The sequence below is a fragment of the Diaporthe amygdali genome (genome assembly GCF_026229845.1).
Source record: "Diaporthe amygdali strain CAA958 chromosome Unknown NODE_3_length_2959817_cov_65_330692, whole genome shotgun sequence".
In the NCBI taxonomy this organism is placed as follows: domain Eukaryota; kingdom Fungi; phylum Ascomycota; class Sordariomycetes; order Diaporthales; family Diaporthaceae; genus Diaporthe; species Diaporthe amygdali.
Genome location: NW_026517023.1, coordinates 564,810 through 1,642,889, shown reverse-complemented (window position 1 = coordinate 1,642,889; position 1,078,080 = coordinate 564,810). Strand labels below are relative to the sequence as shown.

Sequence of the window (1,078,080 nt, the reverse complement as noted above, 5' to 3'; positions counted from 1 at the left end):
TTGTGTTGCTTCAGACAACAACATCTTCAGACTTGAGGAGGCCTGGGAATTATATATGAAATGTGCCCATCGTGACAACAGCGTCCGGCCGAGGGATCACGACCTTCAACTTTGATCCGAGGCACATGAACTAAATCCATCTCGTTCGTCATTTCTAATACTCGTATTGGCACCACAAGTCCGGCTCTGTGGTCTAGAGTTCAGCGGACATCCGCCAGACTTCGGCCGTCTGCTTGGTATCCCGCTCGTGAAAGCCCGGTATTTCCTAAAGCGGTACTTCTCAGCCGTATGGCTGATTTTGGATTAATCAATTTAAGGCTCATGCAAAAGAACGCCTTCGGCTTTTGGTAATTAGTGGGCTATGACGAGAAGTTCTCGAAAACAGATTCCCATCTTGGCAGTCCTTGGACTGCGTGGGTCAGCCTTATGACGTTTCATCTGAACTGCTACGACCGCGCCTCAGGGTCCTTCCCCTTCAGGCTCGGTAGCCAGCGAATACGCCTTGCCATAGAAGGCAATTAAAGGCAATTTTTACTTATTCCTGGGCCCGAACAAACTTTTATCATTGTGTTATCCGTCATACCAAGGAGTTAAAACGCAACCAACTCACCACACTGACTCGACGCAAGCCAGTTTGTTCAACGCCTCGCAAATTTCTCTTGCTTTTATCTGCTGAATTGATCTTTGTTGATCTCACATGATAATCATGGACCTCGATTCATCTTCATGCTCTGCCCTAGAATGACTTCATCACGATGCATATCAATAAAAGTCCACAATGATGTCAACCATTGAGTAAGTGACTCGACTTTGCCCAACACAGATGCAGTTTTCCAATGAGATAAGGTTCTCTCCTCTAGCAAATTGTATCAGAACGTTCCCAAGTCACGTTGTTTTCCCCAGAGATTTCATAGTTGATCGTCCATTTATTAGCAATGCTTCAAGTCACCAGCCACTCGCCTACACAAGATTCGCTTGCAAATCTTTGTTCTCGTTGTAGAATTACATGATTGATGCTTACCAGTGTGACCCTCCTTGAAGTGGACCCAAGTGGACCGTAACGATATCTGTACCAAGCCACCTTTTTGCGGAGTACATCAAAGTGCGTCAATTAACAAGTGTGCTACTTCGTGGAATCAAATTGGCGCATTACCGTTCGGATACACACATGACACTCATATACTGCGAACAAACAGTTCAAACCAATGTGTTATATATTGCCCAAATATGCCAGTCGCATCTTCACAGTAAGAGTATCTCAAGTGAGGCTGCTCTATCACTGTGAAGTGAAAAATAGTTTACATGAAAAGTCCCAAGAACCAACGCCGCTTTTCCCAATACAGAGCTCTTGATGCTTTCCGACGATGTAGCGAGTCGTCTTCTCAATATTATGTGCCTGGTGCCATAGACGGAGCCCGAGTGGCGACCGTCCAGATCATGGTTCCGGAGAGATTGACACCTTCTTGTGAGTTCGGTAGTGGTTGATTGAAATGCATGTCAGACAAGAACTAATAAATTAGTTCTGGGACTCGCCACCCTGAGGAGAGCCGGAAGGCCGGGCGCCCTCTCCACCGAAAGAACCGGTGGGCTTGGGGCCCTGGCCACCGAATCCGCCCGTGGGAGGAGGGCCGGAAGGCTTGGGGCCGCGGGTGTGGGTCTGGAAGCCGGAGGGGGCACCGTCCTGGAACTCCTGGCGCTTCTGGTAGCTGCTGGAGTCGAACTCGCCGAAGCTACCGGAGGGGGACGCGCCTGAGCCGCCGAAAGAGCCGGTCGGCTGTGCGCCAGAGCCGGAGCCAGAGCCGCCGAAGCCACCGGTGGGCTGAGATCCAGACTCACCACCGCCGAAGCCGGAGCCGGAGCCGCCGGAGGGCGAGGCACCAGAGCCTCCGAAACCAGAGCCGGAGCCACCGAAGCTACCGGTAGGCTGGGCGCCGGATTCACCGCCACCGAAGCCAGAGGGAGAAGATCCAGACTCGCCACCACCGAAGCCACCGAAGCCACCAGTAGGCTGAGCACCGGACTCACCGCCACCGAAGCCAGAGGGAGAAGATCCAGACTCGCCGCCGCCAAAGCCTCCGAAGCCTCCGGTAGGCTGGGCACCAGAGGCACCAGACTCAGAGCCGCCGAAGCCGCCGAAGCTGCCAGTGGGCTGAGCATCGTCACCGCTGCCGCTGCCGAAGCCGAAGGCACGACGCTGCACGCCAGCACCAGTTCTGTAATATGGCATGTCAGTAAAGGCTGCTGGTACGAAAAACAGACATGAAGCAGGACTTACGGCTGAGGGCCGGCGGGAGCAGACTCGTCACCGCCACCGAAACCGCCAGTTGGCTGAGCACCCTCACCACCGAAAGCTGTGATCATTGTTAGTTTTGGATTGCTTGTACTAAATAGTCGGCAAAGACTTACCGCCAGTGGGCCTCTCTCCGCCGAAGCCACCAGTAGGACGAGGACCACCGCCAGAGTGGTGTCCGAAGCCCTCAGCGCCGAATCCGCCAGTTGGGAAGCCGCTGGGGAAGCCGCTGGGGACACCAGAGTGGTGGTGGTGTCCACCGGGGCCGCCGAAGCCACCGGTGCCGGAGGGGAAAGGAATGGCATCAGTTCCGGTGGGGAAGGCGAAGTCGGTGCCGGTGGGAGCCTGGTCCTGGGCGGCGACCATGGACAGGAGGAGGGAGGCGACGAGGGGGGTGATCTTGACCATCTTGACTGATTTTTTGTAGTGATACACCTAGATGAATTTCGAGATTTGTCTTTGTATGCTGATATTCGAGGAGAACTCGTGTATTTGCTGGTTTAGACGTTGGAAGAAAGGCGTTGGAAGTTTCGACTTGCGAATGAATGTTTGGTCTGGACCGAGAAAGAAAGAACCTGAAGACTAGCTTCGAAAATGACTGGAAGGACTTGAAGTTTGGGCTGAAGAGCGGAATGAGGAATGAGAGTAAACAAACCATCGACGTCGAGAGTGATGCTCTTATATCTATCATGTGTGGTCGGGTGGATAAGCCGCATTCCCGTCCAGCCTCGTGCCGCTCCCGGAATTCTAGACTTTCGGGCGAATTGTTTCTGCCTCTAATTTCCTCGAAACAAACCGTGAGGGATCATATCATGTCGGGGGTGGGTCCTCGACTACCGCGATGGAGCCGGCGGGTATCCATACACCATAGGAGCTGCAGGAGGCAGGGAAAGTGACGTGAGTAGACCCTGCGGAGATCCAGCTTGCTGGCATCATCTTTGTCGAGGATGTCTCATCCCTGGCTCGTGTTAAGTCTGCTTGCGACTTCTGAGCCATGTATGTCGACAGCATAGGAAGGGTTGTTGCAGGTTCTGAAGTTGCCACTTGAGCAACTTGTAGATTCCTCGAGTATTTTCAGGAGGCTGGAACCGGGCAATGCGTCGCAATGCTAGCCGCTTCTCACTCAGTCACGGTTCTCGACCACACTGGGCAGCTTTGACTACCATCGATCGAATTAAGCTTCTCCTTCTAGGGCCAGCACTAAGGACCCATTGGATGTGCAGACTTGTAATGCAAGGGACCCGTCTGCACAGTATTGAGCATCATTCTCAACTTTTCCGAGTAGCCCAAGGCAGGGATGTCCGAGTCTAAAGGTTGAAACATGCCTTCCCACATTTGGGATTGAGGTGGTGACGAAGCCTCACGCCCATCTTCATTTGTTTTGAAACGCGATCGTTTGCTGGCGGGTCGCCCACCTGGCTTTGAGTGGTTCGTTGACGAGTCGTCAAAAAGCTGCGTCCGCCTCCCGGGGACCCGCAATTTATGCAATGAGGCTAGTGGTTGTCTGATTCGCGCTTGGATCGAGCTGTGGTCAGGTCCGGCCAGACAATGATGGAATAGTGGAGAGGCGTACGTATGCCCGCAGGGGGCTAATTGGTGGAAGCGCATAAGCGACGGACGTCCTAAGTAGGTGAAAAGGAGACGACTGGGGTTTTGCGTAAAGAATTGAATGGCAGAGATGAATTATTGCGAGCCTGAGATTGAGAGCCCTGAGAAATAGGAGTCAATAGCCTCCTTCATGATGTCTAGAAGTGGATGCGTCGCCGACGCAGTTGATTTTTGACTCCTTAGATGCGAGCTTCGAGCTTTCGGAGGCGGAGCCTTCGAGACGCCACCACCCGAGATGCCTTGGCCCGCCGCGGCGTGCGAGGACGAGGGCGGGAGAGAAGTGATCAACGGGTCACGCAGTTTGTTTCATGTTTCCAGCTCTGACCACCCCTGCCCAGCCGCCCTCGGAGTTCCTCTTGCCATTAGACAAATTCGCCGACCTACGCGAGTCGGAGCCGGGGATTTTCCTCGACCCAGAAGAACAACGTACCCGATGTGCCCACATACCGGAAACAAGGTCTTGTGCCAAGACGCCAAGTTCAATGACCATGAGGCTCTGTGGAGAGCGTGCGTAGACACATTCTACTGCTGTGAGTGATGGCTGTGCCTGCCTGCCAACCGTTAACATCAGTCGACATCAATGTCGCCGTTTTTTGCTGGCTCTCCGTTGGCGTAACTCAATTGAGGCAACAAACGGATTGTGGTGCGCGAATTCAAAGATTGTCACGCTTAGTGATAAACCTATCGATGGCCAACCAAGGCATCCTTTGCTGGCGCGAACTAGTATCCGCCAGTTGACAAGTCAAAGGATTCAAAAGGGATTACTTTCCGACGTTCGTGGCTTCAAATCATTGTTGTCAATAAAGTGACAGCTCAGATATTTTTCCGGCCATTATTCTGCGAAATTCGTGGATGCTTTCAAGGTTCATCCCATCTCCGAGCTATTCGCAACGGCACAGGCTTCAGCCCGGCTATCAGTTTAGTAAAGAAGTCAGGGGTCCATATTCTCACCATGGCCTGGAGAGACAGAGATCCACAAGCTCAGAGTTGCCGTCGCAAGCAAAAATAGCTGTTTGCTCGTCTATCTGGGGCTACAGATCCACCATCACATGGGTTTGCCTCGGCGCTTCAATTGAAGCTCCAGCGGGCATCGATCCACACAAACCAACCACTTCCGTCCCCGTTCGCTTGGGTAAAATTTGTCCGTCGGGCCAAGGATTACCGTTTAGCTACGATCGAATGGTGTGATGTGTCTCTGGAATATTGCAAGCCAGGCGCCAGAAAGTCTTGTTGCCACGTACAATCTGTTGATGGTGGTACTTACCGTCGTCTTTAACAATGAAATCGATCATATCGCGTTTGCCCTCATTGGAAGAACCCTTTTCGAAATCTGCAACCAGAAAGGAAGGCTTTTATTGAAAGCTTTGCCACGGAGCTATTGTGCCTGCTTCGACGGACGCTGATCGGTATGCATGGCCGTGGCCGCCTCCTTGATGTCGCCACTTGCTTACGCGTGGACTTCAACGCACTGCCATGCCTCGATATGGATACGAGCTGGGAAACAAGCACGGCCTCACGATGTTGACTATCTAGAGTTCGCAGCACGGTCCGTGTGCTTTTTCCCTGGTCTCTTCTGAGAGATATGTCGTTCACGACTCCGATCGTCCGCCCGAGCTGGACCGCTCGACGAAGCTGAATTTCCTCCTACCGCCTCTTTTCTGTGATCTCTCTCTTACTTTGAAATGAACTAACTATACACACGTGCAGACTTCTCCGTCGACCACCTCTCGCCTTTTTCCCGTATACCACGACGTCTCTGGAAGGTCAAAATGCCCGAATGGCTCCCCATCAAATTGAAGTGTCAATTCCCCGAGTCGTTCCATATCCCTTTGCTCCCATCGACATTGTCAAGATATTATCGCATAGCTCCCATTGAAAAAATATCAGGGTTTCCGCAAGAGCAAAAGCTGCTCTGCTCTGCTCCACAAGACTGGTCTACGTGCCGTGCTTTTAAGAAGCATGATCCCTCAACGCAGTGAAGTTGAGAGGAAGAATGCCCTTCTCCGTGGTAGACAATTAGAGATGAGTCGATTGACAGTAGTACCGCCGGACTCCTCACTTACCAGTCATTGTCAGGTCTTGTTATGTTCATAACTTGTTTCCAAGGATGAAGTCGGATGTCCCTGTTGAAGAAATCCCTAAGCCCCAATGCGTCCATCCGCAGCCTAAAAATAACCATATATGCCTTCTCTTTTCCAGAAGGAGAAAAGAAACAGAAAAAGGAAAGACGAGAAGTCACATCGCTGACAGTATCTGGAGCGTCTAAGGCTCTGGAACAGCTTTAAAGTTGTTCTAAGCGAGCGGCCCGACAGCCAAGTGGTTCACAGGCCTGACTTTCTTCATCAACAAGGCATCCGCTCTCTAACAGGCGGTGTTTCGTTGTCCTTCCAGAAACCTCTTAAGTTCCACATGAATCTGCCGATTCACCAGCAAGAGAGAGAGAGCCCTAGACTCTTGTATGCAGCAATTCTATACTGGCATTGGGAGGGGAGTTCTGCATTGTAAGCCAGATTATACCTTCAAGTATGATGACTCCCTTCCAAGGATAAATCTCTCTTTTTATGGATATATTCTTCTTTCCAGGGATGAGCGCTTTCTGGTATTAATTGTCGCACTATCATCACAGTTGCCTGCGTCCTGTTGAACTGGTTTCTTTCTCATATCTTTGGTCAGAACGGCAGGATCGTTCGGCGGCTTCGTCGCGTTGGCGAGGGCTATGTGTGTGATTCTCATATAGCCTCTCTGACCTCGCTAGGAGATTCTGACAATGGAATCTTTCTTGGTTTAGCTTGGAAACAATTTGACGTAACGTGCGAGAGTTGCCATAATGTCGTCGAAGGGCTTTGAGCTTGGTGCAGTTAAGGGATCTTCAACTAGACAGAAGCTAATCTGCTTTCCCTGAAAACTATGAAACCTCCATTTTCCTTTGAAAGCAAGGTCTGATATCAGTACTTCACCATGAACGAAGCAAAGGCTTTGAACTTCAGCCGGCATCAGGTTGGCTCCGAAGAGGGCACCGTCGCAATCCGCTGGCGAGTGCGGTGAAGCAATAGTAAAGGTCACTCCGAGTACCCTAATGAGATCATTCAGTTAGAATGCTCGCGATGGTTGTTAGTGAGGTGGACGATGATACGGCAGAGGTCAGGCAGTTGCACAATGCACGCAGCCAACTGGAGAGGCTGCTCAAATTTTCGACGCTGATCTAGTTGACGGAGCGACACAAGTGTTGCACACATGGATCGTACCTCTAATCTGTGTTGGACTTCCGAGGAATTTCGGACGTAAGTCGCGAGAAATGTATCAACTGTCACAATAAATACATAGTGTCAATTCAATCTTTCAAAAAAAAAAAGAAAAAAAAAAAGAAAAAAAGTCACGTTGTATTCGACATATAAATTACGACGTAGCAATCGACACTCTGAGATTCCCGGATAAGCAGGATATTGTCGTTGTCTTTGAGATTTCCATTCGAGCATTTTTATTATTCAAAGCTTGAATTGACGTCCTTTACGAGGCTTGATCTAATGCATGGAGTCCGATATTGGTCTTGTATAGTAGCATGTTAGTCGCCATGTGCGCTTGATTTGGACACTGTTGGGAGAAGCATTGTTTTCATCTTTATAAAAAAAAAAGGCAATAAGCCTAGTTACATGTAGAAACCCTCTGGTCATTATAGTGTGTCGATAGATGTCTAAAAGGACGCATTCAGAGCCGAAATATAGCGAGTGTTTAAATTCGGATCATAATATGATCTCAGATATGCCTTCCGATCTACTTGAAGGCGCAACGACTGATCGAGCCCAGTCTCGTCAGAAGAGAATAGACTAGAACACGAGTAGGCTCCAACAGGGGTAGGAGTGCTCTTGCAATATCTATCACATGCCGTGTGGATAAGAGACCAAATACAAAATAAGATTAGATTTCGACTTTGTAAGAACAGGGTGCCGTGGTGGGAAGGGGGCGGGGCGGAAGCAATTAGTCTGTGGTCCACAGACTCTTTGTGTTACCACCATCAATGTCCCTCCGCCCTGCTCTTTGCTGTTACAATCTCACCTGTTAAGCCCTATCGCGATTGACTCCAGCGTACAACCTAGTCAAATTCCAGCACGAACGCTTCTAACGTCTCTCTTAAGATCGACAGATCCATCTCTCGAGCGAAATGATCTACATAGGCAGTGCTCCTCCACATAAATACCTAGCAAGCTGCGATGAGGACTACTTCCGGCCTGGAACTCCAGATCGTAATAATCATGTTCAAGGGCTTGCCACTATTCATCACAAAGACCGTATTTCGGACTCCACCGGGGCCAGCCCGGGCTCTTGTATTGGACTGGGTATTTCAGATAATGAATTATGCGGCCACAGACTTGATTATGAGTCATAAGGGACAAGAACGAAAGTGCTTGCATTGATACGTTTTCTTGTAAGCTTACAAGGGCGTGTCGTCCAGGAGCCCTCCGAGCGCTCCGGCACGCGCCCTAGATATCGCGCCTTTCGTCCGTAGGGAAGTCATCGCCGACTAAGTACGCAAATATCCATAAATGACGTTGAGCTTGGGGCTTGTGAAATGTCACCAGGCCCTACACCGAGTGACCTTCCTGCACAACAAAGGAATAACATGTCTAAGGGATTCCACATGCAAAACATTACATGATGTTGCCATTCCGGCTGCCAATGCTTCCGACCCTACGGCGTCCCCGTCGTCGATCCAAGAATGCGGCTCGCTGCCGGTCATTAGCTTGGCTCCACGTGAACACTAACACTCACCTGCGTTCGGACCATCTCAGGCCGGCCGGGGTCAGGGCCGACGGATGGGACCCACGTTCTTCCAAATTCTACTACGTATTCTATAACGGACTGGCGTAAGCGGCAAGGGCGCAACGGGCGAGCGGCTCACGGACTTCGTTGACGATGTGATAAGCCACGCGACGGAGATCCGTGGGCGCTTTGACGAATCCCCTTCTAGCGGGATGCTTAATGCACGCGATCTCGTCCGAACCCCGCAAATGAACCTGCAGGTTCGACGTGAGCTTGGGCAATAGGGTTACAGTACCATCGGCCAAAGACAAGGTTTACGTTGTGTCGGGAACAGAATTGGTCGAAACCCCCGAATTGCTCTGCGTTGGCTTTGACTTTCGGCAAGGGCACTTTAGCTTCTCTAGTCCCGTGGGTCAGATTTGTAAAGTAACAGGGCGTGTCCGCGTGTCACCGCTCGATGTGATGATGAGGGGGGAGTAGTTGCATTAGTTCTGGAGAATCAAATGTTCTTATAAATGTCGCCTCCTGGGGCGTTGATGGGCCCGGGGTGAAATGGTACGGATAGGGATACGTTCATCTCATCCTCCTCCTCCTGCCAGTGAAGAAGTCATCATGTTCACGTCGTATGCAGTCTGCCTTCTCGCAGGCTTGTCTGCCGCAGTCGGCAGTGTCTTCCCACATATTCGCCAGGAGTACAACTCGTCACCGACTGTGACTCTGGACTATGCTACCTATCAAGGCGTCAGACTCCCAGCAGGAGTGGACCAATATCTCGGGTTGCGCTATGCGGCAGCACCACTGGGCGATTTGAGATTTCGTGGGCCCCAAGATCCTGTAACAGAGTCAGGCGTTCAGGACGCGTCGAGTGTAAGTACATCCTTCGCGCTATGCACATGCAGGTTCTAGCTGACATACGTGCCTCAAGTTCGGCCCTATCTGCGTGGGAACTGGCCAAGCCGCGTCAAGTACTCAGACAGAAGACTGCTTATACGTCAATGTCTTCGCGCCGTCAGGCGCGACGCCAGACTCAAAGCTCCCTGTTTGGCTGTATATCCAGGGTGGCGGTTACTCAGCTAATGCGCAAGCCAACTATAATGGTACCGACGTAGTTCAGCACTCTGATCTCCACAACGGCACAGAAATGGTTCTTCAGTCAGAATATAACCTCGTCTTTGTCAACTTTAACTACCGAGTCGGGGCACTAGGATTCTTGGCTAGTGAAGAAGTCCAGCAAGATGGTGACCTGAATGCGGGATTACTAGACCAGAGGAAAGTGTTGGAGTGGGTCCAAGAAAACATTGCCAAGGTAAATAGTCCAAGATGAATGTTGAGGCGTTCTGTACTTGCTGACATTGTATCAATAGTTCGGCGGCGATCCATCGCACGTCGTGATCCACGGCTCTTCCGCAGGCGGTGGCTCAATAGCACATCATCTGACTGCTTACGATGGCGAGGATAAAGGGCTCTTCGTCGGCGCCGTACCCCAGTCTCCCTTCTGGCCAATCCAGCGAAACCTCAGCGAGATGGAGTTCCAGTACGATCGCTTCGTTACAGAAACGGGCTGTTCCAACGCCACCAAGGCCTTGTCATGCCTTCGATCCTTGGATCTGGCCACCATTCAGAAGGCGAACATTCTTGAACCCTTCCCTGAAGCAAGCGACAGCCCACTGCCTCTATGGTACTGGCTTCCGGTGACCACTGGGCCCGGGACGCTGGTTCCTGATAACCTTTACAACTCTTTCGAGGCAGGAAAGTTTATCAAGGTGCCTATTCTGATCGGCGACGACACAGATGAGGGAACTGTATTCGCGCCCAACGCCTCCACTCAGGGTGACGTGTCACGGTTCTTCAAAAACAACTACCCGCTCCTTGATCAAGCCCAACTTGATCAGATAAACCAGGCGTATCCGCTTCAAGACCCCTTACCGAAACACGCGGCTTACTTCCCTTCGGCGGCAGCAGCATATGGCGATGCCACGTTCACCTGTCCGGGGAACACCATGGCCGAGACAATGTCGTCCTTTTACGAGCCCGGAAAAGTGTGGAACTACCGGTACAACGTCATCGACCCCGTAAATGTGGCTGCAGGACTAGGCGTGACTCACACCTTTGAGACTGCCGCGATATTCGGGCCGGGCTTCGCAGGCAGCGTCGCAGACAGCTATTATACGACAAACGCCGAGATTGTGCCTGTGGTCATGAACTACTACATCAGTTTCGTCAGGGCCCTGGATCCAAATATCTATAGGTACCCGGGAACGCCGGTGTGGGAGACATGGGGGGATTTTGGGGGCGGGCGGGGGTTCAGGTTGAAGTTTGAGACGAATGATACGGTCATGGAAGAGGTGCCACAGCAGCTGGCGGACCGTTGCGCGCTATGGAAGGGGTTAAGCGACGCGATGGAGGTATAACGCATATAACAAACCTGATTCAGACAATAATAGCAACCTAATACGATTGGGTACTACACATGGATGATTCAGCATCCTCGTGTGTTGCATTCTATTCCGTCCCTGATTTTCAAGATCCTTTGCGTTGCATTCTTTTTCGTCCCTGATTTTAAGGTTTCGTTCCGTAACTGCGAGGTCCATGGCAAACAGGAACTTTTCGGACGAATACGCCGCTGCCAGGTGCTGCAACGGAGATCCAATCATCTGAATTCATGCAGATCATACCCCCTGACTCAAGGGGGCTTCCGAGTGCAGCAGGGCGGCCGCAGGGCCACTGTAGCTGTCACCAGATTTGACCCTGAACAGTTGTTCCTGCATTTGTGGGGCCGCGGCCAAGCACACCGACGATTTTTTTGGACCCTGAATAAAACACAACTGCCAAGTTACGCAAGTTATGGTTACAGGCAGCCCGACTCTATTGAAGTTTGTTTCGGCTGACGATCCACAAGCGAGTGTTAATGCAGTTGTCCGTTGACCGTTCGCGTCGGGTAGGAGTGCATGTGGCTATACATGTGGTCATGTGCATGTGCTCATATGCTGCTTATCAAGGAGGTCACCCTCTCGGTTTGTGCTACCGAGTTGGTGTCCTGAAAGATTGAAATAGAACTGTTCGCTTCTTTCTTACTACTACTGCTATAACAACCAAAATTTTCATTATGCCCCATCAAATTGACCAGTTGCCCGTCGACATTCAGTCCCGCATCTTCCACAAACTTGAGCAGGCGTCGAAGTCCGCGCAGAGCGCTACGATCTATTCTGTCACAGAGGTAACAGCACCCGACGTGAACCGGCCAATACGCGTGACCAACAGCGTGAACAAGAAGGCGTTGCGTCAATCTCTTCAACAGAATGGGACGCATCTCATGGAGGACCTGAATTTCTGCGTCCGCCTCGGAAATCTAGACAACGATGACAGCAGCATCGGGCCAGGCAAGTCCGGTGTCTCGACAGCCGCCCGGGAAATTATCAGTGGCATCCACACACTCGACCAGAAGAATATCAATCTGGAGTACGACTTTGGATTGGGAACCAAGTTAGAGCCGGACGTGAAGGTGTTTGGGCAGTCGCGAGACGAAGAAGCTCTGCTACAGCTCGAGAATGAACAAACATGGAGACGCCTGCTGGTTGATACCTGGAACACGTTGACCGCAAACCATACCGCCACTCACCTTTCGATGAAATCATTCGTACCAGTCTGGTCATCCGCCTTCTACTCCACTGCATTCCGCCAATTCCTGGCCCGTCTCGATAGGCTCGATATCCATGTCTCGGGCATGAAGAATGGACACCGGAGTATTAACACCGTGCCCGCTTATAACGACTCTTTGCAATCACTGCTTAAGGTGTACTTCTTGCGCGCGAGCTCGCTAAAGCACCTCTCGCTCCACGCTTCCCAGTCAGCACCACTGGGCGCGAGAGGGAACTATCACATCCCCTTGTCCCTCAAAGCCACGCAGCTGCCCGCGCTGGAACACCTGTCTCTCAAGAACTGCTTCATCGGCTTTGAGCTCGCGCACTTCATCAACGGGCACAGGAGCACGCTTGAGACGCTGGAGTTGGACAACTGCTATGCCTACCGCGGCACTTACGACGGGCCGGACTCTGGGGGCATGCAGTGGGCACCGTTCTTCGCCCTTATCAACAAGCCTGGGATGAAGCTGCGCCGCCTGGTCATCAATGACGCCCACATCCCTCTCACGATCGACGACAAGCGGCTGGAGAAATACAATCCCGACACGGCGAACGAGCCCGAGGACGTGAAGAATGTACGTCGTGCGCAGAGACGGGAACCGAGGAAGAGGCTGTTCCTCTACGCGTATTTGAGAGACTACTCGGGCGAGCTATGGATGAACAAGGACTCAATCGTTGCCGCATTTGAGACTGGTGATGACCAGTCGGCGTACGATGAACTGATGGCGAGGGTGCAGGGTAATGCGGTGGGCGAGACATCAATCGTGGGCGCGGAGGACCACAGCATCGTGAAAAAACAAACCCCTGTTGACGAAGGCGTGGAAATATTTGAACTCTCTGCATAATGGGCATATTGGCGCATGGTAGGAAGAGGGTTTTTGGCATACTTTGATACACGATAAGTGAGTGATACCAGCTGTTCAATTTCTTTTCTTTTCTTTTTGGCTTCAGCAACCGACATTTCCATTAGACTTGCATTTTGGCAGAGCAGCATGAGGAGGAAGACATAGAAATAATTTCCATCAGCTCGACTGTTCGTTTCCGTCTCTTCGCCCAGTTCTCCCCCGAGTTTTGGGGCACCAAGCCATCAAGCGGAGCTTTGACCGATGTCACGGTACCCAGTAGAACCTGGCCATTTCCCCAAATCTGGCATTACATCCGGCCATGACGGGGTATCTCCACCCTGATTAGCGTGCTCACAGGTGCATCGTGACTCCTCACTCTCATGTTTGGCAGCCAACGTGATAACGGCGGACCCCAGCTGGCATATCTGGAGTCTGCAGCTATCACCTCCTAGCAATCAATTGGGACGTTGCAGCCGATTATCTACCATGCCATGCCGGGTCTATGTCAATTCGGAAATGATTTCGACTTGGAAGAATACATTACCGGCACCAGTGCCTCTAGCGCTGCCGGTCATCGACCAACCTGCCAGCCTGCCCCTTGGGCTTGCCCCAACTCGTTGAAGCGCCGTTGCACTTATCATCGATGCCAAGGGGGGCCCATCATCACCGCCCCATGCCTAGCCATGTGTTGCGGGGAAAGCGCGTATCGTGACCAATTTCTCGGTGGATGTCGTATGCCCACGCGAGGGAAAGGCGATGTCATATAAAAGCGAGGCGGGAACGCCAAGGCGTAAATTGAAAATGGGGGCTCAGGCCGACTGTCTCTTGCTCTCTCGCCATCGGGACCAAGAAGTGGACTGACCATCAGATGCTGTGGTTTCGCGCGATTCTTGGTGGAGCCCTCGCGGCCAGCGGCGTGTCTGCCTTCACTGGCAACACGACGGGCTATATTAACGATCTGTTCGATCAGTCCATGAGCTTCCTTGACCAGATCTACGACCCCAACGCCGGTTATCTGTGGTACTTCTACTATCCTCTCGCCGCGGGTAAACACGAGACTCGGTCGACGGTGTGGTATGCCGCCGGGTTGCTGCGCCGGAATGAGGGAGACGATGTGGATAACGCGGTCAAGATTATCACGAGCGTCATTGGTGATCAGCAGAAGAACATAAGTGCTCAATGGTACGAATACTGTGCCCTCTACCCCTGAGAGCCCAAATCTGCGCGACATTGCTGGGAGAATGCCAATATGCCAGCTTGCTAACGAAGATGGGATTCATAGGTTCGGAGACTACACCAAGTACCCCGAAGAACCAACAGTCGGCACAGCTTGGTATCCAGAGAACGTATGCCAATTCTTCGCCCAATTCGTCCCGCACTTCGCAAATGATCCTCACTGACGCGTATTTTACAGATTTACAACTCGTGGGACCCCAACTGGCGAGGCTTCATCGGCACCACTCTGATCGTCATCTACGAGGAATATGGGCACCTGCTCCCATCCCAGGTCCAGACGCTCATAGTCGAAAGCATGCGAAACAACACCATCGGCGACAGCTACCGCGTCGGCGGCGTGGACGGCGACAACCTGTACCCAGCGTACTCGAACCCGGCGCTGATGCGCGCGGTGGCGTCGGGCTGGACGGGCCGCAAGCTCAACGACAGCAACATGACGGCGGCGGGCGAGGCGTACGCGCAGGAGATCCTGGACCTCTTCGACCGCAACAACACGCTCTCCGAGTTCAACTCGGCCACGTACGCCGGCATCAGCCTGTACGCCCTGACGCTGTGGGCAAAGTACATCCCGGACGACGGCTCGTCCGTGATGCGGGCCAACGGCGCACGCATGGTCGCCGACATCTGGACGACCGTCGGCGAGCTGTACAACGCCAACCTGCGCAACGTGGCCGGCCCCTGGGACCGCACGTACGGGTGGGACATGAACATTTACATCGGCATCCTGAACGCGTACATCTGGTCGCTGGTTGGCGCGGACCGCGCGCCCGGCATCAACACGGTCAGCAAGGGCGGGCGGACCCCGGCGTGGGCGACGACGCACGCCGACGACTTCGAGATCGCGCCGCTGCTGGCGGCAATATTGCCGTTCCACCACACGCTGATCCCGGACTCGGTCGTCGAGAAGCTGGCGGCGTTCCCGGGCGAGCACACGTACACGACGGCAGCGCTCTCGCCGCCGTGGGACCTCGCCCCGCGCAACGTGACCAGCTGGATCGGCGAGAGCCTGACCATCGGCGCCGAGAGCTTCGACCAGACCGTCGTGGGCGGCGCGTCCATCAACCAGGAGCAGTGGGCCCCGGCTGTTGCGCAGTGGCTCCGGGCCGACGGCAGCATCGGGTGGTTCTCGTACTATGCGACCGAGTCGGCCATGCAGGTCGACGTGCAGCCTTACCGGCTCGAGCTGACGTACCCCAAGGGCTACGAGAGCAGTATCTTCACGTTCATCATTGGATCGAATCCATTGGGCCAGAAGAGGGACGTGTTGGAATGGGGTGATGTGATGGGACTGAATGTCAACGTCAGCGGGACGGTGGACCTGAGCCACGAGGTCGCCTTTTGCGGCCTTGCCGGTGGTTCGTGCGACATTATCCATGGCTTCGAGTTCTGGAATTTCACCTATGTGATGCCAGCTGGGAGCTCGGACACGCCAAACATTGTATTGGAGCTCGAGCTTGTGTAAAGTGGGCGAAATGGTAACAGGAAGACGATCAAGGATGTAAATCTATGTAGAACGCTCTGCAAAAATCAACCTGTACATACTCTGCGCAAGGGTAGCACTCCTACTCGTTCCTGAGGCTTCCCACCGTCTTCAGATGTCCCTTGGCCTGGCGACTTGCAATTTCCTGCGGGACATATTTTAATGGTCGATATTCAGGGTTCCACATCTGCTCGCGAATCCATTCCTTGACGTCCTCGTCGTCATCGGGGATGTCCTTCTCCGTGGCTAGGCCCTCCTTCACTGCGGCACGAATGACCTTGCTTGCAACGTTGACGCTCACGTCCCGTACGACGTCCACACCAGGTACCAAAGGAGCCGTGTCATCTTTCAGCGCAGGCGACATTTCCGCAACGGCCTCGATGGCTGCCACCAGCATCTTATCGGTGACGAGCTTCGACCTCGACAGCACCGCTCCGAGGCCGATACCGGGGAAAACAACGCTGTTGTTGCACTCGGCCACTTTGATCGTGACTTCCTTACCGTCCTTACCCCAGGGCCCCTTGACGGGTTCAAAGGGGGATCCAGTGGCAATCAACGCTCGGCCTTCGGTCCATTTGAGTAGATCTTCAGGCACTGCCTCATGGAGACGGGTCGGATTTGACAGGGGTAGGATGATGGGGCGGTCAACGTGAGACGCCATTTCTTTGACAATTTCTTCGGTGAAAGAGCCCGGTTTTGTCGAGGTTCCGATGAGCACGTTCGGCTTCACTGCCTTGATCACCGCCAGAAGATCGGTCGACTTGCCATCCCACTCCTCTTTGGATCTGGCGAAGAATTTCTGGGCATGGTTGAGCGGCGTCTCGGTTGTAAGCAGGCCGGGCTTGTCAATGAGCCTAGATATACGGCGTCAGAGGCAAATGTCTTTCATATCTTAACATGAAGGATTGGAGGGCAGACTTACCAGAGCTGCTTTGCAGCATCCTCCTTGCTAACCTTACTCTCTGTGACGATTGCGTCTCGAATTTGATCAGCGATTCCACACCCGGCTGAGCCAGAACCAAAGACAACCACCCGCATGTCGCTCAGCTTCTGCTTGGAAACATGCAGACCAGACATGATTGCCGCCAAGGTCACACAGCCCGTTCCTTGGACATCGTCGTTGAAACAGGGGATCTTTGGACTGTACATATCAAGCAGTCGTCGTGCTGAACCAAAAGTCAACATGAGACGGTATCGGGTGAGCAGAGGGAGGAGACAAACCATTATCAAGTCCAAAGTCTTCGAAGTGAATGTATGCGCGTGGATAGAGCTTGCGAGCCGACTGCACGAACGAGTCGACAAACTTGTCATACCGCTCACCTCGGACACGTTTGGATCGGAGGCCCAGATACAGATCATCGTTGAGAAGCTCCTCGTTGTCTGTACCGCAGTCCAGGACAACCGGCAGGGTTCGATTGGGGTGGACGCCAGCACACAACGTGGTCAGGACGAGCTTGGCCACGGAGATAAGGATGCCACCACAGCCCTGGTCGCCGATACCCAAGATTTCCTCGCCGTCTAAGGGAGATTTAGTCCATGATCATTAGTGCAAGGTAATCGGATAAGGCCAGCCATACCGGTAACGACAATGTAGTCGATATCTTCAGGTCGACCCCATTGGGCCAGGTCGTTGTGAACACGCTCCGGGTCGTTGATGTTCAGGAAACACCCCTCCGGACGCCGAAACAGGCGAGAGTAATTCTGAATAGCATCGCCTTCAGTTGGGGTGTAGATGATGCTGAACATTTCCTCCAGATGGTCGTACAGAAGCTGTCGCATGTCAGGCGCGCACCAACCACTAGGGGCTGTCTCTGACAGCGACGAGTCTTACCTTGTAGAACAGGACCTCATTCTGCTCCTTCAAGGAGGTCATGAATGTGTTCTTGGCCAAGTTATCAGGGCGGGTAGAATATTGCTCGTATGCACGGTTGGCTTGCTGCTCCAAGGTCTGGATGCTCTGGGGAAGGAGACCGGTCAGGTTGAAGTCCCTGCGTTCCTCCTTGGGGTGTGCCGAGCCCTTGTTGAAAAAGGGATGATTCAGTAAGGTGGTACCGGTGAGGGCACACTCAAGAGGGCCGGTTGTGCTGAGAGGCAGGTGTCCATATTTGGAGGTCTTCCCTTGGGGAGCCATCTCGTAGGATTTTGAAGAGCAGTGAAGCTTTCTTCCAATCTGACTGGACTGTATAGGTGCCGAGAAAAGTAATGCTTTAGGAAAAGGCTGTCCGCAATGGCAAGGTCGGAGAATCTGGAACAGAGATCTAGGGAGCAATCTAGCAAGCTGCATCGCCAAGAGATGAGGAAGTGCTTAAGAAGATGCAGGTAGATCCACTCAATGTGATGTCTCGTTGACATGCGCATGTGTCAAACAGAGGGGCACGACTTGTCTTGGGCCTTGGAAGCGGCCTGGAACGGGCCATGACGTAACCGCCAGCACAGCACAGCACATCACTGCAGTCATTCAGGCCGGACTGCTCGTTGCTCGAAGCAAAACCGGGAAGCTTCACTAGCTGATGTTAGACTAATTAGCGCAGCTGTTGGTCAACACCACAGTTCGCAGATCCGGGAACTGTTCCCGGACTTTACAATAGATGCAGCGAGATAGATCTCAAGGAGGAGACAGCAGTAGCAAACAGTCACCACGCCTCACCACGCGCAGACGGGACAAATTCAGATGTGACATTGCAGGATAGAACAAGGTTAAAGATATGCACATCTGGTAGAATCTGCTGCGGGTTTCGCGTGTCTTCCGTTGAACTCGCTCGCTGGGCTGGCGATTGAAGCCACCATAGATTGCGTCCTTGCATGCCCAATAAGTACAGGTGCTCAGGAAAGCAGAGCTGAGTGAAAGTCGCACCCTCAATACTGACTATTGACTTCTACACCTTCTTCAAGACCCTGGCCACTTCATCTTCTTCTCCTGCTCCTACTCCTTCTCGTTCTACTTCTCCTTCTCCTCGATTCCTTGAGCCGCTGTTCAACGATAGATAAGCTAGTCTAATACCTTGTTTTCAAACCGCAATTCCTTTACGTGAAATGAGTCACGGACTCGCCTGGTCCTTCTTATAACCCCAGGGCACAGTCTAGGATATTCGGTCTTTGTGTCGCAATGGGTACACCGCCAGATCATAGATATCCTTATAAGTTTCGCTGAGAGGCGCCCCGTCGATGATCTGAACATAAGCGAGTTCAGCACTTGAAGTGAACAGAACGTTGCAAATTGCTTGCGAGAGGACATTATAATGCTCCTGTGTCAAGTCTTCAACTGATAATTTGTGAGGTTGCTCGACGAGAGCCTTCACTCCCGGCTGCTCAGATGTCATACAAGTGAGGAGTTAAAAGATATAGCAGAGATATGGTTGATGAGTATCACTTATTAGAGAACCAGCAACTGAGCACAAAAGACGAAGCAGAAACGTAAGTGGAGAATGTAAGAGTGAGCATTACAGGAGGACACATGGCGATGTATATCAAGAGCGGATATTTGTACGTACGCTTCGCCCCCTGTCGTTATACCATGTGTGGGCTTACTGGGCATCCAAGGACCCATGCATGAGACCAAAGTATCAACAGATAGTAGCATACATATCTACATTTGGCCAGACCTATTTTGCATGTGCACGAGGAAGATCGACTGTCACCTCGCAGGAACAGGACACCTGAAATTTTGCCTTACCCGGCTCTGCGGCACGGTTGTCAGGCCCACAGAAGAGTGAGCCATCGCGAGTAGGCTCGCTACGCAGCTATCCACATGCTAGCTGTGACTTAGGTCTGATACATGTAGGAGCTCTAGGAGCCTCGCCCGGGTGGAAGAAGATGGCCACAGACGAGGACTATGATGGTCCAGGAAGACTTGTTCTTGCAGTGATTCCGGGCATGATTATCCGAGAGGACGATCACCCGGGTCCGATATGCCGGCTTCCTCTAAGGCCCCAACGCAAAACGCGTCGAGACCGAGAGGCCACCCAGAGGGCGACTCGTTGAGAAGATTGGTGCGAGTAGACGGCTCGAACAAGCTGCGGTGCTGATTATGATGAGAGAGATATGGTACCTGCCTTTGATCACTTCACAAGATGATTATCATGCACGTCACTGTGGTTTGTTTTGAGGTCGCTTGCCTTTACGAGAGATGTATGTGGTGTTGGTAGAGGCAGAGAGAAGCAGACGCGCCGAGCAGAAAATTGAGAGTTGAGATTTGCTGGGGAGCTTGGACCAGCCCCACCACGACTGTCTGCCACCTGGACCCAGGTGCGACAGCTGCAAGCCCAGCTGTCCGTCGGCTACTTCCATCTGCACTACCTGCCGCGCTGCAAATGCTCAAGCGCACTCGTGAGGACCTGGCCGGCAGACAACCTTGTCTTGGCCAACGCAACGAAGCTTCTCCGTCTGATCCAGCAGCCAGTCGTTCGCTATGACCTTGAAACTGAAAGACCCGTCCAGTGCCCTGAACACGAGACCCTTCCGCTTCAGAGACGGATACTTTGCCCTAGTCTCGTACGACAGACAATTCGCTCCTTGGGCCTTCTTCATCAACTCGTCGAGGTCTTTCGCAAAGGCTGACAGCCTCACTCGTTTAGAAAACCTCTGGACCTGCTGCAATGACTTAAGCTTACCGTCCCACTCGTTATCATGGTCGTCAGTTGTCTTCCATTCCGAGAACTTTTCGTCACACACGCCGTAGGCGTAGAAACGGTGGCCCTCGATCATGTGAGGATTGCCTGAAATACTTTCGCCACAGAGCACCCCAGCCAGGCCTATGCTGAGGAATCCATAAATGTACTCGCCCGTAATTCCTTGCTCTCTTACGGCGTTCCAACTGATGGAGGCGTCAGTCTCCTGGTAGTCATGGTCTCCGATGCTAATGCCATATTTAACACGGTGACGGACGCCGTTCTCCGCCACATCGTCCAAAATCACACCAGGTAGCTCCGACTGCAAGTACTTGTCGTCGGATCGAGAAATGTCGTAGAACACCATGGGCATTCCGTCTAGCATCTCCGTGATCTGAAATTCGGTATCGCCATGTGTCTTCCAAAGATCTTGGATATTCTGAACGCGCTCTGACTTGGTTGTGGGGAGGAAGCTTGGTGAGCGCCCGAGGCTGATTCCTCCGTCAGGTGGATCTGTGCAACAGTCTCAGTTCTGGACTCGAATTCATACAGGTCAGGTCTTGATTGACTCACAGAATGTGATCCATTTTCTGATTCCGAGGTCTTTCTGGAAGTCCATAGTCTTCAGAGTCTTCTCAAGGGACTCAGCAATGATCGTCCCGTCAAAATTTTGGCCCGAGTTGACACGGATGTAAATTGACCTTTCTCGAATCTCGTTCGCTGCAAGAATGAACTCTGGAAACACTTCGAGGTGAAACACCATTCCTTGCGATATGTGGCCTTCATATTCGACAGTCTGTACAACCCAGCCTTTCTGTCCTTGCAGCTCGACAAGGAAGTGCGAGAAGCGGTAGGGCTTGTAGCGCTCATCTTTCAAAGGCAGGACGCAGTCGATTGCGAAGTACAAGACTCGCTGGTTGGCGGAAAATTGGCCCTTGCCTACAACGACCGGCCAGCCATCAACCTTAACGACCTCGTGAGTGTCGCTGGAGTCGAGAGGCTTGATCAGTGGGATGCGTCGCACAGAGACGAGCTTGCGGCAGGGTGGTTCCGAAGTAACGCGATCCATGGTGATGCGCGTTGTCGTTGTCGCTCAAAGGGGGGTGGAGTAATGCTCTTTTTTGCAATGCCACGGGCAATGTTGTTGCTCAACTTGCTGTAGACGACGCAGAAGGCAGGTAGTTCCTGCTGGATTGATGCCTTCCCAATTCGTTTCTGGTATCTTGGTACCTAGGCCATGTGGTCGTGGGCCAGTCCGCAAAAGCTGCCACTGCTAATAAGAGTTAATTTTTCAGTTTACAGTCTGGTTTGCGATTGAAAGTGAAAATTCATACCTATCATTGGCCCACGGCCTGTGAGCGAGCATTACGCGGCCAGACCTCCCACTGGATTATGGTCGGATGTGGAATTTACGGTAGACCTGATTCGAAAAGGTCGTAAATCAAAATCTCAACTACCCATTTAGGTACATATAGCCACTTCAGTAGCTACCCATGGCTTTCGTATATTTTGTACGTCTTTGTAAACAGTTCAGCAGTACTTGGCCACTACCAACTCCATGAAATTAACATTCGCCGGCCACCTTTTTCGGAAGTCTTCCGCACTCAGAACGACCTCCCTGAAAGGTCCAACTTCCAATCGACTTTGTCGTTCAGCTTCGTTTGCATCATTTTCATCCTGATCGAGCGGTATCATCTGGTCCTGAAACATCCAACATATTTCCTCGATGTCCCTGCGAGAGTCCGGGTCACCTGGAATCAGCTCGGGACCCCAGATACCAGCCCGTGATCTCAGCTTGAAAGGTGGCTCCACCTTCTCGAACCACTCCTGGAGCTCCTCGGCCACCTGGCTAGAGTACTCTTCGTTGCTCACCCCAGGAGGCGGCGTGAGCGGCTCTTCGCCATCCCAGCTCCGACCGATCGGGGGCTCTTCCCGTATCCATGCTCGCCCCAGGATGACGGACATGAGTTCAAGCTTAGGGAGGACATTCGGGGTTCCCAGGCGTGACAGAAGCCTAGCGAACCGCGGCCACTGAGCGTTGCAGAGGCATCTCGACTCCAGCGCGAGGTGCTGAATCTCCATGAACGGACCGGCCTCGGCGGGGTCGTGGATGCTATTGTACAGCTGATCGACCGTCTTGGAGGAGAGGTAGGCTGCGTCAATGTCCGGGTTGAACTGCCGGCAGGGAACTCGCAACCGCTCCCCCCGCTTGGTTCTCGCCCACGTAAAGGACAGCTTCCGCTTCGTATGCTCCCTCGTTTCTTTGCACAGGTGGTAGATGGTCGGAATTGGTACGATGACCCTCCAGCAAGGGTCGTTCTGGTCGTATGCGTCACCGTACTGAAGGTCCTGTTCATGGAAGAAGTAGATCCCAGGCGAGGTAGTCGCCAGCGCAAAGTCCCATATCTGCTCACGAAGCTCCAGAGGTAATGGATCGAACGGCCGATGCTGGTTCTTGACGTCAGCCGGACCATTGTTAGGTGCTGCTAGCCTGGATTCGGAGCTCTGGCTGGTGGCGCATGCCTCTGCCGACAGAGTACTGACTTTTTCGCCACCAGCATCGAGCGTGAAGTCTCTCATCTTCCTGGTCATTTCTGCAGTATGAGCAGTATGGGTCATTGTGAATGTAGCCATAGTTGGCGCTGTTTCTGTGTCTGAGAGGTTTGTAGAAGCGTCGAAACTCATGATGTCAGGTATATGAAGCAGGAGCGCGGGGATATATGAGGAATCCGACGTAGTGTTGGCCATTGTCCTCAGTTGAATGCGAATGTCGTCGGCCAGTGGCTCTTGGCAAGTCGGGGCCGTCGAGGGCGATTGGTTGGAATAGAGTTCCATGTTGCAGTGGCACCCGCTCGGGGCTACCTGGTGTTTCAGTTAGTTTGGATGACTGCAACATCAAGCTACCTAGACTGAATCTGATGGGTCCACACGTTACACTGAGGCATATGTTCCTGCTCGACATGCCTATTACCACAGTACTGCAGCTGGAATCTTACTCTTGTCCATTGTTTTGACCTACGGCTTGTGCAATTCAGACGAACCTTTGCAAGAAAGTTGACAACGGTCGAATAACCAGCTGTTGCCTCAAAGCCTTTTACTCGGCAATTACAAGCTGCCGACAACTAGACCATGGCAGTCTCAATACCTCGCAAGGTTGGTGTAAGAACTTTGGCGTGGCTTGATGACTTGAGTTGAGTTCATGTTTGCGATGAGGAGCTTCTTCGATTACCGACACCAGCATCACGATTTGGAAGAAGGTATGCAAGAATCCCAATCGACATCAATTTTCCGCTGAAGGTAGGCAGGGATTGTCCTGCCTGAGCGTCGAACTTTGTAGCCTTGACAGTGCAAGAAGGACGAATGATAGCAGCTGCAGGGTCTAGATTGGGGTAGCTATACCATCTGCCGGCCCATCGCAAGGCTACCTTGTGTTGACCTTCTGTAGCGACTTAATAAGCTTGCATGCTGGAATGTTCCGGGCATGATGTCCATTTGTGCCATATTCATACGCGACCCGGCGTTGTATCCCATCGAGTCGACTCAAGGACTCAGTCCACGTGATGCAGACTGCGGCAAAACGTATCTCGAACATGCCCAGTCAAGCGGTCGAATTGAGAAGAGAGAAGCCCCTGAAATTTGCGCGCTGCATGAAGGAAATATATTGGATCTTGTGTGCGGTACCACTGAAAGGCCCTTCTGTGGCTTACAACATCATCTCATTTTGGTCGTCTGCCAGAGCCTAGAAGATGTCGTGCTAGCTGTAACTTAACCATTGTTGACTGTGTCTAATAAATAAGCAACTGTCTAGTTCCAGAGCATCTCTTTGCAGTGAGTACAGCCTACTGAAGTATCTAGTATGGATGAAGGCGTCTCGCACCCGTCTTTCAGCTTCATGTAAGACATTTCAAAGCTCCAGATTATCAATATAGAGTGAAATCTGAACATATGAGGTAAAAGTCCAGGGCCGAGGACTTTTCTATCCGACATCTTCGCGGTGTTTGTTTGGTCGTTCCCAGGTCCAGTGATGTTTATATCTGCCCATTGAGCTCAATTTATGTCTGAAGTGACAGTACCCAGTTCTGTTTACTGCTGTGGTTTGATCTTTACTTTGGCATACAGCGTCATTTGTCCCCGACCGTGAAGTCTATTGCGATTGTGTTGTTGCCCAGGTCGCCATGATTGGGTTGGCTAAGCCAGCCGCCCCTGATTACAGAGCGCCTTGGGCGCGAAGAAATCCTAATTCAATCTTTATTCACTTATGTCAATAGCCTTGTTACGGGTTTTGAAGAATCTCTTCTGACCAATTCACCAAGTGTCCAGTGCCCCACATTCATGGCTCCTCGGAACCGGGCTCAGCTCTGTCATGCCCACATACAGTGACCGCTTGCCATCTTGCCTGCAAAGAGGGACCGTCCTTGGCCGAGTCTCTTTATTTACTCCATGAGCATTCGTTTGTGTATTTCATCAGTGGATTTTCTACCCTCCTACGCCCATCATCAGGACTTGAATTAAATATGAGCACCATGTCTTCTGAGCATGTGAATGAGGCTGTGGCCGCCCAGCTCGACCTTGAAATGATGCAACTGAAGAAGGCCAAGATCCTCGAGGGCCGAACACCAATTGGATCAATGAAACACTCACGAAAGCAATTGGAGCAAGAGTTTGCTGAGGCGGTAGGTCTAAGGGCTTTGGATGCTCTGCAAATTCTTTTTATCAGCTGTAGCAGCCTACACCCTGGTTAGGTTGACCTGTCTGGCCTTGATGGATGGCATCAATCCTCGTCAATCCTATCCTCAGCACACCAATTCGTGGATTTGTCATATCTTGATGCTGACAGGTTTACATACAGAATTTGCACGAACGAGCTCAGGCATCGGTGGAAGGAGACCAGGGGCTGGTAGTAACATACATCGGTGACCCTTATCCGCCATGCGTTGTGCCGCTGTCGGGCCTCAAGACGATTTTCTTGCGCGATCTCAAGCTCGAGACGCATCACAGAGGCTATGTGCTGGTCGTCAAGACGTTCTGCGAGCCAAATCATACGGCATCGATCATGAACGCCATTGAAGACGAGAATGGAGATGTCGACCGCATCGCCTTTTACAACTTCTCGCGAAACAAGTCGGTCGAAAAGATTCTACCGAAAGACACCATCATAGCTGTGAAGGAGCCCTATTATAAATCTACAACGGATGGCGGAGTCTTAGTCCGAGTCGACCATCCTTCTGACTTGGTTCTTCTCAAGCCACATAGCAGCTTGATACCATCCAGTCTGGCACCTGTGTCAAAAGACACACTCACTCCTGCTGAGATGAAGGAACAGGGCAATACGGCATTCAAGCGGCATGACTGGCAGACAGCCGCGGACTGCTACTCCGCAGCTCTAGCCTTGAAGGAGAACAACGAGGATCTCCGTCGAACTCTTCATCGCAATCGCTCTCAAGCCCGCATACATCTAGGTCACTACGAGTTTGCTATTCAAGATGCTCTCGCAGCCATCGTACAAGGAGACGGTCTTTCCGAGGAGGCAAAGTGGCAGAATGTGAAGACCCTGTACCGTGCGGGCCGATCAGAGTATGAGTTAGGAGACTTTGACAAGGCCAAAGAGTATTTTGGCAAAGCCCTGCAATACTCTTCCAATGAAGAATGTGTCTTGGCTGAATTATATCGAGCCGAGAAGCGTTTGGAAGAACAACGCACCGGCAACTTCGACTTCACAGCCATGTCGAAGTCGGCAACGAAGAATCATACTATCTTGGACCAGGCCTCATTCCTCAGCAACGCCAAAGTCGCCTCGGCAGGGCACCGCGGGCGTGGACTTTTTGCTACAAAGCACCTAGCGCCGGGCGATGTCATCATGGTCGAGAAGGCTTTCTATGTTGTGTCCGATGACGAGAACGCGAAGAACACTTCCGCTCTCGTCAATGTCAATACCGGCCACGCTGACTTCGGGCAATACGCTGAGGGCCTGTACGTCACGATTGACAAGATACTCTATAACCCTAGGCAAGCGAGCCGGTACCTCGACTTGTATGATGGTGGCAAATTCCAGAACAAGGTTCTCAAGTTCTTGGACGGGATGGCCACTGTCGACACATTCCTTGTGCGGGCCATAGCTGGATTCAATGACTTTGGCTGCCCAAAAATTAAATCATCTCTGCATCAAGGTGCCGATGCACACTCTGAGAACGAAGCTACAGGCATCTGGATGCACGCATCTCATGCCAATCACTCCTGTATCCCAAACTCAGACCGCAGCTTCATAGGTGATATGATGATCATTCGCGCTAACAAGCATATCAAAGCTGGAGAGGAGATCTCTCTGGCCTATCGGGCGCCCGAGGGCTCCTACGCAGAGCGCAAGAAAGAACTCTCTTTCTACGGCTTCGAGTGCGACTGCCCGCTCTGCGAGGCCGAAAAGTCCTTGCCCAACCAAGTGCATATGGAACGTGCCGAGCTCACCAAGGAGATCAACACCTTCATCTCTGCCAACATGATTGCCCCGGTTCTATCATCAATTCCTGACGTCACATTCGAGAAGGCCAAGGATCTTATGGTAAAGTTGGAGGATACATACCCTGAGACGCTGTACAAGCGCCTTCCGTGCCTTGGTTGTGTCCCTCTGCGCGTCTGGATACATCAGGCTCCTGGTAAGCCGAAGAAGACGCTCAAGGAAGCATTGCGGACACTCCGGGACCTGGGATATCTCGTCAAGATCAACGGCACCAGTGTCACGATTGACCGCTCGTCTGCCGCTGTCTACGTTGAAGGCTTGAATGCTGCCATGACCGCAGCCTCCGCGTGCTTGGATTCCGGAAAACCCGAGGTTGCTTTGCAGTTCCAGGAGCTTGGCAAAGAGCTTTACGCGATCATGTACACTTGTCTGGACGGGTTTGAGGAGAAGTTTCGGCCCAGCAATATTTGAACACATTCCCTGTGGCCTGATCAATTTGTCTCCGGGAGGAGCAGACGCCTCGGTGCAACTGCACTAATGAGTGCTTAAGATTTGCGCGAGGGCTGGACGGTCTGTGTGACTCGTTGGATTCGTCGGTGCAAGAGTAGGGCAGCAAATGGAAGAGGAGCCTTGATGAAGGTGGGATAATGGCTCTACAATGCTCATGCGTTACACAGTCCACTGCACGGGAATCCTTTACGCTATGCTATCCGATTCGGTGCATCATTAAATGCGTCTGGGTTTTCTCTTGCCCTGAAAAATTGGGCTTAGCTAATTCAAGATTTCACAGTTCATTCTTTAATTCTTTGTGGTTATAGCCTGGTCTGTCATTCGTGAAATAATACAATTGTTTTGATCTGGAAATGCACCTACGATTGAGGCGTTGTGTGGGGGTTGGGGAACGACTGTTCCTCAAGTGCTGTCCCTCCGTCACAATATGTCAAGCTTGGAATGTCAGCAATACCCCTTTAGATATGGACTGCAATGGGTAGGATCATTCAAGCCGGCCATGCGAGTATGACCATCTCTCCCAACTCAATCGACGTGCAAATGGCAGGAGAAGATTGGGTCACAGCTGGCCGGCCATTGGATTCCGGCTTGGCCGCCTCCCTGAGGCCGCTCAGCTGGTCTCTTTTCGACCACCAATTTGGTCCTGGTCAAAGTATGGTCAATCACACCACTATGTCAGCCCATAATCCTCCAGGAATCCTTATATCACAGAGGATCCAATGCCAGTCATCCATGCGGATCAATCTAATATCCATGAGCCAGCATCTTTGACATGTGTACGTCTGCAGCATCACAGGCCTGGTCCTCCGATGTTGGGTTGCAGATTACGGGCGATCGATGTCCCGTGATACGGAAAGTGAGGGTCTGAAATGTTACAATCAATGTTGTTATGACACGAAAGTACGCAATTGATCTGGCATCTTCCACATGCTTGGATGAGGGCACATGTGGCCAGCATTCGAGGTGCATGTGAAAATACATTCGTAACTTAGCATTGAGACATCATCATCAATAATTTACAAACTTTAAAATTCTCGTCTCAATATGTGTTTCCAGTTCCAATTCCATTTGCCTCGAACATTCTCAAGTTCGCAATGCATAAATCAAACCGAAGGATCCGCAGTCTTCGTAATTGTCGCACACTCCTTAGGAGCAGGGGGCGCATGCCCGGCAATCGATTCCACTCCACATGGAGCTATGTAATCGATGACAGGTTGTGCTGGGCTCAATGGAGCAGAACCTTTGCTACCTACTCCCGAGGGACACTGCGCCGTGCCTGTGACCTGGTCGAAAGAGCAGACCTCGTCAACCCCATACTGACATTGGGAGTCACCGATGTTGCGCACTTCGTAGTTCTCAGCCACCCAATTGTTACCCTCACCCAGGCACTTGTTGACTTGATTGGGGTTGGTAGCAATGAAAGACAGCTTTCCCGTGTCTGAGGTAATGATGTCCAGGCACTGTGACATATCGACAACTTCGTAGTCCATATCGGCCCCGCCATCCTGGGCGGGGTTGAGGATCGCAGGTGATGCGGTTGCGGATGAGCCATATACCAGATACTGGAATGTGTCGAAAGAGATGTCGTGCGCCCCTCCCGACACGTCCGTGTGAAGCACAGTACGGGATCGAGAGCCGAAGGTGAGCTTGACGCACATCCCGGAGCAGGATGGCCAGTACGGCCAATAAGCCATGCGGTTGACGTTAACCTTGCATCCGTGAACACCGGTGGTCGAGCTGAATTGAGAATGGGGTGTAATTCTGAAAGACCCAGTTGCAGGGAAGGATAGGTCCTGCGCGGCGGCAAAAGCCGTCAAGATAGGAAGCAACCAAAACATTATGATGGCAAGGAGTGTATATAGTAAGTAAAAAAGGAATGGATGCTGTCTTTGTGAGACTAGCAGTTGGTGTCAAATAGAGTGTAAAGAAGGTTGAGAAAGATGAAAGCACAAGAATCTGCTATCCCAGGAATTCCATTCTGCAAATTGCATTTTCTATATCTTAAGTTGAGCACACACCGGGATTGGGGGCGAATAGCCTGGGCCACATCCATTGTTCTAGACGGCTCGGAACTGGCCTCTGTCAAGCTGACTGCTCCTTTTCTGGCCCAATCCGAAACCTGGGGGCCATGCTGGCAAAGAAAGTGGTTTTCTTTGGACGGCCCTTGACCCGGCCCGGACCTGCAGTAGTGTTCAGCCATTGGGTCCTGTTAGTTCAATTCCTCAGTATTCGGCTCACGACAAAGGCAATACCTGGCCACGACCGTGTTCTCGGCCGCAACTGACGATTCAAACGTGATCGAACTTAATTTGGTCTAAAGTAAACGGGAAACCGTGCATTTCAATGGCCTAGGCAGCTTGTAGGCACAAATTGACCATGGTCGATTTCATGAATAGAATGACAAGTGTCCGACTTAGGTCAAGACCTGCCCGGTTGATGACCAGACTGATATAACTAGGTAGACCTCCCAGTGCTCCCATCATCGCACTTATTATCACTGATGACACCCATATGCCAAAACCAGTTTAACCGGTATATGTGCAAGTAACAGTAGATGAAGTATCAGAGCAGGAGGTCAAAACCTTGTTGTTCTGCTCAATATCAATAATGGTCGCTCCCGTGACCCCAACAGTAGTGCCGCTCTTGACTGCCGAGGCAGAGGTGAAAGTTACCGTGCCAAAATCCGCGAATGGCACCAGCGAACAGTCGTTGGAAGAGGAGCATTCCTCGAAGTCTTCGACGATCCATTCGGCATTGTATTCGCAGAGGGAGCCATCCGAGACATTGCTGAAATCCTCTGTCACGGTGGTGCCTGTGGTCAAATTCTCGATGACTGCGGAGCCGCCAGTCTTGGAAGTGGCCGTCACTGTCATTTTGATAGAGTCACCGGCAGAGATAGAGATTCCAGAAAAGGTGTCTAAGAATTGGGTTAGAAAATATCTTTTTGGCGAGAAAGACACGTGCGATTCGTTATTCTGACTTACAGGCGTAATCGGGGTACCTAAGAATTGGGTTAGAGAATTTCTTTGTACGGAAAAAGGTCGTGTGATTCATTAGTCTGACTTACCACTCATACCAGGCATCGTAGGATACGCTGGTGCCATCAACATACCAGTCAATGCCGGTTTGCAGAATAGCCGTATCACATGTATCGCCATCAATACCGACCCACTGAAATAAGGCTTGTCAGTAAGATCCTTCGTTTTACGCAGGAGCACAATATAGCTTACAGCGGAGCCGGCAGACTCGGTACTACTGGCTGAGCTCCCGGTGAGCGTGGGGACAGTGACAGTTCCGGTCACCTCGGTGTAACCGGTGCCGATCAAAACGGCGCCCGCCCAGTTCGAAGAGTACTCGACATTGGTCTGGTTGGTGATACCCTCAAGGACACTGTCAGAGGGGATCTTGGGCTGAGAGGAACGGAGAGCTCCAGACGCGGAAGCCCGGCGAGCGAGCTGGCGAGCCTCCCGACTCTGGCGACGCTTTTCAGTCAGTCGCGCGCCGAGAGCGGCCTCGGCGCACAGAAGGGCTGTAATAACGGATGTGAACTTCATTATGCCTGCAAGACAATGGTCGAGTGAGGATTGTATAGCACTGAGACGACTGAGAGGAGAGGTGGATAGCTGGTCGGCGACATGACAAACCAAGAAGTGGTGGAATCATGTCTCATTTTATACACAAGACTCACTCACGAGGTCTATAGAGCCATATCATAACTCTACAAGCTAGTGAAGGAGCTCAGGGCCCGGCAAACAATACGCCACATCTGGCCAGACAAGTTCCGAGAGGTGATCATCCAATGAACGGCCGAATCCCGCTAGATCCAAGTGAACCTGCCCACAAGTCGCATCGGAAGGAGGCGAGAAGCAAGGATTGAATGGACTTTGACTCCACGAAGTTTCGATGGAGGTTCCATGCGGACACACGCAATTTGAACCACCTTCCAACTTCGTGAAAGACCTCCGCGCGAGCAGGTATTTCTTCTCTGCACCTTGGATATGTACGTGGGCTTATCAGTGGCCTGGTGTCATCGCGCGGGCATCAATCAGGTGAACGTTTGAATTGCTACGTGCGTTCGGACTTGAACTAGGGCAGGGGTCAAGACCAGGTACACAGAGATTGGGCGGGCCTGGAGATCATGCAGAGCCGAGGGCCGTGGCACCGTATACTATTCATTCGATGTCAATCGCAGAGAATAGAATGTAGCCCCACGAGGCATGAGTGAACACAGCCTGAGGTGTGGCAGCCGTGGCGTACTAGTAAGGCATCCTCAAGTTCGCCGAACGTAAAGACCACTTCGGCACGCTCTCGATTCTAGCATGCCTGCCTCAATTTATCACACTTGTCCGGTGCAGAAGAGGATTCCACGCACAAAAATTGTATGTGATTTGTGGAGATGTTAAGATAGAAGTCACGCGCTTAACACGCCGCAGGATATGCGAGTAAAATGCCATCCAAAAGCATCAGGGTTCCTTAACCGCATTTGCAGTTGTGTTCTTAGATATGCGTTAATTAGCGCTGCAACCCTGGGCGCCGGACGCGTGGCCTGCACATTTAGGTAGCATCTTCCGGCCTTCTACCCCGGCACTTGTGGACTGATCATATCTCTTGTTCAGCCCTGCTATCAAGATAGGCAGTACGGCACTTTGTCAATGGACAGCACCGGTGTGGTCTTCCTTGCGCCGTCCACGGGGCCCGAATGATTCCCACTGTAGCAAGGGGCGCGTCCGTCATTTGGACATGCAGTTGATATCACACCCTTGCCATTTGATCGCCAAGAGCCAAGTGCTGCCGCTTAGTTGACTTACATCACATCCCCCGGATTCTGTCACTCTGCGATGGAACACACCCACTGGGTCGGTCGGTCTCCCTAATCAAGAACTTGTGCGAACCGAGTCGCTGTCCGTATTGCTGTCTAACTCGTAAAGGAGGCATCTATGATTTAACAAAGGAGTGACATGAAGGTTGAAGCTGTCATATGGCTCGAATTGAACACACAGAATAAAACAAAGGTATGTCGCAGGAAAGTGGAAGGCAACGGCATCTAGTTCTCGTATCGCCCTGTTTATATTCGTGGAAGATAGGTGGTAAAATTGATCTGCATGGTGCCTCGCCATTTCTCGTGGATGTAGAAGTGGCCATGACCTTGGAAATGCAGCTTATAGCGGATATCGGGATGTGGGTGAGCCAGGTGGCACGACTGGACCAATGTCACTTGTAGGCCTTGAATGGGCCCGCTCAAGTAGCTACTTGGACGCGGAGACTGCCATGATAAGAGTTCACATTGTCTCGGGGAACGGAGAGACCTATTCATGATCACTGGTCTGATGTGCAGGGAGTGGTGACCAATGACAAGGAGCTGTGCAGGCTCGGGGAAGGAGGCTTGCCGCCAGCATCACGATCTCGAGAAGTTAAGCCGTCCAATACCGTTTCTAACTGGCAAACGGGAGGGATCTTCGGTGAGACTGCTTTAAGCAGTCCCTGTATGCAGTCTTAGTCAGAGACAAGGCCGTCATCCGACAAATCTCAAGACATTTGCAATTACCATATGACAGACCTGGACATATCCTCGCAACTGGCAATTCTCGTGAAAACATCCAATGCGGTACGTAGAGCACTAGGTCTGAATAGATCCCTGGATGTAGTGTTATGGAGAACCCGCCCATCGCTTGGCAAGACTCGTTGCCGCCTGGGCAAAGCTTGCCAAAAGCTTGAGTATTTGGCCAAGAACTTGAGAGGAGGGGGTGTGGTGTGTGTGTGACACCACCTTGATAAGGGTGAGGGGCACGGTTGAGGATTTGAGACGGGAGTGTGGCACGCCTTGTGGGTCTCACTTGATGGAGCACATTTCAATAGCTCAGGCTTTTCCGGTTGCCCAGTGGCTCTCTGGCCCGGAACAAAGTGAAGCCTTTACTTGCAGACCCAAAGTGCTGACTTCACTCCTTTAAGTACTCATGTATTGGAGCAATGTGTTCCCTAGCTAGGCTTGCGAGAAATGATTTTTTTTTTTTCACGTCCTGGCGTAGACTTATAATTTCTCAGTTCATATGTGCATATGAATCCTGGAGCTTTTCTCCCCCCTGATTAAATGCAACAGATATCTATATCACAGCGGCATTGGTAGCCTCTCCTTCTAGATTTGTCTAATAGGGGTGCCAATTAGGAATGGAAAATCTCGATATTTTACTCCCGTCCGAAATATGCGACCTGTCAAGTGACTGTTTGTCGCACTTTGAGAATCTTTTGAAGTTGAACAATGCTTTGATTGACCTGATCAAAGGTAGTACGAGCTCGGGCAATTTTATTCGAAGTTTTTAGAACCTAAGAATTCTAACCACTCAAGTCAGAATTAGTCTCAGGACGGTGCAAGTGAGAAGTAGCGTCCTGCTTGACTCAGTCTTTTCGATTTTGGCTCCATTCACGCATACAAACCAGGGCTCGTGTCCAGCTACAAAAGCTCTCTTGCACTGGAGTCTCAATGAGATCGCTGTGCGCGTGAGGACAGTTGAGTGGCAAGATGAGGATACTTCACGTTGCAATAGCTCTTGGAACCTCATACACCACTCCCATTATGCGACGTGTCAACACGCGTCAGCAGGATGCCCAACCCCCATAGGGCCTTTTGCCACTCCAAGGAGATATATGATGGCTTGTCCCCTCGGGTCTCTGCAGGGGACCAATTTCCTAAACTTTGGTACCTTGGCTTGCTCAAGTTGTCGTCCATCAGATTTTGTGGCTTAAATTTCAATTCGCACGAGTTTGCTCTAGTGGACGCACGTGTGGCTATCCGGGTTCAAACCAATCGGGCTTCGTGTGATCGTGCCGGCTGACGGAGTGGCTGACAGTTTGGCGCTCCTCCGGTCAGCCCCGGGCCGTCCGACAGCAAACGGCCGGTCAGCAATGCTGCATGGATTCAACATCGCCAATGTCAGGTTTTGGCTTCTTGGTGATTTTCTGCAAGGTACCGAAGAGCAGCATGGCCACAACCTGTGACGCCATAAAGTTGATGCTCCGCACTTTGCAGGGTAAGATCATCCACGGATACCACTTCGCGTCTTGCCAGTGACATTGTCTTTATCGAGACCAAAGTACCTTTTTTCTCTCTCTGATCTGTCCGTCCGGAGACGTGTTGATATCTCGGATAACAAACATCATGGATGCTCAGTTGTTGACAGTGCTGCAGTTGACGGCATGGAGCAGCATCCTCGGCAAGATCCTGGACTGGCTCTGTGCATTCCTCCCAGGCTTTGACAATGATGAAATGTATCCTCTCCATGCCTTTGACGACACAAGAGAAAACAGGAAGATACTTTCGTGGACTCTTCGATTCGACAGTGTCCTTGACGCCGACCAGCTGCATCTTTCTCTCGTCAAACTCATCGACCGGCCAGGATGGAGGAAAATGGGTGGGCGACTGACGAAGAACAAGGGCACCAAGCTGGAGATTCAAGTTCCAGAGACCTTCAACTACGATAGGCCGGCGGTCCGATATTCAAATGAAGAATTTGACCTCGACATGGAAGAGGAGCCTCGCGTCTGGAAACTTCCGAAAAGCGACAACACAGGCAGACCTTCACTGCACGAGGGCCCGCCAGCCTTCCGTTACCTCACCAAGCGACCCGATATGCCAACGAAGTTCGCAGATTATGTCGACAAAGATGAGCCTATGATGTCCATGCATGTCGCTTCATTCAATGACGGAACACTGGTCACTATTACCTGGCCGGCTGTTCTCACCGACATGATGGGCATGCATGGATTCATCCAAGCTTGGTGCGAAGTCCTCGGAGACCGTGAGGATAATGTTCCAGAGATGATGGGAGCACATAAGGACCCAATGAGATCTCTTGGGCGTCTGAAGCTCAGAGAAAAGTACGTCTTTTCAGGCGCTCACCTGCAAGGTCTTCAACTCCTGCAAAGCATGTACTACTCTCTTATGGATAAATGGACACATGGCGAGATGGAATCAAAAACACTTTGCCTACCTGCATCATCAATGGCAAAGCTCAAGCGGGAGGCTGGTATCTCCTCAAGCAGCGAAAAGCCTTTGATCAGCGAAGGCGACATTCTGGCTGCCTGGCTGGCAAGGCAAGCCTGCTCAATACTGCCGATTTCCTCCGACCGGCCGGTGACAGTTTCAATTCCATTCGAGGCTCGGTCAAAACTACCCATGATATTCCCCCAAGCGTCGAAGACAGAGCAAGAAAGCTGGGGTGAGATGTGCAGACCCAACCCCGTGTACTTGGGAAATGCAACCTTCATGGCGCACCTGCACATTCCCGGTTCTGCTCTGCTCAGCGCGCCTATAGGGGAGGTTGCCTACGCAACACGTGCCGCTATCCTACGACAGACGACCGAGTCACAGATCAAAGCTGCATCCCGCGAGATCCGCCACAGACAGGAGGAAGCAAGCGGTCCTTTGCGCATGATGAAGCTGCCACTCAAGTACACCACGCCAGATAGTATGATGGTGACGGTATCAAATTGGAGCAAGATGAACGTATTCGACACATTCGACTTCTCACCAGCGGTCATCAACAAAAGTTTGGGGGTTGCGACAAGAAGCATGACCAGCCTCAAGGCGGGAAAGCCGACATACAACCACATGGATGTCCTGAGGCCATCGATGGGGGATCGGAACAAGTTCCACATCTCTGGCAAGGACCACCATGGAAATATATGGATCACCGGCAGAATGGCAGCTGCCGGATGGGAGGCTCTTCAGGAGGAGCTCGCTTGGTTGTAGACGCCCCTGTATGGTGTTGAGATGGGTATGGGGACAGGATGGCGCAAACGCGGATTCCTGGCAGTAAGTGGCTGCACAGGCTGCATTGTTCTACGAAGACAGGGCAGGATTTCATTTGTGAGGCACAACCAGCTTTGGCGTCATGGAAGGCATACGTTTCATTTTCTTTACATATGTTCTTGAATCAAATTACCACATTAGGTACCAATTTCAGAGATATAATGCCGAGTCTGAGCAGATGCCGGATACCGAGGCTACACTTTACATGCATCCGTCTAATATTCATATGTACTCAGGCAGTGTTCATGCTCTGTATTCATTGAACAAATTATGTCTTCGGATCATCGATGACATGGCATTGCAAGTCAAGATTTTCGCGAAAGCCGTGATGCGTTTTAGTGAAACAAAACTCGCTGGTCACAGCAGAAAATCTATATTCGCTGTCTAGATCTGGAGTAGGCACATTTACAAAAGATTACGAGTTAATGCATCTGATCGGCCCGACTCATAGCTGATTATCTGATTACGTGTAAATGTCCTATGATGAAAGACGTTGTGTCTGGAAATTTGAAAGTGTTGACCGATGTAGATTCGCAACTAGGCACCCTCCCTTCACAGACTCCCGTTTCTTGGTTCACCACAGTTGGGAGATTAGCTGTGTCACTCGTGAGAACATCATTGCATCTGCCCTCAGAGGACAAGTGAGCCCTGCAAGCAGCCCAACGAGCCCTTAGCCACCATCTTCTATATAATTGTTGATTCGAGTCAAGCACCGCGGCGTTGTCTTTCCCACAAACGTCTTCTATGGGGAGGCAATGGAAAAACGATATATCGCATTAATCATGCTGGCCGCTTGTTTTGATCATTTATCCTACTGATTTCAGGATGTGGAATTGAATTACAAGGACTGTGAGCTGACACGCTCACCCAAAATGTTGCCACCCACACTGCTTACGCCCCAGTTCGGGGACCTCTTCGCGTATGCAGACGGGGGTAGTCAGCCCTGGTGTCAGCTTTAGTCGCCTCCACCACTTGAGGCAGCTCACATCGACTGATAAATCGTATGTCTGCTTCCAATTGTGCATGCGATTCGGACCCAGTCGAAATAAGTCCCAAGAGTAGACAAGAGAGCCAAGATGTCACAGATGTTTACCACCGACGATGTCGCGTCGCACAACACGCCCGACTCCATGTGGGTCATCATCGACCAGAGCGTGTACGATGTGACAAAGTTTCAGGAAGATCACCCAGGTCAGTCTCAATGGAGTTATTTCATGCCTCTATCTCACCTAAATAGTAACAATGACTTGCTACTAGGCGGGAAGAAAATCTTGCAGAAATTCGCAGGCAAGGATGCGTCCAAGCAGTTCCGCAAATTCCACAAGGAAGCCGATAGTATTTTGCTCGAATACAAGGACGACTTGCACCTTGGCGGCATCGAGGTCGGGGCAAGAGTCGAGTTGGCGCCGGTTGTGGAGCCTGTTCCGGAAGTGGCACAGCCTGTGGCGGCCATCGCCTGAAGAGAGTGCCAACACAGGAAATCAAAATAGGAGTCAAGAAAAGCATATGAGTATTCTCCCGACATACATTTCTCCATGATTTACCTGCTACAACGACACAAAATGAGTGGCGGGAGGAAGAAGGAGGAGACGTCGGCGCCGAACCGAGATCTATTGCCGTTTACATACTAGACTAATCTTCTGGAAAATGATTAAATTGGATCGCTCCATAAGGCAGATCACAGGGTCCATGTGCCACCGAAGTATGTGTAGAAGGGTGACAACCCACAAACGGATCGCAAAGCGGCTGAAGCTGGTGGAGAAGTCATTCCTCTCCCGGCGAGATCTAGGTCGTTTTAAGGAGACTGGGAGATGATGATCCAAGCTCTCGGTCTGCAAAACAATCTACTCATTAGGATCTGCAACAACGCTCGTACGATCTCGCTCTGTCCCCTGAAACCTTAAACATTGTGGAAATTGTTGAGGGTACGCCCTCATTACAACAGTGTAACCTTTTCAGAGTGGAGCAGCGGAAGCTTTCCGGATCCAATCGCGGGGTGCATATGCAGCTTGAAGCTTCCTCTGGGTGATAAGAGCTACGATAAGGGCCCCCTGTTGTTTGCGAGAGGATCGAGTGGTAGTGAAGTGGTGTGTTTCAACCTCGACGAGTCAACAATCCCCCGTCCATTGCTACCAGACAACAATAACAGCCATCACCAAACACCGCAACAAGCCCGTGTCAGCCCATCCATTCACTCTTTCATCTACCCGTTGTAAAATGGCTGACACAACAACCGTGGACGTCCCCAAGGTGGACACCACTCCGGCCGCCGAGGAAAAGAAGGCCGACGCGCCATCTGAGACAGCCACGGCTGAGGAGCGCGCGCAGAAGGACCAGGCCGCGCCTGTTGAGGCCACGGCTGAACCTGAGCCACCGGCTCAAGCCACCGCCACCGAGGAGAAAGCCGCTACCGCTGCAGATCCTCCCAAGGAGGAGGCTGCAGCTGGTACCGAGTCTGCCGCTCCCGCTGCCCCGGCTGCTGAGACTAAGGCGGAGGAAGCTAAGCCTGCCGAGGAGAAGAAAGACGCAACCAAGGCCGATGGGGAGGCCGAGTCCAAGCCAGCCGCGGATGAGAAGCCAGCCGCTGATGAGGCTCCAGCGGCCACAGAGAAGGGTGCAGCTGCCGTGGCCAAGGAGGCCACACCCAAGAAGACTGCCTTCGAGGAGTTTGACGCTAAGGTGGCGGACATCCTCAAGGAGATCGATCACGATGAGATCTGGGGCGTGAAGCTTGTAACACCCGCCTCGTCGCATGTCCCCACTCAGATTGTCATTCAGAAGTTTCTCAACGCCAACGATGGCGACTTGGCGAAGTCGATTGACCAATTCAAGGGTGCACTCAAATTCCGGAAGGAGAAGAAGCCCCTTGAGCTGATCAAGAAGGCTTTCAGCGCCGAGAAGTTCGCCGATCTTGGTGCCGTCACTGTCTACCCTGTCAAAGACAGCACTGTACCCGAGGTGTTCACTTGGAACCTGTACGGCAATGTGAAGGGCAAGATGGATGAGGTGTTCACACCACTGGATGAGTGGGTCACACTGAGTACTACATGACACTAGTGAGGCCAACCCTGACTGACATACACGTGCGCAGGTTCATGGACTACCGAATTGCCCTGCAGGAGCTCGGCATCCAGCAGCTCAAGCTATCTGAGGCTACTGAGCCCATCACCGCTGAGAAGGATCCTTACAAAATTATGCAGGTGCATGATTACAAGAGCATCTCCTTCCTTCGCCAGCCTCCCGCCGTGAAGGCTGCCAGCACTGAGGTCATCAAGAAATTTGCTCTGGCGTATCCTGAGCTGCTGAAGGCAAGCATGACTATCATCCCATGCCATTCCGTCCGAGCTTGAATCCGGATGAAACATGCTAACACGTACGACTGAATAGGAGAAGTTTTTCGTCAACGTCCCTGCAATTATGGGGTGGATGTACGCGCTGATCAAGGTGTTCATCGCCGAGAAGACAGCCAAGAAGTTCCACCCCATGGCCAACGGCGCTAACCTGGCTGCTGAGTTCAAGAACAGCGGGCTAGACGAGAAGCAGCTGCCCAAAGAGTACGGTGGCGAGGGAGGTTCTGGTGATGGGAAGATGAAGGACATCCCATGTTTGGTCAACGAGCTGAAGTTCGAGTAAGGCGGAGGCATGATAATCTGTTGGCCCCCAAATTCTCCGGATGCTTGATTAATTCCCGACGTTTCATGAATGAGTTTTAATACCGATCAAGGCAGCCGGCATGCACAATGCACTACAGTAAAGCTTCTTAAATACCAATAATTCGAAAACCATGTCTCCCGCAACATATCACTTTTTGGACTGTCGCGCTATGGTGAGGACATTACCTTCATATGCTAGGCAATGCGCCATCATGTTGAGAAGCTCATTTGTAAACCAAATTGACATTAGGTATTAATTAAACTCAGAATTTAGACTAGGAACCGGCCCCACAGCCATACGACGCGCCTTGACTCCAAGCACTGTTAAAGCACTACCAATGAAAGAGGCTTGCAATGCAATAAGACCAGCATATGATATCTCGACGACTAAAAGACCTTGGAGCAGTCCGTCAATTCATTTAGGTTGTTGACCCCCAAGAGGCTCATCCTGAAGTATGCGGGTGCATAAGCCTAGGACAGAACATTAGCAAATGTCATCTATAAGAATCAACAAGGAAGAAGAAACACTTACCGCCTCCCAAGCCCCCTGGTCCTTCGCAAACGTCTGCCACGTCCCAGATGTCACGGAGTTGTTCGCCAAGCTGATGTCGCTTTGGAACTTAAAGACTCCGTCTGGAGTGTCGGGGCTTGCGGTCTCGCCGTAGTAGTTGTTGTCCCATGTGCCGTCCGTCGTGTCCTGGCTCTTGCCCGCCTGCGTCGGGTCGACGAACTGCTGCTGGCTGACGGTATGCGCGCCAATCAGCGCAACCAGGTCCGCGGCCGTGAAAGTCTTGGCCTCGAACAGCGCGATGTTGGTCGGCGCGTCAGCGAAGGGGCTGGGGATCAGGCCCGCGGGCGGCAGCGCGTTGTTGTCGACGCGCCCGACGTACGCCTTGATGCGCGGGCCGCCGGGGCACGCTGCTGTTGCCGCGATGGCGTTCATCTGGATCAGGTCCGCCATGGTGATGTTGTACTGCTTGTACTGGTCGAACCAGGTCTGTGTCTGCGCCGCGATGTCCTGCAGGCCGCGGTTCTCGATGCGCGCCAGCTCGTCGGCGTTGAGCACCACGCTGCCGTCCGCGCCGCCGGTCGTCAGCGAGGACTGCCAGGCCGCCGCGTCGTGGAACCCGAGCCGGATGGCGCCCCGGGCCGTTGCGGTACATTCGCCGTTGTCCTCAAAGTCACCGCGTATATCGGACACGATGTGGCTCCACTTGCAGCAGACATCCGCTGCACACTCGGGCGAGTCAATCGCGCCGGGAGGTGTGTAGCTCTCGGCGTCTGCGAGGGCAGTCAAGACGCCTGTGAGGACAGAGGAGATCTCAGCTCCGACTGCCGAGAGGGTGGCTGATGCTTCATTTAGAAGATCGCCTAGGAGGGCTGTTGACCGAGTTGCCAGGACGGGAGTATTGCGGAGATCCGCGAAGAGATCTCTCCTGCCATGGTAAGGACTGGCATTGACCACTGAAGTGGCGAGGATGATGGGTAGGAGGGAGTGCATTCTGATTCAGTTGAATATGGTCTCACTCTGAAAGACACGGGGCTATTAAGGTGTAGGGTATGAGGTGATATCGCGAGAAAGTGAGAGGCTGTTCTGACCTGTGGCAGATGAGTGATGAACGAGAGCGAGCACAAAGAACGACGATGATGAGGAGGAATCTAGGTGAGCCCCCAAACGACTGAATATCGACGACGACGAGGAATATTATATCCTTTCCAAGAAAGTCTTCAGCACGGCCACCCTCTCATCCGATTATTAGGCAACATTGCTTCAAGGGCCCAGACGGGAGCCAGACCGCCACGAACCCCCTGGGAGCTTTGGGCATGTGAGCCGTGTCGGTCTGTCAACAGGGCCAATGAATCATCCCAAGAATTCAAACACCAGACTAAAGATCACAAAACTTTTTGAAGGCGCCGAGACTAATACCAGATGCAGTATCTGACCTGAAGGTCTGGCGTGGGACCATACTGGTGCCATGTGCGCCCCGGTGATGTGCTTGCTGTTCGCCCTTTGCAGTAAGATATCAATAGTTGCTGCTTGCTAATGTAGAGTTGACAGCTTGGCATAATGTTGTCGCGCCACGGCTGAAGCACCTCCACTCAGTTGTCGGCCGGCCCGGGGACAGGGTCTGAGCATCTGATGCAGCGCGCTTGAGATCGTCCCGTATCCTAGCCCAATGTTGGGGATGGCACAGTACGGGGGAGGACCAATGCGCCAGCAACAGCGTTTCTTCCTACACCTAAGCGAAGGCAGCACCGCAGCACTAGCTGATGCAGCTCCCGGTGACAAGGTCGCTCGACAGACCTAGCGGCTGCTTCGGACCTCCGCTGGCGTGACCGACCCTGCCAATGAGACGGGCGCACATCAGCCGCAGAGTGCCCACGCTACCGACTAGGTTGCCTCACCCTGCCTAGGTACCGGTGCCGGTGCGCAGCGCGGCAACAGCGCTGGGTATATCCTGAGGTTGTCGCGACATCACACAGATGAATGTTTCTCTGCGGGAGGCGCAGAGGCGTGATCCACAGGAGGTGCAACAAGCCATGTGCCCCCACACCTTGTTTCCGGGTTGCTGTCAATCCGGGGGACTGGTGCGGGTGCAGATCGTGGCTTAGCTCGTGACAGTGGCCCGAGTGTTTGGGACCGTGAGCATTTGGCACATAGTAATCCGAAGTGTTGAGTAGCTCACACCTTCTTCAGTGCTTACTCAGACCGTGCCTGGGCATTTATAGTAAGCCCATACTCGCGGCCCGGCCATGAAGACCCTAGAAGGGTCATGGGGCTGTCGATCATGCGGAGCTTAACTTTCAGGTGGTGATGCTGACGAGATTGTCCAGAGGCTCGGATACGATGTCGCGGCTCAACATTGTGGCCTCGACGACTGCTTTCTCACGCTGTAGCCTGGGAGATTCATGCGCTGGCGTGTGCTGCATTGCCAGGGCGTTGTTCTTTGGGCAGCATTGCGCTATCTATGCGTACTTATCGTGTTCTCCGGGAAATTAATGCTCTCGGATTCTGGCGTCTCATCACGAAAGAAGATGATGCTCTATAAATATTAAGTTGCGAGATGTGCTGCTGTGGTTTGCGAGTTTAATTAATGCGACCCGGTCCCTGCCAAGCGATCAGATCATCTGGTTGCGTAGTATCGCCGACCGGCAGTCAGGGAGCACAGCAGCTGTGGCTAGAGAATGCAACATGGGATGGAACACCAGAGTTCGTGTGGGTGTTCCTGAACAAGAACTATGCATCGATGTTGCCGATCTCGATGCACGCCAAGTGAACGTTGCAGCAATTTGCACCCAAACACATGAGTTGCGCTTAAACCAGCTTTTCTGTAGAGTAAAGAGATAACTACCACGACGTGTGCCCACCGTCGATGATCATATTGTTCCCCGTCATGAAACTACTCGCAGCACTAAGCAGAAATACTGCCGCGCCCTTGAACTCACTTGTGTCGGCGAGACGGCCCATCATGTTCTCGCGCTCCCATTTCTCCTTCAGGCCAGGCACTTCCTCAAAGTTTTTGCGGACCATGGGGGTCAGAATGTGTCCAGGGGATATACAATTGACGCGAATGCCTCCAGTTCCGTCTTTTCGGGTAGGGCTCCATTCCATAGCCAGGCATCTGGCGAGCTGAATCACCGCGGCCTTAGAGCTGTTGTATACCGGGGACAATAGGCCCTTGTTGGCCACAAGACCAGACATGCTTGCTATGAGACAGATGCTGCCTTTGCATTTGTACTTGAGCATTTGGCGTGCTGCAGCAGTTGCCGTCATGAAAACGCCGGTGTAATTGATGGCCAACATACGCGCGACGTCGTTCTCCTGGTAATCGATGGCAGGAATGAGTTGCTGGATTCCAGCCGCAGCAACGACTCCATCCAATCGCCGATGTTCCTCAGAAATTTCTGTGATCAATTCATTGAGATGTGTCGTATCTGTGACATCTTGCAGCCTGTAATGCAATGATCCTCCCCATTCAGTCACGACGCGAGATTGAGCTTCTCTCCATTCTGGGGCTGGCTCGGGGGCACGATCAAGACAGTAAACTGCGAAAGAGTCAGCCGTGGTATTTGAAAGCGTAGGCAATATCATTTTCATTCATACAAAGAAGGCGTACCTTTCCCGCCAGCTTCCGCCAGGCCCTCTGCCATCGAAAGCCCCAGGCCTTGAGCGCCACCTGTGACTATAAAAACTCGCCCGGAGAGATTATGGTGAGGAGATTGGTTCTGGCGGACGTTTTCGGCACGAAACACGCGCGTGGTAGTGAGGCTGTGGTCAAACTTTCCCTTGAACTCAGAGCTTTCCACCTTCAAGGGCTCTCGACGTGGGGACCTGGTATGGAACAGCCTAGAAAAAGGTTGCCCCTTCGTGAGGCCGTGGCTCTTGATGAGTAAATCAGGCACTGCCTTGTGCCATATTTTCGTGCTTCTTGCGATAGGCAAGCGGTTCAACTTGACCCACGACTGAGAAGCCACTGTTTGTACTGAAGCTGACATTGTGCATGTTGGATAATTGTGCAGACATAGGTAACAGAAGAATACTAGAGAATCCAAGTCTATGCATTCTGTTCCACGGCCATTGACAAAACACCCCCGGAGCACAGCACGTTTAGGTAGTCACAACCTGTTGCAGCCATTTTGTATTGGACCCGTGAGCTTGGCAACGATGAGTAAAGGTATGGGACGTCATGGGTGCGTCAAGGGAATCCCGCCCCTGTATGTACTCAGATATCAAGTCACGATATTTTTGTCACACAACAGAGTGAGACCACAGAGACGTAACTTCCGGCACATTGGTCCGCCTTAGGAAACGAAAATCACACGGCGACTAACGCTGGTTGGCCACACGCAGCGATGAGGAGCGGAGGATCAAGCCGATGCTCTCTCATTGTGTTCCGTCCCCGATACTGGTATGATTGAGCTATGTCTTCATTGTGTAACTTGGCTGTACATGCTCTGGCCAGTGTAAAGTGTAGTACAGTACTTTGAACCAGCCGGGCTAATTCTGTTCTAGCGATCGGCCTATCCAGGTTAGCTATCGTCACTGACAGTGACGACACCTTACGTGTGAGGCAGTGCAGCAGCATCATCAAGGAAGGTCATGCCAAAAGCGATCCATGATCGAACGTGGTCGGTCAGCTGACACCATTAGCAGAGGTCCTTAGAGATGATCTCGTTGGACACCCAAGAATTGGTGAACCAAATGCAGGAGTCGACAAATGGCTGGGTATTAATGCCCATCTGATGAGCTGCCTTGGTTCCAAGGACATTGTTTCATGCAGGGTAACAGACAAGCTCGCCGGAAAGAAAACACCGGGCGTGCCGGGGAGATGGTGTTCACAAGTATAACGTCTGTGGGGAAATGATGAGCATTGTTACACCAAGTGAGAACCCCAAAACCTGGGGCAAGAGCCACAGCTCTTGTTGGTGGGCCCCTACGCCCAAGCTATTCCGGCGGTTCGGAGCAGATGCCCCACGTCACCTGGAAGCTTCAAGGCGGTGAAGGCCTGGGTGGGTGAATTGGGCAGAATCACAGCTTCGCCTCTGCTGACTTCACTCACCTGGGCGTCTAAGGTGGACCATGGCAGGCTTGCACTCGACCTTCGGCAAACTTCCTTTTATCAAACTCAAACAACCAACACAACAGCTGACAAACCATACCAACCCTCTCGTGGATTACTGTTGCAGACCTCACCCGAAACCAATCCAGTTGTGACGACTCTCCGTACTTCGAATCGAAAGAGGCGAGCCTTACGATGGCCCCTACCCATCCTCACCCTCATTCCGACTGCGACTCGACTGGCCTCTAGAAGAGGCAGCGCGACGAACAATCGGAGCAGGAGACAATCACAAGTCGACCGGAAGGTTGGATATTCGGACATGAGTTGAATTTTTGGATCGGCAGCGCCATCATGTACAACAAGGACAAGATCATGCGGAAGCTCCTTGGTAAGGCCGCCGTCGAGTCGTCGCCCTCGTCGTCGATCCCAGACAACTCCTCGAACCTAGGCGTCACTTCTGCACCCTTCACACCTGCAGCTACCCTACGACCAAGTGTATCGCAAGATGCAGCATACAACGCCGGTGTGCCGATCGATTGCATCGATCGATCCCCCGACGGCCACAGCGCCATTCTTGCAGGCAGGCACATCCTCAAGACCGTCAAGCTCGATGGAAACACAGTCCAAGAGGGCATCGACATACGCGCTGCCATCCTCGCACAACCCTTCATGAAGAACTCGGTGAATTCGAGCTCCGACCAACTCTCTATCAAGGACGTCAAGTGGCTACGCGGGCGAGGCGACACCACCATCTTCACCGCGTGCGCCAGTGGCAAGATCTTCCAGTATGACTTGACGCGCTTGGGCGGCGGTTCTGATGGGGCACCGATGGAGGTCGTACAGATGAGAGAGGATTCGCGACAGATCAACACTCTCGACATCAACCCTCGATCATCGTACCTCCTCGCTGGGAGCCAGGACGGAATCGTCCGCTGCTTCGACATTATGAATCCTGTCCGAACCCACACCGGCCATCTCAGCTTCAGGGCAGTTCAGGCCTTCAAGTGTAATGCCGGTGGGGTCCAATGCATACAATGGTCCCCACATGCGGATGGGGCTTGGTCCTTTGCCTGTGGCACGGAACAGGGCGTCGTTCTGAAATGGGACATTCGAAAGGCGACAGCCCCGGTGCTGAGGATTAACGCGCACGACAAGGCTTGCGCGTCCCTCGCATGGCACCCAGACGGTGATCATATCGTTAGCGGTGGTTGGGACAATAAATGTCATGTTTGGGACGCATCCACGAAAGCCGACAAGAGGCAGAAACCCAAGTGGACGATCAGCACACCTGCACCTGTCGCCGATGTGGCGTGGCGGCCGGGGACATGGTCCGCTACCGCGCAGGGAAAGAGGGCCGCACAGCTCGCAGTCACCTACGAGGGGGGCAGTCATGCTCGACACGGCATCAATGCATGCCACGTCTGGGATCTCGCTCGACCAACGATGCCGTTCAAAGAAGTCTCGAAGTTTGACACCTCGCCCAGCGCGCTACTTTGGCATGACCAGGATCTACTGTGGACTGCGGGTCAAGATGGACTTTTCAATCAGTTCGACATTGCCTACGCATCAAAAGTTGTCGACCGCGCGACAATGTCCGTGTTGGCGTTCTCGTCCCGTGGTGATGTAGTCAGTTTTCTGGACGAGCGGCCTCAGTCACGACGGCCCCACAGGCCTGTCGTGCCCGCTGAAATACTGCCAAGCCGCGCCTCCTACACGTCAAGCCCCACGGTCCCAATGCTCAGCATCAGTCGAAGTGACTCAGAGGATGAAGTTGCTGGGAACTTCTTGGGAGCTCGCAGGACCAGACCAAAGAACAGGCGAGCGGCTACTGGCAGCCGGTCTGTTCAGTCGCTCAGCACCACACCTCCTGGAGGTCCAGATGCACCTGTGATGGCTCTTGAACAGTCAATCAAGTCTTCTGGACTTTTCAAATCTCAGCAAGCTATGACGATAGGTCGAGCCCCATCCGCAGCCAAGGTCAATGTGTACGAATATCTGTCAACTCACTACCTTGAGACGCTGCACGAGCTTCTGCCATACAGACGAGATGCCGACTCCCTAGATATTCGCATCCAAGCTATTCTGGAACATTATGCTATCGCTGCAGAAAGTGTTGGTCAGTTCCGGCTATCTCAAGTATGGAGGGTGCTGGCATTTGCCATGAAACTCCTGCTGGAGCGGAGAGCACAGCATCATCTCGATCGGCGCACTGGTGAACTGGAAAGGTCGAATAAGGCCACGGCAAAACTTCTGTCGAAATCACCTGCCGCTCTTAAGGCTCTTGATGATATCCCCAAGCTTGGTCAGGTCCAATTGGCGCAATCTGGTTTAACCGAGCCTGATACAGCCTTTGGAGGTGGCCTCAAACCTCCTGCGAGTGTCGAGCGCGCAAGCCATCTTCGGTCGTTGCTGTCCGAGGAATTTGAGAGCACATCTCAGACAACTACACCGCTCGCTCGGCCTGTAGACAGTGGCAACGACTCAGTTGAGCAACTTCCTGAGCTCACGGATCATCACTTTGAGTATGGCAAGAAGCTCACTCCCGTGCAGGAAGGCGGTAGCTTCACACTCCCTCCGCCGCTCAAACGTCCCGCACAAAGGCAGCGACTCGATTCGGAACCTCTTTCCACGTTCAGTCATGACAGCGACACCCAAGCAAGCACCGAAGGTTATGATTTCTACGACACGGACGCTATAAGTCAGGCCATCGACGTTCCTGGGGCGAAGAGTCAAGCTGGTCAAGAGCCTCCCTTGGGTACTCCCAGTAGCGCGAGGAGAGTCGTCGCGAGACACGACTCGGATGAGTCTTTCGGGCAGATGTTTTCGATCTCGAGCGGTAGCAGACAAACCACTGGGTTGACGGCGTCATCTTCTGGCTCCATGCAACGTCGACCTAACAGGATTACTGGTGCGGTGCCATCTAACCCACAGCTGGCTCGCAGTGCTAGCACTGGCGAATATGAAAGCAGAATCCGAGGTGCCAAGCTGGAATCCACCCATCCTCCAAAGCTACAACGCCATGGACATTCTACTCCAGCCAGGCCAGACGATGTCATTGCAACACAGTCGACAGAGGAAGATGACCCTATGATTACTCAAACGACCATGGACAGTATCGAGTCTGGGAAGGGACATTCGCATCCTAGGCCTGACAGCTTTCCCCACTACACCCCTCAAACAGTTTCGCTTGGTGTGAGTCCTTTAGATTCTTTCGAATTCAATCACGACCCAGAGCAGCCCCAAGAAACCGATTACCTTCCGTGGACAGATGATCCACGGTATCCACACCCTATTGCTTGGGAAGACGATGGCCCACTTCGTCCCAGCCCCCTCGACCCGTACAAGCTCATATCCCGGGCCGTCACCTTCGAGGCCACCAAGTCGGCGCTCCATGCATCGGCAATGGTTCTTCTTCTCAGACCACTGGTTTACGACGTGGATGATGCCATCGATGCTTTCCAGGCTGCAGCCATTATCAAACAGCAACACTCTCGCCTCATGGGGATGAAACTTTTCGTACAGGCAGCTCTTCTCAGGAATCTTTGCGTAAAAGGTTGGCCGGCTGGGCCACTCTTACAATGGGGCGAGGATTACCCCTCGGTCTTCAGACCTGCACAGTCGAACAATAAGGCCGCCTTCTTCTGTCAAACCTGCCGCAAGCCACGGGAGGTCGACCGGCGCAATACGGACACGCAGTCCGTCAACCAAATCTGGCGTTGTGAACGTTGTAGCGCGGTCATGGCCCCGTGTGCTATTTGTCGTCATCGCGAGGTACCAGAGGTAGCCTCCGAACCGACCGAGATCTCACCTGAACTGATACGCTCTGTTGCGGATGCCCAAGATGACGAAGTTCTCATATCAACTTGGTGGTACTGTAACGGCTGCGGGCACGGTGGACACGCGTCTTGCCTCGCAGGATGGCATTCTGAGGTTGTCGACGAGGAGTCCTCCTCATTCATTGATGACAGCCCCGAAGGCTTGTACTCAGATGGTTGCTGCCCCTTCGATGGGTGTGGACACGCCTGCCTTCCCGGAAAGTATAGCGCCGAGAACAACGTGGCTAGGACAGAGGAAGTATCACGTGCTGTCAGAGAAGTCAACCGGAATACTTCCCACACGAGCGGGACTGCATCACCACGGTTTGGGGCAGGACGTTACAGCACGGGTGCTTTAGACGAGCTTTCCCAGCGAGGAGGAAGCCGGCGCCGTGCCGGTGACAGTAGCCTTGAGGGCAGTGTCCACGGTGACCTCAATGAAATTCCGCAAAGCAAAGCCGTGGAATCCGTTCGGGAGAGTCTGGCAAGTGGGCATGCCAGCCCCATGGGTGGTCTTGGCAGAGCTGCGAGCGCTGTTCACATAGGCTTGAGCAGTGAGAGGCCAAACACGTCTACGATGAGCATACTTAGTTCCAGTCCTGGTAGAGGTGGCATTATCGGTGGCGACAGAGAGCGCAGGAAGAGCGTCAAATTTGCAGGCAGCGCTACGGTCGTCTCAGCGGATGATGGGACGCCAAGGAGACAATAGGATTGTCGACTGACGCCATCGAGATCAGTGCTTAAGCATGCATCGCTGCAGAAATACTGTGTCCGCAAGTCCCGCGAACCAGACAGGTCGGGCTGGACACGGTGGATTGCTGGCAGTGGACGGGCCGAAGTTGATCGACGGAGAAAGGATAAGGATCTGCTGAGAAGGGCAGATAAGAGGAAGCGCGAGAGTGAACATGCCTTCCGAAACACCAACTCGGGACCTTTCCGTCCTCATCATGAAAGGGATGGCTACTGGCAAGAGTTGGTGAGTTGGAAAGGGTGGGATGAGTGGGAACAAGGTTTACAGACCCCTGACTCAGATGAGGAATGAGTCCCATACCGGGGTTCATCCAGCAGTCAATTGGAAGGGTTCAAATAACATTAGACTCCTAGTCCCAACTGCGCTGAGGGCGCAAGACGATGATGATTCAAGGTCTGATACGATACCCATATATGAACAAATGAAAGCTATTCGCACTTATACAGCTCTTGATCGTGAGGAATGCCCTCGTACTCTTTCGTTCCCCCTTACTCATCCGAGAGACTTTAAGATGGTGCTGCGGGAGTACAAATGGTACATCAACTTCCGGTTGATTTTGCCGAAGACATCTATAGAATTGTCAGATCTGGGGTGCCTGGCTAATTCACTCGTCGCTCAAGGATGGTACTCACACATCGGTATACAGAGGGCAATGAGGACAAGCGAGACAATGCCAAAGACCTTGAACACCTCTCCACCCCCAGCCTCCGCAGCCCAGGTGTTGATGAATGTTGAGAACGCGTAGAACAGGAAGTTCTTCAGCATCATCTGCAGCACGAATACCTCCGTCGATTGTCTCGGGAAGGAGTCACTAGATGACCAGACGCTCTCATTAGTGTCCAGACAATCATCAACGAGAGGCTGAAGGAATTAAGACTGGCACAGCCAATAACTCACAGGATATACAACCCAGCCGAAGTGGATGGAACAGAAATCCCAAAGCAAGCGCACCCGTGACAAAACGCACCCAGGAGATACCCGTCCGGGCGCGGGTGATCGACGACCCACATGAATAAGAACCACCCCAAGCCACAGAACAGCGCGCCGAGTATGTTGACCGGGATGCGGAACTCGGCCTCGTACACGCCATTGTTCATCCGCGCGAGCGTCCTGGCCGACCAGTCGCAAATCGGCCCCACAGAGACGGCCAAAATTCCGCCGACAAAGGCACCAGCCCAGAAATATCCGTTCTGCGCAACATTGAGGTTGTACGGCGGGACGGACCAGATCTGGGAGAGGATGTAGGCTGACACGACGAAGAATGCGACCAGCACGGCGCTGACCATCAAGATCCAGAACACAGCTGGGTTGATCAGGTGAATGAAGATCTCTGAGAGGAGGTGCGGAATGGATTTGGTCGTGTAGGTCGTGTGCGCCCACGGTGCGATGGTCTGCACATATGATTTTCTTGGTACTTGCTGGGCTGGACTTGGTGAATTGACGGTTTCAGCCTGGTGATCCCAGCTCTTCTCGGCTTCTTTGGCGCTGGTTTGAGATTGCGCCGTATCGGTGGGCCGGGTAGCCGCCCGCAAGAACTGCGTTTCCGGGAGCAAGAAGACCGTTGCCAGGAGCCCGACGATGTCGAACGGCAGCTCTGCCACGAAGAGGTTCTGATATCCGTGGTTCTGGAACATGACTCCACTAATGATGGACACCATCGATGCCATGCAGGCCAGTGAACACACAATCAGCGCCGTGCGCCATCCACGTTCATGCAAGTAGAACATGTCCCCGACGGCAGCCAGGGAGAGGCTTTCCCAGGCTGTCACTCCGAGGCCCTGGACCATGCGGCCTGCGAGGAGGGTGTGGTAATTGTTTTGCTGGGAGCCGATGATGCAGACGATGGTCCCCAGCGTCCCAGCGGCGGACGCGAACAGAAACTGGGGGCGTTTGCCGTACTTCTGGGCAAGAACTGATACCAATGGACTATACAGAAAATGTAAGTTTGATTCAGTCAACACTCTTGGCCGGCATGTCACTCACCCTAGAGCGGCGACGAGTAGGAGCTGGTAGCCAGATAGTTCAGCGACCTGCGTCAATGTCACGCTCAGGATCGGCGCGAGCGCGAAGGTCGCTGGCGCAATAATAGGACCGGGCAGGATGGCGAAGACGATCGCGTTGACGAAGATGACATAAAACGCCGCCTCTTTTTGCCATCGTGGCCAGAGCTGTGTCGCATGTCAGCGTGCAGGTCACACAGACGGCGACAACAGGACAGGCTCTACCAAGGGATCGTTAAGGTCGTCTTTTGATGGCTGGGGGATGAGAATCGTTTCCACACCCTGCCACTCATTAGCTGGCTTTGTCACCACAACGACGAGATATAGTTGTTACGTGCCCTGTACGTGACGCGTTTCAAGTGAACGTCGTCAACTTCCGATTCTACACCCCTCTGGCTACCACCAATGAGCATTTCTGTACCAGGTATTTGCCCGCCATCCTTCAATTCAGTATTGATAATTCCGAAAGGCATATTCGGCTGAGGTGGACGGCGGGCGATTATCCTTCACGAACACCGGCGGAGGACGAGTTGTGCGAGACGACCGGAAACGAAGACCGCTCACAAGACGCATAGCACGTAGTCTATATATACTGCCGGAACAATTATAGAACCGCTGCCTGAGACCCAATGCTACATCGTGAGCGGCTACTGGCATATAGGTGCCGCTCCCCGCACCAGGAGGCGTTCGGAGACGTCAACCTCACTATGTGTGTCTTGGCCCATCTTACTCCACCTTCTAGACCCCTGCTCCCCATGGGGAATCGTTCGTCCAGCAACTCGGTAGCGAATGGATGCAATATAGCCGGATCATTGCTTTTGGAGGTGGGAAGGTACCCTTGTTTCGGCAGTGAATCGGTGCAGCGCTGAACGTCTGGATATGGGAAACTCGTGCCTTGGGCACTACGCGACTGTATCCCATCCAAGAGAGGATTGCTTCCTCTTGCTGTATTTAGAAATGTGTTGCCACCTCAAGAAGTGAAGTTTCTAGCATCCTGCTCTCAAAGAATGGTATCATACCTCTGAAATGTCCCTCTTCAAATAGGAATCACCGCTACATCCGAAACCATGATAGAACCACTTGACCTGCGCGGAAGTTGAAAGTCGAAAGATATTGGGATGGGGCAATGGTACAAGCTGGCCAACGAGGTCATATCTAGAAAACAGCGGAACTTTTCCTTTGTCTCAAAGCTGCTCAATTGTATTCCGACTCGTATGGTACTGTACGTCGCTGGGGCACGTGGCGAGGCGATGTTGTTCCATAGAGTGCACACCCCCTCAATATTCAAGAGTCTGTCGTGAGTCAGCAAGAGAGGAATGAGGTTAAAGAGGATTCCTCTTATTTCAGAGAGTATTCAAAGAACTCATCTGCCCAGACAATTCTACTGTTCTTGTTGCTTGACAGGAGGGTGTGGTTCAGGTCACAGAAAATAACAAGGCAGCAATGACGAGGGGTCAGATGGTTTCAGACTGTTCATAATTTCTGTGGAGTGTCCTAAGAATTTGGAGCCTCGTCTTTTAGTCTGCCTAACCGACTAGTCACTGACATAGAAATCGAGTTTCTACATGACAGGTGCCTGCGGCCATACATTCCAGTACACATCACTGCAACAGTGCAAATTCCCCTCGCGAAAAACCGAGACGTGCTTTTCAACAACCCATGCACAGGCAACAACGTCTTCACGAGCCACAATTAGCGACTACACTACTATCCCCATCATGGAGCCATATCCTGAGGACATCGATGACCTCACCGAAGCGTCAATGGACGGACGTTGGTTTGGACCGATTGATCCCGAACCTGGTGCCTTGTACTCCTTGCATCAGCATCACTCCCAACCACGACATCAAGTCAGAGATCGCAGCCTTGTAACTCAGCCTGGCGACTATGGCAATTCCTCGGAAGATCAGCCAATGGGTGATGCGAATGTGGTTGGGGCGACCATTGACTTCCCGCCCCATGCCATCCCATTCTCGTCGAATAACGAGGCTGTGAGACAGTCTAGCACAGAGGAAAACGTCGACATTCAGACATTTCAATTCTCATTCACTTCAGGACAGGTAGAACACTCGGTTGCATTATCAAGACCCGCACAGGCCAAAGACCTCGGAAACTTCTCATTACATGACCGGCATCTTGTTTCAGCTTATTTGCACACTGAGCAAGGCAAGAAAGACGAGTCTGTCAAAACATGGTACAGAGAAATTAGCCGACCTTACTGGCGCGAAGTCTTGAGTTTCTTTGGAAACCAAGTTCCTGCCTTCATGTTCGACCGTGTTCTCAACGAGTTTTGCATGAGTAACCCATGCATCAAAGACCCGTGGAGTGGTCACGGCCTGTACAGACAGTTGCTTGTCAGACAACAGGGAGAACCCGGGCAAGTTCAGCGACTGATCACTTGGATGTACGGCACGAGAATTACGCCGCTCCCGTCCTGGCGCGATACTCTGAGTACCAAGCCGGCCCATGACAGAAAGGTCCCTTGGATCAAGAGAGAGAAGATAATCGCCCTCTTCGTGATCCTCACGTGTTCTGATGAATCGGCAAAAGAACAGATGGAAGCAGGCAAGAAATCGGAACCTGCTGCCCATAACGTGAAGTTGAAACGTGACATGTTAGACAAGGCCAAGATCACTTACCTAATTTCCAACCAAGAGCATGTCGTTGCTGACGAATACTGGGCTGGCTTTGCGGAAGAGCTCGAGAACGACCGCGATCAGAACCACCTCTACGATCAAGTCGTGCGGGAGAAGCAGGCTGCAATTTCCGGAAACAGTGCGAAACCCCGTCTTCAGACCCAGACACAAGAGGCACAGGGACTGGGAGAGCAGAACCACAAACGGAAGACTAGATCACATCGAAGAGGAACTCATGGTGGTCAACGAAAGATTGGCGGGAGCAGTGAGGTCCGATCAGAGGAATCTGCTGGAGGGACCATCCGGCCGCCTGTCGAAGATCTGGAGCCTCTTAGATCGCTTCAGTACGACCCTCAACCTGCTGGTGACATCAACCAAGGCCCAAAAGACATGATCGTGTCCCTCAAGGACCAAGTCCGACAGCTTCAAGGCGAACTCCAGGGAGTTAAAGGTAAACTCCAGGGAGTTGAAGGTGAACTCCAAGGAGTTAAAAATGAACTTCAAGGAGTTAAGAGCGAACTCCAACGAGTTAAAGGCGGACTCCAAGAAGCAAACCGGTAAAACGAATATATGCATCAGCATTATCGTGTGGTCCGGGATCTCCCGCCTTTGACTTCACGTCAGCATCAATCATGAACGATCAGCCGGGATGCCCGAGGTGTAATATGGTTGATTTGAAGAGACGCGAGGGACTGGAAGACCAGCACTTCTGAGTGTCTGTCTGATGTTTTCAAGATCATGGGCGAAGTTAGTCACACGGATTCTTACCGCCTGTCCAGTGTGGGATAGAGCAACATCACACGGCAGATGGTCCTCAAGCATTGTGTGGCGGATGACGAGGCCTGCAAATTGTGGAAAAGACATGTTTCTACTTGCGGACGAGAAAAGTGATCAATTGCGGCTTCCTGACTAACAAGCTCTTCTATCAGTCGGTTTTCTTTTCTTTTCCTTCTTCTTCCCAGTATGCTGAGAGCACGAGGCGACCGCGGCCTCTTTTCGAAATTAATTAAGCGGCTTAGTTGTATCTGCATCACCCAGACACCAATGCGGACTCAGGTGAAGGATGACAGTGGCGTGACGAAGACGGGGACTGTTTGAGGGGTTTGATCAAGCTTTTAATATCTATTAAATCGACGGATAATCAATACGGTGACGCCATATTGGCCTCTAGTAGTAGCCCTCGAAGGTATCAATCCTCTCCTTTCCGACTTCCTTGACAGCCTCTGCGATAATGTCTTCTCCCCCAACTACATCAAAGGCGAGACCAATAGTGTCATCGTTCTTGATGGATTCAACAACAACTTTGGCGACATCCTGCCTTTTTACCATCCTTCCCAGGTGCACCCTGCCAGCACTGACAAATCCATCGCCAGGGTCGTTGCTCAACCCGCCGGGCCTGACCATTGTGTAGTTCAGCCCCCGCTTGTCATTTCCAGTCCTCAAGTCCTTGTCGGCCTCGAATTTAGCCTTCATGAAATCGCCAATTCCCTTCCAGACCCCGTCACTCTGCTTCTTGTCATCATCATTGTACCAGTCCGGCACAGGCTTGTTCTCCCGATCACGCAGGTCAAGCGCACTAATGCTCAAAAGCCTCTTGCCCGCATCTCCGGCCTGAGACGCGATCCCCAACGCATCCATGACCTTGACAGCCGCCTTGTGGTCGACAGCGTCGATGCGATCCGGGGGCGACCCATAGCCGGCTCCGGCGGCCCAGATGACCACGTCTGGTTTCACGCGGCTCAGGGTGCCGAGGAGCTCGGGAACAGTGGCTTTCTCGACGTCCTGGACGATGGGGAAGGAGCCGAGCTTCTGAAGCTCGCCGGACTGGTCTGGGTTGCGGATGAGACTGTGCACTGTGTATGCGGGCTCCTTCTCCGCAACAAGGATCTTGGTGATCTCGAGGGCCACCTTGCCGTGGCCGCCCACGATGAGTACGATGGGCATATTTAGTTTGTCAAATGCTTCAGTCCCTGTTGAAAGATTGTTGAGTTGTATGAATACTGTTTAATTCACGTGTGGGCGCTTGACGTGAAGTTGTTGGAGTGCCGGATGCGCGCGGCAGCAAACGTCTGTGTGTCTCATGTGGAGCTCAGTTGTGGTATTTAGTGATGTCACCGACTCCACAGGTAGTTGCATAACCGTGCAAAACGCTGAGAGACCATCTACGCCCGTCCGTGGTCTATTTGGATGCGGTTAATGGGAGTTCGTAGCAAATGGTTTCGTCTCTCTTTGCAACCAGTCATTTTGTGGCAAACAATACACTTGACCCAGCCTTCTTTATCTATTGGTAGATCGAGCGGATATAGTATTGAACAGAGCCCAAGACCGCCAAGTATATTGCGCTAGACAGTGTCTTTGCACGCTTCACGAATTTGTTTGCAAACATGAGGCTCGTCGCTCGATGCGGGAATACTTCGGATCCTAGTCGAGTGAAGTCGATAAGACCCACGAGTTTGATCGCACTTACTCCCGATAGCCAGGGCCAACGACACCCAAAAGCCAACGCCTATTTCGGAATTGCAACCCTTAATTAGTTTTGTCATTATTGTATCGACTCCAATGCACCCTCAAACAGTTTGTTTTGATCCCGCAACAGACCTGTCTTCATATAGAGCAAGTAACATGAATGAGTTGCGAGGCTCTACGTGTCTTGGCAAGAAATGTTTCCCTCATTGAAGGTGGTTTCATTTGAATGAGGCAACCACATACACCTTAGATCCTTCAGACCGCTGTTTCAACTTTTCGCTAATGACAGAGTGGGTTGCGCATGCATTGACCAGAGCATTGTGATTTGCTGACCGTCTGCAGGCTGCGGCTTATCACCTGGTTGCTTACTGCCTGCGCCACTGCAGCTTGCATGGGTCGTATACGAGTGTGTCGTAGGACTTCTTTTATTGACGTTCTATGCCATTTTCCACCGAGATGTCAGCACTCGACCTCATCACAGTTTCTCAAATCCTGAATTAATCGAAGCTCTTGCAAAGCATGTAACACCATGCCTTCGATAGAGTCGTCCAAGTCTTGGTTGTACAGGGAGTTGCCTTCAAACAAGAGGACCATTCGTCTCCTCCGATTGCTGCCTGGAAGGCCTGAAGACCACGAGATTCGCTGTCAGCTCTACGAAAGCTCCCTAATAGATGCCGTGGGAAACTATAAAGCCCTTTCCTACACATGGGGAAGCGGTGCACCAGAATGCGACGAAGTGGTGTGCTGTGATGGTCTGATCGTCCCAGTCACCCTAAACTTATACTCGGCTTTACACAAATTGAGGGATCTTACGGCCACCTTGACCCTGTGGGTCGATTCATTGTGTATCGATCAATACAATGAAAATGAGCGCACGCACCAAGTTGGAATGATGCGTGAAATTTACGCCAATAGCAAAGAGGTTATCATCTGGCTTGGTGCCGGTCGTTCCGATGTGACGGCGACTGATTCGGTGGAGGTCAGGTTCAGTGGCGATGAAAGAGATGTTCCAAAGATTGAATATCATCTTGGGAGGTTGTGGAGGGGACAGCTAGAGTTGCCTCCGGGTGGTCGCGATGTCTTTGGCGCCTTTTGCGTGATATCAATGCTGGCACAGGGACTTCTTGCCTCCAGGATCTGGTATCTTAAGAATCTGGACTACGCTCCGCCAATCATTCGCGGACTTCTTGCTCTGCTGGACGAGCCCTGGGTAAGTACGCCTTTCTCGACTTTCACATTGGGACTCGAGTTTGTGCCATATGTGCTGATGCTCCATGATACCTCGCAGTGGACTAGGATATGGGTCGTTCAAGAGACTGTCGTCTCTGCCCGTGCAATCGTACATTATAACAACATATCTATGCCGTGGGAAGCATTTTCGAGGGCCTCTTTGTGTTATCTGACGGGGAAGGTTACTGAGCAGCTGGGTTCTGCTCCCTCCGAAACCTATGGCCCGTCATTGACTCGATTTCACCGACTGGTCAACGAGATTGATACCACCAAAAGGGATTGGAACGCCTTCGAACCATCCGCACTACTTCCACTTTTGAGAAAGTTCCGTGCCAAAGATGCAAGCGACAAAAGAGACAAAGTTTACGCGTTGATTGGGTTGGTTAATTTCTGGGGGCAAGACGAGCCCCTGATACCTGATTATGGGCTCAGGCTTAGCAAAGTATATTGGCAAACTACCAAACGTCTCATTCGAAGTTCGAAAACCCTCGCAGTCCTTTCAGGTACCACTGCAGCTGGGAAGCAAATACAAGCCGGCTTTCCTACTTGGGTAACGGATTGGAGTTACCGCCCTTCTTCCGATGAGGCAGATCGGCTAAACAGTCAGCATTTATACAACGCTGCTGACCAGGCGATGGAGGGCATCAAAATTCATGGACAGACGCTGCTAGAGGCTAAAGGCTATTCTCTCGACCGTGTCTCATTGGTTTTAAGCTGGAATGCCATCTTCGGAGAAGATCTTCGGACACAGGCTGCATACTGGAAATTCCGCCTACCTTGGCCCGAAAATACTGCGTACCTACACGGCGGCACACTCAGAACGGCGTTCTGGAGAACAATATGCGGTAATGTGATATATGTGCCAGAAGCAAGGACCGAACGGGAAAGGTTCAGAAAAGCGGTTGCTTCAGATGTCAAAGCTTTTGAGTCTTGGTGCAAAGTCGACAAATCAACAAACCGCCGAACCTCAATCATTGGTGGCACGTGGCAGGGAACTGTCAGCTCTGAGGAACAAATTACTAACAAGAAGCGCAATGCATACAAGCTGGCGGTTGAGTGCGCTTCGCGTGGGCGCTGTTTCTTCGTCACGGAACAAGGCCGCCTGGGTATCGGTCCTCCGTCTCTAAAGGCAGATGATGAAGTTTACATCCTCCACGGCAGTAGGGTGCCGATGATTCTACGCAGGGCGAGAACGTCGAGGACCTGCCGAGATAAGGTTGTGGAGAAGCTGGTGCTGTCCACCGATGAGGAGCACGCAACGATAAAGGCGGGAGGTCGAAACAAAGCGGACGCTGCGACAAGCCGTGAAGCAACAAGGTTTTCAATATGCAATGAAAGTCATGAGGATTGCTACAAGGTCGTCGGGGACGCTTACGTCCATGGGCTTATGGAAGGAGGTATGGTCTGGGAGGACCGAGCCCGCACACGCCTGAAGAAGACTAAGTCTGTGTACATTGTGTGACAACTAGCAGTGGATATGTTGATTGAGATGCGATTGTGGTGGGAATTCGTTTTGGCTTTTCTGTCAATCGATGTTCAAGGTGAAGGGCACAATCGAAATCGTGCACTAGCACATGGCCTGTGTTCCGCTTTAGACGGTGCCCGAAGCTTTTCATCTGAGAAATGCCCCAGGTTGGCAGGTTGGCTTTCTTTAATTTTGAGAAAGTCTCTAATTGCCTGAATCTCGATCCTCAGGTCGGCCGATCTGATCCCAGGAGCTCTCAAATCTCTTCGCCCACCTCCCACTCGACAAGCGGCTTGCGGCCACATGAGCAAACAACTAGGAACCAAGCATCTTCTCTACCCAACCTCTAGGAACGAACGGACGACTTCCGAAATGCAGTACCCAGATTCCAACTTGCGTCGCGAGTGGCTCCAGAGCCTGGGTCTGACGAAGCCAGAAGGGGCGCCTCACCAGAGCACGTCTCCAATCAGCTATGTATTTCACAGCCTTGCCTTCCCTGCACAGCAATTGCATATCAAATTTAGCAGAAGACTGACTTTTTTATGCCTCAGAATACAGAACTGTTCAAACAAACCTACTCCACCGCCATCCATGCTCATCAAAATGGCCAGAAAACGTAGTAAACAGCGCAAGGGCAAGGGAGTGCAAGGTCCCGTACAGCCACGGCGCAGCAAGGTAAGTTCGTGGCTCGTTGGGCATTTTTACCGAGCCTTTCGCTGACAATCGCTTCGAATAGATGAAGGGCCTCGAGTTCCTCAAGCTCCCCGCCGAGATCCGCAACATGATCTATTGCTACGCCCTGGCCGGAAAGCGCTATTATTACATGCACCTTTTCTCCCAACCACCCCTTACTGTTACCAGCAAGCAGATTCGCTTGGAGGTTCTCCCGATACTTTATAGTAACAAGCGATTCACCCTGCACTTCGAGGGTGATGTGCAAGGATTCCGAAGACTCAAGAAAACGCTCTTGGCGCCCTCGCCTCCAATGAGAGTTTCAGCGATTTTAAACCTGGGCTACGTCACGAAGCTGGACATAAATTTCTATTCCAGAAGTTACTGGGGCAATTCTAAAATGCGTGCTGCTGTGGTTCACATTCATATGAGAAAAAGGAGTACAGACTGCTCTATCCCGCAACGCCAAGTGTTGTGTGGCCCTGGTTTCGATTGGACGCAGCAAGAGAATGTCAAAGCTGTTTGCACATATTCTGCACGGAATAGCCTGAGAGAATGGCGGATTGATCCTCATGCGGCCAGAGAAGCAATGCGCTGGATATTTGGTGAAGGAATGAGCTTGATGGTTGAGTGCTTGGCGTTCTTCGCAGAGAAATGCCCCCAGGTCTCAGCCTGGGTTTGGATGAGGCTCGAGATTGCTTGGTAAGGTCAGACTCATTATGTCTCGATGGACGCACACCTTGCTGCTCGGCCCTTGTGCAATCGAGGGCTACTTCCGGGCCTCTATGCGAAGGCACTTGCCGTTTTTGTTGAAAGCATGCCTGTGCACCATGCTGAAGCTGAAGGCGTTATACAAGGCCACAAGAGTCTAAGCACAAATGTGCGATTTAGGACAGGCTACCATTGCCTGGATAGGGATAGATGAGATCCGTGGCTACAAACATCACGCGACGTTGACAAGAGGCGATAATCGAGTAGATATAAAAGAGAACAATCAACTGTTTCCCACCGATGTTGGCTTCTCTTACCCTGTTACAAAGAACCTGGTTACCACCAGTCTATCGAACCAGGTCCGTGAATATAGAAAAGTGCAAGCCACGCTGGCCATTCCTTTCCTGACATATCTGGTATAGAATGGCTTTCTGCGCATAAGTTCTCTATCTCCTGGAAGACAACCTGCTTAAAGATGAGATTTGCTCTTCAAGACATGGTTTTTCACCGAAAGCTTCACAGCATGGCGTAGTGCAAGCACTACTATGCATTCTTTTCACTTAAGACGGTTGCAGACTGGCGTGAACAAGTTTCAAGTAAGCAAGTCCACCAGTCCACAAAGTCGAACGGACCTTTCTCGGATCTCAAGAGTAGTTTAAGTGCCGTTGTAAGAAGTTCAAAGGCTGGGACCGCTGCCAAAAGAACGTAGAAAAGGGCTATGTAAAAATACAAAAGGTTGGCGGTCACATATACCCAGCGAAATGAACATAGCACCTGGGTCTTTGTAGATACAGTTTTGCTCAGCTCTGTAGCTTCAAGTTTGCAGCTTAGCCGAAAGACTCGACCGCACGGCAATGCATCTCTACGTCAGCCATAGCATGGATGCTAGTGTGGGAGACGCACATGGCAACCCCGCCCGGCTATCTGATAACGAACACCATTGAGATATCTACTGCTTATGTCGTCTCATCTCTGAGACACGATTGTTTCCTACACTCAGCCTTTTCACTTGCGCTTCAGCAGCATTTCTTATTGCCGAGGCCCTCGCCTCGTAATACTGGGGCAAAGGTCCAAGTCGTCTTCACGATAGTTCAACGAGCCGGCACTCATGTCACTCTCATGAGATGGGGTCCCCGATATTAGTAGTCGCGGTTTCCTTTCTCTTCACTCTAACCATATACCGCTACCTCCTGCACCCTATCTTGATCTCGCCCTTGCGCAAGGTCCGCCCGGCCCACTGGAGCGCGCCGTTCTGCTCCTTGTGGATCCTGTTCACCCGACGTCGTCGCAACGAGAATACCACCATTTACGCTTTGCACCAACGACTCGGACCTCTAGTACGCCTTGGCCCACATGAGATCTCAGTGAACTGTGTCGACGGCGGCATCCGTACTATCTATAGCGGCGGGTACGAGAAAGGCGACTGGTACGCCGTGTACAAAAACTATGGAGTCAACAACATTTTCTCGTCGCTGGAACATGGCCCGCATAGCGTGAAGAAAAGGATATTGAGCAATATCTACGCCAAGTCAACCATCCAGTCGAGCACGGCTTTGCATGACATCACCGAGGTTTTGATGTGTCACCGGATGCTCCCGAGGTTGCATGAAACCCAGAGCACGGCTGTCGAGGCCTATGAGCTCTTCTCAGGTGTGGCCATGGACGTGATTACAGGCTATTGCTTTGGTCTAAGCCAGTCAAGCAACTTCCTTGTGGACTCGGAGCATTGCAAGCGATGGGTTGTAGACTACAAGGCCAGGCAGGCATACATATTCTGGCCGCAGGAGCTACCCGGCCTCACAGCCTTTGCCAAAGCGTGGGGACTCAGGCATTGGTTGGTCCCCAAGTGGGTGGATGTGGCTAATGACAACATCGCGTCTTGGGTCTTGAGCCTGTGTGACAAGGCAGAGAGAGCTCACGAGACACGGAACCTTGTGGACGCTAAAGACCAAGCGACGGTCTACAATCAGATGCGGAGCGTGATCAAAAAGTCCAAAGGGGATAAGGCTGACTCACCTCTCACCGCGGATGAGAGGCTGGACATAGCCTCCGAGCTCCTCGACCAGGTTCTCGCCGGCTTTGATACCACCGGGATCACCATGACGTATCTGGCATGGCAGATGTCCAAGCCGGAGAACAAGCATATCCAGCAGGCTCTACGGGAAGAGCTCCAAGCGAGCCAAGCTATGTACAAATCGGTCACTGACGACGGACAAACTCACAGCTGCCCTGAATTCAGGACGCTGGACAGCCTGCCTCTTCTTCACGCCGTGGTAATGGAGTCGTTGCGTCTACACGCCGCGATCCCGGGCTGCCAACCACGAATCACGCCCTAGGACGCAGAGCTAGGGCCTCAAGGGTCAAGCATCAAAGGTATCCCCGCCAACGTACGTGTCAATTCCTACGGGTACTCGTTACATCTCAACGAGGACGTATTTCCCAAGCCCAGTAAGTGGGAGCCGCGGCGATGGCTCAACGCGCAGGGCGAGATTGACGGGGGTGGTGAAAAGGCCCGGTGGTTCTGGGCTTTTGGAAGTGGAGGCCGTATGTGCATTGGAAGTCATTTGGCAATGATCGACATGAAGAGCATTGTAGCCGCGATCTGGGGCAACTTCGAGACTGCCATCGTTGACGATGCGGGGATGATACCTAAGGGTGGTTACACCTGCGAACCTCTGGGATCTCCTGAGGGTAACTATTTGTTGCTCAATTTCCAGCCAGTGGAGCAGAGTGAAGTATAATGGCTTGAATGGATGGATTTGAAGGTTCAAACTGAATGCGGAAGAGTGTGTCACAGCTCTAACTGAGGATATGAGGCAGTCCCCGAGAGGAGATGGCTGACGTGGCTAGGCAATTGACTTCACTGGTATCCAGCGGCTTGGTTAAGGTTTTGGATTTTGTCCTGATCTGCTTTATCAAATGGAATCGGATTTCTCGGGTGTTCTATATTCACCACTGAGATAGAACTGCACGTGGGTATAATGAAAGTTACGCAGGTTCCGCCCTGACGGAATTAGGTTGGCACAGAGAGAGACGACCTGCCCACCAAAGCCCGGATAACTGGGGATCGATTGCCCTCTGCACAGCAACTCTATGTTCCGAAAATCATGAGCAATGGCGTTGCAAGCTTATTTCGTAGCGTTATGATATGTTTATGGCCCGTCGGAAGGTTATTTCACTACGCGGTATGGCGTCAGATACACTGGACGCGTCCCTTGCAGTGGTCCCTCAACGTCATAGACTCAGCTCGCAGAGCCGCACCCTTCCGATGATGCATGCCCATGTTGCTTTGGTGTCTAGCATTAGTTTCGAAAATAGTACTACTCTGCATTAGTGGCCGTACGGTAGAAAAAAAGTACCGAGAATGCGGATGGCCCTGAATATCGATCGTCATCACTGATCGCCTAGACCTTCGCAGCCGTTTCGATTCGCCAAGCAAGATCTGATCACTCCTGTATCGACTGTTGATAGTGTATGCCACCACGCACCCAACGGCGCACAGGCAGGAGAGGCAACACCTCGGGGCACTAAGGGACTTCGGACAGTGGGGAGCTTGTTTTCCGACTTCTCTGGCCGTGCTGTATGGATATCCATGACGCTAGCCTGGACGTCGTCAATATGAACAATTACGGCAGTACAAAATCAGTCGCCCACCTTGGTTGTATGTTGTGTGCACAATTTTTTGGTCAATTGAAGAATTTCTTTTAGATTTGCCAATTACACGGAAGTATCCTCTCGATTAGATCTAGAGGAAAAAATGAAAGATATCATTCGGGATTCCTTCTTTGGTCAGTGCTGTCGCATCGCCACAGGTGGGCGACTATTTAGGTATCCGGATGAGACCGACTCATCATTATGGCGCCGATACATCAACGATGGAAAATCTTCCAACATGCGGCGCCACGGTCAGACTGAAAATCTTGAGCCTTCTCACGAAAAGACTCCCGAGCGAGACAACGACAACGGGGGCTCCCCAAGCTCTCCAAGAAGATCTTCTTCCACGACAGTTGAGGAAGGGAATCAGACCCAGAATGACCTTCAGAACGACCTCGATGATCGAAAGGTTGACCCGGAGAAGGGAAAGGACCTCTACATAGTCGACTGGTACGGCCCAGATGATCCAGAGGCAAGTCACTCGATGCACCCATGACAAGGGATCATGCCAGCTAATCGTCCATGGTCAGAATCCTCAAAACTGGTCCAACCCGAAGAAATTTCTCGTGACCTTCGAAATCTGTTTCCTGACCTTCAGCGTCTACATCGGCAGCGCCATATATTCCGCCGGCACTCAGGACGTAATGAGAGTCTTCGGCGTCTCCCAGGTCGCCGCAACCCTCGGCCTCACCCTGTTCGTCGCAGGCTACGCTGTCGGCCCAATGGTCTGGGCGCCGCTGTCAGAAATCCCACAAATAGGCCGCAACCCCGTGTACATCCTGACCCTGCTGGTCTTCGTGGTCCTGCAGGTCCCAACCGCGCTGGCCGTCAATTTTGGCATGCTGCTCGCCTTCCGCTTCATCACCGGCTTCATCGGCAGCCCTGCGCTCGCGACCGGCGGCGCCAGCATCGGCGATATGTACACGCCGTCGAAGCGGACGTACGGGCTCGCCGTCTGGGGCATCGGCGCCGTGTGCGGGCCGACGCTCGGCCCGCTTGTCGGCGGCTTCGCGGTTCAGGCCAGGTCGTGGAACTGGGCCATCTGGGAGCTCATGTGGCTGTCTGGATTCTGTCTGCTGGTGCTGGTGTTCCTCCTCCCCGAGACGTCGACCGCGAACATCCTCTATCGCCGCACGCAGCGCCTGCGCAAGCTCACGGGCAATGAGAAGCTCATTTCTGAGGCGGAGCTGGCTGCGCAGGACATGACGAGCAGGGACGTCCTGTCCATGACGCTTGTGCGGCCGTTCAGTCTGCTCTTCACTGAGCCGATTGTGTTTGCGCTGGACCTGTACATCGCGTTGATATACGGGTTGCTCTACATCTGGTTCGAGTCATTTCCAATTGTGTTCGAGGGGATATATCATTTCTCCCTCGGCACGCTGGGACTCGCGTACCTGGGCATCCTCATTGGCACCTTCCTCGTGTTGCCTCCTCTCGTGTGGTACCAACATAAATACATCGAACCCAAGTTCAACGAAAAGGGCGAGATCACTCCAGAGTGGCGCCTTACGCCGGCCTTTGTCGGCGCGTTTGCCATCCCGATCTGCCTTTTCTGGTTCGGCTGGACAAGCCGGGCAGACGTCCACTGGATTGTGCCCATCATCGGTACTGCCTGGTTCAGTGTGGGTACGTTCCTGCTCTTCAACGCCGTTCTCAACTACCTGTCAGATGCGTACCCCGCCTATGCCGCGAGCGTCCTGGCAGGAAACGATTTCTTTCGGGGGTGTTTGGGTGCTGGCTTCCCGTTGTTTGCGTCCGCCATGTACGAGAGATTGGGAGTCAATTGGGCGAATTCGACCTTGGGATTCATCAGCATAGCGTTCATACCCATTCCGTTTGTGTTGTTCAAGTATGGCCATTGGATAAGGATGAAGAGCAAGCATGCAAGGCATGACCTGTAAAGGGTTATTGCATCTCCATGGTCAGTTAGTAGGAGCTTCAAATGAGAATGTATCAATCAGGATCTGACCAAACAAACAAAGACAAATGCCTTGTTGGCCGTGACCAGACAGGTCAGCTATGTGAGATTCACGAATGCTAGAACGCAGGCATGAGACATTGGGTATCTTAAAAGAAACACTATACAACAATACACCTTGAGACCGGGCTGCATTTAGAAAGCAAGCCCCAAGGAGGACCCACCTCACTTCCCTACATGCTCCCTCATGCCCTTGGTCCGTAGCGTTAGCTTGCTGAAGTCCTCCTTAAACGGCATCCCGACGTCAGAGATCTCGGGCACATTCGAGCCGTCATCATCTCTCGCGTCTGGGCCACGTAACCCCTTCATCTTCTTCTTCAACTCGTCTCCTGCAAGACGGCCGCTGGTAGGCAAGTCGCTGTCAACACTCCCACGGCGACTGGACATGATGCTGTCGCCGTCGTCTGCCAAGCTAACGCCTCGGCTCCTCATGATACCAGCACGGAGACCTCTGACGCCGCCCTTCTTACGTTCCGGAAGCTCGTCGGTCCCCGCACTGCATACGTAGAGAAGGTACTTGAGATTCGGCAGCGTGTGCCGGATATCCATTACCTTGAGTCCCTGAGCAGCACAGAGTGTTTCGATGTCCTTGTTTAAGATGAACCAGCCGTAGTCGAAGCGGAACTGGGCCGCTGAGCCGCCCCGAGGCAAATACAGAGGGAAATCGCGGATAGAGTCCTGGATGATGGATATATCATCTGTGATGTAGCTACGGCTCCCACAGTATGTGATTGGGTACGGTAAAGGTACACCGAGATAGAACTGCAGGTGATGCGTCAAGAGCGCAACGTGGCCCAATGCCGCAGAAAGAGCATCCTCGTCGGCGCCGCTCAATACTACACCACCGTATCCCTCCGCGTTGGGGAGGGATATTCCCCGAATCTGGAACTGCAACGGTTTGCCGTCGGGCACAGGTTCGATCCTGAATATGGTGTTCAGGTCCTCGCAGATGCGGCGCCGCTGTCCACGAATGTCATCTTTGACCTTGCTGGACCGGTCCTTGTCCGCAGAAAGCTTGTCCAGTGCGCTGTCCATATCATGGCCCGTCTTCTCCATAAGCGACCTCCCCTGAGCCATCTTTTCGCGGCGATCGGCAATAGATGTCTGCATTTTCTCCACCTGCTCCGAGGAGTTCCTGACCGCCTTCTGCTCGGCGGATACGTACTTCTCTGCCAGATTCAATTTGTCTTTGGCCTCGTCAAGTTCGAGTCGCTCGTCGTGGGTCTCGGAAATCAATTCGTTGATCTGCTGCTTCAGCGTCTCCTGGGTGACCAGAGCATCTTGTATGGAGCGTTCGAGGGTCGACAAGCGCATGAGGGCATTATAGGAGGAAGTCGGTTGCGGATGACCTTGCCTTGGAGGAAAGGTCTTTTGCGGTAGCTCGAGTGTGTATACACCATCAGTGAGGTGGAAAACGAGGCAATTGGGAGGAAAATGCGTTCCGATCGTGCTTCCCAGAAAGTTCAATGTGCGCAAATCCACCGACTCTTCGAGGTGCAGCGACCATCTTCCATGCCGCTTCGCCCAGAACTTGATCGTAACCTCAGGTAATCGTAAAGTGGGCGAACAGACAGCCCGGGACAGCTCGAAGAACCGGAAATCGAAGTTCTACAAGCCCGAAAAGTCAGCAATCGATGCAAACTTCTGAGCCCTTGCAATCGGGCAGGTAACTTTTGGGCTGGCAGAGGCTATTCGGAAGTTGTTCGTACCACCGATCTTTCGACAGTTTCGCTGATGTAAATAGGCTCCTCCTCGTCTCCAGCATGGAGGGTGAAGAAGGAATCAGCAACGCGACTGTCAATCGTGATCTCGAGTCTCTTTTGCCTCGTGACTGGGCTCGCGCTGCCCAAGTTCGTGCTCCTCCTACGGGCAGTAGACGGCCGCAAGCTCTCGCTCGAGGCAGAATGGTGCAAGTGAGCATTCTCACGGAGAGAGACGGCTTTGTCCGCCGAGTGCTTAACTGCCGAGTCGTCGGTCGTCTTCCCTCGAGGGCGGTCGAAGCTCAGATTGCGCAGGTAGATACCTCGAAGGTGTCGAATCCTCCGGTTCTGGGGCAGCAGGAGAGGTCGTGTCGATTCTGACATTGCAAAGGAGAAGAGCTGCGACTGGCAGCTTCAATCAGCGAGGAGCATCTATGCAGCGACTTGAAATGGATCACAGCATCATGGCTGCTGTCACCTGTTTGTTGTTGCTGTCGGTGACCAAGACGGAGCTTCTTCTGTGCACTACGTAAGCGGTGGAGAGCTTCCAGGTTGGAGGGGGAGCTCCTAGCGTCAGCTAGCGCCTGGAGCTCTAGCGTTGTAGCTGTCACGTGTAGCTCAACGCGTACATGGGCCTGTGGCGGTTCTCATTCCAGTGGAGTTTAGGCTCCTTTCAGCTGGAAGTCAACACAGGACTGACTCACCCTCTTGCACCCTTATTCACTTGGCCCAACACTTCATACATGAATATTGTGTTCTATGATTCACATAACTTGCTATTTATTCATCCTCTCCAGGGAGGATGAGTTTGATCTTTGTCTCTGTGAGAGTGATTCCCATGCATTGTGATTCCAACCAAATCCTTAATCTGTAATAGTTCCGAAAATGGAGAGCTCAACGGCTCATGGCCTCTGGTTGTAATCATCCTAATGAGGGATCACTTTGCCATGTAAATTAAGGCAGATCTATCGGATCGTATGCCGAGGTGATCTCAAAGGATCAACATCGATACCGAGATCTCAATCATCCGTATGTCATGTCGATGATGCGTCCAGTAACAAGACTTGGTCGTCATATGCATCGAGTGCGTCAATAACACCACCAGATCGTCCTCCGAACTCGCTGACCCTCTTATGTTGGGTCTGACCTGCTCAAGGAGGTGATTGGGGTCCGCTGGAGATGACAGGCCGTACCGTCGCTGGCGTTTGGTGACCAATATGCGCAATCTGGCCGGCTGTCCAACGCATCGCTTGCGCCACGTCAAGTTTTCAAAATTCTGCTGCAGGGCTTCATTTGAGTCACCCAGGCTCCGTTGGCTGTGTCCTCTTTGCCATGCGTATCTTCTTCCGCACTCTCCCTTCTCGGCACTCGCGCGCGCCTTTTCTTTGTATTCTGTCAGTTCTAAAGGGTGTTAGTGCCCAATTTGACAGTGTGACAGCCGCAAAGTAACTTACTTGATGCGAGCAGCGATCCTGATCTCCTCAAGGTGCGGGTCTTCCTCCATGTTGTCGCTGCCATTTACTTCGAGTTTGACTTGGAATGGCGAGCTTGAGTGCTTGCTGTTGGCAGCAGCGGCTTCCCCAGCGTCTTTCATGAGAGTATCTTCATGTTGGAAACGATTATGTGGTTGCGTCTGGAATGTTGGCTGACCACCTCTTGTGTTGTGCGCGTCGATCGGCCATTTGGAGACATGCTCGTCCCCGCGCATCATGAATGCAATGCGCTCGTGTCGCTGCTGCTCGTGGCAAAACAGCTCAAGGGGGCTCTCGGGCTTTTTCATAGGCGGCTTCGTGCAGACCATTACACCCATCAAGTCTCCCGACAACGTGACGGGGAGGTGGCTGGATCATATGGTCAGCATTGTGTAACCCGAGTTCCGGGAGGTGAGCTGATGTGCACACGCTTACCGCCAATCTTGGCCCTGGCCATTCTCATCCAGCTCGATTTCGTCCTGGCCAGCGCCGTCTCCGGCGTCTTGCTGGCCTAAGCCGGCGCTCCGTTCACCCATCACTCGACAGCGTCCCGTAATCGTGCAGGATGATGTATGGAGGAAATTGGCTGGAGCTGGGTTTATTGTTATGCAAGTTCCGCCGGGCTGACAGTCTCACCGCGCCTGCAGGTGGGTCATTCTCCGCACTATCAGAGGCAGCGCTGAGGAGTCAAGGACCCGAGACTCTGGTGCACAGTAGCTGTGGCGGGCGGGGGTTGGTCGAAAGCGGTCCGTCCTCAAGACCAACAAACAATCAGCTTACGGGTCTTTTTGCGTGCGGACCCGACAGTCTGGGTCGGGCTGCATGCAACCGATGCGAGTAAGATCAATGGTAGGTGATCAGCCCGTAGCTCTTCCAGATTGGCTTAAGCGGTCGCGGCGCAGCCAGCTGAAAAAGAAGTGTGAGAACAACAGAAAAAATAGAGGATGAGAAAGTCTGAGACCCGACTGAAAGGTTCGCCCAGCCAACCCGCCAGACGCCCATGCCGCATTTCCGGTGCGGGCGTCAACCGGAAGTTGTGCCTGCACACACGCCATGTAACATGGCATCCTGTCCACTTTGGCCAATCGGTGCGCCTTAGCTTGCATCCACCTACTTTTTCACGGTCTGAATGGGTCGATGGCTGCGTTCATCTTCGTGAGAGGCCTGTGAGGCGCTACGTCTGCGCGTCGCCTCTTGCGGAGGTCGCTACGGATGACCAAACAGAGAAATGATCGATGAAGTCTAGATTCGGCTGCGCGCCAGACTGACCAGACTGGTCAGGCCTGCACACACCACCGGTGCTGTGACGCAGCATGGCCCTGGCACAATGATCATCATTCGTCTGCTTAATGGTAATGCGGAGGTGGAGAGGGTCAGAATCTTATCGAACAGTGGCAAATGCAATCGGACTGGCCCTGAGTATGGAGTGATGTCCCAAATTTGCCCCTTAATATCCTGTCTGGATGGCTATTTGACAACTAGTTGCATTCCGTCGTTCATCACAAATCTCTGACCCTCTCAATTTCAAACCTTTCTGCGACTGCACAGGGATATATTTTCAGCATACATCGTGTCGCAGCCGAGGCTCATTTTCCCCATCCAGATCCCGCAAGTAAACATCAACAACGCTGCGCGGTATCACGAGTGGAAACATGACACACCCAAAACAGAATGGTGAGACCTTCACAGCACATTTCCGGCGCCCAACCCAATTTTCACTACGTAGACGTAGCTGAGAGCTCTGCCTCAGTAAGCAGCCTCGAGACAGCCTCAATCTCCGCCACCGTGGCATTCCTCTGTTCAGCAGTGCCGTAGTACTCGGCCGTAGTAATGACCCTCACCCCAGGATTCGGCGCAATCACGTCCGTCCTGTTCCGGTACGCCCTCCCAAGACCTTCGCCAGGCAGCGTGTCCAGCTTCGGGAAGTACGGCGCCTCGTTGTCCGTCAGTTGGATAGCGGCACAGGTTTCGAACTGGACCTTCTCGAAGTCGGCAAAGAAGCTGTCGTAGCTCGCGTTCATGGCCTGCGTGAGCGACACGAGCGTCGTGCTGTCGTCCGGCTTGAGCTGCGCCCACGGGTCGCGGCACCGGTCCTGCTCGCACGACTTGGTCACCATCAGCAGCGCGTTGAGCCGGTTGATCACCTGCTGCGCGGAAGCCTCGACAGCTCCGCCGCTGGAGCTGTTGCGTGCCAGGTTGGTGAGCTCGTAGGGGTCCGCCGTGACATTGTAGAGTTCCGTCTCGCCGTTGCACCAGACTGCGTAGGCCCAGTTTTGCTCCTCCCCTATGGTGCGAATGGTCTTATACGTGTTGTTGTAAAAAGGCGCGCCGAGGGAGGCTGCACTTGGAGCTTCGATGCCGATGAGGCCCCAATACTCGATATTGATGCTTTCCTTGCCATTACCCTGGCCGGAACCTGTGGCGTTGTATGAGACGGGATCGTGCCATTGCTCGAGGAGGGAGCGGCCGTCGAAGAACTCCGGCCACTTTGTCTTGTCTAGACCGGCGATTTCGAGAAATGTAGGTGCAAGATCGAGGTGCAGTCCGGGAATGGTCGATGTGACACCTTCAGGAACGCCTGGACCGCGCACCACGAATGGAATGTTGACATCTTCGTTGTAGAAGAGCGACTTGCCTCCAGGCACGCGGTGCTGGCCCAGGTGATAGCCGTTGTCGGACGTGTAGATGACTGCAACATCGTTAGAGATGGACAAGCGACTGTGGGGGCCTTGTTTACAACACGAAACCTACTGTAAGTGTTATTAATGACTCCCTTCTCCTCTAACATAGTTATTACATCCTCGACGATTTCATCTACGCCCTGCAGGGCTTGGAGTCGTGACATGTACACAAAGTCTGCGAAGTTGATTGCCGACTCGTTCATGGGCGACAGCCACTTTACCCATCCGGACTTGCCATCTTGGTACTCATCCGTGGGATTGAAGTTGGGAGGGTGTGGAGCCGTGACGTCCGTGAACTGATCGAAATGTCTCTTCTGGGGAATAGGTCTAGCAAACGATGTCAGTATATGAACAATTTGCATCAAGGCGGAAGGAAATGCACACCTGTGTGATGGCCCTTTTTGCTGGTAGGCAATGTGAGGCGTGAATGGTGTGATTCCCAAAAAGAATGGCTCAGATTGGTTGGTAAGGTAGTCCAACCGGTCAAGCCTGCCGCATGTCAGAATTGAAGAGTGGTTACACATGCGCATCTATACTTACGCCTTGATCCGCGTGATGTCAGTTTGGTGGTAGCCGGGATAATATGTTGGTCGTTCGCCGTTCTTAGAGAACACAGGAACATTGTAACTATTCAATTTTCGTCAGCAAATTCATGGACATGAGACCGTTCCAGCTCTTTCAATGGAATCTGTAGACTCAAAAACAGATCGCATAGCTTATCGGAGGCTAGAAATTGAAAGAAGGCATACTCGTCGATGTAAGGTTCAAGCTGCGACGGAGTGTCAACAAGGGGTACTCTAGTGGACATATTTTAGTGCGTAAACTACTCACCACACAATCTGCGTGATCCCACCCTTTCAATGTGACATTGTAATTAGAAATTCCATAGCCATTCATGATTTTCCCGACATCTGTGATCATATTAGCCGATGCGGTGTACAGGACACTATCAGATCACTGCATGCTTACACTCCGTCCTGTAGCCTGCTTCTTTGAGCCAGTGCGGCAGATAGTTCGTATCTTGGCCTGATAGAACCCATTTGTTGTATGCGCCGCTAAATATTAATTAGTTGAATTCCTCAGATGAATTATATTAGCCAGCAGCTAAACTTACCCCGGCTTGACCACATTCGTGATATTGGTATTGTGCACCTGTTGTCCTCGGAGCAGGGAGGACCGACTTGGGCAGCAGAGAGCCTGTGTTGTATAGTGATTGCTGAACTCAGTACCCTTTGCCACAAGCTCCTTCTGCACAACAGACATGTAGTCCAAAGACCCTAGTCGCTTATCTTGGTCGTCCGTCATAATGAAGACGATGTTGGGTCCCGAGGCAGTCTGAGCGTGGCTCTTGCGAGTCAGGAGGCCGGCTAACAAGCCCACGGCCAGGATGACAGATGAAAACATTATGATTATAAAAATCCACGTCTTTTTCGAAAAAGATTTGCGAGGCGTGGAAGATTCTTTAGGAGGCCCAACCTCTTGTGACGAACTGTCTTGAGGGTCGGAAGACGACTGTGGCCTGTCTTCTTGTCGTGTAGGGCTTGCCGACCTGGCTGGATCTGATGCTGCGGCCGCTGGCTTGCTCTTCGTGAAGAAGCCAGGCAGTCCTGAGAACGTGCCGTAGCCGTTCTTAAATGCTTTGCCTGTCCCCATCTTGGCCTGCGGACTTAGCTTCGCCGTATAGTATTGATCTTCTTCGATATTGCCCTGCCGGCCGTTCGCTGCATTCGAGCGCTCGAGTGTTGCGCGGCTTGACGTGACTACAAAGCACGCAATTCTGCAGGTTCGTGACGATGGGAGTGTAGGTTCGCAAACCCCGAATTGGCTTCACAGTGATGAGGGAACTCAAGCCACATCATAGCACAAGTGGGTATTGATCTGTGGATCTGCAGATAGTCAGGGGACCGGGAGATCGACATAAAGGGGGGTTCAGGATCCACTGCGTGTTCTATACCACAGCAGTCACCCCCAAGCCACCAAGCATTGGTGGCTGCTAATTTTAACTAACAGCCCTACGGCTGACGAATGTTTTGGCACTGACTGAATCAGATGCGACAAGTTATTCGTTTGGCAAGTCTGACTTGCTGAAAGGTAAGTCGAGCCCAACTCGAACCTCATTTTCCTGGGCTCCTGAGCCACGCAGTGAAATATTGATTCAGTACTTGTATCACGTAGAGCGGTCAACCAAGCGGCCCCATTGCAATATCGATCGCAAGCACGCAAGTCCCTGACATGTTGACGTTCTGACCTTCTAACATCACCTCACAGAATTGGGGGTTGCATCTGTTAGCCAATGGCCATCGCAACCGTTGTCATCCTTGGCATAACATCAAGGTCAGGGCAACATTCTGCGTAGGGATCGACATGGTACCCGCTGCTGTTGGCGGGGAAGGGCAGGGTTTACAGCGAGTCAAAGAATTCACACTACCGATATCCATTGTTTCTCCGATGATAAGTCCGGGGTGGTGTGGGACGCGGTTGGTCAGGAGAGAGATTCGCTGGAGATTCCAACAAGGACACGGGTGTCGGCCAACCTATCGCCGGAGCACTACAGTGGTTGCGTGAGTCTGATAGAATTGACAGTTGTGCATGATTGGCTTGAAAAGTTCCAACTTCGCCCGCATTGGCTGCAGGTATGCCTGGATTTGATTTATCAAACATCACTGCTCCGGCGAATTCAAGCCTGAACCACATTCTTCATCAGTCCAGGGGTTGCATCCACGTTCAACTAAATTATCACCGACTGGCAATTTTCACGTTCATTAACATTAATGATGTGGTTTGAATACTAGATCGGTCTTAAAAAATCGACATTTCGAGTCTCAATATTGAAGTATGAACGCTAAATTCAGCGGATACTGAAAATATCTCGATTATCAATCCTTTGCAATACCTTTGCATCTGCGAATGGTGCTAGGCTTCAAGGCTTTGGGGTCGAATCACTGTGGCAGATGATGCCGGTGAACAAGAGTGTAGTGCGGTAAAAAGTGCTGACATTTGCTTTACATCAGGCAGATGTTATACTTCCAAGATCTCAATACCCCAGGGTCCATACCCGAACATTCTCTAACTTTCCACAAGATGCAATTTGTTCAGGATACACGCTTCTGTACTTGATCAATGACCGTGTCGATGAGATTCTCGGCAATCATGGCCCCGGGCCAACTGAACCATGTCTTGGAGGTGCACACACCGGTGGTAATGTCTACAGCTTCAGAAAACGTCCCATCAAACTGGGCCGACCCCTCGATCTGCTTCCATGCTTTGCGCTCTCTGGCCTCGTCCCCAACCATCTGTGCGAATCTCCATTCCTGGAAAAACCCAAGAGTCCACGGTCCCGGGCTATGATCGCTTCCCAGCCCATGGAAAGGCTCGCTGCCCTTCCCCTGATAGCCAGTGTTGAACCCTGATGAAGCGGGACCAGGGGTGAAGGCCCAGACTAGAGTATTCTCCCATAGACTTCTCAAGTCCGCGTCATCACATGTGTCGCCGTCATCGCCCTTCAAGAAGCCCCATTCTTGGGCGTACAAGGTTGGCATGTCATTCCCGTCGTGGTAGTGACGATACCTCATAGGGTCATTGAGCTTCTTGGATGGGTCGAATCCGTATGCAAGGATGTCTTGATCGGCCCGTCGTTGACCCACATCACCATGTGCGATGTCTCGACAGCTTTTGAAGTTTCTTAAAACTCCCTCTTTGATCATGGCGGCGAAGTTGTTCAAGGCCTCCCACGGATGATCATTGCCATTCACTGCCGCTATTGCAACTGGCCTAAATTGCGGGCATGAAAGAAGCCTCGCCAGCTTGCGCAGTGTGTGCCAAAGCAGAATGTTGCTGGAAAGATGGAATTTGTAGTCGCCCAATTCATCGTCCGCTGGAGTTTCATCGGAGGGGAAGAGGTTTGTCACATTATCCCGCCGGGAGAGCAAGTCCTGAAGAATATTTCTGAATGAACCGCTTTGTAGGATGAACTTGATAAAAGAGTCATTTCCATAGGTCTCGAAGTATTCGCAAAGCTCCAGGAACGGATAGCATTGAGTGTCCAATTGAAACACTTCTCCGTCTTTGGGCAGCCCGTTGACAAGGTATGACCGTCGCCAAAAATGACGCACTTTTCCATCACTCTCAATCTCTGTCACGGCCATTTGGAATAGCCAGAAGAGATGGTTGGTAAGGGTTTGGCGGATCTTCTCCTCATACTGACGCGCCCTCTCATGGTTGTTCGGCAGCAGCTTTTCGAGCTTCGACGAGCCGAGCTGCCTCAGCAATCTTAATTGCCAATAGTTGTCCCGAGGCCAGCCAAGATTCAAGGCAAAATGGTCTGCTATGCAACAGGTGCCATGGCCCTGGGAGCTTGAAATCGGCACGGAACAACAGCCCAAGATATAGTTGACGTTGGCCCAGAGGATCGTGCTTTCGATGGTTTCCGTGGGATCCCGATTGAACCCAGAGAGGTCTTGAATGTGGCGTTGCATAAGGACTTTGGGGTCAGAAACGCCATCCTGGTAAGTGAATAGAGTATCAGGGGCGATTTCGTCCGCTCGATCTCCCCCGGCGAACTCATCAGACGCAGAGATGTCTTCAGGGTGAAACAAAACAATAAGCTTCATGGTCTCCCCGGGCTTTATTCGAATCAGTTGGCTAGCTCTCTCACTCGGTCGGTGCGGTGGATTCTGCTGGACTCCTCGCTGGACAAAAAGTAATTCATCGACGTCGATGTACTGTCCGGTCGTCGTATTGTAGAATAGCACGGAGGCAATCACTCGGCCGCCGAGACTCCGGTTCTCGACAGAGAGCACTCCAGCACCATTTTGCCCTCTAATGCTATTGAGGACATTTGAAGCATCTGGAATATCGATGGCGCCGCGATCTGTAAGCTGTCCATATCCCGCCCGAGAAACAGCAAACGCAACGTCCAATGAAACTGAAATTGTTTGCTCTTCACTGCTCATGTTGGTTACCTTGCTTGCATGGATCACGGTCCCGTCATTGCGTACTTTCAAGGCCGTCTGAATGAATGAATCGCTGTCATGGATCCGGTACTCGAATTGAGCATGGCTCCCCATGCTGTCTCGGATATGTCTGGTGACTACCGGGCCTTTACGCCCCCAAAAATCGATTCCTAGTCCGCTTCGTAGTTGGCTAAGAAGCTTCTCTGGTATCTTGCGGAACTCTCGAACATATTTTGGGTTGGTGCGCTGTGAGTGGTCAAATTGCGGCCATGGGGCTGCCACCATAATTCCAAACTTGTTGGCAGCAGCCAACGGAGCGCTTATCTGATAAATCTGACCCAACGGGTTGGCTGACACAGTTACTCCATTTGCTCCGATGTCGATGGTCTTGTGTGGCCATAGGTCCTGGTCAAAGGTGCGATTCTTGAGTTGATCACTAGATTGAGACGACATTGTCGGGGTCTAATTCGGTTCAAGGTGCGTAATAAACGACGTAGAAGTGTGGTATATGATGTGGTGGTGTGAGAGACAATGTACCAGACTCCGTGGGACGAATGACGCAAAGGGAGATGCGGTAGACTCCTTGCTTTGAGGCGTGTGATGAAAGGTAGAGTAGTATGACGGATGATGTATCAGACACTGTGGTGTAAGGTAGGTATGTGCCAGACACTGCAGCAGTGTGGTAGATGATGTAGCAGACTCTGCAGTCAAAGGTGAGTGATAGACGATGTAGTAGATACTGTGGCTAAGGATGCGCGATAGACGATAAAGTAAATTCTGTGTTTCAAGGTGTGCGGTGGACAATGTAGTAGATTCTGTGGCTGATGGTGCATAACGGAAGATTTGGTAAGTTTTGAAGTCCGGTTTTCTGAAAGAAAAGCAAAGGACAAGAAACCCGTTGGCTCTCAGAAAGAGACCTTGTATATATATATATATATACGTATCATACCTCCTTAGTCACATGCAGATTGCTTGCTGCATTTGCTGCATCCTCTGCATCCACAAGTCACGCAGCTTCGTTCTCGTCACTTAGTTTATGGTGAGACGGTCCCTGCGATGGATGGCAACTAAGCACAGTTTGGTCTTCCATTTTAATTTCGAATGATTCAATCTCAAATGCCTAAAGTAGCTCTGACTATGACAAAAGCACAATGCATTCATCAACAGCTGTTGTTCACTGGTAGAGGTGATTGAGAGAGACCAAGGAAAGCTACGAGGTCGTATGTACCCTGGTCGACGAATATTACCTTTACTATGTTCGAGTAGTGCATTCGTCACAATGTCAATTTAAGACTCCCTGCAATTTTGAATTACGATCTGTGCTCATCAAAAGCTTCGTAAGTGTTTCCAAAGGCGAATGCAGCCGACCATCTCCATTCATTATGGCGACGCCTGTAGGATCCGCTGGAAATGTCCCTCAGCATAACAACGTGATTTTCGCAATTGCCAATTGAATCATGGAAGCAACGCGACGTTTGAGAACAGACTCATCTTATTACGATGTACATATGCACTCACAGAAAGCATGGGTTGGCGATAGGGTCCCAAATCTTGAAGATTAAAGTGCGGTAACTAGCAACTCAGTATTTTCAATATTATCTTGTTAACAACGGCCTCCGATTGCGGTACCCCAAAAATGACCATAATCGGCAACATGCTATTAGTGACGGCAATACAGACAAAGGGAACATCATCTCGCCCGACTGCTAGCTCTGGCAAGCGGGCTACTCGGAGAAGCGGTTCAAACAACTACCATGGCGTGTCTAAAATTGACTACCCAGGAAGACGTCTATAATATTTAGACTGGAACAGGATTCGCGTTCGTGGGCTCCTCTTCCTCGATCGTGGGTTGCAAGCCTGTCGGCGTCATCGGCCCTATCTGAGAAAGCGGCCGCCGGGAGCTATTTTCCCAGGTCATCGTGAATCGCGGCACGGTAGGGCTAGAGGCCGCACTCTTGTCTTCCTCACTTGAAGCAGACGATATTGACAGGGTCCGAAACCGCGCGAGAGCAGAGCCCATGGATGCAGAGTTCATTGAAAGGCGTACCGACGCGGGGCGGGAGCTGCCGTCCGCTCCCTTCTTTGAAAGCTGGTAGGCGGTGTTCATGACGAAGTTGTTGTAGTCCTCTTCGCTTTCGAACAGACTTGATGCCACGCTGGCTCTGCGCATCTCGTTGGCGCTGCCACCAGAGGCTCCAGAGATGGTGGACATCCTCCGAAGGACTTCGTAACCTCCCGGATTAGCCGCAGCCCAGTTGAATACGTCTTCGCACATGTCCTGAAGATCGAATTCTGCCTTCCAATCGAGCTCGGTCGAGGCTTTGTCGGGGGACGCGGTTACGGTACCCAGGTCGCCTGGTCGTGCCGCGTCGACAGTGAAAGGAACAGAGGTACCAGCCGCTGTGGAGAAAGCCTTGATGATCTCGAGCACAGAGTATCCCCTGCCAGTTCCAAGATTGTAAGCATGATAGTTGGCTCCTGGGACGTGTGACGGTGACGTTGGCGAAGTCGGGGACGTTGGGGAACTTGGTGATCGGTCAACGGGGTTTTCCATGGTATCAGCAACGGCCTTTCGAAGAGCCGCTAGATGGCCCTTTGCGAGATCAGAAACATGAATGTAATCTCGAACGCCGGTACCATCGGCCGTGTCGTAGTTTGAGCCAAATACATGTACCCTGCTTCGACGGCGGGAATAGGCTTGCATGATGACAGGGACGATATTGTTAGGAGTTCCTTTGGGATCTTCACCGATGAGACCACTTGGGTGAGCTCCTGTCGGATTGAAGTAACGCAATGAAGTCGCGTGGAAATTCGGGTGAGCCACACAGAAGTCGTTGATGATCTCTTCAGATATCCACTTCGATCGACCGTAAGGATTGGTCAGGAGACCGCCGCCACTACCTTTGCCAGCAACCTGGACAGTGTCTTCTGTGATACCGGCCTCGTTACCTGCACCGTAGACAACAGCACTGGACGAGAAGACGAAGGTGTTGATAGCGTTCCGTTCAATGGCTCTGAGGATGACAAGAAGACCGGCAATATTGGTGTCATAGTAGTCCAGTGGCTTGGAGATTGACTCCCCAACCGCTTTCAAAGCGGCAAAGTGAATGACGGAGACGATCTTGCCATGAGTTTCGGCGTGAACAGCCAGTGGGGTGACTTGTGACCGCTTGGCAGGGTCAATCTTGTATTCCAGCATTGGGTATGCCTTTTTAGCTACCATCGCTGCAACGTCGATGGGGAGCAGCTCTGGATCGAGCGTGGCTTTGGCATTCTGCCAGAATGTGAAGACGGCGTTAATGCTGTGTGCATCCCGGATATCCACCTTATGAAAGAGTATTGGAGGGACCGGTCGAGAAGTCTCCCCGCATCTTTCGAACTCTTTTGTAACAATGTGGTGGACTCTACAAAGTGACTCCAGGTGGCTGTTGCAGAGGTTATCAATGACAACCACCGCGAAGCCAGCAGTGAGTAGTTCAAGAACTGTGTGAGATCCGATATAGCCAGCGCCGCCCGTGACCAGGCAGATCGGGAAAGGAGCCGCTGTTGTCTTGCTTTTGTCCGCGTTGATGCGAAAGGTCTGGTGGTGTACCGACTTCGGCAAAGTAGGACTCATCGGACTCATCTTGTGAGGACTTAATGCGCGTATATCGTGGACTGCACAGCAAAACGAGAGATCGTAAAGCCGGGGCTATTTCAGGACAAGTAATTATTATGGCGGGATATGGCCTCCAAAGCGGGTCGCGCCGTCTTGATATACAGGAGTTGATGGCTGGAGGGCCATGATCTTATTGCATCAGCTTTCTTTGTTGGAGGGCAAAGGCCCGAGGGTAGTTGGTAAGGCCATCAAATAAGCGTGCTCGTATTTGGCGCATTCCATGATGCGTATCGATCGACGCTATTGTCTGAATTGAATGTGAATGTGACAGATGCGGGAAGCCGAAGAAACGTGCGTGGGCTTCCATTCTGGAGTTCATTGGGCGCTCAGATCAGGGCATGTCTCACCTCGCCCGAGCTGTTGGCCGCATTCATACTGACCCATTTCTTTGTGTGGCGGGCTCGAGGACTCTGGAAGCGATCACATGCTTCTCAGATAGCCGAAAAGTCAAGTGTTATAATACCGAAGGTCATCTCAAGCACTTTGCCTACTTCAGTCTGCTGATGCTCAGAGCTCGGTCAGGCAGCATTTCAAAATAGGACGAAGGAGCTCCTTGTGGCTGCATATTAAGTAGCGCCTAGCCGTAGTCTTCATTCCAGCAAGTCAATAACGAGCCTAGGACAGACCGCCCTGTAAGATAAGGGATAGACCCCGTTGCAGATCTCTAACCAATTCATGGGCGCCATCAGCATCTGTTAGATTGATGCCTTCCTGAAGTTGGCATAGATTTTCAAAGATACATTTAATTGGATTGGAAAAGATGATGCCATTTTACAATGACTATGACCTGGCAGATGATGAGATAACAGTTGCAAACTCTTCACGGAGTTCATGACTGTGGCATGATTGAATGCGAAGACGAGAACTCGCGAACGTGGGTGGTAATTGCTTCAACAATGTATAATCGACCAGCCCACAGGTGCATCACCAATCTCAAAACTAGCGGTAGAGTGTTGAATCAGTCACTGTAGGCTGTTGTACGTAGCATGCTATGACTCGTGTTGATAAAACATCCAAAGGTCAGGTTTTGTATGTAGTATGGCCTGAGATGGTTGATGCCTGCAAAAGGAACACAAAATTGCTAATTAGTTGTCTCTTGAACTTTCCGATTTCCATTTGTTGAGGTCTTTAGCATGATTCCGGCACTGACTTAGCACTTGAGTCAAACGTTTGCTAATTCCATGACAAACATCGGTAGATCTCCCCGCGCCGAAAGTCGTCTTGCCAAGCCCTGATTACGTATAATACCTCAGTGATAGACCAGTAATCTTGCCTGTAGATTCAGGACACTTCACACTCTCAAGATTCTGCATTTGTGATGTTGCCGACGGACATTACGATAGGTATAACAACAGAACAAAACTTCAACAAATCTACGAATGATGACGGCTCAGGAGGCACAACCGGAGGCCAAGACCTCAGGATTGACCATCGAGGTCATCAACCAGGCGGAGGATTTCACGGATGCGTTTGAAAGTGCGGCCAAATGCTTTGGCAACCAAATCAACGATGCAGTTTGGACAGCTATGAACCCCGGCTGGAACACAGCCGAAGGGAAAGTAGCTGGAGCATCTCGGCTAGCAGATCGCTGGAAGTCAACCACTGAGACCAAGGACGGCAACCCAAATACAGTGTTCCTCAAGGCGACCTTGCCGGAACCACAACATGCTGATAGGCGCATACTGGTCGGCTTCGCTATCTGGGCACAATTGTCCGTGGTGGAAGGGTACGGCGACAAGCCGTCTACAGATCTCAGCAAAAGCGTCGATCTCGAGGCTCTTTATCCCGGCAACACCTCTGAGCAGAGATTCCTCAGCCAGGCATTTGCGTCCCTCGTCAAGCAGCGTGTGGAAACAGTACAGTCGAAGGCAGGTGCGAGCCCTCCAGCTACGTTTGTGTTGGATTTATGCGTGGTTGATCCTGCATTCCAGCGCAGAGGCATCGCACTCAAGTTGGTGCAGTGGGGGACCGAAGAGGCTAAGAGACGGGGTGGGCTAGAGGCTACAACGGAGGCCTCGCTCATGGGACGACATGTCTATGCTAAGTTAGGATTCAAACCTGTGGCAGACGTTGAGTATAGAGTAGATGAGGATACCATCAAGGGCCGCACCCTTCCACCGAACCTTTTCATGCGAACTGGAAAAGCAGTATAGACGCTTCCTTCTGCCCTAGAGACTAGAGTCTTCTTCAGCAACAATAAATTCCAAGTCAAACAACAGCATTATATGATTTGACTCAGCCTTCTAGGGGCAATGTTGCAAGTGCACATCCCTCGTAATTGGGACTCAGGATACATTCCTTACAATGTTGTTAGCATGGATTCAGATCAAAAAAGCATCGAATTGGGTTGAATTTAGACACTTTTGGCGGCTAGTGTTTGTCAAGTGAGGTATACGCATCCTGGGACCAAGAGCAGATGTTGCAGGTATGACAGTCCTCATCCTGTCCTCCGCATGTGGCCAAGAACTGGTCCAATCATGTAATGCATGTAAGATTGGTGCTTTGCCTGGCCGTGGTCGGTGTTCCCCTCACGGACGGGCAGAAGTCATTCGCTATGGCGCGATCTCCATCCACAATGACGCAGCCATTTTATATACCACTCTTCTATGAACTTCAGATATGAACCACAACTATTGTGACTATTGAGAGACAAGAAACTCGAATGTTATCGGATTTGAAATCTTCAAGGCTGATTCCGTCAGACTGGTAAAACGTTCCCCGTCATGGCCGCTGCAGTTGCGAATCCGGTTGCATCCGCGTTTTCTACGCCGAAAGCCGTAGCTCCTCCGGGCCAGCCAGATATTTCCTACGCCCCGGACTATACCAAGTATCAAGCCAGAGCTGCACGGAGGGTGCAGAACGAGAAACTGCCCAGTACCGTGCCGGAGGGGTTCCCTGAGCAGCTAGATGGCGATCTAGTTTGGGAGGGCGGAACTCTGGCGAAGACATACGACTGGACTTATGCACTCAATGAGGACCAGTTAATCGAGATCGATCAGGCAGTCAGCCATTTCAAATGTCAGTCCTTGTTCCGTGGGGGCGAGCGTTGACCGAAGCTGCAAAGACAGATCGCTAATGTATCACCTCAGCGCTCGGTCTTCCCATTTCACACGTTGCACAGGACACTTTCCCTCTTCCTAAGCTGCACTCGGAGCTTCGCCGCCTTTCTCACGAGCTGCATTTTGGCCATGGTTTCTTCGTCATCCGGGGAATACGAGTGGATGAGCATACCCGGGAGGAGAATGTCATCATCTACGCTGGGTTGTCGGCGCACATTGCTTCCCAGCGTGGCCGACAGGACCAATTCAGTCCCTTTGACGGCAGCCCTGCGGACGTTGTTCTCACACACATCAAGGATCTCAGTTATTTGCCCGAGCTAAAAGGAAGCATTGGCTCGCCGGCTTACACAACCGATAAGCAAGTATTCCACACGGATTCAGGTGACATCGTGAGCTTGTTCGCCCTCGAGACTGCTCTTGATGGAGGATCGAGCAAGCTGGCTTCGACTTGGCGGGTCTATAACGAGCTTGCAGCCAAGCGGCCGGATCTGATTCACACGCTCAGCCAACCTTGGGATATGGAGGTGTAAGTATTACCATTCCGAATCAGCACTCACGATTCCACGCCACAGCATTCAGAACACTTACATGAAGCGGTTCAGGTTCGAGAAGAATGCCAAGAAGAAGTTCACAGAGCGACCATTGCTGTTCCATCAACCTGCCACCGGAAGCACTCCAGAGCGTGTTCTCCTCCAATATGGCAGGCGATATTTCGTTGGCTTCGGGAAGCTGCCACGCAATCCCGAGATACCACCAATCACTGAAGCCCAGGCAGAAGCTCTCGATGCATTGCACTTCCTAGGGGAGAAGTTCTGTGTCAACACTCACTTCGAGAAGGGAGACATCCAATATGTGAACAATGTCGCACTCTTCCATGCTAGAGACGGCTTTGTTGACAGCGATGAGAAGCGGTACGTTTTTTTCTTCTTTTTGGAGAGACATTCTTTTGTCCGTTGTGAAAAAGCCTTTTGCTGACATTTCACAGACGTCATCTTCTTCGCCTGTGGCTTAGGGATCCAGAGTATGCTTGGAAGACACCTGAGGTGATAGAGTGGAGATGGAAACAGCTTTATGAGGGTATAGATCCAGCAAAGGAGCTTTTGCCCTTAGAGCCTTTCGTGCGCAATGCCGGGAAGGGCCGCTGAGGAGGAAAGCGCACTTTCTTCATGGAGCTGATTCGACGAAGCCGTCATGGTTGCAATGATAGGAATCATGTGCGGTGCAATCAAGTTCCGTTTGTAAGACCAGACATATCCATAAATTTAACAAATTGACCCATCAACAGACCAAAGTACTGATCACTGCAATTTCCGTTCTCTCACTCTACGCCATATCTGTGGAGGATGGCAGCGAGGATGTATGTGTACGAGAAGGTGGAAAAGAAATTTGTTGACGTTTTCGGGAAGAGTAGCGACCCCGTGTAAGACATACGAGATAAGAGCGTTGCAGTTTGTACAAATTCCATGCGCAGATCCAGCCAAATGCTAGCCGGCAAAGCTAAGAATCAAGTTCATAAGCCTTGAGAAGTTCTCCAATCATTCCGTCGTTCCTTTCCACCTGAACGTACATTTTTAACACTCTACGAAGCGGGTGATAGTAGCGGGCGACGTCTCTCATAACTTGATGGTTGGTCCGAGGACTATCATTTGCAACATCACAGTTACCACACAGTTGTGGAAATTGCGCCTTGAAGTGTACCGCAATGTGCATGGTATTCTCATGAGCTTATTCATATTTGGGCTCTAGGGAAGACTCGGACCAGCATTCAATGCCCGGTAACTATGTCAGGGGTCCGATGTCTTGGCGCAGTGCCATCCAACAAGCGACAGCGGTTTGAAGATGGCGGATGAAGTTACTCGAGATGAGTTCGAATTCAGGAGCAGGTGGAACAAATGCGGGAGTCAACCGAGCCTGACAGCCAAGAGCTTTGGGCAAGAAGTCGCTTGAAAAAGACAAGCGCGGCACTCGACGTGTGCCTCTGGTCCCTTGAGGGGAAGAAATATGGGTATTATCTCCACCAATGGCTTGGGGTCCTGATGTCGTTTCCTGATCGCGCGAGCTGCGCTGCGCAAGATCCACCGTTGCACCCGGAAATAAATCTACCGACATTCGCAAAGGGGACTGTGTAGTCCTAATTTAGTGGAGCTCCGCGATAGCTGTCCGGACTTCGTAGCCGAAGCTGTCAATAGCAACCCTCCCTCACGTTGACTCGCACTTCTTGGTCGGTTCTATGGTTACCCATAGCCCCGACGCCGAGGCTTTCACACCAATAGCACGGAGATAAGTGCCTATTTGAGCCCCTGTCTTTTCCATGCTCCGGTCTTCTCGAACCCCCTTTCCTGGCAGCTGAGCCGTTAAGCTTCCAGTCTCGAGAGTTTATTGGACGGATACGAACTTGACAACATCATGCACGTGGTATTCGCAAGCTTTCGGGTTGCAACCCGAGGACTGTCACCGCCCTCTTTGATACTCACGGAGCATGATGCGAAATTGGTGATGGGTCCCTAGAAGTGCTCCGGACCGGGCGCGCCGTGCGTGAAAAACGTTATAAGTCGCCGCTGCTTTCGAATGTACCATGTCTTTGAGCGATGTGATCACGGCCTCATCCGCCCGCGCCATATCAATTACTATCTGGGCCTTGACAAGCATTGTCTAGAGTGACACCTAGACAAGAGCCAAGATGCTTCTGTTCGCCCTTGTCTGGTCGCTCTTTGCCTCGGTCGCTTTGGCGGCCTTCGGCTACACGGACCAAGGGACTTACTGGACTATCGATTCCGGATCCAACCTTGTCATCCAGGTCAGCAAGACCAATGGTGACATCACTTCTATGAAATATAATGTGAGTACCCATATACGCTGATTCTATATAAGTCGGCTCGGCCCGGGGGGAGCGACCCGCAAGCTGATCAACGTCGTACATGCAGGGTGTCGAGTATAATGGCTACAGTGGGAAAAACACTCAAGTCGAGTCCGGACTCGGGGCTAGCACAGTTACCATCGAGCAGTTTTCCAGCCCTGCCTACATCATCAAGGTCTCGGTCACATACGGGACCCTGAAGCACTACCTGTTCGTTAGATACAAGAACGACAACGTCTACATATTTACGAATAAGGCCGATGCGTCCGTCACCGTTCATCGATACATCGTGCGAATGAAAGGCGGCAGCTTCACTTACAATACCGACGAATCCAGCAGCAGTGACTCGGACTTTTACCCTGATGGCTCTTCATTCATCGAGGCATCGGATGTGTCAGGCCTCAGTGATGGGACTACTTGGTCTAAGCACTACAACGGCGGTCTGTATGGTCGTATCAAGGACTGTATGTGGTTCCTCATCTGCTTCGGGCGTCTCTTAATCCCAGCTAACAAAGTCTAGTCGATTATGTTGGAGTGAAGAAATCAGGCGTGGGAATGTTCATGATCCGGTCAAATCACGAGAAGGCCTCCGGCGGCCCTTTCTTCCGCTGCCTCCAGCGCCGTGCCGACACAAGCGGCGAAGATCTCTACGATATCTACTACTACAACATGGGACATACTGATCCTGAGCGTTTCGGCCTGCAAGGTCCTTCGGTCCTGTCGTTCACTGACGGATCGACGCCCAACACTGCGCTGTTTGCCAGAAATGCAGACTGGGGCTGGTTTGACACTCTTGGTATCGACGGCTGGGTCCCTGCTTCGGGTCGTGGCGCTGTGGCGGGTGTTGGCTTGTCTAACATGAAGAGTGGTTTCACATACACCGTAGGCCTGTCTAACGCTAACGCTCAGTATTGGGCGACTGCGGCATCGTCTGGTGGTGCGTGGCAGATCACAAAAGCACTGCCCGGGACATACACCCTGACAGTCTACAAGGAGGAGCTGGAGGTCTACACCGGAAGCGTGACGATCACTGCGGGAGGCAAAGCCGCACTGAACACCATCACTCTCGTGGACCCAAGCGATACGACAGCCATCTGGCGCATCGGAGACTGGGACGGAACCCCATCTGGATTTTTGAACTTCGATACGACCCCGTGGAAACCGACGTACATGCACCCGTCCGACAGCCGCATCGCATCATGGGACGTTGGTAACTTCATCGTCGGTACCACTCCAGTTTCGAGCTTCCCATCATACATCTGGCAAGATGTAAACAACGGTCATGTGATATACTTCAAGTTGAGTGCCGACCAACTCACTCAGGCACACACCGTGCGGATTGGAATTACAGAGGCCTACATCAACGGCCGCCCGCAGATCACCGTCAACAGCTGGACGAGCAGCATCCCCGGCGCAACAACCCAGGCATCGACGAGATCCCTCACGGTAGGAACATACCGAGGAAATAACGTGGTTTTGGAGTACAGCGTACCAGCAACTGCTTGGTTGGCCTCTACAAGCTCATGGCAGGTCTTAACGATCAATGTAGTGACAGGCAGCACGGGGACTAAATACCTAAGCGGTGCCGTCTCTATTGACTGTGTTGAGCTGGTGTAAAGAACGTATGTGTTTTGTAAGGGTGATCATCAGTGGACCTGGCCACTACTTTGGTTGATTGAGGTGGTGTGATGCGATGAGCCCATATCATCTTAGTGCCGACGAGCCTTCGTAGGGTCTATAGTATGGGGGGAGGCGGACGGGGTTTGTTGGCCAACTCATGTCCTTGGAAGGCCTTCGCTGTCAGGCTGCCAGCATCTGATGTCTCTTTAAATAACATTATCTTCAGCCCATAATCAGCAGTTGCACCTGGCCTAGCGGTATGATCACTTGATTATATTTGTGACGGTCTGGGTTCAAGTCCCAAGCACTGCTACGTCGCTCTGTTGATGTAGGACCGTCCGTGAGGACATTCTGTGCCTACACCTAGTAGCTTGTTCTACCGGAGCGGCACGCTCTACTAATATCTAGGTTTCATTCAAGTGGCTGGTGGTCGGGTTCTTTCTTCTTCCTTTTTCTTTTTGGCGGAAAGCGGGGGGAGGGGCATCGTCTCTCCAACAAGAAGTACGTTTGAGCGCCCTTCATGGCAGTCTTTGTAACATGGTCCAGCCGGTGTCAAGCTTACGGGACACAATCAATTGTGCCAGCCTTGATCTCTTGCAGTCAAGTCTGTGGAGTTGAGCGAAATTAGTTCAGCAATGATTAAAAGTCTTCCGTTTGTCACTGAAGCTATCATGCCTGCGCTAGAGGGTGAAGGCAATAATGTTGACAAGAGAACGTCACCCATAGTCCAAGCTACCGAGAAAGTAACAGTTTTGGCCATGTAAAATTCCTGGCTGAATTCGTTGACACAATGAGTAGCTTGAGCATTGTGGACACAAGGCTTTTCGATGACGTTTTGGTGGGGACGAGGATTTGAACCGTGAAACACTGACGAAGGTTGTTCGAGGACCTCCTTGACTTTGGATGGTCAGCCGGATGACTTCAACTGCGCTGCTAGCCTCAATTTCTCACAATTGAATGCTTCATGCTTCTTGTTGCACCCAGCTATCGCAGCGATGATTCGGGTTTCCTAGACGCAGGTGTTGGCCAAGAGCTTTAAATGAGCATGAACACATCGTGTGACGGTTCGAGGCCTTTTTTGAGTGGAGTTAAGCTTTGTAATTAGGACATGATCTGCTGTGACTGGTCGTAAGGTATAGGAGATACCGGTGGGAACATACTTTCTTTGGCTCAAAGGGAATGCCTATGTTCTTGCAGCAAGAAAATCCAATCACACACAGAAAGGATACAGTTGCCAGCATTGGACCAAGTAAATAACACCGTAATGGTCAGTTATCTATCGAAAGAACACTCCTGAAGAAACGATTTAACGGCGAACGGGCGCCAGGGAATTGTAAGCAGGCTAATTATGAAGTTAAGAATTCAAATCTGCCTTTGAAGCGGAGCGATAGCTGTTTCTGCATTCACCGATCACCAAGCTTGGGGCGTTGAAGATGAAATCCAACGGTTGACAATGATGGTTGAGGATGTATACAAGTCCACTATCTCAATGCTGAGGATGTGAGGCTATCTGGCTTGCGGGCATTGCGGGCACCGAGGGCCGGTTCGTTAGAGCGGTAGGAAGCAGTCGCAGGCAGATCAAGACTGCAGCCAAATTCAGGCTAACTGGGGCTCAGGGCGAGATTGCATTGAAGCCCTGAAGTCTGGAAGGTTGGAAACAACTCTGGAAGGCACTGCCTGAGGTGTCCTGCCCTTGTCAGGCTAGGCGCGCAAGTCCAGCTCCTGCCTCATCGAAGCCAGCGCAGCTTCTGTGCTTTACAGAGACACAAAGCTCCTGTCGCTCCCTTCCTCAGACCCACTTTGAGGTTGAGAGCCTCCAGTAACTGCGCTGCCCCAATCCTCAGCTCCCACCAGCACCTGCAACCTGCACCCTTGACAAAGGAAAAAGCCTGATCAGGCACAGTCCCGAAACGTCATCAGACATACGTTCTGAAAACACCTTGGGAGACGAGTCTCGACTGCTTTCAAAATGGTAAGCGTGGTCGTCGTTCATAGCAGCAGCGATTGTATCCTATTCTTCAGCATGTCCTCCTTCACTGTCGCATTGCCTTCGAACAATCTCGCCCGCACACCTACCCTTGTCACCGCCTTCCATCAACTCCGATCTTGAACTTCACAGTCATTCTTGCGCACAGCACTGCGTGTGGTTGGCCAAATGATATGCTTGGTCGCCAAATCGATGGGTCGTTCCGCTTCTAACTCCTCTTTCGCAGTCCCAACCACCGCACGAGCCCGACAACATGCCTGACGTAGGCATCAAGCGCTTGCAGTCTGACTGCGAAGCCGGAAGCCTTGACCCAAAGATCAAGATTGAGCCTGACGTCAAGCGGCAAAAGCTCGATGTTGAAATCACGGCTCAAGTGAAGCAGCCACTAAACATTGTCAACATTGACCCAAGAGGCGATCTCACAATCAATCTCAGGTCCGAGGATGTTGGATTCAAAGTCGATTCAAACACACTGAAGAGGACAGCGCCAATCCTCTACCAAAAGTGTCTGGCGGTCCGTCCTGTCGACTGTTCCGCTTGGACCTTAGAATTGAGGACTACCACTATAGAGGCGGCAGAAGTCTTCTTCAATGTCATCCACGGCAATGTGGACCGGGTTCCTGAGTGTATGGATGCAACCATGGTCTACGAAATCCTCGATTTCACAATACACTACGGGATGAGGGACCGGTTCTTAAGCTCGCTAAAGCGTTGGTTCCATGCAATTACCATTACCGGGAGCTCGAAGGAACGAGAGCGTCTGAATTGCTGCCGACTTTGGATTGCAAGAGGACTCGGGCTGAACGACCCGTTCAACAATCTTCAACAATGGGCTGTTTTCAATTTGAAAGCTGATGACAATGGTATGGTTGGCGTTGACGGAGAATCCAGAGGATTCTACAACTTATCGCGGTTTACGCTTTGTGACAGAGTCGTCTCGGGTAAGGTTCTTATGTTTTTCATTTACATAATGCTATGCTCGGTGAGAGAAATGCTGACACATTTTCTTCAAGATCGAATCAATCAGCTCCGGTCTGAAGCCATCACTCTCATCCTGAAGAATCTGAAGGAAGCTCAGATAGCGCTTGTCCCTTTTGGCGCATTTGGAAGAGACGGACGTATCCACTTCAAGTTTGGTGGTTACGGCTGTCAGAACTGTTTGGACCTATGGTTCTTGTGCCTAGGAAAGAGCTTGATAAGACCCAAATGGCTGAACTCATCGACTTGGCAAGGCTTCCCTAGCCTTTTCTCCGTCATTGAGGCCAAGCAGTACCACCGCACTTTGGAGGAGCTCTGCGCCTTCATCGAAGCAGTTCAGAAGAAAATTGACTGTTTCAAGGCGTGTGATCGCATGGGCATTGAAGCTTGCCTTCCTCCTAGGCTGCTCGGCCGGGATACTGTTCAAAATCTCGTCAGCAAGGGCGTAATATCTCTACCTAGTGATACCTAGAGGCCACCGTGCGGTGTTGAGACTTGGCAAGACAACGATGGCGAGGAAGAATTCGAAGATGCGGGTGTACGAAAAGGTTTTGTTCAATGCAAAAGATTGCTGAGACAATACTCGGCAAGGACAGAGTGGAACTCGATGGAAGGCCCTGGCGGACATTGTACGCAGAGAACATGAGCTGGCATATTCAGCTAATTGTAGAGGTTGATAACACACAGCTCAACTTCGTGATGTCCTCCTCCGTAACTAATTTGTCACATTCCGATTGTGTATGAAGATGCAACCAATACTCAGAGAAGACGTTGGCGTTTGAGTGGTGCAAAGCGCCTCACAGATACAACATTGCAAGCTCATATGTTTCTATGATGTGAGATCTGGAACCGGCAAGCCAGTGAGCTCGATTGATTATGGCTGTAGTTTTGGACTTGACATGAGAGTTGAGAACAGATTTCGTGGTAGGCTACAAGTTTGATCTACACGAGTTTCTTTCCAGTTGTGACAGAGATTGGAAACACAAACATCTTGCGGTGCTCTGCTGCAGCCTGAATCAGGAGGTATGTCAGCTGGGTTAGGGTTCGTGTAAGTGAGTGAGGCCCCACTTACTCAACCTGGTGCGCACTTTCAGTGCGACCTTCGAGGCCCTCAACTCTGTTAAGGTGAATTCAACTCTGTTAAGGTGAATTTCTTGTTCAACACGGCGCAGCTCGCTCAGAACCATCGTCACGTTGGAAATCCATTAGACGCTTCGACAAGATGGTAAGTAAACTTCCTGCCACCTTTTATCTGCTCTAGTCTCGCTGGTCGAGACAGATAGGTGTGGCCCGCCGCTTCGCGAGCAAACAAGCCGCAGGTCTTCACAACACAAGCTGATTCGCCATCCCAGGACACCTCCCCGCCAAAGAAGAAGGCCAAGTTAGAGGACGACAGGGTGACCACAGGCCTAGATACCAAGAACAATCCCATCCACATCGACCCCAACGGAAATCTCAAGCTCATCGTCGGCCCAGCAGCCGTGCCGATGCACGTCGACGCCAATGCGCTCCGACGCTCCTCAAAAGTCTTTGACCGCATGCTGTTCGGCGATTTCAGCGAGTCATATCAGACGGACGGTTGGGCTGTCGAGCTCCCCGAAGACGACCCGGAGGCACTCCGAGTCATTTTCCATGCTGCGCATGCCAACTTCAGAGATCTGCCACCGACGTTGAGCCTCTCGCAGCTTTACTACATAACGGTGATGGCGGACAAGTACGGCATGATTGGCACTCTTCAGCCTTGGATGGCGAATTGGACGTCAGCGGAGACGCATCCTGAGCTATGGACTTCTGAAGATGAGAACGAGACGAGCCGCGAGGACCTTCAGCGGCTCTGCGTACTTTACTATCAGGGACTGCCTCAGCAATTCTACGAGATCCTCTTGAGAGTGTTGATCAAGACAAAGTCCAATTCGAGCTGCAAGCTGTTGTACAGTGCAGGCTTCGCTGGCGATGGGAAGGGCTCCAGCTCAGATTCACACGAGTGGGCCGATTTCACTCTGTTGCCGTTCGGTCTTCTTAGTAAGCCAACAATTACCTCCGTGAGATCATTTGTATGCCTTCTGAAAAACCCGTCCCAGGAAATGTGGAACACATCAGACGCAAATCAATTCTCCACCTACTTAAAGGCCTGGATACTGTGTTCAAGTCGTGCACAGAGAAGGACAGCGGTCCTAGTCTCAATCGTCGCTGCCGTGCGACAGCGCTGGGACTTATGATCCAGCACCTTGTTCAGAAGAAGCTGTGGCCTATTCCTCTCGACAGTGAGGTTTGCCTCTCCGTCGCTCAACTGTCTCATATTGCCAATGATGTCAGATCGCAACTGCAAAGCAGCATCGTCCAGGATTGCAAGTGCATCTCCGGCATCAGAGGGCTCAGTCCTTGCGACCTTACACTGCCTTTGGTCTTCAATGGCCCGTGGCGGCAGATGGTGGAGAAAGCCATTCCCACTCGGTTTGATCTTCACTTCGCGGAATTGGCAGAGAATGGTATTGGACCCATGAAACATCAGAACGCTTAGAGGTTAGTTGAGTTCCATCTTAGACGGTTTGACCGAAGCCGTGGGATTTAGAATTAACAGAATGGTCGATAGCGACACGAGTGATTGTTCGCCTAATTGATTGTTATTTGCGGCCGCAAATGGGAACCGCAACACCGAAAAGAAGCCGGCGGAGACCGACACTTTGTGATCTCGTGTCAGAACTAAGGAGTAGCACTTCAAAGACCACTGAAAGGCCTTGGAGCCTTTCTCATAGGGTACAGGGACTCAAGGCTTGCCCCCAAAACGATAACACTTACTCTTGTGCGTGGGAGTAGCCAGGGAAGCGTTGGAAGCGGTGACATGGCAAAAAGCTTTCTACAATTGTATTATCTTCCGTCGTCAAGTCTCAACGAGGTTTTCAAACAAGGATGGGACAACGAGGCTCAAAGTGACAAAGTCCAGAACTCACACAGCTTTAATAGCTATTTAAATAGCGATACACGCAAAGCATAAAGACCTGAAGCTATCTGCGAGGAGCTGAGCTGGGATTCGATTGGTCTTACTGTTGTTGATGAAGCTTGCCCTTGAACTTATTATTGCTACGGCTACAAAACACTCTTCAACCCTCCTTTCGTCAGCATGCAATGCCCGCCTGCTTGAAATAAAGAACTGAACCTGGACCGGGATATCGCAGTATAGCCATAGGCTTTTAGGAAAGTGACATAAAATCTCTCTAACGGCTCTGGATGGTCATTCGCTGTCACCGAGTCTCGGCTTCAGCTGGCAATATGTCTTGGTGGGTTGCCGAGCCCCGCTCCGCGTGAACAGAATTAACAGTTCATGTCATCACCGTGATCCTTCTCGCCCTTCGCATCTGGATCTGTGTCTCGATCCGCATCCGCCTCCTCATCCTCTTCCACGCGAACACCGTCCTCCCTGATCCTCTTCGCCACCTCGGCCAGGTCTTCTATATGGCTCTGCATCTGGATGAGCTTCATCTCAATGGCATAGCCGTGGTTGGAGAAGTTGAGCTGCCTGGGGAGCAGGTCGTCGAGGGCGCAGGCGTCGGTCTCGATCATGGTCATCATGCTGACGAGGTTTTCTGGGCCCGCGTGGTCAAAGAATCTGGTGCTGAAGTGGCTGACGAGGTACTCGAGGGCCATGGTACAGCGGTCTGCGGCCTGGTAGATGAAATTCTCTAGCTGGGCGGCCGCACCCCCTCGCGTGGACTCCATCTGTTGCTCTCTGATCTAGATGGCGTTGTTAGAAGAGAATGAGGACCAAGCAACGCGTGCATAGGTAGCCTACTGTATTTAAAGTCCGTGTTACATGAACATGGAGATTTCCGAAGATGTTTTCGGTCCGCCAAGCTGTATAGGTTTCGATACGAACTCGGTGAGGAGGTGTGTACTCGCGCTTTATTGCGGGCCGACTGGTGGTGGGTTTGTCAACATCTTGTTGAGTGGGCTTCTTGACGATTGGTCCATCAGGTGCATGAGATGTTTGTTTTTCGACATCGTCGCCGTCTTCATCGGGAGTGCCAGTCATGCTTTCGCCGTGGCTGTCAGCCTGGGGAGAGTCAGGGGTTGGGGCGATGTTTGCCGTGGTGGATGACTGGGCAGCATGGGGGGATGGATGATCGATCTGAGCAGAGGACCCATCGGCTTCGGGGGGTGGGGACGAGCTTTGCATCGAGTTCTCTTGAGACTGCTCGCGACTTGCAGTTTCGGGCTTGCGGCGATGCAAAAAGCGAGTCGACTTCGCAACGTGGGATTGCGCCTGCCCCATGTTGCGGTTTGTTGACCTGCTCTTTCTCTCTTAATTTGCTCCACAACGAGGCCTTGTCAAGCTTCGCGGCAGTTGTAAATGACCAGGAAAAGGCAAAATTGAAGTTCGGCTTGCAGAGAACAGTGGAACCAATCGTGCTTCGATAAGGTTAGTGATATCTTCACAATGTGTTGTAGGACAGCCTGACACGGCGTGCATATTGTCCAGCACGACGACAATGGCGAGCTCCCACACATTTCCCCCTCGGTCTTGCGTCTGGAAAGGCCCCTAGATCGGGCCAATTCTAGCTGCTGGAAGCCGGAATGTCCGTCCGTACACATGCAATGGCTTCTGATTACATATGCCAGCGGTATTTTGGCTTTCATCTGCTGGAAACGTGTACCACGGCCTGGGAGGTTCACGAGAGGGCTACATAGCATGCGAAGAATGCTTCCAGATTCATCCAAGTACTCGAGCAGTCTTCCGGGTATTTCTAGAATAACTTAACACAGGGACAATGTAGAACAAATGCTTAATTGCAAGCCCTCCATGGCATTGGGGAAGTCGACATCGATGGCATGGGAAGGCAAGCGGTTCACAGCAAGGAGACATTGCATCAAATGCTAATAGAGAAGCTCATGGTGTGTATGATAATTTATGTTTCACTTTACGGGCTGCATTTCCATGTGCACCATCTGAGAAGAAGAGTTTAACTTGATATCAATCAAATGCTTTATGCCTCTTCAACTCAGGAGTTCAAGTAAATGCGTCCTTCATAGGGCTGAAGGAGCAAATTCTCTGTCTTCTCATAGGTACTAAGACATAGTTTCATCTTGTTCTTGTCCTCATTCTCCAGCCGGATCGCTTGCACAGAGCCTGTGAAGTTCAGTGCGACCAGTGCAGCCTTTCCAGCGTATCTCTTGCGGTAGATGAATGTGTCCTCGTTCTCAGGATCTAGAAGCTCAAAGGAGCCATAGATTAAAACATCGCGGTGCTCTTTTCGGAGCGCTAGCGCGTGTTTGTAGAAGCTTAAGACGCCTTTGTCGTCTTGCTTCTGCTTCTCAATATTTATCTCAGTGTACAAGTCATGAGCCCGCATCCAGGGCTTCGCCTCCGGTGTCGTGAAGCCCCCATGGGCTGATGAGTCCCATTGCATCGGCAACCGAGCGTGATCGCGGGCCATGACCTGCAAGCCTTTCATAATCCGTTCCTTTCTTGTCGGATCTACCCCTGATTGTGACAATTTAACAGCCTCCGCGTAGTGGCCGATCGATTCCACATCTTTGTACTCTTCGATCAGCCATTCCTTCGGGGCGTTGATCATTCCTATTTCTTGGCCTTGGTACAGAAAGAGTGTGCCGGTCTGGCCGATGAGACTGAGAGCCAGCATCTTCGCCGACATTTCGCGCCACTGAGGGCTGTCGTTGCCAAATCGCGATATTGACCGACCATTGTCGTGGTTCTCATTAAATACTGTAGTCCAACCATCGGTGTTGTCGACGAATGTCTGCCACTTCTCGACTATTTGTTTCATCTCCGACAACTTCCATGATTGGTAGTCGTATTTTCCATCGAAACCATTGCCCATACCAAGATGGGTGAAGTCAAATTGGAAGACCATGCTGAGCTCCTGGGCTGCGGTCGAGACGTATTCCAGGACACCTTCTGGATCAGGTGTGAGAGACAGCTCCCCAACTGTCACCAGAGGCCCATGATCAAATGTTTGGTATTGATCCAGAACAACACTCTTCATTTCCTTGCAAAACTCGTGGATCCTTGGGCCATTGCACCAGAATTGCGGTGCTGCTTGAACGTAACTGTTAGGATCTGTGACGGGTGCGTCCACAAAGGGCAACACCTTGCTGTATTTGTTGACGGTATCAACCCTGAATCCGTCAATACCTTTATCAAGCCAAAATTCCATTGCACTTTTGTATATGGCTTTGCGGCATTCCTCGTTATCCCAATTGAGGTCTGGCTGTTCCGGTGCATAAAGGTGTAGATAGTATTCCTCGGTCTGCTCATCCCAAGTCCATGTGCTGCCAGCAAAGTAACTTCGGTAATTCGTCGGGGGCAGTCTGTTGCCGTTGGTATCGTATCGAGCTGGACGCCAGAAATACCAGTCTCTCTTCGGGTTATCTTTTGATGATCTTGATTCCTTAAACCAAGCATGCTCTATAGACGTATGATTTACCACGAGGTCCAAAATGAGCTTCATGTTTCTGTCGTGGCAGCCTTTCACCAAAGTTTCGACATCTTTAATTGTGCCGTACGGTGCATAAACGGCCTCGTAATCGGATATATCATATCCCATGTCGACCTGCGGGCTCTCAAACATTGGTGACAGCCAAACGACATCCACGCCAAGGTCCTTCAGATAGTCGAGCTTGGAGACCAGACCGGGTATATCTCCCCAGCCGTCTCCGTTAGAGTCTTTGAAGCTAGCCGGATATACCTGGGATCTTATGTTAGCGACTTCTGGTGTGTGCAGTAGTGCTGAAAGGCACTGTCGTACCTGATAGATACAGGCGTCTTTCCACCACACTCGCTCATGCTGTATGACGCCGACATCGTGCGACATATTTTGAGCGATTTCGGCAAATGTACCCGGTACGTTTCGCAAACTGATTGTCAGCCAACGCTTGTAGAAGTCAATGCTAGACAATGAAAGAAGCAGTGTTCCAGCACACGGGTTCTGTGACAGGTTTTTTACAGTGCCCCGTGCCCAAGTGTGTTCCTAGACTTGACGCAAACAAACAATCTTTGGATGGCCGACCACGGGCCGTTGACATGCGGGCCACTAGGTGGGGAATTAGTCTAGTGAGTGAACAAACCCCCTCTTTGGCTGCAGGCGTTGAGCTGAGCTCGGCATTCTGGCTCCCAGTGCTGGCGGAGCATTCTGTACTTGGCACTGTACTTGTTCTTACACAAGTATCCTTTGGCGGGCTGCACACTAGACTAATGTGCAACCGGCCCAGGAAGTCATGGGGAATCTTCAGAATTGACAAGCATAATCTCGTCGGACCGATGAGAAAGCGATAGACCACAACAATCCTGGCCGTCGAGGAGAGCCTTGCATTCTTGGGATTTGCTCACACAGATGCAAGTAGTCGTATGCAAGCAGTCGCGGTGACCAGTGCCTCTATCTTAGCGCTGATATTTCATGCGGTGGTGGTTTGCCAAGCAGCGGAGGAAAGTCGTCTTCTGGTCATCGCCGTGGGAAACTTCCCCTTTAGGACTGCATACCTGACGACGGTCGCCGGTCAATTCACCGAACCGCTGTCTTGGATTCGCTTACTGTCACGTTGTACCGCATTTCGGGACCCAGGGTGGTGTAGAGTGCTTTGTCTCGTGCATTGCAGTTTTGGGCATATATGAGCTGCCAGTATTAGTTGGACAGCCAGAGATCAAGACGGCAAATCTCCTGTCAGCTCTTCAACATTTTCACTCATCACGCCTCAGCGTAGCATCTATCATGTCGAACAATAATCACGACTCCATTGATCATGCACTTGACAGCATCGCCAAGCCTGTCACGGACAAATATTCCGTGATGGGAGCGGAAAACATCATCAAGCCTAATACAAGGGCTCAGAATGCTGCGTCTGAAGAGAAGACTATGTCTCTCCGTCAGGCTCTCAAGCTGTACCCAAAGGCTATCGGATGGTCTGTTCTCCTCTCCTCAACCCTCATCATGGAAGGTTACGACTTGGCTCTTCTCGGCTCGCTCTATGCGTCTCCGCAATTCAACAAGAAATTTGGAGTTTGGAACGATTCTGCCAAAAAGTATGCCGTGCCTGCATCGTGGCAGTCCGCACTATCCAATGGCGCCCGGGCTGGCGAAGTTATTGGGCTGCTCATCAATGGCATCGCTTCTGATCGATTTGGCTATCGCAAGACAATGATCGCCTCCTTGTGCGCTATGATCGCGTTCATCTTCGTGCTCTTCTTTGCACCGAATATCCAGGTGCTCGTTCTCGGAGAGGTGCTCTGCGGTATACCTTGGGGCGTATTTCAGACCCTCAGTACAGCATACGCTTCCGAAGTCAGCCCGGTCATCCTGCGACCGTATCTAACTACATTCGTCAACATGTGCTGGGTGATGGGCCAATTTATTGCCGCAGGAGTCAACCGCGCTTCCGTGACTCGAGGCGATCAGTGGGCTTACAAAATCCCATTTGCGATACAGTGGGTTTGGCCGCCGTTGATTCTTGCTGGAGTCATCTTTGCGCCGGAAAGGTACGTCCATAGTCTAACACAACAAATTCTGTCTAACGCACCAAAGTCCCTGGTGGCATGTTCGTCAAGGTGATAATCAAGCAGCGAGGCGGGCCTTGCTGCGGATTACTTCGAAGAATGACCCGTCATTTGATCCGGACGAGACCATTGCCATGATCGAGCATACAAATGAGCTTGAAAAGTCTCTCAAGGCTGGAACTACATATTGGGATTGTTTCAAAGGGGTCGACCTTCGAAGAACCGAAATCGTCTGTGTTCTTTGGCTAGGACAGACGCTGACCGGTCAAAATTTGATGTGAGTTCCGGACACGAGCACCGTATTCCTTTACCGTGGTATGACTGATGCTGCTGTAGGGGCTATTTCTCATACTTCATGACACAAGCCGGAATGGACACAGTGCATTCCTTCGATCTGAGTCTTGCTCAAATGGCACTCGGCTTGATCGGGACCGTGGGATCGTGGTTTCTCATGTCTAAAGTCGGTCGAAGGACTATCCATCTTTGCGGCGTCTGCACACTTTTCTCTATACTACTCATCATTGGGTGCGTTTCTTTCGCGCAGACAAACGCGTCACTTTGGGCTACCGGTGCAATGCTAATCACATTCACCTTCTTCTACGACTTCACTGTCGGCCCCATCACATACTCGCTCATTTCTGAGCTCTCTTCTACTCGCCTGAAAGCCAAGACAATCGTTTTGGCCCGTTCACTCTACAACATCAGCAACATAGTCGTCAACGTGTTGACGAACTACCAACTAAGCACGACTGCGTGGAACTGGGGTGCTCGGACAGCGTTTTTCTGGGCAGGTACCTGCGGTTGCGTTCTTGTGTGGGTCTACTACCGCCTTCCTGAACCTCGAGGCAGGACCTATGGAGAGCTCGACTTGCTCTTCGAGCAGCGTGTGTCAGCTCGCAAGTTTAAGGGCACTAAGGTCGATCCTTATGGAGACGGGACAAAAAGTTCATCTGTAGATTGACGTAACTTTGAGGACAATGAGTGCATCAATGCAATGTATCACTGGAGGCACAAAATCTGTTCTAACCAGCTGAAAGATTACTTGGGCGGACCTTTCAATCGCAGTAGGACTGACTGATTCCATCCCTCGTAGAAATGATTTTCTAAATATCATGATTTGATATGAATTGTGTCCATCTTCTCTGAACACGTAAAGTGTGCATGGAGAACAGGCCTAGAGGATTGTCAAATGAAGTCTGGTATACACTCTTAACGTGTGCGCCCTTTCAGCGTAGCAGTACAGCCTGGCGGCACCTAACGTACAGAAGGTATTCGTGGTGCCTGGATGCGGGGGAAGATTCAGGTACGTGCTGAACACCCAAACCGGCCCGCTTCGGGGCTCAATTTATTAGGAGCCCACGGTATTGCCAAGATCATTTAGTAACTTGCCTATCACACAAGCACTCGAATTGGTGCGCCTATGCATAACGTCTTGGCTGCCCGTGCTGTATGTGGGTCTGACGGAAGATTTAAATGACACATGATCACGAGAACCTGTTTTGCCTCGTCTAAATACTACTCCAGACTTATGGAGGTCCTCCGGATGTATAAATACGTGGGAAGGATACGATAAAGCAGCATGTCAAAATTGTGGGATATAGCGCTGTGTCAGCCTCCTGAGGAATCCTGTGGACTTTAGAGAGACTCAATATGCATTTTCTTCAGACCGCTTTCCTAGGACTTGTTGGCGCGCTGTCGCTGAAAGCTACAGCAATACCTACTCCCTCGCTCGAGGAACGTCAGACACCGACCATCTCCAATCAAGTCATCTTCTCGCCCCCGACCAATGCTGGATGGGTTGATCCCCGTGTCTTATATGCCCGCGCAGTTCATTTGAAATCCGGCGCTCTGATCGCAACGTGGGAGAACTATTCTCCTGAGCCTCCAGCCGTCTATTTCCCCATCTACAGGTCGACAGACGGTGGTTCTTCCTGGACAGAGATCGGTCAGGTCCATGACACCGTCAATGGATGGGGCTTGCGCTACCAGCCTTACTTGTACGAATTGCCCAGCGCCATCGGGCGCTTCCCTGCCGGCACAATCCTCCTTGCTGGGAACAGCATTCCGACCGACCTTAGCAAGACCAAAATTGATGTTTATGCGAGCACCGATGGTGGTGTGAACTGGTCTTTTGTCAGCAGTGTGGCAAGTGGAGGGGAGGCGCGTCCTAACAATGGGTTGACGCCTGTCTGGGAGCCATTGCTATTGTGAGTCTTGTAGCATCCTCATTTTGAAAATATCTACAATTTTTGTTCTTAAGTCAAGTAAATACTCATTCTTCTGCCAGCGTTTACAACAATCAGTTGATCTGCTACTACGCTGATCAGCGCGATTCGAGAAATGGACAAAAGCTGTCGCATCAAACAACCACCGACCTGGTCTCTTGGAGTTCACCGGTAGACGATGTCCGGGATGCAAGCAATTACGCCGCCCGGCCAGGGATGCCCGCAATTGTGAAGCTTCCAAACAATGACTACATCTTTGCTTACGAGCTATGTGGTACGGATGGCTGTCGGGTCCATTATCGAATCACAAGCAACCCACTCAACGTCGCCACAGCGGCCGATGTCCAACTCAGGTCCACGGCCGGAACATTACCCGTGAGCTCTCCGTTCCTAGCTTGGTCTAGCGTTGGTGGTGTAAATGGGACCATCATTCTCAGTGGAGGCAGCCAGTCTCAAATCTTTACAAATCGTGCTTTGGGAGCTTCAAACGCGTGGGTCCAGTACAATACGCCGCAGCCGAATGCGTACTCTCGCTCGCTTGCAGTCTTCCAAGATGATCCCAGCAAGCTTGCGATCATTGGAGGAGGATGGCTGCCACCTAGCAGTACCAACCAGGTCAGTATCAGTGTCATTGACCTGAGGGCTACAATTGGTGCTTGAGTGTGTCAGAAGGTTCCGGAGACGGCGGGTATGTGCATGGTGGGATAGATGTACATAATGAAAGTGTCCTAGTATTGGCTGGTACAGCTTCTGTATCTTTTTCGAAGACCATGCCTTTCATCCTCAAACCCCTTAATGATTAATGAAATGATGGGAAGACAGTACCGAGCGTCGAAGAAATGCGCTATTCGTTGGCTTTCAGGTAGTTTTGCAGAGCATCAGTGGTGTCGTGACTGTCAACGCCATGGGTTCATAAACGTGACTTTTCCAAATACGCCCGAAGGAACGAATTGACTACTCACTTACATGATTTTCAAGTTCATGATATGCCCTGTAGCAAGGATAAGTCGAATCGTTGAGCCAGGTTGACAAGAAAGCTCAGGTTTGACATAAATCAATCTGGACAAAACGGGCTCATCAGTGTCTGATTTTCGCTAGTACAAGCTTTCCAAACTATGCTCGTCAGCAGTAACGGCATCAGGCAATTGGATGTCAGCAAGTGTCTGACATTCCTTAGATAAGTCAATTGTCTCGAGGGATGCAAGTCAGCATCCCACAAACGAAAGTGGCGCAGCTCTGTGTACAGGTCTGCGCGCTACTTTGAGGAGGCCTCTGCGTTAGCTTCAGCTAAGGCAGCCTACAAGGCACCTGGAAAGTGTCTGAGAGTTAACATCTTGCATGCTCTATTAAATCCTGCCATTGAGCAACTAACCTTCCACCCGTGCTGATTTCCTCAGTCACCTCCATCCTCGTCTCCACGAAACCAGAGATCAAGCTTTCAACATCTATTGCAAACGAGATGCAAATCCCATACAGCCAAGACGATCAACGGCCATACGGTCAGCCAAATGACCACCGCAGTCCTTCGCCGTACGCTCCGTCCTCTCCATATCAACCCCAACACGCTCCCTACGGTGCCCCACCTCAGCCGTCTTATGGATCTCCGAGCGGCCCTCCACCATCATACGGACAACAATATGGGCAGCCAAGTTACGCACCATATTCTGCCCCATCGCAGCCGAGCTATGGTGGACACGACAACACGCACTCGTACAACTCCAATCAGGGGTCTCAAGGCTATGGATACAATGCACCCGGTCAGCAACAGTACGCACCTTCGCCTGCAGGTCACTCCCCATACCAACAAGAGTCACCCTACCAACCCCCAGGACGACCATCTCAGGGTGGTTATGGTGCCGCCGCAGACTACATGAATCCTGATCATCCAGGTAATCGTCCAGACGGAGAAGATCGCGGAGTAATGGGGGCTCTGGCTGGTGGCGCTGCCGGTGCATGGGCGGGCCACAAGATGAACCACGGGTTTCTCGGCGCATTAGGTGGTGCTTTTGCCGGGCACAAACTACAAGATGCTATCTCCGACCATAACAAGCACAAGAAGGACGAGTACAAACAATCTCATTCGCCTCAGCCACCACAGTACGCACAACAACCCCCGCCGCCTCCTCCTCCAAAGCAACACTACGCGGGAAACTTTTCCGCCTCGTCTAGTCAGATGAACCTTGATGGGGATTACGATCTCATTGCCTCGTGCAGGCGGATGGACGGCAGCCAGAGGTTGACGTCCATCAGCCTGAATAACTGCTTGACGAATGATGACGGTCATTTCCGCTGGGCCAAGGGCGGCAACTTCGGTGCTTCGGCCAGGAACGTGCGCCTCATTGATGGAGGGCGGACTCTGGAAGGTGAGCTCAGGAACTGCCGAGGCGGTTGGGTATGGGATAGAATCGTCTTGGACGAAAAGATCGGCAATAGCAATGGTGACTTGGTAATGGTTTGAGAGACATAGCTTGCGTAGCTGGGTCGAAGAATCGCATCAACTCACTGGGTTAAGGACGAGCAGGGTCTGGCTGAGCAGGTGATTGGTCTTCACGGCAAAGTGGTCATCCCTCTATATAAAATCAACATAGTGAAGTATAGGAGGCTGTCTATCCTCTGAGAGGCTATACAGACTCTCAAGTAGTGTGTCCACAGCCAATAAACATATTGTGTTAAAGCCTTCTTTGTTGTTGACCCATGAGCGTAAACACTGTCCCTCTGTATTAACATATCCAATTAAACGAGTTCTTATCTACGCGAAGGAACTTCACACTCTTATAACTCCAAAGCTGTGTTATCGGAACCTCAGCGTCAGATAGGTGCATCCTTATCTCCTCCTGGCATCGTATCAAGCCGGCGTGCCAAGGATAATGCTACTTCGAGTAAGTGCATGCGACGTAATGATAGTGAAGCGGGAACATCGCTGATCGCCTCCGCATCTCGCCGTCTTTGCTCCCCAGGCAGACTAGAACAGCGTTCGTTGTGGTATGGCTTCTCCAATGTCGCAAAGTTGGGCGCCATCGGAGTTCTGTCTTGTAATTGGCGCCGCCGTGTGTCACTTGACTTGCCAATTAAATGCTGGGTGACCTCCGGAACTTACCACCTTATTGCGTAGGCGTACCGGTATTTCCAGTCAAAATAGAGAAGGGATGCCACTATGCTTTCATGCATGGGGAGCTCCTTCAGCACAACAAGCGGCATGTGGGGGAGATAGAACAAGGTCAACACCTCTGAGGCTTGATGCGAGACAGACCCCTAGCCCACAGCTTGATAGGCCAAGATAAGGCTTATCTTCCCCATATACCTCTCCATTCTTCAAATAAGAAACTTAACCTGGTGCTTATGGCATTTATGTATCGTGACCGGGCCTTCCCGTTGTTCCCGGCAAGTTCGTTACCATTCTCATCGGAGACAACAGAGCCTTGAAGCAGCGTCTCGACGATCTGTGGTGTTTGCTTTGTGTTGGGAGAAGAAATCAGAAGATGCATTCTTTCGAGAATCATAGTGCGGAGGAGAAGAAGCCGGCGGTCTTTCCGCCATCCAGTGGCGACGAGGAGACGCAACCCACGGCGACACTCGGTACAGTCACGGAGCTTCACGACCTCACGGTTTTGGGCTACAAACCTGAACTACGCCGCAATCGGTCCATGTTCACCTTGCTCTTCCAGTCACTGGCAATCGCAGCAGTCAGTTCCAGACATCAATGCCCTGTCCGGTCAAGAAATGCCGCTAATGAAAACGACAGATACCGTATGGCTTTGGCGGGCCCCTCATTTCTGCAATTTATGGCGGAGGTGGGTACCGTCTTCGACAGCATGCTAAGTCCATGCTAATTATTCCATAGGTCAGCTTCCAATGTTTCTGGGTTGGGTAGTCGTCCTGATTGTCGATGAGTGTGTGGCACTGTCCCTCGGCGAGTTCGCGTCCAAATATCCAACCTCTGCCGGGCCTTATTACTGGTCTTTCCAGCTTGCGAGCCCCAGTGTTCGAACAGTGCTGTCGTTCATTACCGGTATGTCTTCGGAATACTGACTTTTCCGTCCATCCTTGGCGCCGCACCACAAAGACTACTCAAATGTGTTCCCGTTCCCAATACACCGCACTATTTCCTGTGCTAACAAATGACCGGCTAGGTTGGACTTGGCTGATCGGGAACTGGACAATCACGCTGAGTGTCAACTTTGGGTTCGCCTCCTTGATCGCCGCAACTGTGGCACTGTATCACCCGGACTGGACACCAGAATCGTGGCAGCTACTGCTGATATTCTACGCCATATGTTTGCTTACCTTCGTCATCGTAGCTTACGGGAACAAGCTACTTCCAATGGTTGATACCATCTGCGCCGCATTCACCGCAATCAGTATTCTGATCACTCTGATCTGCCTGTCAGCAAAAGCTTCCGTGGGAAGACATTCAGCAAGGGATACATTGGTGAGATTAATCTCTGGACGCCTACTTTACGTGCTGGATAAAGCTGACACCTTCCGACAGGGGTATTACGATACTTCTCTGTCTGGCTGGGGCGGGTTTTCCTTCTTTATAGGCATGCTCCCTGCAGCATACACGTGAGTATATTCTACTGCAAACACTTCACCTTGGAAAGCGTCCTTACATATTTGCAGCTTCTCGGCTCTCGGCATGATCACATCCATGGCTGAGGAATGTGGAGATCCTACGACTAAGCTGCCCAAGGCCATCTCTCTGTGCGTTCCCGTTGGGGGAATAGCTGGTCTCTTCTTCATCATTCCTATTTGCGCGACTTTGCCACCTTTGGAAGACATCTTAGCCGCGCCGGTGGGACAAGCCCTCCCGTACATCTTTGGAGTAGTCATGGACTCACCCGGCGGCGGCCTCGGCCTGACGTTCCTCGTCCTGGTTATTACACTGTTCTGTTCTATCTCCATCACGGTGGCTGCTTCGCGGTGTACTTGGGCGTTTGCGCGTGACAAAGCTCTGCCCTTGTCTCGACTGTGGTCCAAAGTTGATGCTCGGCACGGAACGCCCATCTTGGCTCTGACACTGGTAAGCTGGACCACAATCAAGGACAGTCGAGCAGGATATCTATCCGCAATGTCTTACACAATAAACTTCCATTCCTTTGTCCATACAGAATATGCTAACTCTGCCAACCACCCGCAGACTACAGTTGTACAGATGCTCCTCGGCCTGATCAACCTCGGCTCATCTTCAGCTTTCCTGGCTTTCGTCTCGGTCGGCGTGATCTCATTGGCTGTTTCGTACGGAATACCTATTGCCATCTCACTGTTCCATCGCCGGAGAGACGTCAACGGCGCACGATGGACCATGGGGAACAGTGTGGGCTGGGTCGTCAACATCATCGCCCTTCTGTGGATCATTTTCGAGATGGTATTGTTCTCAATGCCAACGGTACTGCCAGTGACAGAGGTCTCAATGAACTACGCGATTGTGGTTTTCTTTGGTTTTATGGCCATTAGTGCCATATGGTATGCGATCCACGCCCGCAAAGGTGAGAATAACACCCAGCCATCTAACGTCTCTCAATCTTCCCCGTTCTCGCTGACGCCTTTCACAGTCTATAAGGGGCCGCCAGAGTCGGATGGGCTCATTGTTACGCCTTGAAGTACTCAAAATCCTATACAGAGCCATGTGCCATTGTCCGATCCCGCGTAGCACGCTCGTCGCTGTTTTGGTTCCCTCGCAAACAGCACTTTGTGTACGGCGACATGCACATAACAACCATGTAGCACAAATTTAATTCCGTTAGAAATCCTCAAGGTGCGGCTTGCTCGTCTTCTTCGTCGCCGTCTAGGTCATCCATATGTTCCCGCGCCCAAGGGCTTCTCTCCCGTAGTAGTCGCCCGTGACGACTCCACACGAAAGGAATCGGCACCAGTATGACTGCGAGACCAGCGAGCAGTGTACCCGCCCACTGGTAGCCCAATTTGGTGAAAAGTCCATGCGCGAAAAGAGGAAAGCCGGCGCCGAAAAGGTTGCGGATGAGACCAATGCCTGCTAGCGCTGAAGCCGAGTAGACCTTGTACGAGTCTTCGGTGTATGTGAACGTCCTGCTCTATATCAGTGACTGCCATAGGCAACAAGTCGAATGTTTTTATGCGAAACGCAAGAAGCAGATTGATGTAATGAGGAACTCATACATGAGAATCAGAGTGTAGAAGCTGAACCCCCACAGGGCTGATGCTAGAATAGGAAAGATCGGATGTATGGCAGGGTCGGTTGTCAGCGCAAAAAGAAGTAAAGATATCGGGAATACTGTTGTATTAGAGTTAGCAGGGAGACCTACACATAGTGTACCACTTATGGAAAATCGAGACTCACAGATAGCAGCAATCTTGGGCAATATGCCAACGCGCGCTTCTGGTATGTTCTTACCACCAGACTCTTCAACACTTTTCTGGTAGTATTTCTCCTGCCAGATATTCACAATAGGACCAAGGCTAATACCTACGACTAGTCCAAGGAAGCACACACCCACACCCATTGTGTCGAATCCATGGCCCTGCCCAAAGACAAGGGCGAATGCAGTATTGAAAAGAAAGCTCAAACCGTAGAGGTACCCGTTATACACAGCAGCGCACACAATGATGAGCTCGGTGCCAAGAAATCTGAACGGTCTGGAAAGTGTGACGGCAAAGAGATCTTTGGCGCTCCTCTGCTTCATGTTTTCAGGAAGGTCAATGTTGCCTTCGCCACTGTTCTGTTTGCGTTCATGCTCTACCCGTTTGGCAAGGAGGATGCTGTGGCGGGTCTCTCCACAGTATATCAGTGATGCGGTCATGATGGCCCAAAGGCTCCCACAAATGGCAAGCAGGGCCCAGAATACATCCCGCCAGCCTCTGTGTTGAGCCACAAACGACATCATGAAGAAGCCAGACGGGGAGCCACATGTGGCTGCCCAGAGATAAAGAGACATGGCCGGGCCCGTGTCGTGTGGGTGGTAGAGATCTGCGATGGTTCCACCAAAGTTTGCTTTCTATATATCAGCAAAGCTGAACGGTTCATGATTCTGCACAGGTTTGAACCCTCACCGATGGTTACGGAAGCGAAGTAGCCCGAGAGCAGCCTCACCGGCAAGAAGACTGCAAGATTTGGGGATACTGCCGATACAGCAAGAAGGCACAAGTAGACGAAGTAAGAGTAGATGTAGACCGGGCGTCTTCCATAGTACTATCATAATTCACATATCAGTGCCACACTTGAAAACACAGGGAAGGCGTTGCTCGAGGCTGATACGCACCTCAGAAAGAGGAGCCAATGTCATAGGGCCAAACGCCAGTCCCAGCACGTAGGCAGACAGCCCCAGAGTACCCAGGCCCGAAGGCAGTCCGAAATCTTCGGCAAACTTCTTGCTCGCAGGTGAGAAGCCCGATGCACCCCAGCTGACGGACAAGTCGATGAGCAAGATGGGTCCGATCATGAGCCATTTCTTCCACTGTGGCCAGTTCCTTGGGTCTTCTGGGTCTCCATGAGAGAAATGCACGACAGTCGTCTCGTGTCCTTGGCCTTGATCTTGGAGTCTATTCGCACGAGCGCCATAGTCTTGAGCTTGACTCGCTGGCGCGAGCAGGGGCTGACGGGCTGAAAGTGTCTGGTCTGTCATATCTCAGCTACGTTGGAAAGACGCCGAGGAACTATGAGCTGGAAGTGTCAGGCAAGGCAACTAGAAACTCTCAGAAGGACCAAAAGACTGCATAGACCCGAAAAGGTCTGGAATTTCCTTTGCAAGCCGCCCCTCACCCGCCCTTATCGCGCAAGTGGAGCTACCGCGGTCACGCCTTCATTGACGTTTGAGATAAGCGGAGGGTTCCAGAAGCTATCGATCGGCGCAGAGGTTTGTCGACGAGAACCTTGGAAGGTGCCGATACAGTTGGTTTGCGCAGGGCAATGGAGATTCAGCCAGCATTGATGCCGTGTGTTGAGTTTGAAATATTCGGCACAATAATCTGAGGCAAATGTTGACTCGCTGATGGTGTTTTCCGAAGGGTCAAGTGACCGTTGAGGTCAACTGCTAGGCTATGTCGTGCATCAGCACCATCATAGCGGCACATGACGTCGGAGGTGCACTGTAGCTGCTCTAAGGCATCAGCTAGGCCATTGGGGTGGACAAGGGGGTACAGCCCGAACCCTTGCTGCCCTCCCCCAAGCTTCCCAGTGAGAGCAGGTGGGCATGATTCGTGCGGAATGTATCCCCCTCCAGATTCGGGGGCGCGGATATCAATGGGAAATACTGCTGGCTTCATCAACGTGGTCTTCGTCAATGTCGTGTTTCTACTATTTGACATTTTAATTTCTTATTCCTTTTCGCTGCCTCCATCAGACACCAACAAAGAGGTTTTGATCTCCATACACCGCTCTGCTACCCTTCAATGTAGATACCTAGAGGATGACAAGACAGTCTTGCGTGACCTATACAATTCATTGCCGAAATAGTGGACGAGTATCCATTATTTCTTGTCATCACTATGAATCAATGAAGAAGCCTGTAAAATGAATTCTCAATGAAGGCATGATGTGTCTAGGAGGAAGGCAAACAATATTGTGTCTGATCATCATATGTGGAGAGAATACGTTCGGCTTTGAGGTCATGAATGTCGTGAAGACATGTCGCTTTCTCGGAGACCTGCACGCATTAAGAAGACCTTTTATTGTGCCTTTTCACGAGCGATCGACGTTATTGTTGCATATATGTCAATATCTGAATAACATTGTCAAGAGCTTTGACATTTTCCTATCCATGTATGTAGAGTAAATATTGATGTTATCATTTCCACGTTCCGTTTTTACTTTGAGCTTAATTCCCCGAAGCCTAAGAACCAATGTCGTGATTTATTCCAAGTATGAAATTATCATGAGAAGGGAGTAGAGAGAGAAATGGAGAAGGAATACTCAGACCAAATTACCCCGTGGCCAAGAAAAAGGAATAATCTGCTCCGGTCCCAGGTAATCTTTGTCATTATCACAGCCTTCAATAAATCAAGCCTGTTACTTTTTCTCTTTCGGGCTGTCTTCTTCTTTTATTCTTTTTCTCCCAAGACAAACACGCTGCAGCACCACATGCAAGCGCGAAGGACGTCACCCCCATAGCAAACTGCACAAGTCCAGTTCCGCTAATACCCATCTCTCAATCTTCTGTAGTCCTCTACCTGATCCGCGCGGGGGCTCCTCGCTACGATGTCAGTCAGACTTTCCTGACCTTCACACCGATGGAGCCTGAAGCGCTGGAACAGGCCACCCTTGGCGTTGCGGCGAATCTCGACCCCTACAACATTGTAAAGCCCATCGTATCTTATACCACAGCTTGGTGCATAATGCCGCTGGCGTTCGCCCTTCGTGGCACTCCTCAGTACACGTACTGGTCGTCCATTCCTCAAAGACTCCAGCATTGAATCATTGGCCGCCCTGCGAATGATCTCATGAGGATTCTCGTTCTTTTCCGCAGACTCGCCGCTGTAATACAAAACTTCGCCTTCATCCTTGTCTTCTTCATATTGTCCAGAGACGACAATGGAATACGCGCCTCCGTCGCGATCCCCTGAGATTCCAGCTTGCATCCCTGCGTGTGCTCCCTGAAAGCGGGCAATGATGTTCAAGGGGAACCAGTCCCCGGGGGAGAGGCCATTATGGCCGTGCACTTTGGCGTCTCGCTTCTCGTGGATGTAGCGATTGTCGAACCCGTATTCGACTTTCTTGCCCGTGTTAAACATCACGGCCCCATGCATGATTCCGTCCAAACCCCAGATCGGATGGTCCACCGGTGGTTCACGGCCGGTGAGGCTAGCTCTTGGGGCTGTTGCAGTGCCTGCTCCCCAGCGCTCAGACTCGAACTTTTGGCAGAGTAGCTCTGCAGAAGCTACCAAGTCTCTTGGGAATCCATAGTCTTCCCGGGCAATATTTCGCAGCGATTCATCAAGCTTCGAGTACCTTTTAATTTCTGGCGTCATGCGTATATCAAATCTGAGGTAGGGGAAGAATTGCTTCCTCGCGAAGGCCAAATCCTGCCGGCCTCTGCTGCTAATTGAGTTGCCGCGTGAAGTGCGATATTCTTCGATCAACCTTCTAACTACCCAATTTTGAGTCTTCACCCAGCGCACGAGTCGGCGCGGGTCAGAGGGAGGCACCAGAACATCCTCGGGCATTCTTGTGTCATCTGGGTGTCTGAGACGTGAGGACGCGACAGCAGAGTTTCTGGCCATAACTTCGTTACGCCCAAAGCCTTGGTGGGAAATATGCACAGAGATGTGGCTCCTTTCTTGTCGGGGCTCGAGTAACGATCTCCGAGTCAGAAGCTTCACGTCCCGAAATGTATAGACAGAACGTCTTATTATATACTAGGTGATGCCTAGTCTTGATCTTTTATTTGTATGTATGTATGCATTTGGGTATCTTATCAAGCCTCAGCAACTCCACAGGTGTGGTATGTGAGCATCTGCAATGGCTCATGTGTGATATGATCACGAACTTGGTGCCCATCCACACAACAAAGAGATGGCCGAGTTGCTAGAGCTAGGGTAGGCCTATATGTTTGTTTAGTTGTTGTAAGTGACACACATTGTTATGATTGTCCTGTAAGCCTGATGAGTAAGTATTGAAAAGTGAGAAAGTTGCTAAAAAAATATGATAAAGGGTGTGAAAGGTGACTAAAATGGGGTTTAAATTTGATGGGAAATCAAGATTTAAATAGAAAAGACAATCGTATTATATAATCAAGTAGAATGTTCTAAAAGTTATAGAAGTAATAGAATGCATATTATAGGTCATATTTTACTTTATCCGCTCATTGCCATTGGTGCAAACCAGCTTCAGAGTTACCCCGCTACCCTGGCTGCGAGCGGGGAAATCAAGGCGGTGTCCACTCACAGCCCCCTTGATGTGAGACAGAAGCCCACTCGATGCGTTCTGTACTGTGGTAGGTCGAGACAAGGGGTACTCTCCGACTTCGTTGCCAGTGGCTCTCTTCTGAGGTGGCAAAGGGCCCTCTTTTGCCACTAAATCGCATACTGTAGACACTCACAGAATGGGTTGTCGCAACTGTCCCGCGCTCGTACGCATCTGACTGGCCAGCTCATTCTTTAAGTCCTTCTCACTAAACAATTACTGGAAAGGCATTATGGGAAACAGTGAGGCCTATCCGGAAGTCTGGCAGATTTCGACATGTATTATAAACTTCTCAACTCTGGTTGAATTCCAGGGCGAGCAATCATTGCTGTACCTGCTGGCACAGTACAGTATCGAGCGGAAGAGGCAGGAAAATTTGCGGACTGTGGGATTACCTCCCTCTGGGATGATTCCCTTCGTCACAAAACTTGATCACTGAACCTACCACCAGAATTTTCATGCACAAAATCTCGTTAGTGTTGCAAATATCTTTGGTTTGGGCCCTTTGTAAGATCAGATGGCCGACTTGCATGTATACAGTGATCGAGGGACTGGTTTTCTTGGAACCTAAAATTGTGTTATGCTCTATTTTACGGTTGACCACATCCATTGAGCCCGGGAGATCGGAAGACAAGACGTACAACATTGTTCCTATCATTCTGTGCGCCACTGGCGTGATGACTCGTAGGTTCTTTGTAGCGTACGTTCCAACTTGCCAAATGTACTGACAGAGAGCCCAGCTATGCGTGAAATAAGAAACAACATTGGTCTCACATCCCAGAGAGCCAGTGAAAAAAGGCCCAGCCCGGGAAGACAACGTCATAGGCAGGTTCAGGAGTCATACAAAATGTCATATACGGCAGTAGCAGATGTATATCGACAGCTTGACGGTGAAGTCGTGCCGTTGAAGAGCGCGAAAGAGTCTGAATTGAAGCAGCATCCGTGGGTTCAATAGTGGAAGATTGCCCTATATCACTCATATGATGGATATTCTCGTTGTTTGGGCCGATGACCCTGGCGGTGGTAGTTTCGGCGATCGCAATACTCCTTCAATTTTCTGCTTGATGTCATGAGTTGCTGCAAACTTCCGGACATAATGAGTATCTCGTCCCTCATGACTATTGCTGCCTCATAAGCACTTGAGAAGAGCGGTGCTTGATGGTAGCCTCTTGGCCGCAAGATCTAGGCAAGTCCAGTACATCTCTTGGACTTGGTGCCGTGTAAATTCAAACATATCGGTTTCGAAACCTCTATTTTCACGTTGCCACTCAAAGGCAGTGATGATTTCTGGCAGTGCTTGGATCTGGGCCGCGGTTACAATCCGAGAGACACATATACAAGTCCATAAGTGTCATCCCCAACTATGTTTGACCTACTCACTCTTCATGATCTTCAAAAAGGAAAAGGGTCTCCAATGAATCGCTGCATAAAGACGGTATTGATGGGCTCCGGGAAAATCGTCATGCTTTGTCTGTCCCTTGCATTGTTCGCGTGGAACAAGGCATGGAAACCAGTGAAAGACTTTGCTGCTGCCATAAGAAAAAAATGTATTCCTTTGACGTTGGGCATTAGCAAACGTTTAGAGAAACATTTGTGTTGGCCCATATTAACAACAGAACATGAACTTCGAGCAGTGTTGAATCCATCTATCAATTCGATCTCAACATCATCTGAGACCAGATCCATTCCAGTCCTGAGCATCGATCAAAGATATTCTCATGAACGAAGTTACAATGGGCGCGAGAAACAGACTTTCACGAAGACGTTCAACATTTCGCAGCGAGACTCGGTATTCGCGAGACGCTGAGACTTATCGACCCAAAGCTCCAGAGCTGTTAAGAGTGACGGCAATCCTGCTTTTGATTGGCATCACCTGCCTTCCCTTTTCATTTACGCCCAAGAGCATCCTGTCGGCTTCGAATATGCTACTGCTGTTGGCTCTCCCTTTTTGTATCATACTTATCTATATGATAGCCGCAGTTCAGCTGCTCGCACTGGCATTCGGGGATGATGGCAGACATATAAAGACTAGTGGGCACAGCATATACATGGCATGAAAGTGAATTCAGGAACCTTGGACGAGCGATGAAATCGAGCCAACAATTGAAATAATCGAAGTAGTTTAGATTAATATGAAAAAGGAAAAAAATTGAAAAAGGAAAAAGGGACGGGGAAAAAAAGCCACTTCAATATACGAGAGCCTTGTGAAGAATGTGGAAAACACATTTGAGACCTTGTTATCCAGGGCCACACTGATGCGCAGATTTAGGACCCGAATGACAAGAATGCTCAATCACAGAGCGCCACGCGACGTGTTTGAAGAATCCATCAGAACTATGCATGTTGGTTGAGCATCCTGACATGAAGATTGCGAATCGTGTAATCCGAGGAATGGTATGGCATGCTGCAAGCACGGGCCCGCTCCGGAGCCTGCCTCCGACGCTTCTGCACGATGGATTGCCCACCTGCATAATTCAAATCACTGCGGTTGATATCACGCTAAAAATGAAACCGGGCCTATCCCAAAGCTCACCGACCGGCTTCCCGGTATGGTACTACTGCAGTCGCTGCACTCGTAGCTGAGGCTGTTCCGCGGTAGAACTGCTCAATCGAGGCAGGCTGCCGAGAGCGCCGACCGGTCCCTGATCTTTTTTTTCTGAGCAGCAGTCAAGCGTGTAGATCAGACGGGGTGACAGCGCCAGACCGCCCATCCGAACGCCCCATAAATAGATGAACACGTCTAGAAAGATGCCTCGGTATCGCTCAACGCCTCGGCGAGTGGAGGGCGGTGCAGGCGGGCGGAGGAGCTGCCAGATCGCCAAGCCCCGCCGCCACTCCGAATGGAACCCGCCAGGCCGCTATCATGACATGCGGATGTGACGCTTTTATTCTCCGAGACGTCGCCCGCAATATCACCGTTGCACTCATCACTAGGCGTTTTCATGCACCTCAACGATCGAACCGTCTAGCACACTCAATTCGACGCAGGTCGAAACGTACCCGTGGATTCGCTGGAGCTAATCAAGAGGCCCAAGAGCCCGGCCGTCCAGCCGTCCAGCCGGGGCCACGGGATGGGATTCCCTTTTCAGCATGGCGGCCGGCCTGAAGGCTCGTGGTGGGGACCGTGAACAATGGGCCCGCAGAGCGAACATCACCGAACCAGTCCCGGCCGACTTGCCCTTTCGGTCTGACGAGGCGTGCTATCAACCTCTCCAAGCCTCGGCTCTCAACTAAAAGAATGCTGCGGGAAGAGTTTGCATTACAAACAGTAGCGCTGTGTGGCGGGCACTACTGTGTGGTGCCACTGCGGCCTTTTGAGTCAGATTGTGGTTGCGCTGAGAGAAACAGATAACTATTGAGTTGGTCCCGTCATAAATTAGCCCAGCCGTGATCCGCCAAGTCTCAGATGACATCGTTGTGACCAACCAGTGAACCAACAAACCAGCCTCCTTCGTCAGTTTCAAAACACTAGTATATCAAACAAAAATGGCAAGAGAAAGCGTCTCTGTCGTCTTTGCGAAGCGACCGACGGGAGATATCGTGCCCGGAGAGACTTTTCGCGTCGAATCCGGTCCGGCGCCAACGGAGGCAGATCTCAAAGATGGCGAGGTACTCTTCGAGACGTATTATATATCGCTAGACCCTTCAATGCGTGTTTGGTTGAGAGGTCAGTACTCAACTATGTAGAAAAGAAAACCTTGCTGACTGGGCAGCAGAAACCGCTTCATACCTGCCCCCAGTGCAGATTGGTGAGGTCATGAGAGGTATCAGCGCCGGTCGCATATTGGCATCCAAGAACCCAGCTTTCAAGGCCGGTGACTGGGCAACGGGATTTTCTGGATGGAGGGAAGTCGCTGTACTCGGTCCTCAAACTGTCTTCCCTGCGCCATTGCTGCCAGGCATAGAGAAGCCGGACCTGCTCGGAGCTCTAGGCATGACTGGACTCACTGCCTTATTGGGGCTGAACAAGATTGGACTGCCGAAAGAAGGAGAGCTCGTCGTTGTGTCGGGAGCCGCGGGAGCAACAGGGTCTATTGTGGGGCAGATTTGCAAGCTGAAGGGCTGCCGTGTCGTTGGAATTGCGGGAACGGACGACAAGTGCGCCTGGTTGAAAGAGCTTGGGTTTGATGTGGCCTTGAACTACAAGGCCCCAGAGTTCCGAGAACAATTCCTCGAGGCAACAAAGGTAAGCGCCGGAGATGCCAAGTGTCTTTGGCCAATTATGCTGACTATTATGCAGGACAAAATTGACGTATACTGGGATAATGGTAAGTGACTAGCTAGACCGTTAGTGAAGATTTTACTGACGAAGGGGCAGTCGGAGGCGAGATCCTTGATCTGGCTCTGGGCCAGGCCAAGCTTCGCGGTCGGATTGTGAAGTGTGGAAGTAAGCAAAAGATGCCCCTGAAATGCTTCGGGCAAGCTTGCTGAAATGAGATTTTAGGTATCGGCGAGTACAACGGTGATAAGTCTTCTGGAGATCTCATGAAGGTGACAACCAACTTAAAGCGAAAATTGGCAATTTGCACGGCTGACCCAGACCACAGAACCTCGGGCGGATGTCGTCGATGCGACTGCGGTAAGTGTGCCCTCCGCGTGAACGTGGCCGATAGCAGCTGATGATCAAATAGAATGGAGGGCTTCATTGTGCTCGACTTCGCGGCAGACTTCCCTGAAGCAATGAAACAGATGGCTGTGTGGGTTTCGCAAGGGCAGATCAAGTCCAAGAATACCGTAGTCAAAGGCGGACTTCAGAAGGCAGACCAAGCCCTCGCCGACATGTTCAAAGGCATCAACACAGGTGAGACTATCTCCGTCTTCGGTTCCCAATTTTGCAGGGAAGACATACTGACCCTACTCCGAAACCCAGGGAAACTGGTCGTCGAGGTCAAGGACCCCGAGCAAAGTTCATAGGTGTGCTTCAATTGCCCATTTCCGGGAAAGGGACAACGTAACTCGGTGGCCATGTATGTGCTGCGTGAGGTAGATATGAATGGCGAGCAGCGGCATGCAGTCGTGCTGCCAGACACTGGATCAAGCGTGGATAGATTCGTGACGCTAAACAAGGTGGCTCGAAGGCGTTTCAAGCGGAGAGGTTGTGAAGGGCATGCCCAGATTTGAGGTCCACAGCTCGGCTATACGATTCATGTAGAATATTATGCAGAAGCTTTGCCTTGCAATGATCATGAATGAACACAACTGTCTAAATTTGTCAATTTTGGCAATCAAGAGTGATGAGGTGCTCTTCAACATCATATCTCTGTGATCATCTCTCGGATCTCTAGAGATGATGTTGCAGAGCATCGAGCTGCATGCGCAAGAACCTTGCTGGTGTTGTACCCCCGTACCTAGGCTTACCTAAGCGCAATCGCATGAACGTCAATCTTCCCAGGGTCGCGTCGCGTCAGATGCGTTCGCTCTATCCAGCAGCGAGCGCATGTTTAACAACAGCGAGCCAATTCGCTGCTAGCTGCCCCTCCCCAAGGCCGCGATCCTGTACAGGGATTCGCGTTCTCATAGTTGTTTTCCATGCACTCAACAATGTCGTCCTGAGCCTCCTCTCCCTCCCCTCCTAAGCGGCCGTCTTCGAAGCCCACCAAATTCCGGCATCTCTTGGTCGACCAATTCTCGGCGAAACCTCCGATCGAAGCCCTTTCGACCTCGAGATTTGCCAGCGCATGCATCGCACACCCCGACGATTTGTTCCGTCTTGACTAGGACTCTGCATACAACATGGACAAGATGCTCAGACTCGGACCGAGCACGCAGCTTCTGTCCAGGTGTGGTAGTGGATGGTTGACCGGTGTTGCGCCCCTCAGGAATGCGAACACCTTGTACCAGAATGTACGGCAGGTCTCTACAACACGGCCAAAGAAGGCCCAGGCAACCAAAGAGCAAGTGAAGGCGACGAAAGAGGCAGTCAAGGAAATAGTAGAGAAGAAACCGAAAGCGACAAGTTCTACTGCTGCAAAGCCAAGAAAGGCGTCTACAAAGACTGCTGCTACCAGTTCTTCAGAGAAAGACGTGCCAGTAGCAAAAGCGGCCAAGGCTGTCAAACCGACCGCAAAGACCCGGGCATCCAAGTCTGCCAGTACAGGGGCTACTGAGCAGGAGACCAAGGGCGCGGCACCCGCAAAGAAAGCCACAGCGCCGAAGCCCAGCGCAGCGACGACAACATCGCGAACACCAAAAGTCACTGTCGCATCTTCAGCAGCCAAAGCCCCGGGACTTGCGTCATCTGCGCACACGCCCACGCCGACGTCCACGCCTAGGCCGACTGCTAGTTCCACGAGTCCTGCGAATACGCCGAGTTCGCCAGCGGCCCCAAAAACAGCAAACAGTGTCCCGACGCCAGCGGACAAGGGCAGTCCTACGTCGGCACCCTTGCCCTATGCTGCCCATGTACCAAAACCCGCAGAGCCCTCGACCGAACCGAAACGGAAGATCGATCCCTCCAGCCCGGAGTACAAGCGAGCTGCACGGAAGTGGGTGTCGACTATGATAGCGCTTCCCATCTTGCTTGTCACATCATACTTCCTGTATGACAGACGTAAGTGACTCCCTACACGAAGAGTAGGCCAGTTCTGTGAGTGCCGGAGACAAGGCTAACTCTGCTTGAAGTGGTTTTGGGTCATCATCCAAGTTTAGAGGCGTTCCGCCCCAAGCCTCAGGCGGCTGCTATAGAGTCGCAAGACGCATAGGCTCATAATGTCTAAGACAGGAAAGACGAAATCCCATGAAATTCCCAACTCGCTTGTTTGTTTGAAACCCAGGCTATGGTGCGCCATTACGTCGCATCGGCGAGCACGGCTCTAGGTGATATGCCTGCCATGTCCGCCCGCCCGACTAGACTGGAGGGTTCTTGGAGCGGCCCATCGTATATTTACTTTCCAACGTACGCGGTGACCTTGGACCTCGGGAAGCCCTCCAGATTCAAGGCACAGCTCTGACGTGGCAATAAGAGCTGCCCAGCCCGGTCAAACCCACTGAAACCTGCCTCTAGCATGCCTCGGTGGCCAAGTGTGTTCCTCAGATGCACAGTCCTAAGCACGCAAGTGCCTGGACGATGACGACCCTTTGCCATCGCGATGACACGTACAGCCATTTGAAGTTGATATTCCCTGATAGCGCCAGTGTAGACTGCGTATACGTGTTCCGTGCATCCTGACCTCCCGGGTTGTGACGGCACTAGAATAGTACGACATTATTTCCAGGTAGCACCAGGTCACAATTTCTTGATGTCGAACCGCATCATGAAGTCTTCAATGATGTCAACGTGCGCTATGGATGAAGCATGCCTCTTCGTAAGCAGTTGATGCTGCGCTGTAACGACCTGTACCTCCAGATCGCCGTCATCAGTGCCCGCCGCACGAGATGACACGGCCACACCGAACGAAGTCAGCTTCTCCGACAGTCCCACCATCAAATGCTTCAACAAGGCAATCTGCATTGACACAGCCGCTGTCTTTGGCGGCACGAAAGAGCCCACGCGCATGTCCGGACCGTCGAATTCCGGCTCGCGCCGTTCGGGGCTGGCCACCGTCACGCGCAAGCAAGCGGTAACGAGCAGGAAGAAGCAGTCGAGGATGTCCAGTAAGCGGATGTGGCACGACACGAGCACGTTGGCTAGTGCAAGGTCGGTCTTGAGTGCCAGATGCCGACCCGATACATGCTGTTCAATCTTCTCAAGTGCTGGAGGCAACTCGAGCGCGTGCGTGCAGACTGGGATGTCGCAGGCTGGAGGCGGCGCTGTGTCCGGAGGCATGGCGAGACTGGTGGCATCAGTGTACAGATCGATGAGTCGCTGAGCCAGAGCGAAGAGCTTCTCCAGCACTGCCTTCGAGGCAATCTTGTCTGTCAGGTTCTTGACATGTGCTTCATGTGAGCCACTTTGCGGCAGGTGCAGTGTTGTCTTCATGGGTAATTTTGCCCATAGCCTTCCCAAGTCGTGGAGCAGCTCTGTCAGTTTGCTGGTGCAGAGACATACCGGATCGGTGGTCTCGTCATCGGAGGTTGAGCTGGACAAGGCCGAAGTCGTGCTGCCGCCGTTTGACGAATCCTCCTCCTGCACGCCTTGGAGCCCGCTGGACGATTGTGGGAGCAGCGTGTTGAAGTCAATTCCACCAGGAGTGGTCCAGTTCAGGAAGTCGTTATCCTGCAGGCTCTCGTCCAATGTCATAAAATCCGCCGTAATGGCTGTGTTGACATTGCTGCACGTGGAGATGGTGCCTGGCGGACTGTAGATGCATTGTGTACCAGCCTTCGCACATCGGGTACAAAGTGCATTCCCTGGCTGCTTTGGACATCTCAGCTTCTGAGAGTGGCAGCGATCACAGGCTAATCTTGTGCGAGTGAGGGCTGGCATCCTGCTGGCCACTGGGTGCAGGAGAAGGTCAACAATATTTGCGGGTCGGTTTTCTCGTCATCTGACGGGCAGGGCCCGTCAATAACGCCCTCGGTTGTTGTTACTCAGATCGGGAAAAGCAGGTGATCCTTCGTGGTGAAGGCACCAGTCTAATGTAGGGAAGCCGGGCCGTGATATAAGCACGTCGTCTTACAAATCCAGCGTCTTTGGGGTGAGTAAACATGGCTATTCAACGCCATGTTGTGCTTGTTATGTACGTCCTGTGACGTTTCCTTGATCAATTTCCTGCATACTGTGTATATGGAGGTCTATTGCCTGTGTTTTGACGAGGTCTTCTCTGCTGTGGGAGCTGGATATCTAGGTATAGGTATCTACAGAAATAGAGCTTGAAGAAGTGATGGTTGATGTTGTGGGTAGGGCGGAAGAGCACCTCCCCCCTCCCAGCCCCCCCTGTATGCGGCCCATCAGCCCACCCCACCTGCCGAGTTCAGCTTCACCTCAAGACTCGGGATCCCTGTCCAACATACCTATAGGCAGCTGGATGCGACTGTAAGCTGCAGCCAGCCGTGCGACTCCAAGACAACTCCATTAAACGGTCATCATCACAACAATAACAACAAAGACAGGGCAACCTCAAAGGCCTTGCACCCCTACCGCCCGTGGTTATCTAACCCAGAGACCCATCCGTTCATGATTTCCATCACAGACTACCATGCTGGACTCGTCTCTGCATCCTGACGACCTCTAGCCTGGCAAGCTGGCCATGTCAATTGTTCCCTATCAGTCTCGCGGTCGCGAGATCGTCTTGTACGTCAACTACCGTTGTTCTACCCGTCGCTCTAGCCCCCGTTACTTCCGTCTCTAGCTCCATTAGAAGCTTGTGTCCTAGAACTTGCTAACGAAAGCCCTCGCAGGCGCCACCACAATGCCGTCGTCGTTCGCGACCCCTCCTCGCGCCGCCTTGAGCTCGACCGCGCCCTGGTAGAGTGCCCGACATGCCATCACCCGTTGCGATCGTCCTCTCCCGATCGAGGCTACGACGCCTCATCCGACAGCGACTCGTATGTCAGCCCAGACTACTTTCGCATGCTCCGAGACCGCCACGACCTATTTCAGCCCGAGCAACCCCCGTCGAGTCCTATACGTAGGCTGGTGCACTCCTTTGATGACGCCGACCGGAGCCTCCCGGAATATGCTCAAGATGCCGAGTTTGTGTCGAGCGCTCCCGTCCCGCAAGAAGGGAGTCGCATCAAGAAGGAGGCTTTCCAGCCCAATTACTTCAAATCGTTCTTTGTCGAGGAAAGAGAACTCGGCAGGGGCGGGAAAGGTGTGGTGCTGCTTGTGAGGCATGAGATCGATGGCTGCCAATTGGGGTACTTCGCATGCAAGCGTGTACCTGTTGGTGATGACCATGGCTGGCTTGAGAAGGTCCTCATCGAGGTTGAGCTCCTTGCCAAGCTGTCGCATCCAAATCTGGTTTCGTACCGACACGTCTGGCTGGAAGACGTCAAACTGAACCGGTTCGGACCCAGCGTCGCATGCGCCTTCATTCTTCAGCAGTACTGTAACGGAGGTGACTTGCTTCATAAGGTCGTTGGCAAGTTCCCGGAGGAGACAACCAAGGAACAGCTCAAGGCTCAGATGCGACGTCGATCCAAGGGTCATACAGATAGGCCGACGGACTTGTGGGCCGCACGCTCCCAACTCCTGCCTGAAGAAATCTACTCGTTCTTCAGAGACATCACTGCCGGTCTTGCGTACCTGCACGCCGCCAGTTTCATCCATCGTGACCTTAAGCCCAGCAACTGCCTACTGCATGACGAGCGAGGGAGGATCACATGTCTGATCAGCGACTTTGGTGAGGTGCAGCCAGAAAATGTTGTTCGTAAGTCGACGGGGTCGACTGGCACCATCTCCTATTGCGCACCTGAGGTGTTGAAAAAGGACGGGACAGGTAGGTACGGGAACTTCACCACGAAGTCAGACATCTTCTCTTTGGGAATGATCCTGTACTTCATGTGCTTTGGACGACTGCCATACCAAGCAGCCAACACAATCCATGAGGAGCTAGAAGATGTCGATATGTTGCGAGCCGAGATCACCGACTGGAAAGGTTTCGAGGACGAACGAAGAGAGAGGCCGGAGCTGCCTAGCAAGCTCTACACGCTTCTCAAGCAGTTGCTCGCGCTCAACCCGAATGACCGCCCCAGCGCCAACGAGGTCCTAAACGCGCTGAAGAACGTCACGATTCTGGAGAGCATGTTGAGAGGGGCCGGCGCTTCGATCAATGTTCCGGGGCGGCGAATCCAGAATTTGGATTCGCCAATGCCACCGAGCACTCCTGTGCCAGGTTGGTTCAGGCCCACCGCTGTGCCTCCGCGCTTGGCTAACACCTCTTAGATCCGAGAAAGCGTGCCACTGTCCAGTCGTCATCGCAAGACGACCTTGAAGACACGCGGCAGGAAGATATCCCCCAGAATACACTTCACCAGAGCCTACAGAAACTCTCGAATCCACCGCAAACAAGACATCGCGCACCTACGATGTCACCATCACACAGCCAGGACAGCCATCATCGTCCCCAGTCACCTCGACACAGACACTCCAGTCCAGCACGCGATCAAGAAGCTATCACCACTCCTCTACTTATGCCTCCGCCCACGACTTTTTTGGGGGAGATCAGGATGAGATACGAGGAGCTTACACGCTCATTAGCTGAGCCTACGTCACCATTCTTCCGATTCGTGCTGTTTGTGGTTAAAATGGTGGTCCTGGCCCGCGCCTGTTGGCCTACGAGTTTCAAAATGGCCATGGGTGGCATCCTAATCATCGCAGCGGCTGTAGATTTGGCCTGGGTGTTGAGTCTGAAAAGATCTACCCTCTTTTTCGTACTCCACCTTGCCCTCGTCTTAACATTTCAGAGACGTGGCGACCTCTGCCTGGACGGTCATGAATCGTGGGATTGGAGCCCGGCTCTCGGTCAAGATGGTGGCGCCTGAATGACATAGCAATACTTGTCACGAATCGCGACCTAAAGAGCGAACTCAACTTGCAAACGGACAGCCAGTGAAGTACTTCTGAACGAGTCTATTTACAGGTGCTAAGCATTTGAGCCGGGCGCTGCGTCGCGGGACACGAAGAGGTGGAGGGGCACGTAACGGTACGGGCGTCTAGCTGATGCTCGCAGGAAGTGGAACCGGCGCTTTGAGTTCCTGTTTGAACCTTCAGAATGGCCCTTGCATGCATCCGTTCTGCGGAAAGATCATGAGGCTCGGCGGCGTTTGAGGTCTCGATTAAGTTCCTTTTTTCGGGTGGCGAATGTGCCCGAAGTCCTGGTGGGCGCCAAGGGCATGAAAGCTGGAAGCAGTCAGCGTCGCGCGTAGTTGCGAGAACTTCGCTCTCGTTGGCAGGAGAATTGAGGAGCGGAGTGATCTGAGGTGGGCTGAGTGGCGGGGACCAGACATTCTATCCTGTGTATCCTTCTTGGGCCACTGCTGAACTGTTGCCCGGGCGCGAGATCAAAGTCCGTCTTTGGCATGCACTGCCCCTCTTCACGTGTGTGTTTGCATCGCGTGTTTGCATCTTTAGATGAATTTGTCGACCGCCGGGCCTTTGGACACCGGACCAGCTCCACTGGATCCTGTCCGCGCTTCGGCGGGCTTTCAATTGGTCGTGAGTTGCAAGTTGGATGCAAGTACAAACTTCGTAATAAACCCTGGCAAGACGTCGTGTCTGGATTAACCGCCGGTGTGCCCCTCACTTCAGATCCTCTTTGGCCGTTGTGCGCCTTGTAATCTTAGGTGAGGGCCTGGGCCCTTTCGGTGACTCGGACCCATATATCTCTCACAATGTTCGAATGAAGAAGCCAATGGTATGGTATATGTCTCCAACCTCGGAGGCCAATCTGATGTTTCTTGCCTGTTCTCGGCTTCTGTTATAAGCTGTTATATATTCATTCGAGCTAAAGCAATAATCGGAATCTTTTAATACACAAATCGCGCGACTGGAGAAAAGTCACAAATACGGAGCAAATCAGGGACATCGAGGAACCAAGGAATACGTCTCATACGTTCCTGGCTACCATGTGCACCCGGAGAAAAGTAATCATACACCACCGATGCGGTCACAAAATCATCAAGATCCTCGTCTCGGAACCATGCGGCGACGATGACTGCAGGAAAGTCAAGGAAGAAGAGGTCGCCTCGAATCAATACCCCTGCGTCGTAAACGTCTGCCCTCATTACGGGCGTTTCTGAACCCAAAGGGAAACGGTGGTTGGTCTTTGATCGTGAGTGCGTTGCGATTGTGTTCTCGACTAGGCGCTAGGCTGACTTGTTCATCACTGGTTGGCAGTGCTCGAGAATGACGTACTCGCCGTTGGCCCTCATGTGTTCAAAAACATGCCTTACAAAAGGTTTACTGGAAGGGGGAGTAGGCGGACGGAAACATGAGAAAGATGTGGTAACTCTCGACTTCGGTTAGAATATCCACAGATGCAGAAGCGAATGTTTAGAAGGCTTCCAATCAGAAATGCATGTCTCATGTAATGGAGGACCTGTGAGTACTTTAGCTGGATGGAATACTGAATTTTGAGCACTTTTTCGGATAATCATTGTTCGTGCGTGATCGATTCTTGACTCTCAAGTCGTCATACTATGTCCATGCAGTGGCAACTCTGCAAAATAGCTATGCGTTGCCTGGGCCTTCCTCCAAACTCGCCTTTAATAGAGGCAAACAACAAGGCTTACCTCCCGTTGACCAATATTGCACCCTGGTTGAATCCGAAAGCTCAAGCAGCGTGGAAAAAAGCTTGTGAAGAGTTCTGCCATATGCTCTCTATTGACACATGTGAACAGCGTCCGGCAAACAGAGACTTAAAGTACCCTGCTTTTTGTGCATGAGTTTCGGTTCTGACTGAGTATTTCACATCCGTTTGAATCCCGCTTTGCGAATGACTCGAGAAAGAGAGCAGGAAAGAGGCGATCAACCAGGCCTAGAACAACTATGTGCAAGTGTATCGATCTCATGCTATCGATTGCCAATCAGCGGAGCCGGCCCCTAGGGAAATCGAGCCCATGTCATAAATGAATGTTATATCTACAGGCATTCCAAAATCAAGTACAGTTTCATTTTATGACTTCCTATAGAGTTCACTTTCGTCAGAACGGGTGGCGCATAGGACGTTTGTTGTTCTCAGAAACAGGCAGTGTACCGGCATCGGGCCGAGTGAACGATAAGGAGCCGAAACTCGGCATGGGTCAACCATGTTATTGCTCAAGTGAGCATTACGCATTTCTCAAGGCTCGACCACCGTAAGCCCTTATACGCGATGTTGATCTAAGCTTGGAAAAATACCTCGAAGCAAATCTCAGCTTACCTTCACGGTGCTTTTCTGATCCGGGTTAATCCATTACCGACTTCAAGATGGCCCCTATTGCACTTGAAGAACACGCCCATACTCCAGGCGGGGTAGACCTCAAGCCCAAAACCACCAACATTGCTGTTGACGACGCCCTGAGGAAAGCCCTGGAGGCAGCAGAGGCTCGCTTTGTCAAATCACATCCGGCATCAAAACAGCAACATGAAATCGCCGTTTCCCACCTGCCGGGTGGAAACACCAGGACGCTGCTGCACACCTCCCCCTTCCCACTTACAATGAAGTGTGGTAAGGGACCATTCGTCTGGGATGAGGATGGGCATAAGTAAGGAAGGCCTGATCACCATTTCGACTGTAAGCTCTAACAAGCAGACAGGTATCTTGACTTGGTCGGGGAGCTCAGCGCAGGCATATACGGCCACTCGCACCCTGTCATTCGCGAGGCCATGGTCTCGACCTTCGACAATATTGGCTTGAACCTGGGGTCTACCACCAGCCAGGAACACAAGTACGCGTCACTAATATGTGAGCGGTTCAACCTTGAGCGTGTTCGATTTGCGAACTCGGGCACCGAAGCCAACATGCATGCCTTCAATGCCGCCAGGGTCTTCACGGGCAAGAACAAAATTGCTGTTTTCAGTGGAGGGTATCACGGAGCAGTCTTCAGCTTCGGCAATGGCAAGGTGGCCACGAACGCTGTCAACAGAGATGACTGGGTCATTGGTAAGTACAACGACGTCGAATCTGTCAAGGCCGTTATCGAGGAAACTACAGACCTTGCCGCTGTCGTTGTGGAGGCAATGCAGGGTGCGGGTGGAGGCATCAGGGGGACCCAAGAATTTCTATCCCAGATTCAGGTACGTCAATGAGGAACAATTTTCCATACCTCCCTTTCGTCCTCGTACTAATGCCGGCCAACAGGAGTCAGCCAAGAAAGTCGGCGCGGTTTTCATCCTCGATGAAGTGATGACTTCCCGTCTTGCTCCCAACGGCCTCCAGGGAGTCCTCGGCCTGAAGCCTGACCTGGTGTCACTCGGAAAGTACCTCGGCGGAGGGTTCGCCTTTGGCGCGTTTGGTGGTCGAGCAGAAATAATGGCTGTCTACGACCCGCGGACGACTGGCGCAGTGGCGCATTCTGGAACATTCAACAACAACACCATGACAATGCACGTTGGTCACGCAGGACTGTCGAAAATTCTGACCCCCGAAGTGAATATCGCGTTCAACGCGAAAGGGGACAAGTACCGCCAAAGACTACAAGATGTTACTAAGGGTACCAAATGCTCCTTCATAGGCCGTGGGGCGTTGTGGTGTGTCCACTTCTCGGACACAGGGCTGCGGGACATCAGGTCCGTGGAGGACGTGAAGGAACGGCTGGACTTGCATGACTTGTTCTGGTTTGAGATGTTGGAGGACGGGTTCTGGATCCACCGGCGGGGGTCTATGGCTCTGATCCTGGGTACACCCGATGAGGAGCTGGACCGATTTGTAGGGTGTGTTGAACGGTTCCTGGAAAGACACAAGGAGATAATGACGTTGTAACTCCAGCCCATCATCTTGTCCTATCCTATTGTCGAGTTCTTACATGGACATCATCGGTGTTGTCACCTGAGCATCGCCATCATTTTGCATGTATGTAAGCCATAGAAATAGAATTTTGGGGCTGCGATGGCAAGATAGCCTTGCGTGAACATGCTGAACACTACAAGGACTGGGGGTTCCTCTGTATCCGCCAACGCCAGGGCGGCGGTAGATACGCTCTCTTCGCGAAACACACCCAGGTCGACTAGTTGCAGCAGATAGGTTGCTACTCAGATGGAAAGAGACTTGAGGCGAAGGGTAATGCTGGCAAGCTGGAGAAGTGGGTGTTCGACGTGAGAACCTTTTTCAAATACCCAGCATATCCACAAATGCCTTGCCCTGAGTGATACATGTTCTAACCAGCCATCAACCTGTTTGCAGTTCTGGTCCTAATTGGTCCCTTCACAGGAAAATGGTTCCGGCCTGGTCCTCTCATTCTTTTCTGCTTGTTTACCCATGTAAAGCTAGGTACCCGGTTGAGGACAGGGCAGTAAAGCACGCAATTGTCAGAACTTTGTGTTAAACAACTGCTTGTCAATTAACAGCAAGGGCAGTGGTCAAGTATGTGTGTTCGTTTATTCTCTCCAAAGCATCAATAAATTAATATTTGAATCCAGAACACGGTAGATCTCAGGCTATGGGGCCCCTCATCTTGATCACAGGCAACCCCCTGCGTCGCTGCAGCCCCTTGCTCCTCTTGATAGCCGCAGCTCTCTTGCCCTTGACATCCGTGGCGGCCTCGACATCCCTAGTCTCCAGATCTCCCGTCTTTCCATCTGGCAGCACTGCCAGGCCATCCGTGATGCTTCCCGGCCCAAAGTCAGGCTCACCACCAAGCGACCCAAACACGTCACCGATGTAGTTGGAGGCCTTGACGCCAGCCTTGAAGGTGCAGTTCCAGTCGCTCAAGATACCCTTGGCGATCTCGACTCCGGCGTAGTAGATGTTCTCCACAGCGATTTCAAACCCGTTCTGGTCGTTGATCAGAAGGTGATCATAGGCTGAGGTACCCGGCGGTGGGCGATCGAAGTCGGAGCCAGTTCTCATGAGGATGATCCGGGAGAAGTCGACAAGGCCTTCGATGGCCATCCGGAGCAGAACCTCGAGAGTGGCGTTGTCCTCCTGCGCAGTCATGCAGTAGTGTCCAGACCCGTTCGTCCAGAGAGTCGTGGTGTTGTCAAAGGCCTCCGCCAACAGCTTACCGGAATAGTAGACATCACTGGTGGCGCTGTCGCAGAGGACGACGCTCGGAGGCAGGGTGGCCGCAACTTGGACCTCGCCTGCGGCAACATAACGCTCGCGGTACTCAGCCGCGATGGCGTTGTCACTGAGGTTGGCCTTAGACGCAAGCTTGTACGCGATCTGGCGCAGATCCTCATTGACCTCGAGCACTTCCGTGCCGTACCAGGTCTCGGGCATGATGCCCGGTTGCAAGGTGCCGTAGCCCACGTAGCCGGTCGTGTAGTTCTCAGGCATCTCGCGGGCGTCAAACTCGTACTGCAGCGCGACCTGAACGGCATACCGGGAAAGAGCGACACCGCCGAGGGTGGACCATTCCGGGCTCACGCCTGCAATACCACCGATCATGAAGTAAGTCGAAGTGAGATCGAACTTATCGGACAGCACGACGGAGGTGATGGTCGCGGCTGCGTTGATTTCCGACTCGCCGGTTGTGACTTGACAGATCTGGAAGTCTTCTGTGCAATGGATGTGGGGAAACAGCATGGACAGGCCAGGGGTGCTGATATTGACAGCCAGGAGGTCACCGAGGCCGCTGTCCGGGAGCTTTTCATACCAGATATCCGCCTCAGGTGTGAACTACAACCGAATTAGCCATGCATTCGAACTGTGCGCAAAGCAAGGCTCGTGGGCAAACCTACCATGCTGATGATGAAGAATTTGGGCGCCATCTTTGCTTCACGGATCGCCAGGGGCGCCTTTGGGGCCTTGACCGTGGCTGCAGCTGCGTGGTTGACAGCGAGCAGCGCGGAGGCCGCGATTGAGAAGAAGCGCATCTTGAAGGCAGGTGAGCTTCTTGAGCCGAGGTGGAAAGATGCTCAATACGGATCAGAAGCAGCTACACGACTACCGACGGAAGGCAATGGCGAAGGAGAGAGTGGGAACAGGGCACCATCAACTTTTATATAAACTTATGCAGGAACGAAGAGTTCAAGCTGTGGGGCCGGTGAGTGAATAACTTTCCTATCAGTAAGACGTGATCCACCATATTACCTCAAGCAAGAGTGGGAATCAACCGCGATAAAGTGAAAAGCCTCGCATTGGTGAATTCCTCTTTGACATCCACTTAGCTTGCATGATTGGGGGCCCCACTATTGAAGAGCCGGCATGCCGGGCTGCAAACAACAGACCTCGAGGGAGACATTGAGGGCCCCGAGGACTCACTCCCAAGCCACATTTCGTCCCAGCCAGCAGTAAGTTGACTAGGCGTGCGCTGAACCGAATCACCTGAAGCCCAACAACCTGTTGGAATAATACCATCAGCTGCAGCACTTGGCAGTCAGCCGGGGCATCGAATTGGGAATAAAGGACAAAGGAAAGGGTGGCATCGCTAGTCGGTGACGTCGGGCCCGAAGATATCGGGATGAGATTCGAATGGGGAGATAAGAGAAACATGGTTCTCCCGTGACTGCTGAGCAATGGGAACTGCTATCTTGACTCATGTCATCAAAACGCTGAAATAGGCCTCGCGGCCTGAGGGTGTCTTTGCCGATCATCTGTGGCGTCCAAGTAGTCCAAATTGCTGCCCGTGGGGTGGCACTGGACTGTCGTTGAATTGGTGTTCCAGCTCAAGTCGAGACCTGATGGCTGCCAAGGACGGCACTGGCCGATGGCAGACGATGACTACCGGCACTATGAGAACTCGGCCTGCTTGTGGGAGCACCTCACTGACTGTGACGCACCAAAACGAGAGCGGTGTGGCCATCAAAAGGGGTGAAGATAACGGACGATACCGGCAGACTTTTCTGCTGCACTCCAGAATTGTTCGGGCCGAGATCAAGCTTTGTGGAGCCTCGCTGAAGCCTCCTGGGAGATTCCCGGAAGCAACTGAAGCTGCTTCTGGTCGACTATCCTTGAATGAAGGTGACGTACGACAACTCTTCGCGGGCGGTGGCTCTCAGTGGTGCGGAATGATACCACTGCTCTGATGTGCGAAACGGTCGAAATGATGAAGTAGACCTGCTGGCTGCTGTTTGGCCGGGCAAGAGATCCAATCCCGCAGTCCCGCAGTCCTGCAGGCACAGCACGGCAGCGGGGTTGCTGGACCGCACATCGCATGCAAGGTACGCGAAACTGTCTCCACACTGCAACCACATGGGCGCGCAAAAAGTGGTTCATCTCATTTTCGCGCTGTCCAGCTGCGAACCTCTTGCCGTGAGGTTTCTCCTCATCGATGTCGCACAGATGATCCAGTATTCGGGCTGCTTGATTGCTGACGTGCATTTGAGACCTCATCTCGGTCTAAAGATGACAGTCTCGCCTGGTATTGACAGCTCCAGCTTGTCTGTCGTGTCGTTTATCCGCTCTGCAGTGTCTGTATCCGCAAAAATGAATCACAGATGTTTGACCTCCAGGCATGGGGGAAACAAATCCTCGCAACTGGTGATTTGAAGTCCTATCATCGTCATGAAGTCGGCCACTGAAGGCACAAAGAGTCGTGACCTTGCAAAAATGTCAATCCTGAACCGTCACATGCAGTTCAAGGGATGAAAGGCCTTGGGAAACCCTTGCACAACGCGACCCTCCCCCACAGGAGGGCCGGGGGGTTCGTAAGCTGATTCAGAAATACAGCTCTTCAACAAACACACTTAAATTGCCAAGGATAATATCGAGAGACGATGGTTAACTAATTTACATCTCCCATCTCCTACCCATCGTCGACCGAGATGGGGATCTAAGAGGCCGGACCAGCATTAATGAACAGCCTGTACGATCTGAAAGGACCCTTCCTGTTGTCCGTATTGTTGTACTGCCTCGACGGACCCAATTCCAGTTGATTTGTGCAAAAGTACAGATAACCTTGCAAAATCGCGGCACTGTCCGCGTGCTGGATTAGCCCGTTTCTCACCAGCGTCTTGACGTAGTAGTTTTCTGCTGCAACGAGACCCGAGCCACCAGCAGGCACACCGTTTACCTCCTCCGTGATCCTGGATTGTTCCGTCTGCACGTAGTAGATCGCATTCTGCTCGCTGGCTAACAGGAAGACTCGGCCCTGGTCATCCGCCGTGAACCCAGCTTGTTCCGAGCCGAGCTGGCCTGGGTCCTGAACCGCGGCGAGTACCTCGGCATCCGTGGCGTTGAAATTCTGCAGGATCTCCTGGGAGATATAGTAGAACCTTCGGGAAGAAAGGACACCCCAGTAAACTTGGCCATTCTGGAGGGCTATGCCATCTGATGATGTGGTGCAAAATGACTTGGCCGTTCCGTTCCAGCAGTAGATTGGCTCCCCATTGTATGAACCGACGTATCCGGGGTCAGCCATCACAGAAGACTGCCCAGCACGTCTCTTCACAACGCTGCCCGTGGCAAGGTCGACGGCCAGGAGCCCACCTTTCACCGAAGCATCCGTAAGAAACGCAAAACCTCCTGTCCCAGCTGTATTGTTGATCCGCAAGTCGTTGAGGTTTGTTCCACTCGCCAAGATGTCATCCGGGAAAAGATATGTGCTGGTCAGCTTCTTCGTGGAGGAGTCGAAACTCATTATTTTCGCACCCCCTGTGACTGCAGGCGCAGTCTTTTTGTAGGGAATCCCGCTGTCGAGCACCCAGAGCTGTCCTAGAGCATCCAACACCACGTTCTGCACGTTGATGAAACACTCCGACGCATTTTGGCTCGGTTGACAATTCTGAATCTCAGCAGAGGGCCATGGCTCCTCTTCGTCAAAACTCGCAGCTATGGTCACCGTGTTTGTTGCGTTCTCAAAGTTGCGCGGGTAAGTGAGGTAGATGTTCTCATTCAAGTCAAGTGCCAGACCTGTCGGTGCTTTTTGGCTTTCGTGAACGGCTTCGAGAGCACCGCCGATGATTTCAAAGTCTTGCGCGCAGACGCCATTCGTCGAATTGGAGCTTGACAATGCTGGATCGGGACAGACTGCAGGGAATGTCGCTTTGGCAAGGGTTGTGAGAGCGAAGACGACGAGTAAGGCTGATAAAATCATCATGTTTGTTGAATCAGTGCCCTGGAATTCTTCCACCTGTTGCGTAACACTCTACTACTGAGTATCGGCGAGTTGGGTATCCCGACTTGATGTTCTCGAAGGACGAATTGCTGACGGTGTAGGTCTTGCATAGTCAGGTTCCAAATCGTATGCCAGTTCTGATTGCGTCGATGGCTCATCCAATAATGACAGTCACTCGTCATTGGGGAATGACGACTTTATCAACCCAAGATGGCCGCGCTCCATCAACCGTGTCACGGTTCATTGTGTTATGATGGCCCTGATCCTTAGTAATCTCCCCGCACGTGCATGATGTCAACCGTTAATCACAGCGTCGTAGCCGGCATGTTGCTAGGTAGTCTCCAAGGACATGCGCGAAATGATTTCTCGTGATTTCCTAGTAGATATATGCCGTCAATGAATCGGAAAGGGTGTCGCAGTGACATCTTGCCACACGTGGACAGGGAAAGAAAGCTTACCGGAAGCTTCCGGTAGCCAATAGTTGGACGATGAAACGAACACAACACCAGCCGATCTAGAGAACTCACCCCACAATTCGACTCCTGTGAACCTGGAAAGAATGAAGAGCTGGTAGCTTTGGGAACTGCATACCAGAGGTGCTGTGGCCTTTCAATGGCAAGAAGGGCGCTAATGTTGGAATTTTCCGGAAGTCATCAAATGCATTGAAATATGAATGCTGTCAAGCATGTTGAAAGTCACATTCGAGTGAACATAAATTCGAGCACAAGAAAGCACTAATCACTGCGTTTGAATTATTTGCAAATCGAGTGGCTGAATACAAGGATATCGTGACTTGGAATTTTGGCAATTTTAAAGCATTTTTGTCTGCACGAGTTACATGATCACAACGCTGTACTTTTTGGGCTTGGAGGCTTCCTCCAGGCATTAATCGAAGAAAAATCGTTCCAAAATTTATGCCTATCCAGTGTCTTGATGCCCAGTCTAAAGTGACAAAACGAGTCAGGAGACGTTAGAAATGAGTTGCGTTCCGCTACATGCAGGTGGGCGATGCTCCGTGGCCCCAGCCCCATTCGATGCCCATCGGTCCTGTCTTGGTCCGCTGTCCATTCCGTCCTCTTGAGAGAATTTGAGCAGCGCCAAGAAGCAGACGAGCCAGTACAGCGGACCGGGTCCAGACGTAGTTCAATCTAACCTGCGCTCCAGGTCGTATTCTATTTATCCGGGCCGTCCAGAGACCCTGAAAACCGAGTTCTCGTCTGCTCTGCGGCCAAGCGCTTTTAAGCGCTTCTATGCTAGCCTGGCGTGCTTTAATATACCAAACAACCGCGATGCTACCCTCAAGGTCTGGACCCTCGGAGTCGAACCCAGAAAATGGGTAAGAACCATCACTATTAAAAGATTTAGCCTCTTAAACTCGCAGTAGTGCTGCACTTTATGCTTGATAGACAGAGCCGCCAGAGCGATGTTATATTGCACAATGGCGTCCCCGCAGCACTGATTCGGAAAGTAGGAATCACAGGACCAATTTGCTCTATATTGGACCCTTCAGCTTACTACCCACGGACGGATTCCAATTTTTACTCTAGCTTTCGACGACCTAGATGCTCTTGGCACCATGAGAGCCACTGAGATCTCGGAACCGGAAGCAACCGTGACAGCAATTAATACCAAAAGCGTGGAGTGGGCGTCGCGTTATCGTACGAGAAGCTACTACTGGGAGCCAGCGATACAGGAGTGAGCTCTGGCGTGCTCGAGGTAGGGATCCAGGTACAAGACTTTGTAGATCTAGACCTGCCAAAGCTCAATTCCCCCACGGGGAAGTGAAGTATAAGTATGTGATGCCCATCCGGCTTTCCACGATGGGGAATGATCTTCCTGCAACGTCACTTCATTCATCTATAACTCTATCTCTCTATTGATCGCCGACACTCTACAAATCCGTCGACAAAGATGAAGTTCCTCCCACTGCTACTCGTCCCGGCCCTGGCCGTAGCCCAGGATATCACCATCAAACAGGTTCAATACTCCGGGAACGGATGTCCTCAGGGAACTGTTTCAACGTCGATATCCAGCGACAAGACTGTAAGTGTCAGCGGGCCGGATTATTTCCCATGTCTTCCTAGATGTCTCTTGTGGTATGATACTTCATCTGGACTACGGGGCTCCCCAAGCCACTTGCAAGGTCTTCCTGGCTGAAATATAGCTGATGAATTCAGATTGTCACCCTCGGCTTCGACGGCTTCCAAACATACATTGGACCAGGAACATCCATTAAAGACCACACGAAGAATTGTGTAAGTCAATGATCCTTTTTGCATTTTAACCTGTCACCGTGCCACGGCGTCTTATGAGGTTCAACTCTGCAATGTTTTTTTTTTTTTTACCGAAGCGAAGCTTGTCCGCCTTTCTTAATAAAGGAACGATACCGAAGAGAGAGCACAGACCGAGGCTCTCTGAGGAAGAGACCCACAGTGGATGTCTCCAAAAGGAAGGGCAAACACACGGCAGGGGCTAGACACCGCTTATTTGATCATCTCACTGACACTGCAGCAAGCAAATTCACTTGACGCTCAATTACCCAGCCGGGTACTCCTTCGCAGTGGTCGACAGCACCTATCACGGATACGCTCAATTGGAGACAGGTGTGACCGGCACCTTCTTCAGCCAATATTACTTCAGCTCGAACGCCTCCAATACCTGCACCACCCAATCTTCGATCAGCGGCGGCGGTCTCTGGGCCGACGGGCAGGTTTACACGAAGGAAGATGTTGTCCCCACTCCAAACTACGTGAAAAGCAGTCAGTATAAGCCATTCCCCATTATTATATCCTATACGTCTTCCATTAGAATCTTCCAAAATGCATCGTTTTCGGGCTCCGTAGCAGGTGACTAAAGCGTCAATAGAATGCGGCACTACCGAGATCCTGAACGTCAACAACCGTGTCGCGCTCACTTCGACAGATAGCAACGCTATTGGCCAATTAACTGATGACGACGCCACTGTGGACGTGAGCCAGCAGGTTCATATCAAGTGGTTCACTTGCTAAAAGGATCTTACTTGGCGGTTGTGCTTTGTGACTCGTGCTGCAGCCATGGGGTCTTAGGCATGCCTCTGGATTAGGGATATCTCTGTTTTGGTAGTCTATGGTCTATCTGGATTTCACTTCAGTTTTGTTCATATTTGTTGACCAAACTTGACGTTGGTAACTGTTAGTCAATTCAATTGTTGGAACTCATTATCATGTCATCTTGAAGTTTCATGCCCCATTCGTGCATTCTTGATCCAAAATAGCTGGCAACGCACCAACAGAGACAAGCCCTCAAGCTTCTCAATGTCTTTGGTTACTTCAAGGTGCAAGTGGAGAAAACTGAACGCATGTTCCTGGGCTTGATCATACTCCTGTTTGAGCGGTCAGTTTTGCCCCTTCATTGTCATATTATACGTACAATTGAGTGCCTGGCCAACCTTTGGGATCCTTGCAAATTGTAGAACCACTTGTAGACAGAGTGATCCCAGGGCTATCCAAGTTCTCGCCTCACTTTCCTCGCCTCCTTTCTTTAGCGAACAGAATGATCCTAGAGATTGCGGCACTTCCCGTGAAGTACCTGTAAATTTGAAGGCCAGCCTTTCAGACCTGATCCTACCGGTGCCATTCTGAACACTATGTACGGACTTACACCAGTCAGCTACGGACGCGAATCAATCCCGCAGGAGCGACTGAGATTTCCCATCGCAGTTTCAAATATAGATTTCTGGCTATCAAGATGTTTGCCTCAGTTGATATACCACGGTTTTTAGACTCAAAACCCGAGAGTATCTCAGAGAGCTTCAAGCTTTAGGAGAAGCATGCCGGTCAATTATGGAGTGTTGTTCAGGATCACGGCAAAGCTTTTCCATATCCGATGGTCAGCCACGTGCGAAAAGGAGACTATCATCACAAACATAGCAACAGCCATCAGTAGCACAGGTAAATCGCGAGTTATTGAAGTACGAGAGTGACGCAACACGTCCGTCGCGTGCATGTATGTGATTAAGGCAATCGCATACGCAGGATAGAACGCCAAGGCTCTTGGCGGTGCTACTGTCAGGGGCAAGATGGGCAGGATGGGCCTGCAATCAATGCGTGTCGATCACTCGGGAGAAGCCCCACTGATGCTCACGCATCAAAGCTTATGTAGACACGCCAGACTCACAGAGAAGCTGCGCATGGTAAACTGTATTTTGAAGGTTGTGGACGACGGCGAGGCATTCTTTCCCCATACCAATATCACTTGAGGTATAAGACCCAAGGAACACTCAATCGAAGGATACCGAACTAGCCGATTATACGATCCCCAATGTCACTGCGGGTCCGTTCTCGCCATCCGATCTCCACAAGAGGGTGGAGATATATCCGATTGGAAAAAATTGCTGTGTCGAGTTTCAGAGGAATCCTGGGCCGACAGGCTGATCAGCACGCTGGTTGCCAAAAGCACGCCAGTGCCCTTAGGGAATAGTCACGGCACTGGTGGAATATCTCAGACCATTCTTCCAGCCCTGCGAATCTCCGAGATCACTCCCGAACGCAGAGACGGATCCGGGGGGGCCTGGGGGGCTGACGCGGACGCGTAGAATACATTGCAGTGAGCCCACAAACCAATCCACTTGAACTTGCCAAACATGCAGGCATCTGATCAAGGGATGTGGTGGAATGTTCTTTGTTTCTACGGGGAGGCTGTCATCGTACCCAGTATTTCAATCTATATTCCATTGCTTGCTCCAGCAAGTTCATCTTGCAACGGGTCTCTCTTTCAATAATCTCGGCGAGCCACCGCTGACGGTGAGCCACTGCATGGAAGAACGCCCCTTTTAAGAGGTAGAGAACAGCTCTAACAACTACAACTGTAAAGTACAAGCTTTCGTGATAGTATTGATGCCAGCCGAGGTCTTGCCATGACTGAACGTGCGGCCTCGTGATACGAGGCGGAGCGCATTGTACACCAGACACTTCCCGGCTCCAAAGGTCCAGTCTCACGCCTTAAAAGGCCTCGGTAGAGGAGTACCCACTGTACACGTAACAATCCTGCCATCCAAATTCTCCCGACGCCAAGGTGGTTTCCGTCCGATCAGGGGTTGTAAGCGGTAGACCAAACACCAACACCACGGTTTTGTGGGGACATGCAGACCCATTCACGTAATGTTTCCTGCAAGGCCCTCCTTCTGTTTCAATCCAATCTGGATTGATGGAGTGATGGCGGAGACAAGATCCAAAGGCCCTTTCTTATTTATATGACTTGCTCGGCCGCACTCAGAAGATTGTCCATGATCATCATTCACCACGCCTCGCAGGTTTCCGAGTAACTTCTTTGTCGTTGTTGCAGCCATTCTTTTCCGGGTCTCCCAATACATTCTTTTCACACTCAATCACTCCCCAAAACCATCAAAATGCATTCCGCATCCATCGTCGCCGCGGGCTTCGCGGCTCTGGCGCAGGCCGCCACAGTGACTGTCTCCGGAACCCCCGAGGGTTTCGCTGCCTCTGTCACTGGTGGTGGTGATGCTGCTGCGGTCACACCAACGTCAACTGATGAGCTGTGAGTTACTCATGCTGTAATGAATGTACTAGATATATCGTACTGATCCCAAAACCAGTGTCTCCTACCTCACGGACTCGGAGGCCCGTGTCATCGTGCTCACCAAGACCTTCGACTTCACCGGAACCGAGGGCACAACGACCGAATCCGGATGTGCTCCCTGGGGAACAGGCTCCGCCTGCCAGCAGGCCATCAACAAGGACGACTGGTGCACCAACTACCAGGCCGATGCCCCAACAGTTTCTGTTACGTACGACAACGCCGGCCTGACTCCTATTGAGGTCGCCTCTGACAAGACCATCCTCGGCTCTGGCACCTCCGGTGTTATTAAGGGCAAGGGTCTGCGCATGGCCAATGGCGTGGAGAACGTTATCATCCAGAACATTCGTATCACCGAGCTGAACCCTCAGTACGTCTGGGGTGGTGATGCTATCACTCTGGCCGGAACCGACCTGATCTGGATCGACCACGTTACCACCGACAAGATCGGCCGCCAGCACATTGTTCTCGGCGAGGATGCTTCTGGCCGCGTCAGTATCACCAACAGCAACATTGACGGCGAGAGCGACTACTCTGCTACTTGCGACGGATACCACTACTGGAACCTGTACTTCACTGGCTCCGACGACCAGATCACTTTCAAGAACAACTACGTCCACCACTTCTCTGGCCGTGCCCCCAAGCTCGGAGGCAGCACCCTCCTGCACGCTGTCAACAACTACGTGAGTCCACCTGATGCCGCCTGAGATATGCACAAACTAACTAGTCCTCCCAGTGGTACGAGTCCAGCGGCCACGGCTTTGAGATTGGTTCGGGTGCCTACGTCCTCGCCGAAGGAAACGTCTTCGGTGACGTCTCTACTATCTACGAGGATGGTGATGCCACCACCGCCTACGTCGTCAACGACTCCTCCATGGAGTCCGCCTGCTCCAGCTCTCTTGGCCGCGACTGCGTGTCCAACAGCTACTCCAACTCTGGCAGCTTCGCCATGACCGACTCCTCCGTCCTGTCCAAGTTCAGCTCTGCTGACAGCATCGCCGATGCTGCCGCTGTCTCATCTGTCACTGGCCTGTCCAGCTCTGCCGGATACGGTACCCTGTAAAGGATATCTACCAAAGTGATCCTATACAAGAATGGTGCCATGTGTGGTACCCGTGGAAACCACATGGAAGCGTCTTGGAGGCGGGGATTTAGACTTCAAAAGTACATAGCATTTTACCTCTGACATATAAAAAAATTGAGGACATACCAATTTTGACTGATCAAACTCGAATTCACTCCAATGGGTGTTCGAATGACGGCTTCTTCTCAAGTCAACAAATGTGAATGTTTCTAATGGAAGCTACAAAGAGTTGACTCAGTCGAGTCTTTCTCGATTTCACGCCCGATTCGGTTGAAAGTTGTCTCAATGGCAAGGCAGACATCTTGCTCACCGTGATTGGAATTCTTCTATTGTGGACTTGGATGGGCTATCTTTACTGAGGCCAGGATTACAAGATCATTTTGACTTTGTGCCCTGTCCCTACCGAGTAACAAGCGGTGTCTCATTCAACCTTAATCATAGAATCAGCTGTCCTTAACTTGGAATGTTGTAACCATCAGCTAGTAAGTATTTCTCATAAAGCATATGACTATCACTCACCACCGCTCGAAGGCTAGTGACACTGACGTAGCCGTTCGTTGATCCGACATCCAGGAAGTTTTCCGACTTTCCTGTCTTTTCACGACAGGAAGTCTCTCAACATTGTGGATCACGAAGGCTCTTAGAGCTGCGATTCAGGTCTTCCCAAATTGGAGGATTTGCAGTGCTTGAACAGTGGCCTCGCCTCCAACACTGGCCCTCCTCTACATGTACAACCCACATTGACGCCAAATGCCATGTTACAGCTTGTCTAGTACAGTGCATCATACTCGTTCTCACTTGGACAGACTCGTATGCGATAATCTCCTCTTTATCTATTGAGTTTTCCTCTTTCTTCTCCCTTTCTACGCGCTCTTGAAAACTTGGCAAAACTTTCGAATCCCAGTAAATTATTCCTCGTGTTTATAAAGCGGATTCAATTGTGTATGCACACTTTCACGATCAACTAACAGTGATTTCAACATTGGCGATTGTATGCTAAATGAGGCAACAAACTTCCAGACTGACTCAGAAATGAGCAAAATTGAATTGATTTACGTACCCATGGAAAGTCTATTTTGAGTCGATCGTCCAAAGTTCGCTGGAGCTTATTGCTCCTGCCCCGTAGACGCTTGGACCAGTTATGCTTAAATCCACCTCACGGGTGCATCAGCACCGAGACTTGCTCGCAATTCTTGCGCGCGTGATTTTGGCCGCCTTTTTCGTCTCCAAAAGAATCGATCCAAGATCGCTGAATCGTGTTGACAGCTGCGTTCTCTGAGCCTCGGTGCCGTGGCCAACTCTTGAGCTCACCCGCGCTGCCTTGCATGGCCAGCGAACGACGTCTTCAGCCGCCACAGTCATTTTGACGCGTTCTATTCACCCCTGGACCCTGGTCGGCGCTTCCCATTGAGATTTGAGGCATACTCTCTCGGAGTTGAGAATCGCTGCTGCTGATATTGTTGGAAGTTTTTCATTTGAAAATATGATGGCCCGCAGCAAATAACGTCCGTTCAATCAACCTTTGACTCACGACCACATCAACGGGGTTCCAGTCACTCGAATCGATGAAATTACGCAAAAAGAGTGCGCCAACATGGGCTTGGCCACAGAGAAAGCCATTTGGAGGAGCCGAAAAGCAAGAAAGACGGAGTTATTGATTGGTTACGAACAACGGCTTCATTCTTTTCGACGGTCTGACTTGGTCAAAGACACGATCAAGCACATCAGCCTACATACCGGCCTTGCAAGAGAACACTATTTTGACAAGTTCAGTTACGCTGCGTGGGAGGAGGTGGACAAATATTTTGAAGAAGCCGAGAAAAAGCGCAAAGCGATTCAGCAACGACGCAGACGACGTGAACAGTCTCTCGCAGCGGCCGCTGAAGAAGTTCATAAGGCTCGGGAGGAAGCAGAGACGAGTACTGGTGCGCAGAAGATCGCTTGCCTTCGTCGCGTCGAGCGCGCCTACAAAAAGCTCAAACATATCAAATCCAAAATTGAAGCCAGCGCCGTCGTGGACCAAGAGTTCTTTACACAACGTCGAGAATCTGCTTCTACGGCACTGCCCAAAGACCAAACGAGTCTGAGGTTGTTTCGAATAGAAACGTCAGCATTCCCTTTCCCGACCGCGACAAAGCACGTTGCTTACAAAAATGGCAGAAATGCGGGTGAAACACACTCAGGGAACCTTGGTGAGAGTGCTGTGTCAGTTCCAGTTTTGGCACCTAACCCAGGCTCAACCGCGAGGCGCAGACCCGAGCCTTTGCCTCCTCTTGTGCAAGGTCTGTCTTTCCTGGCTGACCCTGTGGCAAAACTTCCAGAATGGGCGAATTGTCTGGATTCACCTCTGTCATCACCTCAGGTTGAGTACGGCGAGGAACAAATGAAATCGCGGGGAGAATATTCGAACACTAGCAGAAGCCAGCGCGTCAAGGCCGTGGCTGGTGATATCCCGGTCGCCTTGAGATCGATGACTCGGGCTTACAAGCGGGCCCTCGAGCTTTCTGAGACGAATTCTAGTCAAATGAACCAAACTTCTTCCGGTTTAAAAGGTATCGGACAAGAGACAGCTTCAAGATCAAGCATAAAGAGTGCAATTGATATCAGCTCGTCTCATAAGGACAGTAATCTCACGGGGGAGGTTGATAGTGCGAAAAGAGCCCAGGAAGTCACAGCCCAGTGCCTACGAGTTGACAAAGGCAGCGACAGAATCAGGTTCGAAATAACTCAGGACACCGCGCAGGAGAACTGGCATTTGGTCAGCAAGTTTGTTACTGGAAGGCAATTGTATCCGCCCAAGAGGAGCCACTTTGCAGCGCTACTCTCTTCAACCCGCACGCGAGACATTGCAACGAGACCGAGAGTGAAATTCGTTGCCGATCGGCCCAAGAACGTTCGTCTGCTCATAGTCCACATAACTGGCATAGAGCTGCCCGTGCCATGCAATTCGTGTGCCTCAGGCCACGGACCTTTTAAGAAATGTATCGCGATCAGCAAGCAAGCAGCAGGCGAGACCACATGCGGAATCGTGTGCTGCACGAATTGCGCAACAGACGATAAGATCCAGCGTAAATGCAATGTAGAAGAGCTGCTTCGCCAACCAATTCGACGAGGCCGAGAGGTCGCCGCGCCTGGTTCGACTGAGGTGAACGAGGACAAGAGGTCAGTCCCAGATGCAATAGCCATGGAACTAGATACAGTCTCAGTTGATGATGGTGAATTAAATAGACACGATGGGACCCTATTGCCCGTCGCTCTCGAGCTCAGCAGAACGGCACCAAGGAGGCGGACCAATGAGGCTTTCCAGGCAAAGATAAACGCGAGAAAAGTCCCCACTTCACAGGACGGTCCTATTCCTGTGAACTGGACGAGACGATCGAACACTGCTCGCCGAACTGAATCCCAACTCCCAGGTCGTCTGTTGCCCGAGACAAGTAAGCAGGCCGAGCCGAACATTAGCTCACATGAAGCTAAGCTTGACTACCGATTTGCATTCGGGGTTCACGTCATACCGTATGATGGTTCGCTCCTCTTCGACGCTGAGCCCTCAAATGTCCGTCTTTGTTCGCTGATGACAGGAAAAATTGCGGTGGATTTGCAGGGGCACTCACCTTTCATCATCGGTCCCGGTGGGATATTTCAGCTGATGACGGGGATGTGTGGGCAGATTATGAATGCATCGGAAGTGGATGCTGTTCTCCATGTATCTACTGTGAAGAGATAAAGGTGTAGCTGTTTACCCAAGTCAAGCCGGCTACTTATGACAGCCTGCGAGGTATCTGTTTGTCTGGAAGTCAAGCATGTAGAGATCAGCTCACCGCTCAGGCGGTTCTTTCTCCGGAATTCGATGCCTTGCAGGTGTGTTCCAGCTCGTTGGTGCATGATAAGAATTATGGACTGCGAGATATTTTCAGCGCCATGGCTATTTCGCCTTCAACCAACGCAGTTCTCATGTCCAAAATCAAACGATGTCACCACTTGAGGATGCAAATGAATAGTAACTGAATGAGACTTAATTTTTGCGTAGGTAGCACCGCCGTCCACGGTAACAAACATCTCTTTGTGCTGCACCTCCTTGTTACATATTGGTCTCGCCAGGGTGCGCAAATGCATTTGCCAATCAGATTGATATTTTCGTGGCAGCCACGCCAGGACTCGCTGTGACTCACCAAGACGGGACTACGCTCTGAGCGTGCATTGGGGAAGTCAGCCGCACTATAGGCAATACGAGAGTCCCTGACTACTTAAGCAGTTAGCCACAAGTCGAACTTCAAAAGTTGAACTTCCTCACCTCGCCATCTCATTTCCAAGCTGGCTCGCATCTAATTTATGACTGAAAAGATGACAAGCAATCTTGCGAACGCGTTCGCATCAGAGAGGCTCGTTTATACAGCCATAGACGACACTGATGAAATCAAGACCTGGTTCCACGAGCGGTTCGAGAGCGACCCTGTTGGCCGCAGCACTGCCGATTCGAGCCTTCTGCGGCCACAGACCAGGGCACGCAGCGACGAGATCCTCGCTGACATCCGCAAGTCTTTCCTAGGCGTATTGATATGCCTGCCTCCAACGACCACTGAGACTACAGACTCACAGCCGAAGGCGTCAGCCGAGGCCGCACCAAGCATGCCCAAGCCGACGCCCATCGGAGTTCTGCACCTGGACGATGAGAGCGACTCTATGTATCGTCATCACCACCGCCTTGCCGTCATGAGCGTCTCAGTCATTGCCGAGTATCGTGACAAGGGCTACGGAGCCGAGGCCATCAACTGGGCACTAGACTGGGCTTTCACACGAGCTAACTTGCACGCCGTCAGTCTTGGATGCCTCGATTTCAACGAGCGAGGGAAGCACTTATATGAGAAGTTGGGTTTCGTCCCCGAGGGAAGGTTCAGGAAATGCCACTGGCATGAGCGAAAGTGGTGGGATGTAGTCTTGTACTCCATGTTGGAGGAAGAGTGGCTTGAGCTCCGAGGCAAGGGTACATCTTAAAATGCTTTCTGAATCCTGCACAGGATTTTCCCAGGTAGCTCTTCGCAAGTCAATTTAGTGCAATAAGCCAGCGATCTTCCGTGCATGAAGCAGCCGTTCACGAAAGACTAACTCTCGAATGATTTGGAGGCGGCCGCTCCAAAGGTCACAACCGTTACCACTACTCGTACTTTGCTTAAGTCCGCCCACTAATACCGAGTGTCTCACGCTATAAACTCAAGCTCGACCTACCTGACTCCCAGGCTGTATTTTCTTTTGCCCACTAAATGAGACCTTTTGCATATGCGCATTTAGCCAATTGAGAGACTGTGTGAACGTAAAACCCCAAAATGGTATCATCAAACGTTGAACCCGACCTCCCAAAGTTCACTACACCCGCCCGGCCACTAACATGGCTGATCACGGGCTGCTCTTCGGGCTTCGGCCTCGCCATCGCGCGGCACGCCCAAGCCAACGGGCATCGAGTCATCGCAACATCCCGCAATCCAGCCAAGACCCCGGAGCTGATGCATGAGATAGAGACCAACGGCGGGAAATGGGTGCAGCTCGACCTCGACGACCCCAGCAACGGCAAGGTCATCGATGAGCTTGAGGCCGAGGGTACCCCGGTCGATGTAATCGTGAATAACGCAGGGGTCGCCCTCCTACAGGCCGTGGAGCACATCACCGAGGACGAGGTCCGCGCGCAGTTTGAGACGGTTTTCTTTGGACCGTACCGACTGACCAGGGCCGCCCTGCCTTATATGCGCAAGAGACGGTTCGGGATCATTGTGAATATTAGCACCGGGGCGAGTTTGGAAGGCCGGGAGAGCATGGGCATTTACTCTGCGTCAAAGGCTGCTTTTGATGGTACACAGTTCTCATGCCTACAAGTACACCAATGAGGAGACTGACGTCGAACAAAATAGGACTTACAAAGGTTCTGGCCAAAGAGGTTGCAGAGTTCAACATACGTACACTCACGGTGTATCTTGGCGGCTTCAACACCCAATTTTCTTCTTCGGCGGTGAGCAGCGGCAAAGAACCGCTGTCCGATGATTATGATGGGACAGTTGTTAGTAAAACACTTCAGTTTATGCATGGAGGCAAGTATGTTGCCGACGGGGACACGTTGAAAGGTGCCAAGGCCGTCTATGAGGTGGTCATGGGCGAGGGAGTTGGGGCTGGCAAAGAAGCCGAGCTGAATCTTCCTCTAGGTCGGGAGATGGAGGCTCGTGTCAAACTCGTACGAGATCGCATGGATCACTGCTGGGAGGTGTTCGGTGACGTTGCTAGCAATGTGTACATTAAAGCAGAGCACTGAGCGTCGGCATTTGTGGGGTGAGAAGACTGCAAAGCCAGATGCTAATTCATGTATGTCAACTTCTCTTGGTATTGTTCCGCTTACAGTCTTGCATTCTTGTAATGTAAGTGGAAATGTGGACTTATGTGTGCCCCCAAATCTGCCTTGCGCTCATACGCAACAGCGCCAGAATAATCCTGACCCCCACTATCCTCGCTCAGCAGCGTCAGCATGATGCCTCCAGCGTCATGTGCAACAACACCGACTAGGTCATCAGGCATCATCACTGCCCTCACTGGACTCCTCTGTAGACCCGTCGCCCCGCAAGTCTCCTAAGGACTCGTCGTCGCGCAGCATGCATCTCCAATTTTTCCTGGTTCTGAAAATCATGCCATAGACCACACGACTCAACAATGCATGTTCTGGCTTGGTTTTGCAGACGCCGGGCAGGAGAATACGTAGCATTTTTAAGACAATCCAATGGTCCCCCATATCGTAGTTCTTCGACTCTTCGTAAGGAGAGATGACACCCTCCTCGACTCTTCCAACCCAGTCATCCCAAAATGAAACTCTGAAGCCGGATCGGATCCTATCGAAAAGATTCTTCATGCCGTCGTACATGAGCAAATCACTCACAAGTGCCACGTGCTGTACGTTTGGGCAACACGTGATGAGATCCGCGAGATTGGCGCCATCCGCGGTAAAGGTGAGCAATAGAGACAGTGATGCGTCAACTCCGAACGCGAGGAGTCGGACATTCTCGAAAGCCTGCTCGATGAAAGCCATGTTGTCTTTCTTGTCGAAGCCCGCCACCACATTCTGGCTCTTGAGACACAAGTAGTTTTGATGGCTTTTCCATGGAATGTCGATGGGAGGACAAGAGCTACTAGTTTCGCCTTGTTTCGTCTGGTTCAGGTGCAGACAACTGTCAAAAAGGCGCACACTCTCGTGTCGGGACTCTTTGTTGACTCTACGTAGACTGCGAAGTTCGCGTGTTAAGTCCCGAACTTCGTCCATTGGGACGAGGAAGTACTCCATGAAGTCGAAGGTCTCGTCTCCGTCGTGGGTTCCAGGAGCTGGCTCAACCACCAAGGCGAATTGATAGACGAGTGTGTCTGGGACAGCATCGTATGCCAACTCCCATATCCGAAGACGAAGTTCGGGAGGAAAGTCAGGGAAGTGGTAGAAATCTTTGGCTGGCTCTGGTCCTTTTGGAATGAGAGGCTGCATGGCCGGGGCTGAAGCCATGGTTTGCTTCAGCAAGGGACTTCGAAGTGACTGCCTGTACCATTGCACGTCAGTATTTTGTTCTTATTATCGGTGGGACTTGAGAGATTGTGTCCACACATCTTCAGCGAAGTGACGACTGATAAAGCGACTTGGGCTGCGCGGCTGATTGTGTGGAAATGATTGCTAGACGGTTGGGCACTGAACAATGCTACCGAGAGCAGTTACAAGTACGTACCGCATGCGCGGCTCTTTGGCGATTTTTTGAGGTCTTTGGTAATTGGGTTGAGGAGGAGACGGAGGCGCTCACTTATGTCCCTGTAGGTTGTTTGTCTCCGAGCTGTCGCCCTGCCTGGCGATGCGTGGGCAGTAGACAACTAGCCAGGAAGACTGGGACAGGCCAGTCAGGTTTGTGAAGAGTGGGGTTAGTTTTCTTCAACACAGCGAAAAGGTTTTGCTGTCAAAGTGGACTTCGGTGCGCATAGTCGGCAATAGGGGCCAGTATGTGAATGTTTCGGTGCACGGCCTGCTTGAGGGGTGAAAGCGTGCGAGAGGGCTTGATGGGTTGCGTGCTCTGCTAGTCACTTTCTTCCAATTACACCTTAAAGCGTGGATCCTGTTGAGTTTTGCAATAGCACAGCTACGTCTCAAGCTACAGGCGAACGGTTGCCTATTTTACTTTGCTACATTTAGCCTCGTCGTCCAGTCTGAGGCATCGAACGAACCCTGCAGAGTCAATGTGGGCACTTCGTAGATGATGAATTAGCCTCGAAAATATGGCCTAATCTGCTGCCAATTCTGGCCACCAGTACTTTCGCCGTCTTCATATGCGGGTGCCTGGTTGCAGAGTTTCAGACGAAATGATTGTGACACTTGGATCGACAAACGGGCCTATGCTCATCATCAGAGACAATCTCGCCCAGATCATTTTCTTGATGCGCACTTTGCCTGGTATTCAGGCTCGACTCAACCACTGGAAAGCAGGAGAAGTTGCTTAGGTATCCCGAAAGAATTTCGTACTTCTCTCGTAATTTACCTAGAAGAATCTGGCAGCAAGTTGGGTCCAGGCACCACTTTGGCAATTGTCTCCATTCTTCGGAACCGGAACAAACCGACACAGTGTTCCGAAGACCTATATTATGCGATGCTTCGGCCATCATTGAAGCATATTATTCCCCTCAATGCCATCCTTTGTTTGGCAAATGGCCACTTTCAGCGACTGCTCACAGAATAGCAGAAGATACATCATGGCAAAGAAGGCATTGTGTACGGCAGTTCGGTCACGTTGGGGACGGTTTTTCTCCAAGCCTTCAAATACAGTACGATGAGCATTGAGAGAATATTCATTGATCTTCAACATTAACCACTTCTAAACGCTGACCTCATCGTTCCAACACAAACTAATCCAGCCGACAGTGGCACTGAGTGTCCCTCTACAACCCCCATAAGGCACCACAGAAGCCTCATGACAACTGCCAACGAAGCTGAGCCAACCTCAGAAAACATATTACCCAGCCAGCGGCGACCGGCAGGTGAAAGCATTGACCTGGGGCGTCTCGAAAGCGGCAATAAGTGCCTCAATAGACGAGTAAGTCCCCATACCACTAACCACAAGCGAACCCAGCGCATACAATGTCAACAGGATACACGCCCACCAGTACCGGCCAAAGTAGCCCCTGATCCACCTCTTGATACCAGAGTCGCGGCGCTGGATCTCGCCCGTGTAGGGATCGAACGGCACCTCGCCCCTCATGGCCTCCTTCTGGACGATGAAGCCGAGGCCGAGCAGCGCGGGGAAGGTGTAGGTGAACTGGACGAAGAACATCGCGGCGGTCAGGCCGGTGAGCCCGAAGAAGTCGGGGATGGCGGCGGACAGGAGGAAGGCGATGCTCCAGTAGATCGGCACCACGGTCGCCCAGCAGTACTTGCCCTTGCGCGTCGTCAAAGGGGGAAAGTTGAAGAACTCGATCAGGATATTGTTATATATGACCTTAATTCCAATGTTGCCGTACAGCACAGCAGCAATGAGGCCGCTGAGGACGCCTAACATGTTGCAGGCTGTCTGCCAGTTGTACGGAGACAGGCCATAGTACGAAATCTGGACGAAATCAGTCAGCTGTCAGCCTCTGCCCAGCAGGGCGCAGAAGGGCGAACACATACACTGTTGGAGTACTGGCCCTGATAGTAGTAGACAAATGATCCATAAATCATGTAGACGGCGTAGATGAAGAACTGCGAGGCCCACATGACCTTGAGGAAGTCACGCGGTCGCTGCAGCTCGGCCATGAACTCGATGAACAACTGGGCACCCGCGTACGCGTAGACGCCCTGCATGAGACCGACCAGCGAGCCAACAAAGCCATTGTCGGATGGTGGCACCGAGCCGTAAGTCCGCACCGGTGGGTACGAGCCGTCAGGGAGCTGCGCAATCGACTCGCCCCCGAGCGCCGCTCCAGCTCCGCCGGCCTGGGCAGCGTCGTAGTTGGGCTCACTATGCGCCATGACACCCATTGAGATAAACATCACCATCAAGTTGAGAAACACCGCCCAATTGGCCAGCCATGTAAACCTGTTCAGAGTTCTGATTTGTCCCATGCCGTAACCAACGAGCGCCCAGATGAGACAGCAGATGCTGTAACAAAGGCGGAACTTGGACACCTGCGAGATGGATTGGCCATTGCTGATGATGATGTTGCCTACGGAAAGTAGTAGTTGCAGTCCTTGGATAATGTTGACGAGCCAGCGGAACCACCGTCCATAGATTCGGTATGCGAGGTCACCATAGTTCTTGGCAGGGAATTCATAGCTGTCAATGTTCAGGAACACCTTCCAGAGGAGGTACCCAGATCTGCATCGATCAATTGTCAGTAGCGGGCCAACATTCTGAGAAGAACTTGCTACCAAGAGGCAATGGAACTCACATTCCGGCACAGGCACCAAAGATAGTGTACAGGCCAAAGCCTTGTCCCCACCCCATGGTTCCCAGAGCAAAGCCGACACCAAAGGGGCCCAAGATGTCCGTGGTGATAAGATAAAAGCATGCCGCTGCCGTCGCAGTACGCAAAGCACGACTCGCGTTCGTCCACTCCTCATCTGATATGGTCGCACGGATCTTCGGGTCACTCAAGTTCAGCTCATGAATGGCCTCGCTGCTGCCGGTTGCATTTCCCTTGAGCTCACGGATACCGCCGTTCTTTGAGGGCAACAGTACATCCATGAGACCCATCTTGGACTTCAAGTGGACGCTCGCGTCCTCTTCGGCCCGCGATAGGGCTGCATAGAACATGTACTCCTCAAAGGTCACGTTTGGGTCGTGCAGGAGGCGTTCCTGGGGCCGGTGTGCGACAGAACGTGTGCGGAGCTCGCCCACCTCTGCGCTTCGCTTCTCTGGGCTTGGCGAGACATTGTCGCCGTGGTCAACCTTTTCAACAACACCGTCACTCATTTTCGGTCAGTGCGATGAAATGCAATGAGCTTAGAGCTTGTTTGGAAGTCGAGTAAGGGTAGGAAATCAGATTTACGGTTCGCAGGGACAAGTGGCGACCGACATTCTGGGGAAGACGAGACGGACCAGGGGTGATAGGGATTCCCCGAATAGATGACGGTGATACTCTGGTACTGTCACACCCCCCAGCACACATGCAGGCTGTCGGGGTGGACAGCAGAGAAGCCGTCGCATATCTGGTCTATCCCTGAATAGGCATGTCGGATCATTACCACATATCCTCGCATCCCTCTGCTGACGACTCGCAATTCCAATTGTCCCTCGGCCATTCGGCTGGGGCCTCGCGATACGCTGTCAGCCTGTTTATTATCAAAGTTCGAACCACTATCGAGATCATGCGAGGCTTGGCTGGCTTATCTCTGGAGGATTCCGATAGAGGGTGAAGACAGCCGGTTTCGAAACGAGGCATTTGAATTGGGGCGGGGCCTGCAAGGAAAGCTTATCTTGGACAAGCTTTTATCGCGACCCAGCTTGAACAAGCCACGTCCAGCTTGGCACATACGAATGCCGACACGAGATCCACAAAGTCGAGAATTGAGGGATGATATTCAACGGTTGTAGATGTCCAGCTCGCCTTAATGCAACCTCTTCTAGCTGAGATGTTCCCCCGTTGTGTTCTGAGGTAGCATCTTTCCCGCTCGACCACAAAACGGCTTGCCAACCGTGTCGCCCTCGTTGATGTAAGCCGTGAGACTTCTGCCGCTTCTGGAAGCAAGACTCGAAGGGTGGTCATATGGGGCTCGCATGTGGATCTTCACCGGGTTTCTGTGGTTCAGCAGCTCTTTCTCCTTGCCGTACTTCCGAGATTCTGGGGATCAGGACTTCTCCTTCCTGATAAGGCGATGCCTGACGTAGATGGCGCCAACATCCAGATCTGTCTTGACGGAACAATTCCGCGAGACGCGAATGCGCCACTGTAATTCTGTATTCGGATTTCCAAATGATAGAATTCAGCCGGCACCTGCCTCTGGCGCCCTCGGCAGTAAGTTCCGTGCATGCCAAGTCTTTCGTTCTTCTGGCCTTGGTACCCAATCACGAGAGGATACCAGAATCGCATGACACTACCAGACAAAAGAGGCTCCTGAGCTGCCTCTTGACCATATTACATGCCAACTCTGGTACAATTCGAATGAGCCCTCTGGGCGATTTGGCTGAGTAGAGTGTGCAGATGGCGAATCTCTCCAATTTTTCAGAAACTTTAAAGTCCGAACTGATTATCTTGTATAGGGCCCAACAGGGCCATTTCCCAATCATTGCCATCATTCAGCCACATAGCCGGGTCCAGTTGATCAAACATTTCGTTCGTCCAGATGCTGTCGAATTGCCAGTTATCCCCTATGGACCCCGGGGGCATTACGCCTTGTCCAGCCATTTCCATTTGTTTCTGAAATGCAGCGAGAGTGTTCTCTTCATTGTAAACGGGCTGCCGTCCGTGTGTGGCCTGGCTCTCATCTGCCGCCATGCCAGAATCCGCCATCCGAATGTCGTTTCTCTCGCTTGTGTTCTTCGTCGCGGCATCCGCCGTGCGTTCTGTCGACACACCACCAACGGCGATAATCTCGGCCCATTTTTCCAACTTGGCTCGAGTTATCAAGACTTTCTTCGAGCACAGATACCATACGTCGTTCTGCCAAGCCCCGCCTGTTCCCTCCTCCGTGAGCTCTCGGTGCACCTGTTCGCAGCGCTGTGCTAGGCTTGCTAAGATGCCGATGATGTCAATATTTAGACCCGGCTGTATTTGTAATTTGGCTCTCAAGGAGGCAACGACGCTAGGGATGGTTGGATCGGCGACCTCGCGGAACTGAGTAGCTGATATCTGTGTTGGGTCTGTGATTGGTGGAGGCAACTTCGCCAGACCCGAGCCTCTACTCGCTGTTGACACCTTTTTGGATTGTGTTTCGACATCGCTGCTCTTTTCAAATGATTGCAGGGGTGCAAGGCCAGCCCCAAACGTTGAGTTTGGGGAGGGCCGCACAGCCGAAGGGTCCCAGACAATCTTCTGTGGGATGAGAATGTCTGGCGCGGTATTCCCTCGTCGAGCTTGACCTGGACCCAAAAGCTTCGCCCACCGAGCCAGCATTGTGATGCCGTAGACGACTTCAAGCATCACAAATATTGGCATCGCAGTATAAAAGTCAGTCGGCATTTCGAACCACTTCTCAAAGAACCCTTTCAGGGCCGATTGGGCACGGTATAGGCTGTCGAGAGATGACGGACCGTGGAGAGTCACAGAGTTTAGCGAGTCCGCAAGCTTCTTCAACTGACCTGCATCGATAGGCGGCGGTTCATTAAGGTGAAGTGTCACGAAGGCAAAGTACACTTGTAGCAATCCTGGTGCGAGCTTTCCGTTAGCTTCCACTGTAGCTTATTGAGAAGCTGGTAATGACCTACTGTTATCAGTTAAGCTGGCAGGTAATGATGCCTGCAGCCTGCCAATCTCTCCGTGAAAGGCAACCTGATAGGCTGCTGGAGGTGCTTTCAAAATGGCCGAGACATCATCCTCTTCGTCCTCCTGAGACGTCCAGTTGTGGATCCGCTCGGTCAGACGTTGTATCTTGACAAGATGGACGAGAAGAAGATCGGATTCGTGTTCGGATGCTTTTTCTAGATCCTCGAGGCACTGTTTTATATATCTTGAAAACCTCATGGGCAACGCTTTCATTAAGCCAGTCGCCACCCTGAACAGTATCGCCTTGTCAGCATCCCTGTATTGAATCCATTCATGGGCCATACGCACGAGGAGCTGAGGAACCAAACACCTAGTATTGCTCGTCTATCTTCGTTCGTTGTTCGATTAGGCGCTGGCGGATTCAAGACCATGACATTAGATCGCTCCTGGACCTCAGGCGACCTGTTCAAACCTAAATCCGCCAGTAGGGCTTGAGCCAGGTGAAGGAGATTGTTGAGCTGAGCGTGCATCAAGCAGTGATTCTGGTACCAGGCTAGCATGACCAGTATGCCAAGAAGCAGATCCATTGATCGATCTATTCCGCGTTAGTCACCTGTTACGAAACCCGAAGCGATATATTCTGGAAAATTCTAAAGACCTAAAGACGGATGGGCTACCGTAGCGGGGGCAGGCTAAGGCTCATACTCACTACTTTCGACCATCATCTCGTTCATCAGGCGCTGAGTAAGGGCGACCATCTGTCCACGCATCGAATTGACATCTGAGATTGACGCAGACATGCATATCGCAGAGAACAAGAAGGGCCGTTCTGCCTTGAGGCGTTCAGATGTTGTGTCTGGGGGAATAACAACAAACGGAAAGACGGGGGTAAGTCTGTTCCGATAAATCTCCAGGAGCTCGTCGTCTGGGCGTCTCTGAAGAGGGACATCACCGGCCTGCGCCCGACAAATGCACCGAGGTGGAGCATGGCGGTTCCACGTCTGAGGTATGTGTATGACATTGCCGGCGGTACTCGAAGAAATTGGAGAAGGCCCTTGTGATGAACCTGAAACCATGTGCGATCAGCATACGCAAAAAGTAAGAGACCCGCGGTAGCACGTTGACGCACCCTGCTCATCCTCAAGTTGTGACGAAGAACTTTGCCTTGCCCTTGTCTCGTCTGACGGATACTCCCCTGATGCCCGGAGAAGATCGACCAGTCCATTCAGCCGTTCTTCAAGCTGTGATGTTTTCCTGAGCTAAATGTCAGCTTAAGTTTTTGGTTCTCATGGCCTACGAGGACAGCGCAGACGAGGTCGCATGCAGGGCGCATGTCGGTGACTTACGAAGCCTTGGGCGTTCTCTTTTTACGCGGTAGGTGTACCTGTCCCGTACAGTCCTTCCCCAAGCGTTTGCATCTGTTCGGGCATGAGTAAGCGATGGTCTCAATCCGCACGAGAGACTTAGAGACAGGAAGATGGCAAGGAGGGTGTGTGGTGGAGTGTGCATCCAAAGGAGGGTGCAATCACCTGTCACAAGGCGTGCCTGGGTCATCACTGCTACGAAGACACTTGGCCTGCAGGAAACAGTTAATTAGCATCTGGCAAGCATATCTGGGCGGAAACCCCGAGCATGCCGCGACGAGAGTGGGTTCCCTTCTCACCTTGGCGGTTGCGCACACGGCACAAGCGCTGCCCCATCGGCCCTGCTGGCTTTTGGAGCCGCGAGCCGAGGGCAGAGCTGAAAGAGGCTCGATGCTCCGGCGGTTCATCGAGTCGGCGTTTATCACTTTGCGCACCTGGTGTGGGATTGCCAGACAGGATTGTGGACATTTACCGCGAGCACGTATGTGTCAGATCATGGTGGGCGTGGGAACAAGTCCGAAGGCTGGATATCCGGCCTTTCCGTGAAACTCCGTTTCCCCTTTCCCCGTTACTTTAAACTTCTTTGGGAAAGCGTACTTTAATTTGCAGGATGAGAATTGGCATTGATTCTGACTAAGCCGTACGCAGACTCCTCTCTGCCACCTGCATACCCGTTTGGGTAGATCCCTGGCACGACGAGGATCTCGTGCCAAACCAGCGACAACAAGAATGCTCATGACTTTCCTCTCAAAATAGGTCGTCCCCTCATGTCTGAGTCCCTGGTGCTAGGGCACAAGTGTGCACGTCCATCGGAAACAGAAGTGCAAAGCGAGTACGACGTTTGTATCCCACATGCCACCTTTGTCAATCCGATCTTACTCCCAATCCATCTCGAGGACCTCTTTGACCAATTTGTCCGCAATCAGACCATCTTCTCCAGCTTCATCGTCCTGGTTGCCTCCAGTGCTGCCGTACGCCCTATACTGGTCCTGTGCTGGATTCTTTTGCCAGATGGCTCGCTGCTCTGCCATGAATTGGTTGATGCGTTCCTGCGCCTCTTCTTCGAATCCCATGATCCTAGTCGACCTTGCGTGAGCTTTGAGGAACTCCTCCGTACTCTGTAGCTCTCCTGTGCTGCTTCGGAGTCCGTCATTGATCTCGCGGCGGTTGTCAGGAGCCAGAATCGTGTACAGGAAATCCTGCTGGAGCTGCGCCTTGGCCTCAGTTATCCACTGCGACACTGCCCGAGGTCCTCTGTCGATGATGGCCTGCGGTGCAAAGATAGTTCGCTGTCCCAAGCTCTCCTCTAGAATTGCTTTCGCGTTGTCTATGGAGTTCAATTTACCGTAGGAGGTTGGTTTGAGGTCTTTGGGACTGTGCACCTCGAAGTGACCGTGTGCCTTGCCGTTCTCCTGGTACCAATCGCGGTCGTGCCGCTCGTACATGTAGGCCAGTGTCATTTCTGTGACTGGTCGAACTGTCTCCTCTAAAACGTTCCACAGGCGGACGTCCAAGGCACGCTGGCCATTGCCTCCCTTGGCGATGTCCTTCCAGAGCTGGTTAATCTCCCAGAAGGTGGCTTCATCAACGTCCTGGAGCCACTTCTCAACGGCTTCGCGATCGGCTGCCCCTAGATTGAGCTCCTTCATCGTGTTTGCGATGCAGAACTCCCTGCCGACGCACATGATGCGAACAGCTTTGAGAGACGGGTCCACAGCTGCAGTGGATCGGATCATATGAAGGGCAACGTAAAGAGCCTCCAGCTTGGCATTCTCCTTGGTCTGAGGCATGTTGCTCTCAACACAGGTGACCGTGTTCCAAGGAGAGTTCTGGTGGAAGAAGACAGCCGCGCCCGCGCTGCCGTCCTCGCAGACGACGCCTTCAATTGAAATGACGAGCGTCTGAGGGTCCGTCTGCAGAGCCCCAGTAGAAGGCTCGATGCCGCAGAGGTTCATGACGCCCCTCTTGTGGTTATAGGCCAGCAAATTCTCATCAGAGACATCTCGATGCCTCAGGCTCATCTCGGGGTCGAAGAAGCGGACGATGGGCTGGCTGTCGATGCTCATCACCGATTCATCCCAAGGACCCTGTACCTCTGCGAGGGTCTTGGTCAAGCCGCTACTAGAGCCATCGGTCTGGCACATCAGTCGGGTGTACTTGCTATCCTCATATTTATTCGGTGATGCGTTATACGAAAGCTTCGTAGGAGTGTATTGAGACAGAGGTGTGGCGCAAAGAGAGGTTCTGAAATCGAAAGTGGACTCGGAATCATCGCTCTGTCGAGATACAGGAGAAGTCATGGTCGGGGTACGGGGAACGTCAAGGGTATCGCAGTCCATCACTCCATCCGGGGCGCCATCAAACTGAGAAATGGTGTTGACTTTGTCGTTACTGGCCACGAGGAAACTGTCGAGGGTGCCGATGTCATGGAAAGCAGCAAACTCGAGCAGGCGCTCTTTCAGTTCGGGGACGGTCCAATCATGGTAGTCGGCCATGGATTGGAGATTCTTCTGGCTCCAACGGTCAAACATATGCTCTCGCATTTCGTCGGTAATGCGGTAGCCGAACATGGTGACGAGTGTGATAGGGTTTTTGATGAGGTGCGTTGTCGATGAAGAGGTTGGTCAGTCGGAAGAGCGACGATGAGTGATGGCAAGACGGTCTCCGCAGTCCAGGGCGACAAAGACGATCTTGCAAACAGGTTGTAGAGCAGTCGCCTTTCTTCAGCGTAGAATGAATGAAGCAGGCACTATGGTCTCTTGAAGTGAGCCGGACAAATGGACAGAGTAAGGCCTCGTTGGTGTTGGGAAAACTTCAGATACAGCTTGGCAGTTCCGTGAATCAAGGCACTTGGCAAGCGTCGGACTGTGACATGTGGGGGTTTGAAGGTCAACTGATGAGATTTCGATTGAAGTATGACCAAGCTTCGAGATATGGGCCGTTTGGAGCCTGAAAACCATGAAGAGGTGGGAAGTGGCTTTTATTCTGAAGTCGAGTTTTGACTGCGCTGCCAGTTCATCTGATCTCTTATTGCAAATATTCACAATAGGCACAACCACGAGCCTGGCCAACCAGAGATCAGGAAAAAGTCTTGCGCAGCTGTTCAGGTTCATTCTTCCATTTAAGGCCAAAGGCCATTGTCATTGAGCTTGCAAAGTGTAGTATTGTCATGACTTTTCACTGCTGTGGCCTTGTGATGCCCCAGCTACATACACCTATAATCATTAGCTTGTCAGGTCTCTCTCGCAATATCCTTTTTCCAATATGTGAAAAGTCCATAAAACTAAAATTTAGTGTCACATCCTTTCAAATGGGCAAAAGTCGGGGGTCTTTCCCAAACGCCTTGGTAAGTTTTGGCAAAAGCCCGATTTTCTTATGCATGTACAATCCAATCCATACCTACCCCACAGCTCTAATGAAGATTTTTAAGTCCTACGAGCGACGACCTGGATCTCCTTGATACATTCAGTTGAAGTAATTGACCAGAGCAACTGCAAATAGGCTACCTTCAGAACCCAAGCCACGGATGGAATATTGCTGTGGTTGTTCCAATTCATGTTTTAGACTCGAAGGCCTGAAGTTTGGGGATTGTGGCAGCCATGTCCGGCATGTTATGCCAACTAGTCGCCACGTTCGATGCCCTACTTTGCATATCTCCTAGCAAGGCCTACAAGGCAAGATCCATTCTTATATCTAAGAATAGCCACCTAGGGCAAAGTTATAGACTCTTAGTCTTTAGATCGCAACGTCCTTTGAAGGCATTCTATCTCTACTCCAAGATCTACCTGCATCTCTAAAAGGTGACTCTGGGTTGTGTTGACATAATCCGTCATCCCTTGTCTCCGCCCTAGCTTCGAAGCGGCGAGAGGTGGCGGGTTAACATTCCAAGGCCCCCCTTGTTGGCCCTGGCTTGGACCCTCATTCTTGGGCTCCATTCCACAAGACTGCGGTTAACAAGCGATTTCAGACACTAATACTGAATACACAGTCTCGGTTGCGGAAACATCGCGGAACCTTGGCTGTTTTCAGAATCAGGGGCACCGTTCTGTCCATACGCCCCCCCTGTCTTGGACTGAGAAAGGTCGTACAACTTGGCTATTCGTGCGACTTTCTAATATGCTTGGAAATGTAACGCCTGTTGTAATCAATTGGATGTCGGTTGAACCCCTTGGCATTAACAATCAAAAGAGCAAGACATCAACCACAGCAGGTGAAACAACACCACGTTGTCTCGAATTCCAGCCTACGTCAGGCTCCCTCCTTGGCTGATCTGCTAAATACGATTGATCCCCAGTCTTATGCTGATGTGACGGGCTCGCGCTCATTTTACACTTGACGCCAGAAGACTGCGTAAGCTTACGATAGCAAAGTGGTGAGGCCCAACTTGCCCGCCTCTCTGCCTTGTCTTATTCTACCTCACCATGTTCGACAGACCAGGTCACACGACACATGATCGAGATGACTTTCCACCCTTCATACCGCATGAGGATGTCGAGGAGCTAAAAGACTTGGATGGCTCACAGGAGGAAATCTTATTTCAGGATGGAAAACCGGTCACCCATTCTCTGGGTGCAAACAAGGCAACGCGATGGGCCCTGGGCTGTCTTCTGGTCTTCGTCCCGAGCTTCCTACGAAGCCGATTTATCGTAGGCCTACTCCAGGTTTTTGTCCCCAGTTTCCTGCGATCAGGTCCCAGTGAGCCCAAGAAACTCCATCCGACAGCATGGCTAGGTGAGTACGATGTCCCACTGGCAGTGTTGAAGGTCCATGTACTGAGAGCGTCTTAGATGGCATGCGCGGTATATCAGCCCTCTGCGTTGTGATATATCATTCAAGTCTCCTCTGGTTCAACTGGGACCTTCACTCAGGATACGTGCCTGGCTCGATGCAAATTCTCAAGCTACCGATCATACGACTCTTTATATCCGGCCCCCCTCACGTCGCCATATTCTTCGTCGTCTCAGGCTATGCCATCTCATACAAGGCTTTGAAGCTCGCCCACCAAGGGCGCTTCGCTGAAGTTGGCTCGACGCTTGCCTCGTCTTTTTTTCGTCGCCATCCCAGATTGTTTATGCCGGCAGTATTCGTCACCTTCGCTTCAGCTCTGATGACGCAGATGGGCTGGTATGATCTCCAAGGACTACCTGGAGTAGCCATCCCAACAAGAGAGCCACCACACGCTGGAAGCTTTCGGGAGCAGATGGTTCATTTTGTCTGGACGGAGATCTTAAACACCGACCCGATTGGTCAAGAGCATCCAAGGAGCGGTGTGCCGCGGGCTGTCGAAAACCCCTACGATGCCAACCAGTGGACGCTGCCAATAGAGTTCAATACCTCGATGGTCGTCTTCATGTTTCTGGCCGCATTCAGCAGGGTGAAGAATCGAGTTAGGATGACATTTGCGTTCGTACTAACTGTCTACTTCGAGTACTTCTGGAGCTACTGGGCGTTATTTCTGTTCCTTGCTGGAATGCTCATCTGCGACGTACACTTCGAGATCGATAACATGCGGGCCCAGTCAGCGAAGACCATGATGTCGGAAGAAGTCGCTGTGTTGCCAATTTGGGCTCGGGTGCCGCAAGGCATCTTCTCAAGGATATTCAACAAGATTGCAAGCTCTCGCATTCTCGGGCGCATCACCAGCATCTCGCTTTTCATCCTCGGGCTCTATTGGCTCAGTGCACCCGAACTAAATTACATCACTCATATGGGTGCAGTGACCTTGGTGTTCGCCGTCGACCACGCGATTTATCTGCAGATCATTTTCACCAATCCTGTCTCACAGTACTTGGGAAAGATCTCTTACTCGTTATACTTGATCCATGGTCCTCTACTTTGGACGTTGGGATCGGTCTTAGGAAGGAGGTGTGTGGCTTTCACGGGAGGAGAGACAAACGAGACATATGTCCTGGGCATTGCAATGGCTGCATTTTTATGGTGGCCGGTAGCAATCTGGATTTCAGATCTCACATATAGGGGTGTTGATTCGAAATGTGTGCAGTTCTCAAGGTGGGCTTATGAAAAGCTCTTGAGAAAGGAGGTTTAATTTCGAATTTTGTGAACAGCTGCACTATAGATAATTAGATAGAGATCATTCAGTCATTCTTTTTAACGTTCGTAAGGAAGTCAATTGTCACAACGATGTGGGTAAATATGTTTCGCTCGTTATTTCTTCAACGAAATTGTCTAAAGCTGTGGTGATGGACCTAACCTCAGTTTCCTAATAAAATCCCCCAATATTATTTTGTTTACGATTTAGACGTCTTCGAAACTGACATTTCTCCAAAATCCGTTTCCCCTGGGCGACTTGAGATCGCATTACCAGAAGTATATCTTCTCTAGTGAGTTTGACATTTGACGTGGATACGCTGAAGATTTCAATACTGAAGCTCGGCCGGAAATTTCGCCGCCAAGGAACCATCTTTAAGAAATCGTATTTCATTCTGACGCCACGGTCTTCTCTGGGCCACGATGAATGATTCCAGCTTGCCGAACAACTAGGTATCCAGGGACACTTGCGACAGCCCACAGCGCAAAGTTCAGACCTAGAGGCACAGTCAACTGTGACAGAGTCAGCCATATGGACTTGATAACCTGTGAAGTGATTTCACCTACTGGTGCGGAGGTTGAGCTGATCCCACTTGCTATACACTGGCCCGCCGCCTCTACGGCTCGCGCGACCGACATGTATCGAACAACTTCTTTCGGGTCTCTCGCCATAAGACCTATCAGCCAGAACCCATAGTTGTATGCAAGACTGAAGTTGATGGACCAGAAAATGTACAGTGCCCAGCCTCTTCCGAATCCGTCGTCACTCCAGTCCAAGGACGGCTTGTCCTTAGTATATCCGACCTGCACGATGGTACCCCAAATCCAGCAGCCTCCTATCAACGACATCATAAAAATAAAGCCGTACCTGGCACGCCGATTGAAGCTGAGGCTTGTCCAGTCCAGGAATGCACCGAAAAGAAGTGTCGTGAACACTTGCGCGAGAGCGGAGACCAATGATGCCAGTGCTCTAGAACGCACAGAGAAGTACAACGAAAGATAAGAACTGTTGTAAGGAAGTTGGAACGCTACATATAGGAAGTAGGGAAATCTGCGGCGTATCAATGGTCAATTCTCGCAGTAGTCACTTGAAGTTCGAGATGTTCCAAACTTACATCAACAAAACATCTCTGCGACAGAGTGCTTTCCCGAGCGCCTTTAGCTCATCAAAGTCTGAGACACGCTCGCCAATCTGGACTCGTGTTCCATTTCGACGTCGCACTTTGCTTGGAGATGACAGAAAGGAGACTACCACCGGACCTAGGCATTCTGCGTTGATGTAAGACTAGTCTTCTCTTTCAAAAACGGACTTAACAGACTCACGCAAAACCACGAAAACAATATAGGTTCTCCAGTCCAACTTGCCAGTAGTCCTCCCGGCATAATTGAAAGCAAGGTTGATGGCTCCTCCAAGGATTGAGCCACTGTTTCGGTAGGCAAGCCAGTAGGACAAATAACGGCCTCTTTTCTCGGGCTCAGGATAACTCAACATAATAGACCCTTCCGCGGACCAGAATATGCCGGCACTGAGCCCACACGCTGCAGAGCCTAGGTATATGAACCAGACAGTGCCATAGCGATTATTCGCATACAATGCTGCCGAGTACAGAACATAGCCAGTGGTCCCGAAGATCAAAGCTGCCTTCAGGCCAAACCTGTTTGCGACGATGCTTCCGGTCAGGCAAGCGAATGTCATGGTTGCGAACAGAATCGCGTTACCGGCCCTAGGAATTGTATCGTCAGCTTTAATCACTGCTCAAATGAGGTAGAGGCAAGTCGTTACATGACCAGGTATGGCGTTTGCTGACCACCAGCACCGACTGATTGCATCGCATTCCAAAGTCCCGGCGCTGCAAAGGCGGCCAGGCCCACAATGGTTGCGTTGAAAAAGACTCCTCGCCGCCAGTTATACGCATTTCCGCTGGCCTCAAGTGCATCCGGTTCTGATGAGACCGTCTCTTGAACCAGATTGTCCTGGGGTTTCACCTCCGGCATATCGTTGACGTGCGACGGTTGCCGTCTTCGAATATGCGATGTCGAAAGAAGCAACAAGAAAATGAATTATTCTGGAGTTGAGACTACCATCGTAGTCACGAATCATTTGCCACGAGCAAATTAATTACTTCTCCGTAGGAAGAAGATGTTGCCGAAAGATACCACGGCGCAACCATGAACAGAGCGTGGGTGATTCTACGGTCTGATGGCGTAACCAGCTCTTGTCCAATGGAGAAGAGTTGCTAGCCAGCAACAGTGGAGAAAAGTCCATATTGCGGCATCAACACATCCCGCTCTAAGACCATTTCACAATTCAAAATCAAATCGAATGAGAAAATTCGGCCCTTCTGGTCCAGGCTGGAAATACAGGACTCCGATGCTCAAGTATCTGGACGCTTTGGCCAAGGCCTAACGAGTCCCAAGGAAATCAGCTGTGAATGACCACTCTCCAACAACAAACCAAACACGACGTCATTTGCGAAAAATGCCTTTAACCAAGATTTTCGAGCCCTTCTCTTTCGAGGGACAGAAAGATGTGAGGAACTTTAGCTCGCTGCCAAGTGCTGAGTTCCCCCTTGCTCTGCGGCCAGCGAATGGCTGGGATCCGTCTCTACAGGAGTCCATCGAGACTGTCAGTCAGCTTTCTAGTTCGGGCGAGCTTAAAAGAATCATTCAGAAACACGGAGGTGCGCTGCTTATTCGGGGACTACCGATCAGAACCCCAGAGGACTACAGTCAAATTGCACATGCTTTCGGATTCATTGCCCATGAAGAGGTTGGACGGCCACCAATCAGGACGGTGCTGGCAAAGAATGTCAAGACAGCCAACGAAGGGTGAGCCTCTAGATATCATGAAATGCGGTATGGTTTGATTAAATTTTTCAAAGACCACCAGATCTGCCTATCTGGCCTCATAACGAGTATGGGTGGTCAACAATCCACCCGGACTGGATTAGCTTCTCAGCTCTTGCGGTTCCCGAATCCGGTACGCTGCAATCTCGAGCCCGGATGATCTCAAACTGACTTGACCACGAAGGTGGCGAGACTCCAATCATATCAGGATTGGGCCTTGTGAGGGCGTTGCAAGCACAAGCTCCAAAATTCATCGACAAGCTGCAAAAGAAAGGCGTCAAATACGTTTATCGTTACGGCGTGAAGGCGATAGTGTCCACCACTGGGGCAAGCGTCATCGATGCCTATGGGCAAGAAGTGAAATCAGACGACGATGAAGTCACCGTGAGGAGGAAGGTCGAGGAGCAAATTAAAAGACATAGTCATAATTTCGAGTGGCATGACGACGGGTCATTGAGTGTGACCCATGTTGTCCCAAGTACGTAATCTCCCGAAGCAATGAGCCTTAACCCTCAGTGGCTGACACTGCGTCACAGTCATAAGAAAGCACGAAGACTTGGGTCTTACTACGTGGTTCGGGAACCTCACCAGTGCGTGGGGGCGCAGCAGACATCATGGAGCTACTCAACCTCCTTATCGAGGCGATGACGGCTCATATCACCCTCCTCCTCTGTACGGAGACGGAACCGTCATTGAGAGCAGTTACCTCGACTTGGCCCTTTCGATCGCGGAGTCGTCGCAGGTCTTGCTGAGATGGGAACAGGGTGACGTGGTCCTGCTCGATGTGAGTTACCTCCCAGTCACTGTCAGAAATTTTTTACTGAACCGTATATAGAACTACGCAGTGTTGCACTCCCGCGTACCGTGGAAAGGTAACCGCTCAGTTCTGGCAGCGCTCTGGGATGATGTTCAGGAAGAGAACAGAATCTCAGACTACACCGAAGAATCATGGCGTATCGCATCCGAAGTCCAGGAGAGAAATTAACTCTAAATCACTCGCAAAGACGTACATGTAAGCATCTTTTTATAGGAGGGCGAAGGATCGCGCATATCTTGAAACCACGAATCATGATGAAATCCACTAAGGTGTAGTCTGAGGGTAGTGAATTCATCGCACAGAAGGGACGCGACATGTAACCTCTGTCAAATGTCTGAATGCTTTGCTGAAGACGCTGGAAACTTCAAGGCCTCCCCAAGCCTAGGTAGGTATAATTGCCACTCCGATTCTACACACCCGTTGTAGCAAGTAAACAGGTCAGTTAAGGCTGTTTCGTATCCCCAGCCACTTATATTTAACCATGCACGGTGGACCAAAGCCACCAGGCCTATATTAAAAGCGATGAGTCGCAGGGCTTTTGCCATCCGGCAACGCCACAGATGATCAGTGTTAAGATCCATCGAGCAACATCAAAACATCTTGCTTATACAAAGTGCACGAATATTTGGCAACTCGTCAAGTTTCGAAAGTCTCATCGCCATGTGGCTAAAGACCGGCGTACATACTCTGGTTTGGATGCTTTTGGTCTCGGGCTGATCTTGGTAGGCGTGCGGCTGTGTGAGAACGACCCGTAACTACACCAGCAGTGCCAGAGCTATTGCCCGCCACACTCGGTCGCGATGAATCACCCGCAAATTCCATCTCACATCGCAGAGGTGCCGTCGAGGTGCTACTTAGAACGTCACGATTCATCATGACGTCCGCTACTTTGACGATCGCAAGCCATATGGTCTCATTGTTATAAGGCAACCCGGGATCCTCCGATACTATCACTTGTCTTTGTATTTGCATTGCTTAGAGCTCATAATTCTTGCACAAAGTCTGGGCATACCTAGTTAACGGGCTGTCAACCAGCCCCGCCGTTGTGCAGGCTTTGACGAGGCACTGCGGCCAACATGCATGGTCTGCTCACAGTCTTCGCAAGGTCTCAAGTCTGGATGTATGAGTGGCTACACAAGTCCACCTACGCAAGCCATGATTTGTGGCATCCTTACATTCCTTCCAAATCCTGAGGCCACTCACTGCTGGGCGCTCCATCAAAGCAACCTCGCGATGGGCCGTAACTGGCTGGGCACAGTCTATTGATTGCATTCACGTCGCATCCAATGCACCTAGCCACTGACCCTGCAGATTACCTGCAGTCAGGACCAAGCAGCTCTCCTGCTCGTTCTCGCCCCCGCCCCGTGTTGGCACGCCCCCGGTCTTTCACTTGTGAAACAAACTTTTGAGAGCTGAATCAGACCAGGTCATGTTGATTGGCCTGATGGATGATACGTTCTTTAGCTAAAGCTACCTAGTATTTTTCGCCCCCTTCGCGCGCCTTTCAGACTTGCCAATCAGTGTGACTCATTCGTCACAAAATACAGATGAATCCGCCCTATTGATTCCAGGCTAACGCAGTCTCGGTCATATGTCTCAGTCGCAACAGGCGCGCCTTGATCTATTACATTTGTTTGTTCGCCCGCCTGCATGATCGCATTCGTGCTTGCCGCAGCTGATCTGCCTTTTTTAACTCACATGAAGAGGTAGCTGACCTCCTCCCATTCTGTGCCGTCCGCTGTTGGGTAGAATGTCGATCCTCGGATGGCTTGCATGAGGCTTCCCTCTGCTTCTTCGTCCCTTTTAGATTCCCGCTGCACGCAGGATAAGCAGTACCAAGCCAGTCGGATAAGCACTTGTCCTTTCGTAGAAATTGCCCCATCGTAACAGGTAAATGCTCGTAGACGTATTTCCGCCGTGTCTAGTTCACCGAGATGATATGCAAAAGCAGCGGCTTCAAGCTCACCGGCCTGAGGGCCCTCGTCGTAATCGTTGCAACTTGGTGGGGTGGGCGGCATTTCTGTACCCGGAGAGGGCAAGTCAACATCGGGGCTGAGGCCGTCAGAGCTCTCGATCTTGGGGGCGGGGGTGCTCTCGTCTGACAAAGATGGAGACTCCGTCGCATTTTCGTTATCGCTTGAGTCAATGAACCGTCGTGTGTATGATTGTAGTCCCAAGTATTGTAAAGCGCCCTCGACAATTGCAGGGTGATGCGATGAGGCCTCAATGTCTGTAGAGGCCTGGTTAATAGTCTGGCCAATGTTCTGAGCAAACTTGCTTAATTCTGGGCGGTGCAGAAATGTCGCGACGAAATTTGCGAGGAACAACTCCCGCATATTATGGTGTCCACTTGTTGCTAAGACGGGCTCGAGCACCGCTAGAAGTGAGTTCTTTCGCCTAAAATTCTTTAAACATGGATCTGAATGTGCATTTGTCCGCAAGCTCTCGCATCTCAAGGCCAGCTTGTGATGTGCGCGCACGTAACAATCCCAAATCATTTCCACACGTGGATCTTCATAGTGACAACTGTCAAACGGTTCAAATTGCCCGGCGTCACTCGGGGTAAAAGGCAGAAACGAGTCGGACACATGGGTGTGAAATGTCTCGGATCCAAAGTTACTGAAAGTGTGAAGATCGGTGCTTTCAATACGGAGGCCGTTTGAATCCAGACTGTCCAGCAAGTCCAGGCTGTCTTTGGTAGCAGAGGGCTCCGGAGAGGGAGTGCGGCATTCTACTCTTGACGGCTGATTGCAAGCGGGTGGTGCTGGTTCCGCTCGGCCCAGCTTCGGCGATTTCTCTTCCGCGGCATTCTTGGGAACTCTGTTCTTGCTGCGGCGGATGGTCTTCTGAACACGGTCAAAGTCGAGCTTCTGGCCCGACCGCACAAAAGTTGACGTCTTGCCGATTGAGTCTCTTGACGCTTTCATCTGAATAAGCCTGGCTGCATCCCTGGTGGAGAGGTTCTTCCAGAGCCCCCATTGCTTGAAACGATTCTTGTACTGCTTTGGCCTTCAAACACGCAGAAACAATTGAGTCAGTGAGTTGTCGCGTTCACTGGGCTGATGACAGCAGCGAGGGTTTTGTGTAATGGGTCGCGCGATCAATGCAACTTACGAGGCACGGAAGCTGTAGAGCTTCTCGAGGATCTCGGACACTTCCGAGAGAGTCTTGTTTTCGTCAATGTATAATTGTCGAATTGTCAGCCGCACGGCCTCCCATTCTTCTGGTGCCGGCTTATAGTAAGTCTCTTTCCTTGAGACGGTTTGCATGTGGGCAGAAGGTGCTTCCACCGGCGACGAAGCCGTTGTGGAAGACATGACGATGCCGGATGATAAATAGTGTGGGGCGTGGCGATGATGTTGATGTCGTATGAGATGAGCAACAAGTTGAAAGTGGAAGGTGAAAGAATGGGAAGCGAGCCGAGAAATTTTGGCAAGGGTGGGAAATGGGCACTGCATGGCAATAGGAGCCCCTCCGCCGAGGAGGCGCCACAGAACCGGCGGCCAGTCTGGAGCCAACCGTGCTTGCTCGCTCGCTGCTTCTGGCCTCGACTCCTGGCTGGGTACTTAGTCCCCGGGCTCAAATTAAGCCTACCTAACAGCCCGTGTTACAATTCACTAAATGTCACACCTTCAGCTGCTTGTCTTGCATGTGCTGCTCAAGCCTCTCGGCAGAAGAGTCTACATAATTGCTGTGCTCTAGACCAAGCATACTTGCTTTCGGCAACAAGCAAAAGCTGCTGCGACTATGCCCATCGGCCCTATCGTACGACTGGGTTTATTGGACAAGGATAATAAGCACTATTGTTGTGGAACTCCGACTAGAACGGCTATTCCCAAATATGCCGCGAGGCCGCAGAAGAATGGAGTCAGATTCGGAGTGGAATGGGGGATGCCATGAAGGATCCTACTCTGACTGTCAAACGCAACAAGAGTGTGTGAGCGGGTGAGCGAGGGGGGCGGAGGGCGGGCAAAGTCGTCTTTGATTGAAAGTGCGACATTCTGATGGAGTAACCTTACCAAGGCACACTCTGGGTTTTAGATTTGGCCAGATAAGCAAGCCTCCGCAAAGCCTCTGCAGAGCGGAGACCAATCTGGGCGGCGGGTTGCTTCGACTAGACGGGACCGATTGCCTTGCTAAGCACAGAAGAGCCGGAAATTCCTGCTGGTGCTACAGTACGATACGTGGGCCGTATTCAACCTTGTTTGCGCAACACGTGTTTCATCTCGCATCAACGGGCGGCCATGGGGGAACAGGGAGGGCATTGCGGCCCCCTTTTAATATTCTCCAATGTGTCGTCGTCATGCGTATCGGGTGAAAGCTCTTCCCATTTGCCATGTTAAGTTTCACAACACATAACGTGATGCCGACTCATTAATCGTATTAGGTCTACTAGTGTTGCTGATCGACTCAAGTCAGGCCACTCTAGCTTGGGAGACAGGCTGTGAATAGTTAGAATTGTACTCAATCGTATCTCATCGGGCCACGTCCAAGTAAAATAGTACATAATTGAAGAGTACTCATCTACAGCTCTACTCCGAGAAAGTATATTCATCTCCTGATGTTTAGGAATCGCCAGAGTTGCCGCCATGTAGTCCAGACGGATGTGTCGCAGCCAAGTCGGCGTTTAGCCCGGGCTACCCACGGCACTCGGCTCGTGATGGGTGAATTGAACCGGGACATGCCAGTTGACGCAATCGAAATCTGACCAACCGAATGTGCCACGTTACCAGAGCTCCTCCAAGCCTGGTGGTTTATCGATCACTAGTCCAGATCTAGATCTCATGATTACACTAGGTTCGGGGAAGATACTGCGAATACTCATTAAGGCACACAAAGACCTTGGCGGGATGACCGACTGCGAATCCATCGTTGATGCAATGCGTACGACTCACCCGATAAGGTGCTCGCTGCCGCCGTATTCGTTTCCATGGATGTCAACCGGATCCGTTCGGGAGTGCGATGACTGAAGAGCTTCCCATGTGGCAATGATCAAGTGACTATGTAAACCTTGGGCTTTATTACACCCGTGATACTTTCTATGCATTATCGTACTCGCTTTGGAAGTATGTTCCGCTAGCGATCACCATATATTCAGGTAAATGGCAATGACGAGTGTGAAGCTAGGCATATCACCGCTGGCTGTTCTCGCCAGGGAGATTCTAGAGTGACACATGGATCATAGGTACTCGTATGCGATTGATACTCGTGTACACATTGATGGAAACAACTCGAGCCAGACAATGTCATCGCTAAATTTGTCTGGTCGTTTCAGTGCTGGCACAAACCGAATGCTCACATCCTGTTTCTACTAATGAGACGAGTAAGACGCAATAAAACGCAGTATGAGCACTGCCGGTGCCAGGAAGGATTGACACAAGTATAACGTAGATAAATTCTGCGTAGAAACTAACATCAATTAAAAGGTACTCAAAGCTCATGACTGTGTGCGTATGATAGGCAACCGGTCATATCATCATTTAATTGTCGTGAACTGTCGCTCCTACTCCGTGTCTAGCAATACTCAAGTAATCTGAACAGGCAGACATTGGCCAGCTAGGCAGCTGACCTTCGATTTCAAATCAGTTAAAGGTCTCGATTTGGACGAATTCACGAGCTTTTGATAGAAAATACTATGATGACGAATGCAAATATTCACAGCCCGATAACACGCGAACGACAAAAAGGTACAGCGGAAGGTCTCTTCAGTCTCTACACATTGTGATGAATTGCGAGCCGAATATCACCAGAATCGCATCATGCACAGCCAAGCTCCTCACCCAGATGACCACGACAAGCCATCGTTGATGAAGCTAGCGAGCCAGGAGGGTTTGCTACTGGATTCACAATCATCCAGGCAGCCGTGGATTGAAGGGCAAGAATGCCCTCTCCCCACCCACCCAACTCGGCCCACCGGGCTGTCGCCTAACCCTCCCCCTGGTCCGACTAGCCTTCCATGGTTCCGGAGATCCCGATGGCCTTTAGGGGACAAACACGCAGTCCAGCTGAGTATATTTTTCGTCGCAAGCTGGTAGGCAACCTTTGTTAACACGCGTCAAGGCTTGAAAGGGGGCAAAAAAGTTTATTACACAAGCATTATGAAAGGATCTTCAGGGCGGTGGGTGTCTTGCACGAGCGTGTCGAACTGTGGGAGGGCGAATGCTAATTAACCCCGTGCTAACCTTGTGCTTGACCGGCCGAGGCATCCTACTTCCCTGGCCCATGCTGCTTCCAATGGGCCACGCGGTGAGAGACGGGTCACCAAGTCAGGCACTGCTGGATCTTCCCAAGCATGGAGCAGGTTTTTCTACTATTTACAATCGCACTTCTCAACGAGGCGGGAACAGCTGGCTAGGGTTGGAATCAAGAGCGTCCGGGCGAGTCAGTTAAGCGAAAGCATAAGTGCAAGAAGTCTGTATGCAAAGTAATTATTCCCTACCATGCGGGACTAAGTATACTGCATATGCAAACGGGAAGTTTCTCCCTGCCCCGTTGTATGAGAACAACTCTGTTGCAGCCGATACTGACCAGCATATGGATCGCGTCCTCTCCCGAGTCTCTGGAAATTTGGGATTGCTTGGTATTGTGGCCAGAGCTCATCACACCTTGCGCTCACCACATACACCTGGGGATGCCACCTTACCGTTGCACGTTGCCGTTCCGAAACATATTCAAAGAGGTCAAGTTGACATGTTGACAATTACTTATGGGGCAAAGCGTCTCAAATAGACTTTTTCAAATTCTAGCACTAGCACTGCAAAATAAACAGCGCCAGCTCGGAGTATAGAAAACACATCTAGATGTGAACGAACGGTCACAGACAGCACCCGACTCAATTCAAAGTGGTTGTCTTAAGCCTTATGCGGCTCTATTCGGTAGCTCGTGTCTGAATCATGATCGAATTTCGCACCGCCGACTGCCAGGGTTATTGAAATGACTTGTCAATAAAGACTACCGAGCTATGGTGTGGATCTTTGCCTCCATGCCTGCGATTTTCCACTGTTCCCCAGACTTCCAATATGCCAATATGCTACAAATGCCAGACCTCAGGAAACGCCTCAGCAGAAAAGGGGGAGAAGCCGTGTTCTGACCACTTGCCACTACTGTCAATAAGCGTCGCTGACGGATCAGTCATCGTCGGTATACCGCGGCCCGCTCGCCGCCGGTGTCTCCGCGCTGCCATAGGCGACAGGCGTGGGCGCGCTGTAGTACCCTCCGCTCGCCCCCGGCGTCGGAGCCCCGGCCGCAGGAGTTGGCGCAGAGTCAGCGCCCCAGCCGCCCGACCAAGCTGCAGGGGTCGGGGCATTCAGCGCACCTGGTGTGGGTGCGTTGAACGCCCCTGGAGTAGGAGCATTGAGCGCCGCGCCTGGGGTGGGAGCACCCAGACCACCAGGGGTAGGCGCATCGTATGCGGAAGGCGTAGGTCCCCAAGGATCGCTTGCGCCCGGAGTCGGCGCAGAGATCCCGTATGCCGGGGTCTTGGATCCCGCGCCCCAGGCGGAGTCGCCGCCACCGCTGGCGTAAGCGGGTGTCTTGGAACCAAGAGAGAAGCCATCGTGGGCTGGTGTCTTGGCGCCTGACGACCATGCCGGTGTGCGTGAGCCGGATCCGTAGGCCGTGCGGCTGCCGTCGTAAGGGTTGACGGTGCGAGAGCCGTCGCCCCAAGCTGGTGTGCGTGAACCAGCAGATGGGCCTTGACTCCATGCTGGCGTGCGTGCGGTGGCTGCGGACAGTGTTAGCAAGTGAAAAGAGCAGTGGAGCCAATGGTGAACAAAACTTACCTCGAGATGAAGCGCCCCATGCAGGTGTACGCTCCGAGCCCGATGAAATTTGTGGTGTGCGACTGCCAAAGCCCAAGTCGACGCCTCCACCACGACCACCTGAAAAACCGCCTCGGCCACCAAAGCCACCGCCTCTGCCATTGATGTCGATGGTCCGACCGGTGATCTTGTCCTTGAAAACAAGATCAACCTTAGGAACGGTGACAATTTTGCCTTTGGTGTGCAGCTCGACCCGAGCATGGGTATCTGTGGTATCCTTGACAATGCCCAAAAGACCCTTCCAGCCTCCCTTCTTGATAGTGACGGTCTGTCCAATGGAGCGGTCACGGCCGAAGGATTGCTTTGGAGGCGCTGCCATGCTGCTGTTGCCACTGGGGTCGCGCTTTGCTGCAGGGTTCATCTGCGTCAAATCCGGTCCGCCTGCAACTCGACCACCTTTGGCCGCAACTGTCATCAGGCTGCTAGAGCGGGTGACAAAAACGCCAGCATTCTCGTTGGATTCATTGTTGTGCAGATACACAAAGGATCGGTGTATGTGAATAATCTTGCCCTGTCGCTGTTGGCCACCATACTCCTTGACGACGTCATCCAAGCGGATCTCTGAACCATTGCGGTCGGCAGCGATTGTGTGCTTTCGCTTGGGAATCTTGTTTGCGATCTGAGATGGCATAACCTGTCTCGTGCTGCCGTTCTGGTCTAGAACAACAAGAGACTCCCGGTCCACCTTGACGATACACCCGACAGTCGTCACATCCAGCTGTACGAGGTCCAGCAAGGCGTACTGCCCCAGAGAGCCTTGTCCACTAATGTCACTGGCTTCTCTCAAATCTTTGCTAAAGACTGTGATCTCGGTATTGTTCTGGTCGGTCAAGAAGGTGACGCGATCGTCAGAGATTTTCACAACCATACCAACCTCACCTTCGTAACGGCTGAGGCTGGTGACCTTGACATGATCACCCAGCTTGAATCTCTTGCGTAACGAGGATGTGGGGATGTCAATACTTTGACCTTCGAGCTCGCCCTCAGTAACCGCGATGGTAACAATGTCACCAACGACGTTGGTAGCCTTTCCGATGACACCTTTTTGTTCGCCCTTGAACACCTCGACAATGTCGCCAGGCAAGTAAGCCACATTTGCACTGCTGTCTTTCAAGCTAACCGCAAGTGCCTTCAGGTCGAGATTCTCGGCGCCATCTTTCTCGTCCGAGCTCGCAAACTTGGTAACTTCTTCCAAAGTTGGGTTGACGTTTGTCGTGACGAGGTGCTGGATCTTGATGTGCTTGTGGAGGAAACCCTTCGAGTACTCCTCGTTCTTGTAGGTAAAGGTGTTTGCCAATGGGTTGAGCGATAGACCCGCCGGGTTGCGCTTCCGGGCCTCTACCTCACTGAAAAGTCTCTGAGGCGGACGAGGTTTGGCGAAGAAGCCAGGCCGCTTCCTCTTTCCGTCCTTGTCGAACCCGTTGGCCTTCTCTGCAGCAAGCTTGTCCTCGCGGTTACTATAGTCCACTCGAGGAATGATCTTGACAGCGGCATCAAGGCCAGTGTCGGTGATATCCAAGACTTGAGCCAGGTCACCTTCGTACAACTTGGGTCTCTTGATGCGGACCCACGTCCCTGGCGTCAGCTTGGGAGGTGGTTGCACGCGGAGGAGATCTGGCATATCCTTGATCTCAATCAGGAACATTTTGGTGTGTGGGTACACGTTCATGACATCTGCCAGAGACTTTTGAACGTCGATAGAGCTGTAGCCTTCGACGTAGATGTAGCCCTTCATGACCGAGTTGGGACCACCTCGCTCGAAAGCCGAGGTAATGGCAAGCTCGTGGTCAGTCCCAATGCTCTCTTCGTACTTCTTCTGGATGGCCATCACCACCTCGTTCTCCTTGCCTTCCTTGCATTTGACTGCCCAGATCGAGGGGTCATGAACGCTAGGCAACAGCAATCTCTTTGGGACCACAGCCGAGTCAGTGAGGGCGCCCCGGCCCGAGTATGCGTTCTTCCTGCCATAGTCTCTCTTCAGTCGCTCCGCCACCTCTTCAGCACCGACGTTCTCTTCCATTTGCTTCCGACGGTCGAGCTCTCGGTGGTATCTCTCGTCGTCGACATCTCCAGCTTCGGCTAGTTCGTCGGGGTGCGATTGGTCAATGAAGTCTCCTATCTCAGCTTGATCCTCCTCGTCCTCGACGTCGTCTTCGTCTTCGTCGACCTCAGCTTCCATGTCGAAGAAAGCGGCGCGCGTGTCCCTTCCCTTTCTGCGCTTGCGACGGTGTTGCTTCAGGTTTGTCAGCGAGTCAACTCAATCAGTGCACACATTGACAACGTGGTGAAACAACTGATCGCATCCCCCGAGTTTGTCAGGGGTAGGAGATAGCAGCCCAGCTGTCAAGCTGCAGAGTAGCCATTTCACTTCACATACAGGCATATCATCCTCATCTTCGTCGTCGTCATCATCTTCATCCTCGTCGTCCTCGTCCTCGTCACGGGCCTTTCTAGCGCCCGTGTTATCTTCATCCTCTTCGCCTTCGTCGTCGTCCCTCACGGAGTGCGAGTCTCCATTCGCATCGCCATCGGCATCATTGTCGTCGCGACTCGGGCTGCTTCGACGGGCGCCGTTCCTTGACTCGATAGGTGATGAGGGCTGTTGCTCATCGTCAGACCCGTCAGCAGGCGCAGGGTTGAAGTCGCCGCCGTCCGAATCCGAGTCGTCGTATGTGCGCCGCGGTGAGGCCATTTTGTGAGGCTCGAGGACAGCCAAAATGGGATTGGTGATAGAAGCCTCGGAGGGTAGGCGCGATTTCGAGGGTGAAGAAGGAAAGAAAAAGTTGCGAAGGAGGGCCGGGTGTCGAAAGAAATAAAGGAAAGTCGATGAGGGTGCTGGAGACGGATGGCTGCGGTTGACAGGATGCAACAGCAAGCAGCTCTGGCCCACTGGCAGGCATTTGAATGTTCTTTGAGGTGGGCAGGGATTTGGCCACTGGGCGGCGGGTTGACGCTAGTGCTGCGCTGGGGTGGCACGGCCCACAGAGCAGCTAGTCAGCGGCATTGGGCACTCAGGTATAGATGAAGAAGACTCAGGAAATCGAACATCACATCAATAAGTCCCTGGAATACATACTCAATCGAAGATGATACGACAGTCTAGGCAAATTTTTGATTATTTAGGTACTTTCCCTGGACCACTGGCTCATTAATGTACTGTGCCAGCAATGTCAACCCACGCGGTTGCTCGCAAATTGAGATGGCTTCTACAAGCGCCACGGCAAACAGATGCTACCAACTAACTGATCTCTGGCGAAGTGAAGCTACAAGAATACTTCTTGCTGGAGTTTAGAGAAATCACAGAAAAAGGCATCAGAAACCATCTCTTCCAAATTATCACAGCAAGGAGGACAGGTTCTCGAATGGCATATGTTACCTCGCCCGCGGCTTAGGCAAGATTGGAAGCACTGTTCTCTTGTTGCCGGTGAACTAGTATTCAGTGGCTTATCTTCCAACTAGCAAACCAAGTCCTCTGTCCCTACAGCGTGACGCCCATTAGGTCATGCTCGTTCGACTTCATAAATACTTCAGAAACGCCGTGCTTCGCCATGCAAGTCAGGGCGCGCGCGAGGGACAGCCCATATCGGATGGCCCTTCGTGCTGGTGGTAATAGATGAACGTAGCTGGTCACCCAGATTCTATGTGGACGAGGAGCCGACGGCTTTTGTCTTGCTCCTCTTGTCTTGTCTTCCTCTTTCAAATTTGTTGGCAACGATGCAGAACATTTGACAGAAGGTATTCAACCCCCCCTGCCGCACTCACATGCGCTGTTCTCAAGTCATAAGGGCAGTCAAATCTTACATCCTCACACCCCAGATACCACGGCCTGCACTGACTCCGAGCCACTCCCCAGCCTCATCACTGGGCACACGAGGCACCCATCCAAGGTTGCCCACCTCATAGTCGCATTGCCAGCTAGCGGCTGGGCTGCGGATGCTATCAGACTGGGGCGCACCGTTGGACTGTTGCTGGCTCATCAAATCCCACAACAGAACCTGACAGTCGTCACCTCCCGACGCAAGTTGGCCTCGGCGTGTCGGCGACCAGTCTATACAGTTGACGGCGCCTCCATGGCCGCGCAGCTCAAGCAGGGCCTGGCCTGGTTGTCGTGTATCAAGAATGCGGATAACATTGGAGTCTTGCGCAAACGTCGCGAGTAGCTGCGTATCGTGCGGGGAAGTGGCAATTCGCAAGAGAGGAGGAGGGTTCGACATTGTCTGTTGGGCAAGTGTAGGGCTCATCTTGCCGCCGTTTGCATCTACTGTTGGAATGTCAGCAAACAGAAGCGAGACACAAGCTAGCGAGAATGAACTTTAGTCTGTCACGTACCTCTGTCCTCCTTGCCAGTAGGCTCGTAAATGATGGTGCTGTGCTCCAGGCTCCTCAGGTCGAACATGCGCACACTACCATCCTGGCCACAACTGACGAACACGTCAACACTGTTTGCGCAAAACCGCACGTCGTACACTTCTTTATCGTGCGCGATGAGTTGGGTCTTGGCCGTCAAAGATGGTATGTCCCAGATTGTACATGTCGTATCGATGCTAGAAGTGATGATTAGACTGGGAGAGACTGTGTTCCAGTCAAGAGAGGTCAGCGGCGCAGTGTGGTCTGGAGTCTTGGAGTTGGACAGCAGCGCGAGTGGTGTAAGTTTCGTGGCCGCGACATCCCGGCTGCGGCCCGTTATCGAGTTGCCAGGGTTCGAGGGAGTATCAGAGGGAAGAGACCATAGTCTCAGGTGATCTCCCGATGTGGCGAGAAGGTCCGTCGACTGTTTCGTTGAGGATGGGGGCTCCCACAGGAGGCGGGTGACCGGGTAGGAATGCGTGGCTTCGGCGACCCTCGTGAAGTCCATAGTCCATTTCGAGCCGCCATGGTTGTTATAGACATCAGAGGGTGTCGGAACGATTTGGGTATCAAGAATTTGAATCTGTTCGTGATAAGGTCAGTGTCGGGTCACCCGTGCGAGACAATTCAAGGCTGACAAAATTGTGACCATCCTCCAGGTAACTTCCGATAGCAACCTTGCCAGCACCGTTGCCCTGAGGCGCCCATTTACACCAGTCAAAGGCGTAGGTTGCCCAAGGCGCCATATAGTTGCTGGTCCCGGGGGTCGAGTTTTGCATCGTAAAGTCAACACCACTGGGCAGGCCGTCGGACAAGGTCGAATCGGCGCGCGGTCTGATGTCAGCCAGGCCAAGCGGGGTGTGTGACATGTTCCTCTGCGAACCCGGCGCATTGTAGCCTCGGTCGGTCGGGGACATGAATTGGGAGTTGGCAGCCGATCCTCCTGGCGTTGTCGGGGTGTAGGGCGAGTAGCCAGGATTTTGTCCGTCGTAGCCTGCGGCAGGGCTGGACCGGGAGTAGCTGTGAGCCAGGTTCAAAGAAGGCTTGGAGGGGGTCTGATAGTCTTGCTGCTGCTGCGGCATGGCGCCTTGCATCGTGGGCAGAGTAGGAGCCGTGTTGGAACCGATTGCTGGTGGCCTACCGATAGGACCGCCTGGCTGTAGCACGCTCGGAACGGCGGGTGTGCCCTGGTATGAGGGCGGATTGCTGGGAGTTTGGTCCAGCTTGATCTGAGGGCCGGCGCTTGGCGTCGAATATTCGCGGGGGGAGAGTTGGCCGTGCTGATATTGACTAGGACCGGGGCCTGACATGTGATGCTGCTCTTCATATCCACCTGTCCGCCTGGCAGAAGCAGCATATTGCTGCTGTTGCTGCTGCTGGCTCATTGTATCTTTGCTTGTCGTAGCCGGGGTAGAGGACGAAGTGGTGGTGGTGGAGGCTGGCGCGGGCGTCGAGTCCGGAGATGGATTGAGGTGAGGTATAGAAGAAGCAAAGTCGTCGTTGGACGTTGGTATAGAAGGGAGGCCGAACATCGATCGAGCGATTGGACTAGGACGCGAGCCGAAGCCTGAGCTTGAGCCTGAGCCTGAGTTGGATGTCGACGGTGGGCTCAGTGCCGGAGTGAGAGCATCAGCAGGGGCCAACGCGCGAGAATGCTGTGGGAGTGGTTTGCGGGCGGGGGGATATTGCGCTGGCTGGGTGTATGAGGCTGGAGGACGCGAAGATTGGGCCGCCAGCACGTTGGGAGAAGACGATGCGGCTGGGGTGTCGATCTCGCGAGGGCGAGGGCGAGCAGATGCAGGAACAGGAGCAGAAGGAGGAGGAGGATGGTGATAACGGCTCGTAGAGGTGGATGCTGCTGCAGACACAGCTCTCTGCTTTGATCCAAAACCAATGCCAGTGCCGGTGCCAGTGCCGGGAACACCAGCGGCAGAGGATTGGAAGGGTGGCGGCCGATGCAAAGAGGTGTCGGTGTCGGTGTCGGTGTCGGTGGTGGTTGGTGGAGGTAAGGCAGGATGGAAGCGAGCGGGAAGATGTTGTGGATAATGCCCAATGGCGCCAGGGCTGCTGGTGCTTCCGAATGAGGGAGAAGTTGGACTGCTGCTGCCGCTGACAGTGGAACGCAGGTGCATGTGGTCGGGGTGTGCAGGGGCACGGGCAGGAGACGGGGCAGCAATGGCCCCCAGCGCCTGTCCTGCCTGGCCCAGCATTGCTGAGATGGAACTGGCACTGTTGCCCCGCGAATGTTGATGTGCAGATCCAGGTGCTGCATGGCCTGATCCACCCCCGCGACTAGCAGGGCCGCGGTAGGTCTCCCTAGCAGGAATCGACATAGTGCAGGCTGCTTGCTGGGGCTGTAATTAGCCAGATGCCTAGGTAGACAGATAGACTGACTGGACGCAGGTCGATAGATGTCCTAGATAGATAGATATCTGTTGCACGTATGGGAAAGTGAAAAAGATGAGACACATAAAGGTCGACTTCGGCTTGACGGATATGCCTTGCCTGTGTGTGCCTGTGACTTTCTTTTGCTGGGCTTCAGAGACTCCAAGCTCTCGGATGGGTGTGGTCTGTTAGTGACTACATTCAATTCGGTACGCCGTCAGTGATGAACCATGTCTCTCTTAACTGTTGTCTTTACCTGCATCCTGCTTCCCCCTCCCCCACCATTGATTGACTGACTGACATCAACGTCACCTTGTCGGCCTTCTCGACCTCGTACGGCCGTAAGATGACCCACCTTTCTACATTCTGCGTAAAGACTGAACACCAATACTGACACAGAAAGAACCTTCTACGATCAGCTTCGAGAATCTCAATTCACTGTCCCACTTTCCTGCTGTCCTCACGTCCATCGTGGGACACCTTTGTCTGCCCTCGGCTACCCTCGTCCCCTTCGCTCCCTGTCCCGACAGTCAGCCCACAGAATGAGTCGGGACAGCCTCCCGTCACTCCTCTTGCTGCCCTTTCCTCCTGATCCTGCCACTCGGCCTGCACTGAGTGCTGCTTACCGTCCGGCCCTGGAGGCTACCTTTGCCAAGCTCAAGAATGCCCCAGCAGCGCAGAAGCTCATCGTGGCCGTGGCTTGCCCGATGCTAAGAGGACCGGGCCCGCGGTATAAAACTCTCTCATGGCCCCAGGCCCAGTCGCTCCTTGCCGGCCTCTACTCCATAATCTCTGTTGTCTGTGCTGAGTTGGATATCCCCTCGTACTTGAATGGTGGCCGCGGCTCTGTCGACGCTCGGGTGGTGCTCGTCGACCACAGCCGGACAACACGCTATGGACAGGATTTCCGGGCCGCCGTTGAGTCCAACAACACGGCTATTGTTGACCTGGCAACTTTCGCTTCTACTTATTACCCTTGGAATTTCATCTTCAACGCTGACAGCGAGCTCTCACACGAGATCCACGCCCTATATCTGAAGCTAGCCGAGAAACGGCAAACATTGCTGCAAGAACAACTTATCACTGTCAAGGCCGGTGTGACTCTCAATGTGCCGAGCTTGGGTGGGCCGCCGTCACCGACACCCGGTACAATGCCTCACGCAACAGTATGTCTCGGTGGCACGTTCGATCACCTGCACCCCGGCCACAAGTTGCTATTGACAGCAGGGGCATACCTCCTGGACATCCCGGAGAGCGGGTCGTCCACCACCTGCAAGTATATTATTGGTATCACGGGCGATGAGCTTCTCAAGAATAAGAAGGGTGCCGAGTTCCTCGAATCCTGGGCCGACCGCGCACGAAACGTCATCAACTTCCTCGCAACCGTACTGGAGCTGTCCCCAGAAGGCTGGGAGAAGGTTCCGGCACCGCACATTGCTGAGAAAGACGGTGAATTCACTGCAACGTTCCGAGACGAGGCTGTCACTATCCAATGCGTCACGATACAAGACCCTTTCGGTCCTACCATCACCCAAGAGGACATGGACGCGTTAGTTGTGTCAGCTGAGACAAGGTCCGGCGGGAAAGCAGTCAACGACAAGAGAGCCGAGCAAGGGTGGAAGCCGCTTGAGATCTTTGAGGTTGATGTGCTAGATGCCAAAGAGATCACCGATGTTCCGTCATCGACTGAGAACTTCGCAAACAAGATCAGCAGCACAGCGATCAGACAGGAGATAGCCCGGGGCCCGGCAAGTCGGTGATCGGAAAATGAGGAGTCATTTCATATTCAATAGATGAATCGTGAAGAAAAAAAATGTACAGCAGATTCATAGTAAGTACAAGTTGTGGTGGATCATTGTCCCTTTCGTCAATTCATAATCACCATTTCTCCAAAGAAGACTTCGTCCGTCTAGTAACTTCGGAAGCAAAGCAAATACATCAAACTGTTTGACCGCAGACTCCTTTCGCTCCTAATTTTCACATCGCTTCCTTCAACGCATCGCAAGAGGCTTCCAATCAGTCCTCATCCTCATCAGCGTCGTTTTTCTTGCCACCTCCAGTAGCAGCTCCAGCACCACCGGCAGCGCCTTGCGTTGCTCCTCCTGCAGGCTTGGCTGCCCCGGCGCCAGTCGCCGCTCCAGCAGCACCACTCGCTGCGCCGCCCGCAGGCTTCGTTCCAGTAGCACCTCCCGCGCCAGCCGCAGGAGTTGCCGTCGCAGAGCCACCGAGGGCCGCAATGCCGTCGTCAAGCGCCTTGCTGATCATGTCCGTGCTCTGCCCGGCGATAGGTCTCGCGAGCGCGGGCACCTTGCTCAGCAGGGCGTCGCTCAGGCCGCCTGAGTCGGCCTTCTGCTGCTGCAGGGCCTGCAGGGCGATGGGCGTGACGCCGAGCTGGTCCAACACGGGCTTCTTGGCCGTCAGGTCGCCGATGGTCGTCGTCACCTGGGTGGCGAGGTCGGTACCCGTCTGCTGTAGGCCCAGAGAGCCAATAAGGCCAAGGTTGTCGGCCGCCTGGATCTTGGTGGCGGCGCCCGAGAGGGCCTTGGAGGCTGCCTGGGACGAGGTCAGGATGGGTGCGGCGGTCTGCGGGTCGGTGGTGAGGCCTTGGATGGCGGTGTCGAGGTCCTTGAGGGACGACATCACGGGCGCGAGTGCATCCTTGATGGCATCGACTTGGCGGCGCTCAATGTCGACGGGCGCGGCCATCACTGATGTCGCGCCCGTGAGGGCGAGGATGGAGAGGAACTTCATCTCGGCGTTGGTGTTGATTTAAGTAGATATGTTATTATAGATCAGTAGTGATTTGGCGACCTGCGCAAATACATGTGTTGGTATCGTATTCGTAAAACAAAAAGAAGACTGTAGCGGAACTAGTTGATGGAATGTCACGATCGTCAAAGGCTTCATCACGGCGATCAGGGAAACTTATACAAACTCAAGCACACACGACGCAACCCACAAGCCGTCGCAAAGCAACAGCATGCTCGCAAGAGCCGCTTTTCTCCTCCTCCTTCCGAATCTGGAAAACGATACGCGCCTGCTGCCATCGCTGGCATGTCTTGGCCACGCATCTTCTGGGACAGGCGGGTCATGCAGGGGGCATCGCATCTGGAGCAACTGTGTACGCTGCAATGGCAGCATGCGGCCATGGCGGGTGTCATCTGGAGTGGGCGGAATGTTCATCGAGGCAATTTCATCTGATATTCCGGCGCCTTGCGACGCCCCAGATGGGAACTCTGGCTCTCTTTCGCTATGCCATTCCGGGTTGCGATGCGATGTGGAGGCGAGCCGCATCGCCGACCCGAAGGGGACTAGCTCGAGCTGTCAGATCCCATTTAGGGTTTTCTGGAAAGAGTTTTGTCGGGGTGAACTCTAAAGGGCTGGGCGTGGTTTCGTCACGAGCTTCCCCCTTCTCTGGCGTATAAGGCGTGAGGCTCAAGTGGCCCACCCGAGCGTTGGTGTGTGAGAAATGGGATGAAACGACCGCACTTGGTGCCGCTGTCGCTCAACCTGCTGGCGTGTGGCCTTTTCTCGCGCGAGATTACCTCCTGTCTTATTTATCTTTCATCGAATTTCTGCTACGCGGATCTTGGCAGTATGTTTTTCCCCTTGCTACAACTATGGCCCTTGGTACCCAGTTCCCAGCGCCACTCTTAAGCTTAAAGGTGAACTGCCGGGTCTGGTCTGTGAAACACCAATCATCGGAGGCAGGCCGTAGGAGTCTTTAGCAGCCGTTTCTTGTTTCGAAAAACATCTGACTCAGCCATGGCCTGTCAATATGATCCTCGGTAAGGCCAGCTCGTGATGCTGTGCTGAGCATCATCTACGACGTGGAGCCCTTTGCTCATCCAAAATATCCAACACCTCCGTGATGAGGCACCTCACTTGCGGTGTCTCATCTTCAACATTCGGGGCTACCTTTCCTCAGACCGCATTTCTCCTTCCAGGCAGAGAGAAGATGTGTCGAGTCATTGGCTACCACCTACGCGATTGCCACATCCTCAACGTTTTGTATCACTCATCACACGAGTGTCCAGTGCCCCTTGCCTCGGCCTTTTCCACCCACCAACATCTCACGCATGTGCAATTCGTACCTGGCTTGAGGGCGTGGAAGAAATCCTCATTTGAATACAACTAAGCTGAATTTCACACCCGGCACACTTGACCACGGGATGACGCGGGATTTATGTTGAGCAAGAGAGCTAGCCGGGAGATGGTTTGATCGTTGAGACACAGAATAAAAATCTGGACGCTCCTCGTTCAACGATTTTCTGGGGTTGGGTCAATTCAAAACCAAGAAGTTGACTACCGTTGTAGCGGTCCTTGCTACTCACATGCGCTAAGTGTTGTGGATAACGCCGAGGGTAGCTCCACGCTAGATTCTTGTCATTCTCGTGGCAAAAGCCCTTTTCTATAAATAGTCCACCGTAAACAAAGACAATAACTCCGGAAAATCTAAGATGTGGCCGTGTGCTTCTACAAAAGAAACAATATGCATAAGTATAGGGGACAGCATGGTGTCTATAGTGGAAAGGGACACATTCATCACCCTGAGAATGGTGTTGGGTTGTAACATAGCCAGGAACCACGACGGTTTCCGTACACGTTCGTTCTGGTGGGTCATTCTGCTACCAAAACACTCTCCAAAGGTCAGTGTCTATGATCTTCGTTCCCTGTCATGTAGCCTTCGATAGGCAATGACTGGCGTCCGTGTCATTACTTAAATACTGTGAATACTTGGCCAAGCACGTGAAACGCTTGATCAGCTCGTTGTGTTGGTCTGCTTGCCTCGCTGTGTTTTCGTCCCTCTCTTTCTTCCTTCTCGGCGCTCGCCGTTTCACGGTTTGGGTCGCTCACGAGAAGATCACCGGTTTTGACCCCCTTTCTTTTCAGTATACGTCGAGGCGTGAAAGGAGCACCTGAAGTTCACCGTCGAGTAGAGGGACACCACGCCTTACATATTACTCCCGTTGCTCATCGAGAAATTAGTTGTCAATTCGCTCCCAAGAAGTTCGAAATCCATAATAGCACTGAAGCTCAGAGGAGTTAGTGACTCGGTACTCCCGCAGAGGCATTACAGAGCACCACCATGCCCTCGCGCTAGCATGGTCTTAATCCCTCTCGCCGGCTAAAATCGAAAGCGGTGTAGGCTTTTCGATTGTCATCTGCGACACAAAAGACCCTCGGATCTGGCTGGATGATGTACTGCGGCTGATCCTCAGCACTAAGCGGTTTGTGCACTCAGGAGAACACGGACGGGAAACGGAAGGGAATGCATGTTTTGACCACACTAGCCTCTCCTGAATGTGTCTTACTCGAATTCCTACTCGCCGGGTTCCTGACTTAGCCTCCAGACCTTTGTACCCGATTGACTTGGCGGTCAACACTTGACATGCACGTCAGATGTATACGAGCGACCTGACGTCCAAAAAAACGCCATTTTGATTAAAAGACATCAGCACTTGAGTCCCTGGCTCCTATGTGAGCGAAGATTTTACATAATTCCGCCGAATCAATTTCCAAATTGCCTGCACAAGAAGTTAATAAATACCTAAGTAGGTATTTCAGAGAGAATATGATATCCACAGCAAGTCTCAAGTCTTCTTCCTCGTACTCAGTCAACCCGACCAAATTTCTCACGATGTGGCCCTTAGCGTCCCTACTCCCTCTTCTTGCGGCTTCTGTTCTCGCGGCACCTACGCCCCAAGCAGATGGCACCACCTGTCCCACCTCCTCTTTCGCTCTATTCTTCGGACCATCCCTCTCCGACGGGCGGGAAGCCTACGCATGGAACGACCTCACAAACTGGATCCGCGCCATCACAAGCCTTGACATTGACACACCCGAACGTGCGACATTCCAAGTCAACAACAACCGCCTGTTCCCCATCAGCAACAGCACCATCTTTGCCACTGTTGCCAATGAGGGTGGCGTAATCGAATTCCATGATTCCGAGACCACTGATCGTGCTGCTATCAATGCCGAAGTTGTCCCTGGCACCGATGGGAAGTGTCGCCTCTCATTGACAGCCGGCACAAACAAGTACATCAGCATGCAGAACTATAAAGGCTGGATGCATCTCACCTCTGACCCTCAGTACTCCTCCAGATGGTGGGGTGAGGGGCCGTTCGAGATGGTGCCCTTTCCTGCTGCCGCTCCTGCTGTTTCTACCCGCCAGGAAGAGTAGGCGGGAAGTATGAGGAGTTGACTTGCGATCCATGATTTACAACAAGTGAGCGAGCGAATAGAATGATAGCGAGATTAGAAGTACATTCAACAAGATTTAGGCTGGAAAACACTATCCTTGCTGCTGATAAATCATGACTGCATAATTTCTCGACGTGAATGGTATGAACTCAAGTGTATAAAGCAAGTATTTCGCATGATCGAAAATTATTGTATTACTTAGAGTCCCAAGGGACATATCCCTCTGACCATCAATAATCATGCAACTCCCTGCACATTTCCACACCAGTCGAGACCAAGCCTCAACGTACTTACCTCTCAAGTTCACAACAGGTGTATTAGATTTAGGACTTACCAGTGGCCTATAAGCTACAGCGTAAATGTGAGGGCAGAAATCACAGAAATCCACCCTAGAAAATTATCAGCACAGCTCAACTGATGCATGACTCACCTTCAATCTACTTCCTGCTGCTCTTCTTCGACTTCTTGCCACTTTTTCCCTCGACACATTCGAGGCAAACAAGGCCAAATCGCTCCGTAGCCTGCTCTTCGGGTTTGGGACCGCACTGGAAGTCGGGACATACTCTGCCGTAGACCTGTGCGATGGGGCAATGCTGGAGAGCCGCGTTAGCCGCGGGCTTGACGCAGCCGCATCCGCTGAAGTAGTTGGTCTCAAAGTAGCACATCTTGTTTAATTAAAATGAGCAGGTCTAAACAGAGTGTGGTGCTTGAATGAGGTTGGCAGCGCAGCTGTTGTGTTAGAAGAGCGTATAGAACGAATCGGGTCGACTTGAAGAGAAGAAGACGAAGAAAATATTGAGCGGAAGGAGAAAGAAAGAAGCAAGTCCCGGTCCTGTTGTGAATGATCAAACTCGCCTGCTGAGCCAGGAAAGAAACTGCAACAGTTGAGCGCGAGTAAGACTTAAATAATGCTATCAAATTGGGACTGGGACAGTGAGTATAGGGCGTCCTAGGCTGGGAAACAATACTACTCAAGTCACAAAAGAGTGTGCGGGACTAGTACTCTTTGAAGATTTCCAGAATAGATCGGGCCTCGGCTTGACTCCCGTGTGGTTGATCGACCGATATCAAGCACAAAGACACGGAGCGGAGCTGTGTCTATTTCGAATCCAGACAATCCCTTGTTTCCGGATTTAACTTCACCATGAATTATTGAAGTAAAAATATCCTGCCTGGTCATGATATCATTGACCCATTGCTTTCTCTCTCGTATCGGGCGAGGGGAGGGAGGGCGGCCGCCCCTGAAGCTGAGGCTTTATGCTGTAGTTTCATCCACATCTACATCCCCTCACTAGTTTTTCTGTTTGGTCTCTTTGACACATTTGGATTCAATGGAGTCAATTGAGCTCTTTGCAGCAGCTGCTTTGGATGATTAAAATGCGAGTGAGTCGTAGTCTTCGGCTGCCAGCTTCGCGCTTAGTGTACCGGGTCGGAAAATTGAATAGCCCCCGCGCGATTCTAGGCAATTTCAGACCTTTGGCTCTTTTGTTGGCTTTCGGTTCGGTATTTTCATCGCTTCCATCCGCCTTGTCTATTCGTAGCCCCTCTTGCAGGGTTCGCTCCCGACACGTTGTCTACTATGCCTCCATCCTGCTCTGACTACTTCGTCGCGTGGGTCTAGGCCTGAGGATCATGCTTTTGTGATGACGAGTCCGAAGCACTCGTATGGCCCAGGGAGGTCTTCAGAACCTTGACCGGTTTTTGATTACCGCTCCCGCCATCTTCTGCCCCCTCGGGATCGTTGCGTGGTCGCTTCAGTGGGTTGTTCGTTCTCAACGCAAGGTTGACCAAGATCTGAGGAGCCGCCGGAGTGCTCTGAATATTGGTGCTGTGTATTCCAATGATGAGATCATCAATCTTGTGCGAGTGGCTAGTGCTCTCGGAGTGAACCTCAGGCGCTGCCAGTGACTGCTGAGGCCCTGAAGTCCCGTTCGAGCTCGTGAACCGGTTGATACAGCCCCACCATGCAGGATTTCCGACGGAGACTTGGGAACCGAATCGTGCCTTGCGGATTCGAAATCCATTCTCGATTCTGGGTGCCACATTAACCGGTAGATACAACTTGTTCAACGCGGCATTCTCTGCCGCAGCTGACCCCTTTCTAGATGTCTTTTCGGGGCAATTCTTGTCTGAGCCGATGATCACATGGTGTCGCATGATGGCTTTCAATTTCTCGGGCCTGCCACCGTACTTAGAGATTCCTACGGAGAGGAATTTGTCCACAGCTTGAGCTGCGAGGCTGAGAAGTTTCAGCTGCGACTTCTTGTTTGGCTGGTCAGCCATCGTCGTATCACCGCCAGTGTCAGAACCCAGGAGCTCGTCGACCTTCTCGTTTTTGTCCTCTTGGCTACAAATGGTGCGCGCAGCCACTAGCTTCATTGCCCAGTCCCATACCACTAGATTTTCCGCAGTATCTGCAGGATTGTGAATTCCAATCTCCTTGGCAACATATCCCCAGAAGTCTGCCGCAGCCGTATCTGAAAGATCGTCGAGCCGAGCGGTCGCCTTATTGGAGAGCTCAGCGCAGAATCTGTCCATGTTCTCCGCATCGAGGTCTTGGACATGATCGTTGAAAGCTTTCTTCATACGGCGCGAACGCTTGGATTCGAGGGTGAACAGACCATCGGTGTCGTAAAACTGTTTCCAATCATACCTAAAGCCAGTAATCGGAAGATTCTTGTACATGGGCATCTGCAGCATTGTGTCGAGCTGGCTCTCCTCCTTCAGCAGTCGGCTTGCCTTCTCTGCCGTGGTCTCTTGTCCATAGTCAATCTGTCCGACATGGCGGAATGTTTCGTAGTCGATGGTCACACCGTCAGCCATGCTGTAACAATGAGAATTAGCTTGGCGATGCGAGGAAAAATCTTGCAGACTCGTGTGTCTCGGGGTCTTGTTGATTGGGGTCTGTAATATCGTACGCATGAGCAGAGGGCAGTGAGTATGTTGGTGTATCGATGCGCACTGATATTGAGGAAGGTCAATGAATCGAAAATCTTGCGTACAACGAAAGCGAAAACGCAAGAATTCACTGACGTATACTGCAGAATGATTCGAGGGACATCGATGGGAATGGAAAACAACGTAATTCACCAGGAGGACGCCGTACGCTGAAGCGATTACGTACCCAGATTCACTTGCAGCTGGAGTTCATGTTCGTTTGAAAATCTGACCCAGTATTCACTCGAGAGTTGCAAACAATAGCCTAATGCTGTTTGGTCATCACAAACGACCAGGAATACTGATCATCTTGAGTCTGTCCATGCATTCACATCGTGCGATTCATTTCCCCAAAGGTCAATCTAGTATGTCGGGCTTCAGCAGTAACACCGCTTTCTTTACTGCTCAGGCCCATATAACGATGACCGCACGACGTTGGCTCTCTTTAACCCGTACTCCTCTCCAGTGTCCTTGATTCTTGGAAGCGAGTTTGTGTATGGTTGATGCTTATGGAGACCACTCATCGTGGAACCACAACGTGTGAGCCTGAGTTAAAGAGTCTTGCAACCATCATGAAGTAAAACAGATAGTTCAGATATCTATCATAAACTGAAGTAAACCAAGCAGCATTCAGCATCGAAGAGGTGATTGCTATCTCGGACCCTCAAGCAGGCGCAGCTTGGGTCTCTCCGACCATCTGTTGTAATACCACCCACTGTACACCTTCGAACCACACTACAGCCAAAAGTAGACACCAGGAGTCTTAGGGAGACTCTTAGCAAGTCAGGGGAGCCGGCCCAGGGGGGACATAGTTGGTTGGGACAGGGTAGTAGATATTGACGACCAGACCGGGGTCGGTGGCCTTGTATGCGCCAGGGAAGGACACCTTGGTGGGACTTGCTGTCCCGGAGCCTCCAGAGACGGAGACTTGCGCGCAAGACAAGTAAAGCTGAGCTCCTCCGACCGAGCTGGCCGAATGGAGTGCAATGTGCTCGGCTCTGAGCAGGTACTCGCCATCCGCGACACACTTGGGGATCGGGATGTTGATAGTTGATTTTCCTGTAGGGGATGTCAGAGAACTATGAAAACGTATGCTGAAGACAAGACGGCAGAGTCCAGCTCACCTTGCGATGGCCACGTCAAGCCACTCGAGGCTACCGTGGGGTAATCCTGATAGATTTTGAACCTAAGCCCTTGTCAGCTCTACTTCCCACTCGTATCACTCCTGATACATCCAGACCTGGCGTAGGCCGCTGCCCTCCGTTATGCCGCCTGCCAAAAATGAGTATAGAAAGACATACCAATTTGCTCCAGATCCATCATATGTGGCAGCAGTCTGACCAGAGGGGACCTTGGCCAGCCACGCGGAGAATGGACCAGGGTGCGAAACGCTCGCCTTGACATTGTAAGCCACAGAGGAACCAGCTTGAACATTAACAGTTGTGGCGCCCTCGTTACCGGCGGCGAGCTGGTAGCACGTCATCGCGGAGGACGTTACGTCGGTCACCGGACCGTTCGATTGATAGTTCGTGGTTTTTCTGACATTGGCCCAATCGGCCTAGTATGTACTTTCGTCAGTATCAGTTGTAGTAGACAGATATGCTTGCCAGCTCAAAGGAGACCACGCATTTGGGCTGTGTTTAAGAATAGTGCAAGAAGTCCCAGATGATCCGTAAAAGTGACTATCCAACGTCCTTGAGAACCATACAAAGTGTTACACCTCTTTTTTTCTTCTTTTTCTTTTCTTTCGTTTCTTTTTTTTTTCTTTTCTTTCTTGGAAGAAAAATGTATCTCATGGGAGCTTTGAGGGGGAGCTTGGGGATCGTCAACTCACACCGCCATTGATAGAGGGCAGGGTATAATGCGCTTCGGCCACAGCAGCCGCAAGGGCGGCGACAGACAGCATGAACTTCATCTTGATCTAGACGATACTGATGTAAGGCAAAAATACTTCTTTATTCGGCTCGTAGTGTTCTTCGAATGGGCTGACCAGAGAGTAGCAGGTCGATTGTTGCGATAAACGTGGAAATACGGGTCAGCGAGCTGTCTAATATTCACTGATACTAGGATCTATTTATCATTGTTTCTCGAGCCCCTTTGGTGCTTCCAGTTCAATTTATTCAACGCCTGCAATCTGTGATATCGTTATTTCGAGAGCTCCTTAGCACTCGCGTGCCTTGTGGATAAATGCCTTTCTCTGGTGACCTCAGACCGGTTAAATACGAGAAACGGCACCAGGGCCAACAGCAGACCGCGTGTATATTAAAGCAAATGAATATGGAAGGCATGATGCCGCGGTTCACCCAGGTTGACAGCCCAATCCGGGCTCAGATTGCCGAATCAACCGCCTGAGCATGGGCCAAGGTGGCTCGGCAAGACTGCCGAGCACCGTGTGCCGAGAACGTGGTGCGAATGAAGGGGTGTTCCCCTGTCCCTTAGATCTTCAGCCTTGATCGCTGCCCATGGTTATGCAAGGGCCGATGCTAGCGAAAGAAGCATGTCGACTTGTTACATATATAATGTAGTTTCTTTCTGCTGCCTTCATGCACGTCTACGCTACATATCAGCAAGGCTATAAGCTGCTATTTTCTCCGGAACAACTGAATATGGTCGTCATTGAAAGTCCCATTCAGCTGAAATGCTCACGGTGCTTGCAGAGGTCTGGATATGTCTTGTCCAACAACAAAGCAACATTGGCTATCCTGCCCGAACCGCCCTCGTCGAGCTTTACTGAGCTTGTCCCGGGTTTGTGGAACGGAGGCTCCCTTCCGCGTGCCAAACTTGATGTCGCATTATAGATCAGATGCGACCTTTCTGTCTAATCGTTGATAACATTTCTAAGTTAACCAGGTTCCTCAAGACATTCCAGCCGAATTAATCACAGCTCTTCAAACGTGACAGTATTATGAGAGCAGGTCAAACGAATGTGAGCGAGCTTTCAGTTCATAAGTAGCGATGCTTCAGTGACAAAAAAAAACGTCGACCGCATATTTTCGTCTCTTGTCAGAGACGCACATTTGGTCGCAACAATATCGCGGGTGTGAGAATGTCCGTGAGCTGCTCGGTCTCGTAGTTCCAGGTTTCATCCACTGGCCTCGTTCTGCTGGAGTCGTAAAAGTAATGAATCCCTATGCAACGAGTACGCAAGATAATTCTCAGGGGTCTTTTCAGACTGGCCCAACAAGGAAAGCTATCAGCAGGATGCGCACCGCGCTTCTGCACCTGCTACGTCCCTAGCCATTCCCCGGTTCAGTAGGAGAAACAGATTTCCATACCTCTGCTATGATCATCGCTTTCTGTAGTGTTGAGTCTTGAATTATGGTTGACATCCAAGATCAACTCCTCGTACGAAATCCCAGCGGATTTCTTTGATAATCTACACACTCCTAGCCATAGTTGAGTGTATTCTCTACTATCTGGTCCATTCTAGGTAGCATGGCTCACTGGCAAGGATGAACTCACAAGCAGGTCAGATTCTCGTGGTCTCCTGCTCTTAGATCGCCATTCCATTCCAACTTAAATCGCCGTATTGATGCCTCGTTCACCTCCCTCCATTTTTTGTTCAACTAATTATCGGGAATGAGTAGTATATTTCATGTGCGAAACAGAATTCTATCGATGTCACAAAGGAGCAGTTTCGTTCAGAACTAATTTCTGATGATACCTTTTACCACATTGCAATCAAGTCCCGGGATATTGTAATACATATTCACCATATGAATTTATACTCTGAGACTTGCGTCTCATCAAGATGCGAGACTTCGACTGTGCTATAACGTCAGTATCTCGTCAATAGAGCTACTCGCAATTGAAAGAAAATATCCGCAGGAGCCGGGTCAAGGGGCAAGAGTCTCCCTCTGGTTGCGTTTATGGCCGCATCTTCCGTCTATGAGAGGACCTTCTCGTCGTAACTAGAAGTTTTCAATTTGGCCATTGAATTGATGATTAGTTGTGAATCACTGACAAGAATGTTGTCATTAGAACGGCGAGGAAGAACAAAAGCAACGCGGATGCAGGATGCTTGATGTGGGTATCTTCGGCCAGGGATGCACTGGAATGCAGTAAGCTTCAGGTGCTCCAGCGCTCTACAGCACTGCCCAAGACTGTGTCATTGGCCTTCGACCCACGACACCTGTCCTCTTAACTCATCGTCAAGTCTGAAAATGACCACCCCTAAGGATCAACAACATGTCCCACGACCGGCTCAGATCCTGTTCGTCTGCCACCCCTTGACTGGCCACATCACGCCGGCGCTGCGCGTGGCCTCGGAGCTGCATCGGCGCGGGTGGCCTGTCTCGTTCCTTGGCCCCACCACTCACCAGCACCGCATCTCCGCGTCTGGTGTCGACTTCATCCCACTGCAGGACGAGGCTGATATTGACGACCTGCTCTACTACTCCCCTGACAACCCAAACCCACCAGTGCCTTGGTACCATTGGAAGCTGTGGTATGAGCGCGCCCTCGTCGACGTTGAGAAGCACTGCCTCGAACCCATACCGGCGCAATGGCGATGTGTGAAGCAGGCACTGGCGAGCCTGCAGGAGCGCAGTCCTGATATCCCCACCGTCGTCATATCAGAAGCTTTCTTCCATGGTATCTTGCCCCTGTACTTTGGTGCGGCACTGCCAGACGGCGTCAAGCGTCCCAAGACACTGTGTCTCTCGGTCACGCCGCCAGCAATCCGTAGCGTCGACCTGCCTCCCTTCGGGTACCCCCTCCCATTCTCTCAGTCGTCCGAGGGCAGAGCTCGCAATGCACAGGCCTGGGACATCTTCGGAGAGGAGACCTCGTCCTTGAAGAAACTCTTTCACTCAAAGCTAGCTGAAGCAGGAGCAACACACTTCCCCTCCGGTCCGATCCTGGACGGCACCAATTACACAAGCCATGATGCGATCCTACAAATCGGCGTCCCTAGTTTTGAGTATCCACGAAGCGATTGGCCCCAGCAGTTCCAGTTCTTGGGCTTCCTTCCGCTGGGCGCTCCTCCACCCAACGGATATCCGAACCTGCCCAGCTGGTGGGACCAGTTGACCAGCACCAAGAAGAGGGTCGTCGTCGTGGCTCAGGGCACAGTCGAGACGGACCCTAACGATCTGATCATCCCAACCATCGAAGCTTTGCGTGAGCGAGATGACGTGCAGGTGGTGGCCATAATGGGCCGTAAAGGGGCGACCTTACCGGACGGTTTTGCACAGTCTCGTAATGCGCTCGTCACCGACTATCTTCATTACGACGCCGTGCTGCCTTATGCGCATGTCTGGGTGCACAACGGTGGCTATGGGGCAATTACCCACGGCATTGCGCACGGAGTTCCAATGGTGGTGGCTGGTGAGGGCCAGGACAAGCCAGAGAACGTGAAGAGGGTCCGTTTCTCAGGCATCGGTGTTGGCCTTGGGACTCCGAGGCCTGGTATCGAGAACCTGAAGATCAGTTTAGATGCTGTGCTGGGCGACGCGAGATTCAAGACTAGAGTAGATGTTCTTAGACAGGAGACGGAAGATTTAGACTGCTTTGGGCGCGTCGAAGATGCGCTTCTGAAGGTTGTTGCTAGATAGATTATCAAGTAAACGAGCTCAGATTCGGGTGTTCACTTTGCGGCCACAGTATCTATGTAGAACAAGTATGGTAAAGTAATCTCTCAAGGGTACCCAACTCTAAGACATTCTCTGATAGGATAATTCGCTGCCAGGGACGATTTCCTATCCGACTATCTCCGGTGGGATAACCTCCTATAGTATAAACTTCTATAAAAGAACCTCCTATTTAACAACCCCCTATTAAACAACCTCTCATTGAACAACCTCTTATTGAACAACCTCTTATTGAACAACCTCTTATTGAACAACCTACTATAAGATAACTTCCCCTGAGATAACCTTCCTTGGGATAACCTCCTGTGGGATAACCTGCTGTGGGATAACCTCTTTCAGTATAGCCTCCTATGAGATAATCCCCTGTTGAATAGCTTTCTATATGGGAAAATAAATAAGCCCCAAAGACTCCGTGATGACATGTTGCGACTTCAAGAGTATGGCGGTGTTATTTCGATAGTAATTGTGACGGTGCCATGGGTAGTGTTTCAGTGTACTACAGGGAGGGAAGGTTGCTAGTATGGCCGAAGAGCCGCGACTAATAGATCTTGAACCGTTTTGTTTAGATTATCGTAGTTCATAAGACGCAGCAGACGCAAGCCGAATATGACCAAGAAGGCGAAGCCTGCACATGCGTTACTTATCCGGCTCAACCATCGAAAGGAATAGAACAACGCAGATCAACATTATAGGCGCTTGTGCGACTTCAGAAGGCTGCTGTCGGCATTCCACCAGTCTGCCTGAGGCTAAGCCGGAAAGCGGCGGATGTCAGCCGGTGGCTGCATGAGGGGCATTCTCGTGCTACTCCTGACCAACCGCCACTTCAGCTGCACATGCACAAATTGTCTCACCGCCTTAAATTAAACGATCGCCATCGACATTCTATCCTATTCTTGGTCTCTTAATGCAGGCTGCGCGCCATACTACTGCACTCTTGAGACTATTGCTCGAGCAGCCTTATCTGCCTGGTCTTGAGCTCAGCCTGAGCTGAGGGCCGCTCAACCCTGGATATATCCCTCTCTCACCTGCTTCATCTCCACAACCTGCGTCCGCGCAGGCAGCATCAATATGGTCAGTGAACTGACGATACAACCATTCTGCGAAACCTGGCTAAGCCCAACCACTAGGGTCCCCGAAAGTCGCAGGTCGTGTACATCTGGACGTGCGTAAGTAGACGTCCTCAAAACCCCTCTCTATCCTGCTAAGCTTGCTTATAAACACGAATAGTGTTACTGTGGGCATGGGGGAATGAATTCAAATACCATTTATCAGTGTATCAGCTGCGGTGTTGTGCGGTGCGGTAACTGTAGAATGGAAGCTCAAAAGGTAATACAATAAGTGGTATCGATGGAGTCTATAAGGCAGGACAGTACCTTGGCCACACGCCTTGGGTATGAATGGAATCCAGACTTTGCCACGCCTCAAACGAAGTCTCGCGGAGGCCAGAACGTACCGTTTTGGGCACAAGGTAACCCAAATATTGGTCTCCCTCGAGACACGGACGATATTCTTTCGCGGTTCCTCGGCGAGGTATTCGATGATGCAGGCCCTTTTCTATACCAAGCTGTACCAATCAGAGAATTTTGTTTGCCAGCGGACATATCGATACTAGCGGCTGGCAATGATACACGCCTTCAACGGAAAATGGCGCTGCTCGATGAACGAAATGATGAGGGTCTAAGAAAAGACGCCAGAGGAACGTGTCGCAGGAGCCTACACGATGGAGCTCTTAGTGCCAGCGACCTTTATGAATCTTTACGCAAGAAGGTATGTGATAGTGATTCTGTGTGTTAATATACTATTTTTAATAGGAAGATCTTCGCGCTGACGATTGTCTAACGAGCTGATGATTGTCTAGAGATATAATGAGTCCTATCACTCCGCCACAGGTACAGCCATCTCCACCTCATCGAACAACCGCAGAAACACTCATGAAGCAGACGCGGATCGGCGCTTGATGTTAGTCAATTCTTTGTTCAGGCGCAGTGTTCTCCGCTGACATGCTTTGGCATAGATATGTTACAGACATTGATAGCTGGTGCATGCTCGCTATAATTTCTACTGTGCCTAGTCTCCAAGCTGCTTTCCTACGAGACTTCGTATATCGGCACATAGAGTTCAAAACACACGTTGGCATCCAAGTCCCCGTGAGTTCACTATAATTGATCAAAGGAACGCCATCGTATCCTAACGATAAGAACAGACGAGCGGATTCCAAAACTTCGCATTAGAATTTCACCTTCCTTTTTACGCGTGCAAGAAGGGCCCGGACCTTGTCAAAGATCAACGTCTCAAGACTAACCAGAAGCCCTTAAGGCGGACAGGTGATCTGCAATTCCTTAAGCTCGCCCCATTTCAAACCGATGCGTCCGGTCTGGACGATTGTATATACGAAGCACAGATATCCGTGCTCGTGACAGGAGTAGATCACTGGTCCTGGACAGCTTTCGCCTTTGTCGATACTTATTACAAGGGTCCTGAAAACCAAGAAAGCGTGGAACACTATCTCGAACAAGTGCAGTATGGGGCCAGACTTGATCCGCTGACAGAAGGCCAGTACTACGGCGAGCCTCCTGTGTGGAGGCCACGAGAGTACTTCCTCAGAGTCTTGGAGTCCAGGGTGAAGCAAGTCAAACGAGAATGGCACAACACAGTCTTCCGTATTCTGCAGAGGATTGAACCGCAAGTAGGTAGCAGCTCATGAGAGAACATTTCTCCACGATAGTATCCGATCTGTTTTGTCACTGGACTACTGACCGACTTCCCGCCCAAAGACTCATGACGACTTACTTTCAGAGCCAGAGCACCGCCAAGGCCATGTGCTGGACAGGGGCACACAGATCTTTTTCGACAAGACAATACGACTCTTGCAACAGATGTCATACCTGATATCGCTAACGGTCGATGCATGGATGCGGTTCATGAATGTCGAGCTGGCCTATTTCACCAATCTGGAGAACCTTCCAGGGAAACAACGAACGCCGATCATGCTGATATCTGAGATCAATAAAGAAGTTGAAGATTTGCTCGTGCTCCGGAAGAACCTTGATCATCAGCGAGACCTTCTGTACGGTCTCTCACAAAAGGTGCGCTAGGCTTTCACAAGACCTCATATAACGAACATTGAAGAGAACTGACGTGCTCTTGTCTGGAAACCAGCTAGAGAAGGGCCTCCAGCTCGACAACAATGCAATTGCAGCACTGCAACAGAAGAATGCCGTGCTAATAACTGCTCTCACTATTTCTGCCTCAGTGAGTCCGTTCCTCTGTCACATGCACTGTTGGAACACCATCGCCACATTCTCAGAAAAATGTTACATAAGAGGTTATCCAAGGGAAGGTTATCCCAAGGAAGGTTATCCCAGGGGAAATTATCCCAGGGGAGATTATCCCAGGGGAGATTATCCCACGGAATGTTATCCTAAGGAAGGATACCCTAAGACAGGATACTCTAAGGCAGGCTACTCCAAGGAAGGTTATCCTATAAGAGGTTATTCTATGAGAGATTATCCTATGGCTAGTTATCTGATAGCTCCCCACTTTTCTTTTGTTTATCCCAAAGATACTATGGCTGCGAAGTGGATACCTGAGCTCAAGCTCGTCACTGTATATGCCTATACTAATACCATTATAGTTCCTAGGACTCGTTTCTACAACGGCGGCCATTTTCAGTATACAAAACGTCGTGGCCCCCAGTAGTGTAGTTGGGGTAGTGGTAGCGCTCGGCGCAGGGCTGCTGCTCATCTTTGCTATCGTACTACGGTGGTCCTGGTACAGGAAATCTGTCAGTATTTTAGCAAGAACTGTGCCGTATTGGACATACATGGGAAAATGGATACGCACCAACGTGGGACAATCGAACATTGCAGCCGGAGCTCTTCCGGCAGCAACACAGATGGCACAAGTGCAAAACTCGACTGCGGTATCATAGATCCTCGTTAGAACAATCACTTATACTATTGAAACAATACTACTACACTCTCAAAACTCGCAACACTTTATTATGAAAACCTTATAATTTCGACCACTTCTTTGTTTAGAAACTTATCCAACAGGAACATATCCTACAAGGGTTTGTCCCAAAGGAGGTTATTTCACAGAAAGTTATCCCACAGGATATTGTCCCATAAGAGGTTATACTATAGGAGATTAACACTAGGAGATTCATGCCTTATATCTAATTCCCTCTTCTTTGTTCTATGAATTCTACAAAAATACTCTGGCCGCGAAGCGGACATCCGAGGTTAAGCTCGTCCAAGTCAATGGGAAGACATCAAGTCTTTTTGCCTTATGCATGTTAACACTTCCTTACCTATCGCTCTCCCAGGAGCTCATAGTATATTCTTCTCACAAAGATTTTGACCAGCGCGATTTTATTGGAGCCTCTTACTTCACTCAACGTGTTGGTGCCTAAAATGCGTGTCGATGCGTTAGGGGGGTGATTCGAGACCGAGATTACAACCTGCATCCACCCCTATGCATCCACCCCTACTAGCGATGTGCCCTCAGAAAAACATGTGGACGAATACCTTCAAAGCCTCCATCTGCTTTCCCGTCAAACTATTTCTTGCGAGTGGATTCCTCATAAATACAGCCAACCATGGCTTTGTTGGTGCCACATGAATACCTAAACTAAGGAGACTGTGACACTGTAAGTACTATTTCCTATACAATTCAATCACAACCTATTCTACTATTTTGCCTTGCATTGAATAGAGGAATTAGTATTCTCATTACCTCTTGAAGAGACCGTGGTAGCCGTTAAGTAGCTAGTCCTCTTCGGGCAGTATTATGGGGGCCCGCTTTTTGGGGGTCCGAAGGCTGCAGGCAGTATTCCTCCTTCCTGATGCCTAGATTGGAAAGCTGAAGAACAGAAACAGCATGTCCTATCTATCACTCTAGTTGAATTGCTGAACGCGACTAAACAGGACTCCATCGCATTGCGCCATTGATTATTTATTTTTGACAAGGCTGGCAGAAATCGCATTCCAACTGCTTGTGTCTCATTGCGCCAACCACACTCAAGGAGAAGTTGATCAGCTTCAGAGAACGTGGGCACTTCCGAGACAAGTCTCTGCCACCCATCCAACCAAAATCATGGCCAGTAATTGCCATCAATGTCGAAATATCGTATTCACGCCCGGTTCGGATCAGCTGGGCTCGGACAACGGCCTGGATGACTTCGGAGCACTGATACATCCCGATGTCGCGACGTTAAAGGCATGTGCAGAACAGCGTATATGCCGGCTATGTGTCGTCCTGTACGGGATGTTCGAGCATCGAAGACTTTTCGGGCCATCAGAGCGGCAGTCATCTAGTCTGCATGGGAAATATTTGAAAATCTGTCTCTCTCTACACTTCGGGGGATATGCAGAATCCGATGAGTGGGATTTCTTGGAGGATGGGAGACACATCGAAGATACTCCGAAGGATATCGTTTTCTCACATCCGCTGGGCACAGACGAGATTTGCATTCGGAATCCGCAGGTTATCGCCAGATCAGCATGGAATGACAAAGAGATCGGAAATTTGGACTCAGGCTCCAAAGCAGACAATCTCAAGATATCCCCAAATCCAGGTCCTACGGACATCTCGACAAGTAGTGAGGAGACCTTCAGGCTAGCAAGACTTTGGATCGATAAGTGCACTAAGACGCATGAAAATTGTGCAAAACGTTCATCGTCGACGAGACGGGTTCCGAGGCGGCTTCTCGATGTTACTTGCGTCGTGGACACATCCAGTGGAGCAGTACATGTGGTCAATTCCGCAGAGCGCATGTCCCAAAGCTCAGAGATACTACAGTATGTCACTCTCAGCCACCGATGGAACCCAAGTTACAACTGCTTTACCTTTGCATCGAACATACACATACATGAGAAGCAAGGCATTGAGATGGCTCGGCTGCCGAAGACGTTCGCGGAAGCTTGCGTCACTGTCAAGAGGTTGGGCTTAAGGTATCTCTGGATTGACTCCTTATGCGTCATCCAAGACTCCAATGCAGACAAGGCATTGGAGATACCCAACATGGCCGACTACTATCAAAACGCCGACCTGAACCTCTCAGCATCGGCGCAGTCGACTGCGGGACTTTGGTCGGAGCGTGACGGCGAGGCTACAAAGCCGTTCAAGATCAACGCTGCGCTTGACCTGCCGGAAGGGAGGAAACAAGTCACCCTTGAGCTGGCTCCAGTCCTCCGTGCGGACAAGTCCCATCTTGATTATCGAGGGTGGATTCTACAGGAGAGGATCTTTCCTCGGCGAACACTTTTCTTCGATCCTTACTGGATCTCTTTTGAGTGCAGCCAGATGAGCGCCTCGGAATCATGTCCTGAGGGGATGGACCTGACAGCTTCGTCCAACCCGGTCACGATTGAAACAGTGATGGGCACTCAGCTGGACAGAGACTGCTCGCTCACCATTATTGGGGGCATCATTCGTTCAGTAGATGCCATGGGTGAGGCCGATGGGCTGGGTAAGTGACCTCCTTAGGGGCTGAACCATCTGATAACAGGGCAATCTCTGACACAACACGCACGCACAGCCACGCGGAGACAAATGCTCATATTGTGGTACCGAATCCTCAACGAATATTCCCTCCGGCAGCTCTCCTTCGAATCAGACCGCCTGGACGCAATCTCAGGTCTAGCGGAGCGGCTCTCGCGCATCACAGGCGACGAGTACATCGGCGGGATGTGGAAGGGCAACCTGCTCGAGTGCCTGCAGTGGCGGCCCGACACGCAGGACCGGGGCAAAGAGGCCGTCCGCCAGACGCACCGGCGCGCCCCGACCTGGTCCTGGGCGAGCTGCGAGCTGCTGCCCCGGTCGTCCTTCTCCCGGCGCTCGGGGAGGCTGCTGGTCACCAACGACTACGCCACACGGTCGAAGAGCCTGGCCGCGATTAGGATCCTGAGCGTGATGTGGCAGTGCGAGGGTCCCAACCGGTTTGGAAGCCTGAGTGAGGCCAGCTTGACGGTCCTGGGACGACCTCTCCGGGGGCATGCGTATTCGGGAGGGAACGGCCTGGGCTTCGACGTGGGCCAGGTGACGATGGATGAGGACATTGAAGAGCTCCCGGCACTCAAGCCGAGTAGAGCAGAGGGGAGTCAAGGGTCCCAGAATCGACAATTTGTGCTGGTTCGTGGAAAGACGAAGTCGGGGGAGCGGGCGGAAATGGTTTCTCAGGTGATCCCCGACACTTCAGATCAGAAGGTGGAGGGTTACGTTCACCTCCTGCCAGTTGCTGAGAGCTGGGTTGTTGGCGGCGGTGATAGACTATTTTGCTTGATTTTGAAGGAGACCAGCCCGGGTGTATTCGAGCGCATCGGGTCAGCATTATCTCGGTCCTGCTATGTGATCAAGGTGCCAGAAAGAGAGATAATTCTGGTCTGACATTAAGGTCTGCGTGGTATCAACTTAAAGATAGTGTACAAATTCGAAGCCTCCAAAAGATCAAGACTATCTCTCCTCTCGACGTGTTCTTGTTGGAGCCCTACAGGCCCGCTTCTACTGCAGTGAGAGCCTCGTCATAGATAGCCAATGCCTTTTCCGCGTCCTCCTTGGATACGTTGCACGGTGGCACGATGTGTACTCTGTTCTCGACAAAGAACGAAATCAAACCTCTCTTTTGACTCTCAGCCTTTATCTTCGCGACTACGTCCGCAGATACCGGCTTCTTGGTTACTGGATCCGATACCAGATCCAGCGCCCAGAAAACGCCGAGACCTCGCACTTCTCCGATCAGCCGGTGCTTTTCAGCAAGCTTGCGCAGACCAGGACCCAGAACATCCTTCCCGATGGTAGCGGCATGCTCGGGTATCCGCTCTTGCTCCTGGGCCTCGATGGTAGCCACAATGGCCGCCATGGCAAGCGGGTGTCCTGAGTAGGTCAGGCCTCCCGGGTATGAGCGCTCATCGAAGGCGTGCGATATAGCTTGGGAGATGATCACACCGCCAGCGGGGACGTAACCACCATTGACGCCCTTTGCGAACGTAATGAGGTCGGGAGTGATGGCCTCTGGGTTCAGCTCCTTGTTCTGCCACGCGAACCAGTCGCCCGTCCGCCCAAAACCGGCCATAACCTCATCGCAGATCAGCACGATGCCGAACTCGTCGCACAGCTTCCGCACGCCTCCAAGCCATCCAGACGGAGGTACTATGACGCCTGCCGTCCCGGGAATCGTCTCCAGAATAATAGCTGCGATGGAGGCGGGACCCTCGCACTCGATGACCCTCCGAAGATGATGCAGTGCCCGCTCATTCTCTTGCTCTGGCGAGGTTGACCAGAACTCTGATCTGTAGGGGTATGGGCCGAAGAAGTGGGTGTGGCCCCGAGCAAACTGATTGGGGACTCGGCGGAAATCCCCAGTCGCGCAGATGGCCGCCCCCGTACTGCCGTGATAGCTGCGGTAAGTTGAGAGCACTGTATCCCTGCCGGTTGTCAACCTTGCCATGCGAATTGCGTTCTCATTGGCGTCAGCCCCAGCATTGGTGAAGAAGACCTTGTGGAAGAACTTGTCGTCGGGGTGGAGCCCATTGGCGTGCTTGAGTATCAGCTCGGCGGCCCTTCCACGAGCGAGATTGGCGTGGGCTGGAGCTATAGTGGCCAGTGTTTCCGCTTGCTGCTTAATGGCCGCGACGACCTTGGGGTGGCCATGGCCAATGTTGGTGTAGATAAGCTGGCAAGAGAAATCCAGATAGCGCTTGCCGGAGTAGTCCCACACCTCGCTGCCCGATGATCCTGCAATGGCCAGTGGGTTGAGTGCTGCTTGGGCACTCCACGAGTGAAAGACGTTGGCTCGATCAAGCTGGTATGTGAGCTCACCGAGGTCCTCGCTGGTCGGTGTGACGCTGCCCATCCTGTCGAGATGCCCGGTAGCTTATGTCTGGTTGTGTCCGTGAGCGCAGGCGATAGCGGTGATGATACCTGTGTTTGATGTTGAAGACTGCCACACAGAAGTCAAAGCAGACGTTTTGGAACTTCAGGGAATGAACCAAGCGGGCCAGATATGTCACAGCAGTCCCGACATCGCATATGTCTGGCGGAGTGTTGCACAGGGCGAGACCTGGACCACGCTGGGCCACGCTGGGCCTCCTCCCAAGATCGGCCGGGTTGCGACCCGGGAACATACCGGTACGGGCTAGGAAGGCGCAACCGGGAAGGAGAGATAATATTTTGGAATTTGGACCCATGCAGCCGACTGCCACACAAACCACAGCACTCTGACTGCACTAGTATTCTGCATGGTACTTAGAGGTGCTCCTAGCTTCCCCACCCCAGCCAGCTTCGACGTTACAATATCTCCGAGTGTAGATTGTCGACCGTCTCAATCCATCTTCACCTTTTCTTTCTTCATCGAAGCCCAACTCAGACAGCTGGAGATATCCCCAGACGTCACTCAGACTCAAGATGCTGAATCATCACCACAGAATGACCCCCTGCATTCTCCACTGACGTGATCCCGATTCCCTCTTGCGTGCTTGGAATCTCACTCAACTTGCAAGAGTACCCGAGAGTCGAACCACCCAGCCATTGACGTTCCAATTTCATGAGACAATGGACTGTGTTGCCGTGCTGTTCATGTATGTCACCTACCTATCCCTGACTCGTTGTCGCCAATCCGTGAACCATTTCGCTCTACGCACGTTTGCCGGCTTCCCTGCTCCATATCCTTTGATACGCGTCATGGTCCCGTTCCAGAAAAGCTGCCAAAAATTGGTGTTCGACAACAATCGACTCGACCTCTTCGCGAATGTGCCCTCAGCATCTGCTCAAACAAGTTGTCATAATTGATCAATTTCCTCGCCTCGTCCGGCGAAAGAACACGGGGGTTTCACTTGTATGCCAATTGATAGCTGTGGCTGTTGCTATGACTAGTGCCACTACTATTAAGCACTTTTCCCAATTTTTGTGTCACTGCAAGTGAGTTCATATATACTTCTGTGGTGTTTGTGATTAAGAAGCAATCAGTCTCGAAGATGGCTTGTTGATGACCGGAGAGTTTGGTCAGAGATTTCAAACCCGCGCTTCCTGACCAAGCTTGCAGGTGCGATGACTTGTTGTAGACCAACGAGGTAGATACCGCTTGATATGGGGTAAGAAGAAAATGTAGCTACTTTTTTCTAAGCAGGCAAGCACCACCCTCCCCCCCCTCCCACACGAATCATCCATACAAGATGGTCCTAGGGAGGCGGGGCGTTTGATGCCTTTAAAGCTCCTTTTGTCATTCACATTCGGCGTGTCTCGTATGTTGGTTAAACTCATGAGCACATTGAGACAATTGATATCCCCCTCCGCTAAGAATACGACTAGTGAGTTTTTCAGGACAGATATGAGAGCGACCCCTCCCAGCTTCCGTAAAGTCTTCAGAATACCATCAAAGCACTCATTTAGGCTGACTGATCAAGTAATGGCTTGAATGCCTATAACGAAATTGCATAGGCATGCTAAGCATGACGGTATACCTCGGTACTTGGTGCAACGTACTTATTTTAAGGTCCATGAGTTTGAAATCACAGTGTGCAGAAAAAGAGCCAAACTTAAGTGTTACAAGCTTCGTGGCAGTTACGAATATATCAGAACCGAGTGGGCGAAGTAATGAAATGGGAGCGTCTTCTGGGTCCATGCCGCGTCAGCGAGCTCGGAGCCGGTTCGGCCGGTGCACTCGATCAGGGGTTGCAATCCTGTGGGCAAGCTAGAGGCTGCACACCTATTACTTCGTGTCACTACGACACGTTTGAGAAACGCGCTTCTCAGGTACACCGTCCTTCAACCCGGCCATCACCCACTTTTCACCAGCGCGACCAAGGGAGAGCTGTGGCAGAGAATCCGGCGCAACCAACGCTCCTCTGTCCTGTCACTGCCTCAAGAGCCGTGTTTGCATGAGCTACGCGTCAGCCTTTCTTTCGACAGGCTTCGAGAGATGTCCGACAAGAGGAACGACGACTACGTCGTCCCGATGCCCGGCCAGAGCTATGAGCTCAAGGGCGCCGCGAGCGACACTTCGTCGCAACGCCCGACGAGCCAGCGCAGCGATGCACCCGCAAGACCGGCCTCCGGTTTCACCAACAGCCCGAGCGCTTCCATCCTGGGCTACTGCCTGGCTTCCATCTCCATGACCGTTGTCAACAAGTACATCGTGTCTGGGAGCGACTGGAATCTCATGTTTCTGTACTTGGCTATTCAGGTATGTCTTCCAGGCACAACCCAAGTGTCGTCCGGTGCTGACCTCTCTTAGTCTGCAGTGTGCATAATCGCGGTGCTGGCGTGTCAGCAGATGGGGCTGCTGACTCTGGAGCGCTTTGATGTTGAACAAGCAAAGAAATGTACGTTTTGAGGCAGCCAAGGGAGTAAAATGAGCATCTGAGGTGCTGACTGCTCACAGGGTTTCCCATTTCCGTCCTCCTGGTCGCCCAGATCTACACAGGCGGAAAGGCATTGCAATTCCTCTCAGTTCCGGTGTTTACGATTTTCAAGAACCTGACCATCATCGTTATTGCGTATGGGGAGGTCCTCCTCTCTGGAGGCCGCGTAATGCCTCTTGTTCTCTTCTCGTTCGGCCTGATGGTTTTCAGCTCCATGATCGCTGCCTGGGCAGACGTGAAAGCGGCCACGGACGCGGACATCCACCCTTCGGAGACTTCAGATGCGCTCAAGACGCTAAATGCAGGATACGCATGGATGTTCGCCAATGTCTTTTGCTCGGCTGCGTATGTTCTCGGGAGAGGACGGATGATCAGGAAATTAAAGACCAAAGACTGGGACAGTAAGTCTCGCCGCACAAGGCCATCCAGAGATGCATTCACTAACATTGCTTACAGCCACGTTCTACAACAACCTGCTGAGCATCCCTGTCCTAGTAATCGGGTCTCTGCTCGTCGAAGACTGGTCCTCGGCGAACCTGGCGAAGAACTTCCCCGAAGAGACGCGCCGCAGCCTCTTCATCGGCATGGTGTATTCGGGCCTCGGCGCCATCTTCATCTCGTACGCAAGCGCCTGGTGCCAGCGGGCGACATCGTCCACAACCTACTCAATGGTCGGCGCGCTCAACAAGCTCCCGATCGCAATCAGCGGGTTCATCTTCTTCGACGCGCCCGTCACGCTTGGGGGCGTCTCTGCTATCTTCTTGGGCTTTGTGAGCGGGATCGTCTACGCTTGGGCGAAGATACGTGAGAAGGAGATGGCTCGGATGACTTTACCAACGGCGAAATGAGTGTATATGGTAGAGTAGAGGTGGTACATGGCTTTCCTGACCTACATTCAGCACGAGATAGACTAGAAAGTAGACTTGTCTTCGGAGAGTTGATTAGATACCAATTTGGATGATACATTTTACATGATGACGGTAATATTGTGAAAAAGCCGTCCATAGTAAGAATGATATCCTGAATCAGGACGTCTGAATTCCTCTGAAAACATTCAAACGCTACCGCCAACCATCAACTTAGGAAAGTCGTGAGGAGTCAATGTGGCTGTTCATCTTTAACACAATCCTTCTGTTGCTGCATCGATTGTTCTGAGAGCAAGTTGAACGGTAGAAATCAATCTTGTCATGCTCCGTTTTCTATCGCCTTCATCTCGCAATACTACCAACCTCTTTCCCGATTCTCAAGTTGCAGTTATCTAAGTACTAGTTAAGCTTATAGACGTCTCTTCGCACTCCAGTCCCCAATCCTATACGGCATTCTCAAAACAGAGTACCAAGCTAATCTACTAGGAGCTTTACCATCTCATCCCAGACAGCAATAATGTTTTCTCGATCCTCCACCCACACCGTGTTACCATTCTCCTGCAGTCCCAATTCCCCACCAAGGAAACATTTCCCACTAAACTTCCGGTCAGGGAATGACAGATTCACAGTCTTCTCAGGCGTCTTCATCTTCAAACCCTGAAGCACAACTCTCAGCGCCTCAGCGGCCCTGCCGCCGCCGTGGCCGCCATAAGACACGATCATGCCAGGCTTTCGCGTCCACTCGTTGAAGAGGAAGTCGATGGCGTTCTTCAGCGCCGCGGGGATGCCCCAGTTGTACTGCGGCGTGACGAAGACGAATGCGTCTAGGGCGGCGATGCGGGCGGACCAGTCGCGCGTGTGCTGGTGGGCGTAGCCTGCCGGGTCAGTGATGGCCTGGGGGATGCCCGGCTCGTCGAACAGCGGCAGGTTGAAGGCGGCGATGTCGACGGTTTCCAGGGTTAATCCGTGGCTGCTTGGCTGAGATGCAAGGTGGGACTCGATCGCCTTGTGCACGAAGTCTGTGATCTGGGGCCCGACGCGGGGCGCGCGAGTGCTGCCGCAGATGATGCCCACCTTGAAGGCTTTATCGGTAGAAACCATGTTGATATTCTGGCTTGAGGACGAAAGTGCTTCTGAGGCAAGGGGAGAGGCCAGCCCAGGGGTCCAGCTGGTTCGCTTGGATGTTCCAGCAATTTGCGGTCAGGGGCTTCAGTGCGTCTTGTAGAGACCAGATCGAGGATATGAATAGACGAAAACTTTAAAGAATAGCAGTCGTGCAGGTAAATCGAGCAGAGATATGGCGAAGACTGTGCAAACAGGAACGACCTAGTTTCGAGACTGGTTAAAGATCCGGGAGGTATTAATACTTGAAGGTTCAAAGGATATCCAGCTAGTAGCTTGCTGAGAAAGCTGACCTGATCGCGCCGCGAGGTAAACCGCCTCGTATCTAGGAGCCAGGCTTAACACGGTTCGCACGATTTCCTTTCATCCATCACAGAGCAAGCCCAATCAGAGAATGACAGAGTAAAGTCTCACTGATGACCCGTGAAGACGGAGATGCTTGACGGGTCGCGGCGCAGAACGCCGGCGTTTACTGGGGACTCCGGCCCGGAACTCTGCAATATGACAGAAAGCCCGCTCCTGTACTCCGCCGTCCCGCAGGAGCTAGCACTACAGTACTATATTCCCGAAGGATCGATTTAGGAGCAAGACACATACCTATAGCACAATAACGAGAGGCATATGTGAGAAATTAAGACCACTCTCGGAGACGGAGAGGCTGCTGATCTTGGGATACAGGCAGCAGTGCTATATGACTGCTATAAGTCGACGCCCTTTTCATGTCACTGCCAGGCAGCATTCGGTGTGGAGACTGTTCCTGGATAGAGCTGTCACCCTTGCAGACGAGGGGCACAACGCTGAAACCCCTGTCGTAGAAAGTTCCGCGGCGGAGGAGTTGCCACTCACCCGCAACGCTTCATTGAAACACATTGTTACGACATCGAAGCAAGCCAAATAGACGCAACCAGGCTGTCAGACTGGCGGTGAGCTTGGGGGAATGGAGACTCCAGTCAAGTAGATTTTTATCTGCTTGCGAAGACGTTGCTTGAGCTATGGCATAACTCTTGAAGCATAGCGGTGCATCTGTAGACTACATGACGAAACTTGCGCCATTGAAGCTTGCTTGGACCTGTGGGACTAGGAAAAGAACTTTTGAGCGATGGAAAAGATAGCTTAGGCGTGAGCAATAGATGGGGCACAGCTCAGCGTTCGTCTTGCTCAGCGGGTCACAATGTATCCCCAAGAAGACATTGGCTTCTGAAGCACCAGCTCCCGCCTCGTTGGAGAATGGCGGGGTGGCGTTCCTGCCGGTAACATGTACTCTGCATCTGCAGCTATGTGATTTGTCATACTGGCTGCAGCTCAAATGTGCTCGAAACGGCGGCGAATGCCAATGCGGTAGACGTCACGACTTCATCTGTATAATTGATGCAATTCTCCAGTCCCTGACCGTACTCTTCTAAAGATTTCTGTCTCGACTGTATAGAGTCTGCACCTTACAACATCCCCACTATATAATCAAAAAACTTCAAACTGTCTCCCCCCACAGAACACAGTCAATTCCAGTCCCCTCCACCACCAGCTCCAGCACAGAACCTACCCCGCCAAGGTCCGAGCCTTCAACCGCAGACGCTCATCGCCCTCATCGTCGCCTTCCTCGCCGCAACGGCAACAATGACCTCCATGATGCCCGGCTTCATCGCCCGGCTGACCCGGCCCTTCACCACGGCCACCTCGCTCGGCATCTCGGCCGAGAACGGCGTCGGCGCCGCCGCCATCCCCGACGGCGCGCAGAAGGCCACCGTCGCAGCCGGCTGCTTCTGGGGCGTCGAGCACATCTACCGCAAGCACTTCGAGGGCAAGGGCCTGTACGACGCGCGCGTGGGCTACATCGGCGGCGACGCCAAGAACCCGAGCTACCGGGCGGTGTGCTCGGGGAGCACAGGACGTGAGTTTTCTTCTTCTTCTTCCCCGGTGCATGGAAGGCGAGTGCGAGAGGGAAGCGGGGAAAAAGGAGGAAGAAATAGTCCCCGGACCTGGCTGACACACGAGGGCAAAAACAGACGCCGAGGCGACACAGATAGTCTTCGACCCTGCGCGCATAACCTACCGGGAGCTGCTCGAGTTCTTCTACCGGATCCACGACCCGACGACGCGCAACCGGCAGGGCAACGACGCGGGCACGCAGTACCGCAGCGGCATCTTCTTCCACGACGCCGAGCAGGAGAAGGTCGCGCGCGAGGTCACGGCCGCTGCCAACGAGCAGTGGTACAGCAGCAAGATCACCACCGAGGTCATCGCCGCAGGCCAGTGGTGGGACGCCGAGGACTACCACCAGCTCTACCTCAACAAGAACCCCGCGGGCTACCAGTGCCCCAGCCATTACGTCCGGGACTTCCCTCCGTTGAAATAGAGGGAAATGGGGAGACGAGCTAACATGGAGTCTGGTGAACAAGAAAATAAGTTAAAATGTCTCTTGTTTGTGAACATCTGTACGCATGGCTACATATCCTCAACTATTTATAGGCGTTACAAATCTGGATTTTTATTGATTTTTTTATTTGTTTTTTTTTAGATGTGACGCGGTGCACACTGAATACTTATGCAAAGACCTGGCGCGATACAGCGCCAATAAGGTAAGAGAGGAGAGTAATTACGTCCCATAATGATATTGGTTCAATGGAGAAAACTGTCGAGAATCCACCCCAGCCTCACGACAATATGCGTTGCCGTGCTGTGCTTGTTCAATTATGCACCATTTACTTCCTCCGGTTCTGCTGCATCATCAGGATCTGAACCATCCGAATGAAAATGTTGAGGAAGTCCAGCTCTAGCGAGATACTCTCGTTGACAGGGTCTCGCTTGATTATGCCCCGCTCGGCAAGCCTTGCGTGGTGGAGCACCTTCTGAACATCGTAGAGAGTGAAGCCGCCAAACACTGCCAGTCCTCCGTACAGCCAGATGTTCTCGGTAAAAGCCAGAGTTCGGACAGCGGTCGCGGGGATGATGAGGGGCGCGAGGCCTGAGGCGAGGACGAGGCCGGCGCCAGCCAGGAGGGGACCGCCGATGTAGAGGTACTTCTCCTGCTTGGCGGTTGCGCCGACGAAGGAGATGGAGCCCATCATGGCCACGGTGTACAGGCCGGCGCGGGCGATGAGGGCGCCGGGCGCGAAGGCGAGGAGGGGAGCGACGAACGCGGCTTGAGTTGCGTTGAAGGCGGTCCAGAGAGCGTACTTGGGAATATAGCTGTTGAAACGGATTGTCAGCGCCTTTGCCGTTACCGACGAGCATGTGAGACTGATGGGGCGCAACTCACTTGTCAGGCTCAATGGCCCGAGTTCCAATCATGGTACCGAAGCTCAACGCCATGCCGCCAATCGCAACGACCCAGGGGTTCGTCACCATTATCCTGTAGACGAAGCCGCTCTGCACCATCTGCCGCGCCGTAAGTCCGATGATGCCGACGCCCAGCCCGGTGTGCAGGAAGGTGTTGTTGAGGTAGGACCGCTCGAATGGAGGCATGCCGCCGTCCTCGCGCGTCTCCCGGTTGAACACGGCGTTGATGGCGACGAGAGTGCCGCCAAAGATGGCACCGCCGACGAGTAGTTTCCGCATGGTCGAGGCATTGTCTGCTGCTGGGGGCGCCTGGGTCTGGTAGCCGCGCTTGCTGCCGGCGGCGATGAGGCGGGCCGTGAGGGAGGCCTTGGGTGTGGACCGCGCGAGCGAGGATGTCAGCAGGCCGCTCTTGCTTGTGAAGAAGGCATTTTGTTGCCTGCTGGAGCGATGGAAGGCGCGGGCGGCCATGGAGGAGCTGGGAGAGGAGGTCTTTGCCACCGTTTGTGACAGCTGGGGGAGGCGGGTCGCCAGGCGGGCTGGGCCCTGGCGTAATGTTATTGTGAACGACATTGACGCTATGGTTTATTAGAGAAACGAGGAGATGAGAGGAAAAGAAAGGGGTGACAGAGAGTCTGGTATCACAGAGAGGTTGAAAGATGAGGAGTAGACGAAGTTTGACGATGTTGGTAATGACGTTCGCCAAAATGGAAGCTTCGGCGGAGAGCCACCGTAAAGTCCGGGGTGGCCCAAGCTTCCGCGGCAATAAGTAAGCGGGATGCTAGAACCACATCGAAGTGAGGGCGGCGGGTACTGTGTAGGCTAGACCACTACAGCAGCGAAAAGACGAAGTTCGCCAGCTCCGCCGTCTACCTGACAAACATTCTTCAAGTGTTTGTTTGTTTACTGATGGTTTTTGCAAGACCAGCGCATTGCCAGCTTGCCATTGTTCTGATTGATTGTCAACATGGAAGCTAGACGCTGCTGAATGTCCTGTTTGTGGCGCTTGACCTGCGACGATCCTGGCGCGTGCCAAGAGCCTCATCTCGTCCCCAACGGAGCCCCTCCACGATGTCTCTCTTTCGTCCTATGGCCGGCTCAGGAACATCCCTCATCATCTCCGGAGTCCGGACACAGCTGTGAATGCATCGCATTCCTGGGGAGCCCGGTTGCAGGCGCAAAAGCTTAAATATTAGCAGCGTCATCGCCTCAACTTTGTCCTCAAGAAAATATCATGGGGCGGGTCTACTACCTCTTTTCGCGACCGGCCCCTCAGCTCGTACTACTCCGGTATCAGCAGTCGGCCATCTGCCGCGGCTGAAGTACCTCCGCCCGCAATGCCAAGCATCATGCACCGACCAACAGGCTGCTTTTTGCTGAAATGAGCTCCTCACGGCCAGAGCCATTCATAGATACTCCATATCGAAAGCTTGATTCGGTTGCATTATTGGATGACACCTGACGCGAGAGCGCGGGCTTGGACGTGACGCTGGTGGTTTTAAATGCAGCTGCAACTCCTCGGTTGCGCGCTAGATAACCGCTTCCTCTGGCACATGGGAAATTAGCAGAGTCTTTTTTAGACGTTGTGCTCCCTCATCATTGCTTATTATCCTCTTGTTCCTACCTCGCCTTGTCCTGGTCGAGTTGACAGGATTACAAGAACCGATTTCTACTCTTCCCGGCCCCCTTCATTGCTGTCTCCTATCGGTCCTTTCTCTTCACCACCACAGCCAACCTGCCTACTACATACCAGCCGCCTCTTGAACCCGAAATTCTTTTCCACAGGCTACTTGTGCTGAGCCTCGAGCTTTCTGACACCATGAGGATCTATCCATTGCAGGTCATCATTTGGGCAATGGTTGCCGCAGTTATAGCCGTACCGATTCGCAAGCAAGCCCCAATAGGCGACAGCGAGCTCACGAACGCTATCGAGGAGGGTAGCGATCCAGACCTGACCGAATTTATCTTTCGACTTCGGGCCGGCAAAGAAGGGTCTGAGCTTCAGACCGCAGAAACCCCTTCTGTTACACGCACAAGTGAAGCGAACAATTCCGGAGGGGTCCTGAGGAATGCGCAGGCTGGTGGATCTTGCTTCTGCTCTGGCGGCTCTGTGTGCTGCCGGCAGGGCAGTACCACCGATTGCGGCTTTGGGCTTTGTGGCATCTGAGAGCAAAAGCATTATCTAGTCCATCAGGACTTTTCTTCAAGATGCGATGTGCAATTGCCTACAAACCCTGTCTTGGCGATGGAGGGCCTCGCAACATATAGGACAAAGACTGAGCCTCACGTCCGCGTGGAATCGTCAACACCTTCGCTTGCAGAAATGTCAAGCATGGTCACTTTCGCAAGAATCAGAGACGGAACGGGCAGCTTGTCTATATCTATGCAGAGATCAGCCCAGGATCACGCCCAGTAATCTGTCAGGATTGTGGATAGGAGATTCTATCGGGGGGTTCCACGATTTTCTAAGCTTGATTGCGTCGGCCTCGACGTCTCAAGTTCACATATTCGACGACCAGGCCGCTATAGAATTACCTGCCGCCAGGAACCGGAACTTGTGTCGTTTGCGCAGGGCTGGGCGGCAGGCATGGGGAGCGAGACCGGGGGCGCGGCGCTGCGGACGTATGATGCACATCATAGCCGGACGTGCGAGGCCCAGCGCGAGGGCTTGGCTGCTACTTTGTTGCTGTGTTGCAACGGCGGCGTCGAGTCAAGGCGTGTTTGGGCAGACGAGACTAGCACGGAGAGTGCGGGGTGCCTTGCGCTCACGATGGCTGGGGGGATTGCATGGTCTATGGAAGCGAAAGGGAGGCTTCCGCTTCCATACTCCCCAGGTGCGTCTTCTTCAGCTCTGAAGAACACACTTCTGGGAGCTTGCAATATATGGGCTGAAGAGGTCAAGGACGGTGACGATGTCGGCCGTATGAAAGAAGGAATGCAGACCTGCGACAAGAAACAGCTTGGATGATGTCAGAGCATGTGATGTCCGCTCCGGGTAGAAGTTCAGACACGTACCTAGCACAGCAGGCAATTCGAGTCATGGATGTCTTGAGTAGCTCGGAACCACGCTTTAAGCTTGATGATCATGGACGCAGGTGTGCTCTGATGTGCAAAAAAAGGCAGCTTCACCGACGTTCCGTGAGCCGGGCTGGGCCCAATCGGCTCAGCTCACTTGCCGTATCCACTTGGCATTAAGCTCTGCAGTCCTCGTGCTTTGGGCAACAGCTTGCAGGAAGTCCCTGGGTGTCCCGTGGGGGCTGGCTTGAGGGTCCAGCGCATGTCAGTGTCCTTGCCACCATGAACCCATCTGTGTGTCGCTTTCCGGCCGGCGATGGCTGCCACGCAACAAAAATTAAACCTCTTGTGGTTGCCACCTTCTGAGCCCCAAGTCATTTCGCTCAACTTCCTTCACTAGTCTGGTAAAATCTGAAAACAACGGCGCGAATAGATCCTGGCTTGTTGGTGGGGGAGAAGGTCGCAAACCAGGGTCCAGGACAGGAATTTCCAGCGTTGACGAGAAAGGAATACCGAAAAGCCAGACCGACAGGGACAACTCAGACGGCCCCCAGGCACAGACCACACGCTAGAATCGTTCTAGAAAACGGCCCGCAAATGCAACCCCTGCCTGCCCTGAAATCTCGAGGGGCGATGGAGGGGACCCCTTGCATGAGAGGGGAGCACTGAGCTATCCTCAACGCTTACACAGAGCAATGCGCTCCGAGACATTGATTCAGCTCGCCAGGCAGCCAGCCGTCAGACAGTAGATGGTGTTGGAGAGACTGGACGAAGCAACAAGTCGTATCTCAGGAGGAGATCTATTTTCCCCTCTGATTTCCAAGCACTTTGGGATGAAAATGATCCATTCAGCCTGCCTGGACTGGACGGACCATATCAGTCGGTGGAGACGTTGCTAACAACACTCGGACTGGCCCGCAACCGTGGTCCCCGACTCCCGTAGGCATTGAGACCGTTTTACGAAGATCTAGAGACTGTACAGAGATAGCTCGCCTCAACTACTATATGTGAATAGAGCCATTTGAATATCAAGTCTTGCGAGCCCTCGCCAAGTAATCCCAGTCTTGCGGCATGTTCATTGTACGTCCAACAGTCTCAGACGACGGCCCCAGCCAGCAGAGGGATGGAGGGAGAGAGCCCAGGGCCTTGCAAGCTCGTGGCCACATGCACCGGGGGGAGGGGGGCCAGGGACCAGCTTGCTCACCGACATTTGAGACCCTTCGCTTTCCCTAAAACGCACATTAGGAAAAGAGGGGTCTGATGAAGCTCATCCCGACCTACCAGGACTGTTTTCCGGTGCACAAGGGCAGGCAGGCCCTCAGGGTGTTGTCATTTCCTCGCTGGCGTGAAGTCGTGTGAATTTGTGATGACCTCCCAACTGGGTGTGTCAATTGACTGCCGGTCTGGACACATGCAGTATCTACCGAGTCTACATACGGCAGCTCATATGCATGTCTGCTGATTATTCCCCGAGGCCCTTATCTGGGTACTACCGTAGCAGGAGATAGACTAGATAGCCTAGACTGTTATGTAGGACGGTACGAGGGCACAGCAGGGCACAGCCAGGTCCCCCAGCTGCACCCCCCAATCCCACCACCTCTGTCAGCCCAATGAAGCTCACTCAACCTGCCCAGGTAGGCTTAGCCACCCGGCATTTGCAGCGTGTGCTTCTTCTCGGCTTCCAGGTCTTTCTCGCCGGCCCTACATTCCTTCCAGGCCTTCTAGCACGCCTTCTAGAAGCCCACCGGCCTGGGTTCCATGGGTTCCTATGGTTCCTTTGGGCCCCCCTCCCCCCCTCCTTGGGCCCCAAAGGGTAGGCTCGCTAAGCTTTGCTTTTGCCTCCAGTGCAACCCGCCCTGCTCGGTCGTCATGCGCCCCGAGCTTCTGGAGGGGCCCGGCCCTGCTGTCCTGCAAGTCCCACGGGTCGAGCTCAGACTCCCTCGCAGCTCCTGCTCTGGGCCGTCCAACGACATGCCCTGCATCCCACCAGGAGACCCAGCTGGTTGTTGGAGACGTTGTGCTGGGCCAGACAAACGTCAGGGCGCATGTTGCGTGCGGCAAGGGAAGAGAGCGAGAGAGAGAGAGAGACAGACAGATAGACTTGCCCACAGACCGATCCCACACACACTCACACACCTCACCACGTACCCATACCCAACCGCGCGCACACACACACGCACACATATACAACCCAGGCCAGTTCATGGGATGGGAAGGTGGTGTGGGCATTTCGGACACACACACATACACACACACACTTTACTGTAGACCGTATAATCTGGATAGTCCAGGTTCAACCGGTGGGGTATCATCTAGCTAGGAGGGCTCTGTTTTTCCCTCGCCCACCTCACCTCGCCTCTGCTCTGCTCTGCTCCGTTCTGCTTTGCATTGCCCTACTCTGCTCTGCCCTGCTCTAATCTAATCTTCTCTGGTGTCTGCTTTCCTCCCCTCCCTTCTCCCCTACACCTCTCCTGCTTGCCAGGTCTCCAGCCTCGATCCGAGGACCGACTCTGAAACAGAAGCAGACTCTGGGCGACGCTTCTTATCCCTGGAGTGATCTCGACTGGTAGTTGAGCTGATCTGATCTGATCCGATCTGGTTTGATCCGAGCTACTTACTATCTTGCACCCGTTGCTTGCCATCGAACTTCAACCCAGGACCGTGGGCACCGTTACCACCATTACAACCCACCGGCAAACAACTTCCCTGGCCTTTCAAGTACCATACCATACCCATACCTTGCCACCTCGTTCGGAAATTTGAGTGGCAAGAGGAGGAGAAAAAAATTCCTATTATTCAGTCGCAACGCCTCCATCATCACCCCGTCTGGAATACCTCCATCGACATCTCATTCAAGGCAGCTCTTGATCGCCTCGCGCGCAGCTCTTGCACCCCTGCCCCCTCCCCTACCGCTCCTGTCAAATCGCGCCTCCTCTGCGACAGGCCGTGGAGCTGGAAAGTTTGGTCGCGCGCCCAGTAAAGAGAGGGGACAATAATTGAGAGCTCGGAAAGCTGCATCTCGAAGAAGCGCGATTTCAGCCATCACGCAACAGGCGACAGCCGACACGCAAAGGCGCACAGCTTTTGGTGGTGGTTGTTGTTGTTTCATGCAGCCCACCCACTCAGCCCAGCCTTTTGTGTCTGAGAGAAGGGCTTCCTATTCCTAGCTCTGAGACAAGCAGCTGGACCAGGGTCGCCAAAGGCTGAAAGAATTCCAGAAAAAAAACGTCTGCAGCACTACCACATTCCTGCATCGACATTCCTGCTGTAGACAATTGTCTGCTCGCTTCCCCTTTGCCCGTCGCTCAAGAAAAGGTGGAGAGGGGACCGACAGCCTGGCGTTCCCGGCCCCACGTCTCATCAGAACACAGACACAGACACAGACACAGAACACAGATACCGACGCCGACCCCGACACCGACCACAAGCACAAGGGCACAGGCACAGGAACAGGCACAGGCACGCTCCCGCGAAACACAGCAACGTCAAATCGGCCGTCTGAGCGTAAGAGAGACATCGACGCAACCCAACCCCAGCCTGACAACCCCAGAACCACCCCCAGGTGGCCCGGCTTTGCCCAACGCCAATCGGTTCGGTTCGACTCTACCACCTACATACCAAGCTGCTGGCAAGCTCCTCCCACTACCTATCCACTGCCCACCCCTCGTCTCGGCCATCCTACCTTATCGCCCACTAGCCTGTCGATCGCCGTCGCAGTTGCACCACACGCAACAGAAGCACTCGCTCACACCTTGTCCATTCTGGTCCTGTGACACCTCAAGCTCGAGACTGCCCCTCCTCCCATCGCCAGCTCCCCGTCTCGGCTACTTGCGCTTCTCTGCTCGCAACTCCATCCCGCTTCCAATTTCTGCTGTCCTCCTCTACCCCTGCGGCTCTCAACGAGACTGGCAGCTGGGCACGCGTCATTGCTCCCGTGAGCGAGTTCCCCACAAGCATCCCTTGCGCTCCATCTAGCTTAGGCCGGCCCAACGGCGCCTTCTGTACGTTTCAAACAACCCAGCTCGAACTTGGCCTCTTTCCCCACGAGGTTTAGGTAGCTCTCGGCCCGAGAGGCGCGAGGTCTGAGCATTGGACGCTGACCATACCTCCGACCTAGGGCCCAGCAAGCAGGCCGTGGAGCTCGAGGTCCTTGAAGGTCCAGCCAGCCAGAGCCAACCAGCGCGTCCTCTGCGCAATCCTTCCATCCGAGACCTCACAACCGTTCCACGACAGGCAGAGCCGAACTCGCGCATACGGCCGCAGTCTTTCTTCGGTCGCGGCTCTAGGTCTGTACGAGATCTACAGAGCCGCTCAACGCTGTTGAGCACGCGGCTCTCCGGTGTAGTCCCCAACACGCTCAGCTGTGGGCCTACGCATCTGCCACCCACTGTCCCTCGAGTCGAGCACACGAGACTGTGCAATCGTCGAATTTTCCCCTTGACGGCTTGCGCGCCTGGCGACGCTGCTGAGGCCCGAAAGAATCGCCCAGATCCAATCTTACTGGGCATGAGTTAGGCCCACGAATCACTATTTGATAATACTGTCGAGAAAACAACCAGCACACGTACTATTCCGCTTTTCACGATCATTCACGGGCGAGCAGGCGGGTGCAAAGCGCAGCAACTCCCCAGGCCTAATTTGACCATCGACATACTTCGCATGGAAGCGCTACCCGGCCGCATACTTGGTCAAAGCGGTGGAAGGTAGCTACACGTCCCTACGAGGCTGGTCTGAGCTCGGAGGAGACAATAGACCAAGCCTTCGTCATGAGGCGTAGTCGAGTCGCGACCCCTCCGCCATCGCCCTACAGGGCGCTGGCCCACCACCATGCGCAAAATGGCCAGCAAATGGCAGGCTCCGTGTCGTCCATGATCAGGTCGTTCAACGTCGAGACCAATCCCAGCCGCCCGATCCGCCCGTCACCTCTCGCAGCAAGCACAATTCGCGACATGCCACTCGACCTTGTAGATCGAATAAGGTCTTTCCCTTTGTTTCGATCGGCCCCAGACGAGTTCCTGGCCGCCGTCGGCAAGCACTTGCGGCCACAAGTGCACGCGGCGCACGACATCATTCTCAACGAAGGAGACGACGCCAGGGCAATGTACTGGTTAGTGCGGGGGGTCGTCGCGGTCACATCTCGAGATGGCGAGGCGGTCTATGCCGAGCTTAAAGCTGGCGCTTTCTTCGGTGAGATCGGCGTCCTAATGAAGATGCCTCGCACGGCCACGATCATTGCGCGTACGAAATGTATGCTCGTCGTTCTGAAGAAAGAGGACCTCCACGCCGAGCTTCCGATGTTTCCAGATATGGAGAAAGCGATTCTGCAGGAGGCGCAGGAAAGGCTGGCGATCTTGAAAAAGAAACAACGGGAGAGGGGCATGAAGCCCGCCCGTAAGACCGGCACAGTCACCCGTGACGTTGTGCCCGGTGAGGTGACAACAGGCGACGCGGGGGCTATCAAGGAGGGCGCCGTTGTCAACTCTAAGAAGCGGAAGTCACCGAGTCCTGGGGTGATTGAAGATCCCACCATCGGGGGAAGTGCTCTGGGGAGCGGATACGTCGATGTGCGGACCACATTGAAAGAACTGCCTCTGTTTTCTGAGCTTCCAGCCGATGTCCTCCACTTTCTCGGTCTCAGCGCACAACCCGTCTCTTACCCTCCCTTCACCGATATCGTGCGACAGGGCACAGCTGGCCACGAAATTTTCTTCATCGTACGGGGCGAGGCTGAGGTGGTCCGTGAAACACCCGGAGACAGCAACGCCAAGCGATTGACGAGGTCATCAATGTTGAGGCCTCGGCTCAAGGCCGGCCAATACTTTGGAGAAGTTGCCAGCTTGGGGCTGGCTTCTGGACGCACGGCGACAGTACGATCAATCACCTCCGTCGAATGCCTCATGATCGGCGGCGAGGCTTTGGCGGAGCTTTGGAAAAAATGCCCACCTGAGATACGTTCGCAGGTTGAGGAGACGGCGCGAAATCGTTATCCGAAGGCAGATTTGGATGTGGACATGAAAGACGCCGACGAGAAGGAGCAGCCAGACGAGGTCAACCCGTTAACACCCACCAAGGAAGTGCTTCCTTCGGTGACATTCAATATCCCAAAATACAGTCCATCTGCTACGAACGAGCCGCAGGACACCACGACAACATACACTGACCCGGACCCATACCTAAGTGTCGACATGGAGAACTTGAGAACTCGGAGACGCAGCTCAATCGCTCCACCTACACCAGCACCATCCGAGCCCGCTTCCTCGCCGACTCTCAATGGGATCAAGTCATCTCAGACTCTCGAAAGCAGCCCTCTCAAGCTGTACTCTATGTCCGCGCCTAATACACCACCAGAGAACGATCAATTGGCCCCGTCGTCCAAGCGGCAAAGAACCTTGACTCACAGGCCAGCATCTTTGCAAAATCTGCAGAAGATCGCACTCCCAGACGACATATTGATTATGGTCTTTAATCAGCTTGATATCGTGGAGCTTCTACGTCTCCGCCAAGTGTGTTCGCACTGGCGGCGGCTCTTGACGGTTTCTGACAAGCTTTGCAAAACTGTCGACCTTTCGCCCCTGAACCGCTATGTCACGGACTGGGCCCTGGCAAACGTTCTGGGTCCGTTCATAAGTACCCGGCCCGAGGTTGTCGACATATCGAATTGCTACCACGTCACGGACGAGGGCTTCCAGGCGTTCTGGAAACTATGTGGCAAGAACGTCAAGTCCTGGCGCATGCGATCAGTCTGGGACGTGAGTGCTGGCCAGATACTGGAAATGAGCGAGAACTCCAAAGACCTTGAGGAGGTCGACTGGAGCAATTGTCGCAAGGTTGGCGACAACCTCCTTGCCAGAGTGGTAGGCTGGGTTGTTCCAGAGCCCCCACCTGAGCGCAAGAACGTGGTTATCGCCAGTTCAGGCGCTCCGGGCAAGAGGGGTTCAAAGATGCAGGTCGTGCACTGGCAGCAACATCCCAACGCGCCACCGCCTGGCACCGTCATAGGATGTCCAAAGCTCAAAAACCTCACTCTTTCCTACTGCAAACACATCACCGATCGATCCATGGCCCATCTGGCTGCACACGCCTCTTCGCGCCTCGAGTCGCTCTCTCTCACCCGCTGCACTTCCATCTCCGACGCAGGCTTCCAGTCATGGGCACCCTTCCGTTTCCCCAATCTGACGCACCTATGTCTGGCCGACTGCACCTACCTCTCGGACAACGCGATCGTTGCACTCGTCAACTCGGCCAAGCAGCTCACGCATCTCGACCTGTCCTTCTGCTGCGCCCTTTCGGACACCGCCACGGAAGTCGTCGCGCTGGGGTTGCCGCTGCTGCGCGAGCTGCGACTCGCCTTCTGCGGCAGCGCCGTGTCCGACGCGTCGCTGGGCTGCATCGCATTGCACCTCAACGAGCTGCGCGGGCTGAGCGTGCGGGGCTGCGTGCGCGTCACGGGCGTCGGCATCGAGAATGTCCTAGAGGGCTGCGGCCGTACCGAGTGGATCGACGTATCGCAGTGCAAGAACCTGGGTGCGTGGCTCGCGGGCGGCGGCATCACGCGCTGGGGTTACGACGAGCGCGGGCCCGGCAGGTGGCTACCCATGAGCGTTGTGCGAGGCGTGCCTGGCCAGCGCACCGTGAACCCGGCTCTGCTCATGAACAACAACATGAATGTGCCGCGGCCGCAGACGCCTGTCAACGGCGGCAGCGCCAACGGCAATGGCCCCGGGCTTGCGCCGAGCCCCTTCGGTAGCCCCGGCGGGGGCATGAACATGGGTATGGGGTTCGGCGGCGCCGGCGTGGGCGGCCCCGGCCCGATGATGAAGCCGGTCGTGCCGCCCCGGGGCATGAGGAACCGCCGGCAGAGGAAGCCGATCCGGTTCATTGTGGAGAAGGGGGCCGGAGGGTTAAGATGACCTGCCGGGATGAGCCAGGTTGCTCTCCTCTTGTTTTGTTTTTTTACGCTTTACATGCACATGCAGAACAGCAAACTTCGAAGAACTGGCGAATCTGGATGTTGCGGATGCAAATTATTGTACAGTAAGTGTTGTTGCAAAGACAGTGTGGAGGCGGGTATTTTGTTGTTTTGGGATATCGAGGCATCATCATCATCATCATATCACTTGCATCACAAACGGCGCTGGGGGGTGAGGTGTTCAAGAACGAACAACAGTCACGCACAAAAAAACCATGGTACACGGCACGATCTGAGTCTTTTTCCCCGCCTCATATGATGACTGGCGCCCGGGCTTGACTGTGTCCCTGTTTTCTTCTGTCTTTTTTGTTTCCTTTGGAGTTGAGGCCAGCATTTTGTCACTGGTTACCCGGAGTGCAGCATGGATGGATGGTGAGACAGGCCAGGCTCTCTTTTGATCACCCGCTCACACGCTCACACATACCACATATCACACACACACACACACATACATACATACACACCAAATACCTTCTCTGGACAACTAGCATTTTTGGAATAGGGATTAGACGGGTATGATAATAGGAATTGATTATCTTAATCTCGCACCGGGTCCATCTCAGATGAACGCGGCCCAAGTCTCGGCCTCAATTCAAAGGGGGTGACGGGCCAGCACCTCAGGAACTTGCCCTGCAGACCAAGAGGAATCCCCAGCCATTCCTGTCCAGCAGTAGATGAGGTTCCATCTCGCCCACGCCTGTCTCCGCCGGCCGCGCACGCCGGCTCTCAGCCTACGAGGAGCAAAAACGCCGTGTCCAAGGTCCACCGAGTACCATAACAACAGGACCACACACACGAGAAGAACACGAAACAACACACCACAGCGCCTCGAACAAACAGCCAAGCTTTTGCTCGCCCGCGAGTATATTGCTTAGCTAGGCCTGGCCCTCCCCCATCCCCCACTACTACAATCACCAGCCAGCCCTCCAGCCCTCCGTGCACACAATCAAAACGAGGTCGGTGCCCACCTGCGCTCGCCCGCCCGGGCGCCCGCCAAGAGGAAGGCCGCAAAAATCCTGACCTTGCCTGGTGCCCACGCATCCGGTTTCCCAGGGGGGGCGCGATCGTCGGAGGCCGCTGAGTCGTGCAGGCAAAGCCTGGCAGGGCATGACAGGACGGCGCTCCGCCCCAGAAAGGGAAGAGAAGGGCTGGGGTGTCCACCTTGGAGGAGTCGAGACTAGCTTGGCTTGTACGGGATGGGCTTGTTTACGGGGCAGAGGCTGGAGGGAGGGGTTCTGTCCCGTCTTGTCTCGTTGTATTCCATCTGCTCCCGTCTTGAGGTCTGGAAATCCAAGGCTAGAAACAGGGAGAGGTTAGTTTTCAGTCTCATGTACACCTCATCCATACACACAATACAAAGACCTGAGATATCACATACGCGCGATCAGCATTGCTCTTGTCTCGAGTCTGCTCCAATTTTCTGCGGTGGCAAAAGAATCGAAATTGGTGGTATATTCCTTACTGCGCTGGGAGTCAGGCCCACAGTTATAAACAAGTTGCGGTACGAGATTATAGATGGCAGACCAGTGTAGGCCCAATGGTATATTTACATGCCAGAAAAGAAATAAGTCTATACAGCAAAGATTGGGAGAGTGCTCCCAACATCTTGCCTCCCAAAGGACCCTGCAGCTGGTAATTAAGCCGATGTTGTCTTCCCTCCTCATGCCATCATGGCATATGATGTAGAGGCATGTCGAGAATTTCCATGTTGCACATCGCAACATCTTGTACACATGATAAACCTAGCATCAGGTTCTCATTACCTTTCCCCCACTTGATCCACCGGATCCCTCCATATCCATCCCCGACTGCTTTCCATGGCAAGTGACCATTGGTCAAACATGCAGGATGGTCTCTGAGAATTCTCTTTGTATAGTACAATGCCGTTTCAAAACGCCGACGCTCAAACAAGCACATACACACGCACACGCGACACAGGAGGCGGCCCCCAACAGCTGTCTAGGTCTCGTAGACCGTGATGGTCGTCACCTCGACAGGCTGGTGAGTAACTTGCCTCCCATCAGGGAGTCAGAGGGTCTTGGAGGCCCAGCCAAGCTGCTCGTTCTCGCCATCGAAGACGACGAACGCAGCCTTCAGGGCGACATCGCCGAAAATGGCGAAGCCGATGCCGCTGTCGTCCTGGATACCACCGTAGCAGCTGCTGTTGGCGCTGTCAACGGGTGCGTAGTTGATGTAGCTGCCAGGAACGGTGACAGTGGCTTTGCCGACACCGAAGCTGAAGTCCGGAAGGTCGGTGTCACAGGGGAACACGTAGCCGCCGTTGACTCGGTCGTAGCTGGAAGTCTTGACAGCGGAGTAGTAGGCATTGACGACGTCGGTGGGCAGAAGCATCAGCGTGGTGCCGGTGTCGGCAATGGCAGTGATGGCGTCTGTCTTGTAGGTATCGGAGCCAACCTGGTAGCCGGTCGTGTTGAAGGTCCAGAAGCCGTCGGAGCTGTCGACGGGGATGTACTCAATGTCGCCCGTGTAAGCCGACTCATCGATGAAGCCAAAGTTGTAGGTACCAGCTGTGCAGGGGTTAGCAAATTGATAGGGTCATCCATGCTAGGTATTACTTACGCTGTCCAGCCTTCAGGTCAGCCGTGAAGACATACTTGTCGAGCGTGGCTCTAGCAGCCTCGAAAAAGGTCTTCTGCTTTGTGGGCGAAACAGTGTTCAGCTTGCCGAAAGCCAGGCCGAGCAGACCATCGATGTCGGTGTCGGCCGTGAACTCAGCAGAAACATCAGTTGCGGCCTCAACAGCCATGGGGTAGACCGACAGGCCACCGACAGTCACGTTGTCATAGTAGACCTCTCCGCTGGAAGAGCTGCCGTCACCGTAGCTAATGTCCCAAGTCGATCCCTGGAGCTTGGAGCTAGTGTTAGAGGCACCGGGGTTGTACACCTCCTGTCCGTTGACATCGCTAGCAGGAGTAGCGGAAGAGTACACCCAAAGGTCGGAGGAGCCCGTGTCGAAGTCGAGCATAAGCGTCTGAGCGGGCGAGCCAATCTGGACTGGAGTGAGGTATTCAACGTCGTACTCCTCGGGGGTAGCACTCGCAGATCCAGTGGCCCTCCTGTCCTTGATGGGAAGGCTAGGGAGGCGAACACCCTGGAGCTCGGACATGATCTTGTTGCGGATGCGGGAGACGGCGGTAGACAGTTCGTCGGGAATGGCGGCGCCGTACTTGAGGTAGGCCTTTTGGAGTTGGACGGGGCCGGTCTTGCTCCTGCCCTTGTACTTGACGTTGCGCACTTGCTTCAGAGAGGCAGTGCCAGAGACGGGGACCGGCACCCGGGGAGGGATGGTCGGGAAAGCGGAGGCCACATCGACCACGGCCATGGTAGCCGCAAGGAATGCGGCGAAGGAAGTTGTGGGTTGCATTTTGACTGGAATTATTACTGCTCAAGCAGTATCGACACGCGATATGAGTGAGATGGAAGAGGACAAGCCGATATCGAATCGAAAATATTAGGATACCAGAGAGAGAGAGCGACGTGCAGAAATGCGACAGAACTTCGAGGAACGACCGTAGCGACCCTCGAGCAAGAGAAGTAAGAAAGGCAAAGAGCGACGAGAGTGTACTTCCAAGTAAATAACGATATTGGGGGTCTCTGGAGGAGGAAAAGATCGGGGCAGAAACTGTCACGGGCGGTTCAACTCCTTTTTAATATGAAGATGATCAAAGTGGACTGGGCCAATCCGGCTAGGAGCCACCACATAGGAGGAAGCGAAGTCACCATAACGCAGTGGATCATCATCGAGTGCCCACATATGATGTTCAGGGTACCTAGGTACTGCCAGGGTACGGAAGGCTTGGGCCAGGACCACTTGGGCCACTCAAGCGCACGTGAGCGAGATTGAGTCTTCCCCGGGTAGGACGGGTACGACAAGGGCGACGACAGAGCCACGCACGATGACCAGGGTGCTACCATGTGTCGCCCGATGAAGCCTGGAGAGCCACTGGCAGCAGGCCCAGCAAAGCCTGGAGGGGGCGCGCAAGGCTCGAGCTCACAGTCTGTTCTCGTGTACTGTACCGTAGTATGCGCAGCTCAGGGGTGACAGATGGGTTGACGTGAGGGCTGTGTGGTTCGGATGACGTTCGGTTGAGCACGCAAGAGTCAAGCAAGCTACCCGTTTCGTCGTCCAATGAATTGGTTGGCTGTGTTTCCTCGGGGCCGCCAACTTGGCGCAATATAGACGGAAACATGTTGGCATGTCGTCGGCGGCGGTCGTTTGCTGGTTGTTGCAGGTTGCGGCTGCACGACGGCAGGGCATAGCGCGTGTTTGAAACAAGCCAACACCAGCGAACAGGGGCAGAATCTGCAGGACATGTGGGCGGCTGGGTAGGCGCAGCTCAATGCGGTGGAGGTTGCCCAAAGCAGTAACCATCAACAGGAGGAAGACGAATCAGAGGTTGGGACCGAGGAAGACAGGTGGGGACACGCAGGACGGCGTGCCGGGCGTTCAGGGGTTGAAGGACTGATGAAGGAGCAACAGAGGCGGTCGTTGGCAGGACAGGAGGCTCTGGCCCAGACAGCCCTGGCAGCCAGAGGAGAAGTCTGATATCGGCAAACCAGGGTTGGAGGGGCGCTATGCCCTTGGCAGACTTGGCGGGATGATCCTCTCACTTCAGAGAAATAAGCTTAGCCAGCGCTCGTCGCGGTGGACGATCACCGAGATGCGAGCATGCAGATGCGAACTGCGGGTGCAAATCGACTGGCTGACCCTGAAGCTTAGTGATGGCCAAGATGGGTGGGCGGCTGCGAGACGTCCAACAATAGACAGCCATCGCAACGGTCAGAGCAGCCGTTTACCAGCCACGCATTGTGCGACTGTGAATTTGGTGGGGCCCCGTTTTCTGATCTGTAGCCTAGAGGACTGTGTTGTGACAAGGCCACGGCGTCGATCTCTCTTTGGTTGGCTGCTGGCCTTGGTGCAGTCGTGAGAATCCATTTCGTCCCATACTCGGGCAGACTGGCACATTGGCCAACTGCAAACGTGCATTTGCGCCCTCAGCCGAACCCCTGAATCCTCCGGTTCCCGATATTGGATGTCACAACAGCTAGATTGCAGCTCTCAGCTGTGTCTGCCAAGGCCATGGGCCAAGAGAACAATTAGGTCAGGACACAGGTGGTCGAGGCGGTAATAGGGTAATAAGGTAACTCCAGACTACTGCAAATCAGCAGGACAAGGTCGATCGACTGCTGCGGACGGCTACACGGCTAGACGACGGGACAGTGTTGGGAGGCCAAGTCGAGCAAGCAATCGAAGCTTCGCTGACGAGGTTTCTAGCCCCTGGGCGTCTTTGCTTGGTCTGACTGCAGACGCACTGCAGACGAACTGCAGACGAAGACAGTGAGAGCAGACGAAGGGGGGGAGGACAAAGATGGACAGACGACTTGGATGCCCGTCGACTCGCCAGGGCAGGGCAATCTTCATTCAGTCATCCTTCATGCTTCAAGAACGCAGTCACCCGCAACGGAAGGAAGCAGGCGCCGCCCTGGATCAAGAAGGCACGACGTCAGTTAGAGTCGCACTGGAGTGGCCCGAGGTACCTAGGTACCGAGCTACCTCTGGGACTGTGTGTGTTTCTTGGTAAGCCCCAATTGATAGACCCGACTATCAACATCGGACTGCAGCAGTTCTCTCAGCTTCATCTTCATCGACAACCATCAATACCTAGGTAGCCATTAATCAACCAAAATTTTCCGCCAGAGCCTCTACCGTTCTCTGTCCGTCAAATCCACATCTGCTTTTCTTCATTACGCCGGCGCTTCATGGCTTATCCCTGCTGCATCCTGGCCCCCTTCGGCATCAACCGCCGACTGCAAGGTTCCAAGGTTCGTGGGAAACGAGCGCGACCGACTCGCGCCTCCCGAGAGGTCTCGACCGTGGCACAAGCGGAGTCCCATTTCATGCACAACGCCGGCCAAGGTCATTGCGCAATACTCCACGGCATTCAAATGAGGCTTGATGACAGCTCTTCTAAGGAAACATCCTGGCTATACTGTCCCCGGAGGCCGCCATGTCTATTGCCCGCGACTTTCCTCCATGTTCTTGAGCATGTTACACTTTGCTCACCAGCAATTGTCGCGCCCGCTCTCACTACTCTTGTGCGACGGCTTCGCTTAATGTCTACATCAAGGCTAAATAGCATTCTAAATACCCCAAAATCGAGGCTATCCTGAGCTCATGGGGGTGGGTAGCACGGCAACTACCCAGACAGTTGGCCTCAAGCGCGGCGCAACCAACACAGGGCAAGTTGCTCCAGAACACCTACGGTATGATACTGCAATTCGTTCAGGCCTTGCTATCTCTGGGTCTGCTCAGGCAATACAGTAATCTACCACGCCCTCTGTTTTGTTTCGTTTTGAGACACGTTTCGAGATTAAGCTGAACATCAGGTGCTCCTGCATGGCCAAGATCGAAGCCAAGGGGCGGATTCTGCACCGTGCTTTGTTAGTTGGCGATCTTTATCTCGGCATCTTGCTCTTGCCATGAAGCAGGCCGATTGGTAAACTGCTGTGATACTGTGGCTACGACAAGCAATTCCAACCAAATCTTGGGGTTTCCCGACTCATCTATCGCGGTTGCGACAGACTCTCCTCCCCTGTCATGGCTGTGTCTGGCTAACCTCGTATCTCGGCACACTTTCATGCACTGTGTCCTGATGAGGCAGTGCTCTGGCTTCCACAGCCTGTAATATATCACACGAGGAATATTATCCAGACCAAACGTGTGCAAGAAAGCCTGCTACTTGAAAACAGGTCCCGACTGTTCAGCTGAAACTCAAACGAACATTTAGACATTGTTTTACGTGTCATTCGGTCTTGAATCCTTTCCTTCCTCTGCTGTCTAATCAGAGGCTTGCACTTGTGCAGCCCGAAGACCTGATTCTTTGCCTTGGTGCCGAAGTGGTAGTCCTGGGGCATAAAGACTCTCGCGCGCTTCCTCATGAAATTTATAGTCTAGACTTGCGACTCAAGAGCCTTTGCCTACGAGCAATTCAAGTCGCTGTGCTGACCGATAGCTAGAATGAGAACGGCCATTGTATCTTGCTCCATCAAGCACTATTTCTTCCTCTTTCAAGATATTTCACGGTCGTTTATGGGTTCATTAGAGCAAAATATTTGTACAGATCAAGCATCTCTTTGGCAATCACTTGTTCAATGCCGCGCTTCATTCAGAACAACAATGCTTCCAACCAAAAATCATGAATCAAGACGTCTCCCGCCCTGTTTTGGCAGCACGGCGCTCAATTCACACTTGCAATCTCTTGTCAACTTCGTACTGCGCCTTGGCGGCTCATGGATCGCACAGTCTTGGTAGTGGCTGGGCGCTGGATGCCGTATGTTCAGTCTTGAGCGGATCCTTCTTAATCATGCCTGAGCAGAACTTGTCCTCAGGTAGGTACTCTGAGATCGTGAATTGTCTGACTGTAATCACATCAAAGTAGGAACAAGTGAACGCGACGCGCAATCATTGCACGAGCTTTCCAACTTTTTAAAAGATTAAAGCAAAACACAGATGGTTTCTTGACTGGTGCTGAAGGTGAGAGCAGTCCTTGCACATTAACGGCTCGGAGATTTTCACCTAGCTTTCTCTCAACCGCTAGAAAATCAAGGCAATTGAAAATGTTGATTGGTTCTTTGATGTCAAAGGGCCCTAACTGTGGTCGATTACTTCGAAAGTCTTTATTCAGCACACTCTGGCCGGCCGCCACTCAACCACAAGCACCCATGATGTGTCAGAATTTCTATATATTGCCCATTCCCCACGCAATCCGTTGTCGTATGCTGGGCTCAGTGCGTCATCTCGACAGTTGTATCACCCCTCAGCCTCGTCCGCAACGACAGACTACACCCTGTTTCCGCCCACTTCCGCTTCATCCATGGCTGGCCACGGCCCCACTTCACGGAGCCAAGCAAACCCCTGACTGAAATTGACAACCCTCCGACCAGGCGTCCCCTGGCACTATCGTACGAGAAGGCCTTGTCCTTGCACAGCAGTTGACGCCGCTCTTGCAGCCATGCCTCGAACTGTCAGCTCCTGGGCGGTGGGGACTGAACATGACCTAATAGGCGATAATCAACAGGGCGACAAACGAGGCAACAAAGAGAGAAGATTTCGGTGTTAGTCAATCTTTTCATATCCTTGTTCTGCATCTTGGAATGACTCGTCTGAAAATAACAACATTCCTCCTTGTCTGTCTGGTCTGAAAGGGCTTCTATTCTTTCTCGTAAGAGGGTCCACAAGACAGCATGCACCAGCTTAGGATGTCCAAGCTCTCACTGCTTGGCAGCAGGCAGCTTCTCCGTCTCGGCACTTTTATCCGTCTCGTCCACGAGTCCATCCCTCTCTGGTCCAGCCAACGTATGCCCCGTGACGCCCTCAATTTCGTCCACAGTCGACTTGGGGCCGGTGAACCACTTCCTAGCAGCCACAAAGTAATAGATGGAAGCTCCTCCCCAGACTCCCATATTCACCACGACTGTGTAATTCATGGTCTCTGGCGTGGGGTCCGGCCCGCCAACAGGGAACATTGCCAGTGTAATTCCAAACACTAGGAATATGATAGCAGCCCACGCTATTGGAATACTGAACTTGGTTCCAGTGTAGAACGCGCCTGGCGTGAACTTCTGTCTACCCCAGACTACGCGCGCGAAAATAGGGATGCCCCAGGCAAGGTTATTACCAGCCACAGCAAGAGAGAACAAGGCGGATGCGGCGGCTGGGGCAATCAAGCAAAGAAGGCCCAGTATGATCGCAGCGAAGACGGCACCCCACACTGCGCGTAGTGGAATGTAACCAAATGTTTTGGACTACGTGTTTCATCAGTACAAGTTACCAGTTGACGCTTTGGTCCTGAAAGGTCGACTTACAATGGGGCGGAAGAACGACGAGAAAGGCAGAGCTCCATCTCGGGAGAACGCCCACATCTGACGTGAAGCGGCGATGGTGATGGAGTACCCCATTAGGTATTGCACGATGAACAAAAAAGCAATGAAGCCCATGGCCCCTTGTTTTCCTAGAGCGTCATAGTAAATCTGGGCCATCTGCAGTGGAGTGGTCAGTATCGCGGAGGGGACTCATTGAAGCAGACAGTGGTGGTACTCACGGGCTGCCCAAAAGAGCTTCCCAGAACATTCTCAATATTCGGATCGATACACGCAGCGAGCACGATCACAATCACGAAACCAAGGCCCCAACACATGCCAATCGAGCTGAGGATACCAAGTGGCACAGCTTTGGCCGCGTTGCTTGCCTCCTCGCTCATATGGACACAGCTGTCGAAGGCTCCGATGGTCCAGATTGGGGACAGCCACGCAAGCATAAAAGCCCACCCCGTCGGCCATGTGGTCAGATTTTCTACGGTGGCGAAAATGAAGTGTCCATCGTTGCGCTTGTTCGCCATACCAACCGGCAGTGCGATGATAGTAGAGAGGATAAGGGCGATGTTCTGTCCACAAGTCTCAGCAGTCCGTCTCGTTTGGCTGTCGGGAAGGGTAGCATACTAGAAAGACCGCAAAGGTCTGGAGCTTGTTCATTATTTTCGTCAGGGTCGACGCGATAATGCCGTGTGTGAGCGTGCAGATCATGAACACAACATACACGATCCCGTTGCTTGGGGTCCACTCGCCGTCTGTGGAGATGACGATGACTGCGCAAAACATGAGGGCGAATCCATCTGCGATAGAGATGGAGATGTCAGTCTCTTTCCACAAGCACTAGGCAGGAATTAGATGTCTTACAATTGATGGAACATAATCCACCGATTAGGCCCAGACTGTTGCTGTACCCAACCAAGAAGCACAGATAGTTTCTCGTCTTGGGCGAACTGAAATAATGCGTCCACCAATATAGCCCTCCACTGGTAGGCATTGCACTGCCCAGGTCCGCCATTGCTAATCCAACGACGAAAATGCAGCCGCTGGCCAGGAACCAAGACCACACCATGCCCGCCGGCCCAGCTGGAAGGGAGAAGGCAAGCGTGCTGGCGATGGAGGGCAGGAGGCCCATTATGGAGAAGGCGATTCCGAAGACCTCGAGTGTCGAGAAGTTCCGTTTCAGCTCTTGTTTGTATCCCATCTTGGCCAGCAGTTCGGCATCAGCTTCGCTCGCAAGGACAACGCCATTATCTGCCGTAGTCACCAGCTCCGGATGGTGCTGTGGCGTCTCGGCCGGGGCGCCATCGGAGGAGGAGACTTTCTCCGCAGTTGACATTTTGAAGTTTGGACCCCCGTTCTTACTGTCTGAAAGCTTTGCTGCAGATGGTCAGATGGTCGTGATGATGAGGTCTGCTTGTTCTCGTCGCCAAATGACGTGAGAAAACAATTGCACAAGGTTTGAGATCATCGCAAAACGGCCGGCAGATCCAGCGGGATGGTACGTCTCAAGTATCATTTGCCCTAACACAAGTAGCTGACCGTCGCACAGGGACTAAGCTGACGTTGGAGGTCCCCGGCCTCAAGCTAACGATAAAGCCGTTGGCATTGGCGAATGATGCAGCTTCGACTGGTTCTCTCCCACCGATAAGAACTAGGTAAGCTGTAGATGAGTGCGTGCCCATATCGTGCTTTAGCTTTGGCCGGGGGCGGGGTGGGGATATAACTGCCACGTTGGGGAAGCTTGGTGAGATTTCGCAAGAGATCAGTGATAAAGCTACCGGAGACGCCAGGGGTTGTTTCTTATCTTATTGCGGGATATCCTTCTCTGCATCCCCCACTTGCCTGTGTATGTGCTTCTCAACGGGCCCGTTCTGATAACGACGCCGGATGTCAACCATACAACCACGTGGATGAAATCTAGTGCGAACCATCATCTATGAGCGGCGTGACTTGGAAGGTCTATATCCTGGTCTGCGTATAGACAGGAGCCCAATCTCGGCCCCCAGAGGCCAAAAGAACCTGCAATAGCTGCGGCCGCAAGAAGACCGGATTCCTGTTGGAATTACATGCTCTTTTGCTTTTGGAGCTCTCAGTTCCTCCTGACACCTTGCATGACTAAACAAGCACCCCGGGGCCCCACCAAGCGCTTTACGATTAATATCTGGCACATAAAGGCCATCAGATGTCACTTCAAGTTGTCTTCCTCGAGACCTAATCCGATACAGAATAAGCAGGCAGAGGTAATGTCTTGTCCTTTGACGAGTCTAGACAAATCTCAAGAATCCGGTATCAATCTCGTCCGAAACCACAGATTTCGTTGCGTTTTCCTTGATTTGGAATATGCCGAGGGCTTTCCGAGAAACCACAGGTCTCATGCCAACAGTGATGCGGAAGAACAGCTCTTTCGGACGATCCAAACGGTTCTCTCGCTCGATGGAGACAAAGTATCTGCCCAAGCGAGCTTCGAAAGGCCCTGGTGGGTTGAAAGGCACACCTACTCCAACGAATTTGGATTGTAGCCAGTGAGGCACAAGATTCATACTCGTACGCCGGTGCGATCCTCGGTCAAGACCATCGTGTTTTTCTAGGGGAGAGAGCAAGTCTTGCCTCACTGTCCGGACAGAAACATTACTCTCTATCTTTGCTAGCAACAGGAGCCATGCTCCGCGTTGTATGGCCATGACCACAAGAATTCTGTCTATTCCGTTGCTCATGATGATAAAAGCCCTCCTCTTTGTTAATCACCTGCTACGGAGCCTAAAGGGGTGCATTCTGGAACATTCTGGAACATTCCAAAACACAATAGACGGGGAACCGTAAAAGGAGAAGACTTGTACTTACAGATGCCGGCCATTTTCATACGTTCTCCGGTCGAACTCGACAAAGTCAGCCTGTATGCTCCTTGCTACTGTAGCTTTGTGCAGGTCGGGAAATATCTCCCGCCCCGACTCGGTTCTCATAGCCCATCGGTTTTTGAAGCTGAGCATGAGAACCTCGTTACATCTTAAAGGACAGTCATTCATCCAGTACTCCGCGATGTGGATGGTTGGATGCTTTTTGGCAAATGCCATGTATACTCGTCGGTCAATCTGTCCACCGCAGACACCTCGTAGGGATGGTGTGCCGAAAGGATCGCTCGAGTCCTGTTTCAACACAAGCGGCCAGGTATCGACTGACATTTTGATAAAGATGGATTCCTTGTGGAAGTCCTCGAGGCCTATCTTCCTGTGCTCCATCCACATACCCTTGAAACTGGTCCGAGTGAACTGACGCATACCGCCTCCCGGCTGGCGGTGAAGGTAGATTGTAGCCCACTCATCTAGCGTGGACGCACCTAGGTATCGCGCCGCGAGGAACGCGTAGTAGTACCCTGGGTACTCCGGACCGATCTCCGCTATAGGGATCTGGATGTTCAAGCCATAGTTCGTGACAGTAAATTCAGGTCTTGCCTGCGAAAGGTCAAATGCCTGTCGATAGACATCGAATGGAACGGGATGAAGCGTTGCGCCACAAAATTGGTCTGGCGACAAAGCTAAAATTCCAGAGGTGATGGAAGACCCTTGTCCCCACCAGGTGAAGATGGTGTGATCGGTAGATACACGCATGATCTGCTCTTGCAATCTCCTGAACGCATTTGAGCCCCCTTCACCGTAAATAGGCGGCAAGTGGACGCCAAAGAGACCCAGAAGGGAGTAGGCAAGGTCTTCTTCTCGGGTCGTACGTCGTCTGGCTGCCCAGGATATCTTCTCCGCTATGCTTGTATCGTGCGCATACAGTCCATCGACAAGTATACACTCTCTGATCCGTGTGATTCTTGATATCTGTTCCGCGAATTGGGTCTTCGTCCCAATGTCTTGCCAGTCCGCGGTGAGAAACATAACTTCCACCGGTGCTATCAATTCTTGGAGCGTCCATCCTCTTGTGAACCATTTGCTCTTTCGAAGATATCGCAGGTTGAATCGGTCATGGAGGTCGTCTAGATAGGCATAGCATATCTGCGACATCTCGTACCAGCGGAACATGGAGTTGATTGCTTCGGATAGCTCAGCACTGGAGCTTTTGTCGATGCAGCAAGTGTCGACCCAGACATATCCTATTCCGTCTTGCAGGGCCCGTTCACATGCTGCCACTATCTTAGCGAAGCCTTTTTTCAAAGTGATGCTGGACTTGGCCGTTATATCATCAACACCGTCGCAGTCCTGAAACGTGACCTCGCCATCTCCCCAGACATGTGAGAGAATGGCGTAGGGCGGAGGCTGCTCGCCGACTTGTTCAAGATGGATGCTCAATGGCTGATCCAAGTCCCCTTTAGTGCAATGAAGTAGATTCATATTGCTTGTCGCCGGGTTTCTCAAAGACAGTCGTGTTGCGCAGTCGTTTCCTTTCGAGCCGAAGACCCTGCGGAACTGCTCGCTTGTACTCAACTCAAAGTAGCCCTAGTTCCCCAAATGGGAACGGGGATATGAGAATTTTCATGAGTTTGGGATTGTCTGGACGCTTTGATTTTCAAGGGCGAAAAAAACTTGCCAGTGAGGTGTTTCTAAATAGCTGCTTCGAATGCACGTTGTGGACTCTCTGTAACTAGGTATGGTTTTTGGAGGGGGATTGAAGTTCTAGTCTCCGCTCCGATAACGAATGTTCCACAGTTTTTTCTTTTAGTCTCGTACTGTAGGATTTGTAATGGGGCACCCCAGCAGGTCAGCTGATGTAGCATCGCTATATATTGGATGCCAACATACAGTAGTAAGCCATATGAATTCTGCTCCATGTCTGGACTGATTCTTTTGTGTGATGCACTGGAAATGGTACCGATGTAGCAGGGGAAGTCGTTGCTGCTATACTTATATATGAAGTCTTTGCATCTCACGATAGCCTAGGGATCAATTTGATCAAGTCCCTCGTTTGTAACACCTTTTCTTTGGCACTTTGGCATAGAGGACGATACAACTAGTGAATTGAAAAATTGAGGATTTGGAATCTGTTAAGTACAGACCGAGATGCGCTATTCCGCTGCAACTTTTTGGACATGTCGAACCTGACGAGGGGCAGCTCGTTCAGCGAATAATACAATCGTTCCAGCTTACATTTTAGAATTCGCCTAGCGGTGTGATAGACATACCTTTGAAGATGCAGCGAGATTGTATTGAAATTACGATGATGCACACCTTTGTAACCACACTGAGCTCAAAAATCTGCAATGTGAATAAAATTTATAGGCAGAATCTTAAGCAATTTGCAAGCTTAGGGAGCATTGATGGACAGGACTTAACTACTCTGACACTTTTCCATGTCACGTCAAGCGGTCAATACCAATACCTTAGACAGCGAGATTTGCCTCGAAGAGACTCTCGTGTTGTCAAGAAGGTGGAATCCGGCGGCTTCAGACCTTTCAAGCCAAATTTGGTGTCATCGGATACTCAGGTCGTCGCCTTAATGCGCTAGCCCATCGTCGTGGCACACCCGCCCCATTGAGTACGCAACGCCCTCCAACACTATCGCAGCCAGGATATGTCAGACCATTCCATCTCGCATACTCTTCATCGTCAGACAGTTAGAACCCAGCTGAAGCCCACCCTCGGTCATTTGCCTCAACCTCTGGTCGTTTCTTGGGTACACTGAAAGCCAAAACAATACTCCGACAAAGTCCACTGAAGCATTAAAGCTGATCGGTCCCAATCGACATCTTGGGCGACAGGCTTTCAAAACTAAAGAAATTCGGAACATATGACTGAGTTGTAGCTTTTTGTTCTTCCCTTGGCTCATGTCGATTGCTGCGCAGCGTCTAGAAATTTCAGCCAGCCTCTGTCCCACTAATTGAGGCTGAGATGCGATGCTTCGGAGCTGAGTGCTGAAGAAATCACACCGTCTGTCACTACCCGTCTCATAGTACATACGTCGATATCCCAGTATCAATGAATTCTCTATAAAAGTCTCCTACCGTGAATCCTCGGCACCGCATTTCGGTATCATCGACTCAAACAGCATCGTTCTTTCAGGTTCAAAGCCTCCATCCAACGTTCAGATTCCCTTTCTGCTAGTTGCATCTACTATCAACCCGTATCCTCGACATGAAACCCATAAATTCCATCCTCCCCCTTGCAATCAGCTCTCTCAGCACCCTCGCCGCTCCCAACGACGCCAGCCGAGACGAGCTCACTGCCAAGTCCGAGGACCATAGGGGAGATCCTCCCTTGGAGGAGAAGGACAAGAGAGGCACTGCTCAGTGGAGAATTGGGCCCTGTAAACTTGGTGGCGGCGGCAGAAACTGCACCCAGGAATGCCTCGCCTCAGCAAGGGCCGACTGCACTGATACTAAGGGGAGTCTGGGTTGGCTGGGGTGTTCGACTCAGCGGAGCGAAGTCTTCCAGTGCTGGTGTTCTCGCACGGTCTGAGACGATATGAGCTGGAGCGAATGGGAAAGGGTTTTGGATGGTGTTATAATCCAAAGCAGACTGGTCCCACCGGGATATGAAGGTGGTTCGGGCCTCACAACGTGGTCGATGCATCATGATCAAGTGAAGAGGCAGTCGCATATATCATTTGACACATCTCAAGTCTCTTCAGTGGTTGAAGTCCAAAAACGGCAGATCTCAGACGGGCTTTGTAATCCGCAACCAGACAGGGCTCCATTTCAATTCTTCTTGAATTGGGCACTGGTTAGCGTTTGCCATTCCACTCCATAAGTGCCCAAGTAGTTGTCCTGCAAAGCTCCAATAACGGGACGAGAATTTTCGCTCTCCTTCCTGAACGCATCCCACCACTCGGGATTTGGTCCTGGAAGTGGCTCGTAGCCACCGGACATCAAATCCTTATTGGCCCACCGCATCAGCCTGCTAATCACGAAATCGTCCAACAGGAATAGACTATTAAGAATAGTCCCTGGCAACAACCGGTCCTTCCTGCGCCTTTGCTCTGCTTGCATTTCGGATTTCGGTGGGAGTCGAACTTTGCCTGAGAACACAGCAGCGAGGACCTGGGCCTGGAAGTCGTACAGCGAAAAGGTAGATGCGAAATGTGAAACGCCTATGAATGCGAGGGTTGGATCAGGGATATAGAATATGTCCTCGTGTAAATTGTGCACTGTTCTGCCGTCGGCCGTAGTAACTACCGTTCCGTCGGCGTCATGTGGAGCTGTATCCGGTTGCTCTAGCAGAGGGCCGAGGAATGGAAACACGGTTAGGTATCCCGTCGCGATTATAACGTCGTGGATATTTTCTATGACCCGGCCATCTTGGAGGCGCGCCATCCCTGGAATAGGGCTATCATCATCTAGGATCGGGGGGCCTGGCGTGGGTTGATTTGCATTGTCGCCCTGGAGAGTGAACTCCGCGACCATGGCCACTTTCTCAGCGTTCTCGTGCTTGGACTTGTCCCTTAGATCAGCTCTAGTGTCTTTGGCGCTCTGGTAAACTCGGGCGCCGTTCTTGACAAGCTCATTTGTGATTTCCATGGCCGAAATGAATGCCCCGAGAACCAGCACTGTTCTGCCGCGGTACGGTGTAGGAAAGCGGTATTGCTTTGAATGTGTCACCCGGCCTGGGAATCTGTGCTTCCATATGGATAGGCCTGGTATATCGGGTACACGCGGCGGTCCGTATCTGCCTGAAGCCACCACAATGGCGTCAAAGCTCCAAGACTCCTTGCTCAGTGTATAGCTTGGGGGTGAAACAACCAGCTTCGAGGTCTGAACCTGCCATTGATGGTCATCTGGGCTTTTAAGAACCGATTCCACCCGTGTGCGGAAGATGATCGTTTCTTGGACGTGATGATCTCGAGCAATTTTCTGAAGATAAGCGACCACCTCGGTGTGATCCAAAGGCGCCCGTTTTCCCTCTGGCCAGCCCTCAAGCGAGGTACGCATGATTTCCTCGCTGCCCCGACTCTTCATATCAGCGTATACTGGACCCGGTGGATCGAATAGCTTCACCGCGTCTTCGAGGCTTAGCCCATTTGCTTGCAATCCTTCTATTTCATCCCACTCTGGCTTCGGTGGTCGAATGCTGGGAAATGGCGGGTCCCGATCCGTTTCTGGGTTGAATTTCCAGGCCCCACCCGGACTGTTCGCTCTCTCGAAAACAGTGACATTGGTTCCTCTGCGGAGCAAGTGCGCAGCTGTCACAATCCCACTGAGGCCAGCGCCGACGACTCCCACTGTTTTGATATGAAGAGATGAGGAAGACATGATTATAATGTCTTTAGATTGGCGAAAAACTTTTGGAGTATCCTGTCACCAGCGTAGAAGGCGGGAGTCTAATGAAGAGATTATAAGTATAAGGAATTCTCCATGGAAACGTTGCTATGTACTTTGATTAGAAAGGAGAGGTTAAAAAAGGCCATTGGGGAGTAGATAGATAGGGAGTCTGCAAGCCATTGGAGGCTATGAGCGGGGGGCATGGTCACTCGCCAGCGATGTTGTATTACTGCATATGTACTCTGCACAGTGATCACAACGTATATGGATTAATTGGCTCAAATTACCGACAGTTGCGTAGTTGGGCAGCTTGTACGAGCGAATTAGTGGTGGTTGCAGGCAGTATTTACCAAGCACCTGATTACTACGCCAGCCCCTCAGTTGAACAGGTTCTGAGACTAAATATTGGGGCCCAACCCGGATGTCCTCGTATTGATGTGTCTGGGAGGAGGACCCCCAAAACCAATTCGCTAGCAAATTATCGCCTTGAACTCACCACGCTCTAGCCCAAATGCTTCTTTCATACACCAGAGTCTCTGTAAAGGCTTAAAGGAAAAGATACGCAACGGCACAGATTCAAGCAGCTACATTGTCGTCGATACCAATGTCTGAGCTGAGATACGATCCTGAGTGGTATGAGCTTGCGAGTCCAGTTTTGGAGAGTGCGCGGATGCGCGAATCTCTTCCGCTTCACGATATTGAAGGCCGCAGAAAGAAGATCGAGGCCAAGGTCAAAGCTAACCACTTCACGCTGCCCAAAGATATTGAGCAGACCATCCAATACACTTGCAGTCAGGACGGCCACGAGGTCCCCATCTACCATTACCGCAGGAAAAGCTTCGCAACCTCGCCCTCGCGCCCTGGCCCGACCATTATGCACATCCATGGCGGCGGTTACAACACCGTGAGCGTTACAGACATCATGCCCGACCTGGTGCCCTACGTCTCGGCTGGGGCCGAGATTTGGTCCGTCGAATATCGTCTGGCCCCAGAACACCCGTTCCCCACACCCCTCGAGGACTGCTGGGCAGCGCTCTCATGGCTACGATCCAGCGCGACCAAGTTGGGCATCGATCCGAAGCGCATCGCTTTGTTTGGCGAGAGCGCCGGAGGGGGCCTCGCCGCGGCCTTGGCGATCATGGCGCGGGACCGAGGCTTCTCGCCGCCTCTCGCCAGACAGATCCTGATTTACCCGATGATAGACGACCGGACGGAGACGGACCACACTGGAGGGCGCGACGTCTTCACTATGGTCGACAGAGTCACGAGTTGGGCGTCCTATCTCGGGGATCTGCACAGATCCGACACGGTGCCGCGGCATGCGGCTGCGGCTCGGATCAGGAAAGAGGAGGTCAAAGGCCTTCCTCCTATGTATATCGATGTGGGACAACTGGACAACTTTCTGTTTGAGGTGCTCGATTATGTGCAGAAGTTTGTCAAGGCTGGTGTCCCTGTCGAGTTCCATTTGTATGAGGGTGTGCCACATGCATTTCATATCTTTGCGCCAACGTCCAAAATTGCTTGTCGGGCCTTCGACAACAGGTTAAATGCGGTCTTGAATATTTAGGTTTTGAGAGCATACCGGGGTGGCCGTCAGCGCCTGTGTGGTTGGTAGCTCACTAAGCAAGTACTGTACCCCTTGGTTCGGTCGACGGAATACACAGACAACAGCACGGATCTGACAGAACTTTGATGAAAACCTGTGCTCACCATCTTTTGCTGTTGTGTTAGTTATTCCGTTCAGGGAGCAGTTGTAGATGTCGTTAATTAATTATGAAGAACTTGAAAAGATGAAGGAAACACATCGGTGATATTCTCCATCGCCCATAAAAAGGCAGGAAATGCGGCCGCGATTTAGGTAGTCTGGATCATAGCATTGACTTGAGCTGAGCATGTCCGCCTGCAGATAGCTCGATATCGCATATTGATCACGCGGCAAAATCGAGTGGTTAATAATTGATAAATTGTGCGCTCGAGATGCTGTCGATTCAGTTAAAGTGATGAGACAGGCAGTTTTTCAGATTTCTATCTTCTTCATTGCGAGGACTTTGAACAATTGTCATCACAAACTTGGAATAAAGATGTCTCATCTTATGGAGAATCTATTCCTATTCCGACCTTGCGTGGCGAGCAGGTGGATTAATGCCTCTTTTCTGGCAACGGCTCGATATCGTACGGCTAACAAGAGCCAGAGAGATTGAACTAGACATAAGCCTGCATAGACAATCCTACGAGATGCAGGATATGTCGCGAAATCAAGATCTGTAGTCAGCACTGGGGTGTTGCTGCCTTGGTTCTGCTAGGCTGATGCTGGGTAAAAAGGAAGGCGGTGGGATTTCGGACGCGCTGCGCATGGAGCAGAAGCCAGCGTCAAAGAATATATAAACCCGCGTCCCCGGACCTTCGCTTCAACTGACTTTCCTTCTCCCCATACTTACAGCCTGAGCTACAGTAGATCAAGAATTACTGTGACTAGTTTGGAAAGGCTGCATAGCACATCGTGGCGCTGACCAGTCTGGTTGTTCCTGCCGGTTCGACCTGGGCGAATTTTTGATTTCCATCAACAATGCCTTTTCATTGTGCTCATCTGCTTGCGGGTGACGTGACGAAGAAGCTTCTGCTATATTCTTGTTCTGGACAGCTAGTTGCTGTGTCCAAATATGTGACATATTCTCTAAAAGGCAGGCTTGCAACGCGATCTGAAGGTGAGGTCCTATACCTGCTTCTTGTTTACTAACAGGGCAATGATTCAGTGTTGCAATAGAACAAGCCCGTTCCGTGCTCAACGCCGGTAGCTCCGGTACCAAACGGGGCCGCTTGGCGGAGCTCTGCCCTGTGAAGCTTAGTGAGCAATTGCATCATACCCCTCATTCACATGGGTAGCTGTCGATCAATCGACGGAGTTCCTGCAGAAGCGCACCTAAGAAGCTGGTTTCTCGAGGCCTGTGCATGTAGTACAGTATAACGACTGAGTAATGGTGTTTGGTGATCATCGTAAAAGCTAAATTCCGCCTATATGTCAGCCCAGGAATGGCATCATCATCGCAGCATCGAGACTCATCGCGCGCGAGTGGGGAGCCATCTGCATTGGCACAAAAGCTGCCCCTCCCTCGCTTCGATGGCCCCACGATAGATGCTATTCAAGTCTACCTTCACCATAATCACCTCTGTCAATAACAGCACGACCAGGCGCACCCTTCGTGTTTTCTCTCCAGGCCAAGCATCACCACCACGTCCACCATGAGCAAGCACGTCCTCGTCCTTGGCGGCCATGGCAAGATCAGCCAGCTGATCACGCCAATCCTGCTTAAGAAGTCGTGGACCGTGACCAGCATTATCCGCACCGAGGAGCAGGTCCCCACCATCCAGAAGCTCGGCGAGAGCCTGCAGGGCAAGCTCAACGTCCTGGTGCGCAGCATCGAGGAGGTCAAGAGCGAGTCCCAGGCCAAGAGCATCCTCGACGAGGTCAAGCCCGACTACGTCTTCTGGAGTGCCGGAGCGGGAGGCAGGGGAGGAGCCGAGCGGGTATGCCCCCTGACATGAAGCACTTATTGTAGACAGAGGAATACTGACTGGACTCTTTCCACACGCAGACGTTCGCCGTTGACCGCGACGCCGCTATCCACTTCATCAAGGCCTCCGCAGACCACCCAAGCATCACCCGCTTCCTCAACATCTCGTACCTTGACTCGCGCCGGAACAAGCCCAGTTGGTGGAACGACGATGATTGGAAGGTAAGATAGCTTTCCCGATTTAAGAGCAGATCCCGCGCAAGCCATACCAATGACAAATGTGCTGACACCCGCGACAAGGCCGCCGAGGAGGTCAACTACAAGGTCCTGCCCAACTACTACAAGGCCAAGATCGCGGCCGACGAGGTGCTGTACGAGGAGTCGGCCAAGCGGGGCAAGGACTTCATCGGCATCAACCTGCGCCCGGGGACGCTGTCCCTGGACCCGGCCGGCAAGGTCGAGCTGGGCAAGACGAAGACGAGCAGGGGTAAGGTGAGCAGGGAGGCTGTGGCGCGGGTGTCGGCCGCGCTGCTCGAGGCTGAGGGCGTCAAGAACAGCTGGATCGACCTTCTGGATGGCGACGAGGAGATCGGTACAGCGGTTCAGCGCGTGGTCAGCGAGGGCGTGGACGCTGCTGAGGAGGACCCTGTTTATAAGGCTTGAGTCGCAATTAATGAGCAATGAATATCACGATCATCATCCCGTTTATGATCCGTGTTTTGTGACAGCTGCATCATTACTACCAGTATTGCCATTTTTCGGGCGTAAATTATGGACTCGAGTCTTTGTGAGTACTGCTCAGCTGTGTAAGCGGTCGATTCACGGGAATCCTCAAAGCTGAGAAAGTCCAACCCCGGGTTCGTAGTCTATCGGGGCCGAAATGAAGGCCTTGAGAACTTCTTACGGGCGTATATGCCTTGTTTGATCACATATAGGGCTGGAACGGAACGTTGGCAGGCTGTCTGGGGGTATCTCTCCTCTAATTGATAAAGCGCTATGCTATGCAGGGTATCTAAACCAGATTTCTTGTTTCTTCGTACCACAGTCAAGGAAACAAAACAACAGACATTAAGATTAGGGTAGGGGTAATTAAGCATTACGGCTCGATGAAGCCACCGTGGGTTCCACGTCGTGCACACCGTGACCGTGACCATGGGTAGATGTAGAAGCCTCCGGACGCTCATCGACAGGCGCCAGGTTCTCAGGCATGGGGATCTCGGGCGCCTTGCCGGCCCCCCGCGGCTGCGAAGCCTGCGTCATCTCTGGTGCACCAGCAGCCCCGGCGGCAGCCCCGCGCGACGGCAGCGGGGGGCCCGACTCGCCCGCCTCGGCACTGGACACCGACGTCCCGGCGTCTTTTGCGGGCAGAGCCTTATTCCTGCGGTGCCTCCAGATGAGGAAGCCAGCGAGGCCTAGGAGGAGCGCGCCCAAGCCGATGCCCAAGCTCATTCCGATGAGCGCGGGCACTGACAGGACCGCTGCTGGCAGTCCGCCCACGTCGCTGTCGGAGTCGGAATCGGTACCATCTGACGACGTCGTCTCGTAGCAGCTCGAATAGATACAGCGCATCGTCGACGAGGGGGCGGTGGCGCCGTACGTGGCGAAAGGGACGATGTTGCTCGTCTCAGTCGCGCCGAACTTGACTGGCGCGATGGCGACCTCGTCATTGACGAAGTCGAAGACACTGTACGTCCGGCGGAGAAGACTGCTGCCGAGGTTGTAGCTGGTCGAGGAGCTGTACGAGTATCTCGAGGTGCTACCGTTTTGCACGCCAAAGAGGCACTTCCCTGAGTCAAGTTCCAAGGAGGACGCGTAGGTCGAATAGTAGCCTGCCAGGTCGACGTCTGTCACAGGAATGATTAGGTCCTCCAAGGCGACGGTGATGTTGGGGCCATCGGAGCCCTCGCCAAGCCTGAAGGTGAAGTTTGTCGAGGCGTCATTGCCAGCATTGCACCCAATCAAAGCCATTTCCAGATCCGAGTCATAGTAAGCTCCTGCGACGCTCCAGATCTGAGAGGCCACGTCCGAAGGCAATGTGCTCAGGGCGTCAGGCGGGGAGAACACCGCGGTGAACATGTAGTCACTTGAGGATGAACTGGAAGACGAACTCGACGACGAGCTGTAAGAGGAGCTGCTGTAGGAGCTGTCACTGTCCTCATCGTATGTGATCGTGATTGGCCCACCGCTGTCCTTTGTCGTCGCGTTGATGCTTGAAATTGCCATCAGCATCTGATAGCCGGAGTAGTACGACGACACCCGGGACAGGCTCCCTTCGAACTTTGACGTGTCGATAGCGCCGAAGAGAATGTTGCCCGCGTTTGCTTTCGCATCATCGACCCAGATCGAATACGCGGTGCTGTTGATTAGCCCTTGCTCCAGCAGCCGATCCGTGAAGGTTGAGTATTTAGTGTCATTATAGCCGAGGCCGAGAACACCAATGTAGCGGTTGGTATCGTTGACCAGGCCAAGGCTGAAGTTGTCAAAGGTCACGTCGCCCAGGGAAATCACGTCGTTGAAATAACCCCCGTAGGCCCATGATCCGTCAGAGTAGTCGTTACTGAAGCTGTAGCTAGAGCTAGAGCTGTAGCTAGAGCTCGAGTCGTCATCAGAAGAAGAAGACTCGTCCTTGAATGTGGACGAAACATTGGGTGAGACTGCGAGAGTTGTCAGCACGTGGGAATCAAGACAATTGCACCCCATACGGCGGAGTATGACTCGGTGATTGACATTGCTCCGGATGGGGCCCAGGGGCGGGATAGATCCGAGATCGTAAACTGGTGGAGCTGCGGTCCGGACTGCTTGTTACTTACAGCTTCCCCATACGCAGTACTTAGACTCGGTGCTTTCAGTAGAATCCCCTGAGTCAGAGGTATCATAATCATCGTAGCTGCTGTAGTAATTGCTGGAGTATGTGCATTCGTAGGCTCTAGAATCGACAACCCATGTGTCTGACGAGGATGGCGAGAGAACAAGAGACACCGGCTGGCTAGGCGTCCCGACCGAGGCGTTCACAACGTATGTCAAAGCTCCCAAGAAAAAGTCCTGGTTCAAGGCTCGCGATTTAGTAGCGGCCCCGGCGGCGGTGTTGTGCGCTGGGCTGCCATGCTTTGCGAAAGGGAACTGGACGACTGCATACGCTGATTGTGTGCACGCGCCAAGCAGCGACAGGACAAGTGATGCCTTCATGCTGAATGAAGACTGGGAAAAAAAAAAAGGCAAACGAGTGACGGCGAAGAGAGTCGCGTGCTCAGTGATGGAGACGTAAGGAGAGAGACTGGGGATGTCCCGTCGCAGCCATTGTGTGTATATTTGAACGGACAAGGCGATAGGGACGGCCAGGCAGCAAAAGGATTTTCAGACCCAAAGAAAACTCACGTCGTCCCTCCCAGAGTCACACAGCAGGATCGCGACCCTGGGTGGCTTGGTGGTTTCCTGCAAGCCGCTTCTCCTTTGTCTATTCCTCTTGTGGCCGAGCCGCCAAGAAATCGTATTTTAAGCTTGACAGTGATTGGGTTACGCCGGGTCTAGCGAGATGAGTAAGGCCAGACAGGGCCTAGAGCACAGGATCTCCTGTGGCTCTAAGGCCCTGATTCCAGGTGCGACCCTGCTAATGGCTGCCAGATCTAACTCCCGCGGGAAGAAAATAGGCAGCCATGCGGGCCTGGGACAAGTTCGTGATGGCTTCTTCGTGTCACGATACCGCCACAGGAGGACCACCAGACGACACGATACGACGTAAGAAGTGACTACATATACGAAGGAGTCATCGCCGCTTCTCGTCTCCTGGGGTCACTTTCTCCTCAGGTCGAGGCACCCGGAAGTCCTCTCTGCACTGATTAGAGGGAGGCGACGCTTGTGAGAGATGCAGAGCAGGTAGTGGCTCCACTGTCATGGGCGGCGGGACGCCGCCTGACGGATCAACATCGTTGCATCGGGTATGAAAATGAGGACGTCTTCCTGCATCCATCGAAGGTGCGGTCAGAGGCAACACAAAGCAAGAGGTCTGCTGGTTCTTAACAAGACTGTGGGAAATAAAGGAGGCGGATTTAGCATCTTGGCGACGGCAACTGATTAGACTGTTGACTCAGCTTGTACTCCAGCCTTATGTTGTCAGCTCGTTTAAAGATGGCGGCTCAGCCGATTGCATGGTTAGGACCTGTCATTTGCCCTATTATGCCCTATCTCGAATTGGTGCTTACAACAACGTCCGGCGGCCCCTGGTATTCGCACACTTTGGGTACAGGACTGTAAAGTTTCCATTCCTGTGAACAATTGGAAAGATTTGACTTTCTTTGAAACTGGCAATAGTGAGGCGATAGACAGCAAGGTTGGCGGGACCATGGGGATGGGGTATGAGAACGGTCGTTCGTGCAGATCCCAGCCACGAGTTCACACAGTCCCACGTGTACGAAAGCTGCCGGCGCGGAAGCTTGTCAGAAGCTCCGGTAGAGTGCCCATCGTTGAACAGCGAGTTAGGTAGAGATTGTTGAGGTCCAGCTCGAGAGGTGGAGGCCGGCACTCGGCAGTCACTGAGGGCGACGATCGGTGCGACAATCTTGCTTGGAAGGAGAGAACCCTGAAGGATTGAGGAACTCTGGAAATGGAGATGGGAAACTTGGTTGGCCTTGACAACGCGCTTGCGCGTTGGTGCGGAGCACCAAAACGTGGGCGCCTCGGAGGTGAGGTCGATAGCCTACTAACTGCACTTGCCCGTCTCAGTGGGCAGTTTTGCTACTGTAGTCTCTTCAACAGCCTCAAAACCAACCCCCCGACTCTGGTGGGAGTGTGGAGCAGTTATTCCACTCCGAGAGTCTCCTCTTCCATCTTATTGTTCAGCATTTCTTGGACACCTTGTACGTCAACTGTTTGTCAGTCTGTCACCTCAATCAGGTGTTCCATTTTATGCGGTGAATGGCCACAGGGGTCTTGAACTACACAGCCGGGACAGACCCTCATGAATTGATGTAAATTGATTGGATGGGGGAGTCTCTCGCCTGCCTGGGCTGCCATGGAGGAGACGAAGCTGAAGGTGCTCCTTGAGCACTACGTCCAGAGCCAGTTGTGGTGGGATCATGGCCAAAACACCATCCATCAGCGAAGCTTTGGGTATCAAGATCATCGCCTGAGTGATCATGTTCAACGTGGTAGGTCCTCCACAAGTGCCAAGGGGGTTTGGTAGTAACCGAAGTCAGAGATACCAGGCTCGTGACCATCTCTTCCATGTCCTCCGCCGCACTCGTGCAGCAACAATGATGGCACGGCCCAAGTGATGGCCTCAATATGAGAGACCAATGCATCGTTGCGTACTGCGGTTGAGCGATTTTGCCCTTGTGACTTCAAAGACTTCCGGTTTCTGTTCGTGGGCGCTGCACAGTTCGTTCCCCACACCACCAAGGTCGGCCATATCTAATCTCTTGTGCAGCTTGACAGCTCAGCAGCTTCCAATTGTCCGTCCAGTTGTTGCCCTGCCTCGCGACGCTTAGGTACCAAATCTCACGATCCTGCGGTGGGACCAGCCTGTTTCAAGACGGGGAAACATGGCTTTTTGCCGCCAGGTCCGCGGTCCCCTCACGCTGGTAGATCAGGGACGCCTTCCCCGCGGTTCGTCGGTTTCTCTCAGGTGGGTTCGCATCTCAGGCAACGATTCGCCCTTGTTTGCTCCTGCACTTCATCCTTGGAAAACGCGAGACAGCGAGCCCAACTCGGGGCCTGGCATCAAACCAACTGCTGCCATTGGCAGGACCCCGTCCCCGCCATCTATCTATGGAGTCAGGACCCAATTTAGACATTAATACGCGAGACTCGCTGCATATCGCACGGCCAGAACAGCTCACCCGCCCCCACAAACAGCCACTTGGTTCTTCTTATCGTTCAGAATATCGCGCGACGTCCTTGGGCACCCAGCTCGACTGCGGTCTGAGACGCATTATTCTCGAAGCGCGCTAGAATATGGAGACACCGCCATGTCGGCGTCTGCCCGCGTGACCGAATGTCTAAATGAGGATTGTAGATGAGGAATACGGTGGATCTCGGTGTTGGACATCGTTTCCGGGGTCTCCAGACCGCCAACACTTTGGGATGACTCCTCATGAATATCTAGGCTAGTCCGGAGGCCACCTGATTATCGTGACTGCTCTCTGTAGACCGAACAACCTTATAATCCAAATTCACCTTCAGCTCGAGCCGCACCTCCATCCTCAGCAAACTCTATCGCCACCATCTCCATCACCCTCAAGCTATGTCTGTCTCGGTCGCATCCAGAAATCCTCTCCATAGGGATCCAACAAGAACTATGGCCCACCTATCAATCCTTCCTTCCACCACATATACACCACCAGCCAGAAAAAGTACCCGAAACACCATGGCTCCTTCAGCCAAAAAAAGGTCACAAGGCGTTGAAAATACCGCGATTTTTATGGTCCCAGTCTACGACGACAGACATCAGGGCGCAGACCTTCTCATAATACCTGCACCCAAAGCGAGCCCCGGCCCCAAAACAAGCCCTCAAGAACGCTCAGAAACACCGGCCAGAGCACCCACGCCTCCCCCCAAGCCTGTGATTCCTCGGCAATGCCAGGACTGGGATGACTTCATCTCATGGAGGAAATCTGAGGCGATATGCAAGGCATCCAAGTCGGAGAAGCCGCGCCTCGCAAATTCGGCCAAGGAGGACATCATGCGGGGGTTTGAGGAGTGGAAGGACTACTTGGCGCAGATGAGGATACCAGGCAGGAAAGCCAGGCCTGTCTCTATCATGAGCACCAGCACAACCGGCCGCAGCATGGCAAGGTCGAGCATGTGCTCCATCTCGAGCACCAGCTCAGGAAAAGCAAGGTCTCTGAGGAGGTCCTCGCGTTCAAGACACCTGAGGGCCTATTACTCGATGGGATCTCTGCTGAGGAACAAGTTCAGCTTAAGAGACAACGGTACGCTTCCCCTTCCCAGAACGATACACAATCTTCATCATACTGATAATTTACAATAGAACCTGTCATAAGTCCCATCGCAGACATCCTGCGCAACACAACAGGCCGTCACCAACCCGCGATGCGGAGGCCAATCAGCCAGCACTCACTGCCGGCCAACTGGACATACTTCAGCAGCCCACCTCCTCATCCTCCTCCCAACAAACCTCTCCCTGCTCTGCCTGCCGACGCGCAGCAGTTGGAGAAGAGGACGAGGAAGAGGGGTCGGTCCGTGCTCGAGATGAGGGAGAAGAAGAGGTTCCAGTTCATATTTTGGCAGTGATGGATATCTCTGGATTGAAGGCGAGCTAAGAGAGGCGAGACCGGGCTTGACGATAATTTTTAATAGATCACAACTCGGACGTCATTGTCTGCCCTCATGCTTAAGACCATGTCCAGTAACCCAAAGTACCGTCCCCTGACAAGTGATCGAGAGGAGACCTCATCCATGTTCCCGCCGTCCATTTGCATGCTAGTCCTCCACAGCCGAGGTTTATTTTTTGTTGCCAAACCATATTTCCCCCACACTCGTCCACGTACAACCTCTTGTATCCTCTTGTAGCATCGTCGATCGTGCTTCGAGAAAAGATCTGGTGGTCCACTCGTATGGTCTTTGTAATCTTACAAACCCCTGTCATCGAGCCTTTCTCATATCTTCGATCCCGCGACCACAGCAGGCTTTGGCTTCTGGACGCAGGGTTCCGTGCTGTCCTCGCTACCCAAGTCAAAATGAACGGCCTTGGTAACTTTGTTTGGATTTTCGACAGTCTTAAGCTCAACTGCATCATCCTTGGAGCTGATGACCGTATCCTCCGTATGCGACTCGGCTAGTTTCTGCCAGGCTTTGTGGCGCATTATAGGGAGGTCTGTTGGTAAGCAAGGTCAGCCTGTTATAATCCAATCTGAATGAGGTGAAGTTTCCTTTTTTTTTTTGGCATCATACCTTCTATGACGCTCCCACTTCCATTTCGGCGGCGGCGATGACTATCAAAGAGGCCCGAGATGCACCCTCTAGCTTTCTCAAAGACCTTACGACACTGTAAGGCAAGCGCCCCGCCAACAGCGATGGCCATTCCACGCATCTTCAACGCGAGCTGTCGGACTCTGCCAGAGAGTGGGTTTTGGCGTGTTCGCTTGCAGATGGGCTGCTCAGTCGTCGGCAAATTTCCCTCGCGAAGCGCAATGTTGCGGTAGTACTCGGCTGGACCATGTTCAGTAAGTAATCTGCCAAAAGTATGGTGGGGATCCAAAGAGACAAAGTTCTTGTCAACTCACTTTCCTTGACTTTCAGCCACAAGAGTACCAGAACCATGGGGCAAGCGGAGACCAAGATGAAGGTGAAGATGCACAAAATAACTACCGCGGCCTTGCTGCCCGCTGTCCACGAGCTCTCGCTGTCTTCCATCGTGGCCTGTAGCTGATGGCTTCTTTCAGGTTTGACCTTGAAGGGCGGTGGAAGGCGAGTAGTTGATGTTGAGGATGGTGGGACTTGTTGGTACGAAAGGGGCCCTCTACTCTTAAGCACTGTGATCTTGGTAACGAGTGAACGAACGAGCTTGAAGTGGAAGATGAGGTCTGGGCTTGTAGTGGTTAATTGGATGGCAGAATACTTGCCCATGCCTACTTTCGTGATTAAAAGCCGAGTGAATTGCTAGCTTTCTCCCTACTTGTGTTGGCACAAGCATAACGGCCCTGTTTGGGCCAGCGTGCGAAAGCTTGGATGAAGTCTTGCTGTCCGGACACTTGCGCAAATGCATTGCGTCTACTAATCAGCTCAGCACATTCATTTCAACGAGTCCCCGTGTCAAACGCTTTACTGAGCTTTGAAAAGTTGCCATGGGCAATGTGGAGCACGAGGATCGCAACCATTCTTTGTTTACTCTCCCTTACAATCACCGCTTTCAGCCCTCACCTACCCTCGTCATCTTTTCAAGATCTTGAAGACTCGACTATCCCACTTTGAGGGCCAGACCATCAAGACTTGCAGGGTTGCTAACAAAGCTACTCGTCTGGCCCGTCGCCAGCATCACTTGCAGGTTTGTTTGTCGCGACACTGCAGGTTTACCGACCTTCGTCAAAGTCGTCAAGCTTACCCTTTTCAACACAGTGATATGGCTCCCTACCAGATGAAGGCGGCTTCCAAGCCGAAATTCCAGCCTGTTGCTGGAAGAACGACGCTCTCTGGCAGGATCACGAAACAAGATCGATACGCGTCCCAGAAGAGCCACTCATTCCTCAGCGCCCTCACCTTCCGACCGAAGCAAGATTCCCCCGTCGTCCAGACCCAGATTGCAAACCAAGCCAACGAGTGTCCATCCCAGAATGCGGACTCACCCAACAACACCCTCCCCTCCCCTGTGAAGCAAGTTTCTCCCATCGTCGACCTCTCGGTTGCGATGCAAGCCATCAATCTACTCTCTGAGACAAAAAAGAAGTACCCTTTCAAGCTCCGTAAAGCTATTCCTAAGGCTGGTTTTCGATTCCCAGGCGAGACCAAAGGAAAGCGGTCGATTCTGGGCAGATGGGAGAATGAAAACAAGGTTGCCTGGGCTTTGTGCGCTGATATGAACCACATTGACGATATGGAAAACATCGACAAGAACGTTGTGCAGAAAGTCGTCAGCCCAGTCTTCTACAAGGCGGCCGAGATGATTGAGAATGGATACCTGTGGGGCCTAACCAGACGTGAGGACATCACACGGGGAGAAGGCCGTCGCATCTGGAAGCGCTTCTTGGCGAAGCTGTGGGTTGAAAGCCCTATGAAGTGGCCGCAGAGGCTCACCCAGAAACAGTTCTCACAGTTTGTTTCTTCTCTGGCAGAGGCCCATTGGGCATGGATTCTCCAGCCCAGGACAGATGGACGGGAGCATGGTCTGCTGGCTAAGCAAATCTCCTTGTTCTTGCAGGCGGCGGACGAGGCTGACTTCCCTTGGGCGAATGGAGGAGACGTCTTCCTTGCTGATGAGGAGGACAATGAGGAGCTGGATCATGAGGAGCAGGACTGTGATGAGCAGGACTATGACGAGCAGGATTATGAGGCACACGATCAGGAGGAGTAAGAGTATCACCTGGATGGACCCTCTGTATGTATTTTGAGGCAGCTTCACGTGTGTGACAAATCCACTGGTCCTCTGCGAGGAATTCGCACCTGAGTGTTCCGAAGCACCTGACCCCATTCTGCTGTCTAATGTATTCTGTGATACGCCCTGAGACTTTTTGTGTGAGCTGAGCTCCAATTTCTGGTTTCCTCGTAGTTCTCCGCTAAAACCATCTCTAGGTAATCTGTCTGTCCATTACATAGAGGTAGAAAGGAGCATAGGGTGTAAATTGATCATCGCCAGGTGCCAGATAGGCGTCGGGGTGGGATCGAACTGAGGGCAGAACTGAAGCAGGGTACATGTTTGGGCCTGACGTTGGCTCTGAAGTGAAGTGAACCTTCATCTGATTCCTGTTTACACGGAGAGACCAGCTACCTCCTGGCCCAAGTCACAGTCACCGAGCTTGTCCTTGCTACTTAGGACATGATTTTCACCTGATCTGTAACGACCCTTGTATCCGTGGCCGAGTGGTCTGACGCTTTCGATATCGATCCAAGTTCACTTGGAAACCTCGAGGCCACGGGTTCAAGTCCTGGTGCTCGAAGGACCTCAATTGGTAAAACTAAGCTCAGCTTGATGACTGCATTGATGTCGTCGTCGTCTTCGGACGCGGCCGCACGGCTAGCGTCGCGCCTCTTGGCTTCCTTCGAGCATCATTTTTTTCCTCTCCATTTCTTTGGGTGGTTTAAATTTTTGCATGAAGACCGTACTTCGTCCCGGGCACGATTATATCTTTGTGAGGGGGGTGGGGGGAGATTGTTCACTATGGGCCAGAAGCGCCAGGACCAGTTTGAGGAGGCATGGTCTTCTCTTGATGGCAAGAATTCTGATTAAGATGTCGCCAAAGCTTCTAAGATGGTCTGAGCATTTACTAATTACACCCAAACTTAGGAATGGGGATTTCGTGATGAGTTGTGGTTGCGGGAAAGTGCTAGCTCACATACTCGTGCTCCCCACGCGAGGCTCCCACTTACCTTCCAACAGTGTTCGTCGATTTCAAATATCACTGACGGTTCGTTTAGACTACAACGTTATGTGATTGGTATACCTGCATCGAGACTCATCGCCAAAGTGGTGTCAGGCTCATCGCTTCCCCCACTTCACATGTTACAAGATAGAACACACATGCCTTTAATGCTCTGTACACTCTCATTTCGTGAGCGATGAACCTGTCGAATTTTACATTGAGGACTTTGGATCGCGGATTCAACCTACAAATCACCTCAACGACTCATAAAAAACAGCACTTTCGACAGTTGTGGTCGCTGAGTATGTGCCTTTCCTCACCCTCGTTCCTCCCAACTCATATTGACTAGCCGCCCCAAGATAATTTGAAGTCTCGCCTTCGTAGGCTGCTACAACAAACCATAGCACCAAGGGTGACGAACAGGAGATGATTACAAGTAGAGCAGTGACTTTAATCCTAATCAACAGCAAAGCAGAGCAACAATTCATCCAACACGAAGTCGACGCCAGCTACATCCTGCCCACACCCCCTATAGCTCGCGGTCACCTGAGCCGCCCTTCCACAGACCAGCACGCCGGGCTACCCCTGCGACTCACCCGCCTGACACGCAACCCACGACCCGAGGACGCGGTAACCAAAGGGGTATGGGCGGGTTTTCCGGTCGAAGTTCTAGAAGACCCTTTGTCCCCATTGCTGTCAGTCCGTCCGATGTTAGAGAGGACACCCTCGCCCCCGGTCTCTCATGCGACACTGGAGCCGTTAGATCTGTTCATGCCCTCCCCCGAATCCGAAACCCGGTGTGCATTTTCCCCGGAAAATTGTACAAAGGCCAATCGCAATGCGAAAGGTTGTCTCCTGGCGCCCGCAGTATCACGCCTTACAGCCTCACAGCCCATAGAGAGACGGAAGGGCGGGACAGTGCTCGCTGGCAAAACCACACACACACACACACACACACACATGATGAAAAACAAGTAGAGTTGATGGATGGAAGACTTTTGATTTCCTTCGCAATGATGCGGACATGCATGCACGCGCTCTCTATACACACCTCAGAACACGCAGCGCCTAATGTATGCCCTCTGGCTGTGCGTGAACACTTGAGGTTCCCTGCTGCTTTGGCTGTTGATGTCTCGCCCCAACTGGTAGTGGGCTGAAAAGAAATGTGGTATCCCTGTGGCCCCATCCTGAAAATTTGAGACTTGATATCATGACCCTGTTTGTCCTGTGCCTTTGAAAGACTCGAAAAATAATATATGGGAGAAAAACATCCTGCCTCCCCGTGAACTCCACCAGATAAACTCCAACGCTGATACCCAATAGATTGTGTGATCAAATGATCCCTCGACCGCTGCGTCCGTAGGCGTATACATAAAAAGAGAAGTGATTGCAAGCACAATGATGCGTTATTAGTAGCTGAAATCAACGTGGCCCATCTGTGTGACTGCCTTGTTCTCGTCCGCATTGGCCGAATTGACACCAGACACCGAGCTACTCGACACTGAGTCTGACTGGTGCGTTGTCGTTGGTTCCAGCTCCTGCTCTTGCGCCGGCAATCCGCTGTCGCTGTAGCCAAGGTCGCGCATCTGCTGGAAGCTCCAGCTCGGCTCGAAGTGTGCGCTCTGCCATGCGAATGCCACCCTTTCGTACATCTCGTCAATTTGCTCAAGGCTGATCTTGCTCGTCTCGTAGACCATGGCCCAGACGAAGACGGCCGCGACAGCACAAAATGCCCCCCACACGAAGAACACCCGGGTGCCCATGTCGGCGTAACCGGCACCCTCCTCTACCATATATGGACTTCCGTACGAGATGCCAAAGTTTAAGAGCCAATTTGAGGCTGTGGATATCGACATGGACTTTGCTCGCACTTTTAAGGGATATATTTCGGATGTGATGACCCAGGCCACGGGCCCCCATGTAGCGGCAAAGAAGAATATGTCGATGCAAAGGAAGATGATGAGAATCTGGTTGGCAGTCGTGGGCATCGATTTTCCGACGGCTGCAGAGAAACTAGCAATGAGCAGCTGGCATATAGCCATAGCAACAGCGCCGTATATCAGGACCTTTCGACGACCCCAAGCTTCGATAACGAATAAGGCTGGAATCGTGGAGAAAGTGTTGACAATGTTGATGATCAGGGAGATGAGAAATGCGTTTTGAATACCGGCACCGACAAAGAAGGTGGTTCCATAGTACATGATGAAGTTGACGCCAGTCAACTGTTGCAGCATCTGGAGGCCGCATCCCGTTAACGTCCGTCGTCCAAGGTGTGGTGTGCCGAATATGATGTCCTTGTACGTAGCTGGTCCCAGGGCTAGTTCGTATTCGTGGTTCGCCTCGATCTCTGCCAGCTCCTCGAGTAGCGCGGGGTGGAGGCGGTCTAGTCGTCGTAGTCGACTGAGAGAAACGGCGGCGGCGTCTTTTAGTCCTCGCTTAATGAGATAGCGAGGCGTTTCGGGTAGGACCAGGAGACCCAGCGACAGCACAACGGCCCAGGTGAACTGAAGACCCAGAGGGATCTGGTACGCAGCAGCCCCTTCCATCTGGGCGGTGAGCATGTTGACGATGGAGGCTGTAAGCAGTCCAATGGTGATGGAGAGTTGATAAAAGCAAACTAGGGTTCCTCGTATCCATTTCGGGGCCATCTCGGCCTGGTATATGGGGACAAGTACGGAGATGGTTCCAACACCAACACCGGCGAAAAACCTATTGTATGTCAGCTAGTTGCCAGAAACACAAGCACATGGGCCTCGCAGTCCCGCTAATTCCCACATACCTTCCGGCCAGGAGCATAGGTATAGCCTTGGCGCAGACCTGGAATATGACGCCGAAGTTGAAAGCAGTGACAGCACCGATCAAAGACTTGCGCCGACCCCAGTGGTCACCTACGGGGGCGGCAATCAAGGCACCGACGAGGGTTCCAGCACTTAGAATGGCAACGATGATGGCAGTCTCATTCGGGGAGATGGAGGGTTGTCCATTGCGGACGTATCCGGTCGAGAATTGTTCCTTGAAAGCGCCCATGGCGAGGATGCCGTTGATGGTACTAGACGCGAACCATGTCAGTGGGCGGGGATTGATACTCCAGAGACGCGGGCTCCTCACCCTGTATCGTATCCAAACAGCAGACCTCCGGAGGCGACGAAGATGCCGATCATGATGGCGGGAGCGGAGGACCCGGCGACATTGTCTGGCTTGCGCCAGCCCATGGCAAAGGCCATGGTGGATGGATTGAGGCCTTCAAGCCAGGGTGGGAGGGATGAGGCCGTCGAAGATGGGAATGACGAGTCGCTGGAAGAGTCGACGTCGAATATCGTGGTCGACCATTTGCGGGGGTTCAGGACGGCGGGCGGCGGCGGTCGATGATGTCGTGTGTGTAGCAGTAGGGGAGGGAAGGGTAGGGTTTGAAGGAGGTCAAAAGGTCGAGGTCACGGTCGAAGGTCGCAGTGGGGACAGCAGACAGGCTGGACCCGAGTGTCTGCTTTGTTGGTGCTTCGACAGCTGACTTGGAGAGAGAAGTCTGGGTCGGGGGTGGGCGGAAAGAGACGGAGACGGAGACGTAAATGCAGGAGACGTAGGCACAGATGGAGCAGGAGATGGAAAATGGAGACTAAAGACTGCCAGACGGAGGAGCGAAAGCAACGAATAGCGACGAGGATTTGGGGAACAGGAGAGCGGAATGGCGGGCGAGGCAGAAGACGCAGAGGAGGCAGAGGCATGGATGAGCAAGGATGGCATGGCACGCATGGATGCGGCGTAGCGTGCTGCACTGTAGGGTATGGGTCTTGGGTCTTGGGGTGTGGGAGGGAGAGTGTGGTGGACGGGGGAATGGAGGGAGGGGCCATCATCAGCTGGTGGTCCGCCTGGGGGGAGCGTGCTGTGATTGGTTTCCAGGGCCTGGAGGTGGAGGCTACTTTGGGGGAACAGGGGGGACAGTGGAAAATGGAATATGGAATATGGCTTTGGGACCAAGGGGAAAAGGGCTAAGACCATAGACCACTGCAGGCCTAGCTCGGGTTTTGGGCTGGCCGGCTGGGGGGGTTGGTTGATTTGGAACTGGAACGAGTCGACAAGGCAGAGGCAGAGAGGCACAGGCACTGTCTGTCTATCTGTCAGGTGTGCCAATGCAGCCAATTACCAGTCACTTTTCTAGTCTGGCTGGGCTCCTCTCGTCCTGGCTGTTAACGGGCCGCTCACATGCTTCACCTGTCTCTCTACCACCCAGGACCAGGCCCAAGCCCAAGACCCAAGACCCAAGGCACAGTCCCAAGCAAGACGCAGGCCTCGTCCTACTCTCCCCACCGGCACCTGAAGTGGACGGTGAACGTTTATTAGCTCCAAGCCCTGTCTGGCCAACTATTGCCCGATTGGCGTCGAGAAAGAGGATCCGAGCGGAACGGGGATCAGACTCCAGGCCCAGCCAAGTCCCTCCTCTGTGCGAGACGTTGATCGGGTGTCGGTCAGTCCTCCTCCAGTTCCTCGAATTCTAATATTGAAGTCTGTTTCTGTTGGACAAGCACAGGCTGGCCACAAGACGGATGGGCTGCGATGGCATTGGACGGGCCCTGCTGCATCACCTGCCACGCATGCAGCCAGGGACCTTGACGATCGCTCGTCCATATTTAGTGGGTAAATTCACTGCAGCCAGAAGCGCGCTTGTTTCCTTCTGCAGCATCTGACGACTCTTGTTCTACCACAGTACTGTACAGTATGTATCACTGCCCAGGCTGGAGACTGGTCTGTCTTGGTCTGCTCGGTTGAGGCGCGTTCCGACACCTGCCGGGCGTAGTACTGTTCAAGACACACGACACACGACACACTAGGCGCTCGCGGACCATCTGTTCTCAAATTGGAGTCGAACCGGAAAGAAAGGCCTACGGAAGCCTGGTCTTCTCTGAGAGCCCTCTTTTCCTCGACTCCCAGTCCCAGTTCTGGCTCCAATCCCAGTCTTGATCGATGTCAATAAAGTTGGCGACAGTCTTGTTCTGTGGGGCCTCTCAGTTCTGACAGCCTGGGACCGGACCCCGACAGATTGCGGGGATCCATAAGTGCCTGCGCGTACGGTGCGCTATAATCCCCCTCGACCACTCTCACACTGGGTGGTTAGCTGCCTTTTTAAGTTTTTTTCTCTCTTCTCTCTTCTACCCCGGACGAAGGATGAAGCTCGACTAGGACTTGCATACGGCACACGCACAAAGACAGGGCTCGGTCAACGTTCCCGGTTGAGCGCTGGCCATGTCCTCGCAAGACACGGGCGGGTTTCTTTTTTTGCACGCAAGAGATCTGTCTGTGCTTCAGCCCCCGATTGACCGGCTGTTCACCTCTTGAGACTCTGTCCTCGCCTTGTGCTATTCATGATATGTTACTGCATAGCAGCCGCCTGCAAATACCTCAAGCACTCGTCTTCCTCCTGCCCTACTTGTGGCCCGTCCCCGTGAGCCTGCAGCTAAACGCCCCAGCGGCGCATCTGACATGATTCGATACTGATGGCGGAATGAGTAATGACTTCTCGAAGAGGAATGGGTCATGCATGTGCTCGGCTGCAGGCGCTCTGCACGCCTTTGGTTCGCAGTTTCGTGGCGTCCTTCCCATCACACTCTCACACACACAGACACGGGCATGCCGGGAATCCTTTCTAACTCTCTACCCCCGCTGGCTTTTCTTCCAACGGCCTAGCGCACCACGCCTGCATCGGCATCTCAATTTCCTTAGGGCACTTGGCCTACTACTTCCTGCCTTACCCCGTCCGAGCTTCCATGGCTGACGATGCCTTTTTGGGGGCCATGTCGGCAGAAGTGGGTATACGCCGATTGCGCTGGAATAGGAATTTTCCAAGATTGCACCTTGTCCAGAAGGGCCATGGACTCTGTCAAAGGAGCGGACTGAGCACAAGTGCTGCTTGTCTGCCTCAGAAGATGTCCACAGACGCGTGGTGAACTGTGGCGCCCCGACACGGGAATCGCAGGCGCGGCTCAGTTACTACATCACCACCCATAGGCCGACGCGGCCACCCGCTCCAAGGCCTGACGGCTTGTCGCAGCTGACCCGTCACCATATTCAACCAGCTCTCTGCCTTGGCCGACCTCACTGTGGGCCTGCAGCTGGCGCCGATGAACGAGTGGGCAAGGCTGGACTGCCCCTTGCTGGGACTCGGGTGACACTGTCGCCCTTGTCGAGACCAAAGCTGGCTGACATCGATCGGTCTTCAACGGCCCTCGAGTCAGTCCCCGGAATCGAAACGTGCTTGCTCCATGCCATGACGCAACATGGCTCTGAGTCCGGCGATCTCGAAGAGGCATGTACGCTCACGATCAAATAATGTTCTGTGAAGCAGTGGACAGGACATCGTCCTTGTGTCACCCCAGGGTCGTCTCAGATATATGTGTGGTGACCTGCCGCATCGATGACGGGCGAATAGGGACTACACAACCAACAGTGAGTACAGAGGAGAGAGGGTCATTTTCCTCAGTTGGTTGACAGGCTGGCAGGCTGCAAGTGCAGATCTGTCTCGTTACCCCTGCGAGAGTATCCACGTGTTGTAGATACGGCTGGCAAGCTGGATATCACTTGCCAAAACAAGCACAGGTCTACAGAACTGATATATCGACGAACCGCCCCACAGGCTTGCAGCCACGCCAGGCGCATGTGGAGCGCGGACAGCCCCATCGCACCAGAGTGCAGAAGGTATCACGGAATTTTCTCCGTGTCCGATTCAAAATGTTCTTGTACAGAGACTGGTTTGTTACCGGACTTCGACCATCGACAGTATCAGCGCATAGAAGACGATGTGCTGCGAGCTCTCCCTCACGCTACTGGCCGAATGTACTTTAAGCTGCAAAGCGTGCAGGGCATGGTGCAGGTCGAGTAAGACAATGCGACCCTTCAGTGAGCGGAAACCATCCTTAGGGGCCGCTTGAGCTGCGCAGGAGGGAGACCGTGGATTCTATACAAATTGACACGCCGTGCGACGTCCGCACACCTATAGCCATATCCACTCATCCACCCCCTTCAGCCCGGTAGCCTGCATGATGCGGGTCTCACTTATCGCGACGGCGAGCAAGTGCACTTCTCGCTTACTGTACATTCAAAATATCCCCAAAATGCTCCAAAAGCTGACATCCTTCCAATGGCCTAAATCGACTGTCATCTTTCCCACCGATGTCGTACAGGACTCGCGCCACAACGGACAACTTCCCCAAACCATCCAAGGCTGATAATTATTTGGGGGCGTACACAGGACAGGCAAAGCCACTTACTGTCACGTTGCCTCGTGCTGCGGGGGGCCTTATCGAGGAATGAGGAAGAACAGGGACAAGATAGAGAGAGAGACTGTGTAGCACGAATCCCCACTCCACCCTCCTCTTGGCCCTATGGAGATTAAATGAGCAGCTGAGACACGCAGGACGCATGTAATGTAAATGTGTGTCATGCCATGTACGCAGCCGCGAACATACAAAGCCACGCTCTCGCCCGATCTCGAGGACTTCCTCGGCTGAGTGGGAGGGGGAGAGGCGCCAAACACACCACGTGAGCGCGTATCTGTGATACCTCCAGGGCTGTCCATCCAGATGTGTTTTGCTGTGCTGGATACCACCTCACGCCATTGCTCACACATGCCGCCCACGTTGGGAGGAACATGCTCGAGGTCACATGTGACAGTTTGCTGTGCTATGCTGTACGTGGAGCGGGATGGTTGAGACGGGGTTGACAAGTGTTGCGGATATCTGCACCGACGCCTCGTCGAGGACCAGTGGGCAGCAAGCTACCTTACTCTTTCAGCCACAGTCAAATCACTGAAGCGAGACACATGTGTGACTGCTGTAGGACTCCGGCGCCAGCAGTGACCTTTCAACGGCGAGCCATGGGGCGTGAACACACCCCGGGGGGGGGGGGGGGAGGCGACGAGCTCGAGGCATAGGATATATGAATACAAAAGCTATACGATAACAGAAAAAAGATACCCGGATGCCTTATCTCTCATCCTTCAACAACAAGATCGAACCATATTTTTGGTAGTATAATTCCGTCGCACATTCATTCGTCATTCGGACACCGGCTACGCCCACGTCGTGGTACCCAAAAGTTCCATGCATGCCTCTTGCACACCGCCAATGCTGGTCTACTTACACATGCGTGTTGCACCGTTCTCTCACAGCCGAGGAAGCACTATAATTACCTCAGCTGATTCCTTGTATCACACAGTTCGCTTTGTAAAGCCGTGACTAATTGCTTGTCTTCCATTCAACCGGACGTTGTATTTATAGCTCCAGGCTCGGTTCCTGTCCCTTGACTCTGCCAATGACCTGTTGTGGTGCGTACTTGGGGATGACCTCGTCGTCGTGCAACATCTCGAACTCTTCCGTGGCATCACGTCCCATGAAGTTCATGATGGCCTGAGGACCACCGGGGTGCTCGTCCAGCCAGTTGGTCAGGTCCATGACGACACCCTTAACGACGACCCAAAGGTCGTCCTTCTTGTTATGCTTAGCGACCTCTTCCAGAGTGAACTCCTTTTCAGGAACCTTGAATTCCTTGGGGTTGTTGGGCTTGGAGGCGGCCTTACCAGAGTCCGCCTGAGGCGATGGCCCAGCGGCCGAGGTGCTGGGTTGCGAGGTCACAGCGCCAGAGGAGGAGGCACCGCTGGAGCCCCAGTCCAGAGTGACCTTGCCGGCAGCAGGGTCCAAGTGGAGGGAGATCTGGCCAAGACGCGCGGCAGGCCCACCTGCTGCGCCCTTCAGGGCCTGCTGGAAGAGGTAATTGCTCGCAGTGTCGCCAGCCACACGGCCGTAAACGACACATCCCAGAAGAGACGAGCCACCCAGACGGTTGGCACCGTGGACACCACCAGCCAGCTCACCACATGCGAAGAGACCGTCGAAGGGCTTCTGCTCGGTGTTGAGAACCTGAGCCTTGTCGTTTATCTCGATACCACCCATGGTGAAATGCAGCACGGGCTCCATCAACGCGACGTGGAAGTCATCGTTGATATCCACGGGGCCGTTGTGGAAGAACTTCTTACCCCACGGGTCCTTTTGTTTGCCGTCTGCGATGGCATTATATGTTGTGAATGTCTTCTGCAAGTGTTCTGGCGCGCAGCCAATCTCCTTGGCGAGCTCCTTGCCGGTCATCTTCTTCATCAGACCACGGCCAGAGTAGTGGCGAGTGTGGAAGTCCAGGGTGTTGGAAGCCTTGGAGTTGAGAATGAGGCGAATGGGGAACTTGCCCTTGTCCTTCTCTTTCCACATCATGCCGGAAACGTAGTCTCTGTGGCCCAACTCGTCACAGAAACGGTCTCCATCGCCGTTGATAAGAAGACCACCTTCTCCTCGAAGAGCCTCGGCAGCAAGGAACTTCCACTTGGAGCCAGGGTCCTTGGGGTCAACAAGACCAGTAGGATGCACCTGCACCTTGTCCATATCGATGCCGTTTCCGCCAATGGCCATGACCATCTTCTGGCCGTCACCAGTGGCGTGGGCACCGTTTGTGGTGGCCAAGCCGTATGTGTCTGGCCTGTGCTTCTTCAGCAGAGAAGAGTCGCTGAAATCAGCCGCATAACCACCGGTCGCAAGCACGACTGGACCGTCCAAGGACTGCTCCTCGCCGTTAACCTCGAACTTGACACCAGTAACAGTGTTTCCGTCCTTGTTGAGGGTCGTGACGCGAGCCTTCTTGATGATTTCTACTCTCTCAGGCTCGGTCTCGGCGAGCTCTTCGAGTCTTTGCATGAGAGCGTATGTGATGGCCATGCCAGGGAATTTGGCGTCATGACCTCGGTGGGTTCGTGGCTGGGAGTGACCACTGCGAGCAAATCGAGTCAGATAGAGTGCACCATGAAGAAAATAGCCAGGAGGAGGCGACGTACCCTAACCGCGATACAAGAGTCAAGTCAAGGTTGAAGACATCCTGCAGCCACTCAACGGCAGCGGCGGACTTGTAGGTCAGGACCTTGATCAGGTCTGGCCTTGCCTTGTCTCTGGCGGACTTGAGCGTGTCATCGTAAAATTGCTTGACGCTGTCTTGAATCTGGTGGTCGACCTGTGTCCTGGTCAAGGCACCGTTGATGCCGGAAGTGGCCTTGGTAGAGTTGCCTCCGAAGAAAGCTGGAGGGCAACTGTGTCAGACCAGATCATGCGATCGTTCGAATTGCGACCCACAGAAACAACGTACCTTGCTTGTCAAGAACGACAACATTTCCACCAGCGAGGTAGATGGTATGCGCGGCGCTCAGTCCGGACACTGCGAGAGTCTGTCAGCTGTGGTTGGAAGCGCGGTTGTGGTGACGATGACAATGCACGCAGTGGCATGTGATCGAGCCTGGGACTCGACTCCTGGCTCGGGAGAATGGGACCACTTACAGCCGCCGCCTACGACGATGACTCTGGGTGCCATGGTGGGTGATCCTCTGGACTAATCGATGGAAAGGGAAAAAAAGTGAAGACGACGAAAACGATGGCGAGGAGTTAGTGAGGCGGAAAGATGGAATTTAGTATGTTAAAGAGAGAGAGAAGGAGAATTGGAATGCGCCAGGTTGATATGCAGTCAACGGCTCGAGCGCCGGCTGTTGCTTGGGTCTTACCCCAGACTTGCCAGGTTCCAATTGGGGGGGAGGTAGCACTAAGCCGATTTGCTGACCTTCTGATTCGTGAGCCGAGGTCAAAAGTCTAGCAGGGATGCAACGTCCCAGAATCCCCAAACGGTGGAGAGAGCTGGCAAGAAGGGGCGACAATCAATGGCTTCTTTTGTCCCTAACGTGGGTATTTATCGTGGCCCCATCTCGGAAACCCTCACGCTCTGTGAGGTCATGAGAAGGCTACAAGTTGAAGTTCACGATGCATTTCCAGGAAGACAGCCTCGACCTCAGTGACGATGCCGACAGGTTAGGCAATCGGCGGCGAACATGACCCTGACCCGAGGGATCCCTCGCTGGCCCACTGCCTGGCCGTTGTTGGTCGGGGAAATTCTGCCGAGGCAGCACGCTCCCGCTGACCAAAACCTGCCCAAACCTCCAGACCCCGGGTCTCGTCCGAGTGTGGGGAACCCTCGTTCGATCTGCCTCCGCGAGCGGAGCCCTCGAGGGGTCGTCGTCAAGCCGAACGGGGTTGTCTGCAAAAGAGAGGGTCCTCGAGCCACGGCACAATGGACAAGCTCGCCCCGAGACGCTGGCTTCAGACCGACGGCCGACTCTGCACCTGTGTCAACACACAAGACACGGATAGACTACAACATAGTATAATAGTGAAACACAGCCCAGTGGCAACCTCGAGTCAATTGCGTCTACCATTTCTGGCGGCAGGGCGGTCGGCGGTCAGCATGGTCACGAGTTGGTAAATTGCAGAGGCGCTCGCTCGCTCGCTGTCACATGCGAAACTGGACGAATGAACCCCTACTTTTTGTCCTCTATGCCATTCCAGGTTCCCGGACGAAACACCCACGCAGCGCACGGGAAAGCATGGCAGTCATCTGACATGCCTAGGAGTGACCCCGTGGGAGAACCTAATGCAACCAGCCATACTCTACTACTCGGCATGTGAAAATGGCCTGGCCTTGCCCACGGCCTGGCCTCAGCCTTTCTACCTTTTGCAGTGTGCAGCGTTTGCTCCACGTGTCGTCACAGGGATGACCAAGTCAAAGAGCCAGACATTCCACAGGCGCGGAATTGGAGACTACAGAGTGGTTGAGTCGGCATGTGCATATCGTACGACAACAAAGTCTTGGATGTTGACAGTGATGTACCTCATCGCAGAGGTTCAGAAAGACGCGAAGCATGTGTCCTAAACAAAGAGGACTAATATAGAGTAGTGATCAGTCAGTCTATGAGACCAGTCACTCAAGGTCTTCGGCAGACACCGTCGAGGCCTTCCAAATGCTCTGGGAGACCTGCTCATTCGGACAGTTCGCTACGTAGAAAACCGTGGCACCAGTTTGGGATGCCCAAGGAGACAAGGAGACCGGGCTACCCCCTCCCCTTACAGCCGGAAGGTCCAGGGTTAGGGTGACTATCTTTCTTATCAGCTCTGAAGGACTAAACTACGTCATCAGCCCATCTGCGAATAACGGTGGGCAGCCTTACGCATCAGATCAAGCCAGCTAACTGTCAGTACATGTACTCGTGTATCGTACGACGAAAAGAGGCATCCAAAGAAAATAACATTTCACACATAACATGAGGGCTACCCAACTCACTGTTTTGCTGTCCTCCGCCCTCCTCGCCCATTCCCTGATGCCCGTCTCCGTCTCGCTCCACAACAGGGGCCGTGGCGGCAAAGCGATCCCGCCCCCCATCAGCGCCGACGAGGTTCAACGACCCATCATGGACGGCCCAGGCCCAGCACTCCCACCCGACGCATCCCACGGCGAGCCAAGCGGCCCTCGGGATCCTCCTGCCGGGGGACCAGGGACGGTGATCCTGTCAGACGTCATGGGCAAAGATCGCAGCATCAATATCTTCGCCGGACTAGTCCGGGATGTTGACTCCCTGTCGCGCCGGCTCGACGACTCATCGCAGAATTCGACGGTTCTGGCACCGCTGAACTCGGCAATGGACAAGCTGCCGCGCAAGCCTTGGGAAGACGCTGGGGATTATGACAAGCTGGGCGCGGACGCGTATGAGGGAGACGACGGGAGAGAGCGGGCACAAAAGAATATCAGGAGGTTTGTTGAGGCGCACGTCGTTCCGAAAAGTCCCTGGAACGAGGGTGACAAGGTCAAGACCCTAGGCGGCGATGGTGCTGAGATATGGTGGGAGGAGAAGGACGGCAATAAAGTAGTAGGTTCTCCTACATGTCGCGGCTTGCTTCAAATCCACTCCTCTAACAGTTCGCGACAGATACAGCCTGGGAACATCGAGGTATCTAGTGTAGCAAGCTCGGTCCAAAATGGTCAAGTTGTGAGTGACAACCCACCTCTTCCCCTAATGCACTCTGCAGGAGGAAGCTTGTTGACCCGTGCTCGCGATAGTGGATACTTAAGAATGGGCGGAATTATTCGTAATTGTCTGAAGGCCTGACATGGTCGGGAATCCAGGATTCAGTTCAAAATTTTAGCGATCATACCCCGAAGAGCAGAACAGAAATGCAATGTTATGAATATTATGAGCTGTACCTTATCTTATAAACGCGATGCATACGCTACAAACGCGGTTTCCCATGCGTGTTTGCAGAACGCGAGACATGAGGCTGGTCTACTACTTGAGGATATCGGACGGTACTGTATACTTTGAATATATATATATATATATATATATATCTATATATATACATGTATATATGTATCATGTGCATATATGTATATGTGCGCTTCTTCTGGGGCACGACCTCGCGAGATAATTTTACTTGGCCGTTCCAACAGACTAATAAGGCTTGCGCTCCTTGACCATCTAGGCAGTGACGCGTTTTTTTTACTTGGATGGAAAACTGCTGCAGCCCCTGATTTAGGCAAGGGAAAGTTCTCATCGGCAGGCAAAAAGACGGAACGTCACTGCCAGAAGCCACGAAGGGAAGTGGAGTCAGCTAAAGAGGTCTGGTCATGCTAACAGTCTTGGCGGGGTGTTCTCCGCAGTCACAGTTATTGTCTCTTCTCGTCACTAACATGCTTATCTACACGTGAACGGTCCCAAAGGAGTCGGTCGATAACAATCCCGGAGCCGTTGTCGCATTGCCCTGCTCTAAGGTTCTCTGGTCGCCAATCCCAGCTCGCTTCGGTCATTGTCGTGGTGTCGGGCGATCTGACCTCCATTCTCCCCTTCAGAGCTTGCAAATCGTGATCTACACAACTCCCCTCACGCAGAAGCCGCTGCCGTTCTGTCTTCAAGAAGCCTTCTAACAAATGTATCATGTCCATTTTCAGCTTCCATGCCCTCGAATGACAGTAAGTAAAGACCATCTTCCCGTCTGATCGTCTGCTGGAGCTCCAGCTCAAGCCCTTTCTCGAGATTCTCGACTGCGGCTTTGTCACGCAGGCGCACAACTGGATGCACAGAGCTCGTCACCCCCTCGTATTAGTGATTGTATATCACTTGTGTAAAGTGCACAATGCTGATTTCCTGCAGTTACTCTGAGGTATAGAACGTGAGCTGTGGCACCGAGTCCCATTCTCCCCTGAAAGCTTTCGCCGGCACCCAGCCCCACAATATGGAAGAGCAGCGTCATCGCGCTGCTCTTCTTGAGCAACAAGACGAGAGGATCATCCGCGAGCGCGAGAGGGAAAGAGAAAGAGAAAGAGAACAAAGGGATCGTGAAAACGAACGCGCCAGCCGAGATCCGTACCCGCCCAGTGCGCCTCACCACAGCAATGCTGGCTCCATCCCAATCCACCAGCCTGTCGCAAACCGATTTCCCGGCACAATACACAGCCCTGGTGGCCTTTTGGCAAACCATGGCGCAAACCCATCAAGTATACCTCTTGGCGCACCTTCTGGCCCAGGAGGTCCTCCTGGCGCTGCGCATGGAGATTCCAACAACAGGCAAATGCCCCATGGCGTTCAGAACGGTGCTGCTTCATCGCAACATCAGATGTTCGCCCCCTCAACACATGGCCCTGTGCCACCGAACGGACCCATGAGCACATCCAGTGGTGCAGCGGCAGTGTTCGGGCCTCCACTCCAGCCTGAAGGAGGCAGAGGTGCCGCCCAGCCGTTGCCGTTCGGTGCTGGCATGGCCCCCGGCCATGCAATGGCTCCAGCCCCGGGTAACATGAACCAAGGGCAGCAGCCCATACTCAATGTGAGATATTACCACAGCTCCGATAATGCAGACCAAGGTCATGAACAACTGCTTCCTCGGAACACCCGTGCTGATGTCCGCCTCAAACAGGACGCTCTCAGCTATCTTGACCAGGTCAAAGTCCAGTTCTCTGAGCAGCCTGATGTGTATAACAGATTTCTCGACATTATGAAGGACTTCAAGAGCCAGACGTGAGTGACAAATGCGGGCCCCCTCGCGACTTCGTTCAACATGTCGTGCGTTGCTGAGAGACCGTAGGATCGATACACCAGGCGTCATCAGCCGTGTTTCTGAATTGTTCGCCGGGCATCCTAATCTGATCCAAGGCTTCAACACGTTCCTCCCTCCAGGGTATCGGATCGAGTGTGGCTTGGAGAATAACCCAAACAGCATCCGAGTGACGACACCCTCGGGCTCAACAATCCATTCAATCGGCCCCGGTAGGGCGGTGCAGATAGAGTCTGGCCCAGCGCCTTCTTCTGCTCCGAGTCAGCGCTTCGCAGAGCAACGCCCGCCGAATTGGCAAGGTCCAGTTCAACACAGCATCGAAAGCCCCGAGGCCCAGTTCAGCACGCCCGCTCAGAGCGGTCACGGGGCGATGGGCCATGGGTCTGGGCAGAGCGCGCCTTTCGACGCGCATAGCCCGGTGCAGCAGCGAGGACAGCCACCAGCCCAGACGAGCTCGGCAACTTCTCACCCTCCTATTCCTCGGAATGCACTCACCCCAACACCAGCTGCTGTTCAAGCATTGAATGGGGCTGCAGCTCAGTCGCAGGCGAACCTGGAGAAGCGGGGTCCAGTCGAATTCAATCATGCAATCAGTTATGTTAACAAGATAAAGGTGAGCCTGTCTGTTGTAGCTCGTTTTGTGGTCCATTGTGTAGTCGATTTTTCCATTGTTTTTCAATTTTCTTGCTGCTGTGATTGGTTGCCTGGGGCATGGAATGCGCATATCGCTGCCTCTCCCTCTCTCCCGTATCTATTAACTTTTGACCCAACGCCTCTAACCCAAATTCTGTCGCAGAATCGCTTCCAAGATAAGCCCGAGATCTACAAACAGTTCTTAGAGATCCTGCAGACATATCAGCGAGAGCAGAAACCCATCCAGGACGTCTACGCCCAGGTCACGACACTGTTCAACGCTGCGCCAGATCTTCTGGAAGACTTCAAGCAATTCCTCCCAGAGTCCGCTGCGCAAACTCGAGGAGCTGCACAACGTGCTGAGGACTTCAATGCCATGACGAACATGGTATCGACGCCCCAGCCAGGGCACACAGCTCGAGACGGGCCCAAGGGTCCGCCAGTCGGTAACTTTGCACCCCCGGCCAGCGCAAGCAAGGAGAGCAAGAAGCGCACGCGACCAGATAAGCAGGCTGGCCCTGCGACATCGCAAGTCGTCGATCCACCAACGTCTAATATGCGAGGAGCGCCTGCATCAGGCAGCAACAAGAGACTCAAAACAACTCACCCGAAGCCTGGCGCTGCAGAAGGCGTTGAGCCAAACCTGACACCTTGCATGCCAGTGCCTCTCGCGCCTACGTCCCCTGCCTCCTCTGCCGACCTTGAGATAGCTTTCTTCGACAAGGCCAAGAAGTTCATCAACAACAAGACGGCATTCTCCGAGTTCCTCAAACTTTGCAACATGTTCACTCAAGAACTGCTCGACAAGGACGATCTCATAGCCAAGGCGTCACAATTCATCGGAGGCCACACTGAACTTTTTGGCTGGTTCAAGGAGTTCGTCTCGTTCAGTGGAGAAGACTACGTCATTGAACAACGTCCTGAACCTGCTACCGGCCGGGTCTCGTTGAGCAATTGCCGCAGTTACGGACCTAGCTACCGTCTCTTACCGAAGCGGGAGAGACTCAAGCCTTGCAGCGGCCGAGATGATCTTTGCAACTCAGTCTTGAACGATGAGTGGGCGTCTCACCCTACTTGGGCTTCCGAGGACTCTGGTTTTGTCGCCCACAGGAAGAACGCATTCGAGGAGGGCCTCCATAGGATAGAGGAAGAACGCCACGACTACGACTTCTACATTGAGGCTAACCAGAAGTGCATTCAACTCTTGGAACCCATTGCACAGCAGATGTTGACGCTGACACCCAACGATCGCGTGAATTTTAGGATGCCTACAGGCCTCGGGGGGCATAGCCAATCTATCTACAAACGAGTTTTGAAGAAGGTGTATGGCCCAGAGCACGGCCCACAGGCTGTGAACGACATGTTCTCCAACCCTTTCAGCGTCGTGCCGGTGGTTTTGGCCCGTCTGAAGCAAAAAGACGAGGAGTGGAGATTCTCTCAACGCGAGTGGGAAAGGGTCTGGCAGACGCAGACCGAGACCATCTATCTCAGGTCACTCGACCACATGGGGCTCTCCATCAGGAACAACGACAAACGTACCTACTCGGCCAAGCATCTCGTCGATGTCGTCAAGACGAAACACGAAGAGCAGAAGCGACTACGATCCGCGAGGCACAAGATCCCACACTATCAGTTCCAGTGGAATTTCGAGGACAAGGAGCTTATCCTTGATCTCCTCAGGCTCATGTTCCTGTACGCCATGAACAGCGGGCAGCATGGCGCTACCGAGAAGGAACGTATCTTGGACTTCTTCGAGACATTTATCCCGCAGTTCTTTGACCTTCCAGAGGACAAGGTTCAGGAGAGGCTTGCCAATATCGACAGGGACTCGGGCGATGAAGATGCCGAGGAGCTTCCCCCGACTGAGCTGACCAATGGGAGGTCAGGCCGTCGCAACGGTCGCAAGTCTGATCTTCTTCGCGGCGTTCTTGACCCCGGCCGCAACGGCAGCAAGCCACGCAACCACAAGGAGGGCAGCGCAGCATCGGGAAGCAAGGAAACGACACCCGATGTCGCCTCTGGGAACGAGGAAGAGATGCCTGATGCCCCCGAAGATGCCTCTGTGCCCGAAGTTGGTTCCAACGATAGGTGGCTTGCGACTGCTCCAGTGCCCACGGTCGCATCCGGTGACAACTCCCTGCTTGACGAGCAGGGTGATTTGAGGGCCGATGGCTCTTTCCCTCGCCCGTGGTTCAACTTCTTCTGCAATCAGACGATCTATGTTTTCTTCAGCATTCTCCAGACGGTATACCAGCGCCTGAAAGGTGTCAAGGACAACAAAGAAAGCGTTCTCAACGAGATACGGCGTGAAAGACTGGAGAAGCCAGCCAAGGTCCTTGGTCTTGTTCAGGACGATCTAAAGTTCTTCAGCAACCTTTCGGAAGATAAGTTCTGGAGCCGAACGGTCGAGCTGATTGAGGATTTCATTAATGGCGATATCGATGAGAACCGCTATCAAGACGTCTTGCGGCACTACTACCTCAGCAATGGCTGGCAGCTTTACACGATCCAAGACTTGCTCAAGACTCTTTGTCGTCTTGCCCTTGTTTGCAATAACACCGACAACAAAGATAAGACACCAGACTTGATCAAGCAATACATGGTCAGCCGTCAGCATGATGAGACAAGCTATCAAGTCGAAATCAGCCACCGCAAGTTTGCAGAAAAGTGTATCAAGGACGGAGAGATGTTCGTCATCAGCTGGGTAAGTACTTCTTGACCATCAACTGCTCCATGTGCAATCCCTAACATCGTCCCAGATTCCATCAAAGAGCGAGGCAACCGTTCGCTGGCTTCAAAAGGACGACACGACCTTCCATATGGACGAGATGGAGCTGCGCGATCGCTGGCAATACTATATCTCCTCTTGGATGCGCACCGAGCCAACCGAAGGGGTCCCTCGGTCTCGTATGCAAAAGGTTGTACTCACCCGCAATCTGCCCTCAGGGGATGCCGACTCCGACGGCGATTACCAACCCAAGGCTATCTCGTACAGCGAAGGTCTGGTCCTTAAGATCTGTCTCAACACGTCCAAGATCAGCTACGCCAAGGGCACATCGAACTACTTCATCTACAACATTGACGGTGGGTCTGGGGAGGAACGTGAACAGCGCGAGCAACAAAGGCAAATGGTCAGGGAAGTTCGCAACCAGAAGTTCACTGAGAAGATGGCCATGAATAGTCCTTGGATGAAGAACCTCAGCCAGGAGCAAGTTCAGCATGCCAAGGAGGCCTACGAGAAATGGAAGACCGAGGGTATCGCGCCCGCTCAAGATGACGACGAAGCTATTCTTGATGCATCGCGTCGCCGCGAGTAGCTCAGCGACGTCCCCTGGTATTGAGAATGGTCTGGTAGTCTTGTGGAAGAATTACTCTCGGGGCCGAATCTCCTTGTAGCAAGAGGTCGTGTCTTTAGACACAACCTCTTGCGTTTCCTGGCGTCAAACATCTCGACCGAGGCCCACAACTCCATGGGCTCGAGCCTTCCAGTGAGATTGGGTTTCGCGAAATCTACGGCATACTGGCATGACGACGAAATGAAATACATTGGCATATGCGGTTTGAAGAAGAAGAAGACAAGCAAAGGGAACAGCAAGGCCCCAGGAGCGGCCCAGCCCGAATGGCAGAAGGGAAAGGGGGGGCGAGGGGCGGGGGTTACTTGCGGTTCCGTTTGGTTGCTTGGTCAGTTGGCTGTTGTTTTGGCAGCCCACATCATGATTCCCTGCGCAGGTCGAGCAACCGCGGCTGGCAGACACGCACGTGGCCGCCAAAGCCTCGAGCTCTGCGGTCCTGCGAGCCAACCGGGGCGGGCTCACTGCTCGATGAACGCTTCGCTGCTCGTCTCCTGTGAGCTGAGGGTAGCAGTCATTATTTATTTCTTTTACTTGTTTCCTGTACTGATACCGAGCAATCAATATTCTCGCGTGCAATGAATCCTGCTCTTCCGTCTCTGTGATTTGGCCTGTTAATCTGCTTGCCCAAGGCCGGATGTGTCTCAAGATCTATCTTTCGTGAAACCATCGAGCATGGTTGTACCACCGCATCATTCAAAGCGAGAGAAAGATAAAGTGTTTGAGCTCTTCGAATAAAGCAATAATCACATGATCTATGTTGGTATCTTTGTTCTAATGGAAGTCTAAAAAGAAAACAACCCGCTCCTTCTCTTTCCGAAGGGATAAACCAGTAACGCCGCGAGTCCAAGTCCCACTGATATGCTAATCGCCACCTGTATAACGCTGAGAAGCACCGTGAATGCACCTGTATTGAGGTCAGACGCCCCCATCGTCGAGGCTGCCGCCGTCTTGTTCCCTGTGATCGCGTTGGCGCTCGTCACGCCTGAGACGAGAGACCCGCCGGAGGCCAGGCCACTAGGTACCTGTACGAAGATCGCAGGCAGCATGGCTGCTGCCGCCAATCCATAGCCCACGCGCCGAGCGGTTGTCTCGGGGTCCTCGTTCGCCTTCGCAATGCCCTTCTCCAGATCTCGGTTCACCTTGCGCATCTTCAGGTCCAGCCAGAAGTTTTCGGCTGGACGGCTCAGCCGAGAGTACAAGTTGGCCAGCACACCAATCGTCAGGGCTCCCAAGGTGTTGGAAATAGTAGATGAGTCCAAGTATTTGTTTGTGTAGCTGTTGACAACGTACCCAGCAAAGGAGATTGTGAGCATGACGGGAAGCTGCTTGTACTTTGCCTGGTTGATGACACATAGACAAAGTGTGAAGAGCGGTACGAATAACAAGTTCCAGTAGCTGTTGAGGGGGTTGGAACATGAGGTTGAGCTCGTAGCGTTCTTGTCCATGAGACCGTAGAGGACTGCCCCAATTGTAACGCCGTAGCCGAGGAATAGTGTGTAAATCATGGCATACACCATGCGCACAGAACCGGCGATCATGTTGTGGCTCTGAAGCTCAAGACTTCCGCAGAGGACCATGTATCCCGGGAGAATGAGTGCAATAGAGGACTGTGAGAGAGCTGAAAAGCAGAACAAGTTCTCTCCCTTGTACTGGATTGACCCAAACATCCTTCCTGTATCGAGTTATTAGACATTCGACAAATGGTGATCGTTCGCCCGGGGGGGGGGGGGGGCGGACGATGGGGTGTAAAATCAAGACATACCTAGGAAAGCCATGAGCAAAGCTGCCGAGGTTTCGAAAACATTGGCGTAGAGCTCGCTCGAGGGTGCCATAATAAGCTGCATCAGGCCCACCATACAGCCCATGACTAAGTCGGGTCAGTACCTGCGTATTCGAGAGATGGCAAGTGATCTCGGAGAGGACAACGTTGTTGCAAGAGGGGAGGGTTGCTTACCAAAAGCAATAGGCATATCAATCCATCTGCCCTCGAAAGCAAAGGGAGCAACACAAACAGCAGCTAAACCATACGTCACCACGCGAACCCACTTGTTGTACTTGTGCTTCCTGGTGACAACCGCATCCAGCCGGAACATCGCCTCATCGACGCCGATGAGATCGTGGACGACCAGCTTGTAGATCTCGTGGACGTCTCGTAGCTTGCCCAAGTCAACGCCCTGTGGTACGCGAACAATTTTGACCTCGGTTGTGTGGGTTTGTTTGTCGTCAAATGAAATAATCATACAGCCAGGGAGGTAGAGGAACTGTCCTTCAATTGCCAGAACCCTGCGGCCTCGATTAGTCTTAGGTCCACACCTTTGCCTTGATTCGATATAGTCCATGGCTCTCGTGATTCCATTGGGACAGCTCCCAACTCAAAAGCCGATTGGCAGGGAAGTCTTGTGCTTACCTAGCGGACATGGCCATGTAGGCCTCTAGTCTGTGTGTTGGAGCACCAAACTCCATTAAAGCACGACATAGCTTCACCATATATTTGTGTCGGCTGATGATTTCAGCGATGTGCTTCTTGATCAGAAGTTGGTCCACCTTCTGCTGGGGTGTCTTAGAAGGCTTGCGCTTGTGCTCCTTCTTCGGGCGCTGCTCACGCTCACGCTCGGCTCGCTCCCGCTTCAGCTTGTCTGTCACGATCTCGGACCAGTCCTTGTTGGAAGTCGCCGGGGCCGCAAGAGTGGATGACGAGCCGATCAGTTCGGCAAGCGTGGACGCCGAGTTGCGAGATCCCAAGCCAAATAGTCCGCTGCGTGGGCGCTCTGGTCTGGGCGTACCTGGGGCCGTGCTCGGAGGTGAAGGGCGGGGAGTCCTGTTGGGGGTCCGCGCCGGGGTGGTTGTGCCGCTGCCTTCGCCGCTGCCGTTCCGGTCCTCTGCATTGTACAACTTGAGTAGTGTTCCCAGGATACCTCCGTGGTAGTTGGTGGGAGCAGGTGGGACAAACTCGAGGTCGTACGCCACTGGTGTAGTGGTGCCTGACCGGATTCCCTCGATATCCGGGGTTTGTGCAATTGGAATTGGGGCGCCCCTGGCCGCACGGCGTTTTGTATGACTTCGTATAAGTCTATCTGCGTCTGCTTCGACCTTTTGGCGGAACTTGAGACCCGATTGGTCTATGTCGTCCTCTAACGTCGCGGCTCCTGTAGATGCAGCGTGGTCGCGTGTTTCCATCCCGTTCAACAGGCCGATGTCGTCGAAGTTGCCCATGAGTGGCGAGTCATCGGGTGAAGCCCTTGAATTCACGCCAGACACACTCTCGGCCAGTCTACCTGCCCTGTGCCTTGCTTCAATCTCGGATGGATGGGACAGTCCTTCGATTGGTTCGGAGGGGTTCTCGGGACGGTGTTGTTTCCGTAGCACCGGCTTGGGCAAGCGCAGGTTGGGAAGTGGCATGCTGGGCTTTTGCGGGCCGGCGTGATCCTCTACTTTCAGAATCCTTTCCAGTGCGTTCGTGACCTCTTCTTTGTCGAAGGAGTCTCTGCGGGCGGGGCTGGTTATGGCGGCATCTGGGAGACCGGGTGTGCTGGCGCGAGAGTCGGCCACGGGGATATGCGAGAAATAGTCGCCTTCCTTCGGAGGAGATCGATCTTCAGCACTGCCCGCCCAGCCGACCTTCTTCTTCTTTTCACGCGGAGTGGTGACGGTGATAATTGGACTGAGCTGATTTTGATATGCTCGACTGGGGCCAGGTTGTCCATCTCGTACAGGAGAGGCCGGCCTTGAAGGAGACGTGTTGGAAGACATGGCGAGCTTGTGTCGGAGGCGAAGTATGGGTAAACGAGATGACGATATCCCAAGGGGAAAGTCCCAGAGGGACGTGCCCGGGGGACAAGTCGAGAGCCAAATGTGTCAGAGATGGTTGTTTCAAAGCGGTTGTCCCAAGGTGCGTTATACCACCGTCAATTGTCCCACAGAGGATGTCCCAATCTCCAGGCCTAAGTGTTCCAGTGGCACACAGTGGTCGGTGATCCCAAAGCCAAGTATCACCGCGTGAATGAAACCCCCACTGGCGACTGGCCCTGGCTGAGATTGTCGAGGCTAAGAGATGATGAGACGAGTGAACACAGATTCTCAGGAGCCCCCAGCGTTGACGATCTCTTTGGGATGTCCCAGGTGAAGGGTGGAGAGGACTGCGAGTTTTATGGGTCGAATAGAAGACGGTTGTGGCTCAAAAGGGGGAACGAATACAAGAATAGAAAACGATCGGACGGGATGATGCGTCTGGATGTTGTGCGCTCTGATGGCGGTCGCTCGTAAACCGGGACGAGAAATGGGTCCTCCTGTTGTCTGTCTGTTTGGGGGGAGATAAGAGGGAGGGTGATATAGGGCAAAGGGCAGAGGGCGAGTGGATGGTGTGGACGTATTGATGTGTGTGTCAATCTGGAAAGATGGTGGATAAACTTGTTGGAAGGCAGGAATGAGCACGGGCAAGCGCGTATGTATGTATGTGTGTAAGGTATGTATGTACAATATGTGTGTGAATCCGCAAGCAAGTGATGAGAAAGGAAGTCACGGTGGGCCCAGGGTATGTCCTTCTGTGTGTGCCCGACGAGTGCGATCAGATCACAGAGGGGACTGAGAGACGAGACGAGTGGATGCTGTTGCTGCTGATAATGACGAGGCGGAGGAGGAGGAGGAGGCAAGATGAAATGACTGGCATTTTGTTCCTGGCTGCTGGCCTGTCAGTCAGTCAACAAGTCAGTCAGTCAGTCATTCAATCAGTCGGTCGTGTGTCAGTTGCCCAGTATCCAGTTGTGGGATAATCCAGACTCTTTTTGCCATTGTCTACAGCTTTCCATGGTGGATCCCGTTCGGGCGGGAAGCAGACAACCCCCCCATTGAAAACGTCACCTCCGCAAGTCAAGCAAGTCGCCGTGTGGGCCGCCCTCCCTCTGGGACTTCCAGCCTTCCAATCGACCTGCAGCGACTCGAGTTGTTGCTGTGTGGCCCAGACGGTGTGGTGGGAAGGACCCAGCTCCCAAGAAAATCCAAGAACCCAGGAACCAGAGAGACCCAGAGACCCAGCAGCTTGATCCATCATCCACCCCTCGGACCGTTTCTTGCTGCAGCGTGCAGCATGCAGCGTGCAGTGTTTTTTTTTTCTCTTCCCGCCTCGCCTCCCGGTCCAGACACCAGTCAGACTGGCACCGGCCACTGAGACACCCGCCCGTGGGTTGCGCGGTCGGTGTGGTTTGCTGTCGAGTCTGCTGTTAGTCTCGGAAAGTTGGGCCGAGTGGATCGCCGTAGCAGCGCGAAAAATGGGTCAGAGCCTCCATTATGAATGAAAATCTGGCGATAGCCAAGGGGCGAGGCGGGCAAGGCTAGAGGTATCAGGCATGGATCTACCCTGCTTGGTTTCAAGCCACGCATCTGACAGCGTGGGATGATTTTGCCTACCACGCCTACCTGCGGCCACTGGGTGCCTGTGTACCTGTGTCACACTGCTACAGTGCCCCCGTGCCCAGAAACACAACGAACGGTCCCTGTGCTAACATGAACTGCTGCAGACAGCAGTGCAAGAATAGCACCGAGCCTCCCGAGTCGATACGAGGCCGAGGATCTGTGCTCAGCCTGCCAGGCTTCGCCCACTACAAACCATAGATAGCACGACAGCAGGGTTGCAGGTTCCGGATGTCACGGTTACAATAGATGGAGCCAGCAATTCGAGAGTCCAAGTCCAAGTCCAACTAGAGCCCGAGAAAAGGAGTGGCCAGGGCTGGCAGACAAGGACTGTGTCACAGAGATCCAGAGAGATCGTGGGCGGCCGCCAAGGCCGAGATATCAACTCAGGGGCACACTCAACGCGCTTGATTGCGATCCGATATTCAACTGGTTGATCAGCGCGCCAGCTGTTTGCGTGCTCACGGGCTCATTACTCTCGCGCAGGAATGATTGGGTGCCACAATCACAACGGGATCGGGAATGGCACACATTACCGCCCACCCTGATCGTCAGGGCCCAGCTCACTTGCGCTTTCACATGCGAAACAAGACGCCATCTCGCGAGACGGCCTTGCCATCTCACCCCCCAGAACACAGCACAAACCAGAGCTTCGAAAAGAGTCAACACCTCGATCCCCGGCACCGCTCATCCCTGCTTTTTAGATGGGTCTCATGCCGTCTGGCCCGGACCCTTGCGTCGACTCATGCTCGCCTCTCTGGCTCGGCGCCACGGGAGCAGACCCAGGATCTAGCAGTCCGCGTTTTGAGCCTCAACAAACCTAGACTGCTACTGTGTGGCCAACTCATTACTATCTCTGACACGGACGGACTGGCGGGTAAATATCTGGTTATCATGCGCGGCCCCCCATGCAATCCGAGTGCTGCAGCTCATTGCAGGAGACGGGCGCTACTGTGACCTAGCGAGCTGCTGGCTGAGCTGTCGGTTCCACCGTGCCGGTCACCAACCACCTCGAGGCCATCTAACTTTTGCTATGTAGACACCCAGGAGACCACAGCAATACATCTGTCTGCCCACAGGCATTCTAGGCATTACGCAAAAACCACGCCGGGCCTTGGAATACGACCACAATTATGAGGTGCCCCCTAACTATATGCGACGTGGCTGAGGAGCCTCGTCAACAGCCAGTCGACCGCCACCCTGCACTGACGTCGTCATTCTGCATCGCGACCGCTGGTCGTCCCGCCAGCCTAGCCTGCCATCACCAGTCCGTTTCGTCTGACACATGGGCAGGCACGATTGGACGTGCAGATCTCATCGAGTGTTTTGCGTCGCATCGGCATAACAACCCTACATACGCCCGTCCGCCCGTCCACCCGCCAGCCCGCCCGTCGACATGCCCCCTTGCCGTCAACCTTACCCCTGCCCCTAGCCCTAGGCAACTCCCAATGCGGTAACCCGCGAAGCTCGCGCCTGACATCGCAGGATCCTTACAGTCCACTGACCCAACAACACCCCATTGCGCAGGAGTCAACAGACACACAAACGTCGCACTCCTTCAGGTTTCCGAAAATAAAATACGGTGAGGGTCCACCCGTCGCACGGAGAGCTGGGCACCTCAAAGGTCCAGAATGTCTGAACGGGGTCGCAGATCGGGCCCACAGGCACAGAGTCTGGGCCCAGCGGGCGCCGAGAGGGTGAAACGGGAACGCAAAACCATGGGAGAGGAAATTCAAATTCAAATTCAAATTACTCGGTCTAGGAGACGGTGTTCTTCGCGACGATGCCTCGAGCAAACTCGCCAAACGTGATATGCTGTTCACGGTCCACCTCCTCGCCCAGATTCGGCTGCGTGAAGACGGCCAGCGTGTTCCTCGCGATCCTGCTGCTGCCGCCGTCACTACCGCCCGGCGCGGCCCTGGCGCCCCTGACAAAGTGTGGTACGGCCTTGAATCTACCCCCCGTGATGCGCTCCAGGGCCTCGCCCGTCTGGAAGGCGATGCAGTCGCGCGGGATCTTGACCTGCACCGTCTTGCCCGTTCTAGACTTGATGTACAGCCCGGCCGCCGGGTCTGGCGACGCAGCCAGTTCGTCGAGCGGCTGCAGCGTCTCGGGCAGGGCGGGCTCGAACCGCGGCACGGCTGGGTCCGCCCTCGCCTCGTCTACGAACATGGCCGACGTCAGACCCGTCAGGCAGCCGTGGTCCAGGTGCGTCGCGCACCAGTCGTCCTCGTCGTCGCCATTCGCGCTTCCCCCAGCAGAGCCGTTTGCGGAGGCCCCACCGACAGAACCGGCTGGCTCGGGGAAGTAGTGCAGAAGCCTCGCCTTGGTCGTCATCGAGCCCGACACCATCCGCTGCAGGTAGGCCGCTGGATAGCCAGGGATGTCTTTCTCAGCGTACTTGTCGCATGCACCAGCCACCAGGACCGCCACGTCGATGATCAGCCGGCACAGCGACTCGACCGACGCCTTGATGCCCGGAAGCACGGCCTCCTCAGGCCATATGTTTGGGCTCAGGTACTCAGGGAAGCTGTCCTCGGTGTACTCGCCCGTGGGCGGCGCGCACGCCAGCTTAGGGTCGATGTAAAAGGCACAATTGGCGTAAAAGGAGCCCTTGAGGTCATCCACCTGGCCATTCTTGAGCGTCTCCTTGCCGAGCGACCAGCCGGTCAGGTACTTTGCCTTTTCATTCTCCAACTTGTCTGTGCCAGGTGTTAGCTTGCTGTGCTTGATGACTTGTCCTATGCATATCTATGCATATTGTTAGACGGCGGCTTGATTGGGAGCCCGTCCCAACAAACCGGTAGTGCCCGCGCTACTTGTTTCATCACCTAATGATCTATATCTGTCCCGCCTAACGCGCGCCCGCGTCCACGAGCCGACCACTGGGTTCACTCTATTGCTTTTTCAGACACTCATTTATCCACTCGCTTACTTACCTAGCTCAGATTTGGGAAGATTGCCTAGATAAGACGAGTATGACAGGGCGCGACGTCTCAGATCGACAAACTCGGGTGGCACGTCCTTGACGAGGAGGATCCCCAGCGACTCCGGGCCGAATGCCTCCTGGAGCGTCTCAAAGGACACGGAGCCTAGAATTCGCAAAAGTGGGTTCAATGAGTGCTGGTGGTGCTCTCGCTTGGCACTCATAACGCGATGATCATTACGTACCTTTCTTGAGATCCTCCAGTGAGACGGTGACAGCTTGCGTGATAGGAGCCATTGTTTGTGATTTGCTTGTTCCGGGTGGCGAAAAGTTGGACGGAGGAACCCCGAAGTGGGCAAAGGAGGTGAAAATGGGAAAAGGTTCGATCTCACAACCGACTCTGTGATGTGATGTGTATCGGGAGAGGAGGATCGCGGGCGCGCCAACAAACCACGCGAGGGGCAGGTTTTGCATAAAAATCCTCCTTATTAGTTAGATATTAGTCCACGTTGGCGACTGTCATGCGAACCACCACCACCTTCCAGCTTGGGGTTCGGACAAGCCCACCTGGCGCACCCAGGCGGCCGGAGCCGAGGCCGATTTCAAGCAGCGGAGCAGCGGAGGTGGCCCTGTGTGTCCAGCGGGGGCTCGGGAGTGAGAGATAGGCTTAGATAGCTGCATCCTGCCCATATCCTCACTCACTCACTCACTCACTGGACAGTCCTCGACGTTGCATTCAGCGCACGGATGGTCCTCTGCGCAGGGAGCTGACAGCTGCCTATTATGTAATCCATATGAGGTGCCATGCGGTACGATGCTGGGGCCCTGGAGCCCTGCACGAGCTCCCTGCCCCAAGCTTCTGGAGCTCTGCCCGTTCTCGAACCGCAGATGAACCATGGATCGTGAATCGCGACAGCAAAGCTTCAGCTCCAGCTCCAGCTCCAGCTCAAGCTCCAGCTCCATCCTCGAGTGGGATTAAGACTCATCTGGATCCTTCGAAATTCGAAACCCACCTGCAGTTCCCGCACCTCGCCTATCCTAGCCTGGCTGCCCAACGCCCCACGCACGTTACATCCACTCATCTCACAACCGCCGTCGACCGCGTTGTCGCGCTCCTGATCCTGCCCGCTCAAGTGTCAGAGTTCTGGACCAGGGGTTCTAAAGCAGAGGGAGAATGGTCAAGCCGCTCACCTTTAAGGGCGACAAGAAGCCGAAGAAGAGAAAGAGGGAGCACAGGGAGGACGGAGGGGCCGAGGTGGACGATTCAGGCAACCCGGTCGCCGCAGCCACCACCAGCAGCAGCAACAAGGTCGCCAGGACAGACGACGACAATGTCGAGAACGACGACAGCTGGGTCTCGGCCGATGTCGTGGCCGACGTCTCGGGCCCGGTCATGTTCGTCCTCCCCACCGAGCCGCTGACTGCCCTGGCGTGCGACGCCAATGGCAAGGTCTTTACGCTGCCGATCGAAAACGTCGTGGAGGGCAACGCCGCCACGGCCGAGCCGCATGATGTTCGCATGGTGTGGGTCGCCAACAAGATCGCCGGCACGGAGAATTACAGGTTCAAGGGGAGCCACGGGAAGTAAGCAACTGACATTTGACCCTCTTTCCACCCCAACTGGGATCATGGATCACCCGTCTCGCAGCCCAAGTAGCTAACCTCACACCCCATCTGCCACCAGGTTCCTCGGCTGCGACAAGTACGGCATCTTCAGCGCCACGTCCGAGGCCGTCTCGCCGCTCGAGTCCTTCGCGCTGGCGGCCACGGCCGACACGCCGGGGACGTTCCAGGTGCAGACGCTGCGCGAGACGTACCTGACGGTCAAGGCGTCGGCGTCGTCGCGCGCCAACGCGCCGCCCGAGGTGCGCGGCGACGCCGCCGACATGAGCTTCGACACGACGCTGCGCATCCGCATGCAGGCGCGCTTCAAGCCGCGCTTCAAGGCCACCAAGGAGGAGAGGGCCCGCGAGAAGATCTCCCGCAAGGAGCTCGAGGAGGCCGCCGGCCGGAGGCTCGACGAGGCTGAGGTCAAGATGCTCAAGCGCGCGAGGCGCGAGGGCGACTACCATGAGAAGTTGCTGGACCTGAAGACGAAGAACAAGCACGACAAGTACGGTTGATCTGAGTTCTTGCTGGCATATGAAGACTGTGCTCGTCGGGTGCTAGTTTTGTGACCTGGGAGTTAAGACTCACGGTATGTTGCTGCCATGGGCAGAAAAACCACGTCTTTGACGAGGAAATGCGCCGTCTCAGTACCTACACTCGCTGCAACTCGTCTGCAACGATCGGCATCGCGATGAATGAAACAGGACAGAAGTCAGACTGCGCAAGCTTAGGAGCTGTCCTGAGTGTGAACTTCACGCATGGACGGAGAAGTCGTGATGCAATTGGGATGTCCTGTGTGTCGGGGCTGCGAGGCTGCTGGAAGTCCTGGGGATTCTGGGGATTCTGGGCACCAATCGCCCATCAATGTCTGAGAAGTGTGCAAAAATATGGGGCAACACTGGATTGAGGCAGGAGAATGGCCCAGGTAAGGACTGGGCAAGAACGAGGGTACGGACATATTTTCGGACGCGGCCGTAGGTTATGCACGCTACCAATGACTATCTTCCATCCCTTATACGACTTCGAGACCATGCTCATGAAGGGTGTGCTGTCTTTAGGGTTCGCGCGTCTCGCTGCACCCACCCGACCAATTCTATGTTCCCTAGTCCAATGCCGAGCATACTGCCTCTCCTGAAGCGAAAGTCACATCTTCGTCACCACAGGTGAAGGATTCGGCGATATTGATCGGCCAAGATGTCAGTCTGATACACCGGAGGTCCTGAGTCCATCCGGGCAGGATCACTTCCCGCTCATCATTCCTCCCAAGCAGGTTCTTAAAGCAAAGCCATATTTTTTTGGGGCAGGGTATCACGAGCTAGATGTCTAAGCGAGCCTCTCTCTTCATCCATTCTGTGGAGTAATCAATTAGGCCTCCACGCTATGATCTGGCCGTCCTCGCCCGCCGTGAAGACAACCTGCTCCTGGTCGAAGAAGCAGAAGCTCCGCACCAGCTCCGACCCGTGAGCACCGGGGAGTCCGACGCTCGTGTCGGCGCTAAAGCCCCAGGCCGGCGACTTGGCCATGTGTACCAGCTGGAAGAGCTGTTGGCTGTTTTGAGTGTCAGCATGGTCTTCCGAAGAGATGTGAGGTGGAAGGCAGGAGACGGCGGTCTCAAAGAAAGAAAAAAAAAGATAACTCACTCCTGCGAGCCTGCACCTATGACAGCGCCCATGTCGCCCAGCTTGGGGTTGATGTTGGCGACGTACTGGCACCCGAGGGCGGCGCGGATGTCGCCGACGGCCCAGGTGGCATCGCCGCCCTCGCGGCTCTCGGACACGTCGTACAGGGCGAACTTCTCGTCGTGGCTGACGGCGTAGACCTCGGTGGCGTTCAGGAAGCCGGCGTGGTGCACGGAGCCGTGGTTGAAGGCCTGCACGACGACGTCGTCCTCGTCCGCGATCGCCGTGTCGCACACGTTGACGAGCCCGTCGGTCGAGCCCGAGAGAAGCATTTGCGGCGTCGTGGGGTGGAAGTTCAGCTGTATGAGGCACGTGAGATGGGGGGCGAGGGTGGTTTGGTATGGTAGAGGACACGCCTTACCTCTGTCACGTCGTCGCTGTGGACTTCGTTGTAGCGTATCCGGGGAGCCGAGCCGCTGCGGGCGTCCCAGATGAGGATCGAGGCCTGGTGGTTCGCGTATTCTGTGCCGGCTGCTATGGTGTTGCTGGATGAGCTGCATGCGAGGGAGACAATGGGCGCGTCACTCCCTGTCGGCGCAGCTACCTGCGCTTTTGACCCGTCCAGTCGCAGATCCCATAGCGCAACGGAGCCGTTCGAGCCGGCTGTGCAGACGATGGAATTTGATGCGTCAAATGCCCTCGCACAGCTGATGTTCTCGTGCGGTGTCTGTATTGTCTTGAGGGGCCCCTGGCTCAGTCGCTGTGGGTTGAACAGGGTGAGCTTCTGGTCTGATGAGATGGCTGCCAGTCCTCCGGCCACTGGGGTGATTTCCAGGACATAGGCAGGATCAGAGCCTGGGTTTTGAAAGGCATCTGACTTGGAGAGGTTATACATCTTGTCACTGTGACCTGTGACTGGGGTATGATAGATGATATGCTGGGCCTCTGTTCATGTAAGTCAAACAAGCCAAATGAGTGGCTAAAATATCCGCCAGAATTAGAGACTGCCTGGGTTGTGTCTTTTCTCCCGGGCCTAGAGATAGGATACAGTGGAGTTTTAAATCCTTGAACGGATCTAAGTCCCTTGGAGAAATGATTTCTGTTAATTGACCACCTCAAGAACTGGTATGTGGTGGTGTTGGCTGTGGTAAACTTGCCTAAGATTTTGATAGCTCTTCATATCAAGATTTCCAGGTACAGTCTAACCTCTAGGGGGTCCAGGTGCCGTTGCGTGCAGTGGCCAATCAGCTACCTTCCCGAGAGCCAGGTACCAACAGCCTTAGCGCAAGGCCACCCGCGGCAACTTGGACTAGATGCAGTGCATGCAGGAAGCTCCGGCCGGGATCAGGACAGCTTGTATGTCAAGAAGACAACACTTCAATTACCAATTCGTCAGCTGGCCGAAGGGTCTGGCAACACAACCCCCATCTTTTTGATTTCAACAGGACGAGAAGAGTGCAGACATGATATAGCTATTGCTATGCGTTGCTTCAGCACTTTTCATTCACGATGAAGCCTCTTGTATGGCCTCTCCGTAAGTCGCCTGACCCCCCATGATACATGCAGCTGCCCTTCTTGCTTCTCATGACCCTTCTGACACGCGCCACCGCCAGTGCTCTTGCAGGTCTTCTCGCCAGTATGGGCAGATGCGAATCGCGAACACACCACAGCGGCCGCAACAGACATAGTCAACGGCCATGAGACTGGTCAGTCTTACCGAGAGCCCGGCGCGGACCACGTCGATGCCGCCATTGCGAAACTGCACGAGATACATCCTCCATCCCACCACCACCAAAGGCGGAAGAAACCTGGAATATTGGGCACTATCGGGCAACTCGCATGGAAAGCTGTCCCGAGTCTGCGTATGAGCGCCCCGCCGTCAGAGGATGGCAGCAGCAGCAGCAACCACAAAGTGATGGATGCGCGGCTCGTCGATGCCGTCAAGCACCTCGAGGCAGCTACGCACAAGAACAACTCCGACGCACTTTATCTTCTGGGACACATGAACTTCTATGGCAACTATACCCACCCAAAGGACTTTAAGAAAGCCTTCGATTATTTCCAGCAGCTCTCGACCCTGAATGGAAACAGCTCGGCCATGTACATGGTCGGTCTCATGTATTCCACGGGGGTCGGGGGCTCCGTGCAGCGGGACCAGGCCAGGGCGTTGTTATACTACACCTTCGCGGCGCTCAAGGGACACACTAGAGCTGAGATGACCCTGGCATCCCGGCATCACACTGGCGTGGGCACCCCAAAGAGCTGCGAGACGGCTTGCAAGTACTACAAAAACGTCGCGGATAAGGTCATGGAATGGTACCGATCGGGGCCGCCCGGTGGCATGAGCTGGAGTAGAGAGGCCTCTCATATCGCTGACGACTTTGGTGGCTTATACGGCGAGGGAGCAAGTGTTTCCAGCTCTGGAATCAATGCCGTTCGACACCATCCTCACTCGGATGCCTATGCCTCTATCGAAGACATCATTGAGTATCTGGATTTGATGTCGAACAAGGGCGACTTCAAGTCGTCCTTCAACCTTGGCCGCATTTACTATGAGGGGCAGAGAGGCTTGGAGCGAAACCTCGGCATGGCCGCCAAGTACTTTTTCATGGTGGCCAAGAAGTATTGGAAGCCTAACGGGCGTATTGAGGAGAATTTCAAACCGGGCCTCGACAAGATCGCAGCTAAAGCCGCGGGCTACCTCGGCCGCATGTATATGCGTGGCGAGGGCGTGCAGCAGGACTTCGACAGGGCAAGGTTCTGGTTCGACCGTGGCATCTCCCACGCCGATGCGCAATCCCAGTTCTGTCTGGGATTGATGTTGTTGAGGGGATATGGAGTCTCCAAAAACATTGGAAAGGCTACTGACCTTTTCAAGGCATCAGCGGACCAGGACTATGCCCTGTCACAGGTCCAGCTCGGTGTCCTGTTCCTTGACCGTGGACAGCCAGACGACGTGCGAGTGGCGAATGACTACTTTGAGCTCGCCGCTAGATACGGCAACATTGAGGCCCAGTACTACCTCGCAGAAATGATCCACCATGGTATTGGCAGAGACAAGGCCTGCGCTCAGGCGATGGGTCTGTACAAGACGGTAGCAGAGAAGGCCGAGCCGTTGGTGTCGGCGTGGAATGAGGCAAACAACGCCTACGAAGATGGCGACTACGAGCTTGCATTCCTGGGTTACTTACATGCAGCTGAAGAGGGTTACGAATCCGCCCAAAACAACGTGGCCTATCTGCTCGACGCGAGGCAGTCGATGCTGTCCAACGTTCTTGGAATCGGGGAGAGCAGGTCTTCTCTGATGGATAACCCTGCACTTGCGCTCATTTACTACACACGATCATCGAGACAGGGCAACATGGACTCGCTGGTCAAAATGGGCGACTACTACCTGGACGGCATCGGGACTGACCTCGATATCGACAAGGCTGTTAAGTGCTATACGGGCGCCTCTGAGTATCACCAGTCGGCTCAAGCCCTGTTCAATCTTGGCTGGATGCATGAGAATGGGGTGGGGCTGGACCAAGACTTCCATCTGGCCAAGCGTTACTATGATCTTGCCCTCGCTACCAACGAGGAGGCATATCTCCCAGTAAAGCTCAGCCTACTCAAGCTGCGCGCAAGAAGCTATTGGAACACGGTGACACATGGGCGGATCAACTCAATCCAAGACGAGCCAGGTGAGTACAACACATGCGCTGATCCTTCTGAGAATTTGACTGACATGGAGGGCCACAGAAAACAAGAAAGACTGGTCCTTCAGCGAATGGGTCAACAATTTCATCCAGGACGACGGATATTTCTATGACGACGTCATGTACGATGATATATACGACGACACCATGCCGGGAGGCGACGCACCGCACTATCCTGGTGCGGAGGATGACGGGGTCGTAGATACGCTGATCATCATGTCGCTGGCCATGGCGCTTGCGTTCGTCGTCTACTACAGACAACACCGGGAGCGGGCTGAGCAGGCTCGGAGGCAGAGAGAGCAGCAGCAGGCGCAAGGGCAACAGCAGGGAGGAAACGCTGGTGCTGCTGCTGTTGCTAATAATAACGGCGCTGCCGCGCAGCCTCCAGCGAACCCTGCGTTTGAGGACTGGGTCGCTGGCGGAGTTCCTTTTTAGTAACGAGACGGAAAGCAATTGTAGATAGGATCACAGTATTTGATATTGATTCACAAAATGAAGCACTGGCGTTAGGGTGGGGGTGGTAAATTGTAGGGGAGCAGGGAGTGCGCCTAGAAATGCCACGCTAAAATTGGACCCTGAGCTGCGTTGCAGCTTCCCTGCACCTACCTAGGTACCTCACTGAGTTGACCTGACTGCCATTGCGACGTCAGCTCATCACGGCCAATGTCTATCGTCAATGGTCAATATGAAAACTCGCATTCCATGCTTAATTGAGCCATGGAATCCCACAAATCCCGTGACGTGACTTGAACACCATCTTTGACGGGTTCTAGCCGACCTCCACTGCGATTTCGAGGATGAACACGCCAGCAGCTAAGCGAAGGCGCGTCGACGCCGCCAACAAAACCCTCAGGAAGCCATTCCACTCGCCGCTGCTCAACCGGCGGCCAGGCACGGGAGATGAGAGCACGCCAGGATCCAGCAAGACACCAGAGCCAAACGCCAACAAACAGCCGTCCGAGGATGTCTACTCGCCTTGCTCGCCGTCGGTATCGAAACAGCCTCAGGCAGTGAGGCCAGCGCGGTCGCTGGGGAACCTGCACCACACCCGGCCGGCGTCGCCTTTGAAACTATCCATAGCTTCCGGGCCTCCTCAGTCTGCCAAGAGGAAAGCTACAGGCTCGGGTGAGGACGACGTCGGGCCGGACCACGACAACCCGTTTCTTGCTCTTGTCAGAGCCCACAAGACGGCTGGCCGCGATGCCGTTATGAAAGACCTGGATCGGCGGCTGGACACCGTCGAGCAGGCGAGGAAGATCGAGGCTGCGTCCGAGGAGAGCCGACCCGGGGAGCCTGTGGACCAGGAGCTGAGGGACCTCATTGCCAAGTGGAAGGGAGCAAGTCGGCTGGCCGCTGAGGAGTTGTTTGAGACTGTCAAGGAGCGCGTTGATAAGTTGGTCATCCCCTCAGAGATTGATTTCGCCGTCGCCATATTCTTTCAAGGCTCGAAACTGACCTGAGCTGCAGCGCTGGGGGCTCGAAGGCATGGAAAGAGATGCAGCAGAGGCAGTTGGAGTTCTACCAGGGATTTGATCAGGAGTCACCCTCCAAGTCGAAAGTTTCAGACGAGGACTTTGAATCGGAGTACTCGCAAGACGTTCAGTCTCACCTGAAAGAGGGCAGGAGAGCCCAGAAGGCTGAAAACGTACCTGACGAGGATGATGAGCCCGTGAGTGTCTCTCTTTTTCCTTGATCTGATCCCTTAGGCTTACTGTTTGGCAGGAATTCAACATGGCACACATGCTCCATAGCCTGAACATAGATCTTTCACTCCTGGGATACGATGAGAAAGAGGATAAATGGACCAATGAGACCTAGAGGTGTTACCACTACGCCTCCTGTGAACATGCCCGTGGTCAGTGTGTCGCCTTAGAATCGCCACCCAGGTCCTCCGGTGATAAGCCATTTGTCCCCTTCAGCCACCCAATATCCCTTTCCACCTGGAAGATACCATCTGCCCACTTTTTCTGGATGCGACTACAGGCAAACCCCATCCAAAAATATCAGTTTCGAAAGTAGAGGGGATTTGGGTGATCAGCACGTTCATGTGATCGACATGGTCGTTCCCCGCCTCATAGCAAACGAGTGCACCCACGTCACCTGGGCTTTAGTCCAACCCGGGCGGCAGAATTGGGTGCATTGATGGTGCGCGAAGAATCTATAGATCCCTTGCAGACCAAGGTCAGCACGGCCGTAGGATCCGGCCAGCGACAAGATGCCGGGGTCCGAGATGATGCTGTTAAGAGAGCCAGGGCGTCAAGATCAGCCATTGTCATAGGAAGCTACGCGGTTCGTCATGGGAATACTCACAATTCACTCTGGTGTGTACCCCCCTGGATGTCACAAAGCAGCATCTGGCCGCCGGGGTTGTGGTACGAGAAGTGGCTGAGGGCCTGCACCACGTCGCCCCACGGGTCTCCCGGGAGAGGTGCCCACCCGGTATTACTGTTGAGCTTGCGAAAGTCTGGGATGAACGGCTCAACTTGGTTCATCTCGCCCGAGGGTGCGTAAGCCCAGATCTGAGGAGTGTTGAGAACAATGCGCATGTTGATGACCCTGGCGGCGTTCCACGCGTCAATGATATGTTGATTCTGCCGTATAACCTCCATTTCGGTGCTGAAATAGGCGGCTTCGAAGACAGATCCGGTGTTGAAGAATACCTTTGACACGCATTGTTCTCCTTTGCGTGGGCCACGGGTGTAGTACCCGAGCCACACCGTCTTGAATGACCCTTGAGCGAACGGGACATTACTTTGCTGAATCATGGCATTTGTGGACATATTGACTCTTGAGTATGCTAGCTCGACGTTTCTACATGGGGATCGCGCCTCCTGCTCTCCTGGTACGTAGGGTCTAATTTGAAAGAATTGGCGTGGATAAATTGGGGGCGGTCTGGCACTCGAGGGCTTGCAAGACCATGACTGTGGAAGAAACGGCCTCGTGTGATGCTGGTAGACCTAATGTTTTACAACCGGCGGTGTCTTGCGGACTTCCTCACATCTTGATTGCTCTAAGTATTTTGTTTTCCAACGCATCGACGTTGCTAGCCTCTCCTCGCTGAGACGCATCCTGCATTGGATTTTGAAATTGGGCGCACAAACAGTGCTCTTTCACCGTTGCGATGTCTTGTCTCGGTATCATACTTTTTTACTCTATTGCAAGCGGATTCCTTGATGCAGAACAATCATATGTCACTTTTTATAGTGTGTATCGAGTGGCTATGGTGTTTCAGCTCATGACCTCCTTCGTCTTTGACCTCTTGAGGAGTATTTGTTCTAAGCTCGGATCCATTTCACTAGCTATCAAATAGAGCAAAGTGATTTGTTTAAATTCTCAATATAATGTCGATCATTTATGAAATGTCGAAAATTTGTCGTCCACCGTCATGTCACGGGCTTGAGTGGGGAAAAGAGCATTTCAATCAATTCATGAGTGTCAAGCAGGAAGATCTAGTGCGCTCGCGAAGCCTCGATAGCCGATGAAAGCTTCGGAGGGATCCCACTTTTCCCTGATCCGAAGCCATTTCTTCAATGCAGAATCAGTCATTACCTACAAATTTGTTAGTTCCTGTCAATGCCTTTTTCTTCATGAGCCATCGTGAGAAGTCGCTTATGGACCGTCATACCTTGGTCATCCTATTGTTAGCATTAAAATCTGCCGCATACACACCGCAAGACACCGCGCCAGCTTTCTCATAGGCGTTTCGAAGCCACTTGTCCATGAAGACATCACGCCCAGGGTCTTTCCAGCACAGCATGCTCGAGATGTAGCTTTTCTGAGGGAGGCTTAGAGCTTGGTCGCTCTCATCGGGATAGTAGTCGAGGGGACAAAGGGTTCCAGTAGAAAGACGTGACGGGAGGTCGTAGAGCGCCGGGGTAATGGCCTCGATAAGCTTGTGCTTTTGTTAGTCCTAGTCCATGATACGAAATGCTTATGGGGCCAATCTTCACCTCGTCATCAGAGACTTCGGGGTTCGCCAAGATGCTATCAACGTTCCAGCGCTCTCCATTTCCGCTCGGCTGGAAATTTTCTTGTAGCTCCCACAGCCCCTCACGATCTCTCTCCGTTAACGGGACGGTTGTGATAACATGCCTTTTAAACTCATCAGGTATGGTAGCCCAGGGGCTGGCGAGGACCTTAGCCTCTTCGAGAGAATCGGCAAACATGGTTTGGTTAATGACAAAGAACACTCGCTTGCTCTTGGACTCCTCGCCCCCTTCTGGATCGTCCTTGTCTGCGTAGAAAGTGCAGAAAAAAGGCTCAGCCCCGTACTTCGGGATCGACTTGACAGTCGTCAAAACCCACTTCAGCAACGGCTTGAAGATGTCTGTGGAGTCCACAATAGTGGTCACATCGACAAGCCTCTTGTTGGGAATTGTTTTGATCCAGATCCTCGTGATGACGGCGAAGAATCCCTGCCCGCTCCCAGGCATCGCCCAGAACAGGTCAGGGTTCTCCGTCTTGCTTGCGATGACGATCTCGCCCTCTGACGTTACTAACTCGATCTTCTCAACCCAGTTGGTTGAGGTATAGCCCCATCCTCGGATAAAAAGGCCCTGCCCACCGGCAAGCAAGAAGCCGCCAACTCCTACGGACCGTGAATGGCCTGAAGGGAAGAACCTCTGCAGCGGGCCGAGGAACCCAGCCAAATCTTCAACGGTATGACCAGGGCTGATGGTGGCAATCTTGGTGGCTGGGTCGAATTCCATGCTCTTGTTTAGGTTGCGGGTGTCGATAAGCATTCCATTCTCGACGAGGTCGGGGTGGAAGAAGTGATGTCCGCCAGAGCGCACGCCAATCTTCCGGCCGCACTGGCGTGCCCTTTGCACAGCTTCTACAACGTCTGCAGTTGTGTTTGGACTCACTATCTCTGCTGGCTTTGCATCTGGAATGCGGTCGTTGAAGCCCCTGCGGCGAAGCTCCTCATAGTTGGCAGACGCTGGCGTGGAGACATGGCTAGTCATGATGGATTGAGACCAAGGCAAAGTGAACGCGGATGATTTCGAGTTGACGGAACTTTTTTTTGGCAATTTCAGTGATTGATACACTGGACCGTTGAAATCGAATGCATATAGTTGTGCCCCAAATGCACACCGGTTAACCGGTATATAGGAAGTTGCCGACGCCCCGATGTGTACATCACTCTTCCTACACATCAAAGCTATATAGAGTTCAATCTGACATCATGAAACGCACTGATTGTTGATTTGTACTTGTGAGACGACTGCGCGTAGCCAAAGCGGCCGACTTGGTCAAACGAATACTCCGACGTCCGTTGAGGCAAAGCGGTCCCCGTCCACTACCAACGAGCACAATCTGCCTAACCACCCGAGGTGCATCAGACGGCGGAGGATCGCATATTATAGCTACATATTGAGCTTTAAAAGAGCTACACAGCATGAGAGAAAGGTTACTCTCACGGTGAATGCATAGACACATTGTTCACTTGAGTAGACAGCTGCCGCACGCATCAACCTTTAGTAGGAGATTGTTGTTTAGTCGAATTATATGGACAAGCAGCGATTTTGAATGACTGATTGGTTCAATCATGACATGATCAGTACGAAGTGAAAGTGACAAAAGTGACAGACCGGATCTGTTTTGTAAGCAGTCATCTGCAGGAGCGATTCTGACTTACGAGAATTTTCAACTCGAATCAGGCAAACCAACCCAAGGACTTTCAGATATAAATACACGAAGCACTTCTGGTCTCCGGTTCAACAACGAAGGAAATTCGCTTCTAACGCCTCCGTACATTTGAAGTCATGACAAGAAATGCCATCAGAGTGTGAGTTTCCATCACGTTACGCGCTCGAGAATCGAAAAGAGACGGTAGCTAGGAACCTCATCAAGCCAAACGCACCAGCCCTCGACATCCTTTGATGGCACAGGTGGCTTTCATTCTCGTGTTATACTTCCAGCCTGATGGCTCGGGCAGCCCGGCGTAGGAGCTACTCGACGTTGACCTCCTTTCCGGCCCCTGCCCCTACAAACATCAAACCAGCTCTCACGACACCTTTCCACGCCTCAAACTCAGCCTCGTCCCTCGGCGCATACACCATCACATAGCTGAGCGGAATAGCACCACCAACACCACTCAGCCGGTGCCGCTCCGCCCAGCCCTTGCGCGTCAGCTCCTCGGCATCGGCCAGGCTGACGGTGATGTGCGAGCTCGCCTCGGGGTGGACATGGACAAGCTCGCCCTTGACGCCCCTCAGGTAACGCGGGAGCTCGACGGCCGGGTCGAGCCACAGCGCAGGCGTGCCGACGCCCTCGAGCCCGGACGGCTTCAGCACCAGGACGCCGGGGTTCCTCGCGGCCAGGGCCTCGAGGAACGCCGTCATGCGCGCCCGCGTGTCCTCGGACCCCTGCTGCGTCACCTGCCGCTGCGGCGCCACGTACCCGGGGACGTCGGGGCGGTCGCCCTGGCGCCTCGGCAGTGGGGACGCGGCGAGGAACGGTGTCCTGCCGTGCGGCTCGTAGGGCTTCTGGTTGGCGGGCCTGCTGAAGGGCGCCGGCGTGCGCGTGTCCCACTTGGCGATGAGCTGCAGCAGGCCCTGGAGGGACCACCCGAAGACGTTGTACGGCATGCCGCCCGGGCCCAGCGCCAGGTACCCGCGGTAGCTCTTGAGGGCGTACGAGGCTGTGGGGAGGGACAGGGCGATGGCGAGGACTAGGGCGGCCAAGGTTCTGGGCCTGTTCTGGAGAGGGAGCTGTGCCGCGACAGCCGAGAAGCTTTTGGGAGCCATGATGGCTTCGAGCCTTCCGTGGGGTCTGGTTTGTTTGCAGTCAAATATACAACTAGGATAGGAAGAAGTCCATGAGTTTGTGATGCTGTGGTTATAGAAAAAGAGCTGTGCGAGGTTTCAGAGCCAAGATCTCAAGGCGGCGCGGGGAACGGCAGACGAATTGTAAAGATGATGTGACAGACAGGCTCGGGTCATCCGACAACGTGAACCCGAGCCAATCCTTTGCACCGCTTATTCTTGATTTTCCACGTAAGTTAGACTACAAGCAACTATAATCCGTGGCATATTCCACAACATTTCCTCGTTCTCGCAAATGTCTGGTCTGGCGGTTAATTCACGAGCTCAGTCCGGTGCATGTGAAACCTTGCGGTGTCGCGTATCGCGGAAATCGTCAGCCGATTTTGAGAACACACTTCTAAAATTAGCCGACATGGTATCTATTATAAGCTGCCGAACCACAAGCTCCCAGCCCGAAATTGGGTTGTTTTTTGCGCGCCGCTTCTATGTACATAGTGATGTGATGCAGTCCAACGCAGGGCTGACGGGTTTCCCGTATATATGTCCCCGTCCGAGCCCAGACCCAGTCTATTATTCCCCGTTCCCGCAACCTTAAGAGGCGAATACACGATGCTTGGCCACAGACGCCAAAAAAAGAAACAGAACCAGCTGAAATGCCAGATTGCAAACCATGTCCTAGTCGTAAGATGAGACCGTGTGTCACGGGGCCAGCGCCGTGGCTGCTGACCCGCGACAGTATAAATCAACCATAAACGCCATGCTATGTGCAATGGACACGAAGACGGGCAGCAACTCTCAAGGATACTGCCTCGTCTTGCTCGCCACATCGTTTTCCAGCACCCCAGCGCGCGCCTAATCACACCTTATCCGAGGATATCCTCCGCCTCAACTCCTCCCTCTGGAACTTCTCCACGTTCGCCTGCGTCAGCGAGTCTCCTTTTTCAATCAGCGGCGTGTGCCCGTGCGGCGTGACCGCACCTCCGGCGGCATCGAAGAGCTTGTCGTCTCTGCTCTGCTGCGCCAGCTCGTCCGTCTCGACCCGCCTGATCTGCAGCTGCGGCTTTCCGGGCGACGGCGGTTCTGTCGGCGACGGCGTGTGAATCATCGGAGGTGGTGATGCTTTTGGCCGCGGCGTGGGGAGGTCGGCGCGCATGCCGTCCGCATCCAGCTCCTCCTGCGTCGGCAAGGTTAAGCGTCCTTGTCCGTCAAGGCCTTGCACACTAAGGGAGGGAATTCCCGCATTCGTGCAGCGGTCGCTGCCTTCCGAGCAGACCGAGACATCCGAAGACAGCGCCGGCGTCGAACCGCTCCGCTTATTCAAGGACCAACGCACCAGCATCCGTTCGAGCATCTTTGCCTTCACCGGCTTGGCTAGATAGTCGTCCATCCCTGCTTTCCTGCACTTTTCTTGGTCACCTTGGATCGCTGAGGCCGTCATGGCTACAATAGGCACGTCGCGAACGAAGGCGTTATAAGGGGAGTGGTGGCGAAGAAGGTGAGTGGCTTTGTAGCCATCGATGACTGGCATCTGTACATCCTGATAGAAATGTGCTGTTAGTATCCCAAATCATGGGGTGTCTGAGTTCACGGAATAATAAGGCTAGAAAGACTCACCATAAGAATAATATCAGGCTTTAGGCCCTGGCCGTTCTGAGCAGTAGCCAGATACTCCAAGGCCTCTTTGCCGTTCCAGGCGGCTGAGACGTTGAAACCCAGCTTTTTGATCGTCTTGATGGCAATCTGCTGGTTGATCGGGTTATCCTCGACCACAAGCACGTGGATTTTGGAGCGCTCAGAAGCCGGGAGGTCCTCTTGAGAGGAGGACGGCCTGAGCGATCCCTTGCGCCTAGGCGATATCCCTAAATCCGCTGGGAAGTCAGTCGGAGGTGGCGTTCCCATTTGATCGAACTCTGAGCTGTTGCACGAGACGCTCATTTCTGACTGCAATCTGTCCGGCAGGGTGGAGACCTTGACTACATTCGATGGTTGCGTCTCTTGTGGCTTGTTGAAAGGCACCCAGAAGTATGCCGTCGTACCCTGGTTGATGACCGAGTCGAGCTGCATTCTTCCATGCATGAGTTCGAGGAGACTCTTGCAGATTGTCAAGCCCAGCCCGGTCCCACCGAACTTCCTTGCGGTGGATGCATCGCCTTGGCTGAATGGCTGGAACAGCCGCTTGCGAGTTCCTTCGTCAATGCCGATGCCAGTATCTTGAACCATGAACCGAATTTCTATGATGTCGTCCGTCTCCCTCTCTTTCGCAACAGACAGCTTGACAAATCCCTGGTGTGTAAACTTGATGCTGTTGGTCAGGAGATTCGTGATGATTTGTCTCACACGCCCTGGATCACCAAGGACGACAAGATCGTCGGCCACTTCCGGCGAGATGTCTGAAATGAACTCCAGGCTTCTTTTTTGAGCAGCGAAGCTCAACATTTTGGCCACGTCTCGCACTAGTGAGAGACAAGAGTTAGCATGAAGTGACTAGAATCGGGTTTTGTCATTAGCGAATCGACTCCGACTTACCTATTACTGACATGCTGAACTGTACTTCCTCGATATCCAGACGCCCAGACTCTACCTTGGAGAAGTCCAATATATCGTTGATGACAGTCAACAGTGCATTAGCAGACCGGTAAATGTTTTCAGCGTAATCTCGCTGCTCCGCATTGAGCTCGACATCCAGGAGCAGCTCGGCCATACCGATCACTCCAGTGATGGGAGTTCGAATCTCGTGGGACATCTGGTGACAGTCAGCAACTGCACATACCAACAACGGGTCACATGCCAAACTTACGTTTGCGAGGAATTGACTTTTCAGTCTGCTGGCTTCTTTTGCAGCAGCCTCACGCGCCAGCAACTGCTGCTTTTCCTGCGCTTGAGCCTGCAATATTGCCTCTTTGGCTTTAAGCTCTGTTACGTCCATGATGACTCCGATGGCACCTTCAATTTCGCTGTCTCCTGCCTCGCCCTTAGCCTTCTTACTAGTCATGGGCAGGATACGAGTCCGATAGAAACGCCCGTCGATCGCATGCTCAACCACTACATCTCCAGACCGTCGGGAGAAGATCGAGTCTATAGCTGACAGAAAATCGGGGCGCTCTCCTTCGGGGAGTTGTGGATTCAGGCTGTTGAACACTTCATCGACGTTGCCACCGATGTACCATTGTTTATCGTCCTGTCCCGACGTATCGGCATCCCAGATAAGAGCGCCTTCCAACATGGTTATTTTGCGATCGAGGTCGACGGTGAAGATAGTGATGTTGGCATGCGTAATGACACTGAGAAGTTGTTGTCTCATCCTTCTTGCGGCGAGCTTAGTTTCTATGCTCTCATGGACGTCGGTACAAGTTCCTGTTTCGAGATGTCAGTGTGTGCCACAACGGCCCAACCCAGCGAATCGGTACATGAGAGACATTGACTCATCCGCCAGTGGTCAGCACGTGGAAGTAGCGTTGTGACTTACCAAACCATTTCTCGATTTTTCCAGTCTCGAGATTCCTAAGAGGCAGCGCCCTGCCTAAGTGCCACCGCCATTCGCCTTCCTTACTTAGACAGCGGTACTCCGTGACATATGGATCTCCTGTCTTGAGTGAATGCGTCCATCGTTTTGTAGTTTCAGCCATGTCGTCTGGGTGGAAAGGATTCTTCCACCCCAGTCCGAGAGAGTCGTCCGGTGACAGTCCCGTGTAGTCATACCATCGACCGTTGAAAAAGTCGTGCATACCGTCTGGAGTCGTGGTCCACACCTAAAATGTTGTTAGCAGTTGATAACAAGATAGTCAAGTTTCTCAGACGAAGTAATGAATCCAAACACGACACAATGACAATCCGTGAGAGCGGGCAAACAGATTTCGATCTCGGTGCTGACAGTATATCCGCTTCAAGATACTTGCCTCGCAAAATCGAGGGACATCCTCCGAGGCCTAGAAGCCCTTTGGACTCTCTGAGCAAGAACTCTTTGCTTCTTATAAGACTTGGGAGGATCGAGCAGAAACTGTCTTGTCGTTTGCTCCGGGGGCTACACCGGTAACTGCTTACCAATTGCGGCATAGTGTCGCAGATGAGCTTAAATCTTTCCGCATCCCTCGCCTTGATCTGGTCGATCTCCTTGGCCATTTCCGTAACGTCACGGCAAGATATTACGCCCGCCAAAAATTCTCCGGTCTCGTCGTCGCAGATGGCCTCTGCCAAAACGTTGTACCTGATCTTTTTACCATCTCTGTCAATGACCCCGATTCGCATGTCTGAGAAGGGTGTCTGGGTCCTTAATAGGACCCCCATTGGAAACTCGCTTGGCTCGAGTGTTCTGCTAAAGTCGTCGGTATATAAAGTCCAATTGCTCAACACCTCGAGACCATCAATGGGCTTGTCGAGAGTAGCGTCCTTCTCCATGAGTCTCCTAGCAGCTGCGTTGGGGAAGGCTACCGTGCCATCCTTCCACATAGCTAGAATGGGCATTTCCGTGTTGTCAAGAAGCGCATCTTTCAGGATCATGGTCTTTTGAAGCATCGAAGGGGCACTTTGAAGCGACTTTTCTCGGTACGGTGGACCCATGGGTGGAAACGGGCTGGACGAGAGGGAGACACTGCCTGGGCTGATGCGGTAAGAGGGCGATGATGACGAACCGTGGCTAGATGCGACCGACGGTGGGTTCGATGCGGTGAAGATGGTCTTGCGCTCAGCAGACTCGAGAGCGGAGGCCCGAGCTACTGCCTTTTTCTTGGAGCTCACGGACGATGTTGATTCGGTATTGGTGAAGGTCAGGGTAAAGTATGTCTGTTGTTCTGAGATCTCCCAGACGCTGATAATCATCTTTGCAAACGCTTGATTCTCCGGAGCCCTGCTAGAGACTCGGGGTTCAGCGATGGCTCTGTTAGAGTCTCGCCGAGACACGACGACTTCTACAGCCGCTTGCGGGCTGTAACTCGGGATCTTGTTGTCTCCAGCTGCTCCAGCTGGCTCCGCGATGGGTGTCAAATCGCCCTCTGGGTGGCTCGCTTGGCCGGTTTGCCGTTGTGCGTTCGCTGACTGTCCCTGACCGGGTCCCATTTCCTCTGCGATTGAGTCAAGGAAGGTTTCCCAAGCAATGAATACAGGCCGTCCGTTTTGTAGCATATCTATTCCCACTTGCGAGAGTGATTGTCCAGTGAGGCTTCCCACACCATGCGCCAGGTCTTCGCCATCGTTGGAATCGGAAAACATGCCCAGCAACCTGCCCATGGCTTCGTTGGCCAAGACTACTGTCTTGAAGTTGTTGAGAACCAGGATTGGCACCGGAAGGAACTGAAGGGCAGAGAAAGCGAGTTGCCCGGGTGTTATGTATGGCATCTGAAGGCGAAACGGGCTGCTTGATTGAGATCTGTCGGTGTTTATTTCTCGAATGAAACGGCGCCCTGCCGGAGACTGCGCGGCCGAGCCATCGCGTTGCGAATGCATCGACTCTTGCGAGCCCGCAGCGGCGCTGTCCATCTGCATTTCTAGGCGGCGAGTTCTGAGGTCATCGGTCGGGGGCGTTTGCGGCGAGCCGGACATGCGCTTGCGGAGCAGAGGAGATTCGGCCAGCACATTGTTATTCATTGTTACCGGCGGAGGTGAGCCATGAGACTCATCATTTGTGATGGGTGGCCGGCCGGGTACCATGATGGGGTGCGGGCCGGCATGGGTGGTATTGAGTCCGTTCAGGTTGGTATATGCGCTGGATCGAAATGTCGATGAAGAAATATGGGATTTCTGGAGACACGGGTATCGTCACCGCATGAAATTAGGCGGTTGCTGATCGGCAAAACAAAAGGCTTTGCTGGAGAATAACATGCAATTCTAACTGCGGGGAGGAAGAAGACAAGAGGTCGAGTCTCTTGCTCTGTTGCCGTTAGGGGTCCGGTCTAGGCCCGGCCAAGAAATGTTCACGGACCTGGAGCTGACCTTGGAGGAGCCAGACTAAGGTGAGCTGCTGGTTAGAAGCCTATGCCGTAAAGCCGTGAAATGTCACCTAGGGGAGATGGCACAGCGGCGGTTCATGGGGTGAAACAGGGCAGGCTCAAGACTATCCACGGCCGGATCCCCGAGTCTTGTCGGGATAAAGGAATTGTGAGCTGAAAGCAGCGGGCAGGAGGATATCCAGCAGAGTGTGTGTGGAGTGGTAGTAGGCGGTGGTGAGGAGCCCGGGAGTGGTTGCCAGCAGCTTTGGTAAGCAGCTCTGCTGGCGTTGGCTAGCATTGACAATAACAACAAAGGTATGACGGATGGTGGCGGTGGGAGAAGCCGGTGCGATTGTTCCCAGGTGTAGTAGTGTAACTGTGAAATGACGGAGGGCAAGAAGGACTGGTTAGAGCAAGACAAGAAGAAATGTTCGAAACAATGAAGCAACGAGCCGCGCTAGACTTAGAGAAGTTGGCTAGCCAGCCAGCCGCTGGGAACTGACGAACTGGACTGCGAACGACTTGGCCTACAATACTCCGTGCCAGGGCAGGTCGGATATGGCTATGGCATGGTGTGGCAGGGGCATGGTATGGGACGGAACGGTATGGTAGGACCAGATGGACTATCCAAGATCCAAGAGCAGAGCATGAGGCCAGTCCAGTCCAGTTCCGAAGAGCCTAAAACAACCTTTCCTGTCTACACAGTAGCGGCGAGCGGTCATGGCCCAACGACAGTTGCGTCATCTCTCACTAAGGGTCGTCCCTCTCCATGGACAGCCGAACCGAAGGGCAGGGTGAACCAAGGCATAAGCGAAGCTGAAGGGTCCGGAAACTGGTCTGAAAAGGCCCTTAACTGAAATAAAGTTTTTGGATTCCCGAATGTGGACATGGGACCCGCCAGCCACCCCTGTTAGTTACGCCGAATTGATCGCTCTCAGCCGCGTCCGCGTCACTTTTTTACAGAGCACCACAGTACTTCTGTGGGTTATTATTATTAACGGACAGCCCTGAAATGCTAAGGTTTACCTTCTCCTTGTTGCCAGGGCACAGACGATGACCTCGGCCCAGGCGGCCCTTACTTTGTCTGCGCCTCTCAGGATGGAAGTGTATCAAATCTCGATGTCCAACCTCGGAACTGCATCTCATTGAACTATATCGCGGCGATAGAAGAGAAGTTGTGTGGAATCCTCGTACGACAATGACATGGCCCTGACACTTGATGCCAGACGGCACCTGACGAGCACCTCGCTACATTGATGGCGCGGAACTGGTAGAGCCACGAAGCTTGCCTAGGAACAGAGCACACAGCTGTGCGAACCCAGGGTCCTGAGGTACGTACATGCAGGCGATATGTGAGATGTCAGGATTGTCTCCCGTGCGCCGCAATAGGGGTCCTGCATGGGAGGAGGGGGGGGGCCAGTCGTTGAGGGGCGCGCAGGTGGCAGGTAGGCCCAGACCCCCAGGGCCTCTTCCGGGCTTGTGAGAACGAGGGACGATCGTCGGTTACACTGACCTGACAACCGCAAGCCATCCAACAGGACTGCAGCATGGCGCTCTGTTGGGTCGGGTCCTGACGGGGGCATCTCGTGACGACCACAACATTTATCTCCTGCACTGCGTTCATTCGCTCATCAGCCCACTCCACAACCATCCAGCACACGCATAACGAGAAACTCGTCACCTTCTCGTCAGCAAACTGTATCCCATCCCAGGCGCGCCCGCTTGTGCGACCACAAGATTCGCCGTTGTCACTGAAGGTGCCTCTGGCGCTGCAGCCGGTTGCAGCTTCTGTGCGACGGGCTAATGCTCAATTGCATCAAAACAATAAGTGCGCAGGCCGCAACAGGGCCCAAAACCTGCAGATCGGCGATCATTGCCAAGCCAGGCTGCAGTCTCACGTACCCTACAGTGGGCTGGCCGCCGGACAGGGACGGCCCAGCAAGAGGGTTTGCCATACCGCTATTAGGTTCTCGGCCCCTTGCCTGCTCCCTCTGCCCAGCCCTTCAGGCGCTTTTTTCTGCATCGGAGATCTGCAGAATGCCATCCCGCGGCAACATGCCGTACCCCTGGCTGTTCCCGGGTGGTGGCAGCTACGTCATGGCTGACATAAGGTGCGTTCGTGCTGGGATGCACCATGTCCTGACACCATGTGCTTCGACCGTCGCGGGTTGTGTGGGTTGCAGTGCGATCTGGATGATGCGGCAGTTCGTTGTGATCGTGGCCTCCCTGCCTGCGTGGCTCGCGTGGGTCTGGCGTAGCAGTCTGTCGCGGGGTTTTGATCCTGTGGGTCGCGATGACTGCACAAGTGCGCGATGACGACATTTGATGACGGGTTTTTAAACTGTAGTCCCGACTGACAGGCACAGGAATGTTCCAGCGCTACATAGTGGCGTTTTGTCCCACACCCTACATAGTACAGTAGACGTCCCCAGCTTTGACGTGCAGGCCGAGCTGCCGAGCTGCAGAGGGGCGAGCAGCTGTACAGAGTCATACTGTGGTATTCCGAGGCTCTGGTATTGGACGTTTGGATGTGTGGATGCGGGGCCAGGATAAGAGGCCATGATGGAGCTGTCAGATCGCACAATCCATGGTAAAGCTACGCAGCCAGCCATATGCATGTGAATTCCAGGCATGCCTTCATGATGATCATTGTACTCATAGTATAGCTCATGCAGAGCTCTCTTTCACATTCCCACACCTTGCGCAACTCCACCATTGTCGCTCGACAACGTTACCGCATCGTGAGCATTCCCAAAATTCCGGGCCTGTAGGTGCGGCAGGAGGCTTGCTACTCGCACTGCCGCTGTTGCTGTTCCTGAAGGAAACCATTCTTGAGTGGCTTAGATCAGCACTGCTCAAGTGTCGGCCCGGTCGATTGATCACTCTCGCTGTCGCGGGAGTTGTTCGAGGTCGCTTCGAGGACCTCTCATCTGCTGGCTTGCGGCTCCCGTTCCCTGGCTTCTCGGAGCCACATGCATCGCAGACTGAACGGGTGAGCGGGTTCAAGAGTGTGCAAGTACCACAAGCCCAACCCCCCGTCGAGGTGGGGGCGGATGGGGCGACTGTCGCATTTGGCCTGTCAGCGCCACAGGCTTCGCAGCTGAGGCATCTCGGAGGGTTATGCAGAGTACATGTTCCACATGTCCATCCCTTTGCCTGTAAAGGTGGTACAGACGTGGCGTTGACGGGCTCAGGGGATTTTGTGTCTCCAGTGACTGGTGGTCGCGACCACACCGGCACTGGCGGCGGCGTGGGTGTACTTGGTCCACCGTCAGAAGTCGGATAGAATGTACCGCCTCCATTTCCACCGGGAAATTGTGCGCTCGGCGGAACATAGTTGTTTCCGTGCTTTTTCTTCTCGTCTTCTTGCACGAGCTCCCACAGTGCCTGGGCAATGGCAGCCTCGTTGGCAGCATCCTCTTCAGCTTGTGTTCTGAAGCCGTTTTTGGTTGCGGTTTCTGACAAGGTCTGAATCTCCCTGTCTGTGAAGTTGGTACTCCCACACCCTCGGTCTGCTCTATTTCGGCGCTCAACTGCATTCGTGATGACTTTTCGTATGTCTTGGCCTCTTTGAATCGGTGCGCCGCCCAATCGTTGGCCAGATCCTCTCTCTCTCGCAGCTTGTTGGGATCGCTGCTCGGCAGCTGCACGAGCAAGCCGCCTCGCCTCTTGCATTGGTACCCTGCTGCTTCCTCCGAGCTTGTGTCCAGTACTGAGGAAGCCTTCACCGGTGTAGCCCTTCATGACCAAGCCCTCGTGTTCGTCGCGAAGCTGGTCCCACAGAGCGTGGAATTTTCCATCATGGGGCCCGTGTACGATATGACAGAGTTCGTGAAGCATTGTGTCGGTGACTTGTTCGATGGGTAGGAACTGGGTCTTGTCGCCCGGGTAGCGAAGCCGTAAGAGGATCTTCTGGCCCCTGTTCACGTTCAACCCTGTCATCGCAACGCATTAGTGGGAGGCAGACATAGTTCTTGAGGTACTTAATTATTACCGAGCAGGTTGTGCTGATCAGGGTAGAACTCGCTAAGCTCTGACACCTTCCAACCTCTTGCCCTCATGATGGGCTTCACCAAAGAGGCGATCTTCTTGAGCGTCCGGAGGGCGTCATCCTGCCGTGGGAGGTTCCTCAGGTGTGTATAGGAAAGCACCAGTGCATCAAACTCCCCACGCTGAGCCATGACGACTTTCGTGGGACTGGGATCGCGTTCAGGGCCGAAGCTGAGATGGTGCAACGCAAACCTCGGACGGACCGGTGGCTGCGGGACTCAGAATCGGGGTGCGCAAAGACATAGAAGCAATCATGAGAGGGCAGTCAGGCATCCAAAACAAAAGAAAAGTCCAGCCATATGGCTTCTAGAACCGTGTGGAAATGATTCATAAGTCATCCATGTCGCCGCCGAGTGGCGCTGTAAAGGTAGATGTCACTGACTTCACTTTGCTGCGGGAAGTCAGCGGGAAGGACGCGCAGAGTGGGTTGTTGCCTGCCCACTTCCATCCAGTGCTTGGTGGGGGGCCACGCCTCCTTCACTCGAGGCTCCCCCACCAGCTCCACCTGCACATCCCGCATGGATAGCCACTTCAGGGTCCAACCCGCATTTCTGCACCTCCGTCTTTCCCCCAACCTTAGCTGAGAATCATTCAGCGTGATACCAATGCTCCAAACATGTGAAGGCAAATGCACATGCGGAATCCGTTCACCACCCCGCGTTCGCCCACTCTAAGGCTGGCTTTCCCTAGAAGAGACATTCTTCCAAGAGCTTCCTTCAGAATGATACTGGCTTCGTCAACGTTGGATGGATTTGCGAGGCTTCTCATTGCAACCGTCTCACACATCCGGCATGGCACTCCAAGTGCAAGCCTGAAGGTAGAGGAGCCTCACGTATACTGAGACGGTTGAGCAGCCTACATTATGAGCTCGAGGTCTATTGCAGTCAAGAATGCTACATAGTCCGCAACCTCACCAGCGGGCATGTACACCAGAGTTCATTGCATACCTGCCCCAAACGAGTGCGTATCGCCCCGGTATTTCAAAGCCAAGGGACTTCTATCATCCGAGCTGATCGTCACACTGAAACGGTGTGTGTCTGCGGCCCCACATCCACGGGTGAGGGCTCGCATCGCGAGTTGGTCTGCCAAAAGTCGAGGGGAGAATCAGCTCGTGCAGCCACAAAAGAGGGACCAGAATAGAGCAATCGGTGAAGAATTAACGAAAGATTGGTTCTACAGATACTCCATCGTGCGAGTCGGATTGCGCTGGCCGAGGGCGTGTTGGGTTCCTAGGTAGGCGCACGCTTTGATCTACGCATGAACCAAGCGATTTTCGAGCGGTTCGTGCTCTCTTTCCCTTTTCGGCCACTTACATGGAGCATCAGCGGCTCTCGAAGACTTCTCGTCGATTCTGCTGCCTCTCAGTAAAAAGCATTTATTACGACGCTTGTCAACGCTCAAATATTCCCCACAGTCTGTTCCTGTCCGATGTTGAAGACTGACACTTCAGACCATCGAAATGCCATCCCAAGCCTCGGCGGGCCATAGTATAAGCTTCTTTCAAGCTTTGTTTCATCTCGACAGGCTTGTATGCCAGGCGCATAGCGGGTTAGCAGCCAAGGGGATCATTGACCAATGATGGGCAGCATCCACAATGCCTGAACTGACCCTTCGTCTCCTCCTTTCGTCTCATCATGGACAGATTCAATGCGACTCCCATCCGTCGAGGAAGCCCTCACCATTTAACCGCCCATGCAGCACCAACTCTTTTTTTTTCTTCTCGTTCTTGCGTTCATTAATGTCTGAATCAGCCACAAGCAGGTGGAAATATGGTTGAGTTCTTCTCCCGAGCGGGAGTCCCGAGCGGGAGGCACGGCAGTGACAAACAGGATGGGAGGGTATGGGTGGTTGTCACAGGTCTCCTTGAATGATCTTCCTCGACGCCGTCTCGCGATCCCAGCCGTGAAGCAGCCCTGCCCATGCTCCCATCACCTATGCCGCTCGGTTTCTGCCCACTAGTGGTGCGAAATCACGACAGGACCTTGGCTCCAAACCTAGCATCTGCACCTCGGGATCTACCTCCTCAAACACCTCTTTGATACCAATTGTCTTGGTATCTTGCGCGTACCCTCGCAGTGACAGGAGGGCGGAGCTTCCACCCACCATCTCGAGCTGGCAAGCGCTGGATCTCGAGTCAATGGCAGGTCAGGGAGCCAGATGCGCATGATCATGGGCGTTTATACCCCCTTCGCGGCGTTCGGCCGACTAGGACGATAGACTTTTGCCTACTCCCTATCTTCTGTTTTCTCTCTCTCTCCTCCACCTCATTTCGGCTAGCAGGTGCTATCTGTCGCTCTCTTGATAATATAGACCTCCGCCTGAGTAGTGCGGTCCTTTCCTTCTTTTCTTTTTCTTGGTAGATCTGGTATCTCCTCCACTCCCAGATACCCAGCATGAAGTACGTCAACTTGGCTGCCGTTGCGGCGGGTCTGGCGACCGCCGCGCCGGCCAAGGGCCCTTCCGCCTTCGAGGGCCTCGTTTCGAAAACAGCTGAAGAAGTCTCCGAGTTCGAGGTCCAAGTCCTTGGCGGTATGACCCTCCGAGCGCCGCAGGTGTACAACACAAACTTCATACAAACGAAGCGCGGGCCCAGGGCCTATGTCCAATCGCTCAGGAAGTACTCCGCCTTTGGGGCCACCATACCTCCAAACCTACTCCAGATCATTGACGAGATCTTGGGAGAGCTTGGCCTAGGTGATATACTGGGAGGCGGCACTGGTAGTGGCACAGGAACCGGCACTGGTGCTGGCAAAGGCAATGGAGGTAATAGTGGGAACGGATCCTCGGGTCGGCAGGGAGGTAACGGTACTCAAAGTGGCGGTGGCAAAGGGGGAGGTACCGGCTCAGGCAGCGGTAGAGGCAGTGGCGGCGGTAATGCCACGGCTCCGAGCAACGGCACTGCAAAGGGTCAAGGTGCGTTCATGTGGAGTACGATGATGCATAATGACTTTCTAACACGAAAGCAGGCGAGGTTGCAGCCGTTCCTCAGATGTTCGACAGCGAGTACCTGGCGGCCGTACAAATCGGAACTCCGCCTCAGGACGTGACACTCGACTTTGATACCGGCTCCTCAGACCTGTGGGTGTTCAGCAGTGACACTCCGGCATCACAAGTGTCCGGGCAGAAGATATATACCCCTGGTCAGAGCTCGACGTCCAAGCAACTTGATGGCGCGAGCTGGCAGATCACCTATGGAGATGGAAGCGGCGCATCTGGGATCGTGTACACCGATGTTGTAACTGTAGGGGGCGTCAGTGTTCCGAACCAGGCTGTCGAGGCTGCGACGACAGTAGCCGGCAGCTTCAGCCAGGATGCTGCCTCGTCAGGATTGCTTGGACTTGCTATGGACTCGAGTGAGTAACGCTACTCAGTGTTCCTTTACCCAAAACAAATCCCACTGACACAACCTCAGTCAATACTGTCCAGCCTCGTGCTCAGAAGACCTTCTTCTCGAACGCGATGGCCAACCTCGCTATGCCCCTCTTTACGGCGAACTTAAAGCAGGGAGAACGTAAGGACATCACAGCCGCAGATGCAATGGGAGAAACGTGTGTTTTACTGACACAGGCTCGCAGCGGGTAACTACAACTTCGGCTTTGTCGATCAAACCGAGTTCACAGGCAACATCAACTTCGTGCCTGTCAACGCCTCCCAGGGTTTCTGGGCCTTCAACTCCGAGGGCTTCACCGTGGGCAACGGGCAGGCGCAGGATTTCCCGCACCAGGCCATCGCGGACACGGGCACGACTCTGATGCTGGTGGCAGACGAGATGGTGGAAGCGTACTACGCCCAGGTGCCGTCGGCGCAGAACAACGCCCAGATCGGCGGCTTCGTGTTCGATTGCAACGAGACCCTGCCGTCGCTCACGGCCAACATTGGCGGCTTCCAGGTTGCTATCCCTGGCAGCATCATCCGCTTTGCGCCCGCGGACACGGACTCGTTCGACACGGCGACTGCGTGCTTTGGGGGCGTCCAGAGCAACACTGGCCTCCCGTTTGCGATTTACGGGGACATCTTCCTGAAGGCCGCCTTCACGGTGTTTGACGGCGGGAACATGCGGATCGGGTTCGCTGCCAAGTCGGGCCAATGATAGAAGCCGAGGCGAGCTGATATTCCTGGGCCATGATTATTCCGGCCTCTCTAGAGAAACGCACTACGTAATAGGTGGGTTCTGTGCATATTGTGACACAGTGGCATTAGACTTCCTCTGCTCTGGGAGCATTGTATGTGTGTGTGTGTCAATCGGTCGTGTTTGCAACAGGCCAGCTAGGCATCATGTTGATAGTATTTATTTAGTCTGAATTCCTATTTCGTTGTCATGCTTTGTTCTGTGTCCCTATGGTCATGGATTGAACTACGCAGTCGGACTTTCGAATAACTTTTGAATTGCAATTGGTCGCATGCATTTTGAAGAATAAACACCTGTTTTAGGAGTCATTATAATAGACTGACGGTGTTTTATGTGATCCAGAAGGGTGGATTTTGGTGGTATCGAAGAGAGTGGGTAGGAATGTGATGCTGGCATTGCCCGCCATTGTTGCCTGGCCAACCCGGGCCCACCAGCCACCTCGCACATTACCCCACAAGCTCCAAGCTCCATTGTCAACATCAAAGCACCACTGCCAGGGTTCAAGGTTGCCTGTCAACAAAGCGCGACTTCTTCCTGACAGGGCCATTTTCATTTTAGATCGCCACTTCTTCCCGCTGCGCATCGCACAGCATTGCATTGCATGTTCAGCGTGATGCGATTTCTTCCCCAGATCTTTAATTACTGCGCGTAACCAATACTAACCCAACCCAATCCAACTCCTCCCTACCGCACCAGGTCCATGATTCAACAAGCACAACCAGGCAATATGGATCCACCAGCATCTCCCCCCAAGCGGGTTACTCGATCAAGGGCTGCTCCAAAGAGCAGTGCTACCTCTGGTACAGCAGCCTCTGCGGCCAAGTCCAAGCCTGTCGCCGCCGCGTCAAAGACCACCAGAACGACCCGTACTGCTGCTGCTCCCACTGCCAAGTCTTCTCATACTGTCGCTGCCCCATCTACAAGGACATCGGTCAAGCGTAAGACGCGGGCCGACGACGATGAAGATGAGAGTGAGCCCGAGACGGCAGCCAAACGGCAACAGCCCGCTTCTAGGACTGCTACCAGAGCGACACGCGGTCCAGGCCGGCCCAAGAAGACTGTCGAACCCGAACCTACGCCGGCTCCTGCGCCGGCTCCTGCACGAGCTACGCGTGGCAGGCCGGCCAAGAAGGCTATCAAAGAGAACGTGAAAGAGGAGGAACCAACAAGAGCTACTCGCACACGGACCAAGAAGACACAAGCTGGTGAGGATGAGGCCGCGGATGACCTTGCACCAGTGGCACCTGTCAAGAAGCCCACCCGCGGTCGTCCTGCCGGTACCACTACGTCTACTAGTGCGCAAGTACCCAAGCCTGTCAAGAAGACAGTCACCTTCGCGGAGCCTGACAAAGAAAATCTTGCACCATCTGCAGCAGTCAAGCGCAAGCCCGTAGCTGCCAAGGCTGCCGAACCCACCGCTGCTGGCATGCGCGCAAAGCCAGTGCGAAAGCCCACGACTGGCCGAGCGACCAGGACAGCGGCAACAAAGAAGGGCACGAACGCGACCGAAGACAAGGCGCCGATGCCCCTCAGCCCTAAGAAGGTTACGCAGCTATCTGCAAACAGGGACATTGACACCGAGTCTGAGGATGAGCTAGCCATGGACAAAACACCGGCAAGGGCATTCCGCCGGAGTCCTGTGAAGCCTCCTGTGGCCATGAAGCCCACGGATGAGACGAAGGACGAGGCACTGTCCACAGACGAAGGCACAGAGGCATTGGCTCCCACAGAGCCTACGATCCTGCTTGGTAGCCCCGTGCGAAGACCACCACCATCACCGTTCAAGGATTCAATGAAGTCCCCTGCTAAGAGGGTAGAGGGTCTGCAGTTGGGACTCCCTGCGATCAAGGAGTCGGCGCAGTCAGCCAACTCCCCGTCCAAGGCATCCTTGTTCAAGTCACCAGCAAAGCGATGCCCGGTGCCGATCAACGCTACTGATCTCAATTCATCCAGCCGACAGGACACAATTGCTTCGTCTCCCTTCAAGCAATCTCTCTTCCAGTCCCCGGCGAAGCGACCGTTCTCACCCATGAAGTCTCTGAGATTGCCGGAGCCGGAGCCGGAGAGCATCGCGCGGTCTCCTGCTCCGACTCCCGTACTGCTTTGCACACCATTTCCAGCACCTGCAGTCGACCCAGTGCCCGCAGCCGAGGAACAAGAAGAGGTCAAAGCTGGCGCAGAGGCCGACGCAGAGGATGCTGAGCTTTCAATTGATGAAGATGCGACTGATGATGAAGATGCGCCTTCTTCTTCAGCTGCCGAATTCAACGGTCGAATGTCCACAGTTCTACCTCGTGCAGCGGATCCCACATTGACGCTTGAAACCTCTCTCACAAATGAGTCAATCAACGAAGACAACGAGGATGACCGGGAAACGGTTGTCCTCGAGCGGGAGCAGGAAGAAGAGCAGAAGGGCGTTATCGAGAGCCACAGTGAAATCATGGTCTTGGATGAGGCTGTACTCGAGGGTGAGAGTGTTGCCCACGACAGCATCAGCACTACACCACCAAACTCGCCTCCCAAACAGGCACTGAGCATGTTTGGACTTCAACAGAGGGACACCGTCTCTTTCGATATGAGCTTCACAGAGTCCGAAGACGAACTTACGCGCGTCATGACCCCGAAATCGGCGTCTCCCACTAAGCACATGAAGGGCAGTATCATGAGGCCCCGGACTTCTGGGTTTGGATTTACTCCTCTGGCACAACGCTTCGACTCGTGGCAAGCTGGCAGCCCTCTCAAGAATGAGCTCAAGGCCACGACGCCAAAGGGAGTCAAGTCGACACGACCAAGAGAGACTCGAGCCTCGCTTATGCAGGACGATTTCTTCGAGGACGAGATGTGTGTCCGCCCTGACACGGATGCCAACGACTCCATCAACGAAGACGATCCGCTGGCTGGTATCCCTATGATTAAGGATCCCATTGTCGAGGACATATCCGTCACAGAAGAGGATCTGGACCTTGCCGCAGAGGCGAATGAAATGTCTATGATGTCGCCGGAGCAAGTCGAGTCGATGCTCAACCTGGATGGCCACGATGACACCATGTCGGATGCCAGCCAAGAGTACGGCGATGAGAACGAGGTCCCCGCTGGATTTACCCAGGATGGCACACGGGTTCCTCCTGTCACTCCCCAGCGAACCCTTCGACGAGAAGTTCACACCGTATCCAAGATACCTCTCAAGCCTGCGGATGAGTCCACCCCACCACCACAGCCATCGTTGAAGAAACGAAGACACAGTATCTCTCGTCTTCCCGCGACGAGACCAACTCACGGTCTGACTAGGAGTGCCACCGTCATTTCCTATTCTCCCTCGCACAAGATCCACGTCGAGCCTGCCTTCGAGGAGGCCGCAGAGGAGGAGGAAACTCGGTCACGAGCTGGATCTGTGCCTCCAGTCACCCCGACTAAGTCCGAGGGCTGGTCAAACGCGGTCACTCCTGCTCGAACCCCTCGCCAAGACGTGGATCCTGCCTTGCTTCGTGGAGCAGTCGTGTTTGTCGACGTCCACACCGTGGAGGGCGCGGACGCCAGCGCTATTTTCGTTGAACTCCTCACTCAGATGGGCGCTCGGTGCGTCAAGTCTTGGAACTGGAACCCCAATGACGAGGATGCATCTTCCAAGATTGGGATCACGCATGTGGTATTCAAGGATGGCGGCAAGCGCACGATGGAGAAGGTTCGTGAGACGAATGGTGTTGTGCAGTGTGTTGGTGTGGGTTGGGTTTTAGAGTAAGCAGCTGCATGCCACTTCCAGTGTTCGCCCTTTTTGCTAACTTTTCCCTTCAGCTGCGAGCGTGAGAACGAGTGGCTCGAAGAAGCCCCTTACTACATCGATACGTCCCTCATTCCCCGTGGTGGTCACCGCCGCAGAAAGTCAATGGAGCCCAAGGCCGTAGCAAACCACAATGGCACACTGGTGCCCGACTCTGCGATACGCAAGGCGTCGTCAAGGGAGAGTCAGACTGCTCCTACTACACCCGCACCGGCGAATCGCCGCGATAGCGCTCTTTGGATGCATTCTCCTGATTTTGAGGATGACGAAGGTGATGACGGCGAGGAACACTTTGAGAACTTCTACGATGATCACGAGGACTGGTTTGACGCCGCACCGCTGACCCCGGTTCCTAAGACTCCTGCCCCTGAAGCCATCCGCCGGTTCGCCATGGAGGCCACACCAGGCGGCGCGGACACTTCAGTGAGCGAGGCTGATGACGAAGAGGACGAAGAGCTGTCGCAAGAGGAGCTCATCCAGAGGACGTGCCCGCCGAAGGCACAGCACATCTACGAGAACCTTGGCGCGGGAATCCTGGGTCGGAGCAAAGACGAGAACGTGGTCAGAAGGCTGATGGATGCGCGGCGGAAGAGCCTGGCATTCGCACCTAAAGTGTCGAGTCCGTTGGCCAAGAGCTGGAAGGATTGGAATTGAAGCGAGCGAGCGCGTTGTTGTTGAGGCATCTCGTCACGAGATGATGCTCCTGGTTTACCGAATTTGCTTCATGGTCATTGAACCTCTTGCCGGGCTTTACATATTTTGAGCATGAGAGGCCATCTGTTATTGCGGCGCTTGTGGCCGGCGTTTAGCGGGGGTGATTAGGCAAAGGAGTTCGTCTGGATTTTGGCGTTCACTTTTCTTGCGGCGTTGATAGACTCACCTGGCCGGTGATTAGACACTCAACATTGTCTTCATGAATCATGGTCGATCACTTCATGTTCCTCCCTTACTCGGCTGCTGCTGTGAGACCAAAAAGCTTATAAGAAGCTTAACGGCCAACCGTGAACGGGTTCATTCGCGCTGTAGCTGTCAGTCTGGGCTTGGCGCAAAGCGGTCCGCAACCCTATAATATGTGAGCTCCGCATTCACATGCTTCATTTTGCAGAGATAAGTGTGTGGGCTATGCCACTTTGCGTATTACAACAGCAGATATGACGGTGACGTTTGTTGGCGAGCTTGTTTGGAGTGTTAGCTTTCGGAACCGACTCAAGAGCAGCTCGGGCCTTGTGGGATTTGTGTTGGGAAGCTATCATAACTTTCTCGACTAGTCAAGATCTCCCTACCATCCCATGTCAGATCTAATTGGATTGTGTTTTTGAGATCTTCAAAACTAAACATTGAGGTTGACTCCGACGTTGGCAATGAACACTCTGTTGGAGAATTTGTAGGGCTTCCTTAGAAATGCCCGAATAACTTCTTTGCGCAACTACACTCGTTTCTTGGCCGCTTTCTTTGATCTGCTTGCGCTCTTTTCATTCATGTCTCTTGAAGTAATGAACTCAATTGCTGAATGACTAGGCCGCCTGACTAGTCAAGCTTTCTTGATTCAGAGACGGAAGAAGTCGAGATACTCATGTTCACGCGAAAGAGAGTTTTAAAAGAGAGGTCTGCATGTAAATCCACCTGCACAATATGGTTTCTCGACCCTGGACTTGCGTAGATGAGGTAATTGATATCACGTCCTTCTGACTCATTTTTTGACTGCTCATAGCGATCATCAGAGACGTTGTTGACAGTCAGGGGACGATAGGGAACGATGGTCGCACTTATAAATAATCCTGTAATCCAGTGATACCTGAATGAAGTGATTATAGCGTCCTCTATCTTCAAGAGCATCAGTGTCATCCAGAATGTTGTCCCACGCTATCGTTGCCCTAATTGTAGCAGCAGCTCCGGCGCTGGCCATTCCGCCGCCGATATTCGGTCTCCCAACCAGCGACTACGATGCGGAACTGAGTGTGGCCTATACACTCTCGGGCAACACGACGGTCTTACAGGCTGGGCAGCTCTTTGGGGGTAACAGTAAGTCTATCTGGGCAAATTCTGTTGCAGAAGTGGTCCCCGCTGACAAACTCCCCAGTAACACAAGACCAGCCAGCTCTGGCCCTGGACCCTCTGAGATATCCGTCTGTCGCCAGCTACGAGGGCCAGTACGTGATCGTCATGTGCGACCCGGACGCCACGACCCCAGACAACCCAGACCGCCGCTTCATCCTGCACTGGCTGGCGCCCAACATGACGACGGGCGCGCCCTACTCGGCGACCCGGCCGCAGACGGGCGTCGCGCTGACCAACATGACCGAGAACTTCACGCCCTACCGGTCGCCGGGCCCGGCGCTGAATTCGTCCGCGCACCGGTACATCCTGTACGCGTTCCGGCAGCCCGACACCTTCACGGTGCCGGCCGAGTTCGACACGTACGCCGGCGGCGTCAACCGCACCGGCTTCAACCTGACCAGCTTCATCGAGCTGGCTGGCCTCGGCAACCCTGCCGCCGCTGAGTACATGTACGTCAGCAGGGAGCCGGCTGTGCCTGGGGACTTTGTGGCGCTGCCTGGGGGTCAGTTCCCTGGGGGCAATGGGAATGCCATCTTTGCTGTGTAGATGGATAGGTATCTCTGGGATCGGATTGCGAAGAAACCTAGACAAGTAATATGTGGTCACGACGTCTGTTGTCTCTGTGACAGCTTCCGATGCATAGGCGATTCGCCTCTTGGCTCGACCTTCTATGCAGATTGCCTTCGTTCTGGCGACAGTCTAGTATATAGCAACATAAATTGGTGGCTATCGAATTCGAAGGGGCACTCATGCATTAACTCCGACAACGAAGCCTCAAACTCAGCCCAAATCGATTTCGTATCTAGCATTTGAAAAGACATCATTTTCTACAAGTTTTTTAATGCCGACCCGTGCTGCCCTGCTTACTGATGGGATTCTCCCAATTATTGCTCATCTCAACTCCAGCACTACCCAGCAATTCACGCCTACGAGCAAGGTGCAATCACTTGAAGACTTGTACATAAATGAGAAAGCAGTAACAAGCAAACGCTGACATCCGCAGGCCACCCATTCAAATTGGGGCTTACAAGTGTCGTCTAAGCTGTATACAAGTTCCAAGACAAACATCGATCTCTGCTCTTAGGCCCAATTCTATTTATCCGCCGTCTTCTTCACATTCAGCTTCTAAGCAGATATGTATCCAAACTGACCGAAATTTCCCGCAGATCTGGTACCGCTGCCTCAATGCGATGGACTCAAAGTGAGGCCGTTCAACTTCCACGGCCCGCAGTACATAGATTTCATCCGACACCTCAGCGAAGGCCGGCATTCACGTGTCTTCAAAATCGATATCCAGGACACTTTTACGCGCTGAAACTCGTGAGAGAGATTACACCAACCACAGCAGCCTGTGAGTAATGACAAAGCTAATACATCTGCATTCTCGGTTTACTTCTTGTGAAGACTGGCTTGGCCCGGATCCAGAAACCACGTTCGAAGTCCTCAATTACGAGGTTAAGCGTACGTTTTACAACCACACAGACCCATTCAGCAATGAGTACCGCGCCTTTGGTCGCCTGCAAGAAGCGGGTCATGAGCAGCTGGCCGTCAAGTGCTTCGGCTACTGGCTTCTGGATGAACAGCACGAACGTATCATAATGGCGCGGTTCCCACAAGTCAGACACGGCCTCAATGCGAACGCTGACCAACGGATCGTGAAGGAGAGGCGATCTCATTTCCATTCCTCAGGGGCCAGGCCCGCGCCTATCCGCGGCATCGTAAAAGCATTTGCAAGACTAAGGAGCCCATGCGGGCGAAATATATGGGACGGATCCTCCGAGACACAATTTGGCAGCAGCAGCTCCGTATCATCCACCTGGATGCGAGACATGAGCACTTGATCAACAGCTAGCTCTCGGACTTCAGCGCCGCCATCACCACACCGCATTTTGTCGCCAACCCGGAGCTGATCCCGCGCCTCTCAGTGATGGAGCTTGAGACGTCCCTGTACAGCACGAATGACTACTTGGGGCTCGAAGACCTGGCGGAACGCTGGAATTGGAAACACAGTGAGAATCCGAAAAGTCACATCCCACCTCAGTATTTCGCGGCAGGCGTAGATAGAGGCTCAAGTACAATTTGATAAGAACGCCAGGAAAGGAACGGGTCTACATATTGAAATGGATCCTCATTGATTATCAGAATAAAGGAAGATATCTTGCAACTAAATTGGTACATGAGCATCCTCCGGTCCTTGAGTAATTGGACACAACAACGCATTCATCACCTGTATCAATCAGTGACGGGGGATCGTATCACTTTCTGAGAAATGTCTCATGCTCAGCCGAAGCCAATCTCCTCCGAGAATTGAAAATGAATGATCTCGGCCGTACTGACAATTGTGAGAGTACTAGTTATTAGAAGCGGATTGCCTCGCTTTCCTGAGATCACATAGGTGCCTAGCAGCCTGAAAATTTGCAGAAGAAAATCTGTGCATAGCCTCCAGTTCGAAAGCTGAAAGATTGAAAGCTCAGGTAAGTTTAAAAACCGGCAGCATATTTTTCGTTCAGCTGGCTGCTTTTTTTACCTTCGTCTCAACTTGGAAAACATTTTGGCAATGTCCCTTTTCTGCATTCTCGGCAAATCAGACAATCAACACTAAAAACCTCGACCTCAACTTGAACCACTTGCAGCAGCACATATTGGCACCATAAGTGGCAAAGTCAAGCTTTCCAAAGATCCAGACCCATCTTGCCCACCCCTTTCTGCCAACTTCCACAAACTTTGTTGACAACTTCACTCCCCTGAATGAAAGCCACGCGAAGCTTTTGCTTTTCCCCAATCTACCACACCATCCGCCACCTACCCTCTTCTATTGCAATCAATGCCCTACTTGAAGTGTTTGCCTTCACAATAAATTCTACGACGTGCTTCTACCGCCACGTTGATTCGGTAGTTCTGTCCAAGATGACCTCACGAGGCTATCAAGGCGGTTTCCTTGCCATCCCTAGCTTCAAAGCCCAATCTTCATCGCAGACGGACATAAGCCTCACTCTTGAGAAGCTGCAGACCGACGAGCAGCGCCGCGTTCTTGACACAGTATCTCAGGTGCGAAAATGCGGCCTGGAAAGCGTACTTTCTCTCCCACAGATTGTTGTGTGCGGTGATCAGTCCGCGGGGAAGAGCTCCGTGCTGGAGGCCCTTACCGAGATTCCTTTCCCTCGCAATGACAACCTTTGCACTCGATTCGCGACTGAAATTTGTCTCCGACGCGACCCAGTTAACAGTCTCACCATTCGAGTCATTCCCGACAGCGACCGTCCCCAGAAGAAGCAGGAGCAGATCAAGAGGTACTCCGAGTCGACTACCGATTTGAAAGATTTGCCCAGAATCATGGGCAACGCCAAGAAGGTGATGGGTATCTCTGAAGGCGGCAATGCGTTCGCTAAGGATACTCTTAGCATCGAAATCTGTGGACCAGATCGGCCCCAACTTACCCTTGTTGACATTCCCGGTTTGATTCAGACATCCACAAAGGGTGTTTCCGATGCTGATGTGGCTATGGTTGCAGAGATCACAGACCACTACATAGAGCAGCCACGAACGATTTGCCTCGCTGTCATCTCGGCAACAAATGACGCTGCTAATCAGGCTATCCTCCAGAGAGTCCGGAAATTTGACCCTCACGGTGATCGCACCCTGGGAGTCATCACGAAGCCTGACCGACTCAGCGCGGGTTCTGGTTCAGAAACGAAGTTTCTCGAGCTCGCTCGAAACGAGGACGTCTTCTTCAAGCTTGGATGGCATGTTACCAAGAACAGGAAATTCGAGGAGAAGAATTTCTCTCTCGAGCAGCGTAACCAGTCTGAAAAGGACTTTTTCAAAGCATCAAGATTCAACACACTTCCAAAGGAGAATGTTGGTATCGATGCACTGCGTGTACGTCTCAGCTATCTTCTTTTCGAACACGTAAAGCACGAGTTGCCTCGTTTGCAAAAGGACCTTGAGTCTGCATTGCAGACGGCCCAAAATGAGCTCAAGACGCTTGGCACTTCCCGGTCGACTGCGGCGGAGTGCCGGACCTATTTGACGCAGCTCAACATGGAATGCTACGAGATCTGCCGTGCTGCCGTGGATGGAAACTACGAGCACCGCCACTTCACTCTCATTTCTGATGATATCGAGTCTTGCAGCTACTCGGTCACGGACACAGTCCCTGTGCGACGGCTACGCGCTTGCGTGCAAATGAACAATCGGGCTTTCGCGGAGGACTTGGAAGCAAAGGGACACAAATACGACCTTGACACCGTACGTTCCAACCATGCATCCAAGTCTTCGGGTCCACGGGCCCTCTCTGGGAAAGAGGCTTTGGGTTGGGTGGGACGGAAGCTCCAACGAGCACGAGGTACAGAGCTGATCGGTAATTTCAATCCGAAAGTGATCGGTGAGTTGTTCTGGGAGCAATCCAGTCCATGGGAAGGCATGGCCAAAGCCCATGTTGAGAGAATTAACACGGCTTGCGTTATGTTTCTCGCAAATCTGTTGGAGTCAATGACAACGCATGAGCTCAAGTCACGAATTTGGTAGGACTATTCTCACTGCAAAACAGCGGGGGTATGAACTGACCAATTTGCTTGTAGGGCTAAGATGGTTGCTGATGTCCTGAAGTCGCGTAAGGAAGCAGCCTTGCAAGAGCTTGAGAGACTCATCAAGGACAAGAAAGCTGTTCCCATCAATTACAACCACTACTACACGGACAACGTTCACAAGAAGCGCGGAGAGAGAATTGAGGCCCAGCTCAAGAAATACGTTCCCCAAAACACCTCACCCGCATCTTCCACGAGTCGGTGCAGCCTAGGAACCCATTACTACCAGTCTCAGTCCGAAACAAAGGACCAGCTGGAGCGGGCAATATCCAAGTGGAAAGACAGTGTTACCGCTGACATGGAGGAGTTCAGCTGCGAGGAGTCGCTAGATTGCCTGGATGCCATCTACAAGGTACCAAGCCATTAGCAAGCCCATTCGCACCTACCGCCATCTAGACTCTAACAATTTCAAACAAATAGGTCCAACTGAAGGTATTCGTCGCCAACGTCACGACCCAGGTCATTGAGCGTCACCTCCTCGCCGAACTTTACAATATTTTCTCACCCATGACCGTCCTCCAAATGTCCGATGCCAAGATACAGGGCATCGTTTCGGAGCCCGAGTCCACGAAGCGCCGGAGAGATCTCCTCTCTCATCAGATCAACAAGCTGGAGGAGGGGCAGGAGATCTTTCGGGGCGTCATGGACCCCTGAGGAAAGCGAAATAGCTAAATGCCGTACTTGGTAAGGTGGCTATTGATATTTGGCCTAACAAGTCGCGCAACATCGATGAAAGGAGGCCAGAAAAGGAGTCCTTGTTGGGCATTCACTCTTCTGATCTTTGGACGTCATGCCAGGAAGATTCTCTTGCGCGTGAGAGCCTTCAATTTTACTTCTTTCTCTTCTTTTCTTGTCTGGACCAGCATAAGAGGACGGTTGGCGCAATTGTCCTCAGTACGTCCTCAGTACTGGCCATGAGCAGGAGACAGGAGCGCACCAGAACTATTTTCCAGGACTGAACGGGGGGATGTCTGTTGTGGGAATGAGAGCACCGGCTGGAAGGCAAAAGAAGGATTTTTTTTAAAAGAAAAGAAAAGACAGGATTCAACAGCGAGGATGTTTCACCAATACTAATTTCGGATCGAGGGGGAGATCGAGATAGTTAATTACAAATGTATACGTGTGTATGACTTAAAGGGAGCCTGTCCAGCGGATGACAGATTTATTCACGATGCAGATGGGCATCCGAGAACGTTGCTCGATAGAGAAAGGAACAAGAGAATGAATACACTTGTCCCGTCTAAGCAAGCACAGCTTGTGTGCCATTAAAGCGCCGAATCAGTCATCGCATGAATGGCATGTCAATCTGCCCGTGGTGCATGTCATCGCTCAGGTCTTGCAACGTAGGCTGAGCGTGTTGGTATCTGGGCTGGAAGAGACTACTAGGCCATAGATCTGCTGGTGAGAGTGGAACTGAAAATGGAAGGAAAGTACTGTTCGAGCTCTTGGACGGTGACCGCTCCGGGACAAATTCAGATGAGACATCGTGCGGCGATCTCACTCACTTTTCTCAATGCCCACAATTGTATGAAGGAGGCACGAAAAGCGGGCACGGCAGTTAATTAGACGACCCCTCGGACTGCAGGAGCAAGACATACTCTCGTTGATAGGCTGGAAGGTTCGTATAGCTTAGATTCTCGGCGAACGGGGAGAGAAGATGCGGACTCTTCTGCCTGATGAGCACGAGATGTGACTTGGCCATCAAAAGCCAAGGAGTTCATCTCGAGAGCTGTGGAGGATGGGCAACAATACATGGAATATACGGAAGCTGAGGTGAGCGAAATCCAAATATATCATGGCACAGCAATATTTTGGGCCTGCACATAACCTTGGAGTTAGCATAGAGAGACTGGGCTTTGAATGATGTTCGTTTTTCCGACAAGCATACTCATTCTAGGTGTCTCGAGCGTTCTAGCCAAGCGGAGTCCAGCCTTATTGGTGTGCCCCTTGAAGCCCTTCGACGCCCTGCCAGTAGTGGTGTTCGTATCCGTAATGCAGACCTTCCCGCTGGTATAACTTTTTCCATCTTCCTGGCTTGCCTGTCCCGCGTGGTGTATCTGGCATGACCTAACGCCGTCCTGATGCGGAATCTGTGCACGCAAGTCACATGGCCCGATCATTTCACCGCAATGAACGCCCTCATCGCCTTGACTGCGTCGCCCTCGTGCTGCTTGAGCAGATCGGTAGCCTTTGGCTTCGTCAAATCTAGCTCGTCGACCTGCGCAAGAAGTCATGTCAGTTCCTGATGCTCATCCCGTTGCAGCTCCGGCCTCGCGTGAGGCTTGTGGTCAGACTTACCAGTAGGGTGACGTCGGCCGGGTCGACCTTGACCTTCTTAAGGTCCTTGTTCTCCGCCGTCTTGGACACGCTGAGCTTGTTCATGGCCTTGCTCAGGCCCTCCTGGTCCACGGAGGCGCCGGCGACATCGTCGTCCCTCGCATCGAGCTTGGACAGCGCTGCGGCTGCCTTGCGGTCCTCGGCGGACTTTGCCTTGTCCTGGACTTCCTCCTCGACTTCACCGGTGGCGCCTTCGACGAGGCCTGGCGGTTGCTTCTCCTCTGCCATGGCTGGGTGGTGAAGATGTGTTGTTGTTGGGTGTGTGAGAGTAAATGTCTTGACTGTACCTTGGTTTCGTTGCTTCAAGCATTGGACAGGATGTGGGGGTGGGGCACTTCAATGCCGGGGTTATACCCTGTTGGGTCTCGACGACCACCCTCCCCCAGTTCGCATGGCGATGCGGAGGCTGGCCATTCCATGCCGCATTTAGCCTTTTCATTCAAGACCAATTTTAGACATCAATACTCCGTGACACGCCACGAGGTTTCTAGACTGTGTCCAAAATAGGTGTCACTCCTTTGCTGTCCTCTCGAGACGAGACCTGGCAGTGTCCCAGTCTACTTCAGTCCTTCATTCTCACGAGCAACTTGACAGCCAGAAAGATTGTACGTCTCTCAATGCGCAGTGTTGCGTCACACATGCTGACTCAAATTATATAGGACTTCTCACTGAGTCACTCACTCTCTCACTTATATCCGTCCCGAGTGAGATCAACTACCTTTCATCACTCCAATTACCACCACGACATAACCATCATGGCGGCTTCCGACAGCAAAAGCACTGGCAGTGCTGCCTGGTCACCAGATTCGTGGCGCTCAAAGCCAATCAAGCAATGCCCCGAGTACTCGGACCAGAAGCCGCTGGCCAAGGCCACCGCCGAGCTGAACCGCATGCCGCCGCTGGTGACGCCCATTGAGATCCTCAAGCTCAAGGCGCACCTCGCGGACGTTGCCAGGGGGGAGGCCTTCCTGCTGCAGGGCGGCGACTGCGCCGAGCTGTTCGACTACTGCAACCAGTCGGCCATCGAGTCCAAGATCAAGCTGCTGCTGCAGATGAGCCTGGTGCTGATTTGGGGCGCCAACAAGCGCGTGGTGCGCATCGGCCGCATGGCCGGCCAGTACGCGAAGCCGCGGTCGAACCCCACCGAGATCGTCGACGGCAAGCAGGTGCCGTGCTTCCGGGGCGACATCCTGAACGGCTTCGACCTGGACGAGCGCGAGCTGGACCCGGGACGCCTCGTCAAGGCATACCACCACTCGGCCGCCACGCTCAACTACGTCCGCGCCGCCCTCGCCGCCGGCATCGCCGACCTGCACCGCCCGCTCGACTGGGAGCTGGGCCACGTGCGCGAGCCCGAGCTCAAGGCCAAGTACAGCCGCGCCGTCAACTTCCTGACCAACATGATGAGCTTCATGGAGACGGTCGGCGCGTCCGGGTCCAGCTCGAACCTCGACACCGTGGACCTGTTCACCAGTCACGAGGGTTTGGTTCTGGAGTACGAGCAGCCGCTGACGAGGTCCTTCTCGTCCGCGTCCATTCACGGCGGGCGCAAGGCCGCCGTCACAGCCAGCGCGGGCGCCAATGGCGAGCACGTCAACGGCAAGCAGCAGCAACAGAAAGAAGAAGAGCAGCAGCCAGAGAGCCAGTACTTCGACACGTCGGCACACTTCCTGTGGATCGGCGACCGCACGCGGCAGATCGACGGCGGGCACGTCGAGTTCTTCCGGGGGATAGCGAACCCGATCGGCGTGAAGGTAGGGCCGACGACGCCCGTGAGCGACCTGCTAGAGCTTCTGCGGACGCTGAACCCGGCGCGCGAGCCGGGAAAGATCACGCTGATCACGCGGTACGGGGCGTCCAAGGTGCGGTCGCTGCTGCCGGCGCACATCCGGGCGGTGGAGGACTCGGAGTACCGGCGGAGCGTGGTGTGGCAGTGCGACCCGATGCACGGCAACACGCGCAGCACGGCGGCGGGCATCAAGACGCGGCGCTTCGGCGACATCTTCAGCGAGCTGCAGGAGACGCTGCGCATCCACAAGGAGGAGGGCAGCTACCTCGGCGGCGTCCACCTCGAGCTCACGGGCGACGCCGTCACCGAGTGCATGGGCGGCAGCGTCGGCCTGGACGAGGACGACCTGTCCACCAACTACACCAGCTTCTGCGACCCGAGGCTGAACGAGAAGCAGGCCTTGGAGCTGGCCTTCTTGATTGCGGATCACTACCGGAATGAGAGACAGGTTGTCTGAGTGGTGTCTTTCTTCTGCTGCTGTTTGGTTTTGGGACTCTTTTATATGCACGATGGGCACTTGATGCAAAGTGGACACGCATGGCGCTTGGGTTGGCATTTGGCATTTGGCATTGCGGAAAATTACGCTTGGAATGGAAAAAAGTCGGAAAAGATCAGGGTAGCTTTCCTGTGAGAGAAAAAGTATCAAATCATCTATTTCATATCCCCTGGCTTCATACCAGTCATGCCAGCACCGATGTGTCTCTGCCATCGCTGACAGACTCTATTCACCTCCAAAATTCATGAAAGCCACTTCAATCACGTCTGGCACTCATCACGAGCATCACAGCCTCCAAAATCGATGATCTTCACCACCACCGGGGAATCCCTCGCACCTTCACAGTGACAGGATTGTCTGCGCGCCCTCGAAGGCATCGCCGGCCTCCAGCGTCTGCCATCCCTTCACACTGCCAGCCTCGATGCAAATCATGTTCTTGTAGCCATCCTTGGGCGCGAAGTCGCCTATTCCGGCAGCCTTCTCGGACCAGGGGTTCCAGACCACTAGGTCGGTCAGGTTGTCACGGACGACCGAGTACACAGGCTTACCGCCCTCGATGACCTTGACTGGCTCACGGGGGCCCTTGGCGGGCGTGTAGACGCGGTCTGTCTCGCCAGTGATGGTGATAGCAGACGATTGTGTCTTGACCTTGAGGGAGTCGACCTTGTCGACATACTCCGAGGCGTCGAGGCCCTCGACGGAGACCTGGGTGATATCCTGTAGCGAGTAGGTCAGCATTGGCCTTCCTCTTCATGTCTCCCTGATTATTCGCCATGGTAGCGACTCCGACGTACCTTGACCCTCAGATAAGTGTGCGCCAGCACCTGGAACTCCCACGGCTTGTCATCCTTGTTCGTAATGACCAGTGACGTGGCGAGGCTACTCCGCTCCAGGGTGACGCTGTAGATAATGTCGAACTCATAGGGCCAGAGCTTCTTGGTGTCAGCGCTGAGCGAGGAGCTGCTAAGTCCAAAGTCGAGCTTGACAGAGAGATCCTCGGCGGCGGAGTTGCTGGCCGACTCGCTGGTGGACTTGCCCAGGAACTCCCACCGCGACGTGCGGGCGAAGCCGTGCTGCGGGAGCTTGGACGTGGCGGCGTGGTCGGGTGCAGTTCCGAATACCTAGACAAGGCGGTGGTGGCCAGCACCCCCGGGTCAGCCCAGTCCCACCCACATACAGCAAGCTAGGGGGGAGTGTGTATATGTAAGCTTACAGGGAACACGATCGGAATGCCTCCCCTGACCGCCTTGCTCCCGTCCAGAGCCGCGCTCTCGCTCAGCCAGAGCTTCTCGTCGCCGCTTGCATCTTTCCAACTGAGGACGGTGGCGCCGTGCAGCAAGACCTCAACGGTCTCGCCGGTGGGGAGGGCAGCCTGGACGCGGCCGTCCTCGATGTTGACGGTGGGCTGAGCGTGGGACTGTTGTGGCGTGGCTGCCAGAGCCGAGGGCTTGTTGGGACGGTCGACCATTGTCACTTCTGTACTTGTTCTCGTCTAACGGCAGCGGCACTTGGAGCAGCCGTTGTTGTTGTTATTGCTGTTGTTCTTGTTGTGCTTGTGATATGGTGGTGTGGTGGTTGCTTTTGTTGTTGGTTGTTGTTAGTGTAAATAAGTGCTGGATGCTATGTCCAGCTGGTCAGAGAATGGGCTGGAGCTGTAGGCTGTAGGCTGTAGGCTGGAGGTTACGGGAAACTAACTGTTCTGGGGAGCTTGCTGTTGGCAGATGGGTTGATCTATCGTGTTTTGTCTTTGTGTCAAAGAAGCTTGATCCCCTGTCTCGACACCTGTGGAAAGATGTCATGGCGGGGTAAACCGTCACAGTAAGTCGCTCCCTGGACTGGACCCCTCCCGCCCTCCAGCCCTTTGCTGCAACTCGCAATTGCAACTGCAACTGCAGCTGCAGCTGCAGTCCAGACGACAGGCAGGGGTAGGTCGGTTAGCATATCGTGCACGACTACCCACCCCCCTGACGAAACGCATCAAACCAACCTTTCCCTGCCCTGCACAACACAGCCGCAGTAAAAAGCAATCAGCTATTGGCAGTGTCTTGCCCTGAGGTCGGTCGGTCAGACATTTCACCGCTACTATTATGCAGAATGTCATCTGTTATATTCCGTCTGGACAGACAGCAAGACACCAAGCCAGATAGATGCATATAGGCCATACGCTGGCTGGCTGGCTCGTCGGGGATATCATTATCAACTATTGTACCTTGTTGTACGCTCGCCGTTATTCAACCTGACCTGCTTGGTATCTTATACATGGGCCCAGTGCCGAACTCCTGATAATAAAACACATGCGCCATGCATCTATTTTCTCCCACGCCTCTCCGCTTGGTACAGCTCCTGCTTCATGTCCATGAACATGTCCTCGAGCTGGTTGGTCTCCTCTCTCGTCAGGTCAGCCGACCTTAAGATGCCCAGTCCGTTCTGGAGTAGCACTCGCAGGCTGTCAAACTTGCTGGCACCGTCTTGTCCTAGCTTGGCAGGCTGCCGCTGTACGGGAACCTCTTCCTCATGGGCCGCTTGCTCAACGTGCTTGGCTGGCTCCTCGAACTGTGCAACTAGTTCGGCTTCCAGCTGTGCAGATGCAATATCAAGTGGGGCCGTGGCCTCCTTTTCAACAGATGCCTCCGTCTCCTCCCTGGCAAGCTGCGACTGGACAAGCTCCTCATCATCAGTGTGCTCTGATGTTTCGCTTGTCTGCTTGCTAGACTCGATCTGCGGCCGATCTAGTGGCTCAGGGAATGCCATTGAAAGCTCCTGAGAAGCCGATTGCTCACTCGGCGAGCTGCTCCGGCTTTGCCTAGATGTAAGTGAGACATCATTTTCGTACAGCTCGGATGTGTGCACCTCAACGTCACGACCTGTAACAGTAAAACGTCAGTAATGGCAATTTGAAGCGTAACACCTTTGAGCACCGTGTTGACATACCTTGTTGGACAACAGCAGCGGGCTGGCTATCGGGAACCCCGCCTTCGCCTTCCTTGGAGACGAGGTCCTGATGCCTTCGTTTCTTCTCACCGCTGCTGTGCACCGAAAGTGACCGCTTGCGTTTTCTCAGCCAACTGCCATTGCCAGGCGAAACGTTCTCGAAACCGTCTTGCGAGCTCGATCTCGCTAGCTGAGCCATAGGTGTCCGAGGCCGGCCTACCGAGCCCTGTGAGCTCACCGAGTCTTGCGTATCTCGTGACGTCTGGAGCTGCGTCGAGACCGAAAGTCGTTGGGACTTCTTCGAACGACCGCGACGTAGCTGAGTGGGTGCTCCGCCCTCGACGATGATGCAATCCATGTCCTTCGCTACCTCCTCCGCAGCCTTCTCTGTAGCGTTTTCTTCGTCCTCTGTAGCATGCTCGGGTGATTCGGGCAGAATGTCATCGTAAGACGGAACGTCCTTCTTCTTGGGCGAGCTCCTGATTTCAATTTCGAAGCGCCCTGTCCCAATGTTCCTCAAACCGTTCTCGAAAGAATCACTGACGCTGAATGACTGGCTGTTTCCTTTGGTCCGAGGAGATTTGCGCAGTGTCATATGTGAAGAGCCTGGCCTAATCCTCTGGCTTGGTGTGGGCGGAAGAGGACTACTCGGGGCATCCACAAACTCGTCATTGTCAGATCTCGGGGTTACTTGGAATGTCTTGGACCTTAAGGCCCTTCCGGAAGGAGTGTTTGGTGATTTGAGAGTAGGCTGGCCGGCCGGCGCGACAGTTTGCAGCTCAGCCTCGGCTTCTTGATGGAAATAAGTCGTCTCTTCAATCACTTCAGGATCCACCGCGAACTGTGACGACGTCACGTCCTTTTGCTCAAACGTGCGCTCAGCGATGTTCTCCCCATCATCGAGTTGCAGCTCCTCATTGACATCGTCCAATTCCATTGGTTGCGATGTGGAATTTGTCGGGTGCGCTAGGTTTGGAGATCCGGACAACGGAGATGAGGAAAATTGCCATTCATCCAGGGAGTTAGTATTATTGGCTTGAGTCTTCAGCTCCGCCATCAGGCGGTAGCCTCTCGGCTCCGGAGGCGACGACGGGGGATCGGCAGCCAGTCCCTGGTCTTGCTCCGACAACATGATGGGCTGGCCGCGTCGCGGCGTCGGGGTTGACGTCAAATAATCTTCAAATACACCGTCGTGGTCTGGCGTTGAGGCCCGCCCTGGCGCAATGGCCCCCGTGGCCAGCTCTTGCTGGCTAGATCCAGACCTAGCCTTCCTCGTCGCGGCACTGGGACTGGATCGCATGTCTGGGAATAAAGCAGCAGTGTCCCTCTGTCGCTCGCGGGTTTCCTTCTGGCGCTCGGTGAGCAATTGGGACTCATACTCCATAGGGGCTGGCGAAGAATCAATCGCTGCGAATTGTACTTGTGAGTCCTCATGACGCAGCTTAGGCTTTGGAGTGCGTCCCTTCGATTTGATCCTAGCTAGAGGGCTGCTCTGGGCAACCTGGGTCGATTTCGATAGACTTGAAGTAGCTGATCGTCGAGTTGTGGAAGGACGAGATCGTGTGGTTGGCTGTGACTTTGCGGGAGTGACAATCGGAATGCTCGTATCTTCCTGAGATTCCGCGAAATTGGGGCGCACATCTGACCTATCTTGTGGAATTTCCAGCCCGGGACGGACGACATCCACGGAAGAACCAAGGGCAACAAGCACTGTCTCTAATGCCTTTGGATACTGCATCTCCTCGACGTGGCCATAAACATGATTCCACATCTCTGCTGTAATATTGACGACATCGCGGTGGGTGCTTTGGAACGCGGCGCACAACAGTGGCTCGATATTCTCGAGCTCCAGCTGTTCGGCAGACCTTTCTTTTATGATACTGCATATTCGCTCCCACAAGGACTGAGTCTGAGGAAAGTTAGCAATAGCACTCGGGGCCAGCTTCGGACAGCTTCTAAGGGCATACATACCGCTTCTACCACACTAGGAAAATCGGCTCTAGTGATGCGGCGATCCTTATCTTCCAGCCAGCACGCAAGACCACCTTGGATGGCAATCAGGGTCCGAGAGAAGAGATGGCGGTTTCCACGGTCAAAGAAGCTCTTCGTCTCATCCAGCAACTGCTCAATGGGTCCAGAGGCATGTGATTCAACGTCAGCATACAACTTCTTCGACAAGTCCACAAGAAGCTTGTACATATTGTCCATAGGATCGAACGATGAAAGACGGGTGCCTGCATTCGAGGTGCCCCACAAACGCCGTCGTGCGGCATCAGCGGCCTGCTTGTCGCGCGGCTGTGTAGATGCTGCAACAAGCTCGATAGTCGCTCCGATACAATTCGTCGAGATGGCATCGCCATGTTCGTCAGAGATCTTCTCCTTTACAGCTGCCGCCAATGGCTCAATGAGCGCAATGGCAACACCGGCATCGCCAGTCTCATCCCTGACACGACGAAGGGTAGCTTGGAACAGTTGAAGCCAGTGCTGCCAAGGCAAGCATGGCACTGACCTCAAGCCACGCTCAAGAACTTTAACAATATCGCGGAATTCGAGTCCGAGGCTGCCACCACTGCCGGAAGTAGTGCTCTGGTGACTGTGCTGGCTGTGCTCCAGAGACGCTGAGATTTTCGCAGCTGTCATCACCCATGGCCCGGACGGGCAAGGTGCATCGATAGGCAGAAGACGTAGAAGCTCCTGGCTGAGGTCGGCCTGTGCCCTCTCGCTTTTGCCGTCAAAGAAAGGAGAAAAGACGGCAGAGAAGAATTTGATAAACGTGTCATCGTCGGGAACGCTGGGCGGTAGTTGCGATAGAAGGCAGAAAAGATGATGCAGAGGTACTCGTTTCATCCCCTGTTTCTTTCCAGGGCGGTTCGATTGTGCGCCATGAACGACAAATTGGCCATCTCTGGTTTGTAGGAATTGCTTCTCCGTGAATGGGTTGGGAAGAAGGCCGAGAGCGTCTACGAGAATCAAGAGAAGCTCCCGTACGCTGTCCAGGAATTGAGAAGACGTGCAAGTCGTACCGTCGGTCCAGGAAACTGGCCCCACTGTCCAGACCTTGTGTAAGAAGGTGAAAACACTGGCAACAAACTTGGCCGTATCATCATGTAGTTTGACATCCTTCGTTGACGCGGAGGCGACGGAGTGAACAAGCGCCTTCCACAGTTTTTGAAATTGGCTATCAGCCTGGGATATTTCTGCAAACCCCTTTTCCAGAATTGGAGCGACGAGTGCAAAGACGCGTGCTGGGTTGGCCCTGACCCATTTCGACTCAATGGCTGGCAACTCATCGGCCTTGATTAGATTCTGATCCATAATTCGATCTCCCCTCCATACACGACGAGTTTGGCAGTCAACCAAACCAGTTAATATGGCAGCTGCTTGGGTGACGGCCGGTGTGTCGTCCAGGCCTTGGTCAATGAGCCCCTGCATCAGAGGAGCGACAGCCAAGTTCCACGTCTCGTCCAACATTCTCAGATTCATATCTGGCTTGAATGCATAGTAGTAGAAGTTGCAGACACTCCCCAAAACTGAATCGCGAAGACCCTTCCGCTTCAGCAGGCTGAGCAAGGGATCGCGGATGAGGTTGTAGACCAAGCGACCGTCCAAATGAAGGCGGTACGTGAACCGGTTCCAGGCGAGGATAGCCTCTCTCTTAACCTGAGGGTTGGAGTTGTTGAAGGACAGCTGGATGATTTTGGACCAGGAACTGAAGTAGTCCCACTGATGAGGCTTTGGGATGAACAAGGTGACGACACTCCATATCCGTGGCACTGACGTGGATTGCTGCGGGTTCTGGAGCATGACGCGGAGCCGCTCGGTGAACTCCTCGACATATTTCTTATCCTCGAGCGACAGATTGAGAAGCTCCAAGACGCGGCCAACAAACCTCCTGTCCTTATTCAGGGTGAAGGCGGCAGAAAGACCGAGCTTGATTGCGGCCAATCGTATGTCAGAAACACTGCTCAGCATGTCCGTGAATAGGTCTTGTAACCAGTCTGAGTGAACAGACATTTGCTGCGTGCATTGCTTTACCAGCTTCTCGTAAACGACGATACGACTTTGGACAATGCTCTTTCCAGTCAGGTGGTTTTCAATGTTGTGGAGGGCCGCCACAAGGCGACCGACACGGTCGATGGTCATGACCTCCGCTGGAAAGTTCTGTAGAAACAAAGCTTGCATGAGATGCTTGACGACCTCTTTGGAAGCTTGCTCGTCTTCAAAGGTACGAATTGAATGGTCCACCAGGAAGACACCAAAGTCGTAAGAGATACTGGAGGCTATGCCGTGGAAATGCAGGAACGTATGGAGAAGCTTGAGGGCGGATGTGACTAGCAGAGCGTCGACGGATCCGTTTGGCGTCCTGGATGTAAGGTCTCGCTGTATGAACTGCATAAAAACGGTCATCTTGTTCTGGAGCGCAATACGATCAGGCAGATTGCTCGAGGTCTTCAGGCCGCGGAACAACATGGTGTAGGCGTCGACCTTGCATTCCCTGTCAGCCCCAGCGAGCTGCTGCAGGGTCGATTCCAACATGTCGGCAATGTTGACCTGGTCGGATCTATCATCGCCCAAGTAGACCCCATTTGGAGGGCCAAGTCTGTTTGGCGTCGGACAAGGCTTCAAGATGCCCTTGACGGGTCTCGAGGTGCTCGAGGGCAGCGACAAAGGACTTGGGTTCTGTCTCGTCGCAGAGCTTCTGGCTTTGTAGTTTGGGGGTTCCTGGTATTGCGCCTGGGAGGAGAACCCGACCCGTTTCCTCCTTGTGGTCGAGAGCGTGGACGAGGATGTCGGGGAGGCGATGCCTGGAGGGGTTTGCAGGCTCCGAGGACAGACGCCAAGTTGCTCGGGCGCAATCAACAGCTTCGGCAGAGAGTCGAGATCATGGCTGTGGGTTTCTCGTGGAGGGGTGGGCGGTCGTGCTGGTAGTGATCCGAAGAGACTCGAGGGCAGTTGGTCGTCTTCCACCGAACCCATCGCTGCAGCTAGTCGCCGACCTAGTGCGCGTGTGGAGGGAACTGCACGCAGCACCTGTGCTCCTTCACCAAAACCAAGGGCTTATACACCAAAAAAAATAACGTCGCCGCCTAATTGAGGAACAGAACCATATCCAGTTATGGGAACGCCGCTGCCCGTCCTCAATTTGCGATCTACGGTTCGGCGTAGGGGTTCCCAAAACGCGTACAAGGCTGGATGCTGAGCCGAGCGCGTTTCCTGCAGCTCGCTGAGTCGTGACTGAGGAAGGCTGGTGTGAGTCGGGGTGGGGAAGGGGGTGGAGGTTCGCAGGTGGAAAGCTGTCGATTGAATTGAAGACACGAAAAACTGACACAGAAGGGGAAAAAATCAAAAGCATCAGAGTCAAGGTCAAGATCAAGGTCAAGGTCGAGCTTGTTCCATCCCCAGCCTCGGTGAGGTGTCGAGTACTTGGTCTGGACCGCCAAAGGAACGTAGCCTACAGCCTATGGACTGGGTGATCAGAGGAAAGCCTCAAAGCATGAAAGCAAGAAAGCTCGGGAAAAGTGGGGAGCTTCTGCCCATTAAACGCGACATGCAGGTCAGTCGCGTCGAGAGGTGCCAGTCCAACACGCCCCGAGGCTCAGACCCGTGTCCACGCGATTTTTGTGACGGGTTCTAATCTCAGGATCCAGATGGGCTGGGCGGGAAATCCGGTGGCTGGCTGTTGCGCGCTCAGACGGCAAGTAGGGGGTGGGAGGTCTTAGCTGAGATACAAAAAGCATAGGGCTCCCCTGCCCAGGTTGCAGCTGGAGGGGGCAGGCCCAACGCGCGGAGGCCTAGCGGCACAGCCAAAATCCAATGACGGCACTGCGCCATTGTGACCGGCCTACTGCATCACTTAAAGCTGAAGCAAGAAACATCCAACGTCCCCCTTCTTCTTCCCCTTGACCTGACTCCCGTGCCCTCGCTCGCGCGTGCAAGCCTCGTCCTTGCTGTTGGTCTATTCTCCGACATGCCATGATCTCGATCCTGTCCCGACGTTGCTTTTCTGTGTCTTCTGTTTAAAATCCCTGGTCAATTGGGACACTTTTTCTCTCTTTCTCCTTCTCTCTCCCCTCAAAAGCTAGACTGCGCCCTGCCTACCTTCGTGAGCATATCGTCAAGATTCCTCATCTCACTCCCTTCACGATACCCCCATCTCCTTTCGCATTTGTTCTTCTTGCCTCTCTTCGTCTGTCTAGATCTCACTCTCACCCTCGCCGTCGGCAACTTACGTTCAATCTTTCACTGTACTACTCGATTTCAACTCTGTCGCCTTCACCTCGTCCTCGCATACCACCTTCAATCCCTCACTCAATCCGACCTACCATGTCGTCAGTCAAGCGCAAGGCCACTGGTCAGGCTGCTGGCTCCGACCCAAAGAAGCCAAAGCAGAATGCCAGCATCACCTCCTTCTTTGGAGCCCCCAAGGCTGTGCCCTCTACTGGCGCTGGTGTCAAGTCGTCTCTCAATGGTGGCTCTGCCCCGTCTGCTGCAGTACCTGAGCCTGCCGCTGCCAAGTTTGACAAGGCCAAGTGGGTTGCTACCCTGACTGAGGAGCAGAAGCAGCTCCTGCAGCTGGAGATCGATACCTTGGACCCCAGTTGGTTGGCCCACTTAAAGGGTGAGATCGTGACCAAGGAGTTCCTGGATCTCAAGAGATTCCTTGACAGAGAGGCCAGTGCGGGCAAGAAAATCTTTCCCCCACGAGAGGATATCTACTCCTGGTACGGTTGAACCCAACTGCAGCCTCTGATTTTATCACCACTAACGTCCTCTCAAGGTCTCGTCACACTCCCTTCAGCAATGTCAAGGTTGTAGTCGTTGGTCAAGACCCCTACCACAATGTGGGTCAGGCCCATGGCCTGGCCTTCTCCGTCAGGGCGCCTACTCCAGCCCCGCCTTCTCTCAAGAACATGTACACTTGTCTCAAGAACGACTACCCTTCCTTTGCACCACCTCCAAACCGTGGTGGTCTCCTTACACCCTGGGCTGACCGTGGTGTTCTCCTACTGAACACTTGCCTGACGGTGCGCGCTCATGAGGCCAACAGCCACGCCAACCGTGGCTGGGAGCGCTTCACACAGAAAGTGATTGACCTTGTCGCGGCGCGGCGGACGAGTGGTGTGGTTTTCATGGCCTGGGGAACCCCAGCTGGCAAGCGTGTGATGAAGGTCGACAAGAAGCGGCACCTTGTTCTCACCTCGGTTCATCCGAGTCCGTTGAGTGCAGCAAGGGGCTTCTTCACCTGCGGCCATTTCAAGAAGGCGAACGAGTGGCTTTTGACGCGGTATGGTAATGATGGAGAGATCGACTGGAGCTTGGGCAAGCACGATACGCCGACGACAACGGCGGGAATGGCTGCTGTAGCAGCCAAGAAAGAGACCCTCGAGGATGATGTCGACGACGACTGGGAGGCCGAGGCCGCAGCTGCCATTGTTGATGCCGAGAGCAAGGCTAACGCGATGGGCCCACCCCCGACCCCGTCTCCCAGGAAGACCGAGGCTCAGGTCGAGACTCCGGATTCGACTGAGAAGACCAAGAAGATTGGCATTGGCAAGGAAAACGAGCAGATCGACATTCCAGCCTGACTAGCGGCGAGGCTGTTCTACAAACTCCGATAGACCCATACGATCCGCTTCCTCAACACCAAGATCAGGGTCTCGTAGGACAGGCTCTCCCTAGATGACATGCACCTCACAATTTGTTATTTTTGTACGGCGTTCAAGGACTTGGCCGTCAACGCCGTCAGCGGGACGGAATCGTTGCATTCGGGAAATGATGATTGGCATGGTAGTTTGGATGAGCTGTACATTGAACCCTTACATCCAGGGAGAATCATGCTGCAAGAATGAGATTGCATACGTGGGGTGAGAGCACCCCGACGACTTATGTACCTGTATGAATATATGGTATTGCCTGGACTGGCATCTTGTCACGCTTTTCTTGCTATTTCCCCTTCCCTTTGAATGATCTGGTCTAGAGGGGCCACGGGTAGTGAGTAGTCGCACGTTTTGAAGGTTGTATGAGTCTCACACAACCTCTTACGTTCTTCGACACACTTTGCAACTCTTTGCGGTCAGTCACTGTCCGGAACACACAGCCATGCGTTCATGGTTGTGATCCCTTAGTCTCAATAAAAAGAAGCACACGTTTGTGTCCGAAGTTTTCTGCCAGATCCTTTCCATTTGATAATTGTCCATCAGAAGACAACATCACATATTCTGCAGCACAGTCGTCCCGTCTTCCTCTTGAACAGTTGCGCAGTAATGTCAGACCAACTCGACGGTCAATGCCTGACGACAATGGGACAGCCATCCACGCCCCAGCCTCCGCCCCAGCCCCGGAAGCCAACCTCTCCGGCGCCAGTAGCCAGCCTGATCCAGCCCGGGTATACTGATCTAGGACCGCCGCCGCCGCGCCCACTGCGGGCGCCAGTATATCCCTTGTCGAGCAGACCGTTCCTGGACCAGGATATGTCAAATCCTCCGCGCCTCCGAACCAGGAGCCCGCAGCGACCACGCACATCTCGTCCAGATCGGCCGAGCCACGGCACAACGCAGCTGGGGATTCCCACTGCTCCTTCAGCCCCTGCCGTCTCAGCTCTAGGTCCCCGAGAACCCCCTCCCCTTGATGTCCCTTTGCCTCCAGGGCCATCTCTCTACCCACAGGTACCCACCCCTAATCCCACAGTCCGGCCCCTCAGCGTCCCAGCCGAGTGCCACCTCCCGCGCTCTCGAGTCCACCACGCCTCCCTCCAGCCCGGCCAGTCCGCGTACTGCCAGAGGTGCGCCAGGGTCCGGCAGTGCGTGATCGGGCTCGCGGGCGGACGCAGTTTGTGTACTGACTGCCTGCGGCAACACTTCATCGACCGCCTGGGCTAGACGCCGCTCTCCGAGCCTTCCCGGTGCTGCGTGGTGCTTCGGCGTTGCTTGTTGAATGTGCGTAGTTTTGCTGGTGAGTGGGTAGTCTGCGACAACAACAATTCAGCGTCACGCTCGCTGCTGTGTTGCCGATGATTCTGCAATGTGAAGCCGCCGTATGGAGCAGTGGCGAGAATTAGTAGACGTACACTAGTACAACTTAGAAAGAAAGACCGTAGCAGAATACAAAACAGTCAACTGGGACATTATCTCGCCATCACGCTGTGTCACTGCCCCTTCCGCGCAGGTACCCTTTACCCAGAGTGACGCTCAACGAACGGCTGTTTCATTTTGTGCTGCCATCTCAACTCTAATCAACGCGGCATTATTCTAATAATACAGAAAAAACATGCCCCGCAAAACGCCATCCGAAGCAACGTTCCGCTCTGTGTATCCCGGGTGACTAACTACCGCCCCGGGAGGGATGCGCTAGATAAAAAAATGACAAAATAGCCCATGCAATTGTAATGCGCTTTTTGTTTCGAGGAGAGAGTGTGCGCGTGTGTTGAGCATGCATCCGGACAGGCGCCTGAATGATGTATGATAAACCCGAGGTCCGATGTCCGGTCGTCAAACCGCTCCAACCCACTCTGCTCCATCAACAAATGAAATTCTCATACTCCGAACAAAGAAAACCGAAAGCCCGCCATCAAGGAGGTGGGATCATTCCACTAGTGATGTTGATGCCCATCCCCCTCGGCGTGGCCGTGACTGTGTGCCGAGTGGCTGCCGGTGCTAGCGCTCTCGACGGCCGTGTCGTCGCCGGACGTGGAGCAGCAGCCCTGGCCCACGCAGTCGTCGACGCACTCCAGTAGGCAGCTGCCCCCGGCGCACCTGCGCAGCTCCGCGGGCCCGCTGGCATCGCCGGCCAGCTGCCGGAGCTGCTGCTCGGCCTCCTCGGCGTGGTCGTGCGACTCGTCGAGGCAGAACTCGGGCTGGATGGTGGCGCTGTGGATGCCGAAGCCGTGCAGGCACTTCCTCACCCGCTTGGCGAGGGTCATGTACTCCTTGCCCCCCGCCTCAGAGATGGGGAAGGCGACCTGGATGTGCATCGAGGCCACGATCTTAGAGTCAGACAGCTGCCAGATGTGCACGTGGTGGCAGGTCACCACACCGGGGAGGCTGGCAATGTCATCGCGGACGTCCTGGACCTCGATGCCCTCTGGCGTGGCCTGCAGCAGGATCTTGGACGTGGCGAAGGTGAGCGGCAGTGCAGATTTGAGGATGATGAGGGTGATGAACAGAGACACGGCTGGGTCGGCGTAGTACTTGCCGGGCCAGTCAGTCAGCCAGATGATGAGGGCCGTCACAATGACGCCAACATTGCCAAGGGCATCGCCGAGGACGTGGAGAACCATAGCGTTCATGCCCATGTCACCATGGCTGTGGCCATGGCTCGACTGACCTGGCTTGCGAGGCTTGTTGTGGTTGTGCGCATGGTGCAAGCTTGAATCTCTCCTGTGCCGCTTAGGTGGGTGTTCAACTTGTTTAGCGTTGACCGAGGCACCCTTCTTTCCAACCAGTGGCGTAGACTCGGTGGCAGGCTCCTCGGCGACAGCATTTTCCTCATCGGTGCTCTCCGACTCGTCAGTGGAATCATGCGGGCGAGGCCTGGTCGCAGCAATGATGTCTTGTCGGAAGCTGGATGGGTAGATGCTCATGTCGTCAATGTTAGTGACCTGGTTACGGCCACTACTTGCCCGCCTCCGCGATCTGCCGGCGTGCGCTGTCCTACTGCTTGCTCTCTCCGGCGTCTGCTGGGTCTCGTCGAACGATATCCGCTTCGATCCCGTGGATGGGGAGCTCTTATGCTGGAACCTCGACACGGCGACCTCAGGGAGATACTCCAAGACCGGACCGTCATCCTCCTCTTCCTGGTTGGCCCTGCCCTGTTCCGCCTGGCTCAGCTCGTCTTCGCCGTGAGCATGCTCGTGGCTGTGGTCGTGTTCGTGCTCGTGATCGCCGTGCTCGTGTCCGTGCGAATGCCCGTGGCCTCCAAGCACCACAAACCCGACAAGGTTCGAGGCGAGGCCGAAGCAGCCGACAATGAGGATCAGCTTCGGATTGGAAATCTCGGGAGGCTCGAAGAATCGCGTAACGGCCTCAAGGACGATGGAAACGCAAAGCGCGATCAAGAAAACGGCGTTGAAGAAGGCGCCGAGGATCTCGGCTCGCAGCCATCCGTACGAGTACTTGTCGGTAGTGGCCTTCCGCGCAAGGGTGACAGCCCACAGGCCGACCAGCAATGATATGATGTCGTTGAGCATGTGGAAGGCATCGGCGGTGAGGGCAAGGGAGTGGACCACGAAGCCGATGATGAGCTCGACGAGGAAGAAGACGATGTCGATGGCCAGCATGATGCTGATGCGGGTAGATTTGGACCACGCCATTTTTCCTGTCGCCGAGGGCGCCCGACCCTCGCGACGATAGTACCGAGCTGGACACTCAGTGCCCGAGTTTGTTCGTTGGCCGTTGGCCTCGCTGGAAGATGGCGGCGTTGTTTATGTTCTGTGTTTGTGTTTGTGTTGTCGTCAGCCGTGGGGGTCCCTGGGGTCCGAACTCGCAATGTGCAGTTGTGGCGTCGTCGCACACACACAGGCACATGGGGTGCAAACAGGTATGCCCCGATCGGTGGTCGCTGGGTGTGATGCAGTGAGTGTACTGTGCCTGAGTAGGTAGGTATGTTTTGTATAGCGTTGTTGTTCCGAGCAGAGGCAGCAATGGAGCCAGCTGGCTAAGTCTTTGATTGGGGATTAAGTTTTGTGATCGCCTGAGTTTTCTGATTTTCCCCAAGGTTTGTTGGCGAACCTTGAACAGTCTGGAATTGAAATCCGTACGGGTCCAGGTCCAGGCAAGCAGGAGCAGGCCAGGGAGGATTGCAGTGCTAGCCCGCTAGGGAAACCTAATCGCGCTGCCAACAGCGACAGAGTTCGGTCAGATGCAGGGGTGACGACGCCAGAAATAGGTCCCAAGGCAGGTGCAGCCGAACAGAGATGAGATGGGCTTTGGCGGTTTGTTGTCTGTCGTCTGTGTATGGTATGATGTTGCTGCCCACGAGATTTATTGAAGCAAGCCGATGAGCTGCTGTGACACAAAAGTTGGCGAGTGACTACTGCAGAGTCAGTCACAGATTGTAAATTGTAGATCTAGATTGCTGATTGCAGGTTGCAAGCAGATTGCAGATTGCTGAGTACAGATTACGTAGGCATCGGAGCGTGGAGCATGGAGCATGGGAGCGTGGAGTGAAATGGAGTGGAGATGAGAGAGCTGACTCTGGGTCTCAGTGGGTTTTGCAGCAGTATCACCCGTACCATCCCTCTGTGGAATTCGTCCAGACAAGACAAACACCTGTGACATCAGAGCAGACCACATGCATCAACAATGCAATGCGCCATGCATGTGTAGACTAGGTAGTCAATGTGTGTCTGAAGAGCCGCCTTCCTGCCGCCGTCGGGCCATCTCGCTTTGTGGTCTAGTCCCCAAAACTGACACGCCTCTTCTGGTTTGTCAGCCCCGACATCGCCATCGCCACCACCACCGGTGTTCGTCATCTACGCCGAGCACCGATGTGTCACACACGTAAACCTGCTCTTGCTTCTGCTCGGGGGGCGCCAAATTCATCGATGATATTGAAGCATCCGTATTGTGACCTATGTCTAAAACCCGGGACCATCCATGCTGTATTTGGACTATTTTCCATAATTGTTCACCCCTCGAGGTCAAATAGCAGGCCTCGTGAAACAAGTGGCTCTGAAAGTCATTCAAGGGAACCACCTGATACTACTATGCTTCATTCACTTGCACAGACCAATTTGATGATTGATGAGATGATTAGTCCATTGATCAGAGCAAATGTTGGTCGCACAATCGGTATATAATATGTAGCAGGTCGACATGTCTTTGTCTACCTCAACTCGAGTGGTTTGGGTGAGGGGGGAGGGGGGCTGTGACCAATTCAGCACCCAGATTACGTACGACAAGTTTCTTCCAGGTACTGTAGCGCAGATGCCGATATTCTTCCATGCTAAATGCACATTCAATACCATCTCCCTTCCTTTCTTCCCTTGAAGGCCGGGGGGGGGGGGTTCCTTCTAATTTCCACCACTCTAAATACTTCATGGCTCCATTTAGAACATTCAGGTTGAGTGTCAGGAACGATTCGAGTACGTTTAAATTAGACTTATCTAGGCAAGTCCATCTATGGGGTGCGGCTATCACGTTCAGCTAGAAATACATCGCCTTCCAGCTTCTCTGGAGTTATCCACGTAGGGTACCAAAGGTAGTAGACAACCATGACCGTAAACATGAGAACAGAGTCAAAAATATACAACGTCCACTCGTGCCCCAGCAGGTATCCATCGTTACCTGTAGCAAACTCGACAACGCGGAAGCATGATCGGATCATAATTAGAGCGCTGACAATAAAAAGCATACGCATGCTCTTCTGCCAAGGGATGGACGAGTCGCAGGATTCGTTCGTCGGATTGGACTTAATCCGCCTCTGAAAGATGACTGCCGTGGCTGCGAAAAGGCCAAACATGATGATCTGAATCATCAGCCCAGCAATGACGATCCCCTCGCCGAGTTTCGGGTTCTTCCCCGTGACCATGATGCCCGCAGCGCCGCCCTGGACCACGAAAGACAAGACGTCTCCTGAGACAAACGTCCTGGTCAGGTTCCGTGGCTTAATCATCGAGTGATGGTCGGCACGGATTCCGCGAATTATACGGCTCAGGCACATGTATATAGATGCTGCGAAAAGGGCTGGGCCGAGCAGGATGAAGAAGTTCTGGACGGCATACGGCATGATCCGACCCGTCTTGTTGTGCGCTGAGGTTCGTGCACAATATCCGGCAAACTCAACTGCGCCGATTTGTCAGTTCCATGATCACAACCTTCTGTAGGTGCAAGATACTTACAGAAACCACCAATCGCGAATGGGAGGCAGAACCAGGTCTTGGTCTTGTACATGCGCCATGAGATCACGGCCGTCATGCCGAGAAAGAGCAGGAGGAAGATGACAGCGGCAGGAACCGAGGGTAAATAGTTCCAGAGGTAGTAGCCTCCCTTGGTAGGCTCCAATTGGGCCATGGTAGAAATTTATGTTGGCGCGAACGGCACGGGTTGATGATTTAACGAGAGGCTGGAAAACGAACGAGAAAAGAAAAGGCGCGACACGAATGTTAAAATCGGAATGTAGAAGCATGGAATGACCCGATGGATCACAAGAGGATTTCTATCACAAGATATACAAAGACAGGTCGCACTGCGAAAAAGCTTCGGTAGACGAGGCCACCATTTGATGATAACAATGCGACGACCGCTGGGGTAGAGCGTATTGACATGAATACGACGTATTTCAAGGTGGTGCAGCCGTGTAAGTGGCCGGGGTCCGCACGAAGTACACCCGCAGCCAAATACGGCTGCGACTCGATACGCCCCAAGCTAAACGACGAAATACGACACCATGCGTATCCGCCTGGAACAAGCGATACGTCAAACATGTACTCGCGTCGACTCTCTGACCGAGCCAAGCACATTCTGCATGTGTCAGTGAGTATTCGCAGATATTCTCGACAATCAACACAGTTGCTCACATCTTGCAGGATCTTTGTGACCGAAGACAACAGCTGGCCGCTGGGCCAGAATGTCATCACAGAGGCGGCTAGGAGCAACGTCGTATAGGATTGGCAGATACGAATAAAGCACGAGACACTCCCAGTTTACCATCAATTTATACGCACGCAACTAGGAAGCACATGACCTGAAGCCATTTCAAAGACAACTTTCTTCTCTCTAGACATTTTCTCCTTTCTAAGTGGTGATATTCACTTTGCTAATCAAATCAAAGGGATTATCTAGCATGCGTCAGTCAAGCATTGCTCAGCTCTCTTAGAATCTTTGCGGGCCACCGACGCCGCGAAAACCCAAATTTTTGAAAGAGTTAAATTTCTCAAGAGCAGCAGGATACGAAACTGCTCTGATAGTCCTATAGTATGTACAAAGAGGTATCTTTCGTGTGAGATTAGGCAGCAGCCTACCCAGAAGAACCCGAGAAAGAAGAGAAGAATTCCTGTCCTACAACGAACCCCTGCCCACCCTCCTGCCTGTTGCTCGTTCTGTCACCAAACCCTCAAGTCACCTCTGCATATGCCAAAGCTGTGGTATATAAAAAGATGGCCACAAACGCCATTTGGTAATGCCATGCTCTACTGACACCTCCAAGCATTCTCATCAGTGTAGTTGCCAGGACCAACATAGACATTGCTGCTAGGGTATTTGCAATGCTTCCGCTTGAATGCAGTTCCCGAGCCTGGCAGCCCGGTGTTAAAGCTGGTGCCGCGGATGTACTCTGGAGCTTCGCCGCGCTCGACCCACGCCACAATGCGGGCCAGTACGTTGTCGTCTGGGTCCTGCTCCATAGCATTTTGAATAGAGCCGAAGGAGTACATTCCCAAGCCATACGCGCCATTCCCGAGTGCACAGTGACTCATGCCGCTCACGCGGAAGTAGCGATAGAACGAATCGAGAGAAGACGGGGCAAGAGACATGGTCTCAGCTAGTCGATGATAATACAAGGTGCTGATCTCTGACGAAATGATGTAGTCTTCCATACCGTGGAAGGTGAGGAATTTTCCGCCCCGGCGATTGAAAGCCGACAAGTCGGCATCAAAGGTACTGATATTGTAAGGGTCTTGCGAAGCGGCGACGGCAAAATCCTCGCGCGTCAGAGTCTCTGGGTCAAACTCGGGGTCGTAGACGACGTATTTGAACCACTCTTCAGCAAGGACTGATACTTGGCCGGAAAAGTATGTACTATAGCTCACAGTCTCGGTCCCTGGTTGGAGGCGCGGGTACAGGAGCGTACCATCGATACCGTATAGAGGCTCGTATAGAGCCCGGACTCTGGCAGCTTGAACGCCATTCAGACAACCAGTGGTATTAGTAGCGTCTGTTGTGCAAATCAAACGCTCAAACTGAGGATGACAGACGTCTGTGTTCTCGATGATGCTGTGCGTGACATAGTCAGTAAATGATGTCGGTGTTTTTTGAAAGTGTTGCAAGCATACCCATCGACTGCTCCATCCAAGCCATCACACTGGTCCAAAACCTCTTCATGAATGATCTGCCAAAGGTCCTCGCCAATAAAATCCGAGGAGCTAGTGTTGAAGCCGGCTATAGTGCTAAGCCAGCCTCCGAAGTTAATGAGGTTGTTGAAGTTGATGGCTGGGGCGGCAGCAACAATGCCATCGAAAACCTCTGGGAAGGACTGTGCCATTTTGAACCCTTGTCTGCCTCCTCCAGAGCAGCCCATGAAGTAAGACTTGGAAACGCTGTCCCCATAAAAAGCGCCAGCTACCTCCTTGCCAACGACTCCTCCGGTGTAGATTGCGCGGTAAGCATAGTCTTCCAGCACCTCGGGCTGCTGGTACATTGGTGCCGCAGACGAGCCGTTGTGGCCATTGTTCCCACTGACTGTTGCGAAGCCTGAGGAGGAGCCATAGGACAAGTCGACATACTGGACGCAACCAGAGAGGCCACCATTGCCTCCGCTCAGAAACCTGCCGGTCCAATTAGAGGGGAGCCAGGCTTCCAGAGTCATGCTGCTGCTGTCGGACGTGTTGACCAGCATGGCCACACGGCAGACCTCAGAGCGGATGATCTGATTAGGAGAGGAGCCTTGGGATTCGATACATGATTGCGGCTGCAAGCGTCTGTCAGTAACTTCGGACAGAATTATTAGAACTCTCGGCTGCAAACCTACAAAGTCTGGAATAGACAGGTTGTAGCCCACGGGAAGATATTGACTGAAGTGAACTTTGACATTGGGGATATCTGCCTCAGAAGCAAATGCAGAGCACGACTCCTCGAAGGTACGATTTGAGGAATACGCATGGAGAGTGGGCAGGAAGGCAACGGCCGCCAGCAATGCAAGAGGCTGGGAATAATGAGGAAAGAAAATCATTGCGTCGAAGCAACCAGTGGCTTGACAGACTGATGCTGTTCTTACAGATTGGTTATCTTGAAACATTGCAGTCACTTGTTTATATGCATGTTAGCAAATCTTGTGGTACATGTCCAAACCGCATATGAGCTCGTATTCAAAGCACGGCGTAATGTGGGTGTGCAATGCGTATCCGGCAGCGCCAGGGGGTGGCCCGTGGGTGGCCCGTGGGCGTATTCGACGTCGTATGAAAGCCCGGCACCGTCCACTTTCCCGCAGCTCCAGGTTCTTGTCCTCATCCTCACAGACTCTTCGTTCCCAACCCGCGCGTATACGTCGTATACGCTCCTACCGCTCTTGCTGTTCGTCGTATAGCATCGCATCTGACAAGACTCGCCATGCCACGCCGCACAGCACCCATACGCAGGCCACACAAGAAGTCAAGATTCGGTTGTCAAGAGTGTAAACGTCGCCACGTCAAGGTAGGCAGGCAGCTTGACCTCATTTCCACACGTCCACACCTTAGTAACACAACTTGCTAACGCATCGTAATCTCCTTCTCCCAGTGTGATGAAGCCCGTCCCACATGCGGCCACTGCTTGGCTACCCTCAAGCCCTGCGTGTATCGGTCTCCGCCACCACGCACAACTCGGGCATCCTCTGTTCCAACGACGTTGCGCCCGAGCTCTCCTGCCGCTACCACCTTTCCCGGTGATGCAAGGTCTGCGACGTCTGCGCCTTCACCAGCCTCCGTGGGCCTGAAGCCATCTACTCCGTCAAATCTCGGGGCCTCCGTGGCTTCCCCAAGTGCAACGCCAACATCGTCGGCACAATATGGCGCCTTGGACCCGCCTCTTAACATGCGTCACATGCAACTATTCAGTCACTTCATCTTCAGCACAGCCCCAAGTCTCGACGATGGGCCTTCCCCTGACCGGGAACAGCTGCAAGTTATGATGCCAGCTGCGCTCTCTGTCCCGTATCTCGTGTATGAAATGCTTGCATTCTCTGCACTGCACCTCAGCCACACAGATGCATCTCAAGCGGACTACTACCGCGAGGAAGCCACCGCCCTGCAAACCCAAGCATTGTCCCTGTTCAACAACTCCCGGCCAGAGATTACAGCTGACACCTGTGCGCCCATGCTGATGTTCTCGGGCTTTCTCGGCATTTATACGCTCGCGGAAGCAGTCACGGCTTCGAGGGCTGACGGAAACGTATTTCTGGATAAATTCGTCACGTATCTGAATCTTCACCGGGGGGTTCGCGTCGTCACAGAACGAGCATGGAATCTCTTAGGGCAGTCCAACCTCTCCCCTGTTCTGAACCGTGCAGAGCGCACATTAAATGCTGTACCCTCACGGCAGTCCCAGGAGCAAGCCACAACAATTTCTGACCGCCTGCAAAACATGTTGGATAATGCAGACATGGGTACACAGTCCAATGCGGCCTGCCGTGACGCTGTATCACGACTGAAGCTCGTTTATCAATCCGAGCTATCGAGAGCAGAGATGTCTGGAGAGGCGCAGTCAACCAGCGTGATTTGGGCTTGGCCTATCCTCCTGTCAGGCGTGTTCACCAAGCTTCTGATGGAGCGGCGGCCCGAGGCACTCATCATCCTTTGTCACTATGCAGTACTCCTTCACTGGCGACGTCGCATATGGCTTGTTGGGGATGCAGGCCGATTGTTAATCGAGGAGATGACAAGGTTCTTAGGCACGTACTGGAAAGAATACCTGGAATGGCCGAACCAGATGCTGGAGGAATCATGATGATAATAACTGAGCCGCATTTGGGTATTGGAAGTAGCGAATATGCGGCGTATACGGCGTATACGGCTAGAGCATTTTTGGACTGTAGAGCTTATACGAGGGCTCGGCAGGATACGATCAGAATCGTTATGTACGTGCTCTGTTCAATTAATTTATCAAGGCGGGCCGATTCATGCACTCCGCGACGATCGACCTCAGCTAGGGCCCCTAATTTCCGGCTTGTGATTGCTCTTTGAGGCGGTGGTCATTTCGGTCTCTACCGTCGTTAGAGCTCTCACAGCAACTCATAGTAGACCCGAGAGTCATTGTGAGAGAACTGCCCTTGCACGACTCTACGGTACTGTCATGGGTCCTGCCATTAGTACGTATGTGCAGCAAGGATAGATGTCATTGGAAATAGGCTCCTAGGGGCCCTCTGAAGACGTCGGTACTACGAGGCCCAGGGGTAGATGCTAAAGCGCCTCAGTGACTCTGTAAATTTGAACAGACAGTGCGAGCGAAGATACGGCTGGTTTCCGCTTGTCTTTTGGTATATATGAAAGCTCACGCTTGACCAAAATCTCTTGAATTCTCGCTTCAGGAAAGGCATGTAATGCAATTCATATTCGCTCCGCTCTCTTTACCCTTCCACTCCAACAAGATGAATAATACAGCGGTTCCATTGTCAGCATGCGCGGCCAGTGCCATCCCTTACCCCACGGTGTTTGGCGCAGAGATTCTTGATTTATCTGTCAATCTTGTGCAAAACTTCACCCGAGAGGTATCCGATCAGCTTTTCTACAACCATCCCTCCGTCTCTCTGAAAGGTATCGACTACTGCAATGTCACTGTCACTTATACACACCCGGGCCAAGATGACACGATTAATGTCGAAACCTGGCTTCCGATGAATTCTTGGAACGGCCGTCTTCAAGCTGTCGGCGGCGGCGGGTACGTGGCTGGTCGGTTCGCTTTGTCGTACACCGCCATGGCTGGAGCTCTTGGAGAGGGCTATGTTGCAACAACTACCGACGGCGGTATTGGATTGAGCTACGTTCCTGATCCGTGGGCGCTGAACAGTCCCGGCAATGTAGACTTGTACGCCCTTCAGAACCTTGCCTCAGTATCACTGAACGATCAGGTATGTATGGAGCATCGATCACTCCTGGATCTTGCTGACTCGGCCTGCGTTCTAGTCCATCATCGCGAAGGACATCATCAACAACTTCTATGGGCAGCCTGCCAAATACTCATACTGGAGCGGCTGCTCTCAAGGCGGCCGTCAGGGGTTCATGCTTGCTCAACGCTATCCGGAGGCCTATGATGGCATCGCCGCCGCGGCTCCAGCGTTCAACTGGGGTCAGTTCATTCCAGCAGCCTCGTGGGCGCAGGTCATGATGGATATTACGGGGCAATTTCCCCCCAAATGCGAGGTAGATGCGCTCACGGACGCCGCTGTCGCAGCTTGTGATCCCTTGGACGGTGTTACCGATGGACTCATCAGCGACCTCGCAGTTTGTTCCTTTGATCCATTCTCGATGGTCGGAAAGGTAGTCAACTGCACTTCGACCGGCGAACAGGTCACAATCAGCAACGCCTCTGCAGGAATCGCCAACCTCACCTGGACGGGGCCTCGGAAAGGCAATGGGGACTTCCTTTGGTATGGTGTCGACTACCAAGCACGGCTGACGGGTGCGGACAACCCGGCGGGCACCACATCTGATCTTGGCTACGCAACGACGACTTGCGATTCGAATGGGACATGTGTTGGAGCACCCACTGGGCTCGGTGAGGCCTGGTTAAAGTTCTTCGTGCAAAAGAACCCCGAGTGGAACTACACTATGATTACCTCGGTTGATGAATATGCACGCCTATTTCAAGCTTCTGTTCAACAGTTCGATTCCATCATCGGAACGTCCGATGCTGACCTGTCCAATTTCCGTGACACGGGAGGCAAGCTCATCACTTATCATGGTCTAGTACGTCACCAAAACAATCGAGCGGTTGTCTCCCTTTACACGATCAACGAGCTCGCAATTCTCCCATGCTAACTCAAATACTACCATAGGCTGATGGTCTCATCCCGACCAAAGGGACCAGCGACTACTACGACCGTGCCATGAAGCAGACACCTGACGTCAAAGACTTCTTCCGCTACTTTGAAGTTCCAGGGCTGGCCCATTGCTCCGGTGGATCTGGAGGGCAGCCGACGGCGACATTCCAAGCGCTGGTCGACTGGGTCGAGAACGGCATAGTCCCAGCGACACTCCCTATCAAATTCAATGACACTGCTGGGACGGAGTACGATAGGGTTCTATGCCCTTACCCGGAAAAGGCACGACTTGTTTCCGACTCTGCGGACGTAACCAAATCCGAGTCTTACCGATGCTCAGTATAAGTGCTGTGATTCCAGCGCAGTTTGTCCTGACTATAAAAGAGTACTTGTTTGCTCAAGCTAAGTCTTTCTTTCCTTGTTGGTCAAAGCTGGATATCATATAGCCAACCTGGATTCTGTCTCCTCTTGGAAAGCCTTTTCTACCTTTGATTCTCTTTATGTATTTATTATCGATGGGATACCTACTAGTATAATTGACTATTATCATCAAAAGCATGGAGACCAAGCTATGGCGCGAATATCAGATCATGTTAAATTCTTGTCAAAGAACTCTATCTTGGATTCTTTCTACGTAATGTATTATCAAAGTGTCGTCTATGAGCTTCCTTTATAAATAATGCAGCTCAGGATTCGAGCTTAGGTACCCAGGGTCCACTCCATCTCTGGTACGTTTAGATCAGAGCACGTCTAGGAAAGGAAAAGAATATATATTGCATAACTTTTTTGGAAGACCCCGTATACAAGGTACTTGGGTGGAGCATCAGCAGGAATCAGTCCCACGGGGAACGAGCGTTTCAAGGCAAGAACTTAGTGCTTCATTTTAGACATACAATAGGGCACAGAAATTGGAAGCGATCACAATGAGCCTTCTTGTTGGCGATCCACGGGCTCTCCTCAGGCTTACAACGTTTTCTTCAAAGTTTACCAGATCCAAACAAGTCCAGCTCGTTCGATCTCCAACGGACAGCACGAAGGCTGGCATGAGATTCAAGGTATATCCAGTCGCCAGTTAATTCACCAATGTCGAACTCACGTCCTGCATCCTGCCGGCCTTAGAAGTTGCAAAGTGGATAATCTCTCTGCCGCTCAGTCTCCACTATGGTACACGAGACGGCAAACAAGTGGGGTATTTGAAAAACAGCATTGCTCCAGTGTCACGACCTGCCCGGTCGACAATATTTGTACGGATCAGCAGGGCATTGGCGTCTGATTCGCGCGGCTTTCTTAAGATCACCCACCCAGGCAAGCTTAGGTCTTTTATCTCGGGCTGGTCACCCACAACGATCTGAGGAGAAATCAAAAAAGCTTTTCCATAGACGGAGGCCAGAACTTGTAACTCGAGTAGGGGCCAACATGATAATACATGGCTCAGCATGCCATCCGGACAAACTGCCCAAATGCTGGCTGTCTTTGCGAGAAGCCAGCAAGGGACGAGCTGAACGTCGCCGCCGCCACAAATACCCCATCGACGGTTGAGATAAGGCTCCACGAGGAATGGTACGGTCGAGAGGAGCGATATGTTGCTCGGCGCGGTCTTCCGGCTGGCGAGCTCCTCAGGCAGAACATATACCTGCCTGTCCGCACTCGCATCCCGACCACGGTCTTTGTATCGGCTTCGAGCCAAACCTCGCAACCTATCGACTGCGCTGTCACAGCACGGGAAGACTACCGGCCAGGGCATAGCCGACACCTGGTAGACCGGATGTGATCTGAACAAAGCGGGGGTCCTGATAATTTGTGATGGGTAAAGCTCGTCATACGCACTCATGCATATGCGAAGCTTGCCTCTTTGGCCATCACGAAGTTTCTTGTCGGACCAGGCTTCCGGAAAATTCTTGGCGACATCTTGATGGTCGTGCTTTAAGTATGCTTGAATGTGATTCTATCAAGCTCGAAGAGGCAACGGTGGGTAATATCGTGCAGGGCTGCATGCATAAGACCGATTACACCATGACACATTAGTCTGGGGAAAAGAAGTACCGATGTCAAAAAAGAGCTTGATTATTGAAAGGGTTTACAGAAGGTAGCGCTGGGAGGACCGATCATCTCGAGACACGAAGCCGATGTCACTGGAGACGGGTTTGACTACCCAGAAGATAGCCTTGCTTCCGAATCCATTGACCGGGCGCCTCGAGCCGGAATCTACACTGCATTTTCCACAACAAGGTTTCTTGGGAACCGCATGTGTGTACATGTGGATCCGCCGACCAAGATACCTAGGTCCAGAGCTGGGATTCTGCCTCTGATGGATTTATGCATCAAATTTCGCAACGGGAGCGAAGTTCGGTGAAGCAACCCAAGTTCCTGGGATATCGTGACCAAGCACGGAAAGTCGAGGCGGACATGTCTACCGAGCGGGCATCATGGCAATACCTGGGAGCTCGCCGATCCGACTTCACGTGTACAAGCCGAAAATCATAGCAGAAGACGTCCTTTGGCCAGGATCTGACGCATTCAAATCTGGTACCAGCCCAGCCAAAGTTACAGACCCACAACCGTCGATGTCGATATCACATGTGTCTGGCATTGGCTTTCAACATGAAAACATATTTCAGCTGGTGTTTTTTGGGCCTTATGGAAGGTTGCACTGTCTATGGTGCTCCACCTTGATACGAGAGTCACTGCTTCGGGACGCACCGGCACCTGCAGCCTTTTGCCCAGTCACGCATGTGCTGGGAACACCCAACAGCCGACAATATTTCCGATTTGTCCACAGTCGCGCATGCCACGACAGAATCAATCCCACCGTTTCACTGCATAACACTCCAGGATTCCTTGCAGAGATGTTTCATACATACATCATACATCTGTCAGCATTTCAAGGGCTTCGTGGAACTGCAGCAAAGATACCCGACGGCTGTAGTGCCGCCCTCCCGCGACGCCATGGCGGGTAACTCACAAGTGCCACTTATAAGCATGTGAAATCGTGGCATTGCTATGAACAGGGGCACCGGGTCTCCCTCCGAGAACAACGACAGAAACAGCATGATGGGAATATGAGAAGCTTGCCATTGCCTGCCCACTCCGCATGGCGAATATTGGGGAGTCCAGCACGAGTGGCAACCCGTGATCCGACTCGTTTGGGGCGGATGCTGACATTCCTATCTGGCCCCGTTCTAGAACACCACGCCGTGGTTTGTGGCGCCGCGGCTCGTTTTAAGCCTCCTTCAACGTTTAGCTTCTGTTTCGTGAACAGCCCTACTGGCCATGTGGATCGGATACAGTGGTACGGCTAAATTGTGATTGATGGAAACAGAAGTACCCAACATGTGGTCAACCAAACTCTCGAAAATGCTTATACGGAGAGTGTGCACAGACAGGCTCCAGGGCCCTGGGGCCAAACTACTCTAATCCATCAGGGATTCTGTCTGAGGAAACTACTCTGATAAACCCGACAAGAGGTATGCAGATGGAATAAGCTTACATATCAGCTAGAATCAGATAAGCTTGCCTCAATACCTAGGCGATTCCTAAAAGGAAATAATTTGTCCAACGGAGGTGGATGCCAATTTGGTGAAGCAGCTGCAGGGACAAGACGCGCGAGCTTGCATCTCGCACACCCTCTCAGTACACACAGCAGGTTGTCAACACCTGCTTGATTACAAACCACAGCAACGCAGCAAAGTCAGATGCAGCACGCACATGCATTGCAGGGAGTGTTCCGTTCGAAAGCGGCTCCGGGCGGCCGGGCTTACGTTGTTGAATAGTCGTGATGAAGTCTCCGAGCAGCCAATACGCCGCGGCTCACTGGGTCCTGAGGGGTGGAGTCGCGGGCCGGATTTCCGCACAAGCAGACCCCCACTTGATAACTATCTGCGAGTGGGGCGATTTGGCTCCTGGGGGCATTTGGTCTTCTTACTCTGAAAGAAGCCCAGAGCATTACATATCAGCCGTGCCGTCACGAGCATGGAGTGCTATGAAACTCTTGATGGCGGCACGGCAGATCCCGGCGAGCCTCTACCCATGAACGCAATCTGCATATACCTCGGTTGACAGGTACGAGTATAATCCTTCGAACCAACGATAAAGCGGCGCCCTGCTCGGCTTGGAGGCGGACTTGACGTCGGAAGGAGGGCAGACGGTCCTCGGCCCTGATCAACCTAGCAAAAGCTGAAAGCGTCGCAACTGGAACAGCAGGCATTCGAGTATGTCATAAGCCTGGGCATCGAATTGCTTATGTACTCTAGAACTGTGGTATTCTGGTACCTTGCTGTGCTACTAGAATGTCGGCGGCAGCGGCAGGTGAGAGCCGCCGGGACTACAAACCGCCTCGTGGACAAGGATCCCCGTTCCCAGCCCTCTGTCTCGAGCCGTCAGTCCCGAAGAAACCGTGGAGTGCATTCAGGAACATCGGTTGGGTCTGCCACACCTTCCCACCTCCCACCTTCACCCTGCCTCCACGCCGCAGGCCAAGGATGCTTCCCCTGCCCCTGCACTGCAACCATTGGAGAAGAAGCAGGAAAAGCCCCGAGTGGCGTCTCCTCTGCATGCTCCTCAAGATGTACAAGCTTCGAGAAGAGTTCCCTATTGAGCTCTCATGTTCCGCCCCCGACGCACTACAAGGCCTCTTTCGTAGTCGATCCTCGGCAGCTTGAGACCGAGCGATTCAACGACCAACGCAGATACGGAGGAAAATGTCGCAGCTTTCAGCAGGCATGATCGAACGGGGCCATACCTGCGCTCGTGAATACACGTATCTTCATTCCATCCATCCTTCCATTAGACAAAAGATGGCCAGCTCTTGGGATAGATGGGCCCGTTCAAGGTCTCATCATCCGAACTGCGACCCCTTACAATACCACCGCTCACTCGGTCCGTCCCTACCGATCTAGCTATCCCCCCATTGCGAGCCGCAATAAATTGGATCTCTAAAGCACCAGCAGTCAAGTGACGGAATCAGATGCACTTCAACAGTGCTCACAGGGTCTATCCCTACTCTCCACGCCGGCCCTCTTCCGGTATGCCTCCTCCTAGCTCTCTTGGCTCAATCAATGGTGTCGATCCACACGAGCATCGGGCGGACGTGTCCTGCAGACCACACCACATCTCCAACGTGCTGTTACTTATTATTATCCGTCATATTTCATGTTGATGAATCCAAGGCGTGAGGCACCCCCAAACACAGTTCATCGGTGGTATGAAACGGACCTCAGTGCCAAGGACGGATCTTTATGGCACTTGGGCTCTCACTCGATGGTCTTTCCGAACAATTCATTTGGGGCGGCTAAATCTCGGCAGGGGTGGAGCAGCCATGCTCCGGACCTGCTGATCCATCGCGTACGGCTTATATAGATATCAAGCCATCCCCGTGACTCGCCCTCGGTGTGGGTGTGTTGGTGCCAGTCAGCCAACACACGTATCCAGCCTTGTTCAAGTGAAGAAAGCATTGGTCACTGGTCTTTGATCCATCTTATCTCTTGGTTGATAGTCAGATACCCACGCTCGTTCCATACCCTCGACCTGGAAGCTGGACTTTTTAGCATGTGTTGGGATCCTCGGTCTCACTACCAATCTTCAAAGTTAAGCCAAGACACATCAGAAGTACGGTGATCTAATAAACTGCTAGCCAAGATGGCCATCATATCAGAAGTTGCCAGGGACATGGCTCTGGACAGCGACGTGGACGCTGACTCCTCCCCTCTGGGCATGGGAAGCGCTGGCACAGTTTCCACCCCGGATACAGAGGTCACACCACCGGAGAGTCCTGTTCAAGAGCATCGAAGCCATCTGTCGAGTGAGAGATTGTGGGCCAAGAAGAAACTGTCACAACTCACTCAAGAGGAAAAGGTGAATCGAGGATTGATGCCTCACGATATTATCCGACGAAAGTTGCTGATGTTGGTTAGGTTTCACTTCTCACCGCTGCAGACTTCTGGAGGACGAAAGCCATCAATTCGAAAGGGATCCCAGCAGCAAAAACAAGCGATGGGCCGAACGGTGCCCGAGGAGGAATCTTTGTCGGCGGTACAAAGGTGAGTGACAGATCCCTAAGGCTCCACAATTGGCTGTAAACGTACTAAATGATATCCAGGCAGCTTTATTTCCCTGCGGAGTCTCACTCGCCGCAACATGGAATCAGGACCTACTGTACGAGGTCGGCCAACATCTTGCGAATGAGGTCAAGGCGAGGTCGGCTCATATATTGCTTGCGCCTACTGTCTGCATGCATCGTCATCCTCTCGGAGGCAGGAACTTCGAGTCCTTCTCCGAGGATCCGCTTCTCACAGGGAAACTCGCGGCACAGTACATCCAGGGATTGCAGCAGAAAGGGGTTGCTGCCACTATCAAACGTTCGTGGCACCAGGTTTGAGACTCGATGTGTAATATTGCTGACATTTCGGGCAGACTTTGTCGGAAACGAGCAGGAGACTCATCGATTAACGATAGATTCTATTGTACAGGAGCGGCCGCTGCGAGAGCTATATCTCAAGCCGTTCGAAATTGCTGTGCGGGAGGCAAACCCGTGGGCTATTATGTCGTCGTACAATCTCGTGAATGGTGTTCATGCAGACATGAACAAGCACACCCTGAAGGATATCTTGCGAGGCGAGTGGGGCTATGATGGGTAAGTCGTCTGTTTTGTCACAAAATAAGAAGCAGAAACTCTGACCATGCCCACAGGACAGTCATTTCAGACTGGGGCGGCATAAACTCGACCGTGGAGTCTATCGTGGCTGGGTGCGACATCGAATTTCCCTTTTCGACAAATTGGAGGTTTGAAAAAGTCCTAGACGCGCTTAAAAGCGGAGATCTCTTGCAGGCGGACATCGACCAAGCTGCTGAAAATGCGCTGACACTGGTCCACCGAGTCACGGGTGGCGAAGCATACACCGAGGAGCCAGAAAGGCAAGACAACCGGGCCGAAACGCGGGAGTTGATCAGGGAGGCTGGAACTCAAGGTCTGACGCTCCTCAAGAACGAGGGCGGCATCCTCCCGATCAACCCGAAGACTGCGAAGCTGGCTGTGATCGGCCCCAACGCCAACCGCGCAATCGCTGGGGGTGGAGGAAGTGCGAGTCTGAACCCCTATTACAACACACTCCCCTTGGAAAGCATCAAGAAAGCCGCCGAGCAGGAGGTCATCTACGCCCAGGGCTGCCACATCAACAAGTGGCTCCCTGTTGCATCACCCTACTGCAAAACGGAAGACGGGAAGCCGGGTGTAACAATTGACTGGTTCGTAGGCGACCAGTTCAAGGGTGCACCGGTCGTGCAGCAGAGAAGGACGAACACAGATCTCTTCCTATGGGACTCGGCACCGCTCGCACAGGTCGGCCCGGAATGGTCGGCGATCGCGAGGACGTCCTTGACACCAACAATCACAGGGAAACACACGATTAGTTTTATGAGCGTCGGGCCGGGCAAATTGTACCTCAACGACAAGCTCGCTTTGGACCTCTGGGACTGGACGGAAGAGGGCGAGGCCATGTTCGACGGATCGGTGGACTACCTTGTGGAGGTGGACATGGAAGCCGGCAAGGCGGTGGAGCTCAAGGTCGAGATGACGAACGAGCTGCGGCCGATTTCGAAGCAGAAACAGTTCAACATGACGCACAAGTACGGAGGCTGCCGCATCGGCTTCAAGCAGGAGGACAAGGTTGACTATCTCCAGGAGGCCATTGAGGCCGCAAAGCAGGCCGACGTTGCCGTCGTCATTGTGGGACTCGATGCGGAGTGGGAGTCTGAGGGATACGACAGGCAGACGATGGACCTGCCGTCGGATGGTAGCCAGGACCGCCTGGTCCAGGCTGTCGTCAAGGCGAACCCAAATACCGTTGTTGTGAACCAGTCCGGATCACCAGTGACGATGCCATGGGTTGACGAGGTGCCTGCGATCGTCCAGGCGTGGTATCAGGGGCAAGAGGCAGGCAATGCACTGGCAGACGTGCTGTTCGGTTTCAAGAACCCCAGTGGGAAGCTTCCGGTGAGTACTGACCCATCCATGAATGACATCTCAACACGAACTGCTTATTAACGGTCTTCCACAGTGCACTTTCCCCAAGGCCCTCACAGACACCCCGGCCTACCACAACTGGCCCGGCGAGAACCTCGGTGTCGTCTACGGAGAGGGGCTGTACATCGGCTACAGGCACTATGAGCGTGCCAACATCGCACCGCTGTTCCCCTTCGGCCACGGCCTGTCCTACACGACCTTCGAGTACGGGCGGCCGTCGCTCAGCGCGCGGGTCCTCTCCGAGGGCGAGCCGCTCGAGCTGCTCATGGCCGTGAGTAACATTGGCGACGTCGACGGCTTCGAGACGGTGCAGATTTACGTGCGGGACGAGAAGTCGAGGCTGCCTAGGCCCGAGAAGGAGCTCGTCTCGTTCGAGAAGGTGTTCCTCGAGAGGGACCAGACCAAGCACCTCAAGATCAGAATCGACAAGTACGCTGTCGGGTACTACGACACGTCGCTGAAGGCGTGGATCGCCGAGGAGGGGAAATTTGAGGTCCTAATTGGGGCCTCTTCGGCTGATATCAGGTTGGTGTCCTTCGCTCCCAATTCCAAAGCAATACCCTGGCAATGATACTTGCTGACACTGTTTCTCCCCCAGACGGAAAATATCGTTTGAGGTCAAGGAGTCCTTCACCTGGGTCTTCTGAGGGGTCAGGAATACGACCCGGCTCCTAATACCTGCAATGCCACGATTCGCTCGCAATACTATTCGATACAATCCTTAACTTCCTACTTGAAAGCTCGTAAATCCGCCTCACTTTCGCGGTGATACAAAGGGCGCAATGGCATTTTCAATGCATCTGCAGGAGGAATTGGTGGTCCGGCGAAAACACCGAGACCAAGGCATCATGGCCTCCTCAATTTTCGATGGCTGTTCGGTCTAGGCGGTTCTTTTCTTTGCTCTTATTCACTGTAAATATATACCCGTCTTGGGCCCGTTTTGGGACTGGTCAGGCCAAGGTCGTTAGGGACAATCAAGGAGGTCCTGACCGGTGATATGCCGTTGTTGTACGAAGATAGCTGAGCAAAGACCTCGAGAATTGATCTTCGAGACTGCAATACCATGAGTTTGGACGTACCAGAAAACAGTCAAAGTTCATCCAAGCCAGTCTTGATAAAGTTAAAGCGCGTTGGTTGGCTGTATAAATGGCTGCCCTCTCTGTTGTCGTAGATTATGTTGGAAGACAGCCCAAGAAAGGAAAAGTAATTTTCCAGACAGCATGGCCTCGACGGGCAGGTGGCCCCCATGTTCGTCGCGACCATGCTATGTCTGTCAGGAACGCTAAAAACATCAATGTGACCATCATTGACCTGCTGACCTGCAGGTTCTCCAGTCAGTATGGTCGGGTGGGAGAAGCCAAGGTCGCAGTGCCGTTCATTTCGGGGAATTTTGTGGACGAACGGTTCCTTGGGGGCGGGGATGACATGACATGGCTTAGACAAGGCTGGTTTGCTACATTTCTCGGGGGTTTGCCGTTTGACTTCAATAGTCAGTTGTATGTTCTATTACGAATGAAATTGTTTCCTGCTATGCCGTTTATATTGACCAGGAATGTGTACTGCGTAAGTGCAAGTGAGTAATTTCGAGCCGAACACGCTGCGGTTGATTGCCAAGTCCTGCAAATATGCCGTGCTTACCGTGCTGTGCAGCAAAGTGCAGTGTAGTGCAGTGCTGTAGTAACGCAGGGGCCTCGGCTCCAAGTCGAGATCATCTCATCTCTTTGTTTTAGCGAAGCTGAAGCTCCCGCCGCGCTACTGCACCGCACTGTAGCTCCCGCGAAAGTCAATGAGACATGGGTTTGCCAGTTGTCAGTACGCAGCTCTTGTGCATTCCTTGCCACAACGCGTCCTTCTGTTCCTGAAACCTTTCTTGACACTGCAGTCCTCTTCAAGTCCCCAGTCACCCCGCCGCGCAGCGCACGTAGCTCCCCAGAACTGCGGGTCAGGGGTCGTCATTGCACTTGGTCGTACCGTTCCGTCGCCTTTACATGGTGCGCTTCCTACAGTACAACTGGGCAGGCTGGACTCAAGGCATGGCTGTCAGACAAAGGCCACCACCACCGCCTCCATAGCCTACATTCCCGTGTCCGACCACCCGCTCGACACTCCATTTCGACATCTCCCTGACCTACCTCATACCGTCTGCCTCCTATGCTAGCCCTGTCATGGCTGGCTACACTGGCAGCAGCAATGGCGGCCCTCCCTCCTCGTCTGGCTACGCTCCCTACGCCCCATCCAACCTCCGCCAGAACTATCCTCACTTCGAAGAGGAGGATCCCGTAGGAGACTTCTTGCGCCACCTCAAGCACCAGATGCAGTCACTGCAACATCTCTGGAACACAAGGGGGAAGAGGGCTACGCTGGCCTTCCTGTACGAGGTGGCGCATCAGCTGCGCAGGAACCTGACTTTGCGTCGCCTTTCCAGTTTTCCGCACCTCCTGGTGGTAATATGGGCCTTGGTTCTACTCTGGGGGGAGCGCTGGATATTTCACACAAAGGTTGAGAGTTGTCATTGGAGTAATTGGGAGAAATGGGTAATTACTTCCCCTTCCTCTCGCCGCCGGCACCCTACCAAACAGCCACAGGAAGCTGACTATTGCCTACTATCCTTAGCCATCCGATGCCACGCCTCACCATCTGATCTTCGTCGCGGATCCTCAGCTGATCGATCCGCACTCTTACCCCGGGCGACCTTGGCCCATCAATTCATTGACTGTCATGGTCACCGACAACTACATGCGCCGGTCGTATCACCAGCTGCAAGAACAATTACACCCTGACACAGTGTTCTTCTTGGGCGACCTGTTTGACGGGGGAAGAGAGTGGCGGACCTTCCACGGCGATTCTCAGGATCCGAGCTGGAACCACCGACCGAAGGGCGAGGTAGGCTACGCGAAGAAGTGGAAGAAAAAGTATGGAGAGGATTTCTGGCTGAAGGAATACGCGAGGTTCAGCAATTTGTTTGTCAAGCCTTTCAATTTGGGCGGCACAGAAGCTGGGCAAGGCCAAAGAGGAAGAAGGCTGATTGCCAGCTTGCCCGGGAACCACGACCTTGGGTTCGGGTCTGAGGTCAAAGTACCTGTGAGAAATCGCTTTGAGGCATACTTCGGGGATGTCAACAGGGTGGACGTCATTGCAAATCACACGTTTGTGTCGATAGACGCGCTTTCTCTGAGCGCCCGCACTTCAGATGACAGGGCCAAAGGCGATCTGACCAACATCTACAAACCAACAGAGGACTTTTTGAACAAGGCGCAGCTATCGAAGCGGAAAGCGGTCGAGCGAGAACTGCGCCGTCTTCGCGGGGACGTCGAGGAAGTGCTACAGGAGCACAAGATCGAGGACGCGCTTACGGCGGACTTCAGCCATATCCCGACATTGAACCCAGGCGAGGGCAAGGCGGAACTGCCAACAATACTGCTTTCGCATGTGCCATTATACAGGCCGCCAGGGACGCAATGCGGGCCGATGCGAGAACATTGGCCCCCATCGAACCCGGCGGACCCCGGAGCCAGGGACGACAGGAATGCGATTTCCGTGTCCAGAGGCTATCAGTACCAGAATGTGCTCAACGAAGTGGACTCGATAGATGTGGTCAACAAGATCGGCAATATCATCCACGCGTTCTCCGGCGACGACCACGACTACTGCGAGCTCAGGCATGCCGAGAATCAGGCGAATGTGAAGGAGATTACTGTCAAGAGTGTGAGCATGGCCATGGGTGTCCCCACGCCAGGTTTTGTCATGGTCAGCATGTACAACCCCATCGATACGGAAGGAAAGCCACTCTCGGGCGACCAAGAGCATACCCTCCAAACACACCTGTGCCTGCTGCCCAGTCAGCTGTCTACCTACGCGCGCTACGGCGGCTTCGCGTTCGTCTGCGTTATAGCGCTCACGATCCGGGCGTTTCTCGTCCCCATCCTCGGCCTCCAGCCTTTCGCGCTCGACCCGAGTGGGCCGGGCAGTAAGTCACGATCCGCGCTTCCGACGTACAAGGCAAAGCTCGACGACTACGACTCGGAGCAGGCTTCATCAGGATATGGGTATGGATCCTCGGCGTCATCATACAACTCGGCGTCCCCACACCGATCCGCAACACGTGACAGGAGCGCATCCTTCACGCCCGGCGTCAGGGCAAACGGCCTCGCATCCCAGGCGCGAAACGCGTCCCCCAAACGCCCGGGCGGGAACACCAAGGGCCTCGCGAGACACAGCTCCAACAGGGAGAAGAACGGGAGCCGGTGGGGCTGGAGCAACGGGCCGAAGATCGAGATCGACATTGGCGAGGATGAAGAATACTACTACGATGCCGGGAAGTCACGCTGGAAAGCAGCCACAGTTAAGAAGGGCAGCAGGAACACCCTGGTGATAGCATGGAGGGAGCTGTGGACCACGGCGTGGAGAGTGTTGTGGATGGTTGGGGGGTTCTGGCTGTGGCTGTCTTATAAAGGGTGAAAGGACCGATTCGGTTAATGGGCCTGGGAGATGTGTACCGGTCTGATAATTCAGTGTATAAATCCTCTGTTTTCACTGCATGCATATGGGCGATAGGCGTTCGCGTTCGTGTAATATTACTTATATCATGATCACTCAGGGGTTATTGGGTCTGGCCCGTGTTTTATCGGCTCGAGGTGTGCTTCATAGCATAATAGGGGCCAGTTGTATGGGCGGTCAAGGCAGCAGGTGGCGAGCCTCAACCAGGCAATGGTCTGAACTGGAAGGGAAGAAAGAGACCCACAGTCTGTCTTATTTTAACTTAAATCAAATTTCAAGAAAGGAAGCGAAGACGCGCATATTCACAATAGATCAGGTTAAGATGGTAGGCGCAGTATACCTCTCTGTACTGAGAACATGTGGATAATTAGGCCCATTGTTAAGTGATGCCAGGCAACCCTAGACCGACACTACCACATCACCCGGGTCCTTTGGCTGCCGCTTATCTGCCGCCGATAAGCTGGCCACCTTCTGCCAAGCCTTTGAATGGGGCAAAGGCTTTCAAGGTTGTCCGCATGAGGCGATCCTGCATCTGCCAACTTCAACCCCAGTGACCAAACATAGGGATCAAGCGGGCCAGCACTCCCTCTGCCCGCATCGTGACCCGTCACCTTCTCTCGCCTTACCTCCCCTGTCGCTCTCGTCGAAGCTCTCACTACCTTCGATACCATTCACATCCTCCAGAGGCGCCATGTTGCCTGGCTCGGTGCGGCGCGTAGCCTCAGCGGCGCCACACTCGCCGCTTCTGTCATCCTTGAGCTCATCCGTCCCACGAGCCGCCGTCGCCAACGTCGCTCTCAGCTGTAGACCCCTCCAGCAGAGACGATACTCGTCATCCAAGCCATCGCGGGATAACGACTCAGGAGACCTGCCTGTCAACCAGTCCGTCCAGCCATCCACCGTATCTAAGACCGCCGAGGCAAAATCTTCCGGTGAGAAGAGGAAACGGAAAGCAAAGGAAAGCCCAGAGAAGCAAGACCTTCCCAGGGTGCCCAGCACACAAAGTATACCCAACGAGTGTACGCATAGCTAAATTATCCTTCATCGTGTTCTGTATGCCGTGCTGACGTATGCCACAGCGCTCGCCCTATCCTCGTTCTTCTCTCTCCACAGGCCGATCTCGGTGACACACAGCCTACCCCGAATCATAACCGACGATGCCTTCGCAGCGATTTTCACACAGCGAGCGGGAACGACGAAGCCCTCCGAGGTCATGTCCACCATTTCGCGCACCGTCCAAGGCCTAGAACAGCCCATGGCCAGCCTTTCCATCGAGAGCGAGGCCGACGCCGCCCACCAGGCTGAGGCTGGGGTGCACAAGATCGACCTGAGGCAGGCCGACGGCACGGACGCAACCGTCTCCGTTCAAATAAACTCTATGTCCGGCAGCTTCCTGCCCTTCCGCCCCCCACCCCTACCGCAACCGCAATCCGCCACCGGCACATCCGAGGCGGCAGAGAAGGCCCGGGCGGACGAGGCCCTCGCGGCGGAGGAGGACCAGCAGCCGCAGACGCGCGTGTACAGGGCCGTCTTCACGATCGAGGAATCGACGGACGCCAGCGGCGAGGTCAAGATCCTGGCGCACAGCCCGGAGCTCATCGAGGAGCCGCAGCCGGGCTCCTCGGCGGCTGGGGCGGCCGCCGAGCCGCGGTCGTTCCTCGACCGCATGGCCCTGCGGCAGCTTCGCTACGACGAGTCGCGCGACGCGCAGGAGCACGCGAGGAGCAACAGCATGCTGGCGATCAGCGTCAAGCGGCAACGGAAGCTCAAGATGAAGAAGAAGAAGTACAAGAAGCTGCAGAAGAGGCTCCGGCACGAGCGGAGGAAGCACGACAGGTAGAGTGTGTGTGGTGAATCCGGATTCCTCGGGCTGGGAGTGCGCATCTAATCTTGGTGTGCACCTACGGCGTCATAAGTTTTTTTTTTTCTGCACGGGGGTCGTTGGGGGGGACTGCATTAGAGGCCGTCGGAGGCGATTTCATGGCGGGGCTTAGAGAGGGCTTCTATATCCGTACTTCTCTCTTCGACTACATAGCTCATACTATTACATCGAGACCTTGGACTTGGCCTGCGAGTATGTGTGATGCTATAAGGGTACTACTTCTGTGCCTCTAGACCGGTGTATCCATAGACTGTACCATTATAGTTGACAAACATTCGGGTATAACTTATCCAGGCCATATTTTCCCGTGGGGTAACCTTATATGTGATTATCAACTTTGAGACAACATCTTCGAGAACGATCTCTCATAGCTTGCAGTATGATTTGTAAGTTGGGCCACTTCGTAGAACCATTAGGCTTGCTTTCTGCGTGTTCTCGAGTACCGGGCAGGAATTTCGGGATCCCTTTCAGCTTTTTGGCTCTTCATCTCCAGGGACCAGGGAACCAGTAGACTCACAGATGGCGAGAAGACAGAATTTGTCGCCAATGAGGTACTGGCGCGAGAAGTCCTGGTCGTACACCTGGTACTGTCCCTCGTGCCAGCAAATATTTTACAATTATGCTCTTTGCACTCCGACCGGCTCCAACCTCGATCAGCCTTCCGTATAATTGCGACCGGGAGGTATTTCTAGCTATGAATAGGTGCTAGTACATCATGGCCAGCTCTCGTGTGGTCATATGTCCCCGTATTTCTCGTCCCTGTCTTATTAATTCATGACCACCTGCATGGGTTGAGGCTTCCCTAAGAGCTAATTGTCACGATGAGTATAAAAGCATTGAGCGACAAGTAATGGCTCGTCAGGTGAACTAGACGGCGCTATTGAGCAGGAATAGATTGCAATCTTGCCTCGAGTGAGGAGTCTGCAGCCGTGTTCTGTAGCGTATATCTGCATCGTGACTCATAGCTGGTCCAAGTGACGAAGCGGGACTAAGTTAGAGAAGGGACCGTCTGTCAGTCTCATGTCTTGTATCCTTAGTCACAGGGTAAATATAGGATAACCTCCTATAGGATAACCTCTTATACAATAACCTCCTATAGGATAACCTCTTATACAATAACCTCCCATAGGATAACCTCCTATGGGATAATGTCTTGTGGGATCATCTCCTATAGGATAACCTTTCATAGGATAATCTTTTATAAACTAAGCTTTTGGAGTATAATCTCTATGGAACAATTTGTTGTGGGATGCTTTGCCGTAGGCTAAACCTGTGTAGAAGTGTACGCCGTAGGTTGTCATTCTTGAGAGTGTGGCCGTGGTATTCCATTAGTGTATGTGATGAACTCGGATTGAGGTCAAGTCAAACTTGAAGAGTCGGGCGTGACGCCGGCTGCCCCGGGCCACCCGATCCCTGCTCCTCCGGACGCGAGGACCCTGCCGGCCGCCCCACCACCCTAGCGAGACCCACTAAAAACTTCAAGTGCCTGCCAGAAAAAAGTTCAAGCTCTCAGTAGCTTCTGATTTTGTTTGCTTGTCGCATCCGTCCCTGATTTTCTTTGCCTGTCGCAATCTGGACTCGAGATCTCCTGCGCACACGACCTCGTTAAAATGTCGCGCAAGCAAGTGTAGGTTTCAAGACCCCAATAGAAATATCAAAACCTTACTGACCTTTGTGCAGAGACTCGAGAATCCCAGCGCTCATCCGCAACGGAGTGCAGGAAAAGAAAAGAAGTTTCTTTGTGGTTGTCGGCGACCACTCCAAGGATACCATCGTCCGCCTGCACTACATCCTTTCACAAGTCGACGTCAAACAGAACAAGTCGGTGCTATGGGCGTACAAGAACAAGTTGCTGAACTTCACCAGCCATCGAAAGAAGCGCGAGGCGAAGATCAAGAAAGAAATCAAGCGCGGCACACGAGAGGCCAACTCCGAAGACCCATTCGAACTTTTCGTTTCGCTTCATGACATCAGATATGTCTACTACAAGGAGACAGAAAAGGTTCTCGGTAACACATACGGAATGTGTATCCTCCAGGATTTCGAGGCCGTGACTCCAAACATACTTGCGCGAACGATCGAAACGGTCGAGGGCGGTGGTCTCGTGGTGCTACTTTTGAAGGGAATGAACAGTCTGAAGAGCCTCTACACACTCTCCATGGATGTCCACTCGCGATACCGAACCGAAGCCTACGACGATGTTGTCGCCAGATTCAACGAGCGTTTCATATTATCACTCGGCAGCTGCGACTCGTGCCTGGTAATCGATGACGAGTTCAACGTCTTGCCCATATCAGGAGGAAAAGATGTCAAGGCACTTCCACCCCCAGACTTGGATCAGCCCAAGAGCGCAACGCAGGAAGAGCTGGATGGGGTCAAGGAGAGCCTCCAGGACACCAAACCTGTTGGGTCACTCGTGACGCTTGCGAAAACGGTCGATCAAGCCAAAGCTCTATTGACATTCTGCGATGCCATTTCAGAAAAGACCTTGAGGAATACGGTCACACTGACCGCTGCGAGAGGAAGAGGCAAATCTGCGGCAATGGGTGTGGCTGTCGCAGCGGCCGTTGCGTATGGCTACAGCAACATCTTCGTCACCTCGCCTTCTCCCGAAAATCTCAAGACGTTTTTTGAGTTCATATTCAAGGGCTTCGACGCCTTGGGTTACATGGACCACGTTGATTACTCTATTATCCAGTCCCAGTCTCCGGAGCTGAACAAGGCCATTGTCAGGGTCAACATTCACCGTGATCACAGGCAAACCATTCAGTACATCAGGCCGCAGGATGCGCATGTTCTTGGTCAAGCAGAATTGGTCGTCATAGACGAGGCTGCTGCCATCCCATTACCATTGGTAAGGAAGCTGATGGGCCCATACCTGGTCTTTATGGCATCCACCATCAATGGTTACGAAGGAACAGGACGCTCTCTATCACTGAAGCTCATCAAGCAGCTAAGAGAGCAGTCAAGACCTGGGGCGGTCACAAACGGGGAGGGTGAGCTTGCGGACAGATCTACGGGCAAGGCCGCCAAGAATCAGGAGTCCTCTCATCTTGGTAGCAGGACATTGCGGGAAATCACTTTGTCGGAGCCGATTCGTTATGCACAAGGAGATTCTGTGGAAAGGTGGCTGAACAAGCTTCTCTGCCTGGACGCGACGCTTCCAAAAGCCAAGCTCAGCCAAGGCTGCCCTGACCCGGCGCAGTGTGAACTGCTGCACGTCAACCGCGATACCCTCTTCAGCTTCCATCCCGTGCCGGAGAAGTTTCTCCAGCAGATGGTTTCTCTCTACGTTTCAAGCCATTACAAGAACAGTCCCGACGACCTACAACTCATGAGTGATGCCCCTTCACATGAGCTGTACGTGTTGGTGCCGCCTGGAGCAACAGAAGGGAGTCGCCTGCCGCAACCGCTTTGCGTCATACAGGTGGCTCTTGAGGGTAAGATCAGCCGGCAAAGTGTGCTCAACTCTCTGAGCAGGGGAAGAAGACCTGATGGTGATTTGATCCCATGGCTGGTCAGTCAGCAATTTCAAGATGAAGAGTTTGCTTCTCTCTCTGGAGCCAGAATTGTCCGGATTGCAACGAACCCAGACTATGCCTCGATGGGTTACGGCTCAAGAGCGCTGCAGCTTTTGACTGATTACTACGAGGGAAGATTCACGAATCTCTCAGAGGATGCGGACATTGCGGGCGAGGGGACGATGACCAGGGTGACTGACGCAGAGCTGGCAAATGCGACCCTCCTGGATGATAATATCAAGATCAGAGACCAGACCAAGATGCCGCCGCTATTCTCCGTGCTCTCTCAGCGCAGGCCAGTAGAGCTCGATTATGTCGGCGTAAGCTACGGATTGACGCAGCCATTGCACAAGTTCTGGAAACGGGCGTCGTTCGCGCCGGTGTATCTGAGACAGACGGCCAACTCACTGACAGGTGAACACACGACCGTCATGATCAGGGCATTGGAGAGGGGCGGCGACAGGAGCTGGCAAGGTGCCTTCTCTCGTGATTTCCACCGCCGATTCATGGAGCTTCTCTCCTATCAGTTCAGAACCTTCCCCTCCGTCTTAGCTCTGAGCATTCACGAAAGTGCCAATGCTGGGGCAGCTTTGGACGACGTTGAGCCCCGCCCGTTATCAAAGGCAGAGCTCGACGAGCGTTTCACCCCCTACGATCTCAAGCGCCTAGAGTCGTACTCGAACAACTTGCTAGACTACCACGTCATCCTCGACCTCATCCCAAGGGTAGCAGAGCTCTACTTCTCGGGACGCATCAAGGGTGCAGTCGATCTCAAGGGTATTCAGCAATCGATGCTGCTCTCAATCGGTCTACAGCGCAAGGACATGGACGCTGTGGTGGAGGAGCTTCCATCCCTACAAATGTCACAGTTGCTCGCCATGTTCATCAAGATCATGCGCAAGGTCACGGCACACTTTAGCAGCATTGTTTCTGGGGCTTACGATGCCGAGATGCCCCGGAAGGACATTGGCGTCAGCCGCGAGAACGCTGCAGGAGTGCACGACGATGAGATAGTCGACAGCAAGTTCCAGCCTTTGGAGAAGTCTCTGGAGGAGGAACTTGAGGAGGAGGGAGATGAGGCGCTGAAGGAGGTGAGAAGGCAGCAAAGAGAGTTAATTGACTCTCTTCCTCTTGAGAAGTGAGTCCATCCACAAGATCTGGAAAGTGTCACAGCGGACGTTTATTAATTTTAACATCTCAGATACCAAATCGAGGGCAACGACGACGTGTGGAAAGAAGCCGAGGAGCAGGTGAAAAAGGGCAAGGGAAGCAATGTCGTCAGTGTCAAGAGCAGCAAGCAGAAGAGAAAAGCTGGCCAAACCGCGGAAGAGGTTTATAACGAGGCGTTTGGGGAGAAAAAGCACAAGAAGCACAAGAAACCCAAGAAGTAAGGGCGTGCGAGCCATGAGGGTTAAATTTCGAGGCTTTTCCGATGTCTGCATTGAGGGAATGGCGTTTTGAAGGGGATCGAACCTAAGATCATGTGCATTTTAAGAACACTTACAGTATTAGTCTACTTCTTGTGCGATGTGGTCTATCCACCGCGAAGTCAACCTTGCCTCGAACACGTATGCAGATCTTCAGCCCTGTGATGGGCCCTTGGAGAACATCCCCCGCGGGCCACCCTGGTCGCCAACCGGGGTAGCTCTGCCTGGATTTAAGCTTGTCCCTTTTCGCCCCTGAGCTCATTTCGCGTAGCCAAGCTTTCTCGCTTGGCCTGTCGGCGTGATAGCGCGACTTCTGGGTCAGCCACTAAGAGCGTTGCCGGTGCGCTGAAGGAGGAAGGACAAGGGCGGGCGATCACTGTTTAATTAACGAGCTCCACGTCCTTTTCTCCAGGGACGATTGTTCTCGACCTTCGCGACTCATTGCGGCCGCCCATCTCCCATCCGGATCTGCGAGGCTGCTCTGGGATTGTTGTTGATCCATTGCTCTGTCATTCATTTCTGTGGAGTCAATTGGATTGATCGGTTTTCCTTGGGTTAGAAGAAGAGCTCTTCTGTCCGTGGAATTGCTTCGTAACCGGCATTCCTCGCGAGAAAACAGAGCCCCAGGTCACAATGTTGACGCGCACCAAGCTGCTCGCAGCGGCATCACTGCTCCTCGGAGCCGCATCTGCCCTACCGCCACTCGTCACACCGGTTCTGGAAGCTCGAGCACCAGCAGCAACAGACCCATGGGTCAGCGTTGACACGTCAGGCACACCTGTGACCGTGACGCCAGTGGTCACTGTCGTAGACGGAGCCACAACCACAATATCTCCTGCTCCAAACGACCTGACTGCGACTGTGGTGACAAGGACGGATTACGCTGAGATCACGACGAGCACTGGCACTGCGCCCCCCGAGCCGACGGCCACCAACAAAGATGGATCTGGCTCGTTCATGGTATGCAACAATGCCGATGGGGTGAACGCGCCATTCTGTCAGCCGTCTCAGAACAGCTCGCTTTATCCTGGCACGACGTACTATGGTATATGAATCTCCGAACACCCTGAATAAAAACATGCAGGTATCTGACCTTGACGTAGTTACCTGGGACACCTCCGTCTTCAACTCCACCAACACCACTGTGATCCTAGAGGGGTCTTACATAAACGCCACGACCGGCGAAATTGCATCCCAGGCATTTTCCTCAGACAAGATCACAGCTGGGTGGTCATACTATGCGTGGGCAGTAGATAGCAAGTTGATGCAAGGCAAGAGCGGCGTCAACATCACGCTGTTCCTCAACGCCCTCGATGTCGACCAGAACACGACCGCGAAGTCATACAAAGGGCCCACAGTGCTCGTGACAAAGACTCCAACGTACCACCAGGCGCCGCCAAAGATGCCCACCGGCGCCGCGCTCTACATCGGCCTGCCCACGGTGCTAGGCTTCTGCGTGGTCATGATCTTCGGCGTGTGCCTCTGGAACCGGAAAGCGCGCAAGATCGCCATCGGCAACATCATGTCGCGCAGCAGGCACGGCTACGGCATCGCCAAGGGCCGCGCGAAGAGGCTGGGCCGCCGCGACAAGAAGGCCGCCATCCGCCTCATGGACCAGCTCCCCGAGGACCAGCACTACCGCGACGAGCCGCAGTACCACTCCGCCCGCGCCGACGACGATGGCTGGGGCCAGCAGCACGTCGTCTATCACCACCACCAGCAGAATAACAACGAGTTCCTCGGACACGCCAGGCGCGACAGCGATGCCCTTGGTAGCCTGGCGGGGACGCCGACCAGTGCGCATTTCCCCTCGACGCAGCCGCCGCAGGGAGGGAATGCGTTTAGGGAGGAGCTGGAGAGGCAGCAGAGAGAGAGGTCATAGGAATGCAAGGTGACCCAGGATTGCGTGCCATACCAGTGAGACCGTGCTGGGACGGCCGGAGGGCTCAGAGCACTCGAGCTGAAGCGCAAGTGATGAGCGGGAGCGTCTGATCTCCTGTCTTGGAGTAGTTCGTTGTTAATCGTCTTACTACGAGGCGTTGCTAAGCCATAAAACCAACTAATTATGCAAGTCTTGAGGCAGGAGTGTAGTCCAGAATGATGCGAATATCATTCTCGGTAAATCTGTTCCAATCCAAGTTAGTAATCTGTCGAATTCCAAGATCGTTCGCCTGAACGTAGTGCCGTCCGGCGGCTGTGTCTAGATGCGACTGGATGACGCTGTGATATCTGCGCTTCGTCGTTGGCGTCTCAGAATCGGTAACGGAGGTCAGTTCAGGATAATATTGGAACAAAAAAAATACAACTCAACCAGGGAGGGCTAGGTGGATGAAGCCTTCTTTCAGATTCATGTTGTCCAGGATATCCGGCATAATGTCCCCTGCGGCAGGAAAAGAATTAATTGTCAAGTCGACGAAATTTGTGGAGTTGTTCTTACTACCCCGGCTAAGTGGGATGAATACCTCAAGGACAAGTGCAATTCTACAACAGAGGAATGACATAGGAAAATAGAAACCTATCGGCCAAGGACATGATGCTCGACGCTGGACTGATAAGTGACTAAACAAGTCAGGCCCGAATGTTGGTATGAGATGGTGAATGCCAGCTGACTTATGGCGGCCAGATGACAAATAGCTTGCTTGCCCACACCTTAAGTATATGAGCAAACCTGGTGGATCGGACTGATGTTTTCGGGTCAATCTTCCATTATCTCTACCGAATTGCTTCATCAAGGCTTCTTGTTTTTAGTGATTTTCATTTCTCAGGTACAATGCAATCGATCACGGCAACTATTGAAACTCTTTACACGCTGATCGGACCAACTCCACATTTCAACATACGAGACACAAAGACCTGTCTGCCACGCCGTCTCTTTCATTGACTTTTTCGATAGCGCTTACAGCGAGATCTACAAGCTTCTACCTCACTAAGCAGACATAGAGTGGTGGATGGTAGACATAAAGCACTTGAGGACTGTCGGCGTGATTAAATACTAAGGTCGAAAATTTGCAAAGCAGTGATCCCAGGACGGCCCACCACGACTGTCACATGTGACGGCTCTCTTCCGCATTTTAAAGGACTCGGAGCCAGATTCCAGCCCCAAACCTGCAGCTGAAAGGACGCCGTGTAACTGCCCAGGTGCTCTACGGGTACTCAAGGTGGACGGACACCTACCCGCAGTAGATAGGGATCCCATTGGGATGTAAGGCAGCCACATGTGATGATGCCGGGCTTGTTCAGATGAAATTATTTTCCTGAAGGCATGTCCAAAAAGCAGCCAAAAATTTCCTCACCGACGTCCATATACAGTCACGTTCGCATGGACTCAAACACCGCATGGTCTTGTGGGCTCCCAGCCCAGGCGCCGCTCCTACCGTTTGAAAATTCTTGGAAAAGAAACTTTTCCAGCTTTCGTTACCTAGGTACGTGGCATGGCATCCATCTATACGCAATTTCCCGGCCGAAATCAGCGCTAATGCACAGATGCAGAGGGGTTTGGATCTGGTGGTAGGTACCTGCATAGGTACTATACAGTGTACTCCGTACAGCTACATGTGTCCCGATGTCAACCTTGCGCACTACCAAAGCCCAAGGCAGACAGGCAGACAACGAACATTGCGCAGACTTGGCAGTGGCGGGCATCCGAGCAGTATTTTCCCGAAGATTTCTAGCATTCTAGATCGAGACGTTGATGGGAACAGCATCCGTGTGCCCCGGGGCCGTTGGTGCTTCAGAGTGGCGTCCATTGTTGCTTCTTGAACACAGCCGTGCCTACGGGGCGCTTCCGTTGCCATTGTAGATTAGCTCGTGTTTGGAAATCTAGTGGACGAGGGCATTTCTGTGTTTTCCAAATCGTGAACCTCGAAGTCGTTTGTGGCATGCGTGCTGCTTTTCCATGAGATCGAACCTCATAGACTTGAATGGAATGATCGATGTCCCATCGGGGACCAGTCGACGACGTTGGAGCCCGAATAAATCACCTGCAGTGAGGCGCAAGCTTCCAGGTTCCTGTTAGTTTGAAGGTTGTGTTACATGGGGACAGTGGCTCACCCTTCAATGTTGTACCTGGCTGACAAAAGCCCCCACGGCACATGCATGTCTCGTGCCGGAAGGACGTCAGTATCAAAATGCTGAAAAGCAAGCCCCTTGAAAAGGAGATGTTGGGAGGGAAAATGAGATGTTGGGAATAAGAGGAGACGCTGGGAGGCCCAAGAACACATAAACGTCGTCTTCAGCCATGCCACTCCATACGTGTTGATAGACTGAACTTGCATCCATTCCTTCACCGTTCCCAACGAGTCCCACCACCTGAGTAACGGCTTCACTCCCGCTGTCTGTCCCAGGGTAACCATGGACCCCTCTTCCAAGCACTATCCCCTGCATCGCCGCCTACCGGCCGTCCTCAAGCTACGGCCTGATCCAAGGCTCATGTCATCCTCGCACCGCAGCTGGCTCTCCCCTGAAATGCTCATGGAGTTTGAGTCCGAGCTTCGTCGATCGATAGCCTCCTCAGCAACCGGCGTGGTGGTCAACTCCGCCATCGCCTCCGCCTGCCATCTTTTCGCCTTCTCGGCCGCGATCAACCTCTGGCAGACCGTCGTAGGCGCCATCAACCTCCACAAGGTCAGGAAGGAGATCAAGAAGCGCATCAAGGCCCTTCCCGAACTGAAAGCCATCTTCGCCGAGGGAAAGGCCTGGGGCCCGCGCCTTTGGGACATCACGATCGGCATCTTCACCAAGCTCGCCTTCACCACCCTCGCCGCTGGCCTCAGCGGCGACGAGAGCATCGCCGATGCCTTCGTCGAGGAATTCGACCACTCGCACACCAATACCGAGCTCGCACACGTCACCGAAGCCTTCCAAAACCTCAAAGCCGCGCATCCCCACATGGACCACTTCGACCAGTTCTTCCACAGCGCCAACGCCGGGTTCGCGGAGAACACCGCGGACGGCCTGAACTGGCTCATCTTGCCGCATACTTCGCCCTCGATGACTATGGAGGCGTCACATCATGACTTATCGCAGCTGCACCATATTTATGGCGTGCCGACAACGCGTATCGCCTTGGAGGCCGGGGCCATGGCGGCAGCGTACGAATTCATGCAACCGGTCGTCATGGCGAGCGAGCATGCGGTCGAGAAGGTCGCAAAAGCCTCCTTCAAGCATCGCTTTCGGAAGTTTTTTAAAGGCCATTAAGTCCTACTAGTAGCGACATTAGAAAAACTGCTATAGTATGCCCGCGGCAGCCGCACACCTCGTACGCTCGCCTCGTCCACTCAATATACCCAGGACGAGGTGAGGACAACTCAATTTAAAATCTGCCGGCGAGCTCGCCAGCCATACGATCTGTCAACATCATTGCTTTCCTTCGCAGAAGCCGGAGATTAATGAGGCCTCATTCTCGAACGATCGCGGATGATGATTTTGTCAACCTTTATCTTTGTCTTTTGTTTATTGTTTTCGCCTTCTCTTTTCTTTTTCTCTATCATAAGGACCTTGGAAAGCGAGGGGGCTTAGAAAATGAGATCGGAGACTCACAGGGCTAGAGACGGAGGGTACAGGGGTACATACACAGCAGCCCCTGAGTTAAGTCTGGTGGTTGAGGGCTAGGGTAGACCGTGCAGGCCCCCATGTGGTCCCTGCAGGAGCCCCCTTATCGATAAGGCCTGCCTACCCTACAACTGCAGCCCAAGGGCTCCGCCAGTGTTGGAAGTGACGCTCAGGACTATTCTCTTCTTCTGTATATATAAACAGTGCTCCCCCGGAGCCCTGTTTCCTCAGCTTCTTTCCTCTCCAATCAATCAAATCGCTGCTATGGCTCAACAGCAAGAGCTCTCTTTCCTTCCTTCTTTCTTAGGCCAGCCTACTCTTAAAATCCACACAATTTGGTGCAAACTTCGAGCCCACGTGCCGTAAAGCCCAAGTGACGTCTCAGTGTCACGAGAGGGACATAAAAGAGGCGATGCTCTCAAGTCTTGCTCATTATTGTAGAATTCTAAATAAGACCTTATCTTGCTAAGAAAAAAGAGTAGGAGGGAAGGATGCCTCCGATTGCAGTTAGGCCTTAAGAGCAGAGGGCCTTGGGGCTGCAGGTGGTCTGTGCGCTGTGGCCCACCTGCAGTCACTCAACCTGCCCGCAGCGCCGTCACACTCAGCTGCCATATTATACTAGGTGCTTTAAATAGCGCTATTCCCAGATATCATGGAATATAGGTCACAAGAAACATACCTTTACAAACAATCGCATCATATCTTGGTTCAATTAAGTATTTAATAGCTTCCGTGTCTGCTGCGTGTGGGAGAAACGGCATGGGGTAGACTGACTGATTGGGTAATAGCACCTAGTGGGTGCATGCCGCAACGCTCCCAAATTAGCGCCCGCCCTACCACATGGAAAGTTGGGAATCTGTAAGTGCGTTCGGAGGCATAGACCTCGTCGCTACTACCTGTCTTGCATGGTTCTGCGAGCTTCGGAGGCGACGGAGCTTCCGTAGGATTCGCAGACCAGGCGCAGCCCTGAATTTCACGTTAGAGCGATAGAACTCGAAGAGAAGGTCGAGGCCCCGCTGCAGCCTGCCGCTTTCACAGCAGCAAAAGTGCTCTCCCCAGACCGTTGGAGGCCCTCACGCCGGGTAGCGCTAGATGATAACGGATTGTTGTACAGTGGCCGCATAACAGCCTGGTCTGAATCTACCGTGGACCAACCGTTGGCCCTATCGCTGCCAGGGTCGTGAAGGAGTGCAGCTGGTGTGCTAATAAAATGCGACTGGACCCCCGCATGCGCCGAGCCGCCTCAAAGGACGTCCCCAAGCCTCTCGATGCCAGATGGGCTGATGTTCTCCTCGTTCTTCCCTCCATCGCTCAGGATGCGCCAGTAACAGACATAGCCTCCTCTCTCGCCTTTTTCACTGGGCCAGGATGCGACTACGGCAGAGCGGGTGAGTCATATGCCTTGCGCGAGGACAATTTGCAGTTTGAAGATCAATTTCAACTACTGACTAGAATTGGCGTGGCCCTGGAAGACCTGTAGCTCGCCATACGAGAGCTACAGCAGCCACTGAGTTTGGTAAAGACTATCTTGGCAAATTCGAGAAGCAACAGCGCCAAAAGAAAGCGAAGAATCGCACGGCCGCTCTTGGACGACCTGTGTCAGCCGCGAGGGAGGACCATCGTCCTTCCCCGGACACGGCAGCTAGAAAGCCAGAGAAGGAGGCATCGGCCACAGAGGACCAGCCGCAGGTTCCGTTGGACAGCGACTCATTTATTGACCCTCCAACGGCAATTCCTGACGCGGATCCGGATCTCGTCATAGGACTCTTCCCACGGCGTTCTTTGTCACCTCAAGCTTCATCCGCTGACGAAGACACTTTGAGCACTTACTACAGTCGCATTGGCTATCTACCTCCTCTTAGCGAATCAACTCTGGAAGTCGTTCGGCAGGTGTTAGCGGATCCTACCATGGGTGCTGGAGCAGGTCGACTCACGACTGAGTCAGAACAACAAGACGGTCTTGTCGGTCGGAATGTAAATTGGTACCCATGGCCTGACCCTTATCGCACAGTAATAGAGTCACTACCAACTTCAAACCATGAGGCTGCAATTCCGTCACTATCAACAGATGATGAGGAAGAAAAGAACAAGAAATGGGATGATGATTTGGCGAAATGCAGGCTAGATCCCCAGGAGTTTGTTTTCCAACGAACGGTAATGATGTCAATGGTGAACCGACACCGCTTCATCTACGACACAAAGGGGGTTCTTGATTTCGCAGTCGAGAGGGTGTGGACTTGCTCGCCAATGCCGACACGGGCACTCTTGGAAGAAGATGGCAAGACGCTCCCTATGTCACAGCCCGACATCTCTATTGCATTTCGCAGGACCGCTGTAATTAACGATCATTACGAAACCCTTCCGCCAACGGTGCGTCAATTAGTATGTTACGAAGGCTTGAAAGCAGCTCAGCAACTTCGTGCCTTCCATTTCTTCGCGATTGAGGCAAAGAACACATACAAGAGTCTCCGTGATCCAGTTTCCCAGTTCCAAGTTCTGAATACCGCCAGCCAGTCACTGCACAACATGTACGAGTTCTTCAACGAAGCTGGCCCAGAGCACCTAGCAAACTTCTTCGACAAGGTTAGAGTATTCACCGCTGTGTCAACGACCGATGGCATCATCATTCGAGTTCACCGGGCTTGTTTGACCAGGGAGTTCCGCGGAGCAAACCCATCCCATCCGGACTTGCCGCCCCCTAAGGATCACATAGTCCCCGACTATCCACTTCAATTTGAATATGATATCTATTTCGAAGCACATGCCAATGACTTCACCCGCAAGACAGTTTTATCTACGCTAGAAAAAATCATAATCAACTACGGGGCTGGGAAACTCCTCGGCCTTTTGCAAAATGCAGCGAAGGTTGTCGCCAAGAATTTCAAGGCTCACAAACTGAAACGGAAAAAACACTACTACTCTCACCACCAGAACTCAGAGAAGAAAGGTGGAAAGAGCACCCCTGCGCCGTCTCATATATCACAAGTGACGGCAGAAACCTCCAATCATGGTTCTTTGCAACAGGAATTATATTCAAAGAACATACAACTGATGCATACCTTGAACAAAACAAGCAGTTCTAGAATCAACGATGACCCTGAGCATGAACCGCCTGCGTCCACACCCCCGACTTCAGAACAGATATTAGTTCGAGACCCTAACGCGAGCCTGTCCGAGAACTTTGAGAGTGGGCTCAATGTCGACGACCCTGTACGCTCCAGTGCGGAGCAGCCGAGGCCGGCGACCGTGCCTAGCCAGAGAGATGCCTTGCCGCCTCGGCAACCAGCTGGCAAACGTCGTGAAGTCCATGGGAGCGAGGTCGCGGGACATCAACCCCGGGCTCGGTCCAGTCGCCCCACGCGTTCCAATAAGAAGGCGCGAATCGAATAGGTCCCTGAGATTACTGGCTGCCAAAGTCGAGTTGAGTAGATGTGGTTACGCGAAGACCGCAAGGAAGACAAGCGAAGATGTGGTTGTATATGGCCGTGAAATCAACACGGAGTACGCTGCTCGTCTTACTTTGACATTGCAGGTAACAGCAGCAGTGCCACAAAAAGTCTAGGATCCAACAAAATGTTGGAAACTAGGCTTTCAAGTGGACAGGGGCGTATTGTTCAACCCAATACGCGGGGAACACTCTAACGGGTACAGCAAGTCACACGGATCAGGCCAAGGATTCTAATTCAAGTAATAAAAGGGCTGCTGGGTTGTTAGGAGGGTTCACGCATCTGTGAGCAAGTATCAAAGAACAAAGGTAATCTCATACTGAGGAGGCTGTATATGTGTAAGTAAGGGCGCATTCATTCCTAGTAAATACCACTCTCAACATATAAATTAGCTCTTCAGTCGCCGGTCAAGTACCCAATCTACAACTGGAATAGCCTAACAAGGAGTGACCATGACACTTCGCATTAAGCAGCACCACAGATGCCTGTGCAGCCATTCCGCTAGCATAAACACCGGTTCACCTTCCTGAGACTCTACAAGTTCCGTGTGCTGAAAAGCATGGCCGGGGCCAAGAGCGGTTGTTCCTACGTCAGATCAATGCTCAATTAAACAAAATCACCAAGGACACTACAGCAAAAGAGATAGGAGAGCACATAGCTGTAATTATTGAACCAATGCCGGGGATTGAGCTTGACTCATACTCTAATAACATCGGCGGGTTGCAAATACGGTTTGGGAAACTATTGAAGGTGCATTGTTCGACTGAATACTTCTGGGAAGATGAGCGCGCTGTCATTGGTACGATGACTCGGGGCGACTCTGTGTCAGAGACTGGACTGTGAGTGAACAAGAGTCTACACCACGACTTGCCAACTCTCTGCTCAGAGAATGGGCAAGAAGTGCAGCCACGTTGCCGAGACAAAACGCCAATCCGGCCCCGGGAGAACGTTAGATTTGATCGGAGAAGGTTTCATACGCCGAACGCCACTGAACAGCAGCATGCTAGCCAAGAGGTTCCTTTTTGAAAGCTACCAGACCCAGTATCAGCCTACTAAATACCAGTAGTCACGTCGCAGACAATATATAACGTTCAAACCCCTCCGTATCCACGTCAAGACCCTGGGAAAACCGCGTGGAAAACCAGAGCCGAGGGACGAAGCAAACAAACAATACATCCAGGGAACAACGACAAAGAAGGCGACTCAGTTGATTTCCAACACGTTTGAATCGAGTCAGCCGATGAAACAGCTCAATTGATAGTGAGACAAGACAGAATAGTTGATAAATATAAATGCACTGCCCGGACATCCTAATTCGGGAGCTTTTCTAAATCGGCTAGACTTTTTCTCAGACTCCATACAATGTTAAGAAGGCTTTGTCAGCGCTATATCTGCTGCTCGGTTTCTGATCCGATTTGCATTAGTCCTTGTTAGAGAGAAGAGATACTGAATTGGGACAGAATATACGAGACAGAGGCTATATGAGATGGCTTTGGTTACTTATCTCGCAACGTTGTGAATAAACATTTTCTTCGCGAACTATATTCTAGTTAAAAACAACATGTACTCAACGGTCTTCGAGTATTGATCAGGTTGAGGGAACTTAAGACTGAGCGAAGTAGTAATCATTCATTCCTGCACAGCAGCGAATAATAAGAGGGAATAGAGAATATATTATGTGAGGAAACAGAACCGAGGAATCATTAGATCATATGCGTGGAAGGGCATCCATCATTGCCAGTGAAGATAGGTAAAAGATCACCCTGCCTGTAGTACCGTATGGACATCATGTTGTCCACTGTGGGCATTTAGGACGGACATGTATTGATCATTGAAAGCCTCTTAATATCCTTAATTGACATATTTTCGATTTCCCGTTTTCCTATCTTTTACTCCCTGCTCGCCGTTCTTCTGCTCTCCGTTTCCCATTTTCCCTTTCTTTACCCAGATAGAATTTTACCAGAAATACTTGAAAGAAAAAAAAACCCCTTGGAAATGAGAAACAATGACAGGAACCAGAAGCCGGGAACAAGGACGGCGTGATAGTCTTGTAGGACAGGGTGAAGGGGAAAAAAAAGAATTATCATTGATGAGACTGGGACTTGAACCCAGGAGGATTGCTCCACCAGGAATGAATGTTAAGATTAACCTTAACCTGGCGCCATAACCATCTCGGCCATCTCACCGAATTCTTTTTGAATTCTTTAATTTCTGGGGGTTTGTGAAGGTTGTGTGGGATCGACATCGGGTGCCGACTAGGCCGGGGGCCCGGGGATCCACCGGCATGAGTCGGGACCGGAGACCGCCGGACCACACTAAAAGACGTGTAAGCACTCAGCATTAGATCAAAACACTGCTAATAGCTTCTGGAGACGTCATGAATTGTTCAAAGTCACTGTGTGGGCCTGAATCCATGTTGTTGAATAAGAATATGGGCCGGGACTATTCTGGGTGAACACTACGGTCTGAGATTAGAACTAGCAAGGCAGAACAAGCCACGCCTTTCCAGCCAGTGAAAACCGAATTCTTGTGTAGAATCATTGGATTATCAGAATAATATAGTCAACCGAGTCTAGCTTTCATAACGTTGTTGTTCGCACATCCTAAGGTTGGTGGTGCCAGTACTTCACTAGCATGACCACAATGTAGCCCAGCCTTCCACATACTGCACATAGGGAGTCATTCATGAACACTGCTACAAGGACATAAATATGACCCTGATGTATACAATGTGAAAGAATAGCCCTCATTCATTGTTCTCGAAAGCAGGGCGAGGGCCGACAGATTGGGTCCCCGAACGTGATCGCAGGGTTCAGCCTGAGCTCAGCAGCTTTCTCAAGCATCTTTCCACGAAACTCACTTTCTTGCAATGACGGCTCTCTCACATTATTGAAGGCCAAAATGTAGGATATATTTTGAGGAACTATCAAATGAAATACAGCTAAGTGGGAAAAGGAAACGGAGGTGTGAAAGCTGTCATGGAGAAATTTCACCCTCAGACCACGTACCCCAGAGCACCATTCTACCAAGAACTTTCCCGTGGGAAACCTGTATATCACCAGGCCAGTCCTTGTTGAATCAAGATTTACTATAATATTAGGTACCAAGAAGGAGTGAGCATACATGGGATTGTGGTTGCTTTAACCTGGGCCACTGTGAGCACCTAGGTGAGGCGTGCCACATGCCGCCTTGATGAGCATAGACTACCCACGCGAGTACTCTTCCTTCACGAAGTCAGCTGCCCTCTCCGCCACGGCAATCACTATACTCGTGATAGTCCCCTGTGGCACCATCGGAAAGACGCTGGCGTCCACAATCCTCAGCCCTTCAACCCCATACACCCTCAACCTATGGTCAACCACGCCGCCGCTGTCACGTGGGAGCATAGCGTTATTCCCAGAATGGTGGTAAGCAATCAATATCTTGTCCGCCACAAACGCATCCACGTTATCCTCACCCAGGAAACCACCATCCAAATACCCCGACTGGAACACCGTCCCGTTGCCCTCCAGGAGCCCACTCAGCGGTGGGTTCTGCACCACGTCCCGCATGTGGAAGGCCAGCTGCCTCTCTAGCTGCCTGTCCATCGGGTGTGAGAGGTAGCGCGGGTCGAGGCGGGCCTGCAAAGCCGGGTCGCTGGACTGGATATGCACCGAGCCTCGGGAGAAGGGGTGTGAGACGAGGCCGATGATGCTGAAGTAGTTCCCGCCGTCGCCTGGGCCGGCAAAGACCTTGGAGCTGTCGTTGTAGTACCATGGCGAGATGCCCCCCGATATCCAGATCTCCTGGACCGCCGAGTTCTGGGAGGAGTTGAGGCCTTCGAGGAGGAGCTTGTGCTGGGCTTCGTACGGAGCTGTCGGGGCCGCATCTGTCGCGTTGTATGACCCACCGATCTGCTCGAGGGAGAGGAGCGCTGAGCTGCCGTTCACGGTAGAGAACGGCCCGCTCCTGGATGAGGTGTATTCTTCCAATGCTGCGTTGAATGCCTCTGTAGAGGAGAAGTCATCTGTGGTCGTGACTCCGGGAACAACGGCCCACCCGAGGGGAAGCATAAGGTGGTTCTGGAAATTCTCGCCCACGTTCGTGTTGTTGACGAGACAGTCGATGCCGAAGGTGCTTAGGAGATCACAGTCGCCGATCCCTGAGAGTTCCAGCAGCTTCGATGACTGCATCGATCCCGCCGAGAGAATTACCTCCTCACTCGCCTGCACTGTGTAAGTCGAGTTGTCCTTGAGATATTCCACGCCAAAAGCTCTGGGAATCGCCACCGTTCCTTCCTCCTCGCCGCCGTTGAATAGAATCTTCGTGACAAAAGCTCCAGTGAGGACTGTGAGATTAGGTCTCTGGGAAGCACGGAGGTGGTACTCGGTCGCAGGGTAGCTTCTCTCTTTTGTCTCTGGGTTGATGTTGAATAGATTCGTGTACCCTCCCAGCGCCTCGCCTCCCCTCGGGTCCCCAGCAGGGAACTGCCCCAAGGCTTCGAACATCTTGGCCCAAGCTTCCGTAAATGGACCGTACGACGTGGGAAAAGAGTTGATAATAGGCCCGTCCGTGCCATGTAGACCTGGATCTACATACTGCGTCTGCATGTCCTCCACGGCCTCAGCTGAAGGAGGAGGCACGTACGCCTCGGACTTCTTCAAGTAAGGCTGCACCTCGTCCCAGCTCCAGTTCGCGTTCCCAAGGACGCCCCAATTGTTGATATCCTCGCGAGATGCGTGCGTCCACCACATGAAGTTAACAGCACTGCCGCCGCCGAGACCTTTGCCGGCAATGTTTGCATGAGTCCGGTTGTTGAGGTATGGCTGAGGAGAGGATGTCAATTACCACGGTTTGCAGGGGATCGTGATGACACATAGAAAGACTTTACCTGCGGAACATTTCGGTAGTCCCAGTCGTATTCATGGTCACCGTACATAGAAGCAAATATGCCAGGGCACTGCGCTTTGGTGTCGTTGGTATGGTCGCTCCCAGCCTCAAGGACAAGCACCGAGAAGCCTGGTTCCTCTGAAAGCCGCGTCGCGAGCGTCAAGCCGGCCGCGCCACCGCCAATAACTCTGATATATCTCGTTAGTCTGATCATCTGTAAGGTAAGAGATGTTGCATGTGCTCAGCCCTACATGAAGTTGTACGAGTCCTGTGCAGCAGCGTGCCATAGGAGGCAGAGGCCGATCATAGGAACGAGCTTTCCTGTCAACATGGTCTTTGAATGAAAACAGAAAACCCGCTATTCCCGTAATCCTAGCGAAGGGTTCCTATTTCATTATAAGCAATGGATTCGACGATTTCCACAGGATCTGAACTGCCGTCCTCACCTTGCGCCTCAGCAACACCCAAAGTGGTGGATCAACCGAGAGATCATCGTCTTGGCTGCTTACAGTCTTGTGTGACCTGACCTGCTAGTCTGCATATGTCCAGGAGACAAGAGTGGGCTCTGCTGACGGACACGCAAGGAGAATACCACGTTCCCCATTTTGATACCGGTTCTGTGGCATGAGATTGACGACAAAAGCCGTGCAAGCTCCTCCAAAGAATTCAAGTCCAGGCCTGGGATCTCCGCAGCTTCGCGCACTTGTTAGCACGCGAATGCAACCACGCCATCTCTTGCGATTTTTGACTGGTAGATGCTGTAGCCCCCCTACATAAGCAGGCGGTTGACTAACAAAATGTACTGGCCTCCTCAGCCGCTGCCGCTGCAACTTAGTGATGATCTCCTCGCATCTATAGGCCCGCACTGGCGAGCTCGTGAGCGTTGAATCAATCACACATGGTACGAAATCACCAAAAGCACCAACAACAACTCCTTTTCCGTCTGCCCGTGGGCGGAAAATCGGTATCCGGAATAATTTGCGAAGGGCAGAACTCCTTATCAAACATCAGGCGGGACACTACAACCAGTAGTCATCCCGAACAACAGAGGCGACGCTGTTCGCAGATATCGAAATTGAAACGACATTAACCCAATATACATGGGCCAAGTCTGTACAGAATACGAACCCTCAATCGTCTTATGGGTTTTTGTGGTGTTATAGCAGGGGAATATCCTCAGATTCATGATCTGTACCAAACTTCGACCTTGCACACCTGCACATCGACCGTACGACATGTTACACAAATCTCCCACGCCGGGTCGAGAAGCATGGTTACCAGGCAGCATCAAGAGTAGAATGAAGTGGAGCCATGACCGTCATTTCGATAGATATGCCACATTGAGGGCCATGCATGGGTGGGATACGCGGGGCTGGAGACGGTGCTGGAGAAGAATCGGGAGGTCGGAGGGCGATGATGGTTCACTGAACCACTTCAAACCCCACGGCGTTGGAGATAAAGTGCCCATGATATCGGAAAGCTGATTCGTACTGCCGTACGCTTCATATTGTGAGTACCTAGGTAGGTAGGTAGCCAGAAGCAGCTGTGACTCTTGACTCCTCTAAAAGATAACTGAAGCCTAGCAGTGTTCCCATCGCACAGACCCCTGACATCAAAACTTTCGTTGAGAATGACTGGCATTGTTCGACGCCGAGCTTGTGCAGCAGCAAGGAGCATCAAGCCCAGGCTTGGGAGAGTAATAACCTGTTGGAGGCTGATCAAGTTCGGAAGTTGGAAAATCTGAAGAACAACGGCCAGATATCGATGTTTCCATGGTGGGTTCCGAACGGCTCTCGCGTATGGTACCAAGAACACAGAAGGTCACTGCAGCTTCAGAGACAGGATTGAGCCGGGCTTGTGTCCATCGAAGCTGACATGGGGACGACCAGAGGGGAGAACACACCTCAGGTACGTACAACAAAGGCCACAACTTTGCTGCATAGCAGAACATTCGACACATCTCCCAGCCCTAGGTATCAGAAACGGTTTCTACCTGGAGGTATCACAGACCACACAAGATAGCGTAGAGCGGGTGGATATCGTCGAGCGCTCCTAGTCCGGATGGCGCCCGCACCCACCTGGTACTCAGGTAGCTAGGAATTTAATTGTCATTCCCAGGGTGAGGGCATTAGTAGAGTCATGGTCGGTCCAAGGCCTGACTCTCTCCTGTGCCGCCGGCGCCGGGCATCAAAAGGTGAAGTAGACCGAATTCAGACCGGGGAAACGCTGGCATGTGCCGAAGGGCCCCTCCCCCCTTTGCATCAACACTTGGTAATCCAGAGCGGCCGAGCGCTGGTAAGGAGGAGCAAAGAGACCGGAGAGACGCTAACCTCGATCGAGGCCACGGTGATCCGCGAGCCGGAGTCAGCGACCGCAGAGTCTGAGAGGCTTGAGGCACATTGTGGTCAACCAGCTCTCGCAAGGTGAGGCCAGTGGACAATGTAAGGTTGTTCTGTGACTCGAACAGCGGGGAACACTTCTATTGGGATTGTTCCCGCCTGAAGCGTTGTTCAATCAGGATGAAACGGTAAGGGACGGACAATTCTTGCTTTCGGAGAGAAACAAAAGACGGACATTCTGTTCCATGGTTGGATTCAGGTGCTTCCAGTCCACATAGCCATTTGGCCACCTGCGAGAAGTTGCGCTGTAGCTGCATGCAAGCTCTGGCCGCATAGCCGTGAATTCCCCGGTCCGGGGACGTCGAGATGGGTTCGACAGCCACGCAGGTGACTCGTGAAGAGAGGCTGGTCCGGCAGGATGAGACAAACGCCTCTGGACGATGCAACACAAGACGCATGCAAAAACCTTGATAGGACGGAGAAAACACGGGAGGATCGCACGAGACCTGCTTCTGTCGACCAGGCTGCAGCTCGACTGCATGTGTCTGTCGAGTCTGGAACAGTCACAGCCGCTATTCTGGATTATTCGCCATACTCTGCGGAACACATAGGTAGGCAGGGCCGTGATATGCCATCTATAGGACGACCGTCGTCTCTGGGGCTTCGCTTGGCCCTCGAGGCCCAGGCAGGCAGCCGTCAAAGACCAGTCCCGTGTGGGCAATCCACGCAGCCTCTACACGCGTACGGACGAATGAGAAGGGACCAGTGCAGACTGGATATGTTGCTTGCTTGCTGACTTGCAGTGGTCTGTAGCTGGAAAGGGAGGGGAAGCCCGATGACAGCGCAGGCCGCAGGAGAGGCCAGGCCTGATGGACGGGCGAATTGGCACGAACTGGATAGGGAAGGAGTCTGTGTTATGCCCAAGTTGAGAGCAAGTTGGGCAGGAAGCTGAACAGATGTGGCGGCGAGGGAGGGTAGCGAGGATTGACGAGCATACCGGCGCCTCCAGACGTATAAGTCTGGCGTGCGCGTGTCGATGGCAAGGGGTTGCTTGGGCTTCAATTATTGCAGGCCGGGCCACTATACGCGTCAGTATGGGTAAGCACTTCTGAGGGCGTCGAGATTTCGACGGTTCGGGTTAGCAGCGAGCTGGCACGACACTTGCCCCTTGAGGCAGACCGAGCCTCCCCGCCCTAATCGACGTGCATGTGGCCTGTGGACTGCGGACTACTGTGTGCATATGTATGGGCTGTGGAGATGTCTCGAGTCAAGGGCGGGCCGGTGTCTCTGATTCTGGAGGGCCGGAAAGTCTGCCTAAGCGTGGAAGATTGTGAGACAGACCACTTCTAGAGCCATGTGGGATGAGCGTCGCTGACCGTGCCGTCCTGCTCGTCGGACTCGGACAACTTGAAGTGGTGATTACATTCCGTTGCGCCCCCCCGTCAAAACGCGAACAGGCCTCGACATGCCGCATCGAATGCCAAGGCCACACAAGACAGGGCAGAGGGGGGTGTAGTCAGTCATGGTGGGCTAAAAGACTACCTTGGGCAGGTACTGTGCCTGGGTAGACTGCTAGGTAGATTACATGTCCAAGCCCAAGACGAGGGGTTCTCCTCACTTAGCACATCGAAAGTCGACAACGAGTTCGAGATTGATGCCCGAGGTGAGGGTCGGCCAGGTGAGGGCGTGGGTAGACAGCCTGGCGGGCTGGCTGACGGGGCTGGCTCATGCCTAGGCGGGTTGGGAAGTTGGAGGTTGGGAGGGAATATTGAAAAGCCCAAACTACTGGGACTTCTCGGTCTTGTCCAGTCGCCTTGTCTCCCGTGTGTCTTGTGTCGTGCGCCAGAGACGGAAAAGGTGAAGTCAGAAGATGTCCAAGCTCCCTGTGTCTGCACCAGTCAGTCGGCGAGTGGGTGGAGAAAATAGTTCACTGCATACAGGCAGGCAACGCCGTGTCATGGTGAAGGACCGAGGTAGCTACGGTATCTTCACTACCTCGTAACTTCCCACCAAGGTATTGGGTATTGGGACACTGCATCGGCTTGTTGATCTCCCCAGCTCCCCTGCCTGGCGTCCTGCACCTTACTGTGTTAGCTGTGTGCAGTTCGGCCGCACCCTATGCGGAAGCAGCAGACCACCTGGGGCAGTTCAGCATTTGCACGCCCATGTAGGTCTCGAGCAGCGTCTAGAGGTCATGAGGTACCTGGGTACCTACCCAGCAAGTCCTCACCATCGGCTTTCTACGGGTGGCCCTCGCTGCATCCATTCCTTCCAGAGAAGAGCAGACTTGTGGAATCACGCGAGACTGGAAAAGAGCTACCTCTGAATTCATCTAACGCCATCGTGTACTCAATTACATTGAGTTTTACCTTGCCGTCATTATAGGGTAATAGGAAAGCGGCCAGTGCCTCCTTTTCTTGCCACTGGCTCGCTGGCTGGCTGACAGAACTGAATGACAGACAGACAGACAGACGGACGGACAGCAGACAGCAGACAAGATGGGATCGTAGACACCCTGGCCTGACGTGTGTGAACAAGAAGCAACCCTGTGGATGCTGATGAAGAAGGTTTGGAGTGTCAAAAGGTCTCAGGGTCCCCTGGGTGGGCCTCTCCCTGCCAAAGACCATGCTGTTCTGTGGCAGATGCCGACGCCTGGAACCACCACCCATCCGACGACGATACCACCATACGATGAGCCGAGGAGGCAATGAGGCAGCACAAGACAACGAGAAAACAATGCAGTGGATTGACTTTGCGACAACTGGGTACGTCTCGTCAAGTACCGAGTACCCAAGGGACCCAGGGTCTTCCTCCACCGGACGCCCCAGTTAAGTCCCGCTCCTCGCCCTTTTGGGCCACTTGCGTTGCTCGTTGTCTGTCGCGCTATGCGACAGGTTAATGCTTCATTCATGCCCATGCCCTCTCTGTCAGCCTCTGTCTCTGCCTGTCCCCATCTCTGCCTCTCCTTAGACTGACTAGGAACTAACCCCAGTATGCCAGATCCCGTCCTGTCCCATCCTGTGCTGCCATCGACACCCTCATCCCATATGTTACCATGCAACCGCTGCATGTCACGCCGTGCCCATGCCATGCTTTGACACATTTCTAGACCAGCTGCTACTACCATCACCACCACCACCCTGGCCTGCTCGGCCTGCTCACCCCCTCAACCCTATCGAGCTGCCCCCACGACCCACGACCATCCACTGGAGCTTGTGTGAGCACAGACCGGCGACGGACCAAGGCCGTGCGAGATCCCAAGAGCGATCGACACGGCATCCTCAGCTATAGCACAGCATCCCCCGGCTATAGATCTGAAGCTTGGGCCCTCTGCAGCGGGCCAGCGGCGCAGACCTAGACCTTACCAGACCTCACCTCTGCGGCCCAGGGGTTCGACCGATCGGCCATAGTGGCAGTCTACTATGCATGTACAACATCCTTCTTCACCTCACCTCCCACTGCCGCACTGCCGTGGGTCCGTCCGTGACGGCGCTGAACCTTGACGGCAGACACGGTTCGGCCGTCGTGCGCTATTCGGCTTGTGCGCTCGCTCGACTGGCAATGTGAGCCCGCCGTCTTGATCTTGCTGCCGCCGCGGGTCAGAATCTGTTGCCAAAGGAGCTGCAGTACAGTAGCAGCGAGCCTCTCTCTCAGCCGCCCCACCAGCTGCCAACATGTTCTCCATCTTTGAGGGTCGTTCTTATGGATACATGCATGGCCTCTGGCGCATTGGCGGGCGGGCGGGACTTTACTCGTTGGGTGTACCTAAGTCTACCTAGGCACCGCACTGCATGGGTGGACTCGTCCAGACTCGTCTCAACCACTGCGCTGCACACTACGCTGCATTGGACTGCACTGCGCAGCACTGGCAGAATTTCCTCCGTGGCCGGCACACGGTTCTGTCTCCGTTCGACTCAGCTTACCCCTGAACTCCTCCCAGAATACTGTGACACAGATTTTGACCAGCAAGGGATGCCACCTTTGCGACCTATGCGTGCTCAAGCTATCCTGTCCCCGACTTCACAGGCGGAGTGCCAGGGCACTCCGCCCCACCCACTCGACCTGACCTGACCTGACTTGACTTGTCCCGTCTTGACATGATTTACTATGCAGTAGATACGTTGTCTTGCCTTCCTAGACCTAGATACCTTGCCCTGCCCTGCCCTGCCCTGCCCTGCCCTGCCTGGCCTGGCCCTGCCCTGACCGTCCGTCACCATCACGAACACTGTGACCGTCTGTCTGGGCCTCAATGCAATGTATGCCTGGCGTCCATCATCCCAGCTTCCCCCGGACCCGTCTCCCGCCGTTGCGAGCCCCTCAGATCCCAGAGCCCCTCTCCGTCCTCGGCTTGTCGGGTCTCCGCTGGCAATCGACAGACTGAATCTGTCTGTCTATGTTCGAATTTTCTCTCTCCCTCTCATCTCCTCTCCTCACACGGACGCGCTCTAACCATTCCAGGAGCAAATGTACCCTCTTTTATCCCCGGGCAGCCTTGACGTCGCTCCTTCTTTTGCTGCCGTTTCAACGCTTGCTCTTCCCATCCCTTCTCCTTGTTGATATTTGTACTGTACATACATTTTGTACACCACACACCATACCACACCATACCAAAACAGCTCAGCACAGCTCAGTCCCTGCCAATACTGCTCTCCTTCCTTAGATTTGTATATACTATACAGCGCCCTGTCGCATTCTGCCCAAACCCTACCCTTGTTCAGATCTTCGAAGATCATCTCGTCTCATTCTTCTGAACTTAATCCAGCAACTTTAAAACACAATAGACACCACTGATCAGCACACGGGAGGTCACTTCCTCGAGTAGACTTGCCGAGCCCCACATCGAGTCGATTTCAACTCGGTTGGAGGCAGCATCGACGACAAACTACTCTCGCAGCCCAACTCCTTACTGCCAGGTTGAGCCACCCTTCCGTGGACGCCAGCCTAGCCCCCAGGAACAGCGCGCTCATAGAACAGCTTCGAGACCACAGAGTACCACCGGATCTTGCCCCATTGATCGAGTTCTCTTGGCTTGACGCCCTTATTTTGTGCCCACACCTCGGTCAAGAGTAGCCGTCCGTGCTCCTGAACTACCTAGATTGGTTACTGTCTAGGTATCGAAGCTTGATTATAGCTCGACTAGGAGGTACTTGATGCCCGGCCTCCCGAGCCCTATAGACGTGGACTCGTCACCTGACGACTGATTAGTTCGGCTACCCCCGAGAGAGGACCCCCAGGTCTTTGTGGTTCTGATCGTTTCTCTAATGATGCTTTGAACTCGAGGCAGAGGGGAAATAACGAATGGCATCGGCGTCAAACCCAAGCTATGGACTTGGCGCTCGTGACGGCACAAGTGCAACGGCGAGCAACATGGACATCGGCAGTGTCATTAGCAGTGGCAGCGGCGGCGGTGGAGGAGGCAGCGGTCGAGCCATGCATCAAGCCCCCAGCCTGGCCGAGGCTCCTGCAGGAAGCGGCTCTCGACCAGACGAGCCTCGCTCAAGCCAATACAACATGCAGGGAGCAAATACAGGCGTTAGGAGCCCAAGCCCCGGCGACGACGACGACGGCGTCGACTTTGACCTCGACAGAACACGACAACCTCTGCCAACTCGGCGAACCCAATCAGTGTCCCCGCCACCTCGCCTGGACACGTACTCGTCCGCTTCGGCAACTGGCGAGACCGTCAGACAATCGAGGGCCCCGTCTGCTGAGACGACAAGTAACGGCTACAGTCTCGCAGGATTCTCGCCTACCAACCACGCTTCTCAGGGCGTCTTTCCCGTGAACGGGTCAGATCCGTCACAGAGTAGGCGAGCCAATAGACGGCGCACCGGGCCCTTGTCTGCCGAACAGCGGGAGAAGGCCGCCATCATACGGAAGCTCGGTGCGTGTGCGGACTGTCGTAGGAGGCGGGTTGCTGTAAGTATGATTCCGTTCAATGGGCACCTTTCTCTGGGTGGAAGATTGCCACTTGCCCGGCGTACTGGGAGTCGGATGGCAGGCGAGACATCAGCTCTCGGGATGTACATGACAATATCACGAGGACAGGAGTCGGGCTTGTGCAGACCGCCCAGCGGATGATCCGGCCTATGTCTTTCGACTAAGCTTAGTCCTACACATGTCTGCGGGCTCAAGGAGCTATGCTATGGCTTACCGTCAATGGCGTCCACCTCTGTTCTGCAGAGTCGTCGCTAACACAGGGGCCGTTCGAATTATGTGCTATAACCCTACGTTGAAGATCATTCTTGCTCTCCCGAAGCAGCCAGCTGTGGATCTTGATTGCTGATTCGAGCATTCTTTAGTGCAACCCGAATCACCACAATATGTCATGGGACGAAGCCAGAAAGAGATATAGATCTCATAGCCAGGACCTCCAGGATCCGATTCCAATAAACTCTGACCGCGGGTTCCAGCCAGTCAATGGCAACTACACCTACGAGCCCCAAGGCATGGATCTCGATCAGTCACCTACGAGCCAACAAACGGTCCAGTCCTCTTCGACCGAGGCGCAAACTAGGACAATAAGGACCCCATTACCGTCGGGCCCTCGATTAGAGCGAACTGCCCAGGCCGCAATGTCATTGCCTGGTATTGACACGTTCAAGTCCAATTTGCAGACTCACGCCTCGAGTATAATAGCGAACCCAACCCGAGGCCGATACAACGCCGTGTATGCACTCCTGCTCGTTTGGGAAGACGAAGAGGATATTGAAGTCAAGCAGTCTGTGGAAGAATTGCGACAAGTGCTCGACAGGCACTACCAATATACGTTTGAGATGGACGTGATACCATCTGACGAGCCCGAGCGCTCATGGAGGTGGTTAACACGAAGGATCGACCATTTCATGGGAGCAAACGATCAACGAGATGTCTTGAAGATCTTCTACTACAACGGTCGTACACAACTGGATGGAAATCGGGCAATGGTCCTCGCAAGGTATGTCTCGTTCTTTCTGGGCACATCGACAAGTCGCCGCCTGCTCTCTCAAACCCTAGTCATTTGTGCGATGTTTTCCATACGTGTGCGTGTGATGTTCCCACTTGAAAATGGCACGGCACTCTCGAGATCCGGATCTGCATGGTCATCGAGAACCTGATGAAACATCCAAGAGAACGAGCTGCGAATGGAGAAGGACTCTGCACCAGCCGGGAGGATTGAACGGATCTCGACGAACATAGTCAGCGCTGGCGGATTGAAATTGTCTACAGACATTGACTTCCACATGAAGTTTGCTTGACACAATGTTGCCTGACAGCACTTGTAACGTCGACGATATTGCCTTGCGAATATTGTTCTGAAGCTGTTTAATTCGCCTTCTAGAATTGCTTGTACAATGCTAACAGCTAAATCTTCAGCTCCACAAAAAGCAAGCAGCCCTGCACCTTACGATGGGGCACCGTACAACCCTTGTTCGAGCAGGCGATTGCGGACACACTCGTCCTCATGGACGCGACATACTTCGGCTTACCGGCAGCTGCAAGGCGTCGCGGCACGCTGGAAATCATCGCGGCTGGTTCAGTTGAGGAGCAGGCCAGCCCGCTGGCACGTTGCGCCTTCACGCGAGCCCTCGGCGAGAAACTTCGAACACAGGCAATCCGCATGAGGCCATTCTCCGCCGCCGATCTCCACGCGCAGCTCCTCTCCGAGTACCCGAGACACATACAGGAGCAGAGCCCCGACCGCGAGGTCCTGAGCAAACTCCCCGCGCCACTGCACCTACAGCTGGCCGACAGCCACATCGTGCCATCGATCCTCCTCGCGCCCTTGCGGCGTAGCAGGCTGCCCAGCATCGAGAGCGTCTCGTCTTCCTCGCCGGGGCCACATCTGAATCTGATGGTCCGGCTGGATAAGGAGCCTGATGTTGAGTGTTGGGCCGACTGGCTGCGGTTGATGCCCGACGGGGTCAAAGACGTCAAGGTTGAGGGTTGTTTCCGGTCGGCCTTTCGGTAAGAGCGCAGTCGGCAGCCTTCTTGGATCGAGTGCTTTGGCTTGTGGCCAAAACTACCGTCCCCTTTATCGGACAACACGGCCGAAGCCCTAGAGATTTTGTGTCTTTTCTAGGACGAAGAGCCATCTGGGCCCGTTGAAGAGCGCGAATACCATGCTTTGCGCAAGAGAAGGGCCGAGTCAAGCTTCGGTATTGGTGGGGTCCGTTTTGCTCGCAGTATTACTAAGTATGGATTCACTAGTACGCGCGAATTGTTTTCTTGGATTTATTTATTCAGTATTTTGGGTTTGACGATGCTGTGGCTTTTGGTTTTGGAGGGTGGCCTTACAACAACAACAAGAAGACGGGTTTGAGCTACTAGGATGGGAAGCACCAGGGAAGCAAGGAGTCTCAGGATGCAAAGACCTAAACAAGGTCGCGCGGAGTATGGTACCTCGATGTATACCAATTGTCATGGAATAAGGCTTGGGGGAGGAAATACCTCGGAGTATGAGATTTTGTCTATGGGCGTAGGCGGCTGTCGGTCAGACATGCCTGCCCGCCCCGCTCGCTCGGAGACACTTGCGTGCTCGATGGGCTCGAGAATTATTTTCATTTTTGATTTTTGTTTGCGTCCCAGTGCTTGCTATGGATCTGTGCAGGCATTCTTTCTACGATGGGCTTGCCTTGCTAGTGTTTGGCAATAAGGACGACGTACATCAATTGCAACAAATTCGAAGAGAAAAGAAACAGAAAAAGACATAATATGGGTCCGACTAGGTGGTTCGTGGTTATATTCCTTTCGCTTTGCGCGTACGAGCCTGGTCTGTGGGCAACGCCAGACGCGCTTACGTGATATGGACATTATTATTGGGCGTACTCCCTGGGCCTCACGAACAGGGGCACAATACAACAGCAACGGGGAGAAAATGCATAAACATTATTAGAACACACAAATCCAACACCCTTGTTTATGTGATTAAATTGTCCCATCAAATCTTGACAACCTGCCCGTAACGCCTTGCAACCGTCCAGAATACAGAAAGCCAACCCGCCCAGCCTGATCGAGACTAGTCGAGGGGGATGATATCGTTTATTCATGCCGAGGCCGTCATGGCTGTAGGTATGTGCCCGTCCCTCCCAAGATTTCCCTGGCTCATGCTCCGATAACGCCGTAGTCTGCCTGCCTGTCCGCCTTGGTAGGATCCGTACTCGATTACTACCAATTGCCGGCGCTGAGTATCATTATCATCATGCTTGTTTGCGTTTCGCGCCCCGAGAAAGCAGGCGTTACTCTGTCGGTTTTCACTCTTGAATCGCTACGAGGTTCGGTGATCCATGGATCGAGTTCATGACGGGTAGTTTCGGCTCCGGTTTGATGCAGCTGAAAAGCAGTGTGGTGAGAAGTGCAGCTGCCCGACTAAGCCAGCAGCCAAGACGCGGCCACGAGGCCAACGGCGAAGGCCCAAGAGGTAGGTCCTGTCTGCACGCCGATGGACGAGGCCGTCGCATTGCCGCTGCGGAAGCCCGGCTCGTACGACGCTGGCTCGGTGGTGTCGAGCGTCCCGTTCCAGCAGTAGCGGCCGAAGCAGTTGTCGCAGGTGGACGGGATGGCGGTGTTGGTGCGGTCGAGGCTGCGCTTCAGGATGGCGCAGGCGACGCAGGCGGGCCACTCGGCGTCGAGGGTGCCGTTGCTCTGGGTGGCGGCGTTCAGCCCGTTGGTGATGATGTTGACCTTCTCCTCGTTCGAGTAGCTGGGCGTGAAGGTCGACACGTTGGAGTTGGCCGTGTACGGCGCGTTGGGCACGTAGACGACCAGTGGCGGCACGACCTGCCCGGCGCTCAGGGTGAAATTTTTGGGATCACAGCCGAAGAAGGTGGGGCGGTTGTTCAGGCCCAGGTTGATGAAGGTGTTGGCGTCCGGCACTGGGGGAAATAGTGTGCCGTTGGCGATGGGGCCCATGCTGCGCTCATATGTTGCGCGCAGGGCCGTCGCGTTTGGCCAGTTGAACGGAGTGTCCGCGCTGCTATCTACCGCGAAGATGACGTCCACGGCACGCACAGGCTGGAGAAGAGGGCTGATTGGAATGTTTTGAAGATCCTCGCCACCATCGACAAGACCGAGCTCAGTTTGGTCGGCGATGGGGTTGCTCGCATTGTTCCAGCCCAAGAAAGGGTTGGGGACCCATTGCGCAATATCATTATTGTCATCACTGCAATTATTGTTAGCAAGCTGGTCTGCGATGAATGCACAATCTGGAAAGTATTGGTTATAGCCCAGTGACCACTTACCCGAGTGGCTGTAGTAAGCTCGTGAGAGCGTCCCCTACAAACGAGGGCACATCGGCATACTGGGAAATGTTTGTGGTCAAGAACGTGTTGAACAGAGAAGAGCTGGTCCCCATCATGTAGCCGGCGTTATCAAACCCTTGTACACAGTTGCCACCATTTGGAATCACTCCACCTGAAAAGTTAGATGCCAGATACTGCGTTGGTGCGAACCCAAAGACTGTCGGGTCAAATGTTCCCATCTCCCAGGGGTTGATCTCGAAATTGGTCGCGTTCAAGCTGACAATGCGAATCCCAGGGTCTCTTCCATCGGTGACTATCATAGGCAAAGGGATGGAACCATTGATCAGGCTCGCGTCCTGGGCGAATGAGCTCCATGTGTACGCGGGGCCACCGTCTGTGTCGTTGATAAGCTGGTAGGACAGAGCCCTTCCCCAGTAGTCTGTGACCGAGGTCTGGAAGCCTGCATCAGCCTTGCTGGTGACGGCGTCACGAACATCGTTCCAGTAGGTGACGGTGCTAACGATCCTTATGCCGTCCTTTGGCCCCTCAAAGATGCTATTATCGAAGTCCCAGACAGCAGATCCGCCGTCCCTCAGGTTCACCACGGTTGAGAAGTTGTTGCTGTAGAGAGAACCCACCAGCCACCCAGCGCCAGAAAGCCCTGCGACGTAAGTCGTCGCCTGCAACAAGCCACCGATACCCCCGGCGTCCGTGGAACCTGGGGTCCTGTCGTCTGCGGCGGCAATGAAGCCAGCTCCATTCATCAAGGCTCGGTATCCTCCCCCGCTCATTGCGATGCCAATATTGGGCAGGGCGGAGACGTTGTTGCTGAGGTTCTTGATGTAAGCCGCGCCATCAAAGCCCGAGATTCCCGCTCGGGAGATCAGGTCAGCCATGGGCTGAACGGTGGCGGCACGCCTTTTCTTGAGCCAGTCGGTCTCATTTTGACTGAGAGTCGCAGCACTGCGGATAGTTGGACGTGCTGTTGGACAGTCGACAACGGCAGGGGCATATCCGCCACTAACAGCATTGGGAAGAGCACGGGCGACGTCAAGTATAGCCCTTTCGCGAATTGGAATATTATTGCCAGCCGTCAGGGTCATGAGAGACGCCGGGAGGAGGCACGCGACCAAGTACGACGAGGTCGGTGCCATGATGTAAGAGGAGTGGAGACGATGAGAGATCAAAAATGGATCTGGTATGAAGAAGAGGACGAGGCTGGGAAGAGGATAGGATATGAGAGGCAGAGTGCCTATGGCAGCATACTTATGACACCAAGCGAAAAGTTAAAAGAGAGAAAGTGACTGATTCAGATGAGATGGGACGGGTTGGCAGAGGATTGGGGGTGTCAGATGTCTGACCTGCATGTAAGAGTTCAAGAATAAGGAGGCGTGGTTTGGGCTGGGTGGTTGCTGTGGCCGGCGCGGGTGCCTCGGATCATAGACTGCGAGAAAACATGCGCCTCCTAGTGCCTCGTGGTCTAGCGTATAAGGCGTCGGCCGTGTGCGAGGTGTACGAGAGAAAGAGTGAAAAAATCAAAAGAGGAAAAAAGGCTGCTGAGTGTGACGCAATGTACTTTAGAACAAGCCCAGGCGAGCATGCGGTAAGACGGCTGGAAGAACCTACCAAACATCAGATGAGATGAGGGAGGAGGGCTCGGCACTGCGCCTCAACCGCGCAGTAATAATTCGGATGGACGAGAGACCTTGGTGATGGAGTACAAATGCTTGACTGTGACCTCGTGCTGCCTCGGCGTGAAAGGTGTGTGACGGCAGTTCAGATATCGCAGCATCTAGACACTGCCTAGGCGTATGGTGTTGCACACCGTTGCTGCTGCCAATGATGCCGAAGGCCCACAGCCAAAATGCTAAACCTCGACAAAGTTGAGCAACAGCATCATGCGTGCTGCAGCTGGCAGCGTGCGATGAGCTCACAGCCCTCTCAAGCGCAATGTAGAAAGCTTCTCGGCAGTTTCAGAAACTCTGTGTGGGCGCATCCTAGCCTTATTCGGGCCACTGCAGATCGCCTGGATCGGCCACTACGGGACGGGCGTCATGCCCGAGGGTCCCTGATCCCCTGGTCCTGGCCCAACTTGGCCCTCACGCCCAGCACGCCCCTGCATTACGGCCTGTACGGGTACCGCAGACTGCTGCACTGCGCATTCTGTACGCATTCTGCACGCATCCGTCCCTCCTCTTCTATCCACTGTGCCGCCTCCCGAGGTTGCAAGCCGCAGTGTCAGGCCAATCCCATCCACCCGGGCGCTGGGGCTAATGTGACCCAGACACACACACACATACATACATACATACACCTGCACAACACAAGCACACTTTCCATGCCATGCAGCCCGTGGCGTCTCTCCCGCCCTCGCCGTGCTGCCACTAGGCTCGTGGGAAACCCCGAGCTGTCACCACCAGGCTGTGACGGGCGAGAGACGGCTGAGAGGGTGCTTCTTGGTGTTGTGTGGCTGACGATTGTGCTACGCAAGCCACCACATCTCGACGAGGCGATCCCTCATTCGGCACTTGCTGACACCCTAACAAACACGTACACATACAGCAGTCTGTCACCACATGTGGCAGTGCGTCCCTCCAAAGAGAGACGGAAAGGAAGGGTGGTTCGATTGTCAGACTCCAGCCCCCACGCCTTGGGCTCAGCTCGCTTTGTTTGAGACCGAGGTCGCCATCGCCCTGGGCCGGCCTCAGCGCAAAACCCGGCCCGCCGAGACCAGTCTGCGGCGTCTCTCTTCCTCGGACTCTCACAGGCCCCGGCTGGCTGTGAACCAGGGCTACTCTGTTGCCCGCCAACGGGCCGACCATACGTGCCGCCCACAGCAACGGCCCTGCACAGTTCCTTTACGCAGCTGTGGCAGGTGCTATCGCTAACCGAACCTCCTTCGTACTCGCAACTTATGGCCTGTTCTAAGTCTGGCGCCGGTGCAAGTCAGGTCAAGGTCAGGGGTCTAATGCGCGTGCGCGATGATCACTTTTATCATTCGTCGGGCCGGCTCGAAGCTCTATCATGCGTACAGTTTCCCAGGTTTGAGTCGATCACCTCTTCTCCGCACTCCCGGCATCGAAACTATAGAAATCCTACTGTGCTGGCCGCTATCATCAACCTCGTAGCCAACAGGTGGCAGTTTCTCCAGCTCCTTCATAAGCGTCCCGTCTCTGTAGGCTCCCGTGTCACGGCCCAGGTCATTCTGTATTGCGCCGGCGGCATCGAGGATGTTCCTAACCAATCCAGACCCCCGGCGGTTCATCCGGAAGTTGTTGCTGTTGATGTGAACGTCGAGCCACATCCCGAGGCACCCCACAACCCAGCACAACTCGAGGATGATGCCAACAAGCGTGATCACACTGGAGAAACCCCAAACGTAACCCTCCTCGCTGATGCAGACGAGGTTGTCGTCCCGGCGGAAGTCAGACGTGAGCAGGGCGTCCCGGTAGCAGAGGCACATACCCCGGACCGGGAACCAATCGCAGTCGGCCTCGCGCGCGTAGACGTCGATGAACGGAGCGTCGAGCGCGATCGCCGAACCATTCCACCAGAGCGTCGAGTTGTAGGGTATTGGCTCCGACGAGTACCTCTCCCAGCCGCTCACGTTGACCGACGGGTCCAGCTGAAAGGTGGTGTTGAACCATGGCTCGTCTTCGCTAACTTCATTCTCTTGGCCCGCGCTGGCAAATTGGAAGCCTTTCAACTGCCGATATAGTCCCTGGACTTTTGATGACTGGTCGGTAGTGTGGTAATACTGCCCGGAGCTCTGGTCGGTAAAGATCATAGCGCCCTGAATAGAAGGCTTCTGGTAGCTGTATTCCCAGTCGTTGAAATCTGCCGTTTCATTCAGCACTGTTGTAGCGAGCGGATTACTATAGAAGCTCTGGATAGTCCATTTGGTTTTGTAATCTATGATACATCAGTTTCACGATTGGGCCGTCGGCCGTCGAAGGGAGGGAATTCTTACAGGCGATAATGTTGGTCCAATCGTCTGAGCCTTGCCTGATGTCACAGGTGGCCCAGTTGCTCACAATATCAGAGAATGAGTCGAAACAATTGCTGAACTGCGGCCCTTGCACCAGAGGCGGCACCGTCCCATTGAGCCTCTCCGTGTCCACAGACATGCACAGGTTGAGGCTGTCCGAGTCGGCCGTGACGTACGAATGATCACCCATTAGATACGCGGGCTTGCTCGGGTTCAGGTAGCCCGTGGCGGCGCCCCAGACGGACGTGAAGGCGAGGACGTACACGATGGCGAGGAGGAACCACACCGCGGAGAAGACGGCGCGGGCGGGCCGCTTCCTGCCGAGGAAGCGCAGCGTGGACCACAGCGCCGGCAGGGATGCCGTTGAGAACAGGATGTTGAGCTGGAAGTGGTACGGGACCGACGAGTACTCCATCATCCAGGTCAGCTGTGATGCCGCGACTTGGTAGAGCACCCACCCATGCAGGAACCGCCCGCCCTGCCCGAGGATCGTGTCCCACGCCAGGTCGAGCAGCTTCGCCCGTGTAAAGGACAGATCCTTGACGATCTGCAGATTGATGTAGAAGCTCCGTTCCACGGCGGGGACGCTGTATCCCCCGCAGTCCTGGGACATGGACGGCACGGAGAACAGGTCCAGATGCGGCAGCATCCAAAATCCCTTGAGGCTGAGGATGAACAGCCCAAGAACGACGAGGAGCTCAAGAAACAGCAATGAAGTTTGCCCGTTTGTCAAAGGCGTGAGCGTCTTGGGTGGTAGATGGCGTCGGCCGTCGCCATCGTGGCGATGATCATAGCTGCTCGAGTCGTCCGTCTCTGTCAGGGATTCGAGCGTGGGTTTGCTGGGGATTTTCTTGGTGGTGTCACGGTTCGGATCCAACAGATGATAAGAGGGAGGCAAGCCCGGGCTGTCTGCAACCTCTACTCGAACAGCGTCGGCGGCGGGCTCGTCCATGTATTGCTGTGTATGTATGGTCGAGTACCGCTCTTCTTCGCGTCCGAAGTCCTCATTTGAGACTGTTGCGTAATGTGAGACTCGCTGGCTTCCAGCCATCTCGATCTCTTGGACCATGGCTGTCTCTGGGAATTTTGTCCCGGGTGTTCATCACCGGCAGCAGTGTGACTGTCCTCAGCCGTTCTGTCGAGCACATCGATGGGGCACTGGAGCGACCTCTTGGTCTTAAGAGACAACTGGTGTCGAGGATAAAATGATGATCATTCCCTATCTGCACAGGCATAGATCTTCAACGATGCAGGTAATACACCCTCCCTTCTTGCTCATTGTGTCACAGGCAACTAAATCAAGCTTTTGCTCAGCTCCCAGGGCGGTGCAAACCGTAGTTCATGTTGAGAAGGATTTGACTTTCTAATCAACAGGTGCAGAATATCAGGGAATTTGGCGCTGTTTGTTGCGGCCGAAGGAATCGACCCCTAGCCGGATGCACCAGATCTGCTGTTCCTAAGTGGACAGCACGCATAATCAAGCTGAATGATCGGCAGAGTTATGTCTGCGCTCAGGCCGTCAGCAGCAGTTGATAGAGTGGTGTTCGAATCATTTTGTGGCGACTGAGGACTTGTCCCCGGAGGGAATCCTACAATTCGTCATTTCCAAGCAGCAGGCAGCAGGATCAAAGTAATCGTGGGTTGGCCTCCTCATGCAGGCAGGTAAGTAAGCTCCCATTCGGACCCGGCTTACATAAGTCAGCCACTCTCATTCTCTTCGCGTGGAAATGTTTGAGAGAAATATCAAGTAAACGGTAGTGTCAGGTCAAAGTGGACCAACGAGAATTGCAAGACGACGAGGGGAGACCCAGATTCACTGGTTCGGCAACAACGCTACACAAGCTTCCGAGACTAGAAGATTTGACCTCTGTTGGAGACTTGAGCCAGAATTGAGCAATGAAATGAATAGACCCACCGAGTACATCCAGTCTCAGACAAGTGGCTGGTGTCATACAAGGTGTACTCAAATACTCGGGACTGGAGTAAGGACAAGACGAACCGTCGGTCTGACCCCAGTATGGGATAACTAATGTCTCTGACTGCACTCACTCACTGGTCACGACAGATGACTGCCTCACTCCGACCAGATTGGGTTTTTGCTTTTGCAATAATCATAGCAAAGTCCTCCGATACGAACGAGCCATACGCATATCCTAACCCGTGGTAAAGTGAAGAAACAGCCATGGCTGGGGGCAAAAGTTGACCGGCTTGCTGAAAAAAATTACACATAAACTTTAAAAAAAATGTGGAGTACTTCATAGGGCAATGATCGTTCTGCCTTTATCTTGGTCGAGTAGTCATGCTTCCACGCTGGTTGATACGTGAGAGTGTCTTGCCGTGTGTCGACTTATTATCTCCGTTACAAGCAGGCACTAGGCCTGTAGAAGTGGAACAGGTCAGGCTGGAGGTCAACTGAATTTGGTAGGCCTCAGTGGAGGCATCTCAACATTGACCTCCTATTGCTGGTTGCCTGGCTCATGCTCTCTCAAGCCGCAGGTGCCTCTGAAAATAGACAGAATAGACCCTTGAAATGCGGAAAATGATGCCAGAGGACAGTGAATGCATGAGTTAGATAAGAAAGTGTTGGGTGTAAGTGAAGCCAAACTTCTAGATAAGTATACTTAGACCGGGATCTGGTCCGCTTATGTAATGCCGCTGCCGGTCCCGAGGTCCCACTCAATCTTTTTCGAACTCGACCAGTGTCTTCCCTCAACAGTCGGAAATTCTTCACATGCAGCATTCTGCACACAGCCATACCAACAACCACCGAGATGATTACAAGTCCAAATCCAATATAATATTCCAAATACAGTACGACCCGCCGTACTGTTGACATCCTTACGCCCCCCAGAAAATGGACGCCCACGCCCTCCTCAAATCCCAAGGCTGGCGGGGCTCTGGCCATTCGCTGCACAAGTCCGACGACTCGATCGGCCTGGCCAAGCCCATTCTTGCGTCGCGCAAAGACAACACGCTCGGAATCGGCCGCAAGAACCACGTTACAAGCGATCAGTGGTGGCTAAACGCGTTGGATGAACAATTGAAGAGCCTCGACACTTCCAGCAAGACCAGCATCGTCCAGACCAAGAAAAACACGAGGCTGGACAGCCTTCTCACGGCTGGTGCGGGGAAATACAAAGGCGCAAATGCTCTATACGCATGTTTCGTGAGTGGTGGGATGCTGGAGGGCTCATTGAAGTGGAAGACGGAGGGCGAATCAACGGATGCGACACCAGAGGCAGAAGCTGTTCCAGTGAGGACAGAAACCAAGGAGGAGCGCAGGGCAAGAAGAGCGGAAAAGAAGAGGAGGAAGGCAGAGAAGTCAGCGAGGAAATTGGCTAAGGAGTCAGCTGCAGCTGCCGCCGCGTCGAAATCTGTCGGGGGAAAGGATAAGTCAAAGAAGGACTCGATGAAGAAGTCGAAGAAGAGCGCATCGCCAGAAACGAAAGAGGAACGTCGGGCTAGGAAAGAGGCCAGGCGGAAACGAAGGCAAGACAAAGAGAAGCGCTCGAAGATTGAGAAGGGTTGAAAGCAAGGTCTTGAAGGAGTTGACCAAGTTTATTCCTACGACCAATCTGTTGGCAGCCTGCTCTACTGCGTGATGAGCCTGCACAGCCGTTCTACACCTGACGACTGGACGGCAACCCGCGACGCTGAGGACCCGACCAGAAGCGCAGCGAGCCAGTCACAGTGACCATGGCCAACGGAAAGATTAATGGTCACAACTGGCAACGTGTCGCCGCAGGCGGAAGAGGGTCCAAGCCGGGCTAGGATCCGGGTGAGACAGCACGGTGATCCAAATCCCACAGTCACACGGGGAATTTCATGCCAGGAGTTCAGGCAAGATGATAGGCCCTGTTCTCTTGTCATACTATTCATGTATATATCAAGAAGCGTCCTGTCATGGAGTTCGAGAAGCGCCTTTGGCACCTGACGTCGAGTGCAGGCTGCTCGATCTTTGAGAGCCTTCACAGCATTTCAGACCAAAGACAATGACAATTTGATATTGCAGATGGTAAACCAGGTACAATGTGCGCTGCACTGTCTGAGTACTTCTAAATGCGCCAAGGTGAGAATGTCTACCATAGTAAGCTGAATGCTGAAGTCGGAGTGTAAGTAGTACCATCCTTGTAGGCCATGCGGTATTGGGCGGTGTGCTTTGGTGTGGGGCCCGATTGGGGTCAGGCAGCTCAATCGCCGGCAGAAAGAAAAAAAGTTTGGAGTTGCATCTCACATGGTATACCTTTGGCTTGTCAGGACTCAAGCCGGTCTCTAATAACAGCACCATTGAAGATCGAGTTCCAAAATAATGTCAGCCGATATGGGTTCAGATCACGAAGAAAAGCGCCATAAGAAGTCGAAGCGCAAGCATCGGCACGAGGAGGCTGGCGACAAGATGGACGTGGACGAGGCGCCAGCAGCCACGGAGACACCCAAGAAGGAGAAAAAGAAGCACAAGGACAAGAAGAGGAAGGAGAGAACAGAAGTGGCAGAAGTTGACGACGTCGAAGCCGAACCAATTGCATCGCCTGAAAAGAAGCACAAAAAACACAAGAGTACAGACAAGAAAGAAAAGAAGAGCAAACACCATAAATCCATAACCCTGCCCGAGAAACCAGCAAAGCAAGCAGACCCAACAGAAACACACCAAGCCGTCGTACCGGACGAGAAGGAGTACCCCTTCTTCACACAAACATTCTCCCAGCGCATCCCGATCTGGCCGGCCGCCTTCGACGAGCCCCTCACCAAGACGGCCCGCGAGTACCTCGACCCGATGCTGAACCGCTACTCGCCCAAGTTCAAGGGCGTGCTGCTGGCCTACAAGAACGTGAACCTGTCGGATCGGCCGCGGCGCGCGGACCCGGCGGACCCGCCGACGGACGACACGCCGGTGGTGTTGGAGTCGGTTGAGTGCTACGCGCCGCCGTTCGCCTGGCTGACGGCCGACCTGCACCTGTTCATCCCGTCGCGGGGCGCCTGGATGGAGGGCGTCATAAACCTGCAGAGCGAGGGCCACATCGGCGTGGTGTGCTTCGAGAAGTTCAATGCCAGCATATCACGGCGGAGCTTGCCAAAGGGGTGGACATGGGTGGACCAGCCGGATGAGGAGGAGGAGGTCGAGCCAGTCGCCGAGGAAGACCCCTTCGTCGAGGGCCAGGAGGGTGGCGAGGGCAATGAGGGCAAGAAGGCCGAGGAGATGCCCCAGCTGCGGAGCTCGGGATACTGGCTGGACCACAAGGGCGACAAGGTCACGGGCAAGGTGTACTTCCGCATCAAGAACTTCTCCAGTGGATCTACGGGCGACTACACATACCTGAGCCTGCAGGGCACGATGCTCGATGACGAGGCCGAGAGGGAATCTGTTGCGGAGGAGAAGGCGATTGAGAAGGCAAGGCGTGCGAGGCAGAGTCCTGGGGCGCTTCTGTACCCCACCATGAGGTTGCCGGAATTCAGCATGACGAAACTCAAGGACGTCTCAATATGAAGGAGAGTTTGAATTTTCATGCTACCCAGATATTCGGATGACCGACGACACCTAGAAAGTGCGTTGGGTGTGGCCCATTCTGGCGGATCGAATATTCCCACAGGCCTCAGCCAGCCTGTGGAAAGAGCAAAGCAAGCCATCCAGTGCTTGATTCAAAGAGGCAGGGGTGACAGTCCCCATCAGACTTGGCCCGCTTCGAGACTTTGTCCGGAAGCCTCCCGTTGTCTGTGAACACGAGCGGAGACCACAGCGAAACTCATGGTCTTTGTAATGTGCCATGAGACGTGAGACGCGTCTTGTGGAGGTTGATGGGGCACCAGAATGGGTATTCGGGACACTCCAAATGCCCATCTGTTCATGTAGACTTATGAGGCTTGGGGTGGAATTAACATAATCATAACTTGCCTGGGCCAGGGCTCGGCACTAACAAATCAGAGGAGACAGACCTATCACGATTTGCCTACAGACTCAAGCCTGATCCTAAGACGAGACTGCCAGGGTTGGCAGGAGGCTGATCAACCACAAGATTTTGGCCTTATCCAAGCTTCATGAACCCTGGGTACTTGTCTGTGTCCGAATGCTACTTGCCTGTCTATGATGCTGGCCATGCGTTGTGACTTCTGCGAAATGCTGCTCACCGGGCAAGCTCAAATATTATGAAGTTTCCTCCGCTCAGCATCCCCAAGCTTTTCGAGATCATTTCCACACGCATCATGCATAGAAAATCGTCTTGTGGCAGGGCACGTACTTAGCGACGATTTCGCTGCTGCTCTTGGCACTGCATAGCGCACATCGGCAGGGCAAAGGCGACGGCATCAAGAGCTGATCTGCATGATCCCTGCAAACCGTCAAAAGAGCCTCGGCTCTCCACACCTCTTTACCCCGGAATGCCCCAGATCTCCCATCTGGCACTTGCTTCGTCAATCTTCGCCATCTCATTCCCGCCGTTTACAGATCTTTCTATTTCCTATACTATAGCATCGTTCCACAGAGCATCGTTCCCCGCAAGTCTTCATTACGAGTGTTCTTGACAAAAATATAAGCTGCCGCCGTGCAACGAATAGTCAAGATGAAGGGCATACAAGTATCACAATATGTCAAGGTGCGTGCACACAGCTGTGTCTTCAAACAGCAATCGGCTCCTAGGACAAGCGTACTCACTTGCAATCCAGAAACTTGACGACCTGAAAGTCACCACACTTGCAGACCCTGTGCCGGGCCCCAATGAGTATCTCATCAAGGTCGAGGCAGCTGCCACCAACTTCTTCGACATCCTGCAGGTCCAGGGTAAATATCAGCACCAGCCACCGTTTCCCTGGATTGCAGGCATGGAGTTCGCCGGCACAGTGCTTTCCACACCATCCGCGAGCTCCAACCCAAAGTATCCGGTCGGCTCGCGCGTGTTCGGTGCCTCCCAAGGCGCATACGCCACACTCGCCACCGCAGCCGAGGCGAACCTGCGCCCGCAGCCCAAGGGGTGGACGTCGACGGAGGCGGCCGGGCTGTTCGTCACGGCGCCGACGAGCTACGGGGCGATGGTGGTGCGCGCAGGCGTAAAGAAGGGCGATTGGGTCCTGGTGCACGCGGCCGCGGGCGGCGTTGGGCTCGCGGCGGTGCAGGTAGCCAAGGCGTTCGGTGCGACAGTAATTGCTACGGCCGGGACCAAGAGGAAGCTCGAGGTCGCGAAGCAGTTTGGGGCGGACCACGTCGTTGACTACAAGGACGAAAAGTGGCCTGAGGTGGTGAAGAAGCTCACGCCCAAGGGGCGTGGAGTAGATATTGTCTACGACCCGGTTGGCATGGTGGACAAGAGCACCAAGTGTATCGCCTGGAACGGGCGCATCCTGGTGATTGGATTTGCGGCCGGGGCGATCGAGAAAGTGGCTATGAACAAGGTTTTGTTAAAGAACATCTCCATCGTGGGGATCCACTGGGGCATGTATTCGAAAATGGAGTCCGAGACAGAAGTGAGGGTGTGGGAGGAAATTCTGCAGCTGGTCGAGGACGGCAAGTTCAGGGGCACCGAGTTTACAGACAAGGAGTTTGTGGGCCTGGAAAGCATACCAGAGGCTCTGATGGCTCTTGGAAGTAGAGAGACCTGGGGCAAGGTCGTGGTCAAGGTGCCTCAGGACGGCCAGGCGAAGCTGTAAGTACATAGTATGGCAGGCTATCGTATGGTTCTGGATAGGTATTTAGAGTAGATAGGTATGTAGTAAAGACAAAGACTATCATTCGACCGTGATGAGAACAGGACGGCGCTGAGAATCCGCCCGAGATACTGTTCCTACATGTGCCTAGGTAGACACAGTACCAGGGTACATATGGCCAGGACCCCTGGGCCCTGACACAGGTACGTACCTGGCAGGATGACCCGCCGCTGTGGGTGAGGTTGGCGCTGAGGAACAGACAGGGGTGAGGTGTCTCTCCGACCCCTCCATCTTTTTCTTTGTCGCGTTGTTCTTGCCGCGTCTACCTGACATCATTTGTTCGATCGTCACCCGCGCCTTGTTGCAACCTCGACACTTTCACCAGAAAGCCAGTCCAGCGCCGACAAGATGAGCTTCGCTATCGAGGTGCCTGGCGAGGCCAGCCCCCTCACCATGCAGGAGCTCTGCAAGGCCCTGGAGGCTGCCACCTCCATGGATAACAGCCAGAGGCAGGCCGCCGGCCAGCAGCTCAGCACCTGGGAGACCCAACAAGGCTACTTTCCCTCCCTACAGGTATGCAACTAGATACCCTGCTGGCTCGAGGCTCATTTATGCTTTTCAACACGCGTGTCCCCTCAAGCTGGACAGCTAACCAAGCTTCATCTCACAGAGCGTCTTCCTTGACAAATCGATCCCACGAGAGATTCGCTTCCTGGCCATAATACAGATCAAGAATGGAATCGACAAATACTGGCGCCATGTTGCCAAGAACGCCATGAACCCCGACGACAAGGCACTCATAAGGTCAAGATTGTTCCAAGGCACCTTGGGAGAGGAGGACAGGGCTTTTGCACTCCACAACGCCCTTGCGACCGCCAAGGTCCTCCGTATCGACTACCCAGACTCATGGCCAGAGGCACTTCCGAGCATCATCGACCTCCTGAGGACGTACAAGAATGGAGACCAGATACTCTTGGGTGGTGCTTTGGTCATTCTCCTCCGGGTTGTCAAGGAGCTCGGCACTGCTCGAATGCGAAAGTCCCAGACAGCCCTTCAGTCCGTCACACCTGAGCTGGTCTACCTCCTTGGCGAGATATATACGGAGAGAGCCACTTTGTGGACTGAATGGCTGGCGAATGGACGTGGGGACGAGGATGCCGCAGACCTGGCCATGCAAAACAGTCTGTTCGCGGCAAAAATCCTACGGCGGTTGCTGATCCTCGGGTACGAGAACCCTGTTAAGGATAAGGTTGTCGTCGAGTACTGGTCCGTCACCCAAAACCACTTTGGCCAATTTTTGGGCTACGTGAGCCACGATTCCGCTGTCCCTGCTCCCTACCAAGAGGTTGTGGGGAAGCATCTCCTCCAGTTCACAAAGCTGCATCTCGAAATGTCCGAAACCCATCCTGCCAGCTTCCCTCTTCTGCCAAACTCAATCCCGCTCGTGCTCGCGTACTGGGACCTCGTAGCCAAGTTTGCCGAGGTTTTCGACAAGTCCGGCGGCCTGAGACAGACAACGACCGCGGATGGAGCCGGCGCCAAATCCAAGGTTGAGGGCCCGTTGCTAGAGAAATTGGCCCTCAAGGGTTTGCTGTTGGTCAAAAGCTGCGTGGCTATCGTCTGGAAGCCTGTGCAGACTTTCAAGTACCTTAGCAGAGAGTTTTTGGAACAAAAAGACAGAGCTGTCCAGATCATCAAAGACGAGTTGCTAAAAGACGACCTCGTCATGCAAATCGTCAATGCCATTATCACGAAGCTTCTGATCTTCCGCCAAGCTGATCTTGAGGCATGGGAAGACGACCCGGAGGATTTTGAGTCTACGGAACAATATTTGGGTGATGTATGGCAGTTTGCTGTGAGGCCATGCGCCGAGCGAGTATTTCTGGAACTCTTGGTGCACTACAAGACCCTCTTGACACCCCCTCTACTGTCTTATTTCCAGCAAGCGACAAGCGCCGATTCGGACGTTATCACAAAAGAAGCCATTTACACTGCAATGGGCGCAGCCGCACCTAATATTTCGGAAGCTTTCGACTTCGACAACCTCCTCACGACAACGCTCGTGCAAGACGCACAATTCACTGGTCCACTGGCTAAGGTCCTCCGACGGAGGATCGCGATCCTGATCAGTACCTGGGTGCCGGTCAAGATCGCTGACGCGAGTCGGCCATTGATCTTCGAAATCTACCGACACCTTCTTAACAACAAAGATCAGAACAATGATGAGGTTGTCCGGCTCACCACTGCGAGACAATTAAAAGAAGTGGCCGACGACTTCGGATTCCAAGGCGACGTGTTTGCGAAATACGCGCCAGATTTCCTCCCTCAACTTATCGGCCTACTCGAAGTCACGTACCTGGAGGACACTAAGCAGGCTCTCTTCGAGACCCTTCGCGTGTGTATACAGAGGATGGAGGAACACGTGCTCCCCTTTGCGGACCCCATTATGGCGGCACTTCCGGATCTGTGGGAACAATCCAATGAGGCGTACATGGTCAAGGCTGCCATCATTGGGGTTCTGTCAGCGCTGGTGAACTCGATAGGAGCTGAGTCGCAACGCTTTCAGCAAGCAATGCTCCCCATTATTACTCAATGCATGAATGACAGCTCAAGTCAGGCTTTTCTCGAAGACATCGTGGACCTCTGGAGGTCGCTCATCACTCAAAGTGCCTCTCCATTGTCTGCAGATATGATCAGCCTTCAACCCATGATACTTCCTCTTCTGGATAATGAGCCTCAGCTGGCCGAGGCGGCGTATGAAATTCTGAACGCGTACATTGTCTTGGCTCCTGACGCCACATTATCAGACAATTTGCGAAGACGCACTTTGGAGGCACTGGTAGTCCCTCTCCAATCATCTGGTCGAAGCCGAGGCGCCGATGTCTTGACTAGCTACAGGAAGATCGAACTCATGTTCCTCGCGGCCTCAGAGCTCGGCGGCTCAAACGGCGCGTCTGTCATCACACAGGACCTCGTCGAGCTCGGCATCGTCCAACTTATGCTCCAGCGCATCCACACCGACTGGGAGCGGTCGCAACTGACTGGCCCCAACGCGTCGAACAAGGAGGCCCTGGAATGGTCGCACAAGCTCGCCTACTTCAGCATCCTCGCCCGCATCGCGCTCGCGGACCCCAGCCTGCTGATCAACGTCATCTCCACCGTCGGCGCCGACATCACACAGGTATGGCCGTGGCTGTCAGCGCAGTGGTTCGGCTCGTTCGACAGCATGGCCGACATCGAGCGGCAGAAGCTGTCGTGCATGGCCCTCACGCGGCTGTGCGAGCTGCCCCAGCCCGTCCAGGACCTCGCCTGCTCCAGCCTCCAGGACTTCTTCACCATGTGGCCGTCCGTCGTGCTCCAGTGCCACGACGGCAACGCCCTCGGCGAGGACGGCCTGGTCTGGGACGCGCCGCCCCAGTCGGACGAGAGCACGCCGCTCGAGAACGCCGAGGCCGCCCTCGTGGCGAGAGACCCGGTGCACACGGTGCGGACTTACGGGTTCGTAACGGAAAGGCTGCAGGGGTTGGTGCAGAGGGCCGGCGGGGAGGCCGCCTTCAGGGACAACTGGATGGTCAATGTGGACAAGGACGTGTTGGAGGGCTTTGAGAGGTTGGCTAGCGGTGCCGGTGCACAGTAGAGATAATGGGAGGAGGAACATCGCATCCATGAGGGTATGAATTCGAGAATAGACTTCAGAGAGAAGGGAAAGCAAAGATACCTCGGCGTGCGTGAATGAATAACGAATATATGAAAACATGAACACTTGCATTTACACCGGCTAATCTTGACCGTGGAGAACACACTACGATTTGACGCCTGTAAACCATGCATGCATTGAAGCCATCCTCGTACCTGTCTATAAAGCCATTTCTCTGCTTTCTTCTTTTTTCTGAGCCTCTTGACATATCAACCAACCCACTTCCTGGCATTCCTGAACATCCTCAGCCACGGGCCAAACTGGCCCCAACGGTCGATCTCCTCCCTCGGCGCCCAGCTCGCCACGTCCGCCATGATCGTCCGCTCCGGGTGCGGCATCATGGCCAGCACCCTGCCGTCTGCGCTCCTAACACCCGCGATTCCCTGTGGGCTGCCGTTGGGGTTAAAGGGGTACTTCTCCGTGACCTTGCCGTAGTTGTCCGTGTAGCGCAACGGGATCAGCCCGCTGTCGTTGCAACCCTGCAGCCCGGCGGGCGAGGCGAACTCGGCCCTGCCCTCACCGTGCGACACCACGATCGGCAACAGCGAGCCGCTCATTCCCGCGAAGAAGACGCTGTTGTCGCCTTCGTCCTTGACCTGCACCATGCTGTACCTCGCCTCGAACTGCTGGCTGGTGTTCTCCACGAAGGCGGGCCAGTGCTGCGCGCCGGGGATCAGCTCCTTCAGCCGTGACAGCATCTGGCAGCCGTTGCACACGCCCAGACTGAACGTGTCTGGCCGGCGGAAGAAGGCCTCGAACGTCTTGCGCGCGTTGTCGTGCATCAGGATCGACTTGGCCCAGCCCTGGCCGGCGCCTAGCACGTCACCGTACGAGAAGCCGCCGCACGCTGCCAGTCCGCGGAACCCGTCGAGCGAGAAGCCTGACAGAATGTCCGTCATGTGGATATCCACGGCGTCGAAGCCTGCGGCACGGAATGCGAACGCCATCTCGGCGTGACCGTTGACACCTTGCTCGCGCAGGATAGCGACGCGAGGGCGTTGCGTCACCAGGGACTTCAAATTTGTGAGGGCTGGAAGGCTGGCATCGGCAGGGTCGTATTTCAGTTTGTATGAGAGACCTGGGTCCTTGGCGTCGAGGAGCGAGGCAAACTCTGACTCGGCGCAAACTGGGTTGTCTCGAAGCTTTTGCATCTCGTACGAGGTTGTTGACCACCATTGTTGCATCTGGGCTCTGTCTAACTCAACGAGTGGTGTCATGCCATACTTGACTGACAAGGACTGCTTGGAAGTCGACCGGACGTAACCAATCTTCTTGATCAGGCCTGGCGGCGGCCCGCAAGTGGCGAAGCAGCGGAGGAATCTCTTCTCGTCTGACTTGCGTATCTGGAACACCGCACCAAGCTCCTCGTTGAACAGAGCTTCAAGGACATCAGAGGTCGAAGCAGACTTCGCAATCTCATCGATCGAGACGTCAGCTGCACACCGGCCGGCGAACATCATCTCAGCGATGGTGGTAAGCAAGCCACCATCTGAACGGTCGTGATATGCCAGCACGATGTCCTCTTCGTGAAGCTGCGACAGAGCATCGAAGTAGTCAACAATAAGCCTAGTATCGCGGACATCCGGTGCTTCATTGCCGAGTTGTCCCAGGGTCTGTGCCAGAGCCGAGCCTCCCATGGCCTTGCGACCTCCAGCGAGGTCGACAAACATGAGCACAGAGTCGCCAACCTCTTCGACGCGTCGGAGTTGTGGCGTCCAGGTGCTGCGAACATCTTCAACAGGTGTGAAAGCAGAGATGACGACCGAAACAGGTGCCGTCACGCTCTTGGATTCTCCACTCTTATCCTTCCAAGACGCCTTCATCGAGGTTGAGTCCTTGCCGACAGGAATGGAAACATTAAGGTCTGGACATAGCTCCATGCCGATGGCCTTGACGGCCTCAAACAGCGCGGCACCTTCGCCGGGGTGGTTCACAGCAGCCATCCAGTTGGCAGACAGCTTGACCCGTCGCAGATCCCCGCGAACATCCGTGGCGCCTTTGATGTGAGCAGCACCGAGGTTCATCAGGCTTTCCACGACCGCCATCCGTGCAGAAGCTGCGGCAGAGATGAGAGCCAGAGTTGGTTTTTCTCCCATTGCCATTGCCTCGCCATGGCGAAATTTGTCTTCAAACCCAAAGGAGCCGAGCGTCACGGCAACATCCGCCACGGGCGTCTGCCATGGACCGACGAGTTGGTCTTGTACTGTTAATCCACCAACAGTCTGCGGAGAGAGTCAGTATCGACGTGATTGGATGTCAGGGGGGGGGGGGTCTTTCGTACTCGGTCTGCTATGGTGATCAAGAACATCTTCGATCCAACAGAAGGAAGCGAGAACACCAATTCAGTAGCCTTAGAGATCACTTCCGTCTTGTCCGAAAGGCCGTACTTCTCTGAGATACTCGTCGCTGCATCAAAAGGAGCCAGAGGTGCCTTGAGACTCTCAACCACTCGCTCTTGACGGCGGCCTGGTGGGAATAAAGCGTCCATGGGTAGATCAATTGGTACGGGGTACTCCCTGGATTCCCGATCCTGAAGTACCAGCCGGGAAACACCATTCTTGTCCTTGGCAACTACGTTTCCAACATTCGAATAACCGCAACGCTCGCGCTCTGTTCATGAAGTTAGCCTTCGGGTCTGCAGCGGCCGAATTCGATATAGCATGAACATACCGCAAATGACCTGGAAGCGGTTCATGTTGTCCTTGTTGACGAGCAGCACATATCGTTCTTGTGCCTCATTACACCATATCTGCAATGGGCTCATGCTGTTGTCGGCACTCTCAACTTGTCGCAGCTCGAACTTGCCGCCGAAGCCTGCGTCTTTGACCAGCTCGGGCAGCGCGTTTGATAGACCACCAGCACCTACGTCATGGATCATGGCGATTGGGTTGTTGCCACCGAGAGCAACACAGGTGTTGATGACCATCTGGGCTCGGCGCTCCATCTCTGGATTGCCTCTCTGCACCGAGTCGAAGTCGAGATCCGCGTTGCCCCCACCCACAGCACTCGAGGCGGCACCTCCTCCAAGTCCAATCAGCATTGCAGGTCCTCCGAGAACGATGACATGGGCGCCGTCGAGCACGTCTGCCTCATTTTTCAGGGCGTGTTGTGGCCTGACGGAGCCAATGCCGCCAGCAATCATGATTGGCTTATGATATCCCCTCCACTCGGTGTTGGAGTTAGAATGCTCGCCCTCGGTGTTTGTGAGCAAGGTTCTGAAGGTGCCAGTCAGACAGGGCCGACCAAACTCATTGTTGAATCGTGCAGAGCCAATTGGCGCTTCCAGCATGATGTCGAGACTGCTGGCGTAATGACCAGGTCGACCAATGTCGACCTCCCATGGTTCTTTTCTGCCGGGAATGAGCAGATCTGAGACCCAAAAGCCACACAGACCGGCCTTGGGTGTTGAACCTCTGCCGACGGCGCCTTCGTCCTACATTGACCAGATCAGCATCGGGGCACTACTGATGGGCTACAAATTTGCAAGACAGAGGCCGCAGAAACACTTGTTTCTAGCACCTACCTCTTGTCTGGAAGCTGAGGATAACATATAGAGTAGCATAGTAGGAAAATCATACCCTGATCTCGCCTCCAGAACCTGTAGCAGCGCCAGGAAAAGGTGAGATGGCAGTGGGATGGTTGTGGGTTTCAACCTTGATCAATGGGTGGATCACTTCGTTGGAGAGCTTCCAGGTGCCCGTGGAATAGTCTGGTGCCCAGAAGTTGGAAAGTCCACCCTCAAGAACCGCAGCATTGTCGCTGTATGCAGAGACGGTATAGTCAGGGGTCTTCTTGTGGGTGTTCTTGATCATCTCGAAAAGACTCTTGCCCATAGGCTTCCCATCGATCGTCCAAGCTGCATTGAAGACCTTGTGGCGACAATGTCTGTGCAGAACCGACAGTCAGAAATAGTACTGAACAGGGGAAAGGGTCGATCGGGTGTAGAATGTGTGACACTTGTCATCCAAACGACAAGGAACGAAAACGCAGTTGTCTTGGAAGACATACTCGGAGTTGACCTGAGCGAACATGAAGAGCTCTACGTCGTGAGGTGGTCTGCCCAGTCGTGTGTAGGAATCGACTAGGTATTGCATCTCCTCGGCACTCAAAGCCAAACCCATCTTCTTGTTATAATCGTCCAGCACCGCCAATGGTCCACGACTATCCTCCGCGAAGATGTCAACGACCACGAGAGGAGACCGATCACGTTCAGCGAACATGGCGTCCAGGGAGGGCTGCTCAGTGGCGAGCGTCTCGGTCATTCGGTCATGGATGATGTCGCGGAAGGGCAGGTCGTCACCTCCATTGTTCGAGTCCTCATACTGGATGGTAATCACTCGACCCCTTTCGACCCGGTGAACCTGGTCCTTGAGGCCACAGACGTGGGCAATGCTCGTGGCTTTGGAACTCCATGGCGAGATGTTGCGAGGAGTGATGTAGAAGGTCACGCTGTTCTCGGAACGTGATGTAGTAGCGGGCCCCGAGGCGTTGCTGACCTGAAGCAACTGCTGGACCTTGTCGAGTCCAGATTGGCCCTTTTTCAGGTCGACGTAGTAAAGCCAGTTGCCCTGGATGGACTGAAGCCTGGCGTCGGTCTGCTTGTTGATTCGTCCCAGAAGCTTCTGGGCTTCGGAACTCGTGAAGCACGAGTTCCCGGTAAGGACTTGGTAAGGCATGGCGGAAGATGGGACAATGGCCAGTGTCCAGTGTCCGGAGGAGGAGGGCTGTCGCCGAGGGAGATCGAGAAGAAATTCTTCGCGGGGCTCCGTCACCGCAGGGCTGATAAGGACCTCGAATCGGCTATCAAATCGCGGGGTGCTGCAGACCCCTGTTTTTCTGTGCAGGGATGTCGCGTCACAGTCGCGAGATTCCTTCAGAAGCCCAGGAGCTGCATGTGAAGAGGTCGGTGGGCAGCGGAGACACAGGGGGCAAGAGGGTTAGACCCTTGAGAAGTGGGAGCTCCCTTGCCTCAACCCCACCATGAGCTCGTTCACCATCCATCCTATTACGCCATCCACCTCTGCGTATAAAGTCATGCTCCTCTCGAGACGGTGCATTGGTTCTGCGACTCGCAATCTTCCCAGAGAATTAGTCAAACCTCAATTGACCTCCATCTCAGCTTTCCATCCCATACTATTCTTAATCCCTCGGAATAAACATAATTCGAGTCGGTCTCATCCTGGAACACACCAACTTTGGAGTACGGCTAACACTCTGTAGCTATGGCGCTCCCTCCCAAGTTCAAGGGCCACCGTCTGCTCTTCTTCAGCGACGATCCGGCAGCTCCGGCACCCACGGAGGCATCGGCAGCAGAGCCCCTGCACACCATTGAGTTGTACCTGGATTATGTCTGCCCCTTCTCAGCAAGTATGTGACTGTGTGAATACGGTTGTGTCTCCAGGTGATGCCCCTATCTGACCGTATCACACCACACAGAGCTCTTCAAGACCTTTGTGACGTCGGTTGCTCCCAAGATCCGGGCCGATCCCAAGCTGGCAAGCAAGGTGCAGGTTATCTTCCGCCAACAGATCCAGCCTTGGCACCCATCATCAACGCTCGTGCATGAAGCCGCCCTTGCTGTGAACAGGCTCGCACCGTCCAAGTTCTGGACCTTCAGTGAGGCTCTCTTCAACGACCAGAAGTCGTACTTTGACGTCAGTCTCGTGAACGAGACTCGTAACGCTACGTACAAGCGCTTGGCTAAGCTCGGGGCCGACAGCGCCGGCGTGAGCGAGAACGAGCTGTACAAGCTGCTGGCTATTGCCGAGAAGGCCTCTGATGATGGCAGCCTGAACATTGGAAACGGGGTGACGAATGATCTCAAGTGGTCCATCAAGACTGCCCGTCTTGTTGGGGTGCATGTCAGCCCCACTGTGATTTTCGACGGCGTGGTCGCCAACGAAATCAGCTCAGGATGGAGTGCTGATCAGTGGTCCGAATGGCTGGGCAAGAATATCGATTAGATACCGTGAAGGCGTAGCAGACTCAGAGTCCTAAAATACTCCGATCAGATGTGGAATGAGTAAATGTTGCGATGATTCTATGAGTGTCTGGGGCCCTGCTTCTGAACTAAACCAAGGACCGCAGTCTTGATATCAGAGTTGTGATGTGTATTTCGAGATCTATGATTAGGAAATAATTTATTCGTACTGAATTCTCGCTGGAAAGCATTAGGTCTGCGCTTCTATATTTTAGAATTTTACTGTCAATTCAACTGTGTATGACAACTCCTTCTCATGGCAAACGTCAAGCTGCGGCTGTTTACAGTCAGGAGCTCGGGCCACCACAACTTTTCCAATCACACCTCAGAGACTCGCATCTCATCCCTTCCACAACAACTTCAGGCTCAACATGATAAGTTTAATATCGCTTCAGCGGGCCCAACTGAGGCCACAACTGGCCAGGCTTACCTTCCGAGCCTGGCTGGTCCCGGCATGTCGCGCCCAATCACGCATCATGACCCCGCTGGTGAGCCGTGAGCAGTTCGTCAGGAGAGCTTCATCCTCACTGCCGGCGCCAAAACCGAGAGGGCCCAAATTTGGTATGCCCACCTCGATGGTTCAATCGTCTCATCGCCCAGGCTTACCAGAAAGGTGCAGAAATCCCTCCGAGAATGATTGTCTATCACATTGGGACACCTAGGATCATGTTCCTCGGCGCTCTCAAGCTGACAACCATCTTCGTTTTCGGCTTCTTCGCCGTGGTCGTCATACCCGGATATGTATCTGCAGACTTGCCGCTCTGGCAGACCGCTGGACGTGAGTTTCCCGCCCAACAACATCACTTACTAGCCCAGACACAGCTGACTCACCCATCTACTCAGTGGCCGTCGCCAGCACCATTCCCTTCCTGGCAGTCTGGTATCTCACTTCCCCCATGGTGGTATGGATTCACATGCGCGTCCCTGACAAGTACCGCCGGTCGAAACATGTCATGGACTTGTTTCTCGAAGCCCCGCCCGCTGACGCTGAGGTGACCATCACCAACATGGGCGCCATCTTCAAGCCACGGGTCAGCCAGGTCAAGATCTCGGACCTGAAGCCTGAGCGGAAGCGATTCGGGCTGGTGAATTACACGCGTGACACTACCCAGGAGAACTCTCAGCGAAAGTGGTGGATGTTCAGGGCAATGGGCGGCTTCAGAATCGAGGATGAGACCACCACGGGGGTCAAGACGAAGTGGGCATGGGAGGCTGTGGCGAGGCAGATCCGGCAGAGGGCATTGAAGGAGAAGAAAGGCGGGACGGCATGATCTCCACGGGACAACACACATGTCCTACGAATTTTACCCTGCCTGGCTCCGTTGGCTTCAGTCTGAGGGAGCTTCTCAGATTCCATGATCGTCACAACGTGTACGCATGTTGACCAGATGAGACAGCACCAAGCCACTGTAAGGACTGGGTCTCTACAATTGAGTTCAGGGTGAGGGCTGAGATTGACGGTAGGAAACGCCGCTCCCACAATCGACCACAGACCCATATGGTACGGGATGAAGTAGACATTATATTGGTTCATGATAGCACACATCATGACGCAAAATTGGGATCATTTAAATCTGCATGAATCTCTTGGGATCGTCCCCTTCGACGACAAATCTCAGGGCCTCAAATCTCAAGACACAGCCTCGCACTTATTACGACAAGGACACCTGGTAAAATCCACGACAGTAACAAGCCCTGAAACATACGCAACGAAGCAGACCGGCAACGGAGGCACGTCAGGAAGGGTTCAAACACCAGTCAACCCACACCTGGGCCAGGACAAGCCCAAGGTATTTGATGCTGCTGGAGCGATCGGCCACCAGTTTACCGGTACGGTCTTCTCCCATTTTCGCAGCGGAGTAGTCCAGAACCGCTTTTATAATATCTCGTGTGACAGAGGACGGAGCGATTGGCAAGCAGTTCACAATGGAGGGAGGCATCGATGATACGGTACAGGATAAGCTTGGTGGTACAACTAGCAAGAGCAACTAGGTACCTTGGACGTTGAGGAATCTTTGAATTTTAACTTACGGATTTTCCACCTGAACATCGCCCTGTTGCACTGGTTGGCTACAGCCTGACGGATCATGAAGCAGAATGGCGGCTCGGCAGGCCGCCTTTGCTCGATTGAGCAGGACATCAAACCTTGTCGGGCAAGCGCCCATAATTGGGCAGAATGGGACGCCCATGCAGCGGGCCTCGAGTGTCCAGCACGATTCATCATAAAAGGTTCAACATGAGAGTGGACATCTCGCGATGGCCAGCATTGTTTGTGCATCTTGGACGCATCGCCCTCGTTTCAGGGGCAACAGCTGGCAGATCGCTGCCAGGAATTTCATGCCGCCAGAGGATCCTGAGAAACAATCTGGCCGTGAAAGTTATGAATTAATGTTGTGACAAAGCTTGGGGGCTCCGGTGACACAAGATATTTACAATTGCAGTCCCCGCTTACCTTAAGGTCAAGATGACGTGAGATTACCGACAAGACACACCGACGGTGCTCGTCGCTTCAGGACTTTATCGATCGAAATGCTCATTAACATCATTGTCGCCATCATGGAGGGCAGGCAGAGTCAGTTCTCTCTCGATTCTCAGAAATCTCCTGAAGAGGTTCAACCGATCTTTGACATTTTACACCACCATAGCGTGGGAGTGCAACAAGGAGAAACCAAAAGTGCGTCGGCGCTGGAGACAAAGATAGTACGTCTCGGGGATTTGCACCATGACCCGAGAATCCTGGAATCGTGGGCCAGGGACAAAATGGCTCACAGTCCGATTACCTTGAGAATATCAAATCATTATCCCAAGATGACGGAACCTCCCGAGGAATCCTTGACCTCACCGAGTGAGACCAATTCTGGAAACGCAGGGATATTCACACAGGATCCATCAAAGGCATACATTGCTGAACAGGACAGCAAACTGTGTTCGAACGCATTGATCGACGTCATTCATTCAGGTCCTACGCCAATACTCCTTCTTTCCCAGGACATCTTATGCAATGAGGACGCACTTGTTGGCCTCAATCGCTTCTGCTATTTCTGTCAGCAGCTATGTGAGGCATCGCGAGTTTTGAATACTCACGTTCACGAGGAAGATGGCGCGATTCCCACGCAGGAGCCATCAGGCCTTGGGGACCATCGCCATCGGCCGTTCGGGATGCCCCACCGTCAGATTCGAGAGTACTTCGACTTCTGGCCTTCAACTGCGGAGATGTTGTCGTCTGCGCGTAACGGCTGTCATCTGTGCTCCATGATGTGCCAAGAATTCCTCCAAACACTGCATAATTACCACGGTTCCGCTGAGTCTTTTGCAGATGGTCTCTCCACTGGCTTTTTCCAACTCGATCGTAAAAACTTGGACAGTTCCGCTGAGCTTGTGGAAGGTGTTCTCTCTTATGGGCCTTTGAAACTCGTCGTCTGCTGGACGTGGTGGCTTCCCAGTCCGAAACCCAATGCTTTCGGTTCTGCTTCGGAGGCTATGATGACCTGGGATCTCTATATTGAGTGGCCGTCGAAAGGCTCCCCGAATAACTATCACCAGGACCCGCCGTTCCTAGGCCCTCGACATTCTATGTACCTTCGGAACTTATGTGTTGATGCAATGCGGACCAAGGAGGTGATACTGTCAGAGTTGCAAGCGAGTGACGACTATCACTATCGGAAAGATTCCAGGACCAATATAGTGATCCCCCGAGACTCCCCAAAGCTCGGGACAGGGAAGGACCACTTGCTTAGCCATTATACCGGATCCGAAGCAGTGATGAATATGGCAAACAGATGGATTTCTGCGTGTCATAAAGAGCACAGCTGCCGCGAACATCCTAACTGCGCGACGCGTGATTCATCGTTCAGGCCAACCCGGCTCCTAGACGTCGGCGACCCAAGCAGTATTAAAAACCCCCGGCTCAACATTAAGGAAAATGATGCCGGCCCAGTTCAATATCTCGCTCTGAGTCACTGCTGGGGTACCAACGTGAAAAGCTTCTACATGTTGACGAAGGAAACGGAGGCAGAGCTGGCGCGGGGAGTTCACATCGAAACATTGTCTCAAACATTTCAAGACGCAGTTAAAGTGTGCAGGAAACTAAAGAAGCGCTATATCTGGATTGACTCGTTGTGTATTAGGCAAGACGATCCTGATGATTGGCTTCGGGAGGCGGCCCAGATGCACCTGGTCTACGCCAATTCCTATTGCACTATCGCCGCAGTCTGCGCAAGCAGTGGCGGAGAAGGCTTTTTACGCTCAAGGAATCCACGGTGTAAGTCACGCCTTACGCATCAAGTGTTTTGTTTCCCTCTTCTAAGTTGGTGACCTGCCGCTGACTTTCCAATGACACAGTACATCAGGCGTGCAACTTTCCTACAAAGATCTGGGCTTCCATCAGCGGATTAAGTCACCGCCCAGAAGAGCTGCGAGCATGTCCCCCCGAACCTCTTTTTTCACGAGCGTGGACATTGCAGGAGAGGCTTCTGAGCCCGCGCATCCTGAAATTCGGCGAGGAGGCAATCAGCTGGGAATGCCAAGAGTGCGAACTGACCGAAGACGGCCGCGAACCACCCTCTATGCGTAATGCTAAAATCGGAATATCTCACGCGGAGATGATGCAGTTGTGCACAGGCCGAGAACTTCATAGCAACCCAATGTCTCAATCGGCTTTTCTATTTCTATGGAGGAAGCTCTTGTCTGCTTACACGGAAATGGCTCTGACACAGCCAGCGGACAGGCCCTTCGCGTTCCAAGGCATTACTTCACACATAGCTCGCCTTAGCAGCAAAGTCGCCGGGGACGGCGGCGAGGGGACAACATTCTTTGACGGGCTGCCGATTGCGTGCCTGTTGCCTTCGCTGCTTTGGACAAATTACAAGGGGAAAAGACCAATATAGAACATCATCACCAATGGCGCAAAGACACGCGTGGTGGCGGAGTGCTATGTCAATACACTCTCATGGGCGTCCGTCGAGGGTAAGGTGTCATATCAGAGAGACTGGCCATTCTGCGCTACTGCTCGACCGGAAACTAAGAAATTCGCGCCTGGGTTCAACAGTGGCACATTCCAACTCAAAGAGAGATCCCAGATTATCGAGCTCTTCCCTCGTGAGAGGCGATATGAAGCAACGGAAGATCACATAAATAGTGATTCGCTGTCCTATTCCATCAAATGGGGCGAACGTTTCCGAGGACTGAACCATTCTTCTCTAAATATGAGCAATTTTATCTTCACGCGCTACTGCTACTGCGCCCATGTTGTATCCCTCAGTCACATACATTCCTTGCCGTCGAGCGTGACTCTTGAGGGCCCGACGTTCAGCTGTACCACAGAAAGAATCAACAGGAACGATCTACTAACTCGAGCATATTGGGATCATCCCTTGAAGAGAAACGGCCTGAACGACTTTTATATTAGTTTAATTCCTGACATAGGAAGCCTGAAGAACATGCAGCTCGGCCTCGCAATGCAGGTAACATTTCTTACCGTTATAGAGTGGGAGCCTGGGCCGGAGAGCGAACCGATGGATATGAGCGGTGTGAACCAGGACGGCTGGCAACCAAACAGCGCTGCTGGGATTGTGCTCATTAGGAGCCAAAATAGGGAGGACAGTATGCTTGTGGATCAGAGTGAGGAGGTCCATACCAGGATCGGATACTGGGAGCTGGAGCAGTGGAACCAATATCACCCGCCGTACGGGCTCATCCGCGAAGAGGCTGAGGTGCGGCGGATTGTTATCATCTGAATAAAGACGAGGATTTTATCCGATCATATTTGGGAAAAGGCGCTCTGAAGCTCGGATGAGAAGTTTTTTGTTGTCAGTGGCTTTGGGTTTCAATTCGAATGAGTGCAATGTTTCCCTGAATGAATATATAAAAAAGTTAAAGCTTATCCGATTCACGGGACACTGCCTGTTGTGCACTTCGTATCAGTCGGTCGCCTTCATTATCCGCGGACAGAACGTATGAAATACAACCTTAACTGTGTGGAACGTCACGAATGCGACAAACACTGCTGCGATGTGGCGTTGCGTGTCTACTTGAGTATCTACCCTCTCGAAACGCAGTGCCGGTGTGAGCCTGCTTGAATTGGAGAATGTATAATTATTAACTAGTATTAGTTAAATTACTAGTTTTAAATATTTGTACAGTTAAAGGTTTTATTATACATTTAAATGTATATCCGTTTGTGTGGTGATAAAAAGCAGCTAAAAGTTGTACTTCTTTACAATCTACTTATAAATATAAGTCGCTCAGACTAATCAGCCTACTACAAACACTAACCTTACTATTCCCACAATACTACAACTATTATCCCTTAAACAAGTTGCAAAAAGACTACATGCTGGCCTTCATATAGCTAATCACAAAGTAGCACAGCCCACAAAGTCAGCAACATGAGGCACTGCACAGCACCACCACATACGGATTAGTCACCGCGCAGAGGAATTGACACCTAGAGAAGGACCAACTCATGCTGGTCTCTATGGGGCCAAAAAGAATGCCCTGCGATATTGGCAAAAGAAAGGAATTGGTCCCGGAGAGGATCGAACTCGCGACCTTGGCATCACCGATGATTCCCATTCAGGGAATTATTAGTACCACGCTCTAACCAGCTGAGCTACGGGACCGCTTCTTGTTGGATTCCGGCTTCAAAACCGCACTCTTGTCGTTGCAATGGTGAAAATTTCGTGTGGGTGGGCCGTAAATTCGCCGAGTTATGCAGGCTTGGCCGGGCGACTAACACGGAGTTGCCGAGGAGGCCCGTGCGCCATAGGGCGGCCCAATCTACGGTATAGCCAGCTGCACCCTCCAAATCCGAGTCTGGAGTTGATATTTCTCTGAAAGGCAAAGAAAAGAAATGGTACATGTGAAGGATACGGGCTGGATTCTCATGTTGATTTCTCTTTCCTATGGGGCTCAAACATAGGTCTGTCTATTTACTTGAACAGGAACGACTCTGATAGGCTGCGATATGACGATCCAATGAGCTGAAGGTGTCTGGTACCTGGGAACCCAGATAGCCCGGCAGTGAACAACTCTGTGCATTGCAGTACTGGTGAAGAATTGTTAGCATGGCTTAAAAAGGGAATTTGATCAGATGAAGCTGCTTGTTTTGAGTATAGATTGATTTACTTACCAAAATGTGAAAACAGATGCGATGTGGAGAGGACGTATAAGAATGTCCGGGCGTAAGCTACGCAGTACACAGTACAGCCTACAAGTATCTCAAAACTTTCCTACGAAAAAGTGCATAGAGAGTGAGAAGTGCAGACGTGCAGAGACTCCGGTTCATGCAATATCCTACAAGGTACGGGTGGTTATCCTGTAAGAGGACTTCTCGCAGTCAGGAGGTCTCTGGGAGGTTATTGTATAGCAGGGTCCAACTAGAATGTGTCCCCCCCCCCCCAACCCGTTATTGATTGTCGTATTGAAATAATTATGCGGGGATATGAAACAGTATATTATACCACATTGAGTTATCCAACAGCAGGTTTTGTCAATGAAGGTTGACCATAGTTGTCCTACACAAAGTGTGGCGTGGTCATGCCCGTGTGGTCGGGATCCCTGCGAATGAATGGGTGGGACAGGGGTGGTGAAGCTAAGACGCGCCCAAAGTTTTGCGACCGCGACTTTTCTTAGGGACGACGTCAGCAACTCCAGAGGGGGAAGCATGAACGAGACTTGAGGGACCATGTCAAAGTCGTGGCAGTCGACGCTGAGACTGCCAAAGGCTTCAATCCCGTAAGTTTTACCCTTCTGCCGCCACCACCACCACCACCTTCATAGCAGCAAGTCTAACGGCACCTCCACAACTAGACCTCGGCCGACATCACAGCTTCAAGAGCACTACCTCCAAAGATGCACCGACGCCCTCTATGAGTGGCAGGCCGCAAACCGGCCAGCCGACAAGCAGTTTATCCTCCACGATGGGCCACCTTACGCAAATGGCTCGCTCCACGTCGGACACGCCCTGAACAAGATCCTCAAGGACACCATTCTCCGAGTCAAGGTCCAGCAGGGCCACAGGGTCAAATACGTTCCGGGCTGGGACTGTCATGGCCTACCCATCGAGCTCAAGGCCCTCGAGGCCCTGGGTGTCAAGAAAATGGCGCCAATCGACGTGCGGAGCGCAGCCAGGGAGCTCGCCGCGAACACCGTCCTTTCGCAGATGCGCGAGTTCCGGTCCTACGCCGTCATGGCCGACTGGGACGGACGCTGGACAACGATGGACCCTGCGTTCGAGATCCGGCAGCTCGAGCTGTTCCTCAGCATGGTCCGCCGGGGGCTGATCTATCGGAGGTACAAGCCGGTGTACTGGTCTCCATCTTCGGGCACCGCTCTTGCCGAGGCGGAGCTCGAGTACAAAGACAACCACACCTCCCATGCTGCCTACGTGACCTTCCCGGTCACATCGTCGGCTGATGGGGGCACTGCTCTTCGTCAACTCCTCGGTCAAGATTTTTCGGGCCAACTATTTGCCGTAATATGGACTACCACACCTTGGACTCTGCCTGCGAACAAAGCCATCGCCGTGCATGACGATCTCGACTACGTGATCCTAAGACACGGGAGCGATGCGCTCATAGTAGGAAAGGAGTGCCTCCAACAGGTCCTGGAGACGTGCTTCGGTCGCACCGAACTGGAAGAAAACGACTTGATCGTGTCATGCAAAGGCTCCGACTTGCGCCGCTTCTCGTATTACCACCCGTTGCATGGGGAAAAGGCAGCGTACCAACCCATAATCCACGCAGACTTTGTCTCGGCTGAGTCTGGTTCCGGCCTGGTCCATCTCGCCCCTGGCCATGGCCACGACGACTACGAGGTCTGCAGGTCTCTGGGTCTCGAGGTTTCTGCGCCGGTGGACAATGACGGGCACTTCACAGCCGAGGCTTATCCCCAGGATCCCCAGCGCTTACAGGGGCTTTTCGTGCAAGGCAAAGGAAATGCAGCTGTACTGGAGATCTTGGGATCCCACGTCTTGCACGTCCACAAATACCAGCACAAATATCCTTACGACTGGCGGACCAAGCGGCCAATTATCGTGAGAGCAACGGCGCAGTGGTTTGCCGACGTCGCGGGGATCAAAGACGAGGCACTCAAAGCCCTCGACGACGTCCAATTCATCCCCAGTGGCGGAAAGACCAGGCTGGAGAGCTTTGTGAAGGGACGAAGCGAATGGTGCATCTCCAGGCAGCGTGCATGGGGAGTTCCTATCCCTGCGCTATATGACAAGAACGGCGATGCTGTCATGACCGAGGAGACTGTGCAGCACATTATCTCGGTCATACGTGAGAGAGGCACCGATGCGTGGTGGTCTGATGAGCCTGACGATCCGGCTTGGATTCTGCCATCGCTTAGGGGCCAAGCAGAGTATCGACGAGGAACGGACACTATGGACGTCTGGTTTGACAGTGGCAGCAGTTGGACACACGAAGGTGATGTTCAGGCGGACGTCTACCTCGAAGGCTCTGATCAACATCGTGGCTGGTTTCAGTCCAGCCTGCTGACAAGAATCGCTGCCGCCGCCGCGGATGATTCCAACAGCAGCAGTCTTATCAAACAGACAGTCGGCCTAGCACCTTTCAAACGTCTCATCACACATGGGTTCACTCTGGACAAGGACGGAAGGAAAATGTCCAAGTCGCTAGGCAATATCATAAGCCCTAATCAGGTAATGGATGGGACTTTGCTGCCACCGGTCAAGAAGAGAAAGGAAAAGGGCACGCCGAAGGACTCATCAAGTAAAGCGCCTGCTGGACCACACTTTGATGCTCTCGGGCCAGATGCTCTCCGTCTTTGGGCGGCTAGCAGCGACTACACTCGCGATGTGGTGATTGGGGAACCTGTCTTGAAGTCAATACACATTTCTCTAATCAAGTACCGCACAATCACCAAGATGTTGCTCGGGTCGATGGCCGAGACTGCCCGGACCACATCACTGGGAATCGCCGACCACATTGCCATCATCCAGCTCCGAGACACCATGGAGGAAGTCGGCAAGGCCTACGACAACTTCGAGTTCTACAAGGGTTTCAGCCTGCTGAACAGGTGGGTCAACAACGACCTATCCGCCTTCTACCTCGAGGCCCTGAAGGACCGGCTGTACTGCGGCGACGGGGGAGGCGTGTTGGAACCCATATTCTGGGGTTTCATGCGCATGCTGACACCCATCACGCCGTTGCTAGTGGAAGAAGCCTGGGATCACGCGCCAGAGTGGCTCAAGAAAGAAAGCACACACCCGCTGCGGCAGCTCTACGCGTCCCCGATTATTGACGAAGCGCGGCTGTCGATGTTGGAGCCTCAGCTGCGCGAGGCCATGCCCGTGCTCTTCGCCGTCCACGCGGGCATCAAATCCGCCACCGAGCTGGCGCGCAGGGACAAGAAGGTGGGCTCGTCCCTCCAGTGCTCGGTCGTGCTGCAGATCCCGGACCCGGCCGTCGCGTCCGCCCTCCAGTACGGCGACGAGCTCGAGAGCGTCTTTGTGGTTTCGTCTGTGCGCATCAACGAGCCTGTTCCCGAGACAGCGGAATGGAAGTACTCAATCGATTTCCACGTCCCGGTAGGGGCTTCGAATGGCGGCCATGCAGGCGGTGCGGATGTCACGGATGCTTCCAGCAGCGGCCAGGTCGACGTCGAGGGTGAGAGCTCGCTTGGTGGCGTGAAGTGTACGGCGTGGGTGCTGCCTCCAAATGCGCACAAATGTCCTCGATGCTGGCGTTATATTGCCCCCCAGGAGGATCAGCTCTGTGGCAGATGTGAGGATGTCGTCGAGAAGGGCGATGTTTGATGAAAGTTGGGAATGATTGCCATCAGGCGATGGGAAAGCCTAGCCTGTAAAAGCTGTAAAATACTGGAAAGATACCCCGTCTCCTCCCACAGTCGAACTCATTAAATCTGTGATGTGATAGAATTCCAGTGTCGTGACGTGTAAAGTTGACGAACTTCCAACGCAGGACTAGTACATTGAGTGGGAATTTGATGTCTTGCGTTGGTCCAATCTTCAATCCTCCCCTGCGGCCTGCAGCCTTGAACTTTCCAAGAAATTGCATGGTAGTCTATAGGCGCAGTCAAGTCTTGTTGTTCGAATTTAAACAACGGGGTATGCTTATTATGCTTATCAAGGGCGGCTTGTCATCCAAAGTGTCTCGGCGCCCGACTTCGGTCAGCGGCGACTCGAGCGACTGCGGATCGCAGCGGCTCTAAAATTGCACCACCCAAACCGCGGCTTGCTTGGGTTGGCTTGACCTCTCGAATCTGATCTTTTGCTTACTGACATCGCATCCATCATGCACATGCAGGCCTTATAACACGACTTGCGATGCGCCATGCATTGTTCCTAAACAGACTCTTTGCCAAGCCCACCTACGTCCCACCCCGGCTTCTCATCAGAGGCTGCCGGCCTCACCAACCCAAAATGAGCACCACCGCCGCACCAACCAGGACCTACGAGGTGAGTCTAGACATGAGAGAGGCTTTTCTTTCTCTCTTCTTGATATCATCATGATTTCAATGGGCACAAATACACAGAGGAAATCCTCGCTGAGATGGCCACAAAAAGGACGCCATCGACCTCCTCAACACATTCCAGACGCCCTTCGCCGTCATCGAAGCACGGCGCAAAGCCGGCATCCGGCCCGATGAGTCCAGCGTCCGCGAGATGAGGGCCTACTGGGCGCGGCTGGGCCACTCACCCGAGGACCTGGACCGCCTCAACGTGGTGCACGTGGCGGGGACCAAGGGCAAGGGCAGCGTGTGCGCCTTCGTGGCGTCGATCCTGGGCCGGCACCAGCACCGCCAGGACGGCCAGGACGGCCAGAGGAGGAAGCTCAAGGTCGGCCTGCTGACGTCGCCGCACCTGATCGCGGTGCGCGAGCGCATCCGCATCGGCGACGCGCCCATGTCCGAGTCCGCCTTCGCGCGCTACTTCTTCGAGGTGAGCGACGCGCTGGTGAGCGCCGACGGCGCGGCGGCCGCCGTGCAGCCCGGCGACGCGGAGCCCGGGTCCCGCCCCATCTACGCGCGCTACCTGACGCTGATGGCGCTGCACGCGTTCCTGCGCGAGGGCGTCGACGTCGCCGTCGTCGAGACGGGCGTCGGCGGCGAGTACGACGCCACCAACATCGTCGCGCGGCCCGTCGCCGCCGGCGTCGCCACCCTCGGCATCGACCACGTCTTCGTCCTGGGCGACACCGTCGACAAGATCGCGTGGCACAAGGCCGGCATCATCAAGGCCGGCTGCCCTGCCTTCGCGGTCGAGCAGGCCGCGTTCCCGTCTACCGAGGATGTGCTCCGGGCCAGGGCTGCCGAGAAGGGCGTCGAGCTGCAGGTCGTGGGCGTCGACCCGCGGCTGGCGGCGACGGGGGTGCGGGTGCGGCCCGATGTGGCGTTCCAGAAGAGGAACGCGAGTCTGGCCATTGCGCTGGCGGAGGCGGCGCTGCTGAAGATTGACCCAGCGGGCTTCAAGAGGGACGCAGACAGGCTGCCGGTGGAGTTCAAGGACGGCATCGAGCAGGTTGTGTGGAGGGGGAGGTGCGAGGTGAAGGAGGAGGGCGATAGGTTGAGGTGGCACCTTGACGGAGCGCACACGACCGACAGCCTCAAGATGGCGGCGAGGTGGTTTGTGGGCGTCACCGACGGCCGACGGGGCCCCAGGGTGCTGATATTCAACCAGCAGGGCAGGACGGAGGCCATCGATTTCCTGGAGGGGTTGCATTCTGGCGCAAAGAGGGACGACGGGTTGCCCTTTGACCATGTGGTGTTCTGCACGAACGTCACGCATGCGACGACAGGCTACAAACGAGGTATGTCGACGGCTCTTGCTCGATGGTCTGGCGAATGGAAACGCTGACAACCGCCAGATTTCGTGAATCACCAGTACGATCCCGAGGCTATCCAGAAGCTCACGGTGCAGCGGGCCTTTGCAGAGCGGTGGTCATCCATCGACCCCAAGGCAAAGATTACGGTCATCCCCAGCATCGAGGAGGCCATCAACGTGGCTCGAGGCCTCACAGAGTCACTTAAGGAAGGCGAGACGGTGCAAGCTTTCATAACAGGCAGCCTCCATCTAGTCGGAGGCGCCCTGGGTATCTTGGAAGGGGCTGATGCTCTATGAACGGGAAGTCTGCGGACTTGGTTTGTTTTGCTTTGTCTTTCTCCTTCAAAGATCCTTGGGGAAGTAGAAAAGAAGGATTAGATGTGGTAGAAAGAGGACGTGCTCAACGCGACCGGTAAATATATCCAACCTAGGGTTCACCACCCGGCTCCAACAGCTTCAGCGCTGGTCCCACCAGGTTAAAGCTGCCCGTGACCAGTACTTGCACCTTGAAATTATCCTTGCTCTTCTTCGACCCAAGCATCACGTTCCTCGCCATGTCCAGCGCAGTCGATATGCTGTCTGCGGGTATTGCCGCAGTAAATGGGCAGAACTGCCGGATGACATCGCAGTTCTTCCTCTGAACGGTGAAGTCTGGTTTCTTCATAAAGCTATTGGGCTCGTTGGTTGGGCAGAAGGCGTGGTGGAAAATTTTCTGGTTGGGGATCTTGGTCTCCTCCAGAATGGTCTCGAGGAGCGTCTTCAGGAGACTGGCAGAATCACGATCTTGCTGGTTGAAAATGAGAATCCGGATAGAGTCCTCCTCTGAAATTTTGCCGGCATACCACCGACCGACCTGGATGAGGCTGTCTTCGGTGTGTGCGCCATCGAGGTACCACTGTATGCGATCATGTGTGATCGTTTCGCAGCGCCCTCGGAGTGTTGCAGTTTGGAGGCCGGTGATGAATTGTCCAGGCATGTCGCCTAGCTTGCTGGGGAGTGGTGAGCCTCCGCTTTCGAAGAAAGGGAGCTCAAATTTGTGGCCTAAGGACTGCAGATGCCGCCTCGAGACGACTGAGGCGAGAGCCATGTTGGCCTTTTGAAAGGCTCCCTCCAGCTGAGCATCTTGCACTCCTGCCCATGTCTCAAGAACTTTGCTGCCAATCGAATCCAGAGCGGTGCCCTTCTCATGTGCCCGATCATTCAACACCTTCAGAACGCTGTCTCCCTCGGACGCACCAGCCTGGTAGGAAAACGCTGGCACGCCCTGCTTGAAAATGCCAGCCTTGTTCCACGCAATCTTCTCCACTGTGTCGCCCAGCATGGCAACATGATCGATGCCCAACTGCGTTACGGCCGAAACAGTAACCGCCTCCGGAGGGAGCACGTTGGTAGAGTCATACTCGCCCCCAATACCACACTCAATAACCGCAGACTTGACCCCCTCCTTCAGAAATGCATGGAACGCAAGCAGTGTCAAGAAGCGAAAGTAAAATGGCTTCGTCGACGGTCCATCTGCGCCCAGCTCATCACCATCGGGCAGCTTGTCGCCAGCTTTCCTTGCCGCGTCGGAGAGCCGGTTCCACACCTCGAAGAAGTACGTCGTGAACTTGTCCTGGGAGATGGCCTCGCCGTCCAGGCAGATTCGTTCCCTCACTGTGACCAGATGTGGTGAGGTGTAAGTTCCCACGCGCCCTGCAACTTCGGGGTACTGGCGCAAGATGGACGATGTGAAGGCGCACGTGGAGCCTTTGCCTTTGGTGCCGGCGACGTGGATGCAGCGGAGGCGGGCCAGGTCTGAGGGAGAATATCCAGCTCGGGACAGCCATGCTGTCATCTCTGGGATGGCGGATGCATTGATGTCCGCTTGTGAGCCTGGGTCTGCGGTGAAGAGATTGATGATGTTCTTATTGGACTGAAGTAGGGACAGGAGGTGGAGGGCGTTGTCATAGTTCGGGACGAGCTTATCTGAGGCGGCCATGGTGGTGAGGTACTTGTTTCTTCGGGAGATGAGATTGCTGAAAGTGAGAATCGGGTTTGAGGGGCTTGCTGGTCTCAGTGACACAGGCAGGAGCAGAGGTGAGGTTTTCAAGATGTTAGCCCCAATGAGAGCTCGACACATCTGCCCTGAGCTTCCGTCGTTTTGCTGTTGTTGGTTTTGGTGGCGAGCCAGTCCTGACAGTCCAGTTCTGGCAGTCCAGGGCAACGGCGTCCTTGTCCGCAAGCAAGCCTATATAGCCTCAGTAATGCTTCCTTCAATGGCTCCTATTAGGCTGGGAGCAGGGGAGCTCCAGATTTGATGCTGACCAGAGGTCAAATCAGATCAACCAGGCCAGGTTGGAGTAGGTTGCTGTCAGCAAGCGTGTTGGTCCAGACAAGTCGACGGGTCGGACAGTGCCAATCTCTCAAGTGGTGAACTTTTGGAGAAAGCGGACGTGCTGTAGCATCCAGCTGCGAGCCCCACCCTCCCTCGGTTTCTAGCGCTGGCGTGACAGGGTATGGGCGGGCTGGATTCCCGAGAGCTGTACGGTACTTCTGTCTCCCCGCCAAGGCCAAGTGCACAACAGTTCGGGACTGTGATGGGACCACAATGGGAGACCGAACCCTGAGAGAGAGGCGTGACAGAGATCCCTCGCGAACGGATGTCGTGGCACATGCTGGGCCGTGAGCAACTAGGCCATCCTCCCATCACTGATCATATTTCGGTTGCGGGAGAGGCTTTGGCTGATCCAGACTGCCGGGAGGTGAGCTTGCCCTAAACGGTCCAGCTTACCGTGGGTCCCGCCAAATGTAGAGGTCCTTTTGTGGCAGCAATCTGTGGAACGCTATGGCATGCTATGCGATGCCATGCCATGCGACGCCATGCCATGCAATGCTGATCTCTTGCATTTCTGCACGTATGAAAAAACTGTAGTATCTGTGTGTTCGCGAAGTCCTGCCCAACATGCACAAGAGCTCGCTGTCTGCGCTTCGAGAGGCATAAGGAATTGCTGATTTACCGTAGAGTTGAAGCATCGCTGACTTATCCCATCAACAAAAGCACCTTGGAACTATCTGTCGGCTCACCCAACTAGCTCCCAATGACTTGAATAGCGGGAACATGCAGACCTCGATGCTAGCAAGAGACCAAAAATGATTGGGGGGACCAATGAGTCCACCAAAACGTAATATTGAACAGAGTGAGATTCGAACTCACGCCTCTTACGAGACTACGAGAAGATGTTAACCTGAACGTAGCGCCTTAGACCGCTCGGCCATCTGTCCTATATGGTTTGAGACGCCAAAAAGAGCTTTATGAATTAAAATAATTTTCGTTTCCGTGGCTAAAGAATCGGGGCCGCTACGGTCAAAAACGTCAAAATGTCTCATCATGACATATCCGCCCTCATGTTTCGATGCATCACAATTTGAATATGTAGTTAGATAGTCCTATTTAATCTCTATCTATTAATATATATTTCATTTGCTTTTTCGAGATATCAAAGGAGTTACAGCAGAAAGTAAATTTGACGATGTTCTTACATATCTTGTACCACGATGCAATATACACGTGTAAGTGATATATATCGTTTATGAGCCCTTCGCGAGCTCATCAAGGATCCAACAATGGATACTACGATACAATTGTAAATCATGCAGAGCCTGCCCTCTAAAACTTTGCCACTGATACTCTTATTATACTGGAAAAATCTGCCACCCCTAGATCCTGAAATGAATCTCTATTGCATTTGGGTCCCGTATCGCAGTGTCGATTGCCACTCAGACCCAAAATAAGACTACAGGTCCGTCAGATGCAAGCAAAGTTCCAGGTGAGATGAAATGAAGCATACACATCCCTGCATGTCGACCCTCTGAGACCGTGTACGACATAGTTACACCCTTCGTCGACTATTCTGGGTATCTTTACACTCTCTTAGACATTTCTTTCCTCGACATTTGGGCAACAGACACTATGCACCACCTGGACTTCAATATATAAGCTACTCTTCTCTCACATTCCTGGATTTGGTCATGGCGTAGAATACGTGCCCACTCACTGACTGGATGGTATTATCCACGAGGAACGTGACAGCAAGTATTTGCAGTGTGACTATCTCTTCTAGCTCTGCGTCATCCCTTGCCATCGAAGACTTCCTTACCTTGGCATATAGATGGCAATGCGAGTGAGCCTGGGATGGAAGCTCACCTCCTTCCATTTCTACCATCCATTGAATTTTCTCTCATTCATACTTTACCCAAAAATCCCTCATACTCGGTACAAGTCAAAGTGATTTAGTTGGCAGAGTGCTACGGGGTAATCTCGGAGTTTCTAATAAGAATTGGTTGTTGGGTGAAGAGAAAAACTAAAAAAACAAAAACTACAAGCCACAGGAGAAGCGTGGCATTTACATAGCGGACTACGAAAGCGGACACAGTATTATAGAGGTGATCCTAAATAGAGTGTAAACTGAGGCCAAAGGTAACATGCTCGAGACAAGCAAAAGTCGGGTTTGCAACACAAAATATTCGACATGAATATATACAGTAAGAGACATTACTGAGTAGTACATCTACTTAGAATAATTCCTTAGGGCCACGATTGTTAGTCTGAAATCAACTAAACCATGCCCAAAAGGACCGAGCCTCACAAAGAAAGGCCCGCCGAATGAACCTCAGCCACAGCAATCCTTTCTAAGCACTGTGGTCTTGCAGCAGGTGACTATCAGGTAGCAAGAATCGCTGTCATCGGAACACTGAAAATAGGAGCACTGCTCGGTATGTACCAGCCATCTTCTATCACTGGAGCGTTTTCTCTAAGTTGTCTGCCACGCGTATGCCTGCCCTGCCGAGCAACATGCACCAAGAGTATCATATACACCTATGAGAACAGCACCGTTGCAAACAGCCCCGCCCCCCGAAAAAAATAGTGAAAATTTCATTACAGAGGGTCCCTGTGGAGTGATTACTTCCCCGTATAACGTGTCATTCAACAGAAAATTCATGCAGGAGGTAACCCTATGGAAGGTTATCCCACGGGAGTTTATCATAGGGGAGGTCGCCCTATAGGAGGTTTTCCCATAGCTGGTTGTCTGATAGTCGGCTGTCTTCCAGCTGGTTATTCTCTACCTGGCTATCGTATCTGTCGTATGTGTGGTTGTCCTACAGCTGGCTATCCTAGCTGTCCTATGGTTGGTTAATCTGTAGCTGGTTAGACAACGATTGGTTATCCAATGGCTGGTTATTATCTTTGTCATATAACTTGTTAATTCGTATGGAATTCCCTATAGCTAGTTATCCAGTCAGAGCTTAACTTATTTTCGTTATGATTTTGATAATTTACCACTCACCTCGTAGGTACTTCGGCCGCGGAACGGCCCCCTGAAAAGCAGCTCGTCAACAATGTTCAATCTCGCCCGCTGTGTCGCTGGCATGATGAGCAGGGTACAACTTTCCAGAAGCTCATCATTGCACCTGCACAGGCTGGTTCCCAAGCCGAGGCAAGGTCTGATGGTGATTAACAAAGCGCGGATCCAGCGATTCTGTTGACCACGGCCCGCTTTGCCATACGTAACAGAAGAGCGTCAAGAGCAAATATGTTGAGATATCCAGATATCGCAGTAGCGAGTCGTGCAAATAGCGAAGGGTATGAAGCAGTGGAACAGACCAGAATAGACTGCCAAGCCGAGAAATGAACATGTCGCCTTTCCGAGGTTCCAACGCAATGCAGCAAAACTACGAGGGCAAGCGAATGCGCGAAAACGAGCTCGATCCTTTCAAAAGCAGACCTTAGAAGGGGCCGGAAAAGGCCACAGCTGTAGAAAGTCGCGGACATGAATCCCGTTCCAACAGAGGCTCTCCTGGTTGGAGCACAATTCACAAGCATTCAAGGCGGAACATCGTGCCACTGCAAATCTCAGTCAGATTTTCATATCGTCTGCAAGTTCCGATCAGTCGTCAGAAGGGAAAAATAATCACATTTGCTGTAAGCTGGGATGGAGAGCCTGTGTCCACAACCATCCGGCAAAAATAGAGTCTCCGGAGCGTGACTTGAACACGCGACCTGTGGATGGCTTATTGATACAATTACAGTCCATCGCTCTTCCAACTGAGCTATCCAGAGGCTATTCATGGTGTGGGGAGGTAAATACCGCATTATATCCGGTGGTAGCGCTTGTGGGACCGGTGGGGGTGGCGAGCCATCCGAGCCGAGTTTGCTCCACCGACGGACTTGGCAGAGCAAATGCATGCGATACAGCTTGGAATGACCCCAAATATCTGCTCAAGTACTAAACAGAATAGAAACCAAGCAAGAAAATACAATGCACGAATAGGTATTGACTTCTTATTTCTTAAGATATATCCTGCAGTATACCAAAGGTTGTCTCATACGAAGCTATTTGAAGTGGTACTCGGCCAAGTAACACACGCCAATACTTGGGATCCTCGCTGAGCTTACGGACTGTCGGATCAAGGGTTGTGGGACAAACAGCGGCGATTCACTGTTGAGCATGCTGCGAAGTCCCTCTGCCTAGCCAGAGCCCACGATCATGTTTTCAAGCAACGAATAACATGTGCCACACTGAGACTGCAACGGCCGCGCTGTTGATACAGCGACTTGGATGGCGCTTGGAAGGGTTGGAAGAAAAAACCTATCTAGTAACAGGTCCCGTTCATAACCAGAGCACCACAGATCAAGGGCGACTACCTCAGGATGGAACTACAAATATTATCAGACCTCCACCTCGAAAGCCCCAAGGCTTACGATTCCTATGAAATTAAGCCTGCAGCACCTCATCTAGCATTACTAGGAGATATTGGTTGCGTGTCCGATCGGGCATACCTCACCTTCCTCACGGGCCAGCTGACACAGTTCCGCATCGTCTTCCATCTCTTGGGTAACCATGAGCCCTATGGTTCAAGCTGGGACAGAGCCATTGGAAAAATTCGCGCGTTCCGAGAGGAAAACCGCCGAGAGCGAGCGCAGTCACCAGATTCTTGGTTGGGCGAGTATGTCCTCCTCGACCGGGACGAGTTCCAGCTGCCGGACCACGGCCTCGCGATTCTCGGCTGCACACTCTTCTCAGACGTACCGGCGCCGTCCATGAATGACATCAGCTTCGGACTAAACGACTTCTTCCGCATCGATGGCTGGACGGTAGAACAACATGTGCAGGCGCACAAGCGGGACGTTGCCTGGTTGAACGAGCGCGTCGCGGCCATCGCGCGGGAGCATCCCGGCCGCCGCGTCTTGATCCTCACGCACCACAGCCCCACGACCGACACCAGGACGGTCAACCCGAGGTTCTCGGCGAGCAAGATCTCGTCCGGATTTGCGACGGACCTGAGAGGCGAGCAGTGCTGGAGGAGTGGGAATGTGGTCTTCTGGGCGTTTGGACACACGCATTACAATTTCGACCGCTTTCATGACGAGGAGACTGGCAAGGTTGATCACACAAACCAACGGGGATATTATTTTGCTCAGGCAGCTGGTTTTGTGGAGGAGAGCGTAGTGCGCATTGAGTGACTAAAGAAGTGGTACGAGGTCCCGACAAAACCGATGCAGGTGCTTTAATGCGGCTCGCGTGGAGTCCAATAGACACTTGATAATTGAACGCAAGTCTCTGTTCTCAACCTAGCAGTGATCCTCTATGATGATGTATGAATCACCACTGAGCAACATATCAAGATGGCCGGTAAGCATATTTGGTGAGCCCTGTTGCCAGTCCCGTCTTGCAATTCAGAGCAGATGATATCAGAGAGACTGTGAGCATCGCACGTGCCTAAGGTACAAGAACACACCAGCGGAAAATCATCCTCGAGGGGGGCCATATAAACTACTACAGAGTACTCCACCGCATTAATCAGGTATTCAGTCCAAATTGTTGTCTAAAGACGAGAATATCATTCCATCTCTATCATTTCTCATTGTGAAAAGTTAAGGACAAGGGCAAGTTTGTGTCAATTGAATCTATCAACCCATGCATCAAGTTATAGGGACTTTCCTATTTCCTTCTCATGACAGTAGTCATAGTCAAGGTCTTGACACGGTTGACGACAAGAGGTTAGGAATTACAAAAGCCCTATACACTCTAGTATGCGCCATCAGGAAAGACGAACGGGTTCCAAGCCTCCTGATGATCCATAGCGAAATCCATATCCGCAAAGTCTAGTCCTTCAAATGCCAGCATCTCAGGATCAAATGCAAAATCGCTGTCCTGATTATTTGTCGTTCCAAAGAACCCCTCAACATCCATATCAGGATGTGGATGGCTTGAAAGCGCGTTACGCCGATGATCATCCTGCTGGGTCCTGACGAGTGTCTGAGGACAAGGCTGGTTTACGACTGGGGCGCATTCGGGCGGCGCAGGTGGGCCGTGTCTCACGTACCAGGACTCCACTGCTTCAGCCCGGGACAGAAATGGACAGAAAGGGTGGGCCTCGGCGTCCGTATCTATGTTTTGTGGCACGGATGTGCGCAGACGCTCAACCACTCCTTTTAGGATCTGGGGCATACCCAAGGAGCCCCGAAGCTCAGTTGCTCTTGTGGCGCTTATACCACAGGTGGTGCATAGTATATCCAGTCTCACTCCTAGAGAAAGGCCGTAGCCGAACATTATCCAGGCCACATTGGTGAAACACGTTTCCTGACCTGGCTCGGCAGAGAGGAAGATTTCCATCAGGGACTTCACCGCAGAAATGCTTTCGGCCAGGCTGGTAGAAGGATCTAGTGAGAGGCCGACTGGAGACCCCGGCAGAGCCAACTCTCCTAGCAATAGCTCCGCGGCATGAATCTGTAACTTCAAGAGAGCTTTCATCGCGGAGTCAATCTCAAGTGACCTCGCCTCGTAGATGGAGGGATTACTCACGAGAGGATGCCAAATTGGGCGGCAAGGCTTCCTTGAGAGATCGTAACTGACGTTGCAGATTTTCGATCCTGGCAAGTAAGTTGTCTTCCAGCTGGAAATGAGTAGTGCCTTTGACCAAACTTTCTATGTCCTCAATCATACGCAGCAAATCGACAATCTGTGGTAGATGTTGGTCTGTCGGATACTCTGCTCGCTCAGCCAACGCTTCACAGCTTTCCGCCAACAGAGGTATGGTCGGGAAACAGCGGAATTTATCCAAGATCACAGAAGCACTTTCTAAAGTCAGATTACAACACCTAAACGAAGAGTCCGTGTGAGTCTCACCTCGAAGCAACACTGTACAGCCCTACCAGCGCCCGTACCTCATCTGCTCTCAAAACACCAGTCGCTGCACCCGGGTCATGGGCCAATACCCTTGTTGATAGGTACCTAGGCTTATGAAATCTCAGGTCGTATATTATACTCATAGCCAGAAACATATTCTGAGTGTGCTTGCGCGGACGAGGCTGATATTGAGCCCTAGAGCTTGTCAGACAACGTCCGGATTGCGACTAGCTGGGGATGAAGCACGTGGCAGAATTCTCGGACTTCTGATTCACATGAAACTCACCAAGAAATGTAAATCAACAGACCCTGCAGGTTTTCGAGGGTTGAAATACTGCCTTGCAGCAGTGCCGTGGCCAGCATCTGCTCAAACAGCCGTGCGATGCGCGCCTGCAACGCCCTGTCGTCAATGGAAGCTGCGAACAGAACTGCGAGGCACACAATTGGCTTCTCTCGGTGCAAGTCGGCTACTTTCGCTGATTGTGGTATGACCACAAAAGGGAAGTACGGCGATAATGACCGTCGGAATCGATCGAGTAGGAGCTCCCCGGTTTCGATGGAGAGCAAGCCCAGCTGAAAAGGATCGAGCGAGACCCCGTTGGCATGCTGGATCCGTGAAGCCTCATCTGCTGTCTCGCCAGCTGCCGCAGAGGACGACCTCGAAACATCACGACCGCTGACGGGCGATGCCTCGGAGCCTCCGCTTTCCACCTGTTGCGAAGCCAGGATATTATCAAGCTTGGCTATTTTGGCCTCGAGTTGATTGATCCGACTGTTTCGACAGCGGGTTAGTCACATCACCTGGAGGCCCTAGGGGCCATCCAAATTTGACTAAAACATTTTCTTACTTTACCCGCTGCGCCGGAGCAGTTCCTCGCCGTGCAGGAGGGAAGATGCACGTTTTGTTCAGCCGGAGACAACGGTCGCAGAAACCAGAGTTCTGGGTCCTGTCGCAACGGAGCTTTGCATGAGAACAAACCTGGCACGTTCTCAGTAGTGATTTGTCGCCGCTCTTCAGCTGCCCATCTGTTTTTTGCTTTCGCATGGCGGATTGTTTGAAATTACTGGTGAAGTGGGTATAGATATTCGTTCGCAGGCCCTTTTCTTTTACGGTCTTGGTTGATAGTTGCACAGAGAGCAGCTCACAATCCGAAATTGACAGCAAGAAGGGAATTTACAGCTCAATCAGCAGTCTCGAAATGCAACAAGAAATCAGGAGACTGGTTGTGAGTATTACTGGTTATTTATATGATGCAACCATGTCATCCTCGAACAGGTTGCTGACTGAGGTGAGTATGCTTGGCATGGTGCGTGTAAGTCCGTCCCAGCTCGGCAGGGCGTCGGTTGAGGGGTTCTTTGTCCACAGAGTGTGGGCGGGTTCTTTACCTTTCACCAACATCAGACAACAAATACGAGGCACAGTCTACGTCTCAGGACAGTATTTGACGCGTTTAAGTGAGGCGCAGTCCGGCTCATTTAACCAGACTACCAGCACGGAAATCCTACGGCAGTCTTGGCACATGCAGCCCAGGCAGCGAGATAAAGTGTGCTGGCCGAAACGGTGCCGACAACAACACCACCCACTCTCCTCCCGTCTTGGTCAGCGGGACCAAGGGGACTCTCTTACCACTTCCAAAGCCTCATGACTTTTTGAAAGTCCTCAGAACTCCACTAACGTCTCACAGACAGGACGAGGGCTGCCTACCACGGCGCAAGATGGCGCCTCTGAGCTCCGAGCCCCGTCAGGTGGTGGTGGTCCTGAACCCAGCCCGTCGGAGGGCATTGTATCAGCTTGTGATTGAGATCACCGCGTACATGCGATCTCAGTTGGAATTACACGAAAAGGATGACGGCCAAGGGACCAAGAACGCATCTCAGTCCCCGTCTCACGTCGCGCAGGTACAATCTGGCCATGACGGAGCACGAGGCTCGACTCCTGCCGCTGCCGCCGCCGCAAAGGCGAAGGCAGAGGCTTCTGTCTCACAAATGCACACACGACCGAGCCCGGAGCTCATCGCGCTGCGCAAAGCAGCGTTGACACATTTTGATGAATGGAGGAAGGAATTTCTGGCCAAGCTGAAGGAGATCCTAGCCGCCAGTGACGACAACAAGGTCTTAGAAGCGCGCTCAGAACGTCAGAAGAAAATGGTCCAGATGAAAGCGGATAGTCCTGCCGCAGGCGAGGATCTCATCGACTTTGGCGGCGAACCCTCACAAAACAACGCAGCCCAAGACATTGCGAAGGCCATCGAGTCTCTTCAGGCTATCTACCATCCCATTCCCACCAGGCTTACCACTGTGCCAGCCGAGGACCGAAAAGAGGTTGTCAGCGCAGTTCTCATTCTTCTCCTCTCCACAGGCAAATACACAGCCTACGCGAGGACGTTCATTACCTATCTGACCTCCGCACTCGAGCTTCCCCTGTCATTTCTGACCGACGAGGAGAAGGAGATTGCAAAAACCATGATTGAGGCGTCAGCTGAGGCAGAGAAGGCAAAGAAGGACCAAACGATGTCCGCTGAGGCCGAGGCCCAGAAGCGCAAGCAGCAGGGGCAGGTAGGCAGGTTCTGGAAAGTCGGTCTCGCATCTGTGGCTGGTGCCGCGATTATAGGAGTCACCGGTGGTCTCGCCGCGCCGGTTGTAGCTGGTGCCATTGGAGGCCTGATGGGGTCTGTGGGACTAGGCGGGCTGGCTAGCTTTCTAGGTATCTTCTGGATGAACGGCGCATTGGTTGGCACTCTTTTTGGAGCATTCGGAGCGCGAATGACGGTTGGTGCTCCGAGACACCCCCCCCCCCTTTTGTTTTTGCAGTGACCTTGAAAAACTGACTCCAAAAAGGGCGAGATGGCAGACAAATATGCAAGGGAAGTTGAGGACTTCCGGTTTCTCCCCCTCAAGGATGAGTGGGGCAGCGAGTTTCGCAAGGACGACAAAGACATCCGAAGGCTGAGAGTCTCGATTGGAATAAATGGCTGGCTCATTTCTGAAGATGAAGTGACCAAACCGTGGCGCGCTCTCGGTGATGAGACAGAGGCCTTTGCCCTCAGGTACGAGATGAATAGTCTACTAGAACTTGGGCACGCTCTCGAGGACACGGTAGCGTCATACGCATGGAGCGTTCTCAAGATCGAGATCCTGAAGCGCACTGTACTTGCTACTCTATGGGCAGCACTTTGGCCAATTCAACTCCTCAAGCTGGCAGCTGGTGTTGACAACCCCTTCAATCTGGCCAAGAACCGGTCAGAGAAGGCTGGCCGGATCTTGGCGGACGCGTTGATCAATAAGATCCAAGGTGAACGGCCAGTCACGCTCATTGGATACTCCTTAGGTGCACGGGTCATTTACGTATGCCTGAAGACTCTCGCAGAACGCAAGGCGTTCGGGTTGGTAGACACTGTCGTCTTCATTGGGGCGCCGACACCGTCAAACCGAGATGAGTGGCAACTGATCCGCAGCGTTGTCACCGGGAAATTGTTCAATGTCTACTCAGAAAACGACTATATCCTCGCGTTTCTCTACCGAGCTACAAGCATCCAACTCGGGATTGCCGGCTTGCAAGCGGTGGAGGATATCGAGGGCGTCGAGAACCTCGATCTGACTGAAGAGGTCAAGGGACACTTGAGATACCCGGGACTGGTCCCACAAATTCTCACCAAGTGCGGGTTTCCCAACATCAGCGGCGGCGAGAAGCCAATTGAGAAGGAGGAGGACATCAAGCTCGAGGATATGGATAGCAGCGCCAAGACGGGTACCCTTCTCGATCTTGACGAGCCTCCCGTCACCCCGGTAGCGGTCAAGCCGTTGTCGAGAAAGACGCACCGAGACATTTCGTTCCCGAGCGGGTTCCCCAAGACCGACGAGCGCCCTGTAGTCAGGAAAGTACAGTCGACACCGGCCGCGGGCCTACTCAGTTCTGAGCTCCAGACAGCTTTCGACCCGCATGAGCCCAAGTCCCTTGTTGGGACGCCCAACTCCAATGACTGGCAGCGCAGACAGTCTGATGCCCCCAAGACCAGCCCACCAGCGGCTCCGCAACCCCCTCCTTCGTACAGCCCTGGGAAATTCACGTTGCCTGCAGAAGTAGCAGATAAATTGTACGGAGCCGCAAACTCAGATGAGGACGACGAGGACGAGGACTTCGGTGGCGGCATAAGCATGGTGGATAACGATGATGATATGGTCACGTATATGGAGCCACTGAGACTCGAGGACAGGGACGAGAAGTGAGCATTATGAGCCCATAAAGATGGCAAGTCTTATTGCGAGAGTAGACAGAAGCATTGTACTGCTTTCGACTAATTTACATTCCATGGTATCCTGACAACACGGAACTTTCGACACTTGTTGGAGAGACTGAGCCAAGTGGCGTTCCCTCAAGACACTGATGACCAGCTATCATACCTGACATCTGCAATGTCGAGATAGCTTGTACGTGAAGTTTAATTTCGGGGAGTTTCTGTAGACGTGCGAAATCGAACTCTGTTCAATGTACTTTAGTACGATGCTCATCTCCTCTTTAAGTCTTACAGAGAGTGGGTTGACGCGAATCCGACGCAAGGGAAGTGGGTCTTTGCGATGTTGTTGGTTGCAGTCCAACGGCTGAAGGTGAACACCACAGAGAGCTAAAAAGCCGTCTGTCCCTCAGAGCCTTCTCTCCTTTGCGTGCGCACTTGTTTCCAAGACTTCTCAGCATCACTTCGCCGTGCTCTCATGAGTTGGCAACTGCACGATTACGAACAGTCTAACAGCAATGGCGGACCCCAAGACTTTGATGGAGCAGTTGAAGTTATTTCTGGAGAGTCCCGATGCGCTTGAAGCTGATGAGGCCCAAAAACAGGAACTCCTGAGACTCAGCCGCAAGACCGCAGCTGCACTGGAGTCGCCTTTTGAAACTCTGCAGAAACTCGTCTACTCCGTTCGTACAACTTCATTACTTACACCCAGTGTCATATGAACACGCCGCTGATATGTCACAAAGCCGTTGCCGCTTGTGGTTGCGAGGATATGTCAAGATCGCAATATTTTCGCCACACTGGTTGCAAATCAAGACGTTGCGGCTGTCAACTTGGCAACGTTGATCACAGCAAGCGGACTCCAACCCAGCGTACTTGAGTCGATCATGAATTATGCATGCGTGCAAAACATGATGGCCGAGGTATCGCGAGGACAATATGTTGTAACCAAGCTGACCCACACGCTGCTCGCACCAGTGTTCGTCGACGGCGTGACCCATTTCCATGACAACTGCCTTCCGGGTTCACTGCCCTCCACTGTGCCCTGACTGAGGGCAACGGCAAATTCACCGCTTTCAAGCTGGGTCAGAACACCTCGGAAGAATTCTACACCTGGATGGAAACGATCCCTGTCCAGAAACGGGCCTTCCACAACTTCATGAAGGAGCAATACGCCGGCCTGCCGACATGGCTGGACGTGGTGTCATTTGCGGCAGAGTTTTCACAAGACTTGCGGCTCGACGACGTTTTATTCTGTTGACGTTGGTGGCGGGAATGGGTCTCAGTGTGCGGCACTCAAAAAGGCTCTGCTCGAACTCAAAGGCCTGATCGTTTTACAGGACCGCGCCTGTGTGCTTGAAAAGGCGCTCGAGGTGGGAGGGATGGAGATGATGCCTTCTGAATTTTTTCACAGAGCAGCCGGTAAAAGGTAGGTGGAGGCCCGCAAGATCCCGACTCCGCCCCAAAGTGAACAAATTCTGACGGAGCAGGTGCTTGTGTCTACTATTCGCCAAGTTCTCCACAACTTTGACGATGCTTCGTGCGTCCGCATCTTGAAGTCCCAAATCCCTGCTCTTCGGCCTGAGAGTGTCGTTGTGATTGACGATAAAGTCTTGCCCGACGATAAACCACCGGCTGGAACGCTTGGGGTCGAGTACACGGCCGCGCTGAGCATCTCAATCAAGGTGATGTTTGACGCTCAAGAGAGGCGCGAGACACACTGGCGGGGGTTGTTGGACCAGGCTGGTTTGCAAATCAAAGACATTAGGAAATTCACCAGATTTGATGATGCTGTGATTATAGCAGCGAAGAAGGCCTAAATCGGAGTTGTTTCGCAACCTTATCACATTGCCTTGCAAGTTGATCTTCAGGTCGGACAGAACAGATTTGGAGAAGTAATTCGTCTGCGTTCATATTGAAAACCATGTTATGGCCTTCTAAATTTGTCTAATCTCCTTGCCGACCATTTCTGGCCTGTCGACTTCCCATTCGTCCCGGAGCACTGCGAAAGTGAGATCGCTAATGAGCAAGCTCTGCCCCAAACTCCACACCAGAGTGATGGCGTAGAAGAAGTTGGCGTTTCCACTGCCTGCATATATCCACAGGTAGTAGAACGCTGGTCCCAAGAAGGTAGAGTACAGTATTGTTGATGGGACCACGAACGTATACCGCATCAAGGGGAAAATATGCCTGTAGAGCGGGACCATTGCAAGAAAGAGTGATGTGTCACTAATGCTTGGGTATGGCTTAAAGATGCCAAAGATCCCCAAGAGCAGCGTAATCACAACCAGGGGCTGCGATCGAATTCGCACACTCAAAGCGGCGACATACGACGACAAATGGAGCCAAAAGACAGCCAAGAAGAATGACCTGAATGAGTCAAACATCTCAATAAAAAAGTACCACCACAATCCGACGTTCGGTGTCAGATCGGTGAGGGTAAGCTGGATGCCGTAGGTCGAGGAGAGAAACTCCCATGATCCAGTGATGAAATAAGACATCTGGAACAGAACCGTAACGGTGGCTGCCGCAACGCCAACAAACCTGGCTATGAAAGCCAGAGACTGTGTCTTCCCTTGCCCAAGGCTCCGATCATAGGCTAAGAGTGCTAAAGGCGGAAGCAAGAGGGCGGGATACATGGACAAGTAAGCGGCGAAAGACATGGCGATCACAGCGCTGTAGGGTGCACCAGTGACAGCCTTTGCGACAGCATGCAGAATTGCGCATGTCGTGAAGACACTGGTCGGTCTCCCAACACAAGTCGCAATTGTGAATGGGTTGAAGAGGAAACTAGAAGCTCCAGGTTAGCCATCAGATTCCGCGATATGTGCCCAGCTGGTGAAGTCTTACAGTGCCGCGACCACGAAGGCGCTCCACCTCTTTTCCCTCCTTGGAGAGGTAAATCGCACAGTTGACACGGCCTCCCCAGACTCAGCAATGGTTATTAAAGAATTGGCGCTTAAAAGGTCGACCACTATGTACAGTAGATATGTGAAGACGGGCCAGGAGGCGAAGCTCGGCAGGAGGGATAGAACAGGGAGCAGCAAGGGTGCTTGGTGGTAGACGCCGCCGTCGTAGGGCGAGACATTATGGTTGTAGAGGAAGAGACCCTCTTGTACTGTGGGAATGGTCAGCGCGGCCAGGACTATGGGTGGTCCAGAAGGGAAAGGGGTTCACATACATCGTTTGAAACTGGTGACGGGAGTCGACACCTCAACTCGCCCTGCGACTAGTTCTGGTAAACCAGGGAAGGCAAAGAACAAGACAAGTCGCAGGACAGTGGCGGCCAGGTATAGGCCTTGTAGCCTTTTCAGGCTTGGATTCGATCCATTCATCTCTGAGCCATCTCCAGGTGAAAGGTGCGGATTGCTGCCGGGGATTATGCCGTCGAGGCTGTCTGGCTGCAGTTCGACGGGGACAGGAGCTCTGCCAGGCTGGCTTCGGAGCTTGCTGACTTGAGCTGCACTTCCTGGGTACCTGGGTACATCGGACCCCTGGCCTAGGAGCTACATTCCAGTGGATTGCCTACCCATGCATTAGACATGCGCTAACCGTATCAAGACAGGCGGTGAGTGCGGCAGAAGTCGAAAAAGTTCCTTATCGATGAAAAGTTCAGAGGAACCAAAGGCCCTTGGAAAATTGGAGGCGGTTCCTCTCGCTGCGCCCGTCCAACCTTCTTTTCCAGGTCGACAATTGGAATTCAATCAGCAAAATGGGCCGCATCAAGAAGAAGGGAGAGGCTGGAAACGCCAAAAACTTCATCAGCCGCAACCAGGCTATCAAGAAGTTGCAGCTCAGCTTGCCCGACTTTCGAAAGCTCTGCATCTGGAAGGGCATCTACCCACGGGAACCGAGAGACAAGAAGAAGGCTGGCAAGTCATCGACCCCCTCGACCACCTTCTACTACACCAAGGATATCCAGTACCTGCTTCATGAGCCGCTGCTCCAGAAGTTCCGTGACCAGAAGGCTCTCGAGAAGAAGATCTCACGCGCGCTCGGACGAGGAGATGTCTCTGACGCCGCTCGTCTCGAGCGCAATGCGGTCCGCCCAGAGAAGAACGGCAAGCCTCGCTATACCCTCGACCATGTCATACGAGAACGCTATCCTACTTTCGTTGATGCAGTGAGAGACCTCGACGACTGCTTGTCAATGCTGTTCCTTTTCGCCAACCTCCCGTCTACGTCAACCGTACCCGCGAAGATGATTGCACGCTGCGAGAAGTTGTGCTTAGAGTTCGAGCACTACCTCATCGTATCACACAGCCTGCGAAAGTCATTCCTGTCGATCAAAGGTATATACTACCAGGCCAACATTCAAGGCGAGGACGTGCTTTGGTTGGTGCCGTACAAGTTCAATCAGCGAGTACTGGGAGATGTCGACTTCCGAATCATGGGTACCTTTGTTGAGTTCTACATGACGCTACTCGGCTTCGTCAACTACAGGCTGTACACGTCGGCCGGTCTGAAGTACCCACCAAAATTTGACCAGACCAAGGACGATCAAGGCGGAGAGCTTGGAGCCTTCACGTTGGAAGGAGTCAACATTACAACAAATCAGGAGGAGCCGAAGCAACTGACGAATGGAGAAAGCGAGCACGGTCCAGATCCCAAGGTGCAGGCTGAGGTCAATAAATTGGTGCGAGAAATGAGGAATGGCGAGACGAATGGCGATGTCAAGAGCACCGAAAACGCGAACGTGGAGAACGAAGAGGAGCCTACAGACGTCATTGACAAGTTTGAGCCCGCGGTTCCTGGAGGCGACCTCCTCCCGCAGCCTTCCTACAGCGCCAACGATCCTGCACAACTGTTCTCAAAATGCACATTCTACCTTGGGCGCGAGACGCCGCGGCAACCACTTGAGCTTATTCTGCGTTCTTTTGGCTGCAAGCGTATAGGCTGGGACTCAGTGTTGGGCGAGGGCGCATTTACCACGAATGAGCTCGACCCCGCGATAACGCACCAGATCGTCGACAGGCCACTCATTCAAGCCGCTGTGGAGGCCAATGGCGACGGAGAGGACAACCAGACCTCCCAGAAGCTTGCTCCTAACCAGAGGGTACCTGGCCGGATCTATGTGCAGCCGCAGTGGGTCTGGGACTCAATCAACGACGAGGAATTGAAGGACACCAACCTTTATGCCCCAGGAGCCGAGCTGCCGCCCCATCTGAGCCCATTCGTGAAGGCCGTCCAGGGCCAGTACGATCCTACTCTTGCCCTCGAAGAGCAACAGACTGAGGCGGAGGCTTTGGCGGACAGTGATGCCGAGGAAATAGATGAGGAAGCGACCGGTATGGACGCCGATGGCTCAGATGACGAGGAAGATACCAAGGACGATACGTTCGGAGGCTTCTCGGGAGAGGAAGACGCAGACGAGGAGTCTGACGAGGAAGAATCTGCCGCGGCACAGAGGCAACTAGAACTGGAGGCTGAGCTGACGGGCAAGCCAGTCAAGTCCAAGCAACAAACGCCAAAGGACAAGAAGAAGGCTGAGGCCCGCAAGGCCCTGGAAAAGAAGACCAAGGAGGAGGCTGAGGACCTGGAGAGGGCCAAGGGCATGCTGAGCAAGAAGAAGAGGAAGCTGTTCGAGCAGATGCAGTATACCAACACGAAGAAGAGTGCCGAGGATGAGAAGCTGCGGTCCAAGAGAAGGAAGATTGAGAAGCAAAAGGGCAAACGGGCGTAGATGGGGAAACAGCTGGGTCGAGGATACCATTAATGAATTCAATTGAGCCTGAGAACCACCCATAGACTGCCTGCCCACTCTGAGGATTGATGTTGAAATGTTGGGGCCCTTTTGCGTTGCTTTGCTCGTTTCCCTACAAAAGTCACCCTAGCCCATCCCTAGGCGCCGTCCCTAAGTAGCTGCAATCACAGCGCCAATGCCCTCAGTCATAGCGTGTAACCTGACTGCCACAGCAGCTGCAAACTTTCCAAAATGCAAAGATCTGGCCCAGCCTTAAGATTTGGCCACCTTATAGTCTGCTTCGGTGTCAAGAAAAAAAGTTGCAAATGGTTTGCTTCGGGGTTCAGTCTGAGGCACAAAGTTGCAGTCTCCAGTCCTTTCAAGCTATCTGGAATTCTGATCCCATTTTTTCTGTTCTGCTGCCGGATCTCTCGATACTCCAAGCTCTTGGGTCAGGACATTTTGTTTTTCCTTGATTTGGTCAGCGTTAAGTGCGTACCTCCCTTACTTAAGTATTGTTTTACAGATCCCCCCGGTGGTAGAAATGGAAGGGGCAATATGGCAATGTTCATGTCCATTTTCACCAGGTCTTACGGTTGGCCCGTGTCTTGCGGTAACTTATTGGCTAACGGCTGTTCGACCCAAGGGTCTTCCACTGCAGTAACATAACAACGGCGAGACTGCCAACAACGGCAAGACCAACAATGGCAAGCTCGCACGATGATGATGATGAGTGGGACAAGAGCACATCCGATATCCAGTCTGAAGACTCGGACGATCTGCACAAGAACCGCCCCAACCGCTGGAAAGGCCCCCCGCAGAGCTGGCGCACCATCACAGAGGACGAGAGCCTTACTTACAATGCCCTCGTAAGACTGAGAAACCAGGACCTGTCGCTGCACTTGTACAATGCCTGGGCCCTCAAGCAGGCGCCACCTCCGGCAGCTGCAGGTGAGGGCCCTAGCCACGAAGAGGTCCGTCTCACCTAACCTTCCCAATCCCGAAACCAGACACTCGAGACTTGCTGACTTTTGTGTTCAGGATGTTGACGCAGAGACAGGCCGACCTGTCCATAACCAACCATGGGCTCCACCTAGGAACTGGACCGCCTGGCCTGTCAGCACGCAGCTTCTACCGCCTGATGATTTCATGAAGATGGCGGATGACGAGGACGAGGTCTTCACTTTCCGGCGTCCTGACGATCAAACGCCCAGGTCCAGACTCGAGGAGGTCGTGTCGGCGACCACGCTGAGATTTGCCAAAGAACGCTTGCGGCGACGGGGTATTTCCGAATCAGCTGATCAAGGCGACCACAGAATTGTCAAGACGGAGTCCCTCGCATCTGAGAATGAGTCCCAGCCGAGCGAATCAGGGGACCACGGCGACGAGGATGATGATGAGAGGATGGGCATTGACCAGGAATCAGAAGGTCGACAAGAACGAAAGCAGAAGACTCCCGTGAGAACTTTCAAGCCCGTGGTTGCTACGGATGATGACCTTTCGTATGACCTCATACGGCCCTCCACGCAAAGAATTCTCGAGAAATTTGATCGTACTTTGACTATTCTGCACAACGCTCAAATGACGAGTGCCCAACATCTTGACGACTCTGAAGAGTCATTCTCTGAAAGCGAGGATGGACAAGACGACCGCGAAAGATCACAGAAAACGGCACAATCACGGCGGTCCTCCCGACCTGGCAGCTCCGCAGAGCGCTCTCCCAGCAGGTCTGAAATACCAACAGGAGACGAAGAAGATGGGGCCGTGAAAAAGAAGTCCAACCGCGGCCGACCACGCAAATACGTGCAGAGGGAAGGCGAAAGCGAGAGGGACTTCCTGATCAGACGAGCAAAAGCCCTCAAAGGGAAAGTGAGACTACCACCGACCGACGAAGAGAACGGCGACGAACTCACGACGGCCGCGGGCGAGAGCCAGGATTCGCCACGCAAGCGCAAAGGACGTCGCGAAACCATGAGAGAGGACATGGAGCACGGAGTGCATAAGAAGCTCAAGCGTTCCAACCCGCGGGACTGGAAGGACGTTATGGGCGCGGCGGCGTTTGCGGGGTTTCCGCCCGATGTCATCGCCCGGGCGACACAGAGGTGCGCCAATGTGTTTGGCCAGGCAATGGAGATGCATAGGATCGATGAGACGGCAATCTCGTCAGGAGTCAATGGCGTGGTGACAACGCTGTATCAGCCCGGAGGAGAAATGCCCTCGAGCAGCTCCACGGACCAGGAGGACGTTGGCGATCTCGACCTCCGCCAGACACGTTCTATGAGCCGGCATACCAGCACGGCCTTGAGCAAGATGAATTCCCCGACATCAGACGAGGAGAGCGATGGAGAGGGGCCTTCGCCCAAGAAGTCTCAGAAACGAGCCACGTCTCGAGGCAAAGGGCAACATTACTGCCCGTACGCAGACTGCGACAGAGCCTCAGCCGGCTTCGACAGGCCCTTCAATCTCAAGAGGCATATGAAACTTGTCCACGGCCAAGACGGCCTGGAGGTTGCCGAGAAGGAGGAAGCTACCAGGGATGAAATGCTTGATGGTATACATCGTGACGGATTTCTTCAGCCCATACGAGTTCAGAAAGGCTGGAGGGCTGAGGATACTAAGAAGAGGGCTACAAAGACGTCCTAGACAATGCAACAATGGAACCAAGAGCCTGGGATTGATAGAAGCCAGCATTATCAGAGAATCAGATAGTTACTAAGCTTCTCACGATAGCTTCAGACGATAGACCAACGCCGCCGAAGGAAAGAAAACAATATTATTGTTCGGGAACAACGGTCTCAAACTCAGAAGCACTGCATTCATTAAGTGGGCTTCAATGATCAATGGGTTGTCGAGTGTCTCGCAGAGGGAGAACATCGGGTAGGCTTTCTGACCTTTCGCAGAGCAAGATCGGTTTTCAGACACACCAAAGTATTTTAGATTGTGCTGAACGATCAAAAGACATGAATTACTATCAGAGATGAAAATCCCTATTGAGCGCAGAACAGTCTGGTGAGACTACCCACCCATGCAGATGCCACCTCCCGGCCTACTCATCACCAAACTGCTTCGCGACCTCCCTCGCAAAGGCCCCAATCGTGTCAAACCTCCACTGGAAACTGACCTTTCCCTCCTTCACCATGGCCTCATAATCGCCCCCAATCCCCTGCCCATCCTTCTTCTCCCCACCCCTCGAGATCCAACAGCTACTAAACCCAAGCGCCTTCGCAGCACTGTGATCAACGCGCAGGCTCCGCGCGACATGCAGCAGCTCACCCTTCTCAACATCAACGCCGAGCTCGTCGCGCGCCCGCCGGAACAGGTACTCGAAGTTCTGGCGCGCGGGCTTGTAGCTGCCGATGTCCTCGGCCGTGTAGACGGCGTCGAAGGGGACGGCGGCGAGCGGCCCGGCCGTCGTGGCCGCGATGTTGGCGTTGTCGATGTTGGACAGGATGATCAGCTTGTAGTGCCTCTTGAGCGTGGCCAGGCCCTCGATCGTGTCCGCGAACGCCGGCCACCGCCCGGGGCCGTGCGCCATGCCGTCCAGCTCCGCCTGCGCCAGCGAGCCGTCCGGCAGCCCGGCGTCGGCGGCGAGCTGCTGCAGCGCCGTGGTCAGGTTCAGGTCGTACCTGAGCGTTGGCTGGTCGTTCTCGAGCGCGTTGGAGAAGTGGTCGAAGCGGAGGAGGGCGAGCTGCGGGTCCTTGGCGTAGGGGTGGTCCGGCGGCAGCTTGCTGATGACAGGCTGGAGGGCTTGGATCAGGCCCGGCTCCCATTCTATGAGCGTCCCGTAGCAGTCGAAGCTCAGGGCCTTGAACTTGGTGAGATCTTTGGTGTTGTCTATGTCGGCCATGTTTTATGTTGTGGTGGCAATGAAACCAGGTTATGAGTTTATGAGGAGACTAGAATTTGATCAGTCAATGCTGAACTTGTTCAAATAGATGCACACAGAAGTACTTGCCTGAACCTCGGGCTTTGTGCAGCTTTAATATGAGGCCATCTAAAATCGAGCTGCTCATAATTAGCTGCATGAATCCGTCATTGTCTACGGGTATAGCACTTGTTCCCCGCCCACAGGGCGTGCATGATGATCGCTCGCCCAGAATGCTGCCGCTTTGGGGTGTTTAGTGCTGCTTACACGCCCTTTCTGCTACATCACTCCGTCACAATGCATGTATGCAGTCACGACCTTCACATAAAGGGCGCGTCTTTGAACGGCCCAGCAACGAGGTGGGAGCAGTCCAGGCATCCAATATGTATTATAACAATCCATTCAAGTGAGTCGCCTTTCAAACACTAACTCAGGGGTATCGAGTATACTGAGTAAAACCTACACCACGCCGTTGAAGACCCTACAATTCGCACAATGTGTTCAACTGATCCAGTCCGTCTCCATGCTCTTGGGGCCTCCATGTGCAACATTCGCCGCCGCTAAGCGCCATGCAACCATTAAACATAGAAAAGAAGTATCGCCGTCCTGGCGCCGTGGGTCTTTATAGAATTAACACATCAGTGCATTCGCGGGCTCTTCCGTCTTCGTGCACTTTGGGAGAACTCTGATGGTGGCATGTTTTCAACGCCGTCCAGGTGGACCTTTTTGATCTGCTTAGAAGGGATCCTTGACGTGCTCTTCTTGACAATAGGTATTGTGTTCTCGTCGGCGGGAGGAAGGGCGGACATTGTACTTGAAGTTGGGTCAAATACCAGCGCGCTGGTGGTGAGATTCGCGTTGACCTCCCGTAGACTCTGGCTCAATGGATTGGTGGCAGAGTCCGAGGACGTCGGCCGAGACGGAGACCTAGCCTGTTCAGATGTATCGAGATCGCTGAAGATAAGGTGAGCAGGTGTAGCCTTGCTCGGCGTGGCTGTTGGCCGGCTTGGAGTTTGTAGATGAGAATCAGGAATCCCAGCGATGAGAACATCGTGAGCGGCAGTTCGAGGCAGCTGCGTAGGATAGTGGTATTCAACCCTCTTAGGTGTCTCCCCAGTGGGCTCGTATTCGCGGAGAACGGTACTCGAGATGTCTTCCCGTAGTTTGCTTAGAGGCTGGCAAAGGCTGTCGTCAAGGGGCTGCAAGTCTTCCTGGAGGTTCTCGATTTCCGCGCCCATCTTCTCCCCGAGTTCGTGCACTCTGTCGAAGGTCCCCTTGTAGTGAGACGATATGTTGGAGAAAGAAGCCCCAACTGTATCCGACAACTTGGCCATGGAAGTTGAGTGTTGTGCATGGTGTGAAGCATTTTCTGACCTAGCTCGAGTCACGAAGTCATCGAGGTCTGTCATCTGCGCGTCCAAGTCTTTCATCTGCTCATCCACCACACGAACCGTCTCGGCATGTACTGATTTGGTCGTGTTCTGGATAGAAGTGCTGTGGTCATTCGCCGTCTGTGTTTCAATTTGATTAGCAGGCCGCTTTCATTGCATATTACATATGATATCAAACTCACGGTCCAATCGTCCTTGAGCTTCAACTTCAATTCGTCTCGGGACTGGGAGACATCCTGTATCAATTTCTCCTCCATTGCGTCCCATGCGTCCATGCCCGTTGAGTAGGCCGTGATTTGTCCGCCGAAGATCTCGGTGGCGCCATTGACACGATCTTGTATCCTGGTAGCCTTGCCAGCTAAACGAGTCTCTTGCTGCTCAGCGTGAGCATTGATTAGTGTTGTGATCTGTGCTAGGAGCTGCTGTCGATCTTCCGCCGCTTGTCTCCTCTCCTCGTTGACGACCGTCTCGATTTGTGCTGAAGTAGACTCATTCGATTGCACCATGGTCTGGCTTGCATCCTCCAACTGCCTCCTCAAGGAATCGGACTCGCTTCGCTGAACACTAATGTGACGAAGCAAGTCTTCGAAGATGGATTTGAAATCCTTGCCAAGAGAGCTATAGGATGTATGAAGGTGAGAGTGGAATGTATCCAGCTCACTCATCACATCGGCGGCTATTCTCTCAGCAGCTGCGGCGATGGCCTGGAGGCTTTCCCCCACTCTCTCCTTGATGTTGTCCCTGACAACCTTGATCTCTTCCAAGACATTGTCCATGTCATCTTTAGACTGCTGCCTTTGCTCCACGAGGTCATCCCTCGATGCCACGAACTTTTCAAGATTCTCGTCGAGGAAGGCCTGAGTAGCTGACAACTTCTGCAGCTCCTCCCGGACGAAGTCTTGCATTCTCTGGGAGACGCCGTAGATGTGGCTTTCTTGGTCGTTCCGAAACTCTTGAACACGGCTCTCAACGAGCTCGGTGACGTCTGAGACCTGAGACTGCGACATAGTCCATGTGCTTCGGTTCAGGTCCTGCAAATCCGACTTCCTCTTGTTCTTGGCTCGAAGGCCGCTCACATCACCGACCGTCTTTTTGAGGGTCGAGATAAGCTCTCCTCCCATGGTCGCAAGCTTTTCCTCCGTCTTCTGGTGGGCTTCGCGGAGTTGGGATTCCTCGGCAAGCGTCTTCCGCGTGGCTGCTAGAACGAGTTCTGTCTGGTCAAGAACGCCTTGCGTCTCGTCAAGCTGCGCTTTTGTGCCCTCGTGCTCCTTTTTGAGTCCCATAAAGCTCGATGTCAAGGAGAAGAGCTCTTGCACTTTATTGCGCAGGTTTGACTCCAGGGTCACAATCTTGGCAGCTTGCTCATCGGCGAGAATACGGCGTGACTCGCTCTGAGCCGTCATCTCCTCGTAAGCCTCATTTGTGAGATGTACACCATTGCGTAATCGTGTAGCGATCAATTCGGTCTTGAGCTTCTCGATCTCGGCCGTAAACTCCTTCAACAATGCCTTCTTGTTGATGAGAGTATTGACCTGGGGCTTGTTTCTGATGTTCTTTGCCCGGAATGCATAATCCATTGTCGAGATGGTCTCCTCAAGGTTGCTTTTGGTTGGTGAAATGGTCGCAATAATGCAGGTTTTGGTCCTTCCACCGAGAGAATCCTGCAAGAGTCGAGTAAGTTTGGACTCTCGGTATGGGATGTGAGCGCTTTTGTCAACAAGAGCATTGATCACACGGCCCAGTGTCAGCAAGCTCTTATTGATCAGGCCTGCTTCTGCCGCACGCTTGTTCTCCGCTCCGGATCGTTGGATATTCTCGCTTCCAGCAAGATCAACGAGGTTGAGCTTCCCAAGGCTGATGAAGTCTTCACCGCTGCCGCCTGGCCGCTTGGCATGGACTGTGATGGTAAAGACGGTATGACTCCGACTACTCAGGTCGTTGCACTTAGTCGCGGCGACTTGGCGCCTCAAACTTCCTTCCTGTAATCGCGCGATACCTTCTGCAGCGTTGGTGATGTGTCGCTCCTCCACGCCTTGAACCATTGTTGACATGTGGCCCTTCTTTGACAGGTCGTCGAAGATCTTCAATTTTGCGTTCTCGTCCGGGGTGAGCAAGTCGCGTAGCTCCTCATTGTAAAGCTCGATGAATGAGCATCGAACACAGTTCTCGGTACCGTCTGAATCGAGCTTGTTAAACAGAGATTGCAATACACGCGGGATAATACCAGCCTCAGGGGCGAGGAGGCCTAATGATTCAGTCATATCACCAGACATGGTATAGGTCTTGCCAGTACCGGTCTGGCCATAGGCAAAAATGGTGCAGTTGAAGCCAGCAAGCATCTGCTACAGTCAGTGACCTGGTCTTGGCATATTCTTCCCACGTAGCTGACTTACATCACTCAAAATGGGCTTGACTACATCGTCGAAGACCATTGATTGATCTGCCGCCTGAGAGAAGACCCGGTCAAAGGCGTAAGTCTTGTTGCTCAGCGCATTCGAACCCATGGACAACTCGACATGCTGGCCCATGACACCATTTGTCTTGACGACAAGGGCGCTGTTCTCCTCCACCTCGCGCTCACTCCGGCCTCTGCATCGTACGACGACATTGATATTTGTCTCAACATTGAAGTCCGCCTCGAAATCGCGTTCTTTGCGCTTCATGCCTGCAGCCGGAGATGCCCTGGTGGACGGAGCAGATTCTGTGCGAGAGGCAGCACCAGACCTGTCGGATCGAGATGACACAGTGGCGGCGCTCGGAGGCCTGACGCTGGGGGCGCGCGTTACTGATCCAGCTCGTATGCTTGCGCGGCCGACGGCGCCGGGTCGAGACGGAGGGGGCATGGCGGCTGAGGATTGGGCGCCCCTCCTCAGGGGAGCCTTTCGTTTGGAATCCAGGATGGAGGTGTGTAACGGTGGTGACTTGGAGGCAGGTGGTGTTGTGAGCCAGAGGCTGCTGTGCGTGCAGCACTCAAGGTTAGAATAATAGCAGTTGGATGCCAATAAACCAAACAAATCCCTCGTAAATGTTGTTGGAGGTGGGAGAGAGCCGAGCCAAGGTGAAAACGTGTACAACGCGTCGAAATGCAGAAGCAAATGATGAGGGCGTGAGGGTATAACAGATAGATAGCAAGCACTTTGGAGCTCTATCAGACAGGGTCCAGTGCGAACCATGGAGATTGATTAACACGAGCAGATGAAGTTTGCGCGTAGCTCCTGTTTACAAGCGGGCAGGCGGGTCTGGGGACAGCGGGTCTCCCCTGCCAGGTCTCAGTTGGACCCAATTCATCCCGACAAGGGGGTTGCTGCAGCAACTATCGATACGGCCAGCAGCTGCAGGGACGGTCCCCCTAAACCCCTGTCGAAACGGTCCCTCCTGCTGGGCGTGACACATGCAGATGACGTTTTGGAAGTGTCCCGCGCTTTCCCTTCCGCTCACCCCCCTGGGCCCCTGTTCACCCGCCTAAGACGCATCACGCGGCGGTGGCAGCGACAGACACTGAGACCAACGCTGACTATGTGTGCAGGAGGCTTTGTCTTTGACCGTGAGCCAGAACTACAGTTGCTCTTTACAACATGATCTGTTGTATAGCAGACCAAGCTTGCAAGGCTTACCACAAAACCCATCACTTTGAAGCTTCTCGAGCTACACAGTCCTTCTCGTCTACTTGAGCGCAAGCTTGCCGGCTGTCCTCCCCGCAAATCCCTTATCTCCATCTGGGCAGGCCTTGCCTTTGGCCTACAACATGGCCTCGCTCTTCAGCGCCCAGCTCCATCCAGGACGCGCACTTGGATTCCTCGGTATGCTGCCTGTCGTCACGGATTCACTATGTCGTCTTGCTTGCTGACACCGTCTACCCATAGTTCTCGGCGCATCCCTCCACGATATCCTGACCCGACTCAAGGCAGAACCACAGCGTTTCCCGAAACTCGACCTGGTTTACTCGCCATCCGACCCCGTCAAGGAACCAGTCATAGTCACACTTCCAGCGAATGGAGTACGTCTACGATTTGATGGTCCTGAACAACGCCTTCGCCTGGTTGAAGTCGTCGACTTTACCAAGAATCACATCACCTTCAAAGACCAGAGCACAGATCGCGACTTGGTAAAACCGCCCGCCGACCCTCCATCTCATCCACATTCCAGTGAACCTGCCACCGAACCCACCTTCAAACACATATACCAAAGATTCCTGGGGCCGACATACGATGGCGAGTTCATCCCAGGGCCTGACGGACAAGGGATCTACATGTTGTCGTACCCCGGCGTGGCTTTCACATTTCCTCTAGCACAGTCGGCCTACTCTCCGGACAAAGATGTCGTGACACTACTATCTTCTTCCACGCAAGTGGCTACGTCAATGGCAGTCTTCAGTGGGGACTCCTGGGCTCAGTCTCGGGAGACGCTGTGGACCGAGGTGCTTCCAAGTATCAAGTCGTTCGCACCACTTGCAAAGGGCAAGGATGTGTGTCCAGATGAGATTTCGCTCGTCAAGATCCATGGAGGAGGGAAGTTGCAATTGTTCAAGAAGTGGACCAGCAGCTCTACTTGGATATTCCTGGGCGACACGACTCCTCAGGAACTTGTTGCAGAATTGGGTCCGCCTGATGCAATCTACCGGAAGAACGACCAGCGAATGTATATACACAAGATACGCACGGCCAGCAACAGTCGAACGCGGCCAGATGGCGACGGTCTGCGGCGCCCGGGTGATCTAACAGACACGGATCAGTCTTCCGCAAACACCATGTCTGAGGACTCAAACGACGACGAGGCAATCGAGGAAGAATTCGCTGGCAATGTGTCTGGAGAGTGCTTCTACAACTACTTTTATCTGGGTTTTGATGTCCTCGTGTCCACACCGACGGCTCCCTCTCAGCCACCACCCTCCCAGGACAAATCAGGACTTCCAGAGAGGACGATCAAGTCAGAATCACCAGATCGCCTGGTGGCAACCAAGCTGATCCTCCACGCTAATGTGCCAGGATCCTATCCATTCAACCGGCACCGGAGATGCAGATGGGAGATATCCTATCTTGATCAAGCATCGCCGGAAGCACCAGTCAGCACTGAGACGCCCTTTGCCGACATCTCGAAACATCTGCGGCAAGAGTGGCAGTCCATCTACTCCTCAGAAGCCGAGGCCACCCAGAAGCAGAGGGGCATGGTTCTCAACCGCGGCTGGGGTGACAGCCCCGGGAGTAGCTGCGAGCTGCTTGGGGGCTGGGAGGACAGCGGTGACAGTACGAACACCGGAGTTGGTGCTAGGCGTGCTGATGGCAGCGAGGACTCTACAACGACGTTGTACGGATTCCCCGGTCTCGTATTTGAGGTGCTCAAGAACGGTTATGTGAGTGCCTTGACGGTCTTTTGATGGCACTTCAGCATACATGGACTCTGGACCTGGCGTTAAGCCCACATTCGCGAGTGGTTGGTGAGCTATGAGCACATGGTTTCAGGAATCGGCTTGGCTTTACAGCAGGTTGGGAAGGAGTTCAATCAAGCTGGGCACAGGATACATTTCAAGGTGACCGTCAAGACTATTATTCGCCGTCCACGCAGGCGCTTTCTTCATTTTGTTCTGGGTCGTTTTAGGCATGCATATTTAATCAGTCATAAACATTACTCCCTGGCAATGGGACTGTAATTGATTACTGCAGTACTTAATGTGCCATTGTTTCGAGCCTCACATGCTCAGTACGTAGGTGTTGAAGACGCCCAGATCATTGTGAAGGCAAGCTCACACAGAGATGTTGAATGTTCTTTGGTGACTTCCGCTGCTGTAAGTACCTGGATAGTATGCTCAAGGGAGTCATACCACTCGCCATTTCTGTAAATCATCCATACAGGTTACCTCATACGGTGGCGGTAGACACTAAGAAGATCTACGAAGCATAGGAACAAGCCGAACACGCTCCTATGTATGGTAATTGAATATTCGCCGTCCAGGCGGTGATGGTTGAACTGTCATTAGCACGTATCTATCAGCGGTGATATGTTTAAACATCGGTCAGAAAGGGACAAAAAGTCGAAGACGGTGCAAAGGAAAGGATAGACATGATCGAGGGCACTTGGTCGGTCGTGAGTGCAAATGATGGGAGCTTAGGCAGCGTGTACAAGATTGGGTTCGCAAGCCGGTAGAACAGCAAGGCAGAAAGGTTCAGAGACAAAATTAGCTGTGCTGACGCCCAGATACTGTTGATCCACTTCTTCTTCTAGTGCCAAACAGAGGGATGATTACTGTGTTATAGTGTAACGTTTATTGACACAAGGCTAAGAGGCGAAGTAAATGTTTTTGAGTCGCCGGCTATTTGCGGCGTCGAAGGATCCCGCTAGGATTATAGGCACTACTTTCTGGTTGGCTAGCGTGGCTTCACTTTGGGCCTTCCCCTAGCTTCTAATTGGTTACAGGCGTCATCAGATAGAGAGGCAAGCATATGATATGAATTTCCTTTATTGCACAGTGAACTATGGACGTTGGCTGTAGCTGGGAACTTCAAGCTCTAGTTACCTGCCGTCCGTTTTCTGCAACGACGAAAGGCGTCCTCGTTCGAAGAAATACGTAGAATCCAATAAACTTTGGAAATTTTGAACAGTCGCCTGAAGGATCCGGAGTTGTTCTGAGGTTCTTAGGGGGCATCCTCGCGCGCCAAGATGATGTCGTCAAGAGGCCGAGCCGGCCAGTCGAGGTATCGACAGCCAGCTGGCCCTGGGATCGGACTTTTCAGGCATCTGCAGTCTCGGACATCAAGTTGCTTGGTCGCTAGGCCGCAATCTAATGCCAAACAGATTTCAAGGTTGGCCTCGCCACTGTAAGCTGGTCGCAGGAACATGGGAATTGCGGCTGTAGTGGGGTTCAACTAGGCCTACTCCACAATGCCGGGGTACAGGGACCCACATCAAAGGGACGACAGCCCAAGAATAGTAAACGGCCTGCCTTGTATGCGTTTGTGTCTTAGTACGAAGGACTTCATCCATAGGGTCGTGATGATATTCAGGATGAAACTGTCGGCCAGAGGATGGGCTGCCCAAGTCCTCATGGGATCTCATCCTCGGCGAGGCCTTCAGTCTAGATTGCTTCAACTTACAAGCAGAGGAAGAGATCAGTACGTCAAAAGAGCGGGCTCATCAAATATATAAAGGGTCAAACCTCTTCGATCCAAACATCTTTTCATTATCATCATCATCAACAACAACAACAACTTCTACTACTACTACTACAATCAAACAGACACCAAACACATATTTTCTTCCTCAATAAACTTAAATCATGGCTGTCACCAACAAGGATATCGCCGCCTGGAAGGCCTCCCTCGACAAGAACTACAACAAGATCAAGGCGGATTACGCCAAAGCCAAGGCTGCTGGAGACAAGGCCAAGATGAAGACTCTTGGCAAGAAGATGAAGTCGAATCTGAAGGATGATAAGACATGGACGAATCTCGCTGCGGCCGAGAAAGCCCTCGGCGCGAAGTAAGTAACCACAAAGCCCAATTCTTCATTATTGGATTATGAGCTCCCTCACTCTGTCATCCATTCAGTCAACTAATCGACTACCGCCCATTTAGGAACATGCCGCCAGAGCTCGCGCGCATGTGCACCGAGCTTCACTGGCTCCAGGCCTTCGACCCTGACAGGTAAATCTGTCTCGCCACTCTCGGTAGCGGCATCTTGATAGACTGCGGGACGGTCTATGAGGAGTTGGGATAGGACTATGGAGTCAACGGAATAGTGGGATTTGGTTTACGACATTTTACACTCTCCTTTGTCGACGGTCTAGGAATTTGCCTAGCAAGTATAGAAATTGAGGCGGAATAGGACTCCACCAGCTTTCCTTTGGTTTCCTCTCTGGGGTTATATAGCTCAAATGATACAATAACTCTTCCCTCTAAGTCTTTTGGTTACATTCTGTATGCACATACACGTGCCAGGGTTCAATACTACTTCCAGTAAATGTCACATGATTCCTGGACAAACTTCCGAAGCAATTGCATACACATATGTACCGACTACTATCCAATAGAAGAGTTTTCAACACGAGGGCCGGCCAAGGAGATTATCTTTTATTTACAGCTGGAATTCAGATCGGATGGGAAAGCTCCTTGGTGTATAATGGGAAGATTGTCAGCTGTTTATCTACAGATTAGATTGAGTATATACTTTCTCTCATTTGGGGATCTAGTGTATACATCTCATGTGCCTTCGGCTTATAAGCCTCGACACATAAGCCATTGGCCAGAATTCCTCGAAACCCATGACGCTCAGCATATGACGCTAAGCTTATACAAGAAATGTGAATGGAGCAATTCTGCAGATCTTGCCTCACGTACCGAGCATGCACGATCCTACGAATCCCATTAAAAATCAAGGTAGATGGTCACCCCTATATTAGTGGCGCCCTACACTGCGATACACGCCGGGCTTCGCAAGGGATCATGGCATCAGGGTGACGGTGCTGACAAAACCTCTTTCGAAAAAAGGAAGAAGAGCCGTCAGTCGGGATATATTTCCCCCACCCTTTCATCAAATGACCAAACTGGAATAATTCAACGGAGATACTTGAGAGCCTGCTTTTGAACACTTAGGCCCTGGAACGCATATTTCCGAACTGTTCGCAATTCACCAAACACCATGGAGTCCCTGTTTGACAATGGAAATGAAATAAGAACCGTCCAATATCTGCCAAACTATCCTTTTGTGGACCGCGATATCCGCAATGAGATGAGCGGCTATCGTCCACCGTGGATGGACCTGACCGCTGGCCTGATCAGCAGTAGCATCAGGTCTGTTAGGCGTGTGCCTGGAAGCTGGTCCCCAGCTGGGGCGCTAAACTCCAACCAAAAGAGTAGTTTCGGGGCTCCGGGAAGCCATCAGCGCCAGAGGCAACGACATGAGCTCACATCGACGTACCAATATGCACCACTGGCTGCTGACTCTGATGACATTCGTATACTTCATCTTCTACCTGGGCAGGAAAACGACCTCGTTCGAACACGGTTACAGTCCTGCTCATTAGGCAACCCGCCAAGCTATGAAGCCATCTCGTATGCCTGGGGAAGCAGGTCTGACAACGCTGTCGTCATTGTCTCCGAGGGAGAAGTCGACTACTCCGTTGAAGTCCCACAAAGTGTCCATGGGGCTTTAAAACAGCTACGAAACGAGTTCACAGCGCGGCTAATCTGGGCCGACGCGATTTGCATGAACCAGGGAGATGATGAGGAGAAGAACCATCAGGTGCGATTGATGCGGCGGATATACCAAGGAGCAACGAGGGTGGTCATCTGGTTGGGAGACAACTATAAACACAATCATGTAACAAGTCATCTTTTCAATCTTATCAGTCAAATGTACCACCGGAACTTTGAATCAGTGCCACCACTTGAAGATTTGCAGACTTGGAGAGAGTTCGAGCGGCTTTTTAGGAATCCGTGGTTCTGTCGAGTGTGGTGTCTACAAGAGGCAGCCTTGGCCACGTCGGCTCAGGTCATGCTCGGGAAACACTCCGCTCCATGGGAGTATATTGGGTTTGCGGCAACATGGTTCCGCTGTTTGCCGCTACAGCTGCTCCATGATGGAAGTGCCTTGGTTGGCGTATACAATGCGTGTCTGATTTACGCCCTGTCGCATGTAAATGAGAGGAATCAACAGCATGTGTCATTCCTACAACTTCTCGCACTCACCAGGCCATTTGTGGCGACGGATGTCCGAGACAAGATTTATGGCATCTTGGGAATCCCAACAAAGGACTCGGATCCTGATGCTGGTGTTCCCTTCTTGGAGCCTGATTACACCAAGACATTACCAGAGGTGTACATCGACTGCGCCTTATCCATCATCCGCAGGACTCAATCTCTTCGAATACTATCTTATGTCCAGCATGAGCGGCTTCATCAAGAGGTGACCGAAACCTCTTCGCACAATGCAGCGGACCAAGCTCTGACCAAGGTTCCATCGTGGGTCCCATGCTGGCATCAGTACTTTTCAAGAACATTAGCACCAACGGAATCGGAGAAAAAGACATTCAAGGCGTCTGCTTCTCTCAATGTGGACTCAGTGGCCAGTACTGATGTCAGAGGATTCGAACTGATCACGCACGGCGCTCGAATTTCGCATGTCAGAACTGTCTCTGGCCTGCTCTTCAACAAGAACAGCTCGAGCGGGTACGATTCAACATACACGGCCGAACAAGTCTGCCTAGAAGTTCTGGAGCCGTTGCAAGCGTCCACAGCGAGCCCAACGGAGCTTCTTCATGCATTTAGCACTGTCCTGACTGCCGGCAAAGACTGGTATGGATGCGTCATCGAGGACATAGAACAGCACGTCGCCGACTTCATTGCGCTCATGTACAACCCGTCCGTGCTTAGCGATGATCCTGAAGCGGACTTACATCGAACAAGGAGACAACGGCATCGAGGAGTGGCAGGGAGCGAATCGCCTCTCCCACGACCCTGCATGCTTGAAGAGTTCCTATTCCGGCCCCGGACTGATCTCGCGCTGCCGCCCGTCACCAAAGTAGGGCAGGCCCACCGCTTCCAAGCGGCCATGCGTAATGCATGCACCTGGAGGCGCGTTCTTGTCACCGAGGACGGCCACGTTGGGCTTGGCCCGCAGGTCGCCAGACCAGGGGGCGTGGTCTGCATCCTCAAGCATGCCATCGTGCCGTTCCTGCTGAGACCCGAAGCCGACACCGGCAGCTTCAAGCTTGTTGGCGAGGCGTATATACAGGGTGTGATGTTCGGCGAATTCAACGCCTCTCAGGTGGAGCAGATCGTGCTGAGCGACCAGCCATTCCTGGACAGCACTGAGGCCCAGCCTGGCGAAAATCAATTTCGGACAGGCGGCTGTAATTCGTCCTCATAGCTGCTTACAGTGGAGGTAAAGAGAACCTTGTTTCGACTTCGAATACGTGGCTGCCGTACAGACAGGATCGACGCGTATTCATAGAAGGCAATACTCAAAGGTGTCTGATATATTAACGATACAACGAAACGCTTTGCTTCAGCACATGAACTACAAAGGATGCTTGACCGTTGCAAGTTCACAACTTCCATATTTCAAGCACCGGACTGATAACATTTTGATACCTTATTTATTCCATTTAAAGTCATGAGAAGCACAAAGCCATAAGCCTATATCAAGAATTAAGAAGGCTGTACTAGATTCTGAAAGCTTCTCCATCATGGGCTTGGCTGTGTCATTATAGATTGCAATCGCGCCATTTATTCGAGGCAACTTGGCCGAGTGGTCTAAGGCGCTGCACTCAAGCTATTAGCTTTCATGGTCTAACCATGGTGAATTGCAGTCTCGAAAGAGGCGTGAGTTCAAATCTCACAGTTGTCATCACCTTTTTTTGGTCTCTTTTAGACAAGCAGTGCTCGCCTTGGTGTCAACATCAAAGTGGCAGGCTCAACATAGGAACAGATAGGCAAGGGCGGCCAGATATGTTAATTAGGAAGAGGTCCTCACTATAACCACAGGTAGTCTGATGTCGGAGTTCTTCCCACTAGCATCCCACAGCTCTAAATAGGTAATGTCCAATGACTCTATGCAACACTAAGTAGCTAGGGAATCTCATCGGTTGTATCACAACCTTGTCTCCAGACTCAAAGCTTACCAGGAAGAAGAAATACCAACTCCACCCCATGAAGCAAAGTCACAGCACAAAAGTCCCCAAGTCATAGTCATATACAGAATCAAGAAAGGAAGGTAACCTCTCCGTGTCTTTCAAGGTGGAAAATCCCCCGGCTCTCTATGATTGGATTGATAGACTGCTCTGCTCTGCGTCCCCCATGCTTGCGTCCCCCTCCTTCTTTCTCTTGTTCTCTCTCTAGCTCGCAGCATGAATCCTTTTCTCCCCTCCTTCCCTCCCTCCAATCTCTGTTCCCACGTGTGGAGATTATTTAATTTGTACACAAATACCCCATGAAAAAGGTAGCTCCTCAGATGCAGACTCCATGACGCGCTCTTCTCTCTCTCCCCCTCCCCTTCTTCTTTCTTGATCTTGATGGAGCTTCCTATCGTTGACTTAAAGTCGTCCTTCAATTTTGATTTTTCGCGCAAGATCGAACTGGTGGCCCTTTTCGGCCTGGGGACAAATGACGGGGGCAGATGGTGTTTTGGGGGCGGATAGTGAGATGTTGTGTGAGTGTGTGGCGGATGTTGAGGTAATAAAAACAAATGGCATTATCAGAATTGAATGTAACAGTGGAAAATCTCCCTTCTCTCGTTCTTCTTGCCAGTCATATCGTGGAACCGTGGATCCGGAAATGACTGCTCGTGATCTTCTCCATCACGTATTACTTCCACCAATACTCCTGCAGGGAGTTTACTCGGAAACACGAAGGCGTAGTTGGTATCATCGAACTCGAATCCTCGATCAGTATTTCAGCTTTGAAGCCAGACATGAGTGTCAGCAGCAGGTGGTCTTGCGCATTCTGTGACCTGGACAATTATAGTGCTGTGATGGTGGCCGAGAAGAGCCATACAGTATGGTTTTCCCCGGCCAGTCGGTCCATCAATCAATGTACCTCACAGGCTGCAAGCTCGAGCGGAGTGGACAAGCTTGGCCAGCCAGGTAATAAGATGTTCTGAACCCTTGCCTGATATTGGCTAGACGGAGTTGTCTCGCCTGGCCAGAATTCAGTCTCAAGCAGCTGTAGCAATGGACACCCAAGGGCTTCATCGGTCATCACCGCCTCTGTCCTTTCCTCTCCTGCGGAAGAAATCCATAACCCTCCTCGCGGCACCACTACTGCCAGCGTGGTCATGGCTGCCGTGTCGTGAATATTCGTCCTTGTCATATGCGTCGACGAATCGCTTATTCTTTTGCAGTAATCCACGAGTTCCTCGGCTAGAAGCTCTCTTGTTTTCCCTGCCTTGCTGCTCTTCGAGGTAGCCCGATTGGTTCGTCGGCCGCTGCGCATTCTCAATGGACGAATCTGAAGCACTATTCAGAATTGCGCCTTGTTGCATGTGCGCTGGAATGCCGCTTTGTCGCTTACTCTGGTAGGGGTTTGAGGTGCTCCTATTATGTCGCTGGCTCTGGTTCGGGTCCCGGTACTGCGATTGCTGAGAGCCCTGCAGCTGAGCGTACATTCCGTCAATATCGGCAGCCTCGGGTGCTCTTGGCTGCTCTACATAACGGCCAGTGTCGTCCACCTGCGGCGGCTCCTGCATTGGCAGACTCCGCTGCGAGTCACGGGGCTCCTGATCGTACTCTTTACCCAGCCCAATGGCCTTGAGAGAAAATGAGCTGGGAAGCAAGGAGAAGCGCTTGTTTGCCTGCCTGTCCAACGAAGTCTGAGACCCATTCATGCTTCCAGACCTCTTCTTTCCAAGTCCGAGCGAGAAAGACCGGCGCGATCGCTTCGAGTCCATCGAGGGACGTACAGGAGCATCGTCGGAAATCGGCTGCGTCATGCTGACTGGGGGGTACTTCTTGGACTTCTCTCCGGAAGATATCTGGCTCTTGCGGTTGCTCCTACCACCGAACACAGACCCGCTCCGACCGAAGATCTTGTTGCCAATGTCACCGATCGTATTCGACCGCCTGTGGCCCCTTGAGTCGGTACTATCGGCCTCCCCAGTGTAGCCACTGACCCTCGAGAGTTTGGATGGAGTATTGACGCTTGGCCTACCGTAGTCCGAGCCTTGGTCTTCACTGGCAGAAGGCTCAGGATAGGCTGCTCGACCTGCGGGTTGTTGGATACTTCCATGCACGTTAGTATCAGCAACCGTGGGGGCGGAGGGTTGGCCGTACGTAGCTCTCCCTGTTCCATAACCCTTCGAACCGGTCGAGCCGCCGGTTGTCGGTCGTCCAGATGCCCCAGCAGACGTCATGTACTGGCCATCAGAAGCTGCTCGGATGCCTTCGCGGCTCGGCCTCGATGGCTGCACCAAGTTCTGGTTGTTCAGATGCGCGCTCGGAGGCCTCCTCGAGGAGATGGGCGCCGCACCGTACGACTCCCTTGTGACTGGCGGGTCGCGTGGCAATGGCTTCTCGTTTGCAGAAGACGACTGGACCTCAACAGGGCCCTGGCTGCCTGAACGGGCTCTGGTCTTGGATGAGCCGTGGGTGGTTGCCGGCTCCCCACGCTGTGTCTGGGTGTTGGGCGCGACATATTCAACCTGCACAGTCCTCCGCTTGTTGTCTCTCTGTTGTCGAGCATGGTTCGCGGCCTCGGTATCTGGGTCAACAGTGCCTTGTTTGCTAGTTAGGCCACCAATCGATGGGCCGACGGTATTCTTCTTGTGCGCTTCTCGGACAGATGCGCTGCGAGCGACCATTGGTGTCTCATCTTCAGCGGGTACAGTAGTGTTCTGGATCTCTCCAGGGGTCGTGGTGCTGCTCGTGATAAACTCAACCACATGGGCATACTCGCTCAGCCAGCTGTGGCGGGCTACTTCAAATAGATCGGCACGCTTCCGAGGATTTGGGACCAGTATCCTCCGTAGCAGGTCTCGCGCGTGAGGCGTGACGTATTCGGGGAAGGTGAGTGGGGTGTTGACTATATATTTGTACAGCAGGTTAATGTTGTCGCCTTCGGGGTTTGCGGGATCGTCGTCGAAAGGTAGATAGCCTGCCAACATGGCATACTAAACTAGTGTCAGTCATAGAAGGGGAATCAGTAACGGAAGCAGAGGACACCTACTAGAATAACCCCGCAGCTCCAAACATCGACTTTGCGACCAGTGTACAGGGAGTCGCTGACGACCAATTCAGGGGCAGCATAGCATGGACTTCCACAACTCGTCTGCATGAGGTCACCTTTCCTCATGCCGCTTGGCTTGAGCTGATTCAACCCCATGCGCTTGACGAATTCCCGGTCGCTCAGATTGTTTTCCTCCTCTTCCGTCAGCTCTTCGACCGGGTCAAACGTGTTCGCGAAACCAAAGTCGGTGATAATGATGTTGCGATTGCGGTCCAGCAGCAAGTTCTCCAGCTTCAAATCTCTGTGCACGATGCCCTTCTTGTGCAGATAACCTACGCCGGAAACGAGCTGTGCGAAGAGGCGTCGGGCGGCATTGTCCTTGAGGTACCTGTGGTTTAGGATGTAGTCGAAAAGCTCACCGCCAGAAGCATACTCCAAGATGATGCCAAAGTGCCTCTCAGACTCTTCCATCTTGTGCAGCCGAACGATGTTTGGATGTGTCAGTTGCTTCAGAATTGCGACTTCGCGCATGATCTTGGCCATACGAGATGGATTGCTTCCTAGCTGGTCCTTCTTGATAAGCTTGATGGCGACCTGTGCGTCCGAGTGATTAGCGTCAACGGTCATCGCGTGGTACAATGTTCAGCGTGCGAGGGCCTTACCTGAATGCCGCCTTCTTGTTTCCACCCAAGCTTGACCTTTCCAAATTCGCCTTCACCAATGGTGTTGCCTAATATGTACTCGCCGAACTTGGTGTGCTTCTCGCGTTTGCTGAAGTCGTGCCTACTCCGACCACCCCGCCGTGTCTCCTCGCCATGTGGTTCGGCGCTTGCAACCACTGGTGGTGAGGCCGTGTCATCGTCGGGAGTCTCGGTTGGATGCGGTTGTGCCAGTGCTTCGCGTGCGCGCGACCGCTCAATATCCACCTCGGGCTGCGACACCAGCATGCTGTTCAGGATCTCGCTTGCTTCCCGGGATGGTCCCTGGGGTGTAGTTGATGAGGTCTGCTGCGACCTGATAGGCAGCGAGGTCGACCCGCTTGCTGCTCGGGAGTCTCTGTGGCTGCTACTGCTGCTTGCCTTGTGCGATTGATCCGGGCCCGTGTGTGCCGACTTTCGGCTCCGAGAGCTCTGAGCGGCGGCTTCATCCTGATAAGCCTGGCTCGCGCTCACCTGGCCGTTCGCGTCGTTGCCTGCATGCCGCTGCGACGCCGATCGGTCGGCACCTTGTGTCGTAGATCTCCTCGAGGTCGAAGCGCCACTAGGGACGCCGGCAGTGTGCTGGGACGAGGTGCGAGGTGGCACCGAAGTGGCGGGCATGTTTTTACGACGGTCGGAGGAGGGATGTTGGTACTGGTCGGAGGGGTCGACGGGGATGGGGGACGCGAGAGCAGCGCGTGAACTCATTGGGGAGTTGCTTTGGGATGGTGCGTCTCCCTTGCCGCTGCCGTTACCGCTATGTTTTCTGGTCGGCCGTTTGGAAGCCGAAGGTGAAGAGGTGCTGTTCTGCGTAGTTGCATAATAGGGATCCCGAGCAGGCGAGGAGGTCGATTGCTGGAATTGTTGCTGTTGTTGTTGTTGGTGGCGGCTGCCGGACGAGGCGGCGACCAAGGGCGGTGAATTGAGAGTGACGGAGGTAGCTGTCTGATGAGGCGCGGATTGCAATGCAGCCGACGACATCTTCCCACGCAGGGGCGCGGAAGGTCGGGGGAGTCGCTATTTGGTTTATCGAGGCTGGCGGGTGACGTTGCCCAGCGAAGGGATCTGGGTCTTTTCGCCCCTTGCACGATAGATTCGATTGAGGGCGTGCCTTGCTCCTGACCAAGGGAGTTGACGTTTAAGGGGGTCGGTCGGACGTTGGGCTAAGGAGGATGTTTCGGCTCGGACACTAGCTCAGGTCGGATCGGTTTGCGGTTTTGGGAGGCTGGAAAGGTTTCCAAGGTTGGAGGAGCGGCAGCTGGGGCAGAGATGGAGGCACGGCCAAGTGCCAACCCAAAACCAGGACCTGGCAGCAGATTGGGAGGCTAGCTGGGGCTACCTGGGGCAAAGGAGCTGGGCAGCGCAAGCAGGCTAAGGTAAGGCAAGGAAGGTAAGGTCTGGTCGCAAAAATAAAATAGAAATAAAAAAACACACGACAAGAGGTCAAAGAGCGAACGTGAATGGGCGGAACCGTTTCTCGTCGCAGGACCTGGAGACGTGACTTGGAAATCGCAACGGCGTGTGAGTGCAACTTGGCTTGACTGCAGCGGGCTTGACTTTGTTGTCTTGGTGCTGCCTGTGCTGCTGCTGCTGCTGATGATGATGAGCTGAGCCTTGCAATTAATGGAGGAAATATGGGCAATGCAACGAGTCGCCAGAGTGCCCAATGAGACCAATTAAGGCAGTTCAAAACACCATGGCTGCTCTGCGATTTGTTGTTTCGATACGGCGGTCAGTTTGACTTGGGCGGCTGGGTGGGATGTGCTGGGATGGGACAGGATGTGTTGCGCTGTGTTGTGACGGATGTTGTTGATCGATCGCCCTATTTTTTTGCCCCCCTCTTGGATGTTTCTCTGCTGTTGTCCCTGCAGCCTGTTTTGCGCCTGGCGCTCAGCTCGCGATTTGATGCAGGCCCGGCTCGACTCGACTCGACTCAGGTCCTGTGAACAACACAACATGCAATGCAGGCCCCAGACGCGACACCCGCAGAGGCTTGCGAGCTGTGTGGTGTTGTTGTGGTGGATTGGGACTGGGACTGTGTTTGGGCCCCGATCTTTTGGCCCCTTTTCTCTGATAGGTTGGGTGCTTGCAGGAGCAGCACAGTCAATGCAGGTCAGGGCAGCAGGTCAGTCCAGGGTTCCGATTAATTCAATTAGGCGCGGCCGCGACCGACGAGACAAGACAAGACGAGACGTCGTCTGCTGTACGTGCTCACGGCAAACAATACTAAAGGGCGAGGGAAGAGGTGAAGATCGGGAAACGAGAGACGACGACAGGACGGGTCGACGGGGGACAAACGCCGCTGGATGTCGAGGTCCGGGGGGAGGAGGAGGAGGAGGAGGAGGAGGTGTAGGCGGGAAGAGAGAAGAGAGTGGCGGCTGGAAGGTAGGGGGAGCAGCCAGGCGATGATGTTGGGTTTCGACTGCGGGCAATTCAAATGCAAGCGCAAATGTAAATGTACAGTAAATGCAGAGCGCAAATGCAACTGGGGCCTGGCTGGGATCTCGGTCGTCAAGCGAGAACATGAAGGGAGAGGCGCCGCCGGGTGGGTAATCTTATTTGACCCCGTCCGCGGCCTCGATGAATCAACCCGCCAGCGTCTGTGTTCCCTCTGCCTCTGCTCCTCTCTCCCGAGGTCCTCGAGCTGCTCACCTCCCTGCCGTAGCTGGCTGTGCCTGTGCCTGTCCTGTGCCTTGGCTGTTGTTCCCTGATTGTTGATTTCCAGGAACCTGCGGAGTGGTCTCGCCTGAGCCACCAGAAACCTTGGTCACGATATCAGGATCAATGCCGCGAACTGTATGCGTTCATGTACGATGTAGATCCCGACTACAAGCAGCCAGCAGCCAACAGCTAGCAGCAAGCCTCACCTCGCCTCCTTCAGATCCCCCCTCCCGCAAACAGGCTTCGTTGTCATTCCGAGATGAGCGCTTCGTGGCCTCATGGCCTCATGGTCTCATGGGCTTCATGACCTCACGCACCAGCTTAGATAGCAGAACACGCGGGACGGATGGCCATAACCTTGCTGGTGCTTGGCTCCAAATGCAGGCCGGGGGATGCTTGGACGAGGCCGGCCTTGGGCAAATCATCACTTTATGCACCCTAACAGCATCAGCATTTCAGACGGAGATACTCTGATATAGCGCCGCTGCACACGACCTTGGCCCTGGGGTAGGTTGTCCAAGGTCCAAGGTCCAAGGTCCACGAGCTGCGTGCGGCATCTTTGCGTACACTGTCGCGCACAATATACCACGCCCAGCCAGCAGAAGCTTAAATCGCTTGGGTCCTATCCCACACATGAGAACAAGTCAGAAGCTCCACCCGATCGACGTGTCTCAGTTCTTGAACGAGGGTGGCTTGCCCCAGGACAGTATATTGGACTATCTAGTCTAGGTACTATGCAGTATAATGAGCACAGTACAGACTCCATGGCTGCGTGTGCCCATACTGATGATGTCTACGACAGACAGGAAAGGCACGCTGCTGCAGTAGACAGATATTGTCTGTCCTGCAGGTGATGAGCTTGTCGTAGCTGTACTGGCAGGAGGGTGTTGGTGAGGGGTGATGATACCGCGGTAGTGTCCTGCACGATGGAAGGCTGTTGTCCACAAAAAGACGACCGGCACCGAAACAACCTCGAGATTTGCTTTCGACGAAGCTACCTCTTGTCGCAGCAGGCTTGGAAGAAGCGCAGCGCCGTGTAGCAGGCCTTGGGACGGAATGTGACGTGACGAGACCTGGGCTAATGAGCAACCAAACATGCACCCATCTTACCGTCTTCCCAAACCCGCCCGCCAGAATCACCACAGCCAGCCATCAACGAGATGGGCGAGCACTGCAATACACCACACGGCAAGCAGGCAAAGCAGCCATGCATCCATGCATCATCACGAGTTTGCTTGCTTGACCGCCTCGGTCCTTTCGTCTGATGTCGAATCGCGTCGTGGGACATCCACCGGGGGGGCAGGGGAGCGTCGAGGGCCAGTCAACGGCGATGCCCCTGCACTGGCTGCTTCCTGACTGCTGTCTGCCCCTCCAGGCGCATGCCAGGCCCCACTTTATCCTTCGACGAGGCTTCTCGAAGGACAAAACAGGCGTGTCAGAAGATGAGAAGGCCATGCCCATTCCAATGCGAGAGGAGAGCGTGCCCATGCCCGATTGATTCTGGCGTCGACTGTTTCGGGATGCGGCTGGGGAATATCATTTCGAGCAGGGCGGCCTGACGGCACGGCAGACAGGCCTGACAGGCTGCAGACAGGCAAGCAAGCATCACTTGAAAAGGGTTGGGGTCGGTCGCAGGGCCTGAAATTACGTACTGGCTCACGGTACGGTGCGAGACGTATAGGCACCGTCCACAAATGCTGTGGTAATACCGTGCCTTACAGTACCAGTGGTAATAAAAGGCGGGCGCCCCGTCCGTCCGCGTCCGCTCGTTCCTGAATTCCTAGCCCGCTGCACGTAGGGAGTCAGGGATCAGGGACTGGGGTCCGATGCACGCCAGCCTTTCCTGCCCAGGCCTGCTCTCTCCATCGCCATGGGTTTGACAAACGGATGATGGGCCTTGCTCAGCTCTGACAGCAGCCCACAGCAGCCCAGCCAGGGCGGGAAGGTGGGAAGGTGGGAAGAAAAAGAAAAGAGTGTGGATGCTATCTTCAAAACCTCATCGATCGGCTTGGGGGAAATAACCCCCGAAATCAGTCCCAGGGCCCGCAGCCCGCAGGCAGACCTTGCTCATGAGTCGCCGCCCAAGGGCCCCAATGGCTCCATCCATCATGCAGGTGTCTTTCGGAATGCTGCGCCAGCGAACCAAAGCAAGCTTGCCATCCTCGATCGAGACAGAGGCACAGAGACACAGACAGCGAGAGAGTTCAGTCATCTGAAGGGCAAACCCACAATGTAACACAACTGGCAAAGGCAACTTGGCCTTGGCATCAACGGCCTTGCAAGGACCCGACCAGTTTCAACCATGGCTCTTACAAGCACAAGCAATTTCTCTCACTCTCTAAACTCTCAGCTCCAAGGTCATTCACTGCACTCACATTCGCATGCACTCGCATGCGCAGACCACACACACACACTCTCTCTCTCTCTCTCGCACACAACACAGTCCTTCCCGCTGTTAGGCGTTTCGTACAGCGCATAAACTTTGCCTAGTTTCTGTTTCCCTGCCTTCCCTCCAATCCCATGGCCCGTTCAGCCCCCAAGCTCTCTCTAAGAGCTCCCCCATCCCGTCACTTCTCGTCACCTCTGCCATGCCATTGCCCAATTCCCCATGCTGGCGCCATGCCGGCGCATGAATAGCCAGGCGGCGAGCCGGCGACGCACGCGCCACACCTCGGCCAAGATAGCAAAGCAAGCAAGCAAGCAAGCATGTTTACAAGCAAGCACGTAGCTAGCCAGCCAGCCAGCCAGTCCTCGCGACGGCGCAGGAAAGAGGGACTCGTGCGCACGCATAGCATAGACGGAGGAGGGGCGCGGAGGCGGGGAGGGAGCATGGAATTCCTGACTCCCGTCCTCCATCCATCACCTCCCATTTCTCGCAGGCGCATAAGACAAGAAAAGAGACCATAGCGACGGACGAGCCCGAACAATGCCTCATCTGCGAGCCTCATCCCCCAATGCCTCATCCGCATGTGTGCATGGCCCGAGGAAGGGCAAAAGGGAAAAGGAAGCGCGTTCATTCAGTCCCGCCCCGCAGTTGGCGCCCGACCGCGCCAGACCGGGAAGAAACAAATTCATGCTCGTCCTGGTGTTCCTGACCTGTCGTCGTCCTTCCTCCCTTCCGCCTCGCCGGGGAGCCGTCGTGCATTGAGGCCGGGAAATGGACGTGGCGTTCGGCTCGCAGGGGTAAGCTTGACATTGCCCCCGGGCTTGATCGTCAAACCATTCGTCGCCGTGCTGCCGCCTGCTTCCTCTAACATGTGCCGGCCGGTGGGTGCCCAACTACACTTTACCAGCTCTAGCTCATAACGTCTTTTTTCTTCCTTGTCTCTCCCTTCTGAATGCACGGTTCATCCTGACCGCCGAATGCGACGGTTCCGAGATGCCCGCCTTGCGAGGCGGAAGTTTCTGGCTGAGTCACAGGGAGGGAACATTACGAGGTCATCGCGTATTGAGAATCCAAATTTTTTTTGGAGGCTATGTCTAGGCACGGCTAAATTCCATTGACGGGTGAATAGGGTTCGTGATGGGTTATACCGTCACGTCGGTACAGTTCACAGCCTCCAAGGTCTGCCCATGGACGCGGGTCGCCTGTTCATCTCGAGCAAACATACGCGCATATGTGACTCGTTCCTACCTTGTGTCAAACCCGTGCATCGTTGAAACAGACATCTAAGCCGGCCACAGGTTTCCCCGGGTTTCGTTACTCATGCTCTCTCTCTCTCTCTCTCACCGACTTCTCGTAAGCACCGACCCCGCGTGGCAAACACGGGCATGGTCCCCCGGCGCTGCCCGGACGCTGGGACGTCCCCCTCCGGTCGCAGCGAAAGCGAAGCCAGGCCCACCCGGACTTGGCCGACGGTTGAGATCTCCCGGTCACTCCGGGGAGACGGGGCTCTCTGTGGCACTAACGGCCACCATTGTCTACCCGTCAATGCATCTGGCAACCGACGGCGGAGCATTAATGATATTCCACCTCAAGGCCATTAGCCGCGTAATCTCCTGACTAGAACGCCTTCCCGACTATATGCCGAGCCATGTCTTTCCCATGCTGGACCGTGCTGTTGAGAATGGTCTCATGCTGGAGCAGCGACGACTCACGGCCGACCTGGAAGATACTGGAACGGCTCACGACGGCTTCGGTGGATACTCAGCGGCCCGTCTTGGACGAGGAATCATCCGAAACCTTGACCGATCGAAGAAAACCCCTCATCATAGCTTGATCGAAATGTTGTACGCATCCAGTGCCACAGCCACACTCGTCAGGACTGCGCTGTATGCAACCAGTATACCCACGCTTACGACGGGCCCAACGTCCAGTGTCGGAACCGTCATGTTGACCAGGCCTGTCAGAAGGTTGGCAATGAGGAAGACAGCCAGGCCGTTGCGGTTGTACGCGCGCAGTACTTTGGAAGTCGCGAACTCATACGCCTCCTTTTCTGCTTTGGCGTCGACTGCGTTGTAAAACGACGGGAATAACAATGTCTCGACGAGACAACAGGCCAGGAGCTGGACGGAGTTGAAGGAAACCACCCCCAAGACGTACGGCAGATTGGCGAGTCTGCGAGACACTGACAGTCCCGCCCCGTAGTTGTAGTCCGTGGACAGGAAGAACAGCAGCAGCCACACAAGACTCCACACAGCCATTGTCATGAGCAAAGTGGTCCTTTGCGCCGCTGCACTGGACCCACTCCGAGTGATGTTGCGAGGCAGGACGTACATGCCAGTGTCTTGGCCGGCCAGAAAGATGGCCAGGTATCCAAAAAAGCTGAAGACCCCTTCTCTATTCATGGACAGAAGATCGACCCGGGGAGCCGTGAGGATATAAACCTTGAGGCCAGTACTCTCCAGCAGAATCTGGTAGGTGACCCCCAGGATGAGGGCGAGGGCAGCATACGATGGGACAATCCTCAGCGCCGACTGGAACACGGCCACAAAGGGTGGCAAGAAGCCCAGCGTGAAGAAAAAGTTCCAATGCACGCCGTACTCGGTGACGTGTTCGGCGTAATCGAGTCCCTTGACGCTAAGCAGGCGGATGACACCCAGCACGAGGAGTGGTAAAGAATGGCGCATTGAGTACAGGAGCCGACGGGACAGTGGAGCTCCACGGCCTTCTGCGCGTTCTTTCAATACAGGCCTCGCAGCCACGACTCCGGCCGAAAAGACAAAGGCGCCGACACCAATGTCCATCAATGATGTGCCCCATGTCTCGACCTTGCCGAAGCGTCGGGGGAAAATGCGGAAGTCGACTGCGAGGATGGCTAGACACGTAATGATGAGCATAGACCCTCGGAAGATGGTCAGGAAAGGCTTTGTCGAGAGCACATCTAGGCCCGCCGCGGACCCCTTTGTCTTGCTGGCCTGCGCGGTAGGCGGGATCTTAGGCTTCTTTCTCCGGGCCACGAGATTTGGCGGGAAAGCGTAGACTAGCAGCGCGGGCGCGAGCAGCAGAACAATAAGGAGGATCGGGTTGTCGGAGTATAACGTGATTGCGAGCAGGACGGCCCCGACATTGAGGAAGTAGTCGACGATAAATCCGATAATCGTGTACGGCTTGAAGAAGGACTGGCGGCCCTGCAGAACGGACCACACCAGAGCACCGACCTAGAGCAGAGTTTCAGCTAGGACTGACGAGGTCTCCGTCATAGGAACGTAGATTGACTCACGGGTAAGACAGCCGTCACCGCTGCGATCTCGCTGACAGGCCCTCCTGTCAAGTTGGACACGAAGTCCTCCTTGAGCTGCTTGTAACTGGCGGTCGAGTTAGACATGCTGAATCCCGTTGCGTCTGAGGGTAGCAACGCGTAACAAAGAAAAGCGGAAAGCGGATGTCAGGATCAGGACTCTCGAAAGTCGAGGGGAAAGCATTGCGCTGCCAACACGTCGCGAAAAGATTCCAGAGAGGCCAGGCTGGCAAGGGAGGGAGAAATGACAGCTCTGCAGTAACGATTGCCTTCAGCCTCGCTCGAGCAAACAGTCGTCACAGGCCGGGGTGGGAGGGTCCAGCCCCAGGGCCAAGGGAGAGGCGAGCAACCAACCAGAGCCGGGCTCGCCGACCCCACCTACCGGGCCCATACCTCGGATTTGAACGTTGAGATATGATGTGCCATGTGGTTTACAATTTCTGCGTAGTGCGCTCTAGCACGGGTGAGGCGTTCAACAGATACCTTTGTTCTCATGATTTTACAGTTTCATCGCGGCTCAGGTCGCGCGCACAAATCGAAACATGGCTTGGACCACGCTGCTGGGAAAGCCTTTGTCTGGCGCGGGCTCACCAGTGCTTTGAGCCTACTCTACCTCTCCCTCTGCCTCTTCCTCCCGGGTGAAAGAGCACCCAAGAGCCAAACCGAGGCGCAAAACGAAAAAGGAGAAAGAAGAGATAAAAATGGAACGATGGCCGTCATCACTTGTGCCAGCGAGCCTCGCCATCCACTCTGTACTTTCGTACGTCGTGTGTTATCCACGTCCCAGACCCAGAATTCCAACGACATTCCATTTGCCAAAGTTGGCTCTTGCCAGTCACTCACCTTCCCCTCGAGATCACACGATCCCTTGGCCGTGAAACTCTTTTCTCTTTTGTATTACCCTGGACGCCTAGCGTCATGATCATGTCCACCCAAAATCGTGGCCGGCCCAGTCTCGAAATCAATACAGACTATGCAGGGCCAAGCGATATACGCCTCCGGTCAGCATTCCGCAAACATCGGAGTCCTTTGCCCTCCGCAACACCAAATACACCCAAGACTCTTCCCAGTCCCATCCAGCCTTCGACGCCTGCCTATGATGTGTCTATGAGGCAGCATGAGAGAGCCATGGTAGAGAGCTTAGAGGCCCGTGGTGGACTGTCCAGGTCGCTGTCTCCCGTCGCGGAGCAGTCGATGTCAACAAGGGTCAACCTGATGACCATGGATAGCCCAGTGCAGTCGAGAACAGCAGCACATCCCTTAACAGCTCCTAACACGCCGTTGATAGCCTCCCTATCACATGGGCGACAGAATATGGTACAGCAGACCAGGTCTATGCTGTTGTCTGGCATGTCTCCATCACAAGCCAGCAACGTTGGCGCTGTGTCCAACCGAAAGCTCTCAGCTCCAGCCGAGGCTATTCAGAGGCAACGGAGGCAGACCATGATGCTCCTCCAGCCAGACATGCTCCAGGCCTGGGGTCATGTATATCTTGGTGATCCCACCAAGGCGGACGTCCTCGTGGCCCCATCGGCCCTGCGCCGCCTGAGTGGCACTGAGCAGCCTGACAGCGCCGGAGAGGGCTACGGCCAGTCAGAACGCCTCTTCATCAGGGCCCGCGTGCGGCCCAAGGGCAAGGAGCGCAAGCCGTTCCTGATTGCGCGCAGCTTCAACCTGAACGAACTGAGGGCCACGCTCCCGTCTCCAGCCACGCCCGTGCGCTCACCACGCCGTCAGGCAGTGGCTCCTTTGTCCCCTGACACGATCAGCTCTCCGCGGCCATCAACACTGCCCTTAGCTCCGAGCCGGCGTCGGTCTACTGTGGCCTTGTCCAGTCCGATGTCGTCTCGATCCAGTCACCAACACAGGAGCGGTTCGAGAGAGGTGCCAATCCGTAAGTTCAGAATCGGTCATCTCCGGCCCACTGTTTGCCTGTATGCTCTGCTAACAAACGGTCATTCTAGATCTCCCTTATGCTCGGGCCTACCTGCCAGCATTAGCAGCTGTCATGCTATCAGGCCATGTCAAGACTGGCGACACGATAGACCTGCCCATGCCACATCCAGAAGCGTGGACTCAGACCGTAGCCTACGCATACACCGGCAGGGGTGAAGCGACCGAGGCAGTGAAGCAGAACATGTTACACCTGGGGGGACGGGTGTAGATAGATTGTGCGTCACTTTCTGATGATTGTAATGGTTGTAATGTTTGTAATGCACGGGATGATATGACGGACCTTTGATTTGCTTCTTCTATATGGATATATTTCTTCATACTGCTGAGTGCTCGCGCATTCTTCTTGGCAAATATATGGCCGCAACCAAAGGACATAAAATAGAGTAGAATAGAATAGACTGATACCACATCCAAGCGAATATGGTCTGCTTGACTCGAACTTGTTTTGACTCGTGCAAAGGGTAAAGCCGACTTAGCGACGAGATTCTCCGTTCAGCAGGGAATGGCCGAGGATATCTGATGGGACGACGAGCTGAATGGCCGCTGGCCCAAGCGACCTGGATCGTTTAAGATGTTGAGACGTAGAAGCAGCCTAGACTGAGGCTATCTGTTCTAGAGCAAACCGCTCAGAGAGAGAGAGAGAGGGTCGAGTCCAGATGGAGGTGAAAAGCGCGACGCGGGCTGTTGTTTGGTTTGTAGCTCCTTCCCTGTCTGCCACATGCAAGGGGAAGGAGCGGCCCGTCTGTAGTACGCGGCAGTTATGGCGTGGGCTCTCTGCCAGCCTTCAGACCAGCAAGTTAGACCAATTTAATCAGACCAGGACAGCCTCATATCACCCTGGGAAGCTCCATCAAAGCTGTCTCGAGCGTCGTATCTTGCCGAGCAACACCAGGCACATCACATGCATGGTATGGCAGCCGCTGTGACCTGCCGCGTGTGGCCTGGCCTCTGCCAACGAATAACGAAACCCGAGCAACAACGGAGATTTCCTCGTCGGACGGAGCTACTGCTACTCATGGGCGTCGGGCACCAATGCCAAACCTGCAGGCTAGCCAGCCGGTGATTAATAGACAAGCTCTCGTCGTCGTCGATACTCCTTCTGGCACCAGGGCTTGCGCTTGTTGCATCTGTGTGCTGTCTGTCTCGGCGGTCTAGAACCCAACAAAGCAAAGTCGACCATCAACACTCACCACCCCGTTTGCGGCCTCCAACAAATAAGGTTTCGCTCTCCTCTCCCATCAACAAACAAACACCCGCCACAGAGGCAACCTGCATTCAGCTACCGTGTGACGGCGAAGTTGTGAGTGAGTCAGTTCCCGCCCGAAATATGCCCAAGTACCCACCTGTTCCCGCAAGGCCCGCACCAAGGGGCCAGACCTTTTTTTTCCCTCCCGTCGTAGCTATCCAAATCTCCTAATAAGGTGCTGATCGGCACTGACTTCGACGACAGATATTCTTTTTTCTTCCACACAGATCTCTTGACCCCAGCATGCTGGCAACAGCACTTTTTCGACGGCCTCTTTCAGGATAAGAGCTCCGGGCTCGCCCAGCACGGCAAAACATTCACGCTTTCCTCGACCCTCCTTCTCAACGTCACGAACCGGACAGTTTCTTCCACAGGCTGGTGTCACTACGGTTTCCTTGGGAGTAGTCAAGGCTGTCGACTTGTTCGGTCAATAGACTTCTCGGCTGGGTCGGTAACACTGGCATCATCGACCGATATCCCATCGCGGCTTGGAAAGAACAGTCTACGACATCTTGCGTGCAGTCATCTGGCTCGAACGAAGGTGCCTCCTGCGACTTTGTCACCTCTCCTAAAAGCTTTGTGACAATTTGCAGCCTCAAGGAACAGGAAATCCTACAGCCTTGGTCACGAGATACAACGCCAACCAGGATATCACCCGCACACCAAAGGATTTCAACACGCCCTATTCAGATCGTGGACCACCGTCGACAATTTGCAGGGCATCCCCTACAGCAAATTTTTCATTGGAAAATACGGCCGTTAAGTCAACAGCAGCACAGCTACGATGGCGGCACAACCACTCATAATTCTCAATGGCTGGCCGGGAGTGGGAAAAGACACCGTTGCAGAGACCCTCAGCCTTCTGATCGGTGACAACAAAGCATCCTTGCTAGATTGGGGCAAAGGTCGAGGCGACAGCTTCCAGACTATACCCGACGATGACGAAGTGGCACAAAAGGCGCAACGAGACGCCTGCTTTGCTGATCAAGTCGAACACCCGTCCACATTCAGCAAGATGATCATATGCACAGACTGCCTGTCAGACACGCCGCTGGGGAGACGACTCGCACAGGATTTTGAGGTTGTCGCGAAGAGAACCAATCGGCTATTAATTCCCATATATCTGGAGTGTCAGGTCGAAGAAAACATGCGGAGGTTGCAGGAGGCGGAGAGAAGGGTTAGCCTGAAAGATAAGAGTAAGTTCTTGCCCTGTTTCTTATACGGCATATGTGTTTTTCTGTTCCAAGTATCCATTTGCAAGACATTCGACGAGTGCCTCATTCAAATAAGTGGTTTTACTTTACTCGTCCTTGGAGCTTTTGTTTCCATGGGGTGAGCTGCGACTATGGACTCGTACGTCGAAATGCCTATGGCCGTCGTCAGATAACAGAGCGTCTCGTGGATATCTTCTGCGAAGTAGCCTGTTGGGACGACAACATTTGACATTGACTATTCTCATTTCTTTCGTTTTGATGCTAATGTACTCTCAACAGTCCGAAGCCCTAACGAGGCCAAGACGGTCAGATCCGATGGAGGCAACCTCTTCATTTTCAAATCAAGGGAAGGCTTGAGCATCAATATTACGAAGATGCTACCGCATGAAGCCGCCCTGCAGATACTGTCATTTATCAGAGACTTGATCGATCATCACAACGAGGAGCTAGTCAACGAGGAGACGACGCCATTGGAGGCGAGCGAGCCGGCATGGGCTTGAGTGGCAATGGCATAGATGAAGTCCGTACAAGGCTGGATCCACGGAACGATGTCAGAGTATTCTACACATGAAATCCTCGCCTCTTGAAGAGGAGCGGCGCAAGCTAAAAGGGCGATGAGCATAAGAAGACGGCGTCTAGGAAGGAGGAAAAGGACGTTTTGATATGATACCCCGTCTGCTTTGGTATTCAGGAGATCTGGTTCGTGGAAATAAGGCTGGCAGTGCCATGCATACTTCTATTCTCTCTCTGAAGTTCACATGTTCTTGGCGCCACCAGAAGACAGTTGTACGACTCTGTCACCAATGCACCTAGCAGTAGTCACAGGATGTATCGAGACCAAGACACAGTGATACGGCCACGGTGCAGGCGGTTTCACGGGCCAGGCAAGCCTTGACTCCCCTACAATGATATCCTCGAGACGCAGTGCGTCCCTCCTGCAGTCTCCACATGCCAATATATATGAGGGAGAGCTCTGCCGCCAACCATTTCACATGTGGCGGTTCTTGCTACTAATCACTCCCATACCTATGACTCGCCAGCGACGGCCGCGGTCGCAGCGGGAAGGGATCAAGTTGCGGCTCTTTACGTATCAGAGGAGGAACACAGGTCGGGAGTGGGCGCATGTGGCTGACGTTCCATCCGCCCTCCCTCTCGACTCGCCAGGTCCGCCGGTTCGTGGGCTCTGCACTGATGATCTCTACTCGGGACCATCTCGGAGATCCCTGGAGCTGGATCTCGCTAGGTCCATGGCCCTGGGAGCTGGTCCCGGGAGTATGCTGTGAAAGGTTGTCTGAAGAGGCGAGGGAAAAAAATTCTCATGGTAAAGAAGCCCACCAGGCGGATGTATTGCATATCCTAGATTCGCGAGGCCTCTTTTTGTATGGTATTTTCTATCCATCGGCTGAATTCTTCTTTATTCAAATCCCGGACCCCGAGAGAACGACGCACACATCGGTGATCGACTCAGACGTTGCCATAGACTAGTTCGTAGTTCGTAGTCTGTTCGGGCACGCCGTGGCCGCTTTCCATGTTTATGACCGGCGCACACACACGCACAACACAGACACCGCAGAGAAGCATCAGTCAGATGAAATGGGTGTAAGATGATTTGCCAATTGCCCACCCTTTCCCCCCTTGCCTTGCAGGTGGCCTCCCACACACCACCAGCCCTTGGCTAGGCCCTTTCGTCCAAACTACTGCAGCTGTGTGCGTGAGAGTGTGTGCGCCTGTGTAGGAAAGAAGGTTCGGGTGGGCAAAAGGTAAAAAAGGGAAAAAGCAGAAAGGGCAAGGAGCCAGCCCACGCCCTCGGCAATCCAGTAGCTTGGGACGGGATCAGCACCGATGGTGTGTTACTCAACATTCCGCCCAGGTGCTTGCTTGCTTGATTCCTTTTCTTGCCTGCTTTTGTCCCCATCGTGAGGAAAACGACGCGGTGCAAGCCGGGCGGGACCCTCTGCGCCCCTCCCCCCTCCACATCGCCGAGCAATCGTCATTCTCCCCGATGCTGGGCCCTCCCGGGGGACGTCGGAGACCCGCAATCGCTGGTTGTCAGGTTCGGAGGTTTGACGACGATGATGACAGAGGAGGGCCCGCCGCATGGCCAGACGCACCCCTCCCTCCTCTGTTTTTCCCTCGCGCCTGGATGCGCCATCTGTCTGACGAGCCCACCAGATCGCAGACGGGTGGAGAAGGTGAGACACAGACACACATAAAAAAACAGCACCCACCACCACCACCACCATCACCATCACCACCACCAATGCAGGGCAAGGGCCGGGGTGGTTCATGGGTCGTGATGCAAGCAATACTGTGTGCATGCTTGACCTGCTAGGTACATAAGGTACTTTGCCTGATTCCTGACTGAAGCCATCGTCTGAGCGTACATATTCTATCCGTCGACGCCCCTCTCACCCCCCCTATCCAAGGTCTCGCTCGACCTACTCCCCGCCGTGGAGGCGGAGGGAAAAAGATACATGGCAGGTACTCGCAACGGAGCTAACCACGCCAACACGCCAAAGGAAGAGGACCCTTGTTTGCTTGCAACATTACACATGGTACATTGGCGATACCCATCGTGGGGTTCTTCTGTCATGGGCCAGGGGGGTGAGTGGGTGTTGGTGATGGATGTTTGGCGCAGGCCAAGGCATGCCAGAATTGGAAAGCCCCGGTAGTCTTATCACCTTGTCTTATGAGGAGGTGTGTTGAAGATCCGGCACTGAGGCCCGGGGTAGAGCCTTGTTGCCTTTTCCTGTCGTTGCTTGATGGGGGGAGTGGTCTTTTTTGGGCGGATCCGCCGCATCCCGCTACACATACACACACAATGCCAGTCAGACGTGTGTTGGAGAAGAGAAGGTGCGACGCTGATCATGACGGTAGTGACCAGCGTGTGCTTATTGGCGATATTACGTCTGTCCCTGTGGCTGTTTCTATCATTATAGCTTTGCTCTTTTCCTTTTCCTGGTAGTGGTGTTGTTGCCCGGTAGAAAGCACCGAGAAGCGGATGCAGGTTCCGCTGCACGTCTGGCCGCCGACATCCAAGTACCGTGGGAGAAAAAGCAAATAGAGCTGGGTTAGGTGGTTTCAGGATGCAGTTCGCATGAGTCCACGTTTGTGGCTACAGCGAGGCCGGCCTGCGTGGTGGTGTCGAGTTCATTTGCCTAGCTAGCAGAGCCGGCCCCAACTCGACCTCCGGACGCCGTCTTTGCTCATGTTAGCTCCTGATAGCTGCCCGCTGGTGGAAACGCGAGATGACCGTTGCGTTCTATTTTGCGCCGGCTCTGGCGAGGTCCAGATCCAATATCGATCGGCACCGTGCAGGAATAGCAACAGAGGAGACGATCCCGCTAATCTTGGTTTAGAAGGCGTTTCGGCCCGGGTTGACGGAAGGGAAAACAGCTAGGGAGCTTCTTTGGTTTTCAATGCAGCTGCAAATGCAGAATGCAGACCATGACTTCATCTGCTGCATTACTGCACAGCTGCACAGCTCACGCAGGCCAACGGTCCCGCAGTTGTGCCCATTGTACATAATTTAGTCTATGCATAGACTGATAGAATAGTATCCATTAGTGCCTGGGACCCGGGGCGCGGAAGACACGGCAGAGGCAGGAGGATCACGACATCAGACGGAGCTCCTCCGTTCCTGATGCAACGGCCTCATCTCGTTAATCCCATCGGCCAACACACACGCACTGCGCCCCGGTCGTGTTGCGACTGAGACATTTTCCCGGCCGCAGCAGGCAGTACAGTACATGGTACGAATGTGCTATGCATACCCGTTGCCCCGTTGAAACACACAAGGACGTGTGATCCGTTTGATCCAGGCTCGCTGTTTGTCGGTAGCGAAGGCGCTCAATTTGGAATCGAGCGGTTCCGCTTCTCCATCTTGATCATCGCCAACTCGTCTGCATCCGTGTCTGTGGGCACCGAGAGGTCCCCACACGCGAGCCAGGCAACCAGGGTTTTTGCTCTCCCAACGCATACAGTACGCAGCATTGAAATCCATATCCATGGCCCGCTGCCGTGCTGGGATGGCACGGTGCGAGTAATGCCGCCGACCTCGCAGATCTCGGGTGCTTGACGCTTGACAAGACAGGCCCAGGTCCAGGTCGAGCTCGAGGTCCATGTCGATGTCCATGTTGGTTGAGGTCCACGTCGAGGTCCAGGTCCAGGTCCAGGTCCGTTGTCCAGCCCCAGCCCCAGCCCACAACTGAAGGGCTCCGGCGATCGTCTGAGGTCGGTGGATCGGATCGGGGAGTGACCCAAGCTTGAGTTTTTATCCCGCTTCAGCTGTGCTGTCCCGTGCTTGGCCAGCCCCCGGCATCCTCTGAACTGCCGCCGCAGATCAGACAAGCGTTCTCGTCTCCCGGGTCTCTCGTAATTGCTGACCATTATGTTGCGGCCGCTGCTGCCAGACAATCGTCTCACGGACTCGGCACTTGCCAGAGGACGGCACCTCGTCCTTCTCCTCTGGAACGGCGACTTGTGCATCACATCATTGTCGTTCGATGGATGATGTGACCACCATGACTCGGCAGCGGCTTTGCCAGGAAGTGCATAGTAGGAGCGTAGCACCAGAGTCTTGTTCAGAGGCACTGCATCGTAGCATCGTTGCATCGACCTTTTAGACTTGCCGCTCCCAATGTCAAGGTCTGCCTGGCGAGATGAGATCGCCAAGCGTTGTTCTGTGGGGTCGCGTTTGGGAAGTGCTGACCTACTGACTCTCGTACCATGGCTCACAGTCTGGGAAATGACTCCGGCCATGGAAAGCCACCTGCTTACCTCGATTCGATCTCTCTCTCTCTTTGTCTCAACCCCGCAGCCGTGAATGTACATGGACGCACGCATCGTGAGAATGAAACGGCAGCCGTCCTCTCCAGCAGCTCAACGACGTCAGAGCCGATGCCAGTCATGACCAGTCCCGGGAGGCGCTGACTCTCGATCCATGTGGCCATCCGAGACACCCATTGGCCTTCTCCCGAGCCAGCCGCCGGCCACGCCTTGAGGGTCCCAACATGTCTCTGCTTACGGTGGCCATTCAATCCTCCGAACCACATCAGAGCTAAGGGATATCGAACCTGCAGTAGGCAAGGTGTGCCCTCCAGGCCCGGCACACAGCATTCCCGGTCCAGGCCAGCCAAGGCCCCCGTGTATATCCGCGCTGTTCTTCCTCGAGGAGCTACCTAGACGGTAGACTACGTACATCGTGTATTCCGCCGTCGACAATGGAGCACACATCTTCAAATCCCACCTTCCCGACCATGGCATTGGGCAGATGCAGGTCCAAGCCAAAGCAGTCAAGCGCGGGAGGGCTAGACATGCATGCTGGACTATGCAGAAGGTCCACCCAGTGTGGGACAGTCTGGCCCAGACTTCTCCAATGGGGGGTGGATCTATCGCCTGAGAGGGAAGCACTACAACCCCACACAGCAATGGAGCATGTGGGTTCCTCAAATTCTGGTCATTTACTGGTAACTGTTGGGTGCCGGGTGCTGGCACCACTCCCGGCAAGATCAAAGTGCCTGTTGGTTCTCTTGGGAAATCCAGCATGATCGATCATGAGGACGAGGAGGAGCCTGCTCAGGTGAGCCGAGGGGTGATGCCACTTTCTGTCGTGAAGGAGCTCCGGCCTGGCCTGACTCCAGCCGTCGTCACTCCTGCCAGCTCCAGCTCCAGCTCCGGCTCCAGAAAATCCTTGCGTGGATCACGACAGCGTCTCGGGCACCACCAGCAGGAACCCATCATCCCGAAGGGGGGTGTTCCCGGTCCAACAAGACAGCCAGCCATCCTGCTGGGTTACACCCAGAAAGCCCCAGCCAATCTTGAGATCGACGAGATGGATCTAGCAGCGATCCCCAGTCCAGCATCATAATTGGTTAGGCGCCTGTCGCGACAGCTGCGGAGCCCGGTGCTGAGGATCCTTTTCGTGCGGGAATCCACCACTCACCCCATGTATGTGGTGTACCAGCAGCACTGCAGTAATGCAATGCCAACAACATCCGACACCGAGGGAACTGTTGGAAAGGTTCCGCGCGATGGGAATAGCCAGCCATCCGGCCGTCTAGCCAGCCACAAGGGCGCGTGCCTCATCAAGCCAGAGAATCCTGAGACACAACTAGAGCAGGCGAGCGAGTTCCGGCGCTGGGGGGAACATGCACATTGCCAGTAAGACATTTGGATGGATGAGGCTCGGGTATCCTTGCGCCATCCCAAGACATTGTCTCGCCTTACGTGATGACTACCATCCATCCTTCCCAGGGCCATAAGATATCACCACCCTAGAGAGACTCGTGCCACCTGTGGGAGCCTCGTGATGTATCGGATTTTTATTCGTTTCTTATTTTGCATCCGAGTACGATCGGTTCTCCTGTCATTGCGTGTGGCAAGGAGAGAAAACTCGCCATGTACACCAAGAAAAGGATACATGAATTCCCATGACTGGTCCGACTTGGGTGCCTGTTTTGGGTGTCGGAAGTTCTCCAAGCGGCGAACTCAACCCGACCTTACAATTCCCGTCGCATCCACCATGCTCTAGTTGGGGCTGTCATAACCCGTCATAGCCTGTACGTCTTTTCCACTAGTATCAATGCATGCAATCGAGTGACAGGGAAAAAGTAAGTACAATGCAGCATTTGTTTTTCTCAACACTCTGTTGCCCCTCCCAATCCCAGATCGACGTACATGCGATTTGCACGCGAATGCTAAACTAACCAAAAAAGAAAGAAAAACGGCCGTGCCACGATCGATGATCCGCGAGTATCTACAAAGCCATTCTTTCTCTCCGAGAATGGAAAGAAGCTTACCTATTCGACAATCTCCGCATAACAAGGCAACAAGGAAAAAAAGCCACAGGAAGCAGAAGAGAAGGGTGTGACACTGGGCCAGAACGGCCGGGCGGCCATTCGCCAATCACGAGTGCATCCCAATGATCGTAATCTTGCATGTTGGATCCCACACTTGGAGGCTTGGAGGGGACATGGCATCTGCAGCAGCCATCGAGGGTACCACTCTTTACCCAGGTAGGCTCATGCGCCGCGCCCATGCCTTTCCGACCGCACACCCCTCCTCCCGCCCCCCCTTCCCTGCCTCCTCCCGTGCTCGTCTGATGGTGGCACGGACGAAAAAGTCATAGCGAGCAAAGCAATGCAAAGCAGCTCCAGGCCGTCTTGTCTTTTGTATCTTTCCTGTTGCTTGTTGGCCGTCTGGACTGTGCCATACCGAGATGTCAGACGCCGCCGTTGGTTGCTAGCCCGCCGTTGCGGCGGCAATCGTGGGCCCACGGACGATACTCCCGGATTGGAATTGTTTTGCAGATTGGTTTCAAAGATAGATATCAGATATCAGATATGTGATTCTCGTTGGTTATTTGTGTATATACGTATGTATGTGTGTGCGTGTACATGTGTGTGAACGCCTGTGGTCAGCAAAGACCTGCGATGGGACACCAGCTTGCGCAGAGGGAGGGGAGGGGCGTGAGGGTATCAAGGGAACATGAGGGCGAGGCTCTGGTACATTCACCACGTCCCGAGGATTTCGCGCCTTTCTTGCTCTGGACAGACAGGCGGCCGGAGGCGCACACTCCCACCCCAGGCAGGTAGGCATGTATTTATGTACATGTATAAGTGTGTGTACATCTCATACATACCCCAATTTTCAGATGTCAGAGAATGGCAAAGGAAAAAAAAGGCAACCCCACTAGGAACCCTCCTCTACAACCCACCACCCACCATCCTACCCAGCCAAGCCAGCCAGCCCTCCTGCGGGGAAACGTCATCGTGTCCGTCAAGTCAAGAGAGCCCTGCAGTGTGCGACAACCACCATCTTGCACAGGACTTATCCTGCTTCTCGTGTGGTGGATCTCTCGCCCGCCCGCAGTTCTGACATGTCAGACTGACTGCCTAGTGTTAACATAGACCGTCATCCATCATGGTGGTTGGCTAATAATCCAAGAACGAAAATCAACAAGACCTCCGGATGCGGCAGTGTGTGATGAACAGATAGGCAGATTGGCGACCAGCAAAGACGCCTCGGGCAAACACCGGCAACTCTTACTTGGCCTTCCCTCCATATAGGCGAGAAAGCATATACACATGCACATGTAGGAGGGTGACGCTCTTCTAGAATGTCTTGGGGTATGGGAGCACTGACGCTATCCCATCCAACCTAGCCCTGCTGATCCGGCCCCGGATTTTCCTAATCTTCTCTTTTTTTTTTCTCCTTACTTATTTTTGTTTTCCTATACCCTGCACTTTCTTTTTGCTTTTTTTCTTCGGGAGCGATCTGACAGCAGGAGCCCTGCGGCACGTCATTGGCGAATCGCAAGCCACCCAGATGTGGGAGGTCTGCGCTCCGTGGGGATCCGGTTGGGCGGGCGGGCTGATGTGCAGTCGTGCGCGTGAGGCGAGGTGTGAGTGTGTGTGTGTCTAATATGGGTGTGGGTGGGTGGATAGGTGCGTCGTTGACGTGTGATGTCTGCCTCTTGCGCCCTGCTGTGTAACAGGCCCACCCGGCCTCGTGCGGCGGGAGCTGGGATGATTCCAAGCCTTTTTGTGCGATTTCCTTTTTGCTGTGCGATCTGACTTGTCTCGAACCTTACCGAACTGGTGGGAGCCATGTGGTGTACCTTGTCACTTTGTTCTGTCTTTCGGTGGCTTGCGTTTCCCTTCTGCGCCATGTGCATCGTGCTTCACAATACGAGGCACATCTGACATTTCCCGTCGCCTACCCGGACGAATAGATTTCAGATATCTAGGCAACCTCAAAAATCTCCCATGTCATGTGGATGGACGGATTTGGAATTCGTGATTATACCCTCATGTCAGCTAAGGTCATAGATGAGACAAGGTTTCACAGTGTTCTTCTTTAGATTCAGGGATTAGGCAGTGAAATGTATTTCGTTTCCAGTATTTCGATGTCTAATCTTCTGCCAGCCACAGTATGCCGCCAAGTACGCATCTCTATGTTTGTCTTGCAGAGAAAAGCACAGTGCCGCGCCAAGTCTTCTGGTGCGCTAAATGCCAGTACGGAGTTCAACGAGGAAATCAATAGGTCCAACCTGCGCCGGTAAACCCGACAAAGCCTCCTCCCAAGAATCAGAAAATCATCTTGTTTTGTCCCCTCCTTTGCCCTTGATCCCATTTTGATCCTTAGCTGGTGAGTCGTACACCGGCGGTCCACCTTCTGGACCGCCATCGTAGGACGTCTGAATGCCTTTTGTTTTCCCTTCTGGCCCAGACTTTTGAAAGTGGGAGAAAAGCCGACAAGAGGGCGGAAACAAGAACCGCAAAAATCGTAGAAAACCATCCCAAACATGTACAAAGGCCTCCGAAGGCTCGCCCATCCTAGCTTGGCAGGATCAAGCTCCGCCTTTCAAACCGGCGTACCCGCAGACTGTAGCAGTGGTCGCGGAGAGTGCTGTCGAACCTCAAAACCGCCAACGCCGTAGTAGTAGTGTTTCTTGTTCTCATGGCCGTGAAATCATCAAGTCATTCCATCTCGCCGCGCGCGCAAAGGCTGAAAATCTGCCAGCCTGTCGCGCAGATGTTGCATCGGCTCAAGAAATTCTCCCGAGTCATATATGGACCACATAGGGAACCATAAAATATGACACCGGTTCCGCTCAGTCGACGTCGTGCATCACGGGCTTCTCGTATCGAGACGGGAGTGTCATGCGGCGTTGAGTGACGTAGCGCACAAGCTCGCCTTTCCCGTTTGGTGTGCTCATACTCAGGCTCCGCTGAGGGCGCATGAGACGCTGCCGGTCGTGGACGTCTCCATCTGCCCGGCTACCCCACGATGTCTGCGATACCACGGGTTAGATGTTGGTCTTACTGAATACGTAAAGGAAGGATGGTACATACCATGTTGAGGGTGGCGAGGGCATAAAGCTTGATGAGACCATGAAAGTAGCCAAACAGGATCGAGACCGGAAGGAATATGATGTCGCTTGGGTTCCGCATGAAGAGCCCCACAAGCTTGACGACCTTGGTAAATCCGAATACGAAGATGATTTGGGCCCAGAAGGCATAATTGCGGCTCGTAGCGTCCCAATTTTCGGTTGCCTTCCACAAAGAGAAAATGATAAAAGGATCCATCACAAATGCCAGAGATGTGAAAGTGGCAATGTGCAGTGCATACGTGCACCAGAGTTGTTGACTGTGAACAGAGAAATTAGTACGTCATCCTGCAGAAGCGCAACTAGAGTCCTGGCGCTGACTTACCGCCACACATATCGCTCAACCACAAGACTAGTCCAGTTACTTCGCCAGTTGCTTCTTGCCCATCGGGAGCACTGGTATAGGAACTTCATCCCATTTTCCAAAGTCGTCTCGAGCTCGCATTCACGCTCGTACTGGATCCAAGTCTTCCATTGGTGGCTGACAAGCCATCGAGTCACAAAGTTGTCGTCGTCGGCGTTCAGGATATAGTGGCGCCACTTTTCACGCTGGAAACCGTCGAGAAACTCAGCGCTTTGCAAAATTTCGGACCTATAGGCCCCGGTACGTCCGGACATGCAAGACGTGCCTCCGTCCATGTTGTGGGTAGCGGAGATCTCGAAGTTGCGCCGCTCGATGTAGGCAGCTCCGAGCCAGTTGAAAATCCGTGTACTCAAATCGGCATTCCATTCACGGCGAACCCGCTGGCAGGTCCCCACGCCACCAATCTTGGGATCTTCGAAAGGCGCCAGGAGCCACGGCATCATGGTCTTGGGCCACTCGACATCATCATCAGCCATGATTGTAATGCGAGTCCGGACGTGTGGCAGCGCAGCGCAGACTTGCAGGCGCTTATTTGCAATTTGCGTAAAAAGAACCCGAACCCGAGGGTGGCCCAGCGAGTCGGCAAGCTTTTTCAGGGCATCATGCTTGGCGGCGGTTGTGATAAGGATGAGTTCGTACGGGTTGCAAGCCAGGATACTCTTCAGGGACGGGCGAAGCTCTTCCATCCGGTTGTGAATTGTAGGGATCACCACGGTCACATCATTCGGGGTGAAACTTGGCTTCTCTGGAATGGGTTTCGACTTGTAGGTCCAGTGGCTGTAGCAGTGGACGAGCAGACGCACATATCGGTGTAACCTGGACCCTTATCAGTAAAGGTAATGCAAGGAGGCGCCACAGCCCGTGGCCGGAGCTATAGCATTGATTATTCCCGGAGCAACAAAGACTTACCAGCAAACGGCGAAGACCCAAGCCCAGAGAGTGGTTGAGTGCCAGTATGATGAGAAGTTGAAAGCACCAACGGAGCTCCACAGAGAAGCCGTCAATGGAATCATGATGTGGTTATCAAGAGAGACACTTGGCGCGGTCGAGTTCGCCATCTCTGATAGGTGCTGGTGATCACAGCAGGGTTGCTCCAACAAATCTTTCGAACGTGAAGCTGGAGGCAAGGGCGATTTGTGTAAAATTCCAGTGGGGTTCGTTCCAACCAGGCCTGGCTGGAGAGGCCGCAGGAATAATCACCCGGGAAATGGGCAGTTCAAGATTGATAGAGCTGTTTGGTTGGGAGCTTATGCACAAAGTCCCTGTTTGTCTCGAAGGCCTTTCTCCTTCTACGGCAATTTTGTGATTGCAGACAAGAACGCTCGGTCTTGTGGCTTTAAGGATCTCAACGCGGTGTTCTCACACCTGAGAAAGCTGGCACAGATGACGGATTGGGGGGTGGTGGCGACTCGAGCGCTTCGGCAGGACGGATACCCACGGAGTTGCAGGACTGCGTTCAAGAAACTGTCCACGGCACTTGTGCTTGTACAGAGAGCTGTGACCTTTTCTCAGTGAGGCAGACAGAGCTGGCTCATCTACACCCTCGAAGCCTTTTTCCTCTTTGGAGGTGGAAAATCAATTGGTGTGCAACGAACGACTTCGGATGAAGGACTGGGCATCGAGCACCACTATAGCCCCTGACAGCAACCGGTGGAGGAGAGGGTAATGTACAAGTAGGAGATGGGAGAGCAGAACGTTATGACAAATCCATGGTACAGACCAATTGGGCCCAAAGAGCAAAGATAGAAAATAAAAAAATAGGTTGGAAAAGCAAAACGTTCTCGATTTGACATGGGAAGCGGATGGGGACAGAAGAGATATATAGTCAGTGGTGACAGACGGGAGATGGACGGCCGAGGAGACTTCCTGGGGTTTGTTACCAGAGCGGGCACGATTGCAGGGACATGGACAGATTTGATCCGGGCTTGCAGTGAGGAGAAGCGCCATAACAAGGAAGTAGTGTGAACGATGTGTTTACGAGGGATAGACATGTCCACAACTGGGGCAATACGCGGCCAAGGTCCAGAGTACAATTTGTCGATGCAGCGTCGAGACTGTGCAGAGGAAAAAAAAGGCGCGAGAAACAGAGGGGACCAGTAGGGATGGTACGTACAGTGCTGATCCAGCAATGCTTGCAGAGGCTTGCAAGGGGGGCTTCTCTAGACTCCTTCTGGCCTAGGGGTCCTCCCTGAGGGTGTGGGTGGCAGTGGTGAGGGGTGTCATTCCAAGATCCACCAGGCCTGCTTTAAGGTCCCATGGGGGCCATCACAACCTCGATGCGGTTGGGTGGTGAGAGGGGCGTGTATCATGAGAACGCACAGTGAGAGGCGGCAGGGTACATGAGCTTGACAAAGGACTTGTGTGAGCGAGGTAGGTGGAGACAACTGAGCTTCAAGGATAGGGATTCTCCTGTACAGCTGTATATGGGGCGATGACCAGCCCCCTGAATCCCGGCCTACCACCTCGTTCGCTCAGCGAGATGCGGAGTCAAACATCCACTTGTTGGAAAGGCCCAGACACCGGAGAATGGGACGGATTTGACACTTCATTCGCTGCTAAGCTTGGTCGTGCATCTCGAGCCTCAGGAAACGCAGCTTATGATGTGATACATGCCCCAAACACGGGCACTGGAGAGGCACAACAAGCATACCAGCCCCAGTTCAATGTGGATTCAGTCCCTGCCGGCCGCCAAGGCTCATGCCATCGAGCTCAGGCCGACATGGATTAGCAGGCCACTGCTTTGTGCCGAAGGGGCTCTCTACGCAACGCTGCCAGTTCAAAGACAATAAATAGCAAGTGCCCGTTTTGATCTCGAGCTCAAGCTTGCCTGGCAGCAGTGTGAGTGGGTAAAGGGCGTGTCTGTGAGGCACCTGTCTTCACAATCACAAAATAGGTGGTCGAGGCTGCCCCATATGCATAGGCTCTGCCATCATTTGTGAGCTTCGGCTTCTGGGGACAAAAGCCATCCAGCCGGGGGCAAGCAGATGCAGGGTAGCTGTCAGATCGCCAGGGTGTCTAGCTAGGAACTTTTGTTGTTAGCAGGACGTACTCAGAGCTGGACTGGCTCGTGCTGGCGTAACAGGCCACTCGTGAGATGATTTCGGCGGCAGGGAGCCGGGGGTATCGAAAGCTGGAGATAGCACCACGAATGAGCTTTGCCTGCTTGGTATTCTGAGATGCGAGCCGAGAAAGGCACCTTCTTGACTTAGACAAGCTCGGTGGTTGTAGGCGACATCTGCTGGCGTTTGTCACAGAAGATCATTGAATGATGCGGGAGGAATTTGGGCGGTTATTTCCAAGGTTGTGACTGCTCACCAACGGAACCATGGAATGATACTACTGTCGGAATCCCCACAACTAATAGTAGACTGGCCCACTTTGGTCTGGGACGAGTTCATGGGTGGTGATAGGTGACGCTTCGAGGACCCTTGATGGGCACTGCAGAAGCGCGGACGCAGCGAAAATAAAGGTACCTTGGTGAGTCGAGACGAGACTCACTGAAAAGGAAGGTGGGGATACCAGGACTGTGCTGCATGTGAATTACTGTGTAACAGCCCGCCTTTTCCAGTGTTCGCGGCTGAGTGAGCGAGGCGGCTGAATGACGGACATTCGATCTAGGGCTGGAGTTGGAAAAGCATTGCCTCTGCGCGGAGCCAGATTTGCTTTTCCTCCAGATCGTGTCCGAAGATGGGAGGGCCTACCGTTGGGACGAACGGATCTCATGCTGGCCCAGCGCACGGCCCCGAGAAGATCCTGGAGTCCCCTACAGTACACCGACAAAAGTACTCAGCAGGTACTTTGGGGGCCGTCACTACCATAGTAGTGTGTAGATCCCCCGATCATGGTCATGAAGCGGCTGCAACATCAGTCACGAAGAAAGCCCCAGAGCAAGACCTCGTTAATCGGCCGATGTGAGGTGTGCCGAATGCAGCAGAACAGAACAGAGCAGAGCCAGGCAGAGCAGGGCAGAGCAGAGCAGAGCAAGACGTCCTTTGCCTTGCCATGAGTCCGCACTGAGCATTGAGGCGAAGCACGCCTCTCATGATTATTTGTGTGGTTCAGACCTGGCACGTACGCGACGGCGATGCAGGTACGGCATCAGTACCAATGGGACAGCTCCCAGGGCCAACTCCAGATTCGAGATGTCAGGTCTCGGCTCGAAGCTGGTTGAGGAAACCCTACGGCTCATCCAAGCCCGTATTTCCGCTGCAGAGTCGGTCATAATAAGACTCAGCATGTGACATGTAATTAATGTGCCCAGGAAGCAGTGTTGTTATCGCCGTTGCCAATATCGCTACGAATCGAGATGGATCCAACCACTGGAGTGCCAAATTTCGTAGACTGTGCCTCTGGTGATACATCATTCTTGCTCGGTAAATGTGTACAAGCATGCTGTATGTGTGTGATTATTGCCCCATTCTTGTCGGCTTGTCGGTCCAGAGACACACACACACACACACGCACACGCACGGAATTTGTTGATGCGTTAACCATCTCTTCGTTACCAGAGAGAGTGAACCATGGTATGCCGTCGACGAGATTGTGGCTTGCCGCCACTACCGGCACGAGCACAAAGGTGTCTCAACGCACAGACACAACGGCGGGCTGTACAAGACTCGAACGTCCTTGCTGATTACTCACAATGCAATGTGATTGTCATGATAGGCACGCGCTGACGGTCTATTGAGCAGGCCCGGCCGGCGTACAGGGGCAGTCCCATGACTTTACAGGAGAGGCTGGCTGTGCGCGGCTGTCATGCTACTGCTGTAAGCCTCGTGATGTGACGGTAATCGGGCGGAGGTTCCTAGGCGACGCAAGCCTGAGCTGTCGTGACCAGAGCAATACACAGCAATAACTGTCGTGACGTCTTGGCACGTCGTCCACAGCCCCCAGCCTACTTGGCCGCCGAGGCCATTGGCAAAGTTCCATCAGGCTGGACTGAGACGTCTCAATCCCTGCCCGGATCCGGACGGATGCCTCGGGCATGTCCATGTGTTGACGTGATGCACAATTCGAACTTGGTAGTGTCTGACGGCCATGAAGGAATTGACCTGCTGTCCGCGAACCGGGATGAAGGGTCGCAATGTTCTGATGACTTGAATTGGAGATCGACTCGATCAACGCCTTCTCTCTTAGTATAGACTAACTAGTCTAGCAGCTGGCTACGGATGGTTCATCAGCAAATGCAGCCACACATTCTTCGAATACAGCTAGCGAGGATGCTGGAGATGCAGCTCTCCCGTTTTGGCAATCGGAGCAGATCTCAAGCAGGGTAGATCCTTACAGCCATGGTCATGGTAGCTTGCTGCGCAGTGCGTACCACCTAGGGTACCACAGTATAGTATCAAAGTACTCCGTTGCTTGATCCAGGGTGCACAGTTCGCACCCCACGGAGTTGCCATAGACGTATACGTCCCGCCAACGTCCACATCAACTGTCCGTTGGTTCCAGCGATGGATTTCGATGATGTATGGTCAGGGTGGAGGACATTCTGGATCGAGAGTGGCCGGGGCTAAGACAGGTGGACTTGGCCATTGCATGACATGACATTTTTCGAAGGCGAAGTCGAAGAGGGAGACGTTGGGTACAGCGCACGTCAAGACGGGGTATCGGCAAGCTCAAGCTCAACTGATGCTGGGACTGGGACTGGGACTGGGACTGGGAGGAGGATGGCTCCGCCTGTCGAGACGGGGGGCTCATCATGAATTGATCATCATCATCATTCAATTGTCTGTGGGCCTCTGTGGGGTCACCAGCATCACCAGCAAACGGGAAAGACAACATCAAAGTGTGCTCGGGCCAGCTAGACGCTCCTGCTCCCGACTGCTTGCCTGCCCGCCTGCCCGCCTGGAAATACTGTTACCGTTACTGTTACTGTAGGTACCTAGTCTACCTCGCTTCATACGAGGTGAGAGCGGGTGGTCTACACAGTAGGTACGTCTGGTCGCGAACCTCACTCACACCTGCCCAGGCAATTCTCTGGCTGCGCGCCTGCCTGCCTGCCTTGCGTTGTCGTGCCTGCCACCCACCCACACGCATTCACACAATCAGTATCTTGCTGCACATCGTTCACCCACCATAGGCTTCATCGTCACCATCACCATCACCACCACCGCCACCACCACTACCTCCTGCTCCTTGCAGTAAACTGTATGTGCCGGCATCCAGCACAGCCAATGGTAGGCACGTGGCACTCGAGTCGAGCCACTTCCCAATTTTCAGACGACGCTTCCACGGACTGTTCGCTGCTCTCGTGCCCAGATGCGAGTCATTCACTCCGATCTGTGTCCGCCCACTCATACAGCCACACTTCATTATACACCTGTTGGTACACCTGTTGGCCCTGTCCAGCTTGTGTCGTATGCATTATTATCAATGATCAATGCAGTCCAGCGGCAGATTCGCCTGCCAAGCTGCCTGGCGCTCAACCCCGTCCGCCACCCTACATCCGTTGGAAGCGAAGCCGAGGTTCCAGCCCAGCCCAATCGTCTCGTTGTCTGCGGCTGAAGACTGCATCATAATATCCTGAAGCTGCCGTTCCCTTGTCCGGCAGCTGTCGCCAGCTTTTGTCTTTCGACAAAACCGCCACACTACAATAATGCTCCCTTGGCAGTAGCCATTCTGCACGAAGCGCGTTGGCGATGGCTTCCACCAATCGCCCTGGCCATCAATCCCCGAGAGCGTTCGATCGGAGCAGGGCAACAAATACCGTCTCTGCCTATAGAATCGAAACTGCCCCCCTTCCCCCCAAAGACGGCCCATCAGCTGTGAGAATCAAGCCGTCTGCGGGCTTGACAACCAGCTTCGAGCCTCGTGATGCCGGCAGGACCTGCACAGGAATACCAGCCTGCACATCATGATTTAGGATCGCCGACTCTGCCGCCTGTCTCGCCGGGACTCACATCTGGGAACCTGGCATGAGGAGATCTCCAGGTCTGCAAATGATGAGCCATCAGCCGTTTATATTCCTTAGCCGCTGAGCCCCTAATGTGTGGCAAAGTCGGGTCACTGATCTCTGTACAGGCTGACGACTCGCAGACGTCCACCGTCACTCAACAGGGTGTCGTTCCTCGGCAACGGCGTTGGTGAATGCCTATCTGTATCTGCGACAGGTCATCCGTTGTGCAACATTGAGTAATGGACGTTGCATCTTTGTAACCACATCTCTGTAACCATGCAAGAACAAAAGAGATCGCTTGTACTTACCCTACTGTAGAACGGAAGATGCCGCCCAGTCGGACCCTATCGGTGGCCAGGTGCGGACCTCTAAACTTCATGGCGCCGGCCCTCTGGAGTCTGTTCGCCAGCGCACTCTCGACATTACTTTGATCGACAACCAATAATTGCCTTTCTTTACACCTCCGACCTCGACCCATGGGGTATTTTCGATGGTCTAAAATTGCGACGAAACGAAACAGACGTTGCACTTCTCATCTGCGCCGTGAGGCTGCGGAGCACAACCGCGCCTCGCGCACATCGGATATTGGAAATTCCTGGATTGTGAGCATGGTAGATCCAACACATGTGACCGCGTTCATTCACTCGAGCCAGCTCAGCAGTGTCTTTCCGACATGAAGGCTCTGACTCTCTCGACACTGTCAGGGAGCGATTGCTAAAGCCGGCCCTCGAAAGCTCCTCACAAGTCTTATCTTTATGCATCTGAGCTCACAAGGTCTCCACGATTTAGGCGCTGCGGCCCTAGTCATTATCCGGAACTATTTGTCTCCACCCGTATGCACAAGAGAAAAAAATTGTGCAGCAAAGTACCTCGCATGTACTGTACCACAAAACCTCGTCACTTGTCCTATCACCCTATCTCGGAAGACGAGAACAAATGGGCAAGGCAAAGTGCAGGCTAGTCTGTTGTGTCTTTTCTTCCATTTTGCCGTCACTGCATTTCTACGCGCGCAAAGCTCCGGAACCCGATATAGCGAGCCTAGCATCCAGCCCGTCCCAAGCTACGACTCTTGGGAACAAGTGTGCGAATTTTGGCAAGAGTGATCATCTCTAGCTGCCCACCACCTCCATCTCTGCAGCTGCATCTCCAGGTGCAATGGAACCAAGCAAGCGTAATCCACAGGCGGGAGACAAGGGACGGGGAATGCGCGATGGCATATCCGTCCTGGAATAATGTAGCAGCGCGTTGAAGCGAACCTCCACTCTGGTAAGGATTGAAATCCACACAGGAAATTTGTCCGGGGTGCGTAGCGGTTCAATCTATTCGACGGTCCTCTACAACCTTCCCAATCCTTCAACCCGCCGGGCGACAACTTACCTTCCAGCATCGGAAAGTTGTCCCAAGTATGTTGAAGCTCTGCCAGGACGTAGAATGACAAGTCGCGTCATCTGCGAGCACACGAGGCTCATTTCGCCAACGGTACAATGCTGAAATTGATCACCGATACTCCAGTCACACAAAGTTATGCCTCGGTTCCTGATCGGTGCCTTCAGAAGGATGTGTGGGTTCACACCATGACAGAGCCCATTTGCCGTCCATCTGAGGTCACTGATCCCCCGAGACGGAGAAATTTGGCCATCGAGCGGAGCGATATGGGATTCGAAGAGTTCGTCAACAGGCAGACTGTCCTGCTGTACAAGGCGTGTATCCCAAAGCGTCCAGACATATTGAAGGATCGCAATGCTAGAATTAGTCACTTACCACGTTCCACTCGCAGCAGGACTTGAATAGCCATCCGATCCTGGCCCTTGCACTTCGTTCAGATTCGGACGGAGCTTTCCCGCGAAGGCGTTGGTCATGACCCGCGCGGACATCTCACGTCACTCGCTTTCCTGTGCGACGAGAAACGTACCTGTTCTGCACGACATGCCCCTTCAAGGCTCCAGGTCGAAGCCCCTGTTTGGGAAGGCAGAGCTACCTGCACAACGAGCCCCGGACGCACCACGTCTTCAGGCATACATCAGAACTGCATTAGCCAGAAGACGCAACGAAGATCTATGCATGATCTACTGCACTTCAATTTTTCAGCCTGTCCTCAAAATGGGACAGCGCCATGACACGGGACCAGGCCCACCAGGTGAGACAGGAAGGGCGAGAGACCCAATTCACTCACCTGACGCGCTCGGTAGACAGAGCTCCGTTCTGTCATGGTTGCTCGTGCAGGTCATGACGATATTCACGTCGTTGTCAGGATCCTGGACCCCTGGCTGCCATTCAAATACGGCAATGTTTTCTGCAACTCTCCGAGCCCAGCATCCCGTTGCTTCCAAGTGATCTTCTTCCACCGCCGAAGCGCTTTTATTCCAACGGCTTCAGACGTCACGGCTCAAGAATGCCTGCTCGGTTGCGCGGATCGTCTCTTTGCAAGTATCGGTGACCTATGGTCGACAGGAATCGACATCTCCATGCTGCAGACTTGGCATGTGGCTTCCACGCGCTGCTGGCGTCGACTGGACCGCATGTCCCTCCCATATACAACAGGAAATTCGGAGGCTTGGGTGATGTCGTCACTGAATTGAGTAGCTGCTACTCGCTTTCAAATCTGACCTCCAAATTGGCTAATATTCCAAGAGTCGTCACAGACATAGTGGCTGCCCAGGCAGACAACATACAAAATGGCACTGGCAATGTCAGGTGTCTGAACCCTTGATCAATAAAGTTCAGCGACGACTGTGCAAGCGCCATCCTTGATCAGAGCGGCTCAATGCAGAAGGACATCTGCAATTTAGGACGCGGTTGCGGATCGTACGAGCACGGTAAACTGTTGTCGCCTCGCATGCCATACCTACCTGTACGTGACGATGGGGCCGTAGCATGGGCCGCACCAACTTTGGTGATGCCACGGCTAGACCTTGGAGCTACTCTCGGCGATTGTGATATCGTGGATTGAGCACATTCTAAGATATTGACTGATCGTGTTCTCTCGGTCAGCCCCTCCGGCCCTCCGGGCGCTTCGTTCGTTGATACCCGAACACGAACTAAGCCGTTGGCATCCCCAGGGCTCTGGAACGCATACGAAAACCGACTGGGCCGACTGATACACCGCTTGTATTGTCAGGCTTCTGACGATAAAGCTGTTGACACCGTGTCTCGTGATGGGAATAGGGAAGCCCCTGTCCCACCGTGTCGTGTGGGAGGCATTAGTAGCCCTGTCATAGGTTCCTGTCCCCGAGAGACATCGTCCCGGATTTCAGGGGGAGATGGGGAGGAAAGGGGGTTTGACGCTCTTCTGCTGGTGAGCAGCAAATGTGAGCTGTACTCCGCGGAGTCTTGACTTCTCATCAATGCTCCCACATTGCTGTGGGTGTCGCGGAACTTTCTCGCCCTATCGCGCTTGCCACCCATCGTCTTCGTCTTTGAAAGAAGCTCCAGAACAGGAAACATACGCGGGTCATGTTCGGAACATGCTATCGACTGAGTTGGTCCACGCACAAGGATGTCTTGTGTCGCCTCCTGAAGAGACAAGGAATGAGTTTACCAAGTCAAAGTATCTTGAAGTGCTCGTTCTGTCGAAATAGGAAAGAGGAAGAGGCAAATCCATGACACAACACACTGAGAATTACGATGGGTCTTGAGGCAGGAAGACAATCTTTCGAAAGTACCCAGTGATGTCTTCCAGGGGTTCGATTCTCCATTCTGTGTGGCTGGTCATCATGGCTGTACATGGGACACTGCTCCCTACTGAGCCATTCTGAGGCTTTCGACGATGATCATGGACACACGATGAAATTTTAATGCGTTTTTCTTAGCTGATAGGAGAATATCCTACCTGGAATCGACCCACTTACCGGTTGGCGCGAGATGAAGCCAGCCCTGTTGTGTCATTGAGGACATACTCAAATGAGGCTGTGTGGTTCGCAACGCATTTCACTGCTCGCAAACTTTTCAAGTGGAACTTCATTCATATCATTTTCTTCCAAGCCCCTGAGAGCTGTCGCCGGCATGAGTTCTACTGACAGAGTTCGGTCAGCCTGATCCTATGAAGTGATGGTTCATGCACCTTCCTCTGACCGAGGACGCAGACCGCTCTTCCAGCCACCTGGGGAAGCAAATTCAGACGCCCCTGCTCATCACACTCCTGTCGTATCACGGCGAGGGAAAATCAGGTTTGGACGTCTCCTTGTCCGACACTTGGAGGACATATCCGACGTTGCCCTCTCGTCGGTATACACTCCCTTCACGCATCACTCCAAGTTTTTGGCGACTTTCGCAGCTCCCGGGCTGGACCCTCGACACGGCGGCTGGATAACAATGCTCTCGAGCCCAGAGCTCCAGTCGACTGACTACCAACGAAGTCGTGGGTGAGGGGCAACCAGGATTGCCGGGCATGGATGAAACAGCACGAGGCTGACCTCACAGTGACAAATGCTGGCAAATTCTCATCCTATGAGGGGTTACAAGGATTGCTTCTACGTGCACAGCTGTCCGCCATAACGGCCAGGATATAGCTTCCAGCGGCGGGCAGCCATCGGGCTAGGTTTGCGGTTTGGTCTGGCATCACGTGCGGGCATAGGCATACTGGCAACCTTGGTCCGGCTCGAACTTCCCGGTTTGTGTTTTAGGTTGCGGCTCGACATGCGATGCTCTCGGGTATCTCTCACGCCATCACCCACCCCCGGTAACCCGTCAGGTGACTGTGTGTTTGAATAGACTTCGCGGGAACCGCTGGCCCAGAGAACCATATGCACCCAGGACACCCCCTCACTGACAAAGTTCAAACTATGATCTCCAAAGGACCCGACGGCAGAGTCGGGCAAAGCATATCTAGTGAAAAGAAGATCCGCCAGAGCCGCATGCGCGAAAATCCTCGGGATTCCCGCTTCCCGTCACTGCAACCAAGCAGCTGGGAGATAGTGGCCGGGAGACGTGGGCGTGTCGAAGTGGGTGGTGCATCCGGACTCGACGATCAAGCACATGCCGACGGCGTCTGCAGGGAACGTCCCAGCGCCAGCCGCCTTGGTGCCGCCTAGGTCCACGTCTTCCCGCCCGCTAACGCCCATGGTGCGCTTCGAACATCTGGTGATGGGTGTATGCTATTACGCGGACAGGTTGTGGCTTTGCGACCCGGCGATGTTGCAGGTTGAACGTGGTTCGCCGGGTCGACGGCACCGCACTCGGGACTTGTGCCAGCAGAGCCAGCTGGCTTGCGTAACGGGGGCAAGTTTGTTCACGGCCAAGCTACGTGCTACTGCAGACGATCTCTCGTGCTACCCTGTTTCCGTGATGCACTAGGCCGTCGTGCAGCAGATGAGGAGGAGGCACTCCAGGTTTTTTTTCTCTCTTTCGTTGGCCTCCCAGGGCCAGGAGGAGCCTACGAGGCTCGGGGCCATTGGTCGCGGGAACGCGGGGTACACAATGAGATTGTGATACGATGCCACCACAATTTGCCAAGCCCCTGTACTCTGGCAGCTCTGGTGCGCTGCCTCGCTGTTTTGCCGTGAACTTGTGCGTCCCCAGCCAGATAATGTAGACAGGCAGACGCACGAAGCTCGGTCTCGCTGGGGGGCGAACCAACAACGCGAGAAGGGAGCGCAAGCGAGAGCCGAGTCGTCCGTTTGGATTTGCAGCATGGGCAGGTGATCCCCCCAGTGATGGATACCGAGCCTCAGCGGCGGCCCCGGTAGACTTTTGACATGTCGGATAACGACAGCCGAGTAAACTACGTAGATTCTGTACAGTACTATCTTTGTGGCCCGTCAACTTTGTCACACAGAGATCCGGGCCGATTCAACCAAGTGCGAAAGCATAAACAATCCTGTGTGGTGGTTTGTTCTGGGGAAACCGGGGCGGCAAAAAATCACACCAGGTCGGACCCAGCTCGGCTCTCACCGGAGCACTGGGTGGCCGGCAACGTTACCGTGGCAGCTATCACAAGCCAAAGCGGTCGTGGCTGATTGATTGAGGGAGGGGCAGCAGTCCGTGACAAGAACACGCGGCCCAGCGCACGGCGTGCCTGCGTGCCCTGCCTCGACCCCTCTCCCTCCTCTCTCTCTCCCCGCCCGCCTGTTCTGTGTGCAGGCCAAGGCAAAAGCTCAGGCTTGCCTCGCATTGCAAGGCGGGAACGGGGTCTCGTCACACATGGGCTGTAAACAGGAAAACAAACAAACGAAACGAGGCAGGCAGGCCAGCCAGCCAGTGATTGAACGACTGTAACCAGGACAGGGCACGGCAACCGATCTGACGTGATGGCCCTGCGTGAGGGGAATTTGTCGCGAATACATTGGCACGATCCGTCCTGCCGGCAAGAGGGGCCGGGGGCACCGCCGAACCACTGCGCAGGTGTGGGACAAGGGCTGGAAAGGTTCCGAGCTCTCTCCTGCTCAGCATGTGCGGTGGGTGGCGGAAGAACGCTGGGTGGTGAGGTTTTTTCTTCAGCAGCTCACGCCGCACTTGACACCTGCGCTTGTACTTTGTCCCGTGATGCAGGATCTGGCGAGGCAGAGGCGACAAGGACCCGCGCCGAGGGGAAAGCCACCAGTGAGCAGAGCGCGAGCGGTCCGGGCCAAGGTAGGGCCGGGCAGGGCAAGGCGTGGCAGACATCATGATGGATGGCTGAGGCATGATAGCAGATCCTGGTGTGTGGCCCATCTAGATACCATATTCACTAGTCTACCAGGGCTATGCTCCCCTCCGTCCGGGTTTGAGGCCCAATGCAATCGGCCCCGAGGGCAGCGAGAGGGAGAAGGGAGGGAGGGTAGGAAGCTTCTTTCAGCTGGGTCGGTTGGTTCGCTCTGCAAGGCTGGGTCGATCCCGAGGTCTTGGTAGCGATTGTCAGCGAGGTTCCATCCCGCCGGGGGAATGACAAAGCCTCGGATTTCCGCGAGAGAGAGGGAGAGGCATTTTTTCCCCCTCTCCCTGTCTCTCAAGTCAGTTCACTAGACTAGTGCTTGGCTTCCCCAGAGTTGCTAGTCGCATGGACGGGATTGGGAATGGCGCCGGCCCACACGGGCCCCCGAGGCTCTGGGGCGCGGCGCGGCGCTGTCAGGCCTGCGACAGACACACAGACAGGCAGACTGATAGACTGACTAAGGAACCGACTTGAGGGCTTTTGCCCCAGAGCAGGCTAGCGCAGGTGAGACGAGACGAGCAGCGGCGACGACGGGGAGACGACGAGGACGAGGGATGATTGTTGCCCCTCCAATCAAGCCACTCTCCGTGCTCCTCCACGCCGGGCCTCTAATTCCCAACTATTCCCACCTCGCCAGGCGGTCAAGAGACCGCCTGCGGCCCTGCTGCTGTGGATGATGGAGGGGGGCTGTGGATTGGATGGGAGGGGAAGAAAGAAGTGGGCTTTCTGTCCCTTGTCGTGCTTCTTGTGCCCAGGTGCGGAATGAGGCTGATGGGGCTCGCCGCCGCCCCGGGAAGCTCCAGGGAAGCCGGAGCCAGATCATTGGACCGGGCAGGCCTGACAGAACCTTGACAGGCTCGATAGAGATTTGCGCAGCGAGGGGCAACACCGCCTTTCGAGAAGGGCTGGAGAAAGATTCTGTGATCTGCAAGCCTCAGGGGGAAAACACCCCAGGGCCCAGGGGAGAGGGAGAGAGAGACGCATGGAGACATGGAGACATGAAGCACATGGAGACGTGATCATGAGGAAGGGCGGTAGCGGAGAGAGAGAGGAGGAGTCTGGAGGAGCCTTCGTCTCGCTTGAGGGCTCGCCTACGGTTCCCCGCCCTTCTCTGGATGCTTCGAGACGTAGCGTGCATTGCCAAACATATGTGACAGCGTGTTGGTGATGGATGATGGATTATGGATTATGGGACCGCTCTCGTGCTGTAGGGTTGCTGCTAGTCGAGAGTCTGGGCCCTAAGCTCGTGTGGTGGTGCTGGTGGTGCTGTTGTTGCGGTACGGTGCAGTGCAGTGCAGTGCCGTGCAGTGCGAAGTGGTAGTGTTGGATCTGCTATGCGTCTGTTAATGCCTGTGTTTTGCTTTGCTTTGCTGTGCTGTGCCTCGCCTTGTGCTAGATCCTCCCACACACCGACTAAAGTCTAGCCGTCGACTCCGTGCGGGCAGCCCGTAAGCTTCCCACTACAGCCCATAGACAGACAGATAGACAAGCCAGAAGAGACACACTAGACCAGGGACAGCAGCATTTCCATTCTTGACATCAAGACTGACTACCCATATCCATACCCATACCCAACCCATGCAGCATCCTTATCCTTCTCCCCCCCCCCCTCCCCTCCCCACGTCCTATTCTTACACCTACCTTACCTACCTTGCCTTGCTCACATACTTACCTGCTTACTCTCCCGCCTGTTTACTCATTCCTACTTTACTTGCGTGCCCTGCTCGCTTGCTTACTCGCTTGCACAAATACCTGCTTTGCTTCACTTTCCACCTTGCACAACCACAGTGCTCCATTTGATTGCCTGGTTGCTTGGTTGACATTGATTGATTGACTGACTGGTTGATGCTTGCGACTGGTTGCGGGCTGGTTTGACCTGAGTAGGAGACACATGACGTGTAATTGCCGCTCATTTCACCTCCCATCTAATCAAATCATTACTGTGACGAGACAGCCCAGAGTCCTTCGATTTGCCGGCAATATCGCTCTCATTATGCCCCATTCCAGCATCGCCCTCCTCCTCCTCCTCTGACATACCTGCTGGCTGGCGGGTGCTACCGCCCTTACGAATCACGGCCCGCCCCCCTCTCCATCTGCATCCTCCTCCTCCTCCTCTTCCTCGTGGCCCTCGACTATCTGCCTCTCTCTGCCTGTGTCTGTCTGTCCGCCTATCTGTGTGACTGACCAGTCTGTCTGTCTTGTCCTGGCATCTCTTGGACCTGAGACTGGGATTGGGACTGGGACCAGGATCAGGACAGGGGGGGACTCATGGTGCAGACAATAACAGCCAACATGGCGCCTCTCGTCGGAGTGCCGGGCTATCACCACTCGTCCAACAAGATCACCAAACCACGATCCAAGATGGTCAAGCCCATACTGAAAAAGGTCATTGTGTCTTCGCCCAAGAACTCACTCGACCTGGACAGGGGCTGGGACGACCACATCAGCGTCTACGATCCGCCCCCGCGCACAAGCATGTCGCGGTCCGTCCGGGACGTCAACATACCCGGCTCGACATGGGAGCCCTCGACCTTTCCCAACCCGACAGGCCCGACCTCAGGCTCGGCCTCTGCCTCAGGAACAGCGACGCCTGTTGCTGGGCTCGAGTCTAGGAGAAAGCACACCCGCACAACCTCGGGCACCAGCTCCATAGCCACCAACGGAAGCGGCCATCGACCAGGCGGTGGCTTCGTTCACCCCTTCCAGCAGTACCAGACACCACGCACAAACACCCCGCCGCTGACCTACGCCAACTCCTTCACCTCGTTTGAGCGCGACAACACCCCCCGCGACTACTCGCCCACCATCATTACCGAGAACGACGACGACGAGCACGACTTCACCGGCTCCACCCCGCTGTCCACGTCGCTGTCGTCCCACCTCCATCGCCCCCAGCCCAGCAACAGCCACTCCACCACCAGCCTGAGGCGGCCTTCGCTCGCCAGTCAGCGCACGCCCTCTCTGACAGACTTCAACAGCAACGTCAACAACAACCCCCCGCTCCGCGTCAATACAACACCCTTCTCTCGCTCCCACCCTTCAGCACCGACCTCCAAGCTCGTCCATGGATCCCTCAACACCTCCTACTCGCACTCGGACCTGCAGATCAACGGCGCCAGCCCCACCGACTCGCCCCGGCCGTCCCTGACGCTGGGCAGCCCCAGCACGTCCAACGTGCCCATGTCGCCCCTGCGCACTAGCCTGGAGGGCGCCTTCCGCATCCGCTCTCGCAGCGAGGTCGACACCGGCGCGAGCCGCGAGGACATCCGGGAGGCGAGGCGCAAGTTCGAGGAGAACGAGAGGCTCAAGCAGGAGAAGTACGAGTCGGAGCAGCGCAAGAAGAGGGAGCGCAAGGACAGCAAGATGGAGAAGGCCGCCTCGCGCAGAGCTACGGGCATGAGCGAGATATCCAGCATCGGGAGGCCGTCCTTCTCGCGGAAGCGCACACCACCGCCTCTCAGCCCTACGGTCAGCAGCCGCCAAAACCGGCCCGTTGAGTCACCGAGGCAGGCGACCATGAACGAGAAGGTTCAGAGGCCGGGGTCCGCATTTATGAGCAATAACTATGAAGGCCACGCGGACGGGACGACACATAGCTCCGGACCGGACATCCACGACGTGCGGTTCGGGACGCCGAAGCGTGCCACGACGGCCAAGAGGAGGACGCAGAGCTACTGGACCTCGTTTATGCTATGGCTCCGGACCCGGCTGTTGAAGCTGGGGAGACGATAGCCATGCCTGGTATAACGAGCAGCTGCTGACTGCAGGCGTCGAAACACAAGCATCACAAGGGCACAGCACCATCTATCTCACCACACTGGCATCACATCACCCATTACCAATTTCCGCAAAAATGTATGCCCAAAAAACAACTACACCAATACGGTCACGGCACCGAGTCAATGCCTCACCACTCACAACAACACAACACACATGAAATTATCATACGTTATACGAAACCTAGCGTTCTTTGCATGGCGACCGTTTTGACAGCATACATCTCCCACTTGACCGCCCAAGTGGTTTCGAGCTCAGCTTACTCGCAAGGCGTTCGGCGACATACCCGGAGTTTTTATTTGAAGGGAGAGAAAAAGGAAAGAGAAAGGAAAGAAAATGCGCGACCTATCATTCTTACCCACACTTTCTTTTTGGCATGCATGCTTCTTGGAGCGGCGGGGAAAGCTGGAGAACAGACGGGGGGGGGGGTGATGGGGATGCGGGCGTGAAACGAACAATAGCCGGGGGCAACGCTACACAAACAATACAGCTCGCAGGGTTTGCACAGGCGGTGAGGGCATCATCGGGGAAATGGGGCATTTTGTGGCTTGGTGATTTCACCGTCACCGTCGTGAGTGTGAGAGGAGCCAGCTTCATTCTTTGTGTGTGTATGTGTATGCGCGTGCACGCGCGCTTGTAGCTCAGCTCCCTCCCACTGTCAGACAACGGTCGGGCCAGGAGTAGTCTTTGGATTTCTAGGGTTTATGGGCAATGGTTCTCGGTCTGTTTTTATCGGCTTGTTTTGTTTCTGTCTGCAAACAGGCAGTCATCATCATCCGTGGGATGTCTGGGTTATAGATAAGAGAGAGGGCCTTCGCTTGAGTGATGGGCCGGCGAGGCAAAATCGATTCTTTACCCCCAAGATATATTCGCTGGCTCTCTGTGATGGCGATGCTCGTAGAGCGTTCGGCGTAAATCATGGATTGCCACTGTGTCTTGGTGTACTCATGGGCGCTGAGCGGGATGAGATATCCAATGGTAGAATGGAAGGGCGGTGCAATGTGAGTAAACACATGAAGTCATGAAGGAACTGATACCCAATCCGAGCTGGATTGTTTGTAGTGGAATGGGATTGGAGCTTGCATGTGAGATCGTCTCATGATATCTTCAAGGATAACAAACAAAGCCCCATCGCCCAATGCACCTTGTTCTGCAGGGTCGATCATCCAATGCGTCCGAGCCGAGGCAATGCTCAATGCGCGGGAGCGGAGGGTTCGTGCAGGCAGATAGGTAGCTGAAACCGCGGGGAAAACTACCTTACGTGCGGGAATGCTACTGTGCACGAAAAGAAGAGCCCCAGTCTACTCAAGACTACGTATTATACAGGACTACATTGAGTATACCGCAAACAAATACACCCGCTCAAGCTTCCGGCCTAGCTGGATGAGCTCGTGGCCCGTCTACGGTAGCTTCGCCCGGCGACCCGAAACCAAATAGAGTGCGAGTTGAGACCGTCCTGGCGTCCGCCCGCGACTGAATGGTCTGGCTGAACAATTCCCCTTTCTCCCTGGGGCACCAACTGATTCGGCTGAAGTCGTGCTATGAGGGGCGTGAAACTTATAACATTAACAACGTGTTCACCGGACGACCAGAAGAATAAGAACAGGACGCCCCACGGGCCCAGAATTGCTGCTAAGTGAGCCAGCTGGCGGAGACCTTTGACATCAGATGGTTCACCGTGCAGTTTCTTTGCTTCTTCTCTTGACATCTTGAGCCCAATTGATCGCGTGTCTTGCCTTTCCTTTTGATCTTGGGAAAACTTGCTTCTTATTCATATATATACACAACCGCCCAGCATGACGCCCTCCCGACGTTACGCCGACTACCCACGGGCGCAGGAGGCGTCCTACATCAGCTACAAGGTCGAGGAGGACAAGAACCCTGCCATGCGCGGCTTGCCCCTGGCCATTGGGGCTGCCATGTGAGTGATACCTGTCGACTGCCCTGCCTGGCTGTTGGTCGCGCAGGTGTTCAGCCGAGCTGCAGCAAATTAAACAGTTGTGAATGATCACTGACACTCATGTGTGCCCGGAAAGTGTCACGAGGAGCACCGCCATCCAGCGGTTCCTGTACGGCAATGCCGGCTTCAGCAAGCTGACCAGCGTCGAGGGGCTGAACACGCACAGGTGGAGGTTTGACGTATGATTGCCCGGCCGCCCACCCTGTCTTGCCCTTCCCTTGAGCCATGTCTTTGGGATGATGGCACGGAATATGGCGAGTCCAGCCCGACCAGACGTGCTAACGGAACTGTTCAGCCAACCGTCATACCGCTGGCTGATGACCCCAGCAAACCAGCCCCGGCGCCGACCTTCGAGGAGGAGCTGCTCCGGCCGCAGCCGGCCGGGAGCCCGGGCCAGTGGGCGTCGTTCGCAGACTACCACGCGCTGTACAAGACGGGCAAGGTGACGCCGCTGCAGGTGGTGGAGGCGCTGCTGCCCGTCATCAACCGGGCGGCGGCCAGCCCGACCGAGTACTCCAAGGCGTGGCTGGACATCCACGAGGACGAGGTGCTGGCGGCGGCGCGGGCGTCGACGGAGCGGTGGGCGCGCGGGCAGCCGCTGGGCGTGCTGGACGGCGTGCCGTTCGGCGTCAAGGCCGACTGCGAGGTCAAGGGCTACGTCAACACGATGGGCATGGCGGTGCGCAAGGAATACGACTACTTCAACCGCCCGGCCGACAAGTCCCTCTGGCCCGTGCTGAAGCTCGAGGAGGCCGGCGCCATCATGGTCGGCAAGATGAACCAGCACGAGATCGGCATGGACACCACCGGCTGCAACCCCAACACCGGCACCCCGACCAACTGGTACAACAAGGCCTACTACCCGGGCGGGTCCTCGTCGGGCGCCGGGTCCTCGCTGGGCGCCGGCCTGGTGCCGCTGTGCATCGGCACCGACGCGGGCGGCTCCATCCGCATCCCGCCCGCCATCGCCGGCCAGTACTCGCTCAAGACGTCCCACAGCCGCACCACCGTCATGAACAGCAGCATGTGCATCGTCGGGCCCATGGCCTCCAACGTCGCCGACCTGACCATCGCCTACCGCCTCGTCGCCCAGCCCGACCCCTCCGACCCCGTCGCGGGCCTCTTCGCCCCCTCCGCCCGGCCCCCCTCCCAGGGCGACAGGAAGCTCCTCGGCCTCTGCCACCCGTGGATCGCGCGCGCCACCCCGGCCGTGCGCGAGCACTTCGACCGCGCCCTCGAGTACTACACCAAGACCCTCGGCTACGAGACGGTCGACATCGACCTGCCGCTCCTGCGCGAGGGCCAGGTGGCGCACGGCGCGACGTGCCTAGCCGAAGCAGCCGACCACGCGCGCGACCGCGTGAACCCCGGCAACGCCAAGGCCGGCCAGCACTGGAGCGACCTGATGAGCGCGGCGAACCAGGTCATGACGGCGGTGGGGTCGCAGACGACGGCCAACGACTACATGAAGTTCGCGCAGGTGCGCGCCACCATCATGTCGCACCTGGCGTTCCTGTTCGAGCGGCACGGCGCCGGCCTGCTCATCGCCAGCCCCATGATGCCCGACGTCGGGTACGCCGTCACCCCGGGCGACGAGCGCTACGGCTTCACCGACGGGAACCGCGCGCTCCGGAGCATGACGTACGCGTGGCTCGCCAACACGAGCGGGTGCCCTGCCGCCACCGTCCCCGTGGGCTACGCCGAGGTCGACAAGGGCGAGGGCAGGCTGCCTGTCGGCATGCTCGCGATGGGCATGTGGGGCGAGGAGGAGAGGCTGCTTGCTTGGGCCGCCGAGGGCGAGAAGTATATCCGTGAGGTGTACCCCGGCGGCCGGCTCAGGCCCGAGGGGTGGGTCGATGTCATCGGGCTGGCGCGGGATGGCAAGACGGAGGGGCCTACGATCCCGAGCTAAGCGGGAGGGGTGGAGTGCCTTCTATGGAGTGCCTTCTATGGGGTGGCGCGAGCTTTGTTTGATGTTGCTCTTTGCTGGGGGTCTTCTTTTGGTCTATATATTTGTTTTGGATTTGAGTCTTGGAGTACGAGTGGTTTCTATGATCTTAAAGTAAAGTACACGGAGTTGGCAATGTCGAATCGATTGGTATCCTGTTTGCCATGTATTATCCTTGGTGCCAAAAATCTTCATTCAATTTGTCCGCTGATACATCATATGTTCAAATCGTATGCCATCCGCGTTCAACTAAATTTGCCCAATATCACCTATATCAGCTTTCCAAGGAAAGGCATAAGACATGAGAAACATCTCGATGACAGACTATGCATGACGTCTGATCGACGCAAACAAGGGTAGCTGTCGATTCCAACTGAGCCCAGGATCCCCTGGCGATAATTTGATAACTGCCAGTAGAGCAAGGAAACGACGACAGGAAACACAGTGTATCCACATTATTTTCTTATCTCGATTGTCCTTAAATATATTTTGGACGGAGAAGTGATGGAGACAAGATGTGAAAAAATCCATTGATCCCATCCAGATAAAAGTACTCCAGTATGCTCCTGATGATGTGCCCCGATTATATACAACAGACTCCAAGAGCCGTGATGGTGGTATCTGTTCAAAAACAAGTAAAGGAAGGAGACGCATGCTGCTAATGATAGGTGGCTGATAAATGCCATCATAAATGACAAATTATCCTGAAAACGCAAAAAGAAGATCCCCGCTTCCGCTCGTCTCTGTTGTTTTGTGTGATCTCGGGAGTCATCCGTCATTATCGTGCCGCAAGTGATGGCGTTTTCTTCGCACCCTGTCGGTCTCCTTTATGCTCAAAAGTTGTCCCCCCCCCCCCGACTCGTGCTCCTTCGTCTGCCCGGAAATTCAAGACCACTGCGTCCGCTCCTGGTCGTGGTCATCCCTGGGCACCGCGCTCGATGGCTCGACCACGATCTGGGGCAGCCTATTAAGCCTCAGGCTCGGCAGCTGTGGCACACCACCAACGCCTCTCGAGGGTGTCCTCGAGTGCCCTTGGCCTTCTGCCCGCTGCTGCTCTGCCAGCTCGGCCATGTGTGCGCTCAGCCTGTTCTGCCTGGCTTGCGTCGGTCCTTCGCCCTCATGCTCCTGGCCAGGATAGTCGGGTGGCGGTTCGTTGTAGGGACTGTTCCTCCCAGATGGGTTGGCCGATGGACCGGACTGGTGCGAGTGAGCTGGTGTGAGTTCGTCTAGAGAGACATCGTCGTACCCGGGAGGCGAGTGAGGCGGCATCTCGCTGTCGCCCAGGTCCGCCTCTGCTGCATCGATCAGCTCAGGGCTCGATCCTGCCCGCCCTGAGAATGCGGATCCGGCACGGGGTAGCTCCTCGCCTAGCTGACTCCTTGAACCCGTCCTGCTGCGCCCGCCACCAAGACCAGGCGAGCCGGAGCGCGACGCGGAACTACCTGGGGTACTACGGAAAGTAGAGATGCTGAGCACACTTTGTGAGCTCGGCTGCCTTCTGTGTTGTAGTGTATGGCTGTCGTGTGTGCTGAGCGCAATGCTCCCGGCGTCACTTAATAAACCAACACGCTCACTCTCGGTGCTGTTGGCCCGCAGCCTCGTTCCGTCCGCGCGTACCAAGCCCACATCCGCGTAGCTTACGCTGCTGACTGCGCGTTGCCGTGATTGCTTGATCTGCTCGTGGGCATCACGGAGTTCCTCGACCTGGGTAGTGGCCTGCTGAGACGCCACGCGAGCTCGGTCCCGAATTTCCGTGAGGGCATGGTGATCATGTCGTTCCCTGGCCGCCCTTCGCTCCTCTCTGCGCTGTTCCCGCTCGGCGATCTGCTGCCGCCGGGCGAGCCGGATCTGGTACAAGGCATTCATCTCGTCCTCACGCATGTTTTCCTCTTCTTCGGCGGTGGGCAGCTCGACAACGGTATCGATGCCGTCGCGTTCGCCCTCTCGACCCAGTACCTGTTCCGTCTCTATTGCCTTCGGCCGGTACGCAGGCAGAGTCATGACTGAGCGGACTGAAGTATTTCGATTCACTTGGCCGTTGTTTTGGCCATTCGCGACTGTCCTTTGCACATTGACGTCTTGCAGTGCGTCCTCGAGATTGTCCTGGGCTTCGCGCATGCGGACTTCTCGGTTGAAGCGGTCATCGTTGCCATCGCCAGTCCGTTTGTATTTGGTTTTTGAGCCGCTCAGCCTGTTCCATACTTTCTTAAAAGGCCCGGGTTGGTGTTTCAGGCTGGGATTTAAGCGCTTGCGTAGCGATCGGATCAGGAGGAAGAGGCAGACGAGGAGGATGACACCGACTATCACTCCTGTGACAATCTGTAGCTTGTGTGAGCAAAAGAACCCGAATATTCGGCGCCATCATTGAAATTAGAAGCATTGAGCAGGCTAGGGTCAGACGCACCATTGCCGTGGCGCTTGTGCTCCCACCACCACCACCACCACTACTACTATCAGAGTTGGTGCCACTGATTGAGTTGCTCTCAAGATCTGGACCATTCTGGCTGTTCTGGTTGTCCTGGCCGTTGGCTCCTTGTTGGTCGGGACTTTGCCGGCGTCCTAAGCTGGACGATGCGTGCAGGACGGCAGACCCGGTCGAGGGGTCGACCGGTATGCCGATCCGAAATGGGCGAGGCATGTTAGATTTGTGATTTGAGCCAGCACCTTGTGGTCAGGAACTCCTTGTGCGCGCAGACGTCGTGGTAGCTATGGCGATGTATCAATTGACGGCATGTTAACAAGAAGCGGAGTGTCGGAAGGTGAGGTCGGGCAAAGCAAGGCGACGAAGGGCGAGGCGATGTTCAGCTGAGATAGGAAGCACGAGGCAGAGGCGAAGCGATAGAATAGCAATAGGCGCGGGCTTCGTCAGACTGATAATCCTTGGCAACCAACAGCAGCGTTTCGTAAGCCAGGCTGTACGGAGTGTGTGTGCCGGGCTCTGCCACTGTAGATCCTGGGGGTCCAGTGTGGATGTCGTCAACAAGATGGGCAGACGCGATGTGGGATCAGGGATTCCCAAGAGGAGAGTTCGTGGGTTGCGTACGTAGGCGATCGGCCTTGGCGCCAACACTGCGAACAGGAGGAAACAGCAAAGCAGGCAGGAAGACCAGGAGAAACGAGTGTAAAGCGCTGTCGAGAGTCAAAGTCGTGGTACAAGTAGGTTCAACTCAGATTACGAGACGAGCACACAAAGTAAGAGGGAGGGCGGGACGGGAATAGTAGCGACTGGAAAATAGAGGCTAGGGAATAGAGGGTGGTGGGGAGCAGGCACTCGGGATGGCGGGTTCAGGCGTGCTCAGTGGCCCCGTCCGTCCAGAATTCTAGACCTGGTGCAGGGTCATCCCCAAGTAGGGAGGTGCTGTCGTGCATCCAGAACATCAAGGTTTGGGCAATTGTTCGCCCCTCGATCCCGGTGTCGATGTGCTGCTTGCTGCTTGCTGCTGGCTTGCTTGCTGCTCGCTTCTCTACTCCAATGTGCCCGCCCTTCTGACGTCGAGGCCCCCAAGAGATTCCAAGGTTGGAAGGGCTACCTGCCGCACAGCGACAGCGAATACAGCGACAGCACACAAGTGGTCGCCCATGATGTGGGCCGATTTGCTTGGACCTTGGTACGCGACCTCCACTACAACCTGCTAGACAACCACGCAACCTGACGATCTGAAACCGAGTGGCCGACCGCCGACCCAACCGACCGATTCTCTAGAGACAGAAATACAGACCATACACAAACCAGTTCAGACGGACCCTTCTTCTTCTCTCTGCGCCCCTCGACCCGATCCGGCCGTCACATCAGTCACATCACATATTATCATATCACACACGTTTGCCACCTGGCCGTGACTGACTAGCGACCAGTTCGACCCAGCAGCAACGAGATCGACCTCGTATCATTATGTGCTATCGCGAATAAGCGCAATGCACCTCGTCTTCTGGGGAGCTGCAGGGCCCATGAGACACCACCGCTTCAACTCGAACATGACCAATGAATACGACTGGGCCCAAGACACCGCCCCGAGCCGCCAATCCGACCTCACAGCCTTACGCATTATTGCCGTACCAGCGTACCAGCGTACCGTACCGCCCATTCCAAGTGCAGGTCCTGGTCTCGGGTCTCGGGTCCCTGGTCCTGGTCCCCTGGCCCCTGTACCTGTGGCTGGGGCCTGGGCAGCCATCAGTCGGCGGCTGTGCCTTTTCCCATCAACTGTGTGCCTTTTCCTTGCGGACTGATACCTGCACCAAGTCGATGGTGAGGCGTAGCCAAATGCGTCTGTCTTGTAATGTTCATCATCATCAACGCCCAGAGATTGTCCACAACCGAGCTATGGGATCAATATCCACATGTCAAGCGAATCCTACGGCGTCTTCCCCCACTCAGTCCAAACACTTCCAGGCCCGCATGTGAAGAACACGGACACGGACCAGTTATGCAATGATGCATGCATGCAGACAATGAATGCACCGATTTCTGCAAGCAAATGCCGCCAAGGGGAGGATTTCCCCGCTGCTAATCAGTGTCAAGGCCCACGTCCAAGATGGGAATGGGGAGGGTAAGCACTCAGATGGGCTTGTTCGATCCTCCCAGGCCAGCAACTATTTTCAAAAGCAGACGATCCAGTAGCAGAAGTGCCTTGAGCGTGAGCTGAGACTCCATCATGCCTATTGTGAGCATTTAGCGCTGACGCGCCCTTCTTCTTCCCCAAAATGTCCGCTCTCTCACCCCCGGGCCCCACGTGAGGTGATCCTCGGTGGATCAGTTTCGCCCTTTGGGGCCCTTTGGGGACATGGCGGGTCTTGGGAATGCCGGCAACCGCTCGCATCAAAGTTTTGCTGTGCTCGCCGTCGGCGGCCGATCATGGCTGACGGAAATCATTGTTGTTGTACTGTCAGCCTGACCCAGTTGTGTCTATATACCACCATGGCATAGCACAGCCGGCCAGCTTACGGCCGCCGTCTCAGACAGCTGCAACAACGACATGCAATGGCACGTAGAGAGCGTTGCATTTCGTCGGCTGCTCTTATACGCCGCCGCAGACCTTTGTTAATGTCGAGGTCCATGCGATGCAGGAAATGGCGTAAGCTAGTGAAAGGGCAATGTTCCCATTGGAGGGCTTGAGGTTGTCATTTGGAAACAAACTCTGTCACTATGCGCTGGCAGACGTTGATAATGATTCCAGCATGTGAGGCGAGGGGAGAAGAAGTCATTCATTTCCCTCGTCAGCTAGCCATCCATGGCCAGCTCACGGAGCCACTGGTTGCTCAGAACTCGGCCAAAATGATCAACTTGGCTGTGAGCCTATAATCGTTGTCCCACTCATCGGTTCCCCTAGTCCAACTACACGAGTCCAAACACTTCAAAGCCGTTACACTATGTCATTGGATGATCTCCTTGACATATTCACTGTGACAGCTTCTCTCATAAAAGGAGTTGGGGACTATGCTATCACCTGCTAATGTATACGCTTGTCTCACCACTCGGCCACCTCACCCGGCTTTGGTTTCTGCATCCGTACAACCTTGTCGCAGTTCAGTAAGCACAGAGGGTCGAATGCCTGCTTCATCTATCCATTCGATAGTGTCAGCATGGTGGGAACGGGGGAGGATGCGTATCATGAGCGGGGCTATTAGGATCATCTCGTACCTTTCGCATGGCGTCCACCGTGGTCACACCCAGCTCGTGAGGGAGGTAATCGCGCTTCCCAAGACCAACGCCGTGCTCGCCCTGTGATCATCCATTGTCGTTAGCGAATGTTCAAGAAAGGGGGCGCTTTGTCACGCCAGGTTTTAGTAGTAATATCTCACCGTCACGGTGCCCTCCATCTCCACCGCCCTCTTGACCATGCGGTGAACGACCTCCTCGGCGATCTGCCTCTCGGAGTCATTGTAAAGCAAGATAGTGTGGAAATTGCCGTCGCCGACGTGCCCGACGATGGTCCCGTACAGGCCACTGCCCTTGATGTCCTTCTTGGTCTGCTCGATGATGTCGGGCAGGCGCGAGATGGGCACGGCGACGTCGCCGGTCCACACGCTGTCGCCATCCCGCTTGACGGCCAGCGTGCTCCACAGGGCCTCCTTGCGCGCCGACCACAGGTCGTGCTGCTCGTCGAGGCTCCGGGCAAAGTCGAAGCCGGTGCTGCCGGTCCGCTTGGCCATCTGCCGCACCAGGTCGACCTGCTCCTTGACGCCCTTGTCGGTGCCCGCGAACTTAAAGAAGAGCGTCGGCGTCTCCTTCCACGTGCGCGCCGTCGACCCGGCCTTGTTGATGCAGCTCATCATCTCGTCGTCCAGGATCTCCACCGCCGCCACGGGCACGCCCGACCCCACCACCTCGGCGACGCAGTCGGCCGCCTGCCGCACCGTGCCGAAGCTGCACACCGCCACGCTGGTGGTCGCCGGCTTGACCGTCACCTTGAGCGTCGCCTCGGTGACGAGGCCCAGCGTGCCCTCGCTGCCGATGAACAGCTTGGTCAGGTCGTAGCCGGCGGAGCTCTTGCGCGGGCGCTGCCGCGTCCGGACGACGGTGCCGTCGGCCAGCACCACCGTCAGGCTGAGCACCCACTCGCGCATGGTGCCGTAGCGGTACGCGTTGGTGCCGCTGCAGCCCGTGCCGATCATGCCGCCGATCATGGCGCCCGGGCCCGGGTCGGGCGGGAAGAAGAGCCCGTCCTCGGCGAGCTGCTCGTTGAGCCGCTCCCAGCCCACCGCCGGCTGCACCACCACGTCGAGGTCCTCCTTGTGCAGCGCGACGACGCGGTCCATGCGCCCGAAGTCGACGCAGATCCCGCCCCGCGTCGCCGCGAAGTGGCCCTCCAGGCTCGTCCCGCCCGAGAACCCCGTCACGGGGATGCGGCGCGCGTGGCACACCTTCATGATGCGAGATACCTCGTCCGTCGACGCCGGGAACACGACGCAGAACGGCCGCTCCGTAGGCAGGTGCTTGTGCGTTGACCAGTCTGATGTCGCGTGCGAAGTGATGACATCGTCTAGCGTTGATACATTCTCACTGCCCACGATGGCCACGAAGTCGGCCCACGCCGCCTCGAGCTCCTTGGGCGACACGTTGTGTTTGGGCGGCTTCGAGATCGCGCCGAGGGGCAGTGTCGAAGACGGGTCGATGTCGCGTGGGTAGTTGAGGCCGCAGTAGAAGGCAATTAAGCTTGCGCCGAGGACGACTGTTTTGGTAGCAGGATGTTAGTGATATGCGTTCATCTTGCGACCGAGGATGGGCCAGGCCCAGCTGCGCGACACGGCCACGGCCAAGTGGTGACGAGGGCCGGGAGAAGGTGGAAAGCCAAAATGTAAAACTCACAGATTGTCATGGGGAGAGCACCACCCCTATTACGAGCCTCTCTCTCCAGCGCCGCCCTCCTCAAGTCCTCCTTCTCCCTGGCTATCCGCGCCGTGATGCTCTCGAGCATCTGGCCCTTGAACGTGGGCTCGTTGCCCCGCGGGCCCTTGTCTGAGGCCATCCATCTCGCCTGGGAGGCAGCGCAAGGCACGCGCCGCGCAGCCCTGGCCGTCGCTGCCGTGGCCGTGGCCGAGGGTGTCGCCGGAGCCCCCAGGCTCCTTTGCAGAGCTCTCCGGCCGAGCTGGGACGACATTGCTTAGTTGTGTCGGTGTCGTGCAGGACGGATGTGATCTTCCTTGTCTAAGCTGCAGTGGGAGATATGCGATGCGATGCGGCTTGGCGCGCCACCTAGGCCGTCATTCGGCGGCTGGCGAGGTAAATATATCAGGCTGTCACGGGCAGGATAATGTGCATCCGTCTCGGTTCATAGTAATTGTCTGCCCTGCACCGAAGGCGCGAATTGCTGCTGACATGGGGAGCTGCAGGTAGCACGACAACCGGCAGGGAATGACGAAGGCCCCACCCGTCCCGCAGGCGGAGAAGCTCTTCTCTTCCGGGCTCCACCCTTTCGTCCGGCATGGTCGGAAGGGCAGATGGGGGGTCCCGGAAGCTACCAAGACCAAACCCTTGCCTAGTCTGACATGGGAAGAGTGCATTTATTGTTGAGAGACAATGTTGTTGTTACACTCGCTCACGGTAAGAACTCAAGCAGTCTCTATTAGAACCCTGAGACTGCACAGGTATTGCATATTCTGCAACAAATTATCCAGTTGTGAATTCGCATCTCACGTTCGAAAGAATGGGATGAGGTTGGGGTATGGTCATGCCCCTCTCCTCAGAAGTAGGCCCAGGCAGGGTCTGGGAGAGTGAGGAAGGAAACATACGAGGCTACATCAAGCTTGATCCACTGCTTTTGGTTCACGTCTATAATGATTATCTCTTACACGGGGCTCAAGCTCCTCGACACCTGCGCAGATAAACACGTCTACAAATGCCATGTACAGACAGCTAGTGAGGCATTTCAACTCGAGGAAATCGGTCTCACCCCTCCTTTGTTTTCAACCCATAACGCTTGGTTCACTCCACCTTCAAGCTCTGTAGCCTCGCCTCCGTCTGGATAACCTGTTGTTGAAGTGCCTGTCAGCGTGCTGTTCGTATAAAGTTGCAATTCTGGTTAGACACTTACCTCCAAAGCCTGCCTCACCTCCAGCACCTTCCTTACCTCACCCAGCCAGTCCCGGCTCAGCGTCTTCGCCCAGCCCGTCAGCCCATTCATCTCTCGCGCAGCGCCGTCCAGGTCGCCCTCCTCAAGCAACGTCTGAGTCCTGGTGAGAACGCTCTCGACGTCATCACCAGCAGCCAGGCCCTGCTTCTTGAACATCACCTTGCTCAGCAGCAAGCTAGAGGCGTGACTGGCGACACCGGCGTCCTCTGGCAGGAGTGAGGCCTTCCGCACCTCGGTTGCCACGCGTCGGAATCTGTCGGTCAGGTCCTGCGGCGAGAAGATGCCGCGCTGGTACGCCGTAGGGTTGATAGACGCGATGGCGGCATTGACGACCGCGTCGTCCGCTGCAATCTCTCTCAGAGCGACCAGCTCCTTGATAAAGGGTCGTGGGTGCGCCGAGTCCTGCAGGCTAGCGCGGACGGCCTCCACGGCCACGTGGAGCTGTTGCGTTCGCAAGTTCGTGTCGATGACCTCGTTCCAGCCGCCGGCCAGGTTCTCAAGGTCCTTGACGGACTTGGACAGCTGTTCCAGCTTGCCCAGCCTGCCATCTCGTTCCTCTTCGACGCGCTGCTGAATCTCCTTGGCGAACAATCGCTTGAGCTCGATGGCCTGCTCCAGGAGCTTGTTGTTGAGTCGCTCCTCGTTTATCTGCTGCTCCCGGTCAATCGCGACCTTGATGCGCTGATCGTGAACCTCCTTGATCCTCTTCATCTCCTCGGCGAATTCGCGCTGCCATCCAGCTTCCTGCGAGGCCATGGCAGACTCGACGCGAGTCACGAGGTCGTGCGCGGCCTTGTCGAATTCTTCAACGCGCGTCTTGACCCTAGATGCAGCATCTGCCTCAACCGCAGCCTTGATCTTGTCGATCTCCGCCGTGACCTTCTTGAGCTCACCCTTGGCCTTCTCAATACTGGAGCCGTATTTGCTGTGCGCACCGTCGGCGTTGATCACGGCAATGATATCGTTCAGCATGTGTGCCAGATCCTGGACCACGGGTTCGTTCACATTGGGGAAGTAGATGGGCTCGAGAGGGGCAGCTGGTGGGAACCGAGAAGGCTCGTTGACCTCTGGCGGCTTGAAGTCAGAGGTCGCAGCAGCAGGAGCAGGAGCAGCGGCCACAGGGGCAGCTTTCTTGGGTTCCTCAGGCCTAGGAGCATCCGCCTTAGGCTCTGCCTTAGGCTTAGACTCCTTTGCCTTTGCCTCCTTCTTCGCTGCGGCCGTCTTGTCAACAGCGCTGGACTGTCTCCCAGCTGGCTCACCGCTGTCGGCCACCCTCCACGACATACCGCTCTGGGCTGGGATTCGCACCGCCTCGCCAGTGTCACGTTGTCGCGAACCGGTGCCGCGGTTTGAGATGTTGGGGAAGCGTTTCCGGAAGTCTGCCTCTTCCAAGTACAGAACAGCCTGTTCACCGTAGGGAATGTACTCCGTGAAGAAGTCGTGGAAGCTGTCGTTGATGCGGGAGTACCAAACACCACCGCCAAAGGCGACGGCACCAAGTATTACGAGGGTCAGGACATAGTTTCGTAGACTTCTGAAGAAGCCCCTGCCGGCAGGAGGCGGTGGAGGCGGGGGCGGAACGGCCTTCTCTTCCTTCGTGACAGCACCGAGGTCCTCAGGAGCTGGGGGTGTCAATGGCACATTCTCGGCGGGTATGGTTTTGGCGTCGATGCTGTCCTCAAGAGGTGGAGGAGGCGTCTGGCTTGAAGGCGACGTGTTCGTCTCTGAGGCCGGAGGTTTAGGAACTTGTGAGGCTGGTGTCTTCTCGTCGGCAAAGTATCTCTGTGCAAAACCCACATGTTAGACGGCAATCCGCATGGGTAGCAGCTCCCGTGGCCATGGACAAGACTCACCCTTGCGACGAGCCCAGCAGGTCGGGCAGCCGCCGCTGCTTGCCATTGACGGCCCGAAGCAGCAGCGACAGACCTGCTGCTCAGGCCCCTCACGGATCGAAGCGATGTCCGCAACATGAGGGAAATCAAATGGCTGATGAATGGGGTTGGGTGTGGAAGGGGGGTAGAAGCAACATCCAGCAAGTGGAAGCAGCAGCTGCGGGAAAATTCGCGACCTGCCCAGGTTTTGCCGAAGCTCTTCTGGCGGCCGGCAGGGGTGTCTGGGCTGCCGCCAAAATCAAGGAACAGCAACGTCACCAGCGAGAGCGTTTATTTGTTAAAGAGCACCGAGTCCAACTAGCGCAATCTAGCATTTATCAAGACAAAGGAAAAAGAGACGACACTCAAGCACGACTCATTCTACGCCCTTGCCAGAGTGCTGAATTGCCAACAGGTCGCGTTGTTAATCTGCACTGGGGCAGGACTGGGAAAGGTTACACCTGCGACCAAATATCTCGGGCGAGGGAGTATCAGACGTTTCTCTACAACACTGATTCTTCCGTAGACAAGGTTTCTTAGAACAGAATTTCTCATTCCTTGGGCATCGTCTATGTTCGCGTAGTATACAACTCCGCATGATGTTCGCATCGCCGTCACTGCGGTCTCGCAAAGCATTTCCCCCCGTAATGTAGGACTCGTGGAGGCTAAACAATCTCATCACATCAACATCACCCTAGACGCCAACCGTTGCCTCTCCCTGGACTATGCCAACGATCGGCCATGAATAATGCCCGAGACACCACCAAGTAGTAGCGCATCAAGAAAAGGGAAAAAAGGTATTAAAGGGTAACCATCCTACTGCAGGACTCAAGCCAAACAAAAGTGCCGACATCACTGGTATCGTTTCCTGTCCAGGGAAGAGCCAGCAATCCTCCAATCTATGCCCCAGGCTCGTGGCCTGCTATCCCGCAGACTCCTCTCACCTTGCAGAGCCGCGTCACCAAATGATCCAAAAGCGTAGCTGACTGCATACCGTGATATGCAGACCTGTCAGCCGGAAGCAGACTGCCAACAGCCGTGATATTTAACAGGCGCATGGGCCGGCGCTGTTTGTGTCCGACCTTTCCGGTGCTCCGAGGCTGACGCCTGGCCGCTGTCCTACCCGGGAGTGTCGTGGTCCGGCCTGGTCGAGGGGCAACTTCTTAGCGATGGCCGTGAACAATTCCCTCACGTTCTCGGCAGTCTTGGCGGATGTCTCGAAGAACAAAAGTCCGGCCTCGCGGGCGTACGCTTCGGCCTCGGATGCGGGAATGGCCCGCTTGTCGGGCTGTTCGGTGACGAGATCCAGCTTGTTGCCGGCCAGGGCAATGATGATGTTCTCGTTGGCCTGGCGTTGGAGCTCCTTGACCCATGCCTTCGCCTTGTCGAGGGACGACTGCGGCCGAAATGTCAGCTACGCCTCAAATTCTGGTTGGGGGGAATTCAACGCACAGCTTGTGTGATATCGTAGACTACCACGGCGCAGTTCGCATTTCTGTAGTACATGGGCGCCAGTGACTTGTACCGCTCTTGCCCGGCCGTGTCCCAGATCTCAAATTTGACTGTCGTGTTCTCGTCGAGGGAGATGGTCTGTGTGAGGAAGGCAGCGCCAATGGTAGATTCTCTGTAGGAGTCGAATTGGTCCTGGCGGTCTGTCAGCGGTTGGACAACGGATAAGGCCTGGCAAGACACGAAGCCATGCATACCTTGACGAATCGCAAAACTATTGAGCTCTGGGATTCGATGTCAGCAATAGCGATCATGCGTGGTGCTTGATGGCAAGGGAGCGGGCAATACCTTTCCGACGGCAGACTCTCCTACAGCATTGTTAGCAAAGGCTTCGGACTTGGCCACTCTGGTTGTGAATGGAGCAACATACCAAGCAGGACCAGCTTGAATTGCGCGAATCGGTTGCCCATGCCTCGGGCGCCAGGAGGACCTCGAGTAGCCATGTTGAGCAATTTGGTGGTTCTGGGAGGGTGTGTTGTCTATTGCGAAAGAGATGCGGTTCTTAGGTGGTCCACCGCTGGGTTGGAAGGCTTAGGATTTCGCGATCCACCTGTGCAGGTTGGCAGTTTGGCAGTCTGGGCTTGGAAATAATGCACGTCCGCAGGGGTTGAGGTGGGAAGTGAAGCCTCCGAGTTGGGTGACTGGGGGGATGACTGCCTAGAGGATGACGAGGTCAGGCCGTAGATAGGGTGTGGCTGTTGGGGTCGAGGTGATGGAGGTGTGGATGGTGCCACGGGTGAAAGAAGCTTGGGCGGAGGGACGATGATGAATGAGCTGGGGCTGGGCCTGGCTGGCTGGTTGGCTGGTTGAGACAGACAGTCTGGAGACTGGCTGCACACGTCAGGCGCTGCATCCGAGTTCTTGGGCAGCCTGCACTGCCCTCTACTGTCGAGCCTTGGGGCATTGGGAATAGCCGGGTCTCCCGCTGCCCGTCCAGCCCGTCCAGCCCATCCAGCCCATCCAGCCCGTCCTAACCGGCTGCATCTGATCGCCAGGGCTCAATGGGGCCTAGACACTCCTTATGTAATCTGGGTCCTCGGGTGCTCTCTGAATGAAACAAATGGAGGGGGCCCCGAGGGGGGCGACAGCGAGATCAAGCGGACCCTCATTCACAAGCCATTTCTGCTGCGAGTCCCGCCAGGGCCTGCCACTTTCCACTGTGACATGACGACACCCCGGCTGAAATTAGAAGCGGCTCGGTTGTGGTCAGATTGGGTACGGGGTACTGTAAGCTAAAATAGGTACCTAGGTAGCTTACCCCTACAGCAACGTGGTTGTAAATATCACCATTGAGACAACCCTCAACCTCCCTTAACTTGCAACGCTTGCTTCGTCGCGCTCTTCTCTGCACAAAGGAAATATCGGAAAAGCCTCTTGATGCTCGTCTAAGCTGCGACACCATCAGCTTCTACAGTACTAGCATATTCGAATCAGAAAGGAGCCGTCTCGAGCTACAAGCTCAGAGCTGTCCGTCCATTCCCCCTGTTGCCCAGCATGGCCCTGCCATTCAGGGATATAAACGTCCAGGTCGCCTCCGACTCCTACATTTTCACGTCGCCTTCCTCTCCCAATGCGCCGGCCTTGACAATAGACCGTCCTAGCGGCGACATTCGGTTGAGTGACGGAGCTCTGGTGGGTGGAAAGAGGGTCTCGAGAGTTACGAGCATAGCTGGCATCTTGGGAATCATCCAGCTACGACTTGGTATTGCAGCCCTGCCCTACTCCTGCATACATAACATAATGGCCTCGCTAACAGTTAGTGACAACCGACAGACAAATATGTCATCATCATCACCAAGGCCCAGCCCGTCGGGCGGCTCAGGGGCCACATGGTGTACAAGATCGTCTCAACCGATATCCTTCCCATGCGCGAGCGACAGGTCCACGACCCGGATGAGGATAAGTTTCTCCTGATACTCAAGTCCTTCATCAAGTCTGGTCCCATGTACTTCTCCTACTCGATCGACATCACCAACAGTTTCCAACGGCAATCGCAACATGACAACTCTAGGCCGTTATGGCAGAGGGCTGACGACCGATTCTTCTGGAATAAATTCGTGCAGTCCGACCTGATCGACTTCCGAACCTCAGGCGCGAGAGGCCATCCAGGGCCGCAGCCTGGCGCTGACCCGTATATACTACCGGTGATCTTCGGCATGCTCGAGATCCACCCAACTACGTTCAAGGGCACCCCCTTGACTATCATCCTCATTACTAGGCGAGGCCGACACAGAGGTGGCACCAGGTACTTCTCGCGAGGAATAGACGAACAGGGTCATGTGTCCAACTACAACGAAACGGAGCAAGTGGTGATACTGAATGACAGTGGGAGCGGCATGAGCGGCTTTGCTGGGTCTGGCAACGTTCAGACACGTAAAACGGACGGCCAAGAGACCCAGATCTTGTCCTACGTCCAGACCCGAGGCAGTGTTCCAGTGAATTGGGCTGAAATCAACACCTTGTCATACACGCCAAAGCTGCAGATCCGAGGGATCGACTCTGCCTTCAATGCAGCGGCGGCACACTTCAACGAGCAGATCCGTATCTATGGCGACAACTACTTGGTAAACCTCGTCAACCAGAAGGGACGAGAGAAGCGTGTGAAGGATGCCTACGAGCAAATGGTTGAGAAATTGCAATCATCGCCGAAGGAGTCCGTGACGGGCGATCAAATCACCGACGAGAAGTTCCATGTCATTGAATCTGGATCTTCTAAGCAAGCGTTTGATCGAGTACACTACGTCTACTTTGATTTCCACTCCGAGACGAAGGGCATGCAGCTCCACCGAGCGCAGCTTCTCCTGGACCGGATGCAGGACGCACTCATTGCCCAGCAGTACTTCCGCGCCGTGGACATGCCCGCCGGCATCGACGGGCGACTGGAGGCTAGGAACTTCCAGACGTCCGTCGTGCGGACCAACTGCATGGACTGCCTGGACCGCACGAACGTGGTGCAGAGCATGCTGGCGAGGTGGACGCTCGACCGCATGTTCGTCGACCTCGGCTTGATGCAGCGCGGCACGACCTTCAAGGACGAGGACCCAGCCTTCGAGTTCCTGTACCGCAATCTCTGGGCCGACAATGCCGACGTGGTAAGCAAGAGCTACTCGGGCACGGGCGCCATGAAGACGGATATGACCCGCCTCGCCAAGCGCACCAAGGCCGGTGCCATGCGCGACGGCGAGATTGCCATAACGCGGTACATCAAGAACAACTTCCTCGACGGCCCCAGGCAGGACGCCTTCGACCTGTTCCTGGGTACCTACGACCCCGGCGCGGTCGCCGTCGGGCCCAGCCAAATCTTCGCGGACCGCCGCCCCATCCTTATCCAGGCAATCCCTTATATCCTGGCGTTCAGCATCTTCTTCGTGCTGGTCGGCCTGTTTACGAGGCGGCTTCCTGACTCGGCCGTCCTTCCGATGCGGCTTTTCATTATCTTCTGGACCCTTGTGGGCGCCTGGTCTGGACGTTTCATCCTCAAGAACGGCATGCTCTATGTAAGTCTCATCTCGTCTACCAACCAGGTAATTAGCGTGGATCCGACTAACAATCAACCCCTAGGTCAACTGGCCCAAGCTCAACCCTCGTCCATACGTGGCCGAGGGCTACCAGGAGACAATCAGCAAAGTTAGGAAAGACCCGCTGCTTGGTCCACTCGTGGCCAGGCACGAGCGTGGTCTCAGCGCGGCGAGGTACTCCAACGCGGAGGAGGGCAAGAAGAGGATCGAGTAGAAGGCTTCGTGGTGTGCTGTGATAATAGACTTGATTCCTTTGTCCGCGACTGGAGTTCCGGCTACTTTTGTTTTCCTGGTTGGCATTTGTGTATCTTGTCCTGGGGGGCTTAATCTGAGGCTCACCACGGCAGGCCGGGTTCTGCAATCTCTTTTCATTCCATCGTATACTCGTATTGGACTCACTAATTCTTTTGCTTTCCTATTGGCATTCTGTGGATTACGGACTTCTATAAAGTTTACAAGCTGATCACTAATTCGATTCTGCAGTATGCTCTACTACAGTGAAAGACATCCCATGTCCGTGACGTGTGACATGGATATTCTTTCACGTGATTTAAGAAGATCCGTGCCATGGGCAGTACGCCTCACAGCATGGCCGGACACTGATAGAGATTGATCGCGCACGAGTGTCGACATCTCACACGGAATCAAAATCTTACACAACACTCGATGATTTGCCATACTCACAAGCTGGAGTACTCGTTGACCCTCGCTTGACAGCTGCAACATACGTGTCATGTCATTTAATACTTGACACGTAGGAAAGTCCTTCAAAGCATTGCGGGACATGACAGTCGCCAGCAACACATCTCACGTTGTCTTCGTTCCGAACCTTCACCGGTTGTATTAGAAACTGCAAGAGAAACAAGGCAATCCGGAAAATATTGCTTGTACTTGTGAACAGTCTCGTTCCGGCCTTTGCCGAAAACACTTCACCAAATCACTTTCTGTCACAGCCTTCCTTTAACGCACAAAGCTTTGCGCTTCTTCTTCTCCAACATCCCACATATATGTCATGCATCCCTTTGATCAAGGCCGAGACCCCTTCTGTACTGCTTCCAGCTCGTGATTAATGAGATTGACCTGTATCAGACTAACATCCAAACCAGCCACGAGCGTCTTGCAGAGCAGCTGGATCCCAAAATTTATCATGCCCCGAAAACACAACGTATCTGAACTCAGTGAACAAAAAAAAAAAAACCAACATCGACCTCGCAATCCCATCCCTTCCAATCCACCGCCCACAGACCAAGATAGACCTCTGCCGCAGACCACCAGCCCCATCCCACCAAGCCCTCAAACCAAAAACTCAACCCTCGCCCCATGCGTAGCCGAGACCCACGCGCGCGCCCTCCCGCACCACCGGAACCAGTCGTCAAAGACCCACGACCACGCCCAGCCGCACATGTCCTCGGGCGGCAGCACGCGTGCGGCGCGGGCGTCCCGCTCGATGGAATCCAGCACGGGGCCAACGACCTTGGTGGACTTGACACCTGGTGCGATGCCGAGCAGCCGCTCGCGCACGCGCTCGACGCCCCGCAGCGCCTCCGGGCCCAGCTCCTGGCCGCCGCTGTCGCGGGGCAGGAAGGGCGTCAGGGCACGCTCCAGGGCGTCCATCTTTGCGTCGAGGGTGCGGATCGAGGGCGCATTGGAGAGGGCCGCGGGGATCTTCTCCTGTGGGCGAGCGGGCTTGTGAGTCGGCGTGGGGGTTTATTATTCTCCCGCTGGGTGGTGGGAGGAGGAGGAGGAGGAGCTGGGGCGGCGTGGGGCACGGGTTCTACTGACCTGGTCTAGGGTGCCTGTCCAGCCGATTACTGAGTACTTGAGGGCCAGGCGGCACTGGCTGATCTGGTGCTTGAAGGCGACGGCTGCTTCGCGGCGGAGGGCCTGCGCTTGGAGCTGCTCTTGGGTTGATAGGGGGAACGGTGCGGTGTTGTCCTTCTCGCAGTTGGCGTCGCTGTTAGCTTCGCTGTTGTTTGACTTGATGATCACATCATCAGTGGTAGCGGGCTCAGCCATTTTGTCGAGAGCTTGTCAAATCACAGGTGTGGTGAAGAGAGAAGGCTTTAGACACAGATTTCGATCGTATTAGAGTGAGGTGGAGGTGGTTTGGGCCCCCCAGGAGTTTGATGTCGAGAGCGAGAGGTTTGGAGAGAGAGGTATGGTAGAGGGGAGGGGCAGGCCGGCATATCTCGGTGGGTGACTTGAGCGATTATGGGTCACCGGGGTCGAATGTCAGACGTCTTTCGCAAGCACAGTCAAGTACCTAGGAAGTATTTGGCAAGAAGTGAATGAGACCGAAGCTTTAAGGTGACTCGCCTGGTCTTGGGCAGGTGCGATTCACCTTGGCGGATAAGTCATGAGGATTTACCAGTAAAAACAGCCAGTCGAAGCCTATTCCAGTTCAAGTAGAGACGAAAGAAAACATCTAGCCAGACATCACCGATCAGAAACTCTCAGGCGTCTGGGAAATACCTCCCATTAGACTACAGGGGCAGAGGAAGTGGTTCAGAGGAGCCTGCCCACTTAAGGTCTGTACATCAACTCCCATCTCCAACCACAAGAAGCACAATATGGACTGAAGATCATGACGGCCGTGACTATTCGCATGGGAAACATATGGTTTGGTAGAAGTCGTGCCTCTGCCCGTGGGGCTAGAAACCTGATCACCGTAGGACCACTGACAGACCAGCCAGCAAGGTCTTGCTAAGCACAAAACGGTCACTGTCTGCACCCAGTTGTTAATCACAGCAGAGAAAGACACCGTTCGAGGGAGGAAGTCTGTATAGTATGTGCGTGTAGTATGAACTATAGACAAAACAAAATAGTGAAAGCCTCAACGGGGTGTCTCACTTCCTCTGTGCGGTCTTCCGATCTTCCCAAAACGACCCCTTATCCCTTCTCGTATGAAATACCCCTTGAACTCGCTTTTGGGGGAGCAATACCCAGAACTTGACCCCGTCCCCTTCCCAACCCTCCCTGGCCCCATGTGTATACAAAAGAAAACAAGTATTACTAGAATTAAATCAAAGAATGTAGACAGGACAAGACCCTTTCAGCGGGGGTATCAAGGCGCAGCTTTCTTTGGCCAATGGTTTTCCCTCCGTATATCCAAGAACCATCAGGGAACGCGGATGTGCTATGCTTTCGACAAGGAAACAGAAGAAGAAGAAAAAATCGACAAACTCCGTAGGCTATGCCGCAAATCAAACAGGAATGACAGGAAGAGACGCGGGCAGGCGAAGATGGTGGTGACCGTGGTGCTGGTGCTGGTGGCGATGGTGTCGCGACACGCCCTACAGCCACAGCAGCCACCTCACGCCGCGGACAAATCCCTTGCCGACGCCGAGGAATATCCTGGCGATCATGACAACGAGCCACACGTACCACATGAACCCGACCAGCGCCCACTCGAGCGCTAGCCAGCCCGCGCGCCGCGCCCAGCGGAACCGCCGCCGCCGCCGCCGCGACAGCTTGTCGATGACGTCCACCACCGCCTTGACCTTGCGCCGCTGCCCGTCCACCAGGTCCCCGCTGACCTCATCCGCCTCCTCCGCCGCCGTCCGGGTCATCGCACTCAGGTCCAGCTGCAGCCGCGTCCGCAGCTGCTCGATTTGCCCGGTCACTTCGTTGCGCGTCCGGTGCCGGAACGACTCGGCCGCAGACTCCCACCGCTGCCTCGACGTCTGGATCGCCGTTCCTAGCACCCGCGCCGTGACAGGGAAGAGGTCCGCCTCTGAGACGGGCTGTCTGAGGAGCTCCTGGCGTTGTTCTTCGGGCGCGAGCTGGGTGATCTCGGGCCAGGAGACTTTGTTCCCGAGGGCCGAAAGAACGTCGTTGCTTTCGTTGATCGTCGAGGCATCGAGCACCTGCGCTTGGTGGGCCCGACGGGATATATTCATGGCCATGACGCCAGAGCTTAGCATTAGTGCTCTGACACGAGCGACCTCTCGCCTGGTCAACGGCGCTCGTTCTGGCGCGGAATTCTGATCTGATATAGAGAAGTGACGACTGTCCCTGTTGAACGCCGAGGAGAACCGACGCGTCTTGGGCGACTGTACAGACAATGCCGTGCTTGGGCGTCTGCTACCAAACATAGGCTCTTCGTGAATGTTACTCATGAGCACTTCGGTGTCTGAGACATCGACTCCTGCATCCTTCTGTGTGTCCGTAGAGGAGTCTGCAACCGAGATATCTATTCTTGGAGGCTTCAAGAGCTCGAACCGGGTCGACCGACGGCTAGACGGCCTCGACAGCGGAACTCCCAGAGATGCGTGGCGGCCGCCACTATCCCTAGTGTCTGATGTAGACACGAAAGGTGGCATGACATCGAGGAAATGCTTCGACTCTTGCTTGACATGTCCCGGTCGACCCCTGATCGAGGCACTTGGAGACAACGATTTGCCCTGCTTGAGTCTACCACGATCCTCCGCGTCAGTGCCATCGGAGGATGAAGTCGAAGAGTCGGAGTCCTCAGCTTCCGATTCTTTCTTCCACAACAGCTCGCTGACTTTGGAAACACCTGACTTGAGGACGCTGTCGATTCGCGGGCCCTTGAAAAGACTTCGCAGGCTGGCACCGGGGTCACCAAGACGCATGCTATTCGTTTTGCGATGCGACTTCTGGCTGTCTCCCGTAGGCCGTGATGTAATCTTCGGCTCGGGGCCGACAGAGCCGTTCCTTGAGCGCGATCGTCCTCGTTTGTCTACCAGTTCGGGAGTACTAGATAGCCTATCTGATGTGGTGGCGATGACTTCAATACCGTCCTCCTTCTCACTTGAATGGATCTCATGCGGGCGCTCCGAAGCCCGTTCTCGACTGCGGTCGCGGAACATCTGCCTGACTTTGGAGAAGGGATTCCTCGATGGCGATCCAGTCCTGCTAGAGGACGGCGACAAATCCGCGCCAATGCCAGGCATGAAGTAATTATCGCGACGTGAGGGGCGGGCTTCAGGTGAGTTTGGCAGAGAAGACTCGGATTCCAGGGATGGTCTTCCCCACAAAGGAGGAACTTCCAAGCTTTCCCGGCTTGGGCGCTGTGATGAAGTGATCTTCGGTCGTTCGACGTGATCTTTGTCCTCGAAACCGCCAACGTTGATAAGAGACTCTCTGCGGCTGTGTAGGCGACTGCCTCCAGTTGAGTCTGAGTTTTCCGGACGATCTGGGCTGATTAAGTTTGATGGGAGAGACTTCAATTCCTTTAGCTCCGGTTCCTGTGTCAACTTTGCCACGTTTTCTTGGGCTTCCCGGGCAATCATCTCCATCATTTGCTTCTCGAGAATATCCTTGTCGATATCTATTGTGTTCTTCCTGCTCCGTTTCTTCTGGCTGTCCGAGTCCGATGAACTTGAGGAGGATGAGTCTCGTCGACGAAGCGGATTATGCGAGTGATTGTGCGATGAATTTGTGTGGCGATGGAAGCTCCTAAGCTCCTGCAGCTTTTGGCGCGCTCTTTCACGTGTGCCGCCCGAGGCATGATCATGATCGGCTTTCGCTGCTTTGGCCTCCGCAGCTGACCTGCCTGTCCCGTCTTCTGCCCCTGGGAGTTGGAGCTGCGCGGTTTTGGAAGCAAATGCAGGTGAACCATCGTTCGTAGCCTGCGAAAGCGGTCGGTATAGGCCTGCGTCTTGTGGGAAAACGCGGCGCCAATTACGGTCCTCTACCAGTCGCTTATGATCATCCTGTTCCAGCCAGTAGATATCTGCCACAAGATCTGCCGGATCGATGGTCCAGTCGTTCCTGGGCCGCTTCGGTTTCGCGATAGCATTCGAGGGCCGGGACACATGGGACGGCGGTGACGTCTCAACTGTGATCACATCGGCGCCAGCGAATGGTGGAAGAGCAGAGCTGCCTGGAGTTCTCATTTGGCGAGTGGCGACCCATTTTGCAACATCGTCGACCCAGTCAGTAACCCTACTCACGTCGCCGAAGCCTTGGCTCTCGCCATCGATGGTCTTCCTCTCCCTGGCCCTGACCTTCCGATTCCTGATATACTGTAGAGGGTCGTATGAACGGCCGATCTGACTGGCAGTATCGAAGTTAAGTGGATTGACAGACGCAGAGGCCGAGAGGGGATAATCACTCGCGGTTGAAGCCTTGGATAGTGTGTTCGGTTTCAAGGGTGGTAATAATTCGAGCGCCCGGCGATATTGAGCAAGAAGTTCCATGTAGTCTTTCGCCTTTTGAGCCCTTGCCATTGTTGAACTAGAAAAGTGGTATCTGTAGCTACCGCCGTCGTTTATAGGGTCGAAGGCAGGTTGTAAGGAGCTGACTTTGCCGCTGGATCCTAACCTCGACAGGGCTCCACGTTCTGGCTTTGGAGACATGGTACGTGAGACCCTTCTTTGCTGTTGCAGCTGCTGTCTAAGGCTTCCTGCCACGGCACTGTCTGTGGGCAGCGGTACAAGTCTCGGAGGTAAGGGCTGCGACAAATTCCTTCTCTGCGCCATGCGCCTTGACTCGCTCAAATTCAACGCCATATTGACGATTTGTGTCGAGTCCATATCCAGAGACGAGGTAGAAGAGCGCGGAGAGGGTGCCCTCGGGCCCGCCTGCGCCTGATCTTGCCTTGCATCGCTCCCCAGAGCTCCAGGTGAGGTGCCTGGCGGTCTTTCTGCGGAACCGTTCCCCAACCTTTCCGGGCCTGGAGAAAGACCTAGGCCGAGACCCGAGTGTCTGCCATTCTGTATGTGCTCATCGCTGTGTCTTGTTGATGTGCGCTGGCTTTTGCCCTTGCCCTTTTCGACGGTGCGCCTCGAGCGGTGCCTGTGGGCTCGCGTGTCGTCCACGACGGTGTCGTCAAAGGGGTCGGAGAGGAGAAACGCGCCGCTAGATCGGGGTTTATGTGGCCTCGATTGGCGAGACTGCCTCTTGTGTTCTCTCGCAACATCACCGGCCCTCTGTTGGCCGCCAGCCTGGCCGTTACCGGGGGCGTCATCGTGGGAGGGTCGCTGTGCCAGGGTGGCATCTGTGGTCCAGGTGCTGTTCATGATGCTGCCCGAGTGGCTCGACTCGCCCGTCTCTGGGCTGGCTGGGGCAGCATGGCGGTCCCGCGAGGTGGTTCGGTGGCCGTGGGGCCGTGGGAGGACGAGGTGCTGGGGGCTCGCATCCTGTTCCGTCATCTCGAGCTCTTGTTCACATGCCAGAGGCAGAGGAGCTGAGTAGGCCGAGTCGCAGATCTTCACAGATGATGGACTGCAGCAGAGTGAGACATCTTGTTGCACGTGGACGTCGACGAGGAGGCAGGGGTTCGGTCGGGTTGGAGTCTGGATGAGCGATGATTATGATGCGCGGACATGAGTAGGTCAGGTCCAAAGGCAGTTATTTGAGCCACCCTTAGGCCAGAGTCAGCGCCTCTGCTTGATTTGTCGGCCGGCGCAAGTCTTCGCAGTTGGTGGTTGGCATGTGCTCGTATCCCTACTGGCTGGGTGGGAGTGTGTGAGTGTGTGAGTATGTGAGTGTCCCTGTTTTCGCATGTGGCTACCGCACATCGGACATAGAAAGTCTAATAGTTCGATGATAGGTTGCTGAAAGGGAGGGCTGGCGTAACGTCGGAAGCCATTCGGACGGCCCAGGCCCAGAGGGAGGCACAGGCAGGGTGACCGACCCCTATGTACCAGGTAGACTAGCAGGTAGATGGATGCCCAGGTACCAAGGTAGCGTACCGGTAAATTGGCAAGCTTGGTCCTACTGCCCCACCTGCCCACTGAGCTGCAGTCCAAGATTCATTCCCACGTTGTCGTCCCTTTAGAGCTCTCGGTAGTGGCGGCATGGCGCCCCACATTGGACCACTATGGGCCCAGATCTCCAGGTCCGCCGCCTCGCAAATTGTGGCACCCTGATACCCCTCTAAATCGTATCTGGCTAAGATGCTCGGCCGAAGAGTCACCGTTTCTGTCGCAGACCGCGCTTCACGACTCTGCAGTAAGTTACACTGCCTTCGCCATTTCGGGGAGCACACCTCGTGATGCCTATCATCATTGTGGCTGGCTAGATAGCTGAGAAAGACGCAAAACGCATTTCTTCAAGTGTTGGCCCCTTGGCTACGGCTCGCTCAAATGGGCACAGTCAGAGTCATAGACTAATTGTGGAATTTGTTTCGAAAGGAGGGGTCCTTGATCTTGATGACGATTCTTCTCTGGCTTTAAGTTCTGACATTTCTTAGTAGCCCTAGAAGACTTCTAGATACGCGGGCAGCCCCTGTTTTGTACACTTTAAAGTTAACCTAGCGACTCCCGGGCAATGCAGCCGCTTGAACTCTATGTGATTGCGCGGCACTTCCATGCACTTCTGAAATGCCATGTGTATAGACACTCAAAACTACATGAGGACCTAGATTGTCGCACCAGTGACGGGGAAGATGGCTGCGATGTTTAGTCCCAATGCTCGCTTGCAATTCCCTTGGCCGTTACCACACTACAAAGGGAACATGAATACTTCACTTCATTTTATTCACCTTCATCGCCTTCCCACTGGTCTTGAAAAAAGGCCCGAAAATGTATCTCACTTCTGATGCCATCAGTACCTGATGGATTACACCAATATCACTGACTTTGTTCATGCCCAAAACGGATGCAGTCTTGTGATATTTCTAGATAGTCCACTTCGATGGCACATAGTCAAGCATGCCGCATTGACTCGCCTGGGATTTAAGCTGTAGCACAATCCCGCGTTCAATGTAATTCTTAAAGGCTTCTCGTTGACTCGCATGGACGATGTCTGTTCTTGGGGGTTTTCAGATCATTGGTTCGCTTCCGCGTATTAACTCTATTAATCTTCCATAGTAACATATTCACCAAGCTTTCGTAAACTTAAAAGTTTCATTCGGAATCCAATGATTCCAGTCAGTGTGTCCCGGGCCTATCTCATCCAGCGGACATTTAGCTGTTAGAGGCATACAATAGTTTACAAGGAAGGGCGTTTCCAGTCTAAGAAAGACGAATATAATTCAATTTGAATTTCATCAAAATCAGTGCATTGTCTCCTGTGAACTCGATTGATATGCTACCTAGTGACGCGCATGAGACACAGTGCCGCACCGCCGATACCGCTAAGTACCTAGTCAAGAGGACTAGTCACTGGATTTGAATGATATGACTGAAATATTCCTGTTACTCACAACAATTTTTTGATGTGTGACTACCAGATACAAAACTTTGACGCGCCAAAGACCATACACCATCAAACCAAGCACCAGCTCAACCGCCCGTCTCAGCCCCATCGACTCCTGGCCCCACCCAGGTGGCTCTCAGGCCCGTTATCAAGCCACCCTCCGTCCTCGCTGTCGCTGTCTACCCGCGCAGCGTATTGACCATCACGGGCCGTCGCCTCTGGGTCGTCGGTGGTGGGATTGCTGGTGTGAGGCGGTCTCATTTCTGAAGCCGGAGAAGACGCTAGTGAACGTGGGAAGCTTCGAGGGCAGCTTTGGCAGAAAGCCATGGACGCCGGTGGCGAGACCGTCGGTGACTGGGCCCACTGGTCACGGTACAGACCCGGGATAGGGGGTGTATGTAAGGGGCCATGGCTGCCAATGGCCGCGTCTTCACGTCGCAAGCACGGGATGGTGCTGGAAGCTCGAGGAGCCGAGCTTGTACCGGCTGTGGTGGAATGTGTCAATTGTTCCTGTGTGGTGATATTGGTCCTACGGGCCAGGATGCGGAGCAATTCGAGGCACTCGCCAATATTGTTCTCTATACTGAGGAGAACAAGAAACAATGCGTCCTCATGAGGTGCGAACCTCGTGCCAGACGAATCCGAAAAATTATTGTTTAGACCGTCAGCCAGATGGGGGTCTAGTCCGGTGTGAGGCACAGAGCGAGCAGCGCTGCATAACAGGCAAATAGTATCTTGCAACTCTGTCATCGCCTCGATGGTGGAAGCTGTGTCTCTCAGTGCAAAATTAGGGCTTCTCCGTTGATGGGCATGATCCTCATGTAGCGGAAAGACTGCTCGTTGAGGAATGGCCACCCTTTGGGGAATAATTGGAGGATGGCTACCTTCAAGATGGGCTTGGGAACGAAACATTTCTCTGTCTTGTAAGAAGGTCTAGACTTAGTTCAAGGGGAAATGGAGATTTTTGAATTACGGAGTATAATCGAATAGATCAGGTGGATGAAGAGAAAAGCTTAAATAGGGCCAGGGCCTGACACCAATGCTTTCTTTCGCATTTTCAGTGGGCCCGTTTTTTCTTTTTGCCATAGTGGAAGTTTGCGAGAGGGTGTTGAATGTGCAGGAGTCACAAAGACTTGGTGAGGGAAACAGTGTTTCCCATCATCCAGCGAACATGTCCCTCGGCTTATCAAGCAAGCCTCAACTGTAGACAGATGTGAATCACAAGTAGTCAACACATTCACAATGACCTACCCTAGGAAATTTCTCATTTTTCATATTGCAGTGGATGTGCACTATTGATAAAGTTTTAGAACGAATGATTCGTAACTGTTCATTCACATTTCCTCAAATACAGATCTTCTCGACGTAATCTTAATTATAATCCTTCAGTGTGGTGTCCTGAGGATGATCAGTTACTTGACTGTTGTTATTACCTGACCTCGTTTGCTATGCCCAGTACTCCTCATAAAGTGCTGGTCTACGGAGTCTCAGAGGGTGCTCCGATCCCGTGTCCCTTTGTCGCTGACCGCTACTCACATATGGCCAAAATAGGCCTAAATCCAGACCGTTGTCGTTGCTTGTGGCACTCTCGGTAATACTGGATGTACTGCCGGGTCTGGACGGCATCTCGTCAGGTCTAGGGGTCATGTAGTCGTTGCCAAAGTCCACTGGCGACATGATCCCCATGCTATCACCACCTGCAAGCTTGTCTGAACCTATGTGCTTGGCGATTTTCGAGAACATAGATCCCATCTTGGCATACCTCTTTTCTGGGCCAGACCACTGTCCCTGGTTTAAATCAGCTGTTTCACCAGGAATTTCTCCTAGAAATGGAGGGATTTGTGCTGACGACTTTTCCCTGCCTGCTTGGTTTGTGATATCCCTTGCTTCTCCTGGGGTATCTTCTGACTCCTTCCACATCTTGAGAGCTGATAGATGATCCTGTAGTTTGCTCATGATAACACTTAGTTAAATATTTCTGATCTAGACAATCAAAAAATTGTTCCTGGATCATAAGGCTAGCCCCCCCCCCCTTGTAGTTGACAACGATGCTACCTCAAGCCCGATTTATACTACCATCGGATGCGCTGCCTTGCCAGTGACACGGTCTTAGACCGCGAGGCTGACAATCTCTTTGACCTTTGTCAGCACTCACAACAGCTTCATAGAATTGTAACAGCCATGAAAGCTCTGAAACAAATCGCTTAGGCGCACAAAAGTCGAGCAATGACATTGAAACATCTCCCTCGAGCCATTAAGACGTGGCAAAACAAATCAAGGCGTGGGCTCGTGGTAGAGGATGAGCAACCGTGGTCAACAGCCTGAGGAGTTTGCTGCCGATGAAGCTCAAGGGCGTCAGCTCGACGACAAAGAGTACTCAAGTTGGGGGAAATATACCTGACCATAAGGAAGGGACCATATCGTACCTGCTTGCACGAAAAGCTAGCTAATAACCAAGGCTCTCCTATTTAATAACAACTTATCATCTGATTTCCCAACCCATTAGCCTGATTGTCAAGGCCACGCGATCTGATTTACATCAAACTAACAGGACCGCAGGGCCGTGTGTTCGAGCCAGGGTTGGTTCGAGAAAAAGACAGTTGAGTGGCAGCAGGGTGATGCTGCAGTGAAGAGGGAGGATGTCGGTCGGTCACGGCCGCATAAATACTAAACAAAAAAAATTCCTGGTTGGAAACCCCAATCAGTGTGGTCAGAGGACGGCAGAGGAGGGGCGTGCGCGCCAGAGTGTTAAGGCTACCGGCTTCAGTAAGTAGTCCCCCTTCCCTCTGTTGTGTGTCCTTGTCAATCAGGCTCTGGGTATCTTTTTCGCTTTCAAAGCCCACTCTCCAATGACTGTCTTCATCTTCTTTCATCTCATGTTGCAACTTATCCCAAGCAAATGAGTAATTTGGAAGCATGAGGGTTATTATTAAATGCCTTGAAAGAATGCATGGTATCTAGATGGTATTATTACATTATTGCAACAGGCTGACACATAACATACCAGTTGACTAATTATGGAGACTTGCGCAACAAATCGTCCACCTGAGCAGTAATGCCCACAATGGGGAACGCTCTTCTGCTTCCAGCATTGGTGCTCTCTACAATCGGATCCGTGAAGTACTCCTCAAGAGTAAATAAGGCGTCTGGCCCAATTTGGACGGCGGCTGGCACCTGACCACCTTGGGCCTCAGTGACGTTGTTCGAGACTACGCCCAGCGTCTCGGCACTCTTCCAGCTCCCATCCTTCGACCTGATAACCCAAATACCCACCGCATCCTCCGCGACCAGCAGGACCGTGTTGTTGTACTTAGCAGGCAGCAATATGGCGTCGTTGAAGCCGATAGGTGCCGACGGCTGCGTGCCGTTGGGTCCTGTACGGGGGATCAGAACCGGTGTGCCAGTCTCGCTCTGGCTGACATTGTCGAAGCGGTAGATCTGGCCGTCGACATTGTTGTTGGTAAGCAGCACGTCCTGCTCGCGAATGGACGCTATGCCACCGAAGCCGGCCATCGTGGTGTTTGCCAGCTCATCCGCCGGCGGCAGGAACCATGGCTTGAGGTTGTTGCCGTCCTTGTCCACACGCAGCAAGGTCCCAGGGTACGTGCCCACGATGTAGATGTTCTCGTCCTTGTCATGCTCCACGTCCTGAAAGCCTCCCCAACGCCCCTGGGTGATCAGCTCGGTGATATTACGCTGCCAGATGACCTTCCGCTGGTCAAAGTCGTACTTGACGATGATGTTGGAGCCGGAGACGTCCTGTCCGGCGGTGTTGAAAGCGGCACCGGCGTCAACGAGGATGCTCAAGTGACCCTGTGCGTCAGGCAAAGCCGGGCCGAGATGATTAGCTGGGTCACCAGATATCCCAGGCAGGAGGATGGCCTCAAAATCTTTTGTATACGGGTTGAAAACGCCGACTGATGCGTTGAAGAGGACCCTGAGTATGAGAGTTAGGCTTTTGAAAGCAAACCAAAGGGCGAGGGCTTGTTCAACAGATTTTGCATGGGGAGGACGTACCCGAAGTAGACCAAGCAGCGGTTGAAATCAAATTTGGCATTCTCTGGATAAAGTTGAAATTCGTCAATAACGAATGTGCTGCTGTTTAGAGACGGACAATTTTGTGAGCTTTTCGGATGGTGTTGACTAGAGGGAACCGCCTGAGCCAGACCAGCAAAGCCGGCGAGCCCGGCGAGAGCGACGGTTCCTACTTTCGAAACCATTTTCGATGTTTTGTGAAAAAATCCTTGGACAGGTTCCTGACTGAGTAACAAGAAAACGAAAGTAACAAACAGCAAACTGAATAATGAATGTATCGTTTGGTACTTGCTCGAGTTATAGATCCCCAACTTTGATCCTCATGACTTATAGAATTGAGACAAGCAAACAGGATTCAGTGTACGGACGTGTATAATAAAGAGTTTATTGAAAAAGCGAGGACAATGGGAGAGTATCCATAATCGGTTTCTACGCGTATCGGCATTTGAACCGAATAAACCCCCCGCTCGTTCCCCCTGGTAGCGTCCCATCGCACATGTGCAAAATATTAGCTCGAATGGCATGGTATACTTAGGCTTGACACGACCTCACCGGCCGGAGACTGGAGAACTCCAGTCTGTGATACGAAAACGAACCTTGTTACCACGTACATAACGAGACTGAGTGGGGGAGAATGTCGGGCCCAGACCGCCAATGGGCCTGGACTATTGCGGAACCACGAAAATAATTTGACTCGCAGCGATCACGATCAGGTGCACATCGGCTCCAGGAGAAGACAAAGAGGGAACTGGCAACGGAGTGAGCAGGACCGATAAGTCGGCGGCGAGCACATAGGCGGCGGCGAGAGCCACTGCAGTTAAGCTTTCAGGGTTTGAAGAAGCTTGTTCGGACGATCTCCCACGAGACGGGAGGGTCCCCACACTAGGTGCGACCCTCGCTCGACCGCGAGCGGCGTCGATCCTTGAACCAAACCTTGCGAGGCGCGCGCTCTCATGACTATGTGCCCTGTCTCCCTGGGTAGAGGTAGTCGAGCTCCGCTGCCAGCGAGTGATTTCCAATTGTCTGAGTGGAGACGGGCCAAGACCGATGCCTCCATCGCCGACACCGAAGATAAGGGGCTGCCTTCCTGCGCTGAACTTCAAAGCATCATCTCCGTTGAGATTTGACAAATGCAGGATTATCAATTCAGCGGGAGTTGGGCGCTGTCTGAACCTTTCTTCAAGCGCGATGTGTTCCATGGGAAAACTTAATTCCAAAGACGCTTCTTTGTCCTTCCGGATACAGTAAGTGGCGACAACAAAGATGGATCAGCGTCTTGTGTTGTCGCTCGCCGTCTGGGTGGACTCCAGATCTGGGGGCCGAAGGTGAGTGTATACCGTCTGGAATATTAGATGGCATGCTTGCTGGTAAGGAATCTAGAAGTAAACTAAGTTTTATAACTCCAAACGCCGTGTTTCCGCCATTGTGAATGATCAATGCACAGGACACAGGGCACGGGTTTCACCGTTCGTCGCTAAAAGACCGACGACTATAAGGTCAGGCGTTGCCTCATCCAATGCAACAGCTATGCAAACAACCATGGCTTCCAAGGTGTACGATCTTCCAATCGCGTCCTCTCCAATCTAGAGAAGCGCCCTCTTAAGATTTCCAGCACGTCGGAAGCCTGTAGATCACGGCTTCTCTATGGGCGACCAGATGTTTCGGGAAGCCGTCTCAGGGCTGTGAGCAGGCTTTGGACGAAGGCTGAACGTTGCGCTGCAATACGTCCCACAAGGTGTGTGCTCTGATTCGGCAATCGATTGGGTCCGAATTGCGTGGTAAGCGCATATCTTTCAATTCCTGGTCGTTTGACAAGCCCTGTTTTTCAAATAAAGCAAAAGCATTTGTGCCCCAAATGAACAGATATACAAGGCTGCGTGCCTTAGTGCTCACCAGACCTGGGCATTTACATGTCTGGTCACCTGATTTGCAAATATATTTATGTCTTTCTATATGCTGTACCCGCGCATATTGAGAGTACTACACTTTGGAGACATCACCAATCAATCTTTCTTTACAGATTTCTTTTTCTAAACAGAAGAAAAGAAAAGAGAACATAACTCGTACAGACGGTACGCTCATCTCTGAGCAGTGCCTGATATTGTGCATCAATCGCAACTAGCCCAGATTGGAAAGCACTTCGATCCACTACGGACATCATTAGATTCATGAATGATAGGATAGACAACTTTATCGACCTATTTGCGGGTATTCAGGATCCGGGAGTGTACCTATCTCCTGCATGCAAAAGAAACTCCGAGAGGCTTCATCACCCATAGCTTTACGTTGAAACACGGCAGCCAACGAGCCAACGAGCACACAGGTAGGGACGGGAAAGTCTGGAAATGCACAAAAAACGCTGAAATGCCCCTTAGAGTGACGATCCTCATCTTAAAAATATAGCCACATGTAAATCCGTAAGGTGCTTAGAGGGATGTGATACCAAATCCCTGCCTAGATAAGAGGAGAGAGCAACAGGGAGGATGTCGTCCTTTGAAGGGTCTTAAAGCAACTCCTTGAAGACTTAGATCCAGAGCGCAGGAGACCAACATATGGACTGAAACCGCTGAAGTGTTCAACGTGAATTTAAGTAAGAGGGGTCTTTGTGCTGCTGTCTCGAGATTGCTCATTTCATACCCTGCGTTTTTCCAAACCTAAATTTGTCCCTTCCCAGCTATCGCAGGTCTCGGAATCTCGAGAACAGATATCAAAAAGAAGAAGAAGAAAAGGTCCCTTTTCTGAGAGCCGTGGCGGGGATGGGGTTTCTTGTCAAACACGGTATGTATTTCGTTCATTACCAGCAACACATGATATGTGTGAGTGTCATCCAAAGAAGAGGAAGATAAACTTAGGAACAACTCCCCTTTCAGTGAAGAGCTCTGGCTCACTTGCTATAAAAATAGACACCCTCCTTCGCATTAAAATATTTCCCTCCCGCCCCTGCAACCCTACGCTCCGGACTCAAGTGACTTGATTGTTTGGACTCAGCTCTCCGACATTACTGAGACTTGAACCGAGAACGACCTCCTCGAGCTCTCGATATCGTTCAAGCCTCAAAATTATCGGTCCTACGAGGCATCCGGCCTGGTCTTGAGGTGCCTAATTGTTCATGTTGAACTACAAAACAGGACCTGCATGCGTTCATGTGGCTACGCCGTATGAGTCTTTCTGGATTCAAACAATTCGAGTGAAGCTGCTCCGGTATCTCAGCAGACCGCCACGGTCCTCACTAGAGACAATTGTTAGTACCTCTTGTTTTCCTTGCACCATGGCCCTCTGTCTTATCTGTCCGCCACGCTACGTATTTCACAGTATCAGCTGACTATTATCGCAGACGATGAGTGTGATGATCCTATCCGTTGACTAGCTTTCCGTGACAGCCTTTTCTCTCACAGCTTACTCCTATCTGCGTCGCAAGCATTCTAAACTCTGTGACTGTCGAGACGTGCTTGAATTTTGTTGCTAAAAAGCTTTTGCATTAGAACAGAATTCCCTGCAACACATCCGGACCAAATTTGATCTATCACATTTTCTCATGTCCATCTCCTATGAAATGGCCCCACGCTTAATGCACCAAAGGGAAGAAAGCTTGATTGGAGTAACGCGTTGGTTTGTATTTGTCTATGTATCATTCACTTCCATGCGCCTATTCCTGGTCCTATTCACACGCCCTACAGGCTCAAGACCAGTATATAACCCTTCAACACCGGTGAGGACTCGGTGCGTCAAATCGCGCAAAAGTACGAAAGCAAGCTGACATGAGAAGTCCAAATTCCCAGATCGTGTCACACTGCTTCCCATCCGCCACCAATAGATCTCCTGAAATGATAAACGACCGCGTTCTTGCCTTGAAACTCCACCGCAATGCCACGAAGCACAAAATAGATGCCAGACCGTGCGGTATGGAACTGACAACTCAAAGATTGGTGAGATATTCCTCATAATCGGTATGTTCCGACATAAAAATGCTGCGAAGCTTTCCATCTTTTTGAACAAATACAGAGAATAATGTACACTGGCACCAACTCAAACGAGAAGATGCAATCAAGCGCCATCTTAATTGCCGACCTTGAGTCGTTTGGGCTCATTGCTGGGCTCGATGGGGTCTGAAGATGGACCATTGCTGCTGATCTCTGGGCTCTTCCTCTTGCCAGTTGTGGAAAGCTCCTCTCTCAAGAAGCTGGGACCTGAACCAGCGACAGGAGTCGCAAAGTTGAGTGGACTAGGGAGTGTGTTGCTGTCATGACCTCTTGCGTACAGGTCGGGGAAGAACTGGCTTGGACTGGGCAAGAACTCATTGGTCATGTAACGAGAGGGAAGTGCTGATGCAGGGGTATCGATGTTCATGTGATTTTGGTTGTTAGGGTTGGGAGGTCGTGCGAACGGGTTTGGTGGCCCAGTCGCACCGGCCGAGAGCAATGTGGTGGTCGCAGATGGTGAGGGTGGTGGGAGCACGATGCCAGACGAGTGTGAGTCTCCGGGTCGTGTCGTCTGTGACGTAGCGTCGGTCGAGTGTCCAGGACCAGCAGAGCTGGACTCTGCAGTGTTGCTGCCAGCATCGGACGGCTCGTCTGGAATTTGCACCTTGAGACGGGGCCGCGTCGCGCCGCTAGTACGCAGACTGTTGGTCCGCGAAGGTGGAGTGAAGCCTGCCTCGGGTATGGAGGATACGGACACTTGACGCTTGGGTGGAGCAGGGCCCGTCTCCGCTCTTTTAGGCGGTTGTGGTGGAGAGGCGGTGATTCGCAAAGCTGTCGGCGCGTCCATTGACTGTGACCGGTTGCCATTGGGGTCAAGTTTGCCATTGTTCTCCGCAAAAGCTGCCAGATGTTGGGACAGGACAGAACGGTTCTCGTCTATCGGCGTAAAGATGCTGTGTTGTTTTCGCTGAGGCATCTTCTTGATGGCTGAGGCCGTGTCTAGCAGAGGCGCCTGTGGCATAAGCCTGTCGTGGGCTTCAGTCTTGGGTTGCACAGGCGCTGGCAGGGCTTCTTGACTCTGAGGTTGTGTCTGAGGAGGCGGTGGCGGCGGCGGGCTGTGAATTTCCGAGTGCGGAGGTTGAGGTGACGGTTGCGGCACAGCTTGCGCTGGAATGCTGTGGTTCTGCTGTGGTGGTGAAAGCGAGTGCCTGACGGGTGGTGGGGGTTGTTGATGTTGCTGCTGAGGTTGTGGAGGGAAGTTGGGAGGAACTGAGGATTGCCTATGGTGGTTCTCCATATATTGCTGCAAGTGAGGTGGCGGAGGAGGATAAGGATACTGGTGGCCGGGCTGAGGCATGTTCGGGTTCTGAGGATTGTAGATGGCCGGCTGAGGAATGTATGCATAGCCATTGACTTGAGGGCCTTGGGGAGGCCCGTGAGGGCCTACCTGTTGAGGGACCATATGAGGAGGCATTCGTCGCATGTCGTTGCGCGAGCCGGGCCGCGAGCCCATTTGCGGCTGCGGGGTATGGACCCTCTGGATACCCTGAGCAGCATGCTGAGCGAAGGCCACGCCGTTAGGTATGGGCGGAGATGCTGATGGAGTATGATGCCTGATGTGCGGAAAGGGTGGTTGTCCTTGGAAGTGCTGAGGCATCATCGGAGTGCCCATGCGCTCTCCATGAGGAGGCGTGGCATCGCCCTCGTCGTCCTCGTCGTCATCTGCGCCACCGTTGAAGTCTGAGGGCCCCTTGTGCTCATTTGGCCCGCCATGGTAGGTATATCTGGTGATGAGCTCTCGCATGTCGCCAGACGAGTACTCATACAGCTTCTTGTTCTGACCAAAGATGAAGACGGCAACATCAACAGAGCAAAGCACCGAGAGCTCATGTGCCTTCTTGAAAAGACCGCCCTTGCGCTTCAGGAAGGTACTGGAGTAGGGCATATCGTCAGTAGGCCATTCCATGACTGAATCGAGTCGAGATGGCTCTTGAGGAGTGGAATTCTTACACCGAGCGGTTCCTATCATCCTTGATAGCTTTAATCTCGATCTTTCTGCGACCCATCTTGAAGGGCTTGCGAATAGGTGTCTTGGAGCAACGATGTAACAGAGGTTGGTGATGACTAGAGACTAGACTCTATTTCCAGTGTGTGCGGCCTTGCGGCGCTGGCCGTGCAAGCCAGCTTTGGGTCGAGTCGAAACTAGGCCTGGAGTATATGCGGAGAGAGTTGGTTGACAGGACTAATGGGAAGGAAGCAAAACAGTATGCGAAAAAGTGGAGGAGGAGGATAAAGATAGCTATAAACGGCCGGGTCGAGGGGAGGCAGGTAGCTATATTTGCTCTGCACAAGAGGCGGGGACGGGCCGCTTAGTGAGGAGCCTGGTGCCGAGGAAGGTCGAGGGAAGAGAACAAGTCTATGGCAGGTGAAGACCATTAGTCTGAGTGCCGCGCGATGGATCGCAAGAGCAGTAGGGTAGGCAAGAGGCAGGGTGGACTCGAAACACAAGGGACGATGGCGGGCGGCGCAGGCGGGCCTTTTTGAGGTTCTTGACCGGATGCAGCCACGGCGACGACAGCACGAAGGAACAAGGTATCGAATAGCAGACAGGTGGGCAGGAGAATACTTGCAGGTCAGTTAATTGTATGGCAACCGAGTATTAGCATTAGCTAGCATGGACTCGATCGCATGTGTGTTGTGATGCGATGCGATGGCGTGCAGGTTGATGGGGCTGAACGATTGATGGTGATGCTAATAATAGAAAGGAGAGAAAGAGAGGTATGGGTGCAGCGCACGAGAGTTGCAGGCGGGCCAGGTTTTAGTCGTGGGCGGAATTTTGGGGGTTGGAGCAGACCTGGGTAAGGCTCTGGGCTCGAAGAGGGCAGGCGAGTGCGCAGCGGGTGGGCAGGCGGGCAGGGGTGGAGGGGGTTGAGGGTGGTGGAGGAGAAGGGGACTGGGACTGGGACTGGGACAAGGACTGGGAGACTGGCGAAACTGGGACTAGGACTGGATGGGAGGAGCAGGGACAGAACCGTTTTCGGGAGGATGTGGGAGGGGAGGGGGGAAGGAAGCAGTCCCTGGCAGGATTGCACTTGCTGTAGACTACTCGACATGCAATCTCTGGTCTATGGTCTGATGGGGTAGGTAGACCAGGTACGTACACAGTAGGCTACAGTACATAGGCTACAGATTGATCACTTGTGCCCAGATGTGCAGGTAGGTAGGTGTAGATGAGTGATGGGCAGACGAGACAGACATGACCGAATCTCACCTCACCTCGCCTAGCCTAGCCTCGCCTCACCCCGCCCCACTTGCACTCGGTCGCTCAGACTCGGCAAGAGGGGGAATAGAGAGAGAAAGAGAGAGAGAGAGAGAGAGAAGAACAGAGACAGAAAGAGGACTCGACTCACACGACTCACTCAACTCGACTCGACTCGACTCGGGATCAACGTGATGTGATTCAAAAGAGGCACAGCAAAGAACAGGAAAAACAGTCAAACCAGTACTGTACTGTGTAAGCCCTTGGTTCCTGGCCAGACTGGCCCTGGCCCTGGCCCTGGTGTCTGTCTGACCCTCGACTCGATTCGACTCGACTCTGACGCTAAAATGTTCTTTCAACGTTCCTGCCTCGTGGTTCTCTGGAATCAAAGACAGGACCAGTCCGAGCCCTTGCCTTATCCGGAACAAGCCTTACCATTCGATCGTCTGTCCTCCCCCGTATTCCCCCTCTCCCAAACGAGGTCGGGAGTGTTAAGCTAGACCTGGCTAGGACCGGCAGTCGTTGCTGAGTCCATCCCAGCAAATGCGTGCTCTGCTAACTAAGTACAGTATTGTAATGTAAAACCCCGTATCGTATCTACTGTGTACATCCCATCTCTCATACAACGTGCACAACTCCTGCCAGCGTTGCATCTTGCATCTTGCAACGTGCAACGGGCGCGCGAACAGGCACAGCCATCGGACAACCACACGGCGCCGACAGTGTGGACAAAGTCCGTCTGCATCTGGCCAACCACAGCAAACCACATCAAGTCAGTCGAAACACTCCAGAAGTGGTGATCAAAAAGAAGAAAAAAAAACCCTGTGCCCAGGGGTCGTCCGGTGGGCTCCCCAAACACCAGGGGGTCCCCTGAACCGAAAGACAACGCCATCATCGCCAACCCATGCACAAGATGAAGCTCGGTCGCCTGTTAGCCTCCCGAGGAGCCTCCCGAGTACCGAGTAGTCTACAGTACAACGCAACACCATCATCTGCCTCCCTGATGACTGCTGCACAGCTGCAACCGCATCAGTTGCTATCTCATTACAGCTTCATATCACGTCTCCTTTTATGTTTATTTTTATTCTAATTGTCACTACTCTCCTACGACTGTCCATCCCCTCGCAAATGAGGTACGGCCAGGCCGCCGTCTGCCAATTGGGACGGCACCCACATCCGGATCCGTGACACTCCCGGTTGCAAGGCTCTTGGCACATCGAAACTCTGATCGTCAGAGGCCCGCCCTCGACAATGCAGTGCACGTGGACAGCAGCAATCACCACCCTCTGCCAGCGCCCGCACCCGCGCCCGCGCCCGCGTATGTGTCTGCGTCTATGCCTGTGCCCCTGCCAGCCCTACGAGCCTGAACGTCAACTGCCGCGACACATCCCCCAAAAGATGCGCCGGCCAAGACTTCACGAGCTTGCTAAGCAGTACCTGCCTCTGTCCCAGCCTTGCAGAAGGCGACCCACAGATTTTCAACGGCCGTCAATGCATCATACGTGCTCCAAGCGCGCGACGACTCGTTTCCCATCCATGAGACTCGGCCCCGAGCTGATATGACCTGATCTGCGGTCAGGTACAGCACGTAGTACTGTTCGCTGTGTGTAGTACGCTATACGGCCGGCCACATGGCAGAGCCTGACGACGGCCGCATCTAATTGGCAATCCAAGAAATCAACTCGAGATTCTTTTTTAATAGACAACGCTATCTTCTCTGTCTGTTCGGTACGCTATACTCTCACCTCTGCATGCCCGAATCCATATTGGGCGACTTCAGTAGTCTGCTCGCTCTTCGCCGACATTAAATGCAACATAGGAGCATGGTTATGCAGGAACCATGTCTTACTGGCGACTCTGGACGACATCCAACCTTCTTTGAGCGACCGTGTGACCTTGGCAGGGGCAGGTTATCGAGCTTGTTGTTGCGGTCCCGCGGATGGGGTGAACACGCAGGGCAGGGCAGCCTCGCCTTAACGGTACTTTGGTGCACACGCCAATTCCGAGTAGTCTGTAAGCTTGGCACCGACTGGTCAATCGTGTCTGACTCTGTGCAGCTCCCCACCCGCAGGCACACCTGAGCATCTGCACAAGGGGCAAGCCATGCAGAGTGATCCAAAATTGGGGCTGTGAGTGCTGCCCTGAATCTCATCGGATTTGCGAAATCTCAGCGGGCCACAAAGATTGATCCCGGGGTAGATTATGGCTTGGCTGATGGCTTCGTGCCGCGCCTATGAGCCTGTCTGACCTCCGCCTCCGGCACCGTGCTACGTATCACTCCCGGCCCGAAATAACTAGATTGTACAGCGCGACCTCTGAGGCTTTGAGGGCTTGAGGCTCTTCCTAGGTCTCACATCCTCGCGCCGCAGTGACGGCTATGGAGTTTCTTGAGAGCCGTTGAGGAGCTAGGGGAAGCTCTAGAAGGTTTCATCCGTGGATTATCGACACCATCGGAGCTCTCGTCGAGTCAGACCTCAAACCAGCATCCCGGCCCCGTCGAACCCAACAGCTGGTTGTGACAGGGTTCCCGAGTCACCGCGATGCAACGATGCGATTGTCCCACGGCACGACCGATCATATTCCTTGAGACGAATAAACGATGCGCTGTCCGCCGCAAGCACCACCTTATGCGTTAGGATATCGACGACGACGACTCGAGTGCCATCACCAGTGACCCACCGCACACCCACGCGTGCCACGGTAGGACGGGTGATACTGCGGAACCATCAAGCTCGGACCTATCACACCCCCACCCATCCCTTCCTCCCCCCCTGCCTCTTGGCTTTTCAAAATCTTGCGTGCATTCTGCATGGGAGTGGGGTCACTAAGCTAAGCGCCCGGCGGCTATCAGTTAAAAATAGATATTTTTAGAAGTCCATCTTCAACCTCCTTCTCCCACCACTGGCCCGTTTCGCCAGCCACTCAACACATCATGCAAAGGCATCAGGAGATCAAAATCTCCCGAGATTGACGCTACTGCCGTGATATCAGGAAAACACATCGGAACACTTGCCTATTTGTGACGACAGACCACGTTTTAGTGGGCTGCTCGGGACCGATGCTTGAGGTCTGGAGACTCGTCCGTGTTACCCCACCGGCTGACATCTCAAATCCCACCCGTTCCTCCGAATTGCCGTCCACTTACAGAGCTACACTGTCGCCATGGTGCGTCGCACTTATCGACGTGAAGGCTGCGATCCTTCGCCCAGGAAGGATCAAATTGGACTCGAGCATGGTGGGCGACACCACCAATACCGAGAACCTAGAGTCTCACCTAGGGACGGTCCTCGAACGGGACAGCGGCAGCGTCGAGTTCGCTAACTGGCCAAATGCCAAGATGGATGTCTTGGCCCTCACTACTTACTTCAGGATGATGTCCGTCAAAACACCAAATATAAGATACTTTGATGACATGCATACTGACAGGAGAAGGAGAAATAGAGAGATGACCTCGTGCTTGTGACACCCAAGTCCCGCTTTCGAAACTCGATGCCAGCCTGCATGATTGATAGCCTGTCTACCAGTCTCGGTGACAGCCCGACCCTCGCTTATCTGCAACCCTGCAGCCCTATAAGCCATCAGTCTGTGCAACGGCTGTTCAGCTGATATTCCAGGCCGGGGACGTGGCTGTCTCTCCGCGCATTGTCGTCTAGTCGCTCTAAGCGACATCTGAATCGAGTCAGTGGCAGATCAGGTTACCGCGCGATGGACATAATGGCCATGACAAAACCAGCCAAGCCATTCTATCCGGAGGCGAGAGCACATCAGATGGACGATCCTGGACGCACTGCTGTGCGGCTGAAGGGCATATCGTCGTCTCCACAGCTTCAAGACTTCCATGGGCCGCTTGCTTTGGGCGGATATACAGACCTCAGGTGTCAGTAGCTGCTATAATGCCTTCCTGTCTCATATTGATTTGAAACCGCAAAACAAGCAGGAAGCGCGCTGAGGTACAGCCTCGTCGTCGGACTCTTATCCATCCTCCGCACCACGTGCACCCTCCCCCCCCCCTCAAGCCGGGCGAGCGCGGCCCTCGCTGTGCCTCCGCTCTGCTTTCCCACCCCCATATCATCCAGATCGACCTGTGCCTCACGCATCACGCCGCCGATGTTTCGAAACAGAGCCAGTAGGGCTGAGCCGCAACACCATCCATCCCTCCCATTCCATCCTTCCTGCCCCTTCCTTCCTTCCACTAAGGCCGGCCCAATGTCTGGCCCCCGGAGTGCGGAAGCACAGGTTCGCGGACGGTGCAAAAAAGAATTATGAATGGATGGGTGAAAGGGTGGATAAGTTCAACCCCTGCCAGGGCCCGTCTTACATCCAGAACATCCGACCTCCCCATCCCCCATCATCCTAGGCCTACTACTGCGCGAACGAAACGAGGCACAACCCGCTAGCCTACTCACGTAATCTGTCGCGCCGCACATGGGGAAACACGCGCACATGCACGCCCTGCCCCTTACCATTTGGGGTTTCTCATATCATCCCTAGCCTGCCTTGAGTAACATAGTCGAGTGACGATGCCGCGGCTTTGCAGGTATCACAGAGATTTGCTAGGAACCCACCGGTTCAGGAAGGGACCCTTCAAAAATAACGGGAGTGCATGCTGTAACACCTGGTAAATTTTACTACCGCGATTAAGATGGCATCCCGTAGGAAGTGAAACCCCAGGAACCCAAGGGAGGATACCTGATCAGATCCACAAGCCAGCCTCCGGAGTCCCGGCGAACCATAGCTAGGCCGGCGGAGGTGGTCTGCTTCATCTCCCCCCAATTACACCACAACACACCACACCATCCACCCCATATCCGCCGCGTCAGCGCGACGAATCGTCATCACGATCACTACCACAGAGGAATTGTTATCTCACGCACTTTCATCACCGGTCAAGTCACCCATTTCACAAGCAAGGCAAGAGAGGTGTGTGGTGTAAGTATAGCATTAATCTCAACCTGGATGCAACACCACCCATCCCACATCCCCCCCCCATTTCCCACCCCGCACGTCAACTCCCGGAAGACGGATTGTTTCTAAACATAAACACACATGAAGCGGGAACCCGCAGGAAGGATCATTCTGCCCCTTGCTGGTTTTGTTTTTGTTATTTTTCCTTCCATTCAAGTCTCACCATACGTCCCGGTGGTGTCGTCACCGCCAACCTTGTTCGACATGGTACCGTTGAGCATCGGGCACAACTTCTTGTTGGTCTTGATATGACCAACTTGACCGCAGTTGGCACACTTGCGCGTGGTACCGCTCTTCTCGACCGAAGGCTCCGGTGAAAGGCCCGAGCCGCCGCCACCGCCGCCGAGTGCGGCCCCGGCGGGCCCGGAGAGGCTCGCACGCGCGCCCCCCTTCTGCTTCTCCCGCTGTTGGCGGCGCTCTCGGTTCTTCTTGAGGCGCAGTTCCTCCTGCTCCAGCTTGCTCCTGATGACCCGATCCCTTTCTTCATTCCCGGTCCATTGGATGTTGTACACATCGATATCGGCCTCTTCTAGTTCCCTCCTAGCCCTCGTGTACTGTGCGATGACACCGGCGTCCTCGATAATCTCCTCGACCTGCTGTTCCTTGCCGTCTGCACCCTTGACCGTCCTGATGATCTTCAACTTCCGCTTCGCATTGCGGGCACTAATGGCACTGCGGCTAACCTGGCTGACGCCTTCGTCGAAGCGGGGAGTAGCAGCAACTTGCGACTGGGCGTTGAAGCGGTCATCCTCGTCATCCTGGGGCTGCACGTCCGCGTCGTCATGGACAGCCGCCTCACTCAGTGTTTCCTTCTGCTTGTTCCAGATGTCCGCGATGACCTCGGCGTACGCGTCATTCTGTTTCTTGACGTTGTACGAATGCCCGCCGTTTGCTTTTCGCTCTCGCTCGAGCGCATCTGCAGATGTTGATTGTGGGCCTTGCTCGTGATAGACATTCAGGAAGCCGCCTTTCATAGAAGTCCTGATGAAGCTGAACCCGAGACCGCGGCCGGTCGGGTCACCCTCACCACGAAGTTTCAGCATTGCCTTGCCAGTCGTAGCATCGATAAAAGCCTTGGATGTGTTCCACGGTGTCAGATGGACCGCTATGTTTTCTCCTTCATCCGCTTCCTTATCGGGATTCAGCGAGTCAACGGCGAATCCGGACTTCTCAACCTCATATGTCCCGACTTGCATCGCGTCCATAAGGCACACATCCTCGGGCTGCACCATCGAGTTGATCGTCTCCGGGTCCATCAGCCTCTCTCCGTCCTTCAGAGTCCAGTGCCTGGCCTCTTTATTGAAGGCCAGGAACTCCTTCAACTTTTGCCGATTTTGCGCATCGTTCGAGTCCTTCACGTGGGTTGTGATGTCATTCAGAGCTACATGGCCTTTCTTCATTATCAAACGGTATGACAGCATCTTGAGACGATTCTTGCTTGTGTTGGTGACTTTCCGACTATGAGGGCCTGGCACCTCGACGGATGGGAAGTTCTGGCCCACAACGTAGAGATGGTCAATTCTGCGCATGTAGTACTGGCTGCCCTCTCTCGAATTCGTGATACGGCCAATGAGGAAATCGGTCTTTCTGGGCTCGTGCTTGAAGATGGGCGCCCGGTACATCTGGTTTTGAAATGTAGGCACTGTCTCACCCTTGCTGACATCTCCAAAATTGGCGAATGGGGATCGATCTTCGGGCAGAAGTACTTTGGTTTCGCCTATGGATGGCTTCTCGGCGGGTTTCTCCTCGGCGTCGTGGTTGACACGGAAGTAGTTGACGACTTTGCTGCCCATGCCGAAATTGGACAGCACGGTCGGGACCTCTTCACAGTATTCGAATAGAACAGCAGTCGAGTTGTCGTTGAGACTCAGGTCTCTTGACTCCTTGTATATGTCGCCCACCCTTTGGGCCTTGAATTCTCTCCGCTTGAACCACCTGGGCTTTATCCAGCCCAAGTTCCTGCCAACCTGTTTGAGCACCCTGAATGGAGGCCGGTGATAGCTGAATGCACTCGCATCGTGCAGTTTGACTTGATAGTATGGCCATAAGAGTTTTCGCGCTGGGGTGCTGTGTTCGACTTGGATACCACCCAATGTCGCCCTGACTTTGTCTCGCACGTTTTCCTTAAGAGCCTCATATGCATCATCGTTCGACACATTAAATCTTTGAGTGATATCTTGTGCCATCTTGCCGTCAGCCATTCGCTTCATCTTCTGGTTGGTCTTGGGACGCTTTGCCGGCCGCTCCGTCTCCATATCATCAATCAGAAGATAGGGATCGTTCATGTCCAGGCGTACACGCTTGGCGCTTCTTGCAGTGGCATCCTCGAAATTGTCAAAGGACGGAGCTGCGAATCTTGAGATCTCCGGCAGGCCCTGAAGATGGGAGACTTTGCGCCGCTTAGGAGCAGGGCGGTCGATGCCCATCTCCAGGAACCAATCATCATCTTCCTCAGCAACAGCAGGTCCAGGGGAATCATGGCGGAGCCGTAAAGTAGGAGGATCAATAACATCGTCCCAATCCTCGCACACTGTCTCAATATCACGCAGAGTGAAGCCACCGACTAGTTCCATTTCAGAATCGGGATCATCTGCATAAAAGATCTCGAGCTCGTTGGGGTCGACGGGCTCCGGAATAAGCAAAGACACCAAGCCATTCTTCTCGGCAGTCTGTATCTTTTGAAGTGTCGTCAGCGAAGCGGGCCCGGGGACCCTAAACTGCTTCTCCTGATCGACGTCAAGGTCTAGGCTGAGCTTTGTAGGTATGAGAGGCTTGGGGTTTCTCGGAGGCTTCTTGTCGACCCAGTTCGCCTTCCTCGGTGGAAATAGCTGGTTGAAGTTGAGAATCTTCCCCCTCTCGAAGTCGGGGAAGGTCTGCTTCAGCAGGTCTAAAACATTCTCGGGGGCGGCGGGTATAGAAGGGTCTTGGTTGGCCATGGGAAAGCTAGGCTCGGGGTCGAAATTAAGGGCCCGCAGGTCGGCTAGGTCGTCGCCGCCGGTCATCTCAATGTCCTGCTGGTCGGTGTCTGCGATTGCAGCTCCTGGTGACATGGCGGGTTCGCCGACCAAGGGCGAAGATTCTCGACCATCGCCAAACAGGTCGTCGTCGTTATCGTTGCTAGTACCGCCATCGCTAGTCAGAGCAGGAGGCTGCTCGGAGCCGCCGTTGACAGCCTCCTCCTCGTCAGGCAGATCGTCATCACTGATGTCCTCGAAATCGAAGGCGTCATCGGCTTTGTTGGACTGGTCAATAGGGCCTTCGAGGCTAAGATCGGGTTGATTGGCAGGATCGACGGCGAACAGATTCCTGATGGCGTCCTCGTCGTCCTTCTCCTGGGTCGCCCAGTCCACCTCATCTGCCATGGGTGAGGCAGACTCGCGCTTGATCTCGTCGTCGGTGGCCATGACGTGGACTTGTAGCCAGGTCGAAGGGACCAGGCTGGGGATGGTGATGGGCGTGAGGGGTGCTCAGGGATGTTGACGTTGCGACGTTCGCCTCCGACAACACCTCGCAACGTCGCGTTGCGCGTCGCGGCAAAGACTCAGGTCATGCCAGTGGGTGGAAGCAGTGACACCGCGGACAATAGAGCTGATCGGCGTCGCGCGCTGTGAATGAGCGAGTGTCGCGGCTGAGTCGGGTCGAGTTTGGCTTTCGATGCGGACGTATCGAGAGGAAGGAGACAGCGACGATGTGAGCTTTGGCGAGAAAGCGATCCCGTAGTTCTTCATGTGCGGGAGTGCGATGGACGAAGGTCGCGTCGTGTCGTGGAAAGAGTGTTGCAAGGTTGCCTGAAGGCCCCTTTCGATCGCAGGCAAGACAGAGTGGTGACCGTGGGATGTTGAGGTCGGCCCAGCGTGACCTGAAATGCAAGTGCCACGGCCGGCCACTGCGAGAGCCGCATTTGATTGAGGAGTTGGAGCTAAAATGAGTGGGTACGTACCGAGGGTGGGGCGACGCGGAGGTGCACGGACCATCCCAGCAACAGGTCACCAACATATCAAAACTCAAGGGGCCTGTCTGTTTTTTTCTCACGGGCAGCATACAAGAGCAGCTCTCCCTGATCTCCCAAACGAGTTTTTCGTTCATCCTGTGTATCATTCTGACAGCCTACATCATCAGCTCATGGACTACACGCAAAGATGTCATTTTGGGAATTGTGACGGTCATCGCTCCTAACCTGCACAGTCCTACTCCCCACCCACTGGGTTTCACAACACGTCTTTGTATCTTGCCCTCGAGGATCCTGAAGAATGAGAAGCATCTTGTGTATTTTACAAACAACTCTGGACATAACCAGTCTGCTACTCCATTTGCAACTGATGCTCCTTGTTGGCTGCCGTGAGCAACATCCAAGGCTAAACCCCTAGGATACCTGCATATAAGGGTGCCCTTGTTGATGACCTTGAAGGGCGGCTGAAGAATCGTGACGTCTTGCTCCTATGGAATCACTTCCACTTTGCATTCTTCTCTGGCTGCTGAACCGGAGGGAAGAAGGACGAGGCCTTGGAACAAAACTCATGTCACCGTGTACCATGACATGCTGACATGGCTGCCGTCCGGACAAACACAACCCCGGAGCTGGCGAAGACGACCTTACGCAAGATGCCTCAACATAATCATCGACTTTCTGCAGCATGGGAAGTGAGGAGCCGGATATCCCTCCAGGCTGTCATAAGCAGCTTAAGACAGGGGCAGCTTGCATCTGGGTGGCCGAATGTGAAAACCCTGGACTACTACAGCATGTGCATGTCGAGTGTCTGCCGCGTCCAAGCATGTATCCGAGCTCGTAGGTTCGGCTCCTGTAAAAGTGTAACATCTTTGGCCTGTCATCAACACCAAGATTTTGTGACGTGATGCGGAATTGTCATTGCCCGTCTGGTGCCCGCGCCTCTGCGTTAGTCTAATGACTCTTATCATGTGGAGATCACTCCCGAGGCCGATATCGTCCTAGGACTGACTTACAAAAGACATTTCCGGCATCGAATGGCAGTTCATGTTCGTGGGCAACTCTTTAGTCGTGTACCGCCAAAACTACAATACTCTCGGGTCATCACAGTCATAGCCAACTATTCGGCCCGTGTGGAAGCTGAGTGCCTAGTCGAAGCCTCGAATAGAAACGCCTGAGTGAGCCTTGCCACATGACCATGTCAACCCCGTCCAACCCCGTCAAGAAGATCAAGACACTAATCAATTTTTTCAGAATACGAATTGCTGGTGACAACCGCTCATCATGTCGGCGACAGCATCCAAGACCGCTCTTCAAGAGCGCTTCGTTGGGAAGACTCTCCACGAGGTTCCGACCCCCAGCATCATCCTGGACCTTGCCAAGCTCGAGGTCAACTGCCAGCGAATGATTGATGCCGCCGACAAGAACGGCATTGGGTGGCGAGCTCACATCAAGACTCACAAGGTCAGTCTCGCGTCCTCCTCGGGGTTGAGGGTAGCTGGATTGTTTTCTTCGGGACATCAGGGCGGCTGACCGCTTCTTGGGCAGACCAAGGAGCTTACCAGGCTTCAAGTCGGCGATGAGACCAACACACCCGCCAACATCATCGTCTCAACCGTCCTCGAGGCAGAGAATATCGCACCCGTATTAAAGGATTTCCAGAGCAAGGGGCGCAAAGTCAATGTGAGCATCTACCAAGAGAACCCTCTGGATGTGAACTTGCAGGTCTAAATCCCTCAAAGGTGCTCTACGCATTTCCTCTCTACCCATCCGCGGTCTCACGACTCGCCGCCATCTCCCAGGATCTGGGACCTGAAGCGGTCTCCGTCATGATCGACAATCCAGACCAGGTCCCACTCCTGGCCGCTTTCAAGTCCCAGTCCGGGGGCAACAAGCCACTCGTCTTCCTCAAGATCGACGTCAAGTACCACCGCGCAGGCGCCATCCCGGGCACCCCAACCTACCAGTCCCTGCTCAAGGCCATCCTAGCATCCGAGGCCGAAGGCTCCTGCGTCCTCCACGGCCTGTACGCCCACGCAGGGCAGTCGTACTACACGCGCAAGGACTGGGACGCCCTGATGTACCTGACCGAAGAGTACGCCACCCTGAGCAACGTAGCCAACGAAATCCGCAGCCAGAGCCCCAGCCACCCGCTCGTCCTATCCGTAGGCGCCACGCCGACAGCCACGGCGCTGCAACACCCAGACTTCACAAGCGGGGCGCCGGCGGCATCATCCCCCTCCAGCCAAGAGGCCGGGGCGCGCGTGGCGAACCTGTCGGGCCTGATCAAGGACCTCAAGCAGGCCGGCCTCGGCCTAGAGGTCCACGCCGGCGTCTACCCGGCCCTGGACCTGCAGCAGCTGGCCACGCACGCGCGCGACGGCTCGCTGCTGAGCAGCGGCGACATCGCCATCACGGTCGTGGCCGAGGTGGCGTCGCTGTACGCCGGCCGCGGCGAGGGCGGGTCCACCGAGGCGCTGGTCAACGCCGGGTCGCTGGCGCTGGGCCGCGAGCCGTGCAAGGAGGACGGCGCGGGCCACTACGCCGGCTGGGGCGTGGTGGCGCCGTGGGGCGACGCGGGGCTCGAGGAGTCGGACCCGGCGCCTAGGGACTTCCCTGCGGTGCACGGGGGCTGGCAGGTTGGTAAGATCAGCCAGGAGCATGGGATTCTCGTGTGGAAGGGGGCCAAGGAGGCCGAAGTGCCGTTGAGGTTTGGGCAAAGGGTGAGAATATGGCCAAACCACGCGTGTATTACCGGTGCTGGGTATGATCACTACCTAGTGGTCGACAGCAGGAGAACAGGGAAGGAGGACGAAGTGGTTGATGTATGGCCGAGGTGGAATGGATGGTGAGGAAGGCTCAATCTGTTTGCATTTGGAACAATTAAAAAGAGAGCAAGGGTCGGCATGGCTAGCAGGTTTGGGTCAAGATTTGGATATGCAATATCAAGAGACAGCATATTGATCGATATTAATATTCCACTTTTTGTACAAACATCGAGCTTTTTGAAAAGCTGTCGTGCCCAGCTTTTGATCCTGCCACCGGCTAGCAGACCATCTGCCAACTCCAGACGCCCATCCATTCTGGACTGCCACACATTCCCAAAATTAAAGCAGCAAATTTCTCACACCATCCGCTTCCTAGCCACGTGGTGAGACCTCACTACTTGCAGCGCTTCTCGACTACGTTAGGGCCGATTTCCTCAAACTCCTTGCGCGAGATCCACATCTGGTGGAAACTTCCCAGGCTGCCCAGGATGCTTCCACCGACCCAGGCACCGAAACGGCGCTCACTCGTCAGGCCTGCCGCGTGCAGCTTGATCTTCATGCCAGGGTACATTTGGTTGAGCTCGTTGTTGAGCCTGTCGTTGAACCCGTTGAGCAGACTCGTGGCTCCGGTGACAACAACATTGCCCAGGAGATGAGGCCTCAAGTCCACGTCCACTAGGTCCAGACTCTGCTTGATCAGTCCTGGTATCGTCTGATTCTTCGCCAGGCGGAACTGCTCGTCTGTGACCGGATACGCCGCCGTCTCGTCCCACATGCCCTCAGCGACCTTGAACCGCTGCTCGCGCCACATCTGATTGTATCCGTCGGGCATCTCAAACACACGGCCGGGTTGTGACTTGATGAAATCCTCGTTGCCGGGGGTCACGTAGCGCCCAGGGCCTTTCCAAACCTCGACCACTGACTCCTTGAACTCGGTCAACAGTCGCTCCTCCTCGTACCGGCGGAAAGAATCGTGGATCGCGAAGGGGAACGTCTTGAGTCTGGCGTTGGGCGGCTGTTGGGCATCCACCTGGGTCTTGTTCTCAATCATGAAGGTGGGAACAGTGTCAATCTTCGGATCGTTGGTCTCCCACATGGTGCGGATCTGCTGCGACAACCATATTCCACCTGCTTGAGACTGCACAGCCGACTTCTTCAGCGCCATACCATCATGTACAGCAGTGACAGAGGTGTTTGCCCCGCCAACTTCAATCACCAGGGCCGTTGCCTTCCCTGCCGCGAACGCTGAGAGAACCGGTGTCCTGCTGAGCCAAAAGGCTGGTGTTCCCCAGTTCTCGAAGACAACCTCCATGGCCTTTTCTCGCTTTTTCGCAGGATTGGTCGCCGGTTCCGTCAGCAGAATCGGGTTTTCGTACAGTGCTTTCTCCTGAAGCTCCTGGTTTTCCACTTCCTCCATCGCGACATCGCCTTCGCCGTCCTTGTTGCCATCGTTGAGGCCGTTCTTCGAAGGTGGTGTTTGCTGAGTCGGGTTCAGCCGACTGACAAGCATGTTCTCCCAGAGCTGGGCCGCGACATCCCAGTCCTCCACTTCGGACTTGGTATTCATGTAGTTGCGCAGCTCCAGGTTCTCGCGCGGACGTATGCACTCGTCGCCAAATGCGCGGCTCTCGCCGATCTGGCTGTAGAAGGAGGGCAGGACGCATTTAGGGACATCTTCGCCCGCAAAGCCGGCGCGCGTGTGCCAGTAGCCGGGGTCGAGGACGAGGGCGGAGATCTCATCTGTAAGGCAACAAAGTTAGGCGATGGGTTGGTAATTAGAGGGATTGCAGCATGCGCAAAGGTCACCCACCTCCGCCATAGACGTCAGCTGGCTGCTGCGACGAGGAGAGCGGCTGTTGGGAAGCCATTGTGAATCGCGCGGGACGTTCGCGTCGATGTGAGCAGCTGTTTTTGATATGATGAAATCAATGCGCTCGAGATCAAACAGGTCGCGTTGGTGTATTTCTTCTCGCCCGTGCTTGGACTTCGTTGATGGATGGAAATGGTTGGAAGCTCCAACCTCAGTCAAAAAAGCCGCCCCACTGCGCAAGCTCCTTGGAAGTCGCGAGGCAGGCGCGGGTCGATAGGCTATACCCTAACCCGTAGATCGACCAAAACTTGGGGGGTGGTCCTTAAAAATCCCAATTCTCTCAATGCCGCAGCTCTCTCTCTCTAATCCAAGCTTGTGTTGGCTATTGATTTAATATGGTGTACCGTACTCAGGCTATCAGTGAATGAAATACTATTCGATTGAAAACAAATTGTATTCATTCTTGTCAAACCTCAAAAAAGCCAACTAAATTTTGAGAAAGTCTACACAGGCTGCCTAGGTACTGGAGGGAATGAGAAGACATTCGTCTCGTTATCACTAAGAGTCCTCATACCACTGCCACAGGCGCCTGGGGTTATCCACAAAGAGCCGCTGGATCTGAGCATCACTTCCAGCCCAATCCTTCGTGATCTCGACCAGGGCAGCATCGTTGATGTCCATGAAATCCTGTTCGTTGAGGCGACCGCCCACGGCGGCATTGCCCTCCTTGCTTTTGGTATGCGGCCAGTCACTCGCGTAGACGACCATGTCCGGACCGGCATTGATGATGGTCTCCGCCACAACACGCATGTCCTCATAGAGACGAGCCTGGTTTGAGTCCCTATAAGGCCCTGAGATCTTGACGAACATGATCTTCCTTTGCACGAGGTCGATCAACTCTCGGAAGCCTGGTGTTCGGTATGGATCGTACGTGTTCATACTCACGTTGGTCTTGGACCCGACCAGGGTATGGCCGAAGTGATCGAACGCGAAAGTAACACCGGAGTCGACGATGAAGTCGTGTAGGTAGACCAGGGAGGAAAGCGGCGTGTAGAGCTGCAAGACCCAGTTCATCTGTTTCGCCACATCTGTGTTCTTGCGAACGGCCTCGAAAACCTCTGTGCTGTTTTGACTGTCGAGATTCAGTCTTACTGTGGTGGTTTCATCAGCCAAAGCATGTGTCTGAAGTAATTACATCGTACTCCAGAACTTCCAGGTTGCCGTGCCGGAGAATTTGTACTTCTCTCAGCATGGTGACAAAGTCCAACGGTGGATGTAGAGAAAGATCCTGCAAGAAACAAAATTGACTTACAGCCTCGAACGCCGGCCTCGTGAAATACTTCGAGAGTTGTGTTGGTGATATCATCTGGGTCAATGACAGCCACACCGCGGTATGTGCCGTTGAGTTTGCGCAGGGCATCGACAAGAACCGAATTGTTGGTGCCGTATACGCTGGGTAAGACAATGCAGGCGTGATCAACACCGAGGCTAACCTCAAAAGCTGTTGCATTCGCAATACTTGCCGGCTTAGGAGTGTAGTCTGTAGTCTCGACGAAGAAGTCAGCCCTCTGACGCGCGGTGCTCGGAGGCATTGAAGGAATACATGTTTATCCGTGCACAGCATATTTTAATCGTACCTCTATTAGGATCCAATGGAAACTTTTCGGGGTCGATAACATGAATATGCGAGTCCCTGCCTCGCTGTGTCAGTCACTTGAGGCTCACTCTTAATTTTCACCAAAGGAAACACTACCAAGAACCAGCAGGCAGTCTGCGTGCTGTGGCCACGATGCTAATGAATAAACTCAAAACCGACGTCGTCTTAAATAGAGACACCATGGTTGCGGTCTTGTTGGACATCAACTACAAATTGGTCCTGCACGAATCGAAGAGAGCTTGTATTCTACGTCGAATAGCTGAAGTGGACAGTCAAGCACGAAGCCAGAAACTTGATGTTGTCATCCTGAAGTCCAATATTGACTTTATACCCTTCGTTGCCCCGCTTGAAACTTCCAGACCTCCACAATAATATTTTCTCCTCTTACACATCTACCATTAAAATTTGGAACCGGGATACACTAGAATCATGTCTTGGGTTGCATTCGCCTCTACCGTCGCGGCATTTGAGTTTGTCAAAAGGCCGAGACTCGGAAGATCCCTCGTGTCTCCAACCTACCTCACTGATAATATCGGGAGATGCGCGCCACGTCGGACCGAGTTCATACATGTTCCATCCACTAGGCCTAGATTCATGACCAATTGATCAAAGGATGCAGTAGCTGTCTCATGTTTCTGCTGAATTTTTCGAAACGAATGCACACATATCTGTCAGAATCTACAGGCTGAAGGTCCGTCCTAAATAGACCTGGTGGTTTATTGTATGTCCAGTGCCAGACATATTCGTGACCAGGCTGTATCGATATATTGGACAGCCGTGGGTATCAATAAACGTTCAAGCAAAAGCGCCCAGATCCAGTTTTGAATCTCATCTAAGGTATGCTTGGTCTGCCATGTCTTTTCGGCTCCGGCTTTGGTATTGGTAGAAAATAGATCCCCAGCGCTATTGCACTATTCAATTTCCACAGCGGTTGCGACTCCATCCTGAGGCATTGCGGTCTGTAATAGTGGCCGCGAGCTGAGGGAGTCGTGACGGGGTGAGGCAGCTATTACACAACATTGATATACACGCTGGGCCACGAGTTGAGACCATGGCAACGTATACATCTATACGCATGATTTGAAGTAGGATGAATGGAAAAACTTCCTTTTGGTTGAAGGATGCGTTGCTCCAAGGCTTTGACTCCGCATGCTGCAGTAGTCTTTTTTCTCTCAATCATGGGATCTCTCTGGGCTGCAAGGCTCTCAATGTCGCCAAAGTGCTCGAAGTCGCAAGGATCTGTCCCAAGAGTTCTTTGTAGTCCCAGCCTAGAGCAGAGGCTGCCATCATCGTGAGGCTGGCTTGGTCATCACGCCCAGGTCTACCAGGACCAGTCATATTCTGGCGATGAGAGTCAGTATAAGTCTCGAAGGGGGAACCGGATATCACATTCGCCCCCATGGGTTACACATACCGGTTTCATGTTGACATCAAACAGGGCAAATTTTGAATCGGGTGAGTCACTATAGCGTCTAACGTCGATACGGATCGGAGCAGTAACACCAAGAAGCTCAGCAGCCCGCTCTGACTCTCTCATTACCCTAGCATATACACTTGTTAGAAAGGAAGAAAAGAAGCATTTACGTAGTGTGCTGAAGGATTAAGTTCTAGAGTGTGGAATTACATACTGCGCATAGATAGGGTCCTTCTCACAATCAGGGACGACTTTGGAGTTGGCTGTGACAGCAACGGTGCCATTGTACGGTGCAATGCCATTATGATGATTGAAGCGTGATACCACAGGCAGCGCCCAGTACCCCTTCTTCTCCGCCGTGGGCGGCATAACTGTAACAGTGCCCTCCTCACCCTGCAAAAATTCTTCCAGCATCACGGCAGCGTCCTCATCAGCGAGACTCTTCGCGTGTGCTGCCAGCTCCTCAGGGCTCCGGCAGACTTTGACGCCATGGCTTCCGCGGCCGCGGATTGGCTTCGCTACGATGGGGTACGGTAGTCTCTTGAGGTCATCGACGCTTGGAGCAGATCCAGTCGGTATGGCCCAGGAGCGCGGCATGCTGAAGCCGTCGGATTTTCGCAACAGGTTGTTTACCCAGTCTTTATTGTCGTATCGATCAACACAGAGCGGACTCTGGCCAACGACACGAACAGTATCAGCATACTTTCCTATCGACGCCGAGGTCTGCAATGGATGCGAAGCAAAGACGATAGTGTTGGCCCAAAGGTGGGTCGCCCCTCTTCGGATGGCCTCAAGTATGCCATCTTCGGTGTCTGGGAACGTCCAGTCGCTATCGTGGGTGGGGTTGGGATCGGTTGTCGGCTTAATGACGTCGACGCTCTTCTTTTGCCCCAAGTTGTATGCTATATCAGCTCCGGAGTCTCTGTAACCTGTATAATTGAATCACAGTCAGTCAAAATGAGTTGAGGGCTTGAGCGTTTGGCATCAAGCCCGTGACTTGATCCGGCTTACGGACCGTTGGGTTTCTTAGGTTTCTTGATGCCATCAATGATAGGTGGCTCAAGAGCCTGATACAAGACGGCAACTCTAGGCTTTGTAGCACGCGAAGTTGAATATCGCGCTGCTTGTATTGTGCTCCGATAGAGTCTGGCCTGGGCACTCACCTGACGATGAAGGGCCGGGAGGCTTGAGGCGCTGCGGAACACAGAAATGCTGCACATTGCCGGTCAGAAATCTACCGTAAAATTCAGATATCATGTGCCGCTCATAAGAGCTGAACATTTCAGACAAAGTCTGGCTTAAAAAACTGTTTGTCGTAGCGCGTGGAAAGCAATTGCGACACGTCGGCCGTCAACGGCGACGCCGATCCGCAGGTGGCCCGGCCCCACCAACGGAGTAAAGCCGGTGAGATGCGTCCTGGCAATGCCTGGATCTCATGCGCCATACGTACCCGCAAAAGAATACAGAATTAGCCCGAAAAAAAATCCTTTTGAACATTGAAATGGCAATGATTGTGGATCACCGAAGAAAAGTCATGATTTCCTAATGGCGACTTAGTTGTTCCTTCTCCCGATACTCGGGTGAGCTATATTTGATACGTCCTCACAGCAGTATATTGGGAACGCTGACCACGAAGTGGGCTCAGGGGCAGGCGGAAGAGCTTGCCGGCAGACATTAAATCGCATAAGCGTACGCTTAAGCAATGAAGGGACTGTTCTTGTCTTGAGCCTTTTTCATACAACTAGTTTGTATGCTTACAATCCAATCCCACTTCAAATGGCCGGATATGTAGGATTATTGTCATCAAAGTTGAAGCCCTCTCCGATCCAGTCCAGATCAAACCACGAGCTCATATCTCCAAGCTCAGTGAGGAAGAATTCGGGCTCAACCAGGTTGAAGCCTCCGACATCTTCGAATACGTCTGCTTGGTTTACAGCAGTAGTGGTCTCTGCAACGGCACCATCTTGCGCCAGAGATACAAGCGAGGCGCCAGCCGCGATCTCAGTGCGGCGCTCCGCCTGCGCCTCCTTCCACGAGTTCCAAGACGACGAGGTCAATGACACTAGCCTGTCAAATTTCTCGACCGCGTCAGCAGCTACACTCCATGCCTTGCCGAGGACTTTTAGCAAGGCAGAGCATGCAGACGCGATTCGGTTGAACTCGTCCATGGAAGTCTTCTCTTTGATTGCGGCGTTTACCCAGAGGCAGTAGAGGAAGGTGATCCCGCTGACGAAAATAGTGTGAGCCGTCAGCCATGTATTGGGCATCTTGGAGAAGCGGTGCATCTCCGAGTGGATGAGGATAGTCTGTGATGCACTGTTGTAGCATGTCTTCCACGACTCAGCGCGTGGTCTCGAGGTAGCAGGTGACGGTCTATGTAGAAGCATCAGGCACTGGTGATATTTGAGCTCCAGTCTTTGCACAATGCCATCGGCAGTTCGACGGCGAGACCGCCATTTCAAGTCATTGCGTAGGCTCTCAACTAGCTCATCGCAGCGTTGATGGCACTTTCCTTGCCATTCATTGACGTCTGTTGGCCACGGAAATACGTCGGGCTTGTTCTTAACACGGTATAGCATCAGCTTGATCTCCGCCGTGATCTGATCGAACCGGAAGGAGTAATGAGCCGCCTTGTACGGGGAAATTTCAGCTCGCATCCGCTTAGCCGGATTCGAAGAAGACTCCAATGCCGACATGATATCACTGTTTGCATCACTCTCCGTACCAGGAAATTGTACATCAAGTGCTTCATCACGAATTGTGAGTGGCCGACCAAGAACGACCGCCAAGTTCCTCTCAATTGAATAGGCTGACCAGAATATTGCTCGCCGAAGATCTCTGCGGACTTCGTACTGGCTAAGTGCCTCTGAGGACGCGTCATGTGGAGGAGGCTCTTGCCATCGCCTTTGGAAGCCAAGATCAAGGCAGGTCGCAATGATGTTCTGGCTCAGGAACCAAGCGTTAGGCCCATGCTCAAAACAAAATCCTGACAAGGTCAACAACAGCATCGTCTGCAGCCCCTCGAGGCTGTCATGCAGTGCAAGTCGGTCTAGTCGGGACATCGCTGTTGCCAGGTACCGGGCCGACGCAAACTCGGACGAGAGGCGTGCTTCAAGGGTGCGCGCGCCCAACGCGACAACGAGAAACAACTGAACTGCGTGGAATGGAGATAAAGCAGCCTCAATATCACGCAGCTGAGGCATTTGGAGAGAGTGCGCAGCAGAAGCCTGTCCGGTGAATAAGACGTCAAGGCTCCCTGCAATGTCATCCTCGTTGAGGAATGGATACAGTGGCTGCCATGTCTCGAAGTAGGCATCGACGAAATGCTGCAAATCCACTTCTGGCGCCCAATCCGGTGGTAACGGAAGGGCCGGTTTCAGGGCCGCTCTCGTCGAGCCATCAGTCACATTTCCTTGTGGCGAATTCCAATAGTTTGTACTCAATCCTTGAGACTGAGGAATAGCTGCGAAGATCAGGCGAGCAAACGGCACGCCTGAAGATGGTCCGAGGTACTTAGGCTCGGCGGCGTTAGCAAGTGAGAGTAAGCCAACCTCATGCGCAAGCGGCTCACTCGGACCGATCTGTGTCGCCGGGCTGGCCGCTGCAGCGGATCCAATGTTTTCACTATGACTCCGTGATAGGCTGTGGGAATGTGAAAGGCGCTGCACCGAGCCCGGTGTCAGGTCTGGTACTGCATTGGCGGGTTGATCTTGAGGATATTGATGTGAAGAGCGTATGCTTTCGCGATGAGGCTCTGAGAGGGAAGACTGCCTGAGCCAGTCTTGCGAAGTCTCTGGGACACTCCCGACCCGAGACCTCTCTGTTACCTGAGGCGCCTTGTCCAGCTCCTCGGGTGCTATCCGACGAAGGGATTCCTCGAGTGCACGCAGACGTGCCTCAGTCTGCGTGATATAGCTATATCACTGATCAGTCATTATATCTTAGTCATCCTGCCAGGTCACATCGCTTGATATCAGAGAAATAACGACGTATCATAGTGGAGATCTCGATGAAGACATGTCAGGGCACGCAGAAGGATGCCTACCTGATGGCATCTGGGTTATTCCCAAGATTGGCTCGAATGCATGGCTGTCCAACCTTAGCACAGTTCGAACATGATGGAGTCTCGTCATCACACTTGATCTTCTGTGAGCGACACCGGGCACAAGCCGTGCCCTTCCTTCGACCACCAACATGTTGTGACTTTTGTCGTGGCGCAGGCACTGCCTCGGCAGTGAAGCCGGCGTCACTGTCCATCGCCGGAATTATGCGCGGCGGCCCGGGTTACAACCCAATAATTGTCAGTCTGTGTCGGACTCGAGAGATAGAGCCATTGACATGGCACAGACTGTCAGTGATTGCTCGTAAGCGGTCCGATGTGTGCCCGGGGTGAAGCACGAGGTTGGTCGTGAAAACGTCGGCCGATCTCTCGGCTTTGTTCCGGTTATGATCACATCAAAAGCTAGCCCCAAGTGGAGTCGCATGGCCACACTACGTAGACATTCTCGGCATATGCCGATTTGCATCCTCTCCACCAGATTGGAATTCGAACCCTTCAATACATCACCATTGATCGTAGATACGAACAACTTCCGACCGGCCAGACGTTCCTAGCACACTTCTTGAGAAGATCTCGGTCATGTACCGGAAAGACAACGTTGTAGCATCTCATAAAGTTGTGGACTTTGCAGCAGCTTCAACAACCCGCGAACACGTTGTCAATTCACTGTAACTGCCTGAGACCAGCTTCATCACCAAGCTTAGCGGACGACTCTACAGCAATGGCATCTGCAAATTGCTATTTCGCCAAGCAAAGCGACACCGAAGCTTTCGCACGCTCTCTTCTACTAAAGTCTGGCCTGCCAGGCGACCATGCAGGGCTTATGGCAAGATGCCTTGTTCAGGCTGATACTAGAGGAGTTGCAAGTTGCCTCATAGTCTGTATGTTAGACAGCTCCACATCTGCTGATTCTCTAGACAGGACACGCACGGTATGGTGCGGCTTCAACAGTATGTCGAGCGCGTAAACAGTGGCCTCGTCAATGCAAAGGCCGAACTCAAATTCACAGAGAAGACCCCGGTGGCAGCCCATTTGGATGGCGATAATGGTTTTGGGTTTATAGTGGCTACCAAGGGCATGGAAAATGCCATCAAGCGTGCTGAGACCTACGGTATCGGCATTGTAACTGCCAGCCACTCGAACCATTTCGGTATGGCCGCCACATACGTCCTCCAGGCCCTGGATGCCGATATGATCTCTCTTGTTTTCACAAATTCAGCCAAGCAGATGCCCCCATTCGGCGGAAAGGACACACTGCTGGGTATTTCCCCATTTGCAGCTGGTGCGCCCAGCAAAGACGAGATCCCATACATTTTGGATATGGCTCCTTCAGTGGTGGCCAAGGGCAAAATCAGAAAAGCGGCTAGAAGAGGTGAAAAGATCCCGCTTGGCTGGGCTTATGATGAAAATGGAAAGCCCACTGAGGATGCGGAGGCTGCCCTTAACGGCTCCATGGCTCCCATCGGCGGACCGAAGGGGTCTGGCATCGCCATACTTATGGACATCATGTCCGGCGTGCTTTCCGGTGCTGAGTTTGGCGGTCAGGTCGGAGATCAGTACAAGGAAGCAAGGCCTCAGAATGTTGGCCATTGCTTTATTGCTATCAAACCTGATGTTTTCATTGGTACGGAGGAGTTCAAGTCGAGAATGGACATATTGGTCCAGCGGGTACACGGCGTCACACCCGCTGAGGGCTTTAAGGAGGTCCTCTTCCCGGGAGAGCCCGAGCATCGACTTTCTCTAGAGCGGTCAAAGCAAGGACTACCATATGCAGAAGCCGAGAAGAAAATGTTCGACGAGCTGGCAGAGAGATATGGAGTACCGGCACTGGCTTTGTCTTCCACACCACTTGGCTAAGCTGTCTGGAATTGACTTGCAATCTTCATGGCATGAAATTTTGCGAATGTTATATGAGCTGCTTTAGTTCTGGAAGTCCTAGCATTTTCTTATGTAGGACTCCATCTGAGTGATGCAAGACTGAACGTGTCACAGACAAGGAACATGACCTTGTTTCATCGTATTCATGCACAATTTACACAATCCAGCATGTTATTCGACCAATCGATTCGAATCGTTGTAGCTTTATGCCTTGCCCGCTGAATCGAAGACATCGATCATGACCCGTTTGATCGAGTTCGTGTAGACCTCAACAGCGCGTACCTTGAGTGTCGTCAACTCAAGCTTTCCGGCGTTCTCGGCTACAAACTTCGTGTAGTTATCCCGGACCGTGCGGTTCACATTGACCTTCAGGACACCGTACTGCCTAGTCTTGCGGAATAACTCGTCGGAGACGCCATGTGTTCCGTGAAGGACCAAGGGAACGTCCGGGATGGTCTGGTGTATTTCATCGAGTCTGTGGAGTGTCAGCGCCGGATGAGAAATTTCGACATTTTCGAACTGTGTCTCTGTATGCTGTGATTACTACATAGAACCACTCACAGATCACATCTCCAAATGACCTCTGGGCCTCCCGGACCGTAGCCGCCGTGGACGTTTCCAAAAGAAGGTGCTAGGAACTGCACGCCAGTCTCATCGATGAATTTCTTTGCATCCGCCGGCTGAGTTAGAACTGCATCGAGATCGACGTTGGGTAGCCCATCTTCGCCGCCTTCGATGCGCCCCATCTCAGCCTCGATGGCGATACCTCTTTCATTGGCGATCTGTGTAATCTTCTTCACCTGGCGTATGTTTTCACCGGCATCATGTACAGACGCGTCAACCATAATGGAGTCAAAGGGCAGCTCCAGGGCCTCCTTGATGTCTGCTTGCTCGATGCAGTGGTCTAGATGTACCGCAATGGGCACGCTGGCCGCATGTGCGGCTTCAACCACATATTTGACAAAGTGAGGCCCCTGGAACTTGACGGTCCAGGGGAACAGCTGGATGATCGCCGGCGACCTCACAGCCTCGGCTGCACGAATCACCGATATGACACCATCGTCATTGTAACTAGATAAAGCGTCAGCCACGTCCCATTTTCGAGGCACTTTCCAAAATAACTTTTGGGAGTCATCCATACCAATTGTACGCGCCGACGGAATATCCGCCCTTTGCCGCGGCGTCCAGGATCTGGTATGTCCGATTATCTTGAGGAAACGACGCCATCACTGCCTTTTCCAAATTGTATTTGGGGAAAGTATTCAAAGAATAGCCATCAGAAGAAGATTTTGTGTGTCTGACTCACCGCTTCTGTTTTTATGAAGACGTTGTGTCTTGTGCAAAGTGATAGTAGGCAATATCCACAGTCGGACTCGGGCTTGCCCCGGACAGGACCCTGGAATCCCGGGCAGAAGCCGGGCCGGACTATTTTGAAAGCTTCGCATGCTCAGTCTGATCCGGCCGACTTCACAAACGAGAGACCGAGACTTCGGATTTAGCAATTTAAAATGGAATGATGGAGAAGCTCAGCCTGGTCGCAAGTTTGCTGAGTCTGCCGCTCATACAGTGTGACGGGTCTGACCAGGACAAAGTCTTTGGTGCTACAGGTTTTGATGCTTTGTCGTCGATGCTCACGGGTCGTAGATTTTCGATAGGCAGTGCGTGGTAAGGTGTTGGGTCAGAAAATAGGTGGACGTCGCATGATAACCAGAGATCTAGTTAAGTGCGTACAATGGAAGGAGTGGAGAAGCATCGCTCGGACTAAGAATACATAGGTAAATGATTCCTAGGACTAAGCCTCTGATACCAGCATTGAGTTCAGTTTTAAGAACTCATCGTCTTTGAATACCAATCTTGCCGAAATTGGATTGACCTCTTCATTGAAGTCTTCACATATCCATATACCATGGCAGGTAAACCCAGTGGCGTATTAGGTAAGAGAGAGGCGTGTATATATTAATCCCAGCCGACATCAGAATAGAGCAAGCTGGCTGCCACAACACTTACTATTGTGAGCTCATAAGAGAGCCAAAGCAGGAGTGTTATCTATGAGCGTCATCTCTTCCTCTCTTCGTGCAGAGGACGATGTCAAATGGTGAGCGTGGTGAGGAAAGAGACACTTTGAACCATACCCAAGAAGCATACCAAATCAATTAGACTAGAGACTTCACGACGTCCGCTTTAACATGTGAAATAGGCGGACTGCGTCAACACCGGTAGTGAGGAATGGTAAGAGGTCTAGAAATCCGCGGATGATGGAACAATTTACACCCAGTGAGTCGGGCAAAGGACAGTGTTAGGACCCCGAGATATTGCGGAAGTCCTCCTGTACATCGTCGTCGACAAGCTTTCTAATGCGCGTCTGCCGCAGGGCGGCCCGGTAAGATAGGCCGCCCCACCGACGGAATAGTCCCAATAATGCGGGGAAATCTGGGGAAAGAGACAGTTACTGTTTCAATTCCCTGGAATTCTCCATCGGGAACAAAGGAATTGTGAGTATCCCATTTCCCCATGGGACAATCCACGGAAAGTCTTTCCATGGAGGTCTCCGCGGAAACCAAATTGCTTGTCTTTTATGCTGGAAAGAAGCGAAGAAGGTGCTCACAAGGCAGTAGTCAGTTCGAGGCTGCGTATGTGCATGTTTATATAATAGTAATAAGAACGCAGCTTTATTTCGCCGACAGTGGAATGTAGGAAACAGCACACGCTGATCTCATATTATGCAAAATGACCTCTGTATTGATGCAACAAGAACCTCCCAAGACAACCAATGGGACCAATGGTCCCGATCCCCAGTACGGTCTCAGCTCCCCATGGTCACATTACTACTCCCCCGAAGGCACAGCGCCGCAAGGGAGGTGGGAGGGCGAGCTGGACAACCTGGTCGTCTACGGCGAGATCCCCAAGGACATCGAGGGCACCTTCTGCCGGCTGATTGTGGACCCGCATTACCCGCCGCACCCGGCCAACGGCTTCGTCGAGGGCGATGGCAACATCTGCGCGTTCCGCTTCCAGGACGGCCGCGTCGACATGAAGCTCCGCTACGTCGAGACGGAGCGGTGGCTGCTGGAGCGCAAGGCCAACGAGCGCCTTTTTCACATCTACCGCAACCCTTTCAGCAACCACCCTTGCGTGCGCATGGCAAATGACTCTACCGCCAACACGAACATCCTGTACTGGGGCGGCCAGCTGCTCGCCATCAGCGAGCGCGGCCTGCCGTACGCTGTCGATCCGGACACGCTCGAGACCAAGGGCTGCGATCCCTTCGGGGGCCAGACCAAGGCCAAGACGTTCACGGCGCACCCTAAGGTCGACCCGTACGCCAACGAGCTGGTGACATGGGGCTATGAGGCTAAGGGCCTCGGGACCCCGGACGTGTGTGTGTATACCGTTGATCCGGAAGGCAAGGTCTCGAACGAGTTCTGGTTTCAGGAGGAGGAGCCGACCATGGTGCATGATGCGTGGGTCACCGAGAACTGGGTCGTCCTGTGCTCCATGCCCTTCAAAGTTAACTCGGATGAGGATCTGAAAAAGGGCTCCCAGCATTGGGAGTACGTGCCCGACAAGCCCTCGGGCTTCCTCGTAGCCCCGCGCCACCCAAATACGCCCCGTCACCCGGGGTGGAAGCCGGGCGAGGTGCGGCGATATACGTGGAATAACGGGCTGGTGATCCACACCGGTGGTGCATGGGAGGACGAGGACGGCAACCTGAAGCTGGAGAGCCACTTCATAGCGTCCAACCTGGTCTTCACCTTCTGGAACCCTCCGGGAATGAAGATGCCAGAGGAGCCGACGGGCGACTGGGTGCGGTGGACGGTGGACCTGAGCCAGCCGGCGGAGACGCGACTGGCGGACCCGGAGGTGCTGTTCCGGGGCCTGGTGGACTTCCCCAAGACGGACGAGCGGTTCCTGACGCGCAAGCAGCGCGTCGTCTACCTGGCGGCGTGCGACGCGGGGCAGCCCAAGGTGCAGCGGTTCAGCTTCAACTCGATCGTGCGGCTCGACACCGAGACGCGCGAGGCCACCGTCTTCGTCCCGGGCGAGGAGGGCAGCCGCCTCGCTGAGCCCGTCTTCGTGCCGCGGTCCGACGACGCCCCCGAGGGCGACGGCTGGGTCATCTTCTGGTGCGACAGCCCCAGCGTCCCCAAGGGCCAGATCGTCATCCTCGACACCGACGACTTCACCAAGCCTGTGGCTTTGATCAAGCTGCCGTTTGCCATGCGCAACCAGGTGCACGGCAACTGGATCCCGAATGCGAACCCTGGGAAGCCGCTTCCGCGGTTGACGAAGATGGTGAAGAATGTGGTCGCCAGTAAGAATGGTTCGCTGAATCGTGTCTAAACCAGAAGCTAGGGTGGCAGAGGACTGTGACAATTAGCTCGTTCATTTGAAGGTTTGATGGCTTTGTGACGATGTCAGGTTTCTTTGCGTGGACAGATGGACAGGTGGAGCACTGATTTAAACTTCGCGGTGACGAACAATTTGCTCTTTGTGTTCTGATCTGGGCGGCACCACCGTATGAAACGGGCTGCCGAGCGCATTGCACCCTGACGCGATCGCGATGACTACATGTCTTGTCCGACGCTGCGCATTGGGTGGTGGCTTCTCGCGCGCCTATGAACCTGGACGATGCTATAGTCAGCAAGTTTGAAGATGACTTCACAATTACAGTAAGGGTGAAAGACTTAAAAGTCAAATTAAGTTATCGCTTGCATACCTGGCACAATGCCAATTCGTTGTTCGATGTTCTGATAGGTGAACTCTGAGACTGTCTAAACACTTAGCAGTAGTATGCGACAGCTTGCATTCTGCTGCAAAGTAATAATACTCTCGGAGACGAACCTTGTGGCCATAGCCGGGCGAAAGTAAATTTCTCAACAATGTGCTCGACGGAGGCCGACAGTGTCCCGGTTCATATGATCCATTTTCTCATTATTCGGTCCTGGTAGGCATGTTACCGCACCAGAAAGATGTTCTATCATGTGCAGTTTGACCGACTGTAACAATGGGTATCTATTAACCTGCCTCGCAGCACATAATCATCCCCCGAACAACCAACATGTTTCAACTCCAAACCAATGCTTGCCTGCTTTCCCCAACACCTAAGATGCAACTCGCCGTGAATCAAAATGACTGGCGTCAGAAGAGCAATGAATACCTCGTACCAATCTTGCAGTCCTTTTTGGAATTGCGAACAAACTGGGTATATGCTGTAAAGAAGGGCCAAATACCGGCCCCATTGAGCCGTGAAAGAAAGAGAAGCTGACTTGCCACGATGATCACTCTGATCTATGCAGCAAGAAATACCGCCGCGAGCACGGCAAAGCCCACAACCAATGAGTGTCCCAGGCCATGCGGTGACAGCATCGCGGCCCCATTTTTCTGCGTCCCTGCCTCGAAGCCACTCTCAGCCGCGAAGGAAGGCGCTGCGGAAGTCGGGGTGGCCAGGCTCTGATTAGAAACCAAGGTGGCGTAGGGGATGGTAGAGCCGTTGCCCTCAAACGCAACAATGTTCGAGTTGGTTGCGTTGAAATCGGTCTGCGCCATGCCGATCTCGTTGTTCACCAGATCGTAAACGACATATGCACTGCGCAGAAAGGTGTCCCCAAGCAGGAACGGGGTTTTGCTCGAATTCTGGATTCCGAATTCGCAGGCGTCCTCGCCCTCGAACGGTCCTGAGACGAAGGTTGGTGGAGGACCGGCGGTGACGAGATCCAGAACGAGCTCGTCCATCGACACGTTGATCCTGGGGCCATCCGACCCGGCGAAACCAAAGGAGAAGTGCCCTTGGCTGTTCTGCATTCGGCACGGTAGCAGCGCGAGTCCGACATCCGGAGTGTAGGTAGCGCCGACTTCGGTCCATATCTGCTCTGCTATGTCGTTGGGCAGGTAGCTGAGCGTTGTGCCCGAGTCTAGGACAGCCTCAATTGGGAACTCGCTTGATGTCAGCTCGTCGGTGCCGCTAGCGCTAACAGCAAGCAACGACGTGAGTGGGACCAGGAAAGAGTCGTAAACCTTGGTCTTGTTGTTCTCCAGAATGTCGATCCTCGTCAGGTTGCCTATGTACTTTTCGGTATCTATGCCTCCGAACAGGATGTTGCCCTTGTTTGCGTCGAGGTCATTGAGCCACAAGCTGTAGGCATTGGTGCCTATGAGCCCCTCGTTTACCATGACAACAGGCAGGTTGGGATAGGCGGCCTCGAGGGAGTTTTCCGTGTCGACTATTGCTTCGTTCAACGTGTAGCCCACTCCAACGAGGCCGTATGCGATGGTCGTGTTCAAACCGAGACCCATAGTGACGTTAGAAACAGTGGCGCCCGCGATCTGGAAAGCGTCCATGAAGTAGTCGCCTTTGGAGAAACTACCGTCGACATATTGGATGTCGAAACTGCCCTTCCCAACGTCTGTGTATGTTGAGGAGGCATTTGGGTCAACTACGCCGCCAGCGTTAGCATCCTCTAATACATCGTCACAGGGGTCGTTGCGCACAGTTGCCAAAGTTGCACTTATCCTCCTCGCACACAGTTGCCTGGTCCCATGGCACCCAAATGTCACTGCTGCCCGTGTCCAGCTGCAAAGTCAGGTTCTGCCCCGGCGTGCCCAGAGTGCAGGTCGCGAAGTAGCCACCTCTAGTCACTTCGTTCGTGATTTCGCCCTCGTGGGTGTCTGCTGCGCGTCTGCCAAACCTTGCCTTGGGGTGGTGCTTATGGATGTCCCATTGGACGGTGCCGGCGGCACTCGTAGCTGGCGCAAGCAGCAGGCCGGCAGAGACGGCAAACACAGCGAATGCCTTTGACATATTACAGGCTCTGGTAAAGACTGCCGCGGCGGATGAATGTCGTTATGGGATGGGTCTATTCGTGTGCGCGAGCCGCCCAAGCCACACGGTGGAAAGAGAGAATTGGCCGTACTCGGACCGGATGATAGAAAGGAAAGCAAGGCGGGCTGAGGAGCAACCCCAGCCTTGTAAACAAGCAGCGAACAATCGACAAGCTAAGGTGTTTGTCGATGTGGAAGATGCGGGATGAGAGTGGGACTCATATGGGGAGACAGCCTCAGAAGCGTCCGTTAAGAACGTCAGCGGGCCAGGGAGAGGTCAAAGAAGAGAGAGGCGCGCATGGTGCGCAATGGCGGATCGGGGAGGTTTGAGGCAAGAAAAACCAAGGAAAAGCCAAGAGAACGGCGGCTTGCAAAAGGCGTGGCCCAAGAGAAAGGCCAAGCAGCGCGAGGGCCAGATAAGTAAGTCGCAAATGAGTGAGAGCACAAGGTGCCACCAGAGTCTTGGAGGCTCTTGGAGGTGCAGTCAGTGGCAGCTACTGTACATAGCACACACAGCACACACTCGCATGGCACTGCCGGGTTGCCGCAGTCGAGATGGCGATGGGATTGCGTCGCCTGCCCACCTTGCAGGTCGTGCCATACATAGCACGAGATGGCTGAGCCCCCCCTGGGAACCGGGAAGGGTTGTGGGGTGGCCTACGGGACCGCGGGATTGTCTTATTAATGGCATGGCAGGGCATGGGAATCTTCCGTGGCAGGCGTGGACAGGGCGGCTGCTGTCAGGGGGCTTGCATGCATTGGACTCAGCTTTTCACTTTTTTGGCTTCTTCCTGCCAACCTCGAGCCAACCTCCCCAAGTGCCACCCAAGGCTCCAAGGTTCCCCCTTTCACGGGCCGATCTGCACTGCCCAGCCAGTGCCAGTGCAGCCCAGCAGGCCCAGGTGCTGGGTCGACGTATGCTCAGTTTCACCTCCCCTCTGGACGAGAAGAGCTACCAGACCATCGCCCTCGTCACTCAGTCTGCTTACTTCTCTTCAACTTCTCAGGTAATACGTAGCCAGGACACGAGAGCTTTACCTTCACGCCAAGTTCGCCAGGAGAAAACACACGCTTCTGTGCAACGTAGTACTACGCTGGATACGACTCGGTCGGTGGGGCTTGCATTCCGCCTACAGTGATTCTCCCTGAAAACCATCATGTTTTCTCGCGACATGCAACTCTGCACCACTCGAGTTCACTCGCATTATTTCATACGCTGCTGATAGCCTCGTGACTCAGCTTATTTTGTTCCTTCTTCTTCTTGTTTTCTTTTGTCTTTTCAATACGTCGACGATATTAAAATTCCCTGGCATGTGTTTCACGAATCGCTGCGCTGTCTTGTCCGACGATCCTCCCAAGTAGCTCACGGCTTGGCTCTTGGCAACCGGCTTTTCATGTCCGCCCTCGAAGGAAATCGAGACGGCACGCATGTTGATTTGGAGCACAATAGAGGTCAGTGCTTGATATTGTGTAAAATCTGCGTATACTACGTTGCTTCGGTCTGGATGTGACTTTGTCGCTACGGTTCAGCAGTCATGTCATTGTCCGCGAACACGGCACCTGCACGATATGGCCAAGGCGACGATGGCTACGCCGAGAGATTGTTGTTCACGTATTCTCCCAGCTTCTTCAACCCTTCGACTAGCACAGCAGTCTCCGAAACGTAACCAACCCGAACCTGTACAGTCCATTAGCCACCATGTCGGGAAGTAGAGTATGAAATATGTGAACCCCTCTCAGCACAGCCAAAAAAACGGCCCAGACGGAATTGGCAGCGGGCAGTACTTACATATCCCTTAAAGTCCCGGTCGTGGCCAAAGCACTTGGAGCCCGGGAGAAACATGACCTTCGTCTTGTCCAGCACGTCGAGGCAAAATGCCACATCATCCACTGGTTTGCCGCCATTCGTGAACTGGATAAACGCGGTCGTGCCTGCTGTCGGCTTAACCCAGCTACAGACTCCCTTATACCCGTCGACGAACTCCCGAAGCAGAGCGAGGTTCGTCCTCGCCAGCTCCAAGTTTCTCTTTATCAGTGCGGGCCGCACCTCGTCGGACAGGGCGTAGGTGGCGACCTGATCGTCTAGCTGCGAGACGCTGATGGTGGTGTAGTCGCGCGCCTCTGCTACAGCTTCAATGATGCCCTTGTCCCGTGAGGCCACCCAGCCTAGCCGGATTCCCGCCAGGGCCCAAGCCTTGGACATAGACCCCGTTGAGATGGTCTTATCGTACCCGAACGACAGGATGGATGGTGGGATGTCTGCATCTGATGGCGGGCTGTGGTACAACGGGCTGTAGACCTCATCGCACAGGATAATGATGTCGCGTGCTCTGGCGAAGTCGACGATCGATTTGAGCACGGCCTTTGGGATAGTTGCCCCGGTGGGGTTGTTTGGATTATTCAAGATGATCATCTTTGTATTGCTCTTCACCAGAGACTCGAGCTCCGTGACATCCGGGACGTAGCCATTGTCCTGCCTCAGCTTCCACAGAGATACTTCAGCCCCCAGGCTCTGAGGGACTCCGTAGAGCTGTTGATATGTCGGATACACACAGACAGCATGGTCGCCTGGGCCAATCAAGGTGTACAGGAGGAGGAAGTTGGCTACGATGGCTCCCTGAGTGATCAACAAGTTGTCGGCGGAAAGAGGTGGAGCACTGTCGGTCTCATACAGAGCAGCGACCCGCCCCCGCAGTTTCTCTGAGCCCCTGATTGCGCCGTACGTGAGTTTCGTGGAGAGGTTCACCGGGCTCGCGGAATGATTTCCAGTGGAAAGAGTCCCTAGGTCGTCAATGGAGACGGACGCAGCACACGTCTCGGCGATGTTCAAAACACCGGGCGTGGTCTCGTACCTGTGCACAGTATTAGCAGGGGAGTGGGGAGGAACTCGAATTGGTAGGTTGATGAGACTCACTCGTCCATCCATTGCTCCACTGCGAAGGGTTCGATCTTTACCATTTTGAATACAGCTCGTTTTCCAGACAGATATCTCAGGATTCTCAAAATAGCAGCCAACCGAGGTCGAGTGTCCTAAAGGCAGTTTTATGTAGTGCTGCCGTTGCCTGCGCACTTGCGCGTGCACTCACTTGCGTGTGTTGGGCGATGCACACTAGCATATGGGACTTGTAGAAGATCTTTTACAATCAAAATTAGAAACCGAAAATAAGACCGTGTTTCTGAATAAAGCCCTACGAAGGTGTCATACACATGACGCTGCACAAGTCAACTCTCAGTGACCGACGGCAGAGGGGGGATCGACGAGGTAGTAGAGGGTCGTGGTCGACCATAGCTCCAACCCGTCTCATCTTCATCCCAAGCCTTATCTATCGTGTAGATACACTTCGATCTTGAGATGTTACCCGAACTTGTCAAGGACGTCTCTGAATCTCCAGCGAGATCCTCCATGCCTTATCGCTTCCTACAGCTCTTTGCAGCCTTTCGACTCGGGTACAGAGTAAGGAGATAAGCCGCTTACATAAAGTAGAGAGTGAGAGGGACGCCCATCCTGTGCGTGCGAGGTTTCGCTCCTCCATATCATTGCGTCAGCAGGAGCACGGGAAGTCGGGGCAGCTTCCCAACCGACTGACCGATTCAGGAGCTACTTCGATCCTAGGAGAAGGAGCACGGGGCAGGTGCGGCTGGCTGTGTGGGGTACCTGGGTACCTGGGTACCTGATTGTCAGACTGTCTGAGTGGCAGGAGCTAGGTGTAGGAAGTTTAGCCGGCGCCAAGGAGCCTTACTGTTGGAGCTGCACCGAAGCAGAAACAGGTACATGCACCGCGGCTTGCCTCTCTGCGGGAGGGTGTGTATGACCGGGGCAACTTATCGCTGCTCCTCTGACCTGACCACCTGCACTCTGGAGCTCTTCTTTGAAACCGCGCATCACCACTTGCCTCTCTTTCTCTCTCGCAGGACGCTGAGACTCTTCCCAACACAACCCAAATAGAGCCTTGTCCACCTCAACATGGCATCGCGGACAGCCCGCGCCTGCGTTCTCGGCGCGCTTGCGCTGTCGACCGCTGCCCTCGCCCAGAACTTCTCGTCGTCATCTCCAGGCATCGATGCTCTCCGCGCGCAGCTCGCCTTGATGGACGACAGGCCTAAGGACTGCCCACCATGGTTCGTCGTTCCACCACCTCCTCTTTCACCCCAAGACCTTTTGAGTCTTTGCCCCCAGACGCTAATGTGGCGGCCCTTACAGCTTCAACTGTCTTCTTCCCGCCTTCAGCTGTGCCCAATATGCCGACTGTAACTCGTTCAACGGACAATGTTCCTGTCCTGCCGGCTTCGGTGGCGTGGACTGTATCGAGCCTCGTGCGTCTTCAATTCCCTCGCGCTCCAAAACGATTCGTGGCCCACAGTAGCTGACTCTTGAATACATAGTCTGCGGTTCCTTGGCCCGAGGCAACGAGCACCGACAAATACGTGAAGGCAAGACCTGCGAATGCGACGACGGCTGGGACGGTCTCAACTGCAACTTGTGTACTGACGATAGGGCATGTAATGCCCTGATGGAGACCGAAGAGGGTGGCGTCTGCTACCAGCTGGGCAACGTCTTGAAGAACAACTACCAGATGTGCGACGTCACCAACGAGAAGATTCGCGATCTCCTGGGAGAACAAATTCCTCAAGTCACTTTCACTTGTGATGCCTCCGACGCTAGGTGTGACTTCCAGTTCTGGGTTGACAAGAGGGAATCCTTCTACTGTACCTTGAACGAGTGCGACTCGGCCTACGATTTCAGCGACTCCTCCCAGAACAAAACCTCGTACAGCTGCAAGACCGTCGAGTGTTCATGTATACCTGACCGGATGCTCTGTGGTGAAAACGGCAGCGTTGATATCACCGACTTCCTCGACGAGGAGATTAAGGGTCCCGGTGCGTTCAAGTGCACACAGATCAAAGGCGGCGCCAACAAGTGCAGTTTTGAGGAGCCCGCCATGAATGATCTGATCAACCAAATGTTTGGGGACTCCAGCATCACCTTGACGTGCCGTTCTGGCGAATGCGTGCACTTTTCCGAACTGCCCGACTACAAGCCACCCGTTCCCAAGATCAACACGCCTCTGATCGCTGGCGTCATCGCCGGCTGTGCTCTGTTCCTCGTTGCTGTCATCGTCCTCACCTGGTATCTGTCCCGGCGCTCCTTCAAATACGGGCCCATTCATCTTGACGACTCCGACGACGAAGGACTCAAGCTCATGGCAGACCACAAGCCTGCATCGCTGCAATTTGAGGAAGTATCGTATACTCTGAATGGCAAGCAGATCTTGAACTCAATTCGAGGCGTCGCGTATCCCGGAGAGGTTACCGCTATCATGGGCGCATCCGGTGCTGGAAAGACAACATTTTTGGACATCCTCGCACGCAAGAACAAACGAGGAACCGTCAACGGTGATTACTACGTTAACGGCGAGAAAGTTACGGACGCGGATTTCAAAGCTGTGGTTGGCTTCGTCGACCAGGAAGACACCATGCTGCCGACACTGACGGTCCACGAAACTATTCTGAACAGCGCCTTGCTGCGACTGCCCCGTGACATGACCCGAGCCGCAAAGGAGCAAAGGGTCACCGAAGTCGAGAAGCAACTTGGTATCTATCATATCAAAGACTCTCTGATTGGCTCTGAAGAAGGCAAAGGTCGTGGGATTTCCGGTGGCGAGAAGCGCCGGGTCGGCATTGCCTGTGAGCTGGTCACTAGCCCCTCCATCCTCTTCCTCGATGAGCCTACCAGTGGCCTTGATGCATATAATGCCTTCAATGTCGTCGAATGTCTTGTGACTCTGGCAAAAGACTTCAAGCGGACCGTCATTTTCACCATCCATCAACCAAGATCGAACATCGTGGCCCTCTTTGACAGGCTCATACTTCTCGCCCAGGGCAGATCAGTCTACTCTGGCCCGTTTGCACAGTGCCAGGACTACTTCGATCATATCGGATATCCTTGCCCTGCTGGTTTCAACATTGCTGACTATCTGGTCGACTTGACTATGCACGCTGGCACAGCGACAACGTTTGATGATGGTGCCATATCAGTTGACGCGGCCAGTGTTGGGCCAAGCAGTGTGAGAGGCGTCAAGTCTATCGCTAGTGTATCGAATGCCAGTATCGGAGAAGACAGTGGTGCCGAAGCTTCAGCCTCCCGACCCAAGGGCAAACGCAGGGATTCTGTCAAAGCCAGGCTGGAACGGGAGCTCTTCACACGCCGCCAGACCAATGCCGACACTGCAGCTTCATCCGACGGGGAAGGCGAGACTGGTGCTTACAAGCTTCACAAACAGCCCCCTGGTCATGTTCCTTCTCAGATCATCGAAGATCCCCATGATCTCCCACCTGCAGCGATTGGCGGCACAAATCTTGACATCTTGGTAAACTCTTTCGCAGAGTCTGATATATCCGGCACGACACATGACGAGATTCAGCAAGCAGTTGCCAGCGCCCAGAATGCCAACGGCCGCAACGCCAATGGCTACAGCGTGAACGGCTCAAACATCTACACCAGCGTTGTTGGCAAAGGATATGCGCGCATCGGGTACGGCCGACAATTCATCATACTCTCGCAGCGAACGTGGAAGAACTTGTACCGCAATCCACTCTTGATGCTGACACATTACGCCATCGCCATTCTCCTCGGCGTGCTCTCTGGTTATCTTTTCTATGGACTGACCTCAGACATTCCTGGATTCCAGAATCGGCTGGGTCTATTCTTCTTCGTGCTGGCCCTCTTCGGTTTCAGCACGCTGACCAGCTTGAATGTGTTCTCTTCTGAGAGGCTACTGTTCACAAGAGAACGCGCAAACGGCTACTACTCCCCTGTCACCTACTTCGCCTCCAAAGTTCTCTTCGACATTGTTCCGTTGCGAATAATCCCGCCTATCTTGATGGGAATAATTATTTACCCAATGACGGGATTGCAGGCGGACGCGGCACACTTCTTCTTTTTCCTCCTTGTGTTGGTACTTTTCAATCTCGCTGCCGCCGCCATTTGTCTGTTCATTGGTATCGTGTGCAAGGACAGCAGCGTTGCAAATCTGATTGGCAGCTTAGTCATGCTGTTCAGTTTGTTGTTCGCCGGTCTTCTTCTGAATGCACAAAAGATCCCGGACGGAGCCAAATGGCTTCAGTGGTTGTCGATCTTCCACTATGCTTTCGAGTCGCTCATTGTCAACGAGGTCAGCAAATTGACGCTTGTCGACAAAAAGTACGGCTTGGACATCACGGTACCTGGCGCCGCCATTCTTAGCTCTTTCGGCTTCGACAACGGCGCTATGTGGAAGGACGTCATCTTTTTGGGTGCCTATGGCGCTGGGTTTGTCGTGCTTGCATACGCCGCCATGCATGTCCTGCTGGTGGAGAGGAGGTAATCACATCGGGCAGCAGGTGAACAAAATGACTGAATTGAGATTTGTGCGTTTCAAGCCGTCAAAGAAGAAGCGTTGTTCATAGCATACGGTCGCTGAATCTGTCTGTGAAGATCAATCGTTATCTAGACCATGTTTTCCCTTAGAAACAAGCCTGGGCTGCTACTCGCGCCCTTATTTCTTTTATACTGCATATGACCAGGGGCGTTACGGGGGCATTGTTGGTTTATGGCTAGTAATCGGGGAACTCGGGAAATATCCGATACTTTTCTCATGTACACCAATTCACTGACCAGGATGTTCAAAAATCTTGGATGCATTGCTATTGTACAAGTCAATCTGCTGGGTGCGATTCTCCTCTTGAGCTATGTTTTCACCGGCCATCTCGGTGATCACCCGAAGACACAGCGCCACCAGTGAGCTCGCCGGAAACAACCTTCTGGCGCTGTGTGGTGAAGCCAATTTCGGGCATGTAGCTGTCGAGGGCCTTGGTGCTCGTCCCCTTCAAGCCGGCAAACATGGCCCTCACGGGCACCGGCGAGCCGTAGGCGTCCCACACGTTCTCGGACTTGTATCTGCCCTGCCATCTCCCTTTGCCATCGAAGTGGGCCTTGGAGAAGACCACGTCGACCTTCTTGGCGAGCTCGTCCTCACTGACGATGAAGTCGCCCGCCTCCACGTACAGCCGCTGGATGGCATCCTTGCGGGCCTCGGACCGCTCCTTCTGCAGCGCCGCCGTGCGCGCCTGCGACTCGAGCTGCCGCTCGCGGTACAGCGGGTCGCGCACCACCTTGGTGTCGAGCGTGGCCTGCGTGACGGTGCCGCGCGTGTAGAGGTCGTCGAGCCCCTCGGGCGCGTCGGCGGCGGCCTTGTTGCGCAGGCGGTGGGCCTCTGCGCGGCGCTTCGCCGCGCCCTCGCGCGTGTTCTTGCGCGCCCACAGCCCGTCGATGCCCGCCGCCAGCGCCTTGCGCCGCGACTCGGCCAGCGCCCGCTTCCACGCCGCCTTGTCGGACCGCGCCGCCTCGCCCGCCGCCTCGGCCTTGGACCGCGGCGCCGTCTGCCCCACGAACCCGGCCTGGATCTTGTGGCTGCCGTTGTTGCGCCGGTGGAAGACCTCGCGCGGCACCGGCAGCACGCCCTTCACCGGTGGGAGCTTGTCCTCGGAGGACTGTGGCAGTTCCGGAAGGTTGATGAACCGCGGTGACTCGGGGGGGATGTCGACCTCGAGGCGGGAGGCTGTTGTGCTGAATGTTCGGAAGGCGGTGGAGGTGGTCGATGGTGTTGAGGTCGTAGATGGAAGGAGTGTGGAGGATAGTGAGCGCAGTGGCGCTCTCGGTAATGTTGGCGCCATCTCGGAGGTCTGTTGCTTCACTGCCTTTGATCTGAGACAAATTGGCGGTTGAGATCTGGTATTTGAGGCGATATTGGGAGTTTGCTGCCGTCCTGCCCCCGCCGATCAACCAAGCGAGCGTGCAATGGCGATGATGTTTGGATCGTGTATCAGAGCAGACAGCTCCAATGACAGGGCCCCCCTCAGATTTTCTAAGCGGAGGCGGGTTTATGCAGCTCCGGCAGAAGCAGAGGCAGAGGCCGAGACAGACCTGCCTGCCTGCCAGCAAGTTTGCTAACACAGAGAGAGACCCGCTAAAACTTTTGGCTGCAGCTCTTGCCAGCCGCGCCCCACCGTCTCCAGCTAGACCCTGCAGGCTTCGAACTTTTTTTTTCTTACCTCTCCTCCTCGTTCCAGCCATATTCACTGCACCGCCAGATCTTCTCCCGCACGTTGGAGCTCCCTTCCTTGCAACAAACGAGGGCTTACACAAGGTATAGAGAAGATTGGAAGGGTGCATCGTCAATCTCATCTGCTTGTTTTCTCTCACACTCTCCCCATTCAACCCCTTCATCTCCCTCTGGATTTCGAGGCTGCTAGCGCATATCGAGGCGAAAATGGGAAACTTCAAGAAGGAGAAGAGCCGTCGCGATCGCGATGGCACGAGCACGGGTGGTGCAACCTTCAAAATCAAAGGGTAAGCCCCCTTGCCTCTGGTATTTTTGGCTTTTCCGCCTTATGTTCGGTGAACTAACGTTGGCCTTAGAGAAAACTTCTACCGAGACGCAAAGAAGGTTAAGCAACTCAACATTTTCAAGGAGGGCAAGGCACAGCGAAACGCAGAAGGCAAGATCACCCAAGCCGCTAGCTACCAGAGCCGCGAAATTCCCAACGCCCGAGTCGAGCCAAACAGGAAATGGTTCTCCAACAGCCGAGTAATTAGCCAGGAGTCTCTCAGCGCCTTCCGAGACGCCATCGCACAAAAGGAGAAGGATCCCTACACCGTCCTGCTCAAGAGCAACAAGCTGCCTCTGAGTTTGATCCGCGATGGCCAGGATAACAGGGTCAACGGCCTCAAGGAACACCAGGCGAAAATGACTGTTGAGACGTCGCCATTTGCTGAAGTGTTTGGGCCCAAATCATCACGGAAGAGAGTGAAGCTGAGCGTTAGTAATATCGACGAGCTGGCAGGCGACTCAGTCAAGAGTCTTGAGACCTACAACGAAAAGCTGGAACAGGCCAGACTGTTGAGCGGCGAGCTGGGGGCCGAGCAGGCTGAGGCTGGCGATCTTCGTCGAGACCAAGCAGCTGCGGCTGTGTTGACGACGGCGACTGAGCCTATCTTCGACAAGGGCCAGTCGAAGCGTATCTGGAACGAACTTTGTAGGGCACGCCCTCCTCCGTCTCCACTGGAAGCAAGACTAACCCAAACCTCACAGACAAGGTTATCGATTCCTCAGATATTATTCTGCACATCCTGGACGCCCGTGACCCGCTTGGAACACGATGTCGGTCTGTTGAGAGATATCTCAAGGAGGAGGCGCCACACAAGCATCTTGTGTTCATCTTGAACAAGTGTGATCTCGTTCCTACCAAAGTTGCTGTAAGTTTTCTGTATTTTCACTTTTCCCAGGCTCTACGGAGCCCCCCAACCCTAGTCAGGTCAATTTCCGGCTTCTCAATGCCAAACGATGGATTTTGGCCGTTACGGCTTGGGGAGAGCAACTTCCACATCTTAGAATCTCTGGTTCAGGCCGGAGAGGACAGATGGTCTCCGTTTTGGTTGACCATCGTGAGATTGGATTTGCCTCCATTTTGAGTTGAAGTCTACCTCGTTCTTTCGAGCACCTTCGCCGTGGATTTCTTAGTACGAGAGGCGCACATACACCCGAGCTTAAATCGCTCGTTTGACTTCTGTCTATCAATCTTTGTCTGATGCTGTTGCTGACTAACAACGAACAGGCCCAATGGGTGAAATACCTGCAGAAGGAATATCCCACAGCCGCCTTCAGGGCCTCCATAAACAACCCCTTTGGCAAGGGATCATTAATCAACCTCCTTCGGCAATTTTCCAAGCTCCATTCCGACAGGAAACAAGTTTCAGTTGGCCTGATTGGCTACCCTAATACCGGCAAGTCCTCGATCATCAACACCCTCAGAGGCAAGAAGGTCGCCACAGTAGCTCCCATTCCCGGTGAGACAAAGGTCTGGCAGTACGTCACCTTGATGAAGAGGATATACTTGATCGACTGTCCTGGTATTGTGCCACAAAACCACCATGATGCGCCGACTGAGCTGCTTTTGCGAGGCGTGGTGCGGGTGGAGAAAGTAGAGCATCCCGAGCAGTACATACCTGCTGTGTTGAAACGGGTGAAGAAGCACCACATGTCGAAGACATATGACCTGAGTGACTGGAACGATGACCACATTCTGTTCCTAGAACTTCTCGCCAGAAAAGGAGGGCGACTGCTGAAAGGTGGCGAACCCGATGTGGATGGTGTAGCAAAGATGGTACTCAACGATTTCAGTAAGCGACCCCCTCAGGCTAATTGATTAGGAGACGACCATGCTAATTTTGATATCAGTGCGCGGACGGATACCCTGGTTTGTGCCACCACCAGTCGCAGGAGACGACAAAGAGGGTGATGCGAACGAGGGCGAGCAAAAGGCGCCAGAGAAGGTGCTCAAGAAGCGCAAGAGGGAGTCTCGGGAGGCGACAGAGAAAGCCGTGGAGGAGGACAGCAGTCCAGAGGACGACGATGACGAGGAGTTTGGTGGTTTCAGCGACGACAGCGAGCCTGAGATCTCCGATGACGAGGACTCGGAGGCTCCGGACGAGGACGGAGACGAGGATGAGGATGATGCAGGCGAGGATGATGCCGCCCCAGAGGCTGAGGATGCCGAGGATGGCGGCGCTGCTGTCGCGGAGGAAAAGGAGGAAGAGCCAACGCCTGCGCCTGCGCCTGCGCCTGCGCCTGCGCCTGCGCCCGTGCTCGAGGCACCGACGCCAACCAGGCGATCATCACGACGGACCAAGAAGCCCGTCAGCTTCAAATGAGTGGGCGCAAGAAGTCGCTTTCGACGCTAAGAATTTTACGAGATACCCCAAGCGCCTCTGGGCGCCAGATGCTCTGTCCCTTACCACGTTGATGTGACTACTTCTTTATACCTGATAATGCGTAACATGGGATTGGCTCTTGTATGTACACCGGTACATCTATGACTTTTCTCCCTTAATACAAGAGAGGGAGTTGTCTTTCACCACTAGGTCCTTTATATGATCTTCTCACCACCTCACCCCTTCAGATTTAATCGTTCCCATCTGCTACTGATAGCGAACATAACCGCAACGCCGGCATATGCTGTGACTACGGTGAAGACAGCACGCAGGGCGTACAAGTAAGTCTGTACGATGCCTGGCACAGCATCGGCAGGAAAGACGTTGCGAATGTCGGTGGCACCCGTGTTGATCACTGTGATGGGATCCACGCCAGGGGCAAGAGCAGGAAGCCTGGTCAGAATCAGGTTGCTGAAGACGGATTGCCCGGTTCCCAAAGAGGTTGAGCTACCAACGCAAAAGGAGACTGGTAGGATCGTATAGAGTGTGTCAGTGGTTAGTGCTCTTGACAAGTGGAAACCTTAGAAGAGAGTCCGAAAAACTTACACAGAAGCATGGCTGTCCTAGAAGGTATGTCTTCCTGCTCGGCATTCGCCTGGCCTGATATAATGCCAAGCGGCAACCCGCTTCCGAAAGCGAGCCCGGCCAGAACCTGGTATCCTATCCACTTTGCTGGGGGCGAGGTCTCGTCGAGGGTATATATAAGGCCGGCCCCGATACACCCGCCGGCGCTGGCCCACACCATGAACGGTGTGTAGTAGCCGGAGCGAGATACCAGAAGGCCAGTCAAGGCCGAACCGATGCCGCAGCTGATGAGCATGGGGAGATTGCGGAAGCCCGCCTCGGTGGGAGAAATCCCGTCGACGACCTGGAAGTAGATGGGAATGTAGTACAGCAGGAGGACGAAGGCGCCCTCGTGGAAGAAACCATAGCCCATGCTCACATACACGCCGCGTTGTCTCACGAGGCGCGATACGAGCAGAGCATGATCCCCTTGTAGATACTGGGATACCACGAAGGCTACAGCGGCGATGCCAGAGCCAACAAAGAGGCCGATGACTTCACCCGAACCCCACGGCTGATGGATGCCAGCCACCTCGACCGCACGAGTAAAGCACACCAGCGAACCGAGCACGAGGAGAATGCCGACAGGGTCCATATGCGACATCTTCACCTTGAGTGGGACCTTGGACCGGGAGCTGGCGGGCGGGGGGTGGAACAGCAGTAATATCACAAGGGCGGAGACGCCGGCGACGGGGAGGTTCACGAAGAAGCACCATCGCCACGTCGAATGCTGCGTGAAGGCGCCGCCGAGAATGGGGCCCAGGACGCTGGCGAGGCTGTAGACCGTGTTGATCAGGCCTGTGAACACGGGCCGGAGACCAGGCCGGACGGTGACGCCCAGTATCGCGTACCCGCCTGCGGCGATCCCGGCTGCGCTGGCGCCTAGGATGGCGCGCCCGAGGATGAGGACTGTGCTGTTGGGTGCGAGGCCTGCGATGATGACAGTGGCGGATTAGCAATTCCACCTGAGAGTTGACACGCGCAGGGTTGCTTACCGCCGATCAGTGCTCCCACGCCGAAGATGAAAACGACCAGCAGGAAGGTGTATTTGATGGAAAAGAAGGGATATACCTTGCCCCTAAAGATTTCGACTTAGCATGGCATAAGTATGACGGTTGCTAGCACGTTTATATATAGAGTAGGAACAGCAGGACCATACCAGAACGGCTGAGTGCAAGCCAGGGAGATGAAAAAAGCTGACGAGTACCAGCCGATGAGATTGACACCCGGGAATTCCTCCGTAATCTTAGGAATAGCGGTTGCGATGATTGTCTAGATGAGCGGTCAGGAGAGCTTATGAGGCAGGTACCCCGGAGCCTTAAGCCCAGCAAGGAGCCAATACAGATGAATGAGGACGTATTGGCGCGCTTACCATGTCCAGGCCGACCTGAGATAGTCTTATTAGCATCGTCGGTCGAGATGGGAAGGGACTCGTCGGTGGTTTACCAGAAAGAGACCTAAGGCCACACCGAAAGACACGCATGAGGTCCAGAAGACGTTGGGGTAAACAATAGAGTCTTGAGCTTCGCCACCGGACGATATCTTTGTCACTACATTGTCACTCTTGTCCGCCAGGTCGACATTGTTTCCGCCCTTCTCAGAATCCATAGCGGTGTACTTAAGTAGGCAGCAGCAGCAGCCCTAGCTGCTCACGAAGGATAGCAATTTAGAAAAATGCACAGCTTCAATTGGAGGTTGTATGCTAGGTTCTGTTTTATGCGTGATAATCTCAGAGGTGAAACTTCGATGGCCTGCGCAGAGGGCAATTCAGAGAGTCGAAAGTTGATCAACGGTGTTGATTTGGTTTGTTGAATTGCAATTGGCAGAGTAAGCTCTCGGAGACCAAAACGAGAAATTGCCGAAAAGTTTCCCATACTGTGGCATCATGCAGGCAGGCAAGTAAACATGTCTATCCCACCATATCCGGTATAGTGTACGAGCAGGAGCCTGCATGCAAGTCATCCCTGACAGAAGGCACAGAAGGTAAGCATAGGTTGCATTGGGGCGGCCAGCGACGGGCAAAATAAGCCAAATCGGTCGACGATACCAAGGTGCATAGTTACTTTGTTTATTTCTCGATGTAATCGAGGAACTTTTGCAGCAGACTCCATATCCCATGGCCAACGCCCTTTTAATGGAGCGCGGTGTGAGATTCTGGATTAGCTTACCAAGGCCCGGGTGTTGCAGAAAAGCCTCCCGTGGCGGGTACCCCATCCAAGACCTGGCTTACTTGAAGTTGCAAGCCAGGTCAATGGGCGAGCAGCAAGCCAATTAATGGAAGTAGTAGTGGTTTTCTACCTGCTGCGTTTTAAAACGAGTGAAAGAGGATCAATTCAACCGTTTCTTCAGTGAAATCAATGCGCAGGGTTGAAGAAGTGTAGCGACGAAGGACTTGCGAAGTTCCTGACAAAATATGTGGAGAAAATACTTCTATCCGGATCATATTCTCACAGAGACGGCACCCCATCGCCATCGCCTTATTAATTGCTTCGCAACGGGCTTCTCGCGGCGGAAGTGGCTGCAGCCGAACTAGGGTCTGTGCAAGTGGTGCAGAATTATTACACTCAGACCTACGAAAGGTATAACAAACGCAAGAGCGCATGAAGAGGCTGCCCCAGAAGTCATCAAAATAGGTTCATTTTCTTTGAAAGGGCCGATGATCATGAGATCAACAAGCTAGGAGACTTCTTCCTTCAGGATTATATAACGCAGGAGAGATCCGTTTCAGCACCGTCTTTGCACAGCGAATTTTCTCCCAAATAATGCTTCTATGAACTGTATAGGATCGATCGATAGTCAATTTGGGGTATTCGTGATTCCCTCTCGGCCATATAAGCTCTGATTTCCATCCTTTACTCGTGGCCCGCCAACGCCTAAAGCTCACAAGACGAGCCCAATTACGTCCATAGACTTATGCTCATCTCACTGTACACAGCTCTCGTGCTGGTATCGCTTCGCGCTGGAGACGGACCTCGTGTCCGGACCCAATGTTCTGGCGTATGTGCCTGGGACACTGGGCTAGAAAATCTCTTTGTCGAGAGGTTCCTTGGCCTTCGTGCGCTTGCATCCTCCAATCCGTACATGTCGCCTCCCTCTAGGGCCGTGTTTGGTAGATTCATGTGCTTGCATGAGGGCCATCCGGGATGGGGGTTGTCTATTTGGCCTGAAAAGAATACCTTGAGAGCATGTCTTGCAGCCACTGTCGCCTGTCCGCGAACACAATGTCCAGTATGTTGCCTTCATGTGAGCACTTCACTGACGGATCAACGCCACGTGATAAGAGGCACACTGTTACAGTGGACGCGTATTCGAAAGAATGTGTATTCACCGCGATCTCAAGCGGCGTGGCGCCGTCCAGGGTTGCATTCGGATCTATTCCCGCGCTGAGGAGGGGAATGATGACAGCTTTGACTGGTGCCAGTCTCCGAATGGCAAATGCGAGGACGTTGCGGTCCCCTCCGCTTAATGACCCGGCGGAGCCAACTTCTGGTCTAACATCGGCTAAAAGAAAGCAAATGCTGTCGAGGTATGGCAGAGACCAGCCGTTTAGAGACCCATTCTCAATCGCATAATGCAATGGCGTCTGACCTTCCTCGTTAATAAACGAAACCCAGGACTTCATCCGTTCGACAGTCATAAGGTGAGAAGCAACGTCGAGTGCTTGGCGATGGAAAATTTTCATGCCACCTGTGAGATAGTGCAGTGCAGTGTTTCCCTTTCGACAACGGGCGTCATGCCAAGCAGATGGAGTTGTCTTGACAAGTTCCAGGATAATAAGCTTCAATTCTTCTGGCTTGTCGGCTATCCTGATATCAAACGACTCGCCTAATCCAAATTCCTCGAAGGTTTGATCTTCACCCATATCCTCGGCAAGTATCTGACACGCCTCGAGGAGTGCATTTGGGTGTACATCGTTCCCAGCTCGTTCAAGCAAAGCCCCAGATGGCTCAAAGGATCCTTTCTCCTTCAGCTTGGCCATGAGTACTCGGTTGCCACGTTGGGCAACGATGTTGCTGATGGTGGGGAAAGCAGGTAGGGAAGTATCCGCGTGATAGCGAACGAGAATTAAAAATTTGCGGGTCTGGTTTCTCGCTGCAGCAATTTGCAAGTGGTAGAGAAATCCAGGTTTGAGGATTGAATCTGTGATAACGACCCAGTAGCCGAGATTTGGGTCAGCACCCAGCTGAAGCAGGTTTTCGACCCAATCCGCGGTCATGCGCTCGAGCGCTGTCTCTAGAAGAGGCACTGATGAGCATCCGTCTTTGTAAGGACGATCCAGGCCCTGATGTTGGGCAAAGAGTACCAGCATGTCGTATTTCTGAGTCTCGAGCGCCAGGTGTATCGCTACTCTACCATGTATATAAGAGGGAAGACGTTGATCCGGCCAACCCTTAAGCAAATCTCTGACTGCTTCAGCATTGCCTCTGGCAACCAAAACACTGATGAGCGAATCTTCGTGGGCTGGTAGCGATACCTTTGGGCGGTATAGCATAATTTGCGAAAAGGCCTGAAAATTGTCGTTCTCAAGAATCCCTCGGAGCAAGTATGGTACCCAAGCAGACTGAAGCAATTGTGCCGCGTTCTCATGTGCCAAGACCCGCTTAAGGAAATCAAGCAGCTGAGACCCTTCCGTCGTTTTCTCGGAGATGCGGCCAAGCGTTGTGAGCAGCATCTTGACAATGTTGTCTCCATTTCTAGAATGAGGAACCGCAGGATCTGCTCCCAAGCGCAGAAGATCCATTAGAGCTTGATACTTCAACTGCCAGGGCCGCCGTAGGGAATTTGAAACAACGACGTTTCCTGTGGTGCCGGAGCTTTCCTCATTGTTCGACCCGTGATGCAAAAAGTCAACAGCTAACTGAAGGGAATGGGCCAGGAGGAGGCCCAGACAGAAGCGGTCGTACGTCTCTTCAGAGGATGGAGAGGTGAGAGCGATGATCCCCAGTGATAGTGTCTCACTCTTGTGTGGCTCAGTAGTTGGGTTTTCGAGAATTGTGTGAAACAGGGGGTTGTGATGATTCATGAGCGCCCAAGACAACGCTGGCCAAGGCTCTTCCACAGGGTTTTGGAAAGGAGTGGTAGCCACTTGTACTTCACCACACAGCAACCTCGTCCAGTGGGGCCAAATCTCCATACACACCGGATTGCTCTTCTCAAAGAATTGGGAATGGGTCAGCCAATTCGACGAGGCATAGACCTGAAAGCAGCGTGGGTCGAATTTTGCCATGCCGGCTGCTTGTATCTCCGCCATCAAGCGTCCGATGTCGAAAGCGGTTGACATTGACTGGCGGTGGCCCTTCTTGAAATGTTGTACAATGTGTGATAGAAAGGGCTGCTGGTGGTTTGCTGCCCCTATCACCTTTTCAGTGAGTTTCTCTCCGGTAATTTTTCTAGTCACTGTGATACCCGTTTCGAAAATAGGCATATTTAAGAATGTAACACAAATGGCACCTGCTAGGATCTCAGCTTCTTGCGTGGAGAAGTGATAGAGAATGGTGTGAGGGTTTTTAGTTGTCTGGAGCAAGTGATTGACCACACTGTAGTGTATGAATCGAACTCTTCCGTCCTCTTCGTCTAGCTCTAGCAGGTTGCCGCCACAAAGTGCAATCAGCTGAGGTGCGTCTGTTGGAACTTCGGCTGCATACCAGACTGGATCTCCAGGGTGCACAGTTAGGGCCACTTTGAGCTCGTCGAGGGTAAGTGGCAACCGAGCAGCCATAACGATCTTCAAAATTGAGTTTCCATAGCGATCATCGACGATCTCCTCAAGAGCTCTCTCGAAGGCTTCGGGTAGGTCTTTTGGAAGATTATTGATCAAGTTCAAGATCCTCTCGCTCGTAACCACTGTCCGTGACTGGTTGGGGAAGATCGAGTCGAGCTGCAGGGCTACCCACAAGTACCTATAGAAATATATCTCAGTACATGTTTTCCAATTCTGGAAATTGGACACGAGATTCTCCTTACATTCCCTGCGCACCAGCCATAAGCTGTTTCTTGACCAACTGTTCAAGATCATCGCTGAGGAGTCCAGGATGGCTTTTGGATCTCCGCCGCGCTACCTCTTCGGTGATATACGCTTCTATCTCCTCGTGATGCATCTGCTCATCGAGGCTTAGAAAAAACTTCGTAGCTAATTTCTGGACTGTTAGACGTTGGAGCATTGATCCTGAGCGAGCAGCATAGCACAATAGAACACTGCGTTGTGCCATGAAGCGGTGCAGGCCCGACATAACCTCGATCATCTCATCATTGGGACAGTCCTCGAGCCCATCCAAAACCACGACATACTTTTTGTCTTCTGGAAGAAGGTCTGTCATGATGTTGATGATCCCAATGCTTGTGAGCAATAGCGAAGCAGTCTCCTCTCGTTTTGAGAGGATGTCCCAAGTGGCTTTGTTGCTTGGTATATTGTCCAGAAGGTGAAATGCTATGCTTCCTAGCACAGTTGTGGCCTTTAGGCTCTCTGGCTCCTTGAAGGTGCAAAAGAAAAAGCCGCAAGGCAGGTGCATACTTATTTCAGCCACAATATTGGCCATCGTAACTGTCTTGCCGCTGCCAAGTTTGCCACTGACGCACATGGTAGAAGACGCGTCTTCCGCTATCCAAGACTTGTAGGCCGCGGATTGATATATCCACTTGCAATCTCCCTTCCGCCGGTGTCGCCTCCAAGTGGTGACATGCTGGGATTGATTTGGTGAGAGGAGATGGAGCACGCGCTGTTTATAATCCCTCCTTCTGAACTTATCAGCATCGACTACGCACGCGGTGGCGAGCTGTTGGGTTTTATGTTGAATCATCATGCCCCACTTGTCCATCTCTTCCTGTAATGGTTTGAACTCGGAATCGAAAGATGCTCCGAGTGATGACCACAGCTGGCCCGTAAGAGGTTTTTGACTGAATATGACAGTCTTTCGGCACAGTCGCATGAGGACTATAAGGTATTCGCATAGGAAGGTCTGAAGGACTTCGGACTGGGGGAAAATCTGGGCGAATTCGTGATGAAGCTCCCAAGAGGTGCCGAGTTTCAAGAACAGGCTCGAAAGTCGCTCAAAGTAGCCGCGAAAATTCGTGGCGGTCTGAAGGTCAGCTATTAAAATTTGCTTGTGACGGACTTTCGAGTGTTTGCAAACCTGCAGAGCCAGCCTGACAGCGCACCAAATACTCGTGGCGATCACATTCTGAGAGCCTCCAATCATTACATCCCCGATGTTCGCCAGAGCCTGAAGTCGATCCAGGAATTTCCCACATTTTGTACCGTACGGTCGCCAGGTGCAGTGTCTTCGTTCGCTATCTTGGTTCAATTCTTCGGTCAAACGTATAGCATCCCGTCCAGACAGCTGTGTCCCGGCCGATTGCATCTTCTGGAATTCTCTTTTCCGATCGTCATCTAGGGTCTGGGCGAATTCCGAGACTGCAAACCCCAATCGCACATCTGGCTTCAAGCGACCGCTCTGGGTTGATAAGACGAGCTGTTTCGACATTCGCTCCATTCTCAACGTGCGCGAGTGGTGGCGGAAAACACATGTGATCGTTTATAAGCCAGGCGTTAACAACAGTATCTAGTTAGTAACGAGCAATACCGGCCTTTCAAGGACCCCGGATGTGCAGGTGGAAAAGCCAGATGCAGCCTGGGGACGTCAGAAGTGGAAGAAGACGACCCCTCCTGCCCAGAAAATGAGGCTTGCTGCCTGCGAACACCTGTGAAAACTTAAAAAACAACGGGCATGGTGTGATTGGGGGTGACATATGCAACTACCTATGCAGTCATGCTGCTGTGTAATCGTAGGAAGTCCACCTTGGCTTCATTTGCATAGTCTGCCTCACCTAGCCACTTCTGTATAAACACCCAAAACCATGTCTCAAAGCCAGAACTACGCGATGTACTGCGTCGAGTCTTTTTCTACATAGAGAGAAGACGATAGAAGCATGCTTTTATAATTAGCGTAGACCATAGGAAACCCATGACAATGATACCAGTGTTTGGTGAGGTAATTGTAGTAACGCCAATACATGCTGTACTGCTTATGCATCAACGCAGACAGCTCAGCCCAATCCATGGGCTGTGCCCAAGTCACTGCCCGGCAAAGCATTTCTGATCATAACTTGAAGTGCAGTCGCTCCCAAAGCCCTATATATGATTGCCCGCCTTTCCTTTCCAGGTCGAGTTCCCGTGACTATGTTATGAGTCCTTGTGATTGTGAATCACTTCTGTGATGATACTTACCCTAGTACTGTGTATAGAGGATGTTCAGGATTGGCTACTATGCCAGGTGGCCTCCATCTGCATCAGTAACTGCCGTCGCTGCAAGCCCAGTCGAACAGATCTATGACAATAAAGCCACTCCTTACATTAAGCTGTGAAGTAAGTGTGATAGGAATTATTACAATGCACATGCCAACTCATCAAATAAAGCTTCACATACCTTCGTGCTCAGACAGAGACAACTCGAACTGTCGCCTCGTCGCGTTGCACTTCTTGGAATGTGAGGAAGCTGGGTAGTATGAGCATGCAGTCAACTTTGCTAAGATGTAAAAAGTCCACTCAGTCCCTATATCCATGTCTGAGAGGCTTTAGTGCACTACATCGTCATCCCTCAAAGCTAGGAATACAAATGGCATGTCTGTTTAAGTACACAATTAGCATGCCCAGATGTGATGATCTGCAGACCATCTTCCTATCCGTGGGCCTGCAGCCAACCTGCATATCCACTGCAGACCCAGTTACAAGGCTTTCGGTTGCGGGTATCTCCCGTCAATCAGGTCAACGTGAGACATAGGAGCCAACATGATGGACCCCCTCCTCCCCATTCCCACCCGCAGATATCTGAAGGACCTGTCAACGCCAGGTTGCGGAGACCATGAATGACTGTCTTCACCACTTGGTCCTCAGGTCTTTGTCGTGAAATAGACGGGCGACAAAGATAATAATCCCACCTATCATAAGACAAAGGCCCTGTATCCGAGAAATTAGTGCCGAGTTCAAGTCGAATGACAGTATTTAAAAACTCACGGCAAATATAATCAAAGGCTCATAACCTTCTTTAGTCTCGCTGCGAATCAGAGCTCCTGCAATCGGAGTCCCTGTCAAGAAAGCCACCGCAGTCACACTTCCGAAAGCCCCAAGCCTAGCTCCCAGCTTCTCCGTAGGCGTGATTTGTCCCGTAGCAGCGGGCATTACGGAGATAAAAATGCCCGAAGCGAATCCATATATACATGCAAAACCAACGAGAACCCCCGGTGTCTTTGCAGGGAGCCACATAGCTAAGCAAAGTACACCACAGAGGGTTGTCATAGGATAGAGCACATTGAGTCGTCCGAGGCGGTCTGCTGCATATCCTCCACTGATGAAGTCAGCTTGATTCGGTAGGTTGAAAGAGCCAGAGAGCTTGTGGCATACCTGATCCGGCCGAGGAGGCTTGAAGCATTGATCAGCGGTAGTAAATAAGCATTGAGCTCCGTGCTGACATCGAGGGCCACACAGTAAGACTCTGCTCCACATAGTCAGATCTGGTACAATTCGCACTCATGTATAATTAGGACTTACCTATGTAGTAGAAGGGAACATAGATCCCAAGGCTTGAGATGACTGCTCCAGCAGAGAGGCACGCAAAGCGGATGTCCACGAAGCCCTTGTAGTCGAAAAGATGTCGCAGCGATACCAGCTTCCTCTTGGGCCGTGCAGGCTGGCAGATGGCCATGGCTATTGCATAGCAGACTAGCAGGATCAGTGCGCCGACACGCAGCGCCCACGGAAACCCTATCGCTGGGATGAGCTTCGAGAACATAATTGGCAAGCAAACGCCTCCAATACTGCTTCCAGAAGCAACTATGCCCATGGCTAAGGCACGTTTGCGCTTAAAGTACTGGCCTGCGACAGTGAGAGCAGGCTGAGCCGTCGATGTTAGCATACCATACATTTTGGAAGACTCGTCATCTCTTGGGCGCGGTGGAGATCAAGATCTCCGATTTTCAATGCACTGTCGCGTCTTGACAGGACAGCATGTTGAAGCGGCCGAGCTGAAGGAGGGAGCGGGCAGGGCTCCGTTTCGGATACGATGGGCTATTGCAAGTCTTGCGAGGACACTGAACTACTCACCTGCACTCCATACGCCACGGTGAGACCAAAGAGGAGAGACTGTGCCAGGAACTGCTGCCAGATCGCGTTCGGTTGCGCGAAAGACGTAGCGAGCATCGAGCCAGCGCCTCCGATAGCTGCGAACAAGTAGAGCCACTGGTGGGATATCTTGAGTCAGCCAATGTCGCAAAATCATGTAGCACGGAACATCAAATTTCACATGCCTTGGAACCGTAGAGATCAAATAAGGCGCCCGCGACCGACCCTGACAGATACATCAAAGTAATTTGCAGTGTGCCGATGAACGAGATAACCGACGGCGGGTATTTCTTCAGGTATTCTTGCTGGTAGAAGGTCTGGAAGAAACCGAAACTGTTGACGACGCCGAAGGACGCGAAGTAGACCAAGAAGGAGCCCACGATCGCAAGCCATGCCTGCGCGCCTCCTTCTGGGTAATCATCATCGTCCGTGGGCGCAACACTTGGATCTTGGTTCGCCTCAAGGCTAGCGTTGCCTGATCCCTGTTGCGTGGTGCTTTCCAGCTGCTTCTCGTCGGTCTGAGCCGCATCTGAGACAGTGTTATTCGCCATTATTCTCGTTACAGACTGACTTCTCAGCCTGGGAAGTATGGGGTCAAGAGAGCCTACTGCGATATCTTTGGCTTGTCCGTTTGGTAGTTCAGAATGGTAATGGGACCAGTATGTGCAGAGGGTGGTTAGTTCGATTGAAGATTTGATGAGACCTCTGTGATCGAAACTACGATTTTGATCGTATCCTAAGCGATGTGAAGCAAGCAAATCAATAGGTGGCATTAGGCATCTACTAATGCTCCCTCTCCAGATATCGGTTATCTGAGCCGAGGTGCGAGCCCCTATCTCCGAGCCCTGCACCGACCAATTGCCAGACTCCTGAAGGATTCAGCCCCATGCCTTTGCACCTGCAGTGCTGGGATTTGGATTAGGGAACAAATTGCGCCACGCACTGCTTGGGCTGTTGCGTTGCACAATTCGAATGAGAGCAATACTTAAGAAGAGATGCCTGCGTGAATTGCAGCTTAAATTCATTCGAGGCACTGGTTCGACTACACACCTGATTACGCTGTATGTGTGTATAGACGTGAAAACGATGCTTCTTAACAATAGCAAAACTGAGCTTGGGCGTTAAACCCCAGGTTTTCTAGCGACATCGCCTAAATTCAACATGAAGAGATGGCAAAGGCTCAACTTGTATTCTCTTCCCGTCTTCACGTTCCCTACTTAAGTTCGAATCCCCAGCTGAGACGAGAGGGTAAAGAATAATGATACCAGGACGCCATAAACAAAGTGAAGAAAGTACCAAAGGCAGTGAGAATTTTTCTTGTCACTCTGCAATCCTCCACATGCTCGTAATCAACCCGCAAGGTTCACCATTCTTGAAGCACGTGGTAGCATACTTCAACCGACTTGGAAATGAGCTGAAATGACTGTCTGATCCCCATGACCTCGTCCAGATGATGGCACTATTTCTTTTTGTTCTTCCCCATAAGGGCCTTGAACTTTAGGTATTCCTTGAAGTCAGCACTGCTAATCTCATCATCGCTCACATCCGCTCCAGCGTCCAAGTGAGCGATACCTCCTTCAGCCATAGGCTTAATGTTGACGTCCTCGTCATCCTTATCATCAGTCTCCGAGCCATCGCTGCTTTCACTCTCTGAGTCCGTCACAATGGGGGGTGGGGGTGCAGTGCGCGAAGAAGATACTTTAGGCAAGGGCTTCAACGATGAAGGCCGCTTGATATCGGCCTCCAGGTAGTGATCATTCCGCCATTGGTCCCTCATGGCAATTTCGTCGTCTCCGCCTTGGAGAGTCCTCTTAAGATAATGGTCGAATTCTTTCGACCCTTCGGCTACAGTCTCGAAATGTTGCCTTCCCAGCACAGGTATTGGCTGGCCGTCTTCCAAATGGGCGGCCTCGTGCTCCACAAGTGCGATGGCTGTCTGGCAGGCGTTCCGTATTTGCCTTATGGGTTTGTCAAAACAAATATCTGGGATGGCGAGAAAATAAGAAAATGTTTAGCAATAGTACTGACCTTCCATTCCAAGTATTGTACCCCTCCTTCTGAAGACGTCGGTAGTGGCGCGCCGCAAACCTCAGGATCGCCTTCTCCTTGATTTTGAAATGTGTGACTCCGATTCTTGTCTGCTCATCGCGAGCTCGCTGAAGGAAAACTCCATACAATTTCACAGTTGTTTCGAGATCGATTCGCGGATAATACAAACTCAACTGGATACGCGATTTGAACGCTGGATCGATGCCACCCACGCGGTTGGTTGTTAAAAACAGGATGCCGGCATAGTATTCTAGACTGCGGAGGAATACACTAGTGACAGCGTTGCGCCTGAGGTCAGTCTTGTTCCGTTTAGCAAGGAAGACGTCCGCTTCATCGAGCAGGAGGACGCAACCCCATTTGTAGGCCAGGCGGAAATTATGATGAAGGTTCTTTTCAACCTCCATGGCTGACTCTCCAATATCACCGCAGGTAATGGGAAACAGTGGCCTCTTGGTCTTGTCGGCCACGCACTCAGCCGTCGACGTCTTCCCAACTCCTGCGAATACATTAGCATATTTGAATGCCCCAGAAATAGAGTACAAAGGTGTCAAAAGTGGCGTGTGTCTCACCTGGTTCGCCGTGCAGCAGAATAATGAGTCCAGCTCCCTTCCCTTTCACCAAGTCCAGTGCAGGGCCGACCGAGCGAGGACCTTGTGTAGGACTTGTCCTCGCGTTCTCGCGGGTTTCTACAAGAGCCACTATGGTCTGCTTGTGACTGGAAGAGAACATAAGTTCGTCAAAATTGTTGTCAAAACGCACCTCGGAAAGGTCCCTAGTATTCAATGTGACCCACTGGCGACTGCGTAACACGAAAGCATGCACCCACTCTGGGAGCAATATAATATCCTCTTGCTTCAATTCTTCAGCTCTCCGAGGCCGGAGGAACCCACTGAGATCCGAGTCTGAAGGACTGATCCCAGAGTGCTTCATAGTCAAGTCTTTGAAGACAAAGTCTGATCCACAATGACCTTCGTTATGAGTCCCGTGGTGACAAAATGGCGGCATATGTGTCTCACGTTCGTCGATCTGGGTAAAGTCTTCAACTGAGACTCTGCTGCCGAGCTGCCAATCGGGCTCGTTATTGATAGCCAAGGTAACATCCACGATGACTTGAGTATCGAGTTGCTGAGGTGGCTCGTCTATTGTTCTGCCCCGAAACATGTGATGAGAGAACGGTAAACGCGTTAAGCTCAAGTATTTCTGCCCCTGGGTCTCGAGTTCGCGGTAACGAACTTCCCAATCTTGGTCGAACCTGAGCGGGAATATTTCCAGAGACGTGATAGGCCTGCGACCATGGTATTTCCGGATCAAGAACTTCTCCAATTTTGGCACGTACTCTGTCCCGTCGAAACATAAGCTGCAGCAATCCACCGCAAACCCGCCCACACCCATTAGTGGTTTTGCTTGAGTTTCATCGTCATATAGTATATTCCGTGTCAAAATTTCCCTCCCGCCGGTGAAGTTGACCACTCGAAAGGCCTGGGTCTTTTCATTGGGGCTGATGACCGTATCCCCGAGTTCAAATAGATGCCACAGGTCACCGTATTCGATTTCAGTCGCTGTGCCTTCTTTGATTGCTCTACGTAGATCGAAAGTGGGCTTGAGGTCCACGTCGAGAAACTCCTCAAGCAATTCCAGTTCCCGTAGTAGATCTTCGCGCCTGTATTCGACTGAAGCCGAAGCAAAGTGTCAGGACGGCAATGGAGCGAAACCCTCCCGGCCGGGCGGTGCGTGAAGGTTCACAATGACGAATTACGAAAGATAGTACTCACAATCTTCCACCAACCCGATCTCGGCCACTCCACCGCTCACATCTTCTCGTCGGGCTGGTTCTACGAAAGTATCGATGTTGTGAATGCTGGCCCGAATTTCCTTTTCGTAAGTGACTAAGAGCTTCCATGGTCTCAAAAGTATGGTCGCAGCACCTCCAGTTCGGACTCCCGACATGAGCGCGGTTCGACTATCACTGGGCCAGATGAATTGATTGGAAATTGTTTCCCCGCAGACTTTCTCGAGTGTCTTTATAAGTGGAGCGTATCGTATCCGCAGCCTTTCCGGTGTCTGTTGATGCGTCCGCTGGCAAATTCTGGTCGAGTGGCCGGCGTCATAGTGATCTGAACCAAGCATCGCTGATGTGCCATGCTCTGTGACAAGAACTTCCAGGGATGCTTTTTCGTGAAAAGGAATCTCCATTGACTGACGTGTCAGGGAGAATTCGCCATGTAAGGATCGCTTGATGGACCATTTATATACAGGAGCCTGCCGTCTCACCACGCTGAGCTGAAAGTCATCTGGTTTGTTGTGAAGTTCAGCTTCTAGTTTCCGAATCTGCTGTTCCATTTGCGTGATTCTCATCTCTGTGAAGGTCAAATGCAGAACCGCCTGTTTTGATCGTCGGCCCAGATCGCCGGTTTTCTTCTCGTCCTCAAGAAGTCGAAGGGATAAGCCGTCATACTGAGCGGTTTGGGCCTTATGTCTAGCAGTCAGCTATGTGTCCATAAGTATCGGACTACAAGATAGAGTGGTATTTCAAACTTTTAACTTGGCAGCAGACAAGTCCTCGCCTGGTCCATCCTCAACCGCACCCTTCAGCAAGTCCACGGCGGCGGCATCAACCATATCGACCGGAGTTGTATGTTGTGTCTCGTTAGAAGTTATTGCCAAGTCTCCAGGTACTAGATGACCAGTAGAGCTGATTTCGGGCCCGTAAAAGGGTGGATACGCGCACGGAGACGACGTCTGGTCAGGCTGCTCTGAGGCGTCTAACCCCATATCCGCGGCTTCAGGGTTCATTTGTGAAATGGTAACAACCTATGGATTGAGACTCGCCGAGGCTCTAAACTGTGGCACAATATGCTGACCAAGCCAGATGATGGGTTCTTTGGTCTCGATGCAAAATACAGTTGTTGTAATTCAGTCTCTGATTTCTGCTCTTGAATGTGGTTGCAGAGAGACTCTGACAAGGTAGGAGGAATATGGAGAGCCTCAGGACTAGCAAGGTGCTCATCAATGTCGACCCCATTTGCCGTGCTAGCCACATGCACGGGATTGAAGAGGTGTGGTATGACAACGCTGATCTATTGGTAAAAGACTCACCGAAATCTGCAAATATGCTGGTGCAGGCAAGCCTCCACATCCTGCGCAATTTATCCACATCCAGTTAGCACGGTCAGCATGACTGCAGATGCAGCTTACCAAAGCCCCCGAGGCAGTTACTTGTAGAATCGACGGGACAGAGTCGCCGGGCTGCTCGTCAGAGCGCGTCCTGGTTCGAAACAAGGCTTAATGGTTGATCGACAAAGTTGTTTGCGCAGCCCTGTGAAGACCAGGGAAATGGATTCGCAACAAGATTTTGAACGGCAAGACTTCATTATGCGCCGTCCTCGCGCACCTCCAACAAATGCAGCAGTATTCATGGAGACCAACGACCCTGTGCGTGGTACACTCGGTGGCCCGGCATCTGTATACATAGAAGGCCTCGGCCGCCTTGGGTCTACAGCGGAGGCCAGGACGCAGGATAAAATCAAGTTAGGTCATTCCTAGCACGTGAAGCTGTCCGTAACTTACAAAAGTGAGCCTAATGTAAAACTTCCAGTGTTGAAATGTGGAAGGAAGCCGACGAGGAGATCAACCAGCTTTTTGCTTTAATAGTCCAGGTCCGCGCGAAGATGGACAGAAAAAGCTCCAGCACCCAGCAGCAGCAAACAAGTCTAAACTTGCGACAGTGCACGTGGGAGCAAGTCATGGGAGAAGTTCAGTCATTGGCGACACGATGGTCAACGAGCCCCAAGAAATCGTCAAAGATGATGATATATCTGGAAAAACTCGGACAAAACTCAGATGCCTTCAAGTCCTGGCTCGAGCTGCTACCGGCAGGTGATTATGGTTCCAGGTATGTAAGTGCTAATTAGTTGCACATCTGGACTTGACTCGGACGTGAATTAACGCTAACTTCACACTCAGCATATGTGGTATTTTTACAATTGCGGTCGGGGTGCGTTACAGTCTCACACGCATTTTCTTCGACGGCGGGGTTTCAATGGCTCTGGTAAACAAGACGGAGAAATGACTGACCTTATTCAGGCTGCTGGTGCCTTCTCAAAGGTTGAAGCCATCATCCTCGAAACATTAGCTGAAATTCCTGAGGTACTGGATGACGCCAAACGTTACATCGAGATATACGGCAAATATCGAGACCAGCTTCTAGAGAAAAAGACCTTCGAGCTCTACATGTCAATCCTCACGGCCTTGAAGCACGTCATGCAATTTTTTGTGGACAGCTCATGGAGTAGGTCCAATACAGCACTCCTGTGACCAGTTCACGTCAAGGCATAAGTGCTCAACAACATTGTTTACAGGCAAGGTCTACCAGCCAATTCTCAAGCAGTCATCCTACAAGAGCGAGCTGCTCGAGAGCTGCAAGGACATCAAATTACGAGCAAGTCGCGTCAAGAACGAGGCCAACATCTGCATGCAGAGACGCATAGTCGAACTGAATCAGGCAATCCACCTTCAACACGATGTTCTGGGTGAATCGAGCGGAAAGATGGACCAGACTCTCGCTATTTTGAAGAATCTGTACTATAAACTTTTTCTCAGCTCAGAAGCTCGATTCCTCCCCATTTTTGGACAGCAAGGTAAGTTTTGCCTATATTATCTCAACTCTGGGGAGCAGATAAGACCTAAGATGGGCGTTTTCAGATTACATCGTTCAAGACATACAAGCAACCAAAAACAAGAAGCCAGTGGAAGACAACCGTGAACGTAAGTGAGGTTTCTTTTTTCCTTTCAAGTAGGCTCCGTTCGACATGACTGAGACCCAACTACCAAGGTGACTTGGAACGAGCGAAAGGCTTGCTCGACATACTTAGATTTAACCCTGATGTTGTCCTGACAGACACCGAGATGTGTCTGCGCCTTGGAGCCGCACTGGATGAGGCAGGCAGAGCCAGAGCGGCCGCCCTCGTCGATAACCTCACATTCAAAAATTTCATGACAGAAACTGCATCATCCAGTGCCCTTCTCATCAATGGAAATGAAGACCTATCTAGCGCAGAAGGCGTCTCGCCTCTCAGCCTCGTGGCAGCCAGACTTGCCCAGATATCTGAGCAAAATGAGACCACCCAGGGTCTTACCCTGAGATATTTCTGTGCCGAGCACAGCCACTACGGCAGGGAGCATCAAAATCTGTCCCCGGCAGCGACCATGATGGCCAGTCTCACAGGCCAGCTCGTCAGCCACATGTTGAGCCGATCCGTTGCGGTCGATCTCTCCTTTTTAGAACCAGAGAATTGGGCCGTGCTGGAAGAAAACAACCTCAAGGTGATTTGCACCGTCTTCTTCGAGCTTGTGAAGCAGCTCCCGCCGAATACAATTCTTCTCTGCATCCTCGACGAGGTCGGATTGTACGAGACAGGTGTGCCAAAGCGCGATGCGGATACAGTTGTCAGGAGATTGGTCCGACTCGTAGAGGCGTCTGATGAGATTGTTTTCAAGCTTTTGGTCACTTGTCGAGGGCGAGCTTTGGGCATCGGCCAGTATTTTACCCGGCATACGCTCGATCTCGATGAAGAGGTCGAAGCAGATGACTCTTCAACGTGGAAAATTGCCAGCATAGGATCAAAAACATGATCTTCAAGCTCGAGAATTCACAATTTCGTATGACATGGACAATGGAGGAGGAGAGAACGATGTGTGTTCCCATATAACAGGCTTCTCTTTTTTTGTTAGATAAGGAAGGAGGTCCCATCAACGGAGCGATAGTGGAACTATTTGCTATGCTTTTCCACAGTGCTGCGAGCGTCTTGCCGCCGATACTACGCGTACGCTTGCCGCAGCGTGCCACCAACAGTGCTCCAAGCTACGATGACACAAAGGCACAAAGGCCAGCCTGGAGGTGGAGAGGTAATTGTAAGCATGCCCGAAAATATTGCAATTGCTCCAACCAGAGTAATGGCAAAGCCGTCAAAGGCTCGGAACTGTTCAGGTGCTCCAAGCTGGCCAGACCTGGCAAAGAATTTTTGGCGATACGGGTACTCATTCAGGAGCGGCCGGTACGTTACACACCAGGCAACGCCGTAGATGGTTTCCAGCATACTTGATAAAGTGTTTAAAAAGGAGGCAGGAAGAGCTGCGATTTTCAAACGCTGTCTGTTAAAAAAAAGAAAAGAAAAAAAAAACCGTCTACCATTCAGTGACAGGATTTTTGGGAATGTGAATGAACATGCGATTTGGCGACGTTGTGAGGGAATTGATCTCGGAAATCGATTTCACACTTCGCTTCAGCTCTTTCAGATAAATCCTTGGTGATAATCGACATACTGTAGTCTATCAGTAAATCAAGTCTTAGCAGGGTTTTCTGCAATGTCTTTTTTGGCCAATCTTGTTTGATTGATCAAAGCAACCCTAGATGAAGCTAAGCTCATTTCTGCCCCGCGAGCTGGTAATCTTGGGGTGTAAGCAGGAGAATGTGGTATAGAGCTGCAATGCGCGATTGCAGCCCGGCGATGGCGCGATAAGCGGGACACCCGAGGTCCCACCGTAGTCAGTCACTGGGATGGCTCTTTTGTCATTATGTCTCGGCATTTCGTGACGTCTTTGCCTCTGCCTCTTCCATACTTTATCCACTGGATACCGCCGAAAAAATCAACAGATGCCTCAGTGAACGTCAATCTTCACGTTTCACGATGGCTTTGTCCGGACTCAAGACGGCGATCTGGGGACCTCCCTCACTCGAGCGGTCCCTGCTCATCAAGCTGGACAGCACGGTCCTCATCTACTTCTCGCTCATCTGGTTCCTGTTCGGAATCAACCGCGCCAGCTACAGCACTGCGTACATAAGCGGAATGAAGGAGGATGTTGGGTTTCAGGGCAAGGATTTCAACTACATGTCCACGATTTATCTGGTCTGCTACGCGGTTATGCAGATGCCTTCGACCGCGGCTTTAACAATCATACGGCCGAAATATGTCTTCGTTTTGGCAAATACAGTGTGGAGTGTCTTGACTCTCATAACTTTCCGGGTGGACCATGTGTGGCAAGTCTTCGTGCTCAACGGATTTGAGGGAGCCTTTTCAGCTATCGCATAGTATGTTGCCCTGTGTATTGAGTTATCCCGTAAGGAAACTGATGGACACTGACCTTGTGCAGCGTCGGGGCGCACTTCATTTATGGCTCCTGGTATAAGCAGTCCGAACTTGGGACCCGGGCCGCCGTCTTCTGTGGCTTTGGCAACCTTGGTAATATGGCAGGCGGATGGATCCAAGCAGCCTTGCTTGGATCGCTTAGTGGTAAAGGTTCATTGCCTCCTTGGCGGTGGATGTTTATCGTAGTCTCTATAATGACAATCCCCTTCGCGCTGTTTGGTGAGTGAACACCCGGCCACTCGTGGCTCGACACCCACCTGTACTGATATTGACTATCCATTTAGGTTGGATCGCCATTCCTGATCTGCCACACCACAAGTCAGCACGCTTCCTGACTGAAGAGGAAAAAGACTTCGCAATTCGGCGCCTTGGAGAGTCTCGAAAGACTGCATGGGATCTGACAGTTTTTCGCCGCGTGCTCCTGAGCTGGCAATTCTGGCTGCTTCCTACTGTGTTCATGCGTGAGTCATCCGAGTAAACCAGGCAGCACAACAATCACACTAAAGTCACCTATCGCAGTCTACTCTCTATGCGTGCAGTCACTGAGCAACAACGTCATGCAGCTCTGGATGGCCTCGCGGGGGTATAGTGTCATCGATCAAAACAACTACCCCACTGGCAAATACGCAGTGGCTATCGTTGCGACATTGATCTATACCGCCATCTCTGACCGCATAAAATCTCGCTGGGAATGCTCCCTGGCCATCGGTGTGACCTTCGTCATTGGCAGTGCGATACTCGTTGCTCACCCCGCTAATGATGCTGGATATTTCTTCGCCTTCTACCTGCTTGGTTCGACATACGCGCCGCAGGCGCTATGGTATACATGGATGGCAGATTTGACAGCACAAGACGTGCAGCTGAGAGCCATAACAACTGGTTTCATGAACTCTTTTGATTTTGCTTTTGTGAGCTGTAAGTGTTCTTGCAAAGATGTCTTTTTCCCCTTCACAAGTCACTAGTAGCTCCAGGAGGGATTTTCGCCGTTCAAGAAACGGTCAGATAGAAATAGTCCTCCAGCCGCTGTTGTCTCTTGTCTTACTACGCATTCCAGATCAATACATACTAACAACTACTTAGGGTGGCCCATCGTTTTCTACCCAGTCACCGATGCCCCGGGCTACGAGAAGGGATTCATCTCCAGCCTTGTAACTGGAGCAATAACAATTCCGATCATATTGTTGATTGCGTGGTTGGAAAAGAGAGGGAGAGCCAAGGGTGAGATTGGGAGGGTCTTCCAAGAGGCTGAAAACGGACCGCCGTCCGACGACGAGACTACTCCAGTAAACGGAACGAAAGACAATACTTTGTCTCATTCACTCCCTGTTCCTCCAACATAGGCCCTCGAATCTGGAACGACTGGGCTGAAATTGAGGCCGAGTATTCGTCAGAATATTCTTCTCCATGTGGTTCTACTCCATGTGGTTCTTCACATCTAGAGTTTAGATGCATAGCCAGCACGACGAAACCGTCAATACCTTACGATATCACCATGGCCTCCAAAGATGATGATAGTCTGGTGGATGATGATTCAGCCGAGGCGCGACATCAGGCCAATCGTAAACGTCATAATTCAGAAGGGGAGGGCGGCAGGCGGCACTGGGTAAGAGGGGGTTCATTTTAGAGCTTATAGCGAAGGACTCATGTAGTCAGGTTCAGTAGATTGATCCGTGTGGTTCGTCATAGAGGCTCTTAATAGCTGAGTAGCGAAACGGAGCATAGAAATTCGTTCGGCCTTCGAGCACACAGCTGCCCTCTTACCTACCGGTTTCAAATGTTTCCATCCCTTTGTCACTGTAATTAGTACTGCAGGATTTGCAGATTGTTTTTCTGAGAAAAGGAAATCTCTTCCTCTTGTCAAAAGGACGTGTTGTCACCAGTACGACGGTGTATGCGTGTACTGTTGAAAAGAGGAAGCCTCGTGTGCTTCCGGATGTGGGACGACCACTTCATATTTTCAATTTCACTGGTGCTCTCATACGCCTGGGAAGGCTTTCATTCATGTTGAGTGAAACCAAGCATCACAACCGGGTAGGAAGCGGCGCAATAACTTGGGTAACAAGATCGTTTTTGAAGTCCACCTTACTCAACATTAGCTGAGAGGCTGCCTATTGTACTTTCATGGAAACTATTTATTCCTTGGTTTCCATTATCTTAGTTAGATATAAATGGCTTTGAGTACATTCTCAGGGATTTTCAAGCCCGGCCGCGATGACAGCGTGATCATCTGGCCACTTCGGCAACCAGTATGAGACACAGAGTATTGCCAGCTCCGAAGTCTTCGCATTGTCCCAGAAATGAATCACCCAATATTACGGACCATGGCAAAATTGTAAATTGCCACGGACCTAGATACCGGAAGGAATCAGGGTTGGGCAGGTGGTGGGTGTAATCGTCGTTATACCCCAAGCCGTCTAGAAATAGAGGTCAGCGAGCCTCATCTTGGCTGATTGCAGCTCATGAGCTGTCACTTGAGGGCGTGATTCTTACCGTGCATTGGACACAATTGGTCGTCGTGGGACAGACCGTCGTAGTGACTGGTTGAACAGTCATACTCGGGCATCCGCAGGCCAGTTCAAGACTATCTACATTGGGTCAGTTGATCCCCTCATAGGAGCCACGGCAGTGAAATGGGAAACTGACTGTCCCACCAGCAGTTGTCGGCATAAGTACTGCAAGGCGTCTCGCAGCCGGTCGTGGCCGTGATGGTCTGCGTAGGCTTGAAGGTACAGGACGTAGGCAGCCCGACGGTTATGGTTGTCAGAGTGACTTGAGGGTCATTGACTTGCTCCTGGGGCAAAGCTGCCGCAATGGAGCTTCATGGGGCACAGTTAGTGGCCTGCATCCGTGAGGACGGAGATGAGAGCTGATTATACCTGAGTAGCAGGACAGCGAACGACTTGGAGGTCTGCATGATCATGATATCTAAGTGTTCGACTTGAGTGGCAGGGTGACAGAGTGGGTTCGGCTTGGTTCAGTGCGGCAGATCAGCTTGGTAGTCTTGATGGAGAACAACAACCTCAAACCGGTAGGCTGGGAGCAGATTGAATTCAACTATATGTACTATTGCCGTACTTTTAGGCCCCAATGATGGTCCCAATGAATTTCGCGTTCCTGACAGTTCACAGAGTCTTAGGTTGATTTACCCGGCTCCAGCTAATCGAGTCCGAGCATATGATGCCAAGCCATGTCAGGCTGAACAGGAAGTGAGATGGAAGATGACTGCAGCATTGAATACGGGTTTTACAAGGTACAGTGACGCATCCGTGTATATCCGCCCTCCGAAGAGGGAATGGCTGCATTGTCAGGCAGCCCAATGTTCACGGCCGAAAGAAGAAGGCCTGGGTAGGAGTTGCAAGAGTGGTTGCGCTGCGTGTTCAAGGATTCAAGCTACGGATTCCAGTACGCAAAATATGACCTGATTTGTGCCGGCGCGCCTTGAGCTGTCGAGACCTCTCGAACGTACACATGGCTGATTAAAGACTAACGGGAGTTACTGCCGAGAATGCGAACGGGAGTCGGACTCCTTCCTCACTGGGACTTTTAGCCCAGCGTCTCCTGATGCTTGTCTTTGGACCTCGTCAGCATTGCTATACTTCAACAGCAGGTCAAACTTCACTTTGCGATGCGCTGCTGGTCTGTAAGCTCGAATAACGTGTATGCAACTAGTTATTGATTTAAGGAATGAAGAATTCGAAACGAATTTCAAACAGTGACTCTCTTTATCCTGCCCAATAGTTTGAGCTCAAGTTCCGCTCGTATTACTGCAGGAGCCCAATGGGGTCACGGACGGGCCCGTAAATGCAGTGTCAGCATACACGCAGCTTAAAGGCTGACAGACAGCCCATTCGGGGCGCCCTTCCGATGGCAGGGTGTTGCGAGAGGATGAATGTGTAAGAAAATGAATGCTTGCTGCGAATAGCTTGCCTCGCTGTCACCCAGGAATCGTCGAGTCTCTGTCAAAATACTGCGATTTGTAGCTGCATTTAGCACTTGAAAGAATTTCTTACCAAGTAACCACACAGACAGTCTTTTGAGAATCCAATACAGATTTTCCCTCATCAAAGAGCTACGTTGCATCGTATGACTGAAGGCACGTGGAACGATGAAAAGTGAAGGACCGTGAATAAATGTACAGTAAGCCCCTACACCATCCGCAATAATCCGTCTATATGCATCAAATTATGATTCCTTTCATGGCCTAGCACGTCCATGAAGAGAAGACTACGACTCCCCTTCACGAGACCTAAAGCGCGTGCTCAACGCCGGGTGTGCCTCCACTGCTCCGTCTTTTTTTTCGCTCAGAGAGAATCAACAAACTGAGAAAGATAGATTCTGCGAGCGTCTTTAGTCAAAACAAACAATGAATATGCCGTGCGGGGATAGCAGCCATCACGGGTAATCTAACCAACCCTAGAGTTCCAGCCGTCTAGGCATTCGAGGTTTGCTGAGGAGGAGCCTGAGTGCCAAGTTCGCCAACTCTACGCAACTTACACACACTAGCGTTGTGTTCTAGGACCGTCCCAAACGATTCGCTCCATGGCTCTGATTCTCTGGTCACGCGTATACAATTGGCCCACTCGCGTTACTACCACCTCATCTGCTTTAGAAGCTTCTCATACATCCCACCCCGCGGGGAAAGTGCTGTGATACGCGCAACTTCTACTTAGCTTCTTGGGGTCAAGCTTGGTAACGCCTTGGCCATTACTCGATCAACGTTCCAGATGTATGGCCGGCAATGGTATAAGGCACGGCGCGAAGGATGGCGATCTATTCAAGTTTATAAGGCGCACTCGCAGGCCTCTTCGCAGAAATTTGCGTGTCTTTGCAACTCGCGGCCAGTATGTACTGCAGATCGCAAAGCCGGGCTGTGTTTTCACAAGTTAGTCTAAAGCGCAGAAGTGGAATATCATATTCAATACAGTCTTCTATCTTCTATAACTTGTGACTCTGTCCCAAAGATATCATGGTGCATTCAAAAAATCCCTCAATCTCTGAGCGGACGGTCGAGCGGATTCCCGAGCCGCGGGAGACAAGAAACTGGAAGGTCAACATTTACTGTATCGGAGTCTGTTTCGGCGCTCTTGCTCTTGGTAGGTCATTCGCTATTTTCTAACATGTCTTTTCGATTCAGCATACGAACCAGCATCTTACAGTAAGAGACAGGTTACGATGTCTCTGTCATGGGCGGGACATTGATCCTCCCCTCTTTCGAACGTGATTTTGGCCTAAGGGGCAAAAGTCAAAGAGAACTCGATGACCTTACCTCCAACATTGTCTCGTGCTTCCAAGCAGGAATGTTTTTCGGCGCACTGGGTTCCCACTTCATCTCAGAACGGTGGGGCCGCAAAAGATGTATATTCTACGCTACCATCGTCTTCATGTGCGGAGCTTCTATGCAAACTGCCTCTCACGGAATTGTCGGCCTGATCATGGCTGGCAGAGCCATTGCAGGCATTGGTATCGGTGCAACTGCTCCTGTCATTCCTGTGTAAGTCTCATACTGTGTATGTTGGTAGAAAATCTTCATTGACTCTGTGGTGCTTCAGTTATATTGCCGAAGTCGCTCCACCCTCCATTCGCGGCCGATTGGTTGGTTTCTATGAAATCGGCTCGCAAGGTGCACAGATGTGCGGTTTTTGGGTCAATTATGCTGTCAACAGGACTATAAGCTCGAGTAGTAAGTTCACCATGTTAAGCTACTTCCAGCTGCCAATGCATTCAGCTGAGACCTTGCAGCTCCAGCTCAATGGCAGGTCCCGCTGGGTCTTCAACTCTTCCCCGCCGTCATCGTACTTGCAGTCGTGCCCTTCTGTCCCGAATCGCCACGTTGGTTGGCTAAGAAGGACTGCTGGGAAAAAGCCGAAAATATAATTTGTGACCTTCGTCAGCTATCCTCCAGCCACCCCTATGTTATGAACGAGATGAGTGAAATTCGTGCCGAAGTCGAGTTTGAGGCACACATTGCCGGATTGAATCCAGGGACTTGGCTTCAATTCAAAGAGTTGTTCAAGAAGGGTATACGCAACCGTGTTGGTATCGGTTTGTGCCTGATGATGTATGGCCCTCCTCAACCTTGATACCAAACCACCCCTTTTTGTTGACTTCTGAATAGGTGTCAAAACATGACGGGTGTCAACATCATTACATACTATTCGCCCCGAATCTTTGCTACTCTTGGAATTGCTAGCACCGACCTCAAGCTCTTTGCGACTGGGTTCTATGGTGTGGCCAAAACCCTCGGCATGATTATTTTCTCCTTCTATGTCGCCGACTATCTCGGTAGACGCAAGGGACTCCTCTGGGGCTCTGCTCTGGGCTGCATTCCTATGGTAAATGCTCTTTCAAGACAATCGTATATCCACCACCCTAATTTGCTGCAGCTCTATCTCGGAGGCTATGTCATGAAGAATGACCCTGAGGCGGCAGCAAAAGCCGGACTGACTCAGATGTCAGGCTGGGGATACCTGGCCATCGTTTGCGTTTACCTCTATGGTGTCATTTATTGTGCCACTTGGCAGGGAATCACTTGGCTCTACGCTTCTGAGATCTATCCACTCTACATACGATCTCTATGCATGGCTCTAACCATTGCCGACGAGCGGATTTGGTCTTACGTTGTTTCCCGGTCGACTCCTTACATGATATCGGATATTGGATACGGAAGTAAGTAACATTTAAATTCATAGTAGACTTGTGAGAACTCTTACTCATCTAGTCTCAACAGCTTACTTTTTCTTCGGCGCTCTCATGGCGTGCATGGGAGTCTGGGCCTGGTGGTGCATTCGCGAGACAAAAGGTGTCCCGATCGAAGAGATGGACGCGCTCTTCGGCGCGCCTGGTGCGAGAGCTCTTAACCGCTCCTCGAAAGACCCTGAAGATCAGCTTGAAGACGAGAAGGTTAGCGCTGTGGAGGTTGAAGATGTGCACAATGCGCCGAGGTAGAGGGGAAACAGATCGAAGAATGTATCGAGTATTGGAGGCGAGGGCAGAAGCCAGTAACAATTTGAATTAGGCTGGGAATGGAAGACTGCATGTACTCCAATATCATTGTCATCACTTTGTCACGCAAGATCAATTACCTATGTACAACCAGCAGGGGCAAACTTTTAAGTTTTGTAGAAATTAGTGACCACATCCAACCCATGGGTCCTGTTCGCTGATATTCAGACAAGATCCACAGTTCCACTCTATTGGTTCCTGGGTATTCCCGATTTAGTCGATTTCGAGTCATAATAGATTCACAACAATTTCCTGCCCTTCTTTCCACTCCGTAGAATTATATTTATTACCCTTCCATTTCTCTTGTCCAGAGTATGTGAAAGTGGACGTTGTATTTTGTGACGATGGCCTTGGGAGCAATGGCGTCGGATATGTCCAATTATACCTTTGCTGCGGCTTACAATCATACTAACTTTTTCGAGAAGTTTGGATTCTTCGAAGTGAGTGAATTTTTGGGTTGCGATCCGGGCTGTCTCGGCGCTATCGGCGCTGCCGGTGCTGCCGTGTGTTGAATTATACGTGACGGGGTGGTGATGTTAATTCAGAACATTACGCACAATAGAGCAAACTCGACACTGGTTCCATCTACGATGTAGACCCCACAGGAGGGTACGTTCAGTATCAGAATCGCACCGTGGCGGAGGATTTGGGATTAGTTGCTGTCCAAGAAACGCAGGTGTATGTCGGTGTTGAGTGAGTGGATGTAATTTCTGACGAGCCATGCTCAACTCCTGTACGCCCACTTTGCAGCGGCCAGTTGCTGACTTCCAATTCTAACAGTACGGAGAACACATATGACCCTGAATCATATGGACGCAAATCGGTCAGGTTGCAGAGTTGGGACGCGTTCAACCATGGTCTGTTCGTCGCGAATTTCACTCACCTGCCCATGCCAACATGTGGCGCATGGCCAGCCTTCTGGACATTTGGCTGGCCCTGGCCGGACCTTGGTGAATTCGACATCATGGAAAATTGGAATTCGCGTGACTTCAATCGCAACACTGCCATGATCAACGGCAGCCAAGCGACTTGTGGTATCAAGGCTACCGACATGTCCAGCGAGATCGAGTCATACAACTGCGACGCCCATGCGCCGGGACAATACTGGTATCAAGGATGCTCGAGCAATAACTACAATGACACGGCTTTCGGGTCTCAGGAGGGAGGAGTCTACGTGCTTGAGTGGACTGGCGGCCACGCCAAGGTCTGGAGTTGGTCACACGCTGAGGTGCCGCACGATTTGATTGAAGGCCGGCCGAGTCCGACAGCCTGGGGGGTTCCATCTTACGCCATTGTCGGCTGCGATATGGACAAGGGCTGGAGAGACCAGAGAATTGTGCTAAATATTGGGTTTTGCGGCGTGGCGGGCCAGGACGGAACCCAGCCTTACACCAAGAACCATTGGGCACAGTGTGCGGCATCGACTGGATACGGATCTTGCACATCTTACGTCGCGAAGAATCCAGGTGATTTTGCGAATTCCTACTTCTTGGTCAAGGACATCGTTGTGTATCGAGATGCTTCGGTGGATGCAGGGATTGTTTCGGAGAACCATTATGGTCGCCCTACTATGCCCGCCCCAACTTCAACTGCACTTGATTCTACCGGGACTGCGCGTACCACCCAAGCCGCAGACAGCTCTGGCACAGGTCCAAAACACGTTAGCAAAGCCACATTCTTCATAGAATCTATTTTTACCGTTTTCGTTATTGCATTCACCTTGGGTTAGACTTGATTGGGTTAAAGGGAAGCCAATATAATCAGAGGATGGCTGTCATACGTCCTTCAAACTAACGCGGTCTCGGTTACCGCTGAACTGTATACATCACTTCTCACGTTCGGACTTAGTGGTATTGTTCTAGCACTTTTCAAACAGTAATCGCCAATATAACTCCTGGTGCCGTTTAAGCTTGTGTTTCCTACTACCGAGTGCTAATATGACACAGATTGAGGTGAGAACATTCAATGTTTGGTCCAAAGGACGTACAAAGATATCATATTTCAAAGTAACTAGGCCAAACCAGCTTGGCGCTTTGCTTTCTGCTCTTTCTGCAATCTCGCGGCTGCCTTGACACCAAAATCATGCTCGAATATCTGCCTGACATCCTCCAATGGCAGACCCTTCACCTCGGGGTACAAGAAAACGACGAAAACCCAGCCAAAGAAGCAGATCGCCGCGTAGAAGCCGAAAGCACCGCTTGGAGTCCACGCCTTCATCATCGACAGAAACGTCGACGCAATGATGATGTTGCAGCCCCAGCAGGTCACAGTGTTCATCATCGTGCCCAGGGCACGCACCTCGAGCGGCAGGAGCTCGGTGCCCACCCAGCCGATGGTGGCCACGCCGCTGGCGAAGAAGGCCACGTAGAAGATGATGGTGACGAGCACCAGGATGCCGGCCCAGTTCACGGTGTCTGACTCGAGGACCAGGTCGCGAGAAATGGGTATCCAGTGGAACGCGACGGCGGCGACGACCATGCTTAGTGCCATTCCTAGAACCGTGATGAGGAGGATCTTGCGCCTCCCTAGGCGGTCGATGAACAACATATTAACCAGTGTGAATATCATGTTGGTGCCGCCGACGACGATCGATACTGCGGTAGCTTTCTTGAAGCCGACGAGGGAGAACAGCGTCGCGGAGTAGTACATCAGAGTATTAAAGCCGCCGAGTTGGGAGACTGAGGATACGTTAGTCTGGTATGCTTGAGGCAGGCAATGTTAACTTACTTGCCATCACCGCACAGGCAGTGATCAACGCCCTGAGATTCGATGGCACACAATGCAGCTGCTTGAATTGCCACCAGAGTGACTTATCACCGACTGCTTGTGCCTCCACCTGGATCGTCCATGCCATGTACTCCACCTTGGATCTTACTTGTTCCTCTGTAGCCTCGGGATAGACGCGCCTAATGCACTCTGTGGCCTCAGCGACCCTGTCATGGCAAGTAATTGCCGGGGTGACTCGGGACATCTCGGCAGGAGGGCAGCGAGGATTATAGGAGGTATACCGCCCGCAGCCACCATATATCGCCAGCCATGGGGAACCTCAGTGAACGCGGCGCCGAGGGCGTATGAAATCAATTGACCAAAGGTCACGCTTAGGTTGTCAAGTGCTATCATTCGCCCGCGATGTGGTGCTGGAGCAAGTTCACCGATGTATAAAGGCTGGAAAAGAACGTATTAGCTTCATTTGAAAGTGCCAGGTGCAGGTTTTCGGTGGCCCCTTACAATGATCATAGCTGCCGAGCCGACTCCAAGGCCAACAATAAACCGTCCGACAGCCATCTGCGCGACGGTAAAGGAGGCAGCCTGGATTACGGAGCCGATCAAGAACAACACGCAGCCGGCATATATGCCAAATTTCCGCCCGTATTTGTCTGCCGGGAGACCTGCGATCAGAGCGCCGACCAAGGCTCCGCCGGATGTCAAGGAAGTGACCATCTCTTGCTCGCTCGAGGACAGCTCGTGGCCCAGATCGCTTCCGAGTGTGACCAACACAGCTGAAATGACGCCCGTGTCATAGCCTGTGCGCTTAACGTCAGTGAGGTAGATAGGTAACACCACCGAATGGGGACCAACCGAAGAGGAACCCGCCCGTTGCTACAGTAAAGGTGATGAGCCAAACGGCTCTTGAGACCTTGGTGCTCTCGATAGAATCGTTGTAGTTGGCTATTTTGTCGATTTTGTCGATGTGTGACACTGCACCTTCGTATTCTTCTATATCCTTGACATCTTCTGCATGCTTTGCGTCCGACTTTTGAGTCTCCATGGCCACAATAGGTAGAGAGCCTGTTGAAGGATATTGTATTCACCGGAGTGTGAGTCCTCTTCGTCGTAAAGACCAAATACAAGCGTGTACTTCAAGTTGAACACATCACATAGAGAAAATCATTAACATTAAAATATTCCAGGGGGCCCCCTTATAAGCCATTTCCAGAACAATGCTTTATACATCTTGACGAGTGGTCAGGGCTTATTCAGGACGGGCATTCTTGCACGATTCAACCAAAATTTGTGCCTCATCGCCGAAGCCTACTCTAGCCCGAAGACAAGTATTGCCAGGGATGCTGGAGGTGGATACAGAGTAGTATTGCGGGGTTGTCTGGGGAAAGTCTGGGGTAAGATCTGGGCAGCTGTATTCCTGGAGCCGTGCGGAGTAGTAGACTATCTATTCGTGTCGCTGATCCAAGTGATTTTCAGCGCGGGCGTGAACTGCCCTTCCAGGCTCGCGAAGCAAGTATTTCCTACAGCCGACTAAACTATTTTCCCTCGCGAGCCCGCATGTTCGCTGTGGATTTCCACATGCTTTAGGCTTGCTTAAAATGCCGCCGTAGGGAAGCTTGCCCGTGAGGATGACAGAACTGACTAGAATCCCTCCCCCCTCTCTTGGCCCGCGTGCCCCTCTGCTGAGAGCTTGAACAGTATGCAGTCCGATGCGAGAGTCCGGGCCCGCAGAAATGCTGAAGCTTCTTTGTTTAGTAATTGTCATCATCCACATGGTCAGAGACAGTGAGGGGTGCTTCTGTCAGAGTGGGCACTTGCCTAGGTCTGCCAGTTGTCGGCCGAGTGGGAAACTGCTGGCTTGGGAAACATATGCTTCTTGGGAATGTCGGATGCTCTTCTCTCTTGGATCTGGTCTAGACATTTCTCTCCCGCGGTCAGAAAGCTAGGCAAAGCTAGGCAAGCACGGCAAGGTACAAGCGCGTATCCAGGCATGGCCTGCGATCCTCGTGGCATAGAGAACCAACCTGCGGTGCAATACAAGCCAGGATGCGAGAGAAGGATAGTTGGGGAAGTGATTGCGAGGCTTCTTTGACTGAACATACTCTAGTCATAGGCGCAAATGACCTCAGACATGTAAAACGTATCGAGCCTGGACGTCTAGAGTAAGCCGGGCGAATAGGTCCTCTCTTTGACGAATGGATCACGTGCCAACGCGATCATCGAATTTGATCTTGCAAACAGCTGTAATTGAAGAGCCTTATACATCTTAATTAACATTGAACACGTAGTCGTCCTTGCCTTTCGTGCCGCCGTAGAGTATCTCACACACACCCGCTAATGGCACGTCCATGACGGCGTCGGTCCCCTCGTTCCAGCACTCCCTCCAGTCGACCTCCCTGTCTTTGAAAAAAGGGTAGCCGTTCCAGCTCGTCTTCCTCTGGTGATGCGTCTTGCCCCGCTGGCCTTCCCTCTCCCTCTCGCGCTCGAGGTTCTTCCTCCTCTCCTCACTAACAACGATGCGGCCCCTCCCGTCCACGACGGCGATCTTGCCCGCGTCGTCGACAATCGTCTCGAGGTTGTTGAGCGGCAGCGTCAGGTACTCGGTGTTGTAGAGGGCGAGGGCGACGAAGATGTAGACCAGCAGCATGACGAGGAACGAGGGGATGGCTAGGCTCCACCAGCGGTTCGGGTAGTAGTAGATGCCCAGGACGTGCAGGAAGGGCGAGGGCAGGTACGACCACAGCAGGTAGATGAGGAAGACGAGCGACGAGAACAGGTACAGCACGAAGCCGTAGTACTCGTAGGTGGGCACCTTGGGCGAGGCGCGCGGCACGGGCTCGGCGCTGTTGAGGCCCTCGTCGTCGCTGGCGTCCGGGGTGGTCGGGCGCGACGGCCGCAGGAGCGACGTCAGGGACGGCGAGGGAGGCAGGGGCGTCGGCGGCCGCCCGTAGTATGGCGGGCCGAAGGAGAGCATTTGCGACTGGGTCGGGGGCGGCTGCGCGGGACCGAACGGGTCCTCGTCGTCGTCGAGGTCGTCTTCGAGGTCGCTCGGAAGGTCGTTCTCGTTGCCATCCTCCCCGTCGGAGAGAAACGGATCCTCCTCCTCTTCCTCTGAGCTTAGCGACATGGATTGGGCTATGCGACGTGCCGGCCTTGAGATGTATCCAGTTCACAAGTCGCGAATTAATGGCGTGGTTGCGGTAAGTGAACGACGCGACGACGTGTAGGGGGGGGTGACCCTAACCCTCGCACCGGGACAAACCCCTCCCCTCGAAGTGACGACTCGGCGGAACAAGCTGGGAGGTAATTGGTTGCATTTTGCACGAGGCCTGGCTTTCGAAAACACGCGCCGATAATACGTTGAGGAACTCTTCGCTATTTCTGTAGAAAACCCGCAAACTTTGGCTCTGCTGTCTCTGTACCTGGACCTTGAAGGCCTTTGGTTTGCATGGAGACTTGGCGGTAAATATGCCCAGGTATCCAACCGCACGCACCACCATTCCGTACGAACCCGGGTACCATGTCAAAGAACGGACTTGACTCCCAGCAGTCTTATATTCGTGTGACAATTGACCCTGAAGAAAAGATGCAAGAACACACAAGCCACATATATCCTTTGTTTCGAAAGGTTGCGATCTACTTACTGATACTCCTGTCGCACCATTTCAATTCCACCTTGCTTGTATAAAAGGTCAAGCTGCGAACACAGTCGGTTCAGTTGGATCGGCCGCAGTAGCGTGAATTATAATTTACATTCAATCTTAGAGATGTCTGCCTTGAGAAAGAATGGCAGTATCAATACAACGTCGATACAGTTTTTAGTTCTCTCGAGAAATGCAGTGTAAGTTCACTCGGGCTTTCATAACTCTCTAATTCCTTCTTTGCTCAACACACAAATATGCAAAATAAGATTGATGTTTTTTTCCCAGAAAAAATCGATCAACAAGGCTCCTAAATGTCTCACTTGGACTGACCCAGAGTGGCGACGCTTTGGATGACGACTTTTCCTGGGTCAACGACAAAGTTACCGCAGCAAGAAAGCCGACCTTCGACTTCAGGAATTCGTGACAAGTAATTTGAACTTGAAAATGCCCCATACCGAACTTCGTTCCTTCAGCATCAGCATAGAAGACTAGACATGGATGCACAGCAGATGTTGCCATGTCATTTTGTGGCATTTCTGATCAAGCCTCCGCGTCATGATTCTGTCTGCTTTTTGAATTTCGTCACTTCGAGCGCACTCGCGGCATGTCGTAGGTCAGCTGGTCATGCTGCCGGCAGATGTTCCGTTCCCTCTCACCTATGATTTCGAAACAAAGTCGCAGTGACATCGCAGTGAGCATCAAGCGAGCCAAGCCAGTCGCGGCAGGGTTTGTGTTTCTATTAACGTCTTGATTGTCCAATATCCGTTAAATTTGGAGAAGGAATGCGTACAAGTCATGCTCGAATGTAAGTTGGCTTGCTACCATCAAATGAAAGCCCAGAGGGGCCACCTTAATACCCGCCAAGACTGCTTCGTATTAAACCAGTGACAGGTGATCAAGTATATTGGCACGAATGTAATTCATTGATTTGACATGATAACGACCTGTCCCAGATGATAGAGAGAAATAAAATTTTCGGACCTCGTGGTATTATTTGCCTCTGTCCAGAGGGATGATGTAGGCATGAGGTCACCTAGCTGTGTGGGTATTGGCCAGGATCAACACAGGAGACCTGACAAGCAGCAGGAGATCTTGCAGGGCCTTGGTGGTGAAAGGAATGCCAAAATGAACCTCTTCGTGGAATCCGGGTTGATGTGCTCCATACCTTGCAACCTCCAGCGCAGAGCTAGTATCTGCCGTCTAGGCAGCAGATCTGTGTAATAGTCGATCTCAACCAATACCAGTCTCTCCAATAAATCACGGGCCCTTTCGATGTCAGCGCAACAACGCCCAATCCTGCCGAAACCACTTCACGCAGCCGGCTCTGCTGGCGACGGCGATGGTTTCGGAGGTGGCCCACCAGGCGCGCATCGCCCGCTGCCGCCGCCTAGGAGAAATACGAAAGCAGCATGTGAGATGTGTCGGAAATCCAAAGTCAGGTATGCCAATCCTGAAGTAACACGATCAAGGGTAGGTAGTCTAGCTACGCTTCAACGCTGATACAATAACGTGCTGTGCACAGGTGTACGGGTGAGCGCCCAGTCTGTTCGCGCTGCCAAAGTCGAGATCTGGAGTGTGTCTATCTCGCCGGCTACTTTGAGACCCAAGTGCAGGCCCTCAAGCGCAAGCACGAGGAGTCGCAGCAGGAGCACTTCGTCTACAAGGAACTCTACCGACTCCTCGTCACCGTGAACGAGCCTGAGTCCTTTGACATCCTCCAGCGACTGCGGGCTGGCACGGATGTGGAGACCATCGTTCGTCGCGTCCAGGAGGGTGACCTCCTGCTGCAGCTCTCCCTGAGGCCAGAATCCCGCTTCCGATATCAGTTCCCATATCTGCCCTCAATGCCTGCCGCTTTGCAGACTTCTGACAATCCGTATCTTGGATCCTTTCTGTACGAAGGCACCATGCAAGGGTTTCGTCAATTTTCGCCGCAGTCGCTGTCGACCGCTGAGGCGGCGCAGGCCTGGAGCTACAGCCACATTTACCTGAAGCCGTATCACGCCGCGGAACTTATAGATGGTCGGCTTGCATCTGTCAAGGCATCTAATTGGACTTCGGTGACAAAAGATGATAATCTCTTCCGGCAGCTACTGCGTGCATACTTCATTCACGAGTACTGTGTGGCCCCTGCTTTCCACAAGGATTATTTTCTATATGATTTGGCTCGAGGAAAAGGCCATTTATGCTCGCCACTACTCGTCAACTCTGTCATGGCGATAGGAAGCGTATGTGTGTCTTATACGCTACTAACCTCTGTTGAAATCTTAACTGACCTGAAGCACTGCTAGCACTGCAACCGCAGCATCGCCTTCCGATCCCAAATATGGAACCCTCAGAACATCGGCTACAGGTTCCTGGTGGAAGCCAGACGGCTTTGGGAGCTGGAAGACCTTGATAATCCAAAGTTGACCACTTTCCAGGCGACGATTCTCTTGAGCCTGGCGTACAATAGCCACGGCATGGGTGAGTGAACAGTCATATGCGAAACTCGAACTAGATACGTCCGCTCGCCTCCTTCCCAAAGCCATACGCATCCGCGGAGCTTTTACGCAAATGCTCGGTCTGTTCGTCAACTAAGACAGATCCTCTCCTAGACAAGATCGGCGACATCTTCCTGCGGCACGCCGTATCGATGGCCAGGAAAATGGACCTCTTCAAGCCCAACCCAGCCATAAAGAGCTCCAGGGTACAAAGGGCGCGCGAGTTCACCGCGTGGGCTTTCTATAACTTTCAAACGTAAGTCAGCGCAGAACGAGGCCACCCAATACAACAGAACCCAACAACCACCGAGCAACGGACTAGGTCGCTGACGGAGGATTGGGGGTCGCTACAAGGTCCTCGGGTTACTACTTCATGCGGCGAGCTTGGCTCAGTGAGCCGCCGGAGGTGGCCCTCCCAGACCCAGACGTAGACCCGGGCTGGTACGGCGAGTTCGCCCTCATGTACGCGCCGAGTACGGCGCCGACGCCGATGCACTGGCCGCACACGTTCCGGGCCATGTGCTGGCTGCGGGTTATCATGAACCAGGTCGCGCAGGAGACCTTTGGGGACCACCACCCACAGGCCGTGACGGGTCTGCCGCAGGAGACGGCGCTGGAGATACAGTCGCGCCTTGAGGAGTGGTATGGGAGCCTGCCCGGACCATTGAGGCCGCAGACGGCTGTGTTTCCGTGTCACCTGAGACTTCAGTAGGTCCAATGCCTTTCTCTCATTCTTCACAATGTTGCAGGGCTCAGTGAAAGCTTCTATCCCTCCCTTGCACTGACTGAGTGCACTCAAACGCTCTCTGACACACACTCCAGCCTCGAATACTTCGCCATGTACATCACCCTCGCCACGACGGTGATCGAGGAGCAAACAGAGGTCCACGCGGAAACAGACCTGGAGAGCGCGGACGCGGCGCCGGTGGCGCGCAGCGGGCCCGTGGCGATGCGGAACCTGGAGACGGTGGCGCGGCTGTACTACATGCGGCACGGGTTCGAGGCGTGCGACAGCTTCATGACGTACTTCCTGGCGCTGCTGGCCAGCATCTCGCTGCGGGCGCTCGAGGGCAGCGGCGACGGGGCGCGGCTGTCGCCCGGGCGCGGGCGGCCCGAGGTCCTGCGCTCGACGCTCGTCCTCGCCATGAAGGGCCTGCGCGACCAGGGCCGCCACCTGCACGTCTGCAAGGTGCTCTTCCGCCTGCTGCGCGACCGCCTGCCGCCCGTCGAGGCCGACATCCTCGGCCGCTTTGTCGGAGCCCCGGGCGAGGGGAGCGCCGCCGGCAGCAGTGCCAGCGGCGGCGCGTCCGCCGAGGCCGAGGAAGAAGAGGAGGAAAGGGAGGCTGACCTGGCGCTGCACACGCGGTCGCGGTTCCCCGTGCCGGTCGTCAAGAGTATGTATAAGCCTTGCCCCGCCCCGCCACGGCTGCCCATCCCGTATTGCATTGGAGTCTTCCAGAGTGCATCGCTTCGAACTTCGTGGCAAGTGGCTAACGCACAACAGTGGGGGAGGACCTCAACGCGTCGATTCTGGAGAACCTTGTGGAGCAGTACCATGCTGTCAGCCTGGAGAGCAGTGATAGTAGTGGTTCTGGGAATGGTCAGGATGAGACGATGATGGTGGTGTAATTAGATATCCGTCGAATGAGTCCCGCAGTCACAGACTGGTTGCGAATTTCAAGTACTGAAGAGGTCATTAGAGCCGGCTGAGCATTTCTATCCGGAGTGTGTTCGTCCAATTTTCCATAGATATATCACCATGCACATGAACGATACCATGCCGAACGCAACCTAATTATCGTCATGCCTGAACAGAGCTGTGATTCGTGATTTACTAAAACTCCTAGCCCCGCTCACATCTCACCGCACTGCGCGATGAGGACGTCCAGGTCCGGCACGTCCCTGCCGCGGCGGCCGGTCTTGGTGGCCTCCATCTTGCGCACGACGTCCATGCCGTCGACGACCTTGCCGAAGACGACGTGCTTGCCGTCGAGGAAGGGCGTCGGGACCGTGGTGACGAAGAACTGCGACCCGTTGGTGTTGGGCCCCGCGTTGGCCATGCTCAGCAGGCCCTCGTGCTCGTGCTTGAGCGTGAAGTTCTCGTCCGCGAAGCTCTTGGTGCCGTAGATGCACGTCGACCCCGTGCCGTCGCCGTGCAGGAAGTCGCCGCCCTGGCACATGAACTTGGGGATCTGGGGTGGCGCCATAGGGTCAGTCTCTTCCTGTTCTAGCTGTCCGCACTGGGCTTGCATGGCTGCGACTAAGCGGTGAGAATACTTACGATGCGGTGGAATCGTGAGCCTTTGTATCCCTGGGGCTTGTTGTTCACCTTGTACTCGCCCGTGCAGAGCTGGCGGAAGTTCTCCGCCGTGCGCGGCACGACATCCTTGAACAGCTCAAACGTGATCCGGCCAAGGGGCTCTCCTGTGTGGAACGCAAATTGTCAGCCAAAGAGACATTGCAATGTCAGCCCGTCTCCCTCTGCACGCCGCCCTTCTCATGACACAGGGTCTATGCCGGGCCGTCATGGGCGGTGAGAGGACGCATGAAACACGGCGGCAAGCGCGGGGAGGGGCGCCGAGGCCGTCAATGAATATGTTCCCTCCCACAGCCTGACCAGCGGACGGCAGGCCGTGCTCCCCTGACCCTTTCCCCCGAGGACAAGTCGGCATCGGCCGGCCCGGCCGAGCACAGGGTCACGGAGGACTAGTCGCGTGACCTGAGAGAGGGAGCTACCACGTTCAACCACCACACCGACGCGGCGGCGTGCTTGGAGAATTGGGAAGTGAGGCAAGCGCTTACCTCCTAGTGTGATGTCAAAGAAGACCCTGTTTGACGATTAGCATCGTGTCGGACAAGGGGTGCTCCAGGCCAGGGTAGAGGAGCAAAGGGGGCCTCATCTGGCATTCAAAAGGGCTGGAGCTGGGGTTAGGGTTCTCAGCCATGCAGAGCCGCCAGAAGAACCAAGAGATTGGTGGGAGGTGGGCGAGATATTGTTGTGCACTGGGCCGGGACTGGGGCAGGGTGGGCGAGATATGGCGTGATGTGGTTGGCGTCTCTTCTCTGTGTGTGTGTGGTGTTGCGCTATGCTGTGTTGCGGTGTGGATGGACTTACAGCGGATTGCCGTTGTCGGGCAGCTGGGTGGGAGCCATGATCGTCTCTGTGCCTGGCCAAACAACACCGAGATGGGCTGTGGTGTGGACAGGTGGCAGTATGGACGGTAAGTGCGGTTGTGTTTTTGTGATGGTATGCTTTGGGAATAGCATCAGATCGGAAGCATGCTGCGGGATGATGGAAGGCGTGCCCGCTGCAAGCTTGGCAGATCTCCGGGACCCACCTCCAGTCTGCCATGGTTTGCCCATGTTGCGTCAAGCCGACGGTTCCCCCAGTGGACCACCGAAACTTGGGGCCGGCATCTCGGGATCTACCACGGGAATACCGGATGCACTCTCAGTCTTCACACAAATAACAAATCTTTACTACACAGGACAGCCCGGCTGGTGAGCCGTGCACCGGAAACCCGAATGCCTCTATCCAGCTCTTGAGCAAACCTACATCTGCCCTAGACGTTTAGGTTTGCCTGTTGTTTTGGAGCGGCCCAGAGGCGACCCAAGACGGGCAATCCGCTAGACGTAGGTGGCCCTGGTGGCATACCGTAAGCGCGGACCACTCTACCTAGGGGACTTATTAGGCCAGAAGAAGCCAAGGAGGCCCCCCTTTCGAGCAGTCCGTTGCGCGGGCGATGCCCTCTCCGGGACGGGTCCCTTCACGGTGCTAACGTCGCAGGGCAAAAGGTAAAATAGTTAAAGCATAGGGAAGCATAGTAAAGCACGGCCGAAGCGAGGCCGGTTGCACCGACGAACAGACACGGGACGAACAGAACAATGTGCCTCTCTCTCTCTCCTTGTCATCGTCCCTGCCGAAGAAAAACCTTGTGCCATCAGGCCAGTCTGCTGTAGACAATCTTCAAATGCCAACCGGCCAGTCGCAAGGCCTGCCGCGAGACAGGCGCACGAACGGGCTAAGTGGTTTTAATAGCAGATTAACGAGGCAGAAGCTTGTCTTTCTTTTTGGGTGGTAGAACACGCGAACCGACAGCGGAAGCGGGAAAAAGCAGCAAATGACATGGTGAACCCACATTTGGTGACACCGCAACACAAAATCTCGTGGCGGAATCACCCCGATGTCATGATGATTTTCCACACACAAGTCCCGGGCAGGGGTGCAGGAGCGGCAGAAACGGGCGGGCGGGTTCTGAAAGGTGGCACACAAGGATCCATCCAGACTGGCTATTTTCTGTTCCTTTTCCTTTTTTTTCTATTGCGTCAAGACACAATCCGGATGCTCGGCACCCACGCGACCGGCCATTCGGCACCGTCCCCCTCTCACCCCAAGGCGACGTGGACAGAGAGGCTCAGAGGGGGGTCGGCGTGGATACGGTATAATGCACGGGCGATGGAGTGAGTGCGTGAGAAGATGGAGTGACGGGTGCTGAGAGGCAGACCAAGGCCAGTTCTGGAAGGATGCTCGCGCCCGCCCCTTCGGCTCTAGCGGATGCCACGGCTCACGGCCCACGGCTTGCACGGATGGGCGCCTCGCCTGGCCCCTCCCGAGGAGGTAAAGCAGGAAGCCAAGGCATGGACGATTGCGGTTGTGTGTGTGAGTGGTATCTACCACAGTAATAGCACTTTCGGGGGTAGATGGTCACGACGTGACAATCAGGAATTTAAGCTGCCAAGCAGCCATCCCCAGACCTCATGATAGGGCTGTGCCGCCCTAGCTGCTCTGGGCTGTCGCTCGGCGAACCCCTTCGTTCCCCAGGGGCCCAGAACGCCTAGCTAGCTCTGCCGGGCAAAGCATTGCCAGCTCGCCACACGGGCTTGTCGCCGTCATCGCCATCGTAGACTTGCTTATCCGACTTGAGACTGCCCTTCTCTCGTGGTGGCGGCCCACGACTCCTACTGGCTGCCAGGCAGGAATGGATGATGTGTGGATGCTGAAACAGGATTCCAGGTGGTCTGGCCCTCCCGGTGGCACCCTGTTCGCAGTAGCAAGCTCATGGTTTGTGTTAGGGTCACCTGGGTGGTTGTACGGCTGTCACGCTATCTCGAGATATTTCATCGAGGTGATGAATCTTTGAGATACGCGGCTGTCATAAAATCTTAATTAGAGTACCCTCCATGACTCAAAATACTTTTTTCCCGTTAGCGAGTGCGCTCTTGTTAGCCTTGGTGGCTATTTGGAATGCAGCGGATTATTTTCGATAGACGCTGTTGCACCACCACGTTGGTCCACGCGTACCCATCATTACCATGATGGGTAACCCAGCGCGGGGGTTCCCTCTGCAGCAGAGGCACCCGAGGACGTCGAGTGACTTTGGGGACCAACCCGCCCCACACTGGGATGGGATCGACATTGCGCCATGCAGACCAACGGTTGCGGTCAATCAGCAGCTGATGACGGCCCCAGTGGGATTTGAGATCCAGCAGCTCGAGACGAGATGCATCACAGGCCGTGCGTACCCCTTCTATCGTCTCCAAGTGACAAAGCAGACGTGCGCGTCTATTGTCTGTGTCGGTCGCACGCACACAGTCCCGCATTCAAGAGAGGGGCTATTCGCGCAGGAGGTTGCAGTTGCCGGTCGTATCAACCCCATATGAGATGCGCCATGGTGCCAAATATATTATGATTCTCACCCGTGGGTTCTGGTCGGGCCCCATATGCCGCCTGCCTTGTCAGCTCGTGGGATCCATGTTATCGGGGCCTCTTGCCGGGATCGAAGGGAGGGGACACACAATCAGCCGCATGTTGCAAACTGCGTCCTCCGACCAGGGTGCAAGAGACGTGATTAGTTGGGTTCACTGGCGGCTGTGGCACTGAATAAAGATGATGCGCGGTCCGGCGGCATACGCGGTCTGCACTACTGGGCGCCGGGTTTGGATTCGAGTCTGATGTGCGGCGCGAATGCAGTGGGCTCTGCTTCAGAAGTTTTGGGTGTTGGTTGTCCGGGGGCGGTTGCCAAGGTTGTCTGTCGCAGAGCCATGCGTGATAGGACCGGCGGCGTCTCATCCAGCCGCTTAGCACCCGCGGCGTGGGATCGTGCCTAGCACGCGGTCAGACCATAATGTACGTATACTATACTATCTATATTGCTGGGGAGGAGCAGCCTCTCGGTTCCACGGCTTCCCCATTCCCACCCAAAGAGGCTCCTGGTTAGAGTTGTTGGTGTTGGAGAGTTGGGATGACTTTGCAGGACATTGTCGGGATCGACTTCTTGTTGGGCAGAGGGCCCCATTCCTCGTCCGGTGTGGACGGGCTCGGCGCCCGCGAGGATTGCTTCACCTGCAGGGCACGGCCGGCCTGACTCTTGTTGTCGGCGGCGGCAGTTCCATCCTTTTGCCATAAGCTTCGCGCGGTCGCAGTCGCACGCGGAGGATGGTTGTTGCGCTTGGGTGACTGGCACTCAATCTAGGTACCAGTTCTGTTGGAAAGATGCTGAAACCTTGGCTGGGCTGAAGGCAGACCCGCCGCGTGTTGTCAGCGAGGCCGAGTCAGGCGTATGCGTAGGCGTATGCGGTTGCGTATGCGCGTATGGCAACTCCGACAGCGAGATCATGATACTAGACACGGCTAGTCGAGTCGCTGTCAATGTCAATGTCGGTGTCGATGGCCGATGGTCAATTAATCGACAGAGGGGGCGGTGGACACAGACCGCCCGCATTGTGCATACTGCATTTGTATACAGTAGAGCATGGTAACAGAGCATGGAGCATGGAGCATGGAGCACGCTGTGCGGTAGGTGGGTGCAGGGTGCAGTACATATTATTATTACCACATTACGGTAGCATCGTATCCGGGCTGCTCATCCGTTTGCGGGGCGGGCAGCATCTGGCGATTCCTCTCTTCCCCAGACTCACATTGCAGGCGGACCCACTCATGCTGGTGACGGGCATCTGTCATTTGTCCAGTGATGATGAGTGGCCCCAATTCTGGGGATGGGGAGGAGTCTACTTAGATCCAGATGCGTGATGTCAGTGATTGACTGCTCGGTTGACTGGTTGACTGCATCCGAGTCGGAGGAGGGAGGGAGGCTGGTCTGGTGGTGAACTTTTTTTATTTTTTATTTTTGAGATCAGCAAACTGCTGCATGCGTCAAGACATACATGACAGTTGACAACAAGCCATGGTGATCGAGGACTGAGACTACTGTACATTACAGGATATAGAGCAGCACACACTATTGCGTCCAGGCGAGGGATTTACTGCCCGTTCCTGGTCCAGCTCCTGATCCTGTCCCTGTCGTCGTCAACTTGACCTGACTGACTACCTGACCGAGTTGTGAGACCTGTGCCTCCTGCTCCTTTCCCGACCCCAGGCACAGATCCCCCTTGATGACAAGTCTGGGCCCGCATCCATGCAAGCCACACTTATGCTCGAGCTGGAGCTGGAAGAATCAATCAATCTGCCTCTACCGTTCATTCAATGCCAGTCACAATCACCCGGTCTCTCGCTACTCACAAACACTGAATAGGCAGCTCCCAACAACAATGGCAATCGATAGTCTTGCTTTGTGCCGAGACCACCTTTCCTGCCGGTGACGCGGAGTAAATGCCATAGGGGTGGGCTCATGTTCTGAAACTCGTTTGGTCCAAGTCGGTTGAAGCGTATTCGAAGCACACAATCAACGCGTACAAACGGCACCAAGACCAAGAAAGACCAAGCCCCAGAGAGCCCCCAGAGTAGACAAAGAGAGAGAGCCACGCTCACTCTACCGGTGGCCTGCCCTGCCCTGCATGAGGCTGGGAGGGTCACCCCTGTCGGATGCTCCCAGTATCCTCAAAAAATCCCAGAAATCCCAGAGGGCAACGTCCAAGCGCGAGGGAGGGGGGCGTCACAGACGAAGCCAACCTCTCCACCCGCGCAGTGTCCACCTTGTCCACCATCCCCCCCTCCCCCCCTCCTACTATCTAAATACTACCAGGACCACCAGTGCTACAGCAGTACGTACAGGCCCTCCCGTTCCGGGGTTAGCGCCTCGCCCACCACTGGCAGCGACTGGGCCCTGCGAGAGCCTGTGATCACTGGTCCGTCTGCCAGCCCAGCTGGAGTCTACTGGAGTCTGTCTGCACTGCGCCGCCCTCGCCCGCTTTTCATTCCCTGCCGGCCTTCCTCTGAAATCCAGCCAACCTCCAACCTGCCCCAGGTCTCATTCATTTCATCACATTCTCTCCCTCCACCCGCCACTCTCGCCCTCCCACCACTCATTACTACTACTACTACTTCTCTGCTCCTCCTCCTCACCCTCAAAACCTCGACCCTCCTCGCCCTCAGCCCACCACCATCCCCGTCCGAATCGGACCCTCCAAACGCCCGGAAAAATATTTCGTGGCCGCTGCGAATATATTCGCGTTTGCTTAATTACAACGCTGGATCCCCATCACGGATTGTCTCCGTCAATGGACCAGGTTCCATCTGCCTCTTAATTGACTTCGCTGTCGGTTGCCGCGGCTCCTCGGTCGCTTAGGCGTGCCCCGTACGCCCTGAGCCCAACCACCAAGACAAGACAGCCTTGCAGCCTTTCGAACCCATCTAAAGGGCCCACCATCCCACGATTGCCCTCGCTCTCACCATGGCCTTCGATAACGTCGACTTGGCCGGCCTGGCTAACCTGGCCGTCCGCACCCTGCAGCACGAAATCAGACAAGCCACCACCAGCGCCATTTCCTCGGCAGCCTCATCCTCGTCCCTCGATCCGACTCTGGCTTCCTCCAGTGCTGCACCATCCCTAACGTCCTCATTTAGCGATCCAACTGCAACACCGACTGACACTGGCGGCAATAATAATAATGGAAATGGAAACGGAAACGGAGGCAGCGGCCAGGGCTCATCACCACTGCTCTTCTTTGTTGCTCTCGGCTTTGGTGTCGTGTTTACGAACCTCTGGTGAGCATTTGGTCTAACCTTTCAGACAGCACAACCGGTGCAGGTGGCACGTCATTCTAATGTTTTGTCGCGAACAGGATCATTGTCGGTGTCAAGTACTGTTTCCGCTACAATGCTCGGAATCGTAACATCCGGATGACGGGCGAGGATGGCGAGCCTATCAACCTGGAAAATATGCCTCAGCACCCACGTCGGCGTCGCCGGGAGAAGAAGCTGATGACTATGGACGAGGTCAACGAAAAGTTCCCTATGATGAAATATAAGAACTGGGTCGCAAGCCGTGCTCAGGAAGGCCTACCCACCCGCGGCGGCATCTCCCAGCCACCAAGTCGAGCAAACAGTATCAGGGACGCCGATGGTATAGTGCCCACAATCAAAGATCGTGATTCTATCGAGGAGCGGCCAGCGACCGGTGGAACATCCATCGTTAGAGAGACGACCCGCGAGCCAACAACCGAACATGCCGAGGAGAAGGCTGCACCCGCTACAACTCCAGCCGGTGAGGCACAGGCCGTAACGAGTCCTACCGCGGGCGCCACAACAGCACCCGCGAGAACCGACAGCCCCGCCTCCGACGATGACCACTACGAGGATGAAGACGATCAAATCCACGATGCTCTCCCACCAGAGGCACTCGAGTCATCCGGTGACACCTGTGCCATTTGCATCGATACCCTAGAGGATGACGACGACGTCCGCGGACTGACCTGTGGCCATGCATTCCACGCCGTGTGTCTCGACCCATGGCTGACCAGTAGACGTGCTTGCTGCCCTCTCTGCAAGGCTGACTACTACACACCAAAGCCCCGTCAGCCACAACCCGAGGGCGTGGAGGGGACACAGGTGGGACCGACCGTCTCGATTGCTCAGGATCCCCGAACAAACAGGGCGAACATGCCCTCTCGGCCTGGCGTCGCGTGGATCTTCTCAGGCCGACGAGGACGTATGGCTCTCCCTCAAATAGGCAGAAACAGAAACAACGGCTCTAGCCAGCCTCAGGCGCAAGGACGCAGTGACAACAGTGGACGACGACGGCAGCAGCAGCAGCAGCAGCGTGGTGGCTTCTTCTCTCGATCGGCCACACAACCATCATCACGCTCGTCGCCATCAACAAACAACGTCACAGGAACCCAGACCACTCAGACACAATCTGGGGGTTTCTTGTCTTCGATCCGGCAACAATTACCCAGTTTTGGCCGGTCTGGAGCAACGCAAGAACAGTCAGCCGCAAACGCACAGGTCACACCGTCGGCTTTAGAAGCCGGTACGCGTGCGGATGCGGCAAGATGACGGGCATCAGAGATTTAGAATTATGAATTTGACGTTATTTCCCCCAAAAAGGAATCGCCATCCGTACATTTGCCGGACCCGTCGACCATCATCGACATTGTATATCAAACTCAATTTAACCAGCGGTCCAAGTTCGATAATTCGTCTAGGATAACCGCTAACTTGAGCGGTCTCGCACGTATGAAACGGGCCATGCTGGACACTCACAACATACATATATACGTACCGTACACCTACGTGATATCACACTTGGACCCTTCACGAAAGGACAGGTGCTCGTCTCGATATTCCTTACAACCCAACGTGTGGAGGTCTTTTACGACGGTCGGGTTGCTTTTGCGAGGACAGGAGGAGCGTAGGCCGCGCCGGGACGCGCGTAGCAGTAGGGAGGTTTTTAGGCTCGGCTCATAAGGCCAAGGAGGGACGGACGGAGGGGTGGAAAACGGCGGAGGGATGGAAAGCAAGCGCATTGATTTTCCCCCTATCACTTTTTGGGGTGGGCTGCGGGGAGTTGTATTTGTTGTTGTACTACTGGAGACTGGGGCGTTGCATCTGGAGTCGGTCAGTTAGTCATTTGCGAATGGATTCAGCCTGCCGTGCTGATAGGCATGAGCGGGCGCAAAGCGATAATTATGACCATGCTCAGACTGGTGATATGTGTAGTCTTGCCCTAGATGGGATACGTTTGCATGTGTTCATATCCTTGGGTATCTTCTCTTTTTTCCTGGAACTATTCTACTCAAGGGACTAACCCCCCTCCCCCAGTATTTTCCTTTCCTGCGCGTATAACCCCCAGTCGTGGGCATATCAGACCCGCGCCACACCACACGTACATCACTATACGTGAGGGACACCTCTCACAGGTAATTACCCTTCTGAAACCGGCCGCCAAAGTCCGACGCCCGGCTCAGCAGCTCCTTGCGCTGCGACGCCGTGATCTTCATGCCGAGCCCCATGTCCTTCTCCCGGTCGAACGCCCGCTTGCTCGGGTCGTCGTCCTCCTCGTCGTCGTTCCCGCCCTTTTTGGCGCCGCCGGGACCAGCGGCACCGGCCTTCTTGGCCGCCTGGTGCTCCTCGTACATGCTCTTGCCCCGCGTCTGCTCCGTGAAGGCGCGGATCTTGTCCTGCTGCTCCTTGGTCTCGCCACCACGGGCAGCAGCAGCAGCAGCACTCCTGCCTTTGCCCTTCGCTGCTGCTGTAGCCTGCTGCTCGTCCGCGCCCCGCCCCAGCACCGCGTCCGCGAGCCGCTTCGCCTTCTCCTCGGGCGTCTCGGTCCATATGGCACTGATGCCACCGCCGCCGCCGCCTTGCGGCCGCGACGTGGCGCTCGCCCCGCTCGCGAACTTGCGCGCCTTGATCTTGGTCGGGTCCCGCTCCTGGTACCCCGTCGGCTCCGGCGGCGCGAGCATCCAGTCGTCGCGGCGGGGCGCGGCGGGCTTCTCTGGTGCGTTGGAGCTCGGCAGGGAGGGGCCGGCGGTGGTGTTGGCGTTTTGGGGTGCGGCGCCTGGCAGCGCGGGCCCGTAGTCGTCTTCTGAGTCTGAGTCCGAGTCTGGGTCTGGGTCTGAGTCTGCACCGGTCGTGGGCCGCGTGGCGAGGTCTGCGGGCGGGGGAGCGGGTCCCATCACTCGCCTTGGTTGTTGGGCGGTGGGTTTTGGTGCTGGTGGTGCTGGGCCTGTGTCATCGTCGGACTCGGAGTTCAGGGCGATCTCGTCTGTGTTGCTGCCGTTGGCGGTGGTGGCTGGTAATGCTGGCCCTATCGATGGTCTTTGGGGGCCAGCAGTGGCAGCAGCTGCTGGCTTTGGCGCGCTTGGTCCGTAGCCATCGTCTGAATCGCTGTCTTCTCCGTCAAGGGCTATCTCGTCATTGTTGGGTCTTGAGGTCTTGGTTGATGGTGAGTCTGGGCTTTCGTCTTCGGGACTGCGCTTGCGCTTGGTGAGGTGTGGTGGTAGTTGAGGTCCAATTGACGACATAATTGGGATTGTGAGTCTCTTGGCGGGGGCTTATTGGAAGTGTCGACGGTATTCCTTCGTGAGCTTGTCTTGGTGTGAAAGGCAGGAAGAAAAGAGGTTGTGTTAATGCAGTGAATATTCAAGTATAGAATAGGAGCACATGCATTGCCCTGCACGGTGCTGCTGGGGACATTCTTATCTTATCGGAGGCGGCTCAGCCGTGCCAGGAAACAGCTCGCTAAACCCTGTGCCCCCTGTAGCTGCTGCGGATAGCTCTCGGTGGTGGGCTGGGAGGTGTGCGTAATTGGGCGAGAGACGGCAAAGGAATGAGGATGTTGACTACCCACTTACACCAACTCAGTCGAGGATAGTCACGGTCTTGTCTTAGTCGCCGAACTCCTGGAGCCTATGCGACCACGCTTTTAGACTTCTGAAGCAAGTTTCGTTGTTGGAACCACACCCAGCACCGCCCAGCCTGCCAAGTGGCCCTCAGCACTGCGTCGTCCCACCGCGGTCTCGAGCTCCGGACTTCCTGGAGTGCCCACAACCAAGCTTGAAGCCATGCGCAGCACGAGTTGGTCCCGATGAGCGCATCTTCAGAAGAGAGGGAAGATGCTGCTGCAGAGGAGATGACAGACATGGCAGACCCTCCTTCCGCTCAAGACACCGGCGACGAGCAGCAGGCGGCGACAGAGCAAGCCGAGGACCAGCACCACATCTCTGATCTGCTAGAGGAGGAGCGACAGCAGGACTCAATTTTGCCATCGGAAGAGAATGGCCTTGCCCACAGATACAAGAAACTTGCCGAGGATGAGCTGGAAGCCACGTCCGACAATGGCTCTGTGGACGCGCTGCCCAGGAGGGCCGGCAGTCCCGTCGACTCGATGCTCTCTGTCCCGGATCGTTCTCCGTCAGTTCAGGTAATGCAGATCACCCCATGAGCTGTTCTGGCTGCAAGCTAACACTTCCAGGGTTCTGGCATTTCCTCTCCCAGTAGCAGCGTCCTCCCATCACTCGCTTCGAGACCCCGAATGGGGAGCCCGACTCCCTCCTTTCGACCCTTCGACCGCCGATTCCAATCCCGGATCTCTACGCCTAGCAACCTGTCTCCTAGACCAGCCTCCCCGGCGTTTCTGTCGAGTCACAGCCGGAATGCCTCCCTGACTAGTCAGATTCTCTTAGACACCGGCGATACGGAGACCCCATCCCCGCCGTGGGAAGTTGTACGATGGACCAAACTGAGGAAGCTCAATGGGCAGGCGTTCTCAGAAGTTGGCAAACGGAACTTTGGATCGCCAACATGCATTGCTGTCTCGGCGCACATAGTCCTCGGGACCTCCAAGGGCATAATATTAATGTTTGACTACAACCAAAACCTGAAGATGATCATCGGGCCGGGAACCAAAGCTGTAGAGTGTGGCGCGATCGTCTCCATTGCTATATCAGCAGATCATATTACCTTGGGCGGCGGCCATGCTGATGGCAGCATCTTTACATGGGACACCACACGAGCGTCTCGCCCTTTCCTTCATATTCCTCCACTAGACGCCGCGCAGACGCAGAACCGCACGACGGATGGCCACCTGCCAGGTGTTGCTATTACTCACCTGGGATTCTTGGGAACAAGACACACAGCTCTCGTTTCTGCCGACGACAGGGGCATGGCCTTTTCGCACCTTGCAACGCGAGGCACTGGGTCTTTTGGCCGGACAGTCAAGACTACTAGGATATTGGGACGATATCCAGACTCCAAACCTCTCGCCTCGGGTAAGACCCTGAAACCTAGCACAGTTCTGGCATTCGCGCCTTTGCCTCTTGGGACCATCGAGCGCGCCACAGATACGATGGGGTTGACAGCAATGCTGACACCCTATTTACTGGTCATTGTCTCAACCACTCCTATCGCCCAGACACAGCACAAGTCGGCGAGACCGAAAGAGGTTGCTGCCCATAGTGCGATGACTGGCTGTCTGGCTTGGTTCCCTGCCGTCAAACTGAAAGTCGTGGATCCAGCGACCGGTAGCCAAACTGCTAAGGCAAAGCTTGTCTACTGCTGGTCCAACGTCTTGACTGTCTTGGACGTTGAAGAGATCCCCGCTGAAGATAAGGACAAACCGCCAAGTCTTAAATTCAAAGCAAGGAGCAGATGGAAATGTGAAGAGGCGATTGTGGCCGTGCAATGGCTGAGCCGGTCGGTTCTGACTGTCCTCACAATCAGCCAAAGATTGATCGTTCTGGAAGATCGGAGCATGCGGATGACCGAGGCTTTCGACCTGATAGGTCGCCATATATACCATGTTGATCTTTTCTCAAAGCAGCTGCATACCTTGGTTGAGCAGCTTGACGAAGAAGACACGTCGATGCATGGTGTAGTTGCCGACGCTTTCTACATGAGCTTCAAGTCCTACAAGAATCGAATATTTCTCATGGGCTTCAACGACGTCTCCATTGGAGCTTTGTCCAACTGGGCCGACCGACTTATTGCACTGATGGAAAACGGCGACTATGTGGGCGCAATCAAACTGGCTACGCTCTACTATACAGGGGACGCAGACAAGCTCACTGTGGGGTTGCCAGAAAACACAGATGTGCGGCACACTATGGTCAAAGACAAGCTGTTGGAGCTTATGAGCGCGTCCTTGAAGTATGCTTTTGGCCAACGACAGAAGGACCCTGCAGCTGTAGATGACGGCCATCTTCAAGAGTTGAGCGAGACGTGCTTTACAGCCTGCCACAGTATTAGTAACATCGATTTCCTATTTGACGAGATGTACGAGTGGTACGAGGATGCCGGCGTTGAAGGCATCTTTCTTGAAACCATGGAATCGTATATTTTGGAAAAGACGATCTCGGCGGTACCGCCTACGATCGTGAAAGGCATGGTCGCTCACTTCGTCAGTAAGGGTCTAGAGAGCCGGCTCGAGGAGATGATTTGCCACATGGAAACAGCTACCATGGACTTGGACCAAGTCACTGGCCTGTGCAAGCAACATGGCCTCTACGATGCTCTCATTTACGTTTGGAACCAGGCGCTCGACGACTACATCACACCGCTCATCGATCTGTTGACACTTTTGATACCCCTGATGCGCGAAGCGGACGATGAGCCTTCAAGAAACGTCTTGGATGAGGAGGCATCTAGCGTCAACGCCTTGAAAATCTTCCCGTACCTCTCTTACATTCTGACGAGTCGAGTCTACCCAACGGGCGAGGCAATTGAACATGGACTGTCTATGAAAGCGAAAGCTGAGCTGTATTGGTTTCTCTTCTCTGGGAAGAGTATAGAGTGGCCCAAGGGAAGTAACAAGCGTTTCCTGACCCGACCCAACCAGGCCGAGGAGCCATCATTTCCATATCTCCGAATGATTCTGAAGTTCGATGCGCCAAGCTTCCTGAGCTCGCTGAACGAAGCTTTTGAGGACTCGTTTTTAAACGACTCTCCAGAAAAGCAAGTCAACGGAGGAGCGAGGGGAGACCTGCCGGAAGAGCAAATCTTCGGACTGACGGTGGATCGCCAATACATCGTCTCCATCCTGATTGAGATCATGAACGCAAACGACTTTGCGGCTGAGGACACAATTTACTTAGACATGTTCATCGCAAGAAACTTGCCCAAATACCCGCAGTACCTGCTGCTCCCAGGGTCAGCACTAACAAAAGTGTTGACTGGGCTTTGCAACTTCCCAGGAGCGGATCTCGCAGACGACGCCCAGTTGAGCGCTGAGTATCTGTTGTCCGTATACAATCCCTCCGATCTTCCTACGCTGATGCCACTGTTCAAGGAAGCCGGGTTCTATCGGATCTTGAAAAGGCAGTACAGGCTCGACAAGCAATACGGCAAGCTGTTGCAGACGTACTTTGAGGATCCAAATGACAAAGATGCAACGTTTGACTGTATTGCAAACTGTCTTCGGCCGCAAACAGGGCTCTCTAAGCGCCAAATTGGAGAAGTGCATCAGGTCATCAGAGACAATTCGAGAGATCTCGTGGAGCTTGACCCTTCACGAGCTGCCAAGGTGGCGGAAACATACGCACCAGGGTTGCATCGTCACATACTGGACTCCTCAACCGACGAGCCAGAGTTGCAGTACAGCTACCTCAATGCCATCCTGGAACCTGCTGTCGAGCGTTCGGAGGACTTCAAGCCATCAGCCGAAAGAGATTTGATCGAGCAGTATGTGCAGCTCATGTGTAGATATGAGCCCACTCATGTCTCGGACTATGTAGGGATTGTACAATCCACCAATTTGAGGTTGGACAAACTACTGCCTACCATGGAGGAGACGGGCGTTATAGACGCTGCGGTCGTGTTAATGGCCCGCGAAGGTCAAACTCATGAGGCCATGGATAGGCTTGTCAAGCAATTAAACACGCTTGAGTCTGCCCTGCAGGGAGTTCTGACAGGGGCGAAAGAGGATGATGTCTCGACCAACCTCCATTCAGCAACTGCAGAACTTCTGACAGGCCTGCAAAAGTACACGCATGTAGGCATTTGGCTCTGCCAGGGACAGACGAAGACCGCGAAGAAATCGACGGCTGGCCAACGAAAGAAAAAGTCAACGTCGACCGACGAACTATCACCAGATGAGGCATTGTGGCTTAGCCTCATCGATGCAACGGTCCAAATTACTCGTCGTCTATCGAGCTCCATCCAGAACATGGCCAATCAAGCGGTTTCAAATGCCGAAAAGGGCAAGCAGGTCAATGGCACGGAAGCACACCAACACGAGATAGATACCGAGAAACTGGTCGGGCTCCTCCGCTCTCTTGTCCAACACACCTTCACCGCACTGCTTGCCGCCACATCAACTCCCTCCACACAGCAACCAAGCGGCCCTACGCGTGTCCTGTCCACCACTGCATCAGCAGTGGGCGACAACCTCACATTCCTGCGCATCCTCCGCGCATTCCTCACCAAGGCCGCCGCTTCATCACCGAATCTCGCCGACCTGCGAGCGGTGCTCCAGTCCATATTCGCAGCGTACGCATACGAGGAGTCGATTCTGCGCCTGTCGAACCGCCTACTCGAGCGCAGCCTCTTCGTGAGCGTCAAGCAGGCGACGGAGCTTCGACAGCGCGGGTGGCGGCCCAGGGGCTCGACGTGCGAGGCGTGCGGGCTGCGGGTTTGGGGGCCGGGCGCCATCTCGACTGGGATCATCGACGCGTGGGAGGAGAAGACGGCCGCCGAGGAAAGCAGGCGCAAGGCGAGGCTCGCCGGCCTGGGGCGGACGGCGGAGCGCGGCAAGGGCAGGGAGAAGGTCGGGCGCGAGGGCATGATGTTCGACCACGGCATGGCGGGCGGATCTGGCGGCGGCAGCGGCAAGGGGAAGGACTCGTCCGTGCCTATGACGCCCGAGTCGTTCGAGGCGAGGACGCCGGACCATGGGGAAGGATCCTCGCCTGAGGATGAGGACCAGCAGCAGCAGGAGTTGTCCTCCGCGCAGCAGCAGCCGGGGCAGGGTGGGCCCGCCGCGGTGGGTGGTGGGGTCTCGGGCCAGCTGCCGGGATACCGGCCGCTGGTTGTGCTGGCGTGTCGGCATATCTATCACCAGAGCTGTCTGGAGGCGCTACAGCCGCGCGATGAGATCACGGGTGCGAGGAGGCATGTTGATGAGTATGGGAGGGAGAGGGAATATAGGTGTCCTATTGATGGGTAGATAGACTAAGGGCTACCAAAAGATGCATGTATTTTCTGAACTAGGGATGAGTACCTGGACTTTGTTATGGTGATTCGTTCCCCGTCTCAGGCAGTTTCATTTGTAGGCTTTCTTGTCAACTGGCACACTTGGGTCACGGTGAGATCCTTTCGCACCAAGGAGGTTTTTGCGCATGTATTGATGAAAGCGCGCACAAGTAGCTCACCAGGCTCAAGGCTGTCACTGAAATACTGCAAACATCACAACTGCGCGCAAACCAGTCCATCCCCACTTGCGGGCGTGATAAAGGCTTGCGCTTTGCTTCATGGCCCTCTACGGTCAAGGACGGGAGCAGATTTTACAAACTTCTTGATCCAGGGCGTCACTCTCGTGTCTCCCTACTTTCAAGCAATTGAGTTCGTTTGACTTTGCAAAGTCTCACTGCTGCCTTGGAGTTCCAGGGCTTTTTCTTGCTGCGGTCGGCGAAAGCTGTACTTTTCTCTCTTTCGATTTCCAGCCTCTAAACTTCCTTCCTTCTTCGTCCTTCCTGACACTTTACTCCTTTTCACCTTTACTCAATTTTGAGCAGACCGTTACCTTTTTCACCTATTCACCTTTCTCATCCCCAACTCAGACGGGTTTGGAGAAAAACACAACCCAATCACAAACCTTCCCGGAGTGTGTCGCTGCATCTTGGAGGGACCTCTGCTTTTGTCACCAAATTTGATTTCGCCACACCCAGCCCATCGTTCCCATCTGAACACTCAACCATCTTCCGCATCGGCTCTGTGGCCCTAACTAATTTGACTGCTGACTTTCTTTCTGGCATCAAGCAAAGGAAAGTCACGTAAAAGTCTAGGAAAGCTGCTACACAAGAAACCAAGGCTACTCAGCAAACAAAAGTCGCGACACCACAAAGGTCCCCAAGCAAAGTGCCCACGGTGAGCACATCACGCGCCAGCTTCACAGAGGACAGCTTTACATCCAATCTCGACTTGAAAGCAGCAGAATACGGGTTGCAACGGCATTTGAATCCATCCTTCCTTGCGGTCGCGCCAGTTCCCGTACCTCACCATCGATTAATCTGAGCGACAGAACGGTCACTTCAAAAAAGGTTTTCCATTCTTGTGAGTACATGGACTTACCGCCTTCCACTTCAGCCTTCTTGAGCTCCGTCAGATCTTGCTTCAATCGCACCTTGCATATCGCTTGTGTTGATGAGTGGACTTCCAGCTAACCATGATTTTGTAGCTGCACGAGTCTTCTCCAACCAAACGGCGAGACAGATTGCTTTGCCCTTCATGGCAGCCATAATGAATGACATCGGCACATCGCCGCCCACAGACCAGCTCACCACAGAAATGGTCGGCGTGGAAGATATCAGCATACCTCAGTCCTCAGAAAAAGTCGCTTCAAAGCACATCTGCATGAAGGATATCGGCACGCAGCTGGTCAACATCGACTCGATACAGCAAATCGTCAAGAAGCAGGTGTCAGAGTTGAAGGACATTGGCATTGTGTCTTCATTCCAAGAGCTCGAGTCGCTACTTCCAAAGCTTGAGGGCCTCCAGTCCAGTCTGCGCAAGACCTTCGATACCCAGGCTCGACCTCTGATCCGAGATTTTCACATTTTAGACCTGCCTAATGAGCTTCTAAGGAGAATCTTTCGATTCGTGGAAGATAGTTTCTTGGAAGATGGAAATCTTGGCCTCTATTCCAGGTCCGACTACAAGAGTATCCAGAGTAGTCGCATGGTGTGTCATCGATTCTGTGAAGCCAGTTCCCACCTCTTATTGCACTGGCTGGACGTTTCAATGACAACCTCATCGCTGGTGCATCTCGATGAGGTATCGCGCCACCCTCTTATTTCCAAAGGCGTACAGACGCTGAAAGTTTCTGTCGGCCTTTATAACTCATCCATGGCCAGCGACTTTCGAGAATTTGCCGTTGCGGGTTCGGCAATCATGCGCAACAATCTTTACTTGTGGGAGGCGATGCTTTCAGTGTCGAACTTGCCTGAATACCAATACCAGGGAGAATTTCAGATACAAATGCCCAGGGATACTTCGGATTTCGCTCGCTTTCCAGTTGAAGAGGCCGCAATTCGGTCGATGCTTATTCTTCCAAAGAAGGTCGCAGAGTGTTCCCAAGCCCTGCAGTCGTGGACCAAAATCATACGAGCGGAATCATCCGAATCGGACGAGGACAAATACATTGCCGCACTACACCGGGCCTACGAAAAACACCAGCAGCTTGTCAGTGACCAACAAGCGGCTCTGCGAGGCAACACCTTCGTTCGATGCATCTCTGAAGCGGTAGCTAGAATGCCGACATTGTTCGAACTGGTCATTGAAGACGACAGATTGTCAAGTGCCAGTCATTTAAGTCGAGACTTGGATCCGTTCGACGAGCTTGTCCAAGGTGAACTTCTCAAGACTTTGACCTGGTCAGAAGCAAGTATTCGGCGTTTGGTGCAGCCACCTGTTCATTCCCTATACCAGCTGCCAGCCGCAGTCGGTCGAGCGGGAACATTCCTGACCAAGTTGCGCATCAGCTTCACCCCTACGAACGACCTCAGATTGAACCTTGGGAGGCAGGAGATGATAGACATGGCCAAGGCAGCCGAACACCTGGAGAAGTTGGAAATGGGTTGTGGATTGACTGTGGTAGCCACCCAGCCCAACCGCCCACCAGGAGAATGGACGAGTTTCTTCAAATTCGCGCGCGTATTTTTGAAAGCACCCAACCTTCGGTCTGTGAGCCTTGACCTCGGCGGTGTGCTCCCCCCTGGACAGGCTGAAGAGCCGAATCGCACGAGGGTTGGAATGCTGCTTTCTTTGCTGCCATGGACGAAACTCCGGCTAATGACGCTTTCTCACTTTCCAATTCACTACGATGAGCTGGTGACCTGTCTCGAGAAGCTGGAACCTGGAGCGTATATTCATCTGCGGCACATTGAACTGCTAAGCGGCACATGGGCTGACCTTCTCGACGTGATCCGTGTGAAAGCCGATCCCGCCTCGGATGTGACAAGCCCGCGAGGCGGTGAGGATGAAGAATGGGATTCGGACTGGTGGGATGAAATTTTCGACGGAGACTCAAGACTTGTTGCTCAGTATATCAGAGGCTTCTCCTCTGACAACCCTTTACGGCCCTCTCAACCTCCCAATCAAGACGACACAGACCAAGAGGACATGAACCAAGATTTCGTCCAGGTAGACATTATTTCCGAAGACCTGGATTGATTGCTCCAAGCCTCATTTCACAATGTCACCAACCAGATGTCTGGAGGAATGGTCCGAGTTGTGAGCGGCTGACGGTGCCAAAGATCCATGACAGAACGCCCGATCTGATGGCACCATGAAGTGGTAGATGAGAGAGTGAAAGAAAACAAAAACCAAAAAAAAAAAAAAAAAAAAAAAAGTTTGGGGCGGCAGAGAAGGTAGAGAAAAACCGGTTGTGTTGATGCGCGTTCTCGATGCGCGTTCTTGATGAGTGGGAAGTCGACACCCTAGACCAGATACTCCAGCTTAGATTCTTCATCTAAGCCTTTCTGGCAAGAGGACGCATGGACTAATATTGGCCAGCCGCAAGCCTACAAAAGTTATTTTGCGTGTCTGCGCCGAGAAGCAAAAAGAAATTCCATAGCTCCCTTCATGAGAGTACTTTAATGAATGATGATCATATTGCTTTACACAAACTGCCTTGACAGTGTAATGCTACGCTGTAGTGTAGCCATACTGCTTACGGACCGATTACACAAAATGAACCACACATCGAACACACGAAAGTTCCAGCTAGCAATGGAATAGACACAATCACATATGCACAATTCGAGACACAAGAGACATAGCAGAAGCTCAAGATTTGAATACCCCGAGAAGGGTCAATGAAATTGGTATCACTATCCCATCTACCTAAACCACATCAACGCCGTGATGCATGCGATGCAATGCGAGAACAAGACCACAGCGGTCTCTCTCATGTTCTCTGGTGGGGGCGGACGATGCCTTGGATGGTGTGAAAATGCAAATATGGAAAAAGGAAAACCAACATAACGAAACACCTTGGTATCTTTAGCGGGCCCAGCCTCGCGTATGCAGAGAGAAGAGAAAACAAATGCAAGCAACGCCCCTGTTCCCCCCTCATAAGCCATTCCACATTTCCCTCTTGAGTCATTCCCTCGTATGCCATGCCCTGCCTTGTCCCCTATCCCAGCCTTTTTTGTCCCGCCTTGCCACCGTGTCCGTTTCCCAGCGTGGTAGGTCGTGTAGGTAGGGTGTGTATGTATGTGCGTGGGTCCGCCTGCCTGTCTGTTGGGCGAAGATGATGATGATGCATATGGACAATCGAAGAAAGTAGAAAAGAAAAGACGGTCTGATTGTGAAGGGAAGGAAAAGATCTCATGAGAGGTTGCGCTCGATGCGGGACCGCCTCCTCTTCGTGAACGGCTCCACGGCTGGTGCGACACCTGGCGTCGGGATCACAAGCCCACCCGTGCTGTTCTCGCCCACCGCACCGACGGCGGCATCCGGGGCTGCGGAGGCTGTGACGGTGACGGTTGTCACGCCCTCGGTGACGGTAACGGTGCTGAGCTGCGTCACGGTCGCGCCGGCAGCCCCTGCGTTGGTTGCCGCCGAGGATGGCGCGGAGGTAGTAACGGTGGAAAAGGTCGAGGCGGAGGAGGAGGAGGAGGCAGCGACGCCGGCGCCGGCGGTCGGGGAAGCGCCGCCTTTTGAAGCGCTGCCCGTGGTAGCGGAGTTGCCGCTGCCGCTTGCCAGGTCTGGGGGCGCGGACATGCCGGTGTTGGAGCCTGAGTCAGCGTTGGTGCCATCGACACCGACAGCGAAATTACCAGTGAGCTCTTGGGGCACGGCGGCGTTGTTGTAGGACTGGCCCTTGGCGAAGGTGTTTGTGATCTTGGTCTTGGTCTTGGAGTTGCCGCTGCTGCAGGCAGGGGACTTGACGTCGCCGAGGTCGTCTGCACAGGGGTCGACGATCTCCAGGTCCATGCACGAGGTGTAGGTCTCTGGTTTGGTGACCTCGACGCCTTCGTCGCCGATCATAGCGTTGGCCTTGGAGAGAGTGGGCCAGTCCCAGACCCAATACAGGGTGTAGTCTGAACCGACAGTGAGGTCGGAGGGGAGCTGGATGTCGGACTGGCACCACAGATCCTCGCCCTGGGGATTTGAAGCCTCCTTGGAGAACTGCTTGATTCGCGAGGTTGCGATGTCCCCGCTGTTCACCTGGTAACACTGGCCGTCGTCGTAGTTGCGCGTGGCCAAAAGACGGCCTCGCCCATCACCACCGGTGCCGTCCGCGTTCCAGACGTTGTGGATCGACATCAGAGTGTCGTTGGCACCGGGCTTCTCCGTGCCGTAGATGTAGATGGTTCCACGGTTACGAGGCTTGTTCTGCTGGGTTGCTGGGAGTGTCACGTGGCCGTTCTCTTGATGGCGCAGGGCAACATAGTCGCCTGGGGCTGTCACCAGCTTTGGGTACTTAGAGTTGGTGTATGTGCCGATCTTTTGCTGGGGTGCGCAGAGGAGGTCTGTTGGATAAATGACAGCACCCGCAGCCCGGTCGTTGGGAGGAATCTGCCACAAGTCGTCGGAAATATCTCCTTTGAAGCCTGGGTCACCACGTCCAACATAGGCTCGTTGATATCCCTCAGGTGCGATCATGGTGCCGTTGGCCGCGATGCGGTTCAGTTGCTCCACCCAGGAGTGAGCGATGGTGGTGGGTATGCCCGAGAGAACGACTGCGGCCACCAGGGCACTCTGCTCTAAAATCGAGTGTCCCAACATATTGTCGTTTGAATTTGAAATTTGTTGTTGTGAGTGCTGAGCTTGAGTCAACCAAGCTGGGAAGTGTACACGACTGGCGCGTATGTCTTTGCTGAAATTCGATGCCAAAAAAGACGTGCTGTAAAGGTCCTGTCTGCAGTTGATCGATCCTCGGTCGTCCAAGTCTTAAATGGTCGAGACGAGTGGCGTTGAATGTATTTGTTGTGCAAGCACAATGGGTCAAAGGATGAGACTTGAATGATTGTCAAGCAAACAAAGCTGGGAGTTAACGGCCGGCGCAACAGTCAGACCTGCTGATGAAGAAAGGAAGAAAGTGAAAAGGGAACAAAGAATAGTCGTATGATCACAACAGCATTGTGAATGGGTAGACGGCGGGGAATGGTTGAAGAAAAAGGCGAAAGTTGGGATGGAAGCCTGGACTTCGGATGATGCCAACCGACGGTGAGGCCTTTCTGCCTTGGAAGGGAAAGCCTTGGGCTTTGACTCTGAACAATTGAGTGGGTATTGATGAATAGCCGAGCCGAATGGTGTCCTAGGTGAGGAGACGATGTCAAGGTGAATCGAGAGTGACGGCCAGGCCGGAATGGGTCACTTGGGTCTGATGGGCCCAAGAAGCGGTCTTGGAATGGGCCTTTGAGATGAGTCCCGCAGATGAGATGATGACTTGCAGAAGATGAGTGTGGATGCCAAAGTTGAGTTTCGATCTCTGCAAGAAGAATGGAGAGTTAAAAAACCGTGGGAGTGGTAGACAAGTACGGATGGACGGATGAACACGATGATGCTGCAGGGCGATGGAGCCGATGAAATCACTTGATCGGAAAGAGATATCTGCTCATGGCCGGTCAAGGCTGGGGAGAGATGGCAGTGAGGATGGAGATATCGTGTTTGTTTCCCCTGGTGGGCCCTGTGCTGCGAGGGAAGGCATCCGGGCCTCTGGGGACGCAACGAGTGGACATGAAGAGTCGAGGGTGAAAACAAAAAAGAGATGTTTGCAGAGGTTGGGCGCGTGTTTTGTGGAGCTCGGCCCATGCATGGCCATCTTCGCCAGGCCAAGACAGTACAAACTACTTGAGCGGCAGACAGTTACATGGGCACACACAGATGTGGGTGGGCGGGAGGAGGGGGGGCCCAGACTCGAGACTCCAGACTTCATCCCATGTCCAAGATGCAGCAATATGGAGAGAGGTGAGTCCGACCATCCGTGCAGCCGTGGAGACTAGGGCTGCTAGAGTACCAGATAACCAGACAAACCTCAGGTAGCGCCAGGCACGAGACAGCATCGGCCGCCCTCGCAGGGGTGGCAACAAGGAACAACAAGGGAGGTGACAGACAAGCATTGTCTGTCGCATGTGGGAGCTACTACCGTGTTCTGTGTTCTGCTGGTGGTGTGCAGTGTGAGAGCGACGATTCGATTCCGCATGCTGGTGTAAATCCCATTGCGCGATCATGATATGCGACCAGGATGCGAATTATGGGGCCTGGCCAGGCGAGATGTGCCGGGGAGTGCGACACCCATTCAGATGTGACGGGACATGGGGAGGGTGAGGAGGGAAGGAGTCAGTCTAGGTTGAGCAAGTAAGTGGTTTGCGTGTCTACTGTGTCAGTTTGTCCTTGTCCTTGGAAGTGCAGTGCAGTAGAGTCGACGTGAGGTTCGAAGTCGAGAAGGAGTGGGGCTTGCTCTGTTAAACGCTTGCCGTTTCTGGTGGCCACTGTACCTGCCGTTCTAGCGCCGCCATCAACGGACTGATGTATCTTCGCTGCTTGATCTGTATGAGCAGTGACTTTCCCGTGGCTAAAACGATTTGTCAGTCTGGAACACTTGCCCCGAGGGAGCAGGGATGGGCAACCCCTGCGCTCGCTTACCCTTAAGGGTGGACCTGGTGGCCCATGCGCCCGAGCCGCTGGGCCACTCATTCTGCGTCTCTGCACGGCTTGTCTGACCGACTGGCTCGCCCTCACAACCAACCACTCATTGCACATCAGTCATCACCACCATTTCGTCCAGTCATCCCTATTTCAGTAATACACCGACCGACTCAGTTTGATATGCCACGGCTGCTATTCAAACACCCAAGACAGCATCAAAGCACACAGCATACAGCACACAGCAAATTGGCACACAGTCAGGCACACACCGTTTCTGTTGCATGGCACCACCTTGCGCGCTTGATCGCACGCTTTCTGTGTCGTACATTACTGTGGAACCACCCTCGGCGGCTACACGTTCACGCTCGTCGACAGCCCAAACACCACAAAAGCAGCTCGCAGCCAACCATCTGCCCTCAACACCCGCGAACATGGCCGACTCCACCGGCCACGTCGGCGGCCCAGACCGCCCTCCACTACTGGCTGCGTTGTCGCTGCAGTCGCTGCAGTCCTGGCCTGGGCCCATCCAGCAATGATTAACACGATGCTGACCCTATTTCTTGACCTCAGGACTCGCGTCTACTGTCACAATCTAATCTGCACATTAGTTCTCTCACCCTCGTCTGCTGGGTTGGCCACGCCTCTCGCCGACCCCCAAATCTCGGGATCTCGTCTCGGCGCACCACCATCTGCCACCCGTCATCCATCATCCCCGCTCCTGACCTGGTCCTGTCCATGTCCACCGCCATCGCAGCAGCCATACCCTGCCGTGACCAACACACCGGCTCAGTCTAACACTAGATGCTTAGGGCAATCCGTCCGGTTCGGGCTCTCCCATTAGCTAGCTTCCTCGATTCGATTGGCCAGGCAAAGTTCGAGAGCCTCCCGAGTTTCGTCTCTTCAACACCATTTCCACGCAAACCACCTCATGATCAAGTCTCAAGGATCTCTCATTTCTGCCGTACCCCGCTGGGTCCTCGCATGAGCTTCCTACTCCTTGCTGTCTTGGGTCAACTTATCTTCTGACAAACAGTCATCCTGTCAGCTCCCCTCGGACGGTTCGCGGCTTTTGCAATAGCCGTCGTCCAGACTAGTGAACACCTCTTGTGTCCAGACGTCCCATCGCCTCGGTAATCAGCTGCTCCCTATGCAAGCAAGCAACGTCTGTGTGGCCCTCCGCAGACGGCGTTTTCCAAGACCAAGCCCGACTATCTGCCGGCATATCCATTCCCGTGGATGGGTCAGTCCGTTCCACGGTAGGATTTTCCCCTCCAGTCACTCAACGTCTGCTGGCTCCTTGTCCAAAAACGTTAGTCGCTACTTGCATGCATGCACGGGGGACGAGTCTGGTCTGACCGCACTGAAACACCTCCCTGCCAAGTGCCCGTTAGCCCGCAGCCGATAGGCTGTCGATCTCTTTGAGCCTCAACACACAAGGCGCCGCTATCAACAGGGGTTCCCAGTCTTGGGCTCCACAGGTTCCCCGGAAGGGCCCAAAGACAACAACCACTTTATCTCTGTCATCGATGTTTTGTACTCTGCAAAATGTGGACCCAGAACAGGCGCTCATCTCGAACTGAGCGCTTCTCCCTCGTGTATCCAGGAAAATCGTCTTGGCCTCGTTTCTTTCACAGACAAGGGACGAAACACGCGCAAAATTGTTTAACCATTGCAGCCCGCATTAAGTTTCCCTGTGCTCGCAAACAAAGGCGGTCATCGTCTGATATCACAACAACCAGTGTCCAGTACTGTGCCGCATTCGCTGTGCTTTCCGGAACTCAAAAATTCAAAAACAAAGAAAAAAGTCAATCTTGCTCTGTGCTTGAGTTTCACGCCCAGGCTCATTGACGATTGGGAAACTTCCAGTGTCTGTGCTGAATGAACAATCTGCAGACATTACGTGCATGGTGACTCGAGGCTGCCCTTCAGGCGCCCATAGTTTGCGACAAAAAGATTGTAGACATTTTCATACTCAATGCATGGTCACGACTAATCGTTCGCCACAGTTCTACCATGGCCAAACCGTGCCCGCCGCCACAGAACAGCAAGTGTGCCGCACACTTGCATGTAGGTATCGTGAAACGCCAAAACCCCTGGTTTCATCCGATCCCGGTAAACGACCCGAACATCCCCAAGCCTGTCATCTGGACCCTGTCTATCACGTCTATCACATTCCCCACCTTGGCCCAAGGAACGACAGCCGACCTCAACGACCGGGCCCAAGCACCCGAACTTTGCCCGTCAGCCAACCGACCAACTCACTCCCAATCTGGTATGTCGGACCATTTCAGTATCATGATCCGCTTCGGTCACCCGTAGCGGTCACCAACGCGTTAACCAAGACGGTAACGGAGATTCTTGTGCGCCGAAGGTACGTAGCCTGCCATTGAGCCCAACGAGTACGCATCATCGCCTTCTGACTCCTCCCTGGCGCGCTTTCGGCTCACTAGCGGGCTGAGGCCGCTGGACCCGCCCAAGTACTCCGAGGTTGGCCTCGACAGGCCATCATTATGATGACGATGCTGTTGGGCCTGCTGTGACTGCTGCGAGTGGAACTGACTGAAGCTGTCATCCCAGGCGGTGCTCGACTGGCTGAACTGCGCCGAGGCATCTTGGCCCCCGCCCATCTGCCCGCCATCGCAATTGTTGGGGGTCGACGCGGCCGTGTTCCAGATGTCGTCGTCGTTGGCGGTAACATTGGTTCTGTGCTGGTCGAGCCGATCCCTGCTGTCGAGATTACCCTGCATCCGCTGCAGCCCGGCCAGGTAGTGATCGCTGGATTGCGCTCTGCTCTGACTCCCCGCCTCAGAACGCACCACTGGTGCGCATGGGTCGTATGGATTCTGTAGTTGCCGCGTATTGTCGTCGAGTGGGTGTGTCCCCGCCTCGCCTCCCAGGCTTGCCTCTTCGTTGACAGCCATTGACAGCCCGCTGGTGAGGTCGGGGTGATTCCAGTCTAGGGCCAAGGCATTATTGCCAGCATGAGCAGTGCTGTTCAAGTTGGACCACTGCTGTGGGGCCATGCTGGACAGGTCGGTGTTTTCGCACCCTGGAAGAGTCGTGTCGCTCTCGTCATCCTCAGGCTCCTCGTAGAAACTGTTGTTCCCTGTGTTGTAAGGCATGTAAGACTCTGTCGAGAACGACCCGCTTGTCATGAAGCTCGCGTCGGGGTTTGCCGATGTTGTGGTTGGCATGAAGCCCAAGTTTTGGCTTGCCAGATCCTGAGAGTGCACGCCCATGCTCGAGGACCCGTCAAAGCCCGCCACGTATGACGAGGTGAGTGCTGCGGATGGTGGAGGGGTGACGAGACCGTTGGTGAAGTTCCCATGGAGACTCAGATTTGATGGCCCGTATGTGGGCATAGGAGACACGGGCAGCGAGGAGGGATTGGAGTGAGTCCCGCCCTGCGGGATGTTCAAGTGGACATTGCCACCATTCCAGGCTGAGCTGAAATTCTCGGCCATTTGTGCGTTGAGCATCTGTTGATACGTGGGCGACGGCGACATGACAACCCGATCACCTCGCTGGGCGGCGCTGCCGCTGAGTAGCATCCTCTCCTGATGCATTGGCGACAGGGGATCCACAGCAGTCAAGAAGCGCCAGTTCGTTCCGGCAGGCGTCGTGCACAGTTTCTTCTCCTTGTCGAAGAAGTGTATCGTGTTGAAGGTCCAGAGAATCACCGCCCGCCGCGTCCAGTTCAGCTGGTCAGGTGAGCCCGGTGGCGCGGGCGGGCTGGACCATAGCTCTTGGAACATGGCGGTGGCCTTCATCAGATCCATCTGCGTGACCACGTCCTCCTCCTTTACATCGTCTTCATCCTTCTTCGACCCGCTGCTCGAGCTCTTCTTCTCCTTCGGCAGGAAGTACCGAGGATAAGTCGCGCACAGGTCCAAGGCCTCTGCCCACTGAACCTCCGGGAACGGGACTGACCACACATTGCCCCTTCGGCGGTCCCGACAGTCACAGGTTGGATTCCTATCGTGGCAACCTCGCACGTGCGTGAACACGTACCCCATCTCCAGGTCGTCCTTGAAGGTCGTGCCCCTGCCGTTGGAGCACAGCTCGGGAGGCCGCTCCAGCCGCGTGCGGACGCACCAGTGGTGGTTCTGCAGGGCGGGCTGGGCGACGGTGATCTTGACGAGGGGCCGGAAGGCGCTGCCCTTGGGCAGCTTTGTCAGCTTGGTGATGCCGTGGATGTCGAGGGTCAGGTCCATGTGGATGATGTCGCACTGGCTGGCCGCCTGCAGGTGGGCGTTCTGCAGGTCGTGGTGCTCGATGACGCTCTGCAGGCTGGCGTGCAGCTCCGGGTGGTCGACCTCCCACTCGTCGCAGACCTCGCGCACGGAGCTCGACTCGGTCTGCTTCATGTCCCAGTTGTACTCGTGCAGGAACGTCTGGCGGATGCTGCGGTCCTCCTTGTCGCGGGCGCCCCACTCCTTGCGCCCGCTCGTGAACTCGTACCGGTGGGGGAAGTCCCAGTGCGGGAGCAGCCCCTGCTCCGGGTGGTACGTCTTGACCTTGATGACCTCCTCCTCGCGCTTGACGCCGTCCTCGTCCGTGTAGAAGCGCGTCTCGGTCGACGACTGGTCTCGGATCAGGTCGTTGGACAGGTACAACCAGCACATGGACGGGCTGACCTGCACCGCGTGGTTCATGTTGAGCAGCTGGCCGAAGTACTCGTAGTTGGGCCGCACATCCGGCAGCCGGTCCTCCTTGAGCGCGTTGAGCACCGGGTCGTCCTTGAACGACTTCTGGTCTGTATTCTCCTTGTACCACCGCCCCGGGCTCGACTTTTTCTTGTCCTTGCCGCTCTCTTCGGAGCCTTTGGAGAAGAAGAAGTGGTCTAGAAGGTTTGTCAGTTGGGCTCGTTGGTGGGTGTATCATAAGAATTCCGGATTGGGAAGTATCGAGGATATCGAGTGTCACACCACACCAGGCTGGTGAACTCGGCCCACGCACAACACTTTTGAATACTGCCAGCGAAGCTTGTAGGTTCAAGAACCCCGGGCAGCACTCCAAGTGGCGTGCTGGCCATTGTGCCATCTCCTTCTCGTACGGACCAGATTTTCAAAAAGGGCAAGACAATGGCAAGGGAGGTGAAAATAACTCACAGGCCGGATGGAACCGGAAGAAGTTCTTGATGACCTGAATGTGGCTCGAGACCTGCTTGCGCTCGCGGTACCAGTCATGCTTGACCTTGACCCAGCACTGCTCATCGTCGCGGTGCGGCTTCTTGGGCGGCTTGCACTGGCAGGGCTTGACCTCCTGCATCGTGTACTGGGGCGGCGCCGGGGCCCCGGGGTGCAGCGTCTGCTGCTTCCATGCGATCCAGATGTACTCGCAGATGAGCATGTTGCGCCCGTGCTGCTTGCCGTGCATGTGGTACTTGCGCCGGCCCATGTGGACGATCAGGAGCAGGGCTGTTGGAGTGTGTGTTAGCTTTGTGGACTTGACTGAACTTGGGTTGACTCGGAAGTTGGATTTATGTTATGAGAAGATCAGGTGAGTTGAGATGAGATGAGGTGAGGAGAGGTCAATGGGGAGGGAAAGAGAGGGAGGCAGCAATTACCATCAAGAAAGGCATCCTCCAGGATGTCCGGCCACTTCTGCTCGTCCTTGTCCTTCTGCTTGACGCGGTACTGGCAGAACTCGGGCGACAGGTAGATGGGGTTCTTGCTGTGCCTGCTCTGCCGCTGCAGGCTGAGCTGGTGCCGCCGGAGCCTGAGCGCGGACGTCCCGGCCGCTGCCGCCGCCAGCGCGGCAGACCCGTCACCACCACCGTTGCCGCCCTGATGCTGATGTTGCCTCTGGTGCTGTGACGCCGTCGACGACGAGGGCAGCACCCCCGTGGACCCGAGCGTCTGGGTCGGCAGGATGGGGGGCGTGGGGATCGTGGACAGCGTGTGGCTCAGGATCGGGGTGCACGAGGCGGACGACGCCGCCGAGAGGGAAGGCAGGGCGCGCTGCCCGTAGGGGTAGTGGTGTTGGCTGTGGTGTTGGACGTTGCCCGTCGACTCCTGGAGCGGCTCCCTGCCGCCGACGCGGGCGAGATAGTCGCCCCTGGTGTTTTGGCCGCCGCTGCTGGTGGTGTTGCTGGCGTCCTCGTAAGGGGACGGCCCGACGGGGTCGTGGTGGACATAGTCGGGCATGGGCTGGTGGGCGTGAGGGTGAGGGGGCGGCGAGGGTGGTCTCTGGGAGGGCAGCACGGCGCGGTGAGCGTCCAGAGAACCCAGCATGGTGGGTAATGCTGATGGAACGGTCGGTCGATTCCAGAGGGACAGGGCAGGAATTCAAGTCAAATGCTTCAATGGCAAATCTTTTTTTTCTCTTCTTTCTTGTTGGTTATTCGTCTCGTGCGCGAGTGACTGGAAAGAATGGAATGGGTTAAGGTTGAAGCGAAGGAGAGAAAAAGAATGAATAATAGAATGCCTCCGAGGCGTGTTTGGAAGGAACGTGATGTGTAGCAAGAAGACCTGGGAGAAAATGAAGAGAAGGAATGAACGCTTTTGACTGAGGCGAATGGGAGGTGGACCTGTCGCGGGTTTGTTGAAGGAATGCCCTCAGGAGCAGGGAATTATAATATGAAGACTCTTGAGAGAAACACAGAGCCACACGCTTCCAGTAACTACTGCCAGCTTCGGATCTCTCCTCTCTGGGGCCGTTGTACCATTTCCCCTGGCCCGCTCAAAGGGAACATGAGTCCGGGCTTATACTAATAACAACAATACCATTAGGGACGAGGTACCTCCCCCCAAGCTAACCACTTACACCTCTCGGCGGCGATGTCTACCCACACGTTGAACAACACCACCCCCTTCTCCCCTGTCCCCGCACAGCAGGGAAAGGAAGAGGGATACGCCTAGCTAGTCTCGCCCGCTCGCTCAAAGGGTCTGTCCCACCTTGCTGGGTTGGTTGGTCGGTTGGTTAGTCGTGTGTGAGGACGCATAGCCTTAGGGCGGGCGAGTACACCCAAGAACCAGAACCAGAACCGAGCCCAGAACAAGAGACCGGGGTTCAAAAGATCTCGAGGGACGTCACTGGTCCCCTCCTCCCGGGCGGGGCCCCATTGAAGATTTGGAAAGTCTTGTCCCAGCAAAGGAATGCAGGGGTGATTATGTGGTCTAAGGTATAACACTATGTTATGTGTCCATCTCAGTATCCGGCCACATGGCCGTCAGGGCGGGGCACATCCGCCGGCAGGTATGACAACGAGATTAGCGACAGACATCGTGCTTAAAGCAGACAGTGTGAGAGAGAAAAGAGACTAGACAGATCAGAGAGAGTAGGAAGATACTCAATAGCAGGGGGGCCAGGGGGGCAAAGAGAAGTCTAGATTGGGTTACGAGTGGGGCTCACAAGAATTGGCGGCCGCTGGTTCGCGGTGAAGATCTCCTTCAACCAAGGGATGGACAAGACACAGCGAAAGAACTCGGGAGTCTCCTCCCCCTTGTGCCAGCAGCGACGGAGAAAATTCATGGGGTGTTATTTTTTGGAGCTGGGCAGAGGGGCTGTTAGCCCTAACTAGCTCCCTGCTCCATTCGACAATGCACCACGAGCGATCATGCGTTATCCTCATTGTCCTCCCCGATTTCGAACTTCTGTCTGGCGCTGCCTTTCCCTGCGGTGAGCTTCTGTAGCTCTACCCTGTTAACCTGGCCCCCGATCTTCTTCTGCATCTTGGCAATTTCCTCTTCCGCGTCGATGGCTTCAGCCTCGGCGTAGTCAAGGACCAATTTGCGGCCGAGCAGATGAGTGTCCTTGAGCGACCTGATGCAGTTCTCTGCCTCTCGTGGCGACTCAAATTCCGCAAAGGCAAATCCACGTCTATTGTTTGTTTTCGCGTTAGTAAAAGCGGCAATATACTGCGCCATTGGGTGACAGGGGATGGGCCACTAACGATGAGCTGTTAAATTTCTTGGGAATGCGGACGACTCTGAGCTTGCCGTAAGTCCCAAGCAAGCGGCGTAGATCGGCTTTGGAAGCCTCGAAGGCGAGGTTCTTGACGACGATCTTGGTTCTCTGGCCTGCCGCCTTCTTGGCCTTGTCTTCGCGTCGCTTTTCTTCGGCCGCGTCATGGCCCTTGTGTGATGCCTTTACTGCGAGTGTGTGTTTATCCAGGACAAATCCATTCATGGTCTTGACAGCGGCCTCCGCCTGCGCCTTTGAGCGGAAATGCACAAAGCCGAAACCCATGCTCAACACCTGGCCCGGCTTTTTGGGATCGGACTTTGTCTTCACCTGTGCATGGACGAATCCGTCCAAGGACTTGAACGCATCGGCCAACTGTGCTGTGGTTGTGTCGAAGCTCAGATTCTTGACGTAAAGGGACGTCGTGTCCTGGCTACCCTGGTCATCAGCTTGCTCCAGGAGATCCGTGCCAGACATTTTCTGTACGCCCGCACCATCCGCAGGGTGATCAGCCTGAGGCTGCTGTGTAGTCTGTTGGTCTCCAAATAGATCTACAGGTGCCTTTTCAAGGAACAAAATAGATGAGCCGAGTCGCCTATAGGCCAGCTTCGCAAAAGCAGTTCTGCAAGCAACAGGCTGTGAGAACTGGACGATTGCAATCGTCCTGCTTGGTGGCATCAAGACTTGAAGCACATTTCCACCGGCAGCCTCTTCGAACAGCTTCCGCAATTCCTCGAGGTTCGTACCATACGGGAAATTCTTCACCAGAATGGCAGTATCTCCCTTCTTCTGGGACTTGAAGGCCTCAACGTTGACTCCGTGAGAAGCAAAGTAAGCTTTCGTCTCTTGGATGATTTGTGTCTCGGCTACCGCCTGTCTCACTGCGCCATCAGTGGAGGTGGGATCGAGAAGCTCTGATTTGGAGACTCCAAGGCGATCTGCAGTTGATGCAAGCACGGCATCTTGATTCATGTACAGTGAGTTCCAGTTGAAGGTGCTGGTTGATGCTTGTGCTTTTTTCCGCAAAAGGTTCTGCTTCTTGAGCGGCAGTTGCGAGATGGCAAAGTCATCCAACTGGTGGTCCTTTTTCGGTTGGCCTGGGAGAACGTGGAGGATACGGCCTTGAAAAGGCTTGCCATCCGCATCTTGCAATGCTGCGATAGCAGAGCCAGGATCCGAGAAAGAGATGTGGGCAAACCCCTTACCTTGTCCCGAACCAGAGACAGGAATGTGTACCTAGATCTACGTCAGCGATGTTGAATCTAGGTCAAGCTGAGACAATATGACCAAGCATCTTCGTCGTTCAGACAAGTCGAAGCATCTACTAAAATAATCGACCCAAAATATAATCATGTGCCTTTGGCATAAGATGTCCCTATCATGGGTTCATCACTACGACGGGGGAATCTGGAGGGAATCCAGAGACAAGGAAAATGATTGCTTACCTCTTCGGTCTCTCCATACGGCTGGAAGTGTTTTGCGAGTTCGGCCTCGGTGGCCTTGAAGGGCAAATTCCGAACGAAGAGCCTACCTGTGCGATTTATCTGTTCCGTTGCGACTTCTTCGCCCGTTCTTTCGACAACAGGCTCGCCTGGGGCTTCTGGAGTGGCACGATCCAATTCTACCTCTGCAAGTGATGGTCCGCTCGTCACAGCTGGAGCCTGGGTAGGTGGTGCTGGAGGCAGAGGTAGCGCTGATTGGTCATCCGGGTCGACGAGGTCAAGTAATCTGTTTGTCCGTGATCTCAACCAATCATCATCTGTTGCATCAGCTGGTCCCGTTGTGTTTGGCACGTCTTGGTCTATTGGTTTTGGTGGATCGACCATAGGCGAAGGGACCTCAACCTGCGCTGCTGGTGTTTCCTCCGCAATTTCTTTCTGCTGCTTCTGTTTCTTGGCCGGGATGGCCTCGTACTCATCGTCACTCTCGTCATCCACAGGAGCGACTGCCATCTCGACATCGTTCTGTTCACTGTGCTGCTGGCCGTAGATACCCTCGAGTTTGCTCGAGGTCGTCTGTCCTGGACGCATCATATCCAAGTACTCTTTCAGTTTGGGGTCGGACTCATCCGCACCCTCCCTCTTTCTCTTCTTGTCATTTGCATCAGCTTCTTTCGCCCTAGGCTCAGGCTCGGGGGTAGGCAGCTTGTTTTGGACACGAGGACCGGCCTTCTTAGCAGTAGGCAGGGAGGGGTCTGATATGGGCCTTGCGACCTCGACGGAGATCTTGGACAGGCGTATGTAGGATCGGTTGAAGAACTTGACAGCCTTGGCTGCATCTTCTGAGGTCCTGTAGCCAACATAGCCAATCCTCCTCTTTGGGATCAGCTTGATGTCTGTGACTTCTCGGCCGCCGGTTGCAAAATGTTTTCGGAAATCGGCCTCAGTGATCGAGGGCGGCAGGTTCTTGACGAACAGCCGCGACGACTCAACGTCTGCAGCGGACATTCTGATCCACGAGGGCAGTCAGAAGTAGTGTTGGAAGGGTTGCACCACTCTTTGCAGCAACGATTGTGTCGTTGGAGACGGAGCCGTGGAAGGGAGAAGGAGGAATTGAGAGAAGTTCTGAGGCAGAAAGATACGCGGTCAGTTGCGGAAAAGCAGGCAAAACTTTTTAGCGGGTCAAATATTGGAGACGGCACGTCTTCCCCACACTCCGTTTCTCTCATTTGGGGGTTCGTGGTCCGTGCCCCACCGTGATTGTTGGCAGGGTCTCCGTTCAGGGGAGCTGGTGCGGCCCAAAGCCTCCAAAGGCTGAGCCTCTTTGTGTAAATAGAGTTCCCTGGGCATCAAACAACACCGCGCTCCCAACCGCCCTGGCTACAGCCCATCGTCTCCCGTCCACGCCGTCACGATCCCGCGACCTCCCCAGATCACTCAAGGTACGAATGTCACAGCCGCTTTGCAATCGCATCATCTGTGCCCGCGCGTGGGAAAGGCCAGGGCCCGCTGGCAGTCAGTTCGCGAGGGGGGGAGCACATGGGGCCTTATCCGCAAGCGCCAGCTGGCCGGACTGCCTCCACCCCAAAGGCCATGAACATCGCCACACCCTGAAGTTGAGGGCACGCCCTGCTCTGCTTCATCACGGCTAACTTTTGGTGCCCATGGCAGAATCCGAAGCTACACGACAACAGCCATGGCAGTCGAAGGCGGCGCAACTTCCCCGGGCCCTCGGGAGAAGCTCGATGCTCAGATCAAGAGCGCTGACATGGTAAGGAAACGCCGTGTCATGGTGTGAACATGGATCCGGACTGAGACTTGAGGCGACAGACGGAGGACATGCAGCAGGAGGCCATCGACATTGGTAAGCCGCCCCTCGGCGGAGAGGGAGCACGCGCGGGGTGGTACAGAAGCTGACAACCGGAGTAGCTCAGGAGGCAATGGCGAAATTCACGATCGAGAAGGTACGGGTCTATTGTCGCATGCTCTACGGAGTCCACGAGGCGGCCTCGCTCTACTGCGACCCCGATATTCTTCCCTTGGAGGGATGACCAGCAATGCCACTGACACGTTGGACGGCAGGACATTGCCCAGCACATCAAGAGAACATTTGACGAGCGAAAGGGCCCCACATGGCATTGCATTGTCGGGCGGAACTTTGGAAGCTTCGTAACCCATGGTATGAATATTTGCTGCTCGCATGATTTGGGACAGGGCGCAGGTCGGCTGACTTCCCGGCAGAAACCAAGCACTTCATCTACTTCTACCTCGGACACTGCGCCATCCTTTTGTTCAAGACACAATAAACAACGATCACTGCAACCATCACCACCCCAAGACACGGCGCAAAGCAACGACGGCGATGATATTTTTAGTGTGAGTGGGCAGGGGGGCGCTGTGAGTTCCAAGTATGCGTTCGGAATCGGGGAGAAGGGAGTACTGGCCCGGCGAAATGACCTGATGAAAAGAGGCGAAACCATCCAATGCGGGAAGGGGCTTTTTTGTACGTTATTATGGGCAAGCAAAAAACGTCTTTGCTACTTGCGGTCTAGGTTGGGAGCGACCATTTATTTACCTACGAAATAACATCATCTTAATCTCTTCTTTGAAAGGAAAGAATGAGACCACTCGCCTCATCGGTGATTTCACGGGTTCGCCGCATGAACCCATCAGGCCGTCCAGCGAGCGAAGGGGCGGGTCCAGCTATTGATGATGACGGCAAGAGACATCGCACCACGAAAACGAACCACCACTGTCTCTGGAGAAAAAACTGCTACTTGGCCAACAAACTTCGAGTGCGGAGACGCGCAGGAATGCCAGTGTTCTGTCCCATCATCTCGGGCCGTCAACATTCCAGAACCCCCCCGGGCGGAAGAAGGGCGAAGACCTGGACCTCTTCCCTCTATCTCTATTAACGACCTTGTTCTAGCATTCAAACAATATTATTCGCGTCTGAAAAGAACCAGGCTTGCCGTGGAAAAAAAAAAAGAAGGAAAGAAAAGTCAGGACTATTACACAACAAAGCCCTTACATGAGCATGTTCGCATTTTTCCCAACCCTTTCTTAGCCAACGGGTGGACTATGGCAGCCCGTTTAAAGTTTCCCAATAACCTGGGCCGAACAAGAGTTCTCCCTAGAACGTATGTAAGACCGGAGCTCGCCCGTTTTCGTTGGAAGGGACGAGGCACTGACGAGGTTGACAAGGCAGGCCCCAGGGAGAAACGAAGTGTCGATAGTGAAATTTGTACGCGTCCAGCCACAGTAGCAGCAACAGATACTCCTTTTCACCTCGTCTTCGGTGGGGTGGATAAAGGGTACGCAGCGTTCCGATTGTGCGGCCCTACTACGTGCCCTTCAGTATATGTCGTAAGACACCTATGTCCGACTCATCTACTCTCTACTCTCAAACGCACTGGGAAATTGTCGTAGGAAGATCCGATAGCAAACCCATCTAGCGTTGAAATTGTAATAATCCCTGGGCCCGAGGTACGGTCATGCCTTGTAGAATCGAGATTGAGACCAGTCGTTGCGAGATGGAGGGTTGAGAACCACATGGTGGTTGGATTCGCAGCGGCGGCTACATCATGGTGCTCCTTCTCAAGCTGCTCTGAGCAGAAAACAATATACATGCGTGTGGGCTTCTCATATTCCGCCCGACTAATCGTTGTGACGAGGCTCAATCCTAGCCATGTAATATGCCCCGAGGAGGAAGCACGGCAACAGCTGGCTCGGAAGGGGGCAAGCAAGTTGCATTTATTTCAACTGGCGCCGGCCAATCCTGGGGGAGAAAGCAGAAAGAAAGCCAGGAACGAAGCTCGAGGCCGAAAGAAAAAGACCTCCTGCCAGCGGCCACGTCCGTCCACATCCCGCCCACCGGCTCCTTTTATCTGAAGCCTCGCGGGTTGCTTGCTATCCATGTACAAAAACAGCAGCGGCCTTTGAATGCGTGCACGACTCAAGATGAACAGTATATGGTGCCACTTCGAGCCCACCCCCATCATAATCCTGATGTGCAAACCCGACTCATTATGTGCCTAAGGTTCTGAGCAGGGGGGGTGGGCCGTGTTGCACAGCGGGGAGCTATGTGATCAAGGAGATCGGATCAAAACGTCCGTGGTAAGTGGAGTCGGAGCAAATGGGAGCCTCGCACATTCACAGTTCTGGAGTGGCCTCAAGTGTGTGGCAAGAGAGACGCGAAGTGTTCGACACATGATCACGACTGAAGCGAGGAAGCACTTGAACCACGTACGTCCTCGCAGGCGGCTGTACGTGAACACCATCCTTCCCAACGGGGCCTTTGTACCTTACTAAGAAGTAGCACTCAAATCTTAGCAGTCTATAACAAATTCATGAGAATTTCCTTTAATTCTTGGTATCATGACGTTCCTATTCACAGGAAGGTTTAACAAACAGAAAAATCCAACAGAGAGATGCTATGTGCAAAAGTTGACCGAGAAACACCCCTGGACCAGTTGCCACTGCCCTTTCCAATAATGCAAACCAACCGTTTTGTAAATGCTCGAGACGTGTGTGATGAGAAGGGGGGACTCAGCGTGGAGTCAGTACCCTGTGCCGTACACTTGATAGCAGGTAAAGAAAATCAAGGAAAACAAGAAGATCGCGTCCTGAAATCCCGCTTTTTATGGTGGTGTTGCTCTTCCTAGTGCATACCGTGAAAATTTCTCGTCCTCATGTGTTTGCATGCATGCCGATTAAATGAAGATCATCTGTCGTTTCTTCTCTGTTCATCGTCCAATCATCTAGACCCCCTGCGGCACCTGAGAGTAGATGGAGCTCTTGAGGTGCTCCAGCCTCTCGTGCATCGCCATCAGCTTCTCGTACTTCTTCTCGTTGAAGCTGTTGGCCGCGGACAGCTCGCGGTGGAGCTCCTGGTACACCTTGTACCCAATCTTGAACGTTCGCGCCTTGTCCAGGACCTCGGTCGACACCCGCGGGCGCTTCTTGTCCGCCATGGCCACATCGATGGTGTCCCGGTCGGCCTTGCGCTTCTTGACGTTGATGTTTCCGTTCGCCACTGTCACACTGCGATCTTGAGATCGGTCGCGTTGACGACCATGTCGGCTCTCGTCGGTAGAGGTATGTTGGTCGAAGTCTGAGGCGTTGGTCGGAGGGGAAGATGCAAGTGGTGATGACTTGATCGGGCTGGTGTTCTTGTACTTGCTGGGGACAGCATTACCGTTGCTGCGAGATGAGCTCTGTGAACTCGATTCTGAGGGAGGTCGCTTGTTTGACAGCTTGGACTGGGGCGCAGCAGATGCCTTGATCTCCCGGTTGACGCGCTTGCTCAGTGGTGTGCCAGAGCTGGAGCTACTGTCGTCATCAGGCTCGTCTCGAGATCGCTTTTGGACGACTGGTCGAGCAACGACCTGTGGCTTGATGATTTCTTTGGGAGCGGCTGGCTTGGGCTTGGGCTTGGCGGCTGCGGCCTCCTTTTGCCTTGCCTTCTCCGCCTGCCTCGCCTTCTCCCTCTCGCGCTCCCTTTCGCGCTCTCTCTCACGCTCCCTCTCGCGCTCAGCTTTCTCGCGCTCCTTTTCTCGTTCGGCCCTCTCGCGCTCCTTCTCTCGTTCGGCCCGTTCTCGCTCTCGCTCTCTCTCCTTTGCTCTCTCTCGCTCCTTGTCAACGGCCTTCGACTTGTTCATCAGTGGCGCCTCTTCCGAAGAAGAATCAGAATCCGAGATGATCTCTTTGGAAAGGACGCGGCCGCCCTTGGCCTTTGTCGACTTCGCGCCAGCCTTGGTAGGTGAGACTTTGGGCGTTGGTGTCTTCTTCTGTGACAACAGTTTGTTTTCCATCTTCTTGGCCGGTTGTCTGGTCTGCGAGGAAGACCGTGGCAGTGGTGAACCCGCCTTCTTTGTCTTTCTCTCAACACCCGACATGTTGCCATCTCCATTTCTGCTGCCGCTCGAATCTTCTGCGTCATGGACCTTGATCTGCGGCGTCTTGGCTTGTGCAGTAGCCGCACTCTTGGCAATGGTTGCCTGCAGCTTGCTGAGACACTTTCCCTTGCCGCGCTCCTCTTTCGGCAGCAACTTCTGCCACTCGGGTTCTGTAGTACCCACGCGCATGCGATCGTACATCCTGATGGCGTTGTCGATGGCCTTCTGTCGCTCCTCGTCTGAGTCGTAACCGTATCTGAACACGTCGAGTTCCTTCCAGTACATCTTCTTCAAGGCGTACTTCTGGCGGCTGCTGTCGAAATCGGCCACCTTATCCAAGGCAGGCTTGAAGTCTTTGTCGTCATTCGGCCACCTGGACTGAAGCTCCTCAAAGGTCATTTCCCTGACGGCCAACTCGTGCACAATTGGTGATCGAAGCTCCTTGGCCCTCTCCTTGGCCAGCTCGTCAGCTGATAGCGTGGCGCCCAGGGACGGAGAGCCGGTTCCACTGAGGGCTGGGCTGGCAGCACCAGATCGGCTGATGGTGCCCGTGAAGGTACTTCCCTTGGCCGATGGAAGCAACTTCGCCTTGCCGCTCTTCGTGCCCCGCTTCATTCCCGAGATGGGAGTATTGACGATCTTGGTACTACAGGGTTGCAAGTTAGCTCAGACCACTTCCAGAGTCTGCTCAGCACTACACACCCATTCTCCAGCTTGTCATTCTTGGCCTGGGCCATGGACTTCTTCAATTGTGCAATGTCATCGGGGAGATCGGTTTTTGAAGGGGTGCGAGCCGGAGCTGGGGCACTCGCTGGGGCGGGCTTCTCCTTGACGACCACGCGGCCCGCGGCGAGCTTGGGGTACCGCCTGAGCTCAGGCCTCATGAAGAGGGACATGGAGGGGTGGGGCAGTTTCTCTGCTTCTTGCGTCGAGTCTGAGGGATCGGTAAGGTAGAGGTCGAGGTTGGGTATCTCGGCAGCCCTGGGGATTTTGTGGACTGCTTCCCTGCCGCAGAGGAGGGACTGTAAGTGAAGTAGGTAGCAGTCAGCGGTCTAGTCTTCCAAGATTGAACAGTGGCAGGAAGCAAGCGAACGGAACAACTGGTGTGGCCCAATTGAATACACATTGTTTCCACTGAGGGCCCGGTTGCGAGGCTATTATCCTCGCTGTCGAACAATAGGAACGCCTCCAATCCCACCTCTCCCTCTGCGACGTCACAACAGGCAGAACAGCACTTACAGGAACGTTCCCCAGGGAAAGTTTGACCTCGCCTCCATTTTGCACTTGCCGGATCAGGTCCTCAATTACATTGTCGTTGAGGGTGAGGGCAAAAGCCTGCAGAGGAAGGGTGTCTGCAGACTTGGCCGAGCTCTCCAGATGGAGGCCGGTCTCGGGTATGCTCAGAACCATGGTTGGTGGGAGATGTAGGTTCCACCTCGACGCCGAGACTCTGCACCACAATTACCAGCAGCCGAAGCTGTCAGGAACTGGGTTGAGAGATATCTTGGGGGTTGCTGTTGTTTCTTATCCCCGGTATTGTCGAGTATGTTTGTTCGTGTCTGGGTTCGGAGGGGGGGTTCGTGGTGGGCGGGCGAACTGGGCGAACGGTCCGTCTTGCAGAGCGGGTTGTCTCTAGTGGCGGGCAGCGATCGTAGGTACCTTGGAGTTGGGCTGTTGCAGGGCGTTACATGGCGGGTCGGGAGGTGTCGCCAGGGAGAACAACAGGAGGGGTTCAAGAGGAGGAGGTGAGGGGATTGAGAGAGTGTGAGAGTATGAGTGAGCGAGTGAGTAAGGAGGAGAGGTGAAAGAGTAGGCGAGGAGGGATTCCTAAGAGGCGGTCGTGGTACGAGGTACATGGGGATCGAAGGAGAGGCGGAAGAAAGAAGGTAGGGTAGGGTAGGGTAGGGTAGCAGGCTGGCAGGGTACAGCGTGGGCCAGAGACTAGAGTGCTGCACCGTACACAGTAGAGGCTAGAGCGGAGACTCACTCACTCACTCACGCAGGCGACCCAAGCAACCAAGCAACCTTGGAAAGGCACAATGGGAGAGTGAGAGAGAGAGAGAGAGTTCAGCAAGCCCACCTGGGCAGCGCGGGCGGCCCAGAAGGGCAACGAGGGTGGGCGAGCCGGAGTGGACCGTCCAAAGTCCCAAAGTCGTTCTTGGGTCACTGCCTGGGTCGTAGCTGTGCCGGGGCGTGGTCTGGGGCCAGCAGGTGAGCCAGCAAGGAGCCCGTCTCCAGCTGCCCTGTGACGGCCTACGGGCTGCCTGGAGGCCTGGACAGCCCAGACAGTCAGAGTGCCAGTGGGCTCTTGCGGTGGCTGGGTACAGAAGCGAGCTGGGCAAGCAGGTACCTGAAGGATACTTGTCAGGACCGCAGCAGGCAGGGATCTGGGGTCGACGGATGGGCACGATGGTTTAGCTGCAGCGACGGGCGGATGTCATCAGGTCTCTCTGTCTCTGTCTCTCTCTCTCTCCCTCTTTTCTCTCTCTCTCGTGTCCGTTTACTTTCTCGGGCAGACAGGCAGGAAACCAACAGAAACAAGCTGGAGCTGGAGCAGCATCACGAGAACGAGGGACTTCTGCCACAGACCAATCCATTGACTGAGGTCCATCTCGATCAGTCGGGGCCCAGCCAGCCAGTGACCACACGTGCGGGCCTCGCTTGACTGGCTGTCTGGGCGTCTGAAGGGGGATCTAAAACGGCGCGCCTTTGTTACTTCGGTCGAGATCAATTCCACCGTCCGTCCATGTCCACGTCCAAAAGGGCATCCATGTCATGTCCCACTGGTGCTGCGGTGCCTGGGTACATGGGGTACCTGGGTACCTCCACAGTAGCCTATGTACCGTACCATACCGTACCGTACGGGCACACACATGCATGAGCCGTCAAAGACAGGTTGCGTCCGAGAGAACAATGAATGCCATGGGCGAGGGCAGAACTGTCAGTCAGTCAGTCAGTCAGTCAGTCAGTCAGTCAGTCAAGATACAGGTTCTACGCATTTCAATGAGCATTTCCACCGTCTTCTCTTGTCCCAATCGTTCCCTACATCACTCTTTGCTTCTCTTCTAATCTCCAGCAAGCACAGGCAAGGCAGGGAATGACAAAAAAAGAAGCACGTTTCAAAGGGCATTGGCCAGGACTACAGTATGTAGCTCGTGTTTTGCCTGCCCTGCCAGCCTGCCAGCGATCAACCGTAAATTGTCAATGTGCATGTCCATGTCCCATGTCCACGTCCATGTCCATGTCAAGCTTGCCGAGCCACTTTATTCCCTTGTCCCTCTCTGCTTTGCTCTGCTGGCTGTACATACCGTACAGTACAGTATGTGTGGTATGCGCCCTCATCCCTCCCACTCCCCCTCCCCCGTCGGCCGGTGTCAGCGGATGTGCCAACCGAAGTGGCTTTCCCCATTCAAACTTCTTGTCGTGCCTGTCGTGTCGTCCTGTTCCCTGTCCCGCCACCCCACACCTCATTCTCGCCCGACACCGCCAGTGGCCCCATCCCGAATCACCACCAGAAAACTCTCCGTTGCGCAGGGGGAAAAGGAGGTGAGTCGACCTCGAGCTTCTTGAGAACGACGCAGATGGGGATAATGCAAGAGACAGGTAGAATTAGAAGCCAGGAAAAGGGGTCGGATATCCATTCATTCATTCAAACACACACAACATAGTACTCCATGCCCTTCTCACCCCTATCGCGGTCGTTGATTCAGATCCATCTCTCGCATGTCTTGCCCAGACCCTGCTGCCCCTCCATCAGGTATGGCGACACTCCCTCATCCTCACTCAGCACCGCGCCGGGGGTCTCGGCTGCGCAAGGGTCCTGGAACCGTCGGACGCCGTCGCGCCAAATACCCCGGGACCTTTTTAGTCAGTAGTCAGACACACACGCTTCTCTCGCTCTCACTTTCTCGCCGGTACTCCTGCTGCTAGCCCATCCGCGAACAGCGAAGAAGCGCGCCAGGCATCACTAGCAATGCCTGCAAGATGGCCCATCCTGGCTGGCAGGTCTACCGTCGTCACCAAGAAACGTCAAACCCAGGCCAGCGGGAATCAGCACAAAGGGATCATCCTTCTCATGACGCGCCCTCTTCTACCAACACAACCAACCCCTCAGGCAGGGCATACACACTGTACTGCAAGAGCTTTGAAGTTCGTCTGTTCGCCCGCAGCTTCATGCATGCGCCACTGACTGGTGCCCGAGTCTATCTCCCGCCCCAAGAGCCAAGATATCTGTACACACATGCATACAATACACACATGGATACGACTCGGGCCCTCTTCGCGGCCGAGCAGTCCCGTTTTTTAAGTTCGGGCGTTGACATCACCCTGCGCCAGTGCCTCCACGCAGGGAGCGCAACCGCAGAGCCAGAGCCAGGTCAGGTCAGGTCATGCCATGCTCCATGCCATTACTGCGACCACCGTGTGTTGCGCATCGGCGTACAGATGTACCACCACCGCTTGACCATGTCAGCAGCCGGCGGGGGTGACGGGAATGAATTAGCCACAGTCACAGGGACGGCGTAGAACCCGGTGCTCGCTGATGGGGAGAGCGGACTGAGGCGTGTGACAGCAGCTGCTAGTTGCGTCCTTGGGTCCCTCGCCCGGGTAAGCAACTTCAAGTCAGCAGGGGGACACCGACTATGACAGCCTCTGCGGCGGCGGCGACGGTCCCTTAGTAATTATACGAGCCGGCGACCGAAAGAGGCAATCAATCCTCTGAGGCTTAGTGCCGTCGCCTGCCCGCTGCTATGTGCTGCTGTACGGTAAGTACATTTGGTGGAAGTTTCCTCTGCCGGCCGGGCTACTCTCTATCTACTATCTCCCTATCTCTCAGCATCTCTGCGCAAGACCGGTCTCCAGCTCCCTTGTTGGACCCCGACTCCACTCTGGAAGGATGGAGTAGGAGGAGGTCCCTGACAATGACCAGTCCACGTTGGCAGTGAAACCGCGAGACGCATTCAGGGCCCTAAAAGGCGAGGGCGCACGAAAGCCGATTTCCGGCCCTTTCACCAAAAGGTAACAAACGGAGCTTCAAGCTCCAGATTGGGTCGTCGTCGTCCTAGGCCAGGGAGGAGGCACGATGACCCCCCGCTTCCTCCGGAGAGGGAGGAGGCAATTTTTTCATCAGTCTCTGTCTGTCCACTCGGTGAGTGGTCCGTCGGCCCCAGCCAGTGAAACGCCCTCCGAGGCTGAGGCGGGCTTCCGGCCACACATCAGGCGCGGGCTGATTGCGGCCTAGCCACATGCTTGAACGTGAGGTCTGGACACAACCCCGAGGAATGAGCGGTGGCTCTTCTTTTCCGCAAGTCTGTCCCTTGCAGGAACGTTTTGGGTTTCTTTGCCTCATGCTTCGAAAACCCGAGTCCTGGCTCCTCCAGTCCTTAAGGAAAAGCGTTAAGGATCGGCGGCTGTAATGGTGGTGGTGGTGCACCACACACCAAAGGGCTGCCAGAAACTTAAAACATCATCCACATAGGGCAATGCTCTGCTGATCTCGATTCTCTCTGCCGCGGGTGGTACGACAGCAACATGCTGCCTGTGGGGCCGTCTTCATTTAGGAGTATCTACAAGAATAAATGAAGTAATCGAACAAAGATGGAAGAGCCGGGAAGGTGGGTGTTAATTGGGGAACAGAGAAATCAAGCCGCGGTGTCCCTGCCCCCTGCCCAAGGAGATCGGAACGGTTGGCATCTCTGATCCGGTTCCTGAATTAATCGGCGACCCGAGGAAAACCAACCCAACGACCGACGAAGAAGCTCTTGTCTACCAGCCAGTCCAACTGCCTGGGTAAAGTTTGGGCTTTTCTTTTCTGATCACACAGATACACACTCTCTCTGCCTCCGAAGCCCTACCGATTGGCGACTCATCATGACACGAGCCGGGTTCCAGGATCGGCGCTGCCGCTGAGATCCGCGAACCCGATACTCCGGCCAGAAAGCCAAAATCTACGGTACAGAACAATTCAGTCCAGTTGTGTGTCAAGGCGAGCGTCCTCCCCTGTTCGTAGTTATTCTCCAGGCCACTCACTGCCTCTTACTTGCCTCATCATCCATCCGTCCATTCATCGCCCAATGGGGACTGGGCCGGAGCCAGGACGACGTGGCAGACAATCTAAGGAAGTGGCGGCAGGTACACGGTGATACTGTAGGCGATTGCCCGATGAGGACTAGGAGGCCCAATTCTGTACTATACTGGTCTCTGCATCTGCGAATCGGCGCCAACGTCTTCCCGCCTGGCGCTGCTCTGCTTTCGCTCGCTTCCCCCTCCCCTCGCAACGCCCAGGCTGGGCTGGGCTGGACTGGGAGGGTCTCCCTCTCTCTCCCCGGTGTGGAACCCAGTCTAGCCGTCTATGGAGCCGCATGTCAGGTACTACACTACAGTAGTACGGCGCGCTACGTGCATCGTTGCTGCTGCTGCTACTGCTAACAGCCTGCCAGTCCTCTTGTCCCTTCTTGCGTTCCCTTGCGGGGCAGCCCGCGAGAACCCGGGAGGGCGGGGCGCACGAGCGAGCGAAACGAACCGCTGCCGTGCTCTGTTGCTGCGATCGTGTGGGCAGGCTCGAGGCAGGCAAGAAAGAACACACTTTACGCTCCCTTACCTGCCCTTTCTTTCCTCCCTGCCATCTATCAATCTATCTATCCGCCGCCAGGCCGAGTAATACAGACGAGGATAAAACACGCGAGAGCATAACGAGCCAGTCGACTAATGAAATGACCGAGCACATGGGATTAGATTAGACTCGGCATCCCAGGCGGTCAGCCCTCTCTCTCTTTCTCTGCCCCCAACTTACCTTCCCCCCCTCCCTCCTTCCCACCCGCGGAGAATTTCTTGACAGAATCCATCCCATCCCATTCCCGCCTGCGCCCATCAGCTTACCGCACAGGTTTGCGGCGTAACGTGCCAGGGGAAGGCCCGATTTGGGCGGCGGCGGCGGCGGCCGGGCGGGCGGTGCGTGTTTGTGCCTGTGTTTGCTATGTGTTTGTGTCGGTTTTGTGTGTGATGGGCTGGAGAGGTGCCGAGTAAAAATCAGGTCATACCAGCCAGCCATGCCGTGCCAGTCTTGCCTGCCATGGGTGAAGCGAGGACGGCGGCGGGTACTTGTGTGGATGGACGAATATGCCTCGGTATGATGGCGGCGAGGGTTAAGGGAGGACAAGGAAGAAAGTTCCCGGTAGGCTCGCTCGGCTCTTGCTCCCCTGGCGGTGGGTTCTGACATGACATCGCAATGGCTGACGTGAAATGACTGTTCGGCCTGCCTGCCTGCCTGCCTGCCTGCTTGCTCGCTTGCTTGCTGCTGTGGAGCCCCAGACACTCACTCTCTGCTCACAAAGAGGAGGACTGTACTGTGCAGTTCTGTAGTCTACACGAGGCCGTGTCGGTCGCCCACGAACGCATGTAATCCTCAGCCCTACACACAGGAACCGTGAGCCCCGTCGGCGGCGTGGCGATCGTCTCAGCATCAGATTTGCTGTGTGCTGACGGCGCATATCTCAGCGCGGGCAGGGGTGGTGTAGGCCGACCCAGCTGGCTGGGTGTGCGGCTGTTCCGGGGGGCGGCGCGGTTGCTTGGGTGCTGGACCAACGGCGATATTGCGAGGATGCTAGATCACTTAGGAGACTGGCACGACTGGCTAGGCAGGACGGAGGAGTCTGTCTGTGCTCCTTGGCTCCCTCTGGCTATTTGCCGGACTGCGAACGGCCGTGTTGATGTGAGGTAGATAGACTGTTCATACGCCGGCTTTGTTTGGCGTGCGCGACACATGTATCTACCTACACTGAACAGCGCGGTCTGATCCCCGCCCCAGCTTCCTTCCTGGTCGCGATCTGCGTCGTGTCCAGTTGTGCATACTGATTTACCTCAGAGGTAACAAGGTCTGGTGCTCAACGCGCAAGCAGCCACCACCAACTAACTGCGCAAGGCGAGCGGCGGAGGCGAGCTATGCTGACTGGGGCTAGGAACGACATTGTCGATACTTGGTCCAATACCCCCAGGCACAACCACATATCCTACCCTTCTACCCCACTATGACAGCCCTCCATCAGCCAGCCTGCCCGCAAACTATACCTTGGTCCATCGAAGTACCAACCATCAAGCCCTGCCCAGCTCTACGCTCCTCTACATACCAGTCGGCCGAGGCGGTCCATCTAGCCAGCTAGCTTGTGAGCCGCGTCCAGCTGCCCCCGTTGCGTTGGGCCAGAACAACGCTACCCTCTGCCCAAAAAGTTTAGCGAAGCATGATGTATGCAGGTTTCACTCACTCTCCTCCGGGGAAAGAGACAAGAAATTGGGTTTGGATCGGAGACATGCCTCCTCCCCATCGAGGTGGTGCGGCGTGCCGATGCATGCATGTCTTACCTCGTCCGGATGTGTCTGCTGCACATCAGTTGCTGTCTCTTGTTACCCGCTCCCCCCGCCCTTCTCTCCCTTCCTTCGCCCTATCCCCAACCAGTAATAAGGTAGAAGAATGGAGGGTAGGTTGATACAGTAGAAATATTTTGCCCAACATACATAGGCACATGAAAGAAGACCCCGTCCAGTATGTACTGCCGAGCACACAGCAACGCAATGCCCATCTCGATGACATGACACGGCTTGCTGCGTGAAAAGCCACTGACCATCCAGGTGCCGACTGCCTGCCTGCCTGCCCTGCCCACTTAACCGCACATGTACGCATGTGCGTCTCCGAGGCGAGGTGATCGGCGGCGGGACAACAGTACACACAGTATGTATGGCCACGCAAGGTGACATCCTGCCAGCACTTCCTTCTCATACACAACACACACACACACTGGCTGGCACGGGACGACGCAGCAGCAGCAGCAAGTCGACGTTCCGTGGGCGGTGCGTGCCACATCGGGCAAGGTCTGGACTGTTAGCCAGCACGCCCCCACCCACCACCACCGCCGCCGCCGCCCCGTGTGATGGACGGACGGATGGTATGGATGGGTAGGAGTGAGTGCTGTCTAGCCAGGCGGACATCGAACTGTTGTCGATGATTGGTTCTTTGGCCCAAAATGGGCCGGAGAGCGTCACATTCACATCGCCCAAGGCCGACGGCCTGGCGGGCAGTCACCATTTGTCTGTGTTCTTTTCTTTTCTTTTTTTGCCAAAAATGGGAGCTGGTGGTGGCCCGGCTTTTGTCTGAACGGTTCAATCTGTGCGCTATGGGTGCTGTGTGGTGCTGGCACGTGGGACAGACTGGCCGTTGAGGGGGGCTACTTGTGACGAGACCGGCTGGTGATGGAGCGTTTGGTAAGGTCACAAAGCGTCACTGACCAGCGATCGTACCTGAGATGCCGACTGCACGCAATTGGCCCGATCCCCTGGCGCCTCTATATGGAGAGTGTGGTTTCTCGATTCCGTCTTCTCCAGGTACGAGACGACCTGTCGGCCTGGCAGTGACGGAAGCTGCCAGCTGCCAGCTTCAAATCATGCACCATTGGGCAGGGCGGATCTTCACTCACCCAGCAAGCCAGCCAGCCCCACCCCTTGCCGCAGCGCTCCGGATGAGGCAGAGGGCCACCCGCTTTGGGAGCTCCGATTCGAAACCACCAGGGCAGAGGCGCTGGACAATGAACGACCCACTTCTCTCCGCGCTTTTCAAACAAACAAAACACCAGCGCCGGGCACCCTTGTGGTTTGGCCTGCTTGCTTGCCTGCCCTATATCACAGGCTCTTTAGTCCCTTCGAAACGGGGGCGGCAGATCTGCTGTGACTGCACCGCTACGTAGGCACTGTAGGTGGACTACCCCCCCCCCCCGGGGCTAGGGAGCAGAGTGGCCGCTTCCTCAGGGCTGTCTGCCGCTGCAGCAGCAAGGCTGAGATTGCCTCATTTTCAATGGCGGTAATATAAGGTTCTGTCGGTCGAAAATATAGTCCTCGCCAAAATGAGTGACAGCATTTGCTCCCCCAAACAGAACAATAGGGACGAATCCCGTGATTATCCTGGCCAGTAGTTGGGAAAAGGGAGATCATCCAAGCGGCGCCCGTTTCAACTGCGGATCATCCAGATTGTCGACCACGCCGGATCTGCCGCCGCCGTGTGTGTCAGCCCGCCGTGACGCACCGCGCTGCACTGTGTCACGGTCATGTGCTGCTGGCCACGCAGCCACGGCGATCGGGTCGTCCAGCTTTGGGACATGTTGCGTTCGGGACAGTAGCAGTAGCAACCCGTAGGTACTCTCAGTCAACCTCTTGAAAGGCAACGTTCTTAAGAGGTCGACGGCGGTCAGGTTAGGTACGGCAGTTCAACCCGCACTGGGGACATAGCACAGTGCGGCTGACGCCCAGTGCACAGAATGAATAGTGGGCGGCCAATCTTGGGATCTCGCCTCCATTCCTACGGTTGAGGCGACCTTTCCCAATCACGGGCCTCACGAACAGGCTGAGGTCGGGAAAGGGCCTTCATCGTTTCAAGTCGCCCGTCCGTCACGTCTGTTTCACATTACCGCGGAGTTGGTCGTTTCCCTCCTGCCCTTTCCTCTCGCCCTGTCGATCCCGGCCGCCAGAGCCAGGCACGCCAGGGCAGGGGAAAGAAGAGAAAGAGTACAGCAACAGTGAGTGAGAGAGAGAGCCTCGCTTGTGCTGGCCAATTAGGATAGCGGGCCCCTTGTCGTGTTGCACCAGGGCGGTGGGTCCGCATTGATAGGTGGTCCATGTGCAGTACACACTAACTAGCATTTCATTCCCCCGGCCCGGGAGACAGACACACGCTGAGGGAGGGAAGTCCGTGAGAGGGATGCGAGCGAGCGAGCGGCTGGGCCCTTTTTTAGCAGCGACAGGGGCAGAGCTTCGGCCGGCGGTGGATCTCTCGCGGAGCCTCTGGAAATAAAGTTAATCATGCTGTGGCTGGGCCGAGCTCGGCTTGTGTGCTTTGTGTCTTTTGGCTTGGGCCAATGGGGGGCTGAGCGGTGCCCTTGAAGTCCCGTCTCAACTGTGCAAAACCATCTGAGATGCTGCGATGCGAGGAGCACGAAGGGGAGGGGAGGGCAAGGTAAATTTGTGTGTTCTGCTCGAGTCGAGTCGAGTCGACTCGTCCGAAGTGAGTGAGAGAAGGGGAAAGGAGGGGTGGGCACCAGTGGTTGGTCGGTCGGACAAGGCCAGCCCAGGCCTGGTCTCTCTCACACACAGACGTCGGGACGTCGACTTGTCGGTTTGACTCGACTGGGCTGGCTGGCTGGCTGGCTGGCCCTGTCCCCTGGTCGGGTTCGGCAGATGGGTGTTCAGACGGGGCTGGGCGCTCAGAAATTGCTGAATCAGGGCCAGACTCTGTTGAACGGAGACTTGTTGGATGCTGTGGATGTTGGTGAGAGGACGACATCTGTGCACAGCTGCGTGCACAGATGGGTGCGTATGTGAGTGTGCGTGTGCGTGTTCGTGCGGTGTATGTGGTTGAGTACGGGATGCGTGCCGCGGCGCTTGCTTGCTTGCTTGCTTTGCTTGCTGCTAGTCTTGCTCGACAGGTTAAACTGGATGAGGCACGTCATCGGCAGCACAGCCGACAAGAGGAAGGTCACATCCTCGACGATGAGTTGACTAACAAAAAGAGGCACACACAGACACACATGCGTACACATACGCGTACTCCCTTTTCTCTCTACCAGTGGGCAGATGATGATGATCAGAGACGAGGCCCAAACGAGAAGGCGATGGGTTAAATTGTGTGTCTGCTCTGCGGTGTCAGCCGTGTGTACGCAGCAGCGTATGGGAGGTGATGAAAGTGCATTTCGGTGCCAGGTCCATGGTGGTTGAGGCGGGCCTCGACTCCCAGGCACCGCTTCACCTGAGACAGGTACGAACTGGTACCTCGCAAACGCATACCCATGCACCCCTGCACCCATTAACCAGACCCATGTCACACCCACACCCACACCCACACCTAAGCAAAAAAGAAGAGGGAGCAGCAGATCAATCAGCCTTCCAATCGAAGGTTCGCTGCCGCCGCCCGTCGCGTCGCTTGGCACCGAGACAGGACCAGGGCCCGCTCTCAATTTGGGGATGGGGACATGGGGACATGGCGACATGGGCAATTCACAATTCACCCATTCAACAGGGAAGTCGGCTGTCAACGCGTTTCCCCGTCCCGCCGTCAACTTGATGCACCCAGACAAGAGGCAAGAACCCTCAGGTCGGATGGGAACGACGAGAAGCATAATCTCGCTGCCTCAGGTTTCTTTTTTTTTTTAATGCCAGATGATGCAGACCATGCTGAGGAGGCTCACACGTCAGAATTCATCAAACAAAAAAGTATACTAATCCAGTTTCTTCAGATCGATCTTGATCCCGAATATCTTCCGGGACTGGGAAGGGCGAAAAGAAAGAAAAAAACAAAAATAGAGAGCATAGAAGCGACTGCAGCATCTCGGACCAAACCCTGCCAGCCAGCTTGGAATGGGCGGGTACGGAGGAGGGAACGTTGATGCACACAATATTCCCTCCTCCCCTCCCCCACCCATTTCACCCCCCCCCCCCGTCCGATGACCAACCAGCTCCGTCCCGACGACACACCCCTTCCCAACACCACATCATCCTGCATGCCATAGTACATCCCATAGTACCAGACCAGACCATCAATCCATCCATGTGGCCCTACTGTATGTACATAGCAGAACTACTGTATGCACTCGCACTCTTCCGTCCAAGACCGGTGCCTCCCCCCATCTGGGTTGACTTCGCATGCACGAGGACCACCACTGCTACCCTCCACTTACCCTCTACTCACCCTCTTCTCGCGTGGCGGGAGTCCCCCTCATTGGGTACCCATAGCTGTCTCTGGCTTTGTCTCTGCTTACCCAATGCATGTCTCGCCTCGCGGTGGGGTGGGTTCGGTCGGTTCGGTCCCTGAAGAATTCCAGTCCAGTCCAATCCAGTCCTGCCCCCCCGTCCGCCCGCCCGCCTCAGCCGCCCTTTCCTCGCCTCAGCTGTCCAACTAGTCTGGTCTAGCTGTCTAGTAGTCGTGGCGCTGTCTGTTGTTTCCTTGACTGGTCCGATCCGAGCCGGGACTCGCTCGCCCGGGGCTTTATTTAACAGTAGTAGTGCGGACGGTGGCGAGCGGGATATTTGGTGCGTGGTCTTGTCGACTAGTGTTTGTCTTCGATGATTGTATTATCAGGGCTTCACTTTTCTTGAAACGTGGTCAGAATGTACATGATCAGCGCATCTAATTGTACGTCAACAGTAAGTAGAATGGGCGCAGGAAAATGTTGTTCGCAACATTGGTCATCCTCGACAGGACGGGAGGATGATCGCTCCTGGCACGATTCCATCGCGGTGTACTTCAACCATCACACTGTTTGTGCTGCATGGAAAGGTCCACTCGGGATGGAAACCATTGTCCCAGCCTAGCTTTCCCTCCTTGTGAACTTCACAAGGAGAGAATCTTGGTCTACAGATCTTGAATAGAACTCTTCTCGAAGGTTTGGGCTATTTCCAGAGATCAGGATCTCGAAATGCCTACTGAGCGATAATCATGCATTCTATAGAGATGGATGTCTATGATGATTGCCCTGTTCCAACACGTACATACATAAGATGAAGGCAACGGTCGTACTATAGGCATCGCGAGGTTCGTCTTTTGCCGTGACTTTGCGCAATAGGCTATCTCGCTCCATCGCAATTCCACCGCAGTTCTAAATCTACGAGTGTAAAGCTTCAAGGCCTAGACCTAAGAACGCAAATGTGTATTTGTAGAGCGAAGCAAGGTCCTTTCGGCCTTGAGCGTCCGGACAATTTGTCTATTTCTGGTCTCTCTGTCCCTGGGCCGGACAAGAGAATATTCTCAGTCTAATTTCGATAGTACTACGATTAATCTACCTGTGTTGACAAATTCTACATATCACATCGTTTACCAACATCATGTCACTGTTGTTTGCTCAGAAACCGTCGAGTGTTTTTCAATACGCCAAACACTTGTGTAGAAAAGTGACTTGGATGAATTTTCTCGTATTGGACAAGTCCCCCCTCAAAGTGCGTTTGGCAAAGTGAGTCTCGCCCGTGATTTCTGTCTGAAGTAGGGAAATTCTTTCCCAACGGGTTGACGATAACCTCTCTTCGGTTCAAGCGCCAATGTTTTGCTACCAAGTGCGGGCTTGCTTTGCCCACTTGTAGACGACGAACGTGAATCGGATCACCAATCGCGCTCGCTAGGCTGACCAAACAAGATTATGCGCGAACATGGCTATACGAGTTCACTATGTTTTCAGTTCCGCTCGAGTCCTCGATGTAGTCCTCGAGCGGACCACGTTCATCGTGACCCGCCTGAACGGAATTCACCCATCCTCTAGTGGCTTTTCTGTCTTCTGACCAGAAGACTCCAGCCAGAAGTTTAAATTGGCGAGCCTTGATCTACACAAGATAGGGCGATATTGTCGGGGCTTGTGTCAGAGAGAGCAATTCTTTGATATATGAGTGAGTTTGCTGCTCTATCCGCTCAGATTCCTTCCTTGACTGTGTTCAATACGTCTCGTCAACCAACGCTCACACTGATCGTATCGCTCAACTGCCACACATACCATATCTACTTGCCCCTATCACGCACAATACAGACACCAAGATGCAACTCTCAAAGAGCACCGTCGCCGTCCTTCTGTCCGCAGCGGCAGTCCACGCCATCCCCTCAGGCCCGCCAGTTCTCCCATCCTCCACCTGGAGAACGGAGCCGCCGAGATCGTCAGCGGCCTCGGCAGGACGCCAAGAGGCCTCGGCGACAAGAAGATCGATCACACCCTGGGTATTGGCGAGTCCCACTTGGAGTATGTTCAATCCGGCCACATCAAGAATCTCAAAAGCGTCATTTCGGAGATCCGGGCTGCCGAGGAGCAGATGCAAGCCGGCGCCAAAACCGCTTACCAGAAGCGCGACTTATTGAAGTGGATCAAGGGTCGGGCTGCCGAGTGGGGCATCTCCGAGGACGAGCTCGACGAATACGTCCTTGATACGCCTCTTGACAAGCGTGCTTGGAAGTGCATTGCCAAGATGGTTGATGTTGATTGACTGGCTCTGTGAGGCGCGGCGTCCCGCCAGCCTGCGCAGAGGGCTTCCTTCTCTTATTGAGTGTGCTTGTCTTACTTAAGGATGACTTTTCATCCTTGAGTGTCAAGTACTCGAGGACGGAATTCGGGTCGTGAGGTCTGATGGTGTCATGGGTTTCACAGTACTGCTTCTGTTCGAGAACGGCCGTCAAGGTGCTTGGTTCGTGGCTCTCGGTTTCGAACTTATAAGATTACTTGGATGGTCTAGATCAATATATTCAGGCCAGGAGAAGATATTGGCATGAGACATGTGGACCATCTATAATCATAACTCAGTTGCCAAGAACGTTGAAACGAATTATATTCTGTTTAATTGTCTAACTGTGATTGTGTCCCGATCGGATGGTATCATGAATACCAAAAATGAATCAGCATATTGAGATTCCTGTCCTGCCTGCTTGTTAGCCAAACGGTCATCCAATGATTTTGCTTACCCAGGCCCAGCGCAGCACACATCCTATATATGATTGAGACTCAGTTTCGAGACCCTTTCATTTGTGACCGTCACTTCAGATGAGAGTAATGGATGAGTCTTTCCAGTGAATAAGTAGAGAGTCTTGCAAGAGAGCCTCAAGGGCTTTTCATGACAGTGAGAGGATAGCATAAGTAAGTAATGGGAATCAGACACACCCCTCAAGGGTTTTGATATCTCAGAAACAGGCGCAGGTTTCCAACGAGATGATTTTTCCCCCACCTTCTTTTCACTCAATCGCCGACAGGTCAAAGTCATCCTCGCGCTTTCTGACCAGGACCTGCACCGTGGCATCGGTGGTCAGGGCGACGCCGAACTCATCGATCTTGGGCTTCACGCCCTCGGGAAGCCTCCAGTCGTAGTTGAGGAGTGTGAAGACTAGGGCGATTTTGACCTCATTGGCCGCGAAGAATCTGCCAGGGCAGGCGTGAATACCATGGCCAAAGCCGAGATGTTCCGCCGTCGTCGCAACCAGCTGCGAAGTGTTCTCCTTGCCGGGCTCGCCGCTGTGCCGCATTTTGTAGAAACGGTAGCCATCCCCTAAGGTCCAAGGAGCACAATGATTAGCTTGAGGTCAGCCGGCAGATTCGTGCACGAATATGGCATAATCATGTGCTCAAACCCTGGGCTCTGATTCTAGGTAGATGCTCACATTCATTAGCGTTTGGGTAAGTCGCATCGTCCCTTGCTCCTGTGTCAGCGAATCATCCTTCATCATGGGCAACAAGGTACAGTGACTATACCAGTGGTGGTGCGTTGATACCGCGAGGAAACCCCCCTTCGGGATGAAAGTACCGTTTGACAGTTTCACATCTGCTCTGGCCTTTCTCTGCATCGTGGCTGTTGTGTTGAGTTTGTAAGCGTCAACAAGGCCAGGGACTCATCATGGGTTGAATAGCCGAAAGATGGCTGCTATGATGAACTTACCTAGCTGAATAGGCTTGAGGCGCTGGCTCTCCTTGATGACACTGTCGAGTAGTTTCATGTTGGTCAGGGTCGTCTTCTTCCAGCCACCATCAGACAAGACATCTTTGATTTCCTTGCGCAGGTCGTCGATTATCTCGGGGTGCGCAGCCAGGTCCGTCATGATCTGCGACATCAAGTCAGATGTGGTATGGATGGCGACGATCGAAAGGAACAGCTGCATAGCCGCCGGGTCGTATTTGGCCTTCGCCTTGGTGGCAGCATTCTCAAACCAATCTATAGCATCGTTGAACTCGAGCGCCTTGCCATCTGCCGCGGCAGCTGCCTTCGCGGCCGCACGCCGGTCCAGGACGGGCTGAAGAATGGAGCGCGCCTCGGCCACCTGCGCCTGCGCGGCCCTACAGATGGGTAGGACCCGGGCAGCGATAGACCTAACTATGCCAGCGGGGTAGACGCGCAGGATATCGGTTGCTGGGAACACAGTTGTGGCGTATTCCCGCGAGATCTTGAGCCATGCTTCGTTGCGACAGAGCTCTTCGCCTAGGAACACGCGGGATGAGATGCGGGCGATGCAAGTCAGGATGGTGTCTCTTAATGGGAGTGAGTGCCATTCTAAACGACGATCAGAGTCAATATATCTTCGCAGACGCTCTTAGATGAGATAAATCTGTTATGTCTTACCCTTGCTTTCTCCGAAGGAAGCGGGTATGGCGAGTGCCGTCTCGTCTGCTAGAGGCTTTGTGATTTTGGCTATTGAAAAACGGACCAGAGTCAATATATGCAAAGACACGCACTACTCAAATTCGAAATTTGTCCACACTCACCCAGGAACTTTGTCAAATCTTTGTTGATCACAGTCAATGTGATATAATCTTTTGTGCCTTCAAGTGGTGCTTCAAAGCCCGGATACTCGGTTTGAAAGAACTACATTTTAAGATAAGTCTCATTCTTCATTTATAAGAAGGCACACCACGGGTGCGACATGCTAGATATACCTACATCAGCGCTGAAGTCGGCGAAGCTGAGCTTGAGATCATTCCGAATCTCATTCGCCATGCTTGGTGGGAGGACAGTCACATGGCCATAATCGGTGATGAGTTGCGCCGGCTCGCTGGGGTGGCTATCGAACCAGTTTCGAAGTAGAGCGCGGCAGTCCTGGTAAAAGACACCTTTTGCCCGCTGATCAGAAAACTCGAATGCCTCTCGGGGGTTCAACAATGGCGCATTGGATTTGGGCTTGCTGCTGAGTGAGTAGACGAGGACGATGAATACGAATGTAACCAAGACATATGGCAGCGGCTTTGCCGTAATGTCCGCCATCTCGATGTCCCCCAAGGCTCCCTGGATGGAGGCCCGTAGAGACATACTGGTCGCTTTTTGGTTCAAATTATTCGAGGGAAATCAAATTGTAGACGATGATGATATGTGATGATATGATGTGAATAACTCCTTATTTGACCCAAGTACTGTTGATTAGGAGGAATCAGCGCAGAGACGCAGCCTATGTATGTAACTCTTCCCAGAGCATCGGAATGTATGAACAGTCCGTGGACCTCCTGCACGCACTCATAGGGACCGCTCCACCGCTCGTCACAAGCTCGTGTTGGAAGGGAGAAATAATCAACAATAAGTCATCGGTTACACGGCAGCTGGTTCTTGATAGTGATGACCAGACACTCTCTACTATACTGTAACGACAAATCCAGTAGCGTGGAAACGAAATGGCATCTAGAACTCCGACTCGGAGGATCTCGGTGTCATGCGAGACATATTCCTATCTCGCAAGAGTTCAACAGGTGGAGCAAATAAACGGAAATACAGGAAAAGTGGCTCTGTTGCAGTCGACTGTGAAGGACTAGCGGATTTAGAAGAAAAAAACGGCATTATTGTCATTCCGCAACTACTTAAGTAGGTGAGGGAGCCACAGTACGACCACGCGACAGGAGCTGCGCGACCAGCATGACGCTGACACGGATCGAATCAACTCCACCAGGTCCAGCGAGTATGAAAATGATGTAGCAACGGTAATAAAATCTACCCGAGCGCCCGAATTTTAGGGCTTGTGGTCTGTGTCTCCGGGCATCATGCAGCTTCGAAAGTTCGGTCAAGGAAGGGTCAACTGTACCGCGGAAATTTCCTGTGGCACAACAGATTTCTCCACATCACCGGCGATGCACGTAACTATTCTCACCAATAAGCATGTTGGGAATGCTAAGTGGTCACATTATGCTTGTCACCCTTTCTGCTACCAAGATCAGCCATCTTTTCTCTGGTTTGCTCGAGTTGCCTGCTCGCCGTTACTGCTTGATGGTATTTTCTGAGATATCGAGCTCCAGGGAAACGCGTACTCGTGGACGCTTCAAAACTTCGTCATTGACTGACGCGAAGCTGTATTATCTCCATCAGAGACATATGCCGAGATTCGATGTTTTCATGAAGGGAGACAGAAAGGCGAGACCATTGTGTGCCTACTGGTTTGCCCTAGCAAGCAAAGAAGTATTAGCTTGCAAGGCAAGCTTGTAATTCTCACTAGGCAGACAAGTCTGATGGTAACAAATTGACAATAACAGCTATCAAAACCGATTGTAGGCTTTGTGGTTTTTATGAATAAGAGCAACCTACATCACCAGGCATGAACTCACCGGCCCACGCTCAATTGACCAACACCCCAGTCATCATCAGCCCGGACACCAGGAAGCAGGAAATTGCAACATCGAGCAGCCATGGACCGCAACGGCAACTTTGACTACCGCAACTTCTTTTACCCAGGTCCAGCCCTCCCAGTGCAGATCTACCCAGTCAGCGGCGACCCACGCTTCCCCTTCCACTTCCCGCCCGGCACACCCAACAACGTCAACATGAGTGACAACATCACCCCGGCAGCCCGCGAGGACATCACCGCCGACGAAGCCGCCCTCAACCACCACGACACGCCGGACCCGCCGGGCAGCGTGGTAGCCAAGCGCGACGCGGCGGCGGCTCAGCCCACCGCGCCCGTCAAGCTCGAACACATCGTGCAAGGGCTCTCGCACCAGCTCGAGGAGGCGATCAAGTTCTGCGAGGAGTGCCTGGCGGCGCACACGGAGGTGGTGAGCAGGGCGAGCTACGCGGGGCACGCGACGCGCAACGGGCTGTGGCGGGAGCTGCTGGAGTCGCGGTTCGAGGCCAGCGGCGTCGAGAGGGACCTGCTGCACGCGCTGGTCCCGCGCGTGCGGCGCTCCACGCAGCAGGCGCTGGCAGCGGCCCGCGGCGACGCGTCCGGCCGGTCCGGCGAGCCCGACGACGACGGCGACTGGCACGCCCGCCTGGTGCTCAAGGCCGAGAAGCTCTCGGCCGAGGGCGGCTGGGTCGGCCAGCTCAACAAGAGGGCGCTGGGCAACACCGCCGCGTGCGAGGACATGGTCGTCGGCATGAAGGCGATGAGGGTCCTGTGCGCCGACATCTCTGCTGGTCGCGAGGGGGCTGCGCAGGACGGCCAGGAGGGCGGCGGCAGACAATACTAGGCAAGATTGGTCGGGCTGGGATGGCAGTGAGGTGGTCCCTAGGACGCGCGGCGGCAACAATGTTGGAGTCGTTGAGAATGACAGATGCCTTACTGTCTGGTCATGCTGCCAGGCTAATCTTTGTCTCGAGCCCTGACCGAACCGTGTCTGCCATCTCCGTCCAGGGTGTACTGCCAAATGCGGCGAACACATTGGAACCAGTAGGACAAGCGACAAAGCATAGAAGTGCTGGGAGGGAACACTGAATGGAGCCCTATCATGAAGCAACCATTCCCATATGAGTATATAATTGTAGCAGTGGCTACCCATTCGGACGGACAATGCCTGGATTGTAGCAAGAAACGACTTGACATAGCATCGTGACCTCAGAACGAACCACAAAAACACTTAGCCCAAAGCACGCTCAGGATGCGAGGAAGAAGACGCCGCCCCTCATCCCCTAAGGGACGTGGCAGAGTATCGCCGCCGCTCGTCCAGAGAGGCATCGAGACTCTGCCGACCAATTCAAAAGGAAGAAGACGCCGCCCCTCGCCCCCCGTGGGACGTGGCAGAGTAACGTCGTCCTTGCAGAGAGGCATCGTGACTCTGCCGAGCAGCTCAAAATACAGAGTAGAGAAACCGCAGCATCAGGCGCCGAGATGGATGCGCGACAGAAATGGTAGACTTGTATCCTGCATGCCGATGAGGCCCAACATCGGCGGCTCAGGGGACCTCGAAGCCTTCTACCACGTGCAGCGCACCGGCCCGGACGAGATCCTGCCCCCTCCGCAGACGCTCTGGAGGCAGCGGTACGGCGACGAGTGCATGGTCAACTACAGACCGCTCTGGGTGGGCATCGCGCAGAACCTCGTCCAACCGCTGAGGAAGCGTAGCGACGTGAGTTCTGACGCGGGGGACTTGGAAGGTGATGTGGGAGTGCCTTATTTGTTCGCATACGACGAGACCTTAACTCCTGACGAGAATGGAGAGCAATATGCGCGCTGGGTGCCGCTGAAGATTCTCGCCAACGGCGGCTATGGCGTTGTCATAATGTATGTTGACGACAAGCTCAGCGTCGACGAAGATACCGAAATTGCACCTGAGGACATCATAGTTGCCAAGTTCAATTATAAGGATGGTGATCTTGTGGACATCATGGCTTCTGTGGTGGGCCAGATCAGGGCCTCACAAATGATCCGACAAGCCCAACTAGAAGACGCACAGGGTTCATTGGGAAGCTCCAGGACTCGGTCTAGCACTGACAGCTCATTGGAGTATTCCCACTTTCAGCAAACCACAGAAGAGCTCGACGTTGATACCAAGCACTTATTCCGCCAGGAGAACATGATTCTCGAGCTACTCGACATGACCGGCTCGCCTCATTTCCCAAAATTTTGGAGGCTCCCGGATTCACCACAGGACGGGACGCTCTGTACGATGGGGTATATACCTGGCGGAGTGACGCTGGATGAGCATCTAGACACGAGATCCAACGACAAGATCCCCATACGCCTGGTCTGGGAAGCAGTTTTCTGCCTCAGCAAGGCCATGTCCGCAATGGCCTACGGCAGTGAGGACCCCGCGCCGACGCACAGGGTCCATGGGTGGAACCAGATTGTCCACCTCGACTGGAGTGCCGCGAACATCTTCGTGCGGCGGAGCTCCTTATCACACACATGCTCGCATGGCCCTTGCTTCATGGTCGGAGACTTTGGGTTTGCAGTAGTTGTGCCAAACAAGCGAAATGCTCGGATCGCATTTCGTAACGAGCATCTGAAATTAGGATGGCACAAGAACCTCAACCCTGAGCTGCCGGTGAGTCGCTCTCCCCATTTGTAATGATGTTCATGGCGTTTGTCTGATCGTAGGCGTGAACAGGAGGCAAACATAGACATTGAACAACCATTTAAGTTCCGGGAATACGCGCCCATTATAGGTCACTTTTCGCACAAAACAAACGTCTTCCTCATGGCCGGCGTGTGGAAGGACAACCTTGGCGGTAATCAAATCGGGAGGATTGGCTTTATGCGATACATGCAGGACGGTCTCACGGTAGCCGAGCAGACCCGACTTGCGTTTCACCTGGGGTTGGATCTTGAGGCACAGGTCCCAGAAGATGAACAGCTCGGGAAGCCCCTCAACAGGAACGAGGACGGAGACGAGGACGGAGACGAGGACGAGGACGAGGACGATGCTAGCGATCGCGCACAGCGACTGCGTGGGTATGTCGATTTGGCCGAGTCGCTGCTGAAACAGCAAGTTGTTCAGAACTTGAGAGTGTCCGAACAGCGATTCGTAAATCTTATGACCCGTTGCCGTAGTGAAGATCCATCGCAGAGACCGGAGATTGAGGAAATCATGCTACAAGCAGCTAGGGGAATGGCGGAAGCTGGCGAGTATGTACCGCCCTCACCCAGCAGCGGCAGTGAATAGGGCGAGTATGGTCAGGCTGGCTAGCGTGGCGAACAGTAGGGCGGCAGAAGTATGCGTCAACTTTGTGGTACCGGACATCGCAGTTTGGCGCTGTGGACGACATCTGATTCTTGTTTCATGTGGCTCGAGGAGTTTGTTAGTAGTATCCTTTCTTGCAAAGTAATTCCAAGCTGTTTGTACAACTGACCTGAAAGGAAAAAATTGTGAAGCCCACCGCCCAAAGAGTGATCGGAATTGAATGATGAGGCCTGGGTCCCCACCGAGGTGAGAAAGCAGGCGACACGCCACCCATCGCACTTCAGCTTGTGTCCAAGCGATCCCGGCAGTGACTCTCCCAGAGGAACGCTGGACCGGAGCCCCCATCTTCCCCTTGCGGGAAAGCAACGGGGGACGGCCAACGCCCTGCTTTTCTGATGCCAACTGCGGAGGCAGATTCGCCTCGTGCCGTCACCGGCAGGCCGTCAACGCCCGCGCAAGAAGCGCAGGCGGTCGGGCTGGTAGGGCCAGGCAAGCCTGGGCCCCGTCGGGAGTTTCTCCGAATTTCTCACATGCGACGTGATGCCAGCGACTCCCCGAAGGAAGACGCAAAGGCTCGAGAGAAGCTGCTTGCGCAGATCTCTCCGTTTGTGGCATAGAAGGGTAGCGTTGAGGGCGGTGGGCTTGGAGAGAAAGAGGGAAGAAAGAGAGAAGAGTCAAGCTCTTGGAAATTTTGGTGAGCTCTGAAATATCAAAGTGCGGCTCAACGTGTGGGGCTGCCTGGACCCTGTTGGCGAGCTGCAACCAATCAAAGCGTTGTCGCACCACATCCCTGCGGGATACGTAGCTACCTAGGCACCTACCTGAGGAGGTACGTACCTGCAAGGACCCTGACGAGCCAAATCGACTTAGACTACCCGATAAGTCGATAAAAATTGCTGCACTGACTCTTGACGAGACTCTTTCCCCGGCTTCGCGGCCCCTGAGTCTACTGTGCTGAGCCTGTCTCACACTATCCTGGACCTCCTCGTCAACTTCAATCTGCAAACTCTCACATCACGCCGCTATCACGATGTCTGTTCTTGCACCATAGCACTGCGTCTCGTCGTAGTGTGCTTCATCTTGCAGTGTCTCCCTCCAACAATTCTTCTCCTTGGTCCCCTTCGCCCCAAAGACTCGTTCGTACTCTGTTTCCAGAGACAGTATGCTTGAATCTCCACTAGACTTTCCTCAAGTCTGGCAGAAGCCTGCCTTTCCTCTTCTACTGGCAACGCTCCAAAGACTTCGCGTCGATCCGCCAGCATGGAATCTCAAGGCCTCCCGTAATGACATACTCAAGCACCAGGAAACGCCTGTACAGGACCCCCGGGAGATCGCTGCCTATCTCTCCACAATCATCAAGAGCCCATTGGGCTGGCTAGATGATGATGATCGAGAGACAATTTGGGACGAGGCAAGCAAGCGCTTCTCAGAGCGGTGTGGACGAAGCGGTAGGTCCCACATCTTGCTGTAAAAACCACTCGGCTTACGCTGTTGATTAGCTATGAGCGAGATCACCCGCCGATGGCCCTTCGAAGGCGATGCGGATGACTCCTTCGACCTGATCCTGCGTGAACCGGCATTGACGGGTGACAACCTCGGCCTCAAGACCTGGGGCTCCTCCTACGTCCTTGCTCAGATGCTGTATACCATTGGCGAGACTTCGTTGGCCCACCTCTTCGGAAAGGGGGTCAGCCAACCGCGACCAGCAGTGCTCGAAATGGGATCAGGGACTGGTCTCCTTGGCCTGGCAGCTGCGGCTATTTGGCGGACTCGTGTTATCCTCAGCGACCTCCCTGAGATCGTGCCAAACCTCGCCCACAACGTCGAGAAGAACCTGCAGACAGTGCAGGGCCGAGGTGGTAGTCTCGCTTCCGGCGCTTTGACATGGGGCGGGGATGGTGACGAGATAGACCCCATCCTCTTTACTGAGAAGAATAGCTTCAATGCAGGTGTTGGACTGGTCTCCAAGACACATTTTTGATGGCTAACTTTTGTGTCTAGGCTGTCATTGTCGCCGACCCTCTCTATGATGACCACCATCCTGGACTTCTCGCCGGTGCGGTTGACGACCAGCTCAGCTTAGATGCCAATGCCAGGGTGGTGATAATGGTACCGCAGCGAGACGCCGTTACAGTCAATCTTCTTTCAATGCTTCGACAAGAGTTGGCGTCGAAAACCACTCCCTTTGTTTGCCTCGAGGAGACAATCGTGCCGGGGCGAGATGACTGGGGCGCAAGTGAGGACGAAGAAGCCGGCCATGTCAAGTGTTGGCTGGGTATCTTTGCAAGGCAGAATGTTGTCAATAAAATATGAGATTGCAACTTTCTCAGCCGAATTGTTGTTCCTCCTGTCGGGCTAGATGCTATTGTCACCGTCTATGTCACCTTTCTTTGCGTCCGCCCGTTTGAAATTACGTGATCCCCTAGATGTCGACCTCTGTGAACAACACCGGACAAGTTCGGAGCTACAGGTTGGACTCGGCCGCTTGTCCACCCAGGTGGTAGATGTTCAAAATTCAGACACCTGCATGACTTTCAGCTGTGTCTGACTGGCATCCAGCGTTTTTCGTATCATCCGAGCAGCTCCATAGCAAACGGAGCTCTCTACTATCTACGGCCCCTGAGCCATCTTTACTGTCTTCGTGGTTTCATGCCACCCGACCAAATTTGCCAAAAGTTGCGTCTTTTCTCCTGTCGCTCATCGGGCCAAGAAATGTGATACTTTTCACATTCCTTACTGCCTAACGACATTTCATCTGGCACTGCCATTTGACTCAAAGTCCCATTTCTCCACTTGATACTACAAGTATTTTTCTAATAGCTATTATTGCTTCCACACATTCTGTGTGATACACTTTCTTCAAGTGACCATTGCCATTTTTTTCAGTTCGACTTCTGATCTAATTCAGCGCTTGCCTGAATTTGCGTGATTCTTGCCCGAACGCTATCATCTTTCCACCCTGCTGTTTACTCGCCTCATCGGCTTCTATACTTTCCATTAAGTTTTGCCATTGCCCTTGCTCAAGTTCTCCAACCCATTTCTCCAACCGAAGGAACTCTTCAGGCTCCGTCCCTTTCCTTCAGTCCCGTACATTAAGTCAAGACAGCGAGATTTGTCCTTGAACCATAGGCTGTTGTGACTTGCCAGAACTTGTTACTCACTACATGGCAGTGCTGCTTAGTTTCACCTGTCCGAGATCCGACGGTGGTCAGCGACTCACCACCTTGGTTGCATTCATAGTTTGGACTGGCTTTGCCTGTCTGCTTAAAAGACTCGTCCCCCAACTCCAAGCAACTTCCTCCTCACATCTGCTCCGAAGCAAACACCACTTCGACGAAGCCAGGAAGGGTACCCAAGGCTCGTTTGGTGCAGCAGTCGATCACCAAGTACACAATATCGCTCATCTTATTTCTCGATCGGACGGGTAACTCGTCTCTCAACTCATCCAGGACCTTGAACTTGTCGCTTATAAGTTCATCCATCAAGTGTCACAGCATATAAGCCTGCAACTGTAGGACTTGCAGATAAGACAGCACTGACAATTTACCATTACTGTCATCAATCAGCTGCCTTTCACCTTGTTCACTGGTAACGGCCAATTTTAAAGTATTTTGGAAGGTACCTGCCTTTTACAAAGTGAGGGTTATTTGGATAAGACATTCACTGCTTGGAAATGGCAATGTTACCCAATTCACTAACATAATATTTACGTCTTCAGAAGCTGGGTAGTTCCGACGAAGTGAATATTGTTCATACGACAATATCTTTATGGACACGTGAATGCCAGGCAATCCGCTGACCATTTCTTAAGCGCAGTACAAATTCAAGGTATCCTCTCACCTTCTTTTCGAAGTAAACATTACCACGCTAGAGCACGTTCATTGACGACTTTGGCAGACCTTGCAGACCTCTACGAATCAGTTGCACTTGACCATCAGTGGTCAAGGTACACACATTCACATCATCATGGCTGACTTCAAGATGGTGGAGAACCGCAAATACAATAACGAGGAGATCAATTACGTCAATGCACGAATACATGCCGGCTGGAACCCCGAAACCATCGCCAAAGCCTTCAAGCAGGACCATGGCGAATACTGGGCTAATCGGGAGTTCACCAAGAAGCAGGTGGCCTACATTCGGTCTACCTATAAGACAGCGCCAGGGTTTGTATATTATACGCCGCATGCCAGGCTATCTTTCGCAGGTGCTCGCTAATCAGAGTATAATAGTTTGATCCAGCCGTATACTGGGCCTATCCCCGAGTTTCCCAGGTCACCAACATCGGAGGAAAGCCCCGAGCCCGTCTCAAGCACCAACCGCAAACGTAAGCGAGCAGTAGAGTCCGCTCAACCTCGTTGCTCGAGCGCCCGAGCCTCTGTGCACCAGGGGGCCAACAGCCCCATCGCCGGATCGTCACATCAGTGCCAGCAAGTACAGCCCCCACACGACACGCCTACTGGCCATGGGGTTCAGAGCCAGGCCCTGGCATCCGGTTCGCCGAGCGCTCCCCCAGCCAGCACGAACGACACACCTGGTGACGAGTTCCTGAAGGAGCCTTTCGGCATCGACGTCGACGCTGGCGATCCCTTCGCCGAGATCAACTATGGCATGGACGTATTTGAGGCAGGCACGGCCGCGGAAGACTTCAGCCTCGATCCTGATAACCCGAACCTGATGGGTCCCGCCAACCCCGGCCAGGGCTCGAGCATCCCCGACGTGCGTACTCTACTCCCAGACACCCCTCTCCAGTCCATCGAGGGACATCAGTCCGCCACAGCAGGCAGCACCAACAACGCCAACTCGGCCTACCTAGCCACGCAGCAGCCTGGCTTCCCAGGGCCCCAGCTCCAGTTCCCGCCAGGGTGCACCCACAGGGGCGCCGTGGCGCGCGCGGACCCCTTCGGCGTGTGGTACTTCGACCCGCACGACAGCTGCCAGATCCGGCTGGGCCACCGGCACGAGATGGACGGCGGCGTGTACTTCACCAACGACATCGGCGTGGTGCAGAGCATGCTGGCGATGCACCAGACGGAGGCTACCGGCTTCATGCTGGGCGTGGCAATGGCGGCCGAGCACCTCCTGACTAACAACGATAATAACGGCACCGGCGGCGTCCAGCACCAGGCCCTCATGCGCCGCGCCACGCAGATCGTCTACAACAACATCCCCGCTGACATGCGGGACGGCTTGCGCCTCGCGGTCCCTGAACCTGACGTCGTGCGCCGCCTGTCCGAGTTGAATCGCCGCCTGCCGCCGGGGCACTTCCACGACCCGTTCCAGAACCGCGTCGTCCGGTATGACATGGCTCGTGACTCGGAAGCCCAGGATGGTGCGCAGGGACGTGCTGATGGAAGCAAGAGGCGTCGCCTGGGCACCGATTCTTCAGGGCCGCCTGTTTAGGTCTCTACGACTCTGAGCTGGAAATTTTGTCATCTTGGACAGCTCTGTGGTACAATCGGGTGGGAGGCTTCCAGCCTGAGGAGTGCGACCTGGAGTTGGGACGAGAAGTAATCCGAAAGAGCCCGGGAAAAGGGGGTGCTTGGAAGCATGACGTTTGCCGCCTGCCCTATCTTTACACAGGTTCCCACCGAGATTGACTTTATGCGCCAAGATCCACGGCTCTGCGCAACGTGTTACAACAATGTGCGATTCCTTTTCAGTCCTGACAGCTTCAGGGCCCACTTCGACACCCAAGTGGCATCCGAAGAAGGCGATATATGATTATCAAAGGCAAAGGCATGAAACTACAACAATCACTCGGCCATTGACCAATCAGCGCCCACTGACACCACCCATACAGTCTTGCCAGGAGGTCCACTTGCGATGTGTTATTCAAATCACTTTCCCCGAGGGACACGATGAGTTAGGAGCGTAGTATGGAGACAAGAACATTGGCGGATGTAGGACTCTACTCGTTTCAGTGGGCTGGACAATACATACGGGGATGGGCAGAGAAGTCGGGCTACGGATTGGGGAATGTTGCTATTTGAGGAAGGGAACAGGAATTCGTCGTAGCCCTACAACGAAAAATGCCCTATCGACGAGGATGTCCGCCAGACTGTGCGCTTCTTGAGTTCCGTCATCATGCTTAACCTGTAATGATTCTGGTTGTTGAAGAGGCGTGGGCGCATAAAGTCCCGTCGCCACACAGGGACGCCAAGGAGGTGTTGGCTCGTGGATGAATGAGCGACGCTGACAGCCTTGTAAGCTGGATCAAGACTTGTGTTCCCAGTGCAACAGTCTCGCAAACCACATCACATTACAACCTTACGAGGACAAGAGTCGATTCCAGTCCAAGAGAGACGTAAATATATAAATTGACGTGCACAATGTCCTGAATCCCCCGGAAAGCTCCATACAAAACTGGTAGAGATATGATATATATATAAATGGTGGACGTAAAAAAACGCAGCAGAAAAGTATTTTGCCTTCCACACCTATGAGCAAAAAGAGCGCCAACGACAACTAAAGCCATCCGAATAGAGGGGGTATCGTGCTTTGGAGCGAGAAACGAGCTGACTGTAGAGAGAAATGGGAGGGAGAAGGGTCGTGCGTGTATATGTATGTATGTGTGCGTGCGTGTGTGGAAGGAAGTCATTGATCGTTAGATGGCCGCTCCAAATGTGCAACTTTTTGGCAAAAATAAATTTCAAAAATCCGCCGCCGGGGGTTGTGAATAAGGGATTTGTCGGTCATTGGGTGGGGGTGTCACTTCGGTTGCCATGTAGTTTGGCCCAAAGCATCCACACCTAAGACCGAGGAATAAAAAAGATTCATGACCTTGCGACAGAATCGCATGTTGCCATGGAAGCAGTTGAGAGCTGTGTCTCTCCGGGAGCGTAACGGCCCCCGGCCCCGCTCATCCTCTCACACAGCAATGCTGACATTCTTGCGGTTCTCAGCCTCCTCGATGGGGAAGCCGTAGACGAGCCGGAACAGGTCCCTCAGGAACGCGTACTGGCCGGATCGCAGCGTCATCCAGCCCACGCTCTTGGCGACGTCGGCGGCGCTGACGCGCTTGCCCCGGCCCGGCAGCGACGCGGCGGTGCGGAACGTCGTGTCGGCCAGCACCAGGTTCTTGTAGTTCTGCAGCAGCGTCGCGTGCGCCGGCAGCGACCCGAACGACCCCGTCGGCAGCTTCTGCACGAACGCCTGCAGCGACGCGCCCGCTGCGCCCGCGCCGCCGCCACCCTTGCCACCGTCGCCTGCCGCGTTGCCGCTGCTGTCCCGGCTGAAGCCGATGTTCATGGCCGCCTTGAGGATCAGCATCTTGATCCGCGTCACGTTGATGTCCTCGGCCGCTGTCGCTGTCGTCGCTGTGCTGCTCGTCTTGGCGCTGGATTGTGAGTAGCTCGACAGGTTGCTCGCGCTGCTCGACCACCTGCCGCCGCGCGACCCGCCCTGGCTCCCGCTGTCCTGGTTTGTGCCCAAGACGAGGATGTTGGGCATCTGTGGACTCTCGCTGCCGGGGGAGATGGGTGTGTCGCCCGTATCCTCGAACTCGGTCACGGGCGTCTCGGGCACGGGTGGTGGCTGCTTGCTGCGGCGTGATGGCTGGTCATCCGCCATGCTCTTTAGGCTCTCGCGTTTCGAGTGGATGGAGGAGCGGCTCGTAGTCGACCGTACGTCTGACGCCAGGCCCTGCTGGAAGAAATTGATTTGGCTTGGTCGTGGGGTGCCTCGGTCCGGCCTGACCTGTGTCCAGCCTTCCCTGAAGATATCGCACAGTTCCCAGCAGGCTTGCACTGCTGATCCTAGGAGCTCCTCATCGGGAGCCTTTCCGTCACGAGAATTCTGCCGTAGGCTGAACAGCATCTCGGCCAATGACCAGCATGCCCTGAGGAGCGAATCTGTCTCTTCCGCCAGCTCGCTTCGTTGCTTCATAAGGCGGTGGCAAAGCGTAATGTAGAAGTCTAGTGTCCTTTCGCGGAATGCTTCTGGCAAGTTCCGGCTGTCCTGAGCACTGTAGAGACTTTTGGGTAGTGGTCAGATGCTGTGCTTGCAACAGATACTGATGGGGAGAGTCTTACTGGTTATTGAGCTCGAAGCTGACTCTGAGCACAGAATCGCCGATCTCGTCCTTGCGTTGTCGCACATCAAACAGCGACTGACAAAAGTCTCGACACAGGTCCAAATTCGCCCGTCCGTTGAGCATCTCGACGGGTTCATCCCGGCTGTTGTAAAGCTTCTGACAGAGCTTCCAACAACTCTTCCAGGCTTTCTCGTGGGCGTCTGGCGTCCCGGAACTGTTGAACACACGTTCTCGGTGGATGGAGCTAAGGTTGGCTAATGTGTTACACAAGGTCCAGCATTCCTCCAGAGCGTCTCTCAAGGCTCTAATCTCGGGCTCCTCTTCTATCACCGCTGGCGTAACGAAATGTTCGCTAGTGGCAGAATCTGGTCCAGCGTCGGTCTCTCCCTCGTGAATTTCTGGAATCACTATCACATAGAGTTAGTCTACGCCAGCCGAAACTTCAATCGCAATACCTACATTCGAGACTGCTCGTACTGCTTGACCGTAAACGGGAGGCATCTCCAAAGACATCGTGTAGCTTTTGTGCCTGGGGTGTGGCGTTGTCCAGAGAGTATCTTGACGGTTTCACGTTTGTCGATATTGGTGGAGGCGTCGGGTGGTTCAGAGCGTTGTCCTGAGATTCTATTCAGCCACAGAAATTGTGCCAAGATCACAAGTCATATTACCTTGGTAGAAGGTTCGCTCTCGGGAGGGCTGATGATATCGACCGGTTTCTCAGCGGACTTGTTCGGATCTGACGATGCCTATTTCCTCGTTTAGCTTCTTGGACAAACTCTATCTAGACTTCTGCCCAACGCACCCATTGATGAAAACTTTCAGGGGCATGTATAACCGAAATTGCCTCTTCGCTCGAAGTCGTCCGCATGGCATCGGGGAGGTTCGTTCTCAGCATCTTGAGCTGCGAGGGCATTAGCAAAGAGCTGCAGCGCCTGCGCGCAGGATCCCATACCTGTGGAGGGCTTTCAGGCTCCGGCGCCGAGGGCTGGTCGCTAGTCTCCGACAGCGCTTCATCGTCGATCTCCGTAGTCTCTGTGCCGTTCGAAGTGACGGGCGAGGGGCCGACGATATCACTGGAAGGGCTCAAAAGATGTGCGGAGTGTGGCCTCACATACGAGGTGGGCCGAAGGCTTTGGGAATCCATTGGAGTCGGAGTCGACCTGAAGGGGTAGTTCGTGGTCAGCATTGAGGAGCGACGGGAGGCACAAGCAAGCAGGAAGCACATGATGACAATTGGATATAGCCCGGCACGTATTCAGAAGGCATCACTGACATATCTTTGAACGGAGAGAAGGCAGAGATTAAATTTCCCGTAGATGACCTCAGTGGTGCCTCGAGAGCCATGACTGGGGAACCACAGAGCCGTAAGTAATCGGAGCCAGGCGAGGCTGATATGCTATTGTCGTCGTCAAGGCGCGGGACAGACAGACGACGGACTCAGAATAACATTCAGGGTTGACCGGTCACCGTGCGACCACGCTTGAAGGCGGCGGTGACGAGGGCCCGCGAACCGGCCGTCAGGCGAAGCGAGGCAGACTGGATGGTGTTGATGACGGTCGCCGGGTGCTGGACCACCAAAATTTGCCCAGTTTGTAACAGCGCACCTGCTGTGGAAGCTCCTTGAGGAAGGACGAGACCGGGAGGAGGGGCAGGTGGCTGTTATGAGCTGCAAGCCCTCGATGTCAAGGTAGGGTTGCTCGCACTAAGGGGGAGATGCAGCTAGACAGGGACAAGGCTCCAAGATCGCCAGCCGATGGAGCAGACAAATCAAGAGGCGGCTTGAGGGGGGACTGAGGTGCCGAAAAGTATTTGGTGACAGGCCTTCCAGAAGATTTCGAGAGAAGCAATAGATGGAAAAGCCGGGCTCGCAGAGATCTGCACCAGGCGGAAGGGGCGTATCTTAACCGGGGCCTGGCTCCGTCTCGTCGGGTCTCGCTTCAATATGACTGGCCCAGACGAAATCTCGCACGAAGCAGTAGAGGCTGGCTGAGCAAAAGGACAGAAGGCAAACCGGAGGGACGCTCACGTCGCGATAGTGTAAGAAGTTGGCGTCGCTGCTGCAGCAAGAAAGATGGACTATCTCGGTGGGATGCGCCTGAGCCTTCCGGGATTAGGTTGCGCGAGTATCTGCAGTCAGTATGCGTGGGTATCCTGCCAGAGGATTCCTTGATCGAGTCTCGACCAGTGGGAGGTGCTCAGAGCCTCGTCGACGTGCTGCCAATGTGATTCGTGCAAGCTAGCTTAAGGCACACGAGACACAAGAGCTATCCGGAGCTCAGCTCTTTGGAGGTTATGAGGGGCTCGATGACGGATGATGGGGAGAATGGGACCACAGGCGTGACAGCAACTTTCAGAGAGGCTGGACCGGGACGTGTTGTTTCCCAACGCGACCGGATCACAAAAGATGTTTCGGCGCAATCAAGAGCAGACCCTGGCCGGAGTGTCGCAGAAGAAATGGAAGTGGGTGAAGGGGTCAGTTGTCTACGGGTTCCCAATGCCTCAATGCTAGTCGTTGCGACGTGGATGTTTCTGTCGCGGTGCGGTGCGGTGCGGTGCGGTGCCATGCGGTGCTGTGCTGTGGTAGACTAGACTAACGATGGGTTTAATGTGGGAATTGACCACTTCAGCCTGCAGGTGCGCGTCGTTTCTCTACCTCTCCCTTTGGCCCCGAGCTCCTCTCGACGGCGGCGCAGCCAGTAGGAGGCCGGCAATGTGCCGATGTGGTGGATGCCCAAGGTTGTCTACCACTGATGAGCTGCATGAGACGACAGGCGTCGGCGCTTAGAGGTGGTGGTTTAGCTTGGTGGCATCGCTTCATCCAGCAAGTCACATCTGCGGTGCCTGGGCCACCCCTGTCGATAGCATGCTGCACTCGTGGTTAGGATGGGGCACCCGGAAGACTTCCTGGGCAACCTAAAAGCCATCCAGGCCGAACCATGACTGTCTCTGCCTCGGTGCGAACGTCCCAGTCGGTCGGGTAGCAAGCAGGGAGATGGAGCACGGCCGACCAAGACACGGCGATATCTTTGCCTGTGAGCCAATGGCATTTGGGATGTTGGGGCTACGGACGCCGGCGAGACCCAACCGGTTGGCTTGCTGGTTGACTGGGTAGTCAGTCTGTCTGGTCCTTCTTCCCAAGACCTTGACTGCCCTGTTTTGAATGACACATGGCACGAACAGAATAGAGCAGAATTAGGGTGTGCCACAACACCAAGACTGTGGTCTCCGGCACAACCTTGGTCCAATTCGGGGAGCCAGCCGTTAAGCCACGGGCGACCAAATGCTGTGCTCCCGATCATGTTGGGCGCTACTGTGCGGTACAACTTCTTGTGCCACAAGATGGATTGATGTTGGTTAACGCAAAAGTTCCCGAGAGAGGTAACTGCTGCCTTGGCCATGGCCAAATCGTGATACGTAATGACCGGAATATTTGAGCCTCCTTCGTTGCTTCTTTTTCGCCGCTCTCAGAAGCCAGAGAGAGGCCTCGGCACCGTCTCTATCTGCTGCGCATCACAATTTCTGACGACGATCTGAAGACCCCTCCCTCGGTGGATCTTGGTGCTGGCTTGCCTGGTGCAACAAGCCCGTAAAGAGGCGTTCTATGCACCCGATGGCCTGGGAACCGCATCATTCTGAGTTTAGCGCACACCTATATTTGGGCCTTTTCCTGCCCATCCTGGGGTCATCAGGGCAGATCACCCCACTGCCTGCGTGCCAGTCTGTCTGGGAAGAAGCAAAGATTGCGCTTGAGCAATGGCGAGACGCCCTGAGCTCGTCCACAATGAATTGGCGACAGGCTCGGAGTGTGGATAACAGGAAAGGCAAATTTTCGGAATAGCGGAGCAATACATAATAAATCGTTTGCTACTGCTAGGCTGAGCAGGGCTGAGCTCGGCTCGGCTGTGCTCAGCAAGGAGGGATGTCTCCGACTTGCTCGACGGCCACTGCTCTCATCATTGCTCAGGACGGAGCCAAGAAGTGATCCCCGCCAACTCCTGGTTGACAGTGCCTGTGGGTCATCCTTCTAGCGCAAGAGCTTGACCCCTGCCATTGAGACCAGTGAGTTTGGCTGGGACGAGTGAGCTTTCAGAGATGCTCATTCCCCAGGCACACCGGTACATCTGGCATTGCCGTCTGACAGCTGTGTCTCTCATCACCTTGCCATTCGGCCATCTGCTTGGTCGCCCTACGGAAAGTTTCTTGCTTGAGGCATCCAGACGGCCGCCTTTGTGTGCGTCGTATGTGGCAATTAGCGTGGGGAGTGACGAAGAGCACACCGTCGAAATTCAAAACTGCATAATGCGATTGCGCAGTAGCTTCGGACTGCAGTTTGCGCCTGCGCCGCACGGGAGCATGTCAAGTCGAGCGCGTGAAACAGCTGTCCTGCATGTTGGGCCGGCGCATTGCATAGTGCTTCCTGATGCGGCCAATATCTCCTTGACGACTCCTCCGCCGAGGCCCATCTGCTCTGTCGAACCTCGACAGGTCGGATGTCCGCAGTGGTGGCGGACGTGGTCCCAATCTGGTTGCACCTTAGCCGCTGGGAAGGGCTGCATGCTTTTTTGATTTGACAGTGACGCGTCGAAATTGATCCTGCGTCGCGGTAGGTAAGAGATTTGATACGAATTGGAATTGAAGTAACAAACACGTCCTGCGACCAGCGATCATTCAGCAAGATCGTCGGAGCTCAGCGAAATGCAGCTGGCCACTTTGCAAAGCCGCGTCTGTTGTTCCAATCGTGTGGTCAAGAAGACGGCCACGAAGCTGGCCACATGCAGGGGCAACATAGAGAGACCGCGGAAGCGGCCCAGTAGGCAGTTCTTTTGTGTTACCAGTGTCTATTAAACGCCGAACCGTGGGGCGCCTCCTCTACAGGACCTATCCTCGTCATAAAGTGACTTCTGCAGAGTCCCTCCAGGATGCGAGCCTGTTCTCTTGTAGTCATTCCGGTCCAGTCCGGCCTTGGATCTGCTGCATCTCCTCCCGAGACGTGGGCGTAGTCGGTTGCCCCAGATCATGAGCCGCCATTGTCGCGGCCATGGCCAGGCTGGCTCGATACGATCTGTCGGTTTGCCGCCACGCAGGCTGATCTCGCCATGTCCCTTGTCGTCGCTGTCGAATAGAGTATGCCTAAAGCCATTGTATTCCTCTCGAATCCGCGGCACACCTGAACGCCACGCAGTTAAACCTTTTGCTGTACACCTCAAGCCTCAACTTTATTGGGGGTGGTCATGAGCCAGGCTGCTCTTCTTGACCTCGCGGCCGTCGGGAGTGTACCTGCGAGCAGTCAGTCACAAGTCATCTGGGCGCTAGTTTCGATGGAGGATCGTAAAAAGGACCGCGGCCTACTTGAGCAGCTTCTCGATCAGGTCGACGTGTGTCATGATCATGCGACGGCAGCAGTACCGCTTGCAGCCGAGCTGGTCCATGGCGTCTCTATTGCGTTGCATCATGTCGCGTCAGTATAGTGTGGCCAGAGAGAGTAGCTCCAACGTATTCGGGATTCCTCTTACCCATCAGGGACGTTCTGGTCAATCAGTGCCAGGTAGCGCTCCCAGAGATCGCCAGTCACCTGTGCTGTAGTCAGCCATTCTGCCTTCCTCGTAGGGCCTGTCGCGCTGGGAGGGCTAGCCAACCTTGCCGCAGGAGAAGCAGCGGATGGGAATAATCATCTTGATGACTATCTCCGACGACAAATACGCAGACTTGGTGGCTCGATGCGAGGTGCAGGTGCTGCGATGCGGTTTGGATTGATGTCGAGGAGCGTAAATGGTCCCGCGCCTGGATTTCTTTGAACAGGCCGCGAGAGGCTAGACCCACTTTTAAATTCTTATCGCTCCCTTATCGTGATATTTTTCAGCGGCAGACCCCTTGTACCTGAGTTTTTGCAGACGGCTATGCTCGCCCAGGTTCTCCTGCTGATCCAGCCCAGCACAATTCCTCGAGTTCATTCACCATGGCGTCCTCAAAGTCCCAGGCCAGCAAAGGTGTAGACAAGCGGAAGAGAGAAAAGCTAGACCAGGAGGACTCCTCACACAAGAAGAAAAGGAGACAAAAGCACCAGGACAAGCACGACGAAACCCCAAGCGCATCGCCCAGGAAGAAAGCAGCAGCGCCTGCTGCTGAGGACCAGCACGGTTCAGAAGACGATTCGACTTTCAATGACTTATTATCCAAGCACAACAAGCCACGGACTCAATCGAACGGCGAAAGCACAAAGGCCAAGACCCTACAGAAATGGAGGATCTCGGAGCCAATGGGTGGAAGAATGTCTGATATAGATCCCATTTTCAGTGCCGATGAAAAGTAAGCCCAGTCCTTCGCAAAGCTTTAAGTTCAATTGTGTTGACACTTATAGGTCTCTCCTCGTCGCCTACGATACCTCCCTCCAAGTATACTCCGTTGCCGACTCTCTTCTCGTCCGCAGGATCGCCCTACCCCTGATCGGCGCAAACAATGGCGCACCCTACCTTGTGGCTGCTGCTCTCTCCCAAGTGACAACAGATCTAGTTTGGCTTGCGTCTTCCGACGGCAGGATATGGCGGATAAACTGGAGGACAGGAGCTGGCACAGAGAATTGCCTCCAAACGGATGCAGGTGTCATACATGACATGACTCTTGGTGCCGTCACCGTCAACAAGAGACCAACCGACATCCTGTATGTTTCAGAGAGTCTCAAGAATGGTCACAGAATTGTGGCATACGACCCATCTGATCTCGCCCAGCCAACGAGCCAGGTGTTGAAAAAGCAGTTAGGAAAAGCGACCATTCTGCGAACCACAAATGGGGGCAGCATCCTTACCGCCGCCACGGGGAACACGCTGATGGTGGGTGCTGCACGGCAGAAGAGCGTTGGAAGTATTGTGGATCTGGCCTACGACTTTTATTCCATTAACACTAGCGACGACGTCTGCTGTCTGAGCGTGAGGCTCGCACCAAAAAAATCAGGCTCGAAGAAGAAGGCCGCACATGAGTCCAGCGAACCTGTACTGGATGTTGCTGTCGGAGGTGTGCGAGGAGCCATCTACATATACTCGGATCTGCTCTCGCAATTGCGAGCCAAATCGCGGAAGGGCCTTGAGGTACCAAAGAAGCAACATTGGCACCAAAGGGCCGTCCATAGCATTTATTGGTCACCTGACGGTATGTTTAGAAGAGTCCCTAAGTTGGAATTCCCTCTACTAACGCTACGCAGGTAACTATTTGATATCTGGAGGCTCAGAGTCTGTGCTTGTGCTTTGGCAACTAGATACTGGCAAGCTTGATTTCCTGCCTCACCTCGCAGCCAGCATCGAAAACGTCGTAGTGTCTCCCAGCGGCGCCTCTTACGCTGTCCATATGGATGACAATTCGACAATGATACTTTCTACCGCCGAGATGAAGCCGACGACCTACGTATCTGGGCTTCAATCATTGGTCTTTGACGCTCAAAAACCAAAGGACGCACTTGTGGGTCGAATTTTTGAGGGTCTTAGAGAGATTAATGCACCACTAGCAGCAGCCATTGATCCAAAAGATCCGTCGCAACTGCTCATCTGCGTTGGAACCAGCCAGCAGGCCAGTCGGACTGGACCTCTACCCGTTACGCCGTTCCTTCAACGGTTTGATCTGGGCTCGTTCCAAAGCATATCTAAACAGCCCCTGACGAGGACGAATACCACGGAGCTGTACACTGCACCAAATGGCTACCCTATAGTCGAGCCGCGGGCGTGCCAGCTTGCGTTCTCCTTTGACGGAAGATGGCTTGCCACAATCGACGAATGGGAGCCACCAGAGCGAGACACAAACGCACTCACCGAGGGCTCAAACGCTGCAGCAATAGAGTATTCGCGTGAGCGTCGGGAAATCTACCTGAAGTTCTGGGAGACGAAGGAGGATGGGACGACCATGGAGCTATCGAGCAGGATCAATGGTCCTCACTCAACTCGGCAGTCAGATGAGGTCTTCGACATCGCTGCAGATAAGGTTTCCAACAAGTTCGCCACGGTCGGCGAGGACGGCGTCGTGCGGATATGGTCGCCCCAACTCCGTGAGCGTGACGGCCTGACGACCACTGCCCCAAACGGCCAGGCGCTGGTTAGCTGGTCATGCGTTCGGACGATTGCCCTTGGTGAAAGCACAAAGTCGCAAGACGAGCTGTTGCCCTTGGGTGGTCGGGCAACGTACAAGAAGAGCGGGGCCCTGACATACTCCGAGGATGGGTCGATTCTTTTCGTTGCTTACGGTCACTACAACGAAATCGTGATTTACATCATCGACATGGAGTCGGGTGAGATCCGCAACACCCTCCACGATATGTGCAAGGGCGCGATCCGATCGCTGCAGCTCTTGACCTCGTGCCTTGTCATCCTCTCAGAAGACCTCGCAGTCTACGACCTCGTGGCAGACGAGCTCCGGTACGGCGTCAAGCTGGGACAGCGGTCCGAGCCCGCTGCGCGACTGACGCACCTCGCGGTCGACCAGACCTCAAAAACCTTCGCCATCTCCGTGCCCTTCCTCAGGGGGGCCAACGGCCGGCTGTCCCGCGGCGCCGTCTCGGAGGTGGCCATCTTCGGACTGGACGACAACGAGCCGCTGCTCATGCAGAAGCTGCCCCACCTGCTCACATCCGTCCTGCCGGCCGCAGGGTCCCCGGGCTTCATCGCCGTCGACTCGGCCGCCCAGATCTGGCCCATCACCGAGGGCGCCGACTCGAGCAATATCGCCCGCCCGCTCTCTGAGCTTAAGCTCGACGACTTGCCGGCCGACCAGGAGCCTGCCGCCGAGAGCACCGTTGTCCTCCTAAACGGCAACGGCGATGACGAGGAGGAGGCCAGCGATGGCGAGCAAGAGGAGGCAATGGACGTAGACGATGACGATGACGACGCGCACGCCGCTGTCGTCGCGCCGCAGCGGCTGGCTGAGATCTTCGACGCGGCCCCTGCGTTCGCGATGCCACCCATCGAGGACACCTTCTACCAGGTGGTTAGGCTGTTCGCGCAGAAGCCTACTGCGCCATGAGGGGGTAGATCAATGCAAATGAATCGGAGGGACTGTGCGTCTTGAATAATTGATTGGCCCTTGGGTAAATGGGCCATGGGAGAGTAGAGGCCGCCGGGTGAAGGGAGCCGCTCACCCATTACAATAACAGGCCGCGCGCCTATGAGGACATCCGCGTCTCGCCCCGGGCAGAAGACGAGCCGTCTCATGTGGCCCGGTTAAAAGGCCGCGTCGCCGCAAATCGATGCAATCAAAGGGATTGTGGGGATGGTTGAACGAGCGGATGAAGCCAAGCAGAGTGAGAGGGCCCATCGGTCGGGGAAAGCTATAGAAATTATCTTTCAGGGAGCTGGCTAGGCAGCTGGGCCCTTCCTACATGGTTAGATACATGGATCAACACCGTTGGGCAGAGGGGGGCCAACAGCGTCGATACCCTAAGGACGTCCAGTCCATCAGCCGTCAGGTCTGACGGTCAAATGAAAAATAAGAATGAAATTCAGCCGTGTCAAGTCATCCAGTAGTTCGCGTGAATGCTGTCTCGTGCTTCTGCTACCCACTCACAATCCGTCAGATGAGAGATCCTAGTTTTGCGGGTTACAACAAGTTTCATTGCAGCCTCATCAGTCTGATGGAGGCGGATGTAAACACACCTATGGGGAGCTACGCTTCTTTGACCCCAAAGCACCATAGAACATGATATCCCCCCCCCTAACCTCCAACACAAACATGCATACAGTCATTATCGACAGGCCTCACAAGCTTGTCCACCTCCACTTCCACCCCACACACCCTTGCCCTTCCTATCTCACAGCAAAGCTGTCCGGGAACAGTATCCCATTCGCAGCAGCCAGAACCATCCGCTCCGCATCGCCCTCGGTGGCATCATCCTCGTCCCACGCCAGCAGGCCCGTCGCCCGCAGCGCGGCCTCGCCGCCCGCTTCGTTGACCTCCTGCACGCCGGGCCGGCCCATGTGGAAGCTCTCGCCGCCGCCGCCCGCGAAGTCCGGGCCCGGGAAGCCCAGCAGGAAGGCCTTTCGCTGCCGGGCCAGGAAGAGCGCATTGGTCTGTGTCAGGGGGCAGGCGGGGATGTAGAGGAGTGTCGTTGAGGTTGCTGATGAGGATGTAGTAGAAGAGGGCGGTGCCGAGGAGGAGGATGACGAGCAGGATGATGACGGTCTTCTCGAGCGCTGTGGGGTGGGCGGGGGTGTCTGCCCCGTGGCGGATGGCGGCATGGGCAGTGTCGGGGTCATGGCGTACGCCACGTCCGGGTGGAACAGGACGTAGTCGCCTGGTCGTAGAGGTGGGACTGGCACGAGCGTCCTGTCAAGGAGAAGGTGAGGATGAAGCAGCGCGTTGATTTCCTGTGAGTGGCACGGCTGCGCGCCGTGGAGGATGGGGCTCTGCGACGGCGTCAGGTCCCAATTTGACGGGTCGAGGAAGTCCGCTGCGCGCTGGCCCTTGCCGACCCATGGTTTCCGGGGCGAGAAGAAGGGCCTCAGCAGCCAATAGGCCGTCACCAGCCTCACCGGCAGCGCACAAATGGCCATTGGTGCTGTTGCTGGCAGTGATGATGGTGAGCTTTGCTGACGGTCCGCCGTGCCCAAGGAGAAGATGCCTTGGAACATGCGAAAGACACTGCAGGTGTTAGCACCATTATACAGATCGCTGGTGGTGTTTAGCCTGGTACTGATGTCCCAAGGGTCCCAATCCTCCCAGCGGCCTGTGAAGATGTCCCGGTATGTTCCCCTCTGCGAGCGCCCGCCGTAACCGTCTGCTTCCCATCTTTCGACACTGCCGCCGTCAACTTGAGCCTTTAGAGGTAGTGAGGGCTGAAACCTCTGAGCTTCTTGAGGGCTTCGATGTGAAATATGCACACGGTCTGCATAGGCCACCGGGAAGTTTGTCGTGATGCGTGTCCGTGAGTCCACCTGACTGTCAACGCCGTCGCCTCCCGATGACGTCCCTGGTGCGATACAGTGATGCCAACAGCCGTTCATGACAAACTTCTGTGCCTTGAGCATGTTTGGATGTGCTCGAGCCTTCAGCTGCGCAAGACTCCAATACAGCTCGTAAAGTTGAGAGTCCTTCGGCGACGAAGCTCTGGTGTGGGGGTTGTCGGCTATGTATGCATCAAGATCGCTCTTCATAACCAGAGCCTCGTCTTCTGGAACGACATTTCGGATCACTGCTGCGCCTCGGATTTTCAAGTCTTCCAAGAAGGTATCTCTTTTGGAAGGAGCCTCAAGATCCTGGAAGTCGATGGTGGGTATGACGGTCCTATTCGCTTCGGCGATCATTGCAACCTCTTGTCGAAGTTGCTTGAGGAGACGACCCCAAGACGCCGCAATGGCGGTCTCATTGCTTGATATTAGATCAGATTTGACCTGCGCGAATCTTTTGGGAAGAGACGGGATGCCATCCTGGGGAGACATCGGGAAAACCCTGATCCTTTTGTAAGAAGCCTCTCTGAGGTTCGTGAGCATGTGTGTAGGTGTAGATGACTTTACTGCCATACTTTCCGACATGGGCGAGCTCTTGGCAACAATTTTCTCCATAGACCGGTAGAGAAGACCTGATACGGTCCTCTTGGTCGAAGAAGACCGGCATCTTTTATACACTGGTAAGCCCCTGGCATTGTGCACTCGGGACGGGCCATGTATGCAAGGAGCACAGGATCCGACGTGCACTTGGGGGGACACTAGCTGCTTGCATGCCTTCTTGTGAAGCTGTGTTCTCCAGGCATGTGAACTTTGGCCTGAAACTCTACACCGGTCGGCATAAAACTGGAGCTTCAGTTCTGAGAAAGAGGCAGATCTTGGAAGGAAAAGGGAGTTGCACAGCTTCTGTAGGCAGGCCTGATAGCCGCGACGCGGCCCGCAACGCCGAACGCGAACTCTCTCTATGTAGTATTCGCAGCAACCAATGGGAGAATTCGGATACCTCCATCGCGTAGGGCTGGGTCCCTCATATGGGTCGACCAGACCGGACCTCAACACAATAAACGTGCTGCGTTGGTGCTTTATTGACGTCCCATCGGTCCCTGAGCCGCTGGAGATTTATGTTGCACATATGTACGAGTGATTTTAGCCAGAACATGCTTAAACTCTTTGGGCCCATGCTCATTGTAACCAAGTCACCTTAGCTTCGTGAAGCCAACGGATCGATCACTTTGAGTGGCAGATTGTGCTACCACCCTCTAGCATCCGGGCCAACGTTCATTCGAAGAGGCCACCGTTGCAAGGCTGGCATTAAAAGTCAATCAAGTAGGGGAGCATGGCGCAGTGATGGAAAGCAGTAAGCAGATCAGCCCGGCATTCCTCTCCTGCCGCTGTCGGAAAAATACAGGAGCGTGGCTCAGGTGGATCGACACCTCCCAAGCTGCAGGATTTCTTCCGCCCGCGGGCTTAAGAGACAACTCACATGAGAGGATGATCAGGAATGCGTACCCCGCTGCCAATGTCTAGTTGCGTATGTAGCTGTGTGGTGTTTCGGGCTTGCCGTTCCATGTCGCAGATACATGGTTGTCTTGTGGCGTCGACATTGCCAAGACAAGTGAACTCGCTGGCCTCGAAGGTTGAAATAAACTAATACATTGAGCCGCGAACGAGCGAAAAAGGCAGGTGAGCAGCCAATCACTAGCTCCAGAAGGCCGGTTCTGTAGTAGCGTTGCAACCTGCCGCGGAGGTAGCCCGGGAAGGGCGGAAAGCCTTGTCAGGCACTCCACCGGCGAACTCACTTCTGATAACTATTCTCAAAGCAGAGCTCTATTGAATGTTATTGCCGGTGAGAAAAGCGCTGAAGTGGGTCTCTAGTCGATCAACAACACATGTTTCGGGTCAAATTGCGTCGGGTCCGAATTGTAGCGCTCCAATCCTAAAGAGAACAAGGTGGATGATCCTGGCGCAGGGTCTCGCTGGATATTGGTTTCTCCGGCGACATAACCTTGCCGTCCAGCTGTCCAGCTGTCCAGCTGTCTACAGACGGGCAGACAGGCAGGACGATGAGAAAGTCCCAGGACATCCTGGTTCCCACCGGTGTACAGAGTATTCGTGAGTTCGGAAACAATTGCGAAGATCCGTCCCTGGAGGGAGGCCAACATTCGGGCTGTAATGCTTGTCTCATGCAAGTTCGACCCAATTCAGTGTAGCCAAGCTAAATCTGTGATACAGTAGTCTTTTCCCCGACGGGTGAAAGCTGTCGTTGTTGGCTAATTCCGTTAAGTAATTATGAAATCTCGCCCTGGTGTTGCTGGTTACTGCACGACTTACCAAGATACGAGGACCAAAGATCCAGTGCAGTCCCGAGGTCCTTGAGTGAAGCCGGCGAACAAGTCTCTTGGCGATCGGGATTTGGAGACTCGGTGTGGGCTCGGACCATCTAGAGCAGTCCAAAACCAGCGAGTGCAGCACATGGGTGACAGGCGGAAAAGCCAGATAAGATAAGACCTCAAAAAGAGTCCTTTCTGAAAAGTCATGTTCGGCCATCGTTGATACTATCTGTTTGACCCAAGGCGCAGGCCAGTGAGTGTTCTTGCGTTTGAGACAGCGGTCGATGTCCCAGTCGGGAGTATCGACCGAGTACGAGAAGCGTGTAGCCTAGCCGGGAGTTGAGTCGAATCGGGAGTGCCCCAGATAACACCCTAGATGTTGGCCAGTTCACCAACGATCCAGCAGTGGCCAACAGCTCCCAAAACGGGGTATGCGGCGTCACAAGATGGTCCATTCCAGGACATCCGACGCCGCGGCACGGGGTTCAGGCCGAGATAAATGGAGCAGCTGCTGAGCTCCGCCGGACGTGGTCTACTCGCATACCATCAGGTCCGCTTGCTCCGCTTTGATCGACGAGATGCAGAAGATGCTTCAATGACACCCTCCTGCTTCCTCTTGGTGGCCACAGACGAGGTCGTTTTGGCGGCCGCCGCTGTGTCCTTCGGGGTATCTGCCGGTTGCTTGGGTGGCGTTCTTGATGGGGCATCATTGATGAGAACGTAAGCAACTCGCTCCACGTCTACTGCTTTGACGCTGAGCCGTTTGGCAAGCTTCTGTGAATTTTCGTTAAGCTCTTTATACTCCTTGGCATTGTACTTGATGGGCCCTCTCTTCCCATTGTTGCACAGCCAGTAGAAGGCCTCGTCCGCGAAGAAGATGACGTTCTGGGGGTCGTGGACAGCCAACAGCAGAGACGCGGTGGCTGGACCAATGCCTTTCAGTCTTGTGAGCACATCAATAGCTGCGGATGCGTCGGCTTCCTTGCTGTATAGGTCCAGGGCACTCGTTGCGGTATCCTTGACGAACGACTCCTCGTTTGAGGACACGAGTTTCATGAGAGTTGGCCGGAACTTTCCATGCTTGCTGCTGACAGGTCAGATGGCGGGTCCAACGTTGTCCAGGTCAGTCGCGCTCCCCACTACTGGTCAGGAGCGGAGGGCACGTTGGACAGCTGCTCAGCGGAAAGAGGATTGGGTCAAAGGGGGACCCGAGGATTAGGCGGGCAAAGACGCACAGCTTCCATTCGACTAAAGTTTTGACATTCCCTAGCTGCATAGTACAGCTGGATTTCGTGGGGGCGAACATGGCAGGGGCCTCCACGTAACGATATCGATCTAGCTCTGCAAGAGTCTTCTGGCCAGGTTTGGCTATGAATCCTGATCAGCCTCCAGGAGCATATCAAATGGAGATGGAGAGGCCGAGACCCTTCTCACCCACCTTTGGAGACAGATAGGGCCGCGATGAACTGGTCATATCTTGCGAGGGCATCGTGGAATTCCTGCAGGGTGATGTCCTCTGGACTGGGGCAGGAGTTGTCCACCATATTGTTCTGCAGCCTCTTACTTTTCAAGTATGAGGCGCAGGGTGGTACTGGCAGCCGACGAGATCTGAGAGGCAATAGCGAGCCCTCGTTGTTAGGATGAGCTTTGGCCACGAAGTACTGTCGCAACCAGTCGCGCTGCACTACGCTGCGCTGCACTGCACAGTACGGCACGGCACTGCACGGCACTGCACTGCGCGATAGGCACGGCCTCGGCGAAATATCTTGGAAGCTGCAGCAGGCCAACAACGAATGCTGTAAAGGGTCGAGAGCTGGAGAATTGGGACGGCACGACGGTCCGTACGCAGCAACGAGATTAGCCAGCAGCAGAATAATGAATGAGTTATGGTTGAGTTGATTGCTTTGGCTGATTGTGGAATATGGGGGATGGGTGATGGCATGACATACAGAGGGAGAGTTGGGCGAATGGCATGATATGTGTTCGTGCTTGTGTTTGTGAATGTATATGTATATGATGCTTGAATGAGGGTGACGAATTTGATATCCCCCTTCAAGGTTGATCACCCAGTTAATACAGGTCGGTGGATGGTTGAGGCTCCTGCTGACCAGCGTGGACCCTTGGTGCTGCCTTCCCTGGGGCAGGGAAACAGAAAACGGAAACGGACCAGGCGTGCCAGGCAATTAGGCTGTGGTCCGTGCGTCCCCTCGGGGTTTCCCAGTCTGGGCAGGGTCGAGGCAGGGTCGTAGGGTCGTAGGGTCGAGACTTTTGGTGATCAGCAGGGGTCCAGCGCAATGGGAGTGGGAGTTGGAGTGGGAGGGGGACGGGATGGGGCTTCTAGAATTCTGCCTGACCAAAAACTCGCTCCTTTTTTTCCCTCCTTCCGACTGCCAGTTTTTCTTTTCCCGCCGTTTCAGCCTCGTCGACCCAATCTCCATCAACAGCGACATCATCCCACAATCCACCCCAGGATTACATTATTTCTCACAACCACCACACCAACAACCCCTCCAGAACACTCTCCTCAAAATGGGTGGCGGAAACGTAAGTCCTCCACTGCCGATCACCCCTCTCTCCCTCCCTCCCCAATCGGCTGATCACTGTCCGCTGACCGCCATGTCCACACACACAGGGAGCCAAGTCTGCGCAGAAGCGGGAGCGTGCCATGAAGAACGCCGGCAAGGAGGCCAAGTCCCAGCTCAAGGTCAACGAGACGGCCAAGGACATCCAGTGCAAAGTCTGCTTCTCGACCTTCCTCAAGACCTCTCGTGCTCCTGCGTACGCGAATCCCTCTCAACCCCCGATCTAGCACCCGCTCTGCAAAGAACTCTCCTGGCTAACAGATCCGTATCAAATAACAGCCTCACCGAACACGCCGAGAACAAGCACTCCAAGTCTCTGACTGAGTGTTTCCCCAACTTCACCGCCTAGGTGGTTGTCTCTGACGGGCGCCAACGGTAGTGATGGTAATGCGGTAAGGCCGAGGGGTTTTATACGACGGAGTTACGAGCATAGAGCGAGGGGCGTATCCTACTTTTTGATTTGGAAATTTGAGGACGGGAACAAATAATGAAAGCCTCAAAACACACAAAAATAACTGGGGATCTGTCTGCCTTCATGGGCGCTTTGCCATTGCCTGACTATACTCTCAAACTAGTGGGCCCTCACAGCCGTGGCCTGAGGACCCTGCCCATCACCTCCCACCGGCACGGGCGGCGACGGCGGCGACACTCTTGCCTGCGCCTGCTCCTCCCTGATCTGCGCAAGTATATCTGGGTACCACCGCTCCCCAACATCAGGGTGGCTCTTGACGCGGTTCCTGAGCGTTGCCTCGCCCAGCGTGCGCGCGACGCCCCCGCCGCGGAACGTAAACTCGACATCATCGAGCCGCCGGCCCCCGTTGGCCCGCAGCACATCCTCGCGCAGCCGGCGCACCTCGCCGGGCACGACGCCGACGCCGACGCCCTCGAGGTCCTCGAAGGTCGTGTCGGGCTCCACGCCCTGGAAGAACGGTATCGAGAACCGGCTCCCCTCCCCCGCCCGCGGGCTCAGCACCCGGTGCGTCGTCGACGTGCACACCCCGCGCGTCAGCGCCTCCATCCCCTGCCCGATCGCCACCACCAGCGTGCCGGCCCGCGGCGGGCAGTCGATCCACTCGCCCCGCGTGTTCTGCGCCTGCAGCCCCCGGTGCCCGCTCGCCTGCAGCAGGTAGCTGGTCAGCATCGAGTCCTTGTGAGGGCCCACGCCCTGCCTGCTGCTGCTGCTGTCGTCGTCGTCGCTGCCGCCGCCGCTGTTGTCGAGCCCCAGCTCCCCCGCGTCCGGGTACCGCACGATCTTGAGCTTGTGCTGCTGGTCCGGGCTGCCGACGTACTTGTCGAACGCGCGCGGCGGCAGCCCCACCGCCTCGGCCACCAGGCTCGTGAAGCGGACCGACACGCCGCTCATCAGCCGCATGTACTCGGCGTACGTGCTGCGGAAGCCCGGGAGCACGCTCTCCGACGGCCACTGGTTGGGCGCGAGGAGGTTGTGGTGCCGCGGGGCGTCTGGGCCCGGCGCCGGGTGCTCGGTCGACAGGTCGATCTGCTCCCGGTGGTCTATCTGGCCTGCTGTTATCTCTGCCGCGAGGCGGCTGTATCCTAGGAAGGAGGGCGCATTCTTCATTTCAATCTTGAGCCTGAGGTGATTGCATGTGTGAGTTTGAAAGTAAATGAGTGAGTGAGTGATGAGTGAGCGACTCATCATAGACTGTGATTTGTCTAAGATGGATGAGTCGTACCGACTTACTTTTCCTCGAGCGGGATGTCGAAGAATGCCCTGCCCTGTGAGATGACTTTTCGGAACAGCTCGTCTGAGATGCCTACGTTCTTGACGTAGAGGAATCCGACTTCCATGAGAGCCGAGCGAAGGTCTTCCAGGAAGGCCGGCTTGGTCGCTGGGTCGTCGGCCAGGGCCAGGTCGAGCACCGGGATGGATTTGAATGACATCTTCTCGTCGTCAACCTATTCCCTGACTTACAAAACCTTCCCACAGCTGAAATTAATCAATATCTTTTCAAAAATGCCTGAGTTTAAATGTATGGGAAGATCTTCAAGGGCTTGCGATATATGGGCTGATCAAGATATTCTGATTCCAACAATAGTTGGACGGGGGTTGCGACTACCGTGGAACGAATTGCGCAATCCCTCCTCGCCCGGCCCAGCAGATCGGTTCACCCTATCCCACCCCCGCAGCCGATCGGCCGGCCGCCAGGTCCCCCGGAACTCTTGGCCCCATCCCACCCGGTCGACCTCGATCTCGACCCACCAAGCACGTTCGGACTTTCCCGACACCCGCCGTGTCACATATACACGTACTCAGCGGCCGCTGGAGCCGAAGTTGACCAATGATTGAGCTTCAGATTTCTGTGCCTGTGCCTTCTCTTGGTAGGACAAGCCAAGGCCAATGGGGAATGCCACAAAGCTTTGACAGCATTGTTATGTAGAAAACGTGACTGGGAGTTCAATACTTCCAAAGAAGGCAATGGTTCATTGGAGCCATGGAACCAGACCCTGTAAGATGGGTTCAGGTCATCGTTGACGTAGCGACAGCGGCACTTACGGACTGAGGTCTTTCTCGGACGAGCCGCTCACGAACCTACCACATCTATCATGAGCATTCAAGTAGCTCATTCAATGAATCAAAGACATGCGGACACTTCACACCATTGTCATGAAAATTCCAGTCTTGGCAAAGTAGACAATGTGGGTAAATCAAGGCATGATAAAATAAATGCAACACGAATCCCCTCACTCTTATGCGACTATCAAAACCTGGATAACATCCAGCTCGTGGTATTCACGACTCATAGAAAGCGCCCCAAAACCTTGCTACTTTTCTGCTCCCAAACCGAACATCCCTTTCTGAGCCCCCATCGCGCCTCGTACAATGCTGTCGCTCTCGTTGCCCACCATCTGCACGTCAATCCCAGGCGGGCCGAGCCTAGCGGGAGGGAAATATTCTGGTCTCCCCTTTCTCTTTTAAGCCCTGTCACAAATTCTGTTCATCTCACACGGTCCGGATGAATGAGCTGCTTCGATGGTTCTCCATCGCAGGGCGCGCTTCAGCACGTCCCATCTCCTCCAGGCCGTGCTCTGGTGTCCGAAGGTCCTCTACCTGTCCTTCTTGGGAAGGGCATCCGAGTTGCCGACCTTCTCGGCCAGCTCGTTGTACTCGCGGTGCAGGCCCTCGGCCTGCTTCTTGAGGGTCTCGATGTCCTGATCCTTCTTGGCGAGCTGGCGCTTGAGCCCCGCGATCTCGCCGGCGCCGCCCGCCTGCGACAGCTTCTCGGACTGCTTGGCGTTCTTGTCGGTGCCCTCGTACTGCTTGAGCCGCTCCTCGAGCCGCAGCACATCCAGGATCATGATGTACGTGCGGTTCAGGATCAGCGAAAGGAACAGCGTGAAGCCGCACAGGTACATGTTGCGCTGCGAGTAGAACTTCCTGGCCTGCACTTCGAGGCGCTCGTGGCCCATGATGGCTTGTCTGCTGGCGGGGCGGCCACAAGGTTAGCGCTGGATCGCACGCGTATTGATAGGCCTTGGGACGTGCTTGCTGCCGCGCTGCCGCGCTGTCCGGTGGAGCAGGCGGGGCGGGCAAAGTGGGCTTTCGCTGAGAAAGAAAAAAAGAGAAAACAGAAGCATGCGATGGTGGGGGGTGGGGGGGTTTACGTACGCATTATTACCGCCATCCGTGACGGAGGAGAGCTCGACTTGGACGCGATAGACCCGGTTGACACTGTCGATGAAGAGGATCAGGATGAAGATGAAGGTGATCTTCAGCCCGTATTGTAACTTGGCGACGAGGGGGTTTTCGGAGATGAAGCTAGAACCATGACATCCGTCAGATCCTGCATGCGGTTTGTCAGGTCATTAATGGAGGTACATACGTAAACACTCGTCTCTTGAGGGAGAATGGCATCGGGATGATGAGGAACATGAATAGCGCCATCTCCGCCATAAGGAGCATGAACACCTGCGGGTTGGAAACTGTCAGCGGGACCATTGACGACCAGGCACCGAGCGCTGAAGCTCTCAAGAGAGAGGCATTGAGGTCACTTACCAAGGTGTAATAGAGCGTCATTGTGACTATTGTTGTGAAGCTCCTCGAGCTTCGAGTCGGCTGTGGGGTTGTTGTCTTTGTGTGATTGAAGGGCTCCGGGAGCAATTGCTGTTGAGCTTGAGGTCAATTGTGATGTCGAAGAGGTCGAAGGGGATGTGTCGTAGCCAAGATTCCAGGTCTTGGAAGATATAGGGAAGAGGTTGACGAGGCGTTGGAGGGGGAGGAAAAGGTGGCCAGTTTGGCTCTGACGACCGCAGCTGGCAAGCTTGGGCTGGGTGAATCCGTCATACCTACCAGGTTGCCCGCAACGTCATCGCCCACCTAGCTGGCCTAGGTAGGCTAAGTGCAAAAAAGAAAGAGAGTGGCAGTGAGGTGCACGGACCACCCCAGCTCTACACTATTGATACGTTCTAGACCAACACAGTGCAGAAGAGAACAAGCAGAGAGAGGCCTCAAATCACACAAACAACACACTGCAGCTTTGATTCACAATTTAATACGCTTCTGCAGAGGTGACCACAGCCTCAAGGAATGTTTATATATAGTGGCAGCATCAACAGGCACCAACAATTGACAGTGAAAGTAAACCCCCGAGTCCCCGTATGCTCCTCCCCGAAACTCCGAGCTTTTGATGCCCACCAAGCAAGCGAGAGCACTTGGGTGTTTGAGGACCGTCATTCAAGAAAAACCAACACACATAACTTACAATCCCATCCCGTCCGTGACAAAGAAAATCGTGTCGTAATCATCATCGACGACTACAAAAACTAGCTGTAGAACTGCGACTTCTGGAAGCTGTCGGCAGTGATATCGCCAGGCTTGCCCGCCGGCACAGGCACCTTCTCCGGCTCGGGGGCCGCCATGGGTTTCTGGACCGCACTCACAACACTGCTGGTGAGCGAGTTGGCCCTACTACTGTCGAGCGAGGCCGTGGCCTTGATGGCAGCCACGGGCCGCCTGGCGACCTCGAGGAACGTCGACGGCAGGTAGCCCATGCGGCCGTCCCTAGACCGGCAGCGCCACCAGTCGCTCGGGTTGCCCAGCGGGTCCGTCTTGCTGAGCACGGCGACCAGGTCGCCCTTCTTGACCTCCAGGTCCACGCCCTTGACCACGGAGTCGCCGTTCGCCTCGGGCGAGAAGTCCCACAGCACGCGGCAGAACTCGAGCTTGGACGGGTCGATCGGCTGCGCCTGCAGCTGCTGTTGCCGCCTGCGCTCTTCCTCCTCGTGCGACGCGGCCATCGACCGGATCATCTTGGTCATGAGGTATGGCAGACCGAAGGCGAACAGGAGGAAGAAGATGAGCGGCTTGCGGCTCGGCCTCGCGGGCGATGGTGAGCCGTCCGCCGCGTGTCGGCCCTCGAACCTCGCGAAAGAGGCCGGTGTGAGGGCCATCGCGTCGGCTGGTGGTGGTCGCCCGGTAATCTTGGCGATGAGCGTCCTCATCCATCGCATTATTGTGTATATGCCGAGGACATGGCCAAGGGTGTCGCGGAGGTTTCCAAACTGCTCGGCCACGGCAACCACAGCTGTTTCATCAACACGTCAGCGTCTGATATTCAAAAAACCGTTCGGTCCAATTGGATAGATATTGACATACCGTAGAAGCTCGAGTGTGTGGTCATGTACGTGCTTTCGAGCATCTGTGCGAATCCACCGAACGCGCCCACGATGCCTTCCAGCACTTGGAAGGTGGCCTGGGTGCTCTGGTTGACCCTGTTCGTCAAACTTTCCGGGTTGTTGGGATCTTGCATGCCGCCCATTCCATATCCTCCCATGCCGCCATATCCTCCCATGCTCCGATAACCGCCGTAGCCACCGTACATTCCTCCGCCGTATCCCATACCTCCATAGCCACCGATGCCGCCCGCCATGCCGCCGTATGGCGACCCGTACGAGGAATACGAGGATGGATAACCGCCTGCTCCATATGCTCCGTAGCCGGTGGAACCCATCCTGCTATATGCGGCGGCGTTCTGGTTGACTGATGCGGTCAGGGACTCGGGTCGTGGCGGGATGGCGGGAGAAGCAGCGGAGGTCGTTGAGGCGGTTGGGGTGGCGGCGGAAGAGGTTGCGGCGGGTGGTGCTGCTGTTGCACCTGGACGTTCCCACGGCTTTGGAGGTGAGGCCATGGCGAGTAATGCAGACGGAGGCAGCGCTGAAATGAAAAGTTCGCTCTATCGCGCCACCCGGCGGCAGCAGAACGTTGGACGGGCAAGGATGGGACTGCAGTGAGGGGAGAATGCGGAGGACGGTGGACCAGGGGTGCGCTGTGCCACTGCCGGTTGTTTGTTGTCGTCGATAGTGCTTGTCCTCTTTTGTCCTGTCCTGTGGGCCACGAAAGGCGCAAGGTTGGGAAAAGATTTAGGTCTCGAGCATTTCCGAGATGCAGTCACTCCGTCAGACGTGATGCCTGTTGGGAAAGCCGCAGTGCCAGAGTTTCTTTGAAATGGACGGTTACGTCGAAAACCTAGACTTGCGCCGGCCTGTGACCGGCCGTTTGACATGCCTCGGCTGATTTCCAGTGTCCTTGGCTTGCCGAGCAGTTGGGAGCCGCGGTCTTTTGGAGCCTGGCTTACCTAAGCCGCAAAGGCCTCCGTTTGACGGGGGAAACGGTCACTGGTCTGCTACTCAATTGACTCGGGTTTGATATTCATCACTTCATATTGAACGATGCAAGAGACGTGACCACCTAGGTACACTGCAACTAATCCGAGTCCCCTGGGTCTTTCTCAGTGTTCTCCAGTGTTATACTGTTTCTAGGTACATATCGGTAAGATGGTTCACTTGACTCGACCACCGGGGAGAACTCGGTATCTCTGCTCTTGGTTATCAGCCCACCAACTTGGCCCAGTGTGGTCGAGTCTTGGCCGGTGAAGCGATGGCTTACTATCCCAGCCACCTCACGGTCTATTCAGCCGCGAGATATGTTCAGATCTAGATTCATTATTATATAATCAACGCTACACTCTAGAACGCCCTAGTCCAAGCTTTGAATAATAACCTTGATGGCACCAGTCTTGGGGTCGGCAGAGGTGTTGAAGGCCTTGAGCGCGTCCTCGAGCGGGAACTTGTGCGTGACGAGCTTGGACAGGTCGACGACGCCGTTCTCGATGAGGCGGATCGCGCGCGGCCAGGTGTTGGAGTAGCGGTACTGCAGCTGGATGTCGACCTCGCGCACGCTGGCGCGCATGAACTCGATGTTGATCTGGTTGCGGCCGACGCCGATGATGAAGACCTTGCCGCCGAACTTGCTCGCCCAGATGGCCGCGTTGATGCTGCTCTCCACGCCCGTGCACTCGATGGCCACCGCCGGCTCGATCCCGCCGAACGACTTGACAATCGCCTTGGCCGAGTCCTCGGGCGACAGCCGCTCCACCTTGTGCGTGATGACGCTGGGGCAGAACTCGCGCGCGAACGCCAGCCGGCCCTCGTCGATGTCGGTGATGACGATGGGGCACGCGCCGGCGGCCTTGACGACGGCCAGCGAGATGAGCCCGATGGGGCCGGCGCCGCAGATGAGCACGGGGTCGCCCACGGTGATCTGGGCGCGCTTGATGCCGGCGAGGGCGACGCTGAGCGGCTCCAGCATCGCGCCGTTCTCCCACGACATGTCCCCGATCTTGTGGCACCAGGCGGCCGGGTGGTTGACGTAGCGCCGCAGCAGGCCCGGCACCGGCGGCGTCGACAGGAAGTCGACCTTGTCGCACCCGTTGTAGCGCCCCGTCAGGCACGGCTCGCACTCGTTGCAGATCACCTGCGGCTCCACCGCCACCCGGTCGCCCACCTTGAGGCTCGTCACGTTCGGGTGCGCCGCGATCACCTCGCCTGCCGACTCGTGGCCCAGGATGTGGTCGCCGCCCACGATCATGGGGCCGATGCACCCGTGGTGCCAGAAGTGGATGTCTGATCTGTGTCGCCGCACCCCGTATCGTCAGCAATGAGCGCAACCTCTCTCTGTATTTTTAAATGTCTCTCTCTTCCTCTTTTCATCTCGCCTTGTGTGTTTCGTGATTCATGCCTCACGTTCGTGCTCATGCTTGTATCGAGTGACCTACCCGCAGATTCCCGTACTCCTGATAGCAACCGTGACCTGTCCCGGCTGCAAGTCCGCTCCGCCTTTTTGCACGCTCTCCAGCGTCGGCTCCGCCTCAGTCACCCATAGGTCGTGGGCTGGGTTGGTGTAGACGCCGATGTTGGGCTTGGAAGCCATAATGCTGGTGTGCCCGTTCTGCGAGGGCGTTCCGTTTTCTACTGCCGAGGGGCTCATTGAGACAATTGTCTGGTAAGGTCAGAGGTAGAACAGAGAGAGAAGAAAGAAGACTCGAGAAATTGGCCTAGGGATTCAGGACCGGGACCAGACTTGAATGACGATGAGCGAAGGTGGGGCAGGAGCCGGCAGAGGAGGTAGTAACCAAGTAGTAGGTCGACTGTCAACTTGCGACGCGACACAACCCAGCTTTTTTATCTGCTTGTACACGTAGACTGTCTCCCAGTAGCGAAGATCGTCAAGTCACACGCGTAGGGTGGTTCCTCACAGGGGGCGCCGGCCTTTATAGGAGATCCAATGGCATTTGGATGGGACATTTCAGAAGCGACCAGTACATGATGATCCACGACGATAACACGCCAAACCCGCTGCGCCCGCCCCAAAAGTCGGCTACAAACGTGACCCCGAGCCGCTATCGCCGTCCCCAGTCCCAGTAGTCCCAGTCAGTCAGTCGGGCGTTCCTGGGCGAGCATCTAGCTTCCAGAACCACCAGTGTGCGAATTATCCGCGGCGCCGTTGTGTTATATCGATGTGGGGTAACAAAAAGCGGCGTCAGAACTGCGGAGGGGTCGTCCTCGGCAGCTTCAACCCCGACCCATGATCTCATTCTCCCGCGCCAATCACCAGTCCTGTCCCCAGCTTTTTCTCCCACTTCCGACGGGGCTCCATAGGGGAACCATGGGGGTTGGCGCTCTTCCGCTGTCCCTAGGCCCAGTTCTGCCAGTCCAGAAGGGCAATATCGGCCCGAAGACATAGATCTTGGACCCCTGAATTATGTGCAGTAACCCAAGATCAAGCCTTCGTCTCCCCTTGCCCAGTAGAAGAAAAGTAAAATAAAATATAAGCAAGTCTTCTGCCGCTCCGGGCCTTCACATGCGAAGGGATCACGGGCTAGGGACCCACTCACGGCGGCATGAAAGTGCACGGTACACTCATCTCCTTTGAATACGCGCAGCTGCGGTCCATAGACGCGGTCAAATCGGATCCTCTCACCCCAGCACGCCTGACGAGCCTGACGAATCCAGACCAGACATCGTGAGCTCTCGTTGTCCTCCCAGATGCAGGCTCGTACTTCCCGAAAGAAAGCAAAGCATCGTCGGTACAGAGCGTCCGTGGTGGTGGCAGTAGACGTGATCACACGAACCACCAACGCACGCTGTCAGGCCAAATAATTCGCACCAATTGGCGGGATTCTGGTGGTGGCATCACCTCAACGTGTCAAGTCTCGCATGTGACCTGGCTCTTCCTGCTCGCAGGGATCCTCAAGTCTCTCCAGGTATTATAACATGTACCGAAAGGGACTGCAGCGCGACAAGACACGACACAGAATTCATCTATACGCGAAGGGTTGTCTAACACCCTATAGAGTGTGGTGGATTACACCGGAGGTTGTCCACTCGAGATGATACGCTTGGAGGCTATCCTGCTGTAGTCCTTCCTCCCGAAAGGTATGCTTTGCACCTTGCATGCATGCCTTTCAGACACAGGCGGAGGGAGTCCAGGCTACATGCAGCAGTAAGTCTATGTAGAGGAAGTACTGCTTATGTACTACTGTGCTCATCAAATGATGCCGATTCCGAGAGCTGCCCGCTTAGTAGATTTGACATCAGTCCTGAGAGCCATTATCTTGCCATCTGCTGGCTCCTTGATTCGTAGCTATACTGAAGGGTGCTGTGTGGATGCCGCCCGTTTGGTAAGAATGCTTCTGACAATATATTTGTCCTAAGTAGTTTATACTCGTAGTCTACGTCGTGGGATATCTCGCAAGGACCTGCAGCCATGCCCTTCTCTGAAACCTCGCCATACCTGGAACGTGAAAAGCAGAGCATCATGAATGTGGGTTAGCATGCACGAGAGGCAGGTGGCGTACGCGTCCTCCCATCCTGGGTCACATAAACATGGGCGGTTATGTCCCATACATGTGCGCGTTGTCGATGTCCCGGAATCCATACATCAACCTGCCATAAGTACATGCGTTGATATTCGTCATGCTTGAGCATAGGACCTACCGCATCACAGAAATTCTACCTGGGACTGGGTCAACAATAGTCAGCACAAGATGGGATGCAGTGAGTGACGTACTGTCTGTGAAAAGTCGGATTGTCCTTGGAGAGATCTGATCGCTCAAATTATTATTTACCCCTGTTATTAGAATCGAAGTCTACTCCTTTCTCCCTCTCGCTCAGCGGGCATCCTTGGGGAGAGTCCACCAATCGAAAAGGATCACAGCCATCACCTCATGGCGATCCTGTTGGCGAACCATCGGATTCCTCAGGAACGGCAGACTGGGGAGGCGGAGGGGGACCCAGCAATTCTTCAACCACTTTCTCGAAGTCATGTTCATGCAGCCATGTCATCCCCGGCAGTATGCCCCATTTCTCAAACCATAATCCCCCGTTGACCCATCTGTCTTTGACTGCCGTGTATGCTTGCGTGTTGATGTCGGGAGGATAGCGCTTCATAGGATCGTCGTGGCCTGTCTCCTGTGCTCTCTCCTCCAGCAGCCGCTCGCGCTCTTGCGAAACTTGGTAGTTGAACTGGTGGATAGGGCGCGTCAATTCCCGTTGGCGCTGGCGTTCAGCGCGCCGTTCAGCTTTTTGCCGCGTCTCCTCTTCCGTCCTTTGTCGCTTCCTCTTGGCGCCAAACTTGAAATTCGCAGGCGAGTAGTCGTCGTCGGTGTCCGAGTCATCGTCAAGTGGTACTTCGTGCATCCATGGTGCGTCCAATAGAGGTACATTATCGACATGCTCACCCCATCGCTCGCGGTTCGATTCGTACCACTTGTCGTCCCAGATGCCCTGCTCGATCCAGCGCTCTCTAACCCGTTCTGCTGCGACACCGAACTCGCTTTTGTCGGCCCCCACAAACTCGCCTGTCGATTCTATGCGCCGTCTCTCCTCGAGGCTCTGAGCGTTGAACTGTTCGGCGGCCTTCGATGCAAGCCAGTCCAAGTAGAGCTTGTCTCTGCGCGCATTGTAATTGTCCAGCGCCTCATCTACAGGCGCTGGGCTGTCTGTTCGAGTTGTGGTTCCCGATCTGGACCGATATGAAGGCGGGGACTGGCTGAATCGTCGTTCTCTGGCTTCGTCGAACTGTTCTTGGTCCTCTACGAGGGCCGCGAGGGCCGCGTGTGCCTGGAAGAGCCCATCGCCTCTGATCGTGTCAGCGGCCATTAAAGAGTCGGAGTGCCTGTCTGCTTTTGTTTTACTGCCTGTGATCGAGAACGGTGGATTATTGCGATAGGATTGTGTGAGAATCAGGAAAAGGTGGGAGGAAAGAATATGGAGGCGGCAGTTGGCATGTGCTGAACGTATTGTTGGTAAAGCTGCCCGTTGGCGAAGTGATGCCGAGGCGAGCGCTATATTTAGTTGGGTCGTGCACACAGGGCCTAGCGCATAACAGGACACAGCTGTTGGTGCCCCTGGCGCCAGCGGTTGGAACACATGTACACCCTGCAGGGATCCCAAAGATTGGCCAGGCACTCAAGAGCAAAAAGCAGTTGATCCCACGAGATACAGAAGGCATTCGGAGCTTGCCCCCACGGGGACCTTCCGCGCAGGAGGTTAAATCATATCCCATAGAAGGCTATCGCAGGAGTAAAAACCGCACAAGAGGTTATCCCTTCAGAAGGAGTCTATATGTACTGGTCAAGTCGTATCGACCATTCGAGATCCATGTTTGGCGTTTAATCAGCCAGTCAGACCCTTCCACTACTTCAGGTGCATCACATCACCGCCGTACATGTACATGACCACCTGCGCCTCAAACATTCTAGTCACCAACATGTCAACACGCCACCAACATGTTCGTCTAAAAGTAGAAGCTCTAACAACTTGTCGGCCTCGGCCAACTGATACAACGACTGTTTGGCATGAAGAGACAGCGCTTGCAGCCAACCCGTCATTAGCTTAAAGGACGTTGGAAAACATTGATAAATGCTCAGGTTGGTTGATGGGGGCAGTCCATGTTGACACCTTCTCCTCCTTCATATTTTCCCCCTATTACTCTGTTGATCAGTTGTATAATTTTTTTCCTTCAGTTCCCTTGGCGTCCATTGTAGGCCTTGCCAACGATTAAACATGTTGCGAAACAATATACTTTTTTACCTGCATCCCATCAACAAACAAGCTGAAGATGTTCTTAACGACCCCGAGAATGCATTCTTGTTAGATAGATCTGGCCCAACTACTCGCTTCGCCATAGGGCATTTTGAATCCAAAGCACGGAATCGAACAACTCTTGTGACGATAGGAAGACTTGGTGATATTGTACTCAGGGGAACCGGATATTCCCGAGAGCAATGCTCATTTCAAATCGATCTTGACACTCATGTTATCATGTTCTACGATGATTCCAGAGGAGGCACAAGTTCAGTCATGGGCCCGGATTCCACGCCATTTCGGCCAGGGCACTCCCGGAAAGTTGTTGTGCAACCTAACCTCAACAGCATCATCGGCAGTGAGTGAAGCTACCTTTCCATTCTAGGTCCTTGCTGTTCAAACATTGGAGCACCAAACCCATTTCTCTTTAGAGCTTCGACCCAAGGGGACAACAAACTCTGACCTAAAGAAACGCAGTGGGTGGTGAAAAACGCGATCTCATCACATTCAGGATAGAATGGCTTTACCAACCTCCAAAAACCATGGAATTGGTGGAGAAGAGAGATTTGAAGTCTCTATTACAAAACCCAAGATTTGCCCGGACCGATTCGGACAATGCGAAAACGGTGGTTCCGACGATGCCCCAAACGAGGATTCACTCAACATTGCCTAAAAGACCCATGATAAGATGGGCCAGGATCAAATTAATCGGGTCTGGAGCGTTCGGACAGGTCAGTAGACCCATATCGCTTGCTAGATGACGGGCCGCCACACTTGTGGTCAAGTATACTAACGCACTACCAAGGTGCTCCGTGCTGTTGACGTGGACACCGGTAGGCTCATCGCAGTCAAGATTGTGAAGATACGGCAGAATCAACACAAGGAAGCTTTCTTCGCACTCCTGAAACGCGAGGTCGAGGCCATTGGGAGAATCGAACATGTGAGCAGGTTTCTCCCCAGGGGCAGAAGAGGATGACTGGAGAATTGCGTGCTTTGAAACGCATTGAGGGGCTGACACAGTCAACAGCCATTCGTTGTCGATTACATATGCTCCAATCACAGCATAAACGCCACCGAGGCACAAGTCGTAATGGGTTTGATGAAGGGCAGTTTGCACTCGCTTCTCGACGCGAAAGAGGTCCCGTGGCATTACATAAATGAGACCGCGAACACAATGCTCACCCACATGTTACAGGCTCTGGTATGAATTACATTCTTCTCCGCGTCTTTCCGGTGCTCTAATGGGCATCATGGTTCCAGCAAGGCTTGCATCACAGGTAACAGCCTCTAACACCTGTATCATTTAGGACTGTGTTGCTTCCATGGGCATTGTTCACCGCGACGTCAAACCGGAAAATATCCTCTACACCTATAGCCCACACAATGAACTTATCTTCAAGCTCGGAGACTTTGGCCTTTGCAACCAGGCAGCCTTGGCTCAGTCCACAGCGGGTACCTTCCTATACATGGCTCCAGAGATCCTCTCAGCAGCGCAAGGTCAGACGCCGAAGGCGGACATCTGGTCCCTCTTCATGGTCCTAATCTGGATGTACGACTTCCAGGGGTTCCGCAACGCAAACCCTTACAAGTTCAACGTCCAAACACTGCAGGAGCTGGTAAGGGACGCCACCGCGCCGGAGGAGTACCTGGAACCGCTCAAAGAGATGGGCCGTCCGGACCCGGAGAAGCGCGCGTCGGCCGCACAGATGATGCTCAAGCTCGGCCTGTTCTCGCGGAAGCCCAAGGCCATACTCTGCAGCCACGGCAAGGACCCGAAGAGGATACCGCCGATGCCGGTAGATGTCCCTACCCCAGGCGCACGCACCCCCAAACAATCTATCGAGAAGAAACCGGCTGTCAAGAAGTCGGCCTCTAGTGATGTGAAAATGACGAGCGCTTCGAGGAGCTTTTTCGGCAGTCGAATTATGTAATCAGTAATAGAAGGGATGGCAGTTTTCTTTACTTGTATTTGACGACGACTAATATAATGAATCAGCTTTTCTGGTGACCTAATGTTATCTGCAGTCTCTCACGTTTAACGACACATATGACCTCCTTCATAGCAGGTCACCCGGCGCATACGAATAATAATCTCGAAAGACAACATCTGGCCAATGCAGTGCCATATCTTGTGCATCTGCGCTACATGAATGTTGGGCCGGTGATCTGGCGGCGACGCGGATTGCCCATCCAACTCTACGGAAGCCAGAGTGGGAAGGTCAAGAAGGAAACTCCGCAAATCACGTTTCCCATGGCTCTAAGGGTGATGAGCAACCTTTTAGCCTACGTGTATTGAAGAGAACTGTATCACTGCTTTGGGCCGAGCGCAGACTGAGGATCGCGTGCGACGTCACTTTTGGGCTCGTTGACCACCGAGTTGCCAAAGCGAGGATGTTCGGGCTGCCTTCGCTTCTTCGGTTTGGAATACTTCGGGGCAATATATTGATGGATATGACAGCGAAATTTGTATCGTATGAGTGATCATATTAAGGAATATGGAGGAGCAACACTCTTCAAGATCTTGCATTCCAGATGATGTTGGGCTTCTGTCTTGGGCCCGAACCAGCTTAAGCACACGCATATGCAAGCAGTCACCAGCCTTCACTACTTGTTGTCGACTCGGGCCAGATACTCATCAAAACATTACATCGGGAGAATTAGTGGCCAGTGTACTGGATGCTGTGATTACATGCCTTGTCGCAGGGCTTCTCCCGCTTAATGCCTGTGGTGTTCTGTGTCAGAATAGATCGTGGCGAAATAGCTCGAGATCCTATCCAACAGGACTATAATTGTAGGCTCAGCAAGTTGAAGCCGCCACGGACCTAGTTGATCACTGCGTTGTGTGTCTCTCTGCCCACTTGTTCAAAGCTTCCAGTGCCAGGAGTGAAATCCTCAGATTCTTGATCGGCAGGATGCTCCATGCATCATGCTCAGTACTTTCCTCGAGAAGTACTGCTCGTTCAGGTCTAAGATTACGAAGGAATTCGGGCCTCGAAATTAAGTCCTACAAATTACTATGAAAGAAGTATCATTAATGAGGAAAAAGAAAGGAAATAAGCAGGTGAAAGCTGGGGTTCTTAAGGGGATCGAGGCTGTCAATCAGGCCCTTCCAGTTTAATCGTGAACCTTTTCGATCGTAAATGTCACCATAAGTACCCAGATATGACAAAGACTACGACGTGTACAATCTTTATAGGGAGTGCCCTTATTCTGGTGGATGCATCGATTGCTCGTATGGCGTCATAAATTGAAACTTGCAATGACGAGCGTCTGGCTTTTGGACATATACGCTACAATGCTAAGCACGTCAATAGATCGACTCCCTGCATACACCGTTACCTAGAAGTTTCATCTACCATGATCTCGTTTTGATGTGGTCCTTGTCTCTTCCCCATTGACATCTACCTAAGGCTCAAGGATGTCAAAATCCATGGACTGGTGCGCGGTTGCTGCGGAGGACGAACCGAATTACTATTGCTTACCACTTCCAACTTATGACAAACTCTGCATACTCACCTGTACGCAAAGTTCCAGACGTAGCTAGACAAAGATTCGATGCGTCGAAGTATGCAAGGCGGATATGTCGGTAATTCATGCATCTCTCTACTGTACTTTGCTTGTAGCAAACGCACATCACAAAGTGAAGACGCTTGCAGCGTGTAATTCGGTTGGCTGCTTACAAGGGGAGTGGGGACCCACCCGCTGAGAGCCAATCAAAACGAAAGGCAAGAGCAGAGACCGCTAGCCGCGGAGCCCGCCTCCGCTCCGAAGTAAAAGATTTTCCAGCCTAATTGTATAGCCATTATAATGCCCCGCGCAGATATTTTTTCAGTTCTCACACCGTAGTCGGATATGGTGTAATGGTTAACATCGGTGACTCTCACTCACCAGCTCGGGGTTCGATTCCCCGTATCCGAGAACTTGAGAGGCGTCTTCCTCGCATCCTTTTTGCAATTTTTGTCTATTTATTTTGCTTTTTGCCCACCAATATTCTTGGTGGCTGAGCGGCTATTTGTCCTTGTTTGATTAATATGAAGGGGCTGCTCTGCTCTGCGTTCCTCCATGGGATCCTCGGAACGCCTTGGCAGTCTAAACATCAGTAGGATGGAGACCATGTGCCGGGGCTTGAGGTTCCAGTGCGTTACTGGTCAACTCTGCCGCCCTGCAGCACACCCCTTCGGATGACGGCAGTGAACCACGAGGTAGCTCGTTGCCTGGTCGAGAGTAGTTCATTGCTTGAGCATCACGGTATACCGCACTGTGTACATCTGCATGTGGTAGGTAGACATTTGATCTCGGTGTGAACATCAATATGGACGGTGCATATTCATTCGAGTAGGACAAATATCTACGCAGTGCTTGCATATATACCTATCTAACAGGTACATGTAACAATTCATGCCCCCCTCCAAAAAGAAAGAAGGAAAATTGTGGTTCGGACTCGCGGACTCGCGGACTCCTGCCGCGTCCCCCTACCCCCCACGCACATCAACACCTCACTGCAGCCACCGTCCCATAGGTATTGGGCGATGTGCAAGTGCCGAACGAGAAGGATCCCGAATGGATACTGGCGAAAGCCCCCCTCTCGAATGAAGGTGTCGATTCATTGCGAATCGGGTCTTCAGGAACCGCTTGATAAAGGATTCATGTCTGCCTGCGGTGAAAGGTGCAACGTCCATCAAGTGCCCTGATCCTACCAAGTGCGGAAGAACAGGAGGAACCGTTAAAAGCGCAGATCTGCACGCGGGGCGAAGAGGGAGGATATGGGGCCACACATGGCAAGTGCTCGAGAGCCGAATTAGTCTCAGGCCTGCGAGACAATCGGAAATCGTGATAATTACACATTAAGTCCCGATGCTTTGCTCACGGGTGACGGGTATCTACCTCGTAAATTGGTTCCTACGATGCTGGACTATCTCGCACTGCCTCCAGACTTTCCAGAATATGCACCACTTGAACTCCCCATGAACGCCAGTTCCTGCGGCGGCTCATCCGGGACGCGTGCGATTCCCGACTCGAGGCTCAGCATCAGGGGCTTGAGGAATGGAAGGCAAGACGTGACTACACTTGTGCAGATCACAACTTGATTCAATATGGTGGGTAGCCAGAAACTCGACGTGACATCTTCACTGTCACAAGCGTTCCAGTAGACTCCCAATTGTGCTGCTGCCGCCGCAATAACCCTGAGACAATCCCCATTAGCTGACACTCAGCTTCAAGAAAAAGGTGAAACCCACAAAGTCCGCGTCATGAATACTATGAGGATCAAGACGCGGTTGGAAGTTGATATCTGGAGCATGCCAATGATCCAGACGAGAAGCCCGACGGTTCCGACTTCCGTTAAGATGTTGATCACCGCGACATATGTCCACCAAGCTCTCTTTTGAACTTCAGTATACCACGATCTGAACCTGACCGCCCGACGAGCATCGACATACCTGATCAATACAGTGATCACGACGGACGAGATCCCATACTCTTGGCACTGTGCACTGGAACAGTGATATTAATGTCGCAGATAGCCACCATAAGCCGTTCAGAATTCGCAAGCCGAGATCCACGTAGAGGTGAGTTTGATTCGGAGTTAGTCGGGTGATGAAAATGGAGATGGACCATTTGATTAGGGCGAGGGTCAGAATCAGAAGAGGTAGACTGGCGTAGTTAGCCTTGAGGCGCTGTCAGCATAACCAAAGCACAGGCTACGCCGGGAGGCAGAAGAGATGAGTATGGCTCTTACCTTGGCGAGGGTATCCAGATCGTCCTGTGTCAGGGCATTTTGCGACTGTCCAAGGCCATGGGAGGCAGCGATGGAAATACAGATGCCTTGACCCAGTGAGGTCACCTGTGTAGACAAGTGCTCAATAGGTTTTCCAATGGATGTAGAAAGAAAATCCACTGCTTGGTGATTACCTGAGCCAAAATCTGGAGACCATCATCCCATTCCAGCTCTTTCGAGACGAAATATCGGGTTCCTAACCGGGCGCAGACGCTGAAAAAATTGGTAAGAAATAGAAACCAGACCAGAACATTCGTAACTGCGCTGGCATTTTCCATGTCTCATGGGTTGTGAGAGTGGCAGACTAATGCAGGAGGCGTCAACAAGCTCAAAGGGGTCATTCCTCCCTTTTGTAGTGAGATGCCACAGCAGGGCCAGTTTCTCTGGTCGTCCGATGAATTCTTACTCAGAACGCTCACTGCCCGCCTGTGGCACCCTACCAGAATGCGAGTTCCGCTTCTAGTCCTCTGTTGTCTCACTCAGACTGCTGTACTACTCTTCCTCCACCTCTCAATTTGGGGTATTTATTGCAACCCACCTCAAGTTGTGCTTCTTTATGCATATATGCATATATCACTACTTTGGTGCTGCTGATTAGGCACCCAAGTGAATGTGACAGAAGAGCAGTTGGTTGAAGTGCGGTTGGTCGAAGCGCGGTTGGTTGTGGTCCGGGCCGTAGGGAAACGGTGGCTGAGTTGCAGATCGGTTTGTTCGCAAGGCGGCTGGCATCACCGTGAGGGCAGCAAGCGAGGACCATCAATGTCATCATGCAAAACACTGCGCAAAGCATACGCAGTCACTCAAACGTTCCAAATGGTGAGTTAGGTCCCTGACCAAGGCTACTTCGTCATGAGAAGTGACTGACTGACACGTTCTATTCACAGTAGAGTACCTGGGCAGGATGTGTTCTCCTTCTGCAGCAAACCGTTCAGCGCCCAGGGCCCTGGGCAGGCTGGGCAGCCTGCCTTGGCCCTACCATCAAATCCTCTGCATATGCAGGTTTCGAAATTATTGATGCACTCTCGTTTCACCGCCAAATGAACTTACGCGTGCTTATCTTGAGCCGTCATGTGTACAACACCCTCGTACAGCCATCCCCTGCCTTGTGAGAGCCGCGATACACGTATTCGACGCGGCCATGAGGTGGTGGGTGGGGCCAGCTGCAAGGCATCACCAACAGGCGCTGACCGTTGCAGCTGTGTTCCATATGCTGTGTAACTTATTAGGCACTAGGGTACTTAATGAGCTAGTACTCTGGTTCGGGGTATCTGCCCGCCTTGTCACCGGCGTCGGGCAGCTTGTGCCGTTTCCGACTTTCTTGACATCGACCTTCTGATCCTAATTTTCTGTCCAATTGCCATCCTCATCCTTCCACCATTCAAATGGTCGCCCATCACGCAAATGGCTCTCGAGCTCCAAGATATTGACCCGGAGACCGACTTCCATGACATTTCTAGATGTCTCTTCGAATCGCACGAAGACCCTCCCCAGAAGTTTTTCCATCTTTGGTTCCCCATTCACGGAGATGACAAACAGGCCCGAGAGAATGCTATCGAGGAAGGAGCCACGAGGCTAAAGCGCTGGCATACGGAGGATGCGTCCAGCAACTGGAGAAAAGTGGTCGATACAGGATCTGGCAAGATTGCCGGGGCCGCCCTCTGGAACATATACAACGAGAATCCTTTTGCGGTGCCTGATAGCTTGGAGGTAACTTGGTTCCCTGAAGGTGGTGCTCGAGAGTTTGTTGAGCAAATGATTGTCCAATATGATGCTCCAAGAGCTCGAGCCGCACAGAAGCCGCATATTTGTAAGCCAATTCAAGTCTAGACTCTTTTTCTTTTCTTCTTAATTCTTTTTCTCTTCTTGAACATATTTCGAGTACCAAATCAAAATCAATGACCAATCTCGGGGATATCTAGACCTTTTTGTGTTATTTACGCATCCCGATTATCGACGCAAAGGCGTGGGACAACAGCTGTTGAATTGGGGCATGAAGAAGGCAGATGAGCTCAAACTCGACATTTTTCTCGACTCTACTTCTCCAGGGAGACCATTGTACGAGGCCAATGGTTTCTCATATCTGCAGGAGAACCATATACGTCCGAAGAATGATCACCCGGATAATCAGTGGGAAGAGGTGGAGAAGAAAGTCGGGGCAATAAAATTTTGGCCTATGCAGAGACTCATCAGCCAGGAGGAGAATTAGACTAGGTATCATGATTGATAGAAGACATTTCAGCGAAGCTAAAATGGCATGCAGTGAAAAAAAGGGGTTCTGAGCAGGCATCTTTTGATTCACTACCACCTGTGGAGAAGGCCTGAGTTTTGGCGTCAACCTGCTCCATGGGAAAGGTGTGTGCGCGAGCGTCGATTTCCCCATGGATGATAAATGAATGAATGATTGCTTCCGTATATAAGTCCTCCATCTCGGTCTCCCAAGTTCTGGGGGGAGAAGTTTCGATCCATTCCTTCTCATGGTGACTCGCTACAAGGTCGACGCTGCTCTTCCATAGCTGATGACCTTTGGCAATCTGAGCAATAATTTCAAGAATAGAGACCTCGTACTGAATGCCAGAAATGGCAGGTGATGAAGCTTGGTACTGAGTGGGTGAAGTAAGAAGAATAACAATTTCAGATCTGCATCCACTGATTATAAGCATGGATCAAAATCCCAGGACCGTTCCTCGATAAAATTGCAGCCTTGGCTTTTCCATATCATGGGTGAGTTGCACAGCGTTCATCTGCCACGTGCAGGTTATGTTCCATGAACCAGTCACAAGTACCTGCCCCACAATATTGTTGGTGGTATGCAATTTTTGTGCAGGATTTCTGAGCTTTCTTGTCCTCTTGGGACCCTATTGATCTTTGGCTCAATGCTACCCACTCCTGCATGAAAACCGGAAGCCAGGAGGCATTCTCGAGGAAGATCAGTCTCTCGACAAGCAAGGAGGATTGGGGGGAAGCCTGCTCCTGTGGGCAAAAGGACCAGCATTGGAGACCGGCCTTCTTCACGACCTACAGTGTAGCAATGGCCAAGCTGTATTCCTTGCCTCGATGCTACCAACTCATTTAGTCGGAATTCGTTGAGGGGCAAAGTGTGTAGGCGGACATCGGACCTAGAGGAGGGATGGTGGTTTAGGATGCCTGGTTCTATGTCACCTGTGGACTGAGATATCCTGTCCAAATTTGTTTGACCTTGGTATGACCCCAACCAAAGTGGAAGACCAGCTCTCAAACACAGAGGAGTGCGAAGATGGAGAAACTATCACTTCGACGCTTGAGGCTCAATTCAATGTACGACGAGGAAACGCCATATAAGATCTTCATTGATCTGTTGCGCAATGCATGCGCTTGGCGAAGGATCAATATGTCATGGATGGGACGGGAGGACAGTCTTGGTCGCACATTTCCAAGCCCTGGCTTGTGATTTCCAGCTCCGTACCCATGGCTTCACCACTCGCAACCTTGAAGGTTTCACCGAGCTTCCCGAAGATAAAGTGATCACAACGAGTGTACACCTGCTATCAAGCACATGCACCAACGGAAGTTGCAGGATGATGACACAGTGCTCTGAACTCTCAGGGTACGTACCTGAGGACCTTTTTATAGCTTATGCCCTACCCGCCTGCTCCTGCACAGATAATTTTCCCATCTGCATGATGCAGCCGTCCGTGCTTTTCCTTAACTATTTGGCCACTAAGGCCTTCCGATCCATGCGCAGACTGCGATAGTGTGGTGCGTCTTTGATGACAAGAAGCAAAATATGATGCACACACTGTCTGGACGACACGGCTGCAAGGGTACAAATGAGGAAGGACACTAACTCCTGGAGCCTTACAAACTCGATAGGCGCCGTGTGGGCCTGGGCACCAGAGACAAGAGCCTTGGCGAACCATTCACTCGAGTCCAACTCGATGTGATATTTCCGAGGGATTCTGACAGATCATCCGAGGGAGGCTCCCCTGTTGCTCGGAACATCTTCAGCAGCGGTACAGGCATAAAAGTACAGGCTTGATGGAGACGTAGGTCTTGTGACCGGTCTGCAAAGTGTGGTTGCAGTGTGGTTGCACAACATAACACTTAGTGCTCTGGGCCACTGGAGTCGAACCCGTTGCGAGGATCTTTGCTTACCGGTGAGTTCCGAGGCCTGCAGCTTACTGGAAAGCGGCACATCCGCTCCTTCAGCCACGAAATCTCACCTGATCGGTATCATTGGCATGGAGTTTCACCCGTGTGCTTTCAGCCCCCAGCGTCGCCGCGTGGAAGCTCCGAGCCCTGCGGCTCCTCCTTTTATTTGCACAAATCTGCCCAGTCGATTTACTTCAGGGGGACTTCATAACTTGTGCGATTTGTGTGTGAGGATTTCAAGGGGTCGTGTGCCAACAGGGAACAGCGGCCTCAACCTTTCGCCCACGCAATCCTGTGGCCCCAAGAATCAGACAATTTCGTGTTGCCTCAAATTGAATTCAGGTCTTAAAACACACATGCTATCCCAGAGCCTTGGGATCTGAAGCAATCAAAAAACTTAGCGCTTGTCAATGCCACTGATGCACTGGTCCCAGAAGCTGCTGATGCCCGGAACTTAAGCTTCTTGCTTCTCGTTTTCGCCCTGACAGCACGATGGTAATGGCTCATAAACACGCTGCAAATCCACAGAATGTGGAGATGGGCTCCTTTGGTCCACCAAGGCGCGGCTTACAGGGCTCTCGAGATGTCATTGCTCTGGCCCGCTTAGGCAAGAAGCCCATACTGAAGCGGAACTTCGGGTTCATGACAATCTTGGGCTTCAGTTGCGCCATACTCATCACTTGGGAAGCCACCGTCACGTATGTCGTCCCCACATCTCATGGTTCACCAGCTTTCAGCAGCTAACACCGTTACAGTGTGTTTCTTCAGGGACTCCAAAAGTTAGTCTGCATACCCTCTGCAACGCACGTTTACACTACTAAATATTGAAAGTGGTGGTCCCGCTGGCCTGATCTATGGCTACATCGTCGTATGGGCTGGTACGCTATCAGTCTTCTCGACTATGTCCGAGTTATCATCTATGGCTCCTACTTCTGGTGGGCAGTATTTCTGGGTCTCTATCTTGGCCCCGAAGTCATGTCGAAAATTCCTAGGATATCTAATAGGCTGGCTTACCATCATTGGCTGGCAATCACTCGTCGCTTCTGGTGGATTTGTAACTGGGACTATGATACAGGGCTTGATTCTCCTGAATCATCCTAGCTATCTCTCGAATATGGAGAACTGGCATGGTACACTCTTGTTCTGGGCAGTTGTTCTTACAGCCTTTAGTATCAATACTGTCTTTGGAAAGCTTCTTTCTAAGTTCGAGGGGTTTATTCTGGTTCTTCATATCCTTGGTTTCTTTGCTGTCCTGTTGCCAATGGTGTGGCTCTCGACAGAAAAGTCAGATACACAGGCTGTATTTGCCACCTGGTATAATCTAGGCGGGTGGCAGACGCAGGGACTATCCTTTTGCGTCGGCATACTCGGGAACGTCTTTGCATTTCTCGGTGCAGATGGTGCTATCCACGTCAGTTGGCTCTAATTTGTGGTACTCTTCGCTGTTCTGAGGCTAACACTTTCAATCACAGATGGCCGAGGAGATCCGCAACGCAGCTGTCGTCATCCCAAGATCCATTTTGACCGGTATAACTATCAACGGATCCTTAGGGTTCGCGATGCTTATTGCTATACTGTACTGTATGGGCGATATCGATGAAGCCTTAGCCGCGAACCCCTCATACCCATTCATGGCTATTTTTCAATCTGCTACAGGTTCGACCGCCGGGGCGACGGTGATGGCTGCTATCGTGATCGTAATGTCCGTTAGCGCCACAACGGGTATTCTAGCCTCAACTTCTCGACTATACTGGTCCTTTGCTCGCGATCGCGGACTTCCTTTATCGAAATTTCTTTCCAAAACGAGCCCCCGTACCAGCATCCCTATCTACGCTGTTATAATGACGACAATTATCGCTATCATACTTTCTCTCGTCAATATAGGGAATGCTACCGCATTCAACGGTGTAATATCTATATCTATCGCCGGCCTCTTCGGGTCATATCTTATCGTAACCTCGTTACTGCTATACCGTCGGGTTACCGGAGCTATTCGATTGCCGACCCCAGAAGACGACCACCTGGATCTTGCCAATGCCCTGGACTCCCCGCTGATATGGGGGCCCTGGCGCCTTCCCGGAATATTTGGCATCGTCAACAATGCGTTCTGTTGTACTTACCTGATCTTCATTTTCTTCTTCGCCTTTTGGCCGGCGGTTAATCACCCTGATGCCGCTACTATGAATTGGGCAGTTCTAGTCTTTGGCACCGTCATCATCTTCAGTATATTATATTACCTAGTGTGGGCTCGAAAGATATATTCAGGCCCGGTTGTGGAGGTATGAATACCGTGGTGACTTGTTGCATGGAGAGTTTCGCTAGAGGCAAGCGATTGTCCCCAGCTAGGTCACTGAAAAGGGGGTTGGAAATTTCACAATAGTCAATTTAGACAGATATAGGAACCTCGATTCAATTCTTGGTTTGGGAGGAGACAAAGAATCCCAGTCACTAGTCCTAAGAGAGTTGAGATTATAGAATGCACACAGCTAGTGCACAATAGAACCCATGATGGTCATTTCTTGTCTTCTTGGTTACCGGTGAGCTCATATTGGAGTCTAGGGTCGACGCATAGGATCCAAGGTCGTCGCCCTGATGTTGAATTGATTCCAGCATTTCAAAATCAAGTAGTCAACTGTGTCGTAAGCTGTTATTATGTACAAATTCGCACTCGGACGACTGATTCTCTGAGAAGACTAGATTCGTATCATCTTTACAATGATCGGTCATATTGCCGTGTTCATGCTATTTAAGGAATCGCGTTGACTTCTATTTTTGCCTTGCAGCAATCACCTATTCCCCCTGCCGTGGCCTGAATGGATTCTATGGGCCGTAGTCCTGGGAGAGTCAAGGCTCGTATGTGACGCCAAAAGTTCCACCATTGCAAGACTATTCGACTGGCGCGCTCTCTCCAGTGGCGTGAGCCCTTCAGAGTCGCGAATGCTCAGATCCGCGCCTCTCTCAACCAAAATTTTAGCCTCGTCGTATCTCCCACTATTCACGGCAGCATGGAGCGGTGTGAACGCGCCATTTCTCTCCCATGTCTGTATGTTGGGGTTGGCGCCGTTGTCCAGAAGAGCGTTGATCAATCCCGTATTTGCACACTGGACCGCCCAATATAGCGCGCTGCAGCCGTCGTTCGAATTCTGAAAGTCTACGTCGGCGCCATGCTTGATGATTTCCAATGCGACTGGCAGATACCATCCTGCGCAGATACAGTTGAGGGCATTGTCACCTGGAGATTCTGTCAGCTTTGCGCAAGCATACTTGTCGAACAGTCGGGGATACTAACGAGCAACTGGAAACACGACATTAGGATCGGCACCATGAGATAGAAGCAGTTTTGTCATAGGCAGGCTGTCCGATGCCAGCTTAAGAGCCGTATAGTCGCGGGTGTCGCATCTCTCCACTATGAGCTTGTGGCGGGGTTCTGTCCTCCTGGGTTTGAGAGCACTAGGTGGGAGTATCGCGTTCACGTCGGCCCCTTTGTCGATCAAAAGTTTGACGTCTTCCAACCGATCTCTCACAACAGCCTGGTGTATGGGCCTGTAACCGTCTTCCGAGATGTTAGGATCGAAGCCAAGCTCGAGGAACTTGACCAACACGTTCGAGTCCTCCCGCTCCAGAGCCACGTGCAGCAACTGCGGCCCACCGCCAGTGTCCTCATATCTCTTGGCCACAGCCTCCAGGACGGCATCCATTCTGCAGTCATCCTCCTCGGCTTCTTGCAAGACGTCGAGGACCCTGTTCGAGAAATTGCCCATCCGGCACCCCTTTTCGATAAGGAGGATCGCCACATCCTGAGAGTGCTCTTGCATGCAGACATCGAGCGGGGTCAAGCGTTGGTCGTTTTTCATGTCTAATGCAGCGCCGTGCTCGATCAGAACCTCAGCTATGCCCCGGTCGTCGTACATTGCGCAGACATGTAGCGCCGTCGCACCCCCAGCTGCTCTTTCCGACACGCGGGCTCCCTTGGAGAGTAGGTCTATCACTGCTGCTTTGTCGCCCGCGGAAACCGCTTGCACGAGCGGCCTGGGTGTTTCTGATCTTAATGGAATTGCATCGTCATTATTTCCAGGCTCACTATAGCGGATCGTTAGCTCATACTGTCAAGACAAGAGATGCAGTGCACTTGCCTGGTATCTATTGTGTGAGGGGCCTCTTCGGGAGCCGAGGCAATGTCCAAGTTTTCCAAGTACTTCCTCATCGCGAAACCGGCATCCGTTTGCTCCGTTGTCGACCTTCGCCGTGATTCCTCTGGAATGCTGGAGACGTCGTCCTCGAGCTGTTTTCTAATCTTTCTTGCACTGGCGTTATTGATGAAACTGCCCAGCATTCTGTCGTAACCTGCGGCAATGTCTTGCCGTATCTCGTCTTGAGCCTTACCCGTCAGATGGCTGCACCCAGCAGGCTCTCGTTAGCTGCAGTATATCTCTTTTGATTTCTACTTCGGCTTACCCGTTCAACACCGTGACTGCCAGATTGAAGCTGGCCTTGCGGTCTCTCAGCTTCGCAGTAGAATTTCGGACCTCTTCCTTGTGCATGATCCAACTGAGCATCCTCATGGGGCTCCGCCTGGCACTGCCTGCCTCAGCAAATGGAGAGATGACCACGCGAAGGTCCTGCATCGACTCTTGACACCACGTTGTGCACTGAGTGAGCGTCTGGGCGATGACGGCATCCTCGCTCCGTAATGTGTAGGTGGTAGTGAGACTCTGAGCGGACTGGAGTAGCATTGAAAGGCTTTCCAGCTCGACCCGGAGATCGGAAATGTCCTTGGGTGCATCTCTGATTTCGGTGATTAGTGTGGTGAGAGTGCGTGTGGATTGAGCCGCGAAGGCGAGGACACCGCTAAGGCTCGCGATGATGGATACTGCGGACCATGTAAGCGCGAGAAATCAAAGTTGGCTTGCATTAAATATGGACAGTCTGCACATACGGGGATCCATTGTGTATTTCTTTGTTTGGTAATGTGGTGATGCGACCCTCCTGACTACGCGCTTGAGAATTCGATGTCGACCCTTTTCATTTAGAGCACCTGACTCCGCTTTTCGCAATCCCCTGTTGCTGGTGTGCCTGGAGCTGTCGCGATGGATCGCTTAAGTGCTTATGGTGTGGGCCTCGGAACCCACAACAGTACGACGTTGGCAGCCACGGGCCGTCGTCGGCAATCATGGAAATTTGCGCCGAAATCTTCAATTAATGTCGTTTTCAATTGCGACAGTAGGATAAACGTCTGCTATAGTGAGAGCAGAGCCAGCTGACAATCTCATGAGCAATTTCCGAGCTGTTAGCATGTTGCGACGGGGAGATCAGGCTTCCTCTTCAAGCGTCGACCCATCATTGGCAAGCCTGAAGTCATTAGCGGCCATAAAAATAGGCCGCAGGATCAGCTGAAAAGGAGGGCCGGCCCGCCAATCATTTTCTCTTCCAAACCTCCCTGCGTGCGCCTTGATACAGCAGAACCTCGCTGTTTACAGTTGTGTCGATAGACAAACCACCCTCAACATGATAACGCACGTTGATTGTGCGGCCCGGGAGGATACAACAATTTTCAACAAATACCTTCCGAGGCTGCTGCCGCAAATCAAAATGCTTTTGAATGTTTGCACAACTTGACGAAATACGAAATGCTGACAGTGAAGCAATACTGATGAAATATATCCATGGAGTATGTGAACAGGCACGTTAAAAGGAAAATGAGCATGAGAACCTCACAAATTTGTCCTCTTAGCCTCAACATGACCATTATTCGTCCGATTCGTAGGTAATAATGACAAATCCGACGTTTTCCACCGTTCCTCTCTAGTTTAGCCATTTAAAAAGTTAAACTTGACAATGTGACGATACGATTTAGCCTACCTTTGAAGACCGATAGGCATTACACGTCTATCCTACACATTCAAGAGTTGACCGCCAGGGTCTTGGAGAAAACACGCAAATATCTGTTCTGGAGCAACGCATCGAAGACATTTCCAATACTCCCAACCTTTTGAAATGGGGTCCAGCATCCAGGTTGACTCTATTACGTGAAGAACTTGCGTGTTCGCTCGAAATCCATAGGGAAGCTCGGGAAGCCAGTAGCACATGGTATTTGAGTCGCGAGATCTTAAGGCTTCCACCATGCTCCGATCGTGGAGGAAGTCGAGGTTTAAGTGACCATAATTTACTAGTTTGAGGAAGACTAGGAGACTTAATCGCAGAATGAGCCATTATGGGCCCGGATGTGGCTCCTTCTCGAAGTCAGTGTGACGGCCGCAGAAGGAATGGACAGTGACATGCTGGAGCCGGAAGCTGAGCAGGCAATCGAACAGTTCAGCGCAAAGGATGGACATCACCAAGATCGTTTCTCCTTTTTCCGAATGTACCTTGGCGTTCGTCAGTTTGAGGTCGAGATTTCCCTGTTTCATCTGAGTGAGGAATCTCTCATGGCGAAAGAGTGACTGGGCCTGACCCGAAGCCCGGGTTCTCGACAAGTAAGAAAGAGATTCCAATCCACAGCATAACAGTCGAGGTGTGTTGCACTATCAATTTTATATCGCTCTTCGGGGCCGTCGTAACTGAACATGCGTTCGGAAAATAATTGCCATAATTCCGCCGGTGAGATGACTGGACCATATCTCACACGTCGTGACTACTCTTGTTGGACGAGTCCAGGACCGCTTTGTATCGTATTGGCTTGTCAGCATGAAGAACTATTTGAAGCCAGCGGTGAACATACTGTACAACGCTTATACTTCATGAAGTCCATTTACTTTCACCAAGCACCTTGCAATCGATTTAGTGGTGGGCTGAATGGTGGTTGCAACGGTGCAGCACCATTTGGCTATACTCTGATATAAGATGCCCTTCGACAAGCAACACTACCCTCAAGTGTTGCGAATCGCGACTACTTTGTCCGCGCGTTTGATGAAGGCCAGTCACGGCTCAAAGAAGAATATAGAACGGTTCTTTCAAGGCATTCTGAAGGAAGAGTTTTCCCTCTTGCATCGCGCCATATATTGAAGACCAAGTCGTGTCAGGTTTCTTGCGGACAGTGATGATTGCATCTTCTTCCACAGCGGCTCGTCTAATATCCTCTTGGAATGCGGAAAGTCTTCGTGGCAGACATTGACTCGATGTCGACCAATAATTTTCTCCAAGGAATGCCTTCAGAAGTCTAGGACTCGAACCAGATCACAACAGACTTGTCAAATACCTGGGTCGGTCTCATTTCGAGAAGCAAGGTATGCTGCGGTAGGTAGGCTGCGCAAATCTAGATCAATACTTCCTTCCACAAAAACGGACCGGATTGGTTATGCTCCTTCATGCAATTCCTGAGTAAGCAAGCTGTCACAAAGATGGAACGGTCGATAGATCCGGGATTCCTCCAAGGTCGCCCAGTCTCTTACCCACTTAGACATAGCAAATAGCCTCTCGGACAACTCGGAGGATGATTGATCTTTTTTCGGCTAGTCCAGGAAGCCGGAAGAAACTCATGCTCGCCCAAGTAAAACTAAAGCTGGACGAGAAGCAATGAATTACTGTCTCTTCAGAACCAGAGGCGCAGAGGCAGACGTGGGCGAGAATCACAAGTTGAGCATGAACAATTATGGCGCTCCCAGAGAAGACAACAAGCCGCGGGCTGGCCCAAATTACAAGGAATTTCCAAGCTGCACGCTTTTCTGAAGCTCTACCACAGCCTCAACGGCCGTGGGTCGATGTTTGATGCATCTCATTTATTTCCGAGAGATTCTTACGGAGATATGGACGAAGACCCGAGGAGCAAGGAGACGACAAGGACTACGGCGCTTACTGTGGGGGTCCGAATAATGGGAAGTTCCAGAGCACCTATGGGAACATACAAGTGAGGCATGCTTGCTCTCCGTCCCACTTGACCTCAGCGGCCCCGAGAAATAAGAGAGGCCTGGAGGAGCGTCTCACACCGCATGGCATGGCTGGTGGCGACGAATTTCCACCGGATGATACCGTTTACGACAGAGGCGGTAGCATCAGCAATGGCCGTGCGAACAGTCACGGCTGTAATGGATAGTGGGTAGCGAGCCTGCGGATCCGCACATTTCACTGGGGGAAGTGTCGGATTTCACGACGGCCTATGTTTCTCAATTCCCGATTTCGTCCCCTTCTCCCTCTGAGCCATGGATCGAAATAGATAAGCAGCCCGGGCGAGTGGAAACTTTTGACACCAACCATTGGAAGGAATAAGGGGCAGCAGGGGGTTCGTTGTTCAGGCGAGAGCCAAGACTTAGGCAAAACGTGGTACTAGTTATTTCTTTCCTCCACTCACAATGCTCATCATTTTGTCATCCACTTTTGCGCGACGATACTTGCTCGCATAAGAGGCGAAGTCTCAGACTATTCAAATGACTTTTGATTGCGCGCTTAGAATTTTTGGTCTACGCCTTTCCGATCTTGCTCATGACCGATGTTAATAGTGTATTATTTCGATATGCCATTACGGGTTAAATAGGAAATGCATGTTTCCGGCCAGCTCCATTCTTGCGGCAGATTTCCGTGAGATGCTCCTGAGATCTTCCTCCGTGTCGCACTCGAGCGTCGACATCGACCGACGGCGGGAGGGCATGAACAAGCCGGCCGTCCAAAGTCATGTCGGTCGTCAGAGACGGCAAAAAAGCAGAGCATCAAGAGACGAAGAAAATGAAGACACCGAACCGCCGAGTTCAGGCCCATCGTCATTTATGGTTCGATGGAGAGGTGAGTTGACGATGAGATGAAACCGTCTCATTGTTCTGGCAGTGGGTCTGACAGGAGGTCTCGTTTGGGTTCAGCCGCAAGTAGTTTAAGTTGCCCAATGGGGCAGCTCGGCGGATCCCCCCTCAGGGGCCCCCATGTCTCCCTCCTGGGAGGGGCCCGTCTCTTACGCCAACTGTCTGGTGTGCCATAGCCAACATACGAGCTGGGGACAAATAGACTTATTCTATCGTTTCCGGTTCCCACCCACCAGAAACCAACTACCGCGCAGGATTTTCCCGATGATCGCCAACTGTCCCTGCTGCATATCGCTCTAGTACTGCCAAGCGGCGCAATCCGCTGTGGCTGGCGGCCCTGGGCAGCTCGGCGTGTGGTTCAAGTTCCTTGCGCGCATTTCTTTTTTCCCCTCCCCTGCTCCCCCTGCCTCCTGGCCGCTGGCCCTGTCCTCAGGCGCTGACCCCCACCCCTGCCCTACGCAGATTTACAGAACAGTAGATCCGGAACTTGACGAGCTTGACTTCAGGTAAGCTCATGCCCAGCGTCTGGCCTGTGTGATTTGCAACTTGATAGTGTCCTCGTGAGCTTGAGCCGCCATTGCTATGTTCGCGTGTTTTCACGCCTTTGGGAAGTCAACATCATCACGTCCATTTCGAGTAATCCGCCGTATCTTAAGCTATCGAAACAAAGACTCGTCTCAATTATGTCCGTTGTCACTTCCCGCAAGCCACCTTCAAACATCGGCACAACGGGTACGCAAAGACAGGCAGGCAAATTATCGGGCAAAAAGAGAGACCCATCGGATGGTGATCCACTCTGGCGCCCCCGGCAACAACCCCCTGCCCACGCACGTTTCCAAATGGGGGTCCTTGGCGAACTCCGAGGTTTGTTCCTGGTGCACGTCCCATTCCTGCATCAACCTGCAAGAAATGATGCGAATTGTGGCCCTGTACATTGTCCTTTGGGCGTGGTAGGTGTCATCTGCCTCGGTTTGCGACACCGCGAAGATTGCCGCCCGCGGGAATGCCCTTGTCAGACTAGTTCAGTAATGCAGGGCTGAAGTAAGGACGCGCGGTATAGTCATGGCTGGATCATCCTAAGATCTTCGAGATTGGCACCCAGGGTGCACCCCAGCGCCCGCCTGTGCCCCTGCAACTCCCTCAAACATGGCTCGATTACCGCTACCAAGCTTCCCTATAGCCGGCGTTATGTCCTGCGCCTGGGATATCGAAACATCGCGCCCACCCACAACCGCCTGCTGCCAGCCTGGCACGCTCCACCGTGCTGTGACGGAGTCTGTTCGAAAGGCTCGAAAAGTCATTGTGCCTGTAGAATGCCCCCCTTGGCGAGACTCGCTTGGTTGGACTAAGCATCTCGTAGTACCCCTGGCAAACATGGCCAAGATGTGCGAGTGTGCAGGCAGACGCCCAAGCGTCCTGCCCGACTCAGCCCTGCATACATATACATATGTAGACACTGTCATCCGACTGGAAGTAAATCTTGTCATTTTCACATCAGCCACTGTTCTATCGCTCATTCAGAAGGATCTTGACGATTCCTAATTTTCTTTTCGATTCTTAATTTTGTTTCTTCGATAGGCTGGGCCTCATTCATTTGTCCTCTCCTCCGGTTTGGGAAATAAGTGGTGTTTAACTCATTCTTCCATCCTCGACGATCCCTTCAACTCTCGACTCCGGCAAAATGTCTTCTCTCACCCGAGTACTGCTCACCGCAGCTGTTGCGACCCTGGTTCATGGCCACTCGCAGATTTTGAACGCACAGGGTGACGCTGGATCGCCTGCCTCGGTCGGCTTCCTGGGTACGAATTAATTCCACCAAGACTCAAGAGACGGATCAAAAGTGTTTCTAACAGTGAGAATAGTCGAGGGCGAGCTTGCAAGAAACTGCACCAGCATCAGCCCCTGCCAGCAAGACGCCACCCTGATCCGTGATGCCGAGATCACCGCAAACATCGTCAACGAGTGTGGACGTACCGAGCTTGGCGGCAACATCGACGTTGGAGAGAACACCGAGAATGCCCTCGCTGCCAATGCTGTTACTCAGGTCTCACCCGGCGGAGAGATGACGGTCACGATCCACCAGGTCAACGCTGACGGTGCCGGCCCTTACACAGTAGGTTATCCCGTGAATACATGTTTCTCAGTATCAGTGACTGATCACCAACTTTAGTGTGACATGGACCCCACTGGCAACTCTTTGGGAGCCACCGGCCAAATTCCTCTCGAAGTGAGCAACAACGTGCCTGGCGCCAACGGTTTCTCCCAGGCCAAGACTCAGGACTTCAACATCACTGTCAAGATGCCCGCCGACATGAACTGCACTGGAGGTGAGTTTTGTACAAATCCGTGTACAGAAAAGCGACAGAACTAACAAGTCTATCAGCCTCTACTGGAAACGTCTGCACAGTCCGTTGCCGAAACAACGCCCTGGCCGGTCCCTTCGGTGGATGCTTCCCCGTCCAGCAAGCTGGCGCTGCCACGAAGACAAATGTCGCCTCGCAGATCACCACAGCGCAGACCCTCGACGGAGTCGACAAGCAGGTCGCACAGAACAAGCAGGACCTATCCGCCGCCATCGCAGCCAACCAGCAGCAAGGAAGCGAGCAGGGCCTGGCCGATGACGCCTCTGTCAAGAAGGTTCTCAACATTGCAGACCCCGTTATCAAGGAGTCGCCCGTCCAGACCCCCGCGCTCGAGGCTGCTGCGCCAGCTGCCAGCGGAGCCGGCACTGCCAACACCGGCAACGCCAATGCTGGCGGTAACACCAACACCAACACCAACACCGGCAGCACCAAGGGCAATGGACGCCAACGCGGCGGCAAGAACGGTGGCAACGCAGCAGCGGCAGCTGGAAATGCCAATGCCGCCACCGGAAATGCTGCTACTGGAAATGCTGCCACCGGCGCTACCACCGGCGCTGCCACAGGCAACGGACGTCAACGCGGTGGCAACAACAACAACAACAAGCGTGGGGTCCGCAGCTGGGTCGAGAGGCAGGTGGCCAACGTTCACCTGTAAGGGATCGAACGCGATACGACTTTCTTATGTGTATCTAATTGGCCTGAAAGAGAGAGAGAGACATAGCGCGAGAAAGGGCTTGGTGGTGTGTGTACCTACATACGGTGAGAGCAGAGCCTGACTGATGCGATACCGACTGCTTTCACCTGTTTTCTCGTTGTTTGTGAATAATTTAGAATGAACGTCAAGTTTTACACGCTGCGTGCAATCCTCGCCCTTGTCTCTACGTGGCGGAATACGCGTATTGGTGAACTTGCCGGAAAAGCCTGAGTATTTCGCTCCTGATCCGCGGATTCAGAGCCGACCCGCAACTGTCCTAACGTATTTCTGTTGAAACTACTCTACTCATTGTGTGGTCAGAGTCAACGCTGCATCCCTTGAATGCACCAACTTCTACAACACAGAATTCAAAATTTCCAGCCTACAGGACTTGTTCAACACAGACAAGCAAAAGTAAAGCGGAAGAAGCAAGTACCCAAGGAAAAAGCGAGTGCGAGCAAGCGTACAACCGCACCGGAACCGCCCAGAAATTTTGACTCGCGCACTCTTGTACATACTGTAGGAGATGGAGTTTCAGGTCCGTGGGGACTCGTGACGTAGCGACCTGTCATGCAAGCGAGCGACTGTCCCGCCGGGCGAGAGGGGGCCGCCCGCGTGGGGGGCAAGCAAAGTTGGGCAGACGGGTCCGACCGTTGCTCTCGGCAGCAGATGTGCGTACGCGCGTGCCAGCCCACCTGCAGGCACGCACGTCTCAGAGCCGCTTTCATCTTGTGTTTGGCTTCGGGCACAGGCGGGTGCGTAAGGTTCTGTGGGCCGAGTTGGAAACTCCGAGCAGCAAGGAGGCTCTCTGCATGGAACTGTCGATCTGTATCTGCACGCGGTTTGCCGTTCCGGAGCACGTACGCGAGTTCCGATGAATTGGACATTGGTCAGCTCAGAGGAGTTGAATCTTTCCGCCTTTGGACGACGAGACCTTGGCCTTGGACATCCTGAGGTTCGTATGTTTGTAGCCAAGACAGTTGAAGTTCTTCAGGAATCTTCGAATGCGCGCCGACTTTATGTACAATGGTAAAGGCCAGGTCGAGCGATAGCTGTTCCCATCTAAGTTCGTGCGGTCTATTTGACACGTCTCGAATGCTGCAAAACGATCCTGCTGCTGCAAAGTCTAAAAGTCTCCGGAATAACTTTTCTGAACGGTTCGGACTGCTTGCCGAGAAGCTACTAAATAAGCATAAATCACTGACCAGTCAAAGCCCAGCCAAGTTCAAGACAACAAGAGGCAATATCGAATAAGCGATAGAGTTCAAAGAAAAGAGGGATAAGCGCCAGAGTTTATGTGCCCTGGTGGAGAATTTTGAAAGCTTGTAGCTGGGTGCCGAGTCATGTGGAAGATTCTTAAGAACGACTTGATGCTATGCGGACTACATGTTGTAGACTTAGCTCACTTATCTGCAAGTAACAAAGAGCCTAGCCATGACAGCCCTGAAGAGAGTTCAGGGTTGACAAAGATGAAAATTAGACGGGCAGTACGAAAGACTTGGAGTATTGCCAGATTAACATTTTTACTGAAGTTCGCTTAAGTGTAGATGGAACCCCTCAAAGCCCTGATCCGGCAAAGGTGTAGAATCTCAGTATGAAAGCTACTGTAAGAAAGCTTGTGACCATGTTCTATGACTTGAGTTTAGGACCAGTGGAAAGCGGTTCATATTTTATTCAGAAGGACTTTCTCAGACAAAGGACGCAACGCATCAACTAGAGACAAAGTCAGAGACTCAATCGGAAAGCGGTCCGTAAATCAATTTTTCCAAATGGTTCAAGCTTTATACACATATTTTAAAATCAGTCTCTCCGCCTCACAGGTGAACAGGAGAAAGACACCCCGAGAGAAGAGATATGACAAATTATGGAAACATGAATCCAAGTTATATGACATTTCACACACTGTGGCCGGTCTTCTATCAATTTCGGTTGCTCCAGAATCACTTCAAGTCGCAATTCATGGTAGTTTTTGAATATACATGGCGCAGTTTCTACGCCACTGAGTAGTATCAAAAGCTGTCTTGCCTCAGATGTGACATACTCGCACTCAACATTGAGTAAGTACCTGCCCGGTATCCCCTTCCAGAGTTGATGTCATATGTGGTTTGAAGGTGACTTTGAAGTAGGCAGTTGAATGCCTTCCCAGTTCCATAGGAGAATGTGGAATGCTCAATCAGGAGACCCCCTTGAGTAGGGAAATGGACATGATCCAGGATCTCTGGCGTATGAACGATTTGAAGTGGGTTGAGCTGATATGAGGTAGATCGTGGTAGATCCTAACATCCAACGCCGCAAGCATATCTCTATGAATCGCTGAGTTCTAGCTTTTGATATCTAATTACACCACTATTATTCTCTTCCCTTCCGAAGCGCATTCTCTGATGCCATTTTGAACGAGAAATCCTGCGTAGAAGCAATATCAATCCCTCGTATACTGCTTGCAAGAGCGATTGAAAATGGTCTCCCATTCCGTAACTTCAAAAGAATGCTATCATAAGCACGCCCAGCCCCAATCTCACATTTTCCCCATATCAGGGGGGATTATCAATTTAGTAATGTTCTCATTCAGCTGAATCTAATGCTTAGCAACCCAAGCCCACTCAATGCCTCCACCAGCTGAAAATATTTGTGCCTCTCGATTCACATGTCATCAAAATTCGACTTCGTGCAACTCCTTATTCATCAACTCCTATTCCTCCAGCTCCTGTGTTCTGCCTTCGGGTAATCTGGCTAGCGCCCCTTTCAATTTCGTATATGCGAGGACCCTAGAAGGCGACATTGTGTGGCAGACTGGAGGGTGAGACCACCAATGCATTGTAACCTGTTGGGTTTCACAAACAATGCATTTGATTTGGGCTTCTCACTCACGAAAATGAGTGACATTCATAAGCAACAAGCCTCAACATTTCGTCCGTCCGGCCGGCCGTCCAACCGCAAAAGTAAGCGGCATTTATAAGCGGCCAGACACAAACCCGGACAAAGAGCGGCTGACATTCGGGCTCGACGTTGTCTATATGAGTCTCCTGGGGTCTGCAGAATATACCTGATTTGTTCCCCTCAACTCATCACCTCCAAAGTCAATTGTGTGAGACTCAGGGCATTTCCTCTCAAGATAGCATTCAAACAGACCCCTCGTTCCAGAAAAGCGGACGCTCTAATCGTTAGCGTTCACCAAGCCTCAAACCACACAGACCCCCTCTCCAGAAACCACCACAATGCAGATCCTCATCCTCGGAGCAACCGGCCGTACTGGCACTCAAGTCGTACTGCAAGCCCTCGAGCGCGGACACAATGTCACCGCGCTCGTCCGCACGCCGTCCGCGCTAGACGAAATCACCGCCAACCTGCCCGCTGAGCAGAAATCTAATCTGACCGCTGTCAAGGGGTCGCCCCTCAATGTCTCGGATGTCACCAACGCCATCAACACAGCTGCCAGTCCAAACAGCAAGCTTGTGGTCATCTCAGCTCTGAACTCGCGCCGCACGTCTGAAAATCCCTGGGCGGCACCGCACCCTACCGACTCACCACCCCGTATGATGGCTGATAGCACTGCCAACGTACTCTCCGTTCTTGCAAAGACAACTGCTGGCTGGGCTGAGAAGCCCAAAGTGGTGTATGTCTCTGCGATAGGTGTCGGGAAGTCCGGGCCCAACGCGCATTGGGTGCTGCGTACCCTGATCTCGCACAGCAACGTCAAGCTCACGTACGCGGACCACGACGCCGCGGAGGAGGAGCTGAGAAACGCTGGCGACGGCGTTAAATGGGTCGTTCTGCGGCCCGGGCGGCTTACTGATGGAGATGATAAGAAGGAGGCCAAGGTGTGGCCTGCTGAGAAGGGGATGGTGGGGATGACGGCGAGTACTTCGCGGGGAACAGTGGCACGATTTGCTCTGGATGCCGCTGAGAAGAGCGAGTGGGATGGCAAGGATCCCATTATCCTTAATTGAATCGGTAATTCGTGGAGCATGTACCAAGGAAGTACTGATAATGCCTTCGGGCTTTCTGTTGTATCATTTATTGCGCGTTGTTATGATAAAAGATACCGGGTTTGCGATGATGGCGGTTATGATATCAGCAAGCGTCGCTACGGCTAGACAGTTTTTTTTTTTTTTTTGGAATTCATTTTTCTAGATTTCAATTCTGTAGGACTGAAGGTTCGTAGTGGGTGAAATAATTACGAAATTCATTTCTCCAATTCCAGATGATTTGATATGATCGAGATCAGTCTCAATTTATTTGAAATGAATTTGAGCACTTATGCTCAACTCGCAGGAAGAGGTTCATATCTTCATATCTTCCATGGTGCTGTCAAACACAAGGACCGTCTGGCAAGTCGATGAGTAGGTATTTTTGAAACTTATATATTCAGGGATGAACACTGGTTATACAATTCGATTCGCATTGTAGCACATGTCGTGAATCTGACTCTAATAAGACGAGGGCACAATCCCCAATTTTCCACCATCTGTCACGACAATGTTCCCCGATAGCCATGCGCCCGCCTTGGACGCAAGCCAAAGAACGCAGCCCGCCATGTCCTCGATATTCCCAGCTCTGCCTAGCGGCGAAACCTTCAGCGCATAATCCTCTGGCGTGAGCTGCTCGGAGGATTTTACAATCCCCTCTGTCATTTCGGATGGATACACTGCAACCTGTCAGCTTACCTCTGCTCGAATGCCTAGAGTGGGGGTCGGGGTGTCGGGGATCCTCACATCCCGGCGCAATGACATTGAATCGAAGCTTGTGTCTCGTGAATGCGGTGGCAAGCTGCCTCGCCATATGCGTCACAGCGGCCTTACTAGCCGAGTAGGCATAATGCGCCATGGGGACGCGGCCGTACGCGCCGATCGAGCTGGTGATGATCGTCTGGCTGCTCTGAGCTACATTGCCCTTCTCGTTTCCCGCAGTCAGGAGTGGCAGGAAGGCTGCAATGCTGAAGTACACGGCACCAACATTGATACTGAAGGTCTGGTCGAATGCCGCCGAGTCAACGTCCCACAGCGCCTTCTGATAATCTACGAGAGGTGTGGTGGTGGGGGGCTTAGTGATAGGGCCTGTGACGCCTGCATTCGCGACGAGGAGGTTGATGAAGCCTGTCTCTTTGGTGATATGCGCGACGATGCGCTCCAGGTCCGGCTTGGAGCTCGCATCGCCCTGTAATGGGATGATGTTACCGTGCTTCTATCTCTAGCATCAGCATTCGTTCGTTGCTCCTGCCCAAGAAATCTAGTTCAGCGTACCGCTTCTTCTTTGGCTACCTTGTCTAGCACCTCCTTACGGCGCCCGATGATGTAGACCTTGGCACCGTTCTCTTCCAAAGCCTTGACTATCATCAAGCCGATGCCTGTGCGAATGAGTATGTATAAATGACTGTGAATCTAGCTCTAGAAACTTACCGGTCGCGCCGCCTGTAACAACAGCAACGAGGCCATTGACATTGAAGAGGTCCGCCGCAGCGAGTGATGGCGTGGGGGTCGAAGACATGACGCTCTAGAGGCAATGGTTTAGCCGGTACTGATCGGCGGTCCTCTGTTCCAATATTGCTCAATTATATGGTCACACAATCGCCTAGCTTGAGGTGGTGATGACTTCACATAAGTTATTTATAAATGCTTCATACTCGGACGGTGTTGAAATAGTTGTTGATCCTGACAAATTAATGCCTATCCCCGATGACAGATGTATCCCCGACGTCTCAACTCGGACGTCCCGGGTACTGCGGGCATCAGTCCACCGACTCCTTCGACCGCGAACCAAAGCTTACTCCAGCGATTTTCCGAGCATGGTGGAGTTATCAGCCAATGTGAGCCAAGGCCTCAGGGAATGTGATGTGCAGAAAAGCGAGCGCACATCCCAGCACGGTTACCCTGGGCGTTACGTTGACTAGATGCTTGGACAGTCCTCGAAACCCTTTAGCGTGGAATTGTCTTGCTCCTCACCAACCGGGCAAGGGTGCTATCTCCGTCGCAAGATTAAATTCGAGCTTTTTCTATGGGAGGAATAGACAAGATTGGACAGAGAATGTGGAATGAACAGTCTATGCGAGAGGCATTGATAGGGACAGTCCACGGAAATGCAATATTCTCATTACTCATCGAGAGCTAGAAGTCTCGCTATTGTACTTTGATGAAGCTGCTTGGCTGGCTGGTTATGCTGTCATCCGTGAAAAAAAAGTTTGTTTGGTAGAACAAGATGTTGAAAGCGCCGAGCCGGGAACGATGAACTGCTTTAGTGCTTATTGTGACGTTTTGAGACGGTATGGTTGTTATGAGGGTCTTGGTGTCGCGCGGAAGAGACGGGTATCTTTGCCCACTACTGCAAGTGTTGGTTGTCGCACCAATCATTGTCAGCAAGTGAGTCCCCTGTACCCAATCGTCGACCGTGTTTTTATCACTCTCTCAACATTTGCCCTGATTTCTGCTTATTCAGACGGCATGAGGTAAAAAAAGTCTTGGTATAGGCGGTCAGAATTAAAAATCAATCTCTGATGGGGTTCGCAGATCCGAGGTGCCCACAAGGTCTAGCCCTATCCCATTATTGTCTTCTGATCTTTTCGTCTCTTTTCTTCCCGTGAATTCGGAATCTGCAACGTTGGCTCGACGATATTGTTCAAATACGCTCGAGTGTACCATTAATTCGTGGAAACTCATTTTGAGAGCAACAGGCAACCTCATTACACAGTTCAAGAAGAGTAGACCTCAAATACCCGAGGTCACCATTGATATCAAAGATTCATTTTTTCATCTATCACCGATAATTATATCACAATGGCACAGGCTCAGGATCAAGAATCCCCCGAGCTTAGCACTCCGAGTCGCTTCATCACTGACCACAACGCCCGCGGTCTGTCTGTCTTCAATACCAGCATCCCAGACCAGCTCCCAGTCCAGATCGTCGGCGGCAAGTCCAAGTTCCACCTTGGGTACGCCACTGCGAAGATTCCAGCAGACTTCACAGACAACTCTGACATCGCCACTTACTCATCCTTTCTATCTAACCCTCCCGGGATCTTCCATCCTGGTGGGACTGTTCTGCGTATCGTGGATATGCGGCCAGGCGGCGAGAGTCTCATGCATAGGACGCACAGCCTTGACTACGGCATTGTGCTGGAAGGGGAAATCGAGCTGATTCTGGATTCTGGGGAGAGCAGGATTCTCAAAAAGAGCGATGTGGCAGTCCAGAGGGGAACTAATCACCTGTGGAGGAACATGAGCAAGACGGAGTGGGGGCGCATGTTGTTTGTGACCTTGGAGGCAAAGCCGGTCGAAGTTGATGGGAAGATCCTAGACGGCATTCAAGGTCATGGGGTTGAGAATACAACACGTTCTGGGAACTGAATGGAGACGCAGTACGGCTGTGGCTCGCGAAGTGGCTGTGTTTGTCCTGAAAGAAAGATTGTCTTCCATCAACACGTCTCAATAACTACAACTGGTCAAATTGCTGTCACTAAGACTGGAGTTTATGCCTAGGTATTTTACAGATTTTAAATACTTTGCTTTTCCGTACCTAAGAAAATTATGGAATGAAATGCTAACACTCATACCACATGTCCTCGTGTCATGTATAGTCTGTGAGCGCCCGAAAGAGCTATCACAGCTCCCTGTTAACTTGGAGAGTGCGTAGCTCAGGGGCCGCTTCTGATCTAGAGGCTGGCGAATCATTTGCATGCTCTTAGTTGTATTTTGCCCCAGTAATTATTATGAATGTCTCCTGAGCACTCCAAACGCCGTACATAGTCATCTCTCAGGGCTTCAAATCCCGTGGACAAAAGGCCCGTGCCTACTGGGCTGTGTTTAGAAAATAGCAAGTAGGATTTTCGCTCAACTCCGCCAGTCACTGAGATTGATGGGACACGTGGCAGTGCCGACCACATGCTTGTTCTGCAAGAGCCGGCCCAATAGACATACCAGCCTTCCTGTGTGGAGGGACGCGTCTGCAAGGCTCAACGCCGCTTGCGCTCCTCATCGGTGAGAACGATGTGACGGTGTTCCTTATTCAGCAGCGAAAGTACAAGCCGTTGAACGCCTTACAGCTGTGCGGCTCAAGTCACAACAGCCTATCATCAATCTCACTGATACAATGATGCCTGGACCATAAAGGGCCCCATTGCAACTTTACGCGCATGCAAGGAGCCAGGGTTGAATTTAGACGCTGGCTTGGACCTGCGGCCGCCGTGACCGCTGTAAGCTGACAGGCTTTCATGTCGGGACCCGAAAAGAGGACAGTCAATCGCGTTTGAAAGACAAATATGCACGCAATCAAAGGCGGTAGTTTGTCGAATCATCTCGTACCAGCCAAGGCCTCTTACCAGAGCGCAGCCCAGGCGGCTGAACCCCCGCCAAGCTGCCGTCACTCCTGGCGAAGACACGTTTCTGACAGATTGAAAGTGACCGTACATGTCAAAGACCGGATTGAGACGGCTTGGCCTAGTGATGTGATACAGAGTTATCGCACAGGCAGGGAACACATCCCACCATGGCTCCTTTTCTGTTCAGCTTGCGACGTTGTGAATCTCGTACAACATGACTTCCAAAACATGGTAACCCTGCATACTGCGTTGAGTAAACAGGAGGAATACAAACATGTGCATTTACTGGATAGTGTACGATGAAGCTGCCGTCAAACGTTGTTGATCGTGATGCTTCTTGGCTGACGTGGTCCAACAGCACCGCTGCGATCAACCAGTTTTAGCTGAAGATGTAACCTCTCAGGCATACAGGGAAAATGTGTGACGCAAGCAGGCACGTCTAAATACGATACCTACCATTCTAGTCTAGGCTCGAAGAACGCCACATCTACCAGAAGATGGTGCTGATCACTCGCGAAATTTGACTCTTTTACAATTCAGGACTGCACGTGAGATATGGAAAAGTACCCATAGCTTAATTTGACAGATCATATTGATGCGCTCGCAACTTTTGCATCTGAAAAGGCCCAACAAGGCTAATTGATAGCATACAGGTACATATACGTGCGCTGTCTCCTCAGAGAAGGTGGTGAGCGGTGAGACTATGTGAGTGAGCACCATATCAAGGAGAATTGCGGTACTAGGGGCCAAGCCTTGAGACTAAATTTCGAAAGGGGTGCCAACCACGGCGCATTCCGCCACAATATGCACTGCTGATCATATGGCGGATGGCAGAAAAGGCGAAAGTGGCACAGAGGTGTCTGGACCCCGCTGACAGATCTGACTGTATTGTGTTCCTCAGGAGCGAGTGCCCAGGCATGCAAGTCTCTGCACTCACTGAAGACCTCATGCAGCCCACTGAGCGCATTCGCAGCCAGATGCAGCCCAACCATCTGGGTATGCCTGCCGATTCATCCGCCAAGACTGAACCTCTCATTCAAGTCAACGATTCTCTGCTTTGGGCTCGGGAGACGGGTTTTCCAATCGGGTCTCATCCTGTCAGCAGGCAGTGCATCCTTCCTCTGTAGAAGATTATCACATCATCTATGATTTGCCCTCACCCAGACTTGCACCGACTTGAGCCGTCAGACGTTATTCACGTATCTCTGGGTCGGCTCCGAGTAGATCGGTCGAGGCCGTTCGGCAAGACCCCCGTTCAATAAGCCCAGCCGGGGAGAAACATAAAGGTTATATCCAACACACCACGGCACTCGATGAGTGTGACGGCTTTCTGTCACCATTGTCGTGATGCTTACCAGAGGCTGACAGCCAAGCGAAGAATACTCCACTACACAGCATAAACATTAATACCAGGCAAACTCAGGCTCAACCTCGAAGGCTCAATGGGAGTAGACGGTAAAACGATCCGGCTCCGGGCGTCTTGCAATGCCTGCAACGAGTCCAAAGTGCGGTGCAGCCAGCGCAAGCCAACATGTGCGCGGTGTGAGCGCAACGGGGTCGAGTGCATCTACGGCCTGTCGCGGCGGACTCACAAGGACGCTCCGCCCATATCGATGCCGCCGTCCCAGCGGCCACGCGGACCTTTACGACAATCCTCGAACGGAGACATGAACAACACCAGCAGTGGCCACGGTAACAACAACAGCAGCTGGAACGGGCTCGCCTTTCCTAAGAGCGCTTCTGTAACACCATCCACGGCTACTCCCAACGGTGGCGCCTCACCCGAGCGAACAATGTCTGCAGGAATATCAACACACGATGCAAACACAACACTTTTCGGCGACTATATGTCCCAGTTACAACACTACACACCACAGACACCGGTGACGACAGATCCGACAAATCGCGCTGGGCTGCTGCTGGACTTCAGCAGTCTACCAAGAGGCACCGGCAGCTCAAGCAGCAGCGCCTTTGTTGACCCGCTAAGCGCGGCCGTGACGCAGTTCTCGACGCCCGTGGCCGAGTATGCCAATCCATGGGCCATGGGGACACTCTTCAGCGGTAACACCAACACAAACACCAACAGCAGCAGTGACGGCGGGCCGGCGGCCGAAATGGCGGCGTACCTGGCAACACCACCATCGCCGCCGTCGCTAGGCGAGTACACGTGTAACTGCCACGCGGGCGTCACAGAACTACTGACGTCGATGCGCGGCGGCGGCGACGACCGGCGGCTGCCGATCGACGCGCAGTTGGCCAAGCTCAAGCGTTGTATCGTGTCGTCTGAGACGTCCATGGCGTGCGTGCATGGCCGCGATGACGCCGAACCAATCCACATCATGGCCGTCGCCACGCTCATCGGATATGTCATCGACGAGTTTGAGATGCTCGCCAATGATTCAATGTCTCCGCTGCGCAAGTCGGTGGCGAACGAGATGGCAAACATGGGAAACATGGAGAGGGGCAGTAGTATGTCGTCGGGCTCCGAAGAGTCCATGTCCATGGCCGCTGTTGGCACGGGCATGTCCTTGGCAAACTTCATGGAGCCTCGATTATCATGGGGTATGCTCGAGCTGGAAGACGATGACGAAGTGGATCTTCGGCAGAGGCTGTACCTACTCTCGTTCCGCAAGCTTGAGCGACTGTTGTCGCAGCTCACGCTGTATTTGCGAAACCTGCATGATGCGCGAGTCGGCCTTGCGGACCCGTCGCGACATATGGCGTTTGTGATGGCCTGCGATTACACTCGCTTGTGGCTAGAGAAGAAGGCCGAGGATGTCAAGAGGCTGCTTTCATTCTCTGTGGGAGATGAGATTATGGACCCAGCGCTCGTATAGACAAGGCGCATTGAGCTGTGATGGATATTCTGTGAAAGGGGCAATGCTGTGTTATTCTTTTGGCTTTGGGCGCATGGGCAACGGCTTCGGTTTACAGGCTCATGTATAATACAACTAGATTAGACATGATATCACGGAACAGAAGCAGGAAGGCTTCTCACGAATTTAGACAAATGAGTGTATTCAAACACATTACTATTTTCAGCTCCTGCGCTCGACTACGCACACTGGCGAAGCAAATGCTGCCATGAAGGGACAAAATCATCTTCATCTAGTATTCCTAGACTACGATTCCTCAAGCCTTCTTTCAGTCGTGCCCAGGTGCTAGAGTAACACTCCAGCCTCGCCCAGATCAAAGCCAACCGCTCGACTGAGCCCGTGGGATGCTCCTCTGCCCGAGCTGCCCGACAGGCCCTGATCCTCGGTACCGGGCCTAGGCAAGTGGAATGATGGATTTGGCAAATGCTACCTTGGCACATGGCCTTGCGGCAGCAAGGTCGACATCTTCAGTCACCGCATTCGCGTCGACGCTGTGCTGACGTTGTGCGCTCTTCTCTGTACCAAAAATGAGGAAACACTTTGCATAGACGAGTCGATCAATCCATGTGGTCGGATCCTCCTCGCTCTATCTGATCTCACACACATCGCACTTGTTCTGCGTGAGAGAGGCATGGGCTGCGAAGATAAGAGGGAGGCGACGATCTTTCCTATGTTAAGGCTCATAGCCTAAAAACGCGCGGCCGGCCCGGGTAAGCACTCCCGAGGAGGACCCGGCCCCCTAGTCGTCCCTCCTCTTCGCCTAGCTCCATTTTATAAGGTTTCGGAACCTCGGGCTCGATGGAGACATGGTGTACAGACTAACCACAACCTTATTTGGACGTTATCTTGGTAGCCAATGTTATGTGAACCGAACCTGCTCACAATTCGCAAGGCTGTCTTACTTGATCTCAAGCATTAACACAAGGCTTAATGAACGGACAGATGAAACTGTACATTCTTTTTGTCGCAAATTTAGCGTGCGTGCAAGCTGCCGAAAGCTACTATAAGGGAGTGCGCACCTGCTAGAGCACCTATAAATTATATTTTAAAGGCTTGCCCTTTATTAAAGCAAACTTAGCTAAAATAATAACGCTTTTATTTACGCTTTACTATTTGCTATATAATTTATAGTGCTTTATAATTATAAGCCTAATTTGCTAACTTATTTTTTTTTTTAGCTAAAAGTATTAAAGATTTATAAAGTAAAAAATTTATTTAATAAGCTTTTAATTACCTTTTTTATATATATTATTTAGTATATTATATTATTTTTAATAAACCTTTTTTCTTTTTATTATAAGTTTAATTTAATTATATTAATAGCAAATACTAATATACTTTTTAATAGCCTTTTAAAATAGCTTATAAATAACTTATACTTATAGCCTAGCTAATATGCATTTTTAAAATTATATTATAAATTAAAAAAGTGCTAAGAGTATATAAACCTAAATATATTTAATAGTAAGCTATAACTAGGTTTATAAAATATAGTACTCTTTTTTAAAGAATAATATATTAAATATTTTAAAAAGTAAAATACTAAATATTAAATAAAGCTTAATATATAGTAAGTAAGCTAAATTATTAATAAGCTAAAAAATAATACTTTTAAATTTATTTTAATACTTTTGTTAGTATATATACTAAAAAAACTTATTAAATTTAAAAAACTTATTATTAATAAAGCTATAAAATACTATAATTTTTATTTTAAAAGTATAGTTATTAAAGGAATAAATAATAGTAAAATAAATAAAATAGTTAATAAAATTTAGTTATAAATTTAAAAAAGTATAAATAGATTAATTTTTAAACCTAACTTTATATAACTTTTTAAGTTTAATACTTAAAAATAGGTTTTTTTAATATAATAAGTGCTTTACAATATTTAAGCTAATATAATACTAAACTATTATATATTATAAAATATTATAATTAAAAATTACTAAGCGTACTTTATAAAAATAAAAAGCTATATAATATAATTTAAAGATTAGTATTAGGTTTAGTATAAGCTTTTTTTTAATAAATAAGCTTTTAGAATTTTAAATATTAAAGGTATAATTACTATTAAAAACTTTTTATATATAGTTAGGTATTATTTTGCTTTAATATAGTTTAAAGCTAAAATTTAAGAAATTATATAAAATAAAGTTTTTAAGCTTTTAAATTTAATATTTAAAAAGTATAAAAAAGTATTTATAAGCCTTTTAATATATAATTAAATCTTTATAGCTATAAAATTTTTAAATATTTTTATTATATTTAAATAATAAAAACTATAAATTATAACGCTATAAATATAAAAATTAAAAGAATAAGTATAGTAAACTTATAAACTATAATAGTATTTTTATTTAAAAATATAAAAAGTATTATATAATTAAGCGTTAAAATAGTATAATTTTTTAAAATATTATTATATTAGAAAAAAATTAAATTAGTTAATATTTTAATTATTAAGTAAGTATATAAAATATATGATTATATAAAGGTTAAGTGTGAATTATAACGCTTAGCTTATTACTAAATTAAAAAATAAAAAGTAGTTAATATTAAACTAAATTAAATTAGCTTAGCTATTATTTATTAAAGTATAAGCTAGCTAATTATTATAAAAAAACTTTAATATATAATATTTAGGATTTATTAAAAGGTAAATATTTTAGTAAATATATTTTAGCTAAGCTAAATACTAGCTATTTAAAGGTTTATAAAATCCCTATACTTTTTTATTTTTATTTTTTTTATACTTTTTATTTTTTATTTTTTATATTATTTTAATATTAAAGTTTTTTAATATATAAAAAGCTTAATATACCTTTTTACTTTATATAAAAACTTTAAAATTTATCTTTAAAACTTAATTTTATAATATTTTTTTTATAATATACTTTATTTAAAATAATTTCTTTTAAAGTACTAGCTTTTTTATAATTAATAGTTTATAATAATAACTTAGAGTATATATTTAAATAATAGCTATAAATATAATAGCTAAATATAGTATATTAATAATAAGTATATAAGTTTAATATAATATATAGCTAATTTAGTATAATATTTAATAAATATATTAAAATACTTTTTATAAAGCAGCTTAAGCTATAAGTGTCTAATGCTTTTTTTTTTTATAACTTTTTATATATAAACTTATTAATTATTAATTTAATATTTTTAAAAATATTTTATAATTAAATATATATTTAAAAAAATAAGAATTTAAAAATGTTTTTAATATTATATTTAAAGCGCTATATACTTATAAATTTAATAGTTTTTAATAATTATAGTATAGTATATTTAGTTAATAATATTTAATTATTAAAATTAAGCTTTTTTATTAAATTTATTAAAGCTAAGTATATAGATATAGGAATAATTTTATTTTTAATAATTAAAAAAGAAAAGTAAGTATTTAAAAATATATTTAATAGGAAAATAGAGCTATAAACTAAAGATTTTAAACTTAAAAATATAATAATTATAAAGGATTTTTATATAAATATTACTTTTAAAGCTTATTTATAGGAATTAGGAGTATAGTATTATAAGTTTAACTATATATTATACTTTAAAACGCTTAAAAAAAGTATAGTTTTATAAGCACTTATTAAAAAATATAATTTAGTATTTTTTAAATATAAACTACTTTTTATTTATTTGCCTTTAATGCTTTTTATAATTAAGCTTTATAGATTTTAATAGCTATAAAGTATAGTTAAAGTAATATTGCTTTTAATATTTAAAAAATAAAGAGGAAAATAGTATACGTTTTACTTTTTAATAGATTATACGCTTTTTAAAATAGATTTAAAATATATTTAGCATTTTAAATCTAAATATTTAAGGAAAAATACTTTAAAAAAACTTATTAGCATTATAAAAAGAATACAAATTAATAGTATAGTATAAATCAACTATAAATACTACTTAAAAATATATATAATAAAGGTTATATTTAAAGCTTACTTAAATTACTTTTTATTAAAGCTTTTTTAAAGGATTTTCTAGAATTTATTTAATTTTAAAAAAGCCTTAGATTTTATAAAGTAAGCGCTTATTATTAAGGATAAATAAAATAGAAAACTATTTATTTACTTTTTAATATAAAAAATAAAGGATTAAGTTTTACTATTATTATAAAACTTTAAAGCTTAAGTTTATTAGCACTTTAAACTTATAATCTATATAATATGCTTAAATAATAATATATTATTATTTAGCTAGCAGATTAAAACTAATTATATAATATAAGCTAAAAGCTTAAAAATTAAACTTAAAATATTGTTAGTAAATACTTATAAACTTAATAAAGGTTTAAAAAAAGCTAGTTATAAACTTATTAAATAATTTATTACTATAAGCTATAAAATAAACCTATTATTATACTTATAGCTAAAGGCTATAAAAGTAGCTTATTAAATATATACTATTTTACTATATTAAATAAAAAATTAAAAATCCTTAATAAAAGTGCTTAAAAAGTAGTTTACTTAATATTTCTATTAGTATAAATTAGTAATTATAAAAAAACTTATTATAGATTTTTGCCTTAATTAAAAAAATATTTATACTTATAGCTGTTAAGCTTATATACTTAATAAAAACAGAGTGTAAGGAATAAATAAGCGTTTATTTAAAATATAAAAGTATACTTATATAAAGTACTTTATAGGTTACTATACATCCAACCTATATAAAATTTAAATTTTAATACTTAATAAAGTATAAATTATATATAATATGCACTTTAATAAATAGCTTTTTTATAAAAACTTAAAAAATAAAGCATTTAATATATTAATAAAAGTAAAACTTAATAAACTTATACCTATAATTAAAATAATTAATAAAATTAAAAAACTTATATATATTATAAATTTAAATTTATAGGTTATAAAAAAAGCTTTAAATAACTTTAATTAATTTTAAAAAAGTAATTTTAAAGGTATGCTACTTAATATAATTAACTTACTTAGTATATAAAAGGGTTAAAATTTAAAGGTAGATATATTTAATACTAAAGAATATAAGTTTTGCTAAAACAATATTCCTTAAGGAAAAAATATAAGTAATTAAATATAAAAACTTTTAACTTTAAAAAAAATATTTAAGCTAATAAGTATACTAAGTTTAAAATTTAGTTAATTTAAAAATAGGTAATTAAGATTATAACTTATTAACCTAATAATTAAATATTCTTTAGCGCTTAAATTATAATTAAATTAAAATTTAAAAAAAAACTAAGCTTTAATAAATAAAGTTTTACTGTTAAAAGAAAATAATATTTTAGTAAGTAAAAATTTATTATTAGAAATAACTGTAAAGTATATAAAAGGGTTAGTAAAAAACTATAAACCTTTAATATACGTAAACTATTAGCTTATAGTATAAAAAAATAATAGATTTAACTATTTCCTAGTATTTATAACTTATTTTCTAAATACTTTAAAATTACTTAAAAATTAGGAAAAACTAAAAAATATTTATTTCCTAAATATATTATAGTTAAAATAAGCTAATATAAGTTAATAAATAAAGGATATAAAAGAATATTACTTAAACTATTATTATACTTTATACTTAATTATTAAAATTATAATTTATATAATAAATATATTAATAAAAAAAAATTTTTATTATTAAAATAACTTTATAAAATTATTAAATAAATAATAAGATTTAAAAAACTATTTAATAAAAAATAATTTTATTAAAACTATATATACTAAAATTTAAATATTAATTAAGCTAAATATATAAAGAATTATAAAAAGAAAAAAGATAATATTAAAACCTTTACTTTTAAAATAAGTATTTATTTATAAGTTTAATAAAAATAAAAACTTTATAAAATATAAAGTATAGATTTATATATAAAAAGATTTTTAAACGTTTAACCTATTATAAAATACCTATATAATAATACTTATAGCTAAATCTTTTTAAATAGCTATTATAATAGCTATAAAGTTTAATTTAAAATTTAATTAAATAAATATAATTAAAGCATTTTTAAATATTATAAAAAAGGGTTATAAACTAATATTTTATAAATTACTAAATAGCTTTTAAAAATTAAAAAAGTATATATTATTAAAATACGCTTTATATAAATTTTAAAATTTACTATTATAATAATATAAAAAATTTAACTATACTTTTAATTAATTTAAGCTTTTATTATTAATAAAAAAACTATATTTATTTATAAATTAAATAAAAAGTATTATAGTAATTTTTTATATAAATAATATTTTAATATTTTATTATTAAAAATATTAAATAAAAGCTTTTTAAATTAAAAAAAGTATTAAATATATATATAATATAATAAATTAAAAAGCTGCAAAATAGTTTTTAAGTATATAAATAATTAGGAACTACTAAAAAAAAATAATTAGCCTAATATATAATACATATTTTAAAAAGATTATATTTAAATTTAGTTTAATAAGTAATAGAAAATTCTTATTAATAACTCTTTTATTAGCTAGTAAGCTATAAAAATATACTAAAAAAGCTATATATATTAAAATTAAAAAATATTAAAAGCATATAAGATTAATATTATATATTATAATAATACTTTACCTAGATATAGCATATATAGCTATATAGCTTTTATAATTCTTTATAAACCTTAAACTTATATATTTTAATATAAATAGCTACTTAATATAATACTTTTATTTAATAAGAATATTAAAAATTAAATATAAAGAAGGACTTTAAAGTATTAATATATTTTTAATTATTAAAAATACTTTTTTTATAAATAATAAAAAATTTTAAAAGTTATTTTAAAGGTTTATAATTATATTATTTAGTAAACTAATTTATTAAAAAGCAATTAAATAAAGTATAATAGCTATTTTAATTATAAAAGCTAAATTTATAATTCTAAACTATATAATTAAAAATATAATAATACTTTAAAAATTCTTTACTAATATTTTACTAAATATTAGTAAACTATAAAAAATTTATTATAATAATAAATAAGCTATTTAGTTTATTATATTAATAAAAAATAAGCTTATAACCTAGTTAAAGTATTTAAATATTTAATAAATATAATTAAAAAAATAATATTAAAAAGGAAAGTTTAAAGTTAAATATTTTAAAACTAATAAAATATTAGCTAATAAGCTTATAAAAAACTTTATAAAAAAATAATTTAAGTACTTTTAATTACTATTAAACCTTTATAATATAAAAGTATTAGTAAATTAAATTAAATAATATATACTAATACTAATAAATTTTATTTAGCTAAGCTTATAAAAGTTTATTAATAGCTAAATATTTAAAATATTAATTATATTATAATTTTAAAAAATAATATTATATTAAATAAAAATAATTTATAAAACTTTATATAAAAGTATTATATACCTTTTTAATTATATTTTTTATTATATAAATAAAAATATATTTTATATAATATTTAAAATTAGTTATATAGTAATTTTTTTTATTAATATTTTTAATGCTATTAAAGCTAATAATTTAAATTTAATAAGCAATTTTTTTATTAAAGCTTTTAATTAAAAAATTATAAAAAGCTTAAAAAGTATACTTTTTAATATTAAAATTAGCTAATATATTTAAAAATAATTTAATATATTTATTAATAGCTTTAATAATATTACTACTTATTAATAAGCTATTATTTTTAAACGCGTTTTTTATATTAATATTTTTAATATTATTATTAAGCTTTTTAAAATTATTATTTAAAGGTATAAAAAATAAGTTATATTTACTTTTAATATTATTAAATTTACTAATAAAGTATTATTTTAAACGCTTTTTTTAAATAATATAAGTATTTATAAAAACCTTTTTATTAAAATTAATAGCTATATTATAAAAAGTTTAAGTATTAGTATATAGGATAATAAGAATAAAAGTATATTTTTTATTATAAATATATTATAAATAGTAATTATTATTATTAAAATAATTAAAATAGCTGTTATTATTTTTACTATTAATAAGTAAATATATATAAATAAAATAAAGTTTATTATACTAAATTATAGCTTTAAGTTTAGGCTTATTTTTAAAAAATAATTTATAAAATACTTTATAATTATAAATAATAATAAATAAAATATAGCTAAATATTTAAGATTTTAAGTTAATATAATAAAAAATTTTTAAAATGCGTTTTTTAAAAAAAGCTAGGCTATTTATATTTAGCTTTTTAATACTTTTTTTTTAAGGCTTTATAATATTTTTATATTTACTTTTAATAGCAATATAAGCTTTTTTATTAGCTAAAAGCTTAATTATATTTAAATAAATATATTAATAATATTTTAATAAATAAATAATAATAAAAAGTATTTATAAATAAAAAAAAAGTAAAATATTTTAAGGTTAATAAAGAGGTTAAAAAGTATATTATTTAGTAATTCTTAATATATAATAGGCTAGTTATTTATAGTTTTTATTAATATAATTTATAATAAAAAAGAATTAATAAAGGAATTTTTTAATAAATATATAAGTAATAGCTTAAAGAAATTATTTTATAAAGGTGCTAGTTTAAAGTATATTAATTGCTTATAAAAATTGTAATTTAAATAGCTATATATAAGGTTTTTATAAATAGGAATAGAAAAGTATTATATATTATAAAATAAGTAATAAAAAAAAGGTTATTATTAATATAGTTAATAGTTATAAATAAAAGAAATTAAAAATTAAAATATATATTTTAAAGAATTATTTTTATACTTAGAATAATAGTTAGTATATACTATTACTAGGTTTATTAGCACTTTAAGGTTATTATTATTAAATACCTTATTATAATTATTAAATACCTTTTTAAAAAAAAGTATTATATTTTATTAAATTAATATTCCTTTTATTAAAATTCCTTTTAATTAATTATATTTATAATAATTAGTTTTAAATTATTTTTAAGTAAAAGCTTAATAGTATTTAAGGGGTATATTGTAAATTTAATATATATATAAGCTGCTGGAAGCTATTATAAGGGAGTGCGTATTTACCGGAGCATTTATAAATTACGCTTTAAGGGCTTGCCCTTTGCTAAAGCAAACTTAGCTAGAATAATAATGCTTTTATTTACGCTCTACTACTTGCTATGTAATCCACGGTGCTTTACACTTTTCATTGGTGAAAGCCTATCATGTTGTGCCCTCAACAGTTGTAATCTTAGGTATCATGTGGAGGCTTCATCCTGCACACGATGCCTCTTCGGATCCACATTTGGAACATCATCACATTTCCCTTTTCACCTGCATGAGCAATCTCACTGCTTTACCCAGCAAGGCAAGCGAAATGCTGATCATCTCTTGTGTTATTTTGAATAATATTGTCTACTCTAAAAGGGCCATTTTGCTAGCGCTTACCTACGTATTACTCTCTTTGATCTTTCCTCCCCCTAATTCGTTGTGTTCCCACTCCGAATTCGGGACTCAAACTCGAGAGCCTGCATAATGTACATGAGCCTGATCTCCGCCCCCATCAATAACGTACGAGGGCCAGGCCTCCGGCTTATTTTCGGGTCCATCAGCGGGAAGGATGATCATCCCGCGCGGGCGTACGCAAGCGCACACTCCCACTCCCGCACCCGCCCATACCCACCCGCCCACACACCCGTCCACACACCCACACCTACCCACACACACACACACACACACACACACACACACACACACACACACACACCGTAGCTTGTCAAACACCCACGCAAATTCCTGTTCTTGGAGCGAGTGCGTCACTTAGAAATCGCCCTCTCCGGCGGCCGAAATTCGGCCGATCGGCCGACTTCTAAGCTCGGAAAGTTTTCGCAAACGTACCAGCACACAGGAGAGGACAGGTCTTGAGCACCCCCAATTGCGGAGCTCTTTGGCCTCTTGCTTGATGCAATCGAGGCAGAATATTTAGAGATATAAAATTTGGGGGTAAGAATACTAGGTCGGGTCATATGTATACCAAATTTGTGGGTGGGAAAATTCGGATATGAATTGCGAATGCAGCATGCTGTACAATCTTACCCAGGGGGGAGAGTGGTAGGTCAAGATAAGCGAAGTCCGGATTTCACGATGAAGGCTAAGTGACACAGATTACAGAGATCTAATCTGGGTCTAAAAAGGTTCTCCAAAATAGGGATTCACAGCTGAAGCTTCAAAGTTTTGAGTGGTGATATATTAGAATGCTCCTCTCAACTAAAGCACCATTTAATACATAACAAAGGATCAACTATGAAATCATCCAACACCAATTTAATTCTTGGGATTCGAAATATGGATCCAACTTCAAGACAGAAAGAAAACCCACGCTTGTAAACTCCTGGACTTAGACTACGCCGCCACCATCTCAATTTTCTTGCCCTTTACGCTCCGCCATTCCACGAAGATAGCCCCTAAGATGCTCAAGCACGTCATAATTAACGCAGTGCGGAAGGTCCACATGACAGCACCATGGTACTGCAACTTAACCTCGGCCAGCAGCGACGGGCTGTCACCAAACAAATTGTTCAGGGAGGTGGCGCCGGCGTCAACTACAGCTTGAGGTGTCATGCCCAGGTCATCAATGGTAGCGAGACCTTTTAGCACGCCAGTAATGAAGACGTTCTGGGCGACGCTGACGAAGAGACTGCCGCCGAACATCTGTGAAAACACTTGCAGCGCCGTGCCGATGGCCGTGTCAGCAAGCGGCAGCGATGCCTGTGCGGCGACCATGCCTTGCTGCATGCCGAGCCCGAGCCCGAGGCCCAACAGTATCTGGTAGCCGATCCACTTGCCTGCGGACACGTCCACAGTCCAAGTCGTCATGAGCCCGGCGCCGGCGGACGCAATGGGTGGCAGCGACCACATCATGGGCGTGTAGTAGCCCGTGACGGAGACAAACACGCCGCCGATGATGTTTCCGACAGTCGTGGAGATCATCATGGGCAATGTGTCGATACCAGACTGGGTGGCTGACGCGCCGCGGATGGCTTGGAACCAGATGGGCAGATAGTAGACCATGGTGAAGAAAGCGGCGCCGACGCAGAAGGTGTAGATGGCCGCAGCACCGACACTACGCTGACGAGCGATGCGCACCGGGACGGTGGCATCCTCGCCCATCCAAAATTGTACGCCCACGAAGGCGATAAGCAGCACGCTGAAGAGAACCAATAGAGCGATAATGCGGCCGTCGCTCCACGGGTATGTGGTGCCGCCCCACTGCAGCGCGAGCAAGATGCACACGATGCACGGGAGGAAGATGATGTTGCCAATGGGATCGTAATGCATTATCTTTTGGAGCCAGGTCTCGTTGGTGACAGGCTGTGCTTGGCGCGGCGGCGTGTCGAGGAAGAAGACGAGGGCCACACCCGTCACGCCGCCCAGGGGCAAATTGATGTAGAAGCACCAGCGCCAGCTAACCTTGTCTGTGAATACGCCGCCGAGCAGCGGGCCAACGACGCTGGCGATACCAAACACGGCCGAGACAAGGGCCGTGTATATAGCGCGCTTCTCCAGGGGTGTCGAAAATGCAATGATGATGAGCGCGCCCGAGAAAATACCTGCTGCGCCGACGCCAGCGATGGCACGGCCGACGATGAGGGCAGTTGAGCTCGGGGCAACGCCGCAAATGAGAGAGCCGAGTTCGAAGACAAAGAGGCAGAGAAGAAAGACCCATTTGACGCTGAAGCGCTGGTAGAGACGGCCAAAGAACAGCTGGAAAGCGCACAGGGTGAGCAGATACGCAGAGCCATACCAGCCGACGTCGTCTAGTGCGTGAAAGAGGTTCGTGATTTTCGGAATCGCCGTGGCGACAATGGTGTTGTCGAGGGCAACGCACAGCACGGCGAGCTCAAGAGCAAGCATGATGATGGTGAGTTTGAGGCCACTGGGATAATTTTGGCTTGCCTCGGCGGCGTTACGTTGCTGAGTGAGAGTCAGCTCGACCGGCGCGGGCTCGAAGAGGCCATCATCGCCAGGCTGCCCTGGCTTCTCGCCGGTTTGCAAATTGTTCTCGGATCCAGTAGTTTCGGGAACTGTGGTATAACTCAGGTGATCGTCCTGGCTGGCCTTCTTTTCGACTAAGGAGCTTGCCGTGGACGGCACTTTCGTGGTGTTGCTGTTCGAATCACTGTCCATGGTGGCTGATGGAATCGAATATGGAATGAGGCTACGCAGTCCACAACGGATAGACGATGGGCAAGTCGCAAGGAAAGACTCACGCTTTTGTTAAAGACACAGGGAGAAGGCTGATAAATCTCGGATTTACGAAGGTAAGCTTGCTACATGCAGTGAGACACCGAGCGAGTGTCTTCTTTGAATCAACGGTGTTATACAAGGTCCCGAAGACCCATTTACGAAGGGCAACATACAATGAGCCGCATGCACGTTGCTAGGCATGCAATATCCATTCGAACTCAAATTTCTTGTATCTACATACTCAGAGACCAAACCTGTCGATGCATTCATACGTCAGATACAGCGGTCGAGGCATTCAATACAAGTACCTACGGGTGTGGAAATACTGGTGACTGGATACAAAATGTTTTTTTTTTTCGGGCAGGCCAGGTTCCCGAGCTCGTCCAGCTGCGGTTGTTGGGACAGATTTCTTTGCATCTGTGTTAGACAAAGGGAGGTCCAGGTCAATTGCAGATGTTATGTGGCGGCTGGGCAATCTTGGCAAATCCGAAAGGATCACTTGTTCACGCTATCAGCCGCTACTATATTAGCCGGAGGATGGCGCCCCTAGGCCTTTTGGTTGGAAAAGTTCCATGTTGGTAATCAATTTCGGATTTGGTTTCTTTTCTCGGTCGGGGTTCCAAATGATTCGGACGAAACCGAGTATCAACGCAATTTGGCGGGAGAGTCCAGAATTTCAAGACGTCGAATACTCTTGTGACTCTCACCTATTCTATTTTCAATCCTAACGAAGGCATGTGGCCGATTTTGTCGAGCAGATACTGTTTCTTAGTGTGCTCTGACAAAAAAGAGCAAGTTATCATTCGTTCCATGAATCAGGTCGTCGTCCGCTGCTTCGTCCGCTGCTTCGTCCGCCGCTCCTCCGCCGCTCGTCCTCCGTCATGCCCCCATTTCCATCGATTCGGCCGGAAAGTCCACTCCGCAAAAGTCATCCGGCCGCGGCCATCCCCGAATGTTTCTTAGTCACTGTCCGTGAGCCCCCCGTAAGCCGGCCGCCCACGTTGCAGCCCATGGCCGCAGTACCAAGTGATTCGGCCCGATATGATCAGGTGTAAGCCCTCTTGTCAGAAGTACTGGCTCATTGCTGCCTACTCTGTCAGAAAATGCCCTGACACCACAAACCGATTACATGAATTCCAGATGCATCGCCGGCTCGGCAAGCCAAACAAAACCTTGGATGACTAGGCTTTGAGACTAATAGATCTCATCGAAAGGGTCAATCGTGTCTCTATTTCTTTTCTTCGAATAACAAACACTTATCCCAGATAGTCTCAAGACTCTTGGGGACGGACGTTGAGCGCATAGTCTTGATCTCGATATTTATAAGAAGACTGGCAATTTCGAAAGTTGCGGCCAAAATATTTCAACCTACCCAGGTCCAAACTTTGAAAATTCTGTATAATACGGTCTCGAATGCAGTCAAACAAAGACCATCTCTGTAGTTTTAGATTGATCTCAAAGGGACTCGATATCACATTGCTCTCCGACATGGCATATGCTTGGGTGTGTCATTTAGATAAAGGCCGCAAGAAATGTCGCCCCGAATGTCTCAAGTTCAGAGATATTGGAAGACAATACTTATTCACAGCGACAAGTGTTACAAATAATTAGATATGGAATTCGTTTAGATCATCGTTCGAGATGAGGCATCCCAAAAATCGGTCAATTCCGTCGTTCAACCTAGAACACCCTCTCCCACTTCAAGCTCTCCGCGAACATTCTACGCAGCGGCAAGCGCTGCCTTTGATTCTGCAATTACATCAAACGAGAACACATAGTCGTTGATCTCGTCAGTGGAATCGAGCCTCCCACTAGGAACATACTTTGCGGCAGCATCACGAACGCTCTGCGGTGCCGGAGGGTTGGTGTTGGAAAGAATTTGCAGCGCCGACCCTCTGTTCCGTCTCACCTGCTCAAACAGTTGCAGACGCTTCTCTATGACCCCTTTGTCATCAACCTGGTCGAGCAGGATACCGAGAGCTGCGCCGTCCTCGATGGCCTGACCGCCACCCTGGCCCTGGACTATTTCTGAAGTCAGCACGCTCTTTGCAAACACTAGCCGGCGTGGTCAATACACTTACATGTGAGCATGGGATGAGCTGCATCGCCAATAAGGACTAGCCTGTTCTTATGCCATTTGGGAATTGGGCCTCTGGCGACCAGCTTCCAAAACTTCACGTCTCTGGCTTTTCTGCGTCAAGTGTCAGCAAGCGAAGAGTTCACCAGCCACTTAAACTCACTTGATTGCATTTTGTAGAGCCGGATCAAAGTGCTTCTTGGCATACTCCAGCGGCATGCTTGGCTCCACCATCGCTCGGAAATCTAGGCCAAGCATCAGTGATTTGTCACTCTATTGATCTTGCAGATGGGCTCATGCATACCCTCTCCGACATGGGAGGTGTCGAATTCCCGTGACAGATACAGGAAATTCTGCACCTCATTGCTAGATTTCAACAAGGTCCAGTCAGCAAAATTGCCAGATCAGCTCTGGAAGACACGATTCTACGCACTTTCGACAGGGATACCACACCAAGCCAGCCGCTCCCCCGGCGGCCGTAAAGTACCTCGTGGACGAGTTCTGGATCATGTGCGCTGTCTCTGGGTCTGAGAGAAACTCCTCCCTCGGCACCAGCCATCGCATACAGGCCCATCCCGTATCTCCAGCCTGGACGACATCATCTCCGAGGACGTGCTTCACGGCTGCCGAGTGCACGCCATCCGCGGCCACAATGAGATCGGCCTGGAGAACCTCGCCACTTTCGGTCGTGACCTTGCCGTTCTCGGCATCCTGGTGCATGCGCGTCAGCAGCATGTCTGCTTGAGATCGTCACTCCTGAGCTTACATAGTCAACAACCTTGGACCGCACCTGGACATCACAAGGGTGTCCGGGGCCATCCTTCTCCGTGGCGAGTTGTCTGAGCTGACTGTGGAGGTCGACTCGGTGCACTGCGTACATGGGTAGGCCCCAAGTCGACTCGCAGTCCTTGTAGTAGTTTGGGACCATTACCTCCATGTTAGTGCCGTCGATCAAGCTCCCCTTTCGTATAGCAACCATGCCAGACTGCTCCGGAGAGAAGTCCCACGACTGCAACACCCGGGATGCGTTAGGCTTGATTGTGATGGCTGCTCCCACCTCGTGCATCAACGATGATTGCTCGAGAATCTGGCACCATGCATGTGTCAAAGGGCGTACCTTGCCGTAGGTGGATGGGGGTTTGGGTGCCAACCGTCACTTTGTGGCCTGCCCTGCGCAGGCCAATTCCGGCTCCCAGGCCGGCAATGCCAGCTCCCACGATGATGATTTCCATGGCTCCCGTCGCTTAAGCACTTGGATGGCTATTTTGCAGTGTTGAGTAAGTTCGTCGTCGATCAGTAGACGCCAAACAATTACAAGCGTTTTTTTCTGAGTGTTACTCCGGAGAATTTCCTGTGTTGGGGCGACCCAAGGTAAATACTGCATTGCAAGAAACCGAAAAGACTATCCATACGGATACGACTACATACTCATCTCTACTACAGCTTTTCATTGATTTCCCCGATGATTTTACCAGCGCCTCTGTGGCTGAGCTGAAATGAATTTCGGGAACTTCCCTCGTACGATGAAGTGGAAGGTGAATCAAAGGAAGCCGCTTCGATCCTCCCAAGAAAACACAATTCCTCGAATATCTTGAGCCGCCATGAGCGGGATACATACTACCACGTATTTTGGTCCTGCTCCCTCATGGGCTCACTCACCAGCGACTAATGTGGTGCTCTGATCTCACGGAGGGGTAAGACGGCCACCGTCTTCCTAGGTGATCCTGGTACGGGTACGCTGGCCTATCGATGTTGTCTCACTATGTACTCTGTATGACAATCGTCAAAGAAGAAATGCGTTGTGATTCGGTCCACCTGATGGGTGCAGTTTACTCATCGGCATTCATCCCACGGGAATCCTCCTATCGTCTTCAGGCTCCTAGTTTTAGCCGTGTCCCTTGGCTACGTCGTGCTTGATAATTGACGCCAGCTTTTCGTTGAACCTCTAGTGAGCTGCTGTGCTACATATCCTCGGGGTCCTGCTGAATATGGATCTCGGGCTTGTGAAAACTCCTCTCACGTGAATGGAAAAACCAGGGGTAGCACAGATGAATTTGAGAAGCTTGTGACTGTCTCTCTTTTCCATTTTATTATTCTGTCTGGCACATAATGTCGGGATTGCTACTAAGTCCACAGCACATATCGGCATGGCACCCATGCACGAAGCAGGCTGGCTGTCTCAGTCAATACCCATTCTCGGCGGCCGATACAGGCTCATTTCTTTAATGAGAATCGAGAGATTTTCGGCCGAAGGAACGGACGAGTGGTACTCAACGCTGAGAGCTGACTCCCCGAACTTCGGGGAGCTCATGCAAGTCATGTCATCCTTGAGTGTGTTGTCAGTCCTCCGGGGACCGTTGACGGAGCGACTCCTATGCCTTATGTTACACGACTACGACCTCGTAAGGTCCACGAGGGAAGCGGTGGTGGGTTGTAAGCACCAGGGATAGATAACACAGTAAGACGGGTCTCGCCGCATGTTCGAGACCGCTCGACGGTTTTTGCTTGGCTGCCGTTGCTCCCTATGCAAATAAGACGCAAGCGTGCATGGGTTGGAGCTGATGGAACCTCAAAATACTACATCTCCGAGTGCTTAAGCCTAGAACTTACAACAAACCATTGTTTCCACCTGGAGTCACAGTTCCCGACGATCTGACTTCGTACACGTAGTGAGGGGCCTTACTGGTGCCTGTGCAACATGCGCCTCAGACTCAGTGTTTTACAAAAGTTCTCCATGCTTCGATATAATTGCCAGGTTCTAAAACGTATGACATTGCAGATGTAAGAGAGGCTCTCAGAGCGATTCTGAGCAGCTGACTACTTTGCTGATGAAAGAGTGCCATGTATCATTTTTTTCGCTGCCGTAAAATGCATACGATGTGCTCCACATGTACATTGAGACAATTTGCAGATTGGCCACATTAACTGGTAAATACCTTCAATTTGCATTGCTCAGATCAGAGACTAGGGTAGTGCCCTCAGACTGACTCTGATGTGTTGTGTTGTACTAATACCGCTATTGTGGGATTGATAAGGGGCGGCGACGTGAGTGTCTGCGAGTTGTACTCTTGTCGCAAGGGTGATTCGAGTGGCGGTATTAGTTGGACAACGAGCCGATTTAGAAAAATCTTTCTTTTCTACGCGTTAATTAAAATGAGGTGGATCCAGTAATCATATAAATCATGGTGCAATGGCATAGTGTATGCAATATCATTAGCCAGCGATGAGGGTTTGAACTTTCTATTTAGCGACAGCATTTAAGAAATACGTCGCGAGTGTCTCCCACTTCGTGTCCTGCAGTATTCATGGCTGGTCAGTTAAGGAATGATTCTGCACCAGCATACTTGGCCCTCAATTCTGATACTTTCAACTTGCGCAATGAGACTTGATTTTGTATTCTCGAAAAAGAAAGAAAGCTCCAAACACATATTTTTCAAGGTCAATCTATAATGGTGACTCTGGTCTCAATTGGACCTCAACATGCAATAAAACCTTAAATCCGGCTAATGCCACCTTCTGAGCTATCAAAGAAGAAGAAAACATTGTTATTTCTTGGCAGGCGGTGTTGGAAGTCATTGGCCTCAAAGCGGGCGAGCGAACACAGAAGCAGATCTTTCTGAGACCGGAAGGACATACCAGCCCACACCGATTATGAAAGCCGTTTTTGAGCGGGACCAGAATGACTACTCGGCCAAGATTTCATGTCTTATGCTTTGATTTATAAGTATCAGTTTCAATTCGTACACGTGACGTGTCCAAAGATGTCAACGTTGGCTTTCATTCACTTTGGGTAACTCGGTATTAACAGCAGGCCAGACAACAAAGCTGGCATAAGGAAGAAACCTCTGTCAATACTCATTCGAACATTACAGCAACGTAATGTGAAACTTGGCTTGGATAATTCCTCCTTCTTCTCCACCGGGTAGGATCGCAGACATGATTTATCAACGTGACCAGGCTGGAAACCATTCCTCCACCATTCAATCAAGAACAATCTCCAAACAGAATTGATGTCCTTCTAAAAGAAACAGTCATTAAGTTCAATTACTGGGATCCTGCTTCATGATTTCAGAATCTGAGTAAAATCAACTGTCCTGAGCAATAATCTTACAATCTGAGCAGCCTCCGAGCAACCAGAAATATTCATTGACAATAGTGAACGAAGAGATATTCTAATAGATATGAGCTGAAGAGACTGGTCGCGCGAGCGTCGGATAACAATAAAATAACATGACAAAGACAAAAAAAAGATCAACAGTCCTGTGTTGACTTCGAGCAAAACTGGATGCAAGCAATAGCTAGTAGCTTTGGTGGCCATCAATGTGTTCTTGGTTTCTTTGCGCGAATTTCTTGCTCAGCGTCCTCCACATTCGATTCCAAGCCTCCAGAAGGTGTCCTGCGACACACTTCATCCTCGAGACGGTCGAAAACATTATTCATGAGCTTGTGCAATATACCTCTATCGACCTGGGTGGTTTCATAGCCCCTCATAGCACTGTCAATGATTGCAGAGCTTTTGTCAACCCAGCAGTGTCTGATAAGAGGAATGACCTCCTCAATGTAATTGCCGGAGAAAGCAGACCGTGGTCGGGCCTCTCCCGGGAACAATTCGTCCCACATCATGAACCACTGTTTCTCTAGGGGCACGTTGCGGCAAGAACCTTTGTTCAACTTCGCCCTTTCCTCATCTGTCACACCCTCCAGGCACTTCCTTGGCAAAATCTCGCAGCGCGAGTCCCTTGTGTGCTCATCTCGCTCGGTCTGGGACGGGAAGGTTGCGTAGCAGCGTGCACAATAGACGTCCGGCTTTCTGTGGCGGCGGTCAATGTGCTGCTTCACATCCTTGATTCGATGAAGGGTGTACTTGAGGCAGTCGCGATGCCGGTGAGGGTCGAGCTTTCGGTATGGACAGGCGAGACTGCGTCTTTGCTCCACGTAGTTTTGATATGGTTTGGGTTTCGATTGCCGATATTGGCCATTCTCTTTCTCATTGGACAAAGCCGACCCAGGTCTTTTACAAGGTCCATTAATGTTCAACCCAACAAGAGTCCCGGCTGGCTGTCGCTCGCAAATGCGATGTGAATCGGGCCTCTGTTGAGAATTCATCGAAGTCGCAGGAATGCTCGATTGTGCTGATGGAGCACTACCAAAGTCTTCTTCAGAAACGGGATCTGGACTCTCACAGTCGGAATTCGTCGTAGGGCTCAGGGGACCAATTTCTGGGCGCCCATCCAAATCGAGAAATTTCTCGTTGATAGGCACATCGTCGTGAGGCTGTTCGATGTTTAAGACTGATGGGAAGATATCTGTGTCGTCGCAGAAAGCCGCGGAATCTTTATCATTCCACTCCAGGATAGGATCCATGAACGTGCTGTCTTGCCATATTTCATCGAAAATTGCCCTGTCAAATTCGTCCACTCCCTGAAAGCGGTCGTCGAACGCGATTCGCGGAATCTGTATTGCATGCCTAAATTCATTGCTTTCCATGATATCGTGACCTCAGGAGAACTTCATTCCTCAAGCAAGTGTAGGGGAAATCGATCGCAGCAGGAATTAGTAGTTGTAGAGGATTGAGAGGACAGAGCTTCAGGTTTAGGCAGCAGTTGAAGATATCGGACAAAGACATGACTGCTAACCATGTCAGTACTTCTAATCCAAGAACTCTCATCACTGTGCCACACGTGATCGCATCTGAGAAATCATCTGCTGATTGGTACAATCAGAAGGGCTTTCAGGGTGGGCGGCATCTCAGCCAGCCTTCTCACGCCTAGACTCAGACATGCAAACTGCATGCTGACACGAATTCTTGCCGACGTTGGGCCGAAATCCAAATGAGTCACCTGGCGGATCATCGTACGCAAAAGCCTACTGTAGTGACCCTTTCATACGCCGTCGGTCTTTGGTGGCTGTAACAGAGGGGTGGCGCAACAAGGGGTTTTGGCACGCATCTGTGTAGCCCAATCATGGGGAGGTACACAACTGCGTAGCCAAGGAGGCAAAGCTTTCAATTTGGCCCAGGAATGTCGCAGATGAGATGAAACTAATGCACCGCACTATCTAGGCGCACCATGGCCGTCACTGTACTCGAAAGCACCCAAAACGGGACTGGAGAACAGCAGGCGAGAAAGCCTTTCTCTTGTTCTGGCCAGTGTATCTTTTGTGTAGATGGGCATTGTGATTTATATCTAAGTCCAGTCTGTGCCTCTTATTACTGATTCTTGATTCCAGCCTCACTCCTTATGTATGTATTACTCAGGGACTAAGCAGAATGGTATCTTCTCCAGGCCGTGATCTTCTATCACTTTGCCGGAGAACACTCTTCGCTACCTAGGTACCTATCTAGAAAAGCTCGATGCAGCCGTGAGGCACGTCTTCATTGAATACCTTATCAAATTTAGCCAACTCCTGTTTCACCTCTACCATCCTTTGTCCAATCCTCGAATCTGAACCGACCTGTAGCTCTCGCCCGACCATCACATCGTTGACCGGAACCGAGGTCTCCTGCTGCCAATGGTGCAGTAATCTTTCTGATAGGTTCGATCTCAGACCGCTACAGCGGTAGGGGTCAATGAAAGCCAGCCCTTTTTCCATTTCTCGACAAGCGGAAGTGGGGAGGTGGGTGGTACATGGGTATAGCTCACCTGCAGGACGGCCCATCTTCGTTGATGATACCCACGCTGAACTGGAAGCTCAGTCGCAGACATGTCTTGGTAAAAGAGTTGCGATTCGAACCATTCGTCCCAGATTATGAACTATGGTCATTCAAGATCTGTTCCTGACGCTTCCCTTATATGCTTATTCGGACACACGCTCGTGGAATCGCACTTATAAAAACAGTACAGATTCATCACTGTGCCCAGTACTCAGTGACCCTATGCAGGCCTCTGCATGATACACAGATGCGTGTGGTGTGATGCGTGGGCATGCCCCCATGCCGGATGGATTCAATTGAGCATTTCTGAGGGAGGTATCCTTCCACTTGGCCGCCCCCCCCCCCGAATCCAGGACATATAGACCAAGAATTGCATTTGGCTTGAGCCTCGAGGTAATTTATGATCTCAACATTGAATTGCTCACTGCGCGGAGCTGCTTCTACGCTCAAGGACCTCGATACACAGTCGCAGGCACAGGAGAGCATCCGCAGCAGAAGAAGGCAACCAGGACACCATCACAATAATGCAGGCTGAGTTCTACGTAGCTTTTTCGCCATTCCGTTTCATCATGGATTGCAATTTGGCGGGGGATTGGACAGCAATGTTTGTTCACCACGCAAAGGTGTGACGGTGATGCCCGCCAGCCAACCGTGGCCTACACCGATGTGTGCGCTCACCAACGTGTTGATGAAGACTTCGAAATTTGTGGCTCGCATCGAGCTTTTATTGAGAAGGGCTTCTCTATCTTCCCAAGCCCATTCGGAAGTTTGAAATTCCTTTGCTCTTTTTGTCCTCTGTTTCTTGGTTCTCGTAAACACGCTCTCAGCCGTGGTCGCCCTGTCACGGCTCGTTTGGCTCGACAACACACGACATACCGGCCCGTGGCACACCCCGACACGCGCACAATTATACGGCGGCGGCGCCATGGAAGCTCCCTTTTGGTCCTTCTCTTTCCCGCTACCGCAAAGCTCTGGATCAGATGGCCGGGGGCATCGGACGGGAGCTAGCGGTGACGCTGGACCGCATGAGACGCACGCCACCAGCTCAAGCGACATGCAGATGGCCTGCAACGCTGGCCGCTCACAGGGTTACGAAAGTTCCACGCGAGCTGGCCCGCATCACTCGCGGAAACGCGCTGGTGACGATGATGAGCAGGGCCTTCGGAAGAAGTTTACCAAGCGTGAAGGAGACGGCGACGGTCCAGGGTTCCTATGCCCTTATTATTACCGGTACAGGCATAGATGGCGCGAGTGCTTGCAGCGCAAGCTCACGCGTATCTCCGATGTTCGACAACACCTTACCCGAGTCCACACGCAGGCGGCCCACTGCACAATCTGTGGCATTACCTTTGACAACGATCTGTCCCATACGCTTTTGGATGAACACATCGCCGCTGGAACATGTCAAAGCCGGCGATTTGATTTTCCAGGGATCACCCAGGATCAGTTCAACGAGATGGACAGGCTTACTGGCCCACGCCATCGTCTCACTCCGGTGGATAAATGGTTAGTGATGTGGCGGATCGTTTTCCCAGACGCACCCCCGCCAGACTCGCCGTATTCCTCTGGGGAAACGGCCTACATCCAGTGGTTCCTCGATGTACTTGACACTATCACGAGTGAAGACTGGCCAGCACGCGCCCCAGGCACGCTGTTGATCAATCCCGGACCTGTCGAGCTGTCCGTCATCCGCCATTTTATCAATATCGCCAGGCAGCTCCAGACCGGCCCTGATGGTGCTACGCTACTGCTCGACTCCATGCAGACACTGCATGAGACTCATGCAACAAGCCATGCTCCTCCAGGGCACAGCAACTTTGTGCTATCCTCAAGCTCGGCCCAGCTCGATCCCACCCACGCAGGCAGCCAGGGCATGCCCCTCTTCCCTGCAGTTACATTCTCCCAAAACCAAGTCCCAGCTTTGACCCAAGCCCCACCACGAGATGTTGAGGATCCAGTATCAGAAATGGAATACCAATATTACCACCTACTTGGCGATGGCTCAAGCCAGTCTGCCGCCGACCAACAACGTCGTTCGGCCCATTTTCTAGAGAACTTGTTCCTTGCCCAGCAGACCAATCCAGGGTTCTCCTTCTCGGAATACACAGGGAATTGATTAAGCGTGATGCAGTACTCAGGGTCATGACGCCCCGAAGGTCTTGCCGCTTCCAACCTCACAAGAGCCCAGTGCAGGCAGAGAAATCGCGGCAGGTGTCTCCCCTATAGCGTGCACAAATCCTCTGGCGGGAGGCCGTGCGGTGGGAGCATCTCCGCCCCATACATCAATGGCTGTGGGTGATTTGTACGAAGCACCTGGGCTATACTCCGCACACCTGGACAGATCGAAACAGGTTTTTTTTTCCTACCCTTTTTTTTTTATTTGGGGGGGATTGGGGAGGGGGGTGTTCCACTGGCGTCTCCTGAAGAATTGAGGAACAGAATGATAATGGAGCCGCTAGACTGGTCATTTATAATGTGTTTATAGAATGGTCTCCTTAGATCTCAAGATTAAACCCTATTGGAACCAGCTATCAACCTGTTCAAGATGTGCATGTCCCCATGCTACAGGATGCTAGATTAAAGCACAATCCCGCGCTGGCCGCATATTGCCCCATGACATTTGGAATCAGGTTACCAACGTTCTCGCACATTAGTTGCCCCCACAGCCTGTTAGCCCTGAGCATCATGTAACCTGAGGGGTAGAAGCGGAATGGGAAGCAATCCTGGTCGGGATCTTCTTTACCAGGCAGATATGGCAGATATACCAATGGCATCTTCGGCAAAGCGCCCTTCTGCATGCAGCCCGCATCGAATGGGGAAGGTGGACAGGGAAATCAGGATCTGCATTTTGAACATGCACAACGCCTCAGCAAGTCGAGCCCTCTCGATCTCTTTTCACCGAGCATCAACGGCGCCAGGATTAGCCATCCCGGAGCGACAGAGCCACCGATCGACACCGACTCGCGTGTCTCCATTCCGTACAAGCATTCAGACAAAACTATCAACATCCAAAATCTTGTCAATCGCTCCATTCAGAATCGTGTTACACAAGGCGACAAGATCTTCATTCTGGTAGCTTGATGGATGCGTCTGAAGTGACTGAGTCTTAATGAAGTCGTGCACAATGCTGTGCTTATGTCTGTTCCAGAATCCACGCAGAGCAAAAGCTCTCAATTCTCCTTCCGTCGAATAAAATATAGAGAGTGGTCTTTCTGCATCGGGGAAGATGGTTGACCACATCCCGAACCAGTGCTCCTCCATCGATGAAGGCAAATCGGCTTGCCGTGCAAGCTCCTGGACGTGGCTGATTGTGAGTCCTTCAAAGTCATTTGGAGTGGAGCTTCGAGGACCACAATTGCGACTTCGGATGTGCCTGTCGCGTTCGGCCACTCTAGAGAACGTCCGTCCGCATACTGGACAGAAGGCAGGCCGTTGGTGAACTGCCCACAAGTGTTCTCTGACATGGTCGATGTTTCGGAAATGATACCTTGTCAGACAGGTTCGATAGCGCTGATTATTCCAGAGATAGAATGGACATGCCAGAGTCTCGGTCCGTTCTTCTTCATTTTGTAGGACCACGGTGTCGAGGTCTTCCGGTTCACAGGTCTGTTTGACATCGATATAAGCTTCAGAGCACGTCATCCTGGCTCTCTTTTCTTCTGGCCCTCCTCGGCCCACGGCCGATCTCTCTGCGAACCGTCGAGATGATTGGGAAAGAAAATTTCCAACCAGGGAGTCAATGAAAATTGACACATCGTGTACGAATGGGTGGTCTGCACCGAGCGTTGGTGATGTTGAATTAGCGGCCTCCAGTGTCGCCTCATCATCCACGCAAGTCGTGGATCCACTACCCTGGAAAAGAAGCCCGTCATCTCGAAAGCCATCGGTCTCAATCCCTGTAGTAGGCCATTCCCTCTTTGACGTCTCAGTCCTTTCTTCAACATCTAGGCCACGGGAGGCAGGTCTTTCGACTTGGCCAAGAGATCCACTTTGAGCTCCTGTAATTAGGGCTCTTGAATTATTCCTTTGATCCACGTCCTCGATCAACTCTGAAACGGATCGTCTCCGAGAAATTACTCGGAAATTCGATGCGTTTTGGTCGTTGATGCTGTGAGGCGAAACGGGTGAGACGGAGCAATGATACAGGCTCTCCCATGACGAACTGATCAAGCTATCGCCAGGGCTCGAGTATGCTTGCTCGCTCCTCTTGGTTCCAGATTGAGGGATACTCGTAGTGCTGCAATCTGACGGGGCCACCTGACGCTTGTCGCAAGTCCGCAGAACGAAGTCGTAGTCTGTATCTTGCTCCCCAGGTTGCGGATGCATTTGGGTGTCCAAGTTCGTCATTCGCTGCGGACACGATGGTCCCTGCGCAGCAGCATTTGGACAATGACACGATCTCAAATAGTGACGATCCAATCTCTCAGTGTTTTGCAGAAGCATGGCTCTAAAATTGAGGTTAGAAAGTCGACACATGTCATACCCTATCCGGTCGAGACGCTACTCACGGACTTGGTTTGGTAGCTGGGTGGGGGCCACAGAGAGATGCGAAGAGGCCTCTTGGAAATCATAGAGACTGAAGTCGAATCCTGTGAAGTTCCTCAACTAGAACACTCGCAAATTATATATAGTTAATTCACAAGCGCAGGCGCGAGTGTGCTTGCGCTCGCAATGGCCATGTGTCAGGATGACCTTCCACACCGATACTTGAAGGGCGGTGATTGGTGGGACGCAGTCGTGTAGTGCTTTGTCCAACGTGCTGCAAACAAATCACAACCGTTCAGGCTTCCGCTGCCTAAGGTCACACCACCCAACGGGCCAATGAAAATCTTGAATACTGATCGCGAAAAACATGGGCAACCAGTCTCCTGAGACGAAGAAAGAAGCTGAGGGGGCGAGGAGATATTTGTGAATAGGAGTAAACACAACTGAGTCAATGACCCAGGAGTAATCTTTCATCACATTGTACTAAATGTTTTGACAGGCATTATTTCGCTTCATTCAAATGATGCAGGGATCCGGGGAGTGAAATGCATCGATTCTTGCCATCGAGCTAGGGTCGTACATTCACCTGGGAAAGGCACATCGAATTTTTCCACCGTTCATCTATCGCGACCGTTTGTGCTCAAGCGACATGTTTACGTGAAGAAGAGGTCTCGATATCGTGTTTGGTTATTAGCAAGCAGCGACTGCCGCCGCAATAGCAATCAAGTCTAGAACGCCCGCTTGACTGTCACATTCTCAGAGACCTGAAAGCTCTCAGGAATCGTGTCGGGATCGGACACATCTATTCCGAGCATTCTGATATTGATTAATGCCGGGTCCCAAAAGACTGCCGAAATCCTGCTTCCTGGCCACTCCAGAGCGAAGGATTCAGTAAACTTTCTTTCAGCTACCCGTACAATTGTGCAGACCTGTCGTCCTGCCGTTTGATTTGGACCCAAGGTGCCACATTGCACTTTCAAGGATATCAGTGTATATTATCACGGTCAGACCTTCGTGCAATAAGTGTCTTACGTACATAAAGACATCATGTTTTGCTGCAAGCCAGTTACTTAAGAAGGTGTCAATTATGCGTTCACAGCCGCGGGAGAAGATGTTGAATTGCCTTCAAGTGGGACATCGAAGGTAGCGCAATGCAAGTCGCCTTGTTTGATTGTTCAATTCTGGCCGTCCTTTTTTACCAGCGACTGACAATGGCTCTCTACCTGCCCTCTTTGCTCACATGGTTAATACGCTCATATATAGGACAAGGGAGACCAGTGCTCGATCCAGGCGTGAGAGTTGATGATCGGAAAACGATATGACACATAGCTCTCGCTGCTCCCTGAACCTCAGATGAGATTGCCTGCGAACTTCAGCGTTCTGATTCGGGAATCACGTTTGGAACCTTGATACAATTTATATAATTTGTCGTAACTTGGTCCATCAGGAATTCATGGCATTTTACTATATCTTACCTCATCAACTTGTACACGCGGAGCCAAGGCTGGAAATCTTTTATGTATTAAAGTACAAACATCCAAAACAGATCTCAACAGCACCCAATGACATCTATTCATATCAATTTCGCTCTGGCAAGCTTCATCTAATCTATCTATGCTCGATTGTCCGCCAGAGCTCAAGTCTTCAGTCTATATAGAAACCCAAAACACCATACATAACAAGAAAACAGTATCAATGGAATATCCAGTCTCCTAAAATCCTAGTTCGGGGTAAAATACGCAAAGGCCTTCTCCATCTGCGCCTGGAGCAGATGGACATGGCCAGGCATCGGCAGCTCAAAATGATCCCCGGCCACAGACAGAGCCATGACATCCCCGCCAGTATACTTCTCCCAGCCGTTGGGGCCCAGGTTCTGACCCTTGTCGGGAACAAGACACGCGAACGTGCCGAGCTTAGGATCCTCCATGAAGCCCGCGTACGGCTTGGTAGGGACGCCCTGGCCATCCAGCTTCTCCATGAGCGCCGGGTCGTCAGACACGCGGTTGACGAGCCCGCGCTCAGCCCAAATGACAGCCGTGCGGGCCGGTCTCTCAGCAGGCGTCATGGGCACCGGGGTATACTCGTTCATGGCGACGAAGAAGGCGCGAAAGTGGTCGCGCTGCGACCCTAGCGAGGTCCACAGCCCGTCGCGCGCCACTGCCGCCTCGAACACCGCGTAGCTAAACTCATCCTCGGCCAGCAGCGTGCGCTGGTCCGCCCGCCGCGTCCGCGGGCAGCACATGTCCACTAACAGGAGGCCGTCAACGCTGCGGCCTGCGACGGCTAGTTGTCGTGAGACTTCGAAGGCCACGAGGCAGCCTGCCGAGTACCCGCCGATCATGAAGGGCCCCGTTGGATGCGCCTTGATCAGTGCATCGACGACTAGCTTGGCTACGCCGACGATGCCTACCTTGCTCGTCATACGGGATGGGCATCGGAAGAACGGCGAGTCGATGCCGTAGACAGCTTGCTTTGACTTGAAGGGCCGGAAGTTAATAAAGGACGCCACGGTACCTGTGCCATCTGACATCATATACAATGGTGTCTTGGCGGCATTCGGGCGGCCTTGTAGCAGGGTGATCCTGACGCTGGGTTGCGGCGACGTGTCGTTCTCATCGTCACCATCGTCACCGTCCGTCTCAGGCGCTGGGGTGGGAGGCTCCTTTTCGACGTGGACCACACTTGAGGCCGAGGAAGTGACCGACTCCGGCACCGAGATGGGTGAAAAGTCTTCGTCTGCATCTGGAGTGGGAGACAGTGCGTTTTCATCTTCATCCTCACTAGAAGAGGTGTCACTGAAGTCGTTCTCCGGGGCCTGGGCGCCCTGTCCGCCAAACTCGCGGCGGAGGTCGCCGATTGTGGGGTAGTCGAAAACAAACGCGGCGGGAAGATCGACGCCCAACTCCTTGACAGCAGCAACCACTTCGATGGCCATGATCGAATCGACGCCGATGTCTGCTATCAATGTGTCATCTGTGAACTCGGAAGGGTCACTTCCGGTCGCTGTAGCGAGACTGTCCACAATGATCTGGAATTCTCCATTATCCTGCGCAGTGCTCGACTGCTTTTCCGCAGTCGTCGCGGCCAACGCAGCAGGTAGCTCCTCATGTTGGACCTTGGCTTCTTTGACAGCCGGCTGGTGGGCTTGAGCTCGCGGAGCTGCTGCTCCATGCTGGGGTCCGGCATGTGGTCCGTCGAGAATATGGCGCCAGGTGGCCGTCTTGAACTCCTGGTAGCGCAGGTCAACAGCCTGCATGACGATCTTGGAAGTCAACGGGTCAAAGACATAACCAGCGCAGAAGGCCGTATCCTTCTCCCACCGCGAGATGCGCGTGTAGGTCAGGTACTGCCTGCCAGGCTCAACAGGGGCCAGCTGCTCGACGCTCTCGTAGCCCATGACGACAAAAGTCGACTGGGCCGGCTTGGCAGGGTTGCCGTTGACCATGAAGCCTGCAAGGTGCAGCAGGGCCTCGCCCCAGTATGGCGATGAAGTGAAGCGCGTGCCCATCGGGTCTGGCTTAAGCACGATCGTCGCAGCGGCCTCCTGGAAGTCGCTGGATATGTACGCCTCCTGGACGCCGCGGAAGTCGGGCGAGAACTCGACTGCGTTGGCGAAGAGCGCGAAGAAGACGTCGGGCTGGATCCGGTGGCCCGAACCCTCCTTTGAAAGCCGGATGCGGTCTTCCATCTTGGCCTTGATGAAGAATGATACGCGGTCCAGGTCGGCTTTGGCCCTCTCAGGGTTGCGGTACTTGATTTTCATCGACCCGAGATCGTGGGACTCGCCGCGCTTTGAAGTGGCCTTGAATGTAATCAAAACATTGTCGGCAGACGCGCTGTCCATGGTGGCTGTGGAGAGCAGCTCGCCATCGACGCCGACGAGATCTCTGGTCAGTGGAGCTAGAAGCTCTGGATCATGGAATGTGAGATGGGCTGCTGTCACGTCCTTCCTGCCACTGTATTCGAGCGCATACTTGGCAACTGTTGCGGCAGCATCACTGAACACACTGCCCGAAGCAAGTCCTATCTGCTGCATCTTGTGGCCGTCAATGAGGCCCAGGAACCCGTGGTCCGAAATGCCGGCTCGGAAAGTAACCTGAACCTTGGGGGCGAGGCTCTTCTCGACTAGATACTGCGCGGTCGTGGCCAGGAAGGGCTCGGATGGGACTGCAGCCTGGCTGCCGGCAGGAACCAGCGCGCTGTTCTTGTCTGTATGGGTTATCCAGTAGTCCTTGACATCCCATGCATAGGTCGGCAGCGACAGCAACTCGAGGTTGCTCTCGTACGGAGCATGCAGGGCGAGCCAATCGACGTCAGCGCCGCTTGTATAAGCGGCAGCGAGGCTCTTGGAAATGGATGCCCAGTTGCTAGTGTTTGCATCGATGGTGTGGTTGATCTTGGCTGGTGGAGGCGAGAGGGTGGCTCGCACAAACGAGGTGCATACCGGCCCTGGGCCGATCTCGAGCCAGACCGGGTCCTTCAGCGCCGACTTGACAACGTTGAGGGCTCCACAGAAGTCCACAGCCTGGCGCGTTTGCTGCACGAGATAGTCTTCGCCGAAGACGCCGGGTCCCTCGACCAGAGATGCGAGCAGTGTTGACGCCACGGGCACCTTGGGCGGCAAATAGGTTACGCCGCTTGCCAGGGCCTTGTAGTCGTGCAGTATGGAATCCATCTGGAACGAATGGAATGCGAACGGCACAGCAAGCATTTTGGTGCGCGTCTTTGCGTCCTGGGATGTTATGTTTCCCTGAAGCTGTGCCAGATCTTCAGTCGTTCCGCTGATGACGGTGGCGCTCGGGCTGTTGATGCAAGCGATGCCACAGGAAGAGTCTCCGAGCTTGGCGAGGTGGCCTTCTACGGTTGCAACCGGAGCAGAAACTGAGAGCATGGCGCAGGAGTCGGGCTCACATCGCTCCAAGAGCAGCTTGGCCCGTTGGCCGACAAGGTACAAGGTATCTGTCAGCGAAAGGACGCCCGCAGCGTGCAGAGCGGCATATTCTCCCAGACTGTGGCCCATGACCATTGCAGGTACGATACCAGCAGATCGCCAGAAAGCAGTCAGTGCCATTTCGAGCGTGACGACGGCGAGCTGGATCTGCGCAGCGTCCTTAGCTGATACGTCGACGTCGCTATCGGTGATGATGTCCAGGAAAGGCGGGAACTTATTGCTGGCACACAGCGCAACGCACAGGTCGACAGTCTTACGGAAGACGGGGCTCGTCCTGTACAGTTCCGCGCCCATACCAGCATAGTGGGAACCCTGACCAGTGAAGACGAAGACTACATTGGCGGGCGTGGATTTGGCGGAGCTGGCGCGCTCGATCTCGGCCTCGAGCTTGGTCAGGGCTTCCTGCGGCGTGGATGTTGCAAGCGCGAACCTGATGGGGTGGTGTACCCTCCTGGCTGTAGTCGAGTAGGCGATATCTTGGATCCGAGCTTCAGGGTTGGCTCGCATCCACCCGGCAAGTCGACGCATGTTGGCAAGGTGCGACGACGGCGTCCTAGCTGAGCTTGTAATAACATGAGTCGACCGGGCATCCGCTCCTTTTGAACTTGTTGGATCTCGCTTGTATTCTTCGAGAATTACGCATGCGTTTCCGCCCTGGAGATTCACAGCCACGGTTAGTTTGACAACTACCAAGTTGTGTGAAGGAGAAGACTTGCCGCGGCGTCGAAATTGTTGACCAGAATGCGTTTTGGCTTGTCAGCCACCGCTTTAAACTCAGTTGGCTCCGTGGGGATCACAATGCTGCTGTCTTCCTGCAGAAACTTCTGAACGTTAGGGTTCATGCTATGCGGCATGCCCGCTTGAGGCGGGAGAATGTCCTTTTGAAGCATAAGAACGCTCTTGAGCACCGAGGACATTCCAGCAGCCTATATACAACCCTCGGGTCAGCGTCTAGTATCGACACACCTCCCATATAGTCAAGAAAAAGGTGACTCACTGCTTCACTATGGCCGATGTTGGCCTTGATGGCTCCCACTGGCAGAGGTTCGCCATTTGGCCTAGGCGAAAAGACTTTGGAAACTGCACCCATTTCTGCCTTGTCACCGACTTGGGTTCCTGTTCCGTGCATCTCAACATACGAAATATCATTAGGGGCCATCCTCGCGTTCCGAAGCACCTTGTTGAACAGTCGCTCTTGAGCATTCGCATCCGACGTGGTGATGGATGTCGAGTTGCCAGAGTGGTTCCTGGCCGACGATGCGATGACCGCCAGGATGTTGTCGTTATGGGCGATCGCGTCTTCGAGCCGCTTGAGAACAACGGCACCGCTGAAGTCAGCTCGGCAGTAGCCGTCAGCATCGTCGCGGTATGTCTTGCAGTTACCTGTCTCGGACAAAACGCCCGCTTTGCTGAGGATAGTGAAGGAGTGTGGGTCTGACAGCACGTTTGTGGCACCAGCAACGGCCATATCAACGTCCCGCGAGAGCAGGCTCATGCAGGCGAGATGTATACACGAGGTTGCTCCCGCGCATGCAGAGTCCAGCGCGTAGGTCGGCCCCTCCCACTTCATCTGGAAGGCTAACCGGCCCGGGCCAAAGGCGCGCTGGATGCATTGCATCGTGTACGCATCGCACCCAAGCGCGTGGTGGCTGACTTTGTGCCAGTCGTCGGCACTCTGGGCAAAGAAAACTGCCATCTTATCTGGGTCTGTCTTTTTGGTTTGGCCAGCCGAATACCCAGCTGTCTCGAGAGCTTCATACGCATTCATCAGAAACAGGCGGTGATTTGGATCCATCAGCAGGGCCTCGCGTGGCGAAATATGGAAGAATTTGGCGTCGAAGTGGCCCGGGTTCTTGATGAAGCATCCGTGCCGGCAAGTCATGGTGCATTTGCCTGGACCACCAGGACCATGCTTGACGCAGTAGTATTCGTTGAGGTCGAAGCGATCGGCGGGAATCTCTTCGTGACAGTCTTGACCGGTCGCGACGACGTTCCAAAACTCATCGATATCCTCACTGCCAGGCCCTTTCCCCGACATTCCCACGACGGCGATAGCACCCTCTCGGATGTTGTCGCTCGATGGTATCTGGGCTTGAGCATGGGCAGCCAGGTCATCGTCAACTGACACGTGCCTTGTCAACGCCCCCAGGCCAGCTTTAAGAATATTAACAAGGTAAGGCGCGTGGCCGCTGGGGCCCATCATCTTCACGTCGATATGCTGTGACGTTCCGAGGTGGGCGCTGAGCTTGCCAATGGTCTGTACGAGGTGCAATCTCTGTGATAAGGTCTGCAATGCCGCCACCCTCAGAAGGTGTCCCCAATTTGAGTAGGTGGCTTTGGCATCATCCCCAGCCAAGGCCCACAATTTGTATCCAGGCCGAAGGGGCGTGGACAAGAGTGTGGAGTTGCCCACGACATAATCGATATCAGCTTCAGTGACGTCGAGGGTGTGCTGCATGGCACGGATGCCAGTGAGCTCGTTCTTTGGGACTCTTTTCAGCTCAGAGCACTGGCTGAAGACGAGCTCCAAGACCGAAGGCGGCCCTATTATGGTGCTCCATCGGTCTCCTGTAATGGCAATCTTGACTCTTTTGGAAGAAGGAACGCCCTGTTCATGCACCTCAGGTCAGTATACTAATTCTCATTCGCTTCTTTGTGGCCAAGAGGAAAAGGTTAATTACCATAGCATGCTGGAACTGCTCTAGTGTCCTCTCCAGCTCATCTGCTGCGACGCCGACGACAGCCCAACCCCATACGCCAGGGCGGTCCTCCATAGCTCTTGATCGTACCAAAGTGAGGTTGCACAGTCGCGCGTACACCCGACCGGCCTCGATACATGTATCGTATAAGGTGCTGAAGTTGGCTGAAGTTGGTACAGCAACAGCGTTCCACAGACCGCCAGAGATACCGATCAGGTGTGTTTCTGGCCTGCCGTCGCCTGGGTTGAGTAATAGTGGTTCACGGTTCGCGGTCCTTCACAATGTCAGCGACTTGAAGCGAGTAGACTAATTTTGTTCAAAGTCAGGGCCCGGGCTAGAGAGGATAAGAAAACGCACTCTAAAAGCAGTGCCGCTCTCACGGCATATAGAAGCATGGCGTGGACCATGCCGACCTGGTCACCCGAGTCGCGATATTTCTGAGCGAGCTCTTGGAAACTGGAACAAACTCCGAAGCTTTCTCGCAAGAAGCGTTCCATGCCTCTCACTTCGACCGTGAAGGCAGAGAACAGGTCTCCCAAAAAGGACTGAAGCCATGGCGTTGTGATAGCCTGGCCACAGACATAATCCATGCCATCAACCCATGCCTCCGTGACGTCCCCAAAGAGGAGGACAGTAGGATGAGTTGAGCCCATTGTTGCTGAATGGGTGCGATGAATCGCTGCGGATGTCGACTACAACATGATAGACAGTCAAGTGAAGTGCAGCATACGCTCCCTTTTGTTTATTGTAATTTCATTCAACCCTCCTGTTCCTTTCGCACTTACAACATCTTTCCGGCCCTTTTTGGACAAGCGTCCCGCGTCCTTTTCAGCGCTTATCTGTTCTTAATCCCCATTATTTTGATATCCTTTCCCGACTTTTCTCTCACGTTGCCGATGTCAGCTGACCCACTCGCCTGGTGGGATTCCCGACGGGGATCCCGCGTTACACTGCGTAGGGCTTTCTCTCCCAAAATTGCGGCTGAGGTATAGCAATCATTACCTACCTGGGCATTATTTCAGCTGTTTCAGTCGCCATGTGGCGATGCGCATGCTGTGATCAAAGATAAGCTTTCAGAGACATACGCAGGTATCCGTCTATCCATTCGCTTTTCTTTCAGCCGCCGGCCGTAGGATGAGATATGCGTGCCCGATCGATTTTCGGGAATGCTGTTGCTGATGCAATGGGATTACTCAACCGAGGGCAAACGAGTGAGACAAGACACATTGCAGTCATACGGAATGTGCTGAGTAGTGGAAGTATGCTGTCTGCGTGAGTAGGACAGGGAAAATAGGCCCAGGATACCACATCCATTCAGGGGAGACGAAAAGAGGGCACTTAGACATATATGCCGTCGCTCGTCCGTCAAACTGATTGCCATCTCGACCAAGCCATTGCAGTTCAAGGAGTATTGTTGTTAAGATGCCTTCTGCGAAGATGGCCAACGACATACCCATCGCGGTTGCAGGGCTGGCATGTCGGTTCCCCGGCGACGCCAGCACCCCGTCCAAGTTCTGGGACATGCTCAAGGAGGGCAGAGGTAAGCAGCAACTCAACCTCAATGGTTGAGGGCTCTGGATAGTGAAATTTTGCTGATATGAAGCCAGATGCCTACTCCCCAACATCGAGCAGATGGAACTCGGACGCCTTCTACCACCCCAACACCACCCGCACCAATGTTATCCCAACGAAGGGCGGGCACTTCCTCAAAGAAGACCCTTACGTCTACGATGCGGCCTTCTTCAACATCACAGCAACCGAGGCAGTGGCTCTGGACCCTAAGCAGCGAATTGCAATGGAAGTTATGTACGAGGCCCTCGAGAACGCCAATCTTAGCCTTCAGGACGTTTGGGGCACCCAGACGACGTGTTATATCGGCTCCGCGGTGAGCGACTACAGGGACTCTGTGATACGAGACTTCATGCAGAACCCAAAATACCATCTTCTCGGCACCGGCGAGGAGATGATCTCCAACCGCATCTCGCACTTCCTCAACATCCACGGCCCTAGCGCCACCGTTGCCACGGCATGCTCGTCCAGCCTTATGGCTACCCATATGGCTGTGCAAAGCATCAAGTCGGGCGAGGCAGATATGGCTATCACTGGCGGTGTTGGTCTGATGCTCACACCTGACTTCACAACAGTGAGTTGCAAAATCCCATCTTCTGCTTTCTATCCACCCCCCAAAACGTCGAGAGCTAGATACATGGTTTTCAACCTGCTGTGCTTACGTCGACATATTCGGCCCCAACTTCCTGTTCTCGCAGTGCCAATTCCTATCCCTTGCTTGGATATGGTTCTAGACCTATTTCAATTCCATTTCAAAAGAACATTATAGTAACATGAATTCAATATAGCATCTGGCGAACCTGTCGTTTCTCAACCCAGCCGGACAATCGAGAGCCTTCGATGAAAGCGCGGGCGGTTATGGTCGTGGGGAGGGCTGTGGTATCATCATCTTAAAGCGACTCGACAAGGCGCTCGCAGACGGCGACAACATCCGCTCTGTGATACGAGCCACTGGCGCCAACTCTGATGGCTATACACAAGGAGGTAAGTATTCGGCATTACTCAAGCCATGATAAGGAGCCAACCATAATAACCGTCTCTCGTCTACAGTGACGATGCCCTCGCTTGAGGCCCAGGCGGCCCTCATCAAGCATGTATACGAGTCTCATGGGCTAGACTTTGGCTCGACTCAATATGTCGAGGCGCACGGCACTGGCACCAAGGCTGGAGATCCCATTGAGGCCGAGGCAATCTATTCCACAATCGGGAAGGGGGCGTCCAGACGAGGGAAATTGTGGATGGGAAGCGCCAAACCCAACGTGAGATTATCTCCACCCACAGTCCAATGTAAATCAACGTTCAACTAACACGGCCCGAATTAGATCGGTCATCTGGAGCCTGCTGCCGGTGTAGCATCCATAATCAAGGGCGTTTTGGCCTTGGAGCACGGCCTGATCCCGCCAAACGTCCGCTTCCACAACCCTAATCCTGCCATTCCTTTCGACAAATGGAACATGGCGGTTCCTACTGAGCTCACCCCATGGCCAATGGCCCGCACCAAGCGTGTGAGCATCAATGGCTTCGGTATGGGTGGTACGAATGGCCACGTAGTGCTGGAAGCCTTCAATCCATCACCCGCGATCAATGGTAACGGCACCGTGAAGCTGCTCAACGGCAGTGGTCCCTTGTCCAAGCCACGGAGCAGTGCGCGCCTCTTCACCTTCAGCAGCTACGACCAGGCTGGCTTCAAGCGCAACTCTACGGCGCTAGCCGAGCACTTAGCAAGCCAAGGCCCGGCAGCCTCGAGCCCTGAATTCCTGGCCAACTTGGCCCACACCCTCTCCGGGGCGCGATCACGCCTCTCATGGAGGGCCACCTGTGTCGCGGACAGCGCAACAGAGCTTCGCGACTACCTGACCACACGCCCAGGCGATGGCGCCACCCGAGACACCAGCTCAAGCACCGGCTCAAAGCGCATTGGCTTCGTCTTCACGGGTCAAGGAGCCCAGTGGGCACGCATGGGCGTCGAGATGCTAGACCGCCCCGTCTTCGGTGCATCAGTGGCCAAATCAGCCCAATTCCTCAGCGACATGGGCTGCACATGGGACCCCGCGACCGAGCTGCTCAAGAGCCAGGAGGATGGCTCGCGCCTTGGCCTTCCTGAGATCAGTCAGCCTATCTGCTCGGTGCTCCAGATCGCCCTGGTTGACGAGCTGCGAGCTTGGGGCATCACGCCGTCCCGGGTGGTCGGGCACTCGAGCGGTGAGATCGCTGCGGCTTACAGTATTGGCGCCCTGGGACACCGGGATGCCATTGCGGCTGCCTACTTCAGAGGTGTGGCTGCTACTAAGCTGCGCACCGAGTCGCCAGACCTCAAACTCGGCATGATGGCTGTAGGTTGCTCGCGCGACGAGGCCGATGAGCTGATTGCGCAGCAGTCTAAGCTCAACAGTGGCGGCGGCAAGGCTACAGTAGCCTGCGTCAACTCCCCGTCGAGCGTAACGCTGTCGGGCGATGTGGACTCACTGGATATTCTCCGAGCTGTGCTGGACGAGCGAAAGGTTTTTGCGCGGCGTCTGAAGGTCGAGATGGCCTACCACAGTTCGCACATGAACAAGGTAATGGATCACTACCTGTCGACCATTTCCGATGTTGAGCCCCTTCCGGCACGTGAGGACCAGGGCACGATGGTATCGAGTGTCACGGGCTTCGAGATTAGCCCTGAGGCACTGGGCCCGTACTACTGGGTGCGCAACCTGGTTTCGCCTGTGCTGTTCTCCGACGCTGTCAAGGAGCTCGTGTCCCCAGATGACGACGGTGAGGGCAACACGGTCGACCTCCTGATTGAGGTTGGACCTCACAGCGCTCTTGGCGGGCCAGTCGAGCAAATCCTGAGCCACCACGGTATCGAAAAGGTTGACTACGACTCCATTCTTACTCGCGGCAAGGACGCACTCAAGACAAGCTTGAAGCTTGCCTCCAACCTATTCCTCGCTGGCGTTCCGTTGAATATCAGCCAGGTCAACGGCGACCTGTACACGCGCCAGCTTGTCGACCTGCCCCCCTACCAATGGAACCATACCAAGGCCTTCCGGCATGAGACGCGCATCCAGAGGGAGCTGATGACGCGGCAATTCCCCAACAAGAGCCTCTTGGGCGCGCACAATGCCATGATGGACGAGACGCAGCACGTGTGGCGCAACTTCATCCGGCTGGATGACGAGCCGTGGATCCGCGGGCACACAATTGGCAGCACGGTGCTGCTGCCGGCGGCGGGCATGGTCAGCATGGCACTGGCGGCCGCACAGCAGCTGGCCGAGCCCGAGAAGACGCCACGCGCCTTGCGCCTTCGCGAGGTCTCCTTCTTCGCAGCCATGGCCCTGCCCGAAGACGCCGCTACCGAGGTCATTACGACTCTGCGGCCGCACCTTGTCGGCACGTCCGGCTCGAGCTCGTCTGCGTGGTGGGAGTTCACCATCTCGTCGGGTGTCGGTGTTGAGCAGCTGCGTGATAACTGCCGTGGCTTGATCGCTATCGAGTACAAGGAGTCGACGAGCCCGCAGATGGCCCACGAGAATGCTGAGCTCGAGACTGCCCGCATCACGGACTTCCACCGCATCGTTAAGGAGTGCCCCGACACTCTGTCCAAGACGGAGTTCTACGCCCAGTGTGCCAAGATTTCATGGAACTATGGCGAGCTCTTCCAGGGCGTTGAGAAGGTCCATCTCGGCGACGGCCAGACAGCATACGACGTGAAGCTTGCTGACATTGGTGAGACGTACAGCCGGGGCCTGGAGCGGCCTTTCCTGATCCACGGGGCCGCCCTCGACGCCATCATCCACGGCGCGCTCGGCGGCACCTACAAGAACAAGACGTTCCAGCAGGACAAGCCGCTGCTGCCCACCTACATCGGCGAGATGGAAATTTCTCTGGATATCCCCGACGACGTCGGCTACGTGCTTCACACATCTTGCGTGTCCAAGAAGCTCGGTTTTAATGCGCTCTCCTCGAACATCGTCTCGTTCGATGACACTGTCTCAAAGACATTCCTGTCCATGACCGACTTCCGTCTCACGGAGCTGGGCAACGATGACAAGCAGGACGATGGCAAGATCGAGGTCGACCCGGCTGAGATCACCTCCGAGGTTCGCTGGAACTATGCGCTCGAGGTGATGAAGCCCGATGAAATCGCCAAGGTCGTCTCAGCAGCTGCTAAGGAAGAAAGGGCTGCCGAGCTCCTTCACATGCTCATTCACGACAATCCCGCAGCAACTGTTATTGAACTCGTCTCCGACAGCGAGGCGCTCCCTCATGCGATCGTGTCAAGGCTTCCCAAGGGTACCATCCTTCCGAGCCAGGTGAAGTACGCTGTCGCTGCGGGCGTTAATGCTGAGCTGGACAAGTCGTCCTTGTTCGGTGATGCATTCTCGCTCGGCGGTGCCGACGAGGCCTTGCCTGCTGATACCACGCCAGCTGATCTGCTGGTGGTCCCTCAGTCAGTGAGTACACTGAAGGACCTGGACAAAGTCTTGGCTCGCCTGGCTGGCCTTTCCAAGCCGGATGCGGCCATAATTCTCTCTGTCGGTGCCAAAGCCGGACCTGCGTTGGAGGCCAAGGGCTTCCGCCCTGTGTTCGGAGTCGAGGGCGCTGCGCTTTACAAGCAGCAACCGGAGCAGCAAAGCAATGGCGTCAACGGAGTCAATGGAACGTCCTCAAGCACACGCGATTTCATCGTCATTGAGCCGACTACACCCTCGACCCCCATCAAGTCCTTCTCCAGCGCCTTGCAGAAGGCTCTCAGGGATGAAAACCACAGCTCAGCAGCCATGTCGTGGGCAGACTTCAGCATCCAAGGTGCCAATGAGACCGAGGGCAAGACCTTCATCTCCCTCGTGGAGCTGGAGAATCCGTTGCTGGACGATCTCTCTGAGCCCGATTTCGACAAGGTCAAGAAGCTAGTCTCCACCAGCGAGCGCCTTCTCTGGGTCACTGGCAGTGACAACCCTTCCATGGCCGTGATCGATGGTCTCTCGCGGACGGCGAGGAACGAGAACGCCAGCCTCAAGTTCCAGGTCATGCATCTCAGTACTCCCGACACGGCGCTGCGACATGGGCCGTCCCTGGCCACCCGCCTCGTGACTTGCGAGACCAAAGACGATGAGTTCCGCGAGCAGGACGGATTGCTCACCGTCAGCCGCTTTTTCAACAGCGTCGAGGGGAATAAGGCAGTCCGTTACTGCCTTGAGGATTCCGTTCGCGTGCAGCCTTTGAAAGAAAATAACGACACCGACACGCCTGAGGCCCTCAGACTTACTATTGGCAAGCCGGGTTTGTTGGACTCGCTGGCTTTCATTCACGATGAGCGTTTTGACGCTCCGCTTGGGGAGATGGAAATCGAGTTGGATGTCAAGGCAACGGGTGTCAAGTAGGTCTATTATCCATTGTTGGACACATTCAATAGGGGATAATCGCTAACACTGTGTGCAGCTTCAAAGATGTCATGGCCTCCATGGGCTTGGTTGAGGTGTCACTCATTGGCCACGAAGCAAGCGGCACCATCGTCGCTGTGGGCAGCAAGGCTGCAGGTCGATTCCAGCTCGGAGACCGCGTTGTCGTATCCGGAGAGGGAATGCACGCAACCAGGCTTCGAAGCGACCACCGCCTCGCCGTCAAGATCCCCGACACAATGTCTTTCGAGGAGGCGGCCGTCCTGCCAACGGTACACGCAACAGCGTATCACGCCCTCGTTAACGTCGCGAAGCTCCGTCCCGGCCAGTCAGTCCTGATTCACGCGGCGGCGGGCGGAGTCGGACAGGCTGCGCTGCAATTGGCCAAGCACCTTGGCCTCGTGGCCTACGTGACTGTCGGCAGCGAGGACAAGCGCACTCTAGTTATGGAGAAGTACGGCGTGCCCGCAACGCACATCTTCAACTCGCGAGATGCCAGCTTCGTCAAGGCCATCAAGCGCGTGACCAGCGGGCGTGGCGTCGACTGTGTTCTGAACTCTCTTTCAGGCGAGCTCCTGCGAGCGTCATGGGAGTGCGTTGCCATGTTTGGCACGTTTGTTGAGATTGGTCTGCGCGACATCACCAACAACATGCGCCTCGATATGCGACCCTTCATTAAGTGCACCACCTTTGCCTTCATCAACCTGACCAACTTCTTCGACGACCACAAAGACATCGCCGGCCAGATCCTGCAGGACACGTTCGACCTCGTGCACAAGGGCGTGCTCTATGCGCCGAGCCCCCTGACCGCCTACCCTGTCGGCGAGATCGAGTCCGCATTCCGCACCATGCAGCGCGGCAAGCACCGTGGCAAACTCGCCCTGTCATTCCCTGACGGCGCCCAGGCCAAGGTCTATCGTCGTGCCAAGGATGCCCTCAAGCTCGACTCCCGTGCTACCTATCTTATTGTTGGTGGTCTGGGCGGTCTGGGCCGAAGTCTCGCGCGAGAGTTTGTCGCGTGCGGTGCACAACACATCGCCTTCATCTCTCGGTCAGGCGCTGCCAGCGCTGAGGCTCGCGAGGTTGTTGAGGAGCTCTCTGCCCGAGGTGCCCTGGTCAGGACCTACCGCGCCGACGTTGCCGACGAGGCATCATTCCTCGCCGCCATGGAGCAGTGCTCACGCGAGCTGCCACCCATCCGCGGAGTCGTGCAGATGGCCATGGTGTTGCGCGACAGCGTGATTGAGAACATGTCGTACGCGGACTGGAGCGTGCCGTTGCGGCCCAAGGTCCAAGGCACGTGGAACCTGCACCGCTTCTTCGACCAGTCGCGGCCGCTTGACTTCTTCATCGCCTGCTCATCTGTGTCAGGCGTATGCGGCAACGCCGGGCAAGCGCAGTACGCGGCTGGCAACACGTACCAGGACGCCCTGGCATCGTACCGGCGCGCACGCGGGCTCAAGGCCGTGGCCGTCAATCTAGGCATCATGCGCGACGTCGGCGCCATCGCCGAGTCAGCTGGCGTCGGAAACAACCTGTCGCAGTGGGAGGACGTCATTGGAATCCGTGAGCCGGCCTTCCATGCGCTTATCAAGAGCCTGATCGCGCGTCAGCGCGACGGCGACAACGCGGCCGCCGACCAATGCCCCGCCCAGGTCTGCACTGGCCTTGGCTCTGCGGACCTCATCGCCGCCCATGGCCTGTCCCTGCCGTATTACTTTGCCGACCCGCGGCTGGGACCCCTGGCCGTGCGGACGAGCGTCGCAACTCAGTCTTCGGCAGACGGGCAGGGCGCCGGTGCGTCGCTTGCGTCGCGCCTTGCTGAGGCTGGCGGGAACCCCGAGCAGGCGACCGAAGTGATCCTGGACGCGCTAGTCCACAAGATCGCCGACATGCTGCAGATCCCAGCGTCCGAGGTCGATCCTAGCCGTCCCATGTATAGATACGGCGTTGACTCGCTCGTGGCCCTCGAGGTGCGGAACTGGATTACGAGGGAGCTCAAGGCGAACATCGCCCTGCTGGAGATCCTGGCTGCCGTGCCGATGGCAACATTTGCGGGCAAGATTGCTGAGAAGAGTAAGCTGGTTGCGGGCTCAGAATGAAAATCTGCGGTTTAAAAGTGTGGGAATATTGGGGGAGGGGGCTGTTCGGCGTTTTAAATACTTGCATAGACTTAGAGCACTTAGAGCATCTACACAGGAACTCCAGAAATTAGTTCACCCCTGGCGAAACAATAGACTTCAGAAGATTTGAACAATCCCTAGCACTCGATGTATCCACCATACCAACGGGGTCTTGCACTCCGTCCTGGATAGCATGTACTGTCAAATTTGTGACATTGACTCTCAACAAATCCTCAAGGATATCTAGATATCTCTGTATGCGAAAGACCATGGCGGATCAACAACTGGGCACCGCACTCCCGTGCAAGTCGCGACACATCCCATCCACGGATAGACGGTCGAATACTTCGACTGCATTTCCACAAGACCAACCCCGAAAGTTTCCATCGCATCCTCGTGTCAACCGGGTATTCTGAACAGGTGCTGGCAACCCAATTTGGCCCATAAAGACCGTGAAGGCTTGCGAGTCGACTTTGCTGTTATTTGACACTGTATTCGGCAAGTGGTAATGGTTGAGGCATTTCTACGAGCGGCGCTTTCAATGCTTCAACGTGAAGAAACCTCTACCCATGAATCTGTCTCGGATTTCTCGAAGTCAGGGCAGAATGGTCGAATTCGATAGTCGCCACGCACATTCCACGAACAGATCTTGCTAGCTTCTTCAGTCCCTATTTATCGGTTTGTAAGCTGGGTTCATGGTCCGTGTTTCCAACTCTTCCACGTCATATAGTGTGAGGTTCAACGGATCGGGGTTGAAGTTCAAGACTTGCCAAGACCAGAAGGCCTGTTTCAACAAACAGCAATTGATTCAACTTGGGCTTATTGGCGCTTCGTGTACCTAGCTAGCAATCAGTCATCCAACGCCCTGAGCCGGTGAAATAGCCAAGTCGTCCTGATTTGGTTCCGCATGGCGCTCTGCCGTCTGTGTCTCAATCGCCCCAGGCATCGTATCCGGCCCCTTTTCCAAATCCCTCGTGTGCCCGGGCCTGCTGGCCCTGCTCATCTTGCTGAGCTCCGTCTGCTCGCTTGTGCCGTAACTCACCCCTTGTGTCGTCCACGTCATCTCGCTGGGGATCTCGAAGACCGTCGGCCTGGGTGCTCCTGCTGGCCTGCGTCTATTCCCATGGTTGCCACCGCCGAAGACGCCCGCCCCTTGTGCTTGGCCTGGCCTATTTCCGGGTCGGTATGGGCCTCGCGCCCAGAAGGCTTTCGAGAAGAGTGGTACTAGGACTGGGGCGTTGACGGCTAGCATTCCGACGGCTGTCTCGCGAACTTGGAATTCTGTTAGCAGTCGGCCCCTTCGACAATTGTTGAAAAAGAAAGAGAGCTTGGGAAATTGCCGAGGTTCAAATTCTTGATCACTCCCTTCTATCAATTTTGCCACCAAAATGCCTATCAGAGGTAGACCGAAGGCGGAAGGAAGGAATAAAGGTTGCAAGTAAGAAGCTTATTTCCCATTTACTTACATCCCCAACGGTTAATTGTAATCACCGACGGGGCACCAGCAATTGTAAAGGCGGCCCTCACCACAGCGGTAGAGATGACAAACACGCCTGAGCACAGGAGGAGCGAGACGCCGACTTTCCGGAGCTTCGAGACCCTCAGCTGCCACAGAATGGGAACCGGGATGGTCATGATGAGGGCGTCGGTGAGGACGTTCAAGATTACGAGGACCCAGAAGTTTTGAGGACGAAACGTACAGCGGCGGCTGGGCAGAGGCCGTACGACCCAATTATTTCGGAGGCTTGGAGATAAGGTCAGCTCGAGTCTGTGGAAGGGAGAAGGAGGTCGGGTTAATATACGGTCGGCATCCTAGCATAGCCGTCAGGAACAAGGCGAGGAAGGCCAGGCCGTTTATCCAGAATAGTCGCTTGACGGTCAGAACGGTCTGCCTCCATTCATCTGCCTTGAGGCGCCGGTAGAAGAAGAGAACCATGAACTTCAGGCACCCTGTGAATGGATTGTCAGCTGCAACGACTGTCCAATTGGTTACAGCCGTCCAACAAAATTGTTGTGCAGCTGTGTGGTATTGCCTACGCACATATAATCGCGCAGTAGGTAAAGAAGGACGCGAATTCCCATCTGCTGCCGTACTCCAGGACCCATACGTCCCTATCGGAGAGCTGTTCAGCTTGTTCGGCCGTCACGTCGATGTTTCCGCCCGAGTAGTAAGTCGCGTAGACGATGAAGGCGTTGATTGTCCACAGCCCCAAAAACTACCACAAGCACATCGGTGCATCAGAACCGGTGAGTTTGGCCAGCCTCGACTCCGCCCTCATTCCTCAGATTGACTTACCGGAATTGAGAACAGATCGTCACCGTCCAGTCCTCTGAAGCCGACGGTCCTGATTCGTACTGTCCACCGTGCGAAGATGACTGCGACGCCAATTGCAAACCAGAGCTGAGAGCAGATCAGATTTGTTTTGGCCTATTGCGGTACGGATTGCTGGGCGGAGACACTTCTCCGTTGGGGGCGGAAAAGACAACTTACCCAGACCTCGGGCAGGTAGGTATCATCAACTTGCAAGTGTACCGCAGCACTTGGACGAGGCGTCATACTGCATGATTAACAGCTTCCTCGGGCTCGCAATCGAGTCTGGTTGGGTGTCTCTGGCTGCCTCGTCTGAAAGGCGCGGGCGATTCAGGCGCAAGCTGTATTCCGGTCTGAAGTTTCCACAGAATCGCCCACGTCCTCGAATTGTGGTCGAAGGTTGCCAAGGTCTGCTCAAGAGCCCATCATTGTGATGAAGTAGCAAGAGACCGAAAGGTTACCCAAAGGCTAGAAAGAGCTAGGAAGGGCAAGGAAGGGCAGGGGAGGGCGGCGTGTGGGAAGTCGGATCGGTACACGCGAAGTTAGACAAACCTTATTTACCCTAGGACTGCGACCACGCCAGATTGGCACCGGGGAGGGCCCGTCTCGGCGTCGCCTACCGACACTACACGACGTCGTGCATCCAGGGGATCCTGCGTAGGCCACACTCTTGCATGCCGCCTAAGGAAGTACAGATTGCTCCATTTGTAAAGTGTTGCGAGCGTTGACGAATTACTAGCTGTGTCGGGCCTCGCATGTCGTTAATGGTCTGGCGAACAAGATCAACATTGCGGCGAACATAGATAACACTCAATGTTCTCTATGTAGTGTGGTCTGGCATATTGCTTCCTGATACCGCAAAATTTGCACTCAAAACGCGTTTCGTGTCGTGGCCACGGTCATTCATCACCTGGAGAATGCTGGACTGCAGAGTTTCCCAGATTGATGAGTAGAGTCGATGGGACAACGCCGAATTATCTGTCTCTTCCTTTTCGCGAAACATGCTTTCGGGAGATCGAACTGTCATCCAGATAGAGCATATATTACTGCCATTGGGCTTATTCGGTTGGTCTATCGCCAGGAACTAAATCCAGGTCTTGCTGTTTTCATGAGAACAGTTGCGGATCCGCGACGTTAAGGTTCGGGGACCACTAGACTAGGCCGATGTATGAACTAAGTACACCGCCTCAAGCGTAGCCCGGGCTAACCAGTTGTGTATTGGGTATGAACGTATAAGCGTGCAACCTTCATTTTCGACGTAATCGGCACCGGACTTGTGGGCAATTGGTCTACGTAGCCAAACCGCTACAAGGACCGTACCATGCGGCTATTTCGACCAAGTACCAAGAGGCTCCAAGTGTACAATTTTACACTTGCCGGGAACACTCCGTACTGCGGCGCGTTCAGCCTTGCAAAAAGTATCAACTCGCCCGGAAATCCCGCAGAAAAAGCCTCGTTAGATCCGAAGGGATAACGATTTGGGACCTTGGCAGGCTGGGCTGATGTGATAAGATGAATTGCGGCACTGACCCAGAAATACGGCAGCGTCACTAGACTCTTGGTGAATGAAGGATAAATGGTTTGACGCGCCAGAAGGTCCTCCGTGCGGAACCAGGTGAGGTTGCAGATGCAGACGCAGTTCAATCACAACGAGTTTATGCCCTAGGGTGCTAGGTGCTTCTGATCGGGCGTAGGGGCCACGCGGCGTGGCCGGGCCTGCTCTTCCGAAACAACGTGATTTGGGAATGTAGCAACCGGCGAGAAGTCCGATCAGACCATAATGAAAGGTTAAGACTCGATCGATGTGATATCACAGGACGGTTGAGCCGCCTGGGTTCAGTCCATGGCTACCTGACCATTTCGCAATATCAGAGAGATGCAAATAGTTCGGGGTGATGGATTATGTAAATAAATACGGCATTCGTTCCTCATTGATTCAACTTGTATCTTCTGGAGGCAGTACCACGCGGACTCGATGAGTCTCTCTCTTTTGGGACAGTTTGAATAGAGAGACCTATTTGCTGGTGATGAAATCGTCGCTGGCACATCGAAACGTCTTAGCACGATAAGGACACAAAGACCCTGCCGTGGCAATTGAAATGGTGTTGTCGCGGGAAGAGCAGTGTATATACATGCAGGTGAGTTGAAGTCGAATTGGGTCCAAGTTACACAGTAAGAGCTGTCGTCTTTGGTGGAGCCGGGGTTTTCTCCACCCGAGCAGAGGTGGAGTGGGTTGGGGGCGATGAGAATTGGGGGCCCAGTTGAGCTCGAGCTGGAGCTTGGGCCACCGTTCTGCTATTACCGCCGTTTAGATGCCGTTACAAGGGCCCTTGCAGGACGCGACTGCACGTCCAACAACGCGCCTTCCGCGACCGCGTCGTGAACTTTAACGGGTCCATTATTCTGGGGATATGGGCATAGGGCCTGTCTCAGTGCCTCCCTTCTCCTGCCATTGTCTTCCTGCGACATCTAGACTGTCACGTATTTGGTCTTTGCATGTTGGTGCTTGTCTTTCTGCGTTGAATTCCTGTCAGATGTGTGTATAATCGAATCGAATTGGTCTGCCATCCGCGAGAAAATGGGCGAGAAAACCGCCAGCGCCTCGGCTCGCACGCCGGCAAAGACGCCCTCGTCGACCTCGAAGCAGCAAAGCATCTTGGGCTTCTTCTCAAAGGCCAGCCAGCCCAAGGCGAAGCCCAATTCCAGTGCCAATGGCTCGACCCCAGCTGCCTCTGCCACACCATCCACCTCCAAGGCAGGCAAGGTCTCGTCGTCGTGCCTCAAGGAGACAACAAAGGCCAACTCATTGTCTTTTGCCAAGCGCCCGTCCAACATTACTCCCGTCCCTAGCAGTGATGCAGTCGAACCCTTGAGCTCTCAGGAGAATGTCGACGTCATGGCTGTTGACTCCAAGGTACCCAGCGACTCCTTGCCGTCACCCAAGTCACCTGCTGAGCTCGACCACCAGCCAGCAGCCACTCCCACGGTGCTCGCAAACAGCAGCCCCTCACGCAAGGTACGTCCTCATGCAAAGAGCATTTCACACAAAAGAGAGGCACTGACAATACTATTTCCAGGCCAAGAAAACTGTCAACTACGCCGAGTCGTCCGACGACGAAGACGAAGTGATCATGTCGCGTAAGACGCGTCCGACACGGAATAAGAATCGTGCTCGTGCTGCCGTTCTGGACGACGATGAGGACGAGGACGAGTATGAGGGTCCCATTGATGATGCTTTCGACGATGATGATGGTATGTACCTGCGATGGGATAAGGCATTATGTGGCGGCCCGATTAACGCTTCTGAATAGACGATATGGCCGACTTCGTCGTGTCTGACGAATCCGATGCTCCTTCGAAGTCCAAGAAAAGGAAGCGGCCTGCTCCCAAGTCGGCGCCAGCGCCCCGAAAGCGCCAACCCTCGTCGAGTTCACCAATCTCCGGTCATAAGGAGGAGGACATTGATGATGACGAATTCATGAACGAACCCTCGGGAACATCCACAGCCCAGCAGTGGCGCTACGACCCCGAGAATATCGAAACGCGACAGCACCACGCCATCACGCCTACCCCTAAAGCGAACGCATCAGCCCCAAAATCAAAAGAAAGGGCTTGCGATAAGGAGCCAGAAATGCGGCACCGTTGGCTTGCAGAACCACTTGACGCCGACCGACATGCCCCCGGCCACCCAGACTTCAACCCGGGCACCCTCTATGTCCCCCCAAGCCAAAAGTTCTCGGCCTTCGAGCAACAATACTGGGACATCAAGAAGAAGCTCTGGGACACGGTCGTCTTTTTCAAAAAAGGCAAATTCTATGAGCTGTATGAGAACGATGCTACTCTCGGCCACCAGCTCTTCGATCTGAAGATGACGGATCGCGTCAACATGCGCATGGTCGGTGTTCCTGAAGGTTCACTCGACATGTGGGTCAATCAGTTCATCGCGAAAGGCTACAAGGTTGCCCGGGTTGATCAGATGGAGTCGGCCCTCGGCAAGGAAATGCGTGAACGTGACGGAAAGGGGCCCAAGGCGGCAAAGAGCAAGGAGGACAAAATCATTCGTCGAGAGCTGGCCTGCATCCTCACTGGCGGAACTCTGGTGGACGGCAGCATGCTCCAAGACGACATGGCCGTCTATTGTGCCGCCATCAAGGAGTGTATCATCGACGGACAGCCCGCCTTTGGCATTGCATTTGTCGATGCTGCCACGGGACAGTTCTTCGTCTCTGAATTCGTGGATGACGTCGATCTCACCAAATTCGAGACATTTGTGGCCCAGATCTCTCCTCGAGAGATTCTGCTGGAGAAGTCGCACATCTCGGTCAAGGCAATGCGAATCCTCAAAAACAACACCACGCCTACAACCATCTGGAACAACCTCAAATCCAACACTGAGTTCTGGGGCTCTGACCAGACACGACGCGAGCTGGACTGCAGTGGCTACTTTGTACAGGAAGGGGTCGACGAAGAGGTCTGGCCAGATGTGCTGAAGGAGTCCAGAGACAAGAACTTGTTGATGTCAGCACTGGGTGCGCTCATACACTACCTACGAGTTCTAAAGCTGGAGAAAAGTCTCTTGTCCCAAGGCAACTTCCAGTGGTATACGCCCATTCACAAGAACGGTACCCTGATTTTGGACGGCCAGACTCTCATCAACCTCGAAGTCTTCTCAAACACTGTGAACGGCGGATCCGAGGGCACGCTCTTCAACTTGCTTAACCGGTGTGTTACACCATTCGGCAAGCGCCTATTCCGACAGTGGATTTGCCATCCCCTTTGCAACATCGACAAGATCAACGAACGACTGGATGCCGTGGACCTGTTGAACGCCGATCGCACTGTCCGTGAGCAGTTTTCTTCGGAGATGACCAAGATGCCAGATCTTGAGAGGTTGATTTCTCGGATCCATGCGGGCGTCTGCAGGCCAGATGACTTTGTCAGAGTCCTCGATGGGTTCGAGCAGATCGACTACACAATGACGCTCATGAGCGCTTTTGGGGGCGGCAACACCATGGTTGACCGGCTAATTTCAACAATGCCCAGCCTGAAGGACCCTCTGGACTTTTGGAAGAATGCCTTTGACAAGAGAAAGGCACGTGAAGACAAGCTGTTCATTCCCGAGCGGGGTATTGAGGAAGAGTTCGACAATAGCATGGACAACATCAAGCGGATCAAAAAGGACCTTGATGCTTTGCTTGCGGAGCAGAAGGGAAACCTAAAGTGCTCCAAACTCAAGTTTTGCGACGTCGGCAAGGAAATATACCAGATCGAGGTTCCTAAAGCTGTGAAAGTCCCCAAGGACTGGCGTCAGATGTCAGCGACGGCGGCGGTCAAACGCTACTATTTCCAGGACCTTCTAACGCTAGTTCGTGAGCTGCAGGAGGCAGAGGAATCTCACTCGCAAGTGATCAAGGACGTGGCCGCGAGCTTCTTCAGGCGCTTCGACACAGACAATGAGACCTGGCTGCGGGCCATCAGGGTCGTGGCCCAGCTTGACTGTCTCATCAGCCTTGCCAAGTCATCGACTGCGTTAGGCCAGCCGAGCTGCCGTCCGGTCTTTGTTGATCACGAGCGCAGCGTCGTGGAGTTCGAGGAATTGCGCCACCCGTGCATGTTGAATAGTGTCGACGACTTCATTCCCAACGACGTCAAGCTTGGAGGAGAAGGGGCCAAGATCAATCTGCTGACTGGTGCCAATGCGGCTGGAAAGTCTACAGTGTTGCGCATGGTGAGTTTTTACCTCTGCCTTGACAGTTCTTAAGGAGACCATATCATGTCTTGGAGCAACATTCTAACGATGTACAGTCTTGTGTTGCCGTCATCATGGCCCAGATCGGCTGCTACGTGCCGGCTGTATCTGCTCGGCTGACACCAATTGATCGAATCATGTCTCGGCTGGGAGCCAATGACAATATCTTCGCAGCTCAGTCTACCTTCTTCGTCGAGCTGTCCGAAACCAAAAAGATCCTGTCTGAGGCCACTCCTCGCTCTCTGGTGATCCTGGACGAACTAGGCCGCGGCACATCATCCTATGATGGTGTTGCCGTTGCGCAGGCTGTGCTGCACCAGGTCGCAACACACGTGGGCTGCGTCGGCTTCTTCGCAACGCACTACCATAGTCTAGCGACTGAGTTCGAAAACCACCCAGAGATTGCACCGCGGCGTATGCAGATCCACGTCGACGAAGCCAATCGGAGGGTAACATTCTTGTACAAACTAGAAGAGGGCGTGGCCGAAGGCTCATTCGGCATGCACTGCGCTGCAATGTGCGGCATCCCAGACAAGGTAATTGAGAGGGCTGAGGTGGCCGCCAAGGAGTGGGAGCACACCTCCCGCCTCAAGGAGAGCCTGGATCGCGCCAAGACCGGGTGTTATATCCCGCTTGGTGTACTTAGCGATGTTGCGTCCCTGCTCAAGGGGCGGAAGGACGCGGAAGGAACGAGTGAGGTCCGTGCTGGGGGTGTAGAGGTGCTGCTGAAGGCTATCGAGGCACTGTGAGATTCATGTCTGCGATGACTAGAAGGCGTTTGATGTACTATATGTGGCTGGCTAGGCGTCCGGACATTGCTTGTATCTTGAGGGATTTCATCACATACCTTCGGTGTGTGTAGTGTGCTTAAACCTCGTACTTTTACTATTGGCTATGAATATCAGGAAGTGCTACAAACTTTGAAATGATTTGCAATGCTCAGGCTCCGGCTAAGTGTCAGTTTTGAGAGCTGGCTCCGACAAATGCGCTCGCTTTTGTCAGTTGCTCCCCTAGAGAGACGATGGAACGTCAATAGGTATATCAAAATGGCTGGTCGATGGTTTCACGAGCAGCTGGGACTTGGTATCATGATTAAGCCTTACTATATTATGGAGGGCGAGAAAGTCTATCAACTTGGACACGATGATCCGCATCTCTCAAGAGAACCTCCCTCCCGCCCCTAAAAGAGCTGTACGCCGCCAAGTTGACTTGCGCTCTGCCCCGAACCCAACGCTACATAGCGTTGTGATAATTCTGCTTTCTTCTCTTGCTCGCCAAATTTTGTCTCACTTCTGGTCAACCGACCTATACCGCAGGCCCAATGCCCACAGCTCAAAACGCCTTTTCCCCCCTTCTCTCTCTCTCGATGTCGTATTGGTCGCTTCCATCACCCACTGCTGCGCTACAGAGTCAGAGTCTGCACTGCGACCAAAAAAATAGTCCGCCGAGCTCTGCCCGTCACGACGGGCCTTGTTACCGGCCACTGAGCGTGAGATGTCTGCGATTCCAGATGCTTGAGGTGGATCACTCTTCTCCTTCCTCGTACTCATCCTCGTACTCCTCCTCGTCTCCCTCCTCGTCTCCCTCCTCGTCTCCCTCCTCGTCTCCCTCCTCGTCTCCCTCCTCGTCATCAGCTTCGTATTCGATGAGGTACAGTGGACTATCTCCCTCTCGTTGGTCAAGCTTCTGTCTCTTGTGACCCTTGAAGGCGGTTGTGGCGCTGGAGCTCTGATCGGAACGCTCGTCGTCTTGGGACAAGGCCTCCTCGGCGTGGATGCTATAGGGACGCTTGGAAGACGTGAGCGACAAGGTCTTCGAGAGAGAACCAGATTTGTTCTTCTTGTGAGTCATGTCCGGCTGAATGGTTCCACCCGTCGAAGGATGGCTGGTGGAGGTAGGGGCTGTCTTGCGGGCTTGTTGATTCCAATGCTCGAGCTTCCTGGCCTGAGTTTCCCGCACACGCTCGTCTTGGTTCTTCCGAGTGCTCGATTTGGATTCATCCATCTTCCGACCTATAGCGATCACCTTGGCTTGTGCGTCGTTGGTTTTCCGATTGCCCTTCATCCGCTGAAATGCCGCGTGCGGGCTTGCAGCTAGCAAGCGACCATGTTTCTCGAAGTTGTCGATAAGGTTAATGACGGCGTTCTTCCAGACCTGTATTTGATTGTTTTGACATGATTAGCGACGTTCAAATACCAGTGGTCCCACAAAGGTAGCTCACCATCAAGACTGAAATGACTCCAAGGAGTCGGTCATCCGAGGACTCAAACTTTTCGGGTGATTGATTCTTGTCCCCCAAAACACCGGGACCTCTGCCACTCTGTGCGTCGCGCACCGCACGCTGTACATAGTCAGCCTGATTTTGAATTGGAATGTACGTTGTATAATTCAATAATTGAACTCAAGCTTGCAGTGTCGGGAAACCTACAGCAACTCTCCAGGCCACGAGCACCATCTCGAACTTCTTCATTCGCTTTATACGATTGACGGCAGTAGAAGTTCTTCCTTTCGGGGTCTTCGTGTCCATCGCGTCGTCGCATGTGGTCATGGCCTGAACGAGTGGCTCGATCCACTCTTTGATGATCGGGTTGTCAGATGGCAAGTCTTCCGCAGAAAGACCAGTGTTCTTCAGTCTCTCGTAAGCTCCAATGTATCTCTCGAATCCGTTTTCGTCTTCGATCAGGTCGAAACTGCTGTTGTCACCATCGTTGAAGATTCCTGGCTCCTCCCTGGCTAGCTGTTCGCGAACTGTCTCCACATCCTGGTCTTCCTGGGAGTTAGTGTCATCTTGCAGGTCAGGATTGTCCTGTCCTGTGGTAGGCGGGGAATCATCATGCTTGCCCTGAGTAGGGCTCTTGGAGGGAGTTCGGTCTGCCATGACTGCGGCTGAGAAGCTGCGAGGCTGAGAATTTCTGCGGCTGCAAAATGGTGGAGGTGATTGGTGAGGGTGGAATTAAAATCGGACGGGATCAAGGTGGTGCTTTAAATATCAGAAATCAGAGGTTCAGTTCAATTTCGGTGGGTCTCTCTCCGACACAATCCTTCACCTGAAGTTGAGCAGCGAGGCTCCGATCACATAGATTCATCTGAAGTATTGGGGAACAGGGGATTCACTACACAGGGAAAAGGTCGACCTAGCCATCTTTGCTTGTCTATTGTCTTTGATCACCTGCCTGTCTTCACTCCGTGAATGTAGCCTTCTAATTGTGCTTCACCTCCCGGCCCCCACACATTGTGTTTGACTTTCAACTGCAATGTTATTCTTCGCGGTTTGGCACGTGTATTAAGCAGTTGTCAGTGGCTTCACAAATGGACTTCCAACAAGACATCGGCTGTGATCCAAACAGTACTACTCAGGCAGATCAAAAGGCTCAGTAAAATGAAGAGTCTCAACGTTTCACTATCAACTGCTAACATGCAATGTACACTTGCTCATTAGAAAGACAGGTTTGAGCTGCACCAGATGGACGCTGTCCCTTCATACTGCGAGCACCCATCTTGTTGTAGGTCGCAGGCGGCGATTCACTGAAACAAAGACAGGATGATTTTTTCAAGCTCCCAGTTCCAGTCTGGTAGTATTGTCACCCCAGCTGTCGCGAACGCGACTTCTTCGCGCCGTCAGATCCCCGGGGGGGGGGGGGGGAGGACGGGGAGGGGGGTGAATAGACGGTCTGTAATGCACTACTACCGTTTCTAAGGGATGTCTTCGCAGTTCTGCAATCAAACGGGATGAGGTAGTGGCTATATTCTTCAATCTTTGGGACTCAGTTGCTGTCAAAGTCCGAGAGAGAGAGAAAGGACCCCGGTATGAATATCTGAATCCAAAGGTGACGCGTTAGCTTGATGAATGATACACAGTTCAAGCCTCTATTCAATGCCTCCGTATCTATTTGAGCGACGCAAAAGCTACAAACGTGACTCAGGCCCTTAAAAGTTGGGGAGTGGCTGCGCAAAGCTGAGCAGCTCCCTCGCGCAACCCTATAGTTCTACTCATCTCGCGCTCGATATGCGTCCGATATTTTCAGGTGAATTGAATGGCAGTTTATAGGGAAATACAAAATTCGAACCAGAAGAGACCTGGTGGTGAGACCTGTGTGTAAAGTAGACTGCTATAACACGTGACCGCAACAGTGAGGGAGAGGAAGTAAACAGGGTCAGTCTCTAGGAACCTTCTTCTTCCCTTCGACTGCTGTAGCCGAAAGATCGTGGGGAACCTCGCTGACCACCGGATACTTGCCTGTTCTTTGATCTCTGACCTTGAAATGCTTTCACTTACCCTTGGGGCCGAGTCGCACGGGCAACGCCAGTCACCTAGATTGTCACAAAGAATCCAGATTTCTTTAGATCATTACTCCCGGTCTTGCTCGTCTTAGTATCCGAATTTACCCCGACGTGATGCCGGGCCGTCTTTTGTAGCAACCCGCAGAGGCATTCTTGTTAGCTTGTTGACAAACGTCAGCGAAGCCATGGAAATCAAGTTGTCTTCGCTCGTAAGTTGGACGTCATCTGCCTTGTCTGATCTGGAGGGGAAATCCGGCGTATTGACCTCCAAAGACGGCCCTGTCTCAATGCTATTAGCAGACTTATCAGTGCTCAAGTGTTGGACCAGCGGTGGTGCATTCCCTAGGTGTAGTTGAAGAGAGCAAGATGATCCAGAAAGCCACAGGCAAGCTCTACGTTCTGGAATGCATCATCTCATAAGACTAATCACGCTCTTAGGAGGTACTCGGTCATTGAAGTGCCCTCGTGCCCTAGGATTAGCACTATCCTGTGTCTGTAATAGCATCACACGAGGCACAGCATTTTGCACCAGCTAAGTGACAAGGCAGCACTGGAATGCTCCGTTTGCTTACTTAGTGGATTGCCTCGAGTGCGCCTCAACCTAAGCACCGTTCCCCTTATCGAACGAGCGTCGACCTTCGTACTACACGTCATGGAAACAAAAGTCTAGCGAGCTAGATACATATGTAAGTGTTGCCGCGGTGCTATAACCCACAAAAGCTTTCAACCGCCCACAGCACTTGTTATTACCTCCGTCATTAGCAACTCATGATGGACATCATTGTTGGCATCGCATCCTACCAAACGACAGCAGGTTTGGCTCCTATAGGGTTTTGTGTGGTTGATTGTGTTTTAGAAGGGGCACTGATCAGCAGTGAGCATTTTACCTTTGAGATCGGATGGAAGGGCATTAATTGAGAAATGATTAAGCAAAATACTATTTGCCGGCTTCGTCAAGTGAAAGGGTGCCTATGTGGTCATCACAGCGATTGCCTCCAATTTCGGGTGAAAGTGTTCATTCAGAAAATCTGCTGATATTGAGCATGGCTGTAAATGGAGGGTAATCATGAACAGTCGAAAACCGCGAGCCATATAAATATCAACAATTTTCGCATTGAAGCGGGGACCTATATCTACCAGGAAACGCCACAAGAAACAAATGGTCCAAATCGGACCCATCGAGGATGATATTCCATACGATGCAATTATCACGCCGTCCCCCTCCCACCAAAAGCTCAAGCCTTTTTCAGGTCCCCAGGAGGCGCCCCTTCAACATCCGTATTGCTAGGCGCGCGAACACTAGACGCGCGCACACTAGAAGAGGCCCCGTCGTCGGCGGCTTTCGTATCCTCGACTTCGAGAGGCAAGACCAGATTGAGGAACATGGTGACGAAGGCGGTGACCGCAAACCCAGTCTCCATGACGAGGCTGATGGCGTCGAGGAAGCCGCGCAGGGCAGTGTTGGGGCCGGAATAGGAGAAGACGGAGGCGAAATACGTTGGAACTAGGGTGGCGCCGTAGCCGATGGCGAGCCCGGCGGTTAGGATGAAGCGGTTGCGGCGGTTGAAGGGCACTCCTTTTGCGATAATGGCGATGCCCGAGACGGCGACGCTCGTGAAGAGGAAGGTCGTCATGCCGCCGATGACCGAAGCAGGGATGGCAACCAGCGCAGCGGCAAACTTGGCGAAGATGCCCATGATCAACAGGAAGAAACAGCAGCAGTAGCCGGCCTTGCGGTTGGCGCAGCGCGTCAGAGCGATGACGCCGTTGTTCTGGGCGAAGGTGGTCATAGGCGTGATGGTGCATAGAGCGGCGAGGACACCATTGACACCATCGGCAAGCACGCCACCCTGGATGCGGCTCTCGTACAGCTTGCCTTCGACCTCAAGACGTGACACATCACACGTGGCCGTAATGTCGCCAATAGCCTCGCATGCGCAGATAATGAACACAGCCATGATGGGTAGCACCAGCGGCCCGTACACAGTGAGCTTGAATGTGTGCACCCAGATGAAGCTCGCGACTGGAGCGGCGTCGATTCCGGAACGGTCAAAGTACCCTGTCGCCGCAGCGATGATGCAGCCGACTAGCAAACCGATGACGACCGAGGTGGACTTCATGATCGGAGAGCCGAACCGCTCGCAGAGGACGATAGTTGCAAAGACGGAGAAGCCGAGACCAAGAAATTCTGGGCTGCCCCAAGGAAGAGCGTGCGGCGCAGAGTCAGACGGGCAGAGCTGGAATCCCGCGGGAGCGTCGCTTCCTGCCATGCATGTGCCGCTGCCGCCGGCCCAGCCCTGGAAGCCGCTCTCGATGAGGCTGATGCCGATCAACATGACGGTAGGGCCAGTCACGATGGGTGGGAAGATTCGCAGCATTATCTTGGGCGGGAGGAAGGAGATGAGGATCTCGAGCAGGGCACAGACGGCCGCAGTGCCGATGATTGCGCCGTACCCGTCCGGGCAGGGCAAGGGCGTGCCATCGTCAGCGGAGGGGCAGTAGCCATTGGCGTACATTTGCTTAAAGGCGCCCAATGCCACGGTGATGATGGAGAATGACACTCCCACCACAGAGATTACACCAGTGCCGATGTAGTACCTGCGTCTAGGTGTCAGCTTGTGCGGGGTGGCGGCCGACTAATCGGGGAGAAGGCAGTAGTTGGGTATCTCATACGGTGTCTTGAAGATGTGGAATCTCGTGATCTGGATCATTGACAAGAAGCCCGAGACGATCAAAGCAGTCGAAACGAGGTACTGGGTCATTTCTGGGGTCAGGTTGGCGCCGCTGGAACCAGCAAGGATGATTGGTGGAGTGATGAGGCCTGCAAGCATGGCCAGGGAATGCTGGAAGCCAAGCAGCAGGGCGAGCACGACGGGGATTTTGTCGTTGAGGCCGAAGAACGGGGCTGCCTGTGGTCTTTTCCTCATGAACGGGATATTCGGGGTGAAGAGAAAGCCGTAGTCATAGTCGCCGATCAGACCGTCCCTGGTGAAGAACATGTGCTTCAAGGCACGGCCGCGGTCGCCAAAGGTTCTTTTCTTTCCATGTTCTGGGACGACCTGAGAAGGTCCTTGATCCTCGTCCATGGTGTCGGTGGAGAAGGTCAGTCACCCAGCTTTTCCGAGAAATGCAGTGAGTGAGAGGTCACAGGTGATTAGTGATCCTGGTCAGCACCCAGACGTCGGGATCCTGTCGAATATGACGATGACAGGGTCAGGCAGAACGGGACAGGACAGGACAGAACAGGGCAGAACAGAACAGAGCAGAGCAGATGATGGCAGGGCAACGACGACAACACCTAAGAAGGAGAAGCCAGATGTCAGTGCTCTTATAAACATCACTGGCAGAAAAACGGGCTTAAGTACTTTTTGGTCGTCCGTGTCATTCAGCTGCGGGAGATAGTGCTTATCTGCATGGGCTAGGGGACCCTCCGACAGGACTGTGTGGGAGTGGAGGACGACGAGGTGTGGGCCGGTGCCATCCGAATTGCCTGTCGCCAGGTGCCGCGGCGGGATGTAGCCAGACTGCCAGACTACTGTAGTGTATGTAGGAGAATGGTGGACTGTGTGCAAGTTCTGGCCTGGTCTGGCTGGGCACAGGAGATCTGGTTGTGTGTATGGGTGTTTGTGTGGTTCTCCCCCACGTTTCCTAGCGTGGTAAGGGTAGGGCAGGGGAGGGAGGAGAAGGGACAGACAGGGTGGAGGAATTGCAGGAAGTTGCCGGACAGGTCAGTATCTTGGGAGATGAGGCCCTGGAACAATCAATGAAGACCCCTTCCAGCTGAGCTGCATGAGACGAAGAAAGAGGACTCGATGCCGTGCGAAAAAAGAGAGAGGGATAAAAAACACAGAGCTGCAGACTGCAATCGATAGTCGAGCCCTGTCCCGAAGTGGCAGCGGGTGGAGCACTCTTGGCAGGACCGATCGAGCTAACAGGGAAGCAGGATCCGGGATAAGATACTGTATCTCCTTGGGTAAGATAAGGACGAGAAAGAAGGAGTGTTCACTCAATTCTATCGAGTCACCCATTTCAATCTCACGTTCAAGACGTTTCTCCGTTCACCCACCAGCTTGGGGCCATTACCCACCCGTACCCGCACCTGCACCTGCACCCGTGAATGCAACGGTAACCCCAATTGCAACTGCACCTGCACCTGCAACTGTAAATTCTCATCTACATATGACCTGCTCACACACACGGGGAGATGCGCGACCGAGGGAACGGACACAAGAGCCAGCAGGCAAGAGGCAACAGGTAAAAGGCAACAGGCAAGAAGGAATAGAGGACAGAGGCATTGGCAACCCAAGATCGCAATCGCAGGTGGTGACTGCCTTGACTGCCTTGTCTTGTCTTGGTCTCCCTGCATCGCATCGCATACGGCAACGGCAACGGCAACGACCTACGTCCGTAGTCATTTTGCTCCCAAAATTGCCTCTTGCACTCTTACCGTTTTTGCCTCTTTTGCCTTTTTTTGTGCCTCTTGGCTCCTGCCTCCAGTTATGTACATGCACGCACAAGTAACAGTCCCGTAGTGGTGATGCGTGCTGCAGGTGCGTTCAGGCCGTCCCTGCCGTCCACGCACACGTACGAGTGGTATCGGCCCGTCAGAATGGTACGTACAGTACGTAACTGTACATGCCCGTCACCTAGTTCGTGGTGGTAGACGCCGCCTGCCGTCCCGATGCTGCTAACCAAAACGGGCCCAACAATGTCTCCTAGACCGTGCTCCTCTTCGTTGTCCTCGTCCTCGTCCTCGTCCTCGTCTATTCCTGTCTTTCTCATCACTCTCCTTGCCCATGACCAACCAAATGGATGGTTGGTGCCACCTGGGGACAAATTTCAATCTACAGTCAATCAATTCCTAGACTAACAACGGCGGCCACCAATTCAAGCCCACATCGCCGAAAAGGGCGTCCTGCATATCGCATTCATTTTGTTGGTGCACAAGTCCCGTCCTCATGCTCAAAGCAAAGGAGGGAAAAGAATTATCGAAGCAAATCAGCCAGCATGGAATCAATTTTCCACACCCCTGCCCTGCCCAACCTCACCAACAGCCAGCATGCAATCTGACACCCATCGATGCCTGTGTCTCACTCCCCCGGCCTCGCGTGTAACCTGACCCGGCTCCGCCTGAACCCATCACTCACTCGCCTAGCCAGTCAGCCGCTCAGTAGTCAGTCAATCAATCAATTGACCAGTGTCTCTCCCGCAACCACGATCAACCCCGTGGCTGTGTGGCTGCCCGTGTAGCTGTGGAACGAGCAGCACACTGGGGGTTGTTCATTTCGAGTCCCCCAATTGGTACCACGTCTACGGGAACCTTGCATCTAAGACCACCTGAACCATCCCAACGGTGTTCGTCGTCGCTTGTCGCTTGTGCGAGCCCTGACGGCCGAGGGTCCATGCAGGATCGTCACCGGCTCCCCAGATACGCGAAACTGCACCACGGCTCGTCCTACGGGCTGCCCAGCACATGTGCAGGGTTCCAAGCTTGATGGTAGTCACCTACCGCGAGTCGGTGTGCGACAGGTTCACGGCGTCGTACAGCCCCAGATGGGCGCTCCCAGCCACGTACCGGCATGTCACAGCTGCAATTTCATCTTCACCTGCTAGTGCGGCGATCATGTATCCTCGTACTCCATGCCTCTTGCTTCTTTCGTGGCTTCACCGTAACGTTCGAGTTGCTTTTGCCTGACGCGTACACGCCTCCGTTGCCTCTAGAGCCTGTCAAGGGGGTTCCAGGCCTCAACTATCTCTTCCCACGATCAAGCCACGCGTAGGCAAGTGACACGGCCCAGCAGGACACTTTGATCCCGTGCCATAGAACATTCAGAATGTCTTCCTTTATTAGGCAGCTTCTTCCCTCTCCTATAGGAAAGGAATGGGCCAGAACCTCCCGGACTTGCAGCCTTACGAGCAGACAACAACACACGGTCCACATTACGAGATATAATGTGCCTAGTCTCACTAACAACCCACAATCTCAGACACCTGGACGTCAAACTGGCGAGACAAGCGCCACCGCCGCCACAGCTAGGCGGTTGTCAAAAGTGAGCATCCAAGTCCCGGCCCGTATTCCCTCGGTCGGGCTCGGAAGACCAAGTTCGCACAGAAAGAGAGGGCTTTTGTTTGCTTGAGCCAGAAGTAAAAGCTTGGGACTTGGTGAGACAGTTGGTTATCAAATTAAATACTTAAATTGGACCCATTATCCTTTTTGAGGCAACAAGAGAACACGATAGAAGAAATCGAAGAAATGGATATCAGTGCGCTGAGACAGTTCCACTTTAAGTGCGCCGCGTGTCGCCTGTTAAAAGACGTCGCTTGGTTCTGTGGTTCTTTGTAGGTGTCATAGATATGTCAGAATCATCGAGAGGCTGTAGATCTCAAATATTATCTGACAATGATATTCCAAAATGATCCCCATGTGGATAATTGTAGATGTAATGACACTAGGGCATGATCCTGAGATGCCTTGGCGATTACCTAGGCCTGGGTAGGTTTTGACACAAACATCCGAGCACGACGACACGTGGGACCTGCACTAACGCCTTGACAGACGCATGCGACAACGTGAATCCGCCAATGAAAGAAACCATAGACACAAAGATAGACTCACTTGAGAACAATCAGGCGGCACGATAGGAAGGGCACGGACTGTGTTCTCCTGGCGCCCAGCTCTTCGGGCTCACACTAGCTAAGGTCCAAGTCGAGATGGGAGAGCGGTGAAGGCCGACTGCAGCTATCACGAAAAATTTCATGCACTTTTTTTTTGCCCATTTCTTCTTTCTTTATATGCGAGGTGGGCAGTACGATCCTGCATGCGTGCTAGCCAGGGGCTTGCGGCATTCCTTTTTGTGTCCTAACATCGCTTCTTTTGTTTCGTCCTGGGCACTCGGAGATGCGCTCTGGGTTTAGAGTCGGGAGGCATTGGTTCGTGGGTGACGGTGCCGACAAAAGAGAATCAAGGATAGTTGGGATGCAACATTGAAGTCCTTCTTTCCTGCAGTGTGTTGACCCAGAAGCTGGAATTACACCACGTTTCAGGGTGGCCCGTCGCACGTATGAAGTTGAGAGTATCTTCATGATTAAAAAAATTGTTTCATTTCTATTCAAAAAGGACTGCAGTCATCTGGGTGAGTGAGGTCTGGCTGCTATCCAATTGAGTTATGTAGAAGTCGACCTAGGTGCTGCTGAAGCGCCTCGGCCGGAATGCTGGTTTGAGCTTTGCTGCTGAAAATGGGGAAACTGATCACTCTCCTATACTGCAGAGACTCTATCTAAAGCGTCCTCAATACAGAAGTCATAAATTGAGCTCATTGGGACATTGACCTTGCATTGCGGCTAGAAGAAACAGTTGATGCATTTGGGCTATGACAGGACTGGCTGGCTGGCGTTTACTGAAATCGAGTTGCCTCTTGTCCTATACTTGCTTCATATATCATATATCATGTTGATCCGCCACTCTCCTTAGGGTCTGTCCAGTTCCCGTTGACATTACACCAGCCGACCGTAAAGCCCCTTGCCAAAAAGTCTTTCACAGGCATCTCAGGCAGACTACAGAGAAAATCAGACTCCAAATCAGAACACTAAGCGAGTACTCAATATTCTTCGGACATTTGTATCTTCCTTCTTCTACGTCTCCCCTAGTGACAGATCTAGGTTGAATCTCGGGTCATAGACTTAGCTTTGTCACGTAGGTTTTGTCTGTTGTTAGATTCTATGAGCTCAGATGGCACAAAAGCTCAAAATGACTTTGGCTTTTCCATACAAACCAATGGCCAGATATGGCTGAGCATGCCTTTTATATAGTATATGTGGCAAGTCCATGGACGTATCTGACCCCCTGATGAACGAATAAGGCGCCTGCGCAGTTATCTCGCTGACTGGCTGGCCGAACGCAGTCCTCTTTAGTTTTGGATATGATACAGGTTAGACGGAATCTCATCACATCCAATTATCGCGATAGAGCCACAAATAAAAATAGGTACACATCGATCCGTAGGTACGGCCAAGTACATCAAATGACAGACAAGAAAGAACGACACGAGTAGCACATCGTAGTAGGCAAGATATGCACCTATGTTCATCCGCACCACCCCTGCACTTCTTCTCACATGCCACGGGGTTCCGAGGCCGCTCTTAGGGTCTTGGCAAACGATGCAACGCTGTCGGGCCTAAGTATGGTGTAGTGGCCACCACCGGCCTCATGCATGCGCGGCTCCGTCCGGCAGAAGTCCTGCCAGAGGCTGAGATGCCGGCTTACCCACGCTTCGCGTGTCGGCGACGCCACCCGTAGCGGCTCTGCGTGGAAGACGTCAATCACACCCACGCGCCCGCCCGGTTCGTAGTCCACAGCCAGCTTCTGCAGCCCGTACGCGATGCCCGTCCACCGCACAGTTGTCGCTTCGTCCAAGGCCAGCTTGTGCAGCCGCTCGGTGTCCGCAAGCCGAAGCCTGCCCGAACACCCCCCTCTGGACAATTCGCCGTTAGCTGCCGCGAGCGCCACTGCATCGGAAGGTTCTTGCGACTGTTGATGACCAAGCAATGATCATGTTCATTGCTAACGACAAGCGACGATGCGTATAACAGTGTATACCGCTTAATATAGAGACAGCCATGTCTTTATCCAATAAGCTCATCGAAATAAGTGAGCCTGTGTCTGTCTGTATTATAGATGCTAAGCCGGCGATAATGCGAAGTATCCAATAAGTGCCTGCTCCGTGTTCTACCACATACAAATGTGCGCACTATACCAACCTCTAGCAGATATGGTGGTTTAACGATGAGTTTCGGCGCGCTGCACCAGATTCTCTGCGCCGTGCTGACCGAGCCAGCGGCCGCTGCAGGCCGCTGCGCTGTCATGCGAAACTGTGATCACGCTCTACTTCCCGGACCACCAGATCCCCAGTCTTTACAAAAAGAAAAGCAAGACAAGAATATCAGAACGATGTATAAGCACGGCCATCCCTGAGGCCGTGGCCCAGACAGAAGCTGAGTGGCTTCCGTCTCAAGAGTCTGCATTCAGAGCAGAAATGGGCCGTATTGAGTGGCCTATCTAGGGGGCAGGCCACGGTCGCTGCTGACAGCATCAGCTTCAGCTCCAGACATCGTGTGTAATCGCCCACTGTCAGATTGAGCTCGAACCTGAATGACATGGGAAGACTTCGTGGGCTGTGATAAAAAGGTCTCCAGTCCATGAATTATCACAGTCGTCTTCGGCAGCTCTCCAACAGCTTCTAACTCAAAGATACGGATTCTATCGCATCATCACTTTCGCCGAAACCTTCCGTTTTGCCTCTATATTTGCTACTTTGGTTTCTCCTCCTTCTCCAAGTTGCACTACCATAATGTCCGGATCTGTTAACAAGAATCAGCCACGGGTGCCGTCAGAAAAGGTCGCGACTCCTCGAGCAAGCTCAGCTATCACTAAAAGCACACCCTCAAGAACCAGTACGACCGCAAATAGCGGACCGCTCATGGCTCAAGCCTCTGGCGCGGGCGTGTCAGTTCAGGCTAGAGCACCCTCCAGGTCGAACCTCCAGCAACAGGCAAGCGTCCGTCAAGGAAGTTCATCCAATGAATCAGGAACAGCTACGGCGCCTAACATGATCCAAACTGGTGGTTGGGACGTAACCAGACCTCCCCCTACCCCTCAGCCGCGCCCAGCAACACCGTCACGTCCAGCAACACCGTCACGTCCAGCAACACCGTCACGTCCAGCAACACCTTCACGTCCAGCAACACCGTCACGTCCAGTAACACCGAGACCCTCAGCGCCAAGCACTGCTCTCAGAACAGCCACTACTCCTCCTGAAACCCCCAGGCCGAGTTCTGCGGTATCTGTCCTAGAGGAGACCAAGACACCTGCAAGGGGCAGTTTATCCTGGAAAGATCTGCTCACTCTACTCAAAGCAGCGCATAACCCCCGGTTCTGCCGCAATAGGGCGACCGCTGACGCCTGGATTAGACAGGGAGGCAAGGGCGACTCCTGTGCTTTAATCGGCGGCTTTCCCTTTGTCGTGGAAACAACGTTCCCCTCCAGTCAGTACAACAAATATTTCAAAGGACTTCTGTATGAATACATGGAAACGCCCTCGGTGACAAGCTGGAAAAAGCTGGAAGAGATGCTCAGCGCAGTTGCGCGGACGACTCAGGAACGGGAGAAACTCTGTAAAGCCATATACGACGCCCTGTATCATGGCCTGGAGAACCTCCTGAACAGCAATGAGGCGGGAGATGTGCATATGATCATGGTTAAGGCATCGAAGGGATGGCGGGATAATGACCGTCTTTACGGACCCCTTGGCAAGGCTGGGAACTCAACGGTCTCTGCCCAGGACGTTTTGAATCAGGTCTTCCATGGGCAGACGCCAGCTAAGGATCAAGAAAAGCCTCAGAAGGTGCGGGTGTTGGTAAGCGCGGTCGTAATCATGGCTGAAAAGATTGTGTCAAAATTGGGGTTCTGAAATGAGACGTGATGGGAGGAACGGCGAGGAGCACGGCATTGGGGCTGCTGAATCGGATACAAAAGATGGTGAGGAGATAGGAATGGGCGCGCAGACTGATATCGAGGGAACAAGATCAATTCATTTATTGAAGAAAGGTAGCCATTAGCCTTTTCAGTGGTTCTGTTATAGTGGCTGGCCGTTACAGTCATGTGATGTGCCACTGTCAGCCTTTGTTGGTGAGGGTCGGGTTTCGGTTCGCCCGGCTGACATCGCCCTCGTTATATCAAAACGCCGCGTATCTCATTATAGTCACCATCGACCGACTTCGTTAGGATCCCTCATCTTCGCTGGATAGTGCACTCCTGTCATGGTACTCGGCTATTGTGCATATCTGCTTTAGATGTAATAAAACACCTGGACTAACGCTTTCACTGGTCACATATTCATTTCTGCGCGACAACCAAGACTTTCGCAGCCGAACCCTGGTAACAATATAATAAAGCGGCGATGAGCCAGCAAGCCATGTCTTCAGCCATAGCGTTCAAGAAATCAGCACCGTTCGCCTCGCTCCTCCCAACGGTACCGAGAAGAGGGCATGTGAATCGTGTCGGTGTGAATCGGCCCATCCTCCACCAGCACTTTCCTTTTCGCACACCTACCGCAACGCAGCTCCGCCACCTCAGCGAGAATCCCAAATCCCGCGCCGAAGCCTCCGCCACCGCCTCAGAAAAAACAGCTTCAGCGAGGAAGGAAGGTCGTATATCCGTGCTTGATCGCATGGGTGCGAACAGGACGACCAAAATCGTCATCATCGTCTTTCTCTCCGTCTATGGGACCATGGAGACGCTTTTCTACGCCAATGCCGCTTACCGTTACTTTTCCAAAGAGGATGCATAAGATAGGCTTAGGTGGTTGCTGTAGGAAAGATTCCGCTGGTCGCGATTGTCAGCCGACGATTCATGGAACAGCATTATGGGCATTTTTTGTATTCAAATGTTTCAAAGTTGGCTGCAGCTTTATCAGCACCAGCAACATGTTGAAGTTTTCACTGTTTCCCACCCCACCCCTAGGTCAAGTTTTTAATATAGATATCTCCACCCACAACCTACTAGAGACTGTTAGTAGTGCTCTCAGACGTGATGGAAAAGAAAGCCTTCCATGCAGGGGGATGCCTAGGTTGGCTTCTCCGGGTGATGATAAGAAACGAATGGTGTGTGACTGCTAGTGTCGGTTCATTTTGTTCGCGCACAATGTAAGGGAGAACATCCCCCCGAAGAACAGCACACGGTCCCAAAGACGATTCGTTGATTGTTGATGGAACCCCCCATACGTGGTACGGACCTTGTGGTTGGTATATTAGTATACATAGTACAGTTTTCAAACCTTAGACTATTTTGAAGTATGGTTGTCATTTAGACTACCAAATCGGAATTTTTCTACCAATTGGCCACCCATTTCAACGCGCTCCTTCCGAGGAAACACAACATGATGGCCAGGAATGCTGGCAGTCAACCTTGAGTTTTTACCCGAATGGTTTTGGTCACAATTATTCCATGTGAAACAGACTCTTCAACGCCTTCCACCTCGGTCCCCGAAGTCTTAGACCCTGTACTTGTGGTTTCTGTGTATTGCCACGTCTCGAGCTCGTGGCCCGCTAGTTTCGCGAAGGGGTGTGTGTCGTTGTGGATGTCTTTCGATGTGCTCACGGACACACTCGAGGTTCCCTTGGCGGCGGGATTGAGTAGGAGGTTGCTGCTCCATTTTCTGCTTAAATCGATCCTGCTTCCATCTTTGGCGGATGAATCATGGAGACCTTGGCTGTTCGCAGATTGTGTGCTATGGAGTCGGCCGCGCAGGATCAAGTTCAGGATTGGTTTGAGGGACGGGAGGCATGCTAAGGCTGGCATTAGTGATGCTGTGCATGGACAATGATGGCTAGCGAAGGAGGGAAGGGGACTTACCGCAGATTACGGCAACGTTTATTTCCGTGATGGTCCAGTTCATCTCTTGGCTCGCTAGCCAGATAACATCGGGGTTCTTGAAATCGAGATTTAGGATAAAGTGGAGTCGAACCACAGATACAATAGTCACGCTATCCAGAAAACAATACTTTTTAGTCGAGGATGCTAAGGCAAAACCTGCTCTTCGAAGCACTTACAATAGGCCGACAGCAAAGATGCCTAGGATGGCTATCTTCTGCGAGTGGAGAAGGCTTAGTTTCCAAATAAATGGAGTTGGGACAACTATTAATGATATGTCGGTGAGGATGTTGGGAATGGAGTTCCCAAGAAAGAACTGGTGTAGGTTGACGCCACAATTGTATTCCGACGGGTCGGGAGGATTGACGTCGAATCTGGCCCAGAACGCGCTGATCGGTTGACATTGTAACAAGATCACCACAATCTACCAAAAAGGTCAACTTATTTCCATTGTCGTGCGAACAGAATAGGTGTTGTGCATTTACTCACAAGTGCAACTGCCCACGTAAGGGAAATGGAGAACAAAATCATTAACGGCCACCTGATTCTGCGATCCGCGCTGAAAATTCGCCAGTAGAGGGCAAGTATCGACGACTTCACACTGAAAAGAGCGAGTACATAGGCGAATTCAACTATGTAAAGGCCGAAAAAGTACGCTCTCATCGCACCGGGAGGGGCAGCCCATATGTGCAAGCCAAGTCCTCTAGGAACAACTAGCCACTGTTAGCTAATACTCGAAACGTTCGCTAGTCTTGTGCGGTAACGGATCGTATGGCAGGGAGCTTACTATAACATGTCGCGGTGAAGAAGAATATGCCGGTCCATATCTTCTCGTTGTCAGTCTTTCTCGTGAGATGCAACGATGCGGGGCCTTCTTACGATAGATGTGAGGATGATCCAGTCGTCCCACCAGAAGCCGCTTCTCGTGAGCTTCCGAGCCCAAAATCGCATACCAACGCACGCGACTGCCATTGCCCAGGTGAGAGAAGTCGAGGCGACAAACCGCGGCACGTTCGTCTCGGTCAGATCTAACCCCGGTGGGGGATCTGGAAGTGAAGCCATGGAATGAGGGATGCAATGGCGGCGGAAAAGGTTCGTGGCCACGGAGTAGTACTGACATTTGCTTGAGCTTCAGGACCGCCTCGCCTTCATATCGTCAGCAGGACTCAATTGATTTCATACCTAGATGGCACCTCCAGGAATTTGCAGTTCATCGACGGGCAGTCACGGACTTTGGGCACGAAGATTGAATCCGGCGGCGCTGCTAGCCAAAAAGGAGACGCGGATGCGTGTCCAATGAGGTTTTCCTTAACCCTCAATCTTGGAACACACCCTCGTCAGCATGGTACCAAAGGATTGTTATGAGCCCGGCGGAGATGTAGCATCATCTCGGATCCAAGTCCAAGCATGGAGGAAGGGAAGGCAACAAACCTTGTCCCTCCAAGGCTGCCCCGCTGTTTCCCAGAAAGAGGAGAGCAGCCCGGATGGAGGTTGCAACGGTAAGACCCTACCACGCATTGTCCGGGCGCCGGGGACATTATCATTGCACCGTAGCTATGTCCCTGTAACGTGTTCTCCATCTCCAAGGTAAACGCTCCACCGCTGCATGCCACCCCAGACTGGCTCTAGACTTGAGAGGGAACGAGTCAAGCCACAAGAAATCCTTTGAACTTTATTTGTCTTCGCTATAATACGCCATGGTATAATCGGCAAGCCATGTGACGAAGCGGCCACGAACACATCATCGGCACAAATAATTGCCGTAATGATGGCGTGCCAGCCATGCCTTGAATTCGACATTTTCCCGTACAAAAGGGGACGATGGTACAGATCGTGCCAAAATTTGAAATTTTGCCGGCCAAAATGTCGACCGGTCATGCAAACTGGTCACTATTTGCTCTTGAGATCGGCTCTGTGACAACTTAGCCAGCTATAGCCAACTGAAATTCTTATTAAAGCGACGGGTTTTATGTGGAAGACCTACTAATTGCAGGGAAGTTCAGAACGGAATGGTAAACTTGAGTCATTATCCTGGCAGGAAGGATCCTCGGGGAACCCATTAAACTGAGTGCAGTGCCTCGGGCCGGGCCATTAATCTAGCTTACGAGGCCCATAGGGAAAAGCTGTAAGAATCAATGCGTAGGCAAGGGTTGATACGGGTTCAATAATATTATCTTGGCAGATTAATAACAATACGGTGGCTTTGCTCTTTAGACAAGCGATCCCAGCTTTTACAATATGGTCCGGCAGAGAACTATAAAGACCGCTACCAAAAGAGCGGTGGCTCCTCGATTATTCCCGTACAATGTGTATTCCGATAGATTAGGCGCCCCTGAAACCCCTACAGCGCCTCTATCACTACCCTGGCTAGTCTCGCCCGCCTCCCCTGCTTCACTTGTTGAACTTGCGATCGTTGAGCCCCTGTTCGTCGAGCCCGCGGCCGTGGATGTCGTACTGGGTGGGGTATAGTTGGGGTCAGTGTTATTGTACGAGTAGGTGAAGTAGTTATCGCAGCTTTCCAGACACGAATACGTGCCATGGAAGACCGTCACTGAGGCGTGTGCCGCCTGAGCGAATAGTAGAGCGCTCTCGTAGTCCCACGGCCGGGTAGTCACTGCCGGACCTGGCGTCGCGTCCTGCCTCCTTTTCTTGTCCCATACCCGCGAGTCCACGGTGAGAGTCAATTCGACGTCCTTGCCGGAAAGCGTCTCTACGCTTGTGGCCACACACAGGGGCATTGGGTACATGTCCACGAGATGTTGTCTGTAGTCATACGTGGTCGTGGTTGTCAGGACGTCGCTGTACTGGAAGCTGTAGTCTCCATCTGGGCAGCACATCACGACGCTCGCGACGACATCGTAAGACATTGTGGCCCGCGGGGTTTTTCCATATCGTGTGCTGTCGAACGGGCGATATGTGGACTCTGAGGCGGTAGTATATCCTACTGGGCAGCCCGCGTAGAAAGACGTCGTCCCATCGTCACCTGCCGTGGCCGAGCCGCTCTTGTAGCATGCTTCGTTGTATACGTCCGGCTCGCCAAACTCTGCTATGGTGCATTTGAGCCAAGGAGGTGTCATGATTTGGCGGTCCTCCAGAAGCTGGCAGCTGGTGGAGACAAGCCACAGGTTGGATTCACTCAGGCATGATGGAGCGGGAGTGAATTGGGTGGTTGCGTGCGAGGGAGGCGGGATATATGAGTTTGTTGGCACTGGAGTTGGCGTTGGCGTGGGAGTTGGCAGTACGAGAGGGTTAGAAAGAGAAGGACATCTATTGAAACACTCAGATGTCGTCCCTGAGGCTTCGTAGATGTACCTGCCAATCCTTGCTGCTTCTGCATGGATCATGCTAACGTCGTTCCACGACACTTCGGTGGTAATGAGAGGTGCTGTTGATACTGTGAGGGTCACTGTTTGGTCGGAAAGTGCTTCAACAGCGGTTGCACGACAGGCATACTCGGGGTATAGCTTCACAGAATAGGTTGAACCCGAGACAGTCAGTGGAATTGGATTGAAGTTTGAAGAGAATTCGTATGCTCTAAGAAGTTGGTCAGGCTCATAAATAGACGAAATATTTGTGGCTGATAGAAAATAAACTAAGCCACCTTGGTTATTAGCACTTACGAGGGGCAACACCAAGTCTCTGCGACCTTGATCCCATTCGGCCATTCGCTGGTCGTCTCCATCGCTGGAGTCATGCTCATAGGACAGTCACTCCATGCGGTTCCCCCAGTCGTATAGATGTTGTAGGGATAGCATGAATAGTCATCGATACCAATGGTACGTGGAGGTCCGAGCAAGGTAATGGGACAAGTGAGAGAAGTCAATGTGATGTCAGGTTTTGATTCGAAGGCAGGATACTCTGTGCTACATGGTATAGACGAAAGCCATAAGTTCGAAGGCTCAAAACAAGTCGGGTCTGGCTCGAAAATCGTGGTTACGGTATCATAAACAGCCATTATTAGGTCTGGGAATGCGATGGCGATGTTTGAATTTACAGAGTTGCCACGGAAATGCTGTAGATGGGACACAAACCCATTTATATGGCGACTTGAAATATCTGTGGGTGTTGTCCTGCTTTATGATAATCGTGGGTAACACGAGTGCAGAATTCTAAGACTTCATGGGCTGATAGGAAGCAGCCAAGACGGTTCGCGGCCCTCGATGACAAGGTTGAAGGTGGAGCACCAGCGCTTACTGGTTATAAGCGTGCGGGATGAGGTGCGAAATGTGTAGGCACCAGAATAATCCGTCAGCCTAACACCTTGATACCCACATTTTTGCATTCATTCTCAGCCCGGAGTGGTCGCCTCCTACTTCTTGGTATTAATCCTTCGAGAACGTTATCCACATCACGGGTATCCGGCAAAGTTCAACGCCGCAGAGAGCACTTTTCGGACAGTCTCAGTACTGGCTGGAATGATTTTTCAGTGATGCCTCCGAGCCAATGAAACACGTAGAACACGACTACGACCTCAATTGTGTTGACATTCGACCTTCCGGTCTGACCCTTTGTCTCGACTTCCCCCAAAAGAATATCTTCCCAAAGCCATCTGTCAGGCGAAGAGATTTGAACCAAGCTTCCCGAACAATATGTTGACCCGTTCAGTGGTTGAGTAAAATGAGTTGGATGTGCATCAAAATCGCTCATTGGTGTTTAAATGAACAATGCTCATCTTGAGTTACACGCTGAACTTCGTACACAGCTGCCCGCCAAGTACGATTCAGATAACAAGCAATATCAAGGGAACAACAAGAATCGCCACGAATATGAAATTTAATCCAACGATTCGAAACATAGGACTTCGACTAAATATTACCAATGCCGTCTTGTCGCATACTGGAGGTGAGGCAACGCATGTTGGCGTTCAAACCCTGAAGGCTGGCTTCATTAATATTCAGTTTGAGGCCAGTAACAACGCTCGCCTTGTTATGCATAAGCCGTCACCTGAGCACATAGTATACCATTGCCAGATGTTGTCATAGTTAACTTACGTCAAGTCATCGCCCTCCATCTGATCAAAGTTGATTCACAATTTGAATTAGGTCAAACGTGATACTCCGTACGTGAAGACTGAACATGAGTAAGCGCCAGCCGTACAAGAGCTCAAAATGACTGACCGCAATCACCATTACTTAGGCAGAAAAAGTTGACGTACAGCCCCTCGCAAAATGACGCCGCCAAATCTACAGACTCTGATGGACTGTGATCAATGGAGCCCTCGAGGCTAGATGTGACGGCCCGCTAAAAAGACAAAATCAAAACAATGGACGATGCCGGAATCGAACCGGCGACCTTTCGCATGCAAGCTTATAAAGTGCGAAGCGAACATTATACCCCTAAACCAAACGCCCATTGGTCAGCTAATAAATACAGTACTTATATATGCAGTAAAAACCTTTGATTCCATCGTTGACTCGACAGTAGCAATCCCTGTAGTTCAAATGGTTGGACGATGTGCCATAAATTTGATATGATTATATGAAGCAATATTTCGCGTCTAGTCCTATTCTCGTTCCGCTCGCTTATCATTCCTTCTTTGAACCATAATATTCACATCTGTGAACTCCAGAAGTCGTTTTTACCCTTACTTGGACGATCACTTCTCCCTCGTACCGATATGCACCCCCATGGCCTGCAAGATCTGTCCGAAGCCCCTGAGTTGCTCGTTATTCCACTAGGGCATTCGATTCCAAGAATTATAGAGAAATGTACTTTAATCTCCCACGGCATCGTGATGACTATCTATGCTACATTAGGCTGTCAATGAAATATCTAACCTGTCCGCCTGACGCGCTAGCAGGATCAGTCAGATCACCACAGCGGAACAAAATTCATATCCATTTCAATAATCCGGTCCTTCAGTTTCCAGCGCTTATATGATGGCAGCTTTTATTCAAGCTTTAGAAGACCTGATAAAGACACAAATCTCGTCCTCCGGTTTGGCGGAGAATCGGATACAAGCAATTTAGAATCTGATAAGAAAATAACTTTCCAAGGCCTGAAATGGCGCAGAACGTTGCTAGCCATTATTCTTATGCAAGGACCACAGACAATTTCGGACCAAACTCCTAGGGAACTTGAGCTGAATATTCTTGTACCACCACTTGTCCAGCCACATATTCCACCATCACCGTTCGTGAAGAGACAGCATGCTGATTTCTATGTCAATCATATTTGGAATGTCCGCACACCGAAAAGACCGTCTATTGTTCCTGAAGACGTGCCACAGAATGATAATCATGGCACCCCGAAGATGGAGCAGGGTCTCTATAGCATACATTCCCGGGTCAGGCTTTCCACTTGTTGAACAGTCATTCTTGACCCCGCGTATCATAATTTGTCTTGTTTATTATCGCCCGTAGTGTGGCCATGGAGCCGCACTCAAGCATTTGGGGTGGATAATCCTTACCACCCAGCTACGATTCACCTGGTCCTGGAATGAGTATAGTTTTGGTGGCGCCCGATCGACCAGTGATCTCGCCCGAAGATGTGCTCGCCTCCGACTTCTCCCCTGTTCAGTATTCAGCACCAGCTGGATTCAAACAAAGTTCGGAGCGGGGCCCCCTATCATATTTGCCTGGACCTTCATACATCCCGCTCGCACTCGTGTAACTTACTCGACGAGAGACTCTACTTAGACGATCTAGACAAGATGGTAGAGAAGCTTGGGCGGACTTTTAAGCAAGATAGCACAAGCGTCTTCCCCATTCGTCGACAGTTAGTCAAACCACGGCTTAGGCCAGCACTACAGGTTGCGGAGCCCAGAAGCATTGAGGCTTAGCTGATGGTCTCATCATGAGAATTTCAGATTGGTTGACAGGTTGGAATACATGGATCATGGATGTTGAGTGAACAGACCGCCACCGTGACACGAACGAAGCCCAGAGGGTGCTCGGCTGACTCGCCAGGGGCCCAAAGTGGCACTGGCCGCCTTGTGAAGCTCTCGTCTAGCCAAGTATAAATGACGGATACGGCGGTCTTGTTGAATCGTCAGGACAATGAGGATGACTTTCACGGTTAAAGTTGCCTCTTGGTCCTTCAATGCAGTAGATAATGAATTGGTGCGTAATATTGATACCTGAGACACTGTAATTCTTTAACTGGAACAGTCTACCTTCTGGTTGCATTTCCCGGTTGCATCCCATGATAGTGAGCACAATATTGATAAAAGGTTGCAAGAGGTGCCACAAGGGCAAGCGTAGACTCTTCCTAGCGTGCGCAGATTCTTTCCATTTCCGAACTTACTGGCCAGCATATTACACCCAATCGAGGCATGAGAAGAATCCGTAATCAGCATAGGTTAGGCCATACCCAGTCCTACCGAACGCCTCGATCCGCGCGGTCGCCGGCCAAGTTCACCGTCTTCGAATCTCGGCCTGGATCTTTTGCAGCATTCAGCTCGGCACTAGAGGCAGCGCTACTTTAGGGCGACCCTGGAAAGGCACTGAAAGGTAGAGAATAGGGGTGCCTGGACCATAGGCTCGGTTAGTCCCGCCCCCGCATGCCCAGGTACGGAATAGCGCACAGGTTTTCAGCAAGCCATTATACGACGATTCTTCCCCAAGGCCTAGACGCCACACTTGGGAATGACGACGCCCATGAAGTTGTGAAGGTCAGCTGTTCCCGATGCGACAGAGTCTAGAATATTCACAGCTCAGCATATTGCCGCTGGCAAAAGGAACTATCGTTTGGCTAAGTTGCCTTCAGCTGTGAACTTGTTGAATATCTCAATTCTGTCAGGGATTATTGTTGCTAGTATCACCGGCACTGCTTCCGCACGAGTGGACCGCTGCTTGGAATGTGATCTCCTACGCCGGAATGCACTCCATACCAACGCTGCGCCATTGCTGCATTTGCCTATCCACTCCACCTGCAACCTCCCAAATCCTGACAATATCCAATAGATACTGTGTGATCATGTGAAGAGGATCGCGTGTATAAAAGGCGCTCTCAAATGTAGGCAGGTCAAGTAATCCCATCAGCAGCAATCATCATTCAATCACAAACCAAACACATCTCCAGAAGAGGCTTTGCAAGTCAGCATTCAATATTTTCCACCAGAAACATCAATCATAATGGGCGTCGAGAAGGGCGACAAGGTCTTTATTCCCGCTGACACGCTCAGTGAGGCTGGTGGTCGCAAGGTCGCCGTCAAGTGGTCCCAATCTTTCAAGGATCGCTCAGAGGACTACTATGTGAGCAAGTACACCAACAAGTCTGGAAGTAGGTCTATTGTTCCTCAGTCCTTTCTGCTGTATGTGTGAGACTGACTCAGCCGCATAGACGGTGAAGACTTGGTGTTTGTTCAAGCCAGCAAGCTGAACGAACTTGCCGCAAAGTCACAGGGTGACGAGAAGTACACCCTTGTCATCGATGATGCCTGGCAATATGGTCAGCAGAAGGATGGTTCCAAGCGATTCCTCGTGTATCACGATAAGAACAACAAGCCTTACCAGGTACTTTTTCCGCAATAATACCTTGAGATGATTCCCCCAACTGATATCATATAGCACCGTTTTGTGGAAAACTTCATCAAGCAGGCTGGTGGCAAGGCCGTTGACGTTATCACCGGTCTTGGATATCCGGCTGACAAGATTGAAGACATTGCCTCGCGCTTCGTTGGGGACTACTTGAAGACCTTCTAGTCCATTAGGAGGCATTCATGTGGAAGTCCACCACTGTTATCTTGGAAACAGCAGGAGATTGCTTGCCCTGGAGAGAGTCTTTCGTTAGCTCAGAATAAAAATGGTCTAGACCAGCCCACATGCTCCGCTTGATAGTGAACAGTGCAGTGTAGATCGATGCCAAGAAGATATTTACTTTGGCTCGATGTGATAGGACTGCATAAGCCTCAATGTCTGTAGCATTCCGATAGATCTTCTATAAGACGCCCGCTCCCACCAGCACTCGAGAGACGTATTTCCTCTGTAGTCATATTTAAAAGAAAAACTACTGTTCTCATGCAACCAAGATGGCATCCCAGGACTTTTGGAACGATCCCATCTTTGCTAGGGTCCAACGTGGCAAACAGCCCCAAGCCCCAGCCCCAGCCCCTTCCACTGCTCCATCAGCCGCCGACCAGATCCCAACGAAACAGACAGTGCCTCCAGTCGAACTTAGCGAACGAGAGGCCGAACTGCTAAAAGATGATGCACCGAAATTTAGAAGCTGGGAAGGCTTTTGGGCCGACCCTGTCTTTGAGAAGGTCACGGGCCGCCGAGAACGGCTACCGCCTGGACAGCAGCGGGAGTTCTGGAAGTACGAAGTCGACGAATCCGTGGCCATAGGGTCACTGTTTCCTTCGCTCTCGTCATCGGCCTTCAATGCTGTCACTTTCGAAAAGTCTGCGATCGAGTTCCGCTCCAAAGATATCTTTGCGGAACCCGCCGGCCTGTACTTCAGGACCAGCGTTGTTATGAACGGTGCCCTGGATGAGATCTTCTCCGTCTTCAAACATTTCCTGGGCGATGGCGCCAAACCGACATTGAGGCTTTCCGCTTTCCTAGGAGTGACGCCCATGCCTGACAATAGCTACACAGCCAATGGCTTGGAGCTCAGCGGCTCGTTGGATGGTCTCATGACTCCGTTTCCGCCCGTCATTCAACTGCTTACTGTCGTCTCACTGGGCGTCAGGTTGAAGATTGGTGGTCAAACTGATATCTCAACGCCTCGGCTTCCGCCCGCTGGCGTGCCCCCACGATCAGATGGGATCTCGTTTGGGTTCTTTGGTGAACTCCTTTTGGAGCTCCCAGGTGTTACTGGGCCTACCAGGCTCAACTTCAGCGCAACCTTACACGAGAGAGACGAGGTCATGCAATTGGACATGACTTTTCCCGGTGATGGATCCTGGAATAGCGCACTTGGAGCTGACTCCCTACGTGTAAGTAAATGAGGCGGAAATGAGGGCACGTCTCTGACTTTTCTTTCAGCTTGAGGGTGTCTTATTCACACTGCGAGTCCCTATAGGGGGAAGTAGCAAGAAAAGCGAGGCAGCGACCGGGAAGCTGCCCTCTTCGAGTGACACCAGTCAAGAGGGTATTATGGCATCACCCGCGGAATCACTTCTCTCCATCACTGCTAGCGCCAGATGGCGAAGCACCGGTGGTAAACTCATTGATCTTTCAGGAGCGATTTACAAAGGGCGGCCTGGTAAGCTGAGACTGTACACCACGATAATACGGCTTCACTGACTCTCGTAAGATCTTTCGTATTTCCAGGGTACGATAGAGAGATTGACCTGGAACGATATTAAGCGCATTTTCTCTGATATGTATAGCCAAGATCTCAAGGATAGCGATCACGACATAACATGTGAACAGCTCACTGTTAGAGTCTCCAAGGCTGCGTTCGTTCTACAAGGTTCTTTGACAATCAACGGCCGCCAGCTATTCGACGCGAAGATCACAATCACGAAATCCGGAGTGGCCATTCGCGCGTCAGTCGATAAGTGGGAAATTGATGATGGCCTGATCGTCATTAATAATGCATCTCTTACGCTTCTTGTAGGCCGAGCTAGCACCGGGGGCAATGCGTCTGAGGAGGCTGAACATCCAGAGGGCCAGGGCGAAGAGAAGAAGCCCTCGCAGCCCGTGGCAGCCCAGCCCAGCTCGGGAACTGGTGATGATGTCCAGTTCAAAGCACCGCAGACTCCCAGTAAAGGATGGACTGGTGGGCTACACGTCACTGGCGAGGTGCTTTTGAACGGCGATGCTGTCAAGGAAGGGAAAAGTCCACACACTCTCCAAGCCACGCTTGTGGTTGGGAAGCAGGCCGACAAGATGTTCTGGGTCCTATGTGGGACTTACAATGGAGACCTCTCACTCAGCAAGTTGGTGCCAGGTATAGTCGCGGACTCAGACGTCGATCTCAGCCTGAAATCAGTGTCCCTGGTTGCATCGAGCATCGACCAGCCCGACTACAGCCTCAACACTAATGGCTATACAATCCGCAAAGGTATCGCTGGACCTGATATTTCATACCATTCATATTTACAGAAGCTGACGGAAACGCAGGATTCTTCATTTGTGCGAGACTTCAAGCAGTGCCTTTGATGGAGGTTAAAGGCAAGGTGAAAAAGCCCGCACCTGGAGACGACACATATGTCAGTGTAGGCTGGGTCAAGGGGTCCAAATTCCCATCGATCTCTGTCTTCTTGCCCTCCTCGATGAATGTAAGTACGTGTTCGTTGCCAATAATTGCTTCAGCTGATAATACTGCCCAAGATTGAACTGGGCCCCAGATTCACGTCGAAGCGCTTTCAACTAGATCTCAAAAGAGGACAGAAGGGGTTCTCCTTCGCATTTATTGGTGCCTTCCTAGTCAAGGTCGACGACAGGAACCCAGCCTACGAGTTCGCCCTCAACTTGGAAGCAGACCCGATTGGGGCATCTGGATCACTGTAGGCTCAGTGTTATTCTGAAACTTGCTTATAAGAGGCTAAGAACTACTGTAGTGTATTCAGGGGCGACATCAATGATCCGTTCGGTCTGAGCAAGCGATTCACCATAGGTATGGGCAGATATAGGCTACCGCAACCCGACAGAGCTAATATGATCTGTATCAGGGCCTGAACTCGCGATTCAATTGAACTTCAACTGGGTGCAACTAGCATCAACCGGTCTGCCAATTGGAGCAGGACTAGGAGGGGGTTTCTACCTGGATGGTAGAGTAGACGACCCATATTCTCTGAAGCTCTTCGTATGCGAGAATCCGAAGGATATGCTGATCGAGGTGAAATCACCTCTTATGAGCTATACAGAGATTATCAGGTTCGTGGCCGCCGCCATGGAGAGAGAAATCCCGCTCTCCGATGTCAAAATCTTCGAGTTTAGAGACGTTTTGATCTACGGCAGCATGGGGGCATCGTTTGGCGGCAACTTCTATCCTGCCGGCTTCCGAATGAAGGGCACCATCGTCATATTCGATCATGAGGCTGGCATGGATTGCTCGCTTACTACGGAGGGCTTCAAACTCAAGGCCTGGATCCAGACATTCAAGTTGGGTCCTCTGAGTGTCGGCGGCGATGCGGTGATTACCGGAAAATCTGGCACATTCGCCGTGCTTGACATGAATCTGGGTTGGGAAGAACAGAAGTTCATCCTCAAGGGCTTCGTGGAAATTTTCAATATCAGGGCTGCCATCGACGTGCATATGCAGATCTGTCCGACACCCAAGTTCTACTTTGACTTTGAGGTCACCTGGACCGACCTGCTCAGGCTCAAGGTACATGCCGAGATGGTCAACCAGAAGGCAATTGATAACCCTGGATCCACGGACTTCGTCATCTCGGCCGATTTCCAGCAGACAATCATTCAACAGATCGCGGAAAGCCTGCACAAGGCGCTCAAGGCCACGCATGAAGCAATCCAGAAGAAGCTTGACAGTGCCAAGGAAGCGGTAGCGGACGCCGAGCGTAGGTACAAGGAGCAGGTAGAGGAGGCGCAGAAGAAGCTCAAGGCAGCCAGAGCTGCGTATGAGGCAGAAAATGATGCGCTGGACAGGCAGCTTGATGAGCTCGAGCGTCAAACGAAGCAGGGCAAGGATGAGAGGCGCGACAAAATCAACAAGGCTAACGACGAGGGCACATCCAAGATTGAAAATACTCGCACGAAGCGAGGCCGTGAGGTAGAGGAAAACAGGATAAACTTCAACGCGAAGGAGACGGAGGTAAATAACCAGGAAAGTAATGGTGCTGCGGAGCGCAACCAGACTGTCTCAGAAAGCGAGCAGAGAAAGCGGGCGTTCATGTCCCAGTTCGGAGACACTGAGGCATCCTTAGAGCGCGGAAGAAACGATGTGCAACGTGCAAGTAGTAGGTTCAAGGCCACTCGTGCTGCTCAGTGGGAAAGCGTGACTAATATGTTCACAGACGATGTCAACAGCCTGAAGAGAGAGATGGATGAACTGGAAAGGCGTAAGGAAGGGCTCAATTGGCTTCAAAAGGCGCTCGCACTTGATATTGTAAGTGAAACAGGCTATCGTTGATGGGCAACTTAATGACAGTGAGGCCACAGAACTTCCAGCTCGGCGCATTGGGTGTGCAGTATGTTGGCGCCAAGATTGGCCTCGCTGTTGCTGAGGGTGTCATTTCTGCCATCATCAACATCATGCGCTCCGACATTTTTGAATCTGCCAAACAGGCCTGGTATCGGGCAAGCGAGCTCGTGGACACTGTGATCCGCAAGATTGCGCTGGCGGTGCAACAAGCCAAGGACCAACTGGCCAACGCTGCCAAAGCATTGCAAGCTGCAGAGGCAGCGCTCAAGGGCGATGTGGCCGAGGCCGAGAGAATAGCCAACGAGATGGTGAACGACGCCAAGCGTCTCTATGACACATATGCCGCCGAACAGGAGAAAGAGTCGGCAAAGCTACGCATCCAACTCCAGCAGCTAAAGAACAGCGCGACGGGTCTCGCAGTCGCGACCGCCGAAGGCGCGTTGGAGGTAGCCAAGAACAACACCGCCGTCTTCAAGTTGGCGGAAGCTGGCCTCGATGCGGTCAAGGCAATCGAGACAGCCACCTATAAGACTCTGGACGAGCTCGTTACTGCAGCATCTCAGCTGTGCGACATACGTAACATTCACCTCCGCGGCGTCATCACTTCGGATCCCAGTCGACAATCAGCTTTCACCATCTACATGGATGGTACACTTGTGGGCCAGAATTTCGCGTTTGAGGTGGAATACACGCCGGGCGAGACTAGAAAGTTCTTGGAGGGCGTGGCGAAAAAGGCGCTCGGCGAACTGGGCTTGATGGCATAATAGCCACTGCCGGTTTGACGGAGCTCTTGCTTATCAAGACGCTCTCTGTGTGATTCAAGACTGCTTGGGGTGCTATCATTTAAAGTTCACCGTCAACGACCCAACATCTTGTATCACTGTTGTTCAATAGTCGGCCATGTGAACAACCTCAATCCCACCAAGCCTACCCTGTAGACCACATGGCGCTTCAGATCTTATAAAGGGTTTCCCCTCATGCAGCCCAATGTATGTTTTCTCAATTCACGCGATCCCGTTCGATGACGCGAGACATCATTAGGGTTGGCCTCTTTTACAGCGCTGCTATGACTAACGTCGTCTGGAAATTACAGACCTGATAACGCTGCAATATGTGATGCAAGTAATTCATGACTTTATGAATGCAACTTAAAACCGCACTTCGTGTTAAATACAAGTGACTTGTGCCCAGCGGCAGCAACGTGGTGAGTCCCTCATTTACGGTCACATTTGGCAAAGATTGTGAAAGGTTCAAAAGTAATGAAATAAGCACTGAATGGACCCTTGATTATCCTTGAAGACGTGCTATACTTGCTTTGGAGTCAAAGCACAATTTACTACGCCGCAGTCTCTTTCACCCTATTGAATCTTGCATGCTTCTATTTATAGTCCTCAATCGTCCATTCCTCTTCCTGAAACCGGGTGCGGTGCCTCTGTTGTTGGACCATAAGGCCCAAGTCAGAACCTCCAAAAGGCATCGTCTGTAGTGTACCAGCAAGCAAGGGCGAATCAGCCTGCAATATAATCCTCCTGTGCATGGGTACGCCTTGGGCAATATGCCTCGACCTAAAGGGACTCGTGAGCAAGACCTTCAGCGTAACCCTTCGGCCCGGATCATCGACCATGCCACAGATGCTCTGCATAACTTTAAACAAATCCTCTAGCATTTCCAGCCTTTCAAACCAGCATATACCGTCTATTATGCAGTAGACCGTAGCATTTGGGTGGATCTGCATCAGTAGACTGCAGAAGAGGTCGCAGAGCTGTCCCACATCGTGATGCTGGAGGTTTTGAATCGAGATGGCGTCCAGGAAGTCGAGGTTGGGGAGAGCGCCGTACTTACCTTGCAACTCCACAAGTAGCCTAGCAGTAAGACATCTCATGAGTCCTTGCGGTCCGCTCATTGTGTCGTTCGAGGACACGTGCTGGGCGCAGAAATAATGTAGAGCGATGGCATCCGAATTTGTATGTGCAATAGTTGCCGCGATGGTCGCACACACGACGGATAAGCTGGAGATTCTGAGCTGATGCTGAGAAGGGTCCATAAGACCCCCATCAGCAAATAACATGTCAGAATCCGTGGATGAAAACCACGTCCAGAAGCGGTCCATCTTCATAAGCCACTGGGCTTGACCTTGTTCAGATGGATTTAAATGGAGACCCTGACGAACGACATATTCCAAGTCTCGTGAAGTTGCCTCGAAAGGAACTGCCAAAACTGCCAAAAGCTCCTTAGGTCCAAGAAGCGGCTGCTGGGCCGATTGAAGCAGTCCGGGAGTTCGTGATCTGCGGTTCTCCAGGTCTAGCAGCTGCGCCGCACCCAGCAACAGCCTGTCTTGTTTCTGCTCCACGGCGTTCAGCTTCGTCTCGAAGCTCAGTCTGAGCTCAGTGAGCATCCCCAACATCCAGTTCTGCGCGTCCAGAGCACCGCGATTAGCCATTGCTGAGATGCCATTGATGATGGCTCGCTCTCTCGTAGCAATATCCTCTCTGAGCTCGTCCATACTGCTCTGCAGCAGTTCCATCTTTTGTGGCATGGGCTGTACAGTATCCTCAATCTGTGAGACCTGTCGGCTGACGGCATGAAGACCTGCGGACGTCGATGCCGCTGTGGCACGGTTCATGTTTAGCGCAGCTTGGACCTTTTCGTGCTGTTTCTCATTTTTCTCGTGCATATCAACTAGGATGGCCTCCGACAAAATATCTGAGCGCTCTTTCATACGCAAGACTGCATTTTCAACCTTCTCGATCATAACATCCACATCTTCTCCCGACGGCACTTTTGAGAAGATTGGGAAGATCTTGGCCACTATTTTGTTCTTTGAGCATCAGCGCCGACGTCTGAGAAGGGACTTTTTGGGGCGATATGAGGCTATGGACTTCATGTGCTCTGACTTGCCTTGGTGCTTCGGCAACAAATATGCTATGAATCTTGTCAAAGCCTCGACTACAGCATCGTTCAAACCATCGGCCAAATCTCTTAGGACCATGTCATGTGGAAAATGAGTCCTCTTCAATTCAGCGACGGTGATGATTCTTGGTATATCTTCAAACGCGTTCAGAATTTTCATACGTTTCTTTGCTGCCGTCTTCAGGAGCTATACGAGGCCATTGTAAGCAAATGCTCTCTCTCAGCAAGTAATGCATCTCATATGTCAATCAACGTACAACAAACATCCAGCACAAAGATGCTCGTAAAACCCCCAGACCATACTGATCTGGTATCAACTGGAATGCTGGACTAATGGCATCCGCATGATCTCCAGCCTTTCGTGCCATGCTAACAAAAGCTCCCCGGAAGCCCTTCTCTTTGGCTTGATACTGGCTCTTAGCCTCGGAAAGCAGCCTGAACACATCGTCCCACGTGCACTTTTCCGTATCAAAAGCGATGCCAGAGTCGATCTCAAGGGTTCTATAATGCTTCAATGCGCTGTCAAGTTGGCTGTAGCAAGTTAGCAATCGACAAACGTTGCCCTTGTGACGTTCAGGGATACGTGACGAACTATATCGGTTCTTTCGGGTGGAACGCTGTTCGCTGAAAATTCAGTTCCGAGGAAACGCCAAAAGCAGAATCGATCTCGGCCCCCTCTGACCTAAGGAAGCCTACTTCCAGTTGTGGGCTTTGCATTCTGGCTACACGACCTAAACGGGCTCCACGTCATGGGAATAGGGTGAACGATGCCACATTGTACATGTGAGGAATGCAATGCTATATATTCCCTCAACTATAATTTCAGCTTTTGATGCAACCTCGTCGATTAGGACGTCTGAGCTGACATGGAGTGAACCCCCTGCGTCATTAGACACCCAATGCGACCACTTTTTACCAATCAGCTGCCGCTTGCTTACATCCATGTATGTGTGCACCCTGTAGTTTGATTCCTTAGAGCAGGCTGAATCGTCACACAACACTAGCTCTAAGAAATGTGTTGGAAACAGCTTAGCGGCGGCTTTCAACTAGGTATCTGGGTCCCCGCCCTACTCGCCTTTTATTCTCCCTCGTTCTCATGGCATTCACAACCATTGATCGCCACGAGCAGGCTTCCCACTTACTGACATCGTAAGCTTCGTTTCATCGTTCTCCAAGTCGCTGAATTATCAGGTTAGATATGAAACATTCGGCATATGGACGCCGGCCAATGCCCCCTCCTCGTCCTCCAGGAGGCTTTCCACCTCCGATGCCCGTTCCTCCGCCACCTGGTATTCCCATCGAAACTCCAGAACAGCGGCGCGAGAGAATCCTGAAGTACCGCCGCTCTATTGAAGCTAGATGGCGTCCGAAGCTGCCCGAAGTAATGAAGCTTGATTTGGAGCATTTCAAAAACAGCTACGAAGACGACAAGCCTGGCTACGCCGTTGAGGTGCTAGTAGGCCCGCCAAACATAGGAGCCCAAATACGAGCCGAAGACGAAAGAAGGCGGGGCCTCAATCATTCTGCCCAATATGCATGGCTTGCATCGCAGGATCTATTGTTCGACGAATGGAGACGTACAGACGAAAATTGGAGGTGGGCATCCTCGTTCTCCAAGCAGCGACGTTTGGGTCCAACGACGGAGGTATCTTCAAGGTCTGACGACATGTTCATCCATCGTGTGAGGATTCAGTCTATGCCTGTTCTTGGCTATCTGCAAAGGCTTCTTGGGGAGCCGCGCCGTCGTTATCGCTATCGAACGTTCTTCCGTCCTTTCAGGCCTCTTATCTATTTTCAGCCGAGAATGAAAGAGATCCTGACTCTTCTTGAGAAGAAGTGGAGCCAGAAGGAACACGAGCAGGACGACCAAGATTCCGGAATAAACAGAGTACCAAATGCAGGGTCACAAACTGAAACTATCAGGATACACGATGCGCCACCGGCTGATCGACCAGCAATATCTGACCAGTCAGCCGAGGATTGCAGTTTCGAGGCTGGAAAGACAAACGAGACCGATGATGACGACATCAGCTCTGTCAAATCTGAGGACGACAGCACAACAGAAAGGATGAACCAAATCATGGACAGCATTGAAGCTCTGCGAGATATGAGATGCTATGTTGAATTCGTTGATAAGGAAATCATGCCGCACTACAACTTTCTGAAGGGTGCCGAGGCACGAAAAGTTGCATTTCATGACTTGTGGTGCTTGTACGATGTAGGCGGCTTGGTATTTGCCCCAATTACGAGGGGAGAGAACGATAGCTACCAGGACATCTGGCGCATTTATCGCGTTAAAGGCCCGGAGCCTTTTCTCTCATACTACCCACCATGGCAGGGGCAACCGAGTGACGGATTTGATGTCGATACCGACACGTCTTTCACACTCTTCTGCTACCACATTGGGCACGATGGTTCTTCTTATGGTGCGGTGCGCCGCAAATTCGACATCGAGGCCTTTCCGGGGGAACGAGACATCCAATCTTTGGATGCCTATCCGCTGCGCTTTGTTGAGAATCATGAACAACTACTGGGGACAATGAAGGAGCAAGGTCTTCGATACCAGAATGCCTTGAGCGAGCGTAATCTGGCTTACAATAATTGGTCGCTGGCTGTGAATCCACAGGAAGACAGCGACAGCGATTCTGAGGGCGAACAGCGCAAGAAAAAGCAGGCAACTCATCCTGTTCTGGCTGAATTCATTGAGAGTCAGGTCATAATCGATCTGGACGAGGCGTTCAGGGCGAATCCAAGGTGGAGACCGAAGTTTCACAAACCAAGCATCTCGAAAGCTTCGCCACTCGAAACCAAGCTTGATGGCTGGCCGATGCAAATCTGGAACGACAAATCCAGAAGCAAGCTCTTGTACTCAATTCCGGAACTCATTCAGTATGATGATGGCATCGACATACGAAAGCGCCGCGACAACATCTTGAATAACGATCTCTTCCTGCTGAATCGGTCCAAAGGCTCTCGGTGGGAGCGCACTGGCTACAACTTTACGGACCTACGCGATGAAGATATTGCTCTGTTACCAAAACGCTTATTTGCCTACACGCTACGCGAACGCAAGTTCGTAGCAGTAGATGTCAATTATCTGAGACCTATCCTCAGGGAGGAGGGGGTCTTCGCGCGGCTGATGATATGGAAAGACTATAAGGACATTGTTCGTGGGCTTGTCAGTTCGCATTTCCAGAAGAAAGAGCTCGAACGTCTTTACTCGAGCAATGCAATTGAAGGCTTAAGTCAAGATCTGATTCAAGGCAAAGGCAAAGGTCTAGTACTACTGCTTCATGGAGCCCCTGGGGTGGGCAAAACAGCAACAGCTGAAGCTGTGGCGATGGAGAACAACAAGCCTTTGTTCGCGATTACTTGTGGAGATCTAGGACTTACTGCTTCGGAAGTAGAATCTTCGCTGACAGATATGTTTCGTCTGGCACACAAGTGGGACTGTGTTCTGCTTCTCGATGAGGCTGATGTATTCCTCTCTCAACGGTCAAGGTTCGACATGAAGCGAAACGCCCTCGTATCAGTGTTTCTGCGAGTTTTAGAATACTACAACGGCTTGCTATTCTTGACAACCAATCGTGTTGGTACTATCGATGAGGCATTTAAGTCCAGGATTCATCTATCACTATATTATCCCCCACTGGATCTAACGCAGACGCGAGAAATCTTTCGACTGAATATCAACAAGCTCCGCGACATCGAGCGCCAAAGGTCTGAGCTCACTGCGAAGCCTGAACTTATAATCAAAGAGGATGATATAATTAGGTTCGCAGAAGAACATTACAATAACCCCGTGGATTCTTTAGGACGCTGGAATGGCCGTCAAATTCGCAACGCCTTCCAGATCGCATCCGGTCTGGCTTATTATCATTTCGCCACGCAGTCACAGGCCAGCTCCAGTCCAGAAGACAATCTCCAAGGCGCGCCAATTCTGGACAGTAGCTTGTTCAAGAAAGTCCAACATGCGACGCAGAACTTCGACAAGTATATGCGTGAGACAAGAGGCTGGACAGATGCCGACCTCTCACACCTACTTGGGGAGAGGTCTGACCACATGCGAAACAATCGGTTCCCTCAGGCTTCTGCACCGAGCACTCAGCAGACCGTCCCGGACGTCTTTGGTGAGCCGCCCGCGGCGGCATCGGCGGGCCACGGGGGTTATTCATTCGCATCATCGTACATGCCGGCCCACCCGCAGGGAGGGTCATTTCCTCGCACTCCCGTCACGCCCAGAAATCTTGCACAACACGAGGGTGGCCCACAGGGGCCTTCTTACATGCCACATCAGAACATGCCCCCGCAACAAGCCGCTGACCCGAAGCCTCAATTTATCCCCGCTGCGTTCCATGCGCAAGCCCAAACCCGGCAAATGCAGCCAAACACCACGATGGGCCAGGGCAATCCTTTCAGTCCTGCCTCGGCGGCGATGCCACCTGTGTACAGTACAGTCTCAACTCCACAGCACAACACAGGCTATGATATGCCCCATGCTGGATCACTATACTCCAGTAACACGCAGGCTGCCCAGTCGCAAGGGCATGCTGGTCAGCCACACAACATGGAAAGTTGGGCATCTCATTCTCCAGGGGTAGCCGAAACGATGTCGCGTGAAAGCGAGGAGGAACAGAGTCTTTACTAAGAGGCTATGGGAAGAGACCGCAGAATAGAAGGTAAATGCACTAAAGCAAGATCTTCTTTCTCATAAAGTCTGTAGGATGCATATCGTAAAGGAGCCTTGGTAAATTGAGGCTAGGCTATAAATAGGGGGTTATAATTGCTCGTTTATCAGTGTGGCGGATGCCCAGGACCGCAGTGACTTCTTCTATTTCATTCTTCTTCCTCCTTTTTCTCAAAGTACACTCGAAGGGCTGAAAAGGCAAAATCTGGCACAAGGATGTGGAACTGGGAGCAAAGCAAGATGGGTTTGCAGAAGGGTTACAGGGGTGAGGTTCTGTGGTGGCAGCGGAGGGAGCAGCAGTGTTTATTCAAAGCGACCTAGATTTGCAGGAGACTCCTTCTGAACCCGGTCTTTTGGAGGCTTCGAAATCAACCTCCCACAGGTTTGTATTCGGTCATGTCGTAGACAGAGCCCAAGTATGCATGATTTAGGAACATATACTGAATACACGTAATGTAGAAGCGGGGTTGATCCACTCTTGCTACTCACAACGAAGGCAGGTGGAGCTTTTTGTTGAACGCCAAAGCGAGATGTATTCGAGCCTGGTACGAGTCGGTACGAGGCGGTGTGGATCTTCAATATCATCAATCGATAGCGTTGTGGAACCCAGTAAAACTGATACTCCTAAATGATTCCGATCCCCCGAACTCAGGTATTTGTGATAGAAAGACTTGCAAATTCGCTTAATTCAATTGCCACAGTTGGCAGTGACTTCACAGCCGTTAGCTTCACTTCTTCATTCGCATTGAGAATACGGATATTCGTATTGATCCGTCCTTGCTCTCAGCCCACAGAGTGGCTGTTCATGCAGCATCGAGTCTGTCGTCATTCGCTCCAGCGAGCAACTCCATAAGCTTGTCTGAAAATTTCCGCTCTCCATCGAGCAGTCTGGCACGTAAGCGGCCCGATACCCACTCGCCCCACCCCTCTGACCACCATCTCCCCTTGAAGTTACCCACGAGAAGCGAGTAGCAGATGAAGATGGCCAGGGCAGGCCCTTCTTCTCTTTTGAGCCTTTCCATGTACTCATCTGATACCTCAAAAACCCAGACAAAAAGTTCTGTTGTCTGGATGTCCCCGCCTGGTTGATTATAGACGGCATGGAACGCCTGCTGAAGATGCTGGACGGCATCTCTGTAAATCGCCTGTTCTGCGTCATCGGGGACTATATCGCACAGCTCTTCCATGATAGATCCTTTATCAGGTGTAGAGTAAGCCCGGAGCTTGGTAGCGCGTTTTCCACCTGCCTCGAACATAGGCGCTAGCACTCCTGTGTGTAGGACTATTCCATGAGGCGGCAGAATCAGTGCCCTGTTGCCTCGAAGAAGAAAGACCCAGCTGAGAAGGTCCATCTCCTCGTCATCAACGTTCTCCCCTTGGTCCAAACGTCTTGCGAGCTCGCAGTTCTGAGCCAAGGAGTAGAAGCACGTCATTGTCGAGAATATGTAGAGCTCCGTGCAATTCTTCGCAGTAACATGCTCCATTTCCGCTTGAGCCTTGCCAAGTGCTTCTTGATATAAGTGAACGCCCGTGGCCCAGTAAGATTGCCTAGATTCTGGTCGTATTTGGGCAAGATGAAGCGCGGATAGGGCCAACAACGCATGCAGCACATAATCTGCATGCAGTGCGAGCCGGGGAACGCGATTCTGCCACACCTCTCTCACCTCTGCAGTAGAGGATAATGTCAGGGCCGTCGATGCGGTGTAATGGTGTAGTAACTCCATGTGTTCCAGGGTATACAGAGGAAAATCCCCCTGGCTGCTCGGGGTGGCCGGCCCCGGCGCCGGGGCTTTCGGCGATGAGCGGCGTGACTTGACCACCTCATAAACGCACGTGGCGCTGTGGATGCGGCAATTCGTGCATTGCGGCTTCTCTTCTCCACACTGCCGATCCATTAGGATTCTCACTTGGCTACCCGCCGTCTTTGATTCATTTCTACTGACCTTGACGCGGCGCTTCTTGCAGAGTGTGCAGCCGGTTCTGGCCTTCTTGTGTGGCCTGCGTATCACCGTCGGCGTCCGCTCTGACATCACGGGCCGTTGCTGCTCAAACCAGATCCGAGAACCCAGAAGTTTATAGTCGTCGTTGCCAACGCCGGGGGAATGTGAAGCAGAATGCTCAAATGACGGTTCGTACCGGACGGCCAAGTTATACGAGGGCACCCGGTGTTTATATGCTTCATGTTAGGGTCAAGCAGACCGCCAAGAACCAGGCGCAGTAGCACACACCTAACCCACAACGGCAAGGTCTTCGACGCGTAATTTTGCTCTATTTATAGCACACGCATACCAACAGATACCCGATTCAGGACACCACTGCATTCTGCACAGGAGCAGTCCAAAAATGCAGCTCGGCACCAGAAATTGTAAGCCATACGGGTCAGTTCCGATCGCTTTTGCACGGATCAAACAAACCAGGACAAACATACCATGACAGTGCCCAGCACATGCACAGAAATGAAAATGTCTCCACAGAAACAAGGCTTAGCAGATCTGTTCTAGAACTGCACTCTTTGCTGTGCTCATATACATTATCGCTAGTCTTTTCTATTTCCGGACGTCGAACGGGCATGTCGGTCACGGTCCGCTGGCAATATGTCCGGCTCTGGACCGTGTCCTCCCGGACTCATCCGGGCCGGGCCGGAGTCGGGTATTGGCCGCTTACCGCCCCTCAGCAGAGGTGCACGTCTGGATTCCTTTGCGCTCCCCCTTTTCGAAGCCATCTTGTCACCTGAACTCCAGTGAAACCGGCAACTCTTTCATTATCTGTCCTGCTGTCTAGGCGCAATTGGTCCTTTGCAAAATTCCGATCTCTCTACATCGCGCTTCGGTAGCTCCAGTTTCAGCCGGTGCTCGGGGCTCGGGGCTGCGTTGTCGGCTAGTACCGTCGATCTATTCGCGTGAGCCGCCTCGATCCAAAAGACTAAACGGAACTGTCCTTTGTCTTCCATAATTTCATTCCATCGGTAGCTCTCATAGTCTGTCTTACTATCCCAAGTCCGTATAGTCTACGGAAAAGCTCGGACACGGGTCTTGCTTAAGCCGCTCCAGCCCAAGCCACATCCAAAGCCAGTCTTCCCGGACTGGCGCGACAGTTGGCCGTTGTACTACCGACTGCTTTTCCGTTGAACATCAAACCTATCACGAAATGAGCCCAGTTTTCTTGAACAAGTCAGCGGCGGAAACGGTCATCAACGGCCAGAGTCCCACTGTGGCGTCCCAAGTCCTTGCTTTTCATCAGAACCTGCCTCACTATGAGAAGACGCCGTTGCACACGCTGCCCCAGCTGGCCAAGGAGCTACAACTCGGCCATGTCTTCGTCAAAGACGAGTCCAACCGCTTCGGCCTGCCGTCCTTCAAAATTCTTGGCGCATCATGGGCCGTATTCAGGGCCATTTCGGAAAGACTGCATCTAGACCCGGTCGCATTCATGCACGACAATCAGGGTGGTGAATTCTGGGCTCGCCTGGGGACAATGGCAAGAGCCGAAGAAATTAGCCTTGTGACCTGCACAGAAGGCAATTGGGGCCGCGCTGTCGCCCGTATGGCCAAGTATATCGGCATCCCGGTGAATATCTTCGTCCCGAGCTTCATGCCCGAGACGACGCGGGCGCGTGTTAGGTCCGAGGGTGCCGAGTTGGTGGTGGTAGATGGTAGCTACGACGACGGCGTTGATGCCGCTAGGAGGGAATCAGAAAGCAACCCAGGCGCCATACTGACCATGGACATGGGTTGGGAAGGGTATCACAAGATTCCCGGCGTACGCTGTTCATGCCCACCCCTCCGTCAATTTGATCTTGCTAACATTGCTGCAGTGGGTAGTTGAGGGGTACAGCACGATGCTAAATGAGTCCGATCTGCAAATCCAAGAGGCCACAGGGGGAAAGTCAGCCACGCACGCCTTCATCCCTGTGGGCGTTGGCTCAATAGCCCATGCTGTCACCCAACACTACAAGAAAGCCCCTTCTGGCCACCAATCCAGGGCGTCAGTCATAACAGTTGAGCCAACCAGTGCGGCGTGCTTGAGAGCATCGCTGGAAGCAGGCCAGATGACCAGCGTTGAGACCGCGGACTCCATCATGTGCGGCATGAACTGCGGTACAGTCTCATCGACGGCTTGGCCCGCCCTCGCTGCTGGTGTTGATGCCGATGTCACTGTCACTGATCAAGAGGCACACGCGGCTGTAGATGAGCTGTCGACGATGGCCCTGCAGCCAGGGCCGTGTGGTGCTGCTACCTTGGCAGCCCTGCGGAAGGCATGCTCGGAGGCACGGGATGAACTCGGTATCACCCAAGGTGCCACAGTCGTGCTCTTTTGCACAGAAGGTAAACGCGAGTATGAGATTTCGAACTAAGTCGACCGACTGGTCGCACCGGGAAATGACATGATAAGATTCCCCCTCATTAAAACGATGAAGAGTATACCAAGCAGTCTTTGTTGAGTAAGGCGGTTGAAGATAAATCCAAGTATATGTTAAAGGGGACTAATTGAAGAAGCCGGTGGCGGAAGCTAAACCCAAATATTGTAAACATTTAGCATTGAATGCACACCCAAAATGCTCGATATCTGTCTAATATGCACATCCCCCCCCTATTATTATTTTGCGAGAACTTGTTCTCCTCAAAGGTCTAACCATTCAGTTTCCTCACAACATCTCTGATCTCATCCTCAAAGCCCTCCATGAAGTCTCTCAACTGCTTCTCATCAAAGATTGTAGCATCACATCGTACTCCGAAGTCAATGTATCCTGTCTGCCTGTTCGGTCCAACATCAACAAACAAGCTTTCTGCCGGGAGCCAAGAAGTATCCAGCTCATCTACAGCAGTATGACCCTCTATCGCAATTGGAGAGGAGTAGTCTGTCGGCACGCCGATCTCAAACGGCCTCAACAGTGCCGCCTGCTCCTTGTCCTTGGTGAGTATGAGCGCATCATTCCACAAAATATTCAACCCTGTATTAAACCGAGCACCAGTCGCCGCCAAAACATCCCTCAGCCGGCTCTGCTCATATGGCACACGCGCAGCCATGGCACTCTGCGTCAGCGTGAGCAGCGCAGCGACATCCGAGCCCGAGGCCGGCCCGCTGAACGGCAGCATGTTGATCGTGGGACCGTACACGTCGTTGATCCCCTCGAAGGTGCCCGACCGCCCCAGATGGAACATGCCGAATATGGGCTGGCTTGTCCCCGTGGCGCGGCTTAGGTGCCGCGCGAATGCGAGCACCAGCAGGCTCTGCGGCGTCGCGCCGTGCTTGTGCGCTGTAGCTTCTAGAACGGCGGCATCGACTTTTGTGCCGTGGACGATGATGAAAGTCTGTTTCTTGGAGTTTGGGGCGTCGAGCTCGCGTGCTGCGGTGATGGTGGTTGGCTCCGCGCCGTCAAGATGCTGTTGCCAAAAGTCGAGGTTGGTAGTGTCTTTATCTGAGATGGTATGGCGTATAAAATCAGAAAACGGTGATGCGGTGGGAACTTGCTTGCCCATATATAGGGCTTCAAGTTGACCAACGAAGCGAACCATAGTCCAGGCGTCGTATGCTGCATGATGTATTGTCACTAGCACTGCGTCCCCCGCAATCCCGCCGCGGACGAGGTGCAGCTTGACAGGAGGCGTGTAAAGGTCTGATGGACTGCCCGCGATGCCACGAACAATGTTCTTAGCACTCGTCTCGAGCCCTTCTGGACCTGCTTCGGACACAAAGAAGTTCAGCTTGCCGTTGCCGATTGTTGTTGGAACACAGACGACTTGGACGGCACGGTCTGGGCCGACAGCTACGAAGCTTGACCGCAAAATTGTATGCTCTCGCCGGAGTATGGTCCACGCCTCCCGCAGGCGATCCTCATCGATTGAGTGTGAGGTGCGGAACACCCAGGACGGTTCGTACATGGTCCTGCCTGACTTGAGCCACGCAGCAAGATGATACTCTTGGCCGGACAGTACAGGTAGTACATCCTCCACATCATTTTGCTCGAGGCCTAACTTGGAGAGTGCAGCTCGTTTCGTATCTTCATCAAGGAGCGGCTCTATGGACACAGTTTCGCTGGCAGGCTTAGCTGGCTTGGTGGCTTTGGCGTGAGCTAGCTCGCAGATCCTTCCAATGGTAATGCCTTGGATGATATCAGCGACACTAAGCTTCACGCCTTTGCGCTTGCAGGCAGATACAACTGTGATGGCGCTGATTGAGTCAAGGCCTAGGGAGAAGATGCTGCTATCGAGAGTGAGCTGGTCGGGAGAGATGTTGCCAATATCAGCGAGAGCCTGGATGAGGACAGAACTGTATTGTTCAGTTGCAGCCTGGTCAAAAGTTGTTCTTGTGGATCTGTTTGCTGCTGTATGGATCAGCGCGAGAGGGACCTGTGACAGAGACTTAGGCGTATCCAGGACAAGTCCGTCCGGGTTGGAGACGATATCCTCGAATGATGACTTGAAATCATCCAAGAACGCAGCTAGACGGTCGCTGCTCAGCTTGGAATAAGTTTTGATGAAGGCACCCGTCTCAGTCTGCTCGACTTCGAAGTTCATGGCATATTCTGCAGGGGCCTGTTCGCCTGCTTCACCTTCGTACGGAGTCCAAAGAGGCTCAGTCTCATCTTCACCGGCGAGACCTCCTGTCTTTTGAAACACAAAGAGGCTGTCGAATAAATTTGCTGCCGCGATGCCTCCTGCCTGCTGCCTCCACGCTTTCTGCACCTCGGCGAGTGATGCATGTTGGAAATCGATGGCTTCTTCAGAGATCCTACGAATCTGCTCCAAAGCATCACCATTAGACTCAATGGCTTGCGAAAGACGCATTCGAAAAGGGATGGTATTGAACATTGGGCCCAAGATGGCATCTGCGCCCTCCACGGCGATGTTGCGGCCTGAGACGACCTGGCCGAAGACGAGGTCGCGAGTGCCGAGGAGGCAGCTGAGAGCCTTGGAGAACGACAGTAGTGCGATATCCGAGACAACAAGCTGATGCTTGGATGCGTCAAACGAGATGGAAAGAGTCTGGGCTGTCAGAGTGGTGATCTTGCGTTCGACGTCGCTAAGTGGGATCTCGACGCCTTGATATCCTTGAATTTGGCGAGTCCAAAAATCAGTTGCCGCCTTGATGCTTTTAGTAATGCTGAGGGCTGCTTCGGAAAACGGCGGCCGCTCGATTCTCGGCTGCGAGAGGTATGCACGTCGCAAATCCTCGAATAGGAATGGCACAGACATGCCATCGTAGGTGACATGGTGCATGGAGATGACGAGCACGGCCTTTGAGCCATCCTGTATAAGTGTCATTTTGACTGGCGGAAACTCGAAGTCGGAGTGAGCAAGGAATTTCGTCTGTCTGTCTAAATGGTTCAGGGCTTCGCCGACGTTAGAAGTCTTGACCACGTCCCAGCGGATCAGGGGCTTCTTGTGAACAGCACCAACCCAGCGCGGCTCGACGCCAGAATGCCAGTGGAAAGTCGTTCGCAGGATATCATTTTTCCCCGCCAGATTCGTGCAGGCTTGCCTCAGACGCTCAGCGTCAACCTTGTCGGACAGAATGACAGCGTGGTGATGAGAGTAAAGCCGAGGGTCAGCAGCAAGTGTTAAGCTGAGCATGCCAGCCTGCAGAGGTGTGCAGGGGTACAAAGTCTCAATCTCGTCTCCATCCGACCATGTCTTACAGTTGACAGTGAGCTGGAGCTGCGCAACCTTTGGCTCAGCAGGTGACTCTGTCTCATCCTTGGCTGTCCTCTTGGCCTCTAATTGTTGTGCCAGTGTCCCGATGCATCGCGCGCGGATCACCTGCGAAGCCGTAGCCTTGACTTCCTTCTCACGTAGTTTTCTTGAAAAGGGAATGGCAGTGACCGAGTCAATACCCATGTGGATGAAAGAAGTCGATTTGGCGATGCCCGAAGCAGAGATTTTGCAGAAAGTCGCAACAGCCTCCCTGATCTTGCCCTCCAAAGGCGTCCAGTCTCCTTCGTCAGGATCTCCGCCGGTAATTGGTTCTGGAGCAGAACTTGGTTCCGGGTATTCGCCAACAGGTGTGCTCTCGCCTCTCAACACCGACCCAACCAGAACCTCGATCTTTTCCAACCAAGTGTCCGCTTGAAGCGATGATCCGAATGCAGGTGTGAAGCCCGCGCGAATGACTAGCTTGCCCTGCTGGGTATCTGCCTCAGCCTCCACAGCCAGAGCATAGTCCAACATCATCTGACTATCCCTTTCCTTCCAAAATTCGCCATCCTCACCATCATCTTGCTTTGAATTCCTAGAAAAGGAGTATATAGCATCGAAAAGCGGTTGATCCGCTTCAACCCACGACTGGATGTCCCTGGTAGCAGTGTGCAGGTATTTGAGTGTTTCAAAGCCAGCTTTTTGAGACGCAAAAACCGCATTAGCCACATTTTCAACATTGCGAAGGTTGACACGTTGCGGTAGCGTGACAATGCACGGCGCCATCATGCGCTCCACGCCCTCGACAGTTACGCTGCGGCCTGAGAAGACTGCGCCGAAGGTTGCTGCGCCGTGAGTGCGCGACTGTGCCAGACAAACACCAAATATGCCCTGAAGCAGGGCTGGCAGGGTCAGAGACTGCTTGGCGCAGTCCTGTTCCAGGGCGCTGAGGGGGCGGGCGAAAGTGCGGGCAATGATGGTGGGCTTAGCCCTGTCTGCGGTGACCGATATGGGACCGGTGGCAAGCTCGGTGGGTGTCCAGCCTGCAAGTAGATTGGTCCAAAATTTCTTCGTGGCCTCGTATGAATTGACTCGTTCGTGCGAAATGAAGTCCACGAGAGTGCCGATGACTGGTCGGGGCGTTGCTGAGCCATGGAGATAAACTGCCTTGACGTCGTCCAAGATCATTGGTAGTGACTCGCCGTCATAGACAGCATGGTGCAAAGACACGAGGAGGACATTCTCAGGAGACACCCAAGCGAGTCGAATAGGCGGTTGGGACTCGATGTTCTTGACGATCTCACGAGACAGCGATTCCTGCAGTGACTTGAGATCACCTTTCTTGGATTGGCACCAACTGAGTGGAACGGCCTCAGGTTTGAGCACAACTTGCATGAAGCCTTTGTCAGAGTGTCTGAAGCATGTGCGCAGTATCTCGTTGGTCGCGATGACTTTGTCCCAGGCGTTGATGAGACGTGCGATATCGATATCCTTTGGGAGATCAAAAGTGATGTGATTTACGTAGGGCGCATCATTCTCATCCTCTCTGTCCATGGATTGTGCAATGAGAACTTCCTGGAGAGGGAGACAAGGCCGTATTGTTGCAACACTGGCCGAGTCCAAACCTGCAAGCACCTTTGTATCGAGCAAAATCGACTCACCCAGGTCAGTCAAGGGCGTGTTTGTCCCGGTCAATACAGGCGATGCAGAGCTGGACCCTTCCGACTTGCTTGAGCGGTGCTTCATGGGCAGCGCGGCGAGCTGCTCGATCGTCGCGCCGCTGAGGATAGTGGCCACGGAACACTCATATCCCAACTTCTTCATGCGTGCATATACGCTGATCGCACCAAGGCTGTCGATGCCGAGCTGGAATATGGTCGTGTCGGGGCGGATAACCAGCCCGTTTGGGTTTGTGGAGGCGAAGCTCTGGGCTATTTCCACGACGGTATGCTCTTGAGGCGTGAGCTGTCTCACGCTGGGATTGTCCACGTCAGCGATCTGGGCTCGGCCGTGATGTCCACCAAATAGCTGAGCCGCAGGGGCAGAGAAGAAAAGGCTCTTAAGGAGCTTCGTATCGGCCTTGGCAGACGTCTGAGTCAAAGGCATGTAGGAAACCGGCACCACCAGGTCAGGGACCATGTAGGCAGGATGTGTCCGCTGGACAATTGGCCTCAACGCGTCATTGCATTGCGCAAATTCATCCTCGAGGAAAAGAGGCGGCTCGCCACTCTTGAACTTTTTGGAAGCACCCGCCGCAGCGACGAAAGAAACAAGTTGCTGACGCATGAAGTCGGGGTGCTTGAGCAGCAAGGTCTGCACGTCAATCTTTCCGTGCTCCCATTGAGCAGCCTCAGATGCAGCAGCACGAATAGCCTCAGATACCTCACCAAGCTCGAGACGCTGTCCGCGGACCTTGACCTGGTCATCCTTCCGGCCGAGAAAGTAGATCGTATCGTCAGGCATGAGCGCCACAATGTCGCCAGTGCGGTACATCTTCTCCCCATGGAAGTCATCAACAAAGCCCGTCGCGTCAGGGCGGTTGTGATACCCGTTGGCGATGAAGCTGCCAGTGAAGCACAGCTCGCCCGGCATGCCTCTCTTCACGTGAACAAAGGCGCCGGGAATCAAGATATGAGCTGCACAATCCCCGACTGGAGTTCCGATATTCTGCGTTTCCGAGTCCTTGTACAGCCTCCCAGAGCAACACCCAATGGTTGCCTCTGTCGGTCCATACGCGTTGATCAGGGACACTTGGTGGCCCGCGTCCTCCCCAGAGCCAGGACTCGGCGCCGCCCAGATCGACTGTGTACGCGGCGTCATCTTCTCGCCCCCAACGCCTAGAAAGCGTAGGTCTGGGACATCCTCAGGCCGCAGCCCGGTCTGATCTAGCAGCGAAGGCACAAAGCTAGCATGGGTGACATGCAGATTCCGCAGGGCGAGCTCCAAGTCGTCAAGCAGCATCGTCCTCGACGCGGTAACGGCACATAGGCCGTGGCGCCAGGCCAGAAATGTCTCCCCCAAGTGTACATCAAAGGCTCGGCTTGCAAGACAGAGATACTTGCCCTTGCCGGCCAAACCCGGGGTTGATGGTACCTCCGTGCAAATGAGGTGTTTCTGGCCCTCCAAGAAGGAGCTGAGGTTGCGGCGACTCACGCACACGCCCTTGGGCTTTCCCGTGGATCCGGATGTGTACAGAAGATAGGAGTTCCCGTCGAGGTCAATTTCTTTGCAAAGAGGAGTATCCAGCTCCGCATCTAGGGCTTGCAGGAATACCGGATCCTCAACATCGATGATGTATTCAACGTTGTGCATTGAAGTGCGGTCGAAAAGACTGCCAGATGTGAATAGCATAGGCGCGTCACTATCATGTAGGAGAAACATCTTCCTTTCCTGCGGAAGGTCCTTTTCGATGGGCACGTAGACATTTCCTGACTTCATGATGCCAGCGAGGACAGCGAACGAGATGAGCGTGTTCTCGAGGCACATGCCGATCATTTTCGAAGAAACGCCATGTGATAAGATGAATGAAGCAACTTGATTCGACCGCTTGTCCAGTTCAGCATAAGTCCAGGATAATGTTTCGGCGCCCTCGTCATTAATCACAGAGGCGACTTCGACGGCGTTCCATTCGGGGTGCTCACGGGCGTATTCCTCGAGCCACACAGTTGGCATGTGGTTTGCAGGGCAGCCATCGCTCTTGCGCGGGGTAGAAATGGACTGCAGCTCCCGCGGGAAGAGTTCGGTCAAGTTACTAATGTCTTCTTCATCTGGATGAGAAACAAGTGCGGATACGAGGGCATCGATCTGTCGTAGGAAAACATCCTGTTGGGTTGCACTCATGGTCGTCTCGTCGACAGAGAATGCTAGGGTTGTCGTTCCATCACCCTTCTCAAAGGCATTTAGAGCAAGAGGGTGCTCAACTGCGATGTCAACAAAGTCATCCATGCGGGCCCATAGATTCTTCGTTGCATTTTCGTTCATGCCCGAGTGAGGGTGGAACACGAACACGGCAGGATAGAGTGGTTCGGACACAGACTTGCCCGTCAAACTCCGTATCACGCTGGTACGCACGAATCTGTTGCGCAGGCCCTCACTTGAAAGCCGGTGCTGCGTCTTGATGAGAGCCCTCGGGCTGCCGATCGACCTGAAAGGCACGGGAATGACAGACACGAGCGGAGCCACTGCGTCTTCTAGCCCCGAATCAAGCACGCGGTCCGACTTGATCTCGGCATAGAGTACGTCGGGGCTTTCCATTATCTCAGCTAGCATCTGTCCAAATGCAACACGCAAGACCGTTGTTTTGGACAGGCCATCGATCTTGGCTGAGATCCGGGTCAGCTCCTCGCTAGAAGTGCTCATTTGTATCTCTTGTGTCCTGTGGACGATGGAGCCCGAGGGATGGGGCTTCTTCGAGGTCATGAGTCTGCCACCTTCGATGCTGTCGAAGCCTTGCAGCTCCTGCCTCCAGAAAGCGGTCGATTCCTCCTCGTTGATACCTAATGTGGCTCGTGTCAAGGCCTGGCTCAGCTGGCATCTACGATTGCCGGACTTGAGATCATCATATGCCGCCAAGACATCACGCTCAATGAAGCCTAGTGATTCGCCATCATAAAGCGCATGGTGGAAGCTCAACACCATGTAACGCTTTTGAGCCTGGCTCACAAGCATGATATGCCACGGAGGCTGTGAGTATCCATCATTGTGGTGTGCTTTAGCGACACTTGCCAGTTTCGTCCGGATCACTTCGGCCATATTGCCATCATCTGCATGTTCCTCTGACCATGAGAGACTTGACTTCTGGTATATGACTTGAATGAACGTCGACATGATCTTCTCACCAATTGGTGCCTCTGGAAGAGCAGCGATAGGAACAAACGCGGAGCGCAGTGCCTCTGTCTGTGAGACAGTAGAGTTCCAAGCGCCCTTCAACTTCTCAACATCAACCTCTGGGTTAAGTTCATAGCAATGAACACCCCAGTAGGAAAGAGGCTGCCGCATGCTCTCTGTCAACATACCTTCCTGCGAAGTGCTAGTGGGTGCGACCTTAAAGCGGGTTTTCTGCAGGTATAGGCAGGTTGGTCCGTACCACTTCTCCTGAAAGCTGAGCAGTGATGCGACCCAATCCTCGGCGCGTTCTAGGCTGTCACCCCGTGTCATCTCAGTGGACTTAGCATCTGAGCCCACAGTCAACGTCGCAACTTGTCCCAAGTTGCGACACTTGAACATGTCTAGCACCGAGACTTTGTGCCCAGCAGACCTGAGCTTGGCTGTGAGACGAATCGCCTTGATAGAGTCAATGCCCAACGCAGCGAGGCTACTCGAAGACTTGATATCACCACTCGGCAATCTTGTGATCTCAGCAACGGCTTCAATCAGCAGTCCATTCTTCTCAACCCATTGTAACTCCTCTGCCGAGACCGTGGTTATTTGGTTGCCCTTGTATGCGTTGTCCCATTGCTGGATGTCTACCTTCGACAACAGACGTACGAGTTCCTTGCGGTCGACTTTTGCAGAAGGTGTACGTGGAATCTTAGTCAACACCAATGTGATGGCGGGCACCATATGCTTGGGCAGAAGCGACTCGGCACGTGCAAGCACAGCCGCAGCGATTCCTGCCGCACGTTGATCTTGTACAACTGTCCCGGCTAGATCAGCAGTTTCGAGTGCCTTGGCTGCTACGAAGCATACCAGGATACGTTCATTGGAATCCAGCCGCTTGGGATACAGAACCTCGATCTGGTTGATAAGAGGATGGCTATCGCGGACCGCATGCGCGATCTCACTCAACTCAACCCGCTGGCCGGCGATCTTGATCAAGTCGTCATTCCGGCCAACGAAGTCAAAGCTGCCATCCGCAAGCTGACGACACAGATCACCTGTGTGGTAGATATTTTGCCCAAGGGCCTCGTTGTACACCATCTTGGACGCACTAGTCTCCGGCGCCAACCAGTACCCCTTAGCGAGCTGGACACCAGCAAGCACCAGCTCACCAGTAGCGTTCGTCATGACAGGGCGGCCGTTCTCAATGATGTACACGCCCATCGATGGCAAAGGCCAGCCAATATTCGAGCTGCGGACATCCGTCCTCGGGCCGTCAGTGCCAAACTGCCGCACAGTGGAGGTGACGGCGCCCTCGGCTGGCCCATAGGTATTATACGCGACCATGTCGACGCTCCAATCATCCGCGACGCTCTGGCTCAGCTTCTCGCCTGAGATAGTGACCACGCGCAAGGTCTCAAAGTCGCTGCGGGATAGGGTCCCCGCGAAAGCGGGGGTCAGGTGCGAGTGCGTAGCGCGGGTGAGGTTGGCTAGGCGGGCGAAGGACCCGATCGTGATTTCGCGTGTCGCGCAGACCAGCGTCCCGCCGCAGCGCCACGTGTAGAAGAGATCCTGGACGAAGACATCGAAGGTGAATTGGGAAAATTGCACATAGCGGAGCGGGTGGCTAGCCATGTGTGGGGGGTCGAGACATAGCGCCTCGCTAATGGATTTGTGTGATGCTGCGGCTGCGGCGTGGGTGATGGGCACTCCCTTCGGGGGGCCAGTGGTGCCGGATGTGAATATCAGGTATGCTATATTGGAGGGCTCGTGGTTGGGAAATAATACAGGGCCGTCAAATGTGTCCTTCACGTCCCACTTCGTCCAGCAGGATGTGATGTCGAGGGTCTCGATACCATCTGGAACAGATTCATTGCCCAGTCTGCTCATGGCATGAGCTACTAGCACCACCGAGGCTCCGGCCCTCTTTATGATGTCGTGTTGTCTGGCGGGAGGCGAGTAGGGGTCAACAGGACACCAGGCACCGCCAGCCTTGAGAACACCGAGCACAGCAATATATAACTCAGGGCACTTCTCCATGCAAAGCGGGACAATCTTGTTCTCGAGTGTTCCAAGCTTGGAGAGTAGCACTTGGGCTAGATCCTCTGCAGCCCGATTCAATTCCTGGTAAGTCATTTGTTGAGCTGATGAGGTGTCCTCCAAGTCCCATTGGAATAGCAGTGCCAGATCCTCTGGATTTTCAGCAGCATTGTATTCAAATGGTCGGTGAAGAATCATTTCTTCGTCTTCCATTACTGACCATCCCGCTCGTGTACCAGACAGCAAATCGGCCGGCATTTGGGTCTTGCCCTCCAGGAACGATGCCTCTGGGGCGGTAAGTATGAACCTGATAGCGGCGTCCAACTGCTTTATCATGCAATCTGCTGCTGCCGCGTCGAGGAACTTCCGGTCATACGTAGCTTTTAATTCAATGTTCCCGGACTTAGTTGGCCATACCTCCACCATGACCGCGAAGTCGTTCTTCATTGGCGGGTACGTAATTTTGGCGTACATAGCACAGTCGGAAGCATTGTCAGCTGGGAAATCCTGGAAGGCAAACAAAGTGTCGTACGGAAGTCCACCCTCGGCGTTCAGCACAGACGACAATGGCGTGTGCAGGTAGTTCAAGGAGTCAATATTGGCTATGGTAAGTCTCTGAGTGACCTCTGCAACAGTGGCCGGGGTGCTGGTATTAATGAGCGGGAGAGAAACCCTCATGGGAACAGTGACGAATGTAGGTGCCAAACATTGAGCTGTCTCGTCATGAAGGCGGTCTGACATGACACTGCCGAAAGTCACGTCACTTGTGGTCCCAGTATAGGCGAGCAGGATCAGAGCCCAGGCAGCATGAAGGACGGCAAGCGGAGATGACGATAGCTGTCGTGCCTTGTTGCGGAGATCGTCGATGTGCAGGTCAAAGACAACGATAGCGTGGTCAGGCAGGTCTTTATCCTTGCCGGGCACGCGGCTCAGCAGGCACGGGAACGGCTCGGACGAGTTGCCGTCCAGCTCTTTTCGCCAGTGCGCAGCGGATGCCTCACGATCTGCGAGGAAGTGCCTGGCGGTAGCTTCGGCAATGGAAGTCCGCGGCAGTGGATTCTTCCCACGAAACTCACGCTCGATGTCTTGGACCATGAGCTGCAGAGACCCGCCGTCGAAGATCGAGTGTGCCAAGCTGAGGACGATGGCGGCCTTTCCGGCAGCGGATACAAGAGCAATTTGGAAACCGGGCCTCTCGAGAGTAATGCTTGTCTCGGCATCCTTGAGAGCTTTTTGCACGGTGTTTTCGAAGTGGTCACCAGTGAGCTCTCGCACATCAATTAGTGCGCGCTTGCTTGATTTCGACAATACACACTGAGCGAAGGGTGAGACTTCCTCGTCGACTTGGACAAAGACAGTGCGCAGCATTTCGTTTCGCGTTAATCCTTCCTTCCACACTTCTAACACGAAGTGCATGTCGAGCCCAGGGGTGATCTCGTAGACGGAGTGGTTAATATAGCTCATTGGCGCTGTATCACCGCTGCTGGCTGATTGTTGACTTCTCAACAAGCTAGCGAGCGTACCAGCCTGCGTCGACGTGGTGGGCAAGATAGTCTCAATCTCATCTTCATCCAAAGAGAGTGACTCAATACATGACTTCAGGTGCTTTTTGCGGTAATCCTGCAAGAATTCGACCCATTTTGCTGCCCTTGCCTCTCGTTCGCTGGACAGGCTGGGTTGAGTCTCCACTGCGTTGCTCCCAGTGCAGAGCCTGACCAGCTCAGCAACGGTTCCCGATGTAAGAACGTCACTAATGGTGAGGCTATTGATTCCTAGTACGCGGATCTGTTGCAGAAACTTCACCGCACGGAGGCTATCAAGACCAATGCAAGGAAGGCTTACATCAGGATTAATCTCCTCTCCAGGAATGCCACTGATGTCAGCCAGGATTCTTAAAACTTTAGGATCGGTCTCAGTTTCTCGCCATCTGGAGGGGATATTTCGAAGGCTACTGCCAGGAGGTATGAGCTCGGTGAACCCAGGGTATTCAGGCGTCTCCACAATCTTTGATATTGTCCTCCGGTCAATCTTGCCTGCTGTGGATCGCGGCATAACATCCGTTACGAAGTATCGCTTCGGGTGCATGTACGACGGAAGCTGCGAGTCTGCCTTTCCCTGACAGTCCTTCAAAATCTGCTCCGAGGTCCAGCCTTCCCTGGGAACAATGCAGACCACGACCTGCTCACTCCCCTTCTCGCCCTGACGCTGCTGGTGTGTTACAGCAGCACACTCGACAATGTCTGGCACAACTGCGATGACTGCCTCGATATCGCCCAAGTCCACCCGCCGCCCACTTAGCTTTACCTGATCAGTAGTAATGCGGCCGAGAAAGTCGATCACAAGGCTCCCATCCAGGTCCTGGACGACGCGAGCCCGGTCTCCAGTGCGGTATAGCCGACCGTAAGTCGCACTATCAACGAACGCCGCAGCCGTCTGCTCTGGCCTGTTGAGGTATCCAGGGCTGACCTGCGGGCCCCCGATGGCGAGCTCGCCGTTGAACCCGAGCGGTACAGGGCAGGTTTTACACGATCCGGGGTCCAGTACCAGCATCGAGCAAGTCGGCAGCGCACCGCCGATGATGGACCCGCGCTGCCGGGCCGAGAAGCTCGCCTGCACCGTGCAGTTGATACTCCCCTCGGTCGGGCCGTAGGCGTTGAGCAGGTTGCGCACGTCTCCTGCATCCCGGCTTGTGAATGAGTCGGATGCGAAATTCTCGATTACTTTGCGGCCGAGCGTCTCGCCCATCGTCCACAGATGCTTGAGCGTGGTAACCTTGCGGGGCCGGAGGAGCGCCGCGTAGCTTGGCGTCGCCATCGTGATGGTCGCAGACAGGGCTGTGATTGCTGAATCTGGGTCCGTAAGGGATATGCTTCGCTCGCAGAAGCACAGCGTCCCGCCCACCGAGAGTGTGACGAAAATCTCCATTACCGATGGGTCAAACGTCGGCGCCGCGAACTGGAACCATCTTATTGGCTTGCCGTCGATGAGCCGCGGTGCGTGCTGCAGATGAGAGGAGATACTGCATGCTGCGGACTGGTGGGTTATTTGCACGCCTTTGGGCTTGCCTGTCGAGCCGCTGGTGTACATCACATAGGCCAAGTCTTCGCCCCGGACGGGTGGGAGGCCGAGAGCTGGGTCACTTAGCGCAGTGTCTTTCCTGTGGCGGCGGCTGTTGACGAAAGCTGTCACATCGACCCACTGTCGTGAAGGCTCTGCAGACAAGGAGATAAGCGAAGAGAGTGAGTCCGGCGCAGGTCCTCTGCCAAGGATGACTGTAGCTGAAGTCTCCTCCAAGATGCCTTGAAGTCTCTGCAGAGGCGCATCGGTTGGGAGCGGGCAGAATGCGCAGTCTGCTTTCAGAACAGCCAGCCAGCAGATATATAACTCGGGAGAGGTTGAGAGGAATGCGGGGACAATCAAGTGTCCGCAGTTCAAGGTGGTGGACTGGGTGAGATGAAGAATGTGGCCAGCTAGCTCCGACGACAAACGATTTAAATCGGCGTATGTGTAAATGTCGTGCTCACCGGATTGACTGTCAGAGTTAAGTGTACGCAGGAAGTCCAGAGCCGGCCGGTCAGGATGTTCCTTGAGTCTTTCCAAAAACTCAGCATGGAGTGAATTCGATCCATGCGAGTTCTCGGCATTTTTTCCGCGGAAAGAAGTGGTGAGCGGTGGGTAGTTGAGCACGGAGAGTGGTAGCTCATGCTCAAATTTCATATTCGGGAAAAGTGAGCGCAGCAGTTGACCTACCAAGACTTCTTCAAATGAGACGGGAAGGAGCTTAGTTGCGAAGCTGATGGTGAGAGAGTTCTGATATAGTATTGCTGTGAAGGGCTTCAGACTGCGTCAGTCTTGGGTCATTAAGACCGTCACTAGCGACTGAGAACTAAGACCATACCTTCAGAGCTTCTGATTGTGCCTCGCCGAAAACCAGGGCGAAATCGGTCACAATTTGTTGTTCGGGACGTTCAACTACGTTGATCGTGCAATCTTGTGACTGGTCCCTGGTCGCATACACAACGTGGTTGGCGGTGAGTAAGTCCACACTGGCATCTTGGGTCTCAGGTGAGCGCTGTGGACTGGGATTGGCATGGTGTAGTATGAAGATGGCCTCATCTTCGCCAGTCAAGGACAGCAGGAAGTCGGCATATCTGCACGCGAGCTCTTGAGGTTTGTTTTCTGCGGCTGATTGGGGCAGCTCGCAGCATCTGACTGTACGCTCCTCGCGATAGGATGTTGATGAGCGTGATGATGAATCGGGCGTGACGACCAAGCTGGTCAGCGGAGGGAAAACCGTCGCAGGTAAAGGACTGGGTAGAGAAAAAGTCATGATGGGTATCTTGTGCAGCAAATGAAGACGGGATCGACGTGATGCGATGCGATGGCGATGAGCGCGGTACTGTCATGGAGGTGTCAAGCAGCTTTCATGTAGTCTTCGTCCGATGACGATGGCCACACAGGCTGGATAGTATAGGCTCGGTGGTGAAAAACAGAACAAAGATACATGTGGGAGAGACCGTCCAAGCTACGGTACATACATGACCCAACGAGATCCTATGCAACGGGTTCGCAGATCAGGGTCTTATTCTGGGAGTTGCATATGGGATCCATCATCTCGGGTCTTCGACTTGTGATCAAATTGTATGCAAGACGATGCACCGACATCGCTGGTAACCCAGCCATAACAATTTAGTTCAGTGAGGCGACCAGTCAGCCAGCCTGATTTCGATAGGTCTCAACCTCGCGAAGGTGCCATCTACCAGTCTTTCTGGGCAAGGAGCTGCCGGGTTTGCCGGCATCGAGAAGATCTGGTCTATGGCAGCCGGCAGTGGTCATCGAAATGTACCGCGCTAGCAGAGGAATTGCATCAGATTATAGTGGCCGAGCAGCGCAACCTCAGAGTTACTGTTGCAACGGAGATCGATCAGAAGTGGAAGGAGTATACGTGTAGTGGTGTGAGTGAGCTGGTGAGAAAGACTGTGGTTGGCTCTAGAATTCGGCATCGGTAGCCAGTGACGCAGTCATCACGATTCTAGTGGGTGGAAAAGCATTAAGAGACAGCGCCAAGGGCCATGGCGGGTTGCTGTGACGAAGAGATATATGCCAGCATCCCTGGCTGGTGCCTGGACTACTGCGCACTATCACAACGTTGAACAAGGAGCGAGGAAGTCACTCTTCGTCCCCTGTTGAGAGGAGATCAGTCTCGTCGCGGGAAACTCATGCTGTCGTTCCCGCAGCTTGTGTGAAGTCTCCTACTTGAGGTGTAGGTGATCTGTTGCCAATAAAGATGCACTATATTGTCAGACCGTTGAAAATCATCATGAGAGAAATGGGTCTCACATGTGATATCCGTACTTGTCAACACAGACGGACGATCAATGCATTGCGTTACATTTCACCCCTCTTTTTCTCAAATCACGGCTGTCGCTTTCCGAACAGAGCCCAAGCTGGGCAAGATGGGCAGAAACACTTCGGTGTAGACAGTGAACAAAGCATGCGAGATGATGCATTGGGCTCGTTCATGATGGCCTTGATCTAATCAGATCATCAGATTGTAGCGGGGCCGAGTAGGATCTACGGCAAGGGAGGCAGGGCTTCGATCCTACTGCACGATACAGGGGGCCTAGAGGGAAGGGATGCCTGCTTAGAGTTATCTGATCCGCCCCAGAAGTAGCCAAGCTCGTCGCGTCCAGTGAGATTTAAGAGTCTCATTATCTGATCCGGACTAACAGGTGGGTCTCCGTGTCCCCATCCACTCGCAAGTCACCAGTCCTCTCTAGTGAGCATCATCCTCCGAGAGAACTTTTCTAGTACGATCTGTCGAAGGCAGTCTCTCTGCTCGTCACGCTTATGGCGAGGGCTCAAAGAATACACAACAGAGGACGAGGACGAGGATGAGATGGCAAAGACGTCTGGTGCGTCAAGCGGCACAGCAGAGATTAAGAGCACATGTACGCGTGGCACATGTGCAGTGCAACTCGCCGCTCCGCACTGAGACGATTAACGAAAGTCTATGTGCAATAAGAACAGGCCAAGCAATGGGCAGCTCAAATTCTCTTTGACAACAGTCAACCGACAACAGACTGCAACGATCACTTCCACATCAGTCCGACCACAGACCCAGGATGCCTTGACTAATGGCCCATTCCGCCGCCCAACAACGATCACATTCTGAAGGTCCATCTGCACATTCACACGCCATCCTACCCTGCTCGAAATAATCCCGGTAGCCACTGCTCTTGCCCATAGGGGTATCGCCTCGGGCTACTATGCACAATGCCGGGTCATCAACCTCTCACGCAACGGCCTGTCATCCCAAAGTGGAGGTCGCACCCCTTCCGAAGGTCGTAACCAAAAGAACCGTCCGCAGAATTTCCAAATTTCTGCAGTTCTTGGCTCTGGTATCGCCCCTCCGGTCATCGGTTTGCACAAATGCATCCCCCATCTTGCAGGCTCAGCGGCTCCTGGCCTGCCGCGGCGCCTGCATCTCGCCCGTCGATATTGCCATGCTGCAGTGTTGTCAAATGTGCTGTCTTCGCCCGCGTACTCCCATCCTGAGACCAACCAAATGTCCCAGATCCTGGCCTCCTTGCCGTCCGATAGTTGGCTTCTCTGGCTTCTAGAAGTCTTCTGCTCCCCATTTTGTACCCCATCTCGCACACGCGTCTCCCCACACGGTACCGGCCTCTCGCAGTGGATTTATCCAATACGCTCTTTTGAGAATACGCGTTTCGTTCCTGACCACTGCACTGTGTTTCCACTCCAGAAGCAGCCGTCCCGCTCACTTCATAATGCTGGATGCTGAAGCTGCTTCGGCAGGTCGCCCGATGGATCCCGAAAAGGACACTGCGGGCGAGCAAAAGACTAAGGTGAGAATCATCTACATCTCGTCGTGACCGCGTCATCGATCAATATCATGTTGGCATCCCGTCGTGTATTCTGACAGCATTACTACCCATGCAGAACGGCTTCTCCCTATCAAGCCTCAGTCTTGCGCCGACGAAGGGCTACTTTCGGCTTCTTTTCCTCACGCCTAGGGACTCGGTGCTCGATTTCGGTTTGATTATCGTCGGACTTTTTGCAGCCATTGGCGCTGGCATCCCCTTTCCGCTGCTCGGCATCCTCTTCGGTGAGCTTGTCGACGACCTGAACTCCACATCATGTAGCACCAGCAGCGCGGACGACGAAGCCATGCAGGCTGCCGTCAACCGGAAGTTGCTGCTCGTCATCTATGTCACCATCGCGAACTTCGCCCTGATATGGCTGAATTGCGGCTGCTGGTCTTTGTTTGGCGAGCGCGTTGTTCGCAAGCTGCGCTACCGTTACCTCAGCGCCCTGCTGCGGCAGGATCTGGCCTACTTCGAAACGCTGCCGGCGGGGGATATCGCGACGCGGCTGGACGCGGACCTGACGACCGTGCAGTCCGGCACGTCGGAGAAGGTTGGCATCGTTGTGCAGAGCGTGTCGTACTTTGTCACGGCGTACATCGTCGCCTTTCTCAAGGACGCCAAGCTGGCCGGCATCCTCGTTAGCCTGGTGCCGTGCTACTTCCTCATGGCCCTGGGCGGCAACTACTTTACCAAGAAGTATGTCTCCCGTGTCAGTGATGGCACCACTAAGGCCACCGCCATCGCCTCCGAGTCGCTCGCCCACATGCGTCTAATTAAGGTCTTTGGCGCCGCTGGGAGGATCGAGAGCATATTTGTTGGTCACCTCCGGAGCATTCAGGGAGCCGCAGTTGGCAAATTCCTTACTGCGTCAGTTCAGATGGGCCTGCTGTATTTCATCGCGTACTGCGCTAGTGCTCTGGCCATGTGGCAGGGTGGTCTGCAAATTGCTGAGTCTGTGGCGACGCGTGGCGGCAATGGCATCACTGTCGGGAACGTATATACCGTGATTTTCGTACTCGTGGATGGCAAGTAATGATTGCATCGGACATTTGTGAGTTATGATCATGCTGACAATATCACAGCCTCATTCATCATCAGCCAGGTTGCTCCTTTTCTGACTATCTTTGCCAACGCGTCAAAGTCATCTGAGAAGCTCTTCCTAACCATCCAGCGACGGGCACCGATCGACGGAACCGACCGGGAGAGAGGTATCAAGCGCTCAAACATGGAAGGCGATATCGCGTTTGAGGATGTGTCGTTCAACTACCCGTCTCGCCCGGAAGTCCCTGTGCTGCAAAAGATCAGCTTGTCCATTCCCAGTAACAAGATGACTGGCGTCGTTGGCCTATCCGGGAGTGGGAAGTCTACCATTGCCGCTTTGGTCGAGCGCTTGTACGACCCAGACGAGGGCAAAATTACCGTCAACGGTACCGATCTCCGCGAGTTCAATGTGAACAACTACCGTGGTCATGTGGCTATCGTCGAACAGATGCCCACCCTCTTCAACCGGTCTGTCCTAGAGAACATCGCCCAGGGCCTCGTCGACTCCGGCCGGCCAGAACACCAAGATCTGCAGGAAACTCTCCTCGGCGGCGCGCTCGCGCAGCTTGCAGAAGATGGCCGCAATGGTGGTGACCTTGATACGCTTGCTCAGAAGGATCCTGCATTGCAGACTATCGTCAGGCTCGCCCGTGAGGCGGCCGATCTGGTTGGCGCAACAGAGTACATCAGCAGGTTACAGCACGGACTGGCGACCACCGTCGGTCCAGGCGGCAGCATGCTCAGTGGAGGCCAGAAGCAGAGAGCTGCTTTCGCCCGCGCCGTGATTCGAAACCCCTCGATTCTCATTCTCGACGAGGCCACTGCTGCTCTTGACTCGGCTAGTGAGGCCAAGATCCAAGATGCTATGGACAAGTTCTCAACAAATCGAACCACTATCATTATCGCTCATCGTCTTTCTACTATCAAGAACGCTGATAACATCCTCGTCATGGAGCGTGGTGGAAATGTGGTGGAGCAGGGGACGTATACCTCCCTCATAGAAAGAGATGGCGTCTTTGCCTCCCTTGTGAAGCTGCAGAGCCTAAATTCTGATAATGAGGAGTTGGATCCGAGAGGCTCTGGTGATACAACCTCCGACATCACCAAGACCGAGAAGAAACGCGCTAGACATGGAGAGGAGAGCCTGGCTGATGTTGACAAACAATCCGAATCCGGGGAAAGTGGTGATGGCACAAATGCCCATGCCCACGAAGATACCAAAACAAGTGAACGGGGGTTCTTTTCCACCTTCGGCGCCATCCTTGGTTTTGCCCGCCCCCAGTTTCTGTTCATCGTCTTCGGCATAATCGCCGCCACCATCGTGGGCGGCTCCCACTCAGGGGAGGCCGTCATCTTCGGAAACGTGGTTGGCCGTCTCAACAGCTGCCAGCTGCCTTCAGAAATCCGCGAGAGCGCCTCCCTCTTTGGCGGTCTCTTCTTTGGCCTCGCGTTGCTCGAATTCTTCGCCAACGTTATCAGCACCGCCTCATTCGGCTGGGTCTCCGAGAAGCTCCTGTTCAAGACCCGAATTCTCAGCCTGCGGTCGCTGCTCAACAAGTCCCTGCACTGGCACGACTCTGAAGGCCGCACGCCTGGCACGTTACTGGCGTACATCAGCGCTGATGCCATCGCCATGTCTGGGATGACGGGAACCATACTCGGAATCACATTCTCCGTGATGGTGAACCTGCTCTCTGGCATCATCCTCGCCCACGCCATCGCTTGGAAAATTGCTCTCGTCTTGCTCGCCTGCGTTCCCGTGCTTCTCATGTCTGGCTTCCTGCGTATCCGTGTCCAAGCCAAGTTTGCAGCCAGCCATGCCAAGGCCTTCGCGGACAGCGTGGCCATCGCCATTGAGGCTGTCGATTCGATCCGGATTATTAGTGCTTTTTCGCTGCAGAAAGATGCGGCAAACACCTTCATACGGAGTCTACGTGCACCTTACAAGGCAACACTGAAGAACATTGTGCTCGGTAACTTCTACCTCGGAGTCAGCTTCAGTATTGGAAACTGTGTTTACGCCCTGGCATATTGGTGGGGAGCCAAGCAGACCGCCAACGGCACTTACACCCAGACACAATTCTTCATTGTCCTTACCGCACTCCTCTTCGCTGCGCAGTCCAGTGGCCAGATCTTTTCTCTCGCCCCGGATATCTCTAAGGCCGCCGTGGCGAGTCGGAGAGTTCTTAGCCTCATTCTCCCTAAAGGCGAGAAGGCAACCCGCGTAGAGAAAGAAGCCCGACGGACCGCTGGCGATCCTGAACAGGGAAAAAACTCACCTCTCAAACCCGAAGAACCCCGAGTGGATGAGAAGGCAGGGAAGGGAGTCACTATCGCTCTCAAGAATGTCAACTTCGCCTACCCATCCCGCCCCGAAGTCCCCGTCCTAACTGACCTCTCCCTCGATATCCCCGCCGGTTCCTTCGCCGCCCTGGTCGGACCCTCAGGAGCAGGCAAGTCAACTGTAGTCTCGCTGCTCGAGCGGCTCTATGTGCCCGCCTCGGGTGCCATCACTCTGGACGGGCTCGACATCACCCAAGCCCCTGAGGCCGCCCCTGGGACGATGCAGGCCTCATTCCGCGACGATATCGCACTCGTGCCGCAGGACACTGTGCTTTTCTCGGGCACGGTGGGCTTCAACATCGGGCTGGGGGCGCGGCCGGGACAGACAGCGACGCAGGCCGAGATCGAGACCGCGGCGCGGCTCGCGTGTATTCACGACACGATCGCCGCGCTGCCGCAGGGGTACGACACGCCCTGCGGGCCGTCCGCCGGCCTGCAATTCTTCAGCGGCGGCCAGAAGCAGAGGCTGTGCATCGCGCGCGCCCTCGTGCGTCGCCCGCGCCTGCTGCTGCTTGATGAGAGCTCCAGTGCGCTCGATGCTGAGAGCGAGGCCAAATGGGAGGCTGCTCTCGAGACGATCCGCGCTGAGGGAGGGGTCACTATCGTTGCTGTTGCGCATCGTCTGCGGACTATCAAGAAGGCGGGTGTCATCTTTGTCATTGAGAACGGGCGCGTGCTGGATCGTGGTACGCATGAGGAGCTTGTGGGTCGGTGTGAGAGGTACAGAAATGATGTGCTGCACCAGACGCTTGAGTGAGTGCGAGGCGATGGACCCTGAACGTTGTCTGCGTCATCTTTTCACTCGCAGCTCTTGAGCAGAAATACGAAGTCTATCTGGCGCAGCCTTCTTCATGGTACGCGTTGAAACACAGTAAAGCATAGCATATATAGAACCTTACTAATTGTTTGCCCTCTCCGAAGGGCCCGACGTCTTCATCCTCGGGCATTTGTTGTAGCCTCCGTGCATACCTCATGAAGACCAATCGAGAACCTTATTGTCTCGCTACCACCTTTGCAAAAAGTAAAGAAAAGGGGGTATCAATATTTGCCTAACTTCCTTCCACCCATATTCAAGAGAACAAACGCTCACGCTAAAAACACAAGTTGCAAGTGAAGACCAAACCAACAGTCATCACCAACATTGTCATCCAAACAGACGACCGTGCAGACTCCTCAGCCCCCGAAGCGGTCACAACACCCGACCCCGAAGGCGAACTGATCTTTCCCGTTGCATTGGGGCTTCCAGAAGCCGTCTCGAGACCACCAACCTCACTCGAAGGCTGCTGAGTCGATACTGGAGTCGGGCTTCCCGACGCAGTGAGCAGGCCCTCGCCTTCCCCGTCACCACCCGCCGTCCCGGTGACCATCGACATAGTCATGGTGTAAGTCGTGTCTCCGAGAGATGTGGGCACACCTGTTGCCGGGGCTTGGGTCGGGCTGACCGTCGTCATCACGATCGGCCTGCTCGTCACCGTCACCTGGGACGCTGAGGCGGGAGGGGCGGCCGCTGCTGAGGTAGCGCTGCCGGCGGTGGCGACCCACTTCGCTATAACGCACTGCTGCATGAGTTGGTTGTCGACGAGCTGGTTGTTTTGCTTAGACGGCGTGAGGCTGAGGATGTAGCTCGTGTCGAAGCTGCCGGCTCCCCAGCCGACAAGTCCCATGAAGACGTCTGAATTCTGGTTGATGAAGCTGTTTTGCGAACAGAAATCTGTGAAGCACTGTTGGAGAGGGGGCAAGGTTAGTATCTTGAGTGTCCGGACGGTAGCCCATGCCCGCAGGTGAGGTCGAGTGATGGTGGGCACGAGGATGCAAGGGCAGTTGACGAGAATAGGACACTCACTGTGGAATCACTGGATGCACCAGTCTCGCTCACGATGCCCTTCCGTCCTGTCTGCCTCAGAAAGTCCGCAACTGTGGTGAAAGCATCTACGTTGTCCGTGGTGCATGTCTTGTGCGTCCCAGAGTTATCTTCATCCAGATACTTGTGGATATCTAACAGAAGATTATCCGTCGTCCCATCCGGATTCGTAATATTCATCAAAGCCGCAGTGCTTCCACTTGACACCAGCGTCGCGGCACTGTCAAAGTTCGTACCAGGAAGAAGAATCATCTGGCTAGTTGCACCGGCGCCCCTGATTGCCGTCACGACCTTCTGACAAGTCGCTGCCCAGAGATTGATGTCCAAGTCGTGCGGCTCATTCATAAGCTCGAAGACCATCCGGTCCTGGTCCGCATACTTGGTCGCAAGCTGCGTCCACAGCGCGACAAACTGGTCATCAGTCGGCCCGCCCTGGCCGATGATGCCGCCGTTCCATCGCGCAAAGTTGTGGATATCAATCATGCAGTGTGCCCCGGTGCTAAGGCACGACTGAACGAGCTTGTCGTACTTCCCGAGGTTGTTGGAGTCGAGATTTCCGGTAAGCTGGTTGTTGGCGAGGAATTGCCACGAAACGGGTAGCCGAAACAGGTTCAGAGGCTTGGAGAGGGACGTCCAGTGCTGCATCTGCCCAGGCCCATCACCGCCTCCGCCGTTGCTGCCGAGGGGCAGCTGGGTCGAGCCCGTCGGGCAAGACCCGTCGATCTGGCAACCGAAATCACCGCCTGCAATGGCCACTCCGAGAAACTGCACCTGCGCGGCCGCAGTAGCCACCAGGGTCACAGCGAGAACGAAAGTATTAAAAAACATGTTGTGGTCTGAAGCGAAGGACAGTCAAAAAAAGAATGTGTGGAAGAGAATGATCAGCTCATGGCAGGCCTGTCAAGGGAATAACTCGGTAAAGCTTGTCTTGTCGATGGCAGTCCAGCCGAGTCGATATATCAGAGACTCGTCGTCCGAAGTCTTGCAGGCCTCTGCTATTTGAACGTCCTACCAAGGGGCGGTGCTCTCCCATTTACAGCCCACTCGCATTGACTCGTGTGCCCAGGGTCCGGGTCATCGTCTATCTTGTAGCATGGTTATTTACATCAATGGCCTGTCTCCTGACAGACTGCGACCGTGTCGTCCGAAGATTCCTACCATCGTGGCGCAGGGTTTGTGAAGTTCTTAACTTCTTGACTTCTAATTTTGCAGTGGCCTTGCTAGTGTCTGTTGGGAATGTGTCCAGGGGTTATTGTACATCAGACGTCGCGAGTTTCAGCACTTCAGACGGAAACCAGGGAACAGCCGCGATGCCATACAAGTTCATGCCGCGTGCCCAGGTGCAGGGGTTGGCCCTCTTGGCAGCGGCAGCCCCGGGACTGTCAGGATATTGTAGGTCAGGGACAGTAGCTTCTGGCATAAGCCGAAGAATAGTCAGCTGTATCCAACGTCGCATATTTTTCACACGTATACTGCACTCCACTTCATTTGTCAAAATTCATTGAGAGCAGTCTATATGCTACGGCATAGCAACCGTGACCCTTGCTCTCCCTCTGCCGCTCCGCAATACTACCACAAGCGGTCTGACCTGGCACTGATATGCCAATCAACATGTTAGGCAATTACCCAGGTATCTGGGTAACCTCCAATTGACCATTCCCAAGTGGCCGCTTCATTTGGGAGAAACGAGCCTAGTCTCCGAGCCCACCAGGTCTCTTCTTGTTCGGACTGCAATGACAGTCCCAGCGTCCCAGCGAGATGATGCCCAACTCCGGGCAATATGCGTATGCCTTATCTTGATTCGCCTGGCCCTCTCGGCCCCTGAACAGCCCATCCGATGAGTAAGGGTGGAATCCCAGCGGCATCTCATTGGGGTCCGGGTCGTAGTGAATGACCACCCCGAACCTAATAGCCTCCGTTCCGATGGGCATCTTCGTCCCGGGAAGGTCCCACATCGACATTGAAAAGTAGTGGTCCTCGGAGGCGGCATTACCGTCCGCGACGAACTCTTCGAATGACCGTGTGCGCAGGGCCTGGATGAGATGCGGTATCTTGCGCAGAGAGAAGCCACCGTTTACTCCGTTAGGCACAGTGGTGCTGTATGCCGAGCCTCCGATAAATGACCAGTCCTCGTCCACGAAATCGTTCAGCGTGAGCTTCGATGCCGAGCAGATCATGCTGTCGTCTTGGAACAGAAACAGCCACTTTGCGGGCCAGAGCCACTCCTCGTACAGCCATGGTCTTGTCAGCAGGTGGTTGACAGTGTCGTAGCTGTTGATGTTTTCCACAATGTCATAGGGTATCATGTCTATGAACAGTTTCTTTTGTGTGATATAGCGACGTATCGTGGGGTTTGACTCCATCAAGGCAAGTGACTCTTCGGATCCCATAAAGCGGAAGGACCATTCCGGGGGCACGACTGACATAAAATGTATTAGGAGAGGCACAAGGTACGGCAGTGGCCTATTTTCCATTAATAAGGCCACTCGCGTTCGGTCGAGTGTACCATGTGGTGTCTCCACAGCTGTCAGGTTCGTCTTGTCCTTGCCCATCTCCAACGCAATCTGTTTATGCCACGACGTATTGAGCCGTGGCGCAAGACCAGCTTGCTCCACTGCCGCTGGTGTAGACAAATCGTCCCATTCTGGGAGTCGAATGACTGAGAACGAAATATCTCCTTTTATCGACCACACGAGAGCGAGAAGCACGAGGAGGAAGAACGCACACAACTGCGTAAAGCGGCTGCTTTTTGAGCTCATGCTAAGCCGGCCCATTTGTTCAGAGGACAAAAGAGAGGAAGAAGTTTGCAGATTGTATTTGAGGATCTGGGGGAATCACTGGTAAGGAACACAATGCCTAAGTGGTCTTCGGGGCGAAGTTCACACCCGTGTACAGCGATCTTGTATGATACAGTCTGGCTCACATAGAATTAGTGACTTTGACGACAGATTTCAGAAGGGTAAGAATCACGCAACAGCATCTGAACAGTAAGGAGGATAAAAGAGACTCCAAGTCATGCCAGGGGTCGGCAGTCTGGGCTGGTGACTGGTGTCAGTTGTCCCTGAGTCAACCGCGCAGCTGGGACAGTTCGCTTCCCATCAGGAAAGTTTAATTCATCAGCGGATCTATTTACAGTCCACGTTCATAAGTGACCACGGGCCCAAGTGCAGCTTCGTGCTCATCCTCACTTGTTTGATCAATGTCGCGGATATTTGACTCCAAGTTTGTGTCAGCACATAAGTTCATTAGTAGAAAAGTCAGCGCTGGCGTGCGCTCACTTCGAGGGGATCTCTACAGATGCAATAGATATTGAGATCGCAAAACAGCGCGAGTAATGCTTCGGGTTCTTATCTCTCGATAGATAGGCCGTCGTTAAGGCTGCTGAGTGTAGCTTGAACCTTATCATTCTTTGGAAATTTGCAGGGGCTTGGCGATCTGCAAATCCAGTGTTTAGCTTGTGCCTTTTCCTTTTAGTCAAGCCGAAGTATCCGAAATACCTCTGTCTGCTGCAAAATGAATTTGTGACAAACGATTTGACATGCCTCTTCGTAAGGACATATGTGAGTCACTGCCACTAAACCCCGTCATATCGTAAGTCACAGGAAGCTCAAAGATCCCAATTTGAATGACATGTGCAGTTATGAGCTCTCATTTCATCAGAAACGCTGGGACTTATGGTCCCAGGGAGAGTGGAGTCCAAAAAAGGGTACAGCTCAAGAAATCACTTAGTGTCTGAAAGGGTGCTTATGCTGTATCATGAAGTTCCCCATTCAGATGTTCATGAAGAGGCCTAGGTAGCAAGATAGATAAGCCAAACGAAATTATCTCACATGATCAGCCAGATATAAAAGCACAACCAATAGGCATATATGATGGCGTTCCCAAGTTTTGATAAACGAGTTACCATGCGGTCGTGGGGCTCTTGTGGCTTTTCCTACGTATCGGATTGCCATTTCAACAACCACAACCTCGATATGAATTTCACTGTACCTCCCTTTTGGTGAGTTAGACTTGTCAAGCAACAGACAGAAATGTTGAACCCATAAAACAGTATATAATGTAACAAATTTATTTTTAAAAAGAGTGTTCGAGATGCTAGTTTAGCTGTGAAGCATTCTCCATAGCATGTCTCCATTATATCGCCTTGAACAGTCATGTCTATAACATCTATTTCTGACATGCAAAAATTCCTGCAAAACTAAAAGTCATCCCACTTTCACCAAGAATTGAATTCGAAAACCTATTGGGAAAACCCCCATATATACTTTCCAGCACCTATACTGGCCTCTCTAGTTCTTCGTGACATCACAGCCCTCAAAGTTGTCACCGGAATGGTAGATTGTCCCGCAGTAGTACGCAGTGGGATTTCCCTCGATGTCCGTGTCCGAGTTCTTGTCGTGCAAATAGATGGCCCTATAAAGGCCCTCGTCACCGCCCTCGTACGTGCCATCCTTCGTGATGGGGAACTCGTTGCGCAAGTTCTGGGGGTACTTGTTGCAGTCGGCGTTGGGGAACTTGAACCGGCCAGGCTGTGGGTTGGCCTGGCTCTGGTCATTGCCGTAGTAGTGCGGGTACTGGGAGCCACCTGGATGACACACTGTTAGCATTATGCTGAAGACCGCGATATTGTGACACGTACCGTCCCTCCCGACTTGTTGATCTGCTCGCTGAAGGTTCACTCCCCAAGATACGGCCTTCAAGATGGAGGAGCCCGTGACTGTCGTTTTTCCTATCGAATAATACTTAGGAAATTGATGGATCTATCATCGCATTGGTAGAGGTCCATCCTTACCGCACTTGACATCAAAGTCGCTGTCGAGATCTTTGACGTTGACGGGGGTATGGGAGGGAAGGTCACGTTGCTCAACCCTCCCAGGAGCGGCGAAGGCGGCCAGAGGGAGAAGGCAAAGGAGTAGAATGTTCTGCATTGTGTCTGGGAGTTGAATACAAGTGATGTGGTGAATGGTGCTCAGTATCGTGATATCGGATTGTAATTCTTGGGAAGACTGATGAGCTTGATATTCACCAGACTTTAGAGTAGTGAAAAGGAGCATTTTATATTCACAAGACACGAGAGATGGATCCATCATCTTTCCAGTCTGCTATGCGTCATATCGAAGACAGAACTTTGATTTTCAGACCCCATTGCGGAGACAAGGCAGTGTAATCAGCTGAGAGCCATGAACAGCCTTGGCCAACTGATTCCTTCACTGCTGCTTATTGTCGATCACGACAGCTGTATGAATTACCAGAAGTGATAGAATGCAAATAATAGTGTCCTACTGCTCATCGAGATCGTCAAGGAGAATTACGCCCAAGCTGAGAATCAAGGATCGTAATCAGTTGGTCATAAGTATCCATTTCACTAATTATAGATGGTGATACCGGTGAATTGAGACAGTAATCAAGCGCCACAGTATCACGTAGTATCATTCTCTACCATGCTGAGTTCAATCGCAGCCTGGAAAGGACATCAATTTAATAGTCTGAGGCTCGGGGCGTTCTTGTTCTTCAATGCGAACTCTGATAGCACAATTAGACTTTAGGATGTTGCTGCCATACTTCTACGACCCAGGGTGATCAGGGTCCGCATCTGGCAGGGAATATCTTTCATTGGCCACTCGCGGTAGTAGTAATGTATTGGGTGATTCTCAAAGAATAAACCATCTCCAGTCTGCTTAAAATTCTCAAGTGCTTCTCCACTGGTGGTATCATGAATATAGCTGAGCTTCCAACGGAAGCAGTGGAGGAGATGCTCCTATGTAAGCTGATTGTGGGACTGCCAAGCGCTTCGAGGATGCTGGACGATTGGCCCTATTCAAAGGGCGCGGGGCGTTGTGTAGCACGAAATCTGGTTCAGATGCCGGTCAGGCTCTTTATCGGTCGTTGCTGCCTGTTACCTGAACCCCCGTGCCACAGTGCCACTGGACGGCGGCCTCATGACTGTAAGGCTGAGTCTTGAGGCCAAATCTTGCTCGGACGTCATAGCTTGTGGGCCCCGTCCTTAAAGTCGACAGAAAAAACCATCCTGAAGTCGACTGTGATTCTCATCCATCTCATACCCAACCACAATCAAAATGGCACAGTACAATTTAATTGAGGAAAATATCACGGCTGTCCCAGACAGCTGGTTTCAAGCACGTCTTGACCGCGTCTCCAGCGAAGACCCAGCGCTCCAAAGCCTCCTGGCCTCCGAAGTTGAAGCCCTGAAGTCATTCCATAATTGCTCCCTCTCGACAGACGACGCAGCCAAGTCCATCACGCGACCAATCACAGACTCTCCGGTACCACAATTAGGCACCTATTCGGATGAGTCGAGAGCGCTTGGCCATCTCTGGGCCTTGCTTATAGAGGCGCTGATAGAATGGCCATCCAGCCAAACACCCTCCCTCGTCGCGTTGCTGAAGGCGATCAAAAAGAGCCCGGGCAACATCCACCGGGGAGAGGCGACAGATGACGAGGAGAAGCCCTTGTCATGGGGCAACCTGCCCTACTTCACCCGGGTCTGGTCCGACAACCACTGGATGTCGCCGGGGCAGATCGCGCGGCGTTGCCCCAAGGATGCGGCCCGGCACCATGCGCGTGAACAGTACGTCAAGCAGCAAGACGTAGAGGCACGGCTAGTTGCCGCACAGCTTTTCGCAGAAGGACCGCTGACGTTCCCGCGAGCGTTGCAATATGTGGCGCGAACGCTCGAGCGGACAGCTGGGCCCGATGACAGTGAAGACGCCCCAGACGATGCCTCGGCTGACGGACAGTTAAGACTGGACTTCCGGGTCCCGGCCACTGCTCGCTGGATGCAGCATTGTGGGCAGAGATTGCACGACATCCTGCGTGAAAACGAGATCGCTTGGTGGGATCTGCGGAGCATCCCGGGCTCACCTATGACGTTTGATGATTCATACGGACATTGGAAGTTCTGGGAAAAGAAATTACTCGCCTTGAGCAAAGAAGAACAGGACCAGGCTATCAAGGAGGCAGCTGAAAGTGCTGTGGGACACATGAGAGCAAGTGTCAACGGCTAGAGCGCGTGCTTCAATGTATTTAGTGTCTTTCATGGAAATATCATGGCCTTCCGGTTCCCAGAATCGCCATCGCTACGCGCACTTTATGAATCAAATTGGTGCTTTGAGGCCTTGTATCTATCTCCTCCCAAATAGTCGAGTTCTATATTACAAAGAAATGTAAAGCCTAATCCGCGGAAGAGCATTTTGCGTGTGAGCATAGTCCTGGTCCTACGATCCCTCGATGACGGCTTGGCGTCGTCCCATCCACTAGGCTTCAGTGATCCTTGTTAGGCCGAAGGCAAACCATCCACCTGCTTGCACTGGACTTCATAAGCACTCCTCACCCCTTTCCATTAACGCCCCGGAAAATCGCATAGGTTTCAATTGTCAGTTGTTCATCAGATCACAAGAAATGGGACGACGCAAGGGGCAGTCACGAACTCGAGACTTCGAGCTCATGAGACTCGCTCCCGAGCTTCAGGTCAAGATATTCGAGGCGCTCCCTGACCTCTGGACAGTCGTGGCCCTTCGACTGACGTGCCGGGACCTGAACGCCCTCTTCATCGCCTATCGAACACCAATAGAGGCGTCGCTCAGAGACACCCTTGTCGCCCCATTCTATGAGTACTACGACTTCCTCGCCAGCTTGCACATCCCCGCGTCAGCCATAAAGCGCCCACCCGCGGGAGGCTGGCCAAACATCACTCCCGACGCCTGCGCGGAATTCGGCAAGACCGACTTCGCTGTCGATGTCTTGCGCCACCTACCCTACATCGAGGACGACTCCCGCAGCAACCTGCACAACATCGACTACAAGTGCAATGTGCTCGACTACTCAACAGCCACGGCCGAGGATTTCACGGGCGACAACCTGAAGATGGGCGAGATCACCCATGGGTTCGATGAACCGGTCAGCAAGCACAAGGTGGTCATCGCCGAGGGCTACGAGAGTGGCGGCATCGACCTGCTGCTTGACACGATGACGGGGGATATCTTCGAGGAGATCATCAGGTGTTGCTCAGGGGATGTACTACCGGTTGAAGAGTTCTTCGAGAACAGGGTAAGGGATTCCCGTGGTCTCGTGCATGTCTTTGTTCCCGGGAAAGACCCTCTCGGGGGAAGTTCCAGCGTTGATGTGGAACCATATGATGCTGAGGCAGTCGAGGCGAAAGGCGAGCCGAGCATTCCTGGCGAGCTATTTGGCTATAATCTCAAGGAGCTTGAGTGGGTTCGTCATCTTTATAAAAAGTTTGGCTGGCCTGGGGCTGATTGGCAGAAAGAAGAGGGCTTGAAGGCGATCACCGAGTTCGTGGAAAGGAGAGACGCTGAGTCTTGATGGATAGAGCCCTTATTTAATGGCCTTGCAACCTCATCCGGGGAGAAGCGATGCCCAAAAAGTCAACCCCAGATGATTGAACGTCAATTCATGATCCATTCATTGTTGTATGCGTAACGCCTTTCCTACTGTAAGAAGCCCCTTTTTACAAGCCGCTTACGGCCTGTACTCACTCGTCGGCCTCAAACCCAAGCCAGACTTCTCATAAATCATGTCCAGCGCCCGCATCTGCGCCATGCTGTCCTCGTGCGTTATAAACATACCAGAGCCCTCACGACCACGGATGCGGTTCACAAACTGCTCCAGCATGTGACGGTACGTCAGCCAGTATATCTCACCAGGCTGGTCAACGCCCATCTCCTTGAAGGTATACGCCTTCTTAGTCTCCTTCTTGACATACTTGCGCACCACCTCCTCGGTGCCCTCCTTCGTGACGACAAACTCATCCTCGATGTCTATGCGGTGGTAGATTGGGCCGAACATGAAATTCACAAACACAACCTTGCGCGTCCGCTTCACATCCGTCCCGTCCTCCACCTCCGCGCCCGTGACGGCCACCGCGCGATGCCGGACGGTAAGCGTCGGCCACGCCAGGCCAAAGTTGGACCCGCGCAGCCCGCCCTCGATCTCGCCGACGGCGTCGCCCGGGAACTGGAGTTGCGCGCGGAACATGCAGTCGCACCGCTCGTACGGCGGCGGCATCCGCTGCAGGTCGGCGCCGACGCACGCCTCGGGCTCGACGCCCATGACCCCGCGCACCGCCCGGACGGTGTACGTGCCGACGTCCATGGCAGAACCGCCGGCGAGGTCGTAGTTGAAGCGGATGTCGTCGTCCGCTGCGATGAAGGAGGGGATCACGGCGCGCGCCTGCACGTGCGCGATGCTCGGCCGGTCGACCGTGGTCATGAAGAGCCGCCAGGCCGGCGTGAAGAAGGTGTGGAACGCCTCCATCAGCACGGGGCCGGGCTGCCTCTGCGGCGTGAGGATCAGCGGCGACCGGAAGAGCAGCTGCGCCTCCTCGGCGTTGGAGGTGCTCGGCTTCTCCAGCAGGACGTGCTTGCCTGCGGCCAGGGCCTTGAGCGCCCACTCGAAGTGCAGCCCGTTGGGTGTGGGGATGTAGACTGCATCGATGGCCGGGTCGTCCAGGATTGCTGGGAAGGGAATGTCAGCATCACCGTGATAGCAGGTAGACAGGGCAGACGCAGGTGTTGTTTACCTTGATAACTGTCCCTGACCTCGGGGATTCCGTGTTTCTTGGCGTAGGCGACGGCTCTTTTCTTGTCCCGGGCCGCAACCGCGTAGACGATCACCTCCGGGTGACTCTTGGCCGGGACGATGAAGCCCATCTCTGCGATGTTGGCGGCCCCAAGGATGCCGAACTTGAGGGCATCATCTTGCTTGGTCGCCACGGGAGGGCGGAAGATGAGCCAGTTACGGCGCAGCGCGCCCAAGAATGAGGCCATTCCAGCTAAATATCTGGGGCTGATAATACTTTCGGTGAGAAGGCTACGGGTCTTGGCGCAAATAAACTCAATGGAAGCGATTAAGCTAGGCTGATGAGAGGAACGCCTTAAAACATATGCCGATGAGGAGCTGTGGTGAGCAATGTCCGTGCTGAAGTACAGCGAGCAGTGTCACTGTTACGTGCCACACATCACATCAGGACCCTTGCTCGCCTTGCTGCGGGAAACGGCCCATCCGATTCCTCCGCACTGAGACCTTGCCGGAAACAGGCCCAACACATGCAGATTGCTGACGGATTTTATGTAGTTGACCCGACGCCGCCGGAGTTTAGACATGATTGTAGATAAATCACATCGCTGTTCAGAGATTGTGTCGAGGGATCATACGACTACTTGCATAGGGAATGAAAAATGATGGGCCGGATTTAAGGTAGGACAAAGTCCGGGAACACGCATCTGCAATGAGATGGTGGGACTGGTGGAACGTGTACTCAGGCGGGTAAACACTGATGATTCGCCTATTGAAATGAATAACGTTTGCTTTGTGAACAATTCATCATCGCCACATCGACCATGCCAACGCGGTGCGGCCAACCAAGTCCTTCCATAACCCACCTGCTATCATATTACTTCGTGGGGACGCCAGGCGCTTTACCACCCGCAGCAACAAAATTATCAACGATGGCATCGTCCTTGACAATCTGCCAGACGTCCTCAATACCCTTGACAACCTCGGGCTTAAGCGGACCCCTCTTAATGCCCTCGACCGTCTGCACTATCTGCTCCGGCTTGCTGGCACCCACGATGATAGCATCGCCCAGGTCCGGCTTCAGCGCAGAGTGGTAGTAGACCCAGCGGTACGCGAGCTCGGCGCGCGGCACGCCCTCCTGCTCAGCGAGCCCCTCCCAGCGGCCGAGGCCCTCGAGCAGGCTGGGCTTGTTGTAGAGCTTGTTGTAGAACTGGGCGACGGGGTTCTCGTGATCAGCCTTGAACCGCCCGTCGGCGGTGCCCTCCAGCAGCGCCTTCTTCGTCTTGGTCAGGAACCCGCCCGCCACGGGCGAGTATGCGTAGAAGGCGATGCCCAGCTCGCGCAGCACGGGGAACAGCGTGTCGTCGATGTGCCGCGACACGGGGTTGTAGTTGCCCTGGTACACGGTCGGCAGCACGAACCCTTTCTCCTTGGCGTACGTGTGCAGCGCCCGCGTCTCCTCGGGCGAGAAGTTGCTGACGCCAAAGCGCCGGAACTTGCCCTCGCCGTGCAGCGCGTTGACCTGCGGCACCCAGTCGTCCAGGCTCACGTCGCGGTCTGGCCCGTGGATGTACAGGATGTCGACCTGCTTCGTCTTGAGCTTGTCCAGGGACTCGTTGAACCGCTTGGTGATCTCTACCAGGCTGCCTGGGACCCAGCCGCCTGGGTTCTTTGTGGAGATGATGAAGTTCTCTGCAGCTCCCACAGCCCCTAGATCGGTCTCATTGGTGCCGTACATTTCGGCTGTGTCGATCTCCTTGATGCCGGCTGCCTTGATGGCGTCGAGGGCGGGCTGCAGCTTCTCGGGGCCGGGGAAGCCGGCCGTACCAATGGCGAGTCTGAGTTCCGGGCTGGACATGGTGGCTGATGGGGTGATGATGTGGTTGGAGAGGGATGCAACGTGAGCTACTGTGGTGTATTTGGGGTTTGGGGTTTGGAGTTTGGGAAGAATGTCTGCTTAGAGATCGAGGATCGAGGGCAAGGACAATGCTCCTTTATAGCCCGTCCCATCCATCATCAGCAGCGATTGTTCCTGCCGCTGGCTGGTGAGCATGGGTTCCCACCGGATTCGACACCCTGTTTGTAAGCCATGCAGACAATACCCTTAGTGTAGATCCGGGGTCGATCACATCAGCGACATGATTTGTTTGGTCCAGATGAAGGAACCTTGGACGACGACCAAGGGCAGCACGTCAGCGCCCTGTGTTTGAGACCATATGCATCCATGCATCCGCGCACGCCAGCGTGCACGGCAGTTTGTCCACGCTTCCCGCGGATGTTTCGACTGTTAAGAGAACCCTTGACGCAGCAGAGCTTACTCTACCAGTGCAGACTATAGAAGCTGCAGCTTAGTGCACATTCCGGGGAAAGCTTACAAATTCACCTTCGGTACCGATGCCGCCTCCGCCCATAAGCATCAGGCAGTGACCCATTGACGGAGGCGACAGGAATCCGGCTGGCTGAACTAAGCCCCTCCTACCAGCGGGGCTCTTCTGCCAGGATCAAATGTCGCCGATCGGTGCGGTGCATCAGTCAAGCCGTCAATTGATGCGCATATGTTCCCAGAGCGTGGAGGAAACGAGAGATGCGTTGTCGTAAAGGGATGTGTCATTGCCAGGAAAGCCAAAAAGTCGCGTACGCACCAACACCAACAGGCTTGTACGAGTCGGTGAATTACCAACAGCTGAAGACGCGGTATCAGCTGACGGCGCGTTGGGTCCGGACCACCTCTTCTTCAGTCGCACCCTTTGCCCGTGTCGTGATACTTCGTATGGCTTAGGACCGACCAATTCACATGTGTCGATCTTTTTTTTTTGATGCATGATCTTTCATTTCTAGGAGAAAACCCCTAGCTTGAATCAACAAAAACTGCACAAACGCTACCTCAACGTCCCTTTTCTTGAGAGACCAGCCATCCAACGCCACAGACGCCCTTTTCAGTGCTGTTCGGTGCCAGTTCAGTAGACAATAGATAAGCCTTCTCCCCTGCTGCGCTGGGCACCGTCATAAACGTAAACAAAACAACTCCCTGCTGACATTAAGCCGTCCTTTCACCCTGGTATGTCTGCAATAGAGACACAAAGTCATTTGCAATGGCAAACTGAGGGCTTGGAACGAGTCTCGAGGCCTTCCCTCTCGCCGATATTTGTCGAGTCGATCCCGTGTTAAATCACGCACGCTGCCGGAGAAACCCTAGTCCTCCGTCTTCTTCTCTGCTGCATCAGCTGGCTTCTCTGCATTCTCGCCCTTTGGGGACGCCTCCTTCGCCTCCGTCGCAGCGTCGTCGGCTTTCTCCGCTGGTTTGGCTGGAGATGCCGGCTTCTCAGCAGGGTCCTGCGGCTCAGCAGCGGCGGCTGGCGATTTCGGAGCGTCTTGTACCTCTGGGCCACTTTCTACAGGCTCGTCAGGCTTGGTAGGCTCCTCCGTAGCCTTTTCACTTGGCTCAGCGTTAGTGGCGACCGGGTCTGCAGCAGCCGTCGGTGGCTGGGCCTCCGCCTCTTCTTGCTTAATCGTCGGTGTCTCGGTCGGCTCAACAGCCTCGGCGGCAGAAACAGGCGCAGTTTCAGCCTCCGCCATGTCGACGTCGCCATCTTCATCCACTTGCATTGTCGCCTCTGCAGCTGGTGCCGCCGGCTCCGGCTCGGCCTCCTTGACCGCAACCGGCTCCTCCTCCGGTGCTGGGGCCTCGGCCTCGACGTCTTCCATGGTGTCGTCGCCCTCAACATTATCGGCCTCGTCCGCTGCTTGGGGAACAGGCGTTGCCGCCCTAGAGACTTCGGGAGAAGGCTGGCGACTGTCATCTTCGGGGGCGTGGGGATTTTTGTAATCCATAATGCTCTTATGCTTGCCGTTTGTCTGGTACACGCCGTTGGCTTCGGCCATCTCCTCGTCATCACTCTCCTCGAATTCGTCGTCGCGGGTGACCTTCTGCTCCCACCGTCGCTGCGTCATGCGCACATCCTTGTTGCGGTCCTCGTCTAAGTCGTCGAGCTCGGCGTCATCCTCGTCCGTCATGCCACCGAGGCTCTGGCGGGGGACATCTTGCATTTGGACAGACGGTGCAGCGGTCTTCTTGAGGTTCTCAATGACGGCGTTCTTGATCTTCTCAAGATATTCGTTGCTATTGGCGTTCTCCATGTTCGACGGGCGCACGTCGAGCTCGTAATCAGGACCGTAGTACTAAAGTATCTGTTAGCAACGGAAGTCTAGCAGGCCTTATATGACAGGCGGTCTCACTTCGTAGTATTCATTGTAGGGCAGGACAGGGTCCATCTCCACCCCGACCAACCGACCAGTTTCGTACGCCCAGGTCCTGGCCACGTTGCGCATGGTGTAGCCACCACCGCCAAGAACGAGTGTGGGCAGGTTGAAGCTGCGGACAAAGTTCACGCAGTTAGCGTGGCCACGCATGCTCAGGTTGAAGCAGCCCAGACGATCACCAGAAAGACTGTCTCCACCACATTGCAGAACCACGGCCTCTGGCTGGTAATAGTCCATCACCGCCTGGATCACGGGTTGGAAGATAGTCTTGTAGGTGTCGTCGGTAATTCCATCGCGCAGGGGAAAGTTGACAGCGTAGTTCTTGCCAACACCAATGCCGACATCACGCAGCTCGCCAGTACCGGGGAAATACTCTCCGTACTTGTGGAAAGAACATGTCATGACGCGGTCAGTAGTGTAGAAAGCCTCCTCAACACCATCACCATGGTGGACGTCGATGTCGATGTACAGAACACGCTTCTTGTATCGAAGTAGCTCGAGAATTGCAAGAACAATATCTGTGATAAGCTTAATTAGTCAAGGAAGCGTGGAGCCGATCAAGGGAGGGAGGCATACCGTTGACGTAGCAAAACCCACTGGCTTCGCTCTTCTTGGCGTGGTGTAGTCCACCAGCCCAATTGATGGCAATATCGCACTTTTGCCGGTTGAGACGAGCGGCGCCCTCCATTGAACCACCAGCGCTGATGCCACAGAACTCGAACAGGCCGTCAAATACAGGACAATCATCTCCGACATTGTACTTGGTCTGCTCACGCATGTAGCTGTCCATGTTGTCTGGAGTGACTCGCCGGAGGAACTCGATGTACTCGTCGGTGTGGAACTGGGTCATTTCATTAACGACCGCTGGTTTCGCACGCTGCTCATAAATCGCGTTAGTACTTTGGTCTGGACAATGACGCTACCCAGTATCTTGCCTGCGCGAGGGTATGGGATGTAGAGGGGCGGGTGACTGACATAGACTTCGAGATACTTGTAGACATTGTAATTCATGACCAGGCTGTGTGCCAGCCTGATTCGGTGTGGCTTCATAGGATGACCGGTAACATAGGCATAGTTACCAATATCTGAGTCGTAGAAGTAGGCGACCTTCTTCTTGCTGGTGTTAAGCTTGGAGAAGAGGGGCCGCGACCGGTCGACTCCAGCTGGGTCGGTCGCCATAGTTGAACAGCAGCAGGGACCACTGAGCACGATCCGGGAATTGTGGGTGTTTTGGGTGTTTTGGAATATTTGGTATAGCTTCTCGGACTAGTTGATTTGGGTTGAAGTACAATTGCTCGTGGGGCAGATTGAAAGAAGCTCACTAAGAAGCTCGGAGCAAGTCGATGGGTGTTGCAAGCAAGGACAGGTTGGGACCGAGGTCGAGAAAAGGCGACAGCGACTGTAAGGTGACGAAGCTGAGAGAGCTTCCTTCCCTTCTTGCCTGCCGTACAATTTGGGGAGGGACCATGGACTGGCAATCCAGCAGGGAAGGTGGGTAGGGAGCTGGGACCCCTGTCGATGATGATGCACTAGCTCTCGCGATCGCCATCTGATTGGTAGGTCGGAGAAGACAGGTCCTGCTGCCGAGTGCGATATGTGTTGACCAGCTGGTAGCGGCTGGCAGATGTGATGAGGTAAGAGGCCAAGATACTTGGGTACCTTGGGAGGTACCTAAGTACAAGACGGGGGTGGATAGAGGAGCTAGTCTTACTGCTCGGACTGCTCCAGGCTGCTCGAGCTGTCGTCAACTTGAGTTGGACCCATCCATCGCAAACCACCTCCCACCTTCATATCGCCATCCCGCGTGTTGACTCTCCTTTCAACACAACACCACGTCATATCTTTTACCCCAACCAATCCTTCCTTCTCTAGCATCTTCTCGTGCCCTCCAATCCCCGACTTTCACCCTTCACATCTCGACGTCTCGAGCAGCATGGACCAGTTTAGAGGACTGTTGAGTGGCGCCCGTGGCCAGCTGGGCGGCGCTCAGCCCGGATCGGTATGTCGCCCACGACTTCTCTCCACGCAGCCTAGATAGCTGTGCATCTTCGTGTCTACTCCTGCCTTCCATCGTTTGCGATCAGGCTGCTGACTGACTATCTCCTCTTCAGGATAACTCCACCCTGATCGACAACTCCGAGACCGTCTACATTTCCTCCCTCGCCCTCCTCAAGATGCTGCGTCATGGCCGGGCAGGTGTACCGATGGAGGTCATGGGTCTGATGCTGGGCGAGTTTGTCGATGACTTCACTGTCCGCGTCGTGGATGTGTTTGCCATGCCACAAAGCGGTACCGGCGTCAGTGTCGAGGCCGTCGATCCGGTGTTCCAGATGAAGATGATGGAGATGCTGCGACAAACAGGAAGGTACGCTTCAAAGCTTGGTTATGCTGGGTCCATGTCTGGATGTTGGAATGCTGATGACTATGTTTTATGATAGGCCCGAGTCCGTCGTCGGATGGTACCACTCTCACCCTGGTTTTGGCTGCTGGCTTTCCAGCGTCGACATCAACACCCAACAGAGCTTCGAGCAGCTCACCCCGCGAGCCGTCGCCGTCGTCGTCGATCCTATCCAATCCGTCAAGGGCAAGGTCGTCATCGATGCATTCCGACTGATTAACCCTCAGTCTCTTATGCTCGGACAGGAGCCTCGGCAGAGCACATCGAACTTGGGTCATCTGAACAAGCCCTCTATCCAAGCGCTGATTCACGGCCTGAACCGACACTACTACTCTATCGGCATCAACTACCGCAAGACCGCGCTCGAGGAGAACATGCTGATGAACCTACACAAGCACCCTTGGACCGAGGCGCTGCAGATGGACGACTTCCGGATAGAGGCGGATCACAACAAGGAGAGATTGGAGAGGCTGGTCAGCCTGGCCGACGGCTACGAGAAGCGTGTAAAGGAGGAGACGGAGCTCACAAAAGACCAACTCAAGACGCGTTATGTCGGCAAGCTGGACCCCAAGAAGCATTTGGAGGATGTTGGTCAGCAGCTCATCGAGGACAACATTGTTGCTGTTTCCAAGCAGATGATCGACAAGGAGGCAACCATGCCCAAGAAAGAGAACGCAAGCGGCACAAAAGACAACGCGAACGGTGGAGACATGGATATCGACAGCTGATCAAGCTCTAGTGCGCAGGAAATGACACGATTCATGGTATACCATAATGGCATTGTACGACTATCTAGGGCGTTAGACTCGGCATCAGGCTTGGAAGGGCACAGGTAGATAGGTAGACGTATATTTCAAAGTCGTCTGGCCTAGCTTGCGTTCCACAAGCTCGAAACGGTTTACTTGGTGTTGGTCCCACCTTGTTCTTCTTCCTGGAAAAGAGACTTCATCGACTGCTCAACGAGTGGCACAGAAACGTCGTTGGCTGCCCATCCTCTCACAGTTCTCGTGTGTTGGTTCTCCCTTTCCAGCGTTGCTGCCTCCAGTTCAAGTCCACGGAACATCAATGTTTTCCCGGTCGGTCTTTGTCAGTCACAAAGGCAGATTTGCCGTAGCTGCCGAAGGTTTAGATGTAGATGGCCTAGTTATCTAAACCACGGACAATTGCCTTCTTCCTCCATCGGGCCCTTTTGGCTTTGTTTCCCAGGCATCTTCATAGCGAGACATTGTCGAGCTTCGAAACAACATCATTGTTCAGGACCCGGCTCTTATAGTCCTCAGCCGCTTTTCTCTTTGCTGGAGGTATCATTGACAGGAGCATTTCTCGTACTTTTTAAACAGGCTGAGCTGCCTGCATGTCTCAAATGGAGTCCTCCATAATCATCAAGACAGACGTCCCTCCACACTTCCAATCAATACAGCCATAGCAAGCCAACAAGGTCTGGGACCAAGAAGCGCGTTGCTATCTGGCGAATCTCGAGAGCTTACCCGAAAGATTTCTAAGAAAAAACGAAAGGAAGAGATGGAGGAGTGCAATAATAAGTTCGTGGATCTTGTCAACGGCTGTGGCTGCCTCGGTCGTCGAAAGACACAAGAGCCCATCGAACTAACATCGCGGAGGAACACATACGGACAAAAACTTGCAGAAGCTTTGGAGAACAAAGGTGGGCGGAAGGCGCCCAGGGGATCGCGACCCGATATCTCCAAGCCTCTACCCAATAACCCTCCTGGAAGGGCCTCTCTCGACCTGGGGAAAGCTCGTCGCCCATCTGCAGACCTCAATGATATGGTGAGCGGCGACAGCGAAGACGGATCGATGGCCCACGAATACGACCGCGCCTGGTACGAGATGCTCAGCAGCGTCCATAATGCCCTCAAGCACACACGTTACTCGATCAGTGGGAGAATGGGTATGGCGGTCTGGGGCTGTGCCAACGGCGCCAAAACCGGACTATCAATCGTGTGCCCTATCGAGTCCCGCGAAGCAGTCAAGATCTGGTGCATCAGCACAAGCGGCCGCTTCAGCATCACCCAGGCGGAGCCCGACATCCTCAACTTCCAGTCTCCGGGCAGCAACCACAGCCCATCACGCACCTGGCGCATCCGAATCCGCTGGATGCCCGAGTACATGTTCGAGGCCATGCCCAAAGTTGAGATGGCGCTGCGTTACGACGACGGGAACCCATACGCCGGTGAGCAGGTCGCCGAGGTTAACGTGCTGACGCTGCCCGCCCTCCTCAACAACTGCGCGAGCGCGTGGGTCGACCACTCCCGTAAGCAAGAAACATCAGGAAGCCGTCTGAAGGGCATCGAGGAGGACATCTTCTCCATCCTGGAGCGCATCGTGGACCTCAGCTTCGCGGAGGAAGGCGCGGGGCCTCTGACTGAGGCGGAGTGCCGGATCATCACCGGAAACGCCTTCTGGCTGCCCTTCACGCAGAAGCACCCAGACTCGCCCGCCATGTTCGCCCTGTGCGGACTGCCCATGCCCCAGCCGCCCACGACGGCCCAGCCCGCTCCCAATGCCACCATGGACTATTCATTCCCAGGCCGTTTCTCTAACCCTCGCCCCGCACCCCGGGTCCCGCCCAAGGACAATGGCCGCGACCTCACTTCAAACGTCAAGCGCCGGCCTGAGCCGCAGCCGCAGCCGCAGAAGCCGGTCCGCGGCATTTCCTTCATGGACCTGTTCAGCCCGACTGTTCGTCAGGAGGCGAAGGCGGCGCAGGCGGAGCGTGAGCGGCGACAAAGCGAGGATGCGAGGAAGCTTGGGGAGGAGGTCCGCCGCGGTGCAAGCAAGATGGACGAGCGGGAGAGCGAGCGCAGACGACAGCGCAAGGAGCGCGGCTCCAGCAAGGAGGCGCCATCAACTCGCCACCACCACCATCACCACCGAAACAGCAAGGCGGGGTCTTCGAGATCTTCTTCATCACGGCGGCATCATTCTACCCCGACCGCTGGTGTCCCCGATGGGACGAAGGTGAGTAATTTCGATCCATCTGCTGTTGATTCGGGCAAGGGGCGGATCCCTCGCCGAGGACACTTTGCAGATTTGTTCATTGAAGATGACGGAGAGACTCTGTAAGCAGAGATGGAGAGTGACGGAATTTTTCGTCATACTAAACCACAGTTCTGTGCCTTACTGGAGGCACAGACGGCTTCTACTCTTTTCCTTTGTCTTACTTTTCTTTTGTCCTGGGCTATATTTAGGTAAGTAAATGAGTAATCATTTTGCCTCGGCGCAATCACAAGTGCTGTTTCTCACACGATCATTTACTCGTGTTTGTGACGTTCCCTTCGAATAGTACTGTCAAACTGTCCATTAACTGCTCAAGCGAGCGTCTCTCTAGTCAATCCACTAATTATGTATAATCTTTGCTTGGGCTCAATTTCTGCTCCTTGTACCATTTGCTTTCGTGTTCTTTCCATGTGTCTGGATCATCAGAGAGGACTGCCACCGTCGTATTGTGTCATATCCCTAAGTTTCCACAAGCATAGTCTTGCACATAAGCTCCCCTACCACTCTGAAAACCCACAAAGGACAATTGTCAGTCAATTATATCCGGTAACATGACCGTGTTGCTTCAGAAAGAATGAGATGTCAGATCTCGTCTTACCAGGGAGAGGACTTGTCGCTGGAGTCTGACTTCTTCTTCTCTTTTTTCTCCTTCCGCAACTGCTTCATGCTTTTCTGAGAGTCCGGCTTGGCCTTGGGAGTCTTGCCCTTCTTCTTCTTTTGACTAGTGCTCTGGTTGTCGTTCTCCTTGTTTGCCACCTCCTCAGCTTGGTAAGCCTGGCGTCCATCTTGCTCTTCGCGCTGCTCGGCCTGATGGCACTTGACACACTGGGCAAGGACCGAGTGGAAGCTTCCAGGGTGGATCTCGCACTCGAGATAGTGTCCAACGGCGACGCAGTGTTTGTTGCCAACACGACCACACTTGGGACTAGATATGGATTTAGCAGGGTCGGCGAATTTCAAAGACGAGGCTGTTGTCTTCCAAGGCTTACCAGTGATGAGATGAGAAGGCAGGCATTTTGGCTGATTTGGTATGGCTTGGGGAGACTCCTAGGACGAAAGGTAGCTTGGGTCTAGCAAAGGTGCCTTGAGTGAGTGATTGATCCTTTGGCGTTTGGATGCACCGATGAAGATTGTCAAAGCCGGCCAAGATCTGTAGAGGAAGAAGAGATCAGTCGCAATGGGTTGGTATTGAGGAAGAAAGCTGTTGACGGCTTGGTACGGTTTTATTGTATTCGACTGGTGACCTATATTTTGCAACTCATGATCACGATCAATTCACTCCTAGGTGACTCGAGTCCCCGGATGTGGCGTTTGTGCTGATTCGCAAATACACCCGAAAGCATTGAGTCGTTTGTGAGAGCTGAAACTTCAAGTGAATGTTCCCAACGTAGTCTTCCACTTGAATAGAGATCCACCTAGAAGACACCACTCTGGTACATAGGAATAGGAGCCCTATAGCTAGCAGTCAATGGTCTTCGTTTGTTGCGCCTTTTCTCTCCTTCACTCTTTTTGAGACTATGCATTTTGATTGTTTGCATTTTTACATCCAGTTTCCGAGCTCTGTGCAACTCAGTTACGTCTGGATTAAACGCTGTCTGGACGCGTACACACGGCCATTCGAAACGAATACAGGTAAACAGCAAGATGTATAGGCAACGACAGAGTAATACGCATAAGATGCGACTGGCCACCATGAATGAACCACGAAAGACCGGCAAGGCGACACCAGTGTTCAGCAGCTGAGAAACTCCATCTTTCTCTGCGTCGTGGGAAGCTTCTAGGCATATTATTCCTGGTGCTCTAAATGAAAGATTGCGTTGGTAAGTGACGAGTCTTAAACGTGTTCATTGGGGTGTTATTTGAAAGGGAATCCTTTTCACATTATTCGTTCGTTACTTGCTATGGTTCGAACGGCATTATAATGGAAAGCTGATGGTTAGCCCCTACATCTTGAGTTTTGTCGTAGCTTGGTAGAAGAGACAAAGCAGTCTCTCATCATTTGCGTCCACACAACACAGAAGTACATATGTTGGTAGTTACTTCTTATCTACAACTCGTCAGGTTACTAGTGGTGAAGCATAATTGGCCACTTATAGCGGAGGCAAGAATAGATTCACCACGCCGAGTCTAGTGGGATCTTTGGCACGACTAATTTTCCTGAAATCTTGAATTGTTTTTTCTCTCCTTTACTTCCCTCTCCAGAAGCTGTCAATACATCCTGAAGCAAACAAATGATGGAACATGGCCTGTGTTTGTTGTTTTCCCAAGACTAAGAAATAAGAGATATTGGTGCTTCCGAAGGTTCCGGAAACATACTTGCCTCTGAAACCGCGCTATCAAAATGGTGAATTATCTCTCATTCCGTTCCTGCCCGTAAGCTGAAGGCCTGGCCTAAATATTAGCTGCAGACGGTTACACGCGAGATGCGGCACTCGGAGTCCTCGTACGCCAGACCCCGCTCACTAAGTCGATTGAGCTTCCCCAGATTTGGTAACGGTCTGTGTGATGATGTATCAACGGCCAGCATCATCGAGTATAACGTCAGCTGATCCTGTCAGCACTAAACAGCATAATGTTCTCTTTTATCGACTTCAGCTAACTACCAGTACTTTGAATCCCAAACTTTCAGGCTCAAATCAGCTACCACAAAGCCAACATCCAGCATTGGTGGAAGCTTGTACACCCAAAACCTCAAACGATCTCCCGAGGCCCTAAGGATACACAGTAGTAAGGATTTACGCCTTCTACTGTTCAGAAGATCGAGACGGCAAATATCAAACAGCGTGGGATCCGAACGGAAGAAATGTCAGAAATACTCGTCGTCACCTGCCCCTCTGGCAAACAATGCAACCACCTCATCCCTTTGCTCTATAACAAGGGCAAGTGGAAGCTCCGTCTTGCTGCTCACTCGCAGGTGTCGAAGGATAAGCTGCACTCTCAATACCCTGATGCCGAGATCATTCAAGTCGACCTGAACTCCTTGCACGACTGTCAAACGCTCCTCACCGGCGCCACCACCGTCTACCATGTTGGCCCGTCCTTCCACTCTCGAGAGCGTGAAATGGGGTTCAACATGATCGATGCCGCGGTAGCCGAGACGAAAAGGCCCGGCAACGTATTTAAGCACTTCGTCTTCTCTGGCGTGATGGGCACACAGATCCGAAACCTGATGCAGCACGACCTTAAATCGCACGTCGAGGAACGGCTGTACCTTAGCATTGAGCTGAACTGGACGATTCTGCAGCCGGCGAATTTCATGAACTTCTTTCCTATAGCTTTATTGGCTAGCCAGGAGCAGCCTGTTTTGGACAAGCTGTGGAATCCCGAGGGAGCGAACAGTATGATTGCGCTGCAGGATCTGGCCGAAGCAGCTGCTAAAGTGCTGAACGAGGGCGAGCAGCACTATTTTGCACAGTACCAGCTGTCGTCTACTTTGCCTATTCCCGAGACCGAGGTGGCTAAGATTGTCGGAAAGCACCTCGGCAAGGAGGTTCAAACCAGGGCTCCGACATTCGAGGAAGGGGTGGGCCGTGCCTTGCAATACTTATTTGGCGGCGCGGCTGCGGAGGGAGAACCTCGCCCGGATATTACTCGAGACGAGGCTGAAAGGTTGATACTGTTCTCTAATCGCCGCGGATTGAGGGGCAGCCCTAATGTCTTGAGGTGGCTCCTGGGAAGGGAGCCGACAACCCTTGATGAGTGGATAAAGACACAGATGAAAATTCAGAGCGAAAGACAGGGGGCATAAAGTGCTAGACAAATGACAGAGTATTACAGTACTGACATTCTGGGTGCAAAAGTCTCATGACATGTTGCCTGGCAGCGTTCTGGCCATGCAAATCCTAACTTGGACAGCTTCTATCATGCTCTCTTCACAATGTCCCTGAAGATATCTTGGTGTTGGGGTTACTTGCTTTAAGAGGATGGGAATACATATAGAATTGTGCGTAGATGGAATTTATCACTTGGCTTTCAAAACGAACAGAACTCAAGAATGACCGTCGATACCCCGGGGTCCCGCTTGCTGCATTTTTAAATGAAATTTAGGCAAGCTTGAGCCATTATGACAGCATTTTGATTACATTCAAATTTGGTTCTATCCCCTATGAATCTCAAATAGCACGTACGGCGAAGTAACACTCGCTAATAATTCATCACCATGGAAGTCCCAATGATGTTTTTCCCATGTCCGTCCATCTTTGAACGAGATGGTGCATCCACTTATGCACGGATACACGAACTCATCTCCATGCCTGTTCTTAATATGTCTCTCGACTAATGTACCGTTCTGAAAACCGAAATCGGGGTCATGTCTTCTACAAGTGTCAACAGGGCAGCGCCAACACGTGCTTGTGTGGCTCTCCGGATGATAGAGCCGCCTACGCTGGTTGTGCTGCTTCCTTGCAGTAGCTTTTACGGGTGTATTCCCATCATCGGTACTGTCTGATATCACAATAATCTCAGCATTCTCGGGTATTTTCACGTGTGTCTTTGTTGAGTGTTCAGCGGCAGTCGATGCCGCGGTCTGCTTGATGCTATTTACGGGCTGCGATGACGAGGGCGTTGACTTTTTGCTCGGCGGACTCTCCAATCCATTCTCGCTTGTGTTAGGGCCTCGAACTCGCTTCTTTGACGGTATGACTGACATGGTCGGGGGAACATGTACGTTGCCCCCAGCTAGCTCTCTGAGTCCTTCCTCTGCCCATTGTCGCGTCTCCTCGTCGAGCTTCAGGTTTTGGGACGTGAAGAACAAATAATGCGGATCAGTGTGTCTTTCACCGCTTTCAATCATTTTGCAATTACTTGGAAATTATCCACCCACAGGAAATTCAAGTTTGGCTGCGGAGCAGAGTGGCTTTTTGAGACGGTAGGGAACTTGCCGGACGTCAACAATGCCTTTGATGGGGCGGAATATGGGTTTAAATAGGCAGCTATTGTTCCATCTGTGGTCTTTACTCATTGCCAGCCACTAGGAGGCTATTATTATGTTGTTGTGGTGATTGTTTTGTCCCTATTTGTCACTAAGGTGGGCCACGAACATGAGAATGTCTTGCTGGCCCAAGGTAAGCAAAGAAAGGCTGTAGGGCCGTTCTGCAGCATCGGATCATTGTGCCCTTCGCCGGCCACGGCATTTCAGTTTCGCCAGTGACAGACGAGATTCTTCATATCAATCGAATGATCTTTTCAGTCTCATGATTTGACAGAACAACTGTGTACGGGCGTCTAAAGACTCCTTCAAGATGAGTTGCCGCCTTAAAACGCGTGAGTCACTGTTTGAATACGTGTGGGTTTGACTAAACAGACTCGATTGAAATGTGCAACTCCATGGATGTGTTGATCATATCTCACATCATTCCCAATAGAACTTCATGATGGGTCAAGTCTTTACTGTCTGCCCTTCGCCAAGTACAAAAGACCAGATGCTCGATTTTCTCCTGCCAATATCCACGTCCAAGCTCGGTCGCCTAGCTAAAGCCTGCTGCAATATCTTGTTGGAGTGGTCGATCTCGTTGTGACCAAATGTCTGCTGCATGAACATCGCGGTCTGTGCCAAGACCCTCCAAGTGGTCAGCTTCGTGACGGCGGATGAAAACCACCACGATCCCTCTGAGGCTAAGGGTACGGATCCGGGACTATTCTTGAGGGCCCAGTCGCGAACCATATTCGTCCGGCTCATTCTTGCATTTTCGTAGAGTCGGAGGCGAGCATTAACATCATCAGGTCTGGTTCCGAGAGGGAACATCGTAGCAATGGAGAGAGCGTCTTCGATAGCCATAGATGCTCCTTGACCAACGTCTGTAAGCACACTGTGAGTTTGCAGCCATCATGATTGCCGAAACTATGTTCACGTACATGGTTGCAGTATATGTGCAGCATCACCCAGCAGAGCAGTTCTTCCGTTCACCCAAGTCGGCAGTGGGTCGATATCAGAGAGTGCAAAAACTCTGAGACTATCATCTGCCTCGCCCACAAGCTGCTGCACTTCGGGCGAGAACTTTGAGAAAGCTTGTACCAGATTGCCCTTGTTGCCGTTACTGTTCCAGCCTGGGTGACGGACATTGCTAGTTAGTACGCATCTCTTGGTGAAGTCTCAGCAGAGGAAAATACTTACTGCCCTCCTCAATAACTCCGACCGCACTACTGGGTACATAAGCCAACATGTTGTAGATCGTATTGTTGGCACATGGGTATGCCAGAAGCCTGCGACTTGTATCGTCCCATTGCAACATCGCACCAGGGCTCTGTAGAACATCCACAGGTCCTTTGTCGCCGAGAGCTGCGGCAACTTTTTCTATTGGTGTAAGCCATCGGAAAGCACTAAAACCTGATGATTTGGGTTTTGCTTCCAGGCAGACTTGTTTCCTGGTCATAGACTGCTCATGGTCAGCCAAAGTTTGCAACATGTAGTAAAGGACGTACGTGAACCCCATCCGCTCCAAGCAAAACGTCACCGTGAAATCGGCGGCCATCCTCCAAGGTGATCCTTCCTTCATGGACGTCAATCTTGGATACCATGCACGCAGTGTGTAGAACTATTTCCTCAAGAAGTGCTCTCTCTTTCAATGCATTATGGATAGAATGGCGTTGAACGCTATACCATTCCTATTGTGCAAAGCGCAAATCAGCCGAGGGCATGTCCTGGATTGAAAGGGGTACCACGAAAGCTTACGGCAATCCAGCTTTTGCGTCTGTTTGACAGATCTGAATGAAACAACAAATTGCCATCCTGATCATGGCGAACGATCTATAAATACACAATGAGCTTCTGCTGGAAGAAAAATAACGACGGGATCGGGCATAACGAAAGTACTGACGTGGTGGATCAGATCTGATCCAAAGCTCTCCGGCCGGAGATCAAGCCAGTTCAGCAAGATTGAACAGTTTGGTGACAAGGCGAGAGCTGCACCTTGCTCCGTAGCAAACTTGGACTTCTCGAGGACCTGTAGGGTTTCTTCAGCCGATGATGAAGCCCATGCAGTGACTGGTGATGGGTATTGGTAACCTACGACAACATGATGCCCTTGTTTCTTCACTGCCAGTGCGGCCGTGAGTCCAGCAATACCTGCACCAACAATGACAAACGACAGGCTCCCGAATGGTAGATCCGGCTTCGTTGGTCGCCTTGTGTAGTAGCCCATCGCTGCGAGAATTGTTGTGAGGTAGCGATGAACGAGCCCAAGTAGGCTTCTAAATGCGTTGATGGCGAAAGACATTTGGGTGTCTAGCAATTTGCGTTCTGACAGTCAGAGATGGCTTATTGTCTAGGTCATGCAAATGCTGACATGGCTGACTTTTAGACTGACAGTGCTCTAGTCTAGAGCACTTTCACTGGCGTACTTTTGAAAACAGACGAAGGAACCGCAGGATCGACTGGCGCAGGCCGTAGTACTGCTTCTCGCTTATAATGGTTGCAATGCTGGTGATTGACTTCTTCATTCGCCAAGAGGAAGGCCTAATACCAAAGAGGAGATACGTTTTGGGACCAATCGTGTAAGCCGCTCGTCACCAACTGCGACTGTCTGAGGCCAGCCGAGATGCTGTGTAGATTGTTGGGGGCCGCAACACAATGCGTCATTCGTACCTCTCGAGGACGCACAGCGAGTTAAATGGGATCAAGCCGGAAGAGGCGGAAGTCTACGTTTGCTCCTCCCCCAACCCTAATACACGCTGAAGGAAATCTTGTTATTTCTGCTGCTCTAATTCCGTCCCCAAAGCAGCGTCCGCGGCGGCGACCGAGGAAACGGAGTTTATAGCTAACGACTTTATGAATTTAACTGCATCAGATCACCACAACCCCTGAGAATCTGGAAACGATGTCGAAGAGTCGCACATAAGAAGTCAGCTACCATTCCTCGACTACCATAAGTTGCTGAGATAGTCACAATTTGCTGGTTGAAATAAGGGATCTGTTATCACGCATGAAGGCCATACAGCCATGCACGCAGTTCAAACCGATTCCAAACAAATAATCTTTTACGCCTGATTAGAATTGTTTTATGCAACGAATGGAATCACGGGTAATGACGTATGATTATCGCTGGTTTTGGTATAAGATTTATCCCGTGACCTACACAGCCCACAACAATATGCAAGCAATTTCAAATCATTGTCGATGAATTCGACTTCTGTGGTCCAGTCAACGCAGAATTTGCGATTGATCAGCCAGCCATCCGGATCGCGTCAAAAGCTTCCTTTTACACGCTCTTCGGTCACCTCAATCGGCTGCAGCCAGTGTGTTGTTCTGCTGGCCAGTGAGCATACCCGCCAGACCCGAAAGGATCTCTCCGTCCATGACGGCCTTCGCAAATGGCTCGATGTGTCGGGTCATGTTCATCCACACGTTCAAGACAGGCTGATCAGGCGGATTGAAATAGGGCGCACTGGGTTGCGGCAAGACTTTCGTACACTCCGTCAAATTGTTGATGTTGAAAACCCCCAGAAGGCTCAACCGCACGTACTCCCGGGCGTAATCCTGTGAAAAGGGTCAGTTTTGGAATTATTAAAATTCCGTCATACGTATCGTGGATCATAGTACCTCGTTCCAATCTTTCTGTCCGTCGGGGCCTGTGAATTCCTTGAACTCGGACGCGGTCCTCGGGTCTTTTGACAAATTGATATCACTCTGGAACTTGAAAACCCGCTTTGGCGCATGGTTGTCAAGTGTTTGCTTGTAAAATAAGACGTCCCATACCCCAGGGGTACTGTCTTGAGGATCACCTGCCCTCTCAGTGTCCACAAATCGCTGTTGCGAAGTCGTGTGCGCGCCCAAGAGAGCCGTGAGACCATGTGGTTCAATAGTCTTGTTCCGGAAGAGCGATATAAGGTCATCAGCGCTGGCGAAAGCACTGGGCAGTAAGCCGTCCGGAGCTGGGACCGAGTTATCCTTCCTGCCTACAAACGACCTTACGCGAGGGCCCAGAGGGCAAACGACTGTAGCGGTGGTACTCGCCATCTGTATTAGGTCGGCCATGCTAGCTCCGTACTTGCTGTACTCATCAAACCACTTCCCCATTTGCTCGACGATCTCTTCCATTCCACGATTCTCCGGGCGGGCCATCTCCTCTGGTGCGAGGACGATGCTCCCATCAGCCCCGCCAAGCTGGCCAGTTCCTTTGGACCAGCCCGCTGCGTCATGGAAACCGATCCGCACTGATTGTCGCGCAAGGTTCGTGCACCTCCCTGATGGTCCGCGGAACTTAGCAGCCATGTCGGCTGATATGTAATGCCAAATGCAGCATGTGTCTGCAGCGCACTGGGGTGTGTCGCGAGCCGGGATGTTTGAATATCCCTCGTTAGACTCCCCGTCCTCGCCGTCATCGGTGATAATCTTCTTTACGGAGCGACCAACGGATGTAAGCTGCGACTCGGTGAGGTTAACTAGGTCCCCGATGAGCTCTTTGGAGTCGAATTCAGTATCATCGTCCTCTCGGACCTTGATCTCGAAGAGAATATTGTGCATGCCGGGGTAGGCGTAAGCGAGGGTGGCTACGCTGATGCATGAGGTGAGAAGGATGCTGGATTTCATTTTGTCTGCTTTCAAAAGAGTGACTTAGAAGGAACGTCGTGGAGCTGTTCGAAAACAAACGAATGTGAAGCCAGTCGGCAAAGAGAGACTATAGAAATTAAGAGGCAATATTTGATATTGAAGTTAGGGTCTCCACGAATTTGGCGACGACCTGTTATCTATTTCAAAAAGTTGATTTCAGCACCTCGGAATGACCAGCGGCTCGCCTGTACTATTACTTACTCCTTTCCCCCTGCATTCGCCAAACCACACACATCCAGCAATATGCCCGAGATCTTTCCTGCCGCTCAGACGTAGCGAATTGCCTTTTAGACGTCCATCAGTAACCTTTATCTCAGCTCACACCAACCCAGTAGGCTTCTGCATCGCTGCTTCGAGGGCGGGCTATTACTGACAACTTTGACATGTCTTGGGAAACTTCATTAGTCAGGGGTCAAGGCTTGACACCAGGAATTAATGCGATCAGTCAAACGGCTTCCAACGTCCAACAGTCTTAGCCTGATGATGGTGTGTTCGAATAGTCATAGCTATTCTACAGTATCGAGTCCGAAAGCCACACCCTTCAACGGCTGAGATATGCACGAGCTATGCCCTGACCGCTATCTTCGATGCACCGGTTTTCCCTTCGGGCCTGCACCGGGCCAGTACAGCTGAGGTAGCATGGAATCCGTTCCATCGAGCGCTATACCTACCTGAGTTATACCTGAGCGGTGCACGGATTCCCCCTGAGATGCAACGCTACAGTGGTCATGTAGCTGCCAGATGACCTTCAATTTTAGCAAAATCGTCCGTTCTTATGGTGCATTTTAGCAATTACTATGGAGTGCGTATGATTCGCGGCCCCACTATACAAGGACATTTCCTTCCCCATCGAGCAGTCAAGTTGCATAAAAGCCCGCTTCTGATTCTGACTATTGGCAAGACAGCTTCTATTCCATGTTGATAACCGCATCTAGTTGAAGTCCCTTCTCATCTTGCATGAATATGCATGATTCAACCGAATCACACTGCACGCGAGGCGGCCGGGCTTGGCACCAAGTTCGAGTTGCCAAGGAGGAGAAACCTGGAGATGCATCGGTGGTTCCTGGGGTACGGAACAGAACAACCATGTTGTTGACAATTTTAGTCCTCCACAAGGTTGTTGCGATCACTAAATGTGTCAATATGCATACAACACTGAATCGGAGGGACAGCACTTACGGGAGACGAAAGTTTGGCAAGAAAAACGCCATGATAGGACCAGGAATAGAGGCTCCAAGAGCAGCATAGGTCATATAACGGAGGACATCCGAGTACTTCGTTACCAAGAAGCGCGTTAGCTAAGATTAAGTGTCGCATGCGGAGTGGAAAACATTGCTGCGGCGATCTGAGGTAACATATGGCTTTTGAAAACAGGAACTCACCGCCGCGTTAATAGCGTCTCTTTCGGATGATCCCCAAGCAGGCAGCGTTCCAGTGATGGAGTTGAACAGCGAGTTCACCATTTCCGGCGTGGCGCTATCACCTAAGTGGTTCCACAACGCAGGCCGGAAGGCGTTCGTGTAGATACCACCGGCGATGCAGCTACCTACACTGCTTCCCACGAAGGAGGCGCTGATAACTAGGGCTGTTATCTGTGGCATCTGCGCATGCGGCACCGATATCTGCGCGGGAACTAGCAAGGTTGTTCCAAGCATGCCCTAGGTCACATAGTTAACTTTTGTGTAACAGCATAGAGAGGCAAATGATGTATGAAAACCTACACTTCCGATCCCCTGGATGACCTGAACAGCGAACAGCTCGCCAGTAGAGTTGTGACTACCTCGGAGCCTCAACATTACCCCGTACCCGACGGTCCTAATACAAGCACCTGCAACAGCGATCCATTTATAGCGCCTGGTCTTAGCCACGACAAGACCGACAAGTATACCCATAAGACACTGGACGATTCCATTGGTGTACGTGAAAAATGTGTTGTTTCTCGCATTGAAACCATGCGCCACGCGTCCCCATGGATAAAGATATGCATGGGTAGAGGAGAAGGACAGTGAATCGAATCCGTTCAGCAGCAGACATAAGACGATCGTGATGTTCTTGAAATAAGATGGTGGCATGATCGGATACCGGGACATGTAGTGTTCGTAGAAGGGCAGAGTTATTAACAACACGCCTCCCAGGACAATGAGAGCGATCACCCATGGCGTGCTCCAGTTGCTGGGAGTCAGGCCGGAGAGCGCCATAGGGAGCAGGAGGAGGACCAGACCAGCGGTGAAGAGCAGATTGCCGCCCAAGTCGATCTGGGAGCAGAAGTCGTACACGGTCAGCTTTGTCTTCGGAGCCAGACCCATCTTCTTCGAGCGGCCCTGGTAGTAGAGCAGGGTGGTGATGATGAAGCTCGCGCAGAATGGCATCAGTATAGCCAGCATTCCGACTCCCCATCGCCAGCCTATACCGCCATCTGACACGACACTATCGACTATGAAGGCCGCGCACCATGGAGTGATGAGAAAGGGGGTGAAGGACACAGCTATGGCGAAAGCGCGCCAGCGGGCTGTGGTAATATCCGAGATGATGATGTCGTTGAGGATGTTGGTACCGCTTTGACCGATTGTGTAGAAGACAGACCCGACAACGTATACGCTTAGAGATGAGGCTGAGGCCATGAGGATATATGCAAGGACGTAGAACGTTATGGTGATCAGGTATGTCTGGCCTCGCCCAATGACATTGGAAATTTTGGCTAAGGGCGGCTTCACGGCGGCGAAGATCACAACTTTAGCTGTTCCGAGAGATCCGATGACGGACAAAGCGTTGAACGAGGAGGTTGCATAGTTGAGGTAAATGTAGACCGTCGTGTTGTCGATTTCACTATTCATTCTGTCAGTCCTGAACATCGGCAGTTGAGTACACGGAGCTGAGGCCGCGGGAAGGGAATGACTTACTATATGATCATTATGAGAGCCAGACTGTAAGTTTTGTCAGAAACAGTTCTTCAAACATCACCCTTCTAATAATATAATATAACTAGAAAGGCTCACTCACCCGGCAATGATGAGATACCGCCCTCTTTTGCCCCATATTGCCTGAGCTGCCTCGATAGTCGCAACTCCCGACTGGTCAGTTGCTGATACGTTGGCCGACTTCTCCTTTTCATCCCCGTCTTGTATCATCTCAGGGCTCTTCTCTTCATCATCCACTGTAGTCGAGCTGCTCTGCTCTGCCGACGGCTGAAGCTGGACCTTGATCCTTTCAAGCACGCCCATGTTGACAACGAGACTGAGCTACAGGAATCAGAGATGACAGATATTTTGTCACAAGAGGGCTGCTCTCAAATCACAATGAGAATCTGCTATGCCGGCAACTGTTGCAGAGGCTGATAATGAGGGCGTTCAATTCACAAGTAACTCCCCCGGATCGGCCCGTCGGTGCCAAATATAGGTGACCCGTGATCGACGGTGAGCTATAAGCTTCTGGTGCTGAGAAACAGACTGGATAAAGTTTTGGAGCTCGACCAGATGCCCGAACTTTATCTGATTTCTCGGCTCATTTTCTGTTCCCTTGCTCCAAGACATCTCACAATCTGAGGAAGCCGGCTCTCTACCAACTGACCTTCCAAGCCTTCATCCCCTCATGAACAATCCCAACGTTGCTTATGATCTGACAGACTGATATGCATCCAAAACCAGCAATATGCGGGTGACTTTCCGCAGTACATGCTCTGCTTATCGCATCCCTTGCCGGACCTATCAAGACCTAAGCAGAAGCTCGAATTCATGGCAGTCTATCTGAGCTTATCGACGATGCACGATAAAATGGAAACCGACCCAATAGCGTCCAACACCTGTACACCAAAGCCACATGAGCCTGCCATCCTACCTCCCCCACGTCCATCCCTACCAAACAACGCCCAAATCCCGAGATACTCCTCCCATGCCCATTCATCAGTCATTGGTGGAACGTATAGCGCCCAGTAAATTCTACCGTGACTCCGTCTTGGAAATCCTACCCCGCGTTCAGATTGATGGCTATGGGAGAAGCGAACATAATCAAAGCATTTGAATCCCTCAATCTCCCTATCTTTGATCGGCTCTAAAGCCTTCTCTGGCTTGCGCCAAGGCCGAAGTCCGCCTTGAGAGACAGCAGCAGTGATGCTTCAGCGAGTTCCTTGTCTTCAAAACCGGCGCTTGCCATACTGTGGCCAGGCAGATCGAATGGCAGAGTCTCTGGCTCGCAGGTGGTTCCATCCCGAGGAAGGGTGCCAGACTGGAAATATTCCCTGATAGCTTTGGCCGTACACACTGAAGGCGCAGCTAAGCTGGTGTGCTACACAGATGCAACAAGTCAGCACAAAATTTCATCACATCCAGACAGGGCCGAAAGCACTTACACCGTACGAGTTCTGCACGAGCACCACCGAGTCCTCGAATCCGGCCGAGTTGTTCCGCGCGCTGACCAGCGGCGTGATGTTGTCGGCCATGTTCGCGACGTACAGGATGGGATGGCTGGTCTTGGCCTCGAACGGCCCCTTGAAGCTCCACTTCGGCCGGACCTGGCGCCCGGCGCACGCGATGCGGTCCTTCACGACGATTGCGCCGTTGCTGTGGCTCACGCGCTGCATCTCCTCGACGTGCTCCTCAAACTCGGCAGGGCTTGTGGGCAGAGACTTTCCGTCCGCGCAAAGGATCATGGGGAAGGCGTCGTCGCTGCCTTCTCCCACGCTGGTCAGTGGCTCCTCCGGTGGGATGTGCAGTGCAGAACACACGTCGGAGAATGGCAGGCCGTATCGGGTGACGAAGTCGTAGTAGGCCCTGCCGTCGCCCTTCTCAAGTCCGGCGAGGATCTTGGCCAGGTGCGTGAAATAATAGTTCGGCCGGTACAGAGATGTTGCTGCCAGCTTGCGAATCTTCGAGAAGGTGATTATCTCCGGCAGCTCGGATCCGAAGCCAGTTTCCGGCATGTAAATGATGGGCTGCACGCGTAGCCGTTCGAGAACGGCCTGGTGGCGTTCTTCGATATCGTAGGGCGAACTGCCGTGGAAAGCGCAGTTGAGAGGACCGGCCTTGTGACACAAGCTATAGAAAGCCGCCATGACACTGTCGGCATCACGGACAGAGTTGATGTGCCGGCCATTGTACCACTCCTCGTAGTCGACGTTGCCATCACTGACCAGCCGTCCGACCCTATCCGGGTACATGGCGGCAAAAGTCCCGCCGAGGATGGTGCCGTAGCTGAAGCCCCAGTACTGAAGCTTGTCCTCACCCATTTGGTCGAGGATCTCGAGCATGTCGCGCGCATGCGACGCCGTGCCAACGTGCTGCAGGAGGCCCGTGGCGTTGTGCGACTGCTCGCACGCCTGCGAGAAGGCCGCCGCGCGCGCCCACACATCGTACATGACTCCCGGATGCGAGTCGATGACCGGCGTCTCTTGCATGGCCCAGTTCTGGCGCTTCTGGGCCGAGTCCCAGCACTCGATCCTGGGCACCGACGCCCCGACGCCCCGCGGGTCAAATGTCACGATGTCGAAGTTCCGGCCGACAACAGCTTGCAGCTGCGCCCCGTGGTCCTTCAGCGCCCAGATACCAGAGCCACCAGGACCGCCAGGGTTGAAGAATACTGGACCTTTGTAGTCGTTTTTCTCTGTGGCCTGCAGCCGAACGACCGCGAGGACCACATGTCTTCCGTTATCAGGCTCGAGCCAGTCCATGGGCACTTTCAGCCGAGCGCAATCATACTCGCCATCAAAGCAGCTATGCCACTCCAGTTTCTTGCTGGGTGTTATGTTACCCCATGAGAAGTCCTTTGTCTTTATGTCTATATCGATGCTGTAAACGTCCTGTCTAGGATTTGGGGACTTGTGTACTACGACTCCGAATGTGATGAAGCACGCAATCGCGAGGAGAGCGAGGAGCAGCTCATAGCGGAGCTTCCCAGACTCTCTCCGTACAAGTGGTCGCAATAAGGGCGTTTTCTCGTCCATGGCAGGACAATGGACAAAATACGGATCAGGCGTAAAAGCAAGTAAGCAGTTGGCGACAAAAGTCAAGCCGGAAGAAAAGGAGTGTCACCTAAAAAATCTATGCAAATCTATCCCAACCAAAGGCCAAAAGATCATGTTACGGATGTGAGACCGGACAAGAGGGAGGGTTGGGCGAAGGACAGCCAGCTGACCGTCGTTTAGATAGCTGCCAGATAGACAACACACCCAAAGATGGAATAGATAAGACTCTTCAAGGCGGTGGGGATATCTGGGGCCAAAATGGCGCCCACCCATTCACATCGAGGCAAAAGTAAGCCATCATGCCAAGTGGACTAGGGTCCCGTCGGAAGTATGCAGTGGCCCTGGGGAAGACCCTGGATTTGCACCACCTTTTGCCTGCCCCATCTGAGTCGAGGACCCTGAAGTATCCCAGGCCGGGGTGGTCCCGTAACAACGCACCCGGGCAAAAACGCCGTTGTCTGAGACACGACACCCACTCCCGCCTGTCCAGTCCTCTCTGCCAGTCGACAGCCGTCCACGAGTCGTGGGGGGCCAACCGCCTGTCTCATGATAAAGTTCGGACACAGTCGCCAGCTGACTCGTCGTCGTGGTGGAGGCTCTGCAACCTGACCAAGGCCACGGGCTGTCGCATGACGCTTCCCAAGGGGTCTTCGGGGAGAGCTGAGCGCTTGCAAGGATGCATGCATTATATCAGCATGTGGCCCTGACCTGCTGTAAGCAACTCAACCCCGACCGCCGAATTTTCGCGGCCGGCCCCCACCTCCATAGTCCACCAGCATACAAGACCCGGATCGAGGAGCTCGGCAGATGCCGAGGGGCAGCCAAACTGCGGGAAAGTCGCTTTTGACTTAGTGGGCTTCAAGTTGCCCATAGAAAAAGCTGTACCCAGCTTTACCTTTGATATGATTGCTTCTTAACTTATAGAAACATTGAAAACGTCACCATCACGGATGACCGGGACCTGAACCTGGATTGGGTCAAGATATGGTGGTCGACTGTGAGACCTTACCTGAACGCTCTTTGAGCAGGGGTGGATGCATGGAGGAGTGCAATCCAGAACTCCGGCATGCGATCATGGCGTACAGGCATATATGGAAAGACTTCGACTCGATAGATGAGATTAGAAGGTATGAGCTAGAGGGCATCTTGTCCGAGCTGAAGTGGCATTGGAAGTGAAGCAGCGGAGGAATCATCCGGAAAGATAAGGTAGTAATCCCCGCCTTATAATCTCAGATATCTAAGGATGATACAAGTCCTGTCTATATATAATGGGCCCAGCTTGAGTACGATAACAACCGGGAAATAGGAACCAAAAAGTCCGCCTCAAGGATGTAAAGGCACAACAAGCTTATGTCCAGATACAGAACCCGACTTGAGCATCTCCAATCCCTTGACTATACTACCAAAGCCCGGCTCCAGCACCTTGACCGGATGCGCCTTCAACTTGCGGTCGTCTAACAATCTCTGAAACACGCGGAACCACCCCGCTGCGGCCTTGCGCTTCTCGTCACTGGCCGGCCGTCGATAACCCTCGAGGCCCAAGTCGATTTCCTTTCCAAACACCTCGAGCGCAATCACAAAATCCACATCCACGGACTTGCGCGTGCGCATCTCGTCCGGGCAACGCTCAAGGGTCGCCAGGCGCCCGCCAAAGCGCGACAGCGCCGCCTCGCAGCACGCCACCGAGCCCGCGTCGGTGATGGTATCGAGCGCATGCTCCAAGTCGCCGCTCGTCTCGGCCCGGATGCGCGCCGGCGTCTCCGGGTCCAGATAGTCGTACACGCTGGTGGCGCCGTAGGCGCGTGCGAGCTCGAAGCTGCGCGGTGAGCAGGTGGCGATCAGCGGGTTCGCGCCCGAGAGACGCAGGAGCTGCAGCGCCATGGTACCCGAAGCGGTGCTGCCGCCGTAGACTAGCACTGGGACTGGGTCGGAGGCGGGTAAGGCGGGTGAGGCCGGGCTGATGGGGAGCTGGAGGCCGCCGCTCTCCCAGAAGGCTACGATGGCGGTGCCTAGGGCGCACCCGAGCGTGGCGGCGTCTTGCGGCTTGAAGAAACTGGGCACCCGTAGGACGAGATCCGCTGGCACCCGAATGTATTCGGCAAAAGCGCCGTTGGAGGGGTCGGCGGCGTTGGAGCCGTGAACGGTGCCGCAGACTGTGTCGCCGAGCTGGATGTGTATGTTATCATCGTTGTCGGCGCGGCTTGTGCCCTCAAACTCGTCGTGTATCTGGACTACCGTGCCGACAAAGTCGTTGCCTATCACAGCGCCCTTGCTCGGGGTCGCTGCCGGCATTTTGTAGTCGAACGGGTTAAGGGCTACCATGATGGTCTTGATTAGAAGATCGCCGGGACCGAGTTTTGGAAGTGGTGCATTGTCGACGACGACGGGCTTGCCCTTGGAATCTTGCACCAGAGCCTTCTGGACAGATGTCTGCTTGAATACGGCGGATGGCATTTTGGATTCGGGCTGGACTTGGGATCGATTGGGTTTGCTATGATCAGCCTCAGATCAAGATCCTGGGTAACTTAAATCTAATGAAGGTTGTGTTTGCTGCCCATAAAAATTGAAAGCAGACTTCCTAAACGGTCTATTCTAAGTCTCAAACTAGATTGGGAAAGCCGAGGCCGAAGAAGTCGGAGTTCCATCTTACTATCTGCTTACCCACTTGGAGGCCAACCTATCTATACTGTTCATCTATCTATCTTACACGTACAGATCTTCCCGTAAATTGTCGTACCTGAGCGAAGAGGGTGGTACTTTCGGCCCGACCGGTTTCTTGATTCTCAATTTCCTCTTTCAAATCCAGCTCGGCTCCGAGTGGCTTCTTGATTTTCAATCTCCTCTTCGAGGTCCGGCTCAGCCTTGGGACCAAGGAGTGACGCTCATCTCGGAACCCGCCTACGCCTCATTCCCATGCCCAGTCTTTTCCCCTTTCTCAAGGTGGTATCTGGTCTGAAGGTGAAGCCGCATCGGCACCTCCTTCTCGATGAGGCACAACAGGGCTCCCACAACCGCGAAGACGGCGCCGACCCAGAAAACGCGGTCGAGGGCGTCGGCATAGAGCGTGCGGATCTCGGCCTGCACGTCTGGGGCAAACTGCCTGACGAAGTTCGCCGAGGCCTCCTGGAATGCGCCGCCGCGTCCCAGTAGAGCACGCGCTGCCGGGTCCGATACCGTCGAGGTCAACATCTCGTCGACGCGGTTGTTGAAGACGACGGCGGGGATGGCGACGCCCCATATGCCGCCGAAGGAGCGCATAAATGCCCAGCACGACGTCGCGGCCGCCTGGTCGTCCTCGGACACGGGCGCCTGGAAGGCGGGCGGCAGCGTGTCGACGACGACGCCTACGCCGATGGCCACAAGGATCTGACAGGCAGCCCAGTGCACGATGGATGTTGATTCGTCGACGAGGGAGGTGATACCCATGCCTACGGCGCAGAAGGCGAAGCCAGCAAAGTGGAGGGCTTTGAATTTGCCCCAGCGGCTGAGGATAAGGCCGGCGACGATCGAGGCGGGAGCGCCGGCGGCAGCTTGCGGGAAAAGCGAATAGCCAGCACGGGTGGCCGAATATAGCGCGACGGCCTGGAAATAAATTGGCAGGAAGTATAGAAACCATAGGTACATGCATGCGTTGACCCATGTGTTGATGAAGACGATAATGGACGTGCGATGCGCGAGCAGCCGCATCGGCATGACGGGCTCGACTGGCAGCCCTGAGGCTTCATAGAGGCCGAAGATTAAGAAGCCCAAGAATCCTACCAGAAGGGGCACCAGAGTATGCCACGAGCTCCATGAGTAGATTGTGCCGGCGTATGTCAACGAGTACAGGACCGACACAGTGCTGGCTGCAAGAATAAGGTTGCCGACGATGTCAAGCCGGCGCAGCTTCTGGCCCATGGTTGTGTTGTCGATGGTATCGTAGCGCAGGAGGAAGAACATAGAAATCATTGAGAAGCCACCGATGGGCAGGCTCAGGTAGAAGACCCATCGCCACGTCGAGTATTCGGCAACAACACCACCAATTAGCGGGCCAGTAGCCAGGCCGATGCCATAGATAGCCAAGATCACAGCGAAATATCGTCCGCGATGGCGTAGGGGACACAGGTCCGACACGATAATGTTTATAATCAGCACAATACCGCCCGAACCGGCGCCTTGGAGGGCCCGCCCGGCGATCAGCATGTCGCTGCTGGTCGCGCCGCCGCAGATGCCACTGCCAAGCGTGTTGAAAGCGATCACGGTAAGGAACACCCACCGCCGGCCGAATATGTTGCATAGCTGTCCAAGTAGTGGCGTCATGGCTGTGCTGGTGACGAAGAAACCGTTGGTGATCCAGACGAACTCCTCCCGCATGTTGAGATCCTGCAGAATGTATGGGCCGGCCGTCACGACCACCGTGTGTTCAAGCGAGCCCAGAAGACCCGAGATCCCGAGCACGACGATAATTGCCCAGAACCGGAGGCCGCGTTCAAAATGCGGCTCGGCCGGTTCCTTCTCTTCCAACATGATTTGTTCCTGTTCCTGTTCCTGGTCCGAGGGACCGGGCTTGTCTGTGTCGCTCGGCGTGGTATCCGCGGACCGCTCTTGAATAGGATCGCGGCCGTCCGTGGCGCTGGCCTTGTCCTTTCGCACTGCGTCGAGGAACATTTTTGCGGCTGATGTGAACCCTGCGTCAGTAAGGTCGTATGTAGAGCGGCATTCAACGCGACGCTCCAGGATTATGTCTCGGAGACGGACCTGTTTGGGTGTGATGTTGAAAATTAGAGTCCGACGTCTAAGGTGTCATGAGGATGGGACGGGCACGAAAGAGCAATATCAGGCTCCTCGAATCAGCAATGTGATTTCGACAACTGAACTTGGAGCTCTTCGAATTTGAAGTGCCCTGGGAGACATTTTGAAGTGAGATGGCTATTTAAATGAGCAACGAGATGGCCGACATGTGAACTTGGAGCTCTTGCAGTTTGACGCGCCACAGGAAGTAATTTGGAGCGCCATGGCAACATCTCCGATATGCATACGCTCGTGTAAGTCTCGGTCGGCTTGGGATTTCCTAATTCGAAAGCAACCCCTGGCGAGTCGGACTCGCGTTACCACATTCGGCGGACCCTGAAATCAACACAGCGGATCAGATAAGATCTCTCGAATCAGCCGCTAGTAGGTAGACTCTAACTAGTTCGTGCGAATACTGCACCTAGTACTGTTAGTCCATCTGACAGCGGTCTAGCAACGTCAAGACAAATCACAGGTCTCTGCTTGACAGGGGGTGAGTTGGTATAATTGAACGGATTGTCACTCTGGTCTTGTTCGTTTTGATCTTGGTGCCCACTTGCCAGTGCAGCAGTAAATACTAGGGGGGCATAACTGGATTGGTGAGATTTATATGCTTTTCTTTGATCTTTTAGTCGTCTCGTTCTGAATTAAAACATTGTCACAGGAAATCAGCAGATCAAAGAAGAGCCTCAGCATTGCTACGAGTCGTATTTTCCGGCGATACACTCAAGCTACCCTAAGAGGAGATGAAACGACTGCAACAAGACCGGAAAGAGGAAGGGGTCTAAGGGCTAACATATTGCCTCATGAAATTGCCACATGTATTCAATCTCGTTCTACCTAGTATGGGCAATCCAACATGATTGCTTGATAGTTCCTGTCGAACTCATGATCTGGTAAAGTGAAGCTCTATGAATTCTCGTCCACGCTATCAGTGGATGTTTCTAAGGTCCAACACAAGCTGAGAGCTCCATCCACAATAGGCCAAGCAATCCCCCACTCGAACCCCGGACTTAGGACCAGCTTGATTTTGTCTCCCTCCGTCCGATCAAGAAATCGGGTGCAGATGGCCATTCAACTCCTGTCCCTTAGCGGGCAAGAAACGCACAAACAAATCCGGGTGATTCCACATCACATGTGCGCTGACATCCTGATCGAACGACTTGTCATGGCCGCTCACGGCCTCAAGATCAAACGTCCACAGCACCTTGGCGATGAAGAGCCGATACTGCGTCCACGCAATCTCCCGCCCGGCACACTGGCGCACGCCCAGACTGAATGGGAAAAACGCACGCAGGTTGTCGTCGGCGAAGCGCGCGTCGTAGAGCGGATGGTCGTGCGGCAGCCAACGCTCCGGACGGAACTCGAGCGGATCGGTAAAGTAGCGCTCGTGGCGCATGGCGGTGAAGGGGCTCGACTCGACAATGACGCCCTTGGGCACGTAATTACCGTCAATAGTCGCACCGGGGCTGATGCGCGGCATGCCCGTCGGCGCAATCAGGTGTTTGCGCAGCGACTCATGGATGAAGGCCTGCAGGTAAGGTAGGCCGATCAGGACGTCGTGGGTGATCTCGTCGTAGCTGCTAAACGCCCCGCGGATCTCGGCAGTGAGGGCAGCGTGCACCTTGGGGTTCTGCAACAGGAAGAACATGCCCGCGTATGTAATGATGTTGATCGGGTCGTAGCCGGCGGCAAACATTTGGAATGCCACCTGCTCGAGGTGCTCGCGCTCCTTCTTGTTCGACGGTGGCGGGTCGTCGGGCCCGATGAGGAAGTCCACGTAGTCTGGGTGCTTGGTCTTGCCCCGCCGGTCGATGCGCGCCTGTACCTCGGCGCGGTTGGCGGCTATGATGGCGGGTACAGCTCGATAGACCCTGAGCGGTATGAAGAGCGGAGCGAGAAGCCCGATCATGGGCATCTTCTTGGAAAGCTGGATCAGCAGGGCGGAAAAGGACGTAGCGCGGAGGCTTGAAGCGAAGTCGGATGTTTTGCCTGGTTGAACGAAGTGGTAGTCAGTCTTGAGTACGGCTTCAATGTACGGCTTCAATGTATTATTAATAATGGAGTGCAGAGTGAAAAGATGTAATATACCGTCTTTCAGATGGGTCATCTCACGCCCATAGGCCAGATCAGCAGCCATGTCGACAGCGAGCCAATAGAGCCAGTCATTCATGAGCAGACCCTCAGGCTTGCCGCCCAAATTCCTCATCTTATCAATGAACAGGTCGATGTAGGCATGCACAAGTGGCTCCTTGTTCTTGTTAGCCTTGTTGCTGAAGGCAGGGAGAATCTTCTTCCCAGTTGCCTTGCGAATCGCCGGGTTGGGCTGCCAGCTGAAGCCCAGGTCGCCTTGGCCGAAGTCCATCAGGTTCGTCTTAACAAACGCCTCCTGGCCCTTCGACATTGGCCCATATATATCCATTACCGCCTGAGGAGTGTAGAAGAGAACATCATTAGGCCCGATCCGCACGACGTCGCCGTACTCGCGGATGAGGTCCTCCTGGCGCCATGGGTGGCGCCCAACAATCCTTCACAAGTCGTCAGTCATACGTGTCATTTTGAAGTGAGTAGGAAATCTCATATTGAGAGTCAACGCGCACTCACCAATAATAACAGTAGGAAACGTAGGAGATGGCCGCCAGCTTAGGTCCAGGAAACCGGGAGGCAGGATGGAAGTACAGGAGATACACGCAGCTCGCTATAGCGTATATCACCCCAGCCGAGGCAGCCAGCCATAGCGGAGCCCATCCTGAGCTTGCCCAATTTAACATGTTGAGGACGCCCATATTATGTTTCATGCGTATAATTACTCTCAATGTGCATACCTCACTAAGTCTGGATGAGGAGAGTAAGTAGGATCAATGCGAAAGGACAATGATCAATGAAAATAGCAGGAATGGTAGTTAATCACAGACAAGAAAGGTCCAAGGAGGCATACAGTCGAGTCTCACTTTTATTCATGTACATACAGCGTCCTTTTCCGCTTTTCGACGACACGGGAACGTCGTCACCACACCATGAAACTAATGTCCGTTGCCATACGGGGCTTAAGCCGGTGGGTGGTTGTAAGCAGGAACCCGGACTCGGGCTGGCATGCCTTATTTGGAGCTCCGATTTCCGAGCCCGATAATCCTTCAAAATTTGGTTTGAAAAATCATAGCTGAACATGCCGAAGTTTGAGCTGAATCTTACCCTCCCCTGACCGTGAAAGTGTGTCGACATTTTGAATTCGACGTAATGGCGACAACAAGACCCAGCAATATGCTTACTGTAGAAACGGCCCGTGCCCAGCCTTAAAATCATCCTTAACAATTTCTGATTCAAAAAGATTTTTCATGGTTCATTTTGCATCATGAAGTATGTCGTTACTCCCAATAACAGGAACACTCTGCCTACTGTATTGTGGAAAATCTCACTTCAGTCGTGCCCGCCACCACTAATGCTGTATCACAAGGTACTTCCTTCCTCCAGAGGGGCCCTCTTTGAGACCCTCCGTTTGTTTATGGTGCTCAAAGGTGCTGGTATTACTGTTGGCTTTGGATTACATTCATGCTGGGAACCTTTGTTCAGATATGAAAAAGATTGTGTGCGTGGAAAAGTGAAAATACTATGCCAATTTCATGGAGTTGACAAATAGAGGAGGGTAAGATGCTGCGTATCGGGTGAAAATGGGTCAAATGTTTGTCCGTCAAGGTGTACGTGTGTGAGATACGCGACAATGTAAAGAAGAGGCAGACTCATGGCTGTAACCAAAGGCGCAGTGCAGATCAGTGGGCGTGCGGTTCCGCTGGCAATAAGGCAATCCTACCTTTCCAAAAGGGGCAACAGTAGACGATGTATCCACCGTAGATCGCATCGAAAGCAACAAGATCAAGAGCCTTGTTCCTCTTCGAGCGGACCCAAAGAAGAGGAGGAACCCAATTGTGGAAAAGGTGACGAAGCAAAAGGCGGCGAAGTGATGGCGCACGCGAGCAATACGCACGCTTCTTGCAGCAGTGCTTACCTGACATATCATGAAGGTCTGACTCGTTAGAGGAATATCTGCAACCAGGTGTCTGAATGGAGCTATGATTTACTATGTGGAGGGTAAATTAGGAGCAAGTCGCAGCCAGTACGACGACGAATAGAAAGATATGCACCTCGACCCACAATGTGGACTGCATACCAACGTACACACCTGAGCAGGCTACGCGCAGGCAACATAAATCCCATAATTCCTTCATCTCCACACCAACCACTAAATAACCTGCTATCAATATTGATCAACAGTGCCTCTTAGGTTTGTTTTAGCTATGTAGAACTTCCAAAATCCACGCAAATCCCCCCCAATCCCGGGTGACTCTACAGCACTCTCTCCCGCGGAGTTGCAAGGTTGAAGGGTGTGCGATGACTAATTTGTTAGCATGAGGTGGACATGTCAGCTGACGCCTGTCTTGTTTCAATTCTGACGTGAGGTGCTTCCTCACACCTGTCAAACTGTTACCGACCGTATGGCGTATCCGTTCTGCCGGCAGTGGTTCCATGTTCTTGCCAAAGCTTGTGCATGAAGGTACGTGGAGCCGCCTCACGGCTGTGCAACTATTCGTCGATCCCAACTGTCACTTTAATCAGCGCCCTATCTGTTCCACAAGTGTCCTCCTGAAGCCTTTAGTGCCCGACAGGATCCAGCGCCAAACACTCAAAGTTCTCTCGTCACCCACTGTCCCGACACCAGGAACCAGGTCAATCCCCAAAACAAAACACCATGCCAGCTGGAGGGGATCAGGCGTCCACAACGGGCCTTTCATCGCGGCGCTCGGCCTGTGACCGCTGCCGGGGCCAGAAGCTGGGGTGCCTGCGTGAGGGAAACGACCCGAGCGGGCGGTGCGATCGATGCGCTAAGGCTGATGCCAAATGCATTACCACCCCAATATATCACATGCGGCACTATACAATCAGGGATCACGATACAGGTGGCCGCTCGACTACAAGCATGAGTACTACTACCAACACTGGCAGTGCGGCCATGCCATCCCACAAGCGTCGCCGACATCACAACGATAATCGGGACAATCGACGTCAAGATCAAAGTCAAGGCCAGGGGCCAGCGCGGCCACAAGCTCAGCTCCAAGTGCAAACGGCGTCGGGTACGAACTCGCCCGGACGACTCCAGAATCGACCATCTCAATCTCCAGTCAGCTTCACTCCAGGATTTGCCACATTCGAATGGCCGTCCCTGGATGCCTTCGGAAAATCAGATCAAGGAGCAGCAGCAGGAGCGTCAAGCCATGTCAGCTCGCCCGAATGGAGCCCGATGATGGATATCGTGGCTGGATCCGCACAACTACCACATCCGCATTGTGGACCGACACCCAGATCACAGACGACATTGGCCACTCCAGGTTGGGATGCGAGTGATCTCAACCTGGATGACTACTTGGCCGGTGATTTCACCCACAAGAACGGCTCCGAAGGCGCGAACCCCTCAGAATGGCCTGCTGGCCTGCGAAGTTCACTTGCAAGTGGAGAAGGAGCGGACGTTCAACACCAGAGGGTGCCTTGGCCTCAAGCTGTCCAAGGAGGAGACATTCTAGATCAGTCGTCTCTGGGAGATCTGGACATTTGGGGGCTTGGCCTCCCCACGAGCTCCAACTCTACCGAGGAGACTCGCTATCGTCTGATGGAAGAGCTAGCTCGGATCAACCTGGAATTGGCAACACAACTCCGACGCATGGTCAAAAGCCCACCTGACGGGACGCTGAAAATACTTATTCCCTCCGAGCTTGAGAGACCAGTCGCTTCAGGACACGCCACCACCACCCCGCTGCTGGGGGACATACTCAACTCTACACGGCGCTATCTAGACGTTCTAGCCACCGCCACCGACTCTCGGCCGTTTCCTAACCCCTCGCCGGCTGACTTTCATAATCTGCTGGCTGCGGCCGCTGTTCCACCGTTGGCAACCTTCGGCACCTCCATCGAAGCCTCTAAGATGAGTCGCGGAACAACCACGGCGGCAGTCTCGCCGGACACCAGTAGCACATCCACATCTTCCTCTTCTTCTCCCAGCCGTGCCTCGTCCACTCCGCCCAGCAGCCTTAGCTCTGTGACCAAGGCGCCGCCGGACCCGCCCATGGTATTCCTCGCTCTCGTCTGCTACGTGCACATCTTGCGGCTCCACGTTGCTGTCTTCGCACATATCCGGCAGTACCTTGAGCTTGTAGCCGACAGCGACCACGGCAGGATGAGTCCAATTTCCGGTTTCTGTGGCTTTGATGAGTGTCCCCTCCGTGAGTCTTCCCACTGATCACTAGAAGTCATTCATTGACCGTGGCCTTTTCTGTACTTCAGGCTAACTTAAAGAGCACAGAATCCGGAAATCTCCAAACCACCATGTTTATTCAGATGGTTACAAACACTTTTGAGAGAATGGAGAGGCTACTCGGGCTGCCTCGCGAGTTCCACATTGGCACACGTGACGGCGGTGGATCCAGCGGCTTGCTTAGTGGTGACGGCTTTCTCGACGTGGCCAAGTCCATGCTCCGGAAAGAGGAAATGGGACGTCCAGAAGAAGGCCAGGGCGGAATCAAGTACCTGCGGAAAACCATGAAAAAAGCGAAGCGGCTCTTGCGCGACCGCATTGCTCCATAGATTCTCTTGTCATTCTGGGTCAATGTTTTACAAAATGATGATACTACATTGCAGTGCATCACTGCACTTGTTCATCACTGGGACTGAAGAATAGACAAACCTATAATCTCAGGTAGAAGGAATAGCCAAAAGGATAAGAGCCTCTGCGGTTTCTTCTGTTAAACAATTCTTCGCTCAGCCCTCTAAGCTCCTCTAATCTCTGTTTACATCAAGTTTGTTTTTCCAGATAAGACGAGCTGTGTTGCTAGTCAGCGTGTTCTTGCGGCTAGTGTTCTGGTCCCGCTCTGCAAAAAAGAGACCTATGAAAGGATCCCTTAGGACAGTGTGCAATATAGGCGATGTTGCTCGTGCGATGCTCCCAGATACGGAGGCGTGCTTCCTTTTCCAGTGTATTCAATATCTCAGAACTCATTTGTCATTGTGCACGGCTCCTTTCCGGGTGGCAGCCCATTGGGTCTAGCCCCCAAGCCGTCCTGGCGGTTGCAACGTGGCCAAAGTAGCGTTTTTCTGACGATCTTGAAGTTGCGTAGGTAATGAGGAGATTAAGAATCTTCTCTTGCGTCATCTGGCCCCCAAAATTGAAGCTCCATACCGAGTTGACTGTATCAGGCACGCGAATGGAAAATCTTGTTGATGCCTGGTCTCGACTCGCGGTTTTGGTCGCTAATCTCGAAGGATCCCGAGCCCGAAGCTCCATAGGGATCTGACTGTGTTAACATAAGAACTCAGCTGCTACTGCTGTGCCCCGTCGCTTAGGACCGAAATTTCCTGTTCGTACAATTCGGAGACTTACTAAGGCTCGAAGGATCGCTGACCCGAATCACGGAATACATTTCCTGCCTTTGGGTTAGGCTTTTTGCTCCTGCGACATTGTTTGCTGTTGTCGTTATCGTAGCTGCTGATGCCTTCGAGAAGAGACACAGGCTGAAGAGGATAATGATATGGATGTATATAATTCGAGAAAGGGAACAACTGCCACGCTCAAATCAGGTGTTTATGACATGATAATCGTACCATTAGATTCCCAGGTACTGTCCTTTCCTTGCCGATAGAGGAGACTGTTGTATCACGGTCAAAATTTCAACATGTCCCAACATACCACCCAATCCCCCCCGGAGCCCATCGCCGTCGTCGGCAGCGGCTGTCGCTTTCCCGGGGCCTCCAACAGCCCGTCCAAGCTCTGGTCACTGCTGTGCGACCCGACAGACCTGCGCACACCTATACCGGCAGACCGGTTCAGCAGTGCCGGATTCTACCATGCCGACGGCACCTATCATGGGCACAGCAATGTGCAACACGGTCACTTCCTCGGCGGTGCTCCAGGTTTCCACCGCCGCTTCGACGCCCGCTTCTTCGGCATCAACCCAAGCGAGGCGCATGTAATGGATCCGCAGATGCGCCTGCTGCTGGAGACGGTTTACGAGGCGCTGGAGTCAGGCGGCCATACTATTGAGGCTCTCGCGGGCTCTGATACAGCCGTATATGCCGGCACAATGCTGGGCGAGTACGAGCAGATGATGGGGCGCGATCAGGATACTATTGGCACATATGACGCTACCGGCACGTCTCGCGCGTTGGTATCAAATCGCGTGTCGTATTTCTTTGATTGGCACGGTCCAAGTATGACTATCGACACAGCATGCAGCTCCAGCCTTATAGCCGTGCACCAGGCCGCACAGCAGCTACGGGCGGGGCATTCGCGTGTTGCGATTGCGGCGGGCGCGAATCTTTTACTAGATCCGTGTTCGTTCGTGAGCATGAGCAAATTAAAGATGTTGTCCCCTGACGGCCGCTCCCGCATGTGGGATGCTGATGTCAACGGCTATGCCCGCGGGGAAGGTGTTGCGGCCGTGGTGCTGAAAACGCTCAGCCAAGCCGAAAAAGATGGCGATGTTATCGAGTGTGTGATTCGTGAAGTCGGGTCAAATCAGGACGGGAGGACACCTGGGTTGACGATGTGAGTAACCTCCTTTCTTTTTCCTCCCCTTTTTAATGGCCTCCATCCTATTTTGTCCTTTCCACACCGATCCCCACTTTATGTGCAATGATATCGAGTTCAATGCCTCACTGTGAATATCTAGCTCACTAAAGTCGTTTTGAACAATACAGGCCCAGCCCCTCTGCGCAGGCAAGCCTTATTCGTGAGTGCTACGCCCGAGCAGGCCTCGACCTGACGCACCCAGACCAGCGTCCCCAATTTTTCGAGGCCCATGGCACAGGAACACCAGCAGGTGATCCGGTTGAAGCAGAAGCCATTGCCACGGCTTTCTTTCCAGGCCAAGTTGAAGAACCCAAGACGACTGAGGAGCCCGTTGAGAAGCTCTATGTGGGCAGCATCAAGACCGTCATCGGCCACACTGAGGGGACTGCTGGTTTGGCGGCACTTCTCAAGGCGTCGCTGGCAATTCAAAATGCCGTCATTCCGCCGAATATGCATTTCAATCGTCTGAATCCCAAGATTGAGCCCTTCTACACGAATTTGAGAGTCCCGACGGCGGCTGTTCCGTGGCCGTCAAATGGATCCGAGACTCGCAGAGCAAGTATCAATAGGTGAGTCTTTTCATCATCGTGCTGTTATACTTTGCCAAGATAACCTCTCTAACTTAACCTAGCTTTGGCTTTGGCGGTGCGAACTGCCATGCCATTCTAGAGAATTACACGCCAACCGGATCATCTGTGCGTGATCGGGCAACACAGGCTGCGAATGACGGTGAAGCAGCCCGGGAATCAACCGCATTCGCACCGTTCGTCTTCTCGGCTGGGTCTCGGTCATCATTGGTTTCGTACTCGCGCCAGTTTTGCGACTATCTGCAGAGTTCCAACGGAACGGTCTTGCCCAGTCCTTCAGACCTCGCATACACGCTCCATTCTCGCAGATCGCGTTTGCAATTCAGCCTAACTGTTTCGGCATCGACGCTGGACGACCTCCGCAACAAACTGGAGGATAAGTTGAAGATTGCCGCGCAGCGCGGCAGCAGTCAACAGGATGATTTCGCTGTAAAACCGCTCCTTTTGCAAGACTCATCCTCCGAGACAGGTACCCGCAAGCTGCGTACCCTCGGTGTGTTCACCGGCCAAGGCGCACAGTGGGCCCGCATGGGAGCCGAACTTCTGGAGACTTCGTCCGCCGCCCGCCGTATCGTCCAGCATCTCGACGACCGGCTCGCGCAGCTCCCCAGCGACCACCGGCCTTCATGGTCTTTAGTCAATGAGCTTTGCAAGCCAGCTTCTTCATCGCGCATCGGGCAGGCCGCCTTCTCTCAGCCGCTATGCACGGCGCTGCAGATCCTGCAGGTGGATATGCTACGAGCGGCCGGGGTCTCGTTCGATGCTGTTGTCGGCCATTCATCAGGCGAGATTGGCGCCGCATACGCGGCCGGTTTCATTACCGCCGGTGATGCTATTTGCGTGGCGTACTATCGCGGCCTATTCTCGCATCTTGCCACAGGCAAAAATGGCGAGGTAGGCGCTATGATGGCAGTTGAGAGCACGCTCGAGGATATCCAGGAAATATGCAGCTCGCGCCGTTTCCGCGGCCGGGTCGTCGTTGCTGCTGTCAATTCCCCTTCTAGTATCACTGTCTCCGGAGACGAGGAGTCTGTGAAGATGCTGCAGCTGATACTGCAAGACGAGAGCAAGTTTGCGCGGCTGTTGAAAGTCGACAAGGCGTACCACTCACACCACATGCTTGCCTGTTCGGACAAGTACCTTGCTGCGCTTGCTGCACTGGATATTCGAGTTGAAAGAACATCAAATTGTGCTTGGTTCTCCAGCGTTCACGATGGTGTAGAGGTGACAGACCAGTTCTTCGACGCGATACAAGGCCAGTACTGGAACGACAATATGAACCAGCCCGTGCTGTTTATGCAGGCGGTGCAGTCGGCGTGGAAGACCGTGGGCCCTTTCGATCTTGCCGTCGAAGTCGGTCCCCATCCAGCGCTCAAGAGTCCCGCCATACAATCGATTCATGCCGTGCCAGAAAACGCACCATCGGGAGGCCAATTGCCATACACCGGCATGCTTCAGCGAGGAAAGCCGGCTGTCGGGACATTCGCTGACGGTCTTGGTTTTGTCTGGTCACGCCTCGGAAAGGGCTATATCGACCTCGGCGCCTACGACGCCTTCATGTCTGCCTCTGCATCAGCGTCAAGCTTAAAGACCGATACGGTGGGTGGGGAGATTGCCAGGCGCTACAAGGTCGTCCACGGCCTTCCCTCGTATGCTTGGGACCACGAGAACGAATATTGGCACGAGAGTCGGTACACCAAAGCACAGCTGTCGCGCGTGGAGCCTGTACATCCTCTTCTTGGACACGTCACCCCCGACAGCACCGATCAGGTCACACGATGGCGCAATATCCTGCGGCCTAAGGAGATTTCCTGGCTGAAAAATCATCAACTACAAGGTCAGACGGTATTTCCGGCCGCGGGCTACGTCGTCCTTGCGCTTGAGGCGGCCATGCGCAAAAGCGGTTCTAAAAGTCCCAAGAGGACGGTGACGGCTTCCCAGCAGACTGTCACCATGTTGGAAGTCTTGGATCTGGAAATCGAGAAGGCCCTCACGTTTGACCAGGACGATACCAGCATCGAGGCTGTTTTCACGATCAGTAATGTTGCTTGGTCGTCGACGGCAGACGGGAAAGCCACCATGGCTGCCGATTTCAGCTACAATGCCGCTGCTGAAAAGGACAATCTTGACTTGGCATTGCTTGCCAGTGGCCGTGTTCGTGTTGTCTTGGATGACGAGCAAAAGCAGCAGACCGGCCATGACAACGACAACAGGTTTGCCAAAACCAACGTGCTCCCAGCAAGGGCTCCAAAGCCCACCGATCTTCTCAAGGTCCCAGCCGACGACTTTTATGAGTCGCTAGAGAAGATGGGGTACGACTACTCCGGGCCTTTCCGTGCACTCACCAACATCGAAAGACGACTTGGCTACGCAACCGGAATCATCGAGAATCTGACTCAGGACGACGATGCAGATTACAGTGTCAAGCATGATTCTCAACGGGAAAACAGCCTCCTCGTCCACCCTGCCATGCTCGATGCAGCTTTCCAGTCGACATTCGTCGCGCGTGCGGTCCCTTACGACGGCGGCATGTGGGCGTTACACGTGCCACGCAAGATCCGCAGCATCCGCGTGGTGCCGTCTCTGTGCGCGGCGCATATAAAGGACGGAGTCTCAGCTCCCGCACTCTCCTTCGACGCGGTGCTGCCGTCTGAGTCGGGGAGCGAGAAAGGAATTGGAGGGGATATAGATCTCTATCACTCCCCGAAACTGGAACCAGGAAAGCGTCAACAACATGCCGTGATTCAAGTCCAGGGGCTGCTGTGTGTTCCCTTTGCACCCTCAAGCCCCAAGGACGACCGAGGCATCTTCTCTACGACGGTGTGGGATGTCGCCAGCCCTGACGCCGGCCGAATCGGCGCGCGCGAGTTCAAGGCGACTCCGGAGGAACGCAAGCTCGCGCACCTGCTGGAGCGCGTGGCCATCTTCTACTTGCGCCAGCTGGATCGGAGCGTGCCGGCCGCTCACCCAGCACGATCACAGCCCGGGCCTGCTGCTCCCTTTTCCTATCTATTGAAGTACGCGACGCACTGGGTCAAGCAGGCCGAGGCCGGGTCATTGTCGTTCTGGAAGCGCGAATGGAACGCAGACACGGCCGACGTGATTCGGCGCGCATGTGCACCGTATGCCCACGTCGCGGATGTTAGGCTCCTCCGGGCCTTTGGCGAGGAACTTGTTGCCATTGCGACGGGCGAGAAGCAGGCGATTGAGATCGGCATGCGAGATAATTTGCTGACCGACTACTACCAATACTCTATGGGTATGGACACGTACTCGTCCTTTCTGGCACGTTCTGTCAGACAGATCGTGCATCGGTTCCCGCACTGCCACTTCCTCGAGATCGGCGCAGGTACCGGCGGGGTGACGAAATATATCTTCGACGAGATCGGGTCCTCGTACGCTTCCTACACGTTCACCGACGTTTCGTCAGGCTTCTTGCCCACGGCTCAAAGTATCTTCACCAAAGAGCGTGAGCAGCACGGAATGGTCTTCAAGGTGTTGGACATCAACAAACCTGCGCACACACAGGGGTTCCAAGACCATTCGTACGATGTCATCGTGGCATCGATGGTCTTGCACGCCACTGACACGCTCGAGACGACGTTGAATAATGTCCGGCGTCTCCTACGGCCTGGCGGATATCTAGTTATGCTGGAAGTCTTGCCGGACATGGCTGTGCGCTCTGGTACCATCTTCGGCGCCTTCCCCGGCTGGTGGGCGGGTAGCGAGAATAATGATTCTACTCTTTCACCCCTAGCAAATGTCGATCGCTGGGATGCCCTGCTGCGCAAGACAGGTTTTGCGGGCTGTGATACTGCCACGCCGACCCCAGAGCCTGTGGTCGCCCCATTTGCGGTCATTGTGGCGCAGGCTGTGGACGATCGGGTGTCGATGCTGCGGGACGTGTTAACGTCGTCTCAGTCAGTCGACACTCGGCAATTGGTCGACGACTTGATCATCGTGGCGAGTAAGTCCCCTAACTCTCGAGCTAGTCGACTCGCCAGCCAGATTTCGGCCCTCGCAGAGCCGCTCTGCAATGGCCCGGTGACGACGGTGCGGTCGTGGAGCGAGATGAATTTGGATATCGTCTCCGACAAGACGACGATACTCAGCCTGTCAGACCTGGATACTGCCTTCTTTGCATCGCCCGGCCTCGAGTCTTCGTGGGAAACCCTGTGCGCGACACTGATGCGCGTCCGCACTCTGCTTTGGGTGACACATTCCCGCCGCGACGAGAACCCACATGCGAGCATGACGGTTGGGATGTTGAGGTCGGCAGCGTCAGAGATGCCCACACTGGACGTACAGTCCTTCGACTTCGCCGACGGGCAGAAAATACAGCCCCGGGTCGTGCTCGAGGCGTTGTTGAGGTTCAGAGCCGTGACGACGTGGCAGCGTGACGGGACGGCTACTGGTCTAAGCGGGGGATTGACGACTGCCGAGCCCGAGATTCAGCTGGATCAGGACGGCTGGCCGCTTATCCCGAGAGTGGTGCCGAATCGTAGAATGAACGAGAGGTATAATACGTCGCGACGAGATGTGTGGGAGACGGTCAAGCTCGGATATGGGGGGAACGAGCAGACCAGTGTACGTGTTGAGTTCGATCAAGAGAATGGGGAACATTCGCTCCGTCGAGGACATACTCCATCTCAACAACTGCAGGGGACAACTGGCGCATCCATTCTGCGCACCTCTCACTCACTCTTGGAGGGCATCCGCGTCGCCGAGTCTGGCAATCTTTTCCTAGCATTCGGAAAGAGTACCGCAACCGGTGATCAGACGGTCTTCCTGTCCGAGGAACTTGCGAGCCACGCCACACCAGCATGGGATGACCTCAGCATGCTCATTGAGATCGATACTGGCCTCGAGGCTGAGTTCCTCGAGCATGTTGCGTATCACATGCTCGCATCTGTGATACTCAAGGGCGTTGGCAAGGACGACCGCGTTCTTGTTCTCGAACCAACCCCTGAGTTCGCCACGGTGTTAATGTGGCGGGCGAGAAACATTGGGGCGCGCGTGACTTTTATCACGTATGATTCCGATAATTCCCGCTATATCCCCGCGACCTCTAGTTGGCTGCGCGTGCATCCTATGGCGGCCATGAGAGACGTACAGAAGATGGTGCCCAAGGACGTGGTCGTGTTTGTCGATCTGGCTTCCCAACATGGCGATGATAACAACAAGCACGTGCAAATTCACACGGCGCTCCCGGCACATTGCCGTCTGGAAAGCAGGCGTACTCTGTTCGGCGCCAAGAACGGTCAAGGGAAAAGCTGGTGGGCGTCTCGCGTCGGAGACGTCCGCCTCAGGTTGCAGGATGCAGTCAACCACGCACTGCACTCCCTTGCTGAGCGAGAGGGGGGAGGTTTAGAGGCGCAGCCTGTGAAAAAGGTGAAGATCGGTGAACTGGGCTCTGCATCAAACGCGGGACGGAACGGGAATGAGCTCGTCTCCATCCTGGACTGGACAGGCGCTTCTGAAGTCACAGTGCAAGTGCAGCCAGTAGATTCTCAGGTCACCCTAGATCCTGACAAGACATACTGGCTTGCCGGTCTCAGCCACGGCCTTGGTCTTTCCCTCTGCGAATGGATGGTCCGCCGTGGAGCGCGTTTCGTGGCCATCTCGAGCCGGCGTCCCAACGTTGATACAGCCTGGATGGCCAAGATGTCCAGCGCCACCAAGGCCGTCGTGCGCGTACTGGCGTGCGACATGACCTCCGAGGCCGATGTCAGGCGTGCGCATGCCGAGATCCGTGAGAATATGCCGCCCGTCGCCGGCGTCGCGCAAGGTGCTATGATTCTTGATGACGTCCTGATCGCGGACATGACGCTCGAGCAAATGCTCAAGGTAACGCGGCCGAAAGTTGAGGGCAGCGTGCATCTCGAGCGGCTATTCCGCGGCGACGACAAGAAAACTCCCCCGCTCGACTTTTTCGTCTTCTTCTCCTCGTTCTCCTCAGTATCTGGATGGCAAGGACAGGCCAACTACGCGGCGGGGAACCTGTTTATGGGCGCACTCGCCGAGCAGCGGCGGCGCAAAGGGCTCGCGGCGTCGGTCATCAACATCGGCCCCGTGCTGGGCGTGGGCTACATTGCGCAGAACGCACGAACCGACCTCAGACGGCGCGTGGAAGCCCGCGAGACCTGGTTCGTCTCCGAAACCGACTTTCTCCGGCAGTTTGCCGAGGCGATCGTAGCCGGACGTCCTGGTGGTAACACCGACCAGATCGAAATCACGAGTGGCGTGGAGCGCATAGGGGCGAACAGTGGGTCGATGCCATTGTGGGCTGCGAATCCTATGTTGAGCCACTGTCTCCTATGGAACGACGAAGAGAGCAGCATCGCGTCTGGCGGTCCCAATGCAGCCGCGAACTCAGGCACGCACAACGCTGTGCCGCTCAAGACTCGTCTCGCCCAGGCGCCCACACGCGACGCCGTCTTTGCCGCCGTGCATGATGCGTTCGTGCCCAAGCTTGCGGCACTGTACCAGCGGCCTGCAGATGATCTTGCTCGCGAGGACCCGGCCGACCTGCAGCTGTCTGAGATGGGCACCGACAGCCTGCTCGCCACTGAGATTCGTACCTGGTTCATCAAGACATTGCAGGTGAATATCCCTGTGCTGAAGATCCTGAGTGGGGCGAGTGTGAAGGAACTGTGTGTCGTTGCCGCCGAGACGCTGCCACCGACCTTGATCCCCGAGGTGAAGGAGGGGGATCTGAAGGTGAGTTCCGACGCGTGGGTGCCCCCGCCTCCATCGACGGAAGCTGGGCCGGTGGAGAGTGCGCCGGTCTCGTCGAAGATCGAGGACGAGCCCGAGCCAGAAGTGAATGCGGCTCCCGAGGAGAAGACTGTGTCGTTCCAGCCCGAACAGATAGAAAAGGGACCGGATGATGGAGATTCCTCGTCTACAAGTGGACCCGAGTGCGATACACCAGGCACTCTGGCAGGCAATTTCTCTACCAACGACACTGCTTCGTCGGTCTCTTCTAAGAGGTCTGCTACGATGGATGGGGACGTAGCCGATGACAAGACCGAAGCCAACACCGGCATCCTTCCATACACGGAGCAGGGCCAAGATCTACAACACTTCGACAAGATCGCGCCGCTCTCCTTCACCCAGGCTACCTTTTGGTTCGTGCTGTCCTTCCTGAAAGACAAGTCTAGCCTCAACAACACGGCCTCCTTCCAGCTCTCGGGCCGCATCCGGCAAGACGAATTCGAACGCGCTCTGCAGATCATCATTCAACGGCATGACATCCTGCGTGCCTGCTTCTTCGAGAGCGAAGGCCAGCCGATGCAGGGCTTTCTCGCCGAGAGCACCATGCACGGCGAATACCGAACGATCCGTAGCGAGCAAGAGGTCGGTCCGGTGGTCCAGGAGCTCGAGAGACATGTGTTCGACTTGACACGCGGCGAGAACCTGCGCGTTGTGCTCCTTACACTGACACCGACAAGGCATTTCCTGGTGCTGTCGTCGCATGCACTGGTGGCGGACGGCATGTCAGTTCAAATCTTCCTGCGAGAGATGCATCAGCTCTTTGCCAACGCACTTCCACCACCGCCGACACAATACGCGGCACACGCCATAAAGCAGCACGCAGACTATCAAGCCGGACGCTACTCAGACGACCTCCGCTTCTGGCGCGCAGAGTATCCCCCGGACGACTTTCCGGATGCGCTGCCAATCTTCCGGCTTGGGCAGGTTGCTGCGCGTCCGCAGCTCACCAAATACGAGAACGAGCGGGCCGAAATGCACTTGGGCCAGGATATGAAGGCGCGTGTCAAAGCGCTCTGTCGACGCGCTGGAGTGACACCGTTCCACTTCTACCTGACTGTGTTCCGGGCCCTTTTGGCGCAGTCCGCGGATACTAATGGCGTGCAAGATGTGTCCATTGGTATCGCAGACGCGCACAGGACCGAGGATGACTTTGCGGGCACGTATGGGCCGTTTGTCAACCTCTTACCCCTGCGATTCAGGAATAGCCAAAGCGAGGACGAAGACGAAAAGACTTTTGAAGACATGCTCAAAGAAACCCGAGGCAAAGTGCTGTCTGCCCTAGCGCACTCGGGTGTGCCCTTCCAGGTGCTTCTTACTGAGCTTGGGGCTCCACGCTCGGCCTCTCACACGCCCATCTTCCAATGCCTCGTTGACTACCGGGTCGGGCAACGGCCTAAGACTGCTCTTTCGGCCGACATTGAGCTAGAGCTTCTGTCGTACGCCCTAGAAAAAGTGGCCTACGACGTGGCCCTGGACGTGATAGATGATCCTGACGTCGACGGAGATTGCACCTTCATGCTGATCGTGCGCAAGGATCTGTACAGCCGCCAGGATGCCGAGAGTTTACTCGCGAGCTATGAGAGACTTGTCAAGGCGTTCGTGGAGGATCCGAGCATGCAGCTGGAAGAGCCAGATGTTTACGACCCTACAGAAGTTGACCGGGCGTTGACATTTGGGAGGGGGGCGGAGAAGAAGAGGCTTTGGCCTGAGACCTTGGTGCACAGGATTGACGAGGTAACCAAGGAAAGGGGGGATGATATGGCTGTGAGGTGGAGCATTAGTGGTGGAAATGATGCTGGAAACAGTGAAGAAATATTCACATACTCGCAGTTGCGCGATCGGGTTGAAGAGATCGCCATGGCCTTGGCCGAGGCCGGCATCAAACCAGCCTCGCGCGTGGCTGTCCTCCAGGAGCCCACCGGTGACTGGATCGCATCCATCTTGGCCATCATGAATCTCGGGGCCGTTTACCTGCCACTGGATCAAAACAATCCATGGAATCGCCTGGCTACCATCACCCAAGACTGCCGGCCCGAGATGGTCCTGGTAGACAACGACACGGAGCAGAATGTCGAGAAGCTGGATGCGCCTCACCTCAAGGTCATTAATGTTACGGGCTTGGTTCCTGATGGCAGCTACGGAAAGAAACACAACTTCAGCAGCATCGCAGCCACAGCTGACAAAGTCGTCACCATTCTGTATACTAGTGGTTCCACGGGCACGCCCAAGGGCATCGTTCTCAAGCACGAGGGCTTCTGCAACTGGCTCGAGTTTACGGCTCAAGTCTACGACCTCAAGCACGATGAGGTCGTCCTGCAGCAAAGCGCGCCCGGCTTCGACATGTCCATGATCCAGATCTTCACGGCTCTGTGCCTGGGTGGCACTCTGTGTCTTGTGCCAAGGGCACTCCGGGGCGACGCGGCTGCTCTTGTCAACATGATCGTTACTAAAAATGTCACCTACAGCATGAGCTGCGCATCCGAGACGTTCTCATGGTTCAAGTTCGGCAACGTGCATGGGCTAGCCAAGTCCAAGTGGCGTAGGGCTGTTATCGCCGGCGAGCCTGGGGTCCATACTCTCCTCAAGGACTTCGCGGCTCTGCAGAAGCCTGAGTTGAAGGTTTACCACGCTTACGGACCCACCGAGATCTCCTGGACGGCAACCAACATGGAACTGCCATACCGAGACTATGCAAAAAGTCCTCCAAAGAGCATCGCCGTCGGCCACCCAATTCCCAATTACACCGTCTACATCCTCGACGAGCACCTCAGACCCGTACCTCCCGGCGTTCAAGGAGAGGTCTACATTGGCGGGCCTGGAGTCGCGTCTGGATACCTCAATAACGGGTCCCTGACTGCAGAACGTTTTGTACCTGACTTATTTGCAAGCCCCGATCAGCGGCGAAGAGGTTGGCGGACGCTGCACCGTGCCGGTGACCTTGGAAGATGGGGCCCACGTGGCGAGCTGTTTCTCGAAGGCCGCATGATGGGCGACACACAGGTTAAACTACGCGGTCTGCGTATCGACCTGCAAGAAATTGAACGAGCTCTGCTCGACGCGTCCGAAGGCATGTTGGCCGAGGCCGCCGTGTCGGTCAGACGCAAGGCAGGCGAAAATGGGATCGAGGGCCCATCATTCCTGGTCGCGCATGTGGTGTTGGACCAAGCATACGATTCGCATTCCCATGGAGGAGATACGGACAAGTTCCTCAGCAGCCTGTTATCGAGACTCGGCTTGCCGCGCTACATGACGCCCGCAGCCATGATTCCCCTTGCCCATATGCCGCTGACAACTTCTTCCAAGCTCGACAGACGTGCAATCGCCGCACTTCCAATGCCCGAGAATGGGTATGATCTACCGAAAGAGCACGACAAGCATGTGGACATGAATGAGACGGAGGTCCAGCTAAGGAGCATATGGCAGGATGTTGTCTCGGGCAAGATGGGCCATTTAAACCATGCTACCATGGGACCCGAGACTGATTTCTTCCATGTCGGGGGTACGTCCTTGCTGTTGCTAGATCTGCGACGACGGATCCAGACCAGATGGGACGTCCAGCTTAGCCTGATCGATATGTTCGACTCGAGCACCCTGGCAAGTATGGCGATTGCTGTTGATAACAAGAGGGTAAAAGGGGTGACGACACAGGTGAATGGCCATTCCAGCTTCGACGAGATCATCGATTGGGACCAGGAGACGGCCCTCACACATTCTCTCCTCCAACAAAACGACGGTGGCGCGGTCTCAGAGCACGCCAGTGTCACTTCCCAGTCGAAGCTCACCGTCATCCTAACAGGCGCGACGGGATATCTCGGCACCGGCCTTCTGCAATCCCTCATCGCAAACCCACGCATTAAGCGGATCCACTGCCTAGCGGTGCGCGACCAGCAGAAACTCATCGACGCGACGGCCAATAGCAAAAAAGCCCGAGCCAAAGTCGTCATCCACTCAGGTGACCTCATGCAGCCACGCCTAGGCCTGCAGTCCGACGTCGACGAGCGTGCCATCCTCGACACAGCCGACGCGGTAGTGCACAACGGGGCCGACGTGTCGTATCTCAAGACGTACGCATCGCTGCGGGCGCCCAACGTGGCGGCGACAAAGACGCTCGCCGAGCTGTGTCTCGCGCGCAAGATCCCGTTCCACTACATCTCGAGCGTGGGTGCCTGTGCATTCGCAGCCGCCGCCGGACGAGCGAGGTGCGGGCCCGAGTCTGTGGCCGACTTCCCTCCGCCCTCGGCCATGAGGGCCGCACCGGGCTACTTCAGCAGCAAATGGGCCAGCGAGGTGTTCCTCGAGAAGCTGAAGCGGGAGTATCCTGACTGGCAGGTTTGGGTGCATCGCCCGTCCAATATTTCGCGCGTTGACGACGAGGACGCCGGGATGGATCTTGTGCATAATATCCGGCATTACGCGCGCGAACTGTGTGCTGTGCCCGTCGTGCCGGCGGGCAAGGATGCCGGGGCGCTCAATTCAGTCACAGTGGATGCGGTGGTCAAGGGAGTGGTGGATGCGGTGCTGAGCTCGGGTGTTGATGCTGGTGCCGGGCGACACCGGGACGATGGAGTCAGGTTCGTGCATCACCTGGGTGAGCTCGAGCTGCCGCTGGGTGATGTGAGGCAATGGATTGACAGTGACGGGAAAGAAGTTGAGGACATGGATCTCGCCGCGTGGACCGACCTGGCCGTTGAGCGGGGCATGCATCCCACCGTCGCTGCGTTCGTCCGGTCGTTCGGAGGGGGTCACGAGGGTGGAGGGCTGGTATTTCCTAGGATGGTAGCTGAGATGCGATAGAGGCGCGCTATTGTTTCAAGAGCATGGAGAGCGGGGCGATGCGTTTTCTTTTACTTTTTCTTTTACCTTTGTTTTGTTTACTTGAAAAAGGGTTCGCGCTGGACGGCTTGGACATGTGGAAATCTGGCATACATGGATGAACCCTGTGCATAAAAACAGCTTCTGCCGCCCGTGCAGATAGAGAAAGAGACTTTCTCTTCGGACATCAACAATTATCACTAGGTTTAAAAACACTCATTCGCTTTTTTCTCGCTACTTGGGTATTTCCTTGCACGGCGGTCACATACAGTACTATGGCGTTTCCGTCACTCTTCTACTAACAGACTCCGCGCTACACTAAGATTTAGAGTATCTTTAGGCTGCTCCTGCTGTATTCTCACAGGGGGATTACGATCCGCATGGTTGCGAACAAGTTCGGAGATATCAGTATGGACCAATGCCAGTAGGGCTCCAAACATCGCAAGCTCTATTCGACCACTCCCAGTCACTTAACATAAATATAGTGGTCTGTCTGTGCTGTTATCAGACTTCTTAGTGCCCAAGCGCTTCATCATTCCCACACTACCCGTGTATTACTTCCGTACGATCGCAGCCTACTCGCTACTTATCTAGGTAGTGTCTCATTAGTGAAAAAGCTTGGACATTGCATGCTGCCGACTTTTGACATAAAATGCGGCTCCTCGCGCTTATCCTTTTCCTGCTGCTCCAACCCATTACTGTTGTCACAACAACTACAGACAACGAAAACATGGAGAAGATTCAGGCAGATGGAGTGCGCCGCCACGACGAGGGCCCCGTTGAGATAAGTCTCTTTGATCGGAGTGACGATGAAGGACCGAACCTGCAATGCGACGCTGGGGATGACGGGTCGAAAGCTGTAACATGCAGCGATATCCCTTTTGGCGATTGTTGCCAAGGTGAGAAGAGGAACGAGCTGTTTGACAGCGCTGAAAATAACCAAGCTGAGGGCTGGGAGAGTTTTGCGATCTATTCAGGAAATAATCGCAGCCCTTGCAATACGTTTGCAAGAAGCACCAACTCAAGCGATACTAAATGCCTAGATGGCGGTGAACAGGGGTGGACGATTTCCGGTGCCACTGTGGACGGTTATACTGACGATGGCGACGGTGACGACGGTGGTGGCAACGATGCTGTCATGGAAGAGAATAGGGAGGAAAATAAGCCAAAGGAACGAGCAAGACGTGCGAATCTGTACTCGTTTCTTATCCGCGAGACGATGTATCACATCGAAATCAACTCATCGCTTGGAGAAACCTATCGCAACTTAGCTACGAAAGCAGAGCAGCGCGAGTTCATGATCGAACATGGCAAGGCAAAGCCCTATAATCGCGGATCCCGGTTATGGGCTGCAAGATGACCGAAGAGAAAGAAGGCCTGAGCGGGCGCGCTCGTGGTTCCGCGCAATGAGTTATCATGTGGTCTCTTTTCTTGCGAAATTCCTGGGAGGATACCTCATCATTCTGGGCCAGCGTTTTGCTGTGGCACGGACTTTTGCTGGCGGAGCACCACCATGTTGTTGCAAAACGCCCTCTCACAGGAGAGAGAGACGCTGGTCCTATGGTTCACAATATTAGCTCTTTTGCCGATTCGTTCATCAGCACTGTAGAACACTTAGCGGAAAACCCCATCGCACAGAAAGAAACATGCACGACTCCTAGTCATCTGTGATTCCCGCGTTCAATTTCAATCATAATCGCTGATTGCCATCGTCCGGCTGGTCTTGAACCCTATTTTGAGTACGCCACTCACTGGCTCGATTTGTCCATTCACTCGTTGTTATTTTCCAAATCAGGCAATATGTTGGACCAGCTGATAGTTCAAGCGCACGGCTTGAGAATTATTTATCATGAAGACACATGCCATCTGAAGCAATGCAAGAGCGCTCGGCTGCTGCCATCAAACCTCAAACTACCACGTGGTAGAGACCGCTTATCATGCCTTCCTATCTAATACGCTGCAAAAGACTCCACCAGAACCACCCTACATGAGGTCAATCGTCATTGCCATGGCATCACAGCCACCCTAACAAACCGGCGCCTACTCCCAACGAAACCGGCACAAACATCCAGTGCTTCATGACGCCAGCCCCGTTCAAGGAAAACTGGATGAATCCATCTCCCAACGGCTCCAGAGTCCCAAGCAGCATACTCCAGCCCATCAACTTCCGGTCGCCGGACAATCGAATTGCCAGGGTCAGCAGGCCGAGCACGAAATTGCGGGAGCCGTAGATGCGCGCCAGGGCTAGGAATGATCTGCGCTGCTGTCTCTGTTCCGGGCTCCTGTCGGCGGCCGACGGTACGCCGCGGAAACCCCAATTGTCGAATAAGAAGATTTGCGGGTTCCAAAACGTGCCTACACCGAAAAAGCAGAGCACGAAGCCAAGTGCGGCAGAGGCGTTGGGGAGGAGGTCGGAGCTGGTGATTTTTGAAGCCATTTGTTTCGCTCTCGCCACAGGAAAATCGTGCGTATCAAGGATGTCGATATCAAGGTCTGTGGTAGATTCCTAACTCCCCCTGAATCGTCTGTTGACCGATGAAAGGAGAAAAAAAGACAAAAGGGTGACATTATCGCTGCATTTTGATGAAAACATTCAATGAGCTTCATAGCCTAAATAGCACGGATTCGTACTGGGATCTACCAGTGGACTTAGGTAAGTTATTAGATGCACCAGACTGTGCTGACCTAAATGGGGGTGCACATGCCGACTCGGACATGCAGAGGGTTGGATACAGAAGGATCCTCCGATTCGAATGTGCAGAAGCGGTCTGGATATGGAAAGGTTCTCCGATCCGACTGGACTCGGAACCAGAATCCCACGTAAGCATCTGCTAGGCTACAATAGGTCAACAAAGACACCGAACGGCCCCAATCAACCGAAATGCACACATTAGCGTCAAGAATTCAAAATACAGCTATAATATCTGTGAGAGTTGCAACAACCAGAATCCAGATTGGGGAACATCATGTAATTCCATCCCTACCGCCAAATCGTCGTAGCCGAGCCCCACCTTCACCATCCACCAGCAGACAGGCGTCAGCTGGTCCCTTGTAGAGGAACTCGGCAGATACCGAGATGGCAGCAGGAATGCAGGAAAGTCTGTAAAATTCTTCAGACAGGCTCACTCATAAAAGTAGTTGGAGTAGACAGTGGGTTTTAATAAGCAACGATTTCTTCTTTTGCATGGCGGGGCTTCTTTCGGTATGTCTTCCGTGCCGGTAGTAACCCGGGTGACGTAAATTGATTAAATACTCCGATGCCACGGGACCATTAGAAGATGGGATGAAAAAAGAAGGGACGGCAGTAGCGATGACAGCGGAGCATTATTGCCAATTGCGAACCGTATATAATTCGTATTCGCTGAGTCCATCTGCGATCATGATGCCAATCACATTTATCATTACATCCAGACCTACAGATGCTGTCGCTAGAAACTTTGTTGGTCTCAAGCTTCGTCTCAACGCCAGCGACTGCACGCGTTCCGCCTGAGACGACGGCTTATGGTTGTCGACAATAAGGGTCAGTCTCACTTGCATTATCTGTCTGGCTCACTCCCTCAACAAAGCATGTAGTGGGTAAGAACACTTACAAACAGCAGGTCGAAAATACAAACTTCTTCACAATGGCTGCTACAACTACCGGCACCCATTTCGCGCACATTCCCCTGGATTCTATTCTGAGTAGAGGTCTTCGCAGAATCATGAGTGTAATTACTTGCTATATCTCTATATGGTCGGATATGTTGTCTGTACTCAGGGAATCCACGGACTTCGACCAGTGCACTCGAACGGGGAGGCACTGATACTTCATATTGGTGGACGATACCCACAATGGTCATTATAATATGACAATATTTATCGACAGAAGATCTCAGTTCAATATTATATGCGCAGTGATCGCCCTAGAGCCTGAAATTTTATTGGCTTCGCTACGTACAGTCAAGTAGTTCAGTCTGACACCTAGGGTAGAGCTCAGATTTTGATGGGACAGGCATGAGTAAATGACACGAGGGAGGTACAAATCATTCGCGTACCTTGGACTGAAAATAGCACCTTGTCTTCCTGACACGGTCATCTTTCTTGCTGTCATTGATAGATCTAGCAGGTTCTATAATACCGCAACGAAATTGAGTACACAGAATTGCCTTTGTGATTACCTCCAACTTTTCTCATGGCTTTGCTTCGATGGACGGCAGTGGATCAATCTCTCCATTACTGGTGCCCGATGGTCACAAACATCGGAACTCCTCAGTCTCGTACCAGACCGGGGCTGGGTTCTGCCAAAACCAGCCATCTGAATAGTGTGTGCCATTATACCAGAACTCGTCTGTCGGTCCCGTAATACCGTGGATGAGGATGACTACCGTCTCGGGCAAAGAAGAATTGAGTGCTGTAGCCGAATCGATTCGCATATGATCAGAGTTCCCGAGGGGACGACCTACAGCCAATGCGTTAGCTAGAGTTATTGGAAACCTAGCTTTGAACCTATTGGCCCAAAGCACAACTGCGTGAATCGAGAGGAAGACAAACATGAATGGTCAAATACTTGAGCACGTATCTGTCCGGTATCTAAGTTCTGGTATACTCCTAGTGTACAATTTCCCTCGCCCTGGGCCTGGCACCATGACAAGCCTTGGTCACCACCAGGTGGCTCAGTCGTGACAGTAGGCGGCGGCGGACCGGGTTGAGTCGAAACTGTCGTGTTATCAGTTGGAGCATCCTGGGACGAAGTCTGTAGGCGCGTCGTGCCAATGATTATTACCGAGACAAGTAAAAGAGCTAATGCGATGGCTATGATGACGAGGGCTGTCAAGCTGGGGGTCTTGCGTCGAGCACGGTGGCGATCTCCATGGTTGGACAAGTCTTTTTGGGCAGGTATTCGGACAAGTGTTGGCCCTGTGATTGGAATACGTTCCTTGTCCTTCTCAGTGGGAGGCATGTTGGTAACCATCGCGACGTGGGAAAGTGCACTGGAATATACGAATTATCGAAGATTATGATTTTGCAATCGTGAGCCACCGAAAAGTGCTGGAATAGCAATTAAATGAAGTTATCGAAAAGCACTGCTTGCAATACCGAAGACTGCAGTTGCGTGCAAACAAGGCTGAAGAGCCTGGACTTTCTCCATGAACATGGCCGGTGCTGAAAAGCATACTTCAGAAGTCCAACTCTCATAAAATTGTAATATCGCAGAGGCAACACTGGGGAGACCAAGCCGTTGGGACCACCTGCGCGCCAAGTGCGGATTTCAGGCGGGCGTTCCTGTCTCTAGAGCTTATCCGACAGGTTAGCAACTTCGAGGCCCAAGCCCAGATACTGCGCTACTGCTACGCGCGACAGCATGCTTTGCATTGTTGCATCGGTGCTAATGCATGTCAATAGCCGCTATGTCTGAGATCATGATCTGTTGACTCTCAGCAAATTTCCGAGAAGCATTATGGTTTGGGTAGGTCGACATTGCGCCAATCCTAGCCGAGGAGTATGATAATATGGGTCCATGAGAGGTGCCTTGGGCTGTATTTTCAGGGCAGTTGGGAGCTACGCAGACGTCTGAGATATCGTTATGCCTTACTTCAACGTGGCAGTTGATCTGGATCTTGGGTGTCATATGCAGGTACAACAGGTTCCAAGATCGTCTCGATTGTGAGGTCGAGCGAATTAGAAGCGGGTCATTGGCGATCAATCTTGTGTAGGTCCCGAATGAGTCGCAATGATTAATGCAAACATTTTCCATAATTTTACAGGCTTCAAGTCACCTCACGGCAATGTGCTAAACCAGCTTACTTGCAGCCTGCATGACGTTCACAGGATTATGACAAAAGCTACTTACTTCTCGATCATGACAAGTTCCGTGCGCTTCGAAGACGTAGATGTACACATCTGGTTTCCTGGCCGCAGCATATCATTGAACAAGACGAGATATCTCTTGTCGATCAGATATCACAGAGTTGTTGTCTTGTCAAGAATGTATGTGTCAGGAACCAATCCGGTCAAGCTTTAGCTCAAGGAATCGAAGTTCAAAGAGGCAGGTATCTTTTACGCCTTGCCCATGCAACTCTTACGTCTTAAAAGTATGTTGACCACAACAAGGTTTCGGCTGCGCTTGTTTATCCGGCGTAATATTGCCGACTTCGTTGGCATGAGCCCCGTGCGCTGTAGGTATTGGTCCTGCCATGTGAATGCGAGCACCAATAACCCTCCGTACCGGCAGGCTGTTGAGACGCTCGGCTGACGCCGGCAATATCACATCGCGTTTGTGTAGCTAACTTAATTTCGGCATTTGAGCGTCACTGTGATGGCTGCTCTAAGGGCTGACGGCCTAGCACATGCACGACAGTGATCTAGGCCCGCCCCCCAAAGTTAACTTCCCGAGCAAAGCCGCCTGTGCAAGTCTGAACACCATTCTGAGTTGGGCGCGAAATTCAGCCAAGCCCTGTAATTCAGTCTCACCGGTCAACACGAGAAGAAGCAGCTGCAGGAGATTTCGGAAAAGACGCGTCTTTCACATTTGACGTGACCAAAATCATTGGTGCTGTGATTGTGATAATGCTGCGCGAGTGCCGGTCGACGCGGCCGTGCCTGGGTACGTGTTACACTGCTGTCGCCAAGAGCCGCCCAAGAGAGCAACGAGCATGAGGCGCGACAAAATGCCTCTGAAATGAGGGACCACAAGCCTGCGACTGGAAGAATACGTAGTCACAAGGCAGCACTCCACGGCGAGGAGAATATTAAGATTCTCAGATATCTGCAGGTTAAGAGAGGCCATTGGAGTGGCATCGGCTGTCGGAAATGCAACAACTCAGTGCTCCATCCCCGAGAGCCCCAGAGGAGCCTGCGAATCGGAGAAACCCCAGTTCGGATCATCGAAGGGAGTCCACGTAAAAGCCGACAGACAAGCAGACAAGCTGCGGGAACAACGCTATCGCCGTGGTGGCTCACACCAAGACCAGAGCGCTTAGTGCTGATGAGCATTGCCTGAGTAGGAAAACGTAGAACGTCAACCGTCCCGCTTCCTAGACTTGCAGGGGTGGATTCCCACTTGCAGGCGGGAGGCTTATCCGCCTACACCCGTCATCGACTTACTGGTTTTCGTCCTGCTAGCCGTGTCGCATCATAACGTCAACCGGTAAAACATGCATCCTGTAATCACTAATCATTCCTGGTCTACGCACATTTCAGATGGGCGGCGGCCGATACTGGTTCCCCGCAGACCGTAGATAGGTGAAGGATATTACTCATCGTGTAGATACGTAGTGCCTTGTGTTGACAGCTCCCATCGCGTGGACGGACATATATAATTCGCGAAGAGCCCGACTGCGGGGACAACATAACTCTACTCTGCAGGCACTCTGCCAATTGCTCGAATTGCCCTCAGAACTTTAGAACAAGATCACTTTCCTCGACTGTGCCCTATTTTGAACTCCCAACCACACTGACTATACGGACTCGACACGCCAAATCCCAAGATGGCTCCGTCCCTTCCCAAGACCTTTCGGGCTGCCGTCCTCGACGGCAAGGGAAGCCAATTGACACTCAAGGACATCGACCTCAAGCTGCCCGGCCCTGGCCAAGTCCTCATCAAGACACTAGCTTGTGGGGTCTGCCATACTGATGAGTTCCTTCGTCAGGGCTTCTTGCCCAACTCCTGGCCTCGAATCCCCGGCCACGAGGTAATTGGAGACATCGTCGCCGTCGGCGAGGGAGTCACACGCGTCAAAGAGGGCGAGAGGGTTGGCGGCCCATGGCACGGCGGTGAGCTCACTTCCCACGTCCCATTCCACAGGACCCCGCTCTTAGTCCGCCTCCGTGTCTCTCTTCCCGGAGGCTAATTCGCTTCCTGATATGTCACTGACGTCAAGGCGGTGAACGCCTAATACAGGCCACGATGGTGCATGCCGTTCCTGCCAACGCGGGATATTCCAGACTTGTGACAATGAAGAAATTAATGGAGTGTCAATGGATGGTGGGTATGCAGAGTACGTACTCCTGCGCGCGGAGGCTGCCGTGCGCATCCCGCCCAACGTCGACCCGGCCGAGGCGGCGCCGCTGCTGTGCGCCGGTGTAACGACCTTCAACTCGATGCGCCGCATGGGCGTGATGCAGGGCGACTTGGTCGCGGTGCAGGGGCTTGGCGGGCTGGGCCACCTGGCGGTGCAATTCGGTGAGTATAGCTCTTTTCCCACTCCGGTTGCGTATCCGTGTTTCATTAGAATCTTTCAGGATGCATCGTTTCGGGCTCCGTAGCAGGTGACTAACTCATAGCAGCGAACAAGATGGGCTATGAGGTAGTGGCTATCAGCAGCGGCAGCGACAAGAAGGACTTCGCGACCCAGCTCGGCGCCCACCATTACATTGACACCAGCAAGGAGGACCCCGTCAAGGCGCTCACCAAGCTCGGCGGTGCCGCCATGATCTGCTCCACCGCGCCGAACCCCAAGGCTGTCAGCCCGCTGGTGGGCGGTCTGGCCCCTCAGGGCAAGCTGATTGTGCTGGCGCCACTCGGGCCCGTCGAATTCGACACGGCTACGATGGTCACCAAGGCGGCGAGTGTGCATGGGTGGCCGTCGGGGCACCAGCTTGACTGCGAGGAGACTATTGCGTTTGCTGGCACTCACGGTGTCAAGTGCTTGATTGAGAAATTCCCGCTGGAAAAGGTTCAGGAGGCATTTGAGCATATGACGAGTGGAAAGGTCCGCTTCAGGGCTGTCTTGACGGTGTAATTTGGTATATCCGGTTGGTCGTGGAAGATGGCCAGAGATGACGGGACGTAATCTCAGGTTTCAGTATTCAAGTTTGTGATCCACGCATTAACATGGCGCCGCATCGTGTTGGCTGTTGTTTACACCACGTCTAATCGTCAGCACGGTGATGCATGTCCCATACATCTTCGCGTGACTCGCCAGCTCTTGAAAACATGGCGTTCATCGATGGGAGGGGTTAATCTCATGCCTTTCGTCCGCGGAATTCAGTGCGAAGAAGTGATGGAGCTCATCAACCGTCCTCATCAAACTGACCAGCCCGCTTGCTCAGCAGACCAACCTTGAACCACTCGCCCAGTCCTTTCTGGTCCATGACTTGACCGAAAGAAGAAATCGATTCGGTCTCATTAAAGGTCCCAGAAGGCACAGTTGATGTCTCAGAGCCATCGTTCACCTGCGTTGCCTCGGGCTTCCACACACACTGGAAGTCTTTGTATCTCAAATCCTTGACGGCGCTGACCCACGAGCTCAGATTTGAGTCCTCAGAGCTCTCGGCGTACATGAGGCCTGGGGAGCCGCCATATCTAACCAGGACAAACGGGATGTCGAAGTGCGCGGCTGCTTTCTTGACGCGTTGAAGCTTCTTCCGGCTGGTCACGTGGTGGGTGCGGATGAGGGTGACAAATAATGTCCTTGTGGCGCTCATACTGCTGCCAGCATGGCAGTGTAGTCAAATATCAGATTTTGCGCGATTTGGAGTTCTGAAGCTGGTGGTCGCTGTCACGCGACGCGAATTTGGTTGATTCAGTATCACATTTCAGATCAGTTTGAAGCTTGACTGATTCTGCCGGGGGAACGTCATTCCATGCCGATCCCCAGATTGATCACTAGTGTGGGGCTATGCGAGTAAGGGGATACTATCGAAGTAACACGAACGAATAAGCAGGTTATCTGACAGCACTCGCGCTGACAGACTGTGTAAGGAAGCCGATCCTTCAGATCTTAAGCGGGAAGGATTCGATGACACCGTGACAGTCAGTCACTGTCAGCGATTGTTACTTTCTGGCCAATCCGCTGCGGGGCTACGCCTAGCGCATCATGTGCTTCAGAGCTATATTCGAGACTCTGTCTGGTATGCCTCAAATTCCATTCTTAGATTGTTGGTCTCTGGTTCGACTTGCTTGTTGTTACATATCACTTCTTGCTCGCAGATCGAGGCAAAGTCTCAAGTATGACGCTATGCAAATGACGAGCGACCTGTGTCATTATAGATGAGCTCCACTACGGGTGCTTCAACTCCCCATCTTGGTACCTGAGTGCACGAGAGGAGCATCACAGCGTGCACTCTGCATGTCTCGAAGCACAAGGCTGTTGAGGTCTGGATTTCTCTGCTTGGGCCCGCCATAGACAGGCATCGCACGGATAATCACGGCAACTAACGCTGATTTCCATGACAAGCCGGTACTCGGTACCTCTATTTGCCCACAAATTCTGCATCAATGCGGCCGCTGTTATGTCGTGTCACACCGGAGAAATTCATTGCTGCGGGGCTTCTGGGACATAATAAAAATAGGCACGTGGCTTGTGTTGGAGGCTCATTAATATATTGTAGCTTCGTATCTCTAAGTCGACCCAGTCGACATACACAAACCGTTCATGTCACATTACATATGGGTATTAGCTCCATGGGAGCCCATGCAGGTCAGCTGCTATTTCAAAGCAGACAACATGCGCTCGTACTCGGCTGTTCTCTAACCGCAGTACTCGTAAGCAGGGCAAGCCACGGCACTGCCCTTAGTATCACCAGCGACACCGGCGACCTGAAGGATAGCGTTGACCACACCGCCGATACCCTCTCCGGCGCTCATTCCGGCGGCTATGCTGTATGCGTACTCGTCCCAGCTGCGCGGGCTCTTCTTCAGCCAGAAGTAGCTCGCAATGGCACCCACAGCCATGGCAGTGCTGTACTGCGTCTGCGGGAGCGTGAAGGCCAGGCCCACGGCGTTCATGTTCGGGACGTAGACATGGTACTTCTTCGGGATCCAGAGGTACTTGGCGGCAACGAGGACCATAGAGAAGATTCCCAGCACGACGGCAGTAATGCCCGAAGATGAGGGGACAGGGAAGTTCTTAGCGGTCACAGCCACGGCGGTTGCCTGCCAAGCAGCGACGGAAGGAATACCAAACTATAGAGGTGGGCAGGATTAGTACATCTGTGGTGCTAGTCTGGAGACCAGGGGGTAAATAAGATATAATGAGGAATTCTTACCTGGCACTCATCGAGATTGGGGTCGATAATACACGGGTAGGCTTCAGAGAAGAGTACGAAGAAGCCACAGCATAGGACGATGCTGAAGACTGAGCCTACAGCCTGGGCGATGAACTGCACCCGTGGCGAGGCACCGAGGAGGTAGCCGGTTCTCAAGTCTCCCAACATGTCCACGGACTGGGCCGCTGCTCCTGCGGCGACAATTCCTCCGGTCATGTTGATACGCTGTGCTGCCTCGCCGTAGTGACCCTGGCCTTGTGTGACACCACCGAAGACGAGCTGTGAGCTCTTGGCACATGTAGAGACGGGATTGATGTCAGTGGCTCCGGAGGACTGTGCTGCGATGAAGCTGAAGATAAAAGCGAGGATCACAGCCAAGATTGTCAGGCCGGGGCTGACCTGGTACTGAAGAGCCAGCACGATCATGGACAGGGCGATGGATATGAGAACACCGCCAGACCAGGTCCAGGTTGGCACCTGCTCCGACTTTGGAGATGGGTCCTCGATTTCTCGCTCCTCGTTGGTGAGATGCTTCGATGCGAAGGCCCGTGTCTGGGGAATCTTGTCGGCGGTCTCGAAGAAGGCCCTCTTCATGCCTCGGTACAGGACCGGGCCGTTCATGGCGACCTCGGCAAACGAAGCGCAGAGCATCAACATGATTCCAACCCAAAGGTTCCAGTACCGTGGAGAAGGCTTGGTCTCCGTGTTTGACAAGGAGTTGTAGTACATGAAGCCTGGGAAGGGGTCAACGCCAGTTTCCTCGTCCGCATACATTGGGCTTCCAAAGGCTGCGCCGTATTTGACAGTCAGAGGTCCGATGAGGGCCCATGCAAGCACACTTCCTCCGAAGAACGAGAGGGACGCGTTCATGCCGGAGAGGATACCAGCACCGATGAAAGCCGGTGTGTATTCGAAGACCCAGCCCCAGGATTCGGCGGCAATGATGCCGTCCCATCCCCAGGTATACAGCCACCAGAAGACGTGATGATCCCACAGGATACCGGGGGCGTAGATGGAGACAACACGCAGAGTAGCGGCGCCACCAAACGCAATAGCGAGTGCCTTTGCCTTCCTGCGGCCGCTAGCCTCACTGGCGGCACCACCTGCATGCAGGGCTCGAACGGTGTATGCCACGGCCGTAGGAGAGGGGAAGATGAGCTTGAGCTTGAGGATGTAGAACTTTCGAAGGGCGATGGCGAAGAACAGTCCGTAGTAAGCTGTGCAGATAGAGAATGTGACAAGCTTTCCAAAATCTGTACAAGTCAGCCTTTCTGGTCGCCCACCAACCACACCTCAGAGCGGAGACTAGAGCAAGAAAGGAAACGCGAAGAACAGCTTACCATCCTCAGCCTTTTCTGACATAAGACCCATCTTGTACATAGCAGGGATAGGCCCCACGAAAATAATACCTAAACCACCGGCAGCGGTCGCAGCGGTCTGAACAGTGACATTTTCCTAGATCCCATGGTCAGTCATCGTGTCAGCATGGTGGGATATTATTCACGTCACAAACCTTGGGACCGAAGTAGCCTCCGCCCAAAAACCTGGGGGCAACTCTGGAGAGGGGCTTGATGATTGCAAAACCAAGGATGCCGCCAAACAAGGAAGCGCCAAATGTCCAGCCAGTCTTGAGACCAAGGTAGATGTTTGATGCCGAGACAACAGCTCCTAAGATGATACCAATGACCAGGGCACGAATGGACAGCTGCTGCTCCTCATCGGGAATGCCTTTCAAAGGCGGGAAGGGAAACCTGTTGTCGAGGATTTCGGACTCCTCCTCCTCGACGGGGTCCTTCTCTCCGTCGATGTCTACAAAGACATCCTTCTCGCCACCCGAGTGAGGTCTCCGCTCGTCGACCTTCTCAGGCAGCTGCTCCTCTGTCTTCGCGTCTGCCGGGGCAGTGACAGGAGCCGTGTTAACGTCGCGGGCTTGGATGGACGCCATCGTGCCTGGTTGATTGACAGTCACAACTGAGGAACGACCTCGATGACCAGAAGAGATGAAACAGAACGACTACACGTTCAAGTGTCAAACGCGCCTGCAGAGGAGTTCGTCCGTATTTTATGCGCTCTTCAGCTGGTCGTGGAGTCAGCCAAGGGTCCACTGCATGTTCGCTAGATCAAGCGGGGCAGGTGGAAGATGGTAGGACTTTTGTGGCTAGAAGAGGCTAGGGGGCACGTTCTGGATCCTGGAGGATGGAATGACCTGCCCTTTCAAGTTGGGTTAAGTTGGCCAAGAAACTCTCGCCAAGGCTTCCAGATTTCAGCCGAGGGTGATTGTGACTCGAATCAGTGACCAAGCCTTGGGGCTCGGTGGAGCCGACGAGTGCCAAGGGCAAGACTACACCACGCTGTTGGTAACCGTCTGGCCCCATAAGTGGAAGGTGATAAGAACAAGGGGCCTCATTCGTTACAGCCGGACGAGGCCCGGCTCAGATAGTACGATGGGGGCCCTCCCCCGTGCCAATCATCCTACACATCTTTAATACAATGTGGTGCAGACTCTGCCTCCGACAGACCACGCCGCTCGTGTTAGTTGGCATGGCATGCATGGATGATCTGTCGGACCCCTGCCTAGCCGATTCCCGCCAAGACCCTGCATGTTGCAGCGCTTGCAAATCAAAGTTTAGTGAGCTACGTTTGAGCCGCCTGACAGGTAGTCTATGAACTAGACGAACTAGACTAGTCAGGTACGGGAAAGGGACGTTGGCATGCCTGTAAGATGGCACGTGGATGGGTCTTTGTATTATCAAAATCGAGTCAATTCCTGAAACAACCAAACCCAAAATATTCCGTGACTAGCAACTTAAACAAGATAAATCCAAATGCCGGTCTAGAAATGAATCTATCGCCTGAAAAAGAGGGGATGCCTCATCGTGACGATTACCATGTTCGACAGTCGCACCTCCGACAAATTGCAGTATTTAACTAGCCTGCGTGTTGGCTGTAGCTGATACTATACTGCGGCATCGATTATTCTCTCAAACACCTCCAGCTCGGCCTTGTTACGATGGGCGTAGACGAGAACAATGTTGAAAAGCAGCGGAATATATCATGGGCACAAGGTGAATTGTAATTATACTTCAGAGTATATGCGACCTTCATGCATGGGCGCGGATTTTGGAGAGCCTTTGACCTTGGTTTTACCACTGGTGGCCATAGGCCAGCAAATACCCTCCTTCTTGAGCTACTGCTCTCACGGTTCTGTCTTTTATTCTCCAAATGCTTTTGTTGATGAAACTCGAGCTTTCTTGTAAATCTTCAATGGATATGAAACTGGAAGCTTGTAGGTGGTACCTGAGTTTCCAGAAATGATGTAGAAATGCCCAGTGAGTGCCCCTGGTCCCGCTGGAATTTCCCGCTGTCTTCCATAGAATGCTTCTGTTACTCTCTCTTGAAACGCTGATTGGCCCCTCTATGCAACTGCGAGGGGACTTTTGGCCTTGAATTAGACCTTTCCACCAAGACGTATATAATAATTAGCTACAAAGCTTGAGTCACGGTTTGGTGCTCCTTTCTCTTCACGCAAATGCTGTTATGTATGATTGGTAGGAGTACGTGCCTTCTTGTATATACAATGTGGTCCAATTTGACAGCGAAGATAAACAACATAGTCATTAAGCAGCCGCGAAAGACTCCACCTTGATGGAGCCTCCCAATTGTTTGGTAGCGAAGTTGAAGATACCAAAACGGTACGCAACGAAAAAGGCCCAGCCATTGTACAGCTCGTATGTCGGGCCAAGCTGCGTGAACTCGACGCCGTCGAAGCTGTAGAAGAAGTTGGCGGCCCTTGTCCCCGAAGCCCGGGCGTCGAGCTCCGCCCGGAACCATACCTTCGTGGCACCGCTCGGCACTGGGGCGGAGGCCACCTCCTGCCCAGGGCCAACCGGGTTCCCGGAATACTCATCGATAGTGATGTTCTGGACGGCTGTGAGCGTGTACTCGCTCCCGTTGCGGCGGATGCCGATGTACGCGGTCTGGTCGCGGAACGCTGCAAGCCCGAACCTGTCGCCGTCGATAACATTACTGAAGTCAATCTCTACGGTGCCCTTGGGAAACTCGCCGTGGATGCGGTGAGTCAGCGTGTTCCGAGCCGAGTATATATCGTCCGTGACACTGGCGGTACGGAGCGTCACGCCGTTGTTGACCTCAAAGCTGGCGACGTCCGGGTTGTGGTTCCATTCCCATGTCGGTCCGAGCTCGCTCTCGAAGTTGTACGTCCGCGTCCAGTTGTACAGGGGCTGTGCAGGAAGAGGGACAGGGTAGGTCGAGCCCCATCCCCCGTTCGAGCCCTTGACGAATTCGGGAAAGCCGTCGGCGCCCCAAGTCACTGGGGCTAGAACCGGCATGCGACCGGCTGGGTAAGCCCAGGTGAAGGACATGTAGTACCAATCTCCCTGAGCTGTCTTGATGAGACTGCCCTGGTGGGGAGAGCCGCCGTCCTCAACTGGTGGCTCGATGTTCTGAACGAGAACCTTCGACTCGTACGGTCCCCATGGGCTACTCGACTTCCATATATAGGTCGTGGATCCGGGTTGGTCGTTGAGAATGTAGTAGGTGCCATTGATCTTATACATCCTATTACCTTCGAGCGAGTCCGTAGGGACGTCTGAGGCCTGGAGGACCTGCTCGGTCTTCACTATGCTGAAGCCATCTGTGCTGAGCTGGGAAACGTTGACTTTTCCACTGCCATAGGCGACGTACATCGTGTCGTCGTCATCAATAAGCAGGCCGTTGTCGTAGAAACAGGTCCCTCCCCCGAAGTTGGCGCTATTGGTCCAAGGGCCCTCGACGGACTTGGCGGTGAAGACCCAGGTAATCCAGAAGTTGGTGCACCCAATCCAATACCACACGCCGTTGCTCTCACGGTACCGCAGAGTCGACGCCCATGTCCCCCCGCGGTAGGCTCTCGGGCCGCCTGGCGGGAGATCGTAGCCATCGCCAAAGGTCAGCCGCGGGATCGAATGGCCAACGGGCTCCCAGTTCACAAGATCCAGCGACCGAAGGATGGGCGCACCGGGGCTGAAGTGGAAATTGCTGGCCGAGAAATAGAACGCTCCGTCCGGACCCACGGAGACGTCATTGTCGGGGTAGTCTTCGTAGACAACAGGATTTTGGAATGTCTCAGCCCGGATGCCCTTGGGCCCGGATGCGGCCGAGCTGGCGGCGAGTATAAAGCTCGCCAAGAACAACAGTAGACAATTCGAATGCATTGTCTATCTGTTCAAAGTACACGCAGCAAATTCAGGATCTACTACGTTTTGACTACATCCTGTCGGCTGCACTTTATATGTTAGACCACTCTTGATCTATGCCTAATTGCAATCAAATTCCCCTCTAGCCCGTACAAAACGTTCTATCTGGTGGGGAGCATCAACCCACATACCCGCTCGGGGGGTGGAAGTCCGTCTCTTGGAGATTGCACAGTACCACCTCAGCGCTTATTCGGACCGCCAAGGGCCCTACTGTTCCCAATCCTTGGCCGTCTCGCTCTCGGAACCTTGAGTGATTGACGATGGGGTCGTACTCAAGGTCTGAATGGAGACCGGCCCGAAACTTCCGCCTCCGATTTTCTGCTTTCGGCCGAACCGTGTATATGTTTTCCCGCCAACTATGCTACGTCTCAAAAGACCATTTAGCCCATAAGCACACGTATACGCGTATTCGTGAATGAACTCATGAAAGCATTGTGCACATAGCAGGAACCCCTTTGTCTCAATATATTTCTTTCTCTACTTCCCCATCTCCTACAGCCGCTTTTCCCATTCCTTGCAGTCTCATTTCATGGGGTTGATGTTGAAGTCTTTTTCACCCCACTTCCTACGAACCGGATGCTTGCGGAGACTCGTTCGCCCGTCTGTCACATATGGCCTAACTCTGGACCATGCCCATGTGGCGCCCAATCCCAGTTTTCAGGTTGTTCAGATTGTCTGGCAAGGTCCGGTCAATGCAAAGACATTGTACTGTGTCGTTGTAATAATATGATTGCTTTGCGAAATATATTTCGCATCGACGGTACAGCAACTATGGTCATGACCGAAATTCATGATAATAAATCTGATAAGACTTATTAGCCGCCTATAACGATTCTAGCCTCGAGCCTCTTGTGGTTAGCAGTTTGTCTCGGTCTGCTCTCCGGTTGAACGAAGTTACAAGGTTTCTCTAGCTCCTGCGGACTCACTATGAGTCACATTTCAAGCGGAATACTCATTGTTCCCGGATCGGTGGATGGTAAGTGCTTGGAATCGGCACCGAGATTTCCGCCGAACATGACTAGCGGTTGAGGTGACCAAGTTCGAAATGCACCAAGTTTGAATATATAAAACAAAATTCATGGCTGAGTCTGGCGATAGACAATAGATTGGCGACTTTCAATCTCTCAGAATGTACTCCCACTTGACTCTCTCTCTCTACGATCTGACTCCTTTCTACGGACTACCATGAAAGCATTTCAATTCCTCGGTGCCGAAGGGGGTCTTGCCCTCCGAGAACTGCCAATCCCGACACCTGACCCCGGTCAGGCTTTGATCCGGGTCAAAGCTGCTGGGCTCTGCCACTCGGATACACACGTCTTACACGGCGGCGGTGGGGCTTGGATGTGTACCCTACCTGTCACCTTGGGCCACGAGATCGCTGGCGTGATAGCCTCATCAGGCGAAGAGTCGACCCCATCATCCTCGCCACCATTCAAAATTGGTGATCGAGTAGCTGTGGCATGCGTCGGTCATCCAATCCAAGAACGCAATTTCCAAGAAGCGCTCGGTGTGGGTTGCGACGGTGGGTACGCCGAATACGCAGTCGCGCCGCTCAAAAACCTTGTCAAGCTCCCAGATTCCGTGAGCTTCATCGATGCCGCCGTCGCCACCGACTCCATCGCGACAGCCTACCACGCCGTCGTAGCCGAGGGCTGCGTGTCCGAGTCGGCCACAGTCGCGGTGATTGGCCTAGGCGGTCTGGGTTTGAACGGCATCGCTATAGCTGCGCTGCGCGGCGCGAGGGTCTTTTGGAGTTGATATAAATACGGCCAAGTTCGAGCAGGCGCGCGCACTGGGCGCTGTCGATTGCGCCACGAGCTTGACTCAGTTCGCGGATGAGATCTTTGACGTGGTGCTGGACTTTGCAGGCGCGCAGCCCACAGTCGAGGCGGCCGTGGATACCGTTCGGCCTGGTGGTTGCGTGGTGCTGGTCGGGCTCGCGGCGCAGAAGGTCCAAATCACCACCACGTCCCTAGTCACGCAGAACGTGTCGCTAAGGGGTTCGACAAGTGCCAGCATACAGGAGTTTCGCGAGGTCTTGGATCTTCTGGCATCGGGTTCACTGAAGCCTTGTGTGCAAGAAATCCCATTTGAAGATATTCCTAAAGGGCTGGAGATGCTAGGACGGGGCGAGGTCAATGGTCGTCTCTATACCATTCCGTAGCATACTGCATACAAAATAATTTTCAAGAGCTGCAATTTGACGAATTTGACCACAGACCTTCCTTCATTCCACTCATGCCCTTAATCTTGATATATTTGCACAAAAGCTTTCAAGCATGGCCTTACTGTGATTTCATTCCTATTTGATAGTCTTCTTGGAAGACTTCTAAATCGGTTTCATTGCTTCCACTATGTTATTTGTGCTAGGTTATTGCAGAATTCCAGTTGAAAAGACGAAATCGACCTCACAATGTACTTGACTATACGAGAGTCTGACTCTATCATATCTGGAGCCAACGCTTATCATCTCTGGGCGAACTATTGTGCAAGAGGGTGTAGTCGATCCTGCCCAGGAGGCATCAGAGGCAGCAGTGTGAATTCATGTCCTATAATGTCTTGTAAATTTATAACAAAGGCTGTGGCCCGATTTAAATTCAACCAGCCAGACTTTGGACTCACTGGTTTAAGACTCGTCTAGAGCCACCTTATTCATGCTGGTACCACACGGATGCGGCTACCTGTCGGCCCACATGGAAATGCAATGTATCACAAGTTACCAGCCGACGCTGTTAACTGCATGGGTACGAAGGTATTGGAATTTCAATAGTGTTGTGCCAAGTAGCACAGCAATTCTGGAATCATGCGCTATAATTCATTGTGGTTGGATGGATGTTGAGCCACTGCTCAAACAGTCAATGAGGCTATTCCCCTTTTCGTTCTGAATAGGACCCCCGGATCCAGTGCCGAGAGCATTCCTTTGACCGAGCTCATCACAACACGATTCCAGCACCTTACCTATCATTCGGCATCCATCATATGGCGGGTTCCCCTTTTCTTTGCTTGTTTCAAATGAAATCATTCGACTGCGTTGTTCTCTGGGGCGAGGCGACGACAAAATTGGCAGCCCGACTTGCTAGGTATTGGCCGATAGGAGCAAATGTTGTTAATCTCTGGACATCCTAATCCACCAATACAAAGACCGCCGTGTAAGGATCCTCTTCGTTTTCGACATTCAACGACAACGGCGCCATCGCCACCGATAGCACGCCAAACCTTTGTAAATTGGCGCCTGATTACGACTGGCACTGGCGGCCTCAGATCAGGATACTCTCAACTGTTCAAAATTATCGCGACTTTTCAGAAAGCCACCATGTCTGTGCCGATCAGGCAGGAGGCTCCAAAGATGCTGGGTATCATGTGGACATTCCAGGTGATCGCATTCGCACTCGTCGGCCTTCGCCTGTATACTCGTCTGGTTGTGCTGCACAGTTATGGGATTGATGATCATTTCTTCAACTTTGCAGTTGTAAGCACATTGCTTTCTCATTCTTTGATTTACCCTGAAGATGCACCTATTTCCACCTTACAAAGTGTGGTTAGTGATCAGTGCACATCGAGGTCACGTATCAGACACCTGAATGCGAACGGCTGACGTTGATCTCGAGCGCACAGTTCTGGCTCTTTGTCTATGTCATACTCATGACTGTAGCAGCATGCTATGGTCTCGGCCAGACAATGACTGATCCGGCATCTTTCGCAACATCTCGCGCTCTATTGCTTGTCGCTGTCGGCCAGACCGTCACCGCCGCCGCCGTCATATCAATCAAGATATCTATCGCGTTTTTTCTGCTCCGTATCGTCGGCGTGAACACAGCCCACCGGGTAGCCATCATCGTTCCCGTGGCCCTCATGGTGCTGTCTGTCTTCGTTGCGGCTTGGCTCATCTGGTTCTCTTGTACACCCGTGAGCTACGTGTGGGACATCACAGTTCCCGGGGGCCATTGCGACCCTATCACACAGTTTTGGGCAGGCTTGGTATCTGGTGTGATGATCATCGTCGTCGAGCTTTGGTATGCTTCGTTCCCATGGTATCTGATACGGGGTTTACAGATGCCGAGGAGAGAGAAGATCTTGATAGGCACTAGCATGAGCGTCTCGTACATGTGAGTCACGTCAGGATGGCCGTTACTTGTTTGTGATTTTCCTGCTCGGACACTTCCGTACGATGATGTTTCAAAGTGATTTTGCTGACGTTGACAACCGTGTGGTGACAGCTCCGCCGTTTGCGGTGTATTCCGTCTCCTCAATCTACTGAAACTGGCAGATGCAGACGATAGTGACTTTCTGTGTGAGTTTAAACAAGCTTTATCTAAAATGCATCTCACTGACGTCGTGAATCGGATGATAGTGACCATCGTCGACATCCTGATCTGGCATGCTGCGGATGTTACTACTCAACTTCTCTGCATTGGAGTCACTGTCTGTCGGCCATTGTACAAAGACTGGCTCAACCGCGTTGCCGACCACATCGAAGGTGTCTCAAATCCGGCTACAGACACCAAGCAAGACTCAACGTATGGCGCCAGGAAAGCGCCCGATCTGATTGCGCTTCGCACAATTGGCGGAAGCGCCATGAAAGCCACGAGCGCCAGTGCCTCCTCGGACCACAAAAGAAGTAGCTTGGCACAGTCTTCGAGGAAGCCTAGCTCGACACCGAGGAGGAGTCTGGTATTCCAAAGTGATGCGACGAGCGAGGAGCCCACTCTAATCGCGGCAGAATCGTCCGAACCCGAAAAAACAATTGCGCCTGGGCAGCGACTCCATGTTTGACATGGTGCATATCAGCTGGGCACCTGATGACGTTTTTGTTTGGGCATCAGGCATGTGCTGTTCTTCGAGAAGGAGGAGAACAAAGGAGTGCCCGCCAAGATCCATGAAATGAGGCTGATATGCAGGGGGAACGCGTCATACTGGTGCACATATCCTTAACCGTTTCTCGGTTCCAACTCTAATTCTGACCACTCTAATCATCTCGTCCGCCGTCGGCGTCATGCCTTGAGTCGATACACCCGGATCTCTGGTGAAGAAATGCGCCGTTGAATTTTATCTAGTCCCGTGTCAGTCCTTGTCAACTAGTGTTAGCCAGTCTTTGTCATCCCTGAAATTATGCTCGCCCTAGTTACAACAACGAGGCTCCCTGGATTTGCATGATACGGCTGACAGGGAACACGTTGGACAGCGACTCCCAAGAACATGACGTGTTCGGCTAACAGCCAACACATGAAATTCAACATAGGTATATCCCTCCGCAGTCTTCCTGCGTTGGCATTAATTACGCCGAAAGGCGCATTATTAAAGATCTTATGTCGCGTGCAGCTCTTTCAAAAAAAGCAGTTGTTCCTTGTTTACCTTTCTTTTTTTTTGCGGACCGCCCTGAACGTGTCCACGGCTGCTCAGAATCTCGATTCCAGCCTTTACCCAGCAGCCACAACACGCAAACATGGCTGATGTTCATCCTGCTCAACCGGCCGACGCCCACCATGCGCAAGCTGAGGCAACACCGCAAGACGCGGCCCAGCAGCCAGCCAAATCGGCCACTCCTGCGGCCTCGTTTCTTGGCGACAATCTGATTCCCGACGCCGAGATGGTCTACGACCAGAAGCGCACCAGTGAGTCTTTCCCTCCGGCGAGATCATGTTCTCAACCAACAGGCTCTACCGACCCTGCAGGAAAATGCCAAAAGCCACCTCTGCGATGAACGGGTTCCAAGCGCATGAAAGAGCCGGCAGCTGACCTGAAGACAGTCAATGCTCCTCCTGAGGATATCTGGCCATGGCTCGTCCAGTGGGGCAAGGACCGCGGCGGCTGGTACCTCCCGGCCAAGGTGGAGAAGATCCTCCCAGAGAAGTTCCGCAGCGCGCCCACCATCGTGCCCAAGTGGCAGACTCTCAAGGTCGGCGACACAGTGCCCGACTATGGCTTGGGCAAGAAGGACTCGGACGGCCACAACATCGAGGTGGCGCTGGTCGAGAGCGACCGCGCCCTCGTCTACAAGGGCGAGCGCGCCGGCGTCAACTTCACCTGGGCGCTCCTCCTCGAGACGCCGGGCGGCGCCGCGGTGGGCAGCTCTGCTGACAGCACCGCGTCCGCCACGGAGACGGTGCTGCACCTGCGCTTCCGCGGCAAGTCGAACCAGACTGGGTGGAAGGCCAAGGTCGCTGTCCAGGTCGCTAAGGTCTCCGACGCGGTGATGGCCTCGGCCATCTTCCCTGGCATTGCTGATCGCGTCGAGCCGAAGCCGGAGAAAGCAAAGAAGGTGAAGGATGTGGCTTGATTGTTGCTTTGATTCAGGATTCAATGAGTGATACAACCCGTGTTCATGGATTTCAATTCTTGCGCTTTGACTATTTGCATCCAATACCACGATATCCGAGTTCTGCTTGCTAGTTCTCACTTTCACCTTCACTTTCGATGTCATCTTAGGTAGCCAAGGAAACAAAATCTTGTTCATTGCCCTTAACGAGCAAGTCTACTTGATACATGTTCGAATGTCACAACAAAGTGGCCCCCCAAATCAGTTGCCAGTAATTCCACCGCTGCACGAGATGTACTGTTTCCGAAGTCGGTCAGCAAGCAGTAAGAGATTTTTTGGGGCTGAGATATTGGATGCTATCGAGTGACAAAGTATCCTTACCTGGCCCGTAATCCATCGGCTCTTCTCCTGGACCAGCAGCAAAATCGTATCTGCAATATCGCTCGGATGACCAGGACGATCCTCAACCTTCGCCATTGGCGTCAACGCCTTGTCGAAGGCGTCCATAGCTTCGGGGGGCAGTATATCCGTGGTGGTGATTCCCGGGGCTACAGTATTCACTGTGATGTTCTTCCCATTCTTGCCAAGCTAGATATCGATTTCAGTCGAAGCCTCAGACGTGTGTGGACTAAGAAACAAGCCTAATGGTGCTGAACTCACCTCAGCTGCCACAGCAAAAGTGATTTGATCCATGGCAGCCTTGCCTCCACCGTAGAGCGCCACGCCGTCGAGGGTAATTGGCTTGGACGCCACGGAAGAGATGTTGATGATGCGGCCGAATCGGGGCATGTGTGGCACCGTGGCCTGCATCAGAAGGATGGGCCCACGGACAGACGTCGCGAAGGTGGCATCGATCTCTTCCGGGGTAACTTTCATCAAGTTCGGCCCACCGTAAACCGCTCCAGCGTTATTGACTGAGGGACGGAGAACGAGTCAGTAAGTGCCGTATAATGTGGGGAACTTGGTTCAGGCTGATTCGAAACAGCATCCAGGAGATAGAATACGCACTCAGGATGTCAATCTTGTCCGTGTTGAAGCCCTTCAACGTCGCCTCAACGAGCTTCTTGGCTTCCTCGGGCTTGGTCACGTCCGCGCGGACGGCGATGGCCTTACCGCCGGCCTCTTCAATGCTCTTGATGACATTGGCGGCCCTCGGAGCCGTGGCCTCAGACACATAGTTGATCGTGACTGAGGCTCCATTCCGAGCAAGAGCTATAGCAGTGGCTGCACCAATTCCGGTCTCGCGGCCTGAGCCGGTGATGATGGCCACCTTGCCTTCGAGAGAGAGTGTGTCGACCATTTTGGGCGGTATTTGCTGTACTGTGGGTAATGACCTCGCTGGAAAAGTTGTCTGGGCAATCAAAATAGAGTTGATCAAGGTATGCACGTATAGTCTAATATTTCAATACAGATGGCAGCCTGGCTCAATTATGGGGTTTGATATTTTCTATTTTGTGGTCCCTCCCCTCTTTTATATCGACGGTCACGATGATGTACTGCGTGCAGCCCCACCATCTCGGGAATCGCATGCGCTGTGTCGCTTACTGACCACATCGTTTCGTTGAACGGGAACATTCGTGATACTGAAGCCGATAAGAATTACAAATGCATGTGAGCATGAGCACGATCCCCTTCAGGTCTGACTGAATAAGCCACCTATTACAAATTGCACCTGGCAAACAGACTACGATGCCCGGCAGCACAAAATTCCCACGTATTTACAAAATCAGTGACGCCTCTTCGGATTGATCCTAGTTTATCCGAGTGTAAGAGGTCCCGTTTGGAATCATTGTAAATCAGGATTCGAATGGACGCCAATCAAACCCTTTTCCACAGCCAACAATACGCCGACCCTAAGCTTACCCTCCATCCCATACTTCTTGAAGCGAATCTATGGACGAGGGTGGAGGAGTTGAATATCATTGCTAAGCAAGGGTAAAGAGGACCTCCAGCCACCGCCAATGCTCTTGGCCTTGATACTGCCGGCACTAGGAACAGAGAATTTCGTACTCCACTGATGCTAGTAAATCAAACACAATTTTCATTGTGTGTCTAAATCAAAGTCAATTCCGGTTTAGAAGCAAGAATATGTCCTATGTGCTAGCACGCTGAAATAGAACATATTTCCGTGTCCAAAATAGCTGCTACGTGATTGAAAAGCTTTCTTACTGACCCTCTCGGTCGATCATGTCTATTGCCTCCCCCTGCATCAAACCAACTAAATTGCACTCTACATACGAGCTCTACACCTGCACATTATCTCGGAAAGTCGAGGATCTGGGAATCTTGTGAGCTGTACATTTACGCATGTGAAACATTAGTTTGTATTAGAAATAGAGCCTCCCTAATTCACGTTTTCATCACCCCCTCCATCTATTCACGCCGGGCGTTCGGGTTGAGCATGTACTCATACTCGTCGCCCGTGTACGGCAACTCTTCTTTGGCCTTGAACATTCCTTGGCCATGAAGCCCGCGGTCCAGCTCCCGAGCCGCAAGCCTAGATCGCCTGATCTGCTTGAGCCGGTAGGCATTGTACCGCTCCTCCGCGATGGCAGCGAAAAGGTATTTGGGATGCACGATAAGCGCCTGCGCACCCTTCTGCCCGAAACCAAAGGACGTCACCGAGAACGCCTTCATGTCCTCCCCGCGCAGCGTAATCTTCTCGTTGGTCAGGAGCAGCTGCTCGAAGTCCTCGAGCTTCTTGTCTATGTCGTCCGCGTTGCGGTTGCCCGGAATGACGCCCGCATGCATGGCCTGCAACCCGCCGTTTATGGCGTACGCTCCAGACGCGCCCAGTCCGTGGCCGATGACGGACTTTTGCGCGATGGTGAAGAGCGGGTTGCCGGCGCGGCGGCCCAGGTGCCGCATCTGGTGGTCCAGCGTCGCGGCCTCGTTGACGTCGTTGAGCTTGGTCGCTGTCCCATGCAGACTGGCGAATGTGATGTCGTCGACGGTCAGGCCAAAGACCGACAGCGAGCCCGCGATTGGCGAGATGCTGGGGTTGCTCTTCCAGTAGTCCTGACCAAGTGCGCGGCGGACGGCCTTCTTCTCGAGCTCGGCGGCTGATTTGAGGCTCTGGATGCATCCGTCGGTGTCCTCAGCTGTGAGTGTGCCGTCGGCAGCACCAACCGCATCGACTTGCGCTCTGCTTCGGAACTCAATGTCATTCACTGCCGCCTTGACCAGTTTGGATCGGAGGGCTGGGTTCATCAGGCCCTTTGCGCCTGCGCTCAGAGTGCTCGGTTGCTTGGCCGCAGTGAGAATACCGCGACCGGGTGCTGGGGCTGATCTGCCCAGCTTGTCGGATGCCATGTGAGTCATGGCAACGATGCCATAGATCGGGAGGCCCATTTCCAGAGCCAGTGAGGCACTAGTAAGCACCTGGATGCCTATACCTTCGCCCAGGACGAACCCACTACGCGTCGTGGTGAAGGGCCTTGACATCTCCTTAGGTGCTCTTCCACACTGCTCATCATGAGCTGCGTCTATGATGGCGTTGATCTCGCCAAACTCATAGTAAATCGGCCTGGTGAAGACGTCGTAGCCTCCGGCAAGGCACACCTTGGTCTTGCCGCCGCTGATTAGCTCACACGCCGTGTCGAGTGACTCCAACGAAGTTGCACAGGTTCCCGCACCCGTTTTAAGCGGACCGGACGCTGAAAGCAGAAGCAGATTCAGCCATGCGGCCGCAGTGCCGACAAAAGCCTCCGACAGGTTGTCGTTCGGGACCTCTCTGCCCAGCAGCCGATGCTCGTGCATCCTCTGGAAGGCCGGCAGACCACCTGCACCTGAGCCAATACAGTTTCCAACCTCGGAGACGTGGATGTAACGGTACAGCTCGTAAACGTCCGTAATTCCGGCGCTCAGGAATGCTTCGACAGCGCACACCAAAGCAAACAGGCCAGGACGATCGGTCTGCGCCGATACCTCCTGAGGAATGCCGTACCGTGCAGCGTCCCACCCCTGTGGGACTTGGGCACCCACAAAGTAGGCTGTGTTCATCGCCTTGGGAACGAAGATGGTCGCACCACTACGAATGCGCACCGACGCAGACGAGCCATCGTCGCTCAACACCTCTATAGCGTCTCCGTGGCGCCTCTTGAGGTCCTCCGCCGCCTGGGACGAACAGTCGAAGGGTGGGAGGTCCTCTTGCGTGCCGACTTCGTGGAGCATATCCCGGAGCCGCGGGTCTGGGTTGCTCCACTCGTCAGTCTCCAGGATGCGGATGCCGGTGTGCTCGCGGATGCGCGCCTCGAATTTGGCCTTCACGTCCAGGTCCTTGATGGGGGAGCCAGATTCGATCTCAACCCATCCCGGGCCCGCGTCGGTTCCGTTGTGGAGGCGGCGTCGCTCGTACTTGATGAAACCCATCATCCACGCGAGCTCGATGCAGCCCTCGATAGAGAACTCGCCCTCGGCCTCCAGCTCCCATCTTGTCCGGGAGCTACCGGCCGAGCCCAGCTCTCCGAATCCCGTGATCACGACCATTGAGTCTAGATCGTAGAGGTCCTTCAGGTCAGATGCGTTGCGAGGAATGGCATCTTTGTAACTCTCAGGGAGGGCAGGGAATGAGTTGTGCATCTTCGCCCGTGTCTCCGACGGCATCAAAGTCTGGGTCCTCCTGGAGCGACTGTTAAGGACATTCTCGTCGTGGTCTGCCTCCTGCTTCAGCTGCTTCCGGACAACCACCTTGTCTTGGATGGAAGCACGGATGGAGGAAATCTGGCTGCCCATGTTGGGGACTGCTCCGAGGCCGCCCGTGAAGTCGCACAGGACGGGCTCCATGATGCAAGCCTCGGTCAGGTCGGGTGTCATGACGAGTGCCAGCAACGTAGCCATCTCCTCCGCTGAAAAGGTTCTGGCACCGAGTTTCTCAATGCTCTCGGCAAAGACGTCGTTGGTCGTCATCAGCCCGGTGCCTCTGGCCCATCCCATCCTCACGCCACAGATAGTCAAGGTGTCACCCCAAGGCTCAGAGGCGGCCTTGTTGAGAAGCGCTTCCAGAGCGAGCTTAGACTCAGCGTACAGCCCATCATTACCGTATTGACCGTGATTCGGCGACAAGGGGACTAGAACCTGGGTCGAGTGGTTGAGAACGTGGCGGCGCCGTTTGGAAGCTACAATACTACCCATCAGGCGGAGAGTGTTGGTAAGCATGATGCGAAGCGCGAGTTCGGACACTGAGTCGACGTCCTCAAGATTCTTTCCATTTGTGGAAATTGCGGCAAAGGGGACCAGGTGGTCGATTTCCCAGCCGAGGGTGTCGTTGATATAGCTGACCATGTTGTTGATATCCTGAACACTCCCTTGGTTAAAAGGCAGCAGGACTAGCTCAGCCCCTGGCTTCGCAGACTTTGCATACATCTGGGAAATGACTTTCCTGTTCTCAGGCGTAAGGCGACCTGTGCACAGAGCCACACGGCTGCCCGCTTGAAGCAGTAAGCGTGCAAGCATGAAGCCAATAGATCGCTGCCCGGCCCCAATGATCAGGGTTGTGCCTTCGACCGGGAGGGCCTTCTCAATTCCCAGGTGTCGTTCGGCCTCGTGCAGCTGGCTTGTTAGGTTGGGGTTGGTTTCCCATTCGCCAGCTTTGCCCTTCGTGAGAAGTCGGACCGGCCATAGTCCACCGGAGACTAATGATCCGGAAGTGTCTTCGCCGCTGTCGGATGTGGGGACAGACTGGAAAGAATCCCATGAGCTGTTTTGCTCGGATACCAAAGGTTTGTTGCTCAAGCTCATGGCCTCAGCCGGCACTTCTCGATAGATAATTTCTCCTTCCTCGGTGATCTTGGTCTTGGGGATAGTCTTGCGGCTGGGCGCGACGTATGACTGTAGATTTGTGGCAGACAGGGGTTCATCGTCCCTAAGAATGTCTCGGAGTAGCAGAAGACAGCACTGGGACGTCTTGGAGTCGCTTTCCTTCTCCCATTTTTCCAGCAGGAAGTGAGCGCATTGGAGGAGCCTGTCAGTCCGTCGTTCCCGCAAACGTTCGCATTGAGCCTGGATCCAAAGTTGAAGGTCTTCCTCAGGCATGGTCCCGACACGCGTGATGACCCCAGACAAGGTGACGTAAAGGTCTTGAACAGCCCAGTTCCATCCAGATTGATACCTATAGACCATTTCGGGACGGAAATAGGATTTCGTGCCAGAGATGAACTCGGCCCCGAGTTCATCGGCCAGGTGCTTGGCTACCTCGGCGTCGTCGGCGGAAGGGGCCTCGGTGTCCTGCGATTGGTCTTCGGATGAGGATTTGAAATGTTTTGACATCAGCGCTGCCAGATCTGAAGCGAACTTGGCGAGCTGTGGGCTGTTTACCTGTTCCGTTTGGGAACCAGGCTGAGCCGCGCCTTGTTGTTGGACGGGCGCTTCCACACGTTGCAGGCCGCGTGCGCGCAGGAAAGAGTCCGCCCATTGCTGCACTTTCTTCCATGATTCTTGTTCGTCAGCGAGCCTTGACGCAATTTCGTCAAAGTTCGCCGTCAAGAAAAACGAGTCCTGGTGGCCTTGTTTCAGCCCGTATGAGTTTCGAAGGCGAGCACGCAACTTGGATACTGATATTGATGGGGCAAGCTTTGCCGAAACTCTTTTGGTCAACCATTCACCCAGGAAAGTGCCGAGCTTGCCCGAATATGTCCTCTGCAGATCTTGGCATAGTTCTGTAATCGGTGTGGTCTCCACGGCTTCGGGAACCTGTCCGAATTCTGCCGTGAGGTTGCCGACAATCTCATTCTGCAGGGCAGATCTCCCTGATCGGTGAGTTGGAGTCAGCCAAATCTCATTCGACAACGCAACATTTGGTACGGGCTGATACTAAACTCACCCTTGGCAAGAAACTTGATAGATTGGGTGACATCGACGCCGTCCCGGGCGATCTTCAGTCCAGCAGCAACCATCGTCACCACGGCCTCTGCAGCGGTAGGAGGCACGTCTTCAATTTCTGCTACACTGGCAGCTTGGACCACTGGAGCCGCAACTGCAACCGGCTCTGGTGCCGCTTGTGGTGCCGCGCTGTCCGTCAGGACATCGGCAGAGATCTCTTCCTCTTCAACCTCAGGCTCAGGCTCGGATGCTTTCCGGATCGCCTCTAGCTCGTCTGCATAGGTCAGACACTGGGGGAGCTCCTGGTCACCATTGACATCGCCGTTTTGGGCCATGGTCTTTTTCATCATCGTGCTTAAAGTGTTTGACGGCCCAATCTCGACATAGCGTTGGTGCTGCTTTTGCATGCTCAGCAGTGAGTCTTGAGTGGCGATCCTACAATAGCTCATTAGCAACATACCCCAAGTGCCGCGACTTGGTATAGAAAGCCTACCATTGGACTGGTGAGGAAAGTTGGTGCCTGGTGCAGAAGTCAGTATGATGCTACATTTGAGGTACCCTAATGCATGGCAATGGAGACGTACTCTAGTAGGGCAAGCACCATTTCATATGCCACCTTGTTGTCCATTTGGCCTCTTTCCTGTGTTACTTCCGTAGCCATGCTCACGAAGTTATCACCGAAACGATTACGGTGAAGCTTTGGTCCCGTGAAAAATCAATTTGACAGAGTTTGCGTATGCGAGACACAAAAGAAGGTAACTATTTGATGTGCCTGCCGTCAAGCTCGTTGCGTTTCAAAGTACTTGGTCTTTTCAGACTATCATGAAGTATTTCATTTCACGATTGTATTTTCACGACTACTTTTACACAGTTCTCGCATTGCTTGGTACCACCAAAGTTGTCAATATCTGCTGCCACTTGGCATGTGGTGGTTCCGAACGTGTGGTAGTTCCACCCAGGAATGGCATGTGCTGCATGCAGGGATAAGGTGCATAGGCGAGAATGGTGGTACCACCTCAGGAAACGCATGTAGTGGTGCCACATTCTACAATTGTTGCCCAGAGCCAACCATATCCTGCAACACAGAGAAAGAAATGTACTGAGAAACTGACTCGCGCTATCCCTCAATTCGAAATGCTGGAGACTGTTAGGGCTCTCAAGACTTTCCCGCTCGTTGTGAATAGCCTCGTAAATCAGCTCAAAGCAGCGAACTGTATTGATGATCTAGATTCAAGTAACAAGGTCAATAGCAATACATTGAGTCTCGTCGAAAGTCCGTTTGGAAGTGACTATTGACACTACTAATACCCAGGCGATTTCAATTGTTCGGAGACAGGGAGCCAGATCCTCAAAAAAAATAAATAAATAAGAAATCATCCTCAAACAAAATGTTGAAGCTATTGTAGATTTTTTAAATGGTTCTTCATCATGATGAGCTCGAAAAAACCGAGATTCCCGGCCTAGTCGAATGAGTAATGCAAGCGAAAGAGAACGACTAAAGATTATTTTTAATTATGTCATAGAGAATGGATTTTATATCTTCACTTCATTGATATTATGCATATCCTCAAAACCGATAAAGTCCAAAGAGTACTTGGCAGGTCGCAGGTATGTACTTTCTTCAACCTGCAACCTCGTCCTAGAGCCGGATGATGATAGTAGCTGGTTTTGAATCCATTTCCGGATCCTGGTGCCACATACAATAACAATTTCCCCGCCCCGTGTCTCCTGGAATACCAACTTCAGCATGGGGTGAGCACCTCTGCCTTCTGATATTACTGTGACCAACTCTTCTACTTGTCCTTTAAGACTAGATGTGCGGTGCTTAGTTTGAACTTCGCCATTTCTGTGGGACCAACGCGACACCAACTCCTCGTCCCAAAGTCCTAATGCTTCTTCAATTATTTGAAGCAAATCGTGATGCAGGCTTGCGCATTCTCGTAGGAACGCCTGCATTATCATCTTGAAGGTATCGCCGCGCACCCCTATGGGCCAAGGCGTCGGAGCTTGCCTGTCATATGAGGGGCCTGCCGCGAATGATTCCTGAACACCGAAATTAGTGCATGCTATGGTCGACGAGATTGTCGACAAAGACATAACATCTACAATTTGCCCTACTCACATGGTCGTATGCTGTGCTTAACTGCTCTCCTGTGTGTGCTTTCTGAACGCTATAACCACGGCACAGCCCATTTTCTGAACTTGACCCTGCAGCTGATAATTTCAATTGCTTTGGCAAATTGAAAAACTCTTTACTCTAATCGCTAACATTAGTCACACGAAAAGTTTTGATACTTCAATTAGGGCCTAATCACCGATTCAAATGCCCTTTGTATTTTGTGAGCAGAGATGCCATGGCCCGTAATTCTAATCGCACCGTATGTTGAGAAAGAGGTGACAAGGCGCTGGAGGAGCTTCTTGCGCTCGACTGAGGGATCGTCGTTCAAAATTGACGCATCGATGGCAGGAAGTCCCGCGAAATTTGAATATGTATCCATGCTGGTAGTGAATCGGCCGAGTTTCCTTGCAACTCCAAACTATCGTGTCAAGAAAGATTGCGAAATTGTCACTCCGTGCTATGTACTGCATAACCGGGAAAGAACGGAGCTCCATCCTGAGTCTAATAATAACTACGCATGGTGGGATGAATCGGGAATGTTCTGCCCCTATACCGTGGCACCACCACCTGCAGTCAATGATTCGTAAATGACTGGGCGTATCGGTGCCGTCGGTCCATAACCAAACAGGGGGTGCACGAACGCGTGGAGGTGGGACCACTTCACTCGCGACATGCACAGCAGCACGTTTGGGGAAGTCCACTGAGAACAAAGATATTGACAATTATGTGCGCGGCAATATTGACAAGTAAACGATTGCAAAATGAGACAACGTGAGAATTCCGTCAGGAACGACTGAGGGCGGGCCATCGATGATCATTCCAAGCGAGGAATCATAGGTTTCCTCACTGATTCACACACGACCAAGCCACGACTGCATTGGCCATATTCACAACAATATGGCAATAGGACAAGAGACCCCCCGAGACGCGCATTTGCTCAAGCCCAAAAGCAATGTTGGTCGGGACTGGGTCACCGGAACGACTCCTGTGGCAGCGATTGTACGAGGAGCTTGCGGTATAGAATTATTCCTCGCCTGCAATGGCCCGGCACGAACGCAAGGCCAACCAGTCGTCATATTTGAAGCAGGCATGGGAGCAAGCAGCTCAAGCTGGCTCCCAGTGCAGCGCCTCCTAGACTCCCGCATACGCAGCTACCGCTACGACCGAGCCGGTTACGGCCGCAGCCCAGAAGCCGCATCCAGACGCTCGGCAAGCACCATGGCCGCGGAGCTGCTGGACGTGCTCGCCTCTGCTGGGGTCGACCCGCCCTACATCCTAGTCGCGCACTCATACGGCGGCATCGTGGCGCGAGAAGTCCTTGCAGCGGCAGGGCCAGACGCTATTGTGGGCATGGTCTTGGTCGATGCGAACCAAGAAAACACCCATAAGACGCTGCGGGAGCCCTTGCTACCCCTTGCGACCCTTGCAGGCCCTGAAAGACTGGCACTGCTCGATATGACGGGGTTGCTGTTGGGCCATGATCACTATACGCCAGAAGAACTGCGCCTGTTGACATTGGACGCCGAGAAGGAGTCTGAAGTGAGAACTGGGGCGAAGGAGATGGAACTAGTTCCCGACAGCTCCGAAGAGCTCGCTGAGAAGAAGCAGTTTGAGATCATGGCCCTGATGATGAGACCTATTACCATTATTCGTGGGGATACCAAGCGAGACTATCGCCGCGTGATTTCTGCTACTCAGCAAACAGCTGTGGATGGAGACGCTCGGCGGGAGTTGGCGAAAGTTAGTAACTTTGTGGATACAAAATTTGACCCCCTAGACTGCGAGTTGCAACGGCAGCAGATGCTCCTGTCTGCGAGCAGCCGTTTCGTTCAAGCGTCGGCTAGTGGGCATGCAGTGATAGCAACGGAGCCGCAGCTTGTGGCTGATGAAGTCTCGAGCATCTGGCAGAGCTGCCTCCTTGGAGGCTTTTGAGTATAGTACAAACAGCTTCATGGCAGCTGTTCAGACTTAGATCATAATGTTTTTCTCCTGCCCAATGTCCTATCCCTGTTGAAAACGTCTTCACAAGAGTCATTCTACGACAGACTGATGATTCAATGGCCATAAGATTTCGGCATATGCTTCACCTAAACCTGTCAAAATGGTCTTGCACTCTAAGTAGCCACCCATTCATAGGACATGTAATTGATGCTCAGGGGCAGTCATTTTGGGCGATATAGTGCAAAAGCCAAATCTGTATGAAAACCAGAGTAAGACAAGCCACAATTCTGAGCAGAATGAATAATTTCATACCATGAAATGATAAAAGGAAAGTTGCCTTAGTCTTGACAGTATCGGGTAAAAATAACAAAAGAAAGTTCCGTAGTAAAGTCAAATTCCAATGCCCGAAACTCCAAAAATGCCAGCGTCGCCTATCGTACAAAGCACTGAGGGTCTGACACTGATTACCTGGCGGCTCGTGTCAGGGTCATCTCCCGCTGAGCCTTCTCCAAATCCGGATACCCAACAGCAGACAGTAGCTCACCCACGGAGACGTCATCCTTGGCCTCGACCATAGCCCGCACAACGGCATCCAGCACAGCAACAAGCCTCCTCACACCCTGCTCCTCAATCACCGAATCAGAAAACAGGGCACGCACATTCATGCCCTCCAGCACCTTGCCCTTCGAGACCAGAGACACGTCAATGGTGAACGGCGCTCCATCATCGTTAAACACAGAGAGCTCCCTCCTCTTCAGACCGATACCACCCGCAGCCTGCTCGGCATACGGATCGAACGGATGGACAACCACCTGAGGCGCCACGGCGCATGCTGCCTCGGCGTCGGGGTGCACGCGCGCCACCTCCTCGAAGCCGACGTGTTCGTGCGGCGCGAGGGCGCGCAGCTGGTCGCGCACGTGCGAGACGAAGCGGCCCAGTGTTGAGGTGCTGTCCGTGTGCTGCATGCGCAGGGGCACGCTCGTCACCGTCGGGCCGACGAGGTCCTCGATGCCTGGCACGGTGGTTGACGTGCGACCCGTCGACACGAGGCGCAGGACTGTGTCCGGGGTCTGGAGCTGCTGGTGCAGGGCCAGACCAATCGCAGCGTATGCCAGCTCGGCCTGAGTACCATGGGCTCGCGTGGCGGACGTCGTGGAAGGCAATGCGATGGTGTGTTGCAGGAGGCACCTTGTCGATCGGTCGTCTGCTGACTTGAGGGGGATGAATGGTCGTGTTGATGCACCAGCCATGGTGTTGCGCCAGAACGCAGTGGCTGCATCATGGTCTTTGTCCTGGAGTGCTTTGACGAAATGCTTGAAGCTGACTTGTTCTTGAGTGACTTCAGTTTCTCCCGAGCCAGCTTCCGCCAGGCGAGCATACTCTAGCTCGAGAGATTCGAAAACCTTGCTCATCGACCAGGCATCATAAGTGGAATGGTGCAGGGCCAGGATAAACCACTTCTTGTTCAGCAAGGTAGCACGTGTCAGAGGACGTCCGAAACCAAGCTCTCTGTGCTTATCAAAAGCAATGAAAGTGTCGACATTTGTTGAAGGGCAGTTGGCGTGCATGATCTCGCCAGGCGATGCCATGACTACCTGCAGAAGCTCGCCGTCGTGGTTCTGAATAATGCGAGTGCGGAGGATCGCATGAGATGCCACCACAAGGCGCCATGCTCGCTCGAGACGATCAATGTCGACAGTTTCAGGGATCTCAAAGACGTTTTGCAACCAGAACGCTCCCGGGCGAGAAAGAGTCTGCTGCACGATGGAGTGTTGGGTCGCGGTCAGTGGGTAGATATCGACCACACCCTGCGGCTGTGAACCACAGAAGTCTGCGGCCCTGATCTTCAGAAGCTCCAGATTGACTGACTTGGGAAGCAACGAGAAAGGAGGAACATCTGGCAGAGACACACCCTGAGGTGTAGCCGACCTGCCTTCCAACAGCCGTGACAGCGCACCGAGGACGGGGTGGTCATACACATCCTGCACAGCCAGCGACACTTGACCCGCACGCGCCAGGGAAGCCATCTTCATAGCTGCGATAGAGTCACCACCGCATTCGAAGAAATCAGCCTCCACGCCAAAGTCCTCAGGGGCGAGACCAAGCACCGTGCACCACATCTTGTGCAGCAGCTTTTCCGTCTTGCTCTGCGGTGCCTGTACCGTGCGTTTAGTAGAAAGAGCAAAGCGAGCAAGGCTGGCGAATCCTATGTCCGCGACAAGTGCGCGCAAGCGCTTTCTATCTGTCTTGGCTGACGCGCTGAGAGGCATGCTTGTCAGAGGGACGAAGAAGCTGGGAATCGTGAAGGCTGGTAGGACAGCGGCGAGGTCAGCTCGGAGCCCTTTGGTGCGCTCGACAAAGCTCTGGAGGGTCAAGTCGTCTGCGACAACCGTCACATTATCACGGTCCTGAGGCTGGCCAGCTGGCGTGGTGTTCATGAAGGCGACCAGGCGCGAGTCGGACGAGTCGGACGGGTTCTCGATCATCTCAACTGCCACCTCGAGTCCGACTCCCCCATCCATGGCGACGCGAATCTTGTTCTCGACCTCACCTACGTCAACCTTCAGACCATGGAGCTTGACCTGCGTATCCTTACGGCCCAAGAACTGTACGCGCCCACCCGGCATCCAGCGCGCCAGATCTCCCATGCGGTAGATGCGGTTGCGCCTGTTCTCCGGTAGGAATGGCAGGCTCTTGACAAATGCGTGCTTCGTTTTTTCAGGGTTGTTGTAGTATCCGGCCGCAACGTTAGGACCCTCAACCACCAACTCTCCAATGGCTCCGATAGGCATGATCCGTCCGTAGTCATCGGGATCCACGATCCAAGTGGCGCAGCCCATGGACCACCCGATATCAGACCCAATGTCCGCCTCGGTGAAGTGAGGGTGCGCATGACTCCAGATGGACGTCTCTGCCGGGCCGAACGAGTTGATGAGATGCAGCCTATTGGCCCACGTCTTCACATTGGTAACAGTGGCTGTCTCGCCTCCATACAGCAGCGTTCGCAAGCTCGGTACGTGATCTGGGTTCAGCAGAGACGCAACACTGGGCGTGAGGAAAGCCCAGTCGACGCGCATGCGTTCCATGGCACCGGCCAAATCGTTCATACGTTCTTCATCCGAAGGGATGCAAACCTGAATTTTTGTTAGATTCTCTCGGGAGGTCAGCCGTTGGGTGGCACTTACCGTGGCACCACGAGTTAGCGAGGTGAAAATTTCACCAATGCTCACATCCGAGGTATAAGCCGTGAACTGCAGATTCCTTCCTCCTTTATTGTAACACAGGGTCTCACCATGGCCGCGCATGCTGCTACTAAATGCACAATGGTCGATCATGATGGCCTTGGGCTTGCCGGTGCTGCCGCTGGTGAAGAGAAGGAAGGCTAGGTTCTCAGGGGTAATGCTTCCTTGCGCATCATTTTTCCCGACCAAGACGTCGTGATTGCGGATCGATGGCCCGACGCAGAAAAAATTGGTGAAGTTACTTTGAGTAAGGGAAATGTTCTTCTCGCTGCAAAGAACAAAATCGGCATCAACGTCCGAGACGAGCGACCGTAGAGTCTCAGGGGGCTGGGCTGGGTTGAGTGCAACGTTGGCTGCTCCAACCTTGAGCACAGCCATCATCGCAACAACCGCCCACATGCTCTTCTCGAATATGAGAGGCACTCGCATGCCTGGTCGCAGCCCACACGAGTCCCAGAGATGACCTGCTAGTCGTTCAGACAGATCATCCAGCTCTTTGAACGTGAGAACTCCTTCCCAGGAGACAAGGGCTTCAGCATCAGGCTGCTCTTGAGCTTGCGCGCGGAAAAGCTCGTGGACCAGAGCCTGCATTGGTTCTGGGACAACACCGTTCCACTTGTGCATCTCCTCAACATCCTCAGGCGCTGCGAGGCTCAGATCAGCGATGCGGCGACCTTCTGAGCTGTCGTTGCACAGTTGGTTCACGATGTGGGTCATCTGGCGGAGGAATCTCTGCACCTCATCAGGCTGAAGTACCTGGTCGTCATGAGTTGCAACGAGATGGAGGCCGTCACCCGAGACGGTGGCTTCGAGCACGAGTGCGCAGCTGAGGAAGCCATTCTCCAACCCAGAGGGGGGTGTTGATGTGAACTTGAGTCCATCAGCCGCCTCTGTGTCCACGTTCTGGGGTGCGGCGGCATGGGGTTCATCAATCTGTATGACCAGCAGACTCTGTGCATCTACACTTGCCAGAGCCTCCATGTTGTAGCGCCTGATCTTCTGCATGCCATGTTGCTCGTGGGCCAGCATCTCCGCTGAATCGGCCTGAACTTCCGCCATGAGCTCATCTATCAGCCTCTCTCGCTCAATGCCAACCCTGACTGGGATAGTGGCCAGTGTTGGACCGGCCACCAGCTCGGCCGAGGACAAGAGACCAGACGCACGTCCATACACAGTCGAGGCAAAGACAACATCATCAGTGCATGAGTACGCCCCGAGAAGGATAGCGAACGCTGTGCGCAGCCATGTCGTCGGCGTAAAGCTCTTGGCGCTTCTGTCACCGGGCAGAGATGAGGTGATCGTCTGTACGCAGTTGGACTTGGGTCGGAAGTCCAATGCTGGCAGCTCAGGCCAAGACAGTCGGGGAGCACCACTGACGTAGCGCTGCCAGTAGCTCTGGCTCTTCTCGGCGTCTGTAGCCTCGAGCCGGTTGATGAAGACGTTGTACGGGATAGTCGTTGGCTTTGGCATGCCGGAATAGGCGCGCCGAACAGCTGTCAAAAGTAGACCCAACATCCACCCGTCATACACAGCATGGTGGATGGTCATGACGAAGTAGTGCTTTTGAGTCTTCTTGTCTTGGAAAGCCGCCAGCCTGAGCATGCTGTCACCAGTCTGCATCTTGTCCCTTGCATCAAGCTTCAGGTAGTCGTTCAGGCTGCGAGGCTTCAACCAACGGGGCTTCGACTTGACGACCGCCTGCATAAGCCGCACACTGCCATCATCCAAAAGCCAAGGGAAGAAGCGAGTTCTCAAAATCGGCCAATTTTCCAATACGGTGGACCATGCCTTCTGGAACCGAGGGAGGTCGGTGTCAGGCGACAGCTCGTGTACCATCTGGGCGACATAGCTTCCTTTGGCATCTTGAGAGACGGCCAGGAGTCCCTCTTGCAGGGAGGTGCAAGGATAGATATCCTCGATGTCGCTCTCCTCTATGCCCAATTGGTCCGCCGCAGACTGGAGGAGGCCGGACCCTGCTGCTTCAGTGCCCCCAACAGTCGCGTACGGGGCGACAGTAATGCTTGAAGGAGAATCTGAGCCATGAACCGCAGCCCCATCGTCCTCACGTTCGTTGTCAGCCATGATCGCCACCTGCGCCATGTCCTGAAGTACAGAGCGCTTGAAGATCTGCTCCACGGAGACCTTGATTCCATCACGCCGAGCCAAGGAGACAAGACGCATCGCGGAAAGCGAGTCACCGCCAATCTTGAAGAAACTGTCCCGCACGTCGAGCTCAAGCTCGCGGCCGAGTGCGACTCCCCACAGTCTCGCGAGCACGCGCTCCATCACAGTTCCGGGGGCGTGCAACTGCCGCGTCTTGCCACTCGTTCCCAGGCGAACCAGCTCCGCGGTGGGGACCATGGACGCGAGTTGCTTTAGGACTTTTCGGTCTGTCTTGGCGGATGCAGTAAGAGGCATCTCGCGCAGGGGAACGAGCGCGGTGGGGACCATGTGTCGTGGCAGCGAGGAGATCAGGGCGTCCTCCAGTCCGTCGAGGGCGTCGTGCATTATCTCGGAGGTCTCGCTCACCAGGAGGGAAAGGAGCTTTTGGGCCTCCGGGTCGGCTGAGGAGGAGATGGCGGCGCTGTTCTCTCCCTGGTCTGTGGTCTGGAGAGGATCCTTGGGCGCGATGAACGCGGCCAAAATTCGTGCTGAGCCCACTGGGTGCGGAGTGACCACATCGACGGCGACAAGCATGTTGTCGGGAACCTTCTGCCGGATTTGATGCTCGATCTCTCCAAGCTCGATTCGCAAACCGTTCAGTTTGACTTGATGGTCGCGCCGGCCGAGAAACTGAACCATGCCATTTGGCAGGAAGCGGGCAAGATCACCACTCCTGTATATCCTCATAGACTTCCGGTCAGCTGGCATCCATGCAGGGTTCGTCACAAACGTCGCGTTAGTCTTTTCGGTTGCGTTCAGGTATCCAGCGGCGACGTTAGGGCCTTCGGTGAGCAGCTCGCCAATGGCCCCGATCGGGAGCAGCTTGTTGTAATCATCGGGATCTGTGATCCAGGTTGCGCAGCTGACGCCATAGCCGATATTGCTGCCGAAGTCGCTCAGCTCGACAGGGCGTGGGATGCAGTGCGACCAGATGGATGTCTCCGCTGGGCCAAAACTGTTGATCAGGTACAAGTATGGGGCCCAGGTCTTGAAGTTATCCGGAGATGCCGTCTCGCCACCGAAGACAAGTGTCTTCAAAGAGGGAACTTCGGCAGGGCGCAGCAGTGTCGCGACACTTGGCGTGAAGAACGCCCAATTCACATTGAAATCCCGCATGGCGCCGGCGATGTTGTTTTTGCGGTCCCAATCTGACGGGACGCACACACAGGATCCCAGAGCAAGGGAGGTGAAGATCTCTCCAATGCTCACGTCGGAAGTGTATGCTGTGAACTGGAAGTTGCGCGATCCGGGACCTGTCGTGAAGCGAAGGACCTCACCATGTCCTCGGATACTGCTAGAAAAGGCTTTGTGGGGAATCAAAATTCCCTTCGGCATTCCGGTCGAGCCAGACGTGAATAGAACAAAGGCAGTGGTCTCGGGTGCAACTTCGACCTCCTCCGTCAAGCGTGGAAGAGAAGGCCGCCCAGCCAAAGCCCGCAGCGTGTTGGTATCAAGCACAACGACACGACGCCCAAGGCTTGTCGCCAGCTCACGGTTCTGGCCACTGGAGACCACAATGCACTCGCCCATGCCAGAAACAAGCCCCTGGAGCCGCTTCGTAGGATGCGACGGATCGAGGGCGACGCTGGCGCCGCCCGCCTTCAGGACTCCGAGCATTGCGACGATGGTGAGGCCGCACTTCTCAAATAGCAAAGGCACGTAAGAGCCAGACTTCACGCCCATGGAACGGAGCCACCTGGCCAGTTTCTCCGAGACAGCATCCAGCTCTGCGTACGTCCACTCGCCGTCGCGGGCACAAATGGCTGGCTCATCAGGCTGAAGGTCCACGCGACTCTCGAAGAGCTCATGTACACCTTTCTCGAGGGGTTCCGGGACGTTGCCGTTCCACTTCTGCAGCTCTTCCCAATGGGATGGAGCGATATGGTAGATATCTCTCAGGCAAGACTCAGAGCTGATGTCGCAGGTCTGGAGCAGAACGTGCTCGAAGTGGTCCAAGAGACGCCTGACTTGCACCTGTTCCAGGACCATGGGGTCGAATCCAACCTCCATGGTGAGTGTACCATCGCTTGCAGATGAGGTGACCTCAAGTACAAGCGCGTAGTCCCGTACGACCTGGCTCGGATTCTTCCCGGTCTCAGCCTCCTCACCTAGAGTGAATGCGCTGCTGGCGCTAGCCCGGTCATTCCCGGGCTGAGAGTGCACGATCAAGAGGTTTTGGAATTTGCAGGCCGCCGCGCAAGAATCGCTCACATTCTTGATGCTTTCAATACCATACTCGACATGGCCAGCCGCAGACTGGATGTCAGCCTCCACGGCTTCCACGAATTGGGAGATTGTACAGTCTAGGTCATCAATATTGATGCGCTGCGGTACAACCGCCAGCGTGGGTCCAATAGTCGGCTGCGCGTCTTCATCAGATGCCAGTGCGGCGCCAAAGATGACATCGCCAGAGTCCTGGTACTTCGAAAGGGTTAGAGCCCAGGCACCGTGAACCCACGCGGTCAGTGTCGAGGATGAGCCTGGAGCGGGTTTGTGCAACATGATGTTCTTGTGTGCATAGGAGTTTGCTAGGGGCTCATGTGCCGCTGGGATCTCAGGAAAGTTTGGAGTTGCACAATCCTGCAGCGTTCGAGCCCAGAAGGCTTTCTGAGTCTCGGCTTGGTCGACTGAATCTTCTGAGCTGGTCTTGGGTGAGAGAGTAAACAGAGTGCTCGGGACAGACAAGCCCGACCCAGGTATTGCTGCATTGAGGAACTGGAGCATCTTGTGAGTCTTGGCCGTGTCGAAGACCGCACTGTGTGCGGTCATGACGACCCAGTGAACTCTGCTGTTTCGGTGCAGTCCACGTACAAGCGCGAAGCGAACAAGTGGGCTTCCAAGCTTAAAGCCCAGTTCACCATCGGAGATGGTGTAGTCTTCCAGGTCGAGGCACTCTCTCCAGTCGATAGGCTCTGCTATAACAACTTGCATGAGCCGTCCGCCGGGGGCACGGAAAAGACGCGTCCGGAGGATCGGTGCATGCTGATAGAAGACTTCAAACGCGACCACCACCTCGTCGCGTCCAACGTCCTCCGAAACCTTGAAAACAACCTGTGATGAATACGCAGACGGATTTTGGAGCGATGCTTCCATTGAGTATTCCTGTGTGGAAGTGCAAAGGTGGACCTCTCGCACCATTTCATCCAAGACACCACACTCGACGGCCGCATGCTTTCTGATCCTGGCGTCAAGTCCACCCCGATCTGATGTGCCGTCCAAATTGTCTGAAACGCTGTTCAGCGTGGCCTCCGGGTAAGCCGTGAAGGCCGCGATGACCTTCTCGAGCTGCCTCGCAATTTCGAACACCTGATCGTGACGCAAGGCGCGGTTATCGTAGGACAGGCGCAGGGGCACCGTGCTGCCTTCGCGCGGAAACAGCTCCAGCACCAGACCATAGTCCATTGCGTCGGCTTCTTCAGGGCCGTCGTCAGGGGCCATTAAAAATTGGCTGCGGCGCATTGCGTCTGTGGTCTGTACATTGACTAGTGTTCTGAAACCGCATGCCTTTTGGCCGTCGGGCCCGAGGTCATGGATGGCGGACAGGCCGACCTGCTCCCAGTCGTTGATCTGGACCGCCTGCAAACTTGTCTGTTGGAGAAACTCGGACACAGTTGACGAGTAGTCCAACTTCACGCGCATTGGTGATGTCGCTATCATGGGTCCGACGATACCGGTGCAATTTGCCACTGGTGCATACCGGCCTCCATTTGTCACACCGAAGACCACGTCGTTAGAATGCTCGTAGCAGCCGAGGAGGAACGCCCAAGCTGCCCGAAACACGTTGGCTTGGGTAAAGTTCATTTTTGTGTCCGTGTGAGGCAGGGGATATGTGTATAATGCGTTGGTGCGGAATGGTGAGACCAGCTGATCTGGAGATGAGTCCAGAGCCTCAGCGGCGTAGGGAAAGGCTGGAGTTGGAACGTCCAGCAGCTGCTGCGACCAGAATGCCTTCCCATCAGGGCTTTTCCGAACCTCGAGACTGTAAGAGACGAATGAATTAAAATTAGGCGGTTGTGGGAGCATCTCTGCTCCTGATGCGACATCACCAAGATGTTTGGCGATGAGCTCGAGAGTGGCCATATCATAGGCGGCATGATGAGCATGCCACAACACCGAAGGTGTTTCTCGGTCTTCGGCAACAACTACCCTCATTCTCGAGAGCGGTGTTCCCAAAGCAATGGAAGGCCGTGGAAAGTCCTCGGCCCATTTGTCTAGCGATGAAACTCGGACGATCTCAACTTGAATTTTTCGTGAAAGGACAACTTGTACAAAGCCATGCTCTGCAGAAGTGGCCATAGAAGTCCGTAGAATAGGCAATTTCTGTATTGTCCGCTCCAGCCACTCGCACAGGCTCTGAGGCTCGACAGGAAAGGCACAGTGGAAGAGCCATTGTGACACATACGACCCAGGGATGCTGAGTGATCGAGCCATCAGGCCAGCCTGCAGTGCTGTGGCTGGGTACACGTCCTCAATATGTTCTCGCAAAACACCACACTGTTCAGCTGCAATTTTGACGTCCTCGTCATCGACCAGCCCGAACGGCTGCAAAGATGATGTCTCGGCCGTGGGAGAGCCAGCTCCCGCCAGGGTTACGAGGGCTGCCAGGTCGGCGAAGAAGGGTGCTTGGAAGACCATCTCGCGAGAGAGGCATATTCCGGGATATTGGTGGGTGGCCGCTGCCACTAGCTCGGCTGTTGCGAGGGAATTGCCGCCAAGCTCGAAGAAGTGTGAATCGGGGCTGATGTCTTCAGGGTCGATATCGAGGACATCCGCCCATAGCTCCCGCAAGATGTCTTCCATGCTTTCTCCCACAGATTGTTGTCCATCGCTGAACTCATCTGCTGACTTCACCGACACCTCAATTGCAACTTTCTTGGCATACTGGATCTCTGATATATCGTGTACCTCCTGAAAGGCGGTGGGTGGAGATGGAATGAGTGTGTCTAACGAGGGTGCCATTGTGATGAGATGGTGTGTATTTCGCCTTGGTGTGCTTGGCTGAAGCTGTGATTATTGGTCAAAACTGCGACCTATTTCGACGGTTGTTTATTGAGATGAGAAGCTGCGAATCTCACGGACCTGAACCTATCCCTAGTCACAGATCAAAGTATTCACGAATTTCTACATTCCCGAACTTGGGACTCGATGAACAGTTAACCAGCATGCATTTTCCTGCCTGCTTGTAAGTCAGGTGTGGATCTCGTGTGGGTGACAAGAGTCTGGTTGTTGCCCTGTGCACGCACATGGCCTCGGGCCCATAAATGGCACCACCAGTTTGCATCCACGGGTGGTACCACTCCACTACTCTGACCCACATCCGTAAATAAACAACGTAGACACAGACAAGACGTATGGATTCAATAAACGAAGCACATTTCACTGAAATCTTGCATGGGGCCACTCAAAGCGAGGGTATCTGGGCAAAATCAGCTGTTTTACAGCGCTGAATTTGATGGAAACGGGCCAGCTCAGAGTAGGGCATAGGACCTACCACGATCTAGTAGAGCCATACTGGGCTGATACTGATATTGCTACGAGTTGCCTCAGTCAAGCAAACTTTGGACTCGTAATTCAGAAAACCGATTTAAGCCTTGCTGAGGATATCTTCAACGTTAGATCTTCTCACTGACATTGCACAATTACAACACTCAATTTACATCATCACTTTCCAAGTAATTAGTCTCACAATGTCTTCAGCAGTACTAGACACAGCCGACACCCTAGTTATAGGCGGCGGGCCAGCAGGCCTTGCTGCCGCCTTGGCCCTCTGTCGACAAAATCATAATGTGATTGTCCTCGACTCTGGCGATTATCGCAACAAATACGCCACCGAGATGCACATGGTCTCGACGTGGGACCACCGCCCTCCCCGCGAGTTCCTCGCAGCTAGTCGAGCCGAGCTCTCAAAGCGCTATCCTGATCAATGCAAGCTGGTAGAAGCAGAGGTCACAGCCATCGAGAAAGTGTCGGGCACTGCTCAAGGCCTGAGCATCTTCGAGGCGCGCGATGAGACTGGGAACAAGTGGCGAGGCCGCAAAGTTGTCCTCGCCACAGGTGTGCGCGACTTGCTGCCTTTTATTGACGGCTTTGAGGACTGTTGGGGAACAGGCGTCGTTCACTGCCTGCTGTGTCACGGGCACGAGCAGCGCGGGGCGGCTTCGGTCGGCATTCTCGCTCTGGACAGTTTCGCAGAGGCGTCCACAGTGTTGCGGGTTGCACGCTCTTGTAAGCAATTTGCCTCGAGTATTCGTATATATACGAACGGGAATAAACGAGTTGCAACGCAGCTTCGGGCTGTAGCGGCACAGGTCTCAAATTGTGATGTGGAAGATGCTGTTATCGAGCGTCTGGAGATGATCAAGATGCCAGGAGGCGGAGAGGAGGATGGGCTGCACGTGGTGCTGGAAGGGGCGGAAGAGGGTATTGCGCCTGGCCATGTGCACACATTTGCTATGTACCACGCGGGAACCGAACAAGCCAGTTCGTTGGTGGAGGACATGGGCATTGAGCTCGATGAGAATGGCGAGATCAAGCTTGGGGCTTTTCAGGAGACGTCGCAGCCAGGCGTCTTTGCAGCGGGCGACTGCTCGTCTCTACACAAGTATGTTTCGATCGCTTCTGCTACAGGCTTCATGGCTGGGGCTGGGGCAGCTCAACAATTGCAAGCTGAATGGATGCAGAAAATGTGATTGGCTGCGCAATGCTGGTTGCTTGGAAAGATCACATGCAGTATTCTTGATACCACGGTCCCAATATAGGTGTTAAAGACAGAGGATATCATAAAACTTCGATAGTACGGCGGCTCAAGAACCTGAACCGGGATCAAATTGTACCCTTCTGGTGTAAAAATATGGGGAATTGCTTCAAACACAATTCGTGCGTTTCTGCCTCTGTCTTTTACACAAGGCCCTGGCTCTACATAGAAAGGTTGTGTGATGCTTTGTAATTTGCTCCTTCAAAATTAAAAAAAAAAAAAAATCTCAATGAGAAACCTGTCGCGTGGCGTTAAACTTCACGACAGTTTGTGTAGGTCCACACCGAACCTCAAGGGATGAATTGCTGAGGTCTAACAATTCGTTCCTGCATGTGTCGACCCGCCCACGGGATGGATGCAAGTGAAGGCAAAGCCCCTGAAAGGGCAGATATTGGCCGGGAACAGTGTGTCGGTACTATGCCACGTGCATTGTGGTGGATCTTGCGGGTGCCCAGCCTGCTACACAAGTAGCGGTGGCACCACCTGCAACAGTTCTGCAGTGGCCATCCATGAGTGGTGCAACACCACCATCTGAGACTAAGTGGCCCGTACCTTTGTCTTTCACTAACCGAATCGACCACGTAACGAGTCAGCCACGACGGTGATGCGTCCAGTCAATACAATCCTGCCCTCAGAATACGTTGATATTGCCAGTAGTCTCCGAATGTAATCGTTAATACTCCTTGTGTCGCCTCTATCCTTACCTCAATACAGCCGTTCATTGACATTTCCTGAATGGTGGCTTGTCGACAATAGAATCAAATCGAAGCAGCAACAATAACACTCCCTTCGACCCAGAGGCACTTAATCACTAATCACACTCGTTTGCTTCTAAGTGTCAGTCGCAGTCGACTCGAAAACTAAGCACCATGGCTCCTAGGCCTCTTTCCATCCACGACCAGAGCCCGACCTCACTCCGCCTTGGGGGTGACACCCCCCTGCTCATTGTTTGGGGAGGACTGGGCTTCTCGAGACGCCCCATCAGAGATCTAAGGGATTTGTATGCGCTATACACAGATGAGCTGGCAGACTTCCTGCAACACTGCAGTAACATACTCCAGCCACTGCTTATCGAGGAGGCAGAAGCAGCAGGCAAGGCTGAAAATGTCAAGCAAGGACTCATGGAATGGATCACAGGCCCATCCAAACGGTCTCCGACAGTCTCACATGCGACCACCATGGCAGTGACAACCATCTTGCAGATGGCCCGCTACGTCCTATTGTGCAAGCGTCTGGACAAGACACCTGGTGAAGTAGCCCGCTCAAGCTCCGCATTCACCGGCCACTCAGTGGGTCTATTCGTCGCCATCGGCATGGCAGCGGCAGGCTCCTGGGAGTCCCTCTATGTCGTCGCTGACGGTGTGCTGACGGGCACATTCTACGGAGAGCGGTGTGCAAGCGCCGTATGGGACAACAAGAATCTCGTCTCTCAGGCATCCGCGACTGATTGTATGCGGCGAGGCGAGGGCACTCCTTCGCCCATGCTTTCTGTAGCTGGCATAGATTACGCCAGATTGTCCGCAGAGATGGATGCAGTTAATGAGAGACTTCCGGCTGATCGCAAGCTCTACCTCGCGCTGACGAACGACGTTGACTCTTTTGTCGCGGCCGGTGGTCCCGAAGGCCTCGTTGCTCTCTGTGCGCGACTTCGAGCACCTACGCCAAACATTGCCCAACGTCAGGGCCAATGCTCCTTGCAGTTCATTCCCGTCTCGAATCCCTTTCACTGCCCTCATCTTCAGGACTGCACACCAGCGCTGGCCCAGAAAATGGAGAGGTTTGTCATCAACAAAAGCGATATGCTGGCCCCGGTCTGGGAGCTGGATTCATTTCTTGATGCCCACGCTGGCGAGTTCACGGACAATATCTGTCCCCTGATCGGCCGACTGATCTATCCTAGGGCTGTTAATTGGCCTGGTATTATGAGACACATGTCTGGACGCTGGCAGGTATTGGACTTTGGCCCTGGCGGCTCCGGAGGTGTGGGTGCATTCATCAACAAAATGAAATCGGACCCCAAGACGAGGGTGTACACCGTCTGTCCGACAGACACATTCGGCGCAGCCAAGTATACGACTGCCATTCCGCCTCTACTGTCCGTCGTCTCCAACGACCCGAATCCTCAGACATACGCTCGTATCGACTTGGCAGAACGCTGTTTGCCTGCATCAAACACCGACACCTGTACGCAATCCGGGTCGAAGTTCACAGAAATCATGGGACTGCCTCGTGTCCTGGTCGCTGGCATGACTCCAACCACCTGCGACGTCGATCTTGTCGCTGCTATCATGAATGCCGGCTTTTATGTAGAGTTTGCAACGGGCGGGTACCATGATGCCGACTCTTTAGCGGAAGCCATCAAGTCGTTGGCGAGCAAGATCCCTAGCGGCCGCCTCATAACACTCAACATCATTTATGCCAACCCACGCGGACTCAGCTGGATGATCCCCCAGATCGCAGCGTTAGTGCGCCAGGGCTGCCCCATCGGTGGCATCACAATCGGCGCTGGCGTTCCTGATGCGGCAGTGGTTGGTGAGTGGATCAAGCTCATGGAGCTGTCATACATCGGTTTCAAGCCAGCGTCGTCAGACGCGATTCTTCAGGTCTTGGACATCGCAAGAGTGCACCCCACACTACCAGTGCTCCTGCAATGGACCGGCGGCCGGGCCGGAGGCCATCACTCGCGAGAGGACTTCCACCAACCTATACTTGAGACCTACCAAGCCATACGGGAGGTCAACAATGTCATTCTGGTCGGCGGCAGTGGTTTTGGAGACGCTGAGGGCTCTTGGCCTTATATCTCTGGCGAGTGGTCACAGGCGTTTGGGCGGCCACCAATGCCTTTTGATGCCACCCTGATCGGCACATGCGTTATGACCACCCGAGAAGCCAAGACGAGTTCGGCTGTCAAAAAGGCCATGGTCGAGGCTCAGGGTGTCCCTGATGAGGACTGGTCAGCTACTATGGAGAGTGGTGCAGGAGGCGTCATCTCGATTATCTCCCATCTGGGCGAAGCCATGCACGTACTCGCAACACGAGGCATGATGCTGTGGGCAGAGATGGACAAGACCCTCTTTAAGCTGCCTAAGGAGAAGATGTTGGCCAGCCTCCTTCTGCGCCGGGATGAAATAATATGCAGGCTTAACGAGGACCACCAAAAAGTCTGGTTCGGTCTGGACTTCGACTCGATGGAGCCAGTAGACATCTGCGATATGACCTACTTTGGCGTGCTTCGACGCCTTATTGACCTAGTGCACCCGGAGCGTACTGGGACGTGGATGAATCCTTCCTATCGAGGGATAGTGGACGACTGGATGGTGCGGATCATAGAGCGTTTTGGAGGATCATCTGAGGCCATCAACGCCCTTACAAACCCTAAGGAACAACTACAGGTGATCTCTACCACGCTTCCCGAGGCGGACCACCATCTTTTGTCACTGGAGGACACCGACTATTTCCTGGATCTCTGCGGCAAAAGAGGACGCAAGCCTGTTCCATTTATCCCGATTCTAGATGCCGACTTTCCTGTCTGGTTCAAAAAGGACCCATTGTGGCAGTCAGAAAACCTCGACGCCACATTCCACGGCGACGCAGAAAGGGTCTGCACTCTTGCCGGCCCGGTGGCCCTGCAGCACTGCAAAGAGGCCGATGTTCCCGTGGCCCGATTCCTCCAGGGCATCGAACAAGGGTACTTGGACAAAGAGTCTAGCGTTGGTTTGTCACAGGCTGCACGCTCTCTGGCCTCACCCCTGTACGAGGCCGACGAGCTCGTTCATTTGATTGGGGACTCATATGTCTCCATCGAACCAGACCAGTTGCAGATCGCCCAAGACTGCCCGGAAGATATAGACAACGATCTGTGGCTTCTCTTACTTGGATCTAAGCTGGGCCACTGGGGCAGACAGCTTCTGGGAACCAAGAAGTTGATTGGTAATGGACGAGCGTATGAGAACCCGGCAAGGTTGGTTTTCAAAGCGCAACCTGGAGCGTTAGTGCGCTTCTCGGGACAGACCAAGGATGGGTACTCGACTGCTGAGATGTACGTCGGTCAAGGACAAGGCAAGGAGGGTTTTGCTGACGCCAGAGTCTCGATCGACGGCAACAACATTACCATCTTGGTCTTCAATCCCTACACAGCTGACGGTCAGATCAACCAATTCGAGCTCAAATTTGACTACGACATTTCTCGCCCTCATTCTCCAATATCAGAGGAGCGAGAGGGCCAGGGTGATCGCTTGACCGACTTCCTCGGGCGTGTCTTCTTTGGCCCAGGTGGTCTTGCGGCGGGGAGGTTGCCTCCTACCATGTCTCAGATCGCGGTTGAAGTCACCAAGGAGCGAGTTCTCGAGTGGATGACAGCCACGGATGGTGTGGGCCTTGACATCCAATCCCCCAACCACATCGGTGCGGCTGGCGAAGTCCCGATCGAGTACTCTACCATATTGGTCATGACGCTCATCTGGCAATTATTGCTAGTGAGAGATTGGGATGTTGCGAAGCTTCTCCATCGTCGAACTACCATCTCGGTGAAAGACGGCCAACGTACCTTGGCCATTGGTGACAAGTTGACCGTGGAATGGGGGTTGGTTGGCCTTCATAACACTGACTCGGGCATTGACGCTGAATTTCACATGACATTCTTCCGGGGCGGAGAAGAAGCTATTGGTCTTATTTACCTATTCTCGGTCCTCAATGAGCGAGTCCCAGACTCTCAATGTTTTGGAACCCTAGGTCACAGCACATGGACTCTGCCGCTTGCTACTGAGGCAGATGTACAAGTCCTCCTGAACAAGTCTTGGTTCCGTCCTATTGTCCCCGAGGAGACATTCCAAAGTGGTCAGACATTGGAACTTGAATTGGATCGCGAGCTGAGCGGTAAGACAACTGGCAATGTCTGGTTGCAAGACGGGGAAGACAAGAAAGTGTTATGCGCACGAGTGCAACCGGAATCCCAGGAATCCAACGGAGCAGACCTGGTCGCGGATTTCATGAACAGGCGAGCAACACGCACAGAGGAGCAAGTGCGTCTACCCGAAGCAAAAGCATTGAAGACACAGGCAGGCCAAGCCTTCAAGATCGCCGTCCCGAGCAACAGTGTCACGTACTGCGAAGTCACTAAGGATTTCAACCCGAACCATACGCTGGCGGCCTTTGCCCGCTACTCGGGCTGGCGTGAGCCCATTTGCCAGGGCAACCAGACGGCCGCCCTAGTCCTCAAGCTCATCAGGCAAGAAGTTCCCGGCGCGTCAGTCTCGACGCTGCGGCGCTACGACTGTGACTTCCGCTCTGTCGTGTATCAGGGCGACACGCTGGCTGTCTCGGTCAAGCAGGTCGCCATGCAGCACGGTGGCACCGTGCTCAGCTTCACCGCCCAACGGGAAGGATCGGATGAGGTTGTCGTTGCTGGTGTTGTTGAGCTCGAAGCTCCACCGACTGCATTCCTGTTCACCGGGCAGGGGAGTCAGTTTGCTGGTATGGGGCTAGACATGATCTCTCAGAGTCGTCCAAGTCGCTTGGTCTGGGCTGAAGCAGATGAGTATTTTGAGAACAACTGGGGTAAGTCTACTTGTATTCGTCAAACATCTCTCATCCAACTGCTGACCATCGTTTCACATCAGGTTTCTCTCTCAGCGACATTGTCAGGCGCAACCCCGCGACACTGACTGTCAACTTTAGCAGCCGACAAGGCACCCGCGTCCGTGAGAGCTACCTAGCAGCGCAGTCCATCCTGGAGGACTGCGACCCATCAGACAGGAGGGTGCTCTTCGAAGGCCTCCACGCCAAGTCGCGCTCCTTCACCTTCCGACACGAGGAGGGCATGCTCAGCATGACGCAGTTCGCGCAGCCGGCCATCCTCGTACTCGAGAGGGCCGCCTACGAGCACCTCAAGTCGCTTGGCCGAGTGCCGCGTAATGCGTGCTTCGCGGGCCATTCGCTGGGAGAGTTCGCCGCGCTCGGGTGCATGACCGAGGTGTGGTCGCTGCAGGCAGCGTTGAAGACCGTCTTCATCCGTGGCACGCTCATGCAGATGGCTGTCCCGCGCGACGCGAGAGGCCGCAGTGGGTTTGGTATGGCTGCTGTTGATCCGTCGAGGGTGCGCAAGGGCTTCACCGAGTCTCACCTGCGGGAGCTGGTTGATGGTGTTGCTCGGCGCACGGGGCTTGTGCTGGAGATGGTCAACCTTAACATCCGTGGCAAGCAGTATGTCTGTGCTGGCGACAAGCGGTGCCTTGACATCCTGCGAGTGGTCACCGACACGCTGCAGGCGAGTCACTCAGTCCCTGACATCGCTAAGCGATGCAATGAGCTGGTCGAGGAGCATGCGGCCGACGCTACGTCCCGACTCGCTACGGATGTCACTCTCAAGGGCGGCAAGGCACTCATTCCTCTGCCTGGCATCGACGTGCCGTTCCACTCTAGCACGATGTCGTCGATGGCAAAGCTCTTCCGGCGGACTTTGGTCAATGCAGTCGACAGTGAGAAGGTTAGGACGGAGGATCTGGTTGGGAAATGGATTCCCAATGTGACGGGCAAACCTTTCTCGACTGACAAGGCATACCTGGACATGGTCGTCCAGCTGACAGGTTCCCCAAAGCTGGCTCTGCTGGCTGCTGCGATGTAGACATGGGAATTTCTTTTGACATAAGCTGCCGTTTTTTACTCTGGTTTGTCGTTCTCGTTTCTCTATCGAAGTAGGAGTGGGGTGAATTGTGATTTGTAAGATCTGGACTCTATGTTTCTTTTGTCTTTGACACTGGGTTGAAGAGTTTTGGTCCGCCTACGCACAAAATATGCATTTCGAAGTCTTCACAAGCACTTCATAAGTATTTACTTTCTATTCAGACCCGGATCACATTCGTCTTGGTGTGTCAAATGCTCAACATCAAATGAGTTTGTTCGTTTTCTACACATGTACAGATTCTGCCTATCATTATGTCTTTTACACCGCATCAAAACCGTCAAACCTATTTCACAAATTCCAAGAGTCCAAGATATGTCCGCTATAATATTGTACATGATTTACATAGACATTAGACAGTCGAAGAAGCACTCGACACCGGTGTCATAGGCTGAAGAGCCATCCGTGTCGCCCTCAAACGCTGGACGAGCATCTTAAGCTGGTCCAGCATCACGCCGTTCTCATCCTCCAGCTGCTGGATGTACTCGGTCGCCTCACTCAGAACTTCTGCCTTGTTCATCCTGCTGGCCGCATCCCCGCCGGCCCCTTTCTTCCGCTCAGGGGCAGTGGTGGTACCACCACCCTCGCCCTCCTTGCTCTCGGGCCGCAGGGCTTGCCCCAGGGACTCCTGCTTCGGACGCTTGCGCGACTCGATGCAGCCCCGCAGCGCTTCGAACTTCTCATTGATGCCTGCCCTGTACCTTTTTTCTATGGCTGAGTGGGCCCGTTGGCCCTTTGGTGGACAGAACTTTTCTGAGGCTTGACTCGGCCGTCTGCAGGGCGGTGGCGAGGGCGAGGCGCATTTTGAGCCAGGGCGGTGGTGGTGAACGCGACGCTTTTTTGCCACCTGCGATGTGGCCTCTGGAGGTGGTTGCACCGGTCGCTGGTTGTGTTTCATGTGCGGTGACACCGACGCTTGGCGATCGTCGTAAGAATCATCTGCACTGTTTGTGCCATCATTGTTATTCATCTCGTTTGCCTCAGCTGATACGCCATTGCCGTAGTCCATGAACATGTCCCAAGACATGAAATCAAAGAGAGGGAGATTTGATGATTTGGAGATTGAGGGATAGGAGACTTCGGAAGGCTGGCTTGTCGGTGGTGAGGCCAATGGCTTGGAAAAGTCATATTGGGTGAGACCACCATGTTGAGGTGAATTTATTTTTCCGTAATGAGATGCTGCTATGCCGTGCAAGCCGTCGTTATGCCCGTGATGTTGTGGTGGTGTTGGTGGTGGTGGCGCGGCGTAGGAGGAAATGATGGTGGCACTACTCTCCAAGCCGATTTCAGGATCTTGTGAAAACCATGAGGGAGTCTTTTCCGTGACACCATCAGGACTTGGATCGAAAAAGTGAAAGGGATCGGCGTATAGCTGAGAGTAGTTCGCAGCGTCCACCATAGCGGAGTCTACTGCTGGGTCATGTTGGTAGTCGGGCTGAATATTGCCCCGTTCTTCTGGAGAAGGTGCTCGAAAAGGTTTCTGAGGCTGTTGCGTAATATCGCGTGCTTGAGGCCAAGGGACTCCGGGTTGAAAAAGGTCCAGGTCCACATCATCGTTATATATCAAGGCCTCCAAAGTCGCAATAAGCTGCTCCCGCCTTTTCGTTGATGAACTTGCCCTCTGGCCGGCCGCAATTGTGGCTGAAGACATCGTGTCTTGTCGGTCCAGAGTTCAACGTGAAGAAGATGTATGTCTTTACTTTGATGATCGGAGAGCTAAACATCCGTAAGTTTTAAGGGCAAACAATGCTAAATATTAAGTTCATGCGAACCACCACGTGGAGGTAGCGCGCGTGCATCGCGCCTCGTAAGGGTGTGCAGATGGCACCCGAATACCCGGACTGGTGGATACTTGACCAAGGTTCTTGGACCGCTGGGGTTGTGAACCTAATCTGATTCATGATAACGGGTCATTGAGATGATAAGCATGGTTTTGTTTCGTTGGCGTTGCTAAACCCCATGAGAACCATCATTTGGAACGGTGATTGTCTACAACGTATTTACCGGCTAGATACTCGTCGTTCAGGAAAACAAATAGCTTACGACAGCTTCTGGGCACTGAAAATATTTCTTTGTTAAAATTCAAGCCATGCTGTAATACCGCATCATGCATCTCTAGGCGCCCTTGCCTGCATATCTACGCATGCCCAAATTCTCCCAGCTACGGACTCAAGTGCTGGCTCCCCTCCGCTACGTATTATCGCTCCGAATATTCCTGCTTGGGAGTTCATTAGCCAAGTCTCGTCAGGGGCTTGCTCGAAACTGCGAGTCAAATGCTCTGTCGATGGCAAAAGTGTCGCGGGAGTCGGTAGACTTCCGTCGTGAATTTGCGGAGACGAACCCCAGTCCTTATCACATACGTAGCGATGCCACCCCTGTTTGAAAATGCCTTACGCGGTGGAGCTGCATCCAGTACAGATTACCTTCGCCCCTCTCAGCCTTGGAGTAAGGTTCTCGCTTAACCTCGATTTTTGGGCTGAGAGTGAACTTGTCAACCCGCTCAAGTGGTACCACACAATGGAAGGACGCACGAGCCCTCGGGGCAATAGACCGTCCGCTGAGTGTTTACAATACAGCACAGACGAGTGCGCCGATGGGATGAACTGATCAAGACGCCCCGTATATTAAGACTACCAAACTCAATATCGCAGCAGTTGCGAATTGTACCTTTCAAAGTTATAGGCGAGATATTCAGTATGAACGACCAGAAACAAGCACATACCACTACAGAGGCACAGTCTCAGGTGTCGGTCTCGGCTCCTAGTCAAAGGTCCCACAGCATGGAACAGAAGAGTCTCCAGCCCGGCGATACTGTGGGCAGGGACAACGACTCGTTGCAGTTCGACGAGACAGGCACACTTTACCCTCCGCTCTGGAAGACAATGCTGATCATATCCGGCTTGTTCATGGGCGTGTTCCTCGTGGCCCTGGATCAGACCATCATTGGCACCGCTATCCCCAAGATCACGGACGAGTTCAAAACAATTCAGGTAAATAGCGCAAATTAGAGCTCGCTCCATTCCCCAGCCCCAACACTCTCCACTCTTCTGGAACAACGGCTGAACTATGACCCTGTTGTAGGATGTGGGCTGGTATGGCAGCGCCTATTTCCTCACGAGCACTGGTAAGTGAGACCACTCCTACAGATGGCGCTGCAAAATAATATTTTACACTTCTCTAACGTGTCTGGCATCATCCCAGCGCTGCAACCATCGTACGGGCGCATCTACAAAAGCTTCGATGTGGGTCGAATATCTTACGTACTCCGTGTGCTGCGCCGCGGGACACGGCTCCGTCTCGGGGTCCTACTGACTCGGATGAACCCGCATAGGCGAAGTGGGGGTTCTTGGCCGCCATCTTCCTCTTCGAGCTGGGATCCCTGATCTGCGCAGCTGCTCCCACGAGCGCCGTCTTGGTGGGCGGCCGGTAAGCTAATCTGGCCATTTCGCCTCCATCTCCGTGCCGCTCGTACGTCCGCTGACAAGGGGAAATGAAGAGCCGTGGCAGGTCTTGGCGTTGCCGGCATATTCTCCGGCTGTACGGTTATTATGTCCTTCATCGGTGAGTGGTCAGCCATGACTTACGTTTAGTCTTGGCCCTAAGGCTGACCGAGAGGATGGAACAGTTCCCCTGGACAAGCGCCCGCTCGCGTTCGGCTTGTTTGGAGCAGTCTGGGGAATAGCGTTTGTGGTGGGACCACTCCTAGGAGGTGCATTTACTGACCATGTAACATGGCGTTGGTGTTTCTACATCAAGTAGGTCCGCTTGTCGCGCTAGGCAACCCCATGTTTCTGTGTCAGTCTGACCCCGTTGTTCCTCTTAGCCTCCCCATTGGAGCCATATCGGCTGTCGTCGTATTGCTGGTCCTCAACCCTCCCCCTCGACCCAAGTCGGAGACCGATAAGCCCGTTCTAGTCCGAATCAGAGAGCTCGATCTTGTCGGCGCGCTTCTTTTGACAGCAGCTGTGACTTGCCTGTTGCTGGTTCTCCAGTGGGGCGGCAAAGAGTACCCCTGGAACGATGGACGTATTATCGGTCTCCTTGTCGGATTCGGTATCCTTACCATCGTATTCATGGGGACGCAAATTTGGCTCGGCGAGAAGGCCACCCTACCACCCCGCATAATCAGCCAAAGGACAGTCGCCTCTGCTTGCGCGTTCGTCGTCCTATTCGGTGGCTCCGCATATCTCTTCATGTACTACCTACCCATTTTCTTCCAGAGCATACGGGGCTCCTCTGCCATTCAGTCCGGCATAGAGCTGTTGCCCATGTTGTTGGGTCTCGTGGTCTCATCCTTTGCTGTGGGTGCACTGGTCACTATGTTGGGCTACTACACGCCCTTTTTAATCGGCAGTACTGCTATCTTTGCCGTTGGTGCGGGTCTTATTACGACTTACTCTGCGGAGATCTCAAACCCAAAGTGGATCGGTTATCAGATTCTAGCCGGTGCTGGTCTTGGTGCCGGATTTCAGGTACCGCAGGCCGCAGTTCAGACTGTGCTCGCTCAGGAAGACATCCCCGTGGGCTCCTCGGCCCTCATTTTCTTTCAGAACCTAGGTGGCTCGATCTTTATCTCGGTCGGCCAGTCTGTCTTTCAGAATAGTCTTTCGACGGCGCTAAAACAACTTGCCCCTACAGTAAATCAGGCGGTTGTTTTCTCCGCAGGAGCCACGGGACTCGAGAAAGCGCTAGAGGACGTCGGACAGGGCAGTGCCTACCAGGCAGTTTTGGATGCTTACACCCGTGGCCTCCAGGATACCTTCCGAGTCAGTCTGGGGCTCGGATTAGGGGCCCTGCTCGCCACGCTGTTTGTGGAGTGGAAGAATGTTAAGCAGGGAAATGGCAGCGGTAATAAGGGGAATGACAGCCATCCCATGCTGGCAGTCTAGCGTATTAAGGCAGACAAACCTCTTAAAGCCGAGCTTCTCGTACGATAGATAGGCTCAGAGCTCGGACTTCCCATACGTGACCGTGCCTAATTGTGTACAAGGGTACAGGGCAGATTTAGCTCAGAATTTCCATTTGAAAAGTTGAAGGTCTCGATATAGCTACACGGCGAAGTAAATACTTGAGCCAAAATTTAGCACATCACAACGAAGTTATGCATGTGTGATTGGAAAGGCAGGAATCTCCTTGGGACCTCCACCTAGGCCATGTGTCCTCTCCTGCGGAACGGCTTTGCTCGTCCTTGTCACCGACCGACTTCCGAATTCCCGGCTCTCGTCTCCCGCCAAGTTGTCGGAATTATAGCACTGTTGTCGTGTAAGCGGGTAGACCCGAATAAAGTTCGGCGCTTAAATAGCAAAGCGGAGCCGCAGAGCCTCCCCCTGACCTTACTCGCCTCTGGTGCGCGGGTTTGTTGCGGGGATAAAGTGTGCCACCTCAGTCTTGCTTGGGTTCTTTCAAGGAAACCAACATATGTCCGAGTCAAGTGGCCAAGGCAGTGGGCCACAATTGCATTTGGGGGCAAGCGAGCTTGGAAGAACCTCGATATGTTTCGTCTCCCCTACGGTAGAGTCTCGTGGTTTTCTTTCCCATTCTTGCCAGGCGGGTATCAATAGCTCGTGAACAAATCGTCGCGACCATGTCGAACACACAAACACTGGCTTTGCCAGATGGTCGCACGCTCTGCTACAGCATCTACGGAAGCACTAAGGCCAGCCCAGGACCTGACGAGCCACCCACGGCCTTCTATTTCCACAGCTTCCCCGGGTCGCACCACGAAGGCCTCGCAACTCATGAACCAGCGTCAAGCCAGGGTCTACGTATCATCGCCGTCAGCCGGCCGGGGTACGGTGGGTCGACCAACGACCCGGCCCGGAGTATTCTCTCGTTCTCGCACGATGTCCTCGCCCTGGCCGACCACCTGCATATTCAGCGCTTCGCTGTCATGGGCATCTCTGGCGGCGGGCCATACGTGTTGGGTTGCGTACACTCAATCCCACCCTCTCGCCTTGCGGGCGCCGTGGTCATCTCGGGCATGTACCCCGCCAGCCTTGGTATGGGTGGCATGATGCTCTCGAACAGGGTCCTCTTCAACCTGGCCCCATGGGCGCCGTGGCTCGTCTCGTATATGTTCGACGCAAGCATGGGTAAGATCGCGCGAGATACTGCGCAGCCTGGTCGTTTCCGGGATACGTTGGCCCAGGGCTTCAAGAGCTTGCCCGATGCGGACCGGGAGACGGCCGAGGCTGACGACGGCAAGGTCCTCGACCTCCTCGCCACGAGCATACGGGAGGCTTTCATAGATGGACCTGAGGGCTCTACGTGCGAGGCGATACTGTTCGGCAGTCCATGGGGATTTGATCTTGGGGCGCTGCCAGTGAGAAAGGGTGAGCTGGCGATATATCATGGGGCCAAAGATGTCCATATTCCTGCCAGAATGGCGGTGGAGGCTGTGGGTACGATGCAAAATGTCGAGTTGACGCTTGAGCACGATGAAGCTCACATCAGTCTGTATTTCCGTAAGATGCACGAGATTATTGGAGAGGTAAAGCGGATGCTGGACGATGGTCCCAATTCTGCAGGTGGCAGTGATTGAGGCTGTGGATAGATCGCGTCGGAGTCAACCATCCACCACTGAATTTTCTGATTTTCATCTAAGTTTTCATATTTGATTTTCAATAGTAAAAACGAATACATTGCGACACACTATGCCATTGTCCGCATCCAGCCATGTGGTGGGCAAGGTAGACGTGCATGATTCGTTACGCGTTTTTCTACACGTAAACATGAATCGGGTAGATTACAGGGATGATGCACTTCTAGTATGTGACTCCCAATGGTGCAAAATTGGCTTTCGCTCAGGCTCTGTTGTCTCCCACACTGCGTACTGAAGTTTAGGGATATCTGCCTAAGACTTGGCTCAAGTATTTTGTGGTAAACCCATCGGCCCATGAATTTATATGCTCCAAAACACTCATTAAATACGACTTTAAAATCCTTAGACTACACAACTGTCCTATAATGACTAAGTACCTGCGCCAAGCACCAAAGAAAAGGGCGGGAGGTCTACGAACTCCTGGTATGAGGTGAGAACTGTGGTGTAATGGTAGTGCTATTATCAGAAGCTAATCCTTCAACCCAGAGTTTGATGAGACGTACCATATGATTGCAGGCTCAAGCAGATTCCAAGAAAAAGGCAAATCTAATTACGATTCCAATTTGCATAAGATCCGGTGGCTGACGATAACTGATCTTTCGTAACCGGTCCGTTCCTCGCTATGAATACGAGCAAATCCACTTCAACCCGAGCGTTCGTCCTCCCACGTGCGATATCGAGTGCTTGCATAGACACTGTCGAAGCGAGAGCGAGTAGACAATCCATACTGACCTTAGCCATCCGCTCATCCACAGCCCACGTGCAGGAACACCAAACTTTGATTTAGCGATATCAACCGGCGCTCGACAAGTGCTGGACCGGCAAATGGGTCCATAATAAGACTGGGGTGTTGATACATGCACAGTAGCGGGATCGATAGCAGGCCAGGGGCGAGACAACCGGTAAAATGTGGGCTTGGTGTGGGTTCGTGGGAACGAGGTGCTATCCATTTCCGCTCTTCGTGGACGAGTTGAAGGCACTTGTTCACAAATGCCTTACGATCGCACTCGTTCCCTGTCCCCGATGTGGGTAAGGCCCACTGTATTAAGCTACGCGTCGTTTCGCATACTCGCACAGCGGGCTCCGACCTTGACTGCCTATGGAGCGCTCTAAAGTGCTCGTGTCAGCCCGGTGGTGCCACCGGCAAATGCGGATGGGTGGTGCCACTGTGGCCCCCACAATTGGAGCGCCGTTGTTGTAGTGAGAGCTAGGTGCTAATCGTTGTTTGATGGCCTTTATTCTTGTAGGAAGCATTGCTGCAGTGTTCACTTGAAGATGCATGCTGCAACTCTGGCTAGCTTTGCTTGAACTGCGGTTGAGACGATCTATTGGTTGGAAAACGAGATCTTGAGTAAAGTGCCTGTGAATACCACCCGAGACACCGTAGATCCAGTGAATAGAGTTTCATAAAACAACTCTACCTCTATTCCAAGAATAATAAAGTTCTACGGTGCATATCGGGCTCCCGCATCAGGAGGCCAAACAGTTACAGTACTAAATGAACACAATGCTACTAGGGCTGTTAGTGATCATTCACAGAAGCAAACAGCGTATGCCAACTATTTGCCCACGAATACTTGATGGCCATTGACAGAGTGTCATCGAAATAGTTTTCACATGTCATACATACATCAAACAGAATCGTTTCACTTTACTTTGGCTGCAATTTTCTCACTTTCTGAAAATCTAGGGCCACATTATCATAATTTGCATACATTGAACCACAACAGCATTGAGTAGTACTTCATAAAGACCTCGACGTATCCCCAAATTCAATTACAATATCGCCTAGCTGGGAGCAGCGCGAAATAAAAGTCTTTCGAATGAGCCCCATCGCTCCTGCACATAAATGACGCATTCTTCATCGGCTGTCTGTCAGTCCGCATGTCGGAAGACATTGCTTCGAACCTAGAATCGTAGACGGAATGGACATTCCAGCCAAAGTCATCCGCTACCCTCCCTCGAAGAATGTCGTCCAAAAGACTTGATAGAATCTTATAACCTTCTCCGAAGTCCTGTTCGCACTTCATGTAGGTGAATCTGTTTTGATCCGTAGCACGAGTGATGGAGCGCACGGGAAACAGACCAGGACCGGTAACCATGACCTCAGAGAAGCTGGCGAGATCGTTGCATCCAATCTAATGGAGGCAAATAAGTCAACGATTGTTCAAATCATTCTGATACTAGAAAACTCACCGGTCGTCTCTCTACCTTCCAGCCGAGGGATTGGGCTAGCACTTCGCAGCTAGCGCTTGTGACACTCTTCGGGGCCCAAGTTCCATCTGGTATCACCAGGATGACTTCTCCCTCGTCCCCAACGGTCAAGCCTAAAAACGAAGACATATAGGGTCGATCACTCCCTGAAGAGTGCGTGCTGTCAATATGCGGGAGTAAAAAAGAGCTGATCTCTTCCAGAGGCTCAGCATAGTGACAACCAGTGGCGAGATTCACTCCAGGTTCCGCAAGGCGGTCAGAGTCATCCAAAACGAATGCGTCCAAAGGCTTGACTCTGTGACGTAAAGTAGCTGAATTTACGGATACACGGAACTTGGCTCTCGGATGCTCACAGCGTTCAGACTCAACAGCTTGGCCTAATCTGAAGGCTAATACGCGGATATCTGTGTGACCAGTAGTCAGCATACTCCAGCCAACGGACGTGTTGTTGTTGTACCACTTCATATCATACATCACTTCAATGATTCGAAGCACGGAGGGTTGGATTTGATGGCCTTGCTTGGATCTAAGAACGTGGTCCAGATAGCGCTCACCTAGAACGACGGATGAGTGATGTGGTGCGACATAGAATCCATTTGCATAGACTGCTGCCTTGACAGAAGCCACAAATATTGTTTCTGGCACAGCAGGAAGGAACTCGGCTTCGCAAGACCTAGCGAATTGAGCAGCGTGCTCAGAAGGTCTAAATAGAATGATGGTGTTTTGTGGTGTGAGACAAGCTGCGAATATTTCAGCATGTAATTACACATTTCCACGCTAATACCAGAGAAGCCCAATTACCTCGCATGGTTTCATGACATTGTTGCCTTGAAACTGGACCTCACCAGCATGTCTCAGCTCATGTATTCTTCAACACAGGCGATGAATGGTCTCCGGGGATTTACCATGTAGCGAGCCGTCAGATATGCCCTTCAGATTCGAGTACGAGCCCTCGAAGCCCTGACTGGGTTTCCACGTGCTGGAAGCAACGTCATATTCAAATTCTAAGTGACCGGCCACTGTGGCCAAATGTTGACGTGTTAGGAAGATGCGACATGTATAACTTGTCGAATCCACATACCATGTGGTCTCATCGGCGACAGACATTCCCAGCCTGGACACATCATATTTTACGTTAGTTGTGTTCCGAGACGTTGCAGGAGGGACGGTGAACAGGATCACTTACCAGGGGAATTCAAGACTTTGGCAACCTGATGCATCTTGTCGATAGTAATCGTCAGTGTAGGTAGTCTATACGGCACCGCGTCCTCCAGAAAGCAGTGCTATTTTATGACTACGGCCTATACCATAGTCCTACTCATGATATTTGAAGTGCGTGGCACCACCCGTTGGGCGTGATACAGTGGCACCACGTCTTGGTACGCACGGCTTGCTGATCTCTAACCGAACAATACTTTCTCTATAGTGGCCATACCTTAACATTTCTTAAAAATGTTGGACGCCGAGGCACGATACAAATTCAATAGGTTCGACTTGAGAGCTTAAAACACAATGCAGCGGATTGTAACGCCGTCTGTAGAGAAGCCTCGTATCCAGACCTCTGTCGCTCATATGAATTTTAAAAGGACTAATGCCGGAATAACTATTTACAAACAGCAAGGGTATCCTGAAGCATCTCCGTCATTAAACAAGTGCGTCCGAGCATTACCATCGTCGGCGTAAAGCAAGCTGCTCCCCCTGTATCTCCCCGTCGTGTCTCTCATGTTAGCTACAGAACTCGAGAAGGCGCTCCCGGTGATGCCAAGGAAGAAGTGACTCTCCAACATGACACCCATATCCACCGCGCCCTGGAAGTCAAACGGCATCTCCTTGATCATCTTCAAAGTGGCAGGATAGTCTTTCGCAATATCATACTTGGAGGTAACAGTCCAGCCGCGCTGTGCCGCCGCCCTTGAAAACTTCTCAATCTGGCCCTCGTCCCCGCAAGCTAGGTACACCAGCGGTTTCTCCTGAGCTGCAGAGCCATATTGCGCCCATGCCTGGTCAAGCGCGTCGAGGTCGACTTGAAGCTGGTTCTCGAACGATGACCAGATGTTGTCGCGTTCGGTGCGGAAGTGCACGCCAAAGTATGGCCTGTCGATGTGCGAGAGGATCCTGTTTGTGAGCTTGCGTGGGGTCTCAGTGAAGCGTACAAGGTGCGCCAGATCATTCCACAGGGCGACTTCTCTGCCGGTGGGGTCATCCGTCAGACGGAAGAGGAGAAACTGAGAGGCTATCTGGAGGATTGTTGCGCCCTTCTCCGCTGTCGACCGGGAAAGCTCGCTCGTGTTCTCTTGCTCGACTTCGTCCTTAGAGCTCACACTGCTGAAGAAGCGTAGTTGAGCAAGTTCGCTGTCAAACCAAGATTTGAAAGGCCTTCCAACCCAGAAATACCCAGACAGCATCCGAAACCCTGGAGCAGACCCGATGTCCATCTTCCACTCGTTGAGAACCGGCAAGGATGGTGTGCCCACGTCTTTACTTTGTATGATATTCATCTGGGGACACGCTCTGGACATTGAGGCCAGCACGTGTTCATGGTCGAACCATTGGTCGTAATCCATATATGCGGATGCATTCAGGAGGTTGAACTTGAGCAAGTCGTCGCTATCGCGGAGGGGCATATTGGGCAGGATCAAGTGTACACCGGTATCGATCGCCATCTTAAAGCAGACTTTGACTTGGGAGATGATCGAAGTCATCCCCGCGTTGATGCCATCACATCTGAGATACGTGTTCTTGTTTTGTTCCTGCCATTGCGTTCGCTCGCACGCAGCTTTGACAGCAGAGAATTTGTAATCTCGGGGCTTCTCCACTGAGAAAACCTGCTCAAAATAGGTATGCACGTGTGATGATAGAGGAGATCCGGTGCCTCTGGACTTGAAATCGAAATATGAGCCAGATGCGTCCGACGTCTCGGGATCCAGGTATGCGCCAAGGTGGAAACCCCAGAGAAGACACAGCGCGATCACCAAGAACAAAGCTCCTCGCGACGGACTGAACATGTTGTTGAAACTAGGCAAAGAGACACGGTGCAGTCTGTCCCGATGCCTCAGCCAGAGAGCTCGGAACAATATTGATGGGTAGGACACGTAGAGTCATTAGTCGGCCCTCAAAGGGAGGGAGGGTGCCTGTTTAAAGTGTATCGCGCCTTGCAAGTCGACTCTGGCCGTTCGCCATTGACTCCGGCCCTAAGGCGATTAGACTCAGTGGAACAGGGGCGTTGTGTGCACCTTAGCTACAACTCTAATAGAGAGAGATGCCTTCGTTGTCTCAAAAGAAAAGTCTGTTATTGTCGTGCAATGGTGAGCCGGTGGCATGCCGGATGAGCTGGGAGACTAACAGGTGCATCGCGACACGGGATGAACCCAAACAGCCACAACTGAGGAGTGAAATTGGCGTGAAATTACCCTAACCAGGTCGTGTCGAGATAAGCAACCTGGCCGCATCCGTAGCTGCGATCTACGCGGCGACCAGCCCCCATTCAGTTGCCAAGACCTTGGGATTCTTGCGGGGTTGACGCCCACAACAGACAAGCCTGGAATAACTCACTGTGTCTACGTAAGCTCGAGGTAAGCTCAATCAGCAATGCTCTACCGCAGACCCATGCACGTGTCAAATCAGGTCCGAGGTCGATCTGGGGATGGCTCCACCAGCAGGAGCCCGATGTCACGTATGGATATATTGCCCAGGTGCCACAGGAGACAGGATCATTGGTATGGTGGTCAGGGTAGTTGTTGCAACCGAATACTGTAGACGAATTGAATGTCACAATCCAACTTCGCGTTGCCTCGCGTAGTTGATATCTCTTCCCCAAACCTGAGCATCAGTATATAACGTCGTATTAGTCTCAATTCCAGTTTAAAGTGGGCCATGCCTGGCAGGAGATCATCTATACTTGCAGATGGCCTTTTTGCCCCTGCGTGAACATGATTTCCGATAGTCTACTCTTAGTTGAGAAATTTAACCTCAAGCAACCTTTGCAAGTAGTAGCTCTGGCCAGTAGTTCCTCAAATCCAAGACACGGTGAGGACGGAAATCCATGTCGCATAGACGCTTACCCTCGCCAACTTCTCCTACCGCGTCAAGCGGAAATGACCAGAAGCCAACAGTTACAGGCTCCAGCGTGCGTGTTCCCTGTTGTTTTCCTTCTCCTGGTACTGGTCCATCATCGGCTGCGTCGGCCGTAACCTCCACGTCGTCTTTGCGCTCCTCGTTCCGGATACTCAAGGATTTCATGAGTCGAGGTAACCTGCTGATCCTCCAGGCGTCTGGACTATACACGGGCTTTTGCGCAACCATCAACCGGTACCTGACATGTCCAGGTTGGTGCTGTATCTCCCACGTCCGCAGCAGCCTTTTCCACCGCCAAATGAGCTCCCGCGGATCCACGCTGCCCATGTATAACTGCTGCAACTCGGTCTCCACACCATCCCTCGCATCAGGTCCAATGCTCTCAAATGCCGTCACTTCACCGTCGTACGGGATGATATTGCCAGGCCGGTCGGTGGCTTTCTTGCACCCGTGCTTATTGGCCTCGATGTAGACGAACCAAACCTCTTGCAGCTGAGAGAGGGTGTCGACGAGCGCTTTCCGTTGCCGGATGAGGAGCAGGTCCGACCGCTTCCGATATTGGAGGTCGTTGCCACAGAAGCCCATCAGGTCCCATGCTACCTTCAGTAGCCCCACGCCCTTAGGGTCGTACGCTTTCAAATCCCACAGAAAGTCGACCAATGACTCTTTTACAGGCGCTTCTGCTCGAATTTGAAGCACGTCGTGCTCGGGGTTGAGATACAGAGTCCTCTGCCAAGGGCCAGGCTCTTCAACTTGGCAGGGCATATGAATGCGATAGAAGTCTAGAGCAACCTGTCTGGCTTCCCTGTTGACACTGAAGAGCTCATGTCCTATACTGGCATCTTTCGCATAGAGCAGATAGCCGCTGCCGCTGACGGGGTTCCCTAGGTGATTCTTCTCTAGATATCGTATATAAGGAGGCTCTTCATCTTCGTCTCGATCATCTGGGATCGCGACGGTGAGTTGTATGAGTCGCTCACGCGGTGTCGCCTCCTCCCATATTTGCAGTCGCAGCTCCTTTGGTAAAAATGGGAAAAGCGGAAAGACGCCATCCTGAGCCGTGGCCTTGAAGGTTGAGTCTGATGCAGTGATGTTCAATTCAGAGTCCATTTCTGTGTTATGACCAGGCGATCTGTACAGTAATGACAGTAAAGCAGTACGCTATGATGATTGAGTTAGATTCGTAGATGGGAGCAAATATGTAGACTGGGGAGATGTCCATCCAGGGCATCGAAAGAGGGAGAGAGTGTCCGTCGCCCGCGCGCTCATCCATAGCGTCATGTGAGACGAACCCGTGCGGGGGAGGCGATCTAGCTGCATGCTTTTGCCGAGAACAACAAACGGACTTCTGCACGATGTTCCTCTTAATTGTTAATCGATAGTCTCGGATTGAGCGCGTCCCCAACTTTGGAGACAAATATGGGGCTAACCAATCCTGGCTCTGACTGACGATGCAGTTATCAAATTCGAAGAAATTGGCGCCTTCTTTTCATGACTTTCAGGTCAGGGTGTTTTAATTTCCTAGGTCTTTGACCCTAAGCCTCACTCTACTCTGCGACTGGAACCTCAGACCTGTTTTACTTTACCAGGCTGGCCATTTCTGAGCCAGCCTGCTCTGCGCCTGATGAACACGTTCCATCTCGGGGTCATCTGCAAACAATAACCCACGACCCTGTACTATCTCTTCATCCTCATTGTGCTTGGGAAAATAATCACCATCTATCTCACATTGTGTGTAATTATCTGGGACTTTCCCTTCGTAAAAATACGCCCTGACATGCCGGGCAACACAGACCGACGGCATTGCATCCGAGCAGTGCCCGTATGCCTTTGACTCAACGATTTGGGACCCTACAAATATGTCTCTCGCGGCCAGTGCTCCCCTGATGGGGCACACGGGGTCGTAGCTGGTCGCCAGGATGAGCAAGGGGTGAGCGGTCTCAACCCTCTCCTGCGGTACGAATTTGTGTGTGCGAGGAACAATCCACCTACATACAATCAATTTTAAGTCAGCGGAATTAAAGATGCAGACTGCGCAAGACAACCGCAGATTTGAAATGTGCTTACTGCTGTCTGCCGAAGAAACCGGTCATGTCAATCATCGAGAAGAGGGTTTTGTTTGCGAAGGGCGTAATCACATCCAGCAGGTCTTGCCAACCCTGTGGCCAGTACTTCGCCCCTGACTTCGCATCATTGAACGTTATGAATCGGGTGGCCTCGCCGAGGCTGGCGAACATATCCGCTCGACCGTGCGCCATCCAGAGGTCGGTCGTGTTCCCTTCCAGAAATCTGGCGAGTTGATGTGCCACGGGGTACCACGCATATTTTGGTGCGTACAGGGAGTAAAATATCGCGTTGGTCAGAAGGTCTGGGTAGTCGAATACGCCATGTACGGTGTTGTTGACGTATATGCTCAGAGGCTCATCTTTCACCTTGTCCACTTTCGACATGACTGCCTCCCAGAGCTCGTCCGCACTGCTTCCAAAAGATGCCAGAGGGCAGCGGTCCGGCCCTGCCTTGTTGCATTCGTTAAAGAAGCCATACAGGACCTTTTCGGCGTCGGTCAACCACTTTTGCTCGGTATCTAATACCTTGTAGGCGTCGTGGACGTTCGCTACTCCGTCGATCACCACGCGGCTTGAGCGCTCTGGGTACATGGTAGCATAAGTCTGGCCTAACGTCGTCCCGTAGCTGAAACCCCAATAAATCATGTCTTTTTGCCCGACAGCGTCTAGGATACTGTTCATGTCTGCGGCGGTTTGGGGTGTATTTACTATTTACAAGGTTCTGACTGTCAGCTTCGCACGAGCAGCCGCTAGAACGCATCGAATCATCACTCACTATACTTGGCGTGTTCTCCCATGGTATCGTAACAAGCCCGGGCAAAATTCTTGTTCCATGCATACATCTCGCCACTGCGAGATAGCTTGCCGCTTCTTGGCTGTGCATGTGCCCGTCGCGTAGCTTGGTCAGGATAGCATTCTGCCTTGGGGCGAGACCCGTTCACGCCACGTGGATCGAATGACAAGACATGAAACCCTTCTCCAAGGATCGTGTTGAGCTCCCCACCGATTGCATGGACGAACCCAACGCCACTTCCTCCAGGACCGCCAGGATTGATGATGAGATTCTGTGTGGCGTTCTTGGCGCGCATCCGAATCAGTGGGATGGTGAACACTTGCTCCTCTCCATTTCTGAGGCCTGCGCTGTGAAGCTCAAAGTGGTCCATTGGAACTGTAATGTTGCTGCACTCCAAGGCGTGACCTGAGATCTCCCCACATGGCTCCCATGAGATACTCTCGCCTTCATATGTGACTCGAGCCGTCTCGTGCCGACAACCGTACCAAAAATGAACCCGGGAATGCGGTATGAGAGTGTGCAGGAGGACGAGAGAAGCTATGGGCCAGGCCAGAATCTTCCACCTCCAGTGATGCATCGGCCGCGCATGTGTTGAAGGGCCCGACAGCCCCTTTCCATCCATGGTTTTCTAGGTTAGGAAGGGTTTGTGAGAGTCACTCAGATGTAATGAACTAAGTTGCCTTGTATATGATAGAACAGTTTAATAGTGCGAGACGAGGCTGGCAAGACGTCTTTAAAGGTTGCGTCGATAGCTACGTCGCTTACTGACCTCTGGGCCTACGTCAGCACCGCAAGTAGCCGCAGTGCCTTAAGTACTGCAGCTAGCCGGCAATCGGATGAGCCGTCTTACGGCGTCAGGAAAGCCAAGTTGGGCGCCTTTGAATGGGTCTGCAGTGACAATGACCCTTTACTGGAACAGCCAAGAAATAATCTCAGCATCGCTCCACCCAATTTATTCCTTTGGCGTACATGTACTTGATAGGCCACAGGCAGCAGATGACATATCGCCAAGAGGGATTGTGAACATGTCTGTAGGTCATGCGTAGCTACGGCTCTCACCAGGACTACCCTTTGCTATCCCTCGCTATCTATGTGCCGCTGCGGACTTCGGCCCCGCGAGGCCTGCCCGCCTTGCAATCCTGGGCAGCACGCACGGTTCCAGGCAGAGTAGACAGCGGTATATCGGCCTGCCGATGACCCTGTCTAGACGACGCGGATACAGTGAGAGAACTCCGCGAAGCACCCGCCCGTACCCTCAATGTCCGAGACGCATTCATCTTTCGGATGACGATGACGCAGCTGATGATGACGAGGACGGAAACAGCGGCCGCGCCAAGAATGCTCTCCAAGATCGCCCCGGCTGGAGGCTTAAGAACGGTTGACGAGTCGAGCGAGTGTGGTAATGATGTTGTCGGCGTCCGAAGCGGTGGTGTTGTGGACAATATGCCTTGACCAGCTTGCATTGCCGGGACGCAGGAGTCGAGCATTGTGTAGACTGTCAGGCCTGGTGTGCCAGGTGTTGTGGGCCAGAGGAGGGTCAAGCACGCAGGGCTCGATGCATCGGTGCTGCAGAAGTCCTATGCATTAGCTATCCGGTGGCAGGATAGAGGACGGAAGCAGACAGACCAACACTTCGTTGCTGGCCCATGGGTGCCAGCTAAACAAGCCGGGTCATCATATGGAAGACATGCAGTGTTGAAAACGCTGGACGAGCATGCGTGATTCACGCAGCAAGCGCGAAATGTGCTGGAGAAGCCGCATGTCGCTAGAGAGGCACATGTTACTGTCCTGCCTATTTCGATATTGTCAGCGGGATGGATGTTGGCTCAGGTCCCCCCCACCCCCCAGGGCGCATACCTTCGTACCAGCCACATGTATTGATTCCAATCGAGGCTTCGCCGGGCTGATTTGGCCGGATACCTTCTTCGAAGACTTCTGTGGTTATTGGGGGCTGGCCAGGTGCTAGTGCTTGTGACATCCCACTGTGAATGAACTGTGATGACGGTGACGCATTCCGAGAAGGCGGTGCATGGACACCTTCATAGTTCATGGCTAGTTCAGAACCAAAGAATGCACAGTAGTCTGTGTTTCCTCTGGTATGAGAGTTCAAAATCCGTTTTGGCAGCGGTATTTGCTCTGCAAGACGATGTATGGGCCGCAGTATCGACAGGCATACTCCTTTTATTGCAGCATGCCTGCTTGAACCTCAAGCACCCGCATATATCGGCCCTTCACATTGCTGTTCACGCAACCGAGCACATACTTCTGATGCCTTGCAACGAATCTGAATTGTGACATGCTGGTCATTGTGTGCCTTCGTTAAACAAGCAGTGCCCGAGACAATGTTCACATGTGCTCGACCATGTTGCCTTGTGTACCGTTCAGGAGGGTGACTGCCGAGTCGAGGGCCACCTTTCGTCGAACCCGAGGAGGTCATGGGTTCTGCGAACTGACGAGAATCGGAGGCGTTGATCCGGTCTATGGCAGATCGCAATCATGGCCTGGGCGCTCTGCTGTGATTTGCTGTCCACGAGCGCAGACACTTCCTTCTCAAACAACTGTTAATATTCTTGCGTAAGTAGATTTCATCTATAGGTTACCCAAACACCCAGGTAACCATCAGTGCTGTCCCAGTAAGCGTACTCAAGAGGCTTGTGGGTCTTCTCCACGCTCGGCACTTGCCGTCCATCACTACTTCGTCGTAAAAGCACGAACAGAAACCCCCCTTGATCTGAAGACCAGTTGGCCGCTGAATATGACTCGAAATGCAGTTGAGCCAATTTCTCAACCACTAAATCATAGCGCCTGGCCAGTGGCGACTTTCTCACCCCTTCTGAGGGCTCGTCTTCCCTATAAGAACAATTGATACAGATGTGGCTGTATTTTTATGCGAAATCCAGAGAGATGTCAAGTGTGCGGCACCTCGAAGACATCCGTCTCTTGACACCAATCGCCAGCATTGGCAGTTTGCTCACGTATTTGGTCACTGACAACACCGAAGACGAAGAAATTGCGGGCAAAAAGCGCCAGACGCGACGCTGCATACCGTGGTACTCGCTCTAGCACCAAGGTGCCTCCAGCTAGCAGCTTAGTCTTGCTTTAGAGCTGTTGTTTGTCCCCGCTTTTATTCCCGGTACACTCTCAGGCAACTCAGCCGTGAGCTCGACCATAAGAGTTCCCAGTGTCCCGATGATCCAGTCTCGTTGGCATTGGTCGGGCTGTCCCCCTCTTCGTGCTCTCTCTCGAACAGCCAGGCAGCCAGGGCAGGGTAAGAAAAAAAAGACTGCCAAGCCACCTCGAGGGCCCCATCGTGGGCCCCCCACGAACGCAACGCCTGCAGGGCATGCACGAGATGGTCAGATGGGCCGACCGGGGTTCTTCTAGATCCCGCTAGACCAACGGCTGGCAGCCAGTGGCCAGTAGCTACCAGTCAGTAGCCACGGCAACTCCAGAATGGCCCGACCGTGCCGACCTCGCCTCGAGTAGCTTCGAGTATGGAGGTCCTAGCCGTGTTAGCCCTTAGTCCTCCCACTATATGCAAAACTGCACCGGGTTTGAGATTGCTTCAACGATTAGTGTGAAGGCCCTGCAGACCCTGAAATTGGACCCCTTATTTCAACCCATGGCAAGCAGGCAAGCTGGACCCTGAGATCTAGATCGCGCGCCAGAACTAGCAGGCTGGTGGCACAAAGCTGCTGCTTGGACTAGATATATTAGGTCGAAAGCGCCTAGGCGGATCCGGATCTGGATCTGCCGATTTGCGACATGCAAACATGCAATTCTTCCCACAGAGATACCGCATTTCCGCATCTCCTGGCAGAAAAGGGAGAAAGATGGGCAGCGGATCGACGACCTAGAAGCTTGCCCCATCTTTGTTATGCCCGGCGGAAGACGGGATCGACGCTCATCGGCACTGGCGCCCCACCCCACTACAAGGATGGCGTGGATCGAGTCAGAGGTGGGAAAGGGGACAGAAAGTTGGAAGAAGGAACAGGTTTGCTACCCGAGGGCGAGGGGCCTGGAGGGGGTTTGGAAAATAAGGTTTCCAGAGGACTTTGATCTGGTTTGGGTTCCGAGGAGATGACCCAAGGGACGCCCAGACAGGTTCCGAATTTTCGCCAGTTCGTCTGTTGTTTGTCCTTCCTGGACCTGTCCTATATCGTACTATACTGCCCAGTCTGCCCACTTCAGCCCAACCCAGACCTGATTCTATTCCGCTTGGCGGTTATGATGTGCTTCAGTAAACGGGAAGTCCATGGAAGAAGCGTGTAGCAGCCCCGACTCGCCAACGACCCATCGCCGCAAGGGGCTATGGACCTGATCGACCAGCCGAGCTGGGCACACGCTCCATCTGCGCCCGCGGCAGACCCAAGTGTGTCGGAGAATGTCCGCGAGAGAGAAACATTCAAGTACGTCCATCTGTCCTCACTAGTCATCCGGCAGCCACACACACCATGTCCTCTCCACCCTTCCGGCAACTTGCGCTGACCAGCTCCACGAGCCGAGCAGATACGATTCCCTCGGATGGACGTCCGCGAACCTCAATGACCCGCATGATCCCGTGCCACCTGCCATACTATCTTCGGCGGCAGACTCGAGCCTCACCGCATATGCACAGCTCGCCGTACACAGGCTCAATGCAAAGCGATCCCTGATCTCGCTGTTTGATCGCGACCGCCAACATGTTGTTGCCGAGGCCACACGTTCGTCTCCGCTGGGCGCCCGCGAGCGCTGCAGGCGCCCAAGCATAACAGAAGGGGATCAGCAGCCCGGCTGTGAGGTCGATGGCGGAGACGATGGCTTCTGGCTGTGTGGAACGGCGATCCCGCGATCCTTTGGCATATGCGAGCACGTCCTCGTTTCGTCGGCCAGTCGATCTGCTGACGTAGCAACAGACCCGGAGTATGACTCCGGCGCCGGCGACGACTTGCCTGTATCTGTTGTGCCTGACTTGGCGTCCGATGGGCGATTCCACAACAGACCGTATATTCAGGGACGTCCATTCAATAAGTTCTACGCAGGTGTTCCCATACGAAGCCCAGGACCAGACGGCGTGAACATCGGGGTGTACTGCGTCTTCGACACGAAACCGCGGCCGCAAGGGCTGAACAGTGACGAGATCAAATTCATGCGGGATATGTCGCGGACGATCATGGGATATCTCGAATATCGTACCTCGTACAGCAAATACCGCAGGTCTGAGAGGATGGTCCGAGGCATGGGCAACTTCGTCGAGGGCTCGGACTCGCTTGATCCTGTCATCGACGGGCCGACTCGCGGGCTTGGGCGCGCGAGCAAGCGGGCATCGAGGCTTGTAATCTCTGCTGATATCACAGAAAGCGTCAAGAGGAAGGAAGAAATTCTAGCCAAGGGCGGCCGGCCGGCATTGTTGCCCCTCAGCACCGCTTGCGGGCCCCAAGTCGTTGAAGGAGAAGCTGGTCAATCGCCCGGCGTGCGAAACCCCCCTGTGTCGGCGACGGAGCCTTCTCCGGGCAGCAAGAGTCCGTCGCTGGAAACCCAGACCATCATCGTGCCAGTGGTCGCCAGCTCTAAGGCCTCGTCGACTTTGGCCCCTGATGATTCCTCGAGGTCGTCGACGCCGCGGCCCGATTCGCGACACTCCGCGGCGAGCACGAGCACCCAGCAGCCCGCCGTCGCACAGGTCAGCTCAGCCGACCTGCAACTAGCCGAGTCGAGCCGGGTGTTCGCGAAGGCAGCGAATATAATTCGCCAGGCTGTCGAGGTCGACGGTGTCTTGTTCCTCGACGCTACTGTGCGCTCCTTCGGTGGTCTAGTAGGACAGCAGAACGAGACAGGCGGACGAAAGGTATCGACGGTCGGTCTAGACAACATCAGCTATCTCAGCAACGATGAGGACGCGTCAAGCCAGACGCAGTCGGCAGGGAGGAGAGAGGACTATTGCAACGTCCTCGGCTACTCGACAATGCAGGGATCAACCATCGGTGGTGACCGCTCACCATGGCAATTTGAAGGATTACGGGACAGGAACTTGCAAAGACTTCTCAGACGATACCCCCATGGGAAAATATTTAATTTCGACGCAGACGGGAGTGTGATACAGACAGCACCGCCTTCCGACAACAAAGCTGCCAAACCTGGGCATCCACCGAGACGGCCCGCCTCGCCTACGCGACAGTGGTCTCGGGATAGCCAGGATCCAGAGGACATCCATCTAGATGCCGATTCTGCGCAGAGGAAGACAAACACACCACTGAAACGTTGGGATCCCGCGCAAGCGGTCGTGAACCTTTTCCCTGGTGCAAGGAGTGTTGTATTGATCCCTCTCTGGGATGGACAGAAGAAACGTTGGTCTGCAGGGGGCTTTATCTGGACAAGGAACCCCACGCGCGTCTTCACAACTGACGGTACAGTCACCTTCCTCCGTGTGTTTGGTCTGAGTGTGATGGCCGAGCTCTACCGGTTGAATACGAAAGCGGAGGAGACTATCAAGAGCAACATTCTGGGCTCCATCTCTCACGAGTTGAGGAGTCCGCTACACGGCCTGGTGGGCGCGGTGGAGTTGCTACACGACTCGAAGCTAGACAGCGTGCAGCAGAACGTGCTGAATATCATCGAGACGTCGGGAAAGACCCTGGTCGATACCATCAACCACTTGCTGGACTACAGTAAGATTAATAGTTTCATCGAAAACGACAGGGCGGATCAGAAAGACAGCGTGCTAGGCAAGGTGAACGCGGACCCGGGGGAGCGCTCTGAGCAGGGCAAGACAAGGTCCCAGACTCTGCCGGTCGAGCTGGACTGTCTCGTTGAGGAGGTTGTCGAGAGCGTGCTAGCGGGCTACAGCCACGAGAGAATGTCTGCGCAGCGCTCACTCCGCGACGACCTGGATTACACTAAGTACAGGGACGCAGTGGCTCAACGGACGGTCTCAGGGCACCCTGACTCACTCCAAGAACGCGTGCAAATATTCCTCGACATCGAGCGGTCGACTTCTTGGAGATTCAATACCCACCCAGGGGCGTTCCGGAGGATCGTGATGAACTTGTTCGGGAATTCCCTCAAATTTACTAGGTCTGGGTTCATCAAGGTGAGCCTCACGCAGGAACCCGCCAAGCCGTACCAACACAACGTCGGGGCCACGATACTGCTCACAGTCTCCGACTCGGGCAAAGGCATTAGCGAAGACTACATTCAGAACCACCTTTTCACGCCCTTCTGCCAGGAAGATAATTTCGCCCCAGGGACGGGCTTGGGGCTCAGTCTAGTGAGGCAAATAACTGTCAATTTAGGAGGCGAGATCAAAGTCGCAAGCCAAGTTGGACGAGGCACGACCATCACTGTATCGCTGCCGTTACCATTCACAGGAGATGCCCCAGTACCTGGAGACCCGACAGGGTTCGGAGAGGCTGTGCAGACCCTAAGAGGCCGTAAAGTCCTGCTGCGAGGTTTCGACGGGCCCGACTTTGACGAAAGCCGGCTTATTTCTAGCGGCCAGCAGGACATCGGAAAGCTAGTAGAGTCCCAGGCTCACTTCCTCGAGAGCACATGCCGCGACTGGCTGTCCATGGAGGTACTCGGCAGCAAGTCGCCCAGCCAGCCTGACCTCATCATTCACCACGACTCCAACGTCTCCTTCAGCGACGGCGAGAGGATCGCAGGCGAGTCCGAGTGCCCCGTCTTCTTCGTGTGCGAGGCCACTGTGGCCACCCGCAACTTCTCACACAACCTGCCCGACGCCGCCAGCCGCATCCGCACCTTCGAGTTCTTCGCGCCGCCATTCGGCCCCCGCAAGCTCGCCAGAGCGCTCGTGCACCTCCTCGGCATGTGGAAGACGAAGCAGGAGCAGGCGGCCCAGCAGCTGATGCCGCATCACACGACATCCGTCGACGTCCTGCCCACGTCCGCGACAAAGGGCACGCAGGTCACGCTCGTGAGCAGGGACACGGTCGTCCCCGAGCGCAAGGCGCATCAAGGCCACGACGTCACGGTTGTCACTTCGACGCGCGCGACCGTGGTGGCGAACACGGCGCCGCGATCGTCGGCCGAGATGGATCCTACGCCTTTGCCGACGCCGCCCGAGGAGTCAACCCTCGGTGGCGATGTGCCCGCCATGACGCCGGTCGTGGAGAGGACGGACCCCATGGAAATTGTGGGAAAGCCACCGTCCGTGCTGATAGTCGACGACAACGCTATCAATCTGAAGGTGAGCGGAACATTTACCCGTATTGAGCCTGACAGCAAAGACTAACCGAGCCCCGTCTAGATCCTCTCAGCGTACATGAAGAAGCTGAAGCGTCCTTACGTGACGGCCATCAACGGCCTCGAGTCGTCCGAGATGTACGCCCACTGCCCGTCCGACTACTGCTGCATCCTCACGGACATATCGATGCCGATCATGGACGGCCTGGAGTCGGCGCGCCGGATCCGCCAGCACGAGCGGGCGAACCGGCTCGAGCAGACGCCCATCATAGCTTTAACGGGCCTGGCGGGGGCGGGCATCCAGCAGGACGCGGTTGCTAGCGGGGTGGATATGTTCTTGACGAGGCCAGTGACGCTGAAGCGGTTGGTGGAGGCGTTGGAATCGGTGGGGCTGGACTGTAAGGTCTTGTAGGGATCAGCGGATACTTTATTGAAGAAAGGATTTGGAGTCATTGGTGTTGACGCGAACCGACTATAATGATGACTTTTCTTTTCGTGGTGGTGGGTGGCTTTTCTCCTGGCGTTGTTGGCATGGAAAGGTATAGTTGGGGAGGGAGAAAGTGAGAAGGCCATTTCAAAGGATAGGTGGAAGACACAGGAGTTCAGGTCGGGTTCACATGAGATTGCACGAACAGCTGCACATCTTACTCCCATCAGAGGCTTTCATGCCCAGGACTTTTGTCTATACCTAACTGCCTTATGGGTTCAAATGAGTTCTCAAATTTACCAATACCATTCCTATTGCTTACCGTCTGAAATTTGCCTCTATTGGTGAAGAGTGCGGACTCAAACTTGTCAAAATAAGGTCACAAAAGCGATTCTTGGGAAAAATTACCGACTGCTTATCAGTCCTATTATTAATTACTAGGTCTGAGTTGTATATATGCTTAATCATCCAAGAATGCTTCGTTGAATGACAGCCATGACTCTCGTTACGCTCCGGATGTTGACGCACTCGTCAACATACGGATACCGACATGACTTCTGTATGAAGAATTATGTCCAACTCGGCCCACCAAATTGGAGGCATCCAAGGAGGATGTCGTTGGTGTTGGTACATGCCTTATTTCCTCGACGATATGCAATGGACGTGGGACTCTAATCTCCATACACCGGAGGATACCGCAACAGCGGGCCTGATTTATGACAAGGGTGATTCTATGCCATGGGAGACCTAACATTCTTGTTGTTAATGATCGTAAAGCCATATGGTCAACATACGCCACCATACCGGTATCCGTTACTTACCTTGCGTGGTGCCCACTGCCTGTGCCTTCACAGCTGTTTAGGTGGCTTCCGGAACTCAGTTCGCTGGTACAGGTCTCAGCTTAGTATGCCTCAGTGCCTCTGTGCATCGTGCAATAGCTGCTCAACTTCCAACATTGTTGTCCTTGTCGAGACCGCGACTAATGGGTCCCACCAGCATGTGCCAAACTCCATCTTCACAGTGCCTGTGATCCACAATATCACTAAGTCGGAATCAGCAAGCTGGCCGTGCAGAAATTTTACTTTTTATCAGTAAAACTTACAAGTCCAATTGTTCCCCCAAAGTGTCGTCCAGATACCGAAGCCTTTCCTTCCCGAGTGCGTCGTTGCCGAATTGGATGAATTGCAGCGCCACGGTTGTTCTATCTTTTCCCAATTCTCGCATCCTTGTTGTCAAATTCTTGATCGGTCGTTCCACCCCACATGTCACCTCTTCACCTCCTTCCCAGATTGCGTCGGTGAGGATGTAAACGTTTGTCCCGCGACGTTGTGTCCGTTGGAGAAGATTGGTTCTTTTTTTACTTTTCAGGCCGTTCTTGACATGGTCGAAAATTGGGCTTAGGCTATTTTCCATGTTGCAAGCGCCGACGAAAGATGTTCGTTGATGGTCTTCGAGGGTGCGAACAAGGCCATTGCTGTCGCGGGACTTCTTACATTTTGCGGGGTCAGAAGTCAAGAACAGCTCCATGCCGTCCGGATCAGCCGGCTTCACGAGATAGCCAAGCGCCAGAACCGCCTCGATGACCTTGTCCCAGTGATGAGTCCTCATCGTGTCTGAGTCGTCGACAACGAATATCTGCTCTTCGTTTAGCATGAAGCCACTGGGTTCGGTTACAAACGAATCATACCTGTTCACGATTATCAATCTCCCGCATGGCTCTGTCATGATCTGGAAGTGGTCTGGGTGCCCTTCTGTTCTTCTTGTCGTCGATCCATCGGATCACCTGGGAGATGGTGACTCGAGCGTATCCATGGCCACGCTCTGGCGGTGGTGAGACCAAACGTGGACCATTTCTCACTAAATGAGACCGTCGGGATTCTTGTCTGTCAAAAGGCTGTGTTGGCGTTCCCGAGGCTGAACTTTCATGCGTTGGATGCACCTCGTAACTCGACCAGGACTCGTACGCTCGACGGCGACTATAGCTGCGCTCATCAGGTGGGCTCAGTACGCGAGTATCCGTGAACTCCTGATTCTGACAGTCATCTTCGTGGGTCTCCAGGCTGTTTGGAGACTTCCTCGCCTGCTGATGCCGTTGAAAGTCCTTGTAGCTTCCGTCTCTTTCAGCCGTGCTACCACGAGAACGGCCTCCACTTTGGGCATCTGGTGTCTCATATTGCTCCGAGATTGTCCCTCGCCGACCTGTTTCTGCCTCTTGCGGTTTAAGAATGTCCTGGAAACGTGGAAGCAAGTACCTGGCCTCCAGCCTGCATTTTTCGTTGGGTATAAGCATTTCTTTCAGAATCAGAGTGCCAATCGGCTCCGACAAGTCGTCAAATATTCTTCTCCTTTTTATTATAAGTGTCATCATGTCGTCGACAGCCTGAATCCTGGAGGTTCCATTGTGGAAACAGCCTGAATATCCTTGGGATGTGTGATTCAGGACACGGTCGGTGGCCCGCTGTCGCATTTCGAAGAATTCCGATATTCCTCTGGTCCCACATGTTGTCCAGACCAAGACTTCGAATAGAACGCAGCCCATGGACCAAACATCTACATCCCATCGGGCCCCGTAGCCAACACCATCTAAGGCTGGGTAGTGGAGAGTCAGCTCTGGGGCTCCATACATTTTCGTGCTGGGGTTGCCGTGACCCCTGATTAATTTGTTCCTGGTCTTGACGAGAGCTAGACTGCTCATTCCGAAGTCTCCAATTTTGAAGCGAAAGTGATATGGGGTGCTATCACTTCGGCTGAATACAAAGATGTTGGCAGGCTTTAGGTCTTGGTGTACGCCCCGAATGGTGCCTTGTATGCTGCCCTGGTGTTCATGTTCGAGACCATGAATAAGCTCGAGACCGATAAATAGATCGCTGAGACTCAACCATAAGTCACGAAGCTCATGTCGTTCAAGTGGCAATTCATTTCTGCTGAAGAAATCCAACAAGCTGCCATGATCGGTATACTCAAGCATGATGAATGCTTTGTCCCCTTTCCGGAAAGATCCATAGTATGTAAGGAAGCATTCTGCGTATACGTCTGAGGGGATCTTGTTCTCGAGATTTATGTAGGAGTTCGACTCGTTTTTGAAAGAATACTCTTTTTCCGAGGAATCGAACTCTTTCAGAACAATTGAACTCTGTGAACAGCACCGTTAACAAACAAGCAAACGGGTTTTGGGCCCAATGTGATTATACGTACAGCTTTGAGACCACTAGAGGGATGGACCTTGCACTTCTTGACTATGCTAGTCTCACCCTTCTTTCCAGACAACACCTCCTCAACGTTGAGAGGCAGGACACTTCGGGCTAGCAGCTCCTCATTGTGAAAACGTCTCCGGCCAAAGTCAACTGGGGAGAAGAGATATTGTTGGTTCTGAAAGTCTTCGAATGCTCGAATCGCGTCAGGTGCGTTTGAGAATGCATCCGGCTTATCTTCGAACGGCAGGAGATCGTCGTCGATACCTTTCTCCATAAACTTCTTGATGTAGTTGAGCCTTGCGACTTGAGTGCTGGATATGTACGCGAGAACGGAGAAAATACGCAAGTAGCCCTTGTTTATGTCCTCAATCGGCACATGGATCGGTTCGTCATGGCTGCATGACCTCAGAAGGGGGTATATTTGGTCTTCCCAATACTCTTGCAATGCATCAATACGAACGTATGGTGCATCGTTGCCGAGTCCATCGGTCCCAACAACTAGGTGGTCCTCAACCCAATCATGAAAGTCAATGAAAAGTTGGAAGTTGGAAGACATTGGGGCTAAGCTGGCCAGGGGAGGGAGCCTATCAGGCTTTGATCAAAGCGAATGCTGAGTTGCAGATGCCGTGATACAGTGGCCGTGGACGTCGTTGAATGAATGATACCTCGATGGGAACACGCTTATCACCGGAACATGCTGATTAATCGGTGGGTATAGTTGAGCTCCAGAAGAACACGACACAGAGGAATTGAAGTAAGAAGTTGAAAACTGTGGTGCAAAGGTCAAGGATAAGTTGGGAAGAGGGAACGGATTGGGATGAGGGTCAATCGCTCCTTTGGTCCCGTTTTCTCCTTGGCCAATAGGTGGATGTCCGACCTCGCAAAGGTATAACCGGGTGCTAAAGACCATTTGTAGGTGTCTCTGTTCGAAAATATTGAGGCTCCTTTTCCGCAGCTGATCCGGATTCTCGAGCTTCGGGGGCAATCGCGAAAGTCAGCGGAAGAAATCCTGCCCCTCATTTGTAGGTTCCGCCGAATGCCTTTGTGACACTCGACATGCAGTCACCTCTGTGCCCACCATCTCCGTTCTCGACTTTTTCTGCTTCTCATTTCGGTCTAGTTGGAGGCTGGAGGCAACGTTGCTCAGCCACACCGGACTTTCACAAGGCAGTCTCGCTAGGTGTGTAGTAATCCTGCGCCTCACAACTCCCCTTGCTCCCTTTTTCAATTACCAAGCAAGGCTCCCTCAGAACACATTAGAATGTACTATGAATAATATGCTCTTAGAAGAAAGTATGACACTCGTTGTATATGATGATGTATGCCAGTGAGAAAGTCTACGAGTATACCAACGACGAAATGAAAGCAGCACTCGCACCCCCCATTCCGGGTCTAAAAAGCGTGCTTCGCTGTCCCAGGCAATTTAAACATCAATTGACTGAAAAAGCTTGCCACCGAGCCTGCAGCGCTGGTCCATAGTCATACAATTTTTTGTTGCTCCTCATCCCCTGGACCAACCTGGCGGTTTACTCGTTTTGCCCTCCAGTACAGAGCCCACCAAACACAAATGATGGCTCCAGTCATTGGAAAGCAGATAACTGCAAATAATGCAAAGAACTTCGATTTCCAAAAAGGCATCGACGATGCCTCTGGGGCGTTTTGGTCCCACTGAAATGCTCCGCTGCTGAAGAACGTCTGTTGTAGTGTTAGAGATTCTGTCAACTTACTCAAAAGCGGTAGCCCAAAAGTTCTTACGGCAACAAATGTGGCAGGGAGGAAGAAGAGCGTGACCAATGTGATTATGTGCATGGATGAGGTCTGTATTGCCGTCTTCTCTGCCACTCCCTTCATACTCTTCGTCATCATCTCCATTTCGAGGCTCGACTGGTGCATGTCATTCGTCATCATCTCCACATGCTTCCCGCTTTGATGAGCATTGACTGCGAAGAGTTTGCTGATCTCCATATTGCGAAACTGAAGGATATTGTCGAACTAGTGATGGTTCATCAGTTAATTATTCAGGGCCGTGCAAATGATTATGAATCGCTCTCACCAACGACTTGCCGTCCTCGAACATTCTCATTAAAGTCTCGGATCGAGACTGCTCCATCTCCAGACCTCGGACAACTGCCCTTGCGCGTCGATAAAAATCGTTCAGGTCTGCAGCGCAATCTTTCCTGATATCCACAGGAATGTCATTGCTTCCAGCCAACATTTTGTAGTAGTCCACTATTTCGTTAATGACTTCCGCATTGAGCTTCATCACAAGTTTCAATTCATGAAGCTTTGCGGCGATGTTTGTCAGCTTTTGCAGGCCGTCCATGGTGAATTCCTGGAAGACACTGAACTTGCTCTGATAAACGGTCTCGGATTCGAAGTGTGTCTGTGGCAACGTAGAGGGTATCAGGAGAGGCTTGAGCGGCGTCGGTGGAGTTTTTGTCTCAATTGGTGCTGGAGAGTCCTGTATATCTGCTTCTACGCCAGTCGAAGCTTTAGAAACACCACTAAGGATTCGTTTCGGGGTGACTGCCGACCAGACGCTGCGAATGGTATCAGCTCTCGTGGGTGTCTTGGCATGGATGTCCGAATTGGTACGACGAGACAATTTCCCAGAAGCTGCTTCAGTGGAGTTCAGATGCTGAATGAGAATGTCCGGGTCCAAGCTCAGTGCCTCCTCAATGCTCTTGAAAGGGGCGTTTTTAGCCTTCGTCAGTATATCGCTCAGCTGACTTTCCAGCTCGCTGATCAGTGACCTCCAATTCTCACCACTCCATTCCAACACGATAAGAAGTGTCAGAAGAGATGCAGAGAAGGAATCACTGGTAGTCTCAAGTGATCGAGGCTGCAGCTGGCTCGTGGAGCCAAGCGCTTGTGCGATGCGTGTCTGCATCAATTCGTTCCCCTTGATGTTAATCCACACGTTACGCCCGGTGCACACGTCGAAGGAGTGATAGACCGCAGCTTGCCGGATCGGCCAGTAGGGAGGAGTCTCTGACTTTTCAACAGACCAGAGATTGAAACAGTGCCTGATCTCACGGCCTGATCTCCCCAGTCTGGGGATACAGAACTTGTTGGCACCGGAGGCGTCAAGGAAGCTTTCCGCGTTGAACGCAGTGTAGTGAAAGTCTTTCTCTTCCACCTGTTCTCCAAAGGTGAATGCAAGGTCAAGAAATCGGGGCATTGCTTGTAAGAATGACAGAGTATATGCGAATGCTTCCTTCGAGCAATCCAAAGGTGCACGAGAATGGTCAGCCGTTATGAAGCTAGGTTCACTGTTAGATTAAAGTATATATGTATCCTTGCTGATGATGTCTCTTCTCTTTTCTCGCTCGAAGCTGTGGAGACTTACACATGCCGGCATTGCGGGTCCTTGCCCTCAATCTGGAAGTGCTCCCTCAATTCATCCACGGTTCTGTACCTCTTCACTGGGTCGTAGTCTGAATACATAGTCCTTAGTAAACGCAGCAAAATGTATCAGACTCGATTATAATTTCGACTTACCACCACCATCACACGCTTCGAGAAGCTTCACCCCAGAGAAGTCAGGGTCATCATCGAATAAGCGCAACTCGTGCTGTTGGAGAGCCTCGTTGTATGCCACCAAGTCATGCTTAAAGGACTTTGATCGCAAGAGGTTGGCAGGGTACTCATTGAAATTGGCAAGAGCGGCGTTCAAATCATCATATTGATCGGAGGGGTCCATTTCGATCGCTGTTGTTGGATTCAACTATAGTATGCGATGTCCTTCAGCGTGATCTGGAAATGCCTACCTTTTTGAACTCAGACGATATCGCTCAAGCCAGTTGAATTGGCTGACTGAGCCTCAATGGGCTCTTCGACCTGTTGATCGTGGTGAGAGAACGCCCGACGTTGTTGCAATATCTAGCACAAAATGGCAAAGCCCCCAATGGGGACAGGGTCTCGCAGCAAATGCGACCAGCCCTTGGACCATGGCCTCAGGACATCAAGCAGAGTGAAGTATGGTCACACTGCATACGAACAAGATAGCAGGGCGCAGGTATGTTTGACATGATTGGTGGATGCTGCGCCACTGTCTATCAGATTGCCGTTCAGGCAGCCAGGCAGGAAACCGGTGAGCCAACATCTGACATCCGCCCCCGCCCTCCACCTCCTTGCATGCCGCAATGTGTCTTTCTGACTTGAATGCCTTGGTGGCGATGATTTTTCAACTACCTGAAAGCACATTTCATTCATTTCTTGTTCTCATAAAATACGTCTCTCGATGCAATCTTGTTAAACGAGACCAGAACATGGCAGAGTCGTGTTCAGAGTACATAATAGATGGTTGTGAAACAGAGCGTGGGAACAGCCCTGCCTTGTGTCACCCGTACAAGACTCATGTTTGGCCCGTTTCCAGTACTCTAAGAAATGAGCCCCGACCACCACACTAGCCGCTGCAATGCCCCTCCACCTTCATCTCCGCCACAAGTCTGAGCGAGTCGTCAATGTCGTCCATGGCGTCGGCGACGAAGAATCTTGTAGAGGTCCCTCAACTGTGCCTTCTCCAATTAATGGATCATAATCTGGCAGGACTGGAAAGGATCCGCGTCAGAATGAGTAGGGCTTACTTCATCAAGGAGCTGAGGCTGATCTACGACATAGCAGTCGCCCTGGGTTGTCTGTGTTCCGCGTTAGGCATACTTGCCATAAATACGCCTCGAGGAGAGATTGGAGAAAGTGGATAAACTGCAGGCTGCTTACATTTACTGCGATATTGTGTGTAGGGAAGAGGCGCTGCAAGTAATCTTGCAGTTTCTCTGGTGTAATGCCGTATGCTTTGATATACTGCAACACCATGTTGATGCTGTTGTATGCATGTATTGATCAAATTTTAGGTCTTGTTGACGAAAAGTGAGAAGGGCCGGCTACCATACGACTCAAGTTGGTCCGCAAGGAAGTAGTATATATTCAGTGTACCATGCTGTACTGACGCGGTCCAGGGCCCTTCACTCACTCCCACGGGTGAGGCGACCTGGGCACACCGAAACTGGCGCCTTGTTCCTGCTCACTATCCCCAGAGGAGAATCTTGTCAGATTCCACCAGGAGGAATGGAAATTGTTATGCCCGCAGAGCCGCATTTCATGGGCGGGTTTTCCCTATCATTGGCCGTGACTTTAGTCCCGTGGTCACTGCATGAAGCTGCAGCTTCCTGGCCATTGTGGGCGCGAACCATGCCTCTCAGTTCATTTTGCCGGATATAAGTTGTGAGGTCGTTCAATGACTAGCCCTCTCACTGTGCATTGTGGCGTACATGAGCCCCCATCATGGCTTATCAGCCAATACATTTCCCCTCTTCCCTACACTCAACGAAGTTGATTCATCTCAATCCATCCTTGAGTAATCGATGTTGGTTAGTATTGTTCGCAGCTGTACGCTGCCCGGCCCATGAAGTAATTGTGATGAAACATATCGCTGCCATATATACGGTCTCATTATATTTTCCATCAAAGTCGATGGGAAGTCACTCCTCTATGCGATCAGAGTAAGGGGGTGGCGATCTCGTACGCCTCAATCCTGAGATTCGTTGGACGCGTGCGATTGGTGAAGCGTGAGTCCTCACCCTTACAGTGAGATCGCACCGCAGGTCGGTAGGCAGTCCAGCCTCTTATTGGAAGAAATTCGACGCTGTAGGGCGCTGCCAGCTCCGTGGTGTCACCGCCGTCGGGTGTGCTGTTGCACAGCTGCTATTGCCGCCATGCTTGCAAGCAAACCGCAGGACGCGCCCCCGCTCTGCCATTGGCATGGTCCCACACACACCATACAAATTTACAAACAAATTCTGTCTCCTCATAATCCGAACAATTTTATCAATGTAATTGTAATAGATTTTACATACACTTTCCTTCCAGAGTATTTCCTTAGCTTCGTAGGACTAAAGGAAGCTCGGTGTATGGGTCCCTTCGAGATTTCTGAGAGCCAGTCTTTCATAAATTCAGCCAGGGCTCGGACCTATGACCTCTGACTGGCTAGGCCTCTGACTGGCTAGGCCTCTGTCTGGCCGGGGGGCGTTGGTCCCTTGCCTTAGCACTGGGCCGAAAATGGCCCCCGGGTTCGATGATCACCCACCACGAAGTCGATGTCGGGAAAGTCTGCCTCGCAACCATGCTTCGATGAGTTGAAAGTGACATTCTGAAGACTCCTTTGTATACCGCCTTCCGGTGTTCCTGCCACTGCTGGGGACATAGTTGCTATTCGTCTAGAATAGTGCTATTCGTCTAGAATAGTCTCTGAACGGGATTTCGACATGGCATCGATTAATCTCACAGCTGATTGGTCGAGATCCTCACGACTGACTGGTCCTTGGCCCTGGTCCGGGTGCTGAACAAATTGCCAGGCGTTGTGGCCTCCCAGCAGGAACCCCAAGACGAATAGCTCCCAGGGCCCCAAAGGGGCTTTCCACCTGGTTTATGTTCTAGGCGGTTGATGCAGTCTCTCCAGATCTTCCGGCGTTGACTATTGGATAGCTTGTTACAATGCAAAAGATAACAGTATTTACGTCTTCAAGGCCTCTTCAAAAGTTCTAACGCAGTAGTTAATCATAATGAGACCAATCTCATAGTGCTTTAGAAAATCACAAGAAGATGAGGCCCAGCGTGTTGCGCTGCAGATTCGAGTCTCAAAGCTTTCCCCGCAAGTTTCCAATAGGTCTCCTTATCCAACCTCGTCCATAACAAACTGTTCTAATGGGGTAGGGGTAATGGGTTTTGCACCAGCGGTGACCGAATTATCGCGGCCCTTGCCATTTCCCGTCCAAACGATATCATATCCGACGGAAAGGAAAGATGCGTCATTGTCAGTGTCGTCAAACTATTCCCAAGATAGCACCTGACCTCGTTATACTTTTCGTCGTAGTTTCCATCCATTTACGATTTCAGGCTATGCATAAGATCCTGTTGAGATTAGCTCAACCTTGGTAAGCCTTTAGGGATCGGTATTTGTACGAGAGTATGTGAGGCGCGCTGATCGTTGCTTGGACGTCGATACCGGGGAAGTCCTGCATGACATGCCGGATGTAACAAGACGAACGCTTGCAGCGCTTGCATCATTTATCTCTCCGCAGTAATGCAGAGGCTCGGGTGGCGGCTGCTGTCTGTTGATCCCCTTCGTAATTCTGTCAGGGGAAAATCATGAATTCAACCCCCCAGTCCACTTTACATATCCTAATTCTCATGTTCACGGAAGCCCATGTCATTGGGCTGAATGATACGACATGACGTCTTGTGTGATAAGCTTTCAATTCTCACTAGCTGATGCGACGTTGTGTGATGCGAGGTTTTCTTGTTTAGGATAGTATCCGTGACTCTTTGACCCATTCTGCGTTGCTGCTCTCGATCACTTTACCCTATTTACCCGGGGACCTGCACTTCTGGAATAGCACAGAAGTCTCGTGGCAAAAGCTGCTGGCTAAGGTGTCGTTCCAAAACATTCTGAGTGGCTTCCACATCTGCGCCAGGTCCAACCACTGGCATTTGTTATCTTGAGTGTCCGTACGTGCCTTGTTGTCACAACTGAGGGATTCTGGTCCCGATTGTTCAGCTGCTCCCATTCTTACGCTGTTAACCGCTGTCTTCGTATCAACTGGCGTCTGCAGTATAATCACGAAGTAGTAGAGGACTTTATGCGTCGCCCCAAGGCTTGTGCTTCTAGGATGTTTCAGGGACTTGTCAAATGCATATGCCAAGACTAAAGATTCTTTAGTTCCCGGTTTAGCCACTCTGGTCCGAGCCTTCCGTCATCCAGGAAAACACGTGGAGGGTCGGCAAGCAACATCAGTGGGTGACATCGAGCACTATATTCCGAGGGAAAACCCCACCCCTATTTTCGCAAACCTAGTAGTTCAGCCCCATTGAGGCTCTTTAACGCCAGTTAACAACTTCACATCCTTATTGGTAGAGCTTCTATAACCGACGCTACAAGAGAGTGGTTCGTTCCAACGTCAGGCTCCAATGTGTGGTTGGCACTGACAGCGGACCCCTGAGGGTTCGGAACCTTATCAGAATCTAGAAGGATCTTCCTCCGCTCAGCTGAAGACCTTCATGAGTCTAACCAAATCGATGACCCATGCACCTCAGTCTCTCCAAACATACTTTTACCCAATCTGCAAACCCAAGTAGACTGAAACGCAGCTCAGATGTTTAAAGTTTTTGCCTTGAGATATCCACCCCACATTACTTATACCTGACTAGGCAACTTGCCCTCGCGGCTTGCATACCTGGCGTTGTAGATGACTGGCGGTGTTGATTCAGTCTAAGGGCCCATAGCTCAAAGGGGGCATGAACTCCGCGTGGATCCTATCTTTAACCTCCGCAGGGATCTTGGCCATGGATTCGACACCCTCCAAGAGTACGACCTGCTGCCCAGCCTAGTAAAGCAAGTAAGCATCCATGAACGCACGTTTCGGCATATAGTCGAGTAGATAAGGAAAGGGATAGTTTGCCGGACTTACTCCGAAATGATGAATCATGTGGCAATGCAACATGCTCGCTGCTGGAAAGGCGATGTCGTAACGGATCACCGTCCAGTCGCCCGTCTGGTTGCCCAACCGACACCCATCGCGGAGAGGCGGGTCAACGAGATTGAAGTTTGCTGCCTGACCACCATGGCGGATAGCTTCGTCAACGCTCTCCCAGGGGAATCCACCTGTACCAGTGCCGATAATAAAGGCTTTGTTGTTGTGCTTGTGGAATGGGTGCTGTGTGGTGACGTTGGCCCCGTTCTCGAAGATGATGTCAACAACAGAGCCATTGCGCAAAGAGCCCTCGCTATATGTAGTCTCCCCGCGAGAGTCATCGTCCCACAGCAGAGGAGGGAGTTGTTGGCGGAAGGCCTGATGGGGACCGATGTTGAGTACCCAAGAGCCTGTGCCAGTCATGTTCACAAAGAACTTGAGAGTGCTGTCCGATGTGGCTGGAGGGGGCCGCGCGGGGTAGGGGGTGAGCTTAGTCTCATCCATAGCAACCAGGGAGTCGTCAATGAGACTGCCGTTGAGATGAACCCATGGTCTGGTCTTTGGGATAGCGTCAGGACCGGATGTAGTTGAATCTGATCTTGAGTGGCCCTTGGCGTATCTCAAGATCCCAATTCCTTGGATGATCTGTTCCGTGCGGAGTGATGTAACCCGAATGGCATAGTCGCCTTCTTTCTGATTCAGGTGTATCAGAATGCTAGACGATATGTTAGTTCATGCCATTGAGACAGCGTTGCGATGAGTCGCTTACCTGACCCGCTCGCCAAGGTTACAGTTGGCTGCATGAACCTTCTGTGGGTGGACAAACTCCCCGTCGGCAGCAACGACATAGAACTCGTGCTCATCAACGCTGATTTGCAACTCGTGGTGCGCACCAGAATGAATGAAATTGATCCAGATCCATTCCTGGCCGTCCGCTGCTTGGAACACCTCGAGTGGCGTGAAGGTCTCTTCACAGACTTGCTCGTTGGCGTACAAATCCTGATTAGGCTGCATGAGGCAGCCAAGCGAGTTCCTACCTGGCCCACCAACCGACTCAATGAGTTCTGGAGGGTGACAGAAGGTCCTGCTCTTGCCGTTGAGGACGACGGAATTGCTACACCATGGCACGATGCCAGTGTCTCTGTACATGATGAGGAGGATGTCCATCGGCTCAGGGTTCCAATCGCTGATCACGACGTGATGAGGATTCTTTTCTGCCTCTCTGATGGCCTCAATGTCGTGCTTTGAGGACGAGATGAGCTCGTAAGGACGTGGCCGCCATGCTGCTGGACGGATCCAGATTGGACCACGCATTCCATCCGCGAATGCTGGACCGAAATGCCCATGGTAGAAGTACGTTCCATACTGCTGCTGGACGGTAAAGCGATATGTGTAATTGTCCTTGGGCTGAATCGAGTACTGTGTCACACCTGGAACGCCGTCATTCCAAGGTCTGTCAACTTGGTAGACTCCATGCCTGTGCGCATACGGCATGCTTGTCAGCGTCAGATTTCAGACGGGTCTGGGACGAACTCATTCTTACCAGTGCATCGTTGTCTCGAAAGTAAGTTGATTGTCGACAAAGACCTCTATCTCGTCTCCCTCATCCGCTTCAATCAGGGGACCGGGAGTTTGGCCATTGATGGCAAATGCAGGTCTGCCATGCCCATCCCCAGAAACCCATCTGTTTGTAATTGTGAAATTGTAAGACCTTTTCACCTGGCATTGCACTGTCCAGAATAACAATGGAAGTAGCACAACGAGTACGCCTCTTTGCCTAGCCATGGTCGTCATGACAGAGATGTTTGAAGATTCAGGGAAACGAAAATGGTCGAGCTTAGCCCCAGCGATCAGAACATTGAGGACTCGCGGCCATTCATGGTTTCATGACTGGTAAATATCTCAAGTGATCCACCCTTGTACTACATAGCGAAATCTTATTTAGACAGCCAATCGCGGCAGATATGGGCACGGCTACGCATTTGACCTGCCTTACAACCACCCGCGCTCTAGGCCCTAATGAACCCGGTTTCAAGTGACCTATAGGAAAGGACCTTAAAAAGTTCGGGCCCCGGGTCATGGGGTTGCAATGTTGAACATGTACAGCATTATTGGTGGAAGACCTTCAGAATATGCAGGTATCTACCTACATAGATAGGTAACGTCCTCGAGTTGGGCCGTGTGAATCCCGAGTTCATGGCGTCAAAGTGGCAAAGTATAGCGCCGAACATGGGCAGGCCAGTGTGGACTGGCTGGCATCCACCTCAGTGTATCCACAATCGTTCATGGGTTGTTAGCCCCAAGATAGTTAGGTCTCTCACCGACCTGGGGTAATGGATCAGCCGGGGGTGAACGAGGTTTCATGGTATGGCTATGGCTCCCTGCTCTGAGATTCCCGTTACAAAAGCAGGCTTGACTTCTGCTCGAGTGCTCCGACGCCTCTTCGTCCGCGCTAGCCCCAACAGCTTCAACCTCCTCAGCGCGTAAGAAAATGGCATCAAAAGACTTGCTCAAGTCAGAGCCAGACTCGCAAACATGTGCCGTATCAAAGATGCCTCGTCGTTCCACTGCAATCAATAAAGTGCATCTTTTCTTTATTGTAGCCCTTCTGCCGGTGTTCGGAATCTGGTACCATGGCGTACCAGCACGACTGACTTTACCACTCATCGGAAGTGGCAAAGCTGGCTCAGATGGAAAACTTCTTCGCTCATACAGCCTACAGATGGGTACACGTTGGATGAATCAAGGTATGAGAGACTCCCTTCCCCTATGTGGAGTTCGCTACTTGTCGAGTGGGACTGACAAGTCCTCCAGACGGAGGCCGATGGCGTCCAATGCTCGTATGCAACGGACAGACGCCATGCCCGACTTTGTACGCCGAAGAAGGCGACATTGTCGAGCTGAATGTTCAAAATGACCTTTATGCGCAATCTTCAATCCATTGGTACGTTTTTGAGTGTCGTGGGTCTTGACCGTTGGTTGTTACAATACCTGCTTACATAGATCCGGCTCCTCAGGTCTGGCATGGCATACCCATCCACGAGGTAAAGAGGACAGTCCCTATACACGCAAAAGGACCCATGATGCTAATTTGTTGAAACAGATACGGGCCGTGGAACGATGGAACCGCTGGACTGGACCAGGTACGGCCCGGCCCTTGTCATGCCCATTGAAGATACTAAACCAGTCCTAAACAGTACCCAACCCTGCCTAGAGGCAACTACTCCACAGTCCACGACACAACGGGCAGATGGGGGCTGAATTGGTATGCCGAGCACACGACAGCCGGCTCCGCAGACGTGAGTGCTCTTTAGCAAGAAGACACGACATGAGGAAACAGTCTGACCTGATATCCCAGGGATTGTACGGCATCGCCTATGTGGCCCCGAGCCCCTCACGAAAACGTCCTTACCATCTCATCACGTCCGACCCTCTCGCGCTCCGCCAGATCCGAGAGGCTGAGCGGAACATTCGACATGTGGTAATCAAAAATCACCAGCATCGTGATACAGGCTGGAAGCTGCTGCGCATGAGAGCGGAAGGCTCAGAGTTTTACTGCTATGACTCTCTAATTGTCAACGGTAAGGCGTCCTGTCTCCGAGTCAGAGAAGTTATTCGTCCGGCTGGCTAATCCGAGTCATGTCGTAGGCAAGGGTCGAGTCCATTGCCGTCAGCCTGGCTTTGAGCAGTTGAATGGCCGAGATCTAGATGCAACAGGATGCATCCAGCCTGAGGGCCTGCCCGAGGCGAATTGCTCGCCAAGCACCGCAGACTATGAGGTGGGTCTCACCATTCCTGAATCCTTGGCTGCACGTGCGTTAACCGAAAGTCTGTTTCCTAGGTTATCGAAACAGAAGGCCAGGTATACCTGATGCTTAACATTATCAATGTGGGGTTCGAGCATTCTGTCAAGGTTGCCATTGACGGTCACGAGATGGTTGTTGTAGCCAACGATGCAGGCTTTGTGGAGCCTTACACTACTCATGTCAGTGTTGCTGCCCCATCCCTCCACACCGCACTACCAGCGCCTAAACCAAGCGAGCCCATAGAGCTGACTGACACGGCATGATTTCCCAAATAGGTTGCATACATACCAAGCGCGGCCAGAATCACCGTGCTCATCAAAACTGATTCTGAGGCTGCAGAATATGCGGTGAGGATATCGTCCACCAGTACACTGCAGAATCTTCAAGGCTATGCCATTCTGCGCTATCCAGTCAGTGCCCCTCCCCTCCCCAAACACTTTGTATCACGAGACACAGAGTCTGAACTTTGTTTCTGTGCCATCAGGGAAAACGGCAACCTGTGTATGGCCAGCCGATGAGGCTGCCCGAGGCAAAGCCGTCCGAGGAAGAAGTGTGCCTGCTCAAGGACTCCACCGTGCGTCCGCATTGCAAAGAGGTCGAGGCTAACTTTCTGCCTCCCTATCCTGCTGATCCGGTGCCGGTGCCAGCGGCAAAGCAGTCCTGGAGAAAGAAGGACCATGCTGCTGCAGACTTGACCTTCCGCCTCACGGCTGGAGTGCAGAAGTCTAAGACGGAGGCGCACGCCCCCGAGTACTTCCTCAACGGCAAACCTTGGCAGCTGTTCCGAGCGTCCATGACACCTGTCTTATTCAGCTTTGCGCAGGGCGCCGAGTCAGCGGCTCGTGAGTTTGAGAAGCCCATCATCGGTGGTGTTCCCGAGGGCGCCGTCGTTGATTTGATCATCGAGAACACACTCAACGACACGCTCCCTCTGTACAAGCATGGCGAGCCTCACTGGGTCCTCGGGTCGGGCAGGGATAGCCCGTTCCCTTACGAGACGGTCAGCAAGGCTGTCCAGGCAGGCTTCGGCCCTCTGAACCTTGACAACGCCGGTCGAGCCATTGTGCACGACCTGCCGCCTCTCGGGTGGATTGTCGTGCGGTTCAGAGCTGCCTCTGGGGTGGCAACCATGGTGCATGCGGTGAAGCTGCGGTATTTTGCGGTGAGTTATTTTTTCCCCGGCATCCACCGGCAGGCTGCGACGTTACTAACTGTGCTCTTCACATCAGCTGGGTATGTCGGCACCGATTCTAGAAGGTCTCAATGCCGACAAGTTGGTCGAGGTACCAAAGTATGCCAAAGCTCGACCACACGTCGAGTTCGAGCCGGCGAATGATGGGGTATTTGGCTAGCCTGATCTCATTTGCTAAGTCTTTGATCCCGGTTTATGATATGTCTTGGGTAGTTAAGATAGCGGAGCCAGAGCACATAAGGGTAAATGAGGGCCTCTCTTATCTTGGACACATCATTGAAAGCAGAACAAGACGGAGACACACTTGGGCATAGCTTCGACGCCATGAAACGCTTTATGACGTGTGCGCTCAAATCGATCAAGTGGATGGGAATGCTCCCAGATCGAACATCCTTTATATTCAAGAAAAGACTTGGTGGTGTCCGAGCAGTTTTAGAAATTGGGACGAGCAATGAATGACTTGGTCTGGTGAAATCTAGGTACTATATTTCACACACATACTTTCCCTGAAGGAATTGTTCGCACTCAAGTGCCCTACATACGAAAAAGCAAAGTTCCGATTCGTATTTCTCGCAGATCATGCAGCCGATTGCCGAAGTCAAAGTATTAGATCCACGAAAGTCTTCGAACTACCTTCTAGTCAAACAATAGAAGCTATTCCAGAAACAGTACTCGTCTAAACTCTGAAGGCCTCCGGAGTTTTCAATGAGCGTGGCGGTGGTCGTGATAAAAAAGACTCAAGACACCGCCATTATCAATGGAGACTTCCGCTCGCGGCGTATGCCAAAGTACTTCAGCCAATGTGATCGATCAGCTACCCCTAACGCAGATTCCTATTCTCTTAGCAACTATAGCAGGCAAAACCCGCTGCCGAAAGGATATTCAACAAGGGCCTCCTCCAGATCCTCATCCGACGGGCCTTGGACCCATAATGACGCGGTCAGACTGAGAGATCGATGTCTCTTAACGTCGCGGCTTTCGCGGGCAACATTTTCGAGAAAGATTTATTTTACCAGTTATGGGTTTTTTTCTTCCGGGTCATTTGAAAATTTTACTTTGTTGTTGGTTTGGAGCTGCTCAGTCAGAATTCCAGCTTCCCTTCGAGCCTCCACTAGCTGTTAGCGTCTGTAGACTGATTCAATGGACTAGCTGACGATAAAGGTACGAATATAGTGGTTTATCATACCGGCTAAGAGGACTTCACTTCAAGACGGCAAGGTAGTTGCCGTGAAGCTATATCGGGGTCGCCAATTTCGCTTTGTGGGTTGAGAATAATGAAAACATACAGGTAGAAACGTCAGTATGGGAGAAAATGGACGTCTTTATGACTGGTAAAGTTGGGGAATAGTAGATATTCAACTTTGCCGCCAGCTTGAGCCACCTGATATCAAGGTTCTCTCACTACACTCCTACCTCCTGTATGGCGGAAATCCTCGTGTGGTCCCTGTCACAACATATCACCCTCCTGAGCAAGGAATAAGTATATGATATTGGTTTGGAAGAAAGGTCAGCTTAATATATCCATCGATATTCTGCGGTTTGTAGTATGGTGGTGTCATGAAAAAATACCCTCGTATTTCATACTTGGGAAGGTAGATCCGAGTTCAAGTTTCGGGCAGTCTAGCATTTTCCTCCGCCTTTGGACTGTTTCATCTATACTACCTGTTCAGTGACTTAGAGAGAAATTTGGTGAGACTTGACCAACCCGCGGCTTTGAGATTTCTGCGAATCGGAATCTTGAAAGTGCCCTCTGTTTTGCCCAGAGTTCTAGCAGATCACGTACAGTGCATTTGACCTTCACACTGTCCTTATCAGGCTGTTGTCAACAGCTTCGAGCTGCCCGAGATTCCAAGACTTTCAATACCACCCTCGACCCGGAAGAGGAAGGACGATCACATCTCCTCTTGACAATGTCTAGCGTGTGATGGGCATAGCAATCCCGTTGGTATGCAAACGGACAGATGAATTACCACCTTACCCAAATTTGCAGACTCAATTCAGCTTGTCTCACTTTCAACTCCCTGCCGAGGTAAAACAACATCAGGTATCTGCCCAATCAAGAGGCATCATGAGGCTCTACGTCGCCCTCATCGCCCTCCTCAGGGCCGCTCAGACCGCAGCGCAGGCATCGCCGGGCCTGCCAATGGTCATCAACACCTGGGGCGGTCCCTTCACCGCGGCCACTGATACCGCCTACCTGTCCCTGGTCGCCACCTCCGCATCCGCCCTAGACGCTGTGCAGATCGGCTGCGCGACTTGTGAGCGCAACCAGTGCGACGGCAGTGTGGGCTTCGGGGGCTCGCCCGACGAGAATTGCGAGACGACCCTGGACGCGATGATTCAGGACGGCACGACCATGAAATCCGGCGCGGTCGCTGGGCTCAGGCGCGTCAAGGACGCGATCGCCGTGGCTCGGCTCGTGCTGGACTACACCGAGCATACTCTGCTCGCCGGTGACCTGGCGACCGAGTTTGCGGTTGGGTTCGGCGGTTTCACTGAGGAGAACTTGACCACTGCAGATAGCGCGGCAAAATGCAATGAGTGGAGGGCAGCTGGGTGCCAGCCCAACTATCGTGCTGGGCTGCTGGTGCCGGACGCGAGCGCGTCGTGTGGACCGTACGCACCTGCTACACCTAGCAGCGCCGCGAAGCCGAAGGTCGCAACCAGGGAGGTGGAGCTCAAGACGAGGAGGTCTATCGCGTACGAGACATCGGCGGGGAGGTCGCACGACACCATCTCCATGATTGCGATCCACGTCGACGGGACGATGGCAGCTGGGACTTCAACCAACGGTGCGTCGCATAAAGTACCTGGACGAGTTGGTGACGGGCCCATCACAGGGAGCGGATCATACGTCGACGGAGAGGTGGGCGGGTGCGGCGCGACGGGCGATGGCGATATTATGATGCGCTTTTTGCCCTGCTATCAGGCTGTTGAGAGCATGCGGCGGGGCATGACGCCTCAGGAGGCTGCTGAAGATGCTGTTCTGCGGATGATCAAGAAGTATCCGACAGCATCAACAGGTATTGTGGTTGTCAATAACCGGGGAGAGCATGGTGGTGCGGCATCCGGATGGACTTTCACGTATGCGTACAGAGGCGGCACAATGAATGGGACCGAGGTTGTGACTGTGCCTCCGTTGTCAGCATAGATGCATGATCGATCCATGCGAGTGCAAAGTCACAGATCAGGCAAGAAGGCGCACGGAAAATATGTTAAACGAAATATTGTCTAAAATTTGAAATATACTGCATCGCTACGTCTTGCCTGTAAACGCTTGCTAGATGGACTTCCAAGCCAGTTTCTTGCTTTACCTCGCCTGCCAATATGTGCGTGAAATCATAAATCAAGACCCTTAGTACTACCATGTTTCCATTAATCCCTTGCAGCTTTTGACTTATTTGCTTTCGATTCTGCAGCTTCTATTAGCTAAGGAAAAGGTGATGCGGTGACGAGAGTTCATCGCTACCTGGAGATTGCTCCTTTTGGAGCGGTGAAGTGGAGTTGGCCTCCACCAACGTTTCTTCAGAGCTCCTAGCGGCTTTATATGTGGGCTCTTTTTTGGAGGCTGCTTTTCGAGTCCCATTCGGAAGCAGATGCGGCTTCTTCTCAAGGGCCGCTGAGAACATTGCGACGTCGTAGAAGTCCGGCATGTCTGATGTGTCTACTAGAAACAGGGCTTTAATACTGGTACGAAGTACAGGGTTTCGAATACTGCAGTCGAAGGAGGCAAAGGGTGAAAATACAAGCGGATTTGCAAACTCAGAAGTAGAAGAATTAAGGAAATGGAAAACTTATAGGCGTCGAATATATTTAGAAATCCGCACGCGCAGTGAGACGCGCAGTCACTTGAAGAGTCATACGGTATGCAACCACACTCATCCTGTGCAGGCCATTTCAGATCTAGACTGCCATCCTGGCTATCCCGATGAGAACTAGATCTGACACGCCCTGTCGATGTCAACGTCAATTACTGGATCAGTTTACCGATGTGCGGCGCATGCTGGCATCCGAGAGCCGGCTGCAAGTAAGACGGGTCATAATTCAAACTTAGGGCGCGTCTAAGTGATAATGACTCAAAATGAGCACGCCCCCGAATTTCGCCAACCCAGTCGGCATACATCAGAACTTGTTCACCGTATCAATATCGGACCATAATACAGGCTCAAAGGTAGAAAACACCGGCAGTATGTTATAACAAGTTAGACACTTTGTTCCAACCATTAGTGGATAGTTGAGGGGGCACTGGGATCTCCGAAGGCGGGCTTGTGGAGGTCACACAGAATTTACTCCGAGTGCCGAGAACCTTTACGTTGGGTCAAGCCGAGCCCCGCTCTCAGCCAAACGGCACGAACCGATGCTCCCTCTTTCTCTAACAACCACATCGGCCAAGCTGCTTGCCGTGGTCTTAACGGGCCATTAATCGTTGGTGATCTTATCTGATCAGAATCTGTGTACACCCCATCGGCTTTGTATCGTTGTACTGAACGTACTGGGACCGTATTATGGAGCCACCTCCGTCCTCAACACCAGCCTCGGCGCTCGGCACTCCTGGTCGTCGCCGAAACGGAAGACTGCAGGCCTGTGAGCCCTGCCGCCAGCGCAAAGTCTCATGCGACCATGCTTTCCCAGTTTGTCGTCGGTGTAGGGCCCGCAATAAACACGGTGGCTGTGTGTACCTGGGCGTTGAAAAGGCGAGCCGAAAGCCCGCGCAAGATCGCCCAAGGAGCTCGCTCAGGGCTGTGAGGTGAGCGTCTGGACGTCCAGATCATGATAAAGACGCCACAGTGTTGACTTTGGAGTACATAGAAGTGCACGGCCATCCCCAGGCTCAAACAGCGGTACCACATCGCCTCGTATTAATGTGCTGTCAGATTCACCCGACTCGAGGCCCCATCCTTCGGAGACCGGCCCTGGCTACTTGGGGTCTACCAGCTTTTCTGCTGTATATCAAGAGACGCAGAACAGTCTTTCACTTGTCAAGGGCCCGCTCATGGGCTTTAATACGGATGCAAGCGAAAGTACTCCAGTTTCAGCGATAGAGAATGGCAACGCCGATGCCACCACAATTGTACTGTCGCCCCGATCACTCGAGACCAGCCTAATTGTGCTTCATCGCATACCTGACGAGGACTTTGCAATTTCCCTCTTCGAAAAGCATATCAACCCAAACGACGGATGGATTCGTTTAGGTGCAAAGCGTGTCATCGAAGCTTTGCACTCTGTCTTCGGTCGTCAGCTTAGGTCACGAAAGCCCAGAGAGCTTGAGGAACTGGCCCACCTGCTCTCTTCAAACACAGCCAAGCCATGGTCTGAGGACGAGCTTGAGGCCGAGGCATGGCTTTCATCTTTTTCTGGTCGTCATATGCGGTGGGAGAGCATGGGCATACTGTTCACGTATTGGGCGCTCGCCGCGCTTGCAGACCACCCACATCGTCCTGAACTTCGAAAGCCGGATGTGGGCCCAGCCAAGTTGACATTGGTATACAAAGAAGCTGCGGAACTCTGCGTCGAGCTTTGCAAAGGGTGTACGCCGAACAGTCTTCTGTTGTACCTCAACTACAAGGTTGCAATCCTTGACTCAATGATTGCGGGCGACGCGGCTCCATCGCTTTGGAGATTACACGGCGAGAACGTCGCATTGGTGACGTATCTTGGTCTGCATGCCTTGCAAAATGAAAGCCCATACGTACCAACTGTTGCTAAAGAGGTTCAGAGACGCCTTGTCTCGCAGATCTTCGTGATTGACAAGGTCTCTGCTTCTTTTAGCGGTCGGCCACCGCTGCTCAGCAGGAAGTACATGCTGACACCACTGCCGCTGGACTTGTGCGACGAGACGCTGTTGTCGGACCGCGAGACTATAGCAAAGGCTGTCGACGCATTGGATGAGAACGGCTGGAATCGAGAAGGAAAGTACTACTCCACGACGATTGTGCGGGCGAGGACAAAACTTGGACGGATCAAGGATGAGATCATGGAGGTTGCTCTGGGCAACCCAGTATACACGTCCATTGACGCCTTGTTGTAAGATGCAATGTGCTTATCAATACAAAAGAACGATCCATGCTAATTGAACTGCGCAAGGGCATTGAAAGAGCACGAATACACGGCTTTTGCTGGAATACCGAGCGTTCTAAAATACTCATCGCAGGCGGTGAGAGACCCGAGCATTCCGGCTTCAGAGATGTACACTAAGATCCTGATACACCTCGAACATCTTCAAAATATGTTCTTGATTTCACGTCTGCTGGTCCAATGGGGGTATGACAGCAACGCCGACCTGCTGAGCGTTAGTTTCGAAATGGTGTCGGTGACGCTGGTGTTCTGGACACACATGGACCGACTGGCGGGGCTCCACGGGGATTTCGAATGGCTGGTGAGTTAGAGAAGCCAACACGGCTTCTTTCCTGCCGAGACCACATCGTTCAGGTTGAAGCTGACAAATGACTGCCCACAAACAGGTCATGGCCTTCGCAGCACCCTCCGGTGGAGTTCTCTGCAACGAACTCCTCAAGCCGTCCCTTCAACACACACCGATTCGAGGAGTCACACGCTCCGGTATCATCCAGCAACTAAGCCTCTTGAGCGGCTTCCTAGACTGGGTCAGCCCGTCGGCGCCCAATGGTGACCTGTGCAGCTCCTGCAAGGCCGTTATCCAGCATGTGTTGGATTATGCCCTCAACGCGCCGCCAGTAGAGCCGTCGAGCACGGCACCAGAGGGTGCTTTCGACTTGAACCTTGACCTCTCCTCGGACATTGATGCCATTGACGGATATTTCAACTTCGACCTCTTAAATACATTCCACTTCGAGGCACCTCCGCTGATGGGCGGAACCAATGAGCTTTGAACTAGAACTTGTCGCCAAGCTGCAGGATGGCTTCATACGACCTTGAATTTCAAAAACCTGATTCTACCTAGGACAGTGTGAATCAATGCACTCATAGCCGCCCAATTCGGAGGTCTCTCTATTACCCACGTCACATCATCCGCGAGGAGACTCACATCCACCTTGCCGCTAACGTGCTTCCATCATGGAAGAGTCAGACCCTTCTCATACTGCTCTGCTCCTTCCGGGATTGGGACAACGGCACTCTTCGTCCATATATGGACCACGTCTTTCCAATCCAAGCCCTCCACACAGCCAGCCTTGACAGCGACAATGCCTCCAGGAGTTCCATCAGGCCTCCCTGCGTTTTGATAGAGTCGCACCCCACACTTGGGACAGAAGTAACAGTACATGGTGTTGCCGCTGTCAGTTGGATGAGTGAACAACTGCATCCTATCCTTGGCCTCTTGCGTCAGGTTGGACAAGAAGGCGTCTGTGGGAAAAAATGCAGAGGTCCCAAAAGCGGATGTCGATTGTCTCTGGCATGAGGTACAGTGACAGCTCGCCACACGCAGGGGCTGTTTCGACGGTGTATGGAAGGTGATGTAGTTGCATTGACAAGTTACCAAGAATCCTTGGTCTGCCGATGATGTGTCTGACATTGTGGGATATGAAATGAGTGCGATTGATGGCGGCACTGTTGATAGGCAGTCACAAGTGAGCTGCTCATTCGAAATCGATCAAAATGATCCTTTATCATGTGATTGGAATCAATTGCATGTTTGAGCCTGTTCGGCAGGCGCATTTTAAAGAGCAACCTGTTATGTTTTACACCCCGACACCCTTGCTAGCTGCGATAGCTGTTCGGCGTTTGGGCTCGACGCGAGATACTGGCGTGGAGTAGATGACAAATACCATAGGTCGAGGTGGAACGTAGTGCGTGCCGCCCCAGGTCAACGGAATCTCAAGGGCGCACGCCTAGCTAGGCTTTAACCTGACTTGGCCTCGGCAGTGTTCGCAGGATTACAAGTCCCATTGAACTGCGACTCCAGCTTGCTCGATTAGCTCCACAATTTACATGCATGGAATTCATAACGGATTATAAACTCTGACTAAACTCGAATGTATGCCGCGGATCGCTGGTCTTAACGACTAAGAATACCGTCAGGATGTTTCTTGCGAGGCTGAAAGCCACCGGCAAGGGGCCTGGGACGGAGCTTGCTATAGACCAGAAATCCAAATCGCAGACCTCAGCAGAGCGCAAGGCACAATTCGTTACTTTACTTTCGTCTTGCTTGAATCGGTGTATAATTCAGACACCCATATCTTTGCGTAGCGTTTTCACAGACCGATGTCTGGTCTTGTGACTCACATGGACGCGCGTCTGAATGCGCACGTTCTCACGAGAATGCAAACGACTGTGTGTGACTATTGCGATCTTTGCAGAAATCCAAGGATCCCTTGAAATTTTCTCTTTGAGTCGTTGAAACTATGAGTGAAGGCTTTTCAGCCATAGAGATATCGGAGGCAACGTTGGCTGGGTTTGAAGCTTAACCTATGCTTTAGTCCTCCCAGTTGGACTTGCGTCTTGCGAACTCAGATTGATGCAAGCGATTGTTATGAATGGATGAGTTACAATGGTATTGTTCAAATGACAGCACAAAGAATGTACAACAGAGTTTCCGCTGTGATGATCACCGCACATGATGCTCCTCGAGCCCGCCTTAATCACATCCAAGGATGCCAGGAAGAGTAGGTAGCTGTGGAGTTCGATAGGTAGATCTCAAATCTGGAAGTTCATATCACTGTTCCTGTAGACTCTTCCTTTCTTGGTTCGCCGTATGTGCGCACATGATGGTGGACGGTGTTCGATCTATTGTATGGAGAAAAGCAGCACAAACGTGTGTAGTCTGACAGCTGTCCAAGGACTGTCCGTTTGCGTGATTGGCGAAATAGACTAAAACCTGTTTACTTGAGGTTCTCGCTCAACTCCAGCCTCCGAGACACATTGGTATTCTTCTATTTGAGCTGGCATAAACTCGGTGTGTGTGCATTCTCACACCAATTTGGACTTCAACCCAGACCCGACATCGGGGTTGTCCAGCTCTTTGGGGTTTTCCAGCAAGGCGTTTGCTTGTCCATTCAATGATATAAGGTGAATTTGATTGTTGGTGAATCCAGTAGATATTCACCCTGTTGACCGCTGTGTCTGTCACAACCAAGAGACACACTTGCCCCCGTACTCAATTAATATAAGATTCAGGAAAATCAAGACTTTTCCAAACTTTGGACTGTTCTCAGCCATTCCTTCAAGCAACAACTCACAAGATATTGCACAGATAAACATCAACATCATCAACATGAGACTGATCAGCAACCTCATTGTCCTTGGCCTTGGCCTTGTCGGCTCGGCCCTTGCCACCAACGGCGTTTGCGTACGTACCGCCTCGAAATAGCACTGCTCGGTCGACATGTCTGCTCATTATACGGAGATGAGATTTGACTTCAAGATTAAGCATTACTGACAATTATCGCAGTGCCGGCCGAATTGCGGCATTTGTACTCTTGAGGAGTGCTACCGCTGGAACCCCTGCATTAGCCCGATTGTATGTACTTCTATTCCCACATCACCGCGACAAAGTCCCTCCCTGCCAAGCACCTGCTTGCACAGGAATCTCAGATTCGTTAACAATCGCTAATCCTGCCAATAATAGTTCAACACCTGCTGTTCCGACGCACGTCTCGCGGACAAGAACACCGTTGTCTTCGAGAACGATCAGGACTACCTCGCGGCCGTCGCAGCTGGTCATGTCAACGAGTGAAGATGGGACCGAGTTCCACCCCGCTGGGATGCCATAAAGATGGATTTGGAAGATCTGGGATGGCACCGAATGTTTTGGTAGAGTGAATGGCAGTACCCTTGCGCCTGAGGAACACAAACAATCTTGATAGCGCAGCCAATGTATCTCTGAACCTGAAGACACCCTTGCAACTCTTGATTAGACTTGTTTATGACGAAGCCTCAGACTTGTGGCGTGAGTAAATAGGTTCTGCGTTGTTACGCATGAATACAGGACCCGTTACGGGTCACCCAGAGCAGCAGCAGCACAAACAGAGGACCAAACGAAGTCCCCGGTGCTTCTTAAGAGGCTGAAAAGCTCTGACGTTTGGAATTTTGAATTCTTGACTGGTACAGATAGCATCACAGAAAAGGTCATTGGTTGGAAGTTTATTGTTCATGAAGAAGCCAAGAACCAAATACTGATTTGACACGGGCTAACAAAAATTGAGCTCCTCAGGCAAGTTAGGATCTCCAACAGTTCCAAAATCATCAGCAAACAGCAAGGTAGCGAGCCTCTACGCCTGATTTCTGGGACCAAAACAAGGACCTCGGAAGTTCTGCGCACAGATCGGCTCATGATCTTTTGGCATGAGCGATACATTATGTACTGTGATACTTAGACATACAGGACTGTGATTTATTCCGTGGCGAGGTCATCTGAGCCCAGCGTTTCTGAGGAAAACAGGCAATCTTCGCAGGCAAAATGCGTTGCAATACAGGAAGTGCATTTGTATGCCTCTTTCAACGATCCTTTGCCGGGACTAAGATCGATTCTTGAGACGGAGACCGGCGCCTCCGTTGTGTGAGAGCTGAGCATGCACGTGCACTTTGATGCAAACCGCGCAAGTCAACTTTGCCCGGGCTGTTGACTCGGCGGCTATCAGACAGACCCAAACTGTAAGCATGAAAAACAATGCCTGACTCAGATGCTTTCTGCAACAAGGTATGGCTGATAAGCCAGGCACTTCCGGAATCGTATTTCTTTTTGTTGAGGATCAACACCATCATCTTGGCAGAGGAACAGACTAGCCTTCTGCCCTTACCCCATCCCTCCCAAAATCGAACGTAAGATCATTCATAAGGACTTTCTGAAGCCAATAATGTCGCGGTGGAGAACATGGTCGGTGTTTGTGTTGCTGTAGCTCGGGGTCAAATTCACAATTGATGACCGCAAACGGCCATCAGATAGGTCGCCTAGGCAAAAGTTGGTAAAGTTGTGCAGATCCTTAGCCTCAGTCCCGTCCTGGAGGGACTGTGCCCATCGCGCTAGCTTCCAGTTGGCCATGTGGATGTGACTTGTACGCAATGAGGCACTGGAATGGAGCCACCGGAACGTCCCGAGTTTAGCACAATGCCTTGTCTCAAATTTCAAGATCAGCTTGTCTAATCCCGCTGCTTTCGTCGTGACCATTTTGGCGTGAGATATATTTTTAGGCTTCGTCAGTGCTTCAGGATTTATATATATATTTGCAAAGCCTTTCGCCGTTGGTTATGTTTATTGTGTGTTTCGACAGCTTCAATTCGTTCGCCAAAGTCAAAACTCCTGAACTTGTATAATCAACACCTTCAAGACTTCAATCTTTGATACCAGCCGGGACAGACATCATGCAACTATTCAAGGCTCTCCTTGTCCTTGGGGCCGCGACCTCTACGACGGCACAACGTCTACCGCCTGCTCCTTTTGTCAACTCTACTATTCCCACTATTGTACCCGGGATTTTCAACGGTACCATCGTCACAGTCGTCAATTCCTACACGACCTATTGCCCTACACCAACAGTCATTACTGTCAATGGCGTTTGCTACACCGCCACAAAGCCTACCATGATCACTGTGACGAACTGTCCCTGCACGATTACGACGGTGAGCACCGCTATCGTTCTTCAGCCTGCCACACAAGCATCCTATTCCTTCTTCTCACTATCCGACCTCTCCCATGCCGTCTAGATGAAGCTCAGCTAACGAAACCAAACGTGTGAACAGACGCCGAAAGGCCAGAAGACCCCAGCACCTCTTCCAGCACCTCAGCCGACATTCCAGAATTCCACAGTGCCACAGCAGAGCGTTGGCCCCCAGCAGAGCGCTGGCCCCCAACAAAGCGCTGGTCCTCAGCAAAGCGCTGGTCCTCAGCAAAGCGCTGGTCCTCAGCAAAGCGCTGGTCCTCAGCAAAGTGCTGGTCCTCAGCAAAGCTCCAGCCCCCAGCCAGCCCCTGCTCCCCAGCCAGCCCCAGTCCCTGCTCCCCAGCCGGGCCCTGGCCCTCAGCAAAGCTCTGGTCCTCAGCCGGGCCCTGGGCCCCAACAAAGTCCGGGTACTGTGCCAGCAGGCTCTACCCCCACACCCGCGACGGGCTCAGCTCCTGGTGTTGCACCAGTTCCTGGCACCAGCACGGGTACTGGAGCGGCTCAGCCAACTTATGTCCAGTCTGATGCGTCGGACAGGAATGTTGGGATCCTCGCTGGTGCTACGATAGTCATGCTCTCGTTCTTCTTCACAGTTATGTTGTAGACGGAGACGACGGAGCAATAGGCTGCGCTCTTCGCGGATTTCTTTGGGCTAGTCTTTGTCGAATAGTGCTTCGTTCCCGTTGTTCTATTCTTTCATTTCTGAGAGTAACCTAGTAATTTTTAATGATTAATTTTCATCTACCATTTTCTTTGGACACAAGTTCATGCTCATAGTTGAATCACACATTCCTCCCACATACGTCTACAATGACCTTCGAATGGAGCTTGATACGGTGAATATCAGAGGCATACCGTGGCTACCTTGAGAATGCCTGATCTTCAATTCATGGTCTTCGATCCATGACCATTGTTTTCTTAACAGAAAGTCACGGGAATCGAGATTCCCTCCGGCCTGGCTCACATAGAGTATCCACCTTTCTAATCAATCCACTGTCATAGGATATGAAGATTCACGTACGTCAAGCATCGTATTTTGAATTTCAAAAAGAGCGGAGAAGCAAGTGCGTACACGGGTTTCAACCAAATTAGGTGTCAGAGCTTTGCTTTAAGTTAATGTACGCTATCCTCACATGTGGGCTAGATTTCTGAATCATTGGGTGTTTGGTCAGTTGTTGAGATGCATGGAAACGATTGACGGATACGAATTGGTGGCGACACAATATTGAGTATTCAAGAATACTAACTAAATTAAAACCCTCAAACTTCGTTGTTATGTGGTCACTTGTGCTAACTTGAGAGCTGAAGCTTTGCAAACAAGTTGACCCGCATTATGAGAGGTGAGGTGCCTATATTCCATAAAAACACAATAGTACATAACGCATAGTTTGTTTGTTGAATTGAATTATTTATGTGAGGTGCTGCTGCTGTCATACTGTGAGTCATCAGATGTATCTTGTAGAGAAGACTGTGAATATAAAAAGCATGGTTTTAGAAGTGAATTGGCTGTTGAGTTGAGCCCATGAGCTACATCCGCATTTACAATTTACTTACTTGCTTATATAAAGATGGATCAATGGTACTCAATTTAGCCAACGCTGCAACTTTGAGGGTGACAGAATCAAGTGTATCCAAGTCGCTACGCACTGAGTGACTGTACTCAAGCGTCATTTAGTGGCTGGTCCCGGATACCTTGGACTACAATGCGTCCTTCAGATTCCAGATGTAAATGCTTCAACCAGTCACAGGGCTTCATTGAATGCTAATATTCACAGATATTGATTCAATGTGATCTCAATCAGTGAAGGCCAGACGCCACCTTCTCCTCAAGTATTTAAACCCAAGAAGCATTCCCACTTCCCAACTCTTTTCTTCTTCATAATCAACCACCTTCGACATTGACACCAGTCGGATACGTCAACCAGACTCAAGCCTGTCAGTATTCATCAATTTGTTGTCATCAATCCTCTACCAACATCATCCACAATAACACAACTACGACAGCAAGATGAATCACATCACATTCCCAGCCCATACCCAAGCTCGCATGGACGCGGCGAGGGCGGCCAAGGCGGCCAAGGCTGCGAAGCCAGTCGACCAAGTCGCCGTTACTGAGCAGGTGGATGACAAGACTCCTGCTCTTCAGGGCCACATCGTTGGTCTCAACTCCGACAGCCGTCTTGCAATCATGAAGAGCGAACCTCGTGTCAAGATCGCATACGGACCTGTGGAGAACCCGCTCGTTCTCATTGGGAAGGCCAACTTGGCTATGCTCCGTCATTGTAAGCATCAAATTCTCCCATATCTCGAAGCTAACCGTATCTACCTCCTCAATAAACCCATAGAACAATACTCCTGCTTGCTTAAGACGTGGCTAACACTCATCAGACATTCCCACCATCGTCAACAACTTTTACGTCACCTCGACCGAGTTCGGCAACATGATCATTCTCCCCGACAAGATGAGCCGGGTCACGGAGCGAGGTCTCAAGCAGGTCATCCAGAGCATGCAGCAGGAGATCCAGAAGGGAAGCTACCACAGTCAGGCGTTTACCAAGAACCCTAAGGACGATGGCCTCTACATGATTCGTCCTCGATACAATGTGGTCGATATGATCCATGCTTTGAACGCCTTGCGAGCATTCGGACTGGATCACGATGCGGGATTTCTGGCGCAGAAGAATGGGCCGATCATGCTTGGACTTAAGCTCCGGGCCCAGCAGTGGACGGGAGGACCGAAGACCCTTGAGCGATTCATCGAGACTATGAACAACGAGCTGTTGGATGGACAGGATCGAGAGCTTCTCTCTGAGGCGCGGGCAGTTTGGAAGGAGTGGATTCGGGTCAAGTCTTCCGTCGTTGCGTCCAAGCGCAAGGCTTGATTACTTGGAGAAGATTTTGTGGAGATATTTAGCCTCCTAGAGTCTTCAGAAGACTTCAAGGTACGGCGATCTCAGACATCATCGCAAGCATAGAGCTGTCATCGGTTCTTTTTTTGGAGTGGGAGGATAGACAGATTACCTAGGTGGCAACCGGCACACCTCTCCGCCTGATAAAATTGCAAAGGATACTGAATGCATCCTGGGTGCCATCAAGCTAAAGAGTTCGTGGGTTAATCTGTCCTAATACATAAGTAATGTCCTTAAATTTGTGGGGATATATAAACATCATCCTTCTACCTGATGATATACTTTGCGAGAATGTCAACCTCGCCATGCTACACCACTGTAAGTACGATCTTCCTTCAGTTGCAGAGTTACATTCATTCGCCTTCCAAACATCCAAGATCCGTCACTCCTATTCCTAGACAAATCACTTATCGCAAATAGATGTCCCTCACATCGTCGAGAACTTCAAATTTACCACGGCCATCAGAGACGTCATACTTCTCCCTGACTCCATAAAGCTCGTCACCAACCATAGCATCAAGTACATTGTAGAAGACATAAGCAATAAGACAAAGTAGGGCAGTTTCAGTGGAAGGTTTTTTACCAAGAGCAAACAGGATCAAACAAGCTTCATGATCAACCCCAACGCAACGTCGTCGATATGATACATGCCCTTAATGCTCTGCGGGCTTTCGGTCTCGACAACGACGTGGAATTTCTGACTAGATAAAATAGCCCCATCATGGTCGGCCTCAAGCGCCGGGCGATGGAGTGGACCGGAGGCCTGGGCGGTCTCGAGCGGTTCATTAACACCATGGACCAGGAGCTCCTGCAGGGTCATGACCGGGAACTGCTCTCTGGGGCCTGGGCTGTCTACGAAGGTCGGATACAAGCCAAGCGATCTGGCAATGCTTCTAGCCGCAAGGCCTAACTTCACTGGCAAAGTGCAGCTTGGAGGTGGCCTTTACAGGCATGACGTGAGAGTTCATGGGGACAATTTTGATCTGTGAAAAGGGGGTACTTACTGGACAGCTATGGGAAATCTTTGCCTCGATAAAGATTGAGGAATGCATCCTGTAGTCAACTCTGAGATGCTCAACAGCAGAGAGCCATCATAGAAGGAGTGCCCATGAGGATACACTTTCGTATGGCGGGGGCTGCCTAAAAGCCACAGATAGTATCTTTGAGGCCACCTCGTCTAAACCATTTTTTCGAGATTAAGTTGTGAGGTTGGCGGCAGGAAGACGCATTAACGTGATTGACGACAGATATTTGCACTGAACCTGTAACAAAGCTAGAAGGCTTGCATCGTAGATCGTCAAGCATACGTGCAAACAAACGTACAACCCATGGTCCAATTTAGCAAAGCTTTTGTTGTCATATGCGCCTATTTCCTTACTGGCTAGTACCCTGCGATCGTGGTCCAGGAGATAGAACACCTCATTGATCCCAATCTCGCAAGTTTTCCCAAATTGACAACTCTTGACTTCTATCTCAATGTACACATTCATTTCGCATACTTTAACTCAAAATCCTACAAACAGGTTTCTGTCGATGGATCCAGCCTTTTACAATAGCTAGCATACAGCAGGGCATCTGCGAGCTTCCTCAAGAGTCCAGTCATGTCCAAAAGCAATGAAAGGTCCCATCGTCGTGGTGCACGATTTACTGTTCGTCCTAGGAGCCCGAACGGTCCTAAGTAGAAATGACCGACTCTGCTGTCCTACAGCAAGCCATCTTTCAGATGGTCATCCTATCATATAGCCTGTCACTTATCCCGCCGGTTATCCTACAGCTGATCTGATAGCAGAGTATCCCATGAAGACTACTTCCATACGAATTTGATCCATATGATTTTGTTCTGTAAGCAGTTTTCCCACAGGAGATTGTCTCGCAAGCAATTATTTCCTGATGGACTTTGATCTATACCAGAAAGACCGTTGAAATAGAAATATATAATGTTATATGGACTATAGTATCGTAGTTTATAGTATATATAAAGATATGTTTGCAATTTGGTAATGGTCAGCATGATATATAAGCATGGTGAGGACTATGGTGTGTAGCAGTATCATTCTCCCTAGGTTGAGCTCGGGCCTCCATTCGTGAACGTATCCTTACTCCGGCCGGAGGATCGCGCCCTACGAGTCAGCAATGGATTATAATCTCGCCGTCAACCCTCTGCTCAACAATTAGCTTGTATGGTGTAGCGGTAACATTCAACCCTTCCAAGGTTGAGCTTAGGGTTCGACTCCCTATGCAAGCAATCACATTCAAATATTACTGCGAAAGAGGCATCTCTAGCCTCGATGTCGTATTTTGGTCATTTTTTCTCACCGTGACGCCTTGGGTCCTCGAAATTCTGATTGGAATTATGAAAAGTTTCCATTCTTACCATCCTGTGGTTGAAGTAGGATTTAGGGGACATACCTTTGGATGTGCGGATATGTGGTTGGTTGCTGTACTGAGACTAGTGTATATTATAGTCTCATTTTGACATTTACGCGTGCGGCTTTTTGAAACGCACATAAATCCAACTACCCTCTGCCTCTCACTTCGTTGCAATGACGAAATCCGCACATGAAGAAGGTTGTCAAGAATCGCAGCTGCGGAGCGCGGTGGGTACCTTGCTCCGGATCTAGTCATGGACTTTTACTGTAGCGTCTGTATTCTTCCTGTCCCACAGTACCAGCCAATGGCAGGCATTTGACCCACACATTCAGGCAGCCCGTATCAGCTCTCAGTTTTGTCCGCAACATCACTGCATAGCTCAAGTAAGCAGCCAGCATCCTTTCTAAGCCCAGGTAAACATCACGTCCTGATGTTGGTGTACGGAGACATGGCTTATATCGGGTCACAAGCGCACCAGCAACTCACCATTTACGACCTCGTGATGGGTGCAAAAACCTCGAAACTATGGAGTCGGCCCGGTTTGTCAGGTCTGACCCCTGTCCTTTGATGCTGCACCCAAACAGGAAGGAGAGTTGTATTTCGCGCAGGATCGCCTCGCAGCCCGCTGACGGTACGTGTTCTTTGTCCAACCCAAGGTAGGATTTGTTACTTCGGTTTCTTCATGCGACCCAGAGCGACGGGATCTAAGGATTGCTTGTGATAGGCCTGGGGTATGGTAACACTGACATCCACTTCGGCGATGGGGATGCTCCCTGTCAGCTGGCCCCTGGCGAACTCTACGCCCCTGGGACCCAAGTCACGAGGGCTTTGGCGTTTAAGTCGGTGAAGGGGTCGTGTCGGTCTCTATTCACCATAGAATCAAGGCGAAATTGTGACTGTGACTTGTTAGCATCTACTATAGCCAACATCATGTCCAAGTTCAAAATAGGCGGCTGTTTCGTATCCCCTCGAGTCCGGTGGCGCCCTTGCGGCTTTGTCCGAACTCTAACGCAGGTCCAGGGTTCAGGGTGCTACTCTGTAAAATTGTAGCATCATGGGGAAAACAATCAGTAAGGACAGGCCCCCAGATTCTCCGTATTTTCCCCAACTTCTGTGGAGAGAACCCCAACTGGCCCGCTGGACTGGTGCAGACTGGCCCAGTCTGGCCGAGGATGTCTCAACCAGCGGTGGGTCAGCTTAGCCGCACAAATTATAACATACCGTTGCAAATACGGGCTCCCATGAAGCTCGGCTGATGCGGGTGAAATCCACCCACTGAAGGGCGTTGGTGGCGTTTTCGAGGGGCATTCCTACGTGAGGCGCCAGGTTGTAGATAATGTGAGTTTGCCCAGCTCTCCTGGGCCGTGCCGAGCCTGCCTCTGTTCTTGGCCCCTTGGCTTTTGTCTCTTCACGTTCGCGTTGCTCAAACACGCGTATCTAAACATGTCGCCCCAAGACAACCTCGAGCCGAGCAAGGACTCGTCTCAGACCGAACATGTCGACATCCAGGATCTCAAGGAGAAGAACGTCCGGAATTCCGATGTCTTGGTCAACGCGGACCTGATGCACGATGCCTTCGATGGCGAGAACCGCGAGCATGAGATGGGCACTTGGGAGGCCGTCAAGACCTACCCTTGGGCTTGTTTCTGGGCTTTTATCATGTGCTTCACCATTGTAAGTCCCAGACTGCCATGAATGTGGCCCAATGTGTATAGAGTTTACGGCTGACACAATATCTTTGCTTGACAGGTGATGGAGTCCTTCGATATGTTCCTCAACGGCAACTTTGTTGCGCTTCCCGCTTTCAAGGAAAAATATGGTGTTCATGTTGCTGGAGCTCTTGAGAAGTCTATCGAGACCAAATGGCAGAGTTCCCTCTTCCAAGCCGGTCAGTGTGGTGCGTTTGTCGGGGTCTTCTTGGCCGGACCTATCACCAACCGGATTGGCTACCGATGGACTACTCTCTTGGCTTTGGTGCTTATGAACGCCACAATCTTTATCTCCTTCTTTGTGAGTAGCCCGCGCAGGCTCTATTGTTGATCGTTGAACTTGTCGCCTAACCTGATCCAACTAGGCCAATTCACTCGAGGTGCTCGTGATTGGGCAAGCTTTCGAAGGTGTCCCTTGGGGATTCTTCATCGCGAACTCCCCTGCGTACGCCAGTGAGATCGTTCCATTGTCTCTTCGAGGTGCTTGCACGGCTACGCTTCAAATGAGTTGGTCTATCGGCAGCATTATTGTCGGCGGTGCCACCTACGCCCTAAATCAGCGAAATGATGAATGGTCCTGGCGTATCCCTCTTGCCTTGCAGTGGATCTTCCCTGTGAGTCTCCAGATCCTTGCAGATCAACTTATATCTTCTCCCGAGCCTCCAACAGCTGACATTTTTAGCTCCCTCTTATGTTTATCATCTGGTTCGCTCCCGAGTCTCCATATTGGCTTGTCCGTCATGGAAAGAAGGATCAGGCCCTCCGCTCCCTGGAGCGCCTTGGCCGCAAATCCAAGGTGAATGCTCAGAATGAACTGGCTATGATTGAGCGAACCGTCGAGATCGAATCCAAGATGGGCGGTGCCCCTTCCCTGGTCGACCTTGTCAAGGGCACCGATCTGAGGCGAACAATCATTACGTGCTTGATCTACACGTCACAGAACTTTGCAGGCAACCTGATTGCCAACCAGGCCACATTCTTCTTTGAGCGTATGTAGCCTTCCCCTATCCGAAATCTGACATCCCTCAAGTAGACTTGGCTGACTTTCAAGCGCAGAGGCCGGCATGTCGACCAACTTTTCGTTCCAGCTCGGCCTGATCAACTCCTGTCTCCAATTCGTTGCCAACATCGGCTCCTGGTTCGTCACCGCTTGGTTCGGTCGTCGAACCATCTATCTCTGGGGCACAGCCACCAACATCACCTTCCTCTTCATCCTCGGCATATGCGCCTCGATAGCCCAGAACAACGCGACCAACTACGCCCAGGCCGTTTTCGGCATCTTCATCTCGTTCGTCTATGCCGGCACCCTTGGCCCTATATCGTACTCCATCATCGCCGAGACGTCGTCGGTCCGCCTCCGTGCCCTGAGCACCGGTGTCGGCCGTGCCGCGTACTACGTCACCGAGATCCCAATGATCTACCTGGCCTCGCAGCTGCTCAACCCGACCGGGTGGAACGTCGCGGGCAAGTGCGGCTTCGTCTGGGGAGGCACTGCCTGCGTCTGCTGGGTCATGGCCTACTTCTTCCTACCTGAGCTCAAGGACCGCTCATACCGTGAGCTGGACATCCTGTTCAACCGCAAGGTTCCTGCCAGGAAGTTCAAGTCGACCGTCATTGACGTCCACGAGAATGAGTAAGGCTTTGTCGACTATTCGACAATTTATAGACGGATGGTTCTTCTTTAGACCTTTGCATAGGGGAAATGGGAAAGACAAAAGCAGAGTACCCTGTTTTCGTTTCCGGGCGGGGTACTCGCAGAGTGTATGCAAGGTTATGAGGGCAAGACTACCTATGTAGAACGAGCCACTGTACCAAATCGTTCGCCCTTTGGTGGCTTGATTGTATTTTAGTTCTGCATCCAGGTGGCTACCTGACTTTCACTTTAGACACAATTGGAGGCCAGCATGACTTCCGCTCCGAATCTTTCTGGTCAAGGCCGTTTTCTCGGTCCAAATGTCCGGCTGTAAACAATAAATTAACTCGACGGCCATTACCCATTGGCCACTCTGAACATATCGTCCCGAATTACCGAGCTTGCACGAAAGCAAGGGTCAAGGGAGTACAGTAGTGTACGGGATCATCGAGCTAAGAGAGCAAAGTGGGCCGAAATTGTGTTCTCATCGGGCCAGGGGAGGTACGTTCAGAACCGATCGGGGACTTCGACAAGATAGGAATAGACACCAAAAATGCATAAAAATAATGTAAGCTTATTTGTGCCGCCTGAAAGCTTGGGTCGCATTGAATAAAGTCCACACATACTACTGCACACCAGGAGCAAAACCCCTAGCTAGCTGGCAAGCAGAGGGCGTCCTCGAGTCTATCTATCTATAGAATGGATATTTCAAGTATGCGCACACAGTGACGGCTTGGTCAAGAAGCTTTTCACAAATGATAATCCCTCGGATCCGTAACTTTGACTCCTCGTCTCACCCAAACACCATCAATGTTCATATCGGCACTACCATCATCTTTGAGGTTGATGAACGGCTCAGTGTCTCCTGCCTTGGTGTCAGGGTTCCTGAAAATGGTGTTCTTTGTCTACATATCACACGCAATCCGTCAGTCAATGCAAAGCGTTGGTCTGGGGTAGTCTGAATGGTACCTACCAATCCCAAAGTCAAATGGATCCCAGGTGGCCCAACTACGATCTCTTCGCTGGGCTGTTTGCCCTCGACCATAGCCTGGATATTCTTCGCCACCGCAACCGCTTGGGCAGCACCCGGACGGGCAGCTTTATGCGCTCCGGAATCTGCCACGTCTCCGAGTGCGTAGAGATGAGGATAAGCCTGGTCTTGGAACTGCAGCGTCGGTTTGACCCGGATAAATCCATTCTTCGGGTTGATGAGTGAATCATTTGAGGACGGCGGCAAGTCTTGAAGGAATTGTGTATTGGGGATCTGCCCGGTCGCTTGGACAACAAAGTCCGCCGTGAGATTTCGTCCGTCCTGGAGGCTCACGGTAATGGGCTCGCCGGTTCCGCCGAGGGGATAACCTCCAGCCGGAATATTGACTCGTGAGCCGCCGACAAACTGCACACCTAGCTCCTTCAACCTGTCTTTGATCATGTCGCTCAGCTTCTCGTGGTACACAGGCATGATATGGTCCCGCGAGTGAACCAGCGTAACCTCCTTGTCCGGGTAGATTTCTTTGAGGTCGCACGCCATTTGCACGCCGACGGCGCCACCACCGATGAGGATCACGGACTTGGAGTTTTTGATGCCTTGATTGTACTTCTTCAAGTACTCGACAGCGGGTCCCTTCTCATCCGACGGCATTGAGCCGGGAGAGGCCAGACGCGTGCCTGTCGCGGCGACGAGGTACTCGAACGGCAGCTGCTTCGAGCCCTGCCATTCTCGGTCCAGGGTAAGCTCCTTGGGCTTGAGGGACACGACCTTTGCTTGCACTATTGCGTGTAGGTCTTTGTTTGGCGATGCACTGAAGACGCCCGAGTACGGGATGAATGCCTTGTGCTCATAATCGGGGAGGATGGCAAATCGTGGCTAGGCTTGTCAGCATTTCTGTACGACTTGGGCGACCAAGATGATATGTGCTGAAGGCGAAGTATAGGAGGAGCTTCAAGAATGCCCCTCAATCTCAGACATTATCGCGTTTACTTCCATACTGTATCTCACCCTTGCACCCAGGTGCTATGAGAACAGGGGTGGGTCGCGTTGAGGCTACTCCGATTACGGAACAGTGACGCGCAACAGGGGCAGTGAGTACACCTACAAAAGCGAAAAGGTGATTAAAATGGCTGTGAGGGTCTATGAGAAGCACCTATAGAATTGGTTTAGTAGCCTGCATCATGACAGGTACGGGGATGGACTTACACGATGCGTTGCAGGCAATAGGTTGGCGAGTTCCTTGGCTGCGTTCTACTTCGTTGTTCTCGTTAGCCATCGATGGTCTGTCTTATGATGCACGAGAGCATGCGTAGCGGATCGGCTCGTTCGCTTACAATTCCGACGTATGATCCACCAACCACCACAACATTTCTAAGTCCGGAAGCCATTTTCGAAGACGTTCCAGTGTCTGAGAAGAATCCTAAGAGGTATGACGATAAGATGCCAGTGATGAAGAACAGCAACGATGTCTTAAATAGTCACGCAGCCTGTCCCATAACGAAATCTTGAGAGCCAGAGCCGATGTAGGGTAATGACACAAGCACGGGAAGAACTGATCAGATTGATAAGATGACGAAAAGCTGGATTTGCGGTTTCATCCGCACTCCGAGCCCGAAGACGTGGACCCGAGTTTGCTTAAAAAGGCTTGAGAAAAAAGGGGCCGGCCGTCCACCTCGGGCCTCGGAGATCTCGCACTTAAGGCTTGTCCCGGAAGGTGGAGGGCAATGCACAGAGGCTTTGAGAAACTAGGGTCGGATTAAACTTTAGGAAATACGCGTAAGTACGCGCAATACGGATTTAACTCTGCTCATGCGTTTCGGTTTTTCGTACTTACTCAGGCATTGGCCACGCCCTTTGCTTTGCTTTGCTCTGAGTCACAGCGCGACGTCGCGCTGCATCTTAGACAGCTAAGCGAGGAACGTGAGGTGTTCGCTTCATATCGATCGATTCGGAGCTCGTGCGCAGCTGAAAGGATTTGTTTCAACCGTTGATATTACACGTGATTCATAGGTCACATTAATTCGTTAACTCATTTTCACTTAGACAACACATCCAGATTTCGCGCATCCCGCACAGGCCCATAGTGTTGGAAGGCTGTCTCGTTCACCCCCCTGCCGAGGCTTGGATGTCGCCATTCTTCTGGATGATCAGCGTCGGACTGCGCGCTCCATTTCCGCTCACCGACGTCGGTACTGGCTTCCTGCTGATAGTCCGGTCGAGTTTCGCCTTGCTCTCGTTCGGACTGGTGTATGACTGCATCTCGACATCGTTTACCTCTATAATGTGCTCTGAGCTGTCGGAGCTGTGATGGCGCCCAGCAGTCTTGATCTTGAGACCCGAGCCTTTAGGATCGCGATTCCGAGATCTCAGCGTGCGGTTGCTCGTTCCTACAGTAGTTCGCTGTGTGTTGCTGTCGGATGTTGACTCGAGTCTTCCCAGCCAAGGTGAGAGCCATTTTCTAAATAGCGGAATTATAGGTGCCATGTTGGTTGTAACCATGCCTACAAAACATTCTCGTAGGGCCCACGCGCCATCGCCGTTGCTGTTAGAATTCTGGGAGACGTTAGCATTCAACAGCTCAGGTGGCTGGTCAAAATTTCCTACCGTAACAATAAGAACCACTCTCACAATTGCCATGGCCGTGATGAGACTGCTACAACTGAAGAGACTGATAAGTGAGATCTTCTGTACCCTCCCAAGCGAGGCTCGTAGTAAGGCGGGGACCGGGATCGAAATCAGGTAGACGTCTGTCAAGATGTTGCCAGCAAGCGTCACTCCAATCAGAACCGGAGACACGCCGGCATAACATATCGGCCCAGGGTCGGGAAAAATCTGCCACATCTTGTTGAGTGGCCGACAGCTTGCGAGGACAGTCACAGCTATAGAAATCCAGGTGCCGACTAGTAGAACCACGCCTATCCAGGCCCTCATCTTCGCTCCTGTAATTCCTTCCTGCGTGGTGTCAGTCTTCACAATTAAATTGAATGAGAAAGAATTGCCAGCAAAGCCCAGAAAACTTACTGTAAGCCGGACCACAAAGAAACAAAGCAAAGATCCCTTGAGTAGCCACAGTACTAGCGAGTACGATATCCACGCAGCTAGCTGCACTTTGGATCCCAACACTCGAAGCCCAAACTCTTGACTGCTAGGGCCATCCTTTGCGAGCGCAGCACGGTACTCGTTTGACATGGAGTCATTGGCAATGCCAATAGCCGTTACGCCGATTACATAGACCTCAGCTGTGAGAATAACGTACCAGACCTTGAAGCTGTCAGCAGTATTCCAAGCTACATGTGGGCATGTTCAAAGAGGAAAACAGGACGGAGACTAACCACAGCGATCCAGACGAGGTAGTCGTCCCAGCCAAACCCGCTCCTCCCAGGTATGCTAGCCCGCGCATAGGTACGCAAGGCCGTGATGACTATTATTATGACAAGATAGGCGATCCATTCAATCGCCAGCTCGAGAGTTGCTGCCCCGGAAGCGGCGCCCACTGCGTCTAGTGTCGCATTCCCGGTACTCATGACTTAGAAAGCCCCTTGCAGCGGGTCTCGGAGTCGGGAAGAATAAACGAGCAAGAATTATGACAACATTGACTATGATTAAACGAAAGCTAGCTGTGCAAAAGCAGGGAAAGAGTCAGGTTCTCGGATGGCTGTGGGGCAGGAGCGCCTATTGTTTAACAACACACGAGAGTGAGAAGACTTGCAACGTCGAGTGTAGGATGTCATCACACCTCCGGAATGCGACCTGGGGAGGCAAGAATCGATCCGAGACGAATCCTCTGTAGCGTCTGCCGGCGGCCGGGGCCGTGGACCAGAAAAGGGACAGGTGTCATGCAGCGAGAGTGCACGGCGCGCCTCCCGACGCCTATCCGCACTACTGTGACGCTCGCAGGCTGGCTGGCGGAGGCTGGGAGCTTAACTCCTGTCATTATTGTCACTGTCTGTCAGGACGCAGCAGTGTTGCGTCAATGCAAGGCCCCGAGCGCTCAGACATGACTCCCGCGCCGCTTGACGTGCGTGGTGCCACAGACTTTTGCCCGGTGCCGCCGGTGGATAGGCTCGGTATCGAAAACTATAAAGAATTGGCGCGGCACGGATCGACATTTCCAACCACCTTTGCCTTCGTAAATGCTACCGTAACACGATCGCCCACTTCGTCATTGCTTCCCACCACCTCCCAAGACCTGTCACCGTTCCAGCTGTCCAGCCGTCCTACCCGTCCTCACACCGAAGCAGCGAAGGGCATAGCCTTGCGTTGCTGTCGCGTGATCTGCGGGTTGTCTGCTGCAACTCTATCTGATACCAGCCGGTACCAGACTCGCCCACGCTTCTCGGGGAATTTATGCGGGCGCCAGGCTTATCTTTCCGGGGACTGTCGGCGCCCAATCCCTGTACGCGCAACGGCCCTGGCGGCCAAGCAACGTACAGATCTACCTGTAACACATACAAATACAGCAGTAGCCCGCAGGCATCTCAAACCTTAGCGCGTGATTTGATCGCGTCGGCCCTCCCTATAGGATTACCTCCCGCGGGAGAAGATCTCGAAGAACGTTAGGAAGCAGTTCAGGGCCTGCTAGCCTCTATAGAAGAGCCTAGTATAGGTCAGCTTCCTGAGCCCTATAGGAGGATCTCCCGCCCATCATCATCTGGCACCGTCTAGTGACGTTTGAGATCCATACCCAGATAGGGACTGCAGTCCGAAGGCGTAAGATGTCCCTGGCAACAACGAAGACCAATCGCAGCCGGAATCCTTCTGGTTTCAAGTTCTCGATTTCAAGGTTTCGATGATATGAAAAGATGGACCAAGATATGCAGGACAAGAGCTTCACGCTGGTGCCCAGCCATACTAAGCCTCCCGACCGAAGAACGTTTCCCCGGCTCATGCATGGCTTGCCCTTGTCGCAGGGTATTAATAGCATGATGAACCTGGCTATCGCGGTCGAAATACCGCAAAAGCTAGACAGCTAGATTCGAGATCAAAGGTTCGAATCTCGCATCTTCTTTGGACGAATCGCATATTCTCACAGACAACCGACTGGGCGGGCAACCCGGGGACAGGAACAGGAATGCGAAGTTCGGTAAGTCCCAAGCCCGGGATTCGTGTCCTTGCCGGCAACCGAAAAGCAAAAGGTATTTCTTTTTCTTTCGAATAGATGGGAGTTTCGTTGCACCAGCAGTGCCCGGGACAGTTTCCTGAACGGGAAAAAGTGATTCCACCCTCTAGGAGCTGTTACGCTCGCTCGAGGATGGCAACTTCTAGGCTTGATGGACGACCACGGGATCGAACCGTGTACCTCGCGCAATTCCAAGGTGAAGATGGAGGTGCTAAGCGCGCGCTCTACCATTTGAGCTAGACGCCCTGTGATGATCTCCGGCCTGGGAGTGGTGTTTAGGAAGATTTTGCTAGTTGTGGATATCGTGGGTGGATCGTGAGTGCTGGTGTGGGGTGGGAGCCGAGGTCATGCCGGGGACACCGTGGTAGGGACCTGGAACGGGCCAACTGGACGCGAGCAGAGCAGAGGACGGCGAAGGTTGCTCCGTGGCATCGGTCGTCCCGTCAATAGCAAAAAAGACCGTTCTCTTGCGATTCGATAAGCAGACAGGGGTTTTGTAATATCTTCTGAGCCATCTGGGCATGGGAAAGTTGCTTGAGTTCAAGAACACGATGGGGATGTGAGAGCCTCGGGAAGTGGGTAACGGCATATCTTCCCGAATTCAAACACAAACCTAATCACTCGACGGGACTTTCATTCACAGAGCAATATTGGTTTTCAAACTGGAACTTGATTGTTTCTACCGTGATCTATGGTTCAAATTGGACTGATTTTTCACAGCTAAGCAGACCCAGAAGTTTTCCTCCGCTCCAGGAGCGCCAATCCACCTCACCCACCCTTGCAAGAGCAAGGGTCTGTCTGGCATCGGCTGCAGACATCCCGATTGGGGTGCTTATTATTGGTAGTGTGCATTTTGACGAAGGGTATGATGACTTGAGTATGATGGACGTTCGAGACTTTTTTCTTTGATTCTTGTGGTAAATTCGTGGTTTGTGGTTGTATGGTGATAAGGAAAAGGGAAACGGGCAGACCGGTGGGAAGGTTGCCCGTGTTTATATAAGAGGTAAATGCATGATTCACTGGCGGCCCATTGTAAAATCAGGCTAGTGGTTTGGAACTGCAGTCGTTGTGTGATTCACGAGATACAAAACCTTTTCCTTTCCAAGGGCTGGTTATGTGGTGTGATTCAGTATACTGCTCCGGACATCGATCGCCAAGCTGCGTTCTTGTGACAGCTTGTGCCGGCTTCTTCAGTAATAGTGTCGAGGACCCAAAAAGGCCCAGTTGTTCCTCAAATGAATGGACACAAGCCGAGAGTGACCTGATCATAAACTAGGTACCATACATGACGCAAGATTGAAAGATTTCTATACGCAGCCCAGGCTGAATGTGAATTGGCATGGCTGAACAAAGGGCAATGCTCGAAATTATTCCGCAGCAGTATCATACGACGGGCGATGCTTTGAGATCACAAAGTCAGTCAAATTGGCATCGTGTCACAATTAGGTTAACTCGGTCAGGCCTTGATGTCAATCGGACCGTCTGAAAGGGGCTATTGATCGGTCAGTCTGTGCGTGAAGTACCGGCAAGGCACCAAGCGCTCGACTCTGATTGATTGTCGGATACGATCTCGACATGATTTTAGCATTTCTGATGTGGAGAATGATGGAATATCTGGTGATTTTGCAGAATGGCAATGACTATAGTACAGTCCACCCTGATCGTTCCGTTATAGAGTTTCCGTTGGTGCTGGTATGAATGTACATTGAATCACCTCCTCTCAACATGCCGTTCTATCATTGAGACTTGTTCCCACACATGTTTCTCCGAGTTCCACGAACTCGATTTACTAATGTGATAATAAGTCCCCTCAATTGTACCTCCTGCACATCATTTGAAGTGATCGTCAACTGCATCACTCTGTTTGTCAGGGCCTTGGTGTTCTTGATGATATCCAGACATTCGTGCTAATCGCCACCAAAATTACCAAAGAACTAGAGCAAAACATGAAGAGGGCAGTATAGAAGTTTGGGAGAAGAAACTGTATCAGAAATTCGGTGCTGCTTCCACCTTCGAAGTCTGTATCAGGCCAGAACTCCTGCGTTGTCGCTGAATTCTTTGACGCAACGCCAATGCTAACGGCCAACACAGCATATGTGAACATTTGGACAGCCCAAAAATGGGCGGAACGACGATGACTTGGGTTCGGGAATGCATCGAAGATGCTTGTAATGAGGAAAAAGTAGGAGAAGCTAGCCAGCGGGGCGCCAACCAGGGCTGCACCGGGAAGCATCGACATAATGGCCGAGAGCGAGTACGAGGTACCAATATCTCGGAAGAACAGAGCCAAGACCCATGCCATGAAAGCAGTAACAAGCAACAATGTGAATATGAAGGCATGTTTGGCCAGCTGGCTGGCACCGAAAGTGTCCTTGTCTAGGAGCTCCAAGCATTTGACTTTATTGGTCGAAAGCACATCCACAGGAGATGCAGGAGTAACGGACGTTTGGAAAGACAACATCGTTGGTTCGTCATGAGAGATCGCAAGATTATCATCTGTTAAACCATGTTAGTTCCTCTTTGGTATCTCAGGACAAGGACGGAGAACACTAACGGTGGCTAGAAGTATCCTCAGGATGAGGAGTGGAGCTCAGCAAGAAATCCCCCGGAATTAGGGACCTGAATAACCCCCACATGGGTGCACAAAGTAGGAACACAGGCAGTATTTGCCCAAAGCTTCGTACGCCACCGCGATAGTCGCCTATAGGCGGCTTAAAGTAGGAAATACGTCTGTCAGGGTCGGGTCCATTCAGAATGCCCTCTTCTGTATAGAACTCTGTTGAGACTTGAAGAATTCTGCTGAGCCCATAAAGAGCCAGGAAGCAAATCCAGATGACCTATGGATGTCAGCCTGAGGAACAGTTGATAGTTCTCATATCCAGAGAGTACACACCTCGAATAGCATTGAAGACCACAAAATATACGACGTACGCGAAATGAGGAAGAGGCACACAAGTGGTCGAGCCAGTAGCTCTCGCCATAACACAGCCTGCCATTCACTCGAGAATTGTTTCTCTGCCACTCTTCTCAGAACTCTTTGACTCAATGCGCTGATCGAAACCCTTCTTGACACTATAGCGGAGTGCAAATTAGGGGTTAATCTCCCAACCCGAACAAAGAAGCTGAAGCACATTAATATGATAGCCAGAATCGTCGAACCAAACTGGGCCGCAATCTGCGTGATGAGAGGTATGTCACCGTCTTTAAGAGCAACAGCTGCTGAATCCAGAGTTTTGCCCATAAACTGCAGATTGAAGAAACATGTTGCGTTGCAATTCCACATTAACATGAATCCCCAATCGTCATTTAGAGACACTGTGATGGCCGCCATGGGTACCATTGCAACTACAAGCATAATGAGCAGAATACCCATTAATGCGATACGGATTTTGCGTTCGAGCGAGCGTTTATGTAGGTGCTTCGTCATGATTGTCAACCCGGAGATGTGCGTGACGGCCGCAAACCAGGCCAGGTAGCAAATCATCTGCCAGTGGGCTCCTTTTAGAACTGGGAGGGACATGAAAGCTCCGATCAGGATACCGAATCCCGTTAAAATCTGCAAGTCGCACATATTCAGGTTGCACTGTAGGAAAAGAGGCATTAGTTGTCCTGGTGCTTCTGTTGCCATGTATTTGAAGACAGACACTTACCTCTACCAGGGCGTGAGCTAGGCGACGTTTCCATCGTGGAGGACATTTTGCGATCACAGGTAACCTTGTGTCTACTAAACGTCTAACACTGTTGAGAATCCGTTTATCGATGGGATTCCCTGTGATTATTATGATGTTGTCGGGATCATATGCATAAAGGTAAGTTAGGATCATGAAGGCTATGGCGATGACAGCCCCACCGACGAAACCGATGATGACCTAAAGATAGCAGCAAAGAAATCAGCTGTGTCTTCGAGGACCGAGGCTGAGGCCATACATCGATTTTTACTTACTCCAGTACCACATATATCATCAATTCCCAGAGGGTAGTCTTGACAAGACATATTACAGCTGGAGAGCCAATCTGACGACATGGCATACTCTAAGAAAGAGCCCCGGCTACGAACTATTCGGAAATATACTCTACTTTGAAGTAGTTCAGAGTGCAACATCGAGATACACGCATCACAAAAGGTCCTTTGTGCTGCCTAAATATCGTTAGCTGGAGGAGTTAACGACCGTCGTTATCTCCTGTCAGATGAAGTGGCTGCGCCACCACACAAGGTAGAAAAATGAGTAAGACGGCGCAGGCGGGCGTGCAAGAGCAAATTGATTCGCCGCAGGCGTCTCTCCGTGTGGCACACATCAGAAACCTTGAGGTCGCTGTGGATTTCGCCTTTTTTCCCAGTAAAATCCACAACTTTTGATATCGTACTTGCTGAGAATATCTGCAACAAATGGTAAATTAATTTCATGATAAGGGAAGCTTTCTCGAAGCGTACCAACAAGCGTGTCTTCGTACACCATTTGTTCATTAGTTTGACAGTGCAGCTCGGCCGCTCGACCGTGATGTTCGAACATTCAAGGTAGTCTATCCCCTTTGCGCGTAGCCTGACCAACCATCGATCCAGTCGTATCTTCAGCATACCTCTTATAGGCCGCAATGTACTGCTCATCATCACTCCACGTCTCCTTTACACTCTGCCTGGAGGTGGTGGCATCAAACCATTTCTGCCACCTCGCCCAAGTACCTTCATCCTCGGCCCTAGCCTTATCGATACCCACACCCCCGGGCTTGTAGTGGTCGATCAGGAACAGTCTTTTCGCCCACGGCGCAAGCATCACGTCGACGAGGCTGAACTGCTCCCCGAGGAACCAGGGTCCACTGCCGTCCATCTGTTCGACTAGTGTCTTAATATTGCTGAGAAACTCATTCCTTACGTCTTCGATACTATACGCCTTGTCTGGCGTGTGCTGGATGAACTTGTAAAACCCAGGGATGATCTTGGTACTGATGTGGTCGATCCAGAGCCGACACCTCGCCCTCTCATACACATCCTCGGGGAGAAGCCTTTGCCCGAACTTGGTCTCGTCCGCATGGGCCTCATCAAGATACTCACAAAGCACCAGGCTCTCGTACAGTGGCTTCTGCTCTTTGCCACTGCCGTCGACGGGCACGCCGAGGGTTGGGACGAGGCCGCGCGGGTTCAAGGCCAGGAACTCCGGCGCCTTGTGGTACGGGTTGATCTCGATGTACTGGTGAGGGATCTTCTTCTCGTGCAGCACGATCCAGGATCGTTGTACGAAGGGGCAGAACCAGCCACCGTACAGCTTGAGGGGGTGCTCTGCTGAGTGGGCGGCGGCGAATTTGGCCGCCAGGCCTGATGTGTGCGGCTCTAAGCTGGTGTCGACGGGGTTGGGCATTTTGGATAGTGCGAAATTTCTCGTTTGTAGGAACGTTCGTCGAGGAATGGCCTTTGAAATCATTAGAAAACCAAAGGTATTACACAATGGTGAAGGAGTTGGAAACCATCACCACCTCCAGCGGTTCTTCCCCCACGTCATGTCGATGATATAAGAGAGCACACCCCTGCCCCCGATCATACGGGGGTCCCCTGCACTCCAGACAGCCCCACCAAAATTTCCGTCAAGCTTCCAGAGCTTCAATCACGGCCAACTCGCAGCACAACCGTTTGCTTGCCAGTACCTCGACAATCCACCAATCCTTAACACGAACTACCTTCTGACCTGCCAGACACAGAACCAATTGCGAGACAGCTGCACACGACAACCCGGGTAGACAATCTCAGACCACCACCAGCACCAGCACAATGCCCCTCGACACATCCTCATACTCGCTGGCGCTCCTGCGCGTCGACGGTCGGCGATGGAACGAGCTGCGCCGATGCCACGCCCAGATACGCACTCAGGCCGCGGCAGATGGGTCCAGCTACCTCGAGATGGGCAACACGAAGGTCATGTGCGTCGTGACGGGCCCTACCGACCAGCAATCCGCGCGACGAGCAGGTGGAGGAGGAGGGGGTGGTGGACAGAGGTCAGAGCAGGACAAGGAGGCCGAGGTGGCTGTGAGCATAGTGATTGCTGGCTTCAGCAGCGTGGACCGGAAACGAAGAGGACGAGGAGACAAGTATGTCGCACCATAATACCATACATCCTGCGGAGAGCAAAAGACGGAACACGTTGGACAAAACTGACAAGGCGCACCCGCACACAGACGCATCTCAGAGATGCAATCGACCCTCTCGCACGCCCTCTCCTCGACACTGCACACACACCTCTACCCGCATAGCACGATAACCTTCTCGCTGCACGTGCTGTCGCAGGACGGCTCGCTGCTGGCGGCGCTGATCAACGCCTGCACGCTGGCGGCCGTGGACGCAGGCATCCCGATGACGGACTACATCTCGGCGTGCACGGCGGGCAGCACCTCGACGCACGCCGCGGGCGACGAGGGCGCCGACCCGCTGCTGGACCTCAACCAGCAGGAGGAGCAGGAGCTCCCCAGCCTGACGGTCGCGACCCTCGGCGCCGCGGGCGACCGCGTCGCTGTGCTGGTCTGCGAGAGCCGCGTCCAGGTCAGCCGGCTTGAGGGTATGTTGGCTGTTGGTGTTGACGGGTGCAAGCAGGTGCGGCAGATTTTGGATGCGTGTGTAAGGGAGAAGGGTGCGAGGATGATACGCGAGGGGGCAGTGGAGAAGGGCGTTGGCGTGGGGGACATGGAGCTTGATGGGTGATTGCCAGAAGATCCGAAGGGGAGGGAGACGAGTTAACGAGCCTCTGAGAATGAGCGCGCGTTACGAAGGGCATTTTCTCAATTTATCAGGTCATGATACCCACGAAAGCATGAATAGGATATGAGGTAAGAGAACCTTTCGATTTCATTCCAGCATGCATCCCTTCAGGTACTATTGAGGCCTTTGGCCTCTCGACTTTTAGTATAAGAAAGGATCAATCCCAAACCAAGACGCCCGGCTAACTTTACATTCACTCCATAGTGACACACCCCTTCTCAGAGCTCGTCATGAGCCGCCTCGGTCGGCTTTTCCTCTGCAGTCTCCTCCTGAATAGTAGGATCCGCACCCTTCCACGACGTCTCCTCTTCAGTGTTGCTCTCCGAGATCTTCTCCGCGTCTGGCGTGACCTCCGGCTCAGGCGTGGCGGTGCTCTCAGCAGCCTCACTGTCGGTGGCCTCAGGGGTGGGTTCCACAGAAGGCTCTGGTGTGGCCTCGGAAGAGGCTTCCGTCTCCTCAGCAGCAGCCGCTACGATACCCTCGGGCAGCTTGCGCTTGACACCCTCGCTCAAGCGGATCTGATCGACCCAGCTCTCGATGCTCTCGTGGCCAAAGTCCTGGCCCTCGTACAGCCTCCACCAACCGCGGCGGGCGTTGATAGCCAGGACCTGGACGTCTCCCGACAGTTCGAGGGCCTTGAGGATGTCCTTTGAGTGCGCGTCATCGGTGTGCACCTCGTACATGGGGAATAGGTGGCGCTTGCTCTGGGCATGCTTGTGGGCCAATTGTGCAAGCGCAGCCAGGGCCTTGTCAGCTGGCTCGCCGCGGCTCTCCTTGGGCACGAAGGCCAGTACGCAGGTGTGCGACTTGGGACTGAGGCAGTTCGAGACCAGCTTCTCGGCTGAGTTGATGATCGGGATAGGCAGGGGGCCCTCGAACACGACGGGCTTCTGAATGTTCTCATCGCCCGCTGGCTCGGTGATCTTCTCATCCGCCTCGGTGGAGGGCTCGGTCTCGGTCTCCGCGGTGGTTGCTGGCTTCTTCGGTGTGGAGGACTTCGTCTTGGACTTCTTGGGCGCGGGATCAGGGTTGGGAGTTGCGGCCTGGGATAGGAACTTGACCATAGCCTCCTTCTTCAACTCGCCATCGTATACGATTCCGTCTTTGTCGCCGCCCGGGAGCAGGACCAGAGTTGGGTACTTTTCAATACCAAACAATTCGACCGCCTTCTTCTGTGAGCTGCGGACCTGTCCTACAGTGATGACGTCCAAGAAATCAATGGCCAGGCTCTTCAAGAGCGCGCTTGTAGTGCCCTTCTCCGTGAACAGGATTGCCTTGGCCGACTCGTTCTTAGTTGACAGGAAGCTGTCGATCTCCTTGTCGGAAACGCGCTGGACGTGGTTGTTGATCTTCTCCACCACGGCGTCCACGATGCCCTTGGCGGTGCGGGGACCTTGGTAGTCCTCGACGATGGGCCTGCCCTTCTTGGCACCTGGACGCACGATCTTCAGGGTCGGGAAGCCCTGGACGCCCATGGTCCCGCAGAAAGGCTTGTTGGCGTCATCGTCGCAGTCGACGGCGGCGACCTTGGCGAGGCCTGCGAGGTTCTTGGCGGCTTTCTCGTAGGCGGGCTGGAGGTTCTTGCAGTGGCCGCACCAGGGGGCGTAGAACTCGACAATCTGTAGCAAAGGCCTGTTAGCTACCTAGGTAGGTCGACCTGGGAGCAAGGGAGGCGGGAGATGGTGATCTAGCACAGGCTAGGCCTGGTTTCTCGAATGGAGGGAGACAGAGCTGAGGGGAACCCTTACTGAGGTGTGGTTAGACTTGGCAATCAAGTTGTCGTAGTTCTTTGCATCGACCGAGAGGACGGCAGAGCTCTTGGGATAGAGGCCTGCATTGGCAGCAGGCAGAGCAGCCAAAAGGGCGACAGCTGCGGTTGAGAGTGTGGGGTGATGCATGTTGCTTTGGCAGACGTTGACTCGTCCGTGGAGCTCGAATTGGGCGGGGCCGGATGGCTTGTCGAATGGAGGAGAGCAGATAGATTCGATCTGAGTTGACGGTCCCTACTGTATGCAAGCAAGATAATTAATTCGAGGTGCCTCTCGAATTATGGGGACTTTCAAAGCTGAAGGAGAGGCATGTCCTGGCGGAAGAGGAGCTGAGAAAAGCAAAACAAATATGTGTGAGACGAGTCTGATTGCTTCGTGTCAATTGGGAACAGATGATGCTATGCTGGCAAGTCTTAAAGTGAAAGGTGTCACGTTGAGGTTGAGTGTCTTCCCTTGTTCGAAAAGGCCACGGTGGAGGAAACCCAATTGCAGGATGGACGGATGCAACTTATACGAGGGAAGGGGGGGTACGAATGAGGAGACGAGGAGAGCTTCTAGAAGCGACGGCAGCAGCGACCAAAATCCGGGGTAAATTCATGCAAATGCCACTCTGCCGTCTGCTACTCAGACATTTGCCTGCATAATGAACAGCTTCAGCCACACCCGTTTCTGAACTCTACTGTGGCACGAGCTTCGAGGGGTCAAGGACGACGATCATCACCAAGTGCAGGTCTCCATATCTCAAGGTGCCCTGGCCCTGGCCTTGCCCGCCATTACGTTACGTCCCCGCCAAGCCAAGCAGCCAAAGCACAGCTGCCTGTCACAAGCACAGTCACAACCACACCGCACCGTACTCTTTGCCCTTCCTCCATCCCACTGCTCGACATTGACAATCGCCATTGTCCCGCAGCTCTTTAAGACACCATATACAGTTGCAGTAGCTCAAAGACTCGGCCGAGTGCATTGGAAGCCATCGCCCAATCCCACAGAGTCGCATCTCGAGGCGCAAAACAAGTACATCTCCAGCCATGGCGGACGAAATACCGCAGGGCCTCAAGCAGGCCGACATCAACCTCTACAAGACGGCTACCAGAGCTACCCAGCTGTCAAATGTCAAGCCCATCGTCGCATACTGGTGTATGTTCTCTTGCGCTGCGGTATCGCATGATATGAGGAGATGACTGACCGAAAGCAGGCGAATACTACGTTGTCAACCAGATCCTGGCGAGGAACCTACACAGCACCGATGCAGACACCCTCAACTACACAACCAACCTGATGGACAAGCTGGAACAGGTATGTGCCTGTCTTCCACCTTCCAACAGCTTGACGAGACGCATCTGCTGACTGGGTTTGTTGTAGACCAAGAACGAATACGCGAACGAGGATGCGATCATGGACGACGCCACCGCCCAGGCATACATCGAGCAGTTCGCGCAGGAGACCTTGGACAGGGCAGAACGCGTTATCAAAGCCGGCAAGGTCACCCAGCAGACAGCTAGCACCTTCGACGCTGCTCTGACCTTCTTCAACCTCGTCAATATCTGGGGCCCACCCGACACCGAGACGCAGCAGAAGATCAAGTACGCCAAGTGGAATGCCGCGCGTATCACAAGGGCTATAAAGGAGGGCAAGGACCCGAACGAGTCAAACCCCAAGAAGGAGGACCTGCCACCCCAGCAACCGGCCCTTGACCCTACCGATCCTGACGTTCAAGCGCTGGGGAGTCCATCCGCACAGGGACAAGACCAGGTGCCAAAAGCTGCGACGGTGGAGGATGCACCAGATCCAGATCTCAAGAGGGACTCAGCAGGAGTCTCCTTGCCCCATACTCCGGTCCTCCCGGATCCCCCTGCCTCTGTCCCCGACAACGACGAACTGAAGCTTCCAAGTGCGCCGGGCTACGGTGATGAGGCAGGGTCTACTGCCTCGCCTGGCTACTTCGACCCGCCACCAACTTTGCCGTCCCCTATTTCGCCGCCAACAAACGAACCGACCAGCTTTACGCCAACTGCTGGCGCCCCTGGCCCCTCAGCTCCTGAATGGACACCGACACCTCCGCCGGCCTCGTCGTCATTCGCACCACCATCTGCCCCGTCAGGGCCACCGACCTTCGCCCCGAGTGCTCCATCGACCGCGGCCGTCGCACCCCCGCCCACGTTCTCCCCACCACCTACAAACCTAACCCCTCAAAACATTCCACCGCCGGCTAGCATCCCGCGGCCCGTCGCCCCTACTCCAACCAGCTTTGCCAGCTCGGTTCCGGCCCCCACAGCGCCGGGCGGGTTCGGCCAACAGGCCCCGGCCGCGTTCACCGCGGACGACGCGGCCATGTCTCAGGCACAGAAGCATGCAAAGTGGGCGATCTCGGCGCTGAACTTCGAAGATGTGCCCACCGCCGTTCGGGAGCTGAGGCGCGCTCTCGAGACCCTAGGGGCGAGCTGAGGGTAACGGAGGGCTGTAATTGGAAGAGTCCATCTCCTATCTCCCTCAGCCGCTAAGCGCTTTCGCTGTGTTCGGGATTCGCATTCCTGTTGGTTCTTTCTGCTACCGTGGAGCATTGTATGGCGTTGGGGCCTGTCGTGCGATTCCCCCCTCGAATGTCGAGTTTTAAGAGTCCTATCCAATCATGTTTATCATCCTCTTAAACCCCGTCAAGATCGTGTGTGACAAGAAAACTACTTCGGCTTTGCTGACCTGGGCCCTAGCTGATCCTCCCAGTTTCATGGGTGTGTATCCTTCCCTTGCGTGGTTGAGTTTTCATTTGTGGAGAGAGATGGCTCGCAGGTCTGTTCCTGGGCCATTGCAGCCATCGCGGCCTCCTTCGCGGGCTCTAAATTCCAGATGTGGCTTGCTGATGGGGCTTGGGTCGTCGGAATGGGCCGGCTGCACCGGTACGTGCCTGTAAGGCCTGCATGACAGATGGGCTGCACATGCTCTGCACATACTCGGAATGTCTCACGGCAGTTCGAGCTGACGTGCATCTGACTGCGTTTACTCTTTCCTCATTGCCGGCTGTCGTTGGAGACTCGAGATGTCGAAACTTCTTCAAGGGTGAGACATCAGGCAGGGGGCAATGTATGTCCAACATCGTCCGGCCTTCCACCCGGCCCACCAATGATGACGGCCTGGCTTCCCTCCGCTCGATCCATGTCGCATTCTAGACTCTCGTCATCTGTCGTAAGTGGCAGTGACCGGATGAACACTTCGATTCTGGCCCGGGGTCTACTATTCTTGTGGCTTACACTACACCTCTTTTCCCTGGCCCCTGGCCGTCCCCCCTCAGCACGACATGCTCTACTAGTAGTTCATTCGATCTTAGCGGGCCCCAGAAGGACAATACAGTCGGTCGCGAGCATTTCCCAAGGGGATCGTGGCCCTCTGGTATCGAGTTGATATTATGGCGGCCGTCTCGGAGGGCCAGCATGTCGACTGACCGACGTCAAAAACGTGGTGCCATCTTATGACTTCTTAAACCTCGTCGTGTCCCCTGGGCTGTGGACGACAACACCATCTCACACCAGTCTCTCCTTCAAACACTCACATCAGTCATTCCTTCTAACACACACCAGTCTCTCCTTCAATAAAACCACTGCTCATCTCCAGTCTTTCCTTGAGCTCCGAGTGAAGAGACCACAAGCAGGCTTTCCTTTCCATTGTTCTTGACGAACATTCCACTCCTTCTTTCGATCAAATATATACCAACATGTTCTCCAAGATGAACATCTCGCTCCTTTCCCTCATGGGCTTCCTCGCCCTCACCACCGCTCTTCCAAGCGGCCCCAAGGAAACCCCCCCCCCTTCGCTGGAGCAGCGCCAGGACAGCTTCCGTGCCTACCATGCCCAGAATCCCCGCCAGGCCAGCGTCACCGCGGGACCCAGCCAGCTCACCATCACCGTAGTAAACAAGATGGCCGACCCCGTGAGCACCTCGTACGTCGGCAATGCGGGCGTGCCCGGTCCTGTCTCCGGTGGCACTGGTACCGGCACCTTGAAGCCGGGCGAGACCGCCACCCTTGTCGCACCGCAGGAATGGGCTGGCAATGTTGCTGTCAATTTAGCCGAGTACCCCATGAACGGTGATGGCTCACTGCTTGAGGGGTCGTTGATGTCATGGGGCGACGTTGGCTACCGAGTCGACATGGACGTGTCGTACGTGTAAGTATCACCGCCCCGCCCCCTTGTCGTCCCCGTCTTTTAAGGACTACAATTAACAGACCACCCCTGCACACAGCAACGGTTTCTCCGTCCCGATAACCTGCACCTGCAACAAGGACAAGTCGGTGCTGTCGGGCTGCTCCCTGGACCTGTGGAGCATGGGCAACTGCACCGGCGACGCGGGCACCAACAACGGGGAGGGCGCGTGCGCCAACCCGCTGAGGCCCGACAACTCGGAGAAGCTGACCGCGACGAGCTTCTTCGCCCCCTGCGAGGGCGCCGCCTTCACGTGGCCCCGCGACGACGCGAACTCCGAGGGCCAGTGCCAGGGCGCCGAGGTTACGTGCTGCATCGGTTCGACCGACGACGGGTGTCCCGCGAACCCTAAGCAGAAGAGCTCTTAAAGGGGGAATGTTGCTTGTTGATGGGATCTTTCGTTTCGGGGCCGGCCTTGGCGGCGGGCCGAGGATGGCTACTTATGAGCTTTATGATTGATGACTTCTTTCTGGATTTGTTAGGTGGTATCCGTGCCGAGTAGGTGAGGCAAGCCGTTTGACTTTGGGGCAGTGCCCCACCACGGTCGCTTTCACATGGTCGACCACGTTCATTTTCTCACTTTCTTAACACACTCGTTCCGGGTCCTGCGGGGCCTTCCACTCGTTTCTAGGCGCTTTGTGGATGGGGACTGGCACTTTGTACAGATGATGATACCACGAATGCAATCTATTGGGAAGAAAGACCTGTCGCTGGGAATCTATACTCTATAACGTGTCGTTGTGCCTTGTGAATACTAAGAAAACTGGTTCCTGCCATCTATGCCTCCTCTCCTCAGGCTCTCTCCGTCGCCTCATCGATGTCATCCTCCTCTCTAATTACCCAAGTCACCGGTGGTCTCCGCCTCGCGCTCCAGGATGGTGGGCCTTGTCTCGCTCTCAACGGTGGGAGTGGCCTTGCGGACGATGGTCTTGGTCGTGTCTTTGAGGGTAGGGCTCGGCTTGTTGTCAACCTTGGCGGTGGTAGTCTTGGCCGCCGCGATGGCCGCGAGGACGGAAAAGAGGAAAAGGCTGGCCTTCATTGTTGCTGTTTGGCCTGTTGTTGAACAGGCGTGAGAGAGAAGCAGAAGTTATTAGTGAGTGTCTTTGAGCTGCGTTTATTATTCGTGTAGTGACAATGTGATAATTCATAGCTCATACACCGAACGGAGAACTTGGTTGGTATTTATAATTCTGAAAGATCACTCGATCTCGAATACCGCGCGCTTCGTGACTAGCTCCAAGCCTCACGATCTCTCAACCCGGGTGGGCGTGTTTGACCGCGCCACTCCGGTCCGTTTGATGGTCGAGAGCCGCATCTCTGTGCTATCTTGGGTCGTTTGGCAGTGGCCCATACCACATGTGGACGATGAAACCAGGTACAGTGCCCAAGCACTTGAGGCTGCTTCAAGCGGGCGCTACCTCGGTCTGTGCCTAGCGGCGCTCTTGGGGTCTATGACAGGTGGTCTAGCCTCATTCTATAAGGCTGTAAGGCGATCGCAGCTGATGCCGAGAGCGCCAACCTTGCTGTTTCGAAGGGCAAATCGTCTTCGGAATTGTGGGCACGAGTCTGAGATAGACAATCTTATTCCAACTGGTTTTCAATATACAGTCCGATTATGTGATCTGGGGAAGTAGGTTCCGGATCACCACTGCTGGCTTCGACATAACGTAGAACAGCTGTGTAGGGAAGGCTAGAAATGCGGCTGGAAGATACAAACCTATCGCTTTACTCGATAGGTTCCATGCGTCAACAGAATTTCTTCATTCAGTCAGGCATCTGTTCATAGATCATTCGAGCCCCTTACGCCACAGCGCACGCGTAAAGTAGTAAGTCTTCTGGCGCTTAGTCCGCAGCCGCACACTACTCCTTGCCTATTTCGTCCTCGTTTGCCAAGCGCGATCTGTGAAAGAGGGCGCTCCCCGTTTCATGATGAAGTGAAACAGGTGAGGTTCTAGACCTTTTCCAGATGAACTCGCATCCAACAACCTCGAACAGGTGCTCTAAGCGCGCAAAGGTCCAGATGTCTATAGATAGCCTGTGTGTGGCCTCGATTGCTTACTTTGCCCCACTAAGGTCTTCCGAGGTCGTTTTATCTCTTTCGGGCGTATAAAGCCACAAGAAATAGCTTCTCGCATAGGGCATCCATATTTGGGCCTGATTGTGATGGGAGAGTTAGTCTTTGTATTATTCGGGGGGGTAGTGGCCAGATAATATTGGCAAGGGTTGCATGAGTGGCCGAGAGCTTTGATCTGCCTCTTTCACATTCACTTACCTGAAGTCACCATAGGCCTCAATGTAGTTAGTGATGGGGGTTGAGACTCCTGGTGTTTGTAACACTGCTGTTTGTTGCCTCGCGAATTTCAAAAAAGATTTCTGTATTCCAATGCCTCTACTGTTCTAACACAATTGCTTGGACAGATCAATCAGATGTGGCAACTACAGCCAGAGAAGATTACACTCCCACATGTTACAACAAGTCTGAGGAAGTACCATTGGTGGTCTTCATTCGCGAGGCTCTGAAGCCTTGTGAGCCCGCCCTGTCTCAAAAATTAGAACGTCTGGAGCGGATGGAAGCTGTGTTGCCATGCCGACGCCACATCTTCCTGACCTGAACTATTCACTATATACCAAGTTCCTTTGCTGCAGATGATCTCGTTCGCGTCCATATCATCCCCTCAAGGTCTGTCTCTCGTACTTGTACCGCTTCTGCTGCTCGAGGGACGGATCTGTGTCCATCTGGCTCAGCTCGTATTCCTGAATTCCTGAAGGACCATCTGATCTGCTGCCCGTATTCGACAGCTCGCGGTAGCCTCCGCTCAAAGGCTCGGTGCTGCCCTGAGGACGATGAGAAGCGCTGGCGTCCGTTGATCGTCCGTACATGGGTCCGTATGGCGTGTGGTTACTTCGAGAGTTTGCAGAGCCCCAGATCTTAGGAAACTTTCGTAGGAGGGGCTTGAGGGCGGCGGCAGAAGCACAGAAGATGGCGAGGCCCAGTTCCACACCGGCCCACAACAGGAGGTAGTAGTGCAAGATCTTCTGTGTCTCTGCATCTGCATTCGGAATTTTCACAACGATCACGAGCTTGGCGATGGTCGCACCACTCGCGCTGCCAAGTCTCGGGGTTAGTTTGCTCCAAATATTGATCAATTTCGTAACGCTCTGGGACAACTTACAAGAAGCCGAGACCCAGTAGGAAGCAGACTGACAACTTCATGCGGAAGTTCATCTTGGCGTTCCAGATGATAAGTATTGGGAAGAAGGCGTAGAAGTAATCGATAAAAATGTTTGATATCGTTCGGAACAAACCCACAGAAGTGCAGGTCGAGCTGCTGACGTAACTGGTGGTGCCATTGGCGACGCAAAGCCAAGACGAGTACATGGTCGTGATAAAAGTCCAGATGACCACGACCGCCATAGAGAAGCCGAGGGTGATTTTCATCCACTTTTTGACGGCGACGCGGTAGAGAACGAGGGCGACTGCGAGCTTGACGATGCCGGACGTGATGTACAGAGTCAGCTGGTTGGCGTACAAGAACTGCCATTCACGGAGGAGATTAGCATGTAGAAATCAGGTATCTAACAGCAGCTTAACAAACCTTCTCGGCCATCTTTGGGTCGTAGTGGGGCCAGTCTTCGGGCGGTCCGTCATAGCCATACCCAAAGTACATGGCGGCAAAGCCCATCATACAGGCAATGACGTATCCAAGCTTGGGAAAGGCGTCAGTCTCTGTCCAGGTCACCATTCACGTTGGCATATGTGGAAGGAGAACGCAGATGTGTACTCACAAACGACAGGCAGAGCAGGCGGTCGTCCCAGCCAAAGTTGCTGATCATTCTGGCTCGAACGTAAACACGCGCGGCGATGACCAGCGTGTCCGCGATGAGGAGCACGATCATGGCCACGATAAGGTCCCATTTGGCCTTATGAACCTCAGTATGCATCGCGACGGTAACCTCGAGTAGTCGACTGGCGATCTTTGGGGATTGGCCTGGTGTGTAAGAACACTGACGGGACGGTAGATAGAGCAGGAAGATCTGGGGTAACAGGACTTGGGACGCAATAATCTGGTAGTGGGGAGTTAGGATTGAATGACTTGACAGAAGGAAAGGGTTGGCCGAAAGAGACTGGACGGCAAGAGACAGGGCGAGAGAGACTGGACAGCTGAGATTGAGCCCAAGGGAACTCGGACAGAAGACCAGTGTGGAGGAAACGCAAAGGACGCCTTGCTTCGCAGCCGCAGTTCACGGCCAAGTGCAAAGCTGGAGGTGAATGAGGAACGAGGCTCAACCTGTGTTTGCAGCTTTGACGGTCCAGGAGCATGACCAAAGCGGAAGCCACCAAAGCCTTGGTGATCAAGGCTTCCCATTTGGGCAAATGTCATACCTCGCCTCTTGACATGCCTCCATTACATACATTTTCATCAGGAGGACACCAGGAGAGGCCCGCAGTTCCAGAGTAATACAGAGGGGTTGCCTTGACAAGTTGATCACCAGTTCTAAGGGCGCTCCACACTCATGCAGGCAATGCTGGAAACTTGAACTTGGTTGTTTGTCAGCCTGCAAATAATGCAGCTTCCAGATATCTGAGCATCTGGTAAGGTGCATGCCATAAACCTCTAAGCTGGACAGAAACACTTTGATTTTAATCTTCCAGATTGATGGCCCATCCTCTTGCACCTGATACATTGATACCATGATGTCCACTGGTCTCCCTGGGCGCGGTGCCAGCCTCGATCTCAACCCAAAAGACTGGAATTCCTAGCGGAATACAATCCAGCATTTCATACAAAGATTTGCATTTTGATGGACAGGAAAGCAGCAGTATATTCAAAGCAGTTCATTGCACTGAGCATGTCGTGAGCTGGCCTGACCTCGGTGACTCAGTGACAGATTCAAAGACTTGAGGTCTTGCCAGGTCAACGACACTATTTGTTCCCTAATTCACAGTGTGCCAAATCAAAATTCCGGGCAAATAATATGTGACGGTGCAATTTTAATGGTATGTGCTTGTATTCAGCACAACATACACTCAAAATACCTGGTGAGCATCGGCTTTTTTATTTGATCTGCACCTTGCTTGTTCTGCACATAGCCTGATGGATCACATACGGGTGAACTGTCACAAGACTGCAAGAGACCATCACTCCATCATAGCTCGGGTGCGAATTTGGTCATCGATGACTTCTAACAGTGCAGTCATTGTGCATTCTAGCCTTGGACTGTGGAGAGACCATTTTGATCCTGAACATTGAAAAGGAGTGATGACAAGAAGTTGCTCCCACATCGTCTTTCACTACATCACGATGAAAACAGCAACCTTCAAGTCACGATCGCAAGTCCAATTTTCCGACGAAAGTGAATGGGAAAGCATCACGTGTCGCTTGGTCTTGAAATGTTTCCTTGATCCAGCCCGCGCGTCCGCCTGCTGATGATCATGCAGTAATGTTTGTCGGTTGCATCTTGTCGACTTGACTTCACTCAAGTAGTCGGTGGTGCGAAATATCAAGGCCATCTGTGCTTCCCAGTGAGATCCCACTCAACATTTGATCCCAACAGACTGGAGTAAAACTTCCTCTTCCACATCGTCGTCATCCAGGCTCATGAAATTATCTGACCTTTTCCCACCGCTTTTGTTCGAACAAACACGTACTGCCGCAACTGCGCTCATCAGAAAAGCATCACAACGCTCGTGTTTTCTCGCAGATGACCTAATACACAAGATCAAAACCGCCAGAATCTTCAAACTAAACAACATGGCCGGAATCCTGTTGGTGCTATCCTTCGTCACCCTCGGCGTCATATCAGCGGCCGGCGCCCTCCGCAACGTTTCCCATCCCCAACCACCCTCCACCAAGATCTACTCGACCGACATGGCCATGAGCATCATCGCCCGCCGGCAGGGACTGATGAACAGCACCAAGCAGGCGGGCCTCGCCCTCCAGGCAGGCATCACCCAGAAGGCCATGATCGCCTGGAGCGCCCAGTATGGCGGCCACCCGCTGATCTACAAGTACATCGTCGACAGCGCCGACGCCACCGCCGCCTTCATGGCAGACACCATCGACGACCTCAAGCTCTGGCCCCTCGACCGCCTCTCGGCCGGCAACGCCCTGTTCCTGAGCGACGGCGGCGCCTACGACCTCACCCTAGACGCCTTGCGCGACAGCATCCGCCTCAACCGGCGCAACGACGAGAACGGCCTGTGGTACTGGGAGAGCTACCCGCAGTGGAGCTACCTGGACGGCATGTACTCGCTGGGACCCTTCGCCGTCCTGGACGCCCTCTCCACCGTGCACGGTAACAACAGCAACAACACCTCGAGCGCCGAGACCAAGGTCGACCCCGACACCGCCGCCCTGCAGGACATGCACCTGCAGTTCCAGCTGCTGTGGGAGCACTGCTACAACAGCACGACGGGCCTCCTCGTGCACGGCTACGACGCCAGCCGCACCGCAGTCTGGGCCGACGCCCGCAACGGCGCGTCCGGCATCGTGTGGGGCCGCAGCCTGGGCTGGTTCATGATGGCGCTCGTCGACACAATGGAGCTGCTGGGCACGGGGCCGCAGGCTGCCGTCTGGAGCGAGCCGCTGCTGGGAATGTACCAGCGCCTGGCGGGCGTGGTTATGACCTTTGCTGACGAGCGCACAGGCTGCTGGTACCAGGTCGTCGATCAGGCTGGCCGCGAGGGCAACTACATCGAGTCCAGCGCGAGTGCCATGTTCAGCTACGCTCTGCTTAAGGGCGCCCGTCTGGGCTACCTGTCTACCTTTGATGTCCCGCGGGCGCAGAAAGCTGGTCGTGTTGCGCACGACTTCCTTGCTCGCGAGTTTGTCATCATCGAGGAGGACGGGACGTTGGGGTGGAATGGCACGGTCGGCGTGTGCAGTTTGAACTCAACTGCGAGCTACGATGTAAGCCCCCATTCGAGCCATCCTCTCTCAAGCCTCTCCGGAAGCAGTTCCTGCAGACAACAAGACTATGATGCTGACACGGTGCCTTTGGCTTACAGTACTACATCGAGCAACCCATCGCCTACAACAGCGTCCTCGGCGCCTCCGCCTTCATCATGTCGTCGCTCGAGGTCGAGCATCTTGATTCGGCGGTACTCACCCCGCAAGGAGGGGCGACGAGACAGGGAGTGCGTGTGCTATGAAGTGGATCATACCCCCTTCCAACTATACGTGTATTGTACAGTACGGGACGCAACCTGCATTGTTTGGGCTACTATTCCGATATGACCCAGACATCCTGGGCGGCATATGGAACGGGCAAAATAGCGAGGCGTCTGGTGGGAGAGACCAGGAATCGCGCGGAGGAACAGCTCTCTTAGTGGGCAGAACTCCGGTAGGGCACGGCCGTTGCATTCTCTTTTAGATCGCGGGTAGTGTAAAAGTCTGCGCAGTGATTAAGTCAATGGCTCAGTAGAAGAGGGACGAAACATCATGCCTCGTTCAAGGGCCCAGTGACCATAGATGCGATCACGCTTGCCCCGCGCTACGCGAACCTTCGACTCCGAAACATCACCGTTGTTTCTCGAGGGAACCCAGTCCCTCCACCTCGGGCAGTGCAGCGTGTCCCGTACCGGGTCGTGTATCATCGACCTGCAAGATGCCTTTCGCCTCGCTCGAGACCCACTGCTGGGGCCGAAGTGTCGGGAGTTGGTTCACATACAAAGCTGATGATGGGTTATGTAGTGTCTATGCATATTACATCCGTCTAAACTCGTACAACGCGCCGATATGGTACAGGTTCTGCCGAGACCACAGTTTCAAGGCCCTCCTATCTGCTGTGTATTTGGCAGGAACTGCGAGATTCCTACAGCAGCTGTTCCTTGACTGGCGTCTTTGGCGTGAGGGCCTTTCCACCGGAACTTCCTGACCAGATCCTTCCCGAGCTTCTTGGCTGCTTCTAGGTGCTCCTGGTGCGCTCTCACGTCCTCATTAACCTTTTCCCAATTTACCTCGAGCTTTGGATCGGTGGATTCGACTAAGGAAAGACGTTTTATACGGACACTGCCCTTGCCACGCTCCTGAAGCACCTTTCTGCGTTCCTGTGCTTTAGTTTCCGCGAACTCAACCAATCCGCCTGGCCTTTTTTGTCGAAATGACATCGGGCCGCTTTGGGCCTCTAGCTCATGCGGCTGTTTTTTTGTGGTTTTCGTCTGATTTTGTGTAGAGTTGGGAGGTCTGGTCTCCGAGGCTTGAGCTGGATTAGTAGTCCGAGCCAGCTTTGGAGAAAGCTTGGTGGCTCCCTTAGTAGTTGAAGTGACAGCGCTCGTAGTCGAAGCTGCCTTCGAGGCCACGCGAGACACAGGCGAAAGCTCGGCCTCTTTGAGGACCGGGTTCCCCGCGTTCCTGTCGAACGCGCCTGCGAAGCGTCTCTCGAGCAGCCTCCGGATCTGGATCGTGCTGTTCAGCAATTTCGCGGACTTTGTGCCTATCCGCACTGTCTTGAGAATGCGCTCCATCTCGCGCGACCGGTCGGCCAGCTCCCTAATGACATCGTCATGGAGAGGCCGCCGGATGAGGTGCGGCATATCCGCACGCCACTCTTCGCCGACCTCCATTGCCCGTTTCAGTTCGTTCCTGCGGCGCTGCAGCTGCGAAGAAACCTGCTTTTGCAACCCGTAGGCCTTCAGACGCGTGTCGCATGGCCCGCCGCAAATGGCCTCGTCAAGCTTCTGGATCAGCGTTGATTCCCACAGCGGCCACGAGAGCAGCCATCCGTCGTGCGTAGTGGAGTCGATCTTCCCGTCGTGGTGTTCTATGCGCATAGAGTCCTCCATGATGCCCGGCGACACCGTCTCATGCTGGCCGACCAGGAGCGGTGGAACGTCTACCTGTTGGTACGCTTTGTTCATGATGTCCTCCGAGAAGACTCCCTTAAACCTGAAGCCTGCACCGGAAGATTTGGTCGGCACCTGGGTTGCATCTGTGTCATCTGTGTCGACCATGCTATAGTGATCCACGTGGCCATCTTTCATGCCTAGCTGACGGGCGAATTCGTACGTCCATGCAGTGGATATATCACGGTTATCCATGCCCAAGGGTGCGGGGCTTTTCCGCCCCGAACCGACCTTTACCAAGCTATAGGGCAGGGCGCCTTGTCCAGCCCGAGCAGGCACGGCGTTTTGGTCAAAGTGCGTCAACATGTATTTGCTCGGACCTAAGGGGCTTGCGGTGCTTTTCATGTATGCAAGCTCAGCTGCTATGCTAGTAGTGGTAGTGTGCTGGCGTATAGGTGTCCATGGGTTCGTGAAGCTGGTCCATGACTCTACTGTGGGGGTTGGTTGGCCGACATGAATCGAGACGCCCCACTGGGTGATGTCGTCAGTGATGGAGGTATGAATGGTGGCTATGCGTCGTATATTGTCTCGCCGTTTCGCGACATCCATACTTTCTGGCCGGCTTGGAGTCTCGGCTCCGTCCACTCGATCCACATCAACCTCTGGGGGCGGAATTCTAGACTCAACCCAGATGCCAGTTGATCCTGGGATGGCGAATGCTGGTATGTGGAATTCTCGCCTCAAAATCTCAATGGTGGTGTCCTCCAATATTCTTTCGTACTCATACTTGGTCTTCAGCTTGGCTTGGCCTCGTTGGATCTCGTCCTTAAGATCGATAATGGGCCAAATAGACACCTGGCCTGGTCCGAGAAACATTGCTTCTGCACAGGGCATGATAAGAACTCCCACGTCAGGCCATTCGTGGTTGAGAGGATCGTGCTTCCACTCGGATTCCTTCACTTTCTGTTCCCAGAAAGGCCTCCAAGGTAGTGAGGACCATCCGGGCGGCTCGGGGAAATGGAGGTTCATCCTGCTCTTGAGGGATTTCGTGAGGTACTCGGCCTGCCATGGCTCCTGGGCCTGAACCAGGTGTTTTGGAAGGATGTAAGTAGGACGACGGGTGAATGAAAGGACTGTCGGCGGTGGGCCAGCTCGTTTTACCCAGGAGACAAAAGAGGATGGAGCCTTGGCAAAGCCATGAGCGGCATCGTCGATTGAGAGGTCCTCAGCAAAAGCGCGCTGGCGGGTGATCTGACCCTGGATGTGATCACGGATGTTGGTAGGGAGACGTCGCGGGGCGTACACAGGTGGGAGGTCAGGTATGTGGACGTGGCGAACGCGTCGCCGCATCAACTGGACCTCTGGGCTCAGAGCCGCGGCCATCCTCGCCCTGGCTCACGCACTGGCACTGAGCGACAGCCGAGCTTTACCTCATCAGAGCCATTCAGTGCTGTCGAGTTAGAAATATCAATCTGTTTTTGGTTGACACGTTTTCACAGATTGTGCTGTGATGAATCGATGATTGATCTTGAGGTGAGGTTTTCTAGGGCCACATCCTAGCATGAGCCGGCGCAGACGAATCATCGAGGTTGAGTCTTGACGTCTATTTGCCCCACCACGTGTTATGTAAGCGTGGTCAAACCCTCGTGGCATCCCCCCCCCCACTGACTCCCCCTGAACCACCAGGAGCATCCTTTCACTTCCGATCTTCTGTTTGACAACATGTAGCACCAAATATTAAATGCCCCTATCCCCTATTCTTCATTGCTCCATGCCCACAGAGAAATCCTCAATAGATGTCAGAGACGAGCCTCAAAAGCTTGATTGGGATGCAAGCATCCGACTTTTCCGGTATCCAAAGGCAGATTCGTCACCAAGCTCTGACAATCACACGCAAGCTCGAGGCTTTTGTTCATGTTAATGTTCATCTTAACATGGCAGACCTCTCCTTTTCCCCTCGCCGGAATAGCAAACACAAAAGGAGTCAAAACCTAATCGCCACTGTACCGTATTTCCGCCCCTGAAGCAAGATGATGGGGCGGGATATACTCGAGCCGTGCCGTCGAAACCTTGTCCAATCTTCACCTCCGACTCCGAGAGAAGCAATGCACAGGCACAGCCAATCGGTCCTTCGAGTAAACAATCTTTCCACCGACTGCAAAGCTAGAATCTAAACATCCGTTGAATTGTCTCACTGGCGTTATCTTTGGAGATGGGAAGGTCGCAGCGCATGTCAGCCTGCTGAGTTACCAGTCAGCTTGCCCATTAATGCAAACTTGCCTCAAATTAAGCCTATACCAAGCAGTGCGGGCACATCTTGGCCAGAACTCTCCCAGATCTGCACCAAACTCCTTCACATGTGTGCTGGACGCATGTCAGCATGCATTCAGTAAGCTTACACGTTACTCTCTTCCCTCGATCTCTATTTTCAATCTCTATCAATCTGGGGTACGGTACAAGTCTCTGGTTTTTGTGGCTTCAAAATAACGCGGACCAGCGATTGAATGCAATTGTTGTAGCAGGGAGACACCTCCTTAGGAACCGGGCATGGTCGCTTTCAATGTTGGAGCCCAAAAAGGCAAACCAGCATTATCCAAACCATGTCGGTCGCACTGTCATCCAATACTGGCATGCGTGACGAGGCTTTAGGTTCCAACGGCTGCACAGTTGCACCAGACTGAAATGCCAAAAAAAAGCATGCCACATCACCTGCATACCTAGGTGACATCTGCCGGATGCTCCCTACCAATGCCAGAATGGACTTTCGAAAGTCCCCGTCGGCCATCTACCTTGAGTTTTAAACATGCCTCGGTTTACAATAATGAGGGACAAGGCACTTCAGATTTAAGACCGTTCGTCGACGGCTTTCTCGCACCATATTCACCATCCACCGAGTCCTACACTATTGTATACTTTCCTAGAGACCATATTATTCTGACACACAGTCATGTCTGGAGAAGCAAACAAAGATATTGAGGTCATATACGGAAAGGATGACGACGGTACGAGGTTCAGCAACGAAAAGACCATCAGAAATGTGGGCTCAGTCGACAGCTTCCATCACGATGAGGCGGCGAGGATCCTGGCCGACTACGTAGCTGCGGGAGGACCAGAGGAATGGAGCGCACTAGAGGAGAAGAACTTGATACGAAAAATTGACCGGAGGTTGCTGCCTGTCTTGGCCTTCACGTTCTTTTTAACATGGTATGACAAGGGAATACTATCACAAGCAGTGAGTGTACCTGGGGGTTTTCTCCTTGTCTCCCCCTTCTCAACAGTCTTCATGTGCGTAAGATCTTGTATGCTGATTCTTGAGACAAATATAGGCAATCTTCGGCCTGAGGGATGACCTGAAGCTCGAAGTGGGCAACCGCTACTCCTTCTCGTCGGCGATATTCTACATTGGCTATCTCATTGGGTGCTGGCCGATCACAATGTTGGCTCAAAGGTTTCCCACCGCGCGCGTCGTTGCTATACTTGTCACAATCTGGGGTGTATGCGTCATGTTAACGGCTGAATGCCATAACTATCGGGCCCTTTACACCCAACGCTTCTTCCTTGGGTTTCTGGAAAGCGGTGTCTCACCGATATTTATCCTCATCAGCGTAGGTCTTGCCTGGGCCCTCCACTCCCTAGTCGAATTTGTAACTAAACAAACCAACAGGGCAGTTGGTATAAGAAGGTGGAACAGCCATTGCGGATAGGCTGTTTCGCTGCTTTCGTCGGACCCGCCGTCATCCTGTCCACCCTTGTCAACTACGGCTTCGGCAAGATCCAAGGAAGTATTGCGCCTTGGAAGATCATGTTCCTGTTCGCCGGAGGAGTCACTACTTTATGGGGCCTGCTAATACCCTTCATCCTGGCCGCCGATCCGATCAGTGCCCGCAGCCTGACAGCAAGGGAGCGGTACATCGCCGTCGCACGCATCAGATCGAACAACGCCGGCGTGCGCAACACCCATCTCAAGCTTGAGCAGGTAAAGGAGACCCTTCTCGACCTCAAGTTTTGGCTCTGCTTCTTCTTCACCGTCTTCGCCTTGATTCCCAATGGACCAACCTCCTCATTCATTCCAATCATCATCAAGGGCTTCGGCTACGGCACATTCCCCTCGCTGCTGCTGAACATGCCGACCGGCGCAGTGGCTTTCCTGCAAATCCTGGGAGTATCGTACCTGGCCGTGAAGCGACCCATGTGGCGGTGCTGGATCAGCATCGCCTGCCAGTTCGTCGGCATGCTGTCCGCCCTGCTCCTGTGGCTTCTGCCAATGTCTGACAGGGGTGGACTATTGTATGGGGCCATGACCATCGGATGCGGCATACCCGGGTACATCCTCATGCTGAGCACCCAGCTGGCCAACACAGCGGGGTACACCAAGCGCGCGACCTCGTCGGCCGGCATCTACGTCGCGTACTGCATCGGCAACATCATCGGGCCCTTGGTGTTCAGGGAGCAGGACGCGCCGCGGTACAAGCCGGGCTTCATCGTTGTTCTCGTCTCGACTGCCATTGCTGCGCTGCTGTTGCTCGTCTATCGCTACGTGTGCTTGCAGCATAATCGCAAGCGGGACGAGGCAGGTATATTGGAGAGCTTCGAGCACGCTTACGAGGACGACCTTACAGATCTGAAAGTGAGTTTTGCTACGCAGATATCACCTTCCCTCAATTCACGTGACCTTCACTCACAATTCGCGCGACAGAATCCTCATTTCAGATATGTTGTGTAAATTTTCGCTTGCTTTCATTTAGGAGACCTGTCTTAATTATTACTTATGTAGTCTTTCTCGCTATGGTTATGTGGTCGCTTCCTGTGTCATAGGCACTTGATGGTTCTGATTCAGTCGCGTCGTCGCTGGAGTGTTCATACCAAGACAAGCATGTCCAAAATGTTCCACGTGCCAATTGTGAGGGCAGTGCCAAAGATTGAAGGCGGTGTGCTTCGTGTGCCAACTGCTTTTCATGCGATACGACCCCTGCATAGCCGGCACACCGCAATGTTGCATCTTCGGCAGACGTTGCGCCACAGGAGCACACGGCTGCCACAGGTCTCGCACATGCCTTCGCCCATGACGGTCCTCCACAAATGCTCACAATCTTCCATCTGCATTATTTTGACTTCAAACGTTTTGACCAGTTCTCGGTATTGACGACGATCCTCAGGGTGTGGTACGGTTTGATCGAGCATGGCAAGGTCTGCCGCATTGGCGGCTCTGTTGCGTAGCGGCTCGTTTTCCCCACTGGCACACTTACAAGTCTGCCATGTCGATCCACAGACATCACAGAACTTTTGACCGCAGGGGCATGCTGTCCTACTTGTCAGAATGTATGAAGAGACCATTGTGCGAACGTCTTTCCACTGGTACTTGAGTCACTCACTTATGGGGTAGCAACCCTCTTCTGGCTTGAGCTCAATAAAACTCTTGCAAGACTGGCATATTGCCCTGCTTTTTTCTCTCGCCTCTTGACATTCCCCATGGTGGGACTCTTTCTTGCAAGTGACGCAAGTCGTGGAAACGCATTGGGGGCATACTCCCACCTTCCCTAAGATATGATGCTCAGGGATGAAGGTTGAGCATGTCGGGACATGGCAGTATGTGCGTTCAGGCGTTTCAACCTCTATCTTCTTGGCCAAGATACGAAGTATTAGCTCTTTTGGTAGCGTTTTCAACATCCTAATATCGAGATTGATATCGTTGCAACAGCGGGGAGGGAATCGGCTGCCCAAGGAGAGTGAAATTTTGAAATTGTCCGCCAGGCATTTGCAGCAGTGCTAGTGCTTGCAGGTCAGTTGAAACATCTTGATTGATGGGAGCTCTTCTAAACAAGCTGTGCACTGTATGGCTAGCTTCGGGGCGAGCTCATCTGGGTCATGACCCCGACACCCAGGCGTGTCACACTGGTCGCGGGTGGGAGCTGATCCGTCTTGATGTGATGACTCTGCATGCCCATCGCCGGCTTCAGGAAGGATGATATGCCCGCCATCATTTCCTGAATCGGGAGGATCTCTCTGGTCCTGTGACTGGGGTTTGATGGCGGCATGGTTGGCCCTCACGTTGTCGTTGGCGTCCTCATCCTTACTTGCCATGACTGGCAGTGGTATATCTGACTGAATTATGCAAGCGTTTAAATGGAGACGAGAGAATGTGAGTGAATGAGGTGAGACCTTGAAAGTTTGAAGGTTCCTGAGGGCGGTGTTGAATTCCAATTGCAATAAACATTGCAACTAGGAAGAAACTATCCCTCTGGGCCGGACTTTCCTTGTGAATTCGTTCGCAAGTGCGATAGAGACACAGGAAGGAAGCGTCCGTGTCTTGTTGCTGGGCTCTCATCAACAGGTGTCCGTCATGACTGCGTGACAAGCCCGCACCCGGGTGGTTACCTATCAATAGAACGCCAACACCTTCTCTTGAAGTCAAAGGTACGGTTACTGCCTGGTATTTCTCACCAAACTTAGAATACTACCCAGCCTCGTCTGTCACTGTTTTCGAGATCTACGGTATCAACACTGTCTAAATCCTCTATAGAAACTTTGGAGTGATGACCTGCAGTCACGGCCAAATTCTGAATTGCGGCCAGACCTTATCGACCAGAGATGTTGGTAGAGACCCATGGAGTCTCATCGACAATTTCGGACGCTAGACCCTGATGCAAAGTTAGGCGATTGCGTTGCACGTGCGGACCATAGCTATCCCCTGTGTAGAACTCCTTCCAGGCCCTCGAAGCCAGATCTGCATCGGTTTTATGGACCGCTGCATAA

The 1,078,080-nt window shown here is 53.0% G+C and overlaps 326 protein-coding genes across 326 annotated transcripts; 157 read left to right on the top strand and 169 right to left on the bottom strand.

The window, feature by feature from the left end:
- Positions 1–1,516: 1,516 nt before the first annotated feature.
- Positions 1,517–2,698, bottom strand: J7T55_002898 (uncharacterized protein; the record flags this gene model as incomplete). Its single annotated transcript, XM_053138020.1, has 3 exons — positions 1,517–2,213; positions 2,276–2,351; positions 2,407–2,698. 3 exons carry the CDS (start codon positions 2,696–2,698, stop codon positions 1,517–1,519), a joined length of 1,065 nt encoding a protein of 354 aa, XP_052998766.1.
- Positions 2,699–9,268: 6,570 nt separating this feature from the next.
- J7T55_002897 (carboxylesterase) lies at positions 9,269–11,067 on the top strand (the record flags this gene model as incomplete). The annotated part of the gene is made up of 3 exons (XM_053138019.1): positions 9,269–9,523; positions 9,582–9,962; positions 10,021–11,067. The coding sequence occupies 3 exons, from the start codon at positions 9,269–9,271 to the stop codon at positions 11,065–11,067; spliced, it is 1,683 nt and encodes a 560-aa protein (XP_052998765.1).
- Positions 11,068–11,762: 695 nt separating this feature from the next.
- On the top strand, positions 11,763–13,142 carry J7T55_002896 (uncharacterized protein; the record flags this gene model as incomplete). The annotated part of the gene is made up of 1 exon (XM_053138018.1): positions 11,763–13,142. The coding sequence occupies one exon, from the start codon at positions 11,763–11,765 to the stop codon at positions 13,140–13,142; it is 1,380 nt and encodes a 459-aa protein (XP_052998764.1).
- An 868-nt stretch (positions 13,143–14,010) lies between these two features.
- On the top strand, positions 14,011–15,840 carry J7T55_002895 (uncharacterized protein; the record flags this gene model as incomplete). The annotated part of the gene is made up of 3 exons (XM_053138017.1): positions 14,011–14,324; positions 14,425–14,488; positions 14,557–15,840. 3 exons carry the CDS (start codon positions 14,011–14,013, stop codon positions 15,838–15,840), a joined length of 1,662 nt encoding a protein of 553 aa, XP_052998763.1.
- A 100-nt stretch (positions 15,841–15,940) lies between these two features.
- J7T55_002894 (nad-dependent malic enzyme) lies at positions 15,941–17,989 on the bottom strand (the record flags this gene model as incomplete). Its single annotated transcript, XM_053138016.1, has 5 exons — positions 15,941–16,712; positions 16,781–17,024; positions 17,080–17,376; positions 17,436–17,628; positions 17,690–17,989. 5 exons carry the CDS (start codon positions 17,987–17,989, stop codon positions 15,941–15,943), a joined length of 1,806 nt encoding a protein of 601 aa, XP_052998762.1.
- Positions 17,990–20,172: 2,183 nt separating this feature from the next.
- J7T55_002893 (uncharacterized protein) lies at positions 20,173–21,534 on the bottom strand (the record flags this gene model as incomplete). Its single annotated transcript, XM_053138015.1, has 2 exons — positions 20,173–20,978; positions 21,039–21,534. 2 exons carry the CDS (start codon positions 21,532–21,534, stop codon positions 20,173–20,175), a joined length of 1,302 nt encoding a protein of 433 aa, XP_052998761.1.
- A 461-nt stretch (positions 21,535–21,995) lies between these two features.
- On the bottom strand, positions 21,996–23,300 carry J7T55_002892 (uncharacterized protein; the record flags this gene model as incomplete). The annotated part of the gene is made up of 1 exon (XM_053138013.1): positions 21,996–23,300. The coding sequence occupies one exon, from the start codon at positions 23,298–23,300 to the stop codon at positions 21,996–21,998; it is 1,305 nt and encodes a 434-aa protein (XP_052998760.1).
- Positions 23,301–24,979: 1,679 nt separating this feature from the next.
- On the top strand, positions 24,980–27,390 carry J7T55_002891 (uncharacterized protein; the record flags this gene model as incomplete). Its single annotated transcript, XM_053138012.1, has 2 exons — positions 24,980–25,138; positions 25,315–27,390. 2 exons carry the CDS (start codon positions 24,980–24,982, stop codon positions 27,388–27,390), a joined length of 2,235 nt encoding a protein of 744 aa, XP_052998759.1.
- Positions 27,391–28,173: 783 nt separating this feature from the next.
- On the bottom strand, positions 28,174–30,983 carry J7T55_002890 (protease acp1; the record flags this gene model as incomplete). The annotated part of the gene is made up of 7 exons (XM_053138011.1): positions 28,174–28,293; positions 28,683–29,166; positions 29,448–29,635; positions 29,979–30,346; positions 30,414–30,430; positions 30,497–30,600; positions 30,660–30,983. The coding sequence occupies 7 exons, from the start codon at positions 30,981–30,983 to the stop codon at positions 28,174–28,176; spliced, it is 1,605 nt and encodes a 534-aa protein (XP_052998758.1).
- A 3,599-nt stretch (positions 30,984–34,582) lies between these two features.
- On the top strand, positions 34,583–36,175 carry J7T55_002889 (uncharacterized protein; the record flags this gene model as incomplete). The annotated part of the gene is made up of 1 exon (XM_053138010.1): positions 34,583–36,175. One exon carries the CDS (start codon positions 34,583–34,585, stop codon positions 36,173–36,175), a length of 1,593 nt encoding a protein of 530 aa, XP_052998757.1.
- A 1,136-nt stretch (positions 36,176–37,311) lies between these two features.
- J7T55_002888 (uncharacterized protein) lies at positions 37,312–37,695 on the top strand (the record flags this gene model as incomplete). Its single annotated transcript, XM_053138009.1, has 2 exons — positions 37,312–37,426; positions 37,493–37,695. 2 exons carry the CDS (start codon positions 37,312–37,314, stop codon positions 37,693–37,695), a joined length of 318 nt encoding a protein of 105 aa, XP_052998756.1.
- A 757-nt stretch (positions 37,696–38,452) lies between these two features.
- J7T55_002887 (cral trio domain-containing protein) lies at positions 38,453–39,868 on the top strand (the record flags this gene model as incomplete). Its single annotated transcript, XM_053138008.1, has 3 exons — positions 38,453–39,261; positions 39,327–39,573; positions 39,623–39,868. The coding sequence occupies 3 exons, from the start codon at positions 38,453–38,455 to the stop codon at positions 39,866–39,868; spliced, it is 1,302 nt and encodes a 433-aa protein (XP_052998755.1).
- A 407-nt stretch (positions 39,869–40,275) lies between these two features.
- J7T55_002886 (ligninase h2 precursor) lies at positions 40,276–41,389 on the bottom strand (the record flags this gene model as incomplete). The annotated part of the gene is made up of 2 exons (XM_053138007.1): positions 40,276–40,359; positions 40,421–41,389. The coding sequence occupies 2 exons, from the start codon at positions 41,387–41,389 to the stop codon at positions 40,276–40,278; spliced, it is 1,053 nt and encodes a 350-aa protein (XP_052998754.1).
- Positions 41,390–43,237: 1,848 nt separating this feature from the next.
- Positions 43,238–44,385, bottom strand: J7T55_002885 (short chain dehydrogenase; the record flags this gene model as incomplete). Its single annotated transcript, XM_053138006.1, has 2 exons — positions 43,238–43,935; positions 44,007–44,385. The coding sequence occupies 2 exons, from the start codon at positions 44,383–44,385 to the stop codon at positions 43,238–43,240; spliced, it is 1,077 nt and encodes a 358-aa protein (XP_052998753.1).
- Positions 44,386–45,800: 1,415 nt separating this feature from the next.
- J7T55_002884 (uncharacterized protein) lies at positions 45,801–49,973 on the top strand (the record flags this gene model as incomplete). Its single annotated transcript, XM_053138005.1, has 1 exon — positions 45,801–49,973. The coding sequence occupies one exon, from the start codon at positions 45,801–45,803 to the stop codon at positions 49,971–49,973; it is 4,173 nt and encodes a 1,390-aa protein (XP_052998752.1).
- Positions 49,974–50,507: 534 nt separating this feature from the next.
- Positions 50,508–52,488, bottom strand: J7T55_002883 (major facilitator superfamily transporter; the record flags this gene model as incomplete). The annotated part of the gene is made up of 5 exons (XM_053138004.1): positions 50,508–50,584; positions 50,648–50,826; positions 50,913–51,941; positions 51,999–52,183; positions 52,366–52,488. 5 exons carry the CDS (start codon positions 52,486–52,488, stop codon positions 50,508–50,510), a joined length of 1,593 nt encoding a protein of 530 aa, XP_052998751.1.
- Positions 52,489–53,133: 645 nt separating this feature from the next.
- On the top strand, positions 53,134–55,364 carry J7T55_002882 (uncharacterized protein; the record flags this gene model as incomplete). Its single annotated transcript, XM_053138002.1, has 3 exons — positions 53,134–53,312; positions 53,574–55,102; positions 55,276–55,364. The coding sequence occupies 3 exons, from the start codon at positions 53,134–53,136 to the stop codon at positions 55,362–55,364; spliced, it is 1,797 nt and encodes a 598-aa protein (XP_052998750.1).
- A 454-nt stretch (positions 55,365–55,818) lies between these two features.
- Positions 55,819–56,595, bottom strand: J7T55_002881 (nad-dependent epimerase dehydratase; the record flags this gene model as incomplete). The annotated part of the gene is made up of 1 exon (XM_053138001.1): positions 55,819–56,595. The coding sequence occupies one exon, from the start codon at positions 56,593–56,595 to the stop codon at positions 55,819–55,821; it is 777 nt and encodes a 258-aa protein (XP_052998749.1).
- Positions 56,596–57,646: 1,051 nt separating this feature from the next.
- J7T55_002880 (uncharacterized protein) lies at positions 57,647–59,809 on the top strand (the record flags this gene model as incomplete). The annotated part of the gene is made up of 2 exons (XM_053138000.1): positions 57,647–58,327; positions 58,406–59,809. 2 exons carry the CDS (start codon positions 57,647–57,649, stop codon positions 59,807–59,809), a joined length of 2,085 nt encoding a protein of 694 aa, XP_052998748.1.
- A 606-nt stretch (positions 59,810–60,415) lies between these two features.
- J7T55_002879 (uncharacterized protein) lies at positions 60,416–61,190 on the top strand (the record flags this gene model as incomplete). Its single annotated transcript, XM_053137999.1, has 2 exons — positions 60,416–60,487; positions 60,549–61,190. The coding sequence occupies 2 exons, from the start codon at positions 60,416–60,418 to the stop codon at positions 61,188–61,190; spliced, it is 714 nt and encodes a 237-aa protein (XP_052998747.1).
- A 1,129-nt stretch (positions 61,191–62,319) lies between these two features.
- On the top strand, positions 62,320–64,053 carry J7T55_002878 (cytochrome p450; the record flags this gene model as incomplete). Its single annotated transcript, XM_053137998.1, has 3 exons — positions 62,320–63,468; positions 63,532–63,886; positions 64,016–64,053. 3 exons carry the CDS (start codon positions 62,320–62,322, stop codon positions 64,051–64,053), a joined length of 1,542 nt encoding a protein of 513 aa, XP_052998746.1.
- A 1,034-nt stretch (positions 64,054–65,087) lies between these two features.
- Positions 65,088–66,750, top strand: J7T55_002877 (benomyl/methotrexate resistance protein; the record flags this gene model as incomplete). The annotated part of the gene is made up of 2 exons (XM_053137997.1): positions 65,088–65,299; positions 65,448–66,750. 2 exons carry the CDS (start codon positions 65,088–65,090, stop codon positions 66,748–66,750), a joined length of 1,515 nt encoding a protein of 504 aa, XP_052998745.1.
- A 242-nt stretch (positions 66,751–66,992) lies between these two features.
- J7T55_002876 (uv radiation resistance protein) lies at positions 66,993–68,911 on the bottom strand (the record flags this gene model as incomplete). The annotated part of the gene is made up of 2 exons (XM_053137996.1): positions 66,993–68,435; positions 68,537–68,911. The coding sequence occupies 2 exons, from the start codon at positions 68,909–68,911 to the stop codon at positions 66,993–66,995; spliced, it is 1,818 nt and encodes a 605-aa protein (XP_052998744.1).
- A 1,066-nt stretch (positions 68,912–69,977) lies between these two features.
- Positions 69,978–70,535, bottom strand: J7T55_002875 (uncharacterized protein; the record flags this gene model as incomplete). The annotated part of the gene is made up of 2 exons (XM_053137995.1): positions 69,978–70,368; positions 70,435–70,535. 2 exons carry the CDS (start codon positions 70,533–70,535, stop codon positions 69,978–69,980), a joined length of 492 nt encoding a protein of 163 aa, XP_052998743.1.
- Positions 70,536–71,717: 1,182 nt separating this feature from the next.
- Positions 71,718–74,539, bottom strand: J7T55_002874 (rylsulfatase precursor; the record flags this gene model as incomplete). The annotated part of the gene is made up of 9 exons (XM_053137994.1): positions 71,718–72,688; positions 72,751–73,007; positions 73,065–73,169; positions 73,221–73,307; positions 73,430–73,449; positions 73,512–73,591; positions 73,650–73,735; positions 73,795–74,440; positions 74,512–74,539. The coding sequence occupies 9 exons, from the start codon at positions 74,537–74,539 to the stop codon at positions 71,718–71,720; spliced, it is 2,280 nt and encodes a 759-aa protein (XP_052998742.1).
- A 1,233-nt stretch (positions 74,540–75,772) lies between these two features.
- J7T55_002873 (uncharacterized protein) lies at positions 75,773–78,085 on the bottom strand (the record flags this gene model as incomplete). The annotated part of the gene is made up of 1 exon (XM_053137993.1): positions 75,773–78,085. The coding sequence occupies one exon, from the start codon at positions 78,083–78,085 to the stop codon at positions 75,773–75,775; it is 2,313 nt and encodes a 770-aa protein (XP_052998741.1).
- Positions 78,086–79,430: 1,345 nt separating this feature from the next.
- On the bottom strand, positions 79,431–81,257 carry J7T55_002872 (gal10 bifunctional protein; the record flags this gene model as incomplete). Its single annotated transcript, XM_053137991.1, has 1 exon — positions 79,431–81,257. The coding sequence occupies one exon, from the start codon at positions 81,255–81,257 to the stop codon at positions 79,431–79,433; it is 1,827 nt and encodes a 608-aa protein (XP_052998740.1).
- A 1,415-nt stretch (positions 81,258–82,672) lies between these two features.
- On the top strand, positions 82,673–83,443 carry J7T55_002871 (gnat family acetyltransferase; the record flags this gene model as incomplete). Its single annotated transcript, XM_053137990.1, has 1 exon — positions 82,673–83,443. The coding sequence occupies one exon, from the start codon at positions 82,673–82,675 to the stop codon at positions 83,441–83,443; it is 771 nt and encodes a 256-aa protein (XP_052998739.1).
- Positions 83,444–84,013: 570 nt separating this feature from the next.
- On the top strand, positions 84,014–85,494 carry J7T55_002870 (taurine catabolism dioxygenase; the record flags this gene model as incomplete). Its single annotated transcript, XM_053137989.1, has 4 exons — positions 84,014–84,308; positions 84,380–84,875; positions 84,922–85,260; positions 85,335–85,494. 4 exons carry the CDS (start codon positions 84,014–84,016, stop codon positions 85,492–85,494), a joined length of 1,290 nt encoding a protein of 429 aa, XP_052998738.1.
- A 1,535-nt stretch (positions 85,495–87,029) lies between these two features.
- Positions 87,030–88,823, top strand: J7T55_002869 (rhamnogalacturonan lyase; the record flags this gene model as incomplete). Its single annotated transcript, XM_053137988.1, has 3 exons — positions 87,030–87,188; positions 87,274–87,670; positions 87,727–88,823. The coding sequence occupies 3 exons, from the start codon at positions 87,030–87,032 to the stop codon at positions 88,821–88,823; spliced, it is 1,653 nt and encodes a 550-aa protein (XP_052998737.1).
- Positions 88,824–90,795: 1,972 nt separating this feature from the next.
- J7T55_002868 (uncharacterized protein) lies at positions 90,796–94,312 on the top strand (the record flags this gene model as incomplete). Its single annotated transcript, XM_053137987.1, has 9 exons — positions 90,796–90,798; positions 91,040–91,754; positions 91,827–92,224; positions 92,383–92,487; positions 92,802–92,833; positions 92,886–92,936; positions 93,001–93,016; positions 93,144–93,813; positions 93,921–94,312. The coding sequence occupies 9 exons, from the start codon at positions 90,796–90,798 to the stop codon at positions 94,310–94,312; spliced, it is 2,382 nt and encodes a 793-aa protein (XP_052998736.1).
- Positions 94,313–95,103: 791 nt separating this feature from the next.
- On the bottom strand, positions 95,104–96,061 carry J7T55_002867 (uncharacterized protein; the record flags this gene model as incomplete). Its single annotated transcript, XM_053137986.1, has 2 exons — positions 95,104–95,523; positions 95,603–96,061. 2 exons carry the CDS (start codon positions 96,059–96,061, stop codon positions 95,104–95,106), a joined length of 879 nt encoding a protein of 292 aa, XP_052998735.1.
- Positions 96,062–96,788: 727 nt separating this feature from the next.
- Positions 96,789–98,621, bottom strand: J7T55_002866 (lpha-glucosidase maltase; the record flags this gene model as incomplete). The annotated part of the gene is made up of 2 exons (XM_053137985.1): positions 96,789–98,495; positions 98,556–98,621. 2 exons carry the CDS (start codon positions 98,619–98,621, stop codon positions 96,789–96,791), a joined length of 1,773 nt encoding a protein of 590 aa, XP_052998734.1.
- Positions 98,622–99,515: 894 nt separating this feature from the next.
- On the top strand, positions 99,516–101,258 carry J7T55_002865 (MFS transporter; the record flags this gene model as incomplete). The annotated part of the gene is made up of 4 exons (XM_053137984.1): positions 99,516–100,279; positions 100,326–100,574; positions 100,634–100,757; positions 100,842–101,258. The coding sequence occupies 4 exons, from the start codon at positions 99,516–99,518 to the stop codon at positions 101,256–101,258; spliced, it is 1,554 nt and encodes a 517-aa protein (XP_052998733.1).
- A 689-nt stretch (positions 101,259–101,947) lies between these two features.
- Positions 101,948–104,980, top strand: J7T55_002864 (glycoside hydrolase family 93; the record flags this gene model as incomplete). Its single annotated transcript, XM_053137983.1, has 4 exons — positions 101,948–102,504; positions 102,585–103,137; positions 103,192–103,210; positions 103,920–104,980. 4 exons carry the CDS (start codon positions 101,948–101,950, stop codon positions 104,978–104,980), a joined length of 2,190 nt encoding a protein of 729 aa, XP_052998732.1.
- Positions 104,981–106,001: 1,021 nt separating this feature from the next.
- Positions 106,002–108,121, top strand: J7T55_002863 (uncharacterized protein; the record flags this gene model as incomplete). Its single annotated transcript, XM_053137982.1, has 8 exons — positions 106,002–106,205; positions 106,265–106,313; positions 106,364–106,531; positions 106,653–106,951; positions 107,012–107,085; positions 107,143–107,542; positions 107,660–108,008; positions 108,075–108,121. 8 exons carry the CDS (start codon positions 106,002–106,004, stop codon positions 108,119–108,121), a joined length of 1,590 nt encoding a protein of 529 aa, XP_052998731.1.
- Positions 108,122–108,272: 151 nt separating this feature from the next.
- J7T55_002862 (major facilitator superfamily transporter) lies at positions 108,273–110,760 on the bottom strand (the record flags this gene model as incomplete). Its single annotated transcript, XM_053137978.1, has 6 exons — positions 108,273–108,567; positions 108,658–108,772; positions 108,839–109,489; positions 109,549–109,687; positions 109,758–110,108; positions 110,458–110,760. 6 exons carry the CDS (start codon positions 110,758–110,760, stop codon positions 108,273–108,275), a joined length of 1,854 nt encoding a protein of 617 aa, XP_052998730.1.
- An 867-nt stretch (positions 110,761–111,627) lies between these two features.
- J7T55_002861 (ydg sra domain-containing protein) lies at positions 111,628–112,656 on the bottom strand (the record flags this gene model as incomplete). Its single annotated transcript, XM_053137977.1, has 1 exon — positions 111,628–112,656. One exon carries the CDS (start codon positions 112,654–112,656, stop codon positions 111,628–111,630), a length of 1,029 nt encoding a protein of 342 aa, XP_052998729.1.
- Positions 112,657–116,881: 4,225 nt separating this feature from the next.
- J7T55_002860 (nadp-dependent leukotriene b4 12-hydroxydehydrogenase) lies at positions 116,882–118,309 on the top strand (the record flags this gene model as incomplete). Its single annotated transcript, XM_053137976.1, has 8 exons — positions 116,882–117,062; positions 117,112–117,581; positions 117,636–117,663; positions 117,714–117,782; positions 117,840–117,886; positions 117,943–117,974; positions 118,027–118,196; positions 118,266–118,309. The coding sequence occupies 8 exons, from the start codon at positions 116,882–116,884 to the stop codon at positions 118,307–118,309; spliced, it is 1,041 nt and encodes a 346-aa protein (XP_052998728.1).
- Positions 118,310–119,128: 819 nt separating this feature from the next.
- J7T55_002859 (uncharacterized protein) lies at positions 119,129–120,096 on the top strand (the record flags this gene model as incomplete). The annotated part of the gene is made up of 2 exons (XM_053137975.1): positions 119,129–119,945; positions 120,017–120,096. The coding sequence occupies 2 exons, from the start codon at positions 119,129–119,131 to the stop codon at positions 120,094–120,096; spliced, it is 897 nt and encodes a 298-aa protein (XP_052998727.1).
- Positions 120,097–120,620: 524 nt separating this feature from the next.
- J7T55_002858 (uncharacterized protein) lies at positions 120,621–121,760 on the bottom strand (the record flags this gene model as incomplete). The annotated part of the gene is made up of 1 exon (XM_053137974.1): positions 120,621–121,760. One exon carries the CDS (start codon positions 121,758–121,760, stop codon positions 120,621–120,623), a length of 1,140 nt encoding a protein of 379 aa, XP_052998726.1.
- A 763-nt stretch (positions 121,761–122,523) lies between these two features.
- On the top strand, positions 122,524–124,479 carry J7T55_002857 (calcium-dependent protein kinase; the record flags this gene model as incomplete). Its single annotated transcript, XM_053137973.1, has 3 exons — positions 122,524–122,567; positions 122,675–124,110; positions 124,262–124,479. The coding sequence occupies 3 exons, from the start codon at positions 122,524–122,526 to the stop codon at positions 124,477–124,479; spliced, it is 1,698 nt and encodes a 565-aa protein (XP_052998725.1).
- A 2,705-nt stretch (positions 124,480–127,184) lies between these two features.
- On the top strand, positions 127,185–128,749 carry J7T55_002856 (glutamate-1-semialdehyde 2; the record flags this gene model as incomplete). Its single annotated transcript, XM_053137972.1, has 4 exons — positions 127,185–127,425; positions 127,510–127,994; positions 128,059–128,630; positions 128,686–128,749. 4 exons carry the CDS (start codon positions 127,185–127,187, stop codon positions 128,747–128,749), a joined length of 1,362 nt encoding a protein of 453 aa, XP_052998724.1.
- A 599-nt stretch (positions 128,750–129,348) lies between these two features.
- J7T55_002855 (purine nucleoside permease) lies at positions 129,349–130,733 on the bottom strand (the record flags this gene model as incomplete). The annotated part of the gene is made up of 2 exons (XM_053137971.1): positions 129,349–130,536; positions 130,599–130,733. 2 exons carry the CDS (start codon positions 130,731–130,733, stop codon positions 129,349–129,351), a joined length of 1,323 nt encoding a protein of 440 aa, XP_052998723.1.
- Positions 130,734–131,403: 670 nt separating this feature from the next.
- Positions 131,404–133,897, bottom strand: J7T55_002854 (major royal jelly protein; the record flags this gene model as incomplete). The annotated part of the gene is made up of 6 exons (XM_053137970.1): positions 131,404–131,580; positions 131,640–131,763; positions 131,830–132,030; positions 132,104–132,169; positions 132,295–132,376; positions 132,646–133,897. The coding sequence occupies 6 exons, from the start codon at positions 133,895–133,897 to the stop codon at positions 131,404–131,406; spliced, it is 1,902 nt and encodes a 633-aa protein (XP_052998722.1).
- A 1,929-nt stretch (positions 133,898–135,826) lies between these two features.
- Positions 135,827–136,923, top strand: J7T55_002853 (uncharacterized protein; the record flags this gene model as incomplete). Its single annotated transcript, XM_053137969.1, has 4 exons — positions 135,827–135,958; positions 136,093–136,170; positions 136,431–136,674; positions 136,781–136,923. The coding sequence occupies 4 exons, from the start codon at positions 135,827–135,829 to the stop codon at positions 136,921–136,923; spliced, it is 597 nt and encodes a 198-aa protein (XP_052998721.1).
- Positions 136,924–139,301: 2,378 nt separating this feature from the next.
- On the top strand, positions 139,302–140,552 carry J7T55_002852 (pectin lyase a short; the record flags this gene model as incomplete). The annotated part of the gene is made up of 3 exons (XM_053137967.1): positions 139,302–139,450; positions 139,509–140,172; positions 140,226–140,552. The coding sequence occupies 3 exons, from the start codon at positions 139,302–139,304 to the stop codon at positions 140,550–140,552; spliced, it is 1,140 nt and encodes a 379-aa protein (XP_052998720.1).
- Positions 140,553–142,167: 1,615 nt separating this feature from the next.
- Positions 142,168–145,565, top strand: J7T55_002851 (gnat family; the record flags this gene model as incomplete). Its single annotated transcript, XM_053137966.1, has 2 exons — positions 142,168–144,126; positions 144,915–145,565. 2 exons carry the CDS (start codon positions 142,168–142,170, stop codon positions 145,563–145,565), a joined length of 2,610 nt encoding a protein of 869 aa, XP_052998719.1.
- A 329-nt stretch (positions 145,566–145,894) lies between these two features.
- On the top strand, positions 145,895–146,868 carry J7T55_002850 (short-chain protein; the record flags this gene model as incomplete). The annotated part of the gene is made up of 2 exons (XM_053137965.1): positions 145,895–146,414; positions 146,474–146,868. 2 exons carry the CDS (start codon positions 145,895–145,897, stop codon positions 146,866–146,868), a joined length of 915 nt encoding a protein of 304 aa, XP_052998718.1.
- A 252-nt stretch (positions 146,869–147,120) lies between these two features.
- J7T55_002849 (uncharacterized protein) lies at positions 147,121–148,557 on the bottom strand (the record flags this gene model as incomplete). Its single annotated transcript, XM_053137964.1, has 3 exons — positions 147,121–148,129; positions 148,385–148,464; positions 148,546–148,557. 3 exons carry the CDS (start codon positions 148,555–148,557, stop codon positions 147,121–147,123), a joined length of 1,101 nt encoding a protein of 366 aa, XP_052998717.1.
- Positions 148,558–149,581: 1,024 nt separating this feature from the next.
- On the bottom strand, positions 149,582–151,519 carry J7T55_002848 (transmembrane transporter; the record flags this gene model as incomplete). Its single annotated transcript, XM_053137963.1, has 3 exons — positions 149,582–150,172; positions 150,235–150,922; positions 150,996–151,519. The coding sequence occupies 3 exons, from the start codon at positions 151,517–151,519 to the stop codon at positions 149,582–149,584; spliced, it is 1,803 nt and encodes a 600-aa protein (XP_052998716.1).
- Positions 151,520–152,777: 1,258 nt separating this feature from the next.
- J7T55_002847 (uncharacterized protein) lies at positions 152,778–155,739 on the bottom strand (the record flags this gene model as incomplete). The annotated part of the gene is made up of 7 exons (XM_053137962.1): positions 152,778–153,910; positions 153,971–154,257; positions 154,317–154,563; positions 154,678–155,034; positions 155,098–155,222; positions 155,498–155,544; positions 155,632–155,739. 7 exons carry the CDS (start codon positions 155,737–155,739, stop codon positions 152,778–152,780), a joined length of 2,304 nt encoding a protein of 767 aa, XP_052998715.1.
- Positions 155,740–156,207: 468 nt separating this feature from the next.
- On the bottom strand, positions 156,208–157,902 carry J7T55_002846 (uncharacterized protein; the record flags this gene model as incomplete). Its single annotated transcript, XM_053137961.1, has 1 exon — positions 156,208–157,902. One exon carries the CDS (start codon positions 157,900–157,902, stop codon positions 156,208–156,210), a length of 1,695 nt encoding a protein of 564 aa, XP_052998714.1.
- Positions 157,903–159,753: 1,851 nt separating this feature from the next.
- Positions 159,754–161,378, top strand: J7T55_002845 (hard surface induced protein 3; the record flags this gene model as incomplete). Its single annotated transcript, XM_053137960.1, has 2 exons — positions 159,754–160,063; positions 160,120–161,378. The coding sequence occupies 2 exons, from the start codon at positions 159,754–159,756 to the stop codon at positions 161,376–161,378; spliced, it is 1,569 nt and encodes a 522-aa protein (XP_052998713.1).
- A 392-nt stretch (positions 161,379–161,770) lies between these two features.
- Positions 161,771–163,375, bottom strand: J7T55_002844 (uncharacterized protein; the record flags this gene model as incomplete). The annotated part of the gene is made up of 5 exons (XM_053137959.1): positions 161,771–161,893; positions 161,948–162,431; positions 162,496–162,649; positions 162,704–163,104; positions 163,164–163,375. 5 exons carry the CDS (start codon positions 163,373–163,375, stop codon positions 161,771–161,773), a joined length of 1,374 nt encoding a protein of 457 aa, XP_052998712.1.
- A 484-nt stretch (positions 163,376–163,859) lies between these two features.
- Positions 163,860–165,212, top strand: J7T55_002843 (uncharacterized protein; the record flags this gene model as incomplete). Its single annotated transcript, XM_053137958.1, has 5 exons — positions 163,860–164,209; positions 164,263–164,360; positions 164,412–164,705; positions 164,764–165,011; positions 165,063–165,212. The coding sequence occupies 5 exons, from the start codon at positions 163,860–163,862 to the stop codon at positions 165,210–165,212; spliced, it is 1,140 nt and encodes a 379-aa protein (XP_052998711.1).
- Positions 165,213–166,738: 1,526 nt separating this feature from the next.
- Positions 166,739–168,361, bottom strand: J7T55_002842 (uncharacterized protein; the record flags this gene model as incomplete). The annotated part of the gene is made up of 2 exons (XM_053137956.1): positions 166,739–168,053; positions 168,159–168,361. 2 exons carry the CDS (start codon positions 168,359–168,361, stop codon positions 166,739–166,741), a joined length of 1,518 nt encoding a protein of 505 aa, XP_052998710.1.
- Positions 168,362–172,171: 3,810 nt separating this feature from the next.
- Positions 172,172–175,556, bottom strand: J7T55_002841 (transcription initiation protein spt5; the record flags this gene model as incomplete). The annotated part of the gene is made up of 3 exons (XM_053137955.1): positions 172,172–172,767; positions 172,826–175,097; positions 175,242–175,556. The coding sequence occupies 3 exons, from the start codon at positions 175,554–175,556 to the stop codon at positions 172,172–172,174; spliced, it is 3,183 nt and encodes a 1,060-aa protein (XP_052998709.1).
- A 1,105-nt stretch (positions 175,557–176,661) lies between these two features.
- Positions 176,662–179,544, bottom strand: J7T55_002840 (WD repeat domain-containing protein; the record flags this gene model as incomplete). Its single annotated transcript, XM_053137954.1, has 3 exons — positions 176,662–177,122; positions 177,194–177,794; positions 177,850–179,544. The coding sequence occupies 3 exons, from the start codon at positions 179,542–179,544 to the stop codon at positions 176,662–176,664; spliced, it is 2,757 nt and encodes a 918-aa protein (XP_052998708.1).
- A 594-nt stretch (positions 179,545–180,138) lies between these two features.
- On the top strand, positions 180,139–181,356 carry J7T55_002839 (cytidylyltransferase; the record flags this gene model as incomplete). The annotated part of the gene is made up of 1 exon (XM_053137953.1): positions 180,139–181,356. The coding sequence occupies one exon, from the start codon at positions 180,139–180,141 to the stop codon at positions 181,354–181,356; it is 1,218 nt and encodes a 405-aa protein (XP_052998707.1).
- Positions 181,357–181,612: 256 nt separating this feature from the next.
- On the bottom strand, positions 181,613–182,347 carry J7T55_002838 (cell wall protein; the record flags this gene model as incomplete). Its single annotated transcript, XM_053137952.1, has 1 exon — positions 181,613–182,347. One exon carries the CDS (start codon positions 182,345–182,347, stop codon positions 181,613–181,615), a length of 735 nt encoding a protein of 244 aa, XP_052998706.1.
- Positions 182,348–185,237: 2,890 nt separating this feature from the next.
- J7T55_002837 (uncharacterized protein) lies at positions 185,238–185,783 on the top strand (the record flags this gene model as incomplete). Its single annotated transcript, XM_053137951.1, has 1 exon — positions 185,238–185,783. One exon carries the CDS (start codon positions 185,238–185,240, stop codon positions 185,781–185,783), a length of 546 nt encoding a protein of 181 aa, XP_052998705.1.
- A 457-nt stretch (positions 185,784–186,240) lies between these two features.
- J7T55_002836 (uncharacterized protein) lies at positions 186,241–186,468 on the bottom strand (the record flags this gene model as incomplete). The annotated part of the gene is made up of 1 exon (XM_053137950.1): positions 186,241–186,468. One exon carries the CDS (start codon positions 186,466–186,468, stop codon positions 186,241–186,243), a length of 228 nt encoding a protein of 75 aa, XP_052998704.1.
- Positions 186,469–187,420: 952 nt separating this feature from the next.
- Positions 187,421–188,864, bottom strand: J7T55_002835 (uncharacterized protein; the record flags this gene model as incomplete). The annotated part of the gene is made up of 3 exons (XM_053137949.1): positions 187,421–188,627; positions 188,722–188,764; positions 188,837–188,864. 3 exons carry the CDS (start codon positions 188,862–188,864, stop codon positions 187,421–187,423), a joined length of 1,278 nt encoding a protein of 425 aa, XP_052998703.1.
- Positions 188,865–189,515: 651 nt separating this feature from the next.
- On the bottom strand, positions 189,516–190,655 carry J7T55_002834 (cellulose-growth-specific protein; the record flags this gene model as incomplete). The annotated part of the gene is made up of 4 exons (XM_053137948.1): positions 189,516–189,799; positions 189,865–189,926; positions 190,042–190,298; positions 190,575–190,655. 4 exons carry the CDS (start codon positions 190,653–190,655, stop codon positions 189,516–189,518), a joined length of 684 nt encoding a protein of 227 aa, XP_052998702.1.
- Positions 190,656–192,903: 2,248 nt separating this feature from the next.
- On the top strand, positions 192,904–194,295 carry J7T55_002833 (glycosyltransferase; the record flags this gene model as incomplete). Its single annotated transcript, XM_053137947.1, has 1 exon — positions 192,904–194,295. One exon carries the CDS (start codon positions 192,904–192,906, stop codon positions 194,293–194,295), a length of 1,392 nt encoding a protein of 463 aa, XP_052998701.1.
- Positions 194,296–195,399: 1,104 nt separating this feature from the next.
- On the top strand, positions 195,400–197,653 carry J7T55_002832 (uncharacterized protein; the record flags this gene model as incomplete). Its single annotated transcript, XM_053137945.1, has 9 exons — positions 195,400–195,402; positions 195,459–195,497; positions 195,763–196,098; positions 196,190–196,290; positions 196,346–196,478; positions 196,535–197,017; positions 197,106–197,417; positions 197,491–197,583; positions 197,639–197,653. The coding sequence occupies 9 exons, from the start codon at positions 195,400–195,402 to the stop codon at positions 197,651–197,653; spliced, it is 1,515 nt and encodes a 504-aa protein (XP_052998700.1).
- A 1,775-nt stretch (positions 197,654–199,428) lies between these two features.
- J7T55_002831 (uncharacterized protein) lies at positions 199,429–201,720 on the top strand (the record flags this gene model as incomplete). Its single annotated transcript, XM_053137944.1, has 2 exons — positions 199,429–200,803; positions 200,873–201,720. 2 exons carry the CDS (start codon positions 199,429–199,431, stop codon positions 201,718–201,720), a joined length of 2,223 nt encoding a protein of 740 aa, XP_052998699.1.
- A 100-nt stretch (positions 201,721–201,820) lies between these two features.
- Positions 201,821–203,185, bottom strand: J7T55_002830 (dialkylglycine decarboxylase; the record flags this gene model as incomplete). The annotated part of the gene is made up of 1 exon (XM_053137943.1): positions 201,821–203,185. The coding sequence occupies one exon, from the start codon at positions 203,183–203,185 to the stop codon at positions 201,821–201,823; it is 1,365 nt and encodes a 454-aa protein (XP_052998698.1).
- A 2,064-nt stretch (positions 203,186–205,249) lies between these two features.
- On the top strand, positions 205,250–206,539 carry J7T55_002829 (UDP-galactose transporter; the record flags this gene model as incomplete). Its single annotated transcript, XM_053137942.1, has 4 exons — positions 205,250–205,513; positions 205,565–205,652; positions 205,712–206,092; positions 206,148–206,539. 4 exons carry the CDS (start codon positions 205,250–205,252, stop codon positions 206,537–206,539), a joined length of 1,125 nt encoding a protein of 374 aa, XP_052998697.1.
- A 492-nt stretch (positions 206,540–207,031) lies between these two features.
- J7T55_002828 (uncharacterized protein) lies at positions 207,032–207,658 on the bottom strand (the record flags this gene model as incomplete). The annotated part of the gene is made up of 1 exon (XM_053137941.1): positions 207,032–207,658. One exon carries the CDS (start codon positions 207,656–207,658, stop codon positions 207,032–207,034), a length of 627 nt encoding a protein of 208 aa, XP_052998696.1.
- A 1,635-nt stretch (positions 207,659–209,293) lies between these two features.
- On the top strand, positions 209,294–210,032 carry J7T55_002827 (peptide methionine sulfoxide reductase msrB/msrA; the record flags this gene model as incomplete). Its single annotated transcript, XM_053137940.1, has 2 exons — positions 209,294–209,567; positions 209,683–210,032. The coding sequence occupies 2 exons, from the start codon at positions 209,294–209,296 to the stop codon at positions 210,030–210,032; spliced, it is 624 nt and encodes a 207-aa protein (XP_052998695.1).
- Positions 210,033–210,378: 346 nt separating this feature from the next.
- J7T55_002826 (uncharacterized protein) lies at positions 210,379–211,525 on the bottom strand (the record flags this gene model as incomplete). Its single annotated transcript, XM_053137939.1, has 2 exons — positions 210,379–210,865; positions 210,936–211,525. 2 exons carry the CDS (start codon positions 211,523–211,525, stop codon positions 210,379–210,381), a joined length of 1,077 nt encoding a protein of 358 aa, XP_052998694.1.
- A 1,246-nt stretch (positions 211,526–212,771) lies between these two features.
- Positions 212,772–213,920, top strand: J7T55_002825 (uncharacterized protein; the record flags this gene model as incomplete). Its single annotated transcript, XM_053137938.1, has 2 exons — positions 212,772–213,062; positions 213,525–213,920. 2 exons carry the CDS (start codon positions 212,772–212,774, stop codon positions 213,918–213,920), a joined length of 687 nt encoding a protein of 228 aa, XP_052998693.1.
- A 4,813-nt stretch (positions 213,921–218,733) lies between these two features.
- On the top strand, positions 218,734–221,877 carry J7T55_002824 (cyclic nucleotide-binding domain-containing protein; the record flags this gene model as incomplete). The annotated part of the gene is made up of 1 exon (XM_053137937.1): positions 218,734–221,877. One exon carries the CDS (start codon positions 218,734–218,736, stop codon positions 221,875–221,877), a length of 3,144 nt encoding a protein of 1,047 aa, XP_052998692.1.
- Positions 221,878–223,964: 2,087 nt separating this feature from the next.
- J7T55_002823 (secreted aspartic proteinase precursor) lies at positions 223,965–225,321 on the bottom strand (the record flags this gene model as incomplete). Its single annotated transcript, XM_053137936.1, has 2 exons — positions 223,965–224,464; positions 224,517–225,321. 2 exons carry the CDS (start codon positions 225,319–225,321, stop codon positions 223,965–223,967), a joined length of 1,305 nt encoding a protein of 434 aa, XP_052998691.1.
- A 4,907-nt stretch (positions 225,322–230,228) lies between these two features.
- Positions 230,229–232,164, bottom strand: J7T55_002822 (APC permease; the record flags this gene model as incomplete). Its single annotated transcript, XM_053137934.1, has 5 exons — positions 230,229–230,762; positions 230,823–230,996; positions 231,059–231,400; positions 231,456–231,628; positions 231,693–232,164. 5 exons carry the CDS (start codon positions 232,162–232,164, stop codon positions 230,229–230,231), a joined length of 1,695 nt encoding a protein of 564 aa, XP_052998690.1.
- Positions 232,165–233,092: 928 nt separating this feature from the next.
- J7T55_002821 (HET domain-containing protein) lies at positions 233,093–235,159 on the bottom strand (the record flags this gene model as incomplete). Its single annotated transcript, XM_053137933.1, has 2 exons — positions 233,093–233,276; positions 233,670–235,159. The coding sequence occupies 2 exons, from the start codon at positions 235,157–235,159 to the stop codon at positions 233,093–233,095; spliced, it is 1,674 nt and encodes a 557-aa protein (XP_052998689.1).
- Positions 235,160–236,896: 1,737 nt separating this feature from the next.
- Positions 236,897–237,220, top strand: J7T55_002820 (uncharacterized protein; the record flags this gene model as incomplete). The annotated part of the gene is made up of 1 exon (XM_053137932.1): positions 236,897–237,220. The coding sequence occupies one exon, from the start codon at positions 236,897–236,899 to the stop codon at positions 237,218–237,220; it is 324 nt and encodes a 107-aa protein (XP_052998688.1).
- Positions 237,221–237,459: 239 nt separating this feature from the next.
- On the bottom strand, positions 237,460–239,010 carry J7T55_002819 (FAD protein; the record flags this gene model as incomplete). The annotated part of the gene is made up of 1 exon (XM_053137931.1): positions 237,460–239,010. The coding sequence occupies one exon, from the start codon at positions 239,008–239,010 to the stop codon at positions 237,460–237,462; it is 1,551 nt and encodes a 516-aa protein (XP_052998687.1).
- A 613-nt stretch (positions 239,011–239,623) lies between these two features.
- On the top strand, positions 239,624–240,586 carry J7T55_002818 (uncharacterized protein; the record flags this gene model as incomplete). The annotated part of the gene is made up of 1 exon (XM_053137930.1): positions 239,624–240,586. One exon carries the CDS (start codon positions 239,624–239,626, stop codon positions 240,584–240,586), a length of 963 nt encoding a protein of 320 aa, XP_052998686.1.
- A 1,673-nt stretch (positions 240,587–242,259) lies between these two features.
- On the top strand, positions 242,260–243,194 carry J7T55_002817 (NAD dependent epimerase/dehydratase family protein; the record flags this gene model as incomplete). Its single annotated transcript, XM_053137929.1, has 3 exons — positions 242,260–242,544; positions 242,613–242,753; positions 242,832–243,194. The coding sequence occupies 3 exons, from the start codon at positions 242,260–242,262 to the stop codon at positions 243,192–243,194; spliced, it is 789 nt and encodes a 262-aa protein (XP_052998685.1).
- Positions 243,195–243,620: 426 nt separating this feature from the next.
- J7T55_002816 (spartic proteinase) lies at positions 243,621–245,717 on the bottom strand (the record flags this gene model as incomplete). The annotated part of the gene is made up of 2 exons (XM_053137928.1): positions 243,621–245,185; positions 245,342–245,717. The coding sequence occupies 2 exons, from the start codon at positions 245,715–245,717 to the stop codon at positions 243,621–243,623; spliced, it is 1,941 nt and encodes a 646-aa protein (XP_052998684.1).
- Positions 245,718–248,892: 3,175 nt separating this feature from the next.
- J7T55_002815 (uncharacterized protein) lies at positions 248,893–249,779 on the top strand (the record flags this gene model as incomplete). Its single annotated transcript, XM_053137927.1, has 2 exons — positions 248,893–249,457; positions 249,517–249,779. The coding sequence occupies 2 exons, from the start codon at positions 248,893–248,895 to the stop codon at positions 249,777–249,779; spliced, it is 828 nt and encodes a 275-aa protein (XP_052998683.1).
- Positions 249,780–250,144: 365 nt separating this feature from the next.
- J7T55_002814 (uncharacterized protein) lies at positions 250,145–250,901 on the bottom strand (the record flags this gene model as incomplete). Its single annotated transcript, XM_053137926.1, has 3 exons — positions 250,145–250,362; positions 250,440–250,697; positions 250,772–250,901. 3 exons carry the CDS (start codon positions 250,899–250,901, stop codon positions 250,145–250,147), a joined length of 606 nt encoding a protein of 201 aa, XP_052998682.1.
- A 721-nt stretch (positions 250,902–251,622) lies between these two features.
- J7T55_002813 (uncharacterized protein) lies at positions 251,623–252,555 on the top strand (the record flags this gene model as incomplete). The annotated part of the gene is made up of 1 exon (XM_053137925.1): positions 251,623–252,555. The coding sequence occupies one exon, from the start codon at positions 251,623–251,625 to the stop codon at positions 252,553–252,555; it is 933 nt and encodes a 310-aa protein (XP_052998681.1).
- A 2,415-nt stretch (positions 252,556–254,970) lies between these two features.
- On the bottom strand, positions 254,971–256,785 carry J7T55_002812 (uncharacterized protein; the record flags this gene model as incomplete). The annotated part of the gene is made up of 3 exons (XM_053137923.1): positions 254,971–256,270; positions 256,341–256,610; positions 256,670–256,785. The coding sequence occupies 3 exons, from the start codon at positions 256,783–256,785 to the stop codon at positions 254,971–254,973; spliced, it is 1,686 nt and encodes a 561-aa protein (XP_052998680.1).
- Positions 256,786–261,822: 5,037 nt separating this feature from the next.
- On the bottom strand, positions 261,823–263,953 carry J7T55_002811 (fumarate reductase; the record flags this gene model as incomplete). Its single annotated transcript, XM_053137922.1, has 4 exons — positions 261,823–263,362; positions 263,427–263,664; positions 263,732–263,800; positions 263,920–263,953. 4 exons carry the CDS (start codon positions 263,951–263,953, stop codon positions 261,823–261,825), a joined length of 1,881 nt encoding a protein of 626 aa, XP_052998679.1.
- Positions 263,954–265,727: 1,774 nt separating this feature from the next.
- Positions 265,728–272,462, top strand: J7T55_002810 (paired amphipathic helix protein Sin3a; the record flags this gene model as incomplete). The annotated part of the gene is made up of 8 exons (XM_053137921.1): positions 265,728–266,330; positions 266,391–266,450; positions 267,441–267,569; positions 267,628–268,284; positions 268,375–268,475; positions 268,543–269,125; positions 269,309–271,849; positions 271,905–272,462. The coding sequence occupies 8 exons, from the start codon at positions 265,728–265,730 to the stop codon at positions 272,460–272,462; spliced, it is 5,232 nt and encodes a 1,743-aa protein (XP_052998678.1).
- An 818-nt stretch (positions 272,463–273,280) lies between these two features.
- Positions 273,281–276,248, bottom strand: J7T55_002809 (uncharacterized protein; the record flags this gene model as incomplete). Its single annotated transcript, XM_053137920.1, has 4 exons — positions 273,281–274,170; positions 274,261–274,365; positions 274,453–274,781; positions 274,906–276,248. 4 exons carry the CDS (start codon positions 276,246–276,248, stop codon positions 273,281–273,283), a joined length of 2,667 nt encoding a protein of 888 aa, XP_052998677.1.
- Positions 276,249–279,662: 3,414 nt separating this feature from the next.
- Positions 279,663–281,127, bottom strand: J7T55_002808 (uncharacterized protein; the record flags this gene model as incomplete). The annotated part of the gene is made up of 3 exons (XM_053137919.1): positions 279,663–280,606; positions 280,844–280,996; positions 281,076–281,127. 3 exons carry the CDS (start codon positions 281,125–281,127, stop codon positions 279,663–279,665), a joined length of 1,149 nt encoding a protein of 382 aa, XP_052998676.1.
- Positions 281,128–281,329: 202 nt separating this feature from the next.
- Positions 281,330–281,793, bottom strand: J7T55_002807 (uncharacterized protein; the record flags this gene model as incomplete). The annotated part of the gene is made up of 2 exons (XM_053137918.1): positions 281,330–281,459; positions 281,537–281,793. 2 exons carry the CDS (start codon positions 281,791–281,793, stop codon positions 281,330–281,332), a joined length of 387 nt encoding a protein of 128 aa, XP_052998675.1.
- Positions 281,794–282,004: 211 nt separating this feature from the next.
- J7T55_002806 (frg1-hypothetical protein) lies at positions 282,005–282,953 on the top strand (the record flags this gene model as incomplete). Its single annotated transcript, XM_053137917.1, has 2 exons — positions 282,005–282,414; positions 282,515–282,953. The coding sequence occupies 2 exons, from the start codon at positions 282,005–282,007 to the stop codon at positions 282,951–282,953; spliced, it is 849 nt and encodes a 282-aa protein (XP_052998674.1).
- Positions 282,954–283,799: 846 nt separating this feature from the next.
- On the bottom strand, positions 283,800–284,952 carry J7T55_002805 (wd domain-containing protein; the record flags this gene model as incomplete). Its single annotated transcript, XM_053137916.1, has 3 exons — positions 283,800–283,986; positions 284,079–284,416; positions 284,479–284,952. 3 exons carry the CDS (start codon positions 284,950–284,952, stop codon positions 283,800–283,802), a joined length of 999 nt encoding a protein of 332 aa, XP_052998673.1.
- A 614-nt stretch (positions 284,953–285,566) lies between these two features.
- J7T55_002804 (uncharacterized protein) lies at positions 285,567–288,190 on the top strand (the record flags this gene model as incomplete). Its single annotated transcript, XM_053137915.1, has 3 exons — positions 285,567–285,591; positions 285,671–287,740; positions 287,799–288,190. 3 exons carry the CDS (start codon positions 285,567–285,569, stop codon positions 288,188–288,190), a joined length of 2,487 nt encoding a protein of 828 aa, XP_052998672.1.
- A 362-nt stretch (positions 288,191–288,552) lies between these two features.
- J7T55_002803 (uncharacterized protein) lies at positions 288,553–289,573 on the top strand (the record flags this gene model as incomplete). The annotated part of the gene is made up of 3 exons (XM_053137914.1): positions 288,553–289,148; positions 289,223–289,424; positions 289,478–289,573. The coding sequence occupies 3 exons, from the start codon at positions 288,553–288,555 to the stop codon at positions 289,571–289,573; spliced, it is 894 nt and encodes a 297-aa protein (XP_052998671.1).
- A 225-nt stretch (positions 289,574–289,798) lies between these two features.
- On the bottom strand, positions 289,799–290,535 carry J7T55_002802 (uncharacterized protein; the record flags this gene model as incomplete). Its single annotated transcript, XM_053137912.1, has 2 exons — positions 289,799–289,991; positions 290,066–290,535. 2 exons carry the CDS (start codon positions 290,533–290,535, stop codon positions 289,799–289,801), a joined length of 663 nt encoding a protein of 220 aa, XP_052998670.1.
- A 655-nt stretch (positions 290,536–291,190) lies between these two features.
- J7T55_002801 (uncharacterized protein) lies at positions 291,191–292,719 on the bottom strand (the record flags this gene model as incomplete). The annotated part of the gene is made up of 3 exons (XM_053137911.1): positions 291,191–291,304; positions 291,381–291,647; positions 291,721–292,719. The coding sequence occupies 3 exons, from the start codon at positions 292,717–292,719 to the stop codon at positions 291,191–291,193; spliced, it is 1,380 nt and encodes a 459-aa protein (XP_052998669.1).
- A 987-nt stretch (positions 292,720–293,706) lies between these two features.
- Positions 293,707–294,504, bottom strand: J7T55_002800 (phospholipase carboxylesterase; the record flags this gene model as incomplete). The annotated part of the gene is made up of 1 exon (XM_053137910.1): positions 293,707–294,504. One exon carries the CDS (start codon positions 294,502–294,504, stop codon positions 293,707–293,709), a length of 798 nt encoding a protein of 265 aa, XP_052998668.1.
- An 874-nt stretch (positions 294,505–295,378) lies between these two features.
- J7T55_002799 (uncharacterized protein) lies at positions 295,379–300,102 on the bottom strand (the record flags this gene model as incomplete). The annotated part of the gene is made up of 6 exons (XM_053137909.1): positions 295,379–296,059; positions 296,137–296,975; positions 297,049–297,265; positions 297,320–297,876; positions 297,989–298,271; positions 298,564–300,102. 6 exons carry the CDS (start codon positions 300,100–300,102, stop codon positions 295,379–295,381), a joined length of 4,116 nt encoding a protein of 1,371 aa, XP_052998667.1.
- Positions 300,103–306,886: 6,784 nt separating this feature from the next.
- On the top strand, positions 306,887–308,583 carry J7T55_002797 (eukaryotic aspartyl protease; the record flags this gene model as incomplete). The annotated part of the gene is made up of 4 exons (XM_053137908.1): positions 306,887–307,406; positions 307,460–307,846; positions 307,906–308,004; positions 308,069–308,583. 4 exons carry the CDS (start codon positions 306,887–306,889, stop codon positions 308,581–308,583), a joined length of 1,521 nt encoding a protein of 506 aa, XP_052998666.1.
- Positions 308,584–309,349: 766 nt separating this feature from the next.
- On the top strand, positions 309,350–313,054 carry J7T55_002796 (uncharacterized protein; the record flags this gene model as incomplete). Its single annotated transcript, XM_053137907.1, has 2 exons — positions 309,350–312,357; positions 312,415–313,054. 2 exons carry the CDS (start codon positions 309,350–309,352, stop codon positions 313,052–313,054), a joined length of 3,648 nt encoding a protein of 1,215 aa, XP_052998665.1.
- A 1,196-nt stretch (positions 313,055–314,250) lies between these two features.
- J7T55_002795 (uncharacterized protein) lies at positions 314,251–319,698 on the top strand (the record flags this gene model as incomplete). The annotated part of the gene is made up of 10 exons (XM_053137906.1): positions 314,251–314,422; positions 314,481–314,960; positions 315,625–315,659; positions 315,716–315,809; positions 315,863–316,176; positions 316,311–316,467; positions 316,743–316,799; positions 317,214–318,981; positions 319,039–319,396; positions 319,465–319,698. The coding sequence occupies 10 exons, from the start codon at positions 314,251–314,253 to the stop codon at positions 319,696–319,698; spliced, it is 3,669 nt and encodes a 1,222-aa protein (XP_052998664.1).
- A 1,462-nt stretch (positions 319,699–321,160) lies between these two features.
- On the bottom strand, positions 321,161–321,609 carry J7T55_002794 (uncharacterized protein; the record flags this gene model as incomplete). Its single annotated transcript, XM_053137905.1, has 2 exons — positions 321,161–321,262; positions 321,343–321,609. 2 exons carry the CDS (start codon positions 321,607–321,609, stop codon positions 321,161–321,163), a joined length of 369 nt encoding a protein of 122 aa, XP_052998663.1.
- Positions 321,610–322,136: 527 nt separating this feature from the next.
- On the top strand, positions 322,137–323,627 carry J7T55_002793 (phospho-2-dehydro-3-deoxyheptonate aldolase; the record flags this gene model as incomplete). The annotated part of the gene is made up of 1 exon (XM_053137904.1): positions 322,137–323,627. The coding sequence occupies one exon, from the start codon at positions 322,137–322,139 to the stop codon at positions 323,625–323,627; it is 1,491 nt and encodes a 496-aa protein (XP_052998662.1).
- A 378-nt stretch (positions 323,628–324,005) lies between these two features.
- On the bottom strand, positions 324,006–325,134 carry J7T55_002792 (ldose 1-epimerase; the record flags this gene model as incomplete). Its single annotated transcript, XM_053137902.1, has 3 exons — positions 324,006–324,383; positions 324,461–324,787; positions 324,880–325,134. 3 exons carry the CDS (start codon positions 325,132–325,134, stop codon positions 324,006–324,008), a joined length of 960 nt encoding a protein of 319 aa, XP_052998661.1.
- An 839-nt stretch (positions 325,135–325,973) lies between these two features.
- Positions 325,974–331,574, bottom strand: J7T55_002791 (uncharacterized protein; the record flags this gene model as incomplete). Its single annotated transcript, XM_053137901.1, has 4 exons — positions 325,974–326,530; positions 326,598–328,506; positions 328,569–329,040; positions 329,107–331,574. 4 exons carry the CDS (start codon positions 331,572–331,574, stop codon positions 325,974–325,976), a joined length of 5,406 nt encoding a protein of 1,801 aa, XP_052998660.1.
- A 1,347-nt stretch (positions 331,575–332,921) lies between these two features.
- On the top strand, positions 332,922–334,183 carry J7T55_002790 (uracil-dna glycosylase; the record flags this gene model as incomplete). Its single annotated transcript, XM_053137900.1, has 2 exons — positions 332,922–333,319; positions 333,376–334,183. 2 exons carry the CDS (start codon positions 332,922–332,924, stop codon positions 334,181–334,183), a joined length of 1,206 nt encoding a protein of 401 aa, XP_052998659.1.
- A 678-nt stretch (positions 334,184–334,861) lies between these two features.
- On the top strand, positions 334,862–335,476 carry J7T55_002789 (uncharacterized protein; the record flags this gene model as incomplete). Its single annotated transcript, XM_053137899.1, has 1 exon — positions 334,862–335,476. The coding sequence occupies one exon, from the start codon at positions 334,862–334,864 to the stop codon at positions 335,474–335,476; it is 615 nt and encodes a 204-aa protein (XP_052998658.1).
- A 710-nt stretch (positions 335,477–336,186) lies between these two features.
- Positions 336,187–337,905, bottom strand: J7T55_002788 (uncharacterized protein; the record flags this gene model as incomplete). Its single annotated transcript, XM_053137898.1, has 1 exon — positions 336,187–337,905. The coding sequence occupies one exon, from the start codon at positions 337,903–337,905 to the stop codon at positions 336,187–336,189; it is 1,719 nt and encodes a 572-aa protein (XP_052998657.1).
- A 1,808-nt stretch (positions 337,906–339,713) lies between these two features.
- On the bottom strand, positions 339,714–340,606 carry J7T55_002787 (RTA1 like protein; the record flags this gene model as incomplete). The annotated part of the gene is made up of 2 exons (XM_053137897.1): positions 339,714–340,378; positions 340,435–340,606. The coding sequence occupies 2 exons, from the start codon at positions 340,604–340,606 to the stop codon at positions 339,714–339,716; spliced, it is 837 nt and encodes a 278-aa protein (XP_052998656.1).
- Positions 340,607–341,724: 1,118 nt separating this feature from the next.
- On the bottom strand, positions 341,725–343,759 carry J7T55_002786 (feruloyl esterase; the record flags this gene model as incomplete). The annotated part of the gene is made up of 5 exons (XM_053137896.1): positions 341,725–342,526; positions 342,586–343,220; positions 343,281–343,454; positions 343,527–343,555; positions 343,627–343,759. 5 exons carry the CDS (start codon positions 343,757–343,759, stop codon positions 341,725–341,727), a joined length of 1,773 nt encoding a protein of 590 aa, XP_052998655.1.
- Positions 343,760–343,858: 99 nt separating this feature from the next.
- On the top strand, positions 343,859–345,232 carry J7T55_002785 (uncharacterized protein; the record flags this gene model as incomplete). The annotated part of the gene is made up of 2 exons (XM_053137895.1): positions 343,859–343,942; positions 344,027–345,232. 2 exons carry the CDS (start codon positions 343,859–343,861, stop codon positions 345,230–345,232), a joined length of 1,290 nt encoding a protein of 429 aa, XP_052998654.1.
- A 640-nt stretch (positions 345,233–345,872) lies between these two features.
- On the top strand, positions 345,873–347,609 carry J7T55_002784 (tannase and feruloyl esterase; the record flags this gene model as incomplete). Its single annotated transcript, XM_053137894.1, has 3 exons — positions 345,873–346,352; positions 346,408–347,190; positions 347,280–347,609. 3 exons carry the CDS (start codon positions 345,873–345,875, stop codon positions 347,607–347,609), a joined length of 1,593 nt encoding a protein of 530 aa, XP_052998653.1.
- Positions 347,610–348,187: 578 nt separating this feature from the next.
- J7T55_002783 (uncharacterized protein) lies at positions 348,188–349,035 on the top strand (the record flags this gene model as incomplete). The annotated part of the gene is made up of 2 exons (XM_053137893.1): positions 348,188–348,319; positions 348,700–349,035. The coding sequence occupies 2 exons, from the start codon at positions 348,188–348,190 to the stop codon at positions 349,033–349,035; spliced, it is 468 nt and encodes a 155-aa protein (XP_052998652.1).
- A 3,863-nt stretch (positions 349,036–352,898) lies between these two features.
- On the top strand, positions 352,899–355,928 carry J7T55_002782 (glycosyl hydrolase family 3 N terminal domain-containing protein; the record flags this gene model as incomplete). Its single annotated transcript, XM_053137891.1, has 7 exons — positions 352,899–353,114; positions 353,174–353,299; positions 353,407–353,617; positions 353,673–353,892; positions 353,949–355,251; positions 355,316–355,806; positions 355,880–355,928. The coding sequence occupies 7 exons, from the start codon at positions 352,899–352,901 to the stop codon at positions 355,926–355,928; spliced, it is 2,616 nt and encodes an 871-aa protein (XP_052998651.1).
- Positions 355,929–357,446: 1,518 nt separating this feature from the next.
- On the top strand, positions 357,447–361,618 carry J7T55_002781 (cell division control protein 1; the record flags this gene model as incomplete). The annotated part of the gene is made up of 4 exons (XM_053137890.1): positions 357,447–357,725; positions 357,895–359,681; positions 360,343–360,797; positions 360,858–361,618. 4 exons carry the CDS (start codon positions 357,447–357,449, stop codon positions 361,616–361,618), a joined length of 3,282 nt encoding a protein of 1,093 aa, XP_052998650.1.
- A 1,652-nt stretch (positions 361,619–363,270) lies between these two features.
- J7T55_002780 (tpase family protein) lies at positions 363,271–366,572 on the top strand (the record flags this gene model as incomplete). Its single annotated transcript, XM_053137889.1, has 3 exons — positions 363,271–363,287; positions 363,341–366,319; positions 366,383–366,572. 3 exons carry the CDS (start codon positions 363,271–363,273, stop codon positions 366,570–366,572), a joined length of 3,186 nt encoding a protein of 1,061 aa, XP_052998649.1.
- Positions 366,573–367,241: 669 nt separating this feature from the next.
- On the top strand, positions 367,242–368,490 carry J7T55_002779 (uncharacterized protein; the record flags this gene model as incomplete). Its single annotated transcript, XM_053137888.1, has 2 exons — positions 367,242–367,653; positions 367,712–368,490. 2 exons carry the CDS (start codon positions 367,242–367,244, stop codon positions 368,488–368,490), a joined length of 1,191 nt encoding a protein of 396 aa, XP_052998648.1.
- Positions 368,491–370,958: 2,468 nt separating this feature from the next.
- J7T55_002778 (uncharacterized protein) lies at positions 370,959–371,804 on the top strand (the record flags this gene model as incomplete). The annotated part of the gene is made up of 1 exon (XM_053137887.1): positions 370,959–371,804. One exon carries the CDS (start codon positions 370,959–370,961, stop codon positions 371,802–371,804), a length of 846 nt encoding a protein of 281 aa, XP_052998647.1.
- A 1,582-nt stretch (positions 371,805–373,386) lies between these two features.
- Positions 373,387–375,548, top strand: J7T55_002777 (uncharacterized protein; the record flags this gene model as incomplete). The annotated part of the gene is made up of 2 exons (XM_053137886.1): positions 373,387–373,546; positions 373,660–375,548. The coding sequence occupies 2 exons, from the start codon at positions 373,387–373,389 to the stop codon at positions 375,546–375,548; spliced, it is 2,049 nt and encodes a 682-aa protein (XP_052998646.1).
- Positions 375,549–378,807: 3,259 nt separating this feature from the next.
- Positions 378,808–380,804, bottom strand: J7T55_002776 (choline dehydrogenase; the record flags this gene model as incomplete). The annotated part of the gene is made up of 3 exons (XM_053137885.1): positions 378,808–380,409; positions 380,475–380,661; positions 380,725–380,804. The coding sequence occupies 3 exons, from the start codon at positions 380,802–380,804 to the stop codon at positions 378,808–378,810; spliced, it is 1,869 nt and encodes a 622-aa protein (XP_052998645.1).
- A 7,306-nt stretch (positions 380,805–388,110) lies between these two features.
- Positions 388,111–390,763, top strand: J7T55_002775 (uncharacterized protein; the record flags this gene model as incomplete). Its single annotated transcript, XM_053137884.1, has 3 exons — positions 388,111–388,731; positions 389,115–389,749; positions 390,169–390,763. 3 exons carry the CDS (start codon positions 388,111–388,113, stop codon positions 390,761–390,763), a joined length of 1,851 nt encoding a protein of 616 aa, XP_052998644.1.
- A 1,397-nt stretch (positions 390,764–392,160) lies between these two features.
- Positions 392,161–394,186, bottom strand: J7T55_002774 (lysophospholipase catalytic domain-containing protein; the record flags this gene model as incomplete). Its single annotated transcript, XM_053137883.1, has 2 exons — positions 392,161–392,953; positions 393,033–394,186. The coding sequence occupies 2 exons, from the start codon at positions 394,184–394,186 to the stop codon at positions 392,161–392,163; spliced, it is 1,947 nt and encodes a 648-aa protein (XP_052998643.1).
- Positions 394,187–396,054: 1,868 nt separating this feature from the next.
- J7T55_002773 (uncharacterized protein) lies at positions 396,055–398,089 on the bottom strand (the record flags this gene model as incomplete). Its single annotated transcript, XM_053137882.1, has 2 exons — positions 396,055–396,869; positions 397,003–398,089. The coding sequence occupies 2 exons, from the start codon at positions 398,087–398,089 to the stop codon at positions 396,055–396,057; spliced, it is 1,902 nt and encodes a 633-aa protein (XP_052998642.1).
- A 1,785-nt stretch (positions 398,090–399,874) lies between these two features.
- J7T55_002772 (uncharacterized protein) lies at positions 399,875–400,549 on the top strand (the record flags this gene model as incomplete). The annotated part of the gene is made up of 1 exon (XM_053137880.1): positions 399,875–400,549. One exon carries the CDS (start codon positions 399,875–399,877, stop codon positions 400,547–400,549), a length of 675 nt encoding a protein of 224 aa, XP_052998641.1.
- Positions 400,550–401,341: 792 nt separating this feature from the next.
- On the top strand, positions 401,342–402,505 carry J7T55_002771 (dna-dependent rna polymerase i subunit a43-like protein; the record flags this gene model as incomplete). Its single annotated transcript, XM_053137879.1, has 1 exon — positions 401,342–402,505. One exon carries the CDS (start codon positions 401,342–401,344, stop codon positions 402,503–402,505), a length of 1,164 nt encoding a protein of 387 aa, XP_052998640.1.
- Positions 402,506–403,574: 1,069 nt separating this feature from the next.
- On the top strand, positions 403,575–408,289 carry J7T55_002770 (uncharacterized protein; the record flags this gene model as incomplete). Its single annotated transcript, XM_053137878.1, has 4 exons — positions 403,575–403,607; positions 403,678–404,651; positions 405,042–405,225; positions 405,323–408,289. 4 exons carry the CDS (start codon positions 403,575–403,577, stop codon positions 408,287–408,289), a joined length of 4,158 nt encoding a protein of 1,385 aa, XP_052998639.1.
- A 269-nt stretch (positions 408,290–408,558) lies between these two features.
- J7T55_002769 (phosphoribosylformylglycinamidine synthase) lies at positions 408,559–413,025 on the bottom strand (the record flags this gene model as incomplete). Its single annotated transcript, XM_053137877.1, has 5 exons — positions 408,559–410,571; positions 410,631–410,959; positions 411,020–411,782; positions 411,928–412,234; positions 412,358–413,025. The coding sequence occupies 5 exons, from the start codon at positions 413,023–413,025 to the stop codon at positions 408,559–408,561; spliced, it is 4,080 nt and encodes a 1,359-aa protein (XP_052998638.1).
- A 546-nt stretch (positions 413,026–413,571) lies between these two features.
- Positions 413,572–414,312, top strand: J7T55_002768 (uncharacterized protein; the record flags this gene model as incomplete). The annotated part of the gene is made up of 2 exons (XM_053137876.1): positions 413,572–413,716; positions 413,786–414,312. 2 exons carry the CDS (start codon positions 413,572–413,574, stop codon positions 414,310–414,312), a joined length of 672 nt encoding a protein of 223 aa, XP_052998637.1.
- Positions 414,313–414,962: 650 nt separating this feature from the next.
- On the top strand, positions 414,963–415,600 carry J7T55_002767 (paired amphipathic helix protein; the record flags this gene model as incomplete). The annotated part of the gene is made up of 2 exons (XM_053137875.1): positions 414,963–415,107; positions 415,173–415,600. The coding sequence occupies 2 exons, from the start codon at positions 414,963–414,965 to the stop codon at positions 415,598–415,600; spliced, it is 573 nt and encodes a 190-aa protein (XP_052998636.1).
- A 276-nt stretch (positions 415,601–415,876) lies between these two features.
- Positions 415,877–416,321, top strand: J7T55_002766 (uncharacterized protein; the record flags this gene model as incomplete). The annotated part of the gene is made up of 2 exons (XM_053137874.1): positions 415,877–416,159; positions 416,227–416,321. The coding sequence occupies 2 exons, from the start codon at positions 415,877–415,879 to the stop codon at positions 416,319–416,321; spliced, it is 378 nt and encodes a 125-aa protein (XP_052998635.1).
- Positions 416,322–417,137: 816 nt separating this feature from the next.
- J7T55_002765 (HET-domain-containing protein) lies at positions 417,138–420,064 on the top strand (the record flags this gene model as incomplete). Its single annotated transcript, XM_053137873.1, has 4 exons — positions 417,138–418,590; positions 418,671–419,160; positions 419,377–419,426; positions 419,814–420,064. 4 exons carry the CDS (start codon positions 417,138–417,140, stop codon positions 420,062–420,064), a joined length of 2,244 nt encoding a protein of 747 aa, XP_052998634.1.
- Positions 420,065–422,013: 1,949 nt separating this feature from the next.
- J7T55_002764 (isoleucyl-trna synthetase) lies at positions 422,014–425,109 on the top strand (the record flags this gene model as incomplete). Its single annotated transcript, XM_053137872.1, has 2 exons — positions 422,014–422,063; positions 422,139–425,109. 2 exons carry the CDS (start codon positions 422,014–422,016, stop codon positions 425,107–425,109), a joined length of 3,021 nt encoding a protein of 1,006 aa, XP_052998633.1.
- Positions 425,110–425,736: 627 nt separating this feature from the next.
- On the top strand, positions 425,737–427,434 carry J7T55_002763 (tetrahydrofolylpolyglutamate synthase; the record flags this gene model as incomplete). Its single annotated transcript, XM_053137871.1, has 3 exons — positions 425,737–425,772; positions 425,881–427,123; positions 427,181–427,434. 3 exons carry the CDS (start codon positions 425,737–425,739, stop codon positions 427,432–427,434), a joined length of 1,533 nt encoding a protein of 510 aa, XP_052998632.1.
- Positions 427,435–427,564: 130 nt separating this feature from the next.
- Positions 427,565–429,115, bottom strand: J7T55_002762 (folylpolyglutamate synthase; the record flags this gene model as incomplete). The annotated part of the gene is made up of 1 exon (XM_053137868.1): positions 427,565–429,115. One exon carries the CDS (start codon positions 429,113–429,115, stop codon positions 427,565–427,567), a length of 1,551 nt encoding a protein of 516 aa, XP_052998631.1.
- A 4,710-nt stretch (positions 429,116–433,825) lies between these two features.
- Positions 433,826–434,638, top strand: J7T55_002761 (uncharacterized protein; the record flags this gene model as incomplete). The annotated part of the gene is made up of 1 exon (XM_053137867.1): positions 433,826–434,638. One exon carries the CDS (start codon positions 433,826–433,828, stop codon positions 434,636–434,638), a length of 813 nt encoding a protein of 270 aa, XP_052998630.1.
- Positions 434,639–435,203: 565 nt separating this feature from the next.
- Positions 435,204–437,349, bottom strand: J7T55_002760 (uncharacterized protein; the record flags this gene model as incomplete). The annotated part of the gene is made up of 5 exons (XM_053137866.1): positions 435,204–435,922; positions 435,981–436,137; positions 436,343–436,499; positions 436,591–437,076; positions 437,153–437,349. The coding sequence occupies 5 exons, from the start codon at positions 437,347–437,349 to the stop codon at positions 435,204–435,206; spliced, it is 1,716 nt and encodes a 571-aa protein (XP_052998629.1).
- Positions 437,350–437,503: 154 nt separating this feature from the next.
- Positions 437,504–440,531, top strand: J7T55_002759 (YSIRK family gram-positive signal peptide; the record flags this gene model as incomplete). The annotated part of the gene is made up of 3 exons (XM_053137865.1): positions 437,504–437,530; positions 437,994–439,073; positions 439,143–440,531. The coding sequence occupies 3 exons, from the start codon at positions 437,504–437,506 to the stop codon at positions 440,529–440,531; spliced, it is 2,496 nt and encodes an 831-aa protein (XP_052998628.1).
- A 523-nt stretch (positions 440,532–441,054) lies between these two features.
- J7T55_002758 (O-methyltransferase) lies at positions 441,055–442,356 on the top strand (the record flags this gene model as incomplete). The annotated part of the gene is made up of 4 exons (XM_053137864.1): positions 441,055–441,219; positions 441,283–441,559; positions 441,640–441,739; positions 442,005–442,356. 4 exons carry the CDS (start codon positions 441,055–441,057, stop codon positions 442,354–442,356), a joined length of 894 nt encoding a protein of 297 aa, XP_052998627.1.
- A 117-nt stretch (positions 442,357–442,473) lies between these two features.
- Positions 442,474–443,871, bottom strand: J7T55_002757 (glycosylphosphatidylinositol transamidase-2; the record flags this gene model as incomplete). The annotated part of the gene is made up of 3 exons (XM_053137863.1): positions 442,474–443,326; positions 443,387–443,654; positions 443,718–443,871. The coding sequence occupies 3 exons, from the start codon at positions 443,869–443,871 to the stop codon at positions 442,474–442,476; spliced, it is 1,275 nt and encodes a 424-aa protein (XP_052998626.1).
- Positions 443,872–444,248: 377 nt separating this feature from the next.
- J7T55_002756 (nucleolar protein 7) lies at positions 444,249–446,219 on the top strand (the record flags this gene model as incomplete). Its single annotated transcript, XM_053137862.1, has 1 exon — positions 444,249–446,219. One exon carries the CDS (start codon positions 444,249–444,251, stop codon positions 446,217–446,219), a length of 1,971 nt encoding a protein of 656 aa, XP_052998625.1.
- A 704-nt stretch (positions 446,220–446,923) lies between these two features.
- J7T55_002755 (RNA polymerase I specific transcription initiation factor) lies at positions 446,924–448,862 on the top strand (the record flags this gene model as incomplete). Its single annotated transcript, XM_053137861.1, has 2 exons — positions 446,924–447,193; positions 447,261–448,862. The coding sequence occupies 2 exons, from the start codon at positions 446,924–446,926 to the stop codon at positions 448,860–448,862; spliced, it is 1,872 nt and encodes a 623-aa protein (XP_052998624.1).
- Positions 448,863–449,265: 403 nt separating this feature from the next.
- Positions 449,266–450,066, bottom strand: J7T55_002754 (haloacid dehalogenase; the record flags this gene model as incomplete). The annotated part of the gene is made up of 1 exon (XM_053137860.1): positions 449,266–450,066. The coding sequence occupies one exon, from the start codon at positions 450,064–450,066 to the stop codon at positions 449,266–449,268; it is 801 nt and encodes a 266-aa protein (XP_052998623.1).
- Positions 450,067–450,722: 656 nt separating this feature from the next.
- J7T55_002753 (uncharacterized protein) lies at positions 450,723–454,318 on the bottom strand (the record flags this gene model as incomplete). The annotated part of the gene is made up of 3 exons (XM_053137859.1): positions 450,723–451,595; positions 451,658–453,814; positions 453,869–454,318. The coding sequence occupies 3 exons, from the start codon at positions 454,316–454,318 to the stop codon at positions 450,723–450,725; spliced, it is 3,480 nt and encodes a 1,159-aa protein (XP_052998622.1).
- A 902-nt stretch (positions 454,319–455,220) lies between these two features.
- J7T55_002752 (uncharacterized protein) lies at positions 455,221–456,849 on the top strand (the record flags this gene model as incomplete). Its single annotated transcript, XM_053137857.1, has 2 exons — positions 455,221–455,275; positions 455,339–456,849. The coding sequence occupies 2 exons, from the start codon at positions 455,221–455,223 to the stop codon at positions 456,847–456,849; spliced, it is 1,566 nt and encodes a 521-aa protein (XP_052998621.1).
- A 1,896-nt stretch (positions 456,850–458,745) lies between these two features.
- On the top strand, positions 458,746–459,116 carry J7T55_002751 (uncharacterized protein; the record flags this gene model as incomplete). Its single annotated transcript, XM_053137856.1, has 2 exons — positions 458,746–458,948; positions 459,044–459,116. The coding sequence occupies 2 exons, from the start codon at positions 458,746–458,748 to the stop codon at positions 459,114–459,116; spliced, it is 276 nt and encodes a 91-aa protein (XP_052998620.1).
- Positions 459,117–460,106: 990 nt separating this feature from the next.
- On the top strand, positions 460,107–462,335 carry J7T55_002750 (uncharacterized protein; the record flags this gene model as incomplete). Its single annotated transcript, XM_053137855.1, has 1 exon — positions 460,107–462,335. The coding sequence occupies one exon, from the start codon at positions 460,107–460,109 to the stop codon at positions 462,333–462,335; it is 2,229 nt and encodes a 742-aa protein (XP_052998619.1).
- Positions 462,336–464,153: 1,818 nt separating this feature from the next.
- J7T55_002749 (serine/threonine-protein kinase MARK2) lies at positions 464,154–467,805 on the bottom strand (the record flags this gene model as incomplete). The annotated part of the gene is made up of 4 exons (XM_053137854.1): positions 464,154–465,183; positions 465,235–466,070; positions 466,127–466,720; positions 466,789–467,805. 4 exons carry the CDS (start codon positions 467,803–467,805, stop codon positions 464,154–464,156), a joined length of 3,477 nt encoding a protein of 1,158 aa, XP_052998618.1.
- A 5,889-nt stretch (positions 467,806–473,694) lies between these two features.
- J7T55_002748 (uncharacterized protein) lies at positions 473,695–475,253 on the bottom strand (the record flags this gene model as incomplete). The annotated part of the gene is made up of 2 exons (XM_053137853.1): positions 473,695–475,086; positions 475,149–475,253. The coding sequence occupies 2 exons, from the start codon at positions 475,251–475,253 to the stop codon at positions 473,695–473,697; spliced, it is 1,497 nt and encodes a 498-aa protein (XP_052998617.1).
- Positions 475,254–476,084: 831 nt separating this feature from the next.
- J7T55_002747 (uncharacterized protein) lies at positions 476,085–477,330 on the top strand (the record flags this gene model as incomplete). Its single annotated transcript, XM_053137852.1, has 3 exons — positions 476,085–476,882; positions 476,936–477,050; positions 477,131–477,330. 3 exons carry the CDS (start codon positions 476,085–476,087, stop codon positions 477,328–477,330), a joined length of 1,113 nt encoding a protein of 370 aa, XP_052998616.1.
- Positions 477,331–479,152: 1,822 nt separating this feature from the next.
- Positions 479,153–480,082, top strand: J7T55_002746 (uncharacterized protein; the record flags this gene model as incomplete). The annotated part of the gene is made up of 2 exons (XM_053137851.1): positions 479,153–479,564; positions 479,862–480,082. The coding sequence occupies 2 exons, from the start codon at positions 479,153–479,155 to the stop codon at positions 480,080–480,082; spliced, it is 633 nt and encodes a 210-aa protein (XP_052998615.1).
- A 3,349-nt stretch (positions 480,083–483,431) lies between these two features.
- On the bottom strand, positions 483,432–484,636 carry J7T55_002745 (uncharacterized protein; the record flags this gene model as incomplete). The annotated part of the gene is made up of 2 exons (XM_053137850.1): positions 483,432–484,235; positions 484,424–484,636. The coding sequence occupies 2 exons, from the start codon at positions 484,634–484,636 to the stop codon at positions 483,432–483,434; spliced, it is 1,017 nt and encodes a 338-aa protein (XP_052998614.1).
- Positions 484,637–485,127: 491 nt separating this feature from the next.
- J7T55_002744 (uncharacterized protein) lies at positions 485,128–485,451 on the top strand (the record flags this gene model as incomplete). Its single annotated transcript, XM_053137849.1, has 1 exon — positions 485,128–485,451. One exon carries the CDS (start codon positions 485,128–485,130, stop codon positions 485,449–485,451), a length of 324 nt encoding a protein of 107 aa, XP_052998613.1.
- Positions 485,452–489,198: 3,747 nt separating this feature from the next.
- On the bottom strand, positions 489,199–490,896 carry J7T55_002743 (polysaccharide synthase; the record flags this gene model as incomplete). Its single annotated transcript, XM_053137848.1, has 4 exons — positions 489,199–489,378; positions 489,440–489,734; positions 489,800–490,615; positions 490,748–490,896. The coding sequence occupies 4 exons, from the start codon at positions 490,894–490,896 to the stop codon at positions 489,199–489,201; spliced, it is 1,440 nt and encodes a 479-aa protein (XP_052998612.1).
- Positions 490,897–505,656: 14,760 nt separating this feature from the next.
- Positions 505,657–507,096, top strand: J7T55_002742 (uncharacterized protein; the record flags this gene model as incomplete). Its single annotated transcript, XM_053137846.1, has 1 exon — positions 505,657–507,096. One exon carries the CDS (start codon positions 505,657–505,659, stop codon positions 507,094–507,096), a length of 1,440 nt encoding a protein of 479 aa, XP_052998611.1.
- A 1,841-nt stretch (positions 507,097–508,937) lies between these two features.
- Positions 508,938–511,013, top strand: J7T55_002741 (amidase; the record flags this gene model as incomplete). Its single annotated transcript, XM_053137845.1, has 3 exons — positions 508,938–509,062; positions 509,178–509,280; positions 509,397–511,013. 3 exons carry the CDS (start codon positions 508,938–508,940, stop codon positions 511,011–511,013), a joined length of 1,845 nt encoding a protein of 614 aa, XP_052998610.1.
- Positions 511,014–511,934: 921 nt separating this feature from the next.
- Positions 511,935–513,687, bottom strand: J7T55_002740 (uncharacterized protein; the record flags this gene model as incomplete). The annotated part of the gene is made up of 2 exons (XM_053137844.1): positions 511,935–513,368; positions 513,454–513,687. The coding sequence occupies 2 exons, from the start codon at positions 513,685–513,687 to the stop codon at positions 511,935–511,937; spliced, it is 1,668 nt and encodes a 555-aa protein (XP_052998609.1).
- Positions 513,688–516,514: 2,827 nt separating this feature from the next.
- Positions 516,515–518,647, bottom strand: J7T55_002739 (glycolate oxidase; the record flags this gene model as incomplete). The annotated part of the gene is made up of 4 exons (XM_053137843.1): positions 516,515–516,607; positions 516,688–516,768; positions 516,849–518,218; positions 518,356–518,647. 4 exons carry the CDS (start codon positions 518,645–518,647, stop codon positions 516,515–516,517), a joined length of 1,836 nt encoding a protein of 611 aa, XP_052998608.1.
- Positions 518,648–519,471: 824 nt separating this feature from the next.
- J7T55_002738 (mitochondrial inner membrane protein mitofilin) lies at positions 519,472–521,589 on the bottom strand (the record flags this gene model as incomplete). The annotated part of the gene is made up of 3 exons (XM_053137842.1): positions 519,472–519,516; positions 519,581–521,401; positions 521,473–521,589. The coding sequence occupies 3 exons, from the start codon at positions 521,587–521,589 to the stop codon at positions 519,472–519,474; spliced, it is 1,983 nt and encodes a 660-aa protein (XP_052998607.1).
- A 946-nt stretch (positions 521,590–522,535) lies between these two features.
- On the bottom strand, positions 522,536–523,442 carry J7T55_002737 (GTP-binding protein ypt5; the record flags this gene model as incomplete). The annotated part of the gene is made up of 5 exons (XM_053137841.1): positions 522,536–522,886; positions 522,943–523,134; positions 523,197–523,223; positions 523,288–523,307; positions 523,370–523,442. The coding sequence occupies 5 exons, from the start codon at positions 523,440–523,442 to the stop codon at positions 522,536–522,538; spliced, it is 663 nt and encodes a 220-aa protein (XP_052998606.1).
- A 1,051-nt stretch (positions 523,443–524,493) lies between these two features.
- J7T55_002736 (sac1 protein) lies at positions 524,494–526,731 on the top strand (the record flags this gene model as incomplete). Its single annotated transcript, XM_053137840.1, has 3 exons — positions 524,494–524,701; positions 524,773–526,496; positions 526,561–526,731. The coding sequence occupies 3 exons, from the start codon at positions 524,494–524,496 to the stop codon at positions 526,729–526,731; spliced, it is 2,103 nt and encodes a 700-aa protein (XP_052998605.1).
- A 1,079-nt stretch (positions 526,732–527,810) lies between these two features.
- On the bottom strand, positions 527,811–528,533 carry J7T55_002735 (uncharacterized protein; the record flags this gene model as incomplete). Its single annotated transcript, XM_053137839.1, has 2 exons — positions 527,811–528,188; positions 528,300–528,533. The coding sequence occupies 2 exons, from the start codon at positions 528,531–528,533 to the stop codon at positions 527,811–527,813; spliced, it is 612 nt and encodes a 203-aa protein (XP_052998604.1).
- Positions 528,534–529,810: 1,277 nt separating this feature from the next.
- On the bottom strand, positions 529,811–533,635 carry J7T55_002734 (uncharacterized protein; the record flags this gene model as incomplete). Its single annotated transcript, XM_053137838.1, has 1 exon — positions 529,811–533,635. The coding sequence occupies one exon, from the start codon at positions 533,633–533,635 to the stop codon at positions 529,811–529,813; it is 3,825 nt and encodes a 1,274-aa protein (XP_052998603.1).
- Positions 533,636–535,724: 2,089 nt separating this feature from the next.
- J7T55_002733 (uncharacterized protein) lies at positions 535,725–536,375 on the bottom strand (the record flags this gene model as incomplete). Its single annotated transcript, XM_053137837.1, has 1 exon — positions 535,725–536,375. The coding sequence occupies one exon, from the start codon at positions 536,373–536,375 to the stop codon at positions 535,725–535,727; it is 651 nt and encodes a 216-aa protein (XP_052998602.1).
- Positions 536,376–537,071: 696 nt separating this feature from the next.
- J7T55_002732 (uncharacterized protein) lies at positions 537,072–537,545 on the bottom strand (the record flags this gene model as incomplete). The annotated part of the gene is made up of 1 exon (XM_053137835.1): positions 537,072–537,545. The coding sequence occupies one exon, from the start codon at positions 537,543–537,545 to the stop codon at positions 537,072–537,074; it is 474 nt and encodes a 157-aa protein (XP_052998601.1).
- Positions 537,546–538,640: 1,095 nt separating this feature from the next.
- Positions 538,641–539,845, bottom strand: J7T55_002731 (uncharacterized protein; the record flags this gene model as incomplete). Its single annotated transcript, XM_053137834.1, has 2 exons — positions 538,641–539,562; positions 539,643–539,845. 2 exons carry the CDS (start codon positions 539,843–539,845, stop codon positions 538,641–538,643), a joined length of 1,125 nt encoding a protein of 374 aa, XP_052998600.1.
- Positions 539,846–543,716: 3,871 nt separating this feature from the next.
- J7T55_002730 (MADS-box MEF2 type transcription factor) lies at positions 543,717–545,646 on the bottom strand (the record flags this gene model as incomplete). Its single annotated transcript, XM_053137833.1, has 2 exons — positions 543,717–545,511; positions 545,591–545,646. 2 exons carry the CDS (start codon positions 545,644–545,646, stop codon positions 543,717–543,719), a joined length of 1,851 nt encoding a protein of 616 aa, XP_052998599.1.
- A 4,425-nt stretch (positions 545,647–550,071) lies between these two features.
- Positions 550,072–550,724, top strand: J7T55_002729 (uncharacterized protein; the record flags this gene model as incomplete). The annotated part of the gene is made up of 2 exons (XM_053137832.1): positions 550,072–550,214; positions 550,523–550,724. 2 exons carry the CDS (start codon positions 550,072–550,074, stop codon positions 550,722–550,724), a joined length of 345 nt encoding a protein of 114 aa, XP_052998598.1.
- A 1,232-nt stretch (positions 550,725–551,956) lies between these two features.
- J7T55_002728 (taf1-like protein) lies at positions 551,957–555,532 on the bottom strand (the record flags this gene model as incomplete). The annotated part of the gene is made up of 2 exons (XM_053137831.1): positions 551,957–555,242; positions 555,312–555,532. 2 exons carry the CDS (start codon positions 555,530–555,532, stop codon positions 551,957–551,959), a joined length of 3,507 nt encoding a protein of 1,168 aa, XP_052998597.1.
- Positions 555,533–557,034: 1,502 nt separating this feature from the next.
- On the top strand, positions 557,035–558,602 carry J7T55_002727 (uncharacterized protein; the record flags this gene model as incomplete). Its single annotated transcript, XM_053137830.1, has 3 exons — positions 557,035–557,214; positions 557,299–557,433; positions 557,493–558,602. 3 exons carry the CDS (start codon positions 557,035–557,037, stop codon positions 558,600–558,602), a joined length of 1,425 nt encoding a protein of 474 aa, XP_052998596.1.
- A 310-nt stretch (positions 558,603–558,912) lies between these two features.
- On the bottom strand, positions 558,913–560,386 carry J7T55_002726 (ctin-related arp4 class; the record flags this gene model as incomplete). Its single annotated transcript, XM_053137829.1, has 2 exons — positions 558,913–560,258; positions 560,329–560,386. 2 exons carry the CDS (start codon positions 560,384–560,386, stop codon positions 558,913–558,915), a joined length of 1,404 nt encoding a protein of 467 aa, XP_052998595.1.
- A 500-nt stretch (positions 560,387–560,886) lies between these two features.
- On the bottom strand, positions 560,887–561,920 carry J7T55_002725 (uncharacterized protein; the record flags this gene model as incomplete). The annotated part of the gene is made up of 2 exons (XM_053137828.1): positions 560,887–561,479; positions 561,641–561,920. 2 exons carry the CDS (start codon positions 561,918–561,920, stop codon positions 560,887–560,889), a joined length of 873 nt encoding a protein of 290 aa, XP_052998594.1.
- Positions 561,921–563,161: 1,241 nt separating this feature from the next.
- Positions 563,162–564,656, bottom strand: J7T55_002724 (uncharacterized protein; the record flags this gene model as incomplete). Its single annotated transcript, XM_053137827.1, has 4 exons — positions 563,162–563,326; positions 563,400–563,526; positions 563,614–564,328; positions 564,563–564,656. The coding sequence occupies 4 exons, from the start codon at positions 564,654–564,656 to the stop codon at positions 563,162–563,164; spliced, it is 1,101 nt and encodes a 366-aa protein (XP_052998593.1).
- Positions 564,657–565,171: 515 nt separating this feature from the next.
- J7T55_002723 (zn 2cys6 transcription factor) lies at positions 565,172–567,656 on the bottom strand (the record flags this gene model as incomplete). The annotated part of the gene is made up of 2 exons (XM_053137826.1): positions 565,172–567,314; positions 567,445–567,656. 2 exons carry the CDS (start codon positions 567,654–567,656, stop codon positions 565,172–565,174), a joined length of 2,355 nt encoding a protein of 784 aa, XP_052998592.1.
- Positions 567,657–568,392: 736 nt separating this feature from the next.
- On the top strand, positions 568,393–569,316 carry J7T55_002722 (uncharacterized protein; the record flags this gene model as incomplete). The annotated part of the gene is made up of 1 exon (XM_053137824.1): positions 568,393–569,316. The coding sequence occupies one exon, from the start codon at positions 568,393–568,395 to the stop codon at positions 569,314–569,316; it is 924 nt and encodes a 307-aa protein (XP_052998591.1).
- Positions 569,317–569,541: 225 nt separating this feature from the next.
- On the bottom strand, positions 569,542–570,564 carry J7T55_002721 (uncharacterized protein; the record flags this gene model as incomplete). Its single annotated transcript, XM_053137823.1, has 3 exons — positions 569,542–569,812; positions 569,899–570,408; positions 570,479–570,564. 3 exons carry the CDS (start codon positions 570,562–570,564, stop codon positions 569,542–569,544), a joined length of 867 nt encoding a protein of 288 aa, XP_052998590.1.
- A 1,500-nt stretch (positions 570,565–572,064) lies between these two features.
- On the top strand, positions 572,065–573,678 carry J7T55_002720 (isoeugenol monooxygenase; the record flags this gene model as incomplete). The annotated part of the gene is made up of 1 exon (XM_053137822.1): positions 572,065–573,678. One exon carries the CDS (start codon positions 572,065–572,067, stop codon positions 573,676–573,678), a length of 1,614 nt encoding a protein of 537 aa, XP_052998589.1.
- Positions 573,679–574,626: 948 nt separating this feature from the next.
- Positions 574,627–576,136, bottom strand: J7T55_002719 (cid proteinase pepi precursor; the record flags this gene model as incomplete). Its single annotated transcript, XM_053137821.1, has 2 exons — positions 574,627–575,771; positions 575,827–576,136. 2 exons carry the CDS (start codon positions 576,134–576,136, stop codon positions 574,627–574,629), a joined length of 1,455 nt encoding a protein of 484 aa, XP_052998588.1.
- A 1,608-nt stretch (positions 576,137–577,744) lies between these two features.
- J7T55_002718 (spartate aminotransferase) lies at positions 577,745–579,114 on the bottom strand (the record flags this gene model as incomplete). The annotated part of the gene is made up of 3 exons (XM_053137820.1): positions 577,745–577,834; positions 577,946–579,008; positions 579,071–579,114. 3 exons carry the CDS (start codon positions 579,112–579,114, stop codon positions 577,745–577,747), a joined length of 1,197 nt encoding a protein of 398 aa, XP_052998587.1.
- Positions 579,115–580,120: 1,006 nt separating this feature from the next.
- J7T55_002717 (uncharacterized protein) lies at positions 580,121–583,520 on the top strand (the record flags this gene model as incomplete). The annotated part of the gene is made up of 3 exons (XM_053137819.1): positions 580,121–580,275; positions 580,358–580,470; positions 580,540–583,520. 3 exons carry the CDS (start codon positions 580,121–580,123, stop codon positions 583,518–583,520), a joined length of 3,249 nt encoding a protein of 1,082 aa, XP_052998586.1.
- Positions 583,521–583,890: 370 nt separating this feature from the next.
- J7T55_002716 (uncharacterized protein) lies at positions 583,891–584,868 on the bottom strand (the record flags this gene model as incomplete). Its single annotated transcript, XM_053137818.1, has 1 exon — positions 583,891–584,868. The coding sequence occupies one exon, from the start codon at positions 584,866–584,868 to the stop codon at positions 583,891–583,893; it is 978 nt and encodes a 325-aa protein (XP_052998585.1).
- Positions 584,869–585,464: 596 nt separating this feature from the next.
- On the top strand, positions 585,465–587,905 carry J7T55_002715 (nucleolar GTP-binding protein 2; the record flags this gene model as incomplete). The annotated part of the gene is made up of 5 exons (XM_053137817.1): positions 585,465–585,544; positions 585,614–586,230; positions 586,287–586,450; positions 586,810–587,374; positions 587,433–587,905. The coding sequence occupies 5 exons, from the start codon at positions 585,465–585,467 to the stop codon at positions 587,903–587,905; spliced, it is 1,899 nt and encodes a 632-aa protein (XP_052998584.1).
- Positions 587,906–588,141: 236 nt separating this feature from the next.
- On the bottom strand, positions 588,142–590,137 carry J7T55_002714 (flatoxin efflux pump; the record flags this gene model as incomplete). The annotated part of the gene is made up of 6 exons (XM_053137816.1): positions 588,142–588,431; positions 588,512–589,459; positions 589,525–589,607; positions 589,689–589,801; positions 589,902–589,916; positions 589,976–590,137. The coding sequence occupies 6 exons, from the start codon at positions 590,135–590,137 to the stop codon at positions 588,142–588,144; spliced, it is 1,611 nt and encodes a 536-aa protein (XP_052998583.1).
- Positions 590,138–591,451: 1,314 nt separating this feature from the next.
- Positions 591,452–596,019, bottom strand: J7T55_002713 (uncharacterized protein; the record flags this gene model as incomplete). The annotated part of the gene is made up of 4 exons (XM_053137815.1): positions 591,452–591,542; positions 591,706–594,429; positions 594,494–595,605; positions 595,660–596,019. 4 exons carry the CDS (start codon positions 596,017–596,019, stop codon positions 591,452–591,454), a joined length of 4,287 nt encoding a protein of 1,428 aa, XP_052998582.1.
- Positions 596,020–597,817: 1,798 nt separating this feature from the next.
- Positions 597,818–599,194, bottom strand: J7T55_002712 (MFS transporter asaE; the record flags this gene model as incomplete). The annotated part of the gene is made up of 4 exons (XM_053137813.1): positions 597,818–598,017; positions 598,074–598,416; positions 598,626–598,760; positions 598,865–599,194. 4 exons carry the CDS (start codon positions 599,192–599,194, stop codon positions 597,818–597,820), a joined length of 1,008 nt encoding a protein of 335 aa, XP_052998581.1.
- Positions 599,195–600,102: 908 nt separating this feature from the next.
- Positions 600,103–603,485, bottom strand: J7T55_002711 (uncharacterized protein; the record flags this gene model as incomplete). The annotated part of the gene is made up of 6 exons (XM_053137812.1): positions 600,103–600,601; positions 600,672–601,188; positions 601,262–602,362; positions 602,465–602,888; positions 602,964–603,168; positions 603,235–603,485. The coding sequence occupies 6 exons, from the start codon at positions 603,483–603,485 to the stop codon at positions 600,103–600,105; spliced, it is 2,997 nt and encodes a 998-aa protein (XP_052998580.1).
- A 579-nt stretch (positions 603,486–604,064) lies between these two features.
- On the top strand, positions 604,065–606,323 carry J7T55_002710 (uncharacterized protein; the record flags this gene model as incomplete). Its single annotated transcript, XM_053137811.1, has 7 exons — positions 604,065–604,219; positions 604,288–604,584; positions 604,656–604,686; positions 604,776–604,980; positions 605,051–605,329; positions 605,394–605,456; positions 605,590–606,323. The coding sequence occupies 7 exons, from the start codon at positions 604,065–604,067 to the stop codon at positions 606,321–606,323; spliced, it is 1,764 nt and encodes a 587-aa protein (XP_052998579.1).
- Positions 606,324–607,378: 1,055 nt separating this feature from the next.
- On the top strand, positions 607,379–609,177 carry J7T55_002709 (uncharacterized protein; the record flags this gene model as incomplete). The annotated part of the gene is made up of 5 exons (XM_053137810.1): positions 607,379–607,779; positions 607,842–608,056; positions 608,122–608,298; positions 608,357–608,752; positions 608,918–609,177. 5 exons carry the CDS (start codon positions 607,379–607,381, stop codon positions 609,175–609,177), a joined length of 1,449 nt encoding a protein of 482 aa, XP_052998578.1.
- Positions 609,178–610,185: 1,008 nt separating this feature from the next.
- J7T55_002708 (uncharacterized protein) lies at positions 610,186–610,757 on the bottom strand (the record flags this gene model as incomplete). The annotated part of the gene is made up of 4 exons (XM_053137809.1): positions 610,186–610,251; positions 610,393–610,418; positions 610,481–610,653; positions 610,714–610,757. 4 exons carry the CDS (start codon positions 610,755–610,757, stop codon positions 610,186–610,188), a joined length of 309 nt encoding a protein of 102 aa, XP_052998577.1.
- A 2,046-nt stretch (positions 610,758–612,803) lies between these two features.
- Positions 612,804–616,568, top strand: J7T55_002707 (quinate permease; the record flags this gene model as incomplete). The annotated part of the gene is made up of 10 exons (XM_053137808.1): positions 612,804–612,930; positions 613,004–613,328; positions 613,387–613,517; positions 613,577–613,895; positions 613,953–614,169; positions 614,221–614,503; positions 614,565–614,737; positions 615,265–615,279; positions 615,402–615,532; positions 615,620–616,568. The coding sequence occupies 10 exons, from the start codon at positions 612,804–612,806 to the stop codon at positions 616,566–616,568; spliced, it is 2,670 nt and encodes an 889-aa protein (XP_052998576.1).
- A 281-nt stretch (positions 616,569–616,849) lies between these two features.
- On the bottom strand, positions 616,850–618,608 carry J7T55_002706 (myo-inositol transporter; the record flags this gene model as incomplete). Its single annotated transcript, XM_053137807.1, has 5 exons — positions 616,850–617,517; positions 617,567–617,598; positions 617,715–618,004; positions 618,068–618,363; positions 618,419–618,608. 5 exons carry the CDS (start codon positions 618,606–618,608, stop codon positions 616,850–616,852), a joined length of 1,476 nt encoding a protein of 491 aa, XP_052998575.1.
- Positions 618,609–619,829: 1,221 nt separating this feature from the next.
- Positions 619,830–620,690, bottom strand: J7T55_002705 (pig-p domain-containing protein; the record flags this gene model as incomplete). The annotated part of the gene is made up of 1 exon (XM_053137806.1): positions 619,830–620,690. One exon carries the CDS (start codon positions 620,688–620,690, stop codon positions 619,830–619,832), a length of 861 nt encoding a protein of 286 aa, XP_052998574.1.
- Positions 620,691–622,479: 1,789 nt separating this feature from the next.
- Positions 622,480–625,319, top strand: J7T55_002704 (c6 transcription; the record flags this gene model as incomplete). Its single annotated transcript, XM_053137805.1, has 7 exons — positions 622,480–622,646; positions 622,730–623,435; positions 623,499–623,673; positions 623,805–623,946; positions 624,084–624,398; positions 624,513–625,084; positions 625,195–625,319. 7 exons carry the CDS (start codon positions 622,480–622,482, stop codon positions 625,317–625,319), a joined length of 2,202 nt encoding a protein of 733 aa, XP_052998573.1.
- Positions 625,320–625,543: 224 nt separating this feature from the next.
- Positions 625,544–627,053, bottom strand: J7T55_002703 (peptidyl-prolyl cis-trans isomerase H; the record flags this gene model as incomplete). Its single annotated transcript, XM_053137804.1, has 4 exons — positions 625,544–625,882; positions 625,972–626,114; positions 626,493–626,518; positions 626,806–627,053. 4 exons carry the CDS (start codon positions 627,051–627,053, stop codon positions 625,544–625,546), a joined length of 756 nt encoding a protein of 251 aa, XP_052998572.1.
- A 2,851-nt stretch (positions 627,054–629,904) lies between these two features.
- J7T55_002702 (uncharacterized protein) lies at positions 629,905–630,651 on the bottom strand (the record flags this gene model as incomplete). Its single annotated transcript, XM_053137802.1, has 3 exons — positions 629,905–630,097; positions 630,168–630,321; positions 630,609–630,651. The coding sequence occupies 3 exons, from the start codon at positions 630,649–630,651 to the stop codon at positions 629,905–629,907; spliced, it is 390 nt and encodes a 129-aa protein (XP_052998571.1).
- Positions 630,652–632,320: 1,669 nt separating this feature from the next.
- J7T55_002701 (uncharacterized protein) lies at positions 632,321–633,924 on the top strand (the record flags this gene model as incomplete). Its single annotated transcript, XM_053137801.1, has 2 exons — positions 632,321–632,634; positions 632,712–633,924. The coding sequence occupies 2 exons, from the start codon at positions 632,321–632,323 to the stop codon at positions 633,922–633,924; spliced, it is 1,527 nt and encodes a 508-aa protein (XP_052998570.1).
- An 857-nt stretch (positions 633,925–634,781) lies between these two features.
- Positions 634,782–635,894, bottom strand: J7T55_002700 (uncharacterized protein; the record flags this gene model as incomplete). Its single annotated transcript, XM_053137800.1, has 1 exon — positions 634,782–635,894. The coding sequence occupies one exon, from the start codon at positions 635,892–635,894 to the stop codon at positions 634,782–634,784; it is 1,113 nt and encodes a 370-aa protein (XP_052998569.1).
- A 563-nt stretch (positions 635,895–636,457) lies between these two features.
- On the top strand, positions 636,458–641,530 carry J7T55_002699 (uncharacterized protein; the record flags this gene model as incomplete). The annotated part of the gene is made up of 2 exons (XM_053137799.1): positions 636,458–636,793; positions 636,845–641,530. 2 exons carry the CDS (start codon positions 636,458–636,460, stop codon positions 641,528–641,530), a joined length of 5,022 nt encoding a protein of 1,673 aa, XP_052998568.1.
- Positions 641,531–642,822: 1,292 nt separating this feature from the next.
- Positions 642,823–644,754, top strand: J7T55_002698 (uncharacterized protein; the record flags this gene model as incomplete). Its single annotated transcript, XM_053137798.1, has 1 exon — positions 642,823–644,754. One exon carries the CDS (start codon positions 642,823–642,825, stop codon positions 644,752–644,754), a length of 1,932 nt encoding a protein of 643 aa, XP_052998567.1.
- Positions 644,755–645,912: 1,158 nt separating this feature from the next.
- Positions 645,913–647,316, bottom strand: J7T55_002697 (uncharacterized protein; the record flags this gene model as incomplete). Its single annotated transcript, XM_053137797.1, has 1 exon — positions 645,913–647,316. One exon carries the CDS (start codon positions 647,314–647,316, stop codon positions 645,913–645,915), a length of 1,404 nt encoding a protein of 467 aa, XP_052998566.1.
- Positions 647,317–649,613: 2,297 nt separating this feature from the next.
- J7T55_002696 (uncharacterized protein) lies at positions 649,614–649,977 on the top strand (the record flags this gene model as incomplete). The annotated part of the gene is made up of 2 exons (XM_053137796.1): positions 649,614–649,672; positions 649,791–649,977. 2 exons carry the CDS (start codon positions 649,614–649,616, stop codon positions 649,975–649,977), a joined length of 246 nt encoding a protein of 81 aa, XP_052998565.1.
- A 1,218-nt stretch (positions 649,978–651,195) lies between these two features.
- J7T55_002695 (uncharacterized protein) lies at positions 651,196–651,501 on the top strand (the record flags this gene model as incomplete). Its single annotated transcript, XM_053137795.1, has 1 exon — positions 651,196–651,501. One exon carries the CDS (start codon positions 651,196–651,198, stop codon positions 651,499–651,501), a length of 306 nt encoding a protein of 101 aa, XP_052998564.1.
- A 14-nt stretch (positions 651,502–651,515) lies between these two features.
- J7T55_002694 (regulatory protein abaa) lies at positions 651,516–655,418 on the bottom strand (the record flags this gene model as incomplete). The annotated part of the gene is made up of 3 exons (XM_053137794.1): positions 651,516–654,025; positions 654,294–654,602; positions 654,752–655,418. 3 exons carry the CDS (start codon positions 655,416–655,418, stop codon positions 651,516–651,518), a joined length of 3,486 nt encoding a protein of 1,161 aa, XP_052998563.1.
- Positions 655,419–656,741: 1,323 nt separating this feature from the next.
- Positions 656,742–659,537, bottom strand: J7T55_002693 (RNA recognition domain-containing protein; the record flags this gene model as incomplete). The annotated part of the gene is made up of 3 exons (XM_053137793.1): positions 656,742–657,006; positions 657,080–658,326; positions 658,536–659,537. The coding sequence occupies 3 exons, from the start codon at positions 659,535–659,537 to the stop codon at positions 656,742–656,744; spliced, it is 2,514 nt and encodes an 837-aa protein (XP_052998562.1).
- A 688-nt stretch (positions 659,538–660,225) lies between these two features.
- On the top strand, positions 660,226–660,835 carry J7T55_002692 (dynein light chain; the record flags this gene model as incomplete). Its single annotated transcript, XM_053137791.1, has 5 exons — positions 660,226–660,300; positions 660,360–660,393; positions 660,459–660,493; positions 660,612–660,708; positions 660,771–660,835. 5 exons carry the CDS (start codon positions 660,226–660,228, stop codon positions 660,833–660,835), a joined length of 306 nt encoding a protein of 101 aa, XP_052998561.1.
- A 2,454-nt stretch (positions 660,836–663,289) lies between these two features.
- Positions 663,290–665,836, bottom strand: J7T55_002691 (com1 regulatory protein; the record flags this gene model as incomplete). Its single annotated transcript, XM_053137790.1, has 3 exons — positions 663,290–665,072; positions 665,129–665,448; positions 665,666–665,836. 3 exons carry the CDS (start codon positions 665,834–665,836, stop codon positions 663,290–663,292), a joined length of 2,274 nt encoding a protein of 757 aa, XP_052998560.1.
- Positions 665,837–678,828: 12,992 nt separating this feature from the next.
- J7T55_002690 (uncharacterized protein) lies at positions 678,829–679,417 on the top strand (the record flags this gene model as incomplete). The annotated part of the gene is made up of 2 exons (XM_053137789.1): positions 678,829–678,832; positions 678,993–679,417. 2 exons carry the CDS (start codon positions 678,829–678,831, stop codon positions 679,415–679,417), a joined length of 429 nt encoding a protein of 142 aa, XP_052998559.1.
- Positions 679,418–680,156: 739 nt separating this feature from the next.
- On the bottom strand, positions 680,157–682,216 carry J7T55_002689 (Dihydromonacolin L monooxygenase LovA 6; the record flags this gene model as incomplete). The annotated part of the gene is made up of 7 exons (XM_053137788.1): positions 680,157–680,467; positions 680,580–680,611; positions 680,671–680,767; positions 680,855–681,463; positions 681,533–681,601; positions 681,676–681,682; positions 681,851–682,216. The coding sequence occupies 7 exons, from the start codon at positions 682,214–682,216 to the stop codon at positions 680,157–680,159; spliced, it is 1,491 nt and encodes a 496-aa protein (XP_052998558.1).
- A 1,358-nt stretch (positions 682,217–683,574) lies between these two features.
- J7T55_002688 (uncharacterized protein) lies at positions 683,575–684,354 on the top strand (the record flags this gene model as incomplete). The annotated part of the gene is made up of 1 exon (XM_053137787.1): positions 683,575–684,354. The coding sequence occupies one exon, from the start codon at positions 683,575–683,577 to the stop codon at positions 684,352–684,354; it is 780 nt and encodes a 259-aa protein (XP_052998557.1).
- Positions 684,355–684,762: 408 nt separating this feature from the next.
- J7T55_002687 (uncharacterized protein) lies at positions 684,763–686,766 on the top strand (the record flags this gene model as incomplete). Its single annotated transcript, XM_053137786.1, has 2 exons — positions 684,763–686,148; positions 686,212–686,766. 2 exons carry the CDS (start codon positions 684,763–684,765, stop codon positions 686,764–686,766), a joined length of 1,941 nt encoding a protein of 646 aa, XP_052998556.1.
- Positions 686,767–687,946: 1,180 nt separating this feature from the next.
- J7T55_002686 (uncharacterized protein) lies at positions 687,947–689,097 on the top strand (the record flags this gene model as incomplete). Its single annotated transcript, XM_053137785.1, has 3 exons — positions 687,947–688,232; positions 688,284–688,735; positions 688,786–689,097. The coding sequence occupies 3 exons, from the start codon at positions 687,947–687,949 to the stop codon at positions 689,095–689,097; spliced, it is 1,050 nt and encodes a 349-aa protein (XP_052998555.1).
- A 1,653-nt stretch (positions 689,098–690,750) lies between these two features.
- On the top strand, positions 690,751–692,187 carry J7T55_002685 (uncharacterized protein; the record flags this gene model as incomplete). The annotated part of the gene is made up of 2 exons (XM_053137784.1): positions 690,751–690,950; positions 691,017–692,187. The coding sequence occupies 2 exons, from the start codon at positions 690,751–690,753 to the stop codon at positions 692,185–692,187; spliced, it is 1,371 nt and encodes a 456-aa protein (XP_052998554.1).
- A 1,467-nt stretch (positions 692,188–693,654) lies between these two features.
- On the bottom strand, positions 693,655–695,963 carry J7T55_002684 (uncharacterized protein; the record flags this gene model as incomplete). Its single annotated transcript, XM_053137783.1, has 6 exons — positions 693,655–694,750; positions 694,818–695,226; positions 695,297–695,435; positions 695,488–695,565; positions 695,622–695,720; positions 695,772–695,963. The coding sequence occupies 6 exons, from the start codon at positions 695,961–695,963 to the stop codon at positions 693,655–693,657; spliced, it is 2,013 nt and encodes a 670-aa protein (XP_052998553.1).
- Positions 695,964–700,035: 4,072 nt separating this feature from the next.
- J7T55_002683 (dna-directed rna polymerases i ii iii subunit 10) lies at positions 700,036–700,491 on the bottom strand (the record flags this gene model as incomplete). The annotated part of the gene is made up of 4 exons (XM_053137782.1): positions 700,036–700,096; positions 700,169–700,255; positions 700,333–700,391; positions 700,456–700,491. 4 exons carry the CDS (start codon positions 700,489–700,491, stop codon positions 700,036–700,038), a joined length of 243 nt encoding a protein of 80 aa, XP_052998552.1.
- Positions 700,492–700,775: 284 nt separating this feature from the next.
- Positions 700,776–703,819, top strand: J7T55_002682 (sporulation protein; the record flags this gene model as incomplete). The annotated part of the gene is made up of 3 exons (XM_053137780.1): positions 700,776–701,125; positions 701,178–701,962; positions 702,069–703,819. 3 exons carry the CDS (start codon positions 700,776–700,778, stop codon positions 703,817–703,819), a joined length of 2,886 nt encoding a protein of 961 aa, XP_052998551.1.
- A 779-nt stretch (positions 703,820–704,598) lies between these two features.
- On the bottom strand, positions 704,599–706,281 carry J7T55_002681 (uncharacterized protein; the record flags this gene model as incomplete). The annotated part of the gene is made up of 1 exon (XM_053137779.1): positions 704,599–706,281. One exon carries the CDS (start codon positions 706,279–706,281, stop codon positions 704,599–704,601), a length of 1,683 nt encoding a protein of 560 aa, XP_052998550.1.
- A 2,330-nt stretch (positions 706,282–708,611) lies between these two features.
- Positions 708,612–710,039, bottom strand: J7T55_002680 (uncharacterized protein; the record flags this gene model as incomplete). Its single annotated transcript, XM_053137778.1, has 5 exons — positions 708,612–709,149; positions 709,301–709,433; positions 709,504–709,586; positions 709,771–709,861; positions 710,015–710,039. The coding sequence occupies 5 exons, from the start codon at positions 710,037–710,039 to the stop codon at positions 708,612–708,614; spliced, it is 870 nt and encodes a 289-aa protein (XP_052998549.1).
- A 555-nt stretch (positions 710,040–710,594) lies between these two features.
- J7T55_002679 (uncharacterized protein) lies at positions 710,595–710,996 on the top strand (the record flags this gene model as incomplete). The annotated part of the gene is made up of 3 exons (XM_053137777.1): positions 710,595–710,609; positions 710,698–710,843; positions 710,927–710,996. The coding sequence occupies 3 exons, from the start codon at positions 710,595–710,597 to the stop codon at positions 710,994–710,996; spliced, it is 231 nt and encodes a 76-aa protein (XP_052998548.1).
- Positions 710,997–711,218: 222 nt separating this feature from the next.
- Positions 711,219–712,549, bottom strand: J7T55_002678 (naringenin 3-dioxygenase; the record flags this gene model as incomplete). Its single annotated transcript, XM_053137776.1, has 2 exons — positions 711,219–712,239; positions 712,350–712,549. 2 exons carry the CDS (start codon positions 712,547–712,549, stop codon positions 711,219–711,221), a joined length of 1,221 nt encoding a protein of 406 aa, XP_052998547.1.
- A 1,164-nt stretch (positions 712,550–713,713) lies between these two features.
- On the bottom strand, positions 713,714–714,683 carry J7T55_002677 (b-cell receptor-associated 31-like protein; the record flags this gene model as incomplete). The annotated part of the gene is made up of 4 exons (XM_053137775.1): positions 713,714–714,089; positions 714,276–714,425; positions 714,490–714,575; positions 714,663–714,683. The coding sequence occupies 4 exons, from the start codon at positions 714,681–714,683 to the stop codon at positions 713,714–713,716; spliced, it is 633 nt and encodes a 210-aa protein (XP_052998546.1).
- Positions 714,684–715,429: 746 nt separating this feature from the next.
- On the bottom strand, positions 715,430–716,793 carry J7T55_002676 (uncharacterized protein; the record flags this gene model as incomplete). The annotated part of the gene is made up of 2 exons (XM_053137774.1): positions 715,430–716,190; positions 716,262–716,793. 2 exons carry the CDS (start codon positions 716,791–716,793, stop codon positions 715,430–715,432), a joined length of 1,293 nt encoding a protein of 430 aa, XP_052998545.1.
- Positions 716,794–717,641: 848 nt separating this feature from the next.
- Positions 717,642–718,931, bottom strand: J7T55_002675 (sorbitol dehydrogenase; the record flags this gene model as incomplete). The annotated part of the gene is made up of 2 exons (XM_053137773.1): positions 717,642–718,572; positions 718,720–718,931. The coding sequence occupies 2 exons, from the start codon at positions 718,929–718,931 to the stop codon at positions 717,642–717,644; spliced, it is 1,143 nt and encodes a 380-aa protein (XP_052998544.1).
- A 2,237-nt stretch (positions 718,932–721,168) lies between these two features.
- Positions 721,169–722,104, bottom strand: J7T55_002674 (uncharacterized protein; the record flags this gene model as incomplete). Its single annotated transcript, XM_053137772.1, has 1 exon — positions 721,169–722,104. The coding sequence occupies one exon, from the start codon at positions 722,102–722,104 to the stop codon at positions 721,169–721,171; it is 936 nt and encodes a 311-aa protein (XP_052998543.1).
- Positions 722,105–723,268: 1,164 nt separating this feature from the next.
- Positions 723,269–725,327, top strand: J7T55_002673 (Protein kinase; the record flags this gene model as incomplete). The annotated part of the gene is made up of 6 exons (XM_053137771.1): positions 723,269–723,389; positions 723,509–723,762; positions 723,837–723,971; positions 724,059–724,232; positions 724,339–724,906; positions 725,095–725,327. 6 exons carry the CDS (start codon positions 723,269–723,271, stop codon positions 725,325–725,327), a joined length of 1,485 nt encoding a protein of 494 aa, XP_052998542.1.
- A 2,616-nt stretch (positions 725,328–727,943) lies between these two features.
- On the bottom strand, positions 727,944–729,085 carry J7T55_002672 (uncharacterized protein; the record flags this gene model as incomplete). Its single annotated transcript, XM_053137769.1, has 5 exons — positions 727,944–728,214; positions 728,269–728,411; positions 728,470–728,697; positions 728,769–728,873; positions 728,942–729,085. 5 exons carry the CDS (start codon positions 729,083–729,085, stop codon positions 727,944–727,946), a joined length of 891 nt encoding a protein of 296 aa, XP_052998541.1.
- A 489-nt stretch (positions 729,086–729,574) lies between these two features.
- Positions 729,575–731,013, top strand: J7T55_002671 (uncharacterized protein; the record flags this gene model as incomplete). The annotated part of the gene is made up of 5 exons (XM_053137768.1): positions 729,575–729,623; positions 729,692–729,733; positions 729,899–730,021; positions 730,105–730,614; positions 730,727–731,013. The coding sequence occupies 5 exons, from the start codon at positions 729,575–729,577 to the stop codon at positions 731,011–731,013; spliced, it is 1,011 nt and encodes a 336-aa protein (XP_052998540.1).
- A 2,414-nt stretch (positions 731,014–733,427) lies between these two features.
- Positions 733,428–735,539, top strand: J7T55_002670 (uncharacterized protein; the record flags this gene model as incomplete). Its single annotated transcript, XM_053137767.1, has 6 exons — positions 733,428–733,633; positions 733,691–733,714; positions 733,767–734,346; positions 734,408–734,637; positions 734,755–735,133; positions 735,495–735,539. The coding sequence occupies 6 exons, from the start codon at positions 733,428–733,430 to the stop codon at positions 735,537–735,539; spliced, it is 1,464 nt and encodes a 487-aa protein (XP_052998539.1).
- A 182-nt stretch (positions 735,540–735,721) lies between these two features.
- J7T55_002669 (nacht and ankyrin domain protein) lies at positions 735,722–737,881 on the bottom strand (the record flags this gene model as incomplete). Its single annotated transcript, XM_053137766.1, has 5 exons — positions 735,722–736,167; positions 736,225–736,974; positions 737,040–737,329; positions 737,391–737,805; positions 737,872–737,881. 5 exons carry the CDS (start codon positions 737,879–737,881, stop codon positions 735,722–735,724), a joined length of 1,911 nt encoding a protein of 636 aa, XP_052998538.1.
- Positions 737,882–743,342: 5,461 nt separating this feature from the next.
- On the top strand, positions 743,343–744,679 carry J7T55_002668 (gas1-like protein; the record flags this gene model as incomplete). Its single annotated transcript, XM_053137765.1, has 4 exons — positions 743,343–743,460; positions 743,524–743,774; positions 743,832–743,988; positions 744,045–744,679. The coding sequence occupies 4 exons, from the start codon at positions 743,343–743,345 to the stop codon at positions 744,677–744,679; spliced, it is 1,161 nt and encodes a 386-aa protein (XP_052998537.1).
- A 3,254-nt stretch (positions 744,680–747,933) lies between these two features.
- Positions 747,934–748,665, top strand: J7T55_002667 (nad-dependent epimerase dehydratase; the record flags this gene model as incomplete). The annotated part of the gene is made up of 1 exon (XM_053137764.1): positions 747,934–748,665. One exon carries the CDS (start codon positions 747,934–747,936, stop codon positions 748,663–748,665), a length of 732 nt encoding a protein of 243 aa, XP_052998536.1.
- A 480-nt stretch (positions 748,666–749,145) lies between these two features.
- On the bottom strand, positions 749,146–750,202 carry J7T55_002666 (short chain dehydrogenase reductase; the record flags this gene model as incomplete). Its single annotated transcript, XM_053137763.1, has 4 exons — positions 749,146–749,363; positions 749,431–749,899; positions 749,959–750,062; positions 750,115–750,202. The coding sequence occupies 4 exons, from the start codon at positions 750,200–750,202 to the stop codon at positions 749,146–749,148; spliced, it is 879 nt and encodes a 292-aa protein (XP_052998535.1).
- A 1,283-nt stretch (positions 750,203–751,485) lies between these two features.
- Positions 751,486–752,055, top strand: J7T55_002665 (cupin domain protein; the record flags this gene model as incomplete). The annotated part of the gene is made up of 1 exon (XM_053137762.1): positions 751,486–752,055. The coding sequence occupies one exon, from the start codon at positions 751,486–751,488 to the stop codon at positions 752,053–752,055; it is 570 nt and encodes a 189-aa protein (XP_052998534.1).
- A 1,798-nt stretch (positions 752,056–753,853) lies between these two features.
- J7T55_002664 (uncharacterized protein) lies at positions 753,854–754,153 on the top strand (the record flags this gene model as incomplete). Its single annotated transcript, XM_053137761.1, has 1 exon — positions 753,854–754,153. The coding sequence occupies one exon, from the start codon at positions 753,854–753,856 to the stop codon at positions 754,151–754,153; it is 300 nt and encodes a 99-aa protein (XP_052998533.1).
- A 315-nt stretch (positions 754,154–754,468) lies between these two features.
- Positions 754,469–755,863, top strand: J7T55_002663 (uncharacterized protein; the record flags this gene model as incomplete). The annotated part of the gene is made up of 1 exon (XM_053137760.1): positions 754,469–755,863. The coding sequence occupies one exon, from the start codon at positions 754,469–754,471 to the stop codon at positions 755,861–755,863; it is 1,395 nt and encodes a 464-aa protein (XP_052998532.1).
- Positions 755,864–766,254: 10,391 nt separating this feature from the next.
- Positions 766,255–768,039, bottom strand: J7T55_002662 (mfs transporter; the record flags this gene model as incomplete). Its single annotated transcript, XM_053137757.1, has 1 exon — positions 766,255–768,039. One exon carries the CDS (start codon positions 768,037–768,039, stop codon positions 766,255–766,257), a length of 1,785 nt encoding a protein of 594 aa, XP_052998531.1.
- A 1,780-nt stretch (positions 768,040–769,819) lies between these two features.
- On the bottom strand, positions 769,820–771,408 carry J7T55_002661 (uncharacterized protein; the record flags this gene model as incomplete). The annotated part of the gene is made up of 7 exons (XM_053137756.1): positions 769,820–770,121; positions 770,181–770,290; positions 770,340–770,421; positions 770,481–770,542; positions 770,610–770,887; positions 770,943–771,223; positions 771,294–771,408. 7 exons carry the CDS (start codon positions 771,406–771,408, stop codon positions 769,820–769,822), a joined length of 1,230 nt encoding a protein of 409 aa, XP_052998530.1.
- Positions 771,409–774,493: 3,085 nt separating this feature from the next.
- On the bottom strand, positions 774,494–775,663 carry J7T55_002660 (uncharacterized protein; the record flags this gene model as incomplete). Its single annotated transcript, XM_053137755.1, has 1 exon — positions 774,494–775,663. One exon carries the CDS (start codon positions 775,661–775,663, stop codon positions 774,494–774,496), a length of 1,170 nt encoding a protein of 389 aa, XP_052998529.1.
- Positions 775,664–777,753: 2,090 nt separating this feature from the next.
- On the top strand, positions 777,754–778,944 carry J7T55_002659 (uncharacterized protein; the record flags this gene model as incomplete). Its single annotated transcript, XM_053137754.1, has 1 exon — positions 777,754–778,944. The coding sequence occupies one exon, from the start codon at positions 777,754–777,756 to the stop codon at positions 778,942–778,944; it is 1,191 nt and encodes a 396-aa protein (XP_052998528.1).
- A 680-nt stretch (positions 778,945–779,624) lies between these two features.
- Positions 779,625–779,909, top strand: J7T55_002658 (uncharacterized protein; the record flags this gene model as incomplete). Its single annotated transcript, XM_053137753.1, has 1 exon — positions 779,625–779,909. The coding sequence occupies one exon, from the start codon at positions 779,625–779,627 to the stop codon at positions 779,907–779,909; it is 285 nt and encodes a 94-aa protein (XP_052998527.1).
- A 3,124-nt stretch (positions 779,910–783,033) lies between these two features.
- Positions 783,034–789,616, bottom strand: J7T55_002657 (uncharacterized protein; the record flags this gene model as incomplete). The annotated part of the gene is made up of 5 exons (XM_053137752.1): positions 783,034–786,821; positions 786,977–787,190; positions 787,262–788,872; positions 788,946–789,237; positions 789,321–789,616. The coding sequence occupies 5 exons, from the start codon at positions 789,614–789,616 to the stop codon at positions 783,034–783,036; spliced, it is 6,201 nt and encodes a 2,066-aa protein (XP_052998526.1).
- A 784-nt stretch (positions 789,617–790,400) lies between these two features.
- On the top strand, positions 790,401–798,021 carry J7T55_002656 (reducing polyketide synthase; the record flags this gene model as incomplete). The annotated part of the gene is made up of 6 exons (XM_053137751.1): positions 790,401–790,503; positions 790,571–791,106; positions 791,321–791,516; positions 791,583–791,791; positions 791,855–795,897; positions 795,960–798,021. The coding sequence occupies 6 exons, from the start codon at positions 790,401–790,403 to the stop codon at positions 798,019–798,021; spliced, it is 7,149 nt and encodes a 2,382-aa protein (XP_052998525.1).
- Positions 798,022–798,895: 874 nt separating this feature from the next.
- J7T55_002655 (uncharacterized protein) lies at positions 798,896–800,599 on the bottom strand (the record flags this gene model as incomplete). Its single annotated transcript, XM_053137750.1, has 6 exons — positions 798,896–799,314; positions 799,509–799,786; positions 799,875–799,992; positions 800,084–800,258; positions 800,339–800,443; positions 800,534–800,599. The coding sequence occupies 6 exons, from the start codon at positions 800,597–800,599 to the stop codon at positions 798,896–798,898; spliced, it is 1,161 nt and encodes a 386-aa protein (XP_052998524.1).
- Positions 800,600–802,931: 2,332 nt separating this feature from the next.
- J7T55_002654 (dna mismatch repair protein msh6) lies at positions 802,932–806,851 on the top strand (the record flags this gene model as incomplete). Its single annotated transcript, XM_053137749.1, has 4 exons — positions 802,932–803,369; positions 803,431–803,605; positions 803,665–806,081; positions 806,159–806,851. 4 exons carry the CDS (start codon positions 802,932–802,934, stop codon positions 806,849–806,851), a joined length of 3,723 nt encoding a protein of 1,240 aa, XP_052998523.1.
- Positions 806,852–807,626: 775 nt separating this feature from the next.
- On the bottom strand, positions 807,627–808,980 carry J7T55_002653 (uncharacterized protein; the record flags this gene model as incomplete). The annotated part of the gene is made up of 3 exons (XM_053137748.1): positions 807,627–808,256; positions 808,324–808,443; positions 808,531–808,980. 3 exons carry the CDS (start codon positions 808,978–808,980, stop codon positions 807,627–807,629), a joined length of 1,200 nt encoding a protein of 399 aa, XP_052998522.1.
- A 2,638-nt stretch (positions 808,981–811,618) lies between these two features.
- On the bottom strand, positions 811,619–813,469 carry J7T55_002652 (purine permease; the record flags this gene model as incomplete). Its single annotated transcript, XM_053137746.1, has 2 exons — positions 811,619–812,981; positions 813,057–813,469. 2 exons carry the CDS (start codon positions 813,467–813,469, stop codon positions 811,619–811,621), a joined length of 1,776 nt encoding a protein of 591 aa, XP_052998521.1.
- Positions 813,470–818,493: 5,024 nt separating this feature from the next.
- On the bottom strand, positions 818,494–819,538 carry J7T55_002651 (uncharacterized protein; the record flags this gene model as incomplete). Its single annotated transcript, XM_053137745.1, has 3 exons — positions 818,494–818,910; positions 819,141–819,238; positions 819,343–819,538. 3 exons carry the CDS (start codon positions 819,536–819,538, stop codon positions 818,494–818,496), a joined length of 711 nt encoding a protein of 236 aa, XP_052998520.1.
- Positions 819,539–819,730: 192 nt separating this feature from the next.
- J7T55_002650 (uncharacterized protein) lies at positions 819,731–821,728 on the top strand (the record flags this gene model as incomplete). Its single annotated transcript, XM_053137744.1, has 5 exons — positions 819,731–819,889; positions 820,021–820,133; positions 820,207–820,795; positions 821,164–821,233; positions 821,334–821,728. 5 exons carry the CDS (start codon positions 819,731–819,733, stop codon positions 821,726–821,728), a joined length of 1,326 nt encoding a protein of 441 aa, XP_052998519.1.
- A 611-nt stretch (positions 821,729–822,339) lies between these two features.
- Positions 822,340–823,872, bottom strand: J7T55_002649 (uncharacterized protein; the record flags this gene model as incomplete). Its single annotated transcript, XM_053137743.1, has 6 exons — positions 822,340–822,725; positions 822,793–822,923; positions 822,990–823,234; positions 823,300–823,523; positions 823,598–823,637; positions 823,690–823,872. 6 exons carry the CDS (start codon positions 823,870–823,872, stop codon positions 822,340–822,342), a joined length of 1,209 nt encoding a protein of 402 aa, XP_052998518.1.
- Positions 823,873–825,201: 1,329 nt separating this feature from the next.
- J7T55_002648 (uncharacterized protein) lies at positions 825,202–826,765 on the bottom strand (the record flags this gene model as incomplete). The annotated part of the gene is made up of 3 exons (XM_053137742.1): positions 825,202–825,264; positions 825,357–826,344; positions 826,431–826,765. 3 exons carry the CDS (start codon positions 826,763–826,765, stop codon positions 825,202–825,204), a joined length of 1,386 nt encoding a protein of 461 aa, XP_052998517.1.
- Positions 826,766–830,885: 4,120 nt separating this feature from the next.
- Positions 830,886–831,455, top strand: J7T55_002647 (uncharacterized protein; the record flags this gene model as incomplete). Its single annotated transcript, XM_053137741.1, has 3 exons — positions 830,886–831,033; positions 831,094–831,266; positions 831,321–831,455. 3 exons carry the CDS (start codon positions 830,886–830,888, stop codon positions 831,453–831,455), a joined length of 456 nt encoding a protein of 151 aa, XP_052998516.1.
- Positions 831,456–831,781: 326 nt separating this feature from the next.
- J7T55_002646 (uncharacterized protein) lies at positions 831,782–836,570 on the top strand (the record flags this gene model as incomplete). Its single annotated transcript, XM_053137740.1, has 9 exons — positions 831,782–832,690; positions 832,740–832,836; positions 832,892–832,959; positions 833,130–833,763; positions 833,823–833,980; positions 834,033–834,208; positions 834,263–834,318; positions 834,374–835,770; positions 835,824–836,570. 9 exons carry the CDS (start codon positions 831,782–831,784, stop codon positions 836,568–836,570), a joined length of 4,242 nt encoding a protein of 1,413 aa, XP_052998515.1.
- Positions 836,571–837,184: 614 nt separating this feature from the next.
- Positions 837,185–839,433, bottom strand: J7T55_002645 (uncharacterized protein; the record flags this gene model as incomplete). The annotated part of the gene is made up of 4 exons (XM_053137739.1): positions 837,185–838,624; positions 838,793–838,903; positions 838,974–839,247; positions 839,309–839,433. The coding sequence occupies 4 exons, from the start codon at positions 839,431–839,433 to the stop codon at positions 837,185–837,187; spliced, it is 1,950 nt and encodes a 649-aa protein (XP_052998514.1).
- A 481-nt stretch (positions 839,434–839,914) lies between these two features.
- On the top strand, positions 839,915–843,364 carry J7T55_002644 (uncharacterized protein; the record flags this gene model as incomplete). The annotated part of the gene is made up of 1 exon (XM_053137738.1): positions 839,915–843,364. One exon carries the CDS (start codon positions 839,915–839,917, stop codon positions 843,362–843,364), a length of 3,450 nt encoding a protein of 1,149 aa, XP_052998513.1.
- An 842-nt stretch (positions 843,365–844,206) lies between these two features.
- On the bottom strand, positions 844,207–845,433 carry J7T55_002643 (uncharacterized protein; the record flags this gene model as incomplete). The annotated part of the gene is made up of 1 exon (XM_053137737.1): positions 844,207–845,433. One exon carries the CDS (start codon positions 845,431–845,433, stop codon positions 844,207–844,209), a length of 1,227 nt encoding a protein of 408 aa, XP_052998512.1.
- A 1,117-nt stretch (positions 845,434–846,550) lies between these two features.
- J7T55_002642 (uncharacterized protein) lies at positions 846,551–847,757 on the top strand (the record flags this gene model as incomplete). Its single annotated transcript, XM_053137735.1, has 2 exons — positions 846,551–847,162; positions 847,218–847,757. The coding sequence occupies 2 exons, from the start codon at positions 846,551–846,553 to the stop codon at positions 847,755–847,757; spliced, it is 1,152 nt and encodes a 383-aa protein (XP_052998511.1).
- A 274-nt stretch (positions 847,758–848,031) lies between these two features.
- Positions 848,032–862,225, bottom strand: J7T55_002641 (nonribosomal siderophore peptide synthase; the record flags this gene model as incomplete). Its single annotated transcript, XM_053137734.1, has 2 exons — positions 848,032–861,729; positions 861,794–862,225. The coding sequence occupies 2 exons, from the start codon at positions 862,223–862,225 to the stop codon at positions 848,032–848,034; spliced, it is 14,130 nt and encodes a 4,709-aa protein (XP_052998510.1).
- Positions 862,226–864,686: 2,461 nt separating this feature from the next.
- On the top strand, positions 864,687–868,926 carry J7T55_002640 (ATPase; the record flags this gene model as incomplete). Its single annotated transcript, XM_053137733.1, has 3 exons — positions 864,687–864,764; positions 864,859–865,720; positions 865,868–868,926. The coding sequence occupies 3 exons, from the start codon at positions 864,687–864,689 to the stop codon at positions 868,924–868,926; spliced, it is 3,999 nt and encodes a 1,332-aa protein (XP_052998509.1).
- A 334-nt stretch (positions 868,927–869,260) lies between these two features.
- J7T55_002639 (cellulase) lies at positions 869,261–870,858 on the bottom strand (the record flags this gene model as incomplete). Its single annotated transcript, XM_053137732.1, has 2 exons — positions 869,261–869,890; positions 870,013–870,858. 2 exons carry the CDS (start codon positions 870,856–870,858, stop codon positions 869,261–869,263), a joined length of 1,476 nt encoding a protein of 491 aa, XP_052998508.1.
- Positions 870,859–871,721: 863 nt separating this feature from the next.
- On the bottom strand, positions 871,722–872,393 carry J7T55_002638 (uncharacterized protein; the record flags this gene model as incomplete). Its single annotated transcript, XM_053137731.1, has 1 exon — positions 871,722–872,393. One exon carries the CDS (start codon positions 872,391–872,393, stop codon positions 871,722–871,724), a length of 672 nt encoding a protein of 223 aa, XP_052998507.1.
- Positions 872,394–874,319: 1,926 nt separating this feature from the next.
- Positions 874,320–874,958, bottom strand: J7T55_002637 (uncharacterized protein; the record flags this gene model as incomplete). Its single annotated transcript, XM_053137730.1, has 3 exons — positions 874,320–874,615; positions 874,670–874,747; positions 874,823–874,958. The coding sequence occupies 3 exons, from the start codon at positions 874,956–874,958 to the stop codon at positions 874,320–874,322; spliced, it is 510 nt and encodes a 169-aa protein (XP_052998506.1).
- A 1,149-nt stretch (positions 874,959–876,107) lies between these two features.
- Positions 876,108–877,055, top strand: J7T55_002636 (uncharacterized protein; the record flags this gene model as incomplete). The annotated part of the gene is made up of 1 exon (XM_053137729.1): positions 876,108–877,055. The coding sequence occupies one exon, from the start codon at positions 876,108–876,110 to the stop codon at positions 877,053–877,055; it is 948 nt and encodes a 315-aa protein (XP_052998505.1).
- Positions 877,056–877,449: 394 nt separating this feature from the next.
- Positions 877,450–878,373, top strand: J7T55_002635 (uncharacterized protein; the record flags this gene model as incomplete). Its single annotated transcript, XM_053137728.1, has 1 exon — positions 877,450–878,373. The coding sequence occupies one exon, from the start codon at positions 877,450–877,452 to the stop codon at positions 878,371–878,373; it is 924 nt and encodes a 307-aa protein (XP_052998504.1).
- Positions 878,374–878,529: 156 nt separating this feature from the next.
- J7T55_002634 (oxidoreductase domain containing protein) lies at positions 878,530–879,836 on the bottom strand (the record flags this gene model as incomplete). Its single annotated transcript, XM_053137727.1, has 2 exons — positions 878,530–879,524; positions 879,590–879,836. 2 exons carry the CDS (start codon positions 879,834–879,836, stop codon positions 878,530–878,532), a joined length of 1,242 nt encoding a protein of 413 aa, XP_052998503.1.
- A 626-nt stretch (positions 879,837–880,462) lies between these two features.
- Positions 880,463–881,443, bottom strand: J7T55_002633 (ldehyde reductase; the record flags this gene model as incomplete). Its single annotated transcript, XM_053137726.1, has 1 exon — positions 880,463–881,443. The coding sequence occupies one exon, from the start codon at positions 881,441–881,443 to the stop codon at positions 880,463–880,465; it is 981 nt and encodes a 326-aa protein (XP_052998502.1).
- A 1,334-nt stretch (positions 881,444–882,777) lies between these two features.
- J7T55_002632 (histone deacetylase rpd3) lies at positions 882,778–885,024 on the bottom strand (the record flags this gene model as incomplete). The annotated part of the gene is made up of 4 exons (XM_053137724.1): positions 882,778–883,764; positions 883,822–884,363; positions 884,422–884,722; positions 884,821–885,024. 4 exons carry the CDS (start codon positions 885,022–885,024, stop codon positions 882,778–882,780), a joined length of 2,034 nt encoding a protein of 677 aa, XP_052998501.1.
- A 754-nt stretch (positions 885,025–885,778) lies between these two features.
- Positions 885,779–886,971, top strand: J7T55_002631 (Mov34/MPN/PAD-1 family protein; the record flags this gene model as incomplete). The annotated part of the gene is made up of 3 exons (XM_053137723.1): positions 885,779–885,844; positions 885,957–886,210; positions 886,284–886,971. 3 exons carry the CDS (start codon positions 885,779–885,781, stop codon positions 886,969–886,971), a joined length of 1,008 nt encoding a protein of 335 aa, XP_052998500.1.
- Positions 886,972–887,764: 793 nt separating this feature from the next.
- On the top strand, positions 887,765–889,327 carry J7T55_002630 (uncharacterized protein; the record flags this gene model as incomplete). Its single annotated transcript, XM_053137722.1, has 1 exon — positions 887,765–889,327. One exon carries the CDS (start codon positions 887,765–887,767, stop codon positions 889,325–889,327), a length of 1,563 nt encoding a protein of 520 aa, XP_052998499.1.
- A 356-nt stretch (positions 889,328–889,683) lies between these two features.
- Positions 889,684–890,276, bottom strand: J7T55_002629 (uncharacterized protein; the record flags this gene model as incomplete). Its single annotated transcript, XM_053137721.1, has 3 exons — positions 889,684–889,720; positions 889,860–890,186; positions 890,251–890,276. 3 exons carry the CDS (start codon positions 890,274–890,276, stop codon positions 889,684–889,686), a joined length of 390 nt encoding a protein of 129 aa, XP_052998498.1.
- Positions 890,277–892,064: 1,788 nt separating this feature from the next.
- Positions 892,065–893,009, top strand: J7T55_002628 (uncharacterized protein; the record flags this gene model as incomplete). Its single annotated transcript, XM_053137720.1, has 1 exon — positions 892,065–893,009. One exon carries the CDS (start codon positions 892,065–892,067, stop codon positions 893,007–893,009), a length of 945 nt encoding a protein of 314 aa, XP_052998497.1.
- A 1,629-nt stretch (positions 893,010–894,638) lies between these two features.
- On the bottom strand, positions 894,639–896,400 carry J7T55_002627 (3-hydroxybenzoate 6-hydroxylase 2; the record flags this gene model as incomplete). Its single annotated transcript, XM_053137719.1, has 4 exons — positions 894,639–895,057; positions 895,115–895,306; positions 895,374–895,794; positions 896,077–896,400. 4 exons carry the CDS (start codon positions 896,398–896,400, stop codon positions 894,639–894,641), a joined length of 1,356 nt encoding a protein of 451 aa, XP_052998496.1.
- A 1,076-nt stretch (positions 896,401–897,476) lies between these two features.
- On the bottom strand, positions 897,477–898,787 carry J7T55_002626 (peroxidase; the record flags this gene model as incomplete). The annotated part of the gene is made up of 2 exons (XM_053137718.1): positions 897,477–897,734; positions 897,798–898,787. The coding sequence occupies 2 exons, from the start codon at positions 898,785–898,787 to the stop codon at positions 897,477–897,479; spliced, it is 1,248 nt and encodes a 415-aa protein (XP_052998495.1).
- Positions 898,788–899,909: 1,122 nt separating this feature from the next.
- J7T55_002625 (uncharacterized protein) lies at positions 899,910–902,029 on the bottom strand (the record flags this gene model as incomplete). Its single annotated transcript, XM_053137717.1, has 6 exons — positions 899,910–899,937; positions 899,988–900,082; positions 900,191–900,430; positions 900,530–901,634; positions 901,709–901,732; positions 901,809–902,029. 6 exons carry the CDS (start codon positions 902,027–902,029, stop codon positions 899,910–899,912), a joined length of 1,713 nt encoding a protein of 570 aa, XP_052998494.1.
- An 826-nt stretch (positions 902,030–902,855) lies between these two features.
- Positions 902,856–904,743, bottom strand: J7T55_002624 (uncharacterized protein; the record flags this gene model as incomplete). Its single annotated transcript, XM_053137716.1, has 2 exons — positions 902,856–903,089; positions 903,154–904,743. The coding sequence occupies 2 exons, from the start codon at positions 904,741–904,743 to the stop codon at positions 902,856–902,858; spliced, it is 1,824 nt and encodes a 607-aa protein (XP_052998493.1).
- Positions 904,744–906,087: 1,344 nt separating this feature from the next.
- Positions 906,088–907,218, bottom strand: J7T55_002623 (uncharacterized protein; the record flags this gene model as incomplete). The annotated part of the gene is made up of 1 exon (XM_053137715.1): positions 906,088–907,218. The coding sequence occupies one exon, from the start codon at positions 907,216–907,218 to the stop codon at positions 906,088–906,090; it is 1,131 nt and encodes a 376-aa protein (XP_052998492.1).
- Positions 907,219–907,662: 444 nt separating this feature from the next.
- On the bottom strand, positions 907,663–909,411 carry J7T55_002622 (uncharacterized protein; the record flags this gene model as incomplete). Its single annotated transcript, XM_053137713.1, has 1 exon — positions 907,663–909,411. The coding sequence occupies one exon, from the start codon at positions 909,409–909,411 to the stop codon at positions 907,663–907,665; it is 1,749 nt and encodes a 582-aa protein (XP_052998491.1).
- A 1,171-nt stretch (positions 909,412–910,582) lies between these two features.
- Positions 910,583–912,320, bottom strand: J7T55_002621 (uncharacterized protein; the record flags this gene model as incomplete). The annotated part of the gene is made up of 3 exons (XM_053137712.1): positions 910,583–911,526; positions 911,626–912,062; positions 912,139–912,320. The coding sequence occupies 3 exons, from the start codon at positions 912,318–912,320 to the stop codon at positions 910,583–910,585; spliced, it is 1,563 nt and encodes a 520-aa protein (XP_052998490.1).
- Positions 912,321–914,278: 1,958 nt separating this feature from the next.
- Positions 914,279–916,164, top strand: J7T55_002620 (uncharacterized protein; the record flags this gene model as incomplete). Its single annotated transcript, XM_053137711.1, has 2 exons — positions 914,279–915,803; positions 915,884–916,164. The coding sequence occupies 2 exons, from the start codon at positions 914,279–914,281 to the stop codon at positions 916,162–916,164; spliced, it is 1,806 nt and encodes a 601-aa protein (XP_052998489.1).
- Positions 916,165–917,249: 1,085 nt separating this feature from the next.
- J7T55_002619 (uncharacterized protein) lies at positions 917,250–931,681 on the top strand (the record flags this gene model as incomplete). The annotated part of the gene is made up of 6 exons (XM_053137710.1): positions 917,250–918,121; positions 918,274–918,714; positions 918,777–930,239; positions 930,686–930,729; positions 931,041–931,220; positions 931,365–931,681. 6 exons carry the CDS (start codon positions 917,250–917,252, stop codon positions 931,679–931,681), a joined length of 13,317 nt encoding a protein of 4,438 aa, XP_052998488.1.
- Positions 931,682–932,335: 654 nt separating this feature from the next.
- On the bottom strand, positions 932,336–932,758 carry J7T55_002618 (uncharacterized protein; the record flags this gene model as incomplete). Its single annotated transcript, XM_053137709.1, has 1 exon — positions 932,336–932,758. One exon carries the CDS (start codon positions 932,756–932,758, stop codon positions 932,336–932,338), a length of 423 nt encoding a protein of 140 aa, XP_052998487.1.
- A 1,792-nt stretch (positions 932,759–934,550) lies between these two features.
- Positions 934,551–935,272, bottom strand: J7T55_002617 (uncharacterized protein; the record flags this gene model as incomplete). Its single annotated transcript, XM_053137708.1, has 2 exons — positions 934,551–934,711; positions 934,918–935,272. 2 exons carry the CDS (start codon positions 935,270–935,272, stop codon positions 934,551–934,553), a joined length of 516 nt encoding a protein of 171 aa, XP_052998486.1.
- Positions 935,273–937,787: 2,515 nt separating this feature from the next.
- Positions 937,788–939,041, top strand: J7T55_002616 (lcohol dehydrogenase; the record flags this gene model as incomplete). Its single annotated transcript, XM_053137707.1, has 3 exons — positions 937,788–938,073; positions 938,297–938,482; positions 938,587–939,041. 3 exons carry the CDS (start codon positions 937,788–937,790, stop codon positions 939,039–939,041), a joined length of 927 nt encoding a protein of 308 aa, XP_052998485.1.
- Positions 939,042–939,312: 271 nt separating this feature from the next.
- On the bottom strand, positions 939,313–939,726 carry J7T55_002615 (uncharacterized protein; the record flags this gene model as incomplete). The annotated part of the gene is made up of 1 exon (XM_053137706.1): positions 939,313–939,726. The coding sequence occupies one exon, from the start codon at positions 939,724–939,726 to the stop codon at positions 939,313–939,315; it is 414 nt and encodes a 137-aa protein (XP_052998484.1).
- A 1,045-nt stretch (positions 939,727–940,771) lies between these two features.
- J7T55_002614 (oligopeptide transporter) lies at positions 940,772–943,234 on the bottom strand (the record flags this gene model as incomplete). Its single annotated transcript, XM_053137705.1, has 4 exons — positions 940,772–941,206; positions 941,290–942,542; positions 942,630–942,744; positions 942,803–943,234. 4 exons carry the CDS (start codon positions 943,232–943,234, stop codon positions 940,772–940,774), a joined length of 2,235 nt encoding a protein of 744 aa, XP_052998483.1.
- A 1,672-nt stretch (positions 943,235–944,906) lies between these two features.
- Positions 944,907–946,502, bottom strand: J7T55_002613 (glycosyl hydrolase family 43 protein; the record flags this gene model as incomplete). The annotated part of the gene is made up of 1 exon (XM_053137704.1): positions 944,907–946,502. The coding sequence occupies one exon, from the start codon at positions 946,500–946,502 to the stop codon at positions 944,907–944,909; it is 1,596 nt and encodes a 531-aa protein (XP_052998482.1).
- A 1,227-nt stretch (positions 946,503–947,729) lies between these two features.
- J7T55_002612 (uncharacterized protein) lies at positions 947,730–948,708 on the top strand (the record flags this gene model as incomplete). The annotated part of the gene is made up of 2 exons (XM_053137702.1): positions 947,730–948,287; positions 948,373–948,708. 2 exons carry the CDS (start codon positions 947,730–947,732, stop codon positions 948,706–948,708), a joined length of 894 nt encoding a protein of 297 aa, XP_052998481.1.
- Positions 948,709–949,857: 1,149 nt separating this feature from the next.
- Positions 949,858–951,317, top strand: J7T55_002611 (uncharacterized protein; the record flags this gene model as incomplete). Its single annotated transcript, XM_053137701.1, has 4 exons — positions 949,858–950,013; positions 950,160–950,650; positions 950,762–950,835; positions 950,896–951,317. 4 exons carry the CDS (start codon positions 949,858–949,860, stop codon positions 951,315–951,317), a joined length of 1,143 nt encoding a protein of 380 aa, XP_052998480.1.
- Positions 951,318–951,987: 670 nt separating this feature from the next.
- On the top strand, positions 951,988–952,821 carry J7T55_002610 (uncharacterized protein; the record flags this gene model as incomplete). Its single annotated transcript, XM_053137700.1, has 2 exons — positions 951,988–952,156; positions 952,292–952,821. 2 exons carry the CDS (start codon positions 951,988–951,990, stop codon positions 952,819–952,821), a joined length of 699 nt encoding a protein of 232 aa, XP_052998479.1.
- A 240-nt stretch (positions 952,822–953,061) lies between these two features.
- Positions 953,062–954,100, bottom strand: J7T55_002609 (short chain type; the record flags this gene model as incomplete). The annotated part of the gene is made up of 4 exons (XM_053137699.1): positions 953,062–953,097; positions 953,182–953,388; positions 953,461–953,714; positions 953,809–954,100. 4 exons carry the CDS (start codon positions 954,098–954,100, stop codon positions 953,062–953,064), a joined length of 789 nt encoding a protein of 262 aa, XP_052998478.1.
- A 1,073-nt stretch (positions 954,101–955,173) lies between these two features.
- On the bottom strand, positions 955,174–960,247 carry J7T55_002608 (fatty acid synthase subunit alpha; the record flags this gene model as incomplete). Its single annotated transcript, XM_053137698.1, has 4 exons — positions 955,174–959,546; positions 959,621–960,054; positions 960,113–960,139; positions 960,204–960,247. 4 exons carry the CDS (start codon positions 960,245–960,247, stop codon positions 955,174–955,176), a joined length of 4,878 nt encoding a protein of 1,625 aa, XP_052998477.1.
- Positions 960,248–962,635: 2,388 nt separating this feature from the next.
- Positions 962,636–963,670, top strand: J7T55_002607 (lpha beta hydrolase; the record flags this gene model as incomplete). The annotated part of the gene is made up of 1 exon (XM_053137697.1): positions 962,636–963,670. The coding sequence occupies one exon, from the start codon at positions 962,636–962,638 to the stop codon at positions 963,668–963,670; it is 1,035 nt and encodes a 344-aa protein (XP_052998476.1).
- A 473-nt stretch (positions 963,671–964,143) lies between these two features.
- Positions 964,144–974,043, bottom strand: J7T55_002606 (hc-toxin synthetase; the record flags this gene model as incomplete). Its single annotated transcript, XM_053137696.1, has 2 exons — positions 964,144–966,813; positions 966,865–974,043. 2 exons carry the CDS (start codon positions 974,041–974,043, stop codon positions 964,144–964,146), a joined length of 9,849 nt encoding a protein of 3,282 aa, XP_052998475.1.
- A 728-nt stretch (positions 974,044–974,771) lies between these two features.
- J7T55_002605 (thioredoxin reductase) lies at positions 974,772–975,773 on the top strand (the record flags this gene model as incomplete). The annotated part of the gene is made up of 2 exons (XM_053137695.1): positions 974,772–975,309; positions 975,385–975,773. The coding sequence occupies 2 exons, from the start codon at positions 974,772–974,774 to the stop codon at positions 975,771–975,773; spliced, it is 927 nt and encodes a 308-aa protein (XP_052998474.1).
- A 934-nt stretch (positions 975,774–976,707) lies between these two features.
- On the top strand, positions 976,708–982,460 carry J7T55_002604 (fatty acid synthase; the record flags this gene model as incomplete). The annotated part of the gene is made up of 2 exons (XM_053137694.1): positions 976,708–981,394; positions 981,457–982,460. 2 exons carry the CDS (start codon positions 976,708–976,710, stop codon positions 982,458–982,460), a joined length of 5,691 nt encoding a protein of 1,896 aa, XP_052998473.1.
- Positions 982,461–982,869: 409 nt separating this feature from the next.
- J7T55_002603 (uncharacterized protein) lies at positions 982,870–984,168 on the bottom strand (the record flags this gene model as incomplete). The annotated part of the gene is made up of 1 exon (XM_053137693.1): positions 982,870–984,168. One exon carries the CDS (start codon positions 984,166–984,168, stop codon positions 982,870–982,872), a length of 1,299 nt encoding a protein of 432 aa, XP_052998472.1.
- A 1,045-nt stretch (positions 984,169–985,213) lies between these two features.
- J7T55_002602 (mfs toxin efflux pump) lies at positions 985,214–987,406 on the top strand (the record flags this gene model as incomplete). The annotated part of the gene is made up of 7 exons (XM_053137691.1): positions 985,214–985,507; positions 985,599–985,641; positions 985,719–985,759; positions 985,849–985,943; positions 986,014–986,078; positions 986,143–986,200; positions 986,341–987,406. 7 exons carry the CDS (start codon positions 985,214–985,216, stop codon positions 987,404–987,406), a joined length of 1,662 nt encoding a protein of 553 aa, XP_052998471.1.
- A 695-nt stretch (positions 987,407–988,101) lies between these two features.
- Positions 988,102–989,058, top strand: J7T55_002601 (lpha beta hydrolase; the record flags this gene model as incomplete). Its single annotated transcript, XM_053137690.1, has 1 exon — positions 988,102–989,058. The coding sequence occupies one exon, from the start codon at positions 988,102–988,104 to the stop codon at positions 989,056–989,058; it is 957 nt and encodes a 318-aa protein (XP_052998470.1).
- Positions 989,059–990,890: 1,832 nt separating this feature from the next.
- Positions 990,891–996,516, bottom strand: J7T55_002600 (uncharacterized protein; the record flags this gene model as incomplete). Its single annotated transcript, XM_053137689.1, has 9 exons — positions 990,891–991,256; positions 991,315–991,445; positions 991,686–991,994; positions 992,238–992,351; positions 992,414–992,446; positions 993,002–994,347; positions 994,743–994,794; positions 994,885–995,082; positions 995,394–996,516. 9 exons carry the CDS (start codon positions 996,514–996,516, stop codon positions 990,891–990,893), a joined length of 3,672 nt encoding a protein of 1,223 aa, XP_052998469.1.
- Positions 996,517–997,469: 953 nt separating this feature from the next.
- Positions 997,470–998,635, bottom strand: J7T55_002599 (uncharacterized protein; the record flags this gene model as incomplete). The annotated part of the gene is made up of 2 exons (XM_053137688.1): positions 997,470–998,137; positions 998,248–998,635. 2 exons carry the CDS (start codon positions 998,633–998,635, stop codon positions 997,470–997,472), a joined length of 1,056 nt encoding a protein of 351 aa, XP_052998468.1.
- Positions 998,636–999,353: 718 nt separating this feature from the next.
- J7T55_002598 (uncharacterized protein) lies at positions 999,354–999,752 on the bottom strand (the record flags this gene model as incomplete). Its single annotated transcript, XM_053137687.1, has 1 exon — positions 999,354–999,752. The coding sequence occupies one exon, from the start codon at positions 999,750–999,752 to the stop codon at positions 999,354–999,356; it is 399 nt and encodes a 132-aa protein (XP_052998467.1).
- A 2,824-nt stretch (positions 999,753–1,002,576) lies between these two features.
- Positions 1,002,577–1,006,858, top strand: J7T55_002597 (uncharacterized protein; the record flags this gene model as incomplete). Its single annotated transcript, XM_053137686.1, has 3 exons — positions 1,002,577–1,002,674; positions 1,002,775–1,006,450; positions 1,006,511–1,006,858. 3 exons carry the CDS (start codon positions 1,002,577–1,002,579, stop codon positions 1,006,856–1,006,858), a joined length of 4,122 nt encoding a protein of 1,373 aa, XP_052998466.1.
- An 891-nt stretch (positions 1,006,859–1,007,749) lies between these two features.
- Positions 1,007,750–1,010,623, bottom strand: J7T55_002596 (uncharacterized protein; the record flags this gene model as incomplete). Its single annotated transcript, XM_053137685.1, has 7 exons — positions 1,007,750–1,007,757; positions 1,007,821–1,007,915; positions 1,007,976–1,008,078; positions 1,008,235–1,008,508; positions 1,008,561–1,008,730; positions 1,008,794–1,010,006; positions 1,010,069–1,010,623. 7 exons carry the CDS (start codon positions 1,010,621–1,010,623, stop codon positions 1,007,750–1,007,752), a joined length of 2,418 nt encoding a protein of 805 aa, XP_052998465.1.
- Positions 1,010,624–1,011,546: 923 nt separating this feature from the next.
- J7T55_002595 (uncharacterized protein) lies at positions 1,011,547–1,013,770 on the bottom strand (the record flags this gene model as incomplete). Its single annotated transcript, XM_053137684.1, has 5 exons — positions 1,011,547–1,011,762; positions 1,011,823–1,012,059; positions 1,012,121–1,013,330; positions 1,013,417–1,013,504; positions 1,013,569–1,013,770. 5 exons carry the CDS (start codon positions 1,013,768–1,013,770, stop codon positions 1,011,547–1,011,549), a joined length of 1,953 nt encoding a protein of 650 aa, XP_052998464.1.
- A 4,561-nt stretch (positions 1,013,771–1,018,331) lies between these two features.
- On the bottom strand, positions 1,018,332–1,020,332 carry J7T55_002594 (laccase-1; the record flags this gene model as incomplete). The annotated part of the gene is made up of 4 exons (XM_053137683.1): positions 1,018,332–1,018,451; positions 1,018,536–1,019,253; positions 1,019,308–1,020,015; positions 1,020,082–1,020,332. The coding sequence occupies 4 exons, from the start codon at positions 1,020,330–1,020,332 to the stop codon at positions 1,018,332–1,018,334; spliced, it is 1,797 nt and encodes a 598-aa protein (XP_052998463.1).
- Positions 1,020,333–1,025,604: 5,272 nt separating this feature from the next.
- On the top strand, positions 1,025,605–1,026,687 carry J7T55_002592 (asparaginase; the record flags this gene model as incomplete). Its single annotated transcript, XM_053137681.1, has 1 exon — positions 1,025,605–1,026,687. The coding sequence occupies one exon, from the start codon at positions 1,025,605–1,025,607 to the stop codon at positions 1,026,685–1,026,687; it is 1,083 nt and encodes a 360-aa protein (XP_052998462.1).
- A 930-nt stretch (positions 1,026,688–1,027,617) lies between these two features.
- Positions 1,027,618–1,030,384, top strand: J7T55_002591 (uncharacterized protein; the record flags this gene model as incomplete). The annotated part of the gene is made up of 6 exons (XM_053137680.1): positions 1,027,618–1,027,723; positions 1,028,048–1,028,120; positions 1,028,185–1,028,283; positions 1,028,346–1,029,560; positions 1,029,621–1,029,912; positions 1,029,998–1,030,384. The coding sequence occupies 6 exons, from the start codon at positions 1,027,618–1,027,620 to the stop codon at positions 1,030,382–1,030,384; spliced, it is 2,172 nt and encodes a 723-aa protein (XP_052998461.1).
- Positions 1,030,385–1,030,566: 182 nt separating this feature from the next.
- Positions 1,030,567–1,031,025, bottom strand: J7T55_002590 (uncharacterized protein; the record flags this gene model as incomplete). The annotated part of the gene is made up of 2 exons (XM_053137679.1): positions 1,030,567–1,030,856; positions 1,030,983–1,031,025. 2 exons carry the CDS (start codon positions 1,031,023–1,031,025, stop codon positions 1,030,567–1,030,569), a joined length of 333 nt encoding a protein of 110 aa, XP_052998460.1.
- Positions 1,031,026–1,032,723: 1,698 nt separating this feature from the next.
- J7T55_002589 (uncharacterized protein) lies at positions 1,032,724–1,033,185 on the top strand (the record flags this gene model as incomplete). The annotated part of the gene is made up of 3 exons (XM_053137678.1): positions 1,032,724–1,032,798; positions 1,032,901–1,032,969; positions 1,033,078–1,033,185. The coding sequence occupies 3 exons, from the start codon at positions 1,032,724–1,032,726 to the stop codon at positions 1,033,183–1,033,185; spliced, it is 252 nt and encodes an 83-aa protein (XP_052998459.1).
- Positions 1,033,186–1,034,280: 1,095 nt separating this feature from the next.
- Positions 1,034,281–1,034,616, bottom strand: J7T55_002588 (uncharacterized protein; the record flags this gene model as incomplete). Its single annotated transcript, XM_053137677.1, has 1 exon — positions 1,034,281–1,034,616. One exon carries the CDS (start codon positions 1,034,614–1,034,616, stop codon positions 1,034,281–1,034,283), a length of 336 nt encoding a protein of 111 aa, XP_052998458.1.
- A 194-nt stretch (positions 1,034,617–1,034,810) lies between these two features.
- Positions 1,034,811–1,035,710, top strand: J7T55_002587 (uncharacterized protein; the record flags this gene model as incomplete). Its single annotated transcript, XM_053137676.1, has 2 exons — positions 1,034,811–1,035,068; positions 1,035,189–1,035,710. The coding sequence occupies 2 exons, from the start codon at positions 1,034,811–1,034,813 to the stop codon at positions 1,035,708–1,035,710; spliced, it is 780 nt and encodes a 259-aa protein (XP_052998457.1).
- A 1,404-nt stretch (positions 1,035,711–1,037,114) lies between these two features.
- Positions 1,037,115–1,037,988, top strand: J7T55_002586 (uncharacterized protein; the record flags this gene model as incomplete). The annotated part of the gene is made up of 2 exons (XM_053137675.1): positions 1,037,115–1,037,388; positions 1,037,495–1,037,988. 2 exons carry the CDS (start codon positions 1,037,115–1,037,117, stop codon positions 1,037,986–1,037,988), a joined length of 768 nt encoding a protein of 255 aa, XP_052998456.1.
- Positions 1,037,989–1,038,320: 332 nt separating this feature from the next.
- On the top strand, positions 1,038,321–1,038,925 carry J7T55_002585 (uncharacterized protein; the record flags this gene model as incomplete). The annotated part of the gene is made up of 3 exons (XM_053137674.1): positions 1,038,321–1,038,333; positions 1,038,436–1,038,535; positions 1,038,730–1,038,925. 3 exons carry the CDS (start codon positions 1,038,321–1,038,323, stop codon positions 1,038,923–1,038,925), a joined length of 309 nt encoding a protein of 102 aa, XP_052998455.1.
- A 2,903-nt stretch (positions 1,038,926–1,041,828) lies between these two features.
- Positions 1,041,829–1,043,731, top strand: J7T55_002584 (maltose permease; the record flags this gene model as incomplete). Its single annotated transcript, XM_053137673.1, has 5 exons — positions 1,041,829–1,042,059; positions 1,042,135–1,042,395; positions 1,042,460–1,042,708; positions 1,042,777–1,043,083; positions 1,043,151–1,043,731. The coding sequence occupies 5 exons, from the start codon at positions 1,041,829–1,041,831 to the stop codon at positions 1,043,729–1,043,731; spliced, it is 1,629 nt and encodes a 542-aa protein (XP_052998454.1).
- Positions 1,043,732–1,044,476: 745 nt separating this feature from the next.
- J7T55_002583 (mid-like nadh) lies at positions 1,044,477–1,046,106 on the bottom strand (the record flags this gene model as incomplete). The annotated part of the gene is made up of 4 exons (XM_053137672.1): positions 1,044,477–1,044,632; positions 1,044,701–1,045,594; positions 1,045,925–1,045,969; positions 1,046,053–1,046,106. 4 exons carry the CDS (start codon positions 1,046,104–1,046,106, stop codon positions 1,044,477–1,044,479), a joined length of 1,149 nt encoding a protein of 382 aa, XP_052998453.1.
- A 715-nt stretch (positions 1,046,107–1,046,821) lies between these two features.
- Positions 1,046,822–1,048,242, bottom strand: J7T55_002582 (uncharacterized protein; the record flags this gene model as incomplete). Its single annotated transcript, XM_053137670.1, has 4 exons — positions 1,046,822–1,047,271; positions 1,047,347–1,047,670; positions 1,047,740–1,047,979; positions 1,048,051–1,048,242. The coding sequence occupies 4 exons, from the start codon at positions 1,048,240–1,048,242 to the stop codon at positions 1,046,822–1,046,824; spliced, it is 1,206 nt and encodes a 401-aa protein (XP_052998452.1).
- A 3,425-nt stretch (positions 1,048,243–1,051,667) lies between these two features.
- J7T55_002581 (glutathione transferase omega-1) lies at positions 1,051,668–1,055,191 on the bottom strand (the record flags this gene model as incomplete). Its single annotated transcript, XM_053137669.1, has 6 exons — positions 1,051,668–1,051,697; positions 1,051,765–1,052,333; positions 1,052,566–1,052,674; positions 1,053,175–1,053,420; positions 1,053,488–1,053,706; positions 1,054,388–1,055,191. 6 exons carry the CDS (start codon positions 1,055,189–1,055,191, stop codon positions 1,051,668–1,051,670), a joined length of 1,977 nt encoding a protein of 658 aa, XP_052998451.1.
- A 407-nt stretch (positions 1,055,192–1,055,598) lies between these two features.
- J7T55_002580 (exosome complex exonuclease rrp41) lies at positions 1,055,599–1,056,522 on the top strand (the record flags this gene model as incomplete). Its single annotated transcript, XM_053137668.1, has 2 exons — positions 1,055,599–1,055,915; positions 1,056,003–1,056,522. 2 exons carry the CDS (start codon positions 1,055,599–1,055,601, stop codon positions 1,056,520–1,056,522), a joined length of 837 nt encoding a protein of 278 aa, XP_052998450.1.
- Positions 1,056,523–1,056,797: 275 nt separating this feature from the next.
- Positions 1,056,798–1,058,477, bottom strand: J7T55_002579 (disulfide-isomerase a6 precursor; the record flags this gene model as incomplete). Its single annotated transcript, XM_053137667.1, has 2 exons — positions 1,056,798–1,058,198; positions 1,058,328–1,058,477. The coding sequence occupies 2 exons, from the start codon at positions 1,058,475–1,058,477 to the stop codon at positions 1,056,798–1,056,800; spliced, it is 1,551 nt and encodes a 516-aa protein (XP_052998449.1).
- An 899-nt stretch (positions 1,058,478–1,059,376) lies between these two features.
- Positions 1,059,377–1,060,793, top strand: J7T55_002578 (uncharacterized protein; the record flags this gene model as incomplete). Its single annotated transcript, XM_053137666.1, has 3 exons — positions 1,059,377–1,059,485; positions 1,059,544–1,059,644; positions 1,059,711–1,060,793. The coding sequence occupies 3 exons, from the start codon at positions 1,059,377–1,059,379 to the stop codon at positions 1,060,791–1,060,793; spliced, it is 1,293 nt and encodes a 430-aa protein (XP_052998448.1).
- Positions 1,060,794–1,062,066: 1,273 nt separating this feature from the next.
- On the top strand, positions 1,062,067–1,062,910 carry J7T55_002577 (uncharacterized protein; the record flags this gene model as incomplete). Its single annotated transcript, XM_053137665.1, has 2 exons — positions 1,062,067–1,062,506; positions 1,062,583–1,062,910. 2 exons carry the CDS (start codon positions 1,062,067–1,062,069, stop codon positions 1,062,908–1,062,910), a joined length of 768 nt encoding a protein of 255 aa, XP_052998447.1.
- Positions 1,062,911–1,063,374: 464 nt separating this feature from the next.
- Positions 1,063,375–1,063,581, bottom strand: J7T55_002576 (uncharacterized protein; the record flags this gene model as incomplete). Its single annotated transcript, XM_053137664.1, has 1 exon — positions 1,063,375–1,063,581. The coding sequence occupies one exon, from the start codon at positions 1,063,579–1,063,581 to the stop codon at positions 1,063,375–1,063,377; it is 207 nt and encodes a 68-aa protein (XP_052998446.1).
- A 1,628-nt stretch (positions 1,063,582–1,065,209) lies between these two features.
- Positions 1,065,210–1,066,484, bottom strand: J7T55_002575 (uncharacterized protein; the record flags this gene model as incomplete). The annotated part of the gene is made up of 4 exons (XM_053137663.1): positions 1,065,210–1,065,648; positions 1,065,716–1,066,077; positions 1,066,139–1,066,249; positions 1,066,329–1,066,484. 4 exons carry the CDS (start codon positions 1,066,482–1,066,484, stop codon positions 1,065,210–1,065,212), a joined length of 1,068 nt encoding a protein of 355 aa, XP_052998445.1.
- A 1,811-nt stretch (positions 1,066,485–1,068,295) lies between these two features.
- Positions 1,068,296–1,069,695, top strand: J7T55_002574 (cell wall glycosyl hydrolase; the record flags this gene model as incomplete). Its single annotated transcript, XM_053137662.1, has 2 exons — positions 1,068,296–1,069,453; positions 1,069,552–1,069,695. The coding sequence occupies 2 exons, from the start codon at positions 1,068,296–1,068,298 to the stop codon at positions 1,069,693–1,069,695; spliced, it is 1,302 nt and encodes a 433-aa protein (XP_052998444.1).
- Positions 1,069,696–1,070,310: 615 nt separating this feature from the next.
- J7T55_002573 (uncharacterized protein) lies at positions 1,070,311–1,072,710 on the bottom strand (the record flags this gene model as incomplete). Its single annotated transcript, XM_053137661.1, has 1 exon — positions 1,070,311–1,072,710. One exon carries the CDS (start codon positions 1,072,708–1,072,710, stop codon positions 1,070,311–1,070,313), a length of 2,400 nt encoding a protein of 799 aa, XP_052998443.1.
- A 1,564-nt stretch (positions 1,072,711–1,074,274) lies between these two features.
- J7T55_002572 (llantoate permease) lies at positions 1,074,275–1,076,544 on the top strand (the record flags this gene model as incomplete). Its single annotated transcript, XM_053137659.1, has 5 exons — positions 1,074,275–1,074,559; positions 1,074,654–1,074,932; positions 1,074,992–1,075,954; positions 1,076,165–1,076,227; positions 1,076,305–1,076,544. The coding sequence occupies 5 exons, from the start codon at positions 1,074,275–1,074,277 to the stop codon at positions 1,076,542–1,076,544; spliced, it is 1,830 nt and encodes a 609-aa protein (XP_052998442.1).
- A 549-nt stretch (positions 1,076,545–1,077,093) lies between these two features.
- J7T55_002571 (uncharacterized protein) lies at positions 1,077,094–1,077,408 on the bottom strand (the record flags this gene model as incomplete). Its single annotated transcript, XM_053137658.1, has 1 exon — positions 1,077,094–1,077,408. The coding sequence occupies one exon, from the start codon at positions 1,077,406–1,077,408 to the stop codon at positions 1,077,094–1,077,096; it is 315 nt and encodes a 104-aa protein (XP_052998441.1).
- Positions 1,077,409–1,078,080: the final 672 nt, after the last annotated feature.